At 42.5% G+C, this 1,153,433-nt stretch overlaps 6 protein-coding genes and 1 pseudogene across 10 annotated transcripts in view; 4 read left to right on the forward strand and 3 right to left on the reverse strand.

Moving 5' to 3' along the window:
• Positions 1 to 29,872: 29,872 nt before the first annotated feature.
• LOC109889303 (solute carrier family 66 member 2-like) lies at positions 29,873 to 110,386 on the reverse strand. 2 transcript variants are annotated; one of them, XM_020480643.2, is made up of 4 exons: positions 109,698 to 110,386; positions 109,262 to 109,393; positions 85,059 to 85,275; positions 29,873 to 32,963 (listed from the first exon to the last, which is right to left on the reverse strand). In XM_020480643.2, the coding sequence occupies exons 2-4, from the start codon at positions 109,347 to 109,349 to the stop codon at positions 32,789 to 32,791; spliced, it is 480 nt and encodes a 159-aa protein (XP_020336232.1). In that variant the 5' UTR covers positions 109,350 to 109,393; positions 109,698 to 110,386; the 3' UTR covers positions 29,873 to 32,788. The 2 variants fall into 2 exon arrangements, with proteins under 2 accessions (XP_020336232.1, XP_031678567.1); XM_031822707.1 differs by lacking the exons at positions 109,262 to 109,393; positions 109,698 to 110,386 and adding an exon at positions 104,475 to 104,716 and having other exon boundaries at positions 29,879 to 32,963.
• Positions 110,387 to 118,869: 8,483 nt separating this feature from the next.
• Positions 118,870 to 141,521, forward strand: LOC109889305 (heat shock factor-binding protein 1-like). The gene is made up of 4 exons (XM_020480644.2): positions 118,870 to 119,178; positions 120,194 to 120,260; positions 120,685 to 120,811; positions 141,202 to 141,521. The coding sequence occupies exons 1-3, from the start codon at positions 119,134 to 119,136 to the stop codon at positions 120,807 to 120,809; spliced, it is 237 nt and encodes a 78-aa protein (XP_020336233.1). The 5' UTR covers positions 118,870 to 119,133; the 3' UTR covers positions 120,810 to 120,811; positions 141,202 to 141,521.
• A 1,133-nt stretch (positions 141,522 to 142,654) lies between these two features.
• On the reverse strand, positions 142,655 to 176,940 carry LOC109888829 (DNA topoisomerase 1-like; annotated as a pseudogene).
• A 6,917-nt stretch (positions 176,941 to 183,857) lies between these two features.
• On the forward strand, positions 183,858 to 199,223 carry LOC109889306 (malonyl-CoA decarboxylase, mitochondrial). The gene is made up of 5 exons (XM_020480645.2): positions 183,858 to 184,488; positions 190,911 to 191,023; positions 192,249 to 192,405; positions 192,566 to 192,718; positions 195,114 to 199,223. Exons 1-5 carry the CDS (start codon positions 183,940 to 183,942, stop codon positions 195,654 to 195,656), a joined length of 1,515 nt encoding a protein of 504 aa, XP_020336234.1. The 5' UTR covers positions 183,858 to 183,939; the 3' UTR covers positions 195,657 to 199,223.
• Positions 199,224 to 289,059: 89,836 nt separating this feature from the next.
• Positions 289,060 to 871,456, reverse strand: LOC109889307 (cadherin-13). Of its 3 annotated transcripts, XM_031822708.1 has the most exons (15): positions 871,280 to 871,456; positions 741,722 to 741,839; positions 682,390 to 682,601; positions 641,110 to 641,223; positions 622,183 to 622,188; positions 621,810 to 621,962; positions 567,026 to 567,170; positions 483,375 to 483,553; positions 408,516 to 408,656; positions 383,365 to 383,547; positions 382,135 to 382,388; positions 344,399 to 344,541; positions 301,862 to 302,092; positions 299,792 to 300,010; positions 289,060 to 289,698 (listed from the first exon to the last, which is right to left on the reverse strand). In XM_031822708.1, the coding sequence occupies exons 1-15, from the start codon at positions 871,322 to 871,324 to the stop codon at positions 289,691 to 289,693; spliced, it is 2,151 nt and encodes a 716-aa protein (XP_031678568.1). In that variant the 5' UTR covers positions 871,325 to 871,456; the 3' UTR covers positions 289,060 to 289,690. The 3 variants fall into 3 exon arrangements, with proteins under 3 accessions (XP_031678568.1, XP_031678569.1, XP_031678570.1); XM_031822709.1 differs by lacking the exon at positions 622,183 to 622,188; XM_031822710.1 differs by lacking the exons at positions 682,390 to 682,601; positions 741,722 to 741,839; positions 871,280 to 871,456 and adding an exon at positions 661,510 to 661,585.
• Positions 871,457 to 1,055,292: 183,836 nt separating this feature from the next.
• Positions 1,055,293 to 1,071,101, forward strand: si:ch211-216l23.2 (nuclear receptor coactivator 5). 2 transcript variants are annotated; one of them, XM_020480648.2, is made up of 9 exons: positions 1,055,293 to 1,055,544; positions 1,059,748 to 1,059,834; positions 1,061,383 to 1,061,459; positions 1,061,550 to 1,061,670; positions 1,064,786 to 1,064,985; positions 1,068,051 to 1,068,329; positions 1,068,590 to 1,068,751; positions 1,068,903 to 1,069,163; positions 1,069,549 to 1,071,101. In XM_020480648.2, the coding sequence occupies exons 1-9, from the start codon at positions 1,055,492 to 1,055,494 to the stop codon at positions 1,069,584 to 1,069,586; spliced, it is 1,278 nt and encodes a 425-aa protein (XP_020336237.2). In that variant the 5' UTR covers positions 1,055,293 to 1,055,491; the 3' UTR covers positions 1,069,587 to 1,071,101. The 2 variants fall into 2 exon arrangements, with proteins under 2 accessions (XP_020336237.2, XP_020336238.2); XM_020480649.2 differs by having other exon boundaries at positions 1,055,295 to 1,055,544; positions 1,059,751 to 1,059,834.
• A 19,693-nt stretch (positions 1,071,102 to 1,090,794) lies between these two features.
• LOC109889309 (zinc finger protein 423) overlaps positions 1,090,795 to 1,153,433 on the forward strand; it is a 163,424-nt gene continuing 100,785 nt past the window's right edge. The window contains exons 1-3 of the mRNA XM_020480650.2: positions 1,090,795 to 1,091,755; positions 1,115,343 to 1,115,405; positions 1,126,049 to 1,126,255. Of these exons, the coding sequence (XP_020336239.1) occupies positions 1,091,716 to 1,091,755; positions 1,115,343 to 1,115,405; positions 1,126,049 to 1,126,255 (310 nt within the window). The 5' untranslated portion in view covers positions 1,090,795 to 1,091,715. The remainder of the gene's footprint in view (positions 1,091,756 to 1,115,342; positions 1,115,406 to 1,126,048; positions 1,126,256 to 1,153,433) is intronic.

A 1,153,433-nucleotide genomic window follows, 5' to 3' on the forward strand; every position in this document is an offset into this window, starting at 1 on the left:
ATCGCTGCCAAAGGTGGTTCTAACACGTATTAACCGAGAGGTGTGAATACTTATGTAAATGAGATATGTCTGTTTTTCATTTTCAATACATTTGCAAAAATGTCTAAATACATGCTGTCACTTTGCCATTATGGGGTATTGTGTGTATTTTTAAAAATGTAATACATTTTTAATTCACGCTGTAACACAACAAGAACTCAAGGGTTATTCATTATTTCTGAAGGCACTGTATAAATGTTATTAAGCCTCCCGAGAGGTGCAGGGGTCTAAGGTACTGCATCACAGTGTTAGCTGTGCCACTAGAGATTCTGGGTTGGAGTCCAGGGTCTGTCGTAACTGGCCGCGACTGGGAGACCCATGGGGCGGCGCACAATTGGCCCTGCGTCGTCCAGGTTAGGGGAGGGTTTGGCCGGCAGGGATGTCCTTGTCCCATTACGTACTAGCAACTCCTGTGGCGAGCCGGGCGCAGTGAACATTTCCACGGTTGCCAGGTGTACAATTTTCTCTGACACATTGCTGCTGCTGGCTTCCGGGTCAATTGGGCATTGTGTCAAGAAGCAGTTCGGCTTGGTTGGGTTGTGTTTCGGAGGTGGCACGGCTCTCGACCTTCACCTCTCCCGAGTCCGTACGGGAGTTGCAGCAATGAGACAAGACTGTAAAAACCAATTGAATACAACAAATTTGAGAAAAAGGGATAAAAAAATAAAATAATAAATACAAAAAAAAAATACAACTGTTATTAAGATGTGCTGATATTTGGAGAGTGACATTCCACATGCTTGACCCCAAAAAATTAATGTATTGCATCCCAAAGAAAAAACAATGATGAGCCTGCCTGGACACAAAAAAGCTCTCAAAACATGAAAACATGTTTTTAGAACTTTTGCAAATTGATTAAAAAATGTAATATAGAAAAATGTAATTTACAGTTGAGGTCAGACATTTACATACACCTTAGCCAAATACAATTAAACTCAGTTCTTGACAATTCCTGACATTTAATCTTAGTAGCTTCCCACAATAAGTTGGTTGAATTTTGGCACATTCCTCCTGACAGAGCTTGTGTAACTGAGTCAGGTTTGTAGGCCATTTTGTCTCGCACACACTTTTTCAGGTCTGCCCAGAAAAAGTTCTATAGGATTGAGGTCAGGGCTTTGTGATGGCCACTCCAATACCTTGACTTTGTTGTCCTTAAGCCATTTTGCCACAACTTTGAAAGTATGCTTCGGGTCATTGTCCATTTGGAAGACCAATTTGCGACCAAGATTTAACTTCCTAACGGATGTCTTGAGATGTTGCTGCTTCAATAAATCCACATAATTTTCCTCCATCATGATGGCATCTAATTTGTGAAGTGCACCAGTCCCTCCTGCAGCAAAGCACCCCCACAACATGATGCTGCCACCCCCATGCTTCACGGTTAGCATGGTGTTCTTTGGCTTGCAATCCTCCCCCTTTTTCCTCCAAACATAACGATGGTCATTATGGCCAAACAGTTCTATATTTGTTTCATCAGACCAGAGGACATTTCTCCAAAAAGTACAATCTTTGTCCCCATGTGCAGCTGTTTTTTTTATGGCGGTTTTGTAGCAGTGGCTTCTTCCTTGCTGAGCAGATGTCGATATAGGACTCGTTTTTACTGTGGATATAGATACTTTTGTACTTGTGTCCTCCAGCATCTTCACAAGGTCCTATGCTGTTGTTCTGGGATTATTTTGGACTTTTGCACCAAAGTACGTTCATCTCTAGGAGACAGAACACATCTCCTTACTGGGCAGTATGATGGCTGTGTGGTCCCATGGTGTTTATACTTGCGTACTATTGTTTGTACAGATGAACGTGATACCTTCAGGCGTTTGGAAATTGCTCCCAAGGATGAACCAGATTTGTGGAGGTCTACAATTTTTTCTGAGGTCTTGGCTGATTTCTTTTGATTTTCCCATGATGTCAAGCAAAGAGGCACCGAGTTTGAAGGTATGCCTTGAAATAGATCCACAGGTACACCTCCAATTGACTCAAATTATGTCAATTAGCCTATCAGAAGCTTCTAATGTAATAACATAATTTTCTGGAATTTTCCAAGCTGTTTAAACGCATTTTAGTGTTTGTAAACTTCTGACCCACTGGAATTGTGATACAGTGATTTATAAATGAAATAATATATCTGTAAACAATTGTTTGAAAAATGACTTGTGTCATGCACAAAGTAGATGTCCTAACCGACTTGCCAAAACTATAGTTTGTTAACAAGAAATTTGTGGAGTGGTTGAAAAACGAGTTTTACCACCTAAGTGTATGTAAACCTCCGACTTGTATGTCACTCCCTTTGGGTCCTTCCCGAGTTGTTATTGTTTCTGTTCCGTGTCATGTCTATGTGTTGTTCGTGTTCCTAATTTCTATTATGCTGTGTTTATTTATTACAACACTCACTCCCTGAACTTGCTTTCTGACTCTCAGCGCACATCGTTACAGGTGTTGGCAGAATGTTTTCTTTTGCAATGACATTTGCGGTGTCTGACCATTTCTGAAAGACAACCACAATTGCAAATTGCTGTGGACCTGTAAACAGATCGTTTGAATGCAATGTTCTATATTCACTTTTTCCTGAACCTAAATATGCTGCACTTCCCGTGAATTCTGAAACATTGTCTACTTGGGAAAAACAAGAGAACAAGTATTTTTAAATGTTTTCATTTCACCTTTATTTAACCATGTAGGCCATTTGAGAACAAGTTCTCATTTACAACTGCAACCTGGCCAAGATAAAGCAAAGCAGTGCGACAAAAACAACAACCCATAGTTTCACAAAGACAAATGTACAGTCAATAACACAAAAGAAAAGAAAAATAGAAAAATCTATGTACTGTGTTCAAATGTAGAAGAGTAGGGAGGTATAATGCAATAAATAGGCCCTAGAGGCGAAAATAATTACAATTTAGCATTAATACTGGAGTGATAGATGTGCAGATGATGATGTGCAAGTAGAGATACTGGGGTGCAAAAGAGCAAGAGGGTAAGTAATAATATGGGGATGAGCTGGTCGGTTGTGCTATTTACAGATTGGCTGTGTACAGGTACAGTGATTGGTAAGCTGCTCTGACATCTGATGTTTAAAGCTAGAAAGGGAGATATAAGCTTCAGAGATTTTTGCAATTCGTTCCAGTCATTGGCAAAAGAGAACTGGAAGGAAAGGCGGCCAAAGGAAGTGTTGGTTTTGGGGATGACCATTGCATTATACCTGCTGGAGCTCGTGCTGCGGGTGGGTGTTGCTATGGTGACCAGTGAGCTGAGATAAGGCGGGGTCAACTACAAATGGACAACTACAAATACCTATGTGTCTGGTTAGCCTGTAAACTCTCCTTCCAGATTCACATTAAGCATCTCCAGTCCAAAATCTAGAATCGGCTCCCTATTTCACAACAAAGCCTCCTTCACTCATGCTGCCAGACATACCCTCATAAAACTGACTATCCTACCGATGCTTGACTTCAGCGATGTCATTTACAAAATAGCCCCCAACATTCTACTCAGCAAACTGGATGTAGTCTATCACAGTGCCATCCGTTTTTGAAATTTTTGCAAATGTAAAAACACCCGGAAATATCACATTTACATTAGATAGCTAGCTAACATTAGTTGGATGGCTCACTAGCTAATGTTACGTGGAGGATCTGTGTAGTAATATTATTCGTATCTCAGATACATTTGCATCACTAGTTATAGCCTAATGTTAGCTAGCTAGCTAAAATTTTACATTAGCAGATTCATGCAGGGTAGTAACGTTATTGGTTGGGATTTTGGTTTATTGTTTAGCTAGCTAGCTACATTTCTAAACAAAAGACTCCACTATGCAAGTAACCATTTCACTGTACCGTTTACACCTTCTGTATCCTGTGCACGTGACAAATAAACTTAGATTTGATTTCATATAGTGTGTTTTACCAGAGAAGGTAAAATTAAGAACAATGTGACCTGCACCAAAGGAAAATTAGGATATAACGTTAGGCCAACGAGACAGTGTCCAAGTTCTAAAATTATCTTTTATTTTGTGACACTCACAAACATAAAGTATTTTTTGTAATTATCTCACCATTAACTTGTGAATAATGATCTTGTTGTGAGTTTATTTTCCTGTAATAACAAATACAAATTAGCTCAAGTTAAGACGTTGTCAGCTATACGAATGGTCATTATTTGAACTGGCTAGCCAGCTAATTTAACATTATCTAGCTATCTAACAAGCTAGAAACAAACCAAAACATTGTTTAGAAAGTTGCTTTTAGTTGCCTGGTTTGCTATTTTGACATAAACTAAATACATTTTTAAACAGATATGCTTATTGGTGTTAAAATATACCAGTTATGCTATTTTAGACCACCAGGCTGCTGATGTCATGCAACCTGTCGTTTTTTTGTTTATACTTTTTCATAACGACAATGACAAGTTTGATGTCGGACGATAATAGAATGTTTATGATGTCACTGCGACAACTGTCTACAGACATTTCGATAGACGTAGTATAAACCAGCCTTTAGTCTTGAAATCTTTGGTTGTTTAGTACACTACCGTGCTCACTCTGCATAGCACATGGTCTCACATGTGAATCCTTAATGAAATGGGTGGGGCTAAGGCTTAAGAGGATGTGAACAATGCTGAATGGGTTTAGACAAAGAAGAGCTCTCTACTATCAAAACATTCAAGGGACATTTTCTCAAAAGTGTGGTAACAAGTTTATCATCTTTCAAAGCAGAATTACTTTCCCATTGTTCCTCAACAGTACTGTATGATATACAATTTTATAGCTCTGAGTCTCTACTTTTATCCAATGTAAAACAAAATCCGGTCGGTCACATATGCAGTACATCAGTCAATCAACACAGACATTCCTAAGTTAACTAAATCTGTCCCGTGTTTATATCACCTGACCTACTTAACGCATGTACATGTACACATACATGACCTTTATGTCATCAACATTTTGACATAAGCATGCCCCTACTTAGTACTCACATTGCTGAGCAGGCGGCATGTGAAACAATGAGAGGAGAAGAGAAGAAAGGGGGAAAGGAGAAGAGAGGGATGGGAGTGCTTTAATGAGATATTTAATTTCACCAGCTCTTTTCCGGTAGGTTTTTAATCCATTCATTCATATTCACAGAAATAACCAAATAAAACCAATTTGCCTTTTTTAGATCCAAATATACAGAATAAACAAAACCGAGGGGAACAAATAGGCCCGGAGAGAATGAGTTGACTGTCTCATTTGTAACCCTGTGACAGAGTTAAAGCTTAAAGCTTCTCAGTCTGAGAAACAATCAAAGGAGGGATACTTACAAACAGAACGTTTCCTCCAATAAACATCACATGTTGCTCCATTTAATTCAATGCTAATTCTGAATCTTAGTTCTCTCTATAACCCTATAGGGTTAAATGGGAGTAGGGAGTTGAAAACCATCACAGATGGGAGACAGGACACATGAATGAATTTCAGTTAATAGAAAGCTTATTTAGCAGACAGTTCACCATCTTCTAACTGCCAATTTAATCCCTGCACATCCCTCATGACTTCCTCTATATTAGTATTTCCAGCTTTTCTTTCTCTAAGAAATGAAATCTGCTATCATAGTACAAATCAAAAGTTGCTTTTCAAGCAACTACAAATGATACATGCATAGGAAACTGATCCATAATAATTGGATAATCAAATGATTTCCGCACACTGAATCAGATCCGCCTGCAGTGTAAATGTGACGCTTGCACTTTGTGACCTCAGTACAGACATGGAGACTCTGTGAAGCCATTACAAGGCCAATACCAGTCCTTCCTCTGGTCCCCTGAACACGAACCTAGGATCACTTTCATTTCACTCTTTCCTGGCATCAGGTTCCCTCCTATAGGACAGAAACAAACAAGAGCAATCCTTTTTTCAGTAAGTACCAGTAACGCAGAGAACAGAATACCTGCACTTAATCAACACTGTCTACATAAACCACAGTAACGTCAGAGTACCGTCATAGTTCTGCTGTACACCAACAGGGCTGCCTGTGAATCTTTTATGGCCTCTCCTAAACAGAACGTGAAGATCAGGCCTAAAAGGCAAATACAGTGCCATCAGAAATTATTGACACCCCACGACAAACATTCCTCAAACTCTGTCAAATTGGTTGCTGATCATTGCTAGGCAACCATTTTAAGGTATTTTCAATTAGATTTAAGTCAAAACTGTAACTCAAACACCAAGGAACATTCACTGTCTTCTTGGTAAGAAACTCCAGTGCAGTGGCGTGTACTCATGGATGCTAGGCTTCCCCAAAAAATTTATGAAAAAAAGGCAGAAAGCATCCGAGCGAAACAGCACCCCTCTGTCTCAGTATGTGTAGCATATCTATCTGATGCTGTCTGATCAAAAAGAGTATGACATTTCTTGCCGACGTAACACTAAATGCAATGGAAGCCAGCGAGTATTTGGCCTCCCTTGACATTTAAAAAAAATAAAGTAACAGCCAATCAGCGTGGCGCTTAACTGAGTGAGATAAACTGTGAATGGTCCTGGCACACAAAAAAAGTGTAAAGGGAAGCCAGTTTGGATTTGGCTTCACTCCAATCATATTACATCAAAAGCAGAATGTATTTTACAGAAAATACTTTAATTGTTGCATCTCGTGTCATTATCCTCCGGTACCTAGCTAGCTAACTAAAATAGTCCCTTTCCTAAATTAGCCATGGATGGAGATAGTGATTTGGACTGGTTTTATTTAATTCCCGGTACTGTCCAATGATTCTAATGGTGATTCTGATGCAACCATAAATTAATACATTGTGCCCCTGACCTGAGGGGATGGAAGTTCAATATGTACCTAGATGTACACTGAACTGAAAAAATATTTACACAACATGCAACCATTTCAAAGATTATGCTAAGATACAGTTCATATAAGGAAATAAGTCAATTGAAAAAAATAAGTTAGGCCCTAATCTATGGATTTCACATGACTGGGAATGCAGATATGTTGGTCACAGATACCTTGAAAAAAGGTAGGGGCGTGGATCACAAACCCAGTCAGTATCTGGTGTGACCACCATTTGCCTCATGCAGCATGCAGCTCCTTCAAATCAGATAAAAAGTTATTTGTCACATGCACCGAATACAACAGGTAAACCTTACCGTGAAATGCTTACTTAAGAGCCCTTAACCAACAATGCAGTTAAGAAAATAGTAAAAGTTCAAATTTAAAATAACAATAATGAGGATATATTATCGGGGGTTATGTGCGGGGGTACAGGTTAGTCGAAGTAATTTGTACATGTAGATAGAGGTAAAGTGACTATGCATAGATAATAAACAGCAAGTAGCAGCAGTGCAAAAACCAAGGGGGGGCATCAATGTAAATAATCCTGGTGGCCATTTGATTAATTGTTTGGAATTGATGGCTTGGGGTAGAAGCTGTTAAGGAGTTGTTTGGACCTAGACTTGGCACACCGGTAACGCTTGCCATGTGGTAGCAGAGAGAACAGTCTATGACCTGGGTGACTGGAGTCTTTGACCATTTTTTGGGCCTTCCTCTGACACCGCCCAGTAAATAGGTCCTGGATGGCTGGAAGTTTGGCCCCAGTGATGTACTGCACCGTACGCACTACCCTCTGTAGCGCCGAGTAGTTGCCATACCAGGAGGTGATGCAACCGGTCAGGATGCTCTCGATGGTGAAGCTGTATAATGGGCAGGTGGGACGGTAGCATCCCAGGACATGTACTCAGAGCATGCACGGACCAACTGGCAAGTGTTTTCACTGACATTTTCAACCTCTCCCTGACCGAGTCTGTAATACCTACATGTTTCAAGCAGACCACCATAGTCCCTGTGCCCAAAAAAGCGAAGGTATCCTGCCTAAATGACTATCGCCCAGTAGCACTCACCAGGTCCTTGGTGTCTACATCACCAACAAACTACCATGGTCCAAACACACCAAGTCAGTCATGAAGAGGGCTTGACAACACCTTATCCCCCTCAGGAGACCGAAAAGATTAGGCATTGGTCCCCAGATCCACAAAAAATTATAACTATTTCAGGATTGGTGGGTCCTCTGCAGGACGGTTGAACTAAAGTAGGCTAATGCAACTAGCATGAGGTTGTAAGTAACAAGAACATTTCCCAGGACATTGACATATCTAATAATGGCAGAAAGCTTAAAATAACTTTTCATGTTCAAAACTGTGCACTCTCCTCAAACAATAGCATGGCATTATTTCACTGTAATAACTACTGTAAATTGGACTGTGCAGTTAGATTAACAATAATTTAAGTAAAGATTCATATTTGACTCAGCCATGCCTCATTGCTCATACAACATTTCCTCATCTCCCACCCCTTCTAATGTGACTAGCCCCGATGCGCCTCCCTCTTTCCCCCTTTCCCACTACAGTTTCTCCCTGCAGGCAAATCAAATCAAATCAAATCAAATTTTATTTGTCACATACACATGGTTAGCAGATGTTAATGCGAGTGTAGCGAAATGCTTGTGCTTCTAGTTCCGACAATGCAGTAATAACCAACAAGTAATCTAACTAACAATTCCAAAACTACTGTCTTATACACAGTGTAAGGGGATAAAGAATATGTACATAAGGATATATGAATGAGTGATGGTACAGAGCAGCATAGGCAAGATACAGTAGATGGTATCGAGTACACTATATACATATGAGATGAGTATGTAAACAAAGTGGCATAGTTAAAGTGGCTAGTGATACATGTATTACATAAGGATGCAGTCGATGATATAGAGTACAGTATATACGTATGCATATGAGATGAATAATGTAGGGTAAGTATCATTATATAAGGTAGCATTGTTTAAAGTGGCTAGTGATATATTTACAGTATATTATATATTATATATATATATATATATATATATATATATATATAAATTATATATATATTTATTCATTTCCCATCAATTCCCATTATTAAAGTGGCTGGAGTTGAGTCAGTGTCAGTGTCAGTGTGTTGGCAGCAGCCACTCAATGTTAGTGATGGCTGTTTAACAGTCTGATGGCCTTGAGATAGAAGCTGGTTTTCAGTCTCTCGGTCCCAGCTTTGATGCACCTGTACTGACCTCGCCTTCTGGATGATAGCGGGGTGAACAGGCAGTGGCTCGGGTGGTTGATGTCCTTGATGATCTTTATGGCCTTCCTGTAACATCGGGTGGTGTAGGTGTCTTGGAGGGTAGGTAGTTTGCCCCCGGTGATGTGTTGTGCAGACCTCACTACCCTCTGGAGTGCCTTACGGTTGAGGGCGGAGCAGTTGCCGTACCAGGCGGTGATACAGCCCGCCAGGATGCTCTCGATTGTGCATCTGTAGAAGTTTGTGAGTGCTTTTGGTGACAAGCCGAATTTCTTCAGCCTCCTGAGGTTGAAGAGGCGCTGCTGCGCCTTCTTCACGATGCTGTCTGTGTGAGTGGACCAATTCAGTTTGTCTGTGATGTGTATGCCGAGGAACTTAAAACTTGCTACCCTCTCCACTACTGTTCCATCGATGTGGATAGGGGGGTGTTCCCTCTGCTGTTTCCTGAAGTCCACAATCATCTCCTTAGTTTTGTTGACGTTGAGTGTGATGTTATTTTCCTGACACCACACTCCGAGGGCCCTCACCTCCTCCCTGTAGGCCGTCTCGTCGTTGTTGGTAATCAAGCCTACCACTGTTGTGTCGTCCGCAAACTTGATGATTGAGTTGGAGGCGTGCATGGCCACGCAGTCGTGGGTGAACAGGGAGTACAGGAGAGGGCTCAGAACGCACCCTTGTGGGGCCCCAGTGTTGAGGATCAGCGAGGAGGAGATGTTGTTGCCTACCCTCACCACCTGGGGGCGGCCCGTCAGGAAGTCCAGTACCCAGTTGCACAGGGCGGGGTCGAGAGCCAGGGTCTCGAGCTTGATGACGAGCTTGGAGGGTACTATGGTGTTGAATGCCGAGCTGTAGTCGATGAACAGCATTCTCACATAGGTATTCCTCTTGTCCAGATGGGTTAGGGCAGTGTGCAGTGTGGTTGAGATTGCATCGTCTGTGGACCTATTTGGGCGGTAAGCAAATTGGAGTGGGTCTAGGGTGTCAGGTAGGGTGGAGGTGATATGGTCCTTGATTAGTCTCTCAAAGCACTTCATGATGACGGAAGTGAGTGCTACGGGGCGGTAGTCGTTTAGCTCAGTTACCTTAGCTTTCTTGGGAACAGGAACAATGGTGGCCCTCTTGAAGCATGTGGGAACAGCAGACTGGTATAGGGATTGATTGAATATGTCCGTAAACACACCGGCCAGCTGGTCTGCGCATGCTCTGAGGGCGCGGCTGGGGATGCCGTCTGGGCCTGCAGCCTTGCGAGGGTTAACACGTTTAAATGTCTTACTCACCTCGGCTGCAGTGAAGGAGAGACCGCATGTTTTCGTTGCAGGCCGTGTCAGTGGCACTGTATTGTCCTCAAAGCGGGCAAAAAGGTTATTTAGTCTGCCTGGGAGCAAGACATCCTGGTCCGTGACTGGGCTGGATTTCTTCCTGTAGTCCGTGATTGACTGTAGACCATGCCACATGCCTCTTGTGTCTGAGCCGTTGAATTGAGATTCTACTTTGTCTCTGTACTGACGCTTAGCTTGTTTGATAGCCTTGCGGAGGGAATAGCTGCACTGTTTGTATTCGGTCATGTTACCAGACACCTTGCCCTGATTAAAAGCAGTGGTTTGCGCTTTCAGTTTCACGCGAATGCTGCCATCAATCCACGGTTTCTGGTTAGGGAATGTTTTAATCGTTGCTATGGGAACGACATCTTCAACGCACGTTCTAATGAACTCGCACACCGAATCAGCGTATTCGTCAATATTGTTATCTGACGCAATACGAAACATATCCCAGTCCACGTGATGGAAGCAGTCTTGGAGTGTGGAGTCAGCTTGGTCGGACCAGCGTTGGACAGACCTCAGCGTGGGAGCCTCTTGTTTTAGTTTCTGTCTGTAGGCAGGGATCAACAAAATGGAGTCGTGGTCAGCTTTTCCGAAAGGGGGGCGGGGCAGGGCCTTATATGCGTCGCGGAAGTTAGAGTAACAATGATCCAAGGTCTTTCCACCCCTGGTTGCGCAATCGATATGCTGATATCGAGGCAGTCACAGAGTCTGAGGTGCTAAATGAGCTCCTTAAAGTTGACCCCCAAAAAACATCTGGGTGAGATCCTGTCTTCTTTAATTTTGCAGCCACTCGCATCTGGAGGAGGTTCCCTTTGCTTGGAAGGCAGCCACGGAGTGTCCTTTATTTAAAGGGGGAGATCAAGCTGATCCTAACTGTTATAGGTCAATTTTTATTTTGCCCTGTTTATCAAAAGTGTTTGAAAAACTTGTCAATAATCAACTGACTGTCTTTCTTGATGTCTATACAAGTACTTGAAAGTATGGCTAGCGACTGGAATGAGTGGCAAAAACACTCAAACTGGACATCTTTATCTCCATCTCTTCATTCAAAGACTCAATCATGGATATTCTTTCTGACGGTTGTGGCTGTTTCGTGTGATATATTGCTGTCTCTACCTTCTTGCCTTTGTGCTGTTGATGTGCCCAATAATGTTTGTACCATGTTTTGTGCTGCTACCATGTTGTGCTGCTGCCATGTTGTGCTGCTAAGATGTTATTGTCATGTGGTGTTGCTGCAATGCTATGATGTTGTCTTAGGTCTTTCTTTATGTAGTGTTGTGGTGTCTCTCTTGCCGTGATGTATGTTGTGTCCTATATTACATTTTTTAAATCTCAGCCCCCATCCTCGCAGGAGGCCTTTTGCCTTTTGGAAGGCCATCATTGTAAATAAGAATTTGTTCTTAACTGACTTGCCTAGTTAAATAAAGGTAAAAAAAAATAAAAGTAGAATTCAATCTTAGTCCTGTATTGATGCTTCGCCTGTTTGATGGTTCATCTGAGGGTATAGCGGGATTTCTTATAAGCGTCCAGATTAGTGTCCCATTCCTTGAAAGCAGCAGGTCTAGTCTTTAGCACGGTGCGGATGTTGCCTGTAATCCATGGCTTCTGGTTGCGATATGTACGTACGGTCACTGTGGGGATGAAGTCTTCGATGCACTTATTGATAAAGCTGGTGACTGAGGTGCTATACTCCTCAATGCCATTGGATGAATCCTGGAAAATATTCAAGTCTGTGCTAGCAAAACAGTCCTGTAGCGGAGCATCCGTGTCATCTGACCACTTCCGTATTGAGCGAGTCACTGGTACTTCCTGCTTTAGTTTTTGCTTGTATTTAGGAATCAGGAGGATAGAATTATGGTCAGATTTGCCAAATGGAGGGAGAGGGAGAGCTTTGTATACATCTCTGTGTGTGGAGTAAAGGTGGTCTAGAGGTTTATTTCCCCTCTGGTTGCACATGTGACATGCAGGTAGAAATGAAGTTTGCCTGCATTAAAGTCCCTGGCCACTAGGGACACCACTTCTGGATGAGCATTTTCTTGTCTTCTGGTGGCCTTATACAGCTCGTTGAGTGCGGTAATAGTGCCTGCATTAGTTTGGTGGTAAATAGACAGCAACGAAAAATATAGATGAAAACTATCTTGGTACATAGGGTGGTCTATAGTTTATCATAAGGTACTCTACCTCAGGTGAGCAGTACCTCGAGACTTCCATAATATTAGCGCACCAGCTGTTATTGACAAATAGACACACACCCCCACCCCTCGTCTTACCAGACGCAGCTGTTCTGTCCTGCCGATGCAAGAAAAACCCAGCCAATTGTATATTATCCGTGTCGTCGTTCAGCCACGGCTCGGTGAAACATAAGATATTACAGCTTTTAATGCCACGTTAGTACGATAGTCTCGAACGGAAGATCATCCAGTTTATTTTCCAGTCTTTGCACGTTGGCCAATAGAACGGATGGTAGAGGCGGGTTACCCACTCGCCGACAAATTCTAACAAGGCACCCCGCCCCCTGTATTTAGGTCATAAGAGAAAAAACACACAAAATTGTACAGTTGTTTTCGAGCCCGTAAAACGGTAGCCATCCCCTCCAACGCCATTAGCCAGTTCACAAAGGGTTGATCAGGCTGTTGATCAGGCGAATGTGGCCTGTGGAATATTGCCCCACTCTTCTTCAATGGCTGTTTGAAATTGCTGGATATTGGCGGGAACTGGAACACGCTGTCATACACGTCGAGCTAGAAAATCACAAACATGCTCAATGGGTGAAATGTCTCGTGAGTATGCAGGCCATGGAAGAACTGGGACATTTTCAGCATCTGGGAATTGTGTACAGATCCTTGCGACATGTAGTTGTGCCTTATCATGCAGAAACAAGAGGTGATGGAGGCAGATGAATGGCACGACAATGGGCCCTCAGGATCTTGTCACGGTATCTGTGTGCATTCAAATTGTGATTGATATAATGCAATTGTGTTAGGTGTCCATAGCTTATGCCTGCCCATACCATAACCTCACCACCACCATGGGGTGCCCAGTACAGTGCCCAACTGCCCAGTACAGTTGAAACTTTGATTCATCTATGAAGAGCACACTTCTTCAGCAGGCCAGTGGTCATCGACAGTGAGCATTTCCCCATTGAAGTCGGTTATGATGCCAAACTGCAGTTAGGTCAAAACCCTTGTGAGGATGACAAGCACGCAGATGAGCTTGAGCTGGTGTGGTTACACGCAGTGGTGAGGCCGGTTGGACGTACTGCCAAATTCTCTAACATGACGCTGGAGGTGGTTTATGTTAGAGAAATTAACACTCAATTCTCTCACACACACACAAATCAGTACCATTGACAGCCACGTCATACCTTTATTACATTGATTGGACTAAATTGTTTTTGGTATCTTTTAGTTGTCACTATTAAACTAAGCATAGGTGATTTGATCATGTTGAAATGTTAAAGTTGAAATGATGCTGGAATAGTTGAGGCAGTTCCTGCTTTCTTTTCGATTTGCAGTACCTCCGTGGTTCTAAAGCAATAGTTGTTTATTAGTCTGAAAATGTTGGAAACATAATTTGCTACATGAAAACTGTTTTGTGGGCTTCACCGGACACATGTTGCTCTTTGGTTTTGTGATGAAACAAAGGTGAATTTATTCTGCCACTGTGTCTTCTTATTGTCTCGGGCTTAGGCCTATATAACATAGTGACAAGGCATATGAATGAACCGGTCATAAAACAAACAGCGCAGTTATCACAACACATAGGTTGTAATGTGACTTTTTTTCTTGGCTTGGCTTCCCCAGTGAATTTACCTGCTGCTCCATTGTATATTTGGAAAGGAAAGGGAAAGGGGCCTTGTGTTTTAGGTTATTGTCCTGCTGAAAGGTGAATTCATCTCCCAGTGTCTGGTGGAAAGGTGATTGAACCAGGTTTTCCTCTAAGATTTTGCTTGCACTTAGCTCCATTCTGTTTATTTTTTATACTGAAAATATCCCAGTCCTTAACAATTACAAGCCTACCCATAACATGATGCAGCCAACGCTATGCTAGAAACTTTGGAGAGTGGTACTCAGTAATGTGTTGTATTTGATTTGCCCCTAACATAACACTTTGTATTCAGGACAAAAAGTGAATTGCCTTTCCACATTTTTTGCAGTATTACTTTAGTGACTTGTTGCAAACAGGATGCATGTTTTGAAATATTTGTGTTCCGTACAGGCTTCCTTATTTTGACTCTGTCAATTAGGTTAGTATTGTGGAATAACTACAATGTTGTCGATCCATCCTCAGTTTTCTCCTATCACAGCCATTAAACTCTGTAACTGTTTTAAAGTCATCATTGGCCTCTGAGGGAAATCCCTGAGCAGTTTATTTCCTCTCTGGCAACTGAGTTAGGAAGGATGCCTGTGTCTTTGTAGTGCCTGGGAGTATTGATACACCATCCAAAGTGTAATTTATAACGTCACCATGTGTAAAGGGATATTCAATGTCTGCTTTTTTATTTTTTACCCATCTACCAATGGTTATGGTTAGGATTCAGCCCTTCTTTGCGAGGCATTGGAAAACCTCATTGGTCTTTGTGTTTGAATCTGTGTTTGAAATTCACTGCTCGACAGAGGGACCTCTAAGGTTACAGAGATGAGGTAGTCATTCAAAAATCATGTTGAGCACTCTTATTTCACACAGAGTGAGTCCATGAAAGTTATTATGTGACTTGCTAAGCACATTTTTACTCCTGAACCTATTTAGGCTTTCCATAGCAAAGGGGTTGAAAACTTACTGACTCAAGACATTTCAGTTTTTCATGTTTAATTATTATTATTTTTTTAATCTAAAAACATAATTCCACTTTGACATTATGGTGTATTGTGTGTAGGCCAATGACACAGAAATTCAATTTAATCAATTTTTAAATTCAGGCTGTAAAACAACAAAATGTGGAAAAAGTCAAGGGGTGTGAATACTTTCAGAAGGCACTGTAGGCCCAAAAAACGTAACCATCTACAAAATACATATATAGATGGACTTCTGTCACATTAAAACAACAAATAAAGTTTCTTCTAAAACTGAAGAGAGTTGCACCATTGGAGCAGCATTAATTCCCTCTTTCCTGTGTGTATCAGAGTGGTTAATAATTGACACTGGGGATGAAAGGTCCATAAAGGGTGAGTAATACTGGAGAAAATATGTCTCTTTTTAGCAAAACCCAGGTGAGGGGAGGAAAATCTCCTCCCACCTTCTGTCTAGTGTGTGTGTGTGTGTGTGTGTGTGTGTGTGTGTGTGTGTGTGTGTGTGTGTGTGTGTGTGTGTGTGTGTGTGTGTGTGTGTGTGTGTGTGTGAGAGAGAGTGAGAGTGTGTGTGTGTTGCATGCCCACGTGCATTCCCTAAAATGTATGTGTATTGCAGTCATTCTAGCCTATCAAAAGAGGAGAAAAGTCACACTGGGGATGAGATAGTGGAAAAAGAGAGTCTGACCATTTAAAGAGATAGTACTGCATAGATGGACATCAGGCATGTCTGATATCATAGCTAGCGGGAGGTTAGGTGGGGTAGGCAGGGATGGGGAGGGGTGTAAAATCCCTGGGCTAAAGCCCCTGTCTGGCCCGCTGTGATCCGCAGGTGTTAGGGAGCAGGTGGCCACCGAGATGACAGGCGACCTGCTCCCTAAAGCAGGGCAGGGCCCTTCAGCGGCATCCTGCAAACAGAGGAGAATAAAACCCTACTTACAATAGCAGACTATTTTATCCTACATGCCAGCTGTGCCTGTCAGTCCTACAATGTTGTGGTTAGGATTCAATCTAAAATTTATGCACTGCAGTCCTACTGTATAGTTTGGGTTTAGGGTGAAGTGAGGTGAGGTGAGGTGCTTTGTGACTACAGTCACCCCAAACATGATTAGTAAAATAATGCAGTGGTGGTAGAGGGACAACCTAGACATCTCTCCTCTCCTCACTGATTGGCTGTTACTGTGACTTTGAGCCACAGTGTGAAGACAATGGATGATTAAGTCTCTGGATGGAGAGAGTGTGTTCAGATGACAAAATGAGTGTCAGGGAAGACTTCTGAGACATTATCTTTTCTAAAAGGAGTACTATTTAAAAAAATATCAAAACACTATTTATATAAAACAGAATTATTTATTGCGATAATGAAATGTTTTGAGGCTATTTTATTTTCTTTCACTTTGAAAAAGAGGAGTTGCGTAGATCTTTAGGAAAATGTGAAGAAGTGTGAAGACTTTCACTAGCGACCTTATGTAGGAGCATGCAATTGTAATCCCGCCCCCATGAAGGTCATTTCCATATCATTTTTTATATAAATAATCCAATAATCAATATAAAAAAATGTGAATTGTTGTTATCAATAAATACCTTTTTTAAAATGTGAAAATATCTATAATTTTTTATTTCACTTTGGAAAAGAGGAGTAAGTTGTGGAGATCTACTGGAAAAAAATAAAATGTAATTCCTTTTTAGATTACATTTTAAGGCAGCAAAATGTGAAGACTGCAAGGGGTGTGTAGACTTTCACTAGTGACTGTATGCTTCGTAAAATAATGTAGTGGTGGTAGAGGGACAACCTAGACATCTCTCCTCTCCTCACTGATTGGCTGTTACTGTGACTTTGAGCCACAGTGTGAAGACAATGGATGATTAAGTCTCTGGATGGAGAGAGTGTGTTCAGATGCCAAAATGAGTGTCAGGGAAGACTTCTGAGACATGATCTTTTCTAAAGGAGTACTTGTGAGACATTTTTATATCAATATTATTTTGATTACATTTTAAGGCAGCTAAATGTGAAGACTGCAAGGGTATGTAGACTTTCACTAGCGACTGTATGTAGGAGCATGTAATCCCGCCCCCATGAAGGTCATTATCATATATTTTTTATATAAAAAATTACATTTAAAAAATAAAAAATACAATTATTGATGTAAAAAAAAATATATATATATATATATGTTAACATGGCTATTCATACATAGCCACAATATACTGTACACAAAGTCCAACACTGAACTGTCACAGAATTTTCATACGGTCACAGAGGACACACTCAAATAGAATTTGATTGGAAGCCTGTCAATAGTATTCAATTAATATTCTATTTCACTATACCATTAACTTGATGTAAGTTAAGAGCGCAGAAATTAAATTGCCTATCCATTGTTACTAACAAACATGCTTCCAATATATTTAACTACAAAGGACCTGCTCTAAAGAACCAAATCATATTAACTACATCTTAGTATGTTTCCTCTTGGGAGCAGAAACATCAGAGGGAAGAGTGAAGGGGGAACTGCCTTTTCAATACAAATGACACACAGTATGCCATAATTATTGACACGTCATTGTTACATAGGTTAAAGCAAGGCAGTGTGTGTGTGTGTGTGTTAGATAGGTAGCATGTGTAATGATTCTCCATTAGTGAGAGGTGCATAAGGTGGTAAAAAGACCACATTGGCATTGGGCACGTGGAGAGTTCAGGAGTTTTCCCAGCAAGCCCTTGACACCGTCCCATCCCAGTTTATCAGGGCAGGGGAAGAGAGGACATCTCAAGAGCATCACCAACATTTGTGCATCACACCCTGGCACTGGCAGAAACCTACTGAGCAAACCCAAAATACACAGCGGTAAATTATCAGACAAAAATTCACAGCCAACCCTTCTGTTCCTTTCACAGTAAGAGTGTTCGGATCCTATTGACTGTGACAGCCATGACTCTCAGGAATTTCCCTGCTTCCCGTTTGTGTGAAATACTCACAGCCTGGTGATGGTTATGATCCATATCAGTCACATTGATATATGCATCATCACCATGCTCAAATTCCTAAACAGCTCTTTTTTTATTACAGGGGGAGAATGGTGCTGCAGAGGGAAGCCTGTGCTGCATCATAAACTTATAAAGTGCATGAATGGGAGTTATAATTACCTGAGAGTAGAAATAGCTCCTGTAGCAGATTAATAGTCCACACATCACAATGGAGTCACAGTGGTATGTTTAACCGCCCGATTGGAGGTTGTTTAATTTGAATTTGAATTGATGAAAAATAATTGGAATCGGTGGGAGAGAAATTGGAATTGATTAAAATGTTACACAAAAATTTAAACACAATGGAATGGAGTCTACTGGGAATCACTGAAATTGACCTCAATCTAATTCAGGGCTAATTGCTTAGGGGATGCATTTATGAGGCGGTGACATGGCGTATGAAGGACAAAAGCCTTGGTGGTCTCTCCTCTTCAGGGAAAAGCTCTACTGAGCAGATGAAGGAGTGGAACACAGTGTGAGGGTTTCAGCAAGAGCAGCTTCCCTGTCTGCTAAGATTGCTGCTCTACTTTGTCTTTGCAGGGAGAAACAGCTGGTGTGCGTGGATCGACGCGTGACCTTTCATACCAACGAGGAAAAAAGAGCAGCGAAAGCTAAAGTAATAAGGAGGAAAATGCATGGCTTCCACCTCCCCTTGAATCCTGGAAACATATGGGAAACAAACCCAACGTTCCAGTCAGGTGAGCAGCTGCAGTCCAGTGACAGGGCAGATATTTCACCCTCTCTCTCCCAGCCTCTCGCACGGGCCTTCTCATTACACTAACATATTGAGTCATTTAGCCCGTGCCCAGAGAGAGGGGCACTTAGGAAGGTTTAAATGTATGACTCCTGTGCCTTTCTACCTCCCCACATCCACTGTGTCTGCCCACGTCATTCATTACCCAGAGCCAGGCAGTAATGTGTTATTAAGGGGTGGTTGGCCTGGTAAATAAATGGTAGATGGTGGGATCTTCAGGTTATTACAGAGTTGTTAACATGCCTGGAGGAGTGAACTTGAAATGGGGAATGGCGATGGAGAAGACAGCCTTGTTCGTCACATAAATTCACAAACAATTTGATTTGGGTTGATGGCCTGGAGAAAGTCGCCTGCAGAATGTGTTGCATGACAAAATACTTCTACATTATCCTGATGACTCAAAATAAATTGTTCCACTGCTCTGTTGTTCGCTACATACTTTAGTCTGAGACTGCCATCATTGAAGTAGTTTGTTATGATGAGCTGCACGAGGGTCATTGTACGAAACAAAGTAATCTCTAACCAATCAGAGTATCAAAGCCAATGACACATTGTCAAATCGCCACTTTACCAACATGTGTTCTGGCTCTGGCCCAACTCATCAGTTTTCTGTACCAATCAGACGTCCCCGAATGTGTTTACATTCGGTGAAGGTTCGGGTAGGTACTCATTTCCAGACTCATTCTGGAGAGGAAACTAATGTTGTGGGCGTGGCGCAGCGTTTGGCCTGAGCAAGGAGTCTGGGTAGCCAGGCAACTACTACATTTCACTTCCCATATCTAGTAGAGGTCGACCGATTAATCGGAATGTCCAATTAATTAGGGCCGATTTAAAGTTTTCATAACAATCAGAAATCTGTAATTTTGGACGCCGATTTTTTTACACCTTTATTTAATCTTTATTTAAGAACACATTCTTATTTTCAATGACGGCCTAGGAACGGTGGGTAAACTGCCTTGTTCAGGGGCAGAACGACAGATTTTTATCTTGTCAGCTCAGGGATTCAATCTTGCAACCTTACGGTTAACTATGGAATCCAAGATGGTGTAGCAGTCAGACGTCTTTGTCCTGTCGTGTCCCTTGTATATATCGTTTGACATATTTTTCGTCGCATATCCTTTAAAATATTTAGCTAAACCTCAACATCTAAATACTCTCCTGCAACCCGCCTCACCCAATGTGGCGTGGATCTGCTTTTTTTTACTTTACTTCGGATCTGTAATCCCTCAACTGAACCTAGCTAGCTAACTACCAGCTATCAGTCAGCAAACCCTTGCCAGCGGTCATCAGCTAACCTTCAGCTCGGAAAGCTCTCGTCAGTTCGAACAACGTGACTCTAACCAGAGCATAATGGACCTGTTATTTTTATCCCCGGATTCCTACCGCAAACGGAACATTTTCATCTGGATCTTCACAACTAGCTAACCCGCAACCCCGGATGATTACTTCTGGCTAGCGTTTCCATCCCAGAGCCAGCACCAATTAGCTTGAAGAGGCAAAAAGAGACTTACCCCCATCGCGACGTCCCCCAAAGGCTAACTTTCTAGCCCCTGCTATCTGCTTGCTTGCTAACCCGGTCTGCTAACTGCTAGCTGCCGGCCTCAGCCTGCTAACTGCTAGCTTACCTGCCTGGGCTGTAACTGCTAGCCCCTGCTAACTGCTAGCTTTCCCCGGTCTACTAACTGCTAGCTTGTTTAGCCCCGGCCTACTAACTGTTAGCTTGTTAGCATCGGCCTGCTAACTGTCTGAATCGCCGTGTCCCCAGCCAGCCCAACCACTCACTGGACCCATATGTTCACTTGGCTACGCATGTCTCTCTCTAATTTCAATATGCCTTGTCCATTACTGTCCTGGTTAGTGATTACTGTCTTATTTCACTGTTGAGCCTCTAGCCCTGCTCAATATGCCTTAACCAACCATGCTGTTCCACTTCCCACATATGCAATGACATCACCTGGTTTAAACATCTCTAGAGACTATATCTCTCTCGTCATTACTCAATGCCTAGGTTTACCTCTAATGTACTAATTTCCTACCTTACCTTTGTCTGTACACTATGCCTTGAATCTATGCTATCGTGCCCAGAAACCTGCTCCTTTTACTCTCTGTTCTGAACGTGCTAGACGGCCAGTTCATATAGTCTTTAGCCGTACCCTTATCCTACTTCTCCTCTGTTCCTCTGGTGATGTGGAGGTTAATCCAGGTCCTGCAGTGCCTAGCTCCACTCCCACCCCCCAGGTGCTCTCATTTGTTGACTTCTGTAAACGTAAAAGCCTTGGTTTCATGCATGTTAACATTAGAAGCCTACTCCCTAATTTTGTTTTATTCACTGCTTTAGCACACTCTACCAACTCAGATGTCTTAGCCGTGTCTGAATCCTGGCTTAGGAAAACCACCAAAAACCCTGAAATCTCCATTGCTAACTATAACGTTTTCCACCAAGATAGAACTGCCAAAGGGGGCGGTGTTGCAATCTACTGCAAAGATAGCCTGCAGAGTTCTGTATTACTATCTAAGTCTGTACCCAAACAATTTGAGCTTCTACTTCTAAGGCAAGCTTTTTCAAACAGAAATTTGCATCCTGTAGTACTAACTCAAACATGTTCTGGGACACTGTAAAGTCCATGGAGAATAAGAGCACCTCCTCCCAGCTGCCCACTGCTCTGAGGCTAGGAAACACTGTCACCACCGATAAATTCACAATAATTGAGAATTTCAATAACATTTCTCTACGGCTGGCCATGCTTTCCACATAGCTACCCCTACCACGGTCAACTGCCCGGCACCCTCCACAGCAACCCGCCAAAGCTCCCACCATTTCTCCTTTACCCAAATCCAGATAGTTGATGTTCTGAAAGAGCTGCAAAATCTGGACCCATACAAATCAGCCGGGCTAGACAATCTGGACCCTCTCTTTCTAAAATTATCTGCCGAATTTGTTGAAACCCCTATTACTAGCCTATTCAACCTCTCTTTCGTATCGTCTGAGATTCTCAAAGATTGGAATGCTGCCGCGGTCATCCCCCTCTTCAAAGGGGGTGACACTATAGACCCAAACTGCTACAGAAATATATCTATCCTACCCTGTCTTTCTAAGGTCTTCGAAAGCCAAGTTAACAAACAGATTACTGACCATTTCGAATCCCACCATACCTTCTCCGCTATGCAATCTGGTTTCAAAGCTGGTCATGGGTGCACCTCAGCCACGCTCAAGGTTCTAAACGACATCATAACCACCATCGATAAGAGACATTACTGTGCAGCCGTATTCATCGACCTGGCCAAGGCTTTCGACTCTGTCAATCACAACATTCTTATTGGCAGACTCGACAGCCTTGGTTTCTCAAATGATTGCCTCGCCTGGTTTACCAACTACTTCCCTGATAGAGTTCAGTGTGTCAAATCGGAGGGCCTGTTGTCCGGACCTCTGACAGTCTCTATAGGTGTGCCACAGGGTTTAATTCTCAGGCAGACTCTCTTTTCTGTATACATCAGCTCTTGCTGCTGGTGATTCTCTGATCCACCTCTAAGCAGACAACACCATTCTGTATACTTCTGGCCCCTCCTTGGACACTGTGTTAACTAACCTCCAGACAAGCTTCAATGCCACACAACTCTCCTTCCGTGGCCTCCAACTGCTCTTAAACGCAAGTAAAACTAAATGCATGCTATTCAATCGATCACTGCCCGCACCTGCTTGCCTGTCCAGAATCACTACGCTGGACGGCTCTGACTTAGAATACGTGGACAACTACAAATACCTGGGTGTCTGGTTAGACTGTAACCTCTCCTTCCAGACTCACAATAAACATTTCCAATCCAAAATTAAATCTAGAATCGGCTTCCTATATCGCAACAAAGCATCCTTCACTCATGCTGCCAAACATACCCTCGTAAAACTGACCATCCTACCGATCCTCGACTTCGGTGATGTCATCTATAAAATAGCGTCCAAGACTCTACTCAACAAACTGGATGCAGTCTATCACAGTGCCATCCGTTTTGTCACCAAAGCCCCATACACTTCCCACCATTGCAACCTGTACGCTCTCGTTGGTTGGCCCTCGCTTCATACTCGTCGCCAAACCCACCCACTGGCTACAGGTTATCTACAAGTCTCTGCTAGGTAAAGCCCCATCTTATCTCAGCTCACTGGTCACCATAGCAGCACCCACTTGTAGCACGCGCTCCAGCACGTATATCTCACTGGTCACCCCCAAAGCCAATTCCTCCTTTGGTCGTATTTCCTTCCAGTTCTCTGCTGCCCATGACTGGAACGAATTGCAAAAATCTCTGAAGAAGGAGACTCACATCTCCCTCACTAGCTGTAAGCACCAGCTGTCAGAGCAGCTTACAGATCACTGCACCTGTACATAGCCCATCTGTAAACAGCCCATCTATCTACCTACCTCATCCCGATACTGATATTTATTTATTTATGTTGCTCCTTTGCACCCCAGTATCTCTACCTGCACATTCATCTTCTGCCAATCTACCATTCCAGTGTTTAATTGCTATATTGTAATTACTTCGCCACCATGGCCTATTTACAGTGCCTTGCGAAAGTATTCGGATCCCTTGAACTTTGCGACCTTTTGCCACATTTCAGGCTTCAAACATAAAGATATAAAACTGTATTTTTTTTGTGAAGAATCAACAACAAGTGGGACACAATCATGAAGTGGAACGACATTTATTGGATATTTCAAACTTTTTTAACAAAACAAAAACTGAAAAATTGGGCGTGCAAAATTATTCAGCCCCTTTACTTTCAGTGCAGCAAACTCTCTCCAGAAGTTCAGTGAGGATCTCTGAATGATCCAATGTTGACCTAAATGACTAATGATGATAAATACAATCCACCTGTGTGTAATCAAGTCTCCGTATAAATGCACCTGCACTGTGATAGTCTCAGAGGTCCGTTAAAAGCGCAGAGAGCATCATGAAGAACAAGGAACACACCAGGCAGGTCCGAGATACTGTTGTGAAGAAGTTTAAAGCCGGATTTGGATAAAAAAAGATTTCCCAAGCTTTAAACATCCCAGGGAGCACTGTGAAAGCGATAATATTGAAATGGAAGGAGTATCAGACCACTGCAAATCTACCAAGACCTGGCCGTCCCTCTAAACTTTCAGCTCATACAAGGAGAAGACTGATCAGAGATGCAGCCAAGAGGCCCATGATCACTCTGGATGAACTGCAGAGATCTACAGTTGAGGTGGGAGACTCTGTCCATAGGACAACAATCAGTCGTATATTGCACAAATCTGGCCTTTATGGAAGAGTGGCAAGAAGAAAGCCATTTCTTAAAGATATCCATAAAAAGTGCTGTTTAAAGTTTGCCACAAGCCAACTGGGAGACACACCAAACATGTGGAAGAAGGTGCTCTGGTCAGATGAAACCAAAATTGAACTTTTTGGCAACAATGCAAAACGTTATGTTTGGCGTAAAAGCAACACAGGTCATCACCCTGAATACACCATCCCCACTGTCAAACATGGTGGTGGCAGCATCATGGTTTGGGCCTGCTTTTCTTCAGCAGGGACAGGGAAGATGGTTAAAATTGATGGGAAGATGGATGGAGCCAAATACAGGACCATTATGGAAGAAAACCTGATGGAGTCTGCAAAAGACCTGAGACTGGGACGGAGATTTGTCTTCCAACAAGACAATGATCCAAAACATAAAGCAAAATCTACAATGGAATGGTTCAAAAATAAACATATCCAGGTGTTAGAATGGCCAAGTCAAAGTCCAGACCTGAATCCAATCGAGAATCTGTGGAAAGAACTGAAAACCGCTGTTCACAAATGCTCTCCATCCAACCTCACTGAGCTCGAGCTGTTTTGCAAGGAGGAATGGGAAAACATTTCAGTCTCTCGATGTGCAAAACTGATAGAGACATACCCCAAGCGACTTACAGCTGTAATCGCAGCAAAAGGTGGTGCTACAAAGTATTAACTTAAGGGGGCTGAATAATTTTGCACGCCCAATTTTTCAGTTTTTGATTTGTTAAAAAAGTTTGAAATATCCAATAAATGTCGTTCCACTTCATGATTGTGTCCCACTTGTTGTTGATTCTTCACAAAAAAATACAGTTTATATCTTTATGTTTGAAGCCTGAAATGTGGCAAAAGGTCGCAAAGTCCAAGGGTGCCGAATACTTTCGCAAGGCACTGTATTTCTTTAACTTACCTCATTTGCGCTCACTGTATATAGACTTTTTGTTTTCTTCTGTTCTACTGTATTATTGACTGTATGTTTTGTTTATTCCATGTGTAACTCTGTGTTGTTGTATGTGTCGAATTGCTACGCTTTATCTTGGCCAGGTCGAAGTTGCAAATGGGAACTTGTTCTCAACTAGCCTACCTGGTTAAATAAAGGTGAAATAAAATCAAATAAAAAAACTAGTCCAACGCTCTAGCCACCTGCCTCACGAGGAGCCCGCCTGTTACGCAAATGCAGTAAGAAGCCAAGACAAGTTGCTAGCTAGCATTAAACTTAATCAATCATAATCACTAGTTATAACTACACATTGTTGATGATATTACTAGTTTATCTAGCGTGTCCTGCATTGCATATAATCGATGCAGTGCGCATTCGAGAAAAAGGAATGTCGTTGCTCCAACGTATATCTAACCATAAACATCAATGCCTTTCTTAAAATCAATACACAGAAGTACATATTTTTAAACCTGCATATTTAGCTAAAAGAAATCCAGGTCAGCAGGCAATATTAACCAGTTGAAATTGTGTCACTTCTATTGGGTTCATTTCACGCAGAGTCAAGGTATATGCAACAGCTGTCAGGGTCGCCTGGCTCATTGCGATTTAATTTGCCAGAATTTTACGTAATTATGACATTACATAACAAGTTTGTGCAATGTAACAGGAATATTTAGACTGATGGATGCCACCCGTTAGATAAAATACGGAACGGTTCCGTATTTCACTGAGAGAATAAACGTCTTGTTTTCAAGATGATAGTTTCCGGATTCGACCATATTATTGACATAAGGCTCGCATTTCTATGTGTTATTATGTTATAATTAAGTCTATGATTTGATAGAGCAGTCTGACTGAGCCATGGTAGGCACCAGCAGGCTGATAAGCATTCATTCAAACAGCACTTTCGTGCGTTTTGCCAGCAGCTCTGCTGTTTATGACTTCAAGCCTATCAACTCCCGAGATTAGGCTGGTGTAACGATGTGATGTGAAATGGCTAGCTAGTTAGCGGCGTGCGCGCTAATAGCGTTTCAAACGTCACTCGCTCTGAGACTTGGAGAAGTTGTTCCCCTTGCTCTGCATGGGTAACGCTGCTTCCAGGGTGGCTGTTGTCGTTGTGTTCCTGGTTCGAGCCCAGGGAGGAGCGAGGAAAGGGATGGAAGCTATACTGTTACACTGGCAATACTAAAGTGCCTATAAGAACATCCAATAGTCAAAAGTATATGAAATGCAAATGGTATAGAGAGAAATAGTCCTATAATTCCTATAATAACTACAACCTAAAACTTCTTACCTGGGAATATTGAAGACTCATGTTAAAAGGAACCACCAGCTTTCATATGTTCTCATGTTCTGAGCAAGGAACTTAAACGTTAGCTTTCTTACATGGCACATATTGCACTTTTACTTTCTTCTCCAACACTTTGTTTTTGCACTATTTAAACCAAATTGAACATGTTTCATTATTTATTTGAGGCTAAATTGATTTGATTGATGTATTATATTAAGTTAAAATAAGTGTTCGTTCAGTATTGTTGTAATTGTCATTATTACAAATATATTTAAAAAATCGTCCGATTCATTTTTTTGTCCTCCAATAATCAGTATTGGTATTGAAAAATCATAATCGGTCGACCTGTAATATCTAGTGTTGAGGCAATCTCTAAGTCCTTGATTTCCTTTCAGAGTAGAAAGAGCCGTATCTTAGCCCCAAGCCCCATCTCTCCAATCAAAAAAACACATCCACCCGTCACTAAGTCTTGTTGTTGCTTAGCTGTTTACTTCCATCTTGCTTACTGACTCGGATACAACAGCAATGTCCTCTTGAAATATGACACATCTAGCCTTTTCCTGTGATAAATACACACTGCACTCTGGGAGCCTACGTTTCCTGTGGGACACCACCTGTAACAGCCAGTTTATGCAAACATAAATCTCTACACAGAATATTATTTTTCCACTCCAAACTTAATCTCAGATGGGAAAAATAGTAGTGAATGGGTGGCCAGAAATAAACTGGTCCTGAACATCTCTAAAACTAAAAGCATTGTATTTGGGACAAATCATTCCTTAAGATCTAGACCTCAGCTGAATCTGGTAATGAATGTTGTGGCTGTTGAACAAGTTCTGAGGAGACTAAAGTACTTGGCATTACCTTAGAATGTAAACTGTCATGGTCAAAACATTTAGATTCAATGGTTGTAAAGATGGGGAGGAGGTCTGACCGGAATAAATAAATGCTCTGATTTTTTGACACCACACTCCAAAAAGTTCTGCAGGCTCTACTTTTGTCTATTCTTGATTATTGTCCAGTCGTGTGGTCCAGTGCAGCAAGGAAAGACATAGTTAAACTGCAGCTGGCCCAGAACAGAGCGGCACGTTTTGCTCTTCATTGTAATCAGAGGGCTGATTTAAATAATATGCATGCCAGTCTCCCTTGGCTAAGAGTTGAGGAGAGACTGACTGCATCACTTCTTCTTTTTACGAGAAACATTCATGTGTTGAAAATTCCAAATTGTTTGCATAATCAACATGCACACAGCTCTGACACACACACTTATCCCACCAGACATGCCACCACGGGTCTTTTCACAGTCCCCAAATCCAGAACAAATTCAAGAAAGCATACAGTATTATATAGAGCCCTTATTGCATGGAACTCACTTCCATCTCATATTGCTCAAATAAACAGCAAACCTGGTTTCAAAAAACAGATAAAGCAACACCTCCCGGCACAACGCCTCTCCCGTTTTACCTAAATAGTTGGTGTGTATGCACTCATATGTAGTCTACATGTGTCTTTTAAAAATGTCTGTAGATCTGTCCTTGAGCTGTTCTTGTCTAATGATGTTCTGTATTATGCCATTCTGTATTATGTTTCATGTTTTTTGTGGACCACTGGAAGAGTAGCTGCTGCTTTTGCAACAGCTGATGGGGATCCTAATAAAATACCGCCCAAAAAGCAAAGGACAACAGTTTCATAAATCTTGCCACAGAAAACCAATTTGAGATGGGAGGGTTGCTCAGTCAGTTTGACTCCCAAAATAACGTGAAGTAGGTGAAATTACCAACCATAATGCCTTTAGTTTTCCTACTATTCCATTATATTTTTAGGTGTGCTCAGCTGTTTTCTTGGCCTAGGCTATATTTTTGGTCAGAGTTACAGTATGTGCTTTAAGGTGAACAGTAACGTGCTCTGCCAAGCTCTCAGTCACAGGGCTGCCTGTTGAGGCCACAGTCAGAGCCAGATGAGGTCATACATCATGGGGAAGGGCTGTGTGGCTGCATGGACTCGGCCTGTCCTGCTCCCAGCACGGGAACACCACTTCCTCATCTCTAAAACTAAGAGCATTGTATTTGGTACAAATCATTCCCTAAGTTATAGACGTCAGCTGAATCTGGTAATGAATGCTGTGGCTGTTGAACAACTTGAGGAGACTAAATTACTTGGTGTTACCTTAGATTGTAAACTGTCATGGCCAAAACATACTGTATACTGTAGATTCAATGGTTGTAAAGATGGGGAGAAATCTTTCCGTAATAAAGAGATGCTCTGCTTTTTTGACATCACACTCCAAAAAGAAAGTCCTGCAGGATCTAGTTTGTCTAATCTTGATTATTGTTCAGTCGTTTAGTTGAGTGCTGCAAGGAAAGGCCTAGTTTAGATGCAGCTGGCCCAGAACAGAGAGCACGTCTTGCTCTTCATTGTAATCCGAGGGCTAATATAAATACTATGCATGCCAGTCTCTCTTGGTTAAAAGTTGAGGAGAGACTGACCGCATCACTTCTTTTTATAAGAAACTTTAATGTGTTGAAAATCCCAAATTGTTTGCATAGTCAACTTACACACAGCTCTGACACACACACATCAAACATGCCACTAGGGGTCTTTTCACAGTCCCCAAATCCAGAACAAATTCAATAATGCCTACAGTATTATATAGAGACCTTATTGCACTTTGCTCAAATGAGCAGCAAACCTGGTTTAAAAAACAGATAAAGCAACACCCCCTATTTGACCTTCATAGTTTGTGTGTATGTATTGATATGTAGGCTACATGTGCCTTTTTAAAATTGATATAGTTCTGCTCTTGAGCAGTTCTTGTCTATTAATGTTCTGTTTCATGTTTTATGTGGACCCCAGAAAGAGTAACTGCTGCTTTTGCAAAACTAATGGGGATCCTAATAACATATCAAATACCCCTATCCCACCCTGCACCCCAGAGTCAAGGATGATTACCCAGCATTGACATTGTGACACAACATCACTAATGGCTGGGCCTGTCTAGAAGTACGGAACATGTAGAATATTACCCTCCCTCCCTCAGGTTTTAATATTTAATGTTCTACCAATCTCCTCCTGGACATACCGTCCCCCTGGACCTCCTCTACATAGACCTATAGGGAGCTATGGTAATACATTACCCAGGAGTGGAGAAGAAGCTTCTTAATGAATATTCATCTCCCAGTTCATCTGCACCATGACAGGGAGAAGGGGCTTGGAATATAGGATTTGAACAGTGTTTCCCAGGCAGGTATTCCTACTCTCATCACACCGACACAAAAAAATACTTGGCCGTCACCTCACTCTGTACACACATCACCTTACAGAAATCTGACAAATGACCAGGTGTTGCTATGAATGTTTTATAAGAATGAATGTTTGGGTAAATACAAGCATTTCCTAGATACACACTTTAATTTTATTTCCTACAACAGACTTTGGTAAATTTGACCACTTGGACAGTAACTGATCTTACAACAAAACACATTTATATATTATTTCCTATGTAGTTTTAGCTTTGGCATAGCTCACAATTTTGAAAGTACATCTTTTGATGTTAAAACTTAAAACAGTGTTTATCCATGCAGATATCTCATCTCTAAAACATTCTCTACAACCAAACTGTAATTATAGCACCGTTTGGTAAAAGTCTTGAGATGTGTCTTTTTTGGGAACATTTTGACAGTAGCTGACATCCACACGAAGCACATAGTTTATCTATGTGGACATATCCCAAACATATATCTAAAAACAATGAATATACTTTCAGTATGTTTGAAGTTTAAAGACAAAAACATTTACTCTATAAAGAGTTGGTATTAAAGACTTGGTTGATAGATTGTCATTGGAAGCGTTATCCTAATTTCTTGGGGAATGCAAGGCTGGTTAGCCAGATCCAGTATATTAAACATAGGTAGGAACACATTAACACACAGACAATCTGAGTTTATGGGAAAACATCACAAGAAAGCAACTGATAGGATACAGACGCAATAAGAAAACAACACAAGAAGCCTTCTTGTACCAACTGACAATAATATGGCAATATAAGAATGACGATAAATAATGTCATTGTTTTTGCCAAGTATACTTATAAACAATAAAACCATGTGGACATACAGGTCATAAAAATGCAGAATCAAATAATTTGGGGATTGGGGGTAGGCTTCGGTCATGTTCCCCTGCTTAGACATTGCATGCATCAACCAGTGTTTTCATGCCATGTCATTGACTGTGTCATCGACTGACAGATTGCTATAATTATATGATGTGGTTAGCTGATACATATAATACCTTTCCCGGCGTTGTAAGATCTGGCGGCGTCAGCAACACCGTGGCAGAGGAACACACCCATTCGTTAGATTTGAGTATGGTCCTTTCAGCTACTAACTTAACACCTCTTGAAATGAATAGAATTCAAGCCAAGCCTACATTAATTTTTTTTATCTGGAGGATGGCATTGCACACTTTTTTACAAGCAATCTACAGGTAACTGCCAAAATAATGGAAACACTTGAGTAAATGAAGGTACAGAGTATATTGAAAGCAGGTGCCTAAACACAGGTTTGGGTTATGTATAGAAATGCTGGGCAGGACATTATTTTGGCTACCATGGCTATTCTCCCTTAGGATGACAATGTGCACAAGTGGTCACTGAATGGATTGATGAGCATGAAAATGATGTAAGCCATATGCCATGGACATCCCCAAGATCTCAACCCAATTTAACACTTATGGGAGATTCTGGAGCAGTGCCTGAGATAGCATTTTCCACCACCATCAAAACACCAAATTACGGAATTTCTCGAGGAAGAATGGTGTCGCATCCCTCGAATAGAGTTCAAGACACTTGTCAAAACTATGCCAAGGTGCATTGAAGCTGTTCTGGCTCGTGGTGGCCCAACGCCCTATTAAGACACTTTTTGGAGGTGTTTCCTTTATTTTGGCAGTTACCTGTATCTGGGCCGGTTTTCAGCTTCACACTGCCAGGCAGAGGCAGGAAGGGCTGTCAGCTACGGATGGGAAACCTAACGGCGCGGGGGTCTTTCTGCATGCTGTGCAAACATTAGCCATGCAAATTATTGTCACAGTCTCAGCCCTGGGAGGCCACAGTCACATATAGACTGGCCATGCATAAAGGTCAGATCTGAGGAAGACAGGCAGGCAGGCACAGACGTTCATTCAGCTGATCATCCATCTCTCTCTTTTTTCATTCCAGCAGGGTCTCTATAGCGTTAAACCATTTAGGAGGACTGTGATGGTCATGACTGGCGTCAAATGAGAGAAAACTAAATGTCCCTCTGATGACAATAAAGCTGTTCCCAACCAAAAGAAACAGCTCAGTCATCTCAGATAGCTCTCAGTAAAACTAAACAGCATGAAATTGACGACCGACACTGATGTGACCACAGACTAAATGACCCGGGAAGTCTCCATTATTTTCTCTCTAAATGACCAGACTCAGAACACCATAACAATTTATTCTACAATGTTCCCTCACAACTGACCATTGAAACGTCTTCAGTATGGCAGGAGTACTCGTTAGCAAAGCTTAAAGGGAAGATCCAAGACTAACAGTATGTTTTAATGGATCCTTATATAATTGTGCTGTATGTGGGTGATAAGACGGAATGGATAATTGTTGATTTAGATAGCTGTGTTACCAAGTATCCAATTTTGCAATACAGTTCATTCTCCTTTCCCTCTGAGTCAAAGACAGTTCTTCCTGGTGAGTAGAAACCTCCCGTCTGTGATGGTAAAACAAAGCATATATAAACTGTCCAGAAATAGCTGTTTTAGAGAGATGAATGTGGCCCATGCTTCCTGTAGATATACTGTAATGTGTACATTCTGTGGCGTTGCCCTGCTCCTAAGTGTCACGAATGGCCATGGCGACACACACTGACAAACACATACATATGTCTATATTTAATCTTAAAAACACAATGAAGGAGTCACCCACACACACAAAATGTCCCCACTTGTCCAAATGTTTTCTTTGTTTTACTATCCTTGTTAGGACTTCTGGTCCCCACAAGGATAGTAAAAGCAAAAACACATATACACACGCACACAAACACACAGTGCCTGGCTGCTTTGCTACCGTTCAGTAACTACCACAAAAAAATGACCCATGAAAACAAATAAATAGCCTCAAATAGAAAAACATACACTCTCTGGTATCCTCTATCTAATAAAAAAAATAGACATGGTAAGGCACAAGTTTTGATTAAGAGCATGGGTGTATGAGAAGGTTATGAGGGCTCAGCCCAGTTTGACTCCGATGTCCTGTCCATAGTAAAGCACCTGCAGCAGGATGGCTACGTCGATAAGGATCTGGACTGCCCCACACACACAGAACTGAAACGGGCTGTCGTTCATCACAAAGTATGCCGTCTTGAAGATGTCTCCAGCAGTCCACAGCAGCACCATCTTCACACTAATAAAAGAGAGATAAGGAGTGAGAAAGAGGTAAATCCATATGAATTCAATCACTTTTTGACAGCATCCCTCCTTTTGATGTAAAAACCCTGTATTCAAGAGCATGTTGTGTCTCAACCGATGGCGGGCACAACACACATACTTCCGATTATATAAAATAGGGTTTAAGCTACAACATATGCAAATATTTAAAACATTTGATCATTGACGTTTAAGGTTTAAAACTTTATTTTTTCAATGCAAAAGATAGTTCAACAACCCTGTTTGTAAGCTTTTTAATTAGATCAATGTCAATCGTTCATCTTTTCCAGTGATGAAGACGGATGTCTCATGGTATGGTGAGTATGCAAAATAGGTCAACTTTGAGCACCTTCATCTCTTGTTTTGGCATTCAGGTCCAAAAAGTCACTCTCTGAGCCCTTCTACAATGGGCAAATATGTATGGAAGGTTTCATTCAAATCAAAAGGGGTGCTGTCAAAAAGTGATTGAATTCAAATGGATTTACCCAAAGAGGAAATATGTAGCAAAAGAGACATTTTATTTTCCAAGATCCACTTTTGGGAAAACCAGATCTGTTGTATACATGTACAGACAGGCACAGCAACAAGCTGATACTAGGACTCAACAGTATCACTGTTTCATAAGTACAGGCTGAAATCAGTATACAACAAAGTCTGAGAGTAGGAAAAGAGAACATAAGATAAACAATCAATAAACAGAGTAAATCGGCCAGCATAACAATGATTGATCAGGCAGAACGCTGCCTAGACATCTGCAGTGCAGGTTAACACCCTCAAGAGGAGCACAGTAGCCATCTCCATATGAGTTTAGAGCTCAGCCAGTAGTCTAACTTCTCTAAAGTTAGAGCAAAACTTTTTAAAGAACGTTTTGAGTGAGAATGATTACCATCGTAACAGAGAATGTGACAGGGTTGAACTGAAGACAGACTGCTGAACAGCTTTCCCCCCTCCACCTTCTCCTCCTCTCTCTCTCTCTCTCTCTCCCTTTCCTCAGGCCAATTCTATCCCACCGGTATTCATGCAAAAATGTGTTTATTAATTTAATTTGAGCCGGGCAGAGTAGAAGAGAGCAGAGCAGGAGAGGCCTGGGAATGTGTGAGGGACTATCAGTCAACTGTCAGTTCTGAGGAAAACACAGAGAACAACTCCAGCACGTCATTAAGGTCAGAGTGGCCAATGAGTCTATCACAGGACAGAACAACTCTAATGAACACAGGGAATGGCTGCCACGCTATCTTTGAGCGCTCCTTGAGCTCTCCCTACCCATGTCAACTAATCTCTCTTCTCATCTCTCTTCACAGTGTAACGAATGATCCATTATCACTGAACAATACTACGTTGGCAATTGGTACAGCCCGGTGACATGATACAAACACATTATTATGACTGGGGTACAGTGAGGACAAGGTGAGGCTGCAGCTTCTACTGGCCAATCACTGGGTTGTTATAGAGCTGTATAGGGTGAGAACATATGCATGTTCACATGAGGTGTGTATGGGGTGAAATAAGGAAGAGTGCATGTGTATGTGTACATATCTATAGCATACACATATGATGTGAGTTTGTATACAGACCAGGAAGAAAACTTTCACTGTGTAATATGGTGTACAGTTGGTCAGCACACGTCAGTCTTCACTTTAGAGGTATGAGTGTGAGGAGAAACTCATATCTTGCTACATTAATGGACAAAGGATGACTCGAATGTCCTCCATAACCAATTCAAGTCACATTTTACGACTGCCCCCATTTTGGTTCCAGGTAAAACCTTTTTGGTTCCAGGTAGAACCATTTTGGGTTCCATGTAGAACCCTCTGAGGAAAGGATTCTACATGGAACCCAAAACAATTATACTTGGAACTAACAAGGGTTCTTCAAAGGGTTCTCCTATGGGGACAGCCCCAAAAAACTTTTAGGTTCCAGATATAACTTTTTTTTTAAAAGAATGTACATCTGCTTTTGAACAAAGAAGGAATGGGAGCTATGCTCAATGATGGACATGATCTCTCTCTCTGAGCTGCTATTCCACAGGGAAATCCATTCCTTTTGACTGACTAAAACATTCCTGTTTCAAGCCATTTTCAGAATGTATCCGCACAAGAGAGAGCTCTCCAGCCGAACCCCTCCCACTAATCCCAAGCACTTTAATGTTTGCTTTTTACCATTTCCCCCTCTTTTTTTTCTCCTGCCTGCCCCAAGTCCTCTGCTAATTTCATTGCTCCAGAGACTGCAAACATCATTAACGAGGATGAGTCATTAATGAGGTAATTAACAGGGGCAGGTCATCTGTACAAGAGCAGCCCCAACAGCAGCGCATTAGAATGGAGACAAAATGGCACTTTAAAGGTCGTTAATCTCATGCACAAAACACACCTCCACTTAAACTCATGCTGTCACACACTAGCACACTATTCAACTTCTGGGCTGCGTTCAGTACGTTTTTAAATTCTGGAACATTTCATTGAAAAAAGGGAGGGGTTGGGTTGTGAGTTGGGGAATGCTGTCAGCATGGCCACTGGCCTTTAAATAAGTCACTCATTGCTTCAAGCCACACCTTTCCACATCCACCAAATGGGAGTAAACATACCTCAAAGTCTGTTCAAGAATGTAAAAGAAAGTTTGGGGGAAACTTGTCATTCAGTACAAAAAATTCCACAACATAGCAAACATTCAAGCGAACTGAACGCACTTCTGGTCTCCATCCCTCTCGCTCATGACTCTACCTTTCTCCCCCCTCTCTCTCACATGCACACACACACACTATTACACATGTAATTTGTTCAGTGAATCAACAGGAGATTAAGGAAATACTGAGTAAACAATTGAGCAGGGTCTTGGGTGGTCTTTGTAGGGAGGAGAAGTAATTATGGCATTGATTAGAAAAACTGACACGCTGTTTCTCGATCTGGGCCCCCCACTAACGCTGTCCAACGTGAGTCCTGACAATTCCCCTATTGATCCCATCTAACCTGACATCTTCATCTACCCTAAGTCGCAGAGCATAGCAGAGGGAACAGAGAGTGAAGGAAGGACGAACAGAGAGAAAATGTGTGTGAGAGTGAGATTATCTCTTATTAGATACCTCTTCTTTATCATCTCAAAAATATGTATTCATCTCATGCAAACACACAATTTACAAACACAGAGCGTCAGCAAATCACCCTATACGCCACTTCACCAGAGGCAGAGGGAACAGGAGGATATACTGTAGTGGTGCAGATGCTGGGGATAGTTGCAGAATAAAAAGTGACAGAGAGCCAGTTGGAGGGAGCGTGTGAATGAGGTGAGGATGGGTGTACTGATAGGTATCTGGCTCCGGCAGTGATTGTGCTCTGTATTGAGCGAGAGCTGTCAGGCCTCCATTGAGCTTTTCTTACAGAGGCTTGGAACACAGATGGAGCTCCTGAAAGGTTGCTGACTGTGGCGGCACTAAGAGTACAGAAAGTGATATTTACATTGAACTCCTCCTGAACTTTCTCAGAACCATCAGGAGTTACACCACCTGAACATTAATCCCCTCAGCTCCCCACCTTCATCACTACTCTCCTCCCTTGTTCTCTTCTTCTCTCCCGCACTGCATCAGGGCTCATCTGTTCCCTCCTTTCTGAGCCTCTGAGCTAATTACTGTACTGACAGGGGAAGAGGAGAGGTATAGCAGATGAGAGAGGATGAGAGGTGGAGGAGAAGAGTGGAAGAAAGGAAAGGAAGGACAGGAGGGAAAGGGAAGAACAGGAGAGGAGAGGAGAGGAAAGGAAAGGAAATGGGAAAGGATGAGACATCAACACTCCTCACCTAAGGGACCCCATGTGGAGGATTCTGGGTGGGATACTATTAAGGCATCTGCATACTAGTTTCGGTTTGCTCCTAGCAGAACTCGGCTAGGCGAAGCGAACTTCAGTGCCTCGCATAATCAAGAATTCTGTCATTAATGTTGACTTCTTAGTCTAAGATGTTTGATGCAGTATTTCTCAAGTGAAAAAATGTGCATGAAAACAAGTCGTCTGCCATTGAATGACGACAAACACTTCATTAAAGAATCCATACTGTTGACAAATCACAGACGAAGGGGCATAGACTTCGGCTACCGAACTTTAGGCAGTGGGCCATAGCGAGCTATCTGATTTAGTTTAATTGATGATTGCTGTTTTTTTATTTATTTTAAATTGATATTTATTTCACATTTTTTTAACCAGGTAGGCCAGTTGAGATCCAGTTCTCATTTACAACTGCGACCTGGACAAGATAAAGCAAAGCAGTGCTACACAAACAACAACACAGAGTTAAACATGGAATAAACAAACATACAGTCAATAATACAAAATAATAGAAAAAGTCTGTATACAGGGTGTGCAAATGAGGTAGGATAAGGGAGGTAAAGGCACTAAATAGGCCTTAGTGGCAAAATAATTACAATATAGCAATTAAACACTGGAATGATAGATGCAGAAGATGAGTGCGCACGTAGAGATACTGGGGTGCAGGTGCAGTGATCTGTGAGCTGCTCTGACAGCTGGTGCCTAAAGTTAATGAGGGAGATATGAGTCTCCAGCTTCAGTGATTGTTGCAGTTCATTCCAGTCATTGGCAGCAGAGAACTGGAAGGAAAGGCAGCCAAAGGAGGAATTGGCTTTGGGGGTGACCAGTGAAATATACCTGCTGGATACCTGCTGGAGCGCGTGCTACGGGTGGGTGCTGCTATGGTGACCAGTGAGCTGAGATAAGGCGGGGCTTTACCAAGCAGAGACTTATAGATGACCTGGAGCCAGTGGGTTTGGCGATGAATATGAAGCAAGGGCCAGCCAACGAGACCATACAGGTCGCAGTGGTGGGTAGTATATGAGGCTTTGGTGAGAAAACGGATGGCACTGTGATAGACTGCATCCAATTTGCTGAGTAGAGTGTTGGGGGCTATTTTGTAAATGACATCCCCGAAGTCAAGGATCGGTGGGATAGTCAGTTTTACGAGGGTATGTTTGGCAGCATGAGTGAAGGAAGCTTTGATGTGAAATAGGAAGCCAATTCTCGATTTAGTTTTGGATTGGAGATGCTTAATGTGAGTCTGGAAGGAGAGTTTACAGTCTAACCAGACACCTAGGTATTTGTAGTTGTCCACATATTCTAAGTCAGAATCGTCCAGAGTAGTGATGCTGGACAGGCGGGCAGGTGTGGGCAGTGATCGGTTGAAGAGCATGCGCTTAGTTTTACTTGCATTTAAGAGCAGTTGGAGGCCATGGAAGGAGAGTTGTATGGCATTAAAGCTCGTCTGGAGCTTAGTTAACACAGTGTCCAAAGAAGGGCCAGAAGTATACAGAATGGTGTCGTCTGCGTAGAGGTGGATCAGAGAATCACCAGCAGCAAAAGCGACATCATTGATGTATACAGAGAAGAGAGTCGGCCCGAGAATTGAACCCTCTGGCACCCCCATAGAGACTGCCAGAGGTCCGGACAACAGGCATTCCGATTTGACACACTGAACTCTATCTGAGAAGTAGTTGGTGAACCAGGCGAGGCAGTAATTTGAGTAACCAAGGCTGTTGAGTCTGCCGATAAGAATGTGGTGATTGACAGAGTCGAAGGCCTTGGCCAGGTCGATTAATACAGCAGCACAGTATTGTCTCTTATCTGTAGCAGTTAGCAGTTTGGGTCTAGAGTGTCTCCCCCTTTGAAGACGGGATGACCGCGGCAGCTTTCCACTCTTTGGTGATCTCAAATGATACGAAAGAGGTTGAACAGGCTAGAAATAGGGGTTGCAACAATTTTAGAAAGAGAGGGTCCAGATTGTCTCGCCCGGTTGATTTGTAGGGGTCCAGATTTGGCAACTCTTTCAGAACATCAGCTGTCTGGATTTGCGGGAAGAAGAAATGGGGGAGGCTTGGGCAAGTTGCTGTGGGGGGTGCAGGGCTGTTGACCAGGGTAGGGGTAGGTGGAAAGCATGGCCAGCTGTAGAAAAATGCTTATTGAAATTCTCAATTATCTTGGATTTATCGGTGGTGACAGTGTTTCCATAACCCCAGTGCAGTGGGCAGCTGGGATTAGGTGCTCTTATTCTCCATGGGCTTTGCAGTGTCCCAGAACGTTTTGGAGTTTGTGCTACAGGATGCAAATTTCAGTTTGAAAAAGCTAGCCTTTGCTTTCCTAACTGCCTGTATATATTGGTTCCTGACTTCCCTGATAAGCTGCATATCGCGTGGTCTATTCGATGGTAATGCAGTACGCCACAGGATGTTTTTGTACTGTTCAAGGGCAGTCAGGTCTGGAGTGAACCAAGGGCTATATCTGTTCCTGGTTCTACATTTTTTGAATGGGGCATGCTTATTTAAGATGGTGAGGAAAGCACTTTTAAAGAATAACCAGGCATCCTCTACTGACGGAATGAGGTCAATATCCTTCCAGGATACCCGGGCCAAGTCGATTAGAAAGGCCTGCTCGCTGAAGTGTTTTAGGGAGAATTTGACAGTGATGAGGGGTGGTCGTTTGACCGCAGACCCATTACGAGCGCAGGCAATGAGACAGTGATCGCTGAGATCCTGGTTGAAGACAGCAGAGGTGTATTTGGAGGGCAGGTTGGTTAGAATGATATCTATAAGGGTGCCCGTGTTTACAGATTTAGGGTTGTACCTGGTAGGTTCATTGATCATTTGTGTGAGACTGAGGGCATCAAGCTTATATTGTAGGATGGCCGGGGTGATAAGCATGTCCCAGTTTAGGTCACCTAACAGCACAAGCTCTGAAGATAGATGGGGGCAATCAATTCACATATGGTGTCCAGGGCACAGCTGGGGGCAGAAGGTGGTCTATAGCATGCGGCAACGGTGAGAGACTTGTTTCTGGATATAGCTATAACATTTTCCGACAAGATAGAACTGCCAAAGGGGGCGGAGTTGCAATCTACTGCAGACATAGCCTGCAGAGTTCTGTCTTACTATCCAGGTCTGTGCTCAAACAATTTGAGCTTCTACTTTTAAATATCTACTTAACCAGAAACAAGTCTCACCATTGCCGCTTGCTATTGGGATGGATATTTCAGGGTTTTTGGTGGTTTTCCTAAGCCAGGATTCAGCCAGGATTTAGATTCAGTTGGCAGTGTGCTAAAGCAGTGAATAAAACAAACTTAGGGAGGAGGCTTCTAATGTTAACATGCATGAAACCAAGGCTTTTACGGTTACAGAAGTCAACAAATGAGATCGCCTGGGGAATGGGAGTGGAGCTAGGCACTGCAGGGCCTGGATTTACCTCTACATCACCAGAGGAACAGAGGAGGAGTAGGATAAGGGTACAGCTAAAGGCTATAGGAACTGGTCGTCTAGTATATTCGGAACAGAGAGTAAAAGAAGCAGGTTCCTGGTCACGGTAGAATAGATTCATGGCATAATGTACAGACAAAGGTATGGTAGGATATGAATACAATGAAGGTAAACCTATGAATTGAGTGACGATTAGAGAGATTTTGTCTCTAGAAACATAATTTAAACCAGGTGAGGTTACCGCATGTGTGGGAGGTGGAACTAAAGGGTTAGCTAAGGTGTATTGAGCAGGGATAGAGGCTCTACAGTGAAATAAGACAATAATCACTAACCAAAACAGCTAGCTGCGATGATCCAAGTGAAAAGGTTCAGAGGTTGCGGTAGGAATCCGGAGATATGGAGTAAAATAAGTCCGGTTTGCTCTGGTTTGAATTGCACTGTGCAGACTGGCAAGAGTTGTCTGGGTTAAAGGTTAGCTGATGACCGCTAGCAGTGGCTAGCTGACTACTAGCTAGTTAGCTGGCTAGCTGCTGTTGGGGGTTCCAGTTCAAAAGTAAAGAAAATAGCAGATCCATACCACTCTCCTGCAGTCGAGGCGGACTGCAGGAGAGTATGTTAAAGTTGATTCTAGCCATCCCGTATCCGGGATCGTGAATACAGCCTCAAGCTCATTACCATAACGCAACGTTAACTATTCATGAAAATCGCAAATGAAATGAAATAAATATGCTAGCTCTCAAGCTTAGCCTTTTGTTAACAACACTGTCATCTCAGATTTTCAAAATATGCTTTTCAACCATAGCAAAACAAGCATTTGTGTAACAGTATTGATAGCTAGCGTAGCATTTAGCGTTAGCATTCAGCGGGCAACATTTTCACAAAAACAAGAAAAGCATTCAAATAAAATAATTTACCTTTGAAGAACTTCGGATGTTTTCAATGAGGAGACTCTCAGTTAGACATGTTAGCAGTTTGTTCAGTTTTTCCTGAAAGATTCTTTGTATAGGAGAAATCGCTCCGTTTTGTTCGTCACGTTTGGCTACAAAAAAAAGTCAGTCATCAAAGCGCCGAACTTTTTTCCAAATTAACTCCATAATATCGACTGAAACATGGTAAATGTTGTTTAGAATCAAGCCTCAAGGTGTTTTTCACATATCTCTTCGATGATATATCGTTTGTGGAAGTCTCGTCTCTCCTCTGAATCACATGGCTGAATGCGTGCAGCTGAAGATTACGCACCAATTTCGACAAAGGACACCGGGCGGACACCTGGTAAATGTAGTCTCTTATGGCCAATCTTCCAATGATATGCCTACAAACACGTCACAATGCTGCAGACACCTTGGGGAAACGGCAGAACGTGTAGGCTCGTTCAGGGCGCATTCACAGCTATATAAGGAGACAATGGAAAACATTGCCTCAAAAATTTTGCTCATTTCCTGTTTGAAGTTTCATCTTGGTTTCGCCTGTAGCATCAGTTCTGTGGCACTCACAGATAATATCTTTGCAGTTTTGGAAACGTCAGAGTGTTTTCTTTCCAAAGCTGTCAATTATATGCATAGTCGAGCATCTTTTCGTGACAAAATATCTTGTTTAAAATGGGAACGTTTTTTATCCATAAATTAAAAGAGCGCCCCCTATATCCAAGAAGTTAAGAAAAACATGTACAAAAATATATGTGAAGGAAAAATATATAACAATATATATACACGGGACACGACAAGACGAAGACAAAGACGTCTGACTGCTACGCCATCTTGGAAATGACTGTTGGGGGAGGAGTTGGTTTTAACACATTGTGTATATTTATTTATTCTAAACACTTTTAAGTTTGTTGATAATGTCAACTATTGCTTTTTGTTTTAAACTGTTATGGACAGGCAAACAGTGCTGAGTACTAAAATGTAAACCGATCAAAACTCATGTACAATCCATGTTACTATTTCTGTTGATCACGTCACGTTATCCATACCTAAGGTAGTAGATAGCTGGTGACAGCTTGACAGAGAGATCTCAGTCCGACAAACTGCTATCAGGTAAAGTATTTTTTATTTAGTAATAGAAAGCTGATACCATAAATGAAAGCTGTAAAATTACTCCCAACTTAGAACGCAGCAACCATAGTAATGTACATGTAGCTAGCTTGCTAGTTAGTTAGCTAGTTTAAACATGTAGATCTGTTGCTAGCTAGCAGGAGAAGCTAAAGCTATCACTAGCTAGCATGTCATTCCAGGACAAAAAAAAACATTTTAGCTACCAGTTTATTCCGAGTAATAATTTAAGACTACAAAAATCTATAGGACAAGTAGTGTAAATCTAATACAGTCATCAAGGCAGGGCCCACTAATTTCATTCATACTGACAAATAAGATATGCCACATTATCCCTGTCAATAGATGGAATAGGATGATTGCAGAGCACCTTGCCTCAGACTGTCAGGATGTTCATTTTCCAGCTCACAAACTACATTCCTTTGTTGTGATGATTTCTTTCATTCATTCTTGTCACTTTTGTCTCACATGATCTATTCAGGTCTCCTGTGTGCTGCACACATAGATCAACCTAATGCTATTCACCAAGCATGGTCTGATTTACTCACCTGAGAGGAGAAACATCCTACTGCACTTTGAACTAGCCCTGCCGTCACTATTTAGACATTGGGAACACATATGCATTTTTTTGTGGATTTTGTCTTACATAGTCTAGTGCATTTTAGAATTGATGAACCACTTACAATCGTCCCGGTATCCAAACATTCCTACCAAGACGGCAGCTGAACCCGTGTGTCTCATGCACTTTTGTTTGCAAGTGTTTCTTTGTTATTATCATTCCAAATACAACGGTAATTTAAATAAATATAGTCAACAAGATACTTGGCTATATAAAATATTGTCCATCTGGTTGAAAGCCTCCTCTCATTCCAAGCCTCCCCACACAAGCTTCTCCAAAGTGGGTGTGATAACTAGGTTACTCCCATGGCGTGCTGCACTGGTTGGCCCTCACCTTTCAGTCTGTTGCCTCTGCTACTGACTACCCAGGCCTGCTCACCCCTGACTGGTACATGTACCGCTGCCAATTGCCTCCTTCATCCTTCATTTACACACACACCATGGTCTCTGATGCAAATGTTATCTTGTTAAAAAAATATATTTATTAGGATCCCCATTAGCCAATGCCAATGGTAACAGCTAGTCTTACTGGGGTCCAACACATAACGAAAAATACATTAGAGACAAAAGACAACAATTTATATGTATTTAAAAACAATAACATGGAGTGAGTGTGTGTGTACCCATTAGTTACACATACATGTCAGTACATACACACATGAGGGAGAGGCATTGTGCAGTGAGGTGCTGCTTTATTAGTTTTTTTTTCACCACTTGTGCTATATAAGATGGAAGGGAGTTCCATGCACTCATGGCTCTGTATAATACTGTACATTTCTTTGAATTTGTTCTGGACCTGGGGACTGTGAAAAGACCCCTAGTGGCATATCTGGGGGAATGTGTGTGTTTCAGTGCTGTGTGTAAGTTGACTATGCAAACAATTTGGAATTTCCAACACAATGTTTCTTATAAAAACAAGAAGTGATGCAGTCAGTCTTTCCTCAACTTTCAGCCAAGAGAGTCTGGCATGAATCGTATTGATATTTGCCGTATTGATATTTGCAAGACGTGCCACTCTGTGTTGGGCCAGCTGCAGCTTAACTATTTCTTTCTTTGCTGCACTGTGTCACTCCCTGACCGTAGATATCTCTGTTTTCTATATATTTCGGTTAGGAAAGGGTGTGACTAGGATGGGTACTCTCGTGTTGTATGTCTAGGGTTTTGTATGTCTAGGGTTGTTGTAGGTCTAGGGGTTTTTGTATTTCTATGTTGGCCTTGAAAGGAGGTGAGCTCCTTGTCAAAAGTATTGGAGTTCCTAGTCAATAAGCAGCCTACCTCCAGGCCTACCTCTATTAAAACAATATTTTGAGTGGTATGCTGTCAGGTTTCAGGTCAAGCCACAGCACTGGATGATATTCACTGTGCTCTGGATCAGAAGTTGCATCGTGTATCTCTGTTCATACAGTTGAAGTTGTAAGATTACATACACTTAAGTTGGAGTCATTAAAACTTGTTTTTCAACCACTCCACAAATTTCTTGTTAACAAACTATAGCTTTGGCAAGTCGGTTAGGACATCTACTGTGTGCATGACACAAGTATTTTTTCCAACAATTGTTTACAGACAGATTATTTCACTTATAATTCACTGTATCACAATTCCAGTGGGTCAGAAGTTTACATACACTGAGTTGACTGTGCCTTTAAACAGCTTGGAAAATTCCCGAAAATTATGTCATGGCTTTAGAAGCTTCTGATAAATTATGTCAATTAGCCTGAGTCAATTGGAGGTGTACCTGTGGATGTATTTCAAGGCCTACATTCAAACTCAGTGTCTCTTCGCTTGACATCATGGGAAATGAAAATAAATCACCCAAGACATCAGAAAAAAATTGTAGACCTCCACAAGTCTGGTTCATCCTTGGGAGCAATTTCCGAATGCCTGAAGGTACCAAGTTCATCTGTACAAACAATAGTACGCAAGTATAAACACCATGGGACCACGCAGCCGTCATACCGCTCAAGAAGGAGACACGTTCTGTCTCCTAGAGATGAATGTACTTTGGTGTGAAAAGTGCAAATCAATCCCAGAACAGCAGCAAAGGACCTTGTGAAGATGCTTGAGGAAACAGGTACAAAAATATCTATATCCACAGTAAAATGAGTGCTATGTTAACATAACCTGAAAGGCTGCTCAGCAAGGAAGAAGCCACTGCTCTAAAACCGCCATAAAAAGGCCAGACTACGGTTTGCAACTGCACATGGGGACAAAGATCGTACTGGAGAAATGCCCTCTGGTCTGATGAAACAAAAATAGAACTGTTTGGCCATAATGACCATCGTTATGTTTGGAGGAAAAAGAGGGAGGCTTGCAAGCCGAAGAACATCATCCCAACGTGAAGCACGGGGGTGGCAGCATCATGTTGTGGGGGTGCTTTGCTGCGGGAGGGACTGGTGCACTTCACAAAATAGATGGCATCATGAGGCGGGAAATTATGTGGATATATTGAAGCAACATCTCAAGGCATCAGTCAGGAAGTTAAAGCTTGGTCGCAAATGGGTCTTCCAAATGGATATTGACCCCAATCATACTTCCAAAGTTGTGGTAAAATAGCTTAAGGACAACAAAGGCAAGGTATTGGAGTAGCTATCACAAAGCCCTGACCTCAATCCTATAGAACATTTGTGGCCGAACTGAAAAAGCATGTGCGTGCAAGGAGGCCTACAAACCTGACTCAGTTACACCAGCTCTGTCAGGAGGAATGGGCCAAAATTCACCCAACGTATTGTGGGAAGCTTGTGGAAGGTTACCGAAATATTTTACCCAAGTTAAACAATTTAAAGGCAATGCTACTAATTGAGTGTATGTAAACTTCTGACCACTGGGAATGTGATGAAAGAAATGAAAGCTGAAATAAATAATTATTTCTATTATTATTCTGACACTTCACATCCTTAAAATAAAGTGGTGATCCTAACTTACCTAAAACAGGGAATTAATTTTTACTAGGATTAAATGTCAGAAATGGTGAAAAACTGAGTTTAAATGTAGTTGTATATAAAATGTATATAAACTTCTGACTTCAACTGTAGATTTCTCAAAGGTATTTGACACTGTGGACCATATTGTATTGATGCAGAGACTGAAATGTTTTGGGATTACTGGGCATGCTCTAGAGTGGTTTGTGAACTACCTGTCAAATAGAACCCAGTATGTTAAGGCAGATGATTGCACTGTAAGTCTGACATCATAGAGATGCACTCAGGCGTGCCTCAAGGATCCATTTGAGTTCCACTGTTGTTTATTATCTATGTCACCAACATTGAGAGACATATTGAGACAGCTAATGTCCATTTTTATGTGGATGACACTTTTCTATTGAAGTGGCAACAGTATGACCTTGGCTTTTGAATAATCTTAACCAACATTTAACAACATTCAACAGAATCTGTACGATTTGAAGCTTGTTCGGAATTCCTCTAACACAAAATTCATTGCATTTTAAAATAATAAGCACTCTGAAAACCATGTCATTGCTACTTTTGTAGGAAATTCCACAAAGCAAGTCAAAACATACAAATATCTGGGAGTTTGGGTGGATGAGAAGCTGAGCTTCACGAATCATGTTGACAACTTGGTAAAGAAGATTATGTTGAGAATAGGTTTTTATTACCGGCCTAAGGCTTGTTTTTATTTGGAGACCATAAAAGAGCTGGTACGGTGTACATTCCTGTCTGTCTTGGACTACAGTAATTTAATTTATAGGCTTATACCAACCAAATGTGTCTGACACACCACTGTGATCTCTATAGTGCTGTTGGCAGGGCTTTGTTGACTACATAGGCTTAAACATAGGTATACTATCACCCCTTGACTTTTTCCACATTTTATTACGTTACAGCCTTATTCGAAAATGGATATTTAAAAAAATTCTTCAGCAATCTACACACAATACCCCATAATGACAAATTGAAAAAACTAAAATACCTTATTTGCATAAGTATTCAGACCCTTTGCTATGAGATTTGCAATTGAGCTCAGGTGCATCCTGCTTCCATTGATCATCCTTGAGATATTTCTACAACTTGATTGGAGTCCAACTGTGATAAATTCAATTGATTGGGCACACAGCTGTCTATATAAGGTCCCACAGTTGACAGTGCATGTGAGAGCAAAATCCAAGCCGTTAGGTTGAAGAAATTGTCCAACAGGATTGTGTTGAGGCAGAGATCTGGAGAAGTGTACCAAAACATGTCTGCAGATTTGAAGGTCCCCAAGAACACAGTGGCCTCCATCATTCTTAAATGGAAGAAGCTTGGAACCACCAAGAGCGTCCTAGAGCTGGACGCTCTGGACAGACCTCCAGAGTTCCTCTGTGGAGATGGAAGAGACTTCCAAAAGGACAACCATCTCTGCAGCACTCCACCAATCAGGCCTTTATGGCAGAGTGGCCAGACGGAAGCCACTCCTCAGTAAAATTCACATGACAGCCAAAAAGGCACCTAAAGACTCTCAGACCATGAGAAACAAGATTCTCTGGTCTGATGAAACCAAGATTGAACTCTTTGGCCTGAATGCCAAGTGTCACGTCTGGAGGAAACCTGCCACCATCCCTACGGTGAAGCATGGTGTTGGCAGCATCATGCTGTGGGGATTTTCTTCAGGGACTGGGAGACTAGTCAGGATTGAGGCAAAGATGAACTGAGCAAAGTACAGAGAGATCCTTGATGAAAACTTGCTCCAGGGCATTCTGGATCTCAGACTGGGGACGAAGATTACGCCCCTAACCACACAGGCAGACAACGCAGGAGTGGCTTTGGGACTATTCTTTGAATAAGTCACACCCTGATCTGTTTCACCTGTCCTTGATATTGTCTCCAACCCCCTCCAGGTGTCGCTTGTTTTCCCCAGTGTATTTATCCCTGTGTTTCCTGTCTCTCTGTGCCAGCTCGTCTTCTATGTCCAAGCCTACTAGCGTTTTTTCCCCCCGTTTTCCTGCTTTGCCTAGTCCTCCCGGTTTTGACCCTTACCTGTTCTGGACTCTGTACCCGCCTTCCTGACCATTCTGCCTGCCTTGACCTTGAGCCTGCGTGCCACTCTGTACCTCCTGGACTCTGATCTGTTTATGACCTTTTGCCTGTCCACGACCATTCTCTTGCCTACTCCTTTGAAATTACTAAACATCTCAAACTCTAACCATCTGCCTCCCGTGTCTGCATTTGAGTCTCGCCTAGTGTCATGATAAAATATCCTTGACTGGCCCAGCCAGAGCCCGGACTTGAACCCGATCTAACATCTCCGGAGAGACCTGAAAATAGCTGTGAAGCAACTCTCCCCATCTAACCTAAAGATCTGCAGAGAAGAATGGGAGAAACTCCCTAAATACAGGTGTGCCAAGCTTGTAGCGTCAATCCCAAAACGACTTTGCCTGTTGTTTTTTGTTTGTGGGTTTTGTCTTACACAGTCTAGTGCATTTTAGAGTTGAAGACCACCAACTACAGATACACACACTTGTTTGAGCATCTCGAAGACTAAATTCAATGTACAATCAGTTTGACAGGTGACAAACAGATTACTTGACTATTGTAACATGCAGTGGTGAGAATTATATTGTCCCCATCAGGAGCCCAGGCTTTTCCATACATGGTAGAGTTCTTGCCTCTGGACCACACAAGCTTTGGATTGTATTCTGCTTAAGCAAATGTCTCTCTCTACATTGGTCAGCTACATTGATGACCAGGGTGGGATCATTCCGATATGCCTATGGGGCCTATGCATACAAATAGTTCTAGAGAGAAGGAGGGATACTAAAGCATACGTTGACGACAGTTCTAGTCTCCATCAGAGGCCGGGGCTTTTGGCATAGATGGTAAAGCTCTCATTTCTGGACTGCAACGTTGTAAGATTGTGTGCTCCACGGCACTTGACATACATTGATTGGTAGGTTACACTATATTTAGATACTTCAAAACTGCCTGAGACACCTTTGCTATTTGTCTCTGTGCTCAATAAGTCAGTCACAGTCAGTCAAAGTTAGTATGTATTAGCAAGATTTTGGCACAGTCAAATTTTAGAAAGTTAGTATGAAAGTTAATCATTTAAACCACCAAAATACACTCACATTCACTGAACATTTAGTATTTGAAAGTCAAATTGAAAGTCAAATATGTAACGATTCTCATTGGTGGAAGGAGAGGACGACCAAAATGCAGCGTGGTAAGTGTTCGCCATATTTTAATAAAAAAAACTGAACACTACACAAAACAACAATGAAGAGAAAACGAAACAGTTCTGCCAGGTGAACAGACACTAAACAGAAATTAAACACCCACCACCAAAATGGGGAAAACGGGCTACCTAAGTATGATTCTCAATCAGAGACAATGAACGACACCTGCCTCTGATTGAGAACCATACTAAGCCAAACACATAGAAATATAACAACATAGAAAAAAGAACATAGACTACCCACCCCAACTCACGCCCTGACCAACCTAACACAAAGACATAAAAAAGGAACTAAGGTCAGAACGTGACAAAATATCCATTCCCAACAGATTTTCTATTTAAGTGATAATGCTTGAGAAGCTGGTGTTTGGAGGATATATTGGCACGGGTGTTGTTAGGCCCGAGACGAAGTTGAGTTACCAACAGGTTACCAACATATTCAAATAATGATTGACATATTTTAATTAAAAACATCATACTATTTCATCCTTCCACAAGATATAGTTACGACACAAATCTAGGGTTGCTACCCAAGCCGGCTTGTCGTTCATTCTATTGGTTTGGTTGCTAGAGACGTAACCCAGTCGTTCAGTCTTTTTGTCCTGTATCTATGGACGCGACCCAGTCGTTCGCTCTAAATGTTCCATTGCCATACTGGCTGGCAACGTTCTTATCCCTTGCCTGCTTGCTAGCTAGCCAACTACGGCTAACTTACAGTCAAGCCAAAAAGTGCAGCTAGAATAACAGTAAAGTAGCTGCCTTTGCATTTGTTTAAGCTGTTTTCTAGTTACAATTATTTGGATACATCCATAACAATGAGGTAACGAGGCGCGATTCCGCCTGGCATAGAAAATGTGCCCTCGTCAGGACAATGTTGTGACAGAGAATCTAGCCAACACACAGCTAATACTATCACTTCAAACTGATGCTGGAAAGACTGAAAACTAGCTGGACTTCAATTAGTTTGACCTTCTTTCAATTGACATTTCTTTGTATACAGTGCATTCGGAAAGTATTCAGACACCTTGACTTTTTCCACATTTTGTTAACGTACAGTCTTTATTCTAAAATGTATTAAATCTTTTTTTGCAATGAGACTCACAATTGCGCTCAGGTGCATCCTGTTTCCATTGATCATCCTTGAGATGTTTCTACAACTTGATTGGAGTCCCAAGCCGGCTCATTAACTCAATTGATTGGACATGATATGGAAAGGAACACACCTGTCTATATAAGGTCCCACGGTAGACAGTGCATGTCAGAGCAAAAACCAAGCCATGAGGTTAAAGAAATTGTCTGTTGAGCTCTGAGACAAGATTGTGTCGAGGCAGAGATCTGGGGATGTGTACCAAAACATTTCTGCAGCATTGAAGGTCCCAAAAAACACAGTGACCTCCATCATTCTTAAATGGAAGAAGTTTGGAACCACCAAGACTCTTCCTAGAGCTGGCTGCCTGGCCAAACTGAGCAATCGGGGGAGAAAGGCCATGGTCAGGGAGGTTACCAAAACCCGATGGTCATTCTGACAGTCCTCCAGAGTTCCTCTGTGGAGTTGGGGGAACCTTCCAGAAGGACAACCATCTCTGCAGCACTCCACCAATCAGGCCTTTATGGTAGAGTACACAGACGGAAGCCACTCCATAAAAATTATGCCATATCTTATCACAGCACTTGTAAGTTTGCCAGTGTTGAAATATACTTTTTTTCTGAGAAAATGTGCAAGAATTGAAGGTGCCAACCAATTTTACAGTAATCATAAGAATATACCAAAAACAGCTCCTCTCTCGATGTAGATCGATCAACTTCACTGTTTTCGGCGTTGGCCCACCACCTATCTCAAGAAAACATTTGGTGTGCTCGAACAGCTGAAAAAAACCCTGCCGAGCACTGCCAAACACCAAAACGAACAAAAACATCACAAAATGTCGTCATAATATGTGTGCGAACTGTTTCAACTGGGACGCATAAGATACGCTTTAGAGTCGCTCTGTCCAACCCACTGAGGTCACATTGAGACGCGTACCTCATTCCCCTGCTCTCCCTCTCGCTCTCCTTCACCCTCTCTCTGTGCTCCTCTGACGGAGTGTGCTGCTCATGACGACATGACTGACATACAGCAGTCTAACGTGGGAAGAGATATACAGTGCTGCCTCAGGGAGGTCAACCCAGTGAGTCTGGACACTAATAACACTCCCACTCACACTGGTCACTCATAGGGCAAAGGTCACTGGCAGTGCAGACAGTGGTTTACGTGTCATGTGTCCCTGACTCCATGCTCGTCTGCTCCCACTCACCTTGTCTAGCCCCACTGTAATCTGTGCTGTGGTAGATAGACAGCAAACAGTAGGCTGCTGCTTTAATGCTGTATGTAGTGTTACCATTGAGAACACTTAAAAATAAATATGAAATGTTTCTGTTAATTGGGTCATATTAATAATGCTAGCTAACTTACTACAGTGCTGTTTCTCAGAGTAAGACTTGGCTCAGCACTAGATTCTGGTGTGAAAACCCAGAGAGAGAGGCCTTCAGTTGAGACAGTGTTTACATCTATACTTGGTGGGGTGATTTCACAATGGGACCATACACATCCACACCGTTTTCCCAGTGGGGTGATAGGGGAGAAATAAAAATGCTGCTCATAACCCAAAGGATGAAATATGTATAGCTATTGATCGTAAAGAAGCAAACACTTTATCTGGCAAACTGCCAGAGAAAGATGGATCTGCTTTCCCAAACGAAGGAGAGGGGAGAGTTTGCCTACAGACAGTTCACATTGTTTACAAGAAAGTAAATAAGTCCTCATTCAAGTGAGACAGCCAAAGAGGGACCTTCAACTGTGCAAAGGTTAATCCATAAAAAGCCCAGATTTATATAAAACGGCAGTCATTTTTCTTCCCGGGCCAGACTAGGGGAAACACTTGCATATGCATGTAGGCTCTGACGGCTTTCTAATTCCCAGCTTTAATGTAACTTCTGTTTTCAAAGGACCACGTGAGAACCATGGGTCAAACTGGAAGACGAGGATAATGAATACTGATACAGGAGATGTACAGATTACAGGTAACACGAGCGGAATAAAAAGTGTTCAAGTTGTTTCACATTAAACATATAACCATGAAAATAGAATTACCTCAATGATTAAATTCACAATGCAAAAAGCGAACAGCAGGGTTGTTCTTGAATTGCGGTGGCATTTGGGCATGGCATTATAGTTATATGACAATGGCATTATTTTTAAATGAAATGTTTTTGGGTACATCTTCACCAGTGGAGGCTCCTCAGAGGAGGAAGGAGAGGACAATCCTCCTCAGTGAAATTTCATAAAAATGGTGAAACATTAAAAAAGTTATCATTTTTTGATAAAACTAAATTTATTCAGGTCATCAAATAATTGGTTAAAATACACTGTTGGTCTACAATGAAGTCAATGAAGGTCTACAGTAACTTCAACAGTACTGTCTGGGATAGCACCAAGGTTTAGCCGGAAGACAGCTAGCTTCCGTCCTCCTCTGGCTACATTGACCTCAATACAAAACCTAGAAGTCTGGTAGGCCTCACCGCCATCCATAGACATACATGGTAATTATGACCACATCCAGAGGACGTCCTCCAACCAATCATAGCTTTTGCAGTATGAACTGACATGTTGTCCCTCCAATCATTGATATAGGATCAGAGAATGAACCTAGTGTGTTGTATTGCCTCAGAGCATTATGGGTGTCCTGTGTGGTTGGATAGAGATTAAGAGTGAAGAGTAATAGTTGATCATTTTTGGTACATTATTGAATTCAAATTAGTTTTTTTAATTACAGGAGATGGAGGAGGTATATTATAAATTGTTTTCTTGGGTTTAGAATTGTATTTTTGTGTCCAGTTAGTGCAATGTATTTACATTTACCTTGCTAACTTCAGTAGCTAGCTAGCTACCAGCGCGAGTGTGCAGTTTTCTCCGCCCAAATGGTAGAATGGCCAATGCTGCCGAAAATGTTGTGGACTTTTTCTTGAAGAACCCCTTTCATTCTCTGGGGTACACGGAAAAGGTGCAAATTAAAAGCGAGGGTCGACCTCTGCTTGAGATCAGTTTCATGAAGAAGGATGAAAAGGTGAGGGCATTCAATACCAACTGGTATCAAATGTATAGCCTATCATTAAGCTGCCTGTAATTGCACATTACGATGCTTTACATGCTGAACATCTTTTCCGCGATGTTGAAAGCAATTCCGAATAATTTGATAGCTTCCATCGCATCATCCATTAAAAGTTAGATTAGAGAGGTTGATGTAGCACATTTTTTAGCGTGCACTCAAGTAGGCTTTGAACTTTCCTCCGGTATTTATTTAGCAAAGATGATAACACATAATCACTCCGGACAGACACAAGCAAAAACTCATTAAATAAATGTTGCAGCAGCCTAGGCTACACCTACACATTAAAACTGACATGCTGTATGGGATGAAAACGAGACTATTTTTCCATCTGATCAACTGTAGGCTACTAATAAGAGCAGCTGCATACAGCCTACACGCCCTGTCCATCTGGTCAGAGTAAACTATTTGGTTGTGTACAGTGATGTAAAGGCTCAATATAGTTCCATTAGACTTAGATAAACTTAAATAAGTGTAATTTAATTCCTGTTTTAATTTTGGTAGATGTTATTTACAATAATATTTAAGGGTGCCATTAATTATGAAACCTTGATTTTGGTGAAATGTATTTTGTATTAAATAATTGCACGATTTTGGTTGGTTCCATTGAAACATTAATAAAGTACAATATTTCTCACATGTTGGTATTTTGAGTTGATCTCTATAATTATGTTGTTTGTGCATTGCCACGACAGCTCATGTGCCCACTCATTCACTGGCACATTGAATGTTTTCCTTCCAAGCACTTTGAGTACTCCTATCAATTTTCTCTCATTACTGTATGTAGAGTCAATCACATACACAATCACATTATTACACATCAACGATTTTACTCCTTGCTTGGACAAACTCATTCTTAGCTCTTTTGTCTAACTGTGTACTGTAGTGACTTGTTTTATTGTTTTTTGTCTTCCCAGTAAAATCCTGTCCTGCACTGGTCAAGCCGCTGAACACCTCAACTCATGCCTCATACCCTCATTCAATCACTGCTGTGATCCCTTTCCAACACTGTAAGTAGCCCTCTCCATTCCCCTTCCCCATAATATTGTACTATAAATGTCTTTATTAAATGCTTTAGGTTAAAATAATTTGTCTTTGAGGATTTTTTCCGTGCATTCTGCGCGCCTATATCGTGAGTCTCCCATCCTCCTAAATGTTTCAAGTCACCAGCCTCCACTGATATTCCCATTCTAAATCAACTAATATGTCAGCTTAATGACTTTAAATCATTTGTACCATTTTTATAACTGTAGCAGACCAGATCAGACGTTACACGTTACAGACGTTACACAGATCAGACACAAGTGTGATACCTGAGTTTCAAGGGTGTTTATTTAAAACAGTTTTTATGCGAGTAAAAACAAATGCAGACAGCGGTGATGGAAACAGGAAGTTTTGGTACAATTTTATAAATGCCGGCTGATAATTTGTTTGCTAAACACGGTGGGATCTTTTTGTGTCTGTAAAATTAATTATGTGAGAAATGGTAGTAGAAACACCTTTCATGAGCAAATATTGATATAATAACCATCATATGAAAGGAAACTTGGAGTCACGCGATGATATTGTGTGTGGTTGTCCCACTACAACTCAGGAAACCATGCAGTTCAATAGGCTGCAAATGAAATAAGTTATGAACTTCACAGGGTCATGAAAGTGCACGGTGATTAGCTTGATGATTTTTCAAATAAATATTGAGGGTCTTATTCTGGTGACATGATGATCGATGCTTGTTTGACAAATACAAATATTCTCCCTCTCATCCATAAAAATCTCATAATGTAGACTATTCTACCCGCACTCTATCTGCGAGCTGTTGGCTAGAGTGCATGTGCCAAGACCATTGGTATTTAATGTAACAGTTTTTGTGACAAAACTATAGGTATAGTTGAAAATGCGATGGAAACATATTGAAGTTTAGATATTTACTTAAGAGGAAAAGTACATTGTGTGCACTACGTCATCATGCACCGATTTTTTTCCCGCAACAAGTCAGTTTGGTGGAAACACACCACTGGTGGGAAAATGTGATATTTTCTTTATGCAGATTTTTAGAATATTCACATGAAAATCTGTCGCCAATTGGATGGAAACTTAACTATGGACATAAAACTGAGGGACAGACATTATACTATAAAAAATAAGTATTTCAAAAGCCTTTGTTTTTTTTATTTATACAATATATTATATACTTTTGTTCACTTTCTAGCTTTCAAAATAATAGATCTTAAACAAAGCATTAATATACTTTTTCAGTATAAAGGACTTGCATTATGTTTTATCTTTAATAAAAAAGTTCAATATTAACAAAAACATGTAACTATTTTTCATTTTAAAGTGTTTTTCATGAAAATGCCACTATTCAAGAACGACCCACCAAGCAAAAAGTTTTTAAACGTGCGTGGGCAAACTGTGACAACATACAGGTGGAGATTGTAGCCATTTCGATACTTCACAAGCGGCTGTCAGTCAGGGAAATGGCTGGAGAAGACTCTCTTAACACTATGAGCAGGTTCTCTGCTAACCTGATGAGCTCTCCCCTGCTTTTTCATTCTCCCTCTCCTTCTCTCCTGTGCTGGCCTGGAGGGGATATGAATAATTTCGGCTGGTTCCCCGGTACAGGAGCTGAGCAACGGCAGGCAGGGCCTCTAATTCAATCATGAAGCTTGGTTTGATCAATGGATCTTCAGCAGCTGCAGCTGCAGCACCAGCCTCTCAGCCTCTCTCTCCTGCTAACTCACATTCTAGTATTCTCCCCTGGTTAACTCCCTCAAAACTCCCATCACCAGTTGGAAGCTGACCATGACACTCTGCAAGCAGGTCTCCAACAGGTGCAAATACACTAATTCACCTGGAACTGAAAACTCACAGAGGCAGGAGCAAGAATGTTCAAATTGCACACTCCAGTAAGACCTACACAATATAAAGACAACTTAGTTTGACCAGAACACTCACATCTTTAAATACATTCAATGACCTTGCTAAGCTTCTCTTTTATTTCATGGACAATAATTGAAAGGAAAGTACAGAGGTGTGTGTATGTTAGAGAAAAATAAATGACCACACACACACATGCACACGTGCAGTTTCTTCCTGTCATTATTCACTCAGTTTAAGGCAGTTGCTCTGGGCTAGGATTTTTCCCAGTAAACACCTGTGAGCAGATGAGAGTTTCATGATGTGTGTGTGATTCCTCTTTCAGGTCATACAGAGGGGAGGAGAGGACTGGGAGCACCTATGGGACAGACAGGGTGGATTCACAGGTCACAGCTGGCGCGCACACACACACACACACACACACACACACACACACACACACACACACACACACACACACACACACACACACACACACACACACACACAATGATAAAACAAAACAACCTAATAAGAAGTCTATCTCTGGTGGTAGCCAGTCTCGTGTCTCGATGAGGTAGATTCCCCAGGTCCTCTACGGTGAGTAATCTCCACACGGCCACACAGCACTTGGTTATTTTTAAAAATCAGGAAACTTTTCTTTCTGTCTGGGCCTCCCTTGGGTAATCAGCTATGGTACGGGCTGGGTGTCTCTAGCGATGGCCCATGGAGAAGCCTCATGGGAGGGAGGTGTCTACGTGTCCCTACTTGTTTCAAAGACAGATTTGTTTTCTCAGCTCCGCTGCACAGCAGGAACCAGCCACTAACTATCTAATTGACTTAACTCTATGGATCCCACGATATCTCAGGCCCGTATTTAGTGATTCTTATATTAATAAATGTATGAAAAACTCACCAATTGCGCTGAAAATCTGTGATCTGATAGTCCCATCTATTCTCAACACTGCCCTATACTACACTGCCCTTCATTCCTAACCCGTTTGGCTTGTTTACGGAAGGAGAGCACAGATTCTTGCTCCCGCCATGGAGGGTTGACCACTGACAAACGCGTGCGGTAGTCATCCCAGTGTCACTTCGGGAATAAACCAATAGCGTTTCTATCATTGTTTGATGTATTGACCAATTTCGTTGAAAGGTGAGCTGATAGTCCAGTCTTTCGTGACATAAACTTGTTTTTCGCCAGTGGCTTCCCTATTATTCATTCGCCGTTCCTCTTCAGAAGTCGGCGCCAGCGTCTCATCATTAAATAATGGACTGAGTATCTGCTGCAGGACAGAAGTATATTTATTGTGAAAACATGGCTCCAAAAAAAGCTACAGAAAACAGACAACAAGAAAAGGCCTATGACAGATGAACAAGCGACTGCCAAGTTGTTTTCCTATGATTTCTCTTACGAGGATATAGGGTCAGGAGTGGAAAGTTCATTGTCAGGAGACAACCACCATTTTGTTTTGGAAAAGATCCTGTGGAAGACCTAAGCTGTGTTCGAATACCCATACTAGCATACTGTATACTATATACTTAATGAGTATATACTACATACTATTAGTTCATTTTAGTATAATGTAAACGAATGGTATCGTTTCAGTTGAGCGTACTAGAGCTTCGCCTGTCTTGCTGATGCAACCTCTTGCTAACTTGTTAGCATAACAAATTACTTGCTAAACATTTTACGATTTCGGGTGTGTTCGAAAATTCTAGAGTGTGCTCTGAGTGTGCTCTGGGCGTTTGTAAATCCAGCTCATTGTCGGATTGTTCGTTCTTAAATTCAGGAGCATTTAGAGCGCACACTGGACACTCTGGGCTCTGGCCGAGGAGTAGCCTGTAGGGTTGATCCGAGCGTTCAACGGCAGTCAAGAACCCAAGCTAACTGGCTAATGTTGGTTAGTTACTTCCAGACACAAATGAGAGAACACCTTACTGACCATTTTACTCACCATAGCAGAGCTGGTTAGGCTGTTTACATGTTATCCAGAGCTTTGGTGACTGTAACTGACTAACGCTTTTTTTCATCAGTTATTCTGCACGAGAGTGCTCTGAAATCGACAGAATTAACCATGTCCATTGAAACACACAACAACAATACCACTTAGCTAAGAATGATGTGAATAATCAAGTCAATAAACTTTGGGTAGTTAGTTAGAAAGCAGATAGTTAATATACTGCCTGGCAAGTTCGATGTATTGGTAGCCAACTAACGTTAGGTAATAAGCTAAAATACCGGTACATCCTGCTGTAATGCTATGCTGTTCGTAAGGATAGTGCAGCTAACAAATTGTCAGCCAACACAACGTGTAAAGTAACTTATTTGAAAAGTCATTACTTTATTACATTGCTCAACATTTTCTTAACATTTGTCTTAATTAGTTAAAGCAATGAATTTGTGTCCGCTCTCGTCGGCTGCATATTTTCTGCCATTTTCTTCCAATCTGAAAAGTTGTGAAGCCACGCCCATTTTCTGAAGAATTAGATTATGAGCCCTAAATGCATGGAAAGAGTGTCCACTGCATGTATACTCCATATTTTGGCGAATTTACTACGACATCCAGGAACTTTGGCATACTAACTATATCCATATCATGACCAACAAGCCTAATTGTAAGGACTGATGCCGGAGATGAAAAGCAGGTACGGGGAGTCAACATTTAATAAGGAACAGACATGAAACAAGATATGCACAGCGTCAGTACACGGGCAAAACAACGACATTCGACAATCAATGCAGCAGCGGGGAACAGAGATGGGGAACTGACAAATATAGGGTAGGTAATAAACATAACCGCCACACACAGCCTACGTCGTTGTCACCATATTAGCTAATGTCATAGTCAACATAGCTACTATAACCAATTTGTTAATAAACCCGCTACAATCACACAGTATAGTGTACAGCAAGCAGTTTAGCAGTTACACCGGCAGGCCCCAGTGGCAATAAATTAATACAACTGAAAGCTTACCTTGACTTGGAAGAGTTCCAGTGTTGGATAGCCTTAGCAAGCAAACTAGCATATACTAAAAAAAACACAAATGCAAATTTCAACGATTTTACTGAGTTAAAGTTAATATAAGGAAATCAGTCAGTTTAAATATATCTATGGATTTCACATGACTGAGTAAGGGTGCAGCCATGTGTGGGCCTGGGAGGGCATAGGCCCACCCACTTGGGAGCCAGGCCAACCCACTGGGGAACAAGGGCCAGCCAAACAGAATGAGTTTTTCCCCACAAAAGTGCTTTATTACAGATAGCAATACTCCTCAGTTTCATCACCTGTCCTGGTGGCTGGTATCAGATGCTCCTGCAGGGGAAGAAGCTGGATGTGGAGGTCCTGGGCTGGTGTGGTTACACGTGGTCTGCGGTTGTGAGGCTGGTTGGACGTACTGCCAAATTCTCAAAAATGACGTTAAGGCGGCTTATGGTAGAGAAAATAACATTAAATTCTCTGGCAACAGCTCTAGTGGACATTCCTGCAGTCAGCATGCCAATTGCACGCACCCTCGAAACTTGAGACATCTGTGGCATTGTGTTGTGTGGCAAGTCTGCAATTTTAGAGTGGCCCTTTGTTGTCCCCCAGCATAAGGTGCACCTGTGTAATGATCATGCTGTTTAATCAGCTTCTTGATATGCCACACCTGCCAGGTGGATGGAATATCTTGGCAAAGGAGAAAGGTTCACTAACAGGAATGTAAACAAATTTGTGCACAACATTTGAGAGAAATAAGCTTCTTGTGTGAATGGAAAAATTCAGGAATATTTTATTTCAGCTCATTAAACACGGGACCGACACTTTACATGTTGCGTATATATTTCTGTTCAGTATAAATAGCATTCCTTTGAGCCGGGTGTTTGAGTAGGCTAAATTAGCTAGCTGCATTAGCTAAGTGAAAGTTAAAAAAATGAAACTAGCTCTCTCTCTCTCTCTGCTGCTGCTCCATAATTTTTTAAGAAATTAATTTGCTCAAAACTGTTCAATTATTTTCTTTCTCTGATTCAACTACTCACCACATTTTATGCACGGCAATGATATTTGGCTGTAGCTTATGCTTTCGGTATTAGATTTATTCTCTGATCATTTGATAGGGTGGGCAACATTTTAGTTCATGCTGCAAGAGCTCTGACAGGTTGGAGGATGTCCTCCAGAAGTTGTCATAATTACTGTGTAAGTCTATTTATGGAGGTGAGAACCATGAGCCTCCTTGGTTTTGTATTGAAGTTAATGTACACCAGAGGAGGGTGGAAAATAACTGTCCTCCGGCTACACCATGTTGCTTCCCCATTGAATGCTGTTGAGGCTACTGTAGACCTTCCTTGCAAAACAGTTTTTAAATCAGTTACTTAGTGACATGAATATATTTAGTATAGTTTTATCTTAAAAAATTCAAACTTTTTATGTTTCACTATTTTTATGAAATTCACTGAGTAGATTGGTCCTCCCCTTCGTCCTCTGTGGAGCCTCCACTGCTGTATACTGCACAACATTACATGAGCTACAGTACCAATCAAAAGTTTGGACACCGACTCATTCAAGGGTTTTTCTTTATTTTTACTACTACATTGTAGGAAAATAGTAAAGACATTAAAACTATGAAATAACACATATGTAATGATGTAGCAACCAGAAAGGTGCTAAACAAACCAAATACACTGCTCAAAAAAATAAAGGGAACACTTAAACAAGACAATGTAACTCCAAGTCAATCACACTTCTGTGAAATCAAACTGTCCACTTAGGAAGCAACTCTGATTGACAATAAATTTCACATGCTGTTGTGCAAATGGAATAGACAACAGGTGGAAATTATAGGCAATTAGCAAGACACCCCCAATAAAGGAGTAGTTCTGCAGGTGGTGACCACAGACCACTTCTCAGTTCCTATGCTTCCTGGCTGATGTTTTGGTCACTTTTGAATGCTGGCTGTTCTTTCACTCTAGTGGTAGCATGAGACAGAGTCTACAACCCACACAAGTGGATCAGGTAGTGCAGCTCACCCAGGATGGCACATCAATGCGAGCTGTGGCAAGAAGGTTTGCTGTGTCTGTCAGCGTAGTGTTCAGAGCATGGAGGCGCTACCAGGAGACAGGCCAGTACATCAGGAGAAGTGTAGGAGGCCGTAGGAGGGCAACAACCCAGCAGCAGGACCGCTACCTCCGCCTTTGTGCAAGGAGGAGCAGGAGGAGCACTGCCAGAGCCCTGCAAAATGACCTCCAGCAGGCCTCAAATGTGCATGTGTCAGCTCAAACGGTCAGAAACAGACTCCATGAGGGTGGTATGAGGGCCCGACGTCCACAGGTGGGGGTTGTGCTTACAGCCCAACACCGTGCAGGACGTTTGGCATTTGCCAGAGAACCCCAAGATTGGCAAATTCGCCACTGGCGCCCTGTGCTCTTCACAGATGAAAGCAGGTTCACACTGAGCACGTGACAGACGTGACAGTCTGGAGACGCCGTGGACAACGTTCTGCTGCCTGCAAAATCCTCCAGCATGACCGGTTTGGCAGGGGGGTCAGTCATGGTGTGGGGTGGCATTTCTTTGGGGGGCCGCACAGCCCTCCATGTGCTCGCCAGAGGTAGCCTGACTGCCATTAGGTACCGAGATGAGATCCTCAGACCCCTTGTGAGACCATATGCTGGTGCGGTTGGCCCTGGGTTCCTCCTAATGCAAGACAATGCTAGACCTCATGTGGCTGGAGTGTGTCAGCAGTTCCTGCAAGAGGAAGGCATTGATGCTATGGACTGGCCCGCCCGTTCCCCAGACCTGAATCCAATTGAGCACATCTGGGACATCATGTCTCGCTCCATCCACCAATGCCACGTTGCACCACAGACTGTCCAGGAGTTGGCGGATGGGAGGAGATCCCTCAGGAGACCATCCGCCACCTCATCAGGAGCATGCCCAGGCGTTGTAGGGAGGTCATACAGGCACATGGAGGCCACACACACTACTGAGCCTCATTTTGACTTGTTTTAAGGACATTACATCAAAGTTGGATCAACCTGTAGTGTGGTTTTCCACTTTAATTTTCCAGACCTCCATGGGTTGCTAAATTTGATTTCCATTGATCATTTTTGTGTGATTTTGTTGTCAGCACATTCAACTATGTAAAGAAAAAAGTCATCTTCATCAGATGACAGTCATATGACATGTTACACAGTACATGACGCCATGTTCAGAAATTCCTCCAAAATATCCGGAGGAATTATAGAAAGCTACGCCAGATAACATAAATACTCATCATAAACTTTGACTAAAGATACATGTTCTACATATAATTAAAGATACACTGGTTCTTATGCAACCGCTGTGTCAGATTTTTTTTAAACATTACGGAAAAAGCCTAACATTGCAATAATCTGAGACGGCGCTCAGACGTAACAAAATTTCTCCGCCATGTTGGAGTCAACAGAAATACAAAATTACAACATAAATATTCCCTTACCTTTGATGATCTTTCATCAGAATGTAGTGCAAGGAGTCCTAGTTCCACAATAAATCGTTTTGTTCCATAATGTCCAATACTAGTGTACAAGTAGCAGCATTTGCTATCACTTTCAGCTCACGTGCCCAAAAACTGACTTCTGGTCCAGGATAACTTGCATGAAAACTTCCAAAAGATAGTTTGACCAGTTTTTTTCGACCTGGAATCTAACTACAGAATCAATCTTCAGGATGTTATAATCATATATATCCAATAAAGTTCCAACCGGATCATTCGTTTTCATCTAGGGCTGATTGGAACAGCCGTAGCACTGCTACGCGTAGAAATGCGCCACAACAAAATGGCATTCTCTTGCGACACCGACTATTTTCCCTACCATTAGGTCAAAGTTCACAGCAAATGCTCCATTACACTTTCTACTGAATGAGGACATCTAGTGGAAGGCGAAGGAAGTGTTTCCAGATCCATAACTTGTTGGGAAGGGAGGGGGCGATGACGTCAAAGTTGCCCCAACTTTCAGAATTTCAAAACTTGTTTGGAAGATTGCCTTCACAATGAGTTCTGTTATACTCACAGACATAATTTAAACAGTTTTAGAAACTTCAGAGTGTTTTCTATCCAATAGTAATAATAATATGCATATATTAGTAATTTAGGACAGCGTTTGATGCAGTTCACTATGGGCACGCAATTCATCCAAAGTGAAAATACTGCCCCCTATCCTCAACAAGTTTTAAACTTGTTATGGCTGCAATCCCGGTAACGGGATCGATATGAGAACTACCAGTGAAAATAGAGGGCGCCAAATTCAAACCACAGAAATCTCCTAATTACAATTCCTAAAACATACGTGTCTTATATAATTTTAAAGCTATTCTCGTTGTTAATCCCACCAAAGTGTCCAATTTCAAATAGACTTTTCAGCGAAAGCACTACAAACAATTATGTTAGGTCTCCACCAAACCACAATAAGCACAGCCATTTTCCAGCGAAATACAGCATTCACAAAAAACAGAAATAAAGAAAATTAATCACTAACCTTGAATTATCTTTACCAGATGACACTCATAGGACTTCATGTTACACAATACATGCATGTTTTGTTTGATAAAGTTCATATTTATATAAAAAAATCTGAGTTTACATTGGCTATTTAGATTCACTAGTTCCAAAAACATGAAGTGATTTTGCATAGCCACATCGTTTCAACAGAAATACTCATCATAAATGTAGATGATAATACAAGTTATACACATGGAATCATAGATATACCTCTGCTTAATGCAACCGCTCGCTGTGTCAGATTTTTAAAAAAGTTTACGGAAAAACAACACATGCAATAATCTGAGACGGCGCTCAGAACAGAAGCCAAATTAGCCGCCATGTTGGAGTCAACAGAAACCAGAAAATACATGATAAATGTTTCCTTACCTTTGATGAACTTCATCAGAATGCAGTCCTAGGATTCCCAGATCCACAATAAATGCTTGATTTGTTCGAAAATGTCCGTTATTTATGTCCAATTAGCTATTTCGGTTAGCGCGTTTGGTAATCAATTCCAAAGTCACAAAACGCATCCACTATAACGTGACGAAATGTCCAAAAGTTCTGTAACAGTCAGTAGAAACATGTCAAACAATGTACTGAATCAATCTTTAGAATGTTGTTTACATATATCTTGAATAACGTTCCAACCGGAGAATTAGAATGACTTCAAATGAGCGGTGGAACGCAGGTGCTTCCCCTGTCTACGCACATAGTGAATGCATGGTCAACTCGTGGCAGTGGTGACTATTTCCTATATCATTCGACCCCCCTTCACATTAGTCAGACAAAGTTCTATTGACTGTTGACATCTAGTGGAAGGCGTAGGAGGGGAAAACTCATCCATATCTCGCTGTAATTTCAATGAGAGCTTGGGTGAAGATCTGCCACCCCCAGAAAAAAAAACAGGAAGTGGAATTTCTCCGATTTTTTTTTTGAGTTCTGTTATACTCACAGACATAATTCAAACAGTTTTAGAAACATCAGAGTGTTTTCTATCCAATACTGATAATACTATTCATATATTAGCAGCTGAAAGCTGGCCGTTTACAATGGGCACCTTTTCATCCAAGCTACTCAATACTGCCCCTGCAGCCATAAAAAGTTAAGCCTTAGCCACACCCATTTCTTTAAGGGTTCATCTGAGCGTTCTGTACTAACTTGCCAGCTATTTCCAGACATTTAAGAGAGAGAGAGACAACAGCTCACTGAACATTACTCGCCCTAGCAGAGCTGGTTAGGCTGTTATGTTATCCAGAGCATTGCTGACTGCAACTGTTCTGTCAGATTGTCCGTTCGTAAATGCAGAGTGTTTCGCATTCAGATTGCACACTGGGCGCTTTGGCCAATAAGTAGGGTTGATCCGAAAGCTCTGACCTCACAATGACAATCAAGCAACCAAGCTAACTGGCTAACATTGGCTAGCTACTTCCAGACACATAATGAGAGAACACCCCACTCTGACCATTTTACTCACCTTAGCAGAGCTGGTTAGGCTGTTTTAATTTTATCTGGAGCGTTGGTGACTAACTGTGCTGCTGGCAAAAATTGAATTACACTTAATTGCCGACGTTTACTGACAAAGGACATATTCAATGGCTGTTGAGCGTAAGAAAAATGATCAATTGTTCTGCACTCTGGCACAATAAAATGAGAGTGTTTTGTTAAGAAATGAAGCTAGATAGCTAGCTAGGTAAACAACGAATTAGAAACGCGTAATATATGAAAATGTAGCTAGCTAGACTAGCTTACCCGTGGTCTGAAATCGGAGTCGATAGTCAGAGCGAATTTACCAGCTAATACGTCTTATCAACAGTTGCAGTGACATTCTATTGAAATGGATACTTGCACAGTGGAGTGTTTTGTTAAGACATGTAGCTAGCTAAACAATGGACCATAATCACAACTCATGACATTACTACCCTGCATGAATCTGCAGGTAGCTAACCAACCAGGTTCTATGGCTATAACTAGTCAAGCAAATGTGTCTGATATACGAAGAATAAGATCATACACATAACGTCAGCCAGCTAACGTTAGCTAGCTAACAGTACAATTGAAATGAAACCCCTTTCTGTCAAAATTAGAAATGTGTAATATCTGAAAATGTAGCTAGCTAGACTATCTTACCCGTATACTGTACATAGCCCACTTATAATTTAGCCCAAAGAACTACCTCTTTCCCTACTGTATTTATTTATTTTGCAACCCATTATTTTTATTTCTACTTTGCACATTCTTCCACTGCAAATCTACCATTCCAGTGTTTTACTTGCTATATTGTATTTACTTTAACACACAATGGCCTTTTTTTGCCTTTACCTCCCTTATCTCACCTCATTTGCTCACATCGTATATAGACTTGTTTATACTGTATTATTGACTGTATGTTTGTTTTACTCCATGTGTAACTCTGTGTCGTTGTATGTGTCGAACTGCTCTGCTTTATCTTGGCCAGGTCGCAATTGTAAATGAGAACTTGTTCTCAACTTGCCTACCTGGTTTTAATAAAGGTGAAATAAATAAAAAATACATCATGGTTGGACGCATCTCTTGTCTGATGCCATGCATGGTTAGTTTGAAGATGTAATCCATCTATCATATCATACTCTAATTCCACTGATTTCAAAACACGGTCCTCCAGAAAGGGGAGAGCATACACATAACGCTAGCTAGCGAGCCAGCCAGCTAACGTTCGCTAGCTAACAGTACACTTGAACTTGACATTAGGTTTATGCAGTTTTACTACGCGATACATTTTTTAAAAATCCACGTTTGACACGATTACCTAGACATACTGACCAGCTCCAAAACACAGACGCGTGCGGTATGGCAGACCAATCCAAACTCATCTCTCGGCATGTCCAGCCCACTCATTATCTCAGCCAATCATGACTAGTGGAAAGGTTACTCACTTTCTCTGTGGCTCAACCAACTAGGCTCATAATTTAACAACTTTATTCGTATTTACAGATGGCATACATGTTTTATATTAAGGCTAATGAAAGTTCACATTTTTTTATGGTCAAATGGCTCTCCTGTGAAGTCGTGACTTGTGACATACGCCTAGATTCCTGAATTGGGCCCCATTTGAGATTCTTCAAAGTAGCCACTCTTTGCCATGATGACAGCTTTGCACACTCTTGGCATTCTCTCAACCAGCTTAACCTGGAATGTTTTTCCAACAGCCTTGAAAGAGTTCCCACATATGCTGAGAACTTGTTGGCTACTTTTCCTTCACTCTGTACTCCAACTCATCCTAAACCATATAAATTGGGTTGAGATCAGTGATTGTGGAGGCCAAGTCATCTGATGCATCACTCTCCTTTTTGGTCAAATAGCCCTTACACAGCTTGGAGGTGTGTTAGGTCATGGTCTTGTTGAAAAACAATTGATAGTCCCACTAAGCGCAAACCACATGGGATGGCGTATCGCTGCAGAATGCTGTGGTAGTGTGAATGCTGGTTAAGTGTGCCTTGAATTCTAAATAAATAACATGCACTGTCATCAGCAAAGCACCCCCACACCATCACACCTCTTCCTCCATGCTTCACGGTAGGAACCACACAAGCGGAGATCATCCATTCACCTACTCTGCGTTTCACAAAGATACAGCAGTTGGAAACAAAAATCTCAAATTTGGACTCATCAGACCCAAGGACAGATTTCCACTAGTCTAATGTCCATTGCTCGTGTATCTTGGAACAAGCAAGTCTATTCTTCTTAAAGGCGTTTAGTAGTGGTTTCTTTGCAGCAATTCGACCATGAAGGCCTGATTCACGGAGTCTCCTCGGAACAGTTGATGTTGAGATGTGTCTGTTACTTGAAGTCTGTAAAGCATTTATTTGGGCTACCATATCTGAGGCTTGAACTCTATCTAACTTATCCTCTGCAGAAAAGGTAACTCTTGGTCTTCATGTCCTGTGGCGGTCCCCATGATAGGCAGTTTCATCATAGCACTTTATGTTTTTTGCAACTGCACTTGAAGAAACTTTAAAAGTTCTTGACATGTTCAAGATTGACTGACCTTCAAGTCATGATGGACTGTCATTTCTCTTTGCTTATTTGAGCTGTTCTTGCCATAATATGGATTTGGTCTTTTACCAAATAGGGCTATCTTCTGTATACCTCCCCGACCTTGTCACAACACAACTGATGGGCTCAAACACATTAAGAAGGAAAGAAATTACACAAATGAACTTTCAACAAGGCACACCTGTTAATTCAAATCACATTCCAGCTGACTACCTCATGAAGCTGGTTGAGAGAATGCCAAGAGTGTGTAAAGCTGTCATCAAGGAAAAGGGTGGCTACTTTGAAGAATCTCAAATATAAAACTTATTTTCATTAGTTTAACACTTTTTTGGTTACTACATGATTCCATATGTGCTATTTCAAAATGTTGAGGCCTTCAAAATTATTCTACAATGTAGAAAATACTAAAAATAAAGACAAACCCTGGAATGAGTAGGTGTGTCCAAACCTTTGACCGGTACTGTATATAGTATGTAATCGATTTGATTTCCAGTATGATGGCCTGGAAATGTAAAAAAAAAAGGTTGTTGAAACACTGTAGCTTCATATGTCACCATCTAGAAGCTGTAAAAGGAGAGGAATTGAATGTCTATCTCTCCGTAGATGGCACAGTGTGTGAAGCCTGAATCCCTCTCTCTCTCCATCTCTGGAGGGTCACAATCCTCACTCACTCATCACATGAATGTGTTTATGTTCCACAGCAGCTCTGTGTTGGCCTACTCTCATTCTCATTCTTATCACCAGCACACAAACACTCCACCACCATCTCCACCACCAGCAGACAAACACTCCATCACCAGCCCCACCACCAGCACACAAACACTCCACCACAAGCCCCACCAGCAGCACACAAACACTCCAACACCAGCCCCACCAGCAACACACAAACACTCCATCACCAGCCCCACCACCAGCACACAACACTCCATCACCAGCCCCACCAGCAGCACACAAACACTCCACCACTAGACAACCACTTGCACACAAACACCCCACCAGCAGCTCACAAACACCCCACCAGCAGCTCACAAACCCCCCACCAGCAGCTCACAAACACCCCACCAGCAGCTCACAAACACCACACCAGCAGCTCACAAACACCCCACCAGCAGCTCCAACTGAGACCAGAGAGTATCTCTCTCCACTAGTCACCTGCTGCAGTGGCAGAGACCCTGTCTGACGGACTGTATACACTATGTACCACTGACCACAGGAATACATTTCAGTCTAGTCAGATTTATACAAACTAAAGACATTCATATTAATTCAATAAAACACATATAATGCACTGTAGGATATTATGCAAGAACATAAAAAGCCTTTTTAGTACATTTAGTACACAAAAATTATATAGGGAATCCACTTTCATAGAGAGTCCACTTCTGTGAATATAGACAGATTATCAGGAAATGGAAATCAGGACACAGCCACTCCACCACCAGCACACAAACACTACACCACCAGCCCCACCACCAGCACAAACACTACACCACCAGCCCCACCACCAGCACACAAACACTCCATCACCAGCCCCACCACCAGCACACAAACACTCCATCACCAGCCCCACCACCAGCACACAAACACTCCATCACCAGCCCCACCACCAGCACACAAACACTCCATCATGAGCCCCACCACCAGCACACAATCACTCCACCACCAGCACACAAACAATACACCACTAGCACACAAAACACTCCATCATGAGCCCCACCACCAGCATACAAACACTCCATCACCACCCCCAACACCAGAACACAATCACTCCACCACCAGCACACAAAAGCTTCACCACCAGCCCCACCACCAGCACACAAACACTACTAGCACACAAACACTACACCACTAGCACACAAACACTACACCACCAGCTCCACCACCACCACCACCACCAGCACACAAACACTCCACCAACAGCACACAAACACTTCACCACCAGCACACAAACACTCCACCACCAGCACACAAACACTCCATCACCAGCTCAACCACCAGCACACAAACACTCCATCACCAGCCCCTTCACCAGCACACAAACACTCTACAACCAGCCCTATCACACAACACTCCACCACCATCCCCATCATCAGCACACAAACACTCAATCACCAGTCCCAGTACCAGGACACAAACACTCCACCACCAGCCCCACCACCAGAACACAATCACTCCACCACCAGCACACAAACACTACACCACCAGCACACAAACACTACACCACAAGCACACAAACACTACTAGCACACAAACACTACACCACTAGCACACAAACACTACACCACTAGCACACAAACACTACACCACTAGCACACAAACACTACACCACTAGCACACAAACACTACACCACCAGCCCCACCACCAGCGCACAAACACTACACCACCAGCACACAAACACTCCACCACCAGCACACAAACACTCCACCACCAGCACAAACACTCCATCACCAGCCCCACCACCAGCACACAAACACTCCATCACCAGCCCCACCACCAGCACACAAACACTCCATCATGAGCCCCACCACCAGCACACACACACTCCATCACCAGCACACAAACACTCCATCACCAGCCCCACCACCAGCACACAAACACTCCATCATGAGCCCCACCACCAGCACACACACACTCCATCACCAGCACACAAACACTCCACCACCAGCACACAACTGCTCCACCACCAGCCCCTTCACCAGCACACAAACACTCCACCACCAGCCCCATCACACAACACTCAACCACCAGCCCCAGCACCAGGACACAAACACTCCACCACCAGCCCCACCACCAGCACACAAACACTCCACCACCAGCATACAAACACTCCATCACCAGCACACAGCCACTCCATCACCAGCACACAAACACTCCACCACCAGCACACAACTGCTCCACCACCAGCCCACAAACACTCCACCACCAGCTCCATCACACAACACTCCACCACATCCCCATCACCAGCACACAAACACTCCATCACCAGCCCTAACCACCATCACACAACACTCCACCACCATCCCCATCACCAGCACACAAACATTCCATCACCAGCCCCATCACACAACACTCCACCACCATCCCCACCAGCAGCACACAAACACTCCACCACCAGCCCCACCACCAGCACACAACACTCCATCACCAGCCCCACCACCAGCACACAACACTCCATCACCAGCCCCACCAGCAGCACACAAACACTCCACCACTAGACAACCACTAGCACACAAACACCCCACCAGCAGCTCACAAACACCCCACCAGCAGCTCACAAACCCCCCACCAGCAGCTCACAAACACCCCACCAGAAGCTCACAAACACCACACCAGCAGCTCACAAACACCCCACCAGCAGCTCCAGCTGAGACCAGAGAGTATCTCTCTCCACTAGTCACCTGCTGCAGTGGCAGAGACCCTGTATGACGGACTGTATACACTATGTACCACTGACCACAGGAATACATTTCAGTCTAGTCAGATTTACACAAACTAAAGACATTCATATTAATTCAATCCAACGCAGATAATGCACTGTAGGATATTATGCAAGAACATAAAAAGCCTTTCTGGTACATTTAGTACACAGAAATTATATAGGGAATCCACTTTTATAGAGAGTCCACTTTTGTGAATATAGACGGATTATCAGGAAATGGACATCAGGACACAAACGCTCCACCACCAGCCCCACCACCAGCACACAAACACTACACCACCAGCACACAAACACTACACCACTAGCACACAAACACTACACCACCAGCCCCACCACAAGCACACAAACACTCCATCACCAGCTCCACCACCAGCACACAAACACTCCATCACCAGCCCGACCACCAGCACACAAACATTCCATCACCAGCCCCACCACCAACACACAAACACTCCATCATGAGCCTCACCACCAGCACACAAACACTCCACCACCAGCACACAAACACTCCATCATGAGCCCCACCATCAGCACATAAACACTCCACCACCAGCATACAAACACTCCATCATGAGCCCCACCACCAGCATACAAACACTCCATCACCAGCACACAAACACTACACCGCCAGCACACAAACACTCCACCACCAGCCCCATTACACAACACTCCACCACCATCCCCATCACCAGCACACAAACACTCCATCACCAGCCCCAGCACCAGGACACAAACCCTCCACCCCAGCCCCACCACCAGCACACAAACACTCTATCACTAGCCCCACCACCAGCACACAAACACTCCACCCCAGCCCCACCACCAGCACACAAACACTCCATCACTAGCCCCACCACCAGCACACAAACACTCCACCACCAGCATACAAACACTCCACCCCAGCCCCATCACCAGCACACAAACATTCCATCACCAGCCCCACCACCAACACTCCATCATGAGCTACACCACCAGCACACAAACACTCCACCACCAGCACACAAACACTCCATCACCAGCCCCACCACCAGCACACAAACACTCCACCACCAGCACACAGCCTTTTTAGTACATGGCCTTAAGCAAAGGTAAAAAAAGATATAGGGAGTCCACTTTTGTGAATATAGACGGATTATCAGGATATGGTAATTCTGATAATCAGTCTATATTCACAAACGTAATATATACTGTATTTTTATTCATAAATGTCAAATATATTCACAAATTCAAAATCTATGTTTTTACTCTAGGATACTGTAAGATTACAGCTATGAGACTATATCTGTGAGAGAGGAAAATGCTATAATCACACTACAAAATCCCAGTGGTGGGATCTGCAAAGAGGGGAAACACTTCAAACACTTGCAAAAATCAATTTCAAGAGAAACGAAAAAGAGGGTTGGCCTCAAACTTAGCAGACCAGCTTGCCATAGAAAAGCAGTGGATCCTCCTGGGGTTGGAGTGATCGTACTGTGACTGTGAGGTGCTGGGAGCTCAGTGCATTGCTGCCTGTCACTGTCTCAGGGAATGGGACAAAATAGCCTGGTCTCATAGACTTGATGTAACATAGCAAATGAAAATCTGGGACACTCAAATTAGTTTGATGTTACGTTTGGTATGGTTACATAAGACATAAGGCCAGACACCACACCCTGATAAGGTCATTGTTTTCTCTTAATCATATCACAATCAATATTTACAAGTTGAATGTGGACACAGATAATATTTTTTTGCATTATTTCCCCATGAAATCTGGTAATAAAACATGCAAATGTAATGGTTTTCTTCATCTGAACGAGAGGCGGACCAAAGCGCAGCGTGGTTGTTTTGATTCATGTTTTAATAAATCACTTCACATGAACAAACTAACAATAACAAAAACAAGAAATGTGAAAACTCAAAACAGTCCTATCTGGTGCAAACACAGAGACAGGAACAATCACCCACAAACACACAGTGACACCCAGGCTACCTAAGTATGATTCTCAATCAGAGACAACTAATGACAATGTGACAGCAAATATACGTGCCAAATATATATGTGCATATTTGCATATCACACAAATACATTTATCTGGATGGAGTCAACCTAAATGTTTTGGTTTTATTTTGTTAAGAGACTCCAGGACTGGATGTATACATAGCATATTGTGGATAAATATGTTTTGTTATCTTTCTATCTGTAAAATACTAAAGAAAGGTATGTCAAATTCATTTTTGCTCATTTTTCAGAAGAACATGTAATCTAGAATGGAAATTTCACAACAAATCAGCAACTACCTACATTTAAGTCTCGAGAATACATCTAGGGATAACCATACAAAATGTGTGGAATGCAGATGCTTCTTACCATGAGAAAAATGTGTTGGGGTGTAGGAAGAGTCTGACTTTCGGGAAATGGCAGTTAAAAACACTAAATTTAAACTACCAAACACCAATTTAGACCCAATCACCTTCTCTTCATAGTAAGTTACTACATATAGTCCAGTTTGTAGAATTCTCAAATGGGCTTTTAAATTGTGTGATTCAATGTAGTGAGCTTTGAAATTATGGACATACAGAATGTCCACTTAAAAGTGGTTAAAATTCATGAAATTTTGATGACGGTAGTATGATAAACTAACACAAATATAATTGTTTTATCTAATTAGCAACTACTTGCAACTTTTTAATTACTTTGAAACTACTTAGCATGTTAGCTAACCCTTCCCCTAACCTTAACCCTTTAACCTAAGGGAGGAGGTGAGGGCACTCGGAGTATGGTGTCAGGAAAACAACCTCTTACTCATCATCAACAAAACAAAGGAGGTGATCGTGGACATCAGGAGGAAACAGCAGAGGGAGCAACCCCCTATCCACATCGACGGGACAGCAGTGGAGAAGGTGGAAAGTTTTAAGTTCCTCTGCGTACACATCACAGACAAACTGAAATGGGCCACCCACACAGACAATATGATGAAGAAGGCATAACAGCGCCTGTTCAACCTCAGAAGGCTGAAGAAATTTGGCTTGTCGCCAAAACCCTCACAAACTTTTACAGATGCACAATTGAGAGCATCTGGATCGCCCACAACCGCAGGGCTCTCCAGAAGGTGGTGCGGCCTGCACAACACATCACTGGAGGCAAACTACCTGTCCTCCAGGACACCTACAGCACCGGTTGTCACAGGAAGGCCAAAAACATCAAAGACAACAACCACCCGAGCCACTGCCTGTTCACCCCGCTACCATCCAGAAGGCGAGGTCAGTACAGGTGCAGCAAAGCAGGGGCCGAGAGACTGAAAAATAGCTTCTTCTATCTCAAGGCCATCAGACCATTAAACAGCCGTTACTACAACAGAGAGGCTGCTGCCTACATACAGACTTGAAATCATTGGCAACTTTAATAAATAGATCACTAGTCACTTTAATAATGCCACTTTCATAATGTTTACATATCTTGCATTACTCATCCCATATGTACAGTGCCTTGCGAAAGTATTCGGCCCCCTTGAACTTTGCGACCTTTTGCCACATTTCAGGCTTCAAACATAAAGATATAAAACTGTATTTTCTTGTGAAGAATCAACAACAAGTGGGACACAATCATGAAGTGGAATGACATTTATTGGATATTTCAAACTTTTTTAACAAATCAAAAACTGAAAAATTGGGCGTGCACAATTATTCAGCCCCTTTACTTTCAGTGCAGCAAACTCTCTCCAGAAGTTCAGTGAGGATCTCTGAATGATCCAATGTTGACCTAAATGACTAATGATGATAAATACAATCCACCTGTGTGTAATCAAGTATATGTGTAATCCATATATTTGTATGTATATATTCTTATTCCATCCCTTTACTTAGATGTGTGTGTATTAGGTAGTTGTTGTGGAATTGTTAGGTTACTTGTTAGATATTATTGCACTGTCAAAACTAGAAGCACAAGCATTTCGCTACACTCGCAATAACATCTACTAACCATGTGTATGTGATCAATACAATTTGATAACTCATAATCTCAACTCTAACCTTAACCCCTAGCCTAGATAACGTTAGCCACCAAGCTGAAGTTAGCCACAACAAATTGGAATTTGTAACATATTGTACATATTGCAAATTTGTAACAAATTGTAGAAATTGAAATGTGTAACTTATCATACAAAATGGATGATGGACATCCACAAACTAATACCATACCTAATGTAACATATCATACTAATTTGAGTATTCCAGATCTTAGTTGACTATGTTACGTCTACCCCTGAGTCCAAGTTGGACAGAATGGCACAGGAAAATACTACACATGACACACTGCTATATTTATACCTCCCTCCCTCTCTGGGAGTGTTTTGTGTTTCCATTGTACCATTTGTTTTTATGCTTTGGGGATGTAGCCTAACACAGTGGATTGAATGAAATATTGGAGGACAGACACAGTCTAATAGAAAACACTCAGACAGGAAGGGAGGATAATAAGATGAAGAGAGATGGAAGTAGAAGTAGTGAGCAAGCAGATACAGTATGTCCTAAAGGTACTGTGAATCTGAGTTATTGCCAGACTTCTGTCTCGCCTCACATTCTCTAATGGAACACAGCTGATCTGTCAATCAAATCTCACTCTCTCTCTCTGCTGCTGCTGCTGCTGCTGCTGCAGACCTACCCATATTCATACAACATACTTACTCTCACAAAGAACGAGAATGTAATCGAGTACGGAACATCCCTAGTTTTATAACCAGAGACCTGTATCTCTATAGGACAACTCTGGGGCCTGTGGGGATTGATGTGGAATGCTGATCCCCTAGGGAGTTCCTCAATGATGCTATGAGGTTATCACAGCATGGGAAGGTCAAACTCCTACCCAGCGCTGCAGTTTGGGCACTGACCACCCCAGGGACAACTAATGAGGAAATTATCATAATTAGTATTAGCCTGAATATAATTACTTGGATAATTGATGTTACAGCCTCTATATTAAAAGGCCTTTTGACAATATCATGACCACAGAGACATTATTGAGCTCTGACTTGACCTTGGGTCTGAGTACAGCACAGTAGTCTGAATACAATCAGCGCCATTTGTCCTCGGGACAGAATAACCAAACTATGAGACAGCTCAGTACAGTAACAGAAGCAATCCTTCTTGCTCTGTCCTCAGTTCCATGCAGATACAGTTGAAGTCAGAAGTTTACATACACCTTTGCCAAATACATTTAAACTCAGTTTTTCACAATTCCTGACATTTAATCCTAGTAAAAAAGTCCCTGTCTTAGGTCAGTTAGGATCACCACTTTATTTTAAGAATGTGAAATGTCAAAATAACAGTAGAAATAATTATTTCTTTCAGATTTTATTTCTTTCATCACATTCTCAGTGGTAAGAAGTTTACATACACTATATTAGTATTTGGTAGCATTGCCTTTAAATTGTTTAATTTTAACTGCTTAATTGCACTAGCATCGAATATTTCCCACGATATGCAACTTTTCAGGGAAGTCAGGAACCAATACACTCAGTCAGTCAGGAAAGCAAAGGCTAGCTTTTTCACAGAAATTTGCATCATATAGCACAAATTCCAAAAAGTTCTGGGACACCGTAAAGTCCATGGAGAATAAGAGCACCTCCTCCCAGCTGCCCACTGTACTGAGGCTAGGAAACACTGTCACCACCAAAAAATCCACGATAATCAAGAATTTCAATAAACATTTCTTTACATCTGGCCATGCTTTTCTCCTGGCTACCCCAACCCCACCCACTGCTCCGGCACCCCCCGCAGCTACTTGCCCAAGCCTCCCCAGCATCTCCTTCACCCAAATCCAGATAGCAGATGTTCTGAAAGAGCTGGGCTAGACAATCTGGACCCTCTCTTTCAAAAACTATCCGCCACCATTGTTGCAACCCCTATTACCAGTCTGTTCAACCTCTCTTTCGTATTGTCCGAGATCCCCAAAGACTGGAAAGCTGCCGCGGTCATCCCCCTCTTCAAAGGGGGTGACACAGACCCAAACTGTTACAGACCTATAACCATCCTGCCATGCCTTTCTAAAGTCTTCGAAAGTCACTAAAGTAAAAAAACAGATTACTGACCATTTCGAATCACACCGTACCTTCTCCGCTGTGCTTTCCGGTGTCCGATCTGGTCACGGGTGCACCTCAGCCATGCTCAAGGTGCTAAACGATATCATAACCGCCATCGATAAAAGACAGTACTGTCTTCATCGACCTGGCCAAGGCCTTCGACTCTGTCAATCACCATATTCTTATCGGCAGACTCAACAGTCTTGGTTTCTCAAATGACTGCCTCGCCTGGTTCAACAACTAGTTCTCAGTCAGAGTTCAGTGGGTAAAATTGGAGGGCCTGTTGTCCGGACCTCAGGCAGTCTCTATCGGGGTACCACAGGGTTCAATGATGTCGCTTTTGCTGCTGGTGATTCCCCGATCCACCTCTACGCAGACGATACCATTCGGTATACATCTGGCCCTTCTTTAGACACTGTGTTAACAAACCTCCAAACGAGCTTCAATGCCATACAACACTTCTTCCGTGGCCACCAACTGCTCTTAAACGCTAGTAAAACTAAATGCATGCTTTTCAACCGTTCGCTGCCCGCACCAGCCTGCCCGACTAGCATCACTACTCTGGAGGGTTCCGACTTAGAATATGTGGACAACTACAAATACCTAGGTGTCTGGCTAGACTGTAAACTCTCCTTCCAGACTCATATTAAACATCTCCAATCCAAAATTAAATTGAGAATCAGCATCCTATTTCGCAACAAGGCCTCCTTCACTCACGCCGCCAAACATACCCTGTTACCAAAGCCCCATACACCACCCACCACTGCGACCTGTATGCTCTCGTCGGCAGGCCCTCGCTACATATTCGTTGCCAGACCCACTGGCTCCAGGTCATCTATAAGTCTTTGCTAGGTAAAGCTCCACCTTATCTCAGCTCACTGGTCAAGATAACAACATCCACCCGTAGCACGCGCTCCAGCTGGTATATCTCACTGGTCATCCCCAAAGCCAACACCTCATTTGGCTGCCTTTCCTTCCAGTTGTCCGCTGCCAGTCCGCTGAAGCTGGAGACTTAAATTTCCCTCATTAACTTTAAACATCAGCTATCTGAGCAGCTAACCGATCGCTGCAGCTGTACATAGCTCACCTGTAAATAGCCCATCCAATCTACCTACCTCAACCACATATTGTTTTTTTAATGTACTTTTCTGGTCTTTTGCACACCAGTATTTCTACTTGCACATCATCTGCACATCTATCACTTCAGTGTTAATTTATTAAATTGTAATTACTTCGCTACTATGGCCTATTTATTGCCTTACCTCCTCATGCCATTTGCACACACGGTATATACTTTATTTTGTCTATTGTGTTATTGACTGTATGCTTGTTATTCCATGTGTAACTCTGTGTTGTTTAAAGGTGAAATAAAAAACAACTAAAAAGAAAACTTGGGTAAAACGTTTCGGGTAGCCTTCCACAAGTTTCCCACAATAAGTTGGGTGAATTTTGTCCCATTTCTCCTGACAGAGCTGGTGTAACTGAGTCAGGTTTGTAGGCCTCCTTGCGCACACAAGCTTTTTCAGTTCAGCCCACAAATCTTCTATAGTACTGAGATCAGGGCTTTGTGATGGCCACTCCAATACCTTGACTTTGTTGTCCTTAAGCCATTTTGCCACTTTGGAAGTATGCTTGGGGTCATTGTCCATTTGGAAGACCCATTTGTGACCAATCTGATGTCTTGAGATGTTGCTTCAATATACCCATATAATTTCCCTCCCTCATGAAGCCATCTACTTTGTGAAATGCACCAGTCCCTCCTGCAGCAAAGCACCCCCACAACATGATGCTGCCACACCCGTGCTTCACAGTTGGGATGGTGTTCTTCGGCTTGCAAGCATCCCCCTTTTTCCTTTTAACATAACGATGGTCATTATGGTCAAACAGTTCTATTTTTGTTTCATCAGACCAGAGGACATTTCTCCAAAAAGTACGATTTGTGTCCCCATGTGCAGTTATGGCCTTTCTAGGGAGTTTTTCCTAGCCACCGTGCTTCTACACCTGCATTGCTTGCTGTTTGTGGTTTTAGGCTGGGTTTCTGTCAAGCACTTTGAGATATCAGCTGATGTAAGAAGGGCTATATAAATACATTTGATTTGATTTGATGGCGGTTTTGGAGCAGTGGCTTCTTCCTTGCTGAGCGGCCTTTCAGGTTATGTCGATATAGGACTTGTTTTACTGTGGATATAGATACTTTTGTACCTATTTCCTCAAGCATCTTCCCAAGGTCCTTTGCTGTTGTCATGGGATTGATTTGCACTTTTTGCACCAAAGTACATTCATCTCTAGGAGACAGAACTCGTCTCCTTCCTTAGCGGTATGACGGCTGTGTGGTCCCATGGTGTTTATACTTGCGTAGTATTGTTTGTACAGATGAACTCCAATTGACTCAAATGATGTCAATTAGCCTATCAGAAGCATCTAAAGCCATGACATAATTTTCTGGAATTTTTCAAGCTTTTCCAAGTTAAAAGGCACAGTCAACTTAGTGTTCGTAAACTTCTGACCCACAAATTGTGATACAGTGAATTATAAGTAAAATAATCTGTCTGCAAACAACGCGTACATTACAATACCACTACAAAAATATCCTTCTTCAGACACAGATTGAAAAATCCCTGTTAGGGGTATCATCTCATGCAAAACAAAGGGAGAAATCTCTCTTATCACCTGTCCATGTGGGAAAGCCTACGTAGGGCAAACGAAAAGACAATTAAAACAATACATAGCTGAACATTGCAGCAAAATCAGCTGTAAGAACAATGACTATCCAGTAGCAGCTCAATTTGTTGAAGCTAACCATCCTATCTCCTCCCTAAAATAAATAGGCATTGAGCATGTTACTCTACCAAGGAGAAGAGGTAACATCGAGATCCTACTACTACAGAGGGAGGCCTACTGGATATCCTTTCTAAAAACATTGACCCCTAGTGGTCTAAATATTGACTTTGATCTCCTTCTTACAAGTAATTCTTATTTCTTCTCTCTTTTTTATGAACAAGTCTTATAAATGAATATATTATTTCTACAGCTAATCAGCATACACCCAATATGTTTCCACTGTTGATGATGCTTATTCTGCATTCTGGTTGAACCAAAATGTAATGAAATTGGAAACAATTACATATATATATGAAATTAAATTAAACAATAATGTATATTGATGCTAATATTATATATAATATCTAATAATATCGAATTATGTTTCCATATGATAACAATAAACCTAATATATTCTATATGCTGTAAACTATGTGCAAAGATACTATCTCACAACTCTTCACAAACCTTCACTCTTGCGCAGATATTTAGAAACGAAACATGCCAATTTGAAAAATAAGCCACAGTGTCACGACTCCGACCGAAGGACACTCCCCTTCCCGTTCGGGTGGCGCTCGGCGGTCGTCGTCGCCGGCCTACTAGCTGCTACTGATTATTTCCTCCCCCTCCTTATGTGTTGATTGTGTGCACCTGTTTTGAGTTAGGTAGTAAGGCTTTATTAGTCAGCCGGCCCGCAGGGTTCCTTGTGCAGGATTAATTATTGTGATCGTCTGTTTGGTGTACTTGTGTGCACGTCTATGGGTTTTGTGTTTTCCCATTTTGTGGGTTTTCCCTGGACAGTTTAAGTCCTCCTGTTTGGGGCATTTGTTTGTTCAGTACGCCCTGTGTTTTTGTGAGGGTTGGCTTATGTTCAGCGTTTCTCAGTGCATTAAAATAGCACTCCCCTGAACTCTCTGCTTCCTGCGCCTGACTCCTCACCCACTACACTCAGACCGTTACACACAGGAGTTTTTAGAGCGAGAATTAAGATGACTGAATAGTAAGAAATGTATAAAAGCAACAGAAACCATTAATAAGAAGGGGCTCGAAGCGTCTTATATGGTGAGCTAACGAGTGGCTAGGACAGGCAAGCCCCATACTATTGTGGAGGACTTAATTATTCCAGCTGCCGCAGATATGGCTGGGACAATGCTGGGGGAAAAGGACAAAAAAAACTATACAGACAATGACTTCTTCAAACAATGTTTCACGACGCATCAGTGATATGGCAGGAGATGTTTTGAAACAATTACTTATTCGCATACAAGCCAGTGAATTCTATGCATTACAGCTGGATGAGTCAACAGACGTGGCGGGCCTGGCACAGCTCCTGGTATATGTCCGTTACGTTTATGGGGGGTCAAATAAGGAAGACATCCTCTTCTGCAAACCACTGGAAACCAGGACAACAGGAGAGGATATTTTTAAAGTACTGGACAGCTTTGTGACATCAAATGGACTTTGGTTGTCAAGATGTGTTGGTATCTGTACTGATGGCACAAAAGTTATGACAGGGAGACGTAGTGGAGTGGAAATGCAAGCAGTTGGTCCCGACGCAACTTGGGTACACTGCAGCATCCACCAAGAGGCTCTTGCTGCCAAAGGAATGCCTGACAGCTTGAAAGACATTTTGAACACTACAGTGAAAATGGTTAACTTTGTTAAAGCAAGGCCCCTGAACTCTCCTGTATTTTCTGCACTATGCAATGATATTGGCAGCGACCATGTAATGCTTTTACAACATACAGAAGTACGCTGGTTATCAAGCTTATTGACACAATTTATTAAATTGAGAGACGAGCTTAAAGTTTTCTTTACTGACCATCATTCACTTGTCTGACCGCTTGCATGATGATGAGTTTCTCACACGACTGGCCTACCTGGGTGATGTTTTTTCTCACCTGAATTATCTGAATTTAGGATTACAGGGACTCTCGCAACTATATGCAATGTGCAGGACAAAATTGAAGCTATGATTAAGAAGTTGGAGCGCTTCTCTATCTGCATTAACAAGGACAACACACAGGTCTTTCCATCATTGTATGATTTATTGTGTGCAAATTGGAGTGGGTCTAAGGTTTCTGGCATGATGGTGTTGATGTAAGCCATGATCAGCCTTTCAAAGCACTTCATGGCTACTGACGTGAGTGCTACGAGGCGGTAATCATTTAGATCATTCAGATTACCTTAGTGTTCCTGGGCACAGGACTATGGTGGTCTGTTGGAAACATGTTGGTATTAGAGACTCGGTCAGGGAGAGGTTGAAAATGTCAGTGAAGACACTTTTGCCAGTTGGTCCGCGCATGCGTTGAGTACATGTCCTTGTTATCTGTCTAGCCACACAGCTTTGTGAATGTTGACCTGTGTAAAGGTCTTGCTCACATCAGCTACGGAGAGCATGACAGATGCCTTACAAGTCCTCAAATGGCAGCTTCATTAAATAGTACCTGCAAAACACCAGTGTCAAGGTCAACAGTGAAGATGTGGCCTTGTACATGTGTTTGAATCCTCAGCACCATGCATCCCACTGGATCTGGCATGTGAGCATGTGAGCTACGTAAGAACCTCACAAAAGAATAAGCTACAAGATCAAGTTGGCAGGTACACACGAAACGAGGCCCATTGTCACGCCCTGACCTTAGAGAGATGTTTTATTTCTCTATTTGGTCAGGTCAGGGTGTGATTTGGGGTGGGAATTCTATGTTGTCTATTTCTTTGTTTTTGGTCGAGTATGGTTCTCAATCAGAGGCAGCTGTCTATCATTTTCTCCGATTGGGGATCATACTTAGGCAGCCCTTTTCCCACTTTCTGTTGTGGGATCTTGTCTTTTTGTGTTGAATGTGTTTGCACTACTAGCTTTATGTTCGTTGAGTTGTTTATTTTTTTTTTGTGGAACATTTTAAATGAAAGGAAAAGGTATGCCTACCACGCTGCACCTTGGTCTCATTCCAACAACGAACACATGAAAACTGTGCAGTGCCACCAATTTGTTTGTGGACCCGAAGCATAAAGAGAAGACGCGATTGATTAATGTGTAAAGGCATGGAAATAATAGCACAATACAGTGTTTGATACAACCAACAAATCACTGTTTTTTAAAAATCTTATCATGAATATTTCCACAAATATTTCTTTATTCAATGAATTGTTTAGAATTGTTCATGACTGGTGCTTTTGTTTAGGAATACAGCAAATACTTTCACCTGCACACCTGGCTGGTTATATTATTATTCTCATATTTTTAGTTTCTAATTTGTTAAAAGAAGCTGTAACTGGACATTATTAATTACTATAACTCTGTTACTAATCAAATCTACAAATAAAGTTAATCAAATGGATTACACTGTAATGTTTTTATTGTAAGGGAAATGAAAATAGGCTACAGGCCTGCGTTTTTTCTAGGACTTTTTAGAATTATACAAAACATATCCTTGACTCTATCTATCCTTGACTCAACATCTCTGTTGTTATTTTTGTTTGTTTGCGCGCCTTGCAGGTTGAGAGCATCTGATGCATATGCTAAAGGGGAAGCCCAGCAACTTTCTCTAGCTGGTACTTATATTCTAAAAGGCCAGGCGGTTCTAGTTTAAATGCATTCAATATATTATTATTCCAGTCTTTTACCGTTCTGATTGTTGGAGTAGACACGTTGTTTGCAGAGCACACAACCTATGCTACACTTGTGAGAAACCAGTTTTGATTCATTTCATTCCATTTAAGCGTTTTGTCAATTTCGTCACCGTCTTTTGTTTGGAGCCCTCCTGTCAATGTTGAGTAAGGATGCTCAACTGATTACACATAGAAGTAGGCCTATAGGCTACCGGACCTGCGCAGAAATGTATGTATATATGTGTCCATTTGGGGATATGATAGTATTTCTGATTGGCTTAATGCACCACGACTAAGGAGCTGTGGAGCTTCTCAAAGTAATGTTTTCTTCACCTGATACAGCAAGAAAATGAAGTCTGTTTCTACATCCATTGAATAACAATAGCTCCTCAATGTATTAGAAAAATCTTTCAAGCTCTCTCCCTTTCGATATCCACTCAGCGTGAAAGGAAAAAATGTCATACTCTGACCCAGTGGAAACATCATAAAATAGGCCTACCCAAATACTTCTTATCCCTTGAGCAAATAGTCTACAGCGGTGTCTGTCCCGAGCTCACTGGCGCAGGAAACTCTGAGGGCTCAGAATATTTTATACAATGTTGCAAGGAGCTTCTGTAAAGACCCAAGTTAATAGTTGATACAATGTTTCAAGTGTGTTGCAGACAGGCCAATGTGTCAGGATATTTTCTACCTGCAGATTGCAATGTTTTCATTTGTTGGCTTTATAGGCAATTTTTACATAGTTGGCAATGGCAATAGAAGTAACTTTTTAGGTTTGTACCATTTAGATTTGGATAGAATTTTGATTAACCACATGACAATGATTTTGAGATACGAAGACATTATTATAAATTAAATGAAACTGTTCCACGAAAATGTGCATTTGAAAACCCTAACTGGCACGCAGATTGGTAGAATTTGTAAGATAAATCGGCACTCCTCATGCAGCCTATTACCGGCAACTTCATGAGAGTAACTGCAAAATTTTCGAATGCCAGTAGGCGTGGGAGGAAGATGGTCGGGACAGGTTAGGTTTTCTTTTCTTCTGGTTATCTTGATCTCTGGCTCCCTCTTGAGTAATTTGTGTCTTATTTCATCAAACATTGCGCTTAAAGCATCAGACAAGCTCAATGCATATTTAATTGATTGATTGATTTTTATTATAACACATAGGGTGTGTCTATATATGGAAAAATGCAAGTTTAAAAATTTCGACCAATCGATTGGTTGAAAGAACAGATTACTTTCGGTCGGCCAAAGGACAGCCCTAAATCATATACAATATACAATGTACAATATCTTAGAGTGATGGACTGTGCCATCCCAGCAGCCTCCGCAATGATTAGTCCACTGAGAAGGCGCGAATCAGACAGGTGTGAATCAGACAGGTGTCTTGTATGCCATTAAAAAAAATCTAAATAAATGTGCGACCGCTCAAGAAAAAAAAACTCTGTTGACCAACAGCCTATTGACATACAGTATACACCACACAGGGTTCATGGAGTGTGTTACAGCCAGGCCACTCACTCACCTCATGCCGCGGGTGGAGTGGTTGTGGAAGTTCTGCAGCAGCTGTGGCACCCCCAGGATGGCATCGAACAGCATAGCCAGGGAGCCTAAGCCCTCCACAAACAGCACAGAGTCCAGCAGGAGCAGGGTGAGGAAGGCACACAGCACCGTGAAGGCAAAGCAGAACAGCAGGTAGTCCTCAAACGCATTCAAGCTCCAGAAGTAGCGCAGGTCCAGATCTGAGAGGGGGGAGGGAGGGAGAGAGGGAGAGAGAATGAGAGAGAGAAGGAGAGAGATGGGGAGGAAAGGTGAGGGGGTGGAGGAAGGAAAGACAGGAGAGAAAGAGAGGGAGGTAGATGAGAGGGAAAGATGTGGAGAGAGATTCCTTCATTAGAAAATGCAGACATTCATTGAACACAGCACATAAATCAATAGAGTGCAGGTAAGTGAATGAAACATTAGAGAGACATTTTTAAAAAGCTTTTCACATTTACATAATATCTGGCTCTGGATCCTGCAAGCGTCATCACTGAGCCCATTCCACCACATAGCACCAATACAGAGTTACAGTACATAGAGCTATTCTAATAACTCAGTCAACCAGATTTAAAAAAATTTAAAAAAATGATTAAAATACAGAGTGAAGTAAAATTTAGTCCCAGAGACTAAGCCTACACTCTGACCAATGAGAAAGAGAGATGCAATGTGGCAGCTAAAATAAAATGTGGTCAGACAGAGCTCCTCTCTCACTAACAAATATTAATTATTCAGATATTTTAAGACTATTTGAACTTCCATCCATTATTTTCCATGTTTGCACTGGCAGCCCAATAGGGTAGGCCTACTGTATATAGTAGCAGAACTCAGGAGAGGAGACAAACCGTTCACAGAGAGGCATGTACATATACAGTTCCAGATCTGCTTCACTGGCTTTTATTGCCATTGTTCATCGCATTAGAGTCTAATGGATATATGGATATAAAAACCTAAAAAGGAGAAAGGAGGAAGGCAGTGTGACGTCAAAGCTAAGAGAAATCAGAAATAGAAAGGGAAATACCTAGTCAGTTGTACATCTGAATGCATTCAACTGAAATGTGTCTTTAATGCATTTAACCCAACCCTGAGTACTAAAGAGAGCCCTGGGGGTCACAAGCTGAGATAAGGGTCTAGCTGAGTGTGATACCTAAAATCCAGACACAACCATGCATATTGAGCGCCAGAGGTTCTCGGTTTGGTAGTGGTAGGTATAGGACCAGTCAGCTCCTCACAAGACACTAATCCCACATGATGAATGGCCTCGTATTCCTTTGAAATTACCAGAGAGGGGGAATTGAACGAGCTGACATCAGCTGAATGGAATTGATAGCTAAATAAGAGCCCATTTGTAAGTGAACCGACTGGACTGTGATGTTCCATGTAGGAAGTGGCCGTGTTCCGCGTATTGTCAATAGGTTCTGCGTTCTGAGATTCTGCAAAGAACACTTGGCAACACCTGTCAGGGGAACCGTGATGAAGATGGTACACCCCCGTCAGGAACACAGCTCCTTACACACCACCGCTGGGCTTACGAAATTGTGGGAGAGGCTGAGTGAGACGTCTCATAGCGAGAAGAATGCATGATTAATGTCCTTATCATGGGACACCTCCTACAGATCCAATACAGAGATAGAACAGGAGATAGGATCTGAGGGGGACAGGACACAGGCACGAGCGCTGAAACACGCCCGCACACACACAGAGTCGCGTCCGTCCTTGTAGTGAGGGCCGGTGCGGTGCCCAGGCTGTCCCAGCACATGAATAATGCTTGTAGAGTCAGACGCTGACACTGATAGCTTCTGAACAGGGCCTGGCAGAGAGGCCTTATTCAAAGAATCCTCTGAGGACTTCATTTTTCACCTGTGAATAAAATCAGATTGATTTTACCCCCCCACCCCCTTATTCTAGTGTGCTGGCAGCTGCAGGGGCAAGCTCTGCCATTTGTCAGGAACATGAAAGCTCTTCTCTCCTTTAAATAAGGCAGGCAACGCTGCTGAGAGCAGCAGTATTACTGACACTCCTAAAGCTTGACCTGTTTTCCAAACTGTGGTCTGTTTTGTCCAAATACAGTATATTGTAGTTCACCCCTCCTTCTCTCCATCCACTCACCCTCTCCTTTTAATAAAGCCTGGTAGTTTTATTTGCACAATCATAAAAACACCTACCTCAAATTGTTAAGTAAAACATAATGAAGAAACATAACCAATGGGTCTGCATCACATCCAAAAGAAACAAATCCGTAAATCTACCCCTCTCTCATCTCTGCCCCTCTCTCCCTCCCTTGTCATCCTTCTCTTTCGCTCTCGCTGTCATCCAGGCTGCTGCACCAACGGAGGCAGACTGGCCTTACCAGTGAGATCCCTTTCAGTGTTGTGCTTACCTTAGCCAGTCTGGAGAGCAGAGCAGTAGTGATATGCAGGTCAGCTGTTTGTTCACCCGCACTCGCCCGCAATTGGTAGCAACCCATCCCCAACCACCTAGGGATGGGTAACTAGGATGGTGCCGGAGAAGAAGTGTGACGTTTTACATGTCCCCAACCAATTTTGTTTTTTTCCTAACGTATTTTTATTTATTTATTTTGAACATAATGTTGCTGCTACCGTCTCATATGACCAAAAATAACTTCTGGACATCAGGAATACGATTACTCACCACGGACTGATAGAATCCTTTTTTTTCTTTAACGAGTCTGACAACCCCGACGTGAATGATATACTGCTCTCCCGGGAACAGGCCCAGATACCCATGATTTGCGTGAAGAGAAGGCGAAGAAAAAGGGGCCAAAGGGAAGGCTGCCTTCTGAGAATTCATAGGCGATCGAATAAACCCCCACTTCCTTCCATTCTGCTAGCAAACGTGCAATCTTTGGAAAATAAAATAGATGACCTACGCGGAAGATTAAACTACCAACGGGACATTCAAAACTGTAATATCTTATGCTTCATGGAGTCATGGCTGAACGATGACACTATTAACATACAGCTGGCTGGTTATACGCTGTACCGGCAGGATAGAACAGCGGCGTATGGTAAGACAAGGGGCGGCAGACTATGTATTTTTGTAAATAACATTTGGTGCACGATATCTAAGGAAGTCTCGAGCTATTGCTCACCTGAGGTAGAGTATCTCATGATCAGGTAGACCACACTATCTACCTAGAGTTTTCATCTGTATTTTTCGTAGCTATTTACATACCACCACAGACTGAGGCTGGCACTAAGACCGCATTGAATGAGCTGTATTCCACTATAAGCAAACAAGAAAACGCTCACCCAGAGGTGGCTCTTCGAGTAGACGGGGACTTTAATGCAGGGAAAATTAAATCCGTTTTACCAAATTTCTACCAGTATGTTTAATGTGCAACCAGAGGGAAAAAAACTCAGGACCACCTTTACTCCACACACATGCATACAAAGCTCACCCTCCATTTGGCAAATCTGACAATAATTCTATCTACCGGGTTCCTACCTACAAGCAAAAACTAAAGCAGGAAGCACCAGTGACTCGATCAATAAAAAAGTGGTCAGATGAAGCAGATGCTAAGCTACAGGACTGTTTTGGTAGCACAGACTGGAATATGTTCCGGGATTCGTCCGATGGCATTGAGGAGTACACCACATCAGTCATTGGCTTCATCAATAAGTGCATTGATGACTTCGTCCCCACAGTGAATGCATGTACACACCCCAACCAGAAGCCATGGATTACAGGCAACATCTGCACTGAGCTAACGGCTAGAGCTTCCGCTTTCAAGGAGCGTGACTCTAACCCGGAAGCTGACAAGAAATCCCGCTATGCCCTGCGACGAACCATCAAACAGGCAAAGCATCAATACAGGACAAAGATCAAATGGTACTACACCGGCTCTGACGCTCATTGGATGTGGCAGGGCTTGCAAACCATTACACACTACAAAGGGAAGCACAGCCGAGAGCTGCCCAATGACACCAGCCTACCAGATGAGCTAAACTCGCTTCGAGGCAAATAAAACTTAAACATGCATGAGAGCACCAGCTGTACCAGAAGACTGTGTAATCACACTCTCCGCAGCTGATGTGAGCAAGACCTTTAAACAGGTCAAGGCCGCAGGGCCAGAAGGATTACCAGGACAGGTACTGCGAGCATGCGCTGACCAACTGGCAAGTGTCTTCACTGACCTCTCCCTGTCAAGTGTGTAATATCAACATGTTTCAAGCAGACCAACATAGTCCCTGTGCTCAAGAACACTAAGGTAACCTGCCTAAATGACTACCGACGTGAGAATGCTATTAATTGACTACAACTCAGCATTAAACACCATAGTGCCCTCAAAGCTCATCAATAAGCTAAGGACCCTGGGACTAAACACCTCCCTCTGCAACTGGATCCTGAACTTCCTGACGGGCCGTCCCCCAGGCGGTAAGGGTAGGTAACAACACATCCGCCACGCTGATCCTCAACACAGGGGCCCCTCAGGGCTGCGTGCTCAGTCCCCTCCTGTACTCCCTGTTCACTCATGACTGCACGGCCAGGCAAGACTCCAACACCATCATTAAGTTTGCGGTTGACACAAGAGTGGTAGGCCTGATCACCGACAACAACGAGACAGCCTATAGGGAGGAGGTCAGAGACCTGGCCATGTGGTGCCACGACAACAACAAAGGAGATGATTGTGGACTACAGGAAAAAGAGGGCCGAGCACGCCCCCATTTTCATAGACAGGGCTGCAGTGGAGCAGGTTGAGAGCTTCAAGTTCCTTGGTGTCCACATCACCAACAAACTAACATGGTCCAAGCACACCAAAACCGTTATGAAGAGGGCACGACAAAACTTATTCCCCTTCAGGAGATTTGGCATGGGTCCTCAAAACGTTCTACAGCTGCACCATCAAGAGCATCCTGACTGGTTGCATCACTGCCTGGTATGGCAACTGCTCGGCCTCCGACCGCAAGGCACTACAGAGGGTAGAGCTTCCTGCCATCCAGGACCTCTATACCAGGAGGTGTCAGGCAAAAAAATTGTCAAAGACTCCAGCCACCCTAGTCATAGGCTGTTCTCTCTGCTACCGCATGGCAAGCGGTACCGGAGTGCCAAGTCTAGGTCCAAGACGCTTCTAAACAGCTTCAAATCCCAAGCCATAAGACTCCTGAACACCTACCCAGACTATTTGCATTGCACCCCCTGCCCCCCTCTTTTACACCGCTACTACTCTCTGTTGTTATCATCTATGCATAGTCACCTTAATAACTCTACCTACATGTACATATTACCTCAACTAACCGGTTCCCCCGCACATTGACTCTGTACCGGCACCCCTCTGTATATGGTCTCGCTATTGTTATTTTACTCCTGCTCTTTAATTACTTGTTACTTTCACTTCTTATTTTTATCCATCTTTTTTTTTCTGCATTTTTGGTTAGGGACTCGTAAGTAAACATTTCACTGTAGGATTTTAAGCATGTAAGATCATTTCACTGTACGATCTACACCTGTCGTATTCGGCAATTGTGACTAATAACATGTTATTTTATTTATTCTGTAAGGCTATGTTAGAGGTTATAGACCTATAGTCAGTGTTCTCATTTCAGTTACTATTCCATTTAACCCATCCGAACAGTACAGTTTCCTTCACATGCCATATTTGAAGTCTTGTGACTGTAGAATTTGTTCAGTGCCTCACAGTCATCACACATAACATCTCTCCCAAACATTAGGCTACTGTTCTGGCCCTCCCTTCTCTTTATTTTCAACTTTAAACCAACTCCGACATTGTCCTTTTTGCCTCAGTGGATCGATGTTACATTTTTCTGCCTATGTTCCCAAAAGCATTTGGCAATTGCCGTGAATTTGTCACGCTTACAGCTAAAGCTTAGGCTTACACACTAACGTCAGATAACAATAATGAAAGAAAAACCTCCAATGTAGCCTATAGATCTTTATTGCACAAGAATGATACATTTACCGATTTAAAAAAAATCTTGATTTAACATGACCGCCACCCACCCAGCCTTCATCCACACAATATTGTACTACCTTAAACCCACGTGCCCGCCCGCCCTGCGGATATAACTGCGGGGACTGTAGGTTGCGAGTCATCCCGCGCATCACTACAGAGCAGACTTGTTGACGAGCCGCACTTCAAAAGACCCACACAAGAGGCACCACATCAAGGAGGAGGAGTGGGGAGGTGAGGTGCACTTATTTCTTCCCCCCAGCTCTTCAGATCAAACATTTTAATTACTAAAATAGCAGAAAAACATCCATGTGACAGTGTTGGTAGCCCAGGGCCAGTAGGTCTACAGCGGAGTCCAGCTCAAACACATCTAGAATGCCAGAGGGTTTACATTCTGCTAGTCATCTGTAAGAGAGTCAGCTCAGCAGCACAAACAGCTGCTAGTGTTAGCAATAGAAGTCTTCACGGGTCCATTCCGAAATGGGCCTTGGGATTTTCCATCTGGACCCGATATACATAAATACATTTTTTTAATATAGCGACCCATTCCAAATTGACCCGAGGACAACTAGACCCATTGTCCCTTCACCTGCAGGGTCACCATGGCCAAACCAGCCATCCTGTCTCTGTTGTGTCAGCTGAGCCAATAACTCTGGGACAGGTCAACCATGGGCACGGAGATGCTGCCCTTTCAGCTAACAGTACACCCATGAGTATTGATTGTTCAAAGGGAACATATAACACAAGCTAGGTTGAATCCAGAATAATAAACCATTAAATCAGACCTGCCTGACAAACTAATAGAAAAACAGGAAGTTGGCTAGGCCTACATACGATCAGTGTGGTCTGCACATATTTTACTCAACATCACTCAGACTGGCTGGTGAGGGGACTCTTACAGTAACTCACCACTAGCAGTCCTAACAACATGGAACCTATGCCCAGGTGGCATGGCCTATGGGTAGAGAGCTGGCTGTGTGAGAGGGCATCTGGCCGGGTTTGTGTACACATTTTAATGAAGGCAGCAGACACAGAGGGCCTGGTTTCTGGTTTCTGGTTTCTGGTTTCTGTACTCCCTCAGTCAGCAGTGGGTCTCATTTGAATAATGCAAGAGCTTCAGAAATAGTGGGTTGATTGGCCTCTCATTAAGAAACACTGGACCACTGTCCTTTCTCATATTGCACAAGTAGGCATGTAAGTGCACATACTCACATGGAAAGAAAACATGCACATGCACACACATAAGCATGGACACATGTTAAACCTTCAAGCTTCACCTCTCTGTCACGTCACAGTTTACATAGGAACACAGCAGAGCAAAAGTGTCATTAAAAGCCCCAGGTCAAGAAGTAGGATTTGTAATTTATCAAGTCAAATTTAAAATGAACTTGATAATGGGTTTCGATTACAGCTGTATTACAGCATATGAGACTGACTGGGTACCAGACAGACTGACCTGGACATGACTGCTGATCAGGGAGCAATAATGTGGGTCTGAAAGTGAATCCATTCAAACTCTACACTAGAAAGAAAATGTACTGTACCCCTCAATATTTTGAACAAGGACAAAGACTGTGCCGATATAGCTATGTCATTAAGTTCATATTCAATGAGGCAGCTCTAAGTTCACAAATTAAATTGAAATAAAATATACTTTCTAAGTCATTTAGCCATTCAGGCATGTCCATATTTGCATTTAGCTATATATAGTAGATGACTGCAGTACTATTCTATTGTCTTGTGGCTCTGCTGCAGTGTTCTGTCTTATAGGTTGACCTTTCATCAACCCCTACCTCAGTGTTTAATGAATATGCATTCAAATAAATGATAGAGGACTGATTTGCATATACTGTACATACCATTATAATATTCCAATGCATAGTAGTATCACGCTAGTTTATCCTGGAAGATTATTTCAAAGGCAGCACAAACCAAGGCAATCACATCCCTGAATGCTCACTAAAGCAGGTCATGTTGAGTAAGCCTTTTCATGGTACTTTCCATAATAATCTAAGACAGGGTTCCCCAACTAGCAGAATAGTTTTATTTGTCATTGTTGGACATAAGACAGTCTGCCACAAGTCTGCCATTGATTTAATTTAGATTAATCTCTTATACAATGGTTTAAAGTTATGTATATTAACCCCAGGTGTAAAATAGTAAATAATAATTACTTCTCAGAAAGTATTGAGCTATTAAGAAGAGTAAAACATGGCTGTCCGTTGTCTCCATATCTATCTATTATGGCCATCTCGAAATGCTAGCTATTAAAATCAGATCCAACAAGAACATCAAAGGGCTAGAAATCCAGGGATGTCAATGTAAGCCATGTACTCAAGTGTTTTCTTAAATCTGCGATCCAGATCCCTTCACAGTCTCATTGAAGATCTTGATCACTTTTCTATCCTCTCTGGACTAAAACCAAATTATGTCAAGTATATCACATTACTTATTGGAAAAGACACAATGTTTAAACTACCTTGTAGTTCACCAATAAAATGGGCGGATGGTGAAGTAGAAAATATAAATTAACTTACCACAACCAATTTCAATTGAAAGTTTGCAAAAATAGATAAGATTCTGCAACAATAGAGAGGTAAGCACTTGTCTATAAATGGAAAAATCACATTGATTAACTCTTTGGTCCTATCACAGTCTACTTACTAATAGTGCTGCCTACTCCAGACAACTCATTTTTTAAATCACATGAGCAAAAAATATTTTACTTTATTTGGAACGCAAAAACAGACTAAGACAAAATTAAAAGTGCCTGTTATATAATGAATATGGTTTAATGCTTTAAATATTAAAGCAGTAGAGTACTAAGTAGATTACTAAGAAAGGCCCATCCTTTGTTAAAAAATGGGCTTTTTCCCTTTATAACAGATTACAATTTATAATTTCTGACTAATGGAAAATTCTACTTTGTTTAAAGTATGGCCCTTTCTTCAACAAGCCATACAAAGCTGGTTAAAAATAAAATGTTATCCTCCAGAAAAGATAGAACAAATATTACAACAAATAATATAGTTAATCTCAAATATATTGATTGATAAAAAAAAACAGTGGTATTATACAGTACCAGTCAAAGGTTTGGAAACACCTACTAATTCAAGGGTTTTTCTTTATTTGGACTATTCTCTACATTGTAGAATAATAGTGAAGACATCAAAACTATGAAATAACACATTTGGAATCATGTAGTTCACAAATCAAAATATATTCTATATTTGAGATTATTCAAAGTAGCCACCCTTTGCCTTGATGACAGCTTTGCACACTCTTGACATTCTCTCAACCAGCTTCATGATGTAGTCACCTGGAATGCATTTCAATTAACAGGTGTGCCTTGTTAAAAGCACATTTGTTGAATTTCTTTCTTTAATGCGTTTGAGCCAGTCAGTTGTGTTGTGACATGGTAGGGGTGGTATACAGAAGATCGCCCTATTTAGTAAAAGACCATGTCCGTATTATGGAAAGAACAGCTAAAATAATTGTATTAAAAAAAAAAACTTTATTTAACTAGGCAAGTCAGTTAAGAATTTTTTAAAATTTATAATGACAGCCTACTCCGGCCAAACCATAACCCGGACAACTCTGGGCCAATTGTGCACCACCCTATGGGACTTCCAATTATGGCCGGTTGTGATACGGCCTGGAATCTAACCAGGGTCTGTAGTGATTCATATAGCACTGAGATGCAGTGCCTTAGATTGCTGCGTCACTCGGGAGCACCGAGTGGGGACAAAGAGAAATGACAGTCCATCATTACTTTAAGATACGAAGGTCAGTCAATCTGGAAAATGTCAAGATCTTTGTAAGTTTCTTCAAGTGCAGTCTCAAAAACCATCAAGGGCTATGATTAAATTGGCTCTCATGAGGACTGCTTTCCTGCTGCTACAGGAAAGGAAGAAGTTACCTCTGCTGCAGAGGATATGTTTTTTAGAGTTAACTGCACAACAGATTGCAGCCCAAATAAATGCTTCACAGAGTTCAAGTAACAGACACATCTCAACATCAACTGTTCAGAGACTGTGTGAATTGCTGCAAAGAAACCACTACTAAAGGACACCAATAAGAAGAACAGACTTGCAAGGACCAAGAAACACAAGCAATGGACATTAGACCGGTGGAGTCCAAATTGGGAGATTTTTGTCTTGGACCGCCATGTCTTTGTGAGATGCAGAGTAGGTGAATGGAAGATCTCAGAATGTGTGGTTCCCACTGTGAAGCATGGAGGAGGAGGTGTGATGGTGCGGGGGTGCTTTTCTGGTGACACTGTCAGTGATTTATTTAGAATTCAAGGCACACTTAAACTGCATTGCTACCACAGCATTCTGCAGCGATACGCCATTCCATCTGGTTTGCGCTTAGTGGGACTATCATTTGTTTTTCAACAGGACAATGACCTAACACACATCTAGGCTGTGTAAGGGCTATTTGACCAAGATGGAGAGTGATGGAGTGATGCATTAGATGAACTGGCCTCCACAATCACCCAACCTCAACCCAATTAATATGGTTTGGGATGAGTTGGACTGCAGAATGATGAAAAAGCAGCCAACAAGTACTCAGCATATGTGGGAACTCCTTCAAGACTGTTGGAAAAGCATTCCAGGTGAAGCTGGTTGAGAGAATGCAAAGAGTGTGCAAAGCTGTCATCAAAGCAAAGGGCGGCTACTTTGAAGAATCTCAAATATTAAATATATTTAGATTTGTTTAACACGTTTTGGTTACTACATTATTACATATGTGTTATTTCATGGTTTTGATGTCTTCACTATCATTGTATAATGTAGAATAGTCCAAATAAAGAAAGACCCTTGAATGAGTAAGTGTGTCCAAACTTTTGACTGGTACTGTATGTATTAATTATATTATGAATAGAGAATGTAGTTATGTCACATATGTAGCTATCGAAAACATATGGGAATGTCTGCTCAATTCAATGTTACAACCAACTGATTGCAGCATTACCACAGAAAATGCAGGAGGCAAGTGGAAGAGGAGGAAGGGAGGCAACTTGTTTGTTTGCCATATATTAAAAGATACAAATTGTCTGAAAAGGATTGGCATAAATAGAAAAATATACCAGTTTAATTTGAGGACAAAAATGTGGACAGCTGCGCCATACAGGTTGCTAAATAAATTGAAAGAGATTTTCTAGATTTTCTTTATACAGTGCCTTTCGAAAGTATTCAGACCCTTTGACTTTTTCCACATTTTGTTACGTTACAGCCTTATTCTAAAATGGATTAAAGAAAACGATTTCCTCAGCAATCTACACACAATACCCCATAATGAAAAAGTGAAAACAGGCTTTAATCAATTTTAGCTCATAATTAAACATTTAAAAAATAAAATAATAATACCTTATTTATGTAAGTGTTCAGACCCTTTGCTATAAGACTCAAAATTGAGTCTGTTTCCATTGATCATCCTTGAGATGTTTCTGGGGAAGGATGCCAAAACATTTCTGCAGCATTGAAGGTTCCCTAGAACACAGTGGCCTCAATCATTCTTAAATGGAAGAAGTCTGGAACCACCAAGACTCTTCCTAGAGCTGGCTGCATGGCCAAACTGAGCAATCCAGGGAGAAGGGCTTTGGTCATGTAGGGGACCAAGAACCCGAAGGTCACTCTGAGAAAGCTCTAGAGTTCCTCTATGGAGATGTGAGAACCTTCCAGAAGGACAACCATATCTGCAGCACTCCACCAATTAGGCCTTGATGGTAGAGTCCCCAGACGGAAGCCACTCCTCAGTAAAAGGCCCATGATAGCCCGCATGGAGTTTACCAAACGTCACCTAAAGGACTCTCAGACCATGAGAAACAAGATTATCTGGCCTGATGAAACCAAGATTGAACTCTTTGGCCTGAATGCCAAGCGTCACGTCTGGAGGTAACCTGGCACAATCCCTACGGTGAAGCATGGTGGTGGCAGCATCATGTTGTGGGGATGTTTTTCAGTGGCAGGGACTGGGACACTATTCAGGATAGAGGGAAAGATGAACTGAGCAAAGTACAGAGAAATCCTTGATGAAAACCTGCTCCAGAGCACTCAGGACCTCAGACAACAACCCTAAGCACACAGCCAAGACAACGCAGGAGTGGCTTTGGGACAAGTCTCTGAATGTCCTTGAGTGGACCCGCCAGATCCCAGACTTGAACCTGATCGATTATCTCTGGAGAGACCAAAAAATAGCTGTGCAGCAACGCTCTCCATCCAACCTGACAGAGTTTGAGAGGATCTGCAGAGAAAAATGGGAGAAACTCCCCAAATACAGGTGTGCCAAGCTTGTAGCATCAATCCCAAGAAGACTCAAGGCTGTAATCGCTGCCAAAGGTGCTTCAACAAAGTACTAAGTAAAGGGTCTGAATACTTATGTAAATGTGATACTTCAGTTAGATTGATGAGGGGAAAAAACTATTTAATCCATTTTAGAATTAGGCTGTAACGTAACAAAATATGGAAAAGGTCAAGGGGTCTGAATACTTTCCGAATGCACTGTATATCTAAAAAACTTGATTGTTGACATGCAAAATATTGTGAGACTATATCAACAATGGACTAATGAAACAATACCGAAAGATAGTTTTGCCGTGGAATATTCCTTTAATATAGGTAGAATCAGGACAAAACAAGGACAGAGCCAATAAAGGGCTGAGTTTTATCTCTAGTTCTCTGAGCTAAATGCAAGTCACACAGCGGGATTAAGACTGCAGGACAGGATAATGATAGTGTGTGAAAGAGAGACACAGAGAGATTGAATAAATAAAACAAAGCAGCTGATAAAAGTTACATAAGAACCAACCATGCAAGCCAGAGAGAGGGAGAGAGAAAGAGTGGCATGGGGTCAAGGGTAGAGTAACAGTAACACATGCACTACAGCAGGGTTACCCCCACAGCAGCATGCTGATGATGCCAGTCTCCAGGCTCTACTCTACACAATGCCAATCGACACACCTGACTGGGATCCATTTAGGACCAACTAACTAACTGACTAACTCATTTATGTCTCAAATATACTGCAGTAGCAATGCTAAATGGCTAGTGGATTTGGGAGAGAGGGAGGGAGGGATAGAGAGGGTTGGGGAATGAGTGAAAAATGAAAGATTAAAAGGAGAGAACAATGACAGGATAGGACAGAAATGAAGTATAATAGACATTACATTAGCCAAGGAGAGGGACAACAGTATATGCCAACTACTTTGAACCTACTTCAAAGTCAGTCTAAAATGAACAATAAAATAAATTAAAAGGAAATAAAGATGCCCAGTGCATCTATCTTCCTACCAGAGAGCCCGGTGTGGGACAGTGGGGGTCACAGTGGTTAGGCCTCCCTCCCAGGGCTACCATGGAGCAATGAGACAGCAAGGACAAGCTGGATGACAAAGAAGGGGAGTGTTTTCTGACAATGACTTGGGAAGATCACATCACCAAGACATATTGATAGGGGGACAACTAGTTTTTTTTGGGGGGGGGGTCCAGTCGGATAAACACTCCAAATAGTCTACCCGACCGCTCGGAGGTGTCCGCATGGACCTAAAGCACACCGTTGCCTTTTTTTTGTATCACATTTGAATGATAAAACTGGGGGACAAAAACACAATTTCAGAATGTGGGGAGGACATGTCCCTCCTGTCCCCAGTGAAAGTTGTGTCCCTGCATATTGAGGACAGTGGCATCAGTGTATTCTGGTGAATGTGGAGGGTATCATGGCCATGTCCTTTTTACTATTCCCCTTTGTAGCAAGGCAAATCCTAAGTAACTTCCTCAACCTTGTCAGCCTTGCTGTCTGAATCTCTCTTTAAGCCCACCGAAATGGAGCCTCCCGAGAGGCGCAGCGGTACAAGGCACTGTATCGCAGTGTGAGATGCGTCACTACAGACCCGGGTTCGATCCCAGGCTGTGTCACAACTGGCCGTGACTGCGAGTCCCATAGGGCGATGCACAATTGGCCCAGCATCGTCTGGGTTAGGGGAGGGTTTGGCTGTGGGGGGCTTTACTTGGCTCCCCTGGCAACACAGGGGTCAGAGTTCAGCCAATTGATGCATTGAGAGAGAGAAAGAGAGACTGTATGCGTTGGATCATTATTGCCAATGTAGCTAATTAATAAGATCTTGTCAGAGTCAAAGGGCTGGAGGCACCAGACTACCCTGTCTAATCACACCCTTACTGGGTAGCACAGCATGCAGCCACACAATCAATGAGGGGTATCAGCGCCAACGGGGAATCAGACCCAAGGTTAGAGCAGCAGCACACTTTTTAATGGAAGACTGGCTTTACACTAAACCAGAGCTGGTTTCCCTTGGTGTGACATAAACTGGTGCTGTGTTTGGAAGGCAGGGTTTGGGGCTATGAGAACAGTGTGAGACAAGGTAGAGGAGACTGGAGCCTGCCTTTGGGAGAGCCCTGGGAACAAACAGGGCCGGAAAATCTGCAGCCCATGTTTGCGTCACAACCAGAACTCTGGAGGCTAAGAGTACACTCAACAACAAACACACAAAAACAGCCACCAGACATTTTACATGCACACACATGCACACACACACCTCTTCACTGTGTCACAGCTCTTTTGTCGGACATATCACAGCTGTGCAACAGCACAGAATAACACTGCACAGGTTTTTATGTGCAATCTAATGAAATAGGGGAGATATTTTAATTTGCTTTTGATGGGTGCTGGTGTTGTCTTTAATGGGTCCATAGGGTGAGAGAAGCAGTTCATAGTGCAAGGAGCCTGACACTGTGTGTTTGTGTTTGTGTGTGTGTGTGTATTTCTCTCTGTCTTCAAGATGGAGATGTGTCTATTTCCAGTCTCAGATCTGTGGAAAATGAGAGTGAGAGGAGGGGAGGAGAGGAGGAAGGGAGCAGAAGAGTGGAGAGCAGGGGAACGGAGAGGAGAGAGCAACGTGGTGCTGCAGGATAGGTCTCGGCAGGTGTCCAGGGGCTCCCTGTGTGTGATGTGTGATGAGATTACTTTAATGAGGCAGCCAGAGAGGTGAGGGTTCAGCCTGTAGACATACACTAGGATCAGAACAGACCAGGGAAGCACTAGAAAATACTTCAAGAACCGATCAGAACCTGTTGTTTGGCAGTCTTGGCCTCTGAACACCACATTATATTCTACATTCTTTGATAGACCGTGAAGTTTGGCTCAACACTGACCCTGGGTAAACTAATGTCAGCCATGCTTTGCCTCGTTCACTGTTTCAGATGGTAGAGGAATATGCCTTTCGGGAGCCATCATCAGCAACCGTCTGTCTGCCACACCATTAACTTGTCATCCTCTCACTCACAGGATGGAGAGAGAGGGAATGACAGAGGGGGGAGACAAAAGACTGGAGACAAGAGGGAAGGCAGGGGGAAATTAATGGGACAGTGGTGGAAAGACAAACATGGCTGCTAAGAGGGGATTGAGATATACTGTTGTTAACAGGGAGATGATCTCTAGCCGTGTAGCCTATCAATAGTCTGGGAGAAAGCACAACACATATAGACCCTCTGTCTGTCTGCTCTGGATTGACACTACTGTTGGAGTGATGGGAGAACTAGTGTTCAATGGTGTTGGTGGAATAGGTCATCTTTTCTCATCTTACACTGATGTGACCAGGGGGGAAGATGGACAGAACCAGAGCACTTAGATTTATATATTCATGAGTTCATCTTTGACCTATCTACAAATAACCAATGGTATTCATACAGGCCCACAGTGCAGCAACTGTCAATGTGTAGTGGGGACAGGAGCCACCATAATTTGGAATTCTACTCTGCACAATGTCAATTTGACATTTTTAAGGGTGCCACAATAATGTCCATTAAAAACATCCCCGCAAATTCATACAACATAATGCAAACAAAGCAGACACAGGCACACTTTTTCCACTCTCTAACTCACAGGTCAGTCTGCCGGGTATCTGCTGTATTTCTTGGAATTTTAATAATTCATATGACCCCGTGGGAGTAGCCACTGTCAGTAGTCTGACTCAACCTTTCCTAGAAAAGGACTGAGCACTCTTCTTGTTTAAGAGGGCCAACACTTAACCAGACAGAGCTTATGCAAACTTTCCCATGGGGATGATTCTAAAACAAGCACAAAATCAGAGACATGGACAAACACAAAACATATCAATTTAGTTAACTTCAGCAAAACTAACTTCAGCAAAACTAAGGAAAACTGAAGTGTTGGCTAATGTGTAAATTTTGCTTATGTCACCAACTGTACTCTACTCACTCATATACACCTGCCTAGCTTCATTTGACTTGTTAATTGGATGTCTGTTATCTAGGCTTCAATTAAAGTGTACACATCTATATGTAAATGCAGGGGATTAATAAACTCTGTCTGTGCTGAGAGCGGTCACACCTGATTCGCCTCGCTGCAATGCTGTACGCTGCAGATAACGCTGCCTGAGTGGCAGACAGACTGGCAGTCACATCCCACATTGCAGTAGAGACCCTACACTGACTCAGCACAATGAAACCCACCCAAGAAAACACACACAGACCACTCTACTAAGGCACCTGGCATAGGTACTCTCTGTAACACTGTCACATCACTAAACAAGGAAGTCTACCTCTGGGTCAACAACACATCAGTCCATTCCCTTCACTTTCAACACAGGTAGTGTATGATAAAGAGATATGAACAGACAGGGTCCAGATATGACCAGTAGAGGGCTCTGTTGTTTCATTAGAACAACATACTATACATGAGACTCAATTATTGAACAATTATACATGACCTTCACCCACATTTGTGTGTTGCAGAAGTATTTGTAATGAGGTGTGATATGTGCTGTTGAACTACTCTAGCATATACAAGGCACCATCATTGGTGCACATTGATTTCTCTATTCTTGAGGTTGGAAGGGAAGCTCTTATTTAATGCTACACCAGGACAGAGACACAACTTATGCACTAACAATTAAGCAAATAAAAAGCTTAGGATGGGTGAGGTTAACATACAACACATTGTTCAAAAGAGTTGTCACTGTAGCTTAGCCAAGGCCAACACTGGCCTTAACAGCAGTATAGAGCAATACAGTATCCAACCTCTGCTAAGCCTTACAGGAACTCTGAGCCACAAGGTCTTCACCCGAGGAACATACCTGGGGCCTCATCTACAAACGCTGTGTATGCACAAAAGATGCGCCAAATTATGAGTGCACCAGTTTTCACGGAACAGTTGGCCTTTATAAAAACTTGACGTGAGAATGTGCTTATCGTCCAACAAACTTTAGACCATGCGTGAGCACAGCTTCTAGAGGTTGAAGTATTACATTGCAGAAAGACAAAAGTAGTAGCCTTGTGAAAATGGGGAATATATGAGGCTCTTATTTATAACACAAAAACAGATAGCCAAGCTACACTACCGGTCAAAAGTTTTAGAACACCTACTCATTCAAGGGTTTTTATTTATTTTTTACTATTTTCTACATTTAAGAATAATAGTGAAGACATCAAAACAATGAAATAACACATATGGAATCATGTAAGATGGTCCTAACCAACTGCGCAATTTTGTTCGTTTTTTGCGTTATTTGTAACTTATTTTGTACATAATGTTGCTGCTACCGTCTATTACGACCAAAAATAACTTCTGGACAACAGAAAAGCGACTACTCACCGCGAACTGGAAGAAGATTTTTCCTTTAACGAGTCTGACGAGTAGGATATTCTGCTTTCAGGCCCAAATCCCCATCATTTGCATGAAGAAAAGGCGGAGGAAAAGAGGGCGCAGTTTGGCATTCTCTCAACCAGCTTCATGAGGTAGTCACCTGGAATGCATTTCAATTAACAGGTGTGCCTTCTTAAAAGTTAATTTGGGGAATTTCTTTGAGCCAATTAGTTGTGTTGTGTCAAGGTAGGGGGGTATGCAGAAGATAGCCCTATTTGGTAAAAGACCAAGTCCATAATATGGCAAGAACAGCTAGAATATGCAAAGAGAAATGACAGTCCATCATTACTTTATGACATGAACGTCAGTCAATTTCAAGAACTTTGAAAGTTTCTTCAAGTGCAGTTGCAAAAAACATCAAGCGCTATGATCAAACTGGCTCTCATGAGGACCGCCACAGGAAAGGAAGAGCCAGAGTTACCTTTGCTGCAGAGGATAAGTTCATTAGAGTTTCTAGCCTCAAAAATTGCAGCCCTAATAAATGCTTCAAAGAGTTCAAGTAACAGACACATCTCAACATCAACTTTTCAGAGGAGACTGTGTGATTCAGGCTTTCATAATTTGAATTGATGTAAAGAAACCACTACTAAAGGACACCAATAAGAAGAAGAGACTTGCTTGGGCCAAGAAACACGAGCAATGGACATTAGACCGGTGGAAATGTGTCCTTTGGTCTGGAGTCCAAATTGGAGATTTCTAGTTCCTTACAGCCATGTCTTTGTGAGACGCAGTGTTTTTCCCACCTTAAAGCATGGAGGACGAGGTGTTATGGTGTGGGGGGCTTTGCTGGTGACACTGACTGTAATTTATTTAGAATTCAAGGAACACTTAACCAGCACGGCTACCACAGCATTCTGCAGCGATACTCTTTCCCATCTGGTTTGGGCTTCGTGGGACTTGTTTTTCAACTGGACAATGACCCAACACACCTCCAGGCTGTGTAAGGGCTATTTTACCAAGAAGGAGAGTGATGGAGTGCTGCATCAAATGACCTGGCCTCCACAATCCTCCGATCTCAACCAACTTTAGATGAGTCGGACTGCAGAGTGAAGGAAAAGCAGCCAACAAGTGCTAGGCATATGTGGGAACTCCAAGAATTTTGGAAAATCATTCCAAGTGAAGCTGGTTGAGAGAATGCCAAGAGTGTGCCGATAGTGTAAATATAATAACAATATGGAAACATTTGCCATTAGTGATAAGAGCGGGAAAAAAATGTTTCTTATCTTTGCATTCTAAAATAGAAATACGTATATATTTCCTATTATTTATTTCATTTCCATAATCATTGCAGAATAAATCTCTCACCTTTTCTGACTGTGATGGTTTCATAGGCTACTTGTGTGGCAAAATAGCCTACAGGCTGACAACAAGTTAGTATAGGCTACCATTTGTTCCATCTCTCATTTAATTGGACCCATTAAACAGTAATAATTAGATAAGCCATTTAAAATATTTTGATCTATGTATTTTGGTCTTTCCGAAACTGTCAGATACAGCAAATGTCACTGCAAAAGGAAACATTCTGCCAACACGTCCAAGGACATCTGATCAGTTTTGCCAAGCATTGCTATTTCCTTTTGATACTGTCTTGGCCTAATTCCAATACTTCCAATGTATACAGCAAATAAGGGCGTTATTATCACTATAAAAGGTGAATGATGGGTGTTTTTCAGGCAGAGTTATAATGCTCGTTCACGTGTGCACAGTTTTAGAAGTCTGATTTATAACGGGAAATATTATGAGGCCCATGAGCTTTCTGAGGTAAACTTTGGAGAGAATGTGAATCACCTTTTGCCACTCTAGACATGATGTTGACTTTCACCTCCTTTTTGTCTGCGCGTTTAGTCCAGTAATCCAAATGCGCGAGCGCTAAGTCCAAACGAAGAGTCAAAAAAGTTACATTACAGTTCGTAGAAACATGTCAAACGATGTATAGAATCAATCTTTAGGATGTTTTTATCATAAATCTTCAATAATGTTTCAACTGGACAATTCCTTTGTCTTTAGGTATGAAAGGGAACGCAGCTCTCTCTCACGGCCACTCACGTGATTTAGCTCATGGCATTCTGCCAGACACCTGGTTCAAACAGCTCTTCTTTGCTCCCCCTTCACAGTAGAAGCCTGAAACAAGGTTCTAAGGAATGGTGACATCTAGTGGAAGCCTTAGGAAGTGCAATATGACCCCATAGACACTGTATATTGGATAGGCAAACACTTGAAAACCTACAAACCTCAGATATCCCACTTCCTGGTTGGATTTTTTCTCAGGTGTTTGCTTGCCATATGAGTTCTGTTATACTCACAGACATAATTCAAACAGTTTTAGAAACTTCAGAGTGTTTTCTATCCAAATCTACTAATTGTATGCATATTCAAGCTTTTTGACCTGAGTAGCAGGCAGTTTACTCTGGGCACCTTATTCATCCAAGCTACTCAATACTGCCCCCCAGTCCCAAATAAGTTTTAAGGGCACTCAAAACAGTTCAGAGTTCTCTAATGGTTTGGTTGCTGAGCTCCTATGATACAGTATTGACAATTGATGTGAGTAAAGATGGACTGAGGACTCTGCAGCTCCCACCAGGGGACAACAGGAACTCAGTGTCTCAGCAGACTACAAGACCACAGTCTCTCTCATACATATCCTATGCCCAAACAAGGATTATCTACAGTATAACACAAACTCAGACTCGTGCATGGATACACAGCACACACACACACATACACACAAACCCACAGTAACTCACCGATATCTACAGCATGAATAACTTAGCATCTATTCACTAATCAATCAACATGACAGAAACATTATTAGGGCCGAGGAATTAGAGATCTAATAACACACAACACACTCTTTGAATTAGCGTAATATTGCAAGATTTAATTTTGTTCCCAGTCAGACTAATAAAAAGCTGACCTAAGATTGGCTCTGTAAATGTAATGAAAGAGATTTAATCAACCTGTAGTTCTGTGAAAACACAATTATCCATAAACTCACTCACTCACTCACTCACATAGAGCAGACCCCATGTCACTGGCCACACACTCTCACCCTCAGAGCTGAAATAATCTCTTCTATGTGAAAGCCTAGTGACTATATCCATCCACCATTTCCCCGTTATTCTCACACACACCAATCCCCATAATTACATCCACAAGATCATCACTCAACTCAAAGGACCTCAGGCGTAAACATAGTTTACCATCTGGCCTATAAAATCTACCAATCAAAACTACAAATGACATAAGACCGATAGAGAGCGAGAGAGTGAGTAAGAGAAAAATACAGACAGAGAGAGGGAGAGGGAGCAAGATTCTAGAGTGATTATTCCTTCTCCTATGGCCCCCTCTTTTGGCAAGAGCTTAGAGTTGAAACTGAACGCCACTACATAGGCTTATGTGTACAGTCGAGGCCAAAAGTTTTGAGGATGACACAAATGTTAATTTCACAAAGTCTGCTGCCTCAGTTTGTATGATGGCAATTTGCATATACTCCAGAATGTTATGAAGAGTGATCAGATGAATTGCAATTAATTGCAAAGTCCGTCTTTGCCATGCAAATGAACTGAATCCCAAAAAATATTTCCACTGCATTTCAGCCCTGCCACAAAAGGACCAGCTGACATCATGTCAGTGATTCTCTCGTTAACACAGGTGTGAGTGTTGATAGGGAGAAGGCTGGAGATCACTCTGTCATGCTGACTGAGTTCAAATAACAGACTGGAAGCTTCAAAAGGAGGGTGGTGCTTGGAATCACTGTTCTTCCTCTGTCAACCATGGTTACCTGCAAGGAAACACGTGCCATCATCATTGCTTTGACTCTTTGCAAAAGGGCTACACAAGCAAGGGTATTGCTGCCAGTAAGATTGCACCTAAATCAACCATTTATCAGATCATCAAGAACTTTAAGGAGAGCGGTTCAATTGTTGTGAAGAAGGATTCAGGGTGCCCAAGACAGTCCAGCAAGGGCCAGGACCATCTCCTAAAGTTGATTCAGCTGCGGGATCGGGGCACCACCAGTACAGAGCTGGCTCAGGAATGGCAGCAGGCAGGTGTGAGTGTATCTGCACGCACAGTGAGGCGAAGACTATTGGAGGATGGCCTGGTGTCAAGAAGGGCAGCAAAGAAGCCAGTAAAAACATCAGGGACAGACTTATATTCTGCAAAGGGTACAGGGATTGGACTGCTGAGGACTGGGGTAAAGACATTTTCTCAGAGGAATCCCCTTTCCAATTGTTTGAGGCATTCGGAAAAAAGCTTGTCCGGAGAAGACAAGGTGAGCGAGGGCTACCATCAGTCCTGTGTCATGCCAACAGTAAAGCATCATGAGACCATTCATGTGTGGGGTTGCTTCTCAGCCAAGGGAGTGGGCTCACTCACAATTTTGCCTAAGAACACAGCCATGAATAAAGAATGGTACCAACACATCCTCCGAGAGCAACTTCTCCCAACCATCCAGGAACAGTTTGGTGACGAACAATGCCTTTTCCAGCATGATGGAGCACCTTGCCATAAGGCAAAAGTGATAACTAAGTGGCTCGGGGAACAAAACATCGATATTTTGGGTCCATGGCCAGGAAACTCCCCAGACCTTAATCCCATTGAGAGCTTGTAGTCAAACCTCAAGAGGTGGGTGGACAAACAAAAACCCACAGATTCTGACAAACTCCAAGCATTGATTATGCAGGAAAGACCTGCCTGGCCCAGAAGTTAATTGACAGCATGCCAGGGCAGATTGCAGAGGTCTTGAAAAAGAAGGGTCAACACTGCAATTATTGACTCTTTGCATCAACTTCATGTAATTGTCAATAAAAGCCTTTGACACGTATGAAATGCTTGTAATTATACATCAGCATTCCATAGTAACATCTGACAAAAATATCTAGACACTGAAGCAGCAAACTTTGTGAAATTTAATATTTGTGTCATTCTCAAAACTTTTGGCCACGACTGTACTATAATTGTGTGTTAATTTTTCAAATTTGATGAGTGGTCAAGTTAAGTACATGCATTAAATGTATATACCTAGCAATAGAATATATTTTTCCCAGCAATAGACCAATTTGCCTGTGAGCTGTAATCAAAAACTGAAAAATTGGGCGTGCAAAATTATTCAGCCCCCTTAAGTTAATACTTTGTAGCGCCACCTTTTGCTGCTAGTACAGCTGTAAGTCGCTTGGGGTATGTCTCTATCAGTTTTGCACATCGAGAGACTGAAATTTTTTCCCATTCCTCCTTGCAAAACAGCTCGAGCTCAGTAAGGTTGGATGGAGAGCATTTGTGAACAGCAGTTTTCAGTTCTTTCCACAGATTCTCGATTGGATTCAGGTCTGGACTTTGACTTGGCCATTCTTATTTTTGAACCATTCCATTGTAGATTTTGCTTTATGTTTTGGATCATTGTCTTGTTGGAAGACAAATCTCCGTCCCAGTCTCAGGTCTTTTGCAGACTCCATCAGGTTTTCTTCCAGAATGGTCCTGTATTTGGCTCCATCCATCTTCCCATCAATTTTAACCATCTTCCCTGTCCCTGCTGAAGAAAAGCAGGCCCAAACCATGATGCTGCCACCACCATGTTTGACAGTGGGGATGGTGTATTCAGGGTGATGACCTGTGTTGCTTTTACGCCAAACATAACGTTTTGCATTGTTGCCAAAAAGTTACATTTTGGTTTCATCTGACCAGAGCACCTTCTTCCACATGTTTGGTGTGTCTCCCAGGTGGCTTGTGGCAAACTTTAAACGACACTTTTTATGGATATCTTTAAGAAATGGCTTTCTTCTTGCCACTCTTCCATAAAGGCCAGATTTGTGCAATATACGACTGATTGTTGTCCTATGGACAGAGTCTCCCACCTCAGCTGTAGATCTCTGCAGTTCATCCAGAGTGATCATGGGCCTCTTGGCTGCATCTCTGATCAGTCTTCTCCTTGTATGAGCTGAAAGTTTAGAGGGACGGCCAGGTCTTGGTAGATTTGCAGTGGTCTGATACTCCTTCCATTTCAATATTATCGCTTGCACAGTGCTCCTTGGGATGTTTAAAGCTTGGGAAATCTTTTTGTATCCAAATCCGGCTTTAAACTTCTTCACAACAGTATCTCGGACCTGCCTGGTGTGTTACTTCTTCTTCATGATGCTCTCTGCGCTTTTAACGGACCTCTGAGACTATCACAGTGCAGGTGCATTTATAGGGAGACTTGATTACACACAGGTGGATTGTATTTATCATCATTAATCATTTAGGTCAACATTGGATCATTCAGAGATCCTCACTGAACTTCTGGAGAGTTTGCTGCACTGAAAGTAAAGGGGCTGAATAATTTTGCACGCCCAATTTTTCAGTTTTTGATATGTTAAAAAAGTTTGAAATATCCAATAAATGTCGTTCCACTTCATGATTGTGTCCCACTTGTTGTTGATTCTTCACAAAAAAATAGTTTTATATCTTTATGTTTGAAGCCTGAAATGTGGCAAAAGGTCGCAAAGTTCAAGGGGCCCGAATACTTTCGCAAGGCACTGTACATAGTACAATTGAAATAGGGCTATTTGCCTGACGTGTTTATGGTTTGGTTGGCTTACCTGTGAAGTGGCGCTGTTTGGTGTTGACGCAGTTGGTGTGCTGGATGTTGCAGCAGAGATGGAGCATAGCCAGCATAGTAATGATCATCACTACACTCTGGAGGAGCAGTCAGTTCAAACTGCTTCCCCATCCTGTAGGTAGACAACATTACAGTGGTTAATCAAATCACAATGTCAGCGCAGACAATGCTTCTCACTTCCTCTAACCACTGCTCTATCTGTGTTTCAAGGAAACAAAACAAACCTGCACTGTTCTATGCTCACAAGTGAATTGCTTCATTAGGTCACCATGTGAGCATACTGTACAATCATTTATAGGTTTCTTCTGTTTACTTTGAACTGTTTTCTCTACACAGCACCTGGCAGTTTCACTGGATGTGTACACTGTGCATATACCCACTGTAATCTGTCCCAAGTGAATCTATCCTGGCCTCACCAGAAGAAGATGCGTAGGATGTTGGCGATGAGCAGAAGCAGACAGACAGATCCTCTGGATCTCCTGGTACTGAGGAAGGTAGGGCAGGGTCCCTCCAAACACCATCACACAGGAAGCCAGCCACGACAGCAGGGTCTACGAGCCCTCCATGTCCTCCTCCAGGATGCCCACCTCAATGTCCATCTCTAGCTAGGGCCTCGCAGATGGCAGCCTGGTCTCACAGTCACGCCCAGGACCGTGGAGTGGACAAACAGACACTTCTGATCATGACTGGAAGCATAGAAAACAAATAATGAACTCTAACTGCCGCTCCCTCTCTCATGCTTTGTTAGAGAACTCACCGTCATACTTACAAAACTAAAGATATCAACACATGCAATACTAAAACTAACTATCAGTTATCACTGTAAAGCAACAACAATTCGTAAAGCATGAGTCACCTTGCCACGACGCCCATTTTATCACACCCCTATCTGAATTAAGGATATCCAAAATAGCCCTCCAGTAATATGCCAATGCTTCAAACCTGCAAGAGACCCCAAGGTTTTCTTCTTAGTAACTTAGCTCTACCATAACCCATAAGACAGACCCTCTCACACACTTACAAAATATGGTCTCTGTCTCTCTTTACTGTAATTCAAAATTGATGCAAAAGATTCTAGAGCTTTGAGAATGCAAATCGTTTTGGAACTGTCTATGAGCTGTTACCAGACATGCATTTAGAGTGGGCCAACTTTAAGAATTGTGAATATTGTTCTAATTCTTTCTGTTACAGAGCATTATTTATATATTCCCCCTGCAATGTTAATGGGGGGCTGCAACTGCTGCCATAAAATGTTGTAGTGTCATGTAAGTGCACCATAATGCTCATTCTAGACTTTATATACCCATTGTAATGTTAAAGGTGGCTAACAAGGCTGCCATAAAATGTTGTAGTGTCAAACAAATGCATCAGAATGCAGAAACTAAAATGGCCCAAGTTTCCGAATACATTGCTCTGGCGTATTCTATTCTAGCCTATGTGAACATTATTACTATACATACCACTACACTAAAGTTCTTGCCTTTTTCCATGGAGGGTAAGAAAATTCAGGAAGGGATAACATAGACCTGAATTTGATATAATGCTCTTTCTCTTACTAGTCTCCACTCTACTCTGTTACATAAAATGCAACACGTGGGATTAATATTTGCAGAAGCTTTGCCAAATATTGAGTGCTTCTAAATATAGTCCGTACAGAACTGCCAGTATTTACATTGGGGGAAACATTCTTCTTTTTCCAGTTTTCCCTCTCTTTGGCCCAATCTCAAAAATGACTCTTTAGCGGTACAGTAAAACAGAGGCCCACTTTTCCCCCCTAGACAGCCAGGGGAAGAATATTAAAACAACGAAATGTAACACTGCTCCTTTTGTAAAAATAGCTCTTTAGGGTGTGCTGAATAAAATATGTCCTTCGTGCTTTACCAGTGAGGCACTTCAACACTGTACACACCCATAGGAGTTACTTCAGGGCATTGTTTCCTCTGTGGAAACTGGAAGGTTGGTATGCAAGACACTCTATGAAGAGTGTGTGTGTGTGTGTGTGTGTGTGTGTGTGTGTGTTTTGAAGGAATTTGTGTAGTCAGCTGAAGGCTGTCAATTCAAAATTATGTTTTACAAGTAAAATAACTTGACCAAGAAGTATTTTCAAAACAATATGTTGCTGTGACTGCTAATATATAAAAGTGTTGGGTAAACTTAAGGCTGTGGAAATGTTCAAGCACTACAGACCGACCACAGGCTCATATTGGAGGAATGTTCACAGTTGGCGTATTAACACTTCATCAATAAACAGAGATACTTAATTACCTTGGCATATTTTTGTCTCTGCATAACTCAGCTCTAATTGTCATTCAGGATAACACAGTGTCTACCACCACGGGATTCCTCTCAATTAAACTTTTAGTAGGACAGTAGGCAGTAAAGAAAGACAAAACTGGGAATGCAGAAAGAGTGGGTGACATTTCACAGGAAATAGACACTTTGGTGACATTCAAAGTCCGTCAGTGAACATACACGTGTTGTCATTTCTAGTATATAATAGTTCATTAGACTGCATAGAGCAGCATGTGAAATGTGACAGTTAAAGAACCCTGGCCTAGAGTGTCCTTTGAAAAACAATCCATCACATTAAAACTAAAAGGTCACTAGAAGTTAAAAGTTTTTTTTTTCATTTTTTTTTCAGCTGAACATTAAGCTACAGTGAATAACTTGGATATCCTATCCAATAATACCCAACAGAAAATGTTCTTGTTTTCTTCACAATATACTTTTTGGTTAAAGAGTTTAGATGGGCTGTCATTCAATGTCTGTATTATACTAGGCTAACTGTATTTGGATGATGTGGGGAAAACAGAAGAAAAAGAACACTTATGTAAACAAAGCATGAAGGGGTTGGGCTACAACATGCCCCAACATAGTTAAAATAACCTATGTTTAGTTGCGTGAAAAATTTGACCTACTCCAAAAATCTGTACTTTTTGTTGGTTGTATATAAAGTAAAGAACTTCTCCCAGCAATGGATCCCCCCATCTAAGAATAGTATCTCAATGTAAATCCCTTTGGTAACCAAACGAGGCTACAAAGAAAATTAATGGGACTGTAGTGACTTTGTTGACTTCGAAATTAGTGGTGTGAACTAGGTTTCTATTCAAGCGTTGATCGTCATGGTATTGGCTCTATAGTATTTGAGAAGAGTTTAAAAAAACGGACCCTCCGTTACGTCGTGACGTGTCAAATCAAATCAAATTTATTTATATAGCCCTTCGTACATCAGCTGATATCTCAAAGTGCTGTACAGAAACCCAGCCTAAAACCCCAAACAGCAAGCAATGCAGGTGTAGAAGCACGGTGGCTAGGAAAAACTCCCTAGAAAGGCCAATACCTAGGAAGAAACCTAAAGAGGAACCAGGCTATGTGGGGTGGCCAGTCCTCTTCTGGCTGTGCCGGGTGGAGATTATAACAGAACATGGCCAAGAAGTTCAAATGTTCATAAATGACCAGCATGGTCGAATAATAATAAGGCAGAACAGTTGAAACTGGAGCAGCAGCTCATGTCATGTCGTAACGTACAGCACACATAAAGCAACTATTTCTGTCTTACAATCTCTCTCCACCAGGTGTAGCACTTCTCTCATCGTTTAAAAACAAGAACTGGACAGTGACGGTGTAAGGGGGGATACCTAGTTATTTTTTGCGTCATCATTGCATGCGATCATCATTCTCAAAGCCGCTGTTTACTTCTAAGATGACTTTAGCACCGCCCTAAAAACCAGATTCAAATTCGACACAAAGCTTCAAATAGGTATGTAATGACATTATATAAACTCTTTATAGTGTTTTATTTACATTTTAGAGGCGATAAGGTGATAAATTGGACAGATCGAGTGAAAAAAAGCAATTTTCCCACACAACATCTCACCTTCTCACTATTACGCATTAGTTTCGCTTCCCCACCCGCCACTTTTAAAAAGACCCGATGGGTTCATTGCCTGCTTGAATTATGCAGAAACGGTCATTGTCTTGTTTTGCACACTTTGTACAAAATAATAAAATGCAGTACTACAGGATGTTTCTTAACGTAGCTCTTTATTAGCTAGCTATAACTGGCATGTTCACGTATCGCCAACCAGGATCAAATTGACCATGACCTAACCATTTGGATGGTCTTAACCAATCATAGCACAGTATATGGTGGTAAAATGCACCCAATTACAATTCAGTATGTTTACACATATGAATATTACATCCCCCTTCTTTTAAAACAAAAGAAAAATGTTTACATATTCTAAGAGTTTCTTTTGAATACATGCTCTGTAGTTTGGACTCAAGGTAAGTAACCATTTATATTGCATACTACACCAACTGAATCAACATAGACTCTGATACTGTTACTTTTCGAACAAGGGATTCTCAGCAACTCAGCTTTCACAGTAGAAATACATCTTAACATTTCAAACAAATACAATACCAAAGCATTTCAAGTTAACTTTCAATAACAAGTTTACAGTCTGGAACTCTTTTAGGGCAGCGATCCGCCTACACCCTTTGACATTTCACAGGTCTAGGACAGCTCTGGGCTTGACCTCTCTTCCTGACCTTGTGCGATATGATGCTGAGCATGCTTCTGTGTCAGTCAACAGTTTGTGTGGTGTTGCAGGTAAGTATGGTGTATGTTGTGCTGTGTGTGTGTTTAGTCCATCACGTTCTCTTTCAGGGGAACAGTTCATCTCATCAGTGTGTTGTTCTTTTGTGTTCAGTAGGTGACGACGATTGCGGAGGTACACCGCTACTTCTGCGGTGCGGACGTGATATGAACGTTCAGTGTCAGCTGGCTGGATGACGACTGCTTGCTTCCAGAGGCCATGCTCCTGGATTCTAACTGACTCTCCGTCGATCAGTGGTGGCGGTGGTCTAGCTGACCTGTTGTAGTATCGCTTTTAAGGTTGTTGTTGTCTCTGTGCACGTTTTTCATGCATTTCCTTGTAGCTGACAACCTCAGGTTGCAGCTGCTGGTTGGTGCTGGGAAGGATTGAGCGAAGTCTGCGGCTCATCAACAGCTGGGCTGGTGATTGGAATTTGTCAACTGGAGTGTTGCGGTATTCAAGGAGACTGAGGTAGGCGTCTCTCTTGTCTGCTGTTGCTTTATCCATTAGTGATTTAGCAATCTGCACAGAATTTTCAGCAAGGCCATTACTTTGAGGGTAATGCCTGCCAGGGTCGGTCTGGGATACAGTGAGGTAACATTGGCTCTTTGAGGGGAGTCGTTCATATGGCGCATTTACCAACAATGTCCTCTATTTGTTTGCACATTCCGGGCCAAAACAAAATGTCCTGTGCTCTCTGTTTGCACTTTTCCATGCCCATGTGTCCAGCATGGATCTTTGTCAAAATCTCTTCTCTGAGACTGGAAGGAATAATGATTTTCTCTCCTTTGAAAATGATTCCGTTGATCTGTGATAGTTCATCACGATGGTTCCAGAATTCTGAGATGCTTTGAGGGCATTTTCTCCTCTCCTCAGGCCATCCATCCTGTATGACTTTCCTCAGCTGTGCGAGTTGTGAGTCTTTTTCTGTTTCTGCTTGGATCTCCTTCAGTTTTGTGTCACTAACTGGTAAGTTGCTGTACAGTGTGCACTTGCATGTCCATGCCTTCACTGAGGCTGCTGTCCTTATAGGTAAGACACTTTCTGGAGTGTGTCTGCGACAGGGATGTCTTTGCCTAGACGGTGAATGATTGTGAAGTCGTATTTTTGTAGTTGAAGGATCATTCTCTGTAGTCTTGGCGGGGCTGCGGATAGTGGTTTCCGAATAATTGACTCAAGGGGCTTGTGGTCGGACTTGTCGTCCATATATGTACTGATGGAAACGTTTACATCCGAACAGAATGGCGTAGAGCTCCTTTTCGATTTTCCGCGTAGTTGATTTCACAGTCTGTGAGAGATTTGGAAGCGTAGCCGATGGGCTTTCCTTCTTGCAGTAGAACTGCACCTAGTCCATACTTCGACGCATCCACTTGGAGTCTGAGCTCTTTGTCGGGGTCGTAGTAGGCAAGGATTGGTCCTGGTTCTCTCGTGATCAAGTCTTTCACATTCTGGAAAGCAATGTCGTGTTGCTTGTCCCAGAGGAACTCACTGGACTGCTTTAGCAGTTGACGCAGGGGTGCATTAGCATTGGAGAGGCTGGGTGCGAACTTGGCTAAGTAGTTGACCATGCCAAGCACTGTTTCCAGCTCTGTACAGTTCTTTGGTGGCTCCATTTCTTTTATGGCTAAGATCTTCTGTGGATCTGGCTTGATTCCAGTGACTGTGAGAAGATGTCCGAAGTAGCTGACCTCTGTAGCGCCGACTGTGCTCTTCTCGGGGTTGAGCCGGACTCCTCTCTCGTGGGACCTTTGCAGCACCGAGGTTTCGGTCGTGCTCATCTTTGGTTCGACCATAGACAAGGATGTCATCCACAATTGCCACAACTCCGTCGAGGCCTTCGTACACTTCGGCAATCTTTCGCTGAAACTCGTCTTGGGCTGAGATAATCCCAAAAGGCAGGCGACGGAACCTGTAGCGTCCAAACGGTGTGTTGAATGTTGTGAGCTTAGATGACTCTTCTGTGAGCTTGATAGCCCAGTAGCCTGATATAGCGTCCATGACACTGAATTAGTGTGCTCCTGCTAGCTTGTGTGTGATGCCATCTAGCATCAGTAAAGGATAATGGGGGCATTTGATAGCCTTGTTCAAGTCTCTTGGGTCGAGGCATACTCGGAGCTTGCCTGTGTGTGGTTTCTCTACCACCACTAACTCGTTCACCCAGTCAGTCAGTTCTGTAACCTTGGTGACTATGTCAGATTGCTCCATGCTCTCCAACTCTTTCTTCAGGCGGGCACAGAGAGCAAGAGGAATCTTTCTCGGTGGGTAGACCACAGGGGTTGCGTCTCGGTCAAGGTGAATGGTACATTCTCCTGGGAATAATCCTATTCCTGTAAAAACCGCAAACTCCTCCAGTACATTGTCTGTCTCTACTGGTCCTGTCAATGATAAAACTAGCTTGATGAGGTCCATGTCTAAACATGCATTAAGACCTACCACTGCAGGTGCTCTAGTGTCAACAACATAAAAGTCCAACATCATGTCACTTTCCTTGTATTTGCATTTGAAAGTGCATGTGCCTTTTACTGGGAGCTGTTCACTACCATAACCAGTGGGCTGTAGCTCACATTCAGATGTCCAGCTGCGGTACTTATTCAGAGGAATAATGTTTACTTGTGCACCAGTGTCTAGTTTGAACTTTAGCTTTGTGCCTTGTGTTCCTATCTCAATGTCAGCAAAGGCTTGCTCTGTCTCTGATATTTGACTTTCTGTGTCACTGAATCAATAAACAGTTCATCAGCGTTTGACTCTTTGATTGACATTTCATCTTCACTCATTGTGTGCAATGTTTTTCCACGGTAAGCTCTGCACACTTTTTCCACATTTATTACAGTTTGACTTTAGCTGGGCAATTTCCTTGTTCGCCATGCACCTTGTATCCACATGTTTTGGGGCGATTCTGTTTCACTCTGTTTTGGAGTTATGTCTCTCTCCGTTCTAAAACGCGCTCTGTGAACCAAAAGTGTGCTTTGATGTCTGCCTGACAGCGTGAACTGCTTGTTCACGTGATGCGCTCGTGCTGCCGCTCTGAGCCTGTGCTAGCTCGTGAGATCTGGCTATGTCGATAGCTTTGTCCAACGTTACCTCAGACCCAACATTCAAAAGTTTCTCTCTCACTCGCGGTGATTGTTTTCCAAATACAATACGGTCCCTGGCCATCTTATCCTTGTTTGCATAATCACAGTCTTTCACAAGCAGACGCAGCACTGTCAACAACTGTTCAAAAGACTCGCTAGCTCCCTGTACTTTCCCATGGAATTTGTACCTAGCGAAAATCGTATTGGTCTTCGGCGCAACATATGCTTCAAAACGATCGTAGTATATTTTCAGTACCTTTGATTCAGCCTCGGTAAGTATCCATGTCTTGTAAATATCTCTCCCATTTTCACCGATCCAGAGGAGCAGGTAGCTGCATTTTTCCTCTTCTCCTGTCCTTCAGAGGACCCGTGAACATTAGCTCCACATGCTGTTTGTTCTTACACCATGCATCGGGTAAATTTGTAGACTCCCAGTCCATTCGAGGTGAAGGAACTCCAGAAAAATCCATCTTGTAAGACCTTTTACTCTGACAAAATGTCTTGTTTTGCACACTTTGTACAAAATAATCAAATGCAGTACTACAGGATATTTCTTAACGTAGCTCTTTATTAGCTAGCTATAACTAGCATGTTCACCTATCGCCAACCAGGATCAAACTGACCATGACCTAACCATTTGGGTGGTCTTAAACCAATCATAGCATAGTATGATATGGCGGTAAAATGCATCCAATTACAATTCAGTATGTTTAAACATATGAATAGACAGTAATGTAATTGATAATGTTGGAAAGGGGAGGAATTGTGCTTTACAATGGTATTGACATTACAGTTGATCTGGAAGTAGTACTTTTTTGGGGCGCTAAAATAAGGGCAATTTTAAGTAGGGATGACCATGGATGTTCTCTTGGTAAGTGTGTGAATTTGACTATTTTCTTGTCCTTTTAAACATTCAAAATGTAACGAGTACTTTTGGGTGGCAGGGGAAATGTATGGAGTTGTAAGTACTTTACACCACTGTCTAGGGAGACTATGACTTCCAGGAGTGTCCAAATTAAAACTATTAGGGGGAAAAAAACTCTGATTTGTTAATATCTACACCGTAATGTGACAATAACAACGACACCATATTTGAGAAACTAATCACCATGCATGTCATGCGGTGATTCCCATATATTTTTCCCCCATAGCCAATAGTAGTTGCACTGGTCGAAGAGTAGATAGATCTCGCGAATAAATGAATAAATTGGAGCGCGTTCTTGGGGAGTAGTCAATGAATTTGCGCGTAAATACGGTTGTTCAGGATATTCGAAGAACATGGTAGTGTATATAGATCCCTCTGCTTGTCCCAGGGTTTACCAAACTCGGTGCACGTTTTGGTTTTTGCCCTAGAGCTACACAGCTGATTCAAATAATCATCAAACAACGTTTGGGCAAAAACCAAAAAGTGCACCCCTTGGGCTCCTGAGGCTGTCGGTGCGCACGCGGCATTTTTGTTGTTGTTTTGTTTCCAATACTCTAGTATTCTTTGTTAAATTTTTATTTCACCGTTTTACACGTTTATTACCCTGTCTATTTACAGTTTAGCCTACTCTATCGCCCCGGGAATATGATCTCAATGACAGTTTCTGACAGGTGGTTAGTCCATGTAACGTAAACTCGTACATCGCCTTAGTCCTTCTGCCTCTGATCTGGCAGACACACTAAACACATGCTTAATTTGTAAATTATGTCTGAGTGTGCCCCTGACTAGCCGTAATCGAAATCATTTTTACATTTACTTTTATAAAATCTAATTATTTTAGAATTTTACTCAAGTAGTATTTCACTGGGTGACTTTCACTTTTTATATTTAATGTATTTTTACAATTGGGTACCTTTTCCACCACTGTCCATAGGCAGATTTGTTGCCTCCCACAATGTATCAATGCTTGTCACATTGCATAGGGTTTACGAGACTTTGAAAACCGCGGGATTAAACTAATCGAATTTCGCCAAATCGAGGCTTTGCATACCAAAAACTAAACGTTCCACATTCGGTTGGGTTCCTGCTTCAGTGTTCTCGCGATACGTGTTTTGCAAAAACAGCTGACTGACATATCTGGATTTACGTGATAGAGCTAGGGATCCTGTATTTATTTTTGCCCAAGGTAGCTAATTTAGCTAGAGTTCATTTTACACCACTTCATAACACGCGTGTCGTGCAGAGGGAAAATATGGCAGACAGTGATCCAAAGTCAGTTCAGGACCTTACCAATGTGGTGAGTATATAACATTGAAGCTAGCTAAATTAGCTAGCCAGCCACGATTCACCCAGGCCTGGTGAATGGATATGTTTCGATTTACATTAGCCGATCATTTCAATAGCCTATGTAACTAGCTAGCTAAGAAATAGGATCCTACGAAATATCTGTAAAAGTAGAGTATCAAACTGTAGAACGGTAAGAAAATATCATGGCTCCAATTGCTGTAGTGCCAAAGATGTTGTTTATAACTAACCCAAGATGGACCACAGTCTTTAGGCAGAACACGCAAAGAGGTGGGCAGACCCAAGCACGATTTAGCGAGATCCTATTGGCGCGTTCTAGCACATATTTGCATACGTTATTAGGGAACGAATACCTTGTGAAGTGCGCGTTGGCAATAGTAAAATTTTTTTGGCGAAGGGTAAAGTCTACAAAACATAATCTACTCTATTCGTAACATATTGTAGTTGGTAACAAATCTGTATTGAGATACAATTTGCAGAATTTCGGCAAAAATCCATCTCGCGCCATCTTCTCCCATTGCTGGCCACTGGGCTCCCTCTCATCACCATATTTGGTGGGGTGGAAATGCCAACCGGATGTTTCAGATGTATACATCCAGGGAAACATCTGGCTCATTGTTCTCTCTGTGGTAGTGCTGTAGCTACATCTCCCATAATCTAGGCATCACTGATTGAAAAAGGAACACCTTCTCTTTTTATCCATGATCATGCTCTGTATAGCTTGCTTAAATAAATAAACAAACATTATATAAAAACGGCCAATACATTTTGATGTGGTTTGAATTCTGCTCAATTAAAATGTACAAAATTATTCTGAAATGACCACAAACTATTTTTGCTGTATTTTTTTCTCTATTTTCTCCCACCCACCTATTTCTTTATTTCTATCCTCCAGTTTGCCTTTTGGATTTTCATAAGTTTCTTGCAAGATGGGTCACATTTGGTCATTGAACACAATAGATCATATCAGCCTGTGTAATGATACACCTGTTACTGCTCTCTAAAAGGTCCAGACGCTGCTGCAACAGATGCAGGATAAATTCCAGACCATGTCAGACCAGATCATCGGAAGAAATATCCTCAACATTTTTAGGTAACTTGGTATGGGCTTGGTATCTTGGTATCTTTCAAGTCATTATGCATTTTTTATAAATGGGGTGTCATACGGTCACACCCCCATTAGTTCATTTCCAAACATAATGGTCTTTGGTCCATTTTGATGTTTATTTTACATGATCAAATTTGTCAAAGATTTCTAGTAGCCCTTTATATTACAGCACAGAAAGAAGCAGTAATAAAACAATTATAGTATAATAGTGCATAGGAATACATTAGATATGTCTTACCAGTTGGAGTCAGAATCTTGGCTGGGGAGTGTCTGTTAGTGATCATCATTAATGTTATAATGGAGAGGTATTCCAGCCAGCACATCCCATCCGTCAGCTTAATCCACACGTCCATTTTGGGCTAGCCCATTGTCTTCCTTAACCATGTTCACTTGATGAGATGAGCACCCGCATCGATGACCTGGAGAAGAACATTGCTGACCTCATGACCCAGGCAGGCGTGGAGGAGATCGAGGGGGTCAAGGAACCACAAGTCAAAGAAGGACAAGGGTCATGAAGGTAATCTAACGGCACTTTACTAAATGTTTTCTATTTCTGTATGATACTCATCGGTCCCCGGTTCAAATGTTTAAGATACGAGTGCGTCGGTCTGCGGACCCCAAAAAGATCAAAATGAGGCATGCATTGGTCAGGAAATCTATTCAAATTTTACGAATCGCTGGTTCACTAAAAACATTCTCATATTACTTTCTACCCTATCTTTTGTGACAAATTATGTGTCCTCTCCTTCACTGTCAAACTAAGCAGGTAACTGTGTTGACAGTCATTGATCTACAAGTAATTTTGCATGCCAAACAACCCCAGGCAATATCAGTAGCAGTGTGCGCAGCTTCACGTGTTGACCAACGAGGTAGGCCCCTTATCTTGCACATCTGTGCCTTCAGAGTAAAAACATTTTTTTTTAAAGCTTGTGCAATATTTGGCTTTATTAGTTGAGTGACAACCAATGTAATTGCTAGGTTATTGTTATCAAACACTGTTGAAAATAGTGTTTTACCAGATTAGAAGTAAACTACCGGAGACACAACTAATCTGGCAATAGCCTACCTGCTGATTGGGGCATAGCCTACATTAGATTTTATTTTGATTGTTCAGGTTCACCATCAGCAATAGTTTTGGTAGTTTTACTTTAAGCAATCAGTGTATATAGTCAAGTTTAGATATGCAGGGTTGGTCGATAATTTCATAACGAGGACAGCAATCACTTTTGTAAACCGCACTGCATGGTCGAAGCAAAGAATAGAAAAATGACTAGTTAATTAGTGGATGATGGTGATTTCAGATCAAAAATGGGGCAAAAAAGTAGCTTACTATACCATTGCTTCCCCTAATCTGAGCGCCATACAGCCTCCGTTTTGTAAGCTCTGACCCAAATGTACTATTCTGTCATTTAAACATTTAAACTCAGCAAAAAAAGACTCACTGTCAACTGTGTTTATTTTCAGCAAACCTAACATGTGTAAATATTTGTGGAACATAACAAGAGTCAATAACTGAGACATAAACTGAACAAGTTACACAGACGTGACTAACAGAAATGGAATAATGTGTCCCTGAACAAAGGGGGGGGGGGTCAAAATCAAAAGGAACAGTCGGTATCTGCTGTGGCCACCAGCTGCATTAAGTACTGCAGTGCATCTCCTCCTCATGGACTGCACCAGACTTGCCAGTTCTTGCTGTGAGATGTTATCCCACTCTTCCACCAAGGCACCTGCAAGTTCCCGGACATTTCTGGGGGGAATGGCCCTAGCCCTCACCCTCCGATCCAACAGGTCCCAGACGTGCTCAATGGGATTGAGATCCGGGCTCTTCGTTGGCCAAGGCAGAACATGCACAAAACAAGCAGTATGGCTGGTGGCATTGTCATGCTGGAGGGTCATGTCAGGATGAGCCTGCAGGAAGGGTACCACATGAGGGAGGAGGATGTCTTCCCTCTCAACGTACAGCGTTGAGATTGCCTGCAATGACAACAAGCTCAGTCCGTTGATGCTGTGACACATCACCCCAGACCATGACGGACCCTCCGCCTCCAAATCGATCCCGCTCCAGAGTACAGGCCTCAGTGTAACACTCATTCCTTCAACGAAAAACGTGAATCCGACCATCACCTCTGGTGAGACAAAACCGGTGATGTCTGGTGAGGACCTGCCTTACAACAGGCCTACAAGCCCTCAGTCCAGCCTCTCTCAGCCTATTGCGGACAGGCTGAGCACTGATGGAGGGATTGTGCGTTCCTGGTGTAACTCGGGCAGTTGTTGTTGCCATCCTGTACCTGTCCCGCAGGTGTTATGTTCGGATATACCAATCCTGTGCAGGTGTCTTTACACATGGTCTGCCACTGCGAGGACGATCAGTTGTCCGTCATGTCTCCCTGTAGCGCTGTCTTAGGCGTCTCACAGTACGGACATTGTAATTTATTGCCCTGGCCACATTTGTAGTCCTCATGCCTCCTTGCAGCATGCCTAAGGCACGTTTACACAGATGAGCAGGGACACTGGGCATCTTTCTTTTGGAATTTTTTTCAGAGACAGCCTCTTTAGTGTCCTCAGTTTTCATAACTGTGACCTTAATTGCCTACCGTCTGTAAAATGTTAGTGTCTTAACGACCGTTCCACAGGTACATGTTTATGGTTAATTGAAAAAGCATTGGGAAAAGTGTTTAAAGTTTTTGTGATTTTTCCGAATTATCTTTGAAAGGCAGGGTCCTGAAAAAGGGACGTATCTTATTTTTGTGAGTCTATTTTTTCAATATAGCTGATATCAATTACTTACAACCGGCAAGAACTTTTGACCATCGGATCGGAAGTTACTTACCTCAATTCCGGCTTCGACTTTGACTCATCTGGCCTTGGCTCTTTCTGTAATCCCGACCCAATTCCTACCCAAGAGGAAATACAGACGTTAGAGGCAAGAGAGGGGGATCCTAGTGAGATTAAAGTAAAGGGAGAACCGGCCACCTCTTCCCTCCATTCTACTGGCCAATGTGGATGAGGGAGAGGTTGTTGTTCCTGTCCCACACTGCCACGTCTACCTTTTCTACCAAAATGACTCTCGAAATTGCAATATTTTCTGCTTTTCTGAAACATGGCTCTCGGACAAGATACCTGCCATTGCTATCCAACTTGATGGATTCTCCATTCACCCAGTGGAGTTGGGGAAATCAAGGGGGGAGGGGTTTGCCTCTTCATCAACAACAACTGGTGTGCTGACTCAAAGCCTATGGAAGTATCAACCCCATTGTTTACCAGTCCTGGAATACCTCATGGTCAAATGCAGACCCTTTTACCTCCCGAAGGACTTTTCAGCTGTTATCGTGACTGTTGTATACATTTCACCTCAGAACAAGAAAAATAACAAGCTGGCACTTATCTTCTTGGCGCACCCATCCCGTTAGTGGGATAATTTTCGTCAGCAACCGCTGAATAGCATAGCTCCACAGTCAAATAATATTACTAAAAAATATTAATATTCATGAAATCACAAGTGCAATATTGCAAAACACAGCTTAGCCTTTTGTTAATCCACCTGTCGTCTCAGATTTTGAAATGATGCTTTACAGCGAAAGCGATCCAAGCGTTTAAGTTTATCGATAGCATAACAAAACATTATGTACACTAAGCATTAAGTAGCTAGGTCACGAAAATCAGAAAAGCAATCAAATTAATCGTTTACCTTTGATCTTTGGATGTTTTCACTCACGAGACTCCCAGTCAGACAACAAATGTTCCTTTTGTTCCATAAAGATTATTTTTATACTCAAAATACCTCAGTTTGTCGCGTTATGTTCAGAAATCCACAGGAAAGAGCGGTCACGACAACGCAAACGTATATTCCAAATAATGTCCACAGAAACATGTCAAACGTTTTTTTAGAATCAATCCTCAGGTTGTTTTTAAAATATTTATTTGATAATATATCAACCGGGTGTGTAGGTTTTTCAATAACACCGGGAGAAACAATGGCCGCTTTACTCTGTAGCGCAAAACTCACTCTGAGAGCCCCCACCTATCCACTTACACAATGTGATCTTTCACACTAATTTTTCAAAATAAAAGCCTGAAACTATGTCAAATCAAATGTATTTATATAGCCCTTCGTACATCAGCTGATATCTCAAAGTGCTGTACAGAAACCCAGCCTAAAACCCCAAACAGCAAGCAATGCAGGTGTAGAAGCACGGTGGCTAGGAAAAACTCCCTAGAAAGGCCAAAACCTAGGAAGAAACCTAGAGAGGAACCAGGATATGTGGGGTGGCCAGTCCTCTTCTTGCTGTGCCGGGTGGAGATTATAACAGAACATGGCCAAGATGTTCAAATGTTCATAAATGACCAGCATGGTCCAATAATAATAAGGCAGAACAGTTGAAACTGGAGCAGCAGCACGGCCAGGTGGACTGGGGACAGCAAGGAGTCATCATGTCAGGTAGTCCTGAGGTATGGTCCTAGGGCTCAGGTCCTCCGAGAGAGAGAAAGAAAGAGAGAAATAGAGAGAGCACACTTAAATTCACACAGGACACCGAATAGGACAGGAGAAGTACTCCAGATATAACAAACTGACCCAAGCCCCCGACACATAAACTACTGCAGCATAAATACTGGAGGTTGAGACAGGAGGGGTCAGGAGACACTGTGGCCCCATCCGAGGACACCCCCGGACAGGGCCAAACAGGAAGGATATAACCCCACCCACTTTGCCAAAGCACAGCCCCCACACCACTAGAGGGATATCTTCAACCACCAATTTACCATCCTGAGACAAGGCTGAGAATAGCCCACAAAGATCTCCGCCATGGCACAATCCAAGGGGGTCTAAAGACTGACACCTTAGAGAAGCCATAGAAATGGAATCTGGTTGATATCCCTTTAAATGGAGGATAGGCATGCATAGGAACAGAGGTTTCAAAATAAGAGTCACTTCCTGATTGGATTTTCCTCAGGTTTTCACCTGCAATATCAGTTCTGTTATACTCACAGACAATATTTTTTACAGTTTTGGAAACATTGGAGGGTTTTCTATCCTAATCGGACAATTATATGCATATTCTAGTTTCTGGGGCTGAGAAATCGGCAGTTTCAAATGGGTACGTTTTCTTTGTTGTTGCCAAAAACGAAAATAATGCCCCCTACATGCAAAAGGTTAAACTGTACAAGGCTATAACCAAGCAGAAAAACATACATCCAGAGGCTGCTTTTCTGGTTGCCAGCGATTTTAATTCCATGTCATAAGGACACGTGATGCCTAACTTCCATCAACACGTGTCCCTCGCCAGTATGGGTGATAAATCCTAGACCACTGTTATTCTAGTCACAAGCAAGTATACAAGGCCCTACCTCGTCCTCCATTGAGCAAATCAGATCATGACTCCGTACTCCTGCTTCCTGTTTACAAGCAGAAGCTTAAACAGGAATTATCTGTGACTCGCTCTGTTGAGAAATGGTATCCATAGTTTATGCTACAGGACTGCTTTGCTAGCGTTGATTGGAATATGTTTCGTGACTCCTCTGATAACATCAACGAGTTAACCACCTCAGTCATCGGTTTCATTAGGAAATGCATTGGTGACATTGTCCCCACAGTCATCAAACAAGCAAAAGGACAATATAGGAATGAAGTGGAATCATATTACAGGCCGCATGTGGCAGGAGCTACAATCCATTACGGATTACAAAGGAAGACCAGTCCGGGATCTGCCCAACAATGTGAGGGTAACCACCAACCCAGAAAATTGGGTGATCTACTCTCTGATGTGAGTAAAGTCTAAATCAGGTCAAGGCCACAGGGTCCGATTAGTATTCCAGGGCGCGTTCTCACAGCATATGCAGAACAGCTGGCAGGTACACTACATGACCAAAAGTATGCTGACACCTGCTTGTCGAACATCTCATTCCAAAATCATGGGCATTAATATGGAGTCGTCCCCCCCCTCTTGCTGCTAGAACAGCCTCCACCCCTCTGGGATGGCTTTCCACTAGGTGCTGGAACATGCTTTGGGGGCTTACTTCCATTCAGCCATGAGCATTAGTGAGGTCAGGAACTGATGTTGGGTGATTAGGTCTGGCCTGCAGTTGGAGTTCCAATTCATCCCAAAGGTGTTGGATGGAGTTGAGGTCAGGGCTCTGTGCAGGCCAGTAAAGTTCTTCCACACCCATCTCGAGAAACCATTTATGTATGGACCTCGCTTTGTGCACTAGGGCATTGTTATTCTGAAGCAAGAAAAGGCCTGCCCCAATCTGTTGCCACAGTCAGAAACACAGATTGTCTAGAATGTCATTGGAACTAGGGGGCCTAGCCCGAACCATGAAAAACAGCCCCAGACCATTACTCCTCCACCAAACCTAATAGTTGGCACTGCGTTGGGGCAGGTAGCGTTAACCTGGCATTCGCCAAAACTAGATTTGTCCGTCAGACTGACAAATGGTGAAGCGTGATTCATCATCATTCCGTCTTTCGGATGGGACGTTAAACTGTCCTGACTCTCTGAGGTCATTAAAGGGGATGAGGTCATTAAAGATCCCATGGCACTTATCGTAAGAGTATTGGTGTTAACCCCAGTGTCCTGGCTAAATTCCCAATCTGGCCCTCAAACCATCACAGTCACCTAATAATCCCCAGTTTACAATTGGCTCATTCATCCCCCTCCTCTCCCCTGTAACTATTCCCCAGGTCGTTGCTGCAAATGAGAACGTGTTCTCAGTCAACTTACCTGGTAAAATAACGGATAAATATATATACATATATATAAAAAAAATAATTGCTCCAGAGAACGCATTTCCACTGCTCCAGAGTCCAATGGCAACAAGCTTTACGCCACTCCAGCTGACGCTTGGCATTGCGCATGGTGATTATTAAGGTTTATTTGCGGCTGCTCGGCAATGGAAACCCATTTCATGAAGCTCCCGACTAACCGTTATTGTGCTGACGTTGCTTCCAGAGGCAGTTTGGAACTCTATTGTGAGTGTTACAACCAAGGACAGATGAGCCACACTCGCTTTATTGATCCACTATCCCTGCACATTGTAAATATGGTACTGGAACAGACCCTGTGTATATAACGTAAACTCACCCCATTCCGTACAAATGTGCGCAACCGGGACATTCAAGCGAGGCTGCAAAGAAAACTAATGGGACTGTAGTGACTGTGTTGACTTCAAAATCTGGGGTGTGAACTACGTTTCTAATCAAGCGTTGATCGACATGGTAATGGATCTATAGTATTGGAGATAAGTTGAAAAAACGGACTCTCCGTTACATCGTGACGTGTCATGCTTTAACGTACAGCACGCATAAAGCAACTATTTCTGTCTTACAATCTCTCTCCACCACGTGTAGCACTTCTCTCATCATTTAAAAACAAGAACTGGACATTGACGGGGGTAAGGGGGGGATGATACCTAGTTATTTTTTGCGTCATCACTGTAAGTGATCGTCACTCTCAAAGCCGCTGTCTACTTCTAAAGATCACTTTAGCACCGCACCGTTTTCCCACACATCTCCTTTCCCTTCCCCACCCGCCATTTTTAAAAAGACCCGAAGGAGCACATTGCCTTCTTCAATCATGCAGAACCGGGCAGCATGGAGGTCTTGGCATGAATTCTGTTGGAAAGGGGAGAAATTGTGCTTTAAAATGGTATTGACATTACAGTTGACCTGGAAATATTACTTTTTTTGGACGCTAAAATAAGGTCGATTGTACAGACCAAGGCGATGTACAAAAGTGAGTGAGTTTACGTTACTATGCTTACTTTATCATGTTCTTCTTATTTTTATATATTGTGTATTTTTGTTCTACCCTCTTATTGATTAATACATTGTTGGGGTTAGAACTTGCAAGAAAGGCATTTCACTGCATTTGTGGATGTGATATTAACTTGAATCTAGATGCCCCATCTCCCTTATTGCTCAGCTCAGGTGCTTACATACGGTACACCATATATATACAGTACCAGTCAAAGGTTTGGACACACCTACTCATTCCAGGGTTTCTTTATTTTTACTATTTTCTAGAATGTAGAATAGTGGTGAAAACATCAACACTATGAAATAACACATGGAATCATGTAGTAACCAAAAAAGTGTTAAACAAATCAAAATATATTTTAGATTGTTCAAAGTAGCCACCCTTTGCCTTAATGACAGCGTGTCACACTCTTGGCATTCTCTCAACCAGCTTCACCTGGAATGCTTGGTCAAATAGCCCTTACACAGTCTGGAGGTATGTTGGGTCATTGTCCTGTTGAAAAACAAATAGAGCAATAGTGGCTGCCAATGGCTGGAACGAATTGCAAAAATCACTGAAGCTGGAGACTTATATCTCCCTCTAACTTTAAGCATCAGCTGTCAGAGCAGCTTACCTATCACTGTACACAGCCAATCTGTAAATAGCACACCAAACTACCTCATCCCCATATTGGTATTTATCTTTCTTGCTCTTTTATACCCCAGTATCTCTACTTGCACATCATCATCTGCACATCCTATCACTCCAGTGTTAATGCTAAATTGTAATTATTTAGCCTCTATGGCATATTTATTGCCTTGCCTCCCTACTCTTCTACATTTGCACACACTGTACATTCTATTGTGTTATTGACTGTACGTTTATTTATGTGTAACTCTGTTGTCGTGTCTGGCTATGCCGGATTAAGTGATATGATATGCTATACTATAAAATAATTTCTCTGTAATTAATATTACCTGATTAAGCTAATCAGGTTAATGTAATTGACTAGAAAGTTGGGGCACCACAAAATAATGTTTATAGAGCTGTTATCTTCCGAATACACTCTTAAAGACCTGGTAATCTTTTACATCAATAGCAGTCAATATTTAATCGTCACTTTATTCAGTCTCATCTGTAAGTTGTAAATTCTTGGTTATCTTCACGAACCCTGGCTAACAAGTTGAATCAGCAATACAACATTTGGTTTAATTATTTATTTACTAAATACCTAAATAATCACACAGAATTACATCTACACAGAATGGATCATACATTGATTACAAATTGTCATAAAGAAGACGTCCCTGGTGGACGGAACAGATACGACAGCTGGTTACACCAAGAGAGGGGGTTGGGTTTGAGTGAAAGAGCGGGAAGACTGAGTAACAAGGGGACAAGCTATGCTATCGTAAATACAGAATCTTATGCATTCTAAATAACCACCCATTTGAAAAAGGAAAATGCAATAAATATTTACTCTGAGCTGCGCTTCGGTAGATTGGTCGTAAATGGTAGGCCGGGTTGTACTTTGTAGTATCGTTGTGTTTGTTAGACTGGATACATCTTCCGTCCTTTCCTAGCCCACGTTTACAGTGACTGCTGCTAACGCAACGGCTAGGAGGTATCACTTCTGGAGTGAATAAGAGTTCAAAGTTCATATATAAGTTGCCATACTTTTAAGCTCATGCTATATTCTGGCTGGTATAGTCGAAATTCATCCTTTCGGCGTGTAGGTCGTCACCTTCACATTGAAATTCGATGCCAATTGGGTTAGGTTCTTGCTGATGTTGGCTTAGTTCTGCAGGTGGTCTTTGTCCTTTCAACGTGGGGACTGCCAGTCCGCACGTATTTGGAACAGGAAGTTACATTTTCGGCAAGGGGCTTATATAGGTTTGGGAGAGAGGGTCGTGTTTCATAGTTTACAACCATTGTCTGTTCACATGGGCGGGGCCACTGAGTTGGCAGAGTTTACTCTGACAAACCGTTCTCTCATTAAAAAGCTAAATTACATTTAATCTTTTCACAAATAGTTTCATATTTAAACATTTAAATTGCACAACAATTCCATGTGAATCTGATAACTACACTGCTCAAAAAAATAAAGGAAACAGTAAAATAACACATCCTAGATCTGAATGAATGAAATATTCTTATTAAATACTTTTTTCTTTACATAGTTGAATGTGCTGACAACAAAATCACACACAAATTATCAATGGAAATCAAATGTATCAACCCATGGAGGTCTGGATTTGGATTCACACTCAAAATTAAAGTGGAAAACCACACTACAGGCTGATCCAACTTTGATGTAATGTCCTTAAAACAAGTCAAAATGAGGCTCAGTAGTGTGTGTGGCCTCCACGTGCCTGTATGACCTCCCTACAACGCCTGGGCATGCTCCTGATGAGGTGGCGGATGGTCTCCTGAGGGATATCCTCCCAGACCTGGACTAAAGCATCCGCCAACTCCTGGACAGTCTGTGGTGCAACGTGGCGTTGGTGGATGGAGCGAGACATGATGTCCCAGATGTGCTCAATTGGATTCAGGTCTGGGGAACGGGTGGGCCAGTCCATAGCATCAATGCACACTCCAGCCACATGAGGTCTAGCATTGTCTTGCATTAGGAGGAACCCAGGGCCAACCGCACCAGCATATGGGCTCACAAGGGGTCTGAGGATCTCATCTCGGTACCTAATGGCAGTCAGGCTACCTCTGGCAAGCACATGGAGGGCTGTGCGGCCCCCCAAAGAAATGCCACCCCACACCATGACTGACCCACCGCCAAACCGGTCATGCTGGAGGATGTTGCAGGCAGCAGAACTTTCTCCACGGCGTCTCCAGACTCTGTCACATGTGCTCAGTGTGAACCTGCTTTAATCTGTGAAGAGCACAGGGCGCCAGTGGCGAATTTGCCAATCTTGGTGTTCTCTGGCAAATGCCAAACGTCCTGCACGGTGTTGGGCTGTAAGCACAACCCCCACCTGTGGACGTCGGGCCCTCATACCACCCTCATGGAGTCTGTTTCTGACCGTTTGAGCAGACACATGCACATTTGTGGCCTGCTGGAGGTCATTCTGCAGGGCTCTGGCAGTGCTCCTCCTGCTCCTCCTTGCACAAAGGCGGAGGTAGCGTCCTGCTGCTGGGTTGTTGCCCTCCTACGGCCTCCTCCACATCTCCTGATGTACTGGCCTGTCTCCTGGTAACGCCTCCATGCTCTGGACACTACGCTGACAGACACAGCAAACCTTCTTGCCACAGCTCACATTGATGTGCCATTCTGGATGAGCTGCACTACCTGAGCCACTTGTGTGGGTTGTAGACTCCGTCTCATGCTACCACTAGAGTGAAAGCACCGCCAGCATTCAAAAGTGACCAAGACATCAGAAAGTGTAGACTTTCCAAGATAGGATGACAAACTATCATCAGTAATCATGTCTCAGACGCCAACTGAACTGACATCATATTCATTAAGTCCCAACGCATATTTTCAACTGGTTAGATTACCAGAATATGGTTTGTTTCCCATCTTTATGGGGGCATAAACCTCCCCCCTCAGGCCAACGTCATGACACTCTGTCTTTGTCGCACTGCTTTGCTTTATCTTGGCCAGGTCACAGTTGTAAATGAGAACCTGTTCTCAACTGGCCTACCTGGTTAAATAAATGTGAAATAAAACATTTAAAAAATGATCGTCCCAATAAGCGCAAACCAGATGGGATGGTGTATTGCCATTCTGGTTAAGTGTGCCTTGAATTATAAAAAATAATCACAGACCGTGTCACCATCAAAGCAACCCTACACCATCACACCTCCTCCTCCATGCTTCACAGTTGGAACCACACATGCAGAGATCATCCATTCACCTACTCTGCATCTCACAAAGACACAGCAGTTGGAACTAAAAATCTCACATTTGGACTCATCAGACCAAAGGACAGATTTCCACCGTTCTAATGTCCATTGCTCGTGTGTCTTGGCCCAAGCAAATCTCTTATTGGTGTCCTTTAGTAGTGGTTTCTTAGTAGCAATTTGATCATGAAGGCCTGATTTCACAGTCTCCTCTGAACAGTTGATGTCTCTTACTTGAACTCTATGAAGCATATATTAGGGCTGAAATTTCTGAGGCTGGTAGCTCATTTTATTTTGGTATTTTATTGGGATCCCCATTAGCTGTTGCAAAAGCAGCAGGAAGTTGAAATTGGGCACGCTATTTATCCAAAAGTGAAAATGCTGCCCCCTATACCTTAAGGACAGAACTACATGCATTTTTTTAAAGGCACGCGTAGCCTAGATGTCAATCCAAACATACATACATACATACATACATACATATATACAAAGGTCAAATAGGGTTGAGACGTTGTGCCGTGAGGTGTTTTAACCAGGTTTGCTGTTTATTTGCGCAATATGAGATGGAAGTGAATTCCATAACACAATGTTTCTTATAAACAGAAGTGATGCAGTCACTCTCTTCGACTCTTAGCCAAGAGAGACTGGCATGCATAGTATTAATATCAGCCCTCCTGATTACAATGAAGAGCATGACGTGCCGCTCTGTTCTGGGCCAGCTGCAGCTTAACTAGGTCTTTCCTGGACCACACGACTGGACAATAATAATGATTAGACAAAACTAGAGCCAGCAGAACTTTGCTTTTTGGAGTGTCAGCAAATCAGCATCACTTTATTACAGACAGAACTCTCCCCGTCTTCACAACCATTGAATCTATATGTTTTGACCATGACTATTTACATTCTAAGGTAATGCCAAGTAATTTAGTCTCCTCAACTTGTTCAACAGCCACACCATTCATTACCAGATTCAGCTAAGGGCTAGATCTTAGGGAATGATTTGTACCAAATACAATGCTCTTAGTTTTAGAGATGTTCAGGACCAGTTTATTTACTGGCCACCCATTCCAAAACAGATTGCAACTCTTTAATGGTTTCATTGACTTCATTAGCTGTGGTTGCTGATGCGTATATGGCTGAATCATCAGCATACATGGACACGCATGCTTTGTTTAATGCCAGTGGCAGGTCATTGGTAAAAATAGAAAAGAGTAGAGGGCCCACAGAGCTGCCCTGCGGTACACCACACTTTACATGTTTGACATTAGAGAAGCTTCCATAAACCTCTCTGGGATATTCGGGACGGTAGCATCCCACCTCAACAACAGCCAGTGAAAGTGCAGGGCGCCAAATTCAAAACAGAAATCCCATAATTAAAATTCCTCAAACATACAAGTATTTCACACCATTTTAAAGATAAACTTGTTGTAAAGCCAGCCACAGTGTCCGATTTCAAAAAGGCTTTACGACGAAAGCACACCAAAAGATTATGTTTGGTCAGTACAGAAAAACTTAGCCAAAGAGAGGAGTCACAAAAAGCCGAAATAGAGAAAATTAATCACTAACCTTTGACACTCGTAGGACTTCATGTTACACAATACATGTATGTTTTGTTCGATAAAGTTCATATTTATATCCAAAAATCTCAGTTTACATTGGCGCGTTACGTTCAGTAGTTCCAAAATATCCGGTGGTTTTGCAGAGAGCCACATCAATTTACAGAAATACTCATAATAAACATTGCTAAAAGATACAAGTGTTATGCATGGAATTTTAGATCCACTTCTCCTTAATGTAACCACTGTGTCAGATTTCAAAAAAGCTTTCCCGAAAAAGCATACTATGCAATAATCTGAGTACAGCGCTCAGACAACAAAACAAGCCGTACAGATATCTGCCATGTTGTGGAGTCAACATAGTCAGAAATAGCATTATAAATATTCACTTGCCTTTGATCTTCATCAGAATGCACTCCCAGGAATCCCAGTTCCACAATAAATGTTTGATTTGTTCGATAAAGTCCATAATTTGTCCAAATACCTCCTTTTTGTTTGCGTGTTTAGTACACAATCCAAACTCACGACACGCGGGCAAGTCCAGGTGAAAGTTCAGAAGAATGGTCATATTACAGTTCGTAGAAACATGTCAAACGAAGTATAGAATCAATCTTTAGGATGTTTTTATCATAAATCTTCAATAATATTCCAACCGGAGAATTCCTTTGTCTGTAGAAATGCAATGGAACAGAGCTTACTCTCACGTGAGCGCGCATGATCAGCTCATGCCACTCTGGCAGACCATTGACTCATTCAGCTCCCATTCCCCCCTCCTTCACAGTAGAAGCATCAAACAAGGTTCTAAAGACTGTTGACATGTAGTGGAAGCCTTAGGAAGTGCAATATGACCCCATAGGCAATGAGTTGAAAAATGACCAACCTCAGATTTCCCACTTCCTGGTTGGATTTTTTTCTCAGGTTTTTGCCTACCATATGAGTTCTGTTATACTCACAGACATCATTCAAACTGTTTTAGAAACTTCAGAGTGTTTTCTATCCAAATCTACTAATACTATGCATATATTAGCAACTGGGCCTGAGTAGCAGGCAGTTTACTCTGGGCACCTTATTCGTCCAAGCTACTCAATACTGCCCCCAGTACCAAAGAAGTTAAAGAACACCCTTTGAGTTCTATTAGATTACAATATCGTGGAATCAGAGCTGAGGTTAAAGCCATAACACATTTTTTTTTTCAACAACCGGTTATGGTCAATATCAAAGGCTGTACTGAAATCAAGCAGTACAGCTACCACAATCTTCCTATTATAAATGTATTTCAAACAATCATCAGTCATTTGTGTCAGTGCTGTACATGTTGAGTGCCCTTCACTATAAGCATGCTGAAAGTCTGTTAATTTGTTTACAGAGAAATGGCATTGTATTTGGTCAAAAACCATTTTTTCTAACAGTTTGCTAAGAGCTGGCAGCAAGCTGATAGGTCTGCTGTTAGAACCAGTGAATGCCGCTTTACCACTCTTGGGTAGCGGAATTACTTTGGCTTCCCTCCAGGTCTGAAGACAAACACTTTCCTCTAGGCTCAGATTAAAGATATGACAGATGGGAGTGGCTATAGAGTCAGCTACCATCCTCAGTAGCTTTCCATCGAAGTTGTCAATGCCAGGAGGTTTGTCATTATTGATCGATTACAATTTTCCCACCTCTCCCACTCTAACTTTACATAATTCAAACTTGCAACGCTTTTCTTTAATTTAGTTTTTTTATGCATGAATACGATGGATTACTGTTTGTTGTTGACACTTCCTGCCTAAGTTTGCCCATTTTGCCAATGAAGTAATCATAAAAATAATTGACAACATTAAATGGTTTTGTGATAATAAGATGGCGTTGAATGCCTTTCTGCCCATAATTTCATTTACAGTACAAGTTTTTTCCATCATTCTTTATATAATTGATTTTGGTTTCATAATACAGTTTCTTATTTTTTTTGTTGAGTTTAGTCACAATTTCAGCCAGTCAAATGTGCAGCCAGACTTAGTAGCCACTCCTTTTGCCCAATCTCTTTCAACCATACAGTTTTTCAATTCCTCATCAATCCATGGAGCCTTAACAGTTCTAAAGGTCAGTTTCTTAACAGGTGAACGTTTATCAATAATTGGAAGAAGCAATTTTATAAATTAAGTGCAGTGTCTGGATGCTTCTCATTAATCACATCAGACCAACAAATATTTTTAACATCCACATAAGTCGCAGCAAATTATTTTGTATGAGCTCTTATGCCCAACTGTTGGAACTTTGGCTTTCCTGGAAATTGTGGTCACTGCATCAATGGGTATGGATACAGCTTTAGAACAAACTTCTACAGTATTAGTAAAAATGTGATCGATACATGTGGATGATCTTGTTCCTGTAGTGTTTGTAAATATTTTTTATTTAACCTTTAGTTAACTAGGCTTGTCAGTTAAGAACAAATTGTTATTAACAATGACGGCCTACCCCGGCCAAACCCTTAACTGGACGACACTGGGCCAATTGTGCGCCGCCCTATGGGACTCCCAATCACAGCCAGTAGTGATACAGCATGGAATCGAACCAGGGTCTGTAGTAACGCCCCTAGCACTCGATGCAGTGCTTTAGACCGATGCGCCACTCGCGAGCCCCAATAGGTAGGTTGATTTAATAACCTGAACCAGATTACAGGCACTGGTTACGGTAAGAAGCTTCCTCTTGAGCAGACAGCTTGATGAAAACCAGTCAGTATTCAGGTCCCCAAGAAAGTAGACCTCTCTGTTTACATCACGTACACTATCAAGCATGTCACACATATTATTTAGATACTGACTGTTTGAACTTGGTGACCTCTAGCAACACCCCCAAAAAAGGCTTTAGATGTGCCAAGTGACCCTGCAACCACAACACTTCAATAACACTTGACATAAGCTCTTCTCTAAACATTACAGGGGTATGGCTCTGTGTATACATACAGCAACACCTCCCCCAAAAGCATTTATGTGTTCTATAGATGTTATATCCTTGTATTGCTACTGCTGAATTATCTAAGTGAGTCTCAGAAATTGATAATATATGAATGTTAGCAAGTTATTGTATTCATGAACCTTATTTCTAAGGCTACATATATTAATATTGAGCTATTTTCAGTCCTTTCCTGGGTATCTTATCAGAGATAGACATAATGTGGAAAAGAGCAAACTAAGCAAGAGAACAACATATACATTTTATCAGTCCATATAATCAATTGGTGTGTGTGTTTGAGGTGGGGTTGACGCTATTAACCCATAGGCTTGGCTGTCATCCCCTCTAGGCTTCTGGGAGGGAGGGTGGACAATGAGCCTGTAAGCAATGTCCCCATGTGCTCTGCCAGCTTTCATGGTTGGGATCAGTTCTTTCCTCTTCTGACGCACAGCTTCAGGATAGTCCTCGTTGAGGAAGATCTAATTTCCTCAAGTTCTTGGCTTTTTCCAGAACAGCTACCTTGTCGTTGAACCTCAGGAACCTTACCACTTACCACCGGTGGTGAGATTTCCAGTCCTGTGGGTGCGCTTCACCTCAATCTTCCTGTGGTCCATTTTAGTAGTTGAATCCACCAGTATTTGGACAAAACACCTGAAGTTATTTTCTTGTTGTAACAACTGCTTGTAGAACTCTTTGTTCATTTAAAAGATAGACACCACTGTCCTCAGTCTATGTCAACGTAGGTTACGCTGTTACTCGTAGTTCCAGGAAGAGTATTTCTCCTCGGCAGCAGAGGTAACTCTGGGTCTTTCTGGGTCTTCCTTTCCTGTAGCAGTCCTCATGAGAGCCAGCTTCATCATAGCGCTTGATAGTTTTTGCGACTGCACTTGAGGAAACTTTCAAAGTTATTGTAATTTTACATATTGACTGACCTTCATTTCTTAAAATAATGATGGACTGTCGTTTCTCTTTTCTTATTTGAGCTGTTCTTGCCATTTATATGGACCCTATTACCAAATAGGGCTATCTTCTGTATACCACCCCTACCTTGTCACAACACAACTAATTGGCTCAAATGCATTAAGGAAAGTTTTATCAAGGCACACCTGTTAATTGAAATGCATTCCAGGTGACTACCTCATGAAGCTGGTTGAGAGAATGCCAAGAATGTGCAAAGCTGTCAAGGTAAAGGGTGGCTACTTTGAAGAATCTCAACTATATGTTGATTTGTTTAACTCTTTTTGGGGGTTACTACATGATTCCATATGTGTTATTTCATAGTTTTGATGTCTTCACTATTATTCTACAATGTAGGAAATATTTAAAATAAAGAAACCCTTGCACGAGTAGGTGTGTCCAAACTTTTGACTGGTACTGTCTCAGCTCAGACAGATCCAGCTCAGATTTGAGTTTAGAATGGAAAATTAGTTTATGCAACAAATGTTAGTGCATTGACCCAAATCACATCGATTCATTCCTCTAATCAAAACAAATTGTTTCAAACTGGGAAAAATTATATTTAAAAAAATAAACACAACATTCAACATTTTCTAAGATTTTACTGAGTTACAGTTCATATAAGGAAGTCAGTCAATTTAAATAAATTCATTAGGCCCTAATCTATGGATTTCAAATGAATGGGAATGCAGATAGTGTTCGGAAAGTATTCAGACCCCTTGACTTTTTCTACATTTTATTATATTACAGCCTTATTCTAAAATGGATGAAACTTTTTTTTCCCCTCATCAATCTACACACAATAACCTGATTTTGCTTTGCCATTATCGGGTTTTAGAAATGTTAGCAAATGTATTAAAAATAAAAAGCATACCATATTTGCATAATATTCAGACCCTTTGCTATGAGACTCTGAAGTTGAGCTCCGGTGCATCCTGTTTCCATTGATCATCCTTGATGTTTCTACAACTTAATTGGAGTCCACCTGTGGTAAATTCAATTGATTGGACATGATTTGGAAAGGCACATACCTGTCTTATATAAGGTCCCACAGTTTTACAGTGCATGTCAGAGCAAAAATCAAGCCGTGAGGTAAAAGGAATTGTCTGTAGAGCTCTGAGACAGGATTGTATCGTGGCACAGATCTGGGGAAGGGTACCAAAACATGTCTGCACCATTGAAGGTCCCCCAGAACACAGTGGCCTCCATCATTCTTAAATGGAAGAAGTTTGGAACCACCAAGACTCTTCCTAGAGCTGGCCGCCCGGCCAAACTGAGCCATCGGGGGAGAAGGGCATTGGTCAGGGAGGTGACCAAGAACCCGTCGGTCACTCTGACAGAGCCCAGAGTTCCTCTGTGGAGATGGTTGTCCTTCTGGAAGGTTCTATCATCTCTGCAGCACTCCACCAATCAGGCATGGTAGTGGCAGCATCATGCTGTGGGGATATTTTTCAGCAGCAGGGACTGGGATGCTAGTCAGGATCGAGGGGAAAAATGAAAGGAGCAAAGTACAGAGATCCTTGTTGAAAACCTGCTCAGGGCCTCAGACTGGGGCCAAGGTTCACCTTCCAACAGGACAATAACCCTAAGCGCACACAGCCAAGACAATGCAGGAGTGGCTTTGGGACAAGTCTCTAAATGTCCTTGATTGGCCCAGCTAGAGCCCACACTTGAACCCGATCGAACGACTCTGGAGAGACCTGAAAATCTCTGTGCAGTAACGCTCCACATCCGGGTGGACTCCCCAAATACAGGTGTGCCAAGCTTGTAGCGTCATACCCAAGAAGACTCCAGGCTGTAATCCCTGCCAAAGGTGCTTCAACAAGGTACTGAGTTTTAAAAAATGGGGTGTGTAGATTGTTTGAAAAATAATAATAAAAAGGCTGTAACAAAATGTGGAACATCAATGGGTCTGAATACTTAACGAATGCACTGTATGCATCTTTGTCACACATACCTTTAAAAAAAATAAAATGTAAAAAAGTAGGGGCGTGGATCAGAAAATCAGTCCGTATATGGTGTGACCACCATTTGCCTCATGCAGCGCGACACATCTCCTTTGCATTTAATTTATCAGGCGGTTTATTGTGGGCTGTGAAATGTTGTCCCACTCCTTCAATTACTGGGCGAAGTTGCTGGACTTTGGCGGGAACTGGAACACGCTGTCAATCCAGAGCATCCCAAACATGCTCAATGCATGTTATGTCTGAGTATGCAGGCCATGGAAAAACTGGGACATTTTCAGCTTCTAGGAATTGTGAACTGATCCTTGCAACATGGGCTATGCATTATCATGCTGACACATGAGGTGATGGCATTGGATGAATGGCACAACATTGGGCCTCAGGGTCTTGTCACGGTATCTCTGAGCATTCAAACTCCCATCGATAAAATACAATTGTGTTCATTGCCCTTAGTTTATGCCTGCCCATATCATAACTACACCGCCACCATGGGGAACTCTGTTCACAACATTGATATCAGCAAACCTCTTGTCCACATGAAACCGGGATTCATGTGTGAAGAGCACACTTCTCCAGCATGCCAGTGGCTAACGAGGTGAGCATTTGGCCACTGAAATAAGTTGCAACACTAAACTGCAGTCAGGTCAAGACCTGGTGAGGACGACGAGCACGCAGATGAGCTTCCCTGAGATGGTTTCTGACAGTTTGTGCAGATATTCTTTGCTTGTGCATACCCAGTTGCATCAGCTGTCCAGGTGGCTGGTCTCAGACGACCCCACGGGTGAAGACGACGGATGTTGAGGTCCTGGGCTCGCATGGTTACACGTGGTCTGCGGTTGTGAGGCTGGTTAGATGTAATGCCAAATTTTCTAATGACATTGGAGGTGGCTTATGGTAGAGAAATTAACATTCAATTATCTGGAGGCATTTCCAGCAGCCAGCATGCCAATAGTACTTTCTATCAACTTGAGTTATCTGTGGCATTGTGTTGTGAAAACTGCACATTTTAATGTGGCCTTTTATTGTCCCCAGCACAAGGTGCACCTGTGTAATGATCCGCTTCTTGATATGCCACACCTGTCAGGTGGATGGATTATCTTGGCAAAGGAGAAATGCTCACTAACAGGGATGTAAACATATTTCTGTACAACATTATTTAGAAATAAGCTTTTTGTGCACATGGAACATTTCTGGGATCATTTCTTTTTTTATTTCAGCTCATGAAACATGGGACCAACACTTTACATGTTGCATTTATATTTTTGTTCAGTGTAGAGACTTATTGTATCGTCGATTCACATTCCTAGTACTCGCGTTCTGGCACTCATCCCTGTATCCAAGTTGGTAGTAGTCCTGCATATACAAACATTTCAGGTGAAAGAAAAGTTATAATTTAAGCTGCATAAATAACCTCACTGGTGAACGAACATCTTTGACAAATCCCATTCAGACTTGTTTATACTGCATTATTGACTGTATGTTTGTTTTTACTCCATGTGTAACTCTGTGTCGTTTTATCTGTCGAACTGCTTTGCTTTATCTTGGCCAGGTCGCAATTGTAAATGAGAACTTGTTCTCAACTTGCCTACCTGGTTAAATAAAGGTAAAATAAAAATAAATAAATAAACATGGCTAGCATTCACATCCTTTCTCAAATGATAGTTTATGGCCTACCTTTTTGATGCCACGTACCAATTTGAAGTTGAAATAACTTTAGTTGTCCATCAATGACACATTTTATCAAAATTAATAATTCATATATTTTTTTACTTGAATTGATGGAAAGTTCTCTGTAGGTCTATAGGTAGATTATGATTGCAGTTGGAAACCGTAAACAATTCCATCAGGAAAAGTTAATGTCTCCCGAAGTACATGCTAAACCAACTATAAAACACATTTCAATTACAGGTTGCCAGACGACCAGCTGTCAAGGACTTTCTTCAGGAGCAGCATACTCTTCCACTATAACCATGAACTATTTTGATTTAGTGTGTTGTGAAATGCTTTTTTATATTGACTATTGTAATAAAAGTAACAGTTCTAATGTAGTGACTTGAAGATGTGTTATTTGTAAATGAGTATTTTTCCCTCAGAACTTTTCAGCCCTGTTAGTAATGGTTGATTGAAGTATACAGTAGAAGCCAGTGATATTAGCAGCACTGTGCCAAGTGGAATGCATTCAAAATTCAACAGATTTTCTTCTATTAAAGTTATTTAATACAAATGAATCTTAGTCTCATTCTAAGACAAACTCTCTTGTAGATCTGCCTCCTTTAGTGTGTGTATCAGGATAGTGTTGCCCTAGAGCCCTCAAACTCAATTCTGGACCTCGAAGCCATTTCCACTGCGGTTTTTCATTGTTCCCCTCTAATCAGGGACTAATTTAGACCTGGGACACCAGGTGTGTGCAAATAGTGATCAGATAGAAGGGAAACGCAACAGGCTCCAGACCTCGTAGGAGTTGAATAACCCTGCCCTTGAGGAGCTCTTGACTGAAGAACTCAGCTACAACAGAGGTGGCCATCACAATCAGACCCTAACACCATGTCCCGCCTGATATCTCACTACATCCACATGTGGATGTTGGCCTACTCTATAATTGGGATGATAATAATAATTTTCCTAGGACTCCTTATTCAAATGCGTATAAAAGGACATGTTCACCCTACTTTCTATAGGATCATCTTGGTTTACCATATAACAATGGTAAAAAAATATATAGATATATTTTAAGTGCCAACAGCATTAAAACAATTTAACTTGAAAAACATTATGTGAAGAAAGAGTTCTGTAGTTATTTATACGGGCAGGTAAATAAAGCCTGATAGAGCAGAGGATTAAACCTGCCTCCTAGTCTTTACATTTAGGTAGAACTAGAGGGTAGAGGCTGACTTAGAATGTAAAGTCATGTCAATAGCGCAGCCAAACTTATCCCTCTGAGATTTGTTATATTTTGTCCAGAAGCACCTCCATGTTCTTACACCTATGAGGGCAAAACTGTGAGAAATTATGTACAATATTAATAACAGGATAATAATATATGAATTTCAATTGCATGTGAAGACATTGAGGTGTCAGTGTTTGATGCACATAGTGTCATATTTCAGACCTGTGTGCGCCCTCACCAGGCAATGCTGATTCATGGGTCCAGGTAAGTTGAGTTTGAAGGTTCCCAGGGGAATCTGCTTGTTCTCCTGTCTGGGGCCTGAACCTCTATCTTCATAAGCTTCTTCTCACAACGCTGCACAGCCTTCTTACGCTCCACCACCCTAAACACACACAGAAAGGAGTGTTCAGTCAGGATATTGTCTTCCCTTTATGAGCAATAATATTCCGTCTGTCTGCTACCAGTAAGGGCCACTCATGCCTGCAGCTTGCCGTCTGAGCTGTGAGCTTTGACCTCCTTGGACAGCATCAGCTTACTCTTGGCCAGTGCCGACTGCTCACTCCTGCCGACAGTATGGAAGTGTTAAATGAAGAGAGAAGACAGACTGCAGTAAATGTTGAGCTAAAATAGGACATGACAACGTATCAACACTTTTTGTCTCTGTATCAAATATCTGTTGGTCCCTTCACCTTGGACTGGAGGTTGGCCTTAGACTGACCAAAGGTCTTTGGCGGCGCCTGCTGGTGGTTACACAGAACTGCAACCGCTCGGTTAGCTCTGTTGTAGGAGAGCAGCTTCTCTGCCAGGTTCTGTCACTGTGGAGCAACATGGTAATAAAGGAATATGAATGGTGTTAATACAGATATGTAAACAATAACTGACTAAGATCAAATCAAATTGTATTAGTCATGCACTGAATACAACCGGTGTAGATCTTTCAGTGAAATGCTTACTTACGAGCCCCTAACCAACAATGCAGTTAAGAAAATATATGGATAAGAATAATAAATAAAGTGTAACAAGTAATTAAAGAGCAGCAGTAAAATAACACTAGCGAGACTATAAAGGGGGGTACCGGTACAGAGTCAATGTGCGGGGGCACTGGTTAGTTGAGGTAATATGTACATGTAGGTAGAGTTATTAAAGTGACTATGCAAAGATGACAACAGAGAGTAGCAGCGGTGTAAAAGAGGGTGGGGGGGGGGGGTGTTCAGGAGTCTTATGGCTTGGGGGTAGAAGTCTTATGGCTTGGGGGTAGAAGCTGTTTAGAAGCCTCTTGGACCTAGACTTGGCGCTCCGGTACCGCTTGTCGTGCGGTAGCAGAGAGAACAGTCTATGACTAGGGTCTCTAGTCTTTGACAATTTGACCTTGACCGGTAATACATGAGCTCACTGGTCATTACGAGATCGAGTGGATGGTTTTAATTCAGGCCATATATACAAAGCAGGAGGCAGGAAGCCCTCTTGTCCTTTGTTGTTACCTCAAATATGTAAGGGGGTGAACTAATGTTTGACCAGACCACCAGGGAGCACTCTTCTGTACCTCTACCGACCCTCCCCCGGCCCATCTCCTCCCCCATCCAGATCATCTGCACGTGCACGTGCACCTGCTTGCCTTTTGAGCACATGCACACATATGATTGAATTGCAGGTTGCTATCCACACTGTAAACAGATTTAATCTCAGTGGCAATCCAGCGAGTGCCACCTCTATCCACAGAAACATCCCACTATGAGGATGGAGGGAGAGGGATACTGGGCCCCAGCAACACAGAGGGCTAACACGCTGAGACGAAATCGGCGAGCATACTGACTGAACACAGCACATGCTGGGACTGAGAATCACAAGTGTTCTATAGGAATGAATGACTGCTAACATTAAGAGACAGGATATCAGACACAGATCCATAGTGGGATCTTCCAGGAGTTCTAAACAAAGCATTTTCATTCACAGACGTTTGAATAGGTTGAGGGACATGTGGTAAAATAATGGTATAAAACAGGTGCACCTGTAAGGATGGCATGTAAATGTATATGTGGTGTTTGGGGGACATACTGTTGGACAGCTGTCGGAGCTGCTCCTGCACGGTGATGGATACCTTAGCAGTCAGGCCGGGCAGCAGGGAGGGATGACAGCCACGTATTCAACAAGCCCACCTGGAAGGAGGAGAGGCAAATACACGTACGTGTGACACGAGGACTGGAACGAGACAGGTGTGAAAAGGTATGTCCTGAAACACTAGATGGCAGTATAATCCTGAGGTTTTTGATCTGCAGTCAACAAAAAATGAAAAGAGAAAATACTGCCATCATCATTAAAAGTAAGGAGCAGATTAAAAAAGGCCATCTTATTACTTTCCGCTGACTTAAATGCAATTCTAAAAGTATCAGTGTAGGTCTAATCTGCCAAAGACAAGAATTACATTTCCATTAACTGCACCACCACACAGCAAGGACTCTCCTCTCCAATAACAAGCTATGCTTGGAGGTTAAGAGCAGGGGTCTACAGCTGTAATGACACATACCCCAACATAATTGCATGGGCGTCACATAGGCGTGTATAGATAATTAATTAACCAAAGCAATCCCAGTGAGATCCTACACTACAGTGTTGTGGAGGAAGAGTAAAGGTGATGCTGGTATAATGAAAATCTAAAATCTCATCAGACAGACCTGGGACAATCAGGACACACCCTCATACAGAGAGGCTGCTGGGTGGTGAGAAAGACCTTCCTTCCCTTCAACTCCTTACCCCCTCCGTTCCACACCCACTAGGGGAGCCCATTAATCCCAGGATATATCTGCATGCTTTATGAATCTCTGGCCATGTCCCCATACTTGCATTCTAAATAGGCATTTTATGTATGCGGAAATATAAAGTTTTATAGTATGTGATATTTCGAGAATGCTGTAAATGCCAGGATGTTATATTAATTTCAGCTTGTCATTTAGTAGAATTCGGCTGCACCCTTCTTAGGAAGAGAATAGTCTTTCCAGACTCACGTTTGTTTGACAACAGAAGATAATCAGCTGTAGCCAAATGAACGAATGGCGTGAATCAACGCAATTGTGCATTAGATGGCGCATTCTCAGGATGGGTGAGCCCATATTTTTAGAGTAGGCCAACTTTTAGAATTTACAATGTTGTTCTAGACATTCAGTTAGCCTACATAGCATTGTTTAAATATGTTTAAATATTCCCCATGTAATGTTAATGGGAGCTAAGATGGCTGCCATAGAATGTTGTAGTGTCATGTAAATGCTGGTGTGGGTAGCCAAAGACCTGAATTTTCGCGTCATATGACGATAGCACCGGTTCCAATCCAAGGGCCAATGCCCTTTTAGCAAACTCCAGGCGGTGCTATGGTCAGATGACATGAAAACAGAGCTCTTTGGCCATGCACACCAATGGTGGGTTTGGTCATTGAAAGAATAATGCATATGCAAAAAATACCTCATCCCTACTGTAAAATATGATGTTGGATCTTCGATGTTATGGGGCTAATTTTTCTTCCAGTGGTCCTGGGGCCCCCTGTTAAGGTCAACAGCATCATGAATTTTACCAAGTATTAGAACATTTTAGCCAAAACTTTGTTGCAAGTTAATCATCCAGCAAGACAATAACCCCAAGCACACATGCAATTCCACAAAGAAATGGTTAATTGACCACAAAATCAACATTTTGCAATGGCCAGCTCAGTCTCTCTGGACTTCAATAGGGCAGTCCGTATGCGTAGATGAAGGATATCAAGGATCTGGAAAGCTTCTGTATGGAGGAATGGTCTAAGATCCCTCCCAATGTGTTTTCCAATCTCTTTTTTTTAAGGGTTAGTGTCCTTATCCTCACAAGGGGAGGGTGCTGGAGCTACGAAAACAAGGGATCCAATCATTTTGACCCCTTTTTTTTCCAGATTTGTTGTGTTAAAGGCCCAGTGCAGTCAACTTGATTTTCTTGTGTTTTACATATATTTCCACAAGATGAGGGCAGAATAATACTGTGAAATTGTGAAAATTATTTATGATGCCCTTTTAGTGGAAGAGCTGTTTGAAAAGACCGCCTGACATTTCAGCCGTTTTGGTGGGATGGAGTTTTGGCCTGCCTGGTGACATCACCAGGTGGTAAATTAGTTAAAAGACCAATAAAAAAGAGAGTTGCAGACCTCTCTGCCAATTTACAGCTAATTTGCAGTTTTCCCCTCTCCACTCAGACCATTTGTTGCTTGAGATAATGCTCTTTTACTAAGAAGCTATTTTTGTTCCTTTTTACCATTTTAATTAAAAGAATAACAGTAAGGTACTTAATTGTTACCAATAAATCATTTTATATTGACATAAAAAACACCTGCATTGGAACTTTAAATAAAATTGTATTAGTATCAAATATTACAATTGTAAAAATGTAGATAAAACATAGCTCAGTATTTGCATTATTTATTTCATAAGGTATTTTTTTCTCATCTTTATCAAAGGATCCAATAATTCTGGACCCATCTGTACCTCAGCCTGGCCTGATGGTCAGCTACTGTCACAAGGGTTTGAGAAGTTGGTGGTGTGATGCTAAGAGAATCTCCACATTACACACTGAATAAATAATGTTTGAACAAACCATGTTTGAACAAACCATTCTGATCGTACTCACTCAAGTAGCAACGGTGAGTCAGACATGTACTGTACTGCTGTTACTTTGTATAGGCTACTGTATATGCACACTGACAGTCACTGACATACTCACACAGACCCTTGTACTGTCCACAACAGGTGGATAAATAAGGTCTCAAGCCCGGCCCAGCTAAACATGGCAGAGGGAAAGCATTCATTAGAGCTTGCACCAATTTCCTCCTGTGGCTGGTGCTTAGACCCTCTCCCAACTTCTGACTTGGCCTTTCAAAGTGTTAATCAGCCCGACTCGGAGCAGCGATTAACATTCCCCCCTCCAACATGCCCCTCCATTTCCTGATGTGCCATAGGTCACGAAGGAGACATCCCCTTCTCTGTCCGTCAACTCCTCCGCCTCTCGCCTCTCAGGAGTGGATCACAAGCATGTAATTTCGCACCAATCATAGCAATAACCTGCCTCACTGCCTGGCGACACCGCCTTACTTCTGCCTCAGGGAGGGGTGAAAGGACAGAGGATTTATGTATAATCCACCCACCCCTCGATCCGCCTCTTAACCTTCCCTCTCTCCCTATCAGGCACAGGATAGGCTGGGAACATCAGGCTAGAGTAGACTGAGGCTACAGGCAAAAACATAGATGGATGGAGATGGTTCTCTGAGGCTAGATTCACACCTGTGGCTGTTATGGTCACTCACTGGGCTTTACTGTATCTTTAAGCTACAGACATCTACAGCACAGCAACACAGACAACATGCTGTGAGGGATGTTTGTTTACATGTTGAGATAAACAAGCCAGACTGGTTCCCGTGTGACTCATGTTGAGGCGATCAAACAGGTCATCTCCAGGCTCCTTATTCTCCATGAACACCTGAATAAACCAAATAAGGTCAAGAAAGAGAGACAGGTTTTAAATCCTACCCTGTCCTAGACCTCCAGACCTCCAGGCCCAGACACACAGATGCTCACATCTAGTCTACACACTGACCATGATAGGAGAGCCCAGGGCTGTCTAACCTGCTCCTTCAGCTCACAGGGGAGACAGAGAGTGATGGAGGAAAAAAGATCTGCATCAATTATATTTTCCAAGAAGTCCTGTTTTCTTCCTGCTCTAAATAAACCAGCTAAAATATGCAAGGAACTAATTAAATGGTAACAGATGTGTTGCTTTTTAAAACAGACCGATTTGAATGACAATTTATCCTTGAGCCAATACTAAATAACTAAATAGGGAAATAAGAGACTTTGATGAATGTGTGAGGATTTAGAAAGATTTATTCCAGACTCAGTGTCTGGAGTGGCGCAACAGAGAGCTGACAGCTGATTGATCAACCAATGTGTTGGAGTCATCAGGAAGGACCTGAAAATATGGCAACAATCTGCACTCATCACAGGCTGTTTATGCATGAACAGATGTCTAAGACACAGCAGTATGCTGGTTCAACATTCAAAATGCTGTTTAGATGATACGCAAAGTGACCGGACACAGACATACACTTCACAATGCAGATGCTGGCAAGTGTAGATTGGTAAATAGATAATCATGTAATCTGGCTATCCAACACTTTGCATTGCAATTCATCACTCTCTCCATGGAGCTGGAGTGAGAAATCATTCTATTCAATCTGACATTTACCAGCGATCCCTTTCCCTCAGAATAAACAAACAAAAATATTCCGGACACTAACACTAATTCATTGTAACTAATGTGTTGCTTTTAAATACTCATTTCAATAATTACACCTTCTGTCAGAAACCAAAAAACGTTGGCTGTCAGAGGCATTGTTTCCTATTCCTCTTGGAGATAGCATGGCTGAATCCTGACACCCCCCAGCTAATGTTGTTTAGCCTCATTTTCACACTGACAGACAGCTGCTTGGCAGAACAGAATGAAATCAGGCGAAAATCGCCCTTCATTTTGTTTTTTGTGTCAGAATTACTTTGACTGACAGATTCAATATTGGGCCTGATGGGATAATCAATTAAAGTGTGAATAGACAATTGTTTGGATACATTTTTCCTTCCTCAGTAGTTTATCTTGAACATCTAAAGCGGTCATTTGGGTTTAAGTGTTGGCATATTCCTCAATTGAAAAGAGGAATTACTGCAACATTTTGTTATGAAGAACAACCCTAGAAGTGAAACTCCTTTTGCATAATCCCCATCAAATTGATCTGTCAATTATTTCTCTAAAAATGATTATTAAACTACTAACTTTCATTTGAACTCTTGACTTTAGAAGTTTGAAGTGAGCCTGTTCCAACAGAAGCAAACACTAGTGGTTAAATCAGAGAAATGTAAATGCTGGCAGCGACACAAATTAAATCTAAAATGATGCCATCCAGGCATGTCTCTCTCCCCGGGGCTCTCTCCCTGTCTTCCACCCCAGGGCAGACAGCTCAGTCTGAGGGTGCTGCTGGCCTTGGCTGATTCTGAAATGGCAGTGCCTGGCCAAAACTAGTGTATATAAGGAAAGGGAATAGAGTGCCATTTCAGACGCATCCTTTGTAACAGCTAGTGGTGCGGAGGCTGTTGGCTACTTACCCTCGGTGATGGGAACCTTATTGTAGTAGCAGATAAAGTCTTTACCCAGGAAGTCAAACTCCACCACACTGTCCTTGTCCTCCAGCGTGTCGTGGAGGATGATGTGCTCCACCCTCAAGGAGAAGCAGCCCACCGTGTCAGCCGTCTCGTCCTTCTTCTTCTCGTTACCTGCTCTCAGCTGGAGGAAACAGCAGCAGGGGGAGGACAGGGGATATGGTCTGGCAGAATGGGGTGATTTTCTCTTCGATGTGGTCTAATACCCATCAACCTGTGTATGGCAGAGGAGTGTCCCTGGCGGGTCCCCATCTGTATGAACTTGAAGGTCCTGCTGGCAGATCGCATCCACACAGCTCTTCAACACAGAGCCTAAGAAACACTATGGTCACATCATTGTCTTTACATGGTCTCTCCAAACCCATGTTTCATTACATGGGTGTGGAGAGCTTCCAGGCAGTGCTTTCTTATTCCATTCAGAAGCCTTGCATTTGCTACAACCGAGGGCCAATATTCAATCATAACCCTTTCAGTATTTCATGAGATTGTGGTTAAAACAATGTATTCATAGTTATGTGTTTAGTAGTTCACTTCTTCCACAAGTGTCTAGCCTGAAGGCTGAAGAAATTTGGCTTGGCCACTAAGATCCTCACAAACTTTTACAGATTCACAATTGAGAGCATCCTGTTAGGCTGTATCACCTCTGGTACGGCAACTGCATCGCCCGCAACCGCAGGGTGTGGTCTGTCCAACGCATCACCTGGGGCACACTACCTTCCCTCCAGGACACCTACAGCACCCGATGTCACAGGAAGGCCAAACATATCATCAAGGACATCAACCACCCGAGCCACGGCCTGTTCATTCCGCTACCATACAGGTGCATCAAAGCTGGGACCGAGAGACTGAAAAATAGCTTCTATCTCAAGGCCATTGTTAAATAGCCACCACTAGCTGGCTACCACCCGGTTATTCAACCCTGCACCTTAGATGCTGCTGCCCCATATACATAGACATGGAATTACTGTTGACTTTAATAATGGAACACTACTCACTTTAATAATGTTTACATACTGTTTTACTCATTTTATATGTATATACTGTATTCTATTTTACTGTATTTTAGTCAATGCCACTCTGACATGGCTCACCCTAATATTTATATATTTCTTAGTTCCATTATTTGACTTTTAGATTTGTGTGTATTGTTATGAACTGTTAGATACTACTGCACTATTTGAGCTAAGAACACAAGCATTTCGCTACACCCGCAATAACATCTACTAAATATGTGTTTGTGACCAATAACATTTGATTTGATTTGTTAAATGTCTAGTGGAGAGAGGCAGTCAGAAAGGGTGACATTATGTTTGCATAGTAGAGTAGCGCTAGCCAGCGGCTGCTTAATTAGCTATCCCAACACAATCTCACTGTTGCCAAGGCCACATCGTCATGGCGACAAACTGTGGAATAACTTAACCTTCAAAATAAAGAAGGTTAAGAGAGAAGGAGATGTGAGAGTACCAGGAGGCTGGGAGCTCAGGAACTAGCTATGTTGATTTTAATGGCCACAAACACACAATGGAGAGAGAGAAGGATGAGGAAGCTGGGCGATGAATAACCAGAGAATCACAGAAACTAGTACTGGTTCATTTCCTTCTCTGTCTGTCCAATGGCAGAATGCTGTAACACCACAGAATTTCTAAACACAGAGACCCAACATCACAAGACTTAGCGGGAACATTTTCGATTCAGACTCGGCAGACCAGAACGGAGTTTGAGTCAATGAGAGAAGTGAAAGATTCTTCCTTAGTTGTTAATTTTCTCAAAAGGTATAAAGGTACAACCTAGATTTGAGCCACTGTCTTAAGTATCTGAACATGTTATAACTCCAACCTCATGAAAGTGACAAACTGACACTTTTTCGTTTTCAGCAGTGCCTTTGATTTGACGGCCTGCACAGGCGCAGTTATGCACGAGACAACTGTTAGACCCGATGACACTTTTCTGCGCATGAGCTTAGCTAGCCAATGTCTCCATGACATCGCCTACAAGCGTGATCGGGGATTTCTATTGGTGAAGCAGTTTCTAAATATCTTCATACTAAACCATCTTTGCTAACACCCGGTGTCAGGAATCCTTCAGAAATGTTTAAGTAAAGTAGAGGAAAAAACTATGAAAATAGGAGTTGAATGGGTAGGATAGCGATGGAGGAGAGTGGACTGTGTATTCTACTGTAAACCTATGTTTAACCTTGTTGTTAATCTCTAAAAGACTCACCAAGGAGATGGAGCAGAGCAGACTATCACCACAGTGGAGATAGAAGGCTGGATACTGAGTGGCTTTACATGTTCTGTACACACCATGGTCAAAGTCCAGTTCATCTACCTCTAATCTCTCAGTAGCAGCAGCAGCAGTACCAGCAGCGCTATGTTTACCCAACCAGTCATAGTGCACGCTTCTCTCACTAAGCAGTGGCGGGGAGATGGCAATATGAATCACAGGCACACCATACATGCCCATATGCATGCAAAACACCTCTGATTCATCACGTCATACAAACCACGTAACACGACAAAGGTGACAAATTTCACCAAATCACATGTTCCTCTCACGCAACACAAAAGAAAATAGCTTCTAAACTCGCCGATACTGACGTGCTCCCCACAGACTGTTCAGAATATTCAAAGCTTCAGAAGTTCACAGTGCGACTTCTAGGCCTATTCAACAACTATTCAGAAGCACAGATCACACCCGCAACATAAACTCACATGGTTTCCTCTATTCAATATGTTGTGGTAAAATAGAATACAACTCCTACAACACACTCAACTGTTCTACGACAAAATAAAAGAAACACCTACAGATGCAGAACCCAACCATAATGGCCATGCAATGTTCAAAACAGAACCAACTTAAATAACTGAAGCAATTTTGAGATTGAATGTAATAATTTTCCTGACTGTATGAATGAATGTGTTTGAATGAATGGAGGGTCATGGGTCATGTCATGTTCAGGACAATAGGAGACTAACAACTACAGTAGCCTTGAGTTTCTGATTAAGCTTTTTTACCCATGAAAATGCCACAAGGCTGGGAACATTATGAAATGTAGGCTACTGCGTGGGAGGGGCTGGTCCAACTCAAGGTGTCACAAAAAATCGCACCCCCCTCCCCAATGTAAAAAATATTTTCACATGACCCTCCCCTTCTACTGTAAAATAATTGCACCCTCTCATAGACGTAACTCCAAATAATGTTTACGACCACAAATAACAATGACTTTAGCCACCCTGTGTTTATAAACGTGGATATCGACTTTGCCACGTCAGCATGCTTTTATGGCAGAGTCGATGCCACACAGGGCTACGGGACAGAAGGCTGAGGGTTTCCAGACCATCATGGACTAGCTCACTCCCCCTGCCCACTTCATTAGGGGCGGCAGGTATCCTCGAGGTTAGAGCGTTGGGCCTGTAACCAATACGCCACTGGTTTGAATCCCAGAGCTGACAAGGTGAAAAAAGCTGTCCCTGTGCCATTGAGCAAGTCACTTAAGTCCAATTGCCCCAGGGATGCTGGAAAATGGTGACCCTGGCCATGACCCCACTCTTCCGGATGTTTCAGGGGGGTTGGGATATGCTAGACAACTATAGGACTAAGCACCCCCCAAATTGTCAGTAGGCCTACACCACAATCAGAGCTGGCTGCAGACAACAATCAGTTTTTCATTCAGTTTTTCATCAAACATTTTGATGCAATATTTATAATTATTTAAAATATCTTAATTTAAAGATTCAATCATGGTCATTCTTACTGACAGTTGTGGCTGCTTTGCGTGAATTATTGTTGTCTCTACCTTCTTGCCCTTTGTGCTGTTTTCTGTGCCCAATAATGTTTGTACCACATTTTGTGCTGCTACCATGTTGTACTGCTGCTATGTTGTGTTGCTACCATGTTGTTGTCATGTTGTGTTGCTACCATGCTCTGTTGTCATGTGTTGCTGCCATGCTATGTTGTTGTCTTTATGTACTGTAGTGTTGTCTCTCTTGTCGGGATGTGTGTTTTGTCCTATATATATTTGTATATATATATTTATTAATCCCAGCCCCCGTCCCCGCAGGAGGCCTTTGCCTTTTGGTGGGCCGTCATTGTAAATAAGAACTTGTTCTTAACTGACTTGCCTTGTTAAATAAAGGTTAAATACAAATACAAATAAATATGAAATTAATTTTCCACCAACAAGTTTCTGTGCCAATGCACCACACAACCAATAAACAAAGCATACTGACTTCAGGTGCTTCAATATCATGGTTTGAGTTTTCAGCACCACAATAAATAGACCGTCAATCTCGACAAACAGAAAACACATTCCCTCCCTAACTTGAAGCCCTACCCAGTATCAAAGCATTGGCTTGACAATCTCCGAATGTCATTGAACTTTTAATTTTTTTGCAGAGGTCTCTTTCCATTCATCAAATGGCCGCTGATTACTTTATTTATCAATAGAAGAAAATTACATACACTACCGTACACAAAAAGTACACAACAGTTTGGGGTCACTTAGAAATGTCCTTGTTTTTGAAAGAAAAGCACATTATTTGTCCATTCAAATAATTGATCAGAAATACAGTGTAGACATTGTTAATGTTGTAAATGACTACTGGTGTTTGGAAACGACAGATTTTTAATGGAATATCTACATAGGCGTACAGAAGCCCATTGTCCGCAACCATCACTCCTGTGTTCCAATGGCACGTTGTGTTAGCAAATCCAAGTTTATCATTTTAAATGGCTAATTGAAAACCCTTTGGCAAATAGAATGGAACATTCAAATCACAGGGCTTTTGTGCGGTTATTCAAATGACATTTTCACCATAGCCTAGAGTAGAATGTTGTACTCACTTGAGAACGATAATGCAATTATTCATTGCATTGTGGTGTTGTAGGCTAGTCTAGGTAGGATAGGGGTATTGTCCCTAAACAAGATCAATAGGGGAGGTTTTTGAGCTGCGTGTCTCATGTCTTCAAATATCAAATCAAATTGTATTTGTCACATGCGCCAAATACAGCAGGTGTAGACCTTACAGTGAAATGCTTACTTATAAGCCCTCACCAACAATGCAGTAACCAAATGTAAAGAAAACAAGAACAAGAAATAAAAGTTACAAATAATTAAAGAGCAGCAGTAAAATAACAGCAGTGAGGCTATATACAGGGGGTACCGGTACAGAGTCAATGTGCAGAGTCGATGTGTGGGCGTTAGTTGAGGGTAATTGAGGTGATATGTACATTAAAGTGTTATTAAAATTATTAAAGTGACTATGCATAGATAATAACAGAGAGAAGCAAGGGGGGCAATGAGGGGGGGGGGGGCAATGCAAATAGTCTGGGTAGCCATTTGATTAGGTGTTCAGGAGTCTTATGGCTTGGAGGTAGAAGCTGTTTAGAAGCATCTTGGACCTAGACTTGATGCTCCGGTACCCATTACCATGCGATAGCAGAGTGAACAGTCTATGACTAGGGTGGATGGAGACTTTTGACCATTTTTAGGACCCATGCCAAATCTTTTTAGTCTCCTAAGTGGGAATAGGTTTTGTTGTGCCCACTTCACGACTGTCTTGGTATGCTTGGACCATGTTAAATTGTTGGTGATGTGGACACCAAGGAACTTGAAGCTCTCAACCTGCAGCCCGTCGATGAGAATGAGGGTGTGCTCGGTCCTCCTTTTTCTGTAGTCCACAATCATCTTGATCACGTTGAGGGAGAGGTTGTTGTCCTGGCACCACATAGACAAACGATCCACCTAACACTATTGTCACTATGAATGGTAGATAGAGGGCAGGATGTACAGTTAGGATGGCGGACTATATTGACCTGTAGTATAATTAAACAAATAAGGCATGAGGGGGTGTGGTATATGGCCAATATACCACAGCTATTGGCTGTTCTTATGCACAACGCAACGTAATTAGAGCAGTAAAAATAAATGTTTTGTTATACCCATGGTATACTGTCTCTTATAAACTTGGTGGTTCGAGCCCTGAATGCTGATTGGCTGACCGCCGTGGTACATCAGACCGTATACCACAGGTATGACAAAATATGTATTTTTACTACTCTAATTACGTTGGTAACCAGTTTATAATAGCAATAAGGCACCTCTGGGGGTTGTGATATTTGGTCAATATACCACGGCTAAGGGCTGTGTCCAAGCACTCTGCGATGCATCGTGGCCATATAGCACACCCCCCCAGGCCTTATTGCTTAAATATACCATGGCTGTCAGCCAATCGGCTTTCAGGGCTTGAACCACCCAGTTAAAAATGAAAGTTAGGGAACGGAAAAACATTGAGCACAAAAACACCTTGGGGAGGCACATGCAAGCAGATTAGGAAATGTGGCTAGGATGGAAGAAATTATATAGTAAAACCCATAGCCACGGGGAGCAGGGGTGTTGAGGGTGCTGCAGCACCCCCTGATAAATCACAATTAAGTACAAAAATGTCAATAAAAAATACACCAATTTATTGTGCCATCATATGACAAAACACACAGACAAGATGTCTTAGAGTAGTGGAGTAGTTTGGAAAACTAACTTGTGGTCTTCCTCTAGTTACAACGAGTGAACCTTATTTGAGCGATGACTATTGGAACATTAAAACCCATTGTGGGACTGTTCCATTAGTTGACTGCTCCATAGTGTTTCTCTGGCAATCATCTCTGGCCATGAAACCGTCTCTTTCATTAACCCTTTCCTCTCCTGTAACTTCTCCTTTACCATCCAGTCAATGTTCTGAGCCGAGCCAGTCTCACTTTGCATAGGTGATGATGACATCCTGGATCCTCTTCTTCAACATGCCTTGTTTATGGTGCACCCCCGCCCTCGGAACAGACCCGGGGGCTCAATCTTAAAGTTGCCGATGCGCTCCCGGTGGTGGTCATGCATACAGAAGACATACTCCTCCACTATTTTCTGGTTGGCCTCTTTCATTACCTGGAATTAAATATTTATAAGAAAATACTGTATATCATGACAAAGCCTGCTTGATCTCAACCAGTTTTAATATTGCTCTCACAATATTGTCAATCCATAGCAATTACACTCAATCCAATGTATTGGAGTAGTCATTTATCTCTTGCTTGAGTAATGGCCCTAGCCTCCACCTTCTCCCTGTGCATGGGGTTGAGCTCCCCAAAGTCACACTTACTCAGGTCACTAATCAGCATCCTCTCCTCCATGGTCATCTCCTGCCCAGACAAACACAGGGACAATAGATGAGAAACAGATTCACTACTGAATTGTCCTTGACACGGTCAAACAGGTATCTGCGGAATAGGCCTACCTAATAAATCAAAGAATGTAGAATATTCTTCCATTCCGCACATCAACTTCATAACCTAACTCAATTACTAACAGATCTAAGATCTGTCCTTATCAGAATAACTAAAAACCTGTAGCCATAATTTGCTAATTAATTAATTAAAAATCCTACAATGTGATTTTCTGGATTTTTTTTTCTCAGTGTCTGTCATAGTTGAAGCTATACCTATGATGAAAATTACAGGCCTCTCTCATCTTTTTAAGTGGGAGAACTTTGACAATTGGTGGCTGACTAAATACTTTTTTTCCCCACTTTAAGTAACAAAACAAAAGTTTGTTCAATCAGTTAAACAAAGCATATTCATTATATACTCAGTATACAAAAAAAAACTTGTTTGACTACGTGTGTGTGCATGTTTGTGTGTTAGGCTAGAGTTAGGCTACATGGAGGGGATTATTGTGTAGTTTGATTCATCAGGCTGACCCAAGCCACGGGTCCTGAATGGACGGGAGACTCTGACAGCGCTGGGCAGGAGGAAGACTCTGGCAGCGCTGGACAGGCGGGAGCACCTGTAGGAAGGAGACGGAGAGACAGCCTGGTGTAGGGGGCTGCCATCGGAGGGCTGGTGCATGGAGGTGGCACCGGATAGACTGGACCTTGAAGGCGCACTGGAGGTCTCGAGCACCGAGCCTGCCTAACCCTACCTGGCTGAATGCTCCCCGTAGCCAGGCCAGTGCGGCGAGGTGGAATAGCCCGCACTGGGCTGTGTTGGCGAACCGGGGACACCATGCGTAGGGCTGGTGCCATATACCCTGGCCCGAGGAGACGCACTGGAGTTGGGTTAGATAGCGGCATGTTAATTTTGTTAGTTTGTTTAGTGTTCTTTTTTTTATTAAAGGAAGGAAGTATGTATTCATATCACGCTGTGCCTTGGTCTCATCAATTTGTATTTGGTAGCATTGCCTTTAAATTCTTTAACTTGGATCAAACATTTTGGAAAGCCTTCCACAAGCTTCCCACAATAAGTTTGGTTAATTTTGGCCCATTCCTCCTGACAGAGCTGGTGTTACTAAGTCAGGTATGTAAACCTCTGACTTCAACTGTAGATGGACTTCAGAATTAACCAGGAAACATCCATTGAATGGTTTAGGTAAACTATCTGCGAAGTATGTGTTGATGAAAGTGCAAAATTGGCGCACATTCATGTTGTAAATAGACAAGTTATTGAGTTTGTTAATTAAAGGTGCAGATGGAGCCAGGTAATTAGAGGAGGTGGCTAGTCTTGCAAATGTATTTTGTATGATGAGTAATTTGTGTAGGTAGTAGGTATATTTCCTGGCCCAGACAATATTACAGTAAATGAGATGTGTAAATTAAGCTATTGTGTTAGGAAGTAAGCCTGATGAACCAAACCACTAATATTTCTGATGATACCAACAGATTTCATCACTTTGCTACAGACAAATTGAGTATGATCTTTCCAGGATAACTTTTCATCAATTAGAACTACGAGCTATATAGTGGATGTGACTTGTTCCATTTCATTCCCACCCATTGATATTCTGTCTCTTTTTGTTACAATTTTTCTTATTCTTACAAGTGAATACAATAACATTGGATTTTAACATTTAAAGATAATCAAATGACCTGGAACCCTTTTGAAAATTTGGCCATATGTGAGTTTGCTTCATTCATTTGTGAATCAAAATTATTGTGAGAATCTAATTTGTATAATCAGCAAAGTGAATGAGAAGTATTGTAGAAAACACAGCAGCAAGGTCATTGACATAGATTAGGAATAACAAAGGTCAGATGCCGTCCGGTGGCATGCAGTGAATGAGTTTAGGTCATACCCCAGAATTCCTTCAACTTAAGACTTTATCCATGACAGATCAATTGTTATTTTTCAAGATTACGAATTGAAACAGTATTGCTTCACTCAATTATTTTTTTTTTACTTGTGTTTGGTGCAGACCTTAAACTACACGCGGATGCTGTATAAAACACGTAGCACTCCAATAGATCCCGACGCACTTGCAAAGATGACACACAGCTGTACATTTCAATGAAACATAGTGAAGCCCCAAAATTGCCCTCGCTAGAATCCTGTGTTTCAGACATAAGGAAGTGGATGGCTGCAAACGTTCTACTTTTAAACTCGGACAAAACAGAGATGCTTGTTCTAGGTCCCAAGAAACCGAGATCTTCTGTTGAATCTGACAATTAATCTTGATGGTTGTACAGTAGTCTCAAATAAAACTATGAAGGACCTCGGCATTACTCTGGACCCTGATCTCTCTTTTGACGAACATATCAAGACTGTTTCAAGGACAGCTTTTTCCCATCTACGTAACATTGCAAAAATCTAACTTTCTGTCCAAAAATAATGCAGAAAAATGAATCCATGCTTTTGTTACTTCTAGGTTAGACTACTGCAATGCTCTACTTTCCGGCTACCCGGATAAAGCACTAAATAAACTTCAGTTAGTGCTAGAATCCTGACTAGAAGCAAAAAATGTGACCATATTACTCCAGTGCTAGCCTCCCTAAACTGGCTTCCTGTTAAGGCAAGGGCTGATTTCAAGGTTTTACTGCTAACCTACAAAGCATTACATGGGCTTGCTCCTACCTATCTTTCTGATTTGATCCTGCCGTACATACCTACACGTACGCTACGGTCACAAGACGCAGGCCTCCTAATTGTCCCAGAAATTTCTAAGCAAACAGCTGGAGGCCGGGCTTTCTCCTATCGAGCTCCATTTTTATGGAATGGTCTGCCTACCCATGAGACGCAGACTCGGTCTCAACCTTTTAACCTCATCTCTTCAGTGGGTCATATGATTGAGTGTAGTCTGGCCCAGGAGTGTGAAGGTGAACGGAAAGGCTCTGAAGCAATGAACCACCCTTGCTGTCTCTGCCTAGCCGGTTCCCCTCTCTCCACTGGGATTCTCTGCCTCTAACCCTATTACAGGGGCTGAGTCACTGGCTTACTGGTGCTCTTTCATGCCATCCCTAGGAGGGGTGTTTCACATGAGTGGGTTGAGTCACTGACGTGATCTTCCTGTCTGGGTCGGCGCCCCCCCTTAGGTTGTGCCGTGGCGGAGATCTTTGTGGGCTATACACGGCCTTGTCTCAGGATGGTACGTTGGTGGTTGAAGATATCCCTCTAGTGGTGTGGGGGCTGTGCTTTGGCAAAGTGGGTGGGGTTATATCCTTCGTGTTTGGCCATGTCTGGATGTTTCATCGTATGGGACCACAGTGTCTCCTGACCCCTCCTCCAGTATTTATGTTGCAGTAGTTTGTGTCGGGGGGCTAGGGTCAGTTTGTTATATCTGGAGTACTTCTCCTGTCTTATCCGGTGTCCTGTGTGAATTTAAGTATGCTCTCTCTAATTCTCTCTTTCTCTCGGAGGACCTGAGCCCTAGGACCATGCCTCAGGACTACCTGGCATGATGACTCCTTGCTGTTCCCAGTCCACCTGGCCGTGCTGCTGCTCCAGTTTCAACTGTTCTGCCTGCGGCTATGGAATCCTGACCTGTTCACCGGATGGGCTACCTGTCCCAGACCTGGTGTTTTCAACTCTCTAGAGACAGTAGGAGCGGTAGAGATACTCTTAATGATCGGCTATGAGAAGCCAACAGACATTTACTCCTGAGGTGCTGAGTTGCTGCACCCTCGACAACCACTGTGATTATTATTATTTGACCATGCTGGTCCATTTATGAACATTTGAACATCTTGGCCATGTTCTGTTATAATCTCCACCCAGCACAGCCAGAAGAGGATTGGCCACCCCTCATAGCCTGGTTCCTCTCTAGGTTTCTTCCTAGGTTTTGGCCTTACTAGGGAGTTTTTCCTAGCCACCGTGCTTCTACACCTGCATTGCTTGCTGTTTGGGGTTTTAGGCTGGGTTTCTGTACAGCACTTTGAGATATCAGCTGATGTACGAAGGGCTATATAAATAAATTTGATTGATCAGAGATATTGTCCACGAGGAAATATCCTCCATCTCTTGACACCAAATTGAGTCCAATCCATGACACTCTGGAGAAACTTCAAACCACGGTAACTGTGTCTCAAAAGTAAAATATCTCGAGGTTTCAGCTACCGCATTACACTCTCGGCTGTAAACGGTGGAGAAGAACTATGATAAATTGCTAATGGCAAATAAGGTGTTGGAGGAAAATATACAGGTGTTAGAAAACCACAGCAAAAAATTCAATTTGAGAATAATTTGACTCGATCATAGAATTGGTAAACATGTGAAATGTTTAAAAAAACGTTTCTATTAACTTTTTGGTCAAGAGAAGCTTGGTCCCCCCCCCCCTCCTCCTTCTGTGAACATTGCTCATCACACTGACCTATGACAAATGGCAACCGGTGTATGATAACACGGCTACATAGCTTCAAAGCAAGTACAAATGATTCTTAGCATGGAAGGCGAGATGGGGAGACTGAAGTACCAGGTACCGACCTTCAGCATCTACCTGCAGAGCTACTGAAACAGTAAGCTACCTACAATGAGTTGAGAAGACTACTGTGCAAAAACAACTTGAGTACGGCGTGGTTCACACGGCAAAGCTGCTGATCACCTTCAACAACAAGAACTTCACGGAAGCCTCGGAAGCAATGGACTTCTTTCTACGAGAGGCAAGTCAAGCCAGTGCTTGATTCAACTCCCCCGACCACGGTCCTGTAGGCGCATGTTGATTTTTGTCCACCCACACCAGACGCGCGATCTGGACATGCAGGTTGAAATATAAAAACAAACTCTGAACCAACTATATTAATTTGGGGACAGGTCGAAAAACATTAACCATTTATGGCAATTTAGCTTAATAGCTTCCTGCTGGTTGCTAATTTGACAAAAGGGTAAACTGAGTTAATTTCTAGTAATCTCTCCTCCTTCAGGCTTCTTCTTCTTTGGACTTTATACGGTGGTTGGCAACCAACTTTAAGGTGCCTTACCACCACCAACTGGTCTGGAGAGTGGAACTCAGTTGAGGCGGCAGGTAGTCTAGCGTTGGGCCAGTAACCGAAAAGTTGCTAGATCAAATTCCCGAGCTGACAGGGTAAAGATCTTTCATTCTGCCCCTGAAAAAGGCAGTTAACCCACTGTTCCAAGGCAGTCATTGTAAATAAGAATTTGTTCTTAACTGACTTGCCTAGTTAAATAAAGGTAATAAAAAATACAAATAAAAAAGTTAATCTTTCAATCAACCACGTGGGTATATGCTCCTAAAAACCTTGTATAGACAAGTCAATACAGATATAAACAGAACAAAGTGAGACCTTATTTCACTCCAAAATATGATTTACTCTTATGTTTGATTTACATAGATTTATCCCTCTCAATAAAGAGTCTGTGAATAACAATAGAATCTTATTGGATGACATTAAATGGTTATGTCCAATCAACCACACTGCACACTGCCCTAACCCATCTGGACAAGAGGAATACCTATGTGAGAATGCTGTTCATCGACTACAGCTCGGCATTCAACACCATAGTACCCTCCAAGCTCGTCATCAAGCTCGAGACCCTGGGTCTCGACCCCGCCCTGTGCAACTGGGTACTGGACTTCCTGACGGGCCGCCCCCAGGTGGTGAGGGTAGGCAACAACATCTCCTCCCCGCTGATCCTCAACACTGGGGCCCCACAAGGGTGCGTTCTGAGCCCTCTCCTGTACTCCCTGTTCACCCACGACTGCGTGGCCACGCACGCCTCCAACTCAATCATCAAGTTTGCGGATGACACAACAGTGGTAGGCTTGATTACCAACAACGACGAGACGGCCTACAGGGAGGAGGTGAGGGCCCTCGGAGTGTGGTGTCAGGAAAATAACCTCACACTCAACGTCAACAAAACTAAGGAGATGATTGTGGACTTCAGGAAACAGCAGAGGGAACACCCCCCTATCCACATCGATGGAACAGTAGTGGAGAGGGTAGCTGAAGAAGGCTGAACAAATTTGGCTTGTCACCAAAAGCACTCACAAACTTCTACAGATGCACAATCGAGAGCATCCTGGCGGGCTGTATCACCGCCTGGTACGGCAACTGCTCCGCCCTCAACCGTAAGGCTCTCCAGAGGGTAGTGAGGTCTGCACAATGCATCACCGGGGGCAAACTACCTGCCCTCCAGGACACCTACACCACCCGATGTTACAGGAAGGCCATAAAGATCATCAAGGACATCAACCACCCGAGCCACTGCCTGTTCACCCCGCTATCATCCAGAAGGCGAGGTCAGTACAGGTGCATCAAAGCTGGGACCGAGAGACTGAAAAACAGCTTCTATCTCAAGGCCATCAGACTGTTAAACAGCCACCACTAACATTGAGTGGCTGCTGCCAACACACTGACACTGACACTGACTCAACTCCAGCCACTTTAATAATGGGAATTGATGGGAAATGATGTAAATATATCACTAGCCACTTTAAACAATGCTACCTTATATATTGTTACTTACCCTACATTATTAATCTCATATGCATACGTATATACTGTACTCTATATCATCGACTGCATCCTTATGTAATACATGCATCACTAGTCACTTTAACTATGCCACTTTGTTTACATACTCATCTCATATGTATATACTGTACTCGATACCATCTACTGTATCTTGCCTATGCTGCTCTGTACCATCACTCATTCATATATCCTTATGTACATATTCTTTATCCCCTTACACTGTGTATAAGACAGTAGTTTTGGAATTGTTAGTTAGATTACTTGTTGGTTATTACTGCATTGTCGGAACTAGAAGCACAAGCATTTCGCTACACTCGCATTAACATCTGCTAACCATGTTTATGTGACAAATAAAATTTAATTTGATTTGATTTGATTTAGAAACAATACAATAGCATTTGCTTCTGGTTTGAACAAATCTCAACTAAAAAATATAACCGAACTTGAGTCCACTTTATATTTACTAACTTGTCAACAGAAGAACAGTTTCTTCGCCGAGAAACTTGTCAACAGAATAACAGTTTCTTCGCCGAGAAGGAGAGAGAATTATTAATTATCAAATGTGACCGACCGGATCGATTCGCTTAAGGTAGCAAAATTTGAAAGTGTTTTTTATATAGGGTAAAAGTAGAGACTCAGAGCTAGAAATGGTATATCATACACTACAGTTGAGGAACAACGGGAAATTAATTCTGCTTTGAAAGTTGATAAACTTGTAACCCCACTTTTGAGAAACTGGCCCTTGAATGTTTTGGTAAACCTACTGGAGAGCTCTTCTTTGTCTACACACATTCAGCATCGTTCACACCCTCTTAAGCCTTAGCCCCACCCATCACTTAAAAAAAGCTGTGTTAGACAGCATTACCTACACATACTGACCAGCTCATGTTATAGACAGAAGCGTGCTACATGGCAGAACAATCTGAAATCATCTCTCGGCATGTCCAGCCCATCCATTATCTCAGCCAATCATGGTTAGCGTTAAGGTTCCTATCTTTTTCTGTGACTAAACCAACTAGTCTCGTAATTTGGCAATTTTATTTGTTCTTGGTCACCTCTCTGACAAAGGCCCTTCTCCCCCAATTGCTCAGTTTGGCCAGGTGGCCAGCTCTAGGAAGTGTCTTGGTGGTTCCAAACTTCTTCCATTTAAGAATGATGGAGGCCACTGTGTTCTTGGGGACCTTCCATGCTGCAGAAATGTTTTGGTACACTTCCCCAAATCTGTGCCTCGACACAATCATGTCTCAGGGCTCTACTGACAATTCCGTCGACACCATGGCTTGGTTTTTGCTGTGACATGCACTGTCAACTGTGGGACCTTATACAGACAGGTGGGTGCCTTTCTAAATCATGTCCAATCAATTGAATTTACCACAGCTGGACTCCAATCAAGTTGTAGAAACATTTCAAAGATGATCAATGTAAACAGAATGCACCTGATCTCAATTTCAAGTCTCATAGCAAAGGGTCTAAAAAACTATTTTTTGTTTTTAATAAATGTGCAAAAATGTCTAAAAACCTGTTTTTTCTTTGTCATTGTGGGGTATTGTGTGTAGATTGCTGAGGAAATTGTTTAATTTAACCAATTTTAGATTAATACTGTAACGTAACAACACTGAACAAGTCAAGGGGTCTGAATACATTCGGAAGGAACTGTATACCATCCTCCTGTGCACTCCAATCAATTGATGAAGAGAAGGCCTTTGACCGTCTCAAATGGTCCTACCTCTGAAATACTATGGAATGCATGGGATTAGTCATAAACATTTTGCCAATGTTAAAAACATTGTATGGTAACCCCTTTGTAATGGTCTTGATGGGTAAAAAATGCTCTTCACAGTTTGCTGTCCAGTGTTCAGGCTCCTATATGCCCTATCACTGGAGCCTTTAGATAAATAAAATACATAAATCCCAAGATATAAGGCAAATATCAGTTATTAAGGACATGTATCACCAAATCTCATTATATGTATATAACATATTATTGTACCTTGGCAGTATACCTCAATCCCTCCCTAATGTATTAAGTATATTCAGACAATTCAGCAGTACATCAAGCCACAATATCAACCTCTCTAAACAATATATGCTTCCATTTAACAAAGCAATGTTACATACCAATTGTGACCCATTTTTAAATACCTGGATATTGAACATTTTCCCTCTCTAGATACAATTGTTTTAAAGAACTACAAACAAGTTACAGCTGTAATTACAACAGATCTCGACAGATGGTTTATTCTAACAGTAACTTTATCAGGTTGATATTATGGAAAGGGAAACGAAAGGGAAAATGGAAAGGGAAACGTCCCAGAATTAAGATGACTATACTCCAGCAACCCAAAGGTTTTGGGGGTCTAGGTTTACCCAACTTCAAGTTATATGCTTTGTCTTTAGTGATCCGCCCACTTAAGAAATGATTTGATCAAAATAAATGTCTTCCTTGGTTGGAAATAGAGGAAAATATAGTGTCCCCATTTACATTGAAAGATGTGCTATTTTCTGCTTTGTCTCCTAAGTTCTGTTGTACTCAGTTTGGACCAATCTTTACTCACTCAATACAGACCTGGCATCAAATTTAGAAACTTGGTAATTGGGAAGTCCGATGGCATATCCAAACATCAATATTTAGAAATAACTCCTTATTTCTTACCTTTGAGAGAGAATTATAATTTTTTAAATTCAAGAATGGTCCAAACAAGGAATTCAGAGACTTTCAGACATCATGAATGATGAAGATTTATTATCCTTTCATGACCTAAAAAACATGTTTAATTTACCTGGTTCGTCTTTTTTCTTCTTCTGCAGTTAAGAACTGCTATCCGCACTTCTGGAGTTCATGGAGTCAACCACTCTCACTCCATCCACTTGCTGAGTTGTTAGGTAGTCAGAACAAAGGTTTTGTATCCAATCTATATATCAAAAAATAACTACTAGAAGCCCTCCATAAACCAATGGGAATATTAACTGTATACAGATTGGAAAAGAATCTGGCCTCCCAAAATTTGAATCAACAACTAATACACTACAAGTTCATTCACAGATCGTATTTGACTACGTGGAAATGCTGTCAATTTAAATGAGCTCCTCATCCAAATAGTCTGTTCTGTTCTCAAATAAATATTGGGACATATTTTACATACACATGATGTGGGACTGCCCCAGTTTGAAGACCTTCTGGTCACAGGTTGCCAGGTCTGTGTCAATGATAGTTGGTGCTGTCATTCCTTAACTTCCTAATATACTATTGTTGAATGATGACTCTTCACCGACTCTCACAGTTCCCGAGTATGGTTGTCTGGACTGACCAAGGCAAAAATAATGTTGGTGACCAGATGGAAACATCCACACAAGCTCAGCATAACTCAATGGCTACAAAACTTCTGTGGCGTCCTTTCACTAGAGCTCTCTATAGCTCATGTGAATGGCGCCAAGGAAACAGCATTAGATACATTTAAAAGAGCAGTTGAAAAGGTCAAAAGCTTATTATGAGTTAATGTAACGTAATTATGTTTGAATTCATTAATTGTATTTTGCATATCTGTATCTAATGTTGATGTATGCAGGCTGATTCTACCCGTATGTGACTTGTTCCCACAAAAGTTTTACAAATACAAGATGAGTTATCCATGATGTTTTGTTTTTTGCACAGCTACAGTATATCCACGACAAGAGCCCATATGGGGAAGGAGGGGGAATAGGGATGGGTCGCACTTACGAAGAAGGGGGAGGGAGATGAGACAGACAGACAGGATAAATAATGCTTATTACTGTTTTTCTCTATTGTTTTTTGTTTCTTTACATACAGTATGTCATTTTTGAACATTATTGCCTGTCTGTGATTTGAACCACTCACACACACTACATTGATAGTCCCATACAAAACCCACACACATTCACATCAGTGGAGGCTCCTCAGAGGATGAAGGGGAGGACCATCCTCTTCCAGAGTGAAGGAAAAGCAGCCAACAACTGCTCAACATACTTGGGAACTCGTTCAAGACTGTTGGAAAAGCATTCCAGGTGAAGCTGTTTGAGAGAATGCCAAGAGTGTGCAAAGCTGCCATCAAGGAAACAGGTGGCTAACTTTGAATAATTTAAAATATATTTAGATTTGTTTAACACTTTTTTGGCTACTACATGATTCCATATGTGTTATTTCATAGCTTCACTACTATATTCTAAAATGTAGAAAATAGTACAAATAAATGAAAATCCTTGGATGAGTAGGTGTGTCCAAACTTTTGACCTTACCAGTCAAAAGTTTGGACACACCTACTCATTCAAGGGTTTTCATTTTTTCTTACTATTTTCTACATATACAAAAATAAATATATACACACACACACACACACACACACACACACACACACACACACACACACACACACACACACACACACACACACACACACATGACCAAAAGTATGTGGACACCTGCTCATTGAACATATCATTCCAAAATCATGGGCATTAATTAATAAGGAGTTGCTGGTGGGCTTTTGCACAGAATGGGCTCCATCGATCATGGGACAGTGGGCAGGCCTCTCCACTAGATCTTCTTCAGGATAGGGTCTATTTTTCTCAATTTCCTCCTGACTGACATGCCCAAAGTAAACTGCCTGTTGCTCAGGTCCTGAAGCCAGGATATGCATATACTTGGTACCAATGGAAAGATGACACTTTGAAGTTTGTAGAAATGTTAAAATAAGCCGGTAGGAGAAAATCCAAAGAAAAAGCTAAGGAAGTTTTTTTTTTGAGAGCCCATGCGCTTACAATGGAAAGTATATGGGCATTCTGAAATCTAGCTCTCAGGATGCAATTCCTATGGCTTCCACTGTGTGTAAGCACTCAATGTTCAAGGTTTCAGGCTTGTTTTTTCCAAAACGAGGAAGAATAATATGTTTTACCACAGGGATACAGACTTGGAAATAAGTGCATGCGCGCTTGAGGAAGAGGACACGCACCTGCTAATATCGTTTTCCTTTTTTCCATATGAAATATTACAGTTTAATTACATTTTAGGGTATCTGAGGATTCAATAGAAACGTATTTTGACTTATTGAAACAAAGTTTAGGGGAAGATTTTCGGATTCCTATCTTGGCAAGTTGAACGAGTGGATTACTCAAATCAATGGCGCCAACGAAACAGACTTTTTGGGATATAAAGAAGGATTTTATCTAACAAAATGACACTACATGTTATAGCTTGGACCCCTTGGATGACAAATCAGGGGAAGATATAAAAAAAGTAAGTGAATATTTAATCGCTATTTGTGAATTTATGAAACCTGTGCCGGTGGAAAAACATTTGGATGTGGGGCGCCGTCCTCAAACAATCGCATTGCATGCTTTCGCTGTAAACGCATATTGTAAATCGGCCAGTGCAGTTAGATTAACAAGAATTTAAGCTTTTAACCGATATTAATATATATAGTTTTTTTGATAATTTATTTGAATTGCGCACCAGTTCCCCAGGAGGTTGTCCCGCTAGCGTGACGCCTAACCTTAAGAAGATTTATGAATGTGTCTCCCTCTGTGATATGGACTCATTGTATGATGCAACCACTGAGCTATAGTGGATAAACCGAGAGAAACTGGTGGCAAAAGAGCTGAGCGCAGATCTCAGAGATATGCAGCAGGTAACTTTGATTGTAAACTACATTGCGTACACCTGTTTGCAAAACTATGTGGAGATATGGTATCAGAGCATGACAATGTTCTGATTCACACCAAGTCTTGGTGGTTATCGAGGGGGAGTGTTAAAAATATTGTTTTAATTAAGAGAGAGAGAGGAACTGTTATCATTTACAATTAATGTATAAAACAGTATTTGTATACTTTCTGAGTAATTAAAATAAAATGTGTCTCCTTGTCTATGTAACAGACATATTTGGGAAACTGAATGAACTGAACACAAGCATGCAGGGGAAATACAAAAAAAATGGCACAGATGAGTGACCAAATCACCTAAATCTGTTTGAACGTGATCCTGGCTCATTTGACATTGTTTTTAATGCAGACGATATCTCGTCAGCATTAAAAGCAAATATTGATCCAGTTTGGACGTGACAGGAGAGATGAGGTGTGCAGGGTCAACCATTCTCAACCATGAGAATCTCCGACGCGACATGCATCAAGCACACACATCTCATTAGTGGTGGTGAGAAATTTTGTCAAACTAATTTGCAATTGACTGTCATAGCCCCACATTAAAAGTATATGATGGTGAGTTGATAATACAATCAGAAATACAATTAGAATGTTTTGCAATTGACAGCCATTACCACAATTAAAAATGTAAACATTGGCTGTTAATTCCATTTTTCTTTCACATGGATGGGGGTTTGAGAATTTTGAGATATCAAAATTGGATCGTAGGCCAAAAGAGTTTGGGAACACCTGATTTAGAACCATGGAGATTTACAGCAAGTCGCAAAGAAAACAGGAGCTGCCTCCACTATTCTAACACCATTTCAACTTCAGTATCTTGACATCACCAAATCACCTATTTATTCTTTTACCTTTATTTAACTAGGCATGTCAGTTAAGAACTAATTCTTATTTTCAATGATGGCCTAGGAACAGTGGGTTGACTGCCTGTACAGGGGCATAATGACAGATTTTGTACCTTGTCAGCATGGGGATTTGAACTGCAACCTTTCGGTTACTAGTCCAATGCTCTAACCACTTGGCTACCCTGCCACCCTATGCTTAGTACAGTGACAACTAAGATACCAAAAATGATTTAGTCCAATCTACGTAAACTAAATATGATATGGCTGCCCATGGTACTGATTTCTGTGTGTGCGTGCCCAAGTATAATACAATATGTTGACTCACCCAGTAACAGCAATGTCATCCTCCTCTCTTTCATGACTGTCATACAGTACTCACCTTTAGATCTAGTTGTCCTAGGCTACCTGGCTAAAATGCTTGCTCGCCAGCCTAATTTCCTTTCATGGGCAACGATGCGCCAGGCCAGCTAGTTAACATAAGCCTACTACATCTAGCTACACGTAGGCCGTCCTCTCAGGCTAGGGGCACAATGTATTCATTTGTTTAGATCAGAATCTCTGTTATAATCATTGGCTAGTATGGAGCATTAAGCAAAACCACAAATCCAAATCCCTATCTCCATCCATTGCGAATTTAGGAAAGGGATGATTTTAGCTAGCTAGCTAGCCACCAGAGGACAACGACACAATGAGATGCAACAATTCAAAATAAAAAACGATGTAAATTACATTTAGCTTGTGATTGGTGTGAAGCCAAATCCAAACTGGCTTCCCTTAACAATGTTTTTTTGGTGCACCAGGACCCTTCACAGTTGAGCTCATTCAGTTTTGGCTGATTGGCTATTATTTAATTTTTATCAAGGGAAACCAAATGCTCACTTGTTTCCCTTGCATTCGATGCTACGGGTGGTAACAATGTCATACTCTTTTTGAGCAGACAGCATCAGATAGAAGGCCTTCACATACAGAGACAGAGGGGCACTGTTTCGCTCGCTCTGACACTTTCTCTGGTGAGATACATTCAGTATCTTGCAAATTGAAGGACAATTCTGAAACACAGAGAGACGACAGATAAATTATTCAATATATATATATATACAGTACCAGTCAAAAGTTTGGACACACCTACTCATTCAAGGATTATTTTAATTTTTTCTATTTTGTTAATTGTAGAATAATAGTGATGACATCAACACTATGAAATAACCCCTATCATGTAGTAACCAAACAAGTGTTAAACAAATCAAAATATATTTTAGATTCTTCAAAGTAGCCACCCTTTGCCTTGATGACAGGTTTGCGCACTCTTGGCATTTTCTCAACCAGCTTCATGAGGTAGTCACCTGGAATACATTTCAATTAACAGGTGTGCCTTAAGAGTTAAATTGTGTAATTTCTTTCCTTAATGCGTTTGAGCCAATAAGTTGTGTTGTGACAAGGTAGGGGTGGTATACAGAAGATAGCTCTATTTGATCAAATATAAAGTCCATATTATGGCAAGAACAGCTCAAATAAGGAAAGAGAAACAACAGTCATAAGACATAAGATGTGAAGGTCAGCCAATTTGGAACATTTCAACAACTTTTAAAGTTTCTTCAAGTGCAGTCGCAAAAACCATCCAGCGCTATGATGAAACTGAATCTCATGAGGACCGCCACACGAAAGGAAGACCCAGAGTTAAATCTGCTGGAGAGGATATGTTCATTAGAGTTACCAGCCTCAGAAATTGCAGCCCAAATAAATACTTCACAGAGTTCAAGTAACAGACACATCTTAACATCAACTGTTCAGAGGAGACTGTGTGAATCAGGCCTTCAAATCAAACATTATTTGTTACATGCGCCAAATACAACAAGTGTAGACCTTACCGTGAAATGCTTACTTACAAGCCCTTAACCAACAGTGCAGTTCAAGAAGAGTTAACAAAATATTTACCAAATAAAGTAAAGTAAAAAATAATAAAAAGCAACACAATAAATGAACAATACACAGGGTACCGGTACCCAGTCAATGTGCAGGCATACAGGTTAGTTGAGGTAATTTGTCCATGTAGGTAGGGGTGAAGTGACTATGCATAGATAATAAACAGCGAGTAGCAGCAGTGTACAAAACAATTGGGGGGGGGGGGGGGGGGGGTAAATGTAATAGTCCAGTGGCCATTTGATTATTTATTCAACAGTCTTATGGCTTGGAAGTAGAAGCTGTTAAGGACCCTTTTGGTCCTATACTTGGTGCTCCGGTACCGCTTGCCATGCGGTAGCAGAGAAAACAGTCTATGACTTGGGTAACTGGAGTCTCTGACAATTTTGTGGGCTTTCCTCTGACACTGCCTGGTATAGAGGTCCTGGATGGCAGGAAGCTTGGCCCCAGGGATGTACTGGTCCATACGCACTACCCTCTGTAGCGCCTTGCGGTCAGATACTGAGCGGTTGCCATACCAGGCAGTGATGCTCTCGATGGTGCAGCTGTAGAACTTTTTGAGGATCTGGGGAGACATGCTAAATGGTCGAATTGCTTAAAAAAAACACTACTAAAGGACAACAAAAATAAGAAGAGACTTGCGTTGGCCAAGAAACATGAGCAATGGACATCAGACCAGTGGAAATCTGTCCTTAGGTCTGACGAGTCCAAATTTGAGATTTTTGGTTCCAACCGCCGTGTCTTTGTGAGACGCAGAGTAGGTGAACGGATTATCTCTGCATGTTGGTTCCCACAGTGAAGCATGGAGAAGGAGGTGTGATAGTGTGGGAGTGCTTTGCTGGTGACACTGTCTGTGATTTATTTAGAATTCAAGGCACACTTAACCAGCATGGCTATCACAGAATTCTGCAGCGATACGCCATCCCGTCTTGTTTGCGCTTAGCGGGACTATCAATTGTTTTTCAACAGTACAACACATCCAGGCTGTGTTAGGACTATTTGACCAATTTGGAGAGTGATGGAGTGCTGCATCAGATGACCTGGCTTCCACAATCACACAACCTCAACCCAATTGAGATGGTTTGGGATAAGTTGGACCGCAGAGTGAAGGAAAAGCAGCCAACAAGTGCTCAGCATGCATGGGAACTCCTTCAAGACTGTTGGAAAAGCATTCCAGGTAAAACTGGTTGAGAGAATGCCAAGAGTGTGCAAAGCTGTCATTAAGGCAAAGGGTAGCTCCAGTGAAGAATCTAAAATCTAAAATATATTTTTTATTTGTTTAACACTTTTTTATTTACTACATGATTCCATATGTTATTTCATAGATTTGATGGCTTCACTACTATTCACTATTATTCACTATTATTCTACAATGTAGAAAATAATAAAAAATAAAATAAAGAAAAACCCTTGAATAAGTAGGTGTGTCCAAACTTTTGACTGGTACTCTATGTTAGTAAAAGGTTTTGGGAAACCTGGCTTCCCTTGGCATCCATAACTACAAGCCACTGCAAATCAGTCTAAAGAATTAAAAAAACATACAGAAACAGGAACACACACACCTGACATTTCAGGACTCTAATAGCTTGAACAACACTACATTGTATTAGCACTCCAAATTCACATTGCCAATAGCACTAGTAGACTGGTGATTGTTTCCCTAATACAGATTCAGTGCAGACAGTGTGTGTGATGGGACCATAGCAGACACTCTAGCGACAGTATGGACACTTGGAGTCACTGACTCTACCTCTAAGCACGATTGACAGGCGGTGGGGGCGGTGGGGGGCGGAGACTGAAGGCAGTCAGGCGAGCAGAGTTTTCCTGTTATAATAAAACAGTTTAATTGGATTTGTTCATATGCAGGGAGCGACTTGTCTGGATTAGCATATCAATGCCTTTACACAAATCAAATTTTCAAGAGCATTGAGCACTAAGCAGCACGAAATTAATTCTGCATGATACGCCTTTGGGCCTGGTGGAGTGTGTACAGAGGACACCCCTCCATATACCCTTCTCCACACCCCTGCCTGTCACACTACATCTTGTTACATTTAACATCTCTTTCTAGTTTAAGAGTAGTATCCTGATGACCACCTTCACTCTCTCCACCAGTACTTCTACTTGTTTGGTTCCCTGTAAGACTTCAAATCCAAAATAGTTTTGATTTTTGGCTTAAAATCTGCACCAATAAGTTTTGCAATTGAAAACAACATTTTCAAGGGCTAGTCTCTCTAGGCTATCTCTCCCTCCTTCCCTTCTCATCTTCCTGCAGTCCTTGTTGTTTCGGAACACGTCTTTGGTGGCATATTCATGGTCAAACATTTGAGCAAAGAACAGGGTCACTTCCATTGCAGAAAGGCTCAGCTTCACAGCTTTACCTGGAGAACAAGCACACACAGTTCAATAAGATCAATAAAATGTTGATCTTAGTTGGGCTATATTTTCTATAAGCACCTTGCATGTGCTAAAGGGAAAAACGATATGCAGTGCCTTTAGAAAGTATTCATACCCCCAACTTATTCCACATTTTGTTGTGCTACATCCAGATTTCAAAATGGATGAAATCTCTTTTTTCTCACCCATCTACACCCAATACCCGACAATGACAAAGTGAAAACATGTTTTTAGAAATGTTTTCAAACACTTTGAAAATTAAATACAGAAATATCTCATTTACATATTATTCACACCCCTGTGTCAATACATGTTAGAATCACCTTTGATAGGGATTATAGCTGTGAGTCTTTCTGGGAAAGTCTCTAAGAGCTTTGCACACCTGGATTGTACAATATTTGCACATTCTTAAAAAACATCTTCAAGCTTTGTTAAGTTGGTTCTTGATCAGTGCTAGACAGCAATTTTCAAGTCTTGCCATAGATTTTCAAGATGATTTAAATGATGATGATTTTTATGATTTGTATGCAACCTCAGTGTATATTTGGCCTTGTGTTTTAGATGATTGTCCTGCTGAAAGATGAATTTGTCTCTGTGTCTGTTGGACAGCAAACAACCTGTTGGAAAGCAGGCAACCTTTTCCTCTAGGATTTTGCCTGTGCTTAGCTCTATTATGTTCCTTTTTATCCCCCCCCAAAACTCCAAGTCCTTGCCGATGACAAGCATACCCATAACAGGAAGCAGCCATCACCATGCTTGAAAATATGAACAGTGGTATTCAGTGATATGTTTGGGGCAAATCCAACAGAACACAACACTGTATTCAGGACATTATTTTTTTTGCCAAATTTCTTTGCAGTTTTAGTTTAGTGCCTTATTGCAAACAGGGTGCATGTTTCGAAATATTGTTTATTTTTTTACTGTCATTTAGGTTAGTATTGGGGAGTAACTATGATGTTGTTGATCCATCCTCAGTTTCTTCCATCACAGCCATTAAACCCTGTTTTAAATCCCCATTAGCCTCATTGTGAAATGCCTGAGCAACTTCCCTCCTCTCCGGCAACTTAGTTAGGAAGGACGCTTGTATCTTTGTAGTGACTGGGTACACCATCCAAAGTGTAATTAACAACTTCACCATGCTCAAAGGGATATTTAATGTCTGTTTTTTTGTGTTTTTTTTACCCATCTACCAATAGGTACCCGTCTTTCAGAGGCATTGGAAAACCTCCCTCGTCTTTGTGGTTGAATCTGTTTGAAATTCACTGCTCAACTGAGGGACCTGGGGTACAAAAATGAGGTACTCGTGAAAAAATCATGTTTACACAAAGCGAGTCCATGCAACTTATTACGTGACTTGTAGAGCACATTTTTACTGAACTTATTTAGGCTTGCCATAACAAAAGGGTTGAATACTTATTGACTCAAGACATTTCAGCTTTTCATTTGTAATTCATTTGTAAACATGTCTAAAAACATCATTCCCCTTTGACATTGACACAAAATCTCAATTTAATAAATATTTTAATTCAGGCTGGAACAATAAAATGTGTAAAGGGTGTTAATACTTTCTTAAGGCACTGTAGAATAATTTTGTAAAAAATTTGAAAACACTCTGTAAATCTTGACCTTGTCATTTTCTTATAGTTGGAGGGCGGAGCGGCGCCACTTTATGTGTAGCTGAAGGGACAAGAGGTCGCTGTGACCTCTGATATCATCAAAGTCACTCATTAAAAACAATGTCAACTGAGCCAGGATCACAGTCAACTGAGCCAGGATCACAATAAAACAGATTTAGCTGATTTGGTCACTCATCTGTATAACCAAATGTGCCATATCATCCCCACAGGTCCCCTAGGAGCAGGATCAGCTGGCCAATCGATGCCTACAGAGAGAGGCTGATGCCTGCAGTGAACGGCTGTGGATTTACATTTTAGACCAATCCGATGAAGTCAGCTATGGAGGCCTGGACCCAGGGAGGGATTTCACTACACACACATGGATTAAACGTATTATTTTATATGGGAGCTGTCGGGGCTGCACTCTGGGGAGAAAATGTAAAAACTATGGTTCTCAATCAAAATGTTTGATCCAGCCAGCCAGATACATCCCCGGGCTGTATGTCCTAAATAAAGAGGCTGATCCTTTCTGGGCCGCTGTTGATCCATGCAAATCAATACAGAGTTCAGGAACAACCTTCTGGTGTGAATGATGAGACGGAGGGTCCTCCCCAGTGTCATAGATAGAAGAGAAAGTGTCAACAACATTCAACTTTTAATCTGACCCAGACAGAATGTGTGGAGAGTCTAAAGGGGGCTTCATAACTCAACTCTCATGCAGTAGGAAATCTACTTAGATCTTTTGAGTGCATGGCCTGTCTTTGATACGTGCTGTGTGTTTACTTCTAAATTGTTGATGATCTGAAGGGGTGAGTATAAGGCCTTCAAACCACCAGGGCTGTACTGACCATTGTAGTAGAAGGGGATGTCATCTGAGAGAGGCTGGCACTCCGGGGTGAAAAAGGCATCCTTGTGCTCCAGAAACTTCCACTTGACTCCGTCCTCATAATGTACTTCTCCTCTTCACACCTGAGGGACAAGAGTGTGTTTCAGAATGAGACCTTTTTTAATATACTGTGCATACATCCACCTCTCACATATTCAGCATATAATGTAGAAAAACAAACCCCAATCTCCAGCACTGCTGCTCCTCTTCTTCTCTTTATTTGATCTTCAATGCTTTTGCCGCCTCAATCTCTTCCTTTTACTTATTCTTCTTTGTAGTGACTGGATGCTCCCCCTCCTCTTTCTTTGGCTTCTGGGTGACTAAGACAGCACCACAGAAACAAGACAACTTACACAGTAGACGATTTAGACAATCATTAAGCCCATTGTAAACTTTCCCAAAATGTTCACAGCATTTCATACAAAAGGAAGCTTGTTTGTAATTCCAGCTGTACCAATCTGAGTCATATGCTCCAAGCCCTAACATCTTTGTGGATACAATGAAATACAATACTTAGCTCAAATTCTTGTTGATGTGAGTAAAGTGGGAAAAATGATGCAACTACACAACCAGCTGAGGACTAGAACATCTGCCTGCTCAGGGAGGATGTCTACATCCTCTTTCTTTATCCCTATCTTCACTTCACTTCATCTTCCTCTCTGGCACAAAGTCTCCATCTGCTTTCATAGCGAAATGAAACCTGATGAGCGAGCAGAGACACTCTGAAGAATGACAGCCAGCCCTTAATCTGCCACATAGCAAGCTGGTTGGAAAGCAGACCCACAACCTGCTGAGGTCCCCTTTTATTTTCCATTAAGACCTGGCTATCCTTAGAGTAATAACTCTATCCAAAAGTACACAAGGATGATTCAGTGACCACACATAATGACATAATTACAGTGATTAAACAACATTATAGAGAAGGGCCTGATGATGATGGTATAATTATGGCAATTAGAAATAATAATCATTACAGGATGGCAAGCTTGAATTTCCCTGCAGTGTGGCTTCGAAGTGTTAAGGAAATGCACCAAATTAATAGATAAAAACATTACAACCACCACTGCCACCAAGTTACAGTAGTACTTAATTTCACATGGTTGGATGGAAGGGAATGAGGATTAGGAAAATGTCACATGATGCCGATAGGTTAGTCTGAATGGCAGAACCAACCTGAGTAAGTCAAAAACAGTGGATTAACATATTATGTCATTCACTTTGTCAGTGTGACTGTAAGTCAGAAAAACACATAGCAAAATCGACACAATCTGCCACCCCTGTTATCTGTAGTAGATTGTATGCTACAGGCCCAGGACCAAACCGCACCTTTCAAACCCAGCCTAGACCCCCACCGTTCATCCACTCATAAAATGACGGATTCTCATTTATTGCTTTTCTGACAAGTCACAGATATTTTTCTTCAATACAGCAATAAATCAATTTCCTGAGAGACAGCCAACGCTCCCTGAAAAATGGGAATGAATCCTGCAGGCTCTTGGACATCCAAATCACAATAATTAATTTCCATCACCTGCGGAAGAAAGGGGAAAAAAAGTGATTCAATTTGAAACGTTAATGGATTAAAACTAATTTCAAATGGCAGCAGTAAGGTGCTGATGTGACACGTTCTGAGCGATATCAAGCCACTCAACTGCAACAGAAATGCTACGTGAGTAGGTCCATGACAATTAGCTGCCCTCTCATCACTAATATTGTTAATAAGACGCAGTCTCAGAGGAAAATGCCAATCTCACATACTGTAGTCATCAAAACTCTCCGTGCTCTCTGTTTTGACAGCCTTGGCCCAATAGGGCGGCAGGTAGCCTAGTGGTTAGCGCATTGGACTAGTAACCAAAAGGTTGCAAGATCACATCCCCAAGCTGACAAGGTTCAAATCTGTTAGTCTCCCCCTGAACAAGGCAGTTAACCCACTAATCCTAGGCCGTCATTGAAAATAAGAATTTGTTCTTAACTGACTTGCCTAGTTAAATAACTAAAATATATAGAGGGAAAACAAACAAAAAACATGTTAGATCTCAGCATATTATTATACTCTCACTGAACAGAAAGTGATACTCAGTGGTATTTTTAACTACTACATTATTAAGCTACATGATGAAGAACTCAATAATTTACTAAGTAAATTGCCACACATCAACTAACAAAGCCTGCCAAGGACCGTGAATAATGTAACATTTCAATCAAAAACACCAAAATAAATCGTAGGATGGAGGTGAAAACCCCTTTCCCTATATTTACAAATGCAGTATGAGGGTAATGGACCTTGGGCACCAGTCCAAGTACAGTATCAGGAAATCCATTCCAATCTAGTTGGTTTGGGGAGCTTCTGAAAAAAACCAACATGGGGTTCACACAGGGACAAGCTGGCAGCACAGACTGAGAAGTTGCAACTGGGGGTCACATTTTTCAGGAAAAACTATCCAGCATTACAAATGTCAAATATAAACTACATAAACTGTAGCAGTGGTGATTTAGGCCAAAATGCTGCTGCTACTGTAGCTGCTCCTGCTGATAGCACTACTTACATCACTGTTAGGCTAATACAAACGCAAACAAACTGTTACAATATGTAGTGTATGCCTTAAGACAAAGTGATAGACCTTTTTCTGCCCACTGAGACTCCTCTGTGGCTTTAGTTCCGTCCTTCTTGGGTTTTGTACAGTCATACAAAGCAGAGGGATAGGGAGAAATATATGGGTTATTTAACTCCCCAGCTGTGTCATATTTCTCTCCCCCTGAGTTGGTAACCTCCAACTTAACTCCAGTCTGCTATGAAATGTTATCATGGCCTGTCACAGAAGGCTGCTGCCAGTCGTGCTTACAGGTGTTTTTCTTTTCTTTCGTCCTATTAATTACACTCGCCAGTGACGGATGACTCTGGATTCATTTGTCTGCTCATATAATGCATCAGATATCAAGGTGAATTAATTTATTAATATAAAGATGGAGTACCCTACTCTGGGTAATGAATGCAGGCGCCCACCCACTCACTCATTCTAGCACTTTGCTAGATTTACAATTGCTGGTGAGTCTCGTTTGGTTAGAGGCTTAATTTGTCTAAAGAATTTTGCAGCATGAAAGGCGTGTCTACACTGCAGAGTTGTGATGTGTATAACAATAGCCAGATGTTGATTGTGATGTTGAAGTTAACTGTAATACAGAAGGATAGAAGCCATGAAGAAAGGTTGGTTGCAGTGGGTAGAAAAGATAGTGAGACTGACTACCTGCATGCAAAGACCATCTACACATAATGAGATTTAAAAAGAATAGTGAATAATAAGTGAACATGTTTCAGATTAGACCTAGCTAGTGCAATATACAGTATGTGTACTATTAACTTGGGTCTTGGAGATAGTGAGGAAGTCAAATTTATGGATGCCTTTGGCTGATGTGTTACTGAGATTGACATTGCACATATTAGCCTATAAAACAGGGATCATCGACTAGAATCAGCCGTGGGCAGATAATTTTCTTGAGCGGATGGTCGCGGGGCCAGAACACAATTACAAATCATTTGTAGACTGCAAATTGACCGCAAAAAGCCCAAACAGATTTAATATTCAACTAAAACATTATTTCAAACCTTGCTTACATTTGTATTCGTATCACGCTGTATAATGATAGGAGACAAGCACAGGAATATGTAATAGGTTTTTTTATTTTCTCCAAACAAAGGAGCGAGGTGTAAACCTCTAAATAATACACGGGATGAGACCCGTAAAACAAGTGCACAATAACACGTAGCATGGAAGCCGATACAACAGCACAGGTACTCATAGGACCAACAGACATGGTAACAATAACACAGGTACTCATAGGACAAACAGACATGGTAACAATAACACAGGTACTCATAGGACAAACAGACATGGTAACAATAACACAGGTACTCATAGGACCAACAGACATGGTAACAATAACACCGGTACTCATAGGACCAACAGACATGGTAACAATAACCGACAAGGACACTGGGGAACAAAGGGCACATATATTCACATACTAATCAGGGGGAATGGGAACCAGGTGTGCGTAATGAGACAAGACAGTCCGGGGTTGGTGGTAATGAATCCAGTTCCGTGACGTACACCTCTGGAGCTGTTGAACGGCATAAGCAGCAGTACAGGGGGAATCCGTGACAGTACCCCACTGACGCGCTGCAGGGACACGACACCGGCCTCGGGGACAACCACAGGGACACGGTGTGGGTCGGTCAGGGCACCGACAGTGAAAATCCCTGGTCAGCGAAGCGTCCAGGATATCCACCGCAGGAACCCAGCACTGCTCCTCTGGGCCGTACCCCTCCCAAACGATGAGGAACTGGAGACGTGCCGCTCGACGCCTTGGACCAGGGCTTAATTTCACAGACCAAGTACGCCGGACCTCCCTAGATGTCCAGAGGAGGAGGCGGGGTGTCACAGGGTACAACCTCAGTGAGGGGACCAGTCACCACTGGCCTGAGGAGAGAAACATGAAAAGTCGGGTTAATGCGGTAATCAGCAGGGAGTTGCAAAAAGTATGTAACCTCATTAAACCTCCTCAGGACATTAAACGGCCCCAAAAACCACGGAGTTCAGCTTCCGGCAGGGCGGGCAGAGAGGTAGGTTCCAGGTGGAGAGCCAGACCTGGTTGCCTGGAGAGAAGACAGGCGCCCCAATGCGGTGGCGGTCGGCTTGTTCCTTGTGCCGAAGCATGGCCCGCTGGAGACGAGTGTGCTCAGCTTTCCAGGTCTCCTCAGCGAGCTGAAACCACTTGTCAACAGCAGGGGTGTCTGCCTGGCTCGGATGCCAAGGTGCCAGTGCTGGCTGATACAGTTGAAGTCAGAGGTTTACATACACTTAGGTTGTAGTCATTAAAACTCATTTTCAACCACTCAACAAATTTCTTGTTAACAAACTATAGTTTTGGCAAGTCGGTTAAGACATTTACTCTCTGCACGAAGAGTAATGCTTCCAACAATTGTTTACAATACAGATTATTTCACTGTATCACAATTCCAGTGGGTCAGAAGTTAACAAACACTAAGTTGACTGTGCCTTTAAACAGCTTGGAAAATTCCAGAAAATGTCATCATTGCTTTAGAAGATTCTGAAATGCTCATTGTCATCATTTGAGTCAATTGGAGGTATACCTGTGGATGTATTTCAAGGCCTAACTTCAAACTCAGTGCCTCTTTGCTTGACATCATGGGAAAATCAAAAGAAATCAGCCAAAACCCCAGAAAAAATGTGTAGACCTCCACATGTCTGGTTCATCCTTGGGAGCAATTTCCAAACGCTTGAAGGTACCACGTTCATCTGTACAAACAATAGTACGCAAGTATAAACACCATGAGACCACGCAGCCGTCATACTGCTCAGGAAGGAGACGTGTTCTGTCTCCTAGAGATAAACGTACTTTCGTGCATAAAGTGTAGATCAATCCCAGAACAACAGCAAAGGACCTTGTGAAGATACTGGAGGAAACAGGTACAAAAGTATCTATATCCACAGTAAAACACAGTAAAAGTAAAAGCAGTAAAAGCATACTTCCAAAGTTGTGGCAAAATGGCTTAAGGATGACAAAGTCAAGGTATTCACACATCACAAAGCCCTGACCTCAATCCTATAGAAGGTTTGTGGGCAGAACTGAAAAAGTGTGTGCGAGCAAGGAGGCCTACAAACCTGACTCAGTTACACCAGCTCTGTCAGGAGGAATGGGCCAGAATTCACCCAACTTATTGTGGGAAGCTTGTGGAAGGCTTCCCGAAATGTTTGACGCAAGTTAAACAATTTAAAGGCAGTGCTACCAAATACTAATTGAGTGTATGCAAACTTCTGACCCACTGGGAATGTGATGAAAGAAATAAAGGCTGAAATAAATCTATTATTCTGACATTTCACATTCTTAAAATAATAGTGGTGATCCTAACGCCTCCAACACCATCATTAAGTTTGCCGATGACACAACAGTGGTAGGCCTGATCACAGACAACGACAAAACAGTCTATAGGAATGAGATCAGAGACCTGGCCGTGTGGTGCCAGGACAACAACCTCCCCCTCAATGTGATTAAGACAAAGGAGTTGATTGTGGACTACAGGAAAAGGAGGACCGAGCACGCCCCCATTCTCATCGTCGGGGCTGTAGTGGAACAGGTTGAGAGCTTCAAGTTCCTTGGTGTCCACATCACCAACAAACTAATATGGTCCTGACTGGTTGCATCACTGCCTGGTATGGCAACTGCTCGGCCTCCGACCCCTAGGCAGTACAGAGGGTAGTGCGAATGGATCAGTATATCACTAGGGCCTAGCTTCCTGCCATCCAGGACCTCTATTCCAGGCAGTGTCAGAGGAAGGCACAAAAAATTGTCAAAGACTCCAGCCACCCTAGTCATAGACTGTTCTCTCTGCTACCACACGGCAAGCGGTACCGGAGCACAAAGTCCAAGAGGCTTCTAAACAGCTTCTACCCTCAAGCCATAAGACTCCTGAACATCTAATCAAATGGCTAACCAGACTTTTTTCATTGCCCCATATTACCTCAACTAACCTGTGCCCCCCTTATATTGTCTCGGTATAGTTTTTTTACTGCTTCTCTTTAATTACTTGTTACTTTTATTTCTTATTCTCATCTGCATTTGAAAAAACCCTGCATTGTTGGTTAGGGGCTCATAAGTAAGCATTTCACTGTAAGGTCTGTTGTATTTGACGCATGTGACATTTGATTTGATTTGAAATGTAGTTACAAGGTGGGTCAATTCTGGCTGAGTTATGGCTGCCACATCTGGGCCACTGCAGGGCCCTAATTCCAAACCACATGTGGGCGACACAAGTGGCCTATGTGGGCCAGGTCCAGCCCAGATAAATATTGCTACCTGGGATGAGCCTCCTAGGTTTTGTATTGAATTCAGTGTACCAGAGGAGGACAGAAGCTATCTTTCCTCTGGCTACAACATGGTGCTACCCTACAGAGTGCTGCTGAGGCTAATGTAGACCTTCATTGCAAAACTGTGTGTTTTAATAAACTATTTGGCAATGTGAATATATTTAGTATAGTTTTAGCTAAAAAGTCAAACTTTTAAAATGTTTCAGTATTTTTTATTTGGGGGGGAACTAAATATGTATTTAATAAAGTAATATTTTAGGTTCATAGACATCGCTTTAATTTTAGTCTGGGTGGAATTTAGTAGTCTGGGTGGAACCTGTCCACTCTTTTCCAACTCAATATGTATATTTTTGTTACATAATTGCTCTCCCATACACAAGAGGCAAAGGTCGACCACGTGGGATAAAAAGATTCCACAATTTAACCTAGCATTTTAAGGTGGGGAGAGTGTCATTGGAGGAACAGGTTTGAAAAGGTCGGTTGTGAAAGTACTGTCACTTTAATAAGACACCGGAACTGATTGTGTTGTGTTCCGTGTGTTACGATTTACAACTGTAAAGAGAGAACGTCCAGACTGCGATGAGACCCCAGCACATAATTTGTACATTGCGTAGTGGTGTGAGGTGCTGGCAACATCGAAGTGTTTTGGGAACGGTTTTACAGGTAGAGGCCTTGGAATTTCGAAGCGTGCGCTCTCGGTCCACCTCGGCTGGCCCTGTCAGATCCATGGAGGAAATACTGACGAGGGTTGTGGTACCATTACCTACATATGAGACGAGAGAGAAGTCCCCGCCTCCCCCAGAATCGAACAGTGTGGAATTTATGCATTTCTACAGAAGCCTTGAAAAGGAAGAGAAGTCACAATTACTGGCAAAGTTGTCACACGATTTTGGTGTTGACCACAAAGGAGTTTCAGAGCTAGCAGGGAAGCTGCTCGACACTCAACAAAGGGACTTGGCTACAATACTGCAAGTAGAGGACAGGTTACGATACAGTCTGACTCCTCGCTATAAACAATTGCTTAATCACATAAGTAGGGTGGAATCGGGAGTGAAGTTTCTGGTTGACCTACGTGCAGATCTGCTTGAAATAATATCATCTAAAGCAAGTGACAGTCCTCATATTCGGGTAAAGGCATTGTTTACAACTTGGCCCGTTAATGTCAATTCCGTTCGCGTTTTGGAAATATTTGACAGGTACAGCCTGTTCCTAGGGTGCAGTCAGGAATTATATATAAAAGCACAGGTGTTTCTCTCCTTGGAATCGACTGTCATTCATGAGCATTTGGGGAATTGCTAAGCAAAAGAGAATAACAGAATTGTCTGACTGCACCTGCCAAAATAGTAACTTTCACTATAACCAGACAGGTGTGATTGAAAATGTTAGCTATATTTCCATTGGAAACACTAACATAATACACTTGATTTGCTTACAAACAAGCTAATATATGACAGATTGCCAAGAAACAAAATAGACGAAATAGGTTCCAAATATAATGTACCCAATGAATAGGTACATTGAAAATGTGTGTGTCAAAGTTAAATCAGATGCAGGCCTATACTATGTACGGACTAAATAAAGTGTTGGCATTTTGAAAAGGCCTATTGACGCGGTATGACGTGGAAGCCCCCCTTGACCTACATTAATATTGGTGTCCCATTTCAACCTGACTGCTAGAACAGTTCAGCTCAGATGACTTTTGCCCTAGTGAAGAAAAGTACGTTAGTTTTATTTTTAAAATGTCATGACCATCTGACAATCTAACCTATTATATTTACTGTTAGCATAGCATATCTCCTGGGTGATTTTCATTAAACCAGTTTTAAAATGTTTATAGTAAAATGAGTTGTAAAACCATGATGCATCTGCAAAAAATCTACCATTCTAAGGACTAAGATGTTGAGTTTTTGGGGAAGTGTCTTATTTTAAATACATTGTACATTTTTGCTTGAATTTTGCACATTTTCATATTGATTTATTTATAACTTTTTTGGACTTTGAAAACTTGCGGTAATGAGAATTTTAATGTTTGTAAAATGCATAATCTGATAAACAAAAACACAATAATAATGATGAAATAGATTATCTACAGATCCTAATCTTCATGAAAAATTACACTTGAGAATTGTTTGTTTGTTTGGTCAGATTTGTAAGAATGACCCCATTACAGCATTGGCCCAGGGTAGGCAACCCTGTTCCTGGAGTGCCGCAGGTACTGCAAGATTTTGTTCCAACTAGGCACCTGGCATTTAGGGAAAATGCTAGATGGGATGGTCCACTTTTAGCCTACTGGGCCTGTCTTAAGTTGTTTTTGTTTCTTCACAAAAGTATCATTATCTGGCTAATAATGGGCCTGTGTGCCTTGAGGGATAAAACAAATAGTCCATGTTGGGGTCTCAAGTAAAAAAACATTGTCCGGTTTGTCAAATGCCAGACCTGATTTCTGGTCCCAGTCCGCCGCTGATCAGTCCAATCAGACATTATACTCTTAAACCCATCACTTCCTCCATCCCTTTCTGAGGCAATTTACCATCTTGTATCCACATCAGTGTGTCTGACAAAGACCTTATTTAATAGATACAAGTATTGTTCCCCTTGCTTCCCCTTGGGTGCTGTGGGACATGGAGGTGAAAAAGCAGAGATGAAATTGCTTAACTGGAACATCTAATTGGTCATCAATTAAGACATGCTTTGTTTAGTTTTCCAGCATCTTCCCTCCAGTTATTATTTGGCCTCTTTATAGATTAGTTAAGTCTCACAGGGATTTGGTTATGTTCTGCTGGACCAGCTCTTTTCCCCTTTACCTGTGTTTGAGAAATCTGCCATGATAACGAGAGGAGTTACTTTAACAAAGGTGGCACTGTCAATGCAGTAGGTGAAAATAGCTGTACTGTATACAATGTCCCCCTTACTTTTGGGAAAGAAATGTGGCCTCCATACACTGCAACATTAGAAGAAGTTTAAATTTAACCTGGACCTCTGTCTCAATGTGCATCAGACAATTAAAATCGTGGACATAGTTGCATGCGATATAACGCTACTTAATAGTCAAGGATGTATCATGCAATATTGGGACTCTACACTTTACAGACCTAGTGGAACAAAAGTAAACTTTGAATTTGGAGGTTTAAAACATACCTCTGGTGGCCAGGTTGATCTATTTTATGAAATGCCTTTGGTTGGTGGATATAAAGTCTAAGGTTTTTGATAGGCTGATGTAGAATTCGTTAATAAAACCTTCTTTTTTTTAAAACCTGGTGAGGTTAGCATAGGGCTACTGTGTGCCAGGCTACCTAATGGGACCAGCTGCAATATAACGTTCTATCACGCGCAACTACATCGACGATCGTAATTGGATGATGCGCATTTTGAGACTGAGGTCCAGGTTCAACTTCGCAAGTATGGCCCCTCTTGAATGTAAATGAGAGCCTCTCACCTACAATAGAATGTGTTTGTGGGAAGAGAGGTTTTCATAATCGTTATAGTGATTAAAACATCAGAAAGACGAGCAGGAAATGTATTTTTTTTTCAATTCTGAACTATCAAATAGGCCTAGCCTAATAAGTTTGAAATGGTCAAGACCAATGTTCCCTCAAAATTGTTTTTGTCGCTGAGCAAATTTCATGTCAGCTGAGCGCAAACTTGAATGTTGTGAAAATTCTGTGCAACTTCCAGCACACGTTTACTGTGACCACTGAGGCTGTACCCTCTTTAAGTTACAGTTTTAACAATGGCCATGTAGGATACTGTGGCTATTTGATCATAATGTAAGCCTGCCAGAGTAGCCTGCCCTCAAAAACAATGGAGAAAATGCATCCCATAACATTTTAACATGGATATAGCTGTTTGATCATCCTACAGTAGCAGCCCAATGTGTGGTGTTCAATGTAGGCCTACATTCCATGAGAATTTAATTTGATATTAACCTGTTTATCCACTTTTCCTTCAGACAAGGAGGTAACTGAAAATGTTGTTGTTTGATGCAAGACACCACTTTACAAAATAAAATGCATTCCCATACCATTTATTACAGAGAATCAGACAAACTATATTACCCTCTGCCTATTGGCTACTAAGCTTATTCAAGTGTGTCTTAAAATGCAACACAGAAAAGACAGAAAAAAATCTATCTGACTCACTTTTCAAAGATGTCTAGAAATGTATACGTTTTGTGCTCTTGTAGGATGCAATCACTCCCCTATTGCTGAGTAAAAGTAATCTATAACTAGGTTAATAACTCACTAATTAGCAAAGGATATCAACAAAATGTGCTAACGTGGCTACATCCACTTCTCGCTTTGATCTCAAAACAAGCGCATCTACTCACGACCGCTCATGCTGTAAATGCGGTCCAGTTCAAAGTAAATGGCACAGATCCATATATGGCGATGGTCTATTTGCGTATAGGCCTTCTGCAGCTCTGATTGTTTATGCCTCACTAGTCTGTGTAGAGTACGGGCTGAGTAGTGTGTTCTGCCTACAACAAAATCTCTTGCATAGTTTGTTTTGTTTCTCTATTTTGAATTGAAAGTGACTAATATTGCATTGATTTGATCACAATTGCCAAAGTAAAGGGAGATGTTGATAGTGTTAACAGGGAAAACTCTAGAACAATGGTCACCAAACTTTTCTGAATCAAGATCACTTTTGAATCAAAATGCAAGATGACTTAGTTAACCTATACAACATTAACCTATTATAAACAGTACTATAGCAATGAGGTTTGTGCAGTAAGCTATAGGCCCAATACATTATCACCGCATATTGTCCATTGTTGTATTACTTGTTAAGCACAGCTGAGTTAGCATACATTTGAAATAATTTGCTTTACACTTTTTCATTTTACTGGGCTGATGTTGCCTGAATCTGATGGTCAGTCTCAGCTGAGGAAGAGTGCAGTAGACTGGGCCCGCCAGGAAGGCAGAGTTTGTACATGAAATGGTTGAAAATGGCAACAGTTTGTCTACCCATTTACAGAAATGTTTGGAGATAGACCGGTCGGTGACCACTGCTCTAGAAAGTTGAGTGAAGTTCAACCTCGTGCTTCTCTCTGTGGGCTGATATTTCTGCGCCACACGCGTAGCTTAGAGGGAACATTGGTCAAGACTGCAATTACTAAGGTTCTTTAGAAGTGTCACTTTGAATTCCACAGTAGATTTGTTTCCTGCTGTCAGTCTATCGATTTTATTTTCTCACTGTTTTTATTCATCTTCACCTGTGCACAAAATTACCTTGGAGATGAGGAAAATAACTGGGATTCATAAAATACTTTTACTGTGAATTTAGTGTCGTGGTCCCTCACATTTGACAAGTATGTTAGTTGTGGTTTGTCACAGAAGCAATTTTAGAATAAGTCTCACGTCATCTAGGCCTACTGGAGCAAAAGGCACGTAGTGAAGTGGGGGCTGAGGGGCTGTCCTGTTGCACCATGGAAACTTTGGCTGCACAACTGAATAACTTTGGCTTTGGTTACTGTTTTATATGCATCACAGTTTTCTTTTTGTTCTCTTTGTGCATGCAATCTAGCAACTGTGTAGCTACTGTGTAGCTGCTGTGTAGTTACTGTGTAGCTACTGTGTAGCAACTGTGGCATGCAACACAAATTCCTAATTTTACTGGTATGAAAGACTTAAGTCATTTTCTCTTAAGGATTTGAATCTCAAGCTTTTTTCAAAGGCTCACATTATTGTCACAGCCATTAAGGCTAGAGAAGGGGGTTTAAACAATTGTATTTGTTTGATTCCTCTTCTCTCGCTCTCTCCTCTATTTCCATGTCACTAAACTTGACGAATGCAAATGAAATACAGATTTTTCCCAGTTTTTCTTTACTTTTGTGTGACTAAGAATTGTGAGCTCCTTCCACCCAGAGACAAGGCGGCAGCTGCGGTTTTATTTTCACACAGCATGATATCAATGCCTTTTCAGGGTTTTATCAATCTCAGATTTATGTATTTGTGCCTGTTATCAGATTCTAAGTTTGGCTTTTTTGGTGTGAGCGAGCAGACACACACAAACACGCACGCACACATTTTTTTTAAATGTGCGGTTTTTCAGTTTTTGGGCCTGTGGGTTATGTGGATGTGGTACCTCTAAAGTAGTGCTTTCCAGGGAGAAATTAATCTAGATAAGTAAATATGTAAATAATGAGTGTTTCGTGAAGAATAGCCAATTCCTTTGGCTACTTTGGAAGGGGTAGGCCTACATTTTCATATTGAGGCCTGAAAATAATTTTAAGTTTTTTGTTGGGTGAGCAATTTTAGTGCATATTATGATTGGCGGGTACAGTAATTCATAGTGAACATAGGCATGTTTGGCTGTCGACTTGCCCAGGGGCTTCTGTAAATTTGATTTATTTATATGTGTGTGTATGTATGTATGTGTGTATATATATATATATATATATTTTTTTAATTTAACTTTTATTAGGCAAGTCAGATGGAGTACATTTGAATTCATGCAGCCAGGTGTAATGGTGTGGATTTGTGTATCCCTCAATGCGTGTACTGTTTGTTTTTTGAGAGAGCCTTTCTCTGCCATAATGAATTCAGATATTTGGAAGAGGACTATACCCTGCTCATATGGCGATGCGATTATTGAAGTGCAAGGCCTGGGTCTATGTCTCCCCAGCATACCTCACCTCAATTTTGAAGTATTAAAATATGAGTGAGAGCTGTAATTGTTTTGATTGAGTATTTAAAATGTGTATTGTTGAGAAAATGGTGCATAAATTGTAGTTTTATTTGTATGTTTTTATTGGAAAATATTTTATGGAATTTTTGCGCTCAGGGTACCATTGGAAATGAGACCATGGTCTCAATGGGTTCCCCTAAATAAATGAAAGGTAAAAAATGTAAATACAATACTGTAGGCTCCAGAACAACCTGTTCCATATTCACTACCACTAATGAAAACATCCATAAAAGCAAGCAAACAACAATTACTGTCAGCCATGCCTTTGATACCAGCCTGTGCTGATATCAGCCGTGCTTCTACACCTGCATTGCTTGCTGTTTGGGGTTTTAGGCTGGGTTTCTGTACAGCACTTTGAGATATTAGCTGATGTACGAAGGGCTATATAAATACATTTGATTTGATTTGTAAGGGAAGCTAGGCTGAATATTATTAATGCTGCCGTCAGTCACTAGATAGTGTGATGAGCGGTTCACTGTGTTTTTTTATAAGGGTTACACTAGAACAGATTGAGGGGAAAAAAAGACCAAAACCACTAGTAAGCACTATGGCAGCTCATTGGGAGTGTCATCCTGTTTGGATGACATTAGTCAGGTGTTGGGACTGGTAGTGTGGGGCTCTGAGGTTACGTGTTTAATTATCACTTTAATCAGTAAGCAGATGTTTTTGTTCAGAGTTAAATATAACAAGCTATGTTTTTCAGTGTCAGCCACACCATATCATCTACAGTATACATCCGGTGTGGTTTTGTTTAGTCTCCCTCCTGTCAGACTAACAAGAGTAGCTGGCCAGAGCGCACAGGTACTTTACCTCTGGATTCTGATGTTTTTACCCAATCCCCCCCCCCCTTTTACCTGCAGGACCTGAATGGCACTCTGAAGAGTCTGCTGTCTGAGTGGTTCTCTGTGGGTCTGCTGCGTCTGGAGAGGATCACCTGGCAGTCCCCCTGTGAGATACTGCAAAAGATCAGCCAGTAAGAAGCCCCTGTAGTAAACACAGAAACCTCTACAGTATGCACACACAAACCCTAAACTAGAGGTCGACCAATTAATCGTAATGGACGATCAGTTAGGGCCGATTTCAAGTTTTCATAACAATCGGAAATCGGGCGCCGATTTGCCGATTAAAAAAAAAATATATATTTTGGTATTTTTTACACCTTTTATTTAATCTTTATTTAACTAGGCAAGTCAATTAAGAACACATTCTTATTTTCAATGACGGCCTAGGAACGGTGGGTTAACTGCCTCGTTCAGGGGCAGAAAGACAGATTTTCACATTGCCAGCTCGGGGGATCCAATCTTGCAACCTTACAGTTAACTAGTACAACGCAATAATGACCTGCCTTTCTCTCATTGCACTCCACAAGGAGACTGCCTGTTACGCAAATGCAGTAAGCCAAGGTAAGTTGCTAGCTAGCATTAAACTTAGCATTAAACTTAGATATTATCTAGCGTGTCCTGTGTTGCATATAATCTGACTGAGCATACAAGTATCTAAGTATCTGACTGAGCGGTGGTAGGCAAACCTATCAACTCCGGAGATGAGGCTGGTGTGACCAAAGTGAAATGGCTGGCTAGTTAGCACGCGCTAATAGCGTTTCAAACTTCACTCGCTCTGAGCCTTGGGGTGGTTGTTGTCGTTGTGTTGCTGGTTCGAGCCCAGGGAGGAGCGAGGAGAGGGACGGAAGCTATACTGTTACACTGGCAATACTAAAGTGCCTATAAGAACATCCAAAGGTTAATGAAATACATATGGTATAGAGGGAAATAGTCCTATAATAACTACAACCTAAAACTTCTTACCTGGGAATATTGAAGACTCATGTTAAATAGAACCACCACCTTTCATATGTTCTCATGTTCTGAGCAAGTAACTGAAACGTTAGCTTTCTTACATAGCACATATTGCACTTTTACGTTCTTCTCCAACACTTTGTTTTTGCATTATTTAAACCAAATTGAACATGTTTCATTATCTACTTGAGGCTAAATTGATTTTATTGATGTATTATGTTAAAATAAGTGTTAATTCAGTATTGTAATTGTCATTATTACAAATATATATATATTTTAAATCGGCCGATTTAATCGGTATCGACTTTTTTGGTCCTCCAATAATCGGTATCGGCGTTGAAAAATCATAATCGGTCAACCTCTACCCTAAACCCATATCTAACCATCACTATGATCTGCCAGATACGAAGCTGTGCACCCTGTGAGAAACTGGACAGATATAAAGCGTAGAGTTGGGCCGTACCGTCGCTGCTATGCCTTCACCCACGCTGCCATGCCAGGGGAGCCATTGGTTGTCCTGCATGTGGCACTCACAGAGGACATCTCTGATAACATACAGGTCAGAGGTTTATATGGAATATGAAAGAATGCATACATTGATACGTTTGTTTGGCTGTCATGTGGATTCATATTACTTTTCCTCTTTTCAGGTCATGAACCACATTTTGATAATTGACTGTGTGTCTGACTCCAACAATGTTGTTTCTCTTGTCGAATAGAGTATCGTGAGAGAATTTGCTACCCTGGACTCGGAGGAGGATGTGAGCAAAGTCAATACAGCAGTGTTCTACTCCATCTCCTCCACCCAGGCTGGCCTGCAGGGGGTGGAGCTAGGGAACGTCCTCATCAAGAGAGTTGTGCGGGAGCTACAGGTGGGTGGAGAATAACATCACCACTGTCTAAATGAGCAGGCAGACAGAAAGACTGGGACTGCCCTTCTCCTGTGACTAGCTGAACACTGTGGAACGTCTCTTAGGAAAACCAGCTGCTCCACTGCATCGTAATTAGTTGATTTATTAGCCAGCTCCAGGGTCCTTTACTCTCTGTTTGTTACTTCAATGTCACCTGATGATTTCCATTCACTCTTCCAGAGAAGTTCCAGAGAACCACTCACGTCACAAAGCATTTCTGGCCACGGCCAGTAAACAGATGGCAGTCAATCACAGCAATAGTTCAACATAAGCTGGAGGTCATTTCAGTGTGAAATGAGTGGTTATTATGATAGCTTGTCTAGGCTATAGAACATGCTTTGGCTATTTTTTTGATTGCTCTTAGTCGTTTGAGTTTCTCAATTAAGCCAAATACTCTCACAATCTTGCAGTTCTACCTGCATCTGAGATATGTTTTTCATGGTAAAGAGTGGATATCAGCATGATTGAATAACCATCTCCACACATCAATCAAGACCGAGAGCAAAATAATGACATTTCAGATGGTTTTGATGTGAGGGTAGTTGATAGTCTGATAGAGTATAGGCTTGTATGCTTAGAGTAAGTGGTCTGTGCAGTTGTGTGTCTTGTTGATTTGTACAGTAGCCCTATATACATTCAGCAGCATCGACACGGTAAAGGAGTCAATGTTATGTTGACCGTTCTATTGACCAGATTGGCGCACATTCAACAAATCTAATCTAACAAAGTGGATATTCATCAAATCCGTCATGATTCATGTATTGTAACAGGCCCACAATGTGGTTACTTAAGTCCTATTTGGATATATTTGGGTTTATAAGAAGTGACTGCTAAATGCTAACTCCTGTTCATATAAGATGGTTAGCATAGCTAGCATACATACATTGTTGGTGGTAGTCAAGTCGTTTTTAACTGTAATGCAGTTGATTGGTGACGATGACATGAACGTGTTGGGGTTGGCATCCATACAAGTATTGTACTCAGATTTTTACCTCAACAGTGTGAAAGACAATGTAGGCTAAATCTAGGCTGATTTTGCTGGGGGACAATGAGGAGACTCGGGATCTTTCCACCACGGCCCTTTCCCCCATGCGTTTCCATGGCAATTCCATTGTTTTGGTCGAGTTCGATTGACCTCTTTACCGCAACTATTAGTCCTGGCCTAAGTGTTCTAGCCTTTCCATTGTTCTGTAAGCACTCCTAACATTGGTTAAAATTATCGGGGGATGTACATTGTTCTGTAGGGCTTGAACATCTTATCTGTAGTCCCGTCTGAACTCTGAGGATTTCGAATTGAAGCAGAAACTTGATTTTGTTTTACAAAGCTTTTTCTTGTGGCCTATGAGTTCTGGATTTATCCCATGGCCATCCTAATAGCCCTCATATCAGTTGGGGGGGGGGGGGGGGGGGGAACTAAGAACGTTGAGCTTCTGGGCTGGCTCAGGACTGTGACTGTGTGCAGTGCCATGGCAGTGTTACGCCCCACATCAAGGGCTAATAGAAAAGCTCCACAGCCGCTGGGAGACCACTATAATAATGGATGGATGAGAGGAAGGAAAATAAAAGGTCTTTCTGTGATTTAAGAAGAAGGGAGGAGGATCCCGCCTGATCTAAGCCCGCTGACCAAGGTTTTACAGTAAATTAAACTGATGAAATGATTGGAAAGTGACCTCTTGACATGGTTTTCCTCAGATCCACTAACTCGTGTGATTGAAGTACAGGGGAATGAATGAGAAAGAGGCTGAGAGGGAGAGAGAGTGGGAGAAGGAAAGGCACACTCCAACATCTGCTTCCAGGAGTTGTCTGACACACGTAGCCTCCTGTGAATCAACACTCCACACAGCTCTGTACCTTAACAGCCTTGACAAGCAAGAGTCAACAGAACAGATAGGGAGAGAAAGGCCAGGGATTAGAAGAGAGAGGGCAAGGAAGAGAGCTTGTAAAGAAGGGCAAGATAGAAGAGAGTGTGGAACGTAGGCGGCAGGCAGGCAGCATGTGATGATGGCAGAGAGGCACTAGGGAATAGGGACCAGAGTCAAGAGCTTGGATGGAAGGTATTAAAAGTAATAGAGAGGGAGGGCAGGGTACACACTGCAGAAAGTGACCCTAAATATCTTAAATATTTCACTTCATGTATTTTTCTTCTTACCAAGCTAAATTATCTAATGTCACTGACAGATAATTTAGCTTATTTTAACCAAAAAGTTTAATACATTAATTGTATCTTAATAAGTTGTATTTCTAATCTCTCTATAATACCACATTGGTATTGTTTATTAACTGGTGTAGACAGAGTTGTTTCATACTAAGGAGGTTTACCTCAGACTATAACTCTCCTATCTTTCTGTCTTTCCAGAGTGAGTTTCCCCACATGTCCCAGTTCTCCAGCCTGTCCCCCATCCCGGGCTTCTCCTCCTGGCTACAGGGCCTGCTCAGCCAGCACCGGAAGGAGGGCCGCGTGGAGCTGCTAACGGACTGCGAGTGGGGGAAGGTGGCAGATGTCACAAACACAACCCCTGATACCAACGTCCTGGATGCCCTGCGTAAGCTGATCAGCACCGGTGACTGGACCCGTTCTGAACACCTGGTCCACATCCTGGAGCCCGCCCTGATGCGCCTCTGTGCCTGGTACCTCTATGGAGAGAAGAGGCGTGGCTATGCCCTAAACCCTGTGGCCAATTTCCACCTGCAGAATGGCGCCACCATGTGGAGACTGAACTGGCATGCAGACACCAGCCCGCGTGGAGTGGCCAACTCCTGTGGCATCATGGTGAACTACAGATACTTCCTGCAGGAGACCACGTCCAACAGTGCTGCCTACATGCACAATAAAATCATCACAGCCACAGAGCAGGTGCTGGGCTTGGTCTCACAGTTTCAGAAGAACAGCAAACTCTGAGCTCCATGGACACATATGTACACCCACACTTGGTATTAAAGATGCCTCTAGGTCCAGGACTTGCTGGCTTCATGGTGGCTCTGATCTAATTTGCCAAAACAAAATGCTTTGAAAAGCATCAGGACAATTTGTGGCATGATATCAGTTGTTGTTCTATTCTTTTTGCAATCTAGCCCATGTAGTGCATGGGTTTTACTCTCCCTTCCTTCCCGAGGTGGGTATGTAGTGTTATCATTGCCGATAGAGACTCCCAGTGTTTTATGGTGTGAGAGGCTGCAGCTAATGAAGCGAGAGACATTTATCAGGTCGTGCCATGTTTCTGCTTGACAATGTGTGATGCTGTAGCACAGCAAATAGGCTGCAGAGCTATTGGAATAAATTATGTATTTGATTCTTTAATTTGGCTGATCTGTGTGGGCGTGTGTACATGTGCAAAGCCGTGCGGGTGAAAAATACATAACACTGACACCCACATTGTATAGAATTATGTAGAACAAAACAGTACCATATTATCATCTCATTATCTCTTGGCCCCGATTGTCACCCGACAATCTCTACAAATCAGTTATTTACTGAAGCTCAATCAAGCTATTATTTAATGAGCTGTGCTCTCAAGAGATTTTAACATTTTTAATTTATCTCTGTATGTAAAATGTGTAATTTTCTGCAAAAGTCATTCACACCAAAATGTGTAGGGTCTCTGTAGTTGAGACCATAGTCCTTGCTATGTTTGCCACCTGCCAACACTCAAGCCTCCCTAGAGACCAATCTCTGATGTACTGCTACATCAAAATACTGAAACTAAGTGGGATTCCTATCTGCCCCACTCCATTGTTGCGAAATAATATATCACGGCAAGTTGACTGTGAAATTACATTTTATCTCTCAACGGAGCCTAACTTTTTTTCAGAGCCAGCCACACTGTCCCTGAAACTAATGAAGTGAGAAATAAAGTTTAAATAAATGGATAGATTTATGGAATTCACTTTAAAGCAGGGGAGGGAATCAGTGAGCATAAAATGACAGTGTTTAAAGGATGCCCTTGAGAAAGCATTCCTCTTGTGAAACAGACAGGAAGAGTGAACACTTGTGAGGAATGCAAAGTCCAAGGAGGTCACACCGTTCCACCACCATGGACAGGAGTTTCCATGGAAATGGTAACATTAAAATAAAATGTCATGCGCCGAATACAACCGGTGTAGACCTTACTGTGAAATGCTTACTTACAAGCTCTTAACATACAGTGTAAAGTAACAGTAGAATTACATAACAATATGAGGCTATGGGGCTCCTGAGTGGCTCTCAGTGCTAGAGGTGTCACTACATACTCTGGTTTGATTCCAGGCTGTATCACAACCTGTCAGACAAGAGAAAATAACTATACAACATGTACATAATGCTTTAATTGATTTGATGTGTGAATGAATATGTCAATGGTGTAAATGTATAATTAGTGTGAGGGATGCGAGAGAGCGTGGTCATGTTATTGCCATTCATTATAGGCTGATACATTTAATTTGAGGAGAGTACTGCATGATAGGGGATAATCTTAGAAGCACTTGAGAATCCCATAGAAAAGCTGATTTATTCTAGGTACCTCTCAAAGGATTACTAGATCTGTCAGTCACAGCATTACATTAGTATTGAAGTCCTGTAGACCCATCTCACTCTCTATTCAGAATCCATCTCATGTGGCACTTGATGCTGCCACACACACACACACATACCCACACACACAGCTTTCTTCAACAGTACTCAAAGGGTGATTACTGACTATGACAGCTATGGTAAACCTGTATGGAATGGAAACATACACCTTGTGTTTTTGTCAATATTAAGGTATAAGGCTTTCATTTTGCTACTTTGTAATTTTCCAAAGAAAATGCAAACTGAGCTGTACAAGGTGAATGTGTTGGCATGAAGATGCAGATGTGTTGTGAAATATGAGGCACTGCTGGCCACACTGACGACCTGGAGATATGTCACAACATTCTAATCAACACGACTCCAGCTGCCTGCCAAATCCACATGATCATTTAAGGGGCCATTTGTTAATAAGCATTTACAGCCAGATTGGATTAGTTGCCACTTTACACCCTTTTTAATGGCTTCGATCTGCCACTACACTTAGGCAAGGCACATACACTACAAAGTTATTTTCAATATCACAGCACATACATCAACCCTCATGTTCCTGCTCTTGATATGAATATTGTGTGTCTAACATTAAATATAGTGAATATGAGAATGAGCTGACCATAGTCATACTGCCTGGTCCAGTCTAATGTCGAGTGGACAGCCTGTCTAATCCAAAGCACCTGTAAGTAATGCCATCTTTCTAAACCTGATGCATGTTGAGGACCTGATGAATATGGATATCAAAAGTTAATATTCCTTTTACATCTAAGTAAATAGCATAGCATAAAAACATAAAGTAAATTCTTAGGTTACAGGTATCATTCTCCTAAATCTATGATCATGACATTATCTTCTATTAATTATATGCTAACAGACCAGACAATTTCAATTATGTTCTCTTTACAAATTAATCAGAGCCATAATATTCCATGCAGATAATAGGAGTTTAATCCATATTTTGACTCCAGGCCTGTCCCACTAGGCAAAGATGTCAATTCAACATATATTCCACGTTGGTTCAACATAATTTCATTGAACTGACGTGGACTAGGTGAAAAATCTGTCAATGTGCCCTTGAGCAAGGCACTTAACCTTAATTTCTCATGTAAGTCGCTCTGGATAAGAGCGTCTGCAAACTAAACTGTAAATGTGAAACAACGTTGATTCAACCAGTGCGTGCCCAGTGGGGTGTGTGTGTGTACAGTCTAATTACTGACTACCATTGAAATGGACTGCAAAGGGGTGCCAGTACTGAGTGCTTAATGTTATTTATTTTTGCATTTTCACAATGCAGTAGCGAGGTGCATTTAGAAAAGGCCAAATAAGCCAAATAGTCAATTAACACAACCCTCCTGATTACAATATGTTGATGATGTTGCCATCTTTCGCTCTTTCCTCAATGGAAAGGAAACAAGATATTGAAATTAGCATAGTAATTTGTAAAAAGGAAATACTGTAGACGTTAAATAAATTGTGGTTTTTCAGAAAGATAATGTTTAATTAAAATGCTAAGCATTAGCATTTTATTCTCCCCCTAACTGCACATTGAAGTTGGTGTTTTCATTTGGTTAGGTTCTATGTGCCCGCCATTCTGTCTCTAATCACAAACCTAAATCCACAGGGTCTCCTGAGGGTTAGGCCATGCTACGGAAGTAATTAAGTCAAAGAATTCAACAAGGGAAAAAGGCCTCGTTGTTTGCCTTTCTTTTCCTCTTTTTATTCAAAAGGAAAATAGTAAAAGAGATACTGTGTGGAAATTGTAAGCTTTGAAAATAGTCAGCCCAACAATTAGCATAATTATTGGGAGATTTTGGACATGATCAAACTGCTGTCTTGAAGTTCTGTTAATCCTGTTCATGGAAAATAGAAATGTGCAGCTATGAGCATAAACACTGACTCTACGAATAAAAGCTACTGTATGGAATGTTTGCACTGGGTCCTGCACCATGTTTCATGTTGTAAGTACAGTAATGCATGAAATGGTGGTCAGAATGCATGAGTACAACTTGAACTAACATTGAGCTGAATTCATTGATGCTGCTGCCTGCTTGTGGCTACATTAGTCCTCACTGTAATCAGGGGTTAATTTAGGTTATTTCCCTAACTGAGCTTCAACGTGAACTCAGAAATCATCAATAGTCTCAAAGGTGGAAGGGTAAGAGCTAGGGTTTGACTGTGCGTCTCTGTGGTCTACTAGCCCAGAGCAGTGGGAGAGGGTGGGAGTGAGTGGCGGCAGGCCACCTGGGGTATTTTGGATCTAAACAAGCCTGGATTGTTCCCATCTCCAACAGCTGCTTCACAAGTGTGGGCCAGGTGTCAACACTCACTCTAATCTGCATAAGGGAATGTAGGAAAATGCTTTGTTAATTTATTCATTCCAGAGGCATATTAAGGTGACTGTGCACCAATAATTAGGGCCAGTTGAAAAGAGCTGCCATCTTCCAGATTGAATATGCTTTGGGAACTTTAAGACTCAATCAATGCGCCTACCTAGCCTACAGTCGATCCTACATGAACTTCCAACCCAACCTAACCCCAATGCATGTCATTATGTTCCACATCACATGAAATCTATACATACTGTATCAGATGCATGCAGCCTTATGAATGTGCCTGTATGTATGAGGTGAGACATTTACTGCTTAACAAAATATTTTCTAACCACAACACTTTTCTCAGTGCCTCAAACCATTCCTCCACAAGAGTGACATGTAAACACTGACAAGGTCAAAGATCAATATTCCATCTCTCAATGTTGAATAATAAAAAAGCAATGTTTACAGCCTTGATCTCACCTTAGGCATTGAACTCTATTTCTTGTGGACAAACCCATCACAAAACCCCGTCATTCACTGACTCTGTAAGCTCGTCTTTCTGGCAGCACGTGAATGTGTAACTAGCTTCTAAGTGTGTAATTCAGTGTGATTGTCTGCGTTAGTGATTTTGCAATTGTGTTGGTGTAGGAACATGACTGACTGCAGGGCACGGTTGATGTTTACATGCAGTAATTATGGATCTCAGGACAGATTGATCTGAAATATCCAGTACAATCACGATAAGACCTAAACAATGTCAGCAAGAAGCGCATCCGTCACTGCATTTGATTGTCAGCTATAAATAGGACATGTTGCGCCAGCCCACCAGGGGATAAAGGGATAAATTAAAAGGTACATGCCTGCCTGCCCAGAGCTCACTCTAATATCCAGGCAGTTTGAATTACTGGCAAATAATGCCATGGATGACTCAAATCAAGGAAAGAAAGAGGAATAAATGAAAGCAAAGAAGGGATTATGGGAGTGAAAGAGCGCTAGCTATCATTAAATTCATATTCGGGGTGGCATTACAGCAGTGCTAAGGGGATTCATTACTCAGCGTATCAGTCCTGGCCAGGATTTTGGGAGTAGAGGGACATAGGGGGTAGATGGGGGAGTGAGGGGTACGGGAAGGTTGCAGGGAGTGGGGAAGTTTGTTTTGACAGAGGAGTGGAGTTTAGACGACTGCAACATGTAGCTGGGTGTCAGAGATCTTTCTTAATTACAACCATTCAGAGCAGAGGGTCCTGTTTGTTTCTCTGCCTAATGACTTAGATGGGGATTAAGCTCTCTGCTCACTGCTAATTAGCTAGCATTCCCTAGGTACGTACGTCAGACAGACCTCCGACAAGCACCATGGTCCACGTTCTGAGAGACATACGTCTCCATCGCTGCCTCAGCTCCTCATTACTGTCGGGTAGAATGACTTCCGGAGGAGGTGTACTATCTCCAGGAGATGTAACAGCAGCAGAATATTATGCGGAAGCTGAAAAGATGAGATTTTTTTTATTTTTTTTATTTCACCTTTATTTAACCAGGTAGGCTAGTTGAGAACAAGTTCTCATTTGCAACTGCGACCTGGCCAAGATAAAGCATAGCAGTGTGAGCATACAACAAAGAGTTACACATGGAGTAAACAATTAACAAGTCAATAACACAGTAGAAAACGAAGGGGGGGGTCTATATACAATGTGTGCAAAAGGCATGAGGAGGTAGGCAAATAATTACAATTTTGCAGATTAACACTGGAGTGATAAAAGATCAGATGGTCATGTACAGGTAGAGATATTGGTGTGCAGAAGAGCAGAAAAGTAAATAAATAAAAACATTACGGGGATGAGGTAGGTGAAAAGGGTGGGCTATTTACCAATAGACTATGTACAGCTGCAGCGATCGGTTAGCTGCTCAGATAGCTGATGTTTGAAGTTGGTGAGGGAGATGAAAGTCTCCAACTTCAGCGATTTTTGCAATTCGTTCCAGTCACAGGCAGCAGAGTACTGGAACGAAAGGCGGCCAAATGAGGTGTTGGCTTTAGGGATGATCAGTGAGATACACCTGCTGGAGCGCGTGCTACGGATGGGTGTTGCCATCGTGACCAGTGAGCTGAGATAAGGCGGAGCTTTACCTAGCATAGACTTGTAGATGACCTGGAGCCAGTGGGTCTGGCGACGAATATGTAGCGAGGGCCAGCCGACTAGAGCATACAAGTCGCAGTGGTGGGTAGTATAAGGTGCTTTAGTGACAAAACGGATGGCACTGTGATAGACTGCATCCAGTTTGCTGAGTAGAGTAAACCCATAGCATCACACATTCTGTCATATCCCAGCTGAACCATAACATTCTGAGAACCATAATGTTTCTTGGTGATATCGTGGTTGTGCTATGGTTATTTTGCATACAATCTTCCCGCAACATTCTGGGAATGGTGCCTCTTAAATGCTTGGTTTTGGAACATTCTCAGCACATTTAAGGAACTTGGCAAATGAACTTTATTTTCTTGGCATTTCATTACTTAACAGAACGTTTCCTTAAAAGTTCAAACATGGTTACATTTAATTACATTTTTGGTCATCTTCTAGGAATATTCTCAAACTGGTTTGACATTGGAAATGTTCTCAAATAGTTCAGAGAATAATAAGAAACAACATTCTTCTGTGGGAATTTCAATACTGAAGCAAAAGTTTCCAACAGGTTTCCTTATGTTTTTTTCTCAGAATATTAAGAAAACCTTCCATAAAGAACATTCTAAGAATGTTTGAAGAATGCTTTTTAAAAACATATACATTCTGTTCTCAGCGTCAACAAAACCTCTTCTTCGGTATAATGGCGTTCGCAACAATTATATTTGCATTCCGCCACTTACTGTACAGGTGGATAATAAAGATCCCCAAAATGGAGAAAAAAAATGCAGAGTAAAAAAAGAATACATATACAGTACCAGTCAAAAGTTTGGACACACCTACTTTTTCTTTATTTTTACTATTTTCTACATTGTATAATATTAGTGAAGACATCAAAACTATGAAATAACACACATGAAATCATGTAGTAACGAAAAAAAGTGTTATATCATACAAAATAGACATAGTGTTATACAAAATATATTTTATATTTGAGATTCTTCAAAGTAGCCAGCCTTTGCCTTTATGACATTTTTGCACACTCTTGACGTTGTGGAAAATAGTACAAATAAAGAAAAACCATTGAATGAGCAGGTGTGCCCAAACTTTTGACTGGTACTGTATATAAAAACACAGGCTCAGAAGTATCCTGTGAGGGCGGGACATTTTCCTGCGACAGTAGTCCTTGCAATGCGTCTGCCGTTAAGTCTTAGAGGCATAAAAACTTATTGGCTGCAGATATAATGATGTCCAGCTTCTTGGACATTTGTGAAGTGCAATTAATAACTGTGGCTATAAATACTACAAAATCCACCTTCTTCACAATAAGTGTATCCAGATCACTTGATTGATGTATAACATTAACAACTGGTTGTGGTGCATCCACCACAATATCTTCTTCAGAACTGTGGCCTCTTGCCCCTTCAAATGCTTTCCCCCACCTCCACCTAGGAGATCTGCTGTACAGCCCTGATCCTTGACACCTCAGCCTCTTTCACCCTGACAGGGCACTCAGGAAATTCAATAACATGATCCCCACCACAGTTGTAACATTTTACATTCACAGTCTCTTAGATAACATATTCCTTCCGTCTGCAAACACTTAACCAAACTTTTTACACTTCTTAATTTGCATCGGGTTTTGCACGAACGCTCTTATGGCATATATTATATATCCCAGCTTTACAGGCTGGTAGATACACTTCATCAAACATCAATTATACAAATAAACTTTTCTTCTTTTTCCAATTCTCCATACAGGTCAAGCGATGTTCATTAACGGCAGGGTAGCCTAGTGGTTAGAGTGTTGGGCTAGTAAACGGAAGGTTGCAAGTTCAAATCCCCGACCTGACAAGGTACAAATCTGTTGTTCTGCCCCTGAACAGGCAGTTAACCCACTGTTCCTAGGCTGTCATTGAAAATAAGAATTTGTTCTTAACTGACTTGCCTGGTTAAATAAATGTAAAATATAAATAAAAATGACTCCTTGTCATGTATACTCTCTAGGTCATCAGGCTGCTGATTATCCCTGTCACCAGTCTCATGCACCTGTGCCTCATGACACTCACCTGGACTCCATCACCTCCTTGATTATCTTCCCTATATCTGTCACTCCCCTTGGTTCTTTCCTCAGGTGTTATTGACTCTGTTTTCATGGTGGTGCATTGTTTTATTTATTAAAACGCACTCCCTGAACTTGCTTCCCGACTCTCAGCGCACTCATGGCACTTTTTAGCCTAAGATATTGACTATCAGTGTCCAACGGGATGCCAGATATGACTTTTTACCGGTGCCCTGCTCTGAAAATCAAAGCTGTCCATGAATTGATAATTTTAAGAGCCACAATGCATGCTCCTTTTGCTCTTTGGATACTAACGATATCAACACCATACCACTGGTTACTTTGACTGCACCCACTTCCCTACGCCTTCACCATCCTCGTGACTTCAAAAGGGTTTCCCAAATCAACATCCTTATTCAAAAAACATAATCCAATTAGAAAATATTCATCAGACTTATTTTCCACAATTTTTTTTGCCCTTTTTGTTCCATTCTTAGACTTCAGTAGTTCCATCCTGGTGGTTCCCTAATTCCAGGTTCAATTCTCACTAAGACCTTACCGCACAAAATACATGTGTTAATGCCTAAACAAATGAATTTCCATGTCTTCAAAACAGATAACCTAAGCAAACAGTCTTAATGAAACATTCAGTGACAGTTATTAGGAAGTTATTCAAAAACCTCCAAATAACCTATTTCTGTTCTCAGAATGAAAAAACTTCCAGGAAACCATAGTTAAATGTTATTAGTACCTGCCTTCAACCTAAAAAAACATTCCCAGAACATGCAACATTTTCACCTCCTCTCTCAGAACATTTAAATAACTTTGTTTTATCGGTCAGGAAACATATGGCTTCATTCCCAGAACAAATGAGAAACCAAAAACGTACATTCCCACCACTTCCAAGGAACCAAATGTGCTAGCTGGGATGAAAGTGATTTGATAGTGTTCTGTTTCCGGAAGACACGTATCTATGTGATCTAAACACTTAACTTTCACCCCAAAGTTTTAAAGTCACTGCTCTGCCAGCTTCTCCTGGGAGAGCTATAACTTCAAAACTGTTTTACTCCTCCTCTTCAATTATGTTTAGTTTGATAGACTTCAATGGTGGTCACTCTAAGCCATGGTTCAAAGGGAATTTAAGGCACACACATTTAACACTCTGTTATCCCATCAAATTCAAGTGATAATGTACAGCAAGAGCCAGCCTGGGGAATAATTACAGGTAAATGAATGAACAAGCTAATTGACAAATGAACAGTCAAATAAATTAAGTCTATCAGTCTCATGCGAGTCCATAATAAATGGGGTGTCATGACCAGAGTGGGAAACGGATTGCTAGATTCCAATCCAATGCTTTCAGATTTACGTACATCAAGGGCCTTGGGGTAGGGGCTGCTGGGCTGGGATTCGATTTGGAATTATACATCAACTGATTGAGCCTACCTATCCACTAGACTGAGAGACCTGGCCGGACCCAGCTACTGTAAACACCCTGTGATGTACTTCTACCGGTGAGTTCTGGTACATGCATCTCTATGTGGGAACTCCACTCTCTGTGCTATAATTGGTTGCTGTGATTGCTGCTCTCTGCTACACAAAAGGCTGATCTCTGCAATTACACCATGCAGTGTCAAAGAGCACAGCTCTCCATGTCAGCGCTGAATTTCATCAGCCGCCAGTGAAAGGAGCCGGCCTGTAAAGCCCTGTTCACTTTGGCCGTTTGAAGTGACTCAAATCCAATTTTTTCGCACATCTCATTCAAATCTGTTATTTTTCCTGCAGTCCGAACAGCCAAAAAGCAAATGGAATAAGATACACTATATGAAGAAAAGTATGTGTACAACCCTTCAGATTAGTCGATTCGGCTATTTCAGCCACACCCGTTGCTGACAATAAAATTGAGCACACAGCCATGCATTCTCCAAAGACAAACATTGGCTGTAGGCCTTACTGAAGAGCTCAGTGACTTTCAACATGGCCCCATCATAGCATGCCACCTTTCCAACAAGTCAGTTTGTCAAATTTCTGCCCTGCTAGAGTTGCCCCGGTCAACTGTAAGTGCTGCTTTTGTGAAATGGAAACATCTAGGAGCAACAATGCCGCAAAGTGGTAGGCCACACAAGCTCACAGAACGGGACTGCCAAGTGCTGAAGCATGTAAGCCGTAAAGCACGTAGGCCATCTGTCCTTGGTTGCAACACTCACTACCGAGTTCCAAACTGCCTCTGGAAGCAACATCAACACAATAACTGTTAGACGGGATCTTCATGAAATGGGTTTCCATGGCCGAGCAGCCACACACAAGCCTAAGATCGCCAAGTGTCAGCTGGAGTGGTGTAAAGTTCACCACCATTGGACTCTGGAGCAGTGGAAATGCATTCTCTGGAGTGATGAATCACACTTCACCGTCTGGCAGTTCGACATACGAATCTGGGTTTGGTGGATGGTCTGAGTCTGTTTTTCATGGTTCCAGCTAGTTCAGGTTCCTTAGTTCCAGTGAAGAGAAATCTTAGTAATACAGCATACAATGACATTCTTGACGATTCTGTGCTTCCAACTCTTTGGCAATAGTTTGGGGAAGGCCATTTCCTGTTTCAGCAAGGCAATGACCCTGTGCACAAAGCGAGGTCCATACAGAAATGTTTTGACGAGATCAATGTGGAAGAAATTGACTGGGCTGCACAGAGCCCTGACCTCAACCCCATAGAACACATTTGGGATGAATTGGAATGCCGACTGCGAACCAGGCCCAATTGTCCAACATCAGAGCTCAACCTCACTAATGCTCTTGTGGCTGAATGGAAGCAAGTCCCCTCAGCAATGTTCCAACATCTAGTGGAAAGCCTTCCCAGAAGAGTGGACGCTGTTATTGCAGCAAAGGGGGGACCAATTCCGTATTAATCCCCAGAATTTTGTAATGAGATCTTTGACGAGCAGGTGTCCACATACATTTAGTTATGGAGTGTATTTCAAGCCACATTTCAAATCACGTTCATAGGTGGTTTGAAATTGGATACATATCTCATTCACTCATTGTTAAACTCTTTTTTATTTTATTTTTATTTCACCTTTATTTAACCAGGTAGGCTAGTTCAAATCAAATTTATTTATATAGCCCTTCGTACATCAGCTGATATCTCAAAGTGCTGTACAGAAACCCAGCCTAAAACCCCAAACAGCAAGCAATGCAGGTGTAGAAGCACGGTGGCTAGGAAAAACTCCCTAGAAAGGCCAATACCTAGGAAGAAACCTAGAGAGGAACCAGGCTATGTGGGGTGGCCAGTCCTCTTCTGGCTGTGCCGGGTGGAGATTATAACAGAACATGGCCAAGATGTTCAAATGTTCATAAATGACCAGCATGGTCGAATAATAATAAGGCAGAACAGTTGAAACTGGAGCAGCAGCACAGTCAGGTGGAAGTTGAAACTGGAGCAGCAGCATGGCCAGGTGGACTGGGGACAGCAAGGAGTCATCATGTCAGGTAGTCCTGGGGCATGGTCCTAGGGCTCAGGTCAGTTGAAACTGGAACAGCAGCATGGCCAGGTGGACTGGGGACAGCAAGGAGTCATCATGTCAGGTAGTCCTGGGGCATGGTCCTAGGGCTCAGGTCCTCCGAGAGAGAGAAAGAAAGAGAGAAGGAGAGAATTAGAGAACGCACACTTAGATTCACACAGGACACCGAATAGGACAGGAGAAGTACTCCAGATATAACAAACTCACCCCAGCCCCCCGACACATAAACTACTGCAGCATAAATACTGGAGGCTGAGACAGGAGGGGTCAGGAGACACTGTGGCCCCATCCGAGGACTCCCCCGGACAGGGCCAAACAGGAAGGATATAACCCCACCCACTTTGCCAAAGCACAGCCCCCACACCACTAGTTGAGAACGAGTTCTCATTTGCAGCTGCGACCTGGCCAAGATAAAGCAAAGCAGTGTGACACAGACAACAACACAGAGTTACACATGGAGTAAACAATAAACAAGCCAATAACACAAACAAGTCAGTGACATAGTAGAGAAAATAAATATATAGAGTGTGTGCAAAAGACATGAGGAGGTAGGCAATAAATAGGCCATAGGAATGAATAATTACAATTTAGCAGATTAACACTGGAGTGATAAATGAGCAGCTGATGATGTGCAAACAGAGATACTGGTGTGCAAAAGAGCAGAAAAGTAAATATAATAAAAACAGTATGGGGATGAGGTAGGTAGATTGGGTGGGCTATTTACAGATGGACTATGTACAGCTGCAGTGATTGGTTAGCTGCTCAGATAGTTGATGTTTAAAGTTGGTGAGGGAAATAAATAAAAGTCTCCAACTTCAGCGATTTTTGCTTTTCGTTCCAGTCATTGGCAGCAGAGAACTGGAAGGAAATGCGGCCAAATGAGGTGTTGGCTTTGGGGATGATCAGTGAGATATTCCTGCTGGAACGTGTGCTACAGTTGGGTGTTGTTATCGTGACCAGTGAACTGAGATAAGGCGGAGCTTTACCTATATATCATCTATAAGCATAGACTTATAGATGACCTGGAGCCAGTGGGTCTGGCGACAAATATGTAGCGAGGGCCAGCCGACTAGAGCATACAGGTCGCAGTGGTGGGTGGTATAAGGTGATTTGGTAACAAAACAGATGGCACTGTGATAGACTGCATCCAGTTTGCTGAGTAGAGTGTTGGAAGCTATTTTGTAGATGACATCGCCGAAGTCGAGGAACGGTAGGATAGTCAGTTTTACAAGGTAAGTTTGGCCGCGTGAGTGAAGGAGGCTTTGTTGCGAAATAGAAAGCTGATTCTAGATTTGATTTTGGATTGGTGATGTTTAATATGAGTCTGGAAGGAAAGTTTACAGTCTAGCCAGACACCTAGGTATTTATAGTTGTCCACATATTCTAGGTCGGAACCCTCCAGGGTGGTGATGCTAGTAGAGCAGGTGGGTGCGGGCAGCGAACGGTTGAAAAGCATGCATTTGGTTTTACTAGCATTTAAGAGCAGTTGGAGGTTAGTTAGCACAGTGTCCAAGGAAGGGCCAGAAGTATACAGAATTTTGTCGTCTGCGTAGAGGTGGATCAGGGAATCGCCCGCAGCAAGAGCGACATCATTGATAAATAAGTGGGCTCAGAGCATTTTATATTATTCTCAAAGTAAATTCAAGACACTCCATTATGTATGATATGTTACGTTTTGTATCGTATGTATTAATTTGTAGATGTCAATCATCCATTTCATATGATATGTTACGAATTACAATTCATATGATATGTTACGCATTTGAAAAAACATACTATATGTTACAAATTTGCTAAATGTATGATGCATTGCGAATTCCAATTTGTTGTGACTAACGTTAGCTCGGAGGATATGTTATTGCTAACTTTAGCTAACTCTGGGGTTATGGTTAAGGGTTAAGATTAGGTGTTAGGTCAAACTTTGGGTTAGGGGAAGGGTTAGCTAACATTCTAAGTAGTCGAACATTTGCTAAAAAGTAGTAAGTAGTTGCAAGTTGCTTATTAGCTAAAATGCTAAAGTTGTCTGTGAAGAGATTATAACAACCAACCTTTGGGTTGCAAGATGTTCATGTTATATGACCATCCTCCTTTTGTTTTTGCCTGAAGAAATCCATCTTATTTACCATACCAAATATATCATACAAACTTGAGTGTCCTGGATTTAAATGTACTATGTTACGTCTAGTCAATGAGACCAGTCTGCTAAACTAGCTTGTTAATTGTTTACAAACAATTTAGTGAATGTGCTAGAATGCTAAACAGCTACCTAGCTTGCTACTTGACTGCTGTGGATATATACCAATGACTTGTTTTGAAAGTTGGATCATCTTATCCCGTGAGGCTTTAAAAGCATTCTTACCCTTTGAACATTCAAAGCAACTTGGAAATGCCCATGGCAGGCATTGTTGTCAGCTTCAATTCTGAGTGATAGGAAGCATGAGCACCACCAATCAGCCTACACCACTGTGTGCACATCTGTCATTAATATGACAACTGATGTAGCCATGTCAGCAAATGACTGCTGTCTGAACACACACAAATCCGATATGGTCACTTGTAACTTGTAACCAAAACGTTTTGAAATAAAAACTGAGCATTAAGGCCTATAGTGTGAACAAGGCTAAAGAGCATTAGACATAGAGCGCCTCTCCCTGTCTGACCCCTGCCTATCTCTGTCTAGTTCTCATATTCAAATTCAATTTCATTCTATCCCGACTGTCTCCAGTGCTACCAATAGCAAGAGCAGGCGCAGGCAAACTTTAATAACAGCGAGCTTGGTACAAGTCCGGGGGTAATATCATTACCTGTAAAAATATGCTCACCCTTTGTAATTCAATGTAAGTGGGTTTCCCTAGCCTAGGGGTATTAAAGAGACCCGTTGTTAGTCTGCATTAGAATAAACACATTACAATGCACCTCAATAAATAAAGGCATTCCATTGTACACAGTACAATTACGAATGTGCACACAATCACTTCATGAGACCTAAACTATTTAAACTATTTAATAAAAACACACACACAGTTGTTTAGATAAAACCACATACCTTTTGAAGTTTACCAGTAAACTACCAGAAATTTGGTAGCTTTCAATTTTGGGGGGGAATTTTATCACATGACATCTAGTGGCCTTTTTTTGGTACATCAGATTTTCACATGTGTCTAATTAGCTCTGGCCCTCTGTGTGTCCTTATGATGTGTAACATATCTAAAATTATCAAGTAAGATTATTTAAAACCAAATATATAATGACAAAGATGTAAAACACTATCCTAAATATAATCCATTAATTTAGGAAATACCGTTGGTGTTTAATATGAAGGTTTCAGCATAAATATGTATTTTAACACACTTATTTATTGTAATATGTCAAAATATATTTTTTTTAAATGTTTTGGTGCCAAACTGGTAACAGTTGAGAAAAAAAGTAAATAGTTGGAAAAGTTGCAGCAGTGTTAATTGAAAATAATGCCATTGTTGATGCTTTTTTTCATTAATTAGGCTATTTTCTCTTTAACCATAGTCTATCTACTAGAAACTCATGAACAATATGCACACATATATAAATAATGAGCACATAATGAGCACAATAATGAATACATTTTTGCAAGTTATAAATGACCAAAGTTACCATAGATAGCCATAACCTGTTAATTACCAAAATCACTGAAAATTCCATTATCTCTGTCAGGCATATGTGTATTGGTGGCAGGAAAGTCAGGCACAGGAGAGTCAAACGGAGTGTAAAATGGAGTCTTTTAATAATGTCCCAGTAACATGCTCCATAACACTAAACAGGAAAAGAATATAAACAAATATGGGTACGAAGACCCGTCGCGCACCTATACAACAAAAAACACTACACTGACAATAAGCAATCTCTGACAAAGACATGAGGGGAAACAGAGGGTTAAATACACAACAGGTAATGAATGGGATTTAAAACAGGTGTGTGGGAAGACAAGACAAAACCAATGGAAAATGAAAAATGGATCAATGATGGCTAGAAGACCGGTGAAGTCGAACGCCGAGCACCGCCCGAACAAGGAGAGGCAACGACTTCGGCAGAAGTCGTGACAGTACCCCCCCCTGACGCGCGGCTCCAGCAGCGCGTCGACACCGGCCTCGGGGACGACCCGGAGGACGAGGTGCAGGGCGATCCGGATGGAGACGGTGGAATTCTGATAACATGGAAGGATCTAACACGTCCTCCACCGGAACCCAGCATCTCTCCTCCGGCCCGTACCCCTCCCAGTCCACGAGGTACTGAAGGCCCCTCGCCCGACGTCTCGAATCCAAAATGGATCGAACAGAGTACGCCGGAACCCCCTTGATGTCTAGAGGAGGTGGAGGAACATCACGCACTTCAGCCTCCTGGAGCGGGCCAGCCACCATCGGCCTGAGGAGAGACACATGGAACGAGGGGTTAATACGGTAATGATTGGGTAGTTGTAACCTATAACATACCTCGTTCACTCTCCTCAGGACTTTAAACGGCCCCACAAACCGCGGACCCAGCTTCCGGCAGAGCAGGCGGAGGGGCAGGTTTCGGGTCGAGAGCCAGACCCTGTCCCCTGGTGCAAACACTGGGGCCTCACTGCGGCGACGGTCTGCGCCTTACGGCACGCTGAAGGTGGACGTGGGCTGCCTCCCAGGTTTCCTCAGCGTGCCGAAACCAATTGTCCACTGCAGGGGCCTCGGTCTGGCTCTGATGCCAAGGAGCCAGAACCGGCTGATACCCTAATACACATTGAAAAGGAGTAAGGTTAGTGGAGGAGTGACTTAGCGAGTTCTGAGCCATCTCTGCCCAGGGCATGAACTTCGCCCACTCCCCCGGCCGATCCTGGCAATAAGACCGCAGAAACCTACCCACATCCTGGTTAACTCTCTCCACCTGCCCATTACTCTCGGGGTGAAAACCTGAGGTAAGACTAACCGAGATCCCCAGACGCTCCATGAACGCCTTCCAGACCCTTGATGTGAACTGGGGACCCCGATCAGACACTATATCCTCAGGCACCCCATAGTGCCGGAAAACGTGTGTAAATAGGGCCTCTGCAGTTTGGAAGGCCGTAGGGAGACCGGGCAAAGGGAGGAGACGACAGGACTTTGAAAATCGATCCACACCGACCAGGATCGTGGTGTAACCCTGTGAAGGTGGAAGATCAGTCAAATAATCCACCGACAGGTGCGACCACGGCCGTTGAGGAACGGGTAGAGGTTGTAGCTTACCTCTGGGCAGGTGTCTAGGAGCCTTGCACTGGGCGCACACCGAGCAGGAAGAAACATAAATCCTCACGTCCTTAGCTAAAGTGGGCCACCAGTACCTCCCTTCAAGACAGCGCATCGTCCGACCTATCGCAGGATGACCAGAGGAGGGTGACGTGTGAGCCCAATAGATCAATCGGTCGCGGACAGCAGACGGAACGTACAGACGACCAGCTGGACACTAAGGGGGAGAGGGCTCTGCACGTGACGCCCGCTCAATGTCCGCGTCCAGCTCCCACACTACAGGCGCCACCAGACACGAAGCTGGGAGTCTGGGAGTGGGATCCATGGATCGCTCCTCTGTGTCATACAGCCGAGACATTGCGTCTGCCTTAACGTTCTGGGAGCCTGGTCTGTAAGAAAGAGTAAACACAAAACGAGTGAAAAACATGGCCCACCTTGCCTGGCGAGGATTCAATCTCTTCGCCTGCCGGATGTACTCCAGATTGCGGTGGTCAGTCCAGATGAGAAAAGGGTGTTTAGCCCCCTCAAGCCAATGCCTCCACACCTTCAAGGCTTCTACGACAGCTAACAGCTCTCGGTTCCCCACATCATAGTTTCGCTCCGCCGGGCTGAGCTTCTTCGAAAAGAAAGCACAGGGGCGAAGCTTCAGTGGCGTATCCGAACGCTGAGAGAGCACTGCTCCTATCCCAGCTTTGGATGCGTCCACCTCCACTATGAATGGCAAAGAGGGATCCGGATGAGCCAGCACAGGCACCGAGGTAAACAGAGTCTTCAGGTGCTCAAAAGCCCTGTTCGCCTCAGCCGACCACTGCAAGCGCACCGGGCCCCCCTTTAGCAGTGAGGTAATGGGAGCTGCCACCTGACCAAAACCCCGGATAAACCTCCGGTAGTAATTGGCAAACCCCAAAAAACGCTGCAACTCCTTTACCATGGTTGGAGTCGGCCAATTACGCACGGCTGTAATGCGGTCGCTCTCCATCTCCACTCCTGAAGTGGAAATCCGATGCCCTAGGAAGGAGATGGATTGTTGGAAGAACAAGCATTTCTCAGCCTTGACATATAGATCATGCTCCAACAGGCGACCAAGCACCCTGCGCACCAGGGACACATGCTCGGCGCGTGTAGCAGAGTATATCAGAATATTGTCGATATACACCACTACACTCTGCCCGTGCAGGTCCCTGAAGATCTCATCTACAAATTATTGGAAAACTGATGGAGCATTCATCAACCCATATGGCATGACATGGTACTCATAATGACCTGAGGTGGTGCTAAATGCCATCTTCCACTCATCACCCTTCCGAATACGCACCAGATTGTACGCACTCCTGAGATCCAATTTTGTGAAAAAACGTGCCCCGTGCATTAACTCAATAACCGTATTGATCAGAGGTAGCGGATAACTATATTTCACTGTGATTTTATTAAGACCTTGATAATCAATGCACGGGCGTAAACCGCCATCCTTTTTTTTCACAAAAAAGAAACTCGAAGAGATGGGTGAAATGGATGGCTGAATGAATCCCTGATGCAGGGATTCAGAGACATATGTCTCCATAGCCTCCGTCTCCGCTTGCGACAGGGGATACACGTGACTCTTGGGATATGCAGCGTCTACCAGGAGATCTATCGCACAATCCCCCCGTCGATAGGGTGGTAATTGAGTTGCCTTCTTTTTACAGAAGGCGAGAGCCAAATCGGCATATTCGGGGGGAATGCGCACGGTGGAGACCTGGTCTGGACTTTCCACCGTAGTAGCACCAACGGAAACCCCTAAACACCTAACTGAGCATTCTCGCGACCACCCCGTGAGAGCCCTCTGTGGCCAAGAAACAGTGGGGTTATGACAAACTAACCAGGGTAGGCCTAGCACCACAGAATACGCAGGAGAATCAATAAGGAAAAGACTAATCTTCTCCTTGTGACCCTCCTGCGTTATCATACACAAAGGTGCGGTTACCTCCCTGATAAACCCTGACCCTAATGGTCGACTATCTAAGGCATGAATAGGGAAAGGCATATCCACAGGAACAATAGGGATCCCTAAACTATGAGCTAAACTTTTATTAATGAAATTCCCAGCCGCACCTGAATCTACTAGCGCCTTATACTGGGAATGCAGTGAAAAATCAGGAAAAGAGACCGAGACAAACATTAGTGCAGCAGAGGGCTCTGGATGAGAATGGTGCCTACTCACCGGGGGTGAAGCCAGAATGCCCTGCCTGCCTTCTCTATTCCCAGAGGAACCAACCCGGCACCGACCAGCTGTGTGCCCTCTGCGACCAAGAATGGTGCTCGAGCGGGAACCCCCTCCGGTCTCCCTGCGCACCATCCCTCCCAATTCCATAGGTTCCCGGGGGGAGAGGGTGCGAGAGGATGGAACATCCAGACCCCGATCTAGACGTCCACGAGAAGCCAGCATGTTGTCCAGCTTGATGGACATGTCCACCAGCTGGTCGAAGGTGAGGGTGGTGTCTCTACAGGCCAGCTCCCGACGGACGTCCTCGCGTAGACTACAACGGTAATGGTCGATCAGGGCCCTGTCGCTCCATCCAGCGCCGGCAGCCAGGGTCCTAAACTCCAAAGCAAACTCCTGTGCACTCCTCGTCTCCTGCCTCAGATGATAGAGGAGCTCCCCCGCTGCTTTGCCTTCAGGTGGATGATCGAATACTATCCGGAATTGGCGGGTGAACTCTTCAAAATGGTCCAACGCCGCATCCTCCCTTCTGCACACAGCGCTGGCCCATTCCAGGGCTTTCCCGGTGAGGCATGAGACGAGGGCGTAACTCTTCTCACGGTCAGATGGTACTGGGGAGGCCGTGGCTAGATATAAATTCAGCTTAAGGAGGAAACCCTGGCAGCCGGCAGTATCTCCGTTGTATCCCGTGGGTAGGGATAAATGGATCTTCGATTCCGGAGAGGAAAAAACGTTCAAGGGAGAGTCGTGACAATCTCTGGTAAATGAAAAGTAGTTTTGTAACCCTACTCAATCGACATAAGCGTTAAATACACATTTCAATTAAATCTTTACAAATTGAAACATAAACAATCTGACAGGAATTTCATTCACCCCTGTCCAATTTAAAGATTGAGGGATATTTTCTTCATAATGGAATGGGTGAAACAAGCAATGAAGAGCTTTACTCTGTGGGTCAAATCCAAGAGTGAAAAGTTCTGTTGTGAACTCTGCTTCCTTGCATTCAACAAACGTAATGCAAGGTTGAGTTGAGTCCACTGTAAAGAGAAGGGAGTTGATGACAGATCAAATAAATCAGTCTCAATAAATTAAGATTAGTGTAAGCAGGGACACAACTTTCACTGGGACTCAACTCAACCTTGCATTATGTTTGTTGAATGCAAGGAAGTGTCCCCCCCTCACATTCTGAAATTGTACTTTTGTCCCCCCCAGTTTTATCATTGAAATGTGATACAAAAAAAGGTTACAGTGTGCTTTAGGACCATGCGGACGCTTCAGAGCGGTCGGGAAGGCTGTTTCGTGTTTTCAGCTGGCTGGACATAGCACCGTGTGGACACCACAGAACGGCCGGACAGGCTGTGTGAAAAGTAAAGCTTCTGGAAGACTGGCTGGACCAGCACGGGAGAGTTGACCAGAGGCAGCTGCTGTCAGTGTGTTGCGCTCTTTCTCTGAGTTGTAAAAGCAAGCAGAGCAAAAACTGGCTACTGTTTAGTTGACTGATGTAGGCGACAAGGTAACTGCTGTTTAACTTCAAATAAAATAAACTAAACAAGTGTATATTTCCCAGTGCTGTGCTATTTGCTAATTAGCTAATGTTTCATCCCCTTTCAACTGAGATGAATGAATTAGCTAGCTAGTAGCTAACTTACCACAGCCAGTTGAGCTCTTGCTGTTAGATAGCGATATGACGTGGCTATTATCGCAAAAAGAAAGTATATATTTTTTTATTTAACTAGGAAAGTCAGTTAAGAACAAATTCTTATTTACAGTGACGGCCTACACCGGCCAAACCATCCCCTAACCCTGACAGCGCCGGGACAATTGGGAGCTGCCTTATGGGACTCCCGATCACAGCCGGTTGTGATACAGCCTGGCTCGAATCAGGGTCTGTAGTGACACCTCTAGCACTGCGATGCAATGCATTAGACCGCTGCACCACTTGGGAGTGGCTAACAGCTGTTGTTTGTATGGAAATGTTTTGTAGCCTTTGTTTTGTCCCGTTTCAACAGAAGTAAATGAATGTACCGTTAGAGAAAGAGCTGGCCAGAAGTTGGCTAACGTTAGTTATTATTTTTGCCTCAATCACACTAGACCTGAATCAAACGATGAAACCAGCGGCCAAACAGTTGTAGACCGAAATTCTGACATTTTTTTCAGTACAATGTGAGTTTTTATTAGGAAGTGTAGCAATGTAACAGTGATTGATCTGTCAGTTTCCCTAGTTAATTCCCTACTTTTCACAGACATACATTAATAAACATCTCTACAGGCTTCACTTAATGGCGCACAGTCAGTACATACCACTATGCTCATCATGTCTTAGCAGGATCAGACGGTGACAGGTGTCCCAGCAGGATCAGACAGCCAGGGAAGACCAGTCTATGGAGCTCAGGTGAATTCTGCAGTATATCAGTGAATGATGCAAAGTTCCATCTTAAGTTGATAGGTAGACCTACAGTAGCTACAGGACAGCAGTTTAAAGCTATAGTCTGGGATCTGGGAATAATGGTAATTTCAATTTTTGAACCATTGATTCTATTCTTGGATAACATAATATATAAATGTAACCAAGGTAATTCTTTGTCATGCCTCATCTTAGGAGGATCAGATGGTGACAGGGGTCTCATCAGGGTCAGGCAGCCAGGGAAGACCAGTCTGTGAAGGAGCTGAGGATAATTTTTGCAGCTACAACACTTTATTCTCTCTGTGCAGCAAACACTGGACAAGCCAGTTATAATCTCAGACATACATTACTGCAGTTTAAGACCATCCATAGAACGTACTATATGCCAGTGAAACTGAATATCATGCACTCAGAAATGTAATTCCTCTGCTGCAGGTGTAAAACACAGAAGGGGACACATTTGCATATGTTATGGTCTTGTGAAGGCTGGCTGAATTCTGGCAGCATGTTATTTTATCTCAGTATGTCTACAGATTCTACCTTCTCCCAGTTTTTTTTTTTTGTTTGGAAATTTTGATTTTGTGTCACGCCCTGACCTTAGTTATCTTTGTTTTCTTTATTATTTTGGTTAGGTCAGGGTGTGACAAGGGTAGTATGTGTGTTTTTCCTTGTCTAGTGTTTTTTTGTAATTGTATGGGGTTTTGGTATGTCTAGGTATATGTAGGTCTATGGTGGCCTGAATTGCTTCACAATTTTTCTTTGTTTATCATTGTCTCTGATTGGGGATCCTATTTAGGTTGCCATTTACCATTTAGGTTTTTGTGGGTTATTCTCTATGTGTAGTTGCATGTCAGCACTAGTTGTTTATAGCTTCACGTCCGTTTTGTTTCTTTGTTAGTTTGTTTAGTGTTTATTCGTTAATTAAAAGAAGAATGTATGCTTATCACGCTGCATCTTGGTCTCATCAATATGACGAACGTGACATTTTGGAGACTGTTATCAGAAGAAACTGCGTAACAAAGCATTTATAGCGGCTAAGAAATGCATGAAGGTTGGTTATCCTCCCACAAAGTCACAATGGATGGTAGAAATGTAAAGTAATGTATCACTAGATTTAATTTATTACCAGATTAAAAGTATACTGGGCACCCTTCATAAGGTCTGGATGCCTTACATGGAATACAGTATGACAAAAGGAGTCTGCATTGAAAACATGCCCACGTCAGGGGGAGAAATCTATTTAGGCAATCCCTAGCTGCTGGGCTGCTCAGTCATGGCCCTGGGGGTCTGCCCTGGGGGGCTCACGAGTGGTGCAGGGATCTAAGGCACTGTTTCTCAGTGCTAGAGGTGTCACTTCAGACCCTTGTTCGATTCCAGGCTGTATCACAACCGGCCCTGATTGGGAATCCCATAGGGCGGCTCACAATTGGCCCAGCGTCGTCCGGGTTTGGCTGGGGAAGGCAGTCATTGTAAACAAAACAAAAATTCTTAAATGACTTGCCTAGTTAAATAAAACAATACAATCATGTGGATTGTCACTTTGGCCTTGGCCTAACACACCCAAAACCAATAATGAATTTTTCAGCAATATCCTAAAGGTGTGTTTTGTTGAGGCACTGCAGGACTGTACTGAACAAAACTGGACTATACTGAACAAAACTGTAGACACAATATGCAAAATTTCAAAGATGTTTCTGAGTTTCAGTTCATAAAAGGAAATACGTCAATTTAAATAAATTCACTAGGGCCTAATCTATGGATTTCACATGACTGGGCAGGGGTGGGCCTGGGATTTGTTTCCAAATATTTCCCTTGAGAAGGTGGGAAGGACATTGTGTTGTGAGAGAGTTGAGTTATGTACTAGATTGGTGGGGGTTGGGAGTGCAGGCCGCTCGGGCTGTCTGAAATGAGATATAGAGGATGTCTTAATAAATAAAATCCAAATGTTTGTATTTTTTTAAGAGCTGTTAATTTGTTAGGCTATTAGTTAAAGGTGCAACACAATATTGCTGTAGCTCTACTGTTCTCTCTGACAGATCAGAATCAGAGAATGTTCCATTATAGGCACTTCCACGGTGTCCTCTTCAGACATATGACCGCAACCCACCCACAAGATGGATTAAACGCCTTTTAAAATATGGCTAATGTGCTCAGCTGGGGCTTCACCTTATATGCCTGAAGACAGAGAAGACGCTCCACAAAGCGTGACCGCTTACTGTTCTTTCAAATTGCACACCGTCCTCACACACGTTGGCCGGTGGAATTAGTGAATTTAATTAGACCTTTCCCCAATGCCCAAGGTTACTGGGGGTGAGCCGCAGCCCCTAAGATATCAGTAATTAGTTACACAGAGGAGACCCCCCCAGCCCATACTGCCTTAAAGTTAACACAAAGTGGGGAGTGATAGAAAGAGAGAGAGAGCAACCAGTGAAGAACAAACACCATTGTAAACACAACCCATATTTATGTTTATTTATTTTCCCTTTTGTACTTGAACTATTTTCACATAATATGACATTTGAAATGTCTTTATTCTTTTGGGACTTTTGTGAGTGTAATGTTTAATCTACATTTTTATTGTTTATTTCACTTTTGTTTATTATCTACTTCACTTGCTTTGGCAATGTTAACTCGTTTCCCATGCCAATAAAGCCCTTAAATTGAAATGAAATGAGAGAGAGAATGAGAGAGAATGAGAGAGAGAGAGAGAGACACCGAGAGAGAGAGACAGAGAGAGAGAGAGACAGAGAGAGAGACACCGAGAGAGAGAGAGAGAGAGAGAGAGAGAGAGAGAGAGAGAGAGAGAGAGAGAGAGAGAGAGAGAGAGAGAGAGAATGAGACAGGGAGAGAGGTTTCAGAAAGAGGGGAGGGGAACATTCAAAGAAAACTAGTAGAGGATGGAAGGATGAGTGCAGGGGAGAGAGAGGGCAGATGAAACTATCAGAGGAGAATGTAAAGAAACAGTATGGTAGTGGTAAACATACCAATGAAGAGGTAGATGAATAGAACAGCTAGAATCCTCTCCATCTGTGGGGCATCACTTCTCACACAGCCTTTCATGTCTGCTTCCACGTCACCATAGAAACCAGCAAGCACAGTCATTTTCACCAACTCTGTAAGAGGTCTATCTAAATGACATGTGGAGGCTGTGGCTGGGTCCAACCCAGGTGAGAGACTCAACTTTTCCAAAATGTAAAAACCCTCATGCAAAATAATACATTTGCATCACCTTTGATTCCGTGTTCACGATCCCCTGATAGGGTTGTCAGCACCGCAGGAGGTCTGTGCTACAGCTTTGCCAAAGCCATGAGGACTGTTGAGGGATCTAAAACACACAGCGATACATCTGTATGCAGTGGAGTACGAGATCTGATAACATTCTACAAGGCAGGAGAGAGATAGCACCACAGGTAGCCTCATGTAGCCAATCCACACAGCCATTGAAAGCTATTCCAGTCAGAGGCTGGGCTAAAATCATGATGTATCGCAGGACAATGAATACCCATTAGGATACAAAAATCAACACCCATCATTGTCCTCCAAGAGAAGTGCATAATTTTCACTTTGATGAATTTCCCATGCCACCCCCAATCAGTGAACTTGATTGCACTCAGTCTAACCTACCAATTCCTCTCTCCAGTAGCCTGCACAATCCCCTGAGTGCGGCTGGATGAATGCTGCAGCCGTCTACTAACCCCACAGTCTCACGAGGCTATACGATTGATAGAATATCAAAGGCAAACCGTGTTTTAAAGAGGTTTCTCTCATATGCTGCACTGCTGCAGTAAAATAATTCACGTGTATGTATTCACTCTCTGAGGAATTTTCAGGACAATCTCTTTTCACATGAATTTCCATTCTGTTACAAAGATACATCAATAGTCTACACAAGGTGAACTATTTTCAATATTTTCATTCCCGGGTTTACACAACATTAAAAGCTGAATGTTTTCTACTGTTCTACAGTCAGCTGTTATCAGTCCGTGTGGGTTTTAATGATGAGTTCATAGCTTCATACTGCCTCAATTGCCCCCTCTAGTGGTACAATACAGTCAGTGGCCGGTTTATTCGGTACCCCACACCATTCCGAAAATGGTTTGTGCCTACATACCGTCAGTCATGTGGCTGTGGCTTGCTTCATATAGCAGGCAGAGAGGCATCGAGACATTCAGTTACTGTTCAAATGAACGTTAGAAGGGGCAAAGCAAGTGACCTAAGCGACTTTGAGTGTGGTATGATCGTCTGTGACAGGAGCGCCGGTTCCAGAATCTCATAAACGGCCGGCCTCCTGGGCTTTTCAAGCACGACAGTGTCTATCATATACCAAGAATGGTGCGACAAAAAAAAATCCAGTCAGGAGAAGTCCTGTGAGCGAAAACAGCTCGTTGATGAGAGAAGTTGAAGGAGAACGGCAAGAATCGTGCAAGCTAAAAAGCGGGCCACATACAGGCAAATAATGGAGCAGTACAACAGTGGTGTGCAGAATTGTATCTCAGAAGGCACAACTCGTCGATTCTTGTCAAGGATGGGCTATTGCAGCAGAGGACCATACTGGGTTCCACTCCAATCAACTAAAAACAAGAAGAAGCAGCTCCAGTGGGCACACATTAACCAACTCTGGACAATTGAGGAATAGAAAAACATTTCCTGGTCCGATGAATCCCAGTTCCTGTTGCGTCATGCTGGATTTTAAATGTGTGTGTGTGTGTGTGTGTGTGTGTGTGTGTGTGTGTGTCACAGATCATTAAATACCCCATGTGTTTTTGTTTATATAGGAAAATTCTAAGCAAATGTTAGCTGCCTTACTTGTATATTTCACACCTACCTAGCGAGCTAGCAAGCTCTATTTAATCATTAAACATAAGTAGCTAAGAGGTTGCTAAATACGGTTGAAGTCGGAAGTTTACATACACTTAGGTTGGAGACATTAATACTTGTTTTTCAACCACTCCAAAAATGTATTGTTAACAAATGATAGTTTTGGCAAGTCGGTTAGGACATTTACTTTAAGCATGACACAAGTCATTTTTCCAACAATTGTTTACAGACAGATTATTTCACTTATAATTCACTGTATCACAATTCCAGTGAGAAAGAAGTTTACATACACTAAGTTGACTGTGCCTTTAAACAGCTTGGAAAATTCCAGAAAATGATGCAATGGCTTTAGAAGCTTCTGATAGGCTAATTGACATCATTTGAGTCAATTGGAGGTGTACCTGTGGATGTATTTCAAGGCCTACCATCAAACTCAGTGCCTATTTGCTTGACAACATGTGATAATCAAAAGAAATCAGCCAAGACCTAAGAAAATAATTGTAGACCTCCACATGTCTAGTTCATCCTTGGGAGCAATTTCCAAACGCCTGAAGGTACCACGTTCAACTGTACAAACAATAGTACGCAAGTATAAACACCATGGGACCACGCAGCCGTCATACCGCTCAGGAAGGAGACGCGTTCTGTCTCCTAGAGATGAACGTACTTTGGTGCGAGAAGTGCAAATCAATCCCAGAACAACAGCAAAGAACCTTGTGAAGATTCTGGAGGAAACAGGTACAAAAGTATCTATATCCACAGTAAAATGTGTCCTATATCAAAATAACCTGAAAGGCTGCTCTGCAAGGAAGAAGCCACTGCTCCAAAACCGCCATAAAAAAGCCAGACTACGGTTTGGAACTGCACATGGGGACAAAGATCGTACTTTTTGGAGAAATGTCCTCTGGTCTGATGAAACACAAATAAAACTGCTTGGACATAATGACCATCGTTATGTTTGGAGGAAAAAGGGGGAGGCTTGCAAGCCGAAGAACACCATCCCAACCGTGAAGCATGGGGTGGCAGCATCATGTTGTGGGGGTGCTTTGATGCAGGAGAGACTGGTGCACTTCACAAAATAGATGGCTTCATGAGGCAATAAATTATGTGGATATGTTGAAGTAACATCTTAAGACATCAGTCAGGAAGTTAAAGCTTGGTCTCAAATGGGTCTTCCAAATGGACAATGATGCTTCCTTTGGTGCATCCAAAGCTGTGGCAAAATGGCTTAAGGACAACAAAGTCAAGGTATTGGAATGGCCATCACAAAGTCCAGACCTCAATCCCATAGAAAATGCGTGGGCAGAACTGAAAAAGCATGTACGAGCAAGAGGCCTACAAACCTGACTCAGTTACACCAGCTCTGTCAGGAGGAATGGGCCAAAATTCACCCAACTTATTGTGGAAAGCTTGTGGAAGGCTACCTGAAAAGTTTGACCCAAGTTAATGGGTCAAATTGAGTGTATGTAAACTTCTGACCCACTGGGAATGTGATGAAAGAAATAAAAGCTGAAATAAATCATTCTCTCTACTATTATTCTGACACTTCACATTCTTAAAATAGAGTGGTGATCCTAACTGACCTAAAACAGGGTATTTTTACTAGGATTAAATGTCAGGAATTGTGAAAAACTGAGTTTAAATGTATTTGGCTAAGGTGTATGTAAACTTCCGACTTCAACTGTACAGTCGTGGCCACAAATTTTGAGAATGACACAAATATTAATTTCCACAAAGTTTGCCACACATTACTATGGAATACCGAAGTACAATTACAAGCATTTCAAAAGTGTCAAATTTGCAGTGTTGACCCTTCTTTTTCAAGACCTCTGCAATCCGCCCTGGCATGGTGTCAATTAACTTCTGGGCCACATCCTGACAGATAGAAGCCCATTCTTGCCTAATCAATGCTTGGAATTTGCCAGAATCTGTGGGTTTTTGTTTGTCCACCCGCCTCTTGAGGATTGACCACAAGTTCTCAATGGGATTAAGGTCTGGGGAGTTTCCTGGCCATGGGCCCAAATTATCGATGTTTTGTTCCCCGAGCCACTTTTGCCTCATGGCAAGGTGCTCCATCATGCTGGAAAAGGCATTGTTTGTCACCAAACTGTTCCTGGATGGTTGGGAGAAGTTGCTCTCGGAGGATGTGTTGGTACCATTCTTTATTCATGGCTGTGTTCTTTGGCAAAATTGAAAGTGAGCCCACTCTCTTGGCTGAGAAGCAACCCCACACATGAATGGTCTCAGGATGCTTTACTCTTGGCATGACACAGGACTGATGGTAGCGCTCAAACCTTTTTCCGGATGTCCCAAACAATTGGAAAGGGGATTCATCAGAGAAAATGACTTTACCTCAGTCCTCAGCAGTCCAATCCCTGTACATTTTGCAGAATATCAGCCTGTCCCTGATGTTTTTCTTGGAGAGAAGTGGCTTCTTTGCTGCCCTTCTTGACACCAGGCCATCCTCCAAAAGTCTTCGCCTCACTGTGTGTGCAGATGCACTCACACCTGCCTGCTGTCATTCCTGAACAAGCTCTGTACTGGTCGTGCCCCGATCCCGCAGCTGAACTGCGAAAATCTCTGAAGCTGGAGACTTACTTCCCTCACTAGCTTTAAGCACCAGCTGTCAGAGCAGCTCACAGATCACTGCACCTGTACATAACTCATCTGTAATTAGCCCATCCAATCTACCTCATCCCCATACTGTATTTATTTATTTATCTTGCTCCTTTGCACCCCAATATCTCTACTTGCACATTCATCTTTTGTACATCCTATCATTCCAGTGTTTAATTGCTATATTGTAATTATTTTGCCACCATGACCTATTTATTGCCTTACCTCTCTAATCCTACCTCATTTGCACATGCTGTATATAGACTTTTCTACTGTATTATTGACTGTATGTTTGTTTATTCCATGTGTAACTCTGTGTTGTTGTATGTGTCGATCTGCTTTGCTTTATCTTGGCCAGGTCGCAGTTGCAAATGAGAACTTGTTCTCAACTAGCCTACCTGGTTAAATAAAGGTGAAATAAAAAAAATAAAACAATTCAAACAATTTTAGAAGACGGTCCTGGCGCTTGCTGGACTTTCTTGGGCGCCCTGAAGCCTTCTTCACAACAATTGAGCCGCTCTCCTTGAAATTCTTGATGATCCGATAAATGGTTGATTTAGGTGCAATCTTACTGGCAGAAATATCCTTGCCTGTGAAGTCCTTTTTGTGCAAAGCAATGATGATGGCACGTGTTTCCTTGCAGGTTGACAGAGGAAGAACAATGATTCCAAACACCACCCTCCTTTTGAAGCTTCCAGTCTGTTATTCGAACTCAATCAGCATGACAGAGTGATCTCCAGCTTTGTCCTCATCGACACTCACACCTGTGTTAACGAGAGAATCACTGACATGATGTCATCTGGTCCTTTTGTGGCAGGGCTGAAATGCAGTGGAATTATTTGGGGGGGATTCAGTTCATTTGCATGGCAAAGAGGGACTTTGCAATTCATCTAATCACACATAACATGCTGGAGTATATGCAAATTGCCATCATACAAACTGAGGCAGCAGACTTTGTCAAAATTAATATTTGTGTAATTCAAAACTTTTGGCCACGACTGTACATGTTACTGCTAGCTTCCTACATTTGACTTTTTGCTTCAAGTCTTGAGACCAGATGTATCCAGATGTATCTTGCAGATATTGTCATATTTGTCTGACTACTGTAACACAATAATGTTTTAAAAATATTCCAACTTGTAACGCAAATATTTATTTACAAGATTTCTCAGTTACAATTTGATTTGATTTGATTTGAGTTTGACATAAACAAACTACAGGATGCAAGCCAATGTTAACTAGCATTAGCACAATGACTACAGATACCACTAGCATGCTAGCGGTACTTGTAGAATGTGCTAATGCTAGTTAGTATTGGCTCACAAAACTACACTGAACAAACATATAAACGCAATTGTTGGTCCCATGTTTCATATGATTTGATCCCAGAAATGTTCCATACACACAAAAAAAATCTTATTTCTAAAAAATGTTGTGAACAAATTTGTTTACATCCCTGTTAGTGAGTATTTCTTTTTTGCAAGATAGTCCATCCACCTGACAGCGATGTCATATCAAGAAGATGATTAAACAGCATGATCATTACACCAGTGCACCTTTAGCTGAGGACAATAAAAGGCCACTCTAAAATGTGCAGATTTGTCACACAACACATCACAGATGTCTCAAGTTGAGGGAGTGTGCAATTGGCGTGCTGACTGCAAGAATGTCGACCAGAGCTGTTGCCATAGAACTGAATGTTAATTTCTCTACCATAAACCGCCTCCAGCGTCATTTTAGAGAATTTGGCAGTACGTCCAACCGGCCTCACAACCGCAGACCATGTCTAACGACGCCAGCCCAGGACCCCCACATTGGGTTTCTTCACCTGCGGGTTTCGTCTGAGACCAGCCACCCAGACAGCTGATGAAACTGTGGGTTTGCACAACCAAATAATTTCTGCACAAATTGTCAGAAACCTTCTCAGTAAGCTCATCTGGTTGCTCATCGTCCTCACCAGGGTCTTGACCTGACTGTAATTCGCTATCGTAACTGACTTCAGTGTGCAAACGCTCAACTTCAATTGCCACTGGCTCACTTCTCACGGATTAATCCCAGTTTCAACTATACCGGACAGATGGCAGACATATGTTGTGTGGGCAAGTGGTTTGCCAATGTCAACGTTGTGAACAGAGTGCCCCATGGTGGCGGTGTGGTTATGATATGGGCAATTATAAGTTAACGACAAAGAACACAGTTTAATTTAATCAATGGCAATTTTAATGCACAGAGATACCGTGACGAGATCGTCAGGCCCATTGTCATGCCATTAATCTGCCTTCATAACCTCATGTTTCAGCATGACAATGCACTGCCCCATGTCACAAGGATCTGTACACAATTCCTGGAAGCTGAAAATGTCCCAGTTCTTCCATGGCCTGTATACTCACCAGACATGTCACCCATTCAGCTTGTTCGGGATTATTTGGATCAACGTTTAACGACAGTGTATTCCAGTTCCCGACAATATCCAGCAACTTTGTCATTGAAGAGAATTGGGACAACATTCCACAGGCCACAATCAACTGCCTGTTCAACTATGTGTCGCGCTGCATAAGGAAATTGGTGGTCACACCAGATACTGACTGGTTTTCTGATCAATGCCCCTACCCTACCTTTTTTAAGGTATCTGTGACCAACAGATGCATATCTGTATTCACAGACATGAAATCCATAGATTAGGGCCTAATGAATTCATTTCAAATGACCGATTTCCTTATATGAACTGTAACTCAGTAACATCTTTGAAATTGTCTATATTTTTGTTCAGTGTAATCCCAACTTCCTTTAAATTGCACGCAGACATAAAAATGGTATCGATGAGTTTGGATAAAATTACCAGAATCTCGCAATGTCCCTAAGACACAATGAAAACAGTAAGGTGAGTAAGACAATCTCATCCTTTAAAATAAAGTAATTCTATGCACATCACTTTTATATCATCCCTGTTCTAATTAGAATAGAATCTGGCAACCAGGAGTCCTCCTCCTCAACAATTCCCTCTAAGCGTTTGTCTCCAGAGACATAGCCTATGGCCTACTACACCCACCCATAATGATGGGTTTCAATCATCTCTTATTCTCTCATTCTACCACTCGGTTTGTAGACAAACATTTAATACCAATTAACACAGGATCTCAATCTGTAATGACCACTCAATTATCCTTTTCAGTCTCATTCTATGTACACTTAGCAAGGTTAAGTAACATTCTGATGCAAGAAGGATCATTGAATGGGCAATAGCTGTGGTAATTAATGTGTGTTAAGCCAGCCCAGAGGATCCGTCATCTCCCTTCTACTATTCATCAGCTGTTATTTGGTGAATATCAGCCCAATGCTGTGTCCTCCCTCAAACAATGTTATCTGCTCTGTTGTCTGTCTACATCCTTCTCTATGGTGGAACAGGAAAGGATGATCTGTGGTGGACACCGAAGTCTCAGACTATTCACACACGTAGTCAGTCAGTGGCTGGTTGCAGACATCCCTGTTTAAGCTGTCTGAGCTAATACAGAGGAAAAACTAAGCCCCTACGTCAAGGACCAATCTGTATGGCTCTAGCAAAGCATGTAGTATTATTGGTAGACAATAGAGAAGGGGTGTCAAACTCATTTTGTCCCAGTGGCCGCATTTGGTCTTCCCTCTGAAAGTGATAAAATTAGCTAAAAACAGTCCTCTATTCATCATTTTGGGAATTTTCTATGCTCCCTATTTGTCTTTTATTTCAGTCATTAGTAGCGAGCTGGTCAGTCAAGAAACTGTATGAATGTACTGTAGGTTCATTATCATTTCTACATAGTTTCAATTTGGTTTTAGTCATTTTAAAATATATAGAGTTTATTCCTCTCCCAAAAAATTGTTCTAAACTCAAACCAGCTGCTGCCAGATTGGACCCCTTGCAGGCCGGATCTGGCCATATGTTTGACATCCCTGCAATGGAGAGAAGAAAAAAAGGTAGATACACTTGCTCTCTGGGGTGACCTTGATTCGTGCAGAGAAAGGATCCAGGAGCATCACTCAGGTTTGCTGTGCCTTCTTTTATAAATTAATAGTACCCCCTGATGGATAGGAAGAGCTAACATATGCTCTTCTTTTCAGGATGGCTATTCAGTAACCCATTTGGACAGCACAAAGGATAATAAGCACACACAGAGAAATTTGGTTAAATTCTTAGCCTCCTTACTTTCAACTTCAAAGCTAACAGAGGCCATGTCTGTTGAAGTGGATTAGCCTTGCTCTTTAGCTCCCTGCATGATCGTCTTTTTCATTCACCTCGTCTTCGATGTGTGGTTTGTATACTTTCTCCCTCTTTCCCTCGTCCCTCTACCGAAATTATTTTTTTAAACCCTCAAGGTCCGTTCCTTTGTCTAATTCTGAGAACCATACCACAAGTGGATGATGAGCATCAAATCAAATCAAAATGTATTTGTCACATGCGCGGAATACAACAGGTGAAATGCTTACTTGCAAGCCCTTAATCAACAATGCAATTTTAAGAAAATCCCTAAAAAAGTAAGAGATAAGAATAACAAATAATTAAAGAGCAGCAGAAAATAACGATAGCGGGACTATATACAGGGGGTACTGGGACAGAGTCAATGCGGGGGGCACCTATGTCAAGGTAATTGAGGTAATTATGTACATGTAGGTAAAGTTTTTAAAGTGGCTACGCATAGATGATAACAGAGATTAGAAGCAGCAGCAGGGGGCAATGCAAATAGTCTGGGTAGCCATTTGATTAGCTGCTCAGGAGTCTTATTGCTTGGGGGTAGAGGCTGTTTAGAAGCCTCTTGGACCTAGACTTGGCACTCCGGTACCACTTGCCGTGCGTTAGCACCATTATTTTACCAGGTAAGTTGACTGAGAACACATTCTCATTTGCAGCAACAACCTGGGGAATAGTTACAGGGAAGAGGAGGGGGATGAATGAGCCAATTGTAAACTGGGGATTATTAGGTGACTGTGATGGTTTGAGGGCCAGATTGGGAATTTAGCCAGGAGACCGGGGTTAACACCCCTACTCTTACAATAAGTGCAATGGGATCTTTAATGACCTCAGAGAGTGAGGAAAAACGTTTAACGTCCCATTTGAAAGACGGCACCCTACACGTGGCAGTGTCCCCAAACACTGCCCTGGGGCATTGGGATATATATTTGTTTTAGACCAGAGGAAAGAGTGCCTCCTACTGGCCCTCCAACACCACTTCCAGCAGCATCTGGTCTCCCATCCAGGAACTGACCAGGACCAACCCTGCTTAGCTTCAGAAGCATGCCAGCAGGGTGGCTGGAGTCTTTGACAATTTTTAGGGCCTTCCTCTGACACCGCCTGGTATAGAGGTCCTGGATGGCAGGAAGCTTGGCCCCGGTGATGTACTGGGCTGTACGCATTACCCTCTGTAGTATATTTACTTTGACTTCCGGCGCCGACAGAGATGGCCGCCTCGCTTCGCGTTCCTAGGAAACTATGCAGTTTTTAGTTTTTTTACGTGTTATTTCTTACATTAGTACCCCAGGTCATCTTAGGTTTCATTACATACAGTCGAGAGGAACTACTGAATATAAGATCAGCATCAACTCAACCTCAGTACGACCAAGAATATGTCTTTCGCGACGCGGATCCTGTGTTCTGCCTTACAAACAGGACAACGGAGTGGATCCCATGCAGCGACCCAAAAAAACGACTCCGAAAAAGAGGGAAACGAGGCGGTCTTCTGGTCAGACTCCGGAGACGGGCACACCGTGCACCACTCCCTAGCATTCTTCTTGCCAATGTCCAGTCTCTTGACAACAAGGTTGATGAAATCCGAGCAAGGGTAGCATTCCAGCGGGACATCAGAGACTGTAACGTTCTTTGCTTCACGGAAACATGGCTCACTGGAGAGACGCTATCCGAGGCGGTGCAGCCAACGGGTTTCTCCACGCATCGCGCCGACAGAAACTAACATCTTTCTGGTAAGAAGAGGGGCGGGGGCGTATGCCTTATGGCTAACGAGACATGGTGTGATGAAAGAAACATACAGGAACTCAAATCCTTCTGTTCACCTGATTTAGAATTCCTCACAATCAAATAAATAAAATATTTTTTATATATATTGACTTTCAATGCAATCTCAAGTATAAATAAATAAAATATTTTTTTATATATTGACTTTCAATGCAATCTCAACCACACTGCACACTGCCCTAACCCATCTGGACAAGAGGAATACCTATGTGAGAATGCTGTTCATCGACTACAGCTCGGCATTCAACACCATAGTACTCTCCAAGCTCGTCATCAAGCTCGAGACCCTGGGTCTCGACCCCGCCCTGTGCAACTGGGTACTGGACTTCCTGACGGGCCGCCCCCAGGTGGTGAGGGTAGGCAACACCATCTCCTCCCCGCTGATCCTCAACACTGGGGCCCCACAAGGGTGCGTTCTGAGCCCTCTCCTGTACTCCCTGTTCACCCACGACTGCGTGGCCACGCACGCCTCCAACTCAATCATCAAGTTTGCGGACGACACAACAGTGGTAGGTTTGATTACCAACAACGACGAGACGGCCTACAGGGAGGAGGTGAGGGCCCTCGGAGTGTGGTGTCAGGAAAATAACCTCACACTCAACGTCAACAAAACTAAGGAGATGATTGTGGACTTCAGGAAACAGCAGAGGGAACACCCCCCTATCCACATCGATGGAACAGTAGTGGAGAGGGTAGCAAGTTTTAAGTTCCTCGGCATACACATCACAGACAAACTGAATTGGTCCACTCACACAGACAGCATCGTGAAGAAGGCGCAGCAGCGCCTCTTCAACCTCAGGAGGCTGAAGAAATTCGGCTTGTCACCAAAAGCACTCACAAACTTCTACAGATGCACAATCGAGAGCATCCTGGCGGGCTGTATCACCGCCTGGTACGGCAACTGCTCCGCCCTCAACCGTAAGGCTCTCCAGAGGGCAGTGAGGTCTGCACAACGAATCACCGGGGGCAAACTACCTGCCCTCCAGGACACCTACACCACCCGATGTTACAGGAAGGCCATAAAGATCATCAAGGACATCAATCACCCGAGCCACTGCCTGTTCACCCTGCTATCATCCAGAAGGCGAGGTCAGTACAGGTGCATCAAAGCTGGGACCGAGAGACTGAAAAACAGCTTCTATCTCAAGGCCATCAGACTGTTAAACAGCCACCACTAACATTGAGTGGCTGCTGCCAACACACTGACACTGACACTGACTCAACTCCAGCCACTTTAATAATGGGAATTGATGGGAAATGATGTAAATATATCACTAGCCACTTGAAACAATGCTACCTTATATATTGTTACTTACCCTACATTATTCATCTCATATGCATACGTATATACTGTACTCTATATCATCGACTGCATCCTTATGTAATACATGTATCACTAGCCACTTTAACTATGCCACTTTGTTTACATACTCATCTCATATGTATATACTGTACTCAATACCATCTACTGTATCTTGCCTATGCTGCTCTGTACCATCACTCATTCATATATCCTTATGTACATATTCTTTATCCCCTTACACTGTGTATAAGACAGTAGTTTTGGAATTGTTAGTTAGATTACTTGTTGGTTATTACTGCATTGTCAGAACTAGAAGCACAAGCATTTCGCTACACTCGCATTAACATCTGCTAACCATGTGTATGTGACAAATAAAATGATTTGATTTGATTATCTTGCGGAGGCTGAGCACTTGCCATACCAGGCAGTGATACAACCCATCAGGGTGCTCTTGTTGATGCAGCTGTAAAACCTTTTGAGGATCTGAGGACCCATGCCAAATCTTTTCAGTCTCCTGAGGGGGAATAGGTTTTGTCGTGCCCTCTTCACGACCATCTTGGTGTGCTTGGACCATGATAGTTTGTTGGTGATGTGGACACCAAGGAACTTGAAGCTCTCAACCTGCTCCACTACAGCCCCGTAGATGAGAATTGGGGCATGCTCGGTCCTCCTTTTCCTGTAGTCCACAAGCATCTCCTTTGTCTTGATCACATTGAGGGTGTGGTTGTTGTCCTTGCACCACACGGTCAGGTCTCTGACCTCCTCCCTATAGGCTGTCTCATCACCATCGGGCCTACCACTGTTGAGTCATCAGCAATCTTAATGACCTGGTTCATTTAATGACCTGATTCATTTAATATCGTCACATTAATCAATACAATATCACGACTGATGTGGTGTACTCCTCAATGCCATAGAATCTCTGAATATTTTCCAGTCTGTGCTAGCAAAACAGTCCAGTAGTTTAGCTTCTGCTTTATCTGACCACTGGTGCTTGCTGCTTTAATTTTAGCTTGTAAGCGGGAATCGGAAGAATAGAGTTATGGTCAGATTTGCCAAATGGAGGGCGAGGGAGAGCTTTGTACGCGTCTCTGTGTGGAGTAAAGGTGGTCTAGATTTATTTTCCCTCTGGTTGCACATTTAACATGCTGATAGAAATGAGGTAAAACAGATTTAAGTTTCCCTGCATTAAAGTCCCCGGGCCACTAGGAGCGCCGCCTCTGGATAACCGTTTTCCTCTTTGCTTTTGGCGGAATACAGCTTGTTGAGTGCGGTTTTAGTGCCAGCCTCAGTCTGTGGTGGTATGTAGACAGCTACAAAAAATACAGATGAAAATGCTCTAGGTAGATAGTGTGGTCTTTGAGATAGGTGATACTCTACCTTGAGACTTCTTTAGATATCGTGCACCAGCTATTGTTTACAAATATGCATAGGCCCCCGCCCCGTGTCTTACCAGAGGCTGCTGTTCTGTCCTGCCGATAGAGTGTATAACCTACCAACTGTATGTTGTTAATGTCGTCGTTCAGCCACTACTCAGTGAAACATAAGATATTACAGTTTTTAATATCCCGTTGGTAGGATATACGTACTTTCAGTCCGTCCCATTTATTGTCCAGCGATTGAACGTTAGATAGCAGAACGGAAGGCAAGAGAAGATTAGCCACTCGTCGCTTGATCCTCACAAGGAATTCTGATCTCTTTCCGCAAAACCAACATTTCTTTTTCCAGCAAATCACAGGGATCTGGGCCTGGTCGGGTGTCCGTAGTATATCCCTCGCAACCGATTCATTGAAGAAGAACTCCTTGTCCGATTTGAGGTGATTAATCCCAGTTCTGATGTCCAGAAGCTCTTTTCGGTAGTGAGAGATGGTATCAGCAACATTATGTACAAAAGAAGTTACGAACAACGCAAAAACATTTTTTTTGCATGGTTGGTTGTGAGCCAGTAAGAGGGCAGCCCTACACTCCGACGCCATCAGGCTCTATTCTAACCATTCCTGATTGCAAAATGGAATACAAGGCTTTTTCTGAGAATATGTAGAAAACTTTCATTGTGTCAGACGTTGTTACTATGACAACTACTTTGTTTAGCATTGGATGGAAACCCTTAATTCTTCCCAGAAAGTAATTGGAGTTGTCTGAATGTACATATACAGCGAAAACAACAAATATAAAATACATTACGTAACAAAACTGCCAATAAAGACTATGAAGTAATTTACGCCTTGGAGCAGTAAATAGCTTCCATAGTTTTGCAAAGAGGCGTGATGCAAGAGCAGAACAAATACAACCAGCAGAGAGGCTCCATTTCCAGTGTCCACTGGCCTCTGCTCCTACCCATCCAGATCAAGAGGCCTGATCAAAGACCAGCTGCATCTGCAGACAACAGAAGCAGATAGCTCTCTAATAAGGGTCACTGACATGCTGTTGTGTATAGAGACCATAGTTACCATATGTTACATCCAGAAAAAATCACGTACATATTTTTTAAATTTTATTTCACCTTTATTTAACCAGGTAGGCTAGTTGAGAACAAGTTCTCATTTGCAACTGCGACCTGGCCAAGATAAAGCATAGCAGTGTGAACAGACAACACAGAGTTACACATGGAGTAAACAATTAACAAGTCAATAACACAGTAGAAAAAAAGGGGTCTATATACATTGTGTGCAAAAGGCATGAGGAGGTAGGCGAATAATTAACATTTTGCAGATTAACACTGGAGTGATAAATGATCAGATGGTCATGTACACGTAGAGATATTGGTGTGCAAAAGAGCAGAAAAGTAAATAAATTAAAACCGTATGGGGATGAGGTAGGTAAAAATGGGTGGGCTATTTACCGATAGACTATGTACAGCTGCAGCGATCGGTTAGCTGCTCAGATAGCAGATGTTTGAAGTTGGTGAGGGAGATAAGTCTCCAACTTCAGCGATTTTTGCAATTCGTTTCAGTCACAGGCAGCAGAGAACTGGAACGAAAGGCGGCCAAATGAATTGTTGGCTTTAGGGATGATCAGTGAGATACACCTGCCGGAGCGCGTGCTACGGATGGGTGTTGCCATCGTGACCAGTGAACTGAGATAAGGCGGAGCTTTACCTAGCATGGACTTGTAGATGACCTGGAGCCAGTGGGTCTGGCGACGAATATGTAGCGAGGGCCAGCCGACTAGAGCATACAAGTCGCAGTGGTGGGTGGTATAAGGTGCTTTAGTGACAAAACGGATGGCACTGTGATAAACTGCATCCAGTTTGCTGAGTAGAGTGTTGGAAGCAATTTTGTAGATGACATCGCCGAAGGCGAGGATCGGTAGGATAGTCAGTTTTACTAGGGTAAGTTTGGCGGCGTGAGTGAAGGAGGCTTTGTTGCGGAATAGAAAGCCGACTCTTGATTTGATTTTCGATTGGAGATGTTTGATATGAGTCTGGAAGGAGAGTTTACAGTCTAGTCAGACACCTAGGTACTTATATATGTCCACATATTCAAGGTCGGTACCATCCAGGGTGGTGATGCTGGTCAGGCATGCAGGTGCAGGCAGCGACCGGTTGAAAAGCATGCATTTGGTTTTACTAGCGTTTAAGAGCAGTTGGAGGCCACGGAAGGAGTGTTGAATGGCATTGAAGCTCGTTTGGATATAGAATGGTGTCGTCTGCGTAGAGGTGGATCAGGGAATCGCCCGCAGCAAGAGCAACATCATTGATATATACAGAGAAAAGAGTCGGCCCGAGGATTGAACCCTGTGGCACCCCCATAGAGACTGCCAGAGGACCGGACAGCATGCCCTCCGATTTGACACACTGAACTCTGTCTGCAAAGTAATTGGTGAACCAGGCAAGGCAGTCATCCGAAAAACCGAGGCTACTGAGTCTGCCGATAAGAATATGGTGATTGACAGAGTCGAAAGCCTTGGCAAGGTCGATGAAGACGGCTGCACAGTACTGTCTTTTATTGATGGCGGTTATGATATCGTTTTGTACCTTGAGCGTGGCTGAGGTGCACCCGTGACCGGCTCGGAAGAAGGTACGGTGGGATTCGAGATGGTCAGTGACCTGTTTGTTGACTTTCGAAGACCTTAGATAGGCAGGGCAGGATGGATATAGGTCTGTAACAGTTTGGGTCCAGGGTGTCTCCCCCTTTGAAGAGGGGGATGACTGCGGCAGCTTTCCAATCCTTGGGGATCTAAGACAATATGAAAGACAGGTTGAACAGGCTGGTAATAGGGGTTGCGACAATGGCGGCGGATAGTTTCAGAAATAGAGGGTTACCTAGCCTCAGTGCAGTGGGCAGCTGGGAGGAGGTGCTCTTGTTCTCCATGGACTTCACAGTGTCCCAGAACTTTTTGGAGTTGGAGCTACAGGATGCAAACTTCTGCCTGAAGAAGCTGGCCTTAGCTTTCCTGACTGACTGCGTGTATTGGTTCCTGACTTCCCTGAATAGTTGCATATCGCGGGGACTATTCGATGCTATTGCAGTCCGCCACAGGATGTTTTTGTGCTGGTCGAGGGCAGTCAGGTCTGGAGTGAACCAAGGGCTATATCTGTTCTTAGTTCTGCATTTTTTGAACGGAGCATGCTTATCTAAAATGGTGAGGAAGTTACTTTTAAAGAATGACCAGGAATCCTCAACTGACGGGATGAGGTCAATGTCCTTCCAGGATACCCGGGCCAGGTCGATTAGAAAGGCCTGCTCACAGAAGTGTTTTCGGGAGCGTTTGACAGTGATGAGGGGTGGTCGTTTGACTGCGGCTCCATAGCGGATACAGGCAATGAGGCAGTGATCGCTGAGATCCTGGTTGAAGACAGCGGAGGTGTATTTGGAGGGCCAGTTGGTCAGGATGACGTCTATGAGGGTGCCCTTGTTTACAGATTTAGGGTTGTACCTGGTGGGTTCCTTGATGATTTGTGTGAGATTGAGGGCATCTAGCTTAGATTGTAGGACTGCCGGGGTGTTAAGCATATCCCAGTTTAGGTTACCTAACAGAACAAACTCTGAAGCTAGATGGGGGGCGATCAATTCACAAATGGTGTCCAGGGCACAGCTGGGAGCTGAGGGGGGTCGGTAGCAGGCGGCAACAGTGAGAGACTTATTTCTGGAGAGAGTAATTTTCAAAATTAGTAGTTCGAACTGTTTGGGTATGGACCTGGAAAGTATGACATTACTTTGCAGGCTATCTCTGCAGTAAACTGCAACTCCTCCCCCTTTGGCCGTTCTATCTTGACAGAAAATGTTATATTTGGGTATGGAAATCTCTGCATTTTTGGTGGCCTTCCTGAGCCAGGATTCAGACACGGCAAGGACATCAGGGTTAGCAGAGTGTGCTAAAGCAGTGAGTAAAACAAACTTAGGGAGGAGGCTTCTGATGTTGACATGCATGAAACCAAGGCTTTTTCGATCACAGAAGTCAACAAATGAGGGTGCCTGGGGACATGCAGGGCCTGGGTTTACCTCCACATCACCCACGGAACAGAGGAGGAGTAGAATGAGGGTGCGGCTAAAGGCTATCAAAACTGGTCGCCTAGAGCGTTGGGGACAGAGAATAAAAGGAGCAGATTTCTGGGCATGGTAGAATATATTCAGGGCATAATGCGCAGACAGGGGTATGGTGGGGTGCGGGTACAGCGGAGGTAAGCCCAGGCACTGGGTGATGATGAGAGAGGTTGTATCACTGGACATGCTGGTTGTAATGGGTGAGGTCACTGCATGTGTGGGAGGTGGGACAAAGGAGGTATCAGGGGTATGAAGAGTGGAACTAGGGGCTCCATTGTAAACTAAAACAATGATAACTAACCTGAACAACAGTATACAAGGCATATTGACATTTGAGAGAGACATACAGCGAGGCATACAGTAATCACAGGTGTTGAATTGGGAGAGCTAGCTAAAACAGTAGCTAAAACAGTAGGTGAGACAACAGCTAATCAGCTAGCACAACAACAGCAGGTAAAATGGCGTTGACTAGGCAGGGAGGGTCGGATTAACTTCACACAGAGCCTGAGTGCTGCTGGGGCCAACAGATAAAACATAAACAAGCAGAATGGAGTACCGTGATTAATGGACAGTCCAGCATGCATCAGCTATGTAGCCAAGTGATCAGTGTCCAGGGGGCAGCGGTGGATGGGGCAGGGAAGCTGGACTGGCGAGTATTATCCAGGTAAAAAAAAACTGTCTGGCTGTGCAGAAGGTAAAAGGTAAAAGCCGCTAGCAGTGGCTAACAATGACTGAATAGCTTGTAGCTAGTTTAGCTGGTTAGCTTCTGGAGGTTCTTGAGTGTGTTCTAAAAATAAAAAATAATTGCGATTCCGTATCACATTGGGTGAGGCAGGTTACCGGAAGGTATAAACAAATAAAAAATCGAAAAGAGATTGAAAGTAAATATGGGTCCAGTGAGTGTTTGGGAAGCGGCGATTCAGACGGTTAGCAGGCCTGTGCTAACAAGCTAACAGTTAGTAGGCCGGGGCTAAACAAGGTAGCAGTTAGCGGACTGGGGCTAAACAAGCTAGCAGTTAGCAGGCCGAATTAGCAAGCAAGGAGATAGCAAGGGCTAGAAAGTTAGCCTTTGGGGGGCGTCGCGATGGGGTGAGTCTGTTTATTCCTCTTCATGCGATGACATTGATAGACCGGTCGTGGGTCCGGATATTGTAGCCCAGGAGTATGCTTCGGTGGTAGCACAGGAGCTCTGGCCGGGCTAGCTTCAAGCTAAGTGGGTGGAAATGCTAGCCAGGAGTAATCATCTGGGGTTGCGGTTAGCTAGTTAGCTAGTTTTGAAGATCCAGCTGAAAATGTTCCGTTTGCGGTGGGAATCCGGTGGGAATCCGGGGATAAAAAAATAATAGGTCCGTTATGCTCTGGTTAGAGTCGCGTTGTTCGAACTGGCGAGAGCTTTCAGAGCTAAAGGTTAGCTGATGACCGGTTAGCTGAAGACCGCTAGCAATGGTTTGCTGACTGATAGCTGGTAGTTAGCTGGCTAGCTTCAGTTGAGGGGTTCCGGATCCGAAGTAAATATAAATACTTTAGAAAAAATAGCTACATTGGGTGAGGCGGGTTGCAGGAGAGTATTTAGAAGTTGAGGTTTAGCAAAATGTTTTAAAATATATGCAAAGAAAAATATGTTTAAAAAAAACGATATATACAAGGGACACGACAAGACGTCTGACTGCTACGCCATCTTGGTATATCTGTTCTAACACATGACTGAGAACAGAGAGAATCTTGCCATTCAAACCAGACTGCAATGGATAGATATGGTATGAACAAGCATCTGATTGCAAGGGAAAACCTACTGCAACCCCCATTACACCGACATACTGTGCTTATTACAAACAGTGTGACTGTTCACATGTAAATAAACTGTCTGTGTGATAATTGAGTGTGGCGGGATCTCACTGGGCCTCAGAATGGACACATGGCGGTCCCATCCTACCAGCATCCCTACCCAGACCCCAGGGACACACCATAGTATACTATCTCCAACATACTGGAACACAATATGAACATGGGTAAGCAAAGCATTCCCTAGCCTAGAGTATCAATTTGTTTTCACTGCTGGCTGCATTTTACTTTGTAATGTGATGTCTGTGATTTTTTCCCCCACCCGACTAAGAGATTCTACCCAGGGCTCCACCACAGGAGTCCCAATATCACCATGCCCACATCAGAGACTCTCTCTCACAGGGCTCCATGGCTATTTTTCTGTTCAGTGATTTATGCGTCTCATCATTGTCCTTTTGAGCCAAATATAGAATCATTCCATGCCCAAGAGTAAATAACCACTATCTTCCCACAAACCTAAGTTTAACGTCATAAAATGACAACAGACTATAGTGATGTGGAAGAGTTGTCCTGACATGAGGGAATAGGTATCTGATAGATAGATAATGTAGGAAGTAGAGTGTATAGAAAAACGAACTTGGCCAGGCACGGCAAATTTGCTGAGGTAGCTAAGCAAATGTATCACAGAATTAGTGCCATTTACCAGATATTGAGTGAAATGTCCTACATGAATTCAGCAAATTAGCATTGGGATTAACTAAATTTGCTTTAGAATTATGGAACTCTGTAGAATGAGACCATTTGTCTATAAGAGGAGTCTTCCATTAACCTTAAATCCAGCAGTAGGAAGCAAATCATTTAAACACTGTATCACCACAGCGAACCCATTCCACACCCAGCGTTTTGAACTGAACCATTTTCTTCAGAAGGCCTCATTTACTCAGCATGGCTTCCTCAGAAGTCTAGAACATACAGAGACCCCTGTGTGTTCTTTATTGAGTCAGGACTCTTTACATAACTCTAATTATTGATAGCAGTCCTGTTAATAGCCATATCATTTACATTTCTTACCTTATTAACTGCCACAGCAAAGTCAATTAACTCAGTGGAGCGCTGGCCTTTCCTGCTCTCTTTTGCTTCTGTGGTTCAGATAATGAGCTATCTATTGCTGAATCTTCCGCCTCAGTACCAGACGCCAGTAAGCACCTGGACGTCTGTGTGCAGTGACTCCCTACCCTGTGCCCTGTGTAACTCCTACCCAACTCTAATTGTTACTGCACATCCTTGGATATCCTGTAATAATTGGCTGTTGAGGCTGTTCAGTTTTTTTATTTGTTTTATTCATGGAAATTCACTACAAAGCTGTATTCAATTGTGACAAAGCTCTTAAAAGAAACGGAGAAAAAAATTATGGAATGGACTCTACCTACATGTTAATTTATCCTACTGTTTTTACCAAACAAATGTAAAAAAAGATTTAAAAAAAAAGAAGGTCACGTAAATCACAAAGTATTGCTTATACCAAACTTAAAGCAGGTTGCTTTTTCTCTCCACTTCCTGCCTGAATGATGTGTCCAAAGTAAACTGCCTGTAGCTCAGGCCTTGAAGCCACGATATGCATATAATTGGTACCATTGGAAAGAAAACACTGTAGTTTGTAGAAGAATATAAAACAATAGATATGGTATTAGAAAATCCAAAGAAAAACCAACCCAACATTTTATTTAAGAGAGAGACTGTCCTCTTTGAAAGGCAAGAGAAAGGTCATATTGAAAAGTAGCTCCCTGGATGCAATTTCTGTGGCTTCCACAGGGTGTCAGCAGTCTATGTTAAAGGTTTCAGTTTTAGTAGAGGGACACAGTCTTGGAGATTTGTGTTGCATGTGCCGTGAAGACATTACGTACCTGCTAAAATCGGTTTCCTTTTGAACATACTTCTTTCCAAAAGAAATATTATAGTTTGATTACATTTTAGGGTATCTGCGGAGTAAATAGAAATGTATTTTGACTTGTTGAAACAAAGTTTAGGGGTAGATTTTCTGATTCCCTTCTCTGCAAGTTGAATGAGTGGATTACTCAAATCGATGGTGCCAACTAAACTGACTTTTTGGGATATAAAGAAGGATTTTATCTAACAAAATGACAATACGTGTTGGAGCTGGGACCCTTTGGATGACAAATCAGAGGGAGATTTTCAAAAAGTAAGTGAATATTTAATCGCTATTTGGGAATTTATGAAACCTGTGCCGGTGGGAAAATATTTTGATGTGGAGTGCCGTCCTTAAACAATTGCATGGCTTGCTTTCGCTGTAAAGCCTACTGTAAATCGGACAGTGCAGTTAGATGAACAAGAATTTAAGCTTTTAACAAATATAAGACACTAGTATGTTCATTAATGTTTAATATCCATCATTTGTATTATTATTTATTTGAATTGCACGCATGTCACATTCTGACCTTAGTTCCTTTGTTATGTCTTTGTTTTAGTTTGGTCAGGGCGTGAGTTGGGGTGGGTAGTCTATGTTCTTTTTACTATGTTGTGGTTATGTGTTTGGCCTAGTATGGTTCCCAATCAGAGGCTGGTGTCATTCGTTGTCTCTGATTGAGAATCATACTTAGGTAGCCTTTTCCCACCTGTGTTTGTGGGTGATTATTTTCTGTTTAGTGTTTTTCGTCACCTTACAGAACTGTTTCGGTTTCGTTTCATTCTCTTTGTTATTTTGTTTAGTGTTCTGAGTTTAAATAAATATGATCATGAACACTTACCACGCTGCACTTTGGTCATCCTCTCCTTCCACCGAAGACAACCGTTACAATGCCCTCCAGTTTCACCGGAAGTTATCCGGCTAGCGGGATACCTAGCCTTAAGAAGTTTGATAGTCCAGACACGACACAACAATGGCATTATTTTCAATGACCGCTACAACTCTTCCAACTATTTAACTTCCACCAAAGCATTTACAGACAAATTTACATAGTAAAATAAATAAAAGTTTGTAAAAGCAAATATAAAGGATAATTCATGCGGAAACCCTCATATTAAACACCAATGTTATTCACTTAGTTGATGGTTTATATGTTGGATAATGTTTTCCAGCTTTGTCATTCAATTTTAAATGTTTTAAATAATGTTATTTGATTATTTTATATATTTTACATGTGATCAGGCCACACAGAGGGCCAGAGATAATTACAGACATGTGGTAATCGGAGGTACCAAAAAAGACCACAAGATTTAATGTGATAAAATAAAACTTGAAAGTTACTTAAATTCTGGTAGTTTACTGGTAAACTTCAAACGTTTCCAGTAATATACCCTCCCTTTGCAATCCTACTTCTACCTTAAGCTAGCTTCAGTTCAATCAGCTCACCTCATATCAAATCAAAATATTTGTCACATATGCAGAATACAGGTGTAGACCTTACCGTGAATTGCTTACAAGCCCTTAACCAACAACGCAGTTCAAGAAATGGAGTTAATAAAATATTTACAAAATAAACTAAAGTAAAAAAAATCTAATGACTCAAAAAGTAACACAAGAAATGTACATAACAATAACGAAGCTACAGTATATACAGGGGGTGCCGGTACAGGTTAGTTGAGGTAATTTGTAAAGTGACTACACATAGATAATAAACAGCGAGTAGCAGCAGTGTAACAACAAGGGGGGTCAATGTAAATAGTCTGGTTGGCCATTTGATTAGTCAACCCACAATTGGGTTGAGGTCGGCTGATTGTAGAGGCCAGGTCATGTGATGCAGCACTCCATCACTCTCCTTCTTGGTCAAATAGCCCTTATACAGCCTGGAGGTGTGTTGGGTAATTGTCCTGTTGAAAAACAAATGATAATACAGACAGGATGGCGTATCGCTGCAAAATGCTGTGATAGCCATGCTGGTTAAGTATGCCTTCCGTTCACCAACTCTGCGTATCACAAAGACACAGTGTTTGGAACCAAACATCTAAAATATGGACTCATTGGACTCATTGCTTGTGTTTTTAGTGGTTTCTTTGCAGCAATTCAACCATGAAGGCCTGATTGACGCAGTCTCCTTTGCACAGTTGATGTTGATATGTGTCTGTAACTGGAACTCTGTGAAGCATTTAATTGGGCTGCAATTTTGGAGGCTGGTAACTCTAATGAACTTATCCTCTGCAGCAAAGGTTACTCTGGGTCTTCCTTTCCTGTGGTGGTCCTCATGAGAGCCAGTTTCATCATAGCACTTGATGGTTTGTGCAACTGCACTTGAAGAAACTTTCCAAGTTATTTTCCAAATTGGCTGACTGTCATTTCTCTTGCTTATTTGAGCTGTTCTTGCCATAATATGGAATTGGTCTTTTATCAAATATCTTCTGTATACCCCCCTACCTTGTCACAACACAACTGATTGGCTCAAATACATTGAGAAGGAAAGAAATTCCACAATTTTACTTTTAACAAGGCACACCTGATAATTGAAATGTATTCCAGGTGACTACCTCATTAAGCTGGTTGAGAGAATGCCAAGAGTGTGCAAAGCTGTCATCAAGGCAAAGGGTGGCTACTTTGAAGAATCTCAAATATAAATATATTTTGATTTGTTTAACACTTTTTTGGTTACTATATGATTCCAAGTGTGTTATTTCATAGTTTTGTAGAACATAGTAAAAATAAAGAAAAACCCTTGAATTTGTAGGTGTGTCCAAGCTTTTGACTGGTACTGTTGGTGTTCCTTTTGTCCAGGAGCGAAAGTGCAGTGTGGAGTGCGATTCAGATTGTGTCATGTTTGGACCTGTGGAGGCGGTATGATAATTGGAGTGGGTTTAGGGTTTCTGGCATGATGGTGTTGATGTGAGCCATGACCAGCCTTTCAAAGCACTTTCTGGCTACCGACGTGAGTGCTACGGGTGGTAATAATTTAGGCAGGTTACCTTCGCTTTCTTGGGCACAAGGACTATGGTTGTCTGTTTGAAACATATAGATGTTACAGACTCGGCCAGGGGAGATTGAAAATGTCAGTGAAGACACTTGCCAACTGATCTGTGCATGCTTTGAGTACATGTCCTGGTAATTATTCTGGCCCCTCAGCTTTGTGAATATTGACTTGTTTAAAGGTCTTGCTCACATCGGCTACGGGGAGTTTGAACACAGTCGTCCGGAACAACTGGTGGTCTCATGCATGCTTCAGTTTTGCTTGCATTTAGCTTGTCTCGTAGACTAGCATCACTGGGCAGCTCGAGGCTTGGTTTCCCTTTGTGGTCCATAATTGTTTTCAAGCCCTGCCATATCCGACGAGCATCAGAGCCGGTGTAGTAGAATTGAGTCTTAGTCCTGTATTGACGCTTTGCCTGTTTGATGGTTCGTCTGAGGGCATAGTGGGATTTCTTATAAGCGTCCGAATTAGTGTCCCGCTCCTTGAAATTGAGAGCAATAGCCTTTAGCTCGGTGCGGATGTTGTCTGTAATCCTTGGTTTCTGGTATGTCTTCTGGTATGGTAATGTACGTACAGTCACTGTGGGGACGACGCCGTCGATGCACTTATTGATGAAGGTGGTATACTGAGATGGTATACACTGAGGTGGTATACTCCTCAATGCCATTGGAGGAATCCTGGAACATATTCTAGTCTGTGCTAGCAAAAAAGTCCTGTAGCGTAGCATCCGAGTCATTTGTCCACTTTCGTATTGAGCAAGTCACTGGTACTTACTACTTTAGTTTTTGCTTGTAAGCAGGAATCAGGAGGAAAGAATTATTCTGCTCAGATTTGCCAAATGTAGGGCGAGGGAGAGCTTTGTATGTTTCACTGTGTGTGGAGTAAAGGTGGTCTAGAGTTGTTTTTTCTTTGGTTGTACATGTGACATGCTGATAGAAATGAGGTAAAACGGATTTAAGTTTGCCGGCCACTAGGAGTGCCTCTTCTGGATGAGCATTTTCTTGTTGCTTATAGAGTTGGTTGACAGCGGTCTTAGTGTCAGCATCAGTTTGTGGTGGTAAATAGACAGCTACGAATAATATAGATGAGAACTATCTTGGTAGATAGTGTTGTCTACAGCTTATCATGAGGTATTCTACCTCAGGCGAGCAATACCTCAAGGCTTCTTTAGTATTAGACCGCGCACCAGCAGTTGTTGACAAAAAGACACACACCCCACCCCTCGTCTTACTAGACGTAGCTGCTCTGTCCTGCTGAAACACGGAGAAGCCAGGCAGCTCTATATTATCTGTGTCGTTGTTCAGCCAAGTCTTGGTGAAACATTAGATATTTCAGTTTTTAATGTCCCTTTGTTAGGATCGTCTTAATTATAGATTTTACAATGATTTCACATTGGCCAATAATACCGATGGCAGTGGTGGTTTACCTACTCGTCGGCGAATTCTTACAAGGCACCCCGCCCTCCTCCCCCTTTTTCTCCGTCTCAATAGGCAGGATCAGACCTGGGTCTCTGTGGAGAAATAAACACTGGGCCTATAAAGGGCATTGACACGACATATAATCCTTCAATAACAACACAGCTCAACCTGCAAGGTAATGTTCACAGCTGAATTCATTATATGCTAATAGTTACCCTGGTTATAAATTACAGGAAATTGTTCCTGCGATGGCAAATACCTTGAGGGCCATGCTGGCTGGCAATGCCAATAGTGCAGTGAGCCTTAAGAGTTGGTTGGCTGTCTGAATAGACATTTTCAGAGCTAACAGCGCTCTTGCTGAGTTATAAAGTCACCTAGATAGACCACAAACCCTCAGGTGGTCTTGTCCAAATAATTAATAGACCTCTTGTCTGTGTGACCCTGTGTGTGGAGCAGAGCAGGGGCCCAGGGGCCCAAGGGCCAGTCTATTCCACAGGAGGCTTCCCTCCTAGCATCAGAGAGATTAGAGCTGTGTGCATCTGCTGGCCTCAGTGTAATGTCCCCTCTCCACAGGACTTCACAACTAGATCATTATCACAAGCAACCAAGGCCCTGTCATTCTGCTCCCTCTCTATCCCCAGGGAGAAGACAGGAAGAAAAAGTGAAACAGGGATGGAAAACTACTTAGGATGATGAAATAAAGGAAACAGAGAGGGAGAATGAGAGGGAGAGCGGTGACGTATCTTTGAGAGCTTTATTACACCCTTCCTCCTCCTTGGAAGAATCTTGGCTTGACATTCAAGCACCAACATACATTTGGTAATAATGCCATGTTTAGCCTCTCCCTTAGATACCATTTATCTTTTTCTTGCACTTTAGTCTCGCTCCCTTTCTTGCTTCCTCTTATTTCTCTCCACCTCGGTCTGTCCCTTAGTTACCACCTCTCTCTGTATCTGTCTGTCTCTCCAGAAGGGGTAGAGGGCCCTGGCTTTACAATAACAGAGGGCAGAGCCCCAGTGAGACCAATCTTTGTAGTAGAAGGCCCTGGTGCTCTCATCTTTCCATTGTCTCAGCTCTCTCTCGTTGCTCTGCCTGCCACATCAACCTCTCCTCTCCAGGGTCTTATCTAGAATTCATTCTCTGACACTGATGTGACAAGGAAAACAAACGCTCCTGAATATTTAACAATCAGCAGCGGGGAGGTGATTCTGTTTCCGTTATTATTTACCTGCCAAATGTTTCTGTCCTCCACAGAGCTTTGCACCATAGTGTTATCAACAATGTATACTCTACAGAGATAATACATTATGAGATTACGATTCTGTGTCCAATAACGTTACATCACAGAACCTCTGATAGTCTTGTTTTAGGGAGTGATGCTATTTTGCATATTACGCATTGAAAGTGATCTATTTATACCAGAGGAGGCTGGTGGGAGGGGCTATAGAAGGATGGGCTCATTGTAATGGCTGGAATGGAATTAATGGAACGGTATCAAACTTATGGAAACCGCATTTGACTCTGTTCCATTTATTCCATTCCAGCCATTACAATGAGCCCGTCCTCCTATAGCTCCTCCCACCAGGCTCCACTGATCTATACCATTGCTGCAGATGCAGTGAGAGTGGTGAATAATCTATAAATCTGTTAGATGTTGACAGTCTGACTCTTTCTTTCCCTCACTCTGTCAGACTGACTACTGAGTCAACAGGCGTCTGGATACTGACTCATACCACAGGTTGTCTTGTGGTATGTGGTGGACAGAACTCAATGAAGATGAAATACCCAGAAGGATTGAGCATCTACTTTGGCCTAATGAAGATAGAAACCAGTGAAGCAAAGATACGTGCGTGTGTGTGTGTGTGCACAACAGTGGATTGATCTGAGTGATTTATATACAGACACGTCTCCGTCAGGTGATCAGATGAGGAGTGAGAGCAGTGAACGACTGAGTCTCTCTTTATCAGACTGAGGTGTAGCTGGGTTCTGTTGGAAGTTAATTATCTGTGGATTATCTGGGCTTTTAGCCTTTTAAACCCACATGGAAACATCCGTTATATTGGGCAAACCTAGGGCTGTGGTGGTCATACATTTTTGCCAGCAGGTGATTGTCAAGCAAATAACTGCAGTTCTCACGGTAATTGAGCGTTAAATTAACATAAACACATTTAGAATGTCCTGTCTTCCACGCATAGCCTATAAGCTACTGATGCAGACATCTACATTTTTAAAAATTCTAATAAATTAATGTAATTTAGCCTACACCAACACAATAGATCCTTTAGTTATTTTAGATAGGTCTAAAGAAATATGATATGAAGACAATGTAGTCTATTTCAGAAGAACAGAATAGCAAACTCTGCGTTGTCCTTATATTAGGCCCTGATCTGGTTATGCCATGGGCTACACTAGTTCATTTAGCAGACAATATTTGCATAAAATTCCATAGTATTATTTTATATTATTTTATAGTATGACGAATACAATTGAACATAGCTGAATAAAATAGAAAGGATATTTTCTCCAAATGATTTGAGGGAGTGAACACATGTGGCCATTCTGTGAGTGGTTAACAAAGAAACAGGTCCTCCTATATGCTTGATCTAGAGTTATTTATGTCACTTTAGTTGTGATACAAATGCTGGGATATGTGTTTAGATGTTTTATGCATTCTAAGGCTGCATGATGTGACTAATGATGATTTGAAGTCGCATGAAAGGCATGAGCTCTGCTTAGTTTTTTTGCACAGGCTGTACGCACTTCATCAGTCTTTCTCACAGGTTACAAGTGGGATGCAACTGTGCGTGTCCTTTCCAATTCCAGGATATTGAAAGAACTGTCCACATTTACTTTTCGTCAGCCAACAAGAGGAGTAGGCCTAACGAACAGCAAAAACACTAGCCTATGTCAATATACTACCCCCCCCTCCATAGTAGAATTAATATAATCACTAGCATAAAATAAACTGTTTGAAGCAATGAGCCTGATGCAACAGATGAGAATGTTTAGTTTAAAATGTTGATAAACTATTAGGCAATTTCTTCACATTATAAGCGCAGCAATGCGCACACAGCATTAGACTATAAGCGTGAGTGTTCCATTAGCAGGAAAACACCATCCTCAAAAGTGACCGCAAATGTGATTATGCATGTAATGCTTTTATTATAAAAGGTGCATTTTTTTGGTGGACATTTGCTTCCCCAAACTTGAACCTCATGCGCTACGTATATATGCCAGTTAGGCTCTACACCCATTGTAAAGCAGATTAATGTGCATCATTTTAAGAAGTTATTTGTCCACTTTAGTTGTGATACAAACCTTATTAAAACATATAAGCCTATGGGCTAGGATTAATGAGGTGTGCGACTATGATTTGAAAAAGTCGCAAAAAAAGCATGCACTGTTTGCCTTAAGCATCACAAGTGATGATGTATAATTGACAAGTGATAGGCTAATATTGTCACCCATCATACTATTCTTGATTTAATCTTGTCTTTACATATACTAAATAATGTATGTGTGACACTTGTTGTGATTTAGAATAGACCATTATCATGCACCTGCCTCGAAACATGGGCAGTGGGAAAAAATGCATGTCATCTATGCACTTAAATAGCGAATGGAGGATGCTTTTCTCAGAGTTAATTTTCATGCCAGCCAGGTAGGCTATAGTCCTGTTTTAAGGAGAAGCAATGTGCTTAATATTAGGAAGGTTGAGAGATAAATATAGCAAGCCTAGCCTATAGAAAGCTGATGGGATCCTCCTCTTTTTAAGAGGCCATCACTCTGTTTTCTCACGCAATTGCAAAGCCTATAGAGATGTTGCACAAAATGAGCTCATGGGCTCTCATTAAGTGTTTGATTAGATTTTTGATTGCATTTGCATTGATGTCAGAGTGATTAGAGGGACAATAGAGTGCGGAGTACCAGGCAGTTAGCAAGATTGGTAGTCTACTAATGTTCATCAGCAGCACCAGAGCTTGGAAAAGCCTAATTACCATTACTTAATGGTCACATGGAATTTGACTGCCATCATGACTTGTGACCGCCGATGTTGCGGTAATATGGTCACCATAACAGCCTTAAGCAGACCCATAGACTTGGCTTGAGACCTGTCCACATTATGACACCATGCATTTAACGCTCATGATAACAGTTAGTGTGTACTGTATCAGTATGTGTGTGTGTGAGAGACTGTGTGTGCTTGTGTGTGTTATGAGTCTTCTTACGGATCTGCCCCTTTATGTCAATTTTCAACTAAAATGACATACCCAAATCTAACTTCCTGTAGCTCAGGACCTGAAGCAAGGATATGCATATTCTTGATTCCATTTGAAAGGAAACACTTTGAAATTTGTGGAAATGTGAAATTAATGTCAGAGAATATAACACATTAAATATGGTAAAAGATAATAGAAAGGAAAAAAACATGCATTTTATTTTTGTACAAATCTTTGAAATGCAAGAAAAAAGCCATAAAGTATTATTCCAGCCCAGGTGCAATTTAGATTTTGGCCACTAGATGGCAGCAGTGTATGTGCAAAGTTTTAGACTGATCCAATGAACAATTTAATTTCTGTTCAAAATGTTGTATTATGACTGCCCAAATGTGCCTAATTGGTTTATTAAAACATTTTCAAGTTCATAACTGTGCACTGTCCTCAAACAATACCATGGTATTATTTCACTGTAATAGCTACTGTAAATTGGACAGTGCAGTTAGATTAACAAGAATTTAAGCTTTCAGACAATATCAGATATGTCTATGTCCTGGGAAATCATCTTGTTATTTACAACCTCATGCTAATCACATTAGCCTACATTAGCTCAACCATCCCGCAGGGGACCCACTGATCCTGTAGAAGATGAGTGTGTGTATTTGTCTGTTCTTGGCTATAGTGAGGTGTGAGAATTTTCTGGCTTTAATTTTCACTTCAGAAAGTGTTTCATCAGGAATTTGTTTACTGTAAAACATAATCTAGAGAATGAGCACGCACGCACGCACACACACACACACACACACACACACACACACACAGCAAAGGGTAGTGTTGTTGTACACATAGCCTATCCTGTTCCCAGGGGCCTCCAGACTGATGCGTGATGACATCCTGTTAAGGAGAGGTTGGCCTCCATTAGAGGCTCCTATGGCCCGTGCGTGTCCCCCTCACTCAGCATTTAATATGGGTCTGCCTGTAATCATCCTGTTAGGAGCTGCATTATGTGGCAATGGAAATGAACAGACTCCCAGGAATATTAAGAGAGACAGATATCGAGAACACAACAGTAATTGTGAGGATCACTGTCAGAAAAACAAAGCACAGAGAGAGTGGAGAGAGAAAGAGAGAGCGGAGGGAGACAAGGTTTTTAGCTGCCTTGATAGCTAAAGGGCAGCTTACAGCACAGGAGTGTTGTTGGGAGATATTGGGTGCAAACTGGGTAGAATAATTTAAACAGATGTAATGAGAATGAATGTTTGTTTTTGTTGTCTCTATTCTCGCCAGCTGTGGTTTATAGCTGGGCCCCAGCTCAAAATACATTAATCTTTACACCGACTGACACCGCTTACGGAATGGTTCGGAGGACAACAGAGAAGACAAAAAGAAAGAGAAAACATTCTCATTACAGTTAACGCTAGGGTATGATTTGCACTGAAGCCGAATGATAAGAGTTTCTCTCTCTTCTATTTGTGCACAGAGCAATTCAGGGGAGAGGTTTTGATCAGGCACCTTTAGTCTGTTTAATATTATCTCACTGGGACCAATAGGCTAAATTAACCTGTGCTAGACTCTGTATGCAATCCAAGGACAGTTGAATTTAAACACCAATTTAGAGAGACATTGACACTCTAAATGCGTTAACTCCAATAATAATTGAATATAGTGATCCACTGAACTTAAAGAATTATAAGGTATTTCAAGGACAGCAGTAACACAGAAGCCTAATAGCTATACTTTTACCCAGAGACCATTCCTGGGATATATAGAGGTTCCTCTTGAGTAGTCAAAGGGATAGGGAAGTTTCGACCCCCTTAAAAATACTACCTTTTCATCAACCCAGCGAACCCTCAGGCAATATAGTGTTCTTATTATTCTTCACTTCAGTGGTCTGAGTGTCCCTTGTTAAGGAATTTATACAGTGTGGGTCCTCCTAGGATGAAATATCTCATTTACCAGGCCTTGTCAGGAAGGGCTGAATCAATATCTACCATGATATATATACGTTATATGGCAGTCCTGGAGCCAAATGTGTAATATATTGATTCACATTCATGTGTCCCAGAGGTCGGGGCATTTATCTTGCTATCTGACAGGGCAGAGAGAGACAGGCCACAGGGATTTCCTGTGTCTCAACACTTTTATTCAAATCAGGTCTGGAGGATTTACTCCCTCCCGTCTCTCTGTGTGTTTTTGGCAGGGTTGTGATGGATTGCGGATCCTGCTGAAATTCAGATGTGTTGCGTTCTCAGGGAGCTGCTGAGACGCAGCCCAGTGCCCTCTCTGCTTATCGATCTGTGTTCCGGGCTGACCCCAGCCCAGTCCCTCAGACAACGGCAGCGTTAAGCTACAAGCCGAGCAGATAAACATCGCTGCATCTGCTGTTCCATTATCTTCCCCTCGTCATGGCACAGAGCCTCCCTCCCTCACCCGGACCCTGCTACTCAGCCACCACACCGCTGGTGCACACTACCACAGCTGAGACCCTCATCATCCTTCTTCATCTCCTCACACAGCCTTCATCCGTCCTCCTCTCCTCACACAGCCTTCATCCGTCCTCCTCCCCTCACACAGCCTTCCTCCTCCCCTCCTCACACAGCCTTCCTCCTCCTCTCCTCACACAACCTTCCTCCTCCTCTCCTCACACAGCCTTCCTCCTCCTCTCCTCACACAACCTTCTTCCTCCTCTCCTCACACAACCTTCCTCCTCCTCTTCTCACGCAGCCTTCCTCCTCCTCTCCTCACACAACCTTCTTCCTCCTCTTCTCACACAGCCTCCTTCCTCCTTTGGACCCTGCAACGGAGCCACTGAGACAAGGCTACTCGTACACACCTACACACAAACGCATGTGCACACACATGCTTAAATACAAACACAATGTAACTTCAGGTAGACAGACACACAAAAGCTTTAACATGCTATGCCACCATCATTGCTTCTCCAACTCTGCACCATGTAGTGACATTGTCAAGTAAATGTAGCTCAAAACGCTTTTAAAGTCAGATGGAAATTGTTCTGTGTTTTAGACGTTAGATACCATCCCACATTTCCATTTCTCCACGGGCAGGAGCGTGAAATATCCTGGGTAGCTAGGCTTAGCAGCGTAGTTATCAACCACTTTCACAGCAATCACCCGGCATTAAGAGAGACGACACGGCCGCAATTAGGAAAAAAATTACACGGGGTCTGAGGCTCAGAGAAAACGTTAAACTCACTGCTTGTTCCTTGTTCCTGATTGCCACAAATCACCTCTGACTCACACCATTGACTACATCATCTGATGACTAAATAGGGGGAAATTATTTATAAAAAAAATGTAGATGATTTCCTTTCCATCCACGGTGGTGCTTAAAGCAAATCCACGCCTAATCAAAAACTGTTAAACTCTTTTTAGCTTGAGAAAAACAGGTAGCTAGTGGCTAATGGAGCAACACGAGCACCTAGGGAAACTATTGTAAGCTTTTAGTCTAAATAGGGAATGTGCCACTAAAAGCCACAGCACAGTCAACACAATGGGGTAGGTTTGTTACGATACCACTATTGCGATACTAGGAAGTAAGAAAGGAAAGGAAACCAAAGTTTTTGAGGGAAACGTTCCTAAAGTTAGAAAAAACAGCCATATGTTGTCACCCAGAGCCACATCTGTTTATTTCACAAGCTATACCACAATATTTTACATGAAGTAGGATTTTAAAAGGACCATAGAGTTTAGACTGCTTTGTGTTTTCTTTGACATAGTATTACAATACTGGTATCATGACAACCTGTACTGTACTCCACAGTCTCGCCCACTCAGGGGAGGACTGTGGGAAGGGTGCAGAGATTGGAACATTGTTGCTCCATTTAGTCACAAGAATTGAATTGCAGAGCTACTGTGCTTGCTTTCTCTGATAAGATTCACAACAGCCATATGCCACCAGACAATAGGTGAGCTTCATATAGTAGTCCCTTCCCAGGCACCCCATCCTTGTGTGAGACTAATTCTGGGCAGCTGTGTGATGCTCCCGTTGCTAAGACGATTAGAGTGTAAAGATTCCCCAACACCATTTGCTACCAGTATGGTACCATTCACTCCTGACAAGAAGCATGCTGTAATCCAATAATCGTTTTGGTTTGTAGACAAAGATTACCTGTACCAAAAATAGCTTAGGTTGTGTTCCACCCGTAAAGATCTCCATATCTCTGCTCTTACAGGTATATGCAAACACAATGAAACACACAAACTCCTGCACGCACGCACACACACACACACACACACACACACACACACACACACACACACACACACACACACACACACACACACACACACACACACACACACACACACACACACACACACACACACACACACACACACACACACACACACACACACACACACACACACACACACACACCTGTGCACATGTGAATTATTCAAAGCAATATTTTCAATAACTACAATAACTACCCCAAAAAGGCATAAGGCTCTATTTTTTTTGCCTCTAACCAGGATGATGGTGAAAGAGGTAATGGAGAGTTGGGAACACTTTGAATTAAACAGTCTGTAATAAGAAGACAAATAGCATTCCCATTCACATTCACATCTGAGCATCAGTCTATATCAAAAGACCCAGTTTATGCATGAACATATTCCAATGAGTAATACTGGAGCAGTACTCTTAATCACATCTCAATGCCAGTCAGATGAATAACCAATACAAAGAGGTGCTAAAACTGAACATGTTTTCCAAAACCATTTAGCACTGAAGTGGATCTAGGTGCAATTAGAGAAATAGAAGCCATCCAAACCCATCTACCAAGTTAAATGCAGCTGAGCTTCCTTTGCAAGGGGATGGAGCTCTCTCTACTAGAGAGGAATGTTATGTTGGCTAGTTTGTGATGATGACATCCTTGTGAAACAATGTTCTCATGCTTCAAGATCACATCCTGACATCTTGGCCATGCACATCATTATCTGTGTACTGCCAGGTTACAAGACAAGTTGTATAGTATTACATACAATGTATTCATTTTCATAATGTTGTGCCTTTACTGTGCATGCCTGTGGGCTTGCAGTGTGTGTTTATGCTGCGTAGGTCAAGCACAGTAAAGGCTAGCATTGATATAGTGTGTGTGTGTGTGTGTGTGTGTGTGTGTGTGTGTGTGTGTGTGTGTGTGTGTGTGTGTGTGTGTGTGTGTGTGTGTGTGTGTGTGTGTGTGTGTGTGTGTGTGTGTCTGTGTGTCTGTGTGTGTGTGTGTATTGTGTGGGTGTTGAACTGCTGTGAAGATGTGGGTGTACCAAAGAGTGCAATAGATCTCCATGGGCTTTTTCTTAAATTGATTTAATTTAAATCTGGCCTCTCAGTAGCAAGGTCTCATCACCTCATTGTTTTGCAGCTAATGGGAAATATGCCACAGTGGTGGAGAATTCACATATTATTAACAAAGGCTTTCTGCTCCCTGTAAATAACGATTGTATTTTGTCTCACCAAATAATAAGAATACAATTATGAGAATCCAATACTATCCCTGTGAGACGTCTCTCTCATTCCTTTCCTACAGTTGGAATCAGTGGAGGCTGCTGAGGGGAGGACGGATCGTAGTAATGGCTGGAATGGAGTCAATGGAATGGTGTCAACCACATGGAAACCATATATTTGATACCAGTCCCTTAGAGGCACTTTTAATTAAACTAGTTACTGCCTTTATCATTTTATCACATCAATCATTAATAAAAAATAGAGCTGAAAACACATCTGCGTTTTGATTTGCATGCACAGTGTAATCATCTCTCCTTTCATCTCTCTTTCTGTAGATCACCCATCGCTCCCTGCCCATCTGGTCTTCTGACATGTTACATTCTCAAGACACACTTCTCTTTAACACTCAGCTAGTGTCTGCATTGACAACTCTGATCATTGATAATTACCAGTGGTGGGGAGAGTACCTAACAGTCACGCTTGGGTAATAGTAAAGATACCTTCATAGAAAATGACTCAAGTAAAAGTGAAAGTCACCCAGTAAAATACTACTTGAGTAAAAGTCGAAAAGTATTTGGTTTATACTTATCAAAAGAAAATGTAATTGCTAATATATACAGAAGTATCAAAAGTAAAACTATAAATAATTTCAAATTCCTTAGCAAACCAGACGACACAATTTTATTTTTTACAGATAGCCAGGGGAACACTCCAGCACTCAGACATCATTTACAAACGAAGCATTTGTGTTTAGTGAGTCCGTCAGATCAGAGGCAGGGATGTTCTCTTGATACGTGCATGAATTGGCCAATTTTCCTCTCCTGCTAGGCATTCAAAATGTACTTTTGGGTGTCTGGGTAAATGTATGGAATAAAAAGTAGTTTTTTTCTTTATGAATGTAGTGGAGTAAAAATAAAAGTTGTCAAAAATATAAATAGTAATGTAAAGTACAGATACCCCCAAAAACTATTTAAGTAGTACTTTAAAGTATTTTTACTTAAGTACTTCACACCACTGATAATTAGAACGTTACATACATACCTTAACTAATGTAGTGCTCTTTCCAGGCTGGGATCAAACACTATTCCTCTGTACTTTGTTTACTCTGTGACTTCATGACTCAATGACACAAAATTAAATAATTTTCTTGAGGTAAGTAATTGTGTAAGAATATTTTATGATAATTCTGAATTGTCTCAGCTTCGGGAATTACTTCAACATTATGATGCTGTGAACCTCTATCAGCTTTTTTGTCAGTTACAATTTGGTGGGTCACACAATTGAAAATCATTTCCAAAAAAAGATATGGAGGTAAGAAGGAAGAAAAAGTAGACATGGCATTAAAAAGTCTTTACCAATTCACTTCAAATGTTTACTTGTTAGGGCCAAATTCAGTCTTGTGGAAATTGCATATTTCTCCTGTCTTCCAAGCAAATTCTGTTTTGAATGCAGCACCTGAACATAGAACATGTCATGTGATATCTAATTGTTCACTAATGCATGTAACGTTTGCTAGGGGCTGTGTACCTGTGGGTGTCTCATCAGAGGAATAGAAGTTAACATGGTCCTGACTGACTCAAGCGCTCTAGTTTCACATCCATATACATTATTCACAGTAAGTGCCAACAATATAACATTTTCATTTTGTGTATCCACAGCCATGATGGAAAGCAAAACAGCCTTTCATGAAGTCAGAAATACTGTATATAGGCCTTAGCTCAGATATCTGATAGTCTTGCTCTGCATCTCAGTCAGCATTTCCAACCACAGTTTCTTTGTGTAAGTGATGCACCCATTGCTCATGTTGTTCTGCCACCTTCCTGTCACGAATACAGGGGGTATCTGAGCAAGAAAGCCAAGCAGATGCTACATGATTCCACCTCTGAAAGTAATTTGCGAACCAAGTGTGAACCGATTTTACATGTAGAATTGCATGAAAAATGTTGGCAGTCAAACTTCTACAGTGGGTGGTCTAAAACACAGCTCGCTGAACGATTGGTAGACGAACGCTTGGATCTACGTCCAGAGGTGTTAAGTATTCTCGGCCAGCAAATTATATCGGTGTCTCTGAGCCCTTAGAAAACAGCAGAAGGAGGAACGCTCCCACGGTTTGATTAGAACAGCCACAAGGGACCACGGAGAGCAGAACTCATCTAGATGGAAAATGCAGGGAGAAAAATGCCATTAGTTCAGGTGCTTTGGTCTTAGGATATATATAATCAAGGTGTAGGGGAACATGAGAGGGGCTCGCTCGCTAACCAATTGACTAATGTAAATGGGAAAGTATCACAATTATTGTGCTGCGACCACTTGGGTCATGGCCAGAAAAACACTTTTAGGTTTCAGATAAAAAATAAATATGGTAAATGAAAGACCAGTGATCAAAGTAGACATATTAGAATATTTTCTTGGCAATGGAACGGACAACGTGCTATTAGGCTCTCCCTGGACCAGGCCTTGGGATACAGCGCATACCTTGCTGCCTCTGAATAGGGCACATTTCCTCTGGCACCTCATACATTCATTCTCCCTTTAATCCTTCACTGTTCCTGGGCAGCTAAACGACAGCACGCTTCTGCAATGGGCACATCTCAATCCTCCATTAAAAATAATGAGCAAGCCTTTTTCCAACGCCTGTTACTTAAAAAAAAAGTCACACAGAGAGACAAGCAGAAGGCAACAATTGCAGAAAGTGAAAGTATTTAATGACCTCTTGTTGTCCTTGGTTGGGCTGCTTCGCTCCAGGGATAAACATCTCTAAGAGAGCCACAGAGAGTATTGAAGGGGGTTGCTGAGACAGAAGCAGACGTGCTCTTATAGAATAACTGCATCTCTAGGGAGGGAGTGTAAATATTTGTGACCTTTACTTTTCTTGTAGCCACCAGTCTGGAATGCAGAATATTATGCTCGAGATGTCATAATGCTTATGATTCATTTAAGTCTCTGATTTTGAGTCATCATCCAGCTAAGGAAAACATGTTGTTTTTCCTCACTATCTACACCATTTCAGGGGCTGAACAACAGATTGAGGACAAGGGTCAGTAAAATTAAGTTTTTCACATTCAATGTTTGTCTGGATAAGAACTCTGTTTGTGCCACTGTCTTCACATCTCCCCCTCATCCTTGTTTATCACAGTCAGTATGAAGTTAGAATGCGTGAGTGGTTGCACAGCAGAGTCACATCATGGCTGAAAATGTGTTTACTAATCTCCCGCTAGTTCTGAGGGTGATGAGGGAACTTTTCTGTGGAAATGAACAACGTCACTGATGTTTTCTCCTCTGACAAAAGAAGTGCAGATGTAATTGAAGTCCCTGGTAGTGTTTGATGTGATGCCAGAGGGACCAGCCAATCACACTAGTGTAAATCTATGAATAACTAACATCACTTCCATAATTTTCTCCAAATCCTGCTGAGGTCAGTCAAACATCTAATTCAATAATTTCTCTAACCTTTCCTCACTCAGTGTATGCGCCAAGAGGGAATGAGACTGTCGTTATCACAAACTGGTATGCAGCAGGTAGCCTAGTGGGGTGGATAGTCTAGTGAGTAGCCTAGTGGTTAGCGCATTGGACTAGTAACAGAAAGGTTGCAAGATTGAATCCCTCAGCTGACAAGGTAAAAATCTGTCATTCTGCCCCTGAACAAGGCAGTTAACCCACTGTTCCTAGGCTGTCATTGAAAATAAGAATTTGTTCTTAACTGACTTGCCTAGTTGAAAAAAGGTAAAGAAATATATACAAATCCACTTTGGGGAATGCAACAGAGCCATTTACATGGCAGCGCTGACAACCTAAATAAGAGCATGAGAATAGAACCTGCACATGTGAGAAGACTTGGTCAAATGAAAAAAGGCTTCAGTAAACCACTGTGAGAGAGACTTGGAGATTCCTCAAATTGAAGACATTTCTGAGAAAAAGGTTGATGTCATTAGCTCCGTCAGAATAACTTCCTCTCGCTCTAATTTATAGCTTTGAGAATAGCTCCGGCGGTAACCTTATATCAATCTTGGTGATTGAAATATGACATATAATACTGTGGAAGTGGGCCAAATCCAACGTTGTCCCTAATATGAGACACATTCATACAACACAATTTCACTCTCATGTCTTGAGTCCTGCGGTTCTGTGTTGTATGTCTCTGGATGGGGAGCCATTGCAAGGCATTCAGGGAGAGCCAAAGATTGATACTGGGTCAGATCTCTGTAAGTTCAACTGGCGTGAAATGGCTAACTAGTTAGCGATGCATGCTAGTAATATTTCAAATCGGTGAAATCACTCGCTCTGAGACCTTGAAGTAGTTGTTTGCCTTGCTCTGAGGGGCTATGGGCTATGGCTTTTTTGGCGTGATAGGTAATGATGCTTTGAGAGGCAGCTGTTGATGTGTGCAGAGGGTCACCTTCAAGCCCAGGTTGGGGCAAGGAGAGGGACAGAAGCAATACTGTTACATAAGCAGTGCTTCTGTGGTGTCTGGGATACGTCCTTGGGAAGGAGAATACATTAAGCTCTATGACAAGAGCAGAGCAGTCAGAGTGTCTACACTCTCCGGGTTTTTCTGTCTGAATGGTTAAGTTTCAGATTTAAACATGTGACATGAAGGCATCACTGAGTATATGTTGCCAACAAACGCAGTGGTTGTTGGGATTTATGATATTCATTCATGTTATTTACAATAGGAGAGATGAATTAGTTTTTTCTCCATTATTGTATAAAATCTGAGAATGAAATCATCTATCTCAGTTCAATAATGAAATATCCAGGGGCCTCATTTATAACCGTTGCGTTAATTTAACAATAAATATCTGTTTGCGTCATTTCTGAAAAAAAGTATGAATGTACAAAATATTGAGATTCATAAACTTCGTGCACCACATACATAGGCATGTTACCCGTTATAGATCAGACCCCTCCTGAAACTGTGCACGCGTGAACTAGCATTAAAACTCAGCCTAAAAATACATCATTCACATTTTATGGTGACAATAATGCCCTTATTTGCTGTATACTTTGTAAGTATTCCATTTTTTTGTAGGAATAATGGTAATTCAAACCTTTGTTATCAGCATGCTACAGTACTGCAACTCCTGAATTCCAATTGTCTGTCAGCCGGCTGAATCAAACAGCCTTAATACACTGTGGTCCTAATAGCTGCTAAAATGATGGAGCCTGGAGAAAGACAAATCTATTTGGTAAGAGTTTGTATTGAATTATCTGAGAATGTATGTGTACATGTACAGTATATGCTCTTTATTCACACCCCAGAGATAATATGATACGTGCTGGGACATACACAGCCACTTTGAAGCCTTTGTCTGCTCACTCCAGCGTATCCTCAACAAGTGAAATAAACATGCAAATCTCCACCATGTGGACCCTCTGTGCACATTCACCAGACAGGATGGCCACCAGCTGATAGAGACAAATGTGTAGGGTAAATTGATTCTCTGTGTTAAATGAAGAAACACTTTATTTCCATTGTACGGAATGATTGTCAAATATATGGTTAAATCGCCCTTAGTCTGCTCATATTGTAGGACATATCATGACAGTGCCAACAGAGATGGTCACCTCGCTTTGCGTTCTTAGGAAACTATGCAGTATATTGATTTTTTATGTATTATTTCTTGCACTGTTACCCCAGGAAATCTTCTTATTACATACAGCCGGGAAGAACTATTGGATATAAGATCAACGTCAACTTATCAACATTACGACCAGGAACATTAAGACTTTCCCGAAGCGGATCCTCTATTTGGACCACCACCCAAGACAATGAATCGGATCCCAGTAGGCGACCCAAAACAACAGCTCCGCAGAAGGGAAAGACAGAGTGATCTTCTGGTCACGCTCTGTAGAGCTCACCACTCTCGAGTATAGTACTCGCCAATGTCCAGTCTCTTGACAACACGGTAGAGACAAAAATCGAGCAAAGGTTGCCTTCCAGAGAGACAGAGACTGTAACATTCTCTGTTTCACGGAAACATGGCTCACTCAGGATACGTTATCAGAGTTGGTACAGCCACCTGGTTTCTTCATGCATCGCGCCGACAGAAACAAACATATTTTGGGTAAGAAGAAGGGTGGGGGTGTATGCCTTATGATTAACGAGTTGTGGTGTGATCATAACAACATACAGGAACTCAAGTCCTTCTGTTCACCTGACCTAGAATTCCTTACCATCAAATGCCGACCGCATTATCTACCAAGAGAATTCTCTTTGATTATAATCACAGCCGTGTATATCCCACCCAAGCAGACACCTTGTCAGCCCTGAAAGAACTTCATTGGAATATGTAAACTGGAAACCACATATCCTGAGGCTGCATTTATTGTAGCTGGGGATTTTAACAAGGCTAATCTGAAAACAAGGCTCCCTAAATTTTATAAGCATATCGAATGCACGACCCGGGCTGGCAAAATTCTGGATCATTGCTACTCTATCATCCACGATGCATACAAAGCCCTCCCTTGCCCTCTTTTCTGCAAATCTGACCACGAGTGCATTTTGTTGCTCCCAACCTATAGACAGAAACTAAAAACAGGAAACGCCCGTGCTCAGGTCAGTTCAACGCTGGTCCGACCAATCTGATTCCACACGTGGACTGGGATATGTTCCGGATAGCCTCAGACAACATTGATCCATATTGATTCAGTGAGCACGCTGATTCAGTGAGCGAGTTTATTAGCAAGTGCATTGGTGATGTTGTACCCACAGTGACTATTAAAACCCTCCCCAACCAGAAACCGTGGACTGATGGCAGCAGTCACGCAAAACTGAAAGCTCGAACCACTGTTTTTATCATGGCGACCGGAAACATGACCGAAAACAAACAGTGTAGCTATTCCTTCCACAAGGCAATCAAACAAGCTAAGCGTCAGTATAGAGACAAAGTAGAGTAGCAATTCAACGGCTCAGATGCGAGACGCATGTGACAGGGTCTACAGTCAATCACAGATTACAAAAAGAAAACCAGCCCCATCACAGACAACGGTGCCTTGTTCCCAGTCAAACTAAACTGCTAATCAAACTTCTTTGCTCGCTTTGAGGACAATATAGTGCCACTGACATGGCCCGCTACCAAAACTTGCGGGCTATCCTCAATGCAGCCAACGTGAGTAAAACATTTCAACCTGTTAACCTTCACAAGGCTGCCGGCCCAGACAACATTCCTAGCCGCATCTTCAGAGCATGTGCAGACCAGCTGGCTGGTGTGTCTACGGACATATTCAATCAATCCCTAACCCAGTCTGCAGTTCCCACATGCTTCAAGATGGCCACCACTCTTCCTGTTCCCAAGAAAGCTAAGGTAACTAAGCTAAACGACTATCGCCCCATAGCACTCCGTCATCATGAAGTGCTTTGAGAGACTAGTCAAGGATCACCTCCACCCTACCTGACACCCTAACCCACTCCAATTTGCTTACCACCTCAATAGGTCCACAGACGATGCAATCACAATCATACTGGCCTAACCCATCTGGACAAGAAGAATATATGTAGGAATGCTGTTCATCGATTACAGCTCAGCATTTAACACCATAGTACCCTCCAAACTCATCATTAAGCTCGAGACCCTGGGTCTCGACCCCACCCTGTGCAACTGGGTCCTGGACATTCTGACGGTCCGCCCCCAGGTGGTGAGGGTAGGAAACAACATCTCCACCCCACTGATCCTCAACACTGGGGCCCCACAAGGTTGCATTCTCAGCCCTCTCCTGTACTCCCTGTTCACCCATGACTGAGTGGCCATGCACGCCTCCAACTCAATCATCAAGTTTGCAGACGACACTACAGTGGTAGGCTTGATTACCAACAATAACGAGATGCCCAACAGGGAGATGGTGAGGGCCCTCGGAGTGTGGTGTCAGGTAAAAAACCTGACACTCAACGTCAACAAAACAAAGGATATGATCGTGGACTTCAGGAAACAGCAGAGGGATCACCCCCATATCCACATCGACGGGACAGTAGTGGAGAAGGTGGAAAGTTTTAAGTTCCTTGGAGTACACATCACGTTCAAACTGAAATGGTCCACCCACACAGACAGCGTGGTGAAGAAGGCGTAACAGCACCTCTTCAACTTCAGCAAGCTGAAAAAATTTGGCTTGTCACCAAAAACACAAACTTTTACAGATGCACAATCGAGAGCATCCTGTCAGGCTGTATCACCGCCTGGTATGGCAACTGCTCCGCCCACAACTGTAAGGATCTCCGCGGGTAGCGAGGTCTGCACAATTCATCACCGGGGGCAATCTACCTGCCCTCCAGGCACCTACACCACCCGATGTCACAGGAAGGCCAAAAAGATCATCAAGGACAATGACCACCCGAGCCACTGCCTGTTCACCCCGCTATCATCCAGAAGGCGAGGTCAGTACAGGTGCATCAAAGCTGGGGCCGAGAGACTGAAAAACAGCTTCTATCTCAAGGCCATCAGACTGTTAAACAGCCATCACTAACATTGAGTGGCTGCTGCCAACATACTGACTCAAATCTCTAGCCACTGTGATACATAAAAATTGGATGTAATAAATGTATCACTTGGCACTTTTTAAACAATGCCTCTTTATATAATGTTTACATACCCTACAATAATCATCTCATATGTATATACTGTACTCTTTCCCATCTACAGCATCTTGCCTATGCCGTTCGGCCATCGCTCATCCATATATTTACATGTATATATTCTTATTCATTCCTTTACACTTGTGTGCATCAGGTAGTTGTTGTGAAACTGTTAGATTACTTGTTAGATATTACTGCATAGTCTGAACTCAAAGCACAAGCATGTCGCTACACTCGCATTAACATCTGCTAACCTTGTGTATGTGACCAATACAACTTGATTGTATTTGCATATGTTAGTGTGATGACTTTGCTGTATGTCAGCCGGTAACTATGCATATTTTCATACATTTTGGTTTATTTAAGTGTTAAGTTTAAGTGACTTAGAGTAAAAAAAATATATATATATAATGTATGCAATCATGTTCACACAGAGCTAAGTGAGAAAAGATTGTTTTCATCAGGTGGGAAAGATGGAAAACATTATTTTGGAAATGCCTGCTGTCAGAAACAGGGAAAGAAACAGTAAGAGAGCAAGAGAGTGTGTGAGAGAGAGAAGGAGAGAGAGAGTAGGAAGGTAAGAAAGGGAGTATATGTGTTTGTGAGAGAGAAAGAGTGAGAGAAAAGAGAAAGCAAGTGAGAGAATCAATTGCAGGACAACCCCCCCCCCCATTTTCAATCTCACAAGCATTAAGAGGTTGTTAATATAACCATTAGAGGACTCCACAATGTGTTTGTGTGATGGAGAGCTATCTGATAGCAGCAGCAGCAAATAAATAGCAGTTATTACTTTACACATACAAATGTGGCTAATGGCAAGAGTGAGTACTCAATCAGAGACAGTGCTGTTTCTAGGCATAAGTGGCCGCTTAGGGCCCTGTAGCTGCTAGGGGCACCCCAACCCGCCAAAAAAGGCAAGCAAATTAGATGGACAGTTAAATACACAATGTGCAAATTCAAAATTTGGTAGTGCGTCAGCACTTTTCCTCTTGTTATGATAGTCATTATCTATGTTTCCATTAACTTGTCCAGTGATTTGTTTGTTGACATTTCAAAAGTTTGCATTGAAAATGGATGCAACAATTGCCTGCTAGGTTGTGTTTCCATTGAACTGTCGTGTCCATAAAAACAGCTGGACGTAATTGACGTCACACCTAAAAAAAACTAATGTTGAATAAAAATGAAGAGGTTTCCAAATTGCGCATTAATATATTAGCAACAGCCTGTATAGCCTTCCACTTATCTGTTTTATATCTTAGTTAGACCGCATAGGTCTGCACGAATTGCAAGAATTGACTAATATTTGCCCCCTGGAGAAAATAAAGGTTAAGTGCCTTGCTCAAGGGCACATCGACATATTCTTCACCTTGTCTGCTCGGGTATTTGAACCAGCAAACGCTGCCTGTCAGAACAATCCTGGTCCTGCAAAAAAAAAATATATATAATTGAAATTTTGCTACATTGTTTTTGTCGAAAAATCCTGTGTCAATGGAAACAATACTGTCGGAAATTATTTCTAAAACATCTAGATGATGGTTCTGAAAGAACCATCATTCTCCCAGCGGCCACCCGTCAGCTTAACCTGGAGGGGACCCCCGAGACCCTTCATCTCAGAACAGTGCGACATGATGTTATCCAAGTGAAAGGCTCTGATGTGACCTTCAGCTTTTCACCTTCAGGAAACAGGGACGTGGCCTTCAGGAAATAGGGACGTGGCCTATAACATCACCAATGCTTTCACGGCAGATGGCCTGAATCTCACAGAGCACTCCTGCCCTGTAAGTGTTCTATAGAAACAATATCCTCATCTCCGAGGATCGCATTTTCCAAACCTGGCCATGGTTGCGGCACTCATCTTGAGTGGGTCAGACCACCCACATCTCGTCACTCCAACCGAGCCTATACGAGCTGGATCAGAAGGAGCGCTCGTTGCTGTCCATACATCCTTGGGTTGGGCTGTGCAAGGTCCAGCCCATCTACTTGTCTCCACCCAAGCTGTACAGTCCTCTTCACCAGAAGCAATCTATCTCCATCCCCTGTCCAGCCACTGACCTCCTTCGGAATGTTGAGATGCTCTGGAAGATGGACACCTTCTCTGACCGGAAGCTACAGGAGGTGCGAAAGCACACCTTGAAAAAGTATTGAATCTCCTGTCCAAAGGGGGATTCGAGGTCCGACAGTGGGCAAGTAACAGAGCGGAGGTTATCCAGCACCTCCCGGCACAAACCAGGTCCAGTACCAGACCTCAAACCAGACCTCAGATGGGGTGGCTTCCATACCCACCTCCCTCGTGGCAGAGACACTACTCCTCCAGCATGCATAAGCAGTAATCTTCCCTGAGGAACTAAAAGCTCTGAAAGCCGGTAGGGAAGTGGCTAAGGACAGCCGTCTTCTCTCTCTTGCCCCAGAATATGACCAAATCCTCGGAGCGATCAGACTCGGCGGGAGGCTGCGCCAAGCAGAAGTCTTGGATCCCGATGCTATCCACCCAATTATCCTTGACTCCAGACACCCTATTACCAGGCTCCTCATCAAGAATTATGATGAGAGGCTTCTCCACCCAGGGCCAGAGAGAGTCTATGGGGAGATGAGGTGGAAGTACTGGATACTTGGAGGACGAGGAGCCATTCGTAAGCACCAATACGCCTGTGTGGACTGTCAGAGATGGCGGGTCAAAGCCACTGTACCCAAAATGGCAGATTTTCCCCCTGCTCGCTTGCACCTCCTCAAACCACCCTTCTGGTCAACAGGAGTAGATTGCTTTGGCCCTTGATGATCAAGCTAGGTCATCGAGTGGAAAAGTGTTGGGGAATTCTATTCAAGTGTTTGACAACTAGATGTGTCCACCTAGACCTACTGGAGAGTTTGGATACTGAAGCCTTCCTCACGGCGGTTTATCTCCTGACGGGGGAAACCCTGCAAGATCCTGGCAGACAGGGGCACAAACTTCAAGGCAGGAGAAGCTAGGTTGGAGGAAGCCTTCCAAGCCATGGAACCCAGACTCCTGGATCAGCTGATGATCCAACAAATCTCATTCAGATTGAACCCTCCAGGAGCTCCTTATTTTGGAGGAACATGGGAAAGAGAGATCAAAGACGGCCTTACGAGTCATCCTGGGGGACCAAACTGTCACTGAAACTGTCTTGCGGACCGTCATGATAGAGGTGGAAGGGATACTGAACTCCAAACCCTTGGGATATCTCTGCAGACATCGCTGACCCCGATCCGGTTACACCGAATATGCTCTTGATGGGACGCCGATATGCATCACTTCCTCAAGCCATGTATGCTGATACCAACCTCATTGGCGACACAGCCAGATCTTGGCTGACCATTTCTGGGCCTGATTCATTCGGGATTACCTACCAAGCCTACAGCACAGAGGGAAATGGCAGAGAGAAATGGACAACCTGGAAACTGGCCAAGTAGTAATGATAGTGGACCCTCAGCTGCCTCGAGCCTCCTGGCCGGTGGGCCGTATCACTAAGACCATGCCTTGGGCCGATGGTCATGTTAGATCAGTGGAGATCCAGGTAAAGAACCAAACATATATCCGGCCAGTTGCCCGACTATTTCCGGGGGACTGGGATCAATGAGCCTTTTTGAGGAGTGTGGAATTTAACACATTTCCGGCCGGGGTGGCTGTAGAAAAGGCCCATGGAGTTGGTGGAAGAATCCTTTAATTCATGGCCACTTGCTCAGCTGGGCCAGGGGTGCTTTAATTTGGTCAGGTGGAAATGTCCGACAGATCTCAACTGCATAAAAGGAAGAAATCGCCATCGCCCGATCTCGCCGCTTTCTCTTCCTTAACTCCGTCTAATCCAAATGTTCTGTGCATCCATGAATCCACCACAGACTACCCAGTAAATATACCACTTTATGGTTAAAGGAATTCCTGCCTCAGTCTCATCCATTCCTCTGTCACATGACCCGTGACCACCTGTTCACCTTCACTGTCAGTCATCCTATCTGTCCAACTACCCACACAGATTCCACAAATCTTTCAATGACATTCTAGACAATTCTGTGTTTCAACTTTGTGGCAACAGTTTGGGGAAGGCCCTTTCCTGTTACAGCAAGACAATGCCCCATGCACAAAGCGAGGTCCATACAAAAATGTTGTGTTGAGATAGGTGTGGAGGAACTTGACTGGCCTGCATAGAGAACTAACCTCAAACATCAAACACCTTTGGGATGAATAGAACTGCCGACTGTGAGCCAGGCCTAATCGCCCAACATCAGTGCCCGATGTTACTAATGCTCTTGTGGCTGAATGGAAGCTAATCCCTGCAACAATGTTCCATCTAGTGGAAAGCCTTCCCAGAAGTGGAGTCTGTTATAGCAGCGATTTTGGAATGAGATGTTCGATGAGCAGGTGTTCACGTATTTTTGTTCATGTAGTGTTGTTGCCAGTTGACTCAATCCACCCCAAAAAATCACAAGAGGATTGACACCCACTATCTCAGATTGTTCTGAAATCCTTTCTGTAGTTAGAACCAGATAAGATTAGCATTCCTGAAACATTATTTTGGTGAAATATAATTTGATCTCTGATAAATTAAGATAATTGACTACACCCAAATTAGCCCTTTTTTAATTTATTTTTTAATTTATTTAACTAGGCAAGTCAGTTAAGAACAAATCTATCCAAACGAGGAATAAAAAAAAGTAAAAAGCCACCCACTGCTTTTGACTTTTTAGCCACCCATGGCTTTTGACGGTATTGGTTCTCTATGTTTGACAAATAGTATGGAGCTGCTTCTTGGAGTATTGCTTCTTCATCCTTTGTAATGTATTCCCTGTGAATCTGGTGGTGTTTTCTCCCCCCTGTTCAGAGAAATCAGCCATTGAAGTCGCTTGCATTATTTACCATAATTAGTGTGAAAGTACCAGGTTTTGCACAATCGATGCCGCTGTTCCTGCTACTGTAACCACACCCCTTAATCCATGTTGCTGGTTTCCTGTGTTTATTAAATGGATCACAACATTTTCTTTGCAACTTTGGGTAGAAAACCAATAGCTTTTGCTCATGATCAAAATAGATTGCATGGTCCTCCTCACAATTCAAACTAGTCCTCCATGAAAGCAATTCAGTTTGTCCTTGTTTTAGGCTTAATTTGTGTCCAGGAAACAACCCTTCTGTGTGTGGTTCATTCCCTATAAAAATGTCTGGATTAGTTAGACCATTCCTGGTGAACAAGCCAAACATAAGCCTACAGCAGTCCTAATGGTTTCAATGTTATGGTCTCTAATGGTCTTCAATGGTAAAGTCCGAAACACACACTGTATAGTGTTTTGCAATGGTAATGGTACTGGGTTGGGTTTAATGGTAAATGTCACTAATCATGCTAGATATATAAATGTTTTTTAATAATTGTATTGAATAACATGACTGCCATGCAATGGTTTACAATTATTTTATTAGGGTTGCCAAAACAAGGCCTTTAGTCACTAGCCCATTTCTCCATCAAAGTTTTGGACTTGTAGGAAGTCTTCATATGAGAATTGCAACATAAGGTTAGCCCTCAGAGAGCTGCCATTTGTTGGACTATTCAAGGAGAGCTGGGTTGAAGTGTTAGGTTGCTAAAATAAGGACAAACTGAATCGCTTTCATGGAGGAGTGGTTTCACCGCCAGTCGAGACCACACATTGAATATCTCGGTCTTGTCTAGGTGTGCATAAAACCGCTTTGTCAGGACAAATGTATACACTCCTTTCTTAAAACATGAATACAGTAGCTTAACAGCCTTTATATCTATTAGAGACATGTTTGTGCAGTGGCGAACATAAAGGTCTTCAGTGTGTGACAGGTTTGTGATTCTGAAAGGACAGCAACCGTAATACCAGCGCACTCATGTAGGAGAGTGCGCTTTTTGTAAAACACAAGAGCCAGTGATGTGATGTAGTGTAGGCTATACACCAGTTTAAGCTGTATACCCACTTTTTTTCAGTGGGCATTGCGTATACTCACTTCTTAAACCCTATTGATGCGTGTCAAAGTAGTTTAGTGGAGGTATACGATTTATCAATTATGTAGTACAATAGAGAAATCATGCCAAGTAGCCTACACCATCACAAAGCATGTGAAATATATTCACAAGTGCACCACACACATAGCCTAGTTAATTAAGGCAACAATGGGTATGCAAATAAGGTATTGAAAAAGTTTGGTCCAAAATGGTTAGTAGGCTATTTGTGATGTACAATTGTCATCATGTGCTGTTTGCATCAGGGGCCTGGGTGGACAGAGGCCCACCTACCGTGGAGCCAGCCCCACACAAACAGATTGATGTGGTTTAAGCATTGCTGTGGACTTAGACCATCACATTACATTTTTTCTATAAAAAAATGTAAAAGAACATTTGGAGAGGGATTATCTAATGTTCCTTCATTAGATTTGAGCAAATTTTGCTCTGGCTAGCATTAGTTGATGTTGATATGCATAACTGAGGGAGAGAGAGCCTACCTTTTCATTGTTGTTTGATCAATAGGAATGTAAAGTTCACAAATGTAAGAGGACTCCCGTGGTGTTTACATGTTAGCAGAAATCCAAATCAGCTGTATTTTGTGGCTTGCTGCGAATGCGTTCTAATGATCTGAAGTCGCACAACTGCAACTGCTTGTAAACACACAGTCCAGTTCAAAGTGAACGATAGCAGGCCCTTGTGGCAAAAGCCTTGTTTGTATAAAGGCCTATTGTAGCTGTGATTGGCTATAGCGCATCGGTCTGTGTAGACTCCAGTCCTGGAAAAGACAGATGTTTTTATGTGGTTTTATTTGCTGCAATGTCTATTAATTGTCCAAATGCACAGCCATTTTCCTACTCTGCATTGCAAAAAATATATAGTTGTCGGAAGTTTACATACACTTAGGTTGGAGTCAATAAAACTTTTCAACCACTCCACAAATTTCTTGTTAACAAACTATAGTTTTAGCAAGTCGGTTAGGACATCTACATTGTGCATGACACAAGTAATTTTTCCAACAATTGTTTACATACAGATTATTTCACTGTATCACAATTCCAGTGGGTCAGAAGTTCACATACACTAAGTTGACTGTGCCTTTCAACAGCTTGGAATATTCCAGAAAATGTCACGGCTTTAGAAGCTTCTGATAGGCTAATTGACATCAGTTGAGTCAATTGGAGGTGTACCTGGGGATGTATTTCAAGGCCCACCTTCAAACTCAGAGCCTCCTTGCTTGACATCATGGGTAAATCTAAATAAATCAGCCAAGAAAAAAATATTGTAGACCTCCACAACTGGTTCATCCATGTCCAAACGCCTGAAGGTACCGCGTTCATCTGTACAAACAATATTACGCAAGTATAAACACCATGGGACCATGCAGCTGTCAATCCGCTCAAGAAGGAGATGCGTTCTGCCTCCTAGAGATGATCGTACTTTGGTGCGAAAAGTGCAAATCAATCCCAGAACAATAGCAAAGGACCTTGTGAAGATGCTGGAGGAAACAGGTAGAAAAGTATCTATATCCAGAGTTAACGAGTCCTATACTGACATAACCTGAAAGGCTGCTCAGCAAGTAAGAAGCCACTGCTCCAAAACAACCATAAAAAAAGCCAGACTGGTTTGCAACTGCACATGGGGACAAAGATTGTACTTTTTGGAGAAATGTCCTCTGGTCTGACGAAACAAAAATAGAACTGTTTGGCCATAATGACCATCGTTATGTTTGGAGGAAAGAGGGGGAGGCTTGCAAGTCGAAGAACACCATCCCAACCATGAAGCACAGGGGTGGCAGCATAATGTTGTGAGGGTGCTTTGCTGCAGGAGGGACCGGTGCACTTCACAAAATAGATGGCATCATGATGGAGGAAAATTATATAGATATATTGAAGCAACATCTCAGGACATCAGTCAGGAAGTTACAGCTTGGTCGCAAATGGGTCTTCCAAATAGACAATGACCCCAAGCATACTTCCAAAGTTGTGGCAAAATGGCTTAAGGACAACATAGTCAAGATATCGGAGTGGCCATCACAAAGCTCTGACCTCAATCCCATATAAAATTTGTGGTCAGAACTGATAAAGCATGTGCGAGCATGGAGGCCTACAAACCTGACTCAGTTACACCAACTCTGTCAGGGGGGATGGGCCAAACTTCACCCAACTTATTGTGGGAAGCTTGTGCAAGTCTACCCGAAACGTTCGACCCAAGTTAAACAATTTATAGGCAATGCTACCCTATACCAATTGAGTGTATGTAAACTTCTGACCCACTGGGAATGTGATGAAAGAAATAAAAGCTGAAATAAACCATTCTCTCTCTATTATTCTGATATTTCATATTCTTAAAAAAAAGTGGTGATCCTCACTGACCTAAAACAGGGCATTTTTACTCTGATTAAATGTCAGGAATTGTGAAAAACTGAGTTTAAATGTATTTGGCTAAGGTGTATGTAAACTTCCTACTTCAACTGTAATTCCCAAACATTCTGAGAATTTAGGAAAATGTGAAAATATCTACTGTAAGTGGTTGGTTGCATGTCAGAATCTTTTTTTTCAAGTGTCATCTTCCTCCTTGGGGTATATAGGAACAAATGTTTTATACGATTTCATGTTGCTAAACTGCTGTCAGTTCCATTTTAAAATACGTTTTACACACAAGTTGGCTAACAGCAAGCGAGCTGCAATAAAAAACACAGTTCCACTCACCAGATGATGATATTTTGCAACTTAACTTTTTTTGAAAAGGGAGATGGTAACACATTAGCAACAACATCCCCATTGATAACACCTGCTGCAGCTGCTGCAAACTAACCGACAACTAAAGCTAGCTAGCTAGACCGTGGGAAAACTACTTCTAGCTATTGCACAGTGAGCTGTTGGCCTTCAAGAAGGCAGAAGTTTCCACACGTTTTTGTAAAAACAGTCCCAGTCATTAAGTCAAAATGTAATTGAATGATTCCACTGTCACTCCAAAATGTTGCCCTAATACAGTTGAACTGCAGAGGCCTTTGTCTAGCTTCTGATGGCCTAGTCAATGGCTGACTTAAGCAAGTTAGATTTATCTCCCCAGAGACCAGCAAAGAAAAGTCCCGAAAGGATCATTTCTCTTCAATATTAACCCCTTTCCAACCAAAATGTAAGAGATTAAATCAGAAACCACATTAAAAATACTAATATAATTATCATTATTATTATAATAATCATTATTTTATGAATCCTTAGCCCTTCTCTGATGGCGTAGAAGGCCCAATGTTCTCCACTGTGTTTGGGTTAGTCAAACTTGTTGAGTGGCTCTATTTTCCCTCAGCATTCATTTTTTCACTATTTTGAATGTTTAAAGAATCCATAAGTTGTTTTGAAATATTAACATAGAAATATTGGAGATTGTGAACTCTTATTATGGTGGTAAAATGACCAAATTACAATCATGGTCTTGAATTGGACTCACATTTTCTGGTCTCGGTCTTGACTCGGTCTCGAAACCTTTGCCCCCTCCAAGTCTCGGTCTTGACTCGGTCTCACCCCCCCTCCGGTCTTAGTCTTGACTCAGACTCGCTCCGGTCTTGCTCTTAAATCAGTCTCGCCTTTAGGTGGTCTCGAACACAACACTGTTGACCACACAATCTATTTTCATCATGAGCAAAAGTTATTGGTTTTCTACCCAAACTTGCAAAGAAAACTTTGTGATTCAATAAACCAGCCAAATGGATAGTAGCAGGAACAGCTGCATCTAGTGGGTAAAATCTGATACTTTCACACTAATTTATGGCAAATAATGCAAGTGACTTCCATGGCTAGTTCTTCTAAAAGTGGGGGAAATCACTAGAATCACAGGGAATACATTACAAATGGTGAAGAAGCAAAACTCCAAGCCACAGCTCCATAATACTTTCTTGTCAAACATAGAGAACTGATACTGTATATTGGTTGTTGGGGTGGGATCGGTGTGGGGTGTATTGGTGTGGGGTGTGGGGGTCCATGGGTGGCTTTTGACCATTATTGAAAGAAGTTCGGTCCAAATCAGATGTTGGGTACTTGTTGAATATTATGTGAATGCTATGAATCAAAAGGGCCAATTTGGGTGCAATCAATTAGCTTAATTTATCAGAGATCAAATAACATTTCAACAAAATAGTGTTTCAGGAATGCTAATCTTATCGGTTTCTAACTACAGAAACGATTTCCGAACAATTTGAGATGGTGGGTGTCATGGCTTGCTGAAATTGCATGGAATGACCCTGTTGCTTTTTGTATCTCTTAACAGCTGTGCCCTGTAAAAGAAGCCAAGCAAGACATATCATAATAAACTTCACACGACCAACAGGCAGCAGATTACAAAGGATACCATCTTCTGCCTGCCGTAGGACATCAGTACAGAAGACATGGGGCAAAATATCCTGCTTCCTTACTGCAAACACAAACATACAGTACACACGGACATAGTACACACACACACACACACACACACACACACACACACACACACACACACACACACACACACACACACACACACACATACACACACACACACACACACACACACACACACACACACACACACACACACACACACACACACACACACACACACACACACCTGTGATCTGCGTCGTGTTGAAACATTGAGCTGCCTGGTTTCTAGGAGTCAGGCTGGAGGCCGTCTTGACCCTTTTTTCCAATCAGGAGCTCTGCGGAAACAATTAGGTGTCTGACAGCTCAGTTTCTTTTCCAGACTGAGAAAGCATCTGCCCCCAGGGCACTCACCTGTCACGTCGAACACACACCTACCTTTCCCGCTGCATGCTCCATAGCACCAGAAGCTTTACCCACCAGCAGAGCACTAACTATAAAAATACATCAAGTCTCTTCTCCTCACAGAGCATGAGAGCCAAACACAGAGAAAAAGACACAACGAGTGAGACAGAGAGAGAGAAAAGAGAGAGCAGATTCCTCTTTACATTTTTACACACAGAAATTAAGTGGCTTTTATTTACCCATCTCCATCCAAGCAAGACAGATGTGGACACAGTATTTGGGCTGGGAATCCATCACTTTGTCTGAAGGTATTTTATATGGAGGTAGACACGGTCTGAGAAACAGAGCTGAGCACAGCCCAGTACAGCCCTATCCTCTCTACATCCTGGACAGGGACAACACAGCCACTCAACCCTTTCAAATATACATCTCCAAGGTTTCGCTCCCTATACCATGACTGAACAATCAACAATCAGGCTTTTCAATTGCTTCTCATCACATTTTACACAGTTTACATAAAAGTTGCAGATATTTTACTATCTGACTAGATTTTTTATTATCTGATGGGCAAAAGCATGCAAACATGGGGAAAATAGGAGCAGAATGAATAATGTTTTTTGAATAAAATACAACATAAACGTAATTAAGTGAGTCATGTCTTTTCAACAGGAAACCTCTTCTGAAATAAAGGAAAGCAGAAATTGAACAATAGAGAGGAGACAAGAAGCTAAGAGTCTTTCTTTCCAGCGGGAGCCTTAGAGAGGCATCTGTATCCTGTGCGAGAAAGGCTTCCTTCAGCATTCCCTTTCATGTTCTATAGCAGGGTTCTCCAACCATGTTCCTGGAGAGCTACCCTCCTGTAGGTTTTCACTCCAATCCCAGTTTTAACTAACCAGATGCAGCTGATAAATCAGCTAATTATTAGAATCTGGTGCACTAGATAAGGATTGGAGTAAAAACCTACAGGACCGTAGCTCTCCAGTAGCGGGGTTGGAGAGCCCTGTTCTATAGTAAGCAGTGCTGGAAGACAAGGAAATCACCTGTGAGAGTGGGAAAGACTGTAGAATCCTACCTGTGTTAGAAGTTAGCACCGGAGAGATCTGACTGATAAAGCATGAAGTTAATCTCAGGTGAACCATACTAATGCAATCCATCACCTTGACCAATCCTCTTAGTGTTAGTGAAGTGACTGGAGCCGAACTGAAAGAGTGTGGTCACAAACAAGCAGACCTTCGCTTGAAAAATTAGAAAAAAGCGGCAATAGTACTGTTTGTCAATTTTGAGATGCCGTAGCCGGTATACACTTTCTCAAAATAGTCAGAATTCATCTAAGAAATCTGTCATTCATCTTTACATTTTTGTCAAAGAGATTTTAGTCCCACAGTTTTACATTAAGATGTTTGGTGCAGTATTTTCAATGAAAAAATGTGACTTTATTGAAGAATCTCTACTGTTGACCAATCACCAACGAAGCGGCGTAGACTTCGGTTTGGAACTTCGGCTTGAATCCTGAAAAAATGCTGTGTGCCCGAACAGCCAGAGCCGAAGTCCAAAACAAACCAAAATGTCACAAAATGTCATCATAATATATGCACAAACTCTACCCAAACTGTTTCAGTTGGGAAGTATGAGGAGTCTGTGTTCTGCCTTTGTTCTACAATCACAGAACTAACGAGCAGCAGCCATAATTATTAATCGATTAAGATCTCTGGCAGCAAGGTTTTATAAACCATGACTGACTGTGGCTTTTCTCTGGATGCCTCTGTCTGTCACTCAGAGTGGCTGACACAACCCACTGGGCACACTATGTAATTTCAATGTGGATAATTGGGTAATATTTAGTTAAGGCATTGATCAATGAGATTACAACCTATTCACACCCTCAAAAAGACAGCCAAAAGTTAGTTCAATTTCCAATGTGTTATCACTATGCTTTCAACCATCTAAAAGCACAACCAAATTCCAATGGATAAACGATGCTTTTTGGTTTAGATGTCACCCAAATGTCTATCACTGCCCTTTAAACCATTTAAAAGCATAGTAAAGTTCAAATGTGAATACTATGTCCAATATTTGGTTTATTGTTACAATAGAGTAATGTGATATCATTGTAATAGCAGAACCAAGTGACCTGGATTGTAGTTGTTGAGATTACATAAAAACTACAGTAAATGGATGCTAGTGGTCAATGCCGTTCGAGATGCTGCATAGATTATTACAATACTTGTGAAGATCTCCACAGACCTGTGATGACCTATGCATGCTACAGTATCTTGAGCATGCACGTGTCATGACTTGCCCTGATTGGTGAGGATTATAGGTGGCAGTTTTATGACCAGTCATATTGTATAGAGTATTGAGAGTGGAGTGTGTGACTGTGGAACGCAAAGAGAGACTTGGCCAAACTTTAACATAAAAAGGTTGAATAATGAAACAATATTTCTGTATTCCAACCAGCTGGAAATGTTCATGGGCACTAAAAGAACAATCTTGTTGAATTTGTTAATAATTTACAATGCAACTAAGGACAATAGAACAACATAACTGTATCTCTGAATGTGTATAATTCTCAGTGATCAGATTCACATCCAAATGTTGGGGAACTGATATGATTAAATATGAAACTATTTGTGAGAAAATTAATCACCTTCTAAATGACAGATTTGTTTTTCAAATTAAGTCTTTTTTTTCTCCGTTATTTTACCAGGTAAGTTGACGGAGAACACGTTCTCATTTGCAGCAACAACCTGGGGAATAGTTACAGGGGAGAGGAGGGGGATGAATGAGCCAATTGTAAATGGGGGATTATTAGGTGGTTTGAGGGCCAGATTGGGAATTTAGCCAGGACACCAGGGTTACTCCTACTTTTACAATAAGTGCCATGGGATCTTAAATGACCTCAGAGAGTCAGGACACCCGTTTAACGTCCCATCCAAAAGACAGCACCCTACACAGGGCAGTGTCCCCAGTCACTGCCCTGGGGAATTGGGATATTTTTTTAGACCAGAGGAAAGAGTGCCTCCTACTGGCCCTCCAACACCACTTCCAGCAGCATCTGGTCTCCCATCAAGGAACTGACCAGTATCAACCCTGCTTAGCTTCAGAAGCAAGCCAGCAGTGGTATGCAGGGTGGTATGCTGCTGGCTAAGGTCTTAACCAAGTCAGTGGCCACGCCCACGTGAGCACAGACATTACGACAAAAGGAGGAAATGTCATTTTTTCCCCCGAGTGCTTAAATAGCACCCGTGACAAAATGTACATTTAGTCAAGAAAACACAGGGACGGGAGTCCCCACGTTGAAATGGCAACTACCCTATAGACCAGAGAGCATGGAGCTGTAGATACATTTTGAAACGGTTTGCAATTTAAATATAGGCCAGAGGACGTGAGGACGCAGTCCAAAACTAAAGACTTCACATTCACAGTCTGCAGCTGTATATGTAAAATAGTCTAGGAAACATGAAAGAAGACGAGAGGAGAACATTTCCCTATCAAACGACCATTGGTACGTCTGACATATCCATTAGAACAGAGACAAGCTACAACCACGAAAGGCACTGTGAATTCTGGGGACACAACCAGAGACTTTCTGTTGACTGAATCTACAGCAGATGGACCGGTGATTTTAACAGAAACAACAAAAGCATACGATCAAAAATATGTCAATTGCAATTATTTTCAATTGAGCGGCTGTTCATGTGCAATGTATTAGCATTTCAATGAGCCTAGTTCTCAACTGTGTGTAGTGGGACCCATTCTGTCTTTCCCACTCTTTATCTGTCCCTACCTTTTTCCATTGTCTAACAAGCCGTCATATCAGTTTAGTCCACTAGGAATCTATCATTGCATTGTGTTAGTAACCAATAACCAACTGTTTGTGTGTTTATGTAATTCTGTGTGATAATTTAGTTAGTTAATAAATAAATAATTAAGCCAATTTGTATATTGCTGATTCATCATTTATGCTAGGGTGTGTGCAGATATCCAAGGATTTTGTGACATTCAGAATGAGACTGATAGAAAGTACGCAATTAATTAATGACTGATTGGTGACTGAAATGTAAGAGATATTTACATCTTTAAAACTTCTTCGATATAGGGGGCGCTCTTTAAATTTTTGGATAAAAAAACGTTCCCGTTTTAAACAAGATATTTTGTCACGAAAAGATGCTCGACTATGCATATAATTGACAGCTTTGGAAAGAAAACACTCTGACGTTTCCAAAACTGCAAAGATATTGTCTGTGAGTGCCACAGAACTGATGTTACAGGCGAAACCCAGATAAAAATCCAACCAGGAAGTGCCGCATTTTTTGAAACCACCTCATGCCAATGACTCCTTATATGGCTGTGAATGAGCTACGAATGAGCTTACGTTTTCCACGTATACCCCAAGGTGTCTACAGCATTGTGACGTCTTTTTAGGCATTTCCATTGAAGAATGGCCGTAAGGGACCATATATAGCATGTGGTCACATGGTGTCTCCCGCAGAAAATCTTGCGTAAAATACTGAGGTAGCCATTTTTCCAATCGCTTCTTATGAGAAACCAATTGCCTCGACGGATATATTATCGAATATATATGTTAAAAACACCTTGAGGATGGATCCTAAACAACGTTTGGCGTGTTTCTGTCGATATTATGGAGCACATTTCGAAAAAAGTTTGGCGTTATAGTTGTAGCATTTTCCGGTCGATTTCTCAGCCAAGCATGATGAAGAAACGGGAACTATTTCGCCTATAAAAATAATATTTTTGGAAAAAAGGAACATTTGCTATCTAACTGGGAGTCTCCTGAGTGAAAGCATCCGAAGTTCTTCCAAAGGTAAATTATTTAATTTGGTTGCTTTTCTTATTTTCGTGAAAATGTTGCCTGCTGCCAGCAGAGCTAGCATAGCATTATGCCATGATAAACTTACACAAATGCTTGTAAACACATATTTTGAAAATCTGAGACGACAGTGTTGTTAACAAAACGCTAAGCTTGTGTTTGAATATATTTATTTCATTTCATTTGCGATTTTCATGAATAGGAAAGGTTTCTAGGGATATTTATGTCCGCTGCGTTATGCTAATGCATTTGAGGCTATGATTACGCTCCCGGATATGGGATTGCTCGTCGCAAGAGGTTGAAACATCCTAAATATGGATTGCATACATCATTAGACTTGTTTCTATGACCTGTAACGGAACTTTTTGAGTTTTTGTCTGGAGGAATTGCTCGTGCTTTTTGAGGATTGAATGCTGGGCTGAACAAGCTAACAACAAGTGGCTAAATTATGGGCTTTTTGGAACTTTATGGAACAAATCAGTCATTTATTGTCGAACTGGGATTCCTGGAACTGCCTTCTGATGAAGATATTCAAAGGTAAGTTAATATTTATAGTGTTTTTTGTAGCTTCTGTTGACGCCAAAATGGCGGCTATTTCTTTGGGTTCTGAGCGCCGTTCTGAGATTATTATTTTTCCGTAAAGTAAAAAAAAAAATCTGACACAACGGTTGCATAGAGGATACATTTATCTTTAATTGTGTGAATAACACTTACATCTTTTATCAATGTTTATTGTGAGTATTACTGCATAATCACCAGCTGTTTTGGAATCAAAACATTACTGCACATAATGCGCCAATGTAAACTGAGATTTTTTATATATATGCACATTATCGAACAAAACACACAATGCATATACGTATAACATGATGTCCTATGAGTGTCATCTGATGGAGATAATCAAAGGTTAGTGATTCATTTGATCTATATTTATATTTATGCTTTTGTTGACTGTGAAAAATGGCTGTGTGTGTTTTTGAATTTGGTGGTCATCTAACAGAAATATATGTTGTGTTTTCGCTTTAAAACATTAAAAAAATTGGACACGATGGGTAGATTAACAAGATGTTTATCTTTCATTTGCTGATTGGACTTGTTAATGTGTGAAAGTTAAACATTTCTAAAGAATATTTTTTTCAGCTGAATGGGAGGGGGTGTTCCCTTTAGGGAACTCTTTGTGCCCCCTAGCCCCAACAGGTTTTAAAACAGTATACAAAGAAGGGCCAGAAGTATACAGAATGGTGTCGTCTGCATAGAGGTGGATCAGAGACTCACCAGCAGCAAGAGCGACATCATTGATGTATACAGAGAAGAGAGTCGGTCCAAGAATTGAACCCTGTGGCACCCCCATAGAGACTGCCAGAGGTCCGGACAGCAGACCCACCGATTTGACACATTGAACTCTATCAGAGAAGTAGTTGGTGAACCAGGCGAGGCAATCATTTGAGAAACCAAGGCTGTCGTGTCTGCCGATGAGGATGTGGTGATTGACATAGTCTAAAGCCTTGGCCAGATCAATGAATACGGCTGCACAGTAATGTTTCTTATCGATGTCGGTTAAGATATCGTTTAGGACCTTGAGCGTGGCTGAGGTGCACCAGCTCTGAAACCAGATTGCATAGCAGTAGTTTGTTGACTTGGCTTTCGAAGACCTTAGAAAGGCAGGGTAGGATAGATATAGGTCTGTAGCAGTTTGGGTCAAGAGTGTCTCCCCCTTTGAAGAGAGGGATGACCGCAGCTGCTTTTCAATCTTTGGGAATCTCAGACGACACGAAAGAGAGGTTGAACAGGTTAGTAATAGGGGTGGCAACAATTTCAGCAGATAATTTTTTAGAAAGAAAGGGTCCAGATTGTCTGATTTGTAGGGGTCCAGATTTTGCAGCTCTTTCAGAACATCAGCTGACTGGATTTGGGAGAAGGAGAAATGGGGAAGGCTTGGGCGAGTTGCTGTGGGGGGTGCAGTGCTGTTGACCGGGGTAGGGGTAGCCAGGTGGAAAGCATGGCCAGCTGTAGAAAAATGCTTATTGAAATTCTCAATTATAGTGGATTTATCAGTGGTGACAGTGTTTCCTATCTTCAGTGCAGTGGGCAGCTGGGAGGAGGTGTTCTTATTCTCCATGGACTTTACAGTGTCCAATAACTTTTTTGAGTTAGTGTTGCAGGAAGCAAATTTCTGCTTGAAAAAGCTAGCCTTGGCTTTTCTAACTGCCTGAAAAGCTGCATATCACGGGGGCTGTTCGATGCTAATGCAGAATGCCATAGGATGTTTTTGTGTTGGTTAAGGGCAGTCAGGTCTGGGGAGAACCAAGGGCTATATCTGTTCCTGGTTCTACATTTCTTGAATGGGGCATGCTTATTTAAGATGGTTTTAGGAAGGCATTTAGAAAAAATTACGGAAAGTAATGGAAAATAAAAAAATATATAAAAAGGTATGTGAAGAAAGTTGTAAATATATATATATATATACGGGACATGACAAGACGAGGACAAAAGACGTCTGACTGCTATGCCATCTTGGTGACAATGTTATGTATATATATACTGTCTATGTTCCGCATTGCGTCAAACAACAATATTGACGAATACGTTAATTCGGTGAGCAAGTTTATTAGCAAATGCATCAGCGACGTCATACCCACAGCAACTATTAAAACATTCCCAAACCAGAAACCGTGGATTGATGGCAGCATTCACGCGAAACTGAAAGCGCGAACCACTGCTTTTAACCAGGGCAAGGTGACAAGAAACATGATCAAATACAAACAGTGTAGCTATTCCCTCCGCAAGGCAATCAAACAAGCTAAGCATCAGTATAAAGACAAAGTAGAGTCGCAATTCAACAGCTCAGACACAAGAGGTATGTGGCAGGGTCTACAGTCCATCACGGATTACAAAAAGAAAACCAGCCCCGTTGCGGACCAGGATGTCTTGCTCCCAGACAGACTAAACAACTTCTTTGCTCGCTTTGAGGACAATACAGTGCCACTGACACGGCCGACTACCAAAACCTGTGGACTCTCCTTCACAGCCACCTACGTGAGTAAAACATTGAAACGTGTTAACCCTCGCAAGGCTGCAGGCCCAGACGGCATCCCCAGCCGCGTCCTCAGAGCATGTGCAGACCAGCTGGCTGTTGTGTTTACGGACATATTCAATCAATCCTTATCCCAGTCTTCTGTTCCCACATGCTTCAAGAGGGCCACCATTGTTCCTGTTCCCAAGAAAGCTAAGGTAACTGAGCTAAACGACTACCGCCCCATAGCACTCATAGCACTCAAGTGCTTTAAGAGACTAGTCAAGGACCATATCACCTCCACCCTACCTGACACCCTAGACCCACTCCAATTTGCTTACCGCCCCAATAGGTCCACAGAAACCACACTGCATTCTGCCCTAACCCATCTGGACAAGAGAAAAACCTATGTGAGAATGCTGTTCATCGCCTACAGCTCAGCATTTAACACCATAGTACCCTCCAAACTCATCATCATGCTCAAGACCCTGGGTCTCGACCCCGCCCTGTGCAACTGGGTCCTGGACTTCCTGATGGGCCGACCCAGGTGGTCAGGGTAGGAAACAACATCTCCACCCTGCTGATCCTCAACACTGGGGCCCCACAAGGGTGCGTTCTGAGCCCTCTCCTGTACTTCCTGTTCACCCAGGACTGCGTGGCCATGCACGCCTCCAACTCAATCATCAAGTTTGCAGACGACACTACAGTGGTAGGCTTGATTACCAACAACGACGAGATGGCCTACAGGGAGGAGGTGAGGGCCCTCGGAGTGTGGTGTCAGGAAAATAACCTCACACTCAACGTCAACATAACAACGGAGATTATCGTGGACTTCAGGAAACAGCAGAGGGAGCAGCCCCCTATCCACATCAACGGGACAGTAGTGGAGAGGGTAGTAAGTTTTAAGTTCCTCGGCGTACACATCATGGACAAACTGAATTGGTCCACCCACACAGACAGTGTGGTGAAGAAGACGCAGCAGCTCCTCTTCAACCTCAGAAGGCTGAAGAAATTTGGCTTGTCACCAAAAGCAATCACAAACTTTTACAGATGCAATCGAGAGCATCCTGTCGGGCTGTATCACCGCCTGGTACGACAACTGCTCAGCCCACAACCGTAAGGCTCTCCAGAGGGTAGTGAGGTCTGCACAACGCATCACTGGGGGCAAACTACCTGCCCTCCAGGACACCTACAACACCCAATGTCACAGGAAGGCCAAAAAGATCATCAAGGACAACAACCACCTGAGCCACTGCCTGTTCACCCTGCTATCATCCAGAAGGCGAGGTCAGTACAGGTGCATCAAAGCAGGGACTGAGAGACTGAAAAACTGCTTCGATCTCAAGGCCATCAGACTGTTATACAGCCACCACTAACATTGAGAGGCTGCTGCCAACATACTGACTCAACTCCAGCCACTTTAATAATGGAACATTTTATGTAAAAATGTATCACTCGCTACTTTAAACAATGCCACTTAATATAATGTTTACATACCCTACATTACTCATATCATATGTATTTCCTGTACTCTATAGCATCTACTGCATCTTGCCTATGCCGTTCTGTACCTTCACTCATTCATATATTTTTATGTACATATTCTTCATCCCTTTACACTTGTGGGAAATTCTTAGGTTAGAGTACTCGCTGGTTATTACTGCATTGTCGGAACTAGAAGCACAAGCATTTCGCTACACTCGCATTAACATCTGCTAACCATGTGTATGTGACAAATAAAATTGGATTTGATTTGATTTTGATTTAAAGGAAATGTATCCTCTGCTTGGATCGTTCTATCTCTGCCACTGACTTAGTCTGGCTTAATTCCAGTTTGTCTATAAATTAACTATTGATATGTTGGATTCATGTCTACATCTCAACCAAAAATCTAAGTTATAGAATAGGATGACTTCAAATCAAACTTTAAATGCACTTTAAATACAGTTTGATTTGATTTAGTCCTAGTACTTGTATTTTTCAAAGTCAATAATTTTACTTGTACTTAAGTATGTTTTGAATGAAGTATTGTATTTTTCTGTCTTTTTATAACATCCGTATACAGGGTAGAATTTTGTAGGTTATCTATAATATTAGATCATGCGGGCAAGGAAAGTTTGCGAGAGCCTCTCGGAGCCAGAAAAAACTGCTCATTGTCAGTGACCAAATCATGCATCGCGCCAATACAGGCCAATCAAATCAAGCTAAGTTAGCTAGTTAGCTACATGGCTAACCACAACCCGATGATTATAGCTGTTATGGCTAATATTAGCACATTGATGTCACTATGTGTGGAGGTGGCTAGCTAGTTAGCCAAATAAGTTATCTGGGCTAGCTAATATTAGGGTAATGTCAGCAAGTGAACTAGCTAGCTAGCTAACGTTAGCTTGCTTGGTCATGACATACAGTATTTAGAGAGACCTAGGATTTTTGCTATATACTGTACTGTACTGTACTGTCTGTATAAATTAGCATAACATTAATCTAAAAGCCAGAGACTCAGTAAGAGTCATCAACATTAGACAACCTTTTAGGTCTGAGAATATCTGACAAACTCACTTCAGTCTCAGTATCTGAGAATAACAAGAATAGAAAGTCTGTGTTTGGACTATTGTAATATCAGTGATATGATGAACTAAGGGCCCTATTCAATCAGATCCGAGGTGGAAGGCAGAACTGCGTTAGAGCTGGGAAATCCACAAGTGTCCACAACCTTCTCCTGGCATTTTACGTAAAGCTGGCATTGTCATTGGCTGCAGAGAGCCGCAATAAGAGAAACCCATGCAGCCTTGTTTACAAGTTCAATCACTGGAATGTGAGATGTAATCTACAACTTGATTAGGCTTTAGAAATCCTCATTATTTAATGTAATACTTTTCAATCTGAGCTTAATTATTTCTATATTGCCAACACTTTTCCGTTCTGAATTTCTAACAGGAGTGGGACGGGTGACATCGGTACAATGATAACAAGCAGCTGCTCCCCTATTTGACACATCCAATACAGTTACAACTCCAACACAGCCAAAACATCAGCTATGCAGGTTTTAGCTATCGCCGGTTAAAGATTGATCTGATTTAATATAGATAGGCCTTACTGTTAGTTAGGATAGTAGAATACACAATATGCCATTTCTAAATTTGGTAGTGCAACAGCAGTTTTCCTTTTGTTATGTCAGTCAGTAGCTAGGTCTCCATCCAATTGGCGACAGATTTTCATGCGAATATTCTAAAATCTGCAAAAGGAAAATATGCACATTTTCCCACCAGTGGTGTGACCAAACAGACTTGTTGCGATTAAAATCACTGTGTGTTGACATAGTGAACACAAAATGTACTTTTTCACTTAATTCTTGTGACTCCCAAACCCGCATGCGGGAGCGTAATCATCGCCTGAAACGAATTAGCATAACGCAACGGACATAAATATCCTAGAAAATATTCCTATTCATGAAAATCACAAATGCAATTGAGACACAGCTTAGCCTTTTGTTAATCACCCTGTCATCTCAGATTTTCAAAATATGCTTTACAGCCAAAGCTAGACAAGCATTTGTGTAAGTTTATCGATAGCCTAGCATAGCATTTTGTCCAGCTAGCAGCAGGTAACTTGGTCACGGAAATCAGAAAAGCAATCAAATTAAATCGTTTACCTTTGATGAGCTTCGGATGAGCCAAAGTTCATTTTTTCCCCCAAATATTATTTTTGTAGGCAAAATAGCTCCGTTTGTTCTTCACGTTTGGCTGAGAAATCGCCCGAAAACGGTGAAAAATATAAAAAATTAGCTCCATAATATCGACAGAAACATGGCAAACGTTGTGTATAATCAATCCTCAAGGTGTTTTTCTAATATCTATTCGATAATATATCCGTCGGGACAATTAGTTTTTCAGTAGGACCGATTGGAGTAATGGCTACCTCTGTATTTTACGCGAGAATCTCTCTCGGGGGCCACCATGTAACCACTTACGCAATGTAGCCGACTACGGCTATTCTTCAACATAAATGCGTAAAACTACGTCACAATGCTGTAGACACCTTGGGGAATACGTAGAAAGCGTAAGCTGGTTGATAGGGCATTCACAGCTCAATAGGGACTCATTTGAACGCAGCGCTTTCAAAATATGGGGCACTTCCGGATTGGATTTTTCTCAGGCTTTTGCCTGCAACATCAGCTCTGTTATACTCACAGACAATATCTTTACAGTTTGGGAAACATTAGAGTGTTTTCTATCCAAAGCTGTCAATTATATGCATATTCTAGCATCTCGTCCTGACAAAATATTCCGTTTAAAACGGGAACATTTTTTTTTCCAAAAATGAAAATACTGCCCCTAGAGTCGCAACAAGTTTTAAGTTTTCATGTACCGAATAAAAATCTAAAGTGTAATGTGTATCCATTGTATTTTCTACTGATAGTTTTGTCACAAAAACTGCTGGGTTAAATAGTAAATGTGCCTACGTGTGCTCGAGCCAACAGCTCGCAGATACTGTAAGGTAGGCTGTGTAGGTAGGCTAGTCTACATGATGGGATTATTATGGATAAGAGCAGAATATTTTGATTTGATCGATCATCATGTCACCAGAATCAGACCCTCAAAATGTATTGCATCAAGATCACCATGCACTTTTATTACCCTGTGAAGTTCATCTTAAGTTATTTCATCTGTAGCCTAATAAATTACTGACCAGGCACGCAAGGCACATGCCCAGGGTCTCTGACCTCATGTGGGCCGCCATTGATTTTGTTAGTCATTCTCACACAGATAGCATATGTACATGGCATAAGTCATGGCAAAATGTGAAGAATTGCAGGAAATTATCTTGAAAACTTCCCCCATTGATTCTGTTAGTCACTCTCACACAGATATCATATGAACATCTTCACAATTGCAGGAAATTAGCTTTAAAACAGCTAAATGTTAAAACAGCTAAATAAAATATGTAGAATTGCAGGAAACTAGATTTAAAATGGCAAGGTTCTCTCTCCTCCCCATGGCAAAATGAGTAGAATTGCATGAAATACATTTTAAAAATGCAAAATGTTTACTCTGCCCATGGAAAATGTGTAGAATTGCAGAGAATTTGCTTAAAAGCTACACGTTGTTCTATGGGGCGACCTCTAACGGGCCCAGAAACCATTTCTCCGCATTGCGGAGGGGCCCACATTTTTTTTTAGATATGGTTTCTGGGCCCGTTAGAGAGTGACCTTGAGTCTCCATTTTGTTGGCAAAACCAGTTGGCAAACACACTTACTAGCCCTGTAAGTCAATCAATGGGGCTCACACAAACAATAACATGTATAGTGATGGGAATTACAGTAACAGCTTTATTAAATTAGTGCAAAAGACAGACATAATTCATTCAAAATATCATATTTTTCTTTGCTTCATCATGAATCATGGGGTCTTCCACACAAACCATACACACTTTTTTTTACGAGCGCAAAAAACAAACCACCAATTCAATAGCTTTCCTTGACCTCTTTGTGTGACTCGGGTGAGTGGGGGGGGGGGGGGGGGGGGGGGTTCTAGTGGTAGTGAAACAAGACCATGTAACACAAGGCAGACAGATTACCAATCTTTAAAGCAAATGAAAACTCCAGATCGGGGGTTGGAACCGGTTCAGGTTTCAAGGAACAGAATCAGAACAGGGAACGAAAGTGATCTATACTGTTCCGGAACAGAACCGTAATTTGAAAAGCATGGAAACCAGTTAAACGTTCCTTTACATTCCGGGCATTTTTTTCGGCATAAATGCAACAAAGCGCCTATGCAAAGCCCTCACTCTGTCACTCAGAAACGTATTCCAGTGTCTCCCTGCCAGCTGAACATATTTGCCAGCTGAAAATCTTTGCCAGTGTGTGCGCAGGCTACCTGCCCCTCCCACTACTGTAGCCTACTGACATTATAAGCATGATTCAGAAATTAGGGAGTGATTTTAAATGAGAAAAGAAGCGATTCACTTTTTCAATGCTAGTTAAGAATGCAATATTTATCACGTTTCACATTGGATTTATTAACTACAAAAGGTATGGTTTTTCATTCTGGTAGCTAGCTCTGGTCCAACGTTAAGCCCACTCTCTGAAGTTCCTCCATTGATGCCGATCCCTAGCAGGTATAATTCTGTGGGCCTAATCCAGATAATGCGTGTCATATTAAGATGCTCAATGCTTCAAGCCACATTGTTACCGTCGGAGAGTGCCGACCACTCAGCAAGACCGTGAGGTTCAACGTCCTCAAGGTCACAAAGGCCGCAGGAGCCAATGAGCAGCCACAAAATTTATGTCGCATCTCACGCATAGCAAGCTGCTCTATACGCCCTGATTGGTGAAGTAATTTAATGTTGAGCTGAATGCAAAAAAAATAATCAGAAAAGGAACAATATAAATTGTTACTTTTTGGGGGTTTGAACTGGTATAGAACTTTATTTTGCTGGTCGGAACAGTGGAATGGGACAACAACAAAAAATGGTTCTGTTCCGAATGAAACGATTGAACAATAATTTATTTTGGTTCCAACCCCAAAAATTGATTTACATAAAAAATAGGAAACACATCGATAGCATTAGAAATAGTGCCTAAAGTCCACAAAAAGGTTTCATTTTTTTGAAGAGCCTTCAGTCCAAGTACATAGGTTAATTAATATATTTGTACAATGGTAAAAAATAAAATATATATAGTGTACTTTTTTAAAAGTTTAACACCATTACTATAAAGATATTGTTTTCCACTCCATGACAACTAATGCAATAGAAACAAAATAAATCACAAAAGACTCCAGAAACTTCTGACTTGAGAAGGCTTATGGCTACCATTTTGCCCACAGAGACCACAACCACTGCAGACAAAAACTGGCTTTTGTCTCTCATTACAGTAGGAAACAAGATCAAATAAAGTAATACATCAAAAAGTAAATGCTTTTCCCCATCCAGTATCCAGTAGCTCAGACTATGCAGTATTTCCTTTCCCAGTGAAAGAGTCCATTTAGGCGGTGGTGTCCATGACAACACATCGATGGAGGGAGAAGACAGGCGGGCAAGGAGTGGGAGAGGGACGGGCAAGGGAGAAGACCAGGGGCAACGACAACTGTTCAGGTGAGGGGGAACAGAGCTAGGGGCGGTAATGGACATAGAGACGGGTGAGGTAGAGATGAAGGGGGGGGGTAACTAAAACCTGGTGGGGAGCCTGGGGCCACGGATGGGTGAGATATCGTTGGGACACCCAAGAAGCTCAGTACCACAGAGGTCCAGTCTGAACTGTATTTTTTTAATTGTTTGCTAGTTGTTGTCGTTATGGTGAGAGGTCTTCTCTTTCCTTAGGCTTGGTCACGTAGGGGAGATATGTTGTTTCTCTTCAGTGTTGCATGTAGACTACAGTAGATTTCAGCAAAATTTACAGGCCTGAAAGGAGAGAATAGAAAAAGGAGAAGAGACAGGAAGAGAAAGATAAACAGATAGTTAAGGGTATCTTCAACACAGATCAGTTGCAATCAATTACACAAGACAGGTGATAGGCATCAATGCATTAAAGATTCAGGATGGAGAGGACATAGAAGATTGAAAAACGAATTCTTGGTTCTAGATTTAGACAGAATTTAGAAACGCAATGATCTGTCTTTTTAGCTGGACATGGAAACATCTCCGGGCTTGACAATGACACGTCCTCCTCTGTCATGTCCCAGTTGAATGGGACAATATATATGTATTTTCTATAGTTGTAATGTATCACACACTTCCAAAAAAAAAATGTATGATACCTTTATATCTACACAGGGTCATATATGAAGAATTACATACAAGTAGAGTAGTAAAGGTATCATAAATATCTTACAATGATATAAATCAGATTACAGCATGATAACTTTTAATACACAGGCTGTTACAGATAGTGCTATCAGTATATATTGTACCTTTCCTCACACACAGACACACATACACACCGAAATGTGAGATGTTATCAATCCATCTGCCTGTCTCTCTCTGCCATCCCTCTCCTCTGGACTAGTCTCCTTTCCTCTATGCTGTCACCGCGGGCTGTACTCAGAACTCTCTCCATATCTGTTTCTCTCTCTCTCTTTCTCTGTTTCTCCATTATGACATATACTGTAGCCACTGTATGAGTGTGGTTGTCTTTCAGCCCTGTCTGCAAGAGAAAGAACAGACCCTTCAGGACCATAGGACTGATCCTGCCTGAGCTCACGACTCCGTGTAGAAGTGTGTGTGTCGTTCCTGTTGAAAGTGGAGACACGCTCTCGCTCTGCCGCAGAGCAGCTGGGTTGCTCAAGGTCTATATGCTACACAGATCTGCTATCTGAATGGGGGGACATTAAAAAGGCAATATCTTTAGCCCATAGAAGAGGCATTTTATATCTGATACACAGAAAGATATAACTTGTCCTGACTTTTACTGAAGACCTGTGAGTCTTGAGCTGTCAGTCCAAGAACAAATGCAGCGTACGTTTTTAGGTTTATGTAGGTTTTCCTTTCGAGATCTACTAGGGAAATTCATGCAGTGTAGAAGAAGTTCATAAGAAGTATCAAGTATATAAATGTACATGATCACACTACTATTACTTTCCTTGTTAAATTGAGCATATGGCACATTTAGTCAGCTTGATATGTATTCTGACTGCAGCTACAGCTGTCTACAGCATCCTTTTCTTTGTTTAAGATTTTCAGGGTTGATTTAAGACTTTTCTGTTTTATTTTATGTGATATCTGTCTCTCTTTTTCTGTCTGTCTTTCCTCCTCTGTCTCACGTAAAATTAGAGAGTAGTTTTGAGAAATGTGAAATGTAATTTTGCGAGACATTTTGAGATGAATTGACCCGTAGACTTAACATTTTTCGGAGCGATCAAAGTGTGCCTGATTCAATGGGGGGGAATATCTAATGGGAGGTACTATTGATTTTTTTTATTCTCACAGTTGTTGTTTTCCACTGGCCCTCTTTTCTATTGTGTAGGTGTAAGGGATTCTGAAAAGGAAATCTAAATTGAACAACACTCTGGAGCTGCGTGAGATAGGTTTTGAAAATGTAATGACACTCTGGGAACTTTTATTCATGCATGCAGGCCTTGAAACATACCAATTGTTCCCCCTCTGGCTAAAAACTCATGGCCTGAAACATGAAAATACACAGGTAGATCAATTCACCTCAGCTCTCACACGGAGGCAATGAAGTCCAGCAAAGAGTTGATAAAAGAGACCCTTCCTTCCCTCACTCCCACCCACCTGAGTGAGAATGGGGAAGGAAATGTGACCATCACACCTGCTGTACCTGGACAGGCTGAGACGAGGAGGGAATGACGGAGAAAGAAAGAGAGAGAGATGGGAGGAGATGGAGAGAGCAAGAGAGAGGGAGAAAGGGACAGAGGAGGAGGAGGCAGAGGGATAAAGGGAGACAGAGGGCTGTTTGATCTAATCACCATCACCTTAATTGGGTGAAAGTGCTTCTGGCAGCAGTCAGCTGGAGTTGAGGCAAATGTGATAGCTCACAGGAGGGCTGCCCTCGTAATCTCCAGTCCAGCAGAATTACCATCCTCCCTGCCTGCCTGTGGATTTACTCTGCTCTCCTCCATCTTCATCTCATTCTCAATGTCAATATATCAAGAGACAAGTCTCACAGCATATGGTTAGCCATATCCAATATCTGCTACATTTCTGAAGAGAAGGAGGAATGCAAAGTTTTTGAACATGTAATCATATAGCAGGAACCCTCACTGTCACTCTTTGCTTCCCATTATGGCATCAACGAGAGTAGTTCTGACAAAACTAGAACCAACTCAAATAAAACATTTGATAGCATGAAAAGAAAATCAGTGCTCTTCAAATGATTCATTGCCAAACATGAAATAGTTCTCAAAGAGCCATCATCCAGTAATACAGGCAGGACTAGACTAGACACAGTATAAAACAGGACATTGGAGAACAATTTCAGGGTAAGAGGGTACGAGGGTGAGAGTTTATCAGCCAGGTAATGTCATGCCTATTAAATTAGAACAAAGGGATTAAAAGAGGAATAAGAATGTTACCAAGGAGGAGGAGGATCCTATTTCTCCTTCTCCTAAATAATCTGCTCCTGTAACTGAGTGGATTAGAGCCGAGAGAGTGGCTGTTTGGGCAGGAAAGTGGATTTAAACATCACTGTGAAGGAATTGTTGTTGGCAGACTAAGGCAGGGAGTCTGCCTGGGTATATTCCCTTATTTGTGGATGAATTGCATTTTCTCTCTGAGATTCGTCAGCCAGTCTTTTATCAGATCTCTAGCCGCTTATAAAACCCCACAGAGCTCATCTCGGCCTCAGACAAACACTAACAACAATACACCCACACAGGGAATACATGTCAAATATCCCCTAAAGAGCCTCATCAACCTTTAACTGATAGCTAATAACAGTGGCATCATTGTGAATGTGTCCCAATGCAGTCAACAATATACTGCTATAGCACAACATTCAGCATCTCTGTTAGATTGCAAAAAAATGTTGGACTGTGATGCTGGGCTGGTGATGTTGCATAGACTGCATAGAGGAGATTGCAGGAGGTTGACTGAGCCTTGAGACAGCCCAATGGGAGTGGGAGAGGAAATGTCAACTTGTTTAATACTGCAGCCACTCGTTCACCCATGCCTTTCACGTTATCACCTCCGCTCACATGTGTTTTCCTCATAAGCTTAATACCTAAAAACCTATTCATCTTAAAAAGCCAGTGGTGCCCACAGCGCTCATGTGAAAAATGACTATATATTTACATGCTCCTGTCCATCCAACAGCCCCAACATCACATGATGCTAGACTTCCATTTTAGACCTGACAGAACCTGCTGGAGAGAGATAATACATACACTGTCTTTCTGTCAGGCCATTCACTGACAGGGAGATAGGGGGCACTGTGGTCATCTCTGCCACACTCGCAAATTGGGTTTCCAATCTTATTTAGAGCATTTCTCAACAAAATAGTTATACTACATTTATTAAAATGCTACTAACAATGGCCCTTATTTTGTTATTAAATTGCAAACAGTAAGCACCATCCAGAGAATTTGATCCACAACACAAGAACATACAAAACATACACCAGCTACATCTGTGTTCTTTGACATATGAAATCCACTATAAGCCCAGTTAGACTCTGTTGTCTGAGTTAAAGCAGCATAAATACAAGTGGTATTTGGTGTCTAATGAGTTACGGGTCTGTGGTAAAGTCCTGCTACACGTCGATCACACTGTAGAGGCTCACACATCAAAAGGGACGGACTAAGCTCCTGGATTCAGCCAGGGATTTAGCAGCAGTAAATGCTACAGTAGAATATCTGTGTTCTCTCAACACCGGCTCTGTCCCAGAGGCTTACATACATCATTTAAGAGTGTGTAAAAGTAACACCACCGGAGTTCTTTATCCTTGAAAAGGATCAGGAGGGTACATGTGGACATGGATTTTTTTCTGTGCGGCTGGGAAGAGAGACAGTCACTTTGGAGCCTGCTGCCCAGTGAGGAAGATTGATGGAGCAGCGTCTCTCCTTAGGTTGAGTGCAGTCCTCTCTGGTTGACTTACAGCAACCTCCACCACCCACTCAGTGTTTAAGAGCTTGCCTTCTTGAAGTACACATAGCCTGCTATAGAAGGCCTGCAGAGAGTCACAATGTTAATGTATGCAGAAAGTACATGTGCACATGTTCTGAAAGTGTGTCTTTACAATGTGTGTCTGTCAATGTGAAGGTACATGGACGTACATATGGATGGGAGAGAGTGGGTGTTTGACAGAAGTCCCGTACCGTATGAAATTGTGTGTGTACGTGCGTGTGTATGACTTGTGTCTAATCTCCTCACACCTTTCTCCTCTCTATCTGTCCCTGAGTGGTTGAGCCTGGGTCAGGCTGATGTGCCCTGACAAAAGTAATCTCTCTGTGTGTGTGTATCGCTGTACTGACTCTGATACAGAGGGGACCTCTGTGGCCCAGCTCTCTTCTCTCACCAGCTCCCACTGGGCACACAGACAAAGATTGCCTCCCTCTATATATCACTACCTGTCTCACCATGCTGCACGGCTCAGCTGAATAATATGCTGCAGTGCCTGCTGCTGAGGCCTTACTGTCTCTACATAACACACCCCATTCAGCTATCGTGTTGACCAATGAAAGGACATGCTTGGAGTCCTAGCTGAGGTACATGGTTGGTTAATAAATGCCAGAGTCTATCAGTATAGTATGGTGTGTCATAATGAATGCCAGAGTTTATCAGTACAGTATGGTGTGTCATAATGAATGCCAGAGTATCAGTACAGTATGGTGTGTCTTAATGAATGCCAGATCAAAGGAGGAGAATTTCACAATCCACACTGCCACCCAATTAACATTCACTGTGCACATACACAGACTGATTTCCACAGGGACCACTGATAACAAAGCACTGCTCATCTAGCATATAGAACACACACACAGACAGAGAGACAGAGAGACAGAGACAGAGACAGAGACAGAGACAGAGACAGAGACAGAGACAGAGACAGAGACAGAGACAGAGACAGAGACAGAGACGGAGACAGAGGCTGCTTGGTATGATCAGACCTGTGGGTGTCTTAGGCTCAACACTCTAGAGAGACAGAATGAAAAGTAGAGAGACAGAGAGAGGACAGATGGATAGATACACACCCAAAGGGAGTGTGAGTGAGATATGGAGAGAAAATGAAGAGATGAAGAAAAGAGATAGTGATTGTAAACCAGGGATGGCTGGAGGTTGAGAGATAGATAGAGACAGAGAGTAATGAGTGATAAAGAAGAAGAAAAACAGAGAGAGAAGGGGAAGTGAGAGCGAGAGTGAGAGAGATGAGGGATAGAGAGAGAACGAGAGATGTGAGGTAGAGAGAGGGAATCAGTGGCTGCTTGGTATGATCAGAACTGTGGGTGTCTTAGGCTCAACACTCTCAATGGCTCCACTGTGTGTTGAATTACAGATTACCCCGTCGCCTCCCTCCTCTGGCTCCTCTCCTGCCGAACACTGCACAGAACTCAGCCATAACACCAGCTCAGCCCCAATCCCCCTCTGAACACAGGATAGGCATCTATATAGACTGGCTGTTAGATCTCCTTCATTATGCCTCCCATTCCCAATCGAGGGGTAAATTATACATTTAATCACTAATGGTATAAATGAGATATACAGCTTGAGCTCCCAACAGGAGTCCCTGGGAAGCTCCTGGCTGTAGCAGGGGATGCCAGACTAACGGTGGGGGAGACACAGAAACATCATAAAAAACGGAAGAGATGCTGGGAACACGCCTAAAAGTAGCTGGAAGATGTTTGAGATTTAATGAACGCGTATACTACCCAGGGCATGTCGATATGAGAGGAATGTGGAGTCTGGATATAACTGCTCTTGTTTACTTCTATGGTTTAATAGTTTAAGAACATTGTGGACTCTATTTTAACAAACCTAATGCAACGGTAAAACCTAATGCAAAGGTCAATCTAAGCGCTGGGGGGGTAGTGCTATAAGTTCGAGGGTGTGTCAGAAATATTTTAGCTATTTTCATAAGCACAGTTATTGGCGCAGATGCTGGTATTTGCTCGAAAGGGCTGGGTTTTGATGAATAAACAAGTTGTGGGTGTGTCGAGGCTTGGCCACTGACCGGCCAATCAGAACGTGCTCCATGGCTAAATATGTGGTTGCTTCAAGTTCTGTATTTATTGTCTTTAATGAATTGCCTTGGAATCAACTCCAATTCCAATGTTTCATTTCATTTATTTGAGTAGGGACAGATGCAATAACGTTGACACATTGCAATATACAACATTAAGATGCATTTGCATCATTACGTCCCTAGATAGACAGTAATATAACAAGAAAATTCAGAAAAGAAACACAAACAAAGAAAGAAAATACTAAATAAATAAAGACATAATCATAGAAGTACATACTGTATACATACATTTATATACAGTACATACACCCAAACCAAGCCAATCCACGTCTTAAAAACCCAAGCTGATGGAGAATAGTCATTGCCCTCTAGTCCAGAACCTGTCATTATTTGTTTCCAGAAACCGTTTTAGGAGGTCTATACATGAATTTTACTTTATGTTTAAACTCACTTGAGATTTTGCCCATTCTTAATGTCATCTGGAAGCAAGTTCCAGAGTCTAACTCTTTTCACACAGATTGTTGACTGAGCAATAGCAAACCCTGCACATTAGAATTCTACAGTTAGCGCTAGTGCCCCCGAGAGTGCATGTACCTGTAGATTGCAATATTGTCACTAAGTTACAGAGTGATTGTGGCATGAGTCCACACAAGTATTTAAAAATCTAAATTACATCGATAAATGTACTGTCAAAACTAAACAAATTATGTGCACATTGCAGTGATGGTGCCTTATCGGATTTTTGTCTAGAATTTTCAAGGCTCTATTGTAGAGTGATTCTGTGTCCATGTTGTCATGAGGTAGGATAAATGTGAAACGATTATTGTGTGTAAAAACAAAAGTGCAGTATCAAAGGGTTTCTTATTAATTTAAAACAGATGAGACTTGCTTTCACTGTTCTGCATATTTCTTTTGTATGTTTATCAAACTTAAGTTTAGAGTATAAAATGATTCCAGGATATTTAACATCAGAAACCTGCTTGATTCGCTCTCCTTTGATCATAATGTTGAGTGATTCTACCATTGGCTGTTAATCAGTAATAGTTTGTTAAACAGCTTACAGAAACAAAATAACTAAATGTAGACCTATCCCATCTTTGCTAAATACAGTGCCTTTGGAAAATATTCAGACCCCTTGACTTTTTCCACATTTTGTTACCTTACAGCCTTATTCTAAAATGGATTAAATAAACAAAAATCCTCAGCAATCTACACACAATACCTCACAATCACAAAGCAAAAACAGGTTCTTAGAAATGTTTGCAAATTTATTAAACATTAAAAACAGAAATACCTTATTTACATAAGTATTCAGACCCTTTGCTATGAGACTCAAAATGGATCACAGGTGCATCCTGTTTCCATTGATCATTCTTTCTACAACTTGATTGGAGCCCACATGTGTTAAATTCAATTGATTGGACATGATCTGGAAAGGCACACACCTGTCTATATAAGGTCCCATAGTTCACAGTGCATGTCAGAGCAAAACCCATGAGTTCGAAGGAATTGTCCGTAGCACTTCGAGACAGGATTCCTTGGAGTTTGCCAAAAGGCACCTAAAGACTCTCAGACCATGAGAAACAAGATTCTCTGGTCTGATAAAACCAAGATTGAACTCTTTGGCCTGCATGCCAAGCGTCACGTCTGGAGGAAACCTGGCACCATCCCTACGGTGAACCATGGTGGTGGCAGAATCATGCTGTGGGGATGTTTTTCAGAGGCAGGGACTGGGAGACTAGTCAGCACAGCACAGCACAGCACAGCAAAGCACAGAGAGATCCTTGATGAAAACCTGTTCCAGAGCGCTCAGGACCTCAGACTTGGGCAAAGGTTCACCTTCCAACAGGACAACAACCCTAAGCACACATTCATGACAACGCAGGAGTTGCTTTGGGAGAAGTCTCTGAATGTCCTTGAGTGGCCCAGCCAGAGCCCGGACTTGAACCCGATTGAACATCTCTGGAGAGATCTGAAAATAGTTGTGCAGCAACGCTCCCAATCCAACCTGACAGAGCTCTGCAGAGACAATCTGCAGAGAAGAATGGGGGAAACTCCCCAAATACAGGCGTGCCAAGCTTGTAGCATCATACCCAAGAAGACTCAAGGTTGTAATCACTGCCAAAGGTGCTTCAACAAAGTACAAAGTTAAGGGTCTGAATACTTATGTAAATGTCATATTTCAGTTTTTTATGCTTTCTATGGGGTATTGTGTGTAGAATGACGAGGGGAAAACAATATTTGATAAGGCTGTAACGTAACAATGTGGAACAAGTCAAGGGTGGGGCCACAGTGTCTCCTGACCCCTCCTGTCTCAGCCTCCAGTATTTATGCTGCAGTAGTTTATGTGTCGGGGGGCTAGGGTCAGTTTGTTATATCTGGAGTACTTCTCCTGTCCTATTCAGTGTCCTGTGTGAATTTAAGTGTGCTTTCTCTAATTCTCTCTTTCTCTCTTTCTTTCTCTCTCTTGGAGGACCTGAGCCCTAGGACCATGCCCCAGGACTACCTGACATGATGACTCCTTGCTGTCCCCAGTCCACCTGGCCGTGCTGCTGCTCCAGTTTCAACTGTTCTGCCTTATTATTATTCGACCATGCTGGTCATTTATGAACATTTGAACATCTTGGCCATGTTCTGTTATAATCTCCACCCGGCACAGCCAGAAGAGGACTGGCCACCCCACATAGCCTGGTTCCTCTCTAGGTTTCTTCCTAGGTTTTGGTCTTTCTAGGAAGTTTTTCCTAGCCACCGTGCTTCTACACCTGCATTGCTTGCTGTTTGGGGGTTTAGGCTGGGTTTCTGTACAGCACTTTGAGATATCAGCTGATGTACGAAGGGCTGTATAAGTAAATTTGATTTGATTTGATTTGAAGGGGTCTGATTACTTTCCGAATTAACTGTATGGTAGAGACATGGGGTTTGGACTATATTTTTTCTTACGTAATTTTCTATTGAATGGACATATTTGTTTAAACCTTGAATGAATTAATAATTTTATGGGTAAACACCCTACAAACTAGCATCACTACATCTCTATCATCATGACAGTATACGGGTGTTTGTTAAGTCTCCATTCAGGTGTGCTGCAGACCTACTAAAAAGTACGAGGTGGATGTCATCTGAATGCATTTCATTTTCAGGGACTGTAACACTTTACTGGAGGTTTCACCTATTGAGTGAAGTTTCAGTTCAACCTATAGAGCTCGTTACCCCTTAGAACTGCTGTATACTCACAGAATAGGGACAGCAGGACTAGAGTTACTGTATACTCACAGAGTAGGGACAGCAGGATTATAGTTACTGTATACTCACAGAGTAGGGACAGCAGGCCAAGGGTTACTATATACTCACAGAGTAGGGAAAGCAGGACTAGAGTTACTATATACTCACAGAGACGGTAGAGCAGGACTAGAGTTACTATATACTCACAGAGACAGTAGAGCAGGACTAGAGTTACTATATACTTACAGAGACGGTAGAGCAGGACTAGAGTTACTATATACTCACAGAGTAGGGAGAGCAGGACTAGAGTTACTATATACTCACAGAGTAGGGAGAGCAGGACTAGAGTTGCTATATACTCACAGAGAAGGTAGAGCAGGATTAGAGTTACTGTATACTCACAGAGTAGGGAGAGCAGGACTAGAGTTGCTATATACTCACAGAGTAGGGAGAGCAGGACTAGAGTTGCTATATACTCACAGAGTAGGTAGAGCAGGATTAGAGTTACTGTATACTCACAGAGTAGGGAGAGCAGGACTAGAGTTACTATATACTCACAGAGTAGGGAGAGCAGGACTAGAGTTACTATATACTCACAGAGAAGGTAGAGCAGGATTAGAGTTACTGTATACTCACAGAGTAGGGAGAGCAGGACTAGTCCCAGCAGCAACATCAGGTTGGAGCGTACAGAGCCAGCACCACTGCAGTCCATTCTGTTTTTCTTACAGGTGCACACCTGGACCTTAATCTCGGTGCTGTTGGAGAGCGGAGGCAGGCCAGAGTCTGTCACCACCAGAGGCAGCTGGTAGTTGGCCCTCTTCATATTCTGTAGCAGCATGATCTGAGCATGTGTGTCTGAAACATATACCAGCCAATGAGGTTAACTGACAAGATAATTATGTTTTGATACTTCCATGCTGGATTACATGCCATACTCTACAAACATGAAAATTATACAGGCAAGAGATAAATTAATATAAATGCATAAGCACGCACACACTCAGCTTGGGGTAAAATTCCAATGTAATAATAAAAAATGTAAAATATCTATTTCATTCTTAGTAAACTGAAAAGTTTAAGCTATTTCTTTCAGACATTTATCCAACTGTACATTTTGAATTAAAGTCACTTCCTGAATTGAATGTATTCAATTCGAACTGACCCCCCCCCCCCAAACACACATATACACACACACAAATGGTTGTGCATTAATGGATAAATGACAGACCCCTCTAGCATGCTTATAATGATTAGCCTTCTCACATGATATGGGATAAGCGGCAGAATGATGTACCCTGTAATTCCCCACTATACCAATATAAATGCCTGTAGCAGCCTAGTGAGAGTACTGTTCAGTAGATAGCAGCCTAGTGAGTGTACTGTTCTGTGGAAAGCAGCCTAGTGAGTGTACTGTTCAGTAGATAGCAGCCTAGTGAGTGTACTGTTAAGTAGATAGCTGCCTAGTGAGTGTACTGTTCTGTAGAAAGCAGCGTAGGGAGTGTACTCTTCTATAGGTAGCAGCCTAGTGAATGTACTGTTCTGTAGGTAGCAGCCTAATGAGTGCACTGTTCTGTAGATAGCAGCCTAGAGACTGTACCATTATGTAGATATCAGCCTACTGAGTGTACTGATCTGCAGGTTGCAGCAGAGTGAGTATACTGTTCTGTAGGTAGCAGCCTAGTGAGTGTATAGTTCTGTAGATAGCAGCCTAGTGAGTGCATAGGTCTGCAGATAGTAGCCTAGTGAGTGCCAATAGCAGCCTAGGGAGTGTACTGTTCTGTAGGTAGCAGCCTAGGGAGTATACTGTTCTGTAGGTAGCAGCCTAGTGAGTTTATAATTCTGTAGATAGCAGCCTAGTGAGTGTACTGTTTTGTATTAAGCAGCCTAGTGAGTGTACTGTTCTGTAGGTAGCAGCCTAGTGAGTTTATAATTCTGTAGATAGCAGCCTAGTGAGTGTACTGTTTTGTATTAAGCAGCCTTGTGAGTGTACTATTCTGTAGTTAGCAGCCTGGGGAGTATACTCTTCTGTAGATAGCAGCCTTGTGAGTGCACTGTTCTGGAGATAGCAGCCTAGTTAGTGTACTGTTCTGTAGATAGCAGCCTTTTGAGTGTACTGTTCTGTAGGCAGGAGCCTAGTGAGTTTAATGTTCTGTAGATAGCAGCCCAGTTAGTGTACAGTTATGTAGGTGGGAGTCTAGTGAGTGTGTAGTTATGTAGATTGCAGCCTAGTAAGTGTACTATTCTGTAGGTAGCAGTGTATGGAGTGCCTGTAGCAGCCTAGTGAATGTACTGTTCTGTAGATAGCAGCCTAGTGAGTGAACTTTTCTGAAGGTTAGCATACTAGTGAGTATATAGATACTAGTAGGTAGCAGCCTAGGGAGTGTGCTGTTCTGTAGGTTGCATCCTTGTGATAGTACTGTTCTGTAGTTAGCAGCAAGTGAGTGTACTGTTCTGTAGATTGCAGCCTAGTGAGTGTACTGTTCTGTAGATAGCAGCCTAGTGAGTGAACTTTTCTGAAGGTTAGCATACTAGTGAGTATATAGATACTAGTGAGAGTACTGTTCTGTAGATAGCAACCTAGTGAGTGTACTGTTCTGTAGATAGCAGCCTAGTGAGTGTACTGTTGATAGCAGCCTAGTTAGTGTACTGTTCTGTAGGTAGCAGCCTAGGGAGTGTAATGTTCTGTAAGTAACTGTCTGAACTCACTGTTGACCCTGGAGACCTTCCACGTGTTCTCCAGCCCTGGCTGCTTCCCCAGCTCGATCTTAAAGGGCCCAGTGTTGGGGTGGATGTCCCTGTCCCGCCCCCCCACTATCACCACACTGTCCCTGGCGTCTTCACACACCCGTACCACAGATGGGTGAACGTAGGGAGCATTGTCATTGTAGTCCTCCAGGTGGATGACCAGAGTGCCAGTACCAGTGGCTGGTGGGCTACCTGTGAGAAGGACACAATTTACACATGTTAGTAAAACATCAACAACACAGCTATCTCTGTTACAAACACACAGCACTGTTCTGAAAGCCTAGTGTACTGTAACTAAACATTTCTCTGGTGTTTTGGGACATTTTTATTTCAGGTTTGCCAAGTCTATCCCCCTGCAACTATTTCCAAGTATCAGTTTCTTTCCACTTGAATCCAGTCAGGCGGTTCCAACTTCCTCAGATACTAGCTCTGTGGTTCCCTTATCTCTTTCCTTTGTTTCTGAGCTTCATTTAACTTGATAAAGAACCGTACAAAACAAACTGTGTGTCATTTCCAGACCAAAAGGAACATGAATCACTTGGATCATGGTTAAATGATAATTGGCTCCTGAGTGGGGCAGCAGTCTAAGGCACTGGATCGCAGTGCTAGAGGCGTCACTACAGACCCTGGTTCGATCCCCTCACTACCGGCCGTGATCGGAAGTCCCATAGGGCGGCGCACAATTGGCCCAGAGTCGTCCGGGTTAGGGGAGGGTTTGGCCGTCATTGTAAATAAGAATTTGTTATTAACTGACTTTCCTAGTAAAATAAATGGGGGAAAAAGTGGTTGAGAGAGACTTGGCTTGGCAGCGAGAGCAGGTCTTTGTTGTTTACATGATATTACTCTTAATTGAATGATGCAGAGAGATGGCACTGCAGCATCAGAAATGATGTGCTGTATGAGTTTGTCCAAGTCCCAAATGGCACCCTATTCCTCTAATCTCTTAAAAACAGAACGTTTAGTTCCAAAATGGTACCCTATTCCCTAGTGCACAACTTTTGGCCAAAAGTAGTACATTAGGAAATAGGGTACCATTTGGGACACAGCCTTTCTGTTGCATTGAGATTAGAGGTGATTTGAAAAGTGGCTGCATGCAAAACAACTCTGGAAGTCACTGGCAATTACCCACAGATGACAAGATCAGAATTAGAGAATCATCTTACCGCTATCAGCTTTCCAGGTACCTGGAAAAGTTTGAGTGAATAGGAGGCGATGTGTGTCATAAATGTCAAACTGTTCAAATGAGAGCCTATTTCATTTTTATGGCCGTGTTATTGGTTAGGTGGTGCTTTGAGCGGCATTGGCTGGAGAAAGACTAAACAAAGACAGGATAAACCTTTCGAAGCACTGTAAATCCCACCAAGAATTATACCTAAAGTTTTTACTATAAAAATCCCAGCAGATATAGGCTTATCTAGACTGGAGATAAACTTCTCAGACACACTGACCCATAGGGCAGAGTGGGGTTAGGTGAGATAAAGGGTTAGTTGAACCAACCATTGGTTCTTGGAAACATACGCAAACAAAATAGCTGCGAGCAGCAATGAAAAGGGTTCACAGGATGACAGAATGGACACAAGATCAGTTGAATAACAAAGCATTTTCATGTTTATCTCTCAATACCATGATGATGATGCAAGTGAAGTTTAGTCTAATACCATAGTTTATGAATATTTATAAATATACACTACATGACCAAAAGTATGTGGACACCTACTCGTCGAACATTTCATTCCAGAATCATGGGCATTAATATGGAGTTGATGCCCCCTTTGCTGCTATAACAGCCTGCACTCTTCTGAGAAGGCTTTCCACTAGATGTTGGAACATTGCTGCGGGAACTCGCTTCCATTCATCCACAAGAGTATTAGTGAGGTCGGGCACTGATGTTGGGTGATTAGGCCTGGCTCGAAGTCTGCGTTCCAATTCATCCCAAAGGTGTTCGATGGAGTTGAGGTCAGGACTCTGTGCAGGCCAGTCAAGTTCTTCCACACCGATCTCAACAAAATATTTCTGTATGGACCTCGCTTTGTGCATGGGGGCATTGTCATGCTGAAACAGGAAAGGGCCTTCCCCAAACTGTTGCCACAAAGTTGGAAGCATTGTCTAGTGTCCTTGTATGCTGTAGCATTACAATTGCCCTTCACTGGATCTAAGGGGCCAAGCCCGAACCATGAAAAACAGCCCCAGACCATAATTCCTCCACCAAAATTTACAGTTGGCACCACGCATTCGGGCAGGTAGCGTTAACCTGGCTGGTGTGCGGCTGCTCAGCCATGGAAACCCATTTCATGAAGCTCCCGACAAACAGTTACTGTGCTGATGTTCCTTCCAGCGGCAGTTTGGAACTCTGGAGTGAGTGTTCAACCAAGGACAGAGGATTTTTACGCGCTACCCTCTTCAGCACTCAGTGGTCTCAACGGTCTCATTCTGTGAGCTTCTGTGGCCTACGGCTTTGCGGCTGAGCCGTTGTTGCTCCTAGATTTTTCCATTTCACAATAACAGCACTTACAGTTGACCGGGGTAGCTCTAGTAGGGCAGAAATGTGATGAACTGACTTGTTGGAAAAGTGGCATCCTATGACGGTGCCACGTTGAAAGTCACTGAGCGCTTCAGTAAGGCCATTCTACTGTCAGTGTTTGTCTTTGGATAATGCATGGCTGTGTGTTAAATTGTATACACCTGTCAGCTATGGGTGTGGCTGAAATAGCTGAATCCACTAATTTGAAGGGGTGTCAAAATACTTTTGTAGTGTATATATGCTGACTGCGCAAGAGGCAGGACTTCCTGTTTCTAATTTTCCCTGATAAAATATCCACTTTTTACTATGATTGCCTCGCCTGGTTCACCAACTACTTCTCTGATAGAGTTCAGTGTGTCAAATCGGAGGGTCTGCTGTCCGGACCTCTGGCAGTCTCTATGGGAGTGCCACAGGGTTCAATTCTTGGACCGACTCTCTTCTCTGTATACATCAATGATGTCGCTCTTGCTGCTGGTGAGTCTCTGATCCACCTCTACGCAGACGACACCATTCTGTATACTTCTGGCCCTTCTTTGGACACTGTGTTAACAACCCTCCAGGCAAGCTTCAATGCCATACAACTCTCTTTCCGTGGCCTCCAATTGCTCTTAAATACAAGTAAAACTAAATGCATGCTCTTCAACCGATCGCTGCCTGCACCTGCCCGCCTGTCCAACATCACTACTCTGGACGGCTCTGACTTAGAATACGTGTACAACCACAAATACCTAGGTGTCTGGTTAGACTGTAAACTCTCCTTCCAGACCCACATCAAACATCTCCAATCCAAAGTTAAATCTAGAATTGGCTTCCTATTTCACAACAAAGCATCCTTCACTCATGCTGCCAAGCATAACCTTGTAAAACTGACCATCCTACCAATCCTCGACTTCGGCGATGTCATTTACAAAATAGCCTCCGATACCCTACTCAACAAATTGGATGCAGTCTATCACAGTGCAATCCGTTTTGTCACCAAAGCCCCATATACTACCCACCATTGTGACCTGTACGCTCTCGTTGGCTGGCCCTCGCTTCATACTCGTCGCCAAACCCATTGGCTCCATGTCATCTACAAGACCCTGCTAGGTAAAGTCCCCCCTTATCTCAGCTCGCTGGTCACCATAACATCTCCCACCTGTAGCACACGCTCCAGCAGGTATATCTCTCTAGTCACCCCCAAAACCAATTATTTCTTTGGCCGCCTATCCTTCCAGTTCTCTGCTGCCAATGACTGGAACGAACTACAAAAATCTCTGAAACTGGAAACACTTATCTCCCTCACTAGCTTTAAGCACCAACTGTCAGAGCAGCTCACAGATTACTGCAACTGTACATAGCCCACCTATAATTTAGCCCAAACAACTACCTCTTTCCCTACTGTATTTATTTTATTTATTTATTTATTTTGCTCCTTTGCACCCCATTATTTTTATTTCTACTTTGCACATTCTTCCACTGCAAATCTACCGTTCCAGTGTTTTACTTGCTATATTGTATTTACTTTTCCACCATGGCCTTTTTTGCCTTTACCTCCCTTATCTCACCTCATTTGCTCACATCGTATATAGACTTGTTTATACTGTATTATTGACTGTATGTTTGTTTTACTCCATGTGCAACTCTGTGTCGTTGTATGTGTCGACCTGCTTTGCTTTATCTTGGTCAGGTCATAATTGTAAATGAGAACTTGTTCTCAACTTGCCTACCTGGTTAAATAAAGGCCACATAATAGGGCAACAATATATGATTACACAGATATAATAATCACAATATTTCTCATTGTTTGTCTGCTTAATTAAAATCTAACATGTATTTGCATGAGACAAAAATTGGCTCCTGTGCTGCCACTGGTGCCAATTACATCTATAGCGCCACCAACTGGTGGTTTAGGAGGAGATGAGACACAATCAGACACAACAGCTGTTCAATCTGAACTAAAGAAACAGATGAAATGTTTTTGGGAAATAAAAAATAATATTGCGATCCCAATGGGAAATACTTATTCTTTCTCACTGTTAATGTGTTTATAGAAGGGTAAGGACAAATAGTCACTTCTGCTGTCTGCATCCTCAGACTGTTCGTCGTCGAAAAGATTTTGGGTGAGGTTCAACTAACAGGGTTTAGGACCACCAAGATTTAAGTTTCAGTATCAAAAATGGTATGTTGCTGTTTTTATTTTTTATTTATTTCACCTTTATTTAACCAGGTAGGCTAGTTGAGAACAAGTTCTCATTTGCAACTGCGACCTGGCCAAGATAAAGCATAGCAGTGTGAGCATACAACAAAGAGTTACACATGGAGTAAACAATTAACAAGTCAATAACACAGTAGAAAACAAAGGGGGGGTCTATATACAATGTGTGCAAAAGGCATGAGGAGGTAGGCAAATAATTAAAATTTAGCAGATTAACACTGGAGTGATAAATGATCAGATGGTCATGTACAGGTAGAGATATTGGTGTGCAGAAGAGCAGAAAAGTAAATAAATAAAAACAGTATGGGGATGAGGTAGGTGAAAAGGGTGGGCTATTTACCAATAGACTATGTACAGCTGCAGCGATCGGTTAGCTGCTCAGATAGCTGATGTTTGAAGTTGGTGAGGGAGATAAAAGTCTCCAACTTCAGCGATTTTTGCAATTCGTTCCAGTCACAGGCAGCAGAGTACTGGAACGAAAGGCGGCCAAATGAGGTGTTGGCTTTAGGGATGATCAGTGAGATACACCTGCTGGAGCGCGTGCTACGGATGGGTGTTGCCATCGTGACCAGTGAGCTGAGATAAGGCGGAGCTTTACCTAGCATAGACTTGTAGATGACCTGGAGCCAGTGGGTCTGGCGACGAATATGTAGCGAGGGCCAGCCGACTAGAGCATACAAGTCGCAGTGGTGGGTGGTATAAGGTGCTTTAGTGACAAAACGGATGGCACTGTGATAGACTGCATCCAGTTTGCTGAGTAGAGTGTTGGAAGCCATTTTGTAGATGACATCGCCGAAGTCGAGGATCGGTAGGATAGTCAGTTTTACTAGGGTAAGCTTGGCGGCTTGAGTGAAGGAGGCTTTGTTGCGGAATAGAAAGCAGACTCTTGATTTGATTTTCGATTGGAGATGTTTGATATGAGTCTGGAAGGAGAGTTTGCAGTCTAGCCAGACACCTAGGTACTTATAGACGTCCACATATTCTAGGTCGGAACCATCCAGGGTGGTGATGCTAGTCGGGCATGCAGGTGCAGGCAGCGACCGGTTGAAAAGCATGCATTTGGTTTTACTAGCGTTTAAGAGCAGTTGGAGGCCACGGAAGGAGTGTTGTATGGCATTGAAGCTTGTTTGGAGGTTAGATAGCACAGTGTCCAAAGACGGGCCGAAAGTATATAGAATGGTGTCGTCTGCGTAGAGGTGGATCAGGGAATCGCCCGCAGCAAGAGCAACATCATTGATATACACAGAGAAAAGAGTCGGCCCGAGAATTGAACCCTGTGGCACCCCCATAGAGACTGCCAGAGGACCGGACAGCATGCCCTCCGATTTGACACACTGAACTCTGTCTGCAAAGTAATTGGTGAACCAGGCAAGGCAGTCATCCGAAAAACCGAGGCTACTGAGTCTGCCGATAAGAATATGGTGATTGACAGAGTCGAAAGCCTTGGCAAGGTCGATGAAGACGGCTGCACAGTACTGTCTTTTATCGATGGCGGTTATGATATCGTTTAGTACCTTGAGTGTGGCTGTGGTGCACCCATGACCGGCTCGGAAACCAGATTGCACAGCGGAGAAGGTACGGTGGGATTCGAGATGGTCAGTGACCTGTTTGTTGACTTGGCTTTCGAAGACCTTAGATAGGCAGGGCAGGATGGATATAGGTCTGTAACAGTTTGGGTCCAGGGTGTCTCCCCCTTTGAAGAGGGGGATGACTGCGGCAGCTTTCCAATCCTTGGGGATCTCAGACGAGATGAAAGAGAGGTTGAACAGGCTGGTAATAGGGGTTGCGACAATGGTGGCAGATAGTTTCAGAAATAGAGGGTCCAGATTGTCAAGCCCAGCTGATTTGTACGGGTCCAGGTTTTGCAGCTCTTTCAGAACATCTGCTATCTGGATTTGGGTAAAGGAGAACCTGGAGAGGCTTGGGCGAGGAGCTGCGGGGGGGGCGGAGCTGTTGACCGAGGTTGAAGTAGCCAGGCGGAAGGCATGGCCAGCCGTTGAGAAATGCTTATTGAAGTTTTCGATAATCATGGATTTATCAGTGGTGACCGTGTTACCTAGCCTCAGTGCAGTGGGCAGCTGGGAGGAGGTGCTCTTGTTCTCCATGGACTTCACAGTGTCCCAGAACTTTTTGGTGTTGGAGCTACAGGATGCAAACTTCTGCCTGAAGAAGCTAGCCTTAGCTTTCCTGACTGACTGCGTGTATTGGTTCCGGACTTCCCTGAACAGTTGCATATCACGGGGACTATTCGATGCTATTGCAGTCTGCCACAGGATGTTTTTGTGCTGGTCGAGGGCAGTCAGGTCTGGGGTGAACCAAGGGCTGTATCTGTTCTTAGTTCTGCATTTTTTGAACGGAGCATGCTTATCTAAAATGGTGAGGAAGTTACTTTTAAAGAATGACCAGGCATCCTCAACTGACGGGATGAGGTCAATGTCCTTCCAGGATACCCGGGCCAGGTCGATTAGAAAGGCCTGCTCACAGAAGTGTTTTAGGGAGCGTTTGACAGTGATGAGGGGTGGTCGTTTGACTGCAGCTCCATAGCGGATACAGGCAATGAGGCAGTGATTGCTGAGATCCTGGTTGAAGACAGCGGAGGTGTATTTGGAGGGCCAGTTGGTCAGGATGACGTCTATGAGGGTGCCCTTGTTTACAGAGTTAGGGTTGTACCTGGTGGGCTCCTTGATGATTTGTGTGAGATTGAGGGCATCTAGCTTAGATTGTAGGACTGGCGGGGTGTTAAGCATATCCCAGTTTAGGTCACCTAACAGAACAAACTCTGAAGCTAGATGGGGGGCGATCAATTCACAAATGGTGTCCAGGGCACAGCTGGGAGCTGAGGGGGGTCGGTAGCAGGCGGCAACCGTGAGAGACTTATTTCTGGAGAGAGTCATTTTCAAAATTAGTAGTTCGAACTGTTTGGGTATGGACCTGGAAAGTATGACATTACTTTGCAGGCTATCTCTGCAGTAAACTGCAACTCCTCCCCCTTTGGCAGTTCTATCTTGACGGAAGATGTTATAGTTGGGTATGGAAATCTCTGAATTTTTGGTGGCCTTCCTGAGCCAGGATTCAGACACAGCAAGGACATCAGGGTTAGCAGAGTGTGCTAAAGCAGTGAGTAAGACAAACTTAGGGAGGAGGCTTCTGATGTTGACATGCATGAAACCAAGGCTTTTTCGATCACAGAAGTCAACAAATGAGGGTGCCTGGGGACATGCAGGGCCTGGGTTTACCTCCACATCACCCGCGGAACAGAGAAGGAGTAGTATGAGGGTGCGGCTAAAGGCTATCAAAACTGGTCGCCTAGAGTGTTGGGGACAGAGAATAAGAGGAGCAGGTTTCTGGGCATGGTAGAATATATTCAGGGCATAATGCGCAGACAGGGGTATGGTGGGGTGCGGGTACAGTGGAGGTAAGGCCAGGCACTGGGTGATGATGAGAGAGGTTGTATCTCTGGACATGCTGGTAGTAATGGGTGAGGTCACCGCATGTGTGGGAGGTGGGACAAAGGAGTTATCAGGGGTATGAAGAGTGGAACTAGGGGCTCCATTGTGAACTAAAACAATGATAACTAACCTGAACAACAGTATACAAGGCATATTGACATTTGAGAGAGACATACAGCGAGGCATACAGTAATCACAGGTGTTGAATTGGGAAAGCTAGCTAAAACAGTAGGTGAGACAACAGCTAATCAGCTAGCACAACAACAGCAGGTAAAATGGCGTAGACTAGGCAACGGGGCCAACAGATAAAACAAACAAGCAGAATGGAGTACCGTGATTAATGGACAGTCCAGCGTGCATCAGCTATGTAGCCAAGAGATCAGTGTCCAGGGGGCAGCGGTGGATGGGGCAGCTGTAGCAACCTCTTAAGTTTTATCTAAAGAGTGCAATTAGAAGCTGGAGTTTTGATGAAGATTGAGATTGTTTGGGACAAGGCCCTGTAATTTATTTTAACACAACACTAAAAGAGACTATATCAGCGAAGACAGATGTCACAGGAAACATGCAGATAATGGTCATTTATAGTGAGACAAGCAGACACTGTGCTTGGCTAGAGTTTAATGAAGCCAATTGTTTTCTGTTGACTTCCAAAATGAATATTCCTTCACCTAATCACTCACTGTCTCCCTCCTTCCTTCTCATCATCATCATCATATCCTCAGAATCAACCTGTCTCAGCAACAAAACAAAAAAAAGTCCTCTACTTCACTCTGCTTCGTCACGGAGATTAAATTAAACTAATATGTGTGTTGAGACATTAAATCATTATCCATTGTATGTTTGCATTGATAGGCAATTTGGTCAGAGTTCAAAATTACATTAAACAAATTAATATTACAACAGAGTAACAATATATTTCCCTTCCCCTCCATATAGGCTACACAATATTGTTAGCAGTATAAATTCACACAGTTTAAATTAATCTTTGTAACCATTGACATTGCGTGTTTAGAGAGAGAGCAGGCTTATTATGAATAATCCATTCTGGTATGCGTCAGGCTGCATGTCTAGATCCCTCCTCAGGTCCAATGAGTGAACCCAGTCAGTTCAGTTATCTGGTCTACTGTCAGAGCCCTGTCTGTGGGCCCCTGGCCTTGCAGCTCTGCTATTCTCCTGTAGCAGCCCAGAGATGAGAGGTGGATCGGGAGACGTGGACTGATTGACTTGTCGGGCTGGCAGGCTGGGAGGCTGCAGGCTGTGAGGAGAGACGCTCCCTTCTTCCTTCTCTTTCCCAGAAGCTGTCTGGAGGCCAACACACTTTCCTGTTTTCTCGCTCTCTGCTCTCTGGGAAGGAAATGAGGGACAGGTTTGTGTTGTGACCGGCAGCAGTTTGAAATGGAGCGAGCGGAGCTTCTCCCTGGCACACAGCGTGATGGGCTAAATCTATTTCTGCTCCTCTTTTCATCTGGGGAACAGGCTTTGTAGAGCAGTACAGAAAAACAACATCACATGGGCTACAATGAAATAGAAGAATCCTGTGGTCAGTCAAATGCTCTTTATTTCTTGTAAGAGAAGGTTACTGCTGTGGAATATTTAATAAGAGAAAAGTATGTTTTTTTTTGAGAAAAGACTGTTCTCTTTATAATCTCTCCAAACATATAGGCTTTCTCTAGATGAAAGGGCCTACTCACATTCCACTAAGAGCTGAGAATGCGGCCATTCAAAACTCGTAGAATACTTACCTGGCTGGCTGCTGCTTCTTTTCTCATTAGAACACCCACTAAGTGTAGGAATACCAGCAACAGGGAGGGAGGATGCTCTTGGCTGGAAATGCTTATTATTGTTATTATTATTGTGATTATTTACTCAGCTACTAAAGCAGCTGATGGATATTATTCATCCTAATCAGACAGGTTTTTTACATGGATGATACATTCAAGATAATATAAGAGAAGTACTGGAAACAATAGAACACTACGAAAAATCTGGGAAACCAGGCCTGGTACTCATAGACTTTAAAAAGGCCTTTGATAAAGTACGACTGGAATTTATATATGAATGCTTGGACTATTTTAACTTTGGAGAATCTCATACATTGGGTTAAAGTTATGTATAATTGTCACGTTCTGACCTTTATTTCCTTTGTTTTGTCTTTATTTAGTATGGTCAGGGCGTGAGTTGGGGTGGGCAGTCTGTTTGTTTCTATGTTTGGTTTCTGCTTCGGCCTAGTATGGTTCTCAATCAGAGGCAGGTGTCGTTAGTTGTCTCTGATTGAGAATCATACTTAGGTAGCCTGGGTTTCACTGTTGGTTTATGGGTGTTTGTTTCCGTGTGTGTGTTTGTCGCCACATGGTACTGTTTCGGGTTGTTGTAGATTTCACGTTATCGTTTATTGTTTTTGTTCAAGTGTTCATTTGTCTGTATTAAAAACATTATGGACACTTACCACGCTGCATCTTGGTCCGATCCTTACTCCTCTTCAGACGAAGAGGAGATCTGCCGTTATAGAAACACCCACCACAAAAGGACCAAGTGGAGTGGTAACGGGCAGCAGCAGCAGCGAACACAAGACTCCTGGACTTGGGAGGAGATTACGGACGGGAGAGGACCCTGGGCACAGCCAGGGGAATATCACCGTCCCAAGGCAAGGCTGGAGGCAGGGAAGGCAGAGAGGCGCTGGTATGAGGAGGCAGCACAGCAGTGCGGCTGGAAGCCCGAGAGGCAGCCCCAAAAATGTATTGGGGGGGGGGGGACACACGGGGAGTGTGGCGAAGCCAGGTAGGAGACCTGTGCCAACTTCCCGTGCTTACCGGAGAGCGAGAGGGACCGGGCAGGCACCGTGTTATGCAGTGGAGCGCACAGTTTCCCCAGTGCGTGTGCATAACCCGGTGTGGTACATTCCAGCTCCTCGTATCGGCCGGGCTAGAGTGGGCATCGAGCCAGGTGCCATGAAGCTGGTCTCCAGTGCATCTTCCACCTCGCTGCACTAGCCTGGCTACCGGGAGCATTCAACCAGGTAAGGTTGGGCAGGCTCGGTGCTCAAGAGCTCCAGTGCGCCTGCGCGGTCCGGTCTATCCAGTGCCACCTCCACGCACCAGCCCTCCGGCGGCAGCCCCCCCACCAGGCTGTCTCTCCATCTTCTGCCTACAGGTGCTCCCGCCTGTCCTGAGCTGCCAGAGCCTTCCTCCTGTCCTGAGCTGCCAGAGCCTCCCGTCTGTCCTGAGCTGCTAGTCTCCCGTCTGTCCTGAGCTGCTAGAGTCTCCCGTCTGTCCTGAGCTGTCAGAGCCGCCAGTCTGTCCTGAGCTGCTAGAGTCTCCCGTTTGTCCTGAGCTGCTAGAGTCTCCCGTCCGTCCTGAGCCGTCAGAGCTGCCAGTCTGTCCTGAGCCGTCAGTCAGCCAGGAGCTGCCAGAGCCGTCAGTCAGCCAGTATATGGGTGTTTGTTTCTGTGTGGGTGTTTGTCGCCACATGGTACTGTTTCGATTGTTGTAAATGTCACGTTATCGTTTATTGTTTTTGTTCGAGTGTTCATTTGTGAGGAGATCTGCCATTACAATAATAACCCCAGGTGTAAAATAGTAAATAATGGCTACTTCTCAGAAAGTATTCAACTGTCAAGAGGAGTAAAACAAGGCTGTCTTTTATCAGCATATTTATTTATTATTGCTATCGAAATATTAGCTATTAAAATCAGATCCAACAATAATATTAAGGGATTAAAAACAAAGGTGTCATTGTACGCTGACAGTTAATGTTTTCTTGTAAATCTGCAATTTGGATCCCTGCACAGCCTCATAGAGGATCTAGATAATAGTTCTAACCTCTCTGGATTACAACCAAATTAAGTGCACCATATCATGAGTTGGATCTAAAAAAATAGAACTTTTACATTACCGTGTAGTTTACCAAAAACATTGTCCGACGGTGAAGTGGACATACTCGGTATTCATATCCTGAAAAAAAATGTATTATCTCACTACAATACATTTTAAAAGAAAGTTAGTAAAATTAGATAAGATTTTGCTACCATGGAAAGGACAACATTTGTTGAAAATTCACCCTGATCAACTCTGTCATATTCCAGTTGACCTATTTACATGTGTTCCTGCCTACACCTAACGACTTGTTTTTAAATTATATGAGTAGAACATACTCTGATTTATTTGAAACAGGAATCCGGAAAAATGTTTATGGGCCTATTTATATAATAAATATGAATTCTGAGGGCAGAAATGATTAAATATTAAAGCATTGGACCTCTCACGAAAGGCTTCAGTCATACAAAAACTGGTTTTGAAGCAGATTAGTAAGAACAGCTCCCCCCGTGTTCAAGAATGGCCTTTTTCCCTTCATTCAGATTACAACTGCTCTCTTTTGGTTATTTGAAAATGAAATGAAATCATAATCTCCCAAATATTGCTATTTTTAAAACAAGCAATAGAAAGCTGGTTGCAATTCCAGATTAATCCACCAGAAAAGACAGAACAAATATTAAGATTAACTCAAATATAGTAATTGATAAATTAAAAATTAAAAAATAAATTCTGGAGAAAATAAAAAACAATCTTTGAAAAATACAGTGGGGCAAAAAGTATTTAGTCAGCCACCAATTGTGCAAGTTCTCCCACTTAAAAAGATGAGAGAGGCCTGTAATTGTCATCATAGGTACACTTCGAATATGACAGACAAAATGAGAAAAAAAATCCAGAAAATCACATTTGTTGGCAATGACAAACGTTTTCTGTAAGTCTTCACAAGTTTTTCACACACTGTTGCTGGTATTTTGGCCCATTCCTCCATGCAGATCTCCCCTCGAGCAGTGGTGTTTTGGGGCTGTTGCTGGGCAACACGGACTTTCAACTCAAAATCTCACGATACATGGCCCCATTCATTCTTTCCTTTACACGGAACAGTCGTCCTGGTCCCTTTGCAGAAAAACAGCCCCAAAGCATGATGTTTCCACCCCCATGCTTCACAGTAGGTATGGTGTTCTTTGGATGCAACTCAGCATTCTTTGTCCTCCAAACACGACGAGTTGAGTTTTTACCAAAAAGTTATATTTTGGTTTCATCTGACCATATGACATTCTCCCAAACTTCTTCTGGATCATCCAAATGCTCTCTAGTAAACTTCAGACGGGCCTGGACATGTACTGGCTTAAGCAGGGGGACAGTCTGGCACTGCAGGATTTGAGTCCCTGGCAGCGTAGTGTGTTACTGATGGTAGACTTTGTTACTTTGGTCCTAGCTCTCTGCAGGTCATTCACTAGGTCCCCCCGTGTGGTTCTGGGATTTTTGCTCACCGTTCTTGTGATCATTTTGACCCCACGGGGTGAGATCTTGCGTGGAGCCCCAGATTGAGGGAGATTATCAGTGGTCTTGTATGTCTTCCATTTCCTAATAATTGCTCCCACAGTTGATTTCTTCAAACCAAGCTGCTTACCTATTGCAGATTCTGTCTTCCCAGCCTGGTGCAGGTCTACAATTTTGCTTCTGGTGTCCTTTGACAGCTCTTTGGTCTTGGCCATAGTGGAGTTTGGAGTGTGTTTGAGGTTGTGGACAGGTGTCTTTTATACTGATAACAAGTTCAAACAGGTGCCATTAATACAGGTAACGAGTGGAGGACAGAGGAGCCTCTTAAAGAAGAAGTTACAGGTCTGTGAGAGCCAGAAATCTTGCTTGTTTGTAGGTGACCAAATACTTATTTTCCACCATAATTTGCAAATAAATTCACAAAAAAATCCTACAATGTGATTTTCTGGATTTTTTTTCTTCTCATTTTGTCTGTCATAGTTGTAGTGTACCTATGATGAAAATTCCAGGCCTCTCTCATCTTTTTAAGGGGGAGAACTTGCACAATTGGTGGCTGACTAAATACTTTTTTGCCCCACTGTATGTGAGAAATATTACATTTACATTAGTATTCAGAAACTTTACTCAATACTTTGTTGAAGCACCTTTGGCAGTGATTACAGCCTCTAGTCTTCTTGGGTATTATGCTAAAAGCTTGGCACACCTGTATTTGGGGAGTTTCTCCCATTCTTCTCTGCAGATCCTCTCAAGCTCTGTCAGGTTGGATGGGGAACGTCGCTCCAGAGCTATTTTCAGGTCTCTCTAGAGATGTTCAATCGGGTTCAAGTTTGGGTTCTGGCTGGGCTACACAAGGACATTCAGAGACTTGTCCCGAAGCCACTCCTGTCTTGGCTGTGTGGTTAGGGTCGTTGTCCCGTTGGAAGGTGAACCTTCGCCCCAGTCTGAAGTCCTCAGCACTTCATCAAGTATCTCTCTGTACTTTGCTCCGTTCATCTTTGCTTCGATCCTGACTAGTCTCCCAGTCCCTGACACTGAAAAACATCCCCACAGTATGATGCTGCTACCATGATGCTTCACTCAGGAATAGTACCAGGTTTCCTCCAGACGTGATGCTTGGCATTCAGGCCAAAGAGTTCAAACTTGATTTCATCAGACCAGTTGCTTCTGTCTGGCCACTCTACCATAAAGCCCTGATCGGTGAAGTGCTGCAGAGATATTTATCCTTCTGGAAGGTTCTCCTATCTCCACAGAGGAACGCTGGAGCTCAGTCAGAGTGGCCATTGGGTTCTTGGTCACCTCCCTGACCAAGGCCCTTCTCCCCCAATTGCTCAGTTTGGCCGCGCGGCCAGTTCCAGGAAGAGTCTTGGTGGTTCATTTAAGAACGATGGCCACTGTGTTCTTGGGGACCTTCAATGATACTGGACTTCCTGACGGGCCGCCCCCAGGTGGTGAGTGTAGGTAGCAACACATCCGCCACGCTGATCCTCAACACAGGGGCCCCTCAGGGGTGCGTGCTCAGTCCCCTCCTGTACTCCCTGTTCACTCATGACTGCATGGCCAGGCATGACTCCAACACAGTCAATAAGTTTGCAGACGACACAACAGTGGTAGGCAACAATGACGAGACAGCCTATAGGGAGCAGGTCAGAGACCTGGCCGGGTGGTGCCAGAATAACAACCTATCCTTCAACGTAATCAAGAGAAAGGAGATGATTGTGGACTACAGGAAAAGGAGGACCGAGCATAACCCCATTCTCATCGACGGGGCTGTAGTGGAGCAGGGTAAGAGCTTCAAGTCCCTTGCTGTCCACATAACCAACAAACTATCATGGTTCAAACACACCAAGACAGTAGTGAAGAGGGCACAACAAAACCTATTCCCCCTCAGGAGAAGGAGAACCTTCCTCAAAAGGTTCTACAGCTGCAACATCGAGAGCATCTTGACTTGTTGCATCACTGCCTGGTATGGCATCTGCTCGGCCTCTAACCACAAGACCCAACAGAGGGTAGTGCGTACGACCCATTACATCACTGGGGCTAAGCTGCCTGCCATTGTGGGAGAAAGATGTACATATAGGGAGGAACATAATACTGTAACACAAGAGAAAGATACACTTAGAGTGCATTTGCCATTCTGGTAAAATGCATTGGCTATTGTATAGGACAGGAGGCCAGAGTAAGGCCATGAGAGCATAGGACAGTTGGACAAACCAAGGTCAGAGGGACATACAAAGGAGGGGGTCAGCCAAATGACCAACTGATGGACTATAGACATAGGCCATATCTTTTTAGGACATGAAAATGCTGAAGGAATGTCAGAAGAGACACATAGTCTACGAGTCCTAATAAGGACAGACATACCAAAGAACACACCAGTCTGAACGTAAGGGGGCCCATAGCATAAGATGGGCATGTATTATTTTTGGGACATGAAGAGGTCCTGTCACCATTATAACTTGACTGAAAGCAGATATGGGCATTATCGAGCTGAACAAGCAGGATGCACAGATTGGGATATAATGGTGGCAGATGGACTGAGGGAAGTAACTTCATTTGCATGTGGGATGGACTCATATGTTGTATGTGTATAAATCAGAGCCAGTGCTCTGGACAAGGGTGTGTTCCGCGGACCATCTAGGCTTCTGATATGTTTGTATTAAAAGCCTATATTGAATTCACAAGTTCTTGTAAGTGTTACATTTTGTTAAGATTCTCTACGACACCATCCAGGACCTCTACGCAAGGCGGTGTCAGAGGAAGGTCCTAAAAATGATCAAAGACCCCAGCCACCCTTCTTTTATGCTGCTGCTACTCTCTGTTTATCATCTATGCATTGTCACTTTAACTATACATGCATGTTAGCCTGACTAACCAGTGCCCCTGCACATTGGCTACCCGGACTAATTGCATTGTGTCCCGCCATCACAGCACAGTGGAAAATATATTGCAGCTAAAAATCTAAACTGGATGGTCTTGGGAGGTGTTGAGGGTAGCTGAAGGCTGGGACTAAAAATAAACAAAAGATAACTTAATGTAAAATATGATGTCCATGAAATGTATGTAGGATATACAATATAAACTGGAAGTGGAAGCCTGCGTATCGTTGTCCATTAGTTTACTCCAATTAGGGGAGGTATGCTAGGGAAAGGGGAAAATAATAAAGAGGGAAACTATATGTGACTCGTTTTAGGACACTAGACATATGTCACGTGTCACTACTTCACAGGAGCGCCATTTTAACTTAGATTTTTTTTAAATCAAAATGTGTTATTTTGGCAGAAATGCATTCTGGAACATGTGAACTTTCATGTGCCTTAATAACAAACATGTATGCCATCTGTAAATACAAATACAATTGTTAAATTATGAGCCTATTTGGTTTAGCCATGGAAAAAGTCAGCAACCTTCCCTATAGCCATGATTGGCTGAGATAATGAGTGGGCTGGACATGTCGAGAGATGAGTTTGGATGGGTGTGCAATGTAGCTATCATTCAACCTGGTTGGTTAGCTACCTGCAGATTCATGGGATTGTGGGATTGTGGTTCATTGTTTGGGATTGTGGTTCATTGTTTAGCTAGCTAGCTCCATGTCTAAACAAAAGACTCCACTATGCAAGTAACTATTTCAATAGAATGTTTATGATGTCACACCAACAACTGTTGATAGACGTAGCTGGTAAATTCGCTCTGGCAATCTACTCCGATTTCAGAGCACTCTCCTGAGTGTGCCAGAACACAGAATAACTGATGAATTTACAAACACTCAACACCTGTTGAATATGGCCGGTGTCGGTAAATGTTGGCCAAAAAGCATAATTAAATTGTTGCCAGCAGCACAGTTGCAATCACCAACAATCTGGATAACATAAAACAGCCTAACCAACTTTGCTAGGGCGGGTAAAATGTTCAAAGTGAGCTGTTCTCTCAATTATGTCTGGATGTAGCTGGCAAACTACACAACTTTAGCCAGTTAGCTTTGGTGCTTGACTGCTGTTGTTAGGTCAGAACGCTCGGATCAATCCTACTTTTCGGCAAGAGCATCCAGTGTGCGCTCTGAACGCTCCGAGAGTGAAACACTCTGAATTTACAAACGGCCAATCTGACAACACTCTGAGTTTACGAACGCACAGAGCACACTCCAAATTAAATTTACGAACACCCCAGTAGTCTAAGCCAGCCTTCAGTCTTTAACGCTTTGGCTGTTTACTACATAGCCTCACATATGAATCCTTAGAGAGATGGGTGGGGCTAAATCTTAAAAGGGTGTGAGCGATGCTGAATGGGTGTAGACAAAGAAGAGCTTTCCAGTAGAACAATTTTCTCAAAAGTGTGGTTACAAGTTAATTAATACATTTTCGAAATATAATTACTTTCCCATTGTTCCTAAACTGTAGTGTCTGACATACCATTTTCGAGCTCTGAGTCTCTACTTTTATCCAATGTAAAAAACACAATTTCAAATTTTGCTACATAAGACCGAATCGAGTCGGTCGGTCACATGTTTAATTAGTTTACTCCAATTAGGAGAGGGGTGGAAGGATTAGGGGAAAATAATAAAAAGGGAAATATATTTAATAAGTTTATTCCAATTAGTGGAGTTGTGGTAGGCTTAGGGGGAAATAATAAAGAAGGAAAATAAACTGACCAAAAATATAAAGGCAACATGTGAAGTGTTGGTCCCATGTTTCATGAAGTGAAATAAAAGATTCCAAGAAATGTTTCATATGCAAAAAAAACAAAATTTATCTCAAATGTTATCTATTTTATCTATTTATCTCAAATTTGATCTATTTTATCTTTATTTATCTCAAACTTTACATCCCTGTTAGTGAACATTTCTCCTCTGCCAAGATAATCCGTCCACCTGGCAGGTGTGGCATATCAAGAAGCTAATTAAACAGCATGATCAATACAAAGGTGCACCTTGTGCTGGGGGCAATAAAAGGCCACTCTAAAATTTGTAGTTTGATCACACAAAACAATGTAACAGATGTCTCAAGTTGAGGGAACGTGCAATTGGCATGCTGACAGCAGGAATGTCCACCAGAGCTGTTGCCAGAGGTTTGAATGTTAAGTTCTCTACCATAAGCCGCCTCCATTGTCCTTTTAGAGAATTTCGCAGTACATCAACCGACCTCACAACGCAGACCAGGTGTAAGGTGTCATGTGGACGAGCAGTTTGCTGATGTCAATGTTGTGAAACGACTGCCCCATGGTTGCGGTGGGGTTATAGTATTGGCAGGCAGAAGCTATGGAGAAAGACCACAATTGCATTTTATTGATGGCAGTTTCAATGCACAGACATACAGTGATGAGATCCTGAGGCTCAAAAGATGGATATCTCAGTAAAATCTTAGAAATTGTTTCATTTTGCATTCATATTTTTGTTCAGTATATATAAAATAAACATATATATTTAAAATAACATATATATTTTAAATATACAGTGCCAGTCAAAAGTTTAGATACACCTACTCATTCAAGGGTTTTTCTTAATTTTTTACTATTTTCTACATTGTAGAATAATAGTGAAGACATCAAAACTATGAAATAAGACATATGGAATCCTGTAGTAATGAAAAAGTGTTAAACAAATCAAAATATATTTTAGACTCTTCAAAGTAGCCACCCTTTAAGTTGTTGACAGGGTTGCTTTTCCAAATGTCTTGAAGGAGTTCCCACTTATCCTGAGCACTTGTTAACTGCTTTCCCTTCACTCTGTGGTCCAACTCATCCCAAACCATCTCAATTGGATTGAGGTCGGGGGATTGTGGAGGCCAGGTCATCTGATGCAGCACTCCACCACTCTCCTTCTTGGTCAAATAGCCCTTGAACAGCCTGGAGGTGTGTTGAGTCATTGTCCTGTTGAAAATGATTGTCCCACTAAGCGCAAACCAGATGGGATGGCGTATCACTGCAGAATGCTCTGGTAGCCATGCTGGTTAAGTGTGCTTTGAATTCTCACAAATACATGGCAGTTGGAACCAAAAGTCTTTAAATTCTACCTGTCTAATGTCCATTGCTTGTGTTTCTTGGCCCAAGCAAGTCGTGTCTTATTATTGCTGTCCTTTAGTAGTGGTTTCTTTGCAGTAATTTAACCATGAAGACCTGGTTCACACAGTCTCCTCTGAACAGTTTATGTTGAGATGTGTCTGTTACTTGAAGCATTTCATTGAATGCTGTGAAGCATTTAATTGGGCTGCAATCTGAGGCTGCTAACTCTAATGAATTCTCCTCTGCAGCAGAGGTAACTGTGGGTCTTCCTTTCCAGTGGTGGTCCTCATGCGAGCCAGTTTCATCATAGCGCTTGATGGTTTTCCTTTGCTTAGTTGAGCTGTTCTTGCCACAATATGGAATTGGTCTTTTACCAAAAAGGGCTATCTTCTGTATACCATTCCTACCTTTTCACAACACAACTGATTAGCTCAAATGCATTAAGATGGAAGGACATTCCATAAATTAACTTTTAACAAGGCACACCTGTTAATGGAAAATGCATTATGAAGCTGGTTGAAAGAATGCCAAGAGTGTGCAGTGCTATCTCAGTGTCTTTAGATATTTTTGTCAGATGTTACTATGGAATACTGAAGTATCATTACAAGCATTTCATCAGTGTCAAAGGCTTTTATTGACAATTACATGAAGTTGACGCAAAGAGTCAATATTTGGTGCTCCATCATGCTGGAAAAGGCATTGTTCGTCACCAAACTGTTCCTGGATGGTTGGGAGAAGTTGCTCTCGGAGGATGTGTTGGTACCATTCTTTATTCATGGATGTGTTCTTAGGAAAAATTGTGAGTGAGCCCACTCCCTTGGCTGAGAAGCAACCCCACACATGAATGGTCTCAGGATGTTTACTGTTGGCATGACACAGGACTGATGGTAGCACTCACCTTGTCTTCTCCGGACAAGCTTTTTTTAGAATGCCCCAAACAATCGGAAATGGGATTCATCAGAGAAAATGACTTTACCCCAGTCCTCAGCAGTCCAATCCCTGTACCTTTTGCAGAATATCAGTCTGTCTGATGTTTTTCCTTGAGGGAAGTGGCTTCTTTGCTGCCCTTCTTGACGCCAGGCCACCCTCCAAAGTCTTCGCCTCACTGTGCATGCAGATGCACTCACACCTGCCTGCTGCCATTCCTGAGCAAGCACTGTACAGGTGGTGCCCCGATCCCACAGCTGAATCAACTTTAGGAGACAGTCCTGGCGCTTGCTGGACATTCTTGGGCGCCCTGAAGCCTTATTCATAACAATTCAACCGCTCTCCTTGAAGTTCTTGATGATCCGATAAATGGTTGATTGTGAAGCCATTTTTGTGCAAAGCAATGATGACGGAACGTGTTTCCTTGCAGGTAACCATGTTTCGTTAACACACCTGTGTTAACGAGATAATCACTGACATGATGTCAGCTGGTCCTTTGTGGCTGAGCTGAAATGCAGTGGAAATGTTTTTGGGGGATTCAGTTAATTTGCTTGGCAAAGTGGGACTTTGCAATTAATTGCAATTCATCTGATCACTCTTCATAACATTCTTGAGTATATGCAAATTGCCATCATACAAACAGAGTCACCAGACTTTGTTTGTATGATATTTGTGTCATCCTCAACTTTTGGCCATGACTGTACAGACGCATTCTGAAATACCTTTTCCAAATTTTGTTGTGTTACAAGGCGGGATTCAAATAGATTTAATTGTCATTTTTTATCAACTATCTACACAAAACCTATTTAATGATAAAGTGGAAGAAAAATGATGAATTATGAAAGATAAAACACAAATACACTAAAACACTAATTATTCAACCCCTTCAGTCAATACAAGTTAGAATCAGATTTGCCAGTGAGACTGTGAGTCTTTCTGTGTAAATCTCTAAGAGCTTTCCACACCTGGATTGTGCAACACTTGCACATTATTCATTTTCAAATTCTTAAAGCTCTATCAGGTTGGTTGTTGAACTGTAAATAGGCCACTCAGGAACACTCAATGTTGTCTTGGTAAGCAACTCCAGTGTATATTTGGCCTTGTGTTTTAGGTTATTGTCCTGCTGAAAGGTGAATGTGTCTCCCGAGTGTCTGTTGGAAAGCAGACTGAACCAGGTTTTCCTATTGGATTTTGCCTGTGCTTAACTCGATTGCATTTATTTTTATCCCCAAAAAACTCCCTTGTCCTTGCCGATGACAATTGTGGTGACTGGGTCTATTCATACACTATCCAAAGTGTAATTAATAACTTCAACATGCTCAAAGGGATATTCAATGTCTGTTTTTTTACCCATCTACCAATAGGCATCCTTCTTTGTGAGGCATTGGAAAACTTTGCTGGTCTTTGCGGTTGAATCTGTGTTTGAAACTCACTGCTCGGGACCTTAGATAAATGTATGTGTGGGGTACATGAAACTTATTATGTGGCTTGTTAAGCACATTTTTACTCCTGAATGTATTTAAGCTTGCCATAACAAAGGGATTGAATACTTATTGACTCAATACATTTCAGCTTTTTATTTTAAATTAATTTGTCAAATGTTCTATAAACATACTTCCACTTTGACATTATAGGGTATTGTGTGTAGGCAAAAATCTCTATTTAATAAAATGTTAATTCAGGCTGTAACACATCAAAATATGAAAAGCCAATGGGTGTGAGTCATTTCTGAAGGCACTATATGTGATCGTGTACAAATGTAAGCAAGGTTTGAAATTATGTTTTAGTCAAATATTATATATGTTTGAGCATCTCGCGGTCAATTTGCGCGTCTACAAATTCTTTGTAGTTATGTTCTGGCCCCCTGACCATCCACTCAAGAAATTTTTGTTGTTGATGATCCCTGTCATATGAGGACAGCCGAAGAACCCCTTTCGGTTCTAGATGGCAAAAAAGTGAGTGGTCTTGTTTAGTCTACCCAGAGAAGGCCCTTCATTCACTAAATCACTCACATTCATCTCTATCTCTCTCTCTAGCGAATTATGTGAAATACTATAGCTTCATGCTAATCTGATTGCCTGATCAATGGTGTAAATTAGTTCAGCCACAGCCAATTTAGCAGTGGGAGAGTGTTATTAAGAAGGATGACTTCAGGGAGACAACTGAGGAGGACAGGTGCACTGATAGTTTGACATTTTACTTTCAAAATAGACTTCTGGTTGTCATTTTATTCTATAAAGCTGCTGGAAAGGCTATTGATACGACTAGAAACAGCAAGTGAGGAATGAAAGCATACTATTCACTCAACTTTAAAGCAAGTGTCACGGATTCCCCTGTACTGCTGCTCATTCCGTGCACCAGTTCCGGAGGTCTACGTCACCGGCCTCTAGGCATCTCATTACGCACACCTGATTCCAATTCCCCTGATTAGTAATTATATATAGGTACCCTCTGTTCTGTCAGTTATTGTTCGTTGGTCTGTGTGGCCCACTTTTTGGAAGCAAATCACTCGATTTCATCCCTATGCTATATCTGCATCGAACATGTCACCCTCCCTAGGAGAGGAGGTGACCTCGACAAGTTATTGTTAAAATGAGAGGCTGCCTGGATATTTAATTTAAGACCCTTGCTCCTCTCGAGTCTCAATGTAGACTTTGATCTGAAGACATTCTTGTGATTATTGTGATTTTGCCATTGTAAATATTTGTAGGCCGATGTAGCCAAATTGTATCTATGATCGTATATGCTATCCTTTCATGTTTTTGGTATGTTCTTTTTTTATATCTGAGAATTAACCAATGAAATCAGGCCACACCCGGCCATGATTACAGGCACCTGTGTCTGTCCTTTTACACTATACAAACTAGTCATCGCACAGTGTTTGTCATTATACTTGGATGAAGACAGCTTGTCTGTCGAGACGTTGGATATTAAGTTATTAAATTATTGCATCTGAGCTGCTAGAGTGTACGGCTCTCCTTTAAATTTTTCAAGTGTTCTACTCTGCTAGCCAGCAACTTGCCTAATTAGGTGTTAATTTCTTTTGCCTCTAGATTGGTCTATTGGTCTATTGTTGTGCACTTGTTATGACTGGTCTCGTCCCGTGTATTGTTATTATGGGTCTTGTTCCGTGTATTTATTAGAGGTTTAGCCTTGCTCTTTTGTTTGGGTTACATCCCTGTGTTTTTGTATATGTGTTACTTTTGGGCTTCGTCCCGAGGCTTTTCATGGCATGTTGTATTTTGGGTGGAAAATAAAAAATCCTATTACGTATTCCTGCGCCTGTCTCCAATCATTTATAAAATGTGACAGAATAACCAACCCTAAATGGAGAGAGCGGGAATGGCTCGACTGACGACGACGCAACTTCGGTAGCTGCAACTGGCCCGTCTGCCACCGCTGCAAATTCAGCAGCTGCAACTGACACTTCCGACGCCCGCAACTTTGTCAGCTGAAAATGGCCCGTCTGACGCAGCTGTAACTGGCCCGCCCGCCGGCTCTTCGTCAGCTGCAACTGGCCCGTTCGACGCCGCCGCAACATCGGCAGCTGCAACTGGCGCGTTCGACGCCGCTGCAACTTCGGCAGCTTCAACTGGCACGTCAGACGCAGCTGTAACTGACCCTGTCCGACGTCGACGCAAATTCGGCGGCTTCAACTGGCACGTCAGACGCAGCTGCAACTGACCCCGTCCGACGTCGACGCAAATTCGGCGGCTTCAACTGGCACGTCAGATGCAGCTGTAACTGACCCCGTCCGACGTCGACGCAAATTCGGCAGCTGCAACTGGCCCATCTGATGCCGCCGCAACTTCGGCCGCTGTAACTGGCCCGTCCGACGCCGTGGCCACTTCAGCAGCTGCAACTGTCCCGTCCAATGCAGACGCAACTCCAGCAGCTGCAACTGTCCCTGACCAACCTGTGGTTGTGCTCAAGGCCAGTGTCGATAGTGAGTTAGTGTGGGGGGGTACTGTCACGGATTCCCCCGGTACTGCTGCTCATTCCGTGCACAAGTTCCGGAGGAATACGTCAACGGCCTCTAGGCGTCACTGAACTGTCTCATTACGCACACCTGTTTCTATTCCCCTGATTAGCAAATGTATATACAGTTTAAGTCGGATGTTTACATATACCTTAGCCAAATACATTTAAACTCAGTTTTTCACAATTCCTGACATTTAATCCTAGTAAAAATTCCCTGTTTTACTTTATTTTAAGAATGTGAAATGTCAGAATAATAGTAGAGAGAATTATTTATTTCAGCTTTTATTTATTTCGTCACATTCTCAGTGGGTCAGAAGTTTACATACACTCAATTAGTATTTGGTAGCATACCCTTAAAAAATTTTAAAATTTTGGGTCGCCTTCCACAAGCTTCCCACAATAAATTGGGTAAATTTTGGCCCATTCCTCCTGACAGAGCTGGAGTAACTGAGTCAAGTTTGTAGGCTCCTTGCTCACACACATTTTTTCAGTTCTGACCACAAATTGTATATGGGATTGAGGTCAGGGCTTTGTGATGCCACTCCAATACCTCGATACTTTTGTACCTGTTTCTTCCAGCATCGTTACAAGGTCCTTTGCTGTTGTTCTGGGATAGATTTGCACTTTTTGCACGAAAATATGTTAATCTCTAGGTGACAGAATGCGTCTCCTTCCTGAGCAGTATGACGGCTGCGTGGTCCCATGGTGTTTATACTTGCGTACTATTGTTTGTGCAGATGAACGTGGTACCTTCAGGAGTTTGGAAATTGCTCCCAAGGTTGAACCAGACTTGTGGAGATCTACAATTTTTTCTCTGAGGTCTTGGCTGATTTCTTTTGATTTTGCCATGATGTCAAGCGACGAGGCACTGAGTTTGAAGGTAAGCCTTGAAAGACATCCACAGGTACACCTCCAATTGACTCAAATGATGTCAATTAGCCCATCAGAAGCTTCTAAAGCCATGGCATCATTTTCTGGAATTTTCCAAGCTGTTTAAATGCACAGTCAACTTGATGTATGTAAACTTCTGACCCACTGAAATTGTGATACAGTGAAATAATCTGTCTGTAAACAATTGTTGAAAAAGTGACTTATGTCATGCACAAAGTAGATGTCCTAACTGACTTGCAAATCTATAGTTTGTTAGCAAGAAATGTGTGTGGTTGAATGGCATGATCAACAGTACTTCTTTAAATACACTTTGAGTAATCAATACCTAATTTGTTATCTCAGTCAAGATAGTGGGTTCAATTCCTGGGACCACCCATATGGAAAATGTATGCACGAATGGCTGTACCTCGCTTTGGATAAAAGTGTCTGTTAAAAATAGCATATATTATTATTATACTGTATATTATTATTATTAGAAGGTTAATCACATCTGGATATCTCATAGTTGAAAGGGGATGTGAATGTCAAAAAACACCCAAATATAAATGTTCAACACACTGTATCTCTGGTGATTTAAACATGGCAGAAAACTGATCTGTCATTAATGTCAGTGGTCTAGGGGACTAGTTGGAGCCTGCTATGTCAAAGACAAACCATTAAACTGCAGCCTCCCAGCCTGCTGGCCAGACCTCCCTCTAAGAACAAAGCAGCTGATTGGCCTCCCATGTCTGTCTAATGAGAGACAAACTAGGAGGATGAGTCCAGTCACCCCACTCTGCCAACGTCCTTGGCAGCTTTCATCACTAAAGCCCACAGCCATGCCACCGCTTTGTGCTGACTCTGAAATGTCCTTAAGTCCAGAGGAAGAAAATACACGATGAAGGCCTTTTTTTCTCACAGAGAGACTTATAACAGAAAGTGACAGCTGGACAATTGGTAAAGCCACTGGGCTTGTATTTCTATTACTTTTATACTTCATTTTAATTAGAAGTGGTTAAAAGGTTCAGTGAAACACCCAGTGACAAACAGTATAGCATACATCTTCACCATGGCAAATTAATTTGACCATGGACACTAGACAGATTTGTAACAACAAAAAACAAGGCAAACTTTTCTCTCTTGCCAATTTAACAGGAGTGTCCTTTAATTACAAACATGGGAACTCTGAAGGACGACTGCTTTTCTTCTCTAAGGGCTCTCTCTCTGGCGAGGATAAAAACAACTTGTTTGGCCAGAGAGGGGGAAAGAGAGAGTGGGACAGAGAGAGGGAATAGGGAGAAAGAGAGAGAGCTCATGAGTTATTCTGCAAAAAAGATAAAAATTAAAGTTGTATAAATGTAGATAAACTTGAATAGAATCCAAATCAAAATTCCATACCTAAAACAAAATGACCTGAATGGACTATTACTACCAAGGACTATAAAAAAACTTCCAACAAACCAAAACATGCAGAAGAAACACAGCAGAACCTGTAAATACCATCCAACACAACACAGAGTGAGAAATATTCAGTCTGAAGCTACTTCTGAAGCCAAAAAGTAAAAGGCAATAATCTCTAGGTCATTTTGTTATATAAAGCTAAATAAACAAGCATACTAAGCTACCAAGATGCTGTGACAGAACAGACCTGGCGGAACTTTCAATTAGCACTGAAGTGTGAAATCAAATGTGTGATGCAAAAGCTCCAAAGGCTTATCCCTGTCCAGAAGTCATTACAATACAGTACCCTATTGATATTGAGAATATTTATGCAAGGAATAAGTACAAAAAAAGCTCCTCAAGGACAATCCAGAGACACTATTTGCTGACTGCTACAAAGAGGGGAATGTAAACAACTTAGCTGAAGGACAAGGTCAGAAAGCTGAGGTGTGACATAGAGCAGGACTCTCCCTCAGACACAGCAGAACAGCCCACCTCATACCAGGAACACAACCTCAACACCACAATGGGACAGACAACACAGGACACACCAACCCAACAGACTCCACCCCCCCCCCTAACAGCCCTGTCAGTTCCCCCGATAGCCCTCCCCACAACCCCCCCACATCCACTGAGGACACACAAACGCTAGAGATCGTTCTCCTCATTGACTCCAATGGAAAATATATTCAAGAGGAGAAACTTTTTCCCAAACACAACGTGGCAAAACTCTGGTACCCAAACACTAGGCATGCCCTGGAGCTGTTATCAAAGGACAGACTAAGTTGCCCCAGCCACATCATAATTCACATGGGCACAAATGACCTGAGGGCACAGCAGGAAAGGGTGCCAAAAGCATTCAAGGGAGTGATTGAAAAAGCTTCTTCCACTTTCCCCAATGCACAAGTGGTTATCTCCACCCTGCTACCACAAAAAGACTTTCACCCTGCCACCATGCAGCGGGTGAATGCAAGCATTTCACGAGACTGTGCCTCAAAACTTAATGTACACATGGCCCACCACTCCACCCTAGACTTGAACAGCCTTTACGACCAGGTCCACCTCTACAAGGCAATAATCCCAACTTTTGCCAGGACCCTGAAGGATGTCGCCCTCAACTGTAACCCCAGCACCTCACACAGGAGCAACAGAGCAACGGACACCCCGCCCAGACCAGCGAGACACCCTTCCAGACCTGCAAGACCCCCTCCTGAAGGACCTGCACCGAGAGAACCCATGCCAAGAGGACCTACACCCAGACCACGGTATCACCAGCCACACCCAAACCAGCTAAGACCACCCCAAGCAAATCCTGGCCACACCCTATACAGGCCCCCCCATATCAGACCCATGCTCCTTCTGCCCACCCCATGCCACTCACCCCTGTGGCAAGGACCTCAACATGACAGCAGGACATATGCCCAGGCCGTGAGCAGAGCAACAGGCCCAACCCCCACTATTACACCCGCCTAAGCCCTATCCTGCGACCTAAGAGGTATGTATGCAGATGCTAAAAATGCTCTGCTCAGACCTACTGTGATGGTCCGGGCCTAAACCACACAAAAATAACACTAGACAATATGGAACACAAAGCTTTTACTGTCTCATCATCATGGAATATAGGGTAGGCAGGTAGCCTAGTGGTTAGAGTGTTGGACTAGTAACGAAGGTTGCAAGATCGAATCCCCGAGCTGACAAGGTAAAAATGTGTCATTCTGCCCCTGAACAAGGCAGTTACCCCACTGTTCCTAAGCCATCATTGAAAATAAGAATTTGTTCTTAACTGACTTGACTAGTTAAATACAAGGTCTGTGGTCATCTGCATTTGGCCTAAAGACCCAGACTTCAAAGACATTTTAAATACAGACATTGTCAACCTATCAGAAACATGGTATAAAGGAGATGTACAAACTGGTTGCCCTCTAGGTTACAGAGAGCTGGTAGTACCATCCACCAATCTACCAGGTGTGAAACAGGGAAGGGACTAATTTGGTGTGAAACAGGGTATGCTAATTTGGTATAGAGCAGACCTAACCCACTCTATTAAATTAGTCAAAACAGGAACATTTTACATCTGTCTAGAAATTAATAAGGAAATGATCTCAACAGAGAGAAAAATATCCTCATATGTCCGACCTATATCCCCCCAAAAGAATCCCCATACTTTAACAATGACAGCTTCTCTATCCTAGAGGGGGAGATCAACAATTTCCAGGCTCAGGGACAAGTACTAGTCTGTGGCTACCTAAATGCCAGAACTGGACAAGAACCCTCAGCACACAGGGGGACAAAAACCTACCTGGAGGTAACAGCATTCCCTCCCCTATATGCCCCCCTAGACACAACTACGACAACATACCCAACAAACAAGGGTCACAACTCATACAGCTCTGTCAGATGCCGGGTATGTACATAGTCAATGGTAGGCTTTGAGCAGACTCCTATGCTAGGTACACCTATAGCTCATCTCTTGGCAGTAGTACTGTAGACTACTTTGTCGCTGACTCAACCCAGAGTCTCTTAGAGCGTTCACAGTCAGTCCACTGACACCCCATATCAGATCACAGCAAAATCACTATTTGAACAGAGCTATGCTTAATCATGAGGCATCAAAGCCAAAGGAACTGAATAATATTAAGGAATGATATAGATGGTTGGAAAATATTGTGGAAATCCACCCAAAAACTATTAGGCAACAACAAATCGAATCCCTTCCAGACAATTTCCTGCACAAAAGGTTTCATTATAATAGTGGAGGTGTAAACTTGGAGGTAGAAAACCTAAACAGTACATTTGACCTCTCAGCTTCCTTATCATATCTAAACATTTCAAGCAAACAACCTAAGAAAATTAACAACGATGACAAATAGTTTGATGAAGAATGCAAAAACCTTAGTCAGAAATGTAGAAACCTATGCAAACAAAAACATAGATATCCAGAAAACCTGAGCCTACGCCTTCACTATGGTGAATCACTAAAACAATACAGAAATACATTACGGAAAAATAACGAACAGCACGTCAGAAATCAGCTCAATGTAATTGAAGAATCAATAGAATCTAACCACTTCTGGGAAAATTGGAGAACTCAAAAATAACAACAACACGAAGAGTTATCTATCCAAAATGAAGATGTATGGATAAACCACTTATCTAATCTTTTTAGCTCTATAACAATGATCAAATACAAATCTTAGAATCAACTATTAAAGACTAACAGAACCTAGATTGGATTCTCCAATTACATTGAATGAACTACAGGACAAAATACAAACCCTCCAACCCAAAAAGGCATGTGGGGTTGATAATATTCTAAATGAAATGATAAAATATACAGACCACAAATTCCAATTGGCTATACTTAAACTCTTTAACATCATCCTTAGCTCTGGCACATTCCCCAATATTTGTAACCAAGGACTGGTCACCCCAATCCACAAAAGTGGAGACAAATTTGACCCCAATAAATACCGGTGATATGGGTCAACAGCAACCAAATTGACAAAAAAAGGCAAAGGGTTCTCATGCTTTGTTGATTTCAAAAAAGCTTTCGAATCAATTTGGCATGAGGGTCTGCTATACAAATTGATGAAAAGTGGTGATGGGGGAAAAACATACGACATTATAAAATCCATGTACACAAAGTGTGTGGTTAATATTGGCAAAACAACACACACTTCTTACCACAGGGCTGGGGGGTGATACAGGGATGCAGCTTAAGCCCCACCCTCTTCAACATATATATCAACGAATTGGTGAGGGCACTTAAACTGAAGTCAAATGTCTACTGTTTGCTGATGATCTGGTGCTTCTGTCCCCAACCAAGGAGGGTCTACAGCAGCACCTAGATATTCTGCACAGATTCTGTCAGACCTGGGCCCTGACAGTAAATCTCATTAATACAAAAATAATGGTGTTCCAAAAAAGGTCCAGTTGCCAGGAACACAAATACAAATTCCATCTCGACACTGTTGCCCTAGAGCATACATACCTTGGCCTAACATCAGTGCCACAGGTAACTTTCACAAAGCTGTCAACGATCTGTGAGAAACGGCAAGAAGGTCCTTCTATGCCATCAAAAGGGACATAAAATTCAACATACCAATTAGGATCTGGCAAAAAAAAACTTGAATCAGTTATAGAACCCATTGCCCTTTATGGTTGTGAGGTATGGGGTCCGCTTACCAACCAATAATTCACATAATAGGACAAACACAAAATTGAGACTCTGCATGAATAATTCTGCAAAAATATCCTATGTGTACAATGTAAAACACCAAATAATGCATGCAAAGCAGAATTAGGCCGATATTTGCTAATTATCTAAATCCAGAAAAGAGACGTTAAATTCTACAAACACCTAAAAGCAAGTGATTCCCAAATCCTCAATAGCAAAGCCATCACCAACAGAGAAATTAACCTGGAGAAGATCCCCCTAAGCAAGCTGGTCCTGGAACTCCGTTCACAAACACAAACAGACGCCACAGAGCTCCAGGACAGCAACACAATTAGACCCAACCAAATCATGAGAAAACAAAAAGATAATTACTTGATACATTGGAAAGAATTTACAAAAAGAATAGAATGCCACCTCCGAAAAAATCCACGATAATTGAGAATTTCAATAAGCATTTCTCTATGGCTGGCCATGCTTTTCACCTGGCTTCCCCTACCCTGGTCATCTGCCCTGCACCCCACACAGCAACTTCCCCAAGCCTCCACCATTTCTCGTTCACCCAAATCCAGATAGTTGATGTTCTGAAAGAGCTTCAAAATCTGGGTCCTTATAAATCAGCCGGGATTGACAATCTGGACCCTCTCGTTCTAAAATTATTTGCCGAAATCATTGCAACCCCTATTGCTAGCCTCTTCAACCTCTCTTTCGTATCGTCTGAGATCCCCAAAGAATGGAAAGCTGCCGCGGTCATCCCCCTCTTCATAGGGGGAGACACTCAAGACCCAAACTGCTACAAACCTATATCTATCCTACCCTGCCTTTTTAAGGTCCTCGAAAGCCAAGTTAACAAACAGATCACTGACCATTTCGAATCCCACTGTACCTTCTCCGCTATGCAATCTGGCTTCCGAGCTGGTCAGGGGTGCACCTCAGCCACGCTCAAGGTCCTAAACAATATCATAACCGCCATCGATAAGAGACAATACTGTGCAGCTGTATTCATCGACCTGGCCAAGGCTATCGACTCTCTCAATCATCACATTCTTATCGACAGACTCAACAGCCTTGGTTTCTCAAATGACTGTCGCTCTTGCTGCTGGTGATTCTCTGATCCACCTCTACGCAGACGACACCATTCTGTATACTTCTGGCCCTTCTTTGGACACTGTGCTAACTAACATCCAGACGAGCTTCAATGCCATACAACTCTCCTTCCGTGGCCTCCAACTGCTCTTAAATGCAAGTAAAACTAAATGCATGCTCTTCAACCGATCGCTGCCCGCACCTGCCCGCCCGTCCAGCATCACTACTCTGGACGGTTCAGACCTAGAATATGTGGACAACTACAAACACCTAGGTGTCTGGTTAGACTGTAAATTCTCCTTCCACATCCACATTAAGCATCTCCCATCCATAATTAAATCTAGAATCGGCTTCCTATTTCGCAACAAAGCAACCTTTACTCATGCTGCCAAACATACCCTCGTAAAACTGACTATCCTACCGATTCTCGACTCCGGCGATGTCATTTACAAAATAGCCCCCAACACTCTACTCAACAAATTGGATGCAGTCTATCACAGTGTCCTCCGTTTTGTCACCAAAGCCCCATATACTACCCACCACTGCGACCTGTATGCTCTCGTTGGCTGGCTCTATCTTCATATTCGATCGCCAAACCCACTGGCTCCAGGTCATCTACAAGTCTTTGATAGGTAAAGCCCGCCTTATCTCAGTTCACTGGTCACCATAGCAGCACCCACAGTGTGCAATCACAGCAGCAATATTTGTGACCTGTTGCCACAAGAAAAGGGCAACCAGTGAAGAACAAACACTACCGTAAATACAGCCTATATTGATGTTTATTTATTTTCCCTTTTGTACTTTAGCTACTTGCAAATCATTACAACACTGTATATAGACATATTCTTTTTGAACTTTTGTGAGCTTAATGTTTACTGTATTTTTTGTTGTTGTTTATTTTACTTTTGTTTATTATTTATATCACTTGCTTTGGCAATGTAAACATATGTTTCACATGCCAATAAAGACCATTACATTTAAATTGAATTGAATATGAAAGAGAGAGATATATAGAGCGGCAAGGTTAACGAGACAGAGAGACGAGACAGGGGAGAAAACAGAAGGCGAGGCAGTGTTAGACTGTAATCTCCTCCGCTTCCCGACCATATCCCATTACAATGCTATTAGACCGGACCGGATGCTGGCTCCTCTCCCCCTACCCACTCCGTCCTCCCCTGCACGGCCCGCTTCAAAGCTCTGGGTCATAATTGATTGGCTGTGCAGAAACACATGTCTGCTATGTAGTTAACCTCCTCACCTGCAGCTTTACTTCTCATACAGGGTCAGCTCTGACTAAAACACAGAGGGTGAAAAGCAGCACTCAGTCCACTCAGAGGGGTGAGGTATCCTGGCCCATTCTCCCATCCCTTTCTATCTCTCTCTTGTATGGGAGCCTGTGATCTGCAGACCTGGCTGCTGGAAGGACCTCTATGAGACAGCTTGTTTTGTTGTTAGATGTTGAGGGGAAGCAGAGGTCTTTTAAACACCTTTATTGGTGCAGCTAGCCAGCCAGCCAGCAGGCCAGTCAGAGCTGATCCAGTCCATTCAGAATGCTTCAATCTGTTAAAATCACAATCAATCCCAAATTAGCCAGGTATTGATTCATCAATGATATGAATCACGGCCCTCACTGAGTTCCTTAAAGAGCAGTAAAAGCACAGCGAGACAAAGATCTATAGAATTTAGATCAGCAGTCTATCAGACAGAGGCATAGTCAGTGGTGACTGATCTAGAATGCAGATGTATTGCAGTGGGCTGACACATGAGTCACACTGCTGTCCCCGTGGAGACAGTCTCCCTGTACTCTGCTAGTTAGCGTTACTCCATCTCAATTCCCTCTCTCTCTATTACCCTCTGATTCAACACACTGTCTGACTGGAGATGTGGAGCAGACATAACAGACACTTCGCTCTAAATCATTGTATCAGAACAGTTCTGAATGCTGGAAATTACTCAGGCCATTACGGGGACGAACATCTCATTCTCTGCACTTAGCATAGCAATGATGCAGGACAAGCAGAGCAGAAGTTATCTGAGGTACTGAAAAGAGAGAGGCATACTGTTAATAGAGGGAAAGAGCACTGGTTTTCTCACTAAATGAAGCACGGATGGAGTTGTTTTTCTTTAAGTTCAATAGTGAAGAGTACTGCAGACAGTACAGGTGTTTGATTGACAGGTCTTCAGCTCATCCAGGGTTATGAGACTACATTCTGGCCTGTGGCGATGAGCTGCCAAATGAATCTGAATCATGTTGAATCAGATCTCTATGGAGCTGTGCACCAGAGCTGAGATACAAAACACACAGACACCTCGCTCGCTGCTCCTTCTTAGCTTTCAATTACACTAGAACGGAAGCCAGTTTGCTCTGATGAATACTGAGGCATCACCCTGCTTAAATGTGTGGATAATATCCCTGGGTGGGCGCGCAGTGCAGCAGTGTTCTGAGCGGGCTCTCCCTCTACATAGCGTCTGTATGGAGGTCGAGTATGTCACCGTAAACAAACCGCGCTCAGCTCCTTCATGCATACATAAAGAGCTGCTGATATGAGGCAAGGTGGCGGGTGGTAGGGGGCTTTGATAATGTATTCATCACTCTAACTGACAAGTGCAGCCCACCAGTAGGGTGTTTCACATTTTTAATAAAGAGCCATTCAACATCATGCAGGACACAACACAACGCTGACACTGAGCATCACCTAAGACCTTGACTAGAGCATTCACATAAACATGTGCATGTTTCTTTTTCCTTGAAGCTTTTACTATCTCACATAGTGGTAGGGGTTTTTGGGAGTGAGACCATTATTAGATAAGCAGATAGGATTCAGACCCAAACCTTGGAAATGTTCAACACAAACACGTTAACCTCTAAATGCAGTGGGCTAAATCAGGGTCACACAGAGTGTTCCTTGGTAGTCTTAAATCTGGGTTATGGGCTTAAAAAAAGAAGACACCTGTACCATGTCAGATATAGTGTATAAATGTATAAAATGTTGAGTTTGCATCCCAATATTACACTTTATATACATCACAGAAGACTGAAATATAACAAAACCGTTTGACATAGAAACACTTTTATGAATGTATTAATGATGACATTTTGAAAATACAAATATATTCCATCAATGAGGCCACTAGAGGGCAATTTGGTCATTTGACTGCAGGAAATGGCCAAAAACATATAAAATACCCACAAGGGGGACTGAAAGAGTGCTCTGTAGGGCATTAGAGATCAGGAGAAAATCCCACTGACGAGGGAGTCCAAAATAAACACCCAGGAAACCCCTTCTCCCCTTCTTCATCTTTCTGATAGCTCCACTGTGCAAGGCCATCAGGTGTTGTAGTGAGGCAAAGCTCTGTGGAATTCACCCCGTTCATTCCAAAAAGAAGGAGTGTTTTCTGACTAGCAGAGAAATGTATTACAGTGTATCTGGAACATAGTAATTCAGGCGAATCTGCAACTTCACACACCAACGAGTGCAACATGGACCCATTTATTTCTCCTTCTTGTAGAACAATGGCTCGGCCACGCAGACTGAGCACAGTCCTCACCTCACTGCTCTCTGGCTGGCTGCAGGGCAAATGGAGGACACCCAGGTGAGTTGACCCGACTGTTAGAACGAAGAAGTCTATGAGGATTTGTATTATTTTTTTGATACCAACTTTTTATTATTATAATTTTTTTCTGTGTGGGGTTCAAATCAGAGGCAGGCAATAATATTCAAGATATACATAAATTCACCCTCCATCCCTGTGACCAAATAACCCTCCTCTTACCACCCCTTCCCTGTGTGCCTGAAAGAAAAGAAAGTAAAAAAATATGAAAATACAGTGCCTTCAGAAAGTATTCCTACCCCTTGACTTATTCCATATTTTGTTGTTACAGCCTGAATTCAAAATTGATTAAATATTAGTTTTTTTCTCACCCATCTACACATAATGACAAAGTGAAAACATGCTTTTGGACATTTTTACAAATGCATTGAAAATTATATAAGTATTCACACCCCTGAGTCAATACTTTGTAGAATCACCTTTGGCAGCGATTATAGCTGTGAGTCTTTCTGGGTATGTCTCTAAGAGCTTTCCACACCTGGATTGTGCAACATTTGCCTAAGATTATTTTCTAAATTCTTCCAGCTCTGTCAGATTGGTTGTTGATCATTGCTAGACAACCATTTTCAAGTCTTGCCATAGATTTTCAAGTAGATTTATGTCAAAACTGTGTAACTCGGCCACTCAGGAACATTCACGTCTTCTTGGTAAGCAACTCCAGTGTAGATGTGGGCTTGTGTTTTAGGTTATTGTTACTGAAAGGTGGATTCATCTCCCACTGTCTAAAGGAAAGCAGACTGAAACAGATTTTCCTCTAGGATTTTGCCTGTGCTTAGCGCCATTCCGTTTCTTTTTTTATCCTGATAAAGTCCCCAGTCCTCACCGATTAAAAGCAGACCCAGATTTTTTTTTCATTTAACTTTTATTTAACTAGGCAAGTCAGTTAAGAACAAACTCTTCTTTACAATGACGGCCTACCCTGGCCAAGCCTGGACGACACTGGGCCAATTGTGCGCTGCCCAATGACACACCCACCACTATGCTTCAAAATATGGAGAGTGGTACTCAATGATGTGTTGTATTGGATTTGCCCCAAACATAACACTTTGTATTCCTTTGTATTCAGGACAAAAATGTAATTGCTTTGCCACATTTTTTGCAGTATTACTACTATTACTTTAGAATCAACAAGGCACTATATACAGGCTTCATTATTTTCACTCCATCAATTAGGTTCATATTGTAAATTCAATGTGCCCTCTTAGGTTTTAGATAGCACCTGTTTTTCTAAGAGTGTACGATGATCATACCAGATGAATTGTTATTTACGAGCCAACATTTTAAGAGTGTTTCCCAAGCAAGCACATAGAGAGAATGTTCACTAAGTGAGTCGTTAGACCATGTGTCGATACTATTGGCTGCTTCAATAGTATTGAAATCAATTTCATGTTTATTCAATTGAGTTATATTTTGCAACTAGCCTACTGCCTGTAATGTTTGCATGTGTTTCATGATGTGTGACATAATGTGTGCATTGATTTACCCAATCTGTGACTTGGTGCATTATTATTGCCTAAGTATAACAAGTCGCCTCAATAGCCTACTTCCAGCCATAGGTGGTAATACACTGTATCTCTGGGAGCTGATCTGTCGTCAGTATTGTGGAATAATTGTAATGTTAAAAAGTTTGTTGCTGGCTGAAAAGTTAAGAACTACTGAATTATAAAGGAGGAAGTAGAGCGAGGAAATCAATGACGATAGTATACGCTGCCCCTGGACCACATCACAATGTCTTCCTTTCCCCTCTCACTAGGACCCCCAGCCTATATCCATAGAATAATATACAGTAAGACTTTTGTTTTTATCTATCTCTCTTCTCCTTCTCATTCTCTACTGAATCCCTTTATCTTTATTTTTATCTGTATATATTTTTTACCCTCGCTCTCTTTCTCTTGCAAGGACCATCCCCCTCAACCCCTCTCCCTCCCTCTCTCTCTCAGCCAGAGCACTCTGCTGGTCAGTTGGAGGCCTGGAACATTCCTTTGAGTGTTCCAGATAAAGATGTGTGTCAGATCGATACCCTGTTAGTAGCTGGCGTAGGTGTGTTGTCATGCAATCATCTAAAAGATCATTGTAGACAAGCTTCAGCCTGTCTATGACAGAGCACTTTCCCCAGGCCAGGTGACGAGCACGCGCGCACACACACACACACACACACACACACACACACACACACACACACACACACACACACACACACACGTAAACAAACAAGAAAACACACACACAGAATGGCATGCAGTGCACGGAACTTCGGTTAGCTGTGGAGACATGGGCCATTACTCCAGCATAGCCCCAGAGGGCATGTTCTTAGACATACAACACATGGCTCAAATGGCCATCAAAAACTATGATTTACGAGCAGGATACGGCAGCAGCTATACTGATCGGTGCATGAACATCATAACAGACAATAATTTTACAGAAAAATCTGCAAAAAATCATGACATATTGTTATCATAACTGTCAAATCATGATGTCCGAACTAGGCTACTGAGAGCAATTGTCCAGATAGTACAGCTGGAATCAGATAATTAAACCCCTTTATTGACATTATGCATATTAATGAATCAAATACTGCTGGCACAAAATGTAGACTCATAATTCATTCTGGCAATGACAAACTACACCACACTACACCATATTCCAGATCAGTTTCTTTCCTGCGGTCTCATCCCCATCATCTGCCTCTAAAACAGTCTGTCATTTCACATGCTTATTCTTCCAACTGCTCAAACCACTCTCTCTTGCTCCTGCTCTTCAACTCTCTCTCGCTCGTGAAAGAAGGAGTGGGACTGAAAGGTTGACAAGTGGACACAGCTATAGTGCTGGAAACATTCACAGATACAGTGCCTTGCGAAAGTATTCGGCCCCCTTGAACTTTGCGACCTTTTGCCACATTTCAGGCTTCAAACATAAAGATATAAAACTGTATTTTTTTGTGAAGAATCAACAACAAGTGGGACACAATCATGAAGTGGAAAGACATTTATTGGATATTTCAAACTTTTTTAACAAATCAAAAATTATTCAGCCCCTTTACTTTCAGTGCAGCAAACTCTCTCCAGAAGTTCAGTGAGGATCTCTGAATGATCCAATGTTGACCTAAATGACTAATGATGATAAATACAATCCACCTGTCTGTAATCAAGTCTCCGTATAAATGCACCTGCACTGTGATAGTCTCAGAGGTCCGTTAAAAGCGCAGAGAGCATCATGAAGAACAAGGAAGACACCAGGCAGGTCCAAGATACTGTTGTGAAGAAGTTTAAAGCCAGATTTGGATACAAAAAAGATTTCAGAGTTCAGTGTGTCAAATCGGAGGGCTGTTGTGTGGACCTCTGGCAGTCTCTATGGGGGTGCCACAGGGTACAATCACGGGCCGACTCTCTTCTCTGTATACATCAATGATGTCTCTCTTGCTGATGGTGATTATCTGATCCACCTCCACGCAGACGACACCATTCTGTATACTTCTGATCCTTCTTTGGACACTGTGTTAACTAACCTCCAGACGAGTTTCAATGCCATACAACTCTCCTTCCATGGCCTCCAACTGCTCTTAAATGCAAGTAAAACTAAATGCATGCTCTTCAACCGATCGCTGCCCGCACCTGCCCGCCCGTCCAGCATCACTACTCTGGACAGTTCTGACTTAGAAAATGTGGACAAATACAAATACCTAGGTGTCTGGTTAGACTTTAAACTCTCCTTCAAGACTCACATTAAGCATCTCCAATCCAAAATTAAATCTAGAACCATTTTGCTATTTTGCAACAAAGCATCCTTCACTCATGCTGCCAAAGACACCCTCGTAAAACTGACTATCCTACCGATCCCAGACCATGGCGATGTCATTTACAAAGTTACCTCCAACACTCTACTTATCAAATTGGATGCAGTCTATCACAGTGCCATCCATTTTGTCACCAAAGCCCCATATACTACCCACCACTGCGACCTGTATGCTCTCGTTGGCTGTCCCTCACTTCATATTCGTCGCCAAACCCACTAGCTCCAGGTCAACTAGCAGCACACGCTCCAGCAGGTATATTTCACTGGTAACTCCCAAAGCCAATTCCGAATGTGGCCACCTTTCCTTCCAGTTCTTTGCTGCCAATGTCTGGAACGAACTGCAAAAATCACTGAAGCTGCAGACTCATATCTCCATCACTAACTTTATGCACCAGCTGTCAGAGCAGCTCACAGATCACTGCACCTGTACATAGCCTATCTGTAAATAGCCCATCGAACTACCTCATCCCCATACTGTTATTTATTTATTTTGCTCCTTTGCACCCCAGTATCTCTACTTGCACATTCATCTTCTGCACATCTATCACTCCAGTATTTAATTGCTATATTGTAATTATTTCGCCCCTATGGCCTATTTATTTCCTTACCTCCCTTATCCTACCGCATTTGCACACACTGTATATTAGAGGTCGATCGATTATGATTTTTCAACGCCGATACCGATACCGATTATTATTATTATTTTTTAAATATATATTTGTAATAATGACATTTACAACAATACTGAATGAACACTTATTTTAACTTAATATAATACATTTAAAAAATCAATTTAGTCTCAAATAAATAATGAAACATGTTCAATTTGGGTTAAATAAAGCAAGAAGAAAGTAAAAGAAGAGAAGAAAGTAAGAGTGCAATATGTGCCATGTAAAAAAGCTAACGCTTAAGTTCCTTGCTCTGAGCAAATATATATATATATATATATATATATATATATATATATATATATATATATATATATATATATATATATATATATATATATATGAAATGAAATCAGCTTTTTTTCATCCTCCAATAATAGGTATCAGTATCGGCATTGAAAAATCATAATCAATCGACCTCTAATATACAGTGTGTGCAAATGAGTTAGGATAAGTGAGGTAAGGCAATACATTTGAAAGCTGGTGATTCCTTTTAACATGAGTCTTCAATATTCCCAGGTAAGAAGCTTTAGGTTGTAGTTATTATAGGACTATTTCTCTCTATACCATTTGTATTTCGTATTCCTTTGACTATTGGATGTTCTAATAGGTACTTTAGTATTGCCCGCCTAATCTCAGGAGTTGATAGGTTGAAGTCATAAACAGTGCAATGCTTGAAGCACAGCGAAGAGCTGCTGGCAAATGCAGGAAAGTGCTGTTTGAATGAATGCTTACGAGCCTGCTGCTGCTTACCACCGCTCAGTCAGACTGCTCTATCAAATCATAGACTTAATTATAATATAATAACACACAGAAATACGAGCCTTAGGTCATTAATATGGTAAAATCCAGAAACTATCATTTCGAAAACAAAATGTTTATTCTTTCAGTGAAATATGGAACCGTTCCATATTTTATCTAACAGGTGGCATCCCTAAGTCTAAATATTGGTGTTACATTGCACAACCTTCAATGTTATGTCATAATTATGTACAATTCTGGCAAATTAATTACGGTCTTTGTTAGGAAGAAATGGTCTTCACACACTTCACAACGAGCCAGGGGGCCCAAACGGCTGCATATACCCTGACTCTGCTTGCACTGAACGCAAGTGAAGTGACACAATTTCCCTAGTTAAAAGAAATTCATGTTAGCAGGTGATATTAACTAACTATGTAGGTTTAAAATATATACTTGTGTATTGATTTTAAGAAAGGCATTGATGTTTATGGTTAGGTACACATTGGTGCAACGACAGTGCTTTTTTCGCGAATGCGCTTGTTAAATCACCCGTTTGGCGAAGTAGGCTGTGTTTCAATGATAAATTAACAGGCACCGCATCTATTATATGCAACGCAGGACAAGCTAGATAAACCTGTAATATCATCAACCATGTGTAGTTAACTAGTGATTATGTGAAGATTGATTGTTTTTTATAAGATAAGTTTAATGCTAGCTAGCACTTTACCTTGGCTCCTTGCTGCACTCGCATAACAGGTAGTCAGCCTGCCACGCAGTCTCCTCATAGAGTGCAATTAAAATCAGCCATAATCGGCTTCTAAAAATGCAGATTACCGATTGTTGTGAAAACTTGAAATCGGCCCCAATTAATCGGCCATTCCGATTAATCGGTCGACCTCTACTCTATATACACTTTTTCTATTGACTATTGACTGTATGTTTGTTTATTCAATGTATAACGCTATGTTGTTGTTTGTGTTGCACTGATTTGACTAATCTTGGCCAGGTCGCAGTTATAAATGAGAACTTGTTCTCAACTGGCCTACCTGGTTAAATAATGGTGAAAAAAAGAAAGCCTCGCTAATATAATGTCACACGTCTGTTAATGGATCTGTCAGAAGTTCCCTGAGGTCCTCCTAGTAGAGAGGAGCCCCTTCTACTGTCCTCTCTCTCCCTCCAGGCTCAAGTGATGTGGGTCTGAGTGTGCCTCTCAAAGCCACAGTCAGTGACAGAGTTCCAGGTAGAACCCTTTTGGTACCAAGTAGTACCGTTTTGGTTTCCATGTAGAACCCTTTCCATAGAGGGGTCTACATGGAACCCAAAATGGTACTTCCTGGAACCGCAAAGTTTTTTTTAACCTGGAACCAAAAACGGTTATCCTATGGGGACAGCAAAAAAAACTTTTTATAAGGGTCTGCCTGGATATCAAAACTCCAAGGCCTATGCAAACCCATGGTTATACATCACTTTGAGGAAATAGGAGAGGAACTATCTACAACTTTACAGTAATCACGCCATACCAGTTGTCATCCGTTCTACAGCAATCCTTTTTTTGTGTTGATGTACTAATTCAAATCTGTGACTTGTAAGGGTATTATTTGAGAATTAGACATGACATTTGATTAAATATTCCTTATACCATATTCTCTCCAGATGCAGAATAGATTATCATCACACCATTTTTTGAGGACTCCACATCACTATTAAAAGAGATTTACTGAATCTCTGACTTACCGTTGTCTGTGGCCATGAAGATGGCAGTGTATTTGTTGTCTTGAACATAAGGTGATTCTCTGTCCAGATTGGCAGAGGTGTTGACCGTACCTCTAACCGGGTTCACACTAAGCCAGTTAGCCGGGTCTCTCAGAACTGCAAACCTGAAAAGGGAACAGATGACAGCTGATCAGAATATAGTCAGGGCAATGCCATGGTGTCATGACTGTCCTGTGAGAATCAAAATAGGTCAGATCAGCATGGCAATACAAAACTTAAACCATACCCCCTCTCACACACAGAGGGGGGAGAAGGGAACCGGTGGGTGTTGACAGCTCACCCCCTGTTGTAAATCTAGGACAGAACTTTCAGCATCTCCCTCTCCAATATTCTCCATAGGAATGTGACTCTACACAGACCTCCCGCCAAAACTCTAACATGTTCTAAAGTGAATACTGGAACAATATATCTAACATAGAATGTGGGGAATGGTCAGAGGCGACCTAAAGAAACACTGATGTCGGTTTGCTTGTTATTTTGTGATGTCATTAAAAATGTTATAAAGGAAATACTGTAACTTGGGAAGTATACCCACTCTATGTGTGAAGTGTCCAACCGATGCGTTGTGCATGAAATATAAAAAATTATGAAAGTATTTTTGTTAATGATTTTAGGAGCCATAGATTTACATAACTTTGCACAGTGAAAAGTCATGCCCCTGGGGGAGGTCAGAGAGCGTGTCAGCCTGACAGAACTGCCCTTTAGAACAAACTGTATAAAATGACGGGTTAAGAATTAACATATCCGAACAGAGAGACATGGAGCTGCAGCTCACTTTTAATGTGGTTTGAACTCTGAAATCTAAACTTGTGGTAGAGGCGATAAAGTCTCCTCCCAGACAATCATTGATACGGCTGATTAGCTGTCCTAAGTAAGGTATCTTTGAAAGTGAATTTAAGTGGAACCATTCTACTATTCTTCTCAAATCACCATAGTACCCTACTCTCATCACCCCACTGGGGACCATCGACACGGCTGGCTCGACTATCTTCAAAGAAGCATCTTCCAGAGCAAATGGAAGGAGAATAAATTCTGTAGTTCTGTTCAGGACTACATGAAAAGTCACAGGATACCGATCGACTGCAGAGGAGAACAACAGTAGAAGACCTGAAAAGGCCCAACTCCCTTTCCTAGGTGGCCTGGTTCCGACAAATACACGAAGAACCAAGACATTTCACGTAAATACATTCATGATCTCTTACTCAAAGAGGGCGGCAGTTTGTGTGCAAAGTATATGGTTACTGTGAGAGTAGTTTCTAAATGTACTAACATATTATGTCTCTGTCCTCTCCCTCTGTCCCTCTCCATGTCTTTTGTAACAAGCAGCACTGAATCATAAGTAAGGCTCAAATGTTTTCAGATCCAGGAGGTTAGGACGGTTCAGAATGATGATATGATACGAGGTTATGATTAATAAGGTGACAGTTTATGTATGTGATAGGTAAAGACATTTAGAGTTTAATTCAGGAAATGGTAACTCTTTAAAGAACCAATATCATGGTGACCCAAATCCTAATGAGTTAGATGTTACAATTAAACCTAGTTAGTTGATTAGATAAATAGCAGTCATCAGATTAATGAAAGTAAAGTCATGACAATGGTATGAGACAAATACAACATGATTATATATGGAGATATATTAGCGACAGTATTTTCCTGCTGTACCCAGTTTGCTACAGCAGGAAAACAATTCTGCAGCAACAGAAGCTCTTTTAAACCTTGCAATGCAAGAATATCTCAGCAACAAAAGATTACACACTTGTATAGGATATCAGCTAGCAAGAGCTTTTTCAGTAAATACATTTTAACACTGTTTCTAAGGAAGATATAGAGACACTGAAATGACAATATCTATCAAAGACACAAAACTGTTCAATTGAAGCATGATGAGACTGCATATTTGAAGTGCAACGTGTGTTGTGTGAAGTTGAAGCTGAGGTTTAGTGGACGGTCTGTGTATGTCTGTGGATGCTCTGTCTGTGGTTGGAGTGTGAAGATAATGGATGAACTCCGATAACTCCTCAGAGAATAATCTATTTGCGTGGAAAGCAGCTGGAGTCTGTGGTTGAGGGATGACCCTACTAATGTCATCCTGAGAGCCAGGTGATGGGAGGTGCATTTTGATTGGATGGGGAATGGTGCCATGCCTCTGGGGGTTCACATCTGTGTTCATGTCACACACCGCTGATTTAGTGGCTCAATCCCATTTGGCTCTGTTGGTAGAGCATGGCACTTGCAACACCAGGGTTGTGGGTTTGATTCCCACAGGGGACAAGAATGAAAAATATATGCACTCATATATGCACTCACTACTGTAAGTTGCTCGGGATAAAAGTGGTTGCTGAGGGGAAGATGGCTCCTAATAATGGCTGGAACGGAGCTAATGGAACGGCATCAAAAATATGGACACTGTGTATTTGACACCATTCCACTAATTCTCCTCCAGCTGTTACCATGAGCCTGTCCTCCCCAATTAAGGTGCTACTAAAATGTAAAATACACACACACAACCCTAAACTCTTTCAGTTTACCAATAAACACTCCACATGCACCTTTGTGTTTTACACTCTCAGAAACACGCACACAAATACACACACTTCCTGGTTATTAGCCCTTCATCACTACCAGGCATCACAACATCACACAAGCTCATCACTTTAGAAAGAGGAAAACACAAGATGATTATCCTGCTGCTGTGGGTACACAGATAGTCACTTGATCTATTATAACATGGTTTGTATATCGTCTGCTTGCCTATTTGTTGATATCATCTATTCAGATGCAGCTTAAATGATAAAGCTTACAAAAGGTTTTCCATCACCGGTTATCCACAACATCATCATGTTTGACTCTCTGCAACTGTTCTTCTCTCGCACACACACACACACACACACACACACACACACACACACACACACACACACACACACACACACACACACACACACACACACACACACACACACACACACACACACACACACACACACACACACACACACACACACACGACTTCCTGACAGGCCGCCCCCAGGTGGTGAGGGTAGGCAAGAACACCTTCGCCACACTGACCCTCAACACGTGGTCAACTTATTGGTACGTGCTTAGTCCCTTCCTGTACTACCTATTCACTCACGTCTGCGTGGCTGCGTAAGTGTGCTGGCGACTCGATGGTGGTAAGCCTGATCACCGAAGATGAGACAGCCAATAGGGAGGAGGTCAGTGCCCTGGCAGTGACCGACCTCCACCTCAACGTCAGCTGTAGTGGAGCGGGTCTAAGTTCCTCGGTGTCCACATCACTAAGAAATGATCATGGTCCACACACACCAACACAGTTGTGAAGAAGGCATGACAATGCCTCTTCCCCCTCAGAAGGTTGACAAAATTTGGCATGGGCCCTCAGATCTTATATCTATCCTGTTGCCTAGTCACTTTAACCCTACCTATATGTACTGTACATATTACCTCAATGACCTTGTATCCCTGCACATCAACTCGGTACTGGTTCCCCGTGTATACTGTGTATACTTTTCTCTCATACAGGGTACATAACTTTCAGCCACATAACAAAATTGCCCCCAAATAATCACTTGCATCTGCATGTAAAATGTTCCTTTTAATCTTTCCTCTCTCTCCCTTACCACAAACACAAACATGTCCACGCACACACTAACACACACACACACACACACACACACACACACACACACACACACACACACACACACACACACACAAACATAGAAAAGCTCAGAGCCAAAAATTGTCTGAACTGTTAAAAATTGACTTCACTTTCATAAAATGTCTAATAGCATAGTGATTTGCCCATATTTCTGCTTGAGTGGTAGAATTTATCCCCTGAGCTACTGTATAAGGCAAATCCTGGCCTGACCCCTACTCTACTAAGAACTGAGCCCATTTCAGCTTTCATCGTACAGTTATACAGCAGCCTCCCAGCACACACCTTATAGCAGGGTTTCCCAAACTCGGTCCTGGGTGCACATTTTGTTTTTTGCCGTAGCATTACACAGCTGATTCAAATAACCAATTCGTCAAGCTTTGATTATTTGACTCAAATGTGTAGTGCTAGGGCAAAAACCAAAACGTACACCCAGAGGGGTTAGGTGAAGGGGGGCACAGAGTCTGAGTTTGGGGAACCCTGCCTTATAGGACAGACCTTCTAGGACACAGTACAGCCCACTCAGGGGGAGTGCTTTTCCTACATAACAGGATGAGGCAGTCTATTCTAGGATAATGCCGGTACCACACTGAGAGAGGACGTCAAGACAATGCAGCAGCACTCTTTAGGAGTAATCTGCTCACCCACACAGTTCACATACTGTAGTTATCTCTGAGGTTGAGAGGCCTTTAGGATCCACGATAACACTACCATTCCATCAGATGCATATGGATTATGCATACAGTGTGTGTGTGTGTGTGTGTGTGTATGTGTGTGTGTGCGAGCGAGCGAGAGAGAGAGTGTGAGAGTGAGAAAGACAATGAGAGATTTGATTGGTTCTATTGTTTCTAACACAATATCCCTTCTTACTGACAGCAACTATTTCTGAAAAAGCTTGTACTGGTTTATTCTGCATCCTCTTTTAAATACACTTATTGTAAGTGCATTGGATAAGACCATTTGCTAAGTGAAGGACTGTAAGTGGACTGGAGAGAAAAGGACAGATACAGTAGAGTACATAAGTACATTAAAACACAGGATGTGTGTATGCTGTAAATTAGTGAGTGTATGGCTACAGTATGGATCTGTCTCTAACATCTGTTTCAGTGCAGCATGGGGTCCTTTGTTCATTAGTGTTTCCTGTGACAGTAGTGATGTCGTACATTTCCCCAGCAGCTGGAGAGAAATGCTGACTCGTACTGTACATCACATCACATTAGACAGGCCCAACTGCTCTGCTCTGCCTGCTCACCTCCTAATCCGGATGGGCAGAGGGGACAGTAATCACTGGAACACCAACACCCTGGCCCGCTCAGGGAGCAATGCACGTGTCCACATCTAGCATGCAAGGCACAGATCTGCTAAGTCTCCAATAAAAATGCCCAAATAGGCAATAACTCATTTATCTTTTTCACACTTGCGCTTTTTTACGCTGTGTCAACCAAGTACATTTCCAGAGGTGTGTTGCATATTGATGCCCCCCTCTGTGCCTCTCCATTTCAGGCTGGGGTGCTGGAGGCTGGGGTCTGTTTGCTGCTGGAGCAGGTGGATGGAAGTGGGGAAGGGAAATGCTACAGGCTTCCTCTCTAATATGTTGTTATTTCAAATGGCTGAATATGTAGCAGCATTTCAACCAATGTTTTTCTTCAGTATAACATTTTAAATGACTGCAATGATCACGTTCCTGCAGGCCTCCCACTCCCACACACACACACCAAAACCTGTCTGGCAGTGAAATGCCAATCTACCTAACCTTGACTATCCTGAGTGCACTGTGACTTAGACAAGTGCATACTTCTGAGGTATGACGTTTTGGCAGCATTTCAAAGCCACTAAACATGCTCCCTCTCTCCACTGTCAGACAGCAGTGATCAGTGACTGAAAGAAACAGAGGGAAGGAAGTCAATGCTAATGCTCCTCTCTATCAGTGAGCCACTGTATGTGAAAGAGACATTTGAGGGCAGCCATTACTTAACGTGAAATTCATGTGAAAAGTTTAGGGCCTGTTTTTGGCATCGGCAGTCTGTAGACTTTATCAGAATTCAGAACTAGCTGATCAGGAATGAAGGAGGTAGAGATAACAGTAGAACGCAGAGGAGTGTGAATAAAGAAATTATGAAAGCAAGCCCTCTCTCTCATTCTCTCTACTTGTCTTTATCCTTCACTACCTCGTTCACTCTCTCTTCATTTCATCAAGCTGTCTGCTACTCTGCTAACAATGGCTCTAATAACCTCTGATGTTTACCAGCATTGTGAAAAAACATGCATTTATTTGTCAGATGATAACAAGGTGAAAAGATAGAGATGTTGACTTTGATCGAGTCTGCCCCAGAGAGAACTGCAGCTACTGTATAATCAGAGAACTGATAGGGCCTGATAGGAAAATTACAGTCCCCCATGCTGCCCAACAATGCTCTGCTCTGGACCACAGGACAAATTGTCATTGTCACACCTGGTCATATTTTTATTTAATATCATCACAATAGCAGGGCTGTAGAAAGGAAATATATATGATGGGCCGAGTGGGCAAAATAAACACAATGTGACTGGCCATCAATCAGCTGTCAGACAGAGCAGCTCAGAGGGAGTCAGAGCCCCTCGTCTGTCAGCACCGCCACCACACATCGTACCAGGCATCGTTTCGGTCGGGCTATTTATTGTGGCCTCGTTAACACTGTGACTGTCACTCCACATCCATTCTTCTAGGTCTGATGGGGGGGACCCCACTGACAGCTCAAACCCGCCCAGCCATCTCTCCCCAGTCCAGGACCATCCCTGATACACTGGGACTGGGAGGTAGACTAGACTACAGCACAGATATCATTGAAGTAATTGAAACAAACAGTTGACACAGTCCTTTAGAGTCGAACTCACCTCAGTCAGTACCACTAACACTGCTGCAGTCAAAGGTTCTGACAGCAACTCAATTAGCCCATGTCAGCTAAGAAATTTAAGATTGGTCAGTTAGTCTACCTAAAATTGAAATAATCATGGTCGAATTACTGACCGGGCGGTCCCCACTGATTTCATTAGTCACTCTCACTCGGATATATTTAAAGAACGGCAAACATTTCTCTCCACCTTACGGCAAAATGTGTAGAATGCAGGAAATTATCTGTAAAACCGCTAATATTTCTCTCTGCCAAATGGCAAAATTAGTAGAATTGCATGAAATTTGTTATAAAAAATGCAACATTTTCTCTACACCCCATGGCAAAATGTGTATAATTGCAGGATATTAACTCTAAAACTTTGAAAAGGGGAGGCCGCTAGAATATTTAGCTAAGAACCCCCAAAAGGTGTTCTGGTCTGGTCTGTGTGGATATGGATGTGGGTATGCATAGCCATGAGCCACTACGGCCCTTCATGATGAGTTCTATTTTTTTGTGGCCCCCACCCCAATCAAAGTTGCCTATCCCTGATCTAGACAGAGGCAATTTGGAGCGATATGGGTTCCTGCCAAGGACTCTCAGCTCAGTGGCATCTCCACTACCAGGTCAGCAAACTTTGGCACCTGTTTGAACTTGTTATCAGTATAAAAGACACCTGTCCACAACCTCAAACAGTCACACTCCAAACTCCACTATGGCCAAGACCAAAGAGCTGTCAAAGGACACCAGAAACAAAATTGTAGACCTGCACCAGGCTGGGAAGACTGAATCTGCAATAGGTAAGCAGCTTGGTTTGAAAAAATCAAAATTGCTCCCACAGTTGATTTCTTCAAACCAAGCTGCTTACCTATTGCAGATTCAGTCTTCCCAGCCTGGTGCAGGTCTACAATTTTGTTTCTGGTGTCCTTTGACAGCTCTTTGGTCTTGGCCATAGTGGAGTTTGGAGTGTGACTGTTTGAGGTTGTGGACAGGTGTCTTTTATACTGATAACAAGTTCAAACAGGTGCCATTAATACAGGTAACGAGTGGAGGACAGGGGAGCCTCTTAAAGAAGAAGTTACAGGTCTGTGAGAGCCAGATATCTTGCTTGTTTGTAGGTGACCAAATACTTATTTCCACCATAATTTGCAAATAAATTCATTAAAAATCCTACAATGGGATTTTCAGGAATTTTTTTCTCCTTTTGTCTGTCATAGTTGAAATGTACCTATCATAAACATTACAGGCCTCTCTCATCTTTTTAAGTGGAAGAACTTGCACAATTGGTGGCTGACTAAATACTTTGTTGCCCCACTGTATATACCCCCTTTGCTATGAAGCCCCTAAATAAAATCTGGTGCAACAAATTACCTTCAGAAGTCACATAATTAGTTGTAAAAACAGTCCTCCTTTGTGCAATCTAAACGTCACAATCTGTCACATGATCTCAGAATATGTACACCTGTTCTTAAAGCTCCCAGAGTCTGCAACACCACTAAACAGATCAGGGTTGGGTTATAAAAAAAAATTTGAACATCCCACAGAGCACCATTAAATAACATTTTTTTTAATGAAAAGAATATGGCACCACAACAAACCTGCCAAGAGAGGACCGCCCACCAAAAACTCACGGACCAGGCAAGGAGGGCATTAATCAGAGAGGCAACAAAGAGACCAAAGATAACCCTGAAGTAGCTGCAAAGCTCCACAGCGGAGATTGGAGTATCTGTCCATAGGACCACTTTAAGCCATACACTCCACATAGCTGGGCTTAACTGAAGAGTGGCCAGAAAAAGCCCTTGCTTATAGATAAAATTAGCAAACACGTTTGGTGTTCACCACAACGCATGAGGGAGACTCCCCAAACATAAGGAAGAAGGTACTCTGGTCAGATGAGACTAAAATGTAGCTTTTTGGTCATCAAGGAAAAAGCTATGTCTGGAACAAAACCAACACCTCTCATCACCAAGTGAACACCATTTTCATTGGCAGGGACTGGGAAACTGGTCAGAATTGAAGGAATGATGGATGGTAGTGAATACAGGGAAATTATTGAGGGAAACCTGTTTCAGTCTTCCAGAGATTTTACACTGTGACAGAGGTTTACCAGTGGCATCTCCACTACCAGGTCAGCAAACTTTTAATTTAATTGAACCTTTATTTAACCAGGCAAGTCAGTTAAGAACACATTCTTATTTTCAATGACGGCCTGGGAACAGTGGGTTAACTGCCTGTTCAGGGGCAGAACGACAGATTTGTACCTTGTCAGCTCGGGGGTTTGAACTCACAACCTTCCGGTTACTAGTCCAACGCTCTAACCACTAGGCTACCCTGCCGCAAAGCAAAGATGTCCAGAGCTGCTGAGTAAACTTTACAGAGACAGAGACAGAGAGAGAGAGAGAGCCAGAGAGAAAGAAAGAGAGCATGACTGAACCACACTGTACACAATGGTGTATCATTGGTAATGTGCTTACAGATGTAGGATCGTAATTTGATCACTATTTTGTTGCTGAGATTTTTCCTGCACCACTGGAAATGCAGATGAGCTCAGTGATTTAAAGCTAATAGCCTATCCACCATCAAGCAACATTATGGACTAAACATTACTGTCGCTGCATAATTATTTTGCTGTGACAATATAGGTATATACTGTAGAAAAATAAAGACATTGGCAATGAAATGAGCCTTTTTATCATTGATGTTTTAGCTAGAAGGCTGTTTTTATGGTAGGCTACAGAGCACTGCTGCAGACAATTTGGGGAAAATAATGGCTGTGAATGGATATTGCACACACTGTTTTGAATTCCCTGCTGGTGACTTATCAGCACCTCACAACCCTGAGCTGCACACTCAACTTCCCATCTCCCACACAATACTTGCAGTGACAGAGAGAAAAATCTATGTCTCTGCCCATCAACAACTGGACGTGTGGGACAGTGTGTGTAACCAAAATCCACCACCAATCTACTACCTCTCCCACTTTTCATCCCCATATTCAGCTTCCTCAGTGTGTTTAAATGAAGATCCTGTATGATGACACTTGGGCTGCTTTATTATTCTCTAACCAGAAGTGGTGTCAGTGAGTTACAAACCAGTAAAATACGTAGAGCCAGGTCGCTCTCTTTCAAAAACACTTGCCAACACACATGCACACACACAAACACACACACACACACACACACACACAAACACGCACACACACGCATGCACACACACACACACAAATGCACCCAGACAACTGCACCCAATCTCTCTGCAAGGGTAATAGCAGCCACTGTAGCATATCTCCATAAATTATCATTCAATGACATTTATTATCATAATAAGGCACAAAAAGCTGCTCTTTGCATCATTTGAAAATCATAACCCTGTAATTAACACAGAGAAAAGCAATTTATCTGCGCTTCAGTGAGGCGTTGCAGCGCAGTCTCTCTCTCTTCCTCTTGGCACCTTTTGGGATTGTTTTAATTATCTCATGGCATCATGGTTATGTGTCTGTAGTCTTCCCCCTTCACACATTTGGCACTCTATTACATACAGTGGGAGCTTTAAGAAGCATTCTTTGTCCTCCAAACACAACGAGTTGAGTTTTTACCAAAAAGTTATATTTTGGAATCATCTATGACATTCTCCCAATCTTCTTCTGGATCATCCAAATGCTCTCTAGCAAACTTCAGACGGGCCTGGACATGTACTGGCTTAAGCAGGTGGACACGTCTGGCACTGCTGGATTTGAGTCCCTGGCGGCGTAGTGTGTTACTGATGGTAGGGTTTGTTACTTTGGTCCCAGCTCTCTGCAGGTCATTCACTAGGTCCCCCCGTGTGGTTCTGGGATTTTTGCTCACCGTTCTTGTGATCATTTTGACCCCACGGGGTGAGATCTTGCGTGGAGCCCCAGATCGAGGGAGATTATCAGTGGTCTTGTATGTCTTCCATTTCCTAATAATTGCTCCCACAGTTGATTTCTTCAAACCAAGCTGCTTACCTATTGCAGATTCAGTCTTCCCAGCCTGGTGCAGGTCTACAATTTTGTTTCTGGTGTCCTTTGACAGCTCTTTGGTCTTGGCCATAGTGGAGTTTGGAGTGTGACTGTTTGAGGTTGTGGACAGGTGTCTTTTATACTGATAACAAGTTCAAACAGGTGCCATTAATACAGGTAACGAGTGGAGGACAGGGGAGCCTCTTAAAGAAGAAGTTACAGGTCTGTGAGAGCCAGATATCTTGCTTGTTTGTAGGTGACCAAATACTTATTTCCACCATAATTTGCAAATAAATTCATTAAAAATCCTACAATGGGATTTTCAGGAATTTTTTTCTCCTTTTGTCTGTCATAGTTGAAATGTACCTATCATAAACATTACAGGCCTCTCTCATCTTTTTAAGTGGAAGAACTTGCACAATTGGTGGCTGACTAAATACTTTGTTGCCCCACTGTATATACCCCCTTTGCTATGAAGCCCCTAAATAAAATCTGGTGCAACAAATTACCTTCAGAAGTCACATAATTAGTTGTAAAAACAGTCCTCCTTTGTGCAATCTAAACGTCACAATCTGTCACATGATCTCAGAATATGTACACCTGTTCTTAAAGCTCCCAGAGTCTGCAACACCACTAAACAGATCAGGGTTGGGTTATAAAAAAAAATTTGAACATCCCACAGAGCACCATTAAATAACATTTTTTTTAATGAAAAGAATATGGCACCACAACAAACCTGCCAAGAGAGGACCGCCCACCAAAAACTCACGGACCAGGCAAGGAGGGCATTAATCAGAGAGGCAACAAAGAGACCAAAGATAACCCTGAAGTAGCTGCAAAGCTCCACAGCGGAGATTGGAGTATCTGTCCATAGGACCACTTTAAGCCATACACTCCACATAGCTGGGCTTAACTGAAGAGTGGCCAGAAAAAGCCCTTGCTTATAGATAAAATTAGCAAACACGTTTGGTGTTCACCACAACGCATGAGGGAGACTCCCCAAACATAAGGAAGAAGGTACTCTGGTCAGATGAGACTAAAATGTAGCTTTTTGGTCATCAAGGAAAAAGCTATGTCTGGAACAAAACCAACACCTCTCATCACCAAGTGAACACCATTTTCATTGGCAGGGACTGGGAAACTGGTCAGAATTGAAGGAATGATGGATGGTAGTGAATACAGGGAAATTATTGAGGGAAACCTGTTTCAGTCTTCCAGAGATTTTACACTGTGACAGAGGTTTACCAGCAGGACATACTGTTAAAGCAACACTTGAGTGGTTTAAGGGGAAACATTTAAATGTCTTGGAATGGCCTAGTCAAAGCCCAGACCTCAATCCAATTAAGAATCTGTGGTAAGACTTAAAGATTGCTGTACACCAGCAGAACTCATCCAACTTGAAGGAACAGGAGCAGTTTTGCCTTGAAGAATGGGCAAAAATCCTAGTGGCTAGATGTGCCAAGCTTATAGAGACATAACCCAAGAGACTTGCAGCTTTAATTGCTGCAAAATGTGGCTCTACAAAGTATTGACTTAGGGGGTTGAATAGTTATGTTTGCTCAGGTTTTCTGTTTATTTTTGTCTTATTCCTTGTTTGTTTCACAATTTAAAAATTTTTGCATCTTCAAAGTGGTAGGCATGTTGTGTAAATCAATGCAAACCCCCCAAATATCTATTTTAATTCCAGGTTGTAAGGCAAAAAAATAGGAAAAATACCGGGGATGAATCCTTTCGCAAGCCACTGTATGTGAGAATGCTATTCATTGACTACAGCTCAGCATTCAACACCATAGGTCCCTCAAAGCTCATCACTAAGCTAAGGACCCTCAGACTAAACACCTCCCTCTACACCTAGATCCTGGACTTCCTGATGGGCCGCCCCCAGGGGGTAAGGGTAGGTAACAACACATCTGCCACGCTGATCCTCAACATAGGGCCACTCAGGGGTGCGTGCTCAGTCCCCTTCGGGACTCCCTGTTCACTCATGACTGCATGGCCAGGCACGACTCCAACACTATAATTAAGTTTGCCGATGACACAACAGGGTTAGGCCTGATCACCGACAACGACGAGACAGCCTATAGGGAGGAGGTCAGAGACCTGGCCGTGTGGTGCTAGGATAACAACCTCCTCAACATGATCAAGACAAAGGAGATGATTGTGGACTACAGGAAAAGGAGGACCGAGCACATCCTCATCGACGATGCTGTAGTGGAGCAGGTTGAGAGCTTCAAGTTCCTTGGTGTCCACATCACCAGCAAACTATCCTGGTCCAAACACATCAAGACAGTCGTGAAGAGGGCACGACCAAGCCTATTCCCCCTCAAGAGACTGAACAGATTTGGTATGGGTCTTCAGATCCTCAAAAAGTTCTACAGCTGCAACATCGAGAGCATGTGGTTGCAGGCAGTGGTTGCATCACTGCCTGGAATGTCAACTGCTCGGCCTCCGACCGCAAGGCACTACAGAGGGTAGTGTGTACGGCCCAGTGCATCACTGGGGCCAAGCTTCCTGCCAACTAGGACCTCTATACCAGGCGATGTCAGAGGAAGTCCCTAAATATTGTAAAAGACTCCAGCCACCCTGGTCATAGACTGTTCTCTCTGCTACTGCAAGGCAAGCAGTACCAGAGTTCCAAGTATAGGTCCAAAAGGCTTCTTAACGGCTTCTACCCCCAAGCCATAAGACTCCTGAACAGCTAATCAAGTGGCTACCCAGACTATTTGTATTGCTCCCCCCCCCTTTTACGCTGCTGCTACTCTGTTTATTATTTATTCATAGTCTTGGTAACTCTACCTACATGTACATATTACCTCATTTACCTTGACTAACCGGTGCCCCAGCACATTGACTCTGTACCAGTACCCCCTGTATATAGCCTCGCTACTGTTACTGCTGCTCTTTAATTTTATTTTTAAAATGTATTTTTTACTCATCTATTTTTTACTTAACACTTTTTTTTCTTACAACTGCATTGTTGGTTAAGGGCTTGTAAGTAAGCATTTCACTGTATGGTCTACACCGGTTGTATTCGGAGCAAGTGACAAATCAGATTTGATTTGATTTGAAAAAACGCATTTGTGTATAGTGTGTCCTCCAGATCAGAGGCAGTAGGGGTGACCAGAGTTGATCTCTTAAGTGAGTGAATTGGACCATTTTACTGTCCTGCTCAGCATTGAAAATGTAACGAGTACTTTTTTGTGTACTCGTTACATTATTTTCTTTTGGAATGTAGTGAAGTGAAAGTAAAAGTAGTCCAAAATATAAATAGTAAATAGTAAAAAACAACTTAAGTAGTACTTTACAGTATTTTTACTTAAGTACTTTATACCACCAGTGTCACTGCTTATTATTACTACGTTTGACATACAGTTACAAGATGACATGGCGTCATACCCTGGGTTGTTCTGAACTAAATTTGCTGTGGCACACGCACTTGAATGCACTCATGACTCATTTCTATGAAAACCAAAATTATTATCTGTTTCCCTGAATTGCACAGTGAAAGCCTAACACTGTAAAATTGTATTTTATAACTTAGCTAGTCATGCTGGCAGTAGAACAGGCTTTCAGATGATGACCGCCTGACCCAGATTGCGATTTATAATGGACCGTTCTTGGATTGCGTAATCAACAACAATAATTGTGTGATGGTGGGGATGCAGGGTTGTGTGTCAAATAAAACAACTACAAGTATGCTTGCTCTAGTTCCTCAACGGCACAGGTAGGAGAACTAAAAAAAGGCACCTTATATTTGAAGACTATTCTTTGAGTCATGAAAGTGCATTGAAATTACTTTAGAACTATGCACACATTGGAGAGGGGTGTGGCCACTTTGAGACACCGGTTAGTCCTCTCACTCAAACCGTACATTTTATTTGTGTTATGTTGCAAATGCCCCACATTTTCCAGGAATATTCTTATATATTACTGAATGTGTCCAGAGTATTTTCAGATTTGTTATGAAAAAAAGATAGCGAAAAGTACAGTAAATGTAAAATGCACATAAAATCAACATTGTAATGTTTGGATATAGTCTTGTGTCAGGTGAACTGGTGTGTCCTCACCTTTGGTCTAAACATTTTCCAATAATCTCTGTACTGTTCCCTTTCAATTGCTACCATTGTTATGCATGTGATTTTCACATTTCTACTGTAAATTAAACAACATTTAAATTTAACCCTATCCACATGGGCCAATTCCCACACGAGTAAAGAGTTAACCAAGCCCTGCTTAGCTTTTATATTTGTCACTGACTAGAGACCTCTTAACAGTGCATTCGGAAAGTTCAGACCCCTTGACATTTTCCGCATTTTGTTAATTTACAGCCTTATTCTAAAATTGATTAAATAGTTTTCCCTCATCAATCTACATACAATACCCCATAGTGACAAAGCAAAAATCGATTTTTATAAATTGTTGCTAATTTATTAAAAATAAAAAACGTAACACATTAACATAAGTATTCAGACGCTTTACTCAGTACTTTGTTGAAGCACCTTTGGCAGCGATTACAGCATAGAGAATTCTTGGGAATGACACTAAAAGCTTGGTACACCTGTATTTGTGGAGATTCTCCCATTCTTCTCTGCAGATGCTCTCAAGCTCTACCAGGTTGGATGGGGAGCGTTGCTGCACAGCTATTTTCAGGTCTCTCCAGAGATGTTTGATCAGGTTCAAGTCCGGGCTCTGGCTGGGCCACTCAAGGACATTCAGAGACTCCTGCGTTGTCTTGGCTGTGTGCTTAGTGTCGAAGGTGAACCTTCGCCCCAGTCTGAGGTAGCAGGTTCATCAAGGATCTCTCTGTACTTTGCTCCGTTCACATTTCCCTCGATGCTGACTAGTCTTCCAGACCCTGCCGATCAAAAACATCCCCACAGCATGATGCTGCAACCACCATGCTTTACCATAGGGATGGTGCCAGGTTTCCTCCAGACTTGATGCTTGACATTCAGGCCAAGTTCAATCTTGGTTTCATCAGACCAGCAAATCTTGTTTCTCATTGTCTGAGAGTCCTTTTGGTGCCTTTTGGCAAACTCCAAGCAGGCAGTCATGTGCCTTTTACTATGGAGTGGCTTCCATCTGGCCAATCTACCATAAAGGACAGATTGGTGGAGTGCTGCAGAGATTATTTTCCTTCTGGAAGGTTCTCCCATCTCCACAGAGGAACTCTGGAGCTCTGTCAGAGTGGCCATTGGGTTTTGGTCACCTCCCTGAGCAAGGCCCTTCTCCCCCGATTGCTCAGTTTGGCCGGGCGGCCAGCTCTAGGAAGAGCCTTGGTGGTTCCAAACTTCTTCCATTTAAAGAATGATGGAGGCCACTGTGTTCTTGGGGACCTTCAATGCTGCAGAAATGTTTTGGTATACTTCCCCAGATCTGTGCCTCGACACAAGCTCCTGTCCCGGAGCTCTACGCACAATTCCTTTGACTTAATGGCTGGGTTTTTGCTCTGACATGCACTGTCAACTCTGGGACTTTATATAGACAGGTGTGTACCTTTCCAAATCATGTCCAATCAATTGAATTTACCACATGTGGACTCTAATCAAGTTGTAGATTTGTCTCAAGGATTATCAATGGAAACAGGATGCACCTGAGCTCAACGTCAAGTCACGTTGTAAAGGATCTTATGTAAATAAGATATTTCTCTTTTTTTATTTATACATTTTCTAAAATTTAGAACAACCTGTTTTTGCTTTGTCATTATGGGGTATTGTGTATAGTTTGCTGAATATTTTTAATTTATTTAATCCATTCTGGAATAAGGCTGTAACGTAACAAAATGTGTAAAAAGTCAAGGTGTCTGAATATTTTCGAAGTCATTCCAAAGGGTAGGTTTAACAGCGCAAATGAAATGTAACCATACTTTATGTCATACATTATCAATGAATCTATTAAAGTCCTCAACAGCTATTGTTTCAATTGAACCCAGAGTTCAACAACAAATAGACAATAGATGCAGTATAGGCATAGGGTTTCAAGCTTTGGTTGATCAAAATGTAAAATGTAATCAAACTTCATTCAAAGTGGATTTAACTTTTTATTAGATTAGATTTTATTCCTTTTTTTTAACAAAGATTTTTGGTTGAGATGGAGACATATACAGTACAGTGCTCTCAGTAATTATTGGGACAGTAAAGGATTTTTTCTTCTTTTGTCTCTATTCTCCAAATGTTTTCATTTGTAATCAATAAATTACTATGAGGTTAAAGTGCATATCGGGTGAACCGTTTAGAAATTGCAGCAGTTATAGCCTCCCCCGTTTTAGGGGAGCAAAAGTATTGGGAAAAATTCACTGTGCATTATGTGTATTAAAGTAGTAAAATGTTAAGTATTTTGTCCCGTATTCATAGCACGCAATAACTAGTATATGTTTCTAAACACTTCTACATTAATGTGGATGCTATCATAATTACAGAAAATCCCGAATGAATCGGGAATAGTAAAAGTAAAGAATTAGAGGCAAAAGTATTCGATTTTTTTTACCTAGACAAGCCAGTTAAGATTTTTTTTTTTCAATGACCGGCCAAACCCTCCCCAAACCTGGACGAAACTGGGCCAGTTGTGTACAGCCCTATGGGACTCCAGATCACAGCCAGTTGTGATACACCCTGGGATTGAACCAGGGTCTGTATTGACACCTCAAGCACTGAGATGCAAAGCCTTAGACCATTGCTCCACTTGGGAGACATGCTTACCTCTCACCATTACAATAAGAAGGGAGGTTAGCATTTTTTGGGGTGGTATGATATTTGTGCGTCTGTAACTTTCTCACTCATCATTCTTCACAATTCATTCAGGATTATCCATAATTATTGTAGCAACCACATTCATGTAGAAGTGTTTCTGAACATATTCTATTTCTACTTAATAAAGCTATTTTGGAAAAAAATGGGCTTGTGGTTGTGCATTGATAATAAGCACACCAAAGCACACTACAGTTGGTATTTACATGCTAACTTTACATGGATGAAGCCTGAGCTGGAATGTGAAGCCAACTGAAGCTTGTTAGCTTTAGAAAAACCTGAATAGATCTAGCTTGCTTCGTCAGATACTCCTCTGGTATGACATCAACCCATGCTTTGGTTTTGTTTACCTGTTCACTAGCTGATTTGCTAACTTTTTAGTATTTGTGCCTCAAATCCAATGCAAGTCAACTGTACCTATACTAGTATTTTCACGCTTCATGTCCAAATCATCCTAAAGTATACTGTCACGAGTCCGACCGAGGGTGCTTCCCCTTCCCGGGCGGGTGGCGCTCGGCGGTCGTCGTCACCGGCCTATTAGCTGCCACTGATTGTTTTTCCTCCCCCTCCTTGTATGTTTAGTGGTAGCACCTGTGTATGGTTAATTAGTTTGTCTTTATTAGACAGCCGGCCCGCCTGGTTGTTGTGCGGGATTATTTCAATGTAACCTTCGGCTCTGTTGTAGAGGTACGTGTTTGTGCCTGGTCGTGATTTGTTCCATTGTACATTTTGATTCCCTGTGTTTGGGAACGTAACTTTTGTGAGCACCCTGTGGTGCGTTAGGTGCTATTAAAAGACGCACAGCATTGAACTCTCTGTCTCCTGCATTTGACTCCACACCCACGACACCCGGAGCATTACATATACAAAAATGTATTGTGTAACTCAATGATGTTACTTATAGATGATTTTGATATGAAGCGTGAACATGCTATTATAAATACCAAAGACTTGATTTGGAGTTATGCCACAAATGCTAAAAAGTGTATATTTGAAACATGGTGGCCATGGTGGCCATGTGAACAAAACCAAAGCATGGGTTTCTGTCATGCCTGGTCCATAGACTGGTTACAGGGTATGAAAACCAATATGTAATTGTGTAATCCCTTTAAACAATTTTTATTTTTTAAAAGCAGCAACAGAACCATCTAGTGGTCAGAACATGGTAATATCAGGATGGAGGATGGGACATAAGCCTAACAACTTCACTGACAAATTTTTCTGAACAGGTGAAAAAAACATCACCATATTCACTGAGAATACATTACATAAGATGCAATAACAATTTAAGAACAATCTGAGATGGTTGGTGTCATGGCTTGCTGAAATGACATGGAATGACCCTCTAGCTGGCTGTACTAGCATTGTTGAATTATTAGACACAGCCAACCACCCACTCATTCCTCTGTCATATTTCTCTTTCTATCCCTCTCTCACTATACCTCACTCTCATCATCCTTCTCTCACTATAATTCTCTCTCTGTCCCTCTCACTATATCACTCTCTTCTCATCTTTCTTTTACAACAGTCAATGTACACACAATATCCCATAATGACAAAGCAAAAAAAAAAAAAAACATTTTTGCAAATATATGAAGACCCTTTACTTAGTACTTTGTTCAAGCACCTTTGTCCAAACAATTGAATTTACCACAAGTGGCCTCCAATCCTGTTGTAGAAACATCTCAAGTATGATCAATGGGAACAGGAGGTACCTGAGCTCAATTTCGAGTCTCAGAGCAAAGGGTCTGCATGCTTATGTAAATAAGGTATTTATGTTTTTTATTTTTAATACATTTGCAAGAATTTAAAAAAACGGGTTTCTCTTTGTCATTATGGGATATTGTGTTGATTGATGAAGGAAAACAATTATTTAATACCTTTTAGAATAATGCTGTAATTTAACAAAATTTTGAAAAAGTCAAGGGGTCTGAATACTTTCCAAATCCACTGTATATCTCTGTCTACCCATTCCTCTCTCACTATATATCTTTCCTCATCCCCCTCTCCCATGACCTACCTCCACTTCATTCTACAATCCTCATCTCAATTCTGTTTCTATTCCTTTCTCAATCTCTACCTCTATCCTTTTTTTAAATCCCCATCTCTAATTAATTTTAGGGAGTTTCTGTGAGCTCTCCATCCACTTACACGAATACTCATCCATCAGTGTTCAAACCACCAGAACTCCCCCTCTCATATGTAGACTGTCATCTATAGAGAGAGCAGGGGAAATCAGAAGCTCAGGTTTCATATCTCATTTAATACACACAAGGATATGAGAAATGTCAAGATGCACCACTAAGCCACCTGCACTATAATGGTACTAGAACTTGAAGTTGAGGATTTACAGTCTCAAAAAGGATTTGCACTAGAACATGGACAGATGAACCCTCTGAAGAATGTCACTGCAGGAGAACAACTCTAAGGGCATTTAAAACCAGGTACCCAGTACCCAGTTTTCTAAGACCACTCAAAAAGCCCAAAGTGCATGCATTGTTCTGAGCTAGAGTATACTGGTACTATGTGCAAGTGCCTGAAGAATAAGGGTAAGTACTATGTACTCTTCAGCCATGATAAAACCGTGGGGAACTTCAATAGTTCCAGGAAAGATAGTTCCAAGATGTCACTTCAGGTGGGAAGCCACTTCTGTTGAGTGACTACAGTGTCATTAAGAATGTCCAGATGGCATGAGAGTCACTGGAGCTCCAGTCCAGTACACCAGCAGAAGGCCTGGTCGGAGCAGGTACAGTGCAGGACTGTCTGTCATCCTGCAGCTAGTATTCCTGTAGCACAGCTCTCACCTGGGTCAACAAGTCAAGACCACAGCCACACTGACACAGATCCAGGTCTCTGGACTGTCTTTCTACACAGTCCATTACATAATCCCAGGATCACAGAAAGCACACCGAGTCCCAATAGGATAACTATATCATAATGTTATGTGTCTGCTCTCATGTGATTTGTCACGACAGATACAGTACCAGCAGTGCTACAGTAGATTACCATCATCCCTCTACAATGGGCACATGACTTTAGTGTTTATTACAGCCCTTATTACAGAGCCTTGTACAGCTGTAGATGTGGCTCTGTCTACTAGTTCCACTAGCAGTGCGTGTGATGAGGCTCTCTCTCTCTCTCTGTGTGTGTGTGTGTGTGTGTGTGTGTGTGTGTGTGTGTGTGTGTGTGTGTGTGTGTGTGTGTGTGTGTGTGTGTGTGTGTGTGTGTGTGTTGACTACATGGAGGGGGAGTCAGACTCAGCAGGGAGTCAGACTTAGCAGTGCTGAAGGGAGAGCGATGGATAGAGGAGAAAGAGACTCTTCATGCCTCTTCCATTCCTTTAAAGTCTCAGCACTTTTAACTTAAATATGGCCAACGAGAGGGGAACGTTTTGAATTATGGATAACTTGGTCTGTTTGAGACTCGGTCTGTACTTTCAAGGGAAGAAAAAACAACCCAAGTATGTCTTTTAAAATGATATGGGCTAGGGGATAGGAGATGGTCTGAGGGGTTTGTGTAAGGCAGAGGAGTTGATTCTTTGCATGATTCCACTGGGGACAGTCAGTGCTGCATGGATGTCCTGTCAGTCTGGCGGCTGGGGTGAATGTGATGAAGTAAATTCCTGTCAACTTAATTCACCCAACAAATTCAACTTTAGGCAAGAAGCCCAGAATTCCAACGATGTACAGTGCATTCGGAAAGTATTCAGATCCCTTCACTTTTTCCACATTTTGTTACATTACATCTAAAATTGATTAAATAAATACAAAATCTCATCAATCTACACACAATATCATATCCCATAATGACAAAGTGGAAACAAGTTTTTAAACATAAAAATAAAATACAGAAAAACTTTTTTTACACATTGATCATCCTTGAGATGTTACTACAACTTGATTGGAGTCCACGTGGTAAATTACATTTACTGGACATAATGTGGAAAGGCACACACCTGTCTATATAAGGTCCCACCGCTGAGAGTGCACGTAGAGCAATAATCAAGCCATGAGGTCGAAGGAATTGTCCGTAGAGCTTTGAGACAAAATTGTGTCTAGGCACAGATCTGGGGAAGATCCACAGATCCAAAACATTTCAGCATTAAAGGTCCCAAGAACACAGTGGCCTCCATAATTTTTTTAAAATTAACAAGTTTGGAACCACCAAACTGAGCAATCGGGGGAGAAGGGCTTTGGTTGGGGAGGTGACCAAGAACCCGGTGGTCACTCTGACAGAGCTCCAGAGTTCCTCTGTGGAGATGGGAGAACCTTCCTAGAAGGACAACCATCTCTGCAGCACTCCACCAATCTGGCCACTCTACCATAAAGGCCAGACAGAAGCCACTCCTCAGCAAAAGGCACATGACAGCCTGCTTGGAGTTTGCCAAAATGCACCTAAAGGACTCTCAGACCATGGGAAACAAGATTCTCTGGTCTGATGAAACCAAGATTGAAAGCTTTGGCCTGAATGCCAAGCATCACCTCTGGAGGAAACCTGGCACCATCCCTATGGTGAAGAATGGTGGTGGCAGCATCATGCTGTGGGGATGTTCTTCAGCGACAGGGACTGGGAGACTAGTCAGGACCTAGGGAAAGATGAACAGAGCAAAGTACAGAGAGATCCTTGATGAAAACCTGCTCCAGAGTGCTCAGGACCTCAGACAGTGGCGAAGGTACATCTTCCAGCAGGACAATGTACCTAAACACACAGCCACGACAATGCAAGAGTGGCTTCAGAACAAGTCCTTGAAGGTCCTTGAGTGGCCGAGCTAGAGCCTGGACTTAAACCCGATCTAACATCTCTGGAAGACCTGAAAATAGCTGTGCAATGACACTCCTCGACTAACCTGATAGAGCTTGAGAGGATCTGCAGAGAAGAATGGGGGGAGAAACTCCACAAATACAGGTGTGCCAAGCATGTACCGTCATACCCAAGAAGAATCAAGGCTGCAGTCGCTGCCAAAGGTGCTTCAACAAAGTACTGAGTAAAGTGTCTGAATTAGAGAACCTTCCTTCCTGGTACGGCAACTACACCTCCCGCAACCGTAAGGCTCTCCAGAGGGTGACCAACGCATTACCAGGGGCAAACTACCTGCCCTCCAGGTCACCTACAGCACCCGATTTCAAGGGAAGGCCAAAAAGATCGTCAAGGACATCAACCATCCGAGCCACTACCATCTAGAAGACAAACACAGTACAAGTGCATCAAAGCTGGGACTGAGAGACTGAAAAACAGCTTCTATCTCAAGGCCATCAGACTGTTAAACAGCCATCACTAGCACATTAGAGGCTGCTGCCTACATGCATAGACTAGGAATCACTGGCCACATTAACGAATGGAACACTAGGCACTTTAATGATGTTTACATATCTGGCATTACACATATCATATGTAAATACTGTATTCTATGGTATCTAAGTGACTTAATGTTTACATATCTGGCATTACTCATCTCATGTGTATATACTGTTTTCTATACTATTCTACGGTATCTCATTCACCTAATAATGCTTACATATGTTGCATTACTCATCTCATATGTACAGTATATACTGTTTTTCTATACTATTCTACATACGCTGATGCTTTTGTCTTATCTATCCTGTTACCTAGTCACTTTACCCCTCACTTTACCCTTACTCCTACCCAGTGCTTAAACTCTTAGTTTTGGACTGTTTCGTTCTAGGGCCTATTTGCCAGGATCTGGTACCTCTCATGGCATGAAACAAAAAATTCTATCACAGAGCGAGAATGCGATTCACTTTATATGATCTCCCTCTCTCTGCTCTGATAGACATGAGCCTGTATCTCTCATCTCTCCAGCGTAGCACTTCATCATTTATTTCCTTATAGAATCATATCTGTGGGAACCGTGCTGCAGCACCTGTGATACATCTTAATACATTTGCAAAAGTTAGAGTTAGGCCTACTGCTGTCTGTTCAGAAATAAATAAAATCATTCAGAATACTACCAGGATTATGTCAATAGGCCTAATTTAGCAGGGGATCAACAGCATCTTTAAATAAATAGCCGAGCTGTGAATTGTGTGTAGCCCAATCACAAGGGTTTGGAAATCTGTCAGCGAACTGCATGCAGTCAAAACAGGCATTTTTCTATGTTTCAAATAAAACCGTGGGAAAACACAGGTTGGAAAGCAAATGGCTCCTGCTGAAAAGAGAAGTCTCTAATCTGTCTGTAGGCCACCATAATATTTTAGCAACTTCCAAATAGGCCTAGCGAACAGTAGTCTATGTCACAAAGTATAACAAGAGAGAGATAGGCATTTGGCACGAGCACATCGTGTGTTTGTCAGTGAAACTGGAAAACTATTTTAGGACTATAATTTCCTCCTCATATTGTACAATATGTGTGTCATCATACACCTAGGATAGTGATGGATTCAAGACGAGGTTTCTTTTATTGATCTTAGATTCTCAGTTTGTCAGTGTCAAAGTGGTCAATACAGTGCCTTCAGTATTCATACCCCTTGACTTATTCCACATTTTGTTGTGTTACAGCCTGAATTCATAATGCATTAAATACAAATGTTTCTCACCCATCTACACACAATACTCCATCATGCCAAAGTGAAAATATGTTTTTAGAAATGTTTGCAAATTTATTGAAAATGAAATACAGAAATACTGTATCTCATTTACATAAGTATTCACACCATTGAGTCAATACTTTGTAGAAGCACCTTTGGCAGTGATTACAGCTGTGAGTCTTTCTGGTCTCTAAGAGCTTTACATACCTGGATTGTGCAATATTTGCCCATTCTTCTTTTCTAAATTCTTCTTTCAAATTGGTTGTTGATCATTGCTAGACAATCATTTTAGGTATTGCCATAGATTTTAAAGTAGATTTAAGTCAAAACTGTAACTCGGCCACTCAGGAACATTCACTGCAGATTTGGCCTTGTGTTCTAGGTTACTGTCCTGCTGAAAGGTGAATTAATCTCCCAGTGTCTGGTGGAAAGCAGACTGAACCAGGTTTTCCTCTAGGATTTAGACTGTGCTTAGCTCCATTCCCTTTATTTTTGTATCCTGAAAAACTCCCCAGTCCTTAACGATTACAAGCGTACCCATAACATGATTGTCACGTATACTCCCTCTCCGGCCTCTAGGTCATCAGGCTGCTGATTATCCCGCACACCTGTCACCATCGTCAAGCGCATCAGTGCCTCATGACACTCACCTGGACTCCATCACGTCCTTGATTATCTTCCCTATATCTGTCACTTCCCTTGGTTCTTTCCTTAGGTGTTATTGACTCAGTTTCATGTCGGTGTGTTGCTTCTGTTTCATGTTTATTGTTTTGTTTATTTATTAAAACACTCACTCCTTGTACTTGCTTCCCGACCTTCAGCGCACTCATTACAGAATAACACCTCACCTAAGGGAAGCATCAGGGAGTGTTCATTGTTTCTGTGTCGGGAGCCGGTACAGGTTCCCCTGCCTCGTCGGGCTTTCATGCCTCAGTCGGCTCGTCGGACTTTCATACCTCAGCCGGCTCGTCAGGCTTTCATGCCTCTGTCGGATCGCCAGGCTCCCCTGCTTCCACCGGGCTCGTCAGGCTCTCATTCCTCAGCCAGATCGCCAGGCTCCCCTGACTCAACTGATCTGTTAGGTTTCCGCACCCCAGCCGGCTCGACAGGTTCCCACGCCTCAGCCGGCATGACATGTTCCTGCGCTTCAGAAGGGGGTGAACGGTCCGCTCCTGATCCCCTGGTTCTCCTGTACTTACAGTTGAAGTCGGAAGTTTACATACACCTTAGCCAAAAACATATAAACTCAGTTTTTCACAATTCCTGACATTTAATCCTAGTAAACATTCCCTGTCTTCGGTCAGTTAGGATCACCACTTTATTTTAAGATTGTGAAATGTCAGAATAATAGTAGAGAGAATGATTTATTTCAGATTTTATTTACTTCATCACATTCCCAGTGGGTCAGAAATTTACATACACCCAATTAGTATTTGATAGCATTGCCTTTAAATTGTTTAACTTGGATCAAACCTTTTGGGTAGCCTTCCCCAAGCTTTCCACAATACGTTTGGTGAATTTTGGCCCATTCCTCCTGACAGAGCTGGTGTAACTGAGTCAGGTTTGTAGGCCTCCTTGCTCGCACACACATTTTCTATTGGATTGAGGTCGGGGCTTTGTGATGGCCACTCAAATACCTTGACTTTTTTGTCCTTAAGCCAATTTGACAGAATTTTGGAAGTATGCTTGGGGTTTGTCCATTGTCCATTTGGAAGACCCATTTGCGGCCAAACTTGAACTTCCTGACTGATGTCTTGAGATGTTGCTTCAATATATACACATAGTTTTCCTCTCCATGATGCCATCTATTTTGTGAAGTGCAGCAGTCCCCCCTGCAGCAAAGCACCCCCACAGCATGATGCTGCCCCCCCCCCCCCCGTGCTTCATGGTTGGGATGGTGTTCTTCGACTTGCAAGCATCCCCCTTCTTCCTCCAAACACGACAATGGTCATTATGGAGGTTCTATTTTTGTTTCATCAGATCAGAGGACATTTCTCCAACGAGTACGATCTTTGTCCACATGTGCAGTTGCAAACCATAGTTGGGCTTTCTTATGGCGGTTTTGGAGCAGTGGCTTCTTCCTTGCTGAGCGGCCTTTCAGTTATGACAATATAGGACTCTTTTTACTGTTGATATAGATACTTTTGTACCTGTTTCCTTCAGCATCTTCACATAGTCCTTTGCTGTTGTTCTGTGATTGATTTGCACTTTTCACACCGAAGTACATTAATCTCTAGGAGACAGAACGCGTCTCCTTCCTGAGCGGATAACGGCTGCGTGGTCCCATGGTGTTTATACTTGCGTACTATTGTTTGTACAGATGAACGTTGTACCTTCAGGCGTTTTAGAAATTGCTCCCAAGGATGAACCAGACTTTGAACCAGATTTTTTTCTGAGGTCTTGGCCGATTTCTTTTGATTTTCCCATGATGTCAAGCAAAGAGGCACTGAGTTTGAATGTAGGCCTTGAAATACACCCACAGGTACACCTCCAATTGGCTCAAATGATGTCAATTAGCTGTCGTGTCTTTGGCATCATTATACTCTCTGTAATTATTATTACGCAATTAAACTGATTAATCATGTAACTGTAATTAAATAGGAAGTCTGGGCATCAAGGAAAATATTCAGATTACAAAGTAAAACATTTCCTAATATAACTTTTCAGATACTTTAATATCTGATCACTTAGTCTTCTGATTAATGACTTATTCTTTATTTTACCTCACGTTAGTCTCATTCCAATGTCCTAAATTGTTGGTTATCTGCACGAACCCAGTCTTAACTATGAATCATCCATACATCAATTGTCTTAAATCATTTATTTACTAACTAAGTTATTCACAGAAAGGCATAAACAAACAGTAGATAGTTACAAGGAAATGATAACGGAGTTTCCCTAGTGGGATAAACCGGTATCGTGGCTTAGTTGACGAAAAGGGAAGTGGGGGTCACCTGAGATGAGACACTACAAAGTTGATAATTATAACAATTGAAATGCTAATCCTTTGCACATGAACGCTCACTCATTCGGGAATAATTGCAATCAATATATATATTTACGCTCAGTGCTTGGTCGGGATCTCTGTTGAAAAGTTAGTTTCTGTTGGAGAGTCTGTCCTCCGTCTCTCTCTCTCTGTCGTGGTTAGATGGATAGTTCAGAGTGACATTCATTCATGTCATTATAGAATAGGTGTTTCGGCGGTTGTCGGTCTTCGCGTTCGATGATACCGAATTCCTAGCTGCAGTCTAGTAATTATTATCAAAGGCTTGTTCTTATTCTGTCGGTATCGATAGTCTAAGAGTTTAACCACGTGTGATGGAGTTTGGTCTCAAACCGGCCCTCTCGTTATCAAGGTAAGCTGGTCTGCAACCTTTGTCCTCTCTTAATTGAGAGAAACATGGTCTGGTGATAGAAAACCCGGGTGGGGGTTTTATTCAGAAGAGCAGAAAAGGACCTGTCCCAGGATGCCCGACCATAACTATGCTCATGGACGGTCCTCTGATTTAGTTCAACTCCAAAGGGAATTGGAGTTTCCTTCATTAAACAGTCCAAAATCACATTACACAATTTCACAAACAGTATCATCCTCACTCATTCATCTTATACAACAATTAGATGTACGTCTCATGACCGAGGCTATTATATAAACAGTGTTATGGTAATGTGGCCGTATTGGCTCCCATGAGTTTCACAACATTGTACCAAACGGATTCTTCACCGATCTTTTATACCTTCTCCAGAACATAAATGTTGTTCGGACCTCAAGTTCTGTGAGGTGGAAGAAATTCCTTTGTTCTCTCTATGAAACTTCACTCTCTCTCTATACTGTGGCCATGAGGAGATAATCTCCTCCAGGAATTTCCGACCTTTCTGACCACAGCAGCCTGGGTGTACGAGAGAGGGGGGTAGGGGGATTGTGCATAGAAAAGGGCTCGTGCAGAGGGGGGGGGGGGGGGGGGGGGGGGGGGGGGTAGTGCTCGCTGTACCCAAAGAGGGCAACGTCATGACATAGCCTATCGGAAACTTCTAAAGCCATGACATCATTTTCTGGAATTTTCCAAGCTGTTTAAAGGCACAGTCAACTTACTGTATGTAAACTTCTGACCCACTGAATTTAATACAGTGAATTATAAGTGAAATAATCTGTCTGTAAACAATTGTTGGAAAAATTACTTGTGTCATGCACAAAGTAGATGTCCTAACCGACTTGCAAAAACTATAGTTTGTTAACAAGAAATTTGTGGAGTGGTTGAAAAATGAGTTTTAATGATTCCAACCTAAGTTTATGTAAACTTCTGACTTCAACTGAATTTAGGCTTGCCATAACAAAGGGGTTAAATACTTATTGAATCAATACATTGCAGCATTTAAAAATATTATTCCATGTTGACATTATGGGGTATTGTGACTAGGTCAGTGACCAATACTGAAAGCACAGTAGCTACCTCAATTACCTCGTACCCCTGCATTTTGACTCAGTACTGGTACTCCCTGTATATAGCTGTGTATTTTTTTGTTTTGTTTAGTTTTTTTGTTATTTGTTGTTCACTGTGTATTTATTCCTTGTGTCACAATTTAAAAAAATCTTTTACTCTGCATTGTTGGAAAATGACCCGTAAGTAAGCATTTCCCTGTTACTCTACACCTGTTATTTACGAAGCATGCAACAAATAACTTTCTATTTTATTTGATGCACACACACACACACACTTACACTGTCACACCTTCTCCCCTTTATTCTCTTTCACTGCTCTCTATACACTCTTTCTCCATCTCCATCTCCACCTCACGTCTTCCCCTGTCCTCATTCTCCTCTAGCCTCAGGTGAAAGCTGTGGCACTTCAAAGTCCATTTCACTGGCAAAAACAGATCAAAAGACATACAAGTCCCCAAAAGAGAGAGGGAGAGAAATGAATACAGAGAGACACAGATAAAAGAGAGAGCAAGACAGTAAAGTACACTCTTTGAAAAAAAGGTGTTATCTACAGTGATTCCTCCTTTAAAAGCTGCGAACTTACACCGCGGGACTTAGAGGTACCCAGCGTCACGGCTTCATTGCTCCAGACCACTGCAAGGGGGAGATGGAGCACTCATTATGCAATTGGGTCCCAAGGTTTTTGTATGACCAATCATATCGGGGCGGCTGGTAGCCTAGTGGTTAGAGCGTTGGACTAATAACTGAAAGGTTGCAAGATCGAATCCCTGAGTGGACAAGGTAAAAATCTGTCATTCTTCCCCTGAACACGGCAGTTAACCTACTGTTCCTAGACTATCATTGAAAATAAGAATTTGTTCTTAACTGACGTGCCTAGTAAAATAAAGGTATACGTTTTAAAACAAAATATTGACAGGTTCCAATGACAAATTGGATGTAAGTCGCTGGTGACTTTCTTCAGCAAAGATGAGTGACTACGAGTCAAGTTAGATGAGTGACTACGAGTCAAGTTAAAAATGTACAATTTAGAGGAATATGTTAGTTATGTAGAGAAACGATTGTGCATATTTTTTTGTCATGACGTTAATTGACGTAAATAGCTATTTAGCAAGTTAGCTGACTAGCTTACATTAGCCAGCTAGCTAGCTAGTGTTATGACATGAGTATGACATTGTAATTCGTGTTGTTTAATATTTTAGGGACTCTTGAGAAAACCAGAAAACCAGGCTGTCCTCTTGTGGAACAGTGGATGTAAAGAGTCTAGCTAGCTAAAGCATTTACTGCAAATTGAATGTACAATTGTGTAAGTTTGCTTTGCTTATATTTTAGTAGAAGTAACATAGCTAGCTAACTATTTACTTGCTTATTGTGTCGCGGAGGATAAAAATAACTGTATGCCTATGGATGTATAGTATGTAACAGATCTGTCTATGGACCCTAAAACGTTTGGTATGAATATTAGTTCAGAACCTATCTATGATCCTCAGCTATCATAGTTGTTGTATCGACTTCAAGTCTGAATGGCAATAATGAAGCCTATGGATCGAGTAGAATATAATAACTTTATTGTGCCAAGAATGCAAGTCCAAAATACATGTATTTATTATCACGCATGAGTTCCCCACATTGTGGCCTGTACATTGAATATATTTATTGATCATGTACTCTTTCTTGGCAAATAAATGTGCGGTTCAGGTATGAATCTCTGTGAGAGATTCTTTTTCAGTCATATCCAATACCAGCTGTATCAAACTCCATTCTTTGAATAATGCTGTGTCTGCATGTATGTATAACAATTATACACTTCAACAGTGTTTACCACTCCTGGGACATGCGTGATTACACATTGTAACTATACAATAAACTAGAAGCATGATTTAAGTAAAGGCTGATTTGTAATTCATATATACAGAAAAGAAAACATTAAACCACACTTCCTATGCATATCTAACTCCCTTCATCTGCATTAATCTGAGGACACAAGATATGTGTAGTATTTCAATGAGATACTTAATTCCAGCCAGTGGATAATGTAAAACGCTTTATTGGAATTTCATTATCCAGGTGTTATAAATACATAATATATGCATTATACATATTATAATTGTAATATTATATTATGAATACAAATTAAATCTGTACTTCAATGCACATACGGTGTGTATTATAAAAAAAGAGGAATAAAGAAGAGGTGGGGAGAGAGGTGTAGAAGACAGAAAGGGAAATAGGAAAGAGCAGAGAAGACAGCATTGTAACGTCTGCTTCCAACTCGTAGATCCACTGAACGCAGCTCACTTTCCAGGCCACTTTCCAGCTCACACTCTCAAACACCTACATCCCCTGAACGCAGCTCACTCTCCAGATCCCAATCACCTGAATTCTAATTACCTGTTCACACACCTGTATGTCATTATCACACAGTATTTAGTTCAGTTCTTTGCACCCCATCATCTTTCCACCCCATAGTTTTTGCCTGCCTCACTAACGACGCCTTTTGCGTATTCCCTGCCTGTACGTTAGCCTATCGGATTTCCTGTTATCTACGTTTTGCCTGATCTCCTGAACTACTTTACTATTCTCACTTTTCCACGCCCTCTTCAATGAGGTGTTCGATCATCAGTTTCAGGTCGTCACACCGGGGACCTGTCACGTATGTGAGCTGCAACAGGGCCGTTGCTCCACCACTAAGTATGCCCTTGAGTTCAGTATCATGGCTGCCAGCAGTGGATGAGTGAACCAGCTCTCCTTACTGTCTACCAGAGGGGTCTTAATCGGGAGTTACAGACCAAACTGGCCTGTAGAGGAGATTTAATGGATCAAAACCAATACACCCGGATGTCCATATCCATTGGCAACCTACGGTTGGACCGCAGACCTATACAGTCGCCCATGGCCTGTGAGTCTTCCACGCCCTTCTCTCGTCCACCATGGTCCAATAGCCCTGAACCCATGCAACTCGGCCGCACCCCTCTCATGCCTGCCGAGAGACACCAGAGGTTACGTGAAAACCTGTGCCTCTATTGTGAAGAGAGTAACCACCTACTCAATAGCTGTCCGATTCGCCCCCCACGAAGGGCTGACCACAACCCCTCTACTTCCGCCCGGGTAAGCACCTCTACGTTTTTGAACATTACCAGAAGGCAGTTTGGAATCCCGGCTCTTCTTTCTGCGAATGGGGTCACTCAGTTTGTGGAGGGACTAGTGGACTCGGGCAGGAAATTTCATTGATGAACAATTGGCACAACAGGTAACGGTCAAGATAATCCCTGTTAATCCTCCCCTTAGGATCAATGCGCTGGACGGACAACCTCTCAGAAATGGTCTCTGGTGACTCGCATGACCGAAAGTATCACCCTTCAGATTGGCCTCGCTCACTCCGAGGTCATTCAGATAACGGTGATATCTTCACCGAAAGAACCCCTCATCCTCGGTCATCCCCGGTTAAGCCTTCATGACCCTGCCATCTCCTGGCGGCAAGGGGAACTGCTGTCATGGTCTCCCGCCTGTTTTAAGAACTGCTTCAGTCTACCCTGTCGAGCCACCTATATAAAAGGATCGGAGTCTGTCATTCCAACCCACATCCCACCTGTATATGCCCAGTTCCTGAGTGTCTTCAGCATGAAAAGGCGTCCATTCTGCCCCCTCATTGCCCGGAGGACTGCGCAAACGACCTCCTTCCTGGGGCATCGCCCCATTAGGGTCGTATATACCCCTTGTCCATCCCAGAGAAGAGGCTTTTGACATGGGATTCATCCGTCCATCCACATCTCCGGCTGCAGTTTCTTTTTTGTAAAAAAAAGGGTGGTAGTCTCCGTCCCTGCATAGATTACCGACCCCTCAATGACCTTACCATCAAGAATCGCTTCACTCTTTCTCTGAAAGACAAGTTGGACAGGCTACCATCTACTCCAAACTGGACCTACGTAGTGCTTACAACCTGATCCGCATCTGAAGTGGGGATGAGTGGAAGATGGCGTTCATCACCGCTGGGGGTCACTACGAATGCCTGGTTATGCCCTACGGTCTCAACAATGTTCTCGCAGTCTTCCAGTCCTTCATGAATGAAGGTTTCCAGGACTTGATCAACCAGTTCCTCATCGTGTACATTGACGATATCTTGATCTACTCACTAAAGACACCTTTTGCCTATTCCCTGTTTGTACTTTAGCCTATCGGATGTCCTGTTATCTATGTATTGCCTGATCTCCCAGACTTCCCTGCCTGTACTGTTACCACTTTTGGAGCCCCTGTATATGACCTTCTGCCTGCCCCTGGACCCAGATACCTGCCTCCTCCTGTGGTCCTTTGCAAAAAACACCTGCGGCGCCCTGCGCTTGAAACCAGCTCCCTGTCTCCACTTGTATTCATTACAAGCATATGATAAATGAATTACAGTGCTAACCTAATATTTTCTCAGTTCATCACAATTACATAGTGTCTCTAGCAGTGTCTCCTGACCAGCCTTGGGCCGCCAGTTGACACAAAGGTTATCTTAAGAGCAGGTGAGGTGGCGATGACTGGACTGGCTTCCTCTCTCACATCAAAACATACCCACAGACTAGAGACAGATGGATAGAGAGAGCATGATTAAGATCTGTTTCTTTTTAATTCTAACACAGTCAGTCATCATAATCATTAGGAGTTGAAATTCTAAACTGACCTTGGATTATTAACTCTGGAACTACTACATCACTATCTGTATTTCAATGTAAAGTAACTATTTAATAATACTTCCTGTTGACCTGACCATGTGACCTCTCATCTATGATCATGCTGTGCCCTCAATGTCAGTCAGGTCAGATGCGGGAGGGGTTACCAACACAGCTGATATAACCTAGAGGATTTAGGGTGAAGGGGGTGAGGGATGAAGTGAAGGAGAGAGACTGTTATTGAGAAAATAAGGTAGTTAAAGATACTGTGTTCAACAGGAATCTGTGTGTGTGTAGTCTCACCTAATGTCCACACTAAATGGCTACAGAGTACTTTATGCTGAAAAACAGACCACATGAGGACAAACAATAGAAGATAATGTCATTATTATACTTTTACATGACCAGTTCATTGTGAACTACTAAAGTATAATATCCCTTAAAACAAATCACGACAACATTGGATAGACAGATACATGTGTAGCATGTGACAATAGCAGGATCATATCAAGGATAGCGTCACAAATGAATACATAAATACCACTTGAAGCTTGATGATGACTTGATCATTTGACCCAGCTGTGTAGTGCTAAGGCAAAATCAAAAATGTGCACCCCTTTAAGTCCCCAGGACCAGGACTGAGAACCGCTGCTCTTCATTGGGACCTCTTCATCTGCAGACAGGCTTTCATAGTTCTCTGTATCTGAGGACAGAAAACATCACAAGAAATAGACTTCATTGTACTCAAATTAGACAGCACTGAATATGATATTCTCTGTCCTCACTTCTAAGGACTGAAACTACACAAAAGTACACGCTCTATCCAGAATAGCCTACTCTCTCACGTTGACAGCTGTGCCTGCTATCCTTTCACCCTCCTCCATGGCTGTTAGCTAGCTACCTACACATGTATTTTACAGTGTTAAATATATCAAGATAGCTAGCTAATATGAAGTTTGGTAACTGGTCAAATGTATTTTACTTAGCTAGCTATCTCTACATTAGCAGCTCATTTTAGTTCAAATGCACTGTAGCTAGTTACTGTAGCTAATAATACATTGTATATTTTGTTTACATTTTTTAAATGTGTTTACTTACTTGAATAGGTTCTCCCAGCCATGTGGACAACTGGAAACAGGGAAGCAAAGTTGTTTTGTCACCAGAGCGGTTTAGAGCATATTACTACTTGCCTGTGAATAACCAGACCTTCATACAAACTTGCTATGCCGAATTCTTGACGCACAACCAAAGGTGCTGCCCTATCCTGCCAGCATCTCCACAAGCGAGCCACTCAGGCGGAAAATGACGCGTGGAAGAGGGCGAGGATCAAGATGGGAGTAACAATCCAGGCTATTTAGCAAGTGGAAAGGGGAAAAAATATTATTATTATTAAGCCTGCATTATAATGATATAAAAGCCCCTTAGATATTCTATTTTTCGACAGCTGGAGGCATTTTGTTTTTCACAAGCGTACTGTAGCAAGCTGTGAATTCTGCAAATAACGTTTCTAGGGTGGGATATTAGCTGAAGAATAGACTACTCAACCTTTACTAAAGAATTGTCCAATAGCCGAGCTAGGTGTGAAAAAAAAAACTCCCCAACTTGCAACAAATAATTTGTTTCGACCATTCAAAGGCATTGCATCTCAGTGCAAGAGGCATTACTACAGTCCCTGATTCAAATACAGGCTGTATCACATCCGACCATGATTGGGAGTGCCATAGGGCGATGCACAATTAACCCAGCGTCATCCGGGTTTGGCTGGGGTAGGCCGTCATTGTAAATAAGAATTTGTTCTTGCCTGACTTTCCTAGTTAAATAAAGGTTAAATGTAAAAAAACAACTGGCGGCAAGCACAGTGCAATCAATAGGAGGTGAACAGTGGCTGAAAATATAGCTAACTTGTTATAGTTAAAGATAAAGTAGAAATTCTACACCAGTCGAGCAATTCATTTCAACAATAATCTTCACTTTATTAAGTAATTAGTAAGGAATTAGGCACTTTCACATGGTTACTACAGCATGTATTGTAGGCTATGTTTTCTTGTCAGACTACAGATTAGCCTAATAAACAAATGCAAGTGGCTTATATCTTCAAAATGCTTTAAATGTTTTATTATCCAAATGTAAAAGCATATACTGTACAGTACTGTATTTCTTCATCAGCATCTTTATGCTTTCGTTAATAAATGCAGATGTGGATTTAGTTATGGATCCATAACAAATTACTATGGGAAAAAATATCCCTGAATTACAGAAATATTGGAACAAAGTTGTCTCATGAGTGCAAACAAATTGTTGCTTACTGGAAAATATTCTATCAAACAAACATGGTCACGTTGTATAGCGTCATTATGGCTATTAGCAGAGCTATATTTTGGCCTTTATAAATATTATTTTGGCCTTTATTCAGATTACAATTGCTCACTTTCATTTTTTGAAAACAAAATCATTTCCAAAATATGGTTATATATAGTCTTCCCGTCTATTTCAGGACCGTTTCGCGCTGCTCTGAGACAAGCAAGGAGAAACAAAAATGTTCAACTATATTCCATGATATTCGTAAGATATACAGTTGAAGTCGAAAGTTTACATACACTTTAGCCAAGTACATTTAAATTCTGTTTTTCACAATTCCTGAGATTTAATCATAGTAAAAATTCCCTGTCTGTCTTCGGTCAGTTAGGATCACCACTTTATTTTAAGAATGTGAAATGTCAGAATAATAGTAGAGAGAATGATTTATTTCAGCTTTTATTTATTTCATCACATTCCCAGTGGATCAGAAGTTTACACACACTCAATTAGTATTTGATAGCATTGCCTTTAAATTGGGTCAAACGGTTCGGGAGCCTTCCACAAGCTTCCCACAATAAGTTGGGTGAACTTCGACTCAGCTGGTGTAACTGAGTCAGGTTTGTAGGCCTCCTTGCTCGCACATGATTTTGTTGTCCTTAAGCCATTTTGACACAGTTTTGGAAGTATGCTTGGGGTCATTGTCCAATTGGAAGACCCATTTGCGACCAAGCTTGAAATTCCTGACTGATGTCTTGACGTATATATCCACATAATTTCCCTCCCTCATGATGCTATCTATTTTTTGAAGTGCAGCAGACCCTCCTGCAGCAAAGCACCCCCAAAGCATGATGCTGCCACCCCCGGACTTCACGGTTGGGATGGTGTCTTTGGCTTGCAAGCCTCCCCCATTTTCCTCCAAACATAACGACGGTCATTATGGCCAAATCTCCAAAATATTGTTACTTTATAAACAAAGTGATTCTTCTTCTTATTAATTAATTTAGAATGATGTAAAAAAAAACGTAGATATTCTCAGATATTCTCACAGATCCTCACAAAAAATGTCCCATATACATGAATTTAGAATCCTCCAATCCTCTAAATGTAATTATTGGTGGAGAGTCACGTCATTGAATAATTTTTTATTTTTAGATATACTATTGGCCTACCATAGGCAAAATGAGTATTGGTTACACTACAATTAGGGTGTGGAAATGTTATGCCCCTTAGATATTAATTTAGAATTGTCCAAACCTCTTATGCTGTAGCCTACTCCCGACCGTCACATTGTACAGTGCAATATTTTCCATTCCATCCTAACGGAAACCCTGAGTGTTTCATTTTTCTCGGAATAGAAACACCATAATATTAATTAAATTAATTAAGCCAAATATTATTACCAAAAAGGTTTTAAATTCTCTAGTAACGTCAATATGGGAGAATATCAAATGTTTCTCAAAGATGCCCTCTGGTGGTCAAACTAGCACTAACCTGCATTAATGTGATAAATGGCTGACAATTAAATAACGTGCCATAGAATGCTGAAGCAGCCCCCAAGGTGTGCTTCAGTATGACACAACTTTTAAAGGAGGAACCACTGTAGAACCTAAAAGAGTTATTTGGCTGTCCTCGTAGGAGAACCATTTGAAGAACCCTTTTGGATTCCATGTAAAACCCTTTCCACGAGCTGTAGCATCACACATGTAGCATAAATCTCTCCTTATAGCCAATAAAGCAATCACAACTTTCCCCTTTTGTAAAGCAAGAGATGTTCACCTACATGTAATGGCTCCCCAATGCTGCCAGGGAACAATTTGACTGTTACACACAGCAAAAAGTAATAGACCTCCTAGACATTGAGAATAGAGGTGACCTGAACACGCCTCTCTAGTAAGGCCACCCTGGTGACAGAGGAATAATTGGACTGTTTACAGAAAGTTGACAGTCAGACAGGCAGTTTTATAAGAGGCGGTTGGCTGACATGCATAAGATGATAAATAGGGTGTCTGGTGATAGACAGGGCGGGACAGTTGAGGGATGGAGAGAGAGGTGAGAGCTGAAACAGATGGAGATATGTCTGGAAACCATGAGGTGTGCTGTCATGCCAGGCTACACTTCTGATAGGTCATCTTTGTTAAATCACCTTGTCACACTTACATGGAGAAGCTCACTGAGAAGAATCTCTCTCTTTCAATACCATAGACAATCTCTGAAGTTGAGAGATGGTAAAGAGGTGAAAAGAGAGAACAAACTTCCTTGTACATGATCGTTTTTGAACCCTGACTCCCCGCCTTGACCAGTTTCAATCAATAACAAAGGGGAGCATCTGTGGAATCAACACCTGATGAGATTTACTGCACATTAATATACCTGCACACAGCTCATTGTTGTCAAGCTGGACCTAATGACCTAATATCCACGCTGAATGTGTGGAACTCCGAATGCTGCAGAATGTTCTACCTGGTGCAGCTTGATGACCTCATCACTCACCTGATGCTCTGTGATTGGAGGACGTCTGGGTCGGTGGCGTTGAGTAAGGCCACGAAGCTTCCCAGGGGTACGTTCTCCATCTTGGTGACCTGAAGGGGGTCGGGGAAGAAGACTGGTCCTTCGTTGACGTCCAGGATGGTGATGTGTACGGTGGCTGTAGAACTGGAGCCGTAGCCCACATCTGGCACCAGGGGGTCCTCGTTCTCCACCTTGATCAGCAGCGTGTGGAACACTAAGCTCTCATAGTCTAGAGGCTGGAGGAGGAGAGGAGTGGAGAGGGGAGGAGAGGGGAGGGGAGGAGATGAGATGAGAGTGTTAATCATGTAGTTAACATGTCACTTCCACACTGAGTGGACAAAACATTAGGAAAACCTTCCTAATATTGAGTTGCACCCCCTTTTGCCCTTAAAACAGCCTCATGGACTCTGCAAGGTGTCGAATTGTTCCACAGAGATGCTGGCCTATGTTGACGCCAATGCTTCCCACAGTTGTGTCAAAAACCCAGCAGCGTTGCAGTTCTTACCCCACTCAAACTGGTGAGCCTGTCACCTACTACCATAACCCGTTCAAATGCACTTAAATATTGTATCTTGCCCATTCACCCTCTGAATGCACAATCCATGTCTCAGTTGTCTCAAGGCTTAAAAATCCTAATTTAACCTGTTTCTTCACCACTGATTGAAGTGGATTTAACAAGTGACATCAGTAAGGGATCATAGCTGGTCAGTCTATGCTATGGAAAGAGCAAGTGTTCCTAATGTTTTGGACTCTCAGTGTGTAACAGGTTTCTCTTATAATATGTCAATAGTGTAGGAGAAATTACACACAGTAAAGGGGCAAACTGCAGTGTACTAGAGTGAAACATACAACGTTACCAAGGTTACAAATATCCTGTATTTCTGTATCCTGTATTGCTATATTGCATGATAACACACATTTATTGGAATAATGAGAGCAATAAAAACTGTTGGTGCTACAGGTTCTTTACTGTGCAAGTATGTTCATATCGTATGTTCATATCTCCAGCGAATTGGCCAAATCGTGCCGTATATAATATCACCATCCAAACTGCCTGTTACAGTGACATCAAAAACACACCTTTATTAGCTATTCCATCAACAAGAGAGATGAGAGATATTTGAGAAAGATAATTAAGAGAGACATTTGAGAGATAATTGAGAGAGATATTTGAGATAGATAATTGAGATAACCTTCGGGCCCTGTGGTTACCTTAATGAGGGAAAGCATGCCCTCATTGTTGTCAGGGTTGGTTTGGATCTCAAAGCTCTGGGTGGGGTCACCTTTGATGATGGAGTAGATGGCTCGCCACGCCCCCGTCGCAGGGTCATCTCTGTCGTCCACAGTCAGGTTGACCACCACCCCTGTGGAGCCCTCATCCACATTGGCCTGGAACTGGAGGAACAGAGAGAGACAGAGGGACAAGACTGGTCAACTGACATATAGACAGCTGGTTTATATTCAGTGGTCTGGAACTGGAGGGACAGAGGTACACTATTGGTCAGCACATACAAGGGCATCTGGAAATGTGTCAGTTAGGTTTAAAATAAGGTTTTTGCATCCTTCATCACGTCAGTGGACTTGGCGCTGACAAGTGAGGGATAGTGTATGTTGTTTTGTTCAAGGTAGATTACCCAGTGTGAATCACGCTCCACTTGAAGTGACTTACATTTAGAGGCTATTAAACGCACCATGTTCTCTCCCTCGCATTATTCACATTTCTCGAAAGCTATTCAGTTGAACATGAATCCAGTGTCAAACTCGTCTCTCTGTCCTTCATTCCCAACACTTCCATCCCATCCCTTCACACACACATGTACACACACATGTACACACACACACACACACATGTACACATACACACACACACACAAGCCCAAACACATGCACGCAAGTACGCGCACGGCGGCTGCAAGATAATGTCTGTTTTGGATTAAAAAGAAAGGGGAGAGAAGATCCCTTTTTTGGCTTAATCTACACCATCCTCAAATTAAAGAATGCTGGAACAATTTAACTCAGGCTTTGACTAGAAGATGTTAAGGGAATTTTTATCAATGATGACTAATTATGTATACATTTCAATCAGGACTGACTAAACAGAATACTATTATGTTACTGTATATGTACTAATCTGAATACTATTATGTTACTGTATATGTACTAATCAGAATACTATTATGTTGCTGTATATGTATGAGTTTTCTTTCTTGATCCCAGTGCTGAATATAATGTGTGTAAATGTGGTCAAGAGTTAGAACAATGACTGTCTGTTCCTTGGTAGAAATGAATAAACGATATCTTCAAACTGGGTAGAATGCTTATCTACACAAGAAGACCTTGGCTCATAAATTATATTAAATTGGTAGCGAGACGATGTGGGAAGGCTTGAGATACTGCCTTTGTACCAGGGTGGGAGAAGAGACGGGTTGGTACTGGAACTAATGACGTCATTTTCAGTTTATAACCTGTGGTAACCTGTATCGTGTTCAGTACTCTCGTGAATAAACTCTGCTGATTGACTTTAAGACTGGGCTCTGTCCATTATTATAGAATAAGGGTCTTACAAATCCTTATGAATTGACAGAGTGTTTAATTTTAATTGGGTATTAAAACATAGAGCAATTTAATTCCTTAAACAGAAGAGCAAAACCCAAACTGCTCTCTCGAACACCACACCCTCTTTCCTTGAGAGATTGCTTCTCATACCCTCCCTGCTCTCTGTCTCATTCACTCACTCTCTCTCTCTCTCTCTCTCTCTCTCTCTCTCTCTCTCTCTCTCTGACTCTCTGACTCTCTCTCTCTCTCTGTCTCTCTGTCTCTCTCTCTCTCTCTCTCTGTCTCATTCACTCACTCTTCACTCTCTCTCTCTCTCTCTCTCTCTGACTTTCTCTCTCTCTCTGACTCTCTCTCTCTGACTCTCTCTCTCTCTGTCTCTCTCTCTCTCTCTGTCTCATTCACTCACTCTTCACTCTCTCTCTCTCTCTCTGTCTCATTCACTCACTCTTCACTCTCTCTCTCTCTCTCTCTCTGACTTTCTCTCTCTCTCTCTCTGACTCTCTCTCACAGACTCTCTCTCTCTCTCTCTCTCTCTCTCTGTCTCTCTCTCTCTCTCTCTCTCTCTCTCTCTCTCTCTCTCTCTCTCTCTCTCTCTCTCACACACACACACACACTCTCTCTCTCTCTCTCTCTCTTTCTCTCTCTCTCTCTAATTCAATTCAATTCACTTTATTGGCATGGGGAACATATGTTAACTTTGTCTAAGCAAGTGAAGTAGATAGTATACAAAAGTGAATTAAACAATAAAAATTAACAGTAAACATTACACTCAGAGAAGATCCAAAAGAATAAAGACATTACAAATGTTGTATTATGTGTTGTAACGACTTGCAGATAGTTAAAGTACGAAAGGGAAAATAAATGAACATAAATATGTGTTGTATTTACATGTTGTTTGTGCTTCACTGGTTGCCCTTTTCTTGCGGCAACAGGTCACAAATCTTGCTGCTGTGATGGCACACTGTGGTATTTCACCCAGTAGATATGGGAGTTTATCAAAATCGGGTTTGTTTTCAAATTCTTTGTGGATCTGTGTAATCTGAGGGAAAAAAGTCTCTCTAATATGTCATACATTTGGCAGGAGGTTAGGAAGTACAGCTCAGTTTCCACCTCATTTTGTGGGCAGTGTGCACATAGCCTGTCTTCTCTTGAGAGCCAGGTCTGCCTACGGCGGCCTTGCTCAATAGCAAGGCTATGCTCACTGAGTCTGTACATAGTCAAAGCTTTCCTTAAGTTTGGGTCAGTCACAGTGGTCAGGTATTCTGCCACTGCGTACTCGCTGTTTAGGGCCAAATAGCATTCTAGTATGCTCTGTTCTTTTGATAATTCTTTCCAATGTGTCAATTATCTTTTTATTTTCTCATGATTTGGTTGAGTCTGATTGTGTTGCTGTCCTTGGGCTCTGTGGGGTCTGTTTCTGTTTGTGAACAGAGCCCCAGGACCAGCTTGCTTAGGGGACTCTTCTCCAGGTTAATAATCTCTCTGTGGGTGATGGCTTTGTAAAGGTTTAGGAATTACTTCCTTTTCGGTGGTTGTAGAATTTAACGTCTCTTTTCTGGATTTTGATAATTAGTGGGTATCGGCCTAATTCTGCTCTGGATGCATTATTTGGTATTTTACGTTGTACACTGAGGATATTTTTTCAGAATTCTGCATGCAGTCTCTCAATGTGGTGCTTGTCCCATTTTGTGAAATGTTGGTTGATGAGTGGACCACAGATCTCATAACCATAAAGGGCAATGGGTTCTATAACTGATTAAAGTATTTTTAACCAGATCCTAATTGGTATGTCGAAATTTGATGTTCCTTTTGATTGCATAGAATGCCCTTGCCTTGTCTCTCAGATCGTTCACAGCTTTGTGGAAGTTACCTGTGGCGCTGATGTTTAGGCCGAGGTATGTATAGTTTTTTGTGTGCTCTATGGCAACAGTGTTTAGATGGAATTTGTGTTTGTGTCCTGACGACTGGACCTTTTTTGGAACGTGCTGTTCCTTGTTTTCTGGGTGTCTATGTTTATGGTTGGACAGGCTTCTCAATTTCTTTCTTAGGTTTTTGCATTCTTCATCAAATCATTTGTCATTGTTGTTAATTTTCTCCAGTTTTCTGCTTGAAATGTTTAGATTTGATAGGGAAGCTGAGAGGTCAAATATACTTCTAATATTTTTACTGACAGGTTTATACCTTCACTATTACAGTGGAACGTTTTGTCCAGGAAGTTGTCTAAAAGGGATTGAATTTGTTGTTGCCTTATTGTTTTTTTTGTGGTAGGTTTCCACGCTACATTCTTTCCATCTATAGCATTTCTTAATATTACTCAGTTCCTTTGGCTTTGATGCCTCATGATTGACTAACTATTGCTCTGTTCAAGTAGACTGTGATTTTGCTGTGATCTGATAGAGGTGTCAGTGGGCTGACTGTGAACACTCTGAGAGACTCTGGGTTGAGGTCAGTGATAAAGTAGTCCACAGTACTACTGCCAAGAGATGAGCTATAGGTGTACCTACCATAGGAGTCCCCTCAAAGCCTACCATTGACTATGTACATACACCGCGGGCGACAGAGCTGCTGGAGTTGAGACCCATTTTTGTTGGTCATGTTGTCATAGTGGTGCCTAGGGGGGCATATGGGGGAGGGAATGCTGTCACCTCCAGGCAGGTGTTTGTCCCCTTTTGTGCTGAGGGTGTCAGGTTCTTGTCCGGTTCTGGAATTTAGGTCGCCACAGACTAGTACATGTCACTGGGCCTGGAAATGATTGATTTCCCCCTCCAGGATGGAAAAGCTGTCTTCATTAAAGTATGGGGATTCTTGTGGGGGGATATAGGTAGCACACAGAAGGACATTTTTCTCTGTTAAGATAATTTCCTTTTGAATTTCTAGCCAAATGTAAAATGTTCCTGTTTTGACTAATTTAATGGAGTGGGTTAGGTCTGCTCTATACCAAATTGGCATACCCCCTGAGTCCCTTCCCTGTTTCACACCTGGTAGTTTGGTGGATGGGACTACCAGCTCTCTGTAACCTAGAGGGCAACCAGTGGGTCCGTCTCCTCTATACCAGTTTTTTTTAGGATGACAATGTCTATATTTACGATTTTACGATCCCCGCAGGTCTGGGAGAGTGTCTCGCTGGTCTGGGCGAGGTGTCTATTGATCTATTCTCCTGTGTGAAGTGTTGGGGCTGCGTTAAAGAGCGATGTCCTTTAGGGTCCAGGCGAAGGTGGGCACTGCTGCCTTGTATAGGTGGACCTTGTCATAAAGGCTGTTCAAGTCCAGGGTGGATTGGTGGGCCAGGTAAACATTTGGTTTTGAGGCACATTCACAGGAAATACTTGCGTTTACCCGCTGTTTACCCGCTGTAGAAAAGGCTTTTTCTATCACTCCCTTGAATGCTGTGGCCACCCTTTCCTGCTGGGCTCTCAGGTCGTTTGTGCCTGTGTGTATTATTATGTGGCTAGGTGAACCTAGTTGGTCCTCAGACAAAAGGTCTAGGGCACGCTGGGTGTTTGGACACCAGATTTTAGACACATTGTGTTTGGGATTTATTTAATTTTATTATATATATTTCCTGTTTGAGTCCATAAGAAGTAAAATCTGTGTCATGTGTATGTCCTCAGTGGGTGTGTGTGTGCGTGTGTGTGTGTGTGTGTGTGTGGGGGGGGTCTCTCCTGTGTGGGGGTGTGTGTGTGTGGGGGGGGGGGGTCTGGTCCTCTCCTCTAGTGCTCTGTTCTTCTCCTGCTCATGCTTTTTATCATGTTAAAGTTGTCTCACCACAGTCTAGAGTGCAGATATGTCTCTCTCCACCTCCAGCCCTCCGGGTCTGGTTAAGGGGGTGTTGGGCTGGACTGTTGTCTGGGTCTGGTTAAGGGGGTGTTGGGCTGGACTGTTGTCTGGGTCTGGTTAAGGGGCTGTTGGGCTGGACTGTTGTCTGGGTCTGTGCTGACTGGAATGTAATCACCTGCTGTTCCAGATCCACCTGCCTTACCTCCAGCTGGGTAAATGTATCCTTCATTTCAATGAGGGAATAGAACTATGTGCTGGGAGGTTGACTTTTCACTTGGGGTTGCTCGTCTGTGGGGTTATATAATGAAGAGGTCTGGTCTGACCTGCTCGGGGTGGGGTATCTTTCTCAAGGGAGAGCTTCTCCTGCTGAGCTAATTCTTTGATTAGGTGGAAGTCCAGCTGAAACTGTTTGTGGTTTCCCTGTACCAATACTGTTGAAGACCTATAGAAATGTATATTAGCTGACTCCGAGTCCTCGTTGTCAAGTATCTTGAAATTCCACCCATCAGTAACACCCTCCCTCTTAACAGAGGGGTAGTGTGTTGACATAGCACTGTGCCATGCCAGGGGATGGTCTGTGTGGAAGATGAGGTTGCTGATGTTCCCATTTTTATAATAGTCAGCAAAAAGTGTCTCTTGATTTTTCATTCATTTTGTACTCATTTCTTGTCTTATTATTCTTTACATACACAGGGCACTGTATTTTAATGATCTATTAACAGCGGATGGCAGCTTCTAAAGCCTCTCCATTAGGTTGGAGTAGACTGTGAGACTCTCCTGTCATTGTTGGGCTAAAGGGCTTTGAGACCTCCCACTTGACACATCAGTGCTAATTGAAATTGTATCAAGCTTGGCAGCCTTAATTTGGCATTCAGTCCTTATAAAGTAATGTAATGTATTTTTCTTCTTGGTTTTTGGAAATAAAAATATAGCTTCAGACTAAACATACTCACTCAGTTCCAGGTTGGATGGTGTTTTCAGGTTTCTGTTGTTTACCAGAGCATTTGCTGTATAGAATAATAATCCTTGGTAGTTGTGAACCTTCCAGGTGATTCAGTAATCCCATCCAAAATCAGGTTGTAGAGGTTTGGAGTTTTGATTTTGAGTGAAGGTTATGTTGTAGAGTGTAGCATTCTGTATATGTCCCTGACAAAAAAGTCCAAGTTTATCTAACTCTAAATCTCTATATTCTTTAAGAACATGCTGAAACATGCAGGAGCTCATCTGCTCATGACCTGTCTGTCTCTCTCTCTCTATTTCTCTCTCTTCTCTCTCTCTTTGACTTCTCTCTCTCTTCCAAGCAATGAGAGGTCGGTTTCAATCAGCAGTCAGCAGTTCTCTGTCCCCTAGTTCCAGAGATTGTCTCCTTTCAAAGGCATCATCCAGGCCAATCTCCCAGGCTAGTTGGTGTGGATGGAGTGTTTATTTTAGGCTTGACCAGGCCCATCTGACCAGACCCTGCTATCATCCCTGTTCAACACAGTATGAAGGCTGTCCTCATTCAGCCCCAAGGGGATGGGGTGGGGCATGGTGATGTTCACCTCTCTTGGGAATGATCTGACTCAGAGAGAACATGCGGCCAGGGGACACTAATACTGGTTGTGTCCCACATGGCACCATATTCCCTTTATAGTGCACTACTTTTGACCAGGGTCCATCGGCTGCATTTGAGACACAGACTCGCTATCTGTCTGTCTGTGAATGCCAGGTTAAGAAGTCTGAGGGCTGTACTGAGGCTATCCGGGGTGAAGTAGCAGCACTAAAATATTCCATAGCTCACCTCACCTGAATTTAAAGTTTTTGTGGAAAGAAAGAGATACAGACATATGCATGCAAGCACACACACACAAAGGACCCTGTTGTTGTAGCAGACCTTAATTAGATTTATATCAGAAATGTATTCTGCTTGGCAGACACTGTTGCATGGTGCATTGTGAAGCGGAACACTCTAGAAGCATTACTGCATCCAGCCAACAGCAATTCCCTCTCTCTCTGTTAGGACCATTACTGTATCACAGCTTACAGTCTAACATTTCAAACACAGAACACTCTGTTAAAGGAAAGTGTTGTATCCCAGATCACAGTGTATTCTGTCAGGATGGTATTGTGTCATAGATTACCACTTGATCTCCCAACACCATGAGCAAAAACATAGATTTTTGCCAAGAACCATTTTCAAAAACACACTTTAAACAATGCAGTCATTTAGGCTATTGAGGAAGGTAACAAAATGTTCTTCTGAAGGAAAGAAAGAGAAAGAAAGAAAAAGAAACACAGAGAGGGAGACCTATGCAAAAACCTAAGAAATAAATTGAGAAACCAGCAGCAAACCATCCTGCATCCCACTGCTGTCTAGCTTCAGAAGCTAAGCAGCGTTGGTCCTGGTCAGTCTCTGGATGGGAGACCAGATGCTGCTAGAAGTGGTGTTGGAGGGCCAGTAGGAGGCACCATTTGTCTGGTATAAAAATATACATATACAGTGCCTTGCGAAAGTATTCGGCCCCCTTGAACTTTGTGACCTTGTGCCACATTTCAGGCTTCAAACATAAAGATATAAAACTGTATTTTTTTGTGAAGAATCAACAGCAAGTGGGACACAATCATAAAGTGGAACGACATTTATTGGATATTTCAAACTTTTTTAACAAATCAAAAACTTAAAAATTGGGCGTGCAAAATTATTCAGCCCCCTTAAGTTAATACTTTGTAGCGCCACCTTTTGCTGTGATTACAGCTGTAAGTCGCTTGGGGTATGTCTCTATCAGTTTTGCACATCGAGAGACTGAATTTTTTTCCAATTCCTCCTTGCAAAACAGCTCGAGCTCAGTGAGGTTGGATGGAGAGCATTTGTGAACAGCAGTTTTCAGTTCTTTCCACAGATTCTCGATTGGATTCAGGTCTGGACTTTGACTTGGCCATTCTAACACCTGGATATGTTTATTTTTGAACCATTCCATTGTAGATTTTGCTTTATGTTTTGGATCATTGTCTTGTTGGAAGACAAATCTCCGTCCCAGTCTCAGGTCTTTTGCAGACTCCATCAGGTTTTCTTCCAGAATGGTCCTGTATTTGGCTCCATCCATCTTCCCATCAATTTCAACCATCTACCCTGTCCCTGCTGAAGAAAAGCAGGCCCAAACCATGATGCTGCCACCACCATGTTTGACAGTGGGGATGGTGTTCAGGGTGATGAGCTGTGTTGCTTTTACGCCAAACATAACGTTTTGCATTGTTGCCAAAAAGTTCAATTTTGGTTTCATCTGGCCAGAGCACCTTCTTCCACATGTTTGGTGTGTCTCCCAGGTGGCTTGTGGCAAACTTTAAACAACACTTTTTATGGATATCTTTAAGAAATGGCTTTCTTCTTGCCACTCTTCCATAAAGGCCAGATTTGTGCAATATACGACTGATTGTTGTCCTATGGACAGAGTCTCCCACCTCAGCTGTAGATCTCTGCAGTTCATCCAGAGTGATCATGGGCCTCTTGGCTGCATCTCTGATCAGTCTTCTCCTTGTATGAGCTGAAAGTTTAGAGGGACGGCCAGGTCTTGGTAGATTTGCAGTGGTCTGATACTCCTTCCATTTCAATATTATCGCTTGCACAGTGCTCCTTGGGATGTTTAAAGCTTGGGAAATCTTTTTGTATCCAAATCCGGCTTTAAACTTCTTCACAACAGTATCTCGGACCTGCCTGGTGTGTTCCTTGTTCTTCATGATGCTCTCTGCGCTTTTAACGGACCTCTGAGACTATCACAGTGCAGGTGCATTTATACGGAGACTTGATTACACACAGGTGGATTGTATTTATCATCATTAGTCATTTAGGTCAACATTGGATCATTCAGAGATCCTCACTGAACTTCTGGAGAGAGTTTGCTGCACTGAAAGTAAAGGGGCTGAATAATTTTGCACGTCCAATTTTTCAGTTTTTGATTTGTTAAAAAAGTTTGAAATATCCAATAAATGTCGTTCCACTTCATGATTGTGTCCCACTTGTTGTTGATTCTTCACAAAAAAATACAGTTTTATATCTTTATGTTTGAAGCCTGAAATGTGGCAAAAGGTCGCAAAGTTCAAGGGGGCCGAATACTTCGCAAGGCACTGTATATCCCAAAAATAATAAAAAATCCATCCAAAAACATGAACCTATGCCTTCACTATGGTGAACCACTAAAACAATACAGAAATACACTATGAAAATAGAAGGAACAGCATAACAGAAATCAGCTCAATGTAATTGAAGAATCGATAGAATCTAACCACTTCTGGGAAAACACTAAACATACAACAACACAAAAAGATATCTATCCAAAACGGAGATGTATGGGAAAACCACTTCTCCAATCTTTATGGCACTATAACAAAGAACAAACAGCAAAAACATGATCAAATACAAATCTTAGAATCAACTATTAAAGACTACCAGAACCTACTGGATTCTCCAATTACATTGAATGAATTACAGGACAAATACAAACCGTTCGACACAAAAAAGGCCTGTTGGGTTGATGGTACCCTCAAAGAAATGATCAAATATACAGACCACAAATTAGCTCCGAAAGTTTCCCCAATATTTGGAACCAAGGATTAATCACTCCAATCCACAAAATTGGAGACAAATTTGACCCCAATAACTGCCGTGGGATATGCGTCAACAGCAACCTTGGGAAAATGCTCTACAATATCGTTAACAGCAGACTTGTACATTACCACCACAATGAAGACAATGTACTAAGCAAATGTCAAATTTGCTTTTTACCATATGACAGACCATGTATTCACCCTGCACACCCTATTTGACAAACAAACAAAGCAAAACAAAGGCAAAGTGTTCTTATGAAAGTGGTGTTGGGGTAAAAATAGCAACATTATAAAATCCATGTACACAAACAACAAGTGTGCGGTTAAAATTGGCAAAAAACACACACATTTCTTACCACAAGGCCATGGGTTGAGACAGGGATGCAGCTTAAGCTCCACCCTCTTCAACATATATATCAACGAATTGGTGAGTGCACTAAAACAGTCTGCAGCCCCCGGCCTCACCCTACTAGAACCTGAAGTCAAATGTCTACTGTTTGCTAAGAATCTGGAGCTTCTGTCCCCAACCAAGGAGGGCCTACAGCAGCACCTAGATCTGCTGCACAGATTCTGTCAGACCTGGGCCCTGACAGTAATCTCAGTAAGACCAAAATAATGGTTTTCCAAAAAAGGTCCTGTTGCCAGATCCACAAATACAAATTCCATCTAGACACCGTTGCCCTAGAACATACAAAAAACTATACATACCTCGGCCTAAACATCAGCGCCACAGGTAACTTTCACAATGCTGTGAACGATCTGAGAGACAAGGTGAGAAGGACCTCTATTTTTATTTATTTATTTATTTATTTTACCTTTATTTAACCAGGTAGGCAAGTTGAGAACAAGTTCTCATTTACAATTGCGACCTGGCCAAGATAAAGCAAAGCAGTTCGACAGATAAAACGACACAGAGTTACACATGGAGTAAAAACAAACATACAGTCAATAATGCAGTATAAACAAGTCTATATACAATGTGAGCAAATGAGGTGAGAAGGGAGGTAAAGGCAAAAAAAGGCCATGATGGCAAAGTAAATACAATATAGCAAGTAAAATACTGGAATGGTAGTTTTGCAATGGAAGAATGTGCAAAGTAGAAATAAAAAAAATAATGGGGTGCAAAGGAGCAAAATAAATAAATAAATAAAAATTAAATACAGTTGGGAAAGAGGTAGTTGTTTGGGCTAAATTATAGGTGGGCTATGTACAGGTGCAGTAATCTGTGAGCTGCTCTGACAGTTGGTGCTTAAAGCTAGTGAGGGAGATAAGTGTTTCCAGTTTCAGAGATTTTTGTAGTTCGTTCCAGTCATTGGCAGCAGAGAACTGGAAGGAGAGGCGGCCAAAGAAAGAATTGGTCTTGGGGGTGACTAGAGAGATATACCTGCTGGAGCGTGTGCTACAGGTGGGAGATGCTATGGTGACCAGCGAGCTGAGATAAGGGGGGACTTTACCTAGCAGGGTCTTGTAGATGACATGGAGCCAGTGGGTTTGGCGACGAGTATGAAGCGAGGGCCAGCCAACGAGAGCGTACAGGTCGCAATGGTGGGTAGTATATGGGGCTTTGGTGATAAAACGGATTGCACTGTGATAGACTGCATCCAATTTGTTGAGTAGGGTATTGGAGGCTATTTTGTAAATGACATCGCCAAAGTCGAGGATTGGTAGGATGGTCAGTTTTACAAGGGTATGTTTGGCAGCATGAGTGAAGGATGCTTTGTTGCGAAATAGGAAGCCAATTCTAGATTTAACTTTGGATTGGAGATGTTTGATATGGGTCTGGAAGGAGAGTTTACAGTCTAACCAGACACCTAAGTATTTGTAGTTGTCCACGTATTCTAAGTCAGAGCCGTCCAGAGTAGTGATGTTGGACAGGCGGGTAGGTGCAGGTAGCGATCGGTTGAAGAGCATGCATTTAGTTTTACTTGTATTTAAGAGCAATTGGAGGCCACGGAAGGAGAGTTGTATGGCATTGAAGCTTGCCTGGAGGGTTGTTAACACAGTGTCCAAAGAAGGGCCGGAAGTATACAGAATGGTGTCGTCTGCGTAGAGGTGGATCAGGGACTCACCAGCAGCAAGAGCGACCTCATTGATGTATACAGAGAAGAGAGTCGGTCCAAGAATTGAACCCTGTGGCACCCCCATAGAGACTGCCAGAGGTCCGGACAGCAGACCCTCCGACTTGACACACTGAACTCTATCAGAGAAGTAGTTGGTGAACCAGGCGAGGCAATCATTTGAGAAACCAAGGCTGTCGAGTCTGCCGATGAGGATATGGTGATTGACAGAGTCGAAAGCCTTGGCCAGATCAATGAATACGGCTGCACAGTAATGTTTCTTATCGATGGCGGTTAAGATATCGTTTAGGACCTTGAGCGTGGCTGAGGTGCACCCATGACCAGCTCTGAAACCAGATTGCATAGCAGAGAAGGTATGGTGAGATTCGAAATGGTCGGTAATCTGTTTGTTGACTTGGCTTTCGAAGACCTTAGAAAGGCACGGTAGGATAGATATAGGTCTGTAGCAGTTTGGGTCAAGAGTGTCCCCCCCTTTGAAGAGGGGGATGACCGCAGCTGCTTTCCAATCTTTGGGAATCTCAGACGACACGAAAGAGAGGTTGAACAGGCTAGTAATAGGGGTGGCAACAATTTCGGCAGATAATTTTAGAAAGAAAGGGTCCAGATTGTCTAGCCCGGCTGATTTGTAGGGGTCCAGATTTTGCAGCTCTTTCAGAACATCAGCTGAATGGATTTGGGAGAAGGAGAAATGGGGAAGGCTTGGGCGAGTTGCTGTTGGGGGTGCAGTGCTGTTGTCCGGGGTAGGAGTAGCCAGGTGGAAAGCATGGCCAGCCGTAGAAAAATGCTTATTGAAATTCTCAATTATGGTGGATTTATCAGTGGTGACAGTGTTTCCTATCTTCAGTGCAGTGGGCAGCTGGGAGGAGGTGTTCTTATTCTCCATGGACTTTACAGTGTCCCAGAACTTTTTTGAGTTAGTGTTGCAGGAAGCAAATTTCTGCTTGAAAAAGCTAGCCTTGGCTTTTCTAACTGCCTGTGTATAATGATTTCTAGCTTCCCTGAACAGCTGCATATCACGGGGGCTGTTCGATGCTAATGCAGAACGCCATAGGATGTTTTTGTGTTGGTTAAGGGCAGTCAGGTCTGGGGAGAACCAAGGGCTATATCTGTTCCTGGTTCTAAATTTCTTGAATGGGGCATGTTTATTTAAGATGGTTAGGAAGGCATTTTAAAAAAATATCCAGGCATCCTCTACTGACGGGATGAGATCAATATCCTTCCAGGATACCCCGGCCAGGTCGATTAGAAAGGCCTGCTCGCAGAAGTGTTTCAGGGAGCGTTTTACAGTGATGAGTGGAGGTCGTTTGACCGCTGACCCATTACGGATGCAGGCAATGAGGCAGTGATCGCTGAGATCTTGGTTGAAGACAGCAGAGATGTATTTAGAGGGGAAGTTGGTTAGGATGATATCTATGAGGGTGCCCGTGTTTAAGGTTTTGGGGAGGTACCTGGTAGGTTCATTGATTATTTGTGTGAGATTGAGGGCATCAAGTTTAGATTGTAGGATGGCTGGGGTGTTAAGCATGTTCCAGTTTAGGTCGCCTAGCAGCACGAACTCTGAAGATAGATGGGGGGCAATCAGTTCACATATGGTGTCCAGAGCACAGCTGGGGGCAGAGGGTGGTCTATAGCAGGCGGCAACGGTGAGAGACTTGTTTTTAGAGAGGTGGATTTTTAAAAGTAGAAGTTCAAATTGTTTGGGTACAGACCTGGATAGTAGGACAGAACTCTGCAGGCTATCTTTGCAGTAGATTGCAACACCGCCCCCTTTGGCAGTTCTATCTTGTCTGAAAATGTTGTAGTTTGGAATTAAAACTTCAGAATTTTTGGTGGTCTTCCTAAGCCAGGATTCAGACACAGCTAGAACATCCGGGTTGGCAGAGTGTGCTAAAGCAGTGAATAGAACAAACTTAGGGAGGAGGCTTCTAATGTTAACATGCATGAAACCAAAGCTATTACGGTTACAGAAGTCGTCAAAAGAGAGCGCCTGGGGAATAGGAGTGGAGCTAGGCACTGCAGGGCCTGGATTCACCTCTACATCGCCAGAGGAACATAGGAGGAGTAGAATAAGGGTACGGCTAAAAGCTATGAGAATTGGTCGTCTAGAACGTCTGGAACATAGAGTAAAAGGAGGTTTCTGGGGGCGATAAAATAGCATCAAGGTATAATGTACAGACAAATGTATGGTAGGATGTGAATACAGTGGAGGTAAACCTAGGTATTGAGTGATGAAGAGAGAGATATTGTCTCTAGAAACATCGTTGAAACCAGGAGATGTCATTGCATGTGTGGGTGGTGGAACTAATAGGTTGGATAAGGTATAGTGAGCAGGACTAGAGGCTCTACAGTGAAATAAGCCAATAAACACTAACCAGAACAGAAATGGACAAGACATATTGACATTAAGGATAGGCATGCTTAGTCGAGTGATCAAAAGGGTCCGGTGAGTGGAGAGGTTGGTTGGTGATTTAGACAGCTAGCCAGGGCATCGGTAGCAAGCTAGCATAGGATGGAGGTCTGTTAGCCACCCCTTACGTTCCGTCAGTAGATTAGTGGGGTTCCGTGTGGTAGAGGGGATTAATCCAAATCACACAACAACAACAAAAATAAAAACAATAGATATAGTTATAGAGGACCAAGAAGAAAAGATAATAATAATTTTAAAAAAAATTAAAAAAAAAAAAATATTAAAAAAATAAATACAAATTCATAATAATACAAAAATTTGTCCGATTGTCTATTCAGATAGCAGCCGGTAAGACAGCTAACGGTTAGCAGGCCGCAGATGGGCGTTCAGGTAACGTCGCGACGGAGGAGCCGGCCGAATAACTCCTTCGGGTAGATAACGTCGGCAGTCCAGTTGTGAAGGCCCGGTGGGGCTCCGCGAAGGCAGTAAAACGGGTCCGGATAGGTGACTGCAGCCCAGGTGTGATTGATGGAACTCAGGAGTGATTGACGGAGCTTGCTAGCTCCGGAATAATTGATGTTTGCTCCGGAATCGACGAAGGCCGATGGTCACACGGATAGCAGCTAGCTAGCTGTGAGATCCGGGTATGAATGTCCAGGGACATGGAGAGAAAAATTGGTCCGGTATGTTCCGTTCCGAGCCGCGCTGCGCCGTACAGAACTGGCGATAGATTTTCGAGCTAAAGGATAGCTGATGACCACAAACCGTGGTTAGCTGAATATTAACGATTTGCCAGTAAAGGAGCTAACTAGCTTCTGAACTAGCTTCTGGATTAGCTTCTGGCTAGTTTCAGGCTAGCTTCTTGGAGTTTCTGGCTAGCTTCTTGGAGGATTACAGATCTGAGGTAAATAATACTTTTTTTATAAATATACATTGGTGAGGCGGGTTGCAGGAGAGTGTTTTGAAGATGAGTTGATGGAAAATAAAAATAAAATGTATGTGAAAAAGTTGTAAATATATATATATACAGGACACGACAAGACGAGGACAAAAGACGTCTGAACTGCTATGCCACCTTGGAGATAATATGCCATCAAAAGGTACATAAAATTTGACATACCAATTAGGATCTGGCTAAAAATACTTGAATCAGTCATGGAACCCATTTCCCTTTATAGTTGTGAGGTCTGGGGTCCGCTCAGCAACCAAGAATTCACAAAATGGAACAAGCACCAAATAATGCATGCAGAGCAGAATGAGGCCGTTACCCGTTAATTATCAAAATCCAGAAAAGGGACGTTAAATTCTACAACCACCTAAAAATAAATTATTCCCAAATCCTCAATAGCAAAGCCATCACCTACAGAGAAATTAACATGGAGAAGATCCCCCTAAGCAAGCTGGTCCTGGAACTCCCTTCACAAACACAAACAGACCCACAGAGCTCCAGGACAGCAACACAATTAGACCCAACCAAATAATGAGAAAAATAAAATATAATTACTTGAAACATAGGAAATAATTAACAAAGCTTTGACTATGTACAGACCCAGTGAGCATAGCCTTGCTATTGAGCAGGGCCGACATAGGCAGACCTGGCTCTCAAGAAGACAGGCTATGTGCACACTACCCACAAAATGAGGTGGAAACTGAGCTGCACTTCCTAACCTCCTGCCAAATGTATGACCATATTAGAGAGACATATTTCCCTCAGATTACACAGATCCACAAAGAATTTGAAAACAAACCCAATTTTGATAAACTCCCATATCTATTGGGCGAAATACCAGTGTGCCATCACAGCAGCAAGATTTGTGACCAGATCCCACTAGAATACAACCCATATTTATGTTATTTATTTTCCCTTTTGCGCTTTTACTATTTTCACATAATATGACATTTTAAATTTACTGTAAATTGTTATTGTTTATTTCACTTTAGTTTATTATCTACTTCACTTGCTTTGGCAATGTTAACGTATGTTTCCCATGCCAATAAAGCCCTTAAATTGAATTGAATTGAGAGATAGAGAGAGAGAGAAAAATACAGAGAGAGAGAGAGAGAGAGAGAGAGAGAGAGAGAGACAGAGAGAGAGAGAGAGAGAGAGAGAGAGAGAAAGACCCTGTCCTGATGTTAAACCTCAAACGGGATCCTCAATGGAAGAGAACATGATAGGTTGCTGAGCACCATGACATCCTGTTCTATGTCTGCTCTCTTACACCACACACTGATTAACAAGCTGCTATAGCGACAAACCAGACCTCAGTCTCCCATCTCAGCCATGCTGTCAGATGAATGTATTCAATCTCTGGGCTGTTGCCACTTAGCCCTGCCCTGCTACTGATAAGACCCCAATACCACTGAGTGTAGAAAGCAACCAGCGGTGTGAGAGAATGGGGGAAATAACCACCTCAGGCTCTCCTGGGTATGTGTGCTTTTACAATGTGAGTGTGTGGTTATGCATGTGTCTGAAAAAAATGGCCATCGCTACAACACATACCACTTGTTAACTGTAAAAATGTCCTGTCTTATCTCTCCGTGCACTCACCATTTGTTTCTGACAATGCATGCATATTGATCTAATCTGGCTGTATAATTGGAGCAGGGGGTAAATATCAAACCTCATTAACACCATTTTGAAAAATACCCATTCCCCCCTTCATTCATCATGCAATGCCACCTGGAACTATGAGCCTGTTGGAAGGCAGCGAACCTGGCTTTATTTCAGTTGAGATGTCCTCTCTATGTGCTGTCAATGAGTGGTGTCTACACTGCCTGTCTGTCAGTCCCTGGCCTTCCTCTCAGCCTGCACTAATGTTAAGTGGAATGAAGAGGAGAATGAACATCTCTCTACCTCCACCTCTCTCTCTTCTCACAGTGATAGAAATTGTACCATCACACGTCCATCATACACATCTTTTTACACCTCAACCCATCCTTCTCGGCGGCAGCCCCCCCTTCCTCTGACAGACCGCAGAGAAGAGAGATAAAAGTGCAGAGATCCCCGACCGTCAGACATAATGGCTTATGAATATAAATGTGGTTTGATTTGGTTGGTCTGACAGAGATACAGCCATGCAGGGAGAGAACACAGAATACAGCAGAGCAACTGTTCATCTTAATGGAAAGTGCTTTGTGCCACGTTTTTGTGGCCCCGTAGATTGAGCTGACAACAAACACACAGTGGCATGTCACTTTAGTCCCTGGGGAGACAACACTATTCTCTTAAGGAGCCTTGTCATCACAGCCAAGATTCTAACTCTCAAAGGTACATGTCTTTCTACAGACAGTAGTGTTCTCTCTCCCATTCTGCCTGCTGGCATCATCTGACCTGACTTCACAAAAACAAGTGAAAATCCCCCAAAGAAAAATCCTTTGCTGTGCAACTTTTCTCATTATTTTTCCACTTAGGTTTGATACTTTTGAAAGGTTAATTTATTTGACCTGTGCATGCTCTTATTCGTATGTGGGTAATTAGCATGCTAGCAGTATTTTGAGAAAATATCCTCCTACACACACACACACACACACACACACACACACACACACACACACACACACACACACACACACACACACACACACACACACACACACACACACACACACACACACACACACCCTCGCTCTCTCCATTCCTCCTACATCTTACATACATGGGCCAAGGAAGGTAATGAGCTTACCTGCATCATTATTACATTTGAAGAGATCCAGCTCAAGCTGTTCCCATAGATACACTTCAGCTGAACATGTGGCACAGAAAACCAGCTCTGCCTTTATTAGTTGATATAACTATAACAGTAAAATGGACTCTAATCATTGCATTAACCTAGACAGTGAAATAACATCAATACTTTTCAACCAAACTTGAACATAACAACCTGGCTGACAGCTATAACAGACTTGTGTTGCTATGCAGGTTGCTTTGCACATATACAATGAAGGCAATGTAAATAGCTTTGTTTGCACCTTGAACCCACAGAGAAAATTATGTACACACTACTGCCAACTCTTAACTTCACGGGAAAAGATGGGCACACAAAAAACAAGTTCCACAGTCAATTATAACCTTATAACCAATTAAGTCCTCTAGTGACAACAGCTTGTCGCCAACTACAGTTTGCCACCATGTATAGTAAAAGTGCTCAGTGGGTGCTTCACTTCAGAGTGATGTCATTATTGAATGGACAACAACCTTTTTTTGTATACAGTTTCAGTTAAAGATTCAGCCTTAACACCTTATAGGCACGCAGTATGTAAAGTAAGTATGAAAAAAAGTTCCAATGTTTTTTTTCTAGTTCACTTTCAGAGAAACGGTTTTATTTTGTATTTCAGATAGAAAGGATCAGCTAGGATTCAAAGGCATGCAATAACAACCACTACTACATTAACTGAACACGAAGCTACCTGAGCTTGCACCACCTGACCCAATGCTTGACATGACAAAAGGCTACAGTTGCGGTATGATATACACTGCTCAAAAAAATAAAGGGAACACTTAAACAACACAATGTAACTCCAAGTCAATCACACTTCTGTGAAATCAAACTGTCCACTTAGGAAGCAACACTGATTGACAATACATTTCACATGCCGTTGTGCAAATGGAATAGACAACAAGTGGAAATTATAGGCAATTAGCAAGACACCCCCAATAAAGGAGAGGTTCTGCAAGTGGGGACCACAGACCACTTCTCAGTTCCTATGCTTTGGTGCTTTCACTGTAGTGGTAGCATGAGACGGAGTCTACAACCCACACAAGTGGCTCAGGTAGTGCAGCTCATCCAGGATGGCACATCAATGCGAGCTGTGGCAAGAAGGTTTGCTGTGTCTGTCAGCGTAGTGTCCAGAGCATGGAGGCGCTACCAGGAGACAGGCCAGTACATCAGGAGACGTGGAGGAGGCCGTAGGAGGGCAACAACCCAGCAGCAGGACCGCTACCTCTGCCTTTGTGCAAGGAGGAGCAGGAGGAGCACTGCCAGAATCCTGCAAAATGAACTCCAGCAGGCCACAAATGTGCATGTGTCTGCTTAAACGGTCAGAAACAGACTCCATGAGGGTGGTATGAGGGCCCGACGTCCACAGGTGGGGGTTGTGCTTACAGTCTAACACCGTGCAGGACGTTTGGCATTTGCCAGAGAACACGAAGATTGGCAAATTCGCCACTGGCGCCCTGTGCTCTTCACAAATGAAAGCAGGTTCACATTGAGCACGTGACAGACGTGACAGAGTCTGGAGACGCCGTGGAGAACGTTCTGCTGCCTGCAACATGCTCCAGCATGACCGGTTTGGCGGTGGGTCAGTCATGGTGTGGGGTGGCATTAATTTGGGGGGCCGCACAGCCCTCCATGTGCTCGCCAGAGGTAGACTGACTGCCCTTAGGTACCGAGATGAGATCCTCAGACCCCTTGTGAGACCATATGCTGGTGCGGTTGGCCCTGGGTTCCTGCTAATGCAAGACAATGCTAGACCTCATGTGGCTGGAGTGTGTCAGCAGTTCCTGCAAGAGGATAGCATTGATGCTATGGACTGGCCCGTCCGTTCCCCAGACCTGAATCCAATTGAGCACATCTGGACATCATGTCTCGCTCCATCCACCAACAGACTGTCCAGGAGTTGGCGGATGCTTTAGTCCAGGTCTGAGGAGATCCCTCAGGAGACCATCCGCCACCTCATCAGGAGCATGCCCAGGCGTTGTAGGGAGGTTATACAGGCACGCGGAGGCCACACACACCACTGAGCCTCATTTTGACTTGTTTTAAGGACTTTACATCAAAGTTAGATCAGTCTGTAGTGTGGTTTTCGACTACCTCCATGGGTTGATAAATTGATATTCCATTGATCATTTTTGTGATTTTGTTGTCAGCACATTCAACTATGTAAAGAAAAAAGTATTTAATAAGAATACTTCATTCATTCAGATCTAGGATGTGTTATTTTAGTGTTCCCTTTATTTTTTTGAGTAGTGTATTTAAAACTGTTTAAATCACTATTTTTACCCAGTAAGCACCTGCAACTTACCACAGGTCAGGTGAGATAAATTACATTTAAATGAGAATCACTTGCCTTCAACCAATTTATTTTGAATTTTTAATAATTTCGTCCCAGACATTTCTTTAAATTTCTAAGGGAAAATCTAAATTTCAGTTTAGATATTTTTTTCCCCTTAGTGTGAACAACAAAAGGTTTTTAAATTTAAACTTATTTTACAAGAAAAAGTTAATTGTGCTTGGGTGCCGCAACTGTGTAACACACAGAAATGTCTGAAATGTGTGTGTGTGTGTGTGTGTAGGAGGATATTTTCCCCCCGACTTTGCCAATAGCTACTTTATTGAGGAAAAGTGGACTTACTATGCCTGCAATATGTGGTTATCTGAAGATTAATGCACTAACTGAAAGTCACTCTGGATAAGAGAATCTGCTAAATGACTCAAATGTAAATGTAAACAAATATCAATTTGGCTACTACAACCCATACTTGGTGAAATTAATGCTTTACCTTTCAAAGTACTTGATCACTTACATTAATTAACAGTCACTTGAAGCTTGTGAGGCCACGTGAAGAAGACAATGGACAGAAATGTCATACATTCAATGAAAAGTAGATACAATAATGTGTAACTTCATACAGCAATGTGTTGTTGGTGGTAGGATGGTACTTTAACAAGAAAGGCTATCAGCTATTTGAATGGGGACTCTTCAGTGCTCCCTGAAGAGTCGTCTTGTGTTCTCCAGACCTGAAGGACGGCACTACTCTGAACAAACCACTCAAGTGTTCATACACTCTACACAGACCCTCTCAGGACCACTGAGTGTCTGGCGAACATGAGAGGTTTCCTATTCATCTCAATATCTAAATGACATGAGGAAAGATATGGAAAGCAATTGGCCCTCTTCAGACACTGTAGGTTTAAGATCATGTTTATACACCACATGGTTGCTCATACCAAATGGCTTCTTCTATTTGAATACGATAGAGAAAGGAAAGGTTAAGCTAAACTACTGCCACTTTGATATACAATACCTTGATAGGTTACAAGGAAAACACACAAAATGTTATCTATTTGGATATATTTTGTCAGCACAAAGCATTCAAGCAGAAATAAAGATGGTCTGAACCCCAGGTTTCTTCCTGCCTCCTCTCCATCACTATCCTCCCACACGGACACAGCCCATTCCATCAAAGTAACAGACGGCACGCGTATGGCAGCCTTCACTGAGACAGCCAGTCCAACCCTGACAGATAGCCCAGCCTAGCACAGCCTGGCCCTGAGGACAGACCTCAGTGTTTCAGTTATCACCGTTAAAGGGGCCGTGCAGTCAAAAACTCAATCTCCTGTTTAAAAAAAACAACAATATTTCCACACTACGATGTCGAAATAACACTATCAAGTTGTAAACATGATGATAATGCCCGTTTAGTGTAAGATTTTTTTGCCTGGAATTTGTCTTTTCAGGTGGGATCGAGTTTTTGGCCCAGAGCATGAAATCAAATTCTGATTATTCTGACCAATTACTAGTCTTCCTTTTTGCATATGTATCCTCCTACTTCGAATGGATAAGCGGGGTAGATCACAGATGACCACAGGTGTCAAACTCATTCCACAGAGGGCCAAGTGGCTGTTGTTTTTTGCGCATCCCTCATGACGAATTAAGGTCACAAATTAGTTTTTTAACTAGGCAAGTAAGTTAAGAACAATTTCTTATTTACGATGACGGCCTACCCCAACCAAATCTGTACGACGCTGAGCCAATTATGCACTAGCACTGAGGTGCAGTGCCTTGGACCGCTGCGCCACTCAGGAGCCTGAAGTAGTAAGGAACTCACCACACATGGTTGTCTAAAACCTGCAGACACTAGGCCCTCCATGGAATGAGTTTGACGCTCCTGGTCTAGACGATCCTATCCACTAATCAGGGCTGTGTGTGCAAATATATTTAAATGTCTATCGACACGCCCACATGAGCAGACTGAGCATTTCAATGGCAAAAGGAGGCTCAGGGAAATAAATTATTACAAATACATTTGGAGTTATTTTTATGAGAAAAAAACACACACAGTGATTTATTAGACATGCAGTGATGATTTAAATAAAATAAACAATGTAAGACTGCATGGGGGCTTTGATATCATTATCATTTGGAGGGCACGCATATTCTCCCGTCACCATGGGGGAGCAAGGGCATGGATTGGCTGTCAGGCTCCCTGTGTCTCAGTGGCTGCTAAGAAACTATGAAATGGGCTAGTCAGAAATTAGATGCCAGTTATCACCCAGGGCCAGATGGGGGCCAGATGGGGTTTGCAGGTGAGGGGGTGGCAGGGGTACACTATCCACTTGAACCAGGAGGTAGTATCACCAGCCTATCCTCTCTGTGTCACCACAGGCTTTCATTAGGGAGACTTCAGGTCAAGCAGAAATTGTGTCATAGGGGCTGTTACGGTCCTCGGTCCTACTTTGAAATGTTTGCTAATGTGTGTTTTAGTGGTGTGGATCAGTGGTCAGAGCTGTACTGGAGCAGCAGTTAGACTACAGGCTGATATGTAGACTGACAGGAAGAGTCAGAGTCCGTCCATTGGTCAGTTAACAGCAGTGGTCAATAAACATATTTCAAAGACAGACAATGCACAGTAACACACACTGTGGGGTGTAGTTTAGTTGTCAATGCACGGAGTGGTATTGGTTAGTGCTATATCTTTATTTTGAACCCCAAATACGAACAAGGTCCAACAGAAGTATATGTCAATCATTATGCTAAGATATTAGCATAGTATTGCATTGCAGAATAAATCAATACAATAAGCCAATATAAGCCAGTGGTTTATTGCTGTTGGTTTTTATCAGGAGTGGCATTAATGTCCTACTATATATATTCTGTCTTTAAGGGGATTCCAAATAATCTTTTGTTGTTTCCACTCTCATAAAAATGGGATTAGAACTTGTTCAAAAAAAGTTAAGCATTGTGGATCCCAATTCACCAAAGAAGCTTCACAGAATGTAATACATTCGTAAGTATGAAAGAGCAATTTAGCCTTAGATTAAAAAAGTTGGGTGGATAGATTACACAGGGCCCTCAGAGAAACTTGCTAAGGAGAACAATAGTGCAGCTCGACAGACTCATGAGTGTATATAGTATCTGTATGCCTATACACCAACCAAGAACACTATGATAGATTTACTAATGACTCACTGTTATATACTGTAGTCTGTCCATCTTTACCAGACATGAAACAAGTCCGTTCTATGATAAACCCACCCTGACCTCCAGCTACACGGGACTGCATGGTGACCTGTGTGAGTCCATTTCACTCAGAATCTTTGATGAGTTAAAGTCAACCTGAACTTGTTAAGTGCATTTCCAAGTAGTTTCACACTGTGTGAGAGAGAAGATATGGAATACAAATCCAACAGAATTTCCTCTTTGAGAGGTGTTTAGATAGCACTAGAGAATGTGTAATACCTTACAAACCATGTTTGCCTTTGTGGAGCTTTATCATATCTCACTACTCTGTATGGGAATCATAGGTTCTAAAGTCTATTTCAAGAGTGCGGCGGCTAGGCAGGGTACTTTGTGAATCCCCTACTGGTTGACTTAAGCACATCTTCAAGTAGACTATTGTTAGGTGGAGTCATGCCAACACTATCAGCACCTGTGTGTACTGCAGGGTAGGAAGCCTAGCTCCTCTCTGATTGATGAATAATGAAAGGTAAAGCAGAACATGTCTTTCTCAGCTTGAATGCAGCACATACACGATGCAAGAGATGCACTTCTATGTTTGTAGACAGAGTTTTCAGTTGAAAAACTTTCAACATACAGAAGGATATGTTATTTTAAAAGGTTTTTCAAGAGAGTGCAGAATATTTGCTCTCCAAGTGGAATTCAATATCTATGAATGTGCCCACATTCACATTAACATGTCCGCTCATGGACACCCACACCCACAATAGTTGAAATCATAAGAGATGATTCATGGCCAGGTTAGTGGCTGCTGAGCGGGTGGGGACTTATATTAGGAGTTTAGCACCTTAAATGGCTGTGTTTTTAAAAGGAACATTTCTCCACACTGTTAAACGGATCACCAGAAGAAAGATGGAGGCATTAAGTGAGGACATGGACAGAGTGCACTCAGCACAGCCCCAGCATGCCTACTCAGCCAGAATATTTCATTGTGAAGATCTCACAACGCTCTGACATGGCAATGTATTATGGGAGCCCGTCTAGTGGAGGTTGGGGTTGATGTGTCTCAAAGCCTGACAACAGCTCTGGGCATTTCCATTAAAAACCACACAACTCAACATTACGACCTCTCCTCCAGGGCCTGATGTGTTTTTCTTCACCTCAAGAAGAAAAAAAACAGCAACAGTTGCAGTTTTTTGAAAGACTCATCATGAGTTGGCACAAACAGGCAAATAGGTTAAGTTTGTTAAGTGCATTTTTTCTGAATGACGGAGATAGTGTGGCTGGTGGATATTGGGTTACGTGTGCCATACAGGGTTTCTACTAGATCCTTGAGGCTGTGCTGACAAAGGAAACCAACACCATGATCATAGCAGCACAACACACAAACACACACATATTTCCTTATCTCCCTTGTGAGCCCCTACCACCTGACTACTGTGAAGTGTTGTTTATTACATGTGGTCACACACACACACACACACACACACACACACACACACACACACACACACACACACACACACACACACACACACACACACACACACACACACACACACACACACACACACACACACACACACACACACAGGACGACGACTGATGTGAGCTGAGCCTTTCCTCTGGCAGGCTCTGAGAATTATAACACTATCATTTTAAATTGGATAGCAGAGGACATGGTGGATAACTGGTGTGTGTGTGTGTGTGTGTGTGTGTGTGTGTCTGTGTGTGTGTGTGTAACCCACTCCATCACCTGGATGTGAATCAGGGGTGCAGGTACTTACCAGTGAGTGGGTAAACTCTGGGGCGTGGTCGTTCTTGTCTGTGATGGTGATGGTTGCTGTGGATGTTCCTGTTAGTCCCACGTCTCTTCCCTTCATGTCCTGGGCTACGATCTCCAGCTCATACTGCGTAGTGGGGAGTGTCTGGAGGGACACACACACACAGTGTCATAAAGTCTGTCATTATCACACATCCATTTCAGGGGTTACACACAACACAATCATCATTAGACACAAGATTTGTTGAGGGAGATCAAATTAATCCACTGAATACAAATGATAACAAATGATTAACTGACTGACAAAAAGCAATTTAGACTGAATGATTGTTACACCAGTGTGGATTCATTTCGGAGTAAACATATTCTAATAAAAACACACCCCCTTGGCGTCTTATTATGTTGACACTTTGTACATTTCTATCAAGCCTCTTAGAAAGCTCAGGAACAAAGCACCAGACTTTTGGAGGCATAGAGCCAGACAGGTACTGGAGTGTAATGATCACATAGTCACATAGCCCAAGTGACTCATACACACAAAACAAACAAAAGAGTGTTGCTACGGCATGGTCTCCTGTCTGGGGGTGGTAGTGCAGTACTCTGTAGTCTACTAAATATGACATCCATTTCTTGACATTTAAATAGAACTAAACAGATGTCAAATGTCTGTTATAACATAAGCTTATCACATTATAGAAACCAATAAACACCCACATCATCTATTGGCATCTATCAGGCATCCAGGTCTTTTGCAAACCAGATGAAAAAAAATCCCCAAACAAATGTATTTACAGTCTGTGTAGAACACCTCTCAGCACACATGATTATGAATAGACGTATGGCAGTACGACACACAGTATTTTACGTTCATCCATTTTTAAATACCTAGGGGGGTGAGTTGCTTCAATACTTCCCCTTCAATGGCTCAGAAGACATAAGATCAAGGTTTGTATGCTTGGCAGACATGCAAGCGGCGTTATTAACATTTTTCTCCAAGCTTTCATGATGTGCTACATTAAAAGAGAAAGGATCCTCTTTGGAGCTTGGCTCTCCCGGATAATTCTAAGGCAAGGGAAGGCAGTGTGGAGGGACCCTGGAGGACAGAAGCTGGCCAGGCAGTAGTGTATGTTGGAGAAGTGGAGTGTGATTGCAGTGCAGGTTAAATGCCAAACTCAATTTGGAATATGTAGCTCTGCGTACAGCATAGATTATTTTGTTGTGTTTATAGCCATGGTTAATATTCACCTGCAGACTACAGATTTTTTTTTCTTCCAAAAGGAATCTTCAGTCCCCTTTTGGTTCCAGGTATAATCCTTTTTGGTTCCAGGTAGAATCCTTGTGGGTTCCCTGTAGAACCCTCTGTAGAAAGGGTTCTACATGGACTGCAAATCGGTCTACCAGGAATAAAGTTGGATTTGATCTAGTGCTGTTCTTTAACTTTGATTCTTGGCTGAGATGGAGATTTAAATCCAACTTATAACCAAAGCTTGAAACCCTAGTCCTATGCATTGTATATTTGAAAAAAAAGCTGTTGATGAATTTGCAAATGCTATATAGGCCTAAATACTATCATTGATGGTATGACTTATAAAGTATGATTACATTTTATTTGCTCTGTTAGACCTACATTTTGGAAGGACTTCAATAGCAATATATTTAATTATCTAAGAGGTCTCTCAATAATGATTCTCACAATAGCACATTGATAGTAGTCAGAAATGCATTCTGGAACAATTGAACTTGTATGTGCCTTAATAACAAACGTGTATGCCATCTGTAAATATGAATACATTTGTTAAATTACAAGCCTAGTTAGCTTTGCCCCGTAAAAACACATAAACCTTCCCGCTAGCAATGATTGGCTGAGATAATGGGGCGGCAGGTAGCCGAGTGTTGGACTAGGTTGGACTAGGTTGCAAGATCAAATCCCTGAGCTGACAAGGTAAAAATCTGTTGTTCTGCCACTGAACAAGGCAGTTAACCCACTGCTCCAAGGCTGTCATAATAGATAAGAATTTGTTCTTCACTGACTTGCCTAGTTAAATAAAGGTTACATAAAAAATAAAGTAATAATGGATGGGCTGGACATGCCGAGAGAGGAGTTCAGATTGGTCTACCTTGTAGCACACCTCTCGCTATAACAAAGGGCTGCATAGTACATGTAAGTAATCCTTTCTAACACGGGTTTTCTGAAAGATATCATGAATAACTACAAAAGTGTTGCTCTTTATTTTCTGGAGGACAGAGTTTTTAAATCAGTGGTGGAAGCCCGGTGGAAGCAGAATATGATAGCTAAGGAGATGGAGAAAATTCTGCCGTTTGATTGCAAAGATGCGGAGGAGGTCACAAAGAGAACACAGAGGGGGTTGTATATTATTATCAGTGTAACCCCTGAAATGGATGTGTGATAATGACAGACTTTATGACACTGTGTGTGTCTGTGTGTGTGTGTCCCTCCAGACACTCCCCACTACGCAGTATGAGCTGGAGATGTTGTTGTATAAAACACCTTCAAACTAAGGAAAACCATGGCACCCGTGACAGAGAGGGAGAAGCATTTATCCACGTATACGAGTATATGGATAAGAGAGTCTAGCTAGCTATGTTTTCAGATATTAAACGTTTCTAATTTTGTCAGGAAGTTGTTTTCATTGCAAGTTAAAGTGTACTGTTAGCTAGCTAGCTAATATTAGCTATTAGCTATTTAATGTTACATGTATGATCTGTGTTGTAATATTATTCATATCTCAGATCAATTTGCATTGTTAGTTATAGCCTAATGTTAGCTAGCTAGCTAACAAGGCATCTAGTTGCTTAGCTACCTGCAGATTCATGCAGGGTAGTAATGTTATGAGTTGGGATTATGGTTAATTGTTTAGCTAGCTAGCTACATGTCTAAACAAAATACTCCGCTGTGCAAGGTACCATGTGACAAATACACTTTGATTTTATTTGATATAGCTAGTGTGTGTTTACCAGACAGAGATGGAAATGTGAAGAGCAATATGACCTGCACCAAAGTCAAATTAGGATATAATGTTAGGCCAACGAGACAGTGTCAAAGTTAAAACATTCTCTGGTAGAATGCCCTGCTTTTATTTAGTCTGCTATTTTCTGTAATTTAGCTTGCCATTAATTGATAAATAATGATCTTGTAGTGAATGTCTTTTTCCTGTAATACTGAATACAAATTAGCTCAAGTTAAGACGATGTCAGCTATATGATGTGGTCATTATTTGAACTGGCTAGCCACCTAACTTACTGTTAGCTAGCTAACAAGCTAGAAACAATGTTTAGAACATTGCTTTTAGTAGCCTGGTTTGCTAGATAGACATATACTAAATAAATGTTGAACCAGATGGGTTTCTTGCTGTTAAAATACACAAAATTCACACACTTATCAAGAGAAGAACACGTAGTCATCCCAACTACCTCTGGCCTGGCGGACTCACTAAACACAAATACATATTTTGTTAATAATGTCTGAGTGTTGGAGTGTGCCCCTGGCTATCCATACAATTTAAAAACAAGAAAATGGTGTTGTCTGCTATGCTTACATTTTTGGGATAGGGGGCAGGGCAGCATTTTCATTTTTGGATGAATAGCGTGCCCAGAGAGAACTGCCTCCTACTCTGTCCCTGTCACGACTTCTGCCGAAGTCTTTGCCTCTCCTTGTTTGGGCGGTGCTCGGCATTCGACGTCACCGGTCTTCTAGCCATCATTGATGCATTTTTCATTTTCCATTGGTTTTGTCTTGTCTTCCCACACACCTGCTTTCAATCCCATTCATTACCTGTTGTGTATTTAAACCCTCTGTTTCCCCTCATGTCTTTGTCAGAGATTGTTTTATTGTCAGTGTTGTTTATTTGTTGTATTGGTGAGCGACGGGTCCTCGTACCCATGTTTTTCATGTCTATACTTTTTAGTGTTGTGGAGCGTGTTCTGTGGACAGTTATTATTACACTCAGTTATTACACTCTATTTCAACTCTCCTGCGCCTGACTTCCCTGCCACCTATACACACGGCGTTGACAGTCCCAGATGCTAATATATGCATATTATTATTAGTATTGGATTGAAAACACTCTGAGGTTTCTAAAACTGTTTGAATGATGTCTGTGAGTATAACAGAACTCATATGACAGGCGAAAACCGGAGAAACATCCAACCAGGAAGTGGGACATCTGAGGTAGTTGTAGTTTTTCAAAGCTTTGCCTACCGAGTACACATTGAGATATGGACGATATGGACTTCCTAGGGCTTCCAATAGATGTCAACTATCTTTTGAAACTTGAATGAGGATTCTACTATAAAGGAACCCTCTGGACCCTCTAGGGTCACTGGACCCTCTATTTCTGAGACCTGTTTGAGTCAGTGGTCTGGAATAGTGCCTCGGTCTCATGACGCGCGCTCCCAACAGAGTTACCTCTCGTTCCAGTGACTTTCTGAAGACAAAGGAATTCTCCCGGTTGGAATATTATTGATGTTTTATGTTACAAACATCCTAACGATTGATTCCATACATCGTTTGACATGTTTCTAAAGGACTGTAACGGAACTTTTCGAGTTTTTGTTTGGATGAGATGCTCGCGCCTCATGAAGATTACTGGGCTGAACACGCTAACAACAAGTGGCTATTTGGACATAAATGATGGAACTTTATGGAACAAATCAGTCATTTATTGTCTAACTGGGATTCCTGGGAGTGCCTTCTGATGAAGATCATCAAAGGTAAGTGAATATTTATGGTGTTGTTTCTATTTTTGTTGATTCCAAAATGGCGGCTATTCCTCTGGCTGTTTTGGGTGCTGAGCGCCATTCTCAGATTATGCTTTTTCCGTATGCACTTTTTTGAACAAAACATACATGTATTGTGTAACATGATGTCCTATGAGTGTCATCTGATGAAGATAATCAAAGGATAGTGATTCATTTTATCTATATTTCTGCTTTTTGTGACTCCTATATTTGGCTGGAAAAATGGCTGTGTGTTTTTTCGACTTGGCGGTGATCTAACATAATCATATGTTGTGCTTTAGCTGTAAACATGATGGGTAGATTAACAAGATGTTTATCTTTCATTTGCTGTATTGGACTTGTTAATGTGTGAAAGTGACATATTTAAAAAATATATTTTTTTATTTCGCTCACTGCCTTTTCATCGGAATGTTGTCGAGGTGTTCTGCTAGTGGAACCCCTGTGCTAGAAAGGTTAAATGATTTATACTTTTGATATATATTTTTTTGAAATTACATTTACTTTTGATACTTAAGTATATTTAGAACCAAATACTTTTAGACTTTTACTCAAGTTGTATTTTACTGGCTGACTTTCACTTTTACTTGAGTAACTTCCTACTAATTAAGGCATCTGTACTTTTACTCAAGTATGAGAATTGGGTACTTTTCCTGCCACTGCTTAAGAGGGTGTGAACGATGTTGAATGGGTGTAGACAAAGAAGAGCTATCCAGTATGTGTACCAAAATATTCAAGAGCCATTTTCTCAAAAGTGGGGTTACAAGTGTATCAACTTTCAAAGCCAGATTTAGTTTCTCATTGTTCCTCAACTGTAGTGTATGATATACAGTACCTCTCTACTTTTATCCAATGTAAGAAAGCACAATTTCAAATTTTGCTACATAACACCGAATCGAGCCGGTCGGTCACAAATTAATAGCTGTAGATCAGGGTGTGCTGCCCAGCCTATTGTTTTTATAGCGGATACGGAGCCGCAGTCAAACGACCACCCCTCATCACTGTCAAACGCTCCCTAAAACACTTCTGTGAGCAGGCCTTTCTAATCGACCTGGCCCGGGTATCCTGGAAGGACATCGACCTCATCCCGTCAGTTGAGGATGCCTGGTCATTCTTTAAAAGTAACTTCCTCACCATTTTAGATAAGCATGCTCCGTTCAAAAAATGCAGAACTAAGAACAGATACAGCCCTTGGTTCACCCCAGACCTGACTGCCCTCGACCAGCACAAAAACATCCTGTGGCGGACTGCAATAGCATCGAATAGTCCCCGTGATATGCAACTGTTCAGGGAAGTCCGGAACCAATATACGCAGTCAGTCAGGAAAGCTAAGGCCAGCTTCTTCAGGCAGAAGTTTGCATCCTGTAGCTCCAACTCCAAAAAGTTCTGGGACACCGTGAAGTCCATGGAGAACAAGAGCACCTCCTCCCAGCTGCCCACTGCACTGAGGCTAGGTAACACGGTCACCACTGATAAATCCATGATTATCGAAAACTTCAATAAGCATTTCTCAACGGCTGGCCATGCCTTCCGCCTGGCTACTTCAACCTCGGCCAACAGTTCCACCCCCCCCGCAGCTCCTCGCCCAAGCCTCTCCAGGTTCTCCTTTAACCAAATCCAGATAGCAGATGTTCTGAAAGAGCTGCAAAACCTGGACCCGTACAAATCAGCTGGGCTTGACAATCTGGACCCTCTATTTCTGAAACTATCTGCCACCATTGTCGCAACCCCTATCACCAGCCTGTTCAACCTCTCTTTCATATCGTCTGAGATCCCCAAGGATTGGAAAGCTGCCGCAGTCATCCCCCTCTTCAAAGGGGGAGACACCCTGGACCCAAACTGTTACAGACCTATATCCATCCTGCCATGCCTATCTAAGGTCTTCGAAAGCCAAGTCAACAAACAGGTCACTGACCATCTCGAATCCCACCGCACCTTCTCCGCTGTGCAATCTGGTTTCCGAGCCGGTCACGGGTGCACCTCAGCCACACTCAAGGTACTCAACGATATCATAACCGCCATCGATAAAAGACAGTACTGTGCAGCCGTCTTCATCGACCTTGCCAAGGCTTTCGACTCTGTCAATCACCATATTCTTATCGGCAGACTCAGGAGCCTCGGTTTTTCGGATGACTGCCTTGCCTGGTTCACCAATTACTTTGCAGACAGAGTTCAGTGCGTCAAATCGGAGGGCATGCTGTCTGGTCCTCTGGCAGTCTCTATGGGGGTGCCACAGGGTTCAATTCTCGGGCCGACTCTTTTCTCTGTGTATATCAATGATGTTGCTCTTGCTGCGGGCGATTCCCTGATCCACCTCTACGCAGACGACACCATTCTATATACCTTCGGCCCGTCTTTGGACACTGTGCTATCTAACCTCCAAACAAGCTTCAATGCCATACAACACTCCTTCCGTGGCCTCCAACTGCTCTTAAACGCTAGTAAAACCAAATGCATGCTTTTCAACCGGTCGCTGCCTGCACCCGCATGCCCGACTAGCATCACCACCCTGGATGGTTCCGACCTAGAATATGTGGACGTCTATAAGTACCTAGGTGTCTGGCTAGACTGCAAACTCTCCTTCCAGACTCATATCAAACATCTCCAATCGAAAATCAAATCAAGATTCGGCTTTCTATTCCGCAACAAAGCCTCCTTCACTCACGCCGCCAAGTTTACCCTAGTAAAACTGACTATCCTACCGATCCTCGACTTCGGCGATGTCATCTACAAAATGGCTTCCAACACTCTACTCAGCAAACTGGATGCAGTCTATCACAGTGCCATCCGTTTCGTCACTAAAGCACCTTATACCACCCACCACTGCGACTTGTATGCTCTAGTCGGCTGGCCCTCGCTACATATTCGTCGCCAGACCCACTGGCTCCAGGTCATCTACAAGTCCATGCTAGGTAAAGCTCCGCCTTATCTCAGCTCACTGGTCACGATGGCAACACCCATCCGTAGCACGCGCTCCAGCAGGTGTATCTCACTGATCATCCCTAAAGCCAACACCTCATTTGGCCGCCTTTCGTTCCAGTACTCTGCTGCCTGTGACTGGAACGAATTGCAAAAATCGCTGAAGTTGGAGACTTTTATCTCCCTCACCAACTTCAAACATCAGCTATCTGAGCGGCTAACCGATCGCTGCAGCTGTACATAGTCTATTGGTAAATAGCCCACCCTTTCTCACCTACCTCATCCCCATACTGTTTTAATTTATTTACTTTTCTGCTCTTTTGCACACCAATATCTCTACCTGTACATGAACATCTGATCATTCATCACTCCAGTGTTAATCTGCAAAATTGTTTACTCCATGTGTAACAATTGTTTAAATTGTTTACTCCATGTGTAACTCTTTGTTGTCTGCTCACACTGCTATGCTTTATCTTGGCCAGGTCGCAGTTGCAAATGAGAACTTGATCTCAACTAGCCTACCTGGTTAAATAAAGGTGAAATAAAAAATAAAAAAAAAAAAGAGCTGATGTTGTTACAAATTCAACATATTTTATGCATGGTTTGTCAATGTTGAAAATTGGTTACAATTATGACATAATCACAAGGTTGAAATTTCACCCTCAAAACAACAGTTGTAAAATGTAGATTCAACGTCACAATACATTGACAAATTACGTTGAAACATCATTGATTCAACCAGCTGTGCCTAGTGGGTAGGCACTATGAGATGAATCTATACAATTTATTCTGTGCAAGTGAAATAATCTATCCTGAAAGATACTTCATTTTTACTCATAATCACGGAAATGTTTCAAAGCAAAGACATCATCACAATATGATTCTATTAGAGTCAATTCTGTAATGGAATATAGATTCATGAGATGAGGAAATGGAACTACTAATACTTCTTCTAATTGGCCATTTGTGTAATGACCCTGCCCAAATTACCAACCTTGTCCAACCCCTCTACTGTCTCTCCTGTTCTACTGGTCTCATTAGAGAGATGCTCTTTGTAAACCACACACAGTCACACACACAGTTACAGTCTTACACACACATGCACAAACGCACACGCACACAAACACACCAGGCCCCGCTGCAGTGGCTCAACAACACTAGACAGGAGTGTGACATCACCTGTGTCCTCCACCCTCTCTGCCTCCATTCTATTTCTCCTTTAAAACTCTCTATTTTCACATCTCAAATCTCTCCCACATAGCCTCTTTATTGTGGGAGTAACAGCCTAAAACAGGGCCTATCAACAAGGGGGCCAGGCTGAGAGGAGCAGAGAGGAGAGGAGGCAGTAGGCAGTGAGGAGGGCCCGCTCCGTTTCGTTCCTATCACTGATAACATTGGGATCGATCGGACCCCAGGTAGGGGGAGACCAGACGATCAATGCCTGAAGCCCCTCAGGCACATTTTAATTATCATGTCAACACAGAGTGATAGTGTAACATAGACACTGGAAACAGTAGGCTACAGTACATAAAGTCTGTCTGGAAGTTCACTGCTGGGTATGTATATTTATACAGTATATGTACTTAAGAATTACGTTCCCGAAACACATGTTTCTCGATTATGCTGAAGCATAAGCTGCTTTACTATTACATTATACAATCAGCCACTTCACTGTGGCATTCATACAGCACTGTAACATTAGAGAAAGCAGTACAGTGCAATACATGAATATCCTGGAGTCCAGTCCTCTAGCCGTGATTATGCATACACAGTACAAACACTGAGCTCTCCCATGGATACAGTATGATGCAACAGGAGTGTTCTTACCTTTGTATCTCATTACATCTCCCTGTGTTTTCTCTCCTGGGCCTCGCCACACCGCGCCATGGAGACATTCTCAGCACAGCGGGAGACTCTTTACATCAATGTGAAGTAAATCTAGGCTCCTTTGACCCCCACGCCCCACCTATTTCACTCTTCTCCTCCACTCCCTTCTACTCCCATGCCAATGCTCTACCCTACGCCAGACACAAATCTTCATTCCTCACTCATGAACTGAGCTATTTACTGGTGTCCCTGTCAAAAGTATACCACTATATAGAGAATAGGGTGCCATTTCAGATACACAGTATGTATACAGGAAGCAGCAGCACAGTAGGTGTTTACGCCACAGATACTGGGTGACAGAGGTGTCTGTGACAGCCAACTGAGGATATATCAAACCCTCATAAACAGATGGTCTTCCACAGACCTGTGAGTTGAGAAAAAACCCAGCTCCATCTGGAAGAGAAGTGGGCTCAGAGACACTTCATCTCACTGGCGTCACAGAACTCCACAGAGTCCTCCTATGGCGTGACAACGTCTTAATGACTAGTGTCTCTCGTGTTTACGCTATTAGAGAACTCTGGGAATACTTCACTAACATGCGATATTTTACATGATATGAGGGTCAAGGAGCATTCACAAATGAGATCGCAGTGTGCCAGCAATTACACCAAAGTGGAGAATAACATGTTCTCTGTAAGTGCATTAATCATCTTTTCACAGAATGAAAGAATAACATGGCATAATTGCAGTAAACGCAGCCAGCCACGGGACTGAACAAAACTTAAATTAAATTGAACATCTCAAATTAAATGACAGGCTTTTAAAGATATGTATCCCATTATGTGGTCATCCGATTTTGTGGTTATCCGATTTTCTCTTTAAATAATTCCACAGCTTTCAGGAATAATGCCATCACAAAGTAAGTAGAGACGGGAGCGTAGAGTCAGGCAGAGGGGTTGTGTTCCACTGTCTCAGATACTGCATTACCTTCCTAAATAGGTATGATGCCATAATCAAAATTCCATTAGCTCTTTCTTTTCACTCTGGGCCCTTCAAAAGAAGATGGCTCCCCTTGCCAAACCTTTGGGTGATTTACAATTACAGGTTAACACAGGAACCAGGGTCATCCTTAGGGGCCAGAATGCCTGCTCTATGATATGGTTGGGCCATAAAGGCCACCAGGGACAATAGCTCATATGCACCGCCCTTTATTTACGACCCTGAGGAGATCAGGAGATAGGAGACAGACAACTTAAAAACAGCAGATCAACTTGTGATTTCCCTGGGTTATTACACGAGTGGGGAGGTGATTATTAGAGACTTTGGCGCCAGAGCTGTGTTAGAAGAAAGAAAGAAAACACGGGGACTTTTTGTTCCTCACTCTCCGTAACAAAGAGAAAAGGGCTCCAATAATGCCAGAACATGTTAAACATGTTTCTTATCAATGTATTAAACTGTTGTATTCATGACATGTTGATATAACCTGAAACATAATGTGAGATTTATCTTCTGATCATTCTGTTATAAAATAAATATAATGGGTATTTCACTGTAACATAAAATGTATGGATTTGACTCAAGAAGTGTTTGGTATTGTCACGCCCTGACCGTAGATTGCTTTGTATGTTTCTATTTTTAGTTTGGTCAGGGTGTGATGTGGGTGGGTATTCTATGTTGTATGTCTAGGTGTTGTGTTTCTTTGTTTAGGCCTGGTAAGGTTCCCAATCAGAGGCAGCTGGTTATCGTTGTCTCTGATTGAGAACCATACTTAGGCAGCCTGTTTTCCCACTATGGGTGTGGGTAGTTGTTTTCTGTTTTGTGTATTCACCTGATAGAACTGTTTAGTTTCTTCCTTTCACTTTGTTATTTTGTTTTGTGTGTTCAGTCTAATAAATAATTAACATGGACACTTACCACGCTGCATATTGGTCCGATCCTTCCTACTCCTCCTCAGACGACGAAGAGATTTGTTACAGAACTACCCACCACAACTGGACCAAGCAGCGTGGTAACCAGGAGCAGGGGGTTCTGGACTCCTGGACATGGGAGGAGATTTTGGACGGTAAGGGAGGAGCTGGAGGCAGCTAAAGCCGAGCGGCGGCGTTATGAGAAGTTAGCATGGCAGCGCAACAGGGACGAGAGGCAGCCCCAAAAATGTCATGGGGGGGGGGGGGGGGGGGCAGGGTGTGTGGCTAAGTCAGGTAGGAGACCTGAACCAACTCCACGTGCTTACCGTGGCAAGAGGTGGACCGGGCAGACACCGTGTTATGCAGGCGCACAGTGTCCCCAGTGTGCAGGCATAGCCCGGTGCGCTACATCGCAGCTCCTCGTATCGGTCCGGCTAGAGTGGGCATCGAGCCAGGAGCAATGAAGCCGGCTCAGCGCATCTGGTCTCCAGTGCGTCTCCTCGGCCCAGGTTATATGGCACCAGCCCTACGCACGGTGTCCCCGGTTCGCCAGCACAGCCCAGTGCGGTCTGTTCTACCCCGCCGCACTTGCACTTTAGTTTCTTCCTTTCACTTTGTTATTTTGTTTTGTGTGTTCAGTCTAATAAATAATTAACATGGACACTTACCACGCTGCATACTGGTCCGATCCTTCCTACTCCTCCTCAGACGACGAAGAGATTCGTTACAGGTATCTACTGTCTGTGTACTTCATCTTAGAGATTGTTTGTCTTGTACAAAATATTTTTTTACATTCTGTGAAAACTTATGAGGAAATCGAAGGTTTATTTCATATGAACATTAAATGTGTTGAGTTCTTAGGACCAACGGGTTGTTCCAGTGTCACACTGTCCGGCCATTAGAGTCAGCCTTCTGTGAGTCTCCACATAAATTAGAGGACTTACTAAACAGAAAGGAGATCATGTTCCGCAAGGCAAGGCTACAAACAATCCCGTCTCCTTGGAATCCAAAACACCAATTGAGGAAGCCTTATCCTGCTCAGACAAAAGAATCACCAGAGAGGACCCTGCGGAGCAGACTGTTGCTCATTCAAGACTGACAGACTGAGTTTGTAATACACCCCGGGGGATCAAAGAAAGAAATCAACTCTAATAGACTTTACTTTTCTGGACTGAGAACTGAGAACAAAGAGAGGAAGACGTGGGAATCACTCCTTCGGCTGTGAGCTATTTCCGTCTCGCTGGGCTCAGCTCCACTGGCGAGAGAGAGACTGAGACCACCACCCTCCAACCACTCATCTCATCCTGACAGAATCCCACTGACAGAAAACATTGACACACAAGTATTTCCCTGTTACATTGTTCCAATTCTATGAAAGTGGCATTGTGTGTGTAACGTGGTTAGAAGTTATTGAGTAGTTGTAAGACAGCAGGTCTAATTTACCAACCCATGATCAATACCGTCTCTGCATGGTTTACATTCCGATGTGAACTGATAGCCTAGCCCCACTGGCGATTCCTGGTTGATGAAACTATAATTTCACGTTTGTGAAAGCATATGTTGGTGGAGCCTCTCATGTTTCCCTCTCAATTGATAAGACCATCTCACCCTCAAAAGTCTGATGAATGTACAGTATGTACTGTTGTATTTGCTGAGTTGTGTACGGAAGTTAATTTATATTGACCTGTGGAGATTGTCACCTCAATAACTGTGTTGTATCCAATATACTCTGCCTCTATATTGTATCTGTTAATTTCCACATTTCCCAACTTATTTAGTCTAGTAAATAAAACCTTGAATTAATTATTTGTGGCGTTGAGTTAATTTACAAGCGATTGGATTATTGAAGTTTCCGAGCTCGATGACCGTTCAGAATGAGAATATAGTCAATTGACAGCTGATTAAGACTATTGTTGATTTTGAATGAATGGTATAACAGTTAATGATAGAGTTAATTCAAGGTATCTCTCTATATCAAAACCCTTAAGGGTGCCCCTCTTAGATTAATTTGGATAAAATAACCAAATTAATTAATAAATTAGATCAAATAATTATTCCAATAATTTATCAGTAAATTATTTTGAATATCCAAAAGTCACAACAGCTCCTTCATTTTGTTATTTTCCTGTCACCACTCCGCCAGGTCCTCCCTGTCGTCAGCAAACTCGATGATTGAGTAGGAGTCCTGGATGAACAGGGAGTACAGGAGAGGGCTGGGGCCTCCGTGTTGAGGGACAGCGTGATGGGTGTGTTGTTGCCTACCTTCACCACTCGGGGCCGGGCCTGTTAGGAAGTCCAGGACCCAGTTGCACAGGGAGGGGTTCAGACCCAGGGCCCTGAACTTAGTGATGAGCTTGGAGGGTACTATGGTGTTGAAGGCTGAGCTGTAGTCGATGAACAGCATTCTTACATATGTATTTCTCTTGTCCAGGTGCGGTAGGGCACGGCAATGATGATTGTGTCATATGTGGATCTGTTGAGGCGATATGTGAATTGTAGTGGTTCTAGAGTGTCGGGTAAGGTGAAGTGAGTGCTACAGGGCAATAGTCATATAGAATAAGCCCTATGACATTCTCTCACAAAGCAACACTTTTTTCTCCCACCTTTACACCTCTCATTTCTATTGTTTTTCTTCATGACTCTCTTTCCTATCTCTCACTATCTCACCAAAGAAAGCCCAAGTTCAACTTTGTTCTAAGCTATTGAATGATACTTTTCTTTTTTTCTTTTCTTTTAATCATATCCCATTCCCTTTCTTTACTTTCCCCGGCTGTGATTCCACCGCTGTTCACCCTACTGTCTCTCTTTGAATGTCTCCTACCCCCTCATGTGTTCTGTATGTTTTATGTTAAACAGGGTGTATACTTTCTGCTAGTCTTTCAGATATCTTCATTGACATCTTCACACATCTTTCAACGATTCCTAAAAAAAAAACTCAATCAATTAATAATGCCCTCTTTTTCAGTTTTGTAGTTAACCAAGCACATTTATCCTGAGGCCTTGCTGAGGTAGGAAAGTGGTAGACAGAGGGATAGAGAGAGTTTTGTATCTCTGTTGATATGGGACCACTTTAAGACTGTAAAACACTTTCACTGTCCTTCCTTCTGGTAGATTAAGCAGCAGGGAGAGAGAGAGGGAGAGGGTGCAGTAAGTACATATCTCTGTCTGTTTCTCCCTCTGCTAGAATTGTGCTATCTTCCACAGCAACAAAGGACCTCTTGACATTCATGCATATCAACTATCGTTCACTGTTAAACACACACACAGTCGCTTTCTCTTTCTCTCTCTGAACTTGATACGAATTAGAATGGGAATGGGAGCAATGTTCTGAGAACAAATCCCATTCTCAAGTTACTACTTGCACCATATCAGAAAAATGTTTTAATCAATCAACCTATAGTTTTATCTCATCTATAACAAAGCTCCTGCCAATGGCCCAGGGCTGTTAGAGAGGCATTAATGGACAATACAGTACACATCACAGCTCAGAGCTCAGTTCATCAGATCATCAGATCATGGCATATAGCCTGCAGCCTCCTGTCTGTGTCTGCTCAGAGTGGAGCCAGCCTGCTAGGCAGTGAGCGGATCACACCAGGGGATCCAGCTTAGGCACATCACTCTGGACCATGGCAGCTAATACACAACATTCTCACAACCTTGATGTGGGCTTGATTCCATCCACAGCAAAAAAGAAAAGTAGCTGGATGTTTACCCAGGAGAGCTCACTTGGCTCTCTGCACTATCTGCCTGTAATGAGGGGCCTTTGAAAACAAAGGCTGCCTCTCCTTCACTATAACACACACACATGTACACACTCTCTCTTTCTCTGTCTCTCTGTCTCGCTGTCTCTCTCACTCTCTGAAGAATAGAGAAATAGTGTCACCAAGAGGTGTGGATTCGAGTCACATGACTTGGACTCGGGTCTGACTTGAGTCACAAATTTGAATCAAAAATGAAACAACTTGAGACTTGACTTCAACTTGGAGCCTCAAGACTTGGTACTTGACATAGACTTGATACTGATGAATTGAAATGATCTGGCCATGTTTTGTAATGGTTTGTCACTCATTTTGTGGCACAGAGTCTCTGTGGGATAGGCTATTCTCCATTTGCAAAAAAACAAGTGAAATGCACACTCGGGGGTCGCGAGTGTGAAACTGAATGAGGAAAATACATAAAAATACTGTATTTTATATTTATACTTTTGCTTATTTGATCTGGTCACTAACATAGGCCTACGACATCGCTCCAAATTCTTGTAATCTGTGCTTCAGAACCAAAAAGTTGCGCGTCTTGACTGTTGACCAATGACCAGTCATCAGCACTGGCGCACAAAGGCAGGTGCACATATCCATATTAGTGACCAGAAGCACTTGTTTATTTTCTCTGGTTTTGCCTGGCAAATAAAGAGTAGCCTACCTACTTTGATATTATCCATATACAATTCAGTTTAGCAATCTGCTACGGATTCATTTTTGAATCTGGTGCTGGTGATTTCATGAATCATTTTCAGATTTCAGATAGGCCTAGTTTGGACGGATTATATACCACAGTGGTGGTACTGGCTATAAAGAGAGCTGTAACATCGCACTACCTTCAATACTCATGGGATGAAGATGTAACATATTCCAGCTAATTAATTACGATATTTGTGAGGTAGAAAAAGGCAACAGACAGATCATGCTTTCCATCCGATCCTGCAAGCCCCCTGCATACAGGTAGGCCATATGATACTGCCTGCTCCGGACTCGAGAGAAGTGAAAATGTGACATGAAGTCCCTAGTTGAAATTGACTGGTAACATAAATGACTTTCAGCTCAAAATGAAGGTGTAAAGCACAGTTTATTTCTGTATCAAGCATTTTGAAACAGCATCAACTGTGCACGCGTACATGTGCGCACGTGCATGTGCAAGCGCGGGGGGTCGCAAGCTTCGAACCACTCCTTTTTGGGGGTCATGGGTAAAAATGTTTTAGAACAACTGAGCTAGCGAACAGATTGCTGATTTGCTGTACAGCTTTATAGAATTGGGTGCAGGACAAACATCAAAATGTGAGAGGATTGACAGAAATAGACAGAAATAAATATGCAGGTCCAAAAGTTGTTTGGTGATCACTAATATGAACGGTTTACTTTGCATTCTCACCAGCAATGAAGCATCAAGGGACAATTACTAGCATAGGCCTACTGGTCTTTGATAATTGGGTTATGAAGCTTCCATTTGGAATTTGTTGTTAAAATTAATTATTGCATAATCAAAATGTGTTGTAGACAAATGGGGGGCTGTCTGGTAGCCTCAATAAATAGACACATATTTCGTGACCTTGGGACTATAAGGTTCTACATGCACTAAGTTCTGAGATGTTGAGCATAATTTTTCACATCCGACATCTCAGAACTGTTTTGTCGTGAAATATTTTTTCAGAACCAATTAAGGTCCTCACCTTAAAGGTACCTAAAGAACAGACTATCAACATGTTTAAGGGGGTGCAATAGCAGATAGAACCTTATGGCTCTTAAATGTCCATCTGGGTTCTATATGACACTTCTGAATTAGACATTTTCAGTAAAAAAAAATATTTGAGCTATCTGAATACATAAATGATAGAATAACACTGTTACCATATAGAGTCAGAACACATTAAATACATTAAGAAATGCATTAGACAAATTACTGTCATCACTTAGCAATAATGTGACACTTACTTACTTTAAGATTTCTGACAGTGTTGTTTTTTTGCTTGCGTGCAATTATTGCTGGCTAGACTAGCCTAGACCATATTTAGAGGGAGATGGCAAAGACATGTGTTCTGATTGGTCTGTCTGTATTTGTTCAGGCTTGTGATTGGATTGCAGAAAGATCTAGAGGCAAAATAAATGCACACCTATTTAGGTGAGGTGCTCGCTAGTGGAATTGAACACTTGAAAAATTAAAGGAGAGCCGTACACTCCAGGAGCTCAGATGCAATAATTGAATAACCTAATATCCAAAGTTTCGACGGACAAGCTGTCTTCATCAGAGTATTGCAGATAGAACCTTCTAGCGCCAAGTTCAAATGGGTTTATGCAGATAGAACTTTCTTATTTTTCCTTTTTTTTAACTTAAAATGTACTTTTTCAGAAATATAACATTACAGACATATGAAGAAACATCTAAAGATCTATTATATGTGATTTTTTTTTTGTAGTTAAACAAGTCATTGCATGTACTGTAAATATATTTTTAAATTGACTTGAGACTTAACTTGGAAAAACTTGTGACTCGACTCATCTTGCTTTTAGAATGCATGACTTGGACTTGACTCGAGGCTTGACCCGTTCTACTTGGGACTCGACTTGAGACTTGGAACTTGAGACTTGACCTGTTCTACTTGGGACTCGACTTGAGACTTGACCCGTTCTACTTGGGACTAGACTTGAGAGTTGACCTGTCCTACTTGGGACTCGACTTGAGACTTGGACCTTGTGACTTGAGACTTATTTTTATTACATTTTGGGTGTTTTATTTAACCTTTGTACACCTGTGGTGTTCCCGGTCAAAAATGACCGGTCATTAGAAATGAATGGGTGAGACTACAATTAGTGTATAAAATTGACTTCAGGCACATGCCCATTCATCAGATGGACACACTTCCTCTCCCAGACCTCCACATGCATGTGTGTTTGAGCACACACACACAGCTCACTCCCCTTCTTGGCTTCCATGGCAACCCCCACAGGAACCTTTCCCCAATAGAATATTTCCCCCCTGAGAACCACACCTGTTGGCATTCTCACAAACAATCGCAACATTGTTTCAATAATATATATAACTTTTTCTCACAGTTCTGGTATATAAAGCTTTTTTGAGGCAGTTTGAGGTTGTGGACCGGTGTCTTTTATATTGATAACAAGTTCAAACAGGTGCCATTAATACAGGTAACGAGTGGAGGACAGAGGAGCCTCTTAAAGAAGAAGCTACAGGTCTGTGAGAGCCAGAAATATTGCTTCTTTGTAGGTGACCAAATACTTATTTTCCACCATAATTTGCAAATAAATTCATAAAAAATCCTACAATGTGATTTTCTGGATTTATTTTTCTCATTTCGTCTGTCGTAGTTCAAGTGTACCTATGATGAAAATTACAGGCCTCTCTCATCTTTTTAAGTGGGAGAACTTGCACAATTGATGGCTGACTAAATACTTTTTTGCCCCACTGTATGTATTATTATTGATTTACAATCAGCTATAATGGGGCAGTCATTTTGGACTGGGAACACAGAATTAATTAACATGAAACGAACACAACAGGAGGGTTAAAACCATGTCTAGAGAAAGACACAACGAATACAGCAAAGAGCTGCTGTTTTATAAGTAAGTTCATGTTTAAGTTGTTATTTAGCACTGTCAACAATTTGTTCAACACTTTTATAAGCCATAAAATGTGCATTCTCCCTAATTCCACCCATGCTAAAACCAGCACTGCAGCTGCAATGAATGAGCATAGCAAGGTGTTTAAATAAGCTTGCGCAATTATTAGTGGCATGTGTCTTTTTTAATATTGAGGAAGATTTCACTTTCTCTGGTCAAAGGAATAACAACATGAATTGGTGCATGAGGTAAATTAGAAATAATGGAGTGCGACTTTAGTTCACCCTTGTGTCCCCGTTTCTCACCAGAGGGATGGTGAGTCAGGTGAGAGGCAGCCTCACCCCTGCTCTCTCCCTCCCTTCCTCCCTTCAGGCTGACCATAAAGACTGCTTCGAACAAAGAAAGCAAATAATTATTTTCAGTCAGCTGTGACTCAAGTAATTATATTTTACCATTATTTAACTAGGCAAGTCAGTTAAAAACAAATTCTTACTTTCAATGACGTCCTAGGAAAAGTGGGTTAACTACCCCGTTCAGGGGCAGAATGACAGATTTTGACATTGTCAGCTCAGGGATTTGATATCGCAACCATTTCGGTTACTAGTCCAACACTCTAACCACTAGGTTACCTGCTGCCATTAGGCCACAACACATTATCTATTACCAGTGTGCTAATATATCATTTAAAAAAATATTTAATTTCAAAATGGTCTGAGAAGAACAACATTGGCAGGGCAATTCAAGCATTGCCAATATGCAGTGATAATGTATTCAGCCTACAACCTACTGCACAAACCTCATTGCTACAGAAGTGTTTTTAGTAGGTTAATGTTGCATAGGCTTGTGTTTTTTAAGTAAGTTTTTTTTATATTCTGAGCGGTAGAACTCTGAAAATGTTGGTGACCACTGATCTACACTGTTTGACATCAATAAGGGATCAGAGCCTTCACCTGCATTCACCTGGTCAGTCTATGTCATGGAAAGAGCAGGTGTTCATAATGTTTGTACACTCAGTGTATATAAAACACAGGACAATCTAGCTTTTGACTACACTGGGCCTTCAATTACGGTGAGAGGAACATCATATGGCTCTTTGCTAGGGCACTTAAACTTAGAATGTGACCCGATTCTCTTATCTGCTTTTCAGGGAGTGCAGGAGTGTTTTGTTACACAAAGAAAATGTGAGAGGTAGAAATCAATTCTGACACAATAATACAATAATACAGCAAAATATAAATATACCATCCATAATGATTAATGACAAACTGTGACTGTGTCTATTTGTTGCAATGGTGCCATGGTGCCCAGACTGCAAAGGAGTAGATAAGACGATGAGATGGCAGTGCAGAGGAGGGCGTGCGTCTTGCTGGTTACTGCTCGACGTGGCTTCTTGATGGCTATTTTTGCGCTAGTTATTACTTACGACCGACAAACACTTCTGGATCATTAATTAGAAGCTACACACTTCTCTCTCAGCTTCCCAGATATGGAATACTACATGTGTCTTTGTTCCCCGCACAGCTGGCCTACCAGTTTCTGCTGACCAAGATGACCGAAGGCGACAAACAAGGGGAAGGAAAGGTGGAATCCAAAAAGGTGGAATCCTAGCTACACGGCCTCCTCTTCCTAGTATCCTGATGGCTAATGTCCAATAGCTTGAAAGTACAACTTTATGAGCTCAGAGCAAGGCTTCAATTACAGAGGGACATCAGGGAATGCTGTGATTTTGTTTTTACAGAGACATGGCTTACAGACGATACACTCAACTCTGGTATTCAACAAGACAGTTTTTCCATTTTCCGTATGGTTAGAACGGAGGCTTCTGGTAAAAGTAGGGGAGTAGGGGTATGTCCACATCAACAATTCCTGGTGTACTGAAGGTGAAAACATTTCAAGCTCATGTTCACCAGACCTGGAGTTTCTGATGCTAAAATGCCAATACCTCAAAATTCAGAATTAACTTGTGTTATATTCCGAGGGAATTAACTTCTGTTATTTTCACAGCTGTGTACATACCACCACAAGCAAACACCAGCAAGAATCCTCTTATTCGAAGCAGTCTTTATTGTCGCGGGGGACTTTATCTAAGCACATTAAAAAAACTGCCTAAAAATCACCAACATGTATCCTGCCCCACTAGAGAAAGCAATGTGCTGGACCATGTACAGTGTATGCGGAAAGTATTCAGACCCCTTGACATTTTCAACATTTTGTTACATTACAGCCTTTATTCTAAAATGGATTAAATCGTCCTCTCCCATCCATCTACACACAATACCCAATCTACACACAATACCCCATAATGGTAGAGCGAAAACAGTTTTTTCCCCCCGATATTTTGGAAAACGTATTAAAAATAAATAATTTAAATAAAACATTTACATAAGTATTCAGACCCTTTACTCAGTACTTTGTTGAAGCACCTTTGGCATCGATTTCAGCTGCCACCACCATGCTTCAATGTAGGGATGGTGCCAGGTCTCCACCAGATGTGAAGATTGGCATTCCGGTCAAAGAGTTCAATATTGGTTTCATCAGTAAAGAGAATCTTGTTTCTCATGGTCTAAGAGGCCTGTTTTTGGCAAACTCCAAGCAGGCTGTCATGTGCCTTTTACTGAGGAGTGGCTTCCATCTGGCCTGATTGGTGGAGTGCTGCAGAGATGGTTGTCCATCTGGAAGGTTCTCCTGTCTCCACAGAGGAACTCTGGAGCTCTGTCAGAGTGACCGCCGGGTTCTTGGTCACCTCCCTTCTCCCCCGATTGCTCAGTTTGTCAGGCAGCCAGCGCTAGGAAGAGTCTTGGTGGTTCCAAACTTCTTCCATTTAAGAATGATGGAGGCCACTGTGTTCTTGGGGACCTTCAAAGCTGCAGACATCTGTGCCTCGACACAATCCTGTCTCGGAGCACAACGGACAATTACTTCAACCTCTTGGTTTTTGCTTGGACATGTACAGTCAACTGTGGGACCTTATACAGACAGGTGTGTGCCTTTCCAAATCATGTCCAATCAATTGAATTCACCACAGGTGTACTCCAATCAAGTTGTAGATACATCTCAAGTACTGTATTATCAATGAAAACAGGACGCACATGAGCTCAATTTCGAGTCTCATAGCAAAGGGTCTTAAAACGTATGTAATTATGCTATTTAAAAAAAAAAAAAAAATACATTTACCAACATCTATAAAAACCTGTTTTCACTTTGTGTTTATGGGGTATTGTGTGTAGATTGATGAGGAAAATGTGTAATTTCATCAATTTTAGAATAAGGCTGTAACTTAACATGTGGAAAAAATCAAGGGGTCTGAATCCACAGATATTTGTATATACACTGTATGTATATACACTGTATATACAAACATCTGTGACTCATGCAAAATCAATATCCCCCACCACACTTCGGCCAATCAGATCATCTCTCTGTTCCTACTCCCCGCCTACAAGTAGCAACTCAAAATGGAGCCAACAAGGCATAAAAAAGTGAGGGGCCGGACCGAGGATGTAGACTCAAAGCTGCAGGATTGTTTTAGAGAATACTGATTGGAATATGTTCAAAGATTCATCCATCCAGGACTCATCCATGAACATTGAGGAATATACATTGACAGTCACAGGCTTCATTAGGAAATGTGTTGATGTTGTACCCACAATAACAATCCGAACAAACCCCAACCAAAAACCCCGGATGAACCCCAGATATGTCTGTACCATGCTGAGAGCCCGTACTGCAGCATTCCATGTCAGCAGAACAAACCATGATAATGTGCAACATATACAAGGCAAGCAGGTATGACATCTGCAAACCACTTCAGATGCAAAAAGATAATACAGACTCAAACTTGAATCGATGTTCTACAACTCAGACTCACAACACGTGGCAAGGACTACAGACTATCACAGACTACAAAGATAAATCCAGCTGTGTGGTGCCCACCAATGCCTCCCTCCCAGATGAGCATACAATGCTCGCTTCGAGGCAGACAATACCGACCAATCCAGTAAGATTGTTGCTTCTTCGGACGATCAGGTGCTTCCACTCTCTGAGACTTCTCAACCTGTCTCTGTGCCAGGCTATAGTCCCCACCTGCTTCAAGGTGACCACCATCGTCCCAGTGACCAAGAAAACTTAGGTGACATGCCCAAAATGACTATCGCCCCATCGCACTCACCCCAGTCATCATGAAGGGTATCACACTGGAGTAACACCTTTGTGAAAATGCTGTTCATTGACTACAGTTAAGCATTCAACATTATTGTTCCCTCCAAGCTTTACACCAAGCTCAGAGCCCTGGTTCTGGACACCACCCTCTGCAACTGGATCCTGTACTTCCTGACGGGCAGACCAAATGCTGTGAGGATTGGAAATAACACCTCCTCCACACTGATCTTAACATGGACCCCCCCAGGGGTGTGTCCTCAGCCCTCTGCTGTACTCCCTGTTCACCCATGACTGTATGGCTTTGCACAACACCAACTCCATCATCAAGTTTGCTGATGGCATCACGGTGGTAGGCCTGATAACCAACAACGACGACTCAGCCTATCGGGACGAGGTAAGTATACTAGCATTGTGGTGTCATGACAACAACCTCTCCCTCTCCCTCAACGTCAGCAAAACAAAATAGTTGAATGTTGACTTCAGGAAGCAGAAGAGATAATGCCCCGTTACACATCAACGTCCTGACCGGTTGCATCACTTCCTGGTATCGGAATTGTTCAATCCACGACCGCAATGCCCTCCAGCGGATGGTGAAGATAGCCAAGTAATTCACTGGGATAGTGCTCCCACCCATCCAGGACATCTACTCAAAATGGTGCCTAAGGCCCGCATCATCATCAAGGACCCCCCAAATCCATCCACAAGCTGTTCACTCCCTTACATCGGGCAGACAGTATCGGAGCATGACGTCTGATACCAACCGGCTCAGAGACAGTTTCTATTTACAAGCCATCAGACTGCTGAACACGAACTTGACTGATGACCTGTTCTGATTTTCCACACAATAGCAATATGCACTCACTCATGCACACCCACAAAGACATACACACATACTGTATATACAGTCATGCTGAACACACATCAGAACTGCTGCTATCAGACTCTTATTATGATTGTTAATACTGCACAGTTTAAACACTTGTAAACTTAAAATGCTATTTGGGCAATGTGGTGCTTGGTAAAAAACATCTGCGGGACAAGATGATAGTGAGATTAAAGGATCCCTCTCAAGAGAATAAGAGGGCCATTGAACTCTTAAGATGGTGAAATAAGTCCCAATTTTCCAGCAAGCCTGACATTCAAGTGGCACATAGAGACTGTGAGATAGACCCAGCAGTTGGATTTTACAGTGAGGACACAACAATGCAGAACAGCAGAGTGAGGCTTTTGTTAGCAAACGTGAAGATATAGCCAGGGAAAAGTATTTACAAAAAAAATGAACTAGATCAAATTGAGCTCTTCAAACAAAACCCACGCTACAACAACGCCTGAAAACCCAGCAGCATGTCAAACGGTTTCCTGTCTTGTCTCATCTAACAAACAAATAAATGACATGCTTCTTGTCGCAATACCCATTATCCAGAATGCATCACAAACCCTACCAATTACCTAATAAACAATCAACTTCAACAAAGGTATAAAAAAGGAAACTCATTCAGGTAATATATTCCACATGATACATTTTCAAATTTTATTATCAATACATTTTTTTGCTTCTCATCAACCGTAAATCATGATCAGTGTCTTGTTATTCATAAAGGAAGTCTTTAGATTAAGTGTTGGATGACATAGGACAATCATCACAAGTACAAAGGGTGCTCAAAAAATCTCTCCTTTCTTTGCTTTTTGTTGTTTCCTTCCTCAGTCTCTGTGATCTTTGACTAGTATTGATTTCAAGTTCTTTCCTTGGATAGGACTTTCTTATAAGAGGACTCATCCTTTTATCCCAGCAGAGTTAGTGGAATAGTCAGTTTTCCAGATGCTAAACAGGCGACGATAAAACTCAGAACACTCCAAGACTTTGCTTCAAAAGGTTCTCATATTATATATATTGCAAGATAAAAGTGGTTGTTAATCAACATTATTTTGATGCAAAACCTTGATTTGTCAGAAGTTGGGAACTGCTCTCAGAGATAAGTATGTAGGATTCACACACTGTAAATTCACCAGCTTGAAAGACTGCCAGACAATTCTGACTTGATAAGAGCTTGAAGGATAAAGAATCAGTCTTTTCCTCTTTTAATTAACTTTGTGGAAAGCTAGCTATTCAAGAGGTGAGCAAGCCAAAATAATGAAAGCAGAATAACATCTACCTGCGCATACAATGCAGTGCATTTTCCTTGAAAAGTTCAGAAATAGTAGATGAGATAACGGATGCATTCTGAATCCTCTTCGTATGAAGAAACATAAGCACACACCTATACAGGCACATTGATCAGGGGATTACATAGCGCAATTGAGCATATTTATCGTGGCTCATCAGCCCAATTAGGTGGCGGATGCTAAGAATGGTGAGATGCTGGTGTCCCCCAGCTCTTCTTGATGAGTGCGGGGCTAATTGCGGTCAAGGTTGGGTTGGGTGTGGTGAAACCGAGCAAAAAAATACCTACAGTAATCTAATCAGGTGCATCATCAGACCACAGCCTAATCGCTGTCAATTACCCACCAGTTAGAGACATTGGGGAATAGCCTCCATTAGGCTACGCTGAACCCCCGTTAAGAGAGAGAGAGAGAGAGAGAGAGAGAGAGAGAGAGAGAGAGAGAGAGAGAGAGAGAGAGTAACAGCTCCCTTCCCTCATCGCCCACCACCATCACAGCCATCAAAGGCCCAGCTGGGATGTGGCAGCAGCACTTTTAGTGAAGAGCACAGGTGTTCCTGTGTATTAATTAGATTGGCGCAGATCAAACAGGGGCATCGCTCGCCAGGGAGCGAAGGTGGAGGGGGCATCCCGCAGGGTCTGGGGGTCCAACCCCTTCTCCTCACCCACCTATTAGGATGAATTAATCAGTTGATGGAATAATTGTATTGGATTACCTGAAGCTGGGATGGAGCCTTGTAGGTTCACATGCAATAGCATGGTGAGGCTTTCTGATGGTCAACCTAAGTTGATGCCAGACCTTTCTCGTGGGGTCCATACGATCCGGGACCCTTGGGACATCCCAACTCTGAATTCACCCCATTGAAAGTTAAAATGGTTAAGGTAAAGGTTAGGGTTAGATAAGGGTTATGGTTATGGTAAAGGTTAATTAAGGTTTAGGATAGGGATGTTCCAATGATCCTGGATTGCATCGACCTTTCTGGTGGTAACCAAGGAGAAGCGTGGCAGTCTACAGGGCTGGCTGGATCAAAACAGGCACAACAAAAAATAGCACACAAACGAAAAATCATATTGTGTCTGAGCTGTGCCTGACAAACTAGCCATGACAGGCCTGTTTTTTTTTCCTTCTATGTATTGTGCCCTAACTCTTTTGAGGAACTCAGTGGTGTTTGTGTGGGTCCTGTGGGGGTGTGTTGATGCTACAGATATGGGACATGTTCTCAGAAGCAGGAGCTGGAGCAAGAAGAGTGGAACCATGGGAACCCCTAACCAAATTCACCCACCTTCCTCAAAGTTAGAAAACAAACCCTTCTGTGTGACATCTCCCAGAGCAGATGTCACACAGAACAGGGACTGCCATATCAATGACACTACACATCAATGGCACGCCACATACTCTATCAGCCTCTGATGCATTGTCTTAAGTCAGATAGAATGTTGATTCCGCCTGCACTGATCTGTCTTGTCTCTCCCAAATACTAATCTGAAAGATTGAAAGTAGTTTGGCTACAATGCGCTGTCTCACATTTGAAAATATCACCTAGGTGACATTGTCTGCCCATTGAAGCCAATTTCTGCCTGAAAACAGTCTAAATGAATCTAAGCTAAAACAATAAATCTGTCAATAATATTAGTCGTGCCATTTTACATCTAGCTAAAAAGTCTTGTTTTTCACCGAGCAGAACTGAAGTTTGACAATGGGCATGGAAGCTAGAATAAATTTGTACAACTTTAGCTTGCTGAGCCAGTTGCTGAAACGATGCTGCTAACCAAACAGCTACCTACTTAGTGCATATACAATGTTGAATGCTTCCAACAAAAGCTAGGTAGCAAGCTACTGTAGTACTGCTAATGCTAACATTACTATGAGTTTTTCAGTGGTTTCCCGAGGCATCTGCTGTGCTCATCTGACCCAACGATACAAAGTAGCGTGGGTAGCTAGCTAAAACAGCTAAGAAGCTGATCAAGTCACTGCACTGACGACCGACGTCTTGGCCCATAATTTTTGCAGGAGATAGCTTTGCTTTAATTTTCTCACAATTGCAAACTATTAAATTACAGTTTGTATTACTTTAGCTAGTTATTTGGTCTATTTCATGGAGAGTCATATGAGAGCGAAGTGATATAAATAAAATGTGAAACTATGTTTCCATTGTTGTCTCAGCCTCCAGTATTTATGCTGCAGTAGTTTATGTGTCGGGGGGCTGGGGTCAGTTTGTTATATCTGGAGTACTTCTCCTGTCCTATTCGGTGTCCTGTGTGAATCTAAGTGTGCGTTCTCTAATTCTCTCCTTCTCTCTTTCTTTCTCTCTCTCGGAGGACCTGAGCCCTAGGACCATGCCCCAGGACTACCTGACATGATGACTCCTTGCTGTCCCCAGTCCACCTGGCCATGCTGCTGTTCCAGTTTCAACTGACCTGAGCCCTAGGACCATGCCCCAGGACTACCTGACATGATGACTCCTTGCTGTCCCCAGTCCACCTGGCCATGCTGCTGCTCCAGTTTCAACTTCCACCTGACTGTGCTGCTGCTCCAGTTTCAACTGTTCTGCCTTATTATTATTTGACCATGCTGGTCATTTATGAACATTTGAACATCTTGGCCATGTTCTGTTATAATCTCCACCCGGCACAGCCAGAAGAGGACTGGCCACCCCACATAGCCTGGTTCCTCTCTAGGTTTCTTCCTAGGTATTGGCCTTTCTAGGGAGTTTTTCCTAGCCACTGTGCTTCTACACCTGCATTGCTTGCTGTTTGGGGTTTTAGGCTGGGTTTCTGTACAGCACTTTGAGATATCAGCTGATGTACGAAGGGCTATATAAATACATTTGATTTGATTTGATTTGATTTGAATGGCAGATGCTCAGGAACATTCACATTTTGAATATGAGTTCCACATCCTACAAGACAAATCGGTTGAGGGACGAGCATTGTGTAGGAGTGACGCCATCTGATGCAAAACAATGGTGCTATCCACAATGATGTGGATAGCACTATTCTGCAGCATCCAACACAAAAGGTTCATGGTTTGTTTGTTTGTGTGTCTGGCTCTTCTTCCCTTCTCATGAGTTAATTGCTACAGTAACGGCGCAGTGAACTGCACCATCTCAATCCTCTGCTGATATTGTATTTGTGTCCTTCTGTGCATGCGTATGCGTGAGTGTATCTTTATGGCATGCTTGTGCATGTGTGAGTGTGTGTGTGTGTATGTGTGCATGTGTGTGTTTGTAAGGAAAGGAGCTTAACATGGTTGCACAGTCTGCAAGTCGTGCTAGACAGGTCTGGCTTTGCAGGTATTAGCTTTCATGTGGTATCAGTGTCTGCTCACCTGGTTTCACATAGCGTGACTGAGCACTGGCAAAGCCCCTGTCTCAACCCCCGGGAAGGCTGTCCTCTCTCACAGCCCCAATTTACCAAGCGGACCTGAAAGAACATTATAGAGATGCTATAGGTATCGGGACCGTCAAAGTGTGCTGAACCGAAGTGTGTAGGTGTCTGCTGTGTCATTCCGTGTGTGTGCAAGTGTGCCTGCATGTGTGTGTGAAACCATGCCTCCGTGCGGCTATGTGTGAGTGAGAGATTATGTAATTTTTAACTGAAGATAAAGAGTGGAGACAAACGGAGGGGTCATAACTACACTTCAGCTGTTGAAGGGGGCCAGAGGGTGCTAGCACATTAGGAATGGTGACTATAACTTGTGCGCTGCTCTAATAATCATGATCATTACTATAGCCATAAACGTGTAGAACAGGACAATAAATCAGAGTTTATGACCATAAACCAGAGGCTGCTTAAATAATCAGAATATTGACCTTAATATCACTGCCATGCACACAAATTACATTCAGAGTTGCTAAGTACTCCCGGCCAGCAAACGCTATTGGTGTGTCTAAGCTCTAGAGCTGGAGGCTACACGGTATCTTGATGCAGCAGTGAGAAAGCACACCAAAATCTGCAAGACCAGTCTACAGAGAAGCAGAACTGTATTTGTTTTCCTCTCTCTCTTTAGTGGGTGCAACTTTATCAACAGAGAGAGGAGAGAGGAAAGTGAAGCCAAGACCACACACTGAGAGCAAAAATCTGTCTGACATAATCAAGTCTGTTCCAGGCTCTTCTTCAGAGCAGAGCTGCTTTCTCTGTGAGAGGAACAAACAGGCTAGAGCTTCTCTCATGCCTCCCCCAGGAGAATATAAACAGACAGGACCCTCCCAGATGTTCACACACAGTCAGAGTAGCAGTCTATAGTACCTGGGACACTTCTACTGTAAGTGTTCAGACACAGTGCAGTCTATTGGAGCTGTGAAACTTCTAAATGTTCAATCATAGAACAGTCTATAGGAGCTGGGACACCTTAGGATTAGAGAGGCACACTACTCTCTCCACGGCATCTCATCTGTGATCTGTCAAGTCCATCTCATTTACAGGGAGAGGACAGATAGAAAACAATTTTTCATTCATACATACAGCTTGCATACATACTGTAGTTTTATCAACACACTAACTCACACAGCTGAAACACTTGACGACTACTACTCCAACTTCCGGGATGCCTACAAGGCCCTCCCTCGCCCTCCCTTCGGCAAATCTGATCCCGATTCCATTTTGCTTCTTCCTGCCTATAGGCAGAAACTCAAACAAGAAGTACTCGTGCTAAGGACTAATCAAGGCTGGTCTGACCAATCCGAATCCACACTTCAAGGTTGTTTTGATCTTGCGGACAGGGATATGTTCCGGGTAGCCTCCGAGAACAACATAGATGAACATACTGATACGGCAACTGAGTTTATCAGGAAGTGTATAGGATATGTTGTACCCACTGACTATTAAAACCTACCCTAACCAGAAACTGTGGATAGATGGCAGCATTCACGCAAAATTGAAAGCGAGAACCATGGCATTTAACCATGGCAAGGTGACTGGGAATATAGCCGAATACACACAGCGTAGTTAATACTTCCGTAAGGCAAAAACTCAGACAAAACGTCAAAAATAGAGACAAAGTGGAGTCGCAATTCAACGGCTCAGACACGAGATGTATGTGGCAGGGTCTACAGACAATCACGGATTACAAAGGGAAAACCAGCCACATTGCGGAATACGACGTCTTGCTTCCGGACAAGCTAAACACCCATTTCACCCATTTTGACGATAACACAGTGCCACTGACGTGGCCCACATCGGTGGCAGTGTATGACAGTTAAGCGTGTTAACCCTCGCAAGGCTGCCGGCCCAGACAACATCCCTAGCCGCGTCCTCAGAGCATTCGCACACCAGCTGGCTGGAGTGTTTACAGACATATTCAATCTCTCCCTATCCCAGTCTGTTGTCCCCACAGTCTTCAAGATATCCACCATTACCCAAGAAAACAAAGGTAACTGAACTAAATGACTATCTTCCCGTAGCACTCACTTCTGTCATCATGAAGTGCTTTTTTGAGACTAGTCAAGGATCATATCACCTCTACCTTACCTGACACCCTAGACCCACTTAAATTTGCTTACCGCCCCAACTGATCCAATCGCCATCGCACTGTACACTGAAATATCCCATCTGGACAAGAGGAATACCTATGTAAGAATGCTGTTCATTGACATTAGCTCAGCATTAAACACCATAGTACCTCCCAAGCTCATCATTAAGATCGAGGCCCTGGTTCTGAATCCCGACATGTGCAACTGGGTCCTGGACTTCCTGACGGGCTGCCCCCAGGTGGTGAAGGTAGGAAACAACACCTCCACTTCGTGGATCCTCAAAAGTGTGGCCCCACAAGGATGCGTGCTCAGCCCCCTCCTGTACTCCCTGTTCAAACATGACTGCATGGCCACGCACGCCTCCAACTCAATCATCAAGTTTGCAGACGACACAACAGTAGTAGGCCTGATTACCAACAATGATGAGACAGTCTACAGGGAGGAGGTGAGGGCCCTGGGGATGTGGTGCCAGGAAAATAATCTCTCACCCAAAGTCAACAAAACAAAGGAGCTGATCGTGGACTTCAGGAAATAGCAGAGGGAGCACCCCCATCCACATTTATGGGACCACAGTGGAGAAGATGGAGAGCTTCAAGTTCCTCGGTGTACACATCACTGACAAACTGAAATGGTCCACCCACACAGACAGTGTGGTGGTGAAGGCGCAAATGCCTTCATCACTGAAGGCTGAAGAAATTTGGATTGGCACCTAAATCCCTCACAAACCTTTACAGATGCACACTTGAGAGCATCCTGTCGGGCTGGGATGGAGAGGCTGAAAAACAGCTTCCATCTCAAGGCCATCAGACTGTTAAATAGCCATCACTAGCACATTAGAGGCTGCTGCCCTATAAATGGACTTGAAATCACTGGCCACTTTAATAATTGGAACACTAGTCGCGAAATAGTGTTTACATATTTTACATTACTCATCTCATATGCATATACTGTATTCTGTCCTATTCCACTGTATCTTAATCTATGTGTGCAAAGCTGTCATCAAGGTAAAGGGTGGCTATTTGGCTAATCTAAAATCTAAAATATATTTTTATTTGTTTAATACTTTTTTGGTTACTACATGATCCCATATGTGTTATTTCATAGTTTTGGTGTCTGCACTAGTATTCAACAATGTAAAAACATTTTTAAATGTGGTCCTGGCACTGACCCTGTATACAGTATACTGTAGTTCCCTCTCTTTTTTCTTATTTCTCATTTTTCTTTTGTATTAGTTAGATATTGAATACTGCACTGTTGGGTAGGGCTTGCAAGTTAAGCATTTCACTGTACTTGTGACAAATAAAACATAAACACCTACATGCACACACTCATTTATACACGGTTACATAGACCCACACAGATTAAAGTGTGTTGTGGAGTATGCAGTCATTTCTGGCAAGGAACGTGATTGGTCCTGATTGGAGTTAAGTCCTTTGATTCTCGACAAACGGGTTATCTGCTCTCTCTCTCTCTCTCTCTCTCTCTCTCTCTCTCTCTCTCTCTCTCTCTCTCTCTCTCTCTCTCTCTCTCTCTCTCTCTCTCTCTCTCTCTCTCTCTCTCTCTCTCTCTCTCTCTCTCTCTCTCTCTCTCTCTCTCTCTCTCTCTCTCTCTCTCTCTCTCTCTCTCTCTCTCTCTCTCTCTCTCTCTCTCTCTCTCTCTCTCTCTCTCTCTCTCTCTCTCTCTCTCTCTCTCTCTCTCTCGGCAAGGAAGGTGTTCACATCTTGTCATGATGACAGAGGCAAATCAAGTAATTTGTTTAAACTCCTTGGGAAGTATAGATGGCATGGGCATAATTGCTGGAAAATGAATAGTACAGATGTAAGATCTTAATCTGAGTCTGTTTGCTACAGCAGGAAAATCATCCTGCAGCAACAGGAAATTTGAATTGTGATGTGGATTATAATTAATGGACATTTTTGTAGGGGTTGATACACTTTTCGTAAAGGAAAAATCAAGTCTGAAATTTCTAAATGGAAATGACAAACTTCTGAAACATTTTTAAACCTCAAATAGACTAGATTTAATAATGTTCTCCTGCAAGAGATCCTACATCTGTACTTCCACAAAGGGAAACCAAATAAAAAAAGCCCCTTAATGAGTGAATATTTAATGAGGCACCACATGGTAATGTACCACTAATACGACTCCACTCAATTTCAACACATAAACATATGTAAATTCCTAGCAGGAGTGGAAATATATCAAGTTGTTCTAATAAGTGGAGTACAGACAAATATTGCACGCTATCATTCCTCTGCTAAATACCACTTTCATAACTACAGTAAAGTTAACACACTGCTGTCGGTGTGGATGGTGAGTTTAAGTGGGGATGCTAGGTAGGTAGGTGTTCAGAGCAGTGTTTTGCTCTAAAGTATGTGCATGCTAATATTAGTGTAGCGTTGAAGCTGGCCAGGCCCAGCTGGGTATGTGAATGTGTGGCAGGGTGTAATATCGAGGACAAGGCCCCCGTCTGAGAGACTAATGAAACAGTCACAGATGCTGAGAGCTGTCTTTCTGCTCATCTGCTGTTACTGAACAATGTGACACTCAAATCTGCTGAACTACTAGATGGGAATACTAATGCACAGGAAGAGATTAATAGTTAGGAAAACATATCAAGTCTGCCCATTGAGCAACAGCACAACAACTTTCAACAACAGCACAACAAAATGATTTAGTTGAATAGATTTTTACGCTGGGGCAATCTGACTAATCAATATTCAGGCCATCCCAAAATATCCTAACCATGGGATGTTAACAATTTCAGTAGTATACTACACAGCCTGTAGTTTCTGTGGACCCATAAGTTCCTATGAATCACTACTGAATTACCGCTATGTAACCTGTTCACAACGAGGCACATCATCAGTATGTCACATTCAGTTGGGAAGGTACTGACTGAAATGGGCATGCTTTCCCCACTCTAAATGCCAGTCATGAAAATGCCATAATGGTTTGGCCAATGAGATTACATCTAAGGCTATAAATCGATATCAACTAATTAAAAACACATTTTCCTTTCAGTCCCTCATCTGGTGTTGCATTCCTTTTTTTCACTCACATCCAAGAACATGAGAGAACTGATGGAATATATACTTCAAATAATTGCCTTTACATGCTGACCACACCACTCATATTGCAAAATACATTCACACATACAGTGAGGGAAAAAGTATTTGATCCTCTGCTGATTTTGTACGTTTGCCCACTGACAAAGAAATGATCCGTCTATAATTTTAATGGTAGGTTTATTTGAAAAGTGAGAGACAGAATAACAACAACAAAAATCCACAAAAGTGCATGTCAAAAATTTTTGAAATTGATTTGCATTTTAATGAGGGAAATAGGTATTTGACCCCACCTCAATCAGAAAGATTTCTGGCTTCCAGGTGTCTTTTATACAGGTAACGAGCTGAGATTAGGAGCACACTCTTAAATGGAGTGCTCCTAATCTCAGTTTGTTATCTGTATAAAAGACACCTGTCCACAGATGCAATGAATCAGATTACAAACTCTCCACCATGGCCAAGACCAAAGAGCTCTCTAAGGATGGCAGGGACAAGATTGTAGACCTACACAAAGCTGTAATGGGCTACAAGACCATCCCCAAGCAGCTTGGTGAGAAGGTGACAACAGTTGGTGCGATTATTCACAAATGGAAGAAACACAAAAGAACTGTCAATCTCCCTCGGCCTGGGGCTCCATACAAGATCTCATCTCTTGGAGTTGCAATGATCATGAGAACGGTGAGGAATCAGCCCAGATCTTGTCAATGATCTCAAGGCAGCTGGGACCATAGTCACCAAGAAAACAATTGGTAACACACTACGCTGTGAAGGACTGAAATCCTGCAGCGCCTGCAAGGTCCCCCTGCTCAAAAAAACACATATACAGTGGGGCAAAAAAGTATTTAGTCAGCCACTAATTGTGCAAGTTCTCCCACTTAAAAAGATGAGAGAGGCCTGTAATGTTCATCAACTATGACAGACAAAATGAGAAAAAAATTGAGAAAATCACATTGTAGGATTTTTTATGAATTTATTTGCAAATTATGGTGGAAAATAAGTATTTGGTCACCTACAAACAAGCAAGATTTCTGGCTCTCACAGACCTGTAACTTCTTCTTTAAGAGGCTCCTCTGTCCTCCACTCGTTACCTGTATTAATGGCACCTGTTTGAACTTGTTATCAGTATAAAAGACACCTGTCCACAACCTCAAACAGTCACACTCCAAACTCCACTATGGCCAAGACCAAAGAGCTGTCAAAGGACACCAGAAACTATATTGTAGACCTGCACCAGGCTGGGAAGACTGAATCTGGAATAGGTAAGCAGCTTGGTTTGAAGAAATCAACTGTGGGAGCAATTATTAGGAAATGGAAGACATACAAGACCACTTATAATCTCCCTCGATCTGGGGCTCCACGCAAGATCTCACCCTGTGGAGTCAAAATGATCACAGCAACGGTGAGCAAAAATCCCAGAACCACACGGGGGGACCTAGTGAATGACCTGCAGAGAGCTGGGACCAAAGTAACAAAGCCTACCATCAGTAACACACTACGCCGCAGGGGACTCAAATCCTGCAGTGCCAGACGTGTCCCCCTGCTTAAGCCAGTACATGTCCAGGCCCGTCTGAAGTTTGCTAGAGAGCATTTGGATGATCCTTTCTTTGTCAGTGGGCAAACATACAAAATCAGCAGGGGATCAGATACGTTTTTCCCTCACTGTACATGTTATTCAATCATTGCACCCACACTGCTTGCGAGCGTCTGCGTAGCCAGGCACTCAAATAGAACTTGGTTCTATTTGTGATGCTTGACGTGCTGCAAATCCTGCCTCTCCAATCTCCTCATTGGTTTTTAGGAGCATATACTCACATGGGTGAATGAAAGATGAACTGAGGTCCACACTCCAGTCCAGTTGGTAGTGGTAATGCACCTTAAAGTTGGTTGCCAGCCGCCATATAAAGTCCAAAGAAAAAGAAGAAGAAGCCGGAAGGAGGAGAGATTACTAGAAACAAACTTTTACCCTTTTATCTGTGAATGAATTGTCGGAGTAGAGGACCTTGTGCATTTCATGTAAAATAACAACCAAACGTTTATATCCCAGGACAAATGAGCTAGCAACAGAAAGCTATTTAGCTAATTTGCCATAAATGTTTCATCCTTTTTCGACCTGTCCCCAAAATGATATAGTTGTTTTGATATTTCAGCCTGCGTGTCCTGATCGCATCTGGTGTGGGAAGACAAAATCAACTGTGTATGTGCAGTCTGGTTAGCATGTCTTTTTCTCTATTTTAATGAGGTTCTCCTTTTCCCTTTTATTTTTCTGCTATCTCACTGATAAAATAAACTGTTTCTCACTTTCAGGCACTGAGAAGAGAGTTTAAGACAGATGTATACATGTGTTTGACCAACTCAGTGGCCTTGTGGTTAGAGCTAAGCATCATGTAGAGTGTCCGCCCTGAGATTGGAAGTTTGGGAGTCCAGCCGAGTCATACCAAAGACTGCAGGCATCTCTGCTTGGCACACAGCATGAAGCAGATAGATTGGGGGTAAGGCCCTGAGATAGACTAGCATCCTGTTCAGGGGATGTACTTGTACATCAAGCTGCCACACGCTTCATAAACAGCAGATGGGCTCCACACCACAGTGGTAGGCTTGATTACCAACAACGACGAGACGGCCTACAGGGAGGAGGTGAGGGCTCTCGGAGCATGGTGTCAGGAAAATAACCTCACACTCAACGTCAACAAAACAAAGGAGTTGATCGTGGACTTCAGGAAACAGAAGAGGGAGCACCCCCCTATCCACATCGATGGGACAGTAGTGGAGAAGGTGGATTTGGATTTTAGACAAATCTCTGGACACATCTTTTAGGATGAGAGAAATGTTCTTTAAAGTCACAGAGGGCTATTGCAAGAAACTACATACGATCTTTTACACTTTTTTTGGAGAGTTTGAAATTGGGATCCTTTGACAAGGGCATTTTCAGGCATAGAACAGACATGCCTTGCGGGCACAGGGGGGTTTATGCTATGCCGGTGAGTAAGCATTAACTATGACACCCACCATCTGTTGAGTGTTGTAATAGACATAATACATCAGACATGATGGGTACTGAGGGAGCACATTATTTACCCTATATCACTTCAGTAGATAAGAAGCCTAAATGTCACCTGCTTGGAGATATTACCATACGCAAAACAAATATACTCCTGAGTTTATCCACCAGCCCTTCAGTCTCTAATAGCAATGTACAAAACAATGATTTACAGGGTGGTATTAGAGAAATCAAACAAGCAGATTTGGCATGCTTTATCTTAAATAAATAATTTGTGAACTAAACTCAATAATGATACAACACAATTCTATTAGAAGAGTGGGAGAGGATGGAGGATCTTTGTGCCTCTCAGTAGGGCACCTCAGTAATGTCTGACTGCACACAGCCTCCCAAACCCCTAGTTTATCTGAAACCAAACACTCACTGCCTACTCAACAAGTGTTGTCTGAACATCTACAGGAGGCATTGACAACTTTATGACAGCTTTTGGTGGCAGTATAATGAGTGTCTGGCAAGTTTTGCTTACGGCTAGGGAGTGTACTGTGATTAAGCCCAATGCTATGCTGGCTTTGTCCAAAGCTCTGTGGGCTGCACCCAGGCCCATGCTCTGGCATGTTTATCGATTCTACAATATTCTACTCGCGAGGAGGAGAGAAAAGGTTTCGTATAATGTCAAAATGCCAGGGAATACAGTTTGTAATGACCCTCACGGATACCACACAGCAGCTTCCCCCTTTCCTCTCTTACAAACTCAGTACATAGATATAATATCCTTTCCTCATCCTCCCATACCTCATTCCTTTCCTCAATATCTCTCTCTCTCTCTCTCTCTCTCTCTCTCTCTCTCTCTCTCTCTCTCTCTCTCTCTCTCTCTCTCTTCCTCTTTCACAGAATTTCAGACATTTGAGTCGCATGGCTGATGAGACACAGATAATCAGAATGCTCGGTGTGGTGCAGCGGGAGGATGGTGGGGTGAGTTACAGCTTTCCTCTGCGAGTGGGCTGTGCTTATCTTGGAGGCCCAGAGGCCCTAGCTCTTATCACATCCATTCATCAAGGTCAGTCTCCTGGAGAGGCTGCAGTAGCTCTCCTCCCCAGGGCCGGCTGGCCGCACCACACCACACAGCACCACAGACACTATAGTACCAGCCCTGGGAGCGCTATGGAACCGCGAGCAGGGCCAGCAGCACCGCTCTCACCTCTCTCTCTTTCTATCTCTCTCTATCTTCAACTTGATGGTTGACAACCATCAGGCAAACAGACTCAAATGTGTCATGTGGTTCCTCCCTACTGTGAGTACCAGTGGCTGTCAGTGCTGTTTAAGATGAGGACCATTTTTTTTATGAGCATAGCCTTATTTCTATAACAGCATATTGCATGACTCTCATTCATATTCCATTCACCCAGGTCAATGTAACAGCAATAGGTTTAGGCTACTACATGATACTCGAATTTTCCCTATACCCATCATAAGGTTGCTATAACCTAGCCGATGAATGAAAGTTTACAACGTAGGTGCACACAGGTCGAGATACACTCTTGCCTGCATCTAGCTTATATAGGGTGTAAACAGTAGTCCAACTGTTGCAATTCAGAGTTTCTATTGGAAAAATTCAGGTATGTTTATCCCCATTTTGTTCCGTTTGCTTCCATTTAAGAAACTTTTTTCGGAATGAATACACCCTTGATCACACGTATCATAGTTCACTTTCATAGCAGGCACGTTGTATTCCTTCTCGCATCTCTCCTCCTCTCATCTCTTCGCTTTGCTTGTGGACTTCAATGCACAACACATCAGCTGTATATGAACAGGTGAAAAATCCCTTCTATGCCAATCCGATACACACAGCCTACATCGTTGTCACCATATTAGTGTCATAGTCAACATAGCTAAAAGAACTAACACGTTAGTAAGCCCGATTCAACAATGCAGTAACGTTTCAGTGTACAGTCAGTAAGCAGTTACACCAGCGAGCCCAGTTGGCAATATGTTGGTAATACCGAAAGCTTACCTTGACTTGGAAGAGTTCCAGTGTTGTGTTGGAAAGTCATAGCCAGCTAGCTAACATAGCATCCCTCAGTTACTTTGAGCAGGGTATTCCAGTAAGTTAAACTAGCTAGCTGCATTTGCTGGCTAAGTAAGTGAAACTGAAAGTGGAAATATCATTCCCAAAGTAAACTGTAGAATATGGATATAATTGACAGCTTAGGATAGAAAACACTCTAAAGTTTTCAAAGGAGTGGCTCAAGAAGTAAAAAAAATTGTCTGTGAGTATAACAGAACTGATATTGCAGGAGAAAACCTGAGGAAAATCCAACCCGGAAGTGCTGTTTTTCCTGAAAGCTCTCTATTCCATTGCCTGCCTTTAAAGGGATATCAACCAGATTTGTTTTCCAATGGCTTCCACATGTTGTGAACAGTCTTTAGACATAGTTTCAGGCTTTTATTTTGAAAAATGAGCGAGAAAGATCACATCGCGTCATTGTATGGCTGGGTGCCAGCAGCGTTTTGCATGCGCAACAGCTTGGAGCAGACATCTCTCTCTTTCCTTTTGAAGAAGGTACAGTCCGGTTTAAATATTATCGATTATATATTGTAAAAGTAACCTGAGGATTGATTATATAAAATGTTTGACATGTTTCTACAAACTTTACGGATACTATTTGGAATTTTCATCTGCCCGGTCGTGACCGCTCGAGCCTGTGGATTTCTGAACATAATGCGCCAACCAAATGGATATAAAAATAATCTTTATGGAACAAAAGGAACATTTATTGTGTAACTGGGAGTCTCGTGAGTGCAAACATCCGAAGATCATCAAAGGTAAGCAATTAATTTTATTGCTTTTCTGACTTTCGTGACCAATCTACTTGGCTGCTAGCTGTTTGTAATGTTTTGTCTGCTGAGAGAGATGTCCTTACATAAACGCTTGGTATGCTTTCGCAGAAAATATTTTTTGAAATCTGACACGCCAGGTGGATTAATAACAACAAGCTAAACTGTGTTTTGCTATATTTCACTTGTGATTTCATGAAAATTAAATATTTTTAGTAATTTAATTTGAATTTGGCGCTCTGCAATTCAGCGGATGTTGACAAAAATGCTCCCGCTAACGGGATGGGTGCATCAAGAGGTTTTAAAAACCAATCTGGGTCTTTAATAATGGACAGACAAACAAGTTCCCTATCTTCTCCTCCATCCACTATGCCTCCTTCATTTTTGCGGTAATGCTGCAATCAGTTGGTTGCAATTTTGGATTGAGCAAGCATTTCTATATATTTTTGTTAACTACATAGCACCACCTTACCAATTCTTAATATCACTAACAAATATAATTCCTTTAAAAAATATAAATTCCATAAAGAATGTTTTATTTTTTTTATCAATTAGTATATTTGAGTTTAACTCTAAGACTTGTTGCAAAATTGGTTCGATCTTTTCTGGAGGATGAAACTGGAATTGCAACCAGCTTTGTATGGCTTGTTTTAGATAGGGCGATATTTTGAAAAGGGAGAGCCATTCTTACTAATCTACTGGAGAACCAGTTCAGGTTTAAGTATAACATTTGTATGACTGAAGCTTTTAGTGAGAGGTTAAATGCTTTAATATTGTTACGGCTTTCCTCCGTCGAAGGAGAGTCGGACCAAAATGCAGCGTGGTTAGTTCGATACATGTTTAATGAAATGAATAAACACGACAAAATACAAAAACAAGAAACGGAACGTGAAAACCTATACAGCCTATACAGCCTATCTGGTGAATACAAACACACTGAGACAGGAACAATCACCCACAAACACACAGTGAAACCCAGGCTACCTAAATATGGTTCCCAATCAGAGACAACGAGAATCACCTGACTCTGATTGAGAACCTCAGGCAGCCATAGACTATGCTAGACACCCCTACTCAGCCACAATCCCAATACCTACTAAAACCCCCACTAAAACCCCCAATACCACAACACAACACAAAATAACCCCATGTCACACCCTGGCCTGACCAAATAAATATATAAACACAAAATACTAAGACCAGGGCGTGACAAATATTTAATCATTTGTGTCCCCCACAAACTCAAATTCATAATTTACTATAAATTGTTGTTCCAAATAAAGTGACATATCTTTTGCTCATATAATTTAAAATAAAATAAATTCAGCACAGGCAGGGCCATAAGTAAATAGGTAAACTGAGATATCAGTAAGGAATTAATCAGGGTGATTTTTTCCACAAATATACAGGTATTTAACTTTCCATGGTAGAAAGATCTTATCTATTTTTGCTAACTTTCCATAAACCGTTGTTGTAGTATGTCCACTTAAACCCGTCAGACCATTTTATTGGTTAACTACATGGTACTGTAAACGGTTTTGGTACTGTAAAAGTTTTTGCGATCCAACATGTAATACAATACCCTTATCATAATTTGGTTATAATCCAGAGAGGTTAGACAAATTATCTAGATCCTCTATGAAGCTGTGCAGGGATCCATATTATGGATTTAAGAGGAAACCTTTGTTTTTAAGTCCTGGAATTTTAGCCGCTCTATATTATTGTTGGATCTGATTTTAATAGCTATTTCAATGGCCATAACAAATAGATACGCTGACAGTTGACAAACTTGTTGTACTCTTCTTGACAGTTTAATACTTTTTGAGAAGTAGCCATTATTTATAATTTTACACCTGGGGTTAATTAATATACATTGTATAAGAGATTCTGCAAAATTGTTTATAGGTATTTTCGATTGGTAATGAGTAAAAAGTTATTGTACAGAAATTGCTCCTAGGTAACTATAAAGTCACACTTCACTTTAAATAGCTAAATCCTGTGTAACAACTAGCCCTGTACTTATCCAAATATTACAGATATGTACTCTGTGATGTATTAGTGTGTTTATTTCCTCACTTGGATGGTGCTTTCAGAAACTGACGATTCGATTGTCAGAATGGGTAACGTACTTTGTACATACACAATAATTACAAATAAGTACACCTCAAGATACACTTCATTCTAGCTAAATCCTGTGTAACACTTAGTAATTAGATTGTATTTATGCAGATATTACATGTACTCTGTGGCGTACTAGTGTTTATCCTCCCACTTGGATGGCGCTTCCGAAATCATTAAAATAAGGGCCAGGATGTCAGGATGGGTAATGTACTATTTAAATGCACATTAATTACAAGTACGCCTCAAGATACACTTCTTTTTAACTAGCTAAATCCTGTGTAACACCTAGTAATTACATTGTACTTATGGGATTAGTACATGGACTCTGTGGTGTACTTGTGGGTTTATCCTCTCACTTAGATGGCAAGGAGGTCCAGGTTGTCATAATGGGTAACGCATACATTAATTATACTTAAAAAAAAAAATGGAATCTGGGATGACACCTGTATGGTAGACCCCAGTCAGTGGGAATGACCTATATCTGATCTGTTTTTGAAACTCAACCAAGTTAACCCAGATAGTACACTTTTGGGATCAAGTGCTAGCAACAACACTGAGTGGAGATTTTGAAGAGTGTACATTTACGGGTAGATAATTAGAGCCTATTGAGCCTTTAACCTTTGTTAAAGGCTGGTAGCGGGGAAGTCACCTGATCAAATATGCTTTGGATGGCAGTGCCACATGCCAACTTCACCTGAGGTGACCCAACAACCCACTTGACGAATCAATACACTTGTTCTTCAAGACATCCAAATGGTTCCTAACTTGAAGACTTTTGTGGAGGTACGGAAGTACACAGGAGAAATAAGGCCATTGACAGATCCTCCCTCTTTGTCAGGTCAGTGAGGACAGAAATGGAAGGAGAGAAAGAGAGGTGAGGTAAGGGGCGTGCAGTCTCTCTCTGCGGCAAGCTACCTCACCATAACCATATTGACTCTGCTGAGGCACTCAATGCCACTTAAAGCAGCCTGATGCCTGATGCATGCTCCAGATACACACCTAGTTATTATTCCTCCCTTTATCTCCATCCCTCTGTCTTGATCTCCCACTCCACTACATTTTCAGGACAGAGATAAAGTCGACCGGCTATAGCAACTAGATTGTTTCTGAATTTTGAATTTTGAAAACATCTCTATGATATTTTGCAGAATATCTAAAAAATACATATATATATTTTAGCAGCTGTTCTTATACTCAACCACTTAATTATGTTCATCAAGACGTAATCAATCTCCACTTTCATTATGGGTGTCTAAAGTACACATAATCAAAATCAAATTATTAAACATTGTCTGTGAGAATAAACATTGCATTAAACACATGAACTAAGACCAGCATTGAGGGAAGAGAACAACACCTCAAATGTCCTGGCCTTGCGAGAATTAAAGTAATAACACCTACAGTACCCTTTTGACTGCTGACTCAATATTTCCCTGAAACCTGACTGGACCTATAGCTGTATACATGTGAATAATCAACTATAAACGCATGTCGGATCAAATGCATAGAAACACATATCTCTCTAATGCTGTGGTTAAGGAGAGTCATCGATCCACTGTACCACTGGGTGGTGAAGCAGGCCGATCTAGCCTTTTAACCCAGAAGGGTCTATCAGTGGGGCTCTATCAGTGTGTCCACAGGGCAGTAGGAGGATGTTTCTCCTTCTCACTCTTCCTATCTGGTCAAGCCAGAGGACCATCTCTCAGTTCACTGGTCATCTGAGTGTAGTTCTAATCCTGTCACATAGCTAATCTCTTCTTAGTCCTGAACTCTAGCCATACATCCATGCAGGAACACTTTTTTGTTTCAAATTGAAACCTTTTGAGTTCCATGTAGAACCCTTTCCACAGAGGGTTCCACATGGAACCCAAAAGAGTTCTACCTGGAACCAAAAGGGATCTCCTACGGGGACAGCCGAAGTACCCTTTTGGAACCCTTATTTCTAATATTGTAGACTGAACCACAATCCCTACCAAGACAAGCACCAGGTGACAAAAAGTGGTGAGAAAGCTCAAATTAAGGACAGAATTAATGGGGTAAGTCAGAATTACCTCATGTCAGAGGTATACAAAGTGTATGAGATGTATAAGCTAGCACTGTTCTCCTACCTAGTGTCCTGGCTAACAACTACTTAATACTGATACCACTCTCCTCTACTGCAGTAGGGTCAGACTTCCCAGATACAGCTGAGAGGAGAGAACACTTTGGGGTTGTCAGTTTCTCCCATCTGTCTCTTAATGACTTCATCTTTCATCTCTCTGTTTCCCTATTCTCTGTTCCATCCATGTTCTCTGTTCTCCTCTGGAGAAGACAATGCTCATCTGGGCTGTTCCCTCTGTTTTCCCAGACCCTCATTGACTTAGCCAAACTGTCTGTGAGACTCAATTAATAACAGGAAAAAAATATTAACTACTTGAATGTTTTACTCATGATACCCAGGGGGCTCAATTTATCTACAGTAATTCACAGCTTGAAAAAAAAGTGACTGACACTCCTAACCTCCATTGGGATGTAATCTTCATCTTTAGCACTGAGATCTAATTAATTAGTGGAATCTCATTTCCACACTAAAGCATCTGGACAGAGGCGTGATGGAGGAGGGAAGAAGAGGGGAGGAGAAGAGGAGAGCAGGGCCCAGAGGAGAGGGAGGGAGGAGGTGTCATCACTGTCTGTGAACTGTGTCCACCTTTTTCATTCCAGCAGAGCGAATGGGATATCTAGATAGGGGTCATTGTCCACAGCCACTGGTACACTGGCTATGTGCCATCTCACTTTCACACAAACATCACACCATAGCCCTGGGATCAGTTCAGGCAAAGCTTTGCATGGTCATGACCTTGAAGTGAAGCATCTGTTTACATGGAATACATTGAATAGATTCAGAATAGTATTTCACTTTTCTAGACTTTAGTCTAGAGCACCAGTATCAGAGCAAATAGTATGAGAGCAAAAGTTTCTAAATGAATGTCCAAAAGAGTATATGCTTGTGTGTCAGAGAAAAGGAGTGTGGAAGCGTGAGAAAAGAATAGAACGAGGAAGGGTAAATCAAAGAGAGTGTGTTTGTTGAATGTGCAGTGGCTTTCAACCTGACCCATTTCTCTTAGATGCTAATTGACATTGATGTAAAGTTGTAGTCCTCTTAAAGTAGGAGGTCATTCTTCTCTCAGATCAGTTCATTTATCTTCCACATAATCTGCTGTTTGTGCTGACCTTCTCAAAAATGTCAACAAAGACCTATGATAACAATACAAGGCCATAAACATCCCTTCCAATATACACTTTAGGAGAATGTTTGGACATTTGGTTGGAAATAATCAGCTTTGTAAAAAGTACATCTCTGTAAAAGTCCTTCTTATTTTTTTGACCTGGCATTCTGATCATAGGCAGTCTATAAGCATAGAGAGTCACAAAAAGCCAATTTAAAGGTGCATTGCGATGTCAGAAGATGAAAGGGCTGAGGAGAGAAAGAGGGGTGAGAAAAAAGGTAGAAAGGAAAGAGTAAGGCAGCAGAAAATGAATCCATCCCTCCATTCTATCTACGAACCCCATGTTACTCCCTCTCTCACGCTCTTCACTGCTCCCTTTAGAGCTTCAGGATTTTATTTCTCAAACAATCTCTGGATCATAATAGGGGAATGAAAGGGAGTTCATAAACCGGAGTGCACACATCAGATCTGCAATAATGACATTTCATCAAATGATGTCGCAGCTGTATTTGCATATAGATCAAATAATATAACAACTCTCTACCCTACCTGGAGAAAGAGTAAATACTTTTCTGTCTGCTTTGTCTCATGGTGGTAACACAGGGAACCAGCTGCTAATTGAGGAGAGGAAGGAATCTTTATGTGGCGACTGACATTCAATTATGTCTGAGGGATCAGATTAGGTGGCGGATGAGGAATGTCTGAAAACAACATTTTGCAGGTTGTGGCATGGGAGAGGCGGTAATTTGAATGGCTGTTTGAGGCAGGGGTGAATGTCGCTGCTCTGAATGAAATCACTATGCTATGACCCGGGAGTAATTGGATGTCCGGAGTGAAGCGTTGAGAAATGGAGGTGGCAAGAGAGAGAGAGATTGAGAGAGAGACAGAGACAGAGAGAGAGAGAGAGATCGAGAGAGAGACAGATAGAGAGAGAGAGAAAGACAGATAGAGAAAGAGAGAAAGAGGAGGTAATAGAGGGAGCAGTAGAGGTAGAGGGAAAGAGTGATAGGCAGGCAGAATGGTAAACTTGTGATGAGGATAACTTGCCAAAGCCAGGGTTGTCATCTATCACAACAAACACACAGCCACAATCTCATCACCAAGCCAAATAAGCCATCACACAAGCAGTGCTTTCTTATCAGTCCAAACACCATGATGAAATCACAACAGCAAGGTCACCACTAACAAACACTGGGGTCATTCTGTAGTGCATCCATTACTCATTAAGTACTACTGATCAAGCTGAGTGCTATGGGATCCTGTCATACCTAGGAGCCCATAACTAGGAGCCCATACCTAGGAGCCCATAACTAGGAGCACTGTAAAATAATTTTCCACAGCCTTTTTTAGTTTAATCAACTTTTCAGATCAAAGTATTACCTGAAGTTGAAATGTATAGTTGGCCCAAAATTCTGTCAACTTAAAATTATGTGTTTGCTCAACTTGTCTCATATGTTCATTAAACTAGAAAGTATTATTTGGGTATCTTCATTAAAAAAGGCTGTGGAACTACAATAGTTGCACCTGTACTGTTACACTTTACTCTTCAAAGTAAATCTCAGCTCTGATAAAAGTACACTCAAGTAAAACTATTTTATTTATCATAGTGATTAAGTAGTCACATTAAAACAGAGTAGTACACTGAGTATACCAAACACTAGGAACACCTTCCTAATATTGACTTGCACCCTCCCCTTTTGCCCTCAGAAAAGCCTTAATTTGTCGGGACATGGACTCTACAAGGTGTCGAAAGCATTCCACAGGGATGCTTCCCGCTTCTTCCACAGGGATGCTTCCCAATGCTTCCCGCAATTGTGCCACGTTGGCTTGATGTCCTTTGGGTGGTGGATAATTCTTGATACACATGGGAAGCTGTTTAGCATGAAAAACCCAGCAGTGTTGCACTTCTTGACAGAAGCTGGTGAGCCTGGCACCTACTACCATACCCCGCTCAAAGGCACTTACATGTTTTGTCTTGCACATTCACGCTCTGAATGGCACACATGCACAATCAATGGCTTAATTGTCTCAAGGCTTAAAAATCCTACTTTAACCTGGATTCACCTGGACAGTCCATGTCATAGAAAGAGCATGTCTTCTTAATGTTTTGTATAGTCAGTGTATGCCACACTAATATTAGATAACTATATAGAAAACCCTACAATTGCTTAACCTTTTACTGCAGTGGGCTAAATCAGGGTCACACAGTATTTCTAGGTATCATTAAACAAATCTACTTCGAAACAAAAGTATACACCAACACACATGGTTATGGGCCTTCTTAAGGATAGGGGGCAGCATTTTCACTTTTCAACTTCCTGCTACTCATGCCGGGAATATACTATATGCATACGATTAGTAGGTGTGGATAGAAAACACTCTGAAGTTTCTAAAACTGTTTCAATCATGTCTGTGACTATAACAGAACTTATGTAGCAGGCAAAACCCTGAGGAATAACTGTTCAGATGTATTTATTTTTTTGCTTCTGACCGTTCCCTCAGGTGTCTTTGCCAAGGGATATTTGATAGGACCCTTTTTACAGTTCCTACAACTTCCACAGGATGTCACCAGTCTTTGGAATTTGGTTGAAGTTAATCATTGGTGCAACGAAGAAGAAGCACATCCTGGAACAACGTTACACTGTTGAGAGTTACGCAAGATGAAAAAAGGTGCATGGTTTGTTTACTTGCTCTATTGAATACAGATTGCCCCGTCTACAATTTGATTGATTATTAACGTTTAAAAATACCCAAAGTTGTATTACAAAAGTAGTTTGAAATATTTTGGCAAAGTTTATAGGCAACTTTTGAAATGTTTTGTAGTGATGTTGTGTTTTGGCAAGCTCCTTTTCTTCCGGATCAAACGTGCTTTATAAATGGACATTGTGGGTATACATGGACGGAACTAATCGAAAGAAATGACCAATTATGATGTTTATGGGACATTTTTGGAGTACCAACAAAGAAGCTCGTCAAAGGTAATGCATGTTTTATATTTTATTTCAACGTTTTGTGTAGCGCCTGCTACGCTAGTTCTTTTGTTTACAACTGGTTCAGATGGGTGCATTCTATCAGATAATAGCTTCTCATGCTTTCGCCGAAAAGCATTTTTTAAATCTGACACATTGGCTGGATTCACAACGAGTGTAGCTTTAATTGAGTATCTTGCGTGTGTGATTTAATGAAAGTTTAGTTTTATAGCGTTTTATTTGAATCTGGCTCTCTGCATTTCCCGGGGCAAATGGCCACTTGAGACGCTAGCGTCTCACTACCCTCAAGATAAAAATAAGACACCTGTACCATGTCCGATATGTGACTCGTTTCAGGAAACTAGGCGTATGTCGCAAGTCACTACTTCACAGGAGAGGCATTTGAACGTAAACATTTATTTTTTGTCAAAATGCAGTTTTATTGTTAGAAATTACTCCGGGAACATGTGAACTTTCATGTGACTTAACCTTTTCATGCTTGAATTCCAAATATCTCTAAAGGCCTCCCCAGTGTGAATTTGTATGCGCGTGATGTTATAAATCTATGACATTAAAGTTCCATCTGACTGCGCAATCCACTGTCTCATCTGCCCAGGCAGGCAAGTCATAAACTTGATCTCCACTATAAAAAGCATCTAGACATTATCTCACATTTCTTTTCGACTAACATTTCGTTTTCAACAGTGGAGATTTGTATAAACCTTGCTGTTTGTGTCTTCGACACTTGCAACATTGTTTCAATATCATCTGTCCCATAATAATGCAGGGATGGGGAGTCGGGATGAGAGAGAGAGGCAGGCAGTGGCGTAAAGTGCTTAAGTAAAAATACTTTAAAGTACAACTTTAAAAGTTTTTGGAGGTATCTGTACTTTACGATTTATATTTTAGACTTTCACTTTTACTTCAATACATTCCTAAAGAAGATAATGTACTTTTTACTCCATACATTTTCCCTGGCACCCAAAAGTACTAGATTAGATTTTGAATGCTTAGCAGGACAGGAAAATGGTCTAATTCACACACTTATCAAGAGAACATTGCTGGTCGTTCCTACTGCCTATTATCAGGCAGACTCACTAAACACAAATGCTTTATTTGTAAATAATGTCTGAGTGTTGGAGTGTGTCCCTGGCTATCCGTAAATTAAAATGGTGCTGTCTGGTTTGATTAATATAAGGAATTTGAAATGATTTAAACTTTTACTTTTACTTTTGATATTTAAGTATATTTAAAAACAAATACTTTTACTCAAAATACTTTTACTCAAGTAGTATTTCAGCTTTTACTTGAGTAATTTTCTATTAAGGCATCTTAACTTTTACTCAAGTATTACAATTGGGTACTTCAAATCAAATCGTATTGGTCACATTCACGTGATTAGCAGATGTTATTGTGGGTGTAGCCAAATGCTTGTGCTTCTAGCTCTGACAGTGCAGTAATATCTAACAAGTAATATCTAACAAATTACACAACATATAACCAACACAAACAAATCTAAGTAGGACCAACCACTGCTCCCGCACATTGGCTAACCGTACTATCTGCATTGTGTCCCACCCACCACCCGTCCACCCCTTTTTTATGCTGCTGCTACTCTCTGTTCATCATATATGCATAGTCACTTTAACCATATCTACATGTACATACTACCTCAATCAGCCTGACTAACAGGTATGTATGTATGTAGACTCGCTACTTCTAAAGCCTCGCTATTGCATATAGCCTGTCTTTTTTTACTGTTGTTTTTATTTCTTTACCTATCTATTGTTCACCGAATACCTTTTTTGCACTATTGGTTAGAGCCTGTAAGTAAGCATTTTACTGTTGTATTCGGCGCACGTGACAAATACACTTTGATTTGAAGACTATATACATATGGACAAGTGATGTCAGAGCGGAACGGACTAGGAAACAGTAGAATAATATAGAAAAACAGTATGTACATATGAGATGAGTAATGCAAGATATGTAAGCATTATTAAGTGGATGAGATACCGTAGAATAGTACAGAAAACAGTATATACATTAGAGACGAGTAATGCCAGATATGTAAACATTATTAAAGTGACTAGTGTTCCATCCTTAAAATGGCCAGTGATTCCTAGTCTATGCCTATAGGCAGCAGCCTCTAATGTGCTAGTGATGGTTGTTTAACGGTCTGATGGCCCTAAAATAGAAGCTGTTTTTCAGTCTCTTGGTGCACCTGCACTGACCTCGCCTTCTGGATGATAGCGGGGTGAACAGGCTGTGGCTCGGGTAGTTGATGTCTTTTTGGCCTTCCTGTGACATCGGGAGCTGTAGGTGTTCTGGAGGGCGGGTAGTTTGCCCCCGGTAATGCGTTGGGCAGACCGCAACACCCTCTGGAGAGCCTCGTTGAGGGCACTGCAGTTTCCGTACCAGGCGGTGATACAGCCTGACAGGATGCTTTCAATCGTGCATCTGTAAAAATTTGTGAGGGTTTTAGGTGACAAACCACATTTATTTAGCCTCCTGAGGTTGAAGAGGCTCTGTTCGCACCTTCATCACCACACTGTCTGTGTGGGTGGTCCATTTCAGTTTGGCAGTGATGTGTACGCCAAGGAACTTGAAGCTTTCCACCTTCTCCACTGCGGCACTGTCGATGTAGATAGGGGGGTGCACCCTCTGCTGTTTTTTGAAGTCCACAATCATCTCCTTTGTTTTGTTGACCTTGAGTGAGAGGTTGTTTTCCAGGCACCACACTCTCAGAGCCCTCACCTCCTCTCAAGCCTACAACTGGTGTGTTGTCTGAAAACCTGATGGTTGAGTTGGAGGTGTGCTTGGCCATGCAGTCATGGGTGAACAGGGAGTACAGGAGGGGGCTCGGAAGCCAGCTGCACCAATGTGTCAGGGGAAACACCGTTCCACTGAAAAACAAAGTCAGCCTGCAGGTGCCCGGCCGGCCACAAGGAATCGCTGCACCACTCGAGAGGCCCTAACTTTTTTATAAGTGTGTGGACCACATTGACAAGTGGAAGGTCAAGAATCAAGAACAAAGAAAGGGAAGACAGGATGACAGAAAGACCACATGATACCTTGGCCATCGTATCAACATGATTGTTTATAACGAGACAGTTACACAGGTACAACAAACACGGAAAATAATGTTTATCTGTCATCCTGTCACTCTTACTTAAATATTGTGTTATTGTAGCGGCTCTATTTTAAGTGTTACTTGGGCCTGACAGAGATTGGAGTTTAATAAGCAGCTTTCATAGCCCATCTGTTTACACACACTCAGAGAGACAGAGGTACAGAAGGACCGAGAGACAGTGATATAGACAGACGGACCCTCAGAAGCACTCAAGCCACTGATTTGTACACATCCATTTTGGCTCCATATATTTCATCCGTATGGAAGTGGACACCGAGGGGCTGCAAGGCCTATCGATTGGCCGCCGTTACCAGTGACAGGTCCTAGATTGCCCAGTGACAATTAGAAACCCACAGACTCACCACCATTAACAGCGTGTCCACATCAGTTAGGTTAAAGCCAGACCAGCAGCACCACAGACCTACACCATAACCTACACCCCCAAACTGCTGCTTCAATCACATTAGCCTGTGTATGTCTGTGTGGATTCATATGTGCATGCGTGCATGCTTGTGAATGTGTGTGTCAGTGACACTTGGCAAAGCCACCGCAAAGGAATCTAAATTAAAGACACAGCCTGAAACATCAGAGATGTTCAAATAATTCATAGCAGGGTGTTGATCATTCAAACGTGCAACCATTGCTTTTTATTAGTGTATGACTTGCCATTACGTCCTTTTCCTTTGGACTCACTTTTAATTATACTCATTACTACTTACTGCTTTGTCTTAACCTAAGGAGCTTAACACTGCTCTGTGGTTTAGCAAAAAAGTAACAAAAGGTCATCTGGCTTGTACATACTTTTATTTTATTACCAATACTTTAATATTTTTTTAGTGATTTTAAGCTTAACACAAGCGTATCTTAAATTGTTGGCATTATGAACTAAGTGGAGTTCCCCAATGAGTTTAAAAGAAAAACAACACACTACACAATGCTGTCTGTCACTCAGAGTGCTTTACATCCTCAGAGCAGCATCAGCATTGGTCAGAGGAGTTCCAGAAGAGATAAGTGGCAGCACATCATTATACACACAACCTCCCGGTGACCTTTCATTGTGCTTCATCAGAAATCACAGGCTGTAATGAGGGGAGATGAGTGGAGGAGTGGAGACACACTTAATATAAACCAAAGCCTCCACTAAGTATGGTACACGCACACATCATATAAGACGTGGGAATGTGGTATGTATGGGTGTGATTACTGTGATCTCACACTTTCTCAGCTTGACCGCTTAGATATAAGATGTAAAAACCAGTAAGCATATCGTTTTTTTTTTTTTTAATAACTCCCATTGCAGGGACACCACACAGAGAGTTGATAAACTACATAGTGCCTGTGTTGGGTGGTGGTGGGATACCTGATATTCAACGATGAAAACACCACGAGCCTGATTCATCTGAGAAGCTGACTAGTACTGAATAAGGGGTGTAGGCCTGATAAAACCTGGAATGACAGATAAAGCCTGGACTGACAGTGCCTCTGTGGCATGTAGAGTGATGAGCCCTGGGTCCTGGAAGGTACAAGGTGATACTGTCTGTCAGAGGGGAGCAGAGCGGAAGTTCTACTCTGCTGTGATTCAGGTACTGATTACTGTAGACAGGATGTAGGATAGTCTTAATGAGGGGATGGGAGGTGGGCTGTGTGAAGAGGGGAGGCAGGCCCTGACAGCACAGTGGACTGGGAAGTCCATTAATCACAATGCCTCACAGCCGGGAGACTGAGACAAAGGCTCGATACACTAATATGACACATACACAGGCATGCACGCACACACACACGCATGCATATACAGTAGACATATACATAATAACACATACACAGCCCATTATTTAGGGCCATCAATCCAACAGACAGCTAGTATAAATCACACGTTGTGCCTGTCAGTCAAATCACATCTGCCATGGAAAGGGCCACGGGAGGTACAAGTAGAGGCCTTTTTTAAATGACAACATACTTTTACCCCCACTGAAACATACTTTAAGTTTATTCCTTTTAATAAAAAAAAACAACCCAAAGCGTTTGATACCCACCAATCGATTTTGCCATGAGAGAAATGTCTGATCATGAGAGTGGTTTGTAGTTCTGTCCAGTGTCAGTGAGACCGTGTGTGTCCATCAGATTGACTACTGATAGACTACTGCTCTATGAGACTTGCAGAGATTGAGAGAGACCTGATCTCTAAAATCTGTCTTTTTTGTCTGATCGGAGACATGAATGCTAATTCACAAACCCAAGGAAAATGGCCCTCATCAGTGTGTGATTTTAGCTGTAAAAAATGATATTCTCCCATTGATCCAAAAAGTGAGAGGCACATAGAAATGAGAGTTGAGCAGATAAAGTGGAGGGAAAAAAATATACTGTATGGAGGAAATAAATATGCATATCAAGACTTCAATGCCTGAGAGAGAAAGCAGAGAAGGGAAAATCAACTTGATTTCAATGTGACACAATGGATTTGTAATTTTCTCTGGTTTGCTTTGCCTCCCGGGCGCCAGAGAATATCTATCCAAATACACTTACAGGTCAACCTGAATTATGTTCAATGCATTCACATACTGTAGTAGAGGGACAAAGTTTTCATCCAGGAAAAGTAGTTTCGTGTGACAGACAGAGGTGTGACATGTGGGATACATACAGTATTTATGAATACCTGTTTAAGCAGTAGAGGTTCAAATATCTCCAGACACTTAAAAAATGATAGGTTTAAAAACAACACTTTTTGGGTTATTTGGTAACCCAGCTCTGGGTAAATATTGGACAGAACACAGGCTGAGATATTTTGACCCAGTCAGTTAGGTTGTGTGAATAACATGCGTGAATTTAACCATATGTTGGGTTTTTATTCACTTTCATATTGGGTTGACCCAGGATCCATATACAAAAGAGGTGTGGCCTATTAGGGGTGTGCCTTTAAGGTAATTATCTTTGACCACACTTGAGAGTAAATGTCTGTACACTGAACATTTTAATTCCCCTTGAATATTTTTTAATATAAAATTATATATATATATATTTTTAAATGTAACCATCATTTAACTAGGCAACAAATTCTTATTTACAATGAAAGACGACGCTTGGCCAATTGTTGTCAGGTCCCAATCACTGCCGGTTGTGAACCTGGGTGCCTGTAGTGAAACTTCTAGCACTGAGAAGCAGTGCCTTAGACCACACATTTCCGATTTTTCATCAGAGTTACACAGAGTTACACTATCATCAGAGTTACACAGAAAGTAACTGCGTGCTTTTCATGATCAATACACATCCATTGATTGTGTATTTTCAGATACGTAAGGTTAGCCTACCCATATATGTAAGTATGTAGCTAGTGAGCTAGCTAGGCAAACAACATCTGTCATTTAGCTTGCTTAATCAGAGATTAGGCTTTTGGAAAGAGCTTGACATTGGCAATTCCTCGTGCTGGTAAAGTTGTCGGAATACTGTCATCATCACTATAGGGGGCAAGCAAATCAAACAATATTTGGATATAGCCATCTAGTTTATTCCTTGAAAATTAGCTTTTTAATTAGCTAGCCATATTGACGTGATCTGTTATTAGCTAGCTAGCGGATTTGATGTGGTCCATCAAGCAAGTTAGCCTATCGTGTCTGTCAGCAGCAATTGTGATTAAACATTTAAAAAATATGTTGAAAAGGGGAAAATTGTTAGCCCACTTCACTAGGTTGGCGCTGGAGGTAGTGCTGGAGATAGCACTAGAGGGAATAGTAGCCGATTTACGGTTCCTGACCAATTGTGTTATTTTGTGTATTCTTTTGCATTTATCTTATATTTTTGGGGGGTACGTAATGTTTCAGTCATCGTTTCTCATGACAAAAAATAGCTTTTGGACATCAGAACATCTATCACAAATGTAGATTTGTTTTAGAACTTCTACTTCAATTAGTCAGAGGCAAATGACATATTGATTAGCCAGGAATAAGCTCAAATAAACGACACTTGGAGAAGGAGGAGGCAGTGCTGTAGAGGCTGGCGTGTGGCATACCTGATGAGACTATGTCGGAGAGTGGATAAACAGCCTCTACCCTCCAGTCTATTGGCAAACGCTCAAACACTGGTGAATAAACTGGACGAGCTCTGTTCGAGACTATCCTGTCAATGTTATCTGAATATCTGTAATATCCTATGTTTCTTTGAGTTATGGTTAAATAAGGACATGGAAAACATCAATCTAGCTGGTTAATCTATACATCAGCAGGACAGAACGACAGCTTCGGGGAATCTCAGGGGAGGGGGTGTGTGTCTTTTTGTTAACAGCTTGTGCACAATCTCTAATATTAAGGATGTCTTTATAAGCTGTAGAAAATATTATTTACCAAGAGAGTTGTCATCTATATTTTTCATAGCTGTCTACTTACCACCACATACCGATGCTGGCCCTAAGACCGCACTCAACGAGCTGTGCAGGGCCATAAACAAACAAGAAAATGCTCACACAGAGACAGCTCTCTCTCGCCCTCCATTTTGCAAATTTGACCATAACTCTATCCTCCTGATTCCTGCTCACAAGCAAAAACTCAAACACGAAGTACCAGTGAAAGCCCCAAAAGGAAGTGGTCCCAAGAAGTGGATGCTAATTTACAAGACTGTTTCCATACCACAGACTGGAATATGTTCGGGGATTCATCCGATGGCATTTACCACATCAGTCACCGGCTTCATTAATAAGTGCATTGACGACCAACCAGAAGCCATGTAATTACAGGCAAAATCCGCACAGATAAAGATCTTCCGCTTTCTAGGAGCAGAACACCAATCCGGTTGCGTTAATCCCGCTACGCCCTCCAATCAAACAGGCAAAGCGCCAATACAGGACCAAGAAACCAAGCCGCGACGTGAGCCTGCTAGATGATCGAAATATCTTCTATGCTCGCTTCAAGGTGTCGTGACTTCATTTTTACATTAATCTGAAGACTGTTATTTATCTAATTACGAAAATATATTTAATTGTTACCCGATGAAATGAATCATGTAACAATTAAATGATTAGGAGTTTCTTTAAAGAGTTACCAAGAGAGAGGTTCTTTAAAGAGTTACTATTTCCTGAATTAAACTCTAAAGGCCTTAACCTATCACATCTACTTATTAGTCATAACCTCGTATCATATGATCATTCTGAACAGTCGTAACCTCCTTGAATCTGCAAAAGTCGAGCCTGACTTATGTTTCAGTACTACAGAAATTGGTTAATTATGTATTTGCTAGCTAATTAAATGGAAACACAGAATAAACATACACACTTAATACATTAAAAACAGGTCCCTAGCGGACTGACAACAATATGGCTGTTTGTTACAAAAGAGATGGGGGGGGGGGGGGGGGTCAGGGAGGGACAGTGACACTTAATCTTGGAACATTTAGAATCTACTCTCACTTACAGTAATCATATACTTTACACACAAACCACCACCCTCCTAGAGTAAGAAATTGTGAATGTATTTACATGAAATGACTTGGTTCGCCGTGGATCTCTCTAGGTGGACAGTGCAGATTTGGAAAAGGGGTTGGGCCTTTTTGCGGCACACTTGTAAAGCTCTGATAGTCCCAAAATGGTTCCCACAGGTCTTCTACTGTTGTTCTTCTCTGTAGTTATACAGTAACTTGTCGTGAAATCCTGAACAGAACTACAGAGTTGACTTTCCATCCATTCGCTCCTTAAGATGCTTATTTGAAGATGGTTCCCAGTGGGTGATGAGAGTAGCATAACACAATGGTTTGAGCAGAGTAGTAAGATGGTCCTATTTAAATTTGCTTTCGAAGATACTTTACTTAGGACAGCTAATCAGCCGTACCAGTGATTGTTCAGGAGGTGAGTTTATTGTCTCAACCTCGTGCTGATATTCAAAGTTCAAACCACTTTAAACGTGCAGCTACAGCTCAATACTTTTCTGGTCTAATGTGTCTTTTATACAGTTTGCAGTTTAGCAGATTTTATTGCCGGGTGTAGCAAAATGCTTGTGTTTCTAGCTCTAACAGCGCAGTAATATCTAACAGATTCACAACAATACACATACATTTAAATTACAGGAACGGAATTAAGAATGTATAAATATTTGGACAAGCAATGTTGGACAATATTATAGTGACTAGTGTTCCAATTATTAAAGTGGCCAGTGATTTCAAGTCTATGTAATCTCAGCAAAAAAATAAATGTCCCCTTTTCACGATCCTGTCTTTCAAAGATAATTCATAAAAATCCAAATAACTTCACAGATCTTCATTGTAAAGGGTTTAAACACTGTTTCCCATGCTTGTTAAATGAACCATAAAACAATTCATGAACATGAACGGTCGTTAACACACTAATATCTTACAGACGGTAGGCAGTTATGAAAACTTGGGACACGAAAGAGGCCTTTCTACTGACTCTGAAAAACACCCAAAGAAAGATGCCCAGGGTCCCTGCTCATCTGCGTGAATGTGCCTTATGCATGCTGCTAGGAGGCATGAGGACTGCAGATGTGGCCAGGGCAATAAATTGCAATGTCAGTACTGTGAGACAGCACTACAGGGAGACAGGACTGACAGCTGATCGTCCTCGCAGTGGCAGACCACGTGTAACAACACCTGCACAGGATCGGTACATCCGAACGTCACACCTGCAGGACAGGTACAGGATGGCAACAGCAGCTGCCCGAGTTACACCAGGAACGCACAATCCCTCCCTCAGTGCTCAGACTGTCCGCAATAGGCTGAGAGAGGCTGGATCGAGGAATTGTAGGCCTGTTATAAGGCAGGTCCTCACCAGACGTCACCAGCAACAACGTCGCCTATGGGCACAAACCCACCGTCGCTGGACCAGACAGGACTGGCAAAAAGTGCTCTTCACTGACGAGTCGCAGTTTTGTTTCACCAGGGTTGATGGTCTGTTTTGCGTTTATTGTCGAAGGAATGAGCGTTACACTGAGGCCTGTACTCTGGAGCAGGATCGATTTGGAGGTGGAGGGACCGTCATGATCTGGGGCGGTGTGTCACAGCATCATCGGACTGAGCTTGTTGTCATTGCAGACAATCTCAACGCTGTGCATTACAGGGAAGACATCCTCCTCCCTCATGTGGTACCCTTCCTGCAGGCTCATCCTGAGATGACCCTACAGCATCACAATGCCACCAGCTATACTGTTCGTTCTGTGTGTGATTTCTGCAAGACAGGAATGTCCTTGTTCTGCCATAGCTAGCGAAGAGCCCGGATATCAATGCCATTCAGCACATCTGGGACCTGTTGGATCGGAGGGTGAGGGCTAGGGCCATTCCCCCCAGAAATGTCTGGGAACTTGCAGGTGCCTTGGTGGAAGAGTGGGGTAACATCTCACAGCAAGAACTGGCAAATCTGGTGCAGTCCATGAGGAGGAGATGCACTGCAGTACTTAATGCATCTGGTGGCTACACCAGATACTGACTGTTACTTTTGATCCCCCCCTTTGTTCAGGGACACATTATTCCATTTATGTTAGTCACATGTCTGTGGAACTTCTTTCAGTTTATGTCTCAGTTATTGAATCTTGGTATGTTCATACAAATATTTACACATGTTGGGTTTGCTGAAAATAAACTCAGTTGACAGTGACAGGACGTTTCTTTTTCTGCTACGTTTATATAGGGCAGACCTGTAAGGTGCTAGTGATGGCTATTTAACATTCTGATGGTCTTGAGATAGAAACTGTTATTCAGTCTCTCTGTCCCAGCTTTGATGCACCTGTACTGACCTGGGGTGAACAGGCAGTGGCTCGAGTGGTTGTTGTCCTTGATGATATTTTGGCCTTCCTGTGGTATTGGGTGCTGTAAGTGTCTTGGAGGGCAGGTAGTTTGCCACCGGTGATGCGTTGGGCAGACCGCATCACCCTATGAGAGCCCAGTTGCCATACCAGGCGGTGATACAGCCCTACAGGATGCTCTCAATGGTGCATCTGTAAAAGTTTGTGAGGGTTTTCGGTGCCAAACCAAATTTCACCACCCTGCTGAGGTTGAAGAGGCACTGTTGCGCCTTCTTCACCACCCTGTCTGTGTTGGTGGACCATATCAGTTTGTCAGTGATGTGTACGCAGAGGAACTTGAAGCTTTCCACCTTCTACACTGCGGTCCCGTCAATGTGGATAGGGGGGTGCTCCCTCTGATGTTTCCTGAAGTCCACGATCAGCTCCTTTGTTTTATTGACATTGAGTGAGAGGTTATTTTCCTGGCACCACACTCCCAGGGCCCTCACCTCCTCCCTGTAGACTGTGTCATCATTGTGAACAGGGAGTACAGGAGGGGGCTGAGCACGCATCCTTGTGTGGCCCCTGTGTTGAGGATCAGCAAAGTGGAGGTGGCCCATCAGGAAGTCCAGTACCCAGTTGCACAGGGCGGGGTTCAGACCTCAATACGGTCGGCTTTTGATTGTGAGGTATTCTAGGTCAGGGGAACAAAATTACTTGAGTTTCTGTATGTTATCATAATCACATCATCATTAGTTAATCATGAAACATACACCCCCACCCTTCTTCTTCACAAAAATATATTTATTCCTGTCTGAGCGATGAACTGGGAACCCAACTGGCTGTACTGTATATCCCGAGAGAGCCATGTTTCCGTGAAACAGAGTGTGTTACAATCCCTGATATCTCTCTGGGAGGAAATCCTCGCCCTGAGCTTGTCAACTTCATTATCCGGAGACTGAACACTAGCTTTTAATATACTCGGAAGCGTTGGGGGGGGGGGGGGGGGGGCGTCTCCTGAGTCAGACTAGGATTCCACTCTGAAAATGTGTAGTTCTGACTATGCTTTTCAAGAGGTGGTATTTACAATTAAATAGTTAATATTTATTTAAGAATCTCTTGAAAATGTTGTGCAGTTGTCAGTGGTTTTAGAATAGCTGGGTCTCTCCTTGAGCAGGAACATTGAATGCTCTGTACCTTACTGTGACATTTTATTGATAACGACCTATATACACTTAGGTCTGTATGCATATATGCAGTTGAAGTCAGAAGTTTACATACACTTAGGTTGGAGTCACAAGTGAAATATATTGGAACACAGCTTAGCATTTTGTTAATCACCCTGTCATCTCAGATTTTCAAAATATGCTTTACAGCCAAAGCTAGACAAGCATTTGTGTAAGTTTATCGATAGCCTAGCATAGCATTATGCCTTGCTAGTAGCAGGCAACCTTGTCATGAAACTACGTCAAATAAAATATATATTCGATAATATATCAACCGAGTGTGTAGCTTTTTCCATAACAGCGGGAAGAACACAAAACTCAATTGCGCACCAACTCACTCTGAGAGCCCCCACCTTTCCACTTTCAAAATTTCAAAATTTCAAAATAAAAGCCTGGAACTATGTCTAAAGACTGTTGACACCTTAGGGAAGCCACAGAAAAAGAAATCTGGTTGATATCCCTTTAAATGGAGGACAGGCACGCATAGGAACACAGACGTTTCAAAATAAGAGGCTCTTCCTGATTGGATTATCCTTTCGCCTGCAATATCAGTTCTGTTATACCCATAGACAATATTTTTACAGTTTTGGAAACTTAAGAATGCTTTCTATCCTAATCTGTCAATTATATGCATATTCTAGCATCTGGTCTTGAGAAATAGGCCATTTACTTTGGGAACGTTATTTTTCCAAACATAAAAATAGTGCCCCCTAGCTTCAAGAGGTTAAGTGAGCAGATTATGGCATTCAGGAGGTACGGAAAATCTACTGGAGACATTTCACAAAACTGAAAGTGCGAACCACTGCTTTAAATCATACAACGCTGTGTACTACTCCCTTCACAAAACAGCTCAAACGGGCTCTAACCAGAATAGAAAGAGGAGTGGGAGGCCCCGGTGCACAACTGAGCAAGTTGAGTACATTAGAGTGTCTAGTTTGAGAAACAGAAGCCTCACAAGTCCTCAACTGGCAGCTTTATTAAATAGTACCCACAAAACACCAGTCTCAACGTCAACAGTGAAGAAGCAACTCCGGGATGCTGGCCTTCTAGGCAGAGTTGCAAAGACAAAAGCCATATCTTAGACTGGCCAATAAAAAGAAAAGATTAAGATGGACAAAAGAACACAGACACTAGATAGAGGAAGATTGGAAAAAAGTGTTACGGATAGACAAGTTTGAGTTGTTTGGATCACAAAGAAGAGCATTCGTGAGACACAGAAAAAAATTAAAGATGCTGGAGGAGTGCCTGATGCCATCTGTGAATCATGGTGGAGGCAATGTGATGGTCTCGGGTGCTTTGGTGGTGGTAAAGTGGGAGATTTGTACAGGGTAAATTGGATCTTGAAGAAAGAAGGCTATCACCCCATTTTGCAACGCCATGCCATACCATGTGGACGGCACTTAATTGGACCCAATTTCCTCCTACAACAGGACAATGGCCCTATCATCTCAGATTTTCTAAATATGCTTTACAGCCAAAGCTAGACAAGCATTTGTGTAAGTTTATCGATAGCCTAGCATAGCATTATGCCTTGCTAGTAGCAGGCAACCTTGTCATGAAACTACGTCAAATAAAATATATATTCGATAATATATCAACCGAGTGTGTAGCTTTTTCCATAACAGCGGGAAGAACACAAAACTCAATTGCGCACCAACTCACTCTGAGAGCCCCCACCTTTCCACTTTCAAAATTTCAAAATTTCAAAATAAAAGCCTGGAACTATGTCTAAAGACTGTTGACACCTTAGGGAAGCCACAGAAAAAGAAATCTGGTTGATATCCCTTTAAATGGAGGACAGGCACGCATAGGAACACAGACGTTTCAAAATAAGAGGCTCTTCCTGATTGGATTATCCTTTCGCCTGCAATATCAGTTCTGTTATACCCATAGACAATATTTTTACAGTTTTGGAAACTTAAGAATGCTTTCTATCCTAATCTGTCAATTATATGCATATTCTAGCATCTGGTCTTGAGAAATAGGCCATTTACTTTGGGAACGTTATTTTTCCAAACATAAAAATAGTGCCCCCTAGCTTCAAGAGGTTAAGTGAGCAGATTATGGCATTCAGGAGGTACGGAAAATCTACTGGAGACATTTCACAAAACTGAAAGTGCGAACCACTGCTTTAAATCATACAACGCTGTGTACTACTCCCTTCACAAAACAGCTCAAACGGGCTCTAACCAGAATAGAAAGAGGAGTGGGAGGCCCCGGTGCACAACTGAGCAAGTTGAGTACATTAGAGTGTCTAGTTTGAGAAACAGAAGCCTCACAAGTCCTCAACTGGCAGCTTTATTAAATAGTACCCACAAAACACCAGTCTCAACGTCAACAGTGAAGAAGCAACTCCGGGATGCTGGCCTTCTAGGCAGAGTTGCAAAGACAAAAGCCATATCTTAGACTGGCCAATAAAAAGAAAAGATTAAGATGGACAAAAGAACACAGACACTAGATAGAGGAAGATTGGAAAAAAGTGTTACGGATAGACAAGTTTGAGTTGTTTGGATCACAAAGAAGAGCATTCGTGAGACACAGAAAAAAATTAAAGATGCTGGAGGAGTGCCTGATGCCATCTGTGAATCATGGTGGAGGCAATGTGATGGTCTCGGGTGCTTTGGTGGTGGTAAAGTGGGAGATTTGTACAGGGTAAATTGGATCTTGAAGAAAGAAGGCTATCACCCCATTTTGCAACGCCATGCCATACCATGTGGACGGCACTTAATTGGACCCAATTTCCTCCTACAACAGGACAATGACCCTATCATCTCAGATTTTCTAAATATGCTTTACAGCCAAAGCTAGACAAGCATTTGTGTAAGTTTATCGATAGCCTAGCATAGCATTATGCCTTGCTAGTAGCAGGCAACCTTGTCATGAAACTACGTCAAATAAAATATATATTCGATAATATATCAACCGAGTGTGTAGCTTTTTCCATAACAGCGGGAAGAACACAAAACTCAATTGCGCACCAACTCACTCTGAGAGCCCCCACCTTTCCACTTTCAAAATTTCAAAATTTCAAAATAAAAGCCTGGAACTATGTCTAAAGACTGTTGACACCTTAGGGAAGCCACAGAAAAAGAAATCTGGTTGATATCCCTTTAAATGGAGGACAGGCACGCATAGGAACACAGACGTTTCAAAATAAGAGGCTCTTCCTGATTGGATTATCCTTTCGCCTGCAATATCAGTTCTGTTATACCCATAGACAATATTTTTACAGTTTTGGAAACTTAAGAATGTTTTCTATCCTAATCTGTCAATTATATGCATATTCTAGCATCTGGTCATGAGAAATAGGCCATTTACTTTGGGAACGTTATTTTTCCAAACATAAAAATAGTGCCCCCTAGCTTCAAGAGGTTAAGTGAGCAGATTATGGCATTCAGGAGGTACGGAAAATCTACTGGAGACATTTCACAAAACTGAAAGTGCGAACCACTGCTTTAAATCATACAACGCTGTGTACTACTCCCTTCACAAAACAGCTCAAACGGGCTCTAACCAGAATAGAAAGAGGAGTGGGAGGCCCCGGTGCACAACTGAGCAAGTTGAGTACATTAGAGTGTCTAGTTTGAGAAACAGAAGCCTCACAAGTCCTCAACTGGCAGCTTTATTAAATAGTACCCACAAAACACCAGTCTCAACGTCAACAGTGAAGAAGCAACTCCGGGATGCTGGCCTTCTAGGCAGAGTTGCAAAGAAAAAGCCATATCTTAGACTGGCCAATAAAAAGAAAAGATTAAGATGGACAAAAGAACACAGACACTAGATAGAGGAAGATTGGAAAAAGGTGTTATGGACAGACAAGTTTGAGTTAGGGAAGAACAGTAACAGTTACTGTTAGGGAAGTAACAGTAACTATTTAGGGAAGAAGCAGTCAGCTGGTATTCTGTCTATAATGGAGTGGCCAGCACAGTCACCGGATCTCAACCGTATTGAGCTGTTGTGGGAGCAGCTTGACCGTATGGTAAGAAGTGCCAATCAAGCCAATCCAACTTGTGGGAGGTTCAGCTTCAGGAAGCATGGGGTGACATCTCTTCAGATTACCTCAACAGATTGACAACTAGAATGCCAAAGGTCTACAAGGCTGTAATTGCTGCAAATGGATAACTCTTTGACGAAAGCAAAGTTTGAAGGACACAATTATTATTTCAATTAAAGATCATTATTTATAACCTTGACAACGTCTTAAATATATTTCCTATTAATTTTGCAACTCATTTCCTGAATGACATTTCTAGGTGACCCCAAACTATTTAACTGTAGTGCATATTATAATATTTTAATTATCAGAACATTAACTATGTGTGTTCGCTTGTTTTGTACTGTTCTGTTGTTTCAACCCAATGATTTGTCTGACAAAAAAATAACTTTGCGTCATTCAGGCCCAGGCATGGATCAAAGCTGACGAGACATTCAATAATGTCATCTTCACAGACGAGTCAACCATGGCCCTTGAGTAATTTGCTCAAAATTGCTACAAAAAAGGAAGAAGATCAAGCAAGCCACGTCCCAAGCATCCGCTCAAACTCCATGTGTGGGGGGGGCAATTTCTCACCAGGGACCAGGCCCATATTTGATTTTTGATGGTAAGTTTGGCAATTTGCAAAGCATAAGTTACATAAAATATAGTAGCCTACACCTCACAAACTGTTACGTGTTCCACAATAATTCACTCTTGCCTCCTTTTTCAGGTATCATGGCTCGAGATTTCTTTGAGGAAGAAATCATCAAGAGATATGCTGGACCCTATGTCAGAGGTGTTTCTGGGTTCACACAGTTTCTTTCAAGGTAGGATATGAGCAATATTTTGTTACGTTTAGGCCTATTTACGTGTAAATTTCTATTATTGTACCTAATGTTGGCTGTTAGGCTAAATGTCTTTTAAGGGCATAAACTGGGTCAAGACGCCAGCAGAGTAAGTAGACCTATATGTAGTAAAATAAAGGTTAAAATAAATAAATAAAGGACCTTCGGTGGGCCTACAGTATGTCTAAAAATATATTTTTTAATCTCTACATGTAGGTCTCCTGATTTAAACCCAATAGAACTTGTTTGATATTAACTAGCATTTGGAATTTTGGATGAAAACTATGCCCAAATTAAACTGCCTGCTACTTATCCCCAGAAGATAAGATATGCATATTATTAGTAGATTTGGATAGAAAACACTCTGAAGTTTCTAAAACTGTTTGAATCATGTCTGTGAGTATAACATAACTTCTGTAGCAGGCAAAACGCAGAGGACAAACCATTCCGATTTTCTTTTTTGAGGTCTCTCTTTTCAATGGTTTTCATTGGGAATCCAGATTTCTAAGGGACTTGCTTGCAGTTCATACTGCTTCCACTGGATGTCCCCAGTCTTTAGAAATTGGTTGAGGTTTATCCTTTGTGTAATGAAGAAGTAGCCCTGTTCAAAACGAGGTCACTTCATGTGTACTCTTTGACAGAGGCGCATGACCAGAAAGCTAGCATCAGATTGTTTTCTTCCTGTATTGAACACAGATCATCCCGTCTTCAATTTGATAGATTATTTCCTTTAGAAAATACCAAAAGTTGTATTACAAAAGTAGTTTGAAATGTTTTGGCAAAGTTTACAGGTAACTTTTGAGATATTTTGTAGTCACGTTGCGCAAGTTGGAACCGGTGTTTTTCTGGATCAAATGCGCCAAATAAATTGACATTTTGGATATATATGGACGGAATTAATCGAACAAAAGGACCATTTGTGATGTTTATGGGACATATTGGAGTGCCAACAAAAGAAGCTCGTCAAAGTTAAGGCATGATTTATATTTGTATTTCTGCGTTTTGTGTCGTGCCTGCAGGGTTGAAATAATATGTAGCTTTAATTTGGTATCTTACATGTGTGATTTCACGAAAGTTAGATTTTTATAGTAATTTATTTGAATTTGGCGCTCTGCATTTTCTCTGGCTTTTGGCCAAGTGGGACGCTACCATCCTACATATTTAACTGAAAACATTAATCCGTAACTCTGCCAAGCTGACAAGCAAAGATGAACTGGTCAAGGCCATCAAGATGTTTTGGCTAGAGAAACTGACGATACAACAATGCAACAAATACATTGATCATCTCAGTATGGTTTTACCTGTGGTCGTGGAGCTGGGTGGAAGTGCGACTAAAATCAAGTTTATATAAACATCTGCATTTGAATGTCTTTTTTCTCATTATTTTATTAACGGAAGCATAATGATGTTGATGAATAAATACTGTACTGCTGTTTTGAGTTAGAAATGTAACACTTTAGAGTACTTAAGCATCGAACACATTGCAAGTTGGGGGATTTTTCCCAACAGTAGCCGGGTTATAAAAAGTCTATTGTCCTGCTAATAGGAAACATTTGCATGATGGGCTACACCTGCTACAGTTGTGAAAAACAAGTGTTTGAAAACCTGTTTTCAAAATGCCTCCAATTGACCATCACATACATACATGTAGAGCACTTTTCGGCATTTGCTGTATGATGGATGATCTCCATATTGCAAATGTACGGTCCCTTACAAGACATCCGCAAATGTTTCTAAAATTTCCTGACGGAGACGAGCCGTGCACCGGGGCCAGATCTTCCGGGAAGTCATCGAACAGTGTCTCTCGGACATTCAGTTTCCGTTATATAAAATATTCAAATTTTTGTCATTTTTCAGCTGTCCCGTTAAATTCCACCAGATGGCGAATGGAATCTTATTGCAAATGTACAAAACATCACCAATGGATTTGGACTAATGGACTGTTAGCCCAGAAACAAGATGGCGTCGAGGCCTCAACGCTTTTTGAGTTAAGGCCATTTTTCTGGGATTAAAGGTCAAAAACGAAAATAGACAGCTAATTTGACCAATTCATGTCAAAGTACACGAACCTACGGTGTCAGGAAAAAAAGAACGAGCCATTTATCTATCGCAATTTAAGAGAAATCGTACAATATACAATTGGTGATGGTCAAAGAAATGTGTTTTTTTTTCTTCAAAAAAGTTAAAGATCAGACGAATCCGTTAAGGTGGGTTTCGGAGCACTGCGATATTTCTGTGGTTTTTGAAATTACACACACTCATTCAAACCTCTGTAAATCAATCAGTTCTTAATGTAAATACTTAAAACTCAATAGTCTGTAAGTGCCTACCCCAAGGAGGATATGTGTTCACTTTCAGCTTCCTGTGCCAACCCGGAATAGCCTTAAATTGGGGTCATAGGGGCTGTTTCGGGCGGTTAAAAAGGTCAGATCTTTCCAAAACGTAATATGTGTTATTAGGCAACACTCATGAACTGTAAGTCAGTCATGTCTCCCATCAGATTTCCAAGAAAAACTCACACACACACACACACACAGCAACGAAGTGACACACTGTCAGCCTTAGAGACACACAGAGCCTGCAATAGTTACCTTCGTTCGAAATATCAAAGAACCGTCAGACCTAGAGATCTGAAACTTTAGAACCCTGTTCTAGAGCTCAAGTCGATAGTGCGTGGTGAGTTATGTGGCTCTAGAAGGTTTGTTTCTGTCCGCAAGCTCATTTAAGGACCCCGTAGCAATGTCCGGAAAAAGTGGATTTCCAGCACCAATTAAGGTTGTTTCTCAGGCACCGAATGACATATTGAGCCAAAATTCAGGATTCGGGGTTGCCTCATATAGGCCTACACATAACGTCAGAACTGGACCTGCAGCTAGAACGTAACTACGTGTTTTGCGTTTTTATTATGGTTTAAACTGAAGGCGCTGTGAATTATAGGCCTGCTCTAAAATATGTGATAGTTGGCTTCTAAACGAGTTGGAAAAAGTGGGTTTGGTGTCAGATAGTATCAATTTGGTGTCAGAATGATATCTATTGACTGATGGACACTGACTTGCTGGCTGACTTTTGTACATTTGCAATGTGTTTAAACAGTGATGAACCATCACCAAATTGACAGACTGAAATCAACACCATCGAGCAATGGAGAGGAACCAGAATCACTGTCCGGCCGTCCCGAGTTCATCGGGCTAGTCAATTTCGCATTCATGCAGTATTTTTGAGCATGTCAAATTTGTGATGGTAAATGCCCCTTGATACATATTCCAAGTGGACAGCCGTGCGCCTGGTGATAGGAACGGGTTATCAGGAGCACATTTTAAAAATGTTTTTAATGCCTTTAGGGGTGTGCAAAAGGTTCACGGTTGAGTAGGTAGCACCCCCCACCCGTGCCCATCCAATAGTCCGTGGTCATTTTGGACGTTTATCAAAAAATCATTAAAAAGTCCCACTTCTCCCTCGTCATACATGACAAATAGACCATCTAGGTTGATTCATGGCATAACATAGTGCTATATATCATTTGGACAGTATAAATGCCATTTGGACATGGTTCACTGACTTTTGGGTTTGGAAACTGACTTCCTATGACCGTACATGACAAATGGACATAACATCCTGATTTGACACTTTTAATACTTTCATATTGCATTTGGACATTTCTTATGCCATTTGGAAATGGTTCAGTGACTTTTGACTTCGACTTTTGACTTCCTATGATATCATATTGCAAATGGACAAAACATCCTGATTTGGCACTTTCAATACTTTCATATTGCATTTGGACATTTCTTATGTCATTTGGCAATGGTTCACTGACTTTTGACTTCAACTTTTGACTTCCTATGAAATCATATTGCAAAAAGACAAAACATATGCCTTATGGACAAGTTAAAAAAAATATGACAATAAAATACGACAAAAGAATGTTCATACAGTTCTTATACATGTATAATTGACCAAAAAAATTTGAGTACTTATTTAAGGGGGTGAAAAGTTTTGAAAAGTTTTTTTGACCCTTGGGTCTTGACTTGATGTCCATTTGCAATATGAAAATTTACTGTGGAGCGCGCTCGCTATCTATTGGATTTTTGCTGTGTGACACTTGGCATTTGCCATATAACATTTGTCATAAGCTTTGAATGAAATGCCGTACATTTGAGTGGTATCAGACATCGTGTATGTTTCGTACGGTGCCAATATGTTCTCGTTAATTTTTGTCCATTTCAGGGGGGTCATCCCCCTTATTTATTGTAATCACAATGTCACACATCATTTGTATCTGCCTTTCCAATTACTTTTAGAGATTGGGATTTACAAATGTGCTCTTTTCAATATTACATGCATTGTTTTAGTTCAAACGTGCAGACCTTTTTTTATTTAAATGATTGTTTTATGTAGGATACTACATTTTTGACCAGGTGCAATTGTTAATAGGCCTAATAAAAAAAATCCTACTTCTACAGTGGGGCAAAAAAGTATTTAGTCAGCCACCGATTGTGCAAGTTCTCCCACTTAAAAAGATGAGAGAGGCCTGTAAATGTCATCATAGGTACACTTCAACTATGACAGACAAAATTAGGAAAAAAATCCTGAAAATCACATTGTAGGATTTTTTATGTATTTATTTGCAAATTATGGTGGAAAATAAGTATTTGGTCACCTACAAACAAGCAAGATTTCTGGCTCTCACAGACCTGTAACTTCTTCTTTAAGAGGCTCCTCTGTCCTCCACTCGTTATCTGTATTAATGGCACCTGTTTGAACTTAATTTTTAGCATTCTAAATTACCACCCATTTGGAAAAGGAAAATGCAATAAATATTTACTCTGAGCTGTGCTTCGGTAAGTTTGTCGTTATGGAAGGCCCTGTTGCCCAACAGAGATCTTCCTGTCCTCGGAAGAATGTCGTTGTTCCCCGACTCTCTATGTTTAACAAAGGCTTTTCAAGAGTCCTTCAGTAGAGTCAAGAGAGGAAAGGGGGTAAGGTACTTATGGGGGGTCATAAACCATACCCGCAGGCCAACGTCATGACAACACCTAGCTCGGCTATTAGACAATTCTTCAGTAAAAGGTTGAATAGTCTATTGTTCAGCTAACAGCCCATCCTGCTACGCTTGTGAAAAACTAATATTAATACCTTTTCTCCTTTCCACATGTTAAAGAGTGTTAAAAAGTGTTTTTATCCACAATCGGCCCCAACCCCAATTAATACATTTGGGCACAATTGATAGCGTGCTGGACTTCAGGCTAGAATGTTGAGTGTTCGAAACCTGCTCCCTGCTTGTTTCATTACATTATTATGCCGGTCTCAGAGCAAATAGCCTGGATTATTACTCCCATCTCGTTCCTTGCCCTCTTCCACGAGTCAGTCTCCGCCTGAGTGGCTCGCCTCTGGTCGTGCTGGCAGGATGTACTGTTATTTTCTGTATATATAAATTAGAAATCAGCATTTACTTAAATCATATTTCTAGTCTATTGAATATTTACAATGTGTAGTCATTGATATACCAGGAGCAGGAGTGGTAAACACTGTTAAAGTGTATAATTGTAATACATATATGCAGACACAGCATCATTCAAAGAATGGAGTTTGATACACTTGGTATTGAATATGACTGAAAAAAACTTGCTAAATAGACATTTTCATAATTTAACTTTATGACAAAAAATATGCACAATTGTTTCTCTCTTCATTAACTAACATATTCCTCTCAATTGTAACTTTTTGCTTGACTCGTTATGACGTTATAACTACTTACATTTGCTCCACCATAATGTTTGTCAGCCTTAATTTCTGAAGAAAGTCATCATGGACGTGTGGCTCGCGTCAAATTCGTCATTGGAACGCTGGGTACCTCTAAGTCCCACGGTGTAAGCTCTCAACTTTTAATGGAAGAACCACTGTACATAGACTTGACATCACTGGCCACTTCAATAATGGAACACTAGTCACTTAATTATTATTCTTTTTTTTTGTTTTTACATATTTTGCATTACTCATCTCATATGCATATACTGTACTCTATTGTATTGTACTGTATTTTAGTCTATGCCGATCTGACATTGCTCATCCAAATATTTAGATATTTTTAATTCCATTCCTTTACTTTAGATTTGTGTGTATTGTGTGTATTGTTGTGAAATTGTTAGATATTACTGCAAACAGCTAGAAACACAAGCATTTTGCTACACCAGCAATAACATCTGTTAAACACATGTATGTGACCAATAAAATTGGATTACATTCAATACAACTCTGTAATCATGCATTGATTTCTCAACAGAAATCAATAGCATCCTTCATGAGCACACAGAGCAGGCACTCAAAGTATGCATTAGACACAACACTAACACATTTATCAATTCATCATCTACAGTATGAGAGTTATTGCTCAGAGGTCCACACATTGTTGTTTGCTAGTGATTCCCCTGTTCCAGCTGAGAGGTTTCTGTTGGACTTGTTGGACACAGCCAATGCTGGTGGATGAGTTTGTATTACGTCAATTAAACCGTGCTTTAAGTGTCTGACAACAGCTAATATTCCTCTTCCACGAGCACAGTGAATCGATGTTCTGGCATTCGTCACCCCGCTGAAAAAGCAATCATGTAGTTGCCTTGCTCCAGTTAAGGAATGGAGAGACGCTGCCTCTGCTTGCTCATTGGAATGCACCACCGACACCCACCCAACCCCTACGACTTCCCTCATCCCCCTCCTCACCTCCCCAGCACAACGACCCCTCTCCTGATTCCTTGGATTGTTCCTCAAGTTTCTGTATATGACTTTTGTTAGTGTGTGCATTTAATTGTCAGTAAGGGGGAGTGGGATTATGCCTAAATGGTACTTTGAGCCACCCTTGTTTCTAGGAAACCATAAACAAAATGAATCATTTGACCAAATATTTGAGAAGAGGTCATAATTTCATGGAGACTGAAGGGAGAAACCACAGAGCTAAAAGTTAGCTCCCAAAAACTTTCCACAAAGTAAATTCATTTGTTGTGTTAGAGGTTTCATGATGCTTGTATCTAAACCAAAGTAGATCATTTTAAGATTGTACAATACATCAGTTTGTGTCTTTATAACCTTCAATATGAGGTCCGAAACCTAGCATGAAAGTTTTTCCTTGTAGTTGTGTGGGCTATCATAGTAAAAATGGCGACCTTGGAATAAGGTCAGCCAATGGTTGAGCCAAAGGCAAGTTGAGTTTCCTTCCCAAGCCTAATGCAAGGCATTACCGCTAGGATATGAGGTAACAACAGTCCCTGGCCTATGGTAAAAAGTGTTTTAAAAAAGTACAAAGTGTTGTTAGGTGTTGTTAAAAAACCAAAAATTGATTGTGATCGTGTTGAATTTTGTTTGGGAAAAAGACATGATGGACATGGTTTTAAAAAGGTAGAGGCAATATTTAATTCAGTACGGAAATGTATAACTTTGTCCCGCAACACAACTTACCAGGGTTATACAACATCCTGAAATATATGTAGATATCTTTGTTAGAAAGAATACTACAGTATATTTCCCTTGACGAAGTGATGCTGAATGTAAAAAATGGCTCAACTTACCTCACTCTCCCATGCTTTCCTACATGTCAATTACTTCAGTTGGGTGTTGTTAATTAAGGAAGTCAAGTTAATATTTAACATGTTTATGAATTATTTCCTTTTATGTGTCTCATGCTACTGCTAGCCAGTTATGCCAGAATGTTAGCCAGTATTGTTAGATTGTAAGGCCTGGTGGTGAAGCTCTCATGTATCATTTCAAGGGAAATATATTCATTTTGTATTGTCTGTTTATGCAAATACTGTAGCTGTGTTTATGGACATTCAGCACCTTTATGTAGCCTCATGCTACCATGTACTGTATTTGTGATATGTAGCATATAATTTAGCCTGTGCCTCATGGCACAGTTACTATTCCATGTCATGGTATTGTGCACATGCGCACATCTTGGATACATTGCAGTCACATTTCAATGACTTAATATGTCATTCCGTTGATGTATATTTAGCATATGCTTACCAGTAAATGGGCCTTTAATAGGCTGAATTCATAAGGCGATGGGGAATCATATTGTGTTAGCTTTCTGCTGTGTTTGAGAATTCAAAGCCCTTTTGGATGAGTTATTTGTACAGCTGTCACTGCTATCTTGATTTCCTTGCGTTTTTTCTCCTCTCCGTTCTCGGCCGTCTGCTCCGCCCCCCTCTTCTCTGAGAAGAGGTCTCCAGGTCGCAGTTGCAAAAGAGAACTTGTTCTCAACTAGCCTACCTGGTTAAATAAAGGTTAAATAAATAAAAAGAGCAGGCAGGCCCGTTGCCCTAGGAACCCCAGACTCCACACAGAAACAGCTGCTGGAGTACTGTTCTTCCTTCAGACAAACATGAGCCAAAACTTTGTTCATTTACACAATGTCTCTCAATCACATTCGCTTGTAAATGTCCAATCTCACCAAACAATGACATTTGGTAGCTTCTACCTATATATGTATAACCTTATGAGCTGGATTGCCTGTCTATGCACTTAGATTATTTTTGTTTGCACTCGTTAGCATATTTAGCTAGCAGCCTCAATGGAAATTCGCTATTACAAGCTCATTTTGTTAGTATTTTGGCAATAGGCACCCAATGGGTCGGACCACTAGATGGGGAATTATTTGTCTGTGTGTGACCCGCCTGTTAGCTTGCACGATTCTTGCCATTCTCCTTCGATCTCTCTCATCAACATGCTCTTTTTGGCCATAGGAATGCCGCTGACAGGATGTTTTTTGTTTGTCGCACTATTTTTGGTAAAACCTAGACACTGTTGTGTCTGAAAAGCCCAGGTGGAAGGCCAGTTCTGAGATACTGGATCTGGCAAGCCTGGCACTGACAATCATATCATGCTCAAAGTTGCTTAGGTCACTCACTTTTCCCATTCTGATGTTCAATCGAACAGTAACTGACCACCCCGATTCCTGTCAGCTTGCTTTATATTAAAAGTGATAACAGCCTCAAATCTTCTTGGGTATGACGCTACAAAAGCTTGGAACACCTGTATTTGTGGAGTTTCTTCCAATAATCTCTGCAGATCCTCTCAAGCTCTGGCAGGTTGGATGGAGAGCGTCGCTGCACAGCTATTTTCAGGTCTCTCCAGAGATGTTCAATCGGGTTCAAGTCCGGGTTCTGACTGGGCACTCAAGGACATTCAGACGTGTCCTGAAGCCACTCCTGTGTTGTCTTGGGTGTGTGCTTTGGGTTGTTGTCCTTTTGGAAGGTGAACCTTCGCCACAGTCTGAGGTCCTAAGCACTCTGGAGCAGTTTTCATTAAGGATCTCTCTATCGTTTGCTCCATGCACCTGTCCCTCAATCCTGACTAGTCTCCCAGTCCCTGCCGCTGAAAACATCCGCACAGCATGATGCTGCCTCCACCATGCTTCACCGTAGGGATGGTGTCAGCTCTGCTCCAGACGTGACGTTTGACATTCAGGCCAAAGAGTTCAATCTTGGTTTCATCAGACCAGAGAATCTTGTTTCTCATGGTCTGAGAGGCTTTCATGTGCCTTTTACTGAGGAGTGGCTTCTGTCTGACCCCTCTACCATTAAAGCCTAATTGGTTGAGTTCTGCAGAGATGGTTTTCCTTCTGGAAGGTTCTCCCATTTCCACAGAGGAACTGTGAAGCTCTATCAGAGTGGCCATCGGGTTCTTTGTCACCTCCCTGACCAAGGCCCTTTTCCCTCGACACAATCCTGTCTCAGAGCTCTACAGACAATTTCTTGGACCTCATTGCTGGATTTTTGCTCTGATATCCACTGTCAACAGAGGGACCTTATATAGACAGGTGTGTCTCTTTCCAAATCATGTCTAATCAATTGAATTTACCACATTCTACAACCAATCAAGTTGTAGAAACATCTCAAGGATGATCAATGAAAACAGGATGCAACATGAGCTCAATTTCAAGTCTCATAACAAAGGGCCTGAATGCTTATGTAAATAAGGTATTTTATTATGGATAGATGAGGATTTTTTTTAAACCCATTTTAGAATAAGGTTGTAACGTAACAAAATGTGGAAAAAGTCTAGTGGTCTGAATACTTTCTGAATATAATGTATATATAAAACACAAGAATATCTAGTTTTTGTCTGCACCGGACCTTTAAAACTTTATGGTAGCGAGGCAGTGAGACAGAAGCAGTGTTTTGGGGGCCCATCAGATCAGTCTGGAGAGGCTCCCAGCCCAATCAAAGCACACCCACCTCTCTGTCCAGAAGCGTGGGGGAGATGACAGTGACAATGTTGCCGCTCTCCGGGTTGATGTAGAACATGTTGGGTGAGGGTTTGTCGGGCGACTGCCTCACAATGTTGTAGCGCAGCACCGCGTTCTGCAACCTGGGGTCATCAGCATCCTCCGCTGTCATCGTCATCACCACGGTTCCTATAGAAACAGATAGTTTACTGTTAGAAGGTTGCAGCACTATCTCAGTTCTTATTTATGTATATGATTTTATTTGATATTTTATAAACAATACAAAACATACACATACAAATGACTACATCATACAAACATCACTACATCACACCTTCCCAGAACCACTATCCCCCACCCCTAAGGGCACCTTTATCACTTTCTGCCACATGGCCTCAAACTGCACATTTTTTGATAATAAAGCATTTGACCTTTCCATTGCATGAATGACGGAGGATTGGCTGATTTCCAGTTTTTGAGTATACATTTATTTTGTCCAACCCAATCTGGTATCTCACTGCACCCTCATATGGCATGTGTTGAAATATACAGACAGACCAATTAAAAGTACATTTACATTGCAATATCTCTGACATCCATCTTTCCAACTCCGCCCATAACATTATTGAGTCATTAGTTTTACACTTCAGACATGACTCTGCCATTGTGCTGTCAAAGTTCTTTACGTCACCAAATCACAATTATGATGAAAATATGAGCCTGTTCAAACCTGCACTGAGACAAAGGCCAAGAATGGCGACAGACATCAGTCAGAATACTCTGGGTCACTCTGAACACACATCCTTTTTACTAATACATTCTCTTCAAAAACACTGGTCATAACGATATACCTAATGTAATTTAGTAATGGAACAAAGATGTGGTGCCCTCCCTGCATCGGAGCTGAAATCCCAGTCAAACCTTGACATACCCTCAACCCCCCATCCTCTTGTCTCACCTCAGTGACGAACCTCACACCTCCACTCTACAGGCAAGAAAATATGTTTACTGCTGTGAAGCCAATCTCTCTCCCACCTCATATTCTTTCAGAACACACATCTCTTCTGAGAACAGCAAGGCATCTCTGTGGAGACTGAAAATTGAGTTTGGAACACTATGGTTCACTCATAGAATGCAGAGTGCAAATTACGAGTGGGCCAGGGGGGGCTAAACCGGCCGGAACGAGATATATATATTTTTTTACATTTAACCTTTATTTAACTTGGCAAGTCGGTTAAGAACTAATTCTTATTTACAATGACAGCCTACACCAGCCAAACCCGGACGATGCTGGGCCAATTGTTCGCCGCACTATGGGACTCCTAATCACGGCCGGATGTAATACAGCCTGGATTCAAACCAGGGACTGTAGTGGCGCCTCTTGCAGTGCCTTAGACCACTGTGCCCTTCGAGCCCGACATCTATTTAAATAATTACATTTGTATCCATTTTATTAATCTTAGAAATGATAAATGTTAGAATTGTTCTTCCACATTATTGATTATATTGTGTTGATTGTTGACAGAAAAATGACAATTATACCCATTTTAATCCCAGTTTGTAATTGTTTTTGAAAAAATCTAAAGGTGTCTGAATACTTTTCCAAGGCAATATAAACTGGGTAAAACAGTATGTAGACATTATTCAATGTCATAGGGCAGCAGTCTCTAAGGTGCAGGGTAGGGTACCAGGTAGCTGGCTAGTGACACTGTATTTTTAAAGCTTTGTTGTGTGTGTGGGTGAGTGTCTGTGTCTGTCTACTGAGAGCTCTAATTAGCCTGTAGAAGGATTACTGCTTTACCGACCACTAATCACCTCAGCAAAGCCTCATAAAACATTGAGGTGAACAGTCAAGGATGTCGGCTAAAACTAAAAAGCCTTGCCAAAGAGACTTAAACACGGCCTGTGTTTCTGTATGGGTACTATCAGAGTGTGAATTATACCGTGACATTAGGTCTACAATCTTGTAGTCTGAATTGATTGATACCTTTTTTGTAGAAAGGAAACAGGGAGTACAGGAGGGGGCTGAGCACACCCCCTTATGGGGCCCCAGTGCTGAGGATCAGAGAAGTGGAGATGTTTTTCCTACCTTCACCACCTGGGGCAGCCCGTCAGGAAGTCCAGGATCCAATTGCACAGGGCGGGGTTGAGACCCAGGGTCTCAAGCTTAATGATGAGTTTGAAGGGTATTATGGTGTTTAATGCTGAGCTGTAGTCAATGAACAGCATTCTTACATAGGTATTCCTTTTGTCCAGATGAGATAGGGCAGTGTGATGGCGATTGCATCGTCTGTGGACCTATTGTGGCGGTATGCAAATTGCGATAGGTCTAGGGTGACAGGTAAGGTGGAGGTGATATGATCAATAACTAGTCTCTCAAAGCACTTCATGATGACAGAAGTGAGTGCTACGTGGCAGTAGTCATTTAGTTCAGTTGCTTTTGCCTTCTTGGGTACAGGAACAATGGTGGCCATCTTGAAGCATGTGGGGACAGCAGACTGGGATAAGGAGATTGAATATGTCCTTAAACACACCAGCCAGCTGGTCTGTGCATGCTCTGAGGACACGGCAAGGGGTGCCGTCTAGGCCAGCAGCCTTGCGAGGATTGACATGTTTAAATGTCTTACTCACGTCGGCCATGGAGAAGGAAAGCCCACAGTCCTTGGTATTGGGCCTATAGGAAGGGACATACAAAATGGAATTGTGGTCAGAGATGCCGAAAGGAGGGTGCGGGAGAGTCTTGTATGCATCGCAGAAGTCAGAGTAGCAGTGAACAAATGTTTTGCCAGCTCGGGTCCTACAATCCATATGCTGATAGAATTTAGGTAGCCTTGTTAAAATCCCCAGCTACAACAAATGCAGCCTCAGGATATATGGCTTCCAGTTTGCATAGAGTCCAGTGAAGTTCCTTGAGGGCCATTGTAGTATCGGCTTGAGGGGGGATATACACTGCTGTGACAATAACAGACGAGAATTCTCTTGGGAGATAATACGGTCGGCATTTGATTATGAGGAACTCTAGGTCAGATGAACAAAAGGACTTGAGTTCCTGTTTGTTGTTACAATTACACCATGAGTCATTATCATGAAACATACACCCCCACCCTTCTTCCCGGAGAGATGTTTATTTCTGTTGGCGTGACGCGCAAAGAATCCCGGTGGCTGTACTGACTCTGACAGCATATCCCCAAAGAGCCATGTTTCCGTGAAACAGAGTATGTTACAATCCCTGATGTCTCTCTGGAAAGCAACCCTTGCCCTAATTTTGTCTACCTTGCTATCTAAAGACTGGACATAGCAATTAATAGCAATTAATATACACATATTTAGCAATAACATCTGATAAATATGTTTATGTGACCAATATATTTGGATTTGCTTTGTTTTGCGAATGTACATTGTCCCAAGGGTGTTGGCAGTCATAATGTAAGTAACCTAATTTATGTTTTCTAACTCCCCTGAATGCCTCTGTCAATCCAACAGCTATTGTCAGCAGTAATAATGTGCCTATGAACCTGAGTTATGCACAGAGGCATTTTGGCCTCGTAGGAAGCCAACAGCTCAAACATAAATATCACTGTCATGTCTACCTCTGATAAGCTTCCCTCCCACTAAAGCAATACAACTAATAAAGAATTCAAGAAAAGCACTACAAATAGCTCACATTATTAACATACATAGCCTAAGAAACAAGGTTCATGAAATCAATAGCTTGCTAGTAACAGATCAAATACTGACTTTCACTGGGACTCACTTAAATAATACCTGTGATTATATAGTGGCAATACATGGTTTTAACATCTACAGAAGAGACAGGACTGCTAATGGGGGTGGTGTTGCTTTTTATATACGGAGTCATATTCCTGTAAAGCTTAGAGAGTCATGTCAAATATTGTTGAAGTAATATGGCTACAGGTTCACCTGCCTCACCTAAACGTCTATTATTGTGGTAAATTTTTATAGACCACCAAATGCTAACAGTTAGTGTCTGTATAATATATTTAGGCAGAAACTTAGGAAGTTCAACATTGGTCTGATCAAACAAAATCTATGCTTCAAGATTGTTTTGATCACGTGCACTGGGATATGTTCCGGGTTGCCTCTGAGAATAACATTGACCTATACACTGACTCGGTGACTGAGTGTATCAGGAAGTGCATTGGCAATGTTTTTTCCACTGAGACGATTAGAGCGTATCCAAACCAAAAAACATGGATAGATGGAAGCATTCTGTCAATTGTTCAAGTGCGAACCATCGCATTTAACGACGACAAGTTGACTGGGAACATGGAAGAGTACAAACAGTCCAGCCCTCCCGTGAGGTAATCAAACAGGCAAAACGTCTGTACAGAGACGAAGTGGAGTTGCATTTCAATGGCTCAGACACGAGATGTACATAGTAATTACTCCAGACAATGATGGATTAAAAGAGGGAAAACCAGTGACGTCGCAGACACCGATGCCTTGCTACCGGACAACCTAACCACCTCCATCACCCTCTTCGTGAAAAAACAGTGCCACCCATGCAGGCCACCTCTGCTCACGAGGACTGTGAGCACTCATTCCCTCAAGGCTGCCGGCCCAGATGCCATGCCTAGCCGTGTCCTCAGAGTATGTGCAGACCAACTGACTGGAGTTTTTACGGACATATTCAATCTCCCCACTTGTTTCAAGATGTTCACCAATTTTCCTGCACCCAAGAAAGTGAAGGTAACGGAACTACATTACTATCACCCAGTAACAGTAACTTTTGTCATGATTAAGTGCTTTGAGAGGCTAGTTAAAGATCAGATCACCTCCACTTTACCGACACCCTATACCCACTGCAATTGCATACCACCCCAACAGATCCATGGATGATGTAATAGCCATCGCACTGCACGCTGCCCTATCCCATCTGGACAAGGGGAATACCTATGTAAGAATGCTGTTCAGCATTCAACACCATACTGCCCTCCAACATCATCTCCATGCTTGGGGTCCTGGGTCTGAACCCCACACTGTGCAGCTGGGTCCTGGACTTACTGGCAGGCCGTCCCCAGGTCATGAAGGTAGGCTACAACACCTCCGCTACGCTGATCCTCAACACGGGGGCCCCACAAGGGTGCGTGCTCAGCCCCCTCCTATACTCCCTTTCACCCATGACTGCGTGGCCACGCACGTCTCCAACTCAGTCATCAAGTTTGCAGAAAAAACAATAGTGGTAGGCCTGATTACCAACAACAACGAGACAGCCTATAGGAAGGAGGAAATTGGCCTTGGGAAGTAGTGCCAGAATAATAACCTCTCCCTCAACATAAAAAAGACAAAGGAGCTAATCTTGGACTTAATTAGACAGCAGAGTGAGCATGCCCCCATCTACATCGACAGGGCCAAGAGGGTGAAAAGCTTAAAGTTTCTCGGCATGCACTTCATGTGTACATAGGGTATTCTAGTCAAGGCTTATCCTATATAACAACTCATGTCCACATCTTTTCTACTCATACGCTGCCCATAATGTCTCTACACACCATCGAATACATATATACAGTTGAAGTCGGAAGTTTATATACACTTAGGTTGTAGTCATAAAAACTTGTTTTTCAACCACCACAAATGTCTTGTTAACAAACTATAGCTTTGGCAAGTCGTTTTTTTCCAACAATTGTTTACAGACAGATTATTTCTTGTAATTCACTGTATCACAATTCCAGTGGGTTAGAAGTTTACATACACTGAGTTGACTATGCCTTTAAACAGCTTGGAAAATTCCAGAAGATCATTTGAGTCAATTGGAGGTGTACCTGTCGCTGTATTTCAAGGCCTACCTTCAAACTCAGTGCCTCTTTGCTTGACATCATGGGAAAATCAAAAGAAATCAGAAGAAAATGTGGAGACCTCAACAAGTCTGGTTCATCATTGGGAGAAATTCACCCAAATGATTGTGGGAAGATTGTGGAAGACTGAAACGTTTGACCCAAGTTAAACAACTTATAGGCAATGCTACCAAATATCAACTCAAATCAAAGTTTATCTGTCACGTGCGCGGAATACACAGGTGTAGGTAGACCTTACAGTGAAATGCTTACTTACAGGCTCTAATCAATGGTGCGGAAAAAAACAAGGTATGTGTGTATGTGTGTGTGTGTGTGTGTGTGTGTGTGTGTGTGTGTGTGTGTGTGTGTGTGTGTGTGTGTGTTTGTTTGTGTAGGAAGGTAAAAAAATTTAACTACAGTAAAAATACATTTGAAAACAGAGTAGAAAGGCTATATACAGACACCTGTTGGTCAGGCTTATTGAGGTAGTATGTACATGTCAGTATTGTTACTATGTGTGTATGCATACAGTGACTATGCATATATGATGAACAGAGAGTAGCAGAAGCGTAAAAAGAAGGGTTGGCGGGTGGTGGGACACAATGCAGATAGCCCGGTTAGCCAATGTGCGGGAGCAGTGGTTGGTCGGGCCATTTAGGTAGTATGTACATGAATGTATAGTTAAAGTGACTATGCATATAAGATAAACAGAGAGGAGCAGCAGCGTAAAAGAGGGGTTAAGGGGGGGGGACAATGCAAATAGTCCGGGTCACCATTTGACTTACCTGTTCAGGAGTCTTATGGCTTGTGGGTAAAAACTGTTGAGAAGCCTTTTTGTCCTAGACTTGGCACTCCGGTACCGCTTGCCATGCGGTAGTAGAGAGAACAGTCTATAACTGGGTTGGCTGGGATCTTTGACAATATTTAGGGCCTTCCTCTGACACCGCCTGGTGTAGAGGTCCTGGATGGCAGGCAGCTTTGCCCAAGTGATGTACTGGGCCGTATGCACTACCCCCTGAAGTGCCTTGCGGTCGGAGGCCGAGCAATTGCCGTACCAGGCAGTGATGCAAGCGGTCATGATGCTCTCGATGTTGTAGCTGTAGAACCTTTTGAGGATCTCAGGACCCATGCCAAATGTTTTTAGTTTCCTGAGGGGGAATAGGCTTTGTCGTGCCCTCTTCACGACTGTCTTGGTGTGTTTGGACCAGTCTAGTTTGTTGTTGATGTGGACACCAAGGAAATTGAAGCTCCCAACCTGCTCTACTACAGGCCCGTCGATGAGAATGGGGACATGTTCAGTGCTCCTTTTCCTGTAGTCCACAATCATCTCCTTAGTCTAGGTTGTTATTTTGTCAACACTCGGCCAGGTCTCTGACCTCCTCCCTATAGGCGGTCTCGTCGTTGTCGGTGATCAGGCCTACCACTGTTTTGTCGTCAGCAAACTTAATGATGGTGTTGGAGTCGTGCCTGGCCGTGCAGTCGTGGGTGAACAGGGAGTACAGGAGAGGACTGAGCACGCACCCCTGGGGAGCTCCAGTGTTGAGGATCAGCGTGGCAGATGTGTTGCTACCTACCCTCACAACCTGGTGGCGGCCTGTCAGGAAGTCCAGGATCCAGTTGCAGAGGGAGGTGTTTAGTCCAGGATCCATTGGCTTGGTGATGAGCTTTGAGGGTACTATGGTGTTGAACGCTGAGCTGTAGTCAATGAACAGCATTCTCACATAGGTGTTCCTCTTGTCCAGGTGGGAAAGGGCAGTGTCGAGTGCAATAGAGATCGCATCATCTGTGGATCTGTTTGGGCGGTATGCAAATTGGAGTGGGTCTAGGGTTTCTGGGATAATGGTGTTGATGTGAGCCATTACCAGCCTTTCAAAGCACTTCATAGCTACGGACTTGAGTGGTATGGGTCTGTAGTCATTTAGGCAGGTTGCCTTTGTGTTCTTGGGCACAGGGACTATGGTGGTCTGCTTGAAGCATGTTGGTATTTCAGACTCAATCAGGGACATGTTGAAAATGTCAGTGAAGACACCTGCCAGTTGGTCAGCACATGCCCGGAACACACGTCCTGGTAATCAGTCTGGCCCCGCAGCCTTGTGTTTGTTGACCTGTTTAAAGGTCTTACTCATGTCGGCTACGGAGAGCGTGATCACACAGTCGTCCGGAACAGCTGATGCTCTCATGCATGCCTCAGTGTTGCTTGCCTCAAAGCGAGCATAGAAGTGATTTAGCTCGTCTGGTAGGCTCGTTTCACTGGGCAGCTGTTTTACCTATTTTATGGTTCATCACAGGTCATAGCGGGATTTCTTGTAAGCTTCCTGGTTAGAGTCCCGCACCTTGAAAGCGGCAGCTCTACACTTTAGCTCAGTGCGAATGTTGCCTGTAATCTATGGCTTCTGGTTGGGGTATGTACGTACAGTTGCTGTGGGGACGACGTCCTCAATGCGCTTATTGATAAAGCCAGTGACTGATGTGGTGTATTCCTTAATGTCATCAGAAGAATCCCAGAACATGTTCCAGTCTGTGATAGTAAAGCAGTCCTGTTGTTTAGCATCTGCTTCATCTGACCATTTTTTTATAGACCGAGTCACTGGTGGTTTCTGCTTTAATTTTTGCTTGTAAGCAGGACTCAGGAGGAGAGAGTTGTGGTCGGATTTACCAAATGGAGGGTGAGGGAGAGCTTGGTACGCGTCTCTGTGTGTGGAGTACAGGTGATCTAGATTTTTTTCCCTCTGGTTGCACATTTAACATGTTAATAGAGATTTGGTAGAACTGATTTATGTTTCCTTGCATTAACCCCTCTTGGAAATGTGAGACACTAGCATCCCACCTGACCAAAAGCCAGGGGAAATGCAGCGCGCCAAATTCAAATAAATTACTATAAAAATCAAACTTTCATTGAATCACACATGCAAGATAGCAATTTAAAGCTACACTTGTGAATCCAGCCAACATGTCACATTTCAAAAAGGCTTTTCGGCGAAAGCAAACGATGCTATTATCTGAGGATAGCACCTCCGTAAACAAAGAGAGAAACCATATTTCAACCCTGCAGGCGCTACACAAAATATAATTCATGCCTTACCTTTGACGAGCTTCTTTTGTTGGCACTCCAATATGTCCCATAAACATCGCAAATCGTCCTTTTGTTCGATAATTCCGTCGATATATATCCAGAATGTCCATTTATTTGGCGCGTTTGATCCAGAAAAACACTGGTTCCAACCTGCTCAACGTGACTACAAAATATCTCAAAAGTTACCTGTAAACTTTGCCAAAACATTTCAAACTACTTTTGTAATCCAACTTTAGGTATTTCTTTAACGTAAATAATCGATAAAATTGAAGACGGGATGATCTGTGTTCAATACAGGAAGTAAACAAACTGAAGCATGCTTTCTGGCCACTCGCCTCTATATAACAGTACACTTCAAGTGACCCTCGTTCAAGATGGCCGTATTTCTTTATTACACAAAGGAATAACCTCAACCAATTTCTAAAGACTGTTGACATCCAGTGGAAGCGATAGGAACTGCAAGAAGGTCCCTTAGAAATCTGGATTCCCAATGAAAACCCATTGAAAAGAGAGTGACCTCAAAATGAATGATTTTGTCCTTGGGGTTTCGCTTGCTAAATAAGTTGTGTTATACTCACAGACATGATTCAAACAGTTTTAGAAACTTCAGTGTTTTCTATCCAAATCTACTACTAATATGCATATCTTATCTTCTGGGGATGAGTAGCAGTCAGTTGAATTTGGGCATGCATATTTCACCCGGACGTGAAAATACTGCCCCGTCATCAAGAAGTTCAAGTCTTCGGCCACTATGAGCTTATTTCCTTATACAGCTGACTGAGGGCGGTCTTAGTGCCAGCATCTGTCTGTGGTGGTAAATAAACAGCCACGAAAAGTATAGCTGAAAACTCTCTAGGCAAGTAGTGTGGCCTGCAGTTTATCACAATATACTAGAAGTATATCCTTAGATTTCGTGCACCAGCTGTTGTTTACAAATTTGCGATAACATCTAATAAATATGTATATGCAAACAATACAATTGTATTTTATTTGATGTGTGAAATGCTTGATGTGTAAAATGCTCTCTGTTGGTATCACAGACCAACAGAGAGGTATATTTTCTAGGTGACCTAAATATTAACTTGCTTTCATCAAGCTGTCCACTCAAGAAAAAGATTAAAACTGTAACCAGTGCCTGCAACCTGGTTCAGGTTATCAGGCAACCTACCAGGGTATTTACAAACAGTACAGGAATGAAATCATCAACATGTAATGATCACATCTTTACTAATGCTGCAGAAATCTGCTCTAAAGCAGTATCCACATTCATATGATGTAGTGATCATAATATAGTAGCCATATCTAGGAAAACTAATGTTCCAAACGCTGTGCCTAATATAGTGTATCAGAGATAATACAAGAGGTTTTGTAGTGATTTTCTATGTTGAAGATGTAAAGAATATTTGCTGGTCTGTGGTGTGTAATGAGGAGCAACCAGATGCTGCATTTGACACATTTATGAAATTGCTTTTCCAGTTACTAATAAGCATGCACCCATTAAGAAAATGATTCTAAAAACTGTTAAATCCCCGTGGATTGATGATTAATTGAAAAATGGTATGGTTGAGAGGGATGAGGCAAAGTAAATGGAAAATAAGTCTGGCTGCACAGCCAATTGGGATCATATTGTAAATATAAAAATCATGTGACTAAACTAAACAAAAAGAAGAAGAAACTGTACTATGAAACAAAGATAAATAATATATATGATGACAGTAAAATCTTTGGAGCACCTGATATCATATTTTTGGGAAAAAGGCAAACTCAGCTCTACCATTCATTTAATCAAATGGCTCATTCATCACTGAGGATGATAGCAGACTACTGTATATGTTCACTACATATGTTTCCTTCTCTTCAATCTAAGCCTACAGGAAAGTATGTTCCCTCAGGCCTGGAGGGAAGCGAAAGTCATTCCGCTACCCAAGAATAGTAAATCAACCTTTACAGGCTCAAACAGCCGACCAATAAATTGGCTGAACGAAACTGATAAGAAGATTGTGGGAGTTGTTTTGTTAGACAACAGTGCAGCTTTTGACATTATTGATTATAACCTGCAGCTGGAAAAACGGATGTGTTATAGATTTACATCCCATGCTATATCGTGGATCGAGAGTTAACTATCTAACAGAACACAGAGGGTGTTCTTTAATGAAAAGCCTATCCAACGTATGTCTGTCTTTGACCTGCCACTGGCAATGACCTGCCACTGGCAATGAGTAAGGCATGTATTCTGATGACTCAACACTATACACTTCAGCTACCACAGCGAGTGAAATCACTTCAACACTTAACTAATAGCTGCAGTCAGTTTTAGAATGGGTGCCATGAAATAAGCTAGTCCTAAATATTTAAAAAACTAAAAGCATCGCATTTGGGACAAATCATTCACTAAACCCTAAACCTCAACTAGATATTGTAAAGAAATTGAGCAAGTTGACTAAAGACTAAACTGGTTGGTGTAACCTTGGATTGTAAATTGTCATTGTCAAAACATACTTTAGGTAGACACACACACACACACACACACACACACACACACACACACACACACACACACACACACACACACACACACACACACACACACACACACACACACACACACTACATACACACACACTCTACATACACATACATTGCAATGATGTTATATTGCTGTATTATGGATTTGGTATTGTAGATATGTTGAAGTAGAGTTGAGATTAGTAATGCACTGTGTGATGTATGGTTTTATTTTGTATTTGCCTTAATCTTGTTTAGATCTCAGGAACAGTAGCTACTGCCTTGGCAGCAGCTAATGGAGATTCCTAATAAATACAAATACAAATTACACATTTGCATCATACTTCTAATCATTATTTAAATGAGCAGTCTAAATGTATAAAGCTGGAAACTTTGTTCCTGTGCTGTCACCTTCTGCTTGTAGTGGTAGAGATAAAGAACTCAGAAAGTGGATCTGGTTATTACTAGTCTAGCCTAGTGGTTAGAGTGTTGGACTAGTAACCAAAAGGTTGCAAGTTCAAATCCCTGAGCTGACAAGGTACAAATTTGTCATTCTGCCCCTGAACAGGCAGTTAACCCACTGTTCCTTGGCCATCATTGAAAATAAGAATGTGTTATTTTAACTGACTTGCCTAGTTAAATAAAGGTAAAATAAAAAATATCAGGAGTAGGATACAACCCTTGGACATAATGCTAGGATGGGTGGGATCGGTGAGGTAAGAGAGTTCAATTCCACGTCTCTACAATGGATAATCATGGAGTACACTCTACTTTAACTTGCTCTCTCTGTAGACACTGTGGTTCTCTATCTAAATCTACAAAACTGCTACAGTAACCATCCACAACATGGGGTAATAAACAGCTCAGCCATCAGTCTAATATAACTGTTGGTGAGCTCTTGTGACTCGTCTCCCAAACCCTCTCTATGTCATCTGGTGGAGCTCCCTGGTCGCATGCCAAAGGTCAAATGACTAGGCTCCTGACATGATTAACATCTACTGACCCCAATTGACCTCTGACCTGTCTGCTCAGACAGGCTGATAGGAATGACAGAGGCATCATGTACTATACCTACTATCAATATGGGCATGCAGGGAGATAGCAACCAGCTACTATCAGCACAAACACTCCCGCACACACACACACACGCACGCACACACACACAAATAAATAAATCAAGCATCCATAATTGGATAATGGAACTAGATAAAAAGCAATAGCTGATTGCCAGTACCTAATCATAAACCAATTACAGCTACCTAGACTCAGTGACGAGTCATTGTCCTTTCTCATGAAGCCCTTGTTCTCATCAGTGCTAAGGCAGAATCAATGTTAACTGGATTGGGTGGTTAATGGGAGGATCTGAAATAGCTGGAGATGAATCCACAGGTCCAAACTACTGTATTATAAACTTCCCTCATCTAATGGAGAGGATGAGATCAGTAAACAAGGCGAAGGCCTTCCCTTCTCTCTTCTAAAGACATTCTCCTCCACCCTTCTCCCCCTCTCCTCTCCACTCCTTTTGTGGATAAATATTTCAATACATAGATGTCTGTAGACCACTACTGTTTAAAACCAACAAATTAAGAAATATGTTTTACTTTCAATCTCTTTCTTTCCCCATCTCTCTCTTTACTGAGGCAGAGGGGTCCCTGCTCCAAGTTCCCTGCTAGCAGTTATTTCAGACATAGTGGTGTCGGTCTCCCTGTGATTACCCAATAGCTGGGTACTGACGGTGTGTGTGTGTGTGTGTGTGTGTCTTTCTGTTTTCTATATGTGCACGTATGTGTCCACGTGCACCAGCATCCATCTGAGACTGAGGTGCTACCCATTTACTGCAGCTGGAGAACCATGGGAACCAATCACAGAGGCCCCCAATATGGTGCAGGGAGCAGGTATTTTCTACTCTTCTATGCTGTTACTTTAGCTCAACCCCAGGAGTCAGCCACAGCAGCACTCAACCCATCCACACAACCGAGGCAACTCCAGCTGACTCACTACAGTCAACCATGAAAGGATTAAAGGGCTGTGTGGTTAATGTGCATGGACAAGTAGGTAATTATGAAGATGTCACACAGTATTATTAGTTCATAGGGTGCTTCAAATCCTAAATTATCCATGAATGAATAGGGGGGAAGTAATACTGATTCAGTGTCCTAACATTTTCTGGTCACATTATATAAAATTTATTGAAACTCAGGATCAAAGATAACAAAAAGCTCAATGGGAAATGGAGAGTGGGAGAGAGAGAAAGAGAGAGAGAGAAAGCATTTTTACAGCTCCTTCCCCAACTATGTGGTCCTCCGGGTGAACTAACTGAATAGGATGGTTCTGAATGAGCTTAGTCAATGCATGCAGCAGATGCACTTTACCTCATTCCACATTGTTGCCGTTGCTGTTGCTGCTATTCAGAAAGAACACTTATAGTAGTACCATGTGTTTTTGTGCTGAATATTTTCCACCCGGGGTATTTGGTAGATTAACGCTGAGGTTTTTCCTTTCCTTAGCCCATGCCCCCCTACGCAGAGCCCAAACGAAAACACACAGCCACAACAAATATCGAACATCCATCCTCCTATTCAACCGTTAATACTTCAAGTCCATTGTGCACTACCAATGGGGAGAGGGCACAAAATGGAGACTGAATGTTCCACTGTAGAGACACACAATTCCATTGAACAAGCCATTCGCTGCCTTCTACTGCTGTATTACCATAGCCAAGGACATTTTCACTGGCCTTTTTATTGTATGTTCATGTGGTGGTTAATTCTCATCCTCCCTCAGCAGGTAAACTGTCATGCAAATAAACTAGCGACACAACTAAACATTTCTGTGGCTCAGGATTCTCTCATAGCAGTTTCCTTATGGAAGTAAACCTCAAAGGTCCTTGATGAGAACACAAAGAAATAGTGTCACCATCTTGGATAGACAATTGACAGAAAAGGAACGATTGCATTGTAATTATTTGCAATAATTAACAATGAACCAATTAAGCACAACAATTAACACTTCATCTGTTAAACTGTGACGGTTAATCTGAGGAGAATTATAGGTCCTTCTGCAGGGACTAAAAAAAGTTTACCAGAAAGTTTACAACTGTTAAACAAAAACTTTTCCCATTCATTCAGTATCAGCACTAGAGTATTGTTGGTGGAAATAATTCACATGCTATGAGACTAGCAGAAGTAGGAGGCTATGAACTGCAGACCAGACTGCTGTACTGAAACACAATGGGCTTTAATGAGTACTGGGCTGACAGTGAGGGGAATTGACTCAAATAGTTTGTTCTCAACTGCTTACCGCTCATCACAGTCTAATTGTCTTTAAAGGCTTAGCCAACTCAGATCAGATCAGAACACAGGGGTTGGCAGATTTAATGCATTTAATTTATTTAACCTATATTTAACGAGGCAATTCAGTTCAGAACAAATTCCATTATTGATCAAGAAGGTCAATAATTGATCTATGGCATACATGTACACTAACGGTCAAAAAGTTTTAGAACACCTACTCATTCAAGTAAAAATTTAGAATAATAGTGAACACATCAAAACAATGAAATAACACACATGGAATCATACAGTTACCAAAAAAGTGTTAAACAAATCAAAATATATTTTATATTTGAGATTCTTCAAATAGCCGCCCTTTGCCTTGATGACAGCTTTGCACACTCTTGGCATTCTCTCAAGCAGGTTCACCTGGAATGCTTTTCCAACTGTCTTGAAGGAGATCCCACATATGCTGAACATTTCTTGGCTGCTTTTCCTTCACTCTGTGGTCCGACTCATCCCAAATCATCACAATTTGATTGAGGTCTTGGGATTGTGGAGGCCAGGTCATCTGACGCAAAACTCCATCACTCTGCTTCTTGGTAAAATATCCCTTACACAGCCTGGAGGTGTGTTGAGTCATTGTCCTGTTGAAAAACAAATGATAGTCCCTTTAAGCCCAAACCAGATGGGATGGCGTATCACTGCAGAATGCTGTGGTAGCCATGCTAATTAAGTGTGTCTTGAATTCTAAATAAATCACTGACAGTGTCACCAGCAAAGCACCCTGAGACCATAACACGTCCTCCTCCATGCTTTACGGTGGAAAATACACGTGCAGAGATCATCTGTTCACCCACACCGCGTCTCACAAAGCGATTGGAACCAAAAATCTCCAATTTGGACTCTAGACCAAAGGAAACATTTCCACCGGTCTAATATCCATCGCTCATGTTTCTTGGCCCAAGCAAGTCTCTTCTTCTTATTGGTGTCCTTTAGTCGTGGTTTCTTTGAATTCAATTGAGATTGTCACCATTTTGGAACAAAGCATTGACCAATCTATAACAACGTTTTGTGGATTTCAAAAAAGGACTTCCTTTGTTTGGTATCACTGTTTTATTCCCCATGAGCACTTAAGCTCTTCTGTGGGCATTCACAACAGACTGACAAACCATTCAACCAGAATTAAATCGTGTATGAAATACACAAACAAAATGTCTGCCGGAATCATCTTCTCTCTTTGCTTCAGCAGCAACACAGAAGCGTACCCCAAATCCCACAGCAATAAATAGCAAATAAACTCCACTATGTCATCCTGATAACATCTGCCTAGACGACTTGATCCATGGCTGTGACGACATGTTCAACGGAGTGAACCATGCCCTCTCCACATGAACCATGCCCACTACACACAGGACCACACAAGCCCAACCCAACCTGGCACCCAGAGCCAAGTTCAATCAGCATACTTCCACACACCTCCTGTCAAAGGATTACACCTACAAAAATATTTGTATTATAGCACATTGATAACAGTCCAGCTTTCTTGGGTTCTACCCTGTATCCTCTTTTCCTCCTGCTTATAAACCCCCATTGCCCCCTCTATAGTAGTGTTCATGCTCTGCAGTGGTGTTCATGCTCTGTAGTAGTGTTCATGCCCTGCAGTGGTGTTCATGCTCTACAGTGGTGTTCATGCTCTGCAGTGGTGTTCATGCTCTGCAGTAGTGTTCATGCTCTGAAGTAGTTTTCATGCTCTGTTCTGTAGTGCCTGTAGTTTTCAACGCCTGTCAAATACGATCCCTAGTCAGTCTTCAGCTGTTCTCATGGTTCACTTTCTGCCTCATACCTGCAATCCAGCTGTCCAGCTCTGAAACACAGACAGACAGACAGACACTGGCCTCTAATACCCCGTAGACAACATCTAACACAGGCAGCCTACCTGCTGCAACACCACACATACACCTTTTAGAAACAATGGTGCTATCTAGAACCCAAAAGGGTTCTTCGGCTGTCCCTGTAGGAAAACCCTTTGATGAAGCCTTTTTGGTTCCAGGTATAACCCTTTTGGTTTCCATGTTGAACCCTTTCCACAGAGGGACCCTTTTGGAAAGAAAATGTAAGTATAGGCAACCTCTGCTGCAGCACCTCACACAGGCTACCCCATCAGACAGCCTACCTGTAACACCTCACAGCCCAACACAAACACACAGCCTGCATCCCAAGGCACCACTGGGCAGTGATATGCCTACAGTGCAGGGCCGGCTCTCGTCTTTTGGAGGCCCTAAGCGAGATATGATTGTGGGGCCCCCCACCAAGCTGGCACATGTTTTTTGAAAATATTCAGGTTTTTTTTATGACTTTTTTTCATTTTAAAATGTTTAAAAAAATATATAATGTGTGATTCAGTTTTACTATTGCGGAAAGATTGTTGCTTCCATCAATGTAATTGTCTGCATCATTTCCAATCCCCCATATATTTTTGGGGTAAATACAGCTGTATATATATCCATATACAAACATACATACATACATATATACAGTGGGGCAAAAAAGTATTTAGTCAGCCACCAATTGTGCAAGTTCTCCCACTTAAAAAGATGAGAGAGGCCTGTAATTTTCATCATAGGTACACTTCAACTATGCCAGACAAAATGAGAAAATAGTTATATTTTGTTTGTTTTTAGTCCTTCCTCAATTTCTGATGTTCATCCAGTTTGATTTATATTTGTAACTGCAATTTCACAACATTTCTGAACCTATATACATTTTACAGACCCCATATGTTTTACATTGGTTATCTTTTTATTAGTCCCATCCTTTAGCTCCATTCAACCCCTCCCATCTATCTCTTAACACCATCCATTTTGGATTTCTATTTGCCATATATTTTTCAACTGTGCTGTGATGCTTCACAAAAGTACTGAACCTTTCTATTCTCATAGCTTCTACAGATTGTAAATTAAAGATACACATTTTTGTTAAAATAATTATTATATTATTGATTGACTGACTATGACTTTTCAAATCAAATGTTGCAATTCTTCAGCTATTCCTGGACCTGTGACCAAAAACAAGCTTCATATGGACAGTACCAAAATAAATTATCTAATGACTCTGCCACCTCACAGCAAAATATGCAGAGCTTGGAAGATTGTATCCCCCATATATTTAACATTCTAATGGTTGCAAGAATTTTGTATAATAATTTAAATGGAAAAATGTGAAGTTTTCAAGCCAGCTCTCACACCCTGATCAGTTTCATCAGTCCTCGTTATTGACTCCACCCCCTCCAGGTGTCGCTGTTTTCCCCAGTGTATTTATCCCTGTGTTTTCTGTCTCTCTGTGCCAGTTTGTCTGGTATGTTCCAAGTCAACCAGTGTTTTCCCGTACTCCTGCCTTTGCTATTGTCAAAGTCGTGTGTATAGGTGGCAGGGATGTCAGGTGCAGGAGAGTCAAACAGAGTGTAAAATGGAGTCTTTTAATGAATGTCCACGTAAGATGCTCCATAACACTAATAAGAAATGAATATAAACAAACATGGGTACGAGGACCTGTCGCACACCTATACAATAAACACAACACTGACAATAAACAATCTCTGACAAAGACATGAGGGGAAACAGAGGGTTAAATACACAACAGGTAATGAATGGGATTGAAAACAGGTGTGTGGGAAGACAAGACAAAACCAATGGAAAATGAAAAATGATTCAATGATGGCTAGAAGTCGACCACCGAGCATCGCCCGAAGAAGGAGAGGCAACGACTTCGGCAGAAGTCGTGACAGCTATTCTTTATTTTCTAGTCCTCACGGTTTTGACCCTTGCCTATTCTGGACTCTGTACCCGCCTGCCTGACCATTCTGCCTAACTTGACCCCAAGCCTTTCTGTCACTCTGTACCTCCTGGACCTTTTGCCTGTCCACGACCATTCTCTTGCCTACTCCTTTTGGATTATTAAACATTGTAAGACTCCAACCATCTGCCTCCTGTGTCTGCATCTTGGTCTCGCCTTGTGTCATGATGCCGGCGTAGTTTTGCATTTCCATTCATAAACCGTGTGCCATGGAACAGGTACATCGCAAATCTCTTCCCAACTATTTTGCAATTTATATATAATAGCTGTCAATTTTTTGGTCTTTAAATGAAATTGGTATGTTTTTATTCATCACGATTTTCTTTAACGATTGTCATGACGTTGCCCTCTTTGGGTACAGCGAGCACCCCTCTCTCTGCACCAGCCCTTTTCTGTGCACCATCCCCCTACACCCCTGTCTCCTACACCCGGGCTGCTGTGGTCAGAGAGAGGTCATACATTCCTGGAGGAGATTATCTCCTCATGGCCACAGTATAGAGAGAGAGTAAAGTTTCATAGAGAGAACAAAGGAATTTCTTCCACCTCACAGAACTGGAGAACCGAACAACTAGTATGTTCTGGAGAAAGTCAAAAATATCGTTGAAGAAGCCAGCTACAAATGTATACAGTAATAGCCTCAGTAATGAGGCTTGCATCTAATTGCTGTACAGGATGAATGAGGAAAGATTCAACTATTTGTGAAATTATGGGATTCTATGTAATGATGTAATGTGAGAGAATTGTATTTCTGTGTAAAGTTTCATTTAAGTCACTGGCACGCCCCCACGAACACAGCCAGGACTTGGTGTCATGAGACAGCCTTTTTCTGCTCTTCCGAATAAAACCCCCACTTTGAGAATTTCTCAGCAGACAATGTTTCTCTCAATTACGAGAGGACAAAGGTTGCAGACCAGCTTACCTCGATAACGAGAGGGCCAAGGTTTGAGACGATTGCCGAATCTTTTAACCATCCCACGTGGTTAAACTCTTAGACCGACGGAGTAAGAACAAGTCTTTGATATTAATTACTAGTCTGCAGCTAGGAATTCGGTATCATTGAACGTGAAGAAAGACAACCGCCGAAACATCTATTCTATAACGACATGAATGAATGTCACCCTGGACTATCCATCCTAACCAAGACAGAGAGAGAGAGAGGACGGACAGACTCTCCAACAGAAACAAACTTTTCAACAGAGATCCCGACGACAGACTGAGCGTAAATATATATATTGATTGCAATTATTCCCAAATGAGTGAGCGTTCATGTGCAAAGGATTAGCATTTCAATTGTTATAGTTATCAACTGTGTGTTGTCTTATCTCAGTCGACCCCCACTTCCCTTTTGTACGCCAAGCCGAGATGCCGGTTTATCCCACTAGGGAAACTCCGCTATCAGTTCCTTGTAACCTTCTACTGTTTGTTATGCATTTCTGTGAAATACTTAGTAAATAAATTATTTAAGACAATTGATGTATGGATGACTCATAGTGAAGACTGGGTTCGTGCAGATAACCAACAATTCACGACGTTTGGAATGAGACTAACGTGAGGTAAAATAAAGAATAAGTCATTAATCAAAAGACTAATTGATTAGATATTAAAATATCTGAAAAGTTATATTAGGAAAATTATAACTTTGTAATCTGAATATTTTCCTTGGTGACCAGACTTCCTAGTTAATTACATTTGCCTGATTAGTTAATCACGAAATGCTAATTGCAGAAAATATTTGATATGTTTTAAGGTTAATTTAGTGGATTTCTACACATTTTGCCATGTGGGGTAGAGGACATTTTACAGTTTAAAAGTTTTCTGCAGCGCTACACATTTTGCCATGGGACGTAGAGAAAATTGTGCAATTTTATAACAAATATGCAATTCTACTCATTTTGCCATAGAGCAGAGATATATTTTTGTAGTTTTAAAGTACATTTCCTGCAGTTCTACACATTTTGCTGTGGGGTGGAGAATATTTTATGCAGTTTGAAAGCTAATTTCCTGAAATTCTACAAATTTTTTCCATGGGCTGGAGAGACATTTCTGCAGTTTTAAAGCTAATTTCCTGCAATTCTACATATTTTGCCATGTCTTAAGGCCATGTTAATGATATAGGTCAGGGCCGCCGGTTATTTTTTCACCATGATTACTACAAGTTTAGATAACCTGCTAGACTAATTTACCAATCTAAAAATTGTTAACTGACATGGCTAATTTGAGTGTGTTATGGCTCTCGTTGGTCGTAGGAAGAGTGGACCAAAGCGCAGCATGGTAAATGTTCATGATTCATTTTATTCAAAAAACACAAACAAAATAACAAAGCGAAAACGAGCAGTTCTGTCAGGCACAGACACTAAACAGAAAACAAGATCCCACAAAACCCCAGATAGAAAATTATAACATATATATGATCCCCAATCAAAGACAACAATAGACAGCTGCCTCTGATTGGGAACCACACACGGCCAAAAGCAAAGAAATAGAAAACATAGACATCCCACCCGAGTCACACCCTGACCTAACCAAACATATAGAATAATGAGGATCTCTAAGGTCAGGGCGTGACAGTCCCCCCCCCCCCCCCCCCTATAAGGGAGGGTCCTGGTGGGCATCTACTCTCGGTGGATGCTCCGGTGTGGGACGCAGACCCCGCTCCGTTTGAGGCTCCCCCCACTTCGGTGCCTCTGTTGCAGGGATCGTCGCCGGTGCCTCAGAACTGTAGATTGTCGCTGTAGGCTCCGGACTGGGGACCGTCAATGCAGGCTCCGGACTGGGGACCGTCGCTGGAGGCTCCGGACTGGGGACCGTCGCTGCAGGCTCCGGACTGGGGACCGTCAATGCAGGCTCCGGACTGGGGACCGTCAATGCAGGCTCCGGACTGGGGACCGTCAATGCAGGCTCCGGACTGGGGACCGTCGCTGGAGGCTCCGGACTGGGGACCGTCGCTGGAGGCGACCTAGAATACCTCACAATCAAATGCCAACCGCATTACCTCCAAAGATAATTCTTATTGTCACAGCCGTGTATATTCCCCCTAAAGTCAATACCATGATGGCCTTCAAGGAACTACACTGGATGTTGTGCAAACTGGAAGCTACATATCCTGAGGTGGTATATTTTCTAGCTGGGGACTTCAACAAAGCAAATCTGAGAAAAAAGCGACCGAAGTTCGATCAACACATTTACTTTAGTCCCCGCGATTAAAAAATTCTCAACCAATGTCACTCTCCCTTCCGGGATGGCTACAAGGTCCTCCCCCGCCCTCTCTTCGGCAAATCAGATCATGACTCCATTCTGCTCCTCGCTTCCTATAGGCAGAAACTTGTGCTAAGTTCTCTTCAACGCTGGTCTGACCAATCGGAATACATGTTTCGATAATTGTTTTGATCAAACAAACCGGGATATGTTGAATCTGAGAATAGCATTGACATATACACTGACACTGTGACTGAGTTAATCAAGCAGTGTATAGGGGATGTTGTATCCACTGTGTCTATTAAAACCTACCCAAACCAAAAACCTTGGATAGATACAGTTGTCACGTAAAACTAAAAGCGCGAACCACCACAATTAACCATGGCAAAGTGACTGGGAATATGGTTGAATAAAAACAGTGCAGTTATGCCCTCTGTAAGGCAAAGAAACAGGCAAACGTCAGTACAGAGACAAAATGGAGATGCAATTCAATGGCTCAGACATGAGATGTATGGGACAGGGACTCCAGACAATCACGGATTACAAAAGGAAAACCAGCCACGATGTCTTGCTCCCGGGGAAGGACACTGACTTCTTGCTCCCGGACAAGCTAAACACCTCCTTCGCCCACTTTGAGGATAACACAGTGCAACCGACGCAGGCTGTTCCCAAGGTGAGGTCAAGGGTACATGCTCAGCCCCCTCCTGTACTCCCTGTTCACCCATGACTGCATGGCCATGCATGTCTCAAACTCAATAATCTAGTTTGCAGACAACACAACAGTACTAGCCCTGATTACCAACAATGACGAGGTCAGTACAAGTGCATCGAAGGTGTGAATGAGAGACTGAAAACAGCTTCTATCTCAAGGCTATCCGACTGCTAAATAGCCATCACTAGCTGGCCTCCACCCAGTACCCTGCCCTGAACTTAGTCACTGTCACTAGCCGGCTACGTCCCGGTTACTCAACCCTGCACCTTAGAGGCTGCTGCCCTATGTACATAGACATGGAATCAATGGTCACTTTAGTAATATTTACATACTGTCTTACTCATTTCATAGGTATATACTGTATTCTAGTCAATGCCATCCTATTCAACTATTGCTGTATACAGTTGAAGTCAGAAGTTTACATACACTTAGGATGGAGTTATTAAAACTTGTTTATCAACCACTCCACACATTTCTTGTTAACAAACTATCGTTTTTGAAATTTACTTTGTGCGTGACACAAATAATTTTACCAACAATTGTTCACAAAGAGATAATTTCACTTATAATTCACTTTATCACAATTCCAGTAGGTCAGAAGTTTACATACACTAAGTTGACTGTGCCTTTAAACAGCTCGGAAAATTCCCCAAAATGTTCTCATGGCTTTAGAAGCTAAATGTTGTCATGGCTTTAGAGGCTAATTGACATCATTTGAGTCAATTGGAGGTGTACCTGTGGATGTATTTCAAGGCCTACCTTCAAAATCAGTGCCTCATTGCTTAACATCATGAGAAAATCCAAAGAAATCAGCCAAGACCTGAGAAAAATTTGTAGATCTCCAAAAGTCTGGTTCATCCTTGGGAGCAATTTAAAAAGGGCTGAAGGTACCACGTTCAACTGTACAAACAATAGTACGCAAGTATAAACACCATGGTACCACACAGCCGTCATACTGCTCAGGAAGGGGACGCGTTCTTTCTCCTAGAGATGAACGTACTTTGGTGCGAAAAGTGCAACTCAATTCCAGAACAACAACAAAGGACCCTGTGAAGATGCTGGAGGAAATAGGTACATTAGCATCTATATCCACAGTAAAAACGAGTCCTATATCAACATAATCTGAAAGGCCGCTCAGCAAGGAAGAAGCTACTGCTCCAAAACCGCTATAAAAAAGCCTGACTACAGTTTGCAACTGCTCATGGGGACAAAGGTCGTCCTCAGGTCTGATGAAACAAAAATATAACTGTTTGGCCATAATGACCATCATTATATTTGTAGGAAAAAAGGGGAGGCTTGCAAGCCGAAAACACCATCCTGATAGTGAAGCACGGGGGTGGTAGCATCATGTTGTGGGGGTGATTTGCTGCAGGAGGGACTGGTGCACTTCACAAAATAGATGGCATCATGAGGGTGGAAAAGTAGGTGGATATATTGAAGCAACATCTCAAGACATCAGTCAGGAAGTTAAAGCTTGGTCGCAAATGGGTCTTCAAAATGGACAATGACCCCAAGCATACTTCCAAAGTTGTGGCAAAATGGCTTAAGAACAACAAAGTTGAGGTATTGGACTGGCCATCACAAAGCCCTGACCTCATTCCCATAGAACATTTGTGGGCAGAACTGAAAAAGCGTGTGCGAGCAAGGAGGCCTACAAACCTTACTCAATTCCACCAGCTTTGTCAGGAGGAATGGGCCAAAATTCCCAACTTATTGTGGGAAGCTTGTGGAAGGCAACCTGAAGCGTTTGACCCAACTTAAACAATTTAAAGGCAATGTTACCAAATACTAATTGGGTGTATGTAAACTTCTGACCCACTGGGAATGTGATGAAGCAAATAAAAGCGGAAATAAATCATTCTCTCTACTATTATTCTGACATTTCACATTCTTAAAATAAAGTGCTGATCCTAACTGACCTACGACAGGGACATTTTAGGAGGATTAAATGTCAGGAATTATGAAAAACTGAGTTAAAATGTATTTGGCTAAGGTGTATGTACACTTCCGACATCAACTGTATAGACAATTCCATCCGACATATTCTACAGATACACTAAATATTATATCAATATACGGTCCATAATGTCTATATTGTACATCCCATCACACACACATACAGTACCAGTCCAAAGTTTGGACACACCTACTCATTCAAGGGTTTTTCTTTATTTTACTATTTTCTACATTGTAGAATGTTAGGGAAGACATCAAAACTATGAAATAACACATATGAAATCATGTAGTAACCAAATCACAAAATATTTTCTATTTGAGATAATTCAAAGCAGCCATCCTTTGCCTTGATGACAGTTTTGCACACTTTTGGCATTCTCTCAACCAGCTTCATGAAGTAGTCACCTGGAATGCATTTCAATTAACATGTGTGCCTTTGTTAAAAGTTAATTTGAGTAATTTCTTTCCATCTTAATGTTCTTTCCTTCTTCAGTTGTGTTGTGACAAGGTAGGGGGTATACAGAACATAGCCCTATTTGATAAAATTCCAAGTCCATGTTATGGCTAAAATAGCTAAAATAAGCAAAGTGAAACGACAGTCCATCATTATTTAAGGCATGAAGGTCAGTCAATCAGGACGATTTCAGGAAATTCAAAAGTTTCTTCAAGCGCTATGATGAAACTGGCTCTCATGAGGACCGCCACAGAAAAAGAAGACCAAGAGTTACCTCTGCTGAAGAGGATGAGTTAATTAGAATTACCAGCCTCAGACATTGCAGCCTATGTAAATGCTTCACAGAGTTCAAGAAACAGACACATCTCAACATCAACTGTTCAGAGGAGATGCATGAATCACGCATTCATGGTCAAATTGCTGCAAAGAAGCTACTACTAAAGGACTCCAATAATAAGAAGAGGCTTGCTTGGTCCAAAAAATACGAACAATGGACATTAGACCTATGGAAATCTGTCCTTTGTCTGATGATTCCAAATGTGAGATTTATGTTTCCAAACCCGGGTCTTTGAAGGTTGTATAGTAGGTGAATGGATGATCTCTGCATGTGTGGTTCCCACCGTGAAGCATGGAGAAGGAGGTGTGATGGTGTGGGAGTGCTTTGCTGGTGACACTATCAAGGCACACTTAACCAGCATGGCTACCACAGCATGCTGCAGCGATACACCATCCCATCTGGTTTGTGCTTATTGAGACTATCATTTGTTTTTCAATAGGACAATGACCCAATACACCACCAGGCTGTGTAAGGACTATTTGACCAAGAAGATGAGTGATGGAGTGCTGCATGAGATGACCTGGCCTCCACTATCACCTGACCTCAACACAAGTGAGATGGCTTGGGATGAGTTGGACCGCAGATTGAAGGAAAAGCAGCCAACAAGTGCTCAGCATATGTGGGAACTCCTTCTTGACTTTTCGAAAAGCATTCCAGGGAATCTGGTTGAGAGAATGCCAAGAGTGTGCAAAGCTGTCATCAAGGCAAAGGGTGGCTACTTTGAATAATCTAAAATCTAAAAAATATTTAGATTTGTTTAACACTTTATTGATTACTACATGATTCCATATGTGTTATTTCATAGTTTTGATGTCTTCACTATTATTCTACAATGTAGAAAATAGTAAAAAATAAAGATAAACCTTTGAATGAGTAGGTGTGTCCAAACTTTTGCCTGGTACTGTATGTTTTTCAATTATTATTATTTTTTACAAATAATTAAACATTGAAAAGTTATAATATTTTAGACATGAGTCTAATGAAAACCATCAATATGTAGGACACATGTTACACGGGTCAGGGAAAATACTTGGCCCAGTCAAATGGAATATAAGCCATATCTAAGAGTTATTTATTGTCGTTTTTCAATGGCAAGTCCCTGGTGACTTTTAAAACATATTTTAAAATATCTTTATTATTTTTATTCATTAGCAGTTGACCGGGGGACAGTAACACGTATCCTTAATTACACCCCACACCTCTGGCTCCCACTCACTCCCATAACTCTCTGAGCACTTCTGTGTGCTGTCTTTACTGGTCTGTGCTAGATTCTAGCTAATATTTATCACATCCAACACTGCCTTGTCAGTCAAATCCCTACAGAGTCACTGTAATATTGGGAGTCAGAGAATGCCTCTTCTATTAACTGTCTTACACTGTCTGAGGAGAGACTGCATGTGTCATTGAAGCTGCTTTAAACTGAAGCAACAGCTACAGTATGCCACTTCTGACCACCTCTATCCCCAAACCCAAAGAGAGAGAGATACAACTACCCCACAAGACAAATAAATTATTGAAATCAAATTACATAAATCAAATTAAATGTGTTCTGATCCCAAGTTCTGCTCTGTTCTATTCCCTCTGTTTGTTAACTTTGATTTGGAACGGTTAGGTGACGGCAACAGGCCTGGACCAATGACTAACCCTCCACAGCAATTTACATCTCATCTCCCTTTCATCATGCACAATCACACACCAGTCTGCTTCTCTGTCTGCCTTCTTTCTATAAGCTTCCAGTTTCATGCCCGGAAGGGGACACATCAATTCTCAGACAGACGCAGGCACCTGCACACATACACACACTCACAAAACTGATTATTAGGATCAAATGACATTGCATCAGACCAGTGGGGTGCCAATCAGGTCCCATTATTTCTCCCAGTCTCCCTCGTCTGTCTCTGTACCTCTCCTGAATGGCTTTCAATGTCAGAGTCTGTGCATATCTCTGCTGATTTACTGTGCCCCTTCCTAGTCTCTCATTACAGAGCAAAGGCCATGCTAGAGACAAATGTCTGAGTTGAGCGATATTCCATAGAGGATAATAACCAGGTCTGCTGCCTCTCAGGGCCCACTAAAGGACAGAGGCCCAAGTGGATGTGCCTGTGGGAATGAGGTGGTGGTGGGGTGGAGTGGCTCACTGCTCCTGCTATAAGGCCTCATCTGATAGCCTATCTGCAGAGGACCAGGGCTTACCACTCTGGGCAGGCAGGTAGAGCAAGCGTTACAAATTACTGTAGAACTAGTGGAAATGAATGGGAGATGGAGAGAGAAAAAGAGAGGAAGAGAGAGAGAGAGGGAACGGGAGAGAGAGAGAGATGGAGAGATCCAACCTTTTCAAAGAGTGACTGCTGCTTACTTCACCAGAGACGAATACATTAAGCAGTCTTCTATTTGCATCAGCCATTAAGATTAACACAGATGTAATGCTACTGCGATCAACCATATTCAATAAATACAGTGCCTTGCGAAAGTATTCGGCCCCCTTGAACTTTGCGACCTTTTGCCACATTTCAGGCTTCAAACATAAAGATATAAAACTGTATTTTTTTGTGAAGAATCAACAACAAGTGGGACACAATCATGAAGTGGAACGAATTTTATTGGATATTTCAAACTTTTTTAACAAATCAAAAACTGAAAAATTGGGCGTGCAAAATTATTCATGCCATTAGACATGTATAATGTATCGATGTTTTGCTAAAGTTAGACTATTGAAGCTACTATTGAAGTCATTAATCTGGGGAGGGATGTGACAGAATATTGCTTTAGTTCTCCAAAGCTTAATTAATCATTCTGGCCTGCATCATCAGACAGCAGATTAGATCTGAAGGTCCTGCACTGGGTAGTGTTTCACCATTGGTTGGTCAGTCGGTCAGTCGGCCCCTCTCTCGGCCCCTCACTCAGTCACTCAGTTACTATGTTGTTGTGACTGGTCTGAATCAAAACAGACTACCTTCAAAGTCTAGACCATTCAGACACAGGATAAAGAAACAAGGAGTACAAACTGTTCATCATCATTGTCAGATTGAATGTAAGGTGCATCGATGTCGAGTTGATTGATGGGTAAAATCAGAGGAGACTACCTTCAATGTATCTAGATACTATTCAGTGACTAGACTATTTGTTTACTAAGAAGAAAGAAACAACAGGCTAGAGTTGATAATACATCTCAGAAATTGAAACCATTTCATGTCTCTAAACAAGATAGATTGAAATAACTTAGATTGAACTCAATTAAAGACCCACTGGGCACAAACTGTTTGAATCAATGTTGTTCCAACATACTTTGTCAACATATTGTGACGTGGAAAATACAGTGGATTTGCAAAAAGTCATCCATTTTTGTTTTGAGGGTAACATTTCAACCAGAGAATTATGTCATCATGGTAACCAATTTTCAACATAGACAAACCCTGTATACAAGATGTTGAATTTGTACCTTTTAAACAACATCAGATCTTCAAAGTTATGTCCACTATCAGAAAAAAAACAATAGGCTGAGAAGCACCTACTACTGGAGAGTTGATCTATCTACAGCTTCCATTTGGTCTGCCATCCAGGGTTTTAACCAAGCTCTGCTTAGTTTTGATATTTGTCACTGACTACTACCAATGTGCTATCGAGAGAATGATTATTGAGAGATCTCTTAATAACTAAATAGATTCACTGTTGCTATCAAAGCAATTCCAAACAGTATTTTTAACAGAGTAAATGAAATGTAAATGAAATGAAAACCATACTTTATAAGTCATACAGTATATCATCAATGATACTATTTAGGCCTATATAGCATTTTCGATGTCATCAACAGCTATTGTTTCAATTCAAACCAGAGTTCAACTAAAAATAGACAAGACATCTTCAGTATCAGTCAAAAGTTTGGACACACCTACAGAATTCAAGGGTTTTTCTTTATTGTTACTATTTTCTAAAATGTAGAATAATAGCGAAGACATCAAAACTATATGGAATCATCTCGTAACCAATAAAGTGTTATATTTCAGATTCTTCAAAGTAGCCACCCATTGCTTTTATGACAGCTTTGGACACTCTTGGCATTTTCACAATCAGCTTCACCTGGAATGCATTTCCAACAGTCTTGAAGGAGTTTCAATATATGCTGAGCACTTGTTGGTTACTTTTCCTTCACTCAGCCGTCCAACTCATCCCAAACCATCTCAATTGAGTTGAGGTCGTGTGATTTTGGAGACCAGGTCATCTGATGCAGCACTCTATCACTCTCCTTCTTGGTCAAACAGCCCTTAAACAGCCTGGAGGTGTGTTGGGTAATTTTCATGTTGAAAAACAAATCATAGTCCCACTAAGCGCAAACCAAATGAGATGGAGTATCGCTACAGAATGCTGTGGTAGCCATGCTGGTTAAGTGTGCCTTGAATTCTAAACAAATCTCTGACAGTGTCACCAGCAAAGCACCACCACACCATCACACCTCCTTCTCCATGCTTCACGGTGGGAACCACACTTGCGGAGATCATCCGTTCACCTACTCTGCGTCTTACAAAGGCACGGCAGTCGGGACCAAAAATCTCAAATTTGGAATCATCAGACCAAAGGACAGATTTCCACCGGTCTAATGACCATTGCTTGTATTTCTTGGCCCAAGCAAGTCTCTTGTTCTTATTGGTGTCCTTTAATTGTGGTTTCTTTGCAGCATTTTCAACCATGAAGGCCTGATTCACGCAGTCACCTCTGACCAGTTGATTTTGAGATGTGTCTGTTTCTTGACCTCTGTGAAGCATTTATTTTGGCTGCAATTTCTGAGGCTGGTAATTCTAATGAATGTATCCTCTGCAGCAGAGATAACTTTGGGTCTTCCTTTCCTGTGGATGTCCTCATGAGAGCCAGTTTCATCATAGCGCTTCATGGTTTTTGCAACTGCACTTTTACTGAGAACACTCACCTTCATGCCTTAAAGTTATGATGCACTTTTAGTTTCTATGCTTATTTGAGCTGTTCTTGCCATAATAGGGATTTACCAAATAGGGCTACCAAATAGGGCTATCTTCTGTATACCCCCTACCTTGTTACGACACAACTGAAGAAGGAGAGAACATTAAGATGGGAAGAAATTACACCAATGAACTTTTAACAAAGGCACACCTGTTAATTTAAATGCATTCCAGGTGACAACTTCATGAAGCTGGTTGAGAGAATGCCAAGAGTGTGCAAAGCCGTCATCAAGGCAAATGGTGGCTACTTTGAAGAATCTAAAATATATTTTGATATTTTGAGTAACTTTTTTGGTTACTACATGACTCCATATGTGTTATTTCATAGTGTTGATGTCTTCACTATTATTTTACAATGTCGAAAATAGTAAAAATAAAGAAAACCTTGGAATTATTATTTCTTTTTTAAAACTTTTGTTTATTTCGTAAATATTTTATCAACTCTATTTCTTGAACTGCGTTGTTGGTTAAGGGCTTGTAAGTAAGCATTTCACGGTAAGGTCTACAGCTGTTGTATTTGGCGAATGGGACAAATAATGATTTGATTTCAGTAGGTGTGTTTAAACGTTTGACTAGTAATGTAGGCCTAGGGTTTCAAGCTTTGGTTGATGTCAAATGTCATTTTTAAGTTAATAATGAATATGTTGGATTTACGTCTTCATTTCAACCAAGAATCTAAGTTAAAGAATAGGACTAAATCTTATCAAAAATCATTTCAAGTGCATTTCAAGTTTGATTTTATTTGATTTAGTACACCTTTTTTAAAACTTGATTTTGGTTGAGATTGATACATGAATCCAACATAACAATTATTAATTTGTAGACAAAAAGGAATTGAAATCAGACCAAGTCAGTGGCACAAAATATATTTATCCTTCAAATGTTAATATTTGGATGGGTTGACAACCAAACACAATTCAATATCACTTTTGCTATATGGTAAATAGCCTATTAACTTGCTGCTAAGTTAATTAACAAATTATACTGTACGTTGGATTCACTTCCCCAACTACACCACAAATAAATATACACAATATGATTGAAACTGTCCACGCAATCTCCTTTAAATGTTGATATTTTGTTGCGTTGCCAACCAGACACAATTCAATATGACTTTGTAATACAGTAAATAGCTTAAAGTTGAGGTTAATGTTACTGTTTTTATTAAACCTTAAAATGAGTAACACATCTATGGCCACATTTTGAGGTTACTGTAAAGGCCTATTATGTAATCAAATATCTCTGAAGAATCTCGATTGATCACTTGCACCATGTACGTTTAATGTAATCTCTACTACAATCCAGGTAATTTGGTTGAGCTATTAGATGAAGCACAGTGATAACACATTAAGTTGTTGTATAAATACAAAATAATTGACATTGTATTCCCATTTGAACTTTGTTGTGCCTTTAAATGGTTGAAAGTGCAGTGAACACATTTAGAAGACAACTAAACAAAAGAATCTGACATTGTTTTCCCATTGGAATTTGTTTGTGCTTTCAGATGGTTGAAAACATAGTGATAAGACATAGGGAATTCAACAAACTACTGGCTGTCTTTTTGAAAAGGTGAGTAAAGGTTGAAATCTCAATGATCAACATCTCAACCAACAATTACCACAATTTCTATGTTGAAACGACATGGTATGCCCAGTGCGGAGCTTCCCTGCATACTGCTCACCTTGGTGAGTCAACTATTTCAAAGTATTTTAAAGGAATACTGAAAACATTCTATAACTTTACACCATGTTTCCAACAATAGTATGATGCTGTTTGGATGTACGATACAGTTCAGGTAAAGTGCGATCACAAGTGAACAGGGATACAAAAGTCATACATTTGGATACAAACACAAAAACAGAGGAGTATAGAGATGTGAAGCAAAAAGGTGCTTTGAAGTAGCATGTCGAAAACATCCTTCCTCCTCCTCCCGTTGGGAAGCCCTTTACTGAGATATAACATGGATATACTGCAGCGTCATAGCTTTGTGATATTATTCATATTACAGTATGTGATTATGATCAAAACAAGACGTTTAACATGCTGCTCCACAAAAAAGAAGACATCCAATCAAATTAAAAGAAGATTATTTATTGCTTAAAAAAAGGGGACAAAAATAAAACATTCCTCAGGGAAAGAACCAGCTCTTGATAAAAACACAATGTGAGCTCTTCAGACAAACTCCAGCACTACATCATGTATAAAACCCCACCAGTACAACTGTACTGTCATGTATGAAAACTATATGACTCCCAGATCAATACTTCAATCATTATAATGTGAGCTGACTTTACTGTCCGCAGTTAAAGTAATCTAACCATAATCTACTAAAAATCAATCAAAGCAATAATCCCAAACCTCTCTCAGAAATCTTTATAGAAGTGCATGCAATAGACTTGAGTCTATTGGACTCCGCTGACATACAGTAGGGAGCCCAGGGGAGCACAAAGAACAGTGAATGTGGCATCATTGGTTCATGGTTTGATTGACATTACAGGAGAGGGTTCACAAACTGGCCGTGGTTATGTGTGTGTGTATGTGTGTGTGTGTGCATGCTGTGTGGGTCTGTTTGTGCTTGCATGTGTGTGTGTGCCAGATGTATAAGTCCTGTATGAGTGCTCTGTGTGCCTGCTATGCTGCAGTGATGTGGGGAGGCTGCTGGCTCAGAGGAACATCTGCACCTCACTGTACTCTCACATCTGACATCTCTGTGTCATCGTACTGTTATTGTGCTGCAGTCAGCCGAAACTACTGTAGCCTACTGTACCAGCACTCTGGTATTAAAGATAGACTGACCTTACATGTAGCTACTGTACATCTGTTCAAGGTCCCATTAGAGGCATTGGGTGAAAAGGGGCAACAGTTTCTGTCCTGTTGATTATCAGGTGTTTTAAAGTGTGTTCAGTCTGAGTTGCACAGGAACAGAACCAAGCTAACTGTGATTGGCTGTACTTTTCTGAGAAGCCTCACTGCCAGTTCTGCTATTAGCTGCTCTAAATCAGGAGAAAGGAACTGGGCTCTTTGAAGAGGCACATCTATTAATGACCTATTCGCTGCTATTTGTCCGAGCAGCTCAAAGACCAGGAAGCAATCAATAACCACTCTGTGGCTCAGTTGGTAGAGCATGGTGCTTGCAAAGTGAGGGTTGTGGGTTTGATCCTCATGGGGGACCAGTATGAAAATGTATGCACTCAAATTCTGTAAGTTGCTCTGGATAAGAGCATCTGCTAAATGACAAAAATGTAAATACAGGGCAAATATGTGGTGGGGAGATTGGAGCGTGTGACAGGGGAGTGGTGAAAGAAGTACAATTAAATGAACCACAGAGACAGGTTGTGTGTGAATGGGAGAGAGATGGACACAAACAAATAAGGAAGTAAGAGTGCAACAGGGCAAATGACAGGTTGCGATAAGGACAGTACAGTAGAGGGGACAGAGAGAGCATTATCAAGCTGAGCAGCAGAAATATAGAAAGAGGGAAATGGGTTATTCTACTGATGTAAATCCCACTGTTCCAAAATGCAGAGACAGCCTCGGGTCAGAATAATGGATTAGGTAGATACTGTTCTAATGAGATGGATGTGCCATTGCTTGACTGCCTCTTCAGACTTCTGATTTATTTTTACTGGGTAATATTTTTATGCTACCGCTTTGAGATATTTCAGTATTAATCAAATCCAAGCGGCAAAACTTTGTTTTCTTTGTTCCTCAGTAAGCAGAGATTTATGAGGAGTGAACATTGTTAAAAGGGGAATTATACACACTTTGATATTACACGTGTGCAAGAACAAACAGTGTTGAGGACAAAAAAACATCAAAACAAGCATATCCCCAAACAAACATTTAATTTGATTTTCATTCTAGATAATGAAAATCAATATGAGTGAAAGGCACAGTCCAGCTCAAACCTTAGTAAGGTGAGAAGCTGCCACTCAAATTCTCTATCTGTCTACACAATAAACAGAAATGTTTACCATTGTTCTGTTTGTGAAGAAACTGAGCTTCATTTCATGACGTACTGCCAGTACATTAACTCTAAAGAGAATGACAAACAAGTAATTAGCAAAAACTGTTGGCTACTTGGAAAAATACGTTTTATGTTATGTAATTCACAGAACTCTGTCTGTCTTCTGTCAGCCACAGGAAACTCTATAGCTCACCTTGGCAAATCTATCCTACAAAGTGGCCTGGGTTGAGAACTTGAGAACCACTCTTCACCAGTCCTTGTGTTGGAGGCCATTTGAACACATCTGCTACAGCCTGGAGACCTCATTACCCCCCAGTGCTCTCTATTACCTGGGACCTAGACTGGGAGAGGCCAGGGAGACAGCCAGCAGGGCACCCCATATCTACCCGTAACTCCTGTTGCTATTCTCACAGTGTTCAATCTTACAGTATGTTTGTTTGATAGAACTGTGGGAGTAGCCGTCTCCAAACAGGGTTCTGCTCTGGTCTGGTCAGGTCTGGACAGGTCTGCTCTGGTCAGCTCTGGTCAGGTCTGTAAAATAATGGTGCCTACAAAGAGAGCTGCCGTGCTTCTAGCTCTTAGGAAACTTTGTCCAGAAAATGTTTTTTGGGGTGGATATCAGAGTGGCGATAACTCACCAGCACTACCAGCATTACGACTTTCCCGAATCGCATCCTTGTTCGCCAGGGCAATTGAACTGATTCCAGAGGTCAACCCAAAACACCGCCTTCGCAGAAGCAGTACTCAGAATAAACTTCTTGTCTGACTTAGGAGGAGTGCACACCACCCACCACTTCTGAGTATATTACTCAAAAATGTTCAGTCTATGGATAATAAAGTTGACGAGCTCAGGGCAAGGATTTCTTTCCAGAGAGATCAGGGATTGTAACATACTCTGTTTCTGTAACGATCGGACCAAGGTGCAGCGTTATTTTAATAGAACACTGAAAAATACAAAAACAACAACTTGAACGAACGAAACCGAAACAGTTCTGTCTGGTACAGATACGAAACAGAAAACAACTACCCACCACACAAGGGCGAAACCAGGCTGCCTACGTATGGTTCTCAATAAGAGACAACGATTGACAGCTGCCTCTGATTGGGAACCATACCAGGCCAATCACATAGAAATACAAACATAGAACAAAACGTAGAATGCCCACCCCAACTCACGCCCTGACCAACCTAAAACAGAGACATACAAAAGGAACTAAGGTCAGGACGTGACAGTTTCACAGAAACATGGCTCTTCCGGGAAAACTGTTTGAGTATGTCCAGCCAGTTGGGTTCCCAGTTCATCGCGTAGACAGGTATAAATATCTCTCCGGGAAGAAGAAGGCGGGGATTAATGATTAATGACTCATGGTGTGATTGTGGTAACATACAGGAACTCAAGTCTTTTTGTTCACCCGACCTAGAATACCTAACAATGCCGACTGTATTATATCACAAGAGAAGTATCTTTGTTTTTATTTACAGCCGTATATACAGTGGGGCAAAAAAGTATTTAGTCAGCCACCAATTGTGCAAGTTCTCCCACTTAAAAAGATGAGAGAGGCCTGTAATTTTCATCATAGGTACAATTCAACTATGACAGACAAAATGAGAAAAAAAAATCCAGAAAATCACATTGTATGATTTTTAATGAATTTGCATTTTTTTTTTCTTCTACTTCCATTCTTCCAAAAAAACAATGAACTGGTACCGGTTAACATCTGGCGAATCGTGTGACACTTGTGTGGTCGTCGTACAAAACGGAGAACACCATCGTGTTTGTGAGAGTTTCCCCATTCCGTAGTGGGGTCATATTCGTTTGAAGCCCAAACGAATTGGACACGACAGACAGAAGTTGGCACATTGGCGGTTCCGACTTCAGACTGGTTGGGGCTTGTGGGGGGGGGGGGGGGGGGGGGTCATAGAAAAAAACAGAAAACACGTTTGTGAGAACCTCATCTTTGGGATGTCTCCTGGTCTGACAAACCGCGTTGTAGCTCTGCCACTTTCCACAGTAGATGCAGAAGGCCGACATAGGCGGAGGCGGTGGATTGAGACGCAGTCCATTTAACCTGATATCTCTGAATCTCGGATAGATTTTTATGGGATTTTTATTAGATTGATTAGATTGATGCACAGGTGTGTCAATCGACTACAGTGTGTTTATAGTACGCTTTGTATACCTTTTTGCCAGTAGTTCTGAAAGTAGAGCTCACAAGCCAAAAGTGGTCTTTCAAACAGTATCTTTCAAACTAGGGATTTCATGGAAAATTGAGATGTGACAGTAGTTTTGCTCATATATTATGAATGTATGAACTACGCATTGACGCATCCAGCCCAAAGCTGGAGGTTTAAAAATACTTAGTGGTCGCAAAAGTTCCGGAGCATGTGTTTAAATGTTAGAAGCTGAGCTTTTATACTGTGGACTATGCCCATAATCAAAGAATACACAAAAAGCATATTCACAGAAACGTTCTGATAATATGATGAGACAATGGCATCCATTATTTCTATAATTCCAGCCCTCTATATATAATGAAGAAAAATAGAAACACAACATGTAAAGTGTTGGTACCATGTTTCATGAGCTGAAATAAAATATCCCAGAATTTTTCCATATGCACAAAAGCTTTATTTCTCTCATTTTGTGCACAAATTTGTTACATCCCCGTCAGTAAGCATTTATCCTTTGCCAAGTTAATCCATCCACCTGAAATGTGTGGCAAATCAACAAGCTATTTAAACAGCATGATCCTTACACAGGTGCACTTTGTGCTGGGGACAATAAAAGGCCACTCTAAAATATACAGTTTTGTGACACAACACAATGCCAAAGATGTCTCAAGTTTTGCGTTGAGAATGGAATTTGCTTGCTGACTGCACACAAGCCGCATCCAACTTCGTTTTAGAGAATTTGGCAGTACGTCCAACTAGCCTCACACCCGCAGACCAGGTGTAATCACGTCAGCCCACACCTTCACATCCGGCTTCTTCACCTGTGGGATCGTCTGTGACCAGCCACCTGGACAGCTGATGACACTGAGGAGTATTTCTGTCTGTAATAAAGCCTTTTTGTTGGGAAAAACTCATTCTGATCAGATGGGCCTGGCTCCCCAGTGGGTGGGCCTATGCCCTCCCAGGCTGCGACCCTGAGCGGTCATGTGAAATCCATAGATTAGGGTCTAAGGAATTTATTTCAATTTACTGATTTCCTTAAATGAACTGTAACTCAGTAAATTTGTTGAAGTTGTGGCATGTTTCATTTATTACAGTACCAGTCAAAAGTGTGGACTCGCCTATTCATTCAGATGCTGGAAATGTCTGGGACTACTGTAACAATTGTCCACATACAAAGTGTGCCCTTTGCTGAGATGAGGAGCCAGTATGGTCATCACCACAGACCCGGACACCCAAAGCCCCTTATAATGTTGGATGTCAGTGGTGGACCCTGTGTAAACTATAATGTCCTGGACAAATCCTGTCTTCACGTCGCACATGAAAAAGAACTTGACTCCAAACCTGTGCCTTTTGGAGGGAATATATTGACAGAACGCCAGCCTACCTTTCCATAACATCAGGGACTCATCAATGCATAGGTCCTTGTAAGCAACAAAGACCCGACCAAATGCTGATGTCAGGCTGGTGAGGCCATTTCTTATTTTGTATAATTAGTCAATTAGGATGGCAGTAGCATTGTTGACATGGGAAAAGAGGGTGGCAAAGAAGGGAGCTGCAAACGTAGGATCTGTGTTCCAGTACTCTCTGAGGGAGTTCTTCTTTACTATCCCCATGGGAAGGACTGTCACCAGGAAGGTATACATTTCACTAATTGTGGTGTCACCCATTTAGCGAGTTTCCCCCTCACTCCTAGTTCTCTCTTCTCATGTAGCTCCAAGCCATAGTGATTGGTCTCTTCTACTATGTCTCCCACCAGCTCCTCTGTCAGAAACAACTTAACCTCTCTAGGGTAGGGGGCAGCATTCGGAATTTTGGATGAAAAGCACGCTCAAATTTAACGGCCTGCTACTCGGGCCCAGAAGATATGATATGCATATACTGGTAGATTTGGATAGGAAACACTCTAAAGTTTCCAAAACAGTGTCTGTGAGTATAACAGAACTGATTTAGCAGGCGGAAACCTGAGAAAAATCCATTCCGGAAGTCGTTTTTGTTTTTTGTTGTAGTTTTCTATTCAATGCCATTATAGTATCCATTGACATGGGACTCCATTTGCAGTTCCTATGCCTTCCACTGATGTCAACAGTCTTTAGAAATCGTTTCAGGCTTGTATTCTTATACATGAGGGAGTAAGACCAGTCTGAACGAGTGGACCCAAACGTGACGCAGAGTTTTTTCAGGTGCATGTGCATTTTCTGTTTACCTTTTATATTGACAACGTTATTGTCCGGTTTAAATATTATAGATCATTTAGGCTAAAAAACAACCTGAGGGTTGATATATAAACATTGTTTGAAATGTTTCTATGAACTTTATGGATACAATTAGGATTTTTTGTCTGATTGTTTTGACTGAGTTTGAGCCTGTCGATTACTGAAGAAAACGCGCTAACAAAACGGTTTTTGGATATAAAGAGACTTCATTGAACAAAATAAACATTTATTGTTTATATATATAACATATATGTCTTCTGATTAACACCATATGAAGATCATTAAAGGTAAGGGATTCATTTTATCTCTATTTCTGAGTTTTGTAACACTTCTGCTTGGCTGGTTACTGTTTGTAATAATTTGTCAACTTGGCTATGTTCTGGGCTAGGTATGTTCTGGGCTAGGTATGCTTTCGCCGAAAAGCATTTTATAAATATGACACTGTGGTTGGTTTAACAAGAAGTTAATCTTTAAACCTATGTAAAATGTGTTTTGTTTTCTGAATTTTTATAATGAGCATTTCTGTAATTGAATTTGGCGCTCTGCAACCTCACTGGATGTTGGCCAGATGGGAAGCTAGCGTCCCACATACCCTAGAGAGGCTAAAGCACTCTGCCTCAGATAGAAATGGCAAGGGGCGTTGCACCCCAGACTGGGTCTCATCAAAGCAAACAGCAGGGCAAGGAGGGGTGAAATGGCTGGCGGCCTTCCAGCTACCACAGAACTCCTGTACTTCATTCACTGTCGGTCTGCCTCCAACACCACCAGCATCTTCAAAGGGACCTGGAACTTTGTCAGTGGACAAGGAGTCCTCAGATTCAGGGTTCTCAGTGGCTACAATGTTGGGGGGCAGCTCCTCACTGTCAGTATCTGATTCCCGACTTTCAGACTCAAAAAAAATCTACAGAATCTCCGCATTTGTGAGTTGTCGCCTTTTGAAAGACATTGCTAATGCTACAGCTCATCGCATTAGCTACATACATAAACATACAAAAACAACAACATTGAACCACTCAGAGTGAGAGTTTACGTGATTGACTGCTGGCACGCGCCACTTGTATCAATAAATCACAATCAGAAAATGTTTTGTGTGGTAATTATTTACATATTTATTGTTTTATTCACGTTTCAAATTCTATTGACAAATCACGCATTCCGATTCTTGCATAGATTGCAATGGGCACATATGTGTGTAAAAAACCTTTTTGAAGGTTGTATTTATTATGATGAGCTAAGCTAATTCCAGATATGTGTGGAGCCATGTTTGTTGACATACAATGCATTATGGGTGTCATGTAATCATCTGTTGGACCAAAGATTTTATAACAAAATGAGGTGAGTAAGGGTTCACTCATTTTTGAGAATTTCAATTCAAATAAAATGTTATTAGTCATATGCGCCGAATACAAGAGGTGTAGCAGACCTTACAGTGAAATGCTTACTTACGAGCCCCTAACCAATAGTGCAGTTCCAAAAAATATGGATAAGAATAAGAGGTAAAAGTAACAAGTAATTAAAGAGCAGCAGTAAAAAATAACAATATATACAGGGGGGTGCCGTCAATGTGCCGGTTAGTTGAGGTAGTATATACATGTAGGTAAAGTTAATTAAAGTGACTGCATAGTAGCCATTTGACTAGATGTTCAGGAGTCTTATGGCTTGGGGGTAGAAGCTGTTTAGAAGCATCTTGGACCTAGACTTGGCGCTCCGGTACCGCTTGCCATGCAGTTGCAGAGAGAACAGTCTATGACTAGGGTGGCCTTCCTATAACACCGCCTGGTATGGAGGTCCTGGATGGCAGGAAGCATGGCCCCAGTGATGTACTGGGCAGTTCGCACTACACTCTGTAGTGCCTTGTGGTCGGAGGCAGAGCAGTTAACATACCAGGCAATGATGCAACCAGGATGCTCTCAATGGTGCAGCTGTAGAACCTTTTGAGGACCTGAGGACCCATGCCAAATCTTTTCAGTCTCCTGAGGGGGAATAGGTTTTGTCGTGCCTGCTTCACGACTGTCATGGTGTGCTTTGACCAGTTTGTTGGTGACGTGGGCACCAAGGAACTTGAAGTTCTCAACCTGCTCCACTGCAGCCCCATCGATGAGAATGGGGGCGTGCTCAGTCCTCTTTTTCCTGTAGTCCACAATCATCTCCTTTATCTTGATCACGTTGAGGGAGAGGTTGTTGTCCTGGTACCACACGGCCAGGTCTCTGACCTCCTCCCTATAGGCTCTCGTTGTTGTCGATGATCAGGCCTACCACTGTTGTGTCATCGGCAAATTTAATATTGGTGTTGGAGTCGTACCAGGCCTTGCAGCCATGAGTGAACAGGGAGTACAGGAGGGGGCTGAACACGAACTCTTGAGGGGCCCCTGTGTTGAGGATCAATGTGGCGGATGTGTTGTTACCTACCCTTACTACCTGTGGGGCAGCCCATCAGGAGATCCAGTTGCAGAGGGAGGTCTTTAGTCCCAGAGTCCTTAGCTTATTGATGAGCTTTGAGACAGTATGGTGTTGAACGCTGAGCTGTAGTCAATAAATAGCATTCTCACATAGGTGTTCCTTTTGTCCAAGTGGGAAAGGGCAGTGTGGAGTGCAATAGAGACTGAATCATCTGTGGATCTGTTGGGGCAGTATGCAAATTGGAGTGGGTCTAGGGTTTCTGGGATGATGGTGTTGATGTGAGGCATTGCCAGCCTTTCAAAGCACTTCATGGCTACAGACGTGAGTGCTACGGGTCAGTAGTCATTTAGGCAGGTTACCTTAGTGTTTTGGGGGAAAGGCACTATGGAGGTCTGCTTGAAACATGTTGATATTACAGACTCAGACAGGGAGAGGTTGAAAATGTCAGTGAAGACACTTACTTGTTGGTCAGCGCATGATCGCAGTACACATCCTGGTAATCCGTCTGGCTCTGCGGCCTTGTGAATGTTGACCTGTCTAAAGGTCTTACTCACATCGGCTGCGGAAACCGTGATCACATAGTCTTCTGGTACATGTTTCAGTGTTATTTGCCTCGAAGCGAGCATAGAAGTAGTTTAACTCGTCTGGTAGGCTCGTGTCACTGGGCAGCTCTCGGCTGTGCTTCCCTTTGTAGTCTGTAATAGTTTGTAGGATCTGCCACATCCAAGGAGTGTCAGAGCCGGTGTAGTATGACTAAATCTTAGTCCTGTGTTGAAGCTTTGCTTGTTTGATGGTTCGTCAGCGTGTATAGCATGATTTCTTATAAGCTTCCGGGTTAGAGGCCCGCTCCCTGAAAGTGGCAGCTCTAGCCTTTAGCTCAGTGCGGATGCTGCCTGTAGTCCATGGCTTCTGGTTGGGGTATGTGCGTGCGGTCACTGTGGGGACGACGTCATCGATGCACTTATTGATGAAGCAAATGACAGATGTGGTGTACTCCTCAATGCCATTGAAGGAATCCCGGAACATTCCATTCTGTGCTAGCAGAACAGTTCTGTTACCTTGCATCTGCGTCATCTGACCACTTTTTCATTTACCTAGTCACTGGTGCTTCCTGCTTTAATTTTTGCTGGTAAGCAGAAATCAGGAGGATGGAATTATGGTCAGATTTGCCAAATGGAGGGCGAGGCAGAGATTTGTATGCATCTCTGTGTGTGGTGTATAGGGGGTCCAAAATAATTTTTCCTCTGGTTACACATTTAACATGCTGATAGAAATTTGGTTTAACGGATATTAGTATCCCTGCATTAAAGTCCTCGGCTACTAGGAGCGCCACCTCTGGGTGAGCGTTTTCTTGTTTGCTTATGGCGGAATTGAAGGCCATCTTAGTGCCAGCCTCTAACTGTGGTTTTATGTAAACTACAAAGAATACAAGCTACAAAGAATACAGATAAACTCTCTTGGTAGGTAGTGTGGTCTACAGCTTATCATGAGAAACTCTACCTCAGGTGAGCAATAACTTGAGACTTCCTTAGTTATCATGCATCAGCTGTTGTTTACAAAAATACATAGACCGCTGCCCCTTGTCTTACCAGACGCCGCTGTTCTATCCTGCGGTACATCGTATAACCAGCCAGCTGTATGTTGATATTGTCGTTGTTCAGTTACGACTCCGTGAAGCAAAAGATGTTAGTTTTTAATGTCCTGTTGGTAGTTTAATCTTCCCCGTAACTCGTCAATTTTATCGTCCAAAGATTACATGTTTGCTAGCAGAATTGAGTGAAGTGGGGTTTTATTCGATTGCCTCCGACTTCTCAGAAGGCAGCCCACTCTTCTCCTTCTCTTTCTCCGCCTCCTCTTGATGCAGATCACTGGGGTCGGGGCCTGTTCCTGAGGGAGCTGTATATCCTCCACCTCGGTCTCGTCAGAGTCGTGAAAGAAGAATAAGCATTCTGCTTGTCCGTGGTGAGTAATCGCAGTCCTGATGTCTAGAAGTTATTTTCGGTCATAAGAGACTGGGGCGGCAACATTATGTACAAAAGGAGTATAGAAATAAGATAAGCGAACAAAAAAACACAATCGGGTTGGGGGCACGGAAGATGCTCCAGCGCCATCTTCTGGAAGTGAATGGTGGGATGTGAATGATGTTAGACGACACACCCGCTTTAATATGCGTACTATCAACAGATCAAACTCATCTTGTCTTCTCTTTTTATCTTTGGTTTCTGTGAGAAAAAAATCATAGTGGCGAGCAGAAACTACCCATTGTCAGATTACTTTTGATTTCTAGAAAATGTTTTACTCAATTATTTCGATCAATGGTGAGCTCACCCATGATGTGATTAATTATAATAGTAATTGCTATTAGTTAATTCATATTGTGGTTTATGTCAGCCGAGAGTAAAAAAAATATGACCCCTTGTGTTATGTCATTCTTTCCTCAGTTAGCGCTAGGACAAATGTAGCCTACATTTTTTCCGATTTGGATGATTGTGTTATACTGTAGATACTTCTGTGAATGTCTGAACATTGCATCCAAAATAAACTGCTCACATTCTGGACAACTTTGTAAGGAGAATGTGTTTATGCAAAATGTTTATGAAAAAAACATTGTGGCCAGCTCAAATGCTGATTGTTGCGTCACTCGAAACTGGCCGTTCTAAATAAGCGTTCTAATCACACCAGTTTGATCGTACGCTACAGAGACCACTGTAGAATGATCGCACCCATGTGTTGGTACGTGTGAAAAGGTTAATTGAAATGCATTCCAAGTGACTACCTCATGAAGCTGGTTGAGAGAATGCCAAGAGTGTGCAAAGCTGTCATCAAGGCAAAGGGTGGCTACTTTGAAGAATCTAAAATATATTTTGATTTGTTTAACACTTTTTAAGTTACTACATGATTCCATATGTGTTTTGTCATAGATTTGATGTCTTCACTATTATTCTACAATGTATTCTACAATGTAGAAAATAGTCCAAATAAAATAAAAACTTGAATGAGTAGGTGTGTCCAAACTTGACTGGTGCTGTATATATATATATATCCATGCACACTGTCCAAAGAACTTGTGTACTGTTTATGAGTGTGTCTATGAGGGTCTATGTTATTTGTTAGTGTAAAATGTATGTTCTCTCTGTTTGGAATGGTGAGGAGCATTTCTTTTCAGAGCACACAATTGGGCTGTATTTACTTTGCTGCTAAAAGGGAGTGGCATTGTGCTGGAGTACTTCTGGTTAAATGGAGTGCTCTTTAGAGTGGAGAATGCACTTCCATAGCAACATTATGCCCATTCACCTCCACCTATCCCAACTCTCTCCACAGAGCCAAGCTCCCTGCCTGCTCTCTGCCACAGACAGCCACTCTCTCTTGGAACCACTTCGTGCTGCTCTGACACTCAGCACAACAACACTCCAGTGAGGATGACACGTGACAGAAAATCATTTCCCAAGGGTGCAAGGGGGAGCTTGTTAAGTGAATGTTAATAAGAGCTAATGCTGCACTTCGCTTGCAGCACACTGACGGCAGAAAACACAACAAACTGTCAAGGAACAATGGTTTCCCTGGTTCCCCAAACTACAGGTACCATGGAAACGGCGTCTGTAGAAATAAAAAACTGACATGTACGAGGTAGCTTCTGAATGCCCGTCAAGGCAGGTTTAATTTCTCCAGAACTTTCCTCATCCAGCATGAGGAGCACTGGAGCTTGCTTAGATCAAGTTATTTTGAAGTGCTCTATCCAATGATGTCTGAAACACCTAATTAGACATCCAGTATCATCTTAAGTGTAAAGTATAATCTCACAGAGAGAAACATAAACTACTAAATCAAAGCATGATCATCTAGTAACACAGTGTCTCAAGTTCAGTACAGGGTCAAAGCAAGCCAAATCTAGCCAAAAACAGCAACATGTTAAGTTTCATCCTCGAACTCTTCACTCTCCTGCATCATAACATGCATGGGTTCCTGAATCATGATGCAATCAGAGGCAAGACCAAAGACAATGTACCAACAGGGCCAGTATTTTGCATCTCTTTAGACTCGAGACATTGTCGAGACGTAGGTAGTCATTTTCTGTGTCTGTGCTGTACAGTACCAGGAACCCCAATAGACATAGCTTGCTGCTCCCAATCTGACCTTCAGAAGTTTGGGGAGGATAACCAATAGCTGGCTTTCTACAAAAAATGGCGTCAGTTTGATGCTGACAGCTGGTAGACATGATGAAGAAAGAAGAAACGGATGGTTCCCCTCCACATGACATTGCTCAATTACTCTCTCCAGCCAGTCAGAGATGACACAATGAAGGATGTTCACAGATACTAACACGTTTGACCGAGCCCAGTTAAAAGGAGTGTTTGCCTGTATATTGAATATACAGTGCATTCGGAAAGTATTCAGACCCATCCCTTTTTCCACATTTTGTTACATTTCAGTCTTTTTCTAAAATGGTTTACAAAAAAATACCCCATATTGACGAAGCTAAAACAGAGTTTTAGAAATGTTTGCACATCTTTACAAATAAAAAGCAGAAATACCTTATTTAAATAACTATTCAAACCCTTTGCTATGAGACTCGAAATTGAGCTCAGGTGCATCCTGTTTAAATGGATCATCTTTGAGATGTTTCTACAATTTGAATGTCCACCAGTGGTAAATTCAATTGATTGGACGTGATTTGGAAAGGCACACACCTGTTTATATAAGGTCACACAGTTGACAGTCCATGTCAGAGCAAAACCCATGAGTTCGAAGGAATTGACCGTAGAGCTCTGAGACAGGATTGTGTCGAGGCACAGATCTGGGAAGGGGACTAAAACATTTTTGCAGCATTGAAGGTCCCCAGGAACACAGTGGCCTCCATAATTCTTACAGTGCCTTGCGAAAGTATTCGGCCCCCTTGAACTTTGCGACCTTTTGCCACATTTCAGGCTTCAAACATAAAGATATAAAACTGTATTTTTTGTGAAGAATCAACAACAAGTGGGACACAATCATGAAGTGGAACGACATTTATTGGATATTTCAAACTTTTTTAACAAATCAAAAACTGAAAAATTGGGCGTGCAAAATTATTCGGCCCCTTTACTTTCAGGGCAGCAAACTCTCTCCAGAAGTTCAGTGAGGATCTCTGAATGATCCAATGTTGACCTAAATGACTAATGATGATAAATACAATCCACCTGTGTGTAATCAAGTCTCCGTATAAATGTACCTGCACTGTGATAGTATCAGAGGTCCGTTAAAAGCGCAGAGAGCATCATGAAGAACAAGGAACACACCAGGCAGGTCCGAGATACTGTTGTGAAGAAGTTTAAAGCCGGATTTGGATACAAAGAGATTTCCCAAGCTTTAAACATCCCAAGGAGCACTGTGCAAGCGATAATATTGAAATGGAAGGAGTATCAGACCACTGCAAATCTACCAAGACCTGGCCGTCCCTCTAAACTTTCAGCTCATACAAGGAGAAGACTGATCAGAGATGCAGCCAAGAGGCCCATGATCACTCTGGATGAACTGCAGAGATCTACAGCTGAGGTGGGATACTCTGTCCATAGGACAACAATCAGTCGTATATTGCACAAATCTGGCCTTTATGGAAGTGGCAAGAAGAAAGCCATTTCTTAAAGATATCCATAAAAAGTGCCATTTAAAGTTTGCCACAAGCCACCTGGGAGACACACCAAACATATGGAAGAAGGTGCTCTGGTCAGATGAAACCAAAATTGAACTTTTTGGCAACAATGCAAAACGTTATGTTTGGCGTAAAAGCAACACAGCTCATCACCCTGAACACACTATCCCCACTGTCAAACATGGTGGTGGCAGCATCATGGTTTGGGTCTGCTTTTCTTCAGCAGGGACAGGAAAGATGGTTAAAATTGATGGGAAGATGGATGGAGCCAAATACAGGACCATTCTGGAAGAAAACCTGATGGAGTCTGCAAAAGACCTGAGACTGGGACGGAGATTTGTCTTCCAACAAGACAATGATCCAAAACATAAAGCAAAATCTACAATGGAATGGTTCAAAAATAAACATATCCAGGTGTTAGAATGGCCAAGTCAAAGTCCAGACCTGAATCCAATCGAGAATCTGTGGAAAGAACTGAAAACTGCTGTTCACAAATGCTCTCCATCCAACCTCACTGAGCTCGAGCTGTTTTGCAAGGAGGAATGGGAAGAAATTTCAGTCTCTCGATGTGCAAAACTGATAGAGACATACCCCAAGCGACTTACAGCTGTAATCGCAGCAAAAGGTGGCGCTACAAAGTATTAACTTAAGGGGGCTGAATCATTTTGCACGCCCAATTTTTCCGTTTTTGATTTGTTAAAAAAGTTTGAAATATCCAATAAATGTCATTCCACTTCATGATTGTGTCCCACTTGTTGTTGATTCTTCACAAAAAAATACAGTTTTATATCTTTATGTTTGAAGCCTGAAATGTGGCAAAAGGTCGCAAAGTTCAAGGGGGCCGAATACTTTCGCAAGGCCTGTAAATGTATGAAGTTTGGAAACACCAAGACTCTTACTAGCACTGGCCACCTGGCCAAACTGAGCAATCGGGGGAGAAGGGACTTGGTCAGGGAGGTGACCAAGAACCCGATGGTCATTCTGACAGAGCTCCAAAATTTCTCGGCGGATATGGGAGAACCTTGCAGATCGACAACCATCTCTGCAGCACCACCAATCAGGCCTTTATGGTAGAGTGGGACAGAAGTCACTTCACAGTAAAAGGCACATGACAGCCTGCTTGGAATTTGCCAAAAGCCACCTAAAGGACCATCAGACCATGAGAAACAAGATTCTCTTTGGCCTGAATGCAAAGTGTCACGTCTGGAGGAAACCAGGCACCATCCCTACGGTGAAGCATGGTGGTGGCACCATCATGCTGTGGGAATATTTGTCAGTAGCGGGACAGGGAGAGTAGTCAGGATCGAGGCTAAGATGAAAAGAGTTCGGAGATCCTTGATGAAATCCTGCTCCAGAGCGTTCAGGACCTCAGACTGGGGCAAAAGTTCACCTTCCAACAGGACAACAACCCTAAGCACACAGCAAAGACAATGCAGTAGTGACTTCGGTACAAGTCTCTGAATGTCCCTGAGTGTCCCAGCCAGAGCCCAGAATTTAACCTGACTGAACATCTCTGGAGAGACCTGGAAATAGCTTTGCAGCAATGCACCCCCATCGAACCTGACAGAGCTTGAAAGGATCTGCAGACAAGAACGGGAGAAACTCCCCAAATACAGGTGTGCCAAGCTTGTAGTGTCATACCCAAGAAGACTCGAGGCTGTAATCGCTGCCAAAGGTGCTTCAACAAAGTGCTGAGTAAAGGGTCTGAATATCTATGTAAATGTGATATTTCAGTTGTTTTCTTATACATTTTTACACATTTCTAAAACCCTTTTTTGCTTTGTCATTATGGGGTATTGTGTGTAGACTTATGAGGGGAAAGGACTATGTAATCCTTTTTAAAATAAGGCTGTAACAGTACAAAATGTGGAAAGTCAAGGAGTCTGAATACTTCCGAATCCACTGTACATACATTTAATCCACATATTCAATCAAAAAAATGTCTTATTTGTGGTATAATTATAATTGTTCCTTTCTTAAACAATCTCCAGTTGTGTGTGAGAGGACAGGATACATTCAGTATAAAAAGTCTGATAATTCTCAATGAATGGACCCCTAGAGATCCAATTGAAGGTGGCTCTGGGACTAGGCCTGTACAGTTTCTCTGGGCACAGAGGGTCAGACTTTTCAGACTTTCAGATGTATATTCCACCTCCTGAGCCCAGTATTTAACCACTGGTGTCTCCGAGAGATGGTGTCTAAAGCCCACTCAGTAGAGCAGAACACTGAGGTTAGCTGACACCCAACTCGCCCCAGCCCTGGCTGTCAGAACACAAGTCCAGCTTGACAGGGTGCTGTCTCATTCCACAGACCCATCAAACAGAGAGCCAAGCCACCAAGGACAGGAATCTCATTAAGATTGACCAGATTGCCAGGATAAAATGTCACTCATAAATATCCCAGCCATATCTGATTTATCTCTGCTTTCACAAAAACAGAGGACTATGAAACTAAATTACCGCATTCCCCCGAGCCAACAGATGCCACAGATTGTTTCAGTGTGTACTGACTGTAAGGACAACCAAATGTATTTCACGTCCACAATGAGTACAAACATGGGAGGTCTGCTGCCCTCAAAGCATTGAACTGCATAAACATGCATAATTATGGAAATGTGGATTATTGTCATGATTGTCAAGTCTTTAGATCCTATTATTACCATAATTCCATTTACATGTGTTCCTTTGGAGCCATGACTTCTCTGGGCCAGTACAAGTGTGTAATCTCATTTCTGCATTTTGGTGTATTCACAGTGATTGCAGTGGGAAATTCAGGACTAATCAAGAGAACACTAATACTGAGCTCTCACCGAACACACATGCACGTACACACACACACGCGCGCGTACACACACGTACACACACCATTTTGTTCTGTAGAAAGCATAGACACCAACTCAAAGTCAAATCTGTCAAAAAAAAGAAGAGAAATCCTAACCCTCCAAAAGGCAATATTCAGAATAAAACATACCAAGCCAATTTTAAGAAGGGCTCCCATAGACCGGGGTCTCTAACCCTGTTCTTGGAGAGCTACTCTCCTGTAGGTTTCACTCCAAACCCAGTTGTAACTATCCTGATTCAGCTTATCAACCAGCTAATTATTCGAATCAGGTGCACTAGATTAGGGTCTGAGCAAAAACCTACAGGACGGTAACGGGGTTGGAGAGGCCGCCATAGACCCATAATAATGGCAACACAACGAGAATTTTGACATAAACAGTGGAGTCTTTGTGGCTCAAATAAAATAGAATAAATCAAATACAATTTTATTTGTCATGTGTCGTAAACTCAAATCAAATCAAATCAAATCAAATTTATTTATATAGCCCTTCGTACATCAGCTGATATCTCAAAGTGCTGTACAGAAACCCAGCCTAAAACCCCAAACAGCAAGCAATGCAGGTGTAGAAGCACGGTGGCTAGGAAAAACTCCCTAGAAAGGCCAATACCTAGGAAGAAACCTAGAGAGGAACCAGGCTATGTGGGGTGGCCAGTCCTCTTCTGGCTGTGCCGGGTGGAGATTATAACAGAACATGGCCAAGATGTTCAAATGTTCATAAATGACCAGCATGGTCGAATAATAATAAGGCAGAACAGTTCAAACTAGAGCAGCAGCACAGTCAGGTGGAAGTTGAAACTGGAGCAGCAGCATGGCCAGGTGGACTGGGGACAGCAAGGAGTCATCATGTCAGGTAGTCCCATGTAAACAACATGTCAGGTAGTCACATGTAAACAACATGTGTAGATTAACAGTGAAATGCCAATTTATGGCCCTTCCCAACAATGCAGTGTGAAAAATATAGAAAAATAATAACATAAGGAATAAATACACAATGAGTAACAATAATTTGGCTGACGTTTTACATTCTCCCAACCAATTGTGTTATTTTGTTGGTGTTTTTGCATTTTGTAAACTTATTTTTTAAACTTATTGTGTACGTAATGTTGCTGCTACCATCTCTTATGACAGAAAATAACTTCTGGACATCAGAACTGCGATTACTCACCGCAGAGTGGAAGAAATGTTTTCCTTTAATGAGTCCGACAAGAAGGATATCCCGCTTTCACTGGCACAGGCCCAGATCGGCACATTTTGCGTGAAGAAAAGACGCAGGAAAACATAGAGCTGGCGGGATTTTCCATGCACCGACAGAACAGAGATGCTACTTCTGGTAAGACGAAGGGTGGTGATGTGTGTCTTTTTGTCAATAATAGCTGGTGCACGATGTCCAATATTAAAGCAGTCTTGAGGTATTGCTCACCTGAGGTAGAGTATTTTATGATAAGCTGTAGACCACAATATCTACCAAGAGACTTTTCAACTAAATTATTCGTAGCCGTCTATTTACCACCACAAAACAAAGCTGGCACTAAGACCACTCTCAACCAACTCTATAAGTTCATAAGCAAAGAAGAGAATGCTCAACCAGAAGCGGCGCTCCTAGTGGCTGTAGATTTAATGCAGGCAAACTTAAATCAGTTTTAACACATTTTTACCATGTGCAACCAGAGAAAGAAAATCCTAGACCACCTTTACTCCACACACAGAGATGCATACAAAGCTCTCCCACACCCTCCATTTGGCAAATCTGACCATAATTCTACCCTCATGATTACTGCTTATAAGCAAAAACTAAAGCAGGAAGTACCAGTGGCTCGCTCAATACGGAAGTGGTCAGATGATGCAGATGCTACACTACAGGACTGTTTTGCTAGCACAGACTGGAATTTGTTCCGGGATTAATCCAATGGAGGAGTAAGCAAAAACTAAAGCAGGAAGTACCAGTGGCTCGCTCAATACGGAAGTGGTCAGATGATGCAGATGCTACACTACATGACTGTTTTGCTAGCACAGACTGGAATATGTTCTGGGATTAATCCAATGGAGGAGTACACCAGCAGTCATCGGCTTCATCAGTAAGTGCAGCGACGACGTCATCCCCACAATGACTGTATGTACATATCCCAACCAGAAGCCATGGATTACAGGCAACATCTGCACCGAGCTAAACGCTAGAGCTGCTACTTTCAAGGAGCAGGAGACTAATCCGGACGCTTATAAGAAATCCCGCTATGCCCTCAGACGAACCATCAAACAAGCAAAGCGTCAATACAGGATTAACTTCTTCGGGCTAGGGGGCAGTATTCGGAAGTTTGGATGAATGAGGTGCCCAAAGTAAACTGCCTGTTACTCAGGCCCAGAAGCTTGGATATGCATATAATTGGTAGTATTGGATAGAAAACACTATAAAGCTTAAAAAACTGTTAAAATATTATCTGTGAGGATAACAGAACTGACATGGCAGGCGAAAAACCGAGGACAATCCATCCAGATTTGTTTTTCAGCTCACCTCTGATTACAATGGCTGGAAATGGGAATATAAAAGGAAGTCCTCCCAGATTGCAGTTCCTATGGCTTCCACTAGATATCAACAGTCCTTAGAAAGATTTTTTGAAAAACGAGCTAGAATTGGAAGTTTTTCTTTGTGGCTTCCATTTTGGCTGTAATGTTTGTAGCGCGTTCCGTGGAGTGCGCATACTTTGTTATTTATCTCCGTTAAAGGTCTCCGGTATTCTCCGTCTTAAATTGTATCATTTATTTACATAATAGGGTACCTGAGGATTGATTAGGAACGTTGTTTGACTTGTTTAGAATAAGTTTATTGGTAACTTACAATATTCATTTTGTATGCACTTTGAACGAGGGAAACCGGTGGATTACTGAGTCAAGCGCGTCATTGAATATAAAGAAGGACTTTATTGAACAAAAGGACCATTTGTTATGTAGCTGGGACCTTTGTGATTGCAACCAGATGAATATCTTCAAAGGTAAGTGATTTATTTTCTCACTTTTTCGGACTTTCGTGACACATTTGCTTGGTTGTGTCACTCCCTGAACTTAGAGAGCTTTTTATGTCTCTATTTTGGTTTGGTCAAGGTGTGATTTTGGTGGGCATTCTATGTTAATTTTTCTATGTTTTGTATTTCTTTGTTTTGGCTGGGTATGGTTCTCAATCAGGGACAGCTGTCTATCGTTGTCTCTGATTGGGAACCATACCTAGGCAGCCCTTTTCCTACCTGTCTTGGTGGGTATTTGTCTTTGTTTGTTTAAACTATAGCCTTTTTGGATTGTTTATTGTTTTTGTTGGTGTCATATAAATAAAGTAATATGTACGCTCACCAAGTTGCACCTTGGTCTACTTCTTTCAACGGCTGTGACAGGTTGGAAAATGTATGTAATGATTTTGTGTGCGCTGTCCTCAGATAATCGCATGGTGTGCTTTCGCCGTAAAGCCTTTTTCAAATCTGACAAAGCGGCCGGATTAACAAGAAGTTAAGCTTTTAAATGATGTATGACACTTGTATTTTCATGACTGTTTAATATTATGATTTCTGTCATTTGAATTTTGCGCTCTGCAATTTCACCGGATGTTGGCCAGGTGGGACTGTAGCGTCCCAATGATCCACAAGAAGTTAAGATTGAATCCTACAACACCGGCTCTGACGCTCGTCGGATGTGGCAGGGCTTGAAAACTATTACGGAATACAAAGGGAAACTCAGACGCGAGCTGCCCAGTGACGCGAGCCTATCAGATGAGCTAAATGCCTTTTATGCTCGCTTAGAGGCAAGCAACACTGAAGCATGCACGAGAGCACCAGCTGTTCTGGATGACTGTGTGATAACGCTCTCGGTAGCTGATGTGAACAAAACCTTTAAACAGTTCAACATTCACAAAGCCACTGGGCCAGACGGATTACCGGGATGTGTACTCAAAGCATGCGGGGACCAACTGTCAAGTGTCTTCACTGACATTTTCAACCTCTCCCTGACCGAGTCTAATACCTACATGTTTCAAGCAGACTACCATAGTCCCTGTGCCCAAGGAAGCGAAGGTAACCTGCCTAAATGATTACTACCCCGTGGCACTCACGTCAGTAGCCATGACGAGCCTTTCTAAGCTTGTCATGGATACTGACATGAGTGCCACGAGGTGGTAATCGTTTAGGCAGGTTACCTTCGCTTCCTTGGGCACAGGGACTATGGTGGTCAACAGCATCCTCCCGGACACCCTAGACCCACTGCAATTCGTATACCGCCCCAACAGATCCACAGATGACGCAATCTCAATCGCACACCACACTGCCCTTTCTCACCTGGACAAAAGGAACACCTATGTGAGAATGCTGTTCATTGACTACAGCTCAGCTCAACACCATAGTGCTCACGAAGCTCGTCACTAAGCTACGGACCCTGGGACGAAACACCTCCCTCTGCAACTGGATCCTGGACTTCTTGACGGACCGCCCCCAGGTGGTAAGAGTAGGCAACAACACGTCTGCCATGCCGATCCTTAACACTTAACACTTAACACTGGTGTGTATATGTCCTCTCCTGTATTCTCCTGTATTCCCTGTTCACCCACGACTGCGTGGCCGAGCACGATTCCAACACCAACATTAAGTTTGCTGACGACACAACAGTGGTAGGTCTGATCACCGACAACAATGAGACAGCCTATAGAGGGGAGATCAGAGAACTGCCAGTGTGGTGCCAGTGTGCCAGTGTGAGCAAGACAAAGGAGCTGATCGTAGACTACAGGAAAAGCCGGGCCGAACAAGCCCCCATTAACCCCCATTAACATCGACGGGGCTGTAGTGTAGCGGGTCGAGAGTTTCAAGTTCCTTGGTGTCCACATCACCAATGAACTATCATGGTCCAAACATACCGAGACAGTCGTAAAGAGGGCACGACAAAACCTTTTCCCCTCAGGAGACTGAACAGATTTGGCATGGGTCCCCAGATCCTCAATAGGTTCTACAGCTGCACCATCGAGAGCATCCTGACCAGTTGCATGACTGCCTGGTGTGGCAGCTGCTCGGCATCTGACCGCAAGGCACTACAGAGGGTAGTGCGAATGGCCCAGTACATCACTGGGGCCAAGCTACCTGCCATCCAGGACCTATACAATAGGCAGTGTCAGAGGAAAGCTCGTAAAATTCAGTCACCCAAGTTATAGACGGTTTTCTCTGCTGCCGCATGGCAAGCGGTACCGTAGTGCCAAGTCTAGGACCAAAAGGCTTCTCAACAGCTTCTACCCTCAAGCCTTAAGACTGCTGAACAATTAATAAAATCGCTATCAGACAATTTACATTGACCCCCCCTCCCTTTTGTACAATGCTGCTACTCACTGTTTATTATCTATGTATAGTCACTTCACCCCTACCTACATGTACAAATTACCTCAACTAATCTGTACCCCCGCACACTGACTCGGTACCAGTGCCCCCTGTGTATCTAGCCTCGTTATTGTTATTCTTGTTGTATTACTTTTTATTTTCATCTACTTGGTACATTTTTTCTTAACTCTTCTGGAACCGCACTGTTGGTTAAGGGCTTGTAATAAAGCATTTCACGGTAAAGTCTACACTTGTTGTATTGTGCATGTGACAAAGTTTGATTTGATATAAACGTGGTACCAGTGCTCATTCAGTGTGCAGGGTTACGAGGTAATTGAGGTAGATTTGTACATATCGGTAGGGGTAAAGAGACTCTTTGTAAGGGCTCTGATCAAAACAGATTCCCAGTTTTCAAGTGGCCTATTTCACCAAAGTCCATTGAAATCATGTCTGTGTCAGCATTATAATACTTCTACAGATGACTTCAAATGAAAGTTGCTGACATTTTCACATGCATTATTCAGCTCTTTTCACGAGGCTCGGGAGGAAAAGTAATAGTTCAGAGTTGAACAGTAAGTGAGGGCCATGAGGATGCATCAGTAGTACTTTGTGGTGAGTGGAGAAATATGGGTCAGAAAGTTTAATGAAGAGCGTCCCTGAATCAACGAGCCTCCACAATAAACACTGAAAGTGCACTGAAACACAAAAAGTGCTTTTTCAAAGAGGCAGATACATAGCTGTTGGTTGATGTCTTGAGTGCAAGTTTGCACTTTATAAGGCTATCACGGCTGACTTGCTGATATAGTCTTGCACATGGAATGGCTTGTGATATCTTATCTAAAACATTCAGTTAAAATACCAGAGATAATGTAGATAAGCAGTAGGTTGTAGATTGCAAACATAGAAATAGGATTTATATAAAACAAGACAGGGCCTCCCGGGTGGCGCAGTGGTCTAAGGCACTGCGAGATTGTGCCACCAGAGATTGTGGGTTCGACTCCAGTCTCTGTCTCAGCCGGCCGCGACCGGGAGGTCCATGGGGCAACACACAATTGGCACAGCGTTGTCCGGGTTAGGGAGGGTTTGGCCAGCAGGGATATCCTTGTCTCATCGCGCACTAGTGACTCCTGTGGCGGGCCGGGCGCAGTGCACGCTGACCAGGTCGCCAGATGTACAGTGTTTCCTCTGACACATTGGTGCGGCTGGCTTCCGGGTTGGATGTGCGTTGTGTCAAGAAGCAGTGCGGCTAGGTTGGGTTGTGTTTCGGAGGACGCATGGCTCTAGTCCTTCGCCTCTCTCGAGTCCGTACCGGAGTTGCAGAGATGAGACAAGACTGTAACTACTACCAATTGGATACCACGAAATTGGGGAGAAAAAAGGGGTAAAATATTTAAAAAAATATATATATATATATAACAAGACGACCAACTGGCTTATGAATCACAAACATATACACTATATATGCAATTAGTGGATTTGGCTATTTTAGCCAAACCCATTGTTGACAGGTGTATAAAATCGAGCACACGGCCATGCAATCTCCATAGACAAACATTGGCAGTAGCATGGCCTTACTGAAGAACTCAGTGACTTTCAACACGGCATCATCATAGGATGCCAACTTTCCAACAAGTCAGTTTGTCAGATTTCTGCCATGCTAGAGCTGCCTCGGTCAACTATAAGTGCTGTTGTTGTGAAGTGGAAATGTCTAGGAGCAACAACGGCTCAGCCGCAAAGTGGTAGGCCACACAAGCTCACAGAACGGGACCTCCAAGTGCTGAAGCACATAGCGTGTAAATATAATCTATCCTCGGTTGAAACACCCACTACCGCGTTCCAAACTGCCTCTGGAAGCAATGACAGCACAATAACTGTTTGTCAGGATATTCATGAAATGAGTTTCCATAGCCGAGCAGCCTCACACAAGCCTAGATCACCATGCGCAATGCCAAGCGTCGACTGAAGTGGTGTAAAGCTTGCCGCCATTGGACTCTGGAGCAGTGGAAATGCGTTCTCTGGAGAGATGAATAACGCTTCACCATCTGGCAGTCCGACGGACTAATCTGGGTTTGGCGGATGCCAGGAGAACGCCACCATAGTGCCAACTGTAAAGTTTGGTGGAGGAGGAACAATGGTCTGGGGATCTTCTTCATGGTTAGGGCTAGTCCCTTTAGTTCCAGCGAAGGGGAATCTTAACGCTACAGCATACAATGACATTCTAGATGATTCTGTGATTCCAACTTCGTGGCAATAGTTTGGGGCCCTTTCATGTTTTAGTATAACAATGGCCCTGTGCACATAGCAAGATCCATACAGATCGGTGGGGAAGAACAACTGGCCTGCACGGAGCTCTGACCTCAACCCCATCGAACACCTTTGGGATGAATTGGATTGCCGACTGCAAACAAAGCCTAATCGCCCAACATTAGTGCCCGGCCTCACTAATGCTCAGGGCTGAATGGAAGCAAGTCCCCGCAGCAATGTTCCAACATCTAGTGGAAAGCCTTCCCAGAAGAGTGGAGGCTGTTATAGCAGCAAAGGGGGGGGGACCGACTCTATATTAATGTCCATGATTTTGGAATGAGATGTTTGATTAGCAGGTGTCCACATACTTTTGGTCATGTTGTGTACTAGCTGCATTAAAAGCCAGATCATAAATCATCACAAATCTGTGTCATCAATGTAATGAAGGTCTGTTTTCCAAAAGCACAAACTTAAGATGCACTGCTAATAACAACCCAACCTAAACACAGATTGACCAAAAAACAGAAAAGTAATTAAGTGGTTATTTTTGCTTTTTTCGGTAAATGAAATTCTGTGCTTGGTGTTTCCCCAGGGGACATAACAAACGGGTGCGCTTGACAAATTACAGAGGAAAAAGCAATTTATTCAAAAACTTTAGGTTAATATGATCCTGACAGCATTCCATTTTAGTCAAACTTGCAAGTGTTTTAGTGTTTTGTTTTGGTGAAAACCATTTTTCAAGCTGTCAAAAAGAAAATGGAAATGAATAAAGCAAAAACATGGAAACATATTTAAATAATGTGCTTCCCTGGCTTTCACTTGACTAACCCCATAATACCATTTAGGCTACCCATGCGTCTCTTTAAGTTGTTTTGGTTGTACAGTGTAGGTAGGGATCTGAATATGGATTTTGAACCTTCGCTCCCACCTGATTTCTCAGGACCACTCTAACGAGGCTTTCTCCTTGAGGAAACATACAATCCACCTGCAGTGAATCCAATCAAACATTGACATTACATACCAGTCATCTAGCAGGCGCGCCCATCCAGAGCGACCCACAGGAGCAACCATGGTCAAGCGCCCTGCCCAAGTGTACATCGACAGATCCCCCACCCAGTTGAATAGGGGACCCGAACCAACAACCTCTAGACCACCGGCCCAACGCTACCAACCGCCAGGCCACCAACCATTCAAGATACCCCTCAACCATGCAAGACCACCCCACAGTCCTCCCAGAGGGCGTACACATGGTATTTACTATGTGGATCTAATGCACAAAATAAAATAATAATATGGTTCACAGTTACTCTCCTGATGGTTTGATGCAATGTTAGATTGACTTAAACAGCACCCATATCATCTGCATGGCTCATCGCCTCTGGGAGCTATGTCTTGTCTCAGAACTACCTGAACTACCTCTGCCACCTCTGTGACCCTGTGATACTCTGTAATGTAATTAGCTCTTTGTTTCAGTGTAAAAGCCACAGAGTTGATAACAGTATAGGGAACACAGCAGAGCTCAATGTACAGGCCACGTCCAGGCCGCTCGTCTGACAATCCCCAATCGATACTCAATCAAAGAGTTCATACCCTGGAGCAAAACTGTACTAGTTCCCTGTGGCAGCTGAGCCATGGAGCTCTTCGTATCTCAGCAAACTGGAACATGCCTCTGACAAAGACAGAGCACAGCGCAGGACACAACGGGTGGAGAGAGAACACCGGTTAGAGATTTTGATGTTCATGTACTGTAGGTCTCTCTGTACAAACACTCCCGGCCACTGTCATTTGAAAGACACAGGAACAGGTAATGTAATTAGTGCTAGATGGAAGGTCTGTGTCAAGACCCTGAGCAAACACCTACAGTGCCTTGCGAAAGTATTCGCCCAATTTTTCAGTACACCCAAGTACACCCAATTTTTCAGTTTTTGATTTGTTAAAAAAGTTTGAAATATCCAATAAATGTCGTTCCACTTCATGATTGTGTCTCACTTGTGGTTGATTCTTCACAAAAAAATACAGTTTTATATCTTTATGTTTGAAGCCTGAAATGTGGCAAAAGGTCGCAAAGTTCAAGGGGGCCGAATACTTTCGCAAGGCACTGTACTTTAAGTTTGTCCTATCTAATCATAACATTGCCCATGGAAATGTTTTCAATACACAGTCATTAACTTGAGCAAAGAAAGGTTATAGTTTTAAACTTTTAATGTGAAAAAGGAAATAAGGAGGGGGGGTGGGGGGGTTCTAGCTTTCACAGTCTCTCAGAGCTATCCCTTTCACAGTCTATCAGAGTTATCCCTTTCACAGTCTCTCAGAGTTATCCCTTTCACAGTCTATCGGAGTTATCCCTTTCACAGTCTATCAGAGTTATCCCTTTCACAGTCTATCAGAGTTATCCCTTTCACAGTCTATCAGAGTTATCCCTTTCACAGTCTCTCTGAGTTATCCCTTTCACAGTCATTCAGAGTTATCCCTTTCACAGTCATTCAGAGTTATCCCTTTCACAGTCTATCAGAGTTATCCCTTTCACAGTCTCTCAGAGTTATCCCTTTCACAGATCCCTTTCACAGTCTCTCAGAGTTATCCCTTTCACAGTCTATCAGAGTTATCCCTTTCACAGTCTATCAGAGTTATCCCTTTCACAGTCTCTCAGAGTTATCCCTTTCACAGTCTATCGGAGTTATCCCTTTCACAGTCTATCAGAGTTATCCCTTTCACAGTCTATCAGAGTTATCCCTTTCACAGTCTATCAGAGTTATCCCTTTCACAGTCTCTCTGAGTTATCCCTTTCACAGTCATTCAGAGTTATCCCTTTCACAGTCTATCAGAGTTATCCCTTTCACAGTCTATCAGAGTTATCCCTTTCACAGTCTCTCAGAGTTAACCCTTTCACAGATCCCTTTCACAGTCTCTCAGAGTTATCCCTTTCACAGTCTCTCAGAGTTATCCCTTTCACAGTCTATCAGAGTTATCCCTTTCACAGTCTCTCAGAGTTATCCCTTTCACAGTCTATCAGAGTTATCCCTTTCACAGTCTATCAGAGTTATCCCTTTCACAGTCTCTGTGGTCACAGTGAAAGGTCTGACACACACAGATATAAGACCGAATGTCCAAGGACTCAACTCAACACTTCTAAGAAAAGCAGCCTGGCCCTTGTATAAGGATACACTCCAGATTCAATCTTCTAAAATATGCTGTGGTAATAAGACATGTCCTGGGTAAATGTTCATTTCTATAAATACAGCCTGTTGTTTGATTTAACATTACCTCATCATCTGCTGCATGAATTACCCACTAAACATCCTAACTAAGTATCAAACATGAAGACATAGCTAAAACAGCACCAGACCTTCTAAACCTGACAGCAACAACTGTACATCGGGGATACTCTCAGTCTGTGCACTTAGATTAGTCTTCTTCCCAATAAATGTTTAGCTCAGCGGAAAGAGGAGGGGACTTAGGACTTTATGTAGGTGAACTCCAAATCAGTTCTTGATATTTTATATATTTACGTAGAGAGAGAGAGAGAGAGAGAGAGAGAGAGAGAGAGAGAGAGAGAGACCATCAAAGGCTCGATATCAGCAAGTTTTAAACAGCCTTGGGTATGCAAGGCATCATGAATACTAAACCTCCCAGATGTAAACAAACTGAGAAGCTGAAGTTAAACCGCAGCTATCAGCAGGCTCAGGGATTCCAGTTACAGCTCCCTCTTTATTAGCCCAGGACGCAAAGATTAGACTAGCATTGATTTAAATTGAACAAAACATGTCAATATCTTTTTAAAAGCTATCTCCATAAAAAACTTTTCTGGCTCTCTTGCCTTCAATATAAACCTTTTAAAAGTCCCACCAGGGGACGTGGGCCAGTTCTAACGGGGTTATCTTGTCGGCGAACACTTATGTGAAACAATGAGGGCAGATAAACTAAATTGGAGAACTGGAAAGAGTGCAGGCTCTTAAAATTCCCAGGCCGTTGGAGCAGAGGCAGATTGAGGCAGGGGAGAGAAGACGGGGGAGAGATTGGTTTGTCTGGTCCAACTCAGTGGGGCTGTGTGAGTCAGAGCAGGGTTCCCTCGTCCCCTCGTCTCTCGGAGAGGGGGACAGATAATCAAGCCCCAGTTGATGTGGGACAGTGTAGAGTTACAGATGGAGAATAGAAACTCTTTAATAGATTAGCAGCGTTCATGTAGTGGATCTGCCACCAGGGAGACCACAGTGGCAGCCACAGCCGCACCTCACAACCCACAGTACTGCTTGATTGTCCCTGGAAGTCTGGGAGAGAGCTCTGATCTGCATAGCACTCAGGCATGACGAACAGAGAGGGGGAGAGGGAGGGAGGGATGGGCGCTGAATGATGCAATTTAGGGAGGGATGGGCCCAGAATGATGCAATTTAGTTCAGAGATGAACTAAGAGCCACCACATCAACCGCAAAAAGAGTGGTTTAATTTACCCCAAACCACTGAAATGTATTGGAATAAAGGCATATTCGCATATATTCAGATCAAATCGCACTGAGAATAAAGCATTTTTAGAGAGCTATTTCTTCCACAGAGGAGTCATGCATATTGCTCCTTATGGTAATTCAAAAGAAGAAAGCTCTCTTATGATCGCTCCAGACAAATTTAATTGTAGTCTTTTGAGGATAAAAGTGTATAAATGAATGACTAAACAATGAGGGAGTGTTTATAGTTTCTCTAGAGGGGAGACAGACTTTTCACCGTCTACCCCTGAGAGACAGTTGGCTACACCACGATACACATCAGGAAGCCTGCAGCACCTGTTCCAGGAGTCTCCCGTCTCAATGAGGAAGTAGGACTGTCATGTGATGTGTCTCAAGTAAGTATCCCCACATTTAAACCAAGTACAATAATTGTCCATACAATATCCATAAGAGTGTCCAGCCATCAGTATATTGAGTAACCACTTTACTCAATCAACAACAGCGATAATTGCTGCACGAGAGGACAGTCCTAAACACACTGGGCTCCACAGATCCCACCAACATAAATTTGCTGGACAGCTGCTTGGCTTGAAGAACAGATAATGAGACATTGTGTGAAAGGCTCCCCAAGCTGTGAGCAGTAGTGGGTCTGTGCTGTGAGAGACCCAGACGGCTATGTGAGGAATTCCTAATGGTACAGACAAGGTGCCATTATGCTACAAATTACCTGCCAGCATTAGCGTCACCCTTAGCCCAATAATTTCCTCTCCCGGATCAATCTGAGCTCTGGCCTCCCTAGCCCTCCACGGGCCCTGTCTTGGCAATTAGGTATTGATTTTGTTCTCCTTTTATTTTCTGAACCTGATGACCCAACACCCTGGTAGTCTCTCAACTCTGCCGCTCCATTTTCAGTTGTGACAAGTGGGAAACACAGAAATGTCTCCTGTCAGATGGTGAACTACATGGGAGGAGGTAGAATAGGCTGCAGTAGGGCGATCAGTTCAGCAAGTCTGGACAAGGGTACATTAAATAGAGCATCATTGGACACTTTAGCGTGTTCTCACATGTGAGGTCATTAGATACTGTGCTAATGGTTTTGAGTGTCATTGAATGGTTAGTAGTGGATGGCATGTCATGTCATGGTCCTGTATGGCTCAGCTGGTAGAGCATGGCGCTTGCACCACCAGGGTTGTTGGTATTATTACCAGGGCCATCCATACGCAAAATGTATGCACGCATAACTGTAAGCTGCATTGAATAAAAGCATCTACTAAATGGCATATACTATTATGTATTATTATCATTATTATTATTATAATGATTATATTATAATAATATTATTATTATATTATGATGTTAGCTGATGCAATGTTAGTGGATCGTGCAAAAGAGTACACAAGAGCTTTGCCCTGACAATCGAGGTATGTCACGACTTCTACCGAAGTCGGCTCCTCTCCTTGTTCGGGCAGCGTTCGGCGGTCGATGTCAACGGCTTTCTAGCCATCGCCGCTCCATTTTTCCATTGTTCCATTTGCTTTGTCTTGTTCCCTGCACACCTGGTTTTCATTCCCTAATCACACTGCATGTATTTATTCCTCTGTTCCCCTCCATGTCTTTGTGTGAAATTGTTTTTGTTACATGTTCGTGTGTACGCACCAGGCTGGGTTTTTCCCCGTTATTTCCGTGGCTTTTCACTAGGGATGTTAATTGTACACATTTGCTCAATTTCTGTGACTGTTTCGCGCATAGCACTTTTACCTTTGGCTGGAGGTTTTGATGCAGTGTCGTCTGTCTGGTTTATTTGCCTCTGCCTTAAAAAAGTGTGAGCCTGTTCACAACTCTCTGCTCTCCTGCACCTGACTTCTCCAGCAGTAGCGCACACCGTGACAGTGTTAGTGAGTGTGTTTGTGTTTGTGTTTGTGTGTCAGGGGAGAATGACTGACCACTCTCATTGAAGCCATGGAAGTTCAAGGCCAACTGCGGTACTGGAAGCATAATTACTTCTAATAGACCAGATGTATGTCCTTTTATCAAAAAAATTGCACACAGAAGAAGTTGTAACGAAAATGTATTTGCTAATGACAGCCTGCAGTACCCTGGATGGCCTTCAACTTGAGTTACCATTGAGAGGAGGCAGCACTGAGCTAGCCTGCAACATCCCTTCCTGTAGGAGTTCAAACTGCACATTTGAAGTTGACACAGGAGTGAAAATGTATTCCTGTCCTGTCTTGTCCAATTTTTTCCTGTACTATCTTGATCCTCCAACAGTTTTATAACCTGGGAACATTCCTGTCCCATCCTGATATAAATCCGTCCCATCCCGTGCTAATTTTTAATCTCAGAAATAACATCCTCTGTTAGCTTCTTGTCTGTCTGTCCCCCGCTCTGCATGTAACTAGCCATCATCAATCACTGTATATATGGCAGCCATAGCAACTGCTCCGTTTGGCTGCTGCTCAGCGCCAAAGATGGTCTATTACTGTATATGGATAAATGTAAAGTAAACTATATTACACATGGTTTGTTTTTTAATTTAAAAAATATTATATTCCTATACTGCCCGTTCCTTTGAACTGTCGACTCTGTCCCATCCTGTCCAGTACTTGATTCTAGAACTTCACTCCCATTCCTGACGGAGTCCTGTTCCCGTGTCAACCTGTGCATGTTACACCATTCGTATATAGTCTTCATATACAGTGCATTCGGAAAGTATTCAGACCCCTTGACTTATTCCACATTTTGTTACGTTACAGCCTTATTCTAAACTTGATTAAATCAATAACCATCCTCATCAATCTACACAAAATACCCCATAATGACAAAGCTAAAACAGTTTTTTTTTTAAATGTTTGCAAATGTATTACAAATCAAAACAAATACCTTATTCACAAAAGTATTAAGACCCTTTGCTCAGAGACTCCTGTTTCCATTGATCATCCTTGAGATGATCCTTTCTACAACTTAATTGGAGTCCACCTGTGGTAAATTAAATGTATTAGACACTATTTGGATAGGCACACACCTGTCTATTTAAGGTCCCACCGGTTACAGTGCATGTCAGAGCAAAAACCAAGCCATGAGGTCAAATAAATTGTCTGTAGAGCTCAGAGACAGGATTATGTTGAGGCACAGATCAGGGGAAAGGTACTAAAACATTTCTGCAGCATTGAAGGTCCCCAATAACATAGTGGCTTCCATCATTCTTAATGGAAGAAGTTTGTAACCACCTATACTCTTCCTAGAGCTGTGCAGTAATGCTCCCCATCCAACCTGACAGACATTGAGAGGATCTACAGAGAAGAATGGGAGAAACTTCCCAAAATTGGGTGTGCCAAGCTCGTAGTGTCATACCCAAGAAGACTCGAGGCTGTGATTGCTGCCAAAGGTGCTTCAACAAAGTGCTGCGTAAAGGGTCTGAATACTTATGTAAATGTGATATTTCAGTTGTTGTTGTTTTTTATACAGTTTCACACATTTCTAAAAACCTGCTTTTGCTTTATCATTATGGGGTATTGTGTGTAGACTTTACAGCCTTATAATGTGGAAAAATGTGGAAAAAGTAAGGGGTCTGAATACTTTCTGAATTAACTGTATATAGTCTCTCTCTCTCTCTCATGATAGCGATGGAACTTAAGGGCTACGAGTGTTTTACCGATGCATCGTTCTTACAACAGCCAAAGACGTAACATGTGTTTCTCAAAACACCACACAGAAAAAACATTTACTAAGTGTGTCGTTGGAGTGTCACGGTACTGACTTTTGCCCCTCGCCTGCAGCAAAAGCCTCCATCCCGTCCTCTGGCTAGACAGAGTACTTTAGGATTTTAGTCACTTCGGTGTAACAAGGGCCTAGGCGTGTGGCCCTACCAACCCCTCTTATTTATTCGTAATGGCCCTTCGTGTGAGTTGGGTTTGTTCATTCGTTCATGTTGTCACTCCCTTTATAAGTCTATCGTGGGCTCTTAGAGTATTATATTCCTTCTAGCTACTCAAGTTTATACTAAGATCTCCTTTAACCACCTGTCCTTTTTATCTATTTATATATCAATACCTAATCATCTCTTATTGATTATTATGCTTGTCAGCTAGTAGTCGCTTGGAAACTAGTATTGTTATATGTGGGATGTAACTTCTAATCCCTGCTTTATTGTCCACACAATCAAGTATTCTTTAGTGCTATAGCCTTAACCTATAACCAGTGTCACTTTCTGTTCAGTGAGAGTGTCAAAGGTGTTTGCTCTCCAGATCGTTAAACTGGCCCAGTTGTCAAAGTTTCTAGCTTTTATTAAATCTCTGTTTTTTGTCTTATACACGTTATCACACTTCAATGGTCATACAGTTCTCCTTAATACAACAATAGTGCTCAAGCAATCCTTAATACACTTTATACCAATGCCAGCTAATTATTGCAAATATTAAATGCATTAACACTTCTAACAATATTGACTAAATAGCAAAAATAGTTAAATTACCTTAAATGCTCAGTCCCTTGATCCTTCCCGAAACTGGTCTTTAATAATATTTTGTCAGCCTCCGCTGTTTATAATACTATTATTTCTTATTTAGTCCGAATTTCCTATGGTTACACTTTTTACTGCCTGCTGTTTAGATATTGACTTCCTTTTTTCGACCCTTGGCTACTACGAGGCTTACTTATTTCTGGGCTTTTTCAATCTTGTCAAACTGCAATTGTCTCTGGTACCCAAAAGATGGAACTTGTTGATCTCAGGTGTTCTATACACCTCGCTCAGTTGAGGGGTAAAGTTCTCTCCTACTCAACGTCGTTCGCTTCTTGTGTGAGTTTCCAGAGTACCATACGATTATTAAGATATAACAGTCAATAGTTTGCTCGTGCCTTAATGACGAAGTAGTCAATACAAACAGAGTATAGTATAAAGTAATTTACCTTGCCTGTGATTCTCTATGATATCCAAGTCATATATGTTGAGGATCATGTTCTCTTATGATCTCTGTTCTCTTTATATACCTTTTTACAGGGGAAGTTCACACTGGCACTGCAGACCTACGTAGTCTTAGACCTGTGTGTAAACGGAAGCTTCCTATTATTACCATTCAAGGTCATGCACTACTGACTCCCACATTGCTGCTTCCGTGTTATTGTGGCTGATTCTACTCAATGATACCAGCTGGTTGTTTCTACCACTGGTGGCATGTCAAGCGTCAGCTGGGAGAAGTCTATGCTGGGTATCTCCTCTGCTCCCCCCTGCAGTCCAGTTTCTGCAGGTGTGGTCCGTGGTTCCAGGAGGTCTCATGGATGCCCTGTATTGTTGTCCCCATTGCTTGATGGAGTGGGCAGATTATTTTCGTCTCTTGTCACAGGAGCATGTGTCGATACATCTTACCTTAAAATTAGAATTATTCCACAATACTGATCAGCTCCAAGAGAGATATTATCACCTACACTCGTAGAAAAAAAGGTGCTATCTAGAACCTAAAAGGGTTCTTCGGCCGTCCCCATAAGATAACTCTTCGAATAAACCTTTTTGGTTCCAGGTAAAACCCTTCTGGTTCCAGGTAGAACTCTTTATGGGTCCATGTAGACCCCTTTCCACAGAGGGTTCTACATGGATCCCAAATGTTTTTAGTCTACTCTATTGCACACATGTTGTTAAACATCATGAAATATATTGCGATACAGACAGTAGCCTACAAATAGCAAATTAGAAATCAATTGAGTGAGCTTGAAATTGATTTCAATATAATTGTACAGGCCTATGTAGCCTACTATATTTATATTTTAATACAATAATCTCAGTTTTCATTTGAATCATCCTTTGTTGTTTGTAGCCTAACAATTGCAGACATTGGCAACTTTGTCTTTCTAGTCAACTGCGTTCTGAAGTTATTGGAGGTCACAGAGGGACAAACATCTCGATTCTATTTTTTAGCAGAGATCTTCTGTTTATAAAGTGACGCGGAAGGGCAAAAAATGGTCTGACAACGCACATGTCTGTTCTACGAGTGGTCTGAGGCAGTCAGTAAATAAGAAGCATTTTCAATTGCAACTTTAGTACCAATGGTTTTGGGAAACAGCTTGGAGATTTAACGATGCTCCTACGAAGGTTCTTACGATTACCTTAGCCTTAATGCTTTTGGGAAACTGAGCCGAGAGCAAAGCAGAGTCAGACTGCGTTGAGGAATGCAGAGGCATCCTTCACATCCACTCTCACAGCTGGAGCCTACTCCCTAATTACTTCGGATAGAGACACAAATTTGATGGTAAAACTCAGTTATCTGGAATATGTTCATTTATTCCTCATCATGTTCAATTTCATGAGAAGGATTTGTTTAAATACTTAGCTGACAAAAAACAAACATGGCCTGAGCACTGAGGGCAGATATAGAAAAACAGCCACCCCCAACACAAATGGCCAAATAGAGGCATGCCTTTTATTCCACACAGATACCTTGAAGACGTACTGTAAATTTTTTCATGAACTGTAGCAAGGGAGACCAACTATTCCAAGGCTGTCAAAAAAGATGGGGTGCTTGGGGAATACGAGAAATTGAGAGAGTAAAAAAAAAAAAAAGCAAACGAGAGTGCATGTCGAAATGTACAAACAACCTTGGGGCATGCATGGCAGTGAGAGAGGAGTAAGATAGAGAGAGAAAGAGTAAAAAAGGAACTGAAAAGGAGTGTGGGTAAGTAAACAGAAGGGGAGAAAGGCTTGCCAGGAGAGCTCGGCTTGGGGTTGCTCAGTTATCAGTTTGCACAGAAATGTCAGGAGCAGTGAGACATTGTCCCCTGCAGCCGCCCCTGTTGCCTGCTGGCCCCCACAACAGAGACAAACACATCACACATCAGCATACTGTATTATAACATACTACAGTAAAACACACACTCCACACAAACACAATTTTCCATAATTTCCATGGTAGTTTAGAGGGTTTGTTTGGGGGCAACTATACTAAGTATAATGTGCTATGGTTAAGTTATTCTTGAAGAAATATGGTGTGGAATATTGCAGAACATATGTATGGTAAAGAGTGAGGTAAATAAAATAAGGCAACCCACATGAAATAATACTATAGAAGGCCTAAATACTACAGTATTCACTCAGGTGTTTATATTCTCTTTACTGTAGTATTCACTGTAGTATACTGCAGCAATAAAAGTTAACGATAATATAAAAACTGTAGAAAAAAACCTGTAGTATATTCAATAGTAATTCATGTATTGTTTTTCAGATTGTAGTATACTGTAGTTTTTACTGTAGTGTTTTGTGCAGACTGTAGTATACTGTAGAATGTACTGTTGTGTTTTTGGATACAGCCCTTAGCAGTGGCATATTGTATGTCGTTTATTATTTATTAACTGTAGTGTTTTTGCAGACATTTTTGTAGTATTTACTACAGTGTTTTGGGGGGGATAATAATGTAATATTTACTAGAGTATACTATACTTCTACAGTATACTACTAACTTCTATAGTAAGTACTACACATGTTAATGTGTAGTGTAATATTCTACAGTATACTACAGTATTCGATTTTGAAAAGCACACAAACACATGCTTGCTCCTCACACATTAATATTGAAATCACACAAACAAATCAGCTCCTCTGCAGGTTGTGTGTTACAGTAATGGTATGGGAGAGTAAGGGTTAACCCTGGGGAGCATGTTTGAGGCCAGCAGTAGGGTTGTGAGGTCTCTGATTGGACCCCTCCTCCTGGGAAGTCCATATTAATGACAGGACAGGACAGGGCAGAGGTCCAGGACGCATCTAGGACCTGTCCACCTCTGTGATTAATGATGCTGGAGTCAGTGGTCATTTGCTGAGTGACATGGGGGCATGTTGAGTGTGAGGCTGTGGGGTTGGGTCCTGATTAGTATGGTATTGGCAGGGGCATAATTATGAGACTGATCCCATTAACCTCATCTCACACCCACCCTGTCCACATAGACACCTAGCTAAATAACTACTGTACACCTTGCCTGGTGCCACCTCTCAGGAGCAGGGGCAAAGTGCACTAAATTCATCTCATTACATTCTACTGGCACTGTGTGTGATTGACTGAAAATGTATCCCATCTGCCCCCCCCCCCCCCACACACACACATAACCCGCTTCCAACAACCCTGAGCACTGTAGAAGTGAAATGAGAGCAGGATTTAATTGTCTCCTCTGTACATCATCAGTCAGATCCCTCATCTCAATTTGATTTACCATGGCAACTGCACCAAAGAGATGTTATGAAAATATAGTGAAATTAAATCAAGACCACAGCGTTTTTGAAACATATCATAGCAAATAAAACAAATCAGCTTCAATCTTATTAAAGCGAGTCACTCGGAGGACCTGATTCTACTTTCTAGATTAAATCGAATCCAAACTAGGCAGGAAACTACACAACATAGCCAAAAGTATGTGGACAGACTTTCAAATGAGTTGATTCGGCTATTTTAGTCACACCCGTTGCTGACAGGTATATAAAATCGAGCACACAGCCATGCAATCTCCATAGACAAACATTGGCAGTAGAATGGATGTTATTGAAGAGGTCAGTGACTTTCAACGTGGCATCGTCATAGGATGACACCTTTCTAACAAGTCAATTCGTCACATTTCTGCCCTATGTCTAGGAGTAACAACGGCTCAGCCACAAAGTGGTAGGTCACATAAGCTCACAGAATGGGACCGCCAAGTGCTGAAGTGTAAACATTGTCTGTTCTTGGTTGCAACACACACTACCGAGTTCCAAACTTCCGCTGGAAGCAATGTCAGCACAATAACTGTTCGTCGGGAGCTTCATGAAATGGTTTTCCATGGCCAAGCAGGTGGCTACACAAGCCTAAGATCACCATGTGCAATGCCAAGTGCCGGCTGGAGTGGTGTAAAGCTTGCCACCATTGGACTCCGGAGTACTGGAAACGCGATCTCTGGAGTGATGACTCAGGCCACCATCTGGGAGACCGACGGACGAATGCTATGAGAAAGCTACCTACCTGAATGCACAGTGCCAGCTTTAAAGTTTTGGGTGGAGTAATAATGGTTCGGGCTATGCCCCTTCGTTCCAGTGAAGGGAAATTTAACACTACAGCATACAATAACATTCTAGATGATTCTGTGCTTCCAACATTGTGGCAACAGAATGTGGCAACATTGTGGCAACAAAGCAAGGTCCATACAGAAATGGTTTGTCGAGATCGGTGTGGAAGAACTTGACCGGCTGGCACAGAGCCCTGACCTCAATCCCATCAAACACCTTTGGGATGAATTGGAATGCCGACTGCGAGCCAGGACTAATTGCCCAACATCAGTGCCCGACCTCACTAATGCTCTTGAGGCTGAATGGAAACAAGTCCCAGCAACAATATTCCAACATGAAGTGGAAAGCCTTTCCCAGAAGAGTGGAGGCTGTTATAGCAGCAAGAGGGGACCAACTCAATATTAATGCCCATTATTTTGGAATGAGATGTTCAACGAACAGGTGTCCACATACTTTTATTCATGTAGTGTAGTTCTGAAATGTTAATGCAGCGGAATTTGCAAAGCCTTAACTTGTCTCAGTAAAAAGATTCGCACTTTTAACTAAGATGATTAATCTGTATTTTGGCCTGAACCTCCATATCCCAATAAAAACCTAGCCCATTGGGTATCTGTCATATTCCTGAATCCCACCCAATTCACTGCAAGGCTTTAAACCATAACTTTACTAAGAGCTACAGGGATATCTAAAGTAATTCCATAATTTGGACCTTTGGCTATTAGAAAAACCTGCTTTGGTTCTTGATATTAGTTCAGTGTGCAACCAAGAGCTCTGTGCCTACTGTTTTATTACCCCAATGATAGTTTGCACATCATTATGCCTTCATTAGCCAAGCTGTATGTATCCATACAGCCAAACGGTGCAGTTGAAGACTATTGTCACCATGGGGAATAACACTGTGTTACTCTACTGACTGTGGGATTCATTTCTCTCTTTGCCTGCTGACTTTCCTCCCTCATCTTCTGCTTTTGGAGATGTAGTGGTATGTACAGTATATGTGTTTGTGTGTAGGGATAGGCATATGAAATTATGTCACTATGCAAATAATATCATAAGAATTTTTCAGATTTCCGGAGAGTTCTGATGTTTTTTGTAACTGTTTAAACTTGGACACTTGCTTACTGCGCAGCCTACTTAACAGCTGCAGCACATGTCTCTCCTGAGTCACACAGGTTGCACATTAAGCAACTTGGGCAGGGGCCAGCGGTGTGTGTGACACCTGAGGGAGAGAGAGAAAAAGTAGCCACTGAATCGCGTTAGTTAGACAAACTTGTAAAAGTCATAAGTTATCTATCATCCCATCTGGCAGTGCCGGTCTTTACAGCATCAAATCAATTTAAAGAAGCTAGCTAAGATACCCAAAGGTTATTTTGCTGCGCTACCCATCCTTGTCTACAACGTTCCATTCAGATTAAACGACAGCCCACCTGTCGGTTGCTCCTTGTAGCCTACTCCTTCTCATTTAGCTAACTTAATTTCGTAATTGTTATTCCATTTCGCATTGATTATAGATCTCCCACTTCATGTTGCTACACATGGAGCCTCTGTAGTGCCAACAGCAACAAGCTACACACGTTAGAGCTCTGTAGGCTATTAGGTAGCCTATGTCTTTTTATGGGGAATAAGTCAAATAAACTCAATTCTAAAGTTTGTTATTTTATTAAATTAAGTGTTTGAAATGGCATTCTATATCCTTGTGTGTAGCAATGTCACATAGATCATTTTATTTAATTGAGACAAAGCCTTTTGATTTGATGTGATTTTCATTGATAAAAAATATTTAATTCACTCAAAAAGGAATACTTTCGCAATGTATTCGAATACCAACGTCCGTTCAAATATTCAAATGGCTGTGCCCATCCCTATTTGTGTGCCAATGATAAGAGCACAAGTCAGCTCTTTACAGAGGTAGGACCTGATATCATCTCAAATCAAATCAAATTGTATTGGTCACATACACTGTTCAGAAGATGTTATTGCGGGGTGTAGCAAAATGCTTGTGCTTCTAGCTCCGACAGTGCAGTAATATGGAACAAGTAATATCTAACATTGTCACAACATATACCCAAGATACACGTAAATCTAAGTAAGGAATGAATTAAGGAGATACGTATATATAACCTACAAAAAAGTTTCAAAAGTTTGGGGTCACTTAGAAATGTCCTTGCTTTTGAAAGTAAAGCACATTTTTTGTCCTTTAAAATAACATTAAATTGATCAGAAATACAATGTAGACATGGTTAAAAATGTAAATGACTATTGTCGCTGAAAACGGCAGTTTTTTTTATGTAATATCTATATAGGAGCACAGAGGCCCATTATCAGTAACCATCAAACTAAAAACATTTCTCAGAAGAAACTAGCTCCCTGGTAAACAGAAAATACCAGAGCTCTGAAGCAAGCTTCCAGAAAATTGGAACGGAAATGGCGCCACACACAACTGGAAGTCTTCTAACTAGCTTGGAAAGACAGTACCGTGCAGTACCGAAGAGCCCTTACTGCTGCTCGATCATCCTATTTTTCCAACTTAATTGAAGAAAATAAGAACAATCCTAAATTTATTTTTGATACTGTCACACCCTGACCATAGTTTGCTTTGTATGTTTCTATATTTTGTTTGGTCAGGGTGTGATCTGAGTGGGCATTCTATGTTGGATGTCTAGTTTGTCTGTTTCTGTGTTTCTGTTTCTGTGTTTGGCCTGATATGGTTCTCAATCAGAGGCAGGTGTTAAAAGTCATAAGTACTTCCGGCGCCGACAGAGATCAAATCAAATCAAATCAAATTTATTTATATAGCCCTTCGTACATCAGCTGATATCTCAAAGTGCTGTACAGAAACCCAGCCTAAAACCCCAAACAGCAAGCAATGCAGGTGGAGAAGCACAGTGGCTAGGAAAAACTCCCTAGAAAGGCCAATACCTAGGAAGAAACCTAGAGAGGAACCAGGCTATGTGGGGTGGCCAGTCCTCTTCTGGCTGTGCCGGGTGGAGATTATAACAGAACATGGTCAAGATGTTCAATGTTCATAAATGACCAGCATGGTCGAATAATAATAAGGCAGAACAGTTGAAACTAGAGCAGCAGCACAGTCAGGTGGAAGTTGAAACTGGAGCAGATGGCCGCCTCGCTTCGCGTTCCTAGGAAACTATGCAGTTTTTTGTTTTTTTTACGTGTTATTTCTTACGTTAGTACCCCAGGTCATCTTAGGTTTCAATATAAGAGCAGCGTCAACACACCATCAGTACGACCAGGAATATGACTTTCGCGAAGCGGATCCTGTGTTCTGCCTTTCACCCAGGACAACGGAATGGATCCCAGCCGGCGACCCCAAAAAACGACTTCGTAAAAGAGGGAAACGTAGCGGTCTTCTGGTCAGACTCCGGAGACGGGCTCATCGTGCACCACTCCCCAGTATACTTCTCGCCAATGTCCAGTCTCTTGACAACAAGGTTGATGAAATCCGAGCAAGGGTAGCATTCCAGAGAGACATCAGAGACTGTAACGTTCTTTGCTTCACGGAAACATGGCTCACTGGAGAGACGCTATCGGAGTCGGTGCAGCCAGCTGGTTTCTCCATGCATCGCGCCGACAGAAACAAACATCTTTCTGGTAAGAAGAGGGGCGGGGGCGTATGCCTTATAGCTAACGAGACGTGGTGTGGTCACAAAAGCAAACAGGAACTCAAGTCCTTCTGTTCACCTGATTTAGAATTCCTCAAAATCAAATGTCGACCGCATTATCTTCCAAGGAAATTCTCTTCGATAATAATCACAGCCGTATATATTCCCCCCCAAGCAGACACATCGATGGCTCTGAACTAACTTTATTTGACTCTTTCCAAACTGGAATCCATACATCCTGAGGCTGCATTCATTGTAGCTGGGGATTTTAACAAGGCTAATCTGAAAACAAGACTCCCTAAATTGTATCAGCATATCGATTGCGCAACCAGGGCTGGCAAAACCTTGGATCACTGCTATTCTAACTTCCGCGACGCATATAAGGCCCTGCCCCGCCCTCCTTTCGGAAAAGCTGACCACGACTCCATTTTGTTGTTCCCTGCCTACAGACAGAAACTAAAACAAGAAGCTCCCACGCTGAGGTCTGTTCAACGCTGGTCCGACCAATCTGATTCCACACTCCAAGACTGCTTCCATCACGTGGACTGGGATATGTTTCGTATTGCGTCAGACAACAACATTGACGAAAAAGCTGATTCGGTGTGCGAGTCCATTAGAACGTGCGTTGAAGATGTCGTTCCCATAGCAACGATTAAAACATTCCCAAACCAGAAACCGTGGATTGATGGCAGCATTCGCGTGAAACTGAAAGCGCGAACCACTGCTTTTAATCAGGGCAAGGTGACCGGAAATATGACCAAATACAAACAGTGTAGCTATTCCCTCCGCAAGGCAATCAAACAAGCTAAGCGTCAATATAGAGACAGAGTAGAATCTCAATTCAAAGGCTCAGACACAAGAGGTATGTGGCAGGGTCTACAGTCGATCACGGATTACAAAAAGAAAACCAGCCCCATCACGGACCCGGATGTCTTGCTCCCAGGCAGACTAAATAACTTTTTTGCCCGCTTTGAGGACAATACAGTGCCACTGACACGGCCTGCAACCAAAACATGCGGCCTCTCCTTCACTGCAGCCGTGGTGAGTAAAACATTTAAATGTGTTAACCCTCGCAAGGCTGCAGGCCCAGACGGCATCCCCAGCCGCGCCCTCAGAGCATGCGCAGACCAGCTGGCTGGTGTGTTTACGGACATATTCAATCAATCCCTATCCCAGTCTGCTGTTCCCACATGCTTCAAGAGGGCCACCATTGTTCCTGTTTCCGAAGAAAGCTAAGGTAACTGAGCTAAACGACTACCGCCCCGTAGCACTCATTTCCGTCATCATGAAGTACTTTGAGAGACTTGTCAAGGACCATATCACCTCCACCCTACCTGACGCCCTAGACCCACTCCAATTTGCTTACCGCCCAAATAGGTCCACAGACGATGCAATCTCAACCACACTGCCCTAACCCACCTGGACAAGAGGAATACCTATGTGAGAATGCTGTTCATCGACTACAGCTCGTCATTTAACACCATAGTACCCTCCAAGCTTGTCATCGCGCCGGAAGTATACAGAATCTATCTTGTCCAATAAACAAAAAATGTCATCAAGCTCGAGACCCTGGGTTTCGACCCCGCCCTGTGCAACTGGGTACTGGACTTCCTGACGGGCCGCCCCCAGGTGGTGAGCGTAGGCAACAACATCTCCACCCCGCTGATCCTCAACACTGGGGCCCCACAAGGGTGCGTTCTGAGCCCTCTCCTGTACTCTCTGTTCACCCACGAATGCGTGGCCTCGCACGCCTCCAACTCAATCATCAAGTTTGCGGACGACACAACAGTGGTAGGCTTGATTACCAACAACGACGAGACGGCCTACAGGGAGGAGGTGAGGGCCCTTGGAGTGTGGTGTCAGGAAAATAACCTCACACTCAACGTCAACAAAACTAAGGAGATGATTGTGGACTTCAGGAAACAGCAGAGGGAACACCCCCCTATCCACATCGATGGAACAGTAGTGGAGATGGTAGCAAGTTTTAAGTTCCTCGGCATACACATCACAGACAAACTGAATTGGTCCACCCACATGGACAGCATCGTTAAGAAGGCGCAGCAGCGCCTCTTCAACCTCAGGAGGCTGAAGAAATTCGGCTTGTCACCAAAAGCACTCACAAACTTCTACAGATGCACAATCGAGAGCATCCTGGCGGGCTGTATCACCACCTGGTACGGCAACTGCTCCACCCACAACCGTAAGGCTCTCCAGAGGGTAGTGAGGTCTGCACAACGCATCACCGGGGGCAAACTACCTGCCCTCCAGGACACCTACACCACCTGATGTTACAGGAAGGCCATAAAGATCATCAAGGACAACAACCACCCGAGCCACTGCCTGTTCACCCCGCTATCATCCAGAAGGCGAGGTCAGTACAGGTGCATCAAAGCTGGGACCGAGAGACTGAAAAACAGCTTCTATCTCAAGGCCATCAGACTGTTAAACAGACACCACTAACATTGAGTGGCTGCTGCCAACACACTGACTCAACTCCAGCCACTTTAATAATGGGAATTGATGGGAAATGATGTAAAATATATCACTAGCCACTTTAAACAATGCTACCTAATATAATGTTTACATACCCTACATTATTAATCTCATATGTATACGTATATACTGTACTCTATATCATCTACTGCATCTTTATGTAATACATGTATCACTAGCCACTTTAACTATGCTACTTTGTTTACATACTCATCTCATATGTACAGTGCCTTGCGAAAGTATTCGGCCCCCTTGAACTTTGCGATCTTTTGCCACATTTCAGGCTTCAAACATAAAGATATAAAACTTTTAAAACTTAAAAAAAAAAATTGTGAAGAATCAACAACAAGTGGGACACAATCATGAAGTGGAACGACATTTATTGGATATTTCAAACTTTTTTAACAAATAAAAACGGAAAAATTGGGCGTGCAGAATTATTCAGACCCTTTACTTTCAGTGCAGCAAACTCTCTCAAGAAGTTCAGTGAGGATCTCTGAATGATCCAATGTTGACCTAAATGACTAATGATGATAAATACAATCTGTACTCGATACCATCTACTGTATCTTGCCTATGCCGCTCTGTACCATCACTCATTCATATATCTTTATGTACATATTCTTTATCCCCTTACACTTGTGTGTATAAGACAGTAGTTTTGGAATTGTTTGTTAGATTACTTGTTGGTTATTACTGCATTGTCGGAACTAGAAGCACAAGCATTTCGCTACACTCGCATTAACATCTGCTAACCATGTGTATGTGACAAATAAAATTTGATTGGATTTGATTTGTGTTAGTCATTGTCTCTGATTGGGAGCCATATTTAGGTAGCCTGTTTTGTCATTGTGAGTTGTGGGTGATTGTCTGTTAGTTGCTTGTGTCAGCACAGTTCTCATATTAGCTTCACGGTCGTTATTCGTTTATTGTTTTGTATAGTTTGTATTCAGTGTTCAGTACTTTCTTTAATAAAAAAATCAACATGAACACATACCACACTGCATTTTGGTCCGCTCCTTACGACGATCGTGACAGATACTGTCGCAAAGCTAACTAAAAAGCAGCATTCCCCAAGTGAGGATGGCTTTCACTTCAGCAGTAATAAATTGATGAACTTTTTTGAGGACAAGATCATGATTATTAGAAAGTGAATTACGGACCCTTCTTTAAATCTCAGTTGTCCTGAGTCTGCACAACTCTGCCAGGACCTAGGATCAAGAGAGAAACTCAAGTGTTTTAGTACAAAATCTCTTGACATAATGATGAAAATAATCATGGCCTCTAAACCTTCAAGCTGCATACTGGACCCTATTCCAACTAAACTACTGAAAGAGCTGCTTCCTGTGCTTGGCCCTCCTATGTTGAACATAATAAACGTCTCTCTATCCACCGGATGTGTACCAAACTCACTAAAAGTGGCAGTAATAAAGCCTCTCTTGAAAAAGCCAAACTTTGACCCAGAAAATATAAAAAACTATCGGCCTTTATCGAATCTTCCATTCCTCTCAACATTTTTAGAAAAGGCTGTTGCGCAGTAACTCACTGCCTTCCTGAAGACAAACAATGTATACGAAATGCTTCAGTCTGGTTTTGTGAAGGTGGTAAATTACCTTTTAATGTTATCAGACCGAGACTCTGCATCTGTCCTCGTGCTCCTAAACCTTAGTGCTGCTTTTGATACCATCGATCACCACATTCACCACATTCTTTTGGAGAGATTGGAAACCCAAATTGGTCTACACGGACAAGTTCTGGCCTGGTTTAGATCTTATCTGTCGGAAAGATATCAGTTTGTCTCTGTGAATGGTTTGTCCTCTGACAAATCAACTGTACATTTCGGTGTTCCTCAAGGTTTCGTTTTAGGACCACTATTGTTTTCACTATATATTTTACCTCTTGGGGATGTCATTTGAAAACATAATGTTAACTTTCACTGCTATGCGGATAACACACAGCTGTACATTTCAATGAAACATGGTGAAGCCCCAAAATTGACCCGCTAGAAGCCTGTGTTTCAGACATAAGGAAGTGGATGGCTGCAAACTTTCAACTTCTAAACTCGGACAAAACAGAAATGCTTGTTCTAGGTCCCAAGAAACAAAGAGATCTTCTGTTGAATCTGACAATTACTCTTAATGGTTGTACAGTCGTCTCAAATAAAACTGTGAAGGACCTCGGCATTACTCTGGACCCTGATCTCTCTTTTGACGAACATATCAAGACTGTTTCAAGGACAGCTTTTTTCCATCTACGTAGTAACATTGCAAAAATCAGAAACTTTCTGTCCAAAAATTATGCTGAAAAATGAATCCATGCTTTTGTTACTTCTAGGTTAGACGACTGCAATGCTCTACTTTCCGGCTACCTGGATAAAGCACTAAATAAACTTCAGTTAGTGATATATATGGCTGCTAGAATCCTGACTAAAACCAAAATATTTGATCATATTACTCCAGTGCTAGCCTCCCTAAACTGGCTTCCTGTCAAGTCAAGGGCTGATTTCAAGGTTTTACTGCTAACCTACAAAGCATTGCATGGGCTTGCTCCTACCTGTCTCTCTGATTTGGTCCTGCCGTACATACCTACACTTGCACGCTACGGTCACAAGACTCAGGCCTCCTAATTGTCCCTAGAATTTCTAAGCAAACAGCTGGAGGCAGGGCTTTCTCCTATAGAGCTCCATTTTTATGGAATGGTCTGCCTACCCATGTCAGAGACGCAAACTTCAGTAGGTCCTATGATTGAGTGTAGTCTGTCCCAGGAGTGTGAAGGTGAACGGAAAGGCTCTGGAGCAACGAACCGCCCTTGCTGTCTCTGCCTGGACGGTTCCCCTCTTTCCACTGGGATTCTCTGCCTCTAACCCTATTACAGGGGCTGAGTCACTGGCTTACTGGTGCTCTTTCATGCCATCCCTAGGAGGTGTGTGTCACTTGAGTGGGTTGAGTCACTGATGTGATCTTCCTGTCTGGGTTGGCGCCCCCCCTTGGGTTGTGCCGTGGCGGAGATCTTTGTAGGCTATACTCGGCCTTGTCTCAGGATGGTAAGTTGGTGGTTGAAGATATCCCTCTAGTGGTGTGGGGGCTGTGCTTTGGCAAAGTGGGTGGGGTTATATCCTTCCTGTTTGGCCCTGTCCGGGGGTATCATTGGATGGGGCCACAGTGTCTCCTGACCCCTCCTGTCTCAGCCTCCAGTATTTATGCTGCAGTAGTTTATGTGTTGGGGGGCTAGGGTCAGTTTGTTATATCTGGAGTACTTCTCCTGTCTTATCCGGTGTCCTGTGTGAATTTAAGTATGCTCTCTCTAATTCTCTGTTTCTCTCTTTCTTTCTCTCTCTCGGAGGACCTGAACCGTAGGACCATGCCTCACGACTACCTGGTATGATGACTCCTTGCTGTCCCAAGTCCACCTGGCCGTGCTGTTGCTCCAGTTTCAACTGTTCTGCCTACGGCTATTGAATCCTGACCTGTTCACCGGACGTGCTACCTGTCCCAGACCTATTATTTGACCATGCTGGTCATTTATAAACATTTGAACATCTTGGCCATGTTCTGTTATAATCTCCACCCGGCACAGCCAGAAGAGGACTGGCCACCCCTCATAGCCTGGTTCCTCTCTAGGGAGTTTTTCCTAGCCAATGTGTTTCAACACCTGCATTGCTTGCTGTTGGGGTTTTAGGCTGGGTTTCTGTACAGCACTTTGAGATATCAGCTGATGTACGAAGGGCTAAATTAATACATTTGATTTGATTTGATCAATCCTGTGTTCCAATGGCACGTTGTGTTAACCTTTTGTAACTAGGGGACAGTATTTTAATTTTTGGAAAAATAACGTTCCCGTAGTAAACGGGATATTTTGTCAGGACAAGATGCTACAATTTGCATATCATTGACAGCTTAGGATAGAAAACACTCTAACGTTTCCAAAACTGTAAAAATATTGTCTGTGAGTATAACAGAACTGATGTTGCAGCGAAAGCCTGAGAAAAATCCAAACAGGAAGGGACTCTTATTTAGAAGGCTCTGCGTTCCAATGCGTCCCTATTGAGCAGTGAATGGGCTATCAACCAGATTACTTTTTCTATGGCTTCCCTAATGTGTCTAGTGTCACAATACATAGTTTCAGGCTTTTATTTTGGAAAATGAGCCTGAAAGTCAACATTGCGTCAGAGGTCAGCTGAAGTCTCTCATAGTGTTTGGTGCGTAAAGGACAAATGCGGCCATTGTTTCTTTCTCTCCTACTAAGAAGCCACCAGTCCCGGTTGATATATTATCGAATAGATATTTGAAAAACACCTTGATGATTCATTATAAACAACGTTTGCCATGTTTCTGTCGATATTATGGAGCTAATTTGGAATATTTTTTGGCGTTGTCGTGACCACAATTTTGGTCGATTTCTCAGCCAAACGTGAAGAACAAACGGAGCTATATCGCCTACCAAAATAATATTTTTGGAAAAAAGGAACATTTGCTATCTAACTGGGAGTCTTGTGAGTGAAAACATCCAAAGCTCATCAAAGGTAAACTATTTAATTGGATTGCTTTTCTGATTTCCGTTACCTGCTGCTAGCTGGACAAAATGCTATGCTAGGCTATAGATAAACTTACACAAATGCTTGTCTAGCTTTGGCTGTAAAGCATATTTTGAACATCTGAGATGATAGGGTGATTAACAAAAGGCTAAGCTGTGTCTCAATATATTTCACTTGTGATTTTCATGAATAGGAACATTTTCTAGGAATATTTATGTCCGTTGCGTTATGCTTCATGTCAGATGATGACAACGGTCCCGTTCACGGGATGGGGTGTCACTAGAGGTTAAAGAAGCAATAAAACTTGCCTTCTTTAGACTAGTTGAGTATCAGCATTTGTGGGTTCAATTACAGGCTCAAAATGGCCAGAAACAAGACCTTTCTTCTGAAACTCGTCTGTCTATTCTTGTTCTGAGTAATGAAGGCTATCCCATGTGAGAAATTACCAAGAAACTGAAGATCTCATACAACACTGTGTACAACTCATTTCACAGAACATTGCAAACTGACTCTAACCAGAATAGAAAGAGGAGTGGAAGGCCCCGGTGCACAATTGAGCATGAGGAAAAGTACATTAGAGTCTCTAGTTTGAGAAACAGACGGAAAAGTGGTCCGTGCATACGCATTCACACCCTTTGCTATGAAGCACCTAAATAAGATCTGGTGTAAACAATACCTTCAGAAGTAACATATTTCGTTAAATAAAGTCCACCTGTGTGCAATCTAAGTGTCACATGATCTGTCACATGATCTCAGTATGTATACCTGTTCTGAAAGGCCCCAGAGTCTGCAACACCACTAAGCAAGGTGCACCACCAAATAAGTGGCACCATGAAGACCAAAAAGCTCTCCAAACAGGTCAGGGACAAAGTTGTGGAGAAGTACAGGGTTGGGTTATAAAAAAATATCAGAAACTTTGAACATCCCACGGAGCACCATTTAAATCCATTATTAAAAAATGGAAACAATATGGCACCACAAAAATCTGCCATGAGAGGGCCGCCCACCAAAACTCACGGACCAGGCAAGGAGTGCATTAATCAGAGATAACCCTGAAGGAGCTGCAAAGCTCCACAGTAGAGATTGGAGTATCTGTCCATAGCACTTGAAGCCGTACACTCCACAGACCTAGGCTTTACATAAGAGAAAAAAGCAATTGCTTAAGGGGAAACATTTGGGGGGGATATAGACCTCTGTGGCTATTATTGACGAAAATTCTCCCGGGAGATAGTACGGACGGCATTTGATTGTGAGATATTCATGGTCGGGTAAACAGAAGGACTTGAGTTCCTGTATGTTATCACAGTTACACCATAAGTCGTTAATCATAAAACAAATACCTTCACCCTTCTGCTTCCCGGAGTGATGTTTGTTCCTGTCGGCGAATAATATACTGAGAACCCAACTGGCTTTAAAGAGTCAAACAGAGAGTGCCATGTTTCCGTGAAGCAGAGTATGTTACAATCCCTGGTGTCTCTCTGAAAAGCAACTCTCACCTTGAGCTCATCAATTTTATTATCCAGAGATTGGACATTAGCAAGTAAAATACTTGCGAGCGGTGGGTGGTGTGCACGCTTCCTAAGTCGGACCAGAAGACCGCCTCGAGTACCTCTCCTTCGCCTGTGTTGTTTTGGGTCAGCCTCTGGAATAAGTTCAATTGCTCTGGGAAGAGCAAACAAAGGATCTGCTCCAGGGAATTCGTAATCCTGGAAGTTCTGGTGAGTTTCCCTTTTGTGTCGTGCAAACTCATTCTCTCTCTTTCTAGCTGTCTTTTTCTCTGTCTCTCACACACACACACTAATTCACACGCGTGCACACATACACACTAATACACACGGACATACATATATGTATGCACACACACCCGCACAGATACACACACACACACACATAGTGAGTGACAGCTGAGGGAGAGAACAGTGTGTGGTAAGGGAGGGTGTGTGATATGGTGGAATGAGTTCAGACCTCAAAGGGCTCTGCTCTCTCTCTGACTTTCTAATTTCTGCAGCCCATAGAACTGGATAGAAGAGAGAGGAGAATTCATCCACTTTCCAAATGGTCTGCTTCCTGTGTGATTCATTGAACAACAAAAAGACAACAACACTGACCTCGTAAAAGGAGGAAAGGAATGAAAAGCTCAACTGATGATGTTCACCTTTCTATGGTCACATTGTTTGCCAAGGTGTGTACTAAACACGTGCATTATTCTGAAACATTCATGGGTTTTTTCAAAATGTGTCTTAGTGTATGTCTTTCAAAATTGAAGAAGCACTTGAGAACAATTATGTGCTCAAGTACTGAGCAGAAATAATCAATATGACAAAGTAATTACTCCAAAATGTTCCTGTCTCTCTTTTGTCCCCTCAGCAGCTTTCACAGAGACCACAATTAATGCAACACTATATAGTCTAGTCAAAGACTGGTGACACTCAATCACCATCTTCATACTAGCTTTCCCTTGACCCAGGGTTATCTTCAGCAGGAACCAAACGGCCCGAAATGGGAAAAGTCTCCATTAACTTGTCCAATAAGAAACGCTTGTTTTCTTTATCCATTGCAAAATGTTGGCAGCAGTGTGCACTAATTACTATTACCCAACATGGCCATAGAAAATCAGAGAGAGCAGCGTCTCCTACCTGTAGGTGAGCCCTCCAGCACCTCTCCAGCATAACGGGTCTCCTTGAAGATGGGCCTGTTGTCATTCTGGTCATTGACGTCCACGAGCAGGGCTACAGGACCCTCCACCAGCTTCCCATTCTGGTCTGTCACAGACACCTCCAGCTGCAGTCAGGACACACAAGGGTCAGGACAGGAGTTCAAAGGTCACAAGAGTATTTCACTCATCCAGTTGGCATTGTAGGGTTTATGCGGGATGAACACTGGGGCCGATAGACTTGTGAAAGTATAGAGTACCTGATTGCGTGTTTAATGTATGAGAAGAAGAGGTCAATCATGTGGTTGAAAATGTGTAAAAAAATATATATATTTTGTATGAACAAGAGTAGTTTATGTATTTATTCTCGGACTCAAACACACACACACACTCGACACATAGGTACGTAACACAAAGTAGTGACTACATTGTTTCCAATGATATTCCACTTAAAGCACTGTAAACTCTATGTAAAAAAAACTAACAGAAAGTGATACCAATCTAGTGCTATTCCATTTGCCTCCGTTTTCTCTCTCTCTCTCTCTTTCACAACACTACAGCAGCAGAACATATAATGTAATGAATAGATGGACAGTGATGAAAGTTAACGACTGTAATTTTCACCCAAATGATGTCGCAAGCATTTATCTCCCGCTGAAGTGAAAATGTCACTTAGAGAGAGACTTTGAAACATCAGTCCTAGGCTCTGTGCAGGGGGGGTAATTACATTGCGTTTTGTTGCCCATGGTCCTCAATTACTCTCAACCAGCAGGAGAGATGAGTGGCTGTTCCTGTTCCTGAATGAAGTGGATGGATCTGGTGTTAGAGACCTGTAATGCTTTGCCATGTTACCAATGAAAAGACACAATGAGAGGACACATTAGGCCTGCTCTCAGATATGAAGTGGTCCTAGTAAGCTCCAAACCACAGGAAGCATCTCAAACTCACTCACCCCACTGAGTGCAAACGTCAGTTCAACATTTAGTTTAGATTTACATTTAGTTGAGTTGTCTGTTGTGGATTTAATGTGAAATCAACAAAACATTTCCTCATGTGATTGGATTTAGGTTAAAAGTTAGGTGAAAAAAAGACAATTCCCTTTGGTGATGACGTTTTGCAAATTCAATGACTTTTCAAAGTCATAAAAATCATTTTGGGGGGTTGAAATGACGTTGAAACCATGTTGATTCAACCAGTTTTTGTGCAGCGGGACCCCTCACTCACTTCCCAGAATGACTCTAGAGTGTGCTCTCATCAAACTATGGATTCTTTCATTCACCATAGTTATTTATCTCTCCCTATCTTCCCTCTTCACAATGTCCCATTCTCTCCCTCTATCCATCTCCACTTCTCTCCCTTCCTAGCTCTTGACACTGTATCAGGTACCTGTGTGATGAAAGGCACTCCCTCCCTCCATCCAGCCCGCTGTCCTGCCTGGTAGCCTGCTGTGCTGCCTGGTCTGCCTGCCTGCCTGCCTGCCTGCCTGCCTGCCTGCCTGCCTGCCTGCCTGCCAGCCTCGATCAGGCTCTGGAGCTCCTGGAGACAGATTTTACATAAGCCCTCAGTGTTGTGGTGCTTATCCTGCCTTACTCTGCCATACAGTTCCTGGTTTCTCACTGTGATATCTCTTAGTTTAGTCTCTCTCTCCATCTCCCCCTCTCCCCTCCTCCCTTCTCTCTCTGTAAAAGTGGTTAGGCTGGGGGTGGAGCTTCATTGGCTCTTCCTCTAAGAAAAGTTGAGAGCCCTCTCCCCACAGGCCCATATAATTTATTTATGTATTCAACATCTCCTTACGCTGCTGTATGGGCCCAGTCTGTCAACCCCTCACAGGCGGGACCTCTCCGGCTTAGCAGAGCACAGGCGAAACAAACAAATTCCAACATCTGACAAAAGCAAGCTGATTGAATTACTATGAGTCAGAGTGTGAGCCCCAGCTCTGCTTAGTTAACATACCCACCCGTCTGAGATCCAATTTAGCATCATGTGTCGTACACTTCAACGTTGAAATGAGAAGCCTTAATGTTAATTCTTCCCTACCTGCCCCATAGTTTATATGGAGAGCTACTCAGTATGCTCATTGTACTCTGCACTGTCTGAAGATATTGTCGGAAGACGTCACGTACCGGTACCTTGAAAGTGTTTAACCCCAGACTGGATCAGTGTCATTTCAACAGATAATGAACATAAGGAGCCGCTCTAAAACTAAAATGAAAAAAATTGAATTAGTGTATGACATCACTTGACATTACAGTCACACAGTCACCTCTGTCCACTGTTTCACACCATCAGAATAACTTATGTACCCGCTTCCTCTCTGCCGTCCAATAGAAATAGCTAACAGGATAATTCCCCTGAGAGTCAGACCCAAGGTATCCATCACAGAGAGTGGTTCGGTGGCAGTGCCCTTCTCTTCTCTTATCTAGCACATGAGCTGCTCCTGCTCCCCTCACTATCAGTACTGCATGACATCTCTCCCCCTCTCTATCACACAGGTCATCCACTCTCCCTCTACCTCTTCTATCTCGCCATCTCCAGTGGTGGGCCCCAGGCCAGGCGCACAAGGCATAATGGTAGTATTGAACAGAAGGTGAAGTGAGAGCGTTAGGGGTTAGAGACCTAATGGCCCTATACATTATCAACTCTTCTCCTCTGTCCTTTCTCCTCGGCTGTGTTGTCGGTGTGGAAGCAGCAGCACAGACTACAGTACAGTAGCAGGGGATTTATGAGGGGGCATTTCCTATACCTACATGTATGTCTTCATCAGCAAAACTGACTACCAACTAATGGTGCTCATATGAGCAAACTCACAATCTCATTTTCTCCAGCAAACCATGTCCCACACAAACACAAAGGTTAAAATCATAAAACACATATAGTATATATGTCTGTATATGGCCTAGACTAAAAAACACATAACATCTAGTCCTGTGTATCCGATCCAGCTTGCCTGAACCATCAAAAGTAATTCATATTTCAGTGTTTTGTACCGTAGCATATGTGTGGTTTAAATAAGCCGCCTAACATGACATAAGCGGCTCCTTATGTACACCTAATAAATTCTAACAATCAAAACACAGACTAATCCTGATAATTACACACACACATGCACACACACCAAAAGAACACAACATGAATAGGGTAACACCTAAATGAGATAACACATTCATTTAGGGATATTTAGGAACACAAAAGGCTTCCTTTGGAGACAGGGATTTATAAACAGGCCCCCCTGTGAGTCCTATTGATATTCTCCTTGACACAAACACACCTCACAGCGTGCCGTGTCTGAGCGACTAAGATAATATTAGCTGTGAGCGAGGCACCTCACATCTGATCTTCGGAGAATGTATGAACAGAGCCATCATCTGATTGGGAGACAAAGGAAACGGCTAACATAAGCCCGACTTCAAAAGCAGGACTGTGCATACTGTATGCAATAACTTTTCAAATGCCACAAACTCACCCCATCAAATAGCTTTGATTTTCCAGTCTAACTCAGTGGCTAAATGACACTGGTTGCCTTGTACTCTTACCTTTGTTGTTTTCAAACATTCCATTTCTTTCAAATGTTTACACCCTGTCAATTGCACTTAATCTCGCAGTACACACTCCTGGTGCTGTACAGAGAGAGTTTTAGACAATGTACACAAATTCTATGTACTACAGTGCATTTCTTTACTTCTTTCTTTCTTTGTCCATGTGACTAGAGCTCTGTCTCTGGCGAGGTGAGGTGAGATGACCCTTCTGGCTGGTGGAAAACCATGTCATGATGCAAGTATCTCTCATTACAGACCGTCCCTGCTTTATCTGTTGATTTATTTCTAAATCAGGGCCAGATGAATGAGAGATACCAGACCAGTGATTTATCTGTTGATTTATTTCTAAATCAGGGCCAGATGAATGAGAGATACCAGACCAGTGATTTATCTGTTGATTTATTTCTAAATCAGGGCCAAATGAATGAGAGATAACAGACCAGTGATTTATCTGTTGATTTATTTCTAAATCAGGGCCAGATGAATGAGAGATACCAGACCAGTGATTTATCTGTTGATTTATTTCTAAATCAGGGCCAGATGAATGAGAGATACCAGACCAGTGATTTATCTGTTGATTTATTTCTAAATCAGGGCCAGATGAATGAGAGATACCAGACCAGTGATTTATCTGTTGATTTATTTCTAAATCAGGGCCAGATGAATGAGAGATACCAGACCAGTGATTTATCGTTGATTTATTTCTAAATCAGGGCCAGATGAATGAGAGATACCAGACCAGTGATTTATCTGTTGATTTATTTCTAAATCAGGGCCAGATTAATGAGAGATACCAGACCAGTGATTTATCTGTTGATTTATTTCTAAATCAGGGCCAGATTAATGAGAGATACCAGACCAGTGATTTATCTGTTGATTTATTTCTAAATCAGGGCCAGATTAATGAGAGATACCAGACCAGTGATTGAAGAGATAGCTAAAGAAAGCCACACCGTCTGCTGCCCGTGTGTTTGCATGTCCATTATGCATTGTAACTATAAATTCATTATTTATACATACTTTCAGTATCAAATTCACCTCATCGATTTCAGTAGCTTCTACAAATTATCAGGCAGCCATCTTTTGACAAGCATTTGTATTAAACAATATAACATTTGACCTTACATCAACTGAGATTATTATGTGTAAGTACTTGGAATGAGTACTTGTCTGTAGCCCAGGACCTCTAACTGAGATCATTTATATTGTGGGTGAACAATAGATAGAAGACAACGACTGAAGTCAGTGACAACATAGTATACCTAGCATAGCTGGGTAATTCACTTCTCAAATATGTAACTCCTCTCTCTTTCTTTCTCTGATAGACATACCAGCAACTAGTTACTATGGGACTATGAAACATATGCACCACCCCCCCATAGTCTCACACACGTTCTGTGGAGTCGACTGAATTAGCACTCCCACACGTCCCCATGGCACATGCTTAACTAGTATCTCAATGTGGATGAAAGCCTGTGGCCCCAGAGGAATAGAGCATTGGTATGGCATGTATAGGAGCCTATATACTTAGAAAAAAGGGTTCCAAAAGTATTCTTCGGCTGTCCCCACAAGAGAACACATTTGGGTTCCATGTAGAACCCTCTGTGGAGAAGAACACTTTCAAGTTCTAGATAGCACCTTTTTTTCTAACATGTAAGGTCATGCAGCTCACTCCCAAAGGTCTAAATTAATGAAGGGAGAATTTTCATATACTTAAAATACAGTCATTGGGCATTCTTTGCTAAATCTGCATACATTGCTGAATGACTCGTAATGCTCTTGTAAGCATGTGGTGCCCTAAGAAAATGAGCCAAAGGCAGCGAGAGAATTTCACAGTCCAAACTGAATCAATGGCAGGCACGTTGCCCTAATTTCTCAGTGCCATTCCTGAGAGGGAGGCAGCTAGCTGCTAATGGGAGCCCAGTGACACTGCATTGCATTCTGTACACAGCTCTGTGCTTGTTAGGAAAATTAGTTAGCGATTTCTATCACTCTAAATATTTCCTAAAGTTTAAAATGTGTGTGTTTTTAAGAGGAGGCAGTGATTTAATTTGGAGGAAAATTACTTAAAGGTATGAAGAATGAGAGAAGATGGGTTTCTCTCACTCTCTGGTGAGAAAATTACACGCAGCACACATCACTGGTTGTCACAGTCCGCCATTACAGGATGTTTATTAGCTGAGTTGGCCATGCCTTCACAAACTGCAGATATCAGACCACTCACTTCTCCATGATTATATAATTCTTTTTCCCTTTCTCTCTCTCCCTCTCTCTGAGTGGTTAGATATCTTTCTATCTTTAACACTGTAAAAACTAAGAGATCAAATATTTCAAATTGAGTCATAAGAGCTCTCTACTACCCTTCATGGTTGATCAGCCTTCTCTGACTACCTCCCTCTCTGAGTGGTTTGCTAGCTCTCTCTCTTACTTTATCTCTCGCTTACTCAACATTCAAGAGTCAACTCTACCATTTACTAGCCTCACATGCCGTCTGATATCGCAAGCTTACATGGATGTTCGCTTCATGGTAATAGCGCAGCGGTAATCAATCTGGTAATTACGAGGCTAACCATTTACTGTAGATTGAATAAAACACAATGGATAATATCTGCTTGAGTCATGAACTGTTGACAGTTTCCACATTGACGTCTCACAAAGGGGATCGTTTAAACACAGCCTTAGTCCAAAAAAGAACATTGATGTGAACCATTTCACATGCACACACCTCTGAAGAAAAATTCAGTAACCTTGACATGAGAGGAAAGCCATTTATTGGGTTCCCTCCCTGAACTACAATAACCACTAAAACAGAATACTGTACACTTTGAATAAGCATTATCTGACTAACACAGAGGATGAAAGGAGCTACAGACGCTACAGAAGCAACCATGCATTGCAAAACTGGAGAGCAATCTGTCCGGTGAAGTCCACACAACATATTGCATCTATCAAACTGTTACATGACCTACAGCAGGGATGATCAACTAGATTCAGCCATTGGTCAGAGCGGATGGTCAGAGTGTAACGCTCGTCGTTGGAATGAGGTGAGGACCAAAGAGGAGCGTGGTAAGTGTTCATCTTGTTTGATTAAACCGAGAACACTAAACAAAATAACAAAGGAGAAACGAAACGAAACAGTTCTGATCGGTGAAACAAAACACAGAACAGAAAATAATCACCCACAAGTGGGAAAAGGCTACCTAAGTATGATTCTCAATCCGAGATAACTAACGACACCTGCCTCTGATTGAGAACCATACCAGGCCAAATGAAAACACAACATAGAAAAAGGAACATAGACAACCCACCCAACTCACACCCTGACCATACTAAAACAAAGACATAACAAAAGAACTAAGGTCAGAACGTGACACAGAGGGCTCGAAGATAATTACAAATCATTTGTAGACAGCAAATTGACCGCAAGAAGCCCAAACAGATATACTATTTGACTACAACATAATCATTTCAAACCTTGCTGACATGTTGAACTTCCATATTCTCAGACCAGGAGCACAATGTATGAATGTATGGTTGGATCAGAATCGCCATTATAACCATAGGCCAGTACGGAGAATTAAGTAAAACCACAATTTTAAATCCCTATCTCCATCCGATTTTATCTAGCAGCCACCTGAGGTCAACGACACAACGAGATGCAACAATTCATGTTTTTTTTCTGTCAATGACGTTTAGCATCAATGATGTGATTAGTTCAGGATTTGTATTTTTATTGGGGTGGGGGGGGGGGTCAAAATGAGAAGGGGGATAATTTAAGATACTCTTTGAACTTTGAAGAGGTAGGTTTTCAGGTGCTTTTGGAAGATGTGTATGGACTCTGCTGTCCTAGCTTCAGGTGGAAGCTGTTTCCACCATTGCAGTGCCAGGACAGAGAAAAGCCTGGACTGGGCTGAGCGGGAGCTGCACTCCCGTAGGGATGGGAGGGCCAAGACACCAGAGGTGGCAGAACGGATATCTTGGGTTGGAGTGTCGAGTTTGAGCATAGTCTAAAGGTAGGGAGGGGCACTTCTTCTTGCTGCTCCGTAGGCAAGCACCATGGTCTGAGCGCACATGTTGATTGGCTATTATTTTATACTAGCTGGCTTCCCTTGCATTCAATGCTACGGGAGGCAACAATGCCATACTCTTTTGAACCAGACAGCATCAGATAGATATGCTACACATACTGAGACAAAGCGGAGCTGTTTCGTTCACTCGGATGCTTTCTCCGGTGAAATACATTCAGCCTATTGCGAATTTAAGGACATTTATGGTAATTTTTCCATAAATCCTTTTTCCTTTTCCTCTCGCTCTTGCTCACTTGCTCACTCTCTCACTCTCTCTCTCTGTCTCTTTTACACATTTACTTTGAAACTAAATCCCTGTGAGGGCAGGTAGAGAATGGTTTCATTAGAAAAGAGGGACCTGTGCTACGTGGCTGTGTGCCCTGGACCACAGTGGGGCTCTGCTCATTGTGACGGTGAAATAGAGCTGAGCGGGGACTTTATCATTTACCTTAAATATACTCAGAAAGGACTATATGGAAGTGCTGAAAGAGCCAAGTCAAGCATTAGGAAGCTGCTCCACTTCATCATGTTGAAGATTCACTCTGTATTTAGCTCCTCGTAGGCATTCAAGAGCATGCTGCTCATTCCTCACATTCCAGAGAGACTGCTCTCCTCTCCTGCAGCTCTGCCTATTTCAGGCTACCTCTACCTCCAACACATTACACCTGCCTCAGTGGACTGGTCTGGCCCTAGTCTTTTGGGGGCCCGAAGCAAAATTTTGTTGGGGTGGCCCCCCACCTCGCGTAAAAAAAAATAGTGGCCCCTCACTTGACGGTGGAGAGACATTTTTCCTGAAATTCTACTTACTTTTCTATAAGGCAGAAAAAAATATATGTTTTACAGTTTTTTACAATTTCCTGCAAATCTAACCATTTTGCCATGTGATGCAGATACATTTTAGCAGTTTTAAAAGCCTACAAGAGCGGAAATAAATGTTCAGCTGAAAGACAAATCCCATAGCTTACCCATGATGTTGCACAATGATTTAAGTAATCGTTTTGGTCAAAGTATGATATATTTGGGTTTGAAGTGGTAACTTGAAGTGATAACGTGCTAATACCTTTCAGTCTACGTTTCTTTTCAGGGCTGGGTTTTATTTGAATGTTACCAACCACCAGCATGGCATTGTTAATTAATCAGAAACACATGCAAAGTTATTTCTCTTTGTGAGTCGCGACAGAGCTGAGCAATATTATAGATAATCTTTAACAGAGCTGAACAGCTTTTTGCCCTAGCCTACACTTGGCCGCCTGAGCTATGAAGCAAATTAAAACAGGGTGTGAAAACCTCCATGCACCTCCACTTTTTTACCAGCAAATTATCATAATCCTTTGGATAATTTGTGAAGTTTCACTTCTGTTTAGCTAGTCTGTATCGAGCCAAGTCATTGTAGCCTATCATTTCAGCTGTGAATACTATGGCATGACCATGGGTTGACTTGGCATTTCTGTAGAGAAGCTGAATAGCCTGCCGGCAGCCTATCATTGCAATGTCGAAACACAAATCTCTAGTGCAAACTGTTCAATAGCTAGACTATCCATATTACTAGAGTTTTTTTTTAAATATTCTTTCTATCTCGATGGCGGATTTGCGGATGCAATTAATGGAACATCCCAAAACTTTAAAGATAATAATAGATGGCAAAGTTAAAGATACTGGTTTCCCCTATCCATCTGTGGAACAGGTTTCCCTAAATCTTTATGACAAATCCAGCTCCAGCTGTCAGTGCCCTTCTTGTCGTTATTTGTCCACTCCATGTGGAAATCACCACAATGTTCCCACCCTCAATTCGTTCCCACCCTCAATTCCCACCCTTAAGCCTGCTGCATTCTTTGGAGGTGGAACCTAAACGGGAATTGGAATAGGGGCAGCATTGCCCTCTGGTGGTGCCCTTTAAAGCTACATTCCTACAATTCTACACCTTCTGCGACGGCTTATGCCATGTTATTATGATATCTGAGTGAGAATGACTAACAAAATCAATGGGGGTCCCATGAAGGTCAGGACCCCTGGGCATGTATTCAGCCATGATTACTACAAGTTCAGATAGCTGGCTAAACTAAATACCAATCAAACAAATGGACATGGCTTATTGTCAGCTAATTGAGTGGCATAACAAGAGAAAAACTGCTGATGTACAACCAAATGTACAGTATAAAAATCTAAATGTTTTTGGGGGTTGGGGGCACCCTAGCGGCCGGGGGCCCTAAGCGACTACCTATGTTGCTTATGTCTGGAGTGGGCCCTGTCAGTGGACAAACGTATAGGTTAACCTCAACACAGACACCCCTAGAGACCGAGAGGGAGGGTTTCCTACTTTCCATAAAGCACTACTCTGCTTTCACACTGTCAAATGCAGCAGCAGGGAGAATGTGTGTGACTGGCCAAGTCTTTCAGAAACAAAGGCATGAGACTGTATGATTGGCTATGGGGTGTAATAACTAAAAGTGAAGGAGAACATCCAATTGTAAATCCTGGCCAGAGATGTGTTGAATGTAGCCTACAGGGAGAACAGACTGAGAAAAAGCCCAAGTGGCTTGGACACAATTTGAGTTCACACCTGTTCACAGTCTGTTGAAGGAATTTCATAATCCAGTATTGCAATATTGTACGAAAAAAATACAAAAAGAGAAATGAGCGATAGGAAGATAAAAGTGAGTCTGCTAAACAGAAAAAACATTTACATGCTTGAGAACATCAAATTGCATACATTTCAATTTCTCAATCTTCAGAATAGAAGATCCCATTTCAAGTTGATCTTTTTAATAATATATCTCATGGGTTTCTAATCTGGTCCAGTGAGATAAAGCACTTGCATCGAAACAACGGTGTCTTGTGCTTGTGCATCTCTGCTATTAGACAGCAAGCATGTGTGCGTTTTACTCTGTTCTTCTCTGTGCAGAGTCAGGGCTGCTCAGAGCAGCTTTTCACACAAACCCACTGGGACGGGCTCTAATCCACAAAACCTGTCCACATCTATTGCCTACCTACAAAGCACTAAATATTTGAAAGGGTCAAAAACAAATGTTTTACTGTCCATGTTTTCTCATTGAATCTCGGAGGGACAATGCCAAGAGAGTTGCAGAGAATGACAGAGTGAGAAAAATAAAGATAGAGCTTTCCCAACATGTCCCTTGTGGGAGGATAAACATAGTAGATGCAGAGTGAGATATTATAGACTGGGACCTCTGTCTCTTGTCCCTGTTGTGTCTGTACATGATGCCGTTTGCATCCACAAAATGCTCAAAAATAGCATGTTTATTAACAGATCAGCAACTTTGCAAACACTTTGTATCCAGTAAATCATTCAATCAATGTTTACATGCTACCACGTAATGATTTCCACATAAGCTTAGCCTTGTACATGTCTGTCTGTGAGGAGACTGTACACTGTAATGGCTCGTAAGCCATCTATTTAGTTTCTTCCTGACAGGAGAGGGAATCATCTGCTCACATAGTGGTGCCACTGTGTTCGGTTTCAGTGTCCAGTGGGTTACTAGGTGGACAGATTACTTGTGATTAAACTGCCATTGATAATGGTCCTTCAAAGGCCTCTTTAATCTTCTCTCTTTCAACATAGAATCTTTGTTCAAGATAGAGGTAGAGAAATTGCCCACTCCTCTCTCAAGGTATTACTCAACTCCTTTTGAGTGTTACGTGTGCTGCCCAGGCTGACTCGCTCATGGCGAATTTGCAAGTTCACATGTGAAAATCACATTTCTTTCAGAATTTATGAAAATAAATAGCTTCTCCAATTATTGATAAACATGCACCTGTTAAGAAACTGACTGTTAGAACTATTAAGGCTCCATGGATTGATGAGGAATTGAAAAACTGTACGGTTGAAAGAGATGGGGCAAAAGGAGTGGCTAATAAGTCTGGCTGCACATTTGACACTGACTTGATGCAAATTGAGAAATTATGTGACAAAACTCAACAAAAAGAAGAGGAAACGGTATTATTATGAAGCCAAGATCAATGATATAAAAACTTTGGGGTACTTAAAATGAAATGATGGGCAGAAAGACAAATTAAACTCCATCTTTCATCAAATCAGATGGCTTAGTCATCACAAAACCTGTTTGTTGCCAATTATTTGAATGATTACTTCATTGGAAAGTGGGCAAACTTAGCCAGGAAATGCCAACAACGAACAGTGAGCCTTGTACTAATGCATAAAATAATGAAAGAAAAGCATTGCAAGTTTGAATTTTGTAAAGTTAGTGTGGGAGAGTTGGATTTCTTTTATTGTTATTGATCAATAATGACAAATCCCCTGGCATGACACATTAGATGGAAAGCTACTGAGGATGGTAGCTGACTCTATAGCCACTCCTATCTGTCATATCTTTAATCTGAACCTAGAGAAAAGTATTTGTCCTCGGGCCTGGAGGGAAGCCAAAGTCATTCCGCTTCCCAAGAGTGTTAAAGCGATCTTTACTAGTTCTAATAGCAGACCTACAAGCTTGCTGCCAGCTCTTAGCAAACTGTTGTGAAAAAATCTGTTTGACCAAATACAATATCATTTCTTTATAAACAAAGTAATAACAGACTTTCAGCATGCTTATGAAGAAGGGCACTCAACATGTACTGCAGTGACACAAATGGCTGATGATTGGTTGAAAGAAAATGATAAATACAAGATTGGGGGAGCTGTAATATTAGACTTCAGTGCAGCCTTTGACGTGATTGACCATAACCTGTTGTTGAGAAAGCATACGTGTTTTGGCTTTTCCAACTCTGCCATATCGTGGATTCAGAGCTATCTATCTTATAGAACTCAGAGGGCTTTCTTTAATGGAAGCTTCTCAAACATGTAAAGTGTGGTGTACGTCATTGCGGCTCTCTAGGCCCTCTACTCTTTTCTATTTTTACTAATAACATTAAACAAAGCATGTGTTTCCATATACTGTATGCTAATGATTAAACAATATGCGCATTAGCAACCACAGCTAATGAAGTCACTGAAACCCTTAACAAAGAGTTGCAGTCTGTTTTGGAATGAGTGGCCAGTACTAAACTGAACATCTCTAAAACTAAGACCATTGTATTTGGTTCAAATCATTCCCTAAGTTCTAGACCTCAGCTGAATCTGGTAATGACTGGTGTGGCTGTCGAACAAGTTGAGGAGACTCAATTACTTGGTGTTGCCTTAGATTGTAAACTCTCATGGTCAAAAAACATAGATTCAATGGTTGTAAAGATGGGGAGAGATCTGTCTGTAATAAAGAGATGCTCTGCTTTTTTGACACCACACTCCACAAAGCAAGTTCTGCAGGGCTTACTTTTATCTTATCTTGATTATTGTCCAGTCATATGGTCAAGTGGTGCAAAGAAAGACCTGGTTAAGTTGTTCCTGGCCCAGAACAGAGTGGCATGTCTTGCTCCTCATTGTAATCAGAAGGTTAATATTAATACTTTGCATGCCAGTCTCTCTTGGCTAAGTGTTGAGGAAAGACTGACTGTGTCACTTTTTACCAGAAGCATTGCAATGGAAATTCAAAATTGTTTGCATAACCAACTTACACACAGCACTCACATACACATTTACCACACCAGACATGCCACCAGTGGTCTTTTCATAGTCAGAAGAGAACCATCACGCTCTCCCAGAAGCTTGGCTGGTGCGCAAACCCGCAAATTCAGACAAACAAGGAGGTGTAATAGGTATTTTCATTGTCCCCCGGTCCAGAACAAATTCAAGGAAATGTACAGTATTATACAGAGCCATGAGTGCATGGAACTCCCTTCCATCTTATATAGCACAAGTGAACAGAAAACGTACATACTAAAACAAATAAAGCAACACCTCATGGCACAACGTGTTGTGTGTATATACTGACATGTATATGTAACTGATAGATTCACACACACCATATGTTAATGTTTTTAAATGTATGTAAATTGTAAAGTATTTTGTCTGTAATGTCTTTTCGATATGTCGGATCCCAGTAAGACTAGCTGTCACCATTGGGGTCTGCTAATGAGGATCCTAATAAATCCAATCAAATGTTGGGAAACCACCTGTCTGAGTTATGTGAAAAAAGTACATATTAAAACGTGAAACTTCACAAGTGTCCGAAAATAACGTGTCTGACTCACATTGTTTTTCCCACGTGACATTTTTCAGGTGATTTGTTTACATGAGAAAAATGCTTGTGAAGCATCACGCGTGTTTGGCCAGTGTAGGCCGTCATTCTAAATAAGAATTTGTTCTTAACTCACTTTCCTAGTCAAATAAAGGTCAAATAAAAATATAAATAAATACATTAATAAGTGATTGGATGGAGAGAGACTAAATCTGAACAAAGTAAAGATGGATCAGATATCACTATCTGGTCCCAACTCTATTTCGAGATGTGCCTGCTAACATTTAGGCAGCTTTATTATAGAAATAGCCGTAAATGCCCTCTTCTGTCCCTGTACCTACTGTGCGGTAAATGTCCGTCCATAATCATAGGGCTAAGAGTTTTGGCTCCAGACATTTACTCCTGAATGTGGTTGAAAGTAGAGCTGTCCTTCCTGGTTCTCAGGCAGGCCGAGCAGAGTACATTATGGGCCGTGCCACACAGCGGGGGCAACAGAGTGACTGAATTACTGGCAGTAATGCACAAAATATGGCCGAGCGGCGGGGCACTCGCAGACTAATATATTTATCTGGGCCTGAGGGCCGTGGGGTGTCTGGGGAATGAACACTTCTCAGTCACATCCAAGAACCAAGGAAGTGGACATTGTTTTCTGCATAGAGGAATAACTTATGATAGCAACTTTAGATAGAACCTTTTCACGAGGTAGGAAGTTACATTATTGGTAGATTATAGAAATGGTAGCAGCTCACTAGAGTCTGTGCAAATGATTTCAATTTACAGGAATAAGATGACTGTACAGATTAATCAGAGGTGTACACTTGTTGGGTCAAATAGGATAAACTGTAGATAAATCTCTGAGACAGTAATTGAAATCAAAGCCTCACTTTGAATAATGAAATAAAAATGACTGTAATAGCAATAGTTTTGCCTGTTCTTGACTGCATTGATGCATGATGAATTTGCCATTACGTTAAATGCCATTTTTCAACATCACATATAACTACCACTACTTTTACCACTACCTCTACCACTACCACTACCAATAACTTGACCTTACTACCACTATCTTTACCAAGTGATTATGTATGTAGAACAACAATTTTACAACTTCAAGTCTCATCTACATGCGACCAAGTCATGCATGTTTGTGGCTGAGTAATCGCTGTAGGTAGGTATTTTTGTGGGGTACGAGCAGGTAGAAGTAAGGGGATGGGGTAGTGGAGGGAAAGAGTTGGGGTCGTGGCAGCAGCAGCAGTGTGGGACTTATCTCAGCGACACACAGAGTAGAAGCACTTAAGGCCTGTTTTCCTGTGTGCAGGTCGGCATAGCCTGCTCTCCAAAACCCAGGAAATGATTGTCCAGCCAAGCAGAAAAGAGAAGTTGGATTTGGACACAGGCACCTCCTGTCTCAGACCATCTCCCCAAAGACAGGCCTAAATGAAGTAGACCACAAACTGTTTACTCCCCCAGCATGTCCATGTGTACACTAGCTGACAGGATTGGCCGCTGTCTCCTCCCGTTATCTCACTGCACTGCTCTGTTCTAAGATCTCAGCGACTAAGATTCGTCAGAAAAACCTTCCTTCCTTCAACCTTCCTCCACATCACTTAAAGCGGTGAACTGTGAAAAATACAGATGGGCATCAACTGTAAAAGTTAATTAAACAACACGTTTTTGTATATCAGTCATTGCTGTATGTGGTGTTACGATTCCGCTCAAATCCTGCAGTGGAGATATAAGTGTTGGAGCAGTGTACGTGCAGGAAAGAAAGTGCATTTAAATATTTCTTTATGACTTTTAGATAAGCCTGCCCATGTATACAGTGGGGCAAAAAAGTATTTAGTCAGCCACCAATTGTGTAAGTTCTCCCGCTTAAAAAGATGAGGCCTGTAATTTTCATCATAGGTACACTTCAACTATGACAGACAAAATCAGAAAAGAAAATCCAGAAAATCACATTGTAGAATTTTTTATGAATTTATTTGCAAATTATGGTGGAAAATAAGTATTTGGTCACCTACAAACAAGCAAGATTTCTGGCTCTCACAGACCTGTAACTTCTTCTTTAAGAGGCTCCTCTGTCCTCCACTCGTTACCTGTATTAATGGCACCTGTTTGAACTTGTTATCAGTATAAAAGACACCTGTCCACAACCTCAAGCAGTCACACTCCAAACTCCACTATGGCCAAGATCAAAGAGCTGTCAAAGGACACCAAAAACAAAATTGTAGACCTGCACCAGGCTGAGAAGACTGAATCTGCAATAGGTAAGCAGCTTGGTTTGAAGAAATCAACTGTGGGAGCAATTATTGGGAAATGGAAGACATACAAGACCACTGATAATCTCCCTCGATCTGGGGATCCACGCAAGATCTCACCCCAAAAATCCCAGAACCATACAGGGGGACCTAGTGAATTACCTGCAGAGAGCTGGGACCAAAGTAACAAAGCCTACCATCAGTAACACACTACGCCGCAGGGGACTCAAATCCTGCAGTGCCAGACGTGTCCCCCTGCTTAAGCCAGTACATGTCCAGGCCCATCTGAAGTTTGCTAGAGAGCATTTGGATGATCCAGAAGAAGATTGGGAGAATGTCATATGGTCAGATGAAACCAAAATATAACTTTTTGGTAAAAACTCAACTCGTCGTGTTTGGAGGACAAAGAATGCTGAGTTGCATCCAAAGAACACCATACCTACTGTGAAGCATGGGGGTGGAAACATCATGCTTTGGGGCTGTTCTGCAAAGGGACCAGGACGACTGATCCGTGTAAAGGAAAGAATGAATGGGGCCATGTATCGTGAGAGTTTGAGCGAAAACCTCCTTCCATCAGCAAGGGCATTGAAGATGAAACGTGGCTGGGTCTTTCAGCATGACAATGATCCCAAACACACCACCCCGGCAACGAATGAGTGGCTTCGTAAGAAGCATTTCAAGGTCCTGGAGTGGCCTAGCCAGTCTCCAGATCTCAACCCCATAGAACATCTTTGGAGGGAGTTGAAAGTCTGTGTTGCCCAGCAACAGCCCCAAAACATCACTGCTCTAGAGGAGATCTGCATGGAGGAATGGGCCAAAATACCAGCAACAGTGTGTGAAAACCTTGTGAAGACTTACAGAAAATGTTTGACCTCTGTCATTGCCAATAAAGGGTATATAACAAAGTATTGAGATAAACTTTTTTTATTGACCAAATACTTATTTTCCACCATAATTCATAAAAAATCCTACAATGTGATTTCCTGGATTATTTTTTCTCATTTTGTCTGTCATAGTTGAAGTGTACATATGATGAAAATTACAGGCCTCTCTCATCTTTTTAAGTGGGAGAACTTGCACAATTGGTGGCTGACTGAATACTTTTTTGCCCCACTGTATGTACGTGGCTCTGTGTGTGTGTGTGTTTCTGTTTGTGAGAATGTGTGTATGTCAGGATGTGGTAATACACACAGTAGCAGCCCCAAAAAAATTCTGTAGCACCGTCAGTAGGTGACAATGCATAGGGAAATTGCAGTATGAGGAAAGACACAGAGGAGGAAGGGAGGATTAGAGCGTGGTACCTCTCAAATCTGCTGTCAAGAGCTAGGGAAAAAAGAACATAACATCTGAGAGTCCTGCAGTCTACTGCAACTCAGAGCCTTCCCCTTACAGTACAGTACCAAGAGTGCTCCAGAGCCCAATACAGTATGAAACTGCATTTAAATCACACCTAGGAAATGTTAATAATGTACATATCCCAACTTTTACATTGCTAATTTATGAACTTAAAATCTTATTAGAGCTTTTTAAATATTCAAAACTGTCATTCAGCCATTTGTGTTTTAGATTAACATTTTAACCAGATTTAACAATGACTTTCTCCTATTTCAAGGTTGACTTATGTATTATTTTATCCTTTCTATATTCAGATCTTCTGCAGTAGCATTTAGCTGGCAATTAATCTCTCTCTCTCTCGCTCTTTCTCATTCTCCTGTCTATCTTTCACTCTCTCTCTGTTGAACAGATAGTAATTACTGAGTAGTGCTGATGGGACCATTAACATGGATCAGTTGTCAGTATAGACAATTTCTTGACCAATTAACTGCTGTGTGTGTGTGTGTGTGTGTGTGTGTGTGTGTGTGTGTGTGTGTGTGTGTGTGTGTGTGTGTGTGTGTGTGTGTGTGTGTGTGTGTGTGTAGGTGTGTGTGTGTAGGTGTGGTGTGTGTGTTTGTGTTTGTGTCCAAATGCACATGCTGAATGAATAATGGAGCAATATATTGGGTCTGGGAGTAACAGTGCTATCTATTAGTGTGGAACTGATATCAATTGTATGGGAGTTGAGGAGTAATATCATATAATATGCAATCATGCTATTTGTGTGGGTATCATTCATGAATTGGGTATTCTCAAGGAGACTCATGCCTGTCTCATAAACAGGCTACATTTGCTGTAACCATAGAATTCCAAAGGTTGATCATTTAGAGCCGTCAGACCCCATGCAAGGACGCACATACCTATCTATACACATGCGTGCACACACACACACACACACACACACACACACACACACACACACACACACACACACACACACACACACACACACACACACACACACACACACACACACACACACACACACACACACACAAAATCAAGGCATGTTGTGTCTGTCCTAACACGTGAGCAAGCCTCAACAGGTCCGGACAGCAGACCCTCCGATTTGACACACTAACACGTGAGCAAGAGAACACTCAACACGTGACCAGATTCTCCAGTATCTACCTGGCTAAATTAGTGTGTTATTTACCACTCCACACTCTGCCTGCCTGACCATCATCCTCCCACTAATCAGCAAGCTGCATCCCTCTCCTCCTGACCCAAACAACCTTGAGCTTGTCGCCACAGTGATGGTGAGGATGGTCAGAGAGACAGGTGGCTCCATCCTCGAATCTGACTCTCTATATATCCAGCCCTCCAATCTATCTTTCTCTCTCTCTTTGTTATGCTCCATTTATATCTCATTAACATAGATTTTTACTCTAATTGAGCTTAATGAGAAAATAATAATGTTCTGTTGCTCTGTGTTCTTGTGATTCACAAGGTAATATTTGTATTCTATTGTTTGCTTTGTTCCTGCGTCAATTACTCTAGGATTAATCTGCTTTGCCCTGCTTGAGACAAGTACCTGAAGAAACTTTGCAACGACAGGAATGTCTCCTTTTGTGACAACTTTTATTTGCTGTGGGGGCAACCAGCACTTTTTAAAAGAGACAGGATTAACCGCAGGGGTTCCAGGATTATTTCCAGCAACATCGCAAACTGTTTTAGAGTCTGACGACAGGGTATGGTAGTGCTCCAGTCCTCCCTGTCAGAATAAGCAAGAGGACTTGGAAAGCATACAGTATCAACTCCTGTTGAAATGGCACTAAGGTTGTTGTGAGTAACCTAATGTATATCCCTCTAACTCAGCCTTCTAGTGCGTTTATACAAAATATCATATCCTACCATTCTGATAGATTGGAGACCGTCAGAAAACGTGGTTGTAACATGAATCATTTGTTGTCAATCCATTGACTACCTCGAGGCAGATGTCCCAGGGGCAGAGTGGCCCACACTCATTGAATATGGTACTTTCAAACAATTGCACTGAAACACGGCTGTCTCTTATTGAAGCCTCCCCCCAGACTACAGCTTTTCATACTCTATCAGAAAAGGGAAAAAGGTTGGGGGGACATTTAACTTAGCAACTTTGGGTCTTTGAGCATCATGCCATACTGTTTTCCATGCTATATATGTTAGCCAGCAGTGCTGGCTATAAACCTTTGTAGGCCACCAAAACACTGTCCCGTTTTCTTTACTGATTTCTCTGAACGATATTGTCCTTGAGAACTATGTTAAATAATTGTGTTGGGCGATTTTAATATTCATGTTGACAAAGAGACTAACTCCAAGGCCCCACTCCAAAGCCATTCTCTGGACTTGGTTATTGCCGAGGCATGTTGATGTAGCAATATCGGATTATCACTGTGTATTTTTTTACTACCTTGGTGACCATAGCACAGGGTAATATTGAATGCATTATTAAGAAACTCTATCTTACGTCTGAAGTTGTTACAGATCAGATTTTATTAAGCTAATGATCAATACACCATCACCTATTCTGCCTTCCTCTTGTGATATTTTAGTTAATAACTTTGATAGCAAATAAAGGGCAACCATTGATGCCATAGCTCCAGTAAGGTTGAAAAAGGTGTCATCCAAATGGAGCAAAACTGCAGAAAGGCAGAGTGGACGTGGAGAAGTCACAGTTGCAGGTCCATTATGATATTCTGAGAGAGCAACTTGGCATATTTATTTATTTATTTTATTTATTTCACCTTTATTTAACCAGGTAGGCAAGTTGAGAACAAGTTCTCATTTACAAATGCGACCTGGCCAAGACAAAGCAAAGCAGTTCGACACATACAATGACACAGAGTTACACATGGAGTAAAACAAACATACAGTCAATAATACAGTAGAAAAATAAGTCTATAAGTCTCACATTGTATATGTGAGCAAATGAGGTGAGATAAAGGGATGTAAAGGCAAAAAAGGCCATGGTGGCAAATTAAATACAATATAGCAAGTAAAACACTGGAAATGGTAGATTTGCAGTGGAAGAATGTGCAAAGTAGAAATAAAAATAATGGGGTGCAAATGAGCAAAATAAATAAATAATACAGTAGGGAAAGAGGTAGTTGTTTGGGCTAAATTATAGGTGGGCTATGTACAGGTGCAGTAATCTGTGAGCTGCTCTGACAGTTGGTGCTTAAAGCTAGTGAGGGAGATAAGTGTTTCCAGTTTCAGAGATTCTTGTAGTTCGTTCCAGTCATTGGCAGCAGAGAACTGGAAGGAGAGGCGGCCAAAGAAAGAATTGGTTTTGGGGGTGACTAGAGAGATATATCTGCTGGAGCGTGTGCTACAGGTGGGAGATGCTATGGTGACCAGCGAGCTGAGATAAGGGGGGACTTTACCTAGCAGGGTCTTGTAGATGACATGGAGCCAGTGGGTTTGGCGACGAGTATGAAGCGAGGGCCAGCCAACGAGAGCGTACAGGTCGCAATGGTGGGTAGTATATGGGGCTTTGGTGACAAAACGGATTGCACTGTGATAGACTGCATCCAATTTGTTGAGTAGGGTATTGGAGGCTATTTTGTAAATGACATCACCGAAGTCGAGGATTGGTAGGATGGTCAGTTTTACAAGGGTATGTTTGGCAGCATGAGTGAAGGATGCTTTGTTGCGAAATAGGAAGCCAATTCTAGATTTAACTTAGGATTGGAGATGTTTGAATATGGGTCTGGAAGGAGAGTTTACAGTCTAACCAGACACCTAAGTATTTGTAGTTGTCCACGTATTCTAAGTCAGAGCCGTTCAGAGTAGTGATGTTGGACAGGCGGGCAGGTGCAGGTAGCGATCGGTTGAAGAGCATGCATTTAGTTTTACCTGTATTTAAGAACAATTGGAGGCCACGGAAGGAGAGTTGTATGGCATTGAAGCTTGCCTGGAGGGTTGTTAACACAGTGTCCAAAGAAGGGCCAGAAGAATACAGAATGGTGTTGTCTGCGTAGAGGTGGATCAGAGACTCACCAGCAGCAAGAGCGACATCATTGATGTATACAGAGAAGAGTCGGTCCAAGAATTTAACCCTGTGGCATCCCCATAGAGACTGCCAGACGTCTGGACAGCAGACCCTCCGATTTGACACACTAATGCAGAACGTCATAGGATGTTTTTGTGTTGGTTAAGGGCAGTCAGGTCTGGAGAGAACCAAGGGCTATATCTGTTCCTGGTTCTAAATTTCTTGAATTGGGCATGCTTATTTAAGATGGTTAGGAAGGCATTAAAAAAAAATAACCAGGCATCCTCTACTGACGGGATGAGATCAATATCCTTCCAGGATATCCCGGCCAGGTCGATTAGAAAAGCCTGCTCGCTGAAGTGTTTCAGGGAGCGTTTGACAGTGATGAGTGGAGGTCGTTTGACCGCTGATCCATTACGGATGCAGGCAATGAGGCAGTGATCGCTGAGATCTTGGTTGAAAACAGCAGAGGTGTATTAAGAGGGCAAGTTGGTTAGGATGATATCTATGAGGGTGCCCGTGTTTACAGCTTTGGGGTGGTACCTGGTTTCATTGATAATTTGTGTGAGATTGAGGGCATCAAGCTTAGATTGTAGGAAGGCTGGGGTGTTAAGCATGTTCCAGTTTGTCGAATAGTAGCACGAGCTCTGAAGATAGATGGGGGGCAATCAGTTCACATATGGTGTCCAGAGCACAGCTGGGGGCAGAGGATGGTCTAAAGCAGGCGGAAACGGTGAGAGACTTGTTTTTAGAGAGTGGAAGATTTTTAAAAGTGGAAGTTCAAATTGTTTGGGTACAGACCTGGATAGTAGGACAGAACTCTGAAGGCTATCTTTGCAGTAGATTGCAACACCGCCCCTTTCGGCTGTTCTATCTTGTCTGAAAATGTTGTAAGTTAGGGATGAAAATTTCAGAATTTTTGGTCAGGATTCAGACATGGCTAGAAGATCCGGGTTGGCAGAGTGTGCTAAAGCAGTGAATAAAACAAACTTAGGGAGGAGGCTTCTAATGTTAACATGCATGAAATCAAGGCTATTACAGTTACAGAAGTCATCAAAAGAGAGTGCCTGGGGAGTAGGAGTGGAGCTAGAAACATAATTGAAACCAGGTGATGTCATCGCATGTGTGGGTGGTGGAACTGAAAGGCTGGATAAGGTATAGTGAGCAGGGCTAGAGGCTCTACAGTGATAATAAGCCAATAAACACCAACCAGAACAGCAATGGACAAGGCATATTGACATTAAGGAGAGGCATGCTTAGTTGAGTGATCAGAAGGGTCCAGTGAGTAGTGAGGTTGGTTGGGGTCACGGCGATTCAGACAGCTAGCCGGGCCATCGGTAGCAAGCTAGCATAGGATGGAGGTCTGTTTTAAGCCACCATGTGCGTTTCCGTCAGTAGATTAGTGGGGTTCCGTGTGGTAGAGGGGATCAGTCCAATTGGCAAAATAGATATAGTGACCCCAAAAAATATGTATAACAAGGAAATCAGAAATACCTGACGGGCCCATTTTTTCTAACTTGATCACTGATAATCAGAATAATTTGAGAGTGCTCTTCTCTGCCTTCCCCGGCAAAACTATGTGAACTTTCCTCCACATCTAAATGTGATGAGTTTTTTGCATATTTCAGAGATAAGATAACAAACATTAGGCTGGGTATCAGTCATGAAAGACCGGATGAGAAGTTTGAAGACGTGCCTTAGCCTACCACACAAAGACACTACGGAGATTTTCCTTGGTTGACACAGATATGATCAGGACCGTTTGAGCAGACACATGCACATTTGTGGCCTGCTGGAGGTCATTTTGCAGGGCTCTGGCAGTGCTCCTCCTGCTCCTCCTTGCACAAAGGCGGAGGTAGCGGTCCTGCTGCTGGGTTGTTGCCCTCCTACGGCCTCCTCCACGTCTCCCGATGTACTGGCCTGTCTCCTGGTAGCGCCTCCATGCTCTGGACACTACGCTGACAGACACAGCAAACCTTCTTACCCCAGCTCGCATTGTAGTCCCATCCTGGATGAGCTGCACTACCTGAGCCACTTGTGTGGGTTGTAGACTCCGTCTCATGCTACCACTAGAGTGAAAGCACCGCCAGCATTCAAAAGTGACCAAAACATCAGCCAGGAAGCATAGGAACTGAGAAGTGGTCTGTGGTCACCACCTGCAAAACCACTCCTTTATTGGGGGTGTCTTGCTAATTGCCTATACTTTCAACCTGTTGTCTATTCCATTTGCACAACAGCATGTGAAATGTATTGTCAATCAGTGTTGCTTCCTAAGTGGACAGTTTGATTTCACAGAAGTGTGATTGACTTGGAGTTACATTGTGTTGTTTAAGTGTTCCCTTTATTTTTTTGAGCAGTGTATGATTCTCAATCAGAGACAACGATAGACAGCTGCCTCTGATTGAGAACCACACCCGGACAAACATAAAGAAATAGAAAACATAGAAATAAAGAAACTAGAATGCCCACCCTAGTCACAACCAAAATAGAGAATAAAAGCCTCTCTGCGGCCAGGGTGTGACACCCAGCCCCATTTGCCTTTAAGCTTTCTTCAGTGTACTGGAGATTTTAATCTTCCTCTGAATATTTCATGTTTCATTTCAACACTACCATAAGTGGAGATGGCCACAGATAACACCGCTGGAGCTCAACCCCGAGCACCAGCGGATATTATAAAAAAGGTGAATTTGTAGAATGGAGGGGATGGCTGTTTTACGTGCTCCTAACCAACTTTGCTTTGAGTTTTATATATTTTTTAAATTATTTTGTACATAATGTTGCTGTTGCTGCTTATGACGGCAAATAAGTTCTGGACAACAGAACAGCAATTACTCACCTCAAACTGGAAGAAGATTTTTCCTTTGATGAGTCTGATGCGAAGGATATACTGCTTTCTCGGGGAACATGCCAAAATCTCAGTTATTTACGGGAATAAAAGAGGGAGAAAAAGAGGGCGGAGGTTGGGCTGCCTTCTGAGAATTCGTAGGCAAGCGAGTAACCACCACTGCCATCCGTTGTATTGGCCAACGTGCAATCATTGGAAAATAAAATCGATGACCTACGAACAAGACTGTCCTACCTACGGGACATAAAAACTGTAATATCTTATGTTTCACTGAGTTGTGGCTGTATGACGACACGGTTAATATAGATCTGGCGGGATTTACCTTGCACAGTCAGGATAGAGAAGCTACGTCTGGAAAGACAAGAGGTGGGGGTGGGGGTGTGTATCTATTAAAACAGCTGGTGTTAATAACAGCTGGTGAGCACTGTCTAATATGAAAGAAGTCTCAAAGTATTGCTCGCCTGAGTACCTTTATGATAATGTGTAGACCACACAATCTACCACATGAGTTCTAGCAGTCTATTCACCACCACAAACCGATTCTGGCACTCAACCAACTGTATAAGGCCATAAGCAAACAACAAAATACTCATCCATAAGTGGTGCTCCTAGTGACTGGGGACTTTAATGCAGGCAAACTTAAATCTGTTTTACCTCATTTCTACCAGCATGTCACATGTGCAACCAGAGGGAAACAACTCTAGACCACCTTTACTCAACACACAGAGATGCATACGAAGCTCTCCCCCGCCCTCCATTTGGCAAACTGACCATAATTCTATCCTCCTCATTCCTGTTTACAAGCAAAAACTAAAGCAGGGAATACCAGTGACTCGCTCAAAATAGAAGTGGTCAGATGACGCGGATGCTATCCTACAGGACTGTTTTGCTAGCACAGCCTGGAATATGTTCCGGGAATCATCCAATGGCATTCATGTACATATTACATCAATTACCTCGACACTGGTGCCTCCGCACACTGACTCTGTACCGGTACCTCTTGTATATTGCCCCGCTATTGTTATTTACGGCTGCTCTTTAATTATTTGTTATTCTTATATCTTAATTTTTTTTAAATATTTTTTGGGATTGTAAAATAAGCATTTCACTGTAAGGTGCGCATGTGCCAAATCAAATTAGATTTATTTGATTTAGAGTATTCAACCTCAGTCATCTGAGGACAAAGATTTTCCTCTAGGCTCAGATTAAAAATATGACAGATAGGAGTGGCTATAGAGTCAGCTACACTCCTCAGTAGCTTTCCATCTAAATTGTCAATGCCAGGATGTTTGTCATTATTGATCGATAACAATAATATTTCCACCTCTCCCACACTAACTTTAGTAAATTCAACCTTGCAATGCTTTTCTTTCATATATGTTTTTTTTATGCATGATTTCAATTGTTCACTATTTGTTTTTCATTTCCTGCCTAAGTTTGCCCACTTCGCCAATGAAATAATCATTAAAATAATTGGCAACATTAAATGGTTTCGTGATGAATAAGCCATCTGATTCAATGAAAGATGAAGTTGAATTTGTCTTTCTGTCCATAATTTCATTTAAAGTACTCCAAAGTTTTTTTTCCATCATTCATTATATCATTGATCTTGGCTTCATAATATAGGTTCTTCTTCTTTTTGTTGAGTTTAGTCACATCATTTCTCAATTTGCAGACAGTAAGCCTGTTAGATGTGCAGCCAGACTTAGTAGCCACTCGTTTTGCCCCATCTCTTTCAACCATACAGTTTTTAAATTCCTCATCAATCCATGGAGCCTTACGAGTTCTAACAGTCAGTTTCTTAACAGGTGAATGTTTATAAATATATAAATATTTTACCTTCATTTAACTAGGCAAGTCAGTTAAGAACACATTCTTATTTAGAATGACGGCCTAAGAACCGTGGGTTAACTGCCTTGTTCATGGGCAGAACGACAGAATTTACGTTGTCAGCTCGGATTCTAGGATCTCTGAGGAATACATACGAATGTGATTTGACTGGTTGAAACAACGTTTAGGGTTAGATTTTCACATATTCTTTGCAAATTGAACGAATGGAAATAGAAAATCAATCGTGCATGCTATATGGACGTTTTTAGGATATGAAAAATGACTTTATCTAATAAAACGACACTTCATGTTATCTCTGGGACCCTTTGGATGATAAAACAGAGCAAGATTCCAGAATGTAAGTACACATTTTACGTTCAGAGGGGAATTTATCAAACCTATCGCGGTGAGAGAAGTGATTTGTTGTTAGGAGCTCTCCTCAAACAATAGCATGGCATTTTTTGCAGTAATAGCTACTGTAAATTGGACAGTTAAGTTATATTAACAATAATTTAAGCTTTCAGCCGATATAAGACCCTTATATCTACTGACATTTGTTGCTTCTCTAAAATCTGCAATCGTGACACAAGAAGCTGCATGATTTACAACTGTCCCATTGACGTCGATCGCCGATCCCTAAGAAGTTTTCAATTGGTGTGTGTGCTGCGGGGTTGAAGCTACGAACCCATAGTCTTGGTTCTCTCATCCCTTCCAGGCTTCTGGGAGGGAGGGTGGACAATGAGCCTGATCTAAGAAATGTCCCCACACACTCTGGCAGCTTTCAAGGCTGGAATCAGTTCTTTCCTCTTTTGGCACATGCTCTTGGTAGCCAATGTAAGCAAGACCTTTAAACAGGTCAACATTCACAAAGCCGCAGGGCCAGACGGATTACCAGGAAGTGTACTCAAAGCATGTGCGGACCAACTGGCAAGTGTCTTCACTGACATTTTCAACCTCTCCCTGGCCAAGTCTGTAATAGCTACATGTTTTAAGCACACCACAATAGTCCCTGTGCCAGGGGAAGCGAAGATAACAAGCCTAAATGTTTACCGCCCCATAGCACTCACGTCGGTGGCCATGAAGTGCTTTGAAAGGCTGGTAAAGCTGGTGCACTTAGTTCCCTCCTGTACTCCCTGTTCACCCACGACTGCATGGCCAAACACAACTCCAACACCGTCATTAAGTTTGCTGACGACACAACAGTGGACGGCTTGATCACAGACAACGATGAGACAGCCTATAGGGAGGAGGTCAGAGAACTGGCAATGTGGTGCCAGGACAGCAACCTCTCCCTCAATGTGAGCAAGACAATGGAGCTGATCATGGACTACAGGAAAAGGCAGGCCGAAAACATCCACTGGGCTGTAGTGGTGCAGGTCTAGAGTTTCAAGTTCCTTGGTGTCCACATCACCAGCGAACTATCATGGTCTAAACACACCAAGACAGTCGTGAAGAGGGCACGACAAAACCTTTTCCCCCTCGCAAGACTGAAAAGATTTGACATGCGACCCCATATCCCCAAAAGGCTCTACAGCTGCACCATTGAGAGCATCATGAGCAGTTGCATCACTGCCTGGTATGGCAACTGCTTGGCATCTGACTGTAAGGCGCTACAAAGGGTAATGCGTACGGCCCAGTACATCACTGGGGCCAAGCTTCCTGCCATCCAGGACTTATGTAATAGGCGGTGTCAGAGGAAAGCCCAAATACTTGTTAGAGACTCCAGTCATCCAAGTCATAAACTGTTTTTTCTGCTACCTCAAGGCAAGCGGTACCGGAGCGCCAAGTCTAGGACCAAAAGGCTCCTTAACAGCTTCTACCCCCAAGCCATAAGACTGCTGAACAGTTAATCAAATGGCCACCAGACTATTTACATTGACACCGCTCTCCATTTGTTTTGTACACTGCTGCTATTCGCTGTTTATTATCTATGCACAGTCATTTCACCCCACCTACATGTACAAATTACCTCGACTAACCCCTTGTATAAAGCCTCATTATTTTAATTTTATTGTGTTACTTTTTGTTATTTTGTACTCTTTAAAAACATTTAAGTAAGCATTTCATGGCAAGGTCTACACATGTTGTATTCGGCACGTGACAAAAAAAAGTTATTTGATTTGAATATTGCCCCATTTTTTTTGCATGAGTTGACCATCCATAAGAAGACAGAGAGGTCCCAGTCTGCAGAATGCTGTGTCTGGTGCTTTCCCCTCATTATGAGTGATCATGGGGACAGAGTGGTACTGTACTGTTTGGCCCAGGCTGCAAGCCTCAGACACACAAATAGATAGTGGAGACAGCCGTGTATATCCCCCTTCAAGCCAATACCACGATGGCCCACACGGACCTTCACTGGGCTTTATGAAAACTGGAAACCATAAATCCTGAGGCTGCATTTATTGTACCTGGGGACTTCAACAAAGCACATTTGAGAACAAGGCTACCTAAATTCTATTAGCATGTTGACTGTAGCACTAGCACTGGTAAAACACTGGATCACTGCTACTCTAACTTCCGCGATGCATACAAGGCCCTCCTCCGCCCTCCTTTCAGCAACTCTGACCACAACTCCATTTTGCGACTCCCTTCCTATAGGCAGAAACTAAAACAGGATGTACCCGTGCTAAGGACTATTCAACGCTGGTCTGATCAATCGGAATCACGCTTCAATATTGTTTTGATCACATGGACTGGGACATGTTCTGGGTAGTCTCAGAGAATAATATTGACGTATACACTGATTCGTGAGTAAGACATTTAAACGTGTTAACCTCTCTGCGCACGGTGATCGCTACATAAATAGTCATATTAAACGTTCATGAAAATACAAGTGTCTCACATGTATCGAAAGCCTAGACTCTTGTTAATCCAACTGCGTTGTCAGATTTAAAAAAGGATTTACTGCGAAAGAATACGATGCGATTATCTGAGCATAGAGCCCCATAAAAACAAACAATTTTAACCAGCACAGGCGTAACATAATCACAAACTTCATTAAAATAAATTGTTTACCTTTGACGATCTTCGTCTGTTTGCAATTCCAATGCTCATTGTTACACAATGAATGATCTTTTGTTTGATCAAATCCGTTTTTATAGCCTAACACGAAACATTTTGTGAACCGCTTGTGTCGTGAATTCCGTCTCATTCCATTTTCGACAACACATTCTAGGTAAATAACCCACACAGAACGTGACTTTTCCAGTCATGTTTGGTTTCACTGCAATCAACTGGTTTGTTTGTAACACAATCAAACGTCATGGGCCATTTCGCGGGACGTATTGACTGAAAGAAACCGATTTGCAGACAACAAGTCATGACATCATTGTGCACCAATGATTTGCCCGCTGTTTCGTTGATTGACTGTCTTTTAACCCAACGACCACTGATCGTCTTGAAATCTAGCTGGGCAGATAGCCAATGAGCTGAGCTAAACGGCAATACGCCATGTTTATGTGTTGCAAGACCAACCCATGTAGTAAGCTTCAGCGTAAAGTGAAGTTATTGAAGTTTCATACCGGAAGGAGCTGCGCATATTACGCACTGCATTGTTTGGTGAATGCGCAGATTCAACTGTTTATATATCAATCATTATGGCGACTAAGTCAGAGAAAGCTAAATCTAAGTCTAGATATACAGATGTACACACAATTTTAGAATAAATTGATTGGGAAGGTGAGACAGAGATTGTTGTAGGACGCTTCATTTAGCGATTGTGGAGGAATATTTTTTGAACGGGAGAGGACATAGTTTTGGACTGGTAAGTTCTTATCATGCTAATTCCCTTGTTTGAAATTAATAATATAAAATATTATTTGTGATTTTTTTTTAAATTTAGAAGCAATATATAAACATGAGATGCGTGTGTCTGCCGCCCCACCCCAACTCACATGAAATAGCCTATTTGAGGCTGTTGAGGAGAGGGCAGGACCACATCAATGGCCAAAGTGAAATGGAGACAGTAGATACAGCTGGTCTGTTGTAATATAATAAAGACAGTAGATCTAGCTGGTCTGTCATAATATAATAGAGACAGTAGATCTAGCTGAAATGTCATAATATAATAGAGACAGTAGATCTAGCTGAAATGTCATAATATAATAGAGACAGTAGATCTAGCTGAAATGTCATAATATAATAGAGACAGTAGATCTAGCAGGTAATAATAATATAATAATATATTCAACCTAATATTTTCAACCTTCAACTCTCTATATATATCTGTTTATTATACCTGTTGATACAGGGCTCATATGTGAAACTATTCTAACTGAACATTTTCTTTCACAGTGACACTGATTCCAAATGGGAGTCTTATCCGGGGTCCTGTGTGAATTTAAGTATGCTCTCTCTAATTCTCTCTTTCTCTCTCTCGGAGGACCTGAGCCCTAGGACCATGCGTCAGGAATACCTGGCATGATGACTCCTTGCTGTCCCCAGTCCACCTGGCCTTGCCGCTGTTCCAGTTTCAACTGTTCGGCCTTCGGCTATGGAACCCTAAACTGTTCATTTTACTCTTGAGGTGCTGTCCTGTTGCACCCTCTACAACCACTGTGATCTCCACCCGGCACAGCCAGAAGAGGACTGGCCACCCCTCATAGCCTGGTTCCTCTCTAGGTTTCTTCCTAGGTTTTTGCCTTTCTAGGGAGTTTTTCCTAGCCACCGTGCTTCTATACCTGCATTGCTTGCTGTTTGGCGTTTTAGGCTGGGGCTATATAAATTGATTTGATTTGATAGAGGAGTGAGGGTCTTCCAAATATTGAAAGTGTGTAAATAGTTACCCATGTTATTTTGTAAATGTATATATATATACAGTGGGGCAAAAAAGTCATAGTTGAAGTGTACCTATGATGAAAATTACAGGCCTCTCTCATCTTTTTAAGTGGAACAACTTGCACAATTGGTGGCTGACTAAATACTTTTTTGCCCCACTGTATATATGTTTTCATAGATTTTTTAATCAACAATTATTTTTTTTCCATTATAATTTTTGTTCATTTTTTTCTCTTTTTTTTTTTTTGGGGGGGGGGGGTGTGTTAGAATACCATGTTGGTATTTTGCATATAGTTATTTGTTTCGAAATGTATACCTTCACCAATTTAGCCACTTGGGTACATTTGGGCTACTAGTGTGGGACACCTGGGTGACTTCATGATAAATGTCATGTAGCACACTCATTTTGGAAGTTATCATTCTGAAACGTTGCACAAGTACTGTCGCCCTCTTATATTTTTCACTGAAATTGTCCCCATCATCCTATCTGAATGTTTGTTTTATCTTGTTTATTTTAAAGATGATGATACAAAAATAAAATAAAAAAACATATGGTTTTTTTCATTGTTTTATCTTAACCAGATCTAGTGTGTGTTATTCTCCTACATTCAATTCACATTTACACAAACTTCAGAGTGTTTTCTTTCAAATGGTACCAATAATATGCATATCCTTTGTTCTGTGCCTGAGCTACAGGCTGTTAGATTTGGGTATGTCTTCAGGCGGAAATTGCACAAAGTAGGGGGGTAGTTTCAAGAGGTTTTAACATCCTCAGAGCATGAGCAGACCAGCTGGCTGGAGTGTTTATGGACATATTCAATCTCTCCCTATCCCAGTCTGCTAACACCACATGCTTCAAGATGACCACCATTGTTCCTGTACCAAAGAAGGCAAAGGTAACTGAACTAAATGACTATCGCCCCCTAGCACTCATTTATGTCATCATGAAGGGTTTTGAGAGGCTAGTCAAGGATCATATCACCTCCATCTTACCTGTCACCCTAGACCCACTTAAATTTGCTTACCGCCCCAATAGGTCCATAGACGATGCAATTGCCATCGCACTTTACACTTCCCTATCCCATCTGGACAAGAGGAATACTTATGTAAGAATGCTCTTCATTGACTATAGCTCAGCTTTCAACACCATAGTACCCTCCAAGCTTCTAATTAAGCTTGAGGATCTTGGTCTCAACCCCGCCCTGTGCAATTGGGTACTGGACATTCTGACGGGCTACCTCCAGGTGGTGAAGGTAGGAAAACATTTCTCCACTTCGCTGATCCTCAACACTGGGGCCCCACAAGGGTGCATGCTCAGCCCCCTCCTGTACTCCCTGTTCACCCATGACCACGTGGCCATGCACGTCTCCAACTCAATCATCAAGTTTGCAAACGATACAACTGTAGTAGGTTTGATTACCAGCAATGACAAAACATCTTCCTGCATGGTGTCAGGAAAACAACCTCTCACTCAACGTCAACAAAACAAAGGAGATAATTGTGGACTTCAGGAAACAGCAGAGGGAGCACCCACCTATTCACATTGACAGAACAGCAGTGGAGAAGGTGGAACGTTTTAAGTTGCTCAGCGTACACATCACGGACAAACTGAAATGTTCCACCCACACAGACAGTGTGGTGAAGAATGTGCAACAGGTCTTCTTCAACCTCAGGAGGAAGAAGAAATGTGGCTTGTCACCTAAAACCCTCACAAACATTTACAGATGCACAATTGAGAGCATCCTGTTGGGCTGTATCAACGCCTGGCAACTGCACCGCCCGCAACCACAAGGCTCTTCAGAGGGTGGTGCGGTCTTCACAACGCATCAGCAGAGGCAAACTACCTGCCCTCCACGACACCTAAAGCACCCGATGTCACAGGAAGGCCAAAAAGATAATCAAGGACAACAACCACCCGAGCCACTGCTTGTTCAACCCAGTACCATCCGGAAGGCGAGGTCAGTACAGGTGCATCAAAGCTGGGACCGAGAGACTGAAACACAGCTTCTATCTCAATGATATTGCAGGTGAAACCCTGAGAAAAAAATCTAACCAGGAAGTGGCTTCTATTTTGTAAACTCCATGTTCCATAGCCTCCCATTGCCCAATTTAAAGGTATATCAACCATATTCGTTTTCCTATCACTTCCTCAAGGTGTCAACAGTCTACAGACATTGTTTCAGGCTTTATGTCGAAAAATGAGCAAGAACGAAAACATCGCGTCATGTGGTCACATGAGTTTTGCTCACGCAACAGAGTTTGGATAGGTATTGCTTTTCCCTCTCCTACTGTGAAAGACATTTGCGGTTGATATATTATCGATTATATATTTTAAAAACAACCTGAAGATTGATTATAAAAAACGTTTGACATGTTTCTGTGAACATTGCGGATATTATTTGGAATTTGTCTACGTTGTCATGACCGCTCTTTCCTGTGGATGTCTGAACATAATGCACCAAACAAACGGAGGTATTTTGGATATGAAAATAATCTTTATGGAACAAAAGGAACATTTGTTGTGTAAATGGGAGTCTCGTGAGTGAAAACATCTTAAGATCATCAAAGGTAAATTATTAATTTGATTGCTTTTCTGATTTTCGTGACCAAGCTACCTGATGCTAAGTGTACTTAATGTTTTGTCATGCGATCGATAAACTTACACAAATGCTTGGATTGCTTTCGCTGTAAAGCATAATTGTCACGCCTTGGTCTTAGTGTTTTGTGTTTTCGTTATATATTTGGTCAGGCCAGGGTGTGACAGGGGTTTACGTGTTGTATTTCGTATTGGGGTTTGTTGTATTTGGGATCGCGGTTGATTAGGGGTGTTGTATAGGCTTGGCTGCCTGAGGCGGTTCTCAATCAGCTGTCAGGTGATTCTCGTTGCCTCTGATTGGGAACCGTATTTAGGTAGCCTGAGTTTCGCTTTGTCTTTTGTGGGTGATTGTTCCTGTCTCTGTGTAGTGTTCACCAGATAGGCTGTAATAAGTTTCACGTTCCGTTTGTTGTTTTTGTATTTATAAGTTATTTCATGTATCACCGTTTTCTTCATTAAAGATCAGGATTAACCACCAGGCTGCATTTCGGTCCGACTCTCTTTCGACAAACGAAGAACGCCGTTACAATAATTTCAAAATCTGAGAAGACAGGTGGATTAACAAAAGGCTAAACTATGTTTCGCAATATTGCACTTGTGATTTCATGAATATGAATATTTTTTCCTTTACTTAGATTTGTGTGTATTGTTAGATTACATATTAGATATTGCTGCACTGTCGGAACTAGAAGCACAAGCATTTCACTACACTCGCAATAACATCTGCTAACCATGTGCATTTGACTAATAGAATTTGATTTGAGTTGATTTGAGCGAACCACTGCTTTAGCACTTTTGGTTGGAACTTGGAAAATGGACAGCTTCTGGGATCAGAACTATTAGAAGGTAAATAATTATCATAATTAGTAATAGCCGGAACTTAGGCCCACTTTCAATTGACATATTGTACTCCTCCATTTTTCCACCTTAAAAGTAATATTTAGTCATCAGCTGAAAATGTTTATGGCTGCAGGGGCAGTATTGAGTAGCTTGGATGAAAGGTGCCCAGAGGTTCCCAGAGTAAATGGCCTGCTCCTCATTCCCAGTTGCTAATATATGCATATTATTATTAGTATTGGATAGACACTCTGAAGTTTCTAAAACTGTTTGAATGATGTCTGTGAGTATAACAGAACTCATATGGCAGGCAAAAACCTGAGAAGAAATCCAAACAGGAAGTGAGAAATCTGAGGTTGGTCGATTTTCAACCCAGGCCCTATTGAATTCACAGTGGGATATGGATGAAGTTGCACGTCCAAGGGCTTCCACTCGATGTCAACCGTCTTTAGAAACTGGAATGAGGCTTCTACTGTGTTGTGGGGCTGAATGAGAGGGGAATGAGTCAGGTTACTGGCAGAGAGCAATTTCCTGGTCACGCGCATTTCACATGATATCGACCTTGTTCCATTGCTTCTCTAGACACAAACGAATTCTCTGGTTGGAACTTTATTGAAGATTTATGATAAAACCATCCTAAAGATTGATTCTATACTTAGTTTGAAATGTTTCTTCGAACTGTAATATAACTTTTTGAAGTTTTTGTCTGACGTTTGGCTGGACCTGCACGAGCGTTTGGATATGTGTACCTAACGCGCTAACAAAAGTAGCTACTTGGACATAAATAATGGACATTATCGAACAAATCAAGCATTTATTGTGGAACTGCGATTCCTGGGAGTGCATTCTGATGAAGATCATCAAAGGTAAGGGAATATTTATAATGTCATTTCTGATTTCTGTTGGCTCCAACATGGCGGAAAATTGTGTTTGTTTTCTGAGCGCCATCTCAGATTATTGCATGGTTTGCTTTTTCCGTAAAGATTTTTTGAAATCTGACACAGCGGTTGCATTAAGGACAGGTATATCTATATTTCCATGTCTAACACTTGAATTTTCATCAACATTTATAATGAGTATTTCTGTCAAATATGTGGCTCTGCAATATCACCAGATGTTTTTGGAACTAGTGAACGTAAGATGCCAATGTAAACTCAATTTGTTTTATATAAATATGAACTTTATCAAACAAAACATACATGTATTGTGTAACATGAAGTCCTATGAGTGTTATCTGATGAAGATCATCAAAGGTTAGTGATTCATTTTCTCTCTATTTGTGCTTTTTGTGACTCCTCTCTGGCTGGAAAAATGGCTGTGTTTTTCTTTGTCTTGGTGGTGACCTAACATAATCATTTGTGGTGCTTTCACTCTAAAGCCTATTTGAAATCGGACACTGTGGTTGGATTAACAACAAGATTACCTTTAAAATGTATGAGATATATCTATGTTTGAAGAATTTTAATTTAGAGATTTCTGTTGTTTTGAATTTGGCGCCCTGCACTTTCACTGGCTGTTGTCATATCGATCCCGTTAACGGGATTGCAGCCCTAAGAAGTTTTCTTAGGGCTGCAATCCCATTACCAGAAACCAGAAATCACATTATAGATCTTCCCTTACCTTTGATGATCTTCATCAGAATGCACTCCCAGGAATCCTAGTTCCACAATAAATGCTTGATTTGTTCGATAAAGTCCATTATTTATGTCCAAGTAGCTACTTTTGTTAGCGCGTTAGGAACACATATCCAAACGCTTGGGCATTTCCAGCCAAACGTCAGACAAAAACTCTAAAAATGTATATTACAGGTCGAAGAAACATTTTAAACTAAGTATAGAATCAATCTTTAGGGTGTTGTTATCATAAATTTTCAATACAATTCCAATGGAACGCAGGTCGATATCATGTGAAATGTGTGTGGCCAGGAAATGCGTGTGGCCAGGAAATGGCTCTCTGCCAGTAACCTGACTCATTCAGCTCTTATTCAAGCCCATAACACAGTAGAAGCCTCATTCAAGTTTCTAAAGACGGTTGACACCTAGTGGAAGCCCTAGGAAGTTCAACTTCATCCATATCCCAATGTAAATTCAATAGGGCCTGGGATGAAAATCGACCAACCTCAGATTACTCACTACCTGTTTGGATTTCTTCTTAGGATTTTGCCTGCCATATGAGTGCTGCTATAGTCACAGACATAATTCAAAGAGTTTTAGAAACTTCAGAGTGTTTTCTATCCAATACTAATAATAATATGCATATATTAGCAACTGGGACTGAGGAGCAGGCCATTTACTCTGGGCACCTTTCATCCAAGCTACTCAATACTGCCCCTGCAGCCATAAGAAGTTAAGTTAACACACCTAGGAATCCCTGTGGGAGAAAAGCATGTAGGCTATATACACAACTTGCTCAAACTATGTTTGATATTTTCATGTTACGTCCCTTTTTCTTGGTCTTCTAACAGAGCCACAGATATGGTGTCGAATACACACTGTGTGTGTAATTACATTAGGACGGGTATGAGATACCCTGATGAGGCTATGGAGGCCACGTGAGAGCCAGGCAGAGAGAGACAGAGACACAGAGAGAGAGACTGCACCACAGAACAGAGCTTAGCTGTGTGCCAACTGTCGAGGACCTGAGGACCACACAGGGGGAGGGAGGCAGCAGATCGATGGTGAACAAACAGCTGACACAGTGATTCCATTACTACCCTACAGTGGATCAAAACATTCCCTCTGCCAACTGTAAACGATACTGCCCCTCTGGTGGCTGAGCTTATGGTGACAGCAGGAGAGGAACACCACTACACAGAGAAAACCTACTCTAGCTGGGGGGGAGGAGAAATTACTGCTAGTGAGCTCTTGAACAATGTGGACCCAAGAAGCATCACACTGACATACTGTACGTATCATAGGGAAAATATGCAGCACTGTTCTGTAGCAGCAATAGTACAGACAGTAGGAACAGTGTGGTACCTGACCTCATATGAAGAGACAACAACAAACAAACTATTCTTGATGGATGACTGAATTTCTCTCTCTCTTTCTCAATATTTATCTTTTTATCTGTCTCGCTCAGTCACTCCGTCACTCTTTCTCTCTATCTTTCTTACTCCATCCATCTCCTACTCTGTCTCTGTCTCTTACTCTCTCCATCTCTCTCTGTTCTCTCCTGTGTTTCCTCCTCTGTGTCTCTCCCCATCCTACTGTCAGTATCTATGAGGCTGTGTAGACTGCAGTAACCTGCGGGGGATGAGGTTGTGCTGCCATTGTTTCATTCTACAGCAGTGTCTGGGAACTGATTAGAATAAAGTCTTATCTGACATCAGGAGCATGTCTCTGTCCCCTGCTCCCCATTCTCTCAGCTTTTATGTACCAGTCTCAATGGGGCTGGGTGACTCATAAATAACCTTTTCTCAGCCTTTTCAGAACATTTTGGTAGAGAGGAGAACAACTATTATGAGTTGTCAGGAAGCTATTTCACAGTGTGCTTAACATACAGTACATGCTCAACAAGTATACAACCACTCATAAAATATTGTCCAACAACATCAATGTTTAACCAAAGATGGTTAAAGTCTATAGAGGGCTGACTATCTTTAAAAGAACAGAGTGTTGACTGGTCAGACACACACACATATACACACACAAAACCAGACATACCTTTTAAAGTCTGTGTACTGTATATTTTCTTTCTGAGTCTGGCTGTGTTTCGGACTGCAGATTAAGGCTGTCTGGAAATTTGAGGGATATCCAGTCCTTTAAACTATCCTCCAGCTCTCTCATACCTTTACACTCCTCAGCCAATGATAACAGATCACTTATTTCCATTTACCCAGGAGCCTCTGTTTGTTTTTTATTCTCTAACTTCTCTATCTCCTTTAACTTCCTACATGTCTTGTTTCTATGGAAATAGCTGCATTTATGCTCTCCTCTTTGACTATACAACTGTAAATAGTCATGAAATCCCTATCAAGTCCTATACAGGAGTGAGTGACCTTCTCATATTCTCTGTACTGCACTAGGGATAAGAGACTAGAGGACCAATCAGTGGTGGAAAAGGTTCCCAATTGTCATACTAAAACTAAAGATACCTTAACAGAAAATGATTCAAGTAAAAGTCACCAAGTAAAATACTACTTAAGTAAAAGTATAAAAGTATATGGATTTAAATATACTTAAAGATGCACTATGCAGAAATAGCTCCGCCATTTCCTGGTTGCAAAGATTATAATAGTTTGTCTAATTTCAGTTCATGTGTATAGTAGAGAATCATTGTTCCATCTAATCGGCTTTAAAATGTATTTGACATAAAAAATAGTGTATTTTCAACTGTTTGAAGCTGGTGTACAAAACCGAAAGTAAAAGACACAAAAACTAAACTTAAGCACAGGAAGCACTAGTGCACTTACAGTAGAACAATCTACCGTTTCTGCGAATGACAGATCTATAACTGAAATTTCTATTTGAAAAGTTATATATGCAAAGCTCCTAAAGGCTCACCCAGAAAGACTCACAGCTGTAATCGCTGACAAAGGTGATTCTAACATATATTTACTAAGTGGTGTGAATACTTGTGTAAATTATATATTTCTGCATTTCATTTTCAATAGATTTGCTAACATGTTTTCACTTCACCATTACAGGGTGTAGATGGGTGTAGATGGGTGAGAGGAAAAATCTATTTAATCATGTTTTTATTCAGGCTGTAACAACAACATTTGGAATAATTTAAGGAGTATGAATATATTCTGAAGGTACTGTACACTTAAGTATGAAAAGTAGCTATAAATGATTTTCAATTCCTTATATCAAGCAAATGAGGAAGCACAATATTTTTTGGGATTTTTGTTTTATTAACGGATTGCCAGGGGCACACTCCAACACATCATTTACTAACTAAGCATTTGTGTTTAGTGAGTCCGCCAGATCAGAGGCAGGAGTGATGATCACATGTTACCGAGATAAGTGCGTGAATTGGATAATTTTCCAAGCCTACTGCTAAGCATTCAACATGTAATGAGTACTTTTGGGTGTCAGTGTAAATGTATGAGAATAAAAGGTACATCTATTATTTAAGAATGTAGTGGAGTGAAAGTACAACTTGTCAAAAATATAAATAGTAAAGTATAGATACCCCAAAAAAACAGGTAAGTAAAAATACTCTGGAGTACTACTTAAGTTATACCCCTGTCAAACTAAAACATTTTTCCATCAACTTTAGCATTCCCGACACCTTTTTGCCAAATTTTCTTTATATATGAAATATATATGATAGGTATTGCCGGTGGCAAAAACTCAACTTTTATTTCCGCCAAATCGACCTAGTCAATATTCCCATAAAGTTCTGACTACGGCTTAGTATTTAATGTAGCCTTGAAGCTGAGGCGGCATTGGCACTCCATCTTAAGTTCCTGATGGTTGCTATGCAGCCAGAAATTGACATTAAATTCTCTAGCAACACGTCTGCTGGCCATCAGTTTGTCAGCATGCTAATTTCACACTCCCTTAAAACTTGAGACATCTGTGTTATTGTGTTGTGTGACAAAACTGTGGTCATTTAATGTCCATAGCACAAGGGGCACCTGTGTAATTATCATGCTGTTTAATCAGCTTCTTGATATGCTACACCTGTCAGGTGGATCTTGGCAAAGGAGAAATGCTCACTAACAAGGATGTAAACAAATTTACACTCAACATTTGAGAGAAATAAGCTTTTTGTGCATACAGAGAATTTCTTGGAGTTACGTGTTGTGTTTGTATTTTTGTTCAGTGTACAGTATAAGACATTTCATGTAATAGCCTACCAGTGCGTGATCAACTATTTCAGCACCGTGTTGAGCACAGTTTTGAGAAAAGCTTGGGGTCTTGATAAATCCATCAATGTCAGATTTCTCTTTTCACTGAATCTCTGTTCGGATATTGGCTAACTACAATTAAGCTGTAAAAATGTTGAAGGTGAATGCTGCTCATGATCATCTTATCTAGTTGTCTCATTTATTAGCATTGATCAGAAAATGTTGCCAGCGTGGTGTGGCAGGTAGCCTAGTGGTTAGCGCATTGGGCCAGTAACCAAAAGGTTGCTAGATCGAAACCCTTAGTTGACAAGGTAAAAATCTGTCATTCTGCCTCTGAACAGAGCAGTTAACCCACTGTTCCTAGGCTGTCATTGTAAATTAGAATTTGTGCTTAACTGACTTTCCTAGTTAAATAAATAAAAATGTTACCTAGCTTAACAAGTGGATTAGTTTTCTCTTCACTCAGTCGCTTAGGCCCACTCCCGACCAAAAGCCTGTGACTTGTCCTAATCAATGAATGTGATTTTGTTTCACTGAATCACTGTCTGCATAGGCTATATGGTTCATTTGTTTCTGACAGGGCAAATAAGTGGAGTTGTTAGGCTATAGCTCATCTATTTTGTTGCTCATCTATCACCGATCAGAAACTTTTATAATTCAATAATGTAACCTGAATCAAGTGTAGGCCTATTTTTTTTGCTTCGTCGCGTATAGGCAACTACAAAAACCCACTGAGGTTGTGAAATATGAACACGAGACTCACATACATACTTTTGAAAATATAGATTGCTATTATTTTCTACCATGATGAAGATAGGCCTACTCTCAATGTAAGACCCTACGCCTGCTCCCGAACAAAGCAGAGTGAGGGTAGGGCAAAGATGAACGTGGATCAAGCATGGGTTTGCCTTGGGCTCTGTTTCAAAATACTTTCTTTATATGACAGCGCTTCCACACGTTGCTGTGACGCAAGTTGTGTGGGAAAAATATTTGTTGTATTTAATTTAGTTATATTTCATTGTATTCTTAGCCTAATATTAAATAGCCTATGTGTGTGTTGACTGTGTTCAGAGTAGCCTAAGTGTGTCTTGTCTGGTTAATGAACAAAATAACTATTGATTTCATGTGCATGGCACAGCCATTTAGTATATAGGCTGCACAGATCAGCAATGTTCCCTCTAAGCTGCATGCGGGCGCAGTAGCTAAATATCAGCCCACAGAGAGAAGCACAAGATTGAACTTCACTGAACTTTCTTGAGCAATGGTCACCAATCGGTCAATCCCTATCGACTGGTATTCCAAGTCTATTGCCAAACATTTCTGTAAAAAAAAAACAATAAAGCCTTGTATTCCAAAAAGTTGCCAAAATAAATATTGCTTTTTGATGAAACATGCCAATCACAATGTTTAGTTCAACAGGTTACTATTGACTACTGGAAGACACATTGTCAAAATTTTCCTTATGGACAGACAGACAGACAGACAGATAGAAGAGTGCCGATCAATATGCGGGCTGTCAAACCTCAATAGGCACAATGCGTGTGTGAAAAGACAATAAAGCTCCAATGTTGCTGACACAACAAACAGAAGTCTGAATCACATTCACAGTTTTTCTCAATTGTTAACCTCTCACAGCTCCCCCCCTACTTTGTGCAATTTCTGCCTGAAGACATACCCAAATCTAACAGCCTGTAGCTCAGGCACAGAACCAAGGATATGCATATTCTTGGTACCATTTGAAAGAAAACACTCTGAAGTTTGTGTACATGTGAATTGAATGTAGGAGAATATAACACAATAGCTCTGGTTTAGATAAAACAATGAAAAAAAACATACATTTTTTATTTTTATATCATCTTTAAAATGAACAAGATAAAACAAACATTCAGATAGGGGACAATTTCAATGAAAAATATAAGAGGGCAACAGTACTTATGCAAAGTTTCAGAATGATAACTTCCAAAATGATTGTGCTACATGACATTTATCATGAAGTCACCCAGGTGTCCCACACAAGTAGCCCAAATGTACCCAAGTGGCCAAATTGGTGAAGGTATACATTTTGAAACAAATAACTATATACAAAATACCAAAATGGTATTCTAACTTGATTGAGATCAATTTATTCTAAAAGTGTGTACATCTGTATATCTAGACTTAGATTTAGCTTTCCCTGACTTAGTCGCCATAATGATTGATATATAAACAGCTGAATCTGCGCGTTCACCAAACAATGCAGTGCGTAAAATGCGTGGCTCCTTCTGGTATGAAACTTCAATGGCGAATGACTCACTTTACGCTGGAGCTTACTACATGGGTTGGTCTTGCAACACATAAACATGGCGTATTGGCGTTTAGCTCAGCTCATTGGCTATCTACCCAGCTAGATTTCAAGACGTTCAGTGGTCATTGGGTTAAAAGACAGTCAATCAATGAAACAGCGGGCAAATCATTGGTGCACAATGATGTCATGACGTGTTGTCTGCAAATCGGTTCCTTTCAGTCAATACGTCCCGCGAAATGGCCCATCACGTTTGATTGTGTTACAAACAAACCAGTTGATTGCAGTGAAACCAAACATGACTGGAAAAGTCACGTTCTGTGTGGGTTATTTACCTGGAATGTGTCGTCGAAAATGGAATGAGACGGAATTCACGACACAAGCGGTTCACAAAATGTTTCGTGTTAGGCTATAAAAACGGATTTGATCAAACAAAAGATCATTCATTGTGTAACAATGAGCATTGGAATTGCAAACAGACGAAGATCGTCAAAGGTAAACAATTTATTTTAATGCAGTTTGTGATTATGTTACTCCTGTGCTGGTTAAAATTGTTTGTTTTTATAGGGCTCTATGCTCAGATAATCGCATCGTAGTAAATCCTTTTTCAAATCTGACAACGTAGTTGGCTTAGCAAGATTCTAGGCTTACGATACATGTGAGACACTTGTATTTTCATGAATGTTTAATATGACTATTTATGTAGCGGTCACCGTATGTTGTGGAATTTCTAGCGGGTTCCGTGCGCAGAGAGGTTAACACGAGGTTAACACGTTCGCTGAAACGAACACCTCAGGTACTCAAAACTCTAAACACAAAACACAAAACAGTTAGCCAATTTCCCCAAACCCACGGTCATCTATTTTAATATTTTTTGCACACGATTCAGCTGCACTGAGCGCCGAGTTGGTGAAGTTTTGCCATTTTGATTGATTTCATATATCAAAAGGAACAAACTCTGCCTTCCCGGTGGGTCCGGAAAGCGAATCAAGTACATTATAGGCCTGCCGCAGGCCAGTTGGATGTCTCAGATTACCATATACGAGGTAACAGCTGGCTTAAATGCTATAGCAAAACTGATACCTTGAGATTTCAAAAAGTTTAAAACCATGACTAGAGAGACACTGTAAACAAAAACAGAAAATAGCTGCTGTTTTTATGATTGAGTTTACGTTTAAGTTGATACTCAGCGCTGTCAACACTTTGTATTCAACTCTTTTATTAGCCCATAAAATGTGCTTTTTTTCCTATTTCCATTTAGCGCTACAACAAGCAGTGCAGCAGTAATGAATAGGCAGGAAAGTGTATCTATAGCCTTGCGTTGTTGTTATTATTAGGAATATTTTACTTTCTCTGTTCATAGGAGTAACTGCATGAATTTGTGCATTAGGCAGAAATAATGCATCAGCTGTCCCTTTTTGGTCAGTGTGCAGGAAAGGGAGAGCGGAGGGATGTTGAGAGGTGGACCCTCAGTCTGCTGCGCTCTCCCTTCGCTGAGACAGACCATCAAATGCAGGCACCATCAGCCCAGTAAGATAATAATAAAAAGCACATTATTTAAATGTATGCTCACTCAGCTGTGCTTCACAAGTAATACAATATGGATCTATTACCGGTGTGATCATGTAGCCTTCATCACATTTTGAAATATATATTTTCTAAATGGCCCGAACCAACAATGGGCAATTCAAGTAAAGCCAATATGCAGTGATAATGTATTGGCTATAGCTTTGCGCAGAAAACTCATTGCTACAGTCTTGTTTTTAATTGGTTAATGACGCATAAGCTTTACGTTTTTTAAGTAGATTTCGGCTTGCATTTTTACTCAGAAAGTGATCTCGACTCAGAAAGGGTTGGTGACCACTGTTCTGGAGTTTTCCTTGTTAACACTATCACAATTGTGATTGAATCAACGCAATATTAGCCACTTTTATTAATGCAACATACCAAAACAAAACAAACTATGCAAGAGATTTTGTTGTAGGCAGAACACATCCAAGTAGGATTCTATTGCATTGACATGCACGACTCAGCCCGTACTCCAGACAGACATGTGCAGCATAAATAATCAGAGTTGCAGTAGGCCTATATGCAAATAGACCATTGCCATATATGGATCTGTGCCATTTATTTTGAACTGGAATGTGTTTACAGCATGAGCGGTCGTCAGTATTTGTGCTTGTTTTGAGATCAAAGCGAGAGCTGCATGTAGCCACATGTCCACATTTTGTTCATATCCTTTGCTAGTTAGTGAGTTATTAGCCCAGTTATAGACAATTTGTAGTCCTCAATGGGGGAGTGACTGTTTCCTACAAGAGCACATTTCTAGATATCTTTGAAAAGCGAGTCAGGTAAAGAGCTTTTTTTGTCTTAAAGGGGCAGTGTTGTATTTTGAGATAGGCTTGAATAATCTAAGTAGCCAATAGGCTGAGGGTAGCATAATTGGTCTGATTCTATGTAATAATGGAAAGGGAATAATAGTGGATTTTATTTTGCAAAGTGGTGTCTTGCATCAAACAACACAACAGCATTTTCTCCATTGTTTTTGATGGTAGCCCTCTCTGGTAGGCCTACATTATGATCAAATAGCCACAGTAGCCTACTTGGCCACTGTTAAAACCTGTTAAGGCTAGGGCAGAATACTGCCCCCGTTGGTGAAATGCGTGCCCATAGTAAACAGAAAAATAATCTGTAAAAAATTGCTAATATATGCATATAATAAATATTATTGAATAGAAAACACTCTAAAGCTTCTAAAACCGTTTAAATTATGTCTGTAAGTAAAGCAGAACTCTCAGGGCACTCATTCTCCCAAACTCTCTCTTGTCATCCAAAAAGTTGGCCCAACTTTGACGTCATCGCCCCCACCCTTCCCAAGCACCTACGGTCCTGGGAACACTTCCTATGCCTTCAGCGCGGTGTCCGCTTTCAATGGGGCTTCTCATTGTGTGAATCGCGTGCTCACGAGATTAATGACGTACCGAATCCTTTCGGTCGCGCGAGAATACAGGTTACTCTCACGCGCAATCTGCGCCTGTGCTGTCTTTCTTTCAAGATTGATTAAACGATGCGTGTGTTTCTCTTTGTCCTGAGAATTGCGATGAAGCTATATAGCATGCTAACGCTGTGTTCTGAACCAAGTTTGACAAGTTTAGTCGACATATAATATGTAATTTCGACGTTTTGGTGCGAACTAACTTTACTTTTTGGCTGCATTTCAACCGAAATATGTCGTGTTTGATAACCGAAAGACACAGACTTCAAAACTAAAGCTGTTTTTGGTAAGTATAAACCCTTCCAGGTCTTCTGATGGAAGAACAGCAAAGGTAAGGGAACATTTATGTGTTAAATTTGGGTTTCTGTGGAGGAGCCAAAATGCTAATTCCTGAGCGCCGACTCACATTATAGCCTAGTGAACGAAATCTGTAAAGTTAAAAATAAATGTAACACAGCTGTTTTATTAAGAAGAAGTGTATCTTTCTAAGTATATGTAGAACATGTATATTTAGTCAACGTTTATGATGTGTTATCTGGCAGAGTTACCATAATTTCTCCAGGCATTGTTGTAGCATTTTTTAGCCATGACCTTCTATGTAAACCGTGATTTATGGATATAATTAGCATATTATTGAAAAAAACATAAATGTACTGTATAACATGTCCTATTCCTGTCATCTGATGAAGACTTTCAAAAGGTTAGTGAATTATTTTACTTTTAATCCTGCTTTTGTGATTGCATCTATTGTTCTACAAAATGGCTATGTAAATTAGCCTATCTTTGGTGGTGGTTTGACATAAATATGTGCTATGTTTTCGCCGTAAAACATTTTAGAAATCTGACTTGGTGGCTAGATGAACAAGGTGTTTATCTTTCATTTGAGCTATTGGACTTGTTAATGTGTGGAGGTTAAATATTTCTAAGAATATTTTTTGCGTTCTGTGTGCTACTGTGTCAGTTGAGCAGTGGGGGGAGGTGCCCTAGCGGGACGTGTGGTGCCAAGTAGTTTAATACTGTAACTTCACGTGAGTACAGCCTCAGTGTTCGCATTAAATGTGCGCTGGAAGTTGCACAGAATTTTCAAAATGGTCAAGTTTGTGCTCAGCAGACCTAAAATTTGCTCAGTGCTGGAAAAAGATGAGAGGGAACATTGCAGACCAGTAACATAAATATTCCATTCTATTATAAAAAATAATAAAAATAAATAATAATGTTTCTTAGGACCTGCCTACAGCAAATGAGTAATGAATTTCTTTGTGATAATGTATATTCAATGGATTTATTCAAATAGACTCATATCGGCCCACATCTACTCCCAGTACTAAACTTGCCGGCATGTGCATGGGAGATGTGGTAAAAATGGGACTGTGTGAATAGGGCTCTAAAAAACATTGCCATATTTTTTCGTTACGGATATTACTTCACACCACTGGGACAACTTAAATGCATTTGGGAGCTTCAGATCTCGACCAGCAGCAGGAAGGGAGTACATTGTCATCTGTCATCTACCCAGAGCCAGACTCACTCTGAGGGGGATTATCCAAGCATGACATGGGCATGGAGAAAGACTTCGGAGTTAGTCCAGCTCAGTGTCTCCAGAAATCTATGAATACCATGCTTAATTAATGATTCATTGCATATGAGAGAGAGAGAGTGAGAGAGCGAGAGAGCGAGAGAGAACATCCTCTGTGTACACCATAAAACACCAAATAATACTTGCAGAGCAGAATTAGGGTGATACCCGCTAATGATCAAAATCCAGAAAAGAAGCATTAACTTTTACAACCACCTAAAAGGAAGCGATTCACAAACCTTCCATAACAAAGTCATCACATACAGAGAGATTAACCTAGGGAAGAGTCCCCTCAGCAAGCTGATCCTGGGGCTCTGTTCATAAACACAAACAGACCCCACAGAGCCCCAGGAAAGCAACACAATTACAGTGCCTTGCGAAAGTATTCGGCCCCCTTGAACTTTGCGACCTTTTGCCACATTTCAGGCTTCAAACATAAAGATATAAAACTGTATTTTTTTGTGAAGAATCAACAAAAAGTGGGACACAATCATGAAGTGGAACGACATTTATTAGATATTTCAAACTTTTTTTACAAATCAAAAACTGAAAAATTGGGCGTGCAAAATTATTCAGCCCCTTTACTTTCAGTGCAGCAAACTCTCTCCAGAAGTTCAGTGAGGATCTCTGAATGATCCAATGTTGACCTAAATGACTAATGATGATAAATACAATCCACCTGTGTGTAATCAAGTCTCCGTATAAATGCACCTGCACTGTGATAGTCTCAGAGGTCAGTTAAAAGCGCAGAGAGCATCATGAAGAACAAGGAACACACCAGGCAGGTCCGAGATACTGTTGTGAAGAAGTTTAAAGCCGGATTTGGATACAAAAAGATTTCCCAAGGTTTAAACATCCCAAGGAACACTGTGCAAGCGATAATATTGAAATGGAAGGAGTATCAGACCACTGCAAATCTACCAAGACCTGGCCATCCCGCTAAACTTTCAGCTCATACAAGGAGAAGACTGATCAGAGATGCAGCCAAGAGGCCCATGATCACTCTGGATGAACTGCAGAGATCTACAGCTGAGGTGGGAGACTCTGTCCATAGGACAACAATCAGTCGTATATTGCACAAATCTGGCCTTTATGGAAGAGTGTCAAGAAGAAAGCCATTTCTTAAAGATATCCATAAAAAGTGTTGTTTAAAGTTTGCCACAAGCCACCTGGGAGAAACACCAAACATGTGGAAGAAGGTGCTCTGGTCAGATGAAACCAAAATTGAACTTTTTGGCAACAATGCAAAACGTTATGTTTGGCGTAAAAGCAACACAGCTCATCACCCTGAACACACCATCCCCACTGTCAAACATGGTGGTGGCAGCATCATGGTTTGGGTCTGCTTTTCTTCAGCAGGGACAGGGAAGATGGTTAAAATTGATGGGAAGATGGATGGAGCCAAATACAGGACCATTCTGGAAGAAAACCTGATGGAGTCTGCAAAAGACCTGAGACTGGGACGGAGATTTGTCTTCCAACAAGACAATGATCCAAAACATAAAGCAAAATCTACAATGGAATGGTTCAAAAATAAACATATCCAGGTGTTAGAATGGCCAAGTCAAAGTCCAGACCTGAATCCAATCGAGAATCTGTGGAAAGAACTGAAAACTGCTGTTCACAAATGCTCTGCATCCAACCTCACTGAGCTCGAGCTGTTTTGCAAGGAGGAATGGGAAGAAATTTCAGTCTCTCGATGTGCAAAACTGATAGAGACATACCCCAAGCGACTTACAGCTTTAATCGCAGCAAAAGGTGGCGCTACAAAGTATTAACTTAAGGGGGCTGAATAATTTTGCGCGCCCAATTTTTCAGTTTTTGATTTCTTAAAAAAGTTTGAAATATCCAATAAATGTCGTTCCACTTCATGATTGTGTCCCACTTGTTGTTGATTCTTCACAAAAAATACAGTTTTATATCTTTATGTTTGAAGCCTGAAATGTGGCAAAAGGTTGCAAAGTTCAAGGGGGCCGAATACTTTTGCAAGGCACTGTAGATCCAACCAGATTAGATTTTTAATTTTTTTTCACCTTTATTTAAACAGGTGGACTAGTTGAGAACAAGTTCTCATTTGCAACTGCGACCTGGCCAAGATAAAGCATAGCAGTGTGGACAGACAACAACACAGAGTTACACATGGAGTAAACAATAAACAATAAAGAAGTCAAAAACATAGTAGAATTTTTTTTATCTATATACATTGTGTGCAAAAGGCATGAGGAGGTAGGCAATAAATAGGCCATACGAGTGAATAATTACAATTTAGCAGATTAACGCTGGAGTGATAAATGATCAGACGAACATGTGCAGGTAGAGATACTGGTGTGCAAAAGAGCAGAAAAGTAAATAAAATAAAAACAGTATGGGGCTGAGGTAGGTAAATTGGGTGGGCTATATCCCGATGGACTATGTACAGCTGCAGCGATTGGTTAGCTGCTCAGATAGCAGATGTTTAAAGTTGGTGAGGGAGATAAAAGTCTCCAACTTCAGAGATTTTTGCAATTCGTTCAAGTCGCAGGCAGCAGAGAACTGGAAGGAAAGGCGGCCAAATTAGGTTTTGGCTTTCGGGATGATCAGTGAGATACACCTGCTGGAGCGCGTACTACGGGTGGGTGTTGCCATCGTGACCAGTGAACTGAGATAAGGCGGAGCTTTACCTAGCATAGACTTGAAGATGACCTGGAGCCAGTGGGTCTAGCGACGAACATATAGCGAGGGCCAGCCGACTAGAGCATACAGGTTGCAGTGGTGGGTGGTATAAGGTGTTTTAGTAACAAAACGGATGGCACTGTGATAAACTGCATCCAGTTTGCTGAGTAGAGTATTGAAAGCCATTTTGTAGATGACATCGCCGAAGTCGAGGATCGGTAGGATAGTCAGTTTTACTAGTGTAAGTTTGGCGGCATGAGTGAAGGAGGCTTTGTTGTGAAATAGAAAGCCGACTCTAGATTTGATTTTGGATTGGAGATGTTTGATATGAGTCTGGAAGGAGAGTTTGCAGTCTAGCCAGACACCTAGGTACTTATAGATGTCCACATATTCTAGGTCGGAACCATCCAGGGTGGTGATGCTAGTCGGGCGTGCGGGTGCAGGCAGCGAATGGTTGAAAAGCATGCATTTGGTTTTACTAGCGTTTAAGAGCAGGTGGAGGCCACGGAAGGAGTGTTGTATGGCATGGAAGCTCGTTTGGAGGTTAGATAGCACAGTGTCCAAGGAAGAGCCAGAAGTATACAGAATGGTGTCGTCTGCGTAGAGGTGGATCAGGGAATTGCCCGCAGCAAGAGCAACATCATTGATATATACAGAGAAAAGAGTCGGCCTGAGAATTGAACCCTGTGGTACCCCCATAGAGACTGCCAGAGGACCGGACAACATGCCCTCCGATTTGACACACTGAACTCTGTCTGCAAAGTAGTTGGTGACCCAGGCAAGGCAATCATCAGAAAAACCGAGGCTACTGAGTCTGCCGATAAGAATATGATGATTGACAGAGTCTAAAGCCTTGGCCAGGTCGATGGCGGTTATGTCTCGGTTATGTCTCAATCGATGGCGGTTATGATATCGTTTAGTACCTTGAGCGTGGCTGAGGTGCATCCGTGACCGGCTCGGAAACCAGATTGCACAGTGGAGAAGGTACGGTGGGATTCGAGATGGTCAGTGATCTGTTTGTTGACTTGGCTTTCGAAGACCTGAGATAGGCAGGGCAGGATGGATATAGGTCTGTAACAGTTTGGGTCCAGGGTGTCTCCCCCTTTGAAGAGGGGGATGACCGCGGCAGCTTTCCAATCCTTGGGGATCTCAGATGATACGAAGGAGAGGTTGAACAGGCTGGTAACAGGGGTTGTGTCAATGGCGGAGGACAGTTTCAGAAATAGAGGGTCCAGATTGTCAAGCCCAGCTGATTTGTATGAGTCCAGGTTTTGCAGCTCTTTCAGAACATCTGCTATCTGGATTTGGCTAAAGGAGAAGCCAGGGAGGCTTGGTCGAGTAGCTGTGGGGGGGTGGAGCTGTTGGCCAAGGTTGGAGTAGCCAGGAGGAAGGCATGGCCAGCCGTTGAGAAATGCTTGTTGAAGTTTTAGATTCTCACGGATTAATCGGTGGTGACCGTGTTACCAAGCCTCAGTGCATTGGGCAGCTGGGAGTAGGTGCTCTTGTTCTCCATGGACTTTACAGTGTCCCAGAACTTTTTGGAGTTAGAGCTACAGGATGCAAATTTCTGCTTGAAAAAGCTGGCCTTTGCTTCCCTGACTGACTGCGTGTATTGGTTCCTGACTTCCCTGAACAGTTGCATATCGCGGGGACTATTCGATGCTATTGCAGTCCGCCACAGGATGTTTTTGTGCTGGTCGAGGGCAGTCAGGTCTGGAGTGAACCAAGGGCTATATCTGTTCTTCGTTCTGCATTTTTTGAATGGAGCATGCTTGTCTAAGATGGTGAGGAAGCTACTTTTAAAGAATGACCAGGCATCCTCAACTGACGGGATGAGGTCAATATCCTTCCAGGATACCAGGGCCAGGTCGATTAGAAAGGCCTGCTGGCAGAAGTATTTTAGGGAGCGTTTGACAGTGATGAGGGGTGGTTGTTTGACCGCGGACCCGTAGCGGATACAGGCAATGAGGCAGTGATCGCTGAGATCCTGATTGAAGACAGCAGAGGTGTATTTGGAGGGCAAGTTGGTCAGGATAATGTCTATTAGGGTGCCCATATTTACGGATTTAGGGTTGTACCTGGTGGGCTCCTTGATGGTTTGTGTGAGATTGAGGGCATCTAGCTTAGATTGTAGGACTGCCGGGGTGTTAAGCATATCCCAGTTTAGGTCATCTAACCGAATAAACTCTGAAGCTAGATGGGGGGGCGATCAATTCACAGATGGTGTCCAGGGCACAGCTGGGAGCTGAGGGGGGTTGGTAATTTTCTATGGCTTGTTTAAAAAATAACGATATTTTGGGGATTATTCCATTTTCAAACAATAAAGGGAAAAAGGCCATTATATAACATGGGGTGAGACTTTCTTACTAATTTGTAAATAAATCCAGTTTGTTATTTAGAATGATTTATTTCAGTTTTTAGAGGGAGACAAACCAAAAGCCCACTGTGCCGATTTTTTTTTTTTAAATGTCAGTCCACATGTCAAGTGTAATTCCCCCATTGTATTTACCCACGTTCTCTCTTAACTCCAGGACCATCGATGCAGGACTCTTGTGCCAGAGAAGAGAGACTCTCAGACTGAAAAAGCCTCCATTCATTTACGAAAAGATAGTCAATTTGTGCCACAGTTTAGACTACAGATAGATAGATCAGTGTTCTAACTCCCCCTTGTGATAGTGTGGTGCCACCATCTACCACTAACGGTCGCGGCATAAGTTCATAACTTCTAAAGGAAGAACCCCTGTATATAATTACTTGACACATTGGAAAGAATTAACCAAAAAACTGAGCAAACTGGAATGCTATTTGGAAACTGAGCTGCACTTCTCTCAGATTACATAGAACCACAAAGAATTACAAAACAAATACAATTTTGATAAACTTCCATATCTATTGGTGAAATACCACAGTTTGCCATCACAGCAGAAAGATTTGTGAACTGTTGCCACAAGATAAAGGCAACCAGTGAAGAACAAACACATTCTAAATAAAAACACATATTTATGTTTATTTATTTTCCCTTTTGTACTTCAACTATTTTCACATTGTTACAACACTGTACATAGCCATAATATATAATATATAACATATATTTGACATGTCTCTATTCTTTTGAAACTTTTGTGAGTAATATTTACTGTTAATTTCTGATTGTTAATTTCACTTTTGTTTATTATCTATTTCACTTGATTTGCCAACGTAAACATATGTTTCCCATGCCAATATAGCCCTTTTAATTGAATTGATAGAGACAGATAGAGAGAAAGACAGAGATAGAGACAGAGAGAGAGAGAGAGAGAGAGTGAGGGGGGATGCTGTGATTACAGTCTGTATAGAGGAGGAATGATTGGAACGAGGACATAGTCCAGTGAGTCCAATATCACACAGAGACCTCTGGCCTGCATGTGTGTACTGTACAGTACACGTTCTACTATACTTGTGAGTACCAGATGTGTGTGTGTGTGTGTGTGTGTGTGTGTGTGTGTGTGTGTGTGTGTGTGTGTGTGTGTGTGTGTGTGTGTGTGTGTGTGTGTGTGTGTGTGTGTGTGTGTGTGTGTGTACAGGTTTTACTTCACTGGGTACCAAACGTCACCACAATAGTAAACCAACAGCAATTCTGAGAAATGCCGGTCCTCACATGTAAAATACTATTTTTGGCATAGGGGTTAGGTTTAGGGATAGAATTAGGGTTAGAGCCGTGGGTTGGCAGCGCACTACATTGCTGCCTGCCATAAAATGAGGGACATTGTCTGACAGACCAAACAACCTGCACATGTCTTCTATGTCATTGTTATTGTCCATTATATGATTATGTTTACTCTTGATTGTTGTTCCTACTGATTTCCCGTTTACAATCTTAATTATCATTTTTTAAATTATGTTAATATAAATGTATCACTTAATCTACATTTAACAATATGTGACTCGTCAGGAAACTAGGCGTATGTCTCACATCACTACTTCACAGGAGAGGCATTTGAATGTAAACATACATTTATTTTTTATCTAAGTACGTTCTTGGGCAGAATGCCTTCTGGAACATGTAAACTTGTATGTGCCTTAATAACAAACATGTATTCCATATTTATATATATATGGCATGAGGACATAGTCCAGTGAGTCTAACCTCAGAGAGAACTCTCTGGCCTGTGTGTGTGTCAGCCTGAATTAGCAGCCATGTAATTATCCCTGATGTGATGCTGTTTCCGGGATTAGCTGGAAATGCAGTAATTTTGCCCAGGTACCACAGAATTAGGTAAAGAGTGCTTCATCACTGAAGCCACTTTGTGTGGGTGTGTGTGTGTATATATATGTCTGTCTGTGTGTATGTTCCTGTCTGTGTGTGTGAATGTTTGAGAAAAGTCCTGGGAATCAATCCATGGCTCATTTACAAATTCTGAATATATTTGTGCAGTAAATTGGTATAGCAGACCAAGGGGGAGAGAGAGTGTAACTATATGCCATCCTTGTAGTTATGTTTTTTTCTGGATCTACTGTGACTAACAGTACAACAGCCATCCCAGCACGAAGCCTGCAACTAGTAACAACCATGAACAGCACCTTTCAATGTATAACTCAAAACCCACACACAATTCTTTAAACCACTGATACATGACCATCAAACACAGACAACTAGACAGGCAAACAGCCCCTTACACAAACTCATGCAGGTGGACGCAGTCACACTCCTTTATCGAAATCTAAATGGAACTGAAGTGAAATGGCAGCCTTTAATGCATGGTTGCCAGTGGGGTGTGTGTGTTTATGTGTGTGTGCATGTGTGCTTGTGTGTGTGTCTGTGTGGGTGATCTTTTGTGTGTGCGTGCAGGTCTGAGTGTGTAGCTGGGGAGAGCAGAGGAGGGAGATGTAAATGTCAAGTGTTGTGCTTGGATGTGTCTTATTTGAACCCACCTGGGCCTGCTGGCTCCCTCTTCTCCTCTCTCTTTCTCAAGGCAATGCTAATCCCAGAGGCACTAGGCTAAACTAGATTCTCACAGTCTCTTTGTGACTCTTTTGTCACAAAGCTCCAACATCTGACAGATAGTGTCAAGTCACCAATAAGAGAATATGATACCATTTTCACTCAGACAGATTCTGCTAGAAATATGCACAGTCTAGATCTGGCATCAAAGTCTGCAGCTGAAACCTAAACACATCTTCTGTGAATTTTCTCTAATTTTATGTTTCAGCCATTTTTTTGTACATAAACGGATAAGCATCAGCTGATGGAATCAAAATGTCGGTGTTTCTCTCTGCTGTGTGCGGTATGGCAGGGTACTCACCATGTAGGAATTGATGGCCTCTCTGTCCAGCTCTTGGCTAACAGACACCTCTCCAGTCAACCTGTTGATGGTGAACACCCCCTTTGGGTCCTGATCTGCACCCGACCCAGTCATATGGAAGATGTGGTCATCCTCCATGCCTGACGACATCACCTGGAGCAACACACAATAAAGTACAACAAGTAGTCATGAGCAAACTGTCAATGCTAAACGATAACTGACTGTATTTCTCCAACTAAAAATATGGATTGTGTATTCATTACATATTCAAGTAAGGCAAAATATTCCAAGAAAACGTCCCATTGATGTCAAAACATGAAATATTGAGATGAGAATATGGTTTGGCCAGATGTCTAATCAGATGTGTACTCACAATAAGCTAGCAAAGGCATCAACATCCACAGGTCCCAGCAGGAGAAGGCAGGTTAGAAGCAAAAGAGATCAGAGTAGGTTAGATTCACACTCTAATGCACACTCACATGCTCACACAAGGCTGCACATGTCAAACACAGACTGGTTTACAGACTGGTCCCAGATCTGTGTGTGCTGTATAACCAACTCCTATCGTTGTTGTGATGCCAAATACCAAAGAAGATGGCAAGATGGCACAAACATATCTGGGACCAGGCCACAATATCTATACTACAGGAAGATATACAGGTAACTGACAAAATAATGGAACCACTTGATTAAATGAAGGATACAAAGTTTATTGAAAGCAGGTGCTTCCACACAGGTGTGGTTCTTGAGTTAATTATGCATTTAACATCTCATCATGCTTAGGGTTATGTATAAAAATTCTGGGTAGGACATTATTTTGGATACCATGGCTATAGGATAACAATGCCCCCATCCACAGTGCATGAAAACGATATCAGCCATATGCCACTTGAACACTTATGGGAGATCCTGGAGAGCGCCTGAGACAGTGTTTTCAACCACCATCAACAAAACTACACATTTATTGTGGAAGAATGGTGTCACATCCTTCCAATAGAGTTCCAGACACTTGTAGAATCTATGTCAAGGTGCATTGAAGCTGTTCTGACTCGTGGTGGCCCAATGCTCTATTAAAACCTCCTCGAGTTGATTTCAGCGACCCCACTGAAATCGAATTAGCATAATAAAAACGTTCCCATCAAAATCCGTCAGTTTAAACTAGAGATATCATTTTTTTTGCAGTGGATGCATCTCAATCCACCACATCTGCGGTAAAAGATGACAGAGCTAGAGCGATGTTTGTCTTTTGCTCTACAACCTCTCACAAGCATTTTGGAACTTGTCTGAAGTTGATGCAGACGATCTGACAATTTCTGTCTGTAGCGTCCGTACAGTTTGGGCTACACACTAATATGAGCACTATGGAAAGGTGAGACTCTCATGAAAACGTACATGTCAGTTGTGTTGCTCTAGGATACCCACAGGCCTCAAAAGACAGTGTCTGAAGGTCCCCTGGTACCAGTTAAAAAATGAAATACAGTAGTTCCAAAAATAAGGGGTTAAATATATGTAATAAATAATAATTAGCTTGACTATCTGTTGTTCCATGTAGTGAATCTGTTATTCAATTTGTTTGTGTGGGCTAATAGCAGTAAAGCCAAATTAAACATTTTGGCATTTATTTTTTCTACTTCAAGGGCAGATACAGTACATGTACGTATATTAATTTAAAATACATTTATACGGTGTCCTTCAAACCACAAGGAAAACAATGGGTGGTTAGTTCATTTCAAACACAGATTAACGTTCTGCCGATTGACATTTTTCCCAAAATATCCTTGATTTCCTTTATCCCATAGATGCTGTACAATAGAACATGTGTTTTGAGGACCGAGTTATCATTTAAACGTTTTTTGAGAGTGCATGATGTCCATGATGAGAGTCTAATTTAGTTGCTACTCAAGTCACATGGCACACAAAGAAAACACATAAAGCACATGTATGTATAGGCACAAGTGTAGTCCTGTGTCTATTTGTGTACAAGGAAGGCAGCATTTCAAGGTCATCTGTTGTTCCCGTATAGACACTGTGCTAATCCGCTGGTGGGGTTTGCTATTTAGAGCCATTGAAGTCCAGTGCCTTATAGGTCTAAGAGGAAATCCAACTGGGCCAGTGTAATCCCTGCAACAAATCTACAGCTTGTTTCAGCACTTCCCAGTGGAGAAGACAGGGGAGCAAAGGATCTGCTGACTTCTACAGGTTTCAGAAATACAAATAATAGATCCGTTTTCAATCAGACTGCCCCCTGGAGTTATTCTTGGGGGCGATGGATAAAGGGTGTCTATAAACGTGTGTTGGTTTTCAAAGCCGAAAGTTACCATTATTTAGGACATTTAAGCAAGCTGCCTTTTCCAGGATCATGTCCATTTAATCAAACAATCTCTGATCCCTACCAACACTTTCTTTCAGCACTCCACCACATTGCGGCCCAGTCCAGTGGCTAACCTAAGCCATATATCTCATAGGGCTGTGAATCATTGATGTTGGGCATTTTTGTCATGAACTTTAGTCCTAAGTGTCTAAGTTTTTTGGGATAAGTGTGTGCCTCCATCTCCACTACGGACGCAGAAGGAGCCATGCTCCACAGTGGGGGTAAATGGCCCCTCCCCTCTGCCTTCACCTCTCAAGGAGCTAGAAGGTCATGTCTAATGAGAGAGTGTTTCAAGCGTTCCTGGGGACTAGTGCTAAAATCCAGCCTTTCTACTCTCACTTGAAAGTGCATCTGGTATGAGGCCAGCATTCTGAGCTAGGCTCCTTCTCTCTCTCTCTCTCATTTCACTCCGAAACTGGGTACATTGCATGTTCCACATGCCCCCACTACTCCCTCTGTTCTCGCACTCTCCCTCTGTGCATCTCGTTTGAAGTAGCAAAACGTCAGACTCTCAACAGTCCCAGGCCACTGGAGTATGTGGGAGAAGAAACTACAGCACCTACTCTTCATTCAGCCTTCATATATTATGTAGTACCCCTCCCTTCCACCTCCTCCTCCTCCTGCTTCTCCTCCTCCTGTTCCCTCGTGTGGGACGCTACCGTTCTCTAGATAGGCTCTGTAATGGCCTTCGGAGAGTCCCGTGAGATGTTGCTAAGGGAGTGATTCTCTTGTAGAATACCAAGTTTACCCTTTTCTCTCATACACAGTAGCTACACTAAACACACACAGCTAGCAAATGCAATAGATAGAAATGTTTTAAACAGTTATTAGATAGGCAGAAAAACCCTGCAGAGTGAGTGGTAAACTGGGTCACATGAAAAAAGGACCCAATATGTAGTCAGAGTTTGCACATGTAACATCTTAATGAAGTAGCTATACAGGCAGGGGAAGGTGAGTGACAATGGGGCAATAAGTTGAGATGAATAGCAACAGGAAGTGTCATGAGGAGTTTAAAAGGTGTGTGGAGGGGTGGTGTGATTCTCTGAGCTGCTGCTGTGGCGATTAATTTCACACACATGCACGCATGTGCGCATAAACACACACACTCACCCACACCCAAACCCAATTGGCCCTCTCCATAGTCTTGACAACCCCTGTGTGGGAGCTCTAGTGGGAGAAGCTCACATATTTCTATCAACACTCTTAACCATTGCAGCAAACATGAAATAGTGCAGGGCTCTTGCTGTAACCTGCTGATGACAGGGGTGTGTGGATCCTCTCTCCATCTCCACACAACACAACAAGAGAAGAGAAGAGGAGGAGGAGGGAGCTCTACACCACTGGAGCACTTTGCAGTAGTCTCCTGATAAGCTCTGGTTGGATGAATGCTAAATCTTTACAAGTGCAATGTTGTGCATCACACCAGTCAAAACCCATACGAAGGCTTGACTGTACACCTGCCTGTGAGATCTAAAGTATGCTAATGCATGATGGCTCAGTCCACCAGCACTGTAAGACACTTCACTGACTGTAGATGAAATTCTGCCACTTTGAATTTTGGGCAAGGTGAAGTTTTCAGTAGCATGAAAGTCAACAACAACTTGGGGCAAACAAGGCAAATGAGGAAATACAGACAGAGACGTAGAGAGCACTTACACACTCCCAGTCTCAAAGAGTGTATTTCCGTGTCAGGGAAGAGTGGAGATGCAGTCTCTCCAGTGAGCAAACAGATTGCACCAAGATGTTCCCAAGGAGCTCTTCACAGCTATGGAATATATTCAGAACAGAACAGGAGCCACACAAGGAGTATCTCTCTAGTTGCATAATAGGGTCATCACTGGCAGGCAGGTGGAGAGATCTTCTGCGGTGCTTCAGATATTCGAACAAAGTAAAAGCAGCAGCTGATAATAGCAATCAGAGGCTAAGAACAGCCTGATTGTCTACCCACTCTGCTGGTAATTAGCAGGAAGTATCTGGAGGGGCCCCTGGTCCCTGGGCCTCCTGGTCCCCCCTGGCCTTTGAGGTGGTGATGAGCCTCGTACTCGTTGCACAATGTCCATCCGCTCACATCAGTGGGGAAACAATGGTACAATTAGTGTCTCTGATTGGCTGTTAAGTCCTCGTTAAAGGAAATCAGCCAAGGTGGAGGTGGAGGTGAGGAACTTTCAGGCTAAGATGAAAATGTGACAAAAGACAGTGTTAACTCTTTGCGCAAAGAAAGTTAAAGGTACTGTAAGCTTCAGTAAATTCAGTGAAGTTATTTCTATGAAGACACAGGCTGATCCACTCAGTCTTAATTAAGCTGTGTTCTGCACTGCCCTCCAACAGCATATACTGTAGTCTCTGATAGTGAAAGTCCTACTGCTCTCCCTGCAAGGTAACCATCAGAGCATTCACAAGAGAAGAACTCTATGTATGTTAAATAAAACTGGAGGCTTTAATTTGTAAATTTCTGTCACACCCTGATCTGTTTCACCTGTCCCTGTGCTTGTCTCCACCCCCTCCAAGTGTCACCCATCTTCCCCATTATCCCCTGTGTATTTATACCTGTGTTTTCTGTCTGTCTGTGCCAGTTTGTCTTGTTTTGTCAAGTCAACCAGCGTGTTACTCCGTGCGCCTGCTTTTTCCTTTTCTCTGTTTTGCTAGTCCTCACAGTTTCGCAGACCCTCGCAGACCCTTGCCTGCCTTGACTCTGATCCTGCCTGCCTGATCATACTGCCGGCCCTGACCTCAAGCCTGCCTGCTACTCTGTACCTCCTGGACTCTGACCTTGTTATGACCCTTTGCCTGTCCACAACCATTTTCTTGCCTGCCCCTTGGATACTAATCAATATCACAGACTCGAACCATCTGCCTCTCGTGTCTGCATCTGGGTCTTGCCCTGTGCCCTATACATTTCTATCATTCCTCACCATCCTGACCAGCTTCCTTCATTTTCTTCCAGTTCCTTCTATCTTTCACTAGTTTGCTCAGTCTTTTCTCAATATCACAAATAATCATACCGTTCTGATTGAGATGTTTCTCTGAATGCATTACTGTGAACTCAAAGTTTCAATTTAACCATTAATAGAGTTAACTAGGAAACTGGCAGAGAGAGAACAAAGGACTTCACTTGGCCAAACTCCTAAATCCCCAAAATTAAACAATACCTCTACTTTTGAGAATGTGGGAAGGGTCCGTGAACAGGTGTGACGAGTGTGTTTCATTTGGTGATCTCATGAAGGACAGGAAACACACATAACTGTATCTCCTGAAGTGTACATTTCCCAGCAGTCAGGTTTGGTTTACATCTAAATATTGTGAAACGTATGTGATTAAACGTGAAACTATTAGTGAAAAGATGTAATGTGACGTTAACATAACATTCTAAATGAGTGTATGGACTTTCATATAAAGATTGTCAGTGGCCACGCCCACATGAGCATAGACATTACGTTGGCGTCATGGACCTCCCTTTTCTACTGAAACACATAAAACCCACTCCTGATGAAATTCACACCAGACCAAGCAAACCCCGGTGTAAGCTAAGGTTGAAAATGGTTGAATTTCTAAGAACAAAACATGCCGAGTGACACTGGTGTGTGAAGGGGTTTAAACTACAACTCTACCAAAGGACAAGACCATACCACGTGGAGCATTGGCTACACGGCTGGAAATGGTTCAACTCTGAGACTATCGATCCCTACAGAATAAGAGCAACTCTTAGACGTATAATTACTAGTCTTCAGCTAGATATTAGGTAAACCTAGGACAAGAATAATGACAACAACCGAAGAACATATTCTATGAGAACGTTTCTGAATGGTACTCTAAAGTATCCATTCTAATAACCACAAAATACTTTGATCTTCGGGGAAACACAACCAGAGAGACTCTGTTGACTCTCTCCAGCAGACAGACCAGATTCCAACAGAGAAGATAACAACAACTAACGGTCGGAAATATAAATTGCAATTTATTTTTAAACAAGCGGTTGTTCATGTAAAGTAGTAGCAATTTCTAGGAGTGTAGTAATCCTCAATGAGTTTCCCGCTCTTGAACTGCACACCTCTTTTCTTTTGTCTACCAAGCCGTCATATCGGCTTTGCCCACTAGGGACTTTTTCTTTGTATCATTGTTAGCAACCTAATGTGTAATCTTTACTGTTTATGTATTTCTGTGATTTGATTAGTTAGTAAATAAATAATGAAGCCAATTTGTATATTGCTGATTCATAATGTATGCTAGGGTTTGTGCAGATAACCAATAATTTTACGACGTTTGGAACAAGGTAATAATAATACATTAATGAGTGACTAATCGATCAGATATTAAAATATCTGAAGTTATATTCGGAAGATTATAGCTATGTAAATCAACATTTTCCGTGGTGCCCTGACTTCCTAGTTAATTAAGTTTACATGATTAGTTTAATCACGTACTAATAATTTCACATACAGAATTGATTTGATAAAATAACAGTCTTCACATTTAATGATAGTAGACACGACAGTGGTCAGAGCGATAACACCTTTGCTATGCTATAAAGTGCAAGGTGAGTACTCATATATATTACATCTCCCATAAGCCACCACAAGGCCAATGTCTTACTGGGAGTGCAAGCCAGGTAAATCTGCTCTTTATTGCTTTCCCCCTTCTTCAAGCTCATCTCATCAAAATGGATTTCACGTCACTTTGATTCATCTGGGGATCTGTATTAGAGGCTGTGTGAGACTGTTTAGCCTAACATTGGCACTTTTCACCATAATAGTGATGATTAACATGTATAAAAACAGGAGGGAAGGAAGGATGGGATTCCTCCCCTACAGTCATCCTATCACAATTAACACAATCAATTAGACTAAACGAACAAGGCCCCAGGCACCAAGCCGGGGGACTGAGCAAACCGCCTGGACAACCACTTCCTGTTCTGCTCTGGAATAGTTCTAATAAATGGTAGCTAACAATAGTTCTAATAAATGGTAGCTAACTACACTCCTAGAAAGAAAGAGAAAGCGAAAGAGAGAGAAATGGAGAGAGAGACCGAAAGATACAGAGAGTGTGTATTAAGAATGAACAAAGTGCTCCTCTATTATTTTGCTGAGTTAGAGCAGGATACTGGTATTATTATTTTGATATTTTATTAGGATCCCTATAAGCTGTAGCAAAAACAGCAGCTACACTTCCTGGGGTCCACACAAAACATAAAACGTGACACAATACAGAACATTAATACAGAACAGCTCAAGGACAGAACTACATACAGTACATTATTTATTTTTTACAAAAGGCACACGTAGCCTACATATCAATGCTGCAATACACACAAACTATCTAGGTCAAATAAGGCTGAGATGTTGTGCCGTGAGGTGTTGCTTTATCAGTTTTTTTTAGCAATATGAGATGGATCGGAGTTCCATGCAATAATGGTTTCATATATTACCATATGCTTTCTTGGTGCCTGTGAAAAGACCCCTGGTGGCATGTGGGGTAAGTGTGTGTGTCATGTGGGGTAAGTGTGTGTGTCAGAGCTTTGTGTAAGTTGACGATGCAAACAAGTTGGGATTTTCAACACAATGTTTCATATAAAAAGAAGAAGTGACTTAACTCTTAACCAAGAGAGACTGGCATGCATAGTATTTATATCAGCGCTCTGATTACAATAAAGAGCAAGACGTGCCGCTCTGTTCTGGGCCAGCTGCAGCTTAACCAGGTCGTTCCTTGCTGCACTCGACCACACGACTGGACAATAATCAAGATAAGACAAAACTATAGCCTGCAGGTCTTGCAGACATGCTGCTCCCCATCTTTACAACATTTGAATCTATGTTTTGACCATGACAGTTTACAATCTAAGGTAACGCCTTGTAATTTAGTCTCCTCAACTTGTTGAACAGCCACTCCATTCAGTACCAGATTCAGCAGGTCTAGAACTTAGGGAATGATTTGTACCAAATACACTGCTCTTAGTTTTAGAGATGTTCAGGACCAGTTTATTACTGGCCACCCATTCCAAAACAGACTGCAACTATTTGTTAAGGTATTCAGTGACTTTATTAGCTGTGGTTGCTAATGCATATATTGTTGAATCATCAGCATAAATGAACACACACGATCGGTTTAATGTCCGTGGCAGGTCATTGGTAAAAAATAGAAAAGAGTGCCGAAAGAGCTGCCCTGCGGTACACCACACTTTACATGTTTGCCATTAAAGAATCTTCAATTAAATAAAACCCTTTGAGTTCTATTAAATAGCTCTGAATCCACGATAAGGCAGAGGTTGAAAAGCCATACCATATACAAAACCATTCAAAAGTCTGGGGTCACATAGAAATGTCCTTGTTTTTGAAAACAAAAAAATAATTAAAATAACATCAAATTGATCAGAAAAACAGTGTAGAAATGATTAATGTTGTAAATGACTATTGTAGCTGGAAACAGCTGATGTTTTATGGAATATCTACATAGGCGTACAGAGGCCCATTATCAGCAACCATCGCTCCTGTGTTTCAACGGCACGTTGTGTTAGCTAATCCAAGTTTATCATTTTAAAAGGCTAATTGATTATTAGAAAACCTTTTTGCAAATATGTTAACAGCTGAAATCTGTTGTTCTGATTAAAGAAGCAATACAACTATCCATCTTTCAACGGCACGTTGTGTTAGCTAATCCAAGTTTATCATTTTAAAAGGCTAATTGATTATTAGAAAACCTTTTTGCAAATATGTTAACAGCTGAAATCTGTTGTTCTGATTAAAGAAGCAATACAACTATCCATCTTTTGAGTATCTGGAGAATCAGCATTTGTGTGTTCGATTACAGGCTTAAAATGGTCAGAAACAAAGGACTTTCTTCTGAAACTCGTCAGTCTGATGTTGTTCTGAGAAACGAAGGCTATTCCATGTGAGAAATTGCCAAGAAACTGAAGATCTGGTACAACGCTGTGTACTACTCCCTTCACAGAACAGCTCAAACTGGCACTAACCAGAATAGATAGAGGAGTGGGATGCCCCGGTGCACAACTGAGCAAGAGGACAAGTACATTAGAGTGCCTAGTTTGAGAAACAGACTCCTCACAAGTCCTCAAATGTCAGCTTCATTAAATAGTACCCGCAAAACATTAGTCATTTGTCATTTGTGTCTGTGCAGTACATGTTGAGTGCCCTTCTCTATAAGCATGCTGAAAGTATGTTGTTAATTTGTTTACATGGAAATAGCATTGTATTTGGTCAATAACAAAAAAATGCTAAGTGCTGGCAGGAAGCTTATAGGTCTGCTTTTAGAACCAGTAAAGTCCTCTTTATTACTCTTGGGCAGCAGAATTACTTTTGCTTCCCTCCAGGCCTGTGGACAAATACTTTCCTCTAGGCTCAGTTAAAGATATAACAGACAGGAGGGGCTATAAAGTCAACGACCATCTTCAGTAGCTTTCCATCAAATTTGTCATGCCAGGAGGTTTGTCATTATTGATCGATAACAAAATAAAATCCACCTCTCCGACGCAAAACTGAAACTTGCAATGTTTTTCTTTCATTTTTTTGTTTGTTGCATGAATACGATGGCTAACTGTTTGATGTTGGCATTTCCTTGCCCACTTTGCCAATAAAGTAATCATTCAAATAATTAGCAATATCAAATGGTTTTGTGATGAACAAGCCATCTGATTCAATGAAAGATGGAGTTGAATGTCTTTCTGCCCAGAATTTCATTTAAAGTACTCCAAGTTTTTTTCTCCATCATTCATTATATCATTGATCTTGGCTTCATAATAGAGTGTATTCTTCTTTTTGTTGAGTTTAGTCACATAATTTCTCAATTTGCAGTAAGTCAATCAGTCAGATGTGTAGCCAGACCTATTAGCCACTCCTTTTGCTCCATCTCTTTCGACCATACAGTTTTTTAATTCCTCATTAATCCATGAAATTTAACAGTTCTAACAATCAGTTTCTTAACAGGTGCATGTTGTTCAATAATTAGAAGAAGCAATTTCATAAATTAACGAAGTGCCGCATCTGGATGCTCCTTATTAATCAGTCCAACAAATATTTTTAACATCATCCACATACATCACAGCAAAATATTTTGTATGATCTCTTACACAATATTTTAAGCCCAGCTTTTGGAACTTTCCTGGATATAGCCACTATATTGTGATCACTGCATACAATAGGTACGGATATAGCTTTAGAACAAATTTCTGAAGTTTTAGTAAAAATGTGATTGAATCATGTGGATGAACTTGTTCCTGTAGTGTTTGTAAACAACCTGGTAGGTTTATAGTCTATCGGTAAATAGCCCACCCATTTTTACCTACCTCCTCCCCATACTGTTTTTATTTATTTACTTTTGTGTTCTTTTGCACACCAATATCTCTACCTGTACATGACCATCTGATCATTTATCACTCCAGTGTTAATCTGCAAAATTGTAATTATTCGCCTACCTCCTCATGCCTTTTGCACACAATGTATATAGACTCTCTTTTTTTTCTACTGTGTTATTGACTTGTTAATTGTTTACTCCATGTGTAACTCTGTGTTGTCTGTTCACACTGCTATGCTTTATCTTGGCCAGGTCGCAGATGAGAACTTGTTCTCAACTAGCCTACCTGGTTAAATAAAGGTGAAATAAAAAAAAATATATATATTAATAACATGAACATGATTACAGGCACTGGTTACAGTGAGAAGCTTCCTCATGAGCGGACTGTTTTGATGAAAACCAGTCAATATTCAAGTCCCCAAGAAAGTAGACCTCTCTGTTTACATACACCATCAAGAAATTCACACATATTATTTAGATACTCCCCTAAAGAAAAGGCTTTCGATGTGCCAAGTCAACCTGCAACCACAACACGTCAATAACACTAATCTTCTCTAAGCATTACAGGGATATGGCTCTGAGTATATACAGCAACACCTCCCCCATAAGCATTTCTGTCTCTTCTATAGATGTTGTATCTTTGTACTTCTACTGCTGTATCATCAAATTAATGATCTAAGTGAGTCTCACAAATGGCTTATATATGAATGTTATCGGATGTTAGCAAGTTATTACATATATAAATATGGGCTATTTTCAGCCCTTTCCTGGGTATCTTATCAGAGATAGACATAATATGGAAAAGAGCAAACAAAGCAAGAAAATAAATATACATTTTAGCAGTCCATTAATAATCACTTGGTGTGTGTGCTGCGCGGTTGAATCTACGAACCCATAGGCTTCAAATCCCCTGTCTTTGGTCAGTTAGGATCACCACTTTATTTTAAGAATGTGAAATGTCAGAATAATAGTAGAGAGAATGATTTATTTCAGCTCTTCTTTCTTTCATCACATTCCCAGTGGGTCAGAAGTTCACATACACTCAATTAGTATGCGGTAGCATTGCCTTGAAATTGTTTAACTTGGGTCAAACGTTTCGGGTATCCTTCCACAAGCTTCCCACAATAAGTTGGGTGAATTTTGGTCCATTACTCCTGGCAGAGCTGGTGTAACTGAGTCAGGTTTGTAGGCTTCCTTGCTCACACACGCTTTTTCATTCTGCCCACACATTTTCAATAGGATTGAGGTCAGGGCTTTGTGATGGCCACTCAAATACCTAAACTTTGTTTTCCACAACTTTGGACGTATGCTTGGGGTCATTGTCCATTTGGAAGACCCATTTTGCGACCAAGCTTTAACTTCCTGACTGATGCCTTGAGATGTTGCTTCAAAAAATGCATGTACTTTTCCTACCTCGTGATGCCATCTATTTTGTGAAGTGAACCAGTCCCTCCTGCAGAAAAGCACCCCCACAACATGATGCTGACACCCCAACAACATGATGCTGCCACCCCCGTAATTCACGGTTGGGATGGTGTTCTTCGGCTTGCAAGCATACACCTTTGTCCTCCAAACATAACGATGGTCATTATGGCCAAACAGTTCTATTTTTCTTTCATCAGACCAGAGGACATTTCTCCCAAAAAATACAATCATTGTCCCCATGTGCAGTTGCAAACCGTAGTCTGGCTTTTTTATGGTGGTTTTGGAGCAGTGGCTTCTTCCTTGCTGAACGGCCTTTCAGGTTATATCGATATAGGACTTGTTTTTACTGTGGATATAGGTACTTTTGTACCTATTTCCTCCAGCATCTTCACAAGGTCCTTTGCTGTTGTTCTGTGATTGATTTGCATTTTTGCACCAAAGCACGTTCATCTCTAGGAGACAGAACGTGTCTCCTTCCTGAGCGGTATGACGACTGTGTGGTCGCATGGTGTTTATACTGGCATACTCTTGTTTGTACAGATGAACATTTGGATTTCCCATTCAGGCATTTGGAAATTGCTCCCAAGGATGAACCAGACCTGTGGAGGTCTACAATAATTTTTCTGTGGTCTTGGCTGATTTACTTTGATTTTCCCATGATGTCAAGCAAAAATTCACTGAGTTTGAAGGTAAGCTTTGAAATACATCCACAGGTACACCAACAATTGACTCAAATTATGTCAATTTGCCTATCAGAAGATTCTAAAGCCATGACATAATTTTCTGCAGTTTAAAGGCACAGTCAACTTAGTGTATGTAAACTTCTGACCCTCTGGAATTGTGATCCAGTGAGTTATAAGTTAAATAATCTGACTGTAAACAATTGTTGGAAAAATTCTTGTGTCATGCACAAAGTAGATGTCCTAACCGACTTGCCAAAACTATAGTTTGCTAAAACCTCTTAGCGCCACCCGACACGCAGGCATCACACCTAGCCATCAGGAAATGCAAATGCGCCACGCCAAATGCTAATAGCACTCGTTAAAACTCAAACTTTCATTAAAACACACATGCAAGGTACTCAATTAAAGCTACACTCGTTGTGAATCTAGCCAACAAGTCAGATTTTTAAAATATTTTTCGCCGAAAGCATGAGAAGCTATTATCTGATAGCATGCAACACCCCGAAATACCCAAAGGGGACGTAAACAAAATAATTAGCTTAGCCGGCGCTACACAAAACGCAGAAATAAAATATAAAACATTCATTACCTTTGACGAGCTTCTTTGCTGGCACTCCTATATGTCCCATAAACATCACTATTGGGTCTTTTTTTTCGATTAAATCGGTCCATGTATACCCAAAATGTCCATTTATGAAGATTGTGTGATCCAGGAAAAAACACTGTTTCAAAATGCAACGTCATTTTTTTAAATTAAAAAAGTTGCCTATAAACTTTGACAAAACACTTCAAACTACTTTTGTAATCCTACTTTAGGTATTAGTAAACGTTAATAATCTATCAAATTGATCACGGGGCGATGTGTATTCAATAGCTCCACGTCTTCAAATGATGGTCGAAAATGTCTCCTCCAAAACATCCTGTCGTGGACCGGATGACATGGGGTGCCTCTTCTTCATTTCACCAAGGAACAAACTCAAGGCAATTGCCAAGACTGGCGACATCGTGTGGAAGCTGTAGGACTTGTAAACTGGGAGCCATCTATTTTGCTTTGCCATAGACAATACAGGGAACTGGCGCATTGATTTTTTTTCCTTTTTGGTGATCAGTTTTCCTTGGGTTTTTCCACGAAACACACGTTCTGTTATAGTCACAGCCGTGATTTAACCAGTTTTATAAACTTCAGAGTGTTTTCTATGCACACATACTAATCATATGCATATACTATATTCCTGGCATGAGTAGCAGGACGTTGAAATGTTGCGCGAATTTTAACAGCATTTTCGAAAAAGTACGCCTAAGCTTAAGAGGTTTTAACAGTGGTTGAAAAACAAGGTTTAATGACTGCAACCTAGGTGCATGTAAATTTCTGACTTCAACAGTAGGTATTCCTCTTGTCCAGATGCGATAAGGCAGTGCGCAGTGCGATGGCGATTGCATCGTCTGTAGATATATTGGGGCGGTAAGCAAATTAAAGTGTGTCTACAGTGTTAGGTAAGGTAGAGGTGATCTGATCCTTAACTAGTCTCTCAATATCACTTCATGATGACAGAAGTGAGTGCTACGCGGCGATAGAAATTTAGTTCAGTTAACTTTGCAATTTTGGAGTTCTTGAAGCAAGTGGGGACAGCAGACTGGGATACGGAGAGATTGAATATGTCCGTAAACACACCAGCCAAATGGTCTGCGCATACTCTGAGGATGCGACTAGGGATGCCATCTGGGCTGGCAGCCTTACGAGGGTTAACACGCTTAAAATGTCTTACACACATCAGCCACGGAGAAGGAGAGCCCACAGTCCTTGGTAGTGGGCCGCATCGGTGGCACTGTGTTATCCTCAAAGCGTGTGAAGAAGCTGTTTTGCTGTCCGGAATCAAGACAACGGTATCTGTGATGTGCCTGGTTTCCCCTTTGTAGTTCGTGATTGTCTATAGACCCTGCCACATACAGTGGGGAGAACAAGTATTTGATACACTGCCAATTTTGCAGGCTTTTCTACATACAAAGCATGTAGAGGTCTGTAATTTTTATCATAGGTACACTTCAACTGTGAGAGACGGAATCTAAAACAAAAATCCAGAAAATCACATTGTATGATTTTTAAGTAATTAATTTGCATTTTATTGCATGACATACGTATTTGATCACCTACCAACCAATAAGAATTCTGGCTCTCACAGACCTGTTAATTTTTCTTTAAGAAGCCCTCATGTTCTCCACTCATTACCTGTATTAACTGCACCTGTTTGAACTCGTTACCTGTATAAAAGACACCTGTCCACACACTCAATCAAACAGACTCCAACCTCTCCACAATGGCCAAGACGAGAGAGCTGTGTAAGAACATCAGGGATGAAATTGTAGACCTGCACAAGGCTGGGATGGGCTACAGAACAATAGGAAAGCAGCTTGGTGAGAAGGCAACAACTGTTGGCGCAATTATTAGAAAATGGAAGAAGTTCAAGATGACGGTCAATCACCCTCGGTCTGGGGCTCCATGCAAGAGCTCACCTCGTGGGGCATCAATGATCATGAGGAAGGTGAGGGATCAGTCCAGAACTAGACGGCAGGACCTGGTCAATGACCTGAAGAGAGCTGGGACCACAGTCTCAAAGAAAACCATTAGTAACACACTACGCCGTCATGGATTAAAATCCTACAGCGCACGCAAGGTCCCCCTGCTCAAGCCAGCGCATGTCCAGGCCCGTCTGAAGTTTGCCAATGACCATCTGGATGATCCAGAGGAGGAATGGGAGAAGGTCATGTGGTCTGATGAGACAAAAAATAGAGCTTTTTGGTCTAAACTCCACTCGCCGTGTTTGGAGGAAGAAGAAGGATGGGTGCAACCCACAAGAACACCATCCCAAACGTGAAGCATGGAGGTGGAAACATCATTCTTTGGGGATGCTTTTCTGCAAAGGGGACAGGACGACTGCACCGTATTGAGGGGAGGATGGATGGGGCCATGTATCGCGAGATCTTGAACAAGAACCTCCTTCCCTCAGTAAGAGCATTGAAGATGGGTCGTGGCTGGGTCTTCCAGCATGACAACGACCCGAAACACACAGCCAGGGCAACTAAGGAGTGGCTCCGTAAGAAGCATCTCAAGGTCCTGGAGTCTCCAGACCTAAACCCAATAGAAAATCTTTGGAGTGAGCTGAAAGTCCGTTTTTCCCAGCGACAGCCCCGAAACCTGAAGGATCTGGAGAAGGTCTGTATGGAGGAGTGGGCCAAAATCCCTGCTGCAGTGTGTGCAAACCTGGTCAAGAACTACAGGAAACGTATGATCTCTGTAATTGCAAATGAAGGTTTCTGTACCAAATATTAAGTTCTGCTTTTCTGATGTATCAAATACTTATGTCATGCAATAAAATGCAAATTAATTACTTAAAAATCATCTGATTTTCTGGATTTTTGTTTTAGATTCCGTCTCTCACAGTTGAAGTGTACCTATGATAAAATTACAGACTTCTACATGCTTTGTAAATAGGAAAACCTGCAAAATCGGCAGTGTATCAAATATTTGTTCTCCCCACTGTACATCACATGTCTGAACCGTTGAATTGCGACTCCACTTTGTCTCTATACTGACGTTTTGTCTATTTGATTGCCTTATTGCCTCATAGGGGCAACACATGGGAAATCAATGGCTACCATGATGGTGGTGAGAAGGATAAGGAGGAGAAGCTGTATCCATTTTGAAAATAAATAGTGCCTGTTCTCCGATGTATAGCTGCCATCAGATAAAATAGCATAACTATGGTGAGAAGGTGAGCGCAGGGAAAGAGGGAGAGAGAGCGAGATAGAGAAAGGCTTGGTAGTGGAAACATTCCCAGCACAATCTTACTGAGCTTCTTCATAAGATTGTAACATAATCTCTCTATGGAGCGATGACTACTCCAAATCAGGAGCATGTCAACCCTCGTCTCGTTCTGCCATCAGTGGAGGCACATCACTGATGCATGACATACAGTATATTACATGATCCTTGTAACACTGAAATGAATCTTGTATGGACAGAAAATAAAGGATACGGTGTGTCTGTATCTACAGTATGTAATCAGTGCCTGAAGAAAACAATTCCAAGCTGTATGTTTTCTTTTCAACTAATTTAACAGTTTGTCCATAACACCTATAGAACTCCTGTAAACCAATCTAATCTGCTGACTGTAGATCTCCCTCACGCTCCCTGTCTCTTTCTCTCACATTGGGGGCATGACACTTTGCCTTGGTGCTTACCCACCACTGAGAGCCACAGGGGGAGGGAGGAAGGCTATACTATGTTTCCTCCACAGACCCCCCAGGGACCCAAAGTTCCCCAGATACCACAGGACAGAGGGGGAATAGAGAGAACTTAGCTTCAGAAGAACTCTCCAGTCTGCAATTATCTATTATGTGCAGGGCTCAGCTTTGTGATGTCTCTCTTTTAAGGTTTCATTTTCAGACTCTCTTTCTGGGTGTTCTGAGAAGTGGTTGCAGAACGCACAGACACAAACACACACATACGTTACACAGATATACGCACATACACACACACACACACACACACACACACACACACACACACACACACACACACACACACACACACACACACACACACACACACACACACACACACACACACACACACACACTGTCCTGAAAATACATTGCTTCATGTCTTACTGTTCCTTCTGCAAATGAGGCTGTGAGGACTCAATTATGGTAGGTATAACCTCTGTAAAAGTCCAATAGCTGTTCCACATAAACATATTACATCTATTCCTGTTTTTACGGATGGTCTGTAGGCTTGAACATGTACGTCTGAGTTCCTAAATGGAACAGCAGTAAAATGGGCCCTCCATCTATCTCATCTAAGCTGAATTACTTGTACACACATTAACGCCAAACAACTCTGATCAAATGACCTAGCCACCAATGTATTTCGAAAAATCAATCAAAGCACTTGAGCATGGTACTGACTAAATGTTCACATGTTCATGTTTTTTATCAACCCTTGGAAACATAACCATAGAAGGATGTCAAGGATCTAGCCTTTTTATTAAAAAGGAATACATCAAGTATATTTGTTTTGACTGTCATCCAAAACGGATTGGGTAGTTTTGAGAAAGAAAAATAGGACTAAAATATCCAATTCAAACACACACAGTTTTATTTGTGAGGGGTAATTGTTTATTCTGCTTAAATGCTAATTATTCTTGTTATTCAAATCAAATCAAATTGTATTTGTCACATGCGTAGTGAAATGCTTACTTACAAGCCCTTAACCAACCATGCTTTTTTCTGGGATATTGGTGTTGATGTGAGCCATGACCAGCCTTTCAAAGCACTTATTGGCTACAGACATGAGTGTTACGGGTCAGTAGTCCTTTAGGGAGGTTACCTTAGTGTTCTTGGGCACAGGGACTATGGTGGTCTGCTTGAAACATGTTGGTATTACAGACTCAGTCAGGGAGAGGTTGAAAATGTCAGTGAAGACACTTGCCAGTTGGTCAGCGCATGCTCAGAGAACACGTCCTGGTAATCCATCTGGCCCTGTGGCTTTGTGAATGTTGACCTGTTTAAAGGTCTTACTCACAACGGCTATGGAGAGCATGATAACACAGTCGTCCAAAACAGCTGGTGCTCTTATGCATGCTTCAGTGTTGCTTGCCTCGAAGCAAGCATAGAAGTAATTTAGCTCATCTGGTAGGTTTGTTCGTGTCACTGGGAAGCTCGTGGCCGTGCTTCCCTTTGTAGTCTGTAATAGTTTTCAAGCCCTGCCACATCCGCCGAGAGTCAGAGCCAGTGTAGTACGATTCAATCTTATTCCTGTATTGACGCTTAGCCTGTTTGATGGTTCGTCGGAGGGTAGAGCGGGATTTCTCATAAGCTTCCAGGTTAGAGTCCCGCTCCTTGAAAGCGGCACCTCTACACTTTAGCTCAGTGCAGATGTTGCCTGTTATCCATGGCTTCTGGTTGGGGTATGTACGTAATGTCACTGTGGGGACGACGTCATCCATGCACTTATTGATGAAGCCAGTGACTGATGTGGTGTACTCCTCAATGCCATCGGAAGAATCCCGGAACATATTCCAGTCTGTGCTAGAAAAACAGTCCTGTTGCTTAGCATCTGCTTCATCTGACCACTTTCTTATTGACTGAGTCACTGGTGCTTCCTGCTTTAGTTTATCTTGTAAGCAGGAATCAGGAAGACAGAATCACGGTCAGAATTGCCAAATGGAGGGTGAGGGAGAGCTTTGTACGCGTCTCTGTTTGTGGAGCAAAGCTGGTCTATCATTTTTCTTCCTCTGGTTACACATTTAACATGCTGGTAGAGATTAGGTAGAATGGATTTGAGTTTCCCTGCATTAAATTCCCACGCCACTATTCACAGTGGAGAGGCATGTTTTCACTGGAATATGGATATCCACATTGCTTGATTGTGAATAACACTAAATATGGTGGTAAACCCACCACAATCCAACTATTAGTGTATCAGAAGGTGTCCGAGGTGGGACGGACAGGTGAGGCTTACCGTGCCAATGACTTTCGGGAATGGGGGCTCCATGTTCTCACTGACATGCATGCGGGGGGCGAACAGGGCTCTCTTTGATCTGTAGGGGTGGATCTGTCCAAGGCCAAGGATCTCCTTTGAACACACAGAGGAAGGGTTGGCATTAAAACAACATATTGTATAGTTTATACATTACCTATGTGGTCCTGTGTGGCTCAGTTGGTAGACTATGGAGCTAGCAATGCCTGGATCATAGGTTAAATCCCTGCTGGGGCCACCCATATATAAATGTAGGAACTCACTTTAGTAAGTCCCTTTGGGTAAAAACGTCTGATAAATGGCATATATACAGTCAGTTCTAAAAGTACTGGGACAGTCATACAGTTTTGGTTGTTTTGACTCCATACTCCAGCAATGAAATGACACAATGACTATGAGGTTAAAGTTCAGACTGTCGGCTTTAATTTGACAGTATTTCAATGCATATTGGGTGAACCGTTTAGATATTACAGAGCTTTTTGTACATAGTCACCCCATTTTAATTCACTTATACCGTACATATACTGTACCACTCAAAAGTTTGGACACCTACTCATTCCAGGGATTCTCTACATCGTAGACTAGTAGCGAAGACATCACAATTATGAAGTAACACATATGGAATCATGTCGTAACTAAAAAAGTGTCAAACAAATCAAAATATGTTTTATATTTGAGATTCTTCAAAGTATTCAGCCTTTGCCTTGATGACAGCTTTGTACACTATTGGCATTCTGTCAACCAGCTTCATGAGGCAGTAACCTGGAATACATTTCAATTAACAGGTGTGCCTTGTTAAAAGTTCATTTATGGAATTTCATTCCTTCAGTATTCGGAAGGTTGGATGACTGAGGTGCCCAAAGTAAACTGCCTGTTACTCAGGCCCAGAAGCTAGGATATGCATGGTAGTATTGGATAGAAAACACTCTAACATTTCTAAAACTGTTAAAATAATGTCTGTGAGTATAACAGAACTGATTTGGCAGGCGAAATCCCGAGGACAATCCATCCAGGAAAATTATTTTTTGAGGTCATTCGACTTTCCAATGCTTTTCTATGGGAAAGCCAAATTATTCGGTCCCAGATTGCAGTTCCTATGGCTTCCACTAGATGTCAACAGTCTTTAAAAATTGTTCAATGTTTTTTTTTTTAAATGAAGAAGTAGTCGTATTCTTTCTAAGTGTCACAGAGGAGGACTCTAGTATTTTGGTGAGCATGTGTAATGGTTTTCTTCATCTGAAGGAGAGGTGGACCAAAGCGCAGCATGGTGGTTATTCATATTCTTTTAATTTATAAAGAAACTACACATGAGATAACTAACAAAAACAACAAATGTGAGAAAACCTAAAACAGTCCCATCTGGTGCAAAACACAAAGACAGGAACAATCACCCACAAACACACAGTGAAACCCAGGCTACCTAAGTATGATTCTCAATCAGAGACAACTAATGACACCTGCCTCTGATTGAGAACCATACTAAGCCAAAACATAGAAATACCCAAATGATAGAAAAACAAACATAGACTGCCCACCCAACTCACGCCCTGACCATACTAAATAAATACAAAACAAAGGAAATAAAGGTCAGAACGTGACAGCATGAATGAATGCGCGCTCCTCGTTGTTTTTTTTTCCGGTATAGGAAACAGTTTATTCCATCTTAAATTTGATTGATTATTTACATATTAGGATACCTGAGGTTGGATTAGAAATGTTGTTTGAAATGTTTGGACCAAGTTTACAGGTTACTTTTTAGATTCCTTTATAGGCATGTTGGGCGAGTTGGAACAGGTGTTTTTCTGAATCAAATGTGCCAAATACATTTTAGAGATATAAAGAAGGACTTTATTGAACAAAACGACCATTCATTGTGTAACTGGGATATTTGGGATTGCAAAACTATGAAGATCTTCAAAGGAAAGCGATATATTTTATGGCTATTTCTGACTTTCGTGATGCATCTGCTTGGTTGGAAAATGATTGTGACGCGCTCCAGTGAGGAGGCGCACTTGGTTATTTATCTACAGTATTGAATATACTATTTTCAGTCTTAAATTGTATATTATTACTTTTATATTACTTTTCATAATAGGGTACCTGCGGATTGATTTGGAATGGTGTTTGACATGTTTGGACCAAGTTTAATGGTAATGTTTGGGATTAATTTTGTATGCATTTTGAATGAGAGGAAACCGGTGGATTATTGAAAGAAGCGCGCCAAATAAACATACTTTTTTGGGATGTAACAGGGACCCCTGTGATTGCAACCAGATGAAGATCTTCAAAGGTAAGGGATTTATTTTATCGCTATTTATGACTTTTGCAAAAAAAGATACTTAACTTTTTATGGCTGTAGGGGTAGTATTGAGTAGCTTGGATGAAAAGGTGCCCATTGTAAACGGCCAGCTCCTCAGTCTCAGTTGCTAATATATGCATATTATTATTAGTTTTGGATAGAAAACCCTCTAAACTTTCCAAAACTGTTTGAATTATGTCTGTGAGTATAACAGAACATTTTCAGTTGATATATTATCGATTATATATTTTAAGAACAACCTGAGGATTGGTTATAAAAAACGTTTGACATGTTTCTGTGGACATTATGGACACTATTTGGAATTTTTGTCTGCGTTGTCGTGACCACTCTTTCCTGTGGATTTCTGAACATAACGCGACAAACAAACAGAGGTATTTTGGATATAAAAATCATCTTTATGGAACAAAAGGAACATTTGTTGTGTAACTGGGAGTCTCGTGAGTGAAAATATCCAAAGATCATCAAAGGTAAACGATTAATTTGATTGCTTTTCTTATTTTCATGACCAAGCTTCCTGATGCTAAGTGTACTTAATGTTTTGTCGAGCGATCGATAAACTTACACAAACGCTTGGATTGCTTTCGCTGTAAAGCATAATTTCAAAATCTGATACAACAGGTGGATTAACAAAAGGCTAAGCTGTGTTTTCCTATATTGCACTTGTGATTTCATGAATATAAATATTTGTAGTAATATTTATTCAGCGGTTGTCGATGACACTTATCCCGATAGGGGGATTGCAGCCATAACAAGTAAACCAGGTAGGCAAGTTGAGAACAAGTTCTCATTTACAATTGCGACCTGGCCAAGATAAAGCAAAGCAGTTTGACACATACAACAACAACACAGAGTCACACATGGAGTAAAACAAACATATAGTCAATAATACAGTAGAAAAATAAGTATATATACGATGTGAGCAAGTGAGGTGAGATAAGGGAGGTAAAGGCAAAAAAAGGCCATGGTGGCGAAGTAAATACAATATAGCAAGTAAAACACTGGAATGGTTGATTTGCAGTGGAAGAATGTGCAAAGTAGAGATAGAAATAATGGGGTGCAAAGGAGCAAAGTAAATAAATAAATACAGTCAGGAAAGATGTAGTTGTTTGGGCTAAATTATAGATGGGCTATGTACAGGTGGAGTAATCTGTGAGCTGCTCTGACAGCTGGTGCTTAAAGCAAGAGAGGGAGATAAGTGTTTCCAGTTTCAGAGATTTTTGTAGTTAGTTCCAGTCATTGGCAGCAGAGAACTGGAAGGAGAGGCGGCCAAAGAAAGAATTGGTTTTGGGGGTGACCAGAGAGATATACCTGCTGGAGCGTGTGCTACAGGTGGGTGCTGCTATGGTGACCAGCGAGCTGAGATAAGGGGGGCCTTTACCTAGCAGGGTCTGGTAGATGACCTGGAGCCAGTGGGTTTGGCGACGAGTATGAAGCGACGGCCAGCCAACGAGAGCATACAGGTCGCAGTGGTGGGTAGTATATGAGGCTTTGGTGACAAAACGGATGGCACTGTGATAGACTGCATCCAATTTATTGAGTAGGGTATTGGAGGCAATTTTGTAAATGACATCGTCGTAGTCGAGGATTGGTAGGATGGTCAGTTTTACAAGGGTATGTTTGGCAGCATGAGTGAAGGATGCTTTGTTGCGAAATAGGAAGCCATGTGTTTGATGTGAGTCTGGAAGGAGAGTTTACAGTCTAACCAGACACCTAGGTATTTGTAGTTGTCCACATATTCTAAGTCCAGAGTAGTGAAGTTGAACAGGCGGGCAGGTGCAGGCAGCGATCGGTTGAAGAGCATGCATTTAGTTTTACTTGTATTTAAGATCAATTGGAGGCCACGGAAGGAGAGTTGTATGGCATTGAAGCTCGCATGAAGGGTTGTTAACACAGTGTCCAAAGAAGGGCCAGAAGTATACAGAATGGTGTCGTCTGCGTAAAGGTGGATCAGAGACTCACCAGCAGCAAGAGCGACATCATTGATGTATACAGAGAAGAGAGTTGGTCCAAGAATTGAACCCTGTGGCACCTCCATAGAGACTGACAGAGGCCCGGACAACAGACCCTCCGATTTGACACACTGAACTCTATCAGAGAAGCAGTTGGTGAACCAGGCGAGGCAATAATTTGAGAAACCAAGGCTGTCGAGTCTGCCGATGAGGATGTGGTGATTGACAAGCCTTGGCCAGGTCAATGAATACGGCTGCGAAATCGATGGCGGTTAAGATATCGTTTAGGACCTTGAGCGTGGCTGAGGTGCACCCATGACCAGCTCTGAAACCAGATTGCATAGCGAAGAAGGTATGGTGGGATTCGAAATGGTTGGTAATCTGTTTGTTGACTTGGCTTTCTAAGACCTTAGAAAGGCAGGGTAGGATAGATATAGGTCTGTGGCAGTTTGGGTCTAGAGTGTCTCCCCCTTTGAAGAGGGGGATGACTGCAGCTGCTTTCCAATCTTTGGGAATCTCAGACGACACGAAAGAGAGGTTGAACAGGCTAATAATAGGAGGGGCAACAATTTCAGGAGATAAATTTAGAAAGAAAGTGTCCAGATTGTCTAGCCCGGCTGATTTATAGGGGTGCAGATTTTGCAGCTCTTTCAGAACATCAGCTAACTGGATTTGGGAGAAGGAGAAATGGGGAAGGCTTGGGCGAGTTGCTGTAGGGGGTGCAGTTCTGTTGACCGGGGTAGGGGTAGCCAGGTGGAAAGCATGGCCAGCCGTAGAAAAATGCTTATTGAAATTCTCAATTATAGTGGATTTATCGGTGGTGACAGTGTTTCCTATCTTAGTTAGGGATGTAAATTTTAGAATTTTTGGTCGTTTTCCTAAGCCAGGATTCAGACACGGCTAGAACATCCGGGTTGGCAGAGTGTGCTAAAGCAGTGAATAAAACAAACTTCGGGAGGAGGCTTCAAATGTTAACATGCATGAAACCATGGCTATTATGGCTACAGAAGTCATCAAAAGAGAGCGCCTGGGGAATAGGAATGGAGCTAGGCACTGCAGGGCCTGGATTAACCTCTACATCACCAGAGGAACAGAGGAGGAGTAGGATAGGGGTACGGCTAAAATCTATGAGAATTGGTCGTCTAGAATGTCTGGAACAGAGAGTAAAAGGAGGTTTCTGGGGGCGATAAAATAGTTTCAAGGCATAATGTACAGACAAAGGTATGGTCGGATGTGAATACAGTGGAGGTAAACCTAGGTATTGAGTGATGATTAGAGAGATATTGTCTCTAGAAACATCATTGAAACCAAGTGATGTCATCGCATGTGTGGGTGGTGGAACTGAAAGGTTGGATAAGGTATAGTGAGCAGGGCTAGAGGCTCTACTGTGAAAAAAGCCAATAAACACTAACCAGAACAGCAATAGACAAGGCATATTGACATTAAGGAGAGTCATGCTCAGTCGAGTGATCATAAGGGTCCAGTGAGCAGTGAGGTTGGTTGGGGTAACGGCAATTCAGACAGCTAGCCGGGCCATCGGTAGCAAGCTAGCATAGGATGGAGGTCTGTTTTTAGCCACCTCGTGCATTTCCGTCGGTAGATTAGTGGTGATCCGTGTGGTTACCCCATAATGTTAACTTTCACTGCTATGCGGATGACACACAGATGTACATTTCAATGAAACATGGTGAAGACCCAAAATTGCCCTCGCTAGAAGCCTGTGCTTCAGTCATAAGGAAGTGGATGGCTGCAAATATTTTACTTTTAAACTTGGACAAAACAGAGATGCTTGTTCTAGGGTCCCAAGAAACAAAGAGATCTTCTGTTGAATCTGACAATTAATCTTAATAGTTGTACAGTCGTCTCAAATAAAACTGTGAAGGACCTCAGCGTTACTCTGGACCCTGATCTCTCTTTTGACGAATATATCAAGACTGTTTCAAGGACAGCTTTTTTCCATCTACGTAACATTGCAAAAATCAGTAACTTTCTGTCCAAAAATGATGCAGACAAATTCATCCATGCTTTTGTTACTTGTAGGTTAGACTACTGCAATGCTCTACTTTCCGGCTACCCGGGTAAAGCACAAAATAAACGTAATTTAGTGCTAAATACGGCTGCTAGAATCCTGACTAGAACCAAAAAATGTGATTATATTACTCCGGTGCTAGCCCCCTACACTGGCTTCCTGTCAAGGCAAGGGCTGATTTCAAGGTTTTACTGCTAACCTACAAAGCATTACATGAGCTTGCTCCGACCTATCTCTCTGATTTGGTCCTGCCGTACATACCCCCTCGCCCCTTGGGTTGTGCTGTGGCAGAGATCTTTGTGGGCTATACTCAGCCTTGTCTCAGGATGGTAAGTTGGTGGTTGAAGATATCCCTCTAGTGGTGTGGGGGCTGTGCTTTGGCAAAGTGGGTGGGGTTATATCCTTCCTGTTTGGCCCTGTCCGGGGGTGTCCTTGGATGGGGCCACAGTGTCTCCTGACCCCTCCTGTCTCAGCCTCCAGTATTTATGCTGCAGTAGTTTATGTCGGGGGGCTAGGGTCAGTTTGTTATATCTGGAGTACTTCTCCTGTCTTATCCGGTGTCCTGTGTGAATTTAAGTATGCCTTCTCTAATTCTCTCTTTCTCTCTTTCTTTCTCTCTCTCGGGGGACCTGAGCCCTAGGACCATGCCTCAGGACTACCTGACATGATGACTCCTTGCTGTCCCGAGTCCACCTGGCCGTGCTGCTGCTCCAGTTTCAACTGTTCTGCCTGCGGCTATGGAATCCTGACCTGTTCACGGGACGTGCTACCTTTCCCAGACCTGCTGTTTTCAACTCTCTAGAGACAGCAGGAATGATCGGCTATGAAAAGCCAACTGACATTTACTCCTGAGGTGCTGACTTGCTGCACCCTCGACAACTACTGTGATTATTATTATTTGACCATGCTGGTCATTTATGAACATTTGAACATCTTGGCTCTGTTATAATCTTTACCCAGCACAGCCAGAAGAGGACTGGCCACCCCTCATAGCCTTGTTCCTCTCTAGGTTTCTCCCTAGGTTTTGGCCTTTCTAGGGAGATTTTCCTAGCTTACATGCTTCAACACCTGTATTGCTTGCTGTTTGGGGTTTTAGGCTGGGTTTCTGTACAGCACTGAGATATCAGCTGATGTACGAAGGGCTATATAAATATATTTGATTTGATTTGATTTGGTAGAGGGGATCAATCCAATTGGCAAAATAGATATAGTTAAATTGACCCTAGAAAAATTGTCCGATAGACCTACTCAGATAGCAGCCGGATAGACAGCTAAAGATTAGCGGGCCGCAGATGGGTGTTCAGGTAACGTCGCGACGGAGTGGCCAGTTGGATAACTCCCTCGGGCAGATAATGTCGGTAGTCCAGTCGTGAATGCCCGGTGGGGCTCCGCATTGGCAGTAAAACGAGTCCGGATAGGTGATTGTAGCCCAGGAGTGGCTGATGAAACTCTTCAGCTGGCTAGCTCCGGAATAATTGATGTTTGCTCTGGGATCGACGTAAGCCAATAGTCACACGGATAGCAGCTAGCTAGCTGCGAGATCCAGGTGTAAATGTCCAGAGCTTCTGGCTAGCTTTTATTGTGGATTTCAGAATTGAGGTAAATATTATTTATTTTTTAATTGGTGAGGCGGGTTGCAGGAGAGTGTTTTGAAATAGAGTTTTTGGAAAAGAAAAATATATAAAAGTTAAGTGAAGAAAGTTGTAGATATATATATATATACGGAACACGACAAGACAAGGACAAAGGACGTCTGACTGCTATGCCATCTTGGGATGAATAGGTTGGAATCTGTTTGGTTGGAAAATGTTTTTAATGCTTTTGTATGTGGGGTGCTGTCCTCAGATAATCGCATAGTGTGCTTTTGCCATAAAGCCTTTTTGAAATCTGACAACGCGGCTGGATTAACAAGTTTATCTTTTAAATGATGTATGAAAGTTCAATTTTATGATTTCTGTCATTTGAATTTGGCGCTCTGCAATTTCACCGGCAGTTGTCGAGGTGGGTCGCTTGAGACACGTCTAGCCCAAAGAAGTTTGAGCCAATCAGGTGTGTTGTGACAAGTTAGGGGTGGTAAACTGAAGATAGCCCTATTTGGTAAAATACCAAGTCCATATTATGGCAAGAACAGCTTAAATAAGCAACGAGAAATGAAAGTCCATCATTAATTTAAGACATATCAAGAACTTTTCTTGAAGTGCAGTTGCAAATACCATCAATTGTGTCACGGCTCCTCCTCTGCATTGCAGGGGCGGTTCCTCCTGCAGGCAGAGTAGGGTCGTTAGTGATTAGAGACACCTGGGATCAGAGTATTTAAACTGTCACTAATCACCTCTCTCTCTCTCTGCTCCTCCAGGTATGAACCTGTTTTGTTTGTTCTTTTGTAGTTTTCACTCAGTCATTCACACACAGATTCACGCATCCATGCACTTTACATACACCTTACATTATGATACTTCCACACCTCATTCCTTTTTCTTAGTTTAAAGTTAATAGTTTTGTTTACAATAAAGAACATTTTTTAATTGGCCTATACTTGTTGTTCGCGTCCCCTCATTTTTGCCACAGGCTATGAGCCGGCCTGTGACAAGTGGGGGCTCATCTGTAAGTTAAAGTTGATTGTACTTTAGTCTTACTTTAGTATTTTAGTTTTGTTACAGGAATTATATTCCTCTGTTTTAATACCCAATTAAAATTAAACACTGTCAATTCATAAGAATTTGTAAGACTCTTATTTGTATAAAATGGACAGAGACCAGTCTTAAGTCAAACTGCAGCGTTTATTCTCGAGAGTACTGCCCATGATACATTTTACCACAGGTTATAAACTGAAAATGACGTCATTAGTTTTAGTACTAGCCCGTCTCATCGCCGCTCCAGTACAATGGCTGTATGGTTCTCAAGCTTTCCCACATCGTCTCTCTCCCTATTATGATAATTTATGAACCGAGCCAAGATCTGCCTGTGTAGATAAGCATTCTAGCCAGTCTGGCTATAAGTTCATTCATTTCTACAAAGGAACAGACAGTCATTCTTGATTATACACACACACATTATATTCAGTACTAGGATTATAAAGAAAATTCATACATATACAGTAATATAATAGTATTCTGATTAGTCAGTCCTGATTGAAATGTATACATAGTTAATCATTATTGATAAAAATTCCCTTAACAAGTTTACTTTAACATTTTGTTATAGTTGGTTAAGGTTTTGTCTAGATTGTCTTTGTCTTATTATTGATATGTTTGTTTATTTGTAATTTGGCTTATTTAATTATTGTTTTGTAGTTAACTTGGGTTAGTTTGTGTTGGTTGGGCCAATATTGGAGAGAGCATTGAGAGCCATGTGTTCTTTTGGTTCAGTTAGCTTGGTAGCTAAATTTGGTTAGCAATTCACTCTGGGTTTTTCTGGGTTTTGTTCAGGTGGGAGTCCTCTCATGTTCAGGCAATAGGAGGCTCGTGGTGTTTTTGCTTTAGGTGGCAGTGAACGTAGTTAGAGCATCCCTTTACCTTTTCCCTTACATCGGCTCAGGAGCACCTGCGTGGTTATGGGGGGCCGCCAGTTTCTGGTTGTCTTTTCCACTCCACTGGTTTTGTGTGCATAAAACCCCACCACATGTGACTGCATGAAGACCAGGGCCAGTTAGTTAGTTGTTTTTGGAGGATAGTGGGGTGTGGCTCCTGTCCTTAACTCACCTGCTGTCAGTTATTTTTTTTATTTTTTTATAGCATTTGTAATAGTTGTATTGGTTGAGGAAAATGTCTTCCATTTTGAGTAGTTTTGTTCAAGCTCCTTCAGAGGTAACCTTAGAGTTGTGTACTAAGGAGTAGTTAATTGAAATTGCTGAACACTGTTAAAACTAGATTAAAGCAGGGTCTTAGAGAAATGGGTGTTTTTTGGGGTCAGTCTGCTAGTAGTGAGGGTGCAGGTTTTCAGTCTAGCCCTTCATTAACTTTTGAGCAGCAAAGGGAGCTGTTGCAAATGCAGTTAGAGAGGGAGAGATTGAGAAATGCGAATAGACCAGAAGGACTACCACAGTTTGATGTTTCACAGAATCTTTGTTTGTTGCCTAAATTTGATGAGTCAGATCCAGACACGTACTTTGCTTTATTTGAGCGTATTGCGGAAGCTAGAGCTTGCTCAGATTTGGACATGACTATGTTGTTGCAATGTGTACGTACAGGTAAAGCACGTGAGGCTTTTACAGCACTGAGTGTAGCTGACAAAAGTTTTTGCTCAAATTAAATCAGTAGTTCTGAAGGTCTACGAGCTTGTGCCAGAGGCATATCATCAATGTTTTCGTTACAGGAAAAAGTTAGATTCACAAACCTATTCTGAGTTTGTTCGTGATTTGACTTCTGCATTTAATCGTTGGTGTACAGCTTCTGATGTTAGTACTTTTGAGTTTCTGTCTAATTTGATTGTGTTAGAACAGTTAAAAAATTCTGTGTCTGACCAGGTTGCTACATACATGAATGAACGTAAAGTTAAGTCTCCAAATGATGCAGCAATCCTTGCAGATGAGTACAGGCTAACACATAAAAGCCATTTTGAGTCAAACAGTGACATTTACCATAAAAATAACTTTACTCCTAGGAATAGTAGGTCACCTTTTTCTGGGGCTTCTTTCCAAAGACCTCTGCAGACGTTTGGGTCTGGAGGACTTAAAGCACCAGTTAATGCTAATACCTTTCGCTACTGTTTAGTTGAAGGACATTGGAAGAAAGATTGTCCTCTGCTTAAATCAAAAAAGTCAGGTCAAGTTAAACCTGCTGTGATGGCAGCTCCTGTTACAGCCTCTGACCACCAGGGTGAGCTTTTTCAGCCACTCGTTGAGCTTGATTCTCAGTCTTCCCACCGTGATTTTTCAGCCTTTATGTGAGATGGTGTAGTGTCCCTGTTAGATGGCAACCAAAATGTTTCAATCAAGATCTTAAGAGATACTGGAGCTTTAGATTATTTTATTCTGGAATCTGTTTTGCCGTTCTCTAAAGAGTCTGATACTGGCAGTTGTGTAATGGTATGTGGTATGGGTTTAGTTCCATTCTCTTGTCCTTTACATGAAGTTACCCTAAAATGTGGTCTGGTAGAGGGTGATGTAGATGTTGGGATTAGACCCCAGTTGCCAGTAGAGGGAGTCCACATTATTTTGGGGAATGACTTCGTAGGTAGTAAGGTGTGGGCAGATGGCAAACTAAACATCTGTAAGAAGCTACCTTCAGTGTCACCTGCAAAGGAATCGCCGGATCAAAACTGTATGTCTCCTGAGGTATTTCCAGTTTGTGCGGTTACCCACGCGGCCTCTCGTAAGGAGATTGAGAGTAAGCCAGAAAGTCTTGAGTTGCTAGTCAAACTCCAGAAAGAACAGTTGACTAGTTCTAGAGATTCATTGATGGCTGAGCAAAAGGCCGATACTACCTTGGCTGATCTGTTTGATAAGTTTGTTCCTGATTCAGTGGTGAGGAATAGTGCTCAGTGTTATTTTCTTCTTGATGGGCTGTTGGTCAGGAAATGGGTTCCACACTATGATCAGGGTCTAGGAGAACCAGTCATTTAAATAGTTGTACCTACTACTTTGCGAAATAAAGTGTTGCAAACTTCACATGGTGATGAGGCAGGTCATATGGGTGTTCGTAAAACTTATGATCGCATACTTCGTAATTTTTTCTGGCCACGTTTAAAGCGAGATGTATCTCAGTTTATTAAAACCTGTGATACGTGTCAGCGCACAAGCAAGCAAAACCAGGTTGTAAAGCCAGCACCTTTGTATCCAATACCAGACATAGGGCAACCTTTTGAGCATCTTATCGATTGTGTTGGGCCTTTACCAAGGTCCAAGTCAGGTCATAGCTACTTATTAACTGTATTGTGTCAAGCAACCAGATATCCGGCAGCTTTTTCCATGCGTACCATAACTTCAAAATCAGTAGTTAAAGCGTTAACTCAATTTATTTCAACATTTGGGATTCCAAAAATCATCCAGTCAGATCTGGGGTCTAACTTTACCTCCCATTTATTTGCTCAGGTTCTCAAACAGCTTAAAGTTAAACACAACAAGTCTACTGCGTTCCATGCCCAGAGCCAGGGAGCTTTGGAACGTTTTCATCAAACTTTAAAATCCTTGCATCGTGCATACTGTACAGAACTGTCTGCAGATTGGGAGGAGGGGTTACCTTGGCTGTTACTAGCTACTCGTGAAGTAGTGCAGGAAAGCACAGGGTTTAGCCCAAATGACTTAGTGTTCGGTCATAAGGTGCGTGGGCCTTTAGCAGTGTTGCAGTATGGTTGTTCGCCTGAGGAACCACATCAGTGTCACGGTCGTCCTCCTCTTCATCTGAAGAGGAGAGGCGAGAAGGATCGGACCAAAATGCGGCGTCGTAAGTGTCCATGGTAAATCTTTAATACCGAAAGTACTGACACTGTATACAAAACAATAAACAAATGACGACCGTGAAGCTACAACATAGACAATCACCCACAAACAAACAGTGCAACCCAGGCTACCTAAGTATGATTCTCAATCAGAGACAACTAATGACACCTGCCTCTGATTGAGAACCATACTAGGCCGAAACATAGAAATACCCAAATCATAGAAAAACAAACATAGACTGCCCACCCAACTCACGCCCTGACCATACTAAATAAATACAAAACAAAGGAAATAAAGGTCAGAACGTGACAATCAGAACCTTATTGACTATGTAAATGGCTTTAGGTTGAAGTTGTATAGGGCTGGTGAACTGCCGAAAGAAAAACTCAAATCTTCTCAACGGAAAATGAAACTGAAATATGACAGACAGGCTGAGCTGCGTGAGTTTAGTCCCGGTGATCGTGTACTTGCTCTTCTGCCTCTTGTAAGTTCACCTTTTCAGGCAAAATATTGTGGTCCTTTCAATGTGTTGCGTAAAGTGTCAGATTTGAACTATGGTATTGAAACCCCTAGTCATAGGAAGTCCTCTAAATTATGCCATGTGAACCTGTTAAAATGTTATCCTTCCCGTGATCTAAGCAAAGTTGAAGGCACTCCAGCGATGAGGTCAGCGTTGACTGCTGCTCCAGTCCCTGCATCTTGTGGCTTTAATTTGGTGGAGGGGGGAGAAGAGGAGGACGTTAGGGTTTCAGATGAGGTCTTACAAGGTCGGTTGAAAAACTCCCAGACTTTGCAAAACCTTGGGGTTTTGGTAGATCATTTAGACTGAGAAACATGATGAATTGGTAGCTCTTATTAGAAACTACCTTGTTTTGTTTTCTGACACTCCATCGCAAACCCACTTAATTGAGCATGATATAGACATCGGAGATGCTAAGCCTATCAAACAGAGATTTTATCGTGTATCTGAGGAGAAGAGATTGTTTCCAGTTTCAGAGGTGCAGTATATGTTGGACAATGGTATTGCGGAGCCATGTTGTTCAAATTGGGCTTCACCCTGTCTTTTGGTCAAATAAGTCTGATTCCACTTTCAGACCTTGCACTGATTATAGAAAGGTTAACAATGTTACTAAAGCAGACCTTTACCCTCTTCCTAGGATGGAGGACTGTATTGATCAAGTTGGGTCAGCAAAGTATGTTAGCAAATTTGATATTTTAAAGGGATATTGGCAAGTACCCCTTACCAAAAGAGCTTGTGAGATTGCTGCCTTTATAACTCCATCTGGTTTGTTCTCTTATACAGTGATGCCTTTCGGCTTGCGGAATGCTCCAGCCACCTTCCAGAGGCTAATGAATCGGGTGGTCTCAGGTCTGGAAGGGTGTGCCTTGTATTTGGACGACGTGGTCATCTACTCAGACTCCTGGGATGAGCATGTTTGGAGAGTGCAAGCCCTGTTTGAAAGACTGGTGTGGGCCAGGTTGACTAGTAATTTGGCAAAATGTGAGTTTGGCTGTGAAGCAGTTCCCACAGCCGTCCACAAAGAAAGAACTGATGCGCTTCCTGGGAATGGCGGGGTACTACCGTGCTTTCTGTAAAAACTTTTCAGTAGTAGTGTCTCCCCTGACCAATCTGTTGAAGACCAAGGCTGAATTTATCTGGTCCACCCAGTGTCAAGAGGCATTTGATGCAGTTAAGGCTCTTTTGTGTTTGGCACCTGTATTGGCAGCACCAAATTTTGGGAAACCTTTCAAATTGCAGGTAGACGCCAGTCAAATCGGTGCTGGGGCTGTGCTTCTCCAGGAGAATGATAACAATGTTGAGTGTCCAGACAGTTTCTTCTCCCGGAAATGTAATAAGTATCAGAAAAACTATTCTGTAATTGAAAAGGAGGCTTTAGGTCTCATTTGGGCTTTATAGCACTTTGAGGTCTACGTTGGTTCTGGTTTGACCCCTTTAACTGTGTTCACTGACCACAACCCACTTTTTTTTCTGAGGTCCCTGCAAAATCCCAAACAGAGCCTGATGTGTTGGGCTTTGTTCTTGCAACCATTCAACCTTGACATTAAACACATTCTTGGTAAGGATAATATCATTGCTGATGCTCTGTCCCATGCTCCTTTTACCTAGTTTGTATCTTCTCTCTGCTGACCCCTACGGGCTGTCTGCACCTCTTTCCTCTTAAATTGCTCCCCAGGTACCAGGGCTGCCGAGTTTGAGGGGTGGACAGTCAGTTGGGGGACACGGGGCTACTACTAGGAGCTGGGACTGGTATCCTTTTTTTGTTTTTGGGGAAATTTGAATTGTTTTGAATATGTTGGAGGAAGTTGGGTTGAGGGTGGGACCCTCATTTTAAGGAGGGGTTTGTCACGGTTCCTCCAGCAGGCAGAGGAGGGTCGGTAATCACCTCTCTCTCTCTCTCTCTCCGCTCCTCCAGGTATGAACCTGTTTTGTTTGTTCTTTTGTAGTTTTGCATAGTTTTCACTCAGTCATTCACACACACAGATTCACGCATCCATGCACTTTACATACACCTTACACTATGATACTTCCACACATCATTCCTTTTTCTTAGTTTAAAGTTAATAGTTTTGTTTACAATAAATTAAAAAAATTAATTGGCCTATACCTGTTGTCCGCGTCCCCTCATTTTTGCCACAGGCTATGAGCCGGCCTGTGACAAGTGCTATGATGAAAATGGCTCTCATGAGAACTGCCACAGGAAAGGAAGACCCAGAGGTACTTCTGCTGCAGAGGGTGAGTTCTGAACCTCAGAAATTGCAGCCCAAATAAATGCTTCACAGAGTTCAAGAAACAGACACATCTCAAAATCAACTGTTCAGAGGAGAATGCATGAATCAGGCCTTCATGGTCAAATTGCTGAAAATAAAATACTACTAAAGGACACCAATAATAAGAAGAAACTTTCTTGGACCAAGAAACATGAGCAATGGACATTATAACCGTGGAAATCTGTCCTTTGGTCTGATCAGCCCAAATGTGAGATTTGTTATGTTTCAAGGAAAAAGGGGGAGGTTTGCAAGCCGAAGAACACCATCCCAAACGTGAAGCATTGTGGTGGCAGCATCATGTTGTGGGGGTGCTTTTCTGTAGGAGTGACTGGTGCAGCTCACAAAATAGAATAATGAGGAATGAAATAGTATGTGGATATACTGAAGGAACATCTCAATACATCAGTCAGGAAGTTAAAGCTTGGTCTCAAATGGGTCTTCCAAATGGACAATGACCTCAAGAATACCAGCTCTGTCAGGAAAAATGGGCCAAAATTCACCCAACCTATTGTGGGAAGCTTGTGGAAGGCTGCCCAAAATATATGACCCAAGTTAAACAATTTAAAGGCAATGCTACCAAATACTAAGTGAGTGTATGTAAACTGCTGACCCACCTAGGATTAAATGTCAGGAATTGTGAAAAACTGAGTTTAAAACTATTTGTCTAAGGTGTATGTAAACTTCTGACTTCAACTGTATATTTTGATTTGTTTAACACTTTTTTTGGTTGTACATGATTCTGTGTTATTTCATAATTTTGATGTCTTCACTATTATTCTTAAAATGTAGAATATTGTGAAAATAAAGAAAAACCCTTGAATGAGTAGGTGTGTTCAAACTTTTTTTCTGCACTCTTAGTGCTGCCCCGGTCAACTGTAAGGGCTGTTATTGTGAAGTGGAAACGTCTTGGAGCAACAACGGCTCAGCCGCAAAGTCAACAGTATTCAGAACCTTTACTCAGTATTTTGTTGAATCACCTTTGGCAGCAATTACAGCCTTACGTCTTCTTGAGTATGATGCTACAATGACGCTTGAAACACCTGTTTTTGGGGAGTTTTCTCATTCTTGTGAACTGACACAATCCTGTCGGGGACCTCTACGGACAATTCCTTCAACATCATGACTTTGTTTTTGCTCTGACATGCACTGTCAACTGTGGGACTTTATATAGATAGTTGTGTACCTTTCCAAATCATGTCCAATCAATTGAATTTACCACAAGTGGACTCCAATCAAGATGCAGAAACAGCTCAAGGATGATTTAATGGAAATAGCATGCACCAAAGCTCAATTTCAAGTCTTATAGGAAAGGGTCTGAATACTTATGTAATAAGTTATTTCTGTTGTGTTTTTATACATTTGCCAACATTTCTAAAAACCTGTTTTCGCTTTGTCATTATGGCGTATTGTGTGTAGATTGATGAGGGAAAAGTGATTTAATCCATTTTAGAATAAGGCTTTAACATAACAAAATGTGGATAAAGTCAAGGGGTCTGAATACTTTCCGAATGCACTGTACATGTAGGCCCTTCACATATAGTTTATGCGCAGCACTTCATTTTAAGCATCAATTTATCTAATCAGTTATTGTTTTCATGCTCAAACCGTGAGCAACACTTGTCAAGGTCAGACATTTCTCTCAAAACGCAGGGATGTCGATTCGCACAGGACAAGTATTATCCGAGGACCTTGGGGTTAGTCAAAAAACATTTTTTTTTGCCTGGAATTATTACTCTCCTGCTATGTAAAAATGATAGACATGGCAGATTCGGTCGGGACTTAAATTACGGATGTGGTTATTTGTGCTCGTGTACATAATTACATAATCCTATCTCCCCAGTAAAATTAATCCTGTGCAAATAGTGCTATAGGCTACTGACGGTGATGGCCGATGCACTCGTCGTGGCAATAGCCGATCTCAAGATGAGCTACTTTGAAAAGCAGTGCCGCTGTTAACTACAAATTGGTTCTACAGACAGATTATTCTCTTTTCAGCAGTATGCATTTGTTTTCCAAACTATATGTTTTTCCAGCAATTGTATTTTGAAATCTGCAAAAGGCAAACCGACAGCTGCAACCAACCATAGAAATATAATCCATAGATGGCAGTTCTCATTCAAGTCAGGTCTGGCATCCATTGCTTGTGTACCCTTGAGTTTAACAGTCAAATTGCCAGGGTAGAGGTTTTAAAACCCTTGTATGGATTGTATGTCTATGGCCACAATGCAAAAAATCTGTAACCTATATTTGGCACTCATGCTGCCCAAACTGCAGCCTTCCCAAATACAGGTAACTGCCAAAATAAAGGAAACACCTGATACAAGGGATACCTGTATGCTATGGTGTGGGGTGCATTTCCTGGCATGGTTTAGGTCCACAGGCGCATTGAAGCTGTTCTGCCAGCTCGTGGTGGTGCAATACAATTTTAATACACTTTATGTTGGTGTTTCCTTAATTTTGGCAGAAACCTCTATGTGCTTGTGATAAAACTTAATCTTGAATTAAATATTTTTTTTTATAAACTATTGAACCTGTGGCTAAATTATGCTCTCTGGTGTATTTTGAACATTGAGAGCGGGCTACTGTGGTTGGATAAAAAAATGTAATATAAAATGTTTTAATTTGTATTGGTCTTTTTTTGCTCGGGGCCCAGCCCCTGACTCACACAACTGACCAGTCACATTCCTTTATTATGCAGTTCATTTTATTTTGATCAGTTACCCAACCAAGGCAGGGCCCCCCATTTACCTACATGGGCCCCCTACCTCCCCTACCTCCCCTACTCCCCCAATGAGATGATTAGCAGAGAGGCAGCAGCAGGCTGTCTACACTCATTGAGACCGGGCTCCTGAGTCTTCCTGTGGTTGGCGGTTGCAGTGGGAAAACATAAAATATATACTACATACACTATATATACAAAATGATGTGGTACCCCTTCAAATTAGTGGATTCGACTATTTCAGCAACACTGACAGGTGTATAAAATTGAGCACACAGACACGCTATCTCCATAGACAAACATTGGCAGTATAATGGCCTTACTGAGGAGCTCAGAGACTTTCAACGTGGCACCGTCATAGGATGCCACCTTTCCAACAAGTCTGTTCGTAAAATTTCTGCCCTCTTACAGCTGCCTCAGTCAAATGCAAGTGCTGTTATTGTGAAGTGGAAATGTCTAGGAGCAACAAAGGCTCAGCCGTGAAGTGGTAGGCCACACAAGCTCACAGAACAGGATAGCAGAGTGCTGAAGCACATAAAAACGGACTGTCCTCGGTTGCAACACTTACTACCGAGTTCCAAACTGCCTCCAGAAGCAACGTCAGCACAAGAACTGTTCGTCGGGAGCTCATTGAAATGTGTTTCCATGGCCGAGCAGCCAGACACAAGCCTAAGATCACCATGTGCAATACCAAGCGTCGGCTGGAGTGGTGTAAAGCTCGCCACCATTTGACACTGGAGCAGTGGGAACGCGATCTCTGGAGTGATGAATCACGCTTCACCATCTGGCAGTCCGAAGGAGGAATCTGGATTTGGTGGATGCCAGGGTAACGCTACCTGCCCGAATGCATAGTGACAACTGTCAAGTTTGGTGGAGGTGGAATAATGGTCTGGGGCTGATATTCATGGTTCGGGCCAGGCCACTTCAAGTGAAGGGAAATCTTGATGCTACAGCATACAATTACAGTATACACAATTCTGTACTTACAACATTGTGGCAACAGTTTGGGGAAGACCTTATCCTGTCTCGGCATGAAATGGTTTGTCAAGATCGGTGTGGAAGAACTTGACTGGCCTGCACAGAGCACTGACCTCAACCCCATTGAACACCTTTGGGATGAAATGGAACGCTGACTGTGAGCCAGGCCTAATCGCCCAACTGACCTCACTAATGCTCTTGTGGCTGAATGGAAGCAAGTCCCTGCAGTATTGTTCCAACATCTAGTGGAAAGCCTTCCCAGAAGAGTGGAGGCTGTTATAGAAGCAAAGGGCGACCAACTCCATATTAATGCCCATGATTTTGGAATGAGATGTGGACGAGCAGGTGTCCACACACTTTTGGGTCATGTACTGTAGCATAATACAGGAAGTTTCTAGAGATCAAGTCCCACATCCAATATGACAGCGAGACCCATGTAAGATTAGGGAAGACAACCCTCCCTCCTGGTCGGAGCATTGCACGTCTCCACTGACACATCGGGTTTGCTGCTACACCCTGACGCGACCCACATATTCCCCTGAACAATGTTACTTCAGGGACACTCCAGGGACACTTATGAAGCTACTGAAATCCTCCAGAACTGTTTTGAGTCCACTGACTGGGTGACCCTGACGGACAGCGCCGACGACCTGGAAGAGGTAGCGGATACTGTCTCGGAGTACATCTGTTTCTGTGAGGATCTCGTTATTCCCAAAAAGAAAGTCAACATCTTTCTCAATAATAAACTGTGGGTAACTTGGAAATTTAAAGAGCTCCTCAATCAATTTTTTTTATTTTTTTAATCAGGTGGCAGTAAAGAGGAAAGGAAAAATACTCAGACGTTACTCAAAAGCAAAATTAAGGAGTGCAAGGCAGCATACAAAGACAAATTAGAAAACCTTTTCAAGAACAAGGTCAGTAGAAAAGCCTGGCAAGGGCTACAAACCATCACAAACCAAAGAGACATTGTTTGACAGTCGGAAAATACCTTGCTTTTGGAAATTATTTGAACAGTTTTCATTGTTGGTTTGACGTGTGATTTTATATCGCAGCAGAAAGTACACTTGGACCGGATAGACAGCATATCAGATGTTGATATGCAGATCTCTGTGAAGGACGTCAAGCAATACTTTCAACGTGTCAACCCACAATAATCATATGGTCCAGAAGGCATCAGCAGCAAGGCAGTTCAGGCATGCGCAGACCAGCTCCTATTACCTTTACAGAAGTTGTTCCAGCTGTCACTGGACAGTGGGATAATTCCAGATGAATCGAAGACGTCACTGATTGTCCCAGTACCTAAAAACAACAGGCCGAGAGAAAAGAACGATTTATGACCTGTAGCCTTGTACCTATGAAATGTTTTGAAAAAATGAATTTAAAAACAAATTCTCTCTGGTCTCTCATTCCAATTAGATCCAAACCAATTCACCTTCTGTGCCTCTAGGGGTGTTGAAAATATGTTATTGGTCATGCTGAACAATATCTATGAACACTTAGATAATGCAAATAGTCCAGAGAAAATGTTATTAATTAACTTCAGTAGCGCGTTTAACACCATCCAACCCCACCTACTAGTAGATAAGCTGGTGAATTCGGGTGTTAACTCTCTACTGATCAAGTGGATTCATAGTTTCTTTGTGAAACAAGTGAAGTTTTACTCCGCCATTTCTACATCTTGAATGGTTAATGCGGTAGACCCTCAAGGATGTGTACTTTCACCCATACTCTACACACTGTACACACACTACACAAATGATTGTCAAGCCTCTGACTCAGCCCACAAATTCTTAAAAAATGCAGATGACACCGCTGTTGTGGGTTTCCTCCACCCAGACCAAAAAAACAAAAGAGATGGAAATTGATTTCAGAAAGAACAAAACTCCACTACCCCTACAAATATCATTGAGGAATCAGTCGATTCACCGCACACAAATACCTGGGAATCGGAATAGACAACAAACTGAAATTCAATGACTGTGCCTTTGTCAAATATTAAGAAATTGAAACAGAAAAAGTTATTTCTTGCAAATGTAAACATTTTGACCACCATATCTTACAAATGTTCTATAAGTCTTGCTGAGTGTGCTGTTCTTTGGTCTGATATTCGTGTTTGGAAACACGCGAGCGCAAGCCCAAGTCAAGCTTCTGCACTTTATCAAGACGGCGGGAAGGATAATTGGTATGAACCAAGAATCAGCCACCAGCCTGTACACAAAACACATCCTCCTAAAACCTGAAAGCATTTTACGGGACAGTACTCATCAGCTTCACTCAAAAATCAGTCACAGAAGCAGCTCGACAAAGGGAAAGAGACATCTTAAAAAGAAAAGAAAAACAGATATACATTACTAGTCAAAATTTTGGACACACCTACTCATTCAAGGGTTTTTCGTTATTTGTTCTATTTTCTACATTGTAGAATAATAGTGAAGACATCAGAACTATGAAATAATACATATGGAATCATGTATTAACCAAAAAAGTGTTAAACAAATCTAAATATATTTTAGATTCTTCAAAGTAGCCACCCTTTGCCTTGATTATAGTTTTTCACACTCTTTACAATCTCTCAACCAGCTTCTTAAGGTAGTCACCTGGAATGCACCTGATCACACCAGTAGGCAGGCGATAGACCAGCTGTAGGCCAGAGCAGTGAGAGTTGAAGTGGATGGAGTCCAACGTTACGCGACTCCCCTCCTTTTCATCAAGAACATGCCCAAGCTGCAAGCCCTTAAGGAAGCTGTGCTCCCACTGCTCACATCACAGAGAAGAGGCTGGCAAAGTCACTAGAGCAAGCATTCAAAGTAGCATTCAAAGCGAAGATTCAGAAGTTGGAGCAGGCCAGCTACGCCGTCAAGCTAGCGACAGGCGCTGAAGACGACACTGCCATTAGCTGGTACATCCCACACCACAGCATAACGGCAAGAATGTTGTGGTATTCAACTGATCGTTCAAGTACAAAGGGGACCACATTAACAAGCTCCTGCTCCCAGAACCCATGCTGGGCCCCTCTACTTGCAGTGCTCCTCAGATTTAGAGATCACTCTGTTGCCATCAGCAGTGACATTCGTGGGATGTTCCACCAATGGTGAGGTTGGTCTGGAGAAGACAAAAGACTCGATAGAGAAGTCCTTCTACATGGACAACTGTTTGCAAAGCCTGACTGACAAGGAAGATGCCAAGGCCCTTGTGGACAAACGTTCCTTGGGGTAAGCTTGCACTGTCAGTCCGACACCCTGTTGTACAAGTCCCGCCAGTCGTACAAGTCCAACAGTTACCATGCACGCTATTTACAAGAACTTCCAGACCTGCACCAGATAGCCCTTCCAAGGTGCCACACCAGCCCAGAGATGGACTCCCCGGCTTCCCTTAGGGACATCCACTTGTTCTGTGACGCCTGTGGCCTGCAGAGGCTAGGCCCTTTAGGTTAGAGGCCTTTTAGTGGATGCTAATATAGGCCAGAGGGGGTGCCATAAATCTTTATCTTGTCAGTCTTAGTAGTTGGTTTCTCTCTGTCCTACAAGAGGTTCATCTTTAGGTTCATGTTTATGCTGCTCTGTTAATAGCTGTATGTAAATAGTGTAATCTTATTCTTATTCATTCATGTTTATATAGCATTATTTTTATTTCGCGTAATTATGACACTTTACTGATACTGTTATGTTGTGCATGTTTTTGCCTTATAGAACTACAATTAATTTGGATTGACACAAGTAGTATTCCACCAAGTGTGGCGTACAGCAGGTCAGCCACCAGGGGGAGAATCATCGAGGCCTGGTGACAGGAGTCGACATCACGAGGCGATGGCTCCCTCTGCTGGATGTGCCAGGTCTCGACGGGCTCTCCTGCCAGGACTAATTGGGGCTGATTGTGCTTGGTGAGTAATCAAGGGGCTTATTGCTCACCAGCTGGATGAGTCCCATAAAGCACAAGGGAGAGGGGACTGGGGAAAGAGAGGTTACCCCTGTATAGTTGTGCACAGTCCCAGGGATAACGGAGGGAGCTCAGTTTGGTTCCCCCAGGATACAGCAAGACCCCGGAGCCCAGAAGACAGTATCCCGGAGGAGGTCTCCTGAAGGAGATTATTTTATTTTTCTTTGTTGTATTAATAAACACCCTTGAAATCGAGCTAATCTAACTCTGTCCGTGTCTGATCTGTGTAAATGTCTTGACCAAACCCCCTTGTCTGCCACACAAGATTCACTCCCAGTCAAGATTCATGGTATAGCCAAAAGTGTGTGTGTGCTTAATGTGTGTTGGTGAAGAGGAAAAGGAAATACATATCCCAAAAGGAGAAGCATCAGCATTGTTCTTACCGGACATCCTGTGGAGGGTCGGAACCCAAATCACAGTCAGCATAAATGTACTAGCGGGTGAGGGCATTCACAGCCGTCCGCTCAGATGGGTGAGGGCATACCAGCCAACTATTATCTAACATTGACACAGCAACCAGACCTTAGATGTCTTTAGATGCAGTTATCAATTCAGGTTCTGTGTCTCATTCTTTCTTTCTCATTCTATGTGGTTGTAGACATTCACTTGGATGGAATTACAACCTAACAGCAGCATGAGATTGTTAAAACCTTGAACAAAAGTAACAAAAAGTAATTTGTTTAATTTAATTTATTTTCATTATTTTATGTCCATCAATGCTCTAATTGACCCTAGCTTTCCATGTTAGATGAATACTTGGGGCAGTAGAAAAGGGAAGGAAACTTGGAAGAGAGAGCTACAGAGATATGAAAAGAAAGAGACGGAGAGAGAGATGAGATGAAAGATGACAATACTTTCATGGAGCAAACCTATTTATTAACTTTCCAACCTATTGTTGATTCAACCAGTACCTTTTGACATGTTATTTTGCATCTTCAAAACGCTACAGAATCTAACTTTCGTCTCAGAACGTGCAGAAACAAGAAGAATTGTCATGCTTCGTGACTAACACACTATGAGTAATTCTGTGACAGTATGGAAAATGTGTGTACTCTGTATGTAAATGTAGGAAGTGGTATGGATTAGTGGCTTTTCTCTCTTGCACCTCTAACACACTGTGAGCAGTTCTGTTGAAACTCAAATACACTACAAACTCCTGCATTTCACGACAGTTCTACTGCAATAAGGTGATCAAATTAAGATCCTACATCTGTAGCTGCAGTAACCCATGTGAGGGCACCTCACTCTGGCTGTCCATTCAGCAGGACACATGCCAACATAATGCTGCCACAATGCCTGCCAACACATACACACACAACTCCTGCATTAGCAATGTGAAAGCCTAAGACTTCATGCATGTGTTTACAGTAAAATAGCCAGAGACAACAAATAGACAGAATCACTCACAGAGCAGATGGGGAAGAAGAATGGTTTGGTTCACTCAACTGTAAAATGGACCATACCCTATTTATACCCTAAGAATAGGGTATAGATAGGGTATGAATAGGGACACTGGTGTAAGAATAATTTATATATAAGGTATGAATGTGGACACTGGTATAAGAATAGGGTATACATAGGGTATGAACAGGGACACTGGTGTAAGAGCAAGTCGCAAGATTTTGCAAGATTTTCGAAAGCATTCCACAGGAATGCTGGCCCATGTTGACTCCAAATGCTTCCCACAGTTATGTCAAGTTGGCTGGATGTCCTTTTGGTGGTGGACCATTCTTGATACACAAGGGAAACAGTTGACGGTAAAAAAAACAGCAGTATTTCAGTTCTTGACACACTCAAACCGGTGCGCTTGGCACCTACTACCATACCCTTTTCAAAGGCACTTAAATATTTTGTCTTGCCCATTCACCCTCTGAATAGCACACATACACAATCCATGTCTCAATTAACTCGAGGCTTAAAAATCCTTCTTTATCCTGTCTCCTTCTTTTCATCTTCACTGATTGAAGTGGTGATGTCAATAAGCTTTCATATGGATTCCTTTGGTCAGTCTATGTCATTGAAAGAGCAGGTGTTCCTAATGTTTTATACACTCCGTGTATGTCATTGTTGAGAATGTTATGTCATTGTTAATGTGACTGGATAATTACAGTTGAATTTTTTTTTTGAGGACACAGTTGTGTGTTTGTGTCAAGACTACAGCACTGCTACCGAGAATCTAGCAGGCCCTGCTCTCATTACAACACTAATCCACAGAGAGGAATTACAGGGTCAGGGCAGGAGAGGAAAATGTCAGAGTGTTGGCAGACTGGCTGAAAAGCAGCCGCCTCGCTCTCTATATTTTATATATTCTCTCTTTCTCTCTCTCTCTCTCTCTCTCTCTCTCTCTCTCTCTCTCTCTCTCTCTCGTGACAGCCCTGTGCCCACTCGGCACAGGTCCTCCTGATCCCCTGCTGCCCTGGCATGTGGTGCCCATGCCCACGCTGCTTCAAGAAACAACCGCTGGCACCAAGGCGACAGTCCTGCTAAAAACCGAAAGAAGCGGTGACAAGCCATTGTCCAAGGAATAACATGACAATATAAAAAAACCATCTCTGGGGTTGAGATTAAATTTGCATTAAAAACTGAAGTCTCTCCTTTGTCCTTCCTTTTTTATGGTACATCACACAGATACATTGGCAGTCTTTTACACAATGTGGTGCTGCGCTGCAAGCTGGCAGTGCTCGCCCCTGTCAGAATGACAGAGAGGGACAAGGTAAGGAGGTTGGGGGATGGAGGCATTTGTTTACAACGCTGTATGTTGACACTGAGACTAAGAGGGCACACTGACTGCTATGCAGGCAACTCAATCCAAGTCACTTTCCTTTCCTTTTCCAGACAACCTTCAGAGGTTGGATGAAACATGAAAGCCATCAAAAACCCAACCCGACCAGAACAAGGTACATAGTGTTCCTGTAATGGACAGTCTTTTCCAGGCACAGAGTGATTCTCAAATGTCAAGAGAACATCCCTGAAGCAGTTATCCAGAGCGACACATAATTGCTCTAGATTAAATGGACTATTATGTGTTTAAAGAGCAGGTTCAGAGGTGGGTTGTCCTCTGTGATTGGTTTCAAAGATAACTCCTGGTCTTTGGGTGGCCCTGTAAAACCTTACTTAAGTAAGTTGTTTTTGTACGACCCCATGATGCACTACTCTTGGCTCCTTTATTGCTATGATACAGTAAGATACCTTTATTTTCAGCATCTCAATGGAAAACAGCCGAGAGTGATGACAGGTATTACACTGAAGATGGAACACACTGTCACTCTCCCTTTTCTGAGCTGAGAGATGGTGAGAGCAGTGGAGGGATAGGGATTTGATACCCATCAATGCTCTGCATACGGGCTATGACCTTGGGGATATTAATGAACACACTCTGTTTGATACACATACACATGTAGGATCTTAATTTGATCAATCTTTTGTTGATGAGAATTTTCCTGCACAACAGGCAATGCAAACTTGTAGTGTATTCAAGGTTTAAAAAGGCTTCCAAAGTTTGTAATTTCCACTTTAAAATGCCAGACTTAATTTGCCCTAATGTAAAATTTATCAACACCTACAAAAATATCCATGACTTCTAATCAACATAATAATTGGCATTTCCTGTTGCTGCAGGATTATTTTATTGTTGTAGCAAACTGGCTCAAATTAAGATTCTACATCTGTACTTATCCACACTATCAAGGACAGAGAAACGTGAAGCTCGCACTGAATGCTGGGTCTAAACATAACATGTCCCTCCCTCTCCTTCCTCACTATGCAGATGATGAATAAACCTAGCGCTGTGCTCAGCTCTGTGACACTGGCTCAAATTTTAGCAAAATTATAAAAAATAAATAACAAAAATATCACATTTACATAGAGTTGAAGTCGGAAGTTTACATACACCTTAGTCAAATACATTTAAACTCAGTTTTTCACAATTACTGACATTTAATCCTAGTAAAAATTCCCTGGTCAGTTAGGATCACCACTTTATTTTAGGAATGTGAAATGTCAGGATAATAGTAGAGAGAATGATTTATTTAAGCTTTTATTTCTTTCATCACATTCCCAGTGGATCAGCAGTTTACATACACTCAATTAGTATTTGGTAGCATTGCCTTTAAATGTTTTAACTTGGGTCAAACGCTTTGGGCATCCTTCGACAAGCTTCCCACAATAAGTTGGGTGAATTTTGGCACATTCCTTCTGACAGAGCTGGTGTAACTGAGTCAGGTTTGTAGGCCTCCTTGCTCGCACACGCTTTTTAAGTTTTGCCCACACATTGTCTATGGGATTGAGGTCAGAAATTTGTGATGGCCACTCCAATACTTTGACTTTGTTGTCCTTAAGCCATTTTGCCACAACTTTAGAAGTATGCTTGGGGTCATTGTCCATTTGGAAGACCCATTTGCGACCAAGCTTTAACTTCTTGACTGATATCTTGAGATATTGCTTCGATATATCCACATAATTTTCCATTCCTCATGATGTCATCTATTTAGTGAAGTGCACCTGTCCCTCCTGCAGAAAAGCTCCCCCACAACATGACACTGCCACCCCATGCTTCACGGTTGGGATGGTGTTCTTCGGCTTGCAAGCCTACCCCTTTTACCTCCAAACATAACGATGGTCATTATGGCCAAACAGTTCTATTTTTGTTTCATCAGACCAGAGGACATTTCTGCAAAAAGTATGATCTTTGTCCCCATGTGCAGTTGCAAACCGTAGTCGGGCTTTTGTATGACGGTTTTGGAGCAGTGGCTTCTTCCTTGCTGAGTGGCCATTCAGGATATGTCAATATAGGACTTGTTTTACTGTGGAAATAGATACATTTGTACCTGTGTCCTCCAGCATCTTCACATGGTGTCTCTTTCCTGAGCAGTATGACGGCTGCGTGGTCCAATTGTGTTTATACTTGCGTACTATTGTTTGTACAGCCGAACATGGTACATTCAGGCATTTGGAAATTGCTGCCAAGGATGAAACAGACTCGTGGAGGTCTACAATTTCTTTTTTTTTAGGTCTTGGCTGATTTCTTTTGATTTTCCCATGATGTCAAGCAAAGAGGCACTGAGTTTGAAGGTAGGCCTTGAAATACATCCACATACACACCTCCAATTGACTCAAATGATGTCAAATAGCCTATCAGTAGCTTCTAAATTCATGACATCATTTTTTGGAATTTTCCAAGCTGTTTGACCCATTATGGGCCTGGTGTCTCTGTATTCCCTGAATAACTGCCAAGTCAGTACATCCCCAAAGTTGACCATCACAATCTTACAAGAGAAACCTGTTTTCCATACAGTGCATTCAGAAAATAATCAGACCCCTTGACTTTTTCCACATTTTGTTCCGTTACTGCCTTATTCTAAAATGGATTAAATACAAAAAAATATTTATAAATTTTTTAGCAAATGGATTAAAAATAAAAAGCGGAAATACTTTGACATAATTATTTAGACCCTTTGCTATGAGATTCGAAATTGAGGTCAGGTGAATCCTGTTTCCATTGATCAGCCTTAAGATGTTTATACAATTTGATTGGAGTCCACCTGGGGTAAATTCAATTGATTGGACAAATTCAATTGATTGAAAGACACCTGTTTAAATAAGGTCCCACAGTTGACAGTCCATGTCAGAGCAAAAATCAAGACATGAGGTCGAAGGAATTGTCTGTAGAGCGTCGAGACAGGATTGCGGTGGGGCACAGATCTGGGGAAGGGTACCAAAATTCTTCTGCCGCATTGAAAGTCTCCAAGAACCCAGTGGCATCCATCAATCTTAAATGGAATAATTTTGGAACCACTGTCATGACGTTGGCCTGGGGGACGGTTTATGACAGTCATAAATACCTCTTCCCCCCCTTTTTCCTCTCTCTACCATATGGATGTTACATTTGCAAAACCCTTAGTTAACATAGAGATTCTGGAAACATCAGAAGGTGGGGGGGAAATTAACTATATTCTGGTAATCCTACCAATTGAACATATGCGGTGGTACTTAATGAATATGATGTCAGTTCAGTTGTCATCTGAGACATTCTTATCAATGATAAGATGACAAACTCTACAGTGGAAAGTCTACACATCAGAGTTATCGGATTCACATGGAATTGTTGTTCAATTTAAACATTTGAATATGAAATTATTCTTGATGGGATGAAATGTGATTTTAGATTCTAAAATGTAAGATTTGGGTTTTCATAAGGAAGGGCTCTGCTCAATCAGTGGCCCGGGACATGGGACATGGGCTATACAACTTTTCAAACACGCCCTCCTCTCCCTTCCTATATAGAGCCTTGATAACAATATGACCTCCTGTTCCGAGGATGTGAGGACGACGGTCCGATGTCAGAATGGTTTAGAAAATAACTACAGAATGAAGACAACATCAGCGTGAGCTTTGCTTGCGAATTGAACTGAACTTTGAACTCTTATTCACTACAGAAGTAATACCTCCTAGCCGTTGAGTTAGCAACAGCAGCTGCAAACGCAGGTTAGGAAGGACCAGACAGAGTATCCCGTCTACCACACAACAACGTTACTACAACATACCCAATTTACCAGCAGAGACATTCTTCAAAGGACAAAGGACTCGGTTTGGCAACACGGCCTTCTATCTACCACCAACCTACCGAAGCGCAGCACAGAATAAATATTTACTGCGTTTTCCTTTTCCAAATGGGCGGTAATTTAGAATGCATAAGATATTGTATTTACTATAGCACAGCTTCGCCCTTTGTTCCTCAGTCTTCCCGCTCTTTCACTCAAACTCAGACCTTTTCTTTTGTATAACCAGCTGTCATATCTGTTCTGCCCGCAAGGGACGTTTTCCTTCATGACGTAATCTGTAATCAAGTTATAATTCATTATGTGTATATGTAATTCTGTGTGATTAGTTAGGTATTTAGTAAATAAATAATTAGACCCAATTTTGTATTGCTGATTCAACTTGTTAGCCAGGGTTCGTGCAGATAACCAATAATTTACAACTTTCAGATGAGACTGAATTAAGATGACGATTAATATTGACTGCTATTGATGTACAATATTACTAGGTCTTTAAGAGTTTATTCGGAAAATAACAGCTCTATAAATATTATTTCGTGGAACCCAAACTCTCGAATTAATTACATTTACATGATTTGCTCAATGAGGTAATATTAATTACAGAGAAATTATTTTATAGAATAGCATGTCATATCACTTAATCTGGCATAGCCAAAGACACGAAACCACCAAGACTCTCAAACTGAGTAATCAAAGGGTGAATGGCCTTGGTCAGGGAGGTGAATAAGAACCCAATGGTCACTCTGACAGAGCTCCAGAGTTCCTCTGTGGAGATGGGAGAACCTTCCAGAAGGACAACCATCTTTGCAGCACTCCATCAATCAGGCCTTTATGGTAGAGTGTCAAGACGCAAGCCACTCCTCAGTAAAAGGCACATGACAGCCTTTGAGTTTGCCAAAAGGAACCTAAAGGAAACAAGATTATCTGGTCTGATAAAACCAAGATTGAACTCTTTGGCCTGAATGCTGAGCGTCACGTCTGGAGGAAACCTGGTAGCATCCCTATGGTGAAGCATGGTGGTGGCAGCATCATGCTGTGGGTATGTTTTTCAGTGGCAGGAACTGGGAGACTAGTCAGGACCGTTGGAAAAATGAACAGAGCAAAAGTACAGAGAGATCCTTGACAAAACCTCCTCCAGAGTGCTCAGGACCTCAGACTAGGGCAAATGTTCACCTTCCAACAGGACATCAATCCTAAGCACACAGCGAAGACCATACAGGAGTGGGTTCGCGACAATTCTGTGAATGTCCTTGAGTGGCCCAGCCAGAGCCCGGACTTGAACCTGATCATTAATTTTTGCTACAGTTGTAACAAGCTTGTAGCGTCATACCCAAGAATAGTCGAAGCTGTAATCACTGCCAAAGGTGCTTCAACAAAGAACTGAGTAAATGGTCTGAATCATTACAGTTGAAGTCGGAACTTTAGATACACTTAGGTTGGAGTCATTAAAACTCGTTTTCAACCACTCCACAAATTTATTGTTAACAAACTATAGTTTTGGCAAGTCAGTTAGGACATCCACTTTGTGTATGACACAAGTAATTCTTTCAATAATTGTTTACAGACAGATTATTTAATTTATCATTCACTGTATCACAATCCCAGTGGGTCAGAAGTTTTCAAACACTAAGTTGACTGTGCCTTTAAGGAACAGAGTATGGCAAAGAGGTGTGAGAGAAGTTGCTGATGGTGGTGACTCCTGATTGACCTAGGTCCTGTAGGCATTGTGACAGACAGAGCCTTCTTCACTCACTGACTGAGAACAAAGTTATTGTGGCAACAATGTCACGTCCTTGTCCATTCTGCCCATGAATACTATATTGAGAAGTGTCATCAGTCATTCCTGACTGTCTTTTGGAAAGGTGGCACTTACACGTGGACACAGTAACATAACATACGCTAGTCTCCAGACGCAACATACTAGTGCTAGTCTCCAGACACAACAAACAAGAACAATCCTGGTTGTTATTACATACATGAAAGTGATCACAACCTATGAACTGTGGAGGTCAATATCAGGTCAACTAAGCACTTTGGAAGTTTGCTAAAGAATTTATTGACAGACATTACTGATGTTAGTGTAATGACTTGTAGGACAGACAGTACCCTCCTAATACAGTGACCCAGGCCTACACATGCATAAATAGAAAACAACAGAGAGACTGACAGAGATACAGGACAGTACTTTAACAGAAAGAGCAAGTGAGAGTGCAAGCTTTACACTGCAGTAAGAGTAGTTGTTGAACTGTCAACTGCTAGGTTGTGGCAGCATTATATAACTTTTTATGTTGAAACCAAATTGGCGTAGCAGTCTGACGTCTTTGTCCTGTCGTGTCCCTTGTATATATCTTTTTACATATTTTTCTTCACATATCTTTTAAAAATATTTTCCTAAACCTCAACTTCTAAATACTCTCCTGCAACCCGCTTCACCCAATGTGGTGTGGATCTGCTTTTTTCTAAAGTATTTATATTTATTTCGGATCAGGATTCCCTCAACTGAAGCTACCAGCTATCAGTCAGCAAACCATTGCTAGCGGTCATCAGCTAACCTCTAGCTCGGAAAGTTCTCGCCAGTTCGAACAACGTGACTCAAACCAGAGCATAACGGACCTATTTCTCGTCTTATCCCCGGATTCCTACCGCAAACTCTGAACATTTTCATCTGGATCTTCGCAACTAGCTAACCGCAATCCCGGGTGACCACTCCTGGCTAGCGTTTCCATCCCAGAGCAAGCACCAATTAGCCTGAAGCTAGCCTGGCCAGGGCATCTGTGCTACCACCGAAGCCCACTCCCAGGCTACAATATCCGGACCCCTTCTACTGCCAGTACGGGGCACGGAACCCCATCGATCCTATACGACTGGAATACCGACATAATCTGCCTGAGGATTACAACAGGCCCCACAGGCGCGACACCCGCTGAAGGCCCATTCTGCTAACCTGCTCGGCCTGCTAGCTACCTAGAGCTACCTGGAACCCTACTAATTCCACGACTGGTCTATCGACATCACAGCACGAAGAGGCAAAAACAGACTTACCCCCATCTGCTAACTGCTAGCTCGCCTGCCCCGGTCTACTAACTGTTATCCTGTTAGCATCGGCCTGCTAACTGTTACTCTCTGTTCCGAATGTGCTAGACGGCCAGTTCGTATTGTATTTAGCTGTTCCCTTATCCTACTTCTCCTCTATTCCTCTGGTGATGTAGAGGTTAATCCAGGTCCTGCAATGCCTAGTTCCACTCCCACTCCCCAGGTGCTCTCATTTGTTGACTTCTGTAACCGTAAAAGCATTGGTTTCATGCATGTTAACATTAGAAGCCTACACCCTAAGTTTGTTTTACTCACTGCTTTAGCACATTCTGCAAACCCGGATGTCTTAGCCATGTCTCAATCCTGGCTTAGGAAAACCACCAAAAACCCTGACATCTCCATCGCTAACTATAATTTTCTAACTATAATTTTCCGCCGAGGTAGGGGACGGTGTTGCAATCTACTGCAAAGATAGCCTGCAGAGTTCTGTCTTACTATCCAAGTCTGTACCCAAACAATTCAAGCTTCCACTTCTAAAAATGCATCTTTCCAGAAACAAGTCTCTCACTGTTGCTGCTTGCTATAGACCTCCCTCTGCCCCGAGCTGTGCCATTGATACCATATGTGAATTTATTGCCCCCCATCTATCTTCCGAGCTTGTGCTACTTGGTTACCTAAACTGGGACATGCTTAACTCCCCAGCCATCCTACAATCTAAGCTTGATGCCCTCAATCTCGAACAAATCATCAATGAACCTACCAGGTACAACTCCATATCCATAAACACGGGCACCCTCATAGATGTTATCCTAACTAACTCGCCTTCCAAATACACCTCTGCTGTTTTCAATCAAGATCTCAGCGATCACTGCCTCATTGCCTGCATCCGTAATGGGTCGGCAACCAAACGACCACCCCTCATCACTGTCAAATGCTCCCTAAAACACTTCTGCGAGCAGGCCTTGCAGTCTGCTCTTGACCAGCACAAACACATCCTGTGGCGTTCTGCATTAGCATCGAATATCCCCCGTGATATGCAACTTTTCAGGGAAGTCAGGAACCAACATACACAGTCAGTTAGGAAAGCAAAGGCTAGTTTTTTCAAACAGAAATTTGCATCCAGCAGCACTATTCCAAAAAGTTTTGGGACACTGTAAAGTCCATGGAGAATAAGAGGACCTCCTCTCAGCTGCCCACTGCACTGAGGCTAGGAAACACTGTCACCACCGATAAATCCATGAAAATCGAGAATATCAATAAGAATTTCTATATGGCTGGCCATGCATTCCACCTGGCTACCCCAACCCCGGCCACCAGCTCTGCACCCCCACAGCAACTAGCATCCATACAAATCAACTGGGCTGGAAAATCTGGACCCTCTCTTCCTAACATTATCCACCGCCATTGTCGCAACCCCTATTACCAGTCTGTTCAACCTCTCTTTCGTATCGCCTGAGATTCCTAAAGATGAGAAAGCGTCTGCGGTCGTCCCCCTCTTCCAAGGGGGAGACACTCTAAACCCAAACTGTTACAGACCTATATCCATCCTGCCCTTGCTTTCTAAAGTCTTCAAAAGCCAAGTGAACGATCAGATCACTGACCATCTCGAATTCCACCGTACCTTCTCCCCTATGCAATCCAGTATCTGAGCTGGTCAGGGGTGCTCCTCAGCCACGCTCAAGGTCCTAAAGGATATCATAACCACCAAAACAGTACTGTGCAGCCGTCTTCATCGACCTGGCCAAGGCTTTCGACTCTGTCAATAACAGTATTCTTATCGGCAGACTCAACAGCCTTGGTTTCTCAAATGACTGCCTCGCATGGTTCACTAACTACTTCTCAGATAGAGTTCAGTGTGTCAAATCGGAGGGCCTGTTGTCAGGACCTCTGGCAGTCTTTATGGGGGTTGCACAGGGTTCAATTCTCAGGCTGTCTCTTTTCTCTGTAAATATCAATGATGTCGATCTTGCGCGGGTGATTATTTGATCCACCTCTACGCAGATGACACCATTCTGTATACATCGTACTCTTCTTTGAACACTGTGTTAACTTTTTATGGCTGCAGGGGCAGTATTGAGGGGCTTAGATGAAAAGGAGCCCATATCAAACGGCCTGCTCCTCAGTAATAGTTGCTAATATTTGCATATGATTATTAGTATTGGATAGAAAACACTCTGCCGTTTCTAAAACTGTTTGAATGATGTCTGTGAGTATAACATAACTCATATTGGCAGGCAAAATCCTGAGTTCAAAACAGGAGGTCAGAAATCTGAGCTTGTATCTATTCACCAGAGTCCCCAATGAAATCCCCTTGAGATATGAATGATGTTGCACTGCCTAGGGGTTCCACTAGATGTCAACCATCAATAGAAATTATAATGAGGCTTCTATGTTGTTGTGGGAGTGAATGAGAGCAGAATATATCAGCTGTCCATCAAGCAGCCATTTTGTGATCCCACTTTTTCCTCATGCTAGTCACTTGCGTTCCATTGCTCACGAAGACAAGAAAGAATACTCCGGTTGGAACTTTATTGAAGCTATATGTTAAAAGCATCCTAATGATTGAATCTGTACTTAGTTAGAAATGTTTCTTCGACCGGTAATATCACTTTTTAAAGTTTTTGTCCGATATAACGCTGACCAGAATTAGAGTTTGGATGTGTATACCAAACGCTCTAACAAAAGAAGGTATTTGGACATAAATAATGGATATTTTCAGACAAAACAAACATTTATTGTGGACCTGGGATTCCTGGAGTGCTTTCTGATGTAGATCATCAAAGGTAAGGGAATATTTATCATGTTATTTCTTGTTTATGTTGATGCCATCTTTGCAGCTGTGGTGTTTTTAAATTGAGGGCCGTCTCAGGTTATTGCATGCATTTCTTTTTCCGTAAAGTTTTTTAAAAATCTGACACAGCGGTTGCATTAAGGAGAGGTATATCTATAATTCCATGTGTATAACTTGTATTATCATCTACATTTATGATGAGTATTTCTGTTGAATGATGTGGCTATGCAAAATCACTTGATGTTTTTGGAACTAGTGAATCTAAAGCGCCAATGTAAATTCAGATTTTTTATATATACTGTAAATATGAACTTTATCAAACAAAACATACATGTATTGTGTAACATGAAGTCCTATGAGTCATCTGATGAAGATAATTCAAGGTTAGTGATTAAGTTTATCTTTATTTCTGGTTTTTGTGAAGGCTATATTTTGCTGGAAATTGCTGTGCTTATTGTGGTTTGGTGGAGACCTAACATAATCGTTTGTAGTGCTTTCGCTGAAAAGCCTATTTGAAATGGGACACTTTGGTGGTATTAACAACGAAAATAGATTTAAAATGATATAAGACGCATGTATGTTTTAGGAATTGTAATTATGAGATTTCTGTGGTTTGAATTTTGGCGCCCTCTATTTTCACTGGTAGTTGTCATATCGATCCCGGTATCGGGATTGCAGCCATAACAGGTTAAGAAACCTCCAAACGAGTGTCAATGCCATACAACACTCCTTCCGTGGCCTCCAACTGCTCTTAAACGCTAGAAAATCTAAATGCATGCTCTTCAATATGCCCGCCCGCCTAGCATCACTACTCTGGTTGATTCTGACTTGAATATTTGGACAACTACAAATACCAAGGTGTCTGGCTAGACTGTAAACTCTCCTTCCAGACTCATATTAAGCATCTCCAATCCAAAATTAAATCTAGACCTATTTCGCAACAATGCCTCCTTCACTCATGCTGCCAAACACACCCTCGTAAAACTGACAATCCTGCCGATCCGTGTCTTTGGCGATGTAATTTACAAAATAGCCTCCAACACTCTAGTCAGCAAATTGGACGCAGTCTATCACAGTGCCATCCATTTAGTCACTAAAGCCACATATACTACCCACCATTGCGACCTGTATGCTCTCATTGGCTGGTCCTCGCTACATATTTGTCGCCAAACCCACTGGCTCCAGGTTATCTATAAGTCTTTGCCTGGTAAAGCTCTGCCTTATCTCAGCTCACTGGTCACCATAGCAACACCCGTAGCATGCGTTCCAGCAGGAATATTTCACTGGTCATCCCCAAAGCCAACACTTCCTTTGGCCTCCTTTCCTTCCAGTTCTCTACTGCGTATGACTGGAACAAATTGCAAAAATCATTGAAGCTGGAGTCTTATATCTCCCTCACTAACTTCAAGCATCGGCTGTCAGAGCAGCTTACCAATCTTTAAATAGCCCATCCAACCAACTACCTACCTCATCCCCATATTTTTTTCCTGTTCTTTTGCACACCAGTATTTCTACTTGCACATCCTCATCTGCACATCTATCACTCCAGTGTTAATTGCTAAACTGTAATTACTTTGCCACTATGGCCTATTTATTGCCTTACCTCCTGACCTCGTTTGCACACACTGTAGATTGATTTTCTATTGTGTTATTGACTATGTTTATTTATCCAATGTGTACCTCTGTTGTTTTTGTCGCACTGCTTTGCTTTATCTTGGCCAGGTTGCAGTTGAAAATGAGAACTTGTTCTCAAGTGGGTACCTGGTTAAATAAAGGCGAGATAAATAAATAAATGTATTCTTTGAATTCAGAGCTTCCTTGTAATAGAATTCATTTATCAGCAGCCTCCCTCCCGCTGTAGCCCACATTAACGTCTGTTCCCTGTTCACTGAGGAATTAAAAACATTCTCCACTCAGACAGCACTTATCAATTATCAAATGCCAATAAGTCTGAACTATAACATTGATATATCAATATACACACCCAGGGACATTTCCACTGGGCATTAGCGAAAAATTGGAGGGGTTGGAGTAATGACAGCTTGGCAACAGAAACATGGGAAAAGGGTTTTAAGGGAAAATAAGTTTGTACTGTTATTTTCTGTGGTTGAGATTGATTGTGTTTACAGGATGTCACATTAAAATGTGGAACCCAATTCTATTTTTCAATTTAATTATGTTTCCTCTCATTCTAAAATAGCTCTGTTCCTAACATAAAATCAATTGCTATGACGTCAGCCTAGTCCGATTGGTGTAGTGGAGTTTGTTCGCCCAAAACAAACTCCAAACACAACCCCTACTAAACTATTTTTCCAGACTTTGGGGCATTTGGCGGAGACAGTCAGCCCTGTTTGGTGGATCAATTGGGGAATAATTCTGATGACTGAATCTTGAAGTCTGCATCATGAAGAAATCCAATGTATGATAGGGGGGGGGGGGGTGAGATTGGTGGTTCTGTTACTTTGTTCTGTGGATATCTGCTCCTCAAAGCAGAGAGCCCCTTGTCAATTAATTGATTGTGAAATAATGAGAACTCTTAACCACATGACATTAAAGGACTCATCCACCCAGCTAACAATAAATGTTCCCACAAATTATGAGAACATTCCGTTAAGAGTCTCTTTAGGTCATTACCTAACGTTTTCATAGGAATGTTCCAGTGATGTTCAAGGACTGTTTCCAAGAGACCATTCCCTTAATGTCAAATAGAACTTACCCAGAACGTGGTTACCATGTTCTCCGATAATTCTATTAACATCCCACGAAACATACACAGAACATGGTTTCCATGTTCTTAGTACATACTGTATGATATAACAATTCTAGACACGTTTAATGGGAACGTTGCAAGAACATGCATGTGTATCAATTGTCAGGATGTAACCTGATGTTCAAGCCAATCACGGCCCTGATTGGTTAACAACTGATCCATTCACAGCTCTTTGACTGTTGGCAAGGTTAAGGACAAACTTTTAACATACTGTTTTTAACAACTGGACAGTGTTTTCAACCTACATATATATATTTTTAAATCCCTCCCCAATTTCATGGTATCCAATTGTTAGTAGTTACTGTCTTGTCTCATCGCTGCAACTCCCGCACAGACTTTGGAGAGGCGAAGGTCGAGAGCCATGCGTCCTCCGAAACACAACCAACCAAGACGCACTGCTTCTTAACACATTGCGCATCCAACCCGGAAGCCAGCCGCACCAATGTGTCGGAGGAAACACCGTACACCTAGTGTCCTGGACAGCGTGCACTGCACCCAACCCGCCACAGGAGTCGCTAGTGTGCGATGAGACAAGGATATCCCTGCTGGCAAAACCCTACCTAACCCGGACGATGCTGAGCCAATTGTGCGCCGCCCCATGGGCCTCCCGGTCGCAGCTGGCTACGACAGAGCCTGAGCTCGAACCCAGAGTCTCTGGTGACACAGCTAGCACTGCGATGCAGTGCCTTAGACCACTGCGCCACCCGGGAGGCCTCAACCTACATATTTGACACACTTTGACATACAGGATTTCATTGTGCATGCTCATTTACAGTGCCTTCAGAAAGTATTCATACCCCTTGACTTATTCAACATTTTGTTGTGTTACAGCCTGAATTCAAAATGTATTATTAAAAAACATATATCACCCATCTACACACAATACTTATTATGTGATTTGTTTATACTTCTGAACTTATTTCGGCTGTCCATATCAAAAGGGATTGAATACTTATTGACTCAGTGACACAACATCTAAATTTAAATTCAAGCTGTAAAACAACAAATGTGGAACAAGTAAACGGGTGTGAATAGTTTCTGAAGGCACTGTATACAGTATAAAGGGATCCCAGTTTCCAAAATAGATCTACATCTCAATGGGACTCCATGCTAAAATAAAGGTGAAATAAATGTTTTAATAAAATTAGTTTTTCTTGAGTGTACTTTTAACAGAGCTGAGATTTACTTCAAAGTGCATTCACCCTGCTGCTTACACCTATCCAGTTATTTCAGATCAATCCGATTATTGTGCCAGTATAGTTAGGCCCTGTCGAAGAAAACCCTGACCCCTTCTCCTTAGATCTGAAACAACTGGATAGGTGTAAGCAATAGGGGGTATGCACCATGAAGTAAATCTCAGGTAGGGGGCATTTCTGTGGGATCATCAGGCAACATCCATGAAACATGTCTAGAAGATTTGTATCTAATATTCTGAGAACATGGTATAACGATGTTCTGTGTATGTTTGGTGTAACGTTGATGGAATATTCTCCCAACCTTCAGAACTGGACACATGAATGTTCTTGCAACATACCATGAAACATAACTAGAACATGCTAAGTAGGTTCTCAGGAGGTTTTTGCTAACATAAATATAATATTGCCCTAAAAAACAGAAAACTGGATACTCAAACATCAAGGGAACATTACATGTAACATCACAAACATGTTTTCTCTCCCTAGCAATGTTAGCTGGGCAGTCACATCTGCCTGTCTTTCTGCCCCTTTAGTGTTCAATCCTTTTCTCTTTCTCTTCTTCAAATATAACCTTATTATGTCTAATATTCGCCTCTGTCTCTATATTCTTACTTTCCCTCTTTGCCTAAGTCATGAGGTTCATGTGTTCTATGCAATTAAGACTAATATCACCCACTGGGTAGAGCAGCAGAGAGAGATATCAAAGAGCCAGAACAAAGGGAGGGGACAATGGATGATCTGGGATTGGAGCTGGTCTGACACTGCTACAACAGCAAAAATTCTGAAAAACTTCAAAAGGTAAAATTGGGCCATTGCCATCCAACTGGCCATTGCCATCCAACTGGCCATTGCCATCCAACCATCCAACCCAAAACAATTATATAACAGTTATTCTTGTCAATATGTGTAATGTCTCGTTAATTTATGGCAAGGAAATTATATATAGCAGAGCTTCTTTTAACTTGCATTGGTAGACTAAGAACAATTTTAAAAAACAGAGCGCCTTCGCATTCACCCACAAGCACAATATAGTGACATTACTCATGAGGAAATCTTCTCTACCCACTCACACACAGAATGGAGATTACTAATTCACTTATGTCCTCCCAGGCCTGCCAAATATATACTAGTGGACTGGCTAACTAAATAAATGATGGGAAAGGCAAAAACAAATGAAGGCAGTGTGATGCATGGAGATGGTTGAGAGAGAGCTGCTCATTAGGCCGCGAGTCGGAGAAACGACACCAACGGGACACCTGGGCAGCGAGCAGGAAAGAACAACGATTGGAGGAGAGATAACAGAATATCTAAGATGGCCCTGGAAAGTTGGCAGCACTAGTGCTGGCCTGGAGGGTGGGGACTGGATCAGGCTAGACGGTAAGAGGAGGGGGTAATGAATGGAGTGGGCCTATATGAATACTGTGAAGTTGATTCATTTGGTTTTGTAGATTTTTGGACAAAAATCAAGTACCTGTATTTGTTACTTTGAACAAAGAGGAACAAAGATGTGAAATATGTAAAAAGCAGTAGGCACAGTGGGCCCTTCTATAAACAGTACTTGCATGACAAAAGTAAGATGCAGGTAATATCACAGTCATTTCATCAACCACCAGCTCTCCAAACCCAAATTAAGTCCACTCATCCCAGCGGGAGGAGGTCACTCTCTAAATACTTGCATATTGTAGAATACAATGACATTTAAAAAATGATGACCTCTGACCCTCAACAACATGTTGTTGGTACTAAATGCTGAATAGTGACAATTATCAGCATCTCTCATAGGTAGAGATATCCATTGGACAGCTAGTGACTCACCCTGAGTGTTTGAGGAGACCGCGGTAGAGCTCCTACAATGTCCACCTGTGCCATGTCCTCAGCATGCTCATTGACACCATGGATGAACATGACGGTGCCGCTGTCCATCACATCCCGTCTGGCCACCAGGTTCATCTCCTCATCAACTTGGAAGTCTGGGTGGGACACCTCGAACGCCATGCCCTCGTTTCCCACACAGTCATCAAATAACACTGGGGGGAAAGAAAGAGGAATAAAATACCACCGCTGTTACCAACACTGTTTAGACAGCTTTGCAAGATGGTTGCCCCTTCACATATCTTTATTGCATTCCTGTGCATCAGAGGGACTCTCCCTAATCTACATGTGCGATCTCTGATCAGTAGCAGTCTCTTCCAGGGTGCAGTGATCCCTACGAGTGAACAACGTCACATGAATGACACCTGCCATGGTAGCTATTCAAATTAGCTAAACTTTGGCTCCCTCTCTGTCAATTACAAATACACACATGTACAGATACATATACACACATCCACATCTGCTAATGCTGTACCTACTACTCCTACTCCTTATACATAAGTATGTGGTACATTTTCACAATGCTTAGTACAAAACTCAAAACAGATCATCAAAAAGGAAGTTGTTTCAAAACTCTAAGCACATTTTCAATTGACTTGAAGTACAGCACACAAAATCATAGTCTTCATACAGTCTTCATTCAGTCTTTCATTCAGTCTTTCATCTAGAAATACATGGTTCACATTGCAATACATGTTCATATTAAGTAATTGCTTTTCACAATGTAATGCTCACATTACTATTGATATGATTGTGTTCTCACTCGTTAAAAGCCCAGTGCAGTCAAAAACATGATTTCCTGTGTTTTATATATTTCCATATATATTTTTGAAATAATACTGTGAAATTGTGAAAATTATGCCAATGCCTTTTCAGTATAAAAGATGTTTACCTGTTTTGGTGGTGCCTGGTGACATCAGTTAATAGACCAATAAGAAAGACTGTTTTCTCCACTCCCTGTCTGTATGACGTGCCCAAAGTAAACTGCCTGTTACGGAAGCCCGGAAGCCAGGATATGCATATAATTGGTACCATTGGATAGAAAACACTTTGAAGTTTGTAGCAATGTTAAAGTAATGTTTGAGACTATAACACCATAGATATGGTAGGAGAAAATCCAAAGAAAAACCAACCAGAATCTTCCAATTGAAAATATAGGGTTATATCCAGCTCCCAGATTGAAAATCCTATGGCTTCCACTAGATGTCAAGTCTTTATTCAAGGTTTCAGGCTTGTTTCTTCCAAAATGAGGAAGAATTTGTCAGAGTTGGAAATCAGTCTGTGCCCTAACTAAACAACCATGCATGTTGGACCCTTTGGATTGCAAATCAGAGGAAGATTTTCAAAAAGTAAGTGAATATTTAATCGCTATTTGTGATTTTTATGATGCATGTGCTGGTTGAATAATATTGATGTGGGGGCGCCGTCCTCAAACAATCACATGGCATGCTTTCACTTTAAAGCCTATTGTAAATCAGACAATGCAGTTAGATGAACAAGACTTTTAACTGATATAAGACACTTGTATGTCCCTAAATGTTTAATATCCATTTTTTAAATTATTTATTTGAATTGCGCACCCTCCAATTTCACCGGAATTTGGTGACCATTTGTCCCGCTGGCCTAGCCCTAATTATAAACCAATAGCAAAAAAATAGAAGATACACATTTCAAAACTGTTCTTTTTGAAGTGCTGGTTAGAAAGAATAGTCGATGGTAAATATAATTTTCCATACAGTATTCGAATAAAACATGACATGAACAATTTTTGATTATTATTTGTATCCAATGGCAGGTTGTGAGCATGTTGTGAAATACGTCAGTCTTACAGTTTCAATATCCTTATACAGCACATGCGTAGGACAAATCATAATTTGGGTATTGTAAAGCAGTTGGCTACTGTAAAAACATAGCACGCTGTTGTATGCCATTTCTGCCCAACCCAGCATTGTACAAGATCACCTTTTCTACATGACTTGTCAACTGATACAGTATCGCCTGTCTTTTTGCTGAAATTCATCAGCTTTTGTAATACACAACACAGGTATTTCAGTAGTGCATTGTAAACTACACCATAATTCCAAATGGTAGCACATAGTATGTGACTCTTTCCACTTCGTCCTATTGCAACACACTGGCTGATGGAGAATAATGATTTAGTATTTACAGCCACATAGGATTTGGTTTTAACAAATATATTCCAACAAATTGATGTCAGATTGATACATTTATGAGGTAAAAATATAGAAATTGACACCTGTCAGTATTTATCCAAATATATACACTGAGTGTACAAAACATTAAGAACACCTTCAAAATATTGCGTTGCACCCTTTGCCCTCAGAAACGCCTAAATTCATCGGGACATGGACTCTACAAGTTGTTGAAAGCGTTCCACAGAGATGCTGGGCCATGTTGACTCCAATGCTTCCCACAGTTGTGGTAAATTGGCTGGATTTGTTTTGGGTGGTGGACAATTCTTGATACACAAGGGAAACTGTTGATCATGAAAAATCCAGCAGCGTTGCAGTTCTTGACATAAACCGGTGCACCTGGCACTTACTACCATACCCGGTTCAAAGGCACTTAAATCTTTTGTCTTGCTTTTTCACCCTCTGAATTGCACACATAAACAATCCATGCCTCAATGGTCTCCTCCCCTTCATCTACACTGACTACAAAGGGAAAACCAGCTGAGAGCTGACCAGTGACGCAAGCCTACCAGACGAGTCAAATGCCTCAAGGCAAGCAACACTGAAGCATGCATGAGAGCACCAGCTGTTCCAGACGACTGTCTGATCACGCTCTTCGTAGCCGATGTGAGCATAAACTTTAAACAGGTCAACATTCACTAGGCCGTAGGGCCAGAAGGATTACCAGGACGTGTACTCAGAGCATGTGCGGACCAACTGGCAAGTGTCTTCACTGACATTTTCAACCTCTCCTTGACCGAGTCTGTACTACCAACATGTTTCAAGCAGACCATCATAGTCCCTGTGCCCTAGAAAGCGAAGTTAACCTGCCTGAATGACTACCACCCCGTAGCACTCACATCGGTAGCCATGATGTGCTTTGAAATGCTGGTCATGGCTCACATCAACACCATCATCCCCGGAAACCCTAGACTCACTCCAATTTGCATACTGCCCCAACAGATGTACAGATGAATACCTCCAAATTCCTCCATCTGCAACTGGATCCTGGACTTCCTGAAGTGCCACCCCCAGGTGGTAAAGGTGGGCCAATCAGGGGTGTGCACTTAGTCCCCTCCTGTACTCCCTGTTCACCTACGACTGTCATGGTTCCACCTGTCAACAGATGGCGGCAGAGACCGTCCTAGAGACATTAATGACTCTCAGGTGTTTCCTATTACACATTATGATTTGCCTGTTAAGAGGTGTGTTTTCTGATTTCCTTTACAGAAGCATGAATTGTTAACCATGTGCGTTTGTTTCCTGAGTGAGTTAAGACTTTGTTTGTTGGTTTTCTCCAGTGTACTGTGATCCTGCGGCTACTGTTTATAAAGTATTCAGGTTTATCGTTAACCACTGATTCCTCGTCTGGTCTGTTCTCTGCACCTGGGTCCAACTGCACCATGTCACAAAGACTGCGTGGCCAAGCATGACTCCAATTCCATCAAGTTTGCTGACAACAACAGTGGTAGGCCTATTCCCCGACAATGATGAGACAGCCTATCGGGAGGAAGTCAGACCTGGCAGTGTGGTGCCAGGACAACAACATCTCCATCAACATGAGCAAGACAAAGGAGCTGATTGTGGACTACAGGAAAAGGAGGCCCGAACACACCATTCATAACGGTGGGGCTATAGTGGAGCGGGTCAAGAGTATAAAGTTCCTTGGTGTCCACATCACCAACAAACTATCATGACCCAAACAAGCCAAGTCAGTCGAAGAGGGCACTACAACTCCTTTTCCCCCTCAGGAGACTGAAAAGTCTTGGCATTGGTCCCCAGACCTCAAAAAGTTAAAGCTGCACCATCGAGAGCATCCTGACCCGTTGCATCACCGCCTGGCATGGCAACTGCTCGGCATCCCATTGCAAGGCGCTACAGAGGGTAGTGCGTAAGGCCCAGTACATCACTGGGACCAAGATTTCTGTCATCCAGGACCTCTATACTTGGCGATGTTAGAGGAAGGCCCCCAAAATTGTCAAAGACTCCAGTCAACCAAGTCATAGACTGTTCTTTTTGCTACATTGACGAGAACAGTTTCTAACCCCAAGCCATAAGACTTGCTGTACAATTAATCAAATGGCCACCCAGAATATTTACTTTGACCCCCCCCCCCCCCCTCCTTTTGTTTTTACACTACTACTACTCGCTGTTTATTATATATGCATAGTCACTTCACCCCTACCTACATGTACACATTACCTCGACTTTATACCAGTAACCCTTTAAATATTTTGTTACTTTTCTGTTTATTTAGTAAATATTTTCTTCACCAACAATGCAGTTCAAGAAATAGAGTTAAGGGCTTGTAAGTAAGCATTTTACGGTAAGGTCTACACCTGTTGTAGTCATTGCATGTGACAAGTAAAGTTTGATTTGATTGAAGTGGTTTTAACAAGTGACTTCAATAAGGGATCTTAGCTTTCATCTGGTCAGTCATGGAAAGGTGTTCCTAATGTTTTGTACACTAGGTGTACATTAACTAGGCACTGTAATTGATAATCACTTAACCATTTGGTAAACCTATATAGTTTAAACTCGTGTCTAGTACAGATTGAGAACTACATAATGAACATGTCTGTTTTTAAAGTATAAATATATTGTAGCAGGTTCAAGGGTGTGGGGTTTCCACGTCACCAAATTCAATAACCAAACACACACAAGGAGCACAGATAGAATGCAAATGAATCATTTATTAGGGAGTTTTGCATGTTGGGGAGAATTCACCAACCATTTCAGAGTCCACAATCCGTTCTCGTTGTCAGTTCTGTTCTCTAGGTGTAATCCTAAAACTCAGGTCCTCAGCCAAACCGGTTCGGTACACAGTGGGGGTAATCAGACCGCTATTCCTCTCCTCTCACACTCTCCATAAAATACACTTCCCTCTCCATGCTCTGCCCCTTTGTGCAGGCCGTTTCCTATTTTATCCCCAAGCACTCCCTGGCTTAATGATCAGGCTCCCCTCGTTGGGGCAGGAAGTCTATATAAGTCTCGGGGGTGGAGCCAGCGGTCTGCAAGATATCTCCCTTCAATTATCACTCCTCTCACCTCTCCCTGCCGTCTGCCACAATATAAAGTATGATGCCTATTGTAATGTTCTACTATGATGATGACTATTATGATTTTACTTCACAGTAAATTTGACAATCTGATATTGACAAGATCAGATAAGTACTGTATGTAACACGCATCCCCTATACAGTAAACATGTATTCAAAATGAAGTTGCTGGGGTCTTTTAGATGGAGGGGGGTTCACACTACTTTTCTAAAATAGCATTGGTCAATATAGTAGTGTAATATATGTTTATCTAGTAGGTGCTTTTATCCAAAGTGACAACAGTGAGTCCATACACTTTTGTATGTGACCCAAGCAGGAATCGAACCCACAACGCTGGTGTTGCTTGTCCCATGCTCTTACAAACTGAGCCACACAGGACCACTACAATATTGAAGTACCATTTACTGTAAAATACAATACATGATGACAATACAGATGGAAGGTGTATGATTGCCATCCCCATGAGTGTACCACTCTCCTTCAGGCCATGGAAGAGGCACGCAAAGACATCAATCCAAACCAATGTCAGGCTTGGCTTGGCCATGCCAAAAGGCTTTTCTGCAGGTGCATGAACAATAAGGACATTTACTGCGATGTCGATGAAAACTTAAGGCCAAATGTTCAAGACTGGCTTGATGCAAACTAGTGCCTATTAAACATAATGTATCTTTCATTTGTTTAATTTGATTCCAGTACACCTATGCTATAATTATATCTGATCAATACATTTATTTGTGCATCAATGATTGTGAAATGTCTTTAATGATCACACCTTTGATCAAACATGGGATAGAAATTATAGAAATGTTTATGGGTAGAGCGAGTGTATTGACTAAAGTGAAAAGTTTACGGTGGTGTAGCATATTACATTCAAAGGGCAATTTTAAAATATTTGTCTTTGATTTTTTGCTGTTGAATTAACTGGAAAGATATCATTGCTATGCATGCTGTGTTTTGCAATGTTCTAATGGTATTTCACAGAAAACATATTTTGGACCAATGCTGTGTGGTGAAAGATGAATGTACAATAAAATGTTTTGAATGCAATACTTGCTGTGTTACCAGTTTGGAATTTTGTACTAAGAGTTTTTTGAAAATTCACCACATACTTGTGATAATACCAAAGTTATTGAAAAACACTGCAATAGAGATAATTAATACTTCAATCAGCTTTTATCACCGTCATGTGCTTTGCCTCAATTTCCCTCTACATCCCTCATCATTATCCACCCTGTACCATCACCATCCTCCTGCTGCAATTCCATGTCTGTACAAGGAAATGGAGTGGTAAAAAAATAATTTGTGTGCATGCATGTGTGAGTGTGTGTATGCATGCCACCCTGGACACGTGTGTAAAAGGCCTTTGTGGTCTGACTGAGAGAGATACCGGCACTCCACCATGGTTTATCCCTGATCGTGTTGATCCTATCCTTATCTCACTTTACCACACTCCCCTCCTTGGCCCAACAAGTACCCTTCTCTCATCCACCCTGCCCCATTCCACTGTGAGGAGCCCTAGAGGGAGATGGTGGGGTGAAAAGACCTCCCTCTGGATTCTAGACTCATCACATTCTAGCTATGGGGTGAAGAATAACTTTTAACACTTCATTATTACATGTTCTGATTCACTTTGAGATCAAAATAGTTTGAAAATCATGATTTCTGGGATATACATGGTTTGATGTTTCCTGGAATCTGAGCGAGCAGCGGCTAGGGTATTAAAACTTCTTATGGCTGGGGGGCAGTATTGATTAGCTTGGATGAATAAGTTGCCCAAAGTAAACGGCCTACTCCTCAGTCTCAGTTGCTAATATGTGCATATTATTATTAGTATTGGATAGAAAATACTCTATAGTTTCTTAAACTCTTTGAATGATGTCTGTGACTATAACAGAACTCATATGGCAGGCAAAATCCTGAGGAGAAATCAAAACAGGAAGTGAGAAATCTGAGCTTGGTATGTATTCACCACAGTTCCCAATGAAATCCCCTTGAGATATTAATGATGTTGCACTCCCTAGGGGTTCCACTAGATGTCAACCATCTATAGAAATTTGAATGAGACTTCTACTATGTTGTGGGACTGAATGAGAGCAGGATCTATCAGGTGATTGGCAGTCAGCCATTTTCTGATCACGCGCATTCCTCATGATATCCACTTGCGTTCCATTGCACTTCAAGACACAAAGGAAAACTCAGGTTGGAACTTTATTGAAGCTATATGTTAAAAACATCCTAATGATTGATTCTGTACTTAGTTTGAAAAGTTTCTTCGACCTGTAATAACTTTTTGAAGTTTAAGTCCGACGTAACGCTGACCAGAATGAGCGATTGGCTATGTATACCAAGCACGCTAACAAAATAAGGTATTTGGACATAAATAACGGACATTGTCGAACAAAACAAACATTAACTGTGGACCTGGGATTCCTGTAGTGCTTTCTGATGAAGATCATCAAAGGTAAGGGAATATTTATTATGTAATTTCTTGTTTATGTTGACGCCAACTTGGCGGCTATTGTGACTATTACTTCTGGGCGCCATCTCAGATTATTGCATGGTTTGCTTATTCAGTAAAAAAAAAAAAAAAAAACGGACACAGCGGTTGCATTAAGGAGAGGTATATCTATGATTCCATGTGTATAACTTGTATTATCATCTACATGTATGATGAGTATTTCTGTTGAATGATGTGGCTATGCAAGATCACTGGATGTTTTCGGAACTAGTGAATGTAACTCGCCAATGTAAACTCATATTTTGATAAATATGAACTTCATCAAGCAAAACATACATGTATTGTGTAACATGAAGTCATATGAGTGTCATCTGATGAAGATCATCAAAGGTTAGTGATTAATTTAATCTCCATTTGTGCTTTTTGAAACTCCTCTCATTGGCTGGAAAAAAGGCTGTGTTTTTCTGTGGCTTAGTGGTGACCTAACATAATCATTTGTGGTGCTTTCGCTGTAAAGCCTATTTGAAATCGGACACTGTGGTGGGATTAACAACAAGATTACCATTAAAACGCTATAAAATACATGTATGTTTGAGGAATTTTAATTATGAGATTTCTGTTTTGAATTTGGCGCCCTGCACTTTCACTGGCTGTTGTCATATCATCCCGTTAACGGGATTGCAGCCATAAGAAGTTTTTAACAGCGCTATGTGCAAATGAGATGTGCAAAATGTTTCGTGTTAGGCTATAAAAACTGATTTTATCAAACAAAAAATAATTCATTGTGTAACAATGAGCATTGGAATTGCAAACAGACGAAGATCGTTAAAGGAAAACGATTTATTTTAATGCAGTTTGTGATTATGTTATGCCTGTGTTGGTATAAAAAAAAATGTTTTATGGGACTCTATACTCAGATAATCGCATCGTATTCTTTCGCAGTAAATCATTTTTTAAATCTGACAAGGCAGTTGGATTAGCAAGATTCTAGGCTTTCGATACATGTGAGACACTTGTATTTTCATGAATGTTTTTAATATGACTATTTATGTAGCGATCACCGTATGTGATCAGCCAGCTAGCGCTAGCGGGTTCCGCGCGCAGAGAGGTTAAAGGCCCAGTACAACAGCTGATGAAACTAAGACTGTAAAAGTGTGCTGGTTGAAAATAAAACATACACAGGACCTTCTAATCAGCAGGTTTTGCATGTGTAGAGTTTCGGCTTGCCCGGTGACATCACCAAGCAGTAAATTTGTTATTAGACCATTAACAAATCGAGTTCCAAACCTCTGTTTTAATTCAGTCTATACTGTGTAAAGTGAGGGGTTAAGAGGTTGGTAGGATCATCAACACACAATTGCTATCTGTAAATATGATTAAAAGCCAAATATGCATTCACACATGCACATACTCACACAGAGAGAGGGAGAGAGAAAGCCATGTATGCAGACTACACACACAACACACAGAGCTGTCCATACAAACACCAGACACTATGATGTGCAGCGGGCCATAAAAGGCAGTTCTATATGGAGGGAGGCAGTGTTTAACAAGGAAGAGGCTGTGTGGAAGGAAATTAACTAAACGCTCATAAATGATCCCTGATGGGTGACCAGACGACACCACACACACACACACACACACACACACACACACACACTCACAGCCTAGCTGAGTTTCCCACATGTTTCCTGTATGACATTGACAAAACACTCTTTCTGGTCCAGGTAGCTTGTAAGAAACCACCTTCTAACCCAGGCAGGCGGCTAGCAGTCCCACAGTGGGACATGTTAGCAGGGCAGACTACGGCAGGTCTGGTGAGGAAGACTGTGAGATGGGCCGGTTGGCACACTGTGACACTGACAGCACATTGACAGAAGGGACTGATGGACAGTTAGAGTTACATGTGAAGCGTTGTTCTTTTCTGGTACTCCCACTGATCACTGTGACACTAACAAGCCCACACTGGCCTGCCATCATCCCTGTCATTATAATTACTGTTATTATGAGGAACGGGGGGCACAGCAGAACACAATGGCTGTGTATCTATAAAAACTGCTCATCGCACATTTCTTTCAATCCCTCTCTCTACCTCCCTCTACCTCTCTTTTTTCTCTCTCTCTCCTCTGTCTCTTTCTCCCCTCTCTCTTTCTCCTCCTGTCTTAGTCTGTACTTAAAGTTGGGGGATCTGTGAATGCTGACATAATTACACCATTGCCTCTTGGCTGAGGACAGAAAATAAAGGAGATAGAAGGAAGTGTTTCTCAAACATAGATGAAACTCTCAGCAGTGTTTCTCTTCTTTGTTGTGTGAAGCTATGGCGTGCAAGCTGAACTGGACCTCTCCTGCTCTCAGACTATACTCTCAACACCTCAGGACCATCTGAAATTGGAAAACCCTACAGTTAGTGCTGTGTGCCTACAAAACCATTAGGAATCATATCTATCAAAGTAGTTGTTCAATGCACTTAACCTTTTCAACTCTGTAGTGGGGCCTTTTTATCGTTCTCTCCACCACAGCCACTTTAAATCCCCCTCTGGCCACAATCACACACTCACTCTGGCTATGGACTGACAACACAGAGGAAAGGAGGAGAGGCAAGGCTTCCCCATGCTGGAGAAATGCGCAGTAGAGGTTGAGACAGTCCACAATACACTCAAGGGAAACAAACCACTATTTACATATTCAACTATCATTGCTAACCCAAAGCATGACAGATGTGTTCATTTCATCCACATTTATTTCAATAACACACACAGTTCTTTACAGCCTGCAAAGTGTGTAGGGAACAGTGACAGAAATTTAAAAGGCAGTCAGTGAGTGTTTGATGGTATTCTAATGTTGTCAGTTTTGGGGGGATTTCAGCAGGAGCATGGCAGGCTGTGCTTTGATTTCAGGCAACAATGGCAGAAGCCCCATCGTCCTCAGAGAAGTGTCTGAGTTTAAAGCACTGCACAACACTGATTAGCTGGCTAAAAACCCTCACTGAGGATGGTGTCACACAATTTGACATGAGTTCCTTTTAGGCCATAAAACCAATCATGGCAATATAAAATGCCTGGCTGTCCTCTCATGACTGGGCTTGGTCATTTAGCACACTGTATAAGTAATATGGTATTACTGTATATCCACTGAAAATACCAAAGGACTCTTTTAGAATAGAATTTACTGAGGTTCTTGCATACAGTAATACTTACAATTCGTGATATTGGGAATTTCAGCCTGCAAAATTATTCAAATTAAACAACAGGGCTGGTCATGCAGCTAGTTATTGTAGATGTTTAATTCCATTTGAAATGTCAATAAATAATTTACAAACAAATTAGATGGGCTCATCACATGTAAGGAATGACAAGTAATGTCAATTTATTTTGAAGCATTTTTCAATACTTTTACCCCAAAAGAGTTTCCTGTGCTTTAACAAATGGAGATGTAGTTGAATGTGATGCCTGACATTACTGTCTCCTTTCATCAAACAAGCATCCTGATCATTCAATGCGATCTCTTGAAAGTATTACAGTTATGTTGTCTGCATCCTAAAAGGGTACGGAAACACCCCAACAAGTCTTTGAAATCAAAACAGGACACTTCAGATGTGTAACCTTTTCTGCTTAGCTTTGATCAAGGGAAATGGGCTTTCATCATACAACATGATCCACTCATATTTACTTGGGATTCCTTTTCATTGTCAGGCAAGAAATTCGATTTTTTTCTGTCAGGTATTAAGGTTTTTCTACTCAGTGTTTCTGCCTCCTAACTTAATGTCAAGATGCTATGATGGGGAGATGGGAATCTGAAGACTAATCTGAAAGGTGACAGTGTCTGCATCAGAGCTGATAGCTCAGTCCTACTAGAGTGTGCTCCGCCTCAAAAGGCCTTGCAAAAACATGACACTAAGTAATCCGGCATGACAGCGCTGTGCTACTTCTGAAACTATTCAAACATAATTCCATATAATGCAAATAAGAAAGTCTAGCAAGGAGCATTGTGTACAACACACCACAGCCTCTGAGAGGGAACAAGGCTGAGCTTCTCCTGTGAGCAGAACTCCCTGGGATGCATTCACACCAGCATCTCACTTTTAGGAGGACATTTAGAAAGCTGGAACCTGACTGGGGCTTTCAGACAAGTTCTACAAATAAGTAGAAGCAACATGTCTTATTCCACATAAAATTATCTCTCCCCCTCTCTCTCTTTAATCTTTCACTCATTCTCTCCCAAATATGAAATATGGTCTATGAAGATTAGTTAAAACAGACTACTGATCTTAGTCTAGCTCTTGGGACTTACACACATTCTAAGCCAGGGAATAGACCAGACAGACCTTAAGAAAATAAGTGCAACATGTTGAATAACACATCTGACTGGCACAAAATTACTATAATCATGTTAAAGTCTCTCTGCTGTGACTTTTACAGTACATCTCTCCATTGCACCAAGAGTAAACATATAGAAATGGACACAGATATTTCTTCTTATTGAAAGCATTACAGTTATGTCGGCTCTAACAAGATGGCACTGACAGATAGGGCAGCTCTGCTTCTAGCTCCGAAGCAACTTTGCAATATTTCGTTTTTTTTGTCTGTTATTTCTTACATTATTAGCCCAGATTTGTTTTTGTGTTATTACATACAGCCGGAAAGAACTTTGGGACTCACCAGCATTACGACCAGGAATATGATTTTCCCGAATTGGATCCGTTGTTCGTACCCCCCAGGGCAATTGAACTTATTCCAGAGGCTGCTCTAAAACACCACAGACGGAGAAGAGGTATTCGGAGTGGACTTCTAGTCGGACTCAGGAGGCGTGCACACCATCCACCACTTCCGAGTGTATTACTCGCTAATGTTCAGTCTCTGGATAATAAAGTAGATGAGCTAAGGGCTAGGATCCCCTTCCAGAGAGACATCAGGGATTGTAACATACTCTGTTTCACGGAAACATGGCTCTCTCGGGATATACTGTCCCAGTCCTTAAAGCCAGCTGGTTTCTCAGTACATCACGCAGACAGGAATAAAGAACTCTGGGAAGAAGAAAGGCGGGGGTGTATGTTTCATTATTAACTACTCATGGTGTGATTGTGATAACATACATAAACTCAAGTCCTTTTATTCACCCAGCCTAGAATACCTCGCAATCAAATGCTGACCGTATTACCTACCAAGAGAATTCTCTTCGGTTATAGACACAGCTGTGTATATTCCCCCACAAGCCGATTCCACGACGGCACTCAAAGAACTACGCTGGACGTTGTGCAAACTGGAAACCACATATCAAGGCCATATTTATTGTAGCTGAGGATTTTAACAAAGCAAATTTGAGTAAAACGTTACTGAAGTTCTACCAACACATTGGTTGTAGTACTTGCACTGGAAAAACATTGTACCATTGCAACTCAACATTTCGAAATGCCTACAGGACACATTCTGTCTCCTAGAGATAATCTTACTTTGGGGCAAAAAGTGCAAATCAATCCCAGAACAACAAGAACGACCTTGTGAAGATGCTATATCGACATAACCTGAAAGGCCGCTCAGCAAGGAAGAAGCCACTGCTCCAAAACCGCCAGTTTGCAACTGCACATGGGGACAAAGATCGTACTTCTTTCAGAAATGTCCTCTGGTCTGATGAAACAAAAATAGAACTCTTTGGCCATAATGACCATCGATATGTTTGGAGGAAAAAGGGGGAGGCTTGCAAGCCAAAGCACACCATCCCAAACGTGAAGCACAGGGGTGGCAGCATCATGTTGTGGGGGTGCTTTGCTGCAGGCAGGAATGGTGCACTTCACAAAATAGATGACATCATGATGCAGAAAAATTATGTGGATATATTGATGCAACATCTCAAGACATCAGTTAAAGATTGGTCGCAAATGGGTCTTCCAAATGGACAATGACCTCAAGCATACTTCCAAAGTTGTGGCAAAATTGCTTAAAGACAACAAAGTCAAGGTATAGGAGTGGCCATCACAAATCTCTGACCTCAATCCTATAAAAAATCTGCGGACAGAATTGACAAAGCACGTGCGAGCAAGGAGACCTACAAACCTGTGGAAGGTTACCTGAAACGTTTGACCCAAGTTAAACAATTTAAAGGCAATTCTACCAAATACTAATTGAGTGTGTGAAAACTTATGACCCACTGGGAATGTGATGAAAGAAATAAAAGTTGGAATAAATCATCCTATCTACTATAATGCTGACACTTCACATTCTTAAAATAAAGTAGTGATCCTAACTGACCTAAGACAGGGATTTTTTTACTTGGATTAAAAATGTCAGGAATTGTGAAATTGAGTTGTATTTGGCTATGTAAACTTCCGACTTCAACTGTATGGACGAGTGATATCACAGTGGAACGGACTAAGACAGCGTAGAATAGTATAGAATACACTATATACGTATGAGTTGAGTAATAAAAGATGTGCAACCATTATTAAGTTACTAAGATATCTTAGAATAGTATAGAATACAAAATATACATATGAGATAGATATATATATATATATATATACACACACACACACGAGTTACTTTAATCATGTTTAAATAATGTTTACATACTGCTTTACTCATTTCATATGTATATACTATATTCTATTTTACTGTATTTTGGTCAATTCCACTCCGACATTGCTCAATATCATTTTTACATATTTCTTAATTCCATTCTTTTACTTTTAGATTTGTGTGTATTGTTGTGAATTGTTAGATACTGCACTGTACTACTGCACTGTACTACTGCACTGTTGGAGCTAGGAACACAAGCATTTCGCTACACCCACATAGCTATTTTTAAATAAATCAAATCAAATTGTATTGGTCACATACACATATCTGCTAAATATGTGTATGTGACCAATACAATTTGATTTATTTAAAAATAGCATAACCACATTCACACATGCATGCACACACATGTTATAGTAGTCCATTGTATCCGATGATGAGTTCCACTACTGAGTTAACGGTGAAGTCTTTGGTGACTGTAGAGTCCAATCTGAGATCCACAAACTTTATTGCAGGTAGGACAATGTGCAGTCTGTGTTGGCAGGGGCATTGTTGTATGTCTCCTGAGCTGTTTTCGCTGCTTCTTTGTGCTCCTCTCTTCCTCCCACCTCTGTACACCGCTCTGTCAGAGCTCCCGCCAGGTGGAAAACTCAGCATCTTTCTCCAGGTCTGTTGGTTTGATTTTGCACTTCTTCAACAAAGTTTTCAACTGGTCCTTGTATCACTTCATCTATCCTCTAGACCACCGGCTAAGGTGTAGCTGGCCATACAAGATCTTCTGCGGCAAGCGCTCCTGAAACAAACATTTTAATGACATGCCCAAGCCAGCACTGTGCTAGCAGCATGTGCTAAAGGCATCTTATGTGGAATTGCTCAAGCTGCTTGTTGGGGCAACTGTAAGTGACCCAGTCTTCACAGCTGTAAAGAAGTGAGGTTATCCAGACGGCTTGATAGATGGCGACTTTGGTGTCGAGGTGGAGATCTCTGTTTTGGAAGACCCTGCATCTGAGATTCCTGAATGCAGCTGACCCTTGTTTGATACTGTTTTGAATTTTGAGGTTGATTCTGAGTGGATGCTGCCCAGGTATTTAAAACTGGACTATTGCCAGTGATTTGTGTTCAATGGTGAAGACAGGCATGGTGGGTGGAGGGTTGGATCTCCATTGGCAGACCACCTGGTGTTGATAGATAGTCCCATCCAACTATAGACCCTCACCACCACTACAAGGATGGACTGAAAGTCTTCCGAAGTGTGGGCCACAAGAATAACAGTCATTAGCATACTCAAATCAAATATAACAGGTGTAGACCTTACAGTGAAATGCTTACTTACAAGCCCTTAACCAACAATGCAGGATTTAAGAAAAAAAGTGTTAAGTAGAAAAAAAGAAGTAAAAGTAACACATATTTAAATAGCAGCAGTAAAATAACAATAGTGAGGCTATATACAGGGGGTACCGGTACCGGCCAGAGCAGTTACCATACCAGGCAGTGATGCAACCAGTCAGGTTGCTCTCGATGGTTCAGCTGTAGAACTGTTTGAGGATCAGAGGACCCATGCCAAATCTTTTCAGTCTCCTGAAGGGGAATAGGCTTTGTCATGCCCTCTTCACAACTGCCTTAGTATGTTTGGACCATGATAGATTGTTGGTGATGTACACACAAATGATCTTGAAGCGCTCATCCTGCTCTACTACAGCCCCGTTGATGAGAATGGGTGCGTGCACTGTCCTTCTTTTCCTGTAGTCTACGATCATCTGCAGGTCAAGAACCCACTCAGTCAAAACGTTGGTGGTTGCTTGGAAACCTCCTGATGTTGAATAGGTTTTCATCCAGCCTGAAAACCACTGCTACCCTGCTTCTGTCCTCAAGCTCCTTGTGGAGAAGCTGGGTGACACATAGGAGGAAGATATTGTAGAGTACAGGTGAAAACACACCCCTGCCTCACACCGGTGCTTACTCCAAAGGGCACTGACTCCTGCCTTTCTATGGCCACCCGAGCCATCATCCCACCATGGAACTGGCAAAGGATGTAGACAAATTTGACTGGACAGCCAACTTTGAGTAGACTGCCCCATGGTAGTTCCCTGCTCACAGTGTCGAAGGCCTGGGAGAGGTCGACAAAGGCCATGAAAAGGTCCTGTTGCTGTGCCGTAAACATCATGTTGACCGTACTCCTCTTCTTTCTGAAGCTGCATGGTGACTCTGGCAGCATTTTCTCTGTGATCTTGTTCAACAGCCTGTGTAGCATCACCTTGGCCAGGACCTTGCCAGCAACAACTAGAAGGGATATCCCATGGCTGTTGCCGCAGATGGACTTGTCACCCTTGTTCTTATAGATAGTGACAATATTTACATCCCGCTGTTGGGAGACGATCTCCCAGTCCCAAACCTCAGTGATGTACTGGTGGAGCGTTCTGGTGATGAAGTAACCTCCCTTCTTAAGTAGCTCTGTTGGGATGCTGTCAGCACCAGGAGTTTTGTTGCTCTTGAGCGAACGAATAGCTTATAACACCTCTTGGAAGGTTGGCAAATGGTTGAGGGCTTGAATGGGTGGACGGACAAGGAGTTCTTCCAGGATGGAGTGGTCTGTCTTTCAAAGTGTTCAGCCCACCTCATCAGGATCTGTTTTTGGTCTTTCAAGAGAGTCAGAACATCAGCATATGGAGTGACTTCTAGGGCCATAGTTAGCTTCAGCTGAGTTGTAGAAATTGTGCATGTAAACTCAGCAAAAAAAGAAACATTCCTTCATCAAGACACTGTCTTTCAAAGATAATTCGAAAAAATCCAAATAACTTCACAGATCTTCATTGTAAAGGGTTTACACACTGGTTCCCATGCTTGTTCAATGAACCATAAACAATTAATGAACATGCACCTGTGGAACGGTCGTTAAGACACAGACGGTGGGTCATAGTTATGAAAACATAGGACACTAAAGAGGCCTTTCTACTGACTCTGAAAAACAACAAAAGACAGAAACCCAGGGTCCCTGCTCATTGTCGTGAACGTGCCTTAGGCATGCTGCAAAGGAGGCATGAGGACTGCATATGTGGCCAGGACAATAAATTGCAATGTCCGTACTGTGAGATGCCTAAGACAGCGCTACAGGGAGACAGGACAGACAGCTGATCGTCTTCACAGTGACAGACCACGTGTAACAACACCTGCACAGGATCGGTACATCCGAACATCCCACCCGTGGGACAGGTACAGGATGACAACAACTGCCCGAGTTACACCAGGAATGCACAATCCCTCCATTTTGTATTTATTTTACCTTTATTTAACTAGGCAAGTCAGTTACAGAACAAATTCTTTTTTTCAATGACGGCCTAGGAACAGTGGGTTAACTGCCTTGTTCAGGGGCAGAATTACAGATTTGTACCTTGAATCCCCGAGCTGACAATCTTGCAACCTTCTGGTTACTAGTCCAACACTCTAACCACTAAGCTAGCTGCCACCCCCTCCATCAGTGCTCAGACTGTCCGCAATAGACTGAGAGAGGATGGACTGAGGGCTTGTAGGCCTGTTGTAAGGCAGGTCCTCACCAGACATCACCGGCAACAACGTTGCCTATGGGCACAATCCCACAATCGCTGGACAGGACTGGTAAAAAGGGTTCTTCACTGACGAGTCACGGTTTTGTCTCACCAGGGGTGATGGTTGGATTTGCATTTATCATCAAAGGACATTAGTGTCAGAACGTCTCACTATGACAGTCGATTAGGTGCCACTGTTTGGCACGTGGGTGCATCTATGATGTTTTATATTTGTTCTTCTGCTTGAACAAGGTATTAGTGAAGATGAGAGAATGCTCGGCACAGAGTTAGCAGTCTCATGCTGTTCTCATTGACCTGGCCAACTTCCTCAGCACTTCACTCCATTTCCTGTTGGTCTGTCCCGCCCTAGAGTTGAAGTCACCCAGCAGAAAGATCTAGTCATTCCTGGGGATGTGGTGAAGGGTCTCATCTAGTGACTGGTAGAAGCAGTCCTTTGCCTCATTTTCAGATGGTAACATTGGTGCATATGCACACCCACATTCACACACACTCATAACTTTAGGGCGAGTGTTTCACAGGGAGGCTAGCGAAATGTGCTAAGTATGAGCTGGTTTCAGACAACCTTGTATTTATCATGTCACTCTCTGTGAGCGAATGGTGTCCCTCAGTGTGTCCTCGGGGAGAGGTGGGGAGCAGGGGGGATTCATCACACAGTACATATCTACTTCATTGTCCAACTGACTGCTACACAGACAAACTAAAAGTACACTTAACTTTTTCATAATTGACAGCCTTAGACAGAATGTCCTCTCATCTACAGTTAAAGGTCAGCCATGCATGCTAACTGCTCTATTAAATGTGTTTGTCACCTTGGGATATGCACTGCATTCCAACTAACTCAACCGCATCGAAGTGAAGATGATTATTCTTTCTGGATGATTGTCCCCTCTGATGTCATTCCAACAAGAGACGTCCATTTTTTACTACGCAAACCACAATGATGTATTATGTAATGACTATGTAATTACCATGTAAATACATGGTTTTAGAGATACTGAATGAAGTGGGACCAACAGCACCGTGTGGACTATCAAAGACAAATGCTTAAGCGTGTAGAGAAGCAGCCTGCATCAGCCTGCCCTTACATACACACACACTTTTTTCATCCTCGTACACACACACAGGCCTGGCACGTGGGCTGCCAGAGAAGTGGGCTGTGTGGCACGTCACATGCACAGAAGCTTTTATTTTTTATCTGAGATGAACATGATGCTGTGGTCTTCTAATGAGCCACTCAAGTTATAACGCTGTGTAGAAGTAGAGGTTAATTGCTTTGTGTCATGACTACAGCAAGCTTTTATTTCATTTCAAACTGCAAATATGAAACTGCAAATTGTTTTTTTTGTAAGGGAAGAGCACACTTGACAGCATTGAGGGTGCTTATTGGTCAAACACACTAGAGCACTCTGCAGGCTGAGGCTACAACAATATATCTAACAGCCTTTGAAACTCTAAGGCTGACGTTTTGAGATTTTCTAGACAAAAATAACACCAGGCTATTTTCCCTAATCCCTTTCTCCTGCCTTCCACACGTGCATTATTGCTCTCTCTCACATTCACGCCATTAACAACAAACTAATATGAGTCTGGAATGAGTCATTGCTCTTCTGTATTCTAGCAGAGTTATATTGAACTTGAATCCCTATAATAGGTCAGGTGACAGGAGACTAATTACACTAATTACAACACTCAGTGGCTTTCTCAAAGTGCACTTACAGATACAATAATAATTAAATACATTTACTCAGAATATAAAACTAAATTTGGAAAAACACATGCATATTTTCATACCTGTGTGATGAATTACAAAACTGGGTCAGTTATACCGTAAGCTCAGAATTCCACAAATGTCATGTTTTTGTTAACAAAAACAGTATAAATAGCAAATGAATCTATAGACTGTTATTCCAGTATTTCCTCTCAAATGTTTTTATTAAGTCAAAATAAGTATGCACACATCATAGTAGATACTGGATGTCATCCATTATACCATCTAAATGAGTGATGGTGAGCACAGAAAACACCATAGAGTGGTGTCGTGTCTTTGGCTATACCGGATAAAGTGATATGACATGCTATTCTATAAAATCCTTTCTCTGTAATTAATATTACCTGATTGAGCTAATCATGTAAATGTAATTAACTAGAAAGTCGGGGCACCACAAAATAATTATAGAGAAGTTATCTTCTGAATTAACTCTTAAAGACCTAGTAATATTTTACATCAATAGCAGTCAATATTAATCGTCACCTTATTTCAGTCTCATCTGAAAGTTGTAAATTCTTGGTTATCTTCGCAAACCCTGGCTAACAAGTTGAATCAGCAATACAACATTTTGTTTAATTATTTATTTACTAAATACCTAACTAATCACACAATCACATATGCACAGAATGAATACTACATTGATTACAAATGATGTCATAAAGGAAAACGTCCCTGGTGAATGGAGCCAACATGGCTGGTTACACAAAGGAAAGGGGGGTTGGGTTTGAGTGAAAGAGCGGGAGGACTGAGGTACAAAGGGAGAAGCTCTGCTATCGTAAACACAGTATCTTATGCATTCTAAATTACCGCCCATTTGGAAAAGGAAAATGCAATAAATATTTACTCTGAGCAGCGCTTGGGTAGATTGATGGGAGACCGTGTTGCCCAACAGAGTCCTTTGTCCTTTGAAGAGTGTCTCTGGTGGTGAACGTGAAACATTGTAGTGTCGTCGTTGTGTGGTAAATGGGATACTCTGTCCGTCGTTTCCGAGCCCACGTTTACAGCTGCTGTTGCTAACTCAACGACTAGGATGTCTCACTTCTTTAGTGAGTAAGAGTTCAAAGTTTGTACCATTCACAACCAAAGCTCACGCTGAGGTTGGCTTAGTTCTGTAGTTGACATGTTAGTCCTTTTCAACGTATGGACCGTCGTCCTCGGAACAGGAGGTTACATTTTCGTCAAGGGCTTATATAGTGGAGGGAGAGAAGGGTGTGTTTCATAGTTTACAACACATGTCTCTTCACAGGGCGGGCCACTGATTGAGCAGAGCTCGAACTTTATGAAAACCCAAATCTCTCATTTGGAAGCTAAAATTACATTGAATCTTTTCACAAATAATGTTATTTAAACATTTGAATTGCACAACAATTCCATATGAATCTGATAACTATAATGTGTAGACTTTCCAGATACAGTTAAGGTCGTCCTGTCATCAGTCATAATGTCTCAGATGACAACCGAACTGACATCAAATTCAATAAGTACCAACGCATATTTTCAACTGGTTCTATTACTGAAATATGGTTCCTTTCCCAACACTTGTTTGATGTTCCCAGACTCTCTATGTTTAACAAAGGCTATTCAAGAGTCCCTCTGTAGAGTCAAGTGAGAGGGGAGGGAGAAATGTATTTATGGGGGGGGCGGCGTCATAATCCTTACCCACAGGCCAACGTCATGACAGTGGCATTATGGTTGACCTGATTACTACTACAGGGACAATGTAAATGCCCAGGAAATGTCCAGGAACCAGGTGTTCAAAGTTTCATTACATCAGGCTTGCTACCCAAATGTGCATTTAGGACAAGAGAGGAGAGGTGTGTGTGTGTGTGTGTGTGTAATGATGAGGTTTTACGCTCTAACTGGAGACTAATGGTGATCAGCTCCTCATTATCTCTCTGACTTATAGGCCATCCTCTACTCACCAGGCCACAATGTCAGGGCCCAGCAATAAGAAAATCCAACACACAAGTGCACGCACACAAGCACGCAGTAATAAGTAGTATTCCCAAACCCTGCACATGTATCTTAGCACAGTTATTCTAAAATCAAATTCTCAGCTAAATAAAGCAAGCTTAGGACCAGCGAAACAAACATTTTCACCCTCTTTAACCACTACAGGTCAAATCATTGATGATCAGAGACATCCTTTGCATATTTTACTACACTGGCTATTATTCTATTAAACTCTGTCACCAAACTGATTTGTGACTAATAGGATTTCCCATCGTAGCCAATTCAATTGCAATATTTCCGTTTGAGAATTTTAAATTAAATTTTTTATTCAGTTAGTAATTTACAATAAATATATATATATATAAATATACAGTTGAAGTCGGAAGTTTAAATATACTTGGCTAGGGTGTATGTAATCTCATTTTTTTTACAATTTCTAACATGTAATCCTAGTAAAAATTCCCTATCTTAGGTCAGTTAGGATCACTACTTTATTTTAAGATTGTGAAATGTCAGAGTAATAGTAGAGATTTATTTCAGCTTTTATTTCTTTCATCACATTCCCAGTTGGTCAGAAGTTTACATACACTTAATTAGTATTTGGTAGCATTGCTTTTAAATTGTTTAACTTGGGTCAAACATTTTTGGTAGCCTTCCACAAGCTTCCCGCAATAAGTTGGGTGAAATTTGGCCCATTCCGCCTGACAGAGCTGGTGTAACCGAGTCAGGTTTGTAGGCCTCCTTGCTCGCACACGCTTTTTCAGTTCTGCCCACACATTTTCTATAGGATTGAGGTCGGGGCTTTGTGACGGCCACTCCAATACCTTTGCGTTGTTGTCCTTAAGCCATTCTGCCACAATTTTGGAAGTATGCTTGGGATCATTGTCCATTTGGAAGACCCATTTGCGACCAAGCTTTAACTATATTGCTTCAATATATCCACATCATTTTTCCATTCCTCATGATCCCATCTATTTAGTGAAGTCCCTCCTGCAGCATGCTGCCAACCCCCGTGCTTCACGGTTGGGATGGTGTTTTTCGGCTTGCAAGCCTCCTCCTTTTTCCTCCAAACATAACAATGGCCATTATGGCCAAACAGTCCTATTTTTGTTTTATCAGACCAGAGGACATTTCTCCAAAAAGTATGATCTTTGTCCCCATGTGCAGTTGCAAACCGTAATCTGGCTTTTTTTATGGCGGTTTTGGAGCTCGGCTTCTTTCTTGCTGATCGGCCTTTCAGGTTATGTACTGTGGATATAGATATTTTTGTACCTGTTTCCTCCAGCATCTTCACAAGGTCCTTTGCTGTTGCTCTGGAATTGATTTGCAATTTTCGCACCAAAGTACGTTCATCTCTAGGAGACCGAATGTCTCCTTCCTGAGCGGTATGACGGCTGCATGGTCCCATAAGTGTTTATACTTGCGTACTCTTGTTTGTACAGATGAACGTGGTACCTTTTTTTCTTGGCTGATTTATTTTGATTTTCCCATGATGTCAAGCAAAGAGGCACTGAGTTTGAAGGTAGACCTTGAAATACATCTACAGGTGCACCTCCAATTGACTGAAATGATGTCAACTATCAGAAGCTTCTAAAGCCATGACATCATTTTTAGGGGTTTTCCAAGCTTTAAAGGCACAGTCAACTTAGTGTATGTAAACCTCTGACCCACTGGAATTGTGATGCAATGAATGATAAGTGAAATAATCTGTCTGTAAACAATTGTTGAAGAAATTAGTTATGTCATGCACAAAGTAGATGTCCTAACCGACATGCCAAAGCTATAGTTTGTTATCAAGAAATTTGTGGAGTGGTTGAAAAACAAGTTTAAATGACTCCAACATAAGTGTATGTAAACTTCTAACTTTAACTTTATAATTAAATAATATATACACGGTGCAGTATATAGAGTACCTGTCAAAAGTTTGGACACCTTCTCATTACAGGATTTTTATTTATTTTTTACTATTTTCTACATTGTAGAATAATAGTGAAGACATCAAAACTATGAAGTAATACATAATGTAGTAACCAAAAAAGTGTTAAACAAATCTAAATAAATTGTAGATTTGAGATTCTTCAAATTAGCCACCCTTTGGCTGGATGACAGCTTTGCACACTCTTGGCATTATCTCAACCAGCTTCATGAGGTAGTCACCTGGAATGCATTTCAATTAACAGATGTGCCGTGTTAAAACCTGTTAAGGCTACCCCCCTACTTTTAATAATGACATATCAGGCAATTTCCGGCCAAACGTTCCCCTAGCGGGATGTATGTCCTAGACAGGCTAAAAGTACATTTTTGAAATGTATTTATTTCTTAATGCATTTGAGCCAATCAGTTGTGTTGGTAAAAGACCAAGTCCATCTTATGGCAAGAACAGATCAAATAAGCAAAGAGAAACAACAGTCCATCATTACTTTAAGACATGAAGGTCAGGCAAAACGGAACATTTCACGAACTTCAAAAGTATCTTCAAGTGCAGTCGCAAAAACTATGACGTCACTGGTTCTCATGAGGACTGCCACAGGAAAGGAAGACCCAGAGTTACCTCTGCTGCAGAGGATAAGTTCATTAGAAAGGAGTGTGCTGGAGTACTGCATCAGATGACCCGGCCTACACAATCACCCGACCTCAAACCAATTGAGATGGTATGGGATGAGTTGGATCGCAGAGTGAAGGAAAAGCAGCCAACAAGTGCTCATTATATGCAGGAACTCTCGGTTGAGAGAATGCCAAGAATGCACAAAGCTGTCATTAAGGCAAAGTGTGGCTACTTGATGAATCTAAAATATGAAATATATTTTTTGGTTACTACATGATTCCATATGTGTTATTTCATAGTTTTGATGTCTTCACTATTATTCTACAATGTAGAAAATAGTAGAAAATAGTAAAAAATATATATAAAACAATTGAATGAGTAGGTGTGTCAACTTTTGACTGGTACTGTATATCTCGTAACTACATGGTAAAGTATACAAAAGCCATGGCTTGTGCATCACTATGGTAACAGCCCAGCCATAAGGGTGGCAGGTAGGTTAGTAGTTAGAGCATTGGGCCAAAAACCGAAAGGTTGCTAGATCGAATCACTGAGCTGACAAGGTAAACATCTGTCATTCTGCCCCTGAATAAGGCAGTTAACCCACTGTTCCTAGGCTGTCATTGTAAATAAGATAAGATTTTGTTCCTAACTGACTTGCTGAGTTAAATAAAAAATTATTGTACAATAAACCCAATCACATCAAGACCCATAATTAGTGGAAGAAAAGGTGTGTGACAAGGTATGTTTTGCAAAGCTGCATAACACATACTGGCACAGAGATACAGCAGGTGGAATAAGAGACACTGAGCAACATGACACAGTGGGGACACCCTGTACATGGCTCCTCACACCACCTGTTGTATTCCTCCCCTCCATCTTTACAATCCCTTATAATGTTCTGCCATCAAAGACCAACAGCTAAAAATAACTTGGGGCTTGTTCAATTTTAATAAGGTTCTCCAGGCATACTCATCCCCCCCCCTCCTGTTTATTTCCCCGGTGGGGACTAGCGCTCTTGTTTGTTATAGGCGTAGAGCCACGGAAGTCACAGACTAACTGTGCTGGCTCCCTCCCCACACGCCCCAGCAGCCTCTCTTCTCCCACAAGCAGTAAAAAAAACACAATCACAATGGAATATTATGCTGTATGGCCTAATTTATAGATTTTTTTCTCCCTTTTCCTTCATTATTTTGAACAAATGCATGTAAAGTCTTGAAACTGCACTTCGTTTGACTTCATTGTGTGTGTTACAGGAAATTAGCTTGGCCTGTCAGACTGAATTGATTCGTGCATTGTGTTATTAGGAATCGGGTTGTCACATTGATTCAGTTGGTACGTATTTAGTCATATCAAGCATGGGCATAGAGTATGAATATAGTTTCTCTATAAAATTCATATGAACAGTGTAAACTCATGTTTGAGAAAAATACGATCCCTATTAACACTATGAGGGGTGGAGTAGGCAGCGGTGCACTCTGAGGAGATGGGTAGGCATTTCAGCTGGGACACACACAGCGAATCAGAACCATTCCAGGGGAGAAAAACCTTTGTCCATAATAACACTCAGTCCCTGCTTAGCAACCAACATAATAAATACCCAGTTATTTATTTGTCGGGAGGCGAATACCTTGAATAACTAGTAGAGCACTAGAGTTAGTTATTAATACAATCTGCATTGGAGGTGCCTAAATTCTTGTCAACCCTAACAACTCTCTACACCTTCACTTCACATGGCTTTTGGAAGCATTGTTAGAGACACCTTCCAGAAGAACACCTGAGACTAGAGGAACTCATGTAGACTTAATCGCTTGTGATAATGATTTCCACAGGATTGGGGAGTAACGGATTACATGTAAGGGATTACAAAAAAGGTAACTGTAATCCATTACGTTTCAAGCAAAATATTGTCATCAGATTACAGATACTTTTGAAAAACTAGATTGCTTCGAGGATTACTTTAAAATTCAGAAAGGATGTTTGTGCAACAAATATTTTACACTTCTCTGTTTTCTCAATGACATTCAAATCAGCAGGTTTAATTTTGTTCCACCTGAGCGAGTCTGACCACAAGTCAGAGACCACTTTGATGACATTGCAGTCCAATGGTACGATTGCTGTCGGCATCTAAAGATTATAAGATTATCCAACTTGAATAAACCCTTGGAGGTAAGGAGGACAACAGTGGTGTAGTCTACAGCCAGTGAAAAATGTGCTCTTGCAACAGCTGCATAGTGTGGATCCCAGCCTATGGAATACAAAAAGTTTTATTGCTCAATCTAATTCATGGTGATAAAACAAAAATACATCCATAGGCCTAATGGACACATGCTCAAACTCACACAATTGTGATAGACTTAAAGGGGCAATCTGTAGTTGCTACATCCATTTTTGGACTTATAAATTATATATTTGAACCTTTTAACCTTTTGTCACTAGGGTGCAGTATTTTCATTTTTGGAGAAAAAAAAGTTCCCGTAGTAAACGGGATATTTTGTCCGGACAAGATGCTAGAATATGGGGATAGAAAACACTTAGGATGAAAACACTCTAAAGTTTCCAAAACTGTAAAAATATTGTCTGTGAGTATAACAGAACTGATGTTGCAGGCGAAAGCCTGAGAAAAATCCAATCCGGAAGTGCCTCATGTTTTGAAAGCGCTGCGTTCCAATGTGTCCCTATTGAGCAGTGAATGGGCTATCAACCAGATTACTCTTTCTCCGTATTCCCGAATGTGTCTACAGCATTGTGACGTAGTTTTACGCATTTGTTGAAGAATACCCGTAGGCGGCTACATTGCGCAATTGGTCACCTGATGCTCCCAGAGAGATTCTCGCGTAAAATACAGTGGTAGCCATTACTCCAATCGGTCCTACTGAAAAACTAATTGTCCCGATGGATATATTATTGAATAGATATTTGAAAAACACCTTGAGGACTGATTATAAACAACGTTTGCCATGTTTCTGTCGATATTATGGAGCTAATTTGGAATATTTTTCACCGTTTTCGTGACTGCAATTTCCGGGCGATTTCTCAGCCAAACATGAAGAACAAATGGATCTATTTCGCCTACAAAAATAATATTTTTGGAAAAAAGGAACATTTGCTATCGAACTGGGAGTCTCGTGAGTGAAAACATTCGAAGCTCATCAAAGGTAAACAATTTAATTTGATTGCTTTTCTGATTTCCGTGACCAAGTTACCTGCTGCTAGCTGGACAAAATGCTATGCTAGGCTATCGATAAACTTACCGAAATGCTTGTCTAGCTTTGGCGGTAAAGCACAATTTGAAAATCTGAGATGACAGGGTGATTAACAAAAGGCTAAGCTGTGTCTCAATATATTTCACTTGTGATTGTCATGAATAGGAATATTTTCTAGTAATATTTATGTCCGTTGCGTTATGCTAATTGTGTCAGATGATGGGGTGTCACTAGAGGTTAAAGTATAGGGGGCAGCATTTTCACTTTTGGATAAATAGCGTGCCCAATTTCAGCTTCCTGCTACTCATGGCAGGATAATAAGATATGCATATTATTCGTATATGTGGATAGAAAACACTCTGAAGTTTCTAAAACTGTTTGAATCATGTCTGTGAGTATAACAGAAATTATGTTGCAGGAAAACCCCGAGGACTAACTGTTCAGAATTATCAATTTTTTTGCCTCTGACTGCCCCCTCCGTTGTCTTTGGCAAGGGATATTTGATAGGAACAATTTTTCAGTTCCTACCACTTCCACTGGATGTCACCAGTCTTTTGGAATTTGGTTGAGGTTATTCTTTTGTGCAACGAAGAAGAAGCACATCCTGGAACAACGCTACACTATTGAGAGTTGCGCAAGACGTAAAAAGGAGCATGGTTTGTTTACTTGCTGTATTGAATACATATTGCCCCTTTACAATTTGATCGATTATTAACGTTTAAAAATACCTAAAGTTGTATTACAAAAGTAGTTTGAAATATTTTGGCAAAGTTTATAGGCAACTTTTGAAATGTTTTGTAGTGACGTTGTGTTTTTGTAGTGAAGCTGTTTTTTTCTGGATCAAACGCACTTTATAAATAGACATTTTGGGTATATATGGATGGAACTAATCGAGAAAAAGGAACAATTGTGATGTTTATGGGACATTGGAGTGCCAACAAAAGAAGCTCATCAAAGGTAATGCATGTTTTATATTTTATTTCATAGTTTTGTGGAGCGCCTCTTTATTGACATTGTGCTATCATCAGATAATAGCTTCTTAATGCTTTCGCCGAAAAGCTTTTTAAAATCTGACATGTTGGCTGGATTCACAACGAGTGTAGCTTTAATTGAGTATCTTACATGTGTGATTTAATGAATGTTTGATTTTATATCATTATTTGAATTTGCCGCGCTGCATTTACTTTTTTTTTTCAAGTGGGACGCAAGCGTCCCCTATACCATAAGAAGTTAATGTAAAGATATCCTTTAATCGTATTATTATATGTATTAGAACGTGATGGGTTAGAAGAAGCCTACATAACCAACCTATAAAGTAAAATTTAATATCCACATATGGCCAGCTATGTAAAGTTTGACATTGATTTATCCTGCAATAGGTTCAATTGGTAACATACATTTTTTGTCTTCTTCTAATGGGAAAGTAATCTAAAAGTAACTGAATGTAATCAAATCAAGTAACTGTCACAAATTACATTTAGAAAGTAACCTACCCAACTCTGGATTTCTATCACTGGATCAGCAGGAAACACATAAGAGCAACTGAGGTGTTATCAACTTCTTATGGGCAGGTGGGACGGTCGCGTTTGCAGAGCTCAAAATTCAAAATACAGAAATACTCATAATAAACATTCATAAAACATACAAGTGTTATACATAGGCTTAAAGATTAACTTCTTGTTGACCTGTCAGATTTTAAAAAAGGCTTTACGGCGAAAGCATACCATGCGATTATCTGAGGACAGAGCCCCTCTTACAAAAGCATACAACCATTTTCCAGCCAAGTAGATTAGTCACGAAAGTCAGAAATAGCGATAAAATGAATCACGTACCTTTGATAGTCTTCATATGGTTGCACTCACAAGACTCCATGTTACAAAATAAATGTTTGTTTTGTTCGATGAAGACCCTCTTTATATGTTGTCGTGTTTTGTTCAGTAATGCTCAAAGGCGGTCACAACAGGCAGACGAATAGATCCAAATAGTACTGGTAAAGTTCGTCAACATGTCAAACGATATTTTTTATTAATCCTCAGGTTGTCTTTTGTCTTTATAATCGATCATTTTTAAACCGGACAATAGCGTATTCAATACAAAGGAAAAATAATGGAGGGCGCGCTCCCGGTCGTGCATTCAAAAAGCTCTGGTTCATTCGACCGACCACTCAGATAATGTTGTCATTCTTACTAATTGTTTCAGAATAAAAGCCTGAAATAATGTCTAAAGACTGTTGAAATCTAGTGGAAGCCGTAGGAACTGCAATCTAGGTCCCATCCATTTATATGGTGGATAGGCTTTCAATAGAAAAACACTAAATTCAAAAGAATGCCACTTCCTGGATGGATTTTCCTGAGGTTTTCACCTGCCATATCAGTTCTGTTATACTCACAGACATTATTTTAACAGTTTTGGAAACTTTGAGTGTTTTCTATCCAATTCTACCATGCATATGCATATCCTAGCTTCTGGGCCTGAGTAACTGGGCACCTCATTCATCCAAGAGATGTTATCAACATTAAAAAACATTGTCACCCATTTGTGCCCAATGAATGCTGTCGATGTAAACACCTGAAAACAAACCCACAGAGAATGTTCTCACTGGAACCTGAAGGTGCAAAACTCCGCATGAAACCCTACACAGACAGACAAAACCACTATGAAACTCAATTTAAAATGTATTTTCTCACTTATCTGACAAGAAGATGAGACTTGCTATTTTCCTCTCCCTGAGAAATTACATGCCCGTTTCCAACAGTAGAGTAAATTGGCTGTACCTATGACGCAGAGAGAGCAAGTCATTTTCCAATGCGGGGCCTGCATGGCTGACAGGAACAGTTGTCTCCTAAGAGGAGGTGATCGGGATGGATGTGCTCACAAGATACTGGCTCTGTGGTAGAAAAATCACTCACTGCTAGGGCCAGGATAACAGACAATCTCCCACTCGAGCTGAAAGGAGTCATGCCTCTCCCACACCATTACCAGCCCTCTCTCCTCTCTTCACCCGGAGGCAACCCACTGGGCACAGACCTCAGTTCAACTTTTAGTTTTGATTTACATTTGGTTGATCAACTAGTGTGAATTCAATGTGAAATCTACAAACAACCCTGCCATTGGATTTAGGTTAAATGTTGGATGAAAAAAAGACAACTCCCTTATGTTAACTTTTTGCAAATCCAATCAGTTTTCCATGTAGATTCAAAGTCATCGCATAGATTTATTTTGTTGAAATAACATGGATACAACGTTGGTCAACCAGTTTTTGCCCAGTGTGGGGGAGGGGGGACTCTCTGACACCCCAAGACTGTGGAGCTCTGCACAGCTGTTGACAATGCCAGGACAAACTGCCCCATCACACTGTCGAATGAAGAAGCACTGATGAAGAAGGGCAGACCTACAGATAACAATGCCACAGGAAAGAGAGCAACAGCCAATTTAAAGGTACTCAGATATTGAAAAAAGACTCAGAGAAGCTGAAACAATTCTGTCTCAGGAGAGGGATTAGGAAATATTTTCTCTTCACCTCTCTTTTCAAACTAATTCAGTGAGAGCTGAATAAGTTATGCTGCGTGGAAGGTGAGAGACGATATGCACACGTGCACCCGAGTACTTATGAAAGCTATCACAAAGTATTAAAAAATAGATCAAATTCAGGTCTAAACTGTAACATTTTGACAGAATGCCAGCATCTGTAAGACGACATCACCTACTGTGCAGCTCTGAGAAAGAGCAGGAGATGGTGTCAGATTCTATCTCATCACAGGTATGACTGCTCACTCAGACTTAACTATATGCTATTCCACACATATCGCTTAAACAGAACTATAGAGGTAAATAAACACACAAACCAGCATCAGTTTTTTAAGCCTAAAGCATTGGGTCATTCCACCAATTTAGGCGTCTTCTGAGGACTGCAGGGGTGTATGGATATGGCAGAGTATGACAGTCCCAATATCCCAGCTTAACACTAACTATTTAAAATAGGCTACTAGAAGGCAAATGCAGTGTAGTGGTACTAAGGCTGACTTTAGGACAATGCGGACGGCTCAGAGAAGTGCAGGGCGGGAAGGCTGTTTGCGCGGCTAGCTAGCATCAACGCAGCTATCCAGTAAACAGTGCAACGTTTCCCTCAAAATAGTGCAGAGGTGGAAGATGGCTGTACATGGCTATAGGTAACTGCTGTTTGACTTGATATGAAACTAAAGAAGTTGCAGCAGCTTAGGTGATAATGACTGGGGTGTCAATTTTGGTTATTTTTTGCTGTTCGTTAAATTGCATTTTAGGGTTTTTGAAGGTGGACTCAGCAAAATGACTGCCACGAGCAGCACCGCACATATTGAGAAAAGCGAGATGCAAGACTTCAATCTCACACAATCACACACAGTATCTGCGCATGAGCACAGGTTCGCTTCACGCTGTTAGTGTTGAAGCCACGGGACCAAAACAGAGGAGAAGTTGACCCTCGTGATTCAACGTTCTTAGTTGTTGAGGAAATTGACCCACTATGCTGTTAACTTTCTGAACCTATGTCATTTCGGTGACTCTACTTTTATATTGTGTAGAAATGCAGTAAATGAGCTTCAACATTGTAAAAAATCCTTGCCATACCATAGGTTTAGCTGAAATCAAATCAAATCAAATTTTATATGTCACATACACATGGTTAGCAGATGTGAATGCGAGTGTAGCGAAATGCTTGTGCTTCTAGTTCCGACAATGCAGTAATAACGAACAAGTAATCTAACTAACAATTCCAAAAAACGACTGTCTTATACACAGTGTAAGGGGATAAAGAATATGTACATAAGGATATATGAATGAGTGATGGTACAGAGCAGCATAGGCAAGATACAGTAGATGATATCGAGTACAGTATAACATATGAGATGAGTATGTAAACAAAGTGGCATAGTTAAAGTTAAAGTGGCTAGTGATACATGTATTACATAAGGATGCAGTCGATGATATAGAGTACAGTATATACGTATGCATATGAGATGAATAATGTAGGGTAAGTAACATTATATAAGGTAGCATTGTTTAAAGTGGCTAGTGATATATTTACATCATTTCCCATCAATTCCCATTATTAAAGTGGCTGGAGTTGAGTCAGTGTCATTGACAGTGTGTTGGCAGCAGCCACTCAATGTTAGTGGTGGCTGTTTAACAGTCTGATGGCCTTGAGATAGAAGCTGTTTTTCAGTCTCTCGGTCCCAGCTTTGATGCACCTGTACTGAGCTCGCCTTCTGGATGACAGCGGGGTGAACAGGCAGTGGCTCGGGTGGTTGATGTCCTTGATGATCTTTATGGCCTTCCTGTAGCATCGGGTGGTGTAGGTGTCCTGGAGGGCAGGTAGTTTGCCCCCGGTTATGCGTTGTGCAGACCTCACTACCCTCTGGAGAGCCTTATGGTTGAGGGCGGTGCAGTTGCCATACCAGGCGGTGATACAGCCCGCCAGGATGCTCTTGATTGTGCATCTGTAGAAGTTTGTGAGTGCTTTTGGTGACAAGCCGAATTTCTTCAGCCTCCTGAGGTTGAAGAGGCGCTGCTGCGCCTTCTTCACGATGCTGTCTGTGTGAGTGGACCAATTTAGTTTGTCTGTGATGTGTATGCCGAGGAACTTAAAACTTGCTACCCTCTCCACTACTGTTCCATCGATGTGGATAGGGGGGTGCTCCCTCTGCTGTTTCCTGAAGTCCACAATCATCTCCTTAGTTTTGTTGACGTTGAGTGTGAGGTTATTTTCCTGACACCACACTCCGAGGGCCCTCACCTCCTCCCTGACACCCGTGGTAAGTTGGTGAAAAGGAAAAAAGTTATTTCATCAAATTTTTACATTCTGTCATGAAGACCACCTGTTCAACTTAATAAGAGGCTAAATGAAAAGATGACTACAGTAAGTGCCAAAATAAAGTTACAGGGTTGATTTCATCTTAAATTGGCCATGAATCCCCACGTGATAGGGGGAATGGAAGCTTGTTGTGCGTAACAAGGAGGGGCAATTGAATGCAAGCTTCACAGATGGTTTTTAATTCTGAAAACAATTCTAGCCTGTCTATGTAACAGGGTTGACGTTTTATGCTCGACCAGCTCAGTTTCCCACCACAAAACACCTGAAAATTGCCAATAAGAGTAGAACCAGCTCACCTGCTTTTACACTATGATTTGACTATTAGATGTTCAGTATTTCTATTGAAACTAGAGTTCAGTTCACGTAACAGGTTGTTGTTTTTTACCTTAAAATGAATCACTAATCACATGAAATAAATAATAATCTTAAGAAATGACTGTGTCAAAGCAACAAAATAACTAGGGCTTTACAATACAAACTTGGAGAAATGTTGGGTTTAAGTGTGTTAAAATCTTCCTAGAAGTCACAGAGGATGCACAGATGGACATGTCTTTATTCATATAAAAATACAGATTTATAGATTTTGCCATGCGCCCTCCTATTACGTCGCGGGTCAATTTGACCCATTTCCACTTTGGAGTTGTCTAAAATACTAGTTAACCTCTCTTTTTTGCCATGAAATTAAATTACTTTTCCTCATTTAGGGTCATGAACCGAACTTCAAAATGTGGATACACTGATGTGTTATGGAATGTCTGAGAAATTTTGTATACAAACATGATGTTTTTGACCCGGAGGCTTTCATGTGTATACATATTTGCACAGGTCCAAACTAAACAAGTGTATTTTATGTATTTTATTTTGTCTGGTTCTGGTTGCATTTTAATAATTATGTTTTGGTGAAAAGGAGTTTCCCAATCTTCTCTTTCTCAGTGTGAGAGCAGCAGATCTCTGACACAGACAGTCAAAAATGAGTTCCAAAAGATTTTCAGTATTGAAGACTTATCACAAATTCTGGACTGTGACAGTGAAATAGAAGAAGAGGTTTCGGAGACAGAGGACATTTCAGAGATAGAGGACAATGCTGTTGATGATCCAGATTGTGAATTTTTCTTTGGTGAAGAGAATCTCCTCCATCAGATGAGAGAGAGAGCATACAACAAACATCATCCAGAGAAGAGAGGACATAGAAGTCTAAAGATGGCAATATAGAATGGTTACTGTCACCACAACGAAGTCAAGGTAGACTGTCAGCTTCCAATGCAATCCAAATTGTTCCAGGGCCTACATAATTTGCTCTGTCCCCCTTGACAAGACAGTAAAACCAGCACCACTTGTATAGAATGCAATAAATACATCTGCAGAAAGCACATATGTACATTGTGTTCAACATGTGGAGAGAAAGACTGAAGTGTTACTGCTACTGGGAAATACAACAAAATGCCTACTTGGGGAAACAGAAAATGCTTGTTTGTGAGAAGGAAATATGTTTAACAAATAAATATTGAGTTTTTGAAATCAAATGTTCTTGTATATCTTCATTCTGAAAGGTCTGACAAGACAAAATAAAGTGTCGGCTGTTTTTACTTGATTCTTTGACAGTCTAGAGTGTGTTTAAACTGTTCAGGTCAATCTGACCCATACCACAATGGACATATTTTTTTTTCTCCAAAAAAGCACATGGGTTAATATAACAGGCTTTTAAAATGCAATATTTGTGCACAATTCCTAAATAAAATATCAAAGGGACGCGCAAAAGGCACTCATTTACATTGGAGTCATTTTCACTTAGAAGACTCTCTTATCCAGAGCGACTTATAGGAGCAATTAGGGTTAAGTGCCTTGCTCAAGGGCACATCGACCGATTTTTACCTTGTGGAATAACCCCCTTGTTCTTTGTAGTTTGCAGTTAAGGTTGTGCTTTTTTCTTAGCAGCCGTTGCAAATTTAACCTTTCTTTATATAGAAATACATTATATGTATATATATATATACAGTGCCTTGCGAAAGTATTCGGCCCCCTTGAACTTTGCGACCTTTTGCCACATTTCAGGCTTCAAACATAAAGATATAAAACTGTATTTTTTTGTGAAGAATCAACAACAAGTGGGACACAATCATGAAGTGGAACGACATTTATTGGATATTTCAAACTTTTTTAACAAATCAAAAACTGAAAGATTGGGCGTGCAAAATGATTCAGCCCCCTTAAGTTAATACTTTGTAGCGCCACCTTTTGCTGCGATTACAGCTGTAAGTCGCTTGGGGTATGTCTCTCAGTTTAGCACATCGAGAGACTGACATTTTTTCCCATTCCTCCTTGCAAAACAGCTCGAGCTCAGTGAGGTTGGATGGAGAGCATTTGTGAACAGCAGTTTTCAGTTCTTTCCACAGATTCGATTGGATTCAGGTCTGGACTTTGACTTGGCCATTCTAACACCTGGATATGTTTATTTTTGAACCATTCCATTGTAGATTTTGCTTTATGTTTTGGATCATTGTCTTGTTGGAAGACAAATCTCCGTCCCAGTCTCAGGTCTTTTGCAGACTCCATCAGGTTTTCTTCCAGAATGGTCCTGTATTTGGCTCCATCCATCTTCCCATCAATTTTAACCATCTTCCCTGTCCATGCTGAAGAAAAGCAGGCCCAAACCATGATGCTGCCACCACCATGTTTGACAGTGGCGATGGTGTGTTCAGGGTGATGAGCTGTGTTGCTTTTACCCCAAACATAACGTTTTGCATTGTTGCCAAAAAGTTCAATTTTGGTTTCATCTGACCAGAGCACCTTCTTCCACATGTTTGGTGTGTCTCCCAGGTGGCTTGTGGCAAACTTTAAACGACACTTTTTATGGATATCTTTAAGAAATGGCTTTCTTCTTGCCACTCTTCAATAAAGGCCAGATTTGTGCAATATACGACTGATTGTTGTCCTATGGACAGAGTCTCCCACCTCAGCTGTAGATCTCTGCAGTTCATCCAGAGTGATCACGGGCCTCTTGGCTGCATCTCTGATCAGTCTTCTCCTTGTATGAGCTGAAAGTTTAGAGGGACGGCCAGGTCTTGGTAGATTTGCAGTGGTCTGATACTCCTTCCATTTCAATATTATCGCTTGCACAGTGCTCCTTGGGATGTTTATAGCTTGGGAAATCTTTTTGTATCCAAATCCGGCTTTAAACTTCTTCACAACAGTATCTCGGACCTGCCTGGTGTGTTCCTTGTTCTTCATGATGCTCTCTGCGCTTTTAACGGACCTCTGAGACTATCACAGCGCAGGTGCATTTATACGGAGACTTGATTACACACAGGTTGATTGTATTTATCATCATTAGTCATTTAGGTCAACATTGGATCATTCAGAGATCCTCACTGAACTTCTGGAGAGAGTTTGCTGCACTGAAAGTAAAGGGGCTGAATAATTTTGCACGACCAATTTTTCAGTTTTTGATTTGTTAAAGTTTGAAATATCCAATAAACGTCGTTCCACTTCATGATTGTGTCCCACTTGTTGTTGTTTCTTCACAAAAAAATACAGTTTTATATCTTTATGTTTGAAGCCTGAAATGTGGCAAAAGGTCGCAAAGTTCAAGGGGGCCGAATACTTTCGCAAGGCACTGTATATATATAATATATACACACACACGTGTATATATCCATGACTCTGTCAAATCCCTATAGCCCAGTGTTAGTATTGAGACCTCTGTTTGATCTGAGGGACAGCTCACTGGAGAATTTATTTTATCACCACAACAAACTTCAAAAAGTTTTTATTAGTCTCTGCCTGGGCATGGCTGTCCATCAGAGGGTTTTGTTGGGATAGGGACAGACACCGGTTACACTAGATAAAGGAACCTTACAGTGACTCAAAACCACGGCCTCATTCGTCACTGCCTGCAGCTAGTGCAACTCAGCAAAACACTCCCAGCCCTGCCTACTGACCCAGACCACACGCTTCAGATGGAGGAGATTGTGATTTGGGTAAGGAATAGCAATGATGACCTGATACTATTTCCTGAGGGGTGCACAGGTGAAGGATCTTAATTTGATCATTATTTTGTTGCTGATCATTTTCCTGAAGAAAAAAAAAACACACTAACACATGGTTACATGAACAATATTGCACTTTTTCTTGTAGACTACTTTCTATCAGCTAATAGCCTAACCACCGATCAAGCAAGATTATGGACTAAACATTCAAATCCTGTTGCGAGGAATTTGCTGTCAGAAAATACTTTAGGTCAAATTAAGACCCTACATGGTCTTGTGTGGCTCAGATGATAGAGCACAGCACTTGCATGGCACTTGCAACACCAGGGGTATGGGTTTGATTCCCACAGGGGACCAGTATGAACAAATATGAAAATGTATGCACCAATTTGCCCTGGATAAGAGCATATGTAAAATGTACCTGTATCAAAAACGACCATGAATTTTATTTTATGTTCATAGCTCTCAAGTTTACTTTAATTAACTGCATCATTAGTTCGTCACCTCCACCACAGGAGGTTTGTGGCCACTTAATTAGGGAGAATGGGCTTATAATAATGGCTGAAACGAATAAATGGAATTCAAACTGAAACACATAGCTTCCATGTGTTTGATACCATTTCATTCACTCTGTTCCAGCCATTATTATGAGCCGTCCTCCCCTCAGCAGCCTCCTGTGATCTCCACCTAATCATTCAGTATGGCAACAGTACTTCAATAGACACTCATTTGAAGGGATACTTCGGGATTTTTGGAAGGTAGAGAGAGTTTTGCTAGCCAATGCAAACTAGCATTGGCGCAATGACTGGAAGTCTATGGTATCTGCTATAGACTTCCAGTTATTGAGCTAACGCTAGTTAGCGATTGCATTCGAGCTTGTTAGCAACTCCCTTCAAACTGCACTCAGAGACACACAAATGGTATCTGACTCTGGGAAAGTAGATAGGGCATCATTGCTAAAATCCTGAAATATCCCTTTAACTCGTTTTTGAATAAACCTAACATGCATATGTATCAAGTAGTGCGTTGTCTGTACATATCCATAATTCCAAAATTGTAATCAGTACCGTAACTTTTGAATTAGCCAAACTCAGTAACGTAATCTGATTACATTACTTTTAGATTACGTTCCCCTTAAAAGGCATTAGATGAAGACAAAAATGAATGTTACCAATTGAACAACATCTATTGCAGGATAAATCATTGTTAAAATTTACATAGCTGGCCATATATGGATGTTGAATTTTACTTTATGGGTTGGTTATGTAGGCTTCGTCTAATCCATCGCTTTCTACTATATAATTTAACGTGTTATTATATATCTTTACATTAAAAACCAAAGTCTATCAGAATTCCAGTAATTCCAATAAATGTTATACCCCTTGATCTTCAAGAATACGACTAGGAAATGGAAGTTATAGATTAGCCAAATTGTATTACCTGAGCATAACCCCAAAACTAAGGACTTATCAGCCAGCCTTACTCTGTTGTTTAGGATTTTGTTGTCATGGAGGACTGATGGGGCTCATTGATTCGAGTTGAGAAATAAATGCTCTGCTCATGGAATGGCATGCTTTGAGCACCACTGAAAAGTGCTATTTACATGTGAAAATGAATGCCATATGCTGCATTTGCTATAGGTCTATTGTTAACCTTTTTGTTGGTGACACTTCGATATCTTGATAATATGCAGTTGTTTAAATGGCAAATCCACAGATGAAACAATAACAAAACCTGGAACCCGCCTGTGTTTTGGTAAAAAGCTGAGGGATGGGCCTGGAGAAATGTAACCACTCTCAGATTAATAGACAGAGCTATGGATGCAAGGACTGACCATCCATGCTATCAAAATAATTTTTTAAACATGGTATGAGGCTAAACAGTTTTTTTACAATGTTGCATTTACAATGTTTATAAAGCATTTACATTTACAATGTTTACAAACATTGGAGAAAAACAACCTTATTTTTACATTTGTTTAACACTTTTTGGGTTACTACATGATTCCATATATGTTATTTCATAGTTTTGATGTCTTCACTACTATTCTACAATGTAGCAAAAAGTACAAATAAAGCTAAACCCTTGAGGTGTAGGTGTGCCCAAACTTTTGGTACTGGTACTGTATGAATGGGCTAATAGCAGTAAGGCCAAATTAAAATGTATGTTCTGAGATGTTAAATCCAAAAGCTAAATTATCCTTGGTATGACCATCTTAGCTTAGTGGAACTCCCCTCCCCGGCTTAGACTCTGGTGTGATTATGAATGTTCTCTGAAAGCATTGTGTTCAATAGGTCTGACTAGTAGGGGAGGTTTGCAGTCATTTAACAGTGGAAAAACGTTCTGCCTGCAGCAGTAACAGCCTGATCTGTCACTCACACCTTCCGGTCCGGGCCACTCCAGCTCTCTACAGCACAAGACACAGACAGATAGATGGGCTCTCAGGAAGCCAGTTCAGCCATGTTGGCTTCTCTAGCCAAGTTACTCAGCACTTTCTGTGGCCACTCAGGAGAGAAGGACCTGGGAGCACATCCAACAGCTCTGATTGCCACCAGGAGTGAAAAACACGGGTGAGGCAGAAAACATTCAACAAAAGATTATACCTGCAACTCTACGATCACACCAGTCATTATCCAAGATTGTTAATGGGTACAATTTGTAACATTCAATGTCTTGAGAAAATTACCTTAATTTGTGCCTCTATTTACCAAATCATGGGAGCAAACCACACACACAAGTCGGAGTTAGTTATCAAAGTCCATCTTTAATTATATGAGCTCTATCACAATCCTGTGACTCTCAGGTAATTCAGTGTCTCTCAGTGAATTCTCTGAGAGCCCCTCCTGCATTGCAACTGCGATCCTTTAATAGCAAAGAACACACATAGACAGCATAGACATAATAAATCATTCAGCTTTGTCTCCTTACTCAAACCCCAGAACCATAAACCAATCCTCCATATTAACAGGCATATATCAAATTGTCATTTAGATACAACCAATTCTAAATACAACCAATCCTGGACAAACTCACGGAGAGGAGAATGAGGCTATAGGTTAAGATAAAAGGGAGCATGAGAATGATTCCAGACACTGCCATCCCCTTTTTCCCCGATGGGAAAAGTAGGGAGTGACTGATGCACACACAGTGGAGCAAAATATATGTTTACACATGACACTTTGACCTCTCCCCTCTCTGCAGCCCATGCAGCTTAGTCTTGACATAGAACAGATAACTGCAACCCCGCCACAGTATTATACAAAAATACCATTCTGATGAGAAGTAACTTATAAACATATGATGAATATAAAACATCTTACCTATGTTACCAACAAATTCGGATTCTTCCACAACAAAAGGTAAACAAACCCCTTCTGAAGTGAATTTAGAACATAATATCCTATCTATAAAATCAGGTCATTTTATGATCAGGTCATGACCTGATTTTATAGATAATATCCTATGTTCTAAATTCTCTTCAGAAGGAGTTTGTTTACCTTTTCTACAGTTGCACAAATTAAGGTAATTTTCTCAAGACATTGAATGTTACAAATTGTACCCATCAACAATCTTGGATAATGACTGTTGCTCACTGACTAGTGAGATAGTGTATTGTATGAACACTGTAAACCGCTGTCACATCTCTCATGTTTGAACATGTAAAGAACTATGATGGAGTGCTGTGATCTTTTGTGAAGAGGCTAATGAAGAAGTGATCTGTGATGGGTAGAGCAGACTATCATGCATGATAACAGAGTCCCAGTCCCCATTCCCCCACTCAGGCGAAAAACACTCTGTGGTTCCATGGGTTCACCGAGTGTGTGCGTGTGTGTAATTGCACCAAGTGAATGCATAATTTGGACAACAACAGACTACTTAAGGTAAGGCTTTGAAAATGTATATTTTGTGGGAGACTGTATAGACATCAAAACCCTTTTCATGTTTCTACATTTTATCTATAATTATAATATACTGAGTATAACAAGCACTGTATGGATTTCACCCAAACCAAAAGCTTCAAGAATACCAAACGAGTACCATGTTTATACTTGAGTAGAACATTTGGGTAGAGAACGTTCTATAGCGCCAACAGAACAGCAGGAGAACGCTGGACACGAGGTTATTAATCGTGACAGTTTGTAGATGCTCAGAAAATGCAACTCTAAATTCTTCTTCAAAGCTGCAATTGAAAAGTTCATGTTACTAATTGATGAACACCCTCCTTGGTGAACAGGCTGTCTTGAATTAAACATGTTTGGTTATTTCTTCCCTGGGTGTTGTTGTGAACAAAGTTAGTTAATTTCAGCAGTTGTATCGTAAGTAGGTTAGTGAGGCGATCACTGCCGATTTTTCTGAGGGAAGCCGATCAAATGGAGTCAAACTGTGTGGTGCTTGCAGATGGGATCCTGGCATGGTTGGCCCTGTGCTCCGGATGCTCTCTTTGGCCAGGCACTCAGGCTGTGTCTCTCACCAACCAATGGTGCCAGCTCTCAGCTAGCTGCAGGTGTGGCAGCACGGCAGGAAGGTGGATACTAACTAACAACACTTCTCTGCTCCCTCTGCACCATAGTACAGTAATGTATACATCTCTTCCTGCTCCCTCTCTCTTCTCTTCCTCCCAACCTCCTCGATCCCTCAGCAGAGTCCCTCACTTCCTGCCCCACATAACAGTCCCGCCCCGGGTAACTGTGCCTCGGTAGGTCATTGTGCCTTTAGTAGGGAGAGGGACAGGCTGTGGTAAGTGCCACGGTGGAACCTAGCCTGGTTGTACCCATTCAAACACAACAGGATCACTCCCCGCTGACACCTTTTTTTCTGAGGGAAACACTCTCTCTCACCATAATTGCCTCTGTAATTACTGTAATTTGTCAAAAGCACACCTGATTTATAGTCAATTAAAAATATACCGGAAAAGAGACAGTGGGTCCTGCTGGAACAGAGGAAAGTGATTAATGTAGCAGAATTACTACAGCCATGAGTGGCATGATCTGGATATGAATGCTGCCATGCGGAAAACACTGGGAACGCCAGTCCTCAAGTCAACCATGTCTTTCAGAAATCACCCGGAGTTAGAAAGTGGAACAACAGTAGGAGATTTCAGATATTCAGGTTACACTAACAGCTATGGACTTTACTATGACACCAGCGGTCTAGTAAAAGGTGGATCGACGGATTTGTAGACTATTTACAAAGCAAATCTTTAAACTGTTGGCTTTGTGGCAAGCAACTGATATTTTAAAGGTTTTTCAAGTCAACCATCACGTTGACAAATGTAGCATGAGGCAATGCAAACATACTATTGAAAAATGACTCCTTACAGCGCCACCAACAAAGTATACATGCACTGTATGGGAATGCAGCGGAAGTTAAGTGCAGGGAAAAACAGACAGAATATAAATCCCAAATTCTCTCTTTAATATTCAACATGATAGAAGATTTTGTTGTGGGTGAATAGGTGTCAAGGTTGGATGCGCGTATCAAATGAACAAATCTTGAAAACTGCAATTTGTGTGCGTGGGAGGGTCCACAAACATGCTACTGGGAATGTGTGTGAGTGTGTGCCTGGAGCACAAGGACAGAGTACTTTATCTTGTAAACTCCAATCTTGAAGCGGAACCTCAAGAAGTAAAAAATAAAACAGATGAGAGAGCATGTTACATTTAACCAATTTATCTTAAACCAGTGGGCTATATCAGAATCAAAGTCCTTTTAAATTGGCCTGATGATCAAGTCAGAGTGAACACAGGCTAGAGACAGAGATCCTGCTCAAGAAGGAGGTCTTAGGAGCTCAATACAGTTAATAAGCCATGGGCTCAGAGCCAGTAAGGAGAGGGCTCTATCCTCAACTGTCCATTATGCATAGGAAGAGTCCCTCATAAAGCTAATGGAGGTGTGGCTCTGCCTGATCTAATGCTGGAAAGGAAGTATCAAAAACCTCAATAACTGCATTGCAATTATGTATTGTATATGAACTCTTGAAGCAATGAGCACAACTTTATGAGATGCCATTGTAAGTGAAACACTTAACGCTCCCGAGTGGTGCAGTGGTCTAAGGCACTGCATCTCAGTACAAGAGTTTGTCACTACAGTCCCTGGTTCAAATCCAGGCTGTATCACATCTGGCTGTGATTGGGAGTCTCAGAGTGGTGCTTGGTTAGGCTTACATTGTAATTAAGAATTTGTTCTGAACTGACTTGCCTAGTTAAATAAAGGTTATAATTAAGTGTGTTCCTCAGTTTTTTTTCTCTATGAGACATCAACTGGTGAGAACTTGAGCTCCTACTTGAGCTCCAACTTTAGTTATGGCACAGTAAATGTGATTTATATTGCAGTGCTGCCTAAAGCATTGCAATGCTGAGAAGTCCAAATTAGTATAAATGTGAGTGGCTGCCTTTGGTGTTTGATTTTCCTGGGATGTGTTTGAAAGTGACACTAAATCCCACTGGTAGTGGGGTTCTGTACCAGAATACAGTCCGTTACATTTTATTTCAGTGAGATATAATGCCTTCCTGACACTGGAGCTCATGTTGAACTGGTGAGAGTGTGCTGAGAGAGATTACAGGATCAATTTCATTGCGTTTTCATAAATTGAGCTACATTACATTTTTTATTCATTACCAATCTGCCCAACTCTAAAACTCCAGCACTGAAACTAACATACCTGATTGAACTTCTCTCCACATCGCTAATATGAAAGCACTCCAAGTCTATTCTATTAAAGGGTCTCTATTACTTTTTCCATTTAAAAGCAAATTATTTCATTTTGAGATTTGCTTTCCAGACCAAGCTTACCGCCAGAAAAGGTTAACTATGCCTTCAAAGAATATGCTGAAGAATTCAAAGAATAAGCTCACCTCACATAACATCTAGGTTCAAGACTTGAACTTTTCTATGTCCAACTAATTTAGAGTCAAACAGAAAGCTGAAAGCTGCCTACTATACCAGAAGCACAATAAGTCTGGAACAATGTGTTTTATAGAGTGTGCTATTCCGAGGACGCCTGATCGTGTATGTATGCTTAACATCACTTCATCAGTTAGGCAGGACAGGGGCGGAATGGGACAGGGACGGTGGCGGGGATAACTTCATCTTTATTCACGCCACCCGCTCTCTGCACATTTGCTTATGGATTCCCATTTGCATTTCTGACATCAATTATTCATGTAATTAGGTGCTGTCCATCTGGAAGTAATGGTAATTGAGTGTGAATGTGACTGTGTGTCTGTTGGTCGCTGCCTAGTTTCTAACAGAACCCATTAGAAAGATGAATGTCCTTGACCTAGGCCTTCCCAAACATGTAGCGGCCCCCTACATACCGCCCCTATCCTGGTAATTACAGGACTTCCCTGCCTGAATGCGGGCGAGGGATAGGAGTGCAGCTGGGACGATTTAAATAAATCTGCATGTGTCACCTACAGAGCCAGCACCCAGCCTGAGTCACAGTGTCTCTCTGACTGGCTCACTGCACAGCCTCACTACAGAGTATACCTGCAGCTCACAGGGGCTCAGTCTGCTTTGTGCTGCAGTGTCTAATGAATCTGACTGCATCCCTCTATCCCTGATTCTCTGCAGTCTGAGTGCTTATGCTATAGACCAGCATACTAACTCTTTTTATCTTCTTGCTAAACTATTTCAGCAACCGTGCACCTCCTCCAATTGGGCTAGAAGATATTATAGACAAAAAGCTGTGTGTCAAAGCTTTTTTTCATTGAGAATGTGTGCACAAGGATGTGTGTCCCGGGGGAAGATGTGTTGTGAAGTAGACTATCTACTCGTCTGTGTGAGGAAATGTTTGTGCGCTAACCCCCCACGGTGTGTTGTGTTTCTGCTGACAGGAGCATATTCAAGGTAATGGAAGTGTGCTACTGTCCCAGAGTGGTGCACTTTCTCGCTGGACCTCAAGATTACAAAAGGCCTCACTGCTTCTCCCAATCAAGCACAATGAAATAAAAATATTGAAAGACAAAACTTGGGCAGAGTCATCATGTTACGGTAGAGAATATAAAATATGTTTTGTTGTACTGAAAAAGCAGCACTCCCTCTGCAGTGCCACTTCAGAAGTGTGTTCTATAGTCAAATGCCACTATGAACCATGACTTTTCAGTCATTAATGAAATGTCAGGCTGTGACTGCATGTACATACACACGCCACACTAATTTATCACTTGATTTATCACTAACGATACTAATTAAATCTTTAAGTGAAACTGACAGCATTTTAGCAACATCAAGTCCTATTAAAATCTGTTCATATACATACAGAGGAATATGACACCTTTTTTTTGTTGATAAGCGAGTACTGAGATGGTAATTTTCAAGTTTTCATACTCTACGTCATTTCCAAACATGATATGAAAGTAAGGCATTTGTGAAAATTCTATAGCAATATAGAGTGGGAAACAATATATAGACACTGCAGTAAATAAAACCTAATAAAAGCATGTCAGTCTTGTCCAGGACCGGACTCTACACAGACTGGTGCGCCGTAGCCAATCAGAGCTACAGTAGGCCTATATGCAAATAAGCCATTTGCCACATGGGCCTGCCATCATTCACTTTGAACTGGACTGTGTGTTTGCAGGCAGTAGCAACGCATGGATTTCGAACATTAGAAAGCATTCACTAAAAGCCACATAATACACCTGAATGAATTTCTGCAAATATGTGACCCGATTCAGGACACTAGGCATATGTCGCAAGTCACCACTTCACAGGAGAGCCGTTTGTATGTAAAACATAAAAACATAAATCAAAATGTTTTTTTTGGTAGAAATGCCGCCTCGAACATGTGAACTTCCATGTGCTAAAGCTTAAGACGGTGTGAAAGATGCTGAATGGGTGTCGACAAAGAAGAGCGCTTCACTAGATACCAAAACATTCAAAGGCGATTTTCTCAAAAGTGAGTTTACAAGTTCCTCAAATGCAGTATATGGTATACCATTTTGTAGCTCTGAGTGTTTACTTTTATCCAATGTAAAAAAAACAATTTCATATTTTTCTACATAAGACCGAATCCAGGTGGTGAGTTACATGTAAATACCAGAGGAGTCCTCTTACATTTGGGAACTTTACAGTCCTATTGATCGAACAATCGTGAGGGGTGCAACTTTCACTGCGGATGGGGCACATTCTGAAATTGCGTTTTTGTCATTGGAATGTGATACAAAACGAGGCAGGGTGTGCTTTAGGATCATGCGGAAACCTCCAAGTGTTTATCTGACTGAATAAAAATCTAAATGTATGTCCCCCACTTCTAAAACCAAAGTTGTGCCCCTGGTTATGTACATCCAAAACACCAAGATTAACAATTAATGTTAGCAGGAGCGAGATGAGCTACAATCTAACGAGGTAACAGTAGACAAACCCTCTCAAACTTTTTTAGCTTGTACAGTGCCTTCAGAAAATATTCATACCTCTTGACTTTTTTCACATTTTGTTTTGTTCCAGCCCAAATTCAAAATGGATAAAAACATGTTTTAAACATGTCATCCATCTATTCACAATACCCCAAAGTGAAAACATATTTTTTGAATTTGTTGTAAAGGTATTGAAAATAAAATACAGAAAAGGTTCATTTACATAAGTAGTCAAACCCCTGAATCAATACATGTTAGAATCAATCACCTTTGGCAGTGATTATAGCTGTGAGTCTTTCTGGGTCTCTAAAAGCTTTGCACACAGTGGTTCCTCATTTAAAAGTTGCATAACAAGGCAGTATAGCGTGCAGTATGCTGTGGTACAATTCGGTGTTTCACAGTGCTTGCCGTTAATACTAATTTCTTATCACCAGAGGGCACATGTGACGGAGAAGTCCGTCACTGGCCGCGGGCAGCGTTTGGTACACTAACACACACACACACACACATCGCCCCTTCTTGCTCCGTTATCAGCTACGTTAACAACGTGGGTCGACTCACAAGTTAACTTCGCTGTCTTAGTAAAAACGTTACACTTTATAAGGACCAGAGCTACGGCAATCGGGCTGGCTTTGTAGTGCCTGTCCCGAATGGCTCGTTCATGTAAAAGACACCATGTCAGTAGTGATGTGATTTTGTAATTGTGTTATAATGTTATATTGTATCATGAGAAACAGATTGCAGAGGTGCAATGTATATAATTCATGATGTTTAGCTGAGTCGAAAATGTAGGCTTTAATGATGGTAATTTCTTAATTAATAAGTGCTTTGTATCTCTTTCAGTTCAAAGAGGGGACCATTTTGGATTGAGCTGTTGATGGGGGCAGCATTGTTTTTAGCTGTCCTATAATGTAAACGTTTGATGGCAGTAATGTTGTTTTTCTTCCGTATTCACTATGTAAATAAACACCCTTTCATAGAAGTACTTTTGTGGCTCTGCCATCTTTTTATTTGATAGAGGTTAGGTTTTTCAGTTTAGCCTTCTTGCCTACTTTAAGTGACATATGACAGCGGTGGGAAGGCGCACCGCAAATCAGTGAATTCCAGAAAGAGATGTAAAGGACCGCATACAGTGTTGCGTTCTCAGCAGCAGCATCAAATGTCAGGAAAGGTACCTAAAATTGAAACGGGGTGTAATACCATGGAATAGTCTGGTGAGGAAGAGCTTGAGCTACCGGTTGAACCAGCAGATATAGCCATAAAAGACCAGCTGACTGAAGGAACAGTTGGGGGACCCGAACCACATCCAACCATGGTAGCCCTTTTCCAGCAACTTTTCACCTGCCTTGACAGGAGGGACAAAGACCTCAAGTAGGAGTTCCGGGGCCTACGCCAATCTATCCTCACAGCTCCTCACCAAGCAGAACTCGTCAGTGAGAGCCCAAGATTGGGTCTGCCAACACCAGGATGACAAAGGTTCAATTGAGCAGGGACTTCAACTCCACAGCAGGATCCCCAAGCAGTGATAAGGCCAGCAGCCCCAGTACCAGGAGACCAGCCCAGCAGTGCTAACGTCCACCCTCCAGCATTCCTGAGGAAGGAGCTGAAGATGCCTTCCTACCAGCAGGGGGAGACATTGAAAACTACCTGCTGAGGTTTGAGCAATTCAGCTGCCTAGTACGCCCTTGAGTTCCGCACCATGGCTGCAGGGATTCCCTTTTTCTACCGAAAAGGGTTCAATAGGCAACTTCAAGTGTAGCTGGCCTGTAGAGGTGACCTTCGGGATTTAAATCAAAACGTTCTTATGCCCATCTCCATCGACCACCTCATCGTTGACCGCCGAAGAACTCTGCCACCCAGGAACCCGAAACCTTCTCTTTCCATGATTCCGTCATCCCGTCCGAGTCTTCCAGAGCCCATGCAGTTGGGCCATGCTCCTCTCCCGTGTATCGAATGTCAAAAGCGGATCCAAGAAGGGCTCTGCCTATACTGTGGAGGGAAAGACCATCTACTCAGCCATTGCCCTGGTCACCCCTACAGAGAGATGAGAAGGGTCCCCCTGCTGCCATGCAGGTAGGTGTACTAATTTCTATATATCTCCCAGAAGCAATTCTCCGTCCCAGTATTGATAACCGTGAAGGGGGTTATTAAGTACGTAGAATGCTTGATAGATTCGGGAGCAGCAGGTAATTTTATTGATCACCAGCTAGTACAAGAACTTGACATTGATCTAACACCTGTCACCCCTCTTTTAAGGATTAACACCCTGGACGGGCAACCATTGGGCACGGGCTTCAACACGGACCTGACACAGAGCGTCACGCTTCAAATTGGAGTCTTCCACAGCAAAACCTTTTAACTCATGGAACTCTCATCCCCCAAACAGCCACTCATCCTCGGACACCCCTGGTTTTGTCTTCACGACCCTGCCATCTCATGGCAACAAGGTGAACTACTTTCCTGGTCTTCTACCTTCTTCTCCAGTTGTCTAAGCCTACCCTGCAAAGCCGCCACCATTGAGGACTATGCCCAGTACAGCAATGTCTTCAGAAAAACCAAGGCCTCCACTCTGCCACCACTTCGCCCAGGAGACTATGCTATTGACTTACTCCCTGGAGTGTCCCCACCGAAGGGCTGTGTTTACCCCCTATTTATCCCGGAAAATGAGGCAATGGAGAACTACTTTGATGAATCACTAACACGGTTTAATTATTCCTTCTTCCCCGGCTGCGTCCAGCTTCTTCTTCGTTGGAAAAAGGATGGTGGTCTCCGTCCATGTATTGATTATCATTCCCTGAATGACGTCAAGGTCAAGAACCGTTATCCTCTTCTTCTGATCCCAGCGACTCTTGAACAAGTGGGCCGTGCCAACATCTATACTAAACTCAAACTGCAAAGTGCATACAACCATGTCCGTATACGTGAAGGTGACAAATGGAAGACGGCCTTTATCACCGCTCGAGGGCACTATGAATACATGGCCATGCCTTACGAACACCCCTGCCATCTTTCAATCCTTTATGAATGAGGTTTTCCAGGATCTGATCAACCGCTTTCTCATCGTCTACATTGATGACATCCTGATTTACGGTTCTTCAACGGCTCCTTGACCATAACCTTTATGTGAAGACTGAAAAACGTGCCTTCCATGTAACCTCTGTAAACTTCCTCTGCTTTGTACTGACACCTGGAGGGGTCAGCATGGATGAGAACAAAGTCACCGCCGTCAGTAACTGTCCCAAACCCACCACCGTTATGGAACTCCAACGCTTCTTTGGGTTCTCCAACTTCTATCGCTGGTTCATTCAGAACTTCAGGTCTACGGCCGCTCCCCTCTCTGACCTTACCAGCAGAAAGACCCAGACTCTTCAATGGATTGATACCGCCCTGAATGCGTTCAACAACTTGAAATGCCTCTTCACCTCAGCTCCTGTCCTTCGCCAACCTAATCCGACCCTTACTTTCACCCTGGAGGTGGATGCCTCTGAAGTAGGAGTAGGAGCCATACTCTATCCCTCCAGGAAGTTATCCCCCGCTGAGAGGAATTACGATGTGGGGATCAGAGAACTCCTCACTATCAAACCGGCCTTCGAGGAGTGGCACCACTGGTTGGAGGGCGCACAATATCCCTTTCTCGTCTTATCCTGTCTAGGACACAGGTTCCACTAGCGGAACCTCCCCCCCCCAACATTCCGCTGAAAGGGCAGCGTGCAAAATTCAAAAATATTTTTGGGAAATATTTAACTTTCACACATTAACAAGTTCAATACAGCAAATGAAAGATAAACATCTTGTTAATCTACCCATCGTGTCCGATTTTTTTAAAAATGTTTTACAGTGAAAACACAACATATATTTATGTTAGATCACCAACAAATCCAAAAAACACAGCCATTTTTCCCAGTCACAAAAGCAGAAGTAGAGAGAAAATGAATCACTAAACCTTTGATAATCTTAATCAGATGACACTCATAGGACATCATGTTACACAACACATTTATGTTTTGTTCGATAATGTGCATATTTATATTCAGAAATCTCGGTTTATATTGGCACCATGTTCAGAAATGCCTCCAAAATATCCAGAGTAATTACAGAGAGTCACGTCAAATAACAGAAATACTCATCATAAACTTTGATGAAAGATGCATGTTTTACATATAGTTAAAGATACACTGGTTCTTAATGCAACCGCTGTGTCAGATTTTTTTAAAACTTTAGTAAAAAGCACACCATGCAATAATCTTAGAAGGCGCTCATATATAAATAAAAATTCTCCGCCATGTTGGAGTAAATATCATAAATATTCCCTTACCTTTGATTATAATCATCAAAATGCAATGCCAGGAATCCTATTTCCACAATAAATCGTTTTTAAAAAATAATGTCCATTACTTATGTCAAATTAGCAACTTTAGCTAGCATGTGTAGTACGTGTTCAAATTCTGGTGCAAGTGAAGGCAAATGTCGGACGAAAACTTCAAAAAGCTATATTACAAGTCGAATAAACTGGTCAAACTTAGTAGAGAATCAATCTTCAGGATGTTGTTATCATATTTATCCAATAACGTTCCAACCGGAGCATTTCTTCATGTCTGTATAAGTAATGGCACACATTGCCATTCCATGACTAGCGCGTGTGACCAGGAACTGGCAATCTGCCAGACCAGTGACTCAAATACAGTGCCTTGCGAAAGTATTCGGCCCCCTTGAACTTTGCAAACTTTTGCCACATTTCAGGCTTCAAACATAAAGATATAAAACTGTATTTTTTTGTGAAGAATCAACAACAAGTGGGACACAATCATGAAGTGGAACGATATTTACTGGATATTTCAAACTTTTTTAACAAATCAAAAACTGAAAAATTGGGCGTGCAAAATTATTCAAAGTTAATACTTTGTAGCGCCACCTTTTGCTGCGATTACAGCTGTAAGTCGCTTGGGGTATGTCTCTATCAGTTTTACACATCGAGAGACTGACATTTTTTCCCATTCCTTCTTGCAAAACAGCTCAAGCTCAGTGAGGTTGGATGGAGAGCATTTGTGAACAGCAGTTTTCAGTTCTTTCCACAGATACTCAAAAGTAAGGTTACAAGTTTATCACAGGATAAATAGTTTCCCATTGTTCCTCAACTGCAATGTATGATAATTCTCTAGCTCTAAGTCTCTACTTTTACTCAACGTAAAAAACACAAGACCGAATTGAGACCGAATCAAGCCGGTCGGTCACATGTCTATATGGCATCAATATGTTTTGGCTTGAGAAACTGACGATACGACAATCCAACAAATACAGTACCAGTCAAAAGTTGACACCTACTCATTCAAGGGTTTTTCTTTATTTTTTACTCTTTTCTGCATTGTAGAGCAATAGTGAATCCCTCAAAACTATAAAATAACACATTTTAGAATCATGTAGTAACCAAAAAAGTGTTCAACAAATTAAAATATATTTTACCTTCTTCAAAATAGATACCCTTTGCCATGATGACAGCTTTGCTCACTCTTGGCATTCTCTCAACCAGCATCATGAGGAATGCTTTTCCAACAGTTGCCACATATGCTGAGCACTTGTTGGCATCTTTTCCTTCACTCTGCGGTTCAACTCATCCTAAACCATCTCAATTGGGTTAAGGTTGGTTGATTGGAGGCCAGGTCATCTGACGCAGCACTCTATCACTCTCTTTCTTGGTCAAATAGCCCTTACACAGCCTGGAGGTGTGGTTTGGGTCATTGTCCTGTTGAAAAACAATGGGATGGCATATCGCTGCAGAATGCTGTGGTAGCCATGCTGGTTAAGTTTGCCTTGAATTTTAAATACCCAGCAAAGCAATCCCACACCATCACACCTCCCCCTCCATGCTTCACTGTGGGAACCACACATGCAGAGATCATCCGTTCACTTACTCTGCGTCTCACAAAGACATGGTGGTTGGAACCAAAAATCTCAATTTGGTTTATCAGACCAAAGGGCTGGTCTAATGTCCATTTGTACGTGTTTCTTGGCACAAGCAACTCTTCTTCTTATTGGTGTCCTTTTAGTAGTGGTTTCTTTGCATTAATTGGACAATGAAGGCCTGATTCACGCAGTCTCAACAGTTGATGTTGAGATGTGTCTTACTTGAACTTTGAAGCATTTGTTTATCACTTTTTTGCTTACTACATGATTTCATATGTGTTATTTCATAGTTTTGATGTCTTCCCTATTGTTCTACAATGTTGAAAATTGTTTTGTTTTTAAAAAATAGAAAAACCCTGGTATTAGTGAGTGTGTCCAAACTTTTGTCTGGGACAGTGCATCATCATCTCAACAACATTTTACCTGCAGTCGTGGCGCTGGTGGGGAAGTATCACAGAAATGTGATGTGGAATTTTGAAAAAAGTATTTTATTTTATATCAAATAATTAACATTATTTTAATACCAAACACAAAGATGTTGATTAACAAATACTTTTGATATTTAAATCCTTACCTATTATATGGTTTATTTGCAGATTTTTTTTCCTTTTTTCAATTAAAAACTATAGCCTTAACCAGCATTCTCTGTAGACACACAGGTAATTGAGGTGGATTTTTCACACGTAGGCCAGACTAATTTGTTACTAATTGATTACCGGTAATTTATCCTTTGTCACACTAATGTAAAGTGTATTAATGTACTGTTTGTGTTTGGGGGCCTCCCGGGTGGAGCAGTGGTTAAGGGCGCTGTACTGCAGTGCCAGCTGTGCCACCAGGGACTCTGGGTTTGCGCCCAGGCTCTGTCGTAACCGGGAGGTCCGTGGGGCGACAAACAATTGGCCTAGCGTCGACAGGTTAGGGAGGGCTTGGCCAGTAGGGATATCCTTGCCTCATCGCGCACCAGCGACTCCTGTGGCGGGCGGGGCACAGTGCGCACCAACCAAGGCTGCCAGGTGCACGGTGTTTACTCCGACACATTGGTGCGGCTGGCTTCCGGGTTGGATGCTCGCTGTGTTAAGAAGCAGTGCGGCTTGGTTGGGTTGTGTATCGGAGGACGCATGACCTTGTAGCGATGAGACAAAATACTAACAATTGGATAAAGGATAAGGGGGTAAAATAAAATAAATAAAAAATACTGTTTGTGCTTGCCTGGCTGAGTGAATGAGCTGATTTCAGGGATAAAGTGAAGAAACTAAGAAACCAACGGCAAAGTTACTGTTGAAGCTATTTCATATATTTGTTAAGGCATGACCATGTAGAAGTATAAAGCTACGTATATTTGACAGCATAAAGTTAAAAAATAAAGAACAGTTATACTATAATGCAGGGTTAAAGACACATTCTTTCTGATCGGCTTTAGCATATGCAGTCTCTCTCGCTACATTTTCATTTTGTTTGAACTATTGTGTGGATTATAATAAATGTACATATTTGTAGGGGTTGATGCATTTTTTGCAAGGGCAAGTTGTGTCTGATATTCAGTTAGAAATGTAAAACTTTACAGGAAATGTATAACTTGCATTTCAAGTTTGCCCTTTTTGGCATGTACAGGCTTACATTTTTTCACAGTTTAGTTTTGTGGAATAACTACCATGTTGTTGTTGATCCATCCTCAGTTTTCTCTTATGACTGCAATTAAAATGTTTTCAAGACACCATTTGCCTCTTTTTGAAATCCCTGAGTGGTATCCTTCTTCAATGGCAACTGAGTTAGGAAGTATTCCTGTATCTTTGTGACTGGGTGTATTGATACACCATCCAAAGTGTAATAACTACACCATGCTCGAAGGGATATTCAATGTCTGCTTGTTTGTTTTTTACCCAAAATTGCACTGATAAATGATGGGGAATAGTAGCGAGCTTGTCCTACTGCAGCTTGCCTGCCAATGCATGCTTGTCCTAAACCCACATTTTGACAACTGAATGAGAACTTGCCTGCCTGCCCGCCCATTTGATCGATTCCAAATATGAAAATGTGGAATATGGCACCGGAGGGGATGGCTGCTGTTTTATTGGCTCTTAATCAACCGTGAATTTTTTTTTTTACGTGTTGTTAATCATTTGTTTTGTACATAATGTTGCTGCTACTGTCTCCTATGACCGAAAAGAGCTTCTGGACATCAGAACTGCAATTACTCACCTCGAATTGGACGAAGAGTTTTTCTTTAATGAGTCAGATGGGAAATATATACTCCAAACACCCGAACAGGCACTCATCCCGTAATTCGCTGGAGAAGGAAACGGAGCTCAGGATGCCTTGTGAGGATCCGGAGACGAATGGGTAATCTGTCTTTGCCTTCCGTACTGCAAGCTAATGTTCAATTGCTGGTAAATAAATGCAACAAACTGAAAGCACGTATATCCTACCAACGGGACATTAAAAACTGTAATATTTATGTTTCACAGAGTTGTGGCTGAATGACAACATTGATAACAAACAGCTAGTGGGTAATACACTATCGGAATGATATAACAACAGCCTCTTAAGACACAGGGTGGGGCCTACACATATTTGTAAACAATAGCTGGTGCCGATATCTAAGAAAGTCTCTAGGTTTGGCTCACCTGAGATCTCATGATAAGCTGTAGACCACACTATCTACCTAGAGAGTTTACATCTGTATTTTTTGTAGCTGTCTACATACCACCAAAGACTGATGCTGGCACTAAAACTGCACTCAATGAGCTGTATACTGCCATAAGAAAACAGGAAAATGCCAGTCGGTGCTCCTAGTGGCTGGGAACTTTAATGCAGGGAAACTTACAAATGAGGTAAAACAGATTTATCAGCATGTTAAATGTGCAACCAGACAGAGGGAAATAACTCTAGACCACCTTAACCACACACAGAGACACGTACAAAGCTCTCCCTCGCACTCCATTTGGCAAATCTGACCATAATTATATCCACCTGATTCCTGCTTACAGGCAAAAATTAAAACAGGAAGCACTAGTGACTCGGTCTATTAAAAAGTGATAAGATGAAGCAGATGCTAAACTACAGGACTGTTTTGCTAGCACAGACTGTAACATATTCCAGGATTCTTCTGAAGGCATTGAGGAGAACACCACATCAGTCACTGGCTTCATCAATGATGTCATCCCCACAGTGACTGTACGTACATACCCCAACCAGAAGTCATGGATGACAGGCAACATTCGCAGTGAGCTAAATGGTAGAGCTGGCGCTTTCAAGGAATGGAAATCTAACCCGGAAGCTTAAAAGAAATCCCGCTATGCACTCCGACGAACCATCAAACATGAAAAGCGTCAATGCAGTACTAAGATCAAATCGTACTCCAACGGCTCTGACGTTCATCTGATGTGGCAGGGCTCGCAAACTATTAGACTACAATGGGAAGCACAGCCGAGAGCTGCGCAATGACACGAGCATACCAGACGAGCTACATAACTTATATGCTCACTTTGAGGAAAATAACACTGAAACATGCATGAGAGCAGCTGTCCCGGGCGACTGTGTGATCACGCTCTCCACAGCCGAAGTAAGACAGGTCAACATTCACAAGGTCGCAGGGCCAGATGGATTACAAGGACGTCTATTCTGAGCATGCGCTGACCAACTGGCAAGTGTCTTCACTGAAATGTTCAACCTCTCCCTGTCTGAGTCTGTAAAACCAACATGTTTCAAGCAGACCACCATAGTCCTTTTGCCCAAGAACACTAAGGTAACCTGCTTAAATGACCCGTAGCACTCACATCTGTAGCCATGAAAAACTTTGAAAGGCTGGTCACGGCTCACATCAACACCATTATCCCAGAAACCCTAGACCCACTCCAATTTGCATACCGCACCAACATATCTACAGATGATGAAATCTCTATTGCACTCCACAATGCCCTTTCACACCTGAACAAAAGGAACACCTATGTAAAAATTATATTAATTGACAACAGCTCAGCGTTCAACACATTAGGACCCTGGGACTAAACAGGTAGCTCTGCAACTGGATCCTGGACTTCCAGACGGGCTACCCCCAGGTGTTAAGGGTAAGGAACAACACATCCGCCATGCTGATCCTCAATTCGGGGGCCTCTCAGGGGTGCATGCTCAGTCCCCTCCTGTACTCCCTGTTCACTCATGACTGCACGGCGAGGCACGACTCCAACACCATCATTAAGTTCGCCAATGACACAACAGTGGTAGGCCTGATCACCGACAACGATGAGAGCGCCTATAGGGAGGAGTTCAGAAATCTGACCATGTGGTGCAAGGACAACAACCTTTCCCTCAACGTGATCACACAAAGGAGATGATTGTGGACTACAGGAAAAGGAGGAACGAGCACGCCCCCATTCTCATCGACTGGGCTGTAGTGGAGCAGGTTGAGAGCTTCAAGTTCCTTGGCGTCCACATCACCAACAAAGTCACATGCTCCAAGCACACCAAGTCAGTCATGAAGAGGGCACGACAAAATCTATTCCCCCTCAGAAGACTGAAAAGATTTGGCAAGGGTCCTCAGATCCTCAAAAGGTTTTACATCTACACCATTGAGAGCATCCTGACTCTCACATTCGTTATATGAAGGAGACCAAGGCGCAGCGTTGTTTGCGTACATTCTTATTATTATAAGAATGAAGACTGAACAAACTAACCAAAATAACAAAACGACGCATGACGCTATACAAATGAGTGCTAACAGGCAACTACACATAGACAAGAGCCCACAAACACCAAAGGGAAAGTTGCTACCTAAATATGATCCCCAATCAGAGGCAACGATAAACAGCTGCCTCTGATTGGGAACCATATCAGGCCACCATAAACATACAAATACCTAGTCCTACAAAACCCTAGACATACAAAAACCCTAGACAATACAAAACCCCTAGACAATACAAAAACTAGCGATCCACCCTAGTCACACCCTGACATAACCAAAATATAAGAAAACAGAGATATCTCAGGTCAGGGCGTGACACTGACGGATTGCATCACTGTCTGGTATGGAAACTGCTCAGCCTCTGACCGCAAGGCACTACAGAAGGTAGTGCGTATGGCCCAGTACATCACTGGGGCCAAGCTTCCTGCCCTCCAGGACCTCCATACCAGGTTGTGTCAGAGGAAGGCCCTAAAAATTGTCAAAGACTCCAGCCACCCTAGTCATAGACTGTTCTCTCTGCTACCGCACGGCAAGCGGTACCGGAGCGCCAAGTCTAGGTCCAAGAGGCTTCTAAACAGATTCAACCCCCAAGCCATAAGACTCCTGAACAGCTAATCAACGGATAAGTTGTTGAAGTTCAGCATAGCCATCTAGCAAAGTGATAATTTCTTGCTAGCTATCCAGATGACACCTGCATCTCTAGCTGTAGCCACCAAAAAACGATATGGAGGGAAAAGTCGGCCACTCACCCATTCCTCCAATGACATCCTCCCAACAGCTAGTTAGCTAGTTAGCTAGCTAACATTAGGCTCTGTGTTTTTAGCTTGCTAAATAAATAGCTACATAGATAGATAAACTAGTCTATTAGCCAAGTAATGACTGACTTATTTGATTGTATTGACCTTCCCAGCCTTTGTTACATTTGTCTGTTTTTGTCCAAAATATTGAGTCATTTAACTGAAACAGTGGATCCTGAATGACTGGAGGCAGCAAACAAATGCATTTGTGAATTATCTATTTTAATCATGCATTGAACTGCATCCATCTATTCTGCCAACAATGACTTACTCTACGTCATGGAATTTGTCAAGTATAACCTATTTTAAATCCTCTTATAAAGTTGGTTTTGTAGCATAAACTGGGAATTTGATACTTTTGAATGAGGTTTGTTTCATATTTTCTAAGTTTTTAAAAAGCTGTCATTTCCACTTTAATGACTCATTCTCACCATTGCAATCTTTCATTGTTGCTGAGAAGAAACACCACTCCCATGCTGCTGTGTACCCTGTTGACATCCCTGTCAATCTCAGAGGACCTAGAACACAAGCAAGCAACCATAACTCATCTCTCTGAGCAGTAGGAAGCTAGCTAGCAGACATGGCTAGAAATCCCACTGGAGATGGAGACCAGCAGGCAGACATTACTGCCGATCCCACAGGAGCCGAGGACCAGTGAATTGTGACAGTAATGAGGTGGGGGCTGTTGGAGGAAGAGCGAGGGATCTCCTAGTACAGGGCTCTGTGGAGGCCATATAGAAACACTGTCAAGATGACCAGGCCTTCTCACCACAGACTCAATAGAACTGTTGTATCTGTGGTGATGACCTTGGTCATGAACTCGCTGACTCTCATCTGAGATCAAATAGACTTCTGTAAAACATCTCTATGGGTACTGAGGAGGATTGATACCTCTTGAAATATTGAGCAAATTCCTACGCAACAGTTAACATGTCAATCGGGCTAACTGTGTCCGTGTGATGTGTTTTTTTCCCTCAACAGCAGAGTGTTTCTCAGTTAAAGACACTACAACTCACGGCAGCCTGCGGGAGAGGATCAGCAAGGTTTTGTAAAAATCACACAATCAAGGAAAATAATTCATAAGCACAGTAACATTTTGTTGTTGTGTTTGGAAACCATTGCTTCTATTTCCTGTTTTTAAAAAGATTTTGCATGAATTATACTGAATGTTGAGAACATAACAGCCAGCCCACACAGTATCACCTCTTCTACAACCCCAGGGGAAACTGCCTGATGCTAGGAGCTAGACAATGAGCAACTGTAGAGCTACAGTCTGCATGAAAATGTGTGTGTGCGTGTGTCCGTGCATGCATATGTGTATGTGTCCATGAGTGAGACAGAGAGGGAAAGATAGATAACAGTAATTAAATACATTTGTATCTGAAGTGTTGTGCGCCTGCTTGACTTTCTCTAATCCTCCATATGTCAGGATGGTATCAGGTCTCTCACTCACTTTGTGTGAGAGGATGGTCCTTCTGGAAACCTCTGTTGTACTCCACCTGGTACTCCTTCACCTGAAAGCCAGGCACGCATCCCTTCTCCCCCTCCTCCTGGGTTCCAATATGGACAACCTGACAGACAACAGAGAAGAGAAGGATAAAGCTCAAGTTCAACTTCAGGAAAACGTCTGTCTTCTCTGACGCACTTCTTTAATGATAATTGACATCATTAGCAGAAGACAGCGTCATTCTACTGCTAGTGTTTGTCTATGGAGAATGCATGGCTGTGTGCTCAATTTTATACACCTGTCAGCAATGGGCGTGGCTGAAATAACCAAATCCACTCATTTGAAAGGGTGTCCACATACTTTGTATATATTGTTTACATCCTTTAATAGGTGTCACTTCATCTCATCACTGTTCAGACAAGAGGTCATGCATGGGTCATGTGATATTATCACCACACGCACCCATTGGAGTGACATGGTGTCCTCCAACTTATTCCATTCACATTGTTTCATGCTGCAGCCATGACAACGGTCACAGTGCAGAATTATTTGCAGTTCCTGATGGTAGCTCCTCTGCAAAACAGTACAATAATGCTTTCATTGCACAGTCTGAAAAGTATCAACAGTGCACATATCATAACACCCCTGATAACACATCATATTGTGACTCACATGGATATTTTATTGGCATTTCAATCCTTACATAACCTATAGTGCCACACAAAAAAGTATCCTCTTTTAAATGTAATTTATTACAAGAGGGGAAAATGTCTGTCAGAATAAATACAGCCTCTTCAGGGATATTTTTTTATCACTAGTCCAGTCACTGGGTCCTCTCTGTTGTTGTTAAACCAAAAGTTCAATGTAATTAAGTCATCGCTCAAAAATGTCAGAATGCTCCTTTCCGTCACTGCAATGGTTGACTGACTGGAGGAGAGAATAAGAGGGATCACAGAGAGAGATAACGGCAACTGCGCAGGTAGCCAGCCAGGTGGGGAAATTGACTGATGCTCTTTCTCGCTCATCATCAGATCAGGGATATGGAAATTGATGTGATAATTATGGGATATGATGCTGTTTTTTGATGACGTAAAGGTGATTTATGTAAATAAATTGGCCTGATTATCATGTAAGACGCAGGCGATGTGCTAATAAATTAGTTTAGGATTCCAGAGGTCATCATTATGCTGTACAGGTACATGAGTTCTCATACCACAGGGTGGCTATGGGGATGTGCAGTAATTGCATGGCAGGGGAATATACAGCAGATGACTTCTTGCAGAATGCTGATGTCTGATTGTACATCTGGAATTGATGGTTGGTAACCATGAGTTTAGCAATCCTTATTAGAGGTTGGGGTCAATCAGAAACATGTGATTGTCATTTTGGATTGGCTAGATACCTGGACTGTGGGATCATGGCTAACCATTTAGCTATGCAGTAATATGGAAATGAGGTGTACAGTCTGCTAAGGATAATATGGGTTTGGCAGGGCCTCAGGTATAGAGCCCATTATATGTAATGTGTCTGCTAATATTCACGATTTCCTGCCGGTCTCAAAATGTTAATTCAATTATATCTGGGGGCCTCTGTCAGAATAGATACAATTCTTGTTAGTCACATTTATGGGCCAGCCGGCTTGACGAGGGCCTGACGACATGTAGTGACAAGGCTGTCACTGTTTCTTCACCTCGGCAGAGGATCAACAATATCAGACCAATTTAATAAGAAGTAAGACAACACAGTAAGAGCATATCAAACAGCAGTACGGCAACTACATTAGGGGATAAGACGAAAGTGGTCGTATCGCCATGAGCTCGCCCGAGCATTTGCCAGGCGCAGAAGGAAGACAGCGCCATTTTGCTGGATGTTCCAGTAAAAGACAGACAGAATGGTCATAATAGTCACTATACATCTGCCTGAGGCGGTGAATAACCTTTCTACCTGGCCCCTTGCTCGGTCTGTGTTAAATTAACATTAAATCTGAAAGATAAAGAGAAAATGTGGAGTCTTTTATGACAGAGTGCCCATGTTGAGAGGAATATGCTGGAATGTGTGTATGAGCCTCTAGTGTGTGTGTGTGTGTGTGTGTGTGTGTGTGCGTGTGTGTATGAATGAATGTGTTAGTTGAGTGTGCATTGCATCGGAGTGTGTCGGGGCATGTGGGCATGGGTGGATTTGGAAGTACCCTGGGCTTAGGGAACGGGATAAAAAAGTAATGAATGTAAAATATTTGTTTTGTTTGCAGGTGCACAGTGCCTATGAACATAAGAGTGGGCAGGCAGGTGTGAAATAAAGGTTTGAGAGAGTGTATGTGCAGCCGTGTGTGTGTGTGTGTGTGTGTGTGTCTTTGAAGTGAGATGGGAGAAAGCAGGACACATGGGTGTTCTGCAGGCCTTCCTTCATCTGGAGGTGTCATGCTGTATTTGGGGAGCTTCACATTCTGTCTTTGGAAACCACCTGCTGTCTGCTTCAGCCCAGCACAGAGGATTAACATACACACGTATGAGCACACACACACACACTGAATCTGTCACCACACATACATCCCCTGGGCCTACAGCAGTGGAAATACTAATTGATTTGTTCACATTTCATCCTCTGTATCATGCTTTTTGATGTCTGTGTGAAGACAGCATTGTTTTGGTGTGATTGGCTCAGCAAGACTCTACACAGCCGAACACAACATGGGAGGATTACTGCTCTAGTCACATCTGCTCAACAAAGGAGCTTGGTGAACAAACACAACATGATGTCAACATGCAAAATATTTCTTCAAAGCTACATCACTGAAACGGTCTTTCTTTTACGACAGATTGAAAGGAGAGAAACAGAAGGGGGATAAAATAGAAAGAAAAACAAATGGAGAGAGAGCAGGTAGTATTATAATGTAACGATATGATATGCTTGGTTGTGTGCTTTAAGAAACCTCAGTGGATATAGTCATAGAATGGGCTTAAACAGCAAGTGATGAGAGATGTGTTTGTTATTTGTTGGAGGGGGAGCAGTGGGTGAGTTGGAGAGCTTCAGCCTCGTCCATGTCTGCCCTGATAAACTCCTGCTGGTAATAAGCCTAATGTGACGTGATGCTCTCTATCAATAAAAGGCCCGCTGACACTGAGACAGGATTAGCAGAGCCACTGAGGACGACACTTACAGCCACAATTCTCTGAGTTGACATTTTTATCATGGGCCAAGCACAGATTTCATGCAAATTCACTCATCACTAATGCTACAAAATGAAAACGCAGCGGAATTCCTAAATGGATACCGTAGAGAGAGGAAACTCACTCACTCAAGGCAGTTTCCATGGCTCAGTCTGATCCTTGGAATATTCAAGCAGCCCAATGTTTGGGTCTTGTACACTCTTAGAAAAAAAAAGTTATTCGGCTGGGTTCTTCATGGAACCAAAAAGGGTTCTTCAAAGGGTTATCCTATGGGGACAGCCAAAGAACCCTTTCAGGCTGTAGATGTTACAATTTCTTCTAAGAGTATATACATCTATTTCCCTAAATCTATGGCACTAATATAAGGTCTGCAGTATATTAACAAAGTATTCTACAGCATTGTTAACTCCTGGGCATAGTTTCTGCTAGGGGGTGTAAATTCAAAATGTTGGGGCAAGCCCATAAAATAGGGGGAGAACACTTAAATCCCATTTACCATATACAAGGCCTTCATTGAGTATGTTACATCCCCCTACTGTAGTACCACTATCTGAGTGTGCAGCTGGCACTTAAAGACAATGTTAACACTCTGGTCCAAACTAGTTCAGCTCATTGTAAGTGATATAGTAAATCTTTATGAAAGCACACACTACTCTCCACAGCATCCCACCCTGGTCCCAGAGAACACTAGGGAAACAGATCTCTAGAATAGAGAGGGGACTGCTGTCTCTGTTAGCTTGATACAGTGCCATATCCTGTACAATCAATTACAGGGACCACACTGGCAGAATAGCAGGGAGAGGTCCTTTGTATCCTATGGATTTTTTTGCAGCGGAAAAGTAAACACTGCAACCTATTGATAAACACTTATTTGCAGAGTGTTTATGTGCGTTTTATTCCTTTAAGTGCACCAAGGAAATGCTTTCCTGGAATTAAAAAATCTATACCCCCTGCTTTTCCAACCCTTTAACATTGATCACATAACGATGGGAATGCTACTTCAGACATGAAGACCGAACGAGCATCAAGAGAACAAATAGCTACAGTATTATGCTTATTGTATGTCCTGTTCGTATGGTCTACAGTAGTCTTGTTAAACAGGAGATGTCTTTTTGTCCGACTGTTTTGGATAAATAAACTCACTAGTGGCCAGGTCTATTTGGTCATGTCATTATGTGTGGTCTGCACAGTGTGACCATGTCATTTGATGTGATAGATCTAACTATCCAGTATGACAGTAACCCCACTAATGACAGCTAGGATGGTCTGTTATACGAGTGGTCTCCAAAGTGACAGTCCCACTGCTGGTAATGACTATCTGCATTCACCATTTTTTTACTCATCACATACGCTGCTGCTACGGTTTTATTATCTTTCCTGTTGCCTAGTCACTTTAGTCCCAGTTATATGTATAGTTATCTACTGTACCTCCATTACCTCGCACCCCTGCACCACAGAAGGCTGCTGAGGGGATGCGGCTCATAGTAATGGCTGGAACAGGGCAAATGGAATCTCATCAAACACATGGAAACCCTGTGCTTGATGTATTTGATACCATTTGATACCATTCCAATAGGTATCTCTGCATCGTTGGAACGAGCCAGTAAGTAAGCATTTCACTGTTAGTCTACACCTGTTGTTTATGAAGCATGTGATGAATACAATTTGATTTTGCCCAGTAGGGTTGGCTTGTTCTATGCTGCTGTATGATAGGCTAGGCTGCTCCATTGTGGCAGTGGTCCAGCAGGTGTGACAGGGCAGCAGTGTGATTAAGGGAGTGGCTCCATTGATGAGCACCGGAAGCAGAGCAGAGCAGAGCCACTTGGCAGAGCCAGCTGTAAATGTCAGCTTTGGAGGAAATCAATAAGGCAATATGAATCCTCAGGAAAGCTGATAGGAGACAGCACCTGGTCTCTGGCGTGACTCTTGACTGTATGTGGGTTTGTATGCCATGTGTGAGAGATCATAGAGATTGTGTATGTGCGGGCGTGCTGGCAGGAGCGTGGGTACCTATATGTGCATGCCTGTGTGCATGTGTGGTCTCTGTTAAGTCCAAGAGACAACTTATTTCTGTGTCCAGCATGTGTTTGGCTTTCTTCCTCATGCATTTTGACATCTCTGTTTGAACCGTGGCCAGCTCTCCACTCTTCTTCTCTCCCTGCCATGCTCCCTCCCTGCTGGACTGACCAGCCCAGATATTGCCCTGTGTGTTTGGCTACCCTTACAAAAAAACCATGAAAAAAACGTGAAAATCACAAGTGGGGCGGCAGGTAGCCTAGCGGTTAAGAGCGTAGGGCCAGTAACCCAAAGTTCGCTTGTTTGAATCCCCGGGCTGACTTGAAATATATGTTGATGTGCAGAGTCTGCGAAATGACAAACATGTAACATGTAAAAACACATGGTTTTCAGACATGTGTGAACAAACTACATGTGAAAATTTGTACAATAATAATAACAACAGTCAGAACCATGGTTTCGGACACGCTAAAAACGTTATATGCAGTTTCACATATAAGAAAACTGGAATTGCAGATTCACATGTGGTCTTGAAATAATGTTATTCTCCTGACATGGGAATAGCTGGTGTTAACATGTTGCAGTACCAATGTTTCCACCAGTGGAATTACGGTGACCACATTTAAAAGCCCAAATGCGGGACAAGGGAACGTTTTTGCTGGACATTCAAGTTACAGTGTACATGTGAAATCAATTTTTTTTTATTCTCATGTGAAAAGTTGGTGTTGAAATGTAAACTCTAAATGTAATACACGTGAAAATATGATTTCACGTGTGAATTTAAGCTCAACGTGTGAAAACAGCTATTTAAAAATGTACCAAAAAATATTGATTTCACATATGAAACTGCACATTTGACATGTTCTTTTTTTTAAAGGCAGCAAGCCAGCCAGCCATCCACCCACTCAGCCAGCAAGCCAGCATTCAGCATTCCACCCAGCCTTGCACAGGCAAAGAGATGAAGACAGCCTCCTCCCTCTCCTCACACTGATGCCCCTCAGGCCTGGTCCTCTTGACTGTGGTAAATGTCAGTGTACACCCCAGACTGTGCTTGGCCGACCCATGCCTGGACCCATGCCTGGCCAATATACTACACCCCAGACTGAGGAGAATCAATCAAGCTGGGCCTAAAAAACCTGCAGCTGGCCAGCCAGCAGGAGCACCTGTGTCTTTGAACCATCTGGAGCCTGGACACAGCACCATACCTGCTGGGCCTGTGAATGAGGATTGCAAGCAATAAACACACACCCAGGAGGGGAGGCGAGAGTGAAGAGCGCTAAAACCACATGTAGCCTACAATACTCTAGCACTAGCCTTTATCAAAGGCACATTTCCATTTCCAGTGTATGAAACATTCAGAACACCTTGTAGAATGCTATCCAGGTTATTCTGTCATCTTCTAAGCATAGAAAATGCACCTCATGGTGTCCATGACCTGTTGACTCATCAACGAGAGGCATGGAGGTTGGGTGCTCCTCATTCACAATGTGGAAATTCCATAGAATTCGGGGCCTGTCTTTGCAGACTTTCTGCGCTGAGACCAACAGATCAATTTCGGTCTTCCCAGTCATGTGAAATCCATAGATTAGGGCCTAATGAATTTATTTCAATTGACTGATTTGATTATATGAACTGTAACTCAGTAAAATCTTAGAAATGGTTACATGTTGCATTTATATTTTTGTTCAGCATACAGTGCATTTGGAAAGTATTCAGACCCCTTGACTTTTTCCACATTTTGTTGTTACAGCTTTATTAAAAAACGTTTTTTTTTAAATCTACACACAATACCTCATAATGACAATGCGAAAACAGGTTATTTATTTATTTTCATAAATAACTTATTTACATAAGTATTCACACCCATTGTTATGAGACTCAAAATTGAGCTCCAGTGCATCCTGTTTCCATTGATCAGCCTTAAGATGTTTCTACAACTTGATTGGAGTCCACCTGTGGTAAATTCAATTGATTGTACATGATTTGAAAAGGCACATACCTGTCTATACAAGGTCCCACAGTTGACAGTGTATGTCAGAGAAAAAAAAGCCATGTTGTCGAAGGCAATTGTCTGTGGAGCTCCGAGACAGGTTTGTGTTGAGGCACAGATCTTGGGAACTTCTGAACCAAGACTCGTGGCCGCCCATCCAAACTGAGAAATTGGGGGAGAAGGACCTTGGTCAGGGAGGTGACCAAGAACCCGATGGTCACTCTGACAGAGCTCCAGAGTTCCTCTGTGGAGATGGGAGAACCTTCCAGAAGGACAATCATCTCTACAGCACTCTACCAATCAGGCCTTTATGGTAGAGTGGCCAGACGGAAGCCACTCCTCAGTAAAAGGCACATGACAGCCCACTTGGAGTTTGCCAAAAGGCATCTAAAGGACTCTCAGACCATGAGAAATATGATTCTCTGGTCTGATGAAACTCTTTGGCCTGAATGCTAAGCCTCATGTCTTTAGTAAATCTGGCACCATCTCTATGGTGAAGCATGGTGGTGGCATTGTCATGTGGTGGGGATGTTTTTCAGCGGCAGGTACTGGGAGACAAGTCAGGATTGAGGGAAAGATGAACGGAGCAAAGTACAGAGAGATCCTTGATGAAAACCTGCTCCAGAGTGCTCAGGACATCAGACTGGAGTGAAGGTTCACCTTCCAACAGGACAACAACCCTAAGCACACAACCAAGACAACGCAAGTCTCTGAATGTCCTTGAGTGGCCCAGCCTGAGCCCGGAATTGAACCTGATTGAACATCTCTGGAGAGACATGAAAATAGCTTGTAGCCAAGCTTGTAGAGTGATACCCAAAAAAGACTAGAGGCTGTAATAGCTGCCAAAGATGCTTCAACAAAGTAAAGGGTTTGAATACTTATGTAAATATTATAATATCTTTGGCAAATATTTGAAAAAAACCAACATGTTTTTCCTTTATCATTAACAGCAGGGGTTCAAACTGTAGAACCCAGTTCCTACATTTGAATATAAAAATAGATTTTATCAAACAAAACTATGCTTTTTTCTATGGGCACCTCAGGATGACACAACAGAGCAAGATTACTGAATGTAAGTACATTACTTACCTTCAGAGGTAAATATATCAAACCAGTTGACGTGAGAAAAGTTTGTTGTTGTTGGGCCCTCTCCTTAAACAATAGCATGGTATTGTTTTCACTGTAATAGCTACTGTAAATTGGACAGTGCAGTTAGATTAATAATAATGTAATAATAATAATAATAATTTATGTCCTGGGAAATGTTCTTGTTACTTACAATGTCATGCTAATCACATTAGCGCACGTTCGCTCAACGGGGGGGGGGGGGGGGTCGACGATCCCGTAGAGGTTATTAAGGAATGTGGTGAAGTAAAAGTAGTCAAAAATATAAATATTAAAGTACAGATACCTCAAAAAAGTATTAAGTATTTTTACTTAAAAGTACCTCACACCAGTGTATATGCTACATGACAAAAAGTAGGTGGACACCTGCTCGTCAAACATCTCATTCTAATGGCCATTAATATGGAGTTGTTCCCCACTTTGCTGCTACAACAGCCTCCACTCTTCTGGGAAGGCTTCCACTAGATTTTGGAACATTGCTGCGGGAACATGCACCCATTCAGCCACAAGCGCATTAGTGAGGTCGAGCACTGATGTTGGACAATTAGGCCTGGCTTGCAGTCGGCATTCCAATTCATCTCAAAGGTATTCGATGGGGTTGAAGTCATGGCTCTGTGCAGGCCAGTCAAGTTCTCCACACCGATCATGACAAACCGTTGCTGTATGGACCTTGCTTTGTGCACGGGGGCATTGTCATACTGAAACAGGAGAGGGCCTCCCCCAAACTGTTGCCACAAAGTTGGAAGCAAAGAATAGTATAGATGTAGTCTTAAGATTTCCCTTCACTGGAACTAAGGGGCCTAGCCGAACCATGAAAAACAGCCCCAGACCATTATTCCCCCTCCACTAAATTTGACAGTTGGCACTATGCATTGGGGTAGGTAGCGTTCTCCTGGCATCTGCCCAAGCCAGATTTGTCCGTCAGACTGCCAGATGGTGAAGTGTGATTCATCACTTCAGAGAATGTGTTTCTACTGTTCCAATGGCAGCGAGCTTTACACCAATCCGGACGATGCTTGACATTGCGCATGGTGATCTTAGGCTCGTGTGCGGCTGCTCTGCCATGGAAACCCATTTCATGAAGCTCCCAACAAACAGTTATTGTGCTGATGTTGCTTCCAGAGGCAGTTTGGAACTCGGTAGTGAGTGTTGCAAACGAGGACAGACAATTTTTACGTGCTACACGTTTCAGCACTCAGCAGTCCCTGTTCTGTGAGCTTGTGTGGCCTACCACTTCGCATTTGAGCCGTTGCTGCTCCTAGACATTTCCACTTCACAATAATAGCGCTTACATTTGACCGGGGCAGCTGTAGCAGGGTATAAATGTTATAAATTGACTTGTTGGAAAGGTGGAATCATATGTATTGTTATTATTATTAATTTGATTTTTGTACATACAATTCTGTTAAACAGCAGCAAATAAGCTCCAATCTAAATCTAGTTGATGATTCCTGGTCTAGAAGACATTGCCATGTCAGTGCCACCATTCCAGCAGCTTACCACTCTGCATCTCACTGTTGGCTTTGTTCTGAAGCTAAACTGGGTTGGGCCTGGTCAGTTCCTGGATGGGAGAGCAGATGCTGCAGGAAGTGGTGCTGGAGGGCCAGTAGGTGGCACTCTTTCCTCTAGTCTAAAAAAACGATCTCAACACCCCAGGGCAATGTTTGGGGACATTGCTCTTTGTAGGGTGCTGTCTTTTGGATGGGATGTTAACCCTGGTGTCCTGGCTAAATTACCAATCTGGCTCTCATACCATCATAGTCACCTGATCTTCCCCAGTTTACAATTGCCTCATTCCTCTCCCCTTAAATGAACTATTCCACAGGTTGCTGCTGTAAATGAGAATGTGTTCTCAGTCAAATTTTAAAAAATCCATACACTTGTAACAATCTCTACACAGGTGTCAGTCTGTCAATGCCTATTCTCTAAGCACCTTTTCAGTTCACCGAGCAGAAGCTGAACATGGATTAGAAAAATAACTTTCAACAGAATCTAGCCTCTAATTTACACTCCCTTTACTTTTACTCTTGAGGTTGTTGAGGAAGTAAATGTAAACTTTTTAGGTCAATAAACAAAGTTTAGGTGATAGGACTGTCACTGACCATGATGGATGAAAGTTCAATGACCAAAAAGATGATTTGTAAACACAGCAAACAAAAGTGCAAGAGAGTAGGAGTGTCCCTTTCCAATTACTGTCAATCAGATCACATTAGACCGGAGATGGAATCATGGTTCCGTCTCATGATGCACAAATACAATCCAGGGTTGAATGACTACAATGAGGCTGTTCCCAGACACAAGCCTATCAGTGGACATCAGGGGAGAAGTGCGATAGGGGAGGTAAGGTGGCCAGCCTCTATAGCTCAGGAGGCAAGAGACCCTGTCTGCTCGTATTGTGCTGCTGGGGGTGTTATTGGTTGGGGTGGTCAAATGGAACTGTGATTAGGAATAAAGGGTTGGCCTCTGTTTCTGTTTCCTCATTCCAGGTTTAGCGGTTTGTCTCATCTGATCTCGCCTCTGCCTGACTCCTATTCATCAGTGGAAAGGCCGATGGTGCTAATAGTCTCTCTGGCTGTCCCGCCCCTCTCTCTCTCTTTTTCTTTCCTCTTAAACTCTATTCTATAAGCACTTCTCTCTGCCTGGTTTGCTGGTGATACTGAGGATTATTTTAAAAGGTTGTAGACTTTAGTAGACTTTTCTTTGGTAGACTATATTTCCATCAACTGTGCTAGTTCCACTCCTCCATCCAGTCCTGTATGGCTCTGTGTATCCCTCTTCCTTTGGGTTCTTAAACAAGGTGCTTACTGAAGTGTACCAGGGGACAATCCTGAGGATCAACAATACTGTATTGATTAATCAATCGGCACAGGAAATAAACTGACACTACAAGAGATATTATGCAGTATGTAAAAGATTTGTGTTCGATCTCTCTTTTTCCAACTGTGCAGCAGTAATTGTGAGAGCCACATTCATATTCCTCTCAAAGATTCTAACTGTTGATTATATTAAGTTAAGTTTCTAATCCATGGAGGTAAGTGTCAGTGGGAACAGATAGCAAGTTAGATAGCAAGTTCTTTGGGTTTGTCTTTCCTACAATCCAAAAAGGAAAATAATAAATGTATATCTGAATCAATATTTACCCAAGATGTCTCTTCCCAAAAATAATCGTGAATAATCCTTTCAAACCAAGTCAAAGGTTACCACAGAAACGTTTATTTGAAACTCCGCAGAGATAATGAATTTTACAAAAAAAACAAAGTTTTTTTTCCTTCTGTACCTCAAGAAGATAATTCCTTCTCAACAGAAAAACCTGTTAAAAGTAATAAGCCCAGTGCTTGACTTGGGCAGGAGCTCAGCGGAGCTGAGTACTGGCACCATATATGTTCTTCAGCTCTCAAACGTATTGTGAAGCTCCTGCACCTAAATGTAAACAGTACTGGCACCTATTTTAATTCAAGTCGAAATCCTGATGGATAGATGATGAATTGAAAAACTATATGTCTGAGATGAGGCAAAGGGAATCGCAAATGAGTTTGATAACACAGCAGACTGGCAAACATACATTTGTGGCCAAAAGTTTTGAGAATGACACAAATATTAATTTTCACAAAGTCTGCTGCCTCAGCTTGTATGATGGCAATTTGCATATACTCCAGAATGTTATGAAGAGTGATCAGATGAATTGCAATTAATTGGGGATCAAAACATCGATATTTTGGGTCCATGGCCAGGAAACTCCCCAGACCTTAATCCCATTGAAAACGTGTGGTCAATCCTCAAGAGGCGGGTGGACAAACAAAAACCCACAAATTCTGACAAACTCCAAGCATTGATTATGCAAAGGCTGGAAACGCACAGTATTAAATAGAGCCATGACTAAATGTAACTCTGCCACCTTAGGTAACTCAAGCTAGCAATGAAACCTGTTTAAACACCATCTTCGGGATCGGTGTCCCTTCCATGTGACGGTTGAGCTAACATAGGCTAATGCGATTAGCATGATGCTGTAAGTAACAAGAACACTTCCCAGGACATAGACATATCTGATATTGGCAGAAAGCTTAAATTCTTGTTAATCTAACTGCACTATCCAATTTACAGTAGCTATTACAGTGAAATAATACCATGCTATTGTTTAAGGAGAGTGCACAATTTTGAACATGAAAAGTTATTAAGGCCCTTATGCTAGCTTGCTAGCCCCGGCCTGCTAACTGCTAGCTTGCTAGCACCGGCCGGCTAACTGTCTGAATCGCCGTGTCCCCAGCCAGCCCAACCACTCACTGGACCCAAACGATCACTTGGCTATGCATGCCTCTCCCTAATATCAACATGCCTTGTCCATTACTGTCCTGGTTAGTGATTACTGTCTTATTTCACTGTAGAGCCTATAGCCCTGCTCAATATGTCTTAGCCAACAATGTTGCCTCACCTCCCACAAATGCAATGACATCACCTGGTTTAAACGTTTTTTGACACTATATCTCTCTCTTCATCACTCAATGCCTAGGTTTACCTCCAAGGTACTCTCTTCCTACCATACCTTTGTCTGTACATTATGCCTTGAATCTATGCTATCGTGCCCAGAAACCTGCTTCCTTTACTCTCTGTTCCGAACGTGCTAGACAGCCTGTTCTTATAGCCTTTAGCCGTACCCTTATCATATTTCTCTTCTGTTCCTCTGGTGATCTAGAGGTTAATCCAGGACCTGCAGTGCCTAGCTCCACTCGTACTCCCCAGTTGCTCTCATTTGTTGACTTCTGTAACCGTAAAAGCCTTGGTTTCATGCATGTTAACATTAGAAGCCTCCTCCCTAAGTTTGCTTTATTCACTGCTTTAGCACATTCTGCCAACCCGGATGTCTTAGTCGTGTCTTAATCCTGGCTTAGAAAAACCAGCAAAACCCCCTCCAACACTCTACTCAACAAATTGGATGCAGTCTATCACAGTGCCATCCGTTTTGTCACCAAAGCCCCATATACTACCCACCACTGTGACCTGTATGATCTCGTTGGCTGGCCGTTGCTTCATACTCGTTGCCAAACCCACTGGCTCCAAGTCTCTGCTAGGTAAAGCCCCTCCTTATCTCAGCTCACTGGTCACCATAGCAGCACCCATCCTTAGCACGCGTTCCAGCAGGTATATTTCACTGGTCACCCTCAAAGCCAATTCTTCCTTTGGCCGCCTCTCCTTCCAGTTCTCTGCTGCCTATGACTGGAACGAACTGCAAAAATCTCTGAAGCTGGAGACTCTTACCTCCTCACTAGCTTTAAGCACCAGCTGTCAGAGCAGCTCACAGATCACTGCACCTGTACATAGCTCATCTGTAAATAGCCCATCCAATCTACCGCATCTCCATACTGTATTTGTTTATTTATTTATCTTGCTCATTTGCACCCCAGTATCTCAACTTGCACATTCATCTTCTGCACATCCTACCATTCCAGTGTTTAATTGCTATATTGTAATTACTTTGCAAGCATGGCCTATATATTGCCTTACCTCACTTATCCTACCTCATTTGCACACCCTGTATATAGACTTTTTCTACTGTATTATTGATTATTGAAAGTTTGTTTATTCAATGTGTAACTGTGTTGTTTTATGTGTCGAACTGCTTGGCTTTCTCTTGGCCAGGTCGCAGTTGCAAATGAGACCTTGTTCTCAACTAGCCTACCTGGTTAAATAAAGGTGAAATAAAAATAAAACAAATTGTAATTATTTTGCCTCTATGGCCTATTTATTGCCTTACCTCCCTACTCTTCTACATTTGCACATACATAGATCTTTATGTTGTGTTACTGACTGTACGTTTGTTTATGTGTAACTCTGTGATATTGTTTTTGTCGAACTGCTTTGCTTTATCTTGGCCAGGTCGGAGTTGTAAATGAGAACTTGTTCTCAACTGGCCTACCTGGTTAAATAAAGGTGAAATAAAATAAAATAAAATAATATAGTTGCCAAAATGTAAATTGCACCTGGGCTGGAATACATTATGGCCTCTCTTGCATTTCAAAGATTGTACAAAAAAAAATACAAAAGAGCAGTAGGTTTTTCTTAGTATTATCTTTTAAGGTTAGATGAAAACAGATAAAAGAACACCGTATTGCACAGAGGGGACTGTGAAGAGACACAGCCATTTTATATATCTGTCAGGTTGTATAAGGATCGGAGACAGGCGCAGGAATACAAAAAAAAACTTTACATTACACCACCCAAAATACAACATGGCATGGGGACAAAGCCCAAAACAAACACCTGTAAAAAAAAAAGATACACAGGGATGTAACCCAAACAAAAGAGCGAGGTATTAACCTCTAAATATTACACAGGACGAGACCCATAATAATACTACACGAGATGAGATCCGAAATAACAAGTGCACAAAACACGTAGCACGAAAGCCGAATCAACAAAGCACAGGTTATCACAAGACCAACAGACATAGGAACAATAACCAACAAGGACAATGGAGAACAGAGAACACATGCATAACATACAGGGGGAATGGGAACTAGGTGTGCGTAATGAGACAAGACAGTCCGGGGTTGGTGGTAATGAATCCAGTTCAGTGAGGCCTAGAAAGCCGGTGACGTAGACCTCTGGAGCTGGTGCATGGAATGAGCCGCAGTACTGGGGGAATCCGGAGCTGGTGCATGGAATGAGCAGCAGTACTGGGGGAATCCGTGACAATATCGTGTATTGTCATTTGAGCTGTACTGTGTAATAGACCTAGATATTGTGTGCATGTTGACATACATGTATGTAGGCTATGTGTGACATTTTAAATGTATGTATTTCAGTCCTTGTCAAATATTTTTTGTACTATGTATTATGTCTATTATGTCATGTTTCATGTGGACCCCAAGAAAGTCAAGCACTGAAAAATATTAAATTGGTTATGTATATTCATCACAAAATATAGTATTTTTTAGAATACATTTTCTTACTGTAAACATTGTATTTATCATCTGTATGAACAAACAGCAACTTCCACAGGAAACAGTCTTATAGGATGTGAAATGGACAATCCAACACAATAAAATAAGCTTATAAATGGCCAAATGGGAACTAATCTACCTTCCACATATAGTGTCTATAGAAATTATACACCCCCTTGAACTTTTTCCCAATTCTGTTGCATGACAATGTGGGATTGAAATAGATTTCATTGTATTTTTTGTCTTTATCTGAACAAAATACTCCATAATGTCAAAGTGAAAAGAAAAATGTACACATTTTTTTCAACTTAATAAAAATGTAAGAACTAAAATATAGTAAGTAGTTGCTTAAGTATTCCCCCCCTTTGTTTAAGAAATCCTAGTTCAGAGGTAAAATGTGGCTTAACAAATCACAAAACAAGTTATATGGACACACTGTGTGAAATATCCTAGAGGAAAACCTGCTTCACTCTGATTACACCAGACACTAGGAGAGGAATTCACCTTTCAACTGGACAATAAGCTACAACACAAAGCCAGATCTACACTGGAGATGTTTACCAAAAAGACAATGAATGTTCCTGAGTAATCAAGTTACAGTTTTGACTTAAATCCGCTTGAACATATACGGCAAGACTTGAAAATTGCTGTCTAGCCATGATCCCCAACACCTTGACTGAGTTTGCAGAAAATAATGAACGGGAAAATATTGCACAATACAGGTATGCAAAGCTCTTACGAGACTTGCCCAAGAAGACTCACAGCTGTAATTACTGCCAAAGGTGTTCCTAACATGTATTGGCTAAGGGTGGTGAATACTTATCTAATCAAGGTATAGAGTTGAAGTCGGAATTTTACATACACTTTAGCCAAATACATTTAAACTCCGTTTTTAACAATTCCTGACATTTCATCCTAGTAAAAATTCCCTGTCTTAGGTCAGTTAGGATCACCACTTTATTTTAAGAATGTGACATTTCAGAATAATACTAGAGAGAATGATTTATTTCAGCTTCTGTTCCTTTCATCACATTCCCAGTGGGTCAGAAGTTTACATACACTCAGTTACTATTTGGTAGCATTGCATTTAAATTGTTTAGCTAGGGTCAAATGTTTCGGGTAGCCTTCCACAAGCTTGCTACAATAAGTTGAGTAAATTTTGTCCCATTCCTCATGACAGAGCTGGTGTAAATTAGTCAGGTTTGTAGGCATCCTTGCTCACACACGCTTTTTCAGTTCTGCCCACACATTTTCTATAGGATTGAGGTCAGGGCTTTGTGATGGCCACTCCAATACCTTGACTTTGTTGTCCTTAAGCCATTTTGCCACAACTTTGGAAGTATGCTTGGGGTCATTGTCCATTTAGAAGAACCATTTGAGACCAAGCTTTAACTTCCTGACTGATGTCTTGAGATGTTGCTTCAAAATTTCTACATAATTTTCCTCCCTCATGATGTCATCTATTTAGTGAAGTGCACCAGTCCCTCCTGCAGAAAAGCAACCCCACAACAGGATGCTGCCACCCCCGTGCTTCACGGTTGGGATAGTGTTCTTCGGCTTGCAAGCCTCCCCCTTTTTCCTCCAAACATAAAGATGGCCATTATGGCCAAACAGTTCTATTTGTTTCATCAGACCAGAGGACATTTCTCCAAAAACTACGATCTTTGTCCCCATGTGCAGTTGCACATGGCGGTTTTGGAGCAGTGTCTTCTTCCTTGCTGAGTGGCCTTTCAGGGTATGTCGATATAGGACTTGTTTTACAGTGGATATAGATATTTTTGTACCTGTTTCCTGCAGCATCTTCACACGGTCCTTTGCTGTTGTTCTGGGATTGATTTGAACTTTTTCCACCAAAGTATGTTCATCTCTAGGAGACAGAATGCGCCTCCTTCCTGAGCATTATGATGGCTGCGTGGTCCCATGGTGTTTATACTTGCGTAATATTGTTGGTACAGATGAACGTGGTATCTTCAGATGTTTGGAAATTGCTCCCAAGGATGATCCAGACTCATGGAGGTCTACAATTTCTTTTCTGATGTCTTTGCTAATTTCTTTAGATTTTCCCTAGCAAAGAGGCACTGAGTTTGAAGGTAGGCCTTGAAATACATCCATAGGTACACCTCCAATTGACTCAAATGATGGCAATTAGCCTATCAGAAGCTTCTAAAGCCATGACATAATCTTCTTAAATTTTGTTTAAAGGCATAATCAACTCAGTGTATGTTAACTTCTAACCCACTGGAATTGTGATTACGTGAATTATAAGTGAAATAATCTGTCTGTAAACAATTGTTGGAAAAATTATTTGTGTCATTCACAAAGTAGATGTCCTAACCGACTTGCCAAAACTATAGTTTGTTAACAAGAAATTTGTGAAGTGGTTGAAAAACGAATTTTAATGACTCCAACCTAAGTGCATGTAAACTTCTGACTTCAACTGTATTAGTGTTTTATTTATCTTTCACTTTGACATTACAGAGTATTTTGTGTAGACATTTACATCTATTTTAATTTCACTTAGTTACACAATAAAATGTGAAGAAATCCAAGGGGGTGTTGACCTTCCATAGGCACTGTACTTTTCAATATTTACTCTGGAAGGTATCCGTATAAGAAGAAAAAAGTTCAAAGACATCAAGCCTTACAAGTTCACCTAAACAGAAAAATGCATTTATAAATCCAATAGAAAAATATCTAAGGTAGAGTCGTGCAATGTTATTCCTTGATGGAACTTCAGTGCAAGCTAGTAACCCGATTTCACGAGGCAGGAAAGTAAGTTTCCAAAACCTGCAGTACATCCAATCCCATTTGATCCTGTCAAAAGTACATTGTAAAGTGGGAATCATATTCCATGCTGTTTTGCTGCTGTGTGCACACTGCCAAATGGATAGATTATTCTCTAGAAGAAACAGCCGTCTTGGTCTATCGCCGTGTGAATACATAATAGTTTATGTATAAATATACTGAGAAATATCTCCTGCTGTTATATTTTTGTGCCATTGTCGAGTTGCTCCGGTATCAATCAATAGGAAAGTGCAGCACTATGATTTGTGTGACTATTTCTCATATAGCCATACTGTGACATATAGCAGACATGTGTTATGTGATAATGATGCCCCACTCATTGTATTTTGATTGTATTACATCTTAAATAAATGATCATCGCTTGCAAGAGTTAGACATTGACCACAATAATTAACCATGAACAAATATGTGGATGCTACATATTTGAGAAATTATTCAAGCTCAGTAGAGCATAACCTATGAGTTCCAGACTGCTGTGTGTTAACAAATCTAAGTCTGATGTGGAGGGTAAAGAGTAAGACGCTTACTCATTGGATTCTCTCAAGCTGTCCATACTGTAGCAGTGGATCTATCAGTAGTGGATGAAGAGGAGAATTCTCTCACAAGCTGTCCCCAAGCTGTATTCATTCAAAAACTGTTCTCTAAAAGCAGAACTCATTACTAGGGTCCGCAGTGGCTCGTGGGAAAGTATCATGTAGTAGCCTAAACCTATCGAGCTGGGTGAATGGAATATAAATTACAGTAATCCAATATGCTGTCAAACGGCACCGACCGCCACTGCTGGTCAGTTTATGTAATGGAAAGAGCAGGTTTTCATAACGTTTTGTTCACACAGTGTATGTAGTGCCTGGCCAGCCTGAGAGTGTGTGAATGTGTCCTCCACACAGCTGCTGTGTGTGTCCCTGTGATGAAGTGACTGTGGGCTGGAGGTCATCTGTATCTGCCTGGGAGTGCAGTTCTACATCATCATAGACTTAAAGCACAATGCTCCATCATGGTCCTGTCGCTCAATATTGCACTCTGCAACGACTAGAGGAGACACAAGCAGTCACACACACACACACTGAGGCTGCTCACAAAGCAGTGACAGGTGAAGTCGTGATCGATTCTGCCCTAAGTGACATTCAATGATGTTTACTCACTCCTTCACATAAACACACAGGCACCTACACACATAAGAACACACATAGTTAATGGAGAGAAGAGGAGGTCAGTTTGTGTCCTTGGTTCTAAGCCACAGACACTGTGTTACAGCACAGGGCTGCCTGTCAGAGAGGATGATATTTCAGAGAAAATTACAAGCATAGGATATTATTCCCATCTAAAACACGGGAAGCACGGTAAAGCTAGGGTCACTTATCAGGGGATTGAGAAGTTTCGTAGACAGAACATTGTCGCTTATGCCTTGTTCACTTCTCACACTGTCTGAAGCAGATTTAGCTGTAAGACTCTCCCTCAAAACGAACAGCTGTTGCTGCTCTGGTTATGATCTTAAATCAAGACACAAGCAGGAGGAGATTGCTGCTCCTTTTTTTCAGAGTCTGCTTCCTATTGCCTATTTAGGCTTCCTATTGCCTATTTAGTGCACTACTTTTGAACAGGGCTCTAGTCAAAAGTAGTGTATTATATTGGGAATAGTGTGCCATTTGCGACACCCTGTGAGACATTATATTCGATTTAGGCTGTTGAGCCATGTAATATTTAAGTGAGTCTGGGACGTTGACCATAGTTGTTTACTCATTACTGTAGGGGTTAATGGCTGTTTCCTGGTGGCTATATTTTGGAACATTAGTCCATCATCAGCCATAATTGCTTGTTATTCCACTCTCTCAGGCATTGGTGCCATCCAAATAATTGGATGCTTTATTGAACATACATATCCCTGCCATCCAGCAATATCCTTCTGCAACGGTGAAGACTAGAATTAGATGATGCTATCTTTAGATTTCTCAAGCACTCAAGACCAATTAAGAAACACTAATGTTGGAAACAGAGTAAACTCACAGATATACAGTGCCAGTCAAAAGTTTGGACACACCTACTCATTCAAGGGTTGTTCTTTATTTGTAATATTTTCTACATTGTAGAATAATAGTGAAGACATCAAAACTATGAATGAACACATATGGAATCATGTAGTATCCAAACAACTGTTAAACAAATCAAAATATACTTGAGTTTTGAGATTCTTCAAAGTAGCCACCCTTTGCTTTGATGACAACTTTGCACACTCTTGGCATTCTCTGAACCAAATGTACATTTACTGATTTTAAGGTTGTGTAGTTAGATTTGCAGTGTGGCGTCACCAGAAAGTCTGGAGAATAAAATGGGGTCCCCGCTGAAAACATTTGAATACCACTTAAGCAATTTTTCTGGAGAAATTATGTACAATTAAAAAGAAAACATTGTATTTTTAGAATATTAACTTAAGATGCCCTCATTGATTGGTCCTTCAGATGTGTACCTATTTCTGTATTTCCTAGCTGTGTGGATGTTACCCAGGGGTCAGAGAGATGAAGATGAATTCTGTTCAATACTCAGGCAATAATCTGTACTGCTGCTGTTCGAGCAGCCTGAAGTGTCCCCACTTGCACCCCCAAATAACTAGATTTGCTGTGGCACAATTGGTAAGGTGCTTCAGGAGTGCAGTCCCATGTGTTTGCAAGGCAGAGGTCCTGGGTTCAAACCTTGGTATGTGCCAAATTAGGAGGAAACGGTTCTTACTAAGCAAGAGGCATGCCATCTGTTACACTGTGCTCACTGCGATTAGGGTGATAACAGAGGTCTTTCACTGGTGACATGAAAAACAGGAAAAACATTTACATTCCAATAGAAAACCTTTTCAGCTAGATATTTCCGCAGCATGGAATCACTATCCCTGCTTCAGTATCAGAAATACTTCCAGACAAACATACGTGACTTCAGAAACAGAAATACCGAGTGGGTCCGGATCTAGAATTCTAAATAATGTTGCAGGTCTGGGTCGGATCTGATGTGATTTTAATGGGTCTCGGGTACGTGTAATTTTAACTGACTTGTCCGGAAGGACCTGTACAGATCCGACATGACTGCTGCAGTAGAGAGAGAGAAATGTTTTGTTGACTTTTCTACTGCTTACCTCACTCGGATTGGATCAGGCCTGGATTCAACCCGGTCTATACGGAATAGGTCTAGTTGTCCTTGGGTCAGTTCGGAACAGGTCTCTATATGTTTTCAATTAATTTATGCCTATCTGGTCCGAATGGAAAAACTCAAGGTCTATTGCAGAACAGGACCAACTTTTTGGACCCATGTAGTCGACCAGTGAATTCCAAACACAGATTCAACCACAAAGACCAGGGAGGTTGAATATTTGTATTCTTATAGCCTTCCTTCTTTTCACTTTGTCAATTAGATTAGTATTGTGGAGTAACAATGTGGTTTTCTCCTATCACAGCTATTAAAAGTGTTTTAAATTCACCATTGGTGTCATGGTGAAATCCCTGCAAGGTGTCCTTCCTCTCTGGCAACTGAGTTAGGAAGGACACCTGTATCTTTGTAGTGACTGGGTGTATTGATAAACCATCCAAAGTGTAATTAATAACTTCACTAAGGTCAAAGGGATATTCAATGTCTGCTTTTTAGGTGCCCTTCTTTTTTAGGTGCCCAAAGAAGGGCAAAACACTTTTAATGGCTGTGATAGGAGAAAACAACATTGTTACTCCACAATACTAATCTAATTGACAAAGTGAAAAGAAGGAAGGCTATAAGAATACAAATATTACAAAACATGCATCCTGTTTGCAACAAGGCACTAATGTAATACTTAGTAAAATGTGGCAAAGCAATTCACTTTTTGTCCTGAATACTGAATGTTATGTTAGTGGTAAATTGAATACAACACGTGACTGAGTACCACTCTCCATATTTTCAAGCATAGTGGTGGCTGCTTCATGTTATGAGTATGCTTGTAATCGTTAAGGACTTGGGAGTTTTCAGGATAAAAAAGAAACCCAATAGATCTAAACACAGGCAAAATCCTAGAGAAAAGCCTGGTTCATTCTGCTTTAAACCAGACACTGAGATTAATTCACCTTTCAGCAGGGCAATAACCTAAAGCACATGGCCAAATCTACACTGGAGTTGCTTACCAAGAAGAAAGTGACAGATTTGATTTAAATCTCCTTGAAAACCTATGGCAAGATCTGAAAATGGTTGTCTAGCAATGATCGATAACCAATTTGACAGAGCTTGAAGAATTTAGAAAATAATAATGGGAAAAAGTTGCACAGTCCAGGTATTAAAGCTGTTAGAGACTGACCCAGAAAGACTTACATCTGTAATTGCTGCCAAAGGTGCTTCTACAAAGAATTGACTTAGAGGTGTAAATACTTACATTAATGAGAAATGTCTGTATTTCATTTTCAATCAATTTGAAAACAATTCTACAAAGATGTTTTCACTTGTCATTATGGGGTATTGTGTGTAGATGGGTGAAAACAATTGATTGAATTTTGGCTGTAAAGAATAAGTCAAGGGGTGTGACTACTTACTGAAGGCACTGTAGTTTTACAGCAATATACTACTATTTTACAGCTTGGATCAAAGTCTGTATTTTTTTAAACCTTAGTGTGCACAGTTTTAATGAAGATAATATAAAAAAGTTTGATTTAATGGTAACTCATGAGTTTAACAAATGTTAATAAAAAGTATTAATAAAGTATTAATACATATCATTTGATCTGTTTCCCTATACATCCTATTGATCAGTTCCAGGGCTATAGTAGCAGGTCAGCAGTAGTGGATGTTCCTGCACCCCTCTCTCCCTGTCAGTGACCTTCCCCACGTCTCCACCCCAGAGATGGGATGTTAATGTTGGTGTCTGGAGCCCTGCCACACTGCAGGCTCCACTTTAATTGATTGATAAAAAAGCTCAGAGCAGGGAATCAATCATGATATAAACCTGGCCTGAGCTTGTTAAATTCCCTGAAAGTTCCTTTTCTTAATACCTCTAATATTCTGCCATGTGCCATCCAAAGAGAAAATCACAGGACTACTCTCCCATGCATTACTAAGCTGCAGATGATGGACCAGAGAACTGCAAAATAGGAAAAAGAGGACATTTTGAATCATTTCTGTCAAAAGTATTGGCAATAATATAAAGAGAAATAAATGGTTGAGGAAACTGTACTTTGATAACTTGGCCCCTCATAGTGAAAACATAAATGATATATAGGTAGCAATTTTAAAAAGAGAGAATGTAAGTGACCAATTCCTGTATATGCACATGGATATTAACTGTACATAGGTATATTTGCACAGGTATATATGCACCGGATGTGCAATTTTAAAGTATCAGTATGAATATAGCTAAATGCAGAGAGATGGACAGAGTGCAAATACAGTGCAATTATTTTGTACCGTTCTGAGATGGCTTGATGCGGTGTGCAGCATAGAGTGCATAGTCCTTTAGTCTCCATGGGCCAGATGGCTGGTTGGTGAGGGCCAGAAACTATTCAAGTGGCGGGTGGCTTTGGTCAGTATTGACCTGAACCACCTGCCAGAGGACAATTTGTGACCTGTTTCAGGAAACTAGGTGTATGTCGCGGGTCACTACTTCACAGGAAAGCCGTTTGAATGTAACTTTTTTTTTTTAAACAAAATTCATTTTTTGGGCAGAAATACCTTCTCGAACATGTGAACTTTTATGTGCCTGAATAACAAACTTGTATGCCTTCTGCAAATACAAATACAATTGTTAAATTATGAGCCAAGTTGGTTTAGCCAAATAAAAAAACAGCAACCTTCTAATGAGTGGGTTGGACATGCCGAGAGATGAGTTCGGATTGGTCTGTCGTATAGCACGCTTCTGTTGATTTGAGCTGGCCAGTCTGTGTAGGTAATCCTGTCTAACGTGTATTAAAACTGCATAAGTGTTGCTCTCCACTTTCTGGAGGACTGAGTTTTGAAATCAGTGGAATTCGAGTATGATAGCTAAGAAGATGGAGAAAACACGGAATACATATTCAAACTAAGGGCAACCATGGCATCCGACAGGAGACGCATCCAACCATGATTGATAGTCTAACTAGATACATTTTCAAATATTACATGTTTCTAATTTTGACAAAAAGAGCTATTTGCTTGGCTAGCTATAGCCTACTGTTAGCTAGCTAACATTAAACCTGGTTGGTTAGCTACCTGCAGATTCATGCAGGGTGGTAACGTCATGATTTGTAATTATGGTTAGCTAGCTAGTAATTAGCTCACCAGCTAACGTTACGTGTATGACGTTATTGTTCGTATCTCAGAAGCATTTGCTTAACTAGCTATAGCCTAATGTTAGCTAGCTAACATTGTACCTGGTTGGTTAGCTACCTGCAGATTCATTCAGAGTAGTAATGTCATGAGTTGGGATTTTTTATTTGTTATATTTTTTATATAACCTTTATTTAACTAGGCAAATCAGTTATGAACCAATTCTTATTTACAATGACGGCCTACCCCGGCCAAACCCGGAAGACGCTGGGCCAATTGTGCGCTGCCCTATGGGACTCCCAATCAAGGCCAGATGTGATGCAGCCTGGATTTGAACCAGGGACTGCAGTGACGCCTCTTGCACTGAGATGGCGTAGGCAAAAAAGCATAATTCAATTGTTGCCAGCAGCACAGTTACAGTCACCAATGCTCTGGATAACATGAACACAGCCTAACCAGCTCTGCTAGGGTGAATAAAATGGTCAGAGTGGAGTGTTCTCTCATTATGTGTCTGGAAGTAGCTAGCAAGCTAGCCAATGTTAGCCAGGTAGCTTGGGTGCTTGACTGCCGTTGCGAGGTCAGAACGTTCGGATCAACCCTACTCATCAGCCATAGTGTCCGGTGTGCGCTCTGAACGTGAAATGCTCTGAATTTACGAACAGACAATGTGACAGCACAGATGCAGTCACCAATGCTCTGGATAACATAAAAGAGCGAACCACCGCATTTAATCATGGCAAGGTGACTGGAAACATGACCAAATACAGTGTTGTTATTCCCTCCGCAAGGCAATCAAACAAGTAAAGCGTCAGTATAGAGACAAAGTAGAGTCACAATTCAACGGCTCAAACATGAGACGTGTGCGGCAGGGTCAACAGACAATCATTGATTCAAAAAATAATACCAGCCCAATCGAGGACATCGATGTCTTTCTCTCAGACAAATTAAACAACTTCTTTGCGCGCTTTGAGGACAATAGGGTGCCACCGACATGGCCCACTATCATAGACGGTGGGCTCTCCTTCTCCGTGGCCGACATGAGTAAAACATTTAAGCGTGTTAACTCTCGCAAAGGCTGCCGGTCCAGACGGCATCCCTAGCCGCGTTCTCAGAGCATGCGTAGACCAGCTGGCCCGTGTGTTTACGGACATATTCAATCAATCCCTATCCCAGTCTGTTGCCTGTTCCCAAGAAAGCTAAGGTAACTGAACTAAAGGAATATTGCCGTGTAGCACTCACTTATGCCGTCATTAAGTGCTTTGAGAGACTAGTCAAGGATCATATCACCTCCACCCTACCTGATACCCTAGACCCACTCCAATTTGCATACCGCCCCAATAGGTCCACAGACGATGCAATCACCATCACACTGCACACTGCCCTATGGATTTAATAAAGGTATCACTAGTCACTTTAAATAATGCCACTTTAATAATGTTTACATAGCCTACATTACTCATCTCATGTAAATACTGTATTTTATACCATCTATTGCATCTTGCCTATGCCGCACGGCCATCGCGCATCCAAATATTTATATACACATATTCTTATTCCATCCCCTTACATTGTGTGTATAACGTCGTCGTTGTGAATTTGTTAGATTACTTGTTAGATATTACTCGACTCTCGGAACTAGAAGCACAAGCATTTTGCTACACTCGCATTAACATCTGCTAACCATGTGTATATGACCAATCAAATTTGATTTGAACAGCCTAACCAGCTCTACTAGGGCGAGTAATGTTCAGTGAGCTGTTTTCTCTCACTTAATTGTCTGGAAGTAGCTATCAAGTTACCCTGGGTGCTTGACCACTGTTGTTAGTACATTCGGATCAACCCTTAAAGAGATGGGTAGGCTAAAGCTTAAGAGGGTGTGAATGATGCTGAATGGGTGTAGACAAAGAAAGGCTCTCCAATAGTAGTACCAAAACATTCAAAGGCTATTTTCTCTAAAGTGAGTTTACAAGTTTATCAACTGTCAAAGCAAAAATACTTTCCCATTGTTCCGCTCTGAGTCTCTACTTTTATCCAACGTAAAAAACACAATTTCAAATTTAGCTACCTTTGAGCAGGTCAGTCACATTTTTGGAACAAGGGGAGGGGTTAGCAATGATCTTTCCTGCACGATTCCTTTCCCTGGAGTTGTGCAGGACCTCAATGGAGGGCAGTTGGCAGATGATGACACTCTCTGCAGACCAGACAGTGTGTTGCACCCTGCTCTTGGAGCGAACAAACCCAAACCAGATGGTGATGGAGGAGGTGAGGATGGACTCAACAATTAATGTGTAAAATTAAATGCGTAAAAATGGATCAGGATTGATTGGGAGATTTTTCAGCTCCCGCAAATAGTACATCCGCTGGTGTGCCTTCTTGGTGACTGCTGTGATGTTGTCTTCCCACCTGTGGTTGTGATTCAGCTTTGCTAACAGCTGAGCCATCAATCTCAAGGGGGAGAGATGGTGGGGAAAGTTTTCTGAAGTCAACCACCATCTCCACGGTTTTGTCGGTGTTGAGTTCCAGGTTATTGCGACTACACCAGGCCACTAGCCAGTTGACATCCCCACAGTAAATGGAAAGAAGAGTTATGGCTTCTCTTCAGATCAATACCAATCAGAGATACAATATCCACTGAGAGAGACCATGAATCTCTATAAGATTGTCCATATTACACCTATCAACCTATCACCTACAGAGGTTAAAGATCAACTAAAGACCTGGGGATTACAAGTTTTCCATCATAGTAGTCGGTTATCTCTATGAACTGAAAACAGTGAGTTATTAATCAGAGTGTACAAATATCTACAAATCCCCTATTACAAAACAGGAAATAGAACACCGATGCAGGCTACACCTCTGATTGAGAGGGTTTATGGCAGAGGAGAGAATCATGCCTCTGCAATGTTACAATGAGGATGGGAACCCCTGCTCTATATTTCACCCAGCCAGCCCTAGCCAGACCCAGCCCTGGACAGCCGGATGTGCAGAGCAGAGGAAGCTCTGTGCGAGCTGAGGATGATGACCCAGACAGACAAACTGGATGACAGGACAATACAGGGATGCCCATCTCCCTTCTCTGTGGACCCCCTCCAGAGCTCTGACCATGACTGAGCTACATCACATCAGACACATTCATAATCAACTGCTGACTACTGACTGCCATTATGACAACACCAACTACAATGGAAAAAAAATAGAAAAATAGAGAAAGAAAGAGAGAGGAAAATGTGGTGGTGGTGGGGGGGGGGGGGGGTGTTGTGGGCTTAAAGTAACAACAGCTCCAACCACAGCCATGTTATAGTAGCTGGAGATGTGCTTTCAGCAGGTTGTTCCTTTATCTGCCATGAACAAACACAGAAACAAAAACACTTCATTTTTGCACTGAGAATCATCCAGGATAACAATCTTGGTGCCTATTTCAATAAATAACTAGGTAAATACATGTATGCGTTGTCAATATTGGTGTGCAGTGACTGTCCTTAAATGCCAAAGTAAATGTGTCTATTTTGCTAATTGATAAGAATGAAACGAGAAAAGTAATTAAGAACCTAATCTTGAGCACAACTGACTGTGCCTTTTCCCTCAGAACTCCTAATGCTACTTCATTAGATAACACACATTTTTAGCTAAAATGGTATATTTTAAATCAATATCAATTAGCTCTAAATATAACATACACAGCTATTTTTTATTTCCGTTCATGTGCCATCTTGCGAGGCTTCATTACCATTTTAGTACCAATTACTACTAAGTACATCCTTACCTTGTTAGTTCATGAACAAGGCACAGTAAAATGAAATTTAACCACAGTGTGTGCTAAGAACATCCAGATAGGCCTGTGTTGTGTTGGTGCTGGGTAAGTGCATAATATCTTGTCCAAGTGCTTCCCCAACCAGCCGTTTAACAACAATGCCAATATGGTGATAAGACCATCATTAGACAACCAAATCAGGCAGCAGCACAGAACATACCGCATGTCACACCCTGACCATAGTTTGCTTTGTATGTTCTATGTTTTGTTTGGTCAGGGTGTGATCTGAGTGGGCATTCTATGTTGGATGTCTTGTTTGTCTGTTTCTGTGTTTGGGCCTGATATGGTTCTCAATCAGAGGCAGGTGTTAGTCATTGTCTCTGATTGGGAACCATATTTAGGTAGCCTGTTTGGTGTTGGGTTTTGTGGGTGATTGTTCCTGTCTCTGTGTTTGTTACACCAGATAGGGCTGTCTTTGGTTTTTCACGGTTCTTGTTTTTGTATATTGTTCTATTTTCATCTTGATTAAAGATGTATCAAAATAACGACGCTGCGTTTTGGTCCGCCTTTCCTTCAACAGAAGAAAGCCGTGACACCGCACCTCAAGATTACTTTCTGAATGTTCCCTTTCTTCCTGATCCATCTCTTGTCTATGTCTATCTCAACTTTTCATCCTGCTTTCGTACACCGGGAATACGTGGTGTATACCTTTTGAGTATTCACTGTTTAACTAAATTCACTGAATACATGGCTTCAAGGTTGTCTTCTTTAATGTAGCATGTGAACATAGACTGGCCGAATCAGATGTAGTCGCAATGCAATTCAATCTATTGTTCTCTCTCCATCAACATCCTCTTAACCCTATCAGTCCCGAGACCCCAGCAAAAATGGTCTTTTCATTTATCTGACTGTCATTTAACTGCATTTCCAGCTCATATATTTAGCTTCACAATGATCTGTTTTACCATTGTCTTTTCATGACAACCAGGGCTACAAGTAGAAGACAAAACATTTGACATAAACAGTTGCATTCATGAGTTTTATTGACAAAGAAAAATATAGTCAGTCAAAGCAAAAACCTAATAAAAATGAATTTATATGAATGTGGTAAGTTAGGAAATGGATTTTGCACTGGGAAATTAATATCCAACTAGTCAGTGACAACTGTTTGGAGTTTATGAAAGCAACTATGTGAGCTTAACTATGTAAGGTCTACTTTCTTGGCGACCTGAATGCTGACTGGTTTTCATCAAGCTGTCCTCTCAAGAGGAAGCTTCTCAATGTAACCAGTGCCTGTAATCTGGTTCATGTTATTAATCAACCTATCAGGGTGTTTACAAACACTACAGGAACAAGATCACCCACATGTATTGATCACATTTTTACTAATACTGTAGAACTTTGTTGCACTTGGTGAATTTATGAAATTGCTTCTTCCAATTATTGATAAACATACACTTGTTAAGAAACTGACTGTTTACAACTGTTAAGGCTTCATGGATTGATGAGGAATTGAATTACTGTATGTTTGAAAAATATGGGGGAAAAGGAGTGACTAATAAATCTGGCTACACATCTGACTGGCTGACTTAATGAACATTTAGAAATTACGTGACAAAACTCAACATGAAAGATTAAGATTAATGATATAAAAAATGAATCAGATTACTTTTTTATCGAAAAACCAGGTGATGTTGCCAATTATTTAAATTATTACTTAAATTGGCAAAGTGGGCAAACTTAGCCAGGAAATGCCAACAATGAACAGTGAGCATTGCAAGTTTGAATTTTGTTAGTCTGGGAAAGGTGGAAAAATGATTGTTAGCAATTAATAATGACAAACCTCTTGGCATTGACAAACCTCTTGGCATTAAGCTACTGAGGATGGTAGCTGACTCTATAGACACTACTATCTGCCATATCTTTAATCTGAGCCTAGAGGAAAGTATTTGTCGTCAGGCCTGGAGGGAAGCCAAAGTACTCCACTACCCAAGAGTAGTAAAGCAGCCTTTACTGGTTCTAACAGCAGACCAATGAGCTTGCTGCCAGCAATATATCCTATAGGACACCATATTTGGTCAGAGAGCAACGTTTCATGGCACGTAGATGACGCAGGTGGCCATCACTTGAACGGCTGTATCTTTGTTAAATAAGCACCAATCGGGGTCGAACAAATCTAGATAGTCAATGAGCTGAGCTTCACGGGAGTATCTGGAAACCATGTATATGTCGTAAAATGTAGCTTCTAACCTTGTACAACAGCATGTCTTTTCTTTTTGGAAAAAATGATAAGAATATTCATAGTTACGTATGAAGTTATGAAAACTGGTTGTTTTTCAACTGTTGAACTTATAATATGGCTACTAATACTTGGAAAGCTAAATCAAAGTCCAAGTATACAGATTTGATATTCTTGCTGACAAATGGATATGAATGCGAATGTCGCCTTCACGATTTGCCCAAATGTACATGGGGACGTCACACTAAAAGTCTTGAGGATCAGTCATACTCTAAGTTATCTATCTGAAACTTTACACATACACTGCTGCCATCTTGTGGACACTATTGGAATAATACCAGAGTGATAGCTATATAACAGTGACCTTTGTCTTGCATTTCAAAGATGGTAGTAAAACAACACTGGTTGTTTTTATCTTTGTATTGTCTCCTACCAGATATATTGTGTTATATTCTCCTACATTCAATTCACCTTTCCACAAACTTCAAAGTGTATCCTTTCAAATGGTACCAATAATACACATACCCTCTCTGAGCTATAGGCAGTTAGATTTCAAATGGCTACTCAGAATATTTGCATAGTCCCCCCCCCCCCCAAACTGCTGCTACTCTCTGTTATTTTCTAAGCATAGTCACTGTAATAACTCTACCTACATGTACAGTGGGGCAAAAAAAGTATTTAGTCAGCCACCAATTGTGCAAGTTCTCCCACTTAAAAAGATGAGAGAGGCCTGTAATTTTCATCATAGGTACACTTCAAATATGACAGACAAAATTAGAAAAGAAAATCCAGAAAATCACATTGTAGGATTTTAAATGAATTTATTTGCAAATTATGGTGGAAAATAAGTATTTGGTCACCTACAAACAAGCAAGATTTCTGGCTCTCACAGACCTGTAACTTCTTCTTCAAGAGGCTCCTCTGTCCTCCACTCTTTACCTGTATTAATGGCACCTGATTGAACTTGTTATCAGTATAAAAGACACCTGTCCACAACCTCAAACAGTCCAACACTCCAAACTCCACTATGGCCAAGACCAAAGAGCTGTCAAAGGACACCAGAAACAAAATTATAGACCTGCACCAGGATGGGTAGACTGAATCTGCAATAGGTAAGCAGCTTGGTTTGAAGAAATCAACTGTGGGAGCAATTATTAGGAAATGGAAGACATACAAGACCACTGATAATCTCCCTCAATCTGGGGCTCCACGCAAGATCTCACCCCGTGGGGTCAAAATGATCACAAGAATGATGAGCAAAAATCCCAGAACCACACGGGGGGACCTAGTGAATGACCTGCAGAGAGCTGGGACCAAAGTAACAAAGCCTACCATCAGTAACACACTACACCGCCAGGGACTCAAATCCTGCAGTGCCAGACGTGTCTCCCTGCTTAAGCCAGCACATGTCCAGGCCCATCTGAAGTTTGCTAGAGAGCAATTGGGAGAATGTCATATGGTCAGATGAAACCAAAATATAACTTTTTGGTAAAAACTCAACTCGTCGTGTTTGGAGGACAAAGAATGCTGAGTTGCATCCAAAGAACACCATACCTACTGTGACGCATGCGGGTGGAAATATCATGCTTTGGTGCTGTTTTTCTGCAAAGGGACCAGGACGACTGATCCGTGTAAAGGAAAGAATGAATGGGGCCATGTATCGTGAGATTTTGAGTGAAAACCTCCTTCCATCAGCAAGGGCATTGAAGATGAAACGTGGCTGGGTCTTTCAGCATGACAATGATCCCGGGCAACGAAGGAGTGGCTTTGTAAGGAACATTTCAAGGTCCTGGAGTGGCCTAGCCAGTCTCCAGATCTCAACCCCATAGAAAATCTTTGGAGGGAGTTGAAAGTCCGTGTTGCCCAGCAACAGCCCCAAAATATCACTGCTCTAGAGGAGATCTGCATGGAGGAATGGGCCAAAATACCAGCAGTGTGTGAAAACCTTGTGAAGACTTACAGAAAACGTTTGACCTCTGTCATTGCCAACAAAGGGTATATAACAAAGTATTGAGATAAACTTTTGTTATTGACCAAATACTTATTTTCCACCATAATTTGCAAATACATTTATAAAAAAATCCTACCATGTGATTTTCTGGAGAAAAAAAATCTAATTTTGTCTGTCATAGTTGTGTACGTATGATGAAAATTACAGGCCTCTCTCATCTTTTTAAGTGGGAGAACCTGCACAATTGGTGGCTGACTAAATACTTTTTTGCCCAACTGTACATATTACCTCAATTACCTCGACACCGGTGCCCCTGCACATTGACTCTGTACCGGTACCCCCTGTATATAGCCCTGCTATCGTTATTTACTGCTGCTCTTTAATTGTTTGTTATTCTTATCTCTTACTTTTTGTGGGGGATATTCTTTTTAAACTGCATTGTTGGTTAAGGACTTGGAAGTAAGCATTTCACTGTAAGGTTGTATTCGGCGCATGTGACAAATACAATTTGATAAGGGATGTTTCTCTAATGTCAAACATGTAAAGTGTGGTGTATTGCAGGGCAGCTTTCTAGGCCCTCTAATATTTTCTATTTGTTCCAATGACCTGCAACTGGAATTAAAACAAGCATGTGTGTCCATGAATGATGATGATTCAACCATATACACATCAGCAACCACAGCTAATGAAGTCACTGAAACCTTTAACAAAGAGTTGCAGTCTGTTTTGGAATGGGTGGCCAGTAATAAACTGGTCCCAAACTCTCTAAAACTAAAAACATTGTTTATGGTACACATCGTTCCCTAAGTTCTAAACCTCAACTGAATCTGTCTGTTGAACAAGTTGAGGAGACTAAATTACTTGGTGTTACCTGTAATTGTAAACTGTCATGGTCAAAACATATAGATTCAATGGGTGTAAACAAGGGGAGAGGTCTGTCCATAACAAATAAATCTTAAGTAAGTCCTGCAGGCTCTAGTTTTGTCTTATCTTGATTATTGTCCAGTTGTGTGGTCGAGTGCTGCAAGGAAAGACCTACTGTAGTTAAGCTGCAGCTGGCCCAAAACAGAGCGGCTAATATAAATACTATACATGCCAGTCTCTCTTGGCTAAGAGTAAAGGAGAGACTGACTGCATCACTTCTTCTAAGAAACAATGTGTTGAAAACTCCAAATTGTTTGCATAGTCAACTTTCACAAAGATCTGACACACACACACTTACCCCACCAGACATGCCACCAGGGGTCTTTTCACAGTCCCGAAAATCAAGAACAAATTGAAGAAAGTGTACAGCATTATAGAGAGCCATTGTTGCATGGAACTCACTTATATCTGATATTGCTCAAATGAACAGCAAGCCTGGTTTAAAAAAACTGATAAACACCTCACGGCACACCACCTTTGACCTAGATCGTTTGTGTGTATGTCACAACTTGCAGACTTGTTTACGTGCTGCTGTGCGTTTTGTTGCCAACCTTACTTTGCTACCTGACAACTTTACGGTTTTTACTTTTTATTTACCGTTTATATTTTTAGTTTTTACCTCACTCAACTTTTTTTCATTAAACTTTTTCACTCCGGACGTTTTATCTGGACATGGTTCGTCAGGACCTCCAACAGCCGAAGCTAAGTAGTACCATTAACATGATGCCATCTAATTGCAGTCGCTGTACTCATAATATACAGGAGAACGATCGCCTTACGGCGAGGATAGCTGTGCTGCAAGCCCAGCTTCAGACGCAATCATTAGGCAAGGGTAATTTCAGTGTAGGAAAGGATGAAACAGCATCTGTGCCACCAGTAAGTACAGATAGTAACGTTAGTATAAATACCCTCGCACGATCCCCCTAGCCGGACAACTTTCTCATGGCTTCTGGAGGGAAGCTGTGCTGAAGCTGAGATATTGTTATTGACGTCGGCACTCAACCGGTGTCGCTCATTTAGCCTGACAGAAACTTTCAACCGGTTCTCCCCATTAAGCAGCGGATTGGAGTCAGAGGCTGAGCCTTCTCTGGGCTCTACTCCTCCCGTCACGGGGTCTGAGACACCGAAGCTTCCCACCATTAGCTCTGACAAATTGAAAACCCTAGTCATTGGTGACTCCATTACCCACAGTATTAGACTTAAAACTAATCATCCAGCGATCATACACTGTTTACCAGGGGGCAGGGCTACCAACGTTAAGGCTAATCTGAAGATGGTGCTGGCTAAAGCTAAAACTGGCGAGTGTAGAGAGTATAGGGATATTGTTATCCACGTCGGCACCAACGATGTTAGGATGAAACAGTCAGGTCACCAAGCGCAACATAGCTTCAGCGTGTTAATCAGCTAGAAAGATGTGTCGGCATCAAGTAATTGTCTCTAGCCCCCCCCCCTCCCAGTTAGGGGGAGTGATGAGCTCTACAGCAGAGTCTCACAACTCAATCGCTGGTTGAAAACTGTTTTCTGCCCATCCCAAAAGATAGAATTTGTAGATAATTGGCCCTCTTTCTGGGACACCCACAAACAGGACCAAGCCTGGCCTGTTGAGGAGTGACGGACTCCATCCTGGCTGGAGGGGTGCTCTCATCTTATCTACGAACATAGACAGGGCTCTAACTCCCTTAGCTCCACAATGAAATAGAGTGCAGACCAGGCAGCAGGCTGTTAGCCAGCCTGCCAGCATAGTGGAGTCTGCCACTAGCACAGTTAGTGTAGTCAGCTCAGCTATCCCCATTGAGACCGTGTCTGTGCCTCGACCTAGGTTGGGCAAAACTAAACATGGCCTCCTCCATTCCTGCCATGATTGAAAGAGATCGTGAAACCTCACATCCCAAAATAGGGCTACTTAATGTTAGATCCCTCACTTCAAAGGCAGTTATAGTCAATGAACTAATCACTGATCATAATCTTGATGTGATTGGCCTGACTGAAACATGGCTTAAGCCTGATGAATTTACTGTGTTAAATGAGGCCTCACCTCCTGGTTACACTAGTGACCATATCCCCCATGGATCCTGCAAAATAGGAGGTGTTGCTAACATTAACGATTGGCAAATTTCAATTTACAAAAAAACCCCGAAATGTTCGTCTTTTGAGCTTCTAGTCATGAAATCTATGCAGCCTACTCAATCACTTTTTATAGCTACTGTTTTACAGGCCTCCTGGGCCATATACAGTGTTCCTCATTGAGTTCCCTGAATTCCTATCGGACCTTGTAGTCATAGCAGATAATATTCTAATTTTTGATGACTTTAATATTCACATGGAAAAGTCCACAGACCCACTCCAAAAGGCTTTCGGAGCCATCATCGACTCAGTGGGTTTTGTCCAACATGTCTCTGGACCTACTCACTGCCACAGTCATACTCTGGACCTAGTTTTGTCCCATGGAATAAATGTTGTGGATCTGAATGTTTTTCCTCATAATCCTGGACTATCGGCCCACCATTTTATTACGTTTGCAATCACAACAAATAATCTGCTCAGACCCCAACCAAGGAGCATCAAAAGTTGTGCTATAAATTCTCAGACAACCCAAAGATTCCTTGATGCCCTTCCAGACTCCCTCTGCCAACCCAAGGACGTCAGAGGACAAAAATTAGTTAACCACCTAACTGAGGAACTCAATTTAACCTTGCGCAATACCCTAGATGCAGTCGCACCCCTAAAAACTAAAAACATTTGTCATAAGAAACTAGCTCCCTGGTTTACAGAAAATACCCGAGCTTTGGAACGGAAATGGCACCACACCAAACTGGAAGTCTTCCGACTAGCTTGGAAAGACAGTACCGCACAGTATCGAAGAGCCCTCACTGCTGCTCGATCATCCTATTTTTCCAACTTAATTGAGGAAAATAAGAACAATCCTAAATTTATTTTTGATACTGTCGCAAAGCTAACTAAAAAGCAGCATTCCCCAAGAGAAGATGGCTTTCACTTCAGAAGTAATGAATTCATTAACTTCTTTGAGGAAAAGATCATGATCATTAGAAAGCAAATTACGGACTCCTCTTTAAATCTGCGTATTCCTCCAAAGCTCAGTCGTCCTGAGTCTACACAACTCTCCCAGGACCTAGGATCAAGGGAGACACTCAATTGTTTTAGTACTATATCTCTTAACACAATGATGAAAATAATCATGGCCTCTAAACCTTCAACCTGCTTACTGGACCCTATTCCAACTAAACTACTGGAAGAGCTGTTTCCTGTGTTTGTCCCTCATATGTTGAACATAATAAATGTCTCTCTATCCAAGAGCCGTATACAAGTCTTTACTGAAGACTCATCTCTTCAGTAAGTCATATGATTGAGTGTAGTCTGGCCCAGGAGTGTGAAGGTGAACAGAAAGGCTCTGGAGCAACGAACCGCCCTGCTGTCTCTGCCTGGCCGGTTCCCCTCTTTCCACTGGGATTCTCTGCCTCTAACCCTATTACAGGGGCTGAGTCACTGGCTTACTGGTGCTCTTCCATGCCTTCCCTAGGAGGGGTGCGTCACTTGAGTGGGTTGCGTCACTGACGTGGTCTTCCTGTCTGGGTTGGCGCCCCCACTTGGGTTGTGCAATGGTGGAGATCTTTGTGGGCTATACTCAACCTTGTCTCAGGATGGTAAGTTGGTGGTTGAAGATATCCCTCTAGTGGTTTGGGGTCTGTACTTTGACAAAGTGGGTGGGGTTATATCCTGCCTGTTTGGCCCTGTCCAGGGGTATCACCGGATGGGGCCACAGCGTCTCCTGATCACTCCTGTCTCAGCCTCCAGTATGCTGCAGTAGTTTATGTGTCGGGGGGCTAGGGTCAGTCTGTTATATCTGGAGTATTTCTCCTGTTTTATCCGGTGTCCTGTGTGAATTTAAGTATGCTCTCTCTAATTCTCTCTTTCTTTCTCTCTCTCTCTCGGAGGACCTGAGCCCTAAGACCATGCCTCAGGACTACCTGGCATGATGACTCCTTGCTGTCCCCACTCCACCTGGCCGTGCTGCTGCTCCAGTTTCAACTGTTCTGCCTGCGGGTATGGAACCCTGACCTGTTCACCGGACGTGCTACCTGTCCCAGACCTCTCTAGAGACAGCAGGAGCGGTAGAGATACTCTCAATAATCGGCTATGAAAAGCCAACTGACATTTACTCCTGCGGTGCTGACTTGTTGAACCCTAGACAACTACGGTGATTATTATTATTTGACCATGCTGGTTATTTGACCATGCTGGTGATTTGAACATTTGAACTTGGCCATGTTCTGTTATAATCTCCACCCGGCACAGCCAGAAGACGACTGGCCACCACTCATAGCCTGGATCCTCTCTCGGTTATGTCCTAGGTTTTGGCCTTTCTAGGGAGTTTTTCCTTGCCACCGTGCTTCTACACCTGCATTGCTTGCTGTTTGGGGTTTTAGACTGGGTTTCTATACAGCACTTTGATATAGTAGCTGATGTAAGAAGGCCTATATAAATCAATTTGATTTGATTTATGTATTGACATGTTGGCTGCTTGTACCTTTTTCAAATTGATTTAATTCTGTCCTTGAGCTATTGTTGTCTTAATGTTCTGTATTAAGTCATGTTTCATGTTTTGTGTGGACCACAGGAAGAGTAGCTGCTGCTTTTGCAACAGCTAATGGGGATCATAATAAAATACCAAATACCACAAATTACAGTATTGCAGACATTAAGTCTTTGGATTTCCTATGATCCTATATGTAGAAGAACCGCTTGCCTTCTAACGGCTCGTGTAGTTTGGGAGCGTCATAGAGCAAAATATTACATGTGTGTGTTTGTGAGACTCTCAGCTTTTCATAGATTGCTTTTAACAGTTTGTAGTTCAAACCATTCAGACTCAACAGATGTTTTTGTGTAAAAGTCCTGGCCCCAGGGCCCTCTTTGGGATCCGCCCCCATATCTCACAAACACCACTCTAGCTCAACCCCAGTTAAATCACACAGACTAACGGTACCAACGGATGTAGAAGAAATAGACAAATCCAATGGTACAACCCAAAGCCTGCAGATCAAACATACAATGTTTGTTAGGAGTTAGAAGTCCCCATCGCGCCGGCGTCGTGGTGGGACTCATTGGGTTAAACACCCTTTCAAACTTCAGATAAAACTGACAGGGTGAGATGTAGGAATGGTTTATCTAAAGCATTCCTGTGCTCATATAAGCATTCAGCCTGGCTCTCCGCAGTTATTCCAACAGAGCATATTTAAGAACTGCTGTCCCTAATTCCATTTCGCCCCAGTGTCATTCCAAAATGGAATGTTACCAATTCCAGGGAGCAAATTGAGGGGCCATCAATTTTGCAGGGGCTGTATTGTCACCCTGGGCCGTTGGGTGATTAGCGGAGGGGAGGGGGCGGTTCCCCGTTCCCCAGCAGGCAGGCAAGCAGAGCTGTGGGTCAGACACCATTCTATCGCCTGATGATAAATCTGATTTAATATCCATTGTGCTTCCTTCCTTCCTGCCGGGCCACGCATCGAGACGGGCTGGGGAGGCTGGATGGCGAAGTGGCATAAATAAAAAGTGAAGGAAGCAGAATGGATATTGGAAAGCATTGTTATATTAAATCAGAATAATAAAGCTGTGCATGCACAAATAGGATTTAATAGAGATGTCTCGGAGCAGCACAGTGGAGAGAAAGAGACGCAAAGCCACAGCTTGGCGTGATAGCATGGCCATCAACAGCACAAGGACACAGCTGCAGCAGCCAGTCTTAATCAAAGCTAGCGAATTCCTTGGCTGGAGTAAAGTGTGTTGTAACAACAGACCCTGAGTCAGTCTAATGGCTAATGTCAGGAGACCTGTGTGTATGATGTCAGGTGCTACACTGTTTTATATAGCCTACTATGATAGATCCAGCACCTTGTGTACTGTATGGCAACCCCATTTAAAAGACAACCACTATCCCTTTCCTCCACTATGACTGTGACCTTCCTAGGGGTCATGGACCATCGCATGCACCATGTTTACAACTCATTAGGCTGTGAATAGCCCAGTGGGACACATCGTTGTGATGTAGGCTCATGTTTCAGATTCTGGGGGAAATAAAAGACTGGCCTCTGACACAGCACACGGACTACAGCAGCAAAGTGTACTGTACACAGTACTGTACACAGTACACAGACAGCATGTCAGACATCCAGACCAGACAGCTTCTAGCCCGGACAGAATGGTAGCAATAGCAACAAAGATTTTTCTAAATCAGTGTCAGTGTCTTCTATGGCCTACACAGCATTTCACGTCAGAGAAAACAAAACAATCTAGTGAGTCACCCAGAAATGAACATCCTTCGCCCTGTTGAGTCCCTAATTGCTGCATGCATTAAAGAACCAGATCTTAATGTGTTCCACTGTTTATTGTTGGGATAGAATAGAAACTAACCTACTAAAAATAATGAGGATACCAATTTACACACATTCAAACTGTCTCCCTGTCATTGAAACAGCAGAGGTATTTCAAAAGAAGATGAGTCATCTTGTTGAGTTTGTTTGTGGTCAACATCGTTGATTCCTCAGGGAGTCACAGGGAGGGTGACACAGCCATTTGAATGAAAGAAAAGGGTCTAAGCTTTCTATGAAAAGGAGACATTTTTCCAATCCCAACATTTTAATCAAGAAAAAAACGGAATAAATGAGCCAGGCAACGAGATCAAGATGATAGATAAAAGTAGGCTTCTGCACCTATATTTGTTCTCAAAAATAAAGCACCAACAGTAAGATAACTTATGTTATTGCTATACAAACCCATCTGGAAACACCAGCCCTTCCAGACAAAGAGCAGAAATTATTGTACATAGGGTATATTTAATGTATACTGACTCCAGTGCTTCTATGTCAAAGGAGCAGGATGTAGAGCGAGTCAGTGCATCTTTATGGTGTTATGAGGAAGGATGCTATTGTTAGATTCTGCACTCACTTTCCTCACATGCTATTTGTCTTGTTTCTGGAGGATATGTTAACACTGTACAGCAGCTGCTGCCGGCGAGAGAAGGCTGAGAAAAGGCTCCTCACCGGGCCTCTCCTGTTCATATAGAATAGTCGAAGAGTAGTGATGTGATAGTAGTAGAGCCGTGATAGAGACATAGTAGAAGTAGTAGTAGTAGTACTAGTAGTAGACATAGTAGTAGTAGAGACTTGATTTGGCCCAGATGTCTTGGTGATTTATAGTTCACATTTAGAGAATAGCACTGGTCTGGGAATAGCAGTGGAGCTGGGAAAACCGTATAATCATCACACTTGTCTGAGAACACATAACACTAAGCAGGGCCACTGCTTCAGCCAACTACATGCCAGACTCCATCAGTGTAAGCAGTGCTCCACTGTTACAGGCAGTTAAGACATGTAATCACATTGAACTCTCCTTCCTCATTCAGTTAGATTTAGTGTTGATCTCAGGATCTCTCTGCTCGCTACACAGTGAGAGAATCACTGTTTGAGCAATTGTTCATTATTCTCACACAGACTGTTACTGAAGCCAGTGACCCCAGTCTGGCCCAGTCAATCTATACTACATTCAGTCTGATAACTGAGCTCAACAACACAGTTAACACTGTGTTGACGCTATATACCTCCACAGGGTGTTATCACCTGGCTGGCTTCATGTACATCTCACATTACAATACAGTGGATCAAAACCTCTCTCCACTCCAGCCCTGAAAAAGCCCACAGCGTGACACACAGCCACAAAGACATGGTTGTGAGAGCATCTCGTCTCTGAACTGCACTGACTTCCTCCATCTTCTGAATCATTATCTTATGAGCTGATGTGTGTTTTTCTCAGAGGGGATCGGGTTAGCTGTGCCAGGTTAGAGGTGGCATGGCGCGCGGCGTTGCATGGTGCGGGGTGGCACGCTGGTGAGGACAGTGCCCGCAGGGAGATTAATGAGAGGTGGTGAGGAGTGCCAGTGGATGTCAGTCAGTCCTGCCAGGGAGCAAGGAAGGGCAAAGCGCTGCCTGTCAGAGCCTGCAGACACAGCAGGGAGAGAGCGAGAGAGAAAGAGAGAGATATAGGGATAAAGATAAAGAGGGAGATAAATGATTACCGCCCCATAGCACTCACGCTAGTAGCCATGAAGTGCTTTGAAAGGCTGTTCGTGGCTCACATCAGCAGCATACCCATACTGCCCCAACAGACCCACGGAAAATGCAATCTCAATCGCACTCCACACTGCCCTTCCCACCTGGACAAAAGGAACACCTATGTGAGAATGCTGTTCATTGACTATAACTCAGCGTTCAACACCATAGTGCCCACAAAGGTAATCACTAAGCTAAGGACCCTGGGACGAAACACCTCCCTCTGCAACTGGATCCTGGACTTCCTGACCGGCCGCCCCCAGGTGTTAATAAGGGTAGGCAACAACACATCTGCCATGCTGATCCTCAACACTGGGGCACCTCAGACGTCGGTACTTAGTTCCCTCCTGTACTCCTTGTTCACCCACAACTGCCGGGCGCAGTGAGCGCTAACCACACATTGGCTGGCTTCCGGGTTGGATGTGCGCTGTGTTAAGAAGCAGTGCGGCTAGGTTGGGTTGTGTATTGGAGGACGCATGACTTTCAACCTTCGTCTCTCCCGAGCCCGTACAGGAGTTGTAGCGATGAGACAAGATAGTAGCTACCACAACAATTGGACACCACGAAATTGGGGAGAAAAAGTGGGGAAAAAAACGTTTGCTGATGACACAACGGTGGTAGGCCTGATCACCAACAATGATGAGACAGCCTATAGGGAGAAGGTCAGAGAACTGGCAGTGTGGTGCCAGGACAACAACCTCTCCGTCAATGTGAGCAAGACAAGGGAGCTGATCATGGACTACAGGAAAAGGCGGGCCGACCATGCCCCCATTAACATCGACTGGGCTGTAGTGGAGCGGGTCGAGAGTTTCAAGTTCCTTGGTGTCCATATCACCAACGAACTATCATGGTCTAAACACACCAAGACAGTCGAAGAGGGCACAACAAAACTTTTCCCTCTCAGGAGACTGAAAAGATTTGGCATGGGTCCCCAAATCCTCAAAAAGTTATACAGCTGCACCGTCGAGAGCATCCTGACCAGTTGCATCACCGCCTGGTATGGCAACTGCTCAACATCTGACCGTAAGGCGCTACAGAGGGTAGTGCGTGGGGCCCAGTACATCACTGGGACCAAGCTTAGTGTCATTCAGGACTTCTGTCAGGCGGTGTCAGAGGAAAGACCATACAATTGTCAGAGACTCCAGTCACCCTAGTCATAGACTGTTTTCTCTGCTACAGCACGACAAGCGGTACCGGGGGGGCAAAAAGTCTAGGACCAAAAGGCTCCTTAATTAACAGCTTCTACCCCCAAGCCATAAGACTGCTTAACAATTAATCAAATGGCAACCGGACTATTTACATTGACCCTCCCCTCCCTTCCATTTGTTTTCTACACTGCTGCTACCCACTGTATATTATCTATGCAGTCACTTCACACTACCTACATGTACAAATTACCTCAACTAACCTGTACCCCACACACGGTACCCCCTGTATATATCCATGTTATTGTTATTTTATTGTGTTACTATTTATTATTTTTCACTTAGAGTTGGACCAATTCCCCATCAGTCTTAATTGAGGGTGAAGCAGGGCCTGGTGTCTCAGTCAGGGTAACCTCTGGTGATTGTCCTTCTTTCCGCCTCCAGCATGAGGAACATCATTAACAAACTCACTCATTGTTGAAGAAGGACAATAATTAAAGAGCTCCCACACTAATGCAAGTGGCTTGATTGGAGGAGCAGGGGACACACTGATTGACCTTCAATCAACCACTCCACTAACCTATAGCTGCTGTTCGGTCAGCAGAACAGGCAGGAAACACAGGGAAAGACTAGATAACCTCTACCTTTGTTCTTCATTGAGTGAATGAAGCAGCAGTGATCAGTGGCAGGAAGTAAAAGGCCAGTACAAAAGACCAGTACAAGAGCAGAGAAGAAAGTTGTCCTCGTGCTGTCTAGGACCTAAAACCAGAGCAGAAACGTAATGTTGTTCTCTCTTAGTTCACAGAGGGCTTTGTGTGTTTATTGTAAGACAGGTGTTCTGAGGGTCTTCTGAAACAAAGGGTGTATAAGAGACAGGATGGGCCAGGGCCAGAGCTCACAGCCTGGCTGTCTGACCCTGTTACATCCCCTAGAGGACTGGAGGTCAGTAGGTTAATATGCAGTTCCTCTGCTTGTGGGTGGACAGCTCCAGCATATAAAACCAACACAAAACAAACTGCACATACACATCATCGAAGAGTGGGTGCCACATGTTTTAGAGTGTAATCCAATGTGGAACTAAGGTTTTCTACACAGTATCCAGTAAGCTGAGGAACTCAGTTAACCCTTGTGTAGTCTTAACATTCTGTATACTCCACTAAGGGTAAAAAATGACCCGCCTTCACTAAACCCCTAAAATAAAGCAGCTTCATTGAATTTTAAACCCCAAATCTATTTTGCATGAAGAAACAACATGTCAATCATCACAAACTTTGTGAATATCTGACTTTTCCCTCTTCACAATGCAGAAAGACTGCATTTAAATCAGTGGACACCACTCATTTTTATTACAACACACATGTCATAATTGTTTTCTTTACTAAAGTAGAGGTTCATTATTATTATTACTATTGCTAAAGGTACTGCATAGGTGTAAACATGTTTTTTTTAAAGCAAGAGAAAGCACTTGTATAGCCTAAGAAAGTAGCAGAAATGTGCAGAAAGTAGTTATGAATGCATTTTGTTGAGGGGAAACAATAACAATCTTGAACTTTTTTGGCAACATAGTGATATTTTCTTATATACTGTACAATGAGGATTTCAACTACAAAATACTAGTCTTCTCCTATTTTTTAACCATTGCCCCCACCCACAATACGTATAAACAACAACAGTAATGAATAATAAAATAAGATAATAGATACAAAACAAAAATGTGAAGAACATAAATCAATCAACTCTAATTAGCACATGTAGAACAGTATGCATGTTTGTGTGCATGGACTTTGCAGATGTATTTCTCACATGTGCAGCACATAGTATTTGTTTTCCAGTCCTTCTTTGCAGGGCAGAATTGGCATCTCCTGCCCCAGCCTCGGGTGGCTCAGGACAAGATTCAGCCCCCTGAACAGCTTTCACAAGTGCTGCAGAGGCTGCTGTGCGGAGGAGGCGCTCCCTTCTTTGAATGTGTGGGGTTGTAAGTGCCTTTTGCAGCTGCTCCAGGAACACCCTCATCTTGTTCCTCTTATCAGGCATCCAGGTAGAGTTGATCTTGTTCCATATCACTAAGGGATTGTATGAGGACACATCAATGATGTTATGGAAGATGACCAGAGGCCAGCGGGTCATCCTCCTGCAGCTGTAAGTTCCAATCGCCTTGTCCAGGTTGTCCACGCCTCCTTTGACGTAGTTATAGTCCAGGATTCCTTTCCTCACGATCACTGATCTCAGTTGTTTTGTGCAGTGTGCTCAGGAGGACAACATTCTTGTTCCTCTCTGGGAGGTAAGAAACTAGAGTGGTGGTGGGGTTGAATGCAAACTTTGATGAGAAGGCCTCTCTCCCCCTTGTTGCGAGGAGTGCAGGGGGAGCTCAGGCTTGATCTTTCTAACTGTGCCAACCATGGTGATCTTCCTCAGCTGCTGGCTGAGTTTATAAGAGGTGAAGAAATTGTCACATGTGACATTGTGCCCCCTCAGTCCATCTGTCACATCAAGCACAAACCGCATCCCCTGGTTCTTCTCCGGGCCTCCACTGGTCGGCTTCTCTGTTGTAGACTTCCAAGCGTAGCTGGATTGTACGTCATGCATACTGGGCATATACTGCCGGAAAGGACAGCGACCTTTTAACAAAAGAGATTACTATCAGTAATTACAGTGCCTTGCGAAAGTATTCGAATACTTTCGCAAGGCACTGTAGTATCAGTGTCACAGAAAACAATCACATACATCAATTATATTACAGCAAAACATAATAAAATTCAGTGAAAATCACTTACATTACAGATATGATAATAAAAATGTACCTCTGAATGGAACCAGTTGCTCATCCACTGTCACTTCAGGCCCAGGGTTGTAGCGGTATGGCAGACCATCCACCCACTTCTCCCAGACCTCTCTTATGGCCGCCAGATTGTCTCTCACACGTCTTGCAGGTCTTGACTCGCGGTTATCAAATCGTAGCATTCTTGAGAAAGTGTGAAAGACTTTCAGTGGCATCGTGGCACAGAAAATTGCCCTTCCAATCTCTGCATCCCAGAGACTACATGTAACCTCACCTCGGGACCTATACACACCCGCTAAGATTAGCAGCCCTATGTAGGCACGCAGGCCAGTGTCATCCATCCTTTTCCAGTTGTCTCCATATTTACAGAAACTCTCAAAATTTGTCATCTCCAGGATGATTTTTTCGATGGCTGGTGTGATGAACAAGTAGAATGTGGAGGTATGCCCCGGGCATGGGCAACTGCATGTCTTGTGGGCCCTGGGGTCATCCTTATGACATTTTGTGCTGCCATCCTGCCCTGGTTATCTTGGTGACAAGGACCATTATTTTGTTTGACAAAGGTAGGTTTTGTTTGTCTCTCTTTCAGCTTGGGGGATTTGAAGATGATGCACCGTGCTTGGGTTGTATTCTTCCCCATCTTCTTCTTCAGATACCTCCTCCTCATTGTTCTCTTGTTCCTCCAGGACATCTGAAAAAACCTGATTTACGACCTGTTGGGCACTGAAACCTGTTGGGCACTGCAGCACCTTTATATAGCCTCTGACTGCATTCCCCTTTAGTAAACAACGCTTTCAAGAAATGTTTATTTTTGTCTGAAATTGTTTTTATTTTGTCTGTGAATTTGAGTAATGTGTGGGGTGATGCTGCACATGCACAAGAATGTTTTTTTTCTGTTCAATCAGTAGCACACAATCTCAATTTCTCATTGTGTGTGTGTGTGTGTGTGTGTGTGTGTGTGTGTGTGTGTGTGGTTTTTGAGATGTGTAAATGATTTTATAACTAACCCTAAGACAATCTTTGGTGGTGTACAGCTTTCATGGAAATATGAACAAAGGCGATGTTTCACTTTTTCTAATGTTGGGGTCACTCTAGGACAATTCATAAAATTTCAAGTTGAAAAAATATTATTTAGGGGGTTTTCTCTGCTGTTAAACATAGTGGCTGTCATTTTTTACCCTTAAGACAACACAAGGGTTAATGGCCAGTTGATAGCGTTTTGCACCACAACCATTACATCCTACTCCTCCACTACCGACCACTGGAATTAATTTCCTCTACTTTCCCTCCACCTCCTCCGCATTCCAGATAATCATGTGATCCGCGCGGGGGTGGTGGCGGATTGCGCTCCCAGAATGTGGAGTCATGTGTAAAACTTATCAATTTGCTGGGCTGTGTAGATGGCCTTTCTTATTCTGTACAACCTTGACAAACTCCACACATGTGCAAAGGTAAGAGCTACAGTGAACGCCTCATTCTCTGACCACAGCGCTTCCTTCCTGGAAAACCTCTCTCTGACTGACTGAGGGACATGGGCCCCAGCTTCTGCACAACAGACAGCCCAAAGCTCTCTCTAGATCTCTCTCTGCACATTATCGCCACCGACGTCTCATCATCAGTAAACAAATACCTATATGTTCACGCTGGCTGCAGAAGTCTTCGTCGTGGTATCGACTGTGGCAGCCCTTCACTCAGCCCCCACCACCACTCACAATGTCAGATAATAATAACATAACACCCGGAGACATACAATCCCTTTAACGAATGCCGAGCCTATTACCGCTGCAGTTAAAGAGATACAATAGATTTTTTTCAGCCAGTCAAAACCCTCCAAACACACCATCCCTCCCTCCACCCTCACCCCTAGCAGCCAGCCAGGCACCCACCCATCTGAAGTAGAATAAGACAGCCGAGGCAATAGCATTGAAATAGTGTTCGTCTCAATGCTCCATCACATTGTGTTTCGCAATTTATTTCATTCCTTCCAACACTGTCTGTTAAACGCATTAAGCACCATTAGTGATGCTGCTGCATGCTTAACTCAAAAAACAGTGTTATGAGAGAATTCATCACATCACTGCAATACAGTACCTTATCCATTGTTGTACAATGGATGGGTCCTGTCCTGGATGCGGATTGACTAAAACTGCATTCCAGCCGGTGTCTATTCCACAAGTTACCACCGGCTAAATCTATGACGTTGAAATACCTATTTATTCTGTTCCATCTGACTCAACAATCCACTTTCTCATCAGCTCAGCCAGGCAATTTATGTACAAGATCTACACTGTAAAAAGCATCTAGACATTATATCCCATTTCTTTTAGCATAACATTTGGTTTTCAACAGCGGTGTTTTATAATTACCTTGCTGTCTGTCTCTCTGACATTTGCAACATTGTTTCAATATTGAAAATCAATCTCCAGCTGTCCCATAGTAATGAACGTGTTGGGAGTAGCGACGAGGCAGACTGGCTGGCAGCTTTTCTCAGCCAGTCGAAATCATGAATCAGCATTATTTTTATGTATATACATAAAGAAAAACACAAAATACAGCTAGTTTGCTGTAATTGCAGCTTCATTTTGAAGTGATTGTGTTAGCTGTGTAGTTGGCTCTCTCTTCTGAACAGTGACCTGGAAAGAGACCAAATGTTATTTTCCAGGCGAAATTGCATATTATTAGCTACTTGTTATGGATGTATCCTCAAAAAAAACACTAGAAAACAGCTTAGACAAATGCTAATGCAGTTATTCTGGCTGCACTGTTTGACGTGACTCTGTTACCCAAAGTCGGATAGCGAGAAAGCAAGGGATAAGAATGTTGCCAGCCATCATGAAAATGGAACATTTAAAATGAACGACTGGGTTGCATCCATAGATTTAGAAAAAAAATACTTAAAAGAGCGAGTTGCGTCACTGGCAACCGAACCGATAGAACAAACAGACTGCTCGGGTAGCAACCCTAGATTTGTGTCAGGACTTTGTCAGCAACCTTTTGGTTGCTAGTCCAACACTCTAAGCACTAGGCTACCCTGCCACCCCTGTATATACAGTACCAATAAAAAGTTGGGACATATTTCAGGGTGTCCCACTCATTCCAGGATTTTTCTTTATGTGTACTATTAAGGTGCTAAAAAAACAGAGAGCTAGTAAAGGAACATTTGCCGATACTGAAAAGACAATAGCTAGCTAATAACCTCCTTTTCGATGTGGAAAAGACGGACAGAGACTTGTTAGCTAACTAGCTGGGATTTCTACAAGGAATCTGCCTCCCGAAAAAAGCTTCTCCCAAGTGGGTGTGACACCTCCCATTGCCTGCTGCACTGCCACTTAGATTCCACCTGGCAATCTGTTCACCGTCTGCCCTGACCTGTCTCCCCCTGTCTCACCCGAGCTTTCGCTCACCTCCAGCACACATGCACTGTTGAGGCGAGTGACTCTGAACCTACAATGGCTAGCGCCAAGTTGTTATATATTTCAGTTGTGCTTTATGCTATTTGCCTCATGACTCCTGCATGCTTTTTTGACTATGAACATGCTTGATTACCCAACCGTGGGACAGCCTGTGTTTGATCCCACACTTGGGACTCTGACTCTTTATTGGTTACATCCTATTCTAACTGCCGGCTTTGTATTCATGTTACCTGATGAAATTACAGTCCAATATGATATTGTTGCCATCTATTGCACATTAAAATGTTATAAATCAACACTGAAGAGCTTTCCCTGTCCTCTGATTGTATTACTGCTGATTACATCTGGAAATGTGCATGTACACCCTGGCCTATCTACTGTAGCTAGCCTCAATTCTGATTTGTACTCTGATATCTGCTTCACTACTTTCTGCTCTCGTAAAAGCCTGGGTTTTCAGCACGTTAACACTTGAAGAGTATTACCTAAAATTTATCAAATGAAAGTGTGGGTTCACAGCTGCAATCCAGATGTGTTGGTCATTACTGAGACGTGGTTAATAAAGAGTGTTTTGAACTCTGATGTTAACCTTTCTGGTTATGACCTTTTTCGGCAAGACAAATCTTCTAAAGGTGGTGGAGTGGCAATCTTTACCAAGGTCCCCAAACAATTTGATTTTCTACTTTTACACCTTAAACTTTAAAATAACTATTTTTTGACTGTTGCTCGGTGTTAATAGCAAGTCCAAAAGCAATGGGACTCAAATCAAATGATATTAGTCACATGCGCCGAATACAAAATACAGTGAAATGTTAACTTACGAGCCCCTAATCAATAATACAGTTTAAAAAAATACAGATAAGAATAAGAAATAAAAGTAACAAGAAATGAAAAGAGCGGCAGTAAAATAACAATAGTGAAACTATATACAGGGGGTACAGGTACAGAGTCAATGTGCGGGGGCACCGGTTAGTTGACATAATATGCACATGTAGGTAGAGTTATTAAAGTGACTATGCATAGTTGATAACAACAGAGAGTAGCAGAGGTGTAAAAGAGGGGGAGGGGGCAATGCAAATAGTCTGGGAAGCTATTTGATTAGGTGTTCAGGAGTCTTAAATCTTTCTCAGATTATTACCAATCCCACAAGGTATGACTCCAAACACCCAGAAAAGGCTACTCTCCTTGATGTTATCCTTACAAATAATCCTGATTGGTGTCAGTCTGGTATTTTCTGTAATGACCTTAGTGATCACTGTTTTATAGCCTGTGTTTGTAATGGCTGCTCACTGAAATGACCGTACCTGACTTGTCATAGACGATCCCTAAAAAACTTTAATGAGCAAGCCTTCCTTCATCATCTGGCCTCTGTAAATTGGTATAGAATCTGTCGAAGACGCTTGGACCTTCTTTTTTGATATTTTCAGTGGTATTGTTAAGAAAAATGCTTAACCGTGATCTGGCAGAGTTACTCCACCTCAAGAATTCCATTTGGCAAATTGCTTGGCACACGCATACTCTCGTGAGGGGCTCTCATTCAGGCAAATTAGAATTAAGTGCACTCAGGCTATCCGGAAGGTCAAAGTTAGTTACTTTAAGGAGCAGTTCTCTCTCTATGGGTCTAACACCAAGAAGTTCTGGAAAACGGTTGAAGACCGGGAGAAGAAACCCTCCTCCTCACAGCTGCCCATGTCCGTTAATGTTGATGATGTGGTTGTTACTGACAAGAAGCACATGGCTTAGCTCTTCAATCACCACTTTATTAAGTCAGGATTCCTATTTGACTCTGCCATGCCTCCTTGCCCATCTAACATTTCTTCATCTCCCATCCAGTCTAATGTCATTATCCCCAATGCTCCTCCCTCTTTTTCCCTGCTACAGTGTTTCTCCCTACAGTTGGTCACTGAGTCCAAGGTGTTAAAATGAGCTCCTTAATCTTAACCCCCAAAAAACATCTGGTTCAGATGGTTTAGACCCTTTCTTCTTTAAGGTTGCTGCCCCTGTCATCGCCAAGCCCATCTCAGAACTTTTTAACCTGTTTCCTTACTGGAGAGGTTCCCATTGCTTGAAAGGCAGCCACGATGGGTACTTTATTTAAAGGGGGAGCTCAAGCTGATCCTAACTGTTATAGACCAATTTCTAGTTTACCCTGTTTACCAAAAGTGTCCACTCAGGTTATGTCTGTGTTACCTTAAAGGTCCTAAATTATGTCACCATTGCCCTTGATTCTAAGCAATGTTGTGCTGCTATTTTTATTGACATTTTCAAAGCTTTTGATACAGTAGACCATTCCATTCTTGTGGGCCGGCAAAGGAGTATTGGTGTCTCTGAGGGGTTTGCCAACTACCTCTCTCAAAGAGTGCAGTGTGTAAAGTCAGAACATCTGCTGTCTCAACCACTGCCTGTCACCAAGGGAGTACCCCAAGGCTCGGTCCTAGGCCCCATGCTCTTCTCAATTTACATCAACAACATAGCTCAAGCAGTATGAAGCTCTCTCATCTATGTGTATGCAGATGATACAGTCTTATACTCAGCTGGCCCCTCCCCGGATGTTGTGTTAAACGCTCTTCAACAAAGCTTTCTTAGTGTCCAACAAGCTTTCACTGCCCTTAACCTTGTTCTGAATACCTCCAAAACAAAGGTCATGTAGTTTGGTAAGAAGAATGCCCCTCTCCCCATTGGTGTGATTACTACCTCTGAGGCTTTATTTAGAGTTGAGGAAGTCACCTCATACAAGTACTTGGGAGTATGGCTAGACGGTACACTGTCCTTCTCTCAGCACATATCAAAGCTGCAGGCCAATGTTAAATCTAGACTCTATCGTAATCGCTCCTCTTTCCCCACAGCTGCCAAACTAAAACTGATTCAGATGACCATCCTACCCATGATAGATTATGGAGATGTAATTTATAGATCGGCAGGTAAGGGTGCTCTCGAGTGGCTAGATGTTCTTTATCATTCGGCCATCAGATTTGCCACTAATGCTCCTTATAGGACACATCACTGCACTCTATAGTCCTCTGCAAACTGGTCATCTCTGTATACCCATCGCAAGACCCACTAGTTGATGCTTATTTAGAAAACCCTCTTAGGCCTCACTCCCACCGATCTAAAATGCATACCCCACCTCTCATCCTCCACATACAACACCCGATCTGCCAGTCACATTCTGTTCAAGGTCCCCAAAGCACACACATCCCTGGATCACTCCTCTTTTCAGTTCACTGCAGCTAGCAACTGGAACGAGCTGCAACAAACACTCAAACTGGGCCGTTTTGTCTCAATCTCTTCATTCAAAGAATCAATCATGGACACTTACTGACAGTTGTGGCTGCTTAGTGTGATGTATTGTTGTCTCTGTCTTCTTGCCCTTTGTGCTGTTGTCTGTGCCCAAAAATGTTTGTACTATGTTTTGTGCTGCTACCATGTTGTGCTGCTACCATGTTGTGTTGCTACCATGTTGTTGTCATGTTGTGTTGCTACTATGCTGTGCTTTCAAGTGTTCCTGCCATGCTAGGTTGTTGTCTTAGGTCTCTCTTTATATAGTGATTTGTGTGTTTTGTCCTATATTTTTATTTATTTTTAATTTGAATCCAAACCCAGTGCCTGCAGGAGGCCTTATGCCTGCTGGTAGGCCATCATTGTAAATACGAATTTGTTCTTAACTGACTTGCCTAGTTAAATAAAGGTTATATAAAAATAAATAAAACAATTCAGATGGTTTGGGATGAGTTGGACATCAGAGTGAAGGAAAATCAGCCAACAAGTGCTCAGCATATGTGGGAACTGTTGGAAAAGCATTCCATGTGAAGGTGGTTGAGAGAATGCCAAGAGTGTACAAAGCTGTCATCAAGGCAAAGGGTGGCTACTTTGAAGAATCTAAAATATATTTTGTTTTGTTTAACACTTTCTTTTGGTTACTATAAGATGACATATATGTTATTTCATAGTTTTGATGTCTTCACTTTTATTCTACAGTGTAGAAAATAGTAAAAATAAAGAAAAACCCTTGAGTAGGAGTGTCCAAATTTTGACTGGAACTGTAAGTGATAATGTCCCCGAAGCCAGTGTTTGGAGGATATATTTGCACTGTTTGCCGGCCCGAGACAATATATCCTCCAAACACAGTCTTTTCAGGCATTATCACTTAACAGGATGGAAGACCACTGATCCTGGGATGACAATCAATTAGCACTGGGGACATACTGTATAGTGTGTATAAGTCTTATTTAAACACATTTTGCCATCCTTAAGTCGGCCATTGCCATTTACAGTGTGTTCATTGAGTTCTCAACCTTAATGCTGATCCCTTGAAAAAACTACAACTGTACATCCTATTGATATATGCAACATGTAACCAGTTGCACTCCTAGTATAGCACCTACATACAGTACTATAGGGGGACCTAACATGGCAGAGATGGAGAGGAACACTGAGAATAAAACATGAAGCATGACACACTCTCCTGCGCTCTCTTTGAAAAGATAACACTAAAGAAAGATTGTTTGTCATTGTCCATACAACAACCCTGGCCTAACATCCCCATGAGTGAGCCTTGATTAGAAGGCCTGGGCAGGGGTAGAGCAGCAAATCTACAGGCAACAACAAGCACCGTCAACATCGTACATGAATAGTACATGTTCAGTACCGATAGGCTACATGTGCAGGCAATGATCTATGGCCTTGTTGCAATTGTCATACAGTGTTATATATATATATATAATGTACAAGGCGAGATTTCTGTGATACTTCCTCAGATAATGTAGAATAAAGAACAGTTTCGTTGAACAGCTACAGTATAGAGTGAGAAAACATATTTTATAATAGCAGGAGCAAAGAGAGGAGGTCAGAGCATACAGCACACAGCCTTAGAGGCATTTTAGAGAGACCAGGCCATGTGTTGAAGCCTGACTAAAGATAGACAGGAAGCTGACATGTTTCATTGTGTTAAACTCTCCTGCTCTGGGCTAAAAACAGAGAAAACACTCCACAGAACAGGCCTAAAAATCAGAGCAGTAGACAGTATTTATACACTATCATATCTAGACAGCTCCTGCTTGGGCTGGAGGCTATGGTGGGGGGGGGGGGGGGGGTCAGATGAGTCGATGTGTTCATGCAGAAAATGTGAAGGCTACGCCTCATGATTTATTTCCATTGTTATCCCTCCTCCCCTCTTTATTTGCATTCAACGAATTCACATCTCAGTCAAATGTCACCCGTTCCTCAAGCTGTGTTTGCAGAGATGACAATTAAATGACATTTTCAGGGGTTTACTGCATACAAGTGTGTTATGGGTATACCTGTAACAATGTAATGACTTACATTTCAGCCATTTAGCAGACGTGAAGGCTTGCAGGTATGTCTTAAATACATATTCATAAGGTTGTGTGCGTCTGCAGAAAAAGTTATTTCCCATGAATGAGACCAGGAATATTATAAAGATCACCAACCCAACCTGGCTTTTCTTCCACCCTACGTCTTACACATTTTACACTTTTCACAATTCTTTACCTTTGTAGTGAGGATGCACTTGAAGAACTGCACTTGAAGTAACCTAGTAAATATCACATTGCAAATCAGCACGCACACCATTAAAGTGAACAGACACTTTCAGGGAAAATAGGATTTTAAATGGGATTGATTTGTGTGTCCCCGCAAGGTTAGTTATACGATACTGCGTGTGTGTGTGTGTGTGTGTGTGTAAACATGTGTGTAAGCATGTGTGGGTGTTTGTGTGAGCACGTACATAAGCACCAAGTTGTGTGTGTGTGATGGTACATTAGTGACAGCAGAGAGATGCAGTGTCCAGGCTCTGTTGGCTGGGCCTTTGTTTTCCATTAGGCAGAGTTATGGTCCTTAAGACAGTGTGTGAGAGCACTCAACCAGGTGATAAATACACCATCCCACTAAAACAAGGCCGGTCCTGTCAGCTCAGGGACACCACACCACCATGCATGGGCTAAAGCAGCTTTAATCACAGCTCTGGACTTCTCAGCAACTCCACACTCAGAGATAAACTTTTTATTGAGGAAATACACAAAACATCTCTCCTCACCTAGCCAACCCCACAGCCAACACCACTCAGAGACCGACACTCTGGTCCACATCATTAACAACCAGGGAATCAAAGGAATCTGGGAATCTGGGCATATTGAATTTATGATGAAACAAAACAAACTATATTGTAGGATAAATCTGATGCAAAGTTGCTGAGCGCAACAGAGAACAACATAACAAGGCCTGTGTTTCATATTAGTAAGAGGACAAGACTCAATCCCAGAGAAGACATTTAATAGCCTTCATACTGCCAGTAATCAATTGAACATGGAACAAACCCCTGAAGATAACTGGTAGAAACTGGCAGCGTCACCCCAAACAAAATCACATCTCCATGTCAGCGAGAGGACGGCATGTCAATTCTGTGTTTGTTTGGTGGGGTCGAACATCAATCCATCTTGAATAAAACATGCTTCCCAGAAATGAGCAGCAAATTCTGCAATTCTCTCTTGAGCAGTTGCATACTTTAATCACAAACCAGAAATTAAAACTCACTCTCAACAATATCCCTCTTAGCAGCAGGATATTTTGAAAGATCAAACAGGGAAAGGCACTATACAACCAGTTTTACTGTACCTAAAATAGTCTGTTCTGTGTTAAGTCTATAAACAGTCTCTTGTTGAACTGAGCCTTGGGATCAGTCAGCCTTCAAAGCACTTCTGTTCGGTCTCTCATATAATGTGGTTGCTGCTCTCTTTCTGTGGTGAGAAACAACTTTGCCCTGTGATGCTCTGAAGACACATCAGAATAAACCTCACCACTGTGACAATGAGAGATGAAAGAGGATGCTAATGTGTTCTCTCCTTCACTGTGTGTGTGCGTGTGTGCATGCTTGTGTGAATGTGTTCTCTCCTTCACTGTGTTTGTGCGTGTGTGCATGCTTGTGTGAATGTGTTCTCTCCTTCACTGTGTGTGTGCATGCTTGTGTGAATGTGTTCTCTCCTTCACTGTGTGTGTGCGTGTGTGCATGCTTGTGTGAATGTGTTCTCTCCTTCACTGTGTGTGTGCGTGTGTGCATGCTTGTGTGAATGTGTTCTCTCCTTCACTGTGTGTGTGCGTGTGTGCATGCTTGTGTGAATGTGTTCTCTCCTTCACTGTGTGCATGCTTGTGTGAATGTGTTCTCTCCTTCACTGTGTGTGTGCGTGTGTGCATGCTTGTGTGAATATGTTCTCCCGCACATGCGTTGTGGGAAATAATATTGAACGAGACAGACTCAGTTAAGACTTCAGCTGGTTTTCCCAATCAGGAAATTATGAAAACCATCACAAATTACACATGACAGGATCCATGATATAATGCTGACAGACAAAAGAAGAGTTGAACGGAGAAGTGAAAGAGTGAAAAGTGCAGGATGCCAGTTTCTCCCTCTCAGACCAGCCTATCCTTGAGTAAACATCACCCAGGGTAGACAACGTGGACAAACATACTGCATAATCCAAGAGGGGCAGAGAGAGAAACAATCAAATCAACACAAAGGCTGATCAATTTCTCTCCACTTTCTCTAACTGCATAACGTAGATTTGAGATACCAAAATAGAGTTACCAGATTGATTTTCAGAGAGCCGGAGTTGGTGTAGCGCTCAGTGCTTTCAATAAAGACATCTCACCTCCAGCACGGGGTGCTGATGTAGGTTGACAGGTGCCCACCCTAGATACTACTAGTCTATTATGTTCAAAGTAAAACAATATATATTTTCAGATCATCGATAAAATGCCGGCTTAGGTACTTTCATATATTTTCTTCATATCTTGGGGGAGAATGTTCTATTTTACCATTATCCCTGGAGATGATAGTTCAACTGCTGAATTATCAGAGATCCTGTCTCCATTACTCCTTAGTCCACAGCTACCAGAGCACATCATATGACTACACAACCAAGCACTCAGGCCTTGTTTCCTCCGACTAATACCAAAATAAGGTTACTTTATCAACGTAAGAGAGCTGTACCACACCTCCTATCATCCTCCAATCATAATTGTCAGTTACCCTACTTCTCTCCCCGGGGCTCTTAGCCTATGTCCAACACATTCCCAGCACTGCAGATCTAATGTGTGTTGCACTGTGTGCATTAGCTGGGCATTAGCTGTGCCAACCAGGCACCAACATGGTGCGTTGTGTCCACAGCGTGACATTCTGGTCCAGGCAGCACCATGAGACACAGAGGCAGAGCAGATGGGCCACAGCACCAGGCAGCCAAGGCCTTAATGGAGTCACAGCTGGTGGAAGAGAAAGTGAATCTTCCTACATATGCACTGCTTTGTTTGATGCCTGTTTGATACAGTATGCAGCTCTGACTGAATCCAGTGACGCCTTGACTGCCTGTCTGTATGCCTGGACCGCCTGCCTGCCCATCTTATTTGATCACCCTGTTGCAGGAGAACTTTCCTGCGATGCAGGAAATGCAAAACTTGCAGTGTATTTGAGGTTTAGAAAGGCGTCTTAAATATGTAATTTCCACTTTGAAATTTCAGGCTTGATTTTCCCTTACAGAAATTGTATCAACCCCTACAAAAATGTCCTTTAATTATAATTCACATTTCCTGTTGCTGCAGGATTATTTTCCTGCCTCAGCCAACTGGCTCAAATTAAGATCCTACATCTGTAAGACAGACACTTGACCACAGCTATAAAGACCACAGCTACAGTTACAGTTAGCTCGCTAAAGCTTCTGGTGCCCACCCAGGGAGAGGAATTCTGCTGTTATCTAGAGTTGACCACTGTGTTACTTACCATGCCAAACTCGCAAAATGTAATCATTTGATACTTCAACTATCAGTTGTGCAGAAATAACCTACCGTCCTAAATATGGATATATATAGAGCATGTATAATTGACAATGTTGGCCACTAGACCATATCCTACACTTCTGCAATTCTGATTCAGTTGCATCCCTTGTCAATTTCAATCAGACACCAAACAAAACACAAAGGTAATAGCCCTATGAAAGATATATATCTACCTCTATTTATGTGTTAATTGATAGGGGTCTCGCCGGACCCCGCTCTGCTGCTCTATAACACTCATCTACATTTTACATTGTCTGTATTCTATGGGGTTTGGATTAATAGTTGTTTGTCTCCCCAAGTGCTTATTATGCTTAATTAGCACAAGCCACTTACTTCCAACATTTAATGACAATCCAGACTCAACAGTTTTTACACTAGAGCTACAGTATGCTCTGCTTAGGGTGCTATCATCAGTCACATTGAGCAGGAGGAAACAGCTCACCCCTTCACTCATCACTTCACTGTCAGCTGCAGCTGTTGCACAATACTTGCCAACACAGACTACTGTACATTTTCAACAACCACTCCAGGAATTGGGACTTCCGCAGTCATGCCTACACTGTAGACACATCTCTTATCTATCTCGCTATGTAAATTTGTCCCACACATTTTACTTTCTCGCGTCTTAAGGCTAAGAAAATCACTTTATTTTCCCGAAGTGTCTCAAAAGATGACACTGTGACGGCTTATAATCACTATTTTCTGAAACCATACATGCAAGAGCACAAAGCTGTGAGAGACAAGTGTTGATTCACGATGGGCAAGAGTGTGACAGGAGGGGGGGATATGAAATGAGGGAATAGAGAAGATGTGTGCCTCTATCTATCTAATAAAGGTCCGTAATACCTGGGAAGACCAGGAAACAGACAGGCATGGCTACTGAGACAAGATCCCGAGGATTGAAGAGATTGAAGGAGTGAGAGGAAGGAGGAGAGGAGGGAGAGGAAGGATGAGGAAGGATGACGTATGAGTTAAGCCTAGCCATTCTTCAATTAGACAGCGAGACAGTGAGAGTGAGTGAGTGAGAGAGCGTGAGAGAGAGAGGGGAAGAAGAGAAGAGAGAGGGAGAGAAATTAAGTGAGGAAAGGAAAAAGAGAGAGAGAGAGCTGAAGCCCCAGACGTTGTGAACTATTCAATTAACCTTAATTGAATCGCTCTCTAATGCTGAATGCTTTGTTTACCGATCGGCAGCCACCACAGTCCCTCAATCTCACCTGCTGCAAGGGATAACACACACTCACTCAAGGTGTGTCGAGAGGCAGTCTGGGAAATCTACGAGGGAGAACTCATTAAAACTACTGGTGAGCATTTAGACAGGGAGGTGTGGAGGATTGCAGGAGACAGATATCATCAAACTTCAGTCTGCTTCAAAATACAAACAGACAGCAACCCAGCAACAGCGTGTTAATCTGCTTACACAATGCCCAAGAGACAACAATTTGCACAAGTTTGTCTTTCAGTGTTTAAAGTGTTATCTCATCTGCTGCAGCAGTCCCATCTCAGGTGTCTCTTAACAGTTTCTACCCAGCTTCTGCCCCCAAGCCATAAGACTGCTGAACAATTAATCAAATGGCCACCAGACTATTTACATTGTACACTGCTGCTACTCGCTGTTTATTATCAATGCAGTCACTTCAACCCTACTTACATATACTGTACAAATTACCTCGACTAACCTGCACCCCCGTACATTGACTCAGTACCGGTAGCCCCTGTATATAGCCTCATTATTGTTATTTTATTGTGTTATTTTTATTGTGTTACTTTTTTATAATTTTTTACTTTAGTTTATTTGGTCAATATTTTCTTAACCTCTTTCAGCTAGAGAGCACTATTTTTATGTTTGGGAAAATAACGTTCCCAAATGGTCTTTTTCTCAGGCCCATATGCTAAAATATGCATATAATTGACAGATTGGGATAGAAAACACTCTAAAGTTTCCAAAACTGTCAAAATATTGCCTGTGAGTATAACAGAACTGATATTGCAGGCGAAACTCTGAGGAAAATCAAAGCAGGAAGTGGCTTCTATTTTGAAAACTCCATGTTCCTTAGCCTCCCTTTGCTCCATTTAAAGGGATTTCAACCAGATTCCTTTTCCTATCGCTTCCTCAAGGTGTCAACAGTCTTCAGACATAGTGTCAGGCTTTTATTTTGAAAAATGAGCCAAGTGGTCACATGAGTTTTGCTCGCGCAACTTAGTTTGGATAGGTATTGCTTTTCCCTCTCCTACTGTGAAAGACATTTGCGGGTTGATATATTATCGATTATATATTTTAAAAACAAACTGAGGATTGATTATAAAAAAAAGCGTTTGACATGTTTCTGTGGACATTATGGAAACTATTTGGAATTTGTCTGCATTGTCGTGACCGCTCTTTCCTGTGGATTTCTGAACATAACGCGACAAACAAACGGAGGAAATTTTGGATCTAAAAATAATCTTTATGGAATAAAAGGAACATTTGTTGTGTAACTGGGAGTCTCGTGAGTGAAAACATCCGAAGATCATCAAAGGTAAACGATTAATTTGATTGCTTTTCTGATTTTCGTGACCAAGCTTCCTATATTTTTAAAGGGGTGGATCAGCTTAAAATTGAGGAAAGATTGTTGCTTTCATGTCCATGCTGTCACGTTCTGACCTTAGTTCTTTTATTATGTCTTTGTTTTAGTATGGTCAGGGCTTGAGTTGGGTGGGGTGTCTATGTTAGTTTTTCTATGATTTGCTATTTCTGTGTTTGGCCTGGTAAGGTTGTCAATTATGTCATTGTTTTCTCAATCAGAGACAGCTGTCAATCGTTGTCCCTGATTGAGAACCATATTTAGGTAGCCTGTTTTCTATTGTGTTTCGTGGGTGATTGTTTTCTGTTTTGTGTCTACACCACCTGTTTCGTTTCGTTCATTCTCCTTTGTTATTTTGTTTAGTGTTCTCTTACCACCTTGCGCATTGGTCCTCACCTTCTTCCACCACCAACGGCCGTTACAGAATCACCCACCACCAAAGGAACAGGCAGCAGCAGGTAACAGGCAGCAGCAGCAGGAGCAGCACTATAAGGTGGAATGGACATGGGAGGACATTCTGGGTTGTTACACATGGGAGGAGATCCTGGCTGGAAGGGATCGCCTCCCATGGGAACAGGTGGAGGCAGCCAGGAGAGTGGAGGCAGCTGGTAAAGCGAGCCAGCACTTTGAGGGAACACGGCTGGCAGCCCCAAAAATGTATTGGGGGGGGCACACGGGGAGTGTGGCTAAGTCAGGTAGGAGGAGACCTGAGCCAACTCCCCGTGGTTACCATGGAGAGAGGTGGACCGGGCAGGCACCGTGTTATGCCGTGAGCCGCATGGTGTCCCCGGTTCGCCAGCACAGCCCAGTGCAGGCTATTCCACCTCGCCGCACTGGCCTGGCTACGGGGAACATTCAACCAGGTAAGGTTGGGCAGGCTCGGTGCTCGAGACCTCCAGTGCGCTTTCACGGTTCGGTCTATCCGGTGCCACCTCCACGCACCAACCCTCCGGTGGCAACCCCCCGCACCAGGCTGTCTCTCAGTCTCCTTCATACAGGTGCTCCCGCCTGCTCAGCTCTGCCAGAGTCTCCCGTCTGTCCGGAGCTGCCAGAGTCTCCCGTCTGTCCGGAGCTGCCAGGGTCTCCCGTCTGTCCGGAGCTGCCAGGGTCTCCAGTCTGTCCGGAGCTGCCAGGGTCTCCCGTCTGTCCGGAGCTGCCAGGGTCTCCCGTCTGTCCGGAGCTGCCAGGGTCTCCCGTCTGTCCGGAGCTGCCAGAGTCTCCCGTCTGTCCGGAGCTGCCAGAGTCTCCCGTCTGTCCGGAGCTGCCAGAGTCTCCCGTCTGTCCGGAGCTGCCAGAGTCTCCCGTCTGTCCGGAGCTGCCAGAGTCTCCCGTCTGTCCGGAGCTGCCAGAGTCTCCCGTCTGTCCGGAGCTGCCAGAGTCTCCCGTCTGTCCGGAGCTGCCAGAGTCTCCCGTCTGTCCGGAGCTGCCAGAGTCTCCCGTCTGTCCGGAGCTGCCAGAGTCTCCCGTCTGTCCGGAGCTGCCAGAGTCTCCCGTCTGTCCGGAGCTGCCAGAGTCTCCCGTCTGTCCGGAGCTGCCAGAGTCTCCCGTCTGTCCGGAGCTGCCAGAGTCTCCCGTCTGTCCGGAGCTGCCAGAGTCTCCCGTCTGTCCGGAGCTGCCAGAGTCTCCCGTCTGTCCGGAGTTGCCAGAGTCTGCCGTCTGTCCTGACCTGCCAGAGCCGCCTGTCACGTCGGCGCTGCCGGAATCGCCCTTCACTCCGGTGCTGCCGGAATCTCCCGTCTATTCGGGACCCGTGGCTTGGGTCTCCGGTCCGAGGCGAGGGTCGCCACGTTAAAGAGGCTACGGAGGTGGGTAAAGAGGCGGAGAAGGACTAGGGTGGAGTGGGGTCCACGTCCCGCGCCAGAGCCGCCACCGCGGACAGAAGCCCACCCAGACCCTCCCCTATAGGTTTAGGTTTTGCGGCCGGAGTCCGCACCTTTGGGGGGGGGGGGTTCTAGTTTTTCTATGATTTGCTATTTCTGTGTTTGGCCTGGTCAGGTTCTCAATCAGAGGCAGCTGTCAATCGTTGTCCCTGATTGAGAACCATATTTAGGTAGCCTGTTTTCTATTGTGTTTCGTGGGTGATTGTTTTCTGTTTTGTGTCTACACCAGACAGGACTGTTTCATTTCGTTCATTCTCCTTTGTTATTTTGTTTAGTGTTCTCCTGATAATAAATTATCAATATGGACACTTACCACGCTGCGCATTGGTCCTCACCTTCTTCCACCAACAATGGCCGTTACACATTTATCATGTCCAATCCCCCATATCTTTAATATGCACACATATGCATACATATAGATATACATACTTTTTTTTTTAGAATATACCTTTATTCCCCGCAAACCCTACCACCCTTCTCCCAATTGGAGTAAACTAATAAACACTTAGGCTTCTACCTTCAGTTTATACACATTTTACAGGCACAATATAGTATACAATAGTTACATTTTGTTTGTTTTTAGTCCGTCCTCTATTTCTGATGTCCATCCAGTTTGATTTCTATTTGTAACTGTGCTATTTCACAACAGTTCTGAACCTATATACATTTTACAGACCCCGTACATTGGTTCTTATTAGTCCCACCCTTCAGCTCCATTCAATCCCTCCCATCTGTCTCTCAACACCATCCATTTTGGATTTCTGTGCTGTGATGCTTCACAAAAGTACTGAACCTTTCAATTATCATAAATTCCACAGATTGTAAATTAAAAATAAACACTTTTGCTAAAATAATTGTTATATTATTGATTAATTGACTATGGCTTTTCAAATCCCCCAGTATTGCTATCTGCAGCATTAGTTCAAGGCAAATGTTGCAATTCTTCAGCCATTCCTGGACATATGACCAAAAACGAGCTACATATGGACAACACCAAAATAAATGATCTAATGACTCTACCTCCTCACAGCAAAATCTGCCGAGCTGGGAAGATTGTATCCCCCATATATATAACATTCTATTGGTTGCAAGAATTTTGTATTGTAATTTAAATTGAAAAATTTGAAGTTTTGAATCTGGCGTTGTTATGTATCAATTCAGGTGTCATGGAATGGTTACATCGAAAATGTCTTCCCAACTATTTTGCAATTTATATGGCACCGCTGGCAGTTTTTTGGTCCTTAAATGAAATTGGTATATGTTTTTATTTATCACACTTTTCTTTAACCATTTATGTTCTTTAATACAGGGCTGACATACAAGTTTCTTACTTTTTTCCCCTTCTACTTGCCTCTTCCATTTTTATGGTAATGCTGCAATTAGTTGGTTGTAATTTTGGGTAGAGCAGACATTTCCATATGTCTGTGTTAGCTACATGTGTGACATAACTCCACCAGTACTATTTATATCATTCACTAAAAAGATACCTTGTTTAAAATAAAATAATTTTTTTATCAATTAATATATTTGAGTTTAACCACAATATTTGATGTATTATTTGTTCTGTCTTTTCAGGTCGATTAAACTGAAATTATGGAGATTATTTCCTTTTCAAACAACGGAAAGTGAATAGGTATAATCTGAATAAAGGGAAAAAGACCATTCTTGAACATAGGATGAGACATTCTTACCAATTTACTAGAGAACCAGTTTGGATTTATGTAGAACTTTTGTATGACTGATGCCTTTAGTGAGAGGTCTAATGCTTTAATAATTTGTATCCTTTCTATTCGTTATATTAATAGGCCCTTTTAATTGTCTGGCTTGCCATTCCAAATTAAACGTAATATTTTTTGTTCATATAATTTAAAAAGCAGCTCACTAGGTGTAGGCAATACCATAAGCAAATCGGTTACCGGTGATATGACTAAAGAGTTAATCAGGGTGATTTTCCACAAATAGACCGGTCTTTTCCTTTCCATGGTAGCAAGATCTTATCTCTTTTTACTAACTTTCTATAAAAATATGTTGGAGTGAGACCATTTCTTTCTTTTGGGATTTGTGTACCGAGTATGTCCACATCTCCGTCAGACCATTTAATTGGTAAACTACACGGTAATGTAACATGTAACATAGCTAGGGAGGGGTTAAGACAACAACCCAAGTGCAGATAACGACAATATGAACCTAGAGTGACTTACGCTCGTTGGTCTGCATGAGGGGGATTGAACCAACCATGACTGAGCATTGTTAATGTCAGCTATATATATAGTACTCTGCAGCTGTGTAAAGGTTAGGTTACTCGGACCAACACTCAAGGGTGTGGGATCGACCTGCCTCATTATTGCAATAATGAATCGATATTAAAAAAGATGATTGTTTAAAGAAATGACCATGTCTCTCTCAGTACTCAATTTTCCACGACATACCTTTCAACGGGTTAACTTTCACAAACTCAGAGCTTACGCAGATCAGCTGCCAAGTGTCTTCACTGACATGTTCAAACTCTCCCTGACCCAGTCTGTAATACCTACATGTTACAAGCAGACCACCATGTTACAAGCAGACCACCATAGTCCCTGTGCCCAAGAATACCAAGGTAACCTGTCTAAATGAGTATTGCCCTGTAGCACTCACATCTGTAGCTATGACATGCTATGAAAGGCTGGTCATGGCTCACATCAACACAATCATCCCAGACACCCTGGACCCAATTAAATATGCATACCACCCCAACAGATCCACAGATGACGCAATTTCTATTGCACTCCACACTGCCCTTTCCCACATGCACAAAAGGAACACCTATGTCATTCTGTTCATTGACTACAGCTCAGCATTCAACACCATAGTACCCTCCAAGCTCATCACATAGCAAAGGGTCTAGAACACCTCCCCCTGCAACTGGATCCTGGACTTCCCAACGGGCCATCCACAGGTGGTGAGGGTAGGCAACAACACATCTGCCATACCGACCCTCAACACAGGGGCCCCTCAGGAATGCATGCTTAGTCCCCTCCTGTACTTCCTGTTCACTCACAACTGCCTGGCCATGCCCGATTCCATGGCCGTAGGCCTGATCACCGATGACAATGAGACAGCCTATATGGAGGAGGTCAGAGACCTGGTAGTGTGGTGATTGGACAACAACCTCTCTCTCCCTCATCGTCAGCACAAAAAATAAGTTGATCATGGACTACAGGAAACTGAGTTATTTTGTGTCCACATTACTAAGGACCTATCATGGTTCAAACACACCAACACAGTCGCGAAGAGGGCATGACAATGCCTCATCCCTCTCAAGAGGCTGAAAAGATTTGGCATGGGCCCCTTCAGATCCTCACAAACTGTACCATTGAGAGCATGTTGACTGGTTGCATCACCACTTGGTATGGCACTGGGGCCGAGTTCCCTGTCATTCAGGAACTCTATACCAGGCCGTGTCAGAGGAAGGCCCTACTATTGTCAAAGACTCCAGCCACCCAAGTCATTGACTGTTCTCTCTGCTACTGCACAGCAAGTGGTACCGAAGCGCCAAGTGTGGGACCAAAAGGCTCCTGAACAGCTTCTACCCCCAAGCTATAAGACTGCAAAAAAATAAATCAAATTGCTACCTGGACTATTTGCATTGATCCCCTTTTTTTGCACTGTCTTGCATTGGCCCTTTGCACACTCACTTGACTCCCACACACTAACACATACTACACTGACACTCCAACACACACACACACACACACACACAAACACAAACACAAACACATAATGCACACCACCACAGACAGCGTCTAGCTCTGCCCACAGTCTCTCACCATGGCAACGGCATGGCACCAGCTGCCAGTGGCACCAGGCTGGACTGGCCCATCCATCTGAGCCACAGTACCCAATATGTCCATTCATCTCCACAGCAGTGGTTAGCCAGCCTAGGCAGACCATCCCTGCTGGACACACACTGACCAGACCAGACGGAAGGCAGCAACAGGAGCCATTGCCAGAGCAAAGGCCTACCACATCACTCAACATCAATCCCCACACATCACTGTAAAAGCAGGGTGCAGATGTAGGATATAAACAAGAATTATTATAATTAATGGACAATTTTGTAGGGTTTGATACATTTTTCGTTAGGGGCAATTACAAACTTTAGAAATCTTTAAAACTCAAATACACTACAAGTTTGCATATCCTGCTATGCAGGAAAATTCTCAGCAACAAAAGAGTGATCAAATTGAGATCCTACATCTGTACATCACAAATCAGTTAAACTTCTGTAGTTCTCATTACCGACTTTTGTAATGTCTGCTTCCAACTCACACCCTCAAACACATAGATCCCCTGAACACAGCTCACTCTCCAGATCCCAATCACCTGAATTCGAATCACTTGTTCACACACTATTTAGTTCAGTTCTTTGCACCCAATTCCTGTGAGGTATTGTTTGTTTTGTGACACAAGTCTTTCAGAGCTCTGTTTTTCCCGTGAGTTATGCCTCCTGTGTATGATAGTTTTTGCCTGCCTCACTAACGTTGCCTTTTGCATATTCCTGCCTGTACTTTAGCCTATCGGATTTCCTGTCATCTACGTATTGCCTGATCTCCCGGACTACGTTACTAGCCATTTTCCCTGCCTGTACTGTTGAACTTTTGGACCCCCTGTGTATGACCATCTGCCTGCCCCTGGACCCAGCTACCGGCTTCCTCCTGTGGTCCTTTGCAATAAACACCTGCTATGCCCTGCACTTGAAACCAGCTCTGTCTCCCCTCGTGCTCATTACAACTTTGTTCATACACAGGGAGATAGTTCATAGCTGTCTTTGATATAGTGATCAATCTACACTAAACGAAAATATAAATATGCACGTTCTCTAAAACGATGTTGGAGGTGGCTTATGGTAGAGAAAATAATATTAAATTACTCCTTCAAAACTTGAGACATATGTGGCATTGTATTGTGTGACCAAACTGCACATTTTGTAGTTTAATTGTCCCCAGCACAAGGTGCAGCTGTGTAATCATTATTCTGTTTAACCAGCTTCTTGATATGCCACATCTATCAGGTGGATGGATTATCTTGGTAAAGGAGAAATACTCACTAACAGGGATGTTAACAAATTTGTGCACAACATTTTTGAGAAATAAGCTTTTAGTGCATATAGAACATTTCTTTTTTTTTCTTTTTTTTACCTTTATTTAACCAGGCAAGTCAGTTAAGAACAAATTCTTATTTTCAATGACAGCCTAGGAACAGTGGGTTAACTGCCTGTTCAGGGGCAGAACGACAGATTTGTACCTTGTCAGCTCGGGGGTTTGAACTTGCAACCTTCCGGTTACTAGTCCAACGCTCCAACCACTAGGCTACCCTGTCACCCCGTTTTTTTTCAGCTGATGAAACATGGAACTAGTACTTTACATGTTGCGTTTATATTTTTGTTCAGTATAGTTCATCTACCCAGTTCAAACTTCCCTCTATTACCAAAACAATCAGCCATGGTGTATGGTTTTTGTGGGACCCGTAACCTAGTAGGGGGGGACAAGTTGGTCAGTAACTGGGCAGGTCTAGATCATTACTGTGAGGCCAGCAGAGGAGCTGGACCTGGGACTGGCTGTCTCCTCTAACCCCCCAATGTCCCCTCCCCTAAGCTGCTGTCTGCTGTGCCCTTGGCTCAAGGTCCTTCACCTGGATTGCTTCAGAGCAAACCCAGCTGTGTAAATGTGCTGTTAGATTTGGATAAATGGATTATAAATTATGAATGTACCTCAATCCAAAAAGGTGCTAACGCAATAACTATTTAGGCCTACACTAAAAAAAATTTTTTTTACCGAGACAACGATGACCCCCACATGCACACACACACCCTTGTAGACATGCACATACAAACACACACAAACATTAATTCACACCAATAGACACAAACGTTAACACACACAAACCTGCAGGGATGGAAAAGTCCTTGGCAGACAGATTCGCAAAAACGACTTCCTCTATCTGTTAAAGTAACTCAAAAGTAGTGACAGGCAGCACTAATCGTCCCAGTTTGACGATCCATTAACCTAGCCTTTATTCTCCTGGCTAATTACAGAGAAGAGCTAGCACACAGCAGTCACAACACAGACAGAAGGCACCAATCAACTTCTGATAGGGGGAGATAGAGATGAGTGAGAGAGAGAAAGAGGCGATACAGAGAAAACATAGACCTAGACATATGTTCAATTCATTATTAGCATCTCCTTAGTATTTTGGCAGAATGTACGCTGATTCACATCCCTTGAAGAGCAGGGTATTGGCTCCAAGTCAAACCCAGAGAAAAAGCTATTTGTTTCCAATATCCCTCTTAAAGGAATTAATGCCATGTTAATGAGTTTTTCCCTATTAAGACTGACTGATTCATCTCCTTGAAAATGTCATTTCCCAGAGAGACGACTGGGATATTCATGTTACGGTCTTTGTCAGGTAATTTACGAGGGAATATTTAGTGTTTAATACATAACCTTACGAAAATGGGGAGATGTAATGGTGTTCCAGAAATGAGCGAACTTCACTTCAATAATGTTTTGTGATGAAGTCGGTTAGGCCCATCATTAGAAATGAGCGGTGGAAAGCATAACGTACTGGACAAAAACTGGTTGAGTCAACGTTCCCATGTAATTTCAACCAAAACAATCAATATGAGGACATTGAATAAACGTGGAAAACTGATTGGATTTGAAATAAGTCACCAACGTAAGGGTCTTTTTGTAACCTAAATCCAATGGCAGGGTGACATTTTCTGTTGATTTCATGTTTAGTTCAGGTTAGTTGACAACTGAACCAAATGTAAAACAAATCTAGACGTTGAAATGACGTCTGTGCCCAGTGGGAAGCTGCAGCAGCTTCAAAGCCAAGTGTGAAAACACACCGACATGAGTCTAACCTAAAGCGTGTGGATTCGTTTGAAGCTAAAACAGCATATGAAAGTACCCTGACACGTGAGGTACAACTGGGAGATGGAAGTCATCGTTCCTGGAGAGGTAATGACATTCCTACCCAGGAAAGAGACACACAGCATGAAAAAGTTCCTCCATGTTAGAAATACTGTAATCGTCATGAAGGATGATCAGGAAGCTGAAAATGATGAAGATGAGGTTCAAATCCATGTTTCTGATGTAATGCTCCTGCCCTTCCCCGCTCCTCCGTGGTAGAGCATGACGCTTGCAACACCAGAATAGTAGGTTTGATTCCCGGGACCATCCATACATAAAATATATGCATGCATATAAGTCATGGAACCAGAGAGGATGGCTGCTGTTTATTGGCTCTTTAACCAACAATGCTATTTTGTCTGTTTTTTCACATTGATTGTAACTTATTTTGTACATAATGTTGCTGCTACTGTCTCTTAAGACTAAAAAGAGCTTCTGGACATCAGAACAGCAATTATTCACCTTGAATTGGACAAAGAATGTTGCTTTAATGAGTCGGACGAAAAGGATATACTCCAAACACCCGAACAGGTCCTCATCCCAGTCATTCGTTGAACAAAGAAACTGAGATTTCGTGGAAGGAGATTGGAGAGCCTTATTGAAGATCAGGCGACGAGTGGATAATCTGCCTTTGCCATCTGTACTGTTAGCCAAAGGTAAATCGCTGGAAAATAAATGTGACGACCTAAGAGCACGTATATCCTACCAACGGGACATTAAAAACTGTAATATCTTATGTTTCACCGAGTCGTGGCTGAACGACAACATTAATAACATACAGCTGGCGGGTTATACACTCTATCGGCAGAGTAGAACAGCAGCCTCTGGTAAGACATGGGGTGGCAGCCTACATATATTTGTAAACCACAGCCCGTGCCGATATCTAAGGAAGTATCGAGGTATCGCTTGCCTGAGGTAGAGTATCTCATGATAAGTTGTAGACCACATAATCTACCTAGAGAGTTTTCATTTGTATTTTCCGTAGCTGTCTACAGACGACCATATACTGATGCTTGCACTAAAACCTCACTCAATGAGCTGTATACCACTATAAGCCAACAGGAAAACGCTCATCCAGAGGCGGCCGGGGACTTTAATGCAGGGAAACTTCAATTAGTTTTACCTAATTTCCATCAGCATGTTAAATGTGTAACCAGAGGGAAAACAACTCTCAACCACCTTTACTCCACAAACAGAGATGGGTACAATGCTCTCCCTCGCCCCCCATTTAGCAAATCTGACCATAATTCTATCCTCCTGATTCCTGCTTACAAGCTAAAATAAAAGAAGAAAGTACCAGCGACTCAGTCAACAAAAAAGTGGTCAGATGAAGCAGATGCTAAACTACAGGACTGTTTTGCTATCACAGATGGGGATATGTTCCAGGATTCTTCTGATGGCATTGAGGAGTACACCACATCAGACACTGGCTTCATCAATAGGTCCATCGATGACGTTGTCCCCACAGTGACTGTACGTACATACCTCAACCAGAAACCATGGATTACATCCAACATTCGCACTGAGCTAAAGGTTAGAGCTACCGCTTTCAAGGAGCTTATAAGAAATACCGCTCTGCCCTCCGACAAACCATCAAACAGGCAAAGCGTCAATACAGGACTAAGATAGAATTGTACTAAACCGGCTCCAATGCTAGTCGGATGTGATAGGGCTTGCAAACTATTACAGACTACAAAGGGAAGCACAGCCGAGAGCTGCCCAGCTGCCCTTTCACACCTGGACAAAATGAACACTTATGTGAGAATGCTATTCATTGACTACAGCTCAGCGTTCAACACCATAGTGCCCTCAAAGCTCATCACTAAGCTAAGGACCCTGGGACTAAACACTTCCTGACGGGCCGCCCCAGGTGATAAGGGTAGAGAACAACACATCTGCCATTCTGATCCTCAACACGGGGGCCCCTTAGCGGTGCGTGCTCAGTCCCCTCCTGTACTTCCTCTTCACTCATGACTGCACGGCCAGGCACGACTCCAACACCATCATTTAGTTTGCCAATGACACAACAGTGGATGGCCTGATCACTGACAACGATGAGACAGCCTATAGGGAGGCGGTCAGAGACCTGACCGTGTGGTGCAAGGACAACAACCTCTCCCTCAACGCGATCAAGACAAAGGAGTTGATTGTGGACAACAGGAAAAGGACGACCGATCACGCCCCCATTCTCATCGACGGGGCTGTAGTGGAGCAGGTTGAGAGCTTCAAGTACCTTGGCGTCCACATCACCAACAAACTAACATGGTCCAAACACACTAAAACAGTTGTGAAGAGGGCACGACAGTCTCTCCCCTTAGGAGACTGAAAATATTTGACATTGGCTCTCAGATCCTGAGTTTTACAGCTGCACCATCGAGAGCATCCTGAAGGATTGCATCAATGCCTGGTATGGCAACTGCTCGACCTCTGACCGCACGGCACTACATGGTAGTGCATACGGCCCAGTACATCACTGGGGCCAAGTTTCCTGACAACCCAGGACCTCTATACCAGGTGGTGTCAGAGGACGGCCCTAAAAATTGTCAAAGACTCCAGCCACCCTAGTCATAGACTCTTCTCTCTCTACCAGCACGACAAACGTTACCGGAGCGCCAAGTCTAGTTCCAAGAGTCTTCTAAACAGCTTCTGCCCCCAAGCCATAAGACTCCTGAACATCTAATCAAATGGCTACCCACTATGCTGTTGCTACTCTCTGTTATTATCTATGCATATTCACTTTAATAACTCTACCTATATGTGCATATTACCTCGACACCGGTGCCCCCGCACATTGCCTCTGTACCGGTACCCCCTGTGTATAGCCTTGCTACTGTTATTTTACTGCTGGTCTTGAATTATGTATTACTTTTATCTCTTACTGTTTGGGGTTATTATCTTGTTGGATACGGCTTGTAAGTAAGCATTTCACTGTAAGGTCTACACCTGGTGTATGAATGTGACAAATACGATTTGATTTGAAGTCGCTTTAGAGACTGAATTTGGTTCTGGGTGCAGATATTAATAAGAGTAATAGTAGATGAGTCATCAAAATCTTTGTGTAAGAGGAAACCTGCTCCTTATGGAATCCATTCTTGTGCAGGAAACATCACTCAGCATAGCTGTTACAACTCAGCAGAGGTTTGGAGTGACGCATTGATTCAACACTCAATGCATCATCACTCCTATCCTTTACACTGTCAACCCGGGAGATCAGTGCAAAGTTAAATGGAGAAAACCAAAAGAATAAAAAAAAATTGAAATCATCGATCACTTCCTGTGACGTTTAGGCACAGACATTTAATTCCGATAGGTTGTCATATTAGCGAGCTCGGAGCTGCTTCTTCACTCTTAAAAAGCCCTCAAACGGACTAGTGGGAATGAATGAGCTCACCACCAGAGGCTTACTGAAGATTAAAACCACATGGGAGTCAACCAGCCATATGACACAGTCATATCACTGGTTGAGTTGTGTCATGCATACAGTATACAACGTAAGGTTTATGTTGATCAGACATTCATACCACAGAGTATTACCAGGGAAACTGCTATGAGATGAGCCTTGCTTGATATTGGTTGAATGCACATTATGATGCCATTTATCAACATGTATTTGACCAATCCAATTGATACTTCAAGTGCACTCTTGCATGCTAACTTGTAAAGTACTGTAATAACAGGATCCAATACAAATGTTTTGACTTGTGGGCATTATGTGCTGTTCTCTCTGAGGCGTGGACAGCCCAGGGTGGTATGGACCTCAGTGTTAGCTCTTTTGTTAAATGAGACAGGACAGTGGAGTCAGGGGAAGGGAGTACTGTGTGTCTACCTCCCAGTAGCAGGTATCTGTTCAATGAGCTAACACCTGTCTACAGCTCAGAGGACTGAGGAGAGACACACTTTCCCTCATCTGTCCTCCTCAAAGCTTTATAAACAGTGGGAGGTGTGTTGCCCTGGGGGTGGTTTTGTGTGTTTGTGTGTATATGGCTGGGGTGCGGGGTTTTTGTGGGTAGTTATCGAGGAATGTTTATGCTCTTTGCTTTCTCACTCCTCCTCCCTCTCTCCCTCCCTTCCTCCACTCCTTTCCTCTCTATCCCTCCCTCCCTCTTGGTATAGGAGATGGAAGCTGTTTTCTTCTCCCCCATCCATCAGGGAGGCTGACAGCAATCCTGTATGGATGGATTGGAATAAATAGCTTTGCCTTTCATTATCGGCAGCCACTGTCAATGAGTTGAATGCATGGCTGCCTCTGTGTTTTGCCCCCATCTCACAAACAAACTCATTTATTCTAATAACATGATGTCTCCATTTACATCCATGACTGCACATATTAACTCCATATTCTCCCAAGGCAATGTAGGTGCCTCTCAGCAAATTAAACAATTAATCTAGTAATTCATATTATGATTAGCTAAATAACTTTAGAAAATTCTAACCATGCAAGGCAATATCTAAGACAATATCTAATATGACACGATTATACAATTATAAATGATTACTCTATAATATGCTAGATGAATACAAAGAGACTGCAGGGCCACAGTGTGCTTGACTGGCATTCCATTGTTTTATGTTGCTCTCCAAGTTTGGATGCAGAATAGAGCATCTACACAAAGTATACACTCTTCCAAAAAGTTAATCTATCTAGAACCTAAAAGGGTTCTTCGGCTGTCCCCATAGGAGAACCCTTCGAAGAACCTTTTCGGTTCCAGATAGAGCCCTTTGCAGAAAGGATTTTACATGGAACCCAAAAAAGTTATACCTGGAACCAAAAAGGGTCCTCCTATGAGGAATGCCGAAGAACACCTTTGGAACCTTTTTTTTTCTAAGAGTATAGTAGAAACGTTTGCTCAGACTTGGCAAACAAAATCATCTTATAGAAGTGAGTGACGTTCACTAAGTCACTCAGTCACTCACATACTGGGAGACAGAGACATGTTACTGAGAAGACAGCACTTAACTTCAACTACACAGTCAGAGACAGGCTTCGATACAGGCTTTCTCTGCTCCAAATCTAGGCCATCCCATCTCTCCCTCTCTCCATCTCTCCATCTCTTCCCTTCTCACTTTCTCCCTCTCTCACTCCTATATATAGATATACATTCCCATTCAGACAGGCAGTTGATCAGATAATGCGTATGGAAACACATTCTACAGTAATCCTAACATCATACCAAGAAAACACAGCATTTTTGAGTGAACACCGGTCATCTTAACATGGTCTTCCTATAATCATCCTCCCACAGTAAAAAAGAACACAGACAATACACATGAAACTCTGTCCCCAAACCCCCTGAAACCCCCTGAAATCATTGCACTCAATAACAGCAAAACCAGAGCCGTGGAACTGAGGACAAACTAGGAAAACTACAACCCTAGATTGGAGAGCTGGATCAGTGCAGTGTGGCATATGTATTTTCTAGCTGCCTGGCCATGACTGGCTCACTGAGTTTGAGCATCCAGTGCTCAGTGGCGGCTTCAGGAAGCACTCGCATAAGAGGAGCTGTCAATCAGTGAGCCCAGCCTGACCCACCAACACAATAACCACCAGCATCAAGCAGCACCCGTCAAAAACCTCTGCTTTAGATTGATCCCTTGATGTCAGATGTCTGCGCTGAACAGAGAAATGAAATTTAACATACGAGTTATTGACTGGATCAATCAGGCCAGTGCTCCAGCCACAGCTCTTATCTGGCTGGAAAATGACTGGAACATAAAACATCATGGCCTCACCCTCGACCGTCCCCGAAGCCATCATGACCGCCACCATCAGAACCACCATCACCATCACGACCACCACCATCCTGACCACCACCATCATGACCATCACCATCAAGACTATCAATACGACCACCATGACGACCACAACTCTCACTGCACCCGGCTTCAGGGGAATATGGATGCAGTAATACCCAGAGGTCTTGAGGTCCCTCTCAAGAGAGTGGTGTTTGGGGGAGATCTATACTGAGCTGAGGGTTCATCAATAAGCCATGAGGTGCAGCACACAGTCACTTCCAGCAAAACAAGAAATAAAAATGGCAGAGAGCATGTTTAAAAATAGATCACCCAGGCTCTAGGGAGTGAGTTTAGGTTGTGAGTAGTCAGAATACATCAGTGCAGTGTGCTCCAGGTGAAAGTCTGAAGCTTGACTGCTCCAGGTTTCCACCATCAAAACACAGGAGTTCAGAATAGTCAATGTTCCAGCATTAGAATGATGGAGGAGCAGGAGGATGAATTCTTAGCTTTCCATAATGCTCGACACACTGGAAGGAAGGTCCATAACTCAGGTCATTGGTAAAGCGCCTGGTAGGATGTCAGTGAATGAGAGTGAATGAGTACTGAGAAAAGCTGTATGGCTCTTCCTGTCCTCTGTCTACTCTAGAGAGTGTCAGATCCACTGATCCATCAACTGGCTCTTTTTTCTCTCATCCCTTCTATTAGTTTTCACTTACTGGGGGGAAGAGAAATGGACTCTAATATCACACTGCATTGAATCTACAAACAAATTGGGGACTGCTAGACAAACACTCTCGTCAAGAAAAGGAAAGTTGTGCCTGTCTGTTTTTCCCTCCTATGTGAGTGAATGCATGTATATGTGTGGTCTCTACTGAGTAAGTGTGGTAATGCATGGCTGTGTTCATGTGCATGTCTTCATGCCATTGTGTGTGAGTGCTTAGTGTTACAGTACATGGTTGTTTATTTGTATGTATCCATGATGAGGCCATGGAGAGTACACCAGGGGTTCTTGGGGAATATAGAGGCAGTGCTCGCCCTTTCTCAGCTATATTGTCCAGGCTAAGATACTTCCCTCTGTCATGTTTAATATTTAGCTCTGCATATAGCCTAGTGGTCATAGAGTTTGGCCAGTTACCGAAAGGTCGCTGGTTTGAATCACTGATCCTACGAGATGAAAAATCTGTTAATGTGCTCTTGAGCAAGGCACTTGACCCTAATTGCTAAGTCGCTCAGGATAAGTGTCTGCTAATTGACAAAAATGTAAATAAAAGCAATGTCAAAGGCTGAAAAGAACCACAGGTTTTCCTCTTTGTGGCTATTCAAAATGCAAGGCTATGTATGTTACATAAGGTACCACTTTGACCTATTACTGAGAATAAATGCAGTATACATAACACAGACTACAAAAAAATAATGTTAATGTGTGTCTTAATTTACATATGTGTAGGCCTATAGTATCTTCTGTACTGTACACCCCCTCGCCCCCTGCAGTAGCACCTCCAGTAGCGGCCCAACTTGGCAGAAGCAGCACCTCTCATTAATCACAACGTGTCAGGTCTTTAATAAGTCCTTGACGGAGGTTTCGGCTCAAAACGACATTCTTTATCAAAGGTTTACACTGGCACTGTGTCCTGGCGCTATGATTGATGCCCTGCTCGGCCGCGTAGCTCTACGTCTGCCCTTCATGCTGACTGACAGAGCAACACCCACCCTGCCAGGCTCTGGGCTCCGCTGCAAGGCTAAAGCAGGGAGACGCAGGGAGACACAGGGAAATGCAGGGTGGGTACTGCAGCAGGGCTGGCAGAGACCAGCAATGATGTCAAGGAGATGGATCATTTCACCCATTCGTTTTCCTCCCAGTTGCAGGATGCAACACTGCGCAGAATCCAAAAATGTAAAACAGTCCCTTTATAAATGATGCAATGTGATCAGTTCACCTTGTCTTAGCTGTTTCTGAAGAGGAAGTGGGCAATCCACTTAACAAATGAAGTGATATCAAAGATCTGTTAACCTTGTCTGCATGCGTATGAACATTATGAATGAAGCAGTATGTATGATCTGTTGGGCTTGCCTGAGCGGCGATGGAAACATTGTGGTTCGCTGGAGTACAAACTCTGCAGGATTAAGTCTCTAGTTCTCAGCCTGCTATTATTTTACAGCAGACACCATGACCCTGTGAAGAGCACAACTGAAAAAGGTCACATTTCCACCATTTCTTTCTCTGCTGAAACAAATGATTAAAGGGCAATAATTACACACTCAAAAGATGTCTAATTTTATAATGGAGGGGCCCATTAAATTACATCCTAACTGTCTACTCAGAGTGGATTAGCGTAGGACAAAAAAGATATTGGAGAAAAGCAGCAGCATGGCTGAGAGTGTCAGACTGAAGGAGTGCTTCATTACACATGGCCACGATGAGATCATCTAAATAATACCAAGATTGGACTACAGCACAGCAAAAAGACCGAACATGACGGCTACATGCACAAATACATCTAGATTACGGCTTTAAACTGCTTTTAAGTTAATTGGTGGCAGGTGTGCTGAAGAGCTCTTCCAGGCTGTGCTGGAAAGATGCGGAGAAGGGGGGGGGGCTGAGATTTGTTCATATATCTTACTTATAAATTAATGTATGATTAATTTCAGAATAGGAACTACCTAGGGTGACATTAGTATATTGGTAAAATCTTTGGTGAATTGAACATACAACAGATATAATTATTTCATATGTGCTATACTTTGGGGTTAAGTAAATACATGTTTTTCCAGAAAGGCTACCATACTGTGGGTATTCATTACACATCTCACTATTGTAAGCGCTGCTGTTTCTACTGGATCCAATCAGCAGAAATTGGCTACGGTTTACTTTACAGTACGCCGTTTACCTAATATTTATGAAGACATTACATGGTAAAATAGTAATGAGCTCATAACAACCTCATATGCCTAATTACTTTTTGCTTTCTTTGGGATTCATTGAAACAACCACAGCCACGTACCATTTAGTGTTAATAGGAAGGGCGCAGCGGTCTAAGGCACTGCATCACAGTGCAGGAAGCATCACTGCAGTCCCTGGTTCAAATTCAGGCTGCATCACATCTGCCTGTGATTGGGAGTCCCATATGCCAGTGCACAATTGGCCCAGCAGTGGCTGGGGTAGGCCGTCATTGTAAATAAGAATCTGTTTGGAGACTGGTTTTTGTTAGGAATTTCGGATGACTGACGTGCCCAAAGTAAACTGCCTTTTACTCAGGCCCATAAGCTATGATATGCATATACTTGCATATGGTTAGAAAACACTCTGACGTTTCTATAACTGTTAAAATAATGTCTGTGAGTATAACAGAACTGATATGTCAGGCAAAAACCTGAGGAAAATCCATGCAGAATTTATTTTTTTGAGGTCACAGGCCATTTCAGTGCAAGGCTATGGGAAATACAAATAGATAGGACCCAGCTTGCAGTTCCTATGACTTCCACTAGATGTCAACAGTCTTTAGAAAGGGTTTCAGGCTTGTATTTTGAAAAATGAGCAAGTAGTTGGAAAAACTACAAGGTGTCTCTCATTAGAAAAGTAGTCTTGTTGGCGCGTGATTGAGGTGCGCGCTCTTCATTATTTATCTTCTCTATTAAACATACTATTCTCCGTCTTAAATATTATTGTTTATTTAGATATTAGAGTACCTGAGAATTCATTAGAAACATTTTTTTACTTGTTTGGACGAACTTTACTGGTAACCTTTTGGATTCGTTTGTATGCATGTTGAACGAGTGGATTACTGAGATCATTGGAGCCAACTAAACTGATTATTTTGGATATAAAGAAGGACTTTATTGAACAAAACGACCATTCATTGTGTAGCTGGGACCCTTGTGATTGCGAACAGAGGAAGATCTTCAAAAGGTAAGTGATTTATTTAATCGCTATTTGTGATTTTGTGACGCCTGTGCTAGTTGAAAAAGTATTTTGCCGTGGGGCGCTGTCCTCAGATAATCGCATGGTATGCTTCCGTCATAAAGCCTTTTTGAAATCTGACAAAGCGGTTGGATTAACAAGAGGTTAGGCTTTTAAAAGATGTATGAGACTTGTATTTTCATGAATGTCTAATATTACGATTTTTGTATTTTGAATTTCCCTCTCTGCAATTTAACCGGATGTTGTCATAGGTGTCCCGCTAGCGGTTCATGCACCCAAATAGGTTTTTAACTGACTTGTGCCTAGTTAAATAAAGGTTAAATAAGAAAATGTAAATGTCAATTGTAACTTTTGTACATGTCTTATATCTACAGATGTGGCCTCTGGGACGAATGAAACCATCACAATGAGAATGAATGAAACGTTAACATTTTGGGGACTTTCTTGGAACACATAGGGCCATAAATAGTTTGGGGATTTTCTCCCACTCAGACCTGAAGAGAACATTTGGTATTCTCTGGAGAAGCACAGTGAATAGGAGCGTTTGTGTAGCAGCCTACATGTACATACTAACACACATGGACGGGGTCTTGGAAGAGGCCAGGCTGTTTGATGCGCAAAGCTGCCCCTCTGCCAGGAGAGAACTGGTAGCTCTGTCATCTGGCATGCTGGGCATGGAGAGGGAGAGAGGAACGGAGAGATAGGCTACAGCAAAGGGAGGGGGCATGTGATAGTCTGTCTGATCCAGCCATTTGTGGTTTGACCCAGAGGGTTTCCCCACGGACAGCCAGAGCTCTTCTGCCCACCGGTCACACAATACCACATCCTAACAGCCATTGGGCCCATAGGCCACTCAAACACTGCTCAGGTATTCAGGCTCTTTGTGTGTTAAAAAAACACATGTTCACACCCCTGTCCTCACATTGTTCACCTCAATTTGTTTGTACAAAATTACACAGCTATGTGGCAAAAGCACACCTACTGAATGTGACTGTAATAACAGAGAAAACCCATGTTCTGTCTGAGAGCAGTAAAAAGGCCATTGTTAGCTGACAATGTGTTGGTGATGGAACAGACAGGAAACACAACCCTGGGATGGACTGACTCTCAGTACTCCATCCCTCCGCCATCCAACACCACCATCAGCTGAAAGCAGGATAGCATAAAAAGGGAACATTTCCACAGGTTTCAGGAGCAGATCAGTGACAGATAGGACAACCGTCATTATATTGTTTTGAATCCCTCTGAGAGGCAATCCTCTCAATGTATTTTGGGGTTGAATAAATTGGTAGTAGCACAAACAGAGTAATGGATGGAATTGGTGAACAGCAATGACAGACGTAGGGAAAGTGTAAACATTGTGCTCTTGGAAGCTCTACAATGCCACATTTCAGATGCATGTCCCAAAAGGATCAGTGATTACCAGTGTGGAGCCATATCCTGGCATGTTTTTGTTAAAAAAGGAGAGTGGAAAGGTAGTTTACGGTTAAGGCAAGGCAAGGCAAGGCAAGGCCAATGATACAATGCATCAGATTGGTAGGTACTACTCAGCTGCAATTATACAAAGAGGAGTTTGATAAAGAGACGGAGGAGCAAATTAAATGGCCAGCCAGAATGTCCTTGTTTCATCGTGCTCTAGTGACTCTTTGTGGCGGGCTGGGCGCTTGCATTGTGATTTCGGGCACCAGTTGTACGGTGTTTCCTCCTACACATTGGTGCTGCTGGGTTCCGGGCTGAGTGGGCAGTGTGTCAAGAAGCAGTGCGGCTTGGCAGTGTCGTGTTTCGGAGGATGCATGGCTCTCGACATTCACCTCTCCCGTGTTCCTACGGGAGTTGCAGCCATTGGGACAAGACAGTAACTACCAATTTGATATCACGAAAAAGGGCTAAGAAAATGTAGGCCAAGCGTCTATATTTTTGAGAAAATAACACTTTACACTTGTGGGAATTAGCTTATGGATAGGGCAAAATTTAAATGTTTCATACAGAAGAAATATGAAATGCATACTGTATGCAGGAGCAAGGTAGCAATGGAAAGGGAACAGTTTGGAGAAAATTATCAAACAAAGTTGAGGACACAACAGTTCACCTGACAAGACTGAATCCAAATATTATACTGTGGGTTTTATGTGCATTTTACATTCACTATACTTTTCACCGCATTTGTTGATAACGAAATTTGAAAATATTCTGGATACACTCAGTAACATGATATGGATATTCCTGGAAAATATGGAGTAGGTGCAACATAAGACAAAGAAAATGTCAAGGGTTTGAGTGTGCATAGTTCTTTAGTGATTTCAATGAATTTGTATGACAAATAAGTCTTCAACTACTGCATAAAGTGCTTTTTGAGCTCTCCTAGCTGTGCCATTGAGGAACTAGAGCAAACACACTTGTAGTTGTTTTGTTTGGAACACAACATTGCATCCCTGCCATCACACAAATACTGTTGTTGTTTCCGCATTCCAAAAACAGCCCATTATAAATCGAAATCTGGGCCAGGTGGGCATCATTTGAAAGCTTGTTCTACTGCCAACATGACTAGCCAAGTTATAAAATATAATCTTGCAGTGTTAGGCTTTCACAAGGGAATTCAGAGAAACAGATCATATTTTTGGTGTGCAAAGAAAGGAGTCATGAGTGCATTCAGGTGCATGTTCTGCAGTGAATTTTCTTCACAATAGACAAACATCGTCTCATTCTGTTCAGAACAAACCAGATTATGATGCCACCAAGCATAGTGAGTTTTATTATATGGAAATGTGAAGTGCACATTTGGACCCACGGGTGTTTGGCTTGCTTGTATGATATAAAAGCGGTATTTATTATAATTCTCAACATTTCATCTTTCAAAATACGTAGAGCCCTCTAATTTACAGCATTTCCCTCACTCAGACAAAAAATGTGTAAAAGTTGGCCAAATGTGCAACATTTCTGGTAGGCATGCATTGAAACGTTTGGCTATCTCTTGGATTTATTTTGCAAAATAACTATGAATGAACATATTTATTTTCAAATAATTGTCAACATAAAACACCATATTAAGGCATGGGATATTCACTGTATTACAAGGGACAACAAGCAGGTCTATTTTGCTCCAGCAGCTAGCATAATCTGTCCGCATAATGATGACACCACACCAATTAATTTAAAATTGACAAACTATTGAAGTGTCATACAGACTGGGGCTGCTTCTTTGTGGTCTACAGCGCATTGCATGACCATGGGCTAAATATGGCAATATAAATTGAAAGATATTCCCATAATATTTGTATTGTATTACTGTTTAGGATAGAGGGCCAGTCCAATATTGGCTACCACACAATTCCTTTTTGTTTGTTTCTTCTTGTTGATGGCTGTCCCCCTCTGTTTACATTACTGAATATATCTCAGAGTGAGGACTTGGCCTACGGCCACAATTCATTATTGTGAAGATCTAGATTATACACTGCATTTCTTGCAGATACTAAAATCTTTTACATTTTATTGTACATAATATAGAGCACTTACAGTATCTTCAGAAAGTATTCATACCCCTTGATTTATTCCAGCAGGGTAGCCTACTGGTTAGAGTGTTGGACTAGTAACCGGAAGGTTGTAAGTTCAAACCACTGAGCTGACAAGGTTCAAATCTCTTGTTCTGCCCATGAATAAGCAATTAACCCACTAGGCCGTCATTGAAAATAAGAATTTGTTCTTAACTGACTTGCCTAGTTAAAAAAATAGTACAAAAATTCCACATTTTGTTCTGTAACAGCTGAATTCAAAATGGATTAAATATTTTTTTTTTCTCACCCATTTACACACAATACTCCATACTAACAAGTGAAAACATATTTTTAGAAATGTTTGCGAATTTATTGGATATGAAATACAGAAGCATCTCATTTACATACAGTACCAGTCAAAGGCTTGGACACATTCCAGGGTTTTTCTTTATTTTTACTAGTTTCTACATTGTAGAAAAAGAGCGAAGACGTTAAAAATATGGAATCACGTAGTAACCAAAAAAGTGTTAAACAAATCAAAATATATTTTGAATTTATTTTAGGTTCTTCAAAGTAGCGACCCTTTGCCTTGATGACAGCTTTGCACACTCTTGGCATTCTCTCAACCAGCTTCATGAGGTAGTCACCTGGAATGCATTTCAATTAACAGGCATGCCTTACTAAAAATGTATTTGTGGAATTTCTTTCCTTCTTACTGCATTCGAGACATTCAGTTGTGTTGTGACAATGTAGGCGTGGTATACTGAAGAAAGCCCAATTTATTAAAAGACCAAATCCATATTATGCCAAGTACAGCTCAAATAAGCAAAGAGATACAACAATCTATCATTACTTTAAGACATGAAGGTCAGTCAAATACAGAAAATGTCATGAACTTTTAAAGTTTCTTCAATTGCAATCGCAAAAACCATCAAAACCATATGATGAAACTGACTCTCAAGAGGACCGCCAGAGGAAAGGAAGACCCAGAGTTACCAATGCTGCAGATGGTAAGTTCATTAGTGTTACCAGCCTCAGAAATGTCAGCCCAAATAAATGCTTCATAGAGTTCACGTAACAGACACATCTCAAAATCAACTGTGTGAATCTCGGATTATCTCCGCATTTGTGGTTCCCACCTTAAAGCATGGAGGAGGAGGTGTGATGGTGTAGGGGTGTTTTGCTGGTGACACTGTCTGTGATTTATTTAGAATTCAAGGCACACGTAACCAGAATGGCTACCACAGCATTCTGCAGTGATACGCCATCCCAGCTGTTTTTTGCACTTAGCGGGACTATCATTTATTTTTCAACAGGACAATGATCCAACACACCTTCAGGCTGTGGAAGTGCTATTTGACCAAGGAGAGTGATGGAGTGACCTGGCCTCCACAATCACCCGTCCTCAACCCAATTGAGATGGTTTGGGATGAGTTGGACCGCAGAATGAAAAGCAGCCAACAAGTGTTCAGCATATGTGGGAACTCATTCAAGACTGTTGGAAAAGCATTCCTGGTGAAGCTGGTTGAGGGAATGCCAAGAGTGTGCAAAACTGTCAAGGCAAAGGGTGGCTTCTTTGAATAATCTAAAATATGTTGGTTTGTTTAACACTTTTTTGGTTACAACTTGTTCACGCTACCACGTTCCCCAAGGGGTACCACCCCCCCCCCCTGCTCAACTGAAACAGTGGCGCACAGAATGCAAAAATATTCTTAGAAATATTTAACCTCCACACATTAACAAGTCCAATAGCTCAAATGAAAGATAAACACCTTGTTCATCTACCCAGCAAGTCAGATTTCTAAAATGTTTTACGGCGAAAACATAGCACATATTTATGTCAAACCACCACCAAAGATACGGCTAATTTAAATAGCCATTTTTGTCGAAAAAAAGATGCAATCACAAAAGCAGGATTAAAATAAAAATAATTCACTAACCTTTTGAAAATCTTCATCAGATGACAGTAATAGGACATGTTATACAGTACATTTATGTTTTTTTCAATAATATGCAATTTATATCCATAAATCACTGTTTATATTGACGGCCATGTTCAAAAAATGCTACTAAAATGTCCAGGGAAATTATGATAACTCCGCCAGATAACAGCAATTCACATCATAAACTTTGACTAAATATACATGTTCTACATATAGTTAGAAAGATACATTCCTTCTTAATGCAATCGCTTTGTCACATTTATTTTTAACGTTACAGAAATCGTTCATTTTTCAATAATCTGAGACGGCGCTCAGACATTAGCAATATTTCTCCGCTATGTTGGAGTCAACAGAAACACAAAATTACCACATAAATATTCCCTTACCTTTGATGGTCTTCGATCATAAGTCGTGTAAGGAGACATACTTACCAAAAACTGAGTTTGGTTTTCAAGTCTGTGTCTTTGTGTTCTCAAACGCGACAAATTCTGGCTGAAATGCAGCCAAAATTCAAGGGGTTGCGCATCAAAACTTCAAAATTACATATTATATGTCGACTAAACTGGTCAAACTAAGTGCAGAATCAAGCTTTAGGATGTTCTAAACGTGCAAAACAATTCTCAACTCAAACAGACAAACCGGTATTGTGTAGTGATTCCTGGAACAAAGGGAACTCCAGGCGCAAAACGCGCATGAAAGTGCATGTGTTTTCACATGACCCCAATGTTTTTGCCCGCCAACGGGTCAAAGCCCGCGCGATTTTCACAATGAAACGCCCTATTGAAAGACGACATCTCGCTGAAGAGATAGAAACTGTTCCCAGATCCGTAGCTGGTTGGGAAGGGTGGGGGGGATGACGTCAAAGTTGGCCCAACTTTCCTGATGACAGAGAGAGTTTGGGAGAATGGCTGCCCTGTGAGTTCTGCTTTACATAGACATAATTTGAACGGTTTTAGAAGCTTTAGAGTGTTTTCTATTCAATTATTATTATTATATGCATATATTAGCAATTTGACAGATTTTTTTTCTGTTTACTATGGGCACGCAATTCCTCCAAAGGGGGCAGTATTCTGCCTAGCCCTAACAGGTTTTAACACTTTTTTGGTTACTACATGATTCCATATGTTTTATTTCATATTTGTGATATCTTATGTTATTCTACAATGTAGAAAATAGTAAAAATAAAGAAGACCTTTGAATGTGTACGTGTCCAAACTTTTCACGGTTACTGTAAGTATTCACACCCCTGAGTCAATACATGTCGAATCTGGGTACGTCTCTAAGAGCTTTACACAGCTGGATTGTACAATATTTGCACATTATTCTTTAAAGAATTCTTCAAGATCTCTGTAGTTGTTTGTTGATCATTGCTAGACAGCTATTTTCAAGTATAGCCATAGATTTTCAAGCCGATTTAAGTCAAAACTGTAACTAGGCCCATCAGGAACATTAAATGTGGTCTTAGTAAGCAACTCCAGTGCATGGCCTTCTGTTTTAGGTTATTGTCCTGCTGAAAGTTGATTATGCCTCCCATTGTCTGTTCAAAAGCATACTGAACCAGGTTTTCCTCCAGGATTTTGTAGGTGCTATTCCATTTCTTTTTATCCTAAAAAACTCCCTAGTCCTCGCTGAAGGAGCCACAACCATGCTAGAAAATATGAAATCAAATCAAATTGTATTTGTCATATGCGCCGAATACAACCTTATATTGAAATGCTTACTTACAAGCCCTTAACCAACGATGCAGTTTTAAGAAAATAGCTAAAAAATAAAAGTCTCTGACCTCCTCCCTATAGGCTGTCTCATCATTGTCAGTGATCAGGCCATCCACTGTTGTGTCATCAGCAAACTTAATGATGGTGCTGGAGTTGTGCCTGGCCATGAAGTCATGAGTTAACAGGTAGTACAGGAGGGGACTGAGCATGCACCCCTGAGGGGCCCCCGTGTTGAGGATAACATGGCAAATGTGTTGTTATCTACCCTTACTACCTGGGGGCGGCCCATCAGGAAGTCGAAGATCCAGTTGCAGAGGGACCTGTTTAGTCCCAGGGTCCTTAGCTTAGTGATGGGTTTTGAGGGCACTATGGTGTTGAACACTGAGCTGTAGTTAATGAATAGCATTCTCACATAGGTGAGAACGTCCTGTTAGGAGTATACATCCTGGTAATCCGTCTGGCCCATTGGCCTAATGAATGTTGACCCGTATAAAGATCTTACTCACATCGGCTGCAGAGACCGGGATCACACAGCCATCCGGAACAGTTGATGCTTTCATGCATGTTTCAGTGTTACTTGCCTCGAAGCGAGCATAGAAGTGATTCAGCTCGTCTGATAGACTCGTGGTGATGTGTTGTGTTGAATTGCCCCCAAACATAACGCTTTGTATTCAGGACATAAAGTAAATGTATTTTACACATTTATTTGCAGTTTTACTTTGGTGCCTTATTGCAAACATGTTGTGGAATAATTTTTATTCTATACATGCTTCCTTCTTTTCACTCTGTCATTTACGCTAGTATTGTGGACTAACTACAATGTTGTTGATCCATCCTCAATGCTCTCCTATCACAGCCATTAAACTCTGTAATCATTTTAAAGTCACGATTGGCCTCATTGTGAAATCCCTGAGTGTTTTCCTTTGTCTCCAGCAACTGAGTTAGGAATAACGCCTATATCTTTAGTGACTGGGTGTATTGATACAACCTCCAAAGTGTAATGAATAACTTCACCATGCTCAAAAGGAATATTCAATGTCTGCTTTTGTTATTTTTACCCATCTACCAATAGGTGCCCTTCTTTGTGAGGCATTAGAAAACCTCCCTGGTCTTTGTGGTTGAATCTGTGTTTGAAATTCCCTGCTCAACACATTTTTTCTCCTGAACTTATTTAGGCTTGCCACAATAACAGGGTTGAATACTTATTGACTCAAGACATTTCATCTTGAATTTATAATCACATAATTCCTATTCGACATTATGGGGTATTGTATGTGACAAAATCTCAATTTCAAATTCAGGCTGTAACAAAATGTGGAAAAAGTCAAGGGGTATGAATACTTATGAAGCCTATGTTTGCGTCAAAAATCCTTGCATCAAAGACCTTAATCCTTAAAAGTTGTGTATTGTTTATATATAGCATATGTGATGAATAATGATCACTACAATCAACAGCTGCAGTGTTGCACATTGGATTACCCCATTACCCCAATGTATAAAGACAAAAAGCGGACACATGGAATGACTTAATTTGGATGGATGCTTGACATGGGAGAAAGGTAGGTGGATATTCACTGTTCTTCGAATAAATGTGTTTTAGTAAAATATTTTGTGGACATTTTGTAACTTTGCAAACAATTGTTTTTGCTTGGAATACTTTTAAAGCGTCATTCTGTTAACGTGGAATTGCCCAGGGCCCGATTTCCCAAAGGCATTTTAAGGCTAAGTTCATCATTAGAACTATAGAATCATATGGCTCTAATGATGAACTTAGCTTTAAGATGTTTTTGGCCCAGGACTAATGTCCTACACATTTCTCAATGTCAAGGATTCCAGGCAAAAGTCTGAAGATGCCTTGAAAAAGTATTTGGATTGCAGACAAAAGTCTGTGGATTACAGACAAAAAGTTTGTGGATTCCAGGAAACAGTATGTGGATTCAAGACAAAAAGCTTGTGTATTCCAGGAAATAGTTTGTGGATTCCAGACAAAAAGTATGCGGATTCCAGGCAACTGTCTGTAGATTACAGGAAAAGGTTTGTAGATTACAGGCAAAAAGTGGAGCTCTATTGTCTGTCTATTGAATGAGCTCCCAGAAATCTCCTTGTAATCTCCTTGTCATTTCTAGTATTATCCTCCCTTGCTAGTGTATAAAGCAACCATTATGTAACGCTCTTTATTAGTAAAAGGAAAGCAAGATTCAGAATGTCTCCCATATGAGACCCTCAGACTACATTCTCTGTGCTGTATTGTCCAGTGGGCTGATAAAGGGATGGCACACATTCTTTCATTTCCCTACCATTTGATGCTTTCCCTCCAGTCTGCACCACTGGCCCACATTACACAAATTTCATTCTCTTTCCATCTTCTTTTAAAGTGCTCACAACACACTGTACTATTGTGGTGGTCCATACGAGACATGTTGCCGAGAATTTTCAAGTACTTGCTTAGAGGCAAACACAAACACATAACCCAGTTTAACAGCCCTTATAAACAGTGATTTATCAGGAGGAATAATAAAAGGTGTAGCTCAGCAGAGAGGGGGGAATGAGTGTAGCCCACAGCAGAGGAGACATACAGTGGCAACTATAGCCAAGAGGAATGGTTTAATTAAAACTCCCCAAAGCATAGTTTCCCCTATTCTAAGCATCCTAACATAAGCCTCAACCCCAAAACCTGCTGCCCTATAGAACCATTCCTGACTCAATTTCACAGGCTGATGCTGCCCACTGATCCGCTATCAGCTGGTGCTGAGCAAACCGCAGCAACATTCCATATTAATGTCTAATATGGAGCTATAGGGTTTGATGGATCAATAGCTACCGTACGCACAGCACATCTGAGATGCACTAAAGTATAAGATCACAGGCAAACGGGAGCACATTACGTGTGACGGTTAAATCTAGGTCTCACTTACCATTTGTTAAGCTTATAATGATTGAGCATCATCCATCATACATGGTTCCAATATAACGAATGGTTATGAAGGCACTTGTTCCGATCAAACAAACCATTTGCAAAGAGTTACCATTATTGGACATTAATCGTGTGGTTGACCTACACATCTGTTAGCTGATATAGGCTGTGTAATGTGGCTGAGGTCCTCATGTCAGCTAGCAGTCATCTCCTCTCCTCTCCCAGACTGCCCAAACCGCAGGGCTGTCACAGCTTCACACGTCAGGCCGTGATCTACGACCCACTTTTCCGCTTTAATGCATTTGAATGGGGATATGAGTCCAGGAGACCAACCGGCCCAATTTCAAACCTATGGTTAAGACTCAACCTCATCTACCAATGTGGGACTGCTGATGTACATGTGGAATGGAAAATAAAAATCCATCACACACACAAATTATACTTTTTTCTATCACCACCTTCCCACTGCCCTAAATCTTTACATTTCAAAGATGTACAAGAAGGGCTGTGTGATGATCTGTCTGCTGATGTAGAAAGCTAATCAAAAGCTAAAATCAGATTTAGAGCAGTAATTGAACTATTGCAGAGAGCAGGATCCAAACGCTGCACCCTCAGTGTGACTATTCTACATTTAATTTGATTACTGGATCCTGCTCTCACTCAACCTCTGCATAACCTCTGCAACTTCTGTATACTTCTGGCCCTTCCTTGGACACTGTGCTATCTAACCTCCAAACGAGCTTCAATGCCATACAACACTCCTTCCGTGGCCTCCAACTGCTCTTAAACACTAGTAAAACCAAATGCATGCTTTTCAACCGTTCGCTGCCTGCATCCGCACGCCCGACTAGCATCACCACCCTGGATGGTTCCGACCTAGAATATGTGGACATCTATAAGTACCTAGGTGTCTGGCTAGACTGTAAACTCTCCTTCCAGACTCATATCAAACATCTCCAATCCAAAATCAAATCTAGAGTCGGCTTTCTATTTCGCAACAAAGCCTCCTTCAGTCACGCCGCCAAACTTACCCTAGTAAAACTGACTATCCTACAGATCCTCGACTTCGGCGATGTCATCTACAAAATGGCTTTCAATACTCTACTCAGCAAACTGGATGCAGTTCATCACCGTGTAATCCGCTTTGTTACTAAAGCACCTTATACCACCCACCACTGCGACCTGTATGCACTAGTCGGCTGGCCCTCTCTATATATTCGTCGCCAGACCCATCTACAAGTCCATGCTCGGTAAAGCTCCATCTTATCTCAGTTCACTGGTCACGATGGCAACACCCACCCGTAGCACGCGCTCCAGCAGGTGTATCTCACTGATCATCCCTAAAGCCAACACCTCATTTGGCCGCCTTTCCTTCCAGTTCTCTGCTGCCTGTGACTGGAACAAATTGCAAAAATCGTTGAAGTTGGAGACTTTTATCTCCCTCACCAACTTTAAACATCTGCTATCTGAGCAGCTAACCGATCGCTGCAGCTGAACATAGTCCATCAGTAAATAGCCCACCCAATTTACCTACCTCATCCCCATACTGTTTTTATTTATTTACTTTTCTGCTCTTTTGCACACCAGGTAGATGACACATGACTATCTGATCATGTATCACTCCAGTGTTAATCTGCAAAATTGTAATTATTCGCCTACCTCCTCATGCCTTTTGCACACAATGTATATAGACTCTTCTTTTTTTAAGTATTTTTTTATATATATTTTTTTTTCCTACTGTGTTATTGACTTGTTTATTGTTTACTCCATGTGTAACTCTGTGTTGCTGTCTGTTCACACTGCTATGCTTTATCTTGGCCAGGTCGCAGTTGTAAATGAGAACTTGTTCTCAACCTGGTGAAATAAAGGTGAAATAAAATAAAAAATAGCATACCATCGCACTGTAATCATAAAGTCACACCTGACAACTTTCTAAATAATTTTGCATGCATTAAGTCTGGCACTGTTGCTAGACTGACTACATGGGAATGCTGAGGGGTTTGATTTTGTGAGGAATGGAATGCATGGAGTATATCATAGTGGGCCCTGAGCAGACAGAGAGACAGCTCCTGCTGATGTCCACACGCCATGGCAAGCTGGACGAGCTCCAACAGACAAGACATTCCTCACTCACTGCACTGGGCTGATAAAGACCAGCAAACAAAACCACAGCAGACGGCCTCCCCAGCGGTCAGGGTGACGAAAGGCCCCTTTCTCTCTCTCCCTGTGACGGTCTCAAATAGCAGTGCCATCAGTCTGCCAACTGCTGTCTGCATACACATACACAGGTACAATGGAGGAGGAGCAGGCTGGCAATGTAGCAGACAGGAAATGTCAGTGTATACTGACAGGTGGACCAGTTTCCTCTTGGTTGGGGGGGAAGCACGGAAATATCACCATGCAGAGTCCATGGCCCTGTACATGCTCTCTGTTGTGGTACTGTAGCCCATCTGGGGATGGCAATGGCCCTTGGAGGTGATTTTCTGGACCCCTGCTAAAGGGTCAGACCCCACAGGGAGATGGATATGTACACACAAAGGAGTGGTCAGTGGTCACTTACTCCCCAATGTGACCAGCAGACGAGTGATGATTGGCCAGGCAGTTCCTTCCTAACACTCCAATATCCATCAGGCCTGTCCAAGCAAACAGTCATTCCTGTTATGGCTCATTGTGAGTAGGAAAGGTACAGGAGAGTACAGTGATACAGCACTATCATTATGTGTCCAGAGGTAGTGATTATTGATTCAGCCCTGTCACTACCACAGAAAGACTAGCTTCCATTAAAAAGACAGCATTTTAGGAGAACCCACTTTAATAGCATCAGTGGAATACAAGACATGCACTTATTTTGTGAGAGTTTGTCAATGTAAGTTGATACATTTGCATAAGAAAAGCATGCTTTCAAATCCATAATTTTATTTATAAAAATACGTACTGTAGGCTACTGAAGCAACTGTTATCCACAAACAGTGTCACACAAGAGCATGTTGAGCTTCTGAGATACAAAAGGTCTGACCTTGTAGTAGCTGATGGGTGAACTGAATGAGCTAGGGTGAATGAGCCTCTTGGTGATTCCAGAGAATTATTCCACTCTGTTATTAGCATACCATATATGTTATGCTAAGGGCTAGTGTTAATAGCTGACCAAAGCTGACTGGTCCACCATCTCCTGTGCTTTCTAAACTTGTCGCAGACCCTGCCTCTGCTTTCTTAAACAGTCTAAATTGAATTAGGGCATTCTTCCAGCCAACAAATTGAGTAGAAGTGTACCCTGAGATTGGGCATGCGATGCGAGCTGCAGGATTTAAACACTTGAAAGGAACACAGTCGGATCAGCTCTGTACGTCTGCCTGGGCACTGCATTCTTAACACGGAGAGTATGGGGGAGATAAGCGACATCTGGCATTCACACAGTGAGGGAGCTGAAGAGATGTGTGTGAATGTGTGCATTCAGTAGGTGTGTGTGTGTGTGTGTGTGCGTGCGTTCGTGCGTGCGCGTGTGTTCATATGTGTGTGTTTGGCGCGCATGTGTGTGCAACATGCATTTTTTCTATATCCCAGCTTTAAACTCTCAGTGCACAAAGCACAACTCCTCAGCTGCTGGATAAAACATGACTAGAGACTACAGGATGGGAAAACATTACACTGTTGATCTGAATGTTTCATCACACACACACACAGAGTTGCTGAATTCATCCGTCAAACACAATCACAGACTTTTCTCTATCCTGGCCCATCCTGCAGTAGTTCTGCCTGCTAACATACTAGAAGTGGGAAGGAAGACCTGACTCCTGACCAGGGACCACGCACACAGAGATAAAACAGACCTGACTCCTGAACAGGGACCACGCCCACAGAGATAAAATAGACCTGACTCCTGAACAGGGACCACGCCCACAGAGATAAAACAGACCTGACTCCTGAACAGGGACCACGCCCACAGAGATAAAATAGACCTGACTCCTGAACAGGGACCACGCCCACAGAGATAAAACAGACCTGACTCCTGAACAGGGACCACGCCCACAGAGATAAAACAGACCTGACTCCTGAACAGGGACCACGCACACAGAGATAAAACAGACCTGACTCCTGAACAGGGACCACGCACACAGAGATAAAACAGACCTGACTGACCACAGGCAGGTTGAGGTGTCATCTGCATTAGGCCTGGTTTTATTTCCAGCCAGGGTCTGAGTGTTGGCTTACTAAGGCCTAACTGGGATGGGGCCATCTCCTGACTCAAGCCTGCTCCCTACCAATTAGGAGCCAAATTTAGCTTCTTCCCCTGGCCGCTGATGGATGGACCTGACCCCACCGCCCGACTGCAGACGCCAGTAGCACAACAGCACGAGAGGGTTGAAAAGAGAGAAATACACTGAGACTCAGACAGCCTCTGTCTCTCTCTCTCTCCTCCCAGGGTTCTCATGGCTCTCTGTGTCCAGGTAGGTCACTGTGGGGCTGGTAAAGGTTAGTGGTGTGGGCCACTTAGAAAAGAAAAGGAAAAGCTGCACTCTAGTGGCTCCGATGCAATAATTTATTTCACAGACGTTTTGACAGCTAAGCTGTCTCCATCAAGGCTTCCTCCGAAAGGACACATACCTGACTTCTGACTCCTCATCTACTCTATGTGTATAAGTTGAGGGCTTGCTCATGTGCTCGTATTCTATCCCCCAGGACGAGGATATTAGCCAATTGAGTAAGCCATGCAGCGAAACAAGGAGACAAAATTCAGATTATGCACTCTGTCTTTATTCAGAGATTAAAAAAAAAAAAAGATGATTTGGTGCATTGCAATGAATGCTTTGTTTAAGGGAGCCTGGTTGTTGCGTCTCTACCAGAACAGCACCAGAGTTTCAATTCACCCTCTCTAGGTAGTCTAAATCACCACTCTCACTGTGCCCTGGCATCATGCATGGCTGTTATCCATCAAAGCAGAGCACTGGCCTTCCTTCCCTCAGCTAATCAAAGCCCTGCATACCAATCTCTCCCTCAGCCCTCAGAGCCACGACAGACTCCCTTGACAACCCCCTCACAGTCCTACACATATCCCTTACCTGCACCAACAGTGGCCCATTCCATTAGACACACTTATTGTGCTCCTTGCTTCCACTTCAGCAATGGTTCATTCATCACTCACATCCACATGCAGCTGCTTTATACTTCAGTGGTGTGACTGAGGCAGAGAGCTCTGCTCTGTCAGGACTAAGATAAATAAATCCGAACCACAAAGCAAAGGGAATAATTAAACTCAATCCCTGGACATCATAGTTAGGCTGTGGCTGGTACTGAGCCTGGTACTGGGGGTGGGGATGGGTCTGCAGCCGGGCTAAATCAAATCAAATTTTATTGGTCACATGTGCAGAATACAACAGGTATTTTACCGTGAAATGCTTAATTACAAGCCCTTTCCGAACAATGCAGAGTTCAAAAGTAAGCCAAATAATAGCTAAATAAAAAGATAGTAATAGTAACAATAAAATAACAATAACAAGACTATATAAAAGGAGTACCAGTACTGAGTCAATGTGCAGGAGCAGGAGTATGAGGTAGTTCAGGTAATTGAGGTAATACAGTATGTACATGTACAGTACCAGTTAAAAGTTTGGATACACCTACTCAGTCAAGGGTTTTTCTTTATTTTTCTAGGAAGGAAAAGCAGCCAACAAGTGCTCAGCATATGTGGGAACACCTTCAAGACGTATTCCAGGTATTCCAGAAGCATTCCAGGTAAGGCTGGTTGAGGCTGGTTGAGAGAATGCCAAGAGTGTGCAAAGAGAATGCCAATTTTCTACTAGGTAAGTTCACTGAGAACACACTGAGAACACATTCTCATTCACAGCAACAACCTGGGGAATAGTTACAGGGGAGAGGAGGGGGTTGAATGAGCCAATCGTAAACTGGGGATTATTAGGTGACGGTTTGAGGGACAGAGTGGGAATTTAGCCAGAACACTGGGGTTAACACCCCTACTCTTACAATAAGTACCATGGGATCTTTAATGACCTCAGAGAGTCAGGACACCCATTTAACATCCCAGCACTCTGCAGTGTCCCTAACCATTGCCCTGGGGCATTGGGATCTTTTTTAGACCAGAGGAAAGAGTGCCTCCTACTGGCCCTCCAACACCACTTCCAGCAGCATCTGGTCTCCCATCTAGGAACTGACCAGGACCAACCCTGCTTAGCTTTAGAAGCAAGCCAGTAGTGGTATGCTGCTGGCAAAAGAGAGTGTGCAAAGCTGTCATCAAGGCAAAGGGTGGCTACTTTGAAGAATCTCAAATATAAAATGTATTTGATTTGTACAACAGCGTATGTGAAGAGTGTGAAAATGTGTCTATGTGTGAGTGTGTGGCGTTAATATGCATGTGTGTGTGAGCGTATGTATTGTGCGTGTGAATGTGTGTGCGCTAGAGTGTCAGTGTAGTATGTGTGAGTTTGTGGGTAGAGTCTAGTGGGTGTTCATAGAGCCATTGCAAGTCAGTGCAAAATAATAGATACAACATTTAAATAATAAAGAACTTCAATGCCCTCTTCATGACTATGTTGGTGTGTTTTGACCATGATAGGTCCTTAGTGATGTGGACACTGAGGAACTTGAAGCTCTCGACCTGCTATATTACAGTTCTGATGATGTGAATGGGGGAGTGTTCGGCCCTCTGTTTCCTGTAGACCACGATCAGCTCCTTTGTCTTGCTGATGTTGATGGAGAGGTTGTTGTCCTGGCACCACACTGCCAGGTCTCTGATCTTCTCCCTATAGACTGTTTCATGGTCATCGTTGATCAGGCCTACCACCGTCGTATAGTTGGCAAACTTAATGACGGTGTTGGAGTGTGCGGCCACACAGTTGTAGCTGAACGGGGAGTATAGAAGGGGACTGCGCACGCAGCCCTGAGGGGCCCCCGTGTCGAGGGTGGATGTGTTTTTTAATTGTTTTAATGAACCTTTATTTAACATTCAAGTCAGTTAAGAACAAATTCTTATTTACAATGACAGCTACCCCTACCCTCACCACCTAGGTGTGGCCAGTCCAGGATCTAGTTGCAGGGGGAGGTGTTCAGTTCCAGGCTCCTTAGCTTGCTGATAAGCTTGGAGAGCACTACAGTGTTGAACGCTGAGCTGTAGTCAATGAACAGCATTATCACATAGGTGTTCCTTTTGTTCAGATAGGAAAGGGCAGTGTGGAGTGGGCTAGGGCTGGGTCTAAGGGTGTAGCTTGGACTGGGTCTAAGGGTAGGGCTGGGACTGGGTCTAAGGGTAGGGTTGGGACTGGGTCTAAGGGTGGGGCTGGAACTGGGTTTGGGGCTGGGTCTAAGGGTGGGGCTGGGACTGGGTGTAAGGCTGGGTTTGGAACTGGGTTGGGGCTGTGACTAAGGTTGGGGCTGGGACTTGGGTTGGGACTGGGTCTAAGGGTGGGGCTGGGACTGCAGCCCATCACTAGGGCACTGTGTCACCGTGAGAGTCATGGGCATAGGTCTGGCTGAAGGGCCGCCCCATGGTACAACCTACCACAGAGTACAAGTGCTCAGTACTCGGCACAGTGGACAGGTGTGCTATCTCCAGCACCATGGTCAGCTGCACTTGCTGCAATTCAGTGGACAGCCTCACTAGAAGATACAACGATGAATGAAGGAAGCAGCAGGTTATGGATGGAGAGGTGATACAGAAGACTAAAGGAACAGAGGGAGAGATGGAGACAGGGAGGATAGGTAGAGGGAGAGCCATATGCAGACAGGATCCTGAGGGATTCACTCTTCTGAGAGTGTATTATATTTCTCTGAATTGGACTTGAGTTGGGTTGTTTGCCATCATTTTGTTTGATCACCCTGTCATCTGTCTCCATCTCTGATGTGATGTAGTCATTTTGTTTTAATTTAACTTTTAATCTGAGTAGCAGCTGGTTTTGTGTTGTGCTCTAACCTCCTCATCATCCTCTACCGTTATTATCAGTCTCTCTATGATGCTGTCAATTATGTCTCGTAGGTTTCATAACCACATCTTTAAAACAATTCAGTAATGATGAGATGAGGGAGAGGAACCAGTTCAATCATTTATATGAACGTGCTCATCTCAACACATAAAATCTGCATGATGCACTGCGGCACAACCCCAACATACCTGATCTGCTCCCCACCTACTTAAATTGTCCCCATTATTAACAGCTGTCCTGAGAAGGTGACTGTGAGGCCCTAGGTGATGACTACTGAGTCAAGGTGTCACCCAGTAACAGTTCTGGGCCCGGATTCCTAAAAGCATCTTAAGGCTAAGTTCATTGTTATAACCTTCGTAGGAGCATCGTTAAAGATTTCCGCTGAACATAAAAATCCGTGTTTATCTGTCTCTCCATCACCACAGATAACTTCACAACGAAGTTGACCACAAATATAAAGTTGCCAATGTCTTTGCAATTGTTACAAACAAGTGAAGGATACAAAGATACTTCAAATGAAAACAGAGATGACTGAATTAAAAGATAAATGGCCTACCTACAGTATAGGTTATAAGCCTACACATTGAGTATACAAAACATTATGAACATCTGCTCTTCCATGACATAGACTGACCAGATGAATCCAGGTGAAAGCTATGATCCCTTATTGATGTCACTTGTTGAATCCATTTCAATCCGTGTAGATGAAGGGGAGGTGACATGTTAAATGATTTTTAAGCCTTGAGACAATTGAGACATGGATTATGTATGTGTGCCATTCAAAGGGTGAATGTGAAACAAAATATTTACAGTGCATTTGGAAATTATTCAGACCCCTTCCCGTTTTCCACATTTTGTTACATTACAGCCTTATTCTAAAATGGATTAAATTCCTCATCAATCTACACACAATAACCAAGCGAAAACAGTTTTAAAAATACAGAAATACCTTATTTACAATAAGTATTCAGAACCTTTGCTATGAGACTCAAATTGAGCTCAGGTGCATCCTGTTTCCATTGATCATCCTTGAGATGTTTCTACAACTTGATTGGAGTCCACTTGTAGTAAATGCAGTTGAAGGTACACACCTGTCTATACAATGTCCCACAGTTGACAGTGCATGCCAGAGCAAAAACCAAGACACGAGGTCGAAGGAATTGTCCGTAGAGCTCCGAGACAGGATTGTGTTGCGGCATAGATCTGGGGAAGAGTACCAAAACATTTCTGCAGCATTGAAGGTCTCCAAGAACACAGTGGCATCCATCATTCTTAAATGGAAAACGTTTGGAACCACCAAGACTCTTCCTAGAGCTGCCGGCTGGCCAAACTGAGCAATCGGGGAGAAGGGTCTTGATTAGGGAGGTGACCAAGTGTTACGTCCGTCGTTAGAAGAAGACCAAGGTGCAGCGTGGTAGGCGTACATTTTACTTTATTTTCAAATGACACCAAAAACAGCAACTATACAAAGACAAGATCCCACAAACTCAGGTGGAAAACAGGCTGCCTAAGTATGATTCCCAATCAGAGACAACGATAGACAGCTGCCTCTGATTGGGAAGCATACCCGGCCAACAAAGAAATAGAAAACTAGAATTGCCACCCAAATCACACCCTGAACTAACCAAATAGAGAAATAAACAGGCTCTCTAAGATCAGGGCGTGACACCAAGAATGGTCACTGGTCACTCTGACAGATCTCCAGAGTTCCTCTGTGGGGATGAGAGAACCTTCCAGAAGGACAACCTTTTGGTATTTTATTAGGATCCCCATTAGCTGTTGCAAAAGCAGCAGCTACTCTTCCTGGGGTTCACACACACAACATGAAACATAACATAATACAGAATATTAATAGACAAGAACAGAACTACATAGAAAAAATAAAGGCACACATAGCCTACATATCAACACATACACAAACTATCTAAGTCAAATTGGGGAGAGGCATTGTGCCATGAGCTGTTGCTTTATCTGTTTTTTGAAACCAGGCTTTCTGTTTATTTGAGCAATATGACAGGGAATGGCTCTATATAATACTGTACATTTTCTTGAATTTGTTCTGGATTTGGGGACTGTGAAAAGACATCTGGTGGCATGTCTGGTGGGGAAAGTGTGTGTGTGTGTCAGGGCTGTGTATAAGTTGACTATGCAAACAATTTGGGATTTTCAACACAATGTTTCTTATGAAAAGAAGAAGTAATGCAGTCAGTCTCAACTCTTAGCCAAGACAGACTGGCATGCATAGTATTTATATCAGCCCTCTGACTACAATGAAGAGCAAGATGTGTCACTCTGTTCTGGGCCAGCTGCAGCATAACTAGGAATGTTCTTGCAGCACTGGACCACACGACTGGACAAAAAACAAGATTAGACAAAACTAGAGCCTGCAGAACTTGCTTTTTGGAGTGTGGTGTCAAAAAAGCAGAGCATCTCTTCATTACAGACAGACCTCTCCCCATCTTTACAACCATTGAATCTTTACATTCTAAGGTTACACCAAGTAATTTAGTCTCCTCAACTTGTTCAACAGCCACACCATTCATTACCAGATTCAGCTGAGGTGTAGAACTTAGGGAATGATTTGTACCAAACACAATGCTCTTAGTGTCAGCGATGTTCAGGGCCAGTTTATTTCTGGCCACGCATTCCAAAACTGACTGCAACTCTTTGTTAAGAGTTTCAGTGACTTCATTAGCTGTTGTTGCTGATGTGTATTTGGTTGAATCATCAGCATACATGGACACAGATGCTTTGTTTAATGCCAGTGGCAGGTCATTGGTAACAATTGAAAAGAGTAGAGGTCCTAGAGAGCTGCCCTGCGGTAGACCACACTTTACATGTGTTAGAGAAGCTTCCATTAAAGAAAACCCTTTGAGTTGAATTAGATTGCCATATCGTGGATTCAGAGCTGTCTGAGGTTGAAAAGCCATAACGCATGCATTTTTCAACAACAGGTTATGGTCAATAATATCAAAGGCTGCACTGAAATCTAATAGTAAAGCTCCCACAAGCTTCGATTATCAATTTCTTTCAACAAATCATCAGTCATTTGTTTCAGTGCGGTACATAGAGTGCTCTTCTCTATAAGCATGCTGAAAGTCTGTTCATTTTGTTTACAGAGAAATATCACTGTATTTGGTCAAACACAGTTTTTTCCAACAGTTTGGTAAGAGCTGGCAGCAAGCTTATGGGTCTGCTGTTAAAACCAGTAAAAGCCGCTTTACCACTCTTGGGTAGCTGAATTACTTTGGCTTTCCTCCAGGCCTGAGGACAAAGTCTTTCCTCTTGGCTCAGATTAAAGATATGACAGATAGGAGTGGATATAGAGTCAGCTACCATCCTCAGTAGCTTTCCATCTAAGTTGTCAATGCCAGAAGGTTTGTCATTATTGATCGATAACAAAAATGTTCCATTTCTCCCACACTAACTTTACAGAATTCAAACTTGCAATGCTTTTCTTTAATTATTCAGTTTTTTATGCATGAATATGATGGTTCACTGTTCATTGTTGGAATTTACTGCCCAAGTTTGCCCACTTTGCCAATGAAGTAATCATAAAAATAATTGGCAACATTAAATGGTTTTGTGATGAATAAGCCATCTGATTCAATGAAAGATGGAGTTTGTCTTTCTGAACATAATTTCATGTAAAGTACCATTCTTTATATCATAGATTTTGGCTTAATAATATAGTTTATTCTTCTTTTTGTTGAATTTAGTCACATAATTTCAGGCAGTCAGATCTCTTTCAACCATACCGTTTTTCAATTCCTCATCAATCCATGGAGCCTTAACAGTTCTAACAGTCGGTTTCTTAACAGGTGCATGTTTATCAATAATTGGAAGAAGCAATTTCATAAATTAACCAAGTGCAGTGTCTGGATGCTCCTCATTAATCACATAAGACAAACAAATATTTTTAACATCATCCACATGAGAGTCACAGCAAAATATTTCTATACACTATTTTAGGGCCAGCTGTTGGAACGTTGTTTATCCTGGAAATAGCCACTATATTGTGATCACTGCATTAAATGGGTACGGATACAGCTTTAGAGCAAAGTTCTACAAAAATGTGATCGATACATGTGGATGATCTTGTTCCTGTAGTGTTTGTAAACAACCTGGTAGGTTGATTAATAACCTGAACCAGATTACAGGCACTGGTTACAGTAAGAAGCTTCCTCTTGAGCAGACAGCTTGATGTAAACCAGTCAATATTCAGGTCCCCAAGTAAGTAGATCTCTCTGTTTACATCACATACACTATCAAGCATGTCACATATTATTTAGACACTGACTGTTCTCACTTGGTGGCCTATAGCAACACCCCAAACGAAAAGGCTTTAGATGCGCCAAGTGAACCCGCAACCACAACCATCTCTACAGCACTCTACCAATCAGGCCTTTATGGCAGAGTGGCCAGACGCAAGCCACTCCTCAGTAAAAGGCACATGACAGCCCGCTTGGAGTTTGCCAAAAGGCACCGAAAGGACTCTCAGACCATGAGAAACAAGACTCTCTAGTTGGATGAAACCAAGATTGAACTCTTTGGCCTTAAATCCAAGCATCACGTCAGAAGGAAGCATGGCACCATGCCTACGGGGAAGCATGGTGGTAGCAGCATTAAGCTGTGGGGATGATTTTCAGAGGCAGGGACTGGGAGACTAGTTAGTATCGAGGGAAAGATGAACAGAGCAAAGTACAGAGAGATCCTTGATGCAACTCAATATTAGGAAGGTGTTCCTAATGTTCGGGAAACTTAGTGTTAATTTTTTTTAAAGCTTGAAACGGTAATGGAATGGGATTAGTGTGGTGTGAAGAATCCAATACTTTAACTTGTATGCAGTGATTTCTTTCTAACCACGACCGTACAAGTAGTGCTGGACAGCCTCCTTTCAAGACAAAGAGTGGCAGCTTTTGTTTAACTGAACTATGATCTGTTTAACTGAACTATGGCCCCTGTGATGCCTCTCACAGCGACAGATTCACCTGTGTTAGTCTTTAACACGAGGTGTACGGTCTGAAGTGGAAAGTGTTTGTTTATTTTTGTAGACTGTGTCTGACACGAGATACAGCTACGCTGTGGAAATCTCCATATGCACTGGCTGCCTCTCAAGCAAAGGAGAGACATAGTTGCCATGCAGTTCCCAAGCAACATATTCAGTGCAACTTCCTCATCTGATGAGTCACTTATCTCAGTGTTGTCTTGCTCAACAGCGTGAACATGCCTATTTTTCTTTCTTTGGAATGTCTTGTTTTCAGTCTGACTTTTCTCTGAACTCTTTGTTTCTGCAGGCTCGTTCTTTGTGGCCGTTTTTACCATAGGCTCGGCAATCCATGTCTTTACACCAGCCTGATGTCCCGCTTGCCACAGCGGAAGCATGTGCCTCGACTTCCCTGTCTCTGATTTTCAGTTGCAACTCTGTGCACTTTCCCTGATGAAACTCAACTGCTGAGCCTCTTTTTAGCAGCTAGTTCCATGGAAACACTGACTTCAATGGCCTTTCCCATCATCAGATAACTTTCAGTAAATAGTCTCTTTTGTGTAGCTTCATTTTGTAGCCCACATACTAATCTGTCTCTAATTGTGTCATTTAGAACATCATTAAACTCAGTGCTCTGATAGTTTCTTTAACGCAGTGGCAAACATCGTCACTGATTCTCCCTCTTCCTGATTTCTTCCGTGGAACCTAAACCTTTTAGCAATAATGCTTCTCTGCATCTCTTCTAAAATCTGGGTAAACGATTGAAAGCCATTCCAGCTAAGATAGTAAGGCAAGCTAGCTACTCTAACTTGATTTATAGCCTGAAATGGCTACTTGGTAGCTAGTTATTAGGTTGGGGGAGATTGGGAACCTAAAGCCAACTTAATAAGATTTATATTGACAATGTTCTACATTGTAGAATAATAGTGAAGACATCAACACTATGAAATAACACATATGGAATCATGTAGTAACCAAAAAAAGTGCTGCAAAAAAAATCTACAAATATTTTATATTTGAGATTTATCGAAGTATCCACCCTTTGCCAAGATGATAGCTATGCACACTCTGGACATTCTCTCAACCAGCTTCATGAGGTAGTCACCTAAAATGCATTTCAATTGACAGGTGTGCCTTGTTAAAAGTACATTTTGGGAATTTCTTTCCTTCTTAATGCGTTTGAGCCAATCAGTTGTGATGTGGCAAGGTAGGGGTGGTAAAAGAAGACAGCCCTATTATGTCAAGAACAGCTCAAATAAGCAGAGAAACGACAGTCCATCATTACTTTAAGACATGATGGTCAGTCAATCCGGAAAATGTCAAGAACTTTGAATGTTTCTTCAATGGCAGTCAAGAACCCCATCAGGCACTATGATGAAAGAAACTGGCTCTCATGAGGACCGCCACAGGAAAGGAAGACCCAGAGTTACCTCTTCTGCAGAGGATAAGTTCAGTAGAGTTACTAGCTTCAGAAATTGTAGCCCAAATATATGCTTCACATAGTTCGAGTACCAGACACATCTCAACATCAACTGTTCAGAGGAGACTGCGTGAATCAGGCCTTCATGGTCAAATTGCTGCAAAGACACCACTACTAAAGGACACCAATAAGAAGAGACTTGATTGGGCCAAGAAACATGAGCAATGGACATTAGACAAGTGGAAATCTGTCCTTTGTTATGATGAGTCCAAATTTGAGAGTTTTGGATCCAACCGCTGTGTCTTTGTGAGACACAGAGTAGGTGAACGGATAATATCCGCATTTGGGGTTCCCCCCATGACACATGGAGGAGGTTTGGGGGTGCTTCGCTGGTGACACGGTCAGTGATTTATTTAGAATTCAAGGCACACTTAACCAGCATGTCTAACACAGCATTCTGAAGTGATACGCCATCCCATCTGGTTTTCGCTTTGTGGGGCTATCATTTGTTTTTCAACAGGACAATGACCCAACCCACCTCCAGGCTGTGTAAGGGTTATTTGACCAAGAAAGAGAATGATGGAGTGCTGCATCAGATGACCTGGCCTACACAATCACCTGACCTCAACCAATTGAGATGGTTTGAGATGAGTTGGACTGCAGAGAGAAGGAAAAGCAGCCAACAATTGCTCAGTATATGAATCTCAAATATAGAAAACATATTTTCATTTGTTAAAGACTTTTTTGGTTACTATATGATTCCATATGTGTTATTTCATAGTTGTGATGTCTTCACTATTATTCTACAATGCAGAACAGAGTAAAAACAAAGAATAACCCTGGAATGAGTAGGTCTGTCCAAACTGTTGACTGGTATAGTATATACATATATTATTTTAAACATGACAAATCTGAGCCCAATATGGGCTCTGCGGCACAATCCCAATATAGCTGTGCTCCTGCCATCCAGCAAGTGCTACAGACTCCCTCTGTGAAAACTGGTCAGGTATAAAATGAATTTGTGCCACACATACTGACCCTTATAAACAAATAAAGAGGACATTAGGGACATGGGGATACATTCACTCATTTTACTGTGTAAAATAATAATGGCTATCAAAACTATATGGTTGTGCAATAACATTATGTGCAACGCTCAAGGACCTTGGACATTAAGGGGATGTGTAACATTGAGTATGGGAGGGAAAACTATGTAATGTGGAAGGGAGGGGTAAGAGTCCTTAAGCTTTCATACTTGTTTTGTTTTTTCATGAATGTATACGTTTGATGTTATGACTTGCCTATACCATGTCTCTCACCATATCGCAGTGGATTTTCGTATACGTAAAACAAATATCTGTGAAAATCAGATAATAAAGAAATATCTCATCTAAAGGACACTCTGATACCATTTGAGTGAATTATTATTTGTTTTCTCATTGCCAAGTATTATCTTCATATCATTCAGAGTAAACCATTCATTTCCGTGTTGTTGGTTTTATGGCGCCTCAATGACACTCTAGGGCTAAATTCACATTGATAAAATACTGGATTGGATTTCATAAAACTGCACTCTGACCGAGTTCCAGTTATGATATTGTCTGTCTGTCTGTCTGTCTGTCTGTCTGTCTGTCTGTCTGTCTGTCTGTCTGTCTGTCTGTCTGTCTGTCTGTCTGTCTGTCTGTCTGTCTGTCTGTCTGTCTGTCTGTCTGTCTGTCTGTCTGTCTGTCTGTCTGTCTGTCTGTCTGTCTGTCTGTCTGTCTGTCTGTCTGTCTGTCTGTCTGTCTGTCTGTCTGTCTGTCTGTCTGTCTGTCTGTCTGTCTGTCTGTCTGTCTGTCTGTCTGTCTGTCTGTCTGTCTGTCTGTCTGTCTGTCTGTCTGTCTGTCTGTCTGTCTGTCTGTCTGTCTGTCTGTCTGTCTGTCTGTCTGTCTGTCTGTCTGTCTGTCCTGTCTGTCTGTCTGTCTGTCTGTCTGTCTGTCTGTCTGTCTGTCTGTCTGTCTGTCTGTCTGTCTGTCTGTCTGTCTGTCTGTCTGTCTGTCTGTCTGTCTGTCTGTCTGTCTGTCTGTCTGTCTGTCTGTCTGTCTGTCTGTCTGTCTGTCTGTCTGTCTGTCTGTCTGTCTGTCTGTCTGTCTGTCTGTCTGTCTGTCTGTCTGTCTGTCTGTCTGTCTGTCTGTCTGTCTGTCTGTCTGTCTGTCTGTCTGTCTGTCTGTCTGTCTGTCTGTCTGTCTGTCTGTCTGTCTGTCTGTCTGTCTGTCTGTCTGTCTGTCTGTCTGTCTGTCTGTCTGTCTGTCTGTCTGTCTGTCTGTCTGTCTGTCTGTCTGTCTGTCTGTCTGTCTGTCTGTCTGTCTGTCTGTCGTCTGTCTGTCTGTCTGTCTGTCTGTCTGTCTGTCTGTCTGTCTGTCTGTCTGTCTGTCTGTCTGTCTGTCTGTCTGTCTGTCTGTCTGTCTGTCTGTCTGTCTGTCTGTCTGTCTGTCTGTCTGTCTGTCTGTCTGTCTGTCTGTCTGTCTGTCTGTCTGTCTGTCTGTCTGTCTGTCTGTCTGTCTGTCTGTCTGTCTGTCTGTCTGTCTGTCTGTCTGTCTGTCTGTCTGTCTGTCTGTCTGTCTGTCTGTCTGTCTGTCTGTCTGTCTGTCTGTCTGTCTGTCTGTCTGTCTGTCTGTCTGTCTGTCTGTCTGTCTGTCTGTCTGTCTGTCTGTCTGTCTGTCTGTCTGTCTGTCTGTCTGTCTGTCTGTCTGTCTGTCTGTCTGTCTGTCTGTCTGTCTGTCTGTCTGTCTGTCTGTCTGTCTGTCTGTCTGTCTGTCTGTCTGTCTGTCTGTCTGTCTGTCTGTCTGTCTGTCTGTCTGTCTGGAAATAGGTGATTGTACTGGGGAACACAGGCTATTGTCAGGGATGATGTGTAGAGAGAAAGGTGATGGGGAGTCATGTGAAACAATAAGGGGAGCCAAAACGCTCACAAGATGTCTCATTAAAAAAATCTGCTTGAAATGTCTTTCTCTCCCTCTATCCCTCTCCTTGAATATGTTTTTCCTCTCCCTCACCCGTTCCACAGGGACAGGCCACTGATAGCCACAGGAGAATCCATCTCCCTCTCCCTCACCCTCACTATTCTTCTCTCCTAGAGCCTAATCAGAACTCTTAGGCACCATGTAATGGTGTATTTGTCTTAGTAATCTAAATTATCCTCCTGAGCCCCAGAGAGCCATGATCAGGCCTGGAGTAGCCTGCCATTTCCCCTGGCTCCCCTCACTGCAACCAGCATGAGAGGAGGAAAGGAGGGGACACTCCTGGATAGAGAGCTGCCTGCATGCAACAGGCCCCTTCACACCCCTCACCCCTCGCCCTGATAGAGGAAACACAACACAGGCCTCTCACCACAGAGTGATACTTCAGCCCTGCATTGTACAAGGAGAAAGGGATTTAAGTCAAGAGCTGCTCTTTCATGCCAGTAACACACTGCAGCCACCAGCCAGCGGCCCATCGTGAGAAGAAACCACTGGCCCCTTATGATAATAGCACAGTGCTCTCTAAAAAATGCTGGGTTAAAAACAACGCAATTTGGGTAAATATTGGACAGAACACGTTGGGTTATTTTGGCACAGCCAGTTGGGTCAATCAGTTGGGTTGTTGGGTTATTGATGCTGGTTTATTGAGCTATACCCACCAGGAAGACTGGAGGCATGGCTTAGGAGAGGTGTGGCTTTCAGATAGTTATTTTTGGCCACCTGTGAGAGTAAATTCAATTCTGGTTAATCTGTTCTGTTGTATTGTTATCTGTATTTTGAGCACTGACATTGTTGTAGCTTTTGTGAGGCTTACCCAATAGTTCATTAAGTGCCTATGCATGTCCCAATGTTGGGATTTTGCTATAATATTTAAAGAATAATTTTATAGTAGGTTATAATGTAAAAATATTGAAAAGTAAGGAAAAGTTAAACTTGCAGTGTACAAACTTAGCATGATCAACAGGAATACCATTTACTCTCACGAGTGGCCAAAAATAACTATCTGAAAGCCACGGCCCCAAACCCTACCCTACCCTCCCTGTACACTGAAAGATCACACTTTCTTTACTCATGTTTCGATTTGACTCCTGTTTTGTTGTTTTGCTTTTTCATCGCTATAATTTTGGGTCCTTGAAGTGCTATAGAAGTCCCATGTACTATTATTATTATCATCAGCGATCACCTAAATAGCCCTCATGCCACTGGGTGAGAATGTTATTATTGTGTTTGGGCAGAATAATCCCGCCCTTGTCAAACTGTCACTCTAGGCGACTGCCTAATCCTGTCTAATGGGCGGGCCGGCCTTGTGGCCGAATCACATAATTATATTTAGTCCCTATTAATTAAATAGCATCTCTGTGGGCCTAGTCATAAAGATTTGTCATTTGACTTTTAAAATCTTTGACATTTTATTGTGGCATAGACGCAACCAGTCTAGCTGTTTTAATCTGATTGGCAAACAATCACTTCAAAGGGCTCCTTTACTACCCTACCCGCGCACGATCATCCCCTCGCAACACATTTCCAGCTTCCAAACAGTGGTGAATGGAAAGGGCTCCTTTACTACCCTACCCGCGCACGATCATCCCCTCGCAACACATTTCCAGCTTCCAAACAGTGGTGAATGGAAAGAGATATCTGTTACACAAAACACCCAAAAATGTAATGACATTTGGCGTTTGTCATTAGGCCAGAGTTATTGCCTCCACTGCTGTCCGTGCGTGTCTTGTTGTCAGCCAATCATCTCTGCAAAACGTCAGTGTTCTCATCTAACCACATCGCATTTTAGAGCGTAGAGTATACCACCAGTTTGAGTCCATTCTCTCATTTTTAATGCCTCTAACATGCAGTAATGATAAATACTGGTGTAATAGCCTACAGTTTTCTTGACATTTTGTTTTCATTAAGGTGATAGGCTCATGTTTTACCGGTATGACATACCCCCACTATTTATTTTTACCAGACCATACTGCCTTCCTTTCACTCCTGCAAATACCTTAAAAAGGTAGAACTCCTGATACATTTTGCTTAGTTACATTCAAGCGGAAAGCCCATTTTCTCCAGCCACCCCAGCCCAGCCACCAGCACCGCTACAAATCCAAGACACTTGTGCAGTCACACTCCCTCGCTGTAAAACAAGCCTAATTTGTTATTTCCCATGGCAGAGCAAAGGGAGGCTGCTATCAGACAGCGTGGTGCTGTTGTGATAAAACTCAATGCAGAAAAACAATAAGGAGGAGGAATATCAACAGGGTCCGTGCTATCTGGGATCCTTGGGCAGGGGTTCTCAAACCCCCAAATCAGATCAATTTTGCCACACCACCATGCTACAAACCACAAATCAGTCTGACAGTATGGTTTGAAGTGATAGAAATGTAACAAAAAAGGTATTGTGAAGTTCAGGAGATCATCAGGCAATAATTTTGTATGATGTTATTTTTCCCCCAGTCTGATTTATTGCCTGATCTTATCCACTCTGTTCTAATGAGGCTTGTGGGCATTGTAGATGGAAACAAAATATACATACATCCAAAGAGTCTTATCTTTCAGTGATGGGGTATTCATATTTTGTAGCTTAAACCATTCAAAACTTCGAGACACATTTGTAGGAAGAAAACAGAAACAGCTTTATTAATTACAACCTCATTTAGCGGCTAGAGGAGGTTAATGATTTTATCCCGGTTCTATGAACCAAGCAAGATGTTTTTTTGTTTCTCTTGCGACCCCAAAATAAGAACACCTAGTTTGGGAAACGCTGAGGTAAGGGTTATGGTTATAGTTAAGGGTAGGGGTTACATTTAAGGTTAGGATTTAGGGTAAGGACATCCCAAGGATCGCACTGACCATATCAACAGGTTGCTTGGCCTTAATCTCTCACTGCTTTGAAAAGGCCAATAACCAATGAAATAACTGTTCTCCCTATCTCAATCATTACCCAGAAAATCAATGATTTATCCACTGAATAGAAAACATCTTTGGATATGACTTGGATATGGATTAGCTGTTGTAGTGCTGTATGCTTCAGCCACGCACATGTTGGTCTCTAGGCGCGGTGGGATATACAGTGCATTTGGAAAGTATTCAGACCCTTTGATGTTTTCCACATTTTGTTATGTTACAGCCTTATTCTAAAATGGATTAAATATTTTTTTTCTCACCAATCTACACAGAATACCCCATAATGAGAAAGTGAAAAAAAGTTTTGCAAATGTACTCAAAGTAAAAAACAGAAATACCTTTTTTACATAAGTATTCAGACCTTTTGCTATGAGACTCAATTGAGCTCAGGTGCATCCTATTTCCATTGATCATCTTTGAGAGGTTTTTACAACTTGATTGGAGTCCACTGGTGGTAAATTCAAGTGATTTGACATCATTTGGAAAGTCACGCACCTGCCTATTTAAAGCCCCACAGGTCAAAGGAATTATCCATAGAGCTCTGAGACAAGATTGTGTCGAGGCACAGATCTGGGGAAGGGTACCAAAACATTTCTGTTGCTTTGAAGGTTCAAAAGAACACACGGGCCTCCATCATTCTTAAAAGTGAAAAGTTTGGAACCACCAAGACTCTTCCTAGAGCTGCCCGCCTGGACAAACTGAGCAATCGGGGGATAAGGGCCTTGGTCAGGGAGGTGACCAAGAACCCGATGGTCACTCTGACCGAGTTCCAGAGTTCCTCTGTGGAGATGGAAGAACCTTCCAGAAGGACAACCTTCTCTGCAGCACTCCACCAATCAGGCCTTTATGGTAGATTGCCCAGTTGGAAGCCACTCCTCAATAAAGTCACATGACAGTCTGCTTGGAGTTTGCAAAAAGGCACCCAAAGGACGCCCAGACAATGAGAAACAAGATTCTCTGGTGTAATGAAACCAAGATTGAACTATTTGGCCTGAATGACAAGTATCACGTCTGGAGGAAACCTGGCACCATCTCTACAGTGAAGCATGGTAGTGGCAGCATCATGCTGCTGGGATGCTTTTCATCGGTAGGAACTTGGAGACTAGCCAGGGTTGAAGGAAAGATGAACGGAGCAAAGTACAGAGAGATTTTTGATGAAAACCTGCTCCAGAGCGCTCAGGACCTCAGACTGGGGCAAAGGTTCACCTTCTAACAGGACAATGACCCTAAGCACACAGCCAAGACAACTCAGGAGTGGCTTTGGGAAAAATCTTAATGTCCTTAAGTAGCCCAGCCAGAGCCCGGACTTGAACCTGATCTAACATCTCTGGAGAGACCTGAAAATAGCTGTGCATCCAACCTGACAGAGCTTGAGAGGATCTGCAGAGAATAATGGGGGAAACTCCCCAAATACAGGTATGCCAAGTTTGTAGCATACCCAAGAAGAATTAAGGCTGTAAATGCTGCCAAGGATGCTTCGGAAAAGTACTGATTAAAAGGGTCTGAATACTTATGTAATTGATATTGCAGCTTTTTTTCAGCTTTTTTTGTATTGTATGTAGATTAATTATCCATTTTAGAATAAGCCTTTAACGTAACAAAATGTGGAAAAAGTTAAGGGGTCTGAACACTTTCCAAATGCACTGTAGTTTACATTATTATTAAAAGGGGGAAAGTAACACAGGCAATACTGCTGTTTCCACTACAACTAAAATTAGCATTACTACTTAGAACCTACTAGTATGGTGGATGTTGTATTGGTATTCAAGGGTATTGGCATCAATGGGTTAAATGTGGCAAAGAATTCCCAGTTATCTACAGGGGATAGATACAGCACCACAAAGAGTTAACTCAATTAAGGTTCAGCTTGATATTTCACAACCTTAGCTCTGACTGAGTAAAGCTCCTCCATTCTTTCATGCATCATGACTGAAGGTTTTACACAGCAATAAATCAATCACTGATCACACACACACACACACACACACACACACCACACACACACACACACACACACACACACTTACAATTGCATGGCTAAAAGCTGTTCCCTGTTGCTAGCTACCAAAGGCAGCCCTTAATTCCTTCCAATCACAACTACAAAGGCCAATCTCTCCATCCAGCAAGATAAAAGTGATTGCCTGGAACCATTCACACACCACACACTCTCCACTCCAGCAGCAAAATCACACACAGGTACACACACACTGGGTTGTTAAATGTTTGTCAGTTTTCATTTTCTTGCTTATTTACTATGGCTGTACCAGAGCATATAGAACATTCAATAATGGAAAATAAGTTGTATTTGCTATCCTTTTTTTCCTTCTTTAAAGATATTGAAAACTTATTTGTGTCACCATTGTTTATCGCAATGTTTAAGGGAAAAATTGCGCCATGCCTCTAACCTACTTCAATTCATTTTCTATTTTCACTTTATCACCGTAAAGAATGGAACAGATTATTTAGAGATGTATTGGAGGGAGGTCAGTGGGAGTACAACAACAACCACATGACGAATGCTGGTTCCTGATGTTACTGCTACCGGGATGCCAATGATAACCACTTAGTAGGAAAGCCTGTTAAAACCAGGAGATGGAACCAGTTCAGGGATCCGAACAGAATCAGAACTGGGAACGAAAGTGATCTATTCTCTTCTGAAACAGAACCATTATTTGAAAAGCATGGGAACCGGTTAATAACGTTATTTTACATTCTAGGCCTTTTTTTCAGTCCCACAAAAATCACAACATAGCGCCTATGCAAAGCCCTCACTCTGTCACTCAGAAATGTATTCCAGTGTCTGCCTGCCAGCTGGAAATCTTTGCCAGTGGGTGTGTGTGTGTGTCGGCTACCTGCCCCTTCCCCTCCGAAGCATACAGTGGGGAGAAAAAAATGCAAATTAATTACTTAAAAATCATACAATGTGATTTTCTGGAATTCATTAGAATTCATACTATTTCACGTTTCCTGGCCTGTAGGGTTGAAGTCCTCCCGTTATTTGGAACTTAGGTGACTTTGGGTCATGGGGGCTTTTATAAAAATGTAGATGGGGGTGGCAGGGTAGCCTAGTGGTTGGAGTGTTGGACTAGTAACTGGAAAGTTTCAAGTTCAAACCCCCGAGCTGACAAGGTACAAATCTGTCGTTCTGCCCCTGAACAGGCAGTTAACCCACTGTTCCTAGGCCGTCATTGAAAATAAGAATTTGTTCTTAACTGACTTGCCTAGTTAAATAAAGGTTAAAAAAATTAATGAAAGAAAAAATAAATAAAAGGGGTTGGTTCATAATTTCCAACCAATGCCTATTCACTTGGGCGTGACTACTGACTTAGTTAAACTTTATAGGGAGGATGATTTTCTAATTTTAAAAGTTCACATCATTTCACAAATAGTTTCATCTTTACTCATTCATTTTATACAAGAATTAGATGCAAACCTCATAATTGAGGCACCTGTATAAACACAGTTAGGGTAATGTGGCTGTATTGTCTTTCATGAGGTCACAAACATAAAACCAAACGGACCGGGTCGTATCTGGCTTCTCCACCGACCGTTTACACATTCTCCAAAATATGAGCATTGTTCAATTCTCAAATTCAGGGATGTAGTAGAATTTGGCGAGAGTTCCTTTGTTCTACTGTGAAACTCTCTCCACTACATGGTCAGGGAGAGTCTCTTTACGGAATTTATGATGTGGGAGTTAAGTTGCAACCCCCCCCCCCCCCTCCTAACATTACCATGTTTATTACAGTATGTACTGTCGGCTATTTTTACTTGTCAGACTGCACAGTAGCCTAATAAACAAATGCAGCCAGCTTCTATCTTCAAAAAGCTTTAACATTTTTCGGGGGAATGATCTTTGTGAATCTGTAACTTCCTCACTCATACTTATTCACAATTTATTAATGATTATCCGTAATCATGGTAGCAGTGTTCAGAAACGTATTCTATTTTTATTTAAAATAAAAGTGACTCCAAAATGACGCAATACAATATTTACCATTCATTGAGAGGCATTTGAACGTAAACATTTAATTTTTTTATCAAAATTATTTTTTGGGCAGAAATGCCTTCTGGAACATTTTAACTTTAATGTGCCTGAATAACAAACTTGCAAGCCATCTGTAAATGTGAATCTTCTAAAATTACGAGCCGAGTTGTTTTAGCCACGGTAAAAGACAGTAACCTTCCCGCCAGCCATAATTGGCTGAGATAATTGATGGGCTGGACATGCCGAGAGATGAGTTCGGATTGGTCTCTCATGTAGCACACTTCTGTCTATAGCAAAGGCTTGCTCAGTATGTGTATGTAATAATTTTTAGTAGGGCTTTCTTGAAAGCTATCACGAATAACTGCAGAAGTGTTGCTCTCCACTTTCTGGAGGACCAAGTTTTTAAATCAGTGGAATGCCCAACAGAAGCAGAGTATGATAGCTAGTAACATTATGAGTTGGTATTATGGTTAATTGTTTATGTAGATAGCTAGCTACATGTCTAAACCAAAGACTCCACTATGCAAGATACGATTTCACTGTACCAGTTACATTTCTGTATCCAGTGCATGTGACGAATAAACCTAGATTTGATTTGATATAGTGTGTGTTTACCAGAGACGCTAATGTGAATAGTCAACACGACCTGCACCAAAGTCAAATGTTTTTGAAGTTGAACCTTTATTTAACTAGGCAAGTCAGTTAAGAACAAATTCTTATTTACTATGACCGCCTACACCGGCCAAATCCAGGTGATGCAATGCCAATTGTACGCCGCCCTATGGGATAAAGCCTGGAATCAAACCACGGTGTCTGTAGTGATGCCTCTAGCACAGAGATGCAGTGCCTTGGACCGCTGAGCCACTCGGGAGCCAAATTAGAATATAATATTTGACCAACGAGACAGTGCCCAAGTAAAAAATTCTCAGGTAGAATGCCCTACATTTATTTCATGACACTCACAACCTGAAGCTTTTTTCTTTAATTAGCCTGCCATTAACTTATAAATAATGTAGTGTATTATTATTTATTTTTTATCTGAGTCTCTACGTTTATCCAATGTAAAAAAAACATTTTCAAATTTTGCTACATAAGACCGAATCAAGCCGGTAGGTGTCAAGGTTGTGAGCTACTGGTGTAGAAGTCAGGTGCAGGAGAGCAGAGAGTTGTGATCAAGCACACACTTTATTAGGCAGAAGCAAACAACAGCCGGACGTAACTGCGTCAAACAAACCTCCAGCCAAAAGCGAAAGTGTAAAGCGCGACAAAGTCACAATGAAGAAAAAGAGTTAACAATAAACATACTACGGGTGAAATACGGTACCCGGGAAACCCCAGCCTGGCACGTCACACAAAACACACAACAAATAACAATTCCACACAAAGACATGGGGGGAACATATATGTAGTGTGATTAGGGAATGTAAACCAGGTGTGCGGGGAAACAAGACAAAACAAATGTAACAATGAAGCGGCGATGGCTAGAAGACCGGTGACGTCGACCGCCGAACGCCGCCCGAACAAGGAGAGGAACCGACTTCGGCGGAAGTCGTGACAGTCAGTCACATACATGTAAGAGAATGTGAACATAGTAAGTCAACCTGGCCTCAGGGTTAGACGTAGCATAGTAAAGTTAAATCCGGAATATTCCAATTAATATGATATGTCACATTTCATATGACATGTATTGATTTTTGGATGTTCATCATTCATGTCGTATGATATGTTAAGAATTCCAATTTGTTGTTGCTAACGTCAGCTAGGTGGCTAACATTAGCTGGGTTAGCGTTAGGTGTTAAGATTAGGCTTAAGGTTAGGAGTTAGGTTAAAGGGTTAGGGTTAGCTAACATCTAGTAAGTAGTTACAACGTTTCTAATTAGCTAAAATTGGAAAATGCTACCTTTGGGTTGCTAGACATTCGCTTTATACTCCCACCCCTCCAGCCCATCTTACTTTAAATTTTGCCTTAAGTAACCTGTCTTACGTAACCATACCGACCATACCATATCATCCTTATTTGAGTGTCCCGGATTTACATTTACTATGTTACATCTAGTCTATGAGATCAGGCTGAGTAAATGAGCTGGCACAGGAGGATTCACCATGCAATAAATGATCAGACAGTGCATGCTAATATAAGCATGTCTGTTGCACACTACACTAGGCCTTTAATGACCATGGCTTCTCTTACTGGGGAGATGACATAGATCAGGGCTGTGACCTACTAGATAACCAGCTCTGGAGCCAATAGAGCATGTACTCCTAATAAAAGTCAGACTACTGAAGCCACTCACATGCTCATTATATGATTCCCAAGTACTGTATTGGTAGCATCAATACTGCATCCTAAGTTAACAGAAGACTCGGTAGATTAGAATACTGTAAACGCATGGGAACATGAATAATTCAGTAATGACTGGTGCTGACAGGCAGTATATTTCCAGTGGTCGTAGACATACTGAAGCTTTTATTTAAGGAACTGGAGTCCTTCCTACTTAAGGCTCAGAGATTAGTGAGTCATAATGCTGGACAGCCTTGTGTTGTGTGAGTCTGACCATGCGATGTTATGAAGATTAACATTCATTTTGATTGGCACTTGGCTCTCTGTTTGCTTGTGTTTAATAGTCTGGGCAGTCTGTGTGACATTTACATTAGGAAATCATTGAGTGAATGATGAACAGAATATTTCCTCCAGATCAACACCTTTCTACTCTTCTGATCGCAACACATTATCTCACATCCATTCAGCACTCACACAATTGGATAAACATTCAGTATTACCACAAACATCAACAGACTTTAAACACACACCCACATGTGTTGCCATTGGGAATGTGGATGTGCATGTGGTTATTTGTGTGTGTGGGTTTGCATGTGTGAAGATATGTAGGTGTGTGTGTTGTGTTCTGCGTGTGTGTAGAAGCAGGGGGTGGTGTTTTGAGAGAGGCCAGACAGCCCCCTCAGTGCAAGAGAACACATTGATAACCAGCCACCCGGTGTGGATCAAGTGCAGCATAAAAAAAACAACCAGTCCACCGTGTGGGTCCACCGCAGCGGAAAATTGTGTCCACCAAAGCGTGCAGGGTGGGGAGAAATGACAGCCAAGACATGAAATCCTAATGAAAATCAAATCCAGTCTGGTGGCTCCAGAGACAAATCTAGACTGATCACTAAAACTCCCCACAGATAGAAGTGGTGAAAACCAGATAATGGCATGTGATTGAAGGTAAATGTATAACGAGCGTGCATGTGTGATTGAATGTGTGTGTGCCCTGTGTGTATGTGTGTGTATTTCTGTGTGCAGTCTTCTGTGCATTGGGAGGGAAGGAGTGTTAAGTGAAGAGTCAGCCGGTATCATTAAAATGTTACTGAAATACCTTTTCCTCCCTCTTCCATGTCTCCCGCACACCCTAAACACAGAGCATCCAGCACAGGCAGATGCTCCAGCAGTCTCGCTGGACCGACCTGCCTCACCTCACCTAGCAGCTTCAGAGCAACGGTCAGAGCAGAGCCTCGGAACAGAGCCTGGGCTACTGCAGTTTAATTAAAGACCCCCTCACCTTAGAGAGGCACATATAGGACAGCAGGATAATTACTGCCTGGCTTCACCCAGGATAGACACACAGCCTACAACAACAGGAAATGGACCAAACTGCCAAACGTCTGCTAATTTCTTCCACCGATGCAGGTTGTTTCATAACTAGTTTCCCAAGGACTTGTGTCATTTTGAGAAGTATTTGTTTTTTACAGGCTGTGGTTAGAAATATTACCAGTTGTCCTTGTTTCCTCAATTCCTCTCAAAACTCATTGGAGGAGAATAGATAGACCCTGGATCCTCTCCACCAATGCAATTTGAAAGGAACTGCAGAACAATGGATGGAGGAAGCAAGGATTTGACTAGTAACGATTACAGAAACAGTCTGTGTATTATCGGTGACTAGGTAAAACTGATGCTCTACCTCAGAGAAGAAACTCTGACTTTTGTACTTCCTGCGTATCCGCCGGGGCATGCTGGTCACTCCACAGGGAGCAACCAGCAGTGGGTCCCATGCTGGCTCCAGTGACAGACAGTTGATGGAAGTGCCTTACTCAACACATGACAGAGCTGTAATCAGACCGGTCTAAATCTTCTCAACGCTCGCCCATCTATCTCGCTCCCTGTAGAACAATAGCTTCCTATCCCCCCAAAAGTAGCTACGCAAGCCCGCTTAATGACTAACACGTTTTGGGATTGTTTTTAAACCAACCATCACAGCTTCTTTTCTAAATCATTGACTTAAGAATAGGTTCTTTCGTGGAACATTCAACAGAGGGTTCTTCAAAAAATATATGTATTTTCTTCGAAGTGTACTGTTCACATAGACAACTGAAATGTTTTTTTTTTTATGTGTCCAAAAGACAGGCAGCTCCCAATTTCTAATGTCCTATGTTCCTATCAAATTGACTGTTACAATCTTCACAGGATTTGTCGCTCATGTCTGATGGTATGTAATTACAGTAGGATGCTATATGATGGATGTGATGCTACACATCAAACACTGTATGGGTTACGAAACAAAATACATGGTGGATGATGACTATGGAATGGAAAAGGAAATTGGCAATAACATCCTGTCTATTTCGCCATCATTTTAGACTGCATTATACAATGAAATGCCTCCACTCAGTCACGATACACAACCAAACCATTAAAAAAAGGACAATAATTGCATCTAAAGGAATTCAATTGAACTCCCAGCCCCATGTCAAAGGCAGACTAAAGCTCTGGCCGTGTCCTATCCCCATACTTGCTAAATAGCAAGCCGTTTGAGTTTGCGAAAAAATATGGTCTAATAATATGTGAATTTTTGTAAAACGAGTGTGCCAGGATGTTGTACTAATTTTGGCTTTTCATCTAGTAGAATTTGCTGCAGCCTTTCTGAATTTCACAGCCACAATGCATTGGAAGATGGAGGCTGTGAGTTATGATAGCTAGATCTCTTCAAGTAAACAACTTGGAAGATGGCGAATAGTGAAGCTTCTGCGGAGGTGTTCAAATGTAAGTCATTTTTGTTCTGCTTAAAATGACCATGACTATTTAACTGTAACGTTACATCTTTGAAAACAGATCTGCAGCCTACTGCCTGCCGTGTCTTCAGCTAGCTATGTGCTTTAGAAGGCCTAGAAGTTGTAACTGTTCAAACAGTAACGTTAGCTACAGGGTTAATTGCTTGCTGTTGAGAGATTTTTCATTTAACAATGGCCTAGTTAGCTAGCTAGCTACTTGTTGTAAATACTTGTGTTCAAACTTTTCCAGGGTCTCATGACTATACCAGGCATTTAATTCAGTGGCAAACATGGCAGGAGAAATGCAGCAAAAAAAGGTTTTGTCATGTGGCCATAGTTCTCTCTCTTGCTACTGCACTATGAAAGAATGACACAATATTAATTTCCAAAGTTTGGTGCTTCAGTGTCTTTAGATATTTTTGTCAGATGTTACTATGGAATACTGAAGTATAATTTCAAGCATTTCATAAGTTTCAAAGGCTTTTATTGACGATTACATGAAGTTGATGCAGAGTCAATATTTGCAGTGTTGACTCTTTTTTCTCAATGGGATTAAGGTCTGGGGATTTCCCTGGCATGGACCCAAAATATTTATGTTTTCTTCCCCGAGCCGTTTAGCTATCACTTTTGCCTTATGACAAGGTGCTCCATCATGCTGGAAAAGGCATTGTTCGTCACCAAACTGTTCCTGGATGGTTGGGAGAAGTTGCTCTCGGAGGATATGTTGGTACCATTATTTATTCATGGCTCACCCATTTACACACAATACCCCATAATGACAAAGTGAAACATGTTTTAACCCTAACCATAACCCCTAACCCCCAAAATGATTGAAAAGGAAATACAGAAATATCTAATTTACATAAGTACACACACCTTTGAGTCAGTACATGTTAGAATCACCTTTGTCAGTGATTACAGCTGTGATTATTTCTGGGTAAGTCTCTCAGAGCTTTACACACCCGTATTGTACAAACAAATATTGTTGATCGTTGCTAGACAGACAGCCTTTTTCAAGTTTTGCCATAGATATTCAAGACGATTTAAGTCAAAACTGTAATTAGCCCACTCAGGAAATTTCTTGGTAAGCAACTCCTTGGTAAGCAATGTCGTCTTGGTAAGTTTGGTAAGCAACTCCAGTGTAAACTTGGCCTTGTGTTTTAGGTTACTGATCTAGTCCTTGCCGATGACAAGCTTACGCATTACATGATGCAGCCACCAATATGCTTGAAAATATGAAGGGTGATGTTCAGTAATGTGTTGTGTTGGATTTGCCACAAACATAACGCTTTGTATTCAGGACATAAAGTTAATTTCTTTGCCATATTTTTTGCACCTTCACTTTAGTGTCTTATTGCAAACAGGATGCATGTTTTGGAATGTTTTTATTCTGTACAGGCTCATTTATTTTCACTCTGTCATTTAAGTTAGTATTGTGGAGTAACTAGAATGTTGTGGAGTAACTAGATGTTTCTCCTTTCACAGCCATTAAACTCTGCAACTGTTTTAAAGTCACCATTGACCTCATGGAGAAATCCCTGAGCGGTGTCCTTCCTTTCCAGCAATTGAGTTAGGAAGAATGCCTGTAACTTTGTAGTAACTGGGTTTATTGATACACCATGTAATTAATAACTTCACCATGCTCAAAGGGATATTTTATGTCTGCTTTTTTAATCTACCAATCAGTGTCCAACTTTTGGTGGCATTGGAAAACATCCCTGGTCTTTGTGGTTGAATCTGTATTTGAAATTCACTGCTCGACTGAGTAACATTACAGATAATAGTATGTGTGGGGTACAGAGATGAGGTAGTCATTCAAACATCATGAAAGACTATTATTGCACACAGAGTGAGTCCAACTTATTATGTGAGTTGTTAAGCAAAGGGGTTGAATACTTATCACGGGCGCAACTTTGGTTTTAGAAGTGGGGGGGACATTACATTTTTTTTTGTATGTATCTAGTCGGATAAACACTCAGACTCCCTGACCACTCAGAGGAGTGCAATTTCAGAATGTGGAGGGGATTTGTTAACATTTCTAAAAACATGATTCCTCATTGACATCATGGTGTATTGTGTGTAGTCCAGTGACACAATTTAATTTAATTCATTTTAAATTCAGGCTGTAAAACAACAACATTTTGAAAAAGTCAAGGGGTTTGAATACTTTCTGAAGGTACTGTACATTTTAGAAATTTGAAACTATTCCAGAGAAATGCACTGCAATTGGCATACTACTTTTTACAGGCCTTTACATGTAGTAGATGTATGTTTGATGCTGAAAGCTATCCTTTTCTATATTTTTCAGGAGTTGAAAGCTCCCTGCACCAGAGTCAGCACGGAGGGAGGGGAGGCCACAACCGCATACTGGAAATGGTATGCGGTGATGGATGAGGTGCTGCAGGGTATGCCACTCCATCACCCCACCGGTCATCATCTCCTCCTCTCCCTCCCAGAAGGGTCCAGATGTGGTGGCGGGAGAAGGATGTGACTGCCAGGGAGGCACGCCGTTTGGCTATTTTATAGGCCATGATTAACAAGTATTTTTATGTATTTTATTTATAGCTATTCAGTTATTAATTTTCTGTTTTTGGTGAAATCATTTTTAAAACCCAAAGTGGATTTCTGTTTTCATTCAAAAGTATTTATTGTTTGTAATAAAAACATGTGTTTGATACCGGTACATCTACTGTTGTGTTTTACTTTCAACATTTCAACATAAAAAAATGCACTTGCACATTTGAGCATCTTGTTGCAAATGCATGGTAACAATTAGATAAGTTGAAAGTAAAAATAAACCTGCACACTGCTTTTGCTAGTATTACTTTTACTGAAGCTTGAGTGTCAGGCCTTCATTAGAGCTTTTTGCTTAACTAAACTAAATAAACCATCTTTGTATAATAATTGATTACATTTCAATAGCGCTTTTCATCATCAAAACACACGAAAAGCGAAAAACAAACAAGCTATACATAATGTGTAGCCTAGCTATAGTTGTCTAGGTCAACCAATAGAGGACAAGTCTGAGTCCATGCATCCTCCAAAGATGGAGGAGGACAGTTCATGGGGCTTGAACAGAGGAAGGTGGTCAGAGATATGGTTGATGAAGATGAAGTCTGGTGACAATCTCCCCAAATACAGGTGTGCCAAGCTTGTAGCGTCATACCCAAGAAGACTCGAGGCTGTAAATCGCTGCCAAAAATGCTTCAACAAAGTACTGAGTCAAGGGTCTGAATACTTATGCAAATGTAATATTTTACTTTTTTCAAAAACCTGTTTTCGTCTTTGTCATTATGGGGTATTGTGTGTAGATTGATGAGGAAACAAATTAATTTAATACATTTTAGAATAAGGCTGTAACTTAACAAAATGTGGAAAAGGGGAAGGGGTCTGAATACTGTCCAAATGCACTGTATATCGGTCCGCTAATACAGCACTAAAGGCCCAGTGAATGTATATTTTTATTACATGTTATTTGTTTTTATTTTTTAAGAGGGTGGTGCAGTACCCTACTTTCCGGGGATATGGTAGTAGGCAAGCCAGATTTCAGACACGGCCACTGGCTCCCTCATTCCACCACATGCTCACATCAAAATCAAAAAAAGGGGAAAGCTATTCCAATTGCCTGCAAGTGGCCTCCTCGGTCATCAATATAGTGCTTTGTGTACGCTACTTCCTAGTCCTCTGACGGCAACTCACTTCTTCTAACGGCCAAGGTAATCTCCAATCTACTGTAGGATATCTGGCACCATGTCGCCATCTAGGAGACCAGGGGAGGTACGGCGGATGTCAGGGTGAATGCAGACTGTGATTGATTCCCTCTCCCACAGATGTGACATTTTGTTCCGACCATCTGATATGGATCACAAGGAATGAAAGGCAACAGGCGGACCAGCGAGCAGAGCGAGGGGGAAGAGCTTTAGACAGAGGTGAAACAAGTCCAACGCTCTCTGGCCTCTCATGTCTGCACTGGTTACCACCCTCTCTCCGGGCTGGAAGGGTGGCGGGGAAAGGGCATAATGGGCTACTTTCAGAACAAGCATTCCCTTTGGCTTGTAACAAGACTGTTGTAATGCTCAGCCACATTGAAATGACACAGATTTCATCCCACCAGAGACGCACTGGACAGAATCAATAAAATCGCAGGCACAAGGGCAGAGAGATAGAGGAATTGAGAAGTGAAGAGGTATGTAAAAAGTTAGCTCATGTGAAAGTTCTGCAATCAGCACACACACACAGTGACACACACACACAGCACTCATCATTAATCAGCACTCACACCTCCCCATCCAGAGTGGAGAGCATCTCCTTCTTAAGCACCGAAGTCATTAACATCACCCCATTAGTATTTCACAACCATTTTACTTCAGCAGGGATAGTGCCCTATAAGCAGCTCTACATCATGTATCCTCACTCTCTTCTGTCAGCTGGCTGGTCGGGCTGAGGAGATGATGCCTTCGCAGGGTCTCTCTCTCCTCACACACACACACACACACACACAGCAGTTCTTACTTATACAACGGGATGGAATCATCACAGACGACACTGGAACACACTTATAATTAGCACCATCTCAGTCATTAATTCACTCCTCATATACACAAATACAACTTAAAGTCAGAGAATGATGGACCAGAGCAGAGAGCGAATGGAGAGAGAAGAGAGATATACAGTCTGGCACAGAGACAGACAAGGCTGCCTGCTAGCAGTGCAGTATGGTCAGCCTCAGACAATCACTGGTTCCCTCTTTCTTTCTGGCTGCCTGGCTGTTCCTATTTGTACGGAGGATTTGGGAGTACCGGGCTTTGCAGCTATTCCATCAATTACCTGCCTGACAGAAGGATGATCTGCGCATACAAACGAAGAGATGGGGACGTTGCGGAAACAGGACGACGACAATCGCACTGCCACCTCCTCTCCTCCTGCACGACACGCTGTTATATTGTGTGTGTGTGCGTGTGTGTGTGTGATTTTGTGTGCTCATGACATCAAGACAGCCAAACACTGTCGGTTAGTCCACACGTTTCTCATTCTCTCTCTACACTACAGTACCACAGGCACACAAATAAGCCATTATTTAATTTTCCCAAGACAGTAGCCTTTTCAGTTGGCATATTTAATGAATTTATATCCATTGGCATTTTGTATAATTAGGCAACAACGGGCTGATATCAAATCTGGCTTTCTCCTTGTGGGGACATATTTACTATAATTATCAGTTTCTTGCCTGGGAAAATGGTCCCCTCCTACCTATTGCTTCTTTCCCTCTTAAACCCATGAAAGTTAAATTGCTTTGCTCCAGTCAGAGAAAATATGGATGGTTAACTTTCCCCAAAAGGTCAAACCCTCCCTGAACAGAGTTAAGACATGGGTTGACCTTACAGTCCATTAAAGTCAACCGCTGAACCACAGTCATCAAGGGAGAGAGCACTGAAGATCTGCTCACTCCCTGCTTTGCTTAGTCTTACAGAAATGTGTGTGTGTCTGTGTGTGCATGTGTTTTCGTCAGCAGCATCATTTACAGGAAGCTTTTACTCCAGTATGGATGCCGTCAATACCAGCTACAACCAAATACATTTTTAAGAGCACTCTAACATCATAGGGTTGGCTATCTGCTTCGATATCTTCCCTTCATTAAGCCACTGGAGAGCAAGACTTTCAACTCCTCCAACAACCCTCCACCAGCTAATATCTCCAAGGGTACTCAACAGTACTAGACAAGCAGCTCATCATAACATGTAGGAGGATACTGGGGTTAAGCCACCTGACCTATGTGTTTATGGCCCAGGGCGGAGTATCGAGAAGCAGTGATCCATAAAGACATGATAACAGGCTGTTTTTACAATTATCTGTAAGTCAGTCTCACACACAGCGCCAGGGGTGAAAGATACGCATCAGGTACATCTAGCACAGCTCAGAGCTGACATTGGGTGGAGCGCTGCACCCCTCACAAAGTGGAGAAAGAGAAGGAAGAGAGAGCGAGAGAGAGAGAGAGTGTGTTTCATATCGCCATCAGCACTAATGACTGGCTTCCATCATTACTGTCAACATTACTGGCACTGTGTTGGGCTTATTGTGCTCCTTCACCAGACATAATTATCACTAATTCAGGATCTTTAAAATACAAAGCTTCTCAAAACACCAGACACAGGGTGTTAGGAGGGATGTGGTCTAGCCTAATCTGTATCCAAAACCTCTCCAAAATGTTCATGTTCAATGCAAAGGTAAGCTAAAGGGTCAAGTGAGGGCATGGCTCGGGATTGTGTGTGGGTGAGGGACAGGTGTGTTTTTACTTTTTGGCTTAGCTAAGCTTGATAAGATCACAATAACAGATATTTTCTACCTTTTTACCTTTGTTTTCTAAACACTTTTGGCAGTGTTTGTGTGTGTATCAAATCAAAATAGATGTGTCACATGCGCTGAATACAACAGGTGTAGGTAGACCTTACAGTGAAATTCTTACTTACATGCCCTTAACCAACAATACAGTTAAGAAAAATAAGTGTTAAGAAAGTAATTACTAAAATAAACTGAAGTAAAAAATAAAAAAAAATAATTAAAGAGCAACAATAAAATAACAGCAGCGAGGCGATACAGGGGGTACCGGTACAGAGTCAATGTGCGGGGGGCACAGGTTAGGCGTGGTAATTGAGGTAATATGTACACTACCATTCAAAAGTTTGGGGTCATTTAGAAATGTCCTTGTTTTTGAAAGAAAATTGAATTAGTTGTCCATTAAAATAATATCAAATTGATCAGAAATACACTGTAGACATTGTTAATGTTGTAAATGACTATTGTAGCTGGAAACAGCAGACTTTTTGGGAATATCTACAAAGGGGGCCATTATCAGCAACCATCACTCCTGTGTTCCAATGGCATGTTGTGTTAGCTAATCCAAGTTTATCATTTTAAAGGGCTAATTGATCATTAGAAAACCCTTTTGCAATTATGTTAGCACAGCTGAAAATGGTTGTGCTCATTAAAGAAGCAATAAAACTGGCCTTCTTTAGACTAGTTGAGTATCCGGAGCATCATCATTTGTGAGTTCGATTACAGGCTTAAAATGGCCAGAAACAAAGACTTTCTTCTGAAACTCGTCAGTCTATTCTTGTTCTGAGAAATTAAGGCTATTCCATGCGATAAATTGCCAAAAACTGAAGATCTCGTACAACGCTGTGTACTACTACCTTCACAGAACAGCGCAAACTGGCGCTAACCAGAATAGAAAGAGGAGTGGGAGGCCCCGGTGCACAACTGAGCAAGAGGACAAGTACATTAGAGTGTCTAGTTCGAGAAACAGACGCCTCACAAGTCCTCAACTGGCAGCTTCATTAAATAGTACCTGCAAAACACCAGTCTCAACGTCAAAAGTGAAGAGGTGACTGTAACATCTGCTTCCAACTCCCACCCTCAAACACGTAGATCCCCTGAACGTAGTTTCCCTGCATTAAAGTCCCCGACCACTAGGAGCGCTACCTCATGATAAGCATGTTCTTGTTTGCTTGTGGTTGTATACAGCTCGTTGAGTGCAGTCTTAGTGCCAGCATCGGTTTGTGGTGGTAAATAGACAGCTATGAAAAATATAGATGAAAAATCTCTTGGTAAATAATGCGGTCTACAGCTTATCATGAGATACTCTACCTCAGGCGCGCAAAACCTTGAGACTTCCTTAATATTAGGTGTGTGTGTGTGTGTGTGTGTGTGTGTGTGTGTGTGAGAGAGAACTGGCCAAGGGCAGTGGAGTGTGTGTAGTCCCCATCCCTGCACCTGTTTCTGCAGTAATAAATGGAGTTGACATGCAGCCATGGCTGTGTCCCTTTCTTTTTGCTGGATCAGTGGAGTGAGCTGCAGACAGGGGAGAAGAGGGTCACTGAGGTGGGCACACCTCCTGTCTCTCTGTAATCAGGCACCAAGGTAAAGCGTACTCTCCCATTCCCCCCTGAATGGCCACTTTAACATTCACCTGGACACTATGACCATAAAGGACCATGCCAACACCCCGTCACACTCACACTTCAGGCCGGCTTAGAGGGGACTTATGGCTGGGGGCAGTATTGAATAGCTTGGATGAATAAGGTGCCCAGAGTAAACTGCCTGCTACTCTGGCCCAGTTGCTAATATATGCATATTATTAGTAGATTTGGATAGAAAACACTCTGAAGTTTCTTTCTTTTTTTAAAATTATGTCTGTGAGTACAACAGAACTCATATGGCAGGCAAAAACCTGAGAAAAAATCCAAACAGGACTTTTGTAGTTTTTCAACTCATTGCCTATCGAATATACAGTGTCTATGGGGTCATATTGCACTTCCTAAGGCTTCCACTAGATGTCAACAGTCTTTAGAACCTTGTTTGATGCCTCTACTGTGAGGGAGGGGGGAATGGGAGCTGAATGAGTCAGAGGTCTGCCAGAATGGCATGAGCTGACCACACGCATTCACGTGAGAGTTAGCTTGCATTCCATTGCATTGCATTTCTGAAGACAAAGAAATTCTGTGGTTGGAACATTATTGAAGATTTATGATAAAAACATCCTAAAGATTGATTCTATACTTCATTTGACATGTTTTTACGGACTATAACGGAACTTTTGGACTTTTCGTCTGCTCGCGCCTCATGAATTTGGGTTACTGGGCTAAACGCACGAACAAAAAGGAGGTATTTGGACATAAATGATGGACGTTATCAAACAAATCCAACATTTATTGTGGAATTGGGATTCCTGGGAGTGCATTATGATGAAGATCATCAAAGGGAAGTGAATATTTAATGCTATTTCTGACTTTGTTGACTCCACAACATGCCGGATATCTGTATAGCTCGTTTTGTTGTCTGAGCGCTGTACTCAGATTATTGCATGGTGTGCTTTTCCTGTAAATATTTGTTGAAATCTGACACAGCGGTTGCATTAAGGAGAAGTGGGTTCTAAAGTTCCATGCATAACAGTTATCATTTATCAATGTTTATTATGAATATTTCTGTAAATTGATGTGGCTCTCTGCAAAATCACCGGATGTTTTGGAAGCAAAACATTACTGAACGTAACGCACCAATGTTAACTGAGATTTTTGGATGTCAATATGAACTTTATTGAACAAAACATACATGTATTGTGTAACATGAAGTCCTATGAGTGTCATCTGATGAAGATCATCAAAGGTTAGTGATTCATTTGATCTCTATTTCTGCTTTTTGTGACTCCTCTCTTTGGCTGGAAAAATGGCTGTGTTTTTCTGTGATTGGGTGCAGACCTAACATAATCGTTTGGTGTGCTTTCGCTGTAAAGCCTTTTTGAAATCGGACACTGTGGTGGGATTAACAACAAGTTTCTCTTTAAAGTGGTGTAAAATAGTTCTATGTTTGAGGAATTTTAATTATGAGATTTCTGTTGTTTTGAATTTGACGCCCTGCACTTTCACTGGCTGTTGTCATATTGATCCGTTAACGGGATCTACACCATTTAATTAACACTCTGTTGACCACCAGCTCCATAAACGTCCAGAACAACAAATGTACCTGCTGTGCTCACTGACTCGCAGGTGTACCACTTTCTTTACCTTTATTTTTCCATTTTTATTCAAACCCACCTGCACTGTCATGAGCCTTTTGGAAATACTTAGACAAGTGCATGAAATAGAATAGGAAAAAGAAGACTCCAGTTACCCTAGATCACTTCATAGAAAGAGATAGAGAAATAGAATGGAGAGAGAGTCAGAGAGAGAGAAAGATGGGGGAGAAAGAGAGCCAAAAAGATAGAGAAATATGGGCACCTGCACCTCCCGGTTGTGCTGTGCTGTACTTATTCTGAATCATCATTGAGGCTCTCGACTGCTTAGTGTTTCATTTCTAATGCAGGGATTTATGGTGAGAGGGAATACACCATCAGCTTATTCTGGAGGCAAACTTGGCGCCCTGCCTGAGCTATAAGATAAATAAGAAACGTGGATGTTGTGTTGTCCTGGCGTTTGGTAAGCGTTGCTGTAGCGTCAGAGGAGAGTCGGAGGGCGACCTGATTCCCTTGATGAAACAGGCCAACAGAGCCAGACAACTCTGGCAGTAAAAGTATCGGACACAGTCTCACCAGACACAGAATTATTTTGTTTTTTTCTCCTTGGTTTACATGTCGCAGCCAGCGGCCTATTAACTATATTTTCAATCTAACAATTTATGTTTGTGTCTCCCAGTTTAGCTAGACCATATGCAATATCAGTGGAAAGAGAACTGTGTACATTTTGCAGCAGTTTCGAGACTGTTATTAACCTTAGAGTGCTGATGATGTCATACTCTTAGCAAAAGGTGTGTAACAAACATCTTGTCTCATCACACACTAATAACCATGTAATCTATCAGCAGCAATACATATGGAAAGTAAAGCTCCCTATCGTGATGGGTAAAATTCTGAGGATAAGCCCGTCATTAATTCGACACCTGCCTCTGCTTGAACCTCGCCCTTTAATGTAGAGAAATAAGAATGCGCAGCAACTGGGAATTCGTGGGAAGGCGCGCACCTTCAATGCAGTTGTTCTCCCACAAGTCTAGTTTACTAGGAATCCAGGTTTAATGCAATACCATTGAAGGAGAGGAGATTCAGCAACACTTGGAGGACAATGGAATTAAATGTTTTTTTTTAAAAGCTCCTTTCTAAATGTATAACCAACGCATTTCGGCTTTCAACAGTTTTTCCTCAGCAACTGTTGAGTGCATGCACACCTTTGTAAAATGTCACCATGTTTCTATTCTATAAAATCAACTGATTCGCGATGACAAGATGTAGCCTAGGCTATGCTTCATATTTTAATTGCGACTTAATTTTCCAATGATGAGCAACGGTTGGCCTACTACTTTGCTGTGTCACTATTCAGCCATATTGCCCTCTACCACTTTAAATATAGTAAAATGTGACTGAGGGAGGCAGCTGCTCCAAGTTATCAGTCACTCCAAGTTATCAGTCACTCCAAATTAATGCCAGATAAGATCGGCAACGAGCTATCAAAGAAAGTATAGCCTACATAAGAGGCTGTGTCAAAGGGAAACGGGGAGGGAAATATCTTAAATAAAATGCTTCTAAATTACATTCCTATCTTCCAACACCACCCTTGTTTTTGAAGTTAGAAGCTGACTGTTTCGGGGATGCACTGGGAGATCAGTAAGCGCTGATTGCCTTGAGAATCCTCCCCTCACACTGTTCGTTCACCCACATGAACACCGAGCCAAAGAAACGTTCAACTGGGTATCTGAGCGGAATATAGATGTGGCTGTTGACAAGAGTTCGTCCGTGATTTGCACATAGCTCCACACTTTCCCCTGTTCCGCCCATTGGACGCCTATGTGAACGGCATCCGTAAAAATACTGATTGACCACTGCAGATTAACGTCAAACTCGACACTCTCCCCAAGACTACCCGGTGCCGCAAATGCAACATGTAACACATCATCGACTGCCTCCTAATCATATCGTTCGTGGTATTCGGTTATTAAATCAATGTATGTGTACTGTTCTGAAATTATTAGGCTATATTGGCTTCATTTAGTTTCTCTTTGATTGTAGGTTTCATTCAATCTATAATATCGTAGGCTATAGCCTATGCAATGCAAATAATAATTACCCCTTTGTCGTTCATTAAGTGTGACATGTTAAAGTTCAGAATTTAAATCATTGATAAAGATCATAATTTAAATCATTGATGAACAGCTGCGGGAGAGCGCTGTGCAATGCCACATAAAATGTTCCTGCTTACCTGTGAGAGGAGGAACGCAATGAGGATGACAATGCTCATCTCCATGGTCTCAATTCTCTGGGAATAAAATTCAAAACAAGATACAGGATTGACCAGCTCTGCTCATAATTCCAGAGTCGAACTGCCAGTGCGAGAGTAAAAGAGCTTGCCGCGAGCTGCCAACTTCCCAAATAGAACTGCAGCCTCTAAGCATTGGATAGAGGCGCGGAGACCACAACCAATAGATTTATAGGGGGATTTTTTATATCCAGCGGCGTCTGTATGAATCAGAAAAATTATAGGGTTCGAATTTTATTATATACAGACAGACAAATGACATGGACTGACTCACATTCATATGTGTTTGAAAAGTGTATTATCTATAATTAGTCAGAAATTAACGTTGGATGTAGGCAAACAAATGATTGATCTGTAAATTAAGGGTACCATGTCTGCATATCAGATGAGAAGATGTATGTCTTAATGCAAGATCTGTCATTTAAAATGAAAGAGCGAGAGAACATAGCCTATATCACATAGCCCAATAAAATGAACATAAAATGTGTTGACACATGCAATGTTTCATGAGACTACATTCTTGAAGAAGCACTGGCAGAACCGTACACCTTTCTCTTTTTCTCATCTCACTATTCTTCATTTGGAAATATGTGGGAGTTTGACAGCCCTTCAGAAGTGGCATTTTATTCCCTCAGTCTGCGTGCCTCGGGGCATGTTTTTTGTGTTGCCAAAGACAAGAGACGTGACCGTTGCATAGAAGGTTGCATTTGGGTGGAAAATATAGCCTCTAAACGCTATTCACCGGGAGCCTCTGAGAAACTGATGCTTGCTGTGACCTCACTTTGGTAAATCGAACACATTTTAGTTCAGAAAAATATTGCTTGTTATGAACACAGAACATGTTATTTATGGCTAGGGTAGAAAAGAAGAATGCTATTTGATGGGTCATATAGATTGGAGAGAGAGAGATCGAGAGGACTTGTTTAAAGACTTGACCATTTTAATTGTTATTCAGGATGATCCAGTGGCTTGCCTAAATCATACTGATGCATCCATACTGATACATGACACTTCTGGCATATTGTGCCTAAGAACGTTATATAACATGGAATATGAGTTGATTGGCTGATTTGTTAAAGTACCTGCTTTAACAAAAATCTATGTTGAGATTATGTGCAACATGTGCAACATGACGGCCATGGGTTTTGGTTTGAGGAGAGGAAAAAATCCACACCCCTCAGTGAAGGTTACCTTGTGAATACAAAACATTTCCATTTTAGGACCCAAGCTCAGGTGTCTTATTAAGCTGCCCATCTCTCCTTCTTAGGTGGCAAAGCTGTCATGTGTCACGCCCTGGTCTTAGTATTTTGTGTTTTTCTTTATTATTTTGGTCAGGCCAGGGAGTGACATGGGTTATTTATGTGGTGTGTTTTGTCTTGGTTTTTTTTAGGGGATGGAATTGTGGCATAGTAGAGTTGTCTAGGTAAGTCTATGGTTGCCTAGAGTGGTTCTCAATCAGAGGCAGGTGTTTATCGTTGTCTCTGATTGGGAACCATATTTAGGCAGCCATATTCTTTGAGTGTTTCGTGGGTGATTGTTCCTGTCTCTGTGTTAGTTTGCACCAGATAGCCTCAGTCACTTTGGATTTTCTTTTTTCATTGTTTTGGAAGAGAAGAGAACGAGCGCCATTCTCCTTGCGGAGATGGTGCTAAATACATCAACACGGTCGGTCCCTGGGATTGGGCTGGCCAACACGATTCGTTTTGCTTGGAAGGAAAAGGAGTTGGAGCCTTTAGGACGGGAAACTTTTGGAAGGATAATATTGATGGGGATTCTAAAGCTGACGGTGAAGGACGTGTTTTGTTTCCAAGGCAACTCGTTGGAGGGAGCATACGATGTGGCACTATATACAGAGGAGAAACACGATGATATCCTGAGAAGGGCAAGAGCAGTGGGAGGCGAGAGGCCGATGAGCCACTATGAAATAACAAGCCTGGCGAAGAATAACTTTAGGGTTGTAACTGTCAACATTTACAACCCATACGTTAAGGATGAAGAGGTGAGGGCCTTTCTGGGGAGATACATGGATAACGTCTCCTCAGCAAGGCACCTCAAAGACTCCCTTGGGTTTTGGAATGGGAGGAGAGGCTTCCAGGCCCTCCTCAGAGAGGACCCAAAGGGACATGGTGGCTACCTCCATCCTCCTGCTATGTTCTCCCTAGGGGCTGACAGGGGGACGTTGTTTTATGCACGTCAGCCCCCATTTTGCAGGCGCTGTATGGCCTACGGCCACATATTCGCCTCGTGCAGCACAAGAAAATGCAGATTTTGTGGATCTGAGGAACACGAGGCGAAGGATTGTGACAAGCCTAAGGCGTGCCACGGGTGTGGCTCGGCAGCACACCTGTGGCGGGGGTGCCCGGCTCGTCAGAGGTCATATGCGTCTGCGGCTGGGGGGGGAGCAGGAGCGGGGGATGGGGGAAGAAGAGGGGGGGAAGGAAGCAAGCCTCATGACCAGAGTACAGGTCCAGAGGGGAAGGCCGCAAGGAAGGAGGAGGAGCAAGAAGCGGCGGATGGAAGAGAGAAGGAAACGGAAGGCACGGGAGTAGGAGAACCAGGAAAAGCGGCGGAAGAAGGCAACCGAGTGGAGGAGCATGAGAGAGAAGAAAGCGAGGGAGGAGTGTTGGAGAAGGAGACGGTGGAAGAGCAAGTGGACTGGGGGGAAAGTGCCCTGGTGGAAGAGATGAGGGGTATGGTGGAGGAGCTGGTGGGGGGGGAGGGTGGTATCTCTCCACTACCGCCATCACCAAAGAAGAGAATGAAGAGGAGGGTGCGATTGGCCGACAGTGAGAGGGAGGGGATGGCCAAGAGAGTGATGGGGGTGGGAGAAACCTCTGGGTTGCTGCTGGTTTCCCCAGGCCCTCAACTTCTGTTGGGTGGGGACACACCTAACAAGACTCAGGACTGGGTACAGCAGGAGGTGGGGAGTTTTTTGTTTGGGGACTCAGCCTCCCCGATTTTTTTCCAATCCAGCTGCAGCACTGGGGAGGGGGAGGATTGTGGGGGTAGACCCAGGGTGCAGGGCACCCCGGAGCCAAACACTATTCCTGCATCCTGGGTTGGTGAGATGGAGGAAGTGGGGGGGATGTCGGGAGTACGGATGGTGTTTTCACCGGTAGATATGGAGCAGGGGAGCATCGGGTGAGTCTCCTGTTTTTGATTTTTTTTCTGTCTGGGTTTAGAATTTGAGTGTATTACATGTTTTTATTTGATTCTTTCATGGGGTCTAATTTTACTTTTGTTACTTTAAATGTAAGGGGTTTAAGGGATTTTGTTAAGAGGAGGGCGGTTTTTAGTTATTTGGAGGGTGTGGGGTTTGATTTTTGTTTTTTACAGGAGGTTCACCTGAGGGATGGAGGGGATGTTAGTAGGTTTAAGAGGGAGTGGGACAAGGGGGAGTCGGTTTGGGGTATTGGGGGGGTGCACTCATCGGGGGTAGGGATTTTGTGTGGGCACAGGGAGGTAAAAGTGGAGGATTCTTTTGTGGTAATGCAGGGGAGGGTTATAGGGGTGGATGTCACGATAAGGGATTGTAAATTTAGATTAGTGGTGGTGTATGGGCCACAGGTGGTGGCAGACAGGAGGGAGATGGTGGACTGTCTGACGCCCCTGAGTGTCACAAATAGGAAATTAGTGATAGGGGGGGATTTTAATACAGATTTAGGAATAGGGGGGGATAGCAGTGCAGGCGCCATTACCAGGCTAATGGCTTGCCATGGTCTGGTTGATGGTGGTCTGCACACTACTCCGAAAATGGCCGGTCCTACATGGCGCAACTCCAGGGGGGTTGAGCGGAGGCTCGACTATATTTTTGTACCCAGGTCTTTGGGTAAGTTGTCTGGGCGGCTGTTGCCTGTTTTCTTTTCGGATCACGACGGGGTGCTCCTGCAGGTGGGGTCTCCAGTCTGCCTCTTTGGTAGGGGGTACTGGAAGTTAGATCGGGATGTGCTGGAGGAGCAGGCTTTTGTTGACAGGTTTTATGATTTCTTTTGGAGGCTTGAAGGCCTCCGGTCCATGTGCGAGGGGGTGTTAGAGTGGTGGGAATTAGTTAAGGTGAGGATTAGGGCTTTTATAATAGGGTATTGCAAGAGGAAAAAAAGGGAGGAGAGGAGGGAGGTGGATCGTATCCAAAGGTTAATTGAACTCGAGTATGAGGCAGGCAACCTCGGCGGGTCGTTTGACTGGGAGAGATCCGCTACCCTAAAGGCGCAGCTCAGGGAGTTGCAGGAGCGGAAGGCTCGAGCTTTCCTGGAGCGTGCGCATAGTGGCTTTCTAGAACACAATGAGACTTGTTCCGCTATGTTCTTTAAGTCGGTTAGGGCCAGACAGAGTAGGAAGGTAATGCATGGCATTAGGGAAGAAAATGGTAGTATAGTTAGAGAACCAGAGGATATGGTCAGGGTGACAACTGATCATTTCCAAGGTTTATTTAAGGAAAGGGAAATAGATGTAGAGCAGGGAAATGTGTTTTTAGAACACTTGTCCAGGCGGTTGCCGGAGGACATTAGAGAAGTGATGGAGGCCCAGATTTCACTAGAAGAGGTTGAGAGCGCTCTTAGGAGGATGGGAAAAGGGAAGGTGCCTGGGATGGATGGGCTGCCGGCTGAGTTTTATCTCAAGTTTTGGGGTATACTTGGACCAGTGGTCCTCGAAGTCTTGAAGGCCATCCTTGAGACGGGGGTCCCGGGGGGATCAATGGCTGTTGGTGTGCTGTCACTTTTATATAAGAAGGGGGAAGTAACAGACCTTGGCAACTGGCGGCCATTGACCATGCTGTGCGTAGATTACAAGCTACTTGCAAAGGTTTTAGCAGACCGGTTGCGCACAGCCCTTCCCTACGTCGTTCATGAGGATCAGACGTGCGGGGTAGAGGGCCGCTCTATTAGATGGAACCTACAGTTAATCAGGGACTCCATCGCTTGGGTTGAAGATAGAGGACTGCCTTTAATGGTAGCAGCGCTAGATCAGGCGAAAGCCTTTGATCGCGTGAATAGATCCTTTTTATTCAGAGTGTTAGGTCGATTAGGATTTGGGGAGAAGTTCATAGGATGGATTCGTACATTATATGTCGGAGCGGGGTGCCGAGTTAGTGTAAATAGTCACTTGGGTGACGTTTTTGACCTCTCGTCTGGGGTCAGGCAGGGGTGCCCACTCTCGGCTCTCCTCTTCGTTCTGTACATGGAGCCTCTGGGGGCTGCCATTAGGGCAGACACAGGGGTGGAAGGCTTGTTGATCCCTGGAAGTGGTGGGCTGCGTGTTAAGATGACGCAGTACGCCGACGACACTTCCTTGCTGCTGTGCAAGGACTCGTGCCTGACAAGGTCCCTTGCCATCTTTGGGGATTTCACCCGAGCGTCGGGAGCGGTTCTGAACCATGCAAAGTCTTCCGTCAAGTTTTTCGGTAGATGGCGCGGTAGAACGGATGTGCCCGGGGGGTTATCTCTCTGTGAGGGGGCCCTGAGGATTCTCGGAGTCCATTTTGAGACCTCCGGCTCAGCGACGCTGAACTGGAACATGCGTATCGCAGTGGTACAGAGGAAGCTAGCAATGTGGAAGGCTAGGTATTTGTCTTTTATGGGCAAAGTCCTGGTCCTAAAGGTGGATGTGTTGCCGTCTCTTTTGTATTTGGCGTACATCTACCCATTGCCGGCTTGTCTGAGGAGGCCTCTAGTGAGGCTTGTGTTTCAGTTCATGTGGAGTGGCAGGTGCGAGTGGGTCGCCAGGGCGCGCATGATCTGTCCCATCGGGGAGGGAGGTAGGGGGGTACCACATTTCCCCCTCAAGCTGGACACAATTTTTGTTTCTTTCTTGTTAACGGAGCTTGCTCATCCAGTGATACACCCATCCGGTTACCTCCTGCGGGTGTTCTTCTCATATCAGGCGAGAAGCATAATGGTGTGGTCTAACACGGGTCCTCGGGCAGAACAGCTGCCGTGGCACTTTGGTCATGCGGCCAAGTGGCTGCGTGCGCACCCTGAGGTTGAAGTTGCCCGAGTAGGTTTAGATCACAGGCACCTGTACGAGGAGGCCAGAAAGGCAGGGAGTCCGGTGCCTGTAGTGGGCATCTCGGAAGTGGTCTGGGAGGGAGTGCAGACGCGGGGTCTGGACAACAGGCTCAAGGACCTGAATTGGTTGAGCCTCCATAGGTGCTTGCCGGTACGTTCCATCATGTACCGGTATAGTTTGGTGCAATCCCCCACCTGTCCAAGATCCTCTTGTGGCAGGGAGGAGACTGTGCGCCATGTCTTTTGGGACTGTGCCTTTGCCGGAGTAGTATGGTCTAGGGCACGGGTGTTGTTAGGTTTGGTAAGGGGGGATTTTGTATTGACATGGGCCAGGTTAGAGAGAGGTGTAGGGAGAGCGAGAGGGACGGATAGGGACAGGTTTCTGCTCTGGCTTCTCATGAGTCTCTTTAAACGGGGGCTGTGGGAAGCCAGGCAGAACATGGTGAAGACAGGGAGAGATTGGGGGGTGGAAGGGATAGTGAGGAGGGTGGAAGGAGATTTGAGGGGGAGGATGAAGAGGGAGGAGAGGAAGTGGGGGCAGCATGCTGCTCGGGAGAGGTGGAAGGGGGGTTTAGGGCTGGGTGTCATTTAGATTTGTAAGGGGATAGATTAGGGATGGGGAGATAGGGAAAGGTATTTTGTAGGGTGACGGGAGGGAAGATGCTCCCCTGAGGTTTTGTTTGGGGTTTATGTTTAGTTAAATTAGTTAAATTAAAATACCATTATTTGAGTATGTATGAAAATTATGAGTTGTAAAGAATGAATGGTATTGAAGATAATAAATTATTTTTTATAAAAATAAAAAAAATAGCCTCAGTCACTTTGGATTTTCTTTTTTCATTGTTTTGGAAGAGAAGAGAACGAGCGCCATTCTCCTTGCGGAGATGGTGCTAAATACATCAACACGGTCGGTCCCTGGGATTGGGCTGGCCAACACGATTCGTTTTGCTTGGAAGGAAAAGGAGTTGGAGCCTTTAGGACGGGAAACTTTTGGAAGGATAATATTGATGGGGATTCTAAAGCTGACGGTGAAGGACGTGTTTTGTTTCCAAGGCAACTCGTTGGAGGGAGCATACGATGTGGCACTATATACAGAGGAGAAACACGATGATATCCTGAGAAGGGCAAGAGCAGTGGGAGGCGAGAGGCCGATGAGCCACTATGAAATAACAAGCCTGGCGAAGAATAACTTTAGGGTTGTAACTGTCAACATTTACAACCCATACGTTAAGGATGAAGAGGTGAGGGCCTTTCTGGGGAGATACATGGATAACGTCTCCTCAGCAAGGCACCTCAAAGACTCCCTTGGGTTTTGGAATGGGAGGAGAGGCTTCCAGGCCCTCCTCAGAGAGGACCCAAAGGGACATGGTGGCTACCTCCATCCTCCTGCTATGTTCTCCCTAGGGGCTGACAGGGGGACGTTGTTTTATGCACGTCAGCCCCCATTTTGCAGGCGCTGTATGGCCTACGGCCACATATTCGCCTCGTGCAGCACAAGAAAATGCAGATTTTGTGGATCTGAGGAACACGAGGCGAAGGATTGTGACAAGCCTAAGGCGTGCCACGGGTGTGGCTCGGCAGCACACCTGTGGCGGGGGTGCCCGGCTCGTCAGAGGTCATATGCGTCTGCGGCTGGGGGGGGAGCAGGAGCGGGGGATGGGGGAAGAAGAGGGGGGGAAGGAAGCAAGCCTCATGACCAGAGTACAGGTCCAGAGGGGAAGGCCGCAAGGAAGGAGGAGGAGCAAGAAGCGGCGGATGGAAGAGAGAAGGAAACGGAAGGCACGGGAGTAGGAGAACCAGGAAAAGCGGCGGAAGAAGGCAACCGAGTGGAGGAGCATGAGAGAGAAGAAAGCGAGGGAGGAGTGTTGGAGAAGGAGACGGTGGAAGAGCAAGTGGACTGGGGGGAAAGTGCCCTGGTGGAAGAGATGAGGGGTATGGTGGAGGAGCTGGTGGGGGGGGAGGGTGGTATCTCTCCACTACCGCCATCACCAAAGAAGAGAATGAAGAGGAGGGTGCGATTGGCCGACAGTGAGAGGGAGGGGATGGCCAAGAGAGTGATGGGGGTGGGAGAAACCTCTGGGTTGCTGCTGGTTTCCCCAGGCCCTCAACTTCTGTTGGGTGGGGACACACCTAACAAGACTCAGGACTGGGTACAGGAGGAGGTGGGGAGTTTTTTGTTTGGGGACTCAGCCTCCCCGATTTTTTTCCAATCCAGCTGCAGCACTGGGGAGGGGGAGGATTGTGGGGGTAGACCCAGGGTGCAGGGCACCCCGGAGCCAAACACTATTCCTGCATCCTGGGTTGGTGAGATGGAGGAAGTGGGGGGGATGTCGGGAGTACGGATGGTGTTTTCACCGGTAGATATGGAGCAGGGGAGCATCGGGTGAGTCTCCTGTTTTTGATTTTTTTTCTGTCTGGGTTTAGAATTTGAGTGTATTACATGTTTTTATTTGATTCTTTCATGGGGTCTAATTTTACTTTTGTTACTTTAAATGTAAGGGGTTTAAGGGATTTTGTTAAGAGGAGGGCGGTTTTTAGTTATTTGGAGGGTGTGGGGTTTGATTTTTGTTTTTTACAGGAGGTTCACCTGAGGGATGGAGGGGATGTTAGTAGGTTTAAGAGGGAGTGGGACAAGGGGGAGTCGGTTTGGGGTATTGGGGGGGTGCACTCATCGGGGGTAGGGATTTTGTGTGGGCACAGGGAGGTAAAAGTGGAGGATTCTTTTGTGGTAATGCAGGGGAGGGTTATAGGGGTGGATGTCACGATAAGGGATTGTAAATTTAGATTAGTGGTGGTGTATGGGCCACAGGTGGTGGCAGACAGGAGGGAGATGGTGGACTGTCTGACGCCCCTGTGTGTCACAAATAGGAAATTAGTGATAGGGGGGGATTTTAATACAGATTTAGGAATAGGGGGGGATAGCAGTGCAGGCGCCATTACCAGGCTAATGGCTTGCCATGGTCTGGTTGATGGTGGTCTGCACACTACTCCGAAAATGGCCGGTCCTACATGGCGCAACTCCAGGGGGGTTGAGCGGAGGCTCGACTATATTTTTGTACCCAGGTCTTTGGGTAAGTTGTCTGGGCGGCTGTTGCCTGTTTTCTTTTCGGATCACGACGGGGTGCTCCTGCAGGTGGGGTCTCCAGTCTGCCTCTTTGGTAGGGGGTACTGGAAGTTAGATCGGGATGTGCTGGAGGAGCAGGCTTTTGTTGACAGGTTTTATGATTTCTTTTGGAGGCTTGAAGGCCTCCGGTCCATGTGCGAGGGGGTGTTAGAGTGGTGGGAATTAGTTAAGGTGAGGATTAGGGCTTTTATAATAGGGTATTGCAAGAGGAAAAAAAGGGAGGAGAGGAGGGAGGTGGATCGTATCCAAAGGTTAATTGAACTCGAGTATGAGGCAGGCAACCTCGGCGGGTCGTTTGACTGGGAGAGATCCGCTACCCTAAAGGCGCAGCTCAGGGAGTTGCAGGAGCGGAAGGCTCGAGCTTTCCTGGAGCGTGCGCATAGTGGCTTTCTAGAACACAATGAGACTTGTTCCGCTATGTTCTTTAAGTCGGTTAGGGCCAGACAGAGTAGGAAGGTAATGCATGGCATTAGGGAAGAAAATGGTAGTATAGTTAGAGAACCAGAGGATATGGTCAGGGTGACAACTGATCATTTCCAAGGTTTATTTAAGGAAAGGGAAATAGATGTAGAGCAGGGAAATGTGTTTTTAGAACACTTGTCCAGGCGGTTGCCGGAGGACATTAGAGAAGTGATGGAGGCCCAGATTTCACTAGAAGAGGTTGAGAGCGCTCTTAGGAGGATGGGAAAAGGGAAGGTGCCTGGGATGGATGGGCTGCCGGCTGAGTTTTATCTCAAGTTTTGGGGTATACTTGGACCAGTGGTCCTCGAAGTCTTGAAGGCCATCCTTGAGACGGGGGTCCCGGGGGGATCAATGGCTGTTGGTGTGCTGTCACTTTTATATAAGAAGGGGGAAGTAACAGACCTTGGCAACTGGCGGCCATTGACCATGCTGTGCGTAGATTACAAGCTACTTGCAAAGGTTTTAGCAGACCGGTTGCGCACAGCCCTTCCCTACGTCGTTCATGAGGATCAGACGTGCGGGGTAGAGGGCCGCTCTATTAGATGGAACCTACAGTTAATCAGGGACTCCATCGCTTGGGTTGAAGATAGAGGACTGCCTTTAATGGTAGCAGCGCTAGATCAGGCGAAAGCCTTTGATCGCGTGAATAGATCCTTTTTATTCAGAGTGTTAGGTCGATTAGGATTTGGGGAGAAGTTCATAGGATGGATTCGTACATTATATGTCGGAGCGGGGTGCCGAGTTAGTGTAAATAGTCACTTGGGTGACGTTTTTGAGCTCTCGTCTGGGGTCAGGCAGGGGTGCCCACTCTCGGCTCTCCTCTTCGTTCTGTACATGGAGCCTCTGGGGGCTGCCATTAGGGCAGACACAGGGGTGGAAGGCTTGTTGATCCCTGGAAGTGGTGGGCTGCGTGTTAAGATGACGCAGTACGCCGACGACACTTCCTTGCTGCTGTGCAAGGACTCGTGCCTGACAAGGTCCCTTGCCATCTTTGGGGATTTCACCCGAGCGTCGGGAGCGGTTCTGAACCATGCAAAGTCTTCCGTCAAGTTTTTCGGTAGATGGCGCGGTAGAACGGATGTGCCCGGGGGGTTATCTCTCTGTGAGGGGGCCCTGAGGATTCTCGGAGTCCATTTTGAGACCTCCGGCTCAGCGACGCTGAACTGGAACATGCATATCGCAGTGGTACAGAGGAAGCTAGCAATGTGGAAGGCTAGGTATTTGTCTTTTATGGGCAAAGTCCTGGTCCTAAAGGTGGATGTGTTGCCGTCTCTTTTGTATTTGGCGTACATCTACCCATTGCCGGCTTGTCTGAGGAGGCCTCTAGTGAGGCTTGTGTTTCAGTTCATGTGGAGTGGCAGGTGCGAGTGGGTCGCCAGGGCGCGCATGATCTGTCCCATCGGGGAGGGAGGTAGGGGGGTACCACATTTCCCCCTCAAGCTGGACACAATTTTTGTTTCTTTCTTGTTAACGGAGCTTGCTCATCCAGTGATACACCCATCCGGTTACCTCCTGCGGGTGTTCTTCTCATATCAGGCGAGAAGCATAATGGTGTGGTCTAACACGGGTCCTCGGGCAGAACAGCTGCCGTGGCACTTTGGTCATGCGGCCAAGTGGCTGCGTGCGCACCCTGAGGTTGAAGTTGCCCGAGTAGGTTTAGATCACAGGCACCTGTACGAGGAGGCCAGAAAGGCAGGGAGTCCGGTGCCTGTAGTGGGCATCTCGGAAGTGGTCTGGGAGGGAGTGCAGACGCGGGGTCTGGACAACAGGCTCAAGGACCTGAATTGGTTGAGCCTCCATAGGTGCTTGCCGGTACGTTCCATCATGTACCGGTATAGTTTGGTGCAATCCCCCACCTGTCCAAGATCCTCTTGTGGCAGGGAGGAGACTGTGCGCCATGTCTTTTGGGACTGTGCCTTTGCCGGAGTAGTATGGTCTAGGGCACGGGTGTTGTTAGGTTTGGTAAGGGGGGATTTTGTATTGACGTGGGCCAGGTTAGAGAGAGGTGTAGGGAGAGCGAGAGGGACGGATAGGGACAGGTTTCTGCTCTGGCTTCTCATGAGTCTCTTTAAACGGGGGCTGTGGGAAGCCAGGCAGAACATGGTGAAGACAGGGAGAGATTGGGGGGTGGAAGGGATAGTGAGGAGGGTGGAAGGAGATTTGAGGGGGAGGATGAAGAGGGAGGAGAGGAAGTGGGGGCAGCATGCTGCTCGGGAGAGGTGGAAGGGGGGTTTAGGGCTGGGTGTCATTTAGATTTGTAAGGGGATAGATTAGGGATGGGGAGATAGGGAAAGGTATTTTGTAGGGTGACGGGAGGGAAGATGCTCCCCTGAGGTTTTGTTTGGGGTTTATGTTTAGTTAAATTAGTTAAATTAAAATACCATTATTTGAGTATGTATGAAAATTATGAGTTGTAAAGAATGAATGGTATTGAAGATAATAAATTATTTTTTATTAAAAAAAATAAGGCTGTTTAGGTTTTTCACGTTACGATTATTGTTTTTGTATTGTTCGTGTTTATCTTTTTTTAAAGATGTATCGAAATAACCACGCTACATTTTGGTCCGATCCCTGTTACACCTCCTCTTCAGAGGAAGAGGAAGAAGAAAACCTTAACAGAATCATCCACCACAACAGGACCAAGCGGCGTGGTGACAGGCAGCAGGAGCTGTGCAAAGAGGAATGGACATGGGAGGATGAAATGGACGGTAAAGGACCCTGGGCACAGCCATGACAATATCGCCGCCCCAAAGAAGAGCTGGAGGCAGCGAAAGCGATGAGGCGCTGGTATGAGGAGAAAGCACGGCGGCGCGGATGGAAGCCCGAGAGTCAGCCCCAAAAATGTCTTGGGGGTGGCACAGGGAGAGTGTGGCAGAGTCAGGAGTCAGACCTGAGCCAACTCCCCCTGTTTATCGTAAGGAGCCAAGGAGGAAACCAGAACCAGAGCCGGTGTTGGAGGTGAGTGAAGCAGAGACTGTGAAGGAGTTAATGGGGAAATTGGAGGAGAGAGTTATGAGGGAGTTGCTGTGTTGGTGCATGAGGCACGGAATTCGCCCGACGGAGCGTGTCGGGGATTTGGGTCAGCTCTCCATACTCGTCCTGAGGTGCGTGCTAGTCGGCTGGTGAAGATTGTGCCAGCCTCACGCACCAGGCCTCCTGTGCATCTCCCTAGCCTTGCACGTCCTGTGCCAGCTCAGCGCTACAGTGCGCCTAGCAGTGCTAACCGTGGCGGGCGTGGTACTGGTCAGGCACTGTTTTACGCCGTGGAACGCACGGTGTCCCCAGTACGCTACATCTCAGCTCCTCACATCTGCCGGGCTAGGGTGAAGATCCAGCCAGGGCGGTTGGTGCCAGCCCTGCTCTCAAGATCTCCAGTACGCCTTCACGGTCCGGTCCATCCAGTGCCACCTCCACACACCAGCCCTCCGGTGGCAGCTCCCCGCACCAGGCTTCCTGTGCGTGTCCTCGGCCCAGTACCACCAATGCCAGCACCACGCATCAGGCCTACAGTGCGCCTCGCCTGTCCAGCGCTGCCAGAGCCTTCCTCCTCTCCAGCGCTGCCGGAGTCTCCCGCCTGTTCAGCGCTGCCGGAGTCTCCCGCCTGTTCAGCGCTGCCGGAGTCTCCCGCCGTGTTCAACGCTGCAGGAGTCTCTTGCCTGTTCAGCGCTGCCGGAGTCTCTCGCCTGTTCAGCGCTGCCGGAGTCTCCCGCCTGTTCAGCGCTGCCGGAGTCTCCCACCTGTTCAGCGCTGCCGGAGTCTCTTGCCTGTTCAGCGCTGCCGGAGTCTCTCGCCTGTCCAGCGCTGTCGGAGTCTCCCGCCTGTCCAGCGCTGTCAGAGCTGCCAGTCTGCAAGGAGCTGCCAGAGCTGCCAGTCTGCAAGGAGCTGCCAGAGCCGCCAGTCAGCATGGAGCAGCCAGAGCCGCCAGTCAGCATGGAGCAGCCAGAGCCGCCAGTCAGCATGGAGCAGCCAGGGCTGCCAGTCAGCATGGAGCAGCCAGAGCCGCCAGTCTGCCAGGATCCGCCAGTCAGCCAGGATCTTCCAGACCCGCCATTCAGCCAGGATCCGCCATTCAGCCAGGATCCGCCATTCAGCCAGGATCCGCCAGTCAGCCAGGATCTGCCTGAGCCATCAACCTGCCTGAGCTTCCTCTCAGTCCTGAGCTTGCCCTCAGTCCTGAGCTTGCCCTCCGTCCTGAGCTTGCCCTCAGTCCTGAGCTTCCCCTCAGTCCTGAGCATTCTCTCAGTCTTGAGCTACCCTTCAATCTTGAGCTACCCCTCAGTCCCGAGCTACCTCAGTCCCGAGCTGTCCCTTAGTCCAGAGCTGCCCCTCAGTTCAGTGGGGCCCTTGGTTAGGGTTACTAGGCCAAGGTTGGCGGCGAGGGTCGCATATCTAAGGACGCGTATTAAGCGGACTAAGACTTTGTTGGAGTGGGGTCCACATCCCGCGCCGGAGCCGCCACTGTGGACAGACGCCCACCCGGACCCTCCCCTATGGGTTTAGGTGTGCGGCCGGTAGTCCGCACCTTGGGGGGGGGGTTATGTCACGCCCTGGTCTTAGTATTTTGTGTTTTTCTTTATTATTTTGGTCAGGCCAGGGTGTGACATAGGTTATTTATGTGGTGTGTTTTGTCTTGGGGGGTTTTAGGTTATGGGATTGTGGCATAGTAGAGTTGTCTATGTAAGTCTATGGTTGCCTAGAGTGGTTCTCAATCAGAGGCAGGTGTTTATCGTTGTCTCTGATTGGGAACCATATTTAGGCAGCCATATTCTTTGAGTGTTTCGTGGGTGATTGTTCCTGTATCTGTGTTTGTTTGCACCAGATAAGGCTGTTTAGGTTTTTCACGTTACGTTTATTGTTTTTGTATTGTTCGTGTTTATCTTTTATTGAAGATGTATCGAAATAACCATGCTGCATTTTGGACCTCCTCTCCTTCATCGGAAGGACATTAACATCATGATGTTAATCTTCATGCAAAGAACCCTTCAGCCTTCTAATGGCAGACAAATCACTCTGGAGAGGGATGACACCGGGGGATGTTCCTGAAGAGAGAGATGATATGAACTTTGAACCAAGAGAGAATGAAAAAAATAAGTGTTAAAAAACTCAAAGCCCCACAGAGACATGCGTTCACAAGGTTGCATATTATGACGATGAAGGATTTGTGCATATATCCATTGTGAGTAGGGAAGGAAAAAGGCCATGCCACCCAACAAAGATAGGTTTCCTGTATTCCTTCTGCTCAGGAAGCAGTCAGATTTCTTTACTCTTCTCTCCGGATGTGAAACATGAGGCTGGGAATTGTTGTGACGGTCAGAGGAATTGCTTTCCAAGACAATGTTGCACAATTATTGCGCCATATTTACTTATCTAAAGAATAGGAGGGGAAACGGCACATCAACATGGCTCTGATGGCTCTGTTTCAGGTCCAGAAGTTCTGGTTATCAAATTCTATAAATGAGGTGAAATAGGAAGTATGGTAATAATTAATGAAATATGACATAATGGTGGATCAGAAGTGAAATGTCAAAGAGAACAACATTTCTGGTGACACGTTCTTAAAATGCCTTTGATATTTTAGACGTTGAAAATTGAAATTGTTTTGTTAAATGTGAAGACTTCAGTCTGAATTTCATGCTTGAGAGTCTACAAATCAAAAGTGGAACCTTTGCATACTGAAAAGCCATTCGGGGCTTTACTAAATCAACATGACAGGCTTTACAGATTTGGCCTTCATTAGGCTACTACATGCATCAGTCACTTATTCATTGATTTCTAATGTTGAATAAAATACTGTAATATTCTAATAGTCAAATTAACTAATATTCTATTATTCTAATTAACTAAATTAATGACTGCAAATCAGGTACATGTCTTCTGTTTTGATGGCAAGATTGTCCTTGTTGTGTCCCTCATTTATTACTAATGTGAGTGTCTCTACATACCAAACACTGCAGCTCATGTTTGGTTGAGGACTTTACGGAACTTGGCTTTAAAAACTTCTTATGGCTGTAGGGGCAGTATTGAGTAGCTTGGATGAAAGATGCCCAGAGTAAAGGGCCTGTTCCTCAGTCTCAGTTGCTAATATATGCATATTATTATTAGTGTTGGATAGAAAACACTCTGAAGTTTCTAAAACTGTTTGAACGATGTCTGTGAGTATAACAGAACTCCTAAGGCAGGCAAAAACCTGAGAAGAAATCCAAACAGGAAGTGAGAAATCTGAGGTTGGTCGATTTTCAACTCAGGCCCTATTGAATTCACATTGGGATATGAATGAAGTTGCACTTCTTAGGGCTTCCACTAGATGTCAACTGTCTTTAGAAACTTGAATGAGGCTTCTACTGTGTTGTGGGACTGAATAAGAGCTGAATGAGTCAGGTTACTGGCAGAGAGCCATTTCCTGGTCACGCGCATTCCACACGACTTGCATTCCGTTGCTCCTGTAGACACAAAGGAATTCTCCGGTTGGAACTTTATTGAATATTTATGATAAAAACATCCTAATTATTGATTCTATACTTAGTTTGAACTGTTTCTTCGACCTGTAATATAACTTTTTGAAGTTTATGTGTACCTAACGCAAACAAAAGTAGCTACTTGGACATAAATAACGGATATTATCGAACAAATCAAGCATTTATTGTGGAACTGTGATTCCTGGGAGTGCATTCTGATGAAGATCATCAAATGTAAGGGAATATTTATCATGTAATTTCTGGTTTCTGTTGACTCCAACATGGCAGCTAATTTGATTAATTTTCTGAGCGCTGTACTCAGATTATTGCATGGTTTGCTTTTTTCTTAATTTAAAACACAGCGGTTGCATTAATTTCTTGATGCTACCCTTAAGCGGGATAATTGTCATCAGCAACCGCTGAATAGCATAGCGCCCCAGTCAAATAATATTACAAAAAATATTCATATTCATGAAAAAACACAGTTTAGCCTTTTGTTAATCCACCTGTTGTCTCAGATTTTGAAATCATGCTTTACAGCGAAAGCAATCCAAGCGTTTGTGTAAGTTCATCGATCGCATGACAAAACATTAAGTACACTTAGCATCAGGTAGCTTGGTCACGAAAATCAGAAAAGCAATCAAATTAATCGTTTACCTTTGATGATCTTCGGATGTTTTCACTCACAAGACAACCAGTTACACAACAAATGTTCCTTTTGTTCCATAAAGATTATTTTTATATCCAAAATAGTTTGTTTGGCGCAATATATTTAGAAATTCACAGGAAAGAGTGGTCAAATAATATCTCTAATGTCCACAGAAACATGTCAAAGTTTTTTATAATCAAGCCTCAGGTTGTTTTTAAAATATATAATCGATAATATATCAACCGCAATGGTCTTGTTCAGAAGGAGAGGGAAAGGAAATGGCTGTCCGAACTCTGCAACTCTGTTGCGCGAGCAAAACTCATGTGACCACCTGACGCGATCTTTCTGGCTCATTTTTCAAAATAAAAGCCTGAAACTATGTCTGAAGACTTGACTCCTTGAGGAAGCGATAGGAAAAGGAATCTGGTTGATATCCCTTTAAATGGAGCAATGGGAGGCTATGGAACATGGAGTTTTCAAAATAGAAGCCACTTCCTGGTTTGATTTTTCTCAGGGGTTTGCCTGCAATATCAGTTCTGTTATACTCACAGACAATATTTTGACAGTTTTGGAAACGTTAGAGTGTTTTCTATCATAATCTATCAATTATATGCATATTCTGGCATCTGGTCCTGAGAAATAGGCCGTTTACTTTGGGAATGTTATTTTTCCAAACATAAAATTAGTGCCCCCTAGCTTCAAGAGGTTAAGGAGAGGTATATCTATAATTCACTGGATGTTTTTGGAACTAGTGAACGTAACGCGCCAATGTAAACTCAGAATGTTTTATATAAATTTGAACTTTATCAAACAAAACAATCATGTATTGTGTACATGAAGTCCTATGAGTGTCATCTGATGAAGATCATCAAAGGTTAGTGATTCATTTTATCTCTATTTGTGCTTTTTGTGACTCCTCTCTTTGGCTGGAAAATTGGCTGTGTTTTTCTGTGGCTTGGTGTAGACCTAACATAATCATTTGTGGTGCTTTCGCTGTAAAGCATATTTGAAATCGGACACTGTGGTGGGATTAACAACAAGATCACCTTTAAAACTGTATAAAATACATGTGTGTGAGGAATTTTAATTGTGATATTTCTGTTGTTTTGGATTTGGCGCCCTGCACTTTCACTGGCTGTTGTCATATCATCCCGTTAACGGGATTGCAGGAGTAAGAACTTTTAAACATGGTGCTGAAAAGCAGATAGGATAGAATAAGTCTTATTTGCCGTAATCCACTTGGCCCCCTTGGAAGCATAGGGCATACTCCATGGTTCTCCCCCTCAGTAGAAAGATGGGAGATGTATTATGATCCTCTTGGGTTTGACTCATCAAGCTGCTGGGAAGGAGGAGAGAGGAAAGTTAGGAAGAGAGGTTAGAGACTCGACTGCCTGGTAACCCCCTTAGGACCCATAGGACCAGAGGCTAGATTAACTTTAAACAAACCCTGGGGCAGAGAGCAAGTGCACCCTGGACTGGACCAGGAGATAGAGTAATCATTTTACAGTATCAACTGTGCCTCAGAGAAGCAGGGGTCAATAGTACACTGTGAAATTCACTGTGGAGTGTTGTAGCTTTACCAAAATAATTTATGGATTTTTAGTTCTTGTGGAAATTCAGGAGCTTTAATTTATTGAATTGTTAGCACAATTATAGCATCAATCATCAAAAAACTGGTCTATAAATAAATGTGAATAATTGACAGTTATGGATAGCTTTTTGAATGATTGAGGGATATTGATTCAGCATAGTGAAATCTGTCCACCCATGAGAATAATGATTCCCTCTGTACTGAACCCAAACTAAACTGAGGTGAATCAAACCATCTATGCATGTTCTAAATTTGCATTCATTTGTTTAATCATCTGGAACAAAAACAAGAACACACAGGGGACACACGGACTGAAGAGCCTGATTAGGTTGAATTATACTGCAGCGCACCACTGGATGCAACAGACAGACCACCTCTCAAGGCCCGAGCACCACTAATGAAACATAACATATATTAATTCCTTGATCAGCTGTCCGCGAACACTGTGTCAATTCGTTTCAGAGGAATTTCATAAGAAATCAAAGCATTCATATTAATTAGACCGGATGCAACATCTCATTTGAATGACTCAATGGTGTGTAAAGGTGGATGGGGTTGGTCTGTCTCCAAGTGTTACTCTCCTATCTGACCACTAGGGGGGAATGAAGTCATCCTACTCCTTTCTTGATCCGGTGCTGGCAGCAGTGGAGCTCTGTGGCCAAAGAGGGAGTTGAGTTTTGGGCCTGTTGGGGCAAATTTATGGTTTGACTTCTGTCGGTTGCATTCTCTTTATTACTTACCTCAACTCTGGACAATTCTCGACAGCACACCTATCTCTTTAAGTGACTCAAATGTTTTTCCCATCCAAAATTTGGGGTGTGTGTAAAGTATCCCTGCTAGGTGACTGAGGATGCTCTCAGACTCATAAAATTAGTTATGTGGGCCTCCCGAGTGGCGCAGCGGACTAAGGCACTGCATCGCCATACTAGAGGTGTCACTACAGACCCGGGTTCGATCCCAGGCTGTGTTGTAGACTGAGAGACCCAAAGGCGGTACACAATTGGCCCAGCATCATTCGGGTTAGGTTAGGGTTTGGCTGGTTTGCGTTCTCCCATTGCGCTCCAGTATTGGGAGTATGCATGCTGACTTTGGCCACCAGCTATACGGTGTTCCCTCCAACACATTGGTGTGGCTTGCTTCTGGATTAAGAGGGCAGTGCGGCTTGGCAGAGTCCTATTTTGTAATACGCATGGCTCTTGACCTTCCTCTGTACAGGAGTTGCAGCGATGGGACAAGATTGTAACTACCAATTGGGGAGAAATTTTAAAAAAAATAGTTATGTGGCAACAAGAAGTTAATACTATGCTGGGTGTACACTACATGACTTTCAAAATACTAACATTGCTGAGCCTCTTATTTTAAACAACCATATTTTTATATAGATATTTACACTTATCTCAGCTCGCTGGTCACTATAGCATCCCCCACCTGTGGCACGCACTCCAGTCGGTATATCTCTCTGGTCACCCCCAAAACCAATTCTTTCTTTGGCCACCTCTCCTTCCAGTTCTCTGCTGCCAATGACTGGAACGAACTACAAAAATCTCTGAAACTGGAAACACTTATCTCCCTAACTAGCTTTAAGCACCAGCTGTCAGAGCAGCTCACAGATTACTGCACCTGTACATAGCCCACCTATAATTTAGCCCAAACAACTACCTCTTTCCCTACTGTATTTATTTTATTTTATTTATTCATTTTTCTCCTTTGCACCCCATTATTTTTTATTTCTACTTTGCACATTCTTCCACTGCAAATCTACCAGTGTTTTACTTGCTATATTGTATTTACTTCGCCACCATGGCCTTTTTTTTATTTTTTTTTATAGACTTATTTTTCTACTGTATTATTGACTGTATGTTTGTTTTACTTCATGTGTAACTCTGTGTCGTTGTATGTGTCAAACTGCTTTGCTTTATCTTGGCCAGGTCGCAATTGTAAATGACACCTTGTTCTCAACTTGCCTACCTGGTTAAATAAAAGGTGAAATAAATAAATAAAAATAAATATTTTCTGTTGTTTTTCTTCTTCTCGTGCCAACGTAGTGGTATAAACCTTAATTGCGCCAACGAATAGAACTGCTGTTGTCCGAGCCATTAGGAAACTTTGCTGAATTTAGTGTTTTAAATGTTATTTCTTACATTATTAGCCCAGTAAATATTTGGTGTTATTACATACAGCCGGGAAGAACTTTTGGGTATCAGAGTGACTGTACCTCATCAGCATTACCAGCATTACGACCAGGAATACAACTTTCTCGAACCGGATCCTTGGTTCGTATCCCGCAGTGCAATTGAACTATTCCCAGAGACTGTTCCAAAACGGTTCCCAGAGGCTGTTCCAAAAAGGCACTCGAATAGGACTTTTAGTCTGACTCAGGAGTCGAGCACACCACCCACCGCTTCCGAGTATATTACTCGTTAATGTTCAGTCTCTGGGTAATAAAGTTGACGAGCTCAGGGCAAGGATTTCCTTCCAGAGAGACATCAGAGATTGTAACATTCTCTGTTTCATTCTCTGTTGCTCTCACGGGATATACTGTCTGAGTCGCTCCAGCCAGTTGGGATCTCAGTTCATCGCTCAGACAGGAGAAAATATATCTTGGGAAGAAGAAGGGCGGCGAGGTATGTTTCATGATTAATTACTCATGGTGTGATTGTGATAACATACAGGAACTCAAATTATTTTATTGATCCCACAATCAAAGGCCAACCATATTACAGTACCTCCCAAGAGAATTCTTTCCTGTTATAGTCACAGCCGTGTATAATCCCCCGTAAGGCGATACCACGACGGCCCTCAAAGAACTTCACTGGACTTTATGCAAACTGGAAACCACATATCCTGAGGCCGCATTTATTGTAGCTGGGGATTTTATCAATGCAAATTTGAGGAAAACGTTACTGAAGTTTTAACACATTGACTGTAGTACTCACGCTAATAAAACACTCGACCACTGCTACTCCAACTTCCGGGATGCCAACAAAGCCCTCCCCTGCCCTCCCTTTGGCAAATCTGATAATGACTCCATTTTTCTCCTCCCTTCCTACAGGCATAAACTCAAACAGGAAGTACCTGTGCTAAGGACTTCAACGCTGATCTGACCAATCAGAATCCATGCTTCAAGATTGTTTTGATCAAGTGGACTGGGCTATGTTCTGGGTAGGCTCCGAGAACAACATAGACGAATATACTGATATGGTGACTGAGTTTATCAGGAAGTGTGTAGGAGACGTTGTACCCACTGTGACTATAAAAACCTACCAAATCAGAAATCGTGAATAGATGGCAACATTCAGCAAAACTGAAAGCGCGACCTATCGCATTTAACTATGGCAAGGTGACTGGGAATATGGACGAATACAAACAGTGTAGTTATTCCCTGCATAAGGCAATCAAACAGGCAAAACGTCAGTATAGAGACAAAGTCGAGTCGCAATTCAACGGCTCAGAAACGAGAAGTATGTGGCAGGGTCTACAGACAATCACGGACTACAGAGGGAAAACCAGCCACATCGAGGACACCGATGTCTTGCTTCTGGACAAGCTAAACACCTTCTTCACTCGCTTTGAGGTTAACACAGTGCCACCAACGCGGCCCGCTACCAAGATCTGTGGGCTCTCCTTTGTGGTCGACGTGAGTAAGACAATCGTGTTAACCCTCGCAAAGATGGCGGCCCAGACAGCATCCCTAGCCCGTCCTCAGAGCATGTGCAGACCTGATGGCTGGAGTGTTTTTACGAACATATTCAATCTCTCCCTATCCCAGTCTGTTGTCCCCACATGCCTCAAGATGTCCACCATTGTTCCTGTACCCAAGAAAGCAAATGTAACTTAACTAAATGACTAGCACTCACTTCTGTCATCATGAAGGTTTGAGAGACTAGTCAAGGATCATGTCACCTCTACCTTATCGACACAATCGACATTGTACTGCACACTACTCTATCCCATCTGGACAAGAGAAACACCTAATGTACGTAAGAATGCTGTTCATTGCTGTTCATAGCTCAGCATTCAACACCTCAGTACCCACCAAGCTCATTATTAAGCTCAAGGCCCTGGGTCTGAACCCCGTCCTGTGCAACTGGATCCTGGACTTCCTGACAGGCCACCCCCAGGTAGGAAACAACACCTCCACTTCGCTGATCCTCAACTCTGGGGCCCCACAAGGATGCGTGCTTAGCCCCCTCCTTTACTCCCTGTTCATCCATGACCGCGTGACCACGCACGCCTCCAACTCAATCATCAGGTTTGCAGATGACACAACAGTAGCAGGCCTGATTACCAACAATGATGAGACAGCCTGCAAGGAGGAGGTGAGGGCCCTGGGAGTGTGATGCCAAGAAAATAACCTCTCACCCAATGTCAACAAAACAAAGGATCATGGACTTCAGGAAACAGCAGAGGGAGCACCCTCCTATCCATATCAATGGGACCGTAGTGGAGAAGGTGGAAAGCTTCAAGTTCCTAGGTGTATACATCACTGACAAACTGAAATGGTCCACCCACACAGAGAGTGTGGTGAACAAGGTGCAACAGCGCCTCTTCAACCTTAGGAGACTGAAACTTTCACAGATGCACAATTGAGAGCATCCTGTCGGGCTGTATCAGCGCCTGGTATAGACCAGTTTTCACCGCCTGCAACCACAGGGCTCTCCAGAGGGTGGTTTGGTCTGTCCCAACGCATCATCGGGGGCAAACTACCTGCTCTCCAGCACACCTACAGCACCCGATGTCACAAGAAGGCCAAAAACATATTCAAGGATAACAACCATATTAGCCAACGCCTGTTCACCCTGCCATCATCCAGGAGGCGAGGTCAGTACAGGTGCATCAAAGCTGTGACCGAGAGACAGAAAATGTTTTTCAATCTCAAGGCCATCACTGTTAACCTTGTTGTCCTCTTTAGCCTTGTCTACAAGGATTGCTTCAACCGGGTATGATCAAAAAACATTTTTCAAAGGGCTCTTTGTTGTTTTAATTTTTTTTACATCTGATGCATAGCCCAACTTTGAATTCTGCTTTACAAGCCATGGGTTATACTTTTCTCCAAGCACTTTGTCGGTGGGTGCACTGCCCCTCTCCCCCCAGCTCCCCATCTCCTGCTGAGTCTGACTTGCAAGTAGGCCTACTAGCTAGTGGAAGTGCAGGTGGTGATACTGAACTGGCGGGATTAGCATCGCCATCAGGAACAATTTCCCCTCATTCCTCTCCTCTGGCACTGACAATTCTCTGGCTGGGTTCTATTCACCAATTTTCTATGGATTTTTGGGACAAAAAAAAAGATAAACTCAATTGCCTTTTCTCATTACATTTTATTTGGCTTTCACACGATACAAATTCAGTTGGGAGACAACTCAACTAGGCTACATGACGCAATTACGTAGGGACCTCTAATGCAGGCAAACTTAAATTTGTTTTTAACCGGCATGTCATGTGTGCAACCAGAGGGGAAAAAAAATTCTAGACCACCTTTACTCCACACACAGAGACACTGTAATGATCTTCTTCATCTAAGGGACAGGAAAGATCGGACCAAAACGCAGCGTGGTAAGTGTTAATGTTAATTTAATATAACTGAACACGAAATACAAAATAACAAAGTGAAACAACAAAAATCGAAACAGTCCTGAAAGGCAACACAACACAAAACAGGAAACAACTACCCACAAACACCAGGTGGGAAAAGGCTACCTAAGTATGGTTCTCAAACAGAGACAACGATAGACAGCTGCCTCTGATTGGGAACCATACCAGGCCAAACGCATAGAAAAGAAAACATAGAAAAACAACAGAATGCCCATCCCAACTCACGCCCGACCAAACCAAAATAGAGACATAAAAAAGGAACTAAGGTCAGAGCGTGACAGTACCCCCTCCAAAGGTGCGGACTCCGGCTGCAAAACCTAAACCCATAGGGGAGGGTCTGGGTGGGCATCTATCGGCGGTGGCGGCTCTGGCGCGGGACGTGGACCCCACTCCACCTTAGTCTTGGCCCACTTAGGTGGCGCCTCTGGAGCGGTGACCCTCGCCGCCAACCCTGGACTGGGGACCCTTGCAGCGAGCCATGAATAGGAGGGCGACTCTGGCGACGCCGGACAGGCGGGAGACTCTGGCGGGGCCGGACAGGCGGGAGACTCTGGCGGGGCCGGACAGGCGGGAGACTCTGGCGGGGCCGGACAGGCGGGAGACTCTGGCGGGGCCGGACAGGCGGGAGACTCTGGCGGGGCCGGACAGGTGGGTATCACAAAGCCCTGACCTCAACTCTATAGAAAATGTGCGGGCTGAACTGAAAAAGTGTGTGCATGCAAGGAGGAAAACAAACCTGACTCAGTTACACCAGCTCTGTCATGAGGAATGGTTCAAAATTCACCCATCTTAAATATTAATTGAGTGCATGTGTAACGGCAGATTTCCTCCTCTTCGTCTGAAAAGGAGTAAGGATCGGACCAAGATGCGGCGTGGTAAGTGTTCATGACCATTTTAATAAGAAAAGCACTGAACACTATGAAATACAAAAACAACAAACAAATACGTGAAATAACCAAACCTAAACAGTACCGTGTGGCAACAAACACCCACAAACCAACAATGCAACCCAGGCTACATAAATATGGTTCTCAATCAGGGTCAACGATAAACAGCTGCCTCTGATTGAGAACCATATCAGGCCAAACACAGAAATAGAAAAAACATAGAAACACAAACATAGACTGCCCACCCCAACTCTCGCCCTGACCATACTAAATAAAGACAAAACAATGGAAATAAAGGTCAGAACGTGACAGTATGTAAACTTATGACCCACTGGGAATGTAATGAAAGAAATGAAAGCTGAAATAAATCATTATCTCTACTATTATTCTGACATTTCACATTCTTAAAGTAAAGTGGTCATCCTAACTGTCTTAAGACAGGGATTTCTTACTAGGAATAAATGTCAGGAATTGTGAAAAACTGAGTTTAAATGTATTTGTCTAAGGTGTATGTAAAGTTCCGACTTATATGCTAGGCGGTGTCAGAGGAAGGCCCAAAAAATAGTCAAAGACTCCCTTCACCCAAGTCATAGACGCACGGCAAGCGGTACCGGAGCACCAAGTCTAGGACCAAAAGGCTCCTTAAAAGGATTGGCCCCTTTTTTTCAATTTTCGCCTAAAATGACATACCCAAATCTAACTGCATGTAGCTCAGGCCCTGAAGCAAAGATATACATATTATTGGTACCATTTGAAAGGAAACACTTTGAAGTTTGTGGAAATGTGAAAGGGATGTAGGAGAATATAACACATTAGATCTGGTAAGATATAATAAAAAGGAAAAACAAACAACCTTTTTTTGTACCATCATCTTTTGAAATACAAGAGAAAGGCCATATTCTATTATTCCAGCCCAGGTGCAATTTAGATATTGACCACAAGATGGCAGCAGCGTATATGCAACGTTTTTGTCTGATCCAATGAACCATCTCCTCAAACAATAGCATGATATTCTTTCACTGTAATAGCTACTGTAAATTGGACAGTGCAGTTCGATTAACAATATATTAAGCTCTCTGCCAATATCAGATATGTCTATGTCCTGGAAAATGTTCGTGTTACTTACAACCTCATGCTAATCGCATTAGCATACGTTAGCTCAAACTTCCTGCAGGGGACCGACCAATCCTGAAGAAGTTTGAACTCTTTCTTGTTTTGCATAGTTGGTTAAGGGCTTGTAAGTAAGCGTTTCACTGTAAGGTCTACACCTGTTGTATTCGGAGCATGTGACAAATCTAATTGTATTTTCTTTGACCTCTTCACCAGCTGACCACTACCACCACCAAGACCTGTGTCAAGATCAGTTACTTAACCCACAGGCCCTCCCCATAACCTCTTTGTAGAAATAAGAGAGCAGGTCTGGAATCAGTGTGGCAGGATCACCTCACTTTTACATGGGTGCCAGGAGAAATAATGAGGAGGCAACTTGTTTTAATACTGATCGTTATTATTAGAATGATTACAGTGTGAACATTTAAATAATTAATAAATCATGCCTTGAGTGGTACCGGATCTGGGAAAATAGGTGACGGAACAAACAAAGGAAAATCCGAGAGGTGCCGGATCCACACCGTGCACAAGCACTACAAGAAACAATTACAGACAAGGACATGGGGGGGGGAACAGAGGGTTAAATACACAACATGTACTTTTTTATTGATCTTCAATACGGCACTTATTACATCATAGACATCAAATGGTTGGAATTAAAATGAGAAATGTGTAACTACAGTATTACACCGAATTAGCCTGCTCAATGTCCGTGTCCAGCTCCCACACTACCGGTGCCACCAGGCAGGAGGCGGGGAGTATGTGAGTGGGATCCATGGGCTGCTCCTCTGTGTCATACAGCCGAGAAAATGTGTCTGCCTTCGCGTTCTGGGAGCCTGGTCTGTAGGAAAGGGTAAACACAAAATGGGTGAAAAACATGGACCACCTTGCCCGGCGAGGGTTCAGTCTCCTCGCTGCCCGGTTGTACTCCAGATTGCGGTGGTCAGTCCAGATGAGAAAAGGGTGTCTAGCTCCCTCATGCCAATGCCTCCACGCCTTCAAGGCCCTGACCCACTATGAACGCCAAAGAGGGATCCAGATGAGCTAGCACGGGAGCCGAGGTAAACAGAGCCCTCAGGTGACTAAAAGCCCTGTCCGCCTCAGCCGACCACTGCAAACGCACCGGGCCCCCCTTCAGTAGTGAGGTAATGGGAGTCGCTACCTCACCAAAACCCCAGATAAACCTCTGGTAGTAGTTGGCAAACCCTAACAACCGCTGCACCTCCTTTATCGTGGTGGGAGTTGGCCAATTAAGCATGGCTGAGATGCAGTCACTCTCCATCTCCACCGATGAGGTGGAAATGCGAAAAACAAGCATTTCTCAGCCTTGACCTACAGGTCATGCTCCAACAGGCGACCAAGCACATTGCGCACCAGGGACACATGCTCGGTGCGTGTAGCGGAGTATATCAGAATGTCATCAATATACACCACTACACCCTGACCGTGCAGGTCCCTGAAAATCTTGTCTACAAAGGCTTGGAAGACTGATGGTGCATTCATCAACCCGTACGGCATGACGAGGTACTCATAATGCCCTGAGGTGGTACTGAAAGCCATCTTCCACTCGTCTCCCTCTCAGTTATGCACCAGGTTGTAAGAGATCCTGAGATCTAGTTTGGTGAAGAAGCTCACCCTGTGCATTGACTCAATCGCTGTGGCTATAAGTGGTAGCGGGTAACTATACCTCACAGTGATCTGGTTCAGATCCGATAGGCAATACACGGGTGCAGACCTTCCTCCTTCTTCTTCACAAAAAAGAAAGTGGATTTTTTTATTGATCTTCAATAAGGCACTTATTACATCATAGACATCAAATGGTTGAAATTAAAATGAGAAATGTGTAACTACAGTATGACACCGAATTAGTCAGCAGTCATTGAATAATAAAGTAAATGTTTTTTTAAAGAAAAATAAATTACACCTGATGGATTTTGGCATAGTTCTGACAATTAAACGTAGTGACACAGGAGGGGCTGCCCCATGGGGTGCTGTTGTAATGGTTGACAACTGACATACCATATTGAGAATGACATGGTTGCGCTCTTATCTTTCTTATGTTCACACAATTACACTGTTAATTGTGAAGGCTACACTGCTGAGAGAAAAATAAGATAAAATAACAGATATTGAAAAAGCTATTATGGTTGAAGCACTAGTCTAAGGAATCTATTAACAATCGCATCTCCTGCCAAGTATAAAATGTTTATTATACTACTCACACTGTAAGGTTTAATGTACTGGCCCTACACTATCCATACTCTGACACTGTGCTTACAGAGGCAACTGAAACACTTAACATGCAGAGCAGGGGTATTCAACTCTTACCCTACGTGGTCCAGAGCCTGCTGGTTTTCTGCCCTACCAGATAATTAATTGCACCTACTTGGTGTCCAAGTCAAAATCAACCAATATAAATGTAAGCAGTCCATATGGTGTGATTTATGTTTTTGTTACCCAGAGGGTCACTTTCTCAGGGTGTTATTGTTGGGGAAAGGGTTCATTTATCCTTCCACACTTGACAGAAGTAGATGTATAACTGTGTGAGATGGAACAGCGAAACCCCTTTGAGAATTAATGTTGGAGATCAACAAGATAGAACAGACACTCAAATATAAATCGGTTATGTTAAAGAAGCAACACAGACAGGGTTGCAAATTTGAAAGCACTCTATAGTGAGTGTTGTTGATGAGGAAGCTGGTGCTAAATCAATATGTTGGTTGTCTTTCACTATGACACTGTATGGACAAACACTAGCTTGTGTACATTTTTTAGGCCTACCCAAGCCCCCACTTAAATCTGCTCTGATGCGCCAGAATCTGTGCCAGTGCCACTCAGAAGCAGAAGGCTAAAACACCCTGCAAGCCACCAAGTATTGGTGGTGAGGGGAAATGGCAAACTAATTGTACCAAGAATTGCCATGATGTTGTCCAATATTTTACTGCAGAGAATATTGATCCTTCATGCTCCAGGGAGAGAAAGGTCACCTTCTTCCTCTTCAATTGAGAGATCCCCCTCACCAAAGCACTGCAAAGGCTCAGACCCTTTACCTATGGCGGATGCAAGTATGACACATTTAAACCATTTTTAATGATATTGAAATTAGGCTGTTAGATTTGTTGTATACTTTGTGAGATCCGTGACCTTTTTAAACTTCAATCTGAAGATTTACTAAAGATCGAAGAGCAGCTAATGGAGAATAGTTTCCGAAAATACATGGTGAGAAATGAAATGTTTCATGGAATGAGTTGAATGACATTATACACTGAGTGTACAAAACATTAGGAACATCATCCTTATGTTGAGTTGCACCCCTTTTTGGCCTCAGAACAGCCTCAATTCGTTGGAGCAAGGAGCAAGGAGCATTCCACAGGGATGCTGGCCCATGTTGACTCAAGTGCTTCCCACAGTTGTCAAGTTGGCTGGATGTCCTTTGGTAGGTGGAACATTCTTGATACACTTGGGAAACAGTTAAGAGTGAAAAACCCAGCAGCGTTTGCAGTTCTTGACACACTCAAACCGATGCGCCTGGCACCTACTACCATACCTCATTCAAAGGGTACTTAAATCTTTTGTCTTGCCCATCCACCTTCTGAATTATACACAATCCATGTCTCAGTTGTCTCAAGGCTTAAAAATCCTTCTTTAACCTGTCTCCTCCCCTTCATCTACACGGATTGAAGTGGATTTAACAAGTGACATCAATAAGGGACCATAGCTTTCCCCTGGATTCACCTGGTCAGTCTGTCATGGAAAGAGGAGGTGTTCCTAATGTTTTGTACACTCAGTGTATGTTAAAAGTACAAAACATGTGCTTAAAATGATTCAAATACAGAAAGAGATGGTGATTATGTTGAATGTTGTTTGGTAAATAAAGACAGACATGGTTTTAAAAAGGTAGTGGTATGACGCTACCGAGGGCTTATGATGGAGCGGCGGCGGGTTGCCAGGGGTTTTTACTTCAGCTGGAACTATACCTGGCCACCGTCAGACCCACTCCCTCGGGAGCGGAGAGGGCGAGTGTCCTCATCTCCTGCCTCACGGATCGTGCTCTGGAGTGAGCGAACGCAGTCTGGAATGGCCCAGACTCAGCGCGGGAGCACTACCCAGAGTTTTCGTGCCGTGTTTGATCACCCTCCAGAAGGCCGAGCGGTGGGAGAACAACTATTTCATCTCAGGCAGGAGAAGAGGAGCGCCCAAGATTACGCGCTGGAGTTCCGGACCTTGGCAGCAGGATCTGCGTGGAACGACAGGGCCCTTATTGACCACTACAGGTGTAGTCTCCGGGAGGACGTCCGCAGGGAGTTAGCGTGTCGGGACACCGCTCTTTCACTGGATGAGCTGATTGACATGTCCATTCGACTGGACAATCTGCTGGCTGCCCACGGAGAGGGTCCTGTGCATTCCACCACCCAGCCCCTCCGCTCCCATTCCGATGGAGTTGGGAGGGGCTGTGCCGAGGGGTACCGGAGGACGAGGCCTTCCCTGCACCAACTGTGGTCGGACACACGGCCAATCGGTGCTGGGGGGGTCCGTCTGGGAGTAGAGATGGCAGGCGGAATGCTTCTCGATCACCCCAGGTGAGTCAGCATCAAACTCACCCAGAACCCCTTGTTGGCCACTTGTTTGTCTTAACCTTTTTCCTTCACTTTTTTCCCTCTTCGATAAGTCGATTCAGGCGCAGCTGGGAACTTTATGGATCGCGGACGCGCCCTTAAGTTAGGTGTTCCGCTGGTACCGATAGATTCTCCTTTTCACGTGCACTCCCTAGATAGCCGGCCATTAGGGTCAGGGATGGTCAGGGAGACCACGGTTCCACTGGACATGGTGACGCAGGGGAATCATAGGGAGCGTATCAGTCTTTTTATTATTGATTCGCCTGCGTTTCCAGTGGTGCTGGGGATTCCCTGGCTGGCCCGGCACAATCCTACATTTTCGTGGAGACGGGGTTCTCCAGGGGTGGTCAGAGGAGTGTTCTGGAAGGTGTTTGGGAGTTTCCATCGGTGCCACGTCGGTGGAGAGTCCAGACCAGGATTCCACGGTGTGCATTCCCCCCGAGTATGCCGATTTGGCAATCGCTTTCAGTAAAGTGAAAGCGACTAAAATACCACCTTATCGACCGGGAAGGGATTGTACGATAGATCTCCAGGTAAACGCTGCGCTTCCCAAGAGTCACGTGTACCCGTTGTCCCAGGAGGTTGGCGATGGAGACATATGTCACGGAGTCGCTGGGACAGGGGTACATTCGGCCCTCCATCTCACCCGTCTCCTCAAGTTTCTTTTTTGTGAGGAAAAAGGAGGGAGGTTTGTGTCCGTGTGTTGATTATAGAGGTCTAAACGGCATCACAGTGGGGTATAGTTACCCTCTACCTCTCATCGCTACGGCGGTGGAATAATTTCACAGAGCGCAGTTCTTCACAAAACTGGATCTCAGGAGCGCGTATAGTCTGGTGCGTATTCGGAAGGGAGACGAGTGGAAAACCGCATTTAGTACCACGTCAGGCCACTATGAGTACCTCGTCATGCAGTATGGGTTAAAGAATGCTCCAGCCGTCTTCCAATCCTTTGTAGACAAGATTCTCAGGGACCTGTGCGGACAGGGAGTGGTTGTTTATATCGATGACATTCTGATCTACTCGGCCACTCACACCGCGCATGTGTCTCTGGTACGTAAGGTGCTTGGTAGACTGCTGGAGCATGACCTATAAGTAAAGACTGAGAAATGCGTGTTCTCTGAATGAGCCGTCTCCTTTCTGGGTTATCGCATTTCCACCTCGGGGGTGGTGATGGAGGCTGACCGCATTAGGGCCATGTGTAATTGGCTGACTCCGACCACAGTAAAGGAGGTGCAGCGGTTTTGGGGTTTTGCCAACTACTAACGGAGGTTTATCCGGGGTTTTGGCCAGATAGCGGCTCCCATTACCTCACTGCTGAAGGGGGGCCCAGTGCGGTTGCAGTGGTCAGCAGAGGCGGACGGAGCTTTCAACAAGTTGAAGGCGCTGTTCACTGATGCACCCGTGTTGGCGCATCCGGACCCCTCTCTAGCATTCATAGTGGAGGTGGACGCGTCCGAGGCTGGGGTGGGTGCTATCACAGCGCTCGCGTACACCACCAAAACTTTCTCTCAAGGAAGCTCAGCTCAGCGGAGCGTAACTATGATGTGGGGGACCGGGAGTTGCTAGCGGTGGTTAGAGCTCTGAAGGTGTGGAGACACTGGCTTGAGGGGGCTAAGCACCCCTTTCTCATCTGGACCGACCACTCATCTGGACCGACCGCCTTCGGGGGAGGTATTGGTGGCCTACTTTGGCTAAGGACGTTAAGGGTTATGTCTCCGGTGTGCGCCCAGAGTAAGGCTCCTAGGCACCTTCCTAGAGGGAAGTTACAACCCCTCCCCGTTCCACAACGGCCACGGTCACATCTATACGTAGATTTCCTGACCGATCTTCCGCCGTCTCAGGGGAACACCACGGTTCTCGTGATTGTGGATCGGTTCTCTAAGTCCTGCCGTCTCCTCCCGTTGCCCGGTATCCCTACAGCCCTACAGACTGCGGAGGCATTATTCACCCATGTCTTTCGGCACTACGGGGTGCCGGAGGACATCGTTTCTGATCGGGGCCCCCAATTCACGTCCCGGGTATGGAGGGCCTTCATGGAACATTTGGGGGTCTCTGTCAGCCTGACCTCCGGTTATCACCCCGAGAGTAATGGGCAGGCGGAGAGAGTGAACCAGGAGGTGGGTAGGTTTCTGCGGTCGTATTGCCAGGATCGGCCACGGGAGTGGGCACGATACATTCCCTGGGCTGAAATGGCCCAGAACTCACTACGCCACTCCTCTACTAACGTGTCCCCTTTTCAGTATGTGTTGGGGTACCAGCCGGTCCTGGCACCATGGCATCCGAGCCAGACCGAAGCTCCTGTGGTGGAGGAATGGGTACAGCGCTCCAAGGAGGGGGTGTTTTTGATTACAACTCCCTTCCTATTATTGTATTAACCCCTCGTTTCATGTGTCTCTCCTCAGGCCGGTGGTAGCTGGTCCCCTGCAGGACAGTGAGGTGCCGGAGGTCCCTCCCCCCACCTCTGGACATCGAGGGGTACCCGGCGTATACGATCCAGGCCATTCTGGACTCAAGACGCCGGGTGAGGGGCCTGCAGTACCTCGTGGACTAGGAGGGGTACGGTCCGGAGGAGAGGTGCTGGGTACCGGTGGGGGACATCTTGGATCCATCCATGTTGAGGGATTTCCATCGCCTCCATCCGGATCGCCCTGCACCTCATCCTCCGGGGCGACCTCGAGGCCGGTGTTGGCGCGCTGCGGGAGCCGCGCGTCAGGGGGGGGGGGGGGGGGGGGGTACTGTCACGAGTTCAACCGAGGGTGGCTTCCCTTCCCGGTCAGGTGGTGCTCGGCGGTCGTCGTCACCGGCCTATTAGCTGCCACTGATTTTCAAGCAGATTTAAAACTGTAACTCGGCCACTCAGGAACATTCACTATCTTCTAGGTAAGCAACTCCAGTGTAGATTTGGCCTTGTCTTTTAGGGTATTGTCCTGCTGAAAGGATAATTAATATCCCAGTGTCTGCTGGAAAGCGAACTGAACCAGATTTTCCCCTAGGATTTTGCCCGTGCTTAGCTCCATTCCATTTACTCTTCTGTCCTGAATAACTCCACCGAGCTTAACGATTACAAGCATACCCATACCTACATGCACATATTACCTCAATTACCTTGACTAACCTGTACCCCCACACATTGACCTGGTACCGGTACCCCCTAAAAATAGCCTTGTCATTGTAATTGTCTTGTGTTACTTATTACATTTTTTTTACTTTAGTTTATTGATTAAGGGCATGTAAGTAAGCATTTCACAGTAAGGTCTACAACTGTTGTATTCGGCGCATATGACAAATACAATTTGATTTGATATCATGATGCTGCCACCACTACGCTTGAAAATATAGAGAATGGTACTCAGTAACGACGGGCACAGTCCGTAACCTCTAACGACAGGCCACATTCCGGAACCTCCAACGACGGGCCACAGTCCGGAACCTCAGTCCGGAACCTCCACCGACGGGCCACAGTCCGGAACCTCCAGCGACGGTCCCCAGTCTGGGGTCTCCAATGACGTTCCCCATTCCGGGGTCTTCAGCGATGGTTCCCAGTCCGGTGCCTCCGGCGATGATCCGCAGTCCAGAGCCTCCGGCTATGATCCACGGTCCGGTTCTACAAAGGCAGAGGGATCAGCGTAAAGAGTGGGGGCTGCGTCCAGAACTGGAGCCGCCACTGAGGGTAGATGCCCACCCGGAACCTCCCCTATAGGTTCAGGTTTTCGGCCGGGAGCCCTCACCTTTGGGGGGGATACTGTCACGCCCTGACCTTAGTTATCTCTGTTTTATTTATATTTTGGTTAGGTCATGCTGTGGCTAGGGTGGGTACGCTAGTTTTTGTATTGTCTAGGGTTTTTGTATGTCTAGGGTTGTTGTAGGTCTAGGGGTTTTGTATTTATATGTTGGCCTGATATGGTTCTCAGTCAGAGACAGCTGTTTATCGTTGTCTCTGATTGGGGATCATATTTAGGTAGCCATTTCCCTTTTGTGTTTCGTGGGATCTTGTCTATGTGTAGTTGCCTGTCAGCACTCATTTGTATAGCTTCACGTGTCGTTTTGTTATTTTGGTTAGTTTGTTCAGTGTTCATTCTTATAATAATAAAGAATGTACACATACCACGCTGCGCCTTTGTCCGATTCATACGAGAAACGTGACAACCGCTAACTAACTTAGCACTAGGTCCTAGCTAGTACGTTATTACACCACTTTTTTAAGCTTCTGTTATTAGCTAGCTGTCAGTGGGTCTTTGTTACACTGAATATATACATGCCTCTTCTATGCTTAATTTTACTGTTAGCCTGTATAATGGGAGAATTATGTAACGTTAGCTACTGTTGTAGCCTATGTAATACAAGGGCGTTATTTCAGTGGTTTTGTAATGTTACACCACCTTATTTTGGTGTAATGCCATCACTAATTACATGAGTAGCTGAGAGCTATATCATATTATGAAGTACACTATAGATACAAAAGTATGTGGACACCCCTTCAAGTTAGTCGATTCAGCTATTTCAGCCACCTCTGTTACTGACAGGTGTATAAAATCGAGAACACAGCCATGCAATCTCCATAGACAAACATTGGCAGTAGAATGGCCTTACTGAAGAGCTCAGTGACATTCAATGTGGCACCGTCATAGGATGCCACCATTTCAACAAGTCATTTTGTCAAATTTATGCCCTGCTAGAGCTGCCCCAGTCAACTGTAAGTGCTATTATTGTGAAGTGGAAACATCTAGGAGCTACAACGTCTCAGCTGTGAAGTGGTAGGCCACACAAGCTCACAAAATGGGACAGCCGAGTGCTGAAGCGCATACCACGTAAAAATCGTCTCTCCTCTGTCACTACCGAGTTCCAAACTGCCTCTGGAAGCAACATCAGTACAATAATTGTTCGTCTGAGCTTCATGAAATGGGATTCCATAGTCGAGCAGCCACACAGCAGTGGAAACACGTTCTTTGGAGTGATGAATCAGGCTTCACCATCTATCTTCTGACGACGAATCTGGGTTTGACGGATGCAAGGAGAACACAATGGTCTGGGTTCGAGCTAGGCCCCTTAGTTCCAGTGAAGAGAAATCTAACCACTACAGCAATCAATGACATTCTAGATGATTCTGTGCTTCCAACTTTGTAGAAACAGTTTGGGGAAGGCCTTTACCTGTTTCAGCATGGCAATGCCCCCATGCACAAAGCAAGGTCCATACAGAAATAGTTTGTCAAGATCCGTGTGGAAGAACTTTACTGGCCTGCACAGACTGCGAGCCAGGCCTAATCGCCCAACATCAGTGCCCAACCTCACTAATGCTCTTGTGGCTGAATGGAAGCAAGTCCCCGCAGCAATGTTCCAACATCTAGTGGAAATCCTTCCCAGAAGAGTGGAGGCTGTTATAGCAGCAAAGGGGGGACCAACTCCATATTAGCAGGAGCAGGTGACCACATACTTTTGGTCATGTAGTGTAGTTCCCCAATGTAGCCTGTTTGAAAAATCTTTCCAGCTCTCTCTGTTTCAATAACCACTCAGCATGAAAGGGGAAAAATGTCATGCTCTGATCAGGTGGAAACATCATAAAATAGGCCTACCTGATTACTTCTTATCCGTTGCGCAAATAGTCTACAGCTGTGTATTTGTCCAGAGCTCACTGGCGTGGGAAACTCTGAGGGCCCAGAATATTTCATACAATGTTGCTAGTTTGCTAACACAATCATAACTGGCAGATCAGTAGAAATGCTATGTTAATGTGGCACTCCAAATGGAAAAGGTTTCCCGACCGCTGGTGTAGCCTATTACCGGCAACCTAAGGAGCATAATGGCAAAATCTGCAAAGACCAGCAGCAGGAGCATGAGGGTGGAGAACAGGTTTTTACCTTCTTCTGGTTAGGCTAAAACATTCCACTGTCCAAAATCAACAGCCTGATTAACTCTATGAGAAGGAGATGTGTCGCGCTGCATGAGTCAAATGGTGGTCACACCAAATACTGACTGGTCTTCTAACCCACACCCCTTTCTTTTTAAGGTATGTGATCTGTATTCCTAGTCATATGAAGTCCATAGATTTGGGCCTAATGAATTTATTTCAATTGACTGATTTCCTTATATTATATGAACTATAACTCAGTGAAATCTTTGAAATTGTTGCATGTTTCTTTTATATTTTTGTTCAGTGTATGTATATATATATATTCATATTCCGGATTTTGACATTGCTAGTTATAATATTTCTGTTTCTTAATTCCTTTCTTTAATTTTGGGGGATTTACTTGTATTGTTTTATACTGTTAGGTATTACTGCACAGTTGTAGCAAGGAACATAAGCGTTTCACTACACCCAGAACACAAAACAACAAATGTGAAAACCAAAACAGTCCTATCTGGTGCAATGACACAAAGACAGAAGACAATCACCCACAAAATACCCAAAGAACATGGCTGCCTAAATATGGTGCCCAATCAGAGACAACGATAAACACCTGCCTCTAATTGAGAACCAATCTAGGCAACCATAGACTTCCATAAACACCTAGACTAGTCCACACCCCATAAACATACAAAACCCCTAGACCAGATTAAAACACATAAATCCCCCATGTCACACCCTGACCTAACCAAAACAATAAAGAAAACAAAGATAACTAAGGCCAGGGCGTGACACGCGATAACATCTGCAAAATATGTGTACGCAACCAATAAGATTTGAACAGATTTTGACCAAATCTTTGGTGACAATGGGCAAAATGCTAGCATGGTCTCATAGACTAGACGTAACATAGTATACAAAAAATAGGGCAATATGTTACGTTTGATGTGGTTACATAAGACAGAAGGTTACTTAAGGCACAAACTAACCCAAGGGTGGATGGTAGGGGTGGATGGGTAGACTATAACACGAATGTCCAGCAACATAAATCATTTTAGAAATTAACAACTTTGCCACTACTTAGCATGTTAGCTAACCCTTCCCCTAACCTTAAACCTAACTTTAACCCTTTAACCGAACTCCTAAACTTAACCCTAACCTTAACCCGTGCCCCTAGCCTAGATAATGTTTTCCAACTAGCTAACATTATACGTTAGCCACCTAGCCACTAACTAACATTAGCCACAGATAATTGGAATTTGTAACATACAGTATCATACATTTAGCAAATTTGTAACATATTGTACAAATTGCAAATTTGTAACATATTGTACTAATTGTAATTCATAACATTTCATACAAATTGTCATTTGTAACATATCATATAAAAATGAATGATGGTCATCCACAAATAAATACATACCATATCAAATGTTACATATACTAATTTGAGTGTCCCGGATTTAATCCTTAAGAGCCTATTGATGCATCCATGTGCCAATCTAAGTAACATAATACAAAAGATCCACCAGTTTAAGCTAGAGATACGTATTTTTTTTCAAGGGCTGCGTCAGTGGTGTTTGTAAGTCCATGAGACATCCCGAAAATTGGTCTTCTCACAAAAACGACTGTAGCATCCAAACAAATGTGACCACTCTGTGGAAAGATGAGACTCTCATGATGGTGTTCACCGTTTTGTTCTAGTGTCACGGGGCTTTTTCTATTCATGGAAGTATGGGCATAGATTTGTGCCAGCAAAAATAAGGGGTTAAATATGTGTAAAAAATTTATACAAATATATATTTCCTGAGCTTTCTCATATCTCGTAGATATAGGACAGACACATTGTTCCCCAATGAAGGAGAATGTTACTAGGAGTTTTTCCTAGCCACCGTGCTTCTACACCTGCATTGCTTGCTGTTTGGGGTTTTAGGCTGGGTTTCTGTACAGCACTTTGAGATATCAGCTGATGTACGAAGGGCTATATAAATAAATTTGATTTGATTTGATTTGAAGGATGTTCCCCAATGCTGAAAAGGGGGCCTGAGTGAAAACATTTGGGAACTCCTGATCTGGAGCTCATACAAGATGCAACATCTTAATTTACTCCAGTCTCCTGCGCTGCCCTGGTAGTGTAGTGGCTAACATATGGAATGTAAACACACAGCCACAGCCCAAATTCCATCTTTATGCTGACACTTTCACTGAGGAACTGCTATTAAATTGCTGTTGCATGGAAAAGGATGAACTCTCACAGTGCATTTTTTATGAAAATTACTTCAGATGCAGTAAACATTCATTTCCAGCTCCACATGCGGCAGCAAGTTCAGCAAATTAACTTTGACATTATTTATCCTCATCTTTTCTCTCACCGACTGAAGTTGAGCTCCCACTGAGAGCTTATTTAGACAGTTGTAAATTGAAGAAAAATACATATTAGATTGGAATGGTTGATTGTGTGACTTTTTGTATTGTGTCTTTATATTTGTGTGCATGCATGTGCGTGTTTGTGACAAGTATCACAGACTTACATGTGTAAGGAACTCAGACTGTTAAATATATGTTTAATTGACAGAGGATAGTGCCATTTGTTATTGCTAATAACAATGGTTTATAGTTATCAGTTATTTAAGTTAGACTATAACTACAGTTTATAGCATGTTCTGTAGCTCTGTGTCTATGAAGCCATCTGTTCGACCTCCCCAGTCTTGAATCAATGGCTGTAAATATTGTTGCTATAGAGCTCCATGATGGCAGCGTCAGCGTTTTATAACACAGAGACAGTTAAAGGAAAGAATGGTTCACCAAAGTAACACGAGCATTTTGCTGCACCCGCTATAATATCTGCTAAACGGTGTACGTGACCAATACACTTTCATTTGATTTGAAGTGTGCTTTATAATGCACCCTGTTTGATCAGTGAAGAGTTTCTGAGATCATGTTGGTATTATAGAACTTCTTATGCAATTCACATTATACAGTGCCTTGCGAAAGAATTCGGCCCCCTTGAACTTTGCGACCTTTTGCCACATTTCAGGCTTCAAACATAAAGATATAAAACTGTATTTTTTTGTGAAGAATCAACAAGTGGGACACAATCATGAAGTGGAACGACATTTATTGGATATTTCAAACTTTTTTAACAAATCAAAAACTGAAAAATTGGGCGTGCAAAATTATTCAGCCCCCTTAAGTTAATACTTTGTAGCGCCACCTTTTGCTGCGATTACAGCTGTAAGTCGCTTGGGGTATGTCTCTATCAGTTTTGCACATCGAGAGACCCATTCCCATTCCTCCTTGCAAAACAGCTCGAGCTCAGTGAGGTTGGATGGAGAGCATTTGTGAACAGCAGTTTTCAGTTCTTTCCACAGATTCTCGATTGGATTCAGGTCTGGACTTTGACTTGGCCATTCTAACACCTGGATATGTTTATTTTTAAACCATTCCATTGTAGATTTTGCTTTATGCTTTGGATCATTGTCTTGTTGGAAGACAAATCTCTGTCCCAGTCTCAGGTCTTTTGCAGACTCCATCAGGTTTTCTTCCAGAATGGTCCTGTATTTGGCTCCATCCATCTTCCCATCAATTTTAACCATCTTCCCTGTCCCTGCTGAAGAAAAGCAGGCCCAAACCATGATGCTGCCACCACCATGTTTGACAGTGGGGATGGTGTTCAGGGTGATGAGCTGTGTTGCTTTTACGCCAAACATAACGTTTTGCATTGTTGCCAAAAAGTTCAATTTTGGTTTCATCTGACCAGAGCACCTTCTTCCACATGTTTGGTGTGTCTCCCAGGTGGCTTGTGGCAAACTTTAAACAACACTTTTTATGGATATCTTTAAGAAATGGCTTTCTTCTTGCCACTCTTCCATAAAGGCCAGATTTGTGCAATATACGACTGATTGTTGTCCTATGGACAGAGTCTCCCACCTCAGCTGTAGATCTCTGCAGTTCATCCAGAGTGATCATGGGCCTCTTGGCTGCATCTCTGATCAGTCTTCTCCTTGTATGAGCTGAAAGTTTAGAGGGACGGCCAGGTCTTGGTAGATTTGCAGTGGTCTGATACTCCTTCCATTTCAATATTATCGCTTGCACAGTGCTCCTTGGGATGTTTAAAGCTTGGGAAATCTTTTTGTATCCAAATCCGGCTTTAAACTTCTTCACAACAGTATCTCGGACCTGCCTGGTGTGTTCCTTGTTCTTCATGATGCTCTCTGCGCTTTTAACGGACCTCTGAGACTATCACAGTGCAGGTGCATTTATACGGAGACTTGATGTGTACAGATGGGTAGATAGGGAAGAAAAGCTTCAGAGGAGATACAACTCATTGATTTGTGCTCCAGATGTAGGATCATAATTTGATCAGTATTTTGTTGCTGATAATTTTCCTGCACTGCAGAAAATGCAAACCTGTGGTGCATTTGAGTTTTAAAAAGGCTTCTAAAGTTTGTAATTTCCACTTAGAAAATTCAAACTTTATTTGCCCTGACAAAAATGTACCACCCCTACAAATTTGTCCATTCATTATAATCCACATTTCCTGTTGCTGCAAGATTATTTCATGCTGTAGAAAACAGGCTCAAATTAAGATCCAACATCTGTATATACTTCCCCCTCCCCCCCTCTCTGTCTCTCTGCCGCGCCTCCCCTTCCCTTCACTTCCCATTTCTCCTTATCCACCCACAGCCCTAGCAGACGTCTATCACCCCACATCAGACACACCGCACATTAAAACATCCCAGCAATCCATTTAATTTTCTGGTCCAAACCTGCAGTGACTGTCTGGATTGATGGTGTTTATTCAAATGTCTGCAAACACATCCCTGAATTATTATGGCTGCCCATAAAAAAATATAATTTACTGCTAATACATTTCTCCCATGTCATATCGAAGTGACTTTGATGTATCCTTTTATATCTGCTTCATGTGTGATGTACTAGTAGGAATATACACATCCCAGGAGAAAACAATATGCACATACACATATCCATATCTTCTGATGTACACATAAATAGGCAAAAATGCAGACATCAACATACATATCCACATTAATTTGCACAACACTCATTCACACATAAACGTACAGCATGTATGTGTGCACAGATTGAATTTGCAGACAGCTTAAATTGCTCATGCCCCTTGATTGCAGAAATACATTTTTTGAGCGTGAAAAGAGGAAACACTTCAAGCAATAAACATTTGAAATCAGGTTGTTATTCTGGAGCAGTGGCTGTGTGAGAGTTACATATGTTTAGCTGCATCTCTTACTATGTTTTTTAGTATACTTTCAAAGTCAAGTGTGATCTGTAATAAATTTTCAACAACTGTGTGTCTGCGGGTGGTGGGAGTAGGGAGGGACACACTGAGGCTAGCTAGATGACAGGATACACTTGTGGATAGTATAGCACACAAGAGCTTGGCCTTGCCTGTCATCTCTGTTAATATAATGTAGTATCAAACGTAATAAGAGTATCACAACAAACTTGACATCAGTAATGATATTCAGGATGATAAATTAACAATTTCCTAAGAAGTGGGACTGATATTGCCACATAAACATCATAGTAGATGCCTGGGTATGGTTCTTTCACTGCATCCTAAGCAGCATGCTTTTATATCAGCATAGAGCAGGCAGAAACTTGAAAAAAAATGTAAACTGTGGAAACAAAATTCCTGATGAATGTCATGATTGCTAATTGTATTATTTACCAGAGAATGAGTTGTCATTAGCAGCTTTAGAATAACAGACCGGGTTACATTGTTTCCCACTCATCTCTGTGTGTGCAGTTTTGTGTAAAAATATTCTCAACATTTTTCACAAGACCTTCTCAGTAGGAGAAAATAATGACACCTACACTTTCTCTATGAAACTAATTGTGGGAAAAAATGTCATCTTGTGGCACAGAGACACAGTCCACTATGCACTCTGCTATTCTGTTCTCCAGTATGGGAGTTTCTACTGTCCCATGCATTCACACGGCAGCAGCACAGCTCCCGGTGTCACATCATTGCATCCTGCAGTTAGCCTCAGACAGGAAGTACTGAAAGAGAGTGGACCTGCTGGGACTACCGTCTGTGGAGAAAAAAAGCTGATTTTACACTCTGACCTTCTCAAAGGAAGACATGACATATGTGACTCACCACCTGGATTCGGTCTTATGTAGCAACATTTTAATTTATGTTTTTTTTTTACATTGGATAAAAGTAGAGACTCAGAGCTACAAAATTGTAAATTATGCACTGCATTTGGGGAAACAGTGGGAAAGTAATTCTGCTTTGAAAGTTGATCAACTTGTAAACTCATTTTTGAGAAACACGTTTTTCAATGTTTTGGTTCTACTATTGGAGAGCCCTTCTTTGTCTACACCCTTTCAGCATTGTTCACACCCTCTTAAGCCTTAACCCCAACCATCTCATTAAGGGTTGATCCATCCGTTCTGTACTAACTTGCCAGCTACTTCCAGACATCACAGCTCACTGAACATTACTCACCCTATCGCTCTATCTGTGGTTTCACATTCAGTGTGCACACTGGATGCTCTGGCCAATAAGTAGGGCTGTTCCAAAAGCTCTGGTTTCAGATGAAACCAACTACGGGTAAGCAACCAAGCTAACTGGCTAACATTGGCTAGCTACTTCCACACACATAATGAGAGAACACCCCACTCTGACTGTTTTACTCACCATAGCAGAGCTGGTTAGGCTTTTTTCATGTTATCCAGAGTGTTGGTGACTGTAACTGTAACAATTGAATTATGATTTGTTGCCGATGGTTAAAACCTCCATAAATAAACAATGCAAACTGCAACAATAACATTTAGACAACATGCAGTACAGTACAATGCTGTGAAAAAGCATTGGGTTGGGCTGAACTGGTTCCTTCCATTGTCACAGAGGAGAGACTAGCATGGCAGGTAGAGCAGAGAGTCCTAGCCATAGAAATATAAGTAATAGAACAGGAATCCATTCAAGTCAATGATGACATGATGCCAGAGTTAGAGGTTCCAAGCCTGTTCTATTCATTCTATTTCTATGGTCCTAGCCCCCTATGGAGAACTAGCTACAGAGGACAGAGGGAGAAGGACATGAGTAGGACGGGGAGGAGAGGAAGAGGAGTGGAGAGGAGGGGGAGAGAAAAGGGATAGGAGGGGGAGGAGAGGGAAAGTAGGGATAGAGGAGGGCTGAATGCAGATAGAACACAGCTCCGTGTTGACAGTCAACAGCACACCCTAAGAAGATTATGGACTATAAAACAGCTGCATCAATTGAACAAGGGAGTTATTTCAATTACCCCACACTGTATGATCAAGAAATTGACAGTAATGAAGATGGCTTCCATGTTATTGTTGTTACAGATAGAAAGGAAGGTGCATGCATGAAGTAGAGAATGATGTGTGTATTTTTTGTTATTATTTATTTGCTTATCTGACATTCTTATTGAGGACACCTTCCATAATTGGTCTATCTACAGGTGAGGTGCAGTACATTTCCCAAACACAGAGAGAATATAATAAGACAGTGGCACATGTCTTATAGGACTCCTGAGGTAGAATGAAATGTTATTTCCACAAGGAGAACCAGCTGCCTTCTAATTGGCTAGAAAGGTTGCGCTAGGATTAATGTCACCTAATTGGAGAGAAAGTAGGGGACAGGGATAGCACCTATAGAATTAATAATAACATAAAATCCATCATATTTAAACTCCCTAGATTCTATTGACACACCGGTGCATCAATCTAAGTAGTTCGTAGCCCAAATGGCATCCAAACTGTTTGGACTAGAAACAAATATGACCCCACTGTAGAATGGGGAGACTCTCACAAACACGATGGTGTTCTCCAGTGTCACAGGACCCATCTAAACACAACCCATACAAATGAATGGAAGTATTTCCTGAGCGTTCTTACATCTCCTAGCTATAGGACTGAAACTTCAAAACCTTATTCCTTATGATACATTTTTTTACAGTATTTTTTGCCTTTTATGAATGTATTATTTAGTGCGTTTCTATGGGCTAAAGTAGTCAAGACCAAATTCAATATCCCCAAAAATTGTTATATTTTTTAAAAACTAAACGGGTTCTAAAATTCCAATAGCTAACGATTTAGACTTTTAAGATTTAAAAACATGTTGTAAGGCATATATCTTTTATTTTATTTGATTATTATTATTATTTATTTTTACAGATGTAGTAATTATTGACAACACAATAAACCCACATTCTTAAACCTGCAATTACAGCACCCCTATAAAGCAGTGCATGACACTTATATGGATTTGCAAGTGCAGTGGACTCATGCTGGAATTAAAAACTGAGAAGGATAGAATGACAATTGGCAATGACAGGGGAAACATATTATATAGTCCAATTAATGCGATATTACAAGCCAACAGCAACATATTTTACGATGCACTATAAACTAAAGCATCACTGTATACAGCTGTGTCTTGCACCCATTATTTTAGAGGGGGCACAAAATACATTAGGATGGAGGGGGTCGGGGGGTGTTAGTCAGAGAATTTTGCATTGTTCAAACACCTGAAACAGTGTTTCTCCCTGAGCCGTATTATGCCTAATTCTATGTAATTTTTCTGCATAGGTTATCTAAGCATACCTCTTTAACTGTTCAATTGTCATTTTAATTAATTATGCACATGTATTATTTGGAGAGGTTTTATGCCTGAGGAGATTCAGTACATCTGGCATACAGGTACAGTTGAAGTCGGAAGTTTACCTACACTTAGTTTGAAGTCATTAAAACTCATTTTTCAACCACTCCACAAATTTCTTGTAAACAAACTATAGTTTTGGCAAGTCGGTTAGGACATCTACTTTGTGCATGACACAAGTAATTTTTCCAACAATTGTTTACAGACAGATTATTTCACTTATAATTCACAATCACAATTCCAGTGGGTCAGAAGTTTACATGCACTAAGGTGACTGTGCTTTTAAGCAGCTTGGAAAATTCCAGAAAATGATGTTATGGCCTTATAAGCTTCTGATGGGCTAATTGACATAATTTGAGTCAATTGGACGTGTACTTGTGGATGTATTTCAAGGCCTACCTTCAAACTCAGTGCCTCTTTGCTTGACATCATGGGAAAATCAAAAGAAATCAGCCAAGACCTCAGAAAAATATTGTAGACCTCCACAAGTCTGGTTCATCCTTGGGAGCAATTTCCAAACGCCTGAAGGTACCACGTTCATCTGTACAAACAATAGTGTGCAAGTATAAACACCATGGGACCACGCAGCCGTCATACTGCTCAGGAAGGAAAGGTGAACCTATCTAGCTGGCTACCTAAAGAACCCCTTCATCAAATTGCTAGGTGGCTAGTATTACAGAGAAACAAAAAACAAAACAAAAATTATTTATCAAGATGGAATCAATATGCTACATAGCTTGATCAAATTAATTTACAAACATACCTCCTCCTGCCCCTCATCGGCAGCTAAAATCAAATCAAACGCTCAGTGTCACTTGACACTCTCTCTCTTTGCCGAATAAACCCTTTAGGTTCTAGATAACATATTTTTTCTAAGAGTGATCTGTAACTGTTTAAAAAGCTATGTGCCCTTGGTGATGATCCTGTGATCTGTGGCTGGGCCCTGGGGGAGTGCTGCAGTGCAGCCTGCAGTAAGGAGCAGGACAGGAGGGGAACAAAACAGGATCCAGTGAGATAGGAAGTCAGGGACCTGCTGAGTTTCTCTGCTCATTAGCCGCCTACATACTGCGCAGACAGCTCCCCGCACCTCTTTCAGAGGGTTTGGGTTAAATGTAGAAGACACATTTCAGTTGAATGCATTCAGTTGTGCAACTGACTAGGTATCCCCTTTCCCTTTCCAATCCCTTTCCTAGTATGGTGTTGCATTGCATAGCAGCAGTTTTGCGGTCTCCTGACCAATTCTGCTATTTATTCATTTATTTTTCACATAATGCTTCCGCCAACATTTCCTATGACCGAAAAGAGCTTGTGGGCATAATAAACGAGTTTGAGGCGCAAGACTTACTGTTCACCCTGAACCAGGCCCGAATCAAGCATTTCACTACACCCGCAATGTCATTTTCTCAACATGTGACAATTAACATTTGATTTGATTCGAATCTCTTAGACACAGAAAATAAAAAGGTGGCTTAAGAGAGGCCTATGTGCGGACACCCCGGTGAAACTGAATCAGCAAGTACATAAACCGCTTCTACCCTCTGTTCTATTGGCGAACGTACAATTAATGGAGAAGAAATTGTAAGAGCTCTGTTTGAGACTATCCTGTCAGTGGGACCTGAAGAGCTGTAATATCCTATGCTTCACGGAGTCGTGGCTGAAGGGAGTATGTGTGTGTCTCTTTGTTTTAACAACAGCTGTTGCGCAATCTCTAATATTAAGAAAGTCTCAAGGTTATGCTCACCAGAGTTAGAATATTTCATGATAAGCTGCAGACAATACTATTTACCAAGAGAGTTTTCATCTCTATTTTCGGAACTGTCTATTTACCACCACAAACCGATGCTGGCGCTAAGACCGCATTCAACGAGCTGTATAGGAAATAAGCAAACAATAAAATGTTCATCTAGAGGCTGTACTCCTAGTAGCCAGTGATTTTAATGCAGGATAACCTAAATCCATTTTACCTCATTTCTACCAGCATGTCACGTGTACAACTACAGAAGACACAAACTCTAGATCACCTTTTACTCCACACACAAAAACGCATACAAAGCTCTCCCTCGACCTGCATTTGGCAAATCTAACCATAACTCTGTACTCCTGATTCCTGCTTACAACAAAAAACTAATTCAGGAAGTACCAGTGACTCAATACAGAAGCGGTCCGATGAAGCGGATGCTAAGCTACAGGACTGTTTTACTAGCGCAGACTGGAATATGGTCCGGGTTTCATCTGATGACATTGAGGAGTTTATCACATCAGTAACCGGCTTCATTAAAAAAATACATTGACAACGTTGTCCCCACATGCATGCATATCACAACCAAAAGCCACAGATTACAGGCAAAATCCGCACTGAACTAAAGGCTAGATCTGACACTTTCAAGGAGGGGGACACTAATCAGGACCCTTATAAGAAATCCTGCTACGCCCTCTGATGAACCATCAAAATGGCAAAACCTCAAACAGGACTAAGGTCAAGTCCTACTACACCGGCTCTGATGCTCGTCGGATGTGGCATACGATCACAGATTACAAAGGTAAACCCAGCCGTGAGCTGCCCAATGACGCAAGCACTTCAAGGCAAGCAACACTGAACCATGAATGAGAGCACCAGCTGTTTTGCACGACTGTGTGATCCCACTCTCCTGAGCCGATGTGAGAAAGACCTTTTAGCAGATTAACATTCACAAGGCCGCAGGGCCAGTTGGATTACCAGGACGCACACTCATAGCATGAGCTGACCAGTTAGTGTCTTCACTGATATGTTCAACCTGTCCCTGACCCAGTCTGTAATACCAACATGTTTCAAGCAGACCACCATAGTCCCTATGCCCAAGAACGCATGGTAACCTGTCTAAATGAATATTGCCCTGTAGCACTCACTACTGTAGCCATGAAATGCTTTGAAAGGCTGGTCATGGCTCACATCATCTCCATCATTCCAGACACCCTGGACCCACTCCAATTCGCATACCACCCTACCAGATCCACAGATGACACAATCTCTATTGCACTCCACACTGTTCTTTCCCACCTGGAGAAGAGGAACACCATCGTGAGAATGCTGTTCATTGACTACACCTATGTGAGAATGTTGTTTAAACACCGTAGTGCCATCCAAGCTCATCACTAAGCTAAGGACCCTAGGACTAAACACCTCCCTCTGCAACTGGATCCTGGACTTCCTGACAGGCCATCCCCAGGTGGTTAGAGTAGTACTCCCTGTTCACCAACAACTGCGTTGCTCCAACACCATAATTAATTTTGCAGACGACACAGAGGTGGTAGGCCTGATCACCAATGACGATGAGACAGCCTATAAGGAGGAGGTCAGAGAACTTGCAGTGTGGTGCCAGAACAGCATCCTCTCCCTCAATGTCAGAATGACAAATAGCTGATTGTGGACTACAGGAAAAGGCGAGCTGTAGTGGAGCAGGTCGAAAGCTGCACATTCCTTGGTGTCTACATCACTAAGGGTCTATCATGGTCTACACACACCAACACAGTCGTGAAGAGGGCACAACAATGCCTCTTCCCCCTCAGGAGGCTGAATTTTTTTTAAATGGGCACTCAGATCCTCAAAAGGTTACACAGGTGCACCACTGAAAGCATCTTGACTGGCTGCATCACTGCTTGGTATGGCAACTGCTTGGCAATCGACCACAAGGTGCTACAGAGGGTGGTGCGTACGGCCCAGTACTGGGTCCGAGCTCCATGCCATCCAGGACTATCTCAAGCTGTGTCAGAGGAAAGCCCTAAAAATTGTCAAAGACTCCAGCCACCCAAGTCATAGACTGCTCTCTCTGCTACCACATGGCAAGCGGTACCGATGCCCCAAGTCTGGAACCAACAGGCCCCTGAACAGCTTCTACCCCGAAGCCATGACTGCTACATTTTTAGTTGAATAGTTAAGCAAATGGCTAGACTATCTGCATTGACCCTTTTTGCACTAACTATTTTGTCTCATCACATACGCAGCTGCTACTCTTTATTATCTGTTACTTTCTTCCTAGTATATCTACCTCAATTAACTCGTTCCCCTGCACATTGACTCGGTACTGGTACCCCGTGTATATCGCCAAGCTATCGTTACTCATTCTGTATTTATGATTACTTCTATTTGGTATCTATTTCCTTTCTCTCTGCATTGTTGGGAAGGGCCCGTAAGTAAGCATTTCACTGTTAGTCTACTTCTGTTGTTTACGAAGCATGTGACAAATACAATTTGATTTGTTCATATTTAACATCTTCTAAGCCACCTCTGAGCACTAATGAGAATATTTTTTCAGAGGGAGAGAGAGAGAGAGAGAGAGAGAGAGAGAGATAATGATATACATGTCTACAGAATGCATGAGAGAAAGACGGAGAGACAAGACAGAGAGAACCCGCACAATATAAAGAGAGTTTGTGTCCTAGCTGTCTCTGCTCTGTGAATGGCAAGTACAAGAGGTGGATATAACCCAGTAAAGTTAGAGCTGTGATTAGCAACGGCAGTGCTTTTCACAGCATGCCTAGAAAGACAAGCTCACCCTGACCTTATCATTCCTGCTTAACTAAAACAACACAACACTCTCAACAAACTTAACCACACACTTCATTCTCTGAATCACTTTTTCACTGACATTGGTTTTCCATCGCTCTACAATCAACACTTGACAGCAAATAGCAATTTTGATTGAGCCAGGATGTACATCAATAAGCAGCTGCTTCAGTAACTCAGCATGTTGTGTTGTGATGTTATACACAGCTAGCTAGAATTGATTGGTGTGATTTATCCTGGCATGGGGGTTACGCTCTCTTATTATCTGATAATTAACAGGAGATTAATTAATCAGAGAAACAATAGCGAACTTAAAACCTGGTTCCTGATAGGTAAATCACAAGAGCATAGAATTGTGTAATTTCAACACATTTTCACCCAGTGAGAATTGAATGTAACTTTGAAAAGATCCCAGGCTGCAACAGACATTTTCTATCTCTCTCTCTCCCTGTGCCTGTTCTCCCTCAGCAGAGCAAGGTAAAGCTGAGTGGACCAGGGCTGGGCCTGGCACTGGTCTTGGGCTGGGGAAAGACCTGGGGGGGTTGAATGGCTGCTCACAGGGCTCCTCAGTCCTCATCCCTCTATTGAGTGAGAAAAGTGAGGAAGAGAATAAACATAAAATTATTTAGAATGTAGCATAATGGCCCATTAAGTTTTAGAATTGCATTCTGCTACCTGCAGCTCAGCAGCCCCTCGGTAGCATAAAGTCAATTCATTATGTGCTGGGATGGAAAAACACTTTTCCATTAACAGCTATCGAATGATTCTCAATTAATAAAACAATGTCTTTCACTGCCATTGACGGTGAAAGGAGGCTCTTTATCGCTCTGGCATTGTAGATATGTTAACATCATTAGGCATGCTTATGATCAGGATTAAGAAATCATAGAGGGCTTGGATATTTTATAGCCCCCCCTTAATATTTAATAGTAAAAATTATATTTTAAAAATCTCTGCCTCTTGGACCCCTTAGGTGCCATGGCCCCAGGACTGTGTTTGGCAGTTGTACTTTAAAAAATACAATATATACCCGTATAGTACATTTCCATTTTTCTCTGCCTCAAGGGCCCCTTCCGAGCTTGGACCCCGGGGCTTCAGGCCCTGATTCTGATAGCTACTGTGGTAATAACGCAGAGGAACTGATGTTAGGTGCATCAGAGAATAGAAACTGGGATAGTTAGGGTGACAGTGATAGCTGCATTGGTGAACAGGGATATGTAACCTCTTTCAAAATACAGTGATAAACTATTTGCTAGGATTTCCCTGAGGAATTATCCATTTCATAATTTAAAATAAAGCCATTATTGAAGGCTGATAAATCTAATACAGTGGTGAGAGAATAACACAATCATGAAGTGATGCTGAGGAATGAAAACTCAACTACCTCTGTTGCTCTGGTAACAGTAAACTTTATTCAGTGTTTTGCTTCTTTCAACTATCAGGATTACTTGTTTTTAGATGTGAGTACTATAAGAATCAAGTTATGAATGAGATGACTAGTTAACAGGTATATTATGATGAATGAGGCCTTGCACTCAAATAAATTACTTCTCCAGAGTGCTCTATAAATAGGTGTCTGTGAAATAATGCCAAGACAATTAATAGTTATTGATTGATATTACTGTCATTGGATGATGACAGGGATTAGACAGCACTGCAGGGAGGGAGTGTATTCAATACTTATGCATGAAAGGTAGACCATAAATCCAATCAGAATATCTAGAAGACATGCCAAATATAGAACATGGCCACCGGCAATATTTACAAAAAGAAGCCCGATACCCTCAATGTTTGAATTAGCGTTTTGAATTACTGACAATATTTTTCGATATTGTCAGTAACCTGACAGTTTCTGCTGCAGTATAGGCTGGGGATCCCACGGGTCAGGTTAATGTGTTGCCTGTAACCTGACAGTTTCTGCTGCAGTATAGGCTGGGGATCCCACGGGTCAGGTTAATGTGTTGCCTGTAACCTGACAGTTTCTGCTGCAGTATAGGCTGGGGATCCCACGGGTCAGGTTAATGTGTTGCCTGTAACCTGACAGTTTCTGCTGCAGTATAGGCTGGGGATCCCACGGGTCAGGTTAATGTGTTGCCTGTAACCTGACAGTTTCTGCTGCAGTATAGGCTGGGGATCCCACGGGTCAGGTTAATGTGTTGCCTGTAACCTGACAGTGTCTGCTGCAGTATAGGCTGGGGATCCCACGGGTCAGGTTAATGTGTTGCCTGTAACCTGACAGTTTCTGCTGCAGTATAGGCTGGGGATCCCACGGGTCAGGTTAATGTGTTGCCTGTAACCTGATAGTGTCTGCTGCAGTATAGGCTGGGGATCCCACGGGTCAGGTTAATGTGTTGCCTGTAACCTGACATTTTCTGCTGCAGTATAGGCTGGGGATCCCACGGGTCAGGTTAATGTGTTGCCTGTATGACGGAGGACATAAGCACTTCCGATGGGGATTTCTATAGTCTTGCGTAGGTAACATCCCTGAAGCAAGATCATGAGTGGCAGCAGAAGTAAGGCAGATGGATAGGCAGAATATATAATATTGTAATGCTGCTGAGCTGGATGCACCAGTATGTGGGAGTTACAGACCTACAGTACAGTGGTGGGTCTTTACTGGGATAAGAATGATGGATGACTCATGATACAACCAGCAACATCCAGTAAGCTTGTATTAGATACTGTGAATGTAATTCCATTTTACCAAATCAATAACATAATCACTTTGACCAATGTGATGCTACCAACTAATTTAATAATTATGGCATAATGCTAATATAGGCAGCAGAGAACAAAAAGCTTATTAACAGATTTCCATGAAAAGTGTGTGTTAGTGTGTGTGCGAGAGAGAGAGAGAGAGAGAGAGAGAGTTGCTTCTAATTCATTGGGCTTAAAAGCCACATCCACACAACTCATTCCCTAAGCCATTAGTTGGATTCCAATAAGATGTATTTAGATTCACAAAACACTCGCCACACCTGAATTTCAGCTGGGTTTAAAAAGCAATAGGATCTAACAGTTGAAGCGATAAAAAAAAATGTGGTGAAGACAGTTTCACTCCATGATTTATAAAATGTAAATAAGTGTAAGCGAGCAAAGATTTACACAGCAAATGAAAAGGGCTCTTCAGCTCCTGAAGGAAAGTTTCTTATCTGCCATTTACTACTGCTACTTCCCTCATATCAGCGGCTGCCCACACAGGTTCCTGTTGCAGACTGGGATGAATCTCTGCCTCACCTTCTCTCTCTCTCTGCCCTCACCCTCTCGAGAAGGAGAAAATGTGACAGGTGCATACCCACCCAGCCACTCACTGCTGGTCACCCAGCAATGCCAGTGATGTCATCTGAACTTGAAGTCATGTGGAGCCCGTTCTACTGTTTTTTATCTCATTGCAACCATTAGCTTATTGAGTTTCATTATTTCAAACGCCTAAAAATGCTTTTCGTTTTAATTAATTATTTTGTTTGTTGTGTACAGTTGCCACTTCAAGTGAAACAAACTCACAACACAGCATGCTTCCACCACACATCTCCTCTTAATTGCACAATTAACCTAATCAAGAGATGTTTTGACATTTTGAATAGTTCCCAGCTAAATAGCTTGAGAAAAACTAGATAAGAGACCATCCTCAAATGGTTTAGTGGACTGGCTAAATAGAAAACATCAGGCCCAGTTCAATAATGAGATCAATTAAGCCAGTGAGCAATCAGATGCAAAGAAGAGCAGCACACAAGATCTCCTTCAAATGATTTCCCCTGTGAACCTTCAGCTATCATTGTCCTAAGAGAACCTCCATCTCATCTGGACTCATGAGCAGATAACACACACCTTTGATGGATGTTTATAGGATAATTGTGTGCACACATTATGCACATATGCTAACACAAAATCCAAGCCCCTCACAAGAAAAGGATAGGATAATTGCCACTTCAGAAGTTACTGGATCTGTACAGTGTTACGTTCCCCAATAAGAAACAAAAATCATCGCTTAACGGAAAAAGGGAACTAACAAATGATCCATTGGGCACACACTGTTTGAATCAACCTTGCTCCCACGTAATTGTAATGGAATTATGTTGAACCAACCTAGAATAGACGTTGAATTGACATCTGTGCCCAGTGGGGAGCCACTGACTACCAAAACAAAACAGGTGGGTTTTTAACATGGGTTCTGAAAGGCATCCATGGAGGGCCTGAGTGCTGGCCAAGCAACTCCAGTTAGGTCTTTTAAAAGATCCCCACCATGGAACACACACTAGATTTGCCTGACATAAGATTTTTTAAAATTATATTAGGATAGGGACTGAAAACCCAAACAGGGAAAAACGCAGGTAAAGGCTCTGTTCAACAACCTAAAGCAGAAGCGCTAAACAGAGGTGTAGCTCTTCCAACATCTAATTTCCACAAGAAGCACTGGGCCACAGCTCTCAAATAGCAGTTGTGCCAGCACAGGCAAAACACCTTCTGACTAATGTGTTAAGATGGCGCCGGAGAAGAAGGCAGACGTTTTACGTGCCCCCAGCCGATTGTGTTTTTTTGTTAGTTTATTTCAGTTGTTTGTAACATATTTTTTTACTTATTTTGTACATAATGTTGCCACTACTGTCTCTTATGACTGAAAAGAACTACTAGACATCAAGACAACAATTACTCACCACGGACTAGCAGAATCCATTTTTTCCTTTCACGACTCTGATGAGCCCGACACGAAGGATATACTGCTTCCTCGGAAACAGGCCCTGATCCACATGATCTACTTGAAGAGGAGGCGGAGAAAGAAGGGCCCGAAGGACGGGCTGCCTTCTGAGAATTCGTAGGCAATCGAATAAACCCACACTTTCTTCCATTCTGCTTGTAAATGAGCAATAAAATCTATGAGTTACGCTGAAGATTAAACTACCAACGGAGACATTAAAAACTGTGAAATCTTATGCTTTACGGAGTCACGATGTACCGGCAGGAAAGAACAGCGGGGTCTGGTAAGACAAGGGGCAGAGGACTATGCATTTTTGTAAATAACAGCTGGAGCACGATATCTAAGGAAGTCTTGAGCTATTGCTCGCCTGAGGTTTCTCATGGTAAGCTGTAGGTAAACCACAATACCTACCGAGAGAGTGTTCATCTGTATTTTTCGTAGCTGTTGTCATGACATTGGCCTAAGGGGGAGGTTTATGACCCCCATAAATACCTTTCCCCTTTTTCCTCTCTCTACTCCGCCGATGTGACTATTGAAAATCCCTTTGTTAACATTGAGAGAGAGTCTGGAGACATCAAAAGATGGGATACGGAACCATATTTCGGTAATCCAACCAATTGAAAATATGCATTGGGACTTAATGAATATGATGTCAGTTCAGCTGGCGTCTGAGACATGATTACTGATTATAGGACGACATAAACTGTATCTTGGAAAGTCTACACATTATAGTTATCAGATTCACATGGAATTGTTGTGCAATGTAAATGTTTAAATAATAAACTATTTGTGAAAATATTAAATGTAATTTAGCTTCTTAATGAGAGAACGGTTTGTCATAGAGTAAGCTCTGCCAACTCAGTGGCCCCGCCCATGTGAACAGACAGTGGTTGAAACACGGCCCACTCTCCCATTCCTATATAAGCTCCTTGACGAAAATGTAACTTCCTGTTCCGAGGACATTAGGTCCTATGTTAAAAGGGCTCAGATAATAACCTGTTCCAAGGATGTGCGGACTGGCAGTCCCCACATTGAAAGGACAAAGACCACCTACAGAACTAAGCCAACATCAGCAAGAACCTAACGCAATTGGCATCGAATTTCAATGTGACGGTGACGACCTACAAGCCGGGAAGGATGCATTTCGACTATACCAGCCAGAATATAGCATGAGCTCAAAGTATGGCAACTTGGTATGAACTTTGAACTCTTATTCACTCAACAAGTGCTACCCCCTCCACCCGCTAAACGTGAGCTAGGAGAGGACGGACAGAGGATACATTCTACCACACTCCAGTTCACCACTAGACAGTCTTCAGAGATCCAAAGGATTACCCGGCCTACGATCTGCGACCAATCTACCGAAGCGCAGCTCAGAGAAAATATTTATTGAATTTTCCTTTTTCAAATGGCCGGTCATTTAGAATGCATAAGATACTGTATTTACGATAGCATAGCTTCTCCCTTCGTTACTCATTCTTCCCACTCTTTCACTCAAACCCAACCCCCTCTCTTGTGTAACCAGCTGTCATATCTGTTCCATCTGCTAGGGATGTTTTCCTTTATGACATAATTTGTAATCAATGCATGATACATTCTGTGAATATGTTAATCTGTGTGATTATTTAGGTATTTAGTAAATAAATAATTAATTCAAATTTTGTATTGCTGATTCAACTTGTTAGCCAGGGTTCGTGAAGATAACCAAGAATTTACAACTCTCAGATGGTGGTGATGATTAAATATTGACTGCTACTAATGTAAAAGATTACTAGATCTTTAAGAGTTTATTCGGAAGATAACAGCTCTATAAACAGTCTTCGTGGTGCCCCGACTTTGTAGTTATTTATTTACCTGAATAGCTTAATCAGGTATTATTAATTACAGAGAAATTATTTTACAGAATAGCATGTCAAATCACTTAATCTGGCATAGCCAAAGACACAACACTGTTTACATACCACCACTGTCAGAGGCTGGCACTAAGACAGCATTGAATGAGCTGTATTTCGCCATAAGCAAACAAGAAAATGCTCACCCAGAGGCAGCGCTCCTATTAGCCGGGGACTTTAGTGCAGGGAAACTTAAATCCGTTTTCACCAAATTTCTGTCGGCATGTTAAACGTGCAACCAGAGGAAAAATACCTCTGGACCACCTCTGCTCCACACACAGAAACTCATACAAAGCTCTCCCTCACCCTCCATCTGGCAAATCTGACCATAATTATTTCCTCCTGATTCCTGCATACAAGCTCAAATTTAGCACAGACTGGAATATGTTCCGAGATTTCTCCGATGCCATTGAGGAGTACACCACATCAGTTATTGGCTTCATCAATAAGTGCATTGATGACGCATCCTCACAATGACCATAAGTACATACCCCAACCAGAAGCCATAGCTTACAGGCAGCATCCGCACTGAGCTAAAAGCTAGAGCTACCGCTTTCAAAGAGCTGGACTCTAACCCAGAAGCTTATAAGAAATCCTGCTATTGTTACGGTTTTCTTCCGTCGAAGGAGAGTCGGACCAAAATGCAGCGTGGTAATTTAGATACATGTTTAATAAAATGAATAAACACGATAATACAAAAACAACAAATGGAACATGAAAACCTATACAGCCTATCTGGTGACAATAAACACAGAGACAGGAACAATCACCCACCAAACACTCAAAGAATATGGCTGCCTAAATATGGTTCCCAATCAGAGACAATGAGAATCACCTGCCTCTGATTGAGAACCGCCTCAGGCAACCATAGACTATGCTAGAAAACCCTACTAAGCCACAATCCCAAAACCTACGGAAAAAAACCATACATAAACACAACACAAAATAAACCCATGTCGCACCCTGGCCTGACCAAATAAATAAAGAAAACACAAAATACTAAGACCAGGGCGTGACAGAACCCCCCCCCCCCAAGGTGCGGACTCCCGGCCGCACACCTAAACCCATAGGGGAGGGTCCGGGTGGGCGTCTGTCCACGGTGGCGACTCCGGCTCGGGACGTGGACCCCACTCCAAACAAGTCTTAGTCCCCCTGTAACGCGTCCTTTGATTGGCGACCCTCGCCGCCGACCTTGGCCTAATAACCCTCACCAAGGACCCCACTGGACTGAGGGGCAGCTCGGGACTGAGGTAGAACCTCGGGACTGAGGTAGAAGCTCGGGACTGAGGGGAAGCTCGGGACTGAGGGGAAGCTCGGCACTGAGCGGAAGCTAAGCCCTGAGAGGAAGCCCAGTACTGAGAGGAAGCTCAGGCAGGTAGTTGGCTCTGGCAGATCCTGGCTAGCTGGTGGTTCTGGAAGATCCTGGCTGACTGGCGGATCCTGGCTGACTGGCGGATCTGGAAGATCCTGGCTGACTGGCGGCTCTAGCTGCTCTGGCTGCTCCATGCAGACTGGCAGCTCTGGCTGCTCCATGCAGACTGGCAGCTCTGGCTGCTCCATGCAGACTGGCAGCTCTGGCTGCTCCATGCAGACTGGTAGCTCTGGCTTCTCCATGCAGATTAGCAGCTCTGGCTGCGCTGAACAGGCAGGAGACTCCGGCAGCGCTGGAGAGGAGGAAGGCTCTGGCAGCGCTAAACAGGCGGGAGACTCCGGCAGCACTGGAGAGGAGGAAGGCTCTGGCAGCGCTAAACAGGCGGGAGACTCCGACAGCGCTAAACAGGCGGGAGACTCCGACAGCGCTGGAGAGGAGAAAGGCTCTGGCAGCGCTGAACAGGCGAGGCGCACTGAAGGCCTGGTGCGTGGTGCTGGCACTGCTGGTACTGGGCCGAGGACACGCACAGGAAGCCTGGTGCGGGGAGCTGCCACCGGAGGACTGGTGTGTGAAGGTGGCACAGGATGGACCGGACCATGAAGGTGTACTGGAGAGCCTGAGAGCAGGGCTGGCACAGGACGTGCAAGGCTAGGTAGGTACACAGGAGGCCTAGTGCGTGAGGCTGGCACAATCTTCACCAGCTGACTAACACGCACCTCAGGACGAGTATGGAGCGCTGACCCAGGTGCCATCAAATCCCCGACACGCTCCGTCGGGCGAATATCGTACCTAAAGCACCAACCTAGCAACTCCCTCATAACTCTCTCCTCCACTTCTCCCATTAACTCCTTCACAGTCTCTGCTTCACTCACCTCCAACACCGGCTCTGGTTCTGGTCTCCTCCTTGGCTCCTCATGATAAACAGGGGAGTTGGCTCAGGTCTGAACCCTGATTCTGCCACACTCTCCCTGAGCCCCCCCCCAATACATTTTTGGGGCTGACTCTCGGGCTTCCATCCGCTTCGCCGTGCTGCCTCTTCATACCGGCGCCTCCCCGCTTTAGCCGCCTCCAGTTCTTCTTTGGGGCGTCGATATTCTCCAGGCTGTGCCCAGGGTCCTTTTCCGTCCAATATCTCCTCCCAAGTCCAGAAGTCCTGTGATCGCTGCTCCTCACGATAAACAGGGGGAGTTGGCTCAGGTCTGAACCCTGACTCTGCCCTCCCTCTCCCCCCCCCCAATAAACTTTTGGGACTGACTCTCTGGCTTCCTTCTGCGCCGCCGTGCTTGTCTCTTCAACTCCATTCTTCAATAGCCCTCTTCGCACTGCTCCAGCGAATCCCAGGCGGGCTCCGGCACTCTCTCTGGGTCGACCGCCCACCTGTCTATTTCCTCCCAAGTCGTATACTCCAAACTTCGTAGCTCCTGCTGCCGCTGCCTGTCACCCCGCCGCTTGGTCCTGTAGTGATGAGTGATTCTGTTACGGTTTTCCAAAATGCAGCGTGGTAATTTAGATACATGTTTAATAAACGAATAAACACGATAATACAAAAACAACAAACGGAACATGAAAACCTATACAGCCTATTTTTTTTTTATAAAAAATAATTTATTATCTTCAATACCATTCATTCTTTACAACTCATAATTTTCATACATACTCAAATAATGGTATTTTAATTTAACTAATTTAACTAAACATAAACCCCAAACAAAACCTCAGGGGAGCATCTTCCCTCCCCGTCACCCTACAAAATACCTTTCCCTATCTCCCCGTCCCTAATCTATCCCCTTACAAATCTAAATGACACCCAGCCCTAAACCCCCCTTCCACCTCTCCCGAGCAGCATGCTGCCCCCACTTCCTCTCCTCCCTCTTCATCCTCCCCCTCAAATCTCCTTCCACCCTCCTCACTATCCCTTCCACCCCCCAATCTCTCCCTGTCTTCACCATGTTCTGCCTGGCTTCCCACAGCCCCCGTTTAAAGAGACTCATGAGAAGCCAGAGCAGAAACCTGTCCCTATCCGTCCCTCTCGCTCTCCCTACACCTCTCTCTAACCTGGCCCACGTCAATACAAAATCCCCCCTTACCAAACCTAACAACACCCGTGCCCTAGCCCATACTACTCCGGCAAAGGCACAGTCCCAAAAGACATGGCGCCTCCTCCCTGCCACAAGAGGATCTTGGACAGGTGGGGGATTGCACCAAACTATACCGGTACATGATGGAACGTACCGGCAAGCACTTATGGAGGCTCAACCAATTCAGGTCCTTGAGTCTGTTGTCCAGACCCCGCGCCTGCACTCCCTCCCAGACCACTTCCGAGATGCCCACTACAGGCGCCGGACTCCCTGCCTTTCTGACCTCCTCGTACAGGTGCCTGTGATCTAAACCTACTCGGGCAACTTCAACCTCAGGGTGCGCACGCAGCCACTTGGCCGCATGACCAAAGTGCCACGGCAGCTGTTCCGCCCGAGGACCCGTGTTAGACCACACCATTACGCTTCTCGCCTGATACGAGAAGAACACCCGCAGGAGGTAACCGGACGGGTGTATCACTGGATGAGCAAGCTCCGTTAACAAGAAAGAAACAAAAATTGTGTCCAGCTTGAGGGGGAATGTGGTACCCCCCTACCTCCCTCCCCGATGGGACAGATCATGCGTGCCCTGGCGACCCACTCGCACCTGCCACTCCACATGAACTGAAACACAAGCCTCACTAGAGGCCTCCTCAGACAAGCCGGCAATGGGTAGATGTACGCCATATACAAAAGAGACGGCAACACATCCACCTTTAGGACCAGGACTTTGCCCTAGCCTTCCACATTGCTAGCTTCCTCTGTACCACTGCGATACGCATGTTCCAGTTTAGCGTCGCTGAGCCGGAGGTCTCAAAATGGACCCAGAGAATCCTCAGGGCCCCCTCACAGAGAGATAACCCCCCCGGGCACATCCGTTCTACCGCGCCATCTTCCGAAAAACTTGACGGAAGACTTTGCATGGTTCACAACTGCTCCCGACGCTCGGGTGAAATCCCCAAAGATGGCAAGTGACCTTGTCAGGCACGAGTCCTTGCACAGCAGCAAGGAAGTTTCGTCGGCGTACTGCGTCATCTTAACACGCAGCCCACCACTTCCAGGGATCAACAAGCCTTCCACCCCTGTGTCTGCCCTAATGGCAGCCCCCAGAGGCTCCATGTACAGAACGAAGAGGAGAGCCGAGAGTGGGCACCCCTGCCTGACCCCAGACGAGAGCTCAAAAACGTCACCCAAGTGACTATTTACACTAACTCGGCACCCCGCTCCGACATATAATGTACGAATCCATCCTATGAACTTCTCCCCAAATCCTAATCGACCTAACACTCTGAATATTAATAATCTAGTCACGTGATCAAAGGCTTTCGCCTGATCTAGCGCTGCTACCATTAAAAGCAGTCCTCTATCTTCAACCCAAGCGATGGAGTCCCTGATTAACTGTAGGTTCCATCTAATAGAGCGGCCCTCTACCCCGCACGTCTGATCCTCATGGACGACGTAGGGAAGGGCTGTGTGCAACCGGTCTGCTAAAACCTTTGCAAGTAGCTTGTAATCTACACACAGCATGGTCAACGGCCCCCAGTTGCCAAGGTCTGTTACTTCCCCCTTATATAAAAGTGACAGCACACCAACAGCCATTGATCCCCCCGGGACCCTCGTCTCAAGGATGGCCTTCAAGACTTCGAGGACCACTGGTCCAAGTATACCCCAAAACTTGAGATAAAACTCAGCCGGCAGCCCATCCATTCCAGGTACCTTCCCTTTTCCCATCCTCCTAAGAGCGCTCTCAACCTCTTCTAGTGAAATCTGGGCCTCCATCACTTCTCTAATGTCCTCCGGCAACCGCATGGACAAGTGTTCTAAAAACACATTTCCCTGCTCTACATCTATTTCCCTTTCCTTAAATAAACCTTGGAAATGATCAGTTGTCACCCTGACCATATCCTCTGGTTCTCTAACTATACTACCATTTTCTTCCCTAACGCCATGCATTACCTTCCTACTCTGTCTGGCCCTAACCGACTTAAAGAACATAGCAGAACAAGTCTCATTGTGTTCTAGAAAGCCACTATGCGCACGCTCCAGGAAAGCTCGAGCCTTCCGCTCCTGCAACTCCCTGAGCTGCGCCTTTAGGGTTGCGGATCTCTCCCAGTCAAACGACCCGCCGAGGTTGCCTGCCTCGTACTCGAGTTCAATTAACCTTTGGATACGATCCACCTCCCTCCTCTCCTCCCTTTTTTTCCTCTTGCAATACCCTATTATAATAGCCCTAATCCTCACCTTAACTAATTCCCACCACTCTAACACCCCCTCGCACATGGACCGGAGGCCTTCAAGCCTCCAAAAGAAACCATAAAACCCGTCAACAAAAGCCTGCTCCTCCAGCACATCCCGATCTAACTTCCAGTACCCCCTACCAAAGAGGCAGACTGGCGACCCCACCTGCAGGAGCACCCCGTTGTGATCCGAAAAGAAAACAGGCAACAGCCGCCCAGACAACTTACCCAAAGACCTGGGTACAAAAATATAGTCGAGCCTCCGCTCAACCCCCCTGGAGTTGCGCCATGTAGGACCGGCCATTTTCGGAGTAGTGTTCAGTCCACCATCAACCAGACCATGGCAAGCCATTAGCCTGGTAATGGCGCCTGCACTGCTATCCCCCCCTATTCCTAAATCTGTATTAAAATCCCCCCTATCACTAATTTCCTATTTGTGACACACAGGGGCGTCAGACAGTCCACCATCTCCCTCCTGTCTGCCACCACCTGTGGCCCATACACCACCACTAATCTAAATTTACAATCCCTTATCGTGACATCCACCCCTATAACCCTCCCCTGCATTACCACAAAAGAATCCTCCACTTTTACCTCCCTGTGCCCACACAAAATCCCTACCCCCGATGAGTGCACCCCCCCAATACCCCAAACCGACTCCCCCTTGTCCCACTCCCTCTTAAACCTACTAACATCCCCTCCATCCCTCAGGTGAACCTCCTGTAAAAAACAAAAATCAAACCCCACACCCTCCAAATAACTAAAAACCGCCCTCCTCTTAACAAAATCCCTTACACCCCTTACATTTAAAGTAACAAAAGTAAAATTAGACCCCATGAAAGAATCAAATAAAAACATGTAATACACTCAAATTCTAAACCCAGACAGAAAAAAAAATCAAAAACAGGAGACTCACCCGATGCTCCCCTGCTCCATATCTACCGGTGAAAACACCATCCGTACTCCCGACATCCCCCCCCCTTCCTCCATCTCACCAACCCAGGATGCAGGAATAGTGTTTGGCTCTGGGGTGCCCTGCACCCTGGGTCTACACCCACAATCCTCCCCCTCCCCAGTGCTGCAGCTGGATTGGAAAAAAATCGGGGAGGCTGAGTCCCCAAACAAAAAATTCCCCACCTCCTCCTATACCCAGTCCTGAGTCTTGTTAGGTGTGTCCCCACCCAACAGAAGTTGAGGGCCTGGGGAAACCAGCAGCAACCCAGAGGTTTCTCCCACCCCCATCACTCTCTTGACCATCCCCTCCCTCTCACTGTCTGCCAATCGCACCCTCCTCTTCATTCTCTTCTTTGGTGATGGCGGCAGTGGAGAGATACCACCCTCCCCCCCCCCACCAGCTCCTCCACCATACCCCTCATCTCTTCCACCAGGGCACTTTCCCCCCAGTCCACTTGCTCTTCCACCGTCTCCTTCTCCACCACTCCTCCCTCGCTTTCTTCTCTCTCATGCTCCTCCACTCGGTTGCCTTCTTCCGCCGCTTTTCCTGGTTCTCCTACTCCCGTGCCTTCCGTTTCCTTCTCTCTTCCATCCGCCGCTTCTTGCTCCTCCTCCTTCCTTGCGGCCTTCCCCTCTGGACCTGTACTCTGGTCATGAGGCTTGCTTCCTTCCCCTCCTCTTCTTCCCCCATCCCCCGCTCCTGCTCCCCCCCCAGCCGCAGACGCATATGACCTCTGACGAGCCGGGCACCCCCGCCACAGGTGTGCTGACGAGCCACACCCGTGGCACGCCTTAGGCTTGTCACAATCCTTCGCCTCGTGTTCCTCAGATCCACAAAATCTGCATTTTCTTGTGCTGCACGAGGCGAATATGTGGCCGTAGGCCATACAGCGCCTGCAAAACGGGGGCTGACGTGCATAAAACAACGTCCCCCTGTCAGCCCCTAGGGAGAACATAGCAGGAGGATGGAGGTAGCCACCATGCCCCTTTGGGTCCTCTCTGAGGAGGGCCTGGAAGCCTCTCCTCCCATTCCAAAACCCAAGGGAGTCTTTGAGGTGCCTTGCTGAGGAGACATTATCCATGTATCTCCCCAGAAAGGCCCTCACCTCTTCATCCTTAACGTATGGGTTGTAAATGTTGACAGTTACAACCCTAAAGTTATTCTTCGCCAGGCTTGTTATTTCATAGTGGCTCATCGGCCTCTCGCCTCCCACTGCTCTTGCCCTTCTCAGGATATCATCGTGTTTCTCCTCTGTATATAGTGCCACGTCGTATGCTCCCTCCAACGAGTTGCCTTGGAAACAAAACACGTCCTTCACCGTCAGCTTTAGAATCCCCATCAATATTATCCTTCCAAAAGTTTCCCGTCCTAAAGGCTCCAACTCCTTTTCCTTCCAAGCAAAACGAATCGTGTTGGCCAGCCCAATCCCAGGGACCGACCGTGTTGATGTATTTAGCACCATCTCCGCAAGGAGAATGGCGCTCGTTCTCTTCTCTTCCAAAACAATGAAAAAAGAAAATCCAAAGTGACTGAGCCTATTTTTTTTTTTTTTATAAAAAATAATTTATTATCTTCAATACCATTCATTCTTTACAACTCATAATTTTCATACATACTCAAATAATGGTATTTTAATTTAACTAATTTAACTAAATATAAACCCCAAACAAAACCTCAGGGGAGCATCTTCCCTCCCGTCACCCTACAAAATACCTTTCCCTATCTCCCCATCCCTAATCTATCCCCTTACAAATCTAAATGACACCCAGCCCTAAACCCCCCTTCCACCTCTCCCGAGCAGCATGCTGCCCCCACTTCCTCTCCTCCCTCTTCATCCTCCCCCTCAAATCTCCTTCCACCCTCCTCACTATCCCTTCCACCCCCCAATCTCTCCCTGTCTTCACCATGTTCTGCCTGGCTTCCCACAGCCCCCTTTTAAAGAGACTCATGAGAAGCCAGAGCAGAAACCTGTCCCTATCCGTCCCTCTCGCTCTCCCTACACCTCTCTCTAACCTGGCCCACGTCAATACAAAATCCCCCCTTACCAAACCTAACAACACCCGTGCCCTAGACCATACTACTCCGGCAAAGGCACAGTCCCAAAAGACATGGCGCACAGTCTCCTCCCTGCCACAAGAGGATCTTGGACAGGTGGGGGATTGCACCAAACTATACCGGTACATGATGGAACGTACCGGCAAGCACCTATGGAGGCTCAACCAATTCAGGTCCTTGAGCCTGTTGTCCAGACCCCGCGTCTGCACTCCCTCCCAGACCACTTCCGAGATGCCCACTACAGGCACCGGACTCCCTGCCTTTCTGGCCTCCTCGTACAGGTGCCTGTGATCTAAACCTACTCGGGCAACTTCAACCTCAGGGTGCGCACGCAGCCACTTGGCCGCATGACCAAAGTGCCACGGCAGCTGTTCTGCCCGAGGACCCGTGTTAGACCACACCATTATGCTTCTCGCCTGATATGAGAAGAACACCCGCAGGAGGTAACCGGATGGGTGTATCACTGGATGAGCAAGCTCCGTTAACAAGAAAGAAACAAAAATTGTGTCCAGCTTGAGGGGGAAATGTGGTACCCCCCCTACCTCCCTCCCCGATGGGACAGATCATGCGCGCCCTGGCGACCCACTCGCACCTGCCACTCCACATGAACTGAAACACAAGCCTCACTAGAGGCCTCCTCAGACAAGCCGGCAACGGGTAGATGTACGCCAAATACAAAAGAGACGGCAACACATCCACCTTTAGGACCAGGACTTTGCCCATAAAAGACAAATACCTAGCCTTCCACATTGCTAGCTTCCTCTGTACCACTGCGATACGCATGTTCCAGTTCAGCGTCGCTGAGCCGGAGGTCTCAAAATGGACCCCGAGAATCCTCAGGGCCCCCTCACAGAGAGATAACCCCCCGGGCACATCCGTTCTACCGCGCCATCTACCGAAAAACTTGACGGAAGACTTTGCATGGTTCAGAACCGCTCCCGACGCTCGGGTGAAATCCCCAAAGATGGCAAGGGACCTTGTCAGGCACGAGTCCTTGCACAGCAGCAAGGAAGTGTCGTCGGCGTACTGCGTCATCTTAACACGCAGCCCACCACTTCCAGGGATCAACAAGCCTTCCACCCCTGTGTCTGCCCTAATGGCAGCCCCCAGAGGCTCCATGTACAGAACGAAGAGGAGAGCCGAGAGTGGGCACCCCTGCCTGACCCCAGACGAGAGGTCAAAAACGTCACCCAAGTGACTATTTACACTAACTCGGCACCCCGCTCCGACATATAATGTACGAATCCATCCTATGAACTTCTCCCCAAATCCTAATCGACCTAACACTCTGAATAAAAAGGATCTATTCACGCGATCAAAGGCTTTCGCCTGATCTAGCGCTGCTACCATTAAAGGCAGTCCTCTATCTTCAACCCAAGCGATGGAGTCCCTGATTAACTGTAGGTTCCATCTAATAGAGCGGCCCTCTACCCCGCACGTCTGATCCTCATGAACGACGTAGGGAAGGGCTGTGCGCAACCGGTCTGCTAAAACCTTTGCAAGTAGCTTGTAATCTACGCACAGCATGGTCAATGGCCGCCAGTTGCCAAGGTCTGTTACTTCCCCCTTCTTATATAAAAGTGACAGCACACCAACAGCCATTGATCCCCCCGGGACCCCCGTCTCAAGGATGGCCTTCAAGACTTCGAGGACCACTGGTCCAAGTATACCCCAAAACTTGAGATAAAACTCAGCCGGCAGCCCATCCATCCCAGGCACCTTCCCTTTTCCCATCCTCCTAAGAGCGCTCTCAACCTCTTCTAGTGAAATCTGGGCCTCCATCACTTCTCTAATGTCCTCCGGCAACCGCCTGGACAAGTGTTCTAAAAACACATTTCCCTGCTCTACATCTATTTCCCTTTCCTTAAATAAACCTTGGAAATGATCAGTTGTCACCCTGACCATATCCTCTGGTTCTCTAACTATACTACCATTTTCTTCCCTAATGCCATGCATTACCTTCCTACTCTGTCTGGCCCTAACCGACTTAAAGAACATAGCGGAACAAGTCTCATTGTGTTCTAGAAAGCCACTATGCGCACGCTCCAGGAAAGCTCGAGCCTTCCGCTCCTGCAACTCCCTGAGCTGCGCCTTTAGGGTAGCGGATCTCTCCCAGTCAAACGACCCGCCGAGGTTGCCTGCCTCATACTCGAGTTCAATTAACCTTTGGATACGATCCACCTCCCTCCTCTCCTCCCTTTTTTTCCTCTTGCAATACCCTATTATAAAAGCCCTAATCCTCACCTTAACTAATTCCCACCACTCTAACACCCCCTCGCACATGGACCGGAGGCCTTCAAGCCTCCAAAAGAAATCATAAAACCTGTCAACAAAAGCCTGCTCCTCCAGCACATCCCGATCTAACTTCCAGTACCCCCTACCAAAGAGGCAGACTGGAGACCCCACCTGCAGGAGCACCCCGTCGTGATCCGAAAAGAAAACAGGCAACAGCCGCCCAGACAACTTACCCAAAGACCTGGGTACAAAAATATAGTCGAGCCTCCGCTCAACCCCCCTGGAGTTGCGCCATGTAGGACCGGCCATTTTCGGAGTAGTGTGCAGACCACCATCAACCAGACCATGGCAAGCCATTAGCCTGGTAATGGCGCCTGCACTGCTATCCCCCCCTATTCCTAAATCTGTATTAAAATCCCCCCTATCACTAATTTCCTATTTGTGACACACAGGGGCGTCAGACAGTCCACCATCTCCCTCCTGTCTGCCACCACCTGTGGCCCATACACCACCACTAATCTAAATTTACAATCTCTTATCGTGACATCCACCCCTATAACCCTCCCCTGCATTACCACAAAAGAATCCTCCACTTTTACCTCCCTGTGCCCACACAAAATCCCTACCCCCGATGAGTGCACCCCCCCAATACCCCAAACCGACTCCCCCTTGTCCCACTCCCTCTTAAACCTACTAACATCCCCTCCATCCCTCAGGTGAACCTCCTGTAAAAAACAAAAATCAAACCCCACACCCTCCAAATAACTAAAAACCGCCCTCCTCTTAACAAAATCCCTTAAACCCCTTACATTTAAAGTAACAAAAGTAAAATTAGACCCCATGAAAGAATCAAATAAAAACATGTAATACACTCAAATTCTAAACCCAGACAGAAAAAAATCAAAAACAGGAGACTCACCCGATGCTCCCCTGCTCCATATCTACCGGTGAAAACACCATCCGTACTCCCGACATCCCCCCCACTTCCTCCATCTCACCAACCCAGGATGCAGGAATAGTGTTTGGCTCCGGGGTGCCCTGCACCCTGGGTCTACCCCCACAATCCTCCCCCTCCCCAGTGCTGCAGCTGGATTGGAAAAAAATCGGGGAGGCTGAGTCCCCAAACAAAAAACTCCCCACCTCCTCCTGTACCCAGTCCTGAGTCTTGTTAGGTGTGTCCCCACCCAACAGAAGTTGAGGGCCTGGGGAAACCAGCAGCAACCCAGAGGTTTCTCCCACCCCCATCACTCTCTTGGCCATCCCCTCCCTCTCACTGTCGGCCAATCGCACCCTCCTCTTCATTCTCTTCTTTGGTGATGGCGGTAGTGGAGAGATACCACCCTCCCCCCCCACCAGCTCCTCCACCATACCCCTCATCTCTTCCACCAGGGCACTTTCCCCCCAGTCCACTTGCTCTTCCACCGTCTCCTTCTCCAACACTCCTCCCTCGCTTTCTTCTCTCTCATGCTCCTCCACTCGGTTGCCTTCTTCCGCCGCTTTTCCTGGTTCTCCTACTCCCGTGCCTTCCGTTTCCTTCTCTCTTCCATCCGCCGCTTCTTGCTCCTCCTCCTTCCTTGCGGCCTTCCCCTCTGGACCTGTACTCTGGTCATGAGGCTTGCTTCCTTCCCCCCCTCTTCTTCCCCCATCCCCCGCTCCTGCTCCCCCCCCAGCCGCAGACGCATATGACCTCTGACGAGCCGGGCACCCCCGCCACAGGTGTGCTGACGAGCCACACCCGTGGCACGCCTTAGGCTTGTCACAATCCTTCGCCTCGTGTTCCTCAGATCCACAAAATCTGCATTTTCTTGTGCTGCACGAGGCGAATATGTGGCCGTAGGCCATACAGCGCCTGCAAAATGGGGGCTGACGTGTATAAAACAACGTCCCCCTGTCAGCCCCTAGGGAGAACATAGCAGGAGGATGGAGGTAGCCACCATGTCCCTTTGGGTCCTCTCTGAGGAGGGCCTGGAAGCCTCTCCTCCCATTCCAAAACCCAAGGGAGTCTTTGAGGTGCCTTGCTGAGGAGACGTTATCCATGTATCTCCCCAGAAAGGCCCTCACCTCTTCATCCTTAACGTATGGGTTGTAAATGTTGACAGTTACAACCCTAAAGTTATTCTTCGCCAGGCTTGTTATTTCATAGTGGCTCATCGGCCTCTCGCCTCCCACTGCTCTTGCCCTTCTCAGGATATCATCGTGTTTCTCCTCTGTATATAGTGCCACATCGTATGCTCCCTCCAACGAGTTGCCTTGGAAACAAAACACGTCCTTCACCGTCAGCTTTAGAATCCCCATCAATATTATCCTTCCAAAAGTTTCCCGTCCTAAAGGCTCCAACTCCTTTTCCTTCCAAGCAAAACGAATCGTGTTGGCCAGCCCAATCCCAGGGACCGACCGTGTTGATGTATTTAGCACCATCTCCGCAAGGAGAATGGCGCTCGTTCTCTTCTCTTCCAAAACAATGAAAAAAGAAAATCCAAAGTGACTGAGCCTATCTGGTGCAAACTAACACAGAGACAGGAACAATCACACACCAAACACTCAAAGAATATGGCTGCCTAAATATGGTTCCCAATCAGAGACAACAAGAATCACCTGCCTCTGATTGAGAACCGCCTCAGGCAACCATAGACTATGCTAGAAAACCCCACTAAGCCACAATCCCAAAACCTACGAAAAAAAACCATACATAAACACAACACAAAATAAACCCATGTCACACCCTGGCCTGACCAAATAAAGAAAGAAAACACAAAATACTAAGACCAGGGCGTGACAGCTATGTCCTCCGACGAACCATCAAACATGCAAAGCATCAATACAGGACTAAGATCGAATCGTACTATACCGGCTCTGACGCTCGTCGGATGTGGCAGGGCTTGCAAACCAATACAGATTACAAAGGGAAGCACAGCCGTGGGCTGCCCTGTGACACGAGCCTACCAGACGAGCTAAACTACTTCTATGCTCGCTTCGAGGCAAATAGCACTGAAACATGCGTGATTCTCTCTGCTACCGCACGGCAAGCGGTAACGGAGTGCCAGGTCTAGGTCCAAGAGGCTTCTTATACAGCTTCTACCCCCAAGCCATGAGAGTCCTGAACATCTAGTCAAATGGACACCCAGACTATTTTCATTACCACCCCCCCCCCCCCCCCCCTTTATACCACTGCTATTCTCTGTTGTCATCTATGCATAGTCATTTTAATAACTCTACCTACATGTACATACTAACTCAACTAACCGGTGCCCCCGCACATTGACTCTGTATCAGTACCCTGTATATAGTCTCGCTATTGTTATTTTACAGCTGCTATTTAATTACTTGTTACTTTTATCTCTTATTCTTATCCATATTTTTGGGAAACTGCATTGTTGGTTAGGGGCACGTAAGTAATTTCATTTCATTGTTAGGTCTACACCTGTTGTGTTTGGCACATGTGACTAATACAATTGGGTCTGATTTGATTTGATAATGAGGGCAATAGGTGCAACACATCTGGAAAAACAAGGATAGTTCTTATCTGTACGCCACACCCAAGGAGAACCAACCTCGAAATTGAAAATTGATTGAAAAACCAAAGCCTGTAACCACTGTCCTGTAACTCTGACAACCCCATACACCGACAACCCACACAGGAAATTACCCTGAAAACTCTCCTGTTGTAACGCACAGATCATCTGCACCTTCTTTCACTCTTATAGGCCAACATATCAAATCACTTTTACAGTGCAATATCCCTCCATCTCTCCTCCTCTTTCTCCTCTAATTGTACTTCATCATAAAACACATAAACCATCATAAACCACTAAAAGTACAGCTGATTAGCAGGACGTGATCTTGAATCAAGAAGGCCGATGTGTAAAGGCCAGTCATGCATGCCCCTGGGTACAGATCATCATGCTCTCCAACGGTGGTGATAAGTTAATAACTGCATAGGTAATGTGAATGGACTGCTGTCCATCAGAGTGGAGACAACTTAATTCAGATATGATGAACTTCACAAGGTGGTTAAAGTGCATAAAGATGAGTTTGATGCTCCTTTCAAATAAATATTGAGGGTCTTATTCTGATGACATAATGATCAATGCATGGATGTCGTTTGACAATAGAAATTATCTGTAATAATTGCATCATGTACAGTTGAAGTCGGAAGTTTACATACACCTTAGCCAAATACATTTAAACTCAGTTTTTCACAATTCCTGACATTTAATCCTAGTAAGAATTCCCTGTTTTAGGTCAGTTAGGATCACCACTTTATTTTAAGAATGTGAAATGTCAGAATAATAGTAGAGAGAATGATTTCTTTCATCACATTCCCAGTGGGTCAGAAGTTTACATATACTCAATTAGTATTTGGTAGCTTTGCCTTGAAATTGTTTAACTTGGGTAAAACGTTTCGGGTAGCCTTCCACAAGCTTCCCACAATAAGTTGGGTGAATTTTGGCCCATTCCTCATGACAGAGCTGGTGTAACTGAGTCATGTTTGTAGGCCTCCTTGCACGCACACGCTTTTTCAGTTCTGCCCACAAATTGTCTATAGGATTGAGGTCAGGGATTTGTGATGTCCACTCCAACACCTTGACTTTGTTGTCCTCAAGCCATTTTGCCACAACTTTCGAAGTATGCTTGGGATCATTGTTCGTTTGGAAGACCCATTTGCGACTAAGCTTTTACTTCCTGACTGATGTCTTGAGATGTTGCTTCAATATATCCACATAATTTCCCTCCATCATCATGCCATCTATTTTGTGAAGTGCACCAGCCCCTCCTGCAGCAAAGCACCCCCACAACATGATGCTTCCACCCCTGTGCATTACGGTTGGGATAGTGATCTTTGGCTTGCAAACATCCCCCTTTTTCCTCCAAACATAACAATGGTCATTATGGCCAAACGGTTCTATTTTTGTTTCATCAGACCAGATGAAATTTCTCCAAAAAGTACGATCTTTCTCCCCATGTCCAGTTGCAAACCGTAGTCTTTCTTTTTTATGGCGGTATTGGAGTAGTGGCTTCTTCCTTGCTGAGGGGCCTTTCAGGTTATGTCGATATAGGAATTGTTTTACTGTGGATATAGATAATTTTGTACCTGTTTCCTCCAGTATCTTCACAAGGTCCTCTGCTGTTGTTCAGGGATTTATTTTCACTTTTCACACCAAAATACGTTCATCTCTAGGAGACAGAACGAGTCTCCTTCCTGAACATAATGACGGGTGCGTGGTCCCATGGTGTTTATACTTGCGTACTATTGTTTATACAGATGAACGTGGTACCTTCAGGCGTTTGGAAATTGCTCCCAAGGATGAACCAGACTTCTGAGGTCTTGGCTGATTTCTTTTGATTGTCCCATGATGTCAAGCAAAGAGGCACTGAGTTTGAAGTTAGGCCTTGAAATACATCCACATGTACATTTCCAATAGGCTCAAATTATGTCAAATCGCCAATCAGAAGCTTCTGAAGCCATAACATAATTTTCTGGAATTTTCCAAGCTGTTTAAAGGCACAATCATCTTAGTATATGTAAACTTCTGACCCACTCGAATTGTTATACAGTGAATTATAAATGAAATAATCTGTCTGTAAACAATTGTTGGAAAAATGACTTTTATCATGGACAAAGTAAATGTTCTAACCGACTTGCCAAAACAATAGTTTGTTTACAAGAAATCTGTGGAGTGGTTGAAAGACGAGTTTTAATGACTCCAACCTAAGTGTATGTAAACTTCCGACTTCAACTGTAGGTAAGCCTACCCGCGCTGTATCTGCAAGCTGTTAACTAGAGCACACGTGCCAAGACCTGAGTGGGCAAATCCCACTCACTACGTCATCACGCACAGCCTTTTATCCACAACAATTCAATTTCATGGAAACACGTTAAACAAATTATGTAGATTTTTGCATTTTCACATGAAAATCTGTTGCCAATTGGATGGAAACCTAGCTAATGAGACAATCACGTCGAATTGACAAAACTAAATCATTTCAATTTTATTGACCTATTTTGGACAGTTTTCCCCTGATCAACTTAGAGTGTTATATGGAACAGAGTGGGAGCTCTCCAAGGAGCTGAACTATTTCAAGAGGCGGTGGTACTGCCTTCAGGGCTAAATACACAAAAATACACACAGCGGTGCTGTGCTGTACATGGTTCTGGTAGGAAGCTGTTACTGACTTTACTGCTGAATGTGAAAAACTGTTACGTCTTCTCAGCATTGCTCTCCACAAGAGCATTCTAGAATCTTGTCGTGACATGACTTTCATTAATCTGTTGACTGTTATTTATCTAAACAAACTATGTTTAACTGTTACCCAATTAAATTAATCATGGAACAATCAACTCATTAGGATGCGGGGCACCACGAGAGCAGTTCTTTAAAGAGTTACCATCTCCCGAATTAAACTCTAAAGGTCTTTAACTATTACAGTACCAGTCAAACGTTTGGACACACCTACTCATTTCTTATTAATACTATTTTCTTCATTGTAGAATAATAGTCAAGACATCAAAACTATGAAATAACACACATGGAATCATCTAGTAACAAAAAAGTGTTAAACAAATCAAGATATATTTGAGATTCTTCAATGTACCCACCCTTTTCCTTGATGACAGCTTTGCATACTCTTGGCATTCTCTCAATCAGCTTCATGAGGTAAGTCGACTGGAATGCATTTTCAATTAGGTGTGCTCAAATAAGCAAAGAGAAATGACAGTCCATCTGTCACGTTCTGACCTTAGTTCCTTTGATTTGTCTTTGTTTTAGTATGGTCAGGCGTGAGTTGGGTGGGTTGTCTATGTTCCGTTTTCTATGTTGTGTTTGCGTTTGGCCAGGTATGGTTCTCAATCAGAGGCAGGTGTCGTTAGTCATCTCTGATTGAGAGTCATACTTAGGTAGCCTTTTCCCACTTGTGTTTCGTGGGTGTTTATTTTCTGTTCTGTGTTTGTATTTCACCGTTCAGGACTGTTTTCGTTTCGTTCTCGTGTTTTGTTGTTTTTGTTCGAGTATTAGTTTTCTTTAAAAAAGAAGATTAATACTTACCACGCTGCACCTTGGTCCTCCTCTCTTTCTCCCAACGATGAGCGTTACACCATCATTACTTTAAGACATGAAGGTCAGTCAATGTAGAGCATTTCAAGAACTTTTAAAGTTTCTTCAAGTGCAGACGCAAAAATCATCAAGGGACTATGATGAAGCTGGCTCTCATGAGGACCGCCAGACGAAAGGAAGAAGCAGAGTTAAATCTGCTGCAGAGGATAAGTTCATTCGAGGTACCAGCCTCAGAAATTGCAGGCCAAATAAATGCTTCACACAGTTCACGTAACAGACAGATCTCAACATCAACTGTTCAGAGGAGACTGCGTGAATCAGGCCTTCATGGTCGAATTGCTGCAAAGAAACCACTACTAAAGGACACCAATTAGAAGAAGGGACTTGCTTGGGCCAAGAAGCATAAGAAACAGCCTTTTCCCACAAAATTTAGGAGATTAGATACAAGCCGATAGATACAAGCCTATAGTTTTTGACATTTTCCTTCGTCAATGTTTGGCTTTTTCAAGGGAGGCTTTATTACTGCCACTTTTAGTGAGTTTGGTACACATCTGGAGGATAGGGAGCCATTTATTATGTTCAACATAGGAGGGCCAAGCACAGGAAGTAGCTTTTTCAGTAGTTTAATTGGAATAGGGTCCAGTATGCAGCTTAAAGGTTAAGAGGCCATTACTATTTTCATTAATGTGTCAAGAGATACAATGCCTTCGGAAAGTATTCAGACCCCTTGACTTTTCCACATTTTGTTACATTACAGCCTTGTTCTAAAATGGATGACATTTTTTCACATCAATCTACCCCATAATGACAAAGCAAAAACTGTTTTTTAGAAATGTTTGCAAATGTATTAGAAATAAAGAACAGCAATACCTTATTTACATAAATAAGACCCTTTGCAATGAGAAACGAAATTGAGCTCGGGTGCATCCTGCTTCCTTTGTTCCTCCTTTCTACACCTTGATTGGAGTCCAGCTGTGGTAAATTCAATTGATTGAACATGATTTGAGAATACACACACCTGTCTATATAAGGTCCCACAGTTGACAGTGCATGTCAGAGCAAAAACCAAGCCATGTGGTCGAAAGAATTGTCCATAGAGCTCTGAGACAAGATTGTGTTGAGGCACAAATCTGGGGAAAGGTAACAAAAAATGTCTGCAGCATTGAAGGTCCCCAAGAACACAGTGGCCTCCATCATTCTTAAATGAAAGATGTTTGGAACCACCAAGACTCTTCCTAGAGCTGTCCGCCCGGCCAACTGAGCAATATGGGGAGAAGGTCCTTGGTCAGGGAGGTGACCAAGAACCCGATGGTCACTCTGACAGAGCTCTATAGTTTCTCTGTGGGGATGGGAGAATCTTCCAGAATCAGGCCTTTATGGCAGAGTGGCCAGACGGAAGCCACTCCTCAGTAAAAGGCACATGACAGTCAGCTAGGAGTTTGCCAAAAGGCACCTAAAGACTCTCAGACCGTGAGAAACAAGATTCTCTGGTCTGATGAAACCAAAATTGAACTCTTTGGCCTGAATGCCAAGCTTCACGTCTGGAGGAAATCTGGCACCATCCCTACAGTGAAGCATGGTGGTGGCAGCATGCTGTGGGAATGTTTTTCAGTGGCAGGGCCTGGGAGACTAGTCAGAATCAAGGCAAAGATTAACGGAGCAAAGTACAGAGAGATCCTTGATGAAAACCTGCTCAAGAGAGTTTAGGACCTCAGACTGGGGCGAAGGTTCACCTTCCAACAAGACAACGACCCTAAGCACACAGCAAAGACAACGCAGGAGTAGCTTCGATTGTAGTTGGTCTTTTAGACTTGTCCCGCATGTCCAAAATAGTGTTAACAGTTGATGTTATCATTTAATAACACAGACCCCAAAGCAAATCAGGGGAGGAAAATAGGTTTATTCAAAGAGGATAAATCATAGGTGTTATAATGAGAGGTAGATGGTCGTTCCTTCCCTGTCCTCAGTGATTCTCTCCTGTGATTTTCTCCAGTGATCAAAGGGACAGGATGTAGTTTATAACCCAGCCCTAGCCTGTGGTTGACCAATTAGAATTCCTTGCAATAAAACTGGGCCAATGGCCAAATTACAAGTATCCTGTTTCAGGCTCACTGTATAGACAAATTCCCCCCACGTCTCTGATCCATTGCTCATTATTTCCCTATTACAGAAAAAACACTATTTCCATTGATCGTTAGTACTCTATTGACTTTTAGTCCTCTTGACCTCTCATACTCTAATGACCTCTCGTCCTCTGTCTCTGCGTTGTGTATTTATCTGGGAAATATTCTTATAATAGCATTCATGTCTGTCCCTATAACCAGATGGAATTTAGTTAATTCTAACAATATGCTGATCTGAGAAACCAAAAAATTGGATCATGTGAATTTGGAGCGTACATATTAATAAAGACAATTTTCTTTCCATTATGGATACATTTAAAGAAAGGGATTCTGCCTTCGCCTTTACCCAAGATGGTGATTCTGAGTTTCTTATGTATCTTTATGATTACACCTTTACTTTTGATTGGGGCTGATGAAAAAGAAGCCAGGTTGTACAAATGGTTCTCTTTCTCTATTATATGTGCATCCATTTGGAGCAGGTGTGTTTCTTGGAGCATTGCTATATCAATATGGTTTCTTGCTAAGACATCAAGACAGCTGGAACATTTGATAGGACAGTTCAAGCCTTTCAAATTCCAAGAGGGAAACGTTAACATTATCAAGAAAGAAGGTATTATTAATATTGCAATTGTTATCTATAGTGTTAATAAGCCCATGGATGTGAAACAAAAAGTAGGACCCACAAGGAAACTCCACATTGGTCGGTCCCCACCTGTCACGCCCTGACCTTAGTTATCTATGTTTTATGTATTATTTTGGTCAGGTCTGGGTGTGATGAGGGTGGGTATGTGTGTTTTTGTCCTGTCTAGGGTTTATGAGGTTTTTGTATGTCTATGTAATGTTGGTCTATGGTTGCCTGAATTGGTTCCCAATCAGAGGCAGCTATTTATCATTCATTCTGATTGGGGATCCTATTTAGGTTGCCATTTCCATTTTGGTTTTGTGGGTTATTGTTTATGTGTAGTTGCCTGTCAGCATTCGGTTTATATAGCTTCACATTCATTTTGTTAGTTTGTTTAGTGTTCTTTCTTTATTAAAGGAAGTATGTATTCATATCACGCTGCACCTTGGTGTCATCAATATGACGACCGTGACACCACCTAGAACACACCCCCCCCCACACCCCTTCAACCAGCGGTGAAACATTCCCCCTCCCCACCCCACCTCTGTTTAAAAATACAGCCACATCCAGAGCAGGGATCAGCGAGGGATCAGCTCACTATAGGAATATGCCTACATGTGTTGCAGTGGCTTCTTGCTATTAGGGTTCATTTTTCAAGTAGAAATATGTTTACTTTGTCACAGAAAAACTTTCAGATGGAGTGCTTTGGTCTGTACTAATCATAGCAATCTACTGCTACCTATCTGTGAGTTTGTCATTGTTATTTCCAATTGATATAGCTCAATGAAAAGAGAATGAAAATGCACATGGAAAACAAAATCAGACAAAGAGACAAGGATACAACTAGAATGGAGAAGAACATATTGAAGAGATTACACTGAAAGAGAGGTGAGGGTAGGATGTAAAAATCACATTTACAGTTTCACATGTAAGAGAACTTCACCTGTAAAAGGTAACTTAGCCTGAGTCTGAGTATAATAATAATAAAAGTGTCTTAAATAATAATTTCTTATTTTTGAGCCATCCATTCAGAGTTTTACTGCTGCAGGCGCATGCCTCTCTTCTTCATACATTGGTCAGTGACCTCTGGAAGAAGCCCAGTGAAAATAACAGAGAAGCTAGAGCTGCGTGCCTCCTTATTTATCCTTTTTAACATGTTAAAATGTGCGCTGTCAGAATTAATCAGTTACTCTCCACCCTGCAGGTCCCGTTCAGAAAATAGTTAAAACTCTCACTGTGTACCTCTCTATTTAGAACAAAGGAGAATTGAAAAAGCTCTGCAGGTTGCCTGACTACTTTGAAATCTAGAAAGCAAAGCTTTTGAATTAACATTTGCCTCACAGTGCTGTCCCTGAATGCCCTGTGTCTCTGTGTCTGTCCCTCTCTAGTATCTAAATGTGATCCTCCCTCTCCCTCCTCCACTAAAGGATTCAGCAAAAATCTGCTGGGGAGGACAAGGGAAATGTCTGTCTGTCCATGCATTGATGTGTCTGCTTGTCTTTATGAGTGTATACTGTATGTGTATGAATGTTTGATTTTCAAAAAATAAAACGAGACATTGGTTGTAAATCTCAGGGCCACATAATGGAGTGTCCATGCCAGCAGGATGTCTTGGAGCAGATCCAGGGCCCTGCATGTCCAAATATCTGGCGCCTCTCCTCTGCTAAGACTGCAAAGCCATTTAACTCCCATTCACTTGGCCCACATCAAGATTTATCATCACTATGCAATACACAAGGGAATCAAACAAAGCATGCTCATTGCATTTAGAAATTACTGCAATAAATTCACAGAATTCAGTTACATCTATGGGTCCATTCAGAGAGTGAATGGTTATGGTAGACCAAAACAGAGTTTGGTTTCAGGTAGAAACTATCAATCACTGGCTTTACAGACTACTGAAACAGGGATGAAGAGAATAGAAGACACAGGAAGAGAGGATGTGTGAGAGAAAACAAAGTAGTAGTGGAAGACATTATTAGAGCAATGGAAAATGGAGACATATGGAGAGGAAGTAAGGAGGGAGGAAGAGAGAGGGAGGGACGTGTGAAGCATAGCAGTTGTCTTCCAGGGTGTTAATCTGGTAGATTATAATGGGAGAGACAGCCATCAGCAATCAGATGCAAATTCCCACATGAAAAAATACTATGGTCTAAATATTATAGTATTACTATATTTATAAACTAAAATATTCAATGTAGTGTTTTTGCGGACTTTACTGTAGTATTCACTGTAGTGTTTTTGCAGACATGACTGTAGTAAACTATAGTATTCATTGTAGTGTTTTTTCAGGTATGACTGTTATATACTGTAGTATTTACTCAAGTGTTTTAGCAGACTTTACTGTAGTATACTATAGTATTCATTGTAGTATTTTTGTGGACATAACTGTAGTAAAACTGTAGTATTCATTGTAAATCATAAGGAATAAGGTTTTGAAGTGTCTGAGATATAAAGCTCAGGAAATATATATTTTGGTGACACATTTAACACTTTTCCTTCATGGCACAAAATAACTTCCATTCATGTTTTTAACCAGTACTGGGTTACCTTCAGATAAGTCCCTTGATACTTGTGAGGATCATGTTCGGGAGAGCCTCATCTTTCCATAGTGGGGTCATATTAGCTTGTAACCCAAACAGTTTGGATGCTACAGACTGAAGTTGGCACATTGGCGTTACAAACTTCAGATGAGTTCCATGGTTAATTAGATTAGCGCACAATCAATTTAAGGATTTTAAAGACAGTCACCTTATTGGAGGGCGCTGACAATAAACTGCCTGGACCTCAAACCAGCAAAGCCTCTCCAAACAAACCAACTGAAAACAAAAATGATAGTTGATAATGTACATCTTTAATATTGTTACACATGAAAAAACGAACTGATGGTCAAACTCAAATCATATGAACATTCAATACATTTTTATTTGTCACATGCTTTGTAAACAGGTGTAAACTAACAGTAAAAAAGTCTTACCTATGGGCCCTTCCCAAAAATGCAGAGATAATAATATAAATATTTTTAAATAATAACACAAGCAATAAATATAAAAATATTCATAATGAGGAACAATAACTTGGCTATATAAACAGGCCATCAGTACCGAGTGCCCTGTACGAGGTAATTGAGGTAGATATAGTGCATTCTGAAAGTATTCAGACCCCTTCCCTTTATCCACATTTTGTGACGTTACTGCCTTATTCTAAAATGGATTAAATACATAAAATCCTCATCAATCTACACATAATACCCCATAATGACAATCCTTTTGCAATAATGTTTAAACAAAAAATTAAATACCTTATTTACATAAGTCTTCAGACCCTTTGCTATGAGACTCAAAATTGAACTCAGGTGCATCCTGTTTCCATTGATCATCCTTGAGTTGTTTCCTCAACTTGATTGGAGTTCACCTGTGGTAAATGTCATTGATTGGACATGATTTGGAAAGGTACACACCTGTCTATATAAGCTCCCACTGTTGACGGTGCATGTCAGAGCAAAAACCAAGCCATGTGGTCGAAACAATTGTCCGTAGAGCTCTGAGACCAGATTGTGTCGAGGCACAGATCTGGGGAAGGGTACCAAACATTTCTGCAGCATTGAACATCTGAATGATTCAGAGGACAACTAGGTAAAAGTGGTGTGGTCAGATGAGACCAAAATGGAGCCCTTTGGCATCAACTCAACTCGCTGTGTTTGGAGGAGGAGGAATGCTCCTCGCAAAGAAGGGCACCTATTGGTAGATGGGTAGAAATAAAAAAAGCAGACGTTGATTATTCCTTTGAGTATGGTGATGTTATTTATAACACTTTGGATGGTGTATCAATACACCCAGTCACTAAAAAGATACATGCATCCTTCCTAACTCAGTTGCCAGAGAGGAAGTAAACCGCTCAAAGATTTCACCATGAGGCCAGTGATGACTTTAAAACAGTTATAGAGTTTAAAGCCCATGACTTTGGAATGAGATGTTCAATGAGCAGGTGGTCTTGTAGTGTATCTCTAACCGTCGCCCCAGCGTGAGTTTTTTTATGCGCGTGATGTAAGAATTCACTGTTTGAAAATACGAATTGTTACGCCTCCAACAAAGGCACGCTGCCTACTAATTATCTATTGGCTATATTTCAACTTTTCAAATTATTTTCTAACAAGTTTAATTTTCTAACAACAGTTTGAATTGAGGTGTGTTTCGTCTCCTCATTCATTTGCATAGAAGTTTCCCATTTCACTGTTGTGGACAATTTACATTTGAGATATTAAGACAAACTTCTCTCTTCGAAGAGAGCCCAAGCACTTCCCCAGTATTTCCCCAGATCAAGTATGCAGACATTTGCGTATCTCCAGTCAGAACAGAATTTTCACATACTTTTCCCCCGAGGCACATTTGCCGTCTGGCGCCTGAATTGCCTTCATTGTTGTTTTCCTTACCAATAATAAAGTTGGACATGTTTGCGTTCCCATCAAAGTATGTGCCTTATTATGCTATCATTGTATTTTCTGTATATCGTGTTGTCGTTTCTACTGTAGCATACCATATGGATAGATGGAGCATAATGTATTTACTGTTTTATTCACATCTTTTGACGTACTGGTGACAAAGCATGCATTCTGATTCTTGCATAGATTGTAATAGACACATGATGGGTGTAAAATACTTTTTTGTATGTTGTACTGTTCATGATGAGCTAATGCTAAGCTAATTGTCAGCTATGTGTGGTGCCATGTATGTTGACATCATACAATGCATTCTGGTTGTCACATAAATGTCTGTCATACTAAATATGTTATAACAAAACAAGGTGAGGGGATGGTTCACTAGTTTTTCAAATAAACTTCTGGTAGTGAATGATGGAAATGATTAATGGTAGAAGATACATGTACAATTGAAGTCGGATGTTTACATAGACTTAGGTTGGAGTCGTTACAACTTGTTTTTCAACCACTTGTAAACTAACTATAATTTTGGCAAGTCGGTTAGGACATCTACTTTGTGCATGACACAAGTAATTTTTCCAACAATTGTTTACAGACAGATTATTTCACTTATCATTCACTGTATCACAATTCCAGTGGGTCAGACAGAAGTTTACATGCACTAAGTTGATTGTGCCTTTAAACAGCTTGGAAAATTTCAGAAAAATATGTCATTGTTTCAGAAGCTTCTGATAGGCTAATTGATATAATTTCAGTCAATTGTAGGTGTACCTGTGGATGTATTTCAAGGCCTACCTTCAAACTCAGTGCCTCTTTGCTTGACATCATGGGAAAATCAAAATAAATCAGCCAAGACCTCAGAAAAAAAATTGTAGACCTCCACAAGTTTGGTTCATCCTTGGGAGCAATTTCCAAACGCCTGAAGGTACCACGTTCATCTGTACAAACAATAGTACGCAAGTATAAATACCATGGGACAACGCAGCCGTCATACCGCTCAGGAAGGAGACCCATTCTGTCTCCTAGAGGTGAAGTACCTAGAGATGAAAAGTGCAAATCAATCCCAGAACAACAACCTTGTGAAGATGCTGGAGGCAACAGGTACAAATGTATCTATGTCCACAGTAAAACGAGTCCTATATCGACATAACCTGAATGTCCGCTCAGCAGGAACAAGCCACTGCTACAAAACCACTAATAAAAAGCCAGACTACAGTTTGCAACTGCACATGGGGGCAAATATCATACTTTTTGGAGAAATGTCCTCTGGTCTGATGAAACAAAAATAGAAATGTTTGGCCATAGTGACCATCATTCTGTTTGGAGGATAAAGGGTGAGGCTTGTAATCTGAAGAACACCATCCCAACCATGAAGCACGGGAGTGACAGCCTCATGTTTTGGCGGTGTACTGCTGCAGGAGGAACTGGTGCACTTCACAAAATAGATGGCGTCATGAGGTAGGAAAATGATGTCGATGTGGATATATTTAAACAACATCTCAAGATATCCATCAGGAAGTTAAAGCTTGGGCACAAATGGGTCTTCCAAATGGACAATGACCCCAAACATACTTCCAAAGTTGTGGCAAAATGGCTTAAGGACAACAAAGTCAAAGGTTTTGGAGTGGCCATCACAAAGCCCTGACCTCAATTCTACAGAAAATTTGTGGGCAGAACTGAAAAAGCGTGTACGTGCAAGGGGGCCTACAAACCTGACACCAGCTCTGTCAGGAGGAATGGGACAAAATTCACGCAACAACTGTGGGAAGCTTTTGGAAGGCTACCCGAAAAAGTTTGACACAAGTTAAACAATTTGAAGGCAATGCTGGCTTTACTCTAGTGAAGATTGAAAAACATAATGGGCCTAGACAGCTGCCCTAGGGAATTCCTGATTCTACCTGGATTATGTTTGAGAGGCTCCCATTAAAGAACACCCTATGTTCTGTCAGACAGGTACCTTTTATCCACAATATAGCAGGGTGTGTGAAGCCATAACACATACGTTTTTCCAGCAGCAGACTATGATCAATAATGTGAAAAGCCACACTGAAGTCTAACAAAACTGCCCCCTCAATATTTTTATTGTCAAATTATTTCCGCCAATGAATGGTCATTTTGTGTAAGTGCTGTGCTTGTTGAATGTCCTTCCCAATAAGCATGCTGAAGGTTTGTTGTCAATTCCAAAAGTTGACTAATGCTTGGTAACAGGCTGATTGGTCAGCTATTTGAGCCAGTTAAGGGCGCTTTACTATTCTTAGGTAGCGGAATTACTTTTGCTTCCCTCCAACCCTGGGGGGACACACTTTCTAGTAGGCTTAAATTGAAAATATGGCAAAGTGTGTCAATATCGTCCACTATTATCCTCAGTAATTTTCCATCCAAGTCGTCAGATCCCGGTGGCTTGTTATTGTTGATAGACAACCATTCTTTTTTTCACCTCTTCCACACTCACTTTACAGAATTCAAAATGACTATGCTTGTCTTTCATAATTTGGTCAGATATACTTGGATGTGTAGTGTCAGCATTTGTTGTTGGCATGTCATTCCTATGTTTGCTAATCTTGCCAATTAAAAAAATCATTAAAGTAGTTGGCAATATCTGTGTATTTTGTGATGAATGATTGAGCTGAGTTTGGCATTTTGTCCTAAGATGCTCCAAAGCTTTATACTATCATTCTTTATGTCATTTATCTTTGTTTCATAGTGTATTTTTTTCTTCTTTTTATTCAGTTTAGTCACATGATTTCTCAATTTGCAATATGATCCCAATCGGTTATTTGCCATTCCTTTTGCCTCATCTATCGCAACCATACCGTTTTTCAATTCCTCATCAATCCACAGGGATTTCACAGTTTTTAATGAAATTTTCTTAATAAGCGCAGGCTTATTAGCTGCATGTGTCAAGTGCAGTGTCTGTTTGCTCCTCATTACACACAAACCAACAAATATTCTTTAATATCAACATAAGAATTCCTACAAAACTTTGTATGACCTCTTATACATATTAGGCCCAGCGTTTGGCACTTTGGTTTTCCTAGATATGGCTACTATATTGTGATCACTACATCCGATGGATCTGGATACTGCTTTCAAGCAGATTTCTGTAGCCAATGCATGTTGATGATTTCATTCCTGTGCTGTTTGTAACTACCCTGGTAGGTTGACTGATAACCTGAACCAAGTTGCAGGCACTGGTTACAGTTTGAAGCTTTTTCTTGAGTGGGCAGCTTGATGAAAGCCAGTCAATATTTAAATCACCCAGAAAATATACCTCTCTGTTGATATCACATACATCATCAAGCATTTCACACATCTTATCCAGATACTGACTGTTAGCACTTGGTGGTCTATAGCAGCTTCCCACAAGAATGGGCTTTAGGTGTGGCAGATGAACCTGTAGACATATTGCTTCAACTGTATTTAACATGAGATCCTCTCTAATCTTTACAGTGTTACGGATACAAGTATCCTGTGTGTATCCTGTGAGTGTGTTTCTTTTCTCTCTTTCTCCCCTCACAGGTGAAAATCATCACTCCCCAATCAGTCACCAATCATCAATCAGAAGACACACCTCCTCCTGTTTCCTACCCAATCACCGTTCCTTTCCCTTTGTTTAAAAACCCTGTCAGTTGTTTGCTCTGGAGCTCAATCTCTCTGTAAATGCCATGTCTGTAGGTCTCTCTGTTTCACTCTCTCTTTATGTATTGACCTCTCTTTTGTTTGAGCACCTCCATATCACTTTGTCCTCACCTGTGAGTATTGTTTTTGGTTATGGTGTTTGTGTTTGTTTGCTGGTGGGAAAAGGGGGAAACAAGACCAGTCGCCCATGGGCATACACTACCCGTAGGTAAACTTTGTTAAATACACTAGTTAGAACTGGGCGGACCACCCACTGTATTTTTTTGGTTAGTTAGCTGTTGTTGAAATAGCCTAGTCTAGCTTAGGGGTGTTTTTGAATACTTATTATTTCTTTCCTTGGGTCCAGCTCAGCCCCTTTTCCTGCTCCCCCATTACCGTGTGTTTTCCAATAAACCCAGAGTTTGACGGTAGATTTCAGTTGTCCTGGTTATTTCGTTCTCACTTTTTCACTATTATAATTTGCATGAGTTATGTTACGGGTCTCGTTACCATCTCCCCTAGACTGTTACGGGTCTCGTTACCATCTCCCCTAGACTGTCGGGCCAAAAGGGATTCGTAACAACAGGAAAGTGGTTCTGAATATAAACAGCAACACCTCCACCATAGAAATGTCAATCTTTTCTGTAAATGTTATAACCTTGTATTGATATCACTATCATCAAATGTGTTATCTAAGTTAGTTTCAGATATTACTTATTTTTATTGCTTTACTGGGAAGCTTAGCAGAAGTAGATATGCTCATTTTATTTATTTTAGTGCAGGGTGAGCTGCACACAGTGGACTTCCTCCTAGGGCACATGGTTCATAGGCACATGATTACTGCATACAATAGCTGTAGGATCAGCAGAGGCATTCAGGACAGTTAGAGGGACATAAATTAGGTTACTTACATTGTGTCTACCAACACCCCTCGTGTAATGTACATTTGCTGAAGCATTATGACAACTCTGCATCACAATGGTCGGGATTAGCTGAGTTGCGCTTGGGGCATTGATAAGTAAATTGTCTCAAAGCAGCCTTATAATGTTGTGAAAGGATCCAGGAACCCAAATGATTTTGGTGAATCCCATCCTCCTTTTAAAATGTGTTTTGTTTCCAAAACGTAAAATTGAAATTGTCAACAAAAGTTACACCCATTGAGCTGCAATAATCACGTAGCCAGTTGTGAACAGAGAAATCTGCTAAACCGTTCAATGCCACCATTCAGAGAGGGCACAGGGCCTGATATGATGGGTCTTTTGTTAGTGTCTAGCAGAGTTAATCAGCTCTTTAAAAACCAGTTTCAACTGTTCAGAGTTGCCCTTCATAATGTAATTAAAACCCAAGCTTCACAGGATTCGGAGAGCCCTTTATGGATGGGCGAGAGGCAGGATAACTTGAGGCCATTGCTCCTGGCGCCTGGTGCAGGCCTCTGGCAGATGGAGAAGCCCCGCTTGATCCAGAGTAGGGACGGAAGGTTGCCGACATCAACTTCGAAATCGTAGTAGTAGGCACGGCGGCCATAGACATGCCCAGCGCAGGAAGATCAGGCTCCAGGACGGCGAAACAATGCCGCATTGCCACATTGGAACTCCGAGTGATCCGGTTTGTCCCGAAACAAAGCGTAGTAGATACAGCTCCTATAGCGCTGGAAACGTTCATGTATTTCTCCAGACAAAGAGGGCGCCATTGTGAAATTAATCTGGTACCAACTTTGTTAGCTTGATGGCTAGCAGCTTAGCATCTCTGTCAAGTAGGCCTCAGCCTGTCTGTTAAGCGGGATTCTGGGACAAGGAAAAGCGGTCCTAGCTGTTAAAAGCTAACCGTGTCAGGGAATCCACACAAACATTTCGGTATTTGTATGTAATGAATAGCCATTTTGTTTTAATAACAAACTGAGTTTTACCGCCGCTACTGTCCTGACCACCACTCTAGGCCCTTCCGGCCAGAGGCATCGTCACTGCCATGGGAGCGCCAAAACAGCCGATACTCCCCGACAAGACACTACTACAGGCCTTCCCGGCCTGAGTGTTCACCACTGCCACAAACCTCTACTACACACTGAGGTAGACCAGCTACCTGTCGCCGCTCTACGCCCCTTGGCCAGAGCCATGGCCAGCTTCTCAACAGAGAGTAATCACCCCCTACCCTCCCTCCCGCCGGTCCCAGGCCTGGAGTCCCTGCTGGCCCCGTCTGCTAGCACCCTGTTAACTCCAGCCTCGAGGTCCTCCAGACCTTGCATCAGGGGATCCTCCGGACATCAACTTGGGTGACTCACCAGAAGTCATCCACGATGTCCCCCCCCTGACCTAGACTTCAAATTACCTACCCTCCCAGTAGGGTCACCGTCAGATTTCCTTGCCCCCTTGGCAGGGTCAGAGTTTAAGTTTTCTGCCCCTGGGGTAGGTTTTAAGATCCTTGCCTCCCCCATTGGATTTAAGTTGCCTGCCTTCCCAGTAGGTCTAGAGCTCCCTGCTTTCCCGATACGTCTATCCTGCCCCCTCAGTAGGTCAAGACTATCCTGCCTGTTTGGTAGGTCAGATTGACTCTGTAGGGTACTTCTCCCTCTCAGGTCCAGGGTCGTTCTCCCTCTCAGGTCCAGGGTCGTTAGTTTCTCTGACCCGGGGGCCTGCTGTCTCCAGTTCTGGGGGGCCAACCGCCTTGGAACTGGAAGACCCTCCAGCCCTAGCACCTCGGGAAACATCTGACCTCATCTCTAGGGCCCAGCCGGCCCCTGCCTTCCGGATCCCTAATGGTGAAAGAGTCACCAACCCCAGTAGCGGCCAGCAGGCTGCCAACAATAGTTGTGGCCGGCGTGCCACATTCTTCCACCATTCTTCTTCCACAGTAGGCAAGCCACCTCCTCAGGCACCATACTTGGGATCCAAGGTTTTCCAACCAATCAGGATGCTTGGACACACTGCAGGGCTCTGCCCTCGACCCCTCAAGTTAGCGCATGTTTCCATGCTGTTGCAAGAAGAAGGAAGTGCTGAATGACTGTTCATATACTGTTTCCTACGATAAATAAGTGTTCGACATAAGATTGGGGGCAATATTAGTGAGGGCTAGTTATGGTACTGTGTAGATAAATGTGTCAAATCAAAATAAAATTGTCACATGATCTGTTTACCATACCGTGACAGCTTACTTACACCAAAAATGCAGTTCAAGAAATAGTTATGAAAATATTTACTAAATAAACTAAAGTAAAATAACACAAAATTACAAAACAATAACGAGGCTATATACAGGGTTAGCGGTACCGAGACAATGTGCGGGGGTACAATTTGGTTGCGGTAGTTTGTACATGAAGGTAGGGGTAAAGTGACAATGCATATATAATAAACAGCAAGTATCAGCAGTGTAAAAACAAAGGGGTGGGAGGTATCAATGTAAATAGTCCGGGTAGCCATTTGATTAATTGTTCAGAAGTCTTATAACTTGGGGGTAAAAGATGTTAACTTCTTGCGTCGAGCAATCCCTTAATTATAGCCTCAAGCTCATTACCATAACGCAACGTTAAAACTATTCATGAAAATCGCAAATGAAATGAAAAATATATTCACTCACAAGCTTAGCCTTTTGTTAACAACACTCATCTCAGATTTTCAAAATATGCTTTTCAACCATAGCTACACAAGCATTTGTGTAAGAGTATTGATAGCTAGCATAGCATTAAGCCTAGCATTCAGCAGGCAACATTTTCACAAAAACAAGAAAAGCATTCAAATAAAATAATTTACCTTTTGAAGAACTTCGGATGTTTTCAATGAGGAGACTCAGTTAGATAGCAAATGTTCAGTTTTTCCAAAAAGATTATTTGTGTAGGAGAAATCGCTCCGTTTTGTTTATCACGTTTGGCTAAGAAAAAAATCAAAAAATGCAGTCTCTACAACGCCAAACTTTTTACCAAATTAACTCCATAATATCGACAAACATGGCAAACGTTGTTTAAAATCAATCCTCAATGTGTTTTTCACATCTATTCGATAAATCATTTGTGGCAGCTGTGTTTCTCCTCGAAGCAAACGAAAAATAAACGCAGCTGGAGTTTACGCAATAATTGCAACGGAGGACACCAAGCGGCCACCTGGTAGATGTAGTCTCTTAAGGTCAATCTTCCAATGATTTGCCTACAAATACGTCACAATGCTGTCGACACCTTGGGGAAACGACAAAGTCTAAGCTCATTCGTGACCCATACACAGCCATATAAGGAGACATTGGAACACAGCGCATTCCAAATCTGGGGCACTTCCTGTATGAAATTTCATCTTGGTTTCACCTGTAGCATTAGTTCTGTGGCACTCACAGACAATATCTTTGCAGTTTTGGAAACGTCAGAGTGTTTTCGTTCCAAAGCTGTCAATTATATGCATAGTTGAGCATCTTTTCGTGACAAAATATCTTGTTTAAAACGGGAATGTTTTTTTATCCATAAATTAAGAGCGCACCCTATATCCAAGAAGTTAAGGAGCCTTTCGGACCTAGACTTGGCGCTATGGTACCACTTGCCGTGTTGTAGCAGAGAGAACAGTCTATGACTTGGGTGACTGGAGTCTTTGACAATATTTGGGGCCTTCCTCTGACACCGCCAAGTAAATACTGGGTGCCTTGCAAATGTATTCACCCCCCTTGACATTTTTCCTATTTTGTTGCCTTAGAACCTGTAATTAAAATATATTTTTTGGGGTGGGGTTGTATTATTTGATTTACACAACATGCCTACCACTTTGAAGATGCACATTTTTTTAGGTGTGAAACAAACAAGAAATTAGACAAAATAACTGAAACATTGAGCGTGCATAGCTCCCTCCCCCCACAAAGTTAATACTTTGTAGAGCCACCTTTTGCAGCAATTACAGCTGCAAGTGTCTTGGGATATGTCTCTATAAGCTTGGCACATCTAGCCACTGGGATTTTTACCCATTCTTCAAGGCAAAACTGCTCCAGCTCCTTCAAGTTGGATGGGTTCTTGCTGGTGTACAGCAATCTTTAAGTCATACCACAGATTCTCAATGTGATTGAGGTCTGGGCTTTGACTAAGCCATTCCAAGACATTTAAATGTTTTCCCTTAAAACACTCAAGTGTTGCTTTAGCAGTATGCTTAGGGTCATTGTCCTGCTGGAAGGTGAACCTCTGTCCCAATCTCAAATCTCTGGAAGAATGAAACGGGTTTCCCTCAAGAATTTCCCAGTATTTAGTGCCATCCATCATTCCTTCAATTCGGACCAGTTTCCCAGTCCCTGACGATGAAAAACATCCCCACAGCATGATGCTGCCACCACCATGCTTCACTGTGGGGATGTGGTTCTCTGGGTGATGAGGTGTTGGGTTTGTGCCAGACATAGTGTTTTGCTTGATGACCAAAATGCACATTTTTTGTCTCATCTGACCAGAGTACCTTCTTCCATATGTTTGTGGAGTCTCCCACATGCCTTTTTTCTTTAAGCAATGTTTTTTTTCTGGCCACTCTTCCATAAAGCCCAGCTCTGTGGAGTGTATGGCTTAAAGTAGTCCTATGGGCAGATGCTCCAATCTCCACTGTGGAGATTTGCAGCTCCTTCAGGGTTATCTTTGGTCTCTTTGTTGCCTCTCTGATTAATGCCCTCCTTGCCTGGTCGTTAAGTTTTGGTGGGCGGCGATCTCTTGGCAGGTTTATTGTGGTGCCATATTCGTTCCATTTTTTTAATAATGCTCTGTGGGATGTTCAAATTTTGTATATTTTTCTCTAACCCAACCCTGATCTGTACTTCTCCACAGCTTCGTCCCTGATCTGTTTGGAGAACTCCTTGGTCTTCATGGCTTGCTCGGTGGTGCCTCTTGCTTAGTGGTGTTGCAGACTCTGGGGCCTTTCAGAACAGGTGTATATATACTGAGATCATGTGACCGATCCCACATGCCTTTTGGCAAACACCAAATGTGTTTGCTTAATTCTTTCTTTAAGCAATGTTTTTTTTTCTGGCCACTCTTCCATAAAGAGCAGCTCTGTGGAGTGTATGGCTTAAAGTGGTCCTATGGGCAGATACTAAAATCTCCACTGTGGAGCTTTGCAGCTCCTTCAGGGTTATCTTTGGTCTCTTTGTGGCCTCTCTGATTAATGCCCTCCTTGCCTGGTCTGTGAGTTTTGGTGGGCGGCCCTCTCTTGGCAGGTTTGTTGTGGTGCCATATTCTTTCCATTTTTTTATAATGGATTTAATGGTGCTCTGTGGGATGTTCAAAGTTTTGTATATTTTTCTGTAACCCAACCCTGATCTGTACTTCTCCACAGCTTTGTCCCTGATCTGTTTGGAGAACTCCTTGGTCTTCATGGCTTGCTCGGTGGTGCCTCTTGCTTAGTGGTGTTGCAGGTTCTGGGGCCTTTCAGAACAGGTGTGTGTATATATATATATATACTGAGATCATGTGACAGATCATGTGACACTTAGATTGCACACAGGGGGACTTTATTTAATTAATTATGTGACGTCTGACTGCAATTGGTTGCACCAGATCTTATTTAGGGGCTTCATAGCAAAGGGGGTGAATACGTATGCACGGACCACTTTTCCATTTTTATAAAAATTCTAATTTAAACAAGTAATCTTTTCAATTCACCAATTTGGACTATTTTGTGTATGTCCATTACATGAAATCCATATAGAAATCCATTTAAATTACAGGTTGTAATGCGACAAAATAGGAAAAACGCCAAGGGGGATGCAAGGCACTGTAGGTCCTGGAAGGCAGGAAGCTTGTCCCCTGTGCTGCATTGGGCCATACACACTACCATCTGTAGCGCCTTATGCCGAGCAGTTGCCATACCAGGCAGTGATGCAACTGGTAAGGATGCTCTCGATGGTACAACTGTAGACTTTTTGACGATTTGGGGACCATGCCAAATCTTTTCAGTCTCCTGAGGGGGGAAAGTTTTTGTCGTGCCCTCTTCACGAATGTCTTGGTTTGTTCGGACCGTGATAGTTTGTTGGTGATGTGGACACTAAGGAACTTGAAACGCTCGACAGGCTCCACTACAGACCCATCGATATTAATGGGGGCCTGTTCGGCCTTCCTTTTCCTGAAGTCCACAATCACATACTTTGTCTTGCTCACATTGAAGGAGAGGTTGTTGTCCTGGCACCACACTGCCCGGTCTCTGATAAGTTTTCAGTGTTTGCTGGCTTCCAGCTAATGCTAGCATTGTTTGTGTGTTCCCCGTGCATGCTACTTCGTTCTGGTATTGTTATAATGTGTGCTTAGCAGTATTTGCATGCTTCTGCTGCAATATGCATAGCCTTAAATGTTATTTAAATGTTATTATTCGAGTAGCTGGCACCATTGTACAGTTTCAAGGAGTTGCTATAGTGTCCTTTGTGTGTCAGCGCATGCGCAGTATCTCTGGATAGCTGTAAGTCATCTCTTTAATAGTATTGAATGCTGTATACAGTTTGTATGTCTTAGTAGCTTATGATTGTATTGTTTCTTCATTTTTAGAACACAACAATACTATGTTCACTATATACAGGGCTTTCGGAAAGTATTCATACCCCTTGACTTTTTCCACATTTTGTAATGTTACAGCCTTATTCTAAAATGGATTTAAAAAAATCTGAGCTGGACCCAAGGAAAGAAACAAGCATCCAAAAACACCCCTAAGCTAGACACGCCTCGTTCAACAACAGCTAACTAACTAACCAAAAATACAGTGGTGGTCCGCCCAGGTCTAACTACTGTATTTAACAAAGTTTACCTACTGGTAGTGTATGCCCATGGGTGACTTGTCTTGTTTCCCCCTTTTCCCACCATCAAACAAACACCATAACCAAAAACAATACTCACAGGTGAGGACAAAGTTATATGGAGGTATGGAAGTACTCAAACAAAAGATAGCAATACATAAAGCGCGATAGAGACACAGTAGGCGAGAGTGAACCAGCGAGATCTACAGACATATGGCATTTACAGAGAGTTTGAGCTCAGAGCAAACAACTGACAGGGTTTTTAAACCAAGGGAAGGGAACTGTGATTGGGTAGGAAACCGGAGAAGGTGTGTCTTCTGATTGGTGACTGATTGGGGAGTGATGATTGCCACCTGTAAGGAGAGAAAAGAAATACACACACACACACAGGATACACACACAGGATACTTGTATCCGTAACAGAGGGGCAGGTTCTCAAAGTGATAAAGGGCACCCCCCACCAAACACATTTTTGGGGACTTACATTCATAGCTAATTATCCAATGCTCTTTTAGAAACATTTCAACATATATTTTTTAGCATGGGCCTTTATTTTATGCAAAATCACACTTATAACCTGCTCAAAGAGAAGGCAAAGAGGGGTGGGCTATCGGCTAATCATAGCTAATGTAGATTATGTAAATCAGCTAGTTAGCTATGCTGTTGAAATAATATAACAAGTATTGACATGTGATTGGAGTTTGTTCTGCTGCTGACATCTGCCTCGTAGGCCTACTAACAAACAGTCAAATTGAAACCTTCACTGTTCCTCACCATGAGATGACACATGCAACTCAAAAGGGAGCCACACTAGCTAATACACTGCCGTTCGGCGCCGGTAGCTTCTGCCTGCAGGACGTGTGCAGTGCTCGTTCGTCTGGGGCCAGAGAGGAGCAGGGGAATTTTCAGTGATTCAAAAATGAGAAATGAGCTAGTTTGATAGGCAATTAATTTAAATAACAAGAGAGAAAATGTACTAAAGGTGAGCAAAAAACATGATAATTAAAAAGACCATCATTAAAAAAGCCCACCAATCTGAAAGGTCAATTTTCTCATAGGATGGCAAAAAGGCAGGTTTTCAGGCACCCTTAGACCTTGATCTGTGAACGTGCCTGCTCTCTTTTTCCACTGCTCTCACATTCTGTTTACCTTTCCCGTTTCATTGACCTTTCTATGACAACCTTTTCTCTCTCTCTTCATATATTTCCTGCTCTCTCTCTTCTTGGCATGTCCTCAAAGCAAAAATTGAACATTACACAAGCTGCCTCCATAACATCATCATCAGAGATCACTGAGTCTGTGTCCTCCAGCAAACACGGAACATTTACTCCCTCAGCTGTGATTTTATCAATAACTACATTGTGGAAACAAATGAATGAGCATCAGCCGTTCACTATTTCTCTCACATTTCCGTCCCACTGGAGGACAGTAGGTAGAGGCAGCGACAGAGACGGGGGAACTATGATTGAGTAAATTGATGCTTTTAGGAAATAAAGTGCTATAGAAAACGTGATCAAAGTGGCCGTGCAGTAGAGTAATTTCCTCTCAGACTGTAAGAGATTTAAATGTGCATATTTTTCCCAGTAAACCTCAGTGGCCTGATCAAAATAACAATATTACATGTTCCAACACAGCCATTGTCATCCATTTGGAGTGCTCCTAAGCCTTGACTCAAAGTGTGGATGATGACAACAGGTAAAGGCAAGTTTTCAAACAGGACACGTCTTTCCTTTCCAAAACAAACTCCCTCTCCCGCTCTCTCTCTCTGAATAGGGTGTTGTGTCTGTGAAACCAATATTCTGATTTCTGTCATCATATGAAGCTCTTGGCTGAACTCCCAGGCAATACCAAAACCTTTTTAGAATATAAATGGCTAGGAGCCCCATGCACCTGGTGTAGAAGTAACAAGTAATACAGTATGTCATATATGCGATATGAAGTAATGTCACTTTTTCTGACATACAAGTAATGTCACCTATGCAACATGTCAGCTAAAGCAATAAATCAGAAATCGTTGTCCTCCCATCACCCCTTTCAACAACTCCACACCGTGATTTGATTAGTTTTTCTACACAAATGAGGACATGCCATTAATATTTCACAATACTTTGATTCCCTATCAATAATGGATAGTATTGTCACAATTCCCTCATGTTACATGTTATGAAACCTTTCTGAGTCATTACTAAAAGATCAACTCACATTGTGTTTGAGGTACATAAACCGTCTGATTGTATCATAATGGGTTCTAGGCCGTGTGAAAGATCTAGAAATGTTCTGCCTTTTTGACTCAAAGCATATGAAAGGTATTTTTGATTTTTAGTGGACCTGTTTTTTTTGGAGATAGTTCCTCCATGCTTAAAAGCCTTCTCATCTTTATTCAAGACAAATTATCCTCACCCTGGTTCCACCACACTGTTGATTTCCACCATTACATGTTTTGGGGAACAATTTAGAATCCAGCCAGAATCCTTTACATGAATTTAAGGTGATTAATCGAAAAAAAGAAAGAAATTCTCACGTAAAAGAGGCGTGTGGCGGGTGGTTAGTAATCTTTAAGCTTCACGAGAGTGAAGCCATGCCAGTGTGAGACTCAGAGCTGAATCAGTGCATTACTGGAGAGCAGGGGCATCCTGACACATGTTTCCCTTTCCACTGAGCGAAATCCAGGTCCATCACAAGGCACATTGGCCAATCTATGTGAGTGTCACGAAGGTCTGGAAAGAGAGGCAGCTGCTATTATTACAGACAACTAAACCCATCTTTCAATTCCAGGGTAGAAGAGGGTCTAATTACAACGTCAGTATGAAATGGAGGTTCAGGCCGTACGTACATATCCCAACCAGAAGCCATGGATTACAGGGAACATTCACATCGAGCTGAAGACGAGAGCTGCTGATTTCAAGGAGCGGGACACTAATCCGGATGCCTATAAGTAATCCTGCTATGCCGTCAGATGAACCATCAAACAAGCAAAGCGTCAATGCAGGATTAAGATTGAATCCTACTACACCGGCTCTGACGCTCATCGGATGTGGGAGGGCTTGAAAACTATTATGGACTACAACGGGAAACCCAGACGCAAGCTGACCAGTGACACAAGCCTACCAAATGAGCTAAATGCCTTTTATGCTCGCTCCGAGGCAAGTAACACTGAAGCATGCATGAGAGCACCAGCTGTTCTGGATGCTCTCGGTAGCCGATGTGAGCAAGACCTTTAAACAGGTCAACATTCACAAAGCTACATATCTCAGACTGGCCAATAAAAAGAAAAGATTAAGACGTGCAAAAGAACACAGACACTGTACAGAGGAACGCTGCCTAGAAGGCCAGCATCCCGGAGTCGCCTCTTCACTGTTGAAGTTGAGACTGGTGTTTTGCGGATACTTTTTAATTAAGCTGACAGTTGAGGACTTGTGAGGTGGAGCTTCTCCATGCAGGATGTGGGAGGGGGAGGGACGCACACTCTGTAAGCAGGAATAGGTGGTTCACCGGTCACTGAGCTAGTAAGCCTTCTAGGTTAAAAATGAAATAAACTATGTTAAGCCATGCTGACTTTGTAAGATAAGACAAATCGGACTGTAATAATTAACAGGCTGAACGTACATTTCTGTGACTAACTAGCTAGTCAGCATGGCTTAACATAGTTTATTTCATTTTTAACCTAGACACCGTTGCTGGAAATATGCTTTTATAGCTGGCGCTGATAGCCTCACTCTAGTTCCTGAGAATGTGCTGCAAAGTCAACTTTGCTTTCAAACGTGAAGTTGTTTTGCATGCAATCATACAAGCTAGATAGTTGTTTTGTTGAAAAAGCCTGTTGTCATTCATTAGGTGGATATTTGTATTTAACTAGGCAAGTCAGTGAAGAACTAATTCTTATTTTCAATGATGGCCTAGGAACTGCCTTGTTCATGGGCAGAACGACAGATTTGTACCTTGTCAGCGCAGGGATTTGAAGTTGCAACCTTTCAGTTACTAGTCCAACGCTCTAACCACTAGGCTACGCTGCCGCCCCATAATAATGTGATGTGCATTAGGCTACAGTAACGTTACAGTATTACTGAATGACAGCAATATAACCTTGTCACTATTAGTTGGCAAGTTGGTTAATATGGGGTGCAGTAGAATAATATAACATTACTAAATGTTATAACATTACTATAACATTAGTAAATGATAACAACGTAGCCTTGTGACCAGCTAGTAGTTGGTTTATGGGGTAGGGTACAGTATACAGCAACAATATCCTTCGACTGTTTAGTTATTTGTTGGGTCCCTTGACAAAATTCTGTTATTTTTTACTTGGTAAAATTAGCTAATGGTTTTGTGCACTCTCACTAGATAGAATTGTGTGGTTTGGTGGCAGATTTTCAAAATAAAATAGACATATACAGTATATCATCATCAATTCTCAATCAGATGAGATTCACAGCTAACCCATTTTGAATTTCATTCATTCATAAATGTGGACACAAATTATTGTTAATAATTCCAATGCTCTAGGCCGTCCATTCCCAAACCTGAAGCCCCCTGTCCCCAGCGGGAAAGACCAGGAAAAAGTTTTTGCTTAAGGTACAACTTCCTATTGAGGAAATGTAAGACAACTCAATGTCATATTTAGATTTAGAGTTACTGACATGAATAGAAGCATATACAAGCAATCTATCAAATGTATTTTATAAAGCCCCTTTTACATCAGCAGTTGTCACAAAGTGCTTATACAGATACCCAGCCTAAAACCCCAAAGAGCAAGCAACGCAGACGTAGAATCACAGTGTCTAGGAAAAACTCCCTAGAAAGGCAGGAACCTAGGAAGACCCCTAGAGAGTAACTAACCTCTGAGGGTGGCCAGTCCTCTTCTGGCTGTGCTGGTGGAGATTATAAAAGAGTACAACCATTTAGGTGAGATTATTCTTCAAGACGTTTAAATGCTCATAGATGCCCAGCAGTGTCAAATAAAAGATGGTGCAATAGTTCAGCACATCAGGAGTAAATGCCAGTTGGCTCTTCATAGCTGAGCATTTAGAGGTTGAGACAGTAGGTCCGGTAGAGAGAGACAGGATCAAACAGCAGGTCTTTGACAAGGTAGTGCCTCCGGTGAGCCTTGAGCAGGTCAGGGTCCCATAGCTGCAGACAGAAACAGCAGAGACTGGATCAGCAGAATGACCAGGTGGACTGGAGACAGGGAAAGCCAGGAGTCATCAGGCCAGGTAGTCCTGAGTAATGGTTCTAGAGCTCATGTCCTGCATCCTTTATTTAACTTGAGTGTAGACTAAGCCCTAGAGGTTTGTAACTTCACATGATTTAGCGTACTTGGCAATCCAGATCTGAATATTTGTTATCCTTTTTACTGTACACTTGATAGTATTTTTTTCCAAAGCTAATCACTGAATGTCCTACTACAAGGATGTGGTCAGGTTGACACGTCTAAGTCATAATAACACAGAACACACACACATATATCAGATTGCAAGGGCAATGAGCAGTTGGGAAAATAAAGTCTGCTGCGTGGGTTGCCAGATATACACACACACACATAATTCATTTGTTGTATTTATTATGGATCCCCATTAGCTGCTGCCAAGACAGCAGTTACTCTTTTTTTAATGTAACCTGTATTTAACTAGGCAAGTCAGTTACGAACAAATTCTTATTTTACAATGACGGCCTACCGGGGAATAGTGTGTTAACTGCCTTGTTCAAGGGCAGAAGACAGACTTTTACCTTGTCAGCTCGGGGATTTGATCCAGCAACCTTTCGGTTACAGGCCCATCACTCTAACCACCAGGCTACCTGCCGCGCCAAAACTCTTCTTTGGGTCCAGCAAATTTAAGGCAGTTATACAAATTTAACTTAATACATTACATTAACAATACATTCACAACACATTATGTGTGTGCCCTCAGGCCACTACTCTTCTACAACACAAAATCCTTGTGTACCTGTGTGTACAGTGCGTATGCTATGTATGTATGCATGTGTCTCTTCACAGTCCCCGCTGTTCCATAAGGTGTATTTTTATCTGTTTTTTTTTATCAAATTTTACTGCTTGCATGAGTTACTTGATGTGGAATATAGTTCCATGTAGTCAGGGTCTGTTCTGTTTATGGTTAGTGTGTCATCAAGGCTTTGTCATTTAAATTATATTGTGCCTATTTTTCAGATCTGCCAATCTGCTTGGTGGGTGTGGAGTGGCATGCTGGAACTTCCAGAGTCTTGCAGAGCTGAAGCAGTGTGATGTGGTCCAGGTATTTATCAAACACGCATATACACACTTACTCATTCACTCGCTCTGTTATGTTGTATAATTATGTGCATACACTGGGTCTATCAAGACTGACAAAGCAGAGATGGGTGTCTGCTTTGTCAACATACACACAAACACACACACTCACACAAATAATCCACAATGTAAATAAGTTGTAAATACATGTTCATCTATACCTTCATATCCATTCTCAATATCTACTGTATATAATTACTCTAAATATCTCTCAAATCAAAGTGTGATTGATAATATTGTAAACGACTATGGCTTAATGTGTACAGTTTTAGGAAATTCTGTGTGCTTTTTTCTGAGTTGAAGAACATGCCTCCCTCTCTCACACACACACACACACACACACACACACACACACACACACACACACACACACACTAGACTCAATGCAAATAAATTGTAATAACTTGTTTATTTTATGTATGCTCCCTTTTATTTGAGGAAAATATATGCAATAAAGTACATTCACAGTTAAAGCAGTGTCTTTGGTTTATTGGATATTTCTCTGAACACAATGTGTGAGTAAAAGGAAGTCAGCAAACCTGCAACCCTTGGACTGTGTGCAGGTTTGGTCATCTGGTGCTGAAAAATAGAGAGATGAGGAGACATATGGAGGGAGGGTAGGAAGAGTGCAGTTTAAAGGTTTATTGTTAATAACTGACAATTCTATAATGAATACATATTAGAATAATAATAATAATCTATAATAGAGTGACCAATAGTTACTGTTTAGTGTTTTATTTACTCAACAATTAGTGCTCCAAGAGGGAACGAACCGCGTCTCAAAAGCAACAGAAAAAAAAATCACTAATTTCCGTTATGGCTATACACGACTGGCCCTTTTAGCCTGAACACACCTATGCCTACAGTATGCTATTAATGGATTCAAGGTCATTTTTATTGATCTCAGTGTCAAAGTAGCTTGTGATTTCGATCATTGGTGCGGTAATAAAAAATATTATTCCAAAGTCTCCTGTCATGTAGAATTGCATGAAATGCGTTCATAAAAAGGCCAACATTTTCCCGGACCCTAGGCTACTAAAATGTTCCTCATGTGTAAATGCCTCTACTCTACTGCTTTATGCCACTACCCAAATGCGATGATATGCATGCAATGCTTTATTATAAAGGTCTTTTTTTTTCATGCATTCCGGTACCTCAGAGCTCCCCAGGTCACCCCCCCTCACACTCACTTTTTGTTCCAGCACCTCTCGATTTACAAATTATGGACTGGGTTTACCAGTATCCAATTATTAAGAAGCTGAGGAACAAGGAACTAATATCTTGCAATCAATGTCCTAGAATTAAACGATTGAGTTAACCATAGCTCAGAGATGCACAGTTAGAGACCAAGCATATATTCTATGTGTATTCTTAATAACATTTACCATTAGGCATTTCACCAAATAATAATTCAATGAATATTACTCAGAAATGTGACAACTACGGTTCATATCTGTCACGACTTCCTCCGAAGTCGGTCCCTCTCCTTGTTTGGGCGACGTTCGGCGGTCAACGTCACCGGTCTTCTAGCCATCGCCGATCCACCTTTAATTTTCCATTTATTTTGTCTTGTCTTCCCACACACCTGGTTTCAGTTCCATCAATTACGTGTTGTGTATTTAACCCTTTGTTCCCCACATGTCCTTGTCCGGTATTGTTTATTGTAAGTGCTTGTGCACAGTGTCTGGGGTGCTTGTCCCATTGTATATATTGTTTTTGTTCATGGTGATTTTTATAATTAAACTGCACAGTTGAAACAGTCTTTTCTCTCCTGCGCCTGACTTCTCTACTGCCATTATGCACACCTTACAATATTGATTTAAAAGTAATCATATTTATTACAGTTAAGCAATATGAATACAATTAACAAATGTTACATACCAGAAATCTTCATGATACAAATAAAACAAAACATCCTACGTCTTAACAGCATTGAAAATTCACTATGATATACAGATGTACATCAGGAGATCGGTTAACCAATGACTCCATGATCAACATTTAAACCCAGCTTTTATTCTTCCAAGAGCACCAAATCCCAGTATCTCCCATTGTCTGATTATTAACATAATATTTTGGGCCATGCAAAGTTAAAACAAAAAGGCATAAAATTTCACAATCATTCTTTAATTTAATCACCATACCTCATAACTGTATGATAAGAGCACAAATGTGTCGCTCGTCTTTTAACTATCCCGCATCCGATGAACAGAATAACACAGTTTCTCTGTAACAATTCATCCATAGCACTTAGCAGTACAATGAAACATAAAAAATGCATAGCTTTTTATGAACTCTTGAAACAATCCAAACATGACAATTTCATTCACACAGTAACATTAATTTAGTCTATTCAAGTTTCATCAGTCTTCACACCCCTCTTGGTGACAGTGACGCCAGGACGTCGTGAGAACATCTCATCCTGGAGATAGTCATTCCTTCGCTGTGACACTCTCCTGTGAGATGCAAATATACAGCCATCCATCCGAACAATGCCAAATTGGCCAGGCTGGCGTTAAGGAAGTCGCTAGACACATCATTGGCCTACATCATCGTTAACATTTTGTTCACTCTATTTTTCCACTACAGTAATCCCCCGTTTGGCACCTCTGCGTTGTGAAAGAACTAGAGGGACCATAGTTGAAAGAAGTATCAGAAGAGGGGGAGAAGTGTCTAAAATAACAGCATTGAACCAGTGTTATAGTTACCATGAGCCGGCTCGCCAAGACGCACGTGCTATATACCAAGTCCCATCAGGTTTATGCTTATTTGGCCGAACCAGTGGAGGCGCTCAACAAGATAGTTGCTGTTTTCTTGGCCAGGTTGACTTCGACCTGGGAGTGTGCACGATGGTAGCCGGTATGCTGCAAAAGCTCCTATACCATGGTCATGGTAGTACGTCAGCGACCATGGTGCTCTCCTCATAGGTGTCCTCCCACCAGGGTGGAACATCAGTCTCCAGGGGTAGCCTACCTAGAATGCTCAGCTGTCCCATCGTGGCATCCTCCATCCGAAGGTGTGTCTTCACTGGACAAGTCAGGCCCATCATCGGACCCCATTTCGTAAATATGATGACACACCACTGTTTGTGAAAGACTTGGAAAGCATTCAAAATAGCAATACAGTTAAAGTACACACATCAACATAACATTCTGCAATGTATGAGAAATACTAATTATACACTAAATGTCTCATGAAGAGATGTGAATAAAGTTTCACTATTATCAATATTGAAAATAGCCAACAAAGTTCTCCAGTCAATTACCTGATCCAAACAGTTGACAAGTTAGAGGACACATGACCAAGTTAGATGAAAGAAAAACAGGCAAAAAGAAACACACAAAAAAAACGTACCATTCAGCATCATTGGTAATACATTTTTTAACAATATACGGTAATGAACAATTAGCCTACTCCTCCTCCCTTTGAGAGTGATGAGTTTGGAAACAAATGAGAACACTCTAAAAACGATCTGTATAGTGTTGAGCAAATACCTTTCCCACCCCTATGGTGCAGGAAGTAAATGAGATCAATAAAATCCTAAGAATATTCAAATCAAATAAACAACGCATGAAATTGGAAACTACATTGAATAGTAACACATGCATCTATGCTCTGTGAAATTTCCAATCAATCAGTCAATATTTTTGGAAAAACTCAAATTAAACTATATTTCCATGTTCTCAGCAGACAAACCATAAAAACAATTGTGTTGTAAATTTCTGACTGATTTCTAAACCTGTTACGGCTTTCTAGTTGTGATGAAGGAGAGTCGGACCAAACTGCAGCGTGTCGATTGCGATCCATATTTATTCAAACAAACGTAACAAAGAACAAACACTAAACACTACAAAACAATAAACGTAAAGAAAACCAAAACAGCCTATACTTGTGTAACCTAACACGTAGCCAGGAACAAAGACACTAAGGACAATCACCCACGACAAACTCAAAGAATATGGCTGCCTAAATATGGTTCCCAATCAGAGACAACGATAAGCACCTGCCTCTGATTGAGAATCACTCCAGACAGCCATAGACTTTGCTAGAAAACCCCACTAGCTACAATCCCAAATATATATACACCAAAACCCCAAGACAAAACACACCACAATACAAAAACTCCATGCTACACCCTGGCCTGACCCAATACATGAAGAAAAAACACAAAATACTTAGACCAGGGCGTGACAAAACCAGCATTATTCAGCACACACAATCAGCTGAAATATGTTACGTTAGACCCATTATCAAAAAACATGGATTAAACTCAACAAACCATATCCCAAAAAGATAATGAGGAATTATGCAATGCTATTCAGAGATTAAAGTATGCTAATGGTATTAAATCATCTTCTAGCAGGCCATTAAACAGACTTCTCAGTATCTTTAGCCACAACTGACTTGAAAATACAGTTGTCTAAAAGTTCTTGAAATGTTCTGTATTGACTGACCTTCATGTCTTAAAGTAATGATGGACTGTTGTTTCTTTTTGCTTATTTGAGCTGTAATTGCCATAATATGGACTTGGTATTTTACCAAATAGGGCTATTTTCTGTATACCAACCCTACCTTGCCACAACACAACTGATTGGCTCAAACGCATTAAGAAGGAAAGAAATTCCAAAAATGAACTCTTAAGAAGGCACGCCTGTTAATTGAAATGCATTTAATTAGGTGACTACCTCATGAATCAGGTTGAGAAAATGCCAAGAGTGTGCAACGTTTTCATCAAAGCAAAGGATGTCAACTTTGAAGAATCTCATATATAAAATATATTTTGATTTGTTTAACACTTTTTGGTTACTACATGATTCCATATGTGTTGTTTCATAGTTTTGCTGTCTTCACTATTATTCTACAATGTAGAAAATAGTAAATAAAGAAAAACCCTTGATTCCTTTGTTATTATACAACGGGTGGGTCTAATCCTGAATGCTGATAGGTTAAAGCCGCATTCCAACCATTGTCTATTTCACAAGTTACCACCAGCTAAATCTATGACTTTGAATTGCCTATTTATTCTGTTCAATCTCACTGCGCAATCCACTGTCTCATCAAACCTGCCAGGAAATGTATACATTTGATAAAACGTATCTAGACATTATCGCCCATTTCTTTTAGACTAGCATTTGGTTTTCAACAGCAGAGATTTGGCTAAACCTTGCTGTCTTTCTCTCCGACCTACTCCATATTGTTTCAATATTGAATTGCGATCACCACGGTCCCATATAAAGTGAATGTGTCTGAAAGACACTGACAGCAAATTAAACTGGTTGTTATAGCAACATACACAACTTTATATTTTTTAGTTATGGTAATCAACTGATGATTTGATCAAAACAGATAAGAAAGGGCTTACATCTGATTTGACTAGGGAGGAAATTCTTAATTACTGGCAATATATTGGCATGCATAAGAACACATCAAAGAATATGTTAATCCTAGAGTTTGTTGTGTTTTTACTTGGAAAGAATGAACTGCGACACCGCAAACAAGCGCTGAACATGCTTGATACGACTGTGAAGTCCCAGAGGACATCAGAGCGCAAAATAGTTGCAATCAGAATTCCAAGCATGTGAAAAAGAGCATTGAGATTTGTTAGAACAGAGGGCAAACGCTCCAAAGTTATTTGTCTGTCTAGGATACAGATAGCGGGATGGACCCACAGTTAGTCCAACCTACAAGTGTTGTATGCATGTTCAAGCTGCTCTCTGGTGTGCAAGCGGGCCAAGCTACCGAAATAGCTCCTATTGCAGCTATCTGGACAGCTACAGAGGCTAATCCCAAATGGTTTACAAAGCGTTGTGATTTTTGTAAAAGGGAAGGGCATATGGTCAGGTGCTGTTCAAACCTAGGCAGAGGAAATTCTCCTGCACATTTTAGGCAGCCTGCTGGCCCACAGAGTAGAACCAACTATTTTAGTTCGTATTTGTAACTCTTGTCACAGAAATGCAGAAATGTTGGGATTTAGGGAGGGGCAGACCATCTAGATTCCTCATGCAGCATAGGGTAGATTTAGAGTTTTCTCTGAAAATGTTGGGTGTTGATTATTTTTATGATGATTTGTTAATAATTTCTTACTTTGCAACTCAATCATTTCTAGATCCATTTGTGATGGCTATTGGTTACTTTTGTTCATGTGCTTTCTTATATGTATACACAGTGCAAGACAAAATGTAATGGCTCCTGTTAAGACACAAACAATAGTTTGTTTTCCTATGCATGGTGCACATGGTTAAGTCCATCTGAATGTTTAGATGTGTCTGTGTGCTATGAAAAGTCATTGATTTGTTTGTCACAAAATCACCTTAGAACTTTCACCATTGTTATGCTAATGTTGGGTGCTGTAAACTGTGATGCTAATACTGTAAAGGCTGTTGGTGGAAGAAGGTGAGGTCAAAGGTGCAGCGTGGTACGTGTTCATCTTTTTTATTTGAACTGAACACTGAATAACAAAACAACAAAGAGAATGAACTAAACAGTTCTGTCTGATGCAGACACAAAACAGAAAACAACTACCCACAAAACCCATGTAGCAAAAAGCTACCTAAGTATGGTTCTCAATCAGAGACAACGATAGACAGCTGCCTCTGATTGAGAACCACACGGCCAAGCAACAACAAAAATACAAAACATAGAAAATGTACATAGAATGCCCACCCTAGTCACACCCTGGCCTAACCAAAATAGAGAATAAAAGCCTCTCTATGGCCAGGGCGTGACAAATACATTACATTTTCAAATTGCTTGTTAAACCACTCTAAACCTACATTGTAATTCTCACACATAGGCTAGACCTAAAACGTGTTAGATTCATATTTTCAGTTGCTTGAAGTAGTTTTGATTTAACTTTGATTTAAGTTGTTTTGATTTATTTCAAAATTCAGTTTTTCTTGTGAGTTTTTTTCTCATATTCAAAGGCAAACGCATTTTCTCTCAAAGGGAGGACAGTTTTGGAGAATTATAATTACGCAATCAGGCCCAAGGTGGTATATGGCCAATATATCATGGCTAAGGACTGTTCTTCTGCACGACACATCGCAGAGTGACTGGATACAGCCCTTAGCCGTGGTATATTGGCCATATTCCACAAACCCCTGAGGTGCCTTATTGGTATTATAAACTGGTTACCAAATTAATTAGAGCAGTAAAAATAAATGCTTTGTCATATCTGTGGTTTACGGTCTGATATACCACGGCTATCAGCCAATCAGCAGTTAGGGCTCAACCACGCAGTTTATAATTTAAAATATACTGTTTTTAGGATGCAGTGATTTTGATCTTTTATATTCATCTGATTAATTTGATAAAGCCACATATGAAGTTACTATTGACCAATCCAGTCAGATAAACAAAATATTTTATGTTAATTTAAATGTGAATTAATATATGATGTACCTTCAGTTATGTGTTTGCTCATATGAAGAAGAATGGAGTATTCCAGTGGTTAAGAGCGTTGGACTAGTAACTGGAAGGTTGCAAGTTCAAACCCCCGAGCTGACAAGGTACAAATCTGTCATTCTGCCCCTGAACAGGCAGTTAACCCACTGTTCCTAGGCCATCATTGAAAATAAGAATTTGTTCTTAACTGACTTGTCTAGTTAAATAAAGGTCAAATAAAAAAATAAAAAAACGGGATCGATATGACAACAGCCAGGGAAAGTGCAGGGCGCCAAATTCAAAACAACAGAAATCTCAATCTTATACCGTTTTAAAGGTAATCTTGTTGTTAATCCCAACACAGTGTCCAATTTCAAATAGGCTTTACTGCGAAAGCACCACAAACGATTATGTTAAGTCACCACCAAGCCACAGAAAAACACAGCCATTTTTCCAGCCAAAGATAGGAGTCACAAAAAGCACAAATAGAGATAAAATTAATCACTAACCTTTGATGATTTTCATCAGATGACACTCATAGGACTTCATGTTACACAATACATGTATATTTTGTTTGATAAAGTTCATATTTATATAAACAAAATCGCTTCAACTCCCGTACGGGCTCGGGAGAGACGAAGGTCAAAAGCCATGCGTCCTCCAAAACACAACCAAGCCACACTGCTTCTTAACACAGCGCGCTTCCAATCCGGAAGCCAGCCGCACCAATGTGTTGGAGGAAACACCGTGCACCTGGCGACCTGGTTAGCGTGCCCTGCGCCCGGCACACCACAGGAGCCACTACCGCACAATGAGACAAGGATATCCCTGCAGGCCAAACCCTCCCTAACCCGGACGACGCTAGACCAATTGTGCATCACCCCATGGACCTTCCGGTCGCGACAGAGTCTGGGTTCGAATCCAGAGTCCAGAGTCGCTGGTGGTAACTACTGACAATTGGATACTACGAAATTGGGGGTAAAATTCAATTTTTTAAAAAAGATACACAAAAACACATTCTAGGCTATTGATTAGAACTTAGTATAACGGGCCAACACACTATGGTGCGTGTCACCCAAAATAGGGATTTAAAAAAGAGAGAAAAATAGAAAGTACACAAGATAAATATACATTTGGGTACATTTGTCAGCTATGCTTATTTTAACCCTAGCCTTGCCCCAAACTGCCGCTCTTATGGGTCAGAATATAATGATGTAACTCCGTGCGGGAGGTCTCAGATGGGAAGCTCCGTGTGGGTTGTTTAGGCTTCCCAATGACGCACTTCCCCGGCGCAACTCTCTGATTGTCCTCACGATGTCAGTGTCCTTTTGGTCTGATTCCTCGCCTCATCTCTGGGAGGGGTCTTCTGAGGACAGACAGCTCTGTAGCTCAGAGCTCACAGCGTAGAAATGAAACAGTGTAGATATCACGATTCGATGGAGAGTGGAGGTTAGGTGGTCCGGCTTGAATTCACCCGCTTAGACACAGCTACTCATCAGTAGCATGGGTAGAAAAATATTTCTTTGTCTTCAACCTTGGGTTGAGTTCTGGATTCGTTGACTTTTTAGACCTCGACTGCAGCTTGGGTCACTTAGTCTGATATGTTAATTCTTCACTCACACGTCTTATACCCTCAGGTCAGAAGTGGGCATTACCGCCTTTAGGGCAATTCTCTGGGTGTACCAAGTTAAGAGGCAAGGTCTAGATTCTACTCTAATCCAATTTTAGACAACTAACTTCACATTTCATCTTTATCAAAACATTCTCTTTGATTTGGACATTTTCCACACAACGTACAATGTATAAACACTAAGCATATCCTAGGAAAACTCTTACAGTTACAATGTTTTTGTAATAACGTCATCTATTAACCTTTAATAACAAAAACAAAAATTACATACATTTTCATATTCCATCTATCATCATGACCACCATTGTGGCTGATGTTCTGAGGTTGGTTCTCCATAGTGAGAGGACACAGGAATGTTGTCTGTGGCCTAAGATTTACCAGGGCATGAGGGGTCATAAAACCCCCACATCTTCAGACCCCTATATCTCTCCTCCTCTGTTGGGGTTGAGAGATAATCTGTAGGGTTGTGGTCTCCTGTAACCTGACCTGATCAGGACAGTCATGACAACACATATCAAATATTACTGCCTACTACACAATTATTACTAAACTCAGCAAAAAAAGAAATGTCCCTTTTCCAGGACCCTGTCTTTCAAAGATAATTAATGAAATCCAAATAACTTCACAGATCTTTATTGTGAACACTGTTTCCCATGCTTGTTCAATGAACCATAAACAATTAATGAACATGCACCTGTGGAACGGTCATTAAGACAAGAACAGCTTACAGACTGTAGGCAACAAGCCTTAAGCATGCTGTAAGGAGGCATGAGGACTGCAGATGTGGCCAGGGCAATAAATAGCAATGTCCGTACTGTGAGACGCCTAAGACAGCACTACAGTGAGACAGGACGGACAGCTGATCATCCTCGCAGTGGCAGACCACGTGTAAAAACACCTGCACAGGATCGGTACATCTGAACATCACACCTGCGGGACAGGTACAGGATGGCAACAACAACTGAGTTACACCAGGAACGCACAATCCCTCCACCAGTACTTAGACTGTCCATAATAGGCTGAGAGATGCTGAACTGAGGGCTTGTAGGCCTCTTGTAAAGACAGGTCCTCACCAGACATCACCGGCAACTGCATTGCCTATGGGCACAAACCCAACGTCGCTGGACCAGACAGGACTGGCAAAAAGTGCTCTTCACTGACGAGTCACAGTTTTGTCTCACCAGTAGTGATGGTCGGATTCCCGTTTATCGTCGAAGGAATGAGCGTTACACCGAGGCCTGTACTCTGGAGAAGGATCGATTTGTAGGTGGAGGTGGAGGGTCCGTCATGGTCTGAGGCGTGTCACAGTGTCACAGCGTCATCGGACTGAGTTTGTTGTCATTGCAGGCAATTTCAACACTGTGCGTTACAGGGAAGACACCCTCCTCCCTCATGTGGAACCCTTCCTGCAGGCTCATACAAATATTTACACATGTTAAGTTTGCTATAAGTAAACGCAGTTGACAGTGAGAGGATTATTATTTTTTTGCTGAGTTTATATGTGAATATATTTCGAAAAACTGTTTTTCAGGTATAAATAAACAAAGTTACCATAGATTACTGATGAATACTGTTTTTTTCGGTAAATGAATGGTAGCTTTGCAACCCTAGTCCTACCATTCCAGACCAGTTGGGAACTAGGTTTAGTTATTGTTTGTAAATGACTGTCAATAATTTCAATACTACTTTACTTTCCTATTTTATTTACAATCTCAGCACAGCTGCTCATAGCCCAAAAGTAGAGACTTGGCCATGGCCTGCTCTCTATCATGGGGCCATAATATGTACTCTCCCCACATTGTTGGCAGCTTAGTGTATCAGCCAAGGGCTTGACTCTCCCTGGAGCAAGATTCTCATCAGTGTATAACACACACACACACTCACACACTGACACACATGCATGCAAGCACATTGCTCCTTGGCCAGGATCAAGTGTTGTTTTTAGGAATGTTGAAGTTTGCTGGAAGTTCAATGTACTTTTAAAGAATTGTTCCCATAAGGAAAATATAACCACATGACTCACTACAATAATTTTGCTCAACTTTGACTCAACTGCAAGCTTTATAAAGACAGAAGAAACAGCTCACTTCTTGTTATTTATAGTTGTCTATCAGCAGTGGCTGAACAGAGTGGTGTTTATATCTGAACACACCTCACCTCGATTCAGACTAACCATGATTTTGCCAATGTAAAATGTCTGGGTTAACAGACAAACCTAATGAAAGCAGTTTGACATTAACCACAGACACCGAAATTGATAATTTTCACCATTATGTTAAATACAATAGCTATTCAATTAAATTACCTTAAAACACTATGTACAGAATGTCCGACCTCAGCACAGCCAGAGTTGTCAAATACATACGTGCAAAAGTTTGGGGTCACTTAAACATTTTCTTGTTTTTGAAAGAAAATCTTCTTTTTTTTTGTCCATTAAAATAATATCAAATTGGTAGAGTGTAGACCTTGTTAATGATGACGATTGTAAATGAATATTGTAGCTGTTAATGGCAGATTTTTATAATATCTACACAGCCGTACAGAGGCCAGTCTGAGATGTGACTTTTTCTTTGCCTCTTCACTGTTGACAATATGTCTATGTCCTGGGAAATTTTCTTGTTACTTACAACCTCATGCTAATTGCATTAGCCTACATTAGCTCAACCGTCCATAAGAAGTTAACTCAGAAGCCAGCTGCACCAATGTGTTGGAGGAAACACTGTTCAACTGACAACCGAAATCAACCTGTAGGTGCCCGGCCTGCCACATGGAGTCGCTAGGGCACAATGTGCCAAGTGAAGCCCCCCCAGCCAATCCCTCCCCTAACCCGGACGATGGCCAATTGTGCACCGACCTATGGAACTCCTTGTCACGGCCAGTTGTGACACAGCCTGGTATCGAACCCGGGTCTGTAGACCGCTGCGCCACTCAGGAGGCCCCTCCTAATAGTGTTATTGTTATTGTGATGAGTCTGATGGTCCAGTTGTGTGGTATTGTGTGATATTCCAGGGCCTCTGAGGCATTGTGCTGGGGATATAAAATCAAATTTTTTAAAATGTGGTCATATGCTTTGGAAACCACAGGTAGACTAACAGTGAATTCCTTATTTACTGGCACTTCCTAACAATGCATATATATATATATATATATATATATATATATAAAAATAACACTTGGCAATATAAAAGGGGTACCATTATCGAGTCAATGTGCAGGGATATGAGGTAACAGAGGGGGCTGCTGAGTGGAGAATGGCTCATAATAATGCCACCAACCTCTTGAGGTAGATACAGTAACTTCAGAAAGTCTTCATACCCCTTGACTTATTCCACATTTGTTTTGTTATAACATTGACATGAAAATATATTAACTAGACTTTTTCTCACTCATTTAGACACAATAACCCATAATAACAAAGTGAAAACATGTTTTTAGAAATGTTTGCAAATACAGAAATTTGCCTGTGCTTAGCTCCAAACTTCCCGGTCCTTAACGATTACAAGCATACCCATAATATGATGCAGCCACCACTATGCTTGAAAATATGTAGAGTGGTGTCACGTTCTGTAAATTTCTGTGTTTGGCCTGGTATGGTTCTCAATCAGAGGCAGCTGTCAATCGTTGTCCCTGATTGAGAACCATACTTAGGTAGTCTGGTTTCACCTTTGAGTTGTGGGTGATTATTTTCTGTTCTGTGTTTTGCTGCACCGACTGTTCGTTTTTGTTGTTTTATTGTTTTTGTTCAAGTGTTCAGTATTCGCATTAAATACAATATGGACGCCTACCACGCTGCGCATTGGTCTAACATTTCTTACTCCTTGTCAGAGGAGGACGAAGACAAGCGTTACAAATTGTACTCAGTCATCAATCATATTGTATTCAGGACAAAACGTGAATTGCTTTGCCATTTTTTTTGCAGTATTACTTTAGAGCCTTGTGGCAAACCAGATGCATATGTTGGAATGCCTTTTTCTGTTCAGGCTTCCTTCTTTTCACTGTCAATTAGGTTAATATTGTGGAGTAACTACACTGTTGTTGATCCATACTCAGTTTTCTCCTATCACAGCCCTTAATATGGGGTTGATCCCCCTTTTGCTGCTATAACAGACTCCCCCCTCTTCTGCGAAGCCTTTCCACTGTATGTTGGAACGTTTCTGCAGGGACTTGCTTCCATTCAGCCACAAGACCATAAGTGAGGTCGGGCACTGATGTTGGGCGATTAGACCTGGCTTGCATTCCAATTCATCCCAAACGTATTTGATGGGGTTGAGGTCAGGGCTCTGTGTAGGCCAGTCATGTTCTTCTACACCGATCTCGACAAACCATTTCTGTATGAACCTCACTTTGTGCACAAGGGCATTGGCATGCTGAAACTGTTGCCACAAAGTTGGAAGCACAGAATCGTCTAGAATATATCGTTAAGATTTTCCTTCACTTGAACTAAGGGACCTAGCCCGAACTATGAAAAACAGTCCGAGACCATTATGCTCTTGATGGTGCAGCTTTAGAACTTTGAGGATCTGAGGACCCATGCTAAATCTTTTCAGCCTCCTGAGGGGGAAGAGTCATTGTCGTGCCTTCTTCATGACTGTGTAGCTCTGTTTGAACCATAATAGATCCTTAGTGATGTGGACAAGGAGGAACAGAAGGATTAGGGTTGACCTGTTCCACTACAGCACCGTCAATGTGAATAGGTGCTTGCTCTGCCTTCCGTTTCCTGAAGTTCACGATCAGCTCCTTTGTCTTACTGACGTTGAGGTAAAGGTTGTTGTCCTGGCACCACACTGCCAGGTCTCTGACCTCCTCCCTATAGGCTGTCTCCTCAGCTTGATCAGGCCTACAAACGTCATGTCGTCTGCAAGATTAATGATGATGTTGGAGTCGTGCGTGGTCAAGGGACAGCATTCTCACGTAGGTGTTCCTTTTGTCCAAGTGGGAAAGGGCAGTAGAGATTGCGTCATCTGTGGATCTGTTGGGACAACAACTAAAGACTATAAGTACTGCACACAACTCCTGACCACAACTACTTACAACAACTGACCGGACCTATTGACCACAACCACACAACTACTGACCAAAACGCCTGACCACAACTACTGACAACAACTGACCAAACCTATTGACCAGAACCACACAACTACTGACCAAAAGTACTGACCTCAAACACAAAACGACAGACCAAAACAACGGACCCCAACCCCACAACTACTGACCACGATTGACCACAACCACACAAGTATTGACCAAAACTGCTGACCACAATTACTGACCACAATCACACAACAACAGACCATAAATACTTCACACAACTTTTGACCACATCTACTGACCGCAACCACAGAACTACTGACCACAACCACAACTATTGCCAATACAACTACTGAACCATTCAACAACTGACCACAACCACACAAATACTGATCACAATTACTGACCACAACCACACAAATGCTGACTGTAACCACATAACTAGTGACCACAAATATCTTGACCACAACTACTGACCATAACCACACAACTATTGACCACAACTACTGACCACGAGTACTGACCACAACCACACAACTACTGACCACAACTACTGACTACAACTGCTGACCACAATACCACAACTATTGACCAAAACTACTGACACCAATCACTGAACACAACTACTGAACACAACTACTGATCACAACCAAAACACTACTGACACAACACCACAACTACTGCCCACAACTACTGACTACAACTACTGACCAAAACTACTGTCCACAACCCAAAAATGACAGACCACAACCACACAACTATTGACCACAACTACTGACAACAATTACTGACCACAACAACAAAACTACAGACCATAATGATTGCACACACAACTCCTGACCGCAACTATTGACCACAACCACACAACTACTAATGACCACAACACAATTACTGATCACACAAATACTGACCACAACTACTGAACCACACAACAACTGACCACAACTACTGATCACATTGCCTGCATCCGTAATGGGTCTGCGGTCACCCCTCATCACTGTCAAACGCTCCCTAAAACACTTCAACGAGCAGGCCTTCTAATCGACATGGTCCAGGTGTCCTGGAAGGAAATTGACCTCATTCATTCAGTAGAGGATGGCTGGTTATTCTTTAAAAGTGCTTTCCTCAACATCTTAAATAAGCATGCCCCATTAAAAAAAAATTGAACCAGGAACAGATATAGCCCTTGGTTCATTCCAGACCTGACTGCCCTTGACCAGCACAAACACATCCTGTGGCGTACTGCATTAGCATCAAATAGCCCCCGCGATGTGCAACTTTTCAGGTAAGGTAGGAATCAATATACACAGGCAGTTAGGAAAGCAAAGGCTAGCTTTTTCAAACAGAAATTTGCATCCTGTAGCACCAATTCCAAAACGTTCTGGGACACTGTAAAGTCCATAGAGAATAAGAGCACCTCCTCCCAGCTGCCCACTGCACTGAGGCTAGGAAACACTGTCACCACCGATAAATCAACCTCTATTACTAGCCTGTTCAAACTCTCTTTCATATCGTCTGAGATCCCCAAAGATTGGAAAGCTGTCGCGGTCACCCCCTTCTTCTAAGGGGGAGACACTCTAGACCCAAACTGTTACAGACCTATATCTATCCTACCCTGCCTTTCTAAGGTCTTCAAAAGCCAAGTTAACAAACAGATCACCGACCATTTCGAATCCCACCGTACTTTCTCCACTATGCAATCTGGTTTCCAAGCTGGTCATGGGTGCACTTCAGCCACGCTTAAGGTCCTAAACGATATCATAACCGCCATCGATAAAATAAAATACTGTGCAGCCGTATTCATAGACCTGGCCAAGGCTTTCGACTCTGTCAATCACCACATTCTTATTGTCAGACTCAACAGCCTTGGTTTCTCAAATGACTGCCTCGCCTGGTTCACCAACTACTTCTCAGACAGAGTTCAGTGTGTCAAATTCGAGGGCCTGTTGTCCGGACCTCTGGCAGTCTCTATGGGGTGCAACAGGGCCGACTCTTTTCTCTGTATACATCAATGATGTCGCTCTTGCTGCTGGTGATTCTCTGATCCACCTCTACGCAGATGACACCATTCTGTATACTTCTGGCCCTTCTTTGGACACTGTGTTAACTAACCTCCAGACAAGCTTCAATGCCATACAACTCTCCTTCCGTGGCCTCCAACGGCTTTTAAATGCAAGTGAAACTAAATGCATGCTCTTCAACCGATCGCTGCCCGCACCTGCCCTTCACTACTCTGGACGGTTCTGACGTAGAATATGTGGACAATTAGACTGGTTAGACTGGTTAGACTGTAAACTCTCCTTCCAGACTCACATCAAGCATCTCCAATCCAAAATTAAATCTAGAATCAGCTTCCTATTTCGCAACAAAGCATCCTTCACTTATGCTCCCAAACATACCCTCGTAAAACTGACTATCCTAACGATCCTTGACTACGGCGATGTAGCCCCAAAAATAGCCTCCAACACTCTACTCATTAAATTGGATGCAGTCTATCACAGTGCCATCCGTTTTGTCACCAAGGCCCCATTACTTCACCACCACAGCCTATTTTTTGCCTTACCTCTAATCTTACCTCATTTGCACACACTGTATATAGATTTTTTTTCGTCTATTGTGTTATTGACTGTACATTTGTTTATTCCATGTGTAACTCTGTGTTGTTGTTTGTGTCGCACTGCTTTGCTTTATCTTGGCCAGGTCGCAGTTGTAAATGAGAACTTGTTCTTGTCACGTTCTGACCTTTATTTCCTGTGTTCTGTATTTAGTTAGTATGGTCAGGGCGTGAGTTGGGTGGGCAGTCTATGTTTGATTTTCTATGATTTGGGGTTTTCTATGTTTCGGCCTAGTATGGTTCTCAATCAGAGGCAGGTGTCATTAGTTGTCTCTGATTGAGAATCATACTTAGGTAGCCTGGGTGTCACTGTGTGTTTGTGGGTGATTGTTCCTGTCTGTGTGTTTGCACCAGATGGGACTGTTTTAGGTTTTCTCACATTTGTTGTTTTTGTTAGTTATCTCATGTGTAGTTTCTTTATAAATTAAAGAATATGAATAACCACCACGCTGCGCTTTGGTCCGCCTCTCCTTCAGATGAAGAAAATCATTACAGTTCTCAACTGGTTAAATAAAGGTGAAATAAATACAAAAATGCAACAATCACTGACCACAACCACACAAATGCTGACTGTAAACACATAACTAATGATCACAAAGCTCTTGACCACAACTACTGACCATAACCACACAACTACTGACCACAATTACTGACCACAACTACTGACTACAACTGCTGACCACAATACCACAACTGTTGACAAAAACTACTGACAACATTCACTGAACACAACTACTGATCACAACCAAAAAACTACTGACTAGAACTACTCGCCACTACTGACCACAACAACACAACTACTGACCACAACAACACAACTCCAGACATTAACGATTGAACACAACTACTGACCACACCCACACAACTACTGCCAACAACCATACTACTATTTACCACAACTATTGACCAAAACAACTTACCACAGCTACTGACCACAACCACAAAACTACATACCAAAACTACTAACCAAAACTACTGACCACAATACCTAAACTACTGAACCACACACCTACTGACCAAAACCACACACCTACTGACCACAACCACACAACTACTGCCAACAACCATACTACTATTTACCACAACTATTGACAAAACAACACAACTACTGATCACAACCACACAACTACTGACTACAACTACTGAACAACACAACTTTGACCCCGCATTGGTTTAAGAAGTCTGATACCATTGGGCAAAAACTGGTTGAATCAAAGTTGTTTCCACGTCATTTCATCCCCCCAAAATGACGTGATGATGTTGAATCAACGTGGAAACCTGATTGGATTTGCAACAAGTCATCAACATAAAGGAATTCCATTTTTTTTATCATTCAGGAATAAAACCTAATGTCAGTAATATTGCAGGACTGTAGTCTTCCACTGTAGAGCAAACATGACTTCATACTGCCTTTATTCATTTCTAGTGTGTGTTGGGACATCAGAGACTGTAACGTTCTCTGTTTCACGGAAACGTGGCTCACTGGAGAGACGCAATCCGAAGCGGTGCAGCCAGCGGGTTTCTCCACGCATCGCGCGGACAGAAACGAACATCTTTCTGGTAAGAAGAGGGGCGGGGGCGTATGCCTTATGGCCAACGTGACATGGTGTGATGAAAGAAACATACAGGAACTCAAATCCTTCTGTTCACCTGATTTAGAATTCCTCACAATCAAATGTAGACCGCATTATCTACCAAGAGAATTCTCTTCGATTATAATCACAGCCGTATATATCCCCCCCCCAAGCAGACACATCGATGGCTCTGAACGAACTTTATTTAACTCTCTGCAAACTGGAAACGATTTATCCGGAGGCTGCATTCATTGTAGCTGGGGATTTTAACAAGGCTAATCTGAAAACAAGACTCCCTAAATTTTATCAGCATATCGATTGCGCAACCAGGGGTGGAAAGACCCTGGATCATTGTTACTCTAACTTCCGCGACGCATATAAGGCCCTGCCCCGCCCCCCTTTCGGAAAAGCTGACCACGACTCCATTTTGTTGATCCCTGCCTACAGACAGAAACTAAAACAAGAAGCTCCCACGCTGAGGTCTGTCCAACGCTGGTCCGACCAAGCTGACTCCACACTCCAAGACTGCTTCCATCACGTGGACTGGGAGATGTTTCGTATTGCGTCAGCCAACAACATTGACGAATACGCTGATTCGGTGTGCGAGTTCATTAGAACGTGCGTTGAAGATGTCGTTCCCATAGCAACGATTAAAACATTCCCCAACCAGAAACCGTGGATTGATGGCAGCATTCGTGTGGAACTGAAGGCGCGAACCACTGCTTTTAATCAGGGCAAGGTGTCTGGTAACATGACTGAATACAAACAGTGCAGCTATTCCCTCCGCAAGGCTATCAAACAAGCTAAGCGCCAGTACAGAGACAAAGTAGAATCTCAATTCAACGGCTCAGACACAAGAGGCATGTGGCAGGGTCTACAGTCAATCACGGACTACAGGAAGAAACCCAGCCCAGTCACGGACCAGGATGTCTTGCTCCCAGGCAGACTAAACAACTTTTTTGCCCGCTTTGAGGACAATACAGTGCCACTGACACGGCCTGCAACGAAAACATGCGGTCTCTCCTTCACTGCAGCCGAAGTGAGTAAGACATTTAAACGTGTTAACCCTCGCAAGGCTGCAGGCCCAGACGGCATCCCCAGCCGCGCCCTCAGAGCATGCGCAGACCAGCTGGCCGGTGTGTTTACAGACATATTCAACCAATCCCTATACCAGTCTGCTGTTCCCACATGCTTCAAGAGGGCCACCATTGTTCCTGTTCCCAAGAAAGCTAAGGTAACTGAGCTAAACGACTACCGCCCCGTAGCACTCACATCCGTCATCATGAAGTGCTTTGAGAGACTAGTCAAGGACCATATCACCTCCACCCTACCTGACACCCTTGACCCACTCCAATTTGCTTACCGCCCAAATAGGTCCACAGACGATGCAATCTCAACCACACTGCACACTGCCCTAACCCATCTGGACAAGAGGAATACCTATGTGAGAATGCTGTTCATCGACTACAGCTCGGCATTCAACACCATAGTACCCTCCAAGCTCGTCATCAAGCTCGAGACCCTGGGTCTCGACCCCGCCCTGTGCAACTGGGTACTGGACTTCCTGACGGGCCGCCCCCAGGTGGTGAGGGTAGGCAACAACATCTCCTCCCCGCTGATCCTCAACACTGGGGCCCCACAAGGGTGCGTTCTGAGCCCTCTCCTGTACTCCCTGTTCACCCACGACTGCGTGGCCACGCACGCCTCCAACTCAATCATCAAGTTTGCGGACGACACAACAGTGGTAGGCTTGATTACCAACAACGACGAGACGGCCTACAGGGAGGAGGTGAGGGCCCTCGGAGTGTGGTGTCAGGAAAATAACCTCACACTCAACGTCAACAAAACTAAGGAGATGATTGTGTACTTCAGGAAACAGCAGAGGGAACACCCCCCCATCCACATCGATGGAACAGTAGTGGAGAGGGTAGCAAGTTTTAAGTTCCTCGGCATACACATCACAGACAAACTGAATTGGTCCACTCACACAGACAGCATCGTGAAGAAGGCGCAGCAGCGCCTCTTCAACCTCAGGAGGCTGAAGAAATTCGGCTTCTCACCAAAAGCACTCACAAACTTCTACAGATGCACAATCGAGAGCATCCTGGCGGGCTGTATCACCGCCTGGTATGGCAACTGCACCGCCCTCAACCATAAGGCTCTCCAGAGGGTAGTGAGGTCTGCACAACGCATCACCGGGGGCAAACTACCTGCCCTCCAGGACACCTACACCACCCGATGCTACAGGAAGGCCATAAAGATCATCAAGGACATCAACCACCCGAGCCACTGCCTGTTCACCCCGCTGTCATCCAGAAGGCGAGGTCAGTACAGGTGCATCAAAGCTGGGACCGAGAGACTGAAAAACAGCTTCTATCTCAAGGCCATCAGACTGTTAAACAGCCACCACTAACATTGAGTGGCTACTGCCAACACACTGTCAATGCCACTGACTCTACTCCAGCCACTTTAATCATGGGAATTGATGGGAAATGATGTAAATATATCACTAGCCACTTTAAACAATGCTACCTTATATAATGTTACTTACCCTACATTATTCATCTCATATGCATACGTAGATACTGTACTCTATATCATCGACTGCATCCTTATGTAATACATGTATCACTAGCCACTTTAACTATGCCACTTGGTTTACATACTCATCTCATATGTATATACTGTACTCGATATCATCTACTGTATCTTGCCTATGCTGCTCTGTACCATCACTCATTCATATATCCTAATGTACATATTCTTTATCCCCTTACACTGTGTATAAGACAGTCGTTTTTTTTGGAATTGTTAGTTAGATTACTTGTTCGTTATTACTGCATTGTCGGAACTAGAAGCACAAGCATTTCGCTACACTCGCATTAACATCTGCTAACCATGTGTATGTGACAAATAAATTTGATTTGATTTGATTTTGATTTGATTTGATTTGGTGCCATGTTGAGCTGACCTTTGGTAGTTGTTTGATGCTGTGGTGGGGGTGAGAGAGGAGGTAATGGCCCTGCGCTTTAAACCAGCCTTTTGTTTAATACTTGTTCTGGATCGATTGTGTGTGCAAGAAACTTGATGTTTCAATAAGTAGTTGAAAACGCTCTGATTCGCATCCAGAGTTACCTTATCTCCCTATGTGTATGCAAGCTGTGAATCTGCATGTACCCCAGGGGTCCTGGTGGCCAATGTAGAGAGAGGGAGGGCGAGAGGGAGAACGAGAGTGGGGAGGTTGGCTGATGGAAATAGTCTGTGAGAGATGAGGTCCTTATCCAGCGGTACTGTCTTCTTTGTAGTGGTCAGAGATCCCCCCGGTGTACAACTCTAAGGGATAGGGAAGAGTACCTAAGATGAATGCACTAACTGTAAGTCACTCTTGATCAGAGTGTCCGCTAAATTACTCAAATGTAAATGTAAGGAATTATGTCAAGTCTTTTCTGTCTTAATCCTTTCACTTTCAAAATGGTCTCTTCCTCTATCTCTACTGTGTCTCTGTATATCGATTTCTCTCATTATTCTCCTTTTCACTATCATTTACTCTCATCATTTGCTTCCTTTAATCTATTGAACAAACTCATTCTCTAGGCATGCATATGATGCCATTGTTGCCACAGTGAATCTCTGGGAGGAACTTTCAGGTGGAGATCAATACTGGATATAACTCTTTCCCTGTGGCACTTCTCCTTTAGAATTACGATGCTAAAAAGCAATAAGAAGGGTGTCTGAGAGAGTTTCTCACCAGCTCTTGACTCATCTAATACACCTTGAATTACAATTCTTGGATTTGCTAAGAGGAACAATAGAGCCATTCATCTTGTCTGGATATCCCGTGAAGAGGGTTTCCATTCAACACTGGAGACAGAGAGGGATGAAAGTCAACATAGCCCTCATCCGCAGCTTCCGCCAGCTCCCCTGTTTCTCGTGTTCCTCGCTCGATAACAGGCAGGGTGGATGTGTGAATGGAGATACCAGGCCAGGTGGATGTGTGAATGGAGATACCAGGCCGGGTGGATGTGTGAATGGAGATACCAGGTCGGGTGGATGTGTGAATGGAGATACCAGATCAGGTGGATGTGTGAATGGAGATACCAGGCCGGGTGGATGTGTGAATGGAGATACCAGACTGGGTGGATGTGTGAATGGAGATACCAGGCTGGGTGGATGTGTGAATAGAGATACCAGGTCGGGTGGATGTGTGAATGGAGATACCAGGTCGGGTGGATGTGTGAATGGAGATACCAGGTCGGGTGGATGTGTGAATGGAGATACCAGGTCGGGTGGATGTGTGAATGGAGATACCAGGTCGGGTGGATGTGTGAATGGAGATACCAGACCGGTTGGATGTGTGAATGGAGATACCAGGCCGGGTGGATGTGTGAATGGAGATACCAGACCGGGTGGATGTGTGAATGGAGATACCAGGCCGGGTGGATATGTGAATGGACATACCAGGCCGGGTGGATTTGTGAATGGAGATATCAGGCTGGGTGGATGTGTGAATGGAGATACCAGGCTGGGTGGATTTGTGAATGGAGATATCAGGCTGGGTGGATGTGTGAATGGAGATACCAGGCCGGATGGATGCGTGACTGGATCTTAATTGATGAGGGCCTATGTTGTATCTGCCATTAGTTTGCACCACCAAAAGACCTACCCAGCTCTAAGACCAGGTTTTCTGAGTAGTCCACAACTAGTGTACGTTGACATTGGGTGTGCGCAGCATTGACAAAAAAGTGAAGAATGATTACCAATACTTTATAGGACTGGTAGTTTCTTATACGGCACTACATTGTTACTCTGGTCAAAAGATACATCAAATTTCCCAGTACGCCTGGAAGCCTTAACAATTGCACATAATTGCTCCTAGCTAAGCACATTGCAATTGTTATTGACATTGTAATCCTATTATAGGTATGGATGCACTTATCACAAGTTCGTTCTCTTCGTCAAGAGTACCCTGACATGTTCTCCAGCAACTTACGAGAAGTGTTCAGATAGATCTCTGATGAACAATGGTAATTGTCCATTATTAAGTCCTGCATCCCAGTAATTGTCACTTATTATCCTCATCTCAGTTCTGCGGTGCCATGGTTTACCATGTTCTTTATCCAGGGACACCCATTTCACAAAGGAGAGAGACAGAGAGAGGACAACCCAGTCCCACGCTCCTGCATGTCTCCTATAGCATGGTTACACAATGGATGTGCCATTTCTAATGACATCATGGCACCTCTGTCCCCTCCCGGGCTGGGAGCAGGGCAGCAGGGCTGGAGGAGAAACACCTCACAGACCTCAGCATCATTACTATCATGACGGATGTCAGAGAAGTGACATGGAAGTACGGGAGAGAGATTAAGGGAGAGAGGGAGCAGGAGGAGGAGAGCATGGATAGAAAACACTGGCTCTTATTATCAGGCCTGTGACAGATGAAGAAAAGAGGAGACAAAGACATAAGTCAAGCTATACATTCACTGTACAGGAAGTGTGGCAGAGTTGATCATTATGAAAGAACCACATAATGGGATCATTTTGATTCTGACAGCAGCTGGCTGAGAACAGTCTGTTATTGTTACTGGTCTCACTTTGTGTGGTTTAAATGCTGCCATGTGTTTGAATGTGTCTGGTGAATTTGAGAAGCAACGATAAGCAGAGAGTGGTTTCAACTTAGCTCTGGTGGAGAAGTATGTTTGAATGTCGCCCACTTTACCTCAGATCACTACTATTTCATTGCCCAAATCATTACATTAAAACAGTTACAAAGTTTAGTGGCAGTGATAAGAGAAAACAGAGGATAGATCAACAATATTGGAGTTACTCCACAATAATAACCTAATTGACAAAGTGAAAAGAAGGAAGCCTGTACAGAATACAAATATTCCAAAACATGCATCCAAAACAAGGCACAAAAAAAATACCCCCCAAAAATGTGGCAAAGCAATTAACTTTTTTGTCTTGAATACAAAGTGTTATGTTTGGGGAAAAAACATCACATTGCTGAGTACCACTCTCCACTTTTTCAAGCATAATGGTGGCTGCATCATGTTATGGGTATGCTGGTAATCATTAACTTGTAGCGACTCTTGGGCAGTATTAAAATTTTTTGGAAAAAAAACGTTCCCGTTTTAAACGGGATATTTTGTCAGGACAAGATGCTAGAATATGCATATAATTGACAGCTTTGGATAGAAAACACTCTAACGTTTCCAAAACTGTAAAGATATTGTCTGTGAGTATAACAGAACTGATGTTGCAGGCGAAAGCCTGAGAAAAATCCAGTCCGGAAGTGCCCCATTTTTTGAAAGCGCTGCGTTCAAATGAGTCCCTATTGAGCTGTGAATGTGCTATCAACCAGCTTATGCTTTCTACGTATTCCCCAAGGTGTCTACAGCATTGTGACGTAGTTTTACGCATTTATGTTGAAGAATAGCCGTAGGCGGCTACATTGCATAAGTGGTCACCTGATGGCTCCCAGGGTGAGAACAGTCTCGCGTAAAATACAGAGGTAGCCATTACTCCAATCGGTCCTACTGAAAAACGAATTGTCCCGACGGATATATTATCGAATACATATTTGAAAAACACCTTGAGGATTGATTATAAACAACGTTTGCCATGTTTCTGTCGATATTATGGAGCTAATTTGGAATATTTTTCACCGTTTTCGTGACTGCAATTTCCGAGCTATTTCGCCTACAAAAATAATATTTGGGGAAAAATGAACTCGTGAGTGAAAACATCAAAGGTAAACGATTTCATTTGATTGCTTTTCTGATTTGTGACAAGGTTGCCTGCTGCTAGCAAGGCATAATGCTATGCTAGGCTATCAATAAACGTACACAAATGCTTGTCTAGCTTTGGCTGTAAAGCATATTTTGAAAATTTGAGATGACAGGGTGATTAACAAAAGGCTAAGCTGTGTCTCAGTATATTTCATTTGTGATTTTCATGAGTAGGAATATTTTCTAGGGATATTTATGTCCGTTGCGTTATGCTAATTAGTGTCAGGCGATGATTACGCTCCCGCATGCGGGATGGGGAGTCAGTAGAGGTTTTAAGGACTGAGGAGCTTTTCAGGATAAAAACTAAACGGAAGCTACAGTAAGCACATGCAAAATCCTAGAGAAAAACCTGGTTCAGTCTGCTTTCCATCAGACACTGGGAGATTAATCAATATTTCAGCATGACAATAACCTAAAACCCAAGGCTTACCCAGAAGACAGTGAATGTTCCCGAGTGTCCGACTTACAGTTTTGACTTAAATCTGCTTGAAAATCTATGGCAAGACCTGAAAATAGTTGTATAGCAATGATCAACAACCAATTTGACAGAGCTTGAAGAATTTAGAAAATAATAATGGGCAAATGTTGCACAATCCAGGTGTGAAAAACTCTTAGCGACTTACCGAGCAATATTTACAGCTGTAATCGCTGACAAAGGTGCTTCTACATGGGTGTGAATATTTATGTAAATAAGCTATTTCTGCATTTCATTTGCCAAATAAATAAAAAAACATGTTTTCACTTTGTCATTATGGGGTATTGTGTGTAGAAGGGTGAGAAAAATAATCCATTTAAACCATTTTGAATTCATAATTCCGGCTGTAACACAAAAATATGTGGAATAAATCAAGGCCTATGAATAATTTCTAAAGGCCTAAAATGATCCTTGAAAAGAATACAGTATATACACTAAACAGAAATATAAACATGTAAAGTATAGATCCCATGTTTCATGAGCTGAAATAGAAGATCAGACATTTTCCATATGCACAAAAAGCTTATTTCTCTCCAATTTTGTGCACAAATTTGTTCACATCCCTGTTAGTGAGCATTTCTCCTTTGCCAAGACAATCTATCCACCTGACAGTTGTGGCATTTTATGAACCTAATTAAACAACATGACCCTAAAAATTGTCAAACACCCCAGCCAATTCATTCATAGACTGTTCTCTCTACTACCGCATGGCAAGCGGTACCGGAGTGCCAAGTCTAAGACAAAAAAGGCTTCTCAACAGTTTTTACCCCCAAGCCATAAGACTCCTGAACAGGTAATCAAATGGCTACCCGGACTATTTGCATTGTGTGCCCCCACCACCCCCCGCCCACCCCAACCCCTCTTTTTACGCTGCTGCTCTCTGTTTATCATATATGCATAGTCATTTTAACTATACATTCATATACATACTACCTCAATCAGCCTGACTAACCGGTGTCTGTATGTAGCCTAGCTACTTTTATAGCCTCGCTACTGTATATAGCCTGTCTTTTTACTGTTTTATTTCTTTACCCACCTATTGTTCACCTAATACCGTTTTTGCACTATTGGTTAGAGCCTGTAAGTAAGCATTTCACTGTTGTATTCGGCGCACATGACAAATAAACTTTGATTTGATTTGATTAAACAGGTGCACCTTGTGCTGGTGACAATAAAAGGCCACTCTAGCTTTGTCACACAACAAAATGCCACAGAGGGAGTGTGCAATTGGCATGCTGACTGCAAGAATATCCACCAGAGCTCTTGCCAGATAATTTTATGTTCATTTCTCTACCATAAGCCGCCTCCAAAAACATTTTAGACAGTACATCCAACCGGCCTCATAACCGCAGTCCACGTGTAACCACGTCAGCCCAGGACCTCCACATCAGGCTTCTTCACCCGCAGGATCGACTGAAATCAGCCACCAGCTGATGAAACTGTGGGTTTGCACAATTTAAGAATTTTTGCACAAATTGTCAGAAACCCTCTCATGCTCGTCGTCCTCAGGAAGGGTCATGACTAGAGGTCGACCAATTAATCGGAATGGCCGATTAATTAGGGCCGAGTTCAAGTTTTCATAACAATCGGAAATCGGTATTTTTGGGCGCCGATTTGCAGATTTTTTAAAACATTTTATGAATATATATATATTTTTTATACCTTTATTTAACTAGGCAAGTCAGTTAAGAACACGTTCTTATTTTCAATGACGACCTAGGAACGGTGGGTTAACTGCCTTGTTCAGGGGCAGAAAGACAGATTTTCACCTTGTCAGCTCGGGGGATCTTGCAACCTTACAGTTTACTAGTCCAACGCAATAACGACCTGCATCTCTCTCGTTGCACTCCACAAGGAGACTGCCTGTTACGCAAATGTAGTAAGTGTTAGCAATTGGATATGTAGACGGACGAGTCGGTCAAGGATCGATTCAGACAAGGTGGTAAATTGTATGACAAGCTACAGTTTATTCAGAGTGAAGATATCTAGAACAGCGTAATTACGTCTCTCCCGCTGGTTCGTACGGAAGCGCAGACGAAGAAGAGGCCGTTACAATCAGTACACCACTATTATATAGAAAATAAAGTAGGTTGATTCTGGAAGATCGGATCTTTGGATTGGTTCAGCTGGGGTGTAGTCTGTAGTCTTCCGCCATTGGCTCAGTAGTCTGTCCGTCATCGTAGAATCCTCTTCGGGCATTCAACGTTCAGAGACAAAGGAGATCATGTGTGTGTGCGCTGGTTTTGGCCATTAGTGTAATGCGGGAGCTATCCTGTAGGGGACCCCACAGGCTCAACTCTGAGTGGTAGCCCCCCCTTAACAATAGTTTGGTCACCTACATAAGAATTAGCATTTCTCTACATAAGCCAAGGTAAGTTGCTAGCCAGCATTAAACTTAACTTATAAAAAACAATCAATCATAATCACTAGTTATCTACACATGGTTGATGATATTACTAGATATTATCTAGCGTGTCCTGCTTTGCATATAATCTGACTGAGCATACAAGTATCTAAGTATCTGACTGAGCGGTGGTAGGCAGAAGCAGGCACGTAAACATTCATTCAAACAGCACTTTCATTAGTTTTGTCAAGCATTGCGCTGTTTATGACTTCAAGCCTATCAACTCCTGAGATGAGGCTGGTGTAACCGAAGTGAAATGGCTAGCTAGATAGCGCACGCTAATAGTGTTTCAAACGTCACTCGCTCTGAGCCTTCTAGTCGTTGTTCCCCTTGCTCTGCATGGGTAACGCTGCTTCAACGGTGGCTGTTGTCATTGTGTTGCTGGTTCGAGCCCAGGGAGGAGCGAGGAGAGGGACAGAAGCTATACTGTTACACTGGCAATGCATCTTGTTAGAGCATTGCAACGCCAGGATATTTGGGCCGCCCATGCATAAACACATATTCACCCATGACTAAGTCGCTATGGATAAAAGCATATGCTAAATTGTATATATTCTATTTCACTATCATATTTCTAGGTTTCTAGATTACCATTTTGGGTACATTGTCAATATTGGACCTGACCTCAACTTCCCCAAAAAATGTTGTTAGGGCCTATTGAGGTCTGGGAAAAATCTAAGAAACGTAGATATTTTCGTGTAGTTGCACATTAATTCAGTTAGCATGCCCTGCACTGTTTGGTCTGTGGGTTGTCTGTAGTGCAGGAAGTACACGTCATGTGATTCAACCACCAATAGAATGGGTGGAGTAAAAGGGCAACAACACTCCGTATTATTCAGAGTCCCATGAAATGACACAATATACTGTATACATTCTACAGACCCTGCTGAGTATTGCCTACAAAACTTTTACTGCAGCACACAAAAAAGTTCAGCTCTGAGCCAGTGGTTCCCAAACTTTTTATTGTCGTACCCCTTCAAACATTCAACCTCCAGCTGGGTACCCACTCTAGAACCAGGGTTAGTGTACTCTCAAATGTAGTTTTTTGCTATCATTGTAAGCATGCCACACACATGCTATACGATACATTTATTAAACATAAGAATGAGTGTGAGTATATGTCACAATCCAACTCGTGGGAAGTGACAAATAGCTCTTATAGGACCAGGGCACAAATAATAATAATCAATCAATTTGCTCTTTATTTTGCCATCTTACATATAAAACCTTATTTGTTCATCGAAAATGGTGAATAACTCACCACAGGTTAATGAGAACGATGTGCTTGAAAGGATGCACATAACTGGAGAGACTCTCAGTCTTAAATCATTTTCCACACAGTCTGTGCCTGTATTTAGATGTCATGCTAATGAGGGCCGAGAATCCACTCTCACAAAGGTACATGGTTGCAAAGGGCATCAGTGTCGAAACAGCGCGATTTTCCAAGGCAGGATACTCTGAGCGCAGCCCAATCCAGAAATCTAGCAGTGACTTCTAATTAAATTACATTTTCACAGAATCTCTTGTTACAATTTCGATGAGGCTCTCTTGTTCAGATATCGGTAAGTGGACTGGAGGCAGGGCATGAAAGGGATAATGAATCCAGTTGTTTGTGTTATCCGTTTAGGTAAAGTACCTGCGTAATTGCGCACCCAACTCACTCAGGTGCATCGTTATATCACTTGTAACATTGTACGTAAGCTTGAGTTCATTTGCACACAAAAAAATTATACAATGGTGGAAAGACCTGTGTGTTGTCCTTGTTAATTAAATATATTGAGTATAGTTGCGGAGAGTCTCTGTAATCCTAGATTCAGATCATTCAGGCAAGAAAAAACATCACCTAGATAGGCCAGTCGTGTGAGAAACTCGTCATCATGCATGTGGTCAGACGAGTGAAAAATATTTGTCAGTAAAGAAAACTTTAAACTCTTCTCTCAATTAAAAGAAATGTGTCAATACTTTGCTCCTTGATAACCTGCGCACTTCTGTATGATGTAAAAGCGTTACATGGTCGCTGCCCATATAATTGCATTGGGCAGAAAATACACGAGAGTTCAGGGTCCATTTTCACTGTAGTGTCCAAAACGTCTTTCAAGCTGTCAGGCATTCCCTTGGCAGTAAGAGCCTCTCGGTGGATGCTGCAGTCTACCCAAGTGGCATCGGGAGCAACTGCTTGCATGCACGTTACAACTCCACTATGTCTCCCTGTCATGGTTTTTGAGCCATTAGTACAGATACCAATACATCTTGACCACAAAAGTCCATTTGATGTCACAAAGCTCTCCGGTACTTTAAAAATATCCTGTCCTGGTTTTCAGTGGTTTTCAGTGGTATGAGCCTCCATAAACGTAATGGATATATACCAGGAACTGTGCCAATTTTTCCTTTAAATGTGAATCACATTTTTATTTGGTGTTACCCCTGACGGCATTGCGCATACCCTTGGGAATACCTTCTCTAAGCCAATATGTATTCCATACACAGTGATTCACATTGAGGGCATTTTTTGACCTTGGAACATGTTTTAAAAACCACATTTAAAGCAAATGTCACATAAATATGAACAAATATGAATCATTTTTCATGTTTAGACAATTATTTTTCATATCATGAATGGTTATTGATATTTTTTTACTATTACGTGGGGAGGTTTATTTAGAACATTTCCAAAATTCTGTGACCCAGAAGAAGTACATTTTTAGTGTTGTGATCATGCAAAAATCAAGTAAGTTAATTAAGCTTTATTTATTGTAATTTCATTTTGGTTGTAGTTGTTAAGTGTAGAGTTAGATTACATACTGTAGCTACCTTAATTGTTATTTTATTGTTATTATTTAACCTTTATTTAACTAGGCAAGTCAGTTAAGATCAAATTCTTATTTACAATGACGGCCTACCAAAAGGCAAAGGCCTCTTGGGGATGGGGGCCTGGGATTAAAAATAAAACATAAATAATATAGACATCAAAAAAGTTGATTAAAGTTTTTTCAACACTTTTGATAAAAAGGGCAAAATAAAAATAAGCCTATAACAGTTAGGATAATCTTGATCACCCACTTTAAATAAAGTACGAACTATGGCTGCCTTCCAAGCAATGGGAACCTCCCCAGAAAGGAGAGACAGGTTAAAAAGTTTGGAGATAGGCTTGGCAATGATAGGGGCAGCAACCTTAGTGAAGAAATTGTCTAAACCATCTAATCCAGATGTTTTTTTGGGATCAAGTTTAAGGACCTTCTTTAGTACCTCGGACTTAGTGACTGCCTGCAGGGAGAAACTTTGAGGTGGGGAAGAGGAAAAAGAGGGAGAAGCATCGGGTATAGTTGCATTAGAAGGGGTGGGAGATGAGGAAATGTTGGACGGGCAAGGAGGCATGGCAGAGTCAAATAGAAATCCTGACTTAATAAAGTGGTGATTAAAGCGCCCAGCCATGTGCTTCTTGTCAGTAACAACCACATCATCAACATTAAGGGACATGGGCAGCTGTGAGGAGGATGGTTTATTCTCCAGGACTTTAACCGTTTTCCAGAACTTCTTGGGGTTAGACCCACAGAGAGAGAACCACTCCTTAATTAAAGCACTGTAACTAACTTTGGCCTTCCAGATAGCCTGAGTGCACTTATTTCTCATTTGCCTGAATTTGCCACTCATTTGCCAGTCAGCCTGAGTATGCGTGTGGTCCAAGCGTCTTCGACACAGGGGGTCAATGTAAGGGTTTTCTCCCTGGGAAGGAGAGGAGGACCAAAATGCAGCGTGGTTATTTATAAACATCTTTAATGAAAGATGAAAACGTGAACACTATACATAATAAGAAAACGTGGAAAAACCGAAACAGTCCTAACTGGTGCAAAACACAGAGACAGGAAAAATCACCAAGAAGATACCTAAAGAATATGGCTGCCTAAATATGGTTCCCAATCAGAGACAACGATAAACACCTGCCTCTGATTGAGAACCACTCCAGGCAACCATAGACTTACCTAGAACACTCAACTGAACACAACCCCATAGACTGCAAAACCCCTAGACAAAACAAGACACATAAATCACCCATGTCACACCCTGGCCTAACCAACATAATAAAGAAAACACAGAATTCTAAGGCCAGGGCGTGACAGTACCCCCCCCAAAAGGTGCGGACTCCCGGCCGCACACCTAAACCCATAGGGGAGGGTCTGGGTGGGCGTCTGTCCACGGTGACGGCTCTGGCACGGGACGTGGACCCCACTCCAACACAGTCTTAGTCCGCTTACTTAGCGTCCCTTGAGTGGCGACCCTCACCGCCGACCTTGGCCTAGTAACCTTAACAAAGGGCCCCACTGGACTGAGGGACAACTCGGGACTGAGGTAGCTCGAAACTGAGGGGTAGCTCGGGACTGAGGGGTAGCTCGGGACTGAGGGGTAGCTCAAGACTGAGGGGTAGCTGAAGACTGATAGGTAGCTCAGGGCTGATAGGTAGCTCAGGGCTGATAGGTAGCCCAGGATTAAGAGATAGCTCAGGCAGGTTGACGGCTCTGGCAGATCCTGGCTGAATGGCGGCTCTAGCGGATCCTGGCTGACTGGCGGCTCTGGCTGCTCCATGCTGACTGGCGGCTCTGGCTGCTCCATGCTGACTGGCGGCTCTGGCGGCTCCATGCTGACTGGCGGCTCTGGCGGCTCCTTGCAGACTGGCGGCTCTGGCGGCTCTTGACAGACAGGAGACTCTGGCGGCTCTTGACAGACGGGAGACTCTGGCGGCTCTTGACAGACGGGAGACGCTGGCGGCTCTTGACAGACGGGAGACTCTGGCGGCTCTTGACAGACGGGAGACTCTGGCGGCTCATGACAGAAGGGAGACTCTGGCGGCTCATGACAGACGGGAGACTCTGGCGGCTCATGACAGACGGGAGACTCTGGCGGCTCATGACAGACGGGCAGCTCAGGCGGCGCTGGGCAGACGAGCAGCTCAGGCAACGCTGGAGAGGAGGAAGGCTCTGACAGCGCTGGACAGACGAGGCGCACTGCAGGCCTGGTACGTGGTGTCGGCACTGGTGGTACAGGGCCAAGGACAGGCACAGGAAGCCTGGTGCGGGGAGCTGCCACCGGAGGGCTGGTGCGTGGAGGTGGTACTGGATAGACCGGACCGTGCAGGCGCACTGGAGCTCTTGACCACCGAGCCTGCCCAACCTTACCTGGTTGAATGCTCCCGGTCGCCCTGCCAGTGCGGCGAGGTGGAATAGCCAGCACTGGGATGTGCAGGCGAACCGGAGACACCATGCGTAAGGCTGGCGCCATGTACGCCGGCCCAAGGAGATGCACTGGAGACCAGATGCGTTGAGCCGGCTTCATGGCACCTGGCTCGATGCCCACTCTAGCCCGGCCGATACGATGAGCTGGTGTGTACCGCACCGGGCTATGCACCCGCACTGGGGACACCGTGCGCTCCACAGCATAACACGGTGCCTGCCCGGTCTCTCTAGCCCCCCGGTAAGCACAGGAAGTTGGCGCAGTTCTCCTACCTGGCTTCGCCATACTCCCTGTGTGCCTCCTCCCAATACATTTTTGGGGCTGACTCTCGGGCTTCCTTGCCAGCCGTGTTCCCTCGTATCGCCGGCTCCTCTCTCTGGCTGCCTCTGCTCTCCTAGCTGCCTCCACCTGTTCCCATGGGAGGCGATCCTTTCCCGTCAGGATCTCCTCCCAAGTGTAGCAACCCTTGCCGTCCAACACATCATCCCATGTTCATTCCTCCTTACGCTGCTCCTGCTGCCGCTGCCTGTCACCACGCCGCTTGGTCCTGTTGTGGTGGGTGATTCTGTAATGGTTTTCTTCCTGGGAAGGAGAGGAGGACCAAATTTCTTGAAATTTTCCATATTGACTGACCTTCATGTCTTAAAGTAATGATGGACTGTCATTTGTCTTTGCTTATTTGAGCTGTTCTTGCCATAATATGGACTGTGTCTTTTACCAAATAGGACTATCTTCTGTATACCACTCCTACCATGTCACAACACAACTGATTGGCTCAAAAGCATTCAGAAGAAAAAAAAATCCACAAATACATTTTTAACAAGGCAAACCTGTTAATTGAAATGCATTCTCATGCAGGTGGATGAGAGAATGCCAAGAGTGTGCAAAGCTGTCATCAAGGCAAAGGGTGGCTACTTTGAAGAATCTAAAATCTAAAATATATTTCCATTTGTTTAACACTTTTTTTGGTTACTGCATGATTCTGTACGTGTTATTTCATAGTTTTGATGTCTTCACTGTTGTTCTACAATGTATAAAATAGTCCAATTAAACAAAAACTCTGAAAAAAGTGATGCTTTTCCATCTATCCTCGGAGCTGGGGTTAGCCTCTCATCCCCCGAGCGAACTGCTATAGTAGCAGACACGCTAACAAATGAATAATTACCATGTACACTCACTTGTTAAATTAAATATGCAGATACATTCATTGTTTTTTTCCCTGCATATGTTGCAGGTTTGGCATTTTTTTCCCTGCTGTGGTTGCCTACCTTGTAGAATATAGAATACAGAGTTCAGTAGGCCTAGTTCTGGAATAGAAATAGAACTGATAGTTCTGTGGCACTAAGTAACTGGGATTCACTGAACGAACCAGAACCAATGGCCAGTGTGGGAGGGCCCGTATTAGATGAACAACAGTTGCTGTAGGGGTCTCCACATCTGTGTGTCTTCATCTTGGAACCAATTTCCTATTCCAGTGTGTTTCTCTATGTCTGTGTGAGATGTGCCTGTGGCCTCGCTACTTTACAGTGACTGTGATGTTGTGTCAAAGTGCAAGGCCTGATTGAAACTATTAAAGGAAGATGAGTTGAGTGATGAGGCAATAGCTGGTACTGTAGGGGGTGAGGCTCTGCAGGCTGCGGGCTTCATGTTACAGCTTTTATCATCTTGTGGGGCAGGAGGATGGTGTCTGTGCTGCTGCTACTCAGCTTAATTTGAATAATTTCTCCCCTCTACACATTCATATTGCATAATAATGCTGATGTTCTGTGATGCCACTCACTGTATCTGTTATACTGCCTTCATAATTACAGGTTCTTAAAGTGTCTGGCAGCCATCTAATTGGAAGATGAGTTAACATGCATTACGTTAAGTGATTTTCATTTTCAGGCAACCAATTGAGTGGTCGGTTCTACCCAGTCGGTTCTCCACACACACACACACACACACACACACACACACACACACACACACACACACACACACACACACACACACACACACACACACACACACACACACACACACACACACAGCAAAAGACAGACAGACAAAAATACATTTGTCTCTATTCACTTCCTATTCTGTGAAAAAGACAGGTAAAATTTACCCTGAGTATAGTAGTTTTACTTCAGTCACACAATTATTAAACACACTCCACTGAATGTGTAAACTTTGTTTTTCTTTAATTACTTGAATACGCAAACTATCAATTTACTTGCTGCGTTTAATTACAGAACTGTGAGACCTGGGGTTCTAGTCTAAGGCTTGGCAAAACAATTGTTAATTGAACGGGTATTACAATAAATGTTCATGATTTTCTGTTGGATGCATCCTTTGTAGGAAAATAACTAACCATGGAATTGATTCGATAGTCTGTTTGTTCAATCAAGAAAGAGGAAATCATTGAAACACACCCGCACGCACACAAACAGACAGACAGAGACAGATACTCTACTAGGTTCTATAGGAGACCACCTTCAACTTAGAAGTGAATAAACTGCCCTCACTACCTCTTCCACAAAATGTGGAAGTTTGATGTTTTTTTGTTGGTGAACAAAAGAAGGCTTTGAAAGGCATCCTTCAAAGAGAAGTACAGTACCTGTAAGGACCGAGTCCAGAGACGAGAAACAGGTACAGGGAGTTGACATTTAATTAGGAACAGACAAAGAGCAGGACAGAAACAGTGTCAGTACACAGATACACAATGACAAATGACAATCAGTGCAGCAGCGGAGAACAGAGATGAGGAACTGACAAATATAGGGGAGGTAATAAACAGATGATTGAGTCCAGGTGAGTCCAATAATACGCTGATGCGTGTGACGGGGGGAAAGGGTGCGTAATGATGTTGGCAGGAGTGCGCAATGCTGGGGAGCCTGGTGCTCAAGGGGAAAAGCAGGATCAGGCGTGACAGTACCAGTCAAAAGTTTGGACACACCTACTCATTCAAGTGTTTTTATTTTTTACATTGTAGAATAATAGTGAAGACATCAAAACTATGAAATACACATATGGAATCATATAGTAACCAAAAAAGTGTTAAACAAATCAAAATACATTTTAGATTCTTAATTCAAAAGGCACTTGCACATCTGAGCTATCTTTTTTGCAGGTGCATGTAACAGTTGCATGTAACAGTTTTGCAGGTGCGTGTAACAGTTGAATAAATGAGAAAAAATAAGAAACCTGCACACTACATTGATAGTATCTCTGCTCTTTAATAAGCTTTACGTATCGAGCTCTGACAAAGGCCATGCTGATACGTAAAACTTATTAAAGAGCAGTGATACTATCAAGAGCAGGTGTGCAGGTTTCTTATTTTTCCTCATATTTTAGATTCTTCAAAGTAGTCACCAAATCTGAAATATATGTTGATTTGTTTAACACTTTTTCGGTTACTACATTTTTCTAGATGTGTTATTTCATCATTTTGATGTCTTCACTATTATTCTACAATGTAGAATGCAGTAAAAATGAAGAAAAACCCTTGAATGAGTAGGTGTGTCCAAACTTTGGACTGGTACTGTATGTCACACAAGTGATGCTACTATACCACTGTCTGGGAGGTATTCAGAGACATGCCATTCTGTATGACACTAAAGTAATTGTTTGGTTACCTAGCATCAAAGTTAATGCAACTCTGTGCCAGCATTTACATATTAACACCTGGCTTACACCAACGTTACTATCTAAAGTAGCATCATTCACCCGCTGGCACACTAGCACAGCACCACCCACTTGATCTCACTCAGATTCATGTAGTGTCATGTAGAGCGCTGTGAGCAGTGGCTTGTTTGACAGATACCAAGAGCTCATCAGTCATTCATGTTTAGTGTCCCTCATCCTGTTTGTGTATGACGCTGACAGTCCCCATGCTACCACCTTGATTTATGCTTCCCTTAGCTCTTCTGCTAAGGGAAGCAATAATTACAATTTTGCACCAATCTCTCTCCCTCCCTCCATCTCTTTCTCTTTCTCTACTCACTCTCTCCTTTGTTCCCCCTCTGTCTGAGAGAGAAGTAAATAAAGTTTACATTGTGCTTAGTCAGGCACTCGCTGGAGTGACAAATGCAGCTCCCGTCAGGCAAGGAGAGGAGGAGGTGCAATGTAGAGGAAATTGTTGTTGCGTTAGATGTTGTTACACACTGTTCCTTCACTCCACACCATTCAGTGTGGTTATCAGGCAGAGCAGAGAGCACACCAGTGATTATGTCTTACAGCTGATCCAGATTTGGTCTTGGCAAAGCTTAAGTGATGCAGGCATCCCTCCAGGATCCCCTGTTTCTCCCAATTACAAGATACAGGGACGGTGTGGTGGAGAGGATAGGCACCTGAGTGCTGTGATAGTGACTTGGACTAGGTATCAAAAAACAAAGATCAGCCCTGATTCTCAGGACAGTACTGCCTCCTAAAGTCCTAATATATCAGTGTTGTTCTTCTGTGGTTCAGTTCAATCACAGTGCTCCTCAGTTTCTCCCTAAATCAGACAGGGAAGTAGAACTGGCCCAGAATCATCAGTATGCTGATTGTCTAAGTGGCTGACCTGGGTTCAGCTGCTGGTCTTTAGCCATCAGTCGTTATTATAGAGCTCCTGATGAGACTTCAGTCTAGGCTTAAAAGCCACTGCAGACAGACAGAGCACCAAATCACTTCCATCTCAGGTTTTTATGTTTTTTCTTTCCTTCCCCATGTGGTTTGACTTGTTCTGATGACCACGCAGAGCAGGAGCATGTCGAGATGTGAGCTCCAGAGTCGAGCTGTTTAAAACGTTGCCAGGAGAAGGGGAGCTGAGACGATGAGCGGAGATGAAATAGGCACCTCTCTTTCTGTTTTTCATTTTTTTCCCACTCACTGTGTGCAATGCAGCACCTCACACTCATTACCTTAGACACTTTCATCAGCTTGGTAGGAAACAGCCATTTCGCTCCATCTCCTCTGCCTCTCCCTCTTTTCCCTCTCCTATCTACCCCTCTGGAATGGGATGACAAAGTCTTGTAGCACCATCGACAGGCCTTTGATACTTCTCTGCTGCTCATTGATCATAATAACATTCAAACTGGGATCACGTTCAGGTAGGGACAAAAGGCATTCATGCATTCAAAATGGCTCTACTCTCTCTGTGCTCAACTTCTACACGCCAGAGTGCCATTTTGTGGCCTAAATCAGTGTTTTATTTATAGCGAAGGTGGTGGAGCCACAGGTATAGAGGGGATGATCCAAGGCATCGATATCCTTGGACTAATCATAATGCTACTGTCACAAAACAAACACTTGGGTAGCATTTGACTGACTTTCTAAGCTTTGTGTTAAAAGATGTGAGCTGACAGGTGGAAAATGTGATCTGGAACACAACCACACCTATTTTGGGAGCTAACATGTTGAAATTAGTTCGAGTGCCAATGCCGTTTAGGAATTATCAATGGAGGGTTTTTCGTTTGAAAGAACAATGCATATGCAGAAATGACCTCATCCCTAGTGTAAAATATGGTGGTGGATCTTTGGTGTTAAGGGGCTATTTTGCTTTCACTGGTCCTGGGGCCCTTGTTAACGTCAATGGCATCGTGAACTTTACCAAGTGAACTTTAACTGTTCATCGTTATAACCTTTGTTAGGAGCATCGTTAAATCTCGGAGCTGTTTCCCAAATCCAACATTATTAACATTGCACTGGAAAACGCTCGTAATCTAACACCTGCCTCAGTCCACTCGTAGAACAGCTAAGATCGTCGTTAGATGCTTCTTTGCCCTCCTGCATCACTTCATTTATACACAGAAGACCTCCGCTAAACAGAGAATCACATGGTTAATCCGTCTCTCTGTGACCATGATAACTTCAGAACAAAGTTGACATAAAATACTAAGTTGCAAATGTCTTTACAATTGATACAAGCAAGCAACATATAAAAATAGGCTTCACATGACATGACTTCATTAACATGTTAACAGTAAGATATAGGCCTATTTGAATAAAATTGATATACATTCAATCAATTGAGTTCTATTTTGCTACTTGTAAGTTACTCTGTATATTTCATGATATGTAGCCTAACATTTGCGCAAATGTGTGCCAAATCAGTGATTTAGTGAATTTTATTCGGTAAGCATTAGAATAAGCCACCTCAATATTGACAGCCGTAGGTGGTAATACCTCTCTAGGAGCTGATCTGCATGGTGTTCTGGGAAACACATCCTACATCGTCGCCCATTGCATCATTAAAACACTTGTAAGCCTAAGTACCATCGCTATCGGGAAACTGTGCCCAGGACATTTTAGCCTAAAACTGGTTTCCTCTGAAGGCCTAGTGAATCTTCCAGCAAGACTATAACCCCAAGCACACATTAATTGACTACAAAATCAAAAAATCAATCTCGCCAGATTTAAACACCATTGAAAACCTATGGTTTTATTTGAAGAGGGCAGTCCATAAGCACAGACAGAGGATATCCAGGATCTGGAAAGAGTCTGTAAGGAGGAATTGTCTATTCCTCCATACAGTGGAGGAATTGTTTTCCAATCTCATAAAACATTTTAGAAAAATGCTCATTGTTGTTATTGGAAAGTGCTCTGGAGTATTGAAAACAGGGGATCCAATCATTTTGACCCCTATCTTTTTTAGATGTTTTTTGTATTACAAAATCTCTTTCTCTGAGCAATTGTGTAAGTATGAAATCATATCATTTATACATTTTTTGAGCATATAATATAGCTCAGTATTTGTATTATTTATTTTATAGTCTTTTTTGCTCTTCTTTATCAAGGGATCCAATAATGTCAGCCCCTTTGTACATTGTACAGCTCCAAATATCTTACAGGGCCATCTGTGGGACAGCCAGACAGGAAGGGCACACTGAGTATCTGGGAGGCGATTCGTACAGACAGACTTCTGCACCTCTGGAGGGAGATGCCATTTCAAATGGATGCAGTGTGCCAAACCAGCCACTCCAAATCTGTCCAACCCAGGGAGTTGCAGTGATAACACCCACTTAGATCTACCAAAACACTGCCGTCCACAAACACCATCTTGGTCCGCCACAAGTTCATTGTCTGGGATTCCTAAAGTCAGGAGTTTAGTGGGCAACCTGCTAATGACCCTCTCCCAAACTTCCCGTTACTGATCAGACCGGTATGTACTGTATGTCTCAGATGGAGGAACTGAGAGTTTTATGTTTTTTACCCTCTTATCTCTCCCCCTCTCTCTCACTCCTCTCTCTCCCTCTCACTCGCTCTCACACACACACACACCAACTTGCTTTTTTTGTCAGTCTCAATCTTGCAGCCTTATCGCAGGGCCTACAGTTTGACTGAACTGCACACGGTGGCTTTAATCTTTCCCTTTCTTTTCTACAGTTTGTTTTCCTCCAATTTGTTTTCCTCCAGATGGGTAATTCCAGATATACTAGGATACTCACCAGCAACATCTAGATAGCAAGCAATGTATTTCATTGGGTTCAGATTAAACAAGTTAAACTGGGCTTGAAATGGACAGAACAGTCTGTTTTCTCAAAATTACAAGTACGAGAGAATCATGTTAGCTAGAGCAGCTTTGCCCTTTAGAGTCTCTGTGCTGTTGCTCCATCTGTGCAAAGCCTCCTCCAACATATTCATTGATTTGTTTTGTTTTGAAAGTTCAGTAAAACAGTCAATTGAATAATAATGTGGGTTTAGCTAAGCAATAAGGCCCGGGGGGGTGTGGTATATGGCCAATATACCACAGCTAAGGGCTGTTCTTAGTCAAGACACAACGCGGAGTGACTGGATTCAGCCCTTAGCAGAATTTATTGGCCATATACCACAAACTTTAGAGGTGCCTAATTGCTATTGTAAACTGGTTACTAATGTAATTAGAGCAGTTAAAATACATGTTTTGTCATACCCTTGGTATACGGTCTGATATACCATGGCTGTCAGCCAATCGTCATTCAGAGCTCGAACCACCCAGTTAATAATATAGTATATAGTAATGTGTAGTGTTCCAACATATCTGACTCATTGGCCTTTTTATCCAAATAGTAGAATAACGACACCACTGTTCATTGCCCAATACCCACATATTTATAGAACTGGAGCCATGAGAATGAAATAGCATCTATCTAGTATTAAGAAGAGGAAGCATCCCGATGGAAGACAGACAGCACTCATTACATTCAAAAGAGTAAAAGGAGATGAAAACAAAGATAGAGAACAATCAGGGGCCTGTGGGATTCCACATGCAGAGTGAAAATAACCCAGAGGTGAAATACAGGAAGGATCTCATCTGACAGTAATACGCTAACACTGCTAGCTCAATGTCGGAGACAGCGCCTTCGGGCTTCTATAGGGTGGGAGGAATGGCTCGCCCATATAACCAAGCTCTGTCTCTGTGGCCTATTATCTTCATAACTTTCATACTCTTTCTACCTTCATAGTCTGATTTGAAAAGGTTGGGGTCAGATAGCTCATTAATGACTCTGTCATTGAGTAAACACTGACCTGATACGCCCTCAATAGGAGTCTATTGAGACAAAATGTCAATGTGATAATATAATCATAGTCATAAGATTTATGGACTATAAAAAATATGAGTCAGATCTAATGGGTAAAACAGTAAAATGGAAAATAGTGTTATTTAAATAAATCAATGAAATTCCATCTCGGAAAATGATTGTTTTTATGAGCAGTCTGTGGGAAGTAAAATGTGTCAGTTGGCTATGCCCGGTGCTTAGGATCTCTGCACAGAGGGTGATATCACATGGCTGCCAAATTGTTGAGCGGCCATTATGAGCACCAGTTTGGGTGCAACGGTGCAAGGGAAGGCACTGTTCAAAGGCCATTGTTTAGTCCCTGCAGTGTATCAACCTTGCATCTCTCACTGTGTGTGTGTCCTCCCTCTTCCTGTCTGCTCTTTAGTCCTTCTATTAATCTGTTTTATGGAGTTGTGCCACGACCCGACCTAACAAAATGCTCAAAATGCTCAGACATACATTCAGGGATGAAACACATGGGTAAGTGCCCAGGATAAAGGTTGTTGATCCATCAAGGCCATTCATGATTCTCCCATTCTAACATTAGAGAAGTAACAAAGATGCCATCCCAGTGCACAGTGGAGCCACAGTATTAAAGAGGGACTTCTCCCTCCCTTATAATATCAGGAAAAGATAAATGGTGCTTCCATGGACAGAATCTATTCTGAGAACAACCAGTAGAGCTAAGGTAAAGGCTGGCTGTGAGAGAGCCAGGTATCCTGTCATTACTCATGGACCCCAGCCCAGAGCCGCTACTCACACAATCACACAGATCAAATAGACATCAAAGGGACAAATGCTAATTTCAGATGTGCACACACAACTTCAATTTTCGCCCAAATCCTTCACTGACATCAATGCATGATTTATGCCAAGGTTTGAGTTATTTGCATTTATCTCAAGTTTTGGCCCCGAAGTCACTCTTTACACCACTCACTAAAGTGGTCATTTGAGGATTCCATCTGTACTTTTTAGGAAAGCTTGTATCTAATTTAAAAAAATGATAATTACATTTTAGGCGATCGCCACACTAATTGGAGGTGTGTTTAAATTACTAGAGGTAGGGGTTACATGGTGTTCATATGGATGCTGCTGTTTGAAGTGTATGAATGGTCAGACACACAGTTTAAGACCACTTGGTTCCCCCAGCTCTGTATCTTCCCCCCCAGCCCTCTATCATCCCATCCAGATATCTATTAATCTGATGGCCCAGAGGCAGGCAGACATGATTCCCCAACCCCAGGGCTAATTATAATCCTCATTATGTCTTGCTGTCAGATTATGTGGCAGGGCTGGCTGTAGGCTGGCAAATGATGGGCTGGGGGGGGGGGTACAGTCATACAGGCTAGTCCTTTCTGAAAGAAAGGTCTGGTCTGTGCAGGTAAACACTGTCATAAATAACAGGTACTGAAGAAAAAAAACGTGTAATTACGGCTCTAACAAGTATGTTACATGATTTACAATTTAGACTATGTGCATACAAATGAACCCTTTCAATCACTGACCTGGCGCTGTGTGAACAAGAATGCAAAATACTACACTGTACATAATAAGGGGACATGGAGGAGACATTGAATGAATGCGAGAAACAGGTTTGATAACAAACGAGGATTAAAATATCATACTGATTGATGTTTTAGGAGAGATAAGTAGTCAGATGGCGATAAATGTTGCTGCCCAGTAAAGTCTACTTTGGGTTTGCGTCAAAACTTGATGTCTAAAGCCTCTTATGGATCTGCCCCTTTTTTTCCATTTCGCCAAATCTAACTGCTTGTAGCTCAGGACCGGAAGCAAGGATATGCACTTTGAAGTTTGTGGAAGTGTGAAATTAATGTAGGAGAATATAACACATTAGATATGGTAAAAGATTGTTTCCTAATTCAGTGTTTCTTTCTAAGTTAATGCTGCCATCACTAGATAAGGTTATAAATCCCTTGGGGCGGCAGGGTTTTTTATTTTTATTTCACCTTTATTTAACCAGGTAGGCTAGTTGAGAACAAGTTCTCATTTGCAACTGCGACCTGGCCAAGATAAAGCATAGCAGTGTGAGCATACAACAAAGAGTTACACATGGAGTAAACAATTAACAAGTCAATAACACAGTAGAAAACGAAGGGGGGGTCTATATACAATGTGTGCAAAAGGCATGAGGAGGTAGGCAAATAATTACAATTTTGCAGATTAACACTGGAGTGATAAAAGATCAGATGGTCATGTACAGGTAGAGATATTGGTGTGCAGAAGAGCAGAAAAGTAAATAAATAGAAACAGTACGGGGATGAGGTAGGTGAAAAGGGTGGGCTATTTACCAATAGACTATGTACAGCTGCAGCGATCGGTTAGCTGCTCAGATAGCTGATGTTTGAAGTTGGTGAGGGAGATAAAAGTCTCCAACTTCAGCGATTTTTGCAATTCGTTCCAGTCACAGGCAGCAGAGTACTGGAACGAAAGGCGGCCAAATGAGGTGTTGGCTTTAGGGATGATCAGTGAGATACACCTGCTGGAGCGCGTGCTACGGATGGGTGTTGCCATCGTGACCAGTGAGCTGAGATAAGGCGGAGCTTTACCTAGCATGGACTTGTAGATGACCTGGAGCCAGTGGGTCTGGCGACGAATATGTAGCGAGGGCCAGCCGACTAGAGCATACAAGTCGCAGTGGTGGGTAGTATAAGGTGCTTTAGTGACAAAACGGATGGCACTGTGATAGACTGCATCCAGTTTGCTGAGTAGAGTGTTGGAAGCCATTTTGTAGATGACATCGCCGAAGTCGAGGATCGGTAGGATAGTCAGTTTTACTAGGGTAAGCTTGGCGGCTTGAGTGAAGGAGGCTTTGTTGCGGAATAGAAAGCCGACTCTTGATTTGATTTTCGATTGGAGATGTTTGATATGAGTCTGGAAGGAGAGTTTGCAGTCTAGCCAGACACCTAGGTACTTATAGACGTCCACATATTCTAGGTCGGAACCATCCAGGGTGGTGATGCTAGTCGGGCATGCAGGTGCAGGCAGCGACCGGTTGAAAAGCATGCATTTGGTTTTACTAGCGTTTAAGAGCAGTTGGAGGCCACGGAAGGAGTGTTGTATGGCATTGAAGCTTGTTTGGAGGTTAGATAGCACAGTGTCCAAAGACGGGCCGAAAGTATATAGAATGGTGTCGTCTGCGTAGAGGTGGATCAGGGAATCGCCCGCAGCAAGAGCAACATCATTGATATACACAGAGAAAAGAGTCGGCCCGAGAATTGAACCCTGTGGCACCCCCATAGAGACTGCCAGAGGACCGGACAGCATGCCCTCCGATTTGACACACTGAACTCTGTCTGCAAAGTAATTGGTGAACCAGGCAAGGCAGTCATCCGAAAAACCGAGGCTACTGAGTCTGCCGATAAGAATATGGTGATTGACAGAGTCGAAAGCCTTGGCGAGGTCGATGAAGACGGCTGCACAGTACTGTCTTTTATCGATGGCGGTTATGATGTCGTTTAGTACCTTGAGTGTGGCTGAGGTGCACCCATGACCGGCTCGGAAACCAGATTGCACAGCGGAGAAGGTACGGTGGGATTCGAGATGGTCAGTGACCTGTTTGTTGACTTGGCTTTCGAAGACCTTAGATAGGCAGGGCAGGATGGATATAGGTCTGTAACAGTTTGGGTCCAGGGTGTCTCCCCCTTTGAAGAGGGGGATGACTGCGGCAGCTTTCCAATCCTTGGGGATCTCAGACGAGATGAAAGAGAGGTTGAACAGGCTGGTAATAGGGGTTGCGACAATGGTGGCAGATAGTTTCAGAAATAGAGGGTCCAGATTGTCAAGCCCAGCTGATTTGTACGGGTCCAGGTTTTGCAGCTCTTTCAGAACATCTGCTATCTGGATTTGGGTAAAGGAGAACCTGGAGAGGCTTGGGCGAGGAGCTGCGGGGGGGGCGGAGCTGTTGGCCGAGGTTGAAGTAGCCAGGCGGAAGGCATGGCCAGCCGTTGAGAAATGCTTATTGAAGTTTTCGATAATCATGGATTTATCAGTGGTGACCGTGTTACCTAGCCTCAGTGCAGTGGGCAGCTGGGAGGAGGTGCTCTTGTTCTCCATGGACTTCACAGTGTCCCAGAACTTTTTGGAGTTGGAGCTACAGGATGCAAACTTCTGCCTGAAGAAGCTGGCCTTAGCTTTCCTGACTGACTGCGTGTATTGGTTCCGGACTTCCCTGAACAGTTGCATATCACGGGGACTATTCGATGCTATTGCAGTCCGCCACAGGATGTTTTTGTGCTGGTCGAGGGCAGTCAGGTCTGGGGTGAACCAAGGGCTGTATCTGTTCTTAGTTCTGCATTTTTTGAACGGAGCATGCTTATCTAAAATGGTGAGGAAGTTACTTTTAAAGAATGACCAGGCATCCTCAACTGACGGGATGAGGTCAATGTCCTTCCAGGATACCCGGGCCAGGTCGATTAGAAAGGCCTGCTCACAGAAGTGTTTTAGGGAGCGTTTGACAGTGATGAGGGGTGGTCGTTTGACTGCGGCTCCGTAGCGGATACAGGCAATGAGGCAGTGATCGCTGAGATCCTGGTTGAAGACAGCGGAGGTGTATTTGGAGGGCCAGTTGGTCAGGATGACGTCTATGAGGGTGCCCTTGTTTACAGAGTTAGGGTTGTACCTGGTGGGTTCCTTGATGATTTGTGTGAGATTGAGGGCATCTAGCTTAGATTGTAGGACTGGCGGGGTGTTAAGCATATCCCAGTTTAGGTCACCTAACAGAACAAACTCTGAAGCTAGATGGGGGGCGATCAATTCACAAATGGTGTCCAGGGCACAGCTGGGAGCTGAGGGGGGTCGGTAGCAGGCGGCAACCGTGAGAGACTTATTTCTGGAGAGAGTAATTTTCAAAATTAGTAGTTCGAACTGTTTGGGTATGGACCTGGAAAGTATGACATTACTTTGCAGGCCATCTCTGCAGTAAACTGCAACTCCTCCCCCTTTGGCAGTTCTATCTTGACGGAAGATGTTATAGTTTGGTATGGAAATCTCTGAATTTTTGGTGGCCTTCCTGAGCCAGGATTCAGACACAGCAAGGACATCAGGGTTAGCAGAGTGTGCTAAAGCAGTGAGTAAGACAAACTTAGGGAGGAGGCTTCTGATGTTGACATGCATGAAACCAAGGCTTTTTCGAACACAGAAGTCAACAAATGAGGGTGCCTGGGGACATGCAGGGCCTGGGTTTACCTCCACATCACCCGCGGAACAGAGAAGGAGTAGTATGAGGGTGCGGCTAAAGGCTATCAAAACTGGTCGCCTAGAGCGTTGGGGACAGAGAATAAGAGGAGCAGGTTTCTGGGCATGGTAGAATATATTCAGGGCATAATGCGCAGACAGGGGTATGGTGGGGTGCGGGTACAGCGGAGGTAAGCCCAGGCACTGGGTGATGATGAGAGAGGTTGTATCTCTGGACATGCTGGTAGTAATGGGTGAGGTCACCGCATGTGTGGGAGGTGGGACAAAGGAGTTATCAGGGGTATGAAGAGTGGAACTAGGGGCTCCATTGTGAACTAAAACAATGATAACTAACCTGAACAACAGTATACAAGGCATATTGACATTTGAGAGAGACATACAGCGAGGCATACAGTAATCACAGGTGTTGAATTGGGAAAGCTAGCTAAAACAGTAGGTGAGACAACAGCTAATCAGCTAGCACAACAACAGCAGGTAAAATGGCGTAGACTAGGCAACGGGGCCAACAGATAAAACAAACAAGCAGAATGGAGTACCGTGATTTATGGACAGTCCAGCGTGCATCAGCTATGTAGCCAAGAGATCAGTGTCCAGGGGGCAGCGGTGGATGGGGAAGGGAAGCTGGACTGGCGAGTGTTATCCAGGTAAAAAAAACGAACAATGACTAAATAGCTTGTAGCTAGTTAGCTGGTTAGCTTCTGGAGGTTCTTGAGTGTGTTCTAAAAATAAATAAAAAAAATAATAGCGATTCCGTATCACATTGGGTGAGGCAGGTTTCCGGAAGGTATAAACAAATTAAAAGTCAAAAGAGATAGAAAGTAAATATGGGTCCGGTGGGCGTTTGGGACGCGGCGATTCAGGCGGTTAGCAGGCCTGTGCTAACAAGCTAACAGTTTGTAGGCCCGGGCTAGACAAGGTAGCAGTTAGCGGACCGGAGCTGGACAAGCTAGCAGTTAGCAGGCCGAATTAGCAAGCAGGGAGATAGCGAGGGCTAGAGAGTTAGCCTTTGGGGGACGTCGCGATGGGGTGAGTCTGTTTATTCCTCTTCATGCGGTGACATCGATAGACCGGTCGTGGGCCCGGGTATTGTAGCTCAGGAGTATGCTACGGTGGTAGCGCAGGCCGGGCTAGCTTCAAGCTAAGTGGGTGGAAACGCTAGCCAGGGGTAGTCGTCCAGGGTTGCGGTTTAGCTAGATAGCTAGTTGTGAAGATCCAGCGTATTTGGAAGCTTAGGTTTAGCAAAATGTTTTTAAAAAGGGATAGCTATGTAAAAGACGAAAAATGTGTAAAAAAACGAAAAATAAACAAAATATAAACAAAATATACAGGGACACGACACGACAGGACGACTTACTGCTACGCCACTAAGGGTAGCCTAGTGGTTAGAGCGTTGCACTAGTAACCGGAAGGTTGCAAGTTCAAATCCCCGAGCTGACAAGGTACAGGCAGTTAACCCACTGTTCCTAGGCCTTCATCGAAAATAAGAATTTGTTCTTAACTGACTTGCCTAGTTAAATAAAATAAGCTAGCACAGTGGATCTTGGCCGATTCCGGCTGAGAGTCGGGGCACTCGGCTGAGAGTCAGACTCGGCCGACGTCAAGTGACCCGAGTCTGGGCTGCCTTTGGCAGTATTACTGATGACTAGGATGCGCTCAGGCCGATTCCGGTGTGAGTTATCTGGCCCAAATGTATTACTAAATTGGGTAATTTTGTATACATTTATTTAAAATTGCATTGAGCCACTTCTGGGGGGATTCTGGTAAGATGCCGGCAAAGTCCTGCTGAATTCCGGTAGATGGAAACGGGCCCGATGTACTTGGGCCGATTCTGGGCAGTCATTCATTTTGATTCCGGGCTAAGTCCGACACCCAATTCCAGGGCGATTCAATCAGTTCCGGCCCCCAGGAAGAGTACCGCTTCTGGGCCGATTCCTAATTGCTTGCTGGGTTGTAGTAGTTTTTGGATCCCTTATGATCCTTATAGGTTTACAGTATCACACAGATCAAATCTCCCGCATTACCGGCCAAAGCCACAGTCATTATTTCTGTGTCTATTTATCTGTTACTGTGCTGATGACAGAAAGCAGCGCTTCATTAACCTCCATTAGAGCCGACAGAAAACAACAGCGCTAGGTTAATGGCCTCCATGCAGCAGCAAACTAGCTCTGATTTGACACCTGTGTGTTACAAGCTCTGCAGTGTGGTGAGTGTGTGAGGGCCTGGGGAGAGTGGGTGTGGGCTGGTCACTTGATGCTGACCTACAACGCTGGGAAGAGCCGATGGACTGACCAGCAAGCTTTCACAAAAAAATACGATGTTCACTCAGATATTCATGCAAAAATATAAAGAGGTTTTCCACAATAACAAAAAAAACTCACAATGTGATAGAGTATTTACTTTGGTAAGTTGGTCGCCAAAGTACAGTGCTGGGGAAGCTACAAATTACTTATATCATGACTTTAGAGGCTTCTGATAAGCTAATTGACATAATTTGAGTCAATCAGAGGTGTAACGGTTCAAGGCCTACCTTCAAACTCAGTGCCTCTTTGCTTGACGTCATGGGAAAATCAAAAGAAATCAGCCAAGACCTCAGAAAAAAATGTGTAGACCTCCGCAAGTCTGGTTCATCCTTGGGAGCAATTTCCAAACGCCTGAAGGTACCACGTTTATCTGTACAAACAATAGTACGCAAGTATAAACACCATGGGACCACGCAGCCATCATACGCCCAGGAAGGAGAAGCGTTCTGTCTCCTAGAGATGAACGTACTTCGGTGAGAAAAATGCAAATCAATCCCAGAACAACAGCAAAGGTCCTTGTGAAGATGCTGGAGGAAATGGGTACAAACGTATCTATATCCACAGTAAAACGAGTCCTAAATTGACATAACCTGAAAGGCTGCTTAGCAAGGAAGAAGCCACTGCTCCAAAACCACCATAAAAAAGCCAGACTACGGTTTGCAACTGCACATGGGCCAAAATTCATCCAACTTATTGTGGAAAGCTTGTGGAAGGCTACCCGAAATGTTTGACCAAAGTTAAACAATTTAAAGGCAATGCTACCAAATACTAATTGAGTGTATGTAAAATTCTGACCCACTGGGAATGTGATGAAAGAAATACAATCTGAAATAAATCATTCTCTCTACTATCATTCTGAATTTTCACATTCTTAAAATAAAGTGGTGATCCTAACTGACCTAAGACAGGGAATTTTTACTCGGATGAAATGTCAGGAATTGACTGAGTTTAAATGTATTTGGCTAAGGTATATGTAAACTTCCGACTTCAACTGTACATCTGAAATGTCATAGACTACAAATTGAGAGTACAGATCACTCTGGAGTCAGATGTTGACAGAATGTGTAAATTAGCCTATTAAACACAAAACTAAGTTTCAAGTGAGAATTAGGCTGGTCTGATGCCGAAAAAGAAAAGGAAATTCTTGCCTACTTCACCTATATTTTATTTTTGCTAAAAAAGTAGTGTGTAATGCCAGTAGTTAGCTACACCTCCACATGGCAAAAAAGTTATTAACCCTTTACTCTCGTACCCATACACAGGTTGAAATCGGCAGATTTGGACTCTGATAAGCGCTTAAATTGGAGCACAGCTGTTGTACAGTAACGTGCTATACATGAAGTCAGAGCTCAGGGTCTCTGCTTCACAGCTTTGTATGGACTTTGACTGACAGGCTTTCTGAACATGAGCACAGCGTGCGACAAGAAGTTGCCCCCATCCCTCCCACTAATATAGCAACTTTTGCACCAAAAAAATGTCTGAGTAAGGGAAATGCTGAGAATTACCAAAACTCAATGAATTTTGAAAGATTGAGAAGTTGAGGATTATCATAAATACCGCTTTGATGTCATACAAGCAAGCTAAACACTGGTTAGTCCAAATGTGCACTTCACATTTCCATATCATAAAACTCATGTAATATACAGTGTCAACGTTTATGATCACTATGTTTGATGTACAGTTACATTATGACATGGCGTTATACACCGGGTTGTCCTGAACAGAATGAGTCTTTTGTTGTATTGCCGCGGACCACGCATCTAAATGCACTCCTGAGTCATGACTCCATTCTATGCGCACCAAAATGCCAATATGCTTCTCTGAATTTCCTTGTGAAAGCCTAATACTGTAAGATCGTATTTTACAATTTAGCAATAGAACAAGCTTTCAAATGATGCCCACACCGTTTTTGGATTGCGTAAACAACAACAGTAGTTATGTAAAGGCGGGGATGGAGAGTTGTTTTCCAAACTAAACAACTTCAAGTATGCTTGCTCTAGTTCCTCAACGACACAGCTAGGAGATCAAAAAAAAAAAGCACCTTATAGTTGAAGACTCTTCTTTGAGTCGTAAATGTGCATTGAAATGACTTAGGAACTATGCACACTTTGGAGAGGTGTGTGGCCACGTGGAAACACCAGTTAGACCTCTCACTCAAACCCTTGTCATTGTTGTACCTACCCCAATTTTCCAAGAATATTCTTATTATGTTACTGAATATGTCCTGAGTATTTTCAGATTTCGTTATCAACAAATGAGGCGACAAGTACAGTAAATATAAAATGCACATAAAATCAACATTGTTATGTTTGTACTCAGTCTTGTGTCAGGTTAACTCTTGTGCCCTCACCTTTAGTCTAATACTTTTCCCATAATTTCCAAACTGAATTACTACCATGGTTATGCATATGTTTTACATATTTCTTCAGTAAGAAATATTTCAGTTTAGCCCTATCCATATAGGCCAGTTTCCACAAGTGTAAGGGGTTAACTAATGAAAACACTACCAATATTTGAATAGAGTTTTGCTACCACCAAGCTACTGCAAAACATTACTAGTTGAACTACATTTAGTTCACTACTCCCCAACACTGCCAAAGTACACAATAAAATGTGCATATTATGAAGGGAGATGGTATTGTGCTGTGGTAGATGGTATGGTGCTGTGGTAGATGGTATTGTGCTGTGGTAGATGGTATTGTGCTGTGGTAGATGGTATTGAGCTGTGGTAGATGGTATTGAGCTGTGGTTTAGAAAGGGCTCAGCTGTTGGTGTGTCCTTGGATGTGGCACTTTAACCACCTTCACTGTCACTGACTGGCCAGATCCAGCTGTATTTATACAGCAGAGTGAACAAGACTTTATATCCACTCTGCATTGTATTGGATTAGAGAGTTTGCTGCCTGCACAACACAAACAGACAGCCATAAAAAGAAGAGATGTTTCTTTTTCAAAACATCCTGTGTGGCTTGCCATCAAATCAGCTCTGAGGAACAGTAAGCCTTTACATCGCTCTCAATCATGCAGAGCAAGCCTACCTACTGCATCGGTTTACATTCAAACATTAAATATCTGTCAAGGGGAAAGAGAGGATCTGAACCCAGAGTAATTTAAGGTGATGGCACTATACTCATATGACAGTAACAGAGCACCCATAGATTTTAAGTATATACATGGCTGAGTATGACAGCAATAGAGATACGACTTAGACGATGGGATCCCTAAACAAGACATTATGGCTTCAGTTACTGAGGTAATTATAGTGAGAGACTGGTGGTAGTGGTAGTCTTTACAGATGTAGGATCTTCATTTGATCACTCTTTTGTTGCTGAGAATTGTCCTACACCGCAGGAAATACAGGTGAGCTTTGTGATTTACATAAATTCACTGAAAACCCACACTAACTCACCTTATATGAACAATATTGCACTTTTGATGTAGCCTACCTCTGGCCAGTTTATAATCGTTCTACCAATCAAGCATTATTATACACTACACGCAAAATGCTCAAATCCTGTTGCTGAAGGATTATTTTGCTGTGACAATATAGTTCAAATTAAGATTCTACATCTGTAGCTCTCTCTTTGTTCTGTTGGCATGGGCTGGGGAAAGCAGCCAGTACCTGTCCAGTGTCACATTTTAGGAATAGAGTGACAGAGAGAGGTTGCTTATAAAGCATAACTGATTGCATGATTTCACATAACTTAGATCATGTAGTTTTCATTCAAATCGTTGTCTGTTCCAATCAAATAACAACAAAGAACTATCTTGAATAGAACTGAGAGCAATATCAGCATAATTGTTGATAATCTGTTGTTAAACAACTGCTTGCTAAGGTTAGAATAAGGTTTAGGGTAAGGGTTAAGACTAGAGTTAGGGTAAGGGTAAGGGTTAAGTTTAGGGTTAGGATAAGGGTTAAGGTTAGTAGATAGTTGAAATGTTACTGATAGTCTGTAGAACATCTACAGATAGACTATCCAAGCAAAGTGTTACCGAAATATAATTTTGAATGACCACACTAATTGTAATAAGGTGACCCTGAACATTACATAACATTGAGTGAAATGTTTGTGATAATTGATAGATATGCTTGTGATGACGTAAGTGATGAATAGAAGTGAGCATTTTGAAAGATGCCGGGCAAATCCTGGATGACTATTTGATTGACATAAGACGAGGGCCAAGCACGCTCCCATGGTCCAAACACACCAACACAGTTGTGAAGAAGGCACGACAATGCCTCTTCCCCCTCAGGAGGTTGAAAAGATTTGACGTGTGCCCTCAGACCCTACGAAAGTTATACAGCTGCACCATCGAGAGCAACGGGACTGGCTGCATCAACGCCTGGTATGGCAACTGCTTGGCAATCGACCGCAAGGCGCTACAGAGGGTAGTTCGTATGACCCAGTACATCACTGGGGCCAAGCTCCCTGACATCCAGGACCTCTATACCAGGTGGTGTCAGAGGAAGGCCCTAAAAATTGTCAAAGACTCCAGCTTCCCAAGTCATAGATTGTTCTCTCTGCTACCGCATGGCAAGCACTACTGATGCACAAAGTCTGGAACCAACCGGACGCTGAACAGCTTCTACCCCCAAGCCATAAGACTGAAAAGTAGTTAGTCCTGGTAGCTATTACTATCTGTATTAACTCTTTTGACTCATCACATATGCTGCTGCTGTTTTTTTTATCTACACTGTCACCTAGTCACTACCTACAATGCATTCGGAAAGTATTCAGACCCCTTGACCTTTTCCACATTTTGTTACGTTAAAGCCTTTTTCTAAAATGTATTAAATCATATCTTTTACTCAGCAATCTGCACACAATATTCCATAATGACAAAGAGGTTAAGAAATGTTTGCAAATGTATTACAAATAAAAAACAGAAATACCTTATTTACATAAGTATTAAGACCCTTTGCTACGAGACTAGAAATTGTGCTCAGGTGCATCCTTTTCCATTGATCATCCTTGAGATGTTTCTACAACTTGATTTGAGTCCACCGGTGGTAAATTCAATTCATTGGACATGATTTGGAAAAGGCACACACCTGTCTATACAAGGTCCCACAATTGACTGTGCATGTACTGGAGTGCCAAGTCTAGGACCAAAAGGCTCCTTAACGGCTTCTAGCCCCAAGCCATAAGAAAATTAACCAAATGGCCACCGGACTATTTACATTGACCTCCCCCCTCCATTTGTTTTGTACACTGCTGCTACTCGCTGTTTATTATCAATGCTTAGCCACTTCATCCCTACCTACATGTACAAATTACCTAAACTAACCTGTACCCCTGCACACTGACTCAGTACCGGTACCCCCTATATATAGCCTCATTCTTGTTATTTTATTGTGTTACTTTTTCAAACACTTTTACTACAGTATATTTGGTAAATATTTTCTTAACTCTTCTTAATTAAACTGCACTGTTGGTTAAGGGCTTGTAAGTGAACATTTCTCAGTAAGGACTACACTTGTTGTATTGGGTGCATGTGACAAATAAAGTTTGATTTGATGTCAGAGCGAAAACAAAGCCATGAGGTCGAATGAATTGTCTGTAGAGCTCTGGGACAGGATTGTGTCGAGGCACAGATATGGGGAAGGATACCAAACATTTCTGCAGCATTGAAGGTCCCCAAGAACATCGTGGCCTCCATTATTCTTAACTGGAAGAAGTTTGGAACCATCCTAGAGCTGGCCACCCGGCCAAACTGAGCAATCTGGGGAGAAGGGTCTTGGTCAGGAAGGTGACCAAGAACCCAATGGTCACTCTGACAGAGCTCCAGATATCCTCTGTGGAGATGGGAGACCATATCACCCGTTTTCCCCATTATTCCCAGGGTATTTATTCCTGTGTTCTCCGTTTGTCTGTTGCCAGTTGATCTTGTCAAGTTAACCAGCGTGTTTTACCATGCTCCTAATTTTTCCTTGTCTCTCTTTTTCTAGTCCTCCTGGTTTTGATCTTTTGCCCTGACTCTGAGCCCAACTGCCTATCCATTCAGCCTGCCCTAACCTAAAGCCTGCCTGCCTCCCTGTACCATTTGGAACTCTGACCAGATTAATTAACTTTTGCCTGTCCTCGACCTGCCTCTTGCCTACCCCTTGTTGTTCAATAAATATCAGAGACTCGAACCATCTGCCTCCTGTGTCTGCATCTGTGTCTTTCCCTGTGTTGTTATAGCAGCACACCACCAATCAGGCCTTTATGGTAGACTGGCCAGACGGAAGTCACTCAGTAAAAGGCACGTGACAACCCGCTTGGAGTTTTCCAAAAGGCACCTAAAGGACTCTCAGACCATGAGAAACAAGATTCTCTGGTCTGATGAAACCAACATTGACCTCTTTGGCCTGAATGCCAATCATTACATCTGGAGGAAACCTGGCACCATCCCTACGGTGAAGCATGGTGGTGGCAGCATCATGCTGTGGGGATGTTTTTCAGCGGCAGCGACTGGGAGACTAGTCAGGATTGATGCAAAGATGAACAGATCAAAGTACAGAGAGACCATGATATGATGGAAACCTGCTCCAGAGCGCTCAGGACCTCAGACTGGGGCTAAGTTTCACCTTCCAACAGTACAACGACCCTAAGCACACAGCCAAGACAACGCAGGATTTGCTTCTGGACAAGTCTCTAAATGTCCTTGAGTAGCCCAGCAGGAGCCCAGACTTGAACCCAATCAAACATCTCTGGTTAGACCTGAAAATAGCTGTGCAGCAACGCTCCCCATCCAACCTGACAGAGCTTGAGAGGATCTGCAGAGAAAAATGTGAGAAAGTCCAAAAATACAGGTGTGCCTAGCTTGTAGCGTCATACCCAAGAAAACCTGATGCTGTAATCGCTGCCAAAGGTGCTTCAAGAAAATCTTGAGGAAAGGGTCTGAATACATATGTAAAAGTGATATCAGTTTTAATTTTTATGAATTTTTCTTTGTCATTATAGTATATTGTGTGTAGTGTAGATTGATGAAGAAAAAAATTACGTAACAAAATTTGGAAAAAGTCAAGGGGTCGGAATACTTTTCGAAGGTACTGTATATGTACATATCTACCTCAATTACCTCATACCTCTGCACATTGACTCGGTACTGGTACCCCGTGAATATAGCCAAATGATCGTTACTCATTGTGTATTTATTCCTCATGTTATTGTTTTTCTATTATTTATATTTTCCTCTCTGCATTGTTGGGAGAGAAAAGTACACTTTTCACTGTTAGTCTACTGTTAGAAGCATGTGAAAAATAACATTTCATTTGATTTCAATATTCAATACTAATTATGTTACGAAGTGAATACAATGAAGTATAGCTTTCAATTAAAAGTCGGCATTTAAATGCATGATAAACCAGTGAACCTTAGTTTAGCGTGTTAAAAGTACATTTCTGCTGTCTTTCTGTTCTCCATCTAAAAAAACATTATTGATTGAAGCTCAAAGACATGGACACCTAATCACACATTATCTAGGCCAGGCAACCAAGGTACACACAGAAGATAAAATACGCACACGCTCACCTGCTGACTACACAATTACCATCACCATCAGTTCCACTACCCTTGTGAGGAGGATGATGATGACAATTACGCTCACTAACAAAGCATGAAATCATCAGAGACAACGGCTGGGCTACAAGTCACAAGGACACTACTAACAAGGCATCCTACTGAGAGCCAATACAAATATAAATACATAAACAGGCTAGTAGAGCAATCAGCTGCACAAAAGCTATAATCAACACAACGCAGAGAGAAGAAAGACAAAAGGCTACATATGTTGGTCATATGTTGGTCTACAGCAGTGTATACAGAACACATCAAGATCCACATAGCACCAGAGAGCATTCTGGCTAAGCCAACACTGTTTACACTGCCTCTACAGTATCTCTTGACACATTAGTGGTAAAACATATTTAGATGGTTTGATGTGTCTGGTTGTCTGTTCCCTCCAACAGCAGTACCCCCAGGAATGTAAAAGTAGCGGTTTACTGTAAAAACAGAGTCCCATAATGTAGGCACATTATACATTGATGTAGAGATGTATACTGTAATGTCATGTACCTAAATTAAAACAGAAATGTAATTCACACGTACAATTGTATCTGCAATCGCTCCTCTGTGTTTCATGTCTGTTCTGACTTATCTTAGACTACACAGATTGGACGGTTAGAGCATTTCATCTGCTTAACTATTGTTTATTAATGGTCAACATCTAATCATCTCATCATCAATTCAGATGTTGGTAGGAACAAGTGTTGCACACATGCACTACCGTTCTAAAGTTTTGGGTCACTTCAAAATGTCCTTGTTTTTGTCCATTAAAATTACATAAGATTTATCAGAAATACAGTGTAGACATTGTTAATGTTGTAAATTACTATTGTAGCTAGAAACTGCAGATTTTTTATGGAATATCTACATACGTGTACAGAGGCCCATTATCAGTAACCATCACTCCTGTGTTCCAATGGGACGCTGTGTTAACTAATCCAAGTTTATCATTTTAAAAGGCTAATTGATCAATAGAAAACCCTTTTGCAATTATGATAGAACAACTGAAAACTGTTTTTCTGATTAAAGAAGCAATAAAACTGGCCTTCTTTAGACTAGTTGTGTATCTGGAGCATCAGCATTTGTGAGTTCGATTACAGGCTCAAAATGGCCAGAAACAAAGAACTTTCTTCTGAAACTAGTAGCCTATTTTTGTTCTGAGAAATGAAGGCTATTACATGCGAGAAATTGCCAAGAAACTGAAGATCTCGAACAACGCTATGTACTACTCCCTTCACAGGACAGCGCAAACTGTCTCTAACCAGAATAGAAAGAGGTGTGGGAGGCCCCGTGCACAACTGAGCAAGAGGACAAGTATATTAGAGTGTCTAGTTTTAGAAACAGACACCTGACAAGTCCTCAACTGGCAGCTTCATTAAATAGTACCGTGTAAATAGTAACAGTGAAGAGGCGACTCCGGGATGCTGGCCTTCTAGACAGAGTTCCTCTGTCCAGTGTCTGCTCTTTCGCCCATCTTAATCTTGTTATTGGCCAGTCTAGATGTATTTTTCTTTGCAACTATGCCTAGAAGGTGACATAAAACAAAACAGTTTCAACATATTCCCAACACTCTGAAGATGAGAAAACTATTTCTTCTGATTGCTCTACGTTAAGAAGCAAATAATTGGCAATTAAAACACGAGCCATCTCTGCAGAAATATTTGTGAATAAGCGGGATACACACCATAAAAATGATTGATGGCAGACTGCGGCCACTCCCAGGGATCAGTCCCACACACAGCCCCATATGCATTACTCTAGCCCGCCAACCAAACCAGTAGCTCACAAGCCTCAGTGTGACTGGCAACAGTGTGAATGTTAACATTATGCGTGTGTGTGCATTCGCGCGTGTGTGTGTCCATGCATGTGTGTTTGTGTGTATATGCATGTGTGTTTGTGTGTATATGCATGTGTGTATTCGTGAGGGTTACTGTGTTTTTATTTATATAAAAGTGCACTTGTCTGTGCATGCATCACCTGACCTACACCTGAGGGAATTTGCTGTAGGCTGCCTGACAGTAAGCATGATGGAGCCACTCATCAAGGATTAGCCTTAAGTGAATTTCTAAAGGCCGGTGCAAGCAGCACCTAATCTTGAGAAATCTGCATTTACCTTAGCAGCAGACTCCTCTACCACGCACCCATGGCCAGCGTTTACTACCTGTCCTGCTCTCTTTCTCCCCCTACAGCCAGAGACCTGCTCAGCAGGCTTTCTGTGGTACTGATGCTGACATCATGCGTAAAATAACAAGCCATTTGTTCCTGTTGTGCTGCTCTAAAGAGAGCTTGCCTTGCAACGCTGAGCACTCAGAGCAATATCTAACTCATAAATCACTCACCCTCAAGTACACATATATCCATGTGAAAGTGTACAGTATCTCCCACCATTAGGGTTTAATACACCAAGAAAACACATGTTGATGGTGTCCATCCTGTATTGGGATAAATTACCATCATGCTTATGTTTAATGCATGTTGGTCTGACTCCATCAAACAAAGAGAGCAGCGGAGCAAAGCATGAACAGTGAAGAATAGCTACTTTATATCTCCTTGTGTCACGCCCTGATCTGTTTCACCTGTCCTTGTGATTGTCTCCACCCCATCCAGGTGTCAAATATTTTCCCCAGTGTATTAATCCCTGTGTTTCCCTGTCTCTCTGTGCCAGTTCGTCTTGTATGTTTCCAAGTCAACCAGCGGGTTTTCCCGTTCTCCTGCTGTTTGCTGTCTCCTTTTTCTAGTCCTCCCAGTTTTGACCCTTGTCTGTTTCTGGACTTTGTACCCACCTGCCTGACCATTCTGCCTGCCTTGACCACGAGCCTGTCTGCCACTTTGTACCTCCTGGGCTCTGATCTGGTTTTGACCTTTAACCTGTCCACGACCATTCTCTTGCCTACCCCTTTGGATTATTAAACATTGTAAGACTCCAACCATCTGCCTCCTGTGTCTGCATTTGGGTCTCTTGATACCTTGGTACGGGAGAACACACATGTAAACACTGTATTTGTCGTACAGTATGTGGGCACACTTTGCTCCAGACAAAGTGTGCTGTATAGGATAAAATGTCCTACTCAATTGCAAGAGCGTTCAGCATCGTAGACCAATGCATCATACATGTATTAATTCATTAATTTCACTCATTCATTCACTACAGGTCAAATGCTTGAACAAGAAATTGATCAGTTATTCTCTTCAGACATATATTATTGTATGAGTGTGGGCATCTGTGAGTGGGTGGGTGCATGACTGTGTGCCTGCATGCTACATGGTTTCTCCCACTATTGCCTGCACTATGCAGATTGGGGAAAATACAAAGGCAAAACAGACAGACAGCACAGAGACAGTCAGAGGACATTATTAGACAGAGAGTTAAGTCAATTTTCCTGTAAATGCCTCTCCCCATTATCACATTTACCAGGAATTAACTGTGTGGCTTACTCTCTCACATACAGATAGGCAGGCTGCACTCTGCCTCTACTACACTCCACTCAGCTATATTAGGAGATACAAGCCTGTTTTAAGATAGAACTCACCATTTGAATCATGGTTAGTATTGATACGTAGTGCTACAGTATGAAGTTGTCCAATAGAAAACAATGAGTTAAACATGCACATAATCTAAGACGAGCACTGTAATCTATCATGATGAAGAACTGTTCTACAATGCCACAGATATAGTTGCTTCCACTTCATATTCAAACTGATATAGTATAGAGCAATTCATTATTGTCAGATTATAATAAACAGAACTTGAATCCTAGGAATGATCGAACACTGGGAAAAATAAGGGCAAGACATTTGAGTAAATTATACATTAGAGTATGTCTATAGTCCACATAAATCTACTACTCAAATCTAAATTTAGTCAATGATAAGTATAAGTAACCATAGAAGTTTCCACACCAAAGCCTACCACTGTAGACTAGTCATAGTTGGCCAACATAATAGCTTCTCCATAAATGAAAAGCAGTCCAAACTTTTTAAACACACAACACAGCTGCACTAATTTTGGAAGTTGGTTGTGTGGTGCTTATTGGTTGTGTTGTGCATTGGCACAGACACCAGTTGGTGGTAATTGTATATGCAACGACTTTTCCACCAACAGGTTTCTGTGCCAATACACCACACGAACAATAAACAAAGCATACTGACTTCGGACGCTTCAATATCATGGTTTGAAGGGTTAGGCTCTAGGTGAGCAAGCAATAGCCACTCGGATTGGAAAGGAGACAGAGTGTGCATTCAGCTTTTCTGAATAACTAGACCTTACATATGTGACCACATTATTATAGGACGACTTGGGAGAATGATGATCTGAAACAGACAGCGCATTCAGTATCAAAAGTAAAAATACAGCCAGGCTGGCCTGCTACTGTCCCTTTCTAGACATTATGAACTGTCGAGAGTAGACCCACAACTGATCCAAATGGAATTAATGGGATGAAATATTCAAATTACATGGCTTTTGCGCTGTTATTCAAATTACATTTTCACTGCAGCCTAGAGGAGAATTGTGTACTCACTTGAAAACAATAATGCAACTATTCATTGCACTGTGGTGTTGTAGGCTAATCTAGGTAAGAAAGGAGAGCTTTTTGAGCTGCTTGTCTCACTGTTATGAGTAATGAGGCACCTGGCCTCTCCGCTGCCTATCAGCTATTCCTATTTGTGTGGAATCATATTGAGCATTGGTGCAGCTTTTAAATGATTTTATATGTTGTATGGTTGCTAGTTACCTACCCTATTGCAGATCTGGACAAACATTCCACATACCACTATTGTCGCAATGAATAGTGGATAGAGGGCAGGATAGACTGTCTGGTAAACTATTTAGCCTGTGGTGTACAGTAATAATTAGCTTGTTGAAAAGCTTAGTGCATAAAGGGAAGTACCAAAATGCCTTGATATAGGGGAGGTGCATTCAAACAGATGAGGATATTTGACTAGGATAGAATAAATGAATTAGTAAAACCTGCAAAGGGGTCAATGTAAACCAGGGAAAAAACTACCCTCCACCCTCCACTGTGGCCCAATAAAAAATAAACAACATCCCTCCCCAACGCAAAAACAAAAGAAGTTAGACAACCCTCTCCTACGTTGGCCCACTCCCCTAGTATTGACACATGTCCTTCTAAGGAAGTGTACCTTACAAAGAAGTGTGACAATCTCACACCAAGGGTATATCAGACATATTGTGCTTAGATATGCAAATGCAGCAAGTAATGAATAGTAATTAGGGCCAGTTGTTTTGGTTGGTTATTGTGTTTTATTTCTTTCTATGACTGCTTTTTCCAGTATTATCCACTAGGTTTGCTGCAGGTAGAAAATCCTATGAAATATCATTTAATTGACACAATGTCACGACTTCCGCCGAAGTTGGCTCCCCTGCCTGTTCGGGCGGTACTCGGCGGTCGTCGTCACCGTCCTACTAGCCGCTACCGATCCCTTTTTCGTTTGTCTGTTGGTTTTGTCTTATTAGTTTCACCTGTGTGTATTTTGGTTTAATTAGCTTCCCTATATGTAGTAGTTTGACCCGCCCTTGTTTTGTGTGGGATTGTCTTTTGTTACGTGTGTACATATTAGGTTGTGGTGTATTTTATTTTCTATACTGGACACCCTGTGGTTTTGGGTTGTCTGGTATAGTGTCCTGCGCCCTGTATTGTATTGGGCTTATCAGTTTGGTGTGCAATAGTAAAGCACTTTACTACGTTACTCTCTCTCTCTGCATCTGATTCCTGCTCACACACCTAGTCCCGCGTGACACACAAGCTGTCTCCAATCAATGTCTGGTTCTGTATGAGTGTTTGGTGGGGGGATTGCCTAAGCCAGGGGACGAGTGGCTCTATGGATTTTAATTGCACAAAGCCTATTATTTGTCAGGGAATACTATTTGTAGATCAGTGATTCTACACCTCACCTTGCTCAAGCTGATCCTCTGCAACAGACTTGAAAGTTGTAGCTAAAACGAGTCAATTAGGTGCAGTTGAAGAGGAGAGTCAATGAAACCAACCATGGGAGTATGTTGTAGTGAACTCAACGGGTAGCCCCGACAGTGATTCGTACCCAGATGCATCGACTGTCAAGCCAACAATTTAACCGTTACGCCTAGAGGTACGAACCGAAGAGTAAGACGCCCTCCTTGTCCACCTCTGTAACATCCATCCACCTGAGGTTGTTGCAACACTGGAGCCAGACAGGCACACAGCATCATGCTCCCCCTCTACAGGGAGTGAGCCTTATGGTAACTAATCCCTGGAACCTGTGTTCTCCAGCAGATGCTTGTCTTTCCCACGCCTCTGATGTTAAATGGAGATATCATTCTAGAATGTCACATACTGTGACTTCAGTGTGCACACATCCAGAACACACACACGCTGTATGTCTTTGTGAAACATGTAGGTATGTGTAAAGGTCAGACAGACTGAAAGAGCTATCCATCCAACTAGGCCACCTCACTTCCTTAAAAGTATGAAAAGTGTGTTAAAATGTGCCACCAAAGCATTGTAAGCAATGTCAATCTGATAGAAATGTAATGTATATCTAATGGAAATGTAATCTATATCTGATGTAAAAGAAATGATGCACAGGTGTATAGACAAGATACAGGCATATCACAGGGGAAGCTGCATTTAATGTAAATCGGATGAGGTGTGGTGGGGCACCAGAAAGTTGACCGAGATTTGACTCCCACGTACCAGCTTCTTCTTTAATTCACATCTGAGTTCAGACAGAATGGTAGTAATTCACATTTTAACAGCAGAATATACTGAACCCCCAGCAACCGGTAAACGGCCTATACCCATCCCAGAATCACCCCTCCCTGCATTAACCTCTAAAACTTGACATCTTCTTCCACCCCCTCCGATCCCTAAGCGATTTAATTCCTTTGTTTTATCTGCATGACATTGTCACAGTAAGATTACATGCATTGTAAGTGTGAGGTCAGGATGATGGGCAGGACTATTATAGAGTGGAGTCCAATCGGGAGGAAAAAGCTCCGCCTGGAGACAGTTATTGGGGTCACTAGAGGGAAGGAACAGCAGCAGGAGCTTCTGTTAGAAGAAGACGATAAGCTGCATATCGCATATTAACAGCCCAACTGCCAAAGGGATGTTTCCTTTTCTCCTCTACTTCTTATTTCTTTCTTTCTGTGTTTTGGCTTGGATGGGTTAATCTGGCTGGGCTTGTGTAAGAACAAGATTGTTTAAGACTTTTGTTGGTGGAAGACAAGAGGAGGCTTGATGGATCCGTTAATGTCTTTGGTCTTCCATTTCAAGGCTGTGCACAATGTGCAGACACTCTAATGCCACTGTCTCAGTGTTCTCTCTCGGTAGAATTGAGAGCAAGGAACACCAACTGAGAAAAGCCTGTGTGTTTAGAGGACAATTCATGTACCATAGGGCATTAATAACACGTTCTAATGTTTAACAAAAAGCTGTTTTATCATTTTGATTTGGCATTTACAAATTATTGATGTACAGTAGATAGTTGACATTATGGTAACCACATAGCCAAAGTACGTATAATTCTACTCCTATCTCCTTCCACCAGTAGACCCTCCCCTGCAGCATTGTAAATAGAACACAAATGTTCACCTGAAAATCCTCCACTGATTAACACATACACCCACAGGCCACACAACACTCAGGTACTAGTTCTCTGAATCAGCTGCTCATTTCATCTTGCCATACAGGGGAGGTACTGTATCATATTTCAGAAACAGTTAGGCACACCACATGTAGTACAGCAACAATATTCAGCGTGATGCAGTATACAACTCATACAACGCAGTTTTACACCGCTTCCTCCATGTGCCGCAGACACGCACAAACACACGTGCATCTCAAGATTCTGTGCGAGACCACCCTTAAAACATAACTCCTAATTTTCCCTCCTAAACCAATCAATCTCTTCCGTATTCTCTCCCTTAGTCAGTACTGATGAAGGTTAATCCTCTGACTTCCATGTGTACCTTGACTGAACAGTTGTTTTGTTAACTGTAAAAAGCCCAGCGCCTCAGTGATCAATGCCTCAGATCATTGCTCATCCTGATCCGCTAACAGGCCAATGGCTGCTGTGATGGAGAGGGATGGATACCCTGCGGGGTTCAGAGTGGTGATGGAGTGTGTTGGTGTTGGGAGTCTGATGAATTGTTATACCCTTGATATATTCAAGTACTTTAATTTCCAATGCTACTTTTTACCCAACATCAATTTCCTAACAAGCCCACATGCTCTTCAGGAAAAATAATGGTGCTAATTTACTTTCCAATACATCTGATATTAAAGCAAATAAATAAACAGTACATAATGAGATGGCACTTACTCAAGGCAAGTGTTTTATTTTTACTTGCCTGCCTGGCAGCTTTATTGAGCTGTTTCTCTGGCCTGCCTATATCTCTAACATTTCAATTAAATCAAACTGGGCTATATCTGTCATTCACCTTGTCCTGCCAAACCAACTTTTTGTTTATTTTTGATTTTCTCTATTTCACTGCAGCATTGGAAAGTGCCTGTGAATGAATGAATGAATAGCTTGAATTGGATTAGCATTTATATGAAACTTTTTTTCCCCAGAGTCTGGCAGAGGGAGATGCTCTTGCCAAGCTCTCAGAGAAGCCAACGCGGCGGCGGCACCCAGAGATAAAATTGGCACCTCCATTGGCCCCTTCCACAAAGCAAGACAAAGCAGGGGCCAATTAATCAGCTCTATTACTGCAACGCAGACTCCACAAAAGGAGAGGAGGAAAACGTAGGGAGCAAGAATTAACCTAAACCTAGCCTCAGTGAAAAAAGAGAAATAAGAAAACACAGAATCCGCCTCTTCCTTCCGCCCCCAAGAGAACATGGAGTCATGAGGCAACGACTGTCAGCCCAGCTGGCGAAGCCATTTAAATTAGCTCTCAGTTCATGAAGTGAGACTATGTTCCCTTTCAATATGTCACACTGTGCGTCGGGAGAGAGCCATATTCCACTGTGTATCTATCTGCGCAATACATCCCAATGCCGTGTTGTGAATGACACTTGAAATGGCTGTTTAAGATTGCATGCAGGGGACATTTATACATTCGACAGGTCATCTGAATTCATGCAGAAAGGCTAAAAGGCAAAGAAAATTTTAAAAAAGATACAATTGTGATACTGACTTCTATGAATATGGCCGGCAGCGAATAGAGAATAGGTTAGATTGGGAACTCAAAGTAAGCTATGAATTATTCATTGCCATTAGTATAAAACACTTTTCATCAGACCAAAAAATGCCTCAGAGAGAGAGACAGAGAGGTGGGGGTTAAGGTAGGTTGGTAAACTCATTCAGTGGTGACATCAAAATCTACACATAATATGACTCCTCATTGCACAACCCATTAGAGCATTCGATTTTTATTTTGCATTAAGTCACACACCTGATCCCTGATTGCCTATGACTAGAGATAGAGGGGAAATTATCAACTGATCCTGATCCTGATCCAGCGGAGGCGCTAACATAACAGACATTGCAAGACACAAGAAAAGCAGTGGCGACCCAATATTCAAGGAAAAAAGAATGTTAACAAAAAAAATCTTTGAGTTAATAAAGCCGCATACAAACATGGTCTCTTTTTTGACTTCTTGAGTAAGGTAGCTCTAAAATGCAGGTGTTTCAACCGAGCTCAAGGCTTTCTGTGGTGGTAGAGCAGCCAACGGAAAATACGGAGATTAGGGTTGGTAATGTTCTCTAGTAGCGCCATAATTGGCTCAGTGTTCTGTCACTCATGGGGACACTACGTCACCACCAAATCTAAGGGTAGAGCTCGAAAATTCAGGCCACTGGGATACTGCCATATAATTATATTAGAAGTGACCATCCAAGAAGGCTCAAGGTCATTGGCCACAGATACAACGTAATTTTATGTAATTTTATCTGCAGTAGCTTTGACTGGACTGATGTACATATTGTTGTGTCTGTGACTATCTTTAAATGTGAAGACTTACTGTATTTTATCAAATAAATTCTCTATGTGTAATTATTAATACGTGATTATACGAATCATGTAAACTTTAACTAACTAGGAAGTCAGGGGACCACGGAAACATGTTTATAGAGTCTATTTCCCAAATCGACTCTTCTGATATTTTCATATTTTATCAATTAGTCTTCCATTAATGATTATTAATTGTTACCTCATTAGTCTCATTCCAAACGTCATAAAATTCTTGGTTATCTGCACAAACCCTAGTTTCCATAATGAATCAGCAATATACAAATTGGCTTAATTATTTATATACTAACTAACTAAATAATTACAGAAATACATAACAAACAAACAGTAGATATTGGTTACTAACAATGATTTTAAAAAGTCCTGAGTGGGCTAAACTGATATGACTGATAGCGGGAAAGACTAAATGGATTCACTACACACAGTCTTTAATTATATTAATTGAAATGCTAATCCTTTGCACATGAACGGCCGCTCATTCGGGAATAATTGCAATTTATATATTTACGCCCATATGCCGTTGTTGTCTTCTCTGTTGGAATCCTCAATCGTCCTGTAGGGTTCATCAGAGTCTCTGGTTGACTTTCCCAGAAGTCACAATGTCTTTCGTGGTTGTAGGTGGCTAGAATGAATACTTCAGAATACCATTCGGAAATCTTGTCATACACTCCATGCTTCTGCGGCTGTCGGTACTCTCGTTCTAGACTTACATCATTTCTAGCTGCAGACTAGTAATTATACATCTAAGATTTGCTCTTATTCTCTAGTGATGGAGAGTCTCAGAGTTGAACCATTTCCAGCCGTGTAGCCAATGCTCCACGTGGTATGGTCTTGTCCTTTGGTAGAGTTGTAGTGCCAACTATTTCAACATGTCGCGTCAGCTGCATGTTTTCTAATCATAGAAATTCAACCATTTGCATGGTCTGGTGTGAATTTCATCAAGAGTGGGTTTTATACATTTCAGTAGAAAGGGTGGCTGGGAAATGTACACTTCAGGAGATACCGTTATGTGTGTTTCCTGTCCTTCATGAGATCACCAAATGAAACACACTCTTCATTTTAGTCCCTTAAGTGTCCAGGGACCATTCCCACATTCTCAAAAGTAGAGGTATTGTTTAATTCTCCCATTTTGGAGATTTAGTAGTTTGGCCAAGTCTCTCTTTGTTCTGGTAGATTTTCTCAATACTGCATGGCAGTTTCTACTATGTATTAATGACCTGCCGTAAAGTCATAAACTGTGGCACGAGAGGGGGGGGGGCTATGATCCTTCCCCCAGGGCACTTCATGACAACACCATACTTTAAAATCTGAGCTAGCAATCATCATCATTAATTAAGTTGACAAACTACTGGCAAATCCTTTTTAATCCTTGTCATATGAAGATAAATCATGAAAATGAATTATAGATCAAATGTATCGGTGCTCATCGGCCATTGGACGTAAACATTACACAACAAGTTGAAAATCGCAAATTCAACAATGAGTGGTTTGGAAGGAATCAGTGGCTAACTCCAAGCATTGCAAGCAATCACTGGCCTGCTATTCAGTGAAGTGGCTGTATGGTCCCAAGTCTGGGTTTAAGGGTCTATTTTCCAAGCTTAAAATGATAAACATTCAACATTGGCCATGCTGTCAATCCAGCAGTATTTCTGCCAGGCTCAAAACAACTGTTAACTTGGAACTGGGAAATCTGACTTCAGTCAGTTCAAGACAACTGGGAACTCGGGAGAAAATGAGCTCCGACTGGGAAAATACTTTTTGAATGGTCATCCAACTCTAAATTGTAAATCGGGAACTCTGGACTCTTTCTAGAGCTCCCAGAAGTCTTGAAAGCACCATAATCCAGAGAATGCCAGACTTTGATGACAAAGTTTAATGACAGGATTTGCCCACGAAGGACCGCCGTGCCACCTTCCTGCTCATGTGAGTACAACACAGCAAGGTGAGTCCAAAAATGTATTGTATGCTGCTGCATAAATTATGTAATATGCCAGGGAGATGTGTATACTGTAGCAAGCTGTTAGTAGACCATGTGCCACACCCTAATAATTTGGTCTATTTTCCCCTCTTGATTTTTCCCCTACTGTTCTGACTTGGTGGTGCACATTTAGCCTATAACCTGTTTTAGAAAATGTAATCATTGAATATTGTAAGAGCTTTCATTGTATGCTTATATGTCCCCTTTATTTATCCAACGGTTCTGACTTGGTGTACAGAGAGAACACTGTAAGAATGGCCAATGTTCTGAATTCTGTCGTTCGCTCATTAATTCGCTTATTAAGCTCGCTCATTGATGTCTTAATCGAAATTACAGATGGCCTCTTATCCGCTTGTCATGCCATAGCTTGTACATGTCAATTGTCAGTAGAAACCACATTTATTTAAGCCAGTCAGCCATACCAGCTACATTTTTTTTAAAGGCAGTAAATGAGGCTGAATTAAAAGTTTCGCTGCCGGACAGGGCTCCGTTGATAGCCAGATGTAGTAGTGATAAGGTGTTGAGACTGCTGTTGGGACTCTGTTGTTATAACAGCTTTACGTAGGCACCATTTGTCACCGTTATAGTGCTATTCATGTATTGTTTAGTGTGGAGTTGTGTAGTGGCTTTGCTGGCATGCATCCTCCACATTTTGTTTTGTCCCAACCAAGATTTACATGCTAAAATCACAACTGATTAAAAGATTAGGGTATGATCCACTTCATTAATGTGGATGGCACTGTGTGGTGGAGGTGGTTTGGTGGATTAGGTTTGTGTGATGACTAACTTTCCTTGAGACCTGAAGACTCCCATAGCTCAGGCCAACATGCTTAGCTCACTGGACTAATGCAGATTAAATCTCAAAGACAACCCACGTTTGATAATTGCTCAGTCACAGGCAGCCTACTGAAACTCAAATTCACTCTTGATCTTGACACATTTACCATTAAAATGAATTCTGCATCCATACTTCCTAAAATGTTAAGCCTACAGCTGTCACTGTGATACTCTGGTGGTCTTGTGGGCTGTAAATCGAGAGCAGTCCCAGTGCCTGGGCCACACAGAGAAGTGAGACTGGTGGAGGAACAGACAGGAGAGGTTTTAAGGATTTATCTTCCTGTGTAATCTATCACATTCTGAGCTCTGAGGGTTTACCTGATCAATAAGGCAGAAGAGCCTATCATGCATTATAGAATACCTATAACTCCTCCATCCATCCATCGGCCTGAGAGGAGAGCCGTCCCAGGATACCCAAGGGGGTGGTGTCTTTGCCTGTTTGCAATCCCCTCCCAATAACCCTATCTGATGCTATATGTTAGGAACCCAATACTGTCTGTAATTGGAAGGCAAGGCGGGGGCGGAAAATGCCATCAGCGATCTAAATTAGTTTTAATTACAGCTGATAACCAGAAATAGCCAATCCGTCAATCTCCTCCAACTCATTTGTCAGTGGAGAGAGAGGGTGGAAATAGAGGAAAGGCAGAAAAGAGGGAATGTAAATAGTGATCTGTTAATTATGACTGCACACCACTGTGTTGCTCCCTGCCAGGGATGAAGAACATGCTCAAGACTTGAACACAACACACACTCTCTACACACTGCTCTACTGCGTGTAGTACTGCTGCCCTCTATGGATAGCTTTCCCACCATTCAGGGGCGAGTGGGCGTCTGTTCTGCTGCCATGGCTGCTCAGAAAGCGTGAAGCCCTTTGAAGGGAAACGGGAGGATTGAGTACATGGGGGGAGATGAGGCATGGAGGACCAGCACACCGAAGAGTGGATTAGCACAAAGCAATACTTCTCTTTCCCTCGCTCCATCACCAGCCCCATTCCACTGTCAGCTAGCTATTTACATGCACTGTGCTGACTGTTCTGTCACGTCCCTACCTACCCTGAGACGGAGAGAGCAGAGCCTTCCAGGCCAGACCAAGCCTCCCAGGAGCAGAGCAGGTGCCTGACACAGAAGCTCTACAGAGAGGTCCCGTGTGGCTCAGTTGGTAGAGCATGGCGCTGGAGTTGTGGGTTGATTCCCACAGGGGACCCGTATGAAAAAGTACAAAAATGTAATCAGTCACTACTGTAAGTCGCTCTGGATAAGCGCATCTGCTTATTGATTTAAATGTATAGCATAAAACAACTCATATGGGCACTCCTGCTTCTCTGAATTCACAATCTAAAGGTGGCTAAAATAAGTGTTGGTTGAACATCATGAGGAAAAGGATGTCCAATAACTAAGCCCAATAGAAAATGAGAAGTTGTTGGAAATGGCCTGGTGAAAACTTTGGTTTTCAGATATCAAAGATAAATCGCCTACTGAGATTACTACAGTAAAAATAAATACAGACACTACCAGGTTTCAGGTAAGACCCATGTGCAGACTGTTGAAGTAACAATGTTTATTGCAACAACAGGGGCAGGAAAACGACAGATGAAGCCAGGCAGGGGTCGAAAAATCCAGAGTAGTGGCAAAGGTACCGGGCGGGAGGCAGGCTCAGGGTAATCCAGAGTAGGGGCAAAGGTGCGGGCGGAAGGCAGGCTCAGGGTAATCCAGAGTAGGGGCAAAGGTACCGGGCGGGAGGCAGGCTCAGGGTAATCCAGAGTAGGGGCAAAAGTACCGGGCGGGAGGCAGGCTCAGGGTAATCCAGAGTAGGGCCAAAGGTACCGGGCGGGAGGCAGGCTCAGGGTAATCCAGAGTAGGGGCAAAGGTACTGGGCGGGAGGCAGGCTCAGGGTAATCCAGAGGGGGGCAAGGTACCGGGCGGGAGGCAGGCTCAGGGTAATCCAGAGGGGGGCAAGGTACCGGGCGGGAGGCAGACTCAGGGTAATCCAGAGTAGGGGCAAAGGTACCGGGCGGGAGGCAGGCTCAGGGTAATCGAGAGTAGGGGCAAAGGTACCGGGCGGGAGGCAGGCTCAGGGTAATCCAGAGTAGGGGCAAAGGTACCGGGCGGGAGGCAGGCTCAGGGTAATCCAGAGTAGGGGCAAAGGTACCGGGCGGGAGGCAGGCTCAGGGTAATCCAGAGTAGGGGCAAAGGTACCGGGCGGGAGGCAGGCTCAGGGTAATCCAGAGTAGGGGCAAAGGTACCGGGCGGGAGGCAGGCTCAGGGTAATCCAGAGTAGGGGCAAAGGTACCGGGCGGGAGGCAGGCTCAGGGTAATCCAGAGTAGGGGCAAAGGTACCGGGCAGGAGGCAGGCTCAGAGTAATCCAGAGTAGGGGCAAAGGTACCGGGCGGGAGGCAGGCTCAGGGTAATCCAGAGTAGGGGCAAAGGTACCGGGCGGGAGGCAGGCTCAGGGTAATCCAGAGTAGGGGCAAAGGTACCGGGCGGGAGGCAGGCTCAGGGTAATCCAGAGGGGGGCAAGGTACAGGTCATCAGGCAGGCCCAGGGTCAGGACAGGCAAGGGTCAAAACCTGGAGTGTGAGAATAGAGAAAAAGCAGGAGCTGAGATACAAAATGCTGGTTGATTTGAACAAACAAGACAAACAAGCAGACAGAAAACACAGGTATAAATATCCAGGGGATAAGTGGGGAAGTTGGGCGACACCTGGAGGGGGGTGGAGACAAGCACAAGGACAGGTGAAGCAGATCAGGGCGTGTGAAATCCATAAAGTGTGGGAAAACATAGCAGATCACTCATCCTACCAGATCTTGCCATCCTTTGGCATGTGTAACAGTGGTGTAAACCTTGGTGTTCAAGCTAAATGCCCCACCAGGCCCCTCATGCAATCATTGCTACATAAACATCCCCATGTTAGAATTGGCTCACTTAGACCCCACTACAACATTGATTGAGAGTTCGTCAAACCAAGTAAAATAGGCCTAAAAGTCCTCACCTTGGAGACCACTCATCAGGAAAAACGTTTGTGGAGGAGAAGAAGAATTGAGCTGTACTTATAGAGAAACTTATGGAGAAAGCGACAAATTGTTGGTTAAAAAAACCTCTAACTCATATAATATATTGTCGAGGAGGTCTCCACATCTGCTTGCCTCCATTAGAGCCTCCACATGTCCTTATTTCGTCTCGGCTCTGTGTCTGCTTTAAATGGTGGAGCTGAAACAGATTAAACAATGAATGAACCAAAGGTTGACATTACTTCAAATAGCATCGAATAATTGTATTTCATATCGATTTTACATCCATTTACAGGCTAAGTGATTCAAGAATGGGATGTTAAAGACATTTTTACTGATCACATATTCATATTAGAGCTTCTAAAACAATAATTTATTTAATCTCAGACAGAAATCGAGGTCTTTCAAATGTTCTGGCACACATTTCTTTTTTATCCGAGCAGAGAAAGCCTACCACCCACTGTCTCTCCTGGTCATTCTACCCCTGAAAATAGATGAATTTATTTGTAAGACTATTCCCTTTGAAAAAAAGGGAATGGGAAATAAGAAGTGCAGAATTAGTTTTAGATTAAGGATGAATTCCAGTAGAAACCGCTTTAATCAATTCTAATTAATTCTCCTGGTTTTGGCCAACAGTGCACGGTATGGCAGAGAAAGACATGCAATATTGAACTGCGTTGAAAATCCATTAACACCTTGTTTTGGACAGCAAGAGTAACAAAACTGAAATAAGAGTTATACCAATGTGTCAGTGTCTCTATGGAACACAGTGCAAACACAAAGCACTGTGCCAATCTATGAGCAGGTGGGTAAAGAAAGAATCCCTTTCATCCTAATAAATCATATAAAGCCAGCTTCTATTTCCCCCATTTTAGTCTTATCTCTACTATTTGAACATGGTTGTTAACATTTGTTACTTAGATAATTGCTAAACCCTTGTTCTTGCCTTCCAGTGTTTCCTCGTGAAAACATTAACCTTGTGACTGCTTTGTTTTCAATTTATTATTTTTGTTTCAAATGCACACAACACTGTGTTACAAAACCAATAATTAGCCTACTGATTTTTCTGCACTTGTTATGTATAGGGGTCCTCATGGCCACCAAACAAAACAGCAGCATCACGGCTTGCAAGCTGGGACACTGACCATCCTTTAATTGGCAGCATCTGTCTCCTTATCAACTGGGCTCAGCATTTGGACATGGTTGCTGCTGCCCCCTGGGGGAATGGAGTGTGGAATTGGTAGTGTTCTGTCTAAACTACCTAACCTATTCCATTACCACCCAACAAGAAAATAAAAACCCTGTATCTATTTTCATTTTGAATTTTTTTAGAATTATTTTCCTTAAAACTTCCTTAACAGAAGAGACAAAATATGTCCACTATAAACACTAAAACTGGGCCACAAAAAAACTCAACTCTGAGATAAAGCCATTCTCTAAACCGGAAACCAGTCAAAACCAAAACCATCAAATTCACTGCTCTCCCCATGCCTCTTTGCCCCAGCCCTGAGCAATCAACTGAAGGGAACCGCTAGTCATATCCTCCTCAATTTGACTTTTAGAGAACCTACTGAGACCCTTCTCTACCTTCCTCTGAGCCTCAGTGTTCATCACACAAGAATTACCAATGAGGAAAACACGAACAATATTCTCCTAACCTTATTCTCCTCACTTCACTCCAACTTAACAGGAGACACACTACATGCTGGAGGAACTGTCACCACTCTTCAATAACCGGAAGTGACAAGACCAGTGGATCAGTTTTTTCTACCAAACTCACTTCTTCAAGCTCCTGATTCTCATCACAAAACACAGCCATGTCACCCGCAAAACCCAGACCAGGTCTTCCAGTAAATCCTCACTGTGCCGTCTAAACTATCTAACCCAGTGGTCGCCAACCGGTCGACTGGTCGATCTTCAGGGCATTCCTAATCAATCACCAAATATTTCTGTAGAAAACAATAAAGGCTTGCGCTCCTTTTTTAAAATCATGTTGAGCTGTTGCCGGTAGGTGCACTTGATTCAAAGGTCCTGCGCACCGGGTAAGCAAAGTGTTCCCATAGGACAAACTCTGCCTACCTAGCGATGGCAAATCTGTGACTAAATCGAGTGCACCTACTGTGCTACCCAATCGGATAGCTCAAATCACCGTGGCTACAGAGCATCCATGACCCTGGCCACAGCCAAGTTTAATAGGCTACTAGCCTACGTAAGATTGAATAACTTTTAAAACCATCAGATGGAAGACGGTGTCCCCTCTCTCTGGTCAGTCTCACCAGAGGAAGGAAGGAGAGAGCAGGGACCGTGAGACGTGGTTGGAAAAAATCGTTTTGAATGGTCATCCAACTTGGAATTCCAAGGCGGAAATGCTGGCATCTTTTTTGAGCTCCGACTTTCCGATCTGAACATCACTGATGTCGTGATTTGACCTCGTTGACCATCAGATGCAGGTACCATCAGTCCAGAAAATGGAAAAGCAAATTATTTCAATTCATGCTCCACAGTACCTCACAAGTGCTAAACCAACTGATCTATTCTGTTATCAAAGCTCAAGATTTGAAATATAATATGATCTGATTAACAATATTGGCAGGCCAATCATATATCTAATATGCTGTGATAATGTATTAGGCCTACTGACCAAACCTCATTACTACAAAACTGTTTGTGTGAGGTTAATGTAAAAAATGAATCTGGGCAGTAGATCTCAGCTTTCTTTTTGTCTGCAAAAGTGATCTTGACTCAGAAAAGGTTGGTGGCCACTGACCTTACCTATTCCATTACCCCCCAACAAAAAAAGAAAAACCCTCACAGTATCTATTTTCCTGAACTTTCCTAACTGTTGTACTTTTCTTTCTATTTATTTTCCATAAAACATGCAGGCTGTTGCCAATTTATTAATGCACAATTTGCCTAACTGGGTAATGGAAACACTTCAACCACTACATTTTTATTCAACCCCGTAGGTTTTAGCAGAATCTTCTTCTTTTTTTAGGTGTGAAGTCATTACGTCCAGCTGTTTTTATCGACACAAGATATAGTTAAATGAAAATGCACTGTAGCAGGAAATTGCCGCGTCTAATTTTTATGTGAATGTCCTAAATGTCTACAAAAGAATCACTGGACAAGTTCATGGAAACCTAGCTATTGACAACCTCTGAATCTAACAGATTCCGTTATCAGATCAAACCTTTATCAGATCACCAACAGAACCTAGTTGCTCAGTGTCACTCAATCCAACAATGAACATCTCTCCTAAACTGACACATGAATCAACCTCATCCTCAACCTGCAGAGGGTACATTACATCACATATATCTGCCCAGAAGGTCTCAGCTAGAGACACACAATAATCACCTTCCTCACTAGGGAGAACAATTTCCTGTGAATCAAATGTATTTATAAAGCTCTTTTTACATCTGTCTAGTTCGGCAGAGAATGTTTCCTCCAAGTATGCAAACACAATATCCTCCTCCTTATCTGGTTTGCCATCAGCACTCTTCTGAACCTGATTAATTTCACAAATTGGGAATATGTCAAAACTCTCCTTGAGAGACTTCGCCCCCTAAAACAACTGACTTTTCACTGGGTTAACATCAACCTGATCATTTGGGAAAACTAGTTCATCACTCTGATCACTGGAGGAAACTGGTTTAGTGGCAAGACTGTCAGCCCTTCACTCATCTGCTGTTTCAAAAGTGCCATTTCCTGTTTTAGCCTCACTTTTCCAACAAATATTCTTCCTCCTGACTGTTATCCACCAGAACCGGTGGCATGAACTCACTCCCATAACAGCATTGCACCATCTAACTTGAACAACTCTGCTGCTATTTCATGTTTCTACCACCGTGTCTTATGACCAAAAATAGCTTTTTGATATCAGGGCAGTGATTACTCACCCCGTACTAGAGGAATATTTCTTCTTCAACGAGTTGGACAGGAAGGATTTACTGCAGACACCCGACAAGGCCCTCATCACTGTCATTTGCAGGAGGAAAAGAAGGAGATATCGTGGTAAGACAAGGGGTGAGAGCATATGTATATTTGTAAACAACAGATGGTGCACAAAATCTAAATAAGTCTCAAGGTTTTGCTCGCCTGAGGCAGAGTATCTCATGATAAGCTGTAGACCACACTATTTACCAAAATACTTTACATCTATATTTTTCATAGCTGTCTATATTCCACCGCAGACCGATGCTGGCACTAAGACGGCACTCAATGAGCTGTGTACGGCCATAAGCAAACATGAAAACACTCAGGCAGGGATGGCGCTCCGAGTGACCGGGGACTTTAATGTAGGGAAACTCAAATCAGTTTTACCTAAATTTTATCAGCATGTTAAATGTGCCACGAGAGGGAAAAAAACCTCTAGATCACCTTTACTCCACACACATGGGAGTGAGGAGTGAGTGTTATGGGAGTGAGTTCATGCCACCGGTTCTGGTGGATAACAGTACAAAGCTTTCCCTCGCCCTCCATTTGGCAAATCTGACCATAATTCTATCTTTCTGATTCCTGCTTACAAGCAAAAACTAAAGCAGGAAGCACCAGTGACTCGGTAAATAAGAAAGTGGTCAGATGAATCAGATGCTAAGCAACAGGACTGTTTTGCTAGCACAGACTGGAAATATGTTCCGGGATACTTCCGATGGCAGTACACAACAGCAGTCACTGTGTATCGATGACGTCGTCCCCTCAGTGACTGTAAGTACATATCCCAACCAGAAGCCATGGATTACAGGCAACATCAGCACTGAGCTAAAGGGTAGAGCTGCCACTTTCAAGGAATGGAACTCTAACCTGGAATAAGAAATCCCGCTATGCCCTCCCAATAAACCATCAAACAGGCACAGTGTCAATACAGGACTAAGATTGAATTGTACTATATCGGCTCTGACGCTCGTCGGATGTGGCAGGGCTTGCAAACTATTACAGACTACAAAGGGAAGCACAGCCACGAGCTGCCCAGTGAAATGAACCTACCAGACGAGCTAAATTACTTCTATGCTCGCTTCAAGTCAAAGAACACCGAAACATGCATGAGAGCACCAGCTGTTCTGGATGACTGTGTGATCATTCTCTCCGTAGCCAATTTGAGTAAGACCTTTAAACAGGTCAACATTCACAAGGCCGCAGGGCCAGACGGATTACTAGGACATGTACTCTGAGCATGCGGCGACCAACTGGCAAATGTCTTCACTGATATTTCCAACCTGTCCCTGACTGAGTTTGTAATACCAACATGTTTCAAGCAGACCACCATAGTCCCTGTACCCAAGAACACTAAGGTAACCTGCCTAAATGACTACGAACCATAGCACTCACATCTGTAGCCATGAAGTGCTTTGAAAGGCTGGTCATGGCTCACATCAACCCCATTATCCCAGAAACCCTAGACCCACTCCAATTTGAATACCACCCCAACAGATCCACAGATGATGCAATCTCTATTGCACTCAACACTGCGAGTTCCCACCTGGACAAAATTAACACTTATGTGAGAATGCTATTGATTGACTACAGCTCAGCGTTCAACACCATACTGCCCTCAAAGCTCATCACCTAGCTGAGGATCCCGAGGACCCTTAACACCCCCTTCCTCTGCAACTGGATCCTGGACTTCCTGACAGGCCGTCCCTAGGTGGTTAGGGTAGGGAACAACCCATCTGCTACGCTGATCCTCAACACGGGTGCTCCCTGTTCACTCATGACTGCATGGCCAGGAATGACTTCAACACCATCATCAAGTTTGCCAATGACACAACAGTGGTAGGCCTGATCACTGACAATGATGAGACAGCCTATAGGGAGGAGGTCAGAGCCTGGTTGTGTGGTGCCAGGACAACAACCTCTCACTCAACGTGATCAAGAAAAAGGAGATGATTGTGGACTACAGGAAAAGGAGGACCGAACACGCCCCCATTCTCATCGACGGGGCTGTAGTGGAACAGGTTGAGAGCTTCAAGTTCCTTGGTGTCCACATCATCAACAAACTATCATGGTCCAAACACACTAAGACAGTCGTGAAGAGGGCACGACAAAGCCTATTCCCCCTCAGGAGACTGAAAAGATTTAGCAATGGTCCTCAGATCCTCAAAAAGGTTCTACAGCTGCACCATCGAGAGCATCCTGGTTGCATCACTGCCTGGTATGGCAACTGCTCGGCCTCCGACCGCAAGGCACTACAGGGGGTAGTGCTTACGACCCAGGACATCACTAGGGCCAAGCTTCCAGCCACCAGGACTATATCAAGTGGTGTCAGAGGAAGGCCCTGAGAATTGTCAAAGACTCCAGCCACCCTAGTCATAGACTGGTCTCTCTGCTACCGTATGGAAAGTGGCACCGGAGCGCCAAGTCGAGGTACAAAGGCTTCTTAACTTCTTGATGCACCCATCTCGTTAGCGTGATTATTTTCGTCAACCACCGCTGAATTGCAGAGCGCGAAATTCAAATTAAATTACTAAAAATATTTCATTTTCATGAAATCACAAGTGCAATATAACAAAACACAGTTTAGCTTGTTGTTAATCCACCTGGTGTATCAGATTTCAATAAAGCTTTTCGGCGAAAGCATACCAAGCGTTTATGTACGCACGTCTCTCTCAGTAGACAAAATATTACAAACAGCTAGCAGCCAAGTAGATTAGTCATGCAATAAATTAAATCACTTACCTTTGATGATCTTCGGATGTTTGCACTCACAAGACTCCCAGTTACACAATAAATGTTCCTTTTGTTCCATAAAGATTATTTTTACATCCAAAATTCCTCCATTTGGTTGGCACGTTTATGTTCAGAAATCCACAGGCTCGAGCGGTCAAGACATCGCAGACGAAAATTCCAAATAGTATCCGTAATGTTCGTAGAAACATTTCAAACATTTTTTATAATCAATCCTCTGGTTGTTTTTACAATATACTGTATAATCGATAATATACCAACCGGGAATGTAACTTCTTCTTTAGGAGAGAGAGAGAAAATGGCTGCTCCAAGCTGTTGCGCATACAAAACGCTGCTGGCACCCAGCCATACAATGATTCGATGGGATCTTTCTCGCTAATTTTTCAAAATAAAAATCTAGAAATCTGGTTGATATCCCTTTAAATGGAGCGAAGGCAGGCTATGGAACATGGAGCTTTCAAAATAGAGGCCACTTCCTGGTTTGATTTTCCTCAGGTTTTCGCCAGCAATATTAGTTCTGTTATACTCACAGACAATATTTTGACAGTTTTGGAAACTTTAGAGTGTTTTCTATCCTAATCTGACAATTATATGCATATTTTAGATTCTGGGCCTGAGAAATAGGCAGTTACTTTGGGTACGTTTTTCCTCCAAACATCAAAATACTGCCCCCTAAACCCAGGTTTTAACAGCTTCTACCCACAAGCCATAAGACTCCTGAACAGCTAATCAAAGGGCTACCCAGACGTCTCTTTTTTTATGCTGGTGCTACTTTCTGTTTATAATCTATGCATAGTCACTTTAACTCTATACCAGTACCCGCTGTTTTTAGCCTAGCTTGTTATTTTTCTGCTGCTGTTTACTTATTTATTTTCTTTTCTTTTTTTATCTCATTTTTACTTAACCATTTATTTTTCTTAACTTCTTAAATCTTGTTGGTTAAGGGCTTGTAAGTAAGTATTTCACTGTAAGGTCTACACGCATGTGACAAATCAAATACAAATTTGATTTGAATCTCCAGCATTTTTGCCACCTGACCCGTCATTGTAAATAAGAATTTGTTCTTAAAACTTGTTATGGCTGCAATCCCGGTAACGGGATCGATATGACAACTACCAGTGAAAATAGAGGCCGCCAAATTCAAAACACAGAAATCTCATAATTACAATTCCTAAAACATACATGTGTCTTATATCATTTTAAAGCTATTCTCGTTGTTAATCCCACCAAAGTGTCCAATTTCAAATAGGCTTTTCAGCGAAAGCACTACAAACGATTATGTTAGGTCTCCACCAAACCACAATAAGCACAGCCATTTTCCAGCAAAATATAGCATTCACAAAAAGCATAAATAAAGAAAATTAATCACTAACCTTGAATTATCTTCATCAGATGACACTCATAGGACTGTATGTTACACAATACATGCATGTTTTGTTTGATAAAGTTCATATTTATATAAAATAAATCAGAGTTTACATTGGCGCATTAGATTCACTAGTTCCAAAAACATCAAGTGATTTTGCATAGCCACATCGTTTCAACAGAAATACTCATCATAAATGTAGATGATAATACAAGTTATACACATGGAATTATAGATATACCTCTCCTTAATGCAACCGCTGTGTCATGAATTTCTCAAAAAAATCCAAAATCAGGATTTGGCCTTGGGAAATGGGCTACGGGTAGGTCTAGTCCGTGAAACAAAGCCTACCCCCATAGCCTACAGATATTGTATTCTTCCCTTCAGAGTTTACAGTACACTGGCAAAGTCAGGTAGACATATCTTGTGCCACCTGGGCTAAATCTTAGCCACCAGAGCAGGGGTACCCAAATTAACTGGTTGAACCCTCTTTTACCCAAGAGAGAGGCTAAAGAAACATCAGAATAATACCATCAAAATCACACCGGCCTTTCCAATTCAAACAACAACTAAGATCTGATGAATTAATAAACAAAATAATAAATTGATAAAAGGATGAAAAAATGGGTGTGCGCCTCACACAGACAGAGGACGTGCACGAGAAGCTCTCGGAGCTCCGAGAGGTGTCAATGAACAGAAGATATATATATATTTTTTATTTTTATTTTATTGTAACCAGACACAAATGCAAATCAACAGCACAGGTAAAATGAAAAATACATCAAAATATATTTAAGATGAAAAACGATTCAGAAAACAGACATCTGAAGGAGATAACCACCCTAAGTGGTGACCTGCGGAGGCAGAAGAAGGCTTTTTACAAAGCAAGGGAGGATGAGAAACCAGCGTTGAAGTATACCTGATATTAAGACCTTGTTACTTGCACATGAAAAGCTTGTGCCGAGCTGAGTATCATGGCAGGGACAGAAGGAGGCAGATGAAGGAGAGCATTGATTTCACAAAGTTCCTCCCAATATCTCTCAAAACTCCTGGGGTGACAAAAGATCAGGAGAACTAAAAGCAATAAAGAAAGAGGTGGAGGAGCACATTTGTGGAGTCCACAGCGACCCCAGATGTGAGGACGAGCTAGAGGAGATGGCAAAACTCATCAAACCAGATGAGCCCACCATCCCCTTTCAGGTGTCGTAACCCATCTGGCAGGAGGTAAATTACTTTCTCAAGAAGGCCAGAGGAAGATCAGTACCAGGGCCTAATGGTATTCCGTACAAGGTGTTAAAATACTGTGAGAGGCTCAAGAGGAGGCTCTGGAGGCTGCTGAAAGTGGCTTGGAGAAAAGATTATCTTGCAGAAAGATGGCCAGATGCTGAGGGGTGTTTCATTCCAAAAGAAGAAAACTCCACAAACATCAAGCAATTCCAAACCATCTCACTCCTCAATGTTGAAGATAAAATCTTCTTTGGAATTCTTGCAAAGAGGCTGACAACATTCATGTTGGACAAGAACTACATTGACACCTCAGTACAAAAGGTTGGAGTTCCAGGAGTGTCCGGCTGCCTTGAACACACGTAAGCAAGGAGATCTGACAGTCCCGTGGCTAGACCTAACCAATGCCTACGTAACCATACCCCACAATCTGGTGGAAACTACACCCAAACCCACCATGTTCTTGTGAGATTCCAGAAGCTCCTCCAGTGCTACTTTGACATCTTAAAGATGTGCTTCATAAGTGGAGACTTCACCACCACATGGCAAAGGCTGGAGGTAGACAATGTCACCGGGTGCATCTCAGTTACTCTGTTTTCTGCAGTGATGAAACTCCTTGTCAAATCAGCAGAGATGCTAAGAAGGGGTGTAGTACTGGCAAGCGGCGTCCAGCAGGCTCCAATCAGAGCAGAAAAGTCAGTTCCAGGAGGCAGATGGATTCCGGAAGATCTGGTAGAGCTCACCAATTGGGCCAGAATGGTGTTCAAGCCTACAAAATCCAGAAACCTAGAACTGAAAAAGAGACATGTCCAGGAACGGTAACGATCTATTAAGACCAGAGAGGAGACCATCCCCACTGTCAGAGAGGAGCCTCAATGAGAAAGAGAGTGTGAAGGCAATGCTCTTGCAAGTCAACCTTTAGATGACATCAACTTCTTGATGACTCAACTTGCCACTATTTGCCTATGAGGTTAAGCTTTCAACCATGGAGGCTCTCGAGAAGAACATTAACAACTTCCTCAGGAGATGGCTGGTATAGTCCCAAGAAGCTTCTACGCTATTGACCTGGCATTGATTATCATGTCACCAGAATAAGACCCGACATTTATTGGAAAGGAGCATCATGCACATCACTTTGCACTTTCACCACCATGTGAAGTTCATCATGATTTATTTTGTCTGTAGTCTAATAAACTGCATACTTTCCTGACCGGTCATAGTGGGAGGACCACACAACATGTTATCGCATGACTCCAAGTTTACTTTGATATGATGGTTATTATAACAATATCTGGATGGATGGATGGATGAATAGATAGATAGATGCATAGATAAATGCCCCATGACTGTGCGACCTAATCATGATGAAACCTGTATTCAATCAAATAAGCCACACGTAGCAAGTAAGCCATTTTTTTTTTTTACCAAATTCAACACTTTCATTTGTATTTATTATGGAACCCTGAGCTGCTGCTCTTCCTGGGGTCCAGCAACATAAGACAGTGACATACAGTTTAAAATACTACATGACATTACATTTCATAACACCTTGCCCAACACATTCAGTGCGTTCACTCAGGCCACCACCACATATTTACAATACAACATCCATGTGCACGTGTGTGTAGATTGCGTGTCTTATCATGTGCATGTGTGTCTCTGCTTGTATGTGTCTCTTCACAGTCCTTGCTGTTCCATAGGGTGTATTTTTATCCCTGATGTGGAATAGAGTTCCATGTAGCCATAGCTCTATGTAGTACTGTGGGCCTCCCATAGTCTGTTCTTGACTTGGGGATTGTGAAGAAACCTTTGGTGGCATGTCTTATTTGGTATGCATGGGTGTCCGAGCTATTTATAAAGTAGTTTATAAAACCTCTTAAGCGTTGCAGTGATTTCACTCGCTGTAGTAGCTGACGTGTATAGTTTTGAGTCATCCTCTTATATAGCCACTCTGGCTTTACACAAGGCCAGTGGCATGCCATAAGTAAAGATTGAAAAATTTAAGGGGCCTAGATAGCTGCCCTGGGGAATTCCTGATTCTACCTGGATTATGTTGGAGAGGCTTCTATGAAAGTACACCTTCTGTGTTCTGTTAAACGGTAACTCCTTATCCACAATATAGCAGAGGGTGTAAAGCCATATATATATGTTTTTCTATCAGAAGACTATAATCGATAATGTCAAAAACTCCTCGCTTGGTGAGTGAAAAACATGAAAAAGCAACACCTACTGGAGAAGATGTTGGGCCCAGTCATCTTGCTTCGCCTATTCCTCTCTGACTGTTTCTTTTAAGATTCCCAGTGTCTGTGATGCCTGCCATTTGGTGCGACACAGACTCGGTTCAGAGCGTGGTGAAGCAGAGAAGATGCTGTCTGTCCTGCTGAGTTTGGAGTCTTTATCCGACAAGGTCAAGTTATGATGTGTCAGTTATCCTGTGAGAACTTTTGTCCCGAACCCATTACGGTATTGTAGGTGCCAAGCTTATGGTCATGTTGCAATAGTGTGTAGGAGGGAAATTCCTAGATGTGAGAATTGTGCAGGAGGGCATGAAACAGAGGAATGTGTAGTATCAGTGGAAAAAGTTGTGTGTTAACTGTAGGGGTATCCATGGTGCATAGTGTTGGAGATCAGAAGTGTCCAAGGAGAGAATGGCAGGTTGAGGATCCGATAGGGCCAAGTAGTGGAATAGTGGTGAGGTAATGGGTGTATGTTAGTTGGTAGGGCAATGTTTCTTCCCTTTTTTAATATATATATATATATATATATATATGTGTGTGTTTTTATTGAACCTTTATTTAACTAGGCAAGTCAGTTAAAGAACAAATTCTTATTTACAATAACAGTCTACCCCGGCCAAACCCAGACGAGGCAGGGCCAATTGTGCGCTGCCCTATGAGACTCCCAATCACAGCCAGATGTGATACAGCCTGGATTCAAACCAGGGAATGTAGTGACACCTCTTGCACTGAGATGCAGTGCCTTAGACCACATGAGAGCACAGGAGCCCTTTTCCAGTCATTTTTCCTTCCCTTTTTGTGTCACAAAGTGTAAAGAATTCACACTCCAGATCAGTAGACGGGAAACACAGGGCTTGATGACTTAAGAGGCCGTGACCGGTCTCACACTCCAGTGCAGTAGGTGGCGATGTATGCAGCTTTCAGTTGGTTGCGATCTGCCAATTCAAATTTAAAGAAGAAGCCTGTGGCTCTGTTCGAGAGCATCAAACACGACTGCCTATTGACTGATTTATAAATCACTTTGCGTCGTAAATAACGATTCATTATTATTTGTAGATCAGTCCGAATGTACCACATGATACATTGCGGTTTTGATCCTTTCAAATACGGCCTGGTTATTTAACCTATGTTAGGGCGCACTGTTAGCTACCAAGCCATCAGTCGTCTGTTTGGCCAAATACTTATTATTTTCCACGGTTTATTTAGAGGTATTCCCACTTGACGAAAGTGCAATGTCGTCGTGGGCACCAAGCGGCAGACGGCCTCAACCCAACCCAAATGGAGGGTAAGTGGCTAGCTAGCGTAGCTTGAATCAGCCTCATTCTTGCCTGATTAGCTAGCTAGATATGAAACTACCTATAGCAGAAGTCATATCTGGAGCCTAACTAGCTAGCCAATTAACCGGTAACTATTGTATTGTGGGTAGGTGGGTGTGTGTGTAACGTTGTTAGCTTAGCTAGCTAACGCAGCTATCCACAAAGGAATGGCTAACGTTAGATGTTCAGAGTATGTGAGCAGAGTTGAGTGGTCGGAAATCGTTTTCCTACGGAACTCCACGTACTCTCCAGCGACACTGCTAAAAACTGCTCTTGCACAGGGTGGAAATAATATTGCCGCGCCAAATTCGCTCTTAAAATGTAAATCACAATTGAACCAACCCCCATCTATTTGTGTGGCTACATGGACCTACCATTTGGTTTTGAAGTATTGAAACCAACCCATATGATTTCAATGAAAATGTATTTTAATAAACATGAAAGGGTGACTTAGAAGCGTTGATCATTTCAAATAGGCTTGCTACTGTACATGTTTTGTTAAAACAGTATATAAACATTCTAAATAAGTCGCGAGCCAGACAGGTAGCCTAAGAAGGAACGAAAATGAATTTAGGCTATATTAGCCTATTTAACTTTTTTTTCATTTGCGAGTCCGACACACTAGACTGGCAGGAACATTAAGCTCAGCATTTAAACAACATTTTGTTGTATTATATTCTAAATTGCGTTTATAGGTGTTGACTTACTTATAATATATAATGCTAGATAATCCGGTGTTTGGCGGATAATGTTGGTTCGAGGGCCGTCCGGCAAACTGTGCCAATCTTTCCTCCAAACACCGGTTTCGAGGGCATTATCACATTCATACAAAGGTTACTAACATATTCAAATAATGATTGACATATTTATATTAAACGTTATTTCATCCTTCCACGATATAGTCCCGACACAAATCTTGGTTTACAATCAAGCCAACTGGTTCGTTCCATCGTTTGGGTCTTTGTGTGACAAAAAAATATACATGTCAAATAACACCATCTGACTTCTCAAATAAGCTTGTTGACCAATCAGGACCTGAATAGGACTGCACGTCAAATAATCATTTAACGCGTTCATCATTTTTTTACGTAGTTATTACACACTGGTGTTTCATATGTCATAACGATTCGTCGATATGAATGTTATGATGCTGGTAAAGTTGTCTCGCGCACCTACAGTGCTGGCCATTAAAACCTTTTTTTTATTTTTATAAGCTATCTAGCTCATGGATGCAAACAATGTCCTTCCCCAAAAAGATAGCAAAACATAATCTGTTTCAGTAGAAGTTAGCTAGCTAACAATATAGCTAGGTGTCATCATCTAAAATAACCCTAAATTATAAGACACTTCTTCGAAGCTAGCCACATTAAGTATTAGCCACAATAGTGGACTTTGTAGTTAGCCTTCAAATATACGTATGTAATTGACAGTGATGCAAATTAATACAAGTAGTAGAATTATGCCATAATTGAATAAGTCATGCTAAACAAGTTTGGAATGTTATAAAATCAACAAAAGACAATAATTTGTTAATTTGACAAAAAATCTGTTGAAATCACCCTGGATGTATTATACTTTAGAATTGCATTGGGGCATTGCATTGGGGCACTTATTTCACTGTACAGTCTTACCCCATGTCATTGATCCACAATCCATAGGTATCAGTCTACTCCGTGACACCCAGAGAACATTAGTGTCGTAGCTCTTATTGCGGGACATCTGTGAATTGAGCCACATGTATTATCAACCTATGTGTATTGAACACTATTCCAGAGGAAAACCAATACTGCGTGGATGTTTTGGAGTCTGATAACTCTAAGCACGTTGGGGGAAAATATATTGGGTGTTGAGTAGACTGATACCCCATTTCATTGATCCTCAACTCTTAGGTAAAACTGTACAGTGCAAAATGAATGTCAATAGACACAATAGGTTGACTGGGGTGTGATGTCACACGATAAGAACTACAACGCTAATATTTACGTAAACTCTTCACAGTTGTGTTCTGTCGGACTGTTAAACCTTCAACCTTCTTTAACATTATCTAGTCTAAAAATGTCATGATTCCACTAATTGTAACCTTCTGCATCACTTTCAAAGAGGTACTTTTATTTTGAAGGCAAACCGCAAATTCCACTATTGTGCCTAATCCTTATTGTGGCTATTTTCACAACACATAAGCTGGTACATCAAGCCTCACTAGCCAGATGAAGCTAGCTGGCTGCTTATAATGTTAGCTTTGGGTAACAGGGTTAAGTTGCTGACTAGCTATTTATTTTCATAAACTGAAGTTCAATTTCAATAGGCGAACAACAAGTGGCAACCGAGCTAATACTTACTCACAAGGATTCCTAAATCGTTGCTAAGAATAATGAAAATGACTGCAGGTTCTACTGGTCATTGTTTTCTGGCAGGTTGTATTGGTGCTAGCTAGGTACCAAGCTAAAGCTATCTACCCCAGAAGTTGTGATCGAACATGTGATGCTTTATTACCACCGCGGTATTGTAAACACATCGTTAGTGGTCGGTGTTTACATCTTTGCAGACTTTTTTTGTACAGCTTTGACAGTGCTACTGTATCTTTTTTGACACGCAAAGACCCAGACAATGTTCCATAGTATGTATGTCGTGAAGCTAATGGCAATGACGCCAGTACTGTGTAACTCCGGTAGGGCAACATCTGAAAAGTAGCCCACTTGGTAGTGTGTACCAGTGCTCGACCAGTCGGCGAAAGCCAACGACAGAGGGCGGTTGATTGTCAAGGGAAATGAATTCCATTATCTTGGCTTTAATGGATTTAGCCTTTGTGTTGTCTCGCTGAAATTGCGTTACTCTTTCAAATGACTGCTATATCCACACAGCAGACATTATGGGCTAGTTTAGGAATGCTGTGTTGCACGTATAGTGCAACATTTTCCATGGTGTCAATACGTCATGTTATATAGGTATGCACGTCGGCTTTGACATCGGGGTGTTATAGACATCGACCGATACCGATGTTGGCATTTTTTGCTAATTTCGGCCGATTCCGATATGTTCACCGATATATCGTGCATCCCTACTCGGTACACATGGGACAGAGACACAGCAAGATTTATACAAATCTCTGCTGTCAAACTAAATGTTAGTCTAAAGAAATGTGACAATGTCTAGATGTTTTATATAGTGTAGATCAAGTTTATAAATTGCTGGGCTGATGAGACAGTGGATTGCACAGTCAAATGGAACAGAGTAAATAGGAATTTTTACGTCAGATTTAGCTGGTGGTTACTTGTGGAATAGACACCGGCTGGAATGGGGTTTTAACCCATCATCATTCAAGATTAGACCCACAGTTGTATAAGTAGAATTAAAGAGAATTCTAATGAAAAATGCCTAACTAGGCTGTCTACAGTGCCTTTGAATTCACTTTTAGAAACACGAGTTTGGCCAGCGTCTATGTCTTCTGGCTCATGCAATGGTGTAGAGCCACTGGGGATGCTAAACACTCCTCGGGCCACTGTTGCTGGGCAGGGATGGAGAGTTTTTATTTTTAATTAATATATATATATAGCTAGGCCTAAAGTTTTTTGGGGGGGGGCAAAATGGCCCTATCAAAATGCAAAGCTCATTGAAAGAGGTAATATGTCAGGCCTATTGGGTCTAAAATCAATGATTGCCTATTGTATAGATAATAGAATGAAAATGAGCTAAACTTTCAAGAGATCACATTTTTTTATTTATAAATACTTTGCTACAATGACACAGCCAGCTACCCACCTTTTTTTTTATGTTAGCATGTGCACATAGTTCACATCATGCTTTCGGGATATGTCTTTTCAGATTCCACAATGATTCTTTAGTTGGTGACACTACATCACTGCACTCCCACTCTTGGTCCTCCTCATCTTTCTAAGTCACCTTGATTTTGCACCTGTGTTGCACCTGTTTCTTTATGACTATATTTAGCGAACTCCATGACAGTAGCTAAAGCAAGGGGCTGTAACGGCACACAAGTCGCCTACAAATGCATTCTGGGCCGGTACTGGAGCGGCAAGAAGTCCGACGCTCCAGCCTTTGGGGGGGGGAACTCGCTCTGCGCTCCAGTCAAATGGGTCAATCTCCATTCCTTGCTCCGCTCACGTACTTATGGCTGTGATGCTAATAGCTGGCTAACTGTAAATCTCCTTCAGCAGTGTTAAACCTCTTCGGCCTTTTCGAAGACCAGCACCATACCCCGTGAGAGAAGACCGGACCGACGACCACAAGGATTCTGAGAGGTAGTTAATAATGCAGCTAACAAAGGGTGGCTTTGTAAATTTGACTCTGGAGTGCTAGAGTACGCTCTGGGCATTTTGTAAATTCAGAATGTTGTCAGATTCTCTGTTTGTAAATTGAGTGTTTCACTCTCGGAGTGTTCCCAGTGCACACTCGATGCTCTGACGGGGGAGTAGGGTTGATCCGAGTTTTCTGACCTCACAACGGCAGTCAAGCACCCAAGCTAACTGGCTAAAGTTGTCTAGCTTGCTAGCTATATTCAGACACAAATGAGAGAACACCTCACCCTGACCATTTTACTCGCCCTAGCCAAGCTGGTTAGGCTGTTTTCATGTTAACTAGAGCGTTGGTGACTAACTGTGCTGCTAACAACAATTTATTTCCTTTGTTTCTGACTTTTACTGACACCGGTTATATTCGACGGGTGTTGTGCGTTCGTAAATTGATTAGTTAATCTGCGCTCTGACAGACTCAGACGAGACTGCTCTGAAATCAGATTAGATAGCCAGAGTGAATTTACGAACACACCCTAAGTTAGCTAGCTAGTCTGCCAACATTCCTTGATTGACTGTTGATAAATGTTCATGGCAGGTTTTGAGGGTAGTGGACTAAACTCAACTCTACAGGACGTGTAAATGCAGGCTATTTTCTTTTTATTTACTTAGTTTTGTCTGATGTCGGAGCTCCAGTCCACCCACACTAGTTGCCGCTCAACTCCATCATAAATTGTGGAGTGTAGTTGGCTAGTTCCGCGGATATCAGTCTGAAACAAGTCTCTGTAAAAAAAATATAAAAAAATAAAGACACGATAGTCTCTACAAGCAGAATGTTGAATAAATGATATTTACACTTCCATTACCGGTTGTGCATGCTGCTGGTCAGTGTGGCGGTAAGTGGAGTTAGGGTATCCACAGGAAAGTGTTGTTTACCCTACATTGCCGGTAGTTTCTGTCACTTTTATTTTCAATCTGTTGACGCATTGCATGTGATGCACAACATGTAAACAATATCCGAATGTCGTTGACCAAAGCACTTTTATAGCAATATTGGCCATATTGTGCAAGTGTTTGCACCTGCGAATTGCATCATTATTGAAAATAAAAAACGGAAATACAAACTATACAGACCAGCGTACTGAAGGTCTGGTTGATAACAGTTCCCTGTGGATATTTTGTATCCAATTTTCCTCCGACATGGGGACAAAATCAGCAGACAACCGGTAAAGTTAGTTGAAATGAAGTTTGTTTCAACGTTCTGAATTTGAATGGGACAGTTGGGGAATGCTGAAGCCTGCATGTTAGTGTGTAAGTATTTCACTCTAGTATTCTAAAAAGGCTAGTTTGAAGGTCATGATGCTGTGTGGTGAGGTGGCGTGTCAAAACATGCAATCAAATGGTTTGTGAATATGTACCATAATCTGCTAATGCCAAATACTTGTTATGATGTCGGCTCCATCTGAAGAATAAAGTAGGCACACCTGTGTGTAGGGTGGAGAAAGGGGTGAACAAATGCTACAAAGCCTAGTGAGGTTTTTCTTGTGTTACTTTCAGTTACGAGGAGTTGGACCAACAGCATGATTACTCCGGTAACAACATGGACTATGAAGGATATCAACATCAACAAAATGGTAAGATCACATTTCTCTTATGTGGTCTGTCAACTAAATGAATTTATTTGCCAACAACCTGTTTAGAAAATGTCTTCTCTCCCTTCTCAGCTTCTCCCAAAGTTTACAATGCAGCTGACAAACGTAGCGCCCTCTACCAGCGGTTCTATAAGCAACTACAGGAGAAGACACCTGCCGACTGTGTGGTTCTGTCTGTGAGCAACCAGAGCACGTGAGTAGCTCACCTTTAAGAAAATAGGGTATTTATGCGTTTTGGATTTTCCTTTCGGCAATATTTTCTATGCCCTTGTAAGGGGAGGTGCATGTGTGTTTCTCCAGGAGTGAGGAAGGAGAATTCAGCAACTGTGGTGGTTGTCTGAAAAGGAATTAAAATACCCATACACCTGTTGGGGATGACTTGTGTGGGAATTTAACTGTAATTGCCAAGAAGAACTATGTATGAATGGCAACAACCTGGAAACTAAACTGAAGTCAATTGTAAGATTGACTGAGTTAAATGTAAAACTATTGTTTTAGCTTCTCTAAACGGGCCAAATGCTACTGCTGCTCTTTTTTTGTTTGTTTCTTACACACTTACATAAACTTCCATACTACTCATGTCTGTCTCTCCAGGTTGGCTGAACTTCTTTTTACATCTACTTGTAGAAAACTGCCTCCCTGTTTTATGAATCAGCCCCCCCCCCCCCCCCCCCCCAGACCTGTAGTAGTTTTTGTTTTCCTTGCAATCACTTATACATTAGTTTCTTCACATGCAGAAATTCAAACACTCTCTGCTTAAAAAAAATATAAATTTCACCATCCTCGGCTTAAAGGAGATTCACCATATCAACATCTCCTGTGAAGCCAGATTTTGGTTCAAATTGTGCCCAGTTAATTAAACTTGAATAACTCTATTAGGGATTGTTCGATATACCATAATATGCCAACTTGATTCGTTGAAGATACATATTTGGTTGATTCTTGACATAACCATCAAAAACATGACTCCAGACATTCACCACAGACACTACAGAACAATCAACAAAAACATAACACAATGTGTTATGAAAACAAAAAACCTCTTGGAGAACATCACTTTTGGTTGTAAACAGTCATGCAATGTGTTGTTCAAAGTGCACTCTCAATTCTTAATCTGATCATCATCGGTCTGACATTGAATATTGTACACACTTTTCTGGAATGTGTCACGTAACACATGTCATGTAATACATGTGTATTTAACTCTACTTTTCACCCGTTCATATATTTCATGAAATGGGATAGATGAGTTAGCCATCCAAACTCATGAAACGGAACGAAGCTTTTATATCCATCTCTGAAGAAAATGTAGAAGTTGTCCAGTTCTTGAAGCAATCGAAGAGACTGAAGGTCCATTGACCTCCATGGGTTCACTCTGCCTTTTAAAAAATAAGTTATGTTACAATGAAAGGCTAACTTGTTTTAATTTCATACTGTAAGTAGCCTGCTTTGGTAGCTACTTACACCTGTAAATAGTAGTAACAGGATGGAATTGCTGCCATTTTTAAATGATCGTATGCTCCCCATAAAACAATTGCCATGTCTACCCCTAGCAAACCTATTCAATTCCCTGCTCAAAAGTGTTATTGCAACACTCACATAAAATGTAACAATGTTACATTTGAATATAGCCTCCCAAAAAATGCCCAGTGTAGTAATAATAACACTGTCGGCTGATATTTTTCCCTTTTCTTCATAGTGTGCTATAAAGTTATGTTTTCTCAGTGTTATCATGTAAACCCGGATGACCTATGCAACTTACATCTTTATACTGTTAACTCACGCTCATCATGATCCTTGTGGACACGACACATTCAACTTCCGTCTTTTGAAATGCTCACCCCTGCCTAAACGTATTGCTGATACTTTCTCTGAGAAGTAAAGACCTACAAACTAAAAACTGGTGCCAAAAGATGCTGTTTTGTGGAGAAATGGAATAAGTGCCGTGTTAATTGACAGTCGTGTTTTTACTGAAGCAGTGTTTTAAACATTCATCACAAGTGTTATGATGTGTACCTGTTGTGGGCTTTGAGACGTCACTGTCCCACCTTCCACAACATATTGTATGTTACACACACAGTAGTGACTGTAGGTTCAATGAAGATTGTCACTGGTCAATACTGTTCATGCTCTTTCAATACTGTAGATTTATTTATGTCTATAAGCATATTTAAATACAAAATGCACATCAACAAAGAACTCACAGCAGGCTGGATTTAATCACCTTATCACATACATTTTTATAATATTAGGCCTATGGATATTAGGCTTGGGCGGTATCCAGATTTTCATATTGCCTTCCCTTCTCTCATCCCGTGATTTACGGTATTACCGGCATAGCACACAAGGGGGTGCTAAAATCACAAGAGAAGCGCATTGGGCCTCTGTTACCAGACTACTAAAAATTTGCACAAACTAATAGCGAAATCACATAAGACGCTTTTAGTATATGCTAACGAGCGAAAAATTAACAAACTAATTGCAAATCCAGCACAGTTATACAAGCATAGCTCATAGCTACAGAATGTACATTTCGGTGAGTGTTGACATTTACAAGCAAAAGTGAATGAGATACATTGTTCAAATGAACAAAGTTGTGATACATGCTTTTCTGAAGGGACAGCAGCATGTGTACACGGAGCACAGGGGAGAAGAATGCAGGAGAAACGCTATTAGGAAGCACAGGGGAAAAACAGCAACTGTACAGGACTCATTCAGAGCTCTGACTACTGACAGAAAGCTTTTTATAAGATATATGATGGCAAACATTTACTAGTGAATTGCATAGAAGTGTAACTTCACCTCGTGTGCTGCACAACAGAGACTCACCGATTATAGAAAACTATGGACTCACTAGCTCCCATTGTGCTATTTACAAACACACATGACTGGATCAACTATTCTGGGGAAGTATGGTAAGCTTCATAATGTGACAGGTGAAATGATGAACGCATTCTGCTTTATCTCCTAAAGTATTGTACAAGTTGACTGCAGGTATTAACAAACAAAAAAAGTACCTACAAATATTCAAATGTATTGATATCGCATGGTTTTTCCCAAATACCCCCAGTATACGTTATACCGCCCAAGTCTAATGGATATACCAGGTTATCCTGCTCTTCACTGGTCACTTAACTACACCTTGATAGGAGTTGTGATTCAGTTGAGGTGTCTTTGTGGTTGATTGAAGCCAGGCCTGGACATGCTGCCACAGCACAGCGGTGCTGCTCTCCTCTCACACGACATGCCTGCGCACCCCTCGTTTGTGTGCAGAAGTCAATAACCAGCTTTCTTCTCTTCTTTCAAAGGGATTACCCCAAATCTATAGGCCACTGTTTGCAGGACCGTGGCCTCTCGGTGGAAATGATTTACCTGCAGGCGGAGTCGGGCCTGACCCGGGCCCTACAAGATGTCCGCTCCGACGGTTCCCCCTTATGTATTCTCGTCGAACAGACTAACGTAGCTCTGTCCTCGTGCACAGTAATCATATTTTCAGAATCCCTCAAAAGTAAGTCCCCCACAGTCACCTGGCCCCTTCTAACTAAACAATTAAAAATGTATCTCTAAAAGAGCAACAATACCAAGTCTCACACTCCTGATAAAACCTATTTTAATTTAGATAATTTAAGGGTGATGTATAATATTAGGCCTATGGTGATTTTAGTTTAATTCTGTAGTTGAGTACTCAGCCGTTCACAGTTCTCATCAGAGGCTCTCACATTAAACTTAATATTAATTTAGGTTTGAAATAATACTGACATGTATACAGTACCTGTCAAAAGTTTGGACACCTAGTCATTCAAGGGTTTTTGTTCATATTTACTATTTTCTACATTGTATAATAATAGTGAAGACCACTATGAAAAACATATGGAATCATGTAGTAACCAAAAAAGTGGGAAACAAATCAAAATATATTTGAGATTCTTCAAAGTAGCCACCCTTTGCCTTGATGACAGCTTTGCACACGCTTGGAATTCTTTCAACCAGCTTCATAAGGTAGTCACCGGGAATGAATTTCAATGAACATGTGTGCCTTGTTAATTTATGGAATTTCTTTCCTCCTTAATGCGTTTGAGCCAAGCAGTTGTGTTGTGACATGGTAGGGGTGTTATACAGAAGATAGTCTTATTTGGTAAAACACCACGTCCATATTATGGCAAGAACAGCTCCAATAAGCAAAGAGAAATGACAGTCTGCCATTACTTGAAGATATTAAGGTCAGTCAATCCAGAATATTTCAAGAACTTTTAAAGTTTCTTCACGTGCAGTCGCAAAAACCATCAAGCGCTATGATGAAACTCTCATGAAGACCGCCGCAGGAAAGGAAGACCCAGAGTTACCTCTGTTGCAGAGGATAAGTTCATTAGTTACCAGCCTCAGAAATTGCAGCCCAAATAAATGCTTCAGAGTTCAAGTAACAGACACATCTCAGCATCAACTGTTTAGAGGAGACTGCGTGAATCAGGCCTTCATGGTCGAATTGCTGCAAAGAAACCACTACTAAAGGACACCAATAAGGAGAAGAGACTTGCTTGGGCCAAGAAACACGCGCAGTGGACATTAGCCCGGTGGAAATTTGTCCTTTGGTCTGATGAGTCCAAATTTGAGATTTTTGGTTCCAACCGCCATGTCTTTGAGATGCAGAGTAGGTGAACGGATGATATCTGCATGTGTTGTTCCGACCTTGAAGCGTGGAGGAGGTGTGTTGATGTGGCGGTGCTTTGCTGGTGACACGGTCTGTGATTTATTTAGAATTCAAGGCACACTCAACCAGCATGGCTACCACAGCATTCTGCAGCGATACACCATCCCATCTGGTTTGGGCTTAGTGGGACTATGATTTGTTTTTCAATAGGATGTTGGCCCATCACATCTCCAGGCTGTGTAAGGGCTATATGACCAGAAGGAGAGCGATGGAGTGCTGCATCAGATGACCTGGCCTCCACAATCACCCAACCTCAACCCAATTGAGATGGTTTGGGATTAGTTGGACCGCAGAGTGAAGGAAAAGCAGCAAACAAGTGCTCAGCATATGTGGGAACTCCTTTAATTAAGACTGTTGGAAAAGCATTCCAGGTGAAGCTGATTGAGAGAATGCCAAGAGTGCAAAGCTTTCATCAAGGCAAAGGGTGGCTACTTTGAAGAATCTCAAATATGAAATATATTTAGATTTGTTTAACACTTTGTTGGTTACTATATGATTCCATATGTGGTGTTTCATAGTTTTGATGTCTTTACTATTATTATACAATGTAGAAAATAGTAAAAATAAAGACTTTAAAGGGATTACCCCTTAGGTGTGTCAACTTTTGACTGGTACTGTATGCACATATCAGTCACACTAGAAAATGTATTAATTGCTTGATATAAATCCTCAGGAAATGTCAAACTAGCAGATGACAAAAAAAAATACATTGTATTTATATATATAATTTTTACCTTTTTTTTAATGTCTTTTTAAACTACTATTGAATAACTTCTTAAAGGTGTACTATGCAGCATTTTATATCAGGCTTAATACCCATGCCAATATATCCTCCAAACCACGGCTTCTCAGGCATTATCACTTAAATCATTTTGATTTCGGGGGAATAAGACTTAAAAATACCTGAAATAAATGCGTACAATTTATATATATTTTTTGTAAAAGAAGCAGTATTGTTGTTCGTACCTCTGAGAACGAGAACCAATCGTGCAACAGGAAGAAGCTGTTTGTGTACATTGAGGGTGGCCAGACCGTCCACTTACCAGTGAACAAGCAACTTTACAGCTTCAAATGATGTTCAAAAAATGTTTTTGTCTCAATGATGTATTACTTTAATTTGACCTATCCTAGACATGTAGGGCTATTACTAGGTGGACACATCATATAAATTATATAGCCTAAGGCATTTATATCAATAATGGTAGAATCTAAATCATAACAGCTAAATCATGAACAGGCCATATGCTTGTATTTCTTTAAATATTATCAACAAATACTATTTTATAAGTAAAATTGTTATTTAATATGAACTTTTTCCTGTTCAGCACATGTGTGGTTATGGACCTATATAATATTAAAAATGTTCTCTGGAACTGAAGTACATAATCCTCAACTCTCAAATGATCCTCAAAGATGCCTTTCCTTAATCCACATAAAATGTTATCCTTGAAGCGATACTGCATGTCATGCAAAATCTGTATAGTGAAATAATACTGTGTAGTTAAGTATTTATGCACAAATGGATAACTAACCTTTTTCAACTTTTATGCATAAAACATACCAAAAAATACATATTTGCTGTACATCAAAGTAACATTCACCTTATCAAATATATAATACCAGTATTCAAAGTATATGCATTAAAAACATTGTTTAAAATGTGTTAATTTATTACTGATTATTACATATTAATGCAATATGAACTGTTTTGAACACAAATGGCATTGCATTTTCACTCAACCCCAAAGTAAAACCCCATATCAAAATAAACTTGTCTGAAAGAAGTGGGACATATCAAAGCAAGACCTCCTGTATGATTATATAAGTTAATGTCTTAACTTTTAACCTTCAAACCCCTCTACTAGTCCACCGCAACATGCCCAAGGACCATGCCATGGACTTTGTGATGGCGGAATATGGCCGTGGGCTTGGGGAGCGGACGCAGCAGAAGGACCCTGCAGAAACAGGGGCGCGGGCAGCCGAGCTGGTGGATGACTACCTGGAGAGAGAGAAAGTAGAGAGGCATGCTGTGCCCTCTGACACCCGCCAGCTGCTCTTCTTCCTGGCCGAGGGAGTTCACCTGTACCCCGAGGAGCTGAGTACCATCGCGGAGTATCTTCGCAACCGCCAGGACCATCTGCAAGGTGCAGCCACACAACCATAGTGTCCATAGTCCTTTATGCACAGTACAAGCTTTTTTATTTAGGACGGCAAATGAAATCTCCTTTTTTTCTAAGAATTTATGTGATTGTTCGTTGTCTCTAACAAATTGCAATGTATGGTGTAGTTAATGTAAATACAGGATTCTTAGATACTAAAGTGACAATGCTGACTTATAATTTGTCTATTTTTAGGATGTTATACACTCCTATAAAGGGTTGTTCTAATGTTTTCTCTTTCCCAGCCACGTCTGAGACTGGTGATGGCCCCCGGCCTGAGAGGAAGAAGATGTTGCCTCCTGGTTTAGGTAAACCTCCACCGCTGCTACCCACCCCCTCAGGCCCTCATGGCAGAGAGCCACCCCCTGGGATAGGAGAGCACCCTGTCACCCCCCTCATGACTCCAGGTGAGTTACCATTCTCGAAAATAGCAATGTTCTGCAGGGCAGATGGGATCGATATCAGATGGGAATGTTAAAATCAATCACTCATGAGTCACTTGTTATGGCTATGCTTGTATATGTCAGTGTTGACAGTCTCTCTGATCTGTTTTCTTAGGCTCATACCCCAAGACCAAGCCCCCTCCACTGCTGTCCATGCACCAGGGACAGGGGCTACCTCATCGTCCCACTCATGGCCCCCACGGTCCACTACCTCGAGGACCCCCACACCACCATGGGCCCCCTCCCCCCCGAGGGCCCCCTCCCCCCCGTGGTCTTCCACAGAGTGGCCCCATGCCCCCACACGGCCCCAGAGGAGCCCCACCATCACTGAAGAGCCTTCACATGGGACCCCAGCCTGGGCTGCTCCCCTGTCCAGGTTAGTCACATGCTTTACTGTTCTACTATTTCATGCCCTTCACGTGTCTTAGGTTAGGCTCACTAAGAGCCTTGGACCAGAGCATCAGAGTGTACTTAAAAGCAGCGGGTGGCAGTCCTAGCGCCTCGGGCCACAAAACATCAGACATTATTTTCTTTTAATTTCCCAATGCTTCTACATGTTGAATTGTCACTGTTCTTCAACACCAAGCATGTTGTTGACTGCACGGCCAACGTTTGTTCTAGAGTTTTCCCTCTTGTCGTCTTAGGCAGGGGTCAGCAACACATTACAGTACAATACAACAGTAGCATTTCTATAACATGTCAATATCCACAAAACTATTGTACATTTAATCCAATCATGTTCCTGTCTCCTATCTGATCAGGTGGTCTGCCTCCACACCCTAACACACCCAGGCGCTGAGAGAAGAACACCTCTAGACCACCATGGACAGACAGCAGAAAGCATTAGCGCTGATCAGGAAACACTGTCATACTGGCCTGAGGAGTGGGATCTCCTTCAGCTCAGTGCCCTGCTGCTGCTCTCTCAGGACCCCACACTACCACTCCTCATCTCAGAGCCCTGTATAGATAGTCTCTGCATCCATAGTTTAGCAAGCTGAAATGGAATGTTGGTTTTATTTGACTATTTGGGAGATCAGAGCTCAATTTTTATGAGTGTTTGAGTTGACCCACAACGATTTTCAGGAGCCAAGTCAGAACATGACTTTTTTTTTTTTTGCATTCTCAAATTCTTAGTTTTTTTTAATTTATCTGTTATTAGTTTTTATCTGAAAATTGGCTATCAAATATTATAATAAACAATAGATTAAAGGCAAATCAATCTCATATCTTTTGCGATCATCTCATCACACTCAATGGTCTGTCTTTGGATCTTTGCTCAATGGTCTTTGCTCAATGGTCTGTCTTTGGATTTTTCCTAGGAGGATATGATGCCAGTATGCGATCAATTTAAGAACATAGTAAGAAATTCATGGTAAAGTCTGCACCTGTTTTATTTGGCGCATGTGACAAATATAATGACATTTTAATCTCATGATAAATATGAAGGTGATATGTTCAGGAGCAGGTCTGAGCATGTGGTTATCGACTTCAATATTTATTTTGTTAACTAAGTAAATTGGTAATGATACTGGAGTAAATTTAGCTAGTTAACAATAACAACTCTGTTTCTTAGGCTCTAGTTTAAAATATTTTCTACAGGTGTTTTATTAGAATAAAACATTCCATTGTAGCTTTTTAAGTTGGCAGTCTGAGAGAAATTAATGCTGTTTTAGAGAACTTAATGTTAATTCCTTTTTCTGTGTTATCTCCCATGATCAAATAAAAAATGTAGCACCAACCATCACTCAGTGTTTAGGACAGTATAAAAGGTGTGACTAAACCGTTTCTGGCAGCTGTTTCCTATTGGGAACCCTTAGTATAATGTGCCCATGAAAATTAAGAAGTTATTGTTTTTTTTACATACACAGTACTATATAAAACATGAGCTACTGTGTGTATCTAAGCCAACCTTGGCAGTGGTCTGATGTAACTTCAGACAATCTCTAGTACTTATCACTAGATGGTGCTATAGATCCATTCAACTATCATTATCTTTGAAACCACTGCATCGCCAATATCAAATGTGTTTTGTCTTCTCTGACATTGAAAGGCTACAATCAATTTATTTGAATCGGAAGTCCCAGTTATGTTTTCATTGTTTTTGCCACAAGCCTGTAATGTTGTTTTGCATGAGATTGTTTCCTTAGTAATTTCTTATTCTGTGTCAGTTTAAGCGAACGAAGCACCTCACTGAATTGATTATTAAGATTAAAGGAAATAATCTTGTTACTGAAAGTGTTCTGAGACAGAGAAAGGTGCCAGACTTGTTGAAAATTAAATCAATTCCTCTTGAATTAAATGTTCATCCATTTCATATTGCGCTTCATGTCAAAGTGTACACCATTGAGTTTTCTATGTGGGCATACGCAATAGATGTCTAATAACAGGAGTGGTGGCTCTATTCAAAGTTTGAAACAAATAACTATTTTCAGAGAAATGGCTGATATCCTACAACAATGCTGAGAAAGAAAGACCTTGTCGGCTAAGATTCAGACAGTATATATATTTCCAGTACATTGTCGATTGTACAATGCTTGCAAAGTGAAAATCAAATATCTATCCTGTTTGTTTTGTCCTTTGCCTTTGGTGTGTGTCTTACAGGATGCACACATCAAATCAAAGTTGATAGGTCGTCTACACAGTATTGCAGACTTAGTGGGTGCAGCCAAATGCTTATGTTACTAACTCCTAACAATGCAGGAAAATGTCAAACGGTACACAATTATTTCTGTTTTGAAATATCGGAACAAATCCAATTAATTCGAACATGGTTAAGTTGTGTTAGTATGTGGTTGTGTTAGGTGATTGTGGTAGTGTTCTGTTTAGGATTGAGTGTGGCATACAGTCACTGTGAGTGGGTGGACGTGTGTGGTCAGGCATGTTCTCCAGTTGTTTTTGTCTCCCAACTCCTGATCACAGGCCCTCGGCTGCAGCTGTGAAGAATCCATCGACTCTCAAAGTAATGGAGAACTGTTTATGCTTCATTTCACCAGCTGAGAAATGTTGATTGGAGCTTTGTGGGAGAAGGGAAAAACAACATCCTATAAATCAGTTGAATGGCTAGACTGAAACATGGATAATCAGACAGACAGATTGTATTCAAACAGTTGATCTGTCAATCTTTTTGCACACATACCGAGAACTTCTTACCCATGTCTTTGCACATGTAGCCTATGTACAGTAAGTAATCACGTTGAGAAAACTTAGATGCACAGCAACACCGCCCTCCCTGTAAAGCCTTATACGTTTACTTTCTACGTCTGCTTTAGCTTCACAATTGGATATCAATCCAAATGTATCACTATGACTATTCCTGGCACCATTGTGTTAGAATTCACAGGATCTGATCTGCAGTTGGCTCTTAATGGGACTTGTTTCTAAATTACCTTAACCCCAAACTGGGCCTGTGTGTGCTGCTGAGAATGAGATCTTCATTAGGATCCTCCAGCTCTGACCCCCCCCCCAACGCCACAGATGAGTGCCAGGTAAGCACTCTAACAGCCAAACATGTTGATAATTAGACCCGTTATTGGAAGGTGTTATCACAACAATTAACACTCCAATGTGTGGGTATCTATGGGTGGGGTTGAGTGATTTGGGGTAGGTGGCTTTGTCTAGATTGAAAGCCCCCTTCTCATTTAAATGTGACTAAATGCCTATGAGAAAGCCTCTAGATTCTGATTGAGCACAGTTCTGTTGGGTACATTTCATTGAATGGTATTTAATATTGAGGGGAAACGTGCTATAAGTCTGCATGTATTTGTGTATATGTGGTATGTAGTGTATGCATGATATTAGTCACCCACTCTGACACAGTAAAGAGAGATAAAAGGCCATGTATTTAGTGTTTCCATCCATTCTTCAAGAGATTTCTCTTTTTCTCCACTGTGTATTTGGCAAAAACATGCTCCTCTTTCTCTCTTTTTTTCTTGACGTTTTTGGTTAGCTTGGCTGTGCCGCTGTTCCTTCGTTCCTCAGCATCAGGCCCCTCTGCACAATGGGCTTTAATTGGGTTAAGTTTGTCCGCCACAGATAACATTTATTTCTGTTGAGAATAAAACAAATTGCTGGCACTAATGGCAATGTTTAATGTAGCTCTTTTTATTATGGATGGAGGAAATTAGGAGACGACTCCCTACAGAGAGCTGATGTCGTGGGAGTGTTGCAGCTCATCAGAAAATCACTTTCGCTGGAGTGCTGTCATCCTTGCCACTCCCTCCTCTTCCCCTTTTCACTGGCTGCCTGGCCCCTGCATAAGATAAACATACACCAAAAACACACACAACACAGTATGGGAAGCAGAAATCCCTTTGAATGTGTATTAACACAGAAGTCAAGGATTGAATTAAATATTCTAGGTGGGGGGAAAAGATGAGGAAAACAGTTATTACTTAACAAATGGATGACATAATTGATGTACAGTACATGGATGCATGACTATCCCATCAACCAGGACCCCTCTCCACCCCCCTCCTCCGCCAATCTCCCCTCATCATTACCATTATTGTGCTCTGGTCCATAGTGGCCTGCTCATGTAGAGCAGCTGAAATCACTCCTGCAAACCCTCCAAACTGTGCTAGGGAACCTGAACAATGGTATAACACAAATGCCTCTATGCACATTTGGCTAGAGTTTAACACAGTCAGAGGAGAGGGATAAATCCTAATAGACCAAAAACATTACATTAAATATTGGTAAACAAATGTTTTTTTTCCCATGCATATTTATTAAAAAGATACTAGAGGCAAAATGTTTTCTATGCTCTCACCTTTGTGCTCATCATCCACACACACCACGCTAATGAGACAAAAGAGTGTGGCTTTGCAGTATTTAAATCAGTTATGTATAATTATTTCCTATAAAAATAGCTTATCTAGGGCATAACCAATGAGATGTAACATTGTCTGTGGAGGGGGGACGTAGCGGAGCTGGCAAGAGTTCAGCTGAACAGAACAGAACAGAGAATCCGCTGTAGGCAACATAAATATAACATGAACTCTCCAGGCTTGTGACAGTACAATGTGGGAGTCTTTAACAGGGCTTTCTGGGGCTTCACTAGGCAGCTAGTCTACTACACAAAGAATAGAAGACGTGAGTGAGTGAGTCAGTGAGTGAGTGAGTGAGTATGCTGTTTCCATCAACTGGGTTGTCTATGATTTGTGTGACACATCCTATGACACATCCTATGACACATCCTAATGTGTCATCATTAAACGTGTTACCAATAATCAAACAACATTTCAAATCAAGGAACAAACACAGTGATATCTGTATTGTAAATGTGATTGAGTAAAATGCACATTGAAGTGACATCTCAAATGTTGTTCTAAATCAGCAGGTCCCAAACTAAGGATCGCCTTGATTCGAAAATGGGGTTGTGGGAGAATTTCCAAAATCCTGAAGGAAAGCATATATACAAAAATAAATAACTAAAATATATATATTATAATATCGTCTTTGTATCTCAATAGCATTGTAATGTGGTTAACCTTAAAAATCTAAATGAAAATTATTCAAATCTAAAAGATATAGTTCAATCAGAGAGCGCCGTTAAAATCATGGGAAAATGCAGCACTTGAATCATTCCCAAGGTGAATGGCTAGGCTGGCCAGGCTGGCTACGCTATGAAACTACACACTATTACAGAGACTTTTATATTACCGGCCGCAATTGATATGGTGAAAACAATGTGTGGGGAGGCAGATGCAAAGAAACTCACATCAAAACCTTTGTCAGATAACACTTAAACAAAGAGTTTATGCTATTGCTAGCAATCAAGAGGAAACTGACTGAACAAACCCAAAACTCCCCAGCTTATGCTCTCCAAATGGACGATAGCTGTGAGGGCCGAGATGCCCATGCATTGGCTTTTGTTCGCTATACATGTCAGGTGATGCTATTCACAGACATATTGTTCTGTCTCATGATTCCCGAGCATGAAAACCGATTCCATGGGATCGAATGGTGGGCTTTTGCATGGATGGGCCTCTGCACTCTAGTTATGAATGTGTCTCCTTCTGCCATATGGACGCGTTGTATGATACAACCACTGAGCTATAATGGATAAACCAAGAACAACTGGTGGTAAAAGAGCTGACCACAGAACTCGGAGATGTACTGCAGCACGTAACTTTGATCGTAAACTACACCATAGCACATCCACTGCGCGCATGCCTGTTTGCAAAACTACTGTATGTTGAGATATGGGATCAGAGCTTGGCAAAGTTCTATTTCACATTGAGGCTTGGTGGTGTTCAAGGGGGAGTGTTGGAAAGATTTTTCGCATTGAGAGAGGAATTTTTGTCATTCACAATGGATTCTTTTTTATTTTTACTTGGTTGAATTTCTGTGTAATGAAAAGAAAAAGTCTCTCCTTGCCTATGTAACAGACATATTTGGGAAACTGAACAAACTGTATGTAACCATGCAGGGGAAATACAAAAGCATTGTACAGATGACTGACCGTATCAGTGGATTCAGAGGAAAGACTTCTTTTTGGAGAGAGTCTTTCAAAAGCTAGCAATGCCCCCTTCCCTCGGCAGTGCATGTTCCTAACAGAAAACAGTATCAGTACATTTCCCACACGAGTGATGACTGCTCACCTCCAACACTTGGAAGAGCACTTGAGGACCTACTTCCCAATCCATTTGTCTGGGATCCTTGCTCAGTTGACATGCCAGTAAGTGAAATCGAACAGCTGATTGAGCTGTCGATCATGTGACCGAATTCTGCAGACAAACCATTGACATGTCACCACGGAGGAGTTTTTGTTCTTGACTTGAAGTGAAACCCTGCTGTCTCCCTCTGAGCATTATTGCTACGTTTATAACAACTGAGAACTGGGAACTTGGAATCTCAGACTTCTGACTTCAGTACGTTCAAGATAACTGGGAACTCTGGAAAAAAAATTGTTCCAACTGAGAAAAATTGTTTTGAACATTCATCCAACTCGGAATTCCAACTCGGGAACTCAGGCCTCTTTCTAGAGCTCTGACTTTCCGACCTGAAGATCACTGAGGTCATGATTTGACATTGTATTTTTCAGAGTTCCCAGTTGTCTTGAAAGCACCATAAAACTCATGGTACCCTTCGCCAGCTCATATCTGTGTAATGCTGGTTTTAATGCCCTCGTTTGCATTAAACCCAAATATCGATCCAGATTTGATGTGACAGCAGAGATGAGGTGCACACTGTTGACCACGCCCCCTGACTTTGAGAAGCTCCGACGCGACATGCATCAAGCACACCCATCCCATTAGTGGTGGTGAGATAAGAGACATTATGTCCGACTAATTTGCAATTGACTGCCATAGCCCCACATTAAAGGTATGTGATGGTGAGTTGAGAAGACAATCAGAAATACTGATAAAAATGTTTCAATTGACTGCCATAGCCTCAACTTAAAAAGTTAACATTTGCCGTTAATACATTTTTTTTAAATCACATGGTTGGGCTCGTGAGAATTTTCAGAAATCAAAATGGGGTGGTGGAACAGAAAAGTTTGAGAACCCCTGTTCTAAATAAATGTATGCCTACATGTGTCTACATTGTAAATTTGATTAAATCAAATGCACATTGGAGTCATATCTCACATGCTGTTCTAAATCAATGTTATCCTAATATACATGAATTAGCCATGTAGAATAGATGTCTCCAAATCAGACTGGTTTTCTACCACAATATCAGTTAAACAGAACAGCGCTAGGTACAGTGCCTTCAGAAAGTATTCATACCCCTTAAACTTATTCCACATTTTGTTGTGTTATAGCCTGAATTCAAAATAGATAACTTTTTTCCCCACCCATCTTCACACAAAAGTGAAAACATGTTTTTCGAAATGTTTGCAAATGTACTGAAATTTATATTCAGAAATATCTCATTTACATAAGTATTCACACCCCTGAGTCAATATTTTGAAGGAGCACCTTCGGCATGACTACAGATGTGAGTCTTTCGGGGTTCGCCTCTATGAGCTTTCCACACCTGGAATGTGCAACATTTGCCCATTATTATTTAATACATTTTTCAAGCACCGTCAAATTGGTTGTGGATCATTGCTAGACAATCATTTTCAGGTCTTGCCATAGATTTTCAAGCAGATTTAAGTCAAAACTGTAACTCAGCCACATTCACTGTCTTCTTGGTAAGCAACTCCAGTGTATATTTGGCCTTGTGTTTTAGGTTATTGTCCTGCTGAAAGGTGAATTAATCTCCCAGTGTCAGGTGGAAAGCAGACTGAACCAGGTTTTCCTCTAGGATTGTGCCTGTGCTTAGCTCCATTCCACTGTATTTTTTATCCTGAAAAACTCCTCAGTCATTAACTATGACAAATCAATCAAATCAAATCAAAGTATATTTGTCACATGCGCCGAATACAACAGGGGACCTTACAGTGAAATGCTTACTTACAGGCTCTAACCAATAGTGCAAAAATGTATTAGGTGAAAAATAGGTAGGTAAAGAAATAAAACAACAGTAAAAAGACAGGCTATATACAGTAGCGAGGCTATAAAAGTAGTGAGGCTACATACAGACACCGGTTAGTCAGGCTGATTGAGGTAGTATGTACATGAATGAGTAGTTAAAGTGACTATGCATAGTCAGGGAGTAGCAGCAGAGAGTAGCAGTGTAGCAGAGTAGCATAAACAGAGAGTAGTAGCAGCGTAAAAAGAGGGGGGGGGGGGCAATGCAAATAGTCCGGGTAGCCATTTGATTACCTGTTCAGGAGTCTTATGGCTTGGGGGTAAAAACTGTTGAGAAGCCTTTTCGTCCTAGACTTGGCACTCCAGTACCGCTTGCCATGCGGTAGTAGAGAGATCAGTATATGACTGGGGTGTCTGGGGTCTTTGACAATTTTGAAGGCCTTCCTCTGACACCACCTGGTGTAGAGGTTCCTGGTTGGCAGGCAGCTTAGCCCCAGTGATGTACTGGGCCGTACGCACTAGCTTCTGTAGTGCCTTGCGGTCAGAGGCCGAGCAATTGCCGTACCAGGTAGTGATGCAACCAGTCAGGATGCTCTCGATGTTGCAGCTGTAGAACCTTTCGAGGATCTCAGGACCCATGCTAAATCTTTTTAGTCTCCTGAGGGGGAATAGGCTTTGTTGTGCCCTCTTCATGACTGTCTTGGTGTGTTTGGACCATTCTAGTTTGTTGTTGATGTGGACACCAAGGAACTTGAAGCTCTCAACCTGCTCCACTATAGCCCCACCGATGAGAATGGGGGCATGCTCGGTCCTCTTTTTCCTGTCGTCCAAAATAATCTCCTTAGTCTTGGTTACAAGCATACACATAACATGATGCAGCTTCCACCATGCTTGAAAATATAAAGAGTGGTACTCAGTTATGTGATGTGTTTTCCCCAAACATAACACTTTGTATTCAGGACAAGAAGTTAATTGATGTGCCATATTTTTTGCATTAATGCTCAAGTGCCTTGTTGTAAACAGGATGCATGTTTTCAAATATTTGTATTCTGTACAGGCTTTCTTCTTTTCACTGTCATTTAGGCAGGTATTGTGGAGTAACTACAATGTTGTTGATCCGTTCTCAGTTTTCTCATAACTGTTAAACTCTGTATCTGTTTTAAAATCACCATTGGCCTCATGATGAAATCCCTGAGCAGTTTCCTTCCTCTCTGGCAACTGAGTTAGGAAGGACACCTGTATCTTTGTAGTGACTGGGTGTATTGATACATCATCCAAAGTGTAATTAATAACTAATAAATTAATAAATTCACCATGCTGAAAGGAATATTCAGCGTCTGTTTTTTTTTACAGATCTACCAGTCAGTGCCCTTCTTTGTGAGAAAATGAAAAATCTCCCTAGTATGTGTGGTTGAACCTGTGCTTGGGGACCTTACAGATAATTGTATGTGTGGGGTACAACGATGGGGTAGTCATTAAAAACAGTTTACCTCTATTATTGAACACAGAATAAGTCCATGCAACTTATTATGTGATTTGTTAAGCACATTTATACTCCTGAACTTATTTAGGCTTGCCATAACAAAGGGGTTGAATACTTATTGACTTATCACAGTTCAGCTTTTCATTTTCATCTTTGACATTATGGGGTATTGTGTGTAGATCAGTGACACAAACTCTCAATTGAATCCATTTTAAATTCAGGCTGTAACACAAAACAATTTGGAAAAAGTAAAGGGTGTGAATACTGTCTGAAGGCCCTGTATATAACTTGTTACATTACATTTCTCTTCTATAATAATGATAATGAATCATTTTGTGGGTGCTTATATTTGCCTGATGTTCCTCCATAGCCCAGGGTAGTGGGAAATCAAAATGACAAGCAGGATATTCATATGTCCCTGCCTTGTTACTGGTAAACCAGATATTGTCTTAATTAATTTCAGCCACATGTCTATTTGCCTTAATTAAAGGTGGTATATGCTCTATAAAAGCAAATCCGAACGAAGATGACAGAGGGTGTAATCGCTTGCTATGTGATTCAACAATAAGACTTTTTGAAACCATTCATGTCTCGGCTGTCCTTGACCTTAAGGAGCTTGTAATGTGGGCTATTTTCTTCCTTTGTATTTATCTGAGAATAAGGGACCTGCGGAGAGCTTTCACCCCTGCGTGCCAGCGGCCTCTCTCTGGGACGCCACTAGCGCTTTAAGAAGCGGTCTCCAGGCGTGCGCTCATTTCAGGGGGAGTTCAGACGAGACAAGAGGGGCCCCCACCTCGATGGGGGGTCAATTTTAAAGGCCGCTCCGTCTCACGACGGGGGGTGAGGCTCAATCTGCGGGACACCCCGCTGGTCAAGACTGGGAGCCCACCAAGTTATCCATGACAACGCCCGGGCAGCTCTAGCTCGGTCAAAGAGCACTGCACAGGAGAGAAAAGAACAAAGCACCATGTGATTTAAAATATTTTTCTGTCTCTTATTGGCAACATGTCCTTTTTCTGTATGGGACAAATACACAGATTGTAGACCTAGTCTGAACTGTAAGTAGCCTTTATAGGATACACAAATCGAATTATGGTTAGATGAGGGTTCAGCAGCTTGCCCCAAGAAATAAATCCTGACATTATGATTTCCTTTAGTTCTGAAAACATATGGCTCTGTAATAGGACATTTCCGAGGGTTTACTGTGAGGGCCACGGGAGAATGACTGCCCCCTCTCTTATTGAAGCCACTGAAGTTCAAGGCCGACTGCGGTATTGCAGGCATTGTTAGCAGAAAATTGGATCCCCCATTATATCATTTTTTTGTGAATGGAAAAATTGCAATCTTCGTGGTGAATCTTTGTGTAAATAAAAAATGGTTTAGAAGATAATCATGTGGTGAATAATTACTTTGAATTCACCAGATGTGTCCTTCAACAGATTGTTGTAAAATCGCACGAAGAAGAATTTTAAGGATAATTTAGTTGCTAATGGCAGCCTGTAGTACCCCGGTTGGACTTTAACTTGAGTTACTCAGTGAGAGGGAGCAGCACTGAGCTAGCTTTCAACATCACTTCCTGGAGTAGCTTGTAAGGGAAAATGTTATTGTCTGAAAAGAGAGCCTTGAATTGTACACAATATGCATCTTTTCTCCCTCGATCTTGGTTCAGGCAAGTGACTGTGACCTCCTCCTCAGACCAATTGGCAGAATGCCCAGGATATGATCTGGAAGTTAAGATAGAAGACATTGCTCAGTTCCTTGGGAAAGTGAGACTGCGCGATAACAGCCAGTCAGCTGCAGGAACCAACCCTATGAACGATGCTTATGTAGCTTTTTTGCAGAGCAGTACATAAGAGGACTGAAGAGACCGCCCTGGCGGAGCTTGTGGCAGACTTGTACTTTGTACATGTGTTTGTTGTAACCTCCAGTCAGCTGATAATAAAAAGTAATTCATTTAAATTGACTTCAGGTGTCCCTGGTGTTGAATATCCACCACAATATTGGTGTCATGGAACAGGATCAGTGAATTCTACCTGTGGAGCATCCCAGTGAAGGTCTGCGAGAGAACATCGGTGGCGCATTCCGTGTGAAGGTGTAAGGGACATTCCCGTCTGATCAAAGATGATGTGGACCTGCCCAGACCAGACTTTTACTGTGATCTGCTCAGGGGAAGTTACCTGATCTGCGAACCTCTGAGGGACACATTTACTGAATTTCAGTAAGTCAATTTAAATAGATTTGTCTAAAAATAATAAAACCAATTAAACTAGACCATAAAAATTAAGAAAGGACCATTGTCTTAGAAGAAGGCTAGAGTGAGGGCAGGAAAAGCATAAATTACACTTGTCTGTAGGCATTTATGAGAAGTGTCTACGTGGTCAAATTTTAAGATAATAAATTGTGGAAATGGTCAGGGTTTAGCAATAATTATGACTTTTTGACTGTGCTAAGTAGTGATGTTGACAAATACTTTACTCATTTAAGGGACAGATTGAAATGTACTGGGGGGGAAGGGTGGTCCAAAATAGGGGAAGGTTGTCAACCTTTTTTTTTTGCTTCGGAGAGTGTTGTGTGTTTCTTTGGCAGGGGAGGGTAGTGCATTTTTTCCCTTGTTTACATTTGCTCTTCTGCTCTTATTTTCCCTTTAAACAATGGCTTTTCTTAGTTTTCTGCTCATACTTACTCTTAAATACTCTTCTGCTCGTATTTTCCCTATAAACAATGGCTTTACTTACTTTTCTGCTCATACTTACTCTTAAATACTCTTCTGCTCGTATTTTCCCTATAAACAATGGATTTACCTACTTTTCTGCTCATACTTACTCTTAAATACTCTTCTGCTCGTATTTTCCCTATAAACAATGGCTTTACCTACTTTTCTGCTCATACTTACTCTTAAATACTCTTCTGCTCGTATTTTCCCTATAAACAATTTCTTTACTTACTTTTCTGCTCATACTTACGCTTAAATACTCTTCTGCTCGTATTTTCCCTATAAACAATGGCTTTACTTACTTTTCTGCTCATACTTACTCTTAAATACTCTTCTGCTCATATTTTCCCTATAAACAATGGCTTTACCTACTTTTCTGCTCATACTTACTCTTAAATACTCTTCTGCTCGTATTTTCCCTATAAACAATGGCTTTACTTACTTTTCTGCTCATACTTACTCTTAAATACTCTTCTGCTCATATTTTCCCTATAAACAATGGCTTTACCTACTTTTCTGCTCATACTTACTCTTAAATACTCTTCTGCTCATATTTTCCCTATAAACAATGGCTTTACTTACTTGATATTACCCTATTAAATTTTAGAAACGTTTGTGGTTCAAACAGTGTCTTAAATAATCCTCCTCCTCACCTCGACCCCCCACCCCCTAAAAAAAATAAAAAAATAAATAATACTTATCCAGTTGACCTTATCCAGTTTATTTGATCCATTTTAGAGTAATAAGGCTGTAACGTAACAAAATGTGAAAAAGTCCAGGGGTCTGAAATATGTACGAATGCACTGTAATATGCTTTGTAATATGCTACACATTGAAACACAAGGAATAGTTTTTGTAATTTGTTCTAGACACCCTAAAGACTCTGGCAAGTGCGCTAGTAAAGTGTCTGATCATACCTGCACATCATGGTTCACCAGTTGCCCCAAACGTTTAAAGAATAAGCTACCAGCCAAACATGCTTGTAAGAATTGTACTCCCTCCTCGTATTCATCTGGAGGTTGAGCATTTTTTTTACTCTATCTCTTTAATGTGTCTGTATCCATGTAATTGTATATGTAAGTCCCCGACTTTAATGTGCAATCTCGGTCACAAATCTTTCTATTGTTCAAGAATCAATGGTACACTAGGTTTCAGAACACCTACTCAATCAAGGGTTTTTCTATATTTTTACTATTTTCTACATTGTAGAATAATAGTGAAGACATCAAAACTATGAAATAACACATATGGAATCATGTAGTAACGAAAAAAGTGTAAAACAAATCAAAATGTATTTTATTTTTGAGATTTTTTAAATAGCCACCCTTTGCCTTGATGACAGCTTTGCACACTCTTGGCATTCTCTCAACCAGCTTCATGAGGTAGTCACCTGGAATGCATTTCAATTAACAGGTGTATCTTCTTAAAAGTTAATTTGCGGAATTTATGTTTTAATTCATTTGAGCCAATCAGTTGTGTTGTGACAAGGTCGGGGGTTATACAGAAGATAGTCCTATTTGTCCATATTATGACAAGAACAGCTCAAATATGCAAAGGGAAATGACAGTCCATCATTACTTGAAGACATGAAGGTCAGTCAATATGGAACATTTCAAGAACTTTTAATGTTTCTTCAAGTGCAGTCGCAAAAACCATCAAGCGCTATGATGAAACTGGCTCTCATGAGGACCACCACAGGAGTGGAAGACCCAGAGTTACCTCTGCTGCAGAGGATAAGTTCATTCGAGTTACCAGCCTTAGAAATTGCAGCCCAAATAAAGGCTTCACAGAGTTCAAGTAACAGACACATCTCAGCATCAACTGTTCAGAGGAGACTGTGTGAATCAGGCCTTCGTGGTCGAATTGCTGCAAGGAAACCACTCCTAAAGGACACCAATAGGAAGAAGAGACTTACATGGGCCAAGAAACACGAGCAATGGACATTAGACCGGTGGAAATTTGTCCTTTGGCTCCAACCGCCGTGTCTTTGTGAGACGTGGTGTGGGTGAACGGATGATCTCTGAATGTGTATTTCCCACCGTAAAGCATGGAGGAGGAGGTGTTATGGTGTGGGGGTGCTTTGCTGGTGATACTGTCCGTGATTTATTTAGAATTGAAGGCACACTTAACGAGCATGGCTACCACAGCATTCTGCAGCAATATGCCATCCCATCTGGTTTGGGCTTAGTGGGACTATCATTGTTTTTCAAGAGGACAATGACCCAAAACACACCTCCAGGCTGTGTAAGGGCTATTTTACCAAGAATACCACTGATGGAATGCGACATCAGATGACCTGGCCTCCACAATCCCCTGACCTCAACCAAATTGAGATGGTTTGGGATGAGTCGGACCGCACAGTGAAGTCAGAGCAGACAACATGTGCTCAGCATATGTGGGAACTCCTTCAAGAATGTTGGAAAATAATTCCAGGTGAAGCTGGTTGAGAGAATGCCAAGAGTGTACAAAGCTGTCATCAAGGCAAAGGGTGGCTACTTTGAAGAATCTCAAATACAGTATAGCACATAGTTTAACACTTTTTTGCTTACTACATGATTCCATATGTGTTATTTCATAGTTTTTATGTCTTCACTATTATTATACAATGTAGAAAATAGTAAAAATAAAGAAAAACTCTGTAAAGAGTAGGTGTTCTAAAACTTTTGACAGGTCGTGTATGTATTTTTTTAAATAACAAATTAAATCACACAATCCAAACTGTGCAGCTGCCAATTGATGAACGGAAAGAGAGATCTGTTACAAAACACCAAAAGGATTAATGGCATTCCGAGATTGTCTAGCCAAGCCTTTGATACTGGGTGAACCTACAAGGTCAGGAGGGGTGTATACTGAACAAAAATATAAACTCAACATGTAAAGTGTCCCATGTTTCATGAGCTGAAATAAAAGATCCCAGAAATGTCCTATACATACAAGCATACTTCTCTTAAATGTTGTGCACACATTTGATTACATCCCTGTTAGTGAGCATTTCTCCTTTGCCAAGATAATCTATCCACCTGACAGGTGTGGCATATCAAAAAGCTGATTAAACAACATGATCATTACACAGTTTCACCTTATGCTGGGGACAATAAAAGGCCAATCTAAAATGTGCAGTTTTGTACACAACACAAGGCCATAAATACCTCAAGTTTTGATGGGGTTGCAATTGTAATTCTGACTGCAGGAATATCCACCAGAGCTGTTGCCAGAGAATAGAATGTTAAATTCTCTACCATAAGCCGCCTCCAATGTTGTTTTAGAGAATTTGGCAGTATGTCCAACCGGACTAAAAAACGCAGACCACGTGTAGCCATGCCAGCCCAGGACCTCCACATCCGGCTTCTTCTCCTGTGGGATCCTTAGACCAGCCACACGGACAACTGATGAAACTGAGGAGTATTTCTCTCTGTAATAAAGCCCTTTTGTGGTGGAACACTTATTTTGATTGGCTGGCTCCCCAGTGGGTAGGCCTATGCCCTCCCAGGCCCACCCATGGCTGCGTACTGTAAACTTGACATTTTTGCATGTTGCATTTATATTTTTGTTATTTCTGTTTGTCGAGATTTACATAGTGTATTTATTGTGGTGTTGAAATCGCAAACCATGATATTGAAGTGCCCAAAGTCGATATGCTTTGTTTATTGGTTGTGTGGTGCATTGGCACAGAAACCTGTTGGTGGAAAATTTGTTGCATATATTTTATAGAATTTTAAATATGGCATAAAAATGCAGAAAATCTGATTTCCTCCTAGCTGATCATTGTCTGCAGCCGGCTCTGATCGTACAGGCAGGGAGAGTGAGCTCGTCTGTGGTGGTCGGCGATTCCTTGCCTGTAGCCCTGCATGGCGTTGACTGTGCCAGAAAAGCATGCTGAAGTGGCAAAGTCAATATCCACGTTTATAAACACATGGTCACTACAGTTATTATTTATGGTCTTAAACATAATTTTTAATTGATTCTATGGAGGGAGAAGGATGTTCAATTTATTTTACCATACAAGGAGAGCGTCGTGAAAATATTTTTTACTTTGGGGAGGGGGCTGCATTTTAATTTTATGACACCCTGAGTTGGACCAGCCCCTCCCCACCAGTACATTTTGATCTGTCCCTAGAGAATTCTATGCTCACACCTACTAAGGCCAACTTTGAATGGTTGATATTCAAATCAAATCAAATCAAATCAAATGTATTTATATAGCCCTTCGTACATCAGCTGATATCTCAAAGTGCTGTACAGAAACCCAGCCTAAAACCCCAAACAGCAAGCAATGCAGGTGTAGAAGCACGGTGGCTAGGAAAAACTCCCTAGAAAGGCCAATACCTAGGAAGAAACCTAGAGAGGAACCAGGTTATGTGGGGTGGCCAGTCCTCTTCTGGCTGTGCCGGGTGGAGATTATAACAGAACATGGTCAAGATGTTCAATGTTCATAAATGACCAGCATGGTCGAATAATAATAAGGCAGAACAGTTGAAACTAGAGCAGCAGCACAGTCAGGTGGAAGTTGAAACTGGAGCAGCAGCATGGCCAGGTAGACTGGGGCCAGCAAGGAGTCATCATGTCAGGTAGTCCTGGGGCATGGTCCTAGGGCTCAGGTCAGTTGAAACTGGAACAGCAGCATGGCCAGGTGGACTGGGGACAGCAAGGAGTCATCATGTCAGGTAGTCCTGGGGCATGGTCCTAGGGCTCAGGTCCTCCGAGAGAGAGAAAGAAAGAGAGAAGGAGAGAATTAGAGAACGCACACTTAGATTCACACAGGACACCGAATAGGACAGGAGAAGTACTCCAGATATAACAAACTGACCCCAGCCCCAGGCGTATACCTGTATGTGCTGTGTGTGGAATAGCCTGGGGATGACGTTACACCTTGATGAAAGCCCCCAACCTAAAGACATTGAAATGGTATTTTTTCTTCAGTAAACAAACACGCACACAACAAAAACGAGCCATAGGGCGGGGTGCTGGGTCCAGTCAGGTGTTTGACACATTCACCCACTTCCCAGCTGAAAGATCAGCCACAAACTGTTGGCACCATTGTAACAGGTTGTAATCAAGCTCTGGTCTCCTTCATGGGATCAGAAGAGGAATAACTGATGTGGTAGTCTCAGGTTGGACTGCTCCAAATCAACTTGGTTGACACACATATACGCACACAAATGCAAGCTTTGTTGGTCCTTCAACCGATTTGCCTACCTCTCATAGCCTACAGTAACCTGTGGATCATGAGAACATTGAGGTGTGGAAGACTGCTTCAGCAGAACGTTAATAACATATTTATTAGCACTATGTAGTGTCCTGTAATACTTAGTTTTAAGTGAGACACCTTCGGTCATTCATAACACATCCATGAAGACTATATCACATGATGATGTACTTAATTTAAAGTCAGACCGCTTTGGTCATTCATAACACATACATAAAGGCTTAACGATCTAAACACAAATGTATTAACACTTAGGTAATTATCACTAACTGCTAAAACAAATAAACATAACAATTTAAATCATACATTTCCTTTTATTTGTACATTATTCAAACAATACAAATACATGAAGTTTCAAAAAGTACAGCAATACAATTACATTGAACATTACACAGGGCTGTGAATAGTGCAGCTTGTGCCTGAGCTGGTGGATGAATGGATCTTGCCTCTCTTCCCACTGGAGGTACTGCATGTTGGTTCCAATCTTAAAAGTAACATGAAAGAAAGTTAGGAAATGCCTTTGTTATACCATCTGGATAAGGGCATTTCTATGCTGCACCAGAAAATCTAAATGGGAAAATGGTCAACATTGCTGTATGTAGGGAGATTTGTATTTAGCTGAGCCTGCATTTCGGCTAACTAGCAATTGCTGTGTAGTCACCTAAATCATTTCAGATAACGATTGAGGTAGCTACAATGTGTAATCTAACTCAACACTTAACTACTACAGACTCATTTAAATTACAATAAATAATGGTTAACTTGTGTTTCGCTGTCCAGTGACAGCACAAGTGGGGTATTTCATTTACCAACAACACAGGATCAGGATCTCGTCAGCAACATGCAATTTTAAAAGAAATTCTAAATAAAAGTCCCCCACGTAATAGTAGAAAAGTATCAATAACCATTCATGATATATGAAAAATAAATGTCTAACCATTAACAATGATTCATATTTGTTCATATTTAAGTGACATTTCCATTAAATGAGGGTTTTAGAACATGTTCCAAGATTAAATAAATACCCTCAATGTGAATCACTGTGTATGAAATACAGATTGGCTTAGAGCAAGAACTATTCTGGGTGCAGCATTAAAAGTATTGTAGGGAATATTCAGTAAGGTCTGTAGAATGTATATATAGTGTCACTTCATGGGACTCTGAATAATAGGGAGTGTTGCTGTCCTTTTACTGCACCCATTCCATTGGCGGCCGAATCACATCACGTGTACGTCCTGCACTACAGAAAACCCGCTAACCTAACAGTGCAGGGCATGCTCACTGAATTAAAGGGCAACTTCATTAAAAAGTCTAAGTTTGATAGATTTTTCCCAAACCTCCAAAGTCATCACCTAATGTAGTTTAAGCATTGTTGTGAGCACAGACATTTTTATTTTGTTTTTCTAAAACAAAGTGTGAAAAAACATTTGCAAACCAGAAGAACTGGTGGAAATCCAAAACCTGTGAAAACACAACCAAGAAAACGGAATTTGGGGGCAAAAACAGAAGGGGAAAAAAAGGCCAAGCAACCCTGTTCATGACTGCACTTTAAAGTGCGTGTCGTCCTGCAGCACTATAAGGGCACAAGGCGAGACCCAAATGCAGACACAGGAGGCCGATGGTAGAGCTCCGATATTTATTATAACAAAGAGAGTAGGCAAAGGCAGGTCGGGAACGGTACTAGACGATAGGCAGTATCGAGGTCAGGGGTCAGAAACCAGATCTGAGTCCAAAACAGTACAAGGGGATAGGCAGGATGGTAGTCAGAAAAGGCAGAGTGGTCAGGCAGACGGGTTCAGAGTCAGGACAGACAAGGGTCGGAACCAGGAGAAATAGAAACAAACAGAGACTGGGAAAAATAGGAGCAAGGAAAACCACTGGTTGACTTGGCAAACAAGACGAACTGGCACAGAGAGACAGGAAACACAGGGATATATACAGTGGGGATAATAAGCGACACCTGGAGGGGTTGGAGACAATCACAAGGACAGGTGAACCAGATCAGGGTATGACAAGAACAGCATTTTGGGGGAAGTTGAGGACAGGTCCAATATTGACTATAGACCCAAAAGGGAAATAGGTTGGGCCATCCGAGAAATGTTTTAGTGAAATATAATATACAGTGCCATCGGAAAGTATTCAGAGACCTTTTATTTTTTACACATTTTGTTACGTTACAGCCTTATTCTAAAGTGGATTAAATTGTTTCCCCCCTCATTAATCTACACACAATACCCCATAATGACAAAGCAAAAACAAGTTTAGAAAATGTTGCTAATTTATAAAAAACAACAACAACTGAAATATCACTTTTACATAAGTATTCAGACCCTTTACTCAGTACTTTGTTGAAGCACCTTTGGCAGCGATTACAGCGTCGAGTATTCTTGGGTACGACATTACATGCTTGGCACACCTGTATTTGAGGAGTTTCTCCTATTCTTCTCTGCAGATCCTCTCAAGCTGGATGGGGAGTGTCACTGCATAGCTATTTTCAGGTCTCTCCAGAGAAGTTCGCTCAGGTTCAAGTCCAGGCTCTGGCTGGGCCACTCAAGGATGTTCAGAGACTCCCGAAGCCACTCCTGCGTTGTCTTGGCTGTGTGCTTAGTTGTTGTCAGTTAAGAACAAATGCTTATTTACAATGATGGCCTACCCCAGCCAAACCCGGAAGACGCTGTGTGCCGCCCTATGGAACTCCCAAACACGGCCAGATGTGATACAGCCTGGAATTGAACCAGGGACTGTAGTGACGCCTCTTGCACTGAGATGCAGTGTCTTAGACCGCTGCGCCACTCGGGAGCCCGTGAGCCCTTTTCTGTCTGGCCACTCTACCTCAAAGGCCTAATTGGTGGAGTGCTGCAGAGATGGTTGTCCGTCTGGAAGGTTCTCCCATCCACACAGAGGAACTCTAGAGCTCTGTCAGAGTGACCATCGGGTTGTTGGTCACCTCCCCAACTCCCCCAATTTCTCAGTTTGGCCAGGCGGTCAGCTCTAGGAAGAGTCTTTGTGGTTCCAAACTTCTTCAATTTAAGAATGATGGAGGCCATTGTGTTCTTGGCGACCTTCAATGCTGCATAAATGTTTTGGTAACCTTCCCCAGATCTGTTCCTCGACACAATCCTGTCTCGGAGCTCTACGGACAATTCCGTAGGTTTGGTTTTTGCTCTGACATGCACTGTCAACTGTGGGACCTAATATAGACAGGTGTGTGCCTTTCCAAATCATGTCCAATCAATTGAATTTACCACAGGTGGACTTCAATCAAGTTGTAGAAATATCTCATTTTTGCTGTTGGAAAACCACTACAGCAGGGGTATTCAATTCTTACCCTATGAGGTCCGGAGCCGGATGGTTTTCTACCTGATAATTAATTGCACCCACCTGGTGTTCGAGGTCGAAATGGGCTCCCGAGTGGCACAGTGGTCTAAGGCACTGCATCTCAGTGCTTGAGGCATCACTACAGACACCCAGGCTGTATCACTACCGGCTGTGATTGAGAGTTACATAGGGTTTGGCAGGTGTAGGACGTCATTGTAAATAATAATTTGTTCTTAACTGACTTGTCTGGTTAAATTTTAAAAATCGCCCCTGATTAGAAGGGAACAATGAGTAAATATGCAGTGGAGCTGGCTTTCTGCTGTTGCACTGACCGACTTTCGTCTACAGTCGGCTTTGTTGGGTTTACCGCTCTCACACACTCATTGATTCTTCACATAGGAATGAATGGTGTCACGTGATCGATGACTTTGCCCATTCATACAGCCATTGGTGAGGGCCCAGACCCCTTGAAAAAACAACACAGAAATACACCGCATTATTTCACATTTAAAATCATTCTGAATAATGAAATGACAGACTTTGTATTAAGGTGCGTTAAAAAGCCATTATGCACTGTTAAGCACGGCAAAATAATAGCCAATAATTGCCCATATTATTAATTTATAATAAATATCGAAATTATGCATGGAAATAAACGGATGCGTTTCACGACCAGCTACTTTTAGAAAACGCATTTCAACATCACATGCAAACATTTAAGATTTAATGGACTAAAACCAAATCCAGTCCGTATTTTTCGTGCGCTCTTCAGAGTTCCTCTAAACTCCGTGTTTTTTCCCCAATCTGTGCTCAAAGTTAAGCTGCAGTTTCCATGGCTGACCATGGTTTGGTGCTGTTGGCTCGCTCTGTCTGCTCAACCCAGGCTGTGCAGTGCTCCCAGCGGGATCAGAGCGCTCCCCCGCCGGGACCCTACTCTCACATCCTCCTGCTGGGACACAGCTACATTTCCAGCCAAGCCTGGCTTTATTATGTGTGTCTGCGCTGCAGCCCCGCCAGTAGTCGGATCGGGAGGCGGAGGGAAGACCAGAGTCAGGACAAAGAAAAGGGGAGAAAGAGGCTAGCGACCGCAAACATTTCACTGGGTATATGAATGAAATTACAAAGGGAGATATTTGAACAAATCCCCAATGGAGAAAATGCTGGGTAAGGTTGCATTGCCCATGTCACCTTCTGAAAAATAACGGACGGACGGAGGAGGGAGGTTCGGTGTTCGCAAGATCAGGGAGAACGACTTAGTTCCGAGAACAACCTCAAGAAGCACAGGAGGAAAAATAAAAAATGTAAAGCTTGTTTGAACAGAAATCTAGAATTGTGTAGTCAGGTAATCACATTATTTGGACGTAGTGGCTGGCACCTTTCTAACTGCCGATCAGGTGTTACCGCATCGCACGCCTGTCATTTGGCTTTGGCTGTCTCTTGAAACTCTACGGATAAAGTCGCGCTGTCGCCAACGAACATAAAAGGAACAAAAGATACATACTGTGGCTACGGACCCAGAGAGAAAGACAAGTTGTTCCGTCAATTCTACAGGTTGAGTCCAGCTGAAGAAGTTAAATTGCTGGAGTATCCGGGCAATGCTCCTCTCCACAGCTCTTAATTGTACCTACCTCATTTTAACTGGATTATAGGCTACTATCAGAGTCGGAAGTTGCCGCATTGCAACAGGCAAAGAAGTGAAAAACGCCAGCTAAAGTATCCATCTGTATGACTGTATTCGCAAAGCATTAGAGATCTACACGAGAAGAAAATACTACCAGCCCAGAGATGTCTAGACGAAAACAGGCTAAACCGCGTTCCGTAAAAGGTAAGTGTTTTGACATTTTATTTTATGGAGAGACTGGAGACATATTCACGAGTAGACGCATAACCAATAATAATATTTCCTGGCATCATTTGCCGAATACTGTGAAATTCAAAGATTTAAATATAGTTTTAAATGTTGTCTTTATTATATATATTTTGCCAAACAAAGCCTGAGCAACTTAAAGTAAAATAAATCATAGAAAATGTACCTGGTCTATCATAGACTACTCTCTGTACTGTTACAATAGTCACTCAGGCGTTCCCTGGTCAGCTAATTACTTAATCGATTGTAAAATGGGACCACATTCAATACCCGACTAGACTACAACGTGTTTGTTTCATTAGCTACTGCTCACCAGTATTGTTGATGTGTGCGTAATTATTGTCACCCGTGCCACGTGACCCGTTTGCTGCCCATGCATGCCCACATCTTGCACATGTTGTTTTCCCATCACCGTGATAAATGCATGGGCACATTGGTTTGTGTTTTAGTTGATAGACCATTTTCTTGGTGACCCGTATTTTCTAGTAAAAGTTCATTTGGGCATTTGGCTCGTTTTGCCTCTGGCTGCGTTTACACAGGCATCCCACATATGATTTTTTTTGCCCAACATTGACAAAAGATCTGATCTAAATGGTCAATTATTGGCAAAATATCCGAATTGAGCTGTCTGTGTAAACACAGCCTATGGAAACCAGATGGGCAATGGGGTGGCCATGTGGTCCAGAATTATTAGGTTACCCCTCCCCCAATTAGTCATTTTGTTCTATCTAATTGATGGCAACAATATGCAATGGTTATGGTGGAAGGATTATAAGGCCTACATTGTTTAAGTTATTATATGTTTTAATGCATGCACTCTGTAAATGTAGTGACTGGTTCACCAAGACTAATGGCAAGCTGAAGCTGTGTTGATGACCACAATGGCTGGTCTGGTTCTGAGTCACCAGAGCTTGATGTCATGACCTCTCAGGATGCCTGTGTAAACGCAGCCAGAGGCAAAATGAGCCAAATGCCCAAATTAACTTTTACTAGAAAATACGGGTCACTTTATAATCTGTCTGTACTAAGGATCCACTGTTTCAAAGCCTGAAAAAAAAAGATAATGTAAGCTGAATGTGGGGAAAGAGATCACTTGATTATTTTAACAATTTCTTAAATTGATGAAGTACAATGATTACAAGTACATATTCCACGTCTGAAAGTAATCCTAATTTCCCTGCAGGGTAAAGAAGGCTAGTCTTTGTACTGTTTTGTATCCTAAGTGTGTTGAGCAGCTTCAGCTTGTGGCTTTGAATAAACAAAGCTTTTGCTTAGTCAGTGATGCACAGCAGCTCTATGTGTAACTAAGATGTGTTCCGTTGCTATCACCCCACAACACCTTTCCCACGGCCTGGCATGTTCTCAAATTATGAGTGAGCAGCAGAGTGGTTCAAGGCATTCACCGGGGATTATTCGTGTTTTTCATGTCCCGTTGTCCCTCACCTGCTCGCTCACTCAACTCCAAAGAGTGCCTGTCGATGCCAAAGCAGAAACAACACATTGAGAATCATATTTATTCCTAGTTTGCTACACACAGACAGTCAAACGTCCAAGATGAAAAAAGGATTGTGGAAACCACCGATCCTTGTTATTATCGGTGGTTTTCTATCCTAATTGTAGATGGCTAATTGAGATTGTGTCAATATCTATGATTGGCTCTTTTACTAATGGGAAGGGATGGAGGAAAGAGGGGAGCGAGCGCTTCTTATCAAAATATTATTTATCCCCATTAATCCCTTTTTAATGTGTGTCTTTGCGTAGAGTGCCTGGCCGGGGCATTTCTGTTTCATATCTCCCCCATCCCCATGAGTATTTCATGCATTATGTAGTGATAATTACACATTAATAAATCCTCTTCATTTACAGGACATTAAGCGGGAATGAGTGCAGATGACAGGAAGGGAGGGAGAGAGCACTTATTTATTTTCCACAATGTTGTTTACAGTCAATCAAATCAAATTGGACCTTTAACCTGTGGTGTGGGAGAAAGAGATGCTGGAACAAGGCTTGTCTAGGACTAGCTGAGAGAGTAGGGATCCAAGGCTAAAGGCATCATTTCCACTCCGCCTGCCTTGTGCTTTTCCACCTCATTCCACATCAAATTCCACCAGTACTACTCTGTTTTCACAAGCTATCAATTCAACATTTTTCTAAGTTGCAGTGAAATGTAAAACAAATCTTAATCCATTGATAGCTTCACCTGGCCAAGACTTTAATGGCTGTCTCCCCTGGATTCGGTAGTTTAGATATTATTGTGTGTGCCCATTTTATGTTGACATAATAGTACTTAAATGTTGCAGTTGAGTTATGTCTCAATCTACATTATGGTTAGATTGTTAAATTACTTGTACACCTTTGTAGTAACAGTTAAATGACCTAAGTAACAACATTGTATTAACATGTGACATTGCACTTCAGTAATCGCAATTAAATTGCATAGCAATAGTTGACAGTTTATAATTATACAAGAAGAAAAAGGACTTATTTTAATGCATAGTTTGTAATAGCAAAAAGCTAAAGTCCATTACTAGGCAATTACAAAGCAATTGTCCACAATGTAACAACGATGTTGGTACTCAAATATACAGAATAAAAATATAAACGCAACATGTAAAGTGTTGGTCCCATGTTTCATGAGCTGAAATAAAACATCCCAGAAATGTTCCAGGTCCTCACAAGTGGCACAGCAGTCTAAGGCACTGCATCCCAGTGCTAAAGGCGTCACTACAGACCAGGGTTTGATCTCGGGCTGTATCACAACCAGCAGTGATCTGGAGTCCCATAGGGTGGCGCACAATTGGCCCAGCGTCATCCGGGTTAGGGGTGGGTTTGGCCAGGGGGGCTTTACTTGGCTCATCGCGCTCTAGCGACTCTTTGTCGGTTTGGCGGGTCATGTTTTGGAGGACTCATGACTCAATCTTTACCTCCCGATCCCATTGGGGAGTTGCAGCAATGAGACAAGATCAAAATTAGGGAGAAAAAGTTCCATACGCACAAAAACCTTATTTCTCTCAAACTTTGTGCACAAATTTGTTTACATCCCTGTTAGTGAGCATTTCTCCTTTGCCAAGGTTATCCATTGACCTGACAGGTGTGGCATATCAAGAAGATGATTAAACAGCATGATCATTACACAGAGACACCTTGTGTGGCATTGTCACACAACACAATGCCACAGATGTCTCAAAGTTTTGAGGGAGTGTGCAATTGGCATGCTGACCGCTGGAATGTCCACCACAACTGTTGCTAGAAAATGTAATGTTAATTTCTCTACCATAAGTTGCCTCGATTGTCGTTTTAGAGAATTTGGTAGCACGTCCAACCGGCCTCACCACCGCAGACCATGTGTATAGCATCGTGTGGTCGAGCAGTTTGCTGATATCAACATTGTTGACAGAGTGCCCCATGGTGGTGGGGTTATGGTATGGACAGGCATAAGCTACGGAAAATGAACACTATTGCATTTTATCAATGGCAATTTGAATGCACAGAGACACCATGTTGAGATTCTGAGGCCCATTGTCGTGCCATTCATCCACCGTCATCACCTCACGTTTCAGCATGATAATGCACGGCCCCATGTCGCAAGGAACTGTTCACAATTCCTTGAAGCTAAAAATGTCCCAGTTCTTCCATGGCCTGCATACTCACCAGACATGTCACCCATTGAGCATATATGGGATGCTCTGGATCAACGTGTACGACAGCGTGTTCCAGTTCCCGCCAATATTCAGCTACTTCACACAGCCATTGAAGAGAACTGGGACAACATTCCTCAAGTCACGATCAACAGCCTGATCAACTCTATGCGAAAGAGATGTGTCGCGCTGCATGAGGCAAATGGTGGTCACGTCAGATACTGACTGGTTTTCTGATCCACGCCCCTACCTTGATCTGTGACCAACAGATGCATATCTGTATTCCCAGTCATGTGACATCCATAGATTAGGGCCTAAGTAATTTATTTAAATTGACTGATTTCCTCATATGAATTCTCTCAGTAAAATCTTTGAAATTGTTGCATGTGTGTAAATATTTGTATTCATTATAATTACAGTGTTAATAATACACAGGTTAGCATCTTATTGCAAGTATTACTGCTGTATATTTTGTTTTGGATTGATGTAGTTAATATATATTTTTTAAGTATGTGTGCATGAAGCCTATCCCTGACATCCCTGTACCCTCTCTCTGCCGTCCTGAGACCATATGTTTTCAACATTCAATTGCTCTTTTATTGTCACTTAGGCTTTTGGCAGCATAGCCAAAGTTTCATTGGTCAACACGCTGTTCTAAAACAGTGACGTGAATTATCACAGGACTGATTGAGTGTCGAGAGCCTGCTCCCCTGTCTTTATTCTGTGTGTGTGTGTGTGTGCGCACGTGCGTGTGTGTCTATGTGTAAGACAGGGAATAATACATTGTCTGGTCTGTCACTTTCACATGATGATATTATCATTGTGTGTTCTGTTAACTGGCAGCAGGCATGTAATGTCTTTTACCATGAATTGTTGCAATTTGTAAGTATAGAAGACTGTTGACCTGTGTTATTGGTAGGTGAACCTCAAAATAGATTTTTCTAAGCCTTTGTAAAATGTTCATTGACTGCACAGCAGGGAGAGCAATTTTGTCTAGTACTTTGTATTTTGATATGACAAAAAAAGTAATTGGTCATTGTTCAGCCACAGCGGTAGTCTTTTTTTTTATAGAGCCTATTAGTTTGCCCAATATTATATGCATTTTGCACTTTTTCAAGAGGAGAAAGGGGATATTTTTAAAGGTACAGTGCACTCTACTTATAAGAGTCCTAGATATAGGAAATTGAATTAACCTGCTTATAGTGGTCCAATATTTACAATAAACTTTGCTTGAGAATCAATCGCTTATTATCCTTCCTTCCTTCCTGTAATGTGGTGTAGTCTTGCTCTACAGCAGACCCTACTGGTGTGGAGATGTGCGCGTGCCCAGTTAGGGTGAGCTCCCTTGTGGCCAGTGTGTCTGCCAATGACAATTCCTTATCAGCAGCCTGCCTGCTAGTGTGTATGGAAGGATCTGTCTTAATGGACGGGCTCAGTCGTAGGCTGTGCCATTGTACCGGCTTAGCATCAGGGTTTATCAGCACTCTGGACTTACTGGGCCGGAACCGCCGCCGGCTCAGGACCCTCTCCGCTCTGTGCTTCCTTTCTAAACAGCCAGCAACGCCAGGGTGACTTCTGTTATTAATTCTGTTTGTGTGGTTGGTTCCTGCTCCTCTGCTCCCCCCGACCCCCTCTACCCCTGGCCTGCCAACCACAGCTCCCCTACCAGTACCTCCCTGTGGAGTCTGTCCTCTCTGAGTTCCCTCGCTCTGAAACTCTGATTGTGCTGCTGCAGTGGGCGGATTAAAATGTGTTGGAACAATGCGTTCAGAAATATTTTTTCCAAATCTTCTCCTTCCTGTGCAAATTGTGTGTACAGGACCAGGGCATCACAACGGCCAATTCTCTCTCTACCCTATAAGCCAAATGTGAGATTAAATATGATTTAATATTTTGCTTAATGTAGTGAGCTGTTCTTTATTGTGCAATGTTAACCTGAGGACATTTGGAATGGCCCACCTGTTGTTTGATGTTGAACCAGGCTGATCTGTGGCAGACACCCAGAGTTAACCAGCCTAAACGCATGAGCACGGTGCAGGCTCCGTAAATGGGATATGTCAAGCGCAGCCCTTTGTGAGCCAGTGAGTATGTGAGTGTAGTAATGGGTTTTGTGTGTAAATGTCAGTGCAGTGTCTCCAATGTGTAGAGAGGGCTGTGACCCAGCTCTGCTCTGACCTCAGAGAGAGAGAAGGCCAAAACCATGAACCTTCTGGAGGGTAGCTGCAAGAGCCAGATCAGCACTAGCAGAAAACTGCTGTTTGTCTGATCCAACAGTGTAGGCAGAGGTCTTCATGTTCAGTTTTTCTTCCTATTTTATTTTCCTCCTTTCATCCATTCCCATCTTCCTCACCTTGCTTCCCCGCTGCTCTCCTCTCCTCTTTCCTCAGTCTGGTCTCCGAGCATGTTGTATAATTCTGCAAGTAAATCCGAGATACTCCATTTAGTATGGTATGTTTTCATTTGTGGATGTCCATCACACATTTCGTATGATATGTTACGAATTACAATTCATATCATATGTTCCAAATTTGCAAAACGTACAATATGTTATTTGCAAAAACATATGTTACAAATTCTAGCTAGGTGGCTAACGTTAGCTAGCTCACTAATGTTAGCTAGGCTAGGAGTTAGGGTTAAGTTTATGGTTAGCGGAACGATTAGTTAAAAGGGCTAAGGTTAGGGTGAGGTGAATGGTTATCTAACATGCTAAGTAGTTGGGCAGTAGCTAAAAAGTAGTAAGGAGTTGAAAAGTTGCTAATTAGCTAAAACGATAAAGTTGTGCGGGATTAGATTCGAACTCACAACCTTTGGGTTGCTAGATGTTTACGTTATACGTGCACACATCCATCCCAACCTTTAGTTTTTGCCTTAATTAACAATCTGTCTTATGTAACCAGACAAAATGTAGCATATCATACTAAATGGCGTTTCTCGGATTTACGTACAGAATAACATGAAATGCTCTGAGACCAGGTTGCTCTCCTTGGCCCTCCCTGATGTCAGTGAGGCTGTGTTCATGCTGCTTTCTCTAGGCAGCTGATCCTCGACCCCACGGGGTCTCCGTAGGCTGTACATTAAACATAAGCAAAGGGGGCAATTAAGCACCTTCACCACACCTGGCTGATGCATATATTTATTGGGCAGCCTCCCCCTCGGAAGGCTCCTCGTCCCAGCTCTGATGATTAAAGGGTGGTTGTTGGGGAGGGGGGAGGAGAGGAGGAGGCCTGATGCTGAAGTCTAATGAAGAGCTTTGGTCCTGTGTTGACCCCTGCAGCCTGCCTTGAACTCTGGCCAGGGGGAGCTAGGCCTCCTGCTGGCCAGGCCCTTGCTCCTCCATCCTGTCTGAATCCGGACTGGTTCCAGGGCGTCTTCCAGGGCTAGTTTGGGTCTCAAATAGCTGCAGGGGCAGGTATCTGGAACAGTCCTGGGTCGGAGATGGGAGACTGACTGTGCCCACGCACGCACCAGGAAAAATCCTCCAATAGCTTCCTTCGGCTCAACCTATTGATTCCACTGTGCCTGAAAACTTTCCCCTGAAAAACACATTGAGTTAAAAACATACAGAAATTACTCCAATGGATTGAGTGCCTTTGGCTGTGTGTATATATTAGCTGTGTTGGATTGTTAAGTAGCTCTTTGAATCATTGAACATAAAGTACATTTAGGAAGAAGACAAAACAGAACAGCATTTCATAGTCTAGTCTTTTCAATGTTTTTCAGTGGTCCACAATATATCTTGGTCCTGCTGCTTGGACTTTTAAGACAATGCTACCTGCTTGCATCCCCAGCATGACAATGCTTGCTTCCACCATACCATGGACTTTTTTATTGTATAACCTGAAGTCATGGTTAAAAGGCTGTTGAACGAGGTTTCTTTGTCTTTTGAGCTTTAATAGAATTTACAAATGAGATTTGTGTTTTGAGAAAAGCGCTGCTCTGTGTTTTGCAGTATAGTGCTGTGATACAGCTTCTCATTAATCACAGTAAGAACCTTCTTTCTCTGTGTTTTGCAGTATAGTGCTGTGATACAGCTTCTCATTAATCACAGTAAGAACCTTCTTTCTCTGTGTTTTGCAGTATAGTGCTGTGATACAGCTTCTCATTAATCACAGTAAGAACCTTCTTTCTCTGTGTTTTGCAGTATAGTGCTGTGATACAGCTTCTCATTAATCACAGTAAGAACCTTCTTTCTCTGTGTTTTGCAGTATAGTGCTGTGATACAGCTTCTCTTCATCCCCACTTGAAACCTCGCACCACATAAAACTTTTAAGCTCAGACAGAATTATCCCTTATTGTATGGCCCTCCTTCATGCTGGCCTCTGTGAATGCCTAGTCCTTGATGTTAGTCAAGGACTCGTGTTTTTCTTATTTCTTTCCATTCAGTTCCTCTGTCGGAAGGCGAGAACCCCTTACAGAGCCCAGAAGAATTCACCTTGCAAACAGCAGGGTGAGGAGCGGGAAAGAAACGAGTCGCTCTTGATTTCACAAGTTGCTCTCAATTTCACAAGTCAATTGTAAATTACATTTACATCTGATATGTTTTCATTTCCCTATTACAGTCTTGTCTGTGGTGCATTCTCACTTAACACACATGCATTGTTGAATGGTGAGCTACTTACAGATGGTGTTCCCATGAGAGAAAGAGAGCGATGGTGGAAAGGTTCACTCTCTCTCTTTCCCTCCCCCACAATGTCACCCTCCTTTCTCACACATTTTCTAACAGTAATGTTACATGAGAAATATTGAAAGTCAAATTAAATGATCTAAATGACGGTCTGGAAACATAGTGGGTGTGTGTGAATGGATGTGTTGATGGCCGGAAACAGGGAGGGCTTGAGTCCATATGTTTATGTGTGAAGATGAGGATGAGGCCTCTGCTCACAGCTCCGAGTCACAGCTCTTTGTTATTCTATCTCCAAGGCCATGAGTGACGGCAGGTCAGTTAAGGATAAGAAGTGGGTGGGAGAATGGGGTGCAGATGTGTGTGAGAGAGGTATCCAGGGGAGAGCTAGAGATGTTTGTGTTTAAGAGGGCAAGTTTAGTTGTAGTCTAATGTTGATTGAGCCAACCACGCAGCATCTATGAAGAGATGGCTGTTTAGCACTGTGCACTGGAACCATCTATCTGAGAATGTGCCACTCTGGGGCTGTCTTTGTATTGTCAGTGTCTCAGAGGCTTTTGAGTCCATCACTCAGACTACACAAAGGTGTGTGAAGGAAGGAGTCAAAAGAGGAGAACATTCTAAAATCTGTTTTTTCTTGCTTGTTTTTCTTTTCCCTAATAAATGCTTAATGTCACCATCAAACAGGGGCTAAGAGATGGAGTGAGAGTCTGCAGAAAGAGACTAGGAGATAGCCGAGTGAGAGGACTGGTCTGTGGACTGTGGGCCCTGTGTGTTGGTTGATGGATCTTTGCTTTAAAAATGTAGAGTCTAGGCCTGTCTCAGCCTGCGGGTCCAGCCGTGTTGATGGGCAGTCCAGGGACCATCCTCCCCTCTTCCCAAAACATACTGTACCAGTCTAAAGTTTGGACACACCTACTCATTCAAGGGTTTTTCTTTATTTTTTAAAACTATTTTCTACATTGTAGACTAATAGTGAAGACATCAGAACTATGAAATAACACATCTGGAATCATGTAGTAACGAAAAAAGTGTTAAACAAATCAAAATATATTTTATGTTTGAGGTTCTTCAAAGTAGCCACCCTTTGCCTTGATGACAGCTTTGCACACTCTTGGCATTCTCTCAACCAGCTTCACCTGGAATGCTTTTCCAACATTCTTGAAGGAGTTCCCACATATGCTGTGCACTTGTTGGCTACTTTTCCTTCACTCTGCTGTCCAACTCCTCCCAATCCATCTCAATTGTCGGGTGATTGTGGAGGCCAAGTCATCTGATGTAGCACTCCATCACTCTCCTTTTGGTCAAATAGCCCTTACACAGCCCGGAGGTGTGTTTTGGGTCATTGTCCTTTTACAAACAAATGATAGTCCCACTTATTGCAAACCAGATAGGACGGCATATCCCTGCAGAATGCTATGGTAGCCATGCTGGTTAAGTGTGCCTTAAATTCTAAATAAATCACAGACAGTGTCACCAGCAAAGCTCTCCCACACCCTCACAACTCCTGCTTCATGGTGATTTTTTTTTTTAAATCACCAAAAATCTCAAATTTGGACTCATCAGACCAAAGGACAGATTTCGACCTGTCTAATGTCCATTGCGAGTGTTTCTTGGCCCAAGCAAGTCTCTTCTTCTTATTGGTGTCCTTTAGTAGTGGTTTCTTTGCAGCAATTTGACCATCAAGGCCTGATTCACGCAGTCTCCTCTGAACAGTTGATGTTGAGATGTGTCTGTTACTTGAACTCTGTGAAGCATTTATTTGGGCTGCAATCTGAGGTGCAGTTAACTTATTCCTTGCAGCATAGGTAATACTGGGTCTTGCTTTCCTGTGGCAGTCCTTATGAGAGCCATTTTCATCATAGCGCTTGATGTTTTTTTTGACAGAAATTTTCAGTTTTGACTGACCTTCATGTCTTAAAGTAATGATGGACTGCCGTTTCTCTTTGCTTATTTGTGCTGTTCTTGCCATAATATGGACTTGATCTTTTACCAAATAGGGCTATCTTCTGTATACCACCCCTACCTTGTCACAACACAACTGATTGGCTCAAATGCATTAAGGAGAAAAGAAATTCCACAAATGTACTTTTAATAAGGCACACCTGTTAATTGAAATGCATTCCAGGTGACTATGTTGTGAAGCTGGTTGAGAGAATGCTACTGAAGAGTAGTAGTTGGTAGTTATTAGGGTTTTGCATAGTTTCATGCACCTTTACCTCAACTTCACCTGTAAGCCTTTCCCTTTCTATGCATGGGCTATCTGGCTATACTTAGTGGCAGTGATTGAGGAGACTAGTGTTGGTGAACGTTGAATGTGTTTGTGTTTTGGGATAAGAGGAACCTTCCCATGCCACACCAAGCATGCAGACCGGCAGCAGGCTGTGTGAGGAGTGTGAGGCGACGGGTCTCAGAAGGAGCGTGACTGCAGAGTTAATCTGTCCTCCAGTGATATGAGCGCCACAAAGCTCTTCCAGAAAGGGGCCTGCTGTAATGCCTAATCAAGTCTGTATCAAACTAAATAATGCCTTAGCGTGAAATTGGAATCTCAAGTCAAAAAGCACTCCCCAGCCTGTACTACAGGATAAGGCAATTAAGGGTCCCCATTCTGCCTCTCTCTCCCAAGCAGCCCCGGGTCCTCTGTGAGTCTGATGCCATTGTCATTGTGTGTTTCTGTGTGTGTGTATGCATCTCGGGGTCGGTGAATGTGTGTATCTCCCTAAGTACGTGTGTCTGTCTCTCTGCATGTCTGTGTTTCTCTGCATGTCTGTGTTTCTCTGCATGTATGTATGTCTCTGCATGTCTGTGTGTCTCTGTGTGTTTGTTTCCCTCTACATATGTGCATATGTCTCTCTGTGTGAATGTCTCTCCCTGTCTCTGTGCATGTCTTTATGAGTGTCGTCTGTCTCTCTGTCTGTAGGTGCAGCTGAGCAGTAGGGTACAGTATTGTTTGGTGTTGGTGTAACTCTGTGCAGCACATCTATTCCTGGAGGGTCTCATGAGGGTCTCTAATCCAGAGAGGCCTTCCTCCTCCTCCTCCTCCTCCTCCTCCTAGGTCACCAGTCAAATGCTGCCTTTTTGGATGGGGAGCTAGTGGGGGTGCAGGGACAGAATTCTCTCTTTCTTTGTCCCGTCCCCTTCTAACTACATCATAGTGTAGCGTTTGGAACGTGAATACTTCGTCGCTCCCCCAGTGGGTTCTGTTGTGAACCCGTGTCGCATTCAATGACAGCGGGAGGCAGCCCTTGTGATTTAATCATGTCTGCTTTTGTCTTCACACGTTTTCCTATTCCTTCTTTCTACCCCCCTCTCCCTCCCTCCTTCATTCTCTCTTCCTCTCTCTCTGGTGTTTTATGTACATGCTGGAGGTATATTGAAACCATTTCGCCCTCTGCTCTGACAGTTGAGAAAATAAACACATTTGAAGATCGAGAGGCCCTTTAATCTTCTCCGTTGCCTGCTCCCTAACATGACGGAGACGTGTTTGTGTGAGTGCATGTCAGGGTGCCTGTGTGTGTGTGTGTGTGTGTGTGTGTGTGTGTGTGTGTGTGTGTGTGTGTGTGTGTGTGTGTGTGTGTGTGTGTGTGTGTGTGTGTGTGTGTGTGTGTGTGTGTGTAAATATGAAGTTGAGTGTGGCTCTCTTGGTGTTGAGAGGTGGATTTGTTGTCGGCTGATAAGCTCTTGGCGCTGTATCTAAGGAGGAGTGTGTGGATTCCTTAGCTGTCTGAGACAAAGATGGTGCAGGCAGGCGCAGAGGGTACAGAATCAAAAGGAAGGGGGAGAGTTGACACTGCAACCAGGGCTTTCCTCAGGAAACGCCTGCTGGCGAGAAGAGCGAGAAACACGTCACAGCATAGCCAGGAGTGTGACATGTGTACAAAGGGAATGTGTGTGTGTGTGTGTGAAAATAAATACACGGGACCTATCCTGTGAGTGGAAACAACAGAATGGGCCTATCTAAAGGAAACCGTCTTCCATTTCCCTTTGGCTCTTTTCTCCCTTCCACTGAGTCACCAGTATCCCAGCTCTCACGTGACCGTGGTTTCAGACCCTGTACTAACAGAGCGTGTTTAGTGCACTTGTGTGTTTGTCTCTGTTTGAACCAGTGAACAGAGTGATCAGAGCCTTCCACACCTGACACCGCTCAGCTCCGCTGAGAGACCAGCCAGGTGGATCCTGTCCTGCTGTGGAACTCTGCTTTGTGGAGGAGTGTAGTAGGCATTCTGCTCCACCATTGACTCTCTCTGAGAAGAAAAGGCATAGGCCTGTATCTGGCAATTTGTGTCTGGGGTTGGTTCTGCCAGTGCTCCTCTAGTTGTAGAGCTGGGCCTAAGGCGGAGTCTTGGCGTGGGTGCTGCTGCTTGCGTGCTCCAGGCAAGAGAGAGAAAGTGAGTGAGTGATCAAGCCAGGGAGACAGCCTGCTCTTCACAGAGCTCTGCTTGGCTCCAACTAGCCAGGTTCTCCCCAGGGCATCAGCCAAGACCTGCCTGAGGAAACAGAACCTAAAACCCCACAACCGCTGCTAGTAGCCATTCACCCACACTTCCATCCTCAGCTCTTCCACCCCTATCCTCGCTTCCTCTCTCTCTACAGCTCTTTCCATTCTTGCTTGTCCTTCAGTTCTCTGGCATTCTCCAGCCTCTAAACCCATAAACCCTTGCTCCTGTAGAGAGGGGGTGTAGGGGTACGAGAGGGGGGGCTAGTAGGGGGTAGGGGGGTAGCAGCTGGACAGCTCAGCAGGATTTTGGAGCCGCAATGTCCTCTGTGAGAGAGACAGAGCTGTGGGCCCCGTCAGGATTTGTGTTCTTTCTCTGTGCTATCTAAGCTCTCTGCTGTTTTCCCCCTTTACCCATTTGTGTTTTTTTGGCCAGTGGTGATGGTTTGTGTTTTTAGGGCTGTAGAGCAGTTTCAGTACTGATAAAAGAATTTGGTTAATCAGCTTCTGTCCCTGTCCCATGGCGGTGGCTTGGAGGACAGGCCATTGAAGTTAGAGCTCCGGACGGCTTGGGCTGCAGATTGGCATCACGCTTGGTCAGTGGTGACACAGTGCCTCACAGACCAGAGGGACACTACAGTCAGCCAATGAGAGACCCTCTCTCAGCCCGCCCTTGCGCAGGGGAGCACCCTGGGAATTGGCATCCCTGCCATTGTGCCCATTTGATGGGGGTTTGGGGAGCAAGGAGAAGGTAGGGCTGACAATGTGGCCCTGCATGCGTTCTGGTGAAGCTGTCATACTGTGTTCAACCATGTTGGATCTTGCCTAGCCATCTTGTCTCAAGAGGACCATAATGGAAATAAGTCCCATACTTTATTGTGTTATCCTCCATGATTTTACTCATGTACATGTATGGCTTTTTCAAGTTGTACGCATGCTAGCTAAAACAAATGGTTGGATAATAAACTAAGCCAAAGGCTGCTACATACATTTACATTTTAGTCATTCAGCAGACAGTCTTATACAGTAGTATGTACATCTTCATATTGTTCCCCCCTGGGAATCGAACCCATAACCCTGGCGTTTCAAGTGCCATGCTCTACCAACTGAGATACATAGAACCACATACAGCCATGGGCTGCCCTCTACTCTCCCATCACTGTGATTAATGACATTAGCTCTGTAAATATTAGTTTTGAATGGCATGTTTTCTCAGTTATGACTTCGTCGTTGTTGTCTTTCTGTTAGTGGTGAGTTGGTTTAGTCTTTCCCTGTGGAAATCACAACGTGCCAGTGGCTGCTGTCCTTCTAGTCAAGACTACAATGATGTTCAGCTCTCTTCACTGGCAGAGGAATCCTCTTTTATTCCAGTTGTGTGTGTTTGTGTGTCTCCGCACGATGCAGTGAGCCGCAAGAGTGAACACAGTCTAGCACCAAGCCCTAATCCCCAACTGTGTATGTATGTTACAGGATGAGAGAGGGTGAGACAGGCAGAGTGAATAAGTGTTTCATGAGTGAATGTGTAGGAGAATGGGAGAGCATTTGTTTGTGTGTGTGTTCAGTTAAGCAGCGCTGTGTGTGTGTGTGTCAGATCAGGTGAGCAGGGCTGTGTGTGTGTGTGTGTGTGTGTGTGTCAGGTCAGTTGAGCAGGGCTGTGTGTGTGTGTGTGTCAGATCAGGTGAGCAGGGCTGTCTGTGTGTGTGTGTGTGTGTCAGATTAGGTGAGCAGAGCTGTGTGTGTGTGTATATGTATGTGTGTGTGTGTGTTTCAGATAAGGTGATCAGGGCTGTGTGTGTGTGTGTGTCAGATCAGGTGAGCAGGGCTGTGTGTGTGTGTGTGTGTGTGTGTGTGTGTGTGTGTGTGTGTGTGTGTGTGTGTCAGATCAGGTGAGCAGGGCTGTGTGTGTGAGCAGATGTGTACAGTCAGTAGCATTGCTTGCTCCCTAGGGGAGTTTGGTCCATCAGATGCAGACTGCACTGTGCATGTCCACATCATTCTCCCAGCTATTAAAATCCATTAAGCCATGCAGAACAAGCCAGGCTTTTATCTTTTATTAATTATCTTGAAACCCAAGCCCTGCCGTCTTTCCCTCTGCCATGTCTATGGAAAAACTATATCTATAGCTCAGTGCCGTGTGTGAGGACCAGTCATACAGGACCATTATGTTTGAGAAGACACAAGTGCACCATTAGTAAAAAAGGACAGTAATCAGCCACACGAAATAGTCAGGCAGCCCTTAGATGTTAGTGTTCTGTCTGTCTTGGGTTTGTTCAGCTTGCCTTCTACCAGTCTGACCTGGTATGTGAGTTGAAGTGAAGTGAACACCCAAATGCTTTTAAAAGAGAACAGAGAGAACTTTCATGTTTCTGTCTTATGAGGATGAGGAGGGAGGCACTCTCTTTTTCTCTCTGTCTGCTTTACACATTTATAGTGATGGAGCTCCACCTTATGTGTGGAGATGAAACCGCCATGATTCAGGTACAATGGGATGGGGATTACAAATGGTGTGTGTGTGTGTAGCTCTGTGGACAAGAGGCCTGATTGTGTGTGGACTGCGCCATAGCTGCTTGTTGCGATGCTGTGTAGTGTGGTGGGTACGTGCTGTGGTAAGGTGGTGCAGGGCCTGGGTGGTGGGCCTGTGAATCCAGTGAGCGTCCATGTTAATGAAGGGATCTGACGGAGGATCTAGCAGGGCTCTGCTCTGGGCCACAACAAACTCCTGCTTCCTGTCGGGTAGGCTCCCAAGGTGTTGCGCGCAGTTTTGTTCTAAAAGAACCACGCATACACATACTCTGGTACACACACAGGCCTGTATACTCACACACACTATCGGATGCATTGACATTCATACACTCACACATGCTCTGTACAACACACACACATCTGAAAATGGGGGGGCTGCTAATGGCTTCCAGTGGGAGAGGGGGAGAGCAGGATTTGATCCCTTAAGTGTAAAAGACAATCAGACAGAATGGCCGGGGGCCAGCAGCAGGGCTGTGCGGCCCTCCTCTCCTGGCCAGGGGAGCAACTCCACACACATTAGGTATTCTGTGTCTACCTCTCCTGCAGACGGCTGCAGTGGAGCTGGGCCCAGGTGAGACCACTTGCTCTCTCTCCCCCTCTACCACTCTCTCTCCAGTGCTCTCTTTCTCTCCATCAATCTCTCTCTCTGCTGCGCTCTCTCTCTGGTTCGGTCTGCAGCGCTCTCTCATATAGCTCACACACTTACTGTTAGATTGTTCATTATCCGATCTGCATAATATAGCAGCCATTTATCTCTCTCCAGCCTGTCTTTCTGTCTGTGTCTAACACTATAGCACCGTACTCTGCAGTGTGCTAACAGAAGGACAAGGCTCTAGACTGAGGCTGCCTTACCTGCAGTCTCTTTGTTAATGAAAGGCCCTCCCCTGGGTAGACAGGAGCACAGTTGTGTGTGTGTTTGGGGTCTTATGAACAGGCTGTGGTAGGTTCTTTGTCTGATAGGGGGGTCTGGGTGTGTGCCCTGAGGTCCCTTGCACCCTGTTTGCTTTGTGTGGAGGTGCCATTCCTTGGAAAAATAGAAGCTCTCATTTAGAAAAAGCACCCCCATGGGTACATGATCTTGTCGTGTAAATTCACGCTTGCTGTTTGTGATGTCGTCGAGAGTGACTCATTTGATCTTTACCCTCGCGCTATTCGCTGCGACGCTGATTTCTGTGTTGCCGACAGCAACGCTGCCATAGCTACATAATGTTGCAGCTTAACACTGCTTAACAGGGCCCAGAAATGCAAATAGCAGCACATGCTCCAACCACCACAGCAGCAATTAACAGAAGAGGAATTTCAATAATATAGAAATAAATTGTATCAAGGATTGGGTTTGTGTGTTTGTGTGTGCCCCATGGGGGATCTGTGTTTTTTCCCTCCTCCTCTTAAATAAAAGTTTAACGAGAGCAGGAGGGAGAGGTGCCTGCCCCTGCAATGTTGCTAAACACAATGTGCTCTCTTTGGGAGCTAAGAGCTCGTTAACCCATCTATACCTGCCTCATATACTCAGCTCAACATTCAACATACAGGTGTTTCGAGAGGGGAGGGGACTGTTGAAGTGGAACAGTCTAGAGGAACCTGGTAGGAAGTTCTCATCAGCCTATACCAATACTGGGTACACCCAATCTAGAACTTAGGTTATGGTTTGTGGAAATGGTCCCAGTTGGTGAAACCAACACCTCAGTGGTGAGTTTCTGGTTGTTGAGTTATAGGTAGCAGTTTCCCATTTCTCTCACAGCCTCGATGTGTGTTTTGGCAAAGGCTGGTCAGTGTGCGTAGGAAACCGAGGGTATCCAAGGTAACCAATTGAAACATGCTGGAGTCATTAAACCACCCGTTCCTCTCACAGGGCTGTTTTACTGTAGGTTAATGATGTCACAGAGTTTCTGAGGGAATTTAAAATCGGGGGAGGGACCTACTGTATAAAGTAGTCTGTATATACTTCCCCTGCCTTACATTCTCTCTCTGCCTCTGTCTAGCAGTCTCCCTCTCCACTACTCTCCCACTCTCCCTACCTGCCGCTGGCTTCAGGGTTCACATGAACAGTGCTCGGTACAAGTGATGCACCGATATTACATTTTTGGCCGATACCGATATCCAATACTTTCCTTGCCAAAAAAACGATACCGATAACCGATATGAAGCATTTTAGTGGCCTTTTAAGCATTCTAGGACAGTTAAATAGTTAACACACACACATGGACGCAGCACTCTAAGGCACTGCATCTCAGTGCAAGAGGCATCACTACAGTCCCTGGTTTGAATCCAGGCTGTATCACATCCGGCTGTGATTGGGAGTCCCATAGGGCGGCGCACAATTGGCCCAGTGTCGTCCGGGTTTGGCCGGGGTAGGCCGTCATTGTAAATAAGAATTTGTTCTTAACTGACTTGCCTAGTTAAATAAATGTTACACACACACACACACACACACACACACCACACTGACCAAAAAGTTATTTTGTTGGAATTGACATATGTCCCCATTACCGGCAAAACATTATCAAAACCTTTTTATTTCACTTACTTGCTGTGCTGTTTCGTTGTTCATTTGTTCAGTCGTTTCATTCACAACCAGGATTTCTATGGAACGCCGTTTGGGTCTTTGTGTGTCAAAAAAGAAACATGTCAAATAATACTGACTTGTTGACCAATCAGGACCTGAATATGACTGCACGTCACATAATCATTTAACGCGTTCATACATTTTTTACGTAGTTATTAGACATTGATTACAGTATCACACGTATTTCATATGTCACAATGATTTATCGATACGTATGCTATGATGCTGGTAAAGTTGTCTCGTGCACCTACAGTGCTGGTCATTTAAAAAAAGCTAGCTAGCTCATGGATGCAAACAATGTTCTTCCCCAAAAATATATTAAAACAACATAATCTGTTTCAGTAGCTATAGTTAGCTAGCTAACTATATAGCTAGGTGTCATCATCTAAAATAACCCTAATTTAAAAGACAGTTCTTGTTTGATTAACTTAACTTAACTGCGTCGAGCAATCCCGTAATCATAGCCTCAAGCTCATTACCATAACTTTGGTTAACTATTCATGAAAATCGCAAATGAAATGAAATAAATATATTCACTCACAAGCTTAGCCTTTTGTTAACAACACTGTCATCTCAGATTTTCAAAATATGCTTTTCAACCATAGCTACACAAGCATTTGTGTAAGAGTATTGATAGCTAGCATAGCATTAAGCCTAGCATTCAGCAGGCAACATTTTCACAAAAACAAGAAAAGCATTCAAATAAAATAATTTAGCTTTGAAGAACTTTGGATGTTTTCAATGAGGAAACTCTCAGTTAGATAGCAAATGTTCAGTTTTTCCAAAAAGATTGTTTGTGTAGGAGAAATCGCTCCGTTTTGTTCATCACGTTTGACTAAGAAAAAGTCAGTCAGTACAACGCCGAACTGTTTACCAAATTAACTCCATAATATCGACAGAAACATGGCAAACGTTGTTTAGAATCAATCTTCAAGGTGTTTTTCACATATCTATTCGATGATAAATCATTCGTGGCAGTTGGGTTTCTCCTCGGAAGCAAATGGAAAAATACACGCAGCTGGAGATTACACAATAATTGCGACGGAGGACACCAAGCAAGCACCTGGTAGATGTAGTGTAAAATGGTCAATCTTCCAATGATATGCCTACAAATACGTCACAACACCTTGGGGAAACGACAGAAAGTGTAGGCTCATTCCTGGTACATTCACAGCCATATAAGGAGACATTGGAACACAGCGCCTTCAAAATCTGGGGCATTTCCTGTTTGAAATTTCATCTTGGTTTCGCCTGTAGCATCAGTTCTGTGGCACTCACAGATAATATCTTTGCAGTTTTGGAAACGTCAGAGTGTTTTCTTTCCAAAGCTGGCAATTATATGCATAGTCAAGCCTCTTTTCGTGACGAAATATCTTGTTTAAAACGGGAACGTTTTTTTATCCAAAAATTAAAAGAGAGCCCCCTATATCGAAGAAGTTAATGGAGGCCAGACCCACCTATGTGAAGCTATCCACAATAAGTATTAGCCACAATAGTGGACTTTGTGGTTAGCCTTCAAAATAAAAATATGTCTTTGACAGTGATGCAAATCAATACAAATAGTAGACTTATGCCATAATTGAATAAGCCATGCTAAACGAGGTTAGAATGTTATATAAAATCAACGAAAGACAATCATTTGTTAATTTGACAAAATTCTGTTGAAATCACCCTGGATGTATTATACTTTAGAATTGCACTGGGGACATATTTATTTCACTGTACAGTCTTACCCCATGTCATTGATCCACAATCCATAGGTATCAGTCTACTCCGTGACACCCAGAGAACATTAGTGTCGTAGCTCTTATTGCGGGACTCTGAAACATCTGTGAATTGAGCCACATGTATTATCAACCTATGTGTATTGAACACTATTCCTAAGGAAAACCAATACTGCGTGGATGTTTTGGAGTCTGATAACTCTAAGGACGTTGGGAAAAAATATATTGGGTATTGAGTAGACTGATACCCCATTTCATTGATTCCCAATTATTAGGTAAAACTGTACAGTGAAATATGCATGTCAATAGACACAATAGGTTGACTGGGGTGTGATGTCCCGCGATAAGAACTACAACGCTAATATTTACGTAAACTCTTCACAGTTGTGTTCTGTCGGTATCACCGAGTAGACTAATACCTTGTTTAACCTTCAACCTTCTTTAACATTATCTAGTCTAAAAATGTCATGATTCCACTAATTGTAACCTTCTGCATCACTTTCAAAGAGGTACTTTTATTTTGAAGGCAAACCGCAAATTCCACTATTGTGCCTAATCCTTATTGTGGCTATTTTCACAACACATGAGCTGGTACATCGAGCCTCACTAGCCAGATGAAGCTAGCTGGCTGCTTATAATGCTAGCTTTGGGCAACAGGGTTAAGTTGCTGACTAGCTATTTATTTTCATAAACTGACGTTCAATTTCAATAGGCGAACAACAAGTGGCTATCTAGCTAATACTTACTCACAAGGATTCCTAAATCTTTGCTAAGAATAATGAAAATTACTGCAGTTTCTACTGGTCATTGTTTTCAGGCTGGTTATATTGGTGCTAGCTAGGTACCAAACTTAAGCTAGCTAGCTACCCCATAAGTTGTGGTCGAACAAATAATGCTTTATTACCAACGTGGTATTGTAAAGACATCGTTCGTGGTCGGTGTTTGCAGACTTTTCTTGTACAGCTTTGACCATGCTACTGATAGTTGTGGTGGTGCTTAGCTTGCATGTGCAAATTCAGAACACACAACATTCTATTATAGAACTGTGTTATTTGACGTGTCAAATTACAAGCTTATCTAACGCATGTTAGCAGTGACGCAGTTACGCCATTACTGTGTAACTCCGGTAGGGCAACATAAATAGGGCACTTGGTAGTGTGTACTGGTGCTCGACCAGTCGGCAAACGCCAACATCACCCATGACATAGAACGGTTGGTTGTCAAGGGCAATTAATTGTATTATCTTGACGTTAATGGATTTCGCCTTAGTTGTCTCTCTGAAATGTTCTTACTCTTTCAAATGACTGCTCAACTTGTTGACTGCTCAACAAGCACATGTAGCTCTAAATCTTACGTGGCTTCATTACGTCATACGTTATATAGGTATGCACGTCAGCTTTGACATTGGTTTTGCATCGTCCGATTCCGATATGTTCACCGATATATCGTGCAGCCCTACTCGGTACACATGGGACAAAGGCAGGAGGAGGAAATCTGGAAATAAATAAATATATCTGCTCTGCTAATGAAGACGAGCATTTCCCCACAGTTAAATCACAAATATGCTTTTATTAGAATGGTGTCTTTTATTAGAATGGAATCTCTTTCTAATGACCGTTTTCTTTATCTTCCCCCTGCTTTTTCTGTCTGTTTCTCTTGCTTTGTTTGGCTGCCTGGTAATCGTGGTGTGAGGTCTGTCTCTATCCTCCACCGACTCCTTTCAGAATGTGTTCCTAGGAGTGTGGGTTTGGTCTCACCCAGGACCCATCGCTCCGGGAAACGTCTGTATCCCATCCTGTGGTCCACATCTTTAGGGCCAAGACCCAGAACTGGCCTTACCCCTACCACTCCCTTACCCTGCCTCTCCATAGCAACAATACTCAGTGTATGGCTGTTTGTTTGTATGATATCTTGTGTCTGGCTGTTTGGTTGTATGATATCTTGTGTCTGGCTGTTTGGTTGTATGATATCTTGTGTATGGCTGTTTGGTTATATGATATCTTGTGTATGGCTGTTTGGTTGTATGATATCTTGTGTATGGCTGTTTGGTTGTATGGCTGTTTGTATGGCTGTTTGGTTGCATGATATCTTGTGTCTGGCTGTTTGGTTGTATGATATCTTGTGTATGGCTGTTTGGTTGTATGATATCTTGTGTAGTAGACTGATACCCCATTTAGTGTGAGTATCTGCATTTCCTCTGAACTCCACCCAATGACTGATTTATGCAATCTCAGTAAGGTAAAAACAAAAATATGGCAACATTTAGTGAGAAATAATTCCAAGAAAGCCCAGGCCGATCAATACATGTCTGTGTTTTCTCCACAATCTAATTGAGGTTTTAAAGTGGTTAAGGATCCTGTCCGGTTCCCATCAGAGATGGATAGTTTTGCTGTATTACTCCCAGTACACTGTAGCTCTGAGTGGGAGGCTGGGGTCTGGTAGTGCTCCGAGCTTCACTTGTTTTAGCTTGGGAGCCGTGTGGAGAGTTGTGTGCGTGTACGGGGTTGTTGTGTGCTGTTGCCTGCAGGTTAACTGAGCACAGTAGTACTGGGTAGTTGTGTTTCTATAAAGCACCATCCCACCTTCTCTCCTCTACCCTGCCCTGCTCTCCTCTCTGCCTGACTACACTCCACTATTTCCCCTCTAATGAAGCGCTAAATGGAAGATGAGTGGAGCCCTGATTGGGTGTAATTTAGCGGTTTTCTTCCTGCACTGGGAAAGCAGTGTCTTCAGGAATTAACAATTCCACTGCAGGCTAGACCTATTTAAAGAAGACCTCAGGTCAACTTTCTCTAGACTTCTACAGTCGTTGGTATTGCATGGCGTGACAAATTATATACTTTCTGAAAACACCTCAAGCTCAGTAACAGTCCTCTAGGAGGATCTAAGAGCAGGGTGGGCCCATACCACAGTCCTAATGGGACCATGATCCTGATCCAGCTCATAGTTTCCCACAAACATGCCTGAAGAGTTATCTCTCATCAGAAACACCCAGACAGGTAACTCTCTAACCTAGGATGGAAAAATAGAAATATGGCCTCTGAGTCTCTTGTACTATGGGAATACTCCATTAATGGTGAAAAGGTGCTACTGAAAGACACTGTCGAGAGAGTGAGCTGCCAAATGGCAGTGCTTCATCTTGAACAGAGTCCTGGCTACCTCAGGGAAGAGAATGAGAAAAAGAGAGGATGGGAGCGATGGAGAGAGATGTTATGGAGCAGAGTTGACCCCGGTCTTCCCAGGTTTTGGAAGCCTGCTGGGTTTTAGCTCTAGGCCATCAGCAACAAGGTCAGTTGTCTCTGAATTTGGAGTCTGGACTGGGCCTTCTGGCCTACACACTGATCCCAGCACTGGATCTCTGGATCGCACTCATGAAATGAACATGGGATGGTTGTAGAAAGGAAAACTGAGACTGTTGCCCTTGGCTTTGTAGGGGAGTATGAAATACAGTGTTAACTGGTCTGGTGAGGAGGTGAGGAGTCCACTCTGACCACCTCTGAGGAGGAGGGAGGGAGGGAGGAAGTCCTCATTGTGTCCTGACTACTGTCATTTCCTGTTTGTGTGCCAGCGGAGCTTCCTTCCTCTGCAGTGCCCAGGAAAACCTTCATCACACGTCCCTGTTCTGATCTGGTTGTTGTTGTTACATACAGTGCATTTCACTTCTGAAATTAGTACACAAAAACAAAACACAGAGAGCGCATTTACAGGCACACAGTCACCTCAGGGTAGACAGACAGACAGGGGAGCTTTGATGTTTTCTCTCACCCAATCACCGAGCTAATGATTGATTTGAACACTTACTTTGATGTCTACCTTTGTATTTTTAAGGCATGGTCATATGTGGAGTCAGATAAACCAAATAACCAAAGGATTTAATCCTACAGATACTGTATGTATTTCTAAGCATCCTCTCTCTCTCTCTCTCTCTCTCTCTCTCTGTCTCTCTCTCTCTCTCTATCCCTCTCTCTCTCTCTCTCTCTCTCTCTCTCTCTCTCTCTCTCTCTCTCTCTCTCTCTCTCTCTCTCTCTCTCTCTCTAGCGGTGGAAGAAGGCGAGTCGTCAGAGTTTGCAGGGAACTGGGATTCATCGTCCGCCCAAACAGGTATCATCTTTGTTATTGGAAGTGTGCAGCCAGGCAGGCAGGTCCGCCACCCGGATTAGATTCTATACTGTATGTCACATTCCAACTCTCCCACCATACAACCCACTGAATAGGAATCTATAATATCAATTCCACATGGTCCATAATGTTCTGCTGGGAGGGGCGCAGGGAGAGGGGAATGAAAGAGGGAGGTATGGAGAGAGGGAGAGAGAGCTTTTCACAAGACTCAGGAGGCTGATGTCCAGACCTGGCAGGCAGGGCTCTGGCGCTCCACTGGTCTCACATCCTGTTTGAGGTTTTGGTGGTAAAGTAGTTGCACTGAATCAACGTCCCTGTCCTCCCTCCCAGCCTGCTCTCTCCAGCTATTCACATAGGGCCTACAGCACAGCAGGAAGATGGGTTCATGATGGGCCCAAATAGCCTCATGGTGAATGCAATCAAGATAATTTTGTTCAATTTAATTTAAGGGTCCCTTTGGTTAAAGCATGGCGCCCACTTCAATGGTTTGACATGCAGTGCAGATCCACCGTAGCACCCTACATGGAGTCATTGGTATGGCTGTATCAGGGCCTACCTGGAGATAATGCCACAGACAAATGGTTCCATTTTACAGAACACTGTATGAGGATGGTGGCTGCTTTTGGTGATGGTGACATGTTGGCCATACTCTAGTCTGAATCAGCCTGCAGTGTAACATTATGGAGGGGAATAGTACTTGTCTTATTGTAGATGTTCTATATCTAAACGGTGCTCTCTCTCTCTCTCTCTCTGCCCTCCCTCACTCTGTCAGTTCTTCTGGGAGGGGAAATGGAAAGTGAGGCCCTGGGGTGTGATGACGTGCCCCCCCAGACCCCAGCCCTTTGTTAACCCCCCTCGGGGGGCAGGGGTTGTTGCTGCTGCGGGGGTGCTGACTGAGGTCCTGGGTGGCTGGAAAGTGCTGTGTGTGTGAGATACAGCAGGAAGCGGAGTCCCAGTGCTCTCACTCTAGCTCTGCTCTCTTCCTCCCTGCTATTTCTCTTCACCTCTTCCCCACACACACACACGTTATCTATCTATCTATCTATCTATCTATCTATCTATCTATCTATCTATCTATCTATCTATCTATCTATCTATCTATCTATCTATCTATCTATCTATCTATCTATCTATCTATCTATCTATCTATCTATCTGTCTGTCTGTCTGTCTGTCTGTCTGTCTGTCTGTCTGTCTGTCTGTCTGTCTGTCTGTCTGTCTGTCTGTCTGTCTGTCTGTCTGTCTGTCTGTCTGTCTGTCTGTCTGTCTGTCTGTCTGTCTGTCTGTCTGTCGTCTGTCTGTCTGTCTGTCTGTCTGTCTGTCTCTGTCTGTCTGTCTGTCTGTCTGTCTGTCTGTCTGTCTGTCTGTCTGTCTGTCTGTCTGTCTGTCTGTCTGTCTGTCTGTCTGTCTGTCTGTCTGTCTGTCTGTCTGTCTGTCTGTCTGTCTGTCTGTCTGTCTGTCTGTCTGTCTGTCTGTCTGTCTGTCTGTCTGTCTGTCTGTCTGTCTGTCTGTCTGTCTGTCTGTCTGTCTGTCTGTCTGTCTGTCTGTCTGTCTGTCTGTCTGTCTGTCTGTCTGTCTGTCTGTCTGTCTGTCTGTCTGTCTGTCTGTCTGTCTGTCTGTCTGTCTGTCTGTCTGTCTGTCTGTCTGTCTGTCTGTCTGTCTGTCTGTCTGTCTGTCTGTCTGTCTGTCTGTCTGTCTGTCTGTCTGTCTGTCTGTCTGTCTGTCTGTCTGTCTGTCTGTCTGTCTGTCTGTCTGTCTGTCTGTCTGTCTGTCTGTCTGTCTGTCTGTCTGTCTGTCTGTCTGTCTGTCTGTCTGTCTGTCTGTCTGTCTGTCTGTCTGTCTGTCTGTCTGTCTGTCTGTCTGTCTGTCTGTCTGTCTGTCTGTCTGTCTGTCTGTCTGTCTGTCTGTCTGTCTGTCTGTCTGTCTGTCTGTCTGTCTGTCTGTCTGTCTGTCTGTCTGTCTGTCTGTCTGTCTGTCTGTCTAATTAAGGGCTTTATTGGCATGGGAAACACATGTTTACATTGCCAAAGCAAGTGAAATAGATAATAAACAAAAGTAAAATAAATCCCAAAAATTCACAGTAAAAATTACACTCACATTTGTTAAAAAATAATAGACATTTCAATTTCCTTTTTCTCTCGTTCTCTCTCTTTTCTCTATCACTTCTCTCCTGTGTGTGTGTTTGTGCTCCTGTGTTCAGGCTCAGGGGGGCTGCTCGCCATTTCTTATTTAAAAAGATAAAACATCTTCCTTCCCTTTATTCCCTAGGAGATGATGTCGACAAGGACACCGGCAGGCTTTTCTTGGTATTAAATTCAAATCTTTTCCCCCTTCTCTGGAAAATGTGTGTTGAGTTTGGAAAGAGCAGCAGGGGGAGGTTGGGGGGGAGACCCAGGGAAGAGCCAAACATCCCCACCCCCCCTGCCTGCGTACCCCTAAGGACATCCAAAGGTCCCTTTGGTCTGTCCCACAGGGGTATTGGCCGGAGGTGCCTGCCCCCCCTCCACATCCATCCCTCCACCCCAGCCTCCCTGAGAGAGAAAAACAACCCGTCCCTCTCTGGCCCAGAGGGGAGAAAATGCAGAAAACGAGCCAGGACTGACACTGGAGGGAGGGAGGGGGTGGAGAGGAAAGCAGGGAGAGGATGAGTGAGATGGAGTGAGAGAGAGGGAGGGGGGAAAGGGGGACAGAGGGTGAGTTTTTGGAGAGGGTTACAGACGTTTGTCATTTCTGTGGGTTGAGGAGAGGGAGGAGAAGGAGGAGGGGCCGTTAGTGGTGATGTTTTTAATAAGTGCCACCGGAGCTGTGAAGTTCAGCCTTGTTTTGCAGGCTTCCTGTTGGAAAGCCAGTCCTGCCTCGCTGTGTGTGCTTAGATTTCACACACACACACACACACACACACACACACACACACACACACACACACACACACACACACACACACACACACACACACACACAGATAGGAAACACCACGGTTACGCACATTCTACTGGCTGTCTTCTAGGCTGAATTTAGTGAGGCAAAGGTTTCTCTATGACCTCCCCTTACATACACAATCAAACAAACACACTGCACTCTGTCCATGTGGACTGTGATTCAGGGTGGAAAAAGACATCTCATATCCCTGAGCATAGGGCCGATAAGGGGCTGTAATGGAGCTGAACCTAGCCTTTGGCTGGGTGTTGCATCAGCGACACCAATGAGAAGGGCTGTTTTTCCCGGCCCAGCCATCACACCACAGAGTTTCTAAACCCAGCGGCGCAACATCGTGAGACTTCTGGGAACGCTTGCAAAACAGACCAGGCTGGGGTTTGGGAAGTCATTGAGAGAAGTGAAAAGTTCTTCCTTACATTTTCAAGAAATCTAAAGGCACAACCTAGATTCGTAGTTAAACATGTTATTACGCCAACCTCGTCAAAAGCATATTTATATAGAAGGAAGGCCTTTGATTTGGCCGGCCTGCACAGGCGCAGTTCAGCGCAAGATGACCGTTAGACCCGATGACGGGTTTCTGCGCATGTGCTCAGCTAGCCAACGTTGCCATGACATCGCCTACAAGTGTATTCAGGGATTTTCTATTGGAGAAGCAGTTTCTGCCTATATTCATACTGTACTGTCTTTTGATTACACCATTGGGCTGTGGGTGTTGTAACCTCACTATTGAACCTCCACAGTATGGTGTCACCGCTATAGGAACAGTATGGTGTCACCGCTATAGGAACAGTATGGTGTCACCGCTATAGGAACAGTATGGTGTCACCGCTATAGGAACAGTATGGTGTCACCACTATAGGAACAGTATGGTGTCAACACTATAGGAACAGTATGGTGTCACCACTATAGGAACAGTATGGTGTCACCACTATAGGAACAGTATAGTGTCACCGCTATAGGAACAGTATGGTGTCATCGCTACAGGAACAGTATGGTGTCACCACTATAGGAACAGTATGGTGTCATCGCTACAGGAACAGTATGGTGTCACCTCTATAGGAACAGTATGGTGTCATCGCTACAGGAACAGTATGGTGTCACCGCTATAGGAACAGTATGGTGTCATCGCTATAGGAACAGTATGGTGTCATCACTATAGGAACAGTATGGTGTCACCACTATAGGAACAGTATGGTGTCATCACTATAGGAACAGTATAGTGTCACCACTATAGGAACAGTATGGTGTCACCGCTATAGGAACAGTATGGTGTCACCACTATAGGAACAGTATGGTGTCACCACTATAGGAACAGTATGGTGTCACCACTATAGGAACAGTATGGTGCCACCACTATAGGAACAGTATGGTGTCACCGCTATAGGAACAGTATGGTGTCACTGCTATAGGAACAGTATGGTGTCATCACTATAGGAACAGTATGGTGTCACCACTATAGGAACAGTATGGTGTCACCGCTATAGGAACAGTATGGTGTCACCACTATAGGAACAGTATGGTGTCACCACTATAGGAACAGTATGGTGTCACCGCTATAGGAACAGTATGGTGTCACCGCTATAGGAACAGTATGGTGTCATCGCTATAGGAACACTATGGTGTCATCACAATAGGAAAAGTATGATGTCATCGCTATAGGAACAGTATGGTGTCATCGCAATAGGAAAAGTATGATGTCATCGCTATAGGAACAGTATGATGTCATCGCTATAGGAACAGTATGGTGTCAACACTATAGGAACAGTATGGTGTCACCGCTACAGGAACAGTATGGTGTCATCACTATAGGAACAGTATGGTGTCACCACTATAGGAACAGAATGGTGTCACCGCTATAGGAACAGTATGATGTCATCGCTATAGGAACAGTATGGTGTCACCGCTACAGGAACAGTATGATGTAAGGCAACGACAGGAAAACAGTTTTAATGTTTGAAGTGGAGGTACGTGCTAGCGTGTGTGTGTGTTCGTGTGCGAAGCCACAGGCTGGAACAGGTGATGGCATTGGTGAGCAGCTGTCAGGCTGTTTGTGTGATTTAATTTGCTCTCTTCCTTCCATGACGCCTGTTGGTTTTCATCATCCTCTCTGGGTGAAGGCGATGGTGTTGGGTGCTGTGCTCCCCTGCCTCCCTGCCTCTCTGGGGGGGTGGGGGTTTGGGTAGAAACACAATCTGAGCCTGGTACACAGCCTCTGCTGGCTCCCTGGGGGGCACCCTTATTGTGAAAACACAGTTGCCAGAGGACAGTGTAGCTGTGGAGAGAGGCCTGCTTTAAATAGGTCCCCCTGTTTACTGGTAGAAGGAGAGGGCTCCCCAGAGAGATAGAGGCAATGCGGCCGCATCCAGCTGCACCTGCTCAGTGACCTTTTGTTAGTACCGATACTGTATGCACCTGACAATGGACGTGAAGCCTATTGGCCAGTTCAGGAGGTTTACAGATCCATACATTGTTCAAATGAACTTTTCTCACGCTGTAAACCCAGTAAATCTTCCACAGCGATTAGAGGTTGCTTTTTAAAGTGGACAAGGTGTTACGTGTTTTCCTTTACGGTGAGAGTCACTTGCCTTGGGCACACTGAATGTCCCTAACAAAAACATGTTGTTTTCACTCAGGAAATAGTCCTGACATTCTTTTTGAAAGAATTTACCAGGCAAAGTGAATACAATGGTATGCACCTCAAACTTAATTCAGAATATCCCATAATATCTATCTGCTGTTGCCATCTATCCGCTGTAGCCTTCCTGACTCATGCTCTCAGTAAAGTGGTGCATTCCTTCTGAATCTCCTCTCAAACATACTCCAGCTAGAGCTAGTTGCAGCCAATCCATGTTATACTTCACTTGGCTGCCTCTGGTTTCGTTTGAAGGTGTGTGTGTATAAGTGTGTGTGCTGTAGAGAGTTGAAAGGCAGCCTTGTACTCTAGTTGTTTTTTATAAAAACACTGGACTGGTGGAACTTGGAGCTCGTATTTTTCCAGCTCCCAGGCTGCAGGCTGGGCAGGGATGGCAGTGTGGTGGCGTTCCGGCCATGTTTGGCTGACCCAGGGCCAGGTGTCCTGCAGATTTACGCCTCTCTCAGCGCGATCGTGTCAGAGCAACGCTCCAACATCTAGATCTGACTCAGGAGGGGGTTCTGTGCTAAAACTGCTAGGCCCATACAGTTTCTCGCTCGCTCTGGGTCACTGAGGACTCCATTAAAGTGACTGTGTATTCCCCTTCCGTTTGCCTGTGTTCTCCCTCTGTGTATTACTGTACTTCTGTTGCGTGCCCACTGTACTGTGTGAGTAATAGGATACTGCCTCCAGAGGTCAGGGCAGAGCAGAAGGCTGGGGCTGGATCTAGCCAGGGGGATCGTAACAAGTTTCACTTTAAATGTCAAAATTCAAAAGGCACTGTTGGTTTTGGTTCTGAGCAGGTTGAGTGGAGGGGAGGGAGCATCTATGAAAAATTCCCAACCATTTGACTGATATTTTAGTTGGTATTTTTTCCAAAGTAGTGAGAATAGATTGCTTTACGTGCCCACTAATTCACCCTCCTCATTGTAACTCTAGGATGGTGATAGCTGGACTCTGATGGTGGAGTGAAAGAGATGGGGAGAGAAAATGAAGAAGACCGAAAGACACTCTTGGTCATTGCCGTTGCCTTTGTCTTTCTCCCCCGTCGCATGCCTGGCGGTGTCCATTAAGCCCACATCGCTCAGCACCTAATTATTTCCCAGATCTCATGTTGGAGCTTTGCACCGTTAAAACAGGGGGACAAAAAACATATCAACCTAACGAGCGATAATTAGCGGGTCCCAGCAAGGCGGGGCCTCTCCTCGGCAACACCACTGCTCTGTGGATTCTGTTAATTCACTTGTCTTCATCTAATTACCCCACACAAACATGTCTGTTAGAGGGAGGGAGAGAGAGAGATGGGCATTATCTGCAAGCATTAGACACCATCCTCCCTCTCATAAACACACACACAAACACACAGATTTTTTCGCAAGTGTGTATTTGTGGATGTGTGTGTTTGGGTGCACGCTTTGTGAGTATCTTAATGTGTTTATAATAATACAATAATTTTGTGGGTGCTTATATTTGTCCTATTTCACACGTAGTGTGGGGGTCACAGCCTGCGTCTGCCATTATCAACGGCTACCCTGGAACAAGTACCGTGCTCAAGGGCACATTGGCAGATTTTTCACATTGTCAACTCTGGGATTCGAACTAGAAACCGTTTGGTTACTGGCCCAACACTCTACCTGCCGTGTGTGTGTGTGTGTGTGTGTGTTTATCTGACTGTGCTTGTGAGTGTGTGATAGTATGTGTTTTTGTGAGAGAGTGTACGTTTGTGTCTGTTTTGGTCGGCCTCTTGGCGTGGGGACAGTCTGTGACTCAGAGATAATGGCACTCTGCAGAGTGGGGGACCGGAGCTCCAGCTGGCACAGGGAGACGTGACGTGTGCTGCTGGGACTGTTGCTGCCCGCCACACAGATCCTGCCAATGTCCCTAGCGCTCCCCCAATGCCCCCCCCCCCCCCCCCACCTCTGGGAGCCCCAGGCCCTCATTAAGTGTTCCTACTCTGGACGGGAGACTGGGGAGGGGGTGCAGCTAGGAGTGGACTATAAATTAGTGATAAAACTAACATATGCAAGCAAAAGTAGAGAGCAAGGAATAGAGAGAGGAATAGAGTGAGGAGTAGAGAGAGGAGTAGAGTGAGGAATAGAGTGAGGAATAGAGTGAGGAATAGAGTGAGGAATAGAGTGAGGAATAGAGAGAGGAGTATTGAAGAAGGTAATGGGGTCAGCTGAAACTGTCTTCATGAGACCACCAATGAGTTATCAGGTAGGTGTTTTTGTTGTTTTGAACCATGTTTGGTTCCAGATAGAACCCTTTTGGGTTCCATGAAGAACCCTCTCTGGAAAGGGTTTCTACATGGAACCCAAAAAGGTTCTACCTTGAACCAAAAGGGTTCTACATGGAACCAGAAATGGTTCTTCAAAGGCCTATGCTATGGGGATAACCGAAGAACCCTTTTAGGTTCTAGATAGCACCTTTTTTTCTAAGAGTGTTATTGACCTCACACATGCATGCAATTTTTGTTTGCTACATGACATCTAGGAACACTGCTGTTTATTAGTGGCAGAGGAAAACTGAACCTTAGCAGTGCTGTCGTTGCATAAAATATTGACAGAACGCTGTGCATATTTGGCTCTCCAACCTATCAGACAGGTAGAAAGAAAGCAGGCTTTCTGGGTGAGAAATATGGGCTCTAAGAATATACCTGGGGGCATAAAGAGGCCTTGTTCTTCTGAATGGCCATTTAGAAATCATTAATTCCCTTGGACACCACTTCCAACGTAAGCCCTCATTTCATTTCGGTTTCCTCCCCTCAAATTGAATTATGTTTGAAAACACTCTCAAACGACTCTGCAGAGCCTTATTAGTAATGACCTCAGCACACATTACGGCACATCTAGTTCTTTGTGTGTACGTGTGTGGCTGTAAGCATGTGCATGCTGACTGTGGTTGGGTGATTTTGTAGTGTATTTTTTGTCTTTGCCTCTGAGGGCAGTGTTGCTGTATGGATGATAACGTTAGACTATAGCTGCTCTGTATATTCATGGTGCCAAAGTTTGTCTTTGCGTCTGTGTCTGTAGTGTAGCTATAAACCCCTTGCCATGCATTGTGACTCATTCCAGTGGTGTGGTCTAAACTTGGTAGAGAAACCAGCTCTCGTTGTTTACGTCAACTGGTATGTCACCTCTTCTGAAAACGAATCTCCTCCAATCAGGACCATTATCCTGCAGCGACATACACAACCATATGTACATGTACACACACACCACCACCACCACATTCCCCCACCTGCTCCCCCCAGCCTCCCTCTCGTCTTCTCTCCTCCCTCCAGATAAATAGTGTGCTCTGTGTTTATCAGGGCCACTGCTTGAGCTGCAGTGGGTACAGCTGGGGCGCGCGCCACAGCCGTATCAATCTTCCCCAGTAGCAGGCACATCCAGGGAGGCCTAATGACGGAGGCAGCAGCACTGTGTAGCAGGCCTCTAAATGAAGTGTGCGCCGGACCCCCTCCTGAGACCCCCTCCTCCCTCAGAGATTGGAAACACTTACTGGAGGGGAGGGGGGATGCTGCAGAGCGGGGGTGACGGGGGGCTGGGGAGGGCGTGCTAGATGGCATGGGGCGCCCCCCTACACCAAACACCCTCCCAACCGTGCCAGGCACTCTCATCCTCTCCTCTTCCTCCTGCCGAGCCCCATCCATCTCCCTGAGCCCTGTGGAGTAGAGGGAAGGAGAAGGGGCAGAGCAAGGTCCCGTCTGGCTCCTCCCTCGTTGTCATGGTAGCAGGTTGTGCTGGCATGTACTGGAGTTGACAGTAGCCATACCTCTGGCATGAGGGCACCTGGGGGAATGAGGGTTTGTGTGTGTGTGTGTTTGTTTATTGTTTGATTGTGAATTAATTTGTGTTTGACTGCTAATATGAAATATTGTTTATTTAAGGCACATGTCAATGAACGTGCGAGTATGTTTATGTCTAGATGTGTAGTCTGTGTGTAAGGCGCCTGCGTCTTTGTAATAGCAGTGTAGACTGTGTCCATGTAGCATCAGTTAGGGGCTACTCTCCTCCCTGTCCAGACGGTGCTTTCACCACTGGACAGATGGCCGTAACCCTCCCTCCCCCTCCTCTCCCCCCTAAACGCCCATCTATCCCTCCATCCACCCTCCACACCTCTCCCCGAGAGGACGAGTGTGGAATTGGAACACCTCCACTGCCAGTATCTATCTATTTGATCCAGACCAGACCCCCACATCTCTCTCTCTCTCCCCAACACCACCTACCTAACACCTAGGCTGTGCTGTGGGGCTTCAGTGTTGGGCTGCAGTTGGCTGGGGCCAGGCCTAACCCACCCGTGGGTCAGAGCCCATTACTAGAAGCAGAGTGGCAGGCAGAGTGCTGGGCAGTGGGCACTGCCAAATTAGAGCTGATCAGAGCTGTGGAGCGCAGGAATGGCCTCCTCCTACTCTCCTCTGATTGCACAAGTCCACCATGATTAGAGAGGATGTGGAGCCTTAGGGAGCCAGCCAGCAAAACCACACTCACTCCCTCTTTCCCTTTACCTCCCTCTTCTTCTGTACTCACGTTCCCTTCTTTCTTTCTCTCAATCCCTCTCTCGCTCTCTTCCCCCCCTCCCTCTCCCCATCCCCTTCTCCCTCCCTCCCTCCTCAGTCTTCAGTGCAGTCCTTTTGGAACAGACCGTTTAATGTGATAATATGGTGTGAAAATGGAGCCACAATGGTGGAGGAAGGACTGCGGAGCAGATTTTACCACTGGTCCTCCTCAGTCCTCACTGTGTACCATGAGTGGCAATGTGGGCACATAGGCTGTCATGAGCCTTGTCCCTCCAGAGTCCTAAGTCCTCGTACCTCCTTCAGATGCCACCTCACATATACCCTCTATTAGAAGGTGCACACACAGATAATGTGAGCGAAGACATCTTTAGTATGAGATGAACCTGAAATAATGTTTGTCCGGGTCAATTCCTGGTACAAATTGATTCAATCAAAAACAAATCTATTACCTCAGATGGGTCTGCAGTTGATCAGTAGTTCCAGCTGTCTGGGTTCCATGCTGATACTCAGTGTCTCTCTCTCTGCGTTGTTGTCCTAGATGCCCCTGCTGTAGCAGACCGAGAGGCGGAGAGGAAGGAGCGGCGTGCAGCCCTGGAGGACGGCGACCATAGTGTCACCAGCCATGACGATCGCATTGGGGACGATGACCTGGACGATGAGTCCATCTTCACCTGCGATAACTGCCAGCAGGACTTTGAGTGTCTGGCCGAGCTGACTGACCACCGCACCAACCACTGCCCTGCAGGTAAGACATTATACACACATAGAAATAAATATACCACCCTGCAGGTAAGACATTATATACACATTGAAATAAAATCTTTCACCCTGCAGGTAAGACATTATACACACATAGAAATAAATTCATCACCCTGAAGGTAAGAGATTATACACACTTAGAAATAAATATACCACCCTGAAGGTAAGAGAGTATATAAACATTTAAATAAATCCACCACCCTGCAGGTAAGAGATCCACAGGGTGGGCTACATCTACAAACACAGGGTGGGTTACATCTACAAACACAGGGTGGGCTACATCTACAAACACAGGGTGGGCTACATCTACAAACACAGGGTGAGCTACATCTACAAACACAGGGTGGGCTACATCTACAAACACAGGGTGGGCTACATCTACAAACACAGGGTGGGTTACATCTACAAACACAGGGTGGGCTACACCTCCAAACACAGGGTGAGCTACATCTATAAACACAGGGTGGGCTACATCTACAAACACAGGGTGGGCTACATCTACAAACACAGGGTGGGTTACATCTACAAACACAGGGTGGGCTACATCTACAAACACAGGGTGAGCTACATCTACAAACACAGGGTGGGTTACATCTACAAACACAGGGTGGGTTACATCTACAAACACAGGGTGAGCTACATCTACAAACACAGGGTGAGCTACATCTATAAACACAGGGTGGGTTACATCTATAAACACAGGCTGAGCTACATCTACAAACACAGGGTGGGTTACATCTACAAACACAGGGTGGGTTACATCTTCAAACACAGGGTGGGTTACATCTACAAACACAGGGTGGGCTACATCTACAAACACAGGGTGGGTTACATCTACAAACACAGGGTGAGCTACATCTACAAACACAGGGTGGGTTACATCTACAAACACAGGGTGGGTTACACCTACAAACACAGGGTGAGCTACACCTACAAACACAGGGTGGGTTACACCTACAAACACAGGGTGGGTTACACCTACAAACACAGGGTGGGTTACACCTACACACAGGGTGAGCTACATCTACAAACACAGGGTGGGTTACATCTACAAACACAGGGTGAGCTACATCTACAAACACAGGGTGGGTTACATCTACAAACACAGGGTGGGTTACACCTACAAACACAGGGTGAGCTACATCTACAAACACAGGGTGAGCTACATCTACAAACACAGGGTGGGTTACATCTACAAACACAGGGTGGGTTACATCTACAAACACAGGGTGGGCTACATCTACAAACACAGGGTGGGTTACATCTACAAACACAGGGTGGGCTACATCTACAAACACAGGGTGAGCTACATCTACAAACACAGGGTGGGTTACATCTACAAACACAGGGTGGGTTACATCTACAAACACAGGGTGAGCTACATCTACAAACACAGGGTGAGCTACATCTATAAACACAGGGTGGGTTACATCTATAAACACAGGCTGAGCTACATCTACAAACACAGGGTGGGTTACATCTACAAACACAGGGTGGGTTACATCTTCAAACACAGGGTGGGTTACATCTACAAACACAGGGTGGGCTACATCTACAAACACAGGGTGGGTTACATCTACAAACACAGGGTGGGCTACATCTACAAACACAGGGTGAGCTACATCTACAAACACAGGGTGGGTTACATCTACAAACACAGGGTGGGTTACATCTACAAACACAGGGTGGGTTACACCTACAAACACAGGGTGAGCTACACCTACAAACACAGGGTGGGTTACACCTACAAACACAGGGTGGGTTACACCTACAAACACAGGGTGAGCTACACCTACAAACACAGGGTGGGTTACACCTACATACACAGGGTGGGTTACACCTACAAACACGGGGTGGGTTACACCTACAAACACGGGGTGGATTACACCTACAAACACTGGGTGGGTTACACCTACAAACACAGGGTGGGCTACACCTACAAACACAGGGTGGGCTACACCTACAAACACAGGGTGGGCTACACCTACAAACACAGGGTGGGTTACACGTACAAACACAGGGTGGGTTACACGTACAAACACAGGGTGGGTTACACCTACAAACACAGGGTGGGTTACACCTACAAACACAGGGTGGGCTACACCTACAAACACAGGGTGGGCTACATCTACAAACACAGGGTGAGCTACATCTACAAACACAGTGTGAGCTACATCTACAAACACAGGGTGAGCTACATCTACAAACACAGGGTGAGCTACATCTACAAACACAGGGTGGGCTACATCTACAAACACAGGGTGGGCTACATCTACAAATACAGGGTGGGCTACATCTACAAACACAGGGTGGGTTACATCTACAAACACAGGGTGGGTTACACCTACAAACACAGGGTGAGCTACATCTACAAATACAGGGTGGGCTACATCTACAAACACAGGGTGAGCTACATCTACAAACACAGGGTGGGCTACATCTACAAACACAGGGTGAGCTACATCTACAAACACAGGGTGGGCTACATCTACAAACACAGTGTGAGCTACATCTACAAACACAGGGTGAGCTACATCTACAAACACAGGGTGAGCTACATCTACAAACACAGGGTGGGCTACACCTACAAACACAGGGTGGGCTACACCTACAAACACAGGGTGAGCTACACCTACAAACACAGGGTGGGTTACACCTACAAACACAGGGTGGGTTACACCTACAAACACAGGGTGAGCTACACCTACAAACACAGGGTGGGTTACACCTACAAACACAGGGTGGGTTACACCTACAAACACAGGGTGAGCTACACCTACAAACACAGGGTGGGTTACACCTACATACACAGGGTGGGTTACACCTACAAACACAGGGTGGGTTACACCTACAAACACAGGGTGGGTTACACCTACAAACACTGGGTGGGTTACACCTACAAACACAGGGTGGGCTACACCTACAAACACAGGGTGGGTTACACCTACAAACACAGGGTGAGCTACACCTACAAACACAGGGTGGGTTACACCTACAAACACAGGGTGGGTTACACCTACAAACACAGGGTGGGCTACACCTACAAACACAGGGTGGGCTACATCTACAAACACAGGGTGAGCTACATCTACAAACACAGTGTGAGCTACATCTACAAACACAGGGTGAGCTACATCTACAAACACAGGGTGAGCTACATCTACAAATACAGGGTGGGCTACATCTACAAACACAGTGTGAGCTACATCTACAAACACAGGGTGAGCTACATCTACAAACACAGGGTGAGCTACCTCTACAAACACAGGGTGGGCTACATCTACAAACACAGGGTGGGCTACATCTACAAATACAGGGTGGGCTACATCTACAAACACAGGGTGAGCTACATCTACAAACACAGGGTGGGCTACACCTACAAACACAGGGTGGGCTACATCTACAAACACAGGGTGGGCTACACCTACAAACACAGGGTGGGCTACACCTACAAACACAGGGTGGGTTACACCTACAAACACAGGGTGGGTTACACCTACAAACACTGGGTGGGTTACACCTACAAACACAGGGTGGGCTACACCTACAAACACAGGGTGGGTTACACCTACAAACACAGGGTGAGCTACACCTACAAACACAGGGTGGGTTACACCTACAAACACAGGGTGGGTTACACCTACAAACACAGGGTGGGCTACACCTACAAACACAGGGTGGGCTACATCTACAAACACAGGGTGAGCTACATCTACAAACACAGTGTGAGCTACATCTACAAACACAGGGTGAGCTACATCTACAAACACAGGGTGAGCTACATCTACAAATACACGGTGGGCTACATCTACAAACACAGTGTGAGCTACATCTACAAACACAGGGTGAGCTACATCTACAAACACAGGGTGAGCTACCTCTACAAACACAGGGTGGGCTACATCTACAAACACAGGGTGGGCTACATCTACAAATACAGGGTGGGCTACATCTACAAACACAGGGTGAGCTACATCTACAAACACAGGGTGGGCTACACCTACAAACACAGGGTGGGCTACATCTACAAACACAGGGTGGGCTACACCTACAAACACAGGGTGGGCTACACCTACAAACACAGGGTGAGCTACACCTACAAACACAGGGTGGGTTACACCTACAAACACAGGGTGGGTTACACCTACAAACACAGGGTGAGCTACATCTACAAACACAGGGTGGGTTACACCTACAAACACAGGGTGGGTTACACCTACAAACACAGGGTGGGCTACACCTACAAACACAGGGTGGGCTACACCTACAAACACAGGGTGAGCTACACCTACAAACACAGGGTGGGCTACACCTACAAACACAGGGTGGGCTACACCTACAAACACAGGGTGAGCTACACCTACAAACTCAGGGTGGGTTACACCTACAAACACAGGGTGGGTTATACCTACAAACACAGGGTGAGCTACATCTACAAACACAGGGTGGGTTACACCTACAAACACAGGGTGGGTTACACCTACAAACACAGGGTGGGCTACACCTACAAACACAGGGTGAGCTACACCTACAAACACAGGGTGGGTTACACCTACAAACACAGGGTGGGTTACACCTCCAAACACAGGGTGGGTTTCATCTACAAACACGGGGTGGGTTACACCTACAAACACAGGGTGGGCTACACCTACAAACACAGGGTGAGCTACATCTACAAACACAGGGTGGGTTACACCTACAAACACAGGGTGAGCTATATCTACAAACACAGGGTGGGCTACGCCTACAAACACAGGGTGAGCTACACCTACAAACACAGGGTGGGTTACATCTACAAACACAGGGTGGGTTACACCTACAAACACAGGGTGAGCTACATCTACAAACACAGGGTGGGTTACACCTACAAACACAGGGTGGGCTACACCTACAAACACAGGGTGAGCTACATCTACAAACACAGGGTGGGTTACACCTACAAACACAGGGTGAGCTATATCTACAAACACAGGGTGGGCTACGCCTACAAACACAGGGTGAGCTACACCTACAAACACAGGGTGGGTTACATCTACAAACACAGGGTGGGTTACACCTACAAACACAGGGTGAGCTACATCTACAAACACAGGGTGGGTTACACCTACAAACACAGGGTGAGCTACATCTACAAACACAGGGTGGGCTACACCTACAAACACAGGGTGAGCTACACCTACAAACACAGGGTGAGCTACATCTACAAACACAGGGTGGGTTACACCTACAAACACGGGGTGGGTTACACCTACAAACACAGGGTGGGCTACATCTACAAACACAGGGTGAGCTACATCTACAAACACAGGGTGGGCTACATCTACAAACACAGGGTGAGCTACATCTACAAACACAGGGTGGGTTACATCTACAAACACAGGGTGGGTTACATCTACAAACACATGGTGGGTTACATCTACAAACACAGGGTGGGCTACACCTTCAAACACAGGGTGGGTTACATCTACAAACACAGGGTGAGCTACATCTACAAACACAGGGTGGGCTACACCTACAAACACAGGGTGAGCTATACCTACAAACACAGGGTGAGCTACATCTACAAACACAGGGTGGGTTACACCTACAAACACGGGGTGGGTTACACCTACAAACACAGGGTGGGCTACATCTACAAACACAGGATGAGCTACATCTACAAACACAGGGTGGGCTACATCTACAAACACAGGGTGAGCTACATCTACAAACACAGGGTGGGTTACATCTACAAACACAGGGTGGGTTACATCTACAAACACAGGGTGGGTTACATCTACAAACACAGGGTGGGCTACACCTTCAAACACAGGGTGGGTTACATCTACAAACACAGGGTGGGTTACATCTACAAACACAGGGTGGGTTACACCTACAAACACAGGGTGGGTTACATCTACAAACACAGGGTGGGCTACATCTACAAACACAGGGTGGGTTACATCTACAAACACAGGGTGGGTTACATCTACAAACACAGGGTGAGCTACAGCTACAAACACAGGGTGGGTTACATCTACAAACACAGGGTGGGCTACACCTTCAAACACAGGGTGAGCTACATCTACAAACACAGGGTGGGCTACAGCTACAAACACAGGGTAGGTTACATCTACAAACACAGGGTAGGTTACATCTACAAACACAGGGTGGGTTACATCTACAAACACAGGGTGGGCTACACCTTCAAACACAGGGTGGGTTACATCTACAAACACAGGGTGGGCTACATCTATAAACACAGGGTGGGCTACATCTACAAACACAGGGTGGGTTACATCTACAAACACAGGGTGGGTTACATCTACAAACACAGGGTGGGCTACACCTACAAACACAGGGTGGGTTACATCTACAAACACAGGGTGGGTTACATCTACAAACACAGGGTGGGTTACATCTACAAACACAGGGTGGGGTTACATCTACAAACACAGGGTGGGCTACACCTACAAACACAGGGTGGGCTACATCTACAAACACAGGGTGGGTTACATCTACAAACACAGGGTGGGCTACACCTACAAACACAGGGTGGGCTACATCTACAAACACAGGGTGGGTTACATCTACAAACACAGGGTGGGCTACACCTTCAAACACAGGGTGGGTTACATCTACAAACACAGGGTGGGCTACATCTACAAACACAGGGTGAGCTACATCTACAAACACAGGGTGGGTTACATCTACAAACACAGGGTGGGCTACACCTACAAACACAGGGTGGGCTACATCTACAAACACAGGGTGGGTTACATCTACAAACACAGGGTGGGCTACACCTACAAACACAGGGTGGGCTACATCTACAAACACAGGGTGGGTTACATCTACAAACACAGGGTGGGCTACACCTTCAAACACAGGGTGGGTTACATCTACAAACACAGGGTGGGTTACATCTACAAACACAGGGTGGGTTACACCTACAAACACAGGGTGAGCTACACCTACAAACACAGGGTGGGTTACACCTACAAACACAGGGTGGGTTACACCTACAAACACAGGGTGGGTTACACCTACACACAGGGTGAGCTACATCTACAAACACAGGGTGGGTTACATCTACAAACACAGGGTGAGCTACATCTACAAACACAGGGTGGGTTACATCTACAAACACAGGGTGGGTTACATCTACAACCACAGGGTGGGTTACATCTTCAAACACAGGGTGGGCTACACCTACAAACACAGGGTGGGCTACACCTACAAACACAGGGTGGGTTACATCTACAAACACAGGGTGGGTTACATCTACAAACACAGGGTGGGCTACAGCTACAAACACAGGGTGGGATACATCTACAAACACAGGGTGGGTTACATCTACAAACACAGGGTGGGCTACACCTTCAAACACAGGGTGGGTTACATCTACAAACACAGGGTGGGCTACATCTACAAACACAGGGTGAGCTACATCTACAAACACAGGGTGGGTTACATCTACAAACACAGGGTGGGTTACATCTACAACCACAGGGTGGGTTACATCTTCAAACACAGGGTGGGCTACACCTACAAACACAGGGTGGGCTACATCTACAAACACAGGGTGGGTTACATCTACAAACACAGGGTGGGTTACATCTACAAACACAGGGTGGATTACATCTTCAAACACAGGGTGGGCTACACCTACAAACACAGGGTGGGTTACATCTACAAACACAGGGTGGGTTACATCTACAAACACAGGGTGGGCTACAGCTACAAACACAGGGTGGGTTACATCTACAAACACAGGGTGGGTTACACCTACAAACACAGGGTGGGTTACATCTACAAACACAGGGTGGGCTACAGTTACAAACACAGGATGCTTATGGGACATGGAGCTCAGGTCAATACAACTTTTCAAATCAATCAATCTAATACTTTGTGCAGTGTTTAAAACAGTAGAATAACAAATAACCCCTTTCCCATAGTCATTTGGTATTTTATTAGGATCCCCATTAGCTGTAGCGAAAGCAGCCACTCCTCTTTCTGGGTCCCACAAAAAACATGAAACATGACTTAATATTGAACATTAATAGACAAGAACAGAATTACAGCTAATTTTAAAAATGCACAGTTATTATATTGTGGAATGGTTGGAAATATGTACAGTAAACACTTGGTGAACTCTCTAGCTACGGAAATTAGCTTTAAAACAGCAACATTTTCTCTGTCTCATGGCAAAATGTGTAGAATAGTATGAGGTTAGCTATAAAACTACCATTGTGTTCTCTCTGCCCCATGGAACAATTTGTAGAATTGCTAGACGTTAGCAGTTTTCCAAAACAATTCTGGCCTCATTAAACTGCAGGGGGGGGAACTTAACTCGGTGAGGGCTGAGGAGGAGAAGTGACGAAGTTCCAAATGTGTATTCCGTACCAGTGACTGGCACAGGGAAAAGGGGATACCTAGTCAGTTCAACCTAAATGTATCTTCTGCATTTAACCCAACCCCTCTGTAACGGCTGTTGGAAGGAGAGGACCAAGGTGCAGCGTTGTACGTGTCCATACTTTTATTTGAACTGAACACTGAAATAACAAAAATAACAACGAGAACGAACGAAACTGAAACAGTTCTGTCTGGTGCAGACACAAAAACAGAAAACAACTACCCGCAAAACACAGGTGGGGAAAGGCTACCTAATTATGGTTCTCAATCAGAGACAATGATAGCGAGCTGCCTCTGATTGAGAACCACACCCTGCCAAACACACAGAAATAGAAAACATAGAACACAAAACATAGAATGCCCACCCCAACTCACGCCCTGACCAAACCAAAATAGAGACATAAAAAGGATCTTTAAGGTCAGGGTGTGACACCCTCTGAATCAGAGCGGTGCGGGGGCTGCCTTAATTGACATCCAAATCGTTGGCGCTTGGGGCCAGTTGTTAGGGGTTAACTTCTTGCTCAAGGGTAGAACGGCAGATTTTTCCACCTTGCCGGCTCGGGGATTCATACCAGCAACATTTTGGTTCCTGGCCCAACGCTCTTAACCGCTAGGCTCGGTATGGCTGCCAAATGTGGCACAAAGAGCTAAATAACCTTTACAACAGTGTTGTACCCAGACAGATTATCCAAAGTAAGTTAGGTACATATACTATGATTTATTTGATTATATATTTATGATTATTTTATATATATTTTAATTGCAGTGGTGGCAATGATTTTGCCGTGGCGATGCACCCCAGCTAAATGAATGCAGTGGAATCACCGCTCCCATCACAGGTAGCTAGACGCCTGCGGTTTTCAGAATAAGAAGGTGTGTGTATACATAAACATTACCGTGGTAGATGGAATATAGATCCAACCTGTGTCTGTGTCCTGAGATGACTGGGTTGAGGTTGGTTTAGTATGTATATCCAGTCTTACCTTTTGGACCCAGTTTCATTCCATTACACATTTCCAGTACTTTGAAGTCTGATACCAAACGACTGTGATATGCGACCACGTTTATATTGATTTAGCTTAAAGTCCAGCCACATGATTGGCTCTAAGTGGCTAAGGGCCGCCCCCACCTCTCTGGACTCCTACTGCAGTTGGCTGTAGTCATACACCACTAACGCCAGTGTTGTTATTGTTCCTAAGGGACAGACTTGTTTAAAGCTAACACAGGGCACACACGCACACAATAGGCGTTATTAGGAGCAGTGTAATTAATGAAATGCTCAAAGGCGCCCTGCAGGGGCATCTGTTTCCTAGCAGATTAATCAAGGCCTGCTCCTTAACGAGTGCAAAAACGATCGACCGAGCCACTCAAGCTCCTAACACAACAGCCCTTAGCGTGTGCTTTTTGTGTGTGTGTGTGTGTTTTTGTGTGTGGATGTGTTTAAGTCCCCACAAGAATAGCAAACAAACAAAAATTTGACCAACTTGGGACATTTTGTTGGTCCCAACAAGGTCAAATGCTATTTCTAGGGGATTTAGGGTTAAGGTTAGAATTAGGGTTAGAAATAGGTTTACGGTTAGGTTTTCAGGTTAGGGTTGGGTTCGGGGTTAGGGAAAATAGGATTTTGAATGGGATGGAATTCTGTGTCCCCACAAGGTCAGTTGTACGTGTGTGTGTGTGTGTGTATGTATGTATGTGTGTGTGTGTGTGTGTGTGTGTGTGTGTGTGTGTGTGTGTGTGTGTGTGTGTGTGTGTGTGTGTGTGTGTGTGTGTGTGTGTGTGTGTGTGTGTGTGTGTGTGTGTGTGTGTGTTTGATGGAGAAAGGGTGGGGGCTAGGGGCTTTCAGACAGGGAGAGGGAGTATTGCCTGAACTGTAACACACTGGAGAGGAAGGAAGGTGTATGACTATAAGTGACCCAGGGGTTGCCTGGACATTAGATACTGTGCATTTACATGGTGTCTACTCTAATGCTGATAGACAGAGGATGACCCAGAAGATGCGTCTCACACTGATGTTCCTCTTTGACGACTCCCTCCCTCCCTCTCCTCCCTCCATCGCTCTGCCTGTCAGATTGAAGGCTGGGAGATGTGATTTCAGCTCAGTCGAGGGAGAACTACATGTTGCTGAGCTGAGAAAGAGTGGAGGAAAAGAAACAAATGAAATGAAATGCTAAAACATACGGTCCCCAGGGAGTGAGTGGTGGAGATTGCAGAATAATCCCAGGCTTGGACTGGGGGGGATGGCATTTCCCCCCGGACTTCAGCTTTATTATTATTATTGAAAAGAACAGTAAATTAAAAAACATTCACTGAAGAAATCTTTTAAGTTCACTGTGGCACCCCTGGGAACCTGCCTTGTGGGGGACTGTGGCGCAGGATGCTGCCTCCCTCTATCTGTTGGGGATGAACACAGGCCACCAGTGTGTGTGTGTGCGTGCCTGTGTGTCTGCCTGTGTGTGTCTGTGTGTGTGTGCTCCAACATGCTCACTTGATTAGGGAACAACAGAATCGGAGGCCATCTTTGTATGAGTGGTAGTCAGAGCTGGGAGGCCATCTTGGTATGAGTGGTAGTCCGAGCTGGGAGGCCATCTTTGTATGAGTGGTAGTCAGAGCTGGGATGCCATCTTGGTATGAGTGGTAGTCCGAGCTGGGAGGCCATCTTGGAATGAGTGGTAGTCAGAGCTGAGAGGCCATCTTTGTATGAGTGGTCGTCAGAGCTGGGAGCCCATCTTGGTATGAGTGGTAGTCAGAGCTAGGAGGCCATCTTTGTGTGAGTGGTAGTCAGAGCTGGGAGGCCATCTTGGTATGAGTGGTAGTCAGAGCTGGGAGGCCATCTTGGTATGAGTGGTAGTCAGAGCTGAGAGGCCATCTTTGTATGAGTGGTAGTCAGAGCTGGGAGGTCATCTTGGTATGAGTGGTAGTCAGAGCTGGGAGGCCATCTTGGTATGAGTGGTAGTCAGAGCTAGGAGGCCATCTTTGTATGAGTGGTAGTCAGAGCTGGGAGGCCATCTTGGTATGAGTGGTAGTCAGAGCTGGGAGGCCATCTTGTCGGGATGACAGTAGACTAGAGGATGGGACCCAGGTGTTTAGACGAGTACCAGATAAATCAGGCTCATAACGTGGCTCCATTCATTTGATATTACTCTGATCACATGTGGGTCTGGGAGGCCATATTGACTGCAAGGGGACTGACCACAGGCACAATGTGATGGAGTAATTCTATTTCACAGCTGACATAAACCAGTGTGACTGGTGAATTTCACCTGGAATCCTGTAATATCCCCCTGTGTGCTGCGTATGGGTCCACACAGACCTGTCTGGGCATATCAGAAAGAGGCAGTAACTCTAGACTGTGTCTTTGTATCAGGGGGCTGTGCAGCTGTGTTGGTAGGGGCCTGGTGGGCCGGAGCTTTGTTTGGACAGCCTGTCGAGCCGAAGGCCTGCTCTGCTCCCTTCCCCGCCCGCCCTGCGCCTGCCTCTCACCCGTCCACACCAGAACCCTGCGCCATGCGCCTCTAAACTCACCCAAGCCCCTTTTCAACACGTTGTTTTCCTGCCTGCCCCCTCCACCCTCTAAGCCCTAATGGGGTAATGGTCTCCTTTGCTCTGACCCCACTCTCGCTCGCTCTCTTGCTCTCGCTCTACAGCCAGATATTTTCTGCTAATAAAAGTCCCAACAGGCCACGTTAGATTTTGTTTTAGTTTTCACCCTTGAAATGTTTTTATGACCAATAGGCCACCCAGTGTACAGAAGCCCTGTGAGCAGCCAGACTGTGAGCTGCTATGAGCAGACTGGCCGCCAAGCCACACCAGTCCAGTCCTGGGCTGGGCGTTTATAGAGTAAAACACACTGCAGTACCTCTTTCCTCCTGCTTCTGTTGATTGTTCTGGAGCGGCCATGTTTGTTTTAGCTGAGTGGAAGCAGAAGGACAGTGTGTATGTGTTTATGTGTTAGAGAGGATGTCTTTATTTCCTTGCCGCAAGACATAGGCCTATGCCATGTTTTTGGTGTTTAATGTTATCTGTAGTTTGAATTTTTGTTGTTGTCTATTTCTAATTCTGTCTGACATGGTGTGTGTGTGTGTGTGTGTGTGTGTGTGTGTGTGTGTGTGTGTGTGTGTGTGTGTGTGTGTGTGTGTGTGTGTGTGTGTGTGTGTGTGTGTGTGTGTGTGTGTGTGTGTTTGTCAGAGAGACAGATAGTGTAGGAAGAGTCTGGGGAGAGTCAACAGGAGGAGAAATCTGGAGCACTGGCTCCCTGAGGAGCGGTTGAAAAACCTTGAGATCAAATGGAGAACATTCGGTGCTCCGCTCCGCTGCCCAGCGACCGGCCAAGGTTTGGCTCTGGCTGTGAGAACCCCTCACCTCCCTCTGCATCCCCTTTCTCCCCTGCGGCTCTGCACAGCTGACCCCGCCCCCTGCCCCTCAGCCCGCTGCCTCCCCACAGCCTGTCAGGCCTGGGCTGGAGCCGAGTGCCCGGGAGGGGGCGGTGGGGGTCAGGAGGGGCCCTGGGGTTAAGACACCATAGGCACCATCACAGAACCAGTGGACCAGTTTGAGCCAATGGGGCCATTCAGACTCCCCTCTCCCTCCGGCCAGTACCACCTCTCCTCCGCTCTCTTCTGTGGGGCCCCATGCAGCCATCCTCCGTTTAGTTTGGCTGGTTTATATATAGCAGACTTCCCCCTCCCCTCCCCTCTCCCATCACAAACACACTCCTCTCTTTAACCCATGTGGCATAGCAGCGGACAAGTGGGGGGTAGAGAGTTGGCACATTGACACACACACACACAGACGTGTCCAGGGTGATCTCTGGACTGCAGCTGAGCGTCATGCCTGAACTGAATGCATCAGCTCACAACCTTTTCACACCTGACCTCCATCACATTTCCATCTGCGACTGCAAAATCAATCCTGAGACAAACAGTAATGGACGCGTATCATACGTGTTCTACATATTGTAGGCTGTGTTTGAATGACTAAACCGGAGACTAAGGAAGGTTGAAGGAAACACAGTGTAGAGGAATAGAGGGAGAGTGGGAGTGAATAGTAGAGGGAGAGAACAGGCAGAGCGAGCGAGAGTTTCGAGGCAGGCAGTGACAGGGCTGCTGATGCTGAACAGCGGTGCTCTGTGGGTGGGTGAAAGAGCTGTCAGTCAGGAGAGGGGGTGTTGCCTCGGCCTGTCAGATACAAATAGAAGGTGAGCACTAATTAACCCACCTTCAGGAGACGGAGAGGAGCTGCTAGGAGCACAGACAAGGAGGGGGGAGCTTGTGTGTATATGGGTCTGTATGTGTGTGTGAGAGGGGGGCTACAAACTCGACAGTGAGAAAAGCACTGCACTGCACACACTATCTTTCACCTCAGAAAGAGCGAGGGAGGAAGATGGAGAGGGGAAAGTGGGGAGTGAGAGAATGACACTTTCTTTCAGCATCCTTCTAACAACACTGCAGTTGATGTGTATTTTCCTCTCACACAGATACACATTCAGTCTCATACATACAAATGCGTAACATGCATGCAATCTACGACATAAGACTAATGAAAGTGCTAGCGCCGGCTGTATTTGTTTGGTACAGGGTGTTGGGATATTTAAGTCGAGCTCTGGCCCTGTGCCCTGTGTCTGCCTGGTACCACCACCCATGACCCTGGTAATGAGACAGACAGACTGGAATATGACACTCACTACGGCTCACTTTATCTCTCTCTCTCTCTATTTTACTCTACCTCTCTCTCTCTTCCTTCTTAAGATCATATAAACATTTCCCCCCGTCTCTCTCTATTTTACTCTACCTCTTTCTATCTCTCTGGGTGCAGCTGTGCCCTTTCCTCAGTACGAGGGTATAGTGTTGGAGCCCCCAGCCTGCCAGGGAATCTTTCTTGAAAGAGAGGATAGTTAGGAGAATGAAGACGCTAGAGTGTGTTTTTTTGAGGCGGGGGCCCCTGGGTGATAGGGCATCCCTAGGGTGCCCCCCCCCCCCCTCACCCCAGGTTCCCCAAGCCATGAATACATTTCCGTCCTCCCCCACCCCCTAGCAGCCCCCAGCCGCCCCCAGCAGCCCCGATCTCCTGCCTGTCGTCACGGCGGCAGCTGAATCCTGTGAGGCCAGGGCTCTTATTAAAGCCACAGATCACTTTCCTCCACTGAGAGGGAGGGAGATAAAGGGAAGGCGAGAGAGAGCGAAAGAAAAGGATAGAAAGAGAGGGAGGGAGAGCGAGATCAGTGAGGGAGAGAGAGAAAAGCGAGTGGGAGGGAGGGGGGAGATACAGAAGGAGAGGTTGAAACAGAGAGAGAATAGTAAGAGGAGGTTGGGATGAGAGTCCTGCAACCTGAGCCAGAATCGCCATACGGCTCCTTTCTGTCTATACTGTGCATGTTCATGTGTCCGCGTGCATATGTGTGTACACACAAGTGTTTGTACTGTATGTGTGGGGTTTTTATGTGAGTGGTTTTGTCTATCTATTGAGTAAACGCTATTTTGAGTGTGTTGGACAGAGTAAATGCGTTGGACTGTGGGTATCTTACTGGTGTTAGCTGGGTTTGGCTGCTTTCTCTTATCTCTCTCCCCCTGTCTCCTTCTCCCTCCCTCGCACGCTCCTTCCCTCCCTCTCTCTGCTCGGAGCCCGAGGGTGGCCTGAAGATTCCTCCACTAAGCCCTTGGCACAGATACAAATGCAGTCACAGCTGGTTGTAAACTCAGGTTTTCTAGGGAGAGCAAGAGATCTGCCTCCATAAGAGAAGGGAATTGGGGGAATGGAAGGGGGGCACAGCATGCAGGGGGAGGGAGAGAGGGCGAGAGGGAGAAGGGGGTGAGACGAAGGAGGGATGTTGTGAAGCACACTGGAAGTCATTTTTCATCACAGGGTTCATTTTTCAGTTCTCACTCCCTCTATTCCTCCCTCTCTTTTGCTCTTCCTTGTTCCCCTCTCGCATTCTCCCTTTGTTTTTTTCTATTCCTCTCGTTCTTCTTCCCTTTCTCTTTCTCTCTCTCCCCAGCCTACTTTCCTCTCCCTGTTATAAAATATGGATGGTACCAGTTTTGGGCGCTGAGAGCTTTTCTGGCAGAGTGCGGTGCTCTGTCTCTGAAGAGACCCGCCTTGTGCACCTAAACACTTCACTGAGCAATCTGTCAACATGTCAGCAACACATGTTTTGTAAAAAAAAAAATATATATATATTTTAAAAAGCTTCCAGAGGGAGTAATGGCTCCCACCAGGGCTCCGAAAATGCTTTGAATTCAGCAGATTTCTATTGAGGGGGGAACTCCCCTGGAGTGCCTTTTTTACAATGCCTGCATTTCAGAAATTTGAGCCAAAGACCCCTGGGGGTGTCCTTTCATAATGCCTGAAATTGTAGGGTTATATTGTGTGCAGTTCCCCATGGGTCCTTTTATTAATACCTGAATTCTGAGGGACTGGAAATTACACAGGGGTTCAGCGGGGGCCCGCGCTCGCACCAGGAAGGGAGAAAAACCCTGTGGGGACATTTTCTCTTCCCTTTCCTTCTCTTCTCCTCTCTTAATTTTTTTGTACTTCATGCAAGAGTAAAAAATAAGAGTTTGCCAAAGGACACAAAAAGTGTGTGTGTGTGTTGGCGCTAACCTCCTTGTATTCAGCCTGTTTGCTCTCCCTCTCTTTTCCCCTTCCCTCTCCTTGTGTGCCGTCGTGTTCAGCTTGCAGTCTGAAGAGCAGAGAGTAAATATTTGTGTTGTCTGTGTGTGCCCAGAAAAGCCTAAATCCGGAAACCTTTTTTTTTTCAGGGTCTTAGGAGTGTGTGTGTGTGTGTGAATGTTTCCATACATTCATTTGTTTTCCTGTTTTAGTGTATATTTATTTAATATTTACTCATGCAGCTTATGAAAATATACACGTACAAGACATAGTAAATTACAATGTGTTTGAATCCAATATATTGTTATGTTTCAATTCAGTGTAGTTTACTCTTTATTTGACACGCTGGTTCAATGTTCAGACTATGGGACTAGATGATTGGGTTTGTTGTCAGTAATTTACTGTAGGCGGTCATAGCAACAGGTATTCACAATAGCTTAGGATTTCAGGAAGAGAATGGGCCTATTATGTATTTCTCATTGTTCACAGCAGTGTATATGTATGTTTGGAGGCCCAATGTGTAAATATAGTTTGGGTCAGGTGTTTTTGTCCCCTAGTTGTTTAGATAGTAGTGTGTGTCTGGTTGGTGGTCATTAGTGTGGTTGAGGTGTTTGTGGGAGAGTTGACCCCTGTGGGCCGTGCTAACCCTGTGACCTAGAGGGGGGCAGAACGGAGCCGTCACCAGGCCCCTCACAGGGAGCAAGGATAATGAGACACAGACTGTTTCCTTGGAATCTAGTACCCCTGTCGAGACGCCCCCCCAACCCCTGTCTCATACACCCTGTTGAGTCTGCCCCAAAGCTGCCCCTCTCACCCCCCTCTCCCCCTCTCCCAAGCACCCCGTTGAGTAAGCCCCAAAACTGCCCCTCTCTTTCCTACTCCCCCCCGCTCCTATGCACCCTATAGAGTGTGTCCCAAAACATGCCCCCCTCCCACCTCCCCTCATCTCTCCCTCCTCTCACCCTGTTGAGTCTGTCCCAAAACCTGGCCCCCTCCCACCTCCCCTCATCTCTCCCTCCTCTCACCCTGTTGAGTCTGTCCCAAAACATGCCCCACTCCCGCCTCCCCTCATCTCTCCCTCCTCTCACCCTGTTGAGTCTGTCCCAAAACATGCCCCACTCCCACCTCTCCTCATCTCTCCCTCCTCTCACCCTGTTGAGTCTGCCCTAAAACCTGGCCACCTCATCACTCTCTCCCTCTCTTATCCGTCCTGTAGTCTGCTCCAAACATGCCCTTCTCTCTCACTTCCTGCCTAACCCCTTTCCTAACACCACTAGCTTGTCTGATCTCTCTTGTCTGAGCATTACACCTGGGCCCACTCTAGTCCCCATGGGCTGTAGGCCTGAGATGGATCCTGCCTCCTGCCTTGCGTCACTGTTCCTCCCCTGTTGGAATTGACATAGCAAGTTTCTGTGCAAATTTTCTTTACCAAGGATCTCAAATTATAATGACTACTCCTGGCTAGCGTTTCCATCCCAGATACAAGCACCAATTAGCTTGAAGCTAGCCCGGCCAGGGCTCCTGTGCTACCACCAAAGCATACTCCTGGGCTACAATATCGGCCTGCTAGCTACCTAGAGCTACTTGGAACCCTACTAATTCCACGACTGGTCTATCGACGTCACCACACGAAGAGGCAATAACAGACTTGCCCCCATCGCGACGTCCCCCCAAAGGCTAACTTTCTAGCCCCTGCTATCTGCTTGCTTGCTAACCCGGTCTGCTAACTGCTAAACTGCCGGGCCCTGGTCTGCTAACTGCTTGCTTGCTAACCCGGTCTGCTAACTGCAAGCTTGCCCTGGACTACTAACTGCTAGCCCATTCTAACGGCTTGCTTGCTAACCCGGCCTGCTAACTGCTAGCTTGCCCTGGTCTACTAGCTGCTAGCTTGTTTAGCTCCGGCCTACTAACTGTTAGCTTGTTAGTCTGCTAACTGTCTGAATCGCCATGTCCCCAGTCAGCCCAACCACTCACTGGACACATATGTTCACTTGGCTACGCATTCCTCTCTCTAATATCAATATGCCTTGTCCATTACTGTTCTGGTTAGTGATTACTGTCTTATTTCACTGTTGAGCCTCTAGCCCTGCTCAATATGCCTTAACTAACCATGTTGTTCCAACTCCTACATATGCGATGACATCACCTGGTTTAAACATCTCTAGAGACTATATCTCTCTCTTCATTACTCAATGCCTAGGTTTACCTCCAATGTACTCACAACCTACCTTACCTTTGTCTGTACACTATGCCTTGAATCTATGCTATCGTGCCCAGAAACCTGCTCCTTTTACTCTCTGTTCTGAACGTGCTAGACGGCCAGTTCGTATAGTCTTTAGCCGTACACTTATCCTACTTGGACTCCTCTGTTACTTGAACTCCTCTGTTCCTCTGGTGATGTGGAGGTTAATCCAGGTCCTGCAGTGCCAAGCTCCACTCCCACCCCCCAGGTGCTCTCATTTGTTGACTTCTGTAAACGTAAAAGCCTTGGTTTCATGCATGTTAACATTAGAAGCCTCCTCCCTACGTTTGTTTTACTCACTGCTTTAGCACACTCTGCCAACCCAGAAGTCTTAGCCGTGTCTGGATCCTGGCTTAGGAAAACCACCAAAAACCCTGAAATCTCCATTGCTAACTATAACGTTTTCCACCAAGATAGAACTGCCAAAGGGGGCAGTGTTGCAATCTACTGCAAAGATAGCCTGCAGAGTTCTGTATTACTATCTAAGTCTGTACCCAAACAATTTGAGCTTCTACTTCTAAAAATTCACCTTTCCAGAAACAAGACTCTCACTGTTGCCGCTTGCTATAGATCTCCCTCTGCCCCCAGCTGTGCCCTCGATACCATATGTGAACTGATTGCCCCCCATCTATCTTCTGAGCCCGTGCTACTAGGTGACCTAAACTGGGACATGCTTAACACCCCGGCCATCCTACAAACTAAGCTTGATGCCCTCAATCTCACACAAATTATCAATGAACCTACCAGGTACAACCCCAAATCAGTAAACACGGGCACCCTCATAGATGTCATCCTAACTAATTCACCCTCCAAATACACCTCTGCTGTTTTCAATCAAGATCTCAGCGATCACTGCCTCATTGCCTGCATCCGTAATGGGTCTGCGACCAAACGACCACCCCTCATCACTGTCAAATGCTCCCTGAAACAGTTCTGCGAGCAGGCCTTTCTAATCGACCTGGCATCCTGGAATGACATTGACCTCATCTCGTCAGTAGATGATGCCTGGCTATTCTTTAAAAGTGCCTTCCTCGCCATCTTAAATAAGCATGCCCCTCTCAAAAAATGTAGAACTAAGAATAGATATAGTCCTTGGTTCACGCCAGACCTGTCTGCCCTTGACCAGCATAAAAACATCCTGTGGCGTTCTGCATTAGCATCGAATAGCCCCCGTGATATGCAACTTTTCAGGGAAGTTAGGAGCAAATATACACAGGCAGTTAGAAAAGCTAAGGCTAGCTTTTTCAAGCAGAAATTTGCATCCTGTAGTACTAACTCAAAAAAGTTCTGGGACACTGTAAAGTCCATGGAGAATAAGAGCACCTCCTCCCAGCTGCCCACTGCTCTGAGGCTAGGAAACACTGTCACCACCGATAAATCCACTATAATTGAGAATTTCAATAAGCATTTCTCTATGGCTGGCCATGCTTTCCACATGGCTTCCCCTACCCCGGTCAACTGCCCGGCACCCTCCACAGCAACCCGCCAAAGTCCCCACCATTTCTCCTTTACCCAAATCCAGATAGCTGATGTTCTGAAAGAGCTGCAAAACCTGGACCCCTTACAAATCAGCCGGGCTAGACAACTCTAGACCCAAACTGCTACAGACCTATATCTATCCTACCCTGTCTTTCTAAGGTCTTTGAAAGCCAAGTTAACAAACAGATTACTGACCATTTCGAATCCCACCATACCTTCTCCGCTATGCAATCTGGTTTCAGAGCTGGTCATGGGTGCACCTCAGCCACGCTCAAGGTTCTAAACGACATCATACCCACCATCGATAAGAGACATTACTGTGCAGCCGTATTCATCGACCTGGCCAAGGCTTTCGACTCTGTCAATCACAACATTCTTATTGGCAGACTCGACAGCCTTGGTTTCTCAAATGATTGCCTCGCCTGGTTTACCAACTACTTCTCTGATAGAGTTCAGTGTGTCAAATCGGAGGGCCTGTTGTCCGGACCTCTGACAGTCTCTATGGGTGTGCCACAGGGTTCAATTCTTGGGCCGACTCTCTTTTCTGTATACATCAATGATGTTGCTCTTGCTGCTGGTGATTCTCTGATCCACCTCTACGCAGACAACACCATTCTGTATACTTCTGGCCCCTCCTTGGACACTGTGTTAACTAACCTCCAGACGAGCTACAATGCCATACAACTCTCCTTCCGTGGCCTCCAACTGCTCTTAAACGCAAGTAAAACTAAATGCATGCTTTTCAATCGATCACTGCCCGCACCTGCTCGCCCGTCCAGCATCACTACTCTGGACGGCTCTGACTTAGAATACGTGGACAACTACAAATACCTGGGTGTCTGGTTAGACTGTAAACTCTCCTTCCAGACTCACATTAAGCATCTCCAATCCAAAATGAAATCTAGAATCGGCTTCCTAAATCGCAACAAAGCATCCTTCACTCATGCTGCCAAACATACCCTCGTAAAACTGGCAATTCTACCGATCCACGACTTTGGTGATGTCATCTATAAAATATCCTCCAGCACTCTACTCAACAAACTGGATGCAGTCTATCACAGTGCCATCCGTTTTGTCACCAAACCCCCATATACTACCCACCATTGCGACCTGTACGCTCTCGTTGGTTGGCCCTCGCTTCATACTCGTCGCCAAACCCACTGGCTACAGGTTATCTTCAAGTCTCTGCTAGGTAAAGCCCCACCTTATCTCAGCTCACTGATCACCATAGCAGCACCCACTCGTAGCACGCACTCCAGCAGGTATATCTCACTGGTCACCCCCAAAACAAATTCCTCCTTTGGTCGTCTTTCCTTCCAGTTCTCTGCTGCCCATGACTGGAACGAATTGCAAACATCTCTGAAGCTGGAGACTCACATCTCCCTCACTAGCTTTAAGCACCAGCTGTCAGAGCAGCTTACAGATCACTGCACCTGTACATAGCCCATCTGTAAACAGCCCATCTATCTACCTACCTCATCCCCCATACTGGTATTTGTTTATTTATTTATTTTGCTCCTTTGCACCCCAGTATCTCTACCTGCACATTCATCTTCTGCCGATCTACCATTCCAGTGTTGAATTGCTATATTGTAATTACTTCACCACCATGGCCTATTTATTTCCTTAACTTACCTCATTTGCACTCACTGTATATAGACTTTTTGTTTTCTTTTGTTCTACTGTATTCTTGAATGTATGTTTGTTTATTCCATGTGTAACTCTGTGTTGTTGTATGTGTCGATCTGCTTTGCTTTATCTTGGCCAGGTCGCAGTTGCAAATGAGAACTTGTTCTCATCTAGCCTACCTGGTTAAATAAAGGTGAAATAAATAAATCAATAATGCACATAACTGCAAAAAAAATTCTCGGTCATCAACAGCACACAGCCTCACACATACCTACAGTAAATACTATTTCAAACACACCACACCAGCACATTAACACACACTCACACACACATACACAATCATCCACACATACACAATCATCCACACATACACAATCATCCACACATACACAATCATCCACACACACACAATCATCCACACATACACAATCATCCACACATACACAATCATCCACACATACACAATCATCCACACATACACAATCATCCACACATACACAATCATCCACACACACACAATCATCCACACATACACAATCATCCACACACACACAATCATCCACACATACACAATCATCCACACATACACAATCATCCACACAAATATGTGTTTACTGCTTTAATTACTTGTTACTTTTATCTCTTATTCTTATCCATATATTTTTTAACTGCATTGTTGGTTAGGGGCTCGTAAGTAAGCATTTCACTGTAAGGTCTACACCTGTTGTATTCGGCGCATGTGACTAATACAATTTGATTTGAGATATACACACACACACCAGGGCAAAGGCCAGTGTGCCAGGGGAGAAAGCTGTTATAATAGTTGTAACCCTGTGCACAGGTGTGGCTCGCCTTTGTCAAGTGAAATGTCAAGGAAAAGCAATGCCCCTGAGAGGCCCACACGAAGAGCGACATAGAGAGCAAGGCTGTCTGCTCCACAGTCCTTTCAAAGACCAGAGACATGCCCCCTTTACTGCAAAACCATTAACTAGAGGCAGACACACACACCATCTCTCTCAATTCAAGTTAAGGGGCTTTATTGGCATGGGAAACACATGTTAACTTTGCTTAAGCAAGTGAAGTAGAAAATAAACAAAACAAATGAAGCGTAAACATTACACTCACAGAAGTTCCAAAATATTAAAGACATTTCAAACGTCATATTATGTCTATTTACAGTGTTGTAACGATGTGCAAATAGTTAAAGTACAAAAGGGGAAATAACATGGCTTGTAATAACTATGGTGCTTGTTCTTCACTAGTTGCCCTTTTCTTGTGGCAACAGGTCACAAATCCTTCTGCTGTGATGGCACACTCTGGTATTTCACCCAATAGATATGGGAGTTTATCAAAATTGGGGTTGTTTTCGAATTCTTTGAGGGTCTATGTAATCTCTCTCACTCTCTCATTCTAATGCCCCCAACGAGACACACACACATGCACGCACACACACACACACACACACACACACACACACACACACACACACACACACACACACACACACACACACACACACACACACACACACACACACACACACACACACACACACACACTGCACATTATGTTGATTTATACAGCTCTCTGTCAGACAGTTTGGCCACTTATATGTGTGTGTGTGTGTGTGTGTGTGTGTGTGTGTGTGTGTGTGTGTGTGTGTGTGTGTGTGTGTGTGTGTGTGTGTGTGTGTGTGTGTGTGTGTGTGTGTGTGTGTGTGTGTGTGCGTGTGTGTGTGGATGGAATCTGAGGCTGCAGGCTGGCAGTAAATGGGATGTTTTAATCGTGAGACAGGCGGTTCGTGTTTGGGTCAGGCTAGACCACTCAGCTGCCATAATGTTGGGGCACTGCACTAGGAAGTGGAACGACACTGAGAGAGAGGGAGGAAAAAGATCCACTGTAATATGCTGGGAGATGGCAGAGTGGACAGCGTAGTATATTTAGGAAGCAGCACTAGTACAGACAACGGACAACACTACAGTGAGGGTGGTGAGAGCAGCCAGCCACAGAGGAGGTTGGATGGGGGTTGGGGGAGGCTCTGTTCTCTAGTTCTTCCTGTATGAAGGGCTCCCCTGGGGGCCTGGACCAGCCTCTGGCATCTCTCTCATACACCCACTTACCCCCACCCCACCCCCTGACGTCAGCATGTGACTGGCTGCTCCCCTGGGTGCCTGGAGCAGCCTTTGTTTCCCCTCCCCCCCCCCTTCCCCTAGCTCTGCTCCACACTGCTCCTCTCCCTGTCCTTTGTCCCTGGCAATAGCCGGCCTGCTTAGTGCCTGATTGGAATTCGCTGCTCTTTGGCAGTCACTGGAGATGATGGGGTGAGGGGTGATGTTGTGGGGGTCCTTCCACACAGGGTGAAGTAGAGAGGGGTTGGCTATGGTGTGGGCTATGAGTGGAGTTTTTTTCTTGGGGAAAGAACAAAATGTTTCTAGGTGAGTGAGCATTGATTTGTCAGTAGTTGTGACATTGGAGCCTCCCCAGGGAGGTGGTACAGGGTAGGGGGTGAGGATCACTGTGGGGCCAGGCAGTGAGCTCCGAATTGGGGTTAAGGACCAAGAGAATCCTCCCTCTATTCCCTCTTCCCCACATCCCACGCACAGAGATGTTTTGAAATATTTAAATCTGCTTTTCATTTTCAAATATGATAGAAAACATACTCCTAAATAAGTAAGCAGAACCGCGGGGGATAGAATCAGACAAGCCTTCAAATACACAACAAAACACACAACAACAACCCCCCAAAAAAGCGGTCACGTTATTAGTCTTGCTGTGTCGTCGTCTTTTCAGAGGCAAGAAGTCTCTTTCCTTTCTTTCATTCTTCTTTCTTTCTCTTTCTTTTTTTCCTTCTTTTTTTTAATGAGAGCAGCTCCAGTGGAGCGCGGTGGGGACGTGGCGGGCCTGCACTCTGGCTCACTGGTGGGAGCCCCCTACTTGAGTAATGAATTCCCCCAGGACGCGGCACAGCAATGTGGGCCTGTTTCCATGTGCTGTTCCCAGGGAAGGCTGGGGTGGTGCTGCTGTTGATGTGGGGGGGGGTGGCTTTGGAGAGAGACTTGTCCCCCCCACCCCCCTTCCGCCAAACTGTGCGGCCTGTGAGTGAGCAGATAAAGTGGAGGGGGAGGCTGGGTGGAGAGGCGGGGGGGAGAGGGGGGGCTGACAGCTGTGAGGAGCTTGGGACTGACTGGTGAGGGGCTGATAAGGGTCGGTATGGATCGGAGGCATGGGGAGAACACTAATAATCCTCCAGCACAATGCCACTGTGTGAAAAAGTTTAGGAAAGCTACAGGGAGTGTAGAGACCAGCGGTGTGGGGTGATGTGTGTGTTGGGTGAGGAGGAGGCCGAAGCATAGCTTGTTCAGATAGTCAAAATACTATTAGTCCAATCACATCGAAGCAAACTGGAGGTTAGAGTTCAGTCACTGGTTTGTTATCCTCTTTACAGTCGGCCATCTTCCATTCTTGGGTCTCTGTATTGTTGTCCTGGTTTGGTAAGTCCACCTGGAGAGGAGAGGCCTGCTCCCCTCTTTGAAGCAGGCAGCATGAAGCAGAAAGAAGACGTCACTCCATATAAAGGCTTACTGTCTTTCATTTGGTTTAGTCTAAGTCACTCACCAGTGCATACTGTATGTGCTCCCTCTCACTGGTCATGTACAGTGGTTCGTCCTTTAAAAGTTGCAGCATACTGCAGCACAGCTTGCGTGGTGCCGCAGAATTCTATGGCACGTTATTTGTGCCAACCACTGGTACCGTTAATGCTAGTTATTTCTAGTTTGACCACCAGGGGGCTTCTTTGAAAAGCATTTGATAGCCTTCAATAGTGGCTGTCCTAAAACCCTCTGGGTTTTTGTTAGAATGTGATCGAAAATAGGGCGCTGTACAACGTGACGGTCAGGAGTAGGCTACAGTGCTCCACTATATAGCTAAAGAATCCCCGTGTCATGCAGGCACGCGAGAGACCAGGGTTCAATTCCCTGCTGGAGAGGAAGGAGTAGGCTGTTCTTACATTTGTTCTTACGTGATTCCATGTGTTATTTCATAGTTGTGATGTATTCACTATTATTCTACAATGGTGAAAATAGTAAAGTAGGTGTGTCCAAACTTTTGAGTGGTACTTAAATTCATTTGATTAATATTATGGTGTTTCTACTCCAAGAAAACAAAAAACCCTCTGGGTTTCGTCAGGATGGAATGGAAAATATGGCGCTGTATAACGTGACAGTCGGGAGTAGGCTGCAGTGCTGGGCTATTTAGCTAAAGAATCCCTGTGTTGTGCGGGCACGTAGGAGAGCGGGTTTCAATTCCCCGACGCGAAGGAAGGAGTAGGCTGTCTGTAACGTCTGCGTCCAACTCACACCCCCAAACACTTACATACCCGGAACACAGCCCACTTTCCAGATCCCAATCACCGGAATTCTAATCACCTGTTCACACACCTGCATGTCATCATCCCACACTATTTAGTTCAGTTCCTTGCACCCCATCACTGTGAGGTATTGTTTGTTTTTGAGACACACTTTTTCGGAGCTCTGTTTTTTCCCGTCCTTCTCGCCTCCCATGTATGACAGACCTACTGTTTATGACCTTCTGCCTGCCCCTGGACCCAACTACCTACCCATCCTAAGGTTCCTTTCATTAAACACCTGCTGTGCTCTGTACTTGAAACCAGTTCTCTGTCTTCCCCGTGTTCATTACACCGCCCTTTTCATTAAGAATTTGTTCTTAACTGATTCCATGTGTTATTTCATAGTTTTGATGTCTTCACTATTATTCTACAATGTAGAAAATAGTAAAAATAAAGGAAAACCATGGAATGAGTAGGTGGGTCAACTACTGACTGGTACTTTCTTTATTCATTTGGTTAATATTATGGTGTTTCTATTCCAAGAATAATGAAAACCCTCTGGGTTTCCATTAGGATGGAACTTCAATATGCTCTTTATTAAATAATTAAGTCCTACACCACCTTTAACAGCATGTTACTCAACATTAGTGAGACTCATGTTGCCTACGGTAGGTCTAAAGTATATGGAGATGGAGATTCAGTCAAAATAAAAAATCTCATTGATTTATCAAGACCAGTCCCCATACTTGTCTCAGAGCAGCGCGAAACGGTGCTAAAATAGTTGTAGGCTATTGCTTCAAATCCTATTTCTTCAATATGCTCTTTAAATAAATAAGACCTACACCACTTTTAACAGCACAATACTCAACACTAGTGAGACTCATGTCACCTACTGGGAAGGCCTACAGTATGCCTACAGTATGCCTACAGTATGCCTACAGTATATGGAAAAATATGACGTGGCTCTCCGCCAATAGTTACATATAGAGGATTGGAGGATTCTAAATGAAAACCAAAAGCCACCTCAAGGGTCTCCCGGCAGTGGTATCTGTAGCAATGCATTTTGCATTGAGTGAGTCACTCAGCTTTATGTAGGTGCCGGCTACAGTTGAAGTCGGAAGTTTACATACACTTAGGTTGGAGTCATTAAAAGGTGTTTTTCAACCACTCCACAAATTTCTTGACTGAGTAACTGAGTGTATGTAAACTTCTGACCCACTGGGAATGTGATGAACGAAATAAATGTTGAAATAAATCATTCTCTCTATTGTTATTCTAACATTTCACATTCTTAATATAAAATGGTGATCCTAACTGACCTAAGTCAGGGAATTTTTACAAGGATTAAATGTCAGGAATTGTGAAAAATGTATTTCTCTAAGGTGTATGTAAACTTCTGACTTCAGCTGTATATGACTGCGCCGTCAACTTGATAATATATAACAATATTTGTATTTTGTAGGTAGT

The sequence above is a fragment of the Oncorhynchus kisutch genome, linkage group LG4 (genome assembly GCF_002021735.2).
Source record: "Oncorhynchus kisutch isolate 150728-3 linkage group LG4, Okis_V2, whole genome shotgun sequence".
NCBI lineage: Eukaryota > Metazoa > Chordata > Actinopteri > Salmoniformes > Salmonidae > Oncorhynchus > Oncorhynchus kisutch.

Coding starts and splice junctions, on each gene's coding strand:
- LOC109889306 (XM_020480645.2), top strand. CDS start 183,940: ATGAGACCCCAGCACATAATTTGTACATTGCGTAGTGGTGTGAGGTGC. Junction 191,024..192,248: donor ATACTGCAAAAGATCAGCCA/GTAAGAAGCCCC, acceptor ATGATCTGCCAG/ATACGAAGCTGTGCACCCTG. Junction 192,406..192,565: donor ACATCTCTGATAACATACAG/GTCAGAGGTTTA, acceptor CTTGTCGAATAG/AGTATCGTGAGAGAATTTGC.
- LOC109889307 (XM_031822708.1), bottom strand. CDS start 871,324: ATGGAGATGAGCATTGTCATCCTCATTGCGTTCCTCCTCTCACAG. Junction 682,602..741,721: donor GGACCATCCTCTCACACAAA/GTGAGTGAGAGA, acceptor CTTTCCCCCCAG/TGTTATTTGATGACTGTGTG. Junction 408,657..483,374: donor CCACGCTTCTGGACAGAGAG/GTGGGTGTGCTT, acceptor GTGTCCCTCCAG/ACACTCCCCACTACGCAGTA.
- si:ch211-216l23.2 (XM_020480648.2), top strand. CDS start 1,055,492: ATGTCGTCGTGGGCACCAAGCGGCAGACGGCCTCAACCCAACCCAAAT. Junction 1,059,835..1,061,382: donor GACCACAAGGATTCTGAGAG/GTAGTTAATAAT, acceptor TGTTACTTTCAG/TTACGAGGAGTTGGACCAAC. Junction 1,061,460..1,061,549: donor ATATCAACATCAACAAAATG/GTAAGATCACAT, acceptor CTCCCTTCTCAG/CTTCTCCCAAAGTTTACAAT.
- LOC109889305 (XM_020480644.2), top strand. CDS start 119,134: ATGGCAGACAGTGATCCAAAGTCAGTTCAGGACCTTACCAATGTG. Junction 119,179..120,193: donor TTCAGGACCTTACCAATGTG/GTGAGTATATAA, acceptor GCTCTCTAAAAG/GTCCAGACGCTGCTGCAACA. Junction 120,261..120,684: donor AGACCAGATCATCGGAAGAA/ATATCCTCAACA, acceptor AACCATGTTCAC/TTGATGAGATGAGCACCCGC.
- LOC109889303 (XM_020480643.2), bottom strand. CDS start 109,349: ATGATCATTACTATGCTGGCTATGCTCCATCTCTGCTGCAACATCCAG. Junction 85,276..109,261: donor CAAACAGCGCCACTTCACAG/GTAAGCCAACCA, acceptor CCCCCCTCTCAG/ATCTGGACCTGCGCTACTTC. Junction 32,964..85,058: donor CACTCCACCCGCGGCATGAG/GTGAGTGAGTGG, acceptor CTCTTTTATTAG/TGTGAAGATGGTGCTGCTGT.